This window comes from Mustela nivalis (genome assembly GCF_964662115.1).
Source record: "Mustela nivalis genome assembly, chromosome: 7".
Taxonomy (NCBI): domain Eukaryota; kingdom Metazoa; phylum Chordata; class Mammalia; order Carnivora; family Mustelidae; genus Mustela; species Mustela nivalis.
Window position 1 is genome coordinate 116952972 of NC_139026.1, and position 1153433 is coordinate 118106404.

The 1153433-nt window shown below is 40.7% G+C and overlaps 1 protein-coding gene, 2 long non-coding RNA genes and 1 pseudogene across 31 annotated transcripts; all 4 read left to right on the forward strand.

Moving 5' to 3' along the window:
* The first annotated feature begins 36565 nt into the window (after positions 1-36565).
* On the forward strand, positions 36566-37004 carry LOC309869147 (ATP synthase subunit g, mitochondrial pseudogene; annotated as a pseudogene). The gene has a single exon. The product of its transcript is annotated as an ATP synthase subunit g, mitochondrial pseudogene (transcript).
* A 19893-nt stretch (positions 37005-56897) lies between these two features.
* On the forward strand, positions 56898-706037 carry PARD3 (par-3 family cell polarity regulator). 28 transcript variants are annotated; one of them, XM_082739700.1, is made up of 25 exons: positions 56900-57416; positions 171804-171905; positions 314194-314374; positions 353560-353738; positions 375336-375467; positions 416285-416376; positions 418614-418697; positions 437491-437616; positions 438734-439119; positions 443224-443363; positions 445735-445863; positions 448155-448193; positions 463215-463403; positions 464696-464866; positions 473208-473367; positions 479694-479883; positions 485106-485254; positions 486314-486358; positions 491250-491477; positions 504774-505005; positions 535114-535224; positions 550752-550994; positions 685066-685186; positions 697768-697895; positions 703960-706037. In XM_082739700.1, the coding sequence occupies exons 1-25, from the start codon at positions 57297-57299 to the stop codon at positions 704354-704356; spliced, it is 4074 nt and encodes a 1357-aa protein (XP_082595826.1). In that variant the 5' UTR covers positions 56900-57296; the 3' UTR covers positions 704357-706037. The 28 variants fall into 28 exon arrangements, with proteins under 28 accessions (XP_082595834.1, XP_082595824.1, XP_082595835.1 ...); XM_082739689.1 differs by having other exon boundaries at positions 56901-57416; positions 485106-485257; XM_082739692.1 differs by having other exon boundaries at positions 56901-57416; positions 485106-485167.
* Positions 706038-953332: 247295 nt separating this feature from the next.
* On the forward strand, positions 953333-957623 carry LOC309868387. The gene is made up of 4 exons (XR_014313674.1): positions 953333-953526; positions 953917-953973; positions 956267-956418; positions 957492-957623. It is a non-coding gene; the product is annotated as an uncharacterized lncRNA (long non-coding RNA).
* Positions 957624-1100677: 143054 nt separating this feature from the next.
* LOC309870373 lies at positions 1100678-1119531 on the forward strand. Its single transcript, XR_014314541.1, has 3 exons — positions 1100678-1100807; positions 1105785-1105879; positions 1117843-1119531. It is a non-coding gene; the product is annotated as an uncharacterized lncRNA (long non-coding RNA).
* The last annotated feature ends 33902 nt before the right edge of the window (positions 1119532-1153433 follow it).

The following is a 1153433-nucleotide window of genomic DNA, read 5'->3' on the forward strand; positions in this document are numbered from 1 at the left end:
TTCCTCAGACCTCCCTTTAATGCACATGTGGCCAGAAATGGGCACAGGGACATTTCTAGATAAATCACTGCTGAGGGGAATAGAACCATTAGGGTTGGTCTAAAACAATGACGTTTATCTACAAGTCACTGAGGAGATGTGCAGATATCGTGACAAAATTAGGATTCTCCTGCCAAATAAGAAACAGGGAGTAGCGGGCGTTAGCCAAGCAGGGGTGTATGCTACCCTGGGTGCCGTTTCTCCAATTTGCTTTGGAAGCCTTTCTGTTCTTAAGATGGTTTCAGTGGACTTGAACTGTTCCACTCCCACAGGAGTGTGGGTGTCTCTACCCCCGTTATTTCACACATCCCACAAGGAACTTGCTGAATTGCCCTTGTCAATCCCGGGGACAAGAGGTGTGCCTTTGAGGGCTCCCTCGGGCCCACTGGCCATACTGTGTTGTTTCTCTGATGTCAGCTTCCTCTTTGTGGACCTGCTGTGTGCACTTGACACGATTGTGGTTGCAGTATAGAACTTCTGCTTCCACTCGAGCGTGACAGGTCAGCTCCAAAGACCATTAGAGTGTGGAGTCCACCACCAGCTAAGGATGCCAAAACCCTTCATAAACATGCCTCCTGGGGACAAGGCTTATTGTAAACAAAGTGTCCTCTATGTTTATGAATTGAACGTGGGGCATTCCAGTGGAATGAAATCAATTTTAGTCATATTTGTTCTTATGGCTGAAATTCAGATAAACATTTCTTTATCTCAAGTTTGTTGGCGAGCTGAAAACAGTAGGGCTCATGGTACATATCCACCAATCCTAAAGTGTCTTTGGCTTTTTTAAGAGGGGGGAGGGGCAGAGGGAGAGGGAGAGAGAATCTAAAGCAGGCTCCACACCCAGCATGGAGTCTGATGTGGGGCTCCGTCTCACAACCCTGAGATCAGGACCTGAGTCCTGATCAAGAGTCAAACGTTTAACTGACCGAGCCAGCCAGGTGCCCCTGGATTTTGTTGTTAAGGTGGTGAAGCAACTCTTCTGCTGTTTTTTTTTTTTTTTAAAGATTTTATTTATTTATTTGACAGACAGAGATCACAAGTAGGCAGAGAGGCAGGCAGGGGGCGGGGGGCAGGAAACAGGCTCCCTGCTGAGCAGAAGGACTGATGTGGGGCTCGATCCCAGGACCCTGAGGTCATGACCTGAGCCGAAGGCAGAGGCTTCACCCACCGAGCCAGCCAGGCGCCCCACTCTCCTGCTGTTTTAAAAATGGAATTGGCTTCCTTTCACAGGCATCGATGTTCTGATGGGACAAGATCTCCAGTTCATGCTTGCCCAAATTTTGAATATTGATCTTCTAGAACGAGCTCCTGTTTTTCTAATTTGCATGTCTTCTTTCTTCTACTCAGAGTGGCAGATGCTGTGGTAGTCTGCCAGCCCCATCTGAGGGAAGGCCTGGGCGAGTCTGAGCTTGCCCTCTGCAAGCTGGCTTTCATTCTGGGTCCTGGCTGGCGTGATTGAGGTGTGCCTTCTCCCCTCTAATCCTGGTATAGCTGCCATCTAAGAGAGGCTGAGGTCCTTATAATGTTCATTATAATGAAAATCTCCTAATTCTTTGCTTTCTGCCTTACTTCTGTCTATAAACCTGAATTTTTCCCCCTGAAAACTTCCTCTGAAACCAAATTCTACCCTCCCCCCTTTTTAACACAAGTAACTCTTTGCCTGTGTACTGTCCTGGTGAGAGGAAAGATGAGCAGAATAATGTAAACACAAACCAACCAACAAATCTAAACATCGTTTGGTGGTGAGCGTTTGAGCATTCATCCTTGTCCACACCCAGGCCTGGTAGAGGGTGACGCTCTGGGACGACCGCACTTCCTCAAAGCTGGATCTGAGCCAGATCAAGTCCTTCTGAACAGGAGAACTGCTTGAGGAGAGTGACCGCTAGTTCTGTCTTCCGATTCCCTTTTAAGCCCACGGGACATACTCTGTTCAGGTACAGGCAGGGAGAGGGCTGTGGGTTACCCAGTAATTCTTGGCACCAAGACCTATGCTCACAAGCATGTATTCAACCAGGTACAGCTGAAAAGGGGAGAAATCCTTGAAATACTGGATAGTCAAGTATGTACCGAGAACCTGGCAGTCGCGATTTAGATTAGAGGCTCCTAGGAATATGCTGGTTTTACAACTCTCCCAACAAGCTGTAGTAGATATTAGGGACGACGTGATCCCTGGCCCCATTCCCCAGCCCCAGGGCTGACACCACAGGCTGCCTCCTAAAGCTGTAGAAAATCACTCATGCTATGTAATAAGAGGGACAGCAGATGCTGTACTAGTCCCCCAAGTGTCCTTCTTAACAGGTCCCAGTACCTCAAATGCCAGAATCATTTCCTGCTTGAAATATGCCCAGAGCATTTTGTTCTCCTTAATAAGACCTTCCTTAGATGGAAACTATTTTTACTAGAGCCTAATCAACCTGGAAGATGGAAAATATCCAAGTCCAGCCTTCGAAGTAGAGAGCTGATACTCCTCACAAAAATTAAATAAAAAATGTATCATGGGGCGCCTGCATGACTCAGTCGGTTATGCGTCTGACTCTTGATCTCAGCTGGGGTCTTGATCTCAGGGTTGTGAGTTCAAGCTCTGTGTTAGGCTCCACGCCCAGTGTGGAGCTTACTTTTTTAAAAAATGGATCATACACTCAATTTACAGCACAAAACTCTAAAATTCCTAGAAGATAATGGGAGACAATCTTAGATGACCTTGGGTTTGGTCACGAGTATTCAAGATTTAACACCAAAAGCACAACATCTGGAGGAAAAAAATCATTAAGTTGGCCCTCATCAAAATTAAAAACTTCTGTTTTGTAAAAGACACTATTAGGAGAATGAAAAGACCAGCCACATTCTGGGAGAAAATATTTACAAAACACAAGGGAGCCGTATCCAAAACACACAAACACTGAAAACTGAACAAGAGGGGCAACTGGGTGGTTCAGTCAGTTAAGTGTCTGACTCTTGATTTCAGCTCAGGTCATGATCTCGGGGTTGTGAGAATGAATCCCACCCTGGGCCCTGCACTGGGTTTCGCGCTGGGTATGGAGCCTCTCCCTTTGCCCCTCCCTGACCTCTCTCTCTCAAAACAAAACAAAATAGCAATAAGAAAGCACATAACCTAATTTAAAAAATTCAGAAGATTTGAACAGACACCTCACCAAAGAAGATATAAGGAAAGGATGGTAAACACGCATATGAAAAGATGCTGAACATGATATGTCTTTAGGGAATTGTAAATTAAAACAACAATGATATATCACTACACACCCACTAGAATGGCCAAAATCCAAAACACTGACAACACCAAATGCTGGCAAGCATGTGAAACAACAGGAGCTCTCATTCGTTGCTGATAGGAATGCAAAATGGTATAGCCACTTGGAAGATAGTCTGGAAGTTTCTAAAAACAACCATACACTCTTATCATACAATCCTGCAGTCATGCTTGTTGGTATTTACCCAAAAGGGCTGAAAACTTATGTTTACACCCAAACCTGCACATGGATGCTTATATATAGCAGCTTCATTCATAATTGCAAAAATGTGGAAGCAATCAAGATGTCACTGAAGTAGGTAAATGGATAAACCGTGGTATATCCCGGCAAGGGAATACTCAGGGCTAAAAGGAAATGAGCTATGGACCCATGAAAAGACATGAAGGAAAGTTAAATGCATATTACTAAGTGATAGAAGCCAATCTGAAAAGGCTATATATTGTGTGATTCCAACTAGATGACATTCTGGGAAGGGCAAAACTATGGTGACAGGAAAAATATTGGTGGTTGCCAGAGGGAAGGGAGGGAGGAAGAAATAGGTCAGCAATGGGGATTTGGGGAGCAGTGAAGTTTTTCTGTATATTATGAAATATGTATATATCATACATTTGTCAAAACCCATAGAATGTAGAACATAAAAAGTGAAACTTAAAGTATAGACTTCAGTTAATAATCATGTGTAAGGGTGCCTGGGTGGCTCACCTGGTTAGGCATCTGACTCTGAATTTTAGCTCAGGTCATGACCACAGGGTCATGAGATCCAGCCCTGTGTCAGGCTCTGAGCTCAGTGGGGAGTCTGCTTGAGGTTCTCTCTCTCCCTCTTCCTCTGCCCCTCCCCCATGCACACCCTCTCTCTCTCTCTCAAATAAATAAATCTTTAAACAATAATAAAATAGTGTATCAATACACTATTTTAGCAAATGTAGCACTATGTAGCAAATATACCACACTATTACAAGATGCAAATAATAGGGAAAACTATGTGTTGGGGGGAGAAAGAGTTTGTGGCAATTCTCTGTACTTTACAATAAACTTTTTGTAAGCCTAAAGATGGTTTAAAAAATAAAGTATACTACTCTCTCGGTGTCAAATAAAATACAATAAAATCTTTTAAAAAATAAAGTATACTAATTAAAAAAAATAAATTGACCATATATGTACAGGTTCATTTATCTACAAGTCTATCCTTATTGAAATACCACACTTTCTTGATTCCTTAGCTGTACACTGAGTCTTGAAATCAGATAGTGTTGTTAAGTCAGAAACCGTAAATCTGAGATGTCACCTTACATCCAAAGCTTTATATTGATAGGTATAGTGTAGATAGATAGATCCATTGATAATGACAGAAGCACCAAGACTCTGAGTCAGAAATCACACCATTCTTTACTCACGATTTAATAGTGTCCATAGTATCACTGTCTCATAGATGGTGTGATGACAGTCCAATGTGTCCTGCACTTACAATGAGATCATACCATAGGAAAGGCCCCCTGAGATTAAGAATTTGAGGGAAGAAGGGAGGAGTCCCTGCTCCAGAATGTAGGCATCCAGATTCAGAGAGGATAGGATGCTCCTTTGAATGAGAGCAGATAGCTCTACCATGAGGAGACATATGGGTCAGGTTCAACATGCACAACATGTGAAGAACAAATGTCTCCAGGGTTCAAGAATAGACATTCCCTCTATTTATAGCACATCTGTTTCTGTGGTTCAGAAAGTTTGGACTGTACAGGAACACTGAGAAATCCGGGAAGTATTGCCTTGGTACAAGTATAACTTCTCTAACCTTGTTTTTCTTTTTCAAAATTATTTTGGCTGTTCTTATCCTTGGCATTTCTGTAGGAATTTTATTTTATTTTTTTTTAATATTATTTATTTATTTGACAGACAGATCACAAGTAGGCAGAGAGGCAGGCAGAGAGAGAGGGGGAAGCAGACTCCCCACTGAGCAGAGAGCCTGATGCGGGGCTTGATCCCAGGACCTCAGGACCATGACCTGAGCCAAGGGTGGAGGCTTTAACCCACCGAGCCACCCAGGCGCCCCTCCATAGGAATTGTAAAATCATCTTGTCAATTTCCTCAAAAAAAGTATATTAGGATTTTAAATGGGATGGCACTTAATCTATAGATCCATTTAGGGAGGATTAGCATTTTTACATTATTGAGATTTCCAATATATGAACAGGGTATATTTCTCCATTTACATAGCTCTTAATTAATTTCTCATTGTCATGTTTTGCATGTTTCAATATACATGCCTTTTATATATTTATTTAATTTTATTCTTAAGTAGTTTCTGATGTTACTTTACAGCTACAAAGATTTGGCATTCTACTACTGGGTGTTTACTCCCTGAATTCAAAAACACTAACTTGAAGGGATACATGCACCCCTATATTTATAACAGCATTATGTACAAGAGCCAAATTATAGAAGCAGTCCATGTGCCCACTGATGAATGGATAAAGAATGTGTGTGTGTGTGGGGGGAATATATATATATACACACATATATATATGTATATATACATGTGTGCGTGTATATATATATATGTATATGTATGTATGTATGTGTGTGTGTGTGTGTATATATATATATATATATATATATATATATTTCAGCCGTAAATGGAATGAAATCTTTCCATTTGCAAAAATATAGATGGAGCTAGAGAACAGAATGCTAAGCAAAATTAGTCAATTGGAGAAAGACAAGTACCATATGACTTCACTCATATGTGGAATTTAAGAAATAAAACAAAGAAAGAAAAATAAAGAGACAAACCAAGAAACAAACTCTTAACTATAGAGAACAAACTGATGGTTACCAGAGAGAAAGGGGAGGGGGGATGGGTGAAATAGATAATGAGGTCAAGGAGGCAATTGTGATGAGCACCAGGTGTTTCATGGGAGTGTTGAATCACTATATATTGTACTGAAACTATTATTACACAGTATGTTGAGCAGATTGGAACTAAAGTAAAAGCTCAATTAAAAAAAGGTTCATGTTCTAATTCATGGTCAATAATAGTAATACAATTGATTTTTGGAAAGTTACTTTGTATCTTTCAACCTTGATAAATTAACTTATTAATCTAGTTGATTTTTTTTATAGATTTCTTAGAGTTTCCCTCCTTTTTAATCTCTATGCTTTCATTTCTTTTTTTTTTTTTTTTTTTGTACCTTATTGCACTAGCTAGGATCTTCAATATAATGAAGGGGTGAGAATGAACATCCTTGCTGTTTTTCACTGTTGAGTATAATATTAACTATAGGTTTGCTACAGATGCCCTTAATCATGGTGAACCTTAATTAGGTTTTCTTCTATTCCTAATTCGCTGAAAGTTTTGATTTCTTATTTTTTAAAATAACAAGTTGTTGTTGAATTTAATCAAATGTTTTTTCTGCATCTATTGAAATGATTATGTGCTTTCATCCTCTATTCTATTAAAATGATGAATGATATTGAAGAATTTTTGGGTATTAACCAAACATGAATTCAAACTCCAAGCACAAACACCACTTGGGCATGATGTATTATCCTTTTTACATATGGTTGAATTCAATTTGTGAATATTTTGTTAAGAATATTTCTGTTAATATTCATGGATATCAATCTGTAGTTTTCTTTGTTTATAATGTTTTTATCGATTTCAGGATCCAAACTTTTGTGTATACCCAAGGACTAACCAATAGATACAATTTCCACTGCTCTTCATTTCATTTCTCTTCAGTCTAAAAACTTTTTTTTTAGCATTTCTTAATAGTGTAGGTTTCATGGTGATGGATCCCCTTTGTTTTACACTATTTGGAAAAGATTTTATTTCATCTGTATTCTTAAAGGATGTTTTCACTGAGTATAGAATTCTTGATTGACAATTTTGTCTTTCAGCACTCTAAAGATGTTCTTCCGTTTTCTCTTGGCCTCCATGTTTTCTAAGAAGTCAGTGGGAAATGGGATTGCTATTCCTGGTATGTAATATGTTGTTTTTCTCTTGCTGCTTTCAAAATACCCTTTATTTTTAGCTTTCAACACATTGACTTGGATGCATCTCAGGGGATCTTTGTGTTTATTCTATGTGGTATTTTTTTTATCATCTTGTATCTGCAGAGTTCTGTGTTTAATCAAGTTTAGGAAAATTTGGGGGGGGTGGGAGATCAGGGTACCAGGTGGTGGGTATTATAGAGGGCACGGATTGCATGGAGCACTGGGTGTGGTGAAAAAATAATGATACTGTTGTGCTGAAAATAAATAAATTAAAAATAAATAAATAAATAAATAAATTTGTCTATATATAACAAAAAAAAAGTTTAGGAAAATTTGGGCCTTGGTTTCTTCAAATTTTTTTTTCTCCTCATTATTTCTCTTTCATTCTTTCATATTCCAATTACACAAACATTGGATCTTTGTATATCATTTAACTGGTACTTGAATTTCTGCTTAAATGTTTCAAGATTTTGTTTTCTCTGTGTTCTTCATTTTATAGTTTTTTTTTTTTTTTTAAAGATTTTATTTTATTTTATTTGACAGAGAGAGAGATCACAAGTAGGCAGAGAGGCAGGCAGAGACAGAGGGGGAAGCAGGCTCCCTGCTGAGCAGAGGGCCCGATGTGGGGCTCGATCCCAGGACACCGAGATCATGGCCTGAGCCGAAGGCAGCGGCTTAATCCACTGAGCCACCCAGGCGCCCCACTGTGTTCTTCATTTTAGATCATTTGTATTGTCCTATCTTGCATGCTATTTAGTCTTTTCTCTGGTGCGTCTATTTGGCTATATTTTTTATTTCAGAAAGGTATTTTTTTTGTTCTGAAATTTCAATTTAGTTTTTTTTTTAATGTGTCTATATCTCTGGTGAGATTTCCTGTTTGCTGAGATTTTCATTTGTTCAAAGCATATTTCATTCACTTCATTGACAATAATTATGATACCCACATCAAAATCTCTGAGTTCCAATTTGGGCTCAAGTGGGATATGGCTTAGCTGATTTTCTTTTCTTGAGTCTTATTTTCTTGATTCTTCATGTGACTGGTCATTTTAGATTGATCCTAGACATTATAAGTGTTAAGTTGTAGAAATTCTGCATCCTGTTATTTTTCTCCAATGACTACTTTTTTCCATGTGTTTGCAGCAAAGTTGTGTGTGAAAACTCCACTTTTAGATGATAGCTCTGATCTCAGTTCAGTTCTTGTTTTTTTAAGCTGAGCTACTTTAAGCTTGTTTCATATACATGTGGCAGAGTTGTGTGGCAGAGATGTGTGTCAGAGTTATGGGTACACAGAGTTTGAGCATCCTGTCTCTGAATTTCTCCTATCTATGACCCTCCCACTCTCCTCAGCATTCATTGTTTCGTGGCATCATCTTTCCAGTTCATTGGATTCATCCTTCTTGTTTCCTGGGTCAGAAAACCTGGGGTTTTGTCCACGTAAGCCACCACTGGTGCTTATGCATGCCACGTGGACTGCCCTTAGCCATAGGTGAAAGGCCACAGACATGGGAATTTTTACTCATTCATTCATTCATTCATTCATTTGACAGAGACACAGTAAGAGAAGGAACACAAGCATGGGAGTTGGAGAGGGGGAAGCAGGCTTCCCACTGAGCAGGGAGCCCAATGTGGGACTCAATCCCAGGACCCTGGGATCATAACCTGGGCCGAGGGCAATGCTTAACAACTCCGAGATCCCAAGAGCTGGGAATTTTCTTCTGTGGCTTCCCATTTCACCTTCCCCAGCAAGCCGGTATTCCCCGTCAGAGTCTGTCAGATTCTCTTCACTCTCTAGTACTTTCAGTAATTACTTTTTGTGTCATGTTCAGGTTTTATAATTGTTTTTTGCATAGGGGAAGGGCTTGTCTGATTGTGTTCTAGTTCATCATACCCAGAAAGAGGATCTTTTTTTTTTTAGATCCTTTCGTTGAGATTTTGCCATATAAATAGCTGTAGAAAGCTGGGAGGGCTGGAGGGAATGGCTGCTGTCTCCCTCTGCACAGGCTACTAATAATGTCATGAACGAGGGGGCTTGAGAGGGAGCCTGAGAATGACTAGAGGGAGAGAGAACCCTGAATGTTAACTGCCATGAGCAATCTGATAAGAGAGGAAGAGAGAGAAAGAAGGAAGGAAGAAAGGAAAGAAAAAAAAGGAGGGAAGGAGGAAGGAAGAAAAGCAGAATCTTGATTGCAGTTTTGATATCAGAATGGACATGATTAGACTTTAACACCCAAAAAGCAGACTTCCTGTTATTACCTGAAAGTAACTATGGGATCTGTGTGATATTGTTTTCATGGGTAGGGAAAAATACTTCAAATAGAATGTACATTTTAAGATTTTATTTATTTATTTATTTATTTGACAGAGAGAAATCATAAGTAAGCAGAGAGGCAGGCAGAGAGAGGAGGAAGCAGGCTCCCCACGGAGCAGAGAACCTGATGCGGGGCTCGATCTCAGGACCCTGGGATCATGACCTGAGCTGAAGGCAGAGGCTTTAACCCACTGAGCCACTCAGGCGTCCCAAGGGCAGTGTTTAGATAAAGATAAAGAAGAAGTTTCAAGTGGGCCAAGTGGAGGAAAAAGATTTCATTATTTTTCCATTCCACAAATCACTTTATACCACTTATACCACAAATCACTATATATCACTTTCTACCCCCATTCCCATCTAATCAGTATGGCTATATCACAGTTTTTGGTTAAAGTCATATTAATTATCTTTCTCATCATGTGCAATATCGTTGATAATACAGCCACAGAGTATATTGTGAATACATTTCTTTCTTGTACTGTTTTCTGCCTAGAGGTAGTAATTGACTTGGATTTGTTTGTTCATTTGCACGTATGAGTTTTTGTTCACTTTGTTCTGCAATTACCTATCACTAATTTACCTTCTGGCTTTCTTGATAGCACAATAAATCTCTCAATACATTCAGAATCATTAAGTGATTTGTTGATTTTTTGTTTATTTCCCCCTTAAAGACAGATCTTCTAGAATTCTCCACCTTTGGCTCTCTCCTGTCCAGCTGCTCTCTGTATAGTTGCCACTCTGTGACATCCTTCTTCATTGTCCAAAGGAATTCCTCTCACCTGCTGTGTTAGCCTTCCTGTTCCCTGGACCCATCTCTTCTTCTCTTTGCTCTATTCTGTCATTCAAATGAAGCATATTCTTGAGGATATTCCTGAAAAGTAGTGCACAAGAAGTACATTTTTTGAGATGTCATGTGTCTACAGATGCCTTTATTCTGCCTCACAAATTATTGACAGTTTGGTTGTGTAGATCCTTAACCACTGAGTCTGTACTGCTTTTATTATGGAATGATATTTATAATTAATAAACACAAACAATTATATTAAGAAACAAAGTTAGGGAAACAAGAAAGTTCTAGCTGATTTCTCTGTCCATTCAAGCAATGGTCTTAATGTTTCCTTTCATTGAAGCAGGGGTTTGGGGTCTGGAGTGACCATGTTGTAATCACCTGAAAGCATTCCTTCCCTCATTCCTTCACTCACTTCCTTCCTTTAATACGCTTCTAGAAGAAAACATAGTGGAAAATCCATGCTCAGTAGGGGTAGGTAAAATTCCTTAGGTAGGAATAGTACAAACTACAAAAGAAAGGAATTGATAAATTATATTTCATCAATATTAAAAAATGTCTTCCCACAAAAATTTAATAAAAAATGAAATGGCAATCTATAGAGAGGAGAAAATGTTTGCAATCCATAGATCTGGCAAAGAACACATATCCAGAAGATGTAAAGGATTCTTACACCTCAATAATAGAAGTGGGGAAAAGCCTTATTTTAAAATGGGCAAAAGACTTGAACTGACACTTCACCAAAAAAACACAGGGATGGTCAATATGTACATGAAAAGATGCCCAATATCAGTAGTCATCTGAGAAATGTAAATGAGACCACAATGAAATACTCCTACACACCCACCAGGAGGGCTAAAATTAAGAGGACTGCCCAGATCAAATGTTGTTGAGGATGCAGACCCACGGGAGCTCTCCTGTACACCTGCTGGAAATGTGCCATATGCTATGATCACTTTGGAAAAGAGTTCACAGATTCTTACAAAGTTAAAAATATACTTCTATGACCTAGTCATTCCAGTCCTAGGCAGTTACCCAAGAAAAACAAAAACTTAGGTTCATAGAGACTTTCACATGAATTGTCCCAGCAACTTCATTCATAATAACCAAAACCTGGAAGCAATTCCAGTATCTGTCAACTGGTGAATAGATACACAAATTGTGGTATATCCATATGATGCAATAGTACTCAGCAATAGATATTAAAAAACTACTTACAGGGCACGTTGGTGGTTCTGTTGGTTAAGCATCTGCCTTCCACTCAGGTCATGATCCAAGGGTCCTTGGATTGAGTCCATCTGGGCTTCTCTGCTCAGCAGGGAGCATGCTTCTTCCTCTGCCTGCCGCTCCCCCTTCTTGTGCTTAAGCTCTCTCAATAAATGAATAAAATCTTTAAAAATACATATTTTTTTAAAGATTTTTTGAAGATTTTTTTTTCTTTAAAAAATATTTTATTTATTTATTTGACACAGAGAGTGAGTAAGAGAGAGAGAGACAGAGAACAAGAACAAGCAAGGGGAGTGGCAAGCAGAGGGAGAAGCAGGCTCCCTGCAGAGCAAGGAGCCCCATGCAGGGCTCAATCCCAGGACCCTGGAACCATGACCTGAGCTGAAGGCAGATGGTTAAATGAAGGGAGCCACCCAGGTGCCCCATAAATAAAATCTTTTTTAAAAATGGGGGTGCCTTCGGTTCAGGTTATGATCCTGGGGTTCCGAGATCGAGTCCCGCTTCAGGCTCCTAACTCCATGGGGACTCTGCTTCTCCCTCTCACCTTCTTCCCTCTCATGCTCTCTCGCACTCTGTCTCTCTCAAATAAATAAAGAAAATCTTAAAAAAAAAAGACTTAAAAAACTACTTATAACAAAAACATGGATTAATGTCTCAAAAATACACTGAGCAAAAGCACAAGACACAAAGAGTTCATATGATACTACATTTAGAAGAAATAGTGGGAGAGGCAAACTAATCTATAGTTGCTGTCTGGGTGTATGTTGGGGGGGTTCTGTGATGGGATTTGAGGAAACTTCTTGGAGTAAAGGAAATATTCTGTATCTTAATTGTTGTGGTGCAGAAATTTGTCAAAACTCATCTATCTTCAGGGCACCTGGTTGGCTCAGTCAGTAGAACATGTGACTCTTGATCTTGGGGTTGTGAGTTTGAGCCCCATGTTGGGTGTAGGGATTACTTAAAAATAAAATATATTTGTTAAAGATTTTATTTATTTGAGAAAGAGAGAGAGAGCACAAGTCAGGGAGAGGAAGAGACAGAGGGAGAAGCAGATTCCCTGCTGAGCAGGGAGGCCCCCCAACACTGGGGGAATCAATCCCAGGTCCCCAGAATCATGACCTGAACCAAAGGGAGGTACTCAACCCACTAAGTCACCCAGGCGCCCTTAAAAATAAAATCTTAAAACCAAAAACACCTTATCTATGCATACTTTAAATGGTCGTGTTTCATTATAGTTGATTTAAAGATGACCAGGTCATGGACACTATAGCCTTGAAGCTATGGCGGGTGGGAGAGGTTGTGGTCTTTCAACTCTCTGATTAGAAGAGTAAGTCTGTCTCAGTAGGGGGGAACTGTAGAAGGTTAGCTCCGATTGCTGATTTAAGGCACATTTTCTCAAAATCAGTAATAAAGGAGATATTTCTTAAGCACAATATAACTTACCGACTTAACCATTCACTTATTTGTGCTCCCATGCCTCACCAACCTCACCCATGCTGAGATGTAAGCTTTCTGAAGCTTGTGTTCATTGTAGGTATCAGCAAGATATCCATACAGTAGGTATCAGTAAGATAAAATAGATACCCATCTGTTATCTTCTACGTCTTATTTCTCCATTGGTTCCAAACTCAGGAGGAGAAGATAAGAGTTGTTATTTGTCTCCTAAGACTCCAACAGCCTTCTTCCTCCTACTGAAAACAGTGATAACAATAGCACAATAATAAACCATAAATCGGCTAACATTTATGGGGTGTTTACTATGTGCCAGAATTACTATGTGTGAAAATGCTTATAAAATGTTATGTCTTTCAATCCTCATAATAACCCAATAAAATGGGCACCATGTTTATTTGCATTTTGGAGTTGATAAAGTCAAGGCATAGAGAAGTTAAGTAGTTCACCCATGGCCATACAGTTAGTAGGTAGTAGACCTGAGTTTTGAATCCAGGCAATCTGATTCTTGAATGCTGACCTTATTTACAAAACAGCCTGAGCAATTTTTTTAAAGGTAGATTTTATTAGGTCAGTTCTCTGCTGTAATTCTTTCAAGGGATCGTCAAAATCCTTAGGGGAAAACAACAGTGATAAATCTTGCTATCGTACAGAAAGCAAGGGCTCTAGAGGACCTGGTCCCTTAGGAAGCAGTTTCTCCTCACTTGCTATTCCAGAGCCATCCCCACTTTATTTTGGGTTCCCAGGTACAGTAAACGATGCCCTGCCCCCCGACTTTTGCACATGCCTTTGCATCATACAAAGGTAGAAGCCTCCCCTCTACCAAATTTCCCTCCAACCCACACCATTGCTTTCTTCCGGCTTTGTTGAAATATCACATTTTCAGAGAGGCTTCTACCCCTTCTTCTCCAAGTCCAACTGTAACTCCCCTATATTCTCTCTCATTTTAACCTGTGTTATATAGCCATAGCCCTGATCACAATCTGAAATTATTTTCCTATTTTGATGTGTAACTGGTACGACCTGCTTCACCAGCTTGGGGTGAAAATTAAGTCACAGCTTTATGCTTCATGTCAGCACTGGCTCTAGTTTCCACTTGCCAGACTTCCAGGAAGCTTACTCCCTTCCTGGGGTGGTGGGGAGGCTCTTACCCCAGCAAACTGTCCAATAACCTCAGGGATTTACTCAACTTGAAGAGGCTAGTCCTAATCCCAGATACCTCGACGAGAATCATCTGGAGTTTCTGGCTGCTTTTGTAGTTGGCTCCGTTGTTGTTTTCCTCAGTTGTTAAAAACTGAGTCCGTACTCTGTGCTCGATCATTGTGCACTATCTTCGGCTCACTTGGTCCATCTGGGTAGACCTCACTCGGGTTCAGTGTGTCAGTATGTGCGCACCCCGCCCAGCTCCTCGGCTTGGCCCCAGGCTGGGCCAAGATTAGCTCCCAGACCCCAAGTGCCTACACCCACCCCGTGACCACACCAGTCCCAGCACCACACCCCACTCACCAGCCAGCCCTACCCTTTTGTGGTGTTTAATGACAGGGTGCTGCTGAGATCCATTAGGACCCCTCCCTCCCACTTCAGTTTAGACAGCTTTCACTCCAGAGTGCCTTGTGGGATCCCCCTGAAACTATCCCCTGGAAGCACTGCCTGGGAGCACACGCACCCTGCTCTGCTCAGCCTCCCTCCCTTCTCCTCTCCCCTGGCCCTGCCTGCTTAGCAAACCACTTACTGATCATCTGCCTCATCATCTGCCCCTCCTGAAGCTCTCTCCTGAAGCCATCCTGATGGGACAGTTTCTGAAACATAACAACCGTGGCCAAAGCCTCCTTCCCTTTCATCCCAGGAAGTTCTGGGTCCCCTTGGGGGACGCTTGGGTTAGCCCACCTCCCCAGCTGGCCCAGAGGAATTAGGAAAAGCAGTTTCCATCCAGTACACACACACAGGCACTTCTTTATTTCTTTGCCCCAGAGCCACAGGGCCACTTGCCCTCCATTACCAAGAAGGGCCACTGGAGTGATTCTTCTTGACACAGACAATTTTCTCCCGAATAACTGGAATTTTCCTAGATAGAAACTGTGGGACACTTATACATAGACATTCATTTCAGAATTTTTTAAAAATAGAATTCCATTCCAAGTGTTGCCTAGCTGCATCAAGCTCCCTGTTTCCGCCTCAGGTCCTCTGTTTTTTTCTGGAAACCCAGGGGTTCCCACCACTCCTGGCTTATGGTGGGCATTCAATCCACATTGGTTGAATGAATGAAAGAATCACCAACTCCTGAATAAACCTGTGTCTATCAATAAACTAGGACAAGAATTTGAGAACCAAAAGATTAACAGGAAATTATCCAATAATCTTATTAAAGACTATGTATGTGTTTATATAAATGTAATTTTATACATTTCTTATTTTGAAACTTTCAAAAAGATTTCAGACATTCAAAATTGTATAAAAAGTAATATAGTAGGGGCACCTGGGTGGCTCAGTCGATTAAACGTCTGCCTTCTCTTCAGGTCATGATCCCAGGGTCCTTGGGGAGGACCGCATAAGGCTGCTTGCTCAGTGGGGAGCCTGCTTCTCCTCCTTCCTCTGCCTGCCACTCTGCCTACTTGAGCTCTCTACTCCATAATAAAATCAAATATTTTAAAAAAGTACACACATACATACACACACACACACACACACACACACACACACACACACACACACATATATATATATATATTCCAGGAAACCCACCACAGAGTTTAAGAAAGAAACCAAAACTGGAGTAGTTGAAGCCACCTGGGCATCCCTTCCCCCTTTCCTTCCCACTGGAAGTAACCATTGTTCTAAAGGTTAGGAAACTTCCAGTCTTCCAAAGGGCAGCACATCACACCGCAGGATCTCGCCCCTCCCCCTCCAGTCGCAGGTGATTAAAGGTGAGCCCCTGATGCACCTGAGCCAATCAGCTGCTGCTCCTCAGGAATGTGCGATGGAGGGCCTGAGTTAATTTGCTGTGATGAGCAAAACTGACAGGTTATGCTAATTTATGGCTTAGCCCTTTTTCGGGTGTGGTCATGTGAGCAAGAACAACAAGAAGGGATAAAACAGGCAGAGCACTTGCACCTGAGAAAAAGGGCAGAGGACGAGGGGAGGGAGGAGGAGGGAAGAGGGAGGGGAAAGGGAGAGGGGAAGTGACTTTGACCTTATTACCAAATAGTTTTCCACTTCACTGTCCCACCCCTCTAAAGCCTCCCTGCTTTTGGACTTTTAATTTGTGAGAGTCTTTTATAAAACCTTCCCGTGATCTCCATTTTACTTGGACGGGTTCTATTACTTTAAACTAAATTATTCTTTTCTTTTTTTTTAAGATTTTATTTATTCATTTGACAGACAGAGATCACAAGTAGGCAGAGAGTCAGGCAGAGAGAGAGGAAGGGAAGCAGGCTTCCTGCTGAGCAGAGAGCAGGGCTCTATGCCAGGACCCTGAGCTCATGACCTGAGCTGAAGGCAAAGGCTTTAACTCACTGAGCCACCCAGGCGCCCCATAAAATAAATAATTCTTAAGATAAGCTTTCCCTACAAAAAAAGAAATTTTATTCCCTAATTACAAGTGGACAAAATTCCTAGAATCCTAGAACTTGATTCACTTGACAGGTATTTACTGAGCACCTGCTAAGTACCAGGTTTTGGTACAAATCTTTGGTTCAGCTTTCTAGCCAAGGGGACCAACCAGCTCTGGTTTGGGGGACTTTGCCAATCCCTGCATCCTGACTCCCACCTCAGTGCCAGCAAATGGGGCCCTGGGTTACCCTATTTCCACCCAAAGTAGAAACCCTCCCACAACAAACCCTTGTTGTCTTCCAGTAGCTGATAACACACAAATATTTGCCTAGACTAACAGAAAATTCTTTGTGCTGAGTTTGATTCCATCTTTATATAGTTTCTACTGCCATATCCTGCTTCCGGTTCTTCTCACAAAACATATTTTTCGTCAGTTGTTAAAATGTATTCCTTTCTGACCAGCCATGTGCGATAATTTAAACCTGGAGTGGTTTTCTATTGTCTACCCGGAGCAGGCACGAACTGGAGTCCTCCCCAGCTCCGACCGTCCCCCAAGGCTGCGCTTACTCCATTCTCTTCCTTGGGAGGGACTTCTGGGAACCCCTCTCTCACTTGGGCCAAGTGATCCCAAGGGGTGACCGATACACATGAAGTCCTTCGTGCATTCGACCGAGTCCTCCATCCATTCGCCAAACACATCCACGGAACCTCAGGCACCTATGGGAAAGTTGGGGAGATGGGTCCTGAATTCCAGGAAATCTACAGCCTTGTGAATGCTCCATTCTATGAGATGCTCAGACGCTAATGCGCATGCGAGAGAAGAGGGATGACCTGCAGCTGTAAGAATCAGTAGTTACTTGAGATGAAAGCACAGTCTGAAAAGCAAGCGCAGAAGTGCGGCTTTCCCAAGCGCACAGGCATCACGAATGTGTTCACGGTCATTATCATATTAACAGGCGTATTCATCAGCTTTCTAACCGGGACCGAGTCCCTGAGGAAATGGGACGGAAGCCTGCTCTTCCCATCTTCCCCATCTCAGGTTATGGCCTCTCTGTCCTTTGTGGGTCTCACCCATGGCTGCACATTGGAATCGCCCAGAGAGCTTTAAAAATTGATGCCAGGGGCCCCTGGTGGCTCAGTTGGTTGGGCTGTCAGCTCTTGATTTGGACTCAGGTCATGATTTTGGGGTCGTGGGATGAAGCCTGGTGTCAGTCTCTGAGCTCAGTGGGGAGTGTGCTCAAGCATTCTCTCTCTTCCTCTGCCCTTCCCTCTGCTCATGCTCTCTCTCTGAAATAAATAAATAGATAAATCTTAAAAAACAAACAAACAAACAACCGAGAAGCCTGGTCTCACCTCAGAGTTTCTAGTTGATGTGTGGCATGGTGTAGACATAAGATTTCTGAATCTCTCCCAAGCAATCCAATGGGCGGCTAAGGTTGAGCCAAGACCTCCTTGACCTCTCTTTCCATGCCCGCCTCCTATTCAGTAGCAGTGCTGTTGGCTCTGCTTTCCAAGGAAACACCTCTCCCACCAGTTCTCCCGCCCTGACTGCCCACCAGCTCCCAGCCCTGAGTCTGTCAGGGGCCCTCTGACTACCAGCAGCTGCCCACCTGCAGTTGGCTTTCAGCCTGACCATCAGAGAGGTTTTTAAGCCCAGGTTAGGTGACAGCCCCCTTTGTTCTAAACTCCTCCATACCTCTTAGAGGGGATTGGGGGGTTTTTATCTAGCTGGATTCCTGGTTATCACTTTGACCTCCTCTCCTGCCATTGTCCCCCATCCCCCTCCTGGGCCTTCAACCCCGTGGCCGCCCCTGATGTTTCCAGAACACTCTCAAGGTTTTCATACCTGGAGACCTCTGCCTGAACTGCCTTCTTCAGGTGGTTGCATGACCTCCTCCCTAATTTAGCCAGGTCTCTGCTGGGATATCACCCTCACCGAGGCCTTCTCAGGGCATCCCGTCTAACATCGCACCCCCGGCCATTACTCTCTATGCCTGTATCATCCTTTGGTTTTCTTCTTAGAGTTTATCACCTATTACCTATTTCTGTTTGTCTGATCTCTTCCCCACCCCATTAGAATGAGAACTCCAGGGAACACATTCTCTCTGCTCTCTGTTCTGCTGCATCTGCAGAACCTAGAACAATAGAAGTTGCTCGATAAATGCTATTAGAAAGAACAAAGGAAGACAGGTACGTTTTAATGGGAGAGGAAAGGTCTGGCGTTGCCAAAGTAGAGCAAGTCAATGCAGGGTCCGTTTCTTCTGCCCCTTATTGGCTGAGCGACCCTCAACAAGTTACTTCACCTCTCTGAACCTTGATGTCTTCATCTATCCATGGTGATACTAACAGTACCTGTAGGCCTCAAAAAGTTGTTGGATTACATGGAGTCCTGTATGAGTAGCAGAGCAAAGTGCCTACGAGTGGGAGAACATGACCGAGAAACCATAGCTGTGATGATTGTGTATAGTATTAGCAGGGCCGGGCAGAGGAGCCAAAACCCAGAGCCGTGGATGCTCTAGGAAAGATGATCTTCCTGTGGGAAGGAAGGGAGGGCATCTTGGACAAAGCACAGAGCTGGGAGGCAGGGAATTCAGGCTGGTGACACAGGTTGGTGGCTGATGATGGTTGGTGACCCAAGTCAAGTCTTTGCTCTGAAAACCCATTTTTTATACCTCTAGACCTCACAGGGTTTTTTGAGGATCAAAAGAAATATTGTGTACCATTCTTCGTTTGAAACACATACATTTGAAAAGAGTCACGTAGAGAAATACTGTGTACACTTCTTTTCAAAACATAAATTGCTACCTAAAGGCCCTTATTATGATCTCCCAACTTTGTCCAAGGTTGTCTATATAAACACATGCTTGTCTTGTCCTTCTCATCTGAGGCTGTCCTATCCTCCAGGGACTGGCATTCTTAGGGACTGGCCAAGTGAGAACATGGCTGGTTAGCTGCACCCGTCTCTGCTCAAAGGCTCTGTTTCTCCCCAGATTTATTTTGTATTTTAGTCTATTTTAATACGGGCTCTTGGCAAGACACATGTAGTTTTTTATTATTCTACTTCATCATGTTATAATTTCTTTAGGAGATACTATTTGATTTTGAAAAATATCTAGTCTTCCTGGGGTGCCTGGTGGCTCAGTGGGTTAAGCCTCTGCCTTTGGCTCAGGTCATGATCTCAGTGTCCTGGGATCAAGCCCTGTGTCAGGCTCTCTGCTCAGTGGGGAGCCTTCTTCCTCCTCTCTCTCTCTGCCTGCCTCTCTGCCTACTTGTGATCTCTCTCTGTCAAATAAATAAACAAAATCTTAAAAAAAGGGAAAAAATCTAGTCTTCCTAATGTACATATGATGCTCATCTTTGTTGATGTAATCCCTTTGTTTGTTGTGTTTAAAAATATATACATAAGTTACATATGCATATTATATGTAATATGACATCTAATTTGTGAAGTATATTATTTATACTTAGGCTCACTTTTACTCCTTTAATCCTTTCCTTATTTTAATCTCCACAGTTCAGTCATGTATGTCTTAGGAATACTTTTCCTTTATTTGCCTTTATTCGTGAATTCATTTAGTTATTTAGTCACTCAATAAATATGTGTGGAGTGCCTATTATGTGCTACTGTTGTATTGAAGGTAATGCAGCAGAACAGATTTAAAATGAAGAACTATGGTGAGGGGAATAAAACAGGGAGGAAGATAAGGGATTTCACTGAAAAGAGTTTCAACATTACGGAGAGATGGCCAGGGAGGGCTGACTGAGAGAGTGACATTTTTGTTAGACTTGAGGGAGTGAGGGACAGTTCTAGCACCGTGTAGAATAATGCCCCAGGAAGAGGGAATGATAAGTGCAAAGGCCCCGGGGTATGAGTCAAGTCAGAGAAAGAGAGAAGAAGCAGCATGAGGAGGGGGAGTGGTAAGAGGTGGGGTCATGCACAGGTCTGATCTTGCAATAGGTGAACTCTGGATGTACATGAAGACTAGCCCCTTACTACTGTTTAGGAATTGCTAGTGAGATCACTAGCTGGCAGTGTGACTTCATTGGTATGACATCACATCAATTAACTTCAATAATTTCATTTCATTTAAAGGACCCAGAATGCTAGAATTCCCTGAGGACCACTTTTCTAACATGTCATCCTAGATTCCACCCCACTAGGTCAGCAAAGTCACCTTTTCCTACACTCATCCTCACTGGTTCTCCTTTTTGAGTCCACAGACCCCACTCCTCTGCAATGACTTTCCTTTCTTGAAGACTGAGGCAGGGCTCCTGCTTCCCAAAGGATGCACTTCCCAGTGTCCCACAACCTCTGGCTCCTATGCTTTTTTGATTTTGTTAACATTACACATGCATTTGCTTTGATGTAAAAAGGAAACAAAAATATTCTCCACTCTCTTTCTGAAAGTTCTACTTGTTAAAGTTGGTCAAATTTGAAAGTGGCATTTTATAGAGTCATTGACCTAAATAGGCAACCTAAATTATGCCATCTGCTACACGAGTGGAGTTTATGTAACACCACAGTAGAGGGGAGAGCTGGAAGCTGTTTAAGGTTGTCCATCAATACCGCTGCCTTCCGGGGACTGAGTCCCTTAGGACACCACCTGTCATGTTCTTCTTGGTAGTTTTAAATATCCTTCGTGACTGGTCTAGCATTCCAACTACACGAATAATTTTGCTGTTTTCTTTTACAGTTCTTTGGAATAGGAGTGCTTTTCACCCTAACAATGTTTACAGAACCTCATTTTGGGGCTCTTTCCTGTACTGCATACATTAGCTGTTGTTCTTATTATTTTAAACACCTAAAAACAGAATAAAGAGGGGGCGTCTGGATGGCTTAGTTGTTGGGCTTCTGCCTTTGGCTCCAGTCATGGTCCCGGGGTCCTGGGATTGAGCCCCACATGGAGCTCCCTGCTCAGCGGGAAGCCTGCTTCTCCCTCTTCCACTCCCCCTGCTTGTGCTCCCTCTCTCGCTGTGTCTCTCTCTGTCAAATAAATAAATAAAATCTTAAAAAAATAAAAAGGCAGAATAAAGAGATCTAATGACTGTAAATACACGGCCATAAAACCATCCACGACCCTGAGTGTGGGTAACGGTATTTCTACAAATTATGAATTTGATTACATATCACTAAATCTTGTCAACTTTCTGATACTCCTTACATTTCACCTGGGCATGTTCCTTGAATAGAATCAGGACATTCTGAAAATCCAGCTCAAACATCATTCGCTTCCTGGCTCAAACCAAACTGAGCCCACTCTCCCTCTTCCCCAGAGGGGAAGAGGAACTAGTCAAACAGCCCTAAAACTTACACGGTTTTAAGAGGTCTGGGGACAGGAAAAAATGACAATCTTTTTCTCTTTTCAGTTTTGCTTTGCCATCTTCATAGTCTTTTATTCTTGCTTTTGCTTACGGCGAACAAGCAACATCTGAGAAAAGACAGTCACCCACAACCTTCCCCCCACCCCCGCCCTGTGTGAGGGGGACGCTGAGTGCTCCTTTCCAATTCCACTTCATTGCTTGATAACTTTTGAACTTGGCCAAATCACATAAAGTCTCTGAAGCCCAATTTCTTTTTTCATAAATAAAACTTTGGTTCCTCCCTCTCCCTGTACACCCAGGGAGACCAGTGACCCTGGCAGAGAGAGGACTGTCCTTCCATGGTCTGTCCTGATGACCACGTCTCTGCTTACATTACACCCCTCTCTAGAGTATCTTCTTATCTTGCTTATCCTTGTCATGCTTCAAGAAATAGTATCACCTCCTTGTGAAGGCTCTGTGCAAACTACAAAGAGAACTAGGAGTGTCAGGGATCATTAACACCATATTGGGTTTTTTTTCTTTTACTTTCTTGAATTGCATTAATTTTTTACCATTTTCATCTCCCATTTTCCAAAACTTATAAAAATATTCAGTATTACTTGGGAAAGAACTACTGCATGCTAATTACGTTGGGAAAAAAAACTTTTTTCTTATTTATTTATTTATTTATTTGACAGAGAGAGATCACAAGTAGGCAAAGGCAGGCAGAGAGAGAGAGAGAGGAGGAAGCAGGCTCCCTGCTGAGCAGAGAGCCCGATGTGGGACTCGATCCCAGGACCCTGGGATCATGACCTGAGCCGAAGGCAGCGGCTTAACCCACTGAGCCACCCAGGCGCCCCAAAAAAATCTTTTTTCAAACAGCACACTAACATCTGCCTGCTGCTACCATGATCACATTGTAAATACAATTTTAAAATCTGCAGAATAATCAAAGGTATAAAATAACACCTGTACATGAGCAGATATTTTAGCAAGCTAAGAAGTGGATCACGTCCTAGGGGGAGCAATATAGTTTGGGAATTTGCTGTATCTTAATGGCACATTAGTCCTGTAATCCTAGGGAATTTTCTAGACAAAAATCTCCTAGTTATCAAATCCTTCAGTCTATGCCTTATCATTACCTGTATTTATAAACTTCATTGTCTGTAAATACAGAATATGGTGACAGAAAGCGTTTGGGACAAGACCTATGCTGATCCAGGAAAAATAACCAACTTTAGGCATTTTACTGGAAATGAGGATTGAACACACTTAGAAAAACGTAAGAAAGGGTATTTGTTTGGGTTCGGGTTTTGTTTTTTGAAATGTCATTCTGTCCTGCTCCAAACTCAAAAATCCTCCCGTGGAGCACTTTTATGAGGCAGAAAAACAAGAACAGACCTGAGTGAACGCTTCTTCTCAGCACTCTGCCCTTTCTCTCTTCCTCTCTCTTCAAAATTCAAGGTGCTTCTGAAGTGTAGAATATTCATCTTTTTAAAAAAGGTCCAAAGAACCAGTGAATGCTTTGCTGTTCAGAATTGAGCTTTTTGAAAGTGAGTCGTTCTACCAGCTTTTACATAACTGCTATACTTAACTGCATGGGCCTCTTCCTGTTGTATTTTTGCTGACACATTTTGAATTGACTTATATATGAGCTGATCCCTGTTCTCGAAGTTTTACCAACTGCCAATTGTAAGGTGAGATTTTCACGGTGAAAGACTTCATAGTACTGAGCACTCCTACAAGATATGCTGGGCATGATACAGCTTTTGGACACATAGCTGGGCTGTTTTCTTAATAGTTCCTGACAGAGGGTAGGCTTAACTTCCAGATGAAGTGAATGGAGATGTAAAGATACACCACTCATTACGTTCCCAAGTATTTTTTCTCAAGGAAATTCTTCATTTAGATAACAATGCATGAGCTGCCTTACACTTATGAATGCCCAAACTACCCAGTTAAAGCACACGTTGAGAGAAAACACTAACGAACCATTCACTGTAGTATCTTGTCGCTCACCCGTATTAAAGCTCTTTCTTCCACCTACAGACGATCTCAGGCTATTTTTATGGTTTCTGAAACCATCTGTTCTAACCTGTACTCGCTGCTCCTTAAAATACAGATGTTAATTACCTTTTTAACATTTCCCTGCTCCTTGTTCTGAGCCTCAAATGCCCCCAAGCATTCATGAGTTTCTCAACACCCAGTCCTTTTCTCTGGTTTTCCACAAGCAGCACACCTCAGGACTCTGCTCTCCCCAAATCATCTTTAGTTAGAGGGATACTGATTTGCCCTCTAGGGAGAAGTACAGAAATGACACTGCCCTTAAATTTCCACTAACGCAGACCTCTCCCTCCCAGACTTCAGAATGAAGTCTGAATTCTAACCATCTTAAACCTCTTCTTAACAGGATGAGTCCAAACACGTCAGAGAGGTTCCTTCCCTACCCGAAGTCTGTCCAGTTCTTGCTTTGGAAACGACGGCTTCCCTCCCTGGCGAGTACGTGCGTGGCTGGGTTCGTTCCTAAACCGAGGCCGTTCTGCAGTGAAGTGTGGCACTTCATTACTGTTTGTTTTCATCCGCGGATCCTATTATAATAAATTCCCTAAGAGACCCGAAAATGGATTCTGCCATAGTCACTGGTTTATCCACTGATTTTGTCCTTGTTTCTTGTTTAAGGGTCAGGACTTTGCTTTTGTAGTGAATGAAATGCAGTTCCTAAAGGGCCGCTGAGAGCAAATAGAAACCCCATTTAGAACGCAAGCATCAGTCTAAGTGGTTGTTGAGGATGACTCTACCCTGCCCCTGCCAAGTAACTCATTTCAATAGAAATTAAGAATTTGTAATTTGATAAGTCCTATAGGTCTTTTTGCTAATTATAATTCATCTTTGTATTCTATTACTGGAAGCTGCAGAAGGGAGGGCTATCTTGCAGTTGCAAAGAATGGACTTTTGCTCAGTAGCAGGAGTGCTTGAATTCTGTCACTTTACTCACTCCTGGCAGGTGATAATTGAACTAAAAAGAGAGTAAGTCAGACAACAGTGGAAAATGAAGAGAGCCCGGCACCAGGCAAGAGATTTTCAACAAACTTTTGCCGAATAAATGAATGAAAAGGAGAAAAGGAACCCTGAAAAATTTTTAAGGGCGAGTCACCGTGGGCAGGATCTCAGAATTTCTGGGATCAGAATCAATTAGAAACATTCAGGCCATCCCATTCTGAGCCTGACTGTAATTTTGCCATGAGGAAAACATGTGTTTCTTCTTTGAATAAAATTCTGGAGAATAAAAAGGGGGGGGGCAGATAAATGTGGAGAGAAGCTGAGTGGGATGAGCAGAGGATAAAAGCAAAGAGGGAAGCCCAGACTAGAGCCCGTTAGGAAGAAAGCTAGCAGAAATGACGCAAATCTGCTCCTTCCTCTGTCCACTCTTCTAATTCCCATTCCTTCCTTCTAGTATTTATACTCCGAATTCCAAAGGGAGATTTAAGAGCAATTTGGAAATATGTTAAGTAAGACAACACCAGGTGGCAAATAGCAATTTAATTCTCCTCGCCAGCAGAGCTAAAGACTTAGAATGCTTTTTATTAGCAAAGCTGAGTGGGAGGAGGACAGGAGGGAGAGGGAGGGAGGAAAAAGCCATTCAAGTGTTTCTCTGACAAAGGCAGCACAGCCATGGATCAGCTCTTATACGAAATCTTTTAATTTGTGCATTAATTCTCCTCTTCATCTTACCGCCTGCTAGAAAATTAGTTGTAGAGGTATTTCAGACGTGTTCTCTGGAGCAAATATTTACACAGGAGTAGTGTGTTGACACTGTGCGGCTTTGGGTTTCTGGGAGCAGGCTGGTGCCTCTCGGGACATGTAAGCGCAGAAGGCAGGCGAGGCCACACCCGTGAGAAGCTGGCTGGTTTCAGAGAGTCGTGTCTGCCCTCCACAACAAGTCAAGTGTGGCGCTTTTTGTTTTGAAAATAGGATAAGGGGTCGGCTGATGAAGTCTTTCCTGTATTGATGCCCTATTTGGTTTTTCTCCAATGGGGAAATTGGATTTTCCAAGACTGTAAACACACGCTTTGTAGACAGTAATAAATACATAGCACTGAAGGGAAATTAGAGTAACCTGCCATTGACCTTGTAGTTCTTTTGGCTTCTATACCCATTAGCACCTTCTCGGCCCCTCGTCTACTTCAGAGGCCCAAGACCAAGGATGTGGGAGCCCTGAGGCTCCTGAACTGAATTATAATGGTTCCCCCTTCTCCCTTTTTCTTTTTTGCCTTTAAGTTATGGACTCTTCTTTTGTGTGAAGATCCGTAGGTGCAAAGAAGCAGGTAGAAAGTTTCTCCCCTGAAGGGAACTAAATATCACGAGAGAAACCACGAGAGAAACGTGCAGCTGCAATGAGGTGAGCTTCAGAGGACTTGGGCAGCGGATTCTCGGGAGTCCTGTCTGACCAGACCCCGCTCATGAAACAGGAAGTGCCCAGAGTGGTCCTTGGGCCAGTTCAGCAACGCTGGCTGGGCTCTTCCTCTCCTACTCTGCCAGGCTGACAGATGGGCTTGTATTGCTGGGGTTATGGGGTGGCACCCCTCAGATCTGAGGACATCGTGTATGCGGGGGCTCCCGCTGCCTGTCTCCCTCCGTGCACACACGCCCAGGCGAGGCCAGTCCTGTCAGACGTTAGGGACACAGATTCTAGGTCCCAAGATCTCACACTATTTGGAATTTTCCCTTTAACACACTTGATAAGCTGATATAGCATCGTATGTTAAGTGAACTGGCAGAGAGTAAATAAAAACAAAACAAAACAAAAAACAATGCTGTGGTAGACAATAGTAAGACAGTTTTTAATGTTTTCAAAATGCTCTCTCCTGAGGAATGATTCCCTCTTTGTTGTTTTTGTTTATTTGTTTGTATAAGGTTAAGGGCTGGGGCCTAAGAATCAGATTTAGGCCCCAGCTGATTTTGCGCTGACGGCCTCAGTTAACTTGTCTGTGAGCGGGGTTAATAATAGAATTTAAGTCATGAAGGCTAAATGAGTTAGTGTATATAATAAAGTACTTTCCATGTTTGTCTCCTGGTAAGCATTAAACTTAGCACTAACCTGTTATTAAATAGATCAAATAATGATAGTAATCATTAATTAACTGATGTGAAGTTTAAACCTCTTTCTCTGCAGCATCTTACTGCACTCTGTTGAAGAAAGGCCACAGCTAGAAATTACTCTCCATTTCCCCAGAGATTTGTTCTCAAGGCTTCAGCGTGTTTCACTAAAGTTCCAAAAGAGCAGGCACTTTTGCATTTTATTGAGTTGGTCCAGAGGTCTAGATTCACATTATATGATGACCTTCCAAAGCAGCAAGAGCTGACCCTTCTTGTCAGATGCCCAAGGACCTGGTCCCCACACAAAACCAAACAAAGAATTAGTCAGGTAATCAATATGAGATTTATCTGAAAAATTGTTTCCTGTCTTGGGAATTCGCCTGTGGAAAAGAACTATTTTCTACTTTCCCTGAATACTAGGTCTTGGATCTATAACTTATCCATAAGGGGAGCATAAAAATCCCAGCTTTCCTTCATTTAGCTTTTCATCATATATTTATGGAGAACTTAGTGTAACATTGGCTAGGAATTGGATGTTGAAGGTGAACAAGACATAATTGGTATGGAGGAATTTAGTTAGGGGAACTGTATGCACATCCATATATGGTGACGGGCGCTCTAAGCAGATCTGGGGAGGCTAAAAAGACTTCACTGAGTGGGTGGTATTATTTCTCGAAGGGTGAAGAGAAGCTTGCCAAGATGAAAACAGTAGAGAAGGCCTTTCTAGAAAAATGGTGCATCATGTGCAAAGGGCCAACAGTCAGCAAAGGCCCTTGGTTATGGAGCAGATGAGTGAGAAATTTGGAGTGACTTGGGCATGGGATCCTCTCTTCTCAGCTGGGTAAGTGTGCCTGCCAAGACATACTCTTCAGGGCTGAGTGGTTGGTGAGAGCAGTGATTACCTCCAACTCTGGTGCTCAGACCCGCAGGGAGGCTGCTAACTCATTTCCAAAAGAACCATCAAAGACCAGGCCCCAGAAGCTTATGAAATGGGTCTCCTGAGCAAAGGGTCACAGCAGAACTCCACAGAGCCAGAAGGGATGGTGAGCCCGAGGGGCCAGGCTTGCAGGAGCCCTGGGGATTCGTGGAAAGGCCTAGGACAGTGCAGATGCACGTAAACAAGGAGATTTGGGGGCGGAGAGCTGCAGGCTCGGGATTGTGAAGTGCCTTTTATGTCTTTCCAAGGTGTAGAGTTTTGTCTCTTCCTGCACGCGAAGGTGAACTGGTAGACTGTCTTTACACCTTCGTGGTGTGGAGTAGGTTTAGGAAGGAAAGGGGCCCAGACAGGAATTCACATTTAGTGAGGATGCCCTTGCAGGGCTTCCAGGGCCCCTGCTACTGTCCGAGGAAGACTGGTATTGAAGAGGGAAAGGAGGGATAGGTAGAATGTGGAGGCGTTTCTGGACTGGAGATGGCAGGTCCTTCGGGACTGGATGAGGGTGAGGAAGGAGGAGCGGTTTTGCAGAGGACAGTCCTTGAGGGGAATCTGGTTGCAGCTGGACAATGTCAGACCTGGGATCTCAGTGTGCAGCCCGGAAGAGCGGCAAACAGGCAACACAGAGCTGGCGTTTCCCCTGGCAGTGAGCTGACTGTTTCACAAGGCTTAGTGCACTCGAGCCTTACTGCACCCCTGCAAGGGCATGTGACTCCTCCCAATTAAGATGTGGGAACTGAGGCACAGGGAGGTGAAGGAGCGGCCTGTGTTCAAACAACCGTACTGTCCAAGCTCAGTCTGGCACCCATGGCCACCTTGCTCTTCACCTCTGTTCCTGCCTTCCCAGAGTACTGAGAGGCCATCACAGTTTAAAGTTTGGATTGGGGGGCGCCTGAGTGGCTCAGTCGGTTAGGCATCTGCCTCCAGCTCAGGTCATGATCTCAGAGTCCTAGGATCGAGTCCCACATCAGGCTCTCTGCTCAGCCAGGAACCCGCTTCTCCTTCTGCCTGCTGCTCCCCCTGCTTATGCTCGCTCGCGCTCGCGCTCTCTTTCTCTCTCAAATAAATAAATAAATAAATAAATTTGGTGGGAAAAAAGAAAGTTTGAATTATTTCCAGATTTTGGAGGACAGCTTGAGCAGATCCACCAGGGCCTATCTGCATAAGTGGCTAAGGAATCCTAGCCAAGTAACTCATAGGAGGGAAGACACCAAGTGAGAGAAAAAGGCCCCCGGCAGCAGAGGATATGCTCCTGAAGGCCACCCACATTTCCCCAGGGACGTGTGCCGGCGCACCGAGTACAGCAGGTAAAGAAATGAAAGGCCTGTCTCACATGTTTCCTTAGGACACAGTAAAAAAGGCCGGTGAAGGTGGTCTCGGGAGGACTGGAGGCCTGAGGCCCAGGGGGGTTAGGAGATGGTACAGCCCTTGTCAGAGCATTGGTGGACTTAGCCAATGGACTTAGTCATCCAAGATGGCTCCAGAGGCTAGAGGAAGGAAAATGACATCTCTTCTGTAGCAGCCTCAAACAGATCCATGACACTCCTAGGGGCTTCTCTGAACCCTGGAAAATAATCTACAAAAAGCTGAGGTTCTTACAACTCTGCCAGTGATCAGAGTCACGGACAGTGTTTTGCCGTCTTAACCCTATTTACCCCTCAGGCAAGAGCACCGAGCAGAGGCATGTGATGAAGAACAGTAATAGCCAACCCGGGTCGAATGTTCACTCCATCCCAGGTGTGGCACTAAGTATTAACCTATATTTTCTTATTTAGCCCCGAAGTAATATCAAGAGGTAAATGCTATTATTGCCCCATCCTACGCAAGAGAGATGGGACCAGAAGAGACATCCCTGAGTTCTGCCCCGAGTTAAAAGTTTATGACCTGAGGACCCTATAAGCCTATTGTGATCATCACTTTTTTCATATCGAATCAAAAAGTCCAATTTGAATACACAAATTCTAAGGCTACTTTGAAGATGGCCAACATCTTCTTTAATTTGAAGTTTGTTTTCCCAGCTGACTGGATTTGTCTCCAGCAGCCTGGAGGTGTGAAATGACATCACCATCTGATCAGCATCTCAAAACAGTTTGGCTAATTTAAAAAAAATAGAGATCTTGAATGCGCTCTCTTAATTATATTTGACCATTTGAGCATGCTGGGCGAAAACCCCGGGTAGGCAGCCTGTTCTGCAATTTGTTTCTGAAACAAGCTTTTGAGTCTCATGGGCTGAGAGGATTCTGTTTAAAGGGTGTACACTGTGAATCACAGTTTCAAAGGAAGACGGCAAATACAAAACTCAGCCAAGCAATTTGTAAAACTGGATTGCTGACAGGAATCCAGGAAGCAGCAGAAAAACAACCAAACACAAAAACATCGTCAAGTGCCTGGATGTAATCTGAAGTAACGAAGTGGAATGAGCCCGGGATGACACGATGACACAAGGGAACAGGGGGTCTTGTTTCGGGAAGCGAGGAGCACCCCGATCTGAGCCCTGAGAACATTCCACAGACCCAGGGTGGTGAGCTCTCCTGCATTTGGCATACAAGCTGCCTTCACCTGCCCCTGGTGGATGTTGGGTTCACCACGGGGACAGGGAACTGAATGTTTCCTCCATTAGATTCAGATGCTTTATTACATTCATTAGGCTCAAGCAATACAAAGCTCTTTTAGTGATTACTTTTATCATCATCACAGCTAACACGTACGAAGCATTCTCCTTTCTTTCTTTTTTAAAGATTTTATTTATTTAACAGAGAGAGATCACAAGCAGGCAGAGAGAGGAGGAAGCAGGCTCCCTGCTGAGCAGAGAGCCCGATGCGGGCCTCAATCCCAGGACCCTGAGATCATGACCTGAGCCGAAAGGCAGCGGCTTAACCCACTGAGCCACCCAGGCGCCCAAAGCGTTCTCCTTTCAAAATGGATCAGAGCCTCTCTGGTCCTCACTGGAATGTAAGCCCCTCCAGGGCAGGAATTTTCGCTTATTCTGTTCACTGACCGTGCCCACCACGCAGCAGATGCTCCTTAATGTTTGATGAATGAATGGATGGATGAACAACCTTGTGCTCGGACTTGCGCAGGCAGTAGTCTAAGTGCTTTACAGATGCATGCCATCTCAATCACAATCCTGTGATGCTGGCATTTAATCAGTATTCCTGTGTTACAGATGAGCCGACGGAGTCCCATAGAAGTTAATTAGCTTGTGCGGGATTGTGGCCGAGGCAGGCTCAAACCCAGGCAGTCGGATTCCAGAATCTACCTCTCCGTACTGTCACTCTTTCATGCCTGTTTCCACTGTTGGTTTTTCCTTAGTCTCACTCCATTTACTTCCCTACAATGTTCTTCCAACACATCACCCTATTTTATCAAACTTCTTTACATGCAAAAGAAGCTTTTTTATTTTGTTCTTTTTAAAGCACAAATTATACCTCGTTCTTAGGGCTCATGCAAAAGGGCTTTGAATTCATTTACATGTAGGAAACAATTAAGACGGGAGAATAGAAATACTACCTTAGGGAGGAGCCTAAATTTATATTTTTCTTTTAAGGACAACTTAAGCTATTATGATTTTTAAATAAAAAAGTGTTTATACTCATTTTTTTTTCCCTGTGGCACAGCATAAAAATCGTTTTTTTTTAGAAGTAAGTAATATGGCACAGAATACCCAGGCTAGGGGCGCTTCAGTGGCTCAGTGGGGAAAGCCTCTGCCTTTGGCTCAGGTCATGATCCCAGGGTCCTGGGATGGAGCCCTGCATTGAGCTCTCTGCTCAGGGGGGAGCCTGCTTCCTCCTCTCTCTCTGCCTGCTTCTCTGCCTACTTGTGATTACCCAGGCCATAAAATTATAAATCTAAGGGTTTTTTTTTTTTTTTAAGATTTTATTTATTTATTTGACAGAGATCACAAGTAGGCAGAGAGGCAGACAGAGAGAGAGGAGGAAGCAGGCTCCCTGCTGAGAAATCTAAGTTTTTAATCTTTAATTTTTATGTAGCCTTCTTAATTCTTCAGAGCAATTTTATCTCTCTAAAGCAATCAGATATGTGTAAATGATACTGTGTTTAGAGAGGTACAGACTTACCGCTGGGGAGATAAACACATGTTAGGTAACTACAAATTGTAGCCTGTGCTGAGCTATCCTTTTTTTTCAAAGACTTCTTTTAAATTGGAATAGTCTAAGTGTTCTTGCTCAGGCAAAGGAAAATTGAGGGCATCTTCTGGTTTGCCACTGTATTCTGTGGCGTTTGCTTAAGGAATTTTATCAGTTCAATTTTGAACATTCTAATTTACAGCATTAAAGCTCCCTATGTGATCAAGTTCTACCTTCCACATTTTCTATCAAATTTCCTGCCATCTCCTGCCCCTCATGCCCTCCCAGCTAAAGAAAATCATGTTCCTGCTATCACCATTCCCACAGATTGGTCAGTACCTGCAGAGTCCCCTTTGGCAAGAGGAGGTAGTAAAACTTAGCTGAGTATGTGACCATCTCCCTTTTGTTTTGGGGGTCTTCAGATGTAATTTAGTAGCATGTGAAGAAGGATGTAACATTAAACAGAGCCCTTTAGTGCAGTAATTTTTATAAGTTACAGCAATTCCTTACAGAAAGCTCAGTTTCAGAGCCATAAGACTCTTAAGAGAGACCTTAAATAATCATCTCATACAAGCTCTCAGGTAACTCAGACATTGTGTATTTGCTAACTCATTTCTGAATTATATTAGTAGAAAATCAAAGTTACAATTACATTCTTCAAAAAATATTATTTTTCCGGGTTTCCCGGGTGGCTCAGTCAGTTAAGCTACCGACTCTGGATTTCATTTCAGGTCATGATCTCGGGGTCATGAGATCAAGACCTGCGATGTGTTCTGTGATGTGTTTGGAGCCTGTTTAAGATGCTCTTTTCCCTCTCGCCCTCCCCCAACCTCTCCTACTCTCCCCACCCTCACTCAGAACTTTCACTCCTGCTCTCTCTCTCTCAAAAAAAAAAAAAAAAAAAAAAATTTTTTTTTTCCTATTAGAAAATGTTTTATAATAAACACAGGAAAATACTTCTATGTAATTTGCGTCTATCTCAAATTTAGCTGAGTTAGTAGAAACAATTCTTACGGAATTAGACAAAGTCCCTTTTCTTTAGGAGAACTTCTCCATTTGACTACGCTTCTCCGACAAAGCAAATGTGACATCGGAATGTTATTTCAATGTGTGGAAAAATATGCCATGAAACCGTCATACCCCAAGACCCATTGTTATCCTGCAAACTAATTTAGAAGGATCTCTCCCAAGAGAAAAGCAGATCAACTACTTTGATTTTTCAAACAATGGTCTTGGTTGAATATTTCTGTCTAAATTTAATAGAAAGTTCTTCGGCAGTTTTCTTTTTTGCAGTTATAAATGAGTCTTTAAAAAAAGATTTTATCTTGTCATTTGTGACGACGTGGATGGAACTAGAGGGTATTAGGCTTAGCGAGATAAGTCAATCAGAGAAAGACAATTATCATATGATCTCCCTGATAATGAGGAAGTGGAGATGCAACGTGGGGGGTTTGGGGGGTAGGAAAAGAATAAATGAAACAAGATGGGATTGGGAGGGAGACAAACCATAAGAGACTCTTAATCTCACAAAACAAACTAAGGGTTGCTGGGAGGAGGGGGGTCAGGAGAGGGTGGTGGGGTTATGGACATTGGGGAGGGTATGTGCTATGGTGAGTGCTGTGAAGTGTATAAACCTGGTGATTCACAGACCTGTACCCCTGGGGATAAAAATACATTATATGTTTATAAAAAAAATTTAAAAATTTTAAATCAGAAAAAAAAAGATTTTATTTATTTATTTGTTGGGGAGAGAGAGAGAGTTGTGCTCTCTCTCCCCCCCCCCCAACAAATAAATAAATAAAATCTTTTTTTTTCTGATTTAAAATTTAAAAATTTTTTTTAAATAGGGGGAGCAGGGGGAGCAGGCAGAGGGAGAAGCAAGCTCCTGCTGAGCAAGGAGGCCAATGTGGGACTCAACCCCAGGACTCTGGGATGATGACCTGAGCCATGGCAGATGCTTAACTGACTGAGCCACCCAGGCATCCCCGTAATAAATTCTTTGTAAATGTAGATATTTTGGGGGAAGAAAAAAAAACAAGAATATATTTTCTTACTGGATAATTTTTACAAATTTTAGTTCTGTCAAGTTTTTTTGTTAAAAACATTAAGTATTTATCTTTGATTTATTTTATGTTCCTTTGATTGGATCTAAGGATCTCTAAGTGCAGGTAGATCTCAGATTTTCTTTTTCTTTTTCTTTTTTTAAGATTTTATTTTTCAGTAATCTCTATACCAAACATGGGGCTCAAATTTACAGCCCCAAGACCAAGAGTCACAAGTTCCCCTGACTGAGCCAGTGAGGCACCCCAAACCTCAGATTTTCTAATCCAGATCTCCACATCTTTAATTTTTAGGGGGAAAGACCATGTTCCACTTCTGCATTTCCCTAATTAACTAGACAAATCGTGCTCTGCTCTAAGGAACATTTCCAAATATCAGCTAAGAACTTTTCCCCTCCACATCCCTAGAGTCCTCCCAAGGGCAGTCTCCTCCCTCTCGACAGCATATAGTCACTAACCGAAGATTGATGCCCTTTCCTGACCCCCATTAACCTTTCAGTTTTTCTTCAGGGGTAATTTTTGACCACTGAAAATTAAATAACTCCAAATATGTATAATCTCAGTACTGAATATATTACAACACTGTAAGTCATAATTTTTAAGCTGACTGAAGTGATTTGCAAAGTTTTAAAAAGGAGACCTATAGGTAATGCGATGATGATAATATGTTTATTTTCCAAAGAACCTAGGAAAATCTACACCGTTATATTTTATAGATGTCGTTCTGTGTAATCACATAATGCAGCATGTTGACTCCATCAATATCATTCACAAAAGCTGATGACGGTAAAAGCTAAGAACATAATTCCATTCTATACAGGTTCTTAATTCTGTATCTGATAAAACAAATCGAATCACTGGTTTTTATGGAATTTGTTTTTCTTTGTATGTAATTTGTTTTTCTTTAATTTAAGGTGTTTTTCTTTTTGTAGCCTTCAAGGTAGAGACACTATCTGCCACCATGCATAGAATCTGGGAAAGGAAATATTCTTGATTCTTCCCTTTCTGGCCTCCTTTAAACCCAATAAATCTCCAGGTTTTCTGATACAACCCCAAGTATTTTTCATTTGTGTTTCCCACATGAAGATTAGAAAGGAAAAAATAAACCTCTTATTATTTATTGATGATACAGTTGTCTTCATAGAAAACCCAAAAGAATCTATAGAAAAATTATGAAAATCACTGAGAGAGTTTGGCTAGGTTGCTGAATACAAAATCAATGCACAAATAGCAGTTGTGTTTTTATACATCAGTAGAAGTAGTTAGAAAATACAATTTTGAAAAAAGATGTCATTTATAATAGTGGCAAAAATATAAAGGAACAAGAGAATCTTTTATGATAAACAAGTTTTTATGAAAACATTTTAGGACTTTGTGGAATAAAGAAGGGCTAAATAAATGGAAAGATGTTTTGTGTTTGTAAACTGAAAGATTCATCACCCATTGCTCCTATATAGACTATTTTATTTTATTTTATTTTATTATTGCTTAATGTTTATTTTTAAAATTTTAATCCTAGTATGGTTAATCAATGTTATATTAGTTTACAGGTGTACAATATATTGATTTAATAACTCAATGCATTTCTCAGTGTTCCTCAAGATTGGTGTACTCTTGGGGCTCCTGAGTGGCTTAGTGGGTTAAGCCTCTGCCTTCGGCTCAGGTCATGATCCCAGGGTCCTGCGATCGAGCCCTGCATCAGGCCCTCTGCTCTCCCGGGAGCCTGCTTCCCTTCTTTTCTCTCTGTCTGCCTCTCTGCCTACTTGCGATCTCTCTCTCTCTCTCTCTCTCTGTCAAATAAATACAATCTTAAAAAAAAAAGATAGTGTACTCTTTTTTGAAAATTTTTTTTATTTTTTTTATTACATATAATGTATTGTTAGCCCCAGGGGTACAGGTCTGTGAATCACCAGGTTTACACACTTCACAGCACTCACCATAGCACATACCCTCCCCAATGTCCATAACCCAACCACCCTCTCCCTACACTCCCCGCCCCCAACCCTCAGTTTGTTTTGTGAGATTGAGAGTCTCTTATGCTTTGTCTCCCTCCTGATCCCATCTTGTTTCATTTATTCTTCTCCTACCCCCCAAATGCCTGAGATTAGTGTACTCTTCATTCCCTTCTTATTTTACCCATCCCTCCACCCACCTCACCTCTGGGAACCATCAGTTTGTTCTCTATACTTAAGAGTCTGTTTTTTGGGATGTCTCTTTATTTCTTTGTTCATTTGTTTTGTTTCTTAAATTCCACATATGGGTGACATCAGATGGTATTGTTCTTTCTCTAATTTCACTTAGCATTTTACTCTCTAGATCTATCCATGCTGCTGCAAATGGCAAGATTTCATTCTGATTTATGGCTGAGTAATATCCCCTTGTGTATTTCCATTTCTTTATCCATTCATCTATCAATGGACACTTGGGCTGCTTTTATAATTTGGCTATTGAAAATAATGCTGCTTTCACCTTCCAGCTTGGAACCATGGCCCAGTTTGTCCGTAACCTGGCGGAGAAGGCCCCTGCGCTGGTGAACGCTGCTGTGACTTACTCAAAGCCTTGGATTGGCTACATTTTGGCACTATGCCAAAGTTGAGCTGGTTCCTCCAACCCCTGCTGAGATCCCTACAGCTATTCAGAGCTTGAAAACAATAGTCAAGAGTGCTCAAACTGGTAGCTTCAAACAGCTCACAGTTAAGGAAGCTCTGCTGAATGGTTTGGTGGCCACCGAGGTGTGGATGTGGTTTTATGTCGGCGAGATCATAGGCAAGCGTGGCATCATTGGCTATAATGTTTGAAGACCAATCTTTAACATCTGTTTATATGTGGCTTATTATTTGAGGGTTCTTGGACCATGTGTGATCAGACTGGTACTTGAATAAAAGAAGATAATGTGTCAAAATCAGTGTTTTCTCTGTCAGACACTACATGGAAGGATTATAGTTTCTCTTGATAATAAGATGGATTGTCTTGCTTTAATACATTAATACAGCTCTAAGGGCATGTCTTTGCTTAGCCTAAAATCGGAAAGGATATATGTGAATATGCCAACCTGGCAAATACATTTATGAGGATAACATTCTAACCTGAAGGCTTGAAATACATGATAAATTTATTTTATTTCCAGAATAGTCAGGGAAAAGGTCTTGGGAAAACTAGGACTTGCTACAGTAAGAAAAATAGTAATACCACGTGCCATAGTGATTTAGTTAAATCGTGTCCATAATATAAAGAATAAAATTTGGATGGTTTCTCTTTGCTACAGAATTTTTTTTTTTTAAGATTTTATTTATTTATTTGACAGACACAGCAAGAGAGGGAACACAAGCAGGGAGAGTGGTAGAGGGAGAAATAGGCTTCATGCAGAGCAGGAACCCCGATGCGGGGCTCCATCCCAGGACCCTGGGATTATGACCTGAGCTGAAGGCAAATGCTTAATGACTGAACCACCCAGGCACACCAGAGATCGACCTTTTGATAACACCTGCATTTATCAATGTTAGAGTACTTCGTTGTAGTCTAAGTAAGTATCTTTATACCATCTTTAACACCAGGACAGAGCTACTAAGAGCCACCACCTCCTTTTTAAATCTAATTTTGATGTGTGTTAAATTATTAATCTGTTCAGTTCATGATTTTTAGAACCTATATTAACAAAAATAAAATACCCTATGGATATTTAAAAAAAAAAAAAAAGAAAGAAAGAAAATAATGCTGCTTTAAACATAGAGGTGTACATGTCCCTTCAAATTAGTGTTTTGTTTTTCTTTTTTTTAATTTGGGGGGTAAAAACAAACACTGCTGAAGAGACTACTTCTTTCCTATTGGATATTCTTTCCTCCTTTGTTGAAGATTAATTGACAATACAATCCTGGGCTTCAGACCAATTCATTTGAAATCCAGGTCCCTAAGTGTCTCCCTATCCTCCCTGTCTAGAAATTTAGGAACTAATTCTAAAACGTATGAAGAAGTACGAAGGGCAAAGAATGGTCAAGAGACTCTTGAAAAAGTGTCTTGGTTTGTTATATCAAGACTTATGAAGGCAAGGTAATAAAGACAATCAGTATTGACACAAGGTTAGATAGACCAATGGAAGAGAATAGAAAACCCAGGAAGAGACTTATGCAAATATGGAAATTCTGTTAAGTAATGAGCATTGCAGATCAGTGAGAAAAGGATGGACAATTCAGTAGTGCTATTGAACCAACTTGCTATCCATACAGAAAAACATCAAGCTGGATAGCTCCCTTGCACATTAAAAATCTATTCTAAATGAATTAAAGATTTCAAATTGAAAGGCAAAATTGAAAAAATTTACAAGACAAATAGGAGAATATATTTAGGAACTTAAGCTATGTACAAACTTTTAAAAGAAGACTCAAAAGCACAAACTAAAAAGGAAAATTATGATGAATTCAAATCTATTAGAAATAAAAATGTTCATTAAAAGATGACTCAGAAGAAAAAAAAAACAAGCAACAAACTGAAAGAAGACATTTGCAACACATACCATTGACAAAATACTATATAAACTAATTAAACAAACCAATAGGAAAGGTAAACAATCCAATAGAAAATACAAAGTGAGGAAAGGCATGAAAAGGTACTATACAGAAACAGAAACACAAGTGGCCCATAAATAGATGAAAAGGTCCACAATCTAACTTAGCAATCAAGGCAAGGAAAATTAAAATCACCAATGAGGTACTATTTCACACTCACCAAAAATATTACAAAGTCTAATAATACTAAGTCTCAGAGACAATGTGGAAAAATAGAAATTTCCACTTTGGAAAATAATTGGCAGTGACCAGTGAGGTCAACATGTGCAGAACCTATGATAAGAAATTCTACTCCTCATTGGTATATCCTCGAGTATTTCTAGCACACATGCACCAGGAGACCCATACAGGAAATCTGTCGTGGTCTTGTTCATGACAGCTAATACTGGAAACAACCCAAATGGCTACAACAAACAGAATGGCTAGATGGTCATACATATTACCCAGAAGGAAAATAAACTACAGTAGAATACAGAAACACACTTGGATCTTAATAATACAGTACTCAAAGAAGAAAACATGTCATATACTATACGCTACACAAAACAAAAGTATAAAATAGAACTAAATATATTGCTTTGGGTAGGGATATGTCCTTATTGAACAGAACAAAGAAAAAAAAGGGAAAATTGTGGTTGACATGAAATCTAGGCAAGAGAAGGATGGACGCCATTGAGAAGGGATTTGCTTAAAACAGAGCATTTCCCAAGGATCCATTTCTCAGGGAGCAGTTACCTAAATGGTTCTTCTCCTTCTTCTTTAAGCTGTATGTGTGCAATTACATGAAGAAGAGAGAAGTGGACGAAGTGGACATGGGGGAATGCGAGAGGGGCAGGAAGAGAGACACTTCTCATATACTCAGCTGCTTTCTGTGTGACATCTTGGTATCTCTAAGAACATTTCCATCTTTGTTTTCTGGCGTTATGGGCTAAATTTTGTACCCCTCCATTCATATATTGAAATATATTGAATACATACTGAAATATATTGAAGTCCTAAACCCCAGTATCTCCAAAAGTGACTGTATTTGGAGTCAGGGTCTTTAAAGAGGTAACGGATTCAAAATGAGGTAGTTAGGGTAGACCCTAGCTCAGGATGATGGGTGTCCTAAAAAAAGAGGAGAATTGTGCAAACACAAGTACAGAGAAAAAACGATGTGAAGACACAGGGAGAAGATGGCCATGTACAAGCCAACGGGGGGGGCGGGGGTGTCTCAGGAGAACCCAACTCTGCCCACACCTTAATCTCAGATCTCTCACTTTCAGAATTGAGAGTAAATTCCTTTCGGCTGTTGAAACCACTCAGCCCACGTTACTTTATTATGGCAGCTCTATCAAACTCATACATCTCGTTTGAATTGTTTTCTGTTACTTGTGGGGTTCTGTTCGTGCACCTGCTATGTTCTTCAAGTCTCAGGCGCTTGGCCTTGCCCCTCCGTGGCCTGGCACACCCCTCGCTCCTGGTGCCTCTCCCAGCTCTCCTGCCTGTTTCTAAGGTTCCAGGGAGTACTTTAGATCGGAAGCCTCTGCTTTTGTGTCTCTCTGTCCCTTAGCGAGCTCTCTGAAGGCAGACAGAGTAACATTCGTCTGTGCCTCCCCCATAGGTAAGTGCCAGGTACACAGGAGTAGCCCAGCGGCCCTTGTGGGTCACACACACTAGAGGAGCACAGACCACACCCGGAGAAGGTAGTTTGGGGAAACACTAACAAGGACCATCTAAAATGGTAAACTCCTGTGTTACTCATTTTATTTGTGTTTATTTCATTTTGCATTGAAATAGTATATAAATTCTGAAGAGGGGAGGGCGAGGGACATCGAATTCTAAAATTACTTGGCATCTTTTGGTGTAGATTTTCCCTTCAGATGAAAAGCACATGTCACCACCAATATGCCTATTTCAGTTCCCAAAAGCAAGCACAGGAGTAAAATCCTAAGCTGATATTGCTAATGACTGTATCTGCACACTGGTGTCTTACAACTGAGTGGTAGGTGACATTTTCATCCAGTAGAACTTACCAGGTGCCTTATCCATGCTGGCCACTGGGGATGGTGGGCAAGACGTTCCCTGTGAGGCCAGCATTCTGATGAGAGGAGGCAACGGGCAAGAAAATGCCGGGTAGTCATACATGCATGCAAAGCAAATACATTGTATAGGTTATGGGATAGAGAATAATGGGGGTTCTTTTTAGTTGGGTGGTCAGGGAAGCCCTGTCTGAGGAGCTGGCATTTGAGAAAGACTAAGATTCCGGATGGAGGAAGTAGAAAAGCAGAGCTCCAGGGCAGAACAGAGGAGCAGAAGGGAGGCAGGCCAGTACTGCCGGGTGTAGTGGGTGGTAGGGAGTAATGTGGGGAGGTGGTAGGCAGGGTCCAGATCATAAAGGGTGTCATAGCATCAAGTGGGGCTTCCATTCAAAGCGTTAGTAGAAGGTCACTGAAGGGTTTAAGAAGGGGAGTGGCACAATGTGACTCACATTTTTCAAAAGATCACTTGGCTTCTGTGTGAGGGATGGATGGGGTGTATCAGAGTCAAAGTCGTGGATGCTGTGTAAGCCCACGGAACTGATTAGATTATCTGGGCAGCCAGAATAGAGCGAGAAGATAATGCAGCTGATCCTTGTGGTACTCCAAAATTTAGAGACATCCAGCCAAGGTGATGGAAAAGGAGTCCCCAGAAAGCATGGCAGCTAAGATAAATGCTTCAAGAGGAAGAAAAAGTGTGAAGTGTTGCCGAAGGATCGAGCGAAAAAAGGCCATTGGGTTTGGAAACAAGGAAATTTCACGTACACTGACAAGAGGAATTTGGGTGGAATTGAGATTTGAGAAGGTTTATGAGAAACTGAAAAGTGAGAGTGAAGATGGAAAGACCAAACGAGCCCTTCTCAAAGTCATGCTTTAAGGAGGAGCAGAAAATGGGAGCACTTTCTGGAGGGAACACTTTCTGTGGGCACAAGAGAAAGTGTGGAGACTCTGGAACTTGTGTGTACGCTAATACAAAAATAGATATTATGATGAACAATTTGGGACATCACAATTCTTGAGACAAGAAGAGGTAGGAAGAAAAAAGAAGGTAGGAAACAGAAATTTGGGTTGTTATCAACAAGACAATACTAAAATTCAACTTAGTAACTTCAGTTTGCTAAAAGTTCACTTCGAAAAAATAATCAAAGTTATTCCATAACTCTGGGCTATAAAATAAATACTACTACTAATAATAATGAAGATGCCAAGAGAACTATTTTTACTGAGTACTTTCTATAAATCAGGTATCCAGCTGCTTTATTTAGTTTATCACTCAGACAACATCTGGATGAAAAACGTTTTTTTGTTTTGTTTTGTTTTGTTTTTTTTACAAATGAGGAAATTGGGGCTCAAAGAGTTTCATGTTTCACGATGAATAGGTGGCAGATCTAGGATCTAAATCCAGACCAACTGTGCAAAGATGCTCAGACCCAGCCCCGCCTCCCAATGCCCCTCTACTCTGTGCTTCCCTGGAACCCCAAGGGCCCTGAACTCCTACAATAGAACATCCCGCCTTAGCTATGTATGTGGCAAGGTACTGGGAATCTGTCACACTGTTCCGTTTAGAAGCAACTTCACTTTTTTCCTTTTGAAATTATTAAATACTGTCTCCCATGACTGAAACGGTTACCACTGTGAATGCGAGAGCTGTTTTTCCATACCAGCCGTTGCCTGAAAACAAAACGTCCTGTAGGAATAAATTTCTGTTCCCGGACAAGTTCTAGCAAGCTGTTGTTTCAGGTTGTTTATATTTTCTAAAGGCTCTTTATTTGGAGTTTATAAATACATGTGTATGTTTACAGCACAATCTGCTTGAGAACAAGAATTGTGTATTTGTGTTTGTTTGTTTTTACTACTTTACATTTCCTTTATGCTTCTCTTAGAGCTTGGTATGCAGAAAAGATGTTCAGTAGGAGAACGCTGCTGGGTTGAAAGGAAGTGTTTGTGGAAAGCTAAGACTCTTACTGAGCTCCTCCTATTTAGGTCATGAAAACTCCAGGGAATGAGAATTTTATTAGATTGGACCCCTGATTGAAAAAGCCCTCCTTCCATTTTTAGCAACCTGGGGAATGATCAGTTCCTAAAAGCTGAAAATATGCTGTTCTTTGTGCATGTGCGCCATATGAGAGGCCCTCATTCTCTGAGCCGTAAGAGCTGCTTCAATGCAATCCGCTTCTAATGGGGAACAAAATTTCATACTAGCTAATTTTTTTAATGGTTTGAGATTTGTGTGGAAAATGAAACTAGATAATGTGAAAAACTCCACCAAATCTTTAATATATATTACGAAGGTTCAGATCCCTATTATATGATAATATGGCCCCAGTATCAGAATAAACCATGAATGTGTGAATCATTTACCTGGGGAAGGGGTGGACTTTTGTATATTACAGTGTCCTTTGCTTCCTGGCTGATTTTACAGTCTGGTCAGACAAAGAACTGTTTTTACAGAAAATAACCCCTAGGGTTACCAGTTTTCCCAACTGCCTTTTCTCAATCCTTTGGCTTTCAAATCATCCTTTTTTGAAGCAACTGTCTTGCATCCCCTTGCAGATTCCCTCTTTAGTTTTAAACACCTAACCGTGGTGGATCCTGCCTGGGGAACAGCTCTGTCTCAGAAGCGGTTCTCCAACATCGTTGCCATGAAAACCACCCCTTCCGTGAGATTGCATCTCCACTCTGCACATCTGTGCCGGGCGTTTGCCCCTTCTGACAACCAGAGAGTTAATGACTTACGCCCTGGATGAGCTGCATGGTGGAAGAGGCATGAACATTACAGAGGAGATGTGATAATGGTCAAGCGTGAGGCTTCGTTAGTGGTCTATTTTCCATTTGCTTGTGTCTCTAAGCTGTGTAATTTTGGAGCTAAGATAAAAACTTTCTCCCTATCCCTATTTGAAGTAGTGGGGCAGAGGGAGAAAAGGGAAGAAAACACTAGAATGATGTAAAGTATTAACCCTTGCTTTCTCTCCCTTCACCCCATTTGTTTGGTTTGTTTGCTCGTTTTTTTTTTTTTAAGGCCCTGAGATCAAGACCTGAGCTGAGATCAAGAGTCAGACACTTAACTGACTGAGTCACCCAAGTGCTCCCCATTCCAGTGTCCTGATATTCCCTATTTCTCCTGAGTAACATCCTCCCTCCTGCTTCAGCGTTAACCCCAATTACTAACATTCCCTACTTACCCCCTCTTCCCCCCAATCCAGGCATGGAGGGAGAAAGAAAGGCAGACTAGCAGGGCCTGGAGGATAAAAGTGCTTTTCCAAGATGTGTTTGGACCATTAAACAATGATGAGATGGATCTAGGACCTGAGAAAAGGTAGGAGGACTGCACCCTTCGTCCCACCCCATCATTTAAATTCTCAGGGCACCCCGGGGACCGGGTGTAGCTCCGTGGAGCAGCTCCTCTAATTACAGCCCTTCAGGGAATGCTGTTCTGCTGCCTCCAACCTCCTTCCCCACCACCTACTGCCCACCACTCTTTATCCACCGACTCACAGCAGCCCAGCCCAGGCCCCCCGCCACCACCCCACTGCCCTGCCAATGTCTAAACCTGGCTTAGGTGACCATTCTTTTTTATTAGTAGTATTTTAAAGATTTATTTATCTATTTGACAGACAGAGATCACAAGTAGGCAGAAAGGCAGGCAGAGAGAGAGGAGGAAGCAGGCTCTCTGCCAAGCAGAGAGCCCCGATGCAGGGCTAGATCCCAGGACCCTGGGATCATGACCTGAGCTGAAGGCAGAGGCTTTAACCCACTGAGCCACCCAGCCACCCCTTAGATGACCATTCTGTCATCAACCACAATGGAATTGATTGACATCTAGAAGCTCTATGCTATCTGGACTACACCAATCTACTACTGTATGCTAATGAGGTGGCACTACTTGTGCTGACATGAAAAAAATTGCAAAAGTATGTCCATTAGATGATAACATTGTGCTAAAAATTACATTTACATATATATTAATACAGGGAACTGGGCTGTACCATTATAAGTCTCATCCCAATCATCAAGGTATGGAGGACATCACACACTGAAAGGAAGGTGGAGTGGGCTGCCCCGAACGAATTTTCAAAGTCAATGCTGAGAACAGGTGCTGGGATCCTCTTTCTCATCTTGACACTGTAAGAAAGTGGAGATAGAGGGCTTTGTGAAGAAATGCAGTAGAAGAGTTCTGCTACTGAATGCCAGGAGTGGGGAAGTGCTGGTTCCTGCATCTGGGGCTCCAGGAACATGGGCTTCAGAAGACACTAGCAGAGCTGTGTGTTCTCTGAGTTGGAGGCCCTATAAACTGGCGCCGAGAGAGCTCATGAGGCTTGTGGCAGGAAGAATGGAGGCTATGCCTGAGAAGCAACCGTGCCCACTTTGATCGAGGTTCACGGACAGGGAATTCAAGGCTGTTTCTCACAGACCCTGGGCCAAGAGGCATAGAGAGCCAGTCAGCAGCCACTAAGCCATTTTGAGTCCAAAAGGAATGCTAGGGAGGGTGGGGGCCCCCATCAGCAAGAATCCGAGTGAGGAGTAGATCTTCAGAGACCTGAGGAGTGAAGCGGGCTCCAGCCATTTGAAGAAGCATCACCCAGGCCTGAAGGGCCCAGCAGGGGCCCTCCAAGATGTCTCAGAAACACCCTGGAGAGAAGGTCTTGGCTCTAAGCCCAGCTCAGAGAGCCCCGGTCAACAGCCAAGAAAGGAGGTCTGTCTTTTTTGCCTCTCTTCCCAACCTCCTGACTTTGCCAAGTGAGCAAGTAGGAAAGAAGAGAAGAGAGAAAGAAAACCAGACCCACCACCTTCAAGAAAGGGAAAGTCTTTCCTTTGAACAAAGGCTGAATGAATTGAATAAAATCTTGGGCTGGGTGCCTAATTTCTGATTGAATCCTGTACTCTGTGATGGTTTGACAGGCTGGTACCTAAAAACCAAGTAAGAAAATTGAGGAGCCTGCCAACTTCTCAGCCAGTGGCAGAGAAAAGTTTTTCCCTGAAAACATAGGGAAATAAAACTATAAAACATAGGAAAATTAAAAAAAAAAAAAACCCAAGGGGTTTCTCTTACATTCCTTTGGTGTGCTCTGTGGAAAGGGTAGTTTCATAAATAGGGTAAGCTTTCCCAAAAGAGGATGTGCCTACTCTTGTTATCTCTGGCGGTGGGACCTGGAAATTGCTCACTTTTTCTCTTATCTATTTCCATTATGGTTGAATTATATAAGCAGAGCATGGTTGCTTCTGTAATCAGAGAAGCCACTGTGATAAATGTGCCCCACTAAAATATCAGAGGAAAAAATCATCTCCATGACTAAAATATTGGTGGGAAAGAGAGCAAGCTGGAAAATGACACAGCCATCATCATAGCTAACATTTGTAGAATGCATTACATCTTGCAAAACACTGTCATTTTAATGATCTCATTTGATTGTTACAGCAAGCCTAGAGTTATGCATTTGAATTATTTACATTGCGCAGATGGAGAAGCAGAGTGTTATAATTGTTGGTTATTTAGCTTGGCCAACAACACTGCTAGTAAAGAGAAGGCTCGAATTCAAGTCTTCTGGATTTAAGTCCCATATTCTTCCCATTTCACAGCGCTGAGTGCTGTATGGCAAGGATATTTCACAGGCAGGAGATCCTGTATTCCCCTGGTCTGCCCCCCGCGGACTGCACCTGCTGTCCTGTGGGACAAGGCAGGATGCCGCCTGCCATGACAACAATCTGTTGAACTACATCCCACTTTCCTCCCTAATCACTGCAATCTCTATGTATCTGACACCTCATCTTTTCACCATCTTTACAAAGACGTTTCTGCTGAATTCCATACCTGTCAACGACCCCATCTTTTTCCATCATCACTGCCCCAAACTTCACCTTGCTTTGATTTATCTTTCTCATTTTATTCTACATTGGGTCATTTTTAAGTCTTTTTGTTTGTCTCCTGGAGGAACTCATAGATCTGTCCATAATCCATTTCAGTGGGTTGGGCCCATCGCACGTGGGGGCCCCGTCATTTTCTAAGCGGCTCTTTGCCAATCATCCATTTTTAAAATTCCCCTTTTCTGGAAGCTTTGTCTGACTGCATCTGACCACAGAAATTTCTAGCCTTTGTGTTCTCATGAGAAGCTGCCCACTGTGTTGTAATGGCCTATTTACGTCACTCTCCAGTCCCCTGCTTCTCAAGAAAAGGACATCCTTGAGGGCAGAGAGTATGCCTTACCTTTTTACTATCATTTAGCATTGTGCTTGGCAAATTACTAATTTCCCAATAAAAGCCGAGAGAGTGGATAGGTAACTTTTTCACGAAAGACTCAAAGATCTACAAGGACGCCTTTGGAGCTTGTGAAATCTGGTTGTGCAGAAGTAGGTAAAGTGATACTAGCTGTCAGGAGAGGGAGGGAGGTGGCTCTGGCAGCAGTGGGCCACAGGGCTACGGGTTTGGATATGAGAGTGCAGAGAGAGCATGAGTATCGCTCCAGGGCTGGTGAGGTTCTACTTGGGAAAAACTAGCCTGCTGGAGTGCTACAGCTACCTAGCCCCCACTCACTCCTGCTCTGGCCAGCTTTAGGTCCACTGGGAATTTTCTCATGGACCTCAGAGAAAGCACGCCTGTCCCAGCGTCTAGCTGTGACAAGTGAGGTAGGCGAGCAAACTACAGGCTCACCCCAGGCCTTGGGAAGCATCAGGATGTCCCAGCAAGGAGCAGGTGGGGTGAGCTGCCGCAGTGCCGTGGAGACATTGTGGATGCCGCCAGAAGCCGTGACCATGACGGAGTGGTCACACCTGGGAGGGCCCCAGGATGAATCAGAGGCCCAAGCAGCGGATGGTGGTGTAGTCCTGGGGAGGGAGACACTTTCCATTTGGGCTGGGGGTATTTTCCTAAGTCCTAACTGTGGGGGAGAGAGGGGTCCCAAATAACTTCTTGCGACCATTTGGCATGATGGTGAGGCTGGAGGCAATCTCATCGGATCCCAGTCCTTGGCCCACCAGACACTTTCACTGGGCCACTCTTATACTTCAAACGCTTCTAAGATTCCTCACTCACTACTGAACAAATGTGAAATTTTAGCATGAAAGGTATACCTTTAGTGGGTCCCCCAAAATGCGTTTTATTCTTTACCTCCAGCCAGTCATGTCCAAGATCCTCCACTTCCACAAGGCCTGTCTGCTTAGCAGTGCTTCGCAAAAAGGCCCGAGTCATCCTGCCTCTGCTCTTGCTCAGTGGGTCCTCCTGGTCTGAATGATCTCAGGCTGAACCGCCCCAAGGGTGCAGGGAACAATGCTCCACACTTAGCTGGGCTGAGCAGAGGCCCAGAGCAGCAAAGCGAGATTGTGCACACGTGCACACACATGTCCTCACAGGCACGCACACACCACACAGGCATGCACACACAGTGCACACACGCACAGATGCACACATAGCGCACACACGCACAGATGCATGCACACACAGTGCACATACACGCACAGATGCACATACATTGCACACACGCACAGATGCACACACATGCACAGATGCACGTACACACAGTGCATACACATACAGAGATGCACACAGTGCATACACGTGCACAGATGCATGAACATCGCACATACATGCACAGATGCACACACACATGCACAGATACACACACAGTGCACATACGTGCACAGATGCACACACATTGAACACACACAGATACATGCACACGCAGTGCACATACATGCATAGATGCACACACATTGCACCTACATGCACAGATGCACACGGTGCACACACACATCAGAACAGCCTCTTGTGTGTCCAAGGCAAGGAAGGAGGTCCACACTTTGCACTTCGCACAGCCACTTCTTAGGTTGAAATTCAGGGTTCTTTTTTTTTTTTTTTTAAGATTTTATTTACTTATTTGACAAACACAGATCACAAGCAGGCAGAGAGGCAGGCAGAGAGAGAGAGAGGAGGAAGCACGCTCCCCACTGAGCAGAGATCCCGATGCGGGTCTTGATCCCAGGACCTTGGGATCATGAACTGAGTCAAAGGCAGAGGCTTTAACCCACTGAACCACCCAGGCGCCCCCCAGAGTTCATTTTAAAGCTTTTGACACGCTTTACTCTGCATCAAGTGATCTTTCGACATTAATTTTAACTTGACTTCAATAATATAAAACTGAGGGGGAGGATGTATAAATTATTTTGAGTTAGTTCTCCAATACTTTGGGCCCCAGATCACTCTAAGGATGACTGTAAGTTCGGTCATCCATTGTACAATTTCTTCAACACATGAATTAAGAACATTTTCTCTGGCAGTTTCTAGAGGCTAGAATGGTGAATGGGATACCAGAATACTGTGGAAGACCTAGGCCTAACTGCTAGACAGATCTGTTAACTAGTGGTTCTCAAATTTTAGTGTGCATCAAAATGCAAAGGAGGGTTTTTAAAAATGCAGAAGGCTAGGTGCTATCCTGATGGAGTCTGATTCAGTGGGTTTGGGATGGGGCCTGAAAGTCTGCCTTTCTAGCTGGTTCCTATGCAATGGTGATGCTACTGGTCCGGGGAACCACACTTTGAGAACCAATGCCAAAAACTAACATTCATTCTAAGAGCACAGTTTGAGATCCTGGATTGTAAGCAGAGTAAGGGGAGGGATTTGTATTCTGTTTGCTCATGGCTCTGTTCCTAGCGCCTAGAATAGCACTTGGCACATAGTAGACACTCAAAGAACACCAGCTGAATGAAAAAAGCCTTGTATGCAAATATAATGGGAGCCCAGAAGTGGGAGAAGCAGCCTTCAAAGGGATTTTGATGACAGCTTCGAGGAGGTATGTTAGAGAATTAACAGGAATTTTTAATCAGACGTGAGTGGTCCAACCTGAGACCCCAGCATTTGGGTGGCACGGAAGTGCACGAACAACATTGTTTAAATGTCTCCACTCATACTCCGTTCTTCAACGTCATATCAGTTCTGACCACTGCAGCCCAAGGTGACTTTTCCTCTTCCATTTTTCTTTCTTTCTTTCTTGTTTTTTTTTTTTTTTTTGAGATTTTTATTTATTTATTTGAGAGAGAGAAAGAGAGAGAGAGAGAGAAAGCACACAAGCAGGGGGAGCTGTAGGCAGAGGTAGGGGAGAAGCAGGCTCCCCGCTGAGCAGGGAGCCGGCTGATGGGCTCTATCCTGGGACCCTGGGATCATGACCTGAGCAGAAGGCAGACACTTAACCGACTGAACTACCCAGGCACCCCTCTCTTTCATTTTTTGACAACAAAGTCAGGGCTTTCTCAATTTAACTGGTGACAAGAGTTAAGAAGGACACCGATTAGAAGTACAGATTCTGAGGTCCCACCCAACGCCTACTGAATCAGAATCTCAAGGGGAAGCCATGAGACTCATATATTAATAAGCATCCTGTGTGATTCTCAGCATCAGGCTACAGGGCTTTAAGAGGATCCTTATGATTTCAAAGTATTTTAAAATACAATTCAAAGACTTTATTGAATAGATATATTAGTTTTCTATTGTTATGTGACAAATTGCCACAACCTTAGCAGGCTTAAATCAGATCTATTTGTTATTTCACAGTTTCTGGGGTCAGGAGTCCAGGCATAGCTTGGCTTGGTCCTCACAGGCTTCTGTCACAGGGCACAGAGAAAGACAGGGAAAAGCTATTGTTGTTACTTTGTCTTAGGTGGTCAGGAAATGCAGCAATGACATTGGATAAAGGCCTGAGGGAAGTGAGAGAGGAAGCCATGCAGATACTGGGATGAAAAGCATTCTAGGCTGAAGGAAGAGCAAGTGCAAAGGCCCTGAGGAGAGAGGCTACTCAGCCTGTTTGAGTATCAGCAGTGAGATGGGACCTCTGAGATGGAGTGAACAGGGAAAGCAGTAGAAAAAGTTTGGGGATGGAGGGTGGATCATGCAGACCTTTCTAAACTAATATAAGGACTTTGGTTTTGTTTTGAAAGAGGTGGCGCTGGAGGGCTCTGAAGAGGGAAGTGACATGGTCTGGCTCAAAAGATCACCAATGGAGGGAAGGCTGGGTGAGGGCAAGGGAGTCTGTTGCTTTGTCAGGAAAAGGTGTTTGACTTCTGTGAGCTCTGGGTCCTGGGTGGGGGCCATGGCATCATGCTTACCTAGGAAACCTCCCCGGCTGAAACAAGTGTGCAGCATTGGCTTAGATACTGAGCAGATGAAATTCCAAAGCACCAGAAAGAGCTTTTCAGATTGAATGCCTAGCTTGAGAGTGACTTGACAGGGGAGGGAAGGATGAGTCAGCCATTTAAAATCAGGTAGAGAAGATCAGCAGGGCTGGATGTGAACTGGTCCAGCATACCTGAATTATTGCACACAGTGCCAGGGGTCCTGTGGGCTTCATGGCAGAGCAGCCTCAGCTCCACTCATGTCCTTCTGACATGAGCAGGTCTGGCTCTGGGACAAGAGTACATGCCTCCTTCTGCTGGCAGGGTGTGAGGGGAAGGGAGAGATAAAAGGGTCTCTCACTGGTAACCCAGATATCCCAGCCCTGGACACAGTCTGAGAAGGCCCTACATGGTTGGTTGACTCCAGTTAAAGCTTTTCCTTTACTCATCCTCATTGTTTCACAATTTGAGAATTTCAGCCGTTTAAACTTGACTGGGTCAAGGGAAAGCATGTTGTTCCAATTATCAATCTCAATGCATTTGCTTTTCTTTCTCTCTCTACTGAATGAAACTGCTTAGTCACATTTGTTAAATAGTCTTTAAAACCTTGTACCTATCCCCTTACCAGAAGACTTTCAGAGCTGAGATTTAACTAGGCATTGGCGTGAGGTTTTAGGTGACGTCATTTCATCCCCTTTTCTTTAGCTGTCACACATTAAGTGTCTCCTGGGTGAGGAGAATTTGACTTCTTAAGGAATGTTTAAAATCATTCCCTTGATCTGCCTCCATTCCCACCTCATTTTCTCTGAATTTTTAAGGTTAAAAACAAGTAAACAAACAAACATAAAGGCTTACAGTACTTTGTGTTCCTGGTAGAACCCTGCCCACATTGAAGAGAAGGCAGAATGGTCTCCTACCCAGCAGAGAATCCCAGTTCAGATTCTGAAACTCCATAGATAGTAGCAATCTTGTTACCTACATCTCTGACTTCCCTGGCAATTTACAAGGTCAGCATTCTAGGCCTTGCTAGAGAATTTGACCCTGAACTTTGCTTTAAAAGATTTAGCCGAAAAGAGTGGCATTTATCAAGCATCATGTGGAAACGCCTGTCCAGCCCTTGGATGCTCAGAATCCAATGTGCCTTAGGTCACGCTGGACCTCCAGGAAATAAACGGCTAAGACTCCTTTGCTTGGTTTTTCTACAGATCTGTCTTTACTGTAGTTGAGTTTAATATCACCATCTGGTCCAGCCTCACCCCTGCTCTGTGCCCTGGTGGGTATGTCTTCGTTGACTTCATCAACAAATTCCCTTGTTTTTTGACATTGGAGCCTGGGAAGGACAGAGGCATTTGATTAGGGAACCTGGGCTCTGAGTGTTGGGCCATGACAGCTGTCAAAAAGATGGTGGGCCACTCAGGTCCTTCTAGGTCTCTGAGGTTTCTGCAGGTGACCCAGGCCTTTTCTGAGTCTCTGACGCTGGGTGAGTGACACCGGGGACATCCAGAAGTGGTGAGCTCAGCCTGGATGCCAGCTTTTTCAACAAGGCTGTATCAACAGAGCAATGCTGACACACTTCCAGTTGTTTCTGCAAACTGGAACAGGAAAGCAAGAATGTGGGAACTAGAGCTGATGGATTGGTGGAGGGCAACCCTGCAATATTTTGAAGGTGAGGGCTTGGATATGTGTGGTCAGGGCATAAAAGTAAATACTACTCCATCCTGTAATCACAAGCTGGTGACTCAGGTGTCCTTTGGAGCCATTTGGATCATACTAGCCTCTAGGGTGAAGACGCAGCGTTGGATTTGAGAGGGAAAGGAGATAGCCTGAGGAAGCCTGGCAGGGCCAATCCTGTCCTATACAATTTACTTTTGTTGTGAACAGAGTCACTCCCTGTACTTTTCGTGTCTGATGACTGCTTTCAGCAGGTCGGGGATCATTAAGGCTCCTCTCCTCTCTTACTCTTTTCCTTCCTTGCTTTTTTTTTTTTCCTTTTTTCATTGGCCATTTCTCTCACCCATCCAATTCATACAAGCTCCTGTTTCATTAGAAAAACCACGGTTACTAGACTTATGTTTAATGTTGCACATCAGGGAGGCTCCACTGAGCCCACGTGCAGCTCTGATTTCCCCCAGTCTTTTTACTTTTTTTCTTAAACACCACGGTACTATTACACGATTCATATCTATGTCGAGAAGTCCTCTTTTCCCCCACCCCAGAGCAGTTCTGGGCAAGTTCTGTGAAGAGTATAGTCTCTGCCCCCAGGGAGCTGGATCCATGTGTATGTTCCCTGATGGTGCCCGTGGCTTCCAGCCATCAGTGGTCCCGTCCTCCGCAGCGGTGCTGTCCAGTACGGTAGCCACCAGCCTCACGCAGCCACTGAACCCTCCAGAGATTGGACACATGCTAGTTAAACAGTGTTTGATGAATGAGTCATGCATGAGTGGATGAATATGGAGGGCTGGTTCAAACTGAGATATACTCTAAGGATAAACTACACATGGAGGTCATGAGGAATTCATAGTCAAAGGTGTACAAAAAATATCATTAGTATTTTTGAAAAGCTGATTACATGTGGAAATGATAATATTTAGGATCTACTAGGTTAAATAAGAGATATCATTAAACTCAATTTCTTCTGCAGCTACATGAAGATTTGAAGTGACAAAGGAGGTTTGCTTTATGCTTCTCTTGACTGCTTTCTTCTAGATGGCCTGCTTCCACCTTTCTCGCTTTCTTCCCAGAAGGAGTTCACATTTTCTCTGGAGGCCTCCACCTATCACATTCTCCAGTGGCTACCTGTCCACATCTGAAGCTCTTACTAGACTGAGCATCTCATGAGAGAGGAACTTATAGGGGCACCTGGGTGGCTCAGTGGATTAAAGCCTCTGCCTTTGGCTCAGGTCATGATCTCAGGGTCCTGGATTGGGCTCTCTGCTCAGCAGGGAGCCTGCTCCCCCCCACCCCCACGCCCCGCCTGCTTCTCTATCTACTTGTGATCTCTGTCAAATAAATAAATAAATCTTAATAAAAAATGAGAGGAACTTACACACCTAGCCTACAGTGCAATGCTTGGTACAAAGAGGTTAGACAAAAATTATTTGGTGAATACTGATCTGATTCTTCTATTAGACTGTGTTTGTGCAAGTGTTAACACGATCTTAAATTTAATACTTATGGAGAGGCACTCAATATGTGGGTGAAATATCCCAGAGATAACTTCAATTTTCAATGTATGACCGAATTTCAGAAACTCTTGTAAATGTCTTCTTAATTCTTAATTATTACCTTTCTAAGGGGAAGATGCCAGGTAATAGGATACTTTTTGTGCCCATGTGGTATATGTATTTCACAGGGCACATGAGTGCTGATGGATATAATTGAGATTACAGTCCAGGTGGTCACACCTGCCCATTTTCATTTGCAGATAGGCACAAAACCCAGGTGGATCCCAATTAATTCTCAAAATTCTCTGAGGTTTTTAAAACCAGTCAAATCAATCAACTGTAAAGGAGAAGTACAAATAGGATAAGGGCTACAATTTTTTTCCACCTAATATATGCTGAATTTAAGAGAATAAACACACCAGAAAATATTTATATAACATTCCACCCTTGACTTTGAGGATTTTGGTTTTCATTAGGATGGGGTTTCCTTTTTTGTCCATTTAGGCCAGAACCTATTAGGTAGCCTGGCTCTAATGGATCTTCATGGTTAGATGTTAGTGAAGCACATTGGTGAGAGTAGATTCACTATTTGTGAGGAAATTTTATGAATTTGACTCAAGATACCCAAGAATCTGGTATCAAAAATTAACACAGTATTAGTTTTTTATCATTTATTAACATAAAGGGAATCACTATATCTAGAAAAACTAGGTTGATTTAAATAAAACTTTAAGTTTCTTAAGCTAGTTAAGTAGACTTAAAAACATTTTTTAAAAAAGATTTTATTGATTTATTTGACACAGACACAGCGAGAGAGGGAACACAAGCAGGGGGAGTGGGAGAGGGAGAGGCAGGCTTTCTGCTGAGCAGGAAGCCTAATGCACGATCAATCCTAGGACCCTGGGATCATGATCTGAGCCAAAGGCAGATGCTTAACGACTGAGCCACCCAGACACCCCACTTTATTTTATTTAATCCATATAATTGATGAGACAGAGACCATCAGTCCACTTTTCAGTTGATAAAACTGAGGCTAGAGAGAGACTGAGTGTCATGTCTAAGGTGCCGGTAAATTGGTAGAGTCAGGATCTGAATCTAGAGACTTCTGGTGTCTGATGTGCTCTGCAACTTATTTTTCAATCAGAATTATTTTGAGAAAGCCCTACTCTAAACTAGTATACTCCTCCCTCCCCCATGCATTAAAACAGAAACAACATCTACAATTATGGGTAATTGTGTGGACCCAACTATTAGTACAAGAAGCAAGAAGACCTCAGCATGAGTTGTTATCATAGTTACAAACTATCACAAACTTAATTATTGGTTAGAAATGTGGAACGTTCCAGCCAAATAGGAGTATAATGAGCCTTTCCCATGAATGTGTGGAAGGAAACGGGGACTCTATTTCTGGGTCTGCCTCAAGCTTTCTCTGTGGCCTTGGGCAAGGGACTTCAACACTCAGTGGATATCCTGAGGTAAGATGGTGATGATGACACCCAGCACCTGCTTAATGCACTGGTTTGCCAGAACCGATGAGTACATTGGTCAAGGACTGTAGATGAGAGGAAGTATAATTTTTTGTTAAGTGACAAATTGTACTATACCTGGGGCAGTGTGGGGCAGGGGAAAGTGCTAGGGAGTCTGGAAAGCAGATGATCTGTTTCCTTATTTTTAAAATGGGAGGTGTGTTGGGATGCAAGGGTGATCACCTGCTCTTCCTGCTGTAAATGCTGACGTTCTATGTCAGCTCAAGGCAGCTGTTAATTCACGTATTCTAGGAATAACTGGAAAAAATGAATTTACTACCATTTAGGACAGACATGAACAAAAGACTCTTTGCTGACCTTTGTCATTCTGTAAACACAGTGACATACCGTTATTAAGGAATCGTAGCTCATAACGAAGAGAGGAGCGCCGGTTGCTTTTCTTGACACCATCCACTTTTTTAAAAAAAATGTCTCAGGTCCCGCATGCATGTAACTCAATACAGAGTTGCTTTCTCTTTCTGGGGTTTAAGTGCCCGAGTTAAGCGCCAGCGCATCGTGGGGATCCCCTTGCACAGCTTCCCCACAGGCAGTCTGAATGTATTGTTCATGAATTTGCGTTAGGATTGCTTGTGTTGCAGAATTTTAAGAAATAAAATTATGGGACTTGCAGATGTTTAAATCTACATGTTGAAGTGGGTGGGTCATCACCCGGTCACAGGAAACTTCAGGGTAAATAGTACGGCTTCTAGAGAATGGCCGGGTCGAGTCAGAGCTTCACCAACCTCTCCCCAGAGCAGACGATTAATTTTTGCTTTTAACGCGTAACAGCCTCCGCCCGGCCTTGCAGCCCAGCAAGCCAGCCAGTGCAAAAACCCTGCCAAGATGCGGGCCCGAGGTGGGGGGAGAGATGTCCGCGGCGCTAGGGCCCCCGCGGGAGAAGAAACCTCCGCTGGAACATCCCGGCCCAGTCCCGTCCCTATCCTTCTGGGGGAACGTGGGGACGGCTCCTCTCCAGGAGTCCCTGTGCATTGAGTCCGCGGCGCCAAGAGTAAAGTGCTTTCTCCAGAAACGATTTCTCCCGAACCCCCTAGCCAGAGGAAGGGGATTAAAAGTGACAAAGAAAGGGGGTGGGCTCTGGAGAGACCTCGGGGATGGGGGGTGTGTGGAGCGGCGCCCCGGAGGAGGGGCTCAGCGCGACGAGCGCAGCCCCGCAGCGCGTCGGAGCGCTTGAGGGGGGCGGGTGGGGGCCGCGGTGCCCAGCGCGGGGGTCGGCGAGGCGAGGGGAGGGGTGCCGCGACCTCCACCTCCGCGGCGGCGCTCGGGAAAGGGCTGGCCCAGGCGGAAGACAGCCGGCCGGGGCGGGCCGTGCGGTCGGGGTCCCGCGGCCGCCCGCGCCCCGGGGAGGGAGTCGGCGGGGGCGTGGGCCCGCGGGCGTGCGCTCCGCCCCGCGCGGGGAGCGGGCCGCGCCTCCCCCTGCCGCATGTGCGCGGTGTTGTGTGCCCGGCCCTGCTCCTCCTCCTCCCCTCCCCTCGCCGCCGCCCCTCCCCCAGCGGCCCCGAGTGAGCGCGAGCGCCACACAGCCCCGGGCCGCCGCCGTCAAGCGCGCCGAGACGCCGAACAGGTGGCCGGAGGCTGCGGGCGCTGCAGCGGGGGAGAGGCGAGGCGAGCTCCGGGCCAGGCGAGGGCGGCCGGGCCGGGCCGGGCATGCTAGCCGAGCGGCCCCCCGGCGCCGCCGCTTGCCCGCGCCCCTAGCCTCCCGCGCGCCCGTGCAGCGGCCCCGCCGCTCCCAGCGTCCAGCCGCCCCTGCCCGGGGCCACTCCCGCCGCGGTCAGCTTGGGGCGCGGGCCGGCCCGCGACGGCGGCGGCGGCGGCATGAAAGTGACCGTGTGCTTCGGGAGGACCCGGGTGGTCGTGCCGTGCGGAGACGGCCACATGAAAGTTTTCAGCCTCATCCAGCAAGCCGTGACCCGCTACCGGAAGGCCATCGCCAAGGTGAGGAGCCGGGGGCGCACGGGGCGCCGGGGGTGGGGGCGGGAGAAGGGGGGAGGAGGAGAGGGAGGAGGAAGAGGAGGAGGGGGAAGGCGCCGGGATCAATATGGCGCTTCCTGGAAAGGGGAGGAGGGAGACGGAGGGGAGGCGGGGAAAGGGAAAGTGCGGCGGCCCGGCCGGGGCCTCGCGGGCGCCCCCGGCCCCGAGCTGCGGGCGGCAAAGTTCTCCGCGCGGGCCTGGCCGGTGGGGCGGGCGCGGGTGCAGCCCCGGGTGAGCGCGCCGGACCCCGCGGCTCCTCCTGGTCGAGCGCAGGCCGCCTCTCCCTCGGGGCTCCGGCCGCGGGGCGGGCGTCGGCCACCGGAGTCCCTTCGGAGCCTGTTAGGGGCCGAGCCCGAACCCAGCCCTCCGGAGCGCGGGCGAAGCCTGGCGGGACGCCTCTCCCCCGGCTGCAGGCGGTGGAAATCCAGCCTCAGGCCTTTCCCCGCTCCCAGGCCCCGCGGCAAAGGCTGGGGAAAGGGAACTTTTTTGGTTGGAGGAGAGTTTAATTATTCCCCACACGGCGGAGAGCCGGGCGTTTGTGCTCCAGCACTGCCTTCGTCCGGGCGGGGGAAGGAGCCGAAGCCACGAGCCCTTCGCTCCCGGTTGCCCGCGGGCAGGGCCGCCCCAGCGCGGTTCGGGGGCAGCTGGTGGGGGACAGTCGCCGGCAGCCCCGAGAGGGACGCCCGCTCCCACGGGCTCGCGGACATTGGTTGGGGACGGAATCTCGGTGCTTGGGAGGCTCCCGTGCAGGAGGACTCCTTTAAAAGGCACAGCCCTGATCAGTCACTGAATTAAAAGTTTTCCTGCCGAGGACCTCAGCGTATACCTATCTGGAACTAGTTCCATATGGTGCTGAGGCTGCGGAGCTGGGGCCTGATTTCGGAGTGGAGTAGATTTCCCTTTTTCTTCGTGGAGTGATAACATTGTCTCCACTTAACTGCATTCCTCTACAATGTGTCAGAAGTGAAAAGGCATTTTGTTAAATTGTTTTATCTGCTGTCTGTTTGACAACAGCCCACGCCTCCGAAGTTTCTGTCAAGCACCTGAGGATATTTCCTTTGCTGTAGAGTAACGTTTGGTGGAAAGCATGTTCACTTAAAAAATTTCTCATGTTTTCGGTGGTGGAGTGGCCTAGTTCCTGTGCAGGCTGTGGGGCAGCAGACAAGAGGGACCGGTGGCATTGCCCACTTCGGTGTATACAGGCTGCATAATCCAATTTTCTCCGAAATTAAGGGAGAAAAACTTTCTACACTGTTGTTTGGTTTATAGTATATATTGAATAGAATAGCATAAATTTGGCCTTTTGAAGATTATCTGGGGAAACGTTTAGGAACCTGACAGAAAGATGGAAGATGTTGACTATATTTAACAGCTCTAAAATGCTTCTTACAGTTGGTTTAACTGTTATTGAAAATCAAATACAATTAGTGGAAATTGGGCACCCGTTTATCTTACAGTGCTGACAAGGGAAAACAGAACTCTAAAACCTACATTTAACATTTTAAAAAATTGTTTATGAATGGCAGTTTATGATCTAAATGTTCTAAATCAATAATCAGATTGCATATGCATTTTGGAGACCAAAATAAGTTGTGAAAGGGAAGAGAAATACAATAATACAACCTAGGCAGTGTGCCTGTGTTACTGAACAGAGAGGACATTTCGTTTCATTTTACATGGTTAAAATTAGTTCTCTTTCACTATGCACACCATGGACTTTGGTTGAAAAACCCGTTTGGGAGATAAAACTGTAGTCGTTGATTTGATCAAATCATTCATTCCTTCTACAGAAATTCTTAAGCATTTACTGTATTAAAGGCATCATTCTGGGTGCTGGAAATCTAGGGAGCCCACTGGCTGCTTTGTGAAAGTTGGGAGTGTCAGGGTCTAGGACAAGAGGCTCCATTGTCCTTAAGTGAAGGTGACCGTGCTGTAGACTATCATGCTGTGGTGCCTGGAGAAGGGACTGTGTCTGTGGTGTTGGTAGATGTACCTGAAGACTCTTAGTGATAGATCTGGACCTTGGTTTTAAATATTAGTGTAGTTGTTTCCCAGTGACCTGGAAAAGGGAGTGCAGTTTTCTTAAGAGTCTGGGGAGGCATGCCTAAGAGAAGGGTTATATGAGCTAGTTTTTTTTTTTTTTTTTTAAGATTTTATTTATTTTATTTGACAGACAGAGATCACAAGTAGGCAGAGAAGCAGGCAGAGAGAGAGAGAGAAGGAAGCAGGCTCCCTGCTGAGCAGAGAGCCCGATGCGGGACTCGATCCCAGGACCCTGAGATCATGACCTGAGCCGAAGGCAGCGGCTCAACCCACTGAGCCACCCAGGTGCCCCTATGAGCTAGTTTTTATTCTATTTGTATTTTTTTTAAAAGATTTTATTTATTTGAGAGAGAGAGAGAGAGAGAGCCAGCACGAGAAGGGGGAAAGTTAGAGGAAGAACAGACTCCCTGCTGAGCAGGGAGCCCAAGGGACTTGGTCCCAGGACTCCAGGATCATGACCTGAGCCAAAGAGGATAGTTGATAGTTGTTTAACCAATTGAGCCACCCAGGTGCCCCTTGAGCTGAGTTTTTAGAGGGTAAATGTGAGATCACCAGGTGTAGATGGAAGGAAGGGTGATTCTCAGGGTGATGGTAGCATTGGAGTTGGATATAAATGAGGGGGAGGAGTCAGAGATGAGTCAGGGCGTTCTAAAATTATTTAAAGGCTCTTTCAGTGCAATTCACAGTTCAGTGGGTGAATTTTAAGATGGACTTTGTAGTACACAAAGTTTAATCATTGAATCACAAGACTGTTGAGCTCAGATGTTGTCAGAGGCTGAGTGTCTTCATTGGTGTTTTTTCTTCTTAAATTGTTAGGTAACGGTTAAGATTAAAGTTTAGTCTTTCTTCCCTTTTCTTCCACCTCATTTAAGGTGATTATGAAGCAAACACATATTAACACTTGCTTTAACTCTTATTCTCTCTTCTTTACCGCTTATTGTTTAATAGGACAAAGTAAGTTTTGTATGAAGAATTGGGTAGCAGAGTGGTGTTTAAGTTGCTAGGTGACCTGTGGCTTGACAGACTCCCATCTGGTGGGGAAAAATGTGGAAAGACCATGTTTATAGCGTTGTATAAAAATCAGCTAAAATTTCCCCCCACCTCCACCCGCTCCCCCAATAAGAAGAAAGGAAAAGGGAAGGAAAGATCCCAAGTCACTAAAGTTTTCTCTGCAATAAGCATTTTGTAGTGTCATGGGGCTATTTTATTTGGCATTGTATTTGAGCTTTTTTCAGGTTAAACAAATCAATTTTTTTGGACAGTGGAGTGATGTGACAATACCAGAAATGTCCTCAATAAGCAGATATTTAAAGGCTTACAGTCATGATTTTTTTTTTTCCTCTAGTGGAAAAATGTTTTTCTGCTTATGATCACTGATGGGTGAAAATGTTTTGACTGTTCCATCTCCATCCACCCATCCTCATCCAGACCCTGTTTAAGGAGGGTGTTCTGCTAGACACCGAGAATTCTGTTGGAGGAACTAGTCTCGAGGACTGTCTGCTGTATATGGGTCTGTTCGTTCTTCTCATGCCTGCAGCCTGACTCATCCTTGAATCCTGATGGACACAGGGTTCAGAGCACCAACTGCAGTGACTTTTAAGTGTGGTGCCCTTGGTTTCTGAGGTTTTCTTTGCGGGCCACTCCTTAATTTTGAGTGAATCAAGTCTGGCCCTGAGGCTTCCCTTTTTTCCTGCTGTACATCCTAAATCTGGCTAGGAGAAAGATAAGAAAGTCTTCGTGTTTGTTTAAAAAAAAAATGTTGCTATTTTGGAGGGCTGCTGTGTACAAAATGTTATGCTCTATGGAGAAGTATTAGATGAAATTGTTGCACTTGAGAAGAATATCTAGGAGACCAGATGAGTACATACAATAGTAATAGTAGGTGGGAGCACTGCTTGGCAACAGGGTGGTGCAGACAGTAATTGCTTCTGGAGTTCAGAGATGTGAGTGGTCATTAGGCATTGGGTGGGGGAGGGGAAATCCTCTTTTGTCCCTAGAGTTGTTATTGGGCTTAGTGAGCCAGGAGGCTGGCCCTACTAGAGGGCAGTGCTTCCTAACTGGCTAGTGGAGCGATCTCAGAAAGCACCTCCCTGCCTAAGATGTCCTGCTTCTGCAGGTCTGCAGTGGGGTCCAGGCATGAGCCTCTGGAGGCATCTCCTGTGTCTGCAAGCTGGGAAGGAAGGGATTGCATGAAGGGGAACAGTGTGAACACAGTTGATTCAGGCTTTCTGGGTTGCTGTGGCTCCTGAGGGGCATTCATGCCAGGTGGTGGGTCAGGATCAGGAGGACTGTGGATGCGGGGGCATGACACTGGGACTTTATATGGTTGGATGGTATGGGAGGGAGTCGGGTATTTGGCCAGGGCAGCAGTATGGACTTCTGGTCCTCTGGGAGAACATCTGGAGCAGCTGTTTGGATGAGATCTGCCTTCTGTCCAAAGTGCTGCTGAATGCTGAGAAGGAATAGGAGTAGGGTAAAGTGAGGGAGGGAAGTTGCTGGAACCTGTTAATTCCCTGCCTTCCCCCATAGCCCTCTTCTCTTAGGGGACAGTGAGAACTTTGGATTGGGTTTGGAGACCTAGGTTTATTTATTATTGGTAGGTATTACTGTTCTGTATTACCAGTTAACCTTGGGGCAAACTAACCCTACAGAAACTCATTTTTCCTCTGTCTAAAGTGGGTTACTCCCTTGGCAGGGTTAATGTGAGTACTGAACAGATGATGAATGGGAGAGTCTTTAGTGCTAGAGCTGAATCACTGGTGTTTTACTCACCAGTTTTACTTGCCTGGGAAACTTTCCCAAGTATCCTATCATTCCTGCTTGTTTTTTCCTCTTTACTAAAGAAGGTAGTATGTCATTTAATTAAAGAATAGGTAAAAATATTAATATTTGCCTAAGCAGCACAGCAGTCAGAGGAGCAAAGTGTGTGCCTCTGTGTGTGTGTGTGTGTGTGTGTGTGTGTGCGTGCACCCACACGCTTGTGTGTATGTGTGTCAGGGAACATAAATGCAGCCAATATTGGCTTTACTCTAGCTTGATCATCTGGGCCTCTGGCCTGTGGGCCACTGCTTTTGTCCCTGAAGCATGGAAACCTGAGTTGTTTAATAGTGATTCGTTGTTATTAAAACAAACTTGAGTTTACCAACAATAACTTTTGAAAATGTGCTTTTTTTGGGGGGGGTACTGCTGATTACTAAAAACATGATAAGTCATTTTTTAAAAAAGATTTTATTTATTTGTCAGAGAGAGTGAGAGAGCATGAGAAAGGAAGTGCACAAGTAGTCAGAGTGGGAGGCGGAGGCAGATAGAGAAGCAGACTCCCTGCCAAGCAAGGAGCCCAATGCAGGACTCGATCCCAGGACCCTGGGCTGATGACCTGAGCCGAAGGCAGCGGCTTAACCCACTGAGTCACCCAGACATCCCTAAGTCATGGTTTTTTATGAAAAGTCTTAACAGTTGGTATGAGCTTTTCCTGCAAATACATATATAACTGCTTGTTGTTACACTCTTACAAGCTTATTGAAACTTGGGGAAATAGTTACATTGTGGCAGAGTTTGAATGACAATAGGGACAAGCAAACAAATAGTGAAGTGAAATAAATGTTGTTTTATGAACATTTTCTGTCTTCCCTCTCAAAGTGAAAAAGAAATGCAACCTGTCTGAAAGGCTGATCTTTCTAAAAACGCAAATCTCATTGTAGTCTTTTGTGTAAGTGCCTCTGCACATCACCTCAGCACAACCTGTCCCTTGTGGGACCCCTCCTGCCTCTAGCCACTCCCTCACCTGGCTTCCCCATCCCATATTCTACCCACAGGCACTTGCTCACACGTTTCTGCCTCTGCCGTGGTGTTGTCTGTTCTTCTGTATGCTGCCCCCATGCCCACTGTCTGTGTCTGCTCATCTTTTGAGCCTCGTCTCAAACCAGCATCTTTGGGAGGCTGGCCCTGCGTCTCAGGATGTTTGAGGCTCTCCAGTCTGTGCTTCTCCTGGGGCCTTAGCTCCTGGACTGACCTGGGTGAATGAGCGTTACTGTGCCCTCTGTTAACAGTGCTTATCTGCAGAACACAACTGAGCTCCATCTCCCTCTGGGGACATGCTTGAGGGTGGCAGTCCTGCCTCAGTCTTACTTGGAGAGCCAACATCTGCTGCAGAGGAATCTTAACCGGTTGAGTAAATAAAAAGCTCAGGATAAACACATCGCATGCATTATTACACAAAAAGTATACTTTTACTTGGAAGACTGTATGACCAGCCCTTTAGGGTTTGATGTGTCTGGCATATTGGTACAAACAGATTATAATTGATAGTAAGATTTAGTGTGATTTGGAGTCCCTGGAAGTTACTCTATTTGTCTCAGCTCTTTTGAAGGAGTTCAGTCTGTTTTCAGACCAAGCAGAGGGATAGTCATAGGGTTTGCATTGGGCCTGGTTCAAGGCAGGTGGCCAGAGCAGTGTGGGAATCTGGCCCGGAAACATACCTATGTTGGGTCTGGCGCCTCTAATTCTGTCAGTTGAGATCCTTGGGTAAGTGCCAGCAGTAAATAGAAATGTTTAGGATCTGAGATTCACAGAGAGAGTCTGGCTGACGTGAGGTGCTTCTTGGCTCATGGCAGACCTGGATGAGTTGGTCACGGAGGCAGCACTCAGTCTCACTTGTACCCCTAACCCATAGCTCATCCTTCTGTCCTGGGAGCTTTGTACTTCCCTGTAGAATTGGAGGCAGCTTAGTGATGTTGGACACATAATAGATGTTTGGAGCCTTATGCATTTTTTTCGGGGATGGAAAGAAATGTGTAAAACTGGTCCAGGGAGGTATTTCCTCAGTTCATTTTCCACAGGGTAAAATAGTTGGTTCAGCCCACACAGTGTGTTTTCCTCCTCCCACGTGGCCACTCATACACCAGGTCTAGCCAGAACCAAGGTTAGTGGCCGTACAGAGAGTTGGGGAATCAGAAATTTATATAATTTTACCTATTTTTGGTATCTTTTCTGTTTTACATAGAAAAGAGAAAGCTTTATGAAAAGCAATGCAGAGCTGTGTGAACATGGTAGAAAGGTGATCTTTGTTTGCTTTTTAGTCATTTTATCTTTAAGATTTCTTTCACTTGGAAGGAGTATGTACATGTGACTTTTTTTTTCATAGCTTTGCATCTTCTTGGGTCTGCCTTGCCATCTTCAGGTGGCTTATAACATTAAATATTACTTTTGCTTATCTTTTTCTTCTATCCATTGATATTGGAACTTAGAAATAAAATTGAAATCTCCAAATCCACATGAAATGTCAATTATTTAATTTTTTTCTCTTAAAAACAGACTGTAAAATATAGAATAGAAATAAAAACATGTCTACCCAAAAATCATGTACATGAGTCTTCATAGCAGCATTCTCCATAACAGCTCCCAATTGGAAACAACCCAGATGTCCAACAGAGCAATATATGGTCTATCCATACATTAGAATATTACTCAGCCATAAGAATGAGTGAAATACTGATTCATGCTGCAACGTGAATGAACCTTGCAAACACTGTGCCAGGCACAGAAGCCCATGTATATTACATGATTCCGTATATACAAAAATGACCTGACACAGGCACATCTGTAGGTAGAGAAAGTAGAGTAGTGGTTATAGAGGACTGGGTTTGGGAGTGAGTAATGGAGAATGGCTACTCGTGGGTTTGCTTTGGGGGTAATGAGAATATTCTAAATTTAGATAGTGAGTGATTGTATGACTCTGCGAATATAATAAAAATCTTTGAGTTGTACAGTTTAAATGGGTGAATTTTATGGTTTGTGATTCTGTCTCAGCAAAGATGTTAAAAAATAGACTCCATAGGTTACTGTGAATAAAGCTCGCTTTTTAGGTGTTTTATAGTTCTGAGAGTCCCATAAACATGTATTACTGCATCAGAGATGCTCAGAAATCTCAAGTGAAAACTGGCTATTTTTAGGAGTTTTGTATACAGTGTGTAAACCCTGCTTTCTTGGGCCTCTCACTCTGACCTGTTGCTGTCTGGTAAGCTGTTTGCTGCTAAGACTCCAAGCCCCTGGACTCGCCTTTGTTAACTTCTTCCTTGCAGGCTTCCCCGGAAGTTCACCTGCTCACCGTCAGCCAGGGATTTCTTCCTGCCTAGCTCACCAGCTGCCTTTATTGAGTGAAGGCTGATTAAGAGGTTCCAAAGATGTCCATTGTGGAAGAGCTTTTCCAGTTTTTGGTTTTGACCCTCAGTCATTTTGAGCTTTGGCAAATCTCACAAGTTCGTGAGGCTTCGTTTCGCCATCTTCATCTTCCTGTATTCAGAAGTTCTGGGCTGGGCTCCCGATGCCAGTCCCCAGAGCTAGAGATGCTCCGACCTAGTCTATATTGTTGGTTACGGTGCTCATGGAACCATGAGGTATGGGTGATGTAGAGTGACTTTTCAGAGCAGGCAGGTGCAGAATCCCTGACCCACCCACCTCCCTGCGAAAGTATTTTGCTTCCCTTACTTTGAAATGATGGGAGTTGACCGTGGGGTCAAACACACGCTGTTGGAAGTTAGGATGTATTTTGCCTGGAGTGTCCTTCAGAATTCCTTACCATTTCAAGAGAAGTGTCTTTTAGGATAAATTACATGCTCAGAAGTGACTTAATGACACTATCCCTTTGTGAAGTATAACTGAGTATGTGATAGTGCCTGATACTAAATGTAGGATATGTGTATACACGTACATACACATATGTAGTCTTGAAGTTGTTATTTTGATAGTAGTATAAATTTAAGTGGTTTTAGACATGGCAGTAATATTCTTCCCTTTTGATTATCTTTAATATTCAAATTCTGTATGACCTAATTTTTGGAACCCAGACATTTTTTCTGGTGTGTGGTTTTTCTTGTTCTTGTTATTTCTATCACATCCCTTGAGAGTAGAAAACTAATTTATATGAAAGGGTTTATATTTTGGGAAAGGCCTGTTTGAGATATTCCACAATAAAAATCAATAAAAATTCATACAGTAAAATTCATACAATAAAAATGCCTTCTCTAGCACTTCAGAAAATAATTCGCTACATATCTCAGAAACCTAAGATTACTAAATACCAAAACTATGTTGTATTAACAGATTAAAAATATAAAGAGATAATACCATTTTTATGTAGGTTGCTGATATGAGACTGAGTTTTCTGTTTCTTTAATGTATACAGTAAATACTGGAAGATTTTTTAGTCTGTTTTAATTTTCTGAGTGCAATATTAGATATAGAATTAAAAAGTAAACAATTTTCCAGGGAACAAACTTTGTTCTACCACAAAGGCATTTAAGATGCATAATTTATAATTCTGAAACCCAGTGTGCAAAGTCATATGTGAATAGTTAGCTGGGTTCCTGCCCAGCAGGGTTATACTCTAAACTGAAATTTCTCTTATTACAGCCAGCAGCACCTGCAAAAGAGGGAGGTAAAATGTACAGGATATTGGTTCCCGAGGTACCACCACACAGGATATGACAAATCACTGAATCCATTAAAGTTGAATGTAGGATTTGGTACTTTTACCACTCTGTTAGAGACCTGGGAAAAAAACCTTTCAGGCAAATCAAGAGGACCTATTAGTGAAAGTGCATCAGTTGGATTGATAATGCTTCAGCAACTACATCTGGCGGATGGTGGTATTTGAGCATTTGTACTGTCTGAGAACTATGAAAGGAGTATATTTTAGATTTTGAAGACACATACTGTCAGGATTTTTTTTTCCCCCCAAGGAAACTTGGAAGAGTGATAAAACCCTGAACGTTCTATGGTGGGGTCAGTTTTATCTTTTGTATTTTATGAGCCACTTTTTAAAACACAGATGTTTGGAAAAACACAGTTGGCTGACCGTGGAAAGTTTGGTTATGGGTGTTTTTGTCTCCTAGGAGGCAGCATATCAGATTGACACACTCTGGACCAGGATTCAGAAGAGTAGATTGCAGATTCTGCGTTTGTGTGTCTGAGAGCAAGAAGGGTAACCTCCATAAGCCCAGGATCCTTGGCTTTTAGTGACACTTACTTCATGGGATTGTTGTTAGGGTTTGAAGAGAGAATGTAAAAAAATGCATCGTATGGGTAAAATGGAGTAGATGTTAGCTGTACTGTTCTTTCATTTGTGCAATGAGTGGTTGTCAGTGATTGTCTCACTTGAATCAACTCTTCTAAATTGTTTCTTTTCATCCTCATTAGAACTGTGCTGGATGTGGGAAATTGAATTTGTGGTAAAACTGTTCTTCCTTAAAAAACCATGGAAACATTTTTCTGCAATTTAAGAAGTTAAATCCCAGTGACACTGATTTAGATTTTCCCAGGATGTCCACAGTTTTTCCAGTTTTGGTTTTGGTTTCCAGTAGTTTTGAACTTTGGCAAGTCCCACAAACTTTGTTTGCCTCAGTTTTCCCATCTGTAACTTGGGGATGCTATCTTTTGGTTGGAGGAATGAACATTAAGTGACTTAATGTAGGTAATGCTTCTTCATATAACAGACTCTTAGGTCTTTTTCTTCAAGTTTTAAATACAGATTAAACACAATTTTAATGGCTTATTCATAAAGTTGATTTTTATTTGATTTGTGATACCAAATGGTCATTTTTCAGGATGATTTGTTAAGGGGTCACTTTTTCCTGGGTGGCTCAGGGGATTGCCTCTGCCTTCGACTCAGGTCATGATCTCAGGGTCCTGGGATCGAGTCCCATAACGGGCTGTCTGCTCAACAGAAAGTCTGCTTTCCCCTCTCTCTCTCTGCCTCCTTGTGATCTGTCTGTCGAATAAATGAATAAAATCTTAAAAAAAAAAAGAACTATAGAAATTCCAGTATTAGTATTTACTAGTGAATTAGTTGAAAATAGAGGAAAGCAAATGTTCTGATCACTTAGTGGTTAAAGCTGATTCTTTTACAGACCAAGGAGAAATGTGTTTGTCCAACTATCTTAGCCTGTGTCACTTTTTACTTGTTTTTACTATTAGCCCTTGTAACTTTCTAAAATTGCAGCTGTCATTCTGCTGCATCAACGGAAATTATGTAAAATTTCTTTGTTGTATTTTAAAAAACTGGTTATACATTTCCATTTAAAAATATCTTTTGAAACTTGGAAAGAATAAAACTAAGAAATTATAAATAGTATTTATACTTATAAAATACAGAAATGCTTTTAAAAACTTCAGAATTTACTAACTAGTACTAGTTCCAAGAATACCCGGGGGTTCAAAGAGATTATCTCAGTTGTAAAATAAAATGGAAAAGCTGACATAAAAATGTGACCTCTGTAATCCTTTATTCTATAGGCCTCTATAATTCATGTACCCATCCTATTCTTTACCCTTCTCTGGATCTTAAGAAGGTGATTTTGGGGAGCTAAATCAGCAATAAATGAACACAAAACATCTTTTGTTTAGGTAGGTAAGTGTAAGGATTGACAGATTGATGCAACTTTTAATGCTTTAGTTCAGCTAAAGGCACCTGGTGCCAATCACCTGAGGACTTCACCCAAGAGCTGACCTGTTTATCATACTACGTAGGGAGTGGCGTCTTGAAGACTTGCTCAGCTCCTGGGCACAGCAGCGTTACCGTGTTAGACTTGCCAAGCTGTCAACAGTGGACTGTCTTCCTATTCAAGTGGATCACCTTTTCTCATTTATCTTTCCATACCACACTATTGACGATTATCTTTCTCTGTTTGAGGGCCTTAAACATCTTATTAAAATAATGTTTCTCCCTCTCTCCATATGTGTTTCGGGCAGTTGCTAGGTAGTGATTAAAGTAATGAAACTTTATCTCTTTGTGCAGTGTTCATATTTTGGCTTGGATCCCTTCCAGTGTGTGTTTGTAAACATGGTTTCACATGAGTGCATTTGAAATTGAAAGTTTTTGTTTCATACAGGATACAAAAAAGAGATGTGGCCACATGGGAGATGGGAATTTCTCTCTCTCTCTTCCCTTCACAACTTCCTGAGTTTTTGTGCTTGGCTAATGAAAGTGTGGGATGGTACTTTCAAAAACTTTCCAGAATAACTTTCTGTAAAACTGTAGAGAAACAATCTCTGGAGTATTCTTTGTCGTCATTGTTCTAGCTTTATTGACAGATAACATTTAAAGTGTACAGTGTGATGATCTGATACACATTGTGAAGATTTTCTGTAATACATTGCATTCATCACCTCACATACCCCCCCCCCCCTTTTTGGTAAGAACTTTTTTAATTTCGGGGAATTTGAGACAGCTCATAGTCTGTTTTGAAAGGTGAATGGTGTGCTTCAGATCTTTAAGCTGAACCGGTAAAGCTTTTCTTTTTGGGTTGTTTTTCCTACATATTAGGAGGGAAACTGCTTTCTTTTTAGATTTCAGGGGAGTGGTATTCTCAGTATAGTCTTTGCTTTTGGTGTTACTAAGATTTTTAGGTCAGCACTGATGATTGAAAGCTCTTACACAGGATGTGCTGTATTGAGACATTATTTACTTGCCTGTCAGGTTGGGTAGATGTTGAGAAAGGACCTTTAACTGGGATACCTATCAAGTTTTCTCAGCCCCAAGTCATTGAGGAGTTTCATAGGGGTGCGGGGAGAATCAGGAATATTGGTGGGTGTACCATTATCAGCAGTAATGGTTAGCATTTATGGGGCATCTTGTGTGTCAGGCCCTAAGTACTGGGCCCAGTGCTTTGTGTGTATATGTTAATAAGTAGGGTGGAGGGCAGTGTTGATTCAATCCCAAGTTTACGGGTAAGGACACTGAGGCTACAGAGGATGAGAAAGTTGCAAAAGGTTGCACATCTGATGCCTGATGGTCCATCTTAGGTGGACCCCTCTGATACAAAGCCTGCACCATGACTTACTACACTGTGACAGACTGCTGTGGCCCTTGCATTTTAGGGTGTCACAGTAAATAATGCCCACAGGCACACTTTCAAAGCCAGTAGTGGGTTCCTTTTACACACTTTTCATACTCTGCTTCTTAGAATATTCTCATGCACCCTTTCCCATTCCCACACCAGAGTGCCGAGGGTGGCCTGGCTGATGCTGGCAAATATGTGCTTCTGGTCTGAGTCTTTGACCATGATCAGTTCTTGTATCTTCAATATGGCATTGCTATTTCTGTCAATATGTCTCCTTATGTCCTATGTTTTTATATGTTTTCTATTTTATTGAAGGTAGGGAAAAGTGGACAGATAACTAAGCTTTTCTTTTTTCTTTTAAGTTTTTATTTTAATTTCACTTAGTTAACAGTGTTATGTTAGTTTCAGGCGTACAATATAAGTGATTCAGCCCTTCCATACATCACCTGGTGCTCATCGTGACAAGTCCACTCTTTAATCCCCATCGCCTATTTCACCACTGCACCCCCCCCTCCCCCGTAAGCATCACTTTGTGCTCTAATTTTCCCAACACCATTTGTTGAAGAGGCTATCTTTTTTCCCTTGGATATTCTTTCCTTCTTTATTGAAGATTAGTTGGCCATATAATGTGGGTTTATGTCTGGGTTTTCTGTTCAATTCCATCACTCTATGTGACCAATTTTTTGTGCCAGTACCATACTGTTTTGATTGCTACAGCTTTGTAATATAACTTGAAGTCTGGAATTGTGTTCCCTCCCGAGCTGCTGTTCTTCACATAGATTTTGCCAGCTTCCTTGAAATCATTTGAAGTTCTTTTCCAGTGCCAGTGAAGTGCTGTGCCCTTAGCAAGCCAAGAGCCTAACACTGTGCTTCAAGTGTTTGTGGCATGACTAGTGAGAGGTGACCTCAACAGGAAGTCATTTCCTCAAGGTGTTTTCAGAGCTGCAAAGTATAGTTCTTTGTAATATTCGAAACGTTGCCTTCAAATACACTGTAGCTGTGAGAACTTGCTAGTACTGAATTTTATAGCCCTGATAGCGATGCCTATGTAAGAATTTTTTTATCTTATTCAGCAGTGTCACATAACACCTTACCATAAGTTGATCAGCAAAAACATTGTTTGAAAGTTAATGTATATTTAGGTATTGTTGCATAACCAAATACCCAAAACTTAAGGGTGTAAATCAACAACTATTTAATTATTTCTCATTTTGTGGGTTGAGAATTTGGACCGGGCTCAACAGAGTGAGTCTTCTCCATTGGGTTTAGGTGGGGCTGTCCAGCTGCTAGATGATGTGGTCTGGAGGCTCCTAGATGGCTTCATTCACAAGTGTGGTGCTTGGTCGGGGTAGCGGGAAGCCTGGGCTCAGCTGCCACTCAGCCAGGAAGCAGAAGTGGGATACAGTGGAGGGATGCTTCTACAGCCCTCTGCAGGGACTTTGCACATGCTCCCAAGAACACTGCGTGTATTTGAGTGTTTGTGACTCTGAAGGATTTGTGTGGCGCCTTGATTTGTAAGTTGCTATAGGCAAATTTTCAATCCCAATCTAAAAATGTATGTACCCTGTCTTTCCCAAACCTACCTTCCACGCCCCTCAGCCCTTTTGATGTAAAGATCATTTTAAATCTCATTGAAGCCAGTATTTCTCTGTGTTTATCCCATGACATGTATAATAAACAGTATATGGAAAAAAGAAAAAAAAAAAAGAAAAAAAGAGCACCTACACATAGCAGCTCTAGAATGGAGGTCTCAGGGTAGCTGGACTTCTTATGCTGTGGTTCAAGGGCTCCTACAGAGACAGGAGGAGGACACTCTTAAGACCTAGTCCTGGAAGTCAGCACAGCATCATTAACCCCTCTCTTCTATGCACCAAACCAGTCATTAAGAGGCCTGGATTACAGAGCAGAGGACATCTACTCCACTTACTAATGCAAAGAGGTCAACTCTTAATTTAAGTTGTGGCCATCTTTGTTCTGCTATAGGAATGTGTGAATGCAGTGTGTGTGTGTGTGTGTGTGTGTGTGTGTGTGTGTGTATTGCATGTAACATTAAACAGGTAGTCTTTTTATTGTTTTGTGTCATGTTTTAAAGTTGTCCTGTTCTTGGCCATAAAATGTGTATTCTGAACTTTTGAAGCCGACAAACCTAAGAAGTACTTTGTGTTCATAATTCATGAGTTCAAAGATCTGACAGCTTTCCCAGGCTACTCAGTAGAAAGAGATAATGGTAATAACACCTTGAGTTTATGTGGCATCTTCTCTGAGAGGTTCAAAGTGTTTGTGCCACTCATGATTCCTTTATTAGAATGTCCTCTGAGGTAAATAAGCTGTAGTACCCCTCACACTCGTACACAGATGAGGAAATGAAGTCGTTTCAGCAGCCTGCTAGGGCGCAGTGTTCAGAAGGCTGTCTTCTGCAGGTCTGTGTACTGATCAGAACTTGAGCATGAATTTACCTTCCTTAGATACGATTCTGGGCAATGGTGGAGATTGACTTTTGTCCACTGATAATGTTTTAAATTCTATGTCATTTGCCAGAGAAGCGCCATGTTGAAAGGAGAGCTCATTACTTTTTCAGTGTGTTTTGTATGTTTCAGTAGAAGTTTATGGGTATTGTAGCACAGGGATATTTCACTTTAATGGATTACATTCTACATGCTCAGCAGAGACAAAGTGGAAAAGGTAAAGGCAGTTATAGGATTGCCCACTTAGTGAATGTGTGGCGTGTGGCCTGACGGTGACATTGGAGGTGAGAAAACCTGTATCTGTACCCAACCCCCCCTCCCCCCAACACCCCGCCAACACCCTGTTGGGGGAGCACCTCCTAGTGCCTGTGCTTATGGTGATTAAATGGAGTTTTAAAGGATAATTTAATTGTGTGTTAAGTTTACTCTACCCCTGCCAGTTAGAACCTAAACTTTGAGTAAGATGGAGCTCCATTGTAATGTTCTAAATGTGATATTGCTTACATTTGTCCAGTTTTGCTTAGAATGAAGCACTTCGCATATGATTGGTGTGCTTTAGGTTTTGGGAAGAAACAGCTCCTCAGCCAGAATTTGTATTGGCTATCTCCTGGGTCACAAACTTCTGACCCGTGTGAAATGACCTATGCTATGTATTTCCAGCAAGGTAAACTTCATCACAGCGCTCTGGTACAGAGAAGTCCATGGGTTCTGCATGGCTTTGCAAGTAAAATTCAAATTTGTCAGCCTGAAAACAGACCGCAGCCTGGCTTTCCCCCTTTAGCTCCCTGCACCTGCTTCCGTCGGCCCCGTCGGTGACAGAGCTGACTCTCCGGTTTCCCCGAGGTTGTGCCGAGTTTCCCAATTCCTTTGATGATGAACGTGTCTCCTGGCCTGGGATTCTCTTTCTTCTTCTCCCTCTTACTTTGTCCTTCGTTCTCCTGTCACTGCTGCCAGCACTATGCTCCTTTGCTCAGAAAACTTAAGAGGCTTCCTGTTGCTGTCAGGACAGCATCCCCGCTCCCTTGGGTGGCATTCTGGGCTCTCTGACCGGCCCTGGGCTTCCTTTCCTCTGGGCACCGTGTGCGTGGGGGGGCCATGCTGGCCCACAGCGCTAGGCACACCCCAAATGGTCCCTTCCCTGACTCCCCGCCCACAGCCCAGAGAGATTGAAAATTCAGTAAGTCAAGTTAAAAGGGATACAAAGAATAATTACCAGAACATGTGCTTTTTGAAAGGAAGTTATTAAGTGTTTTATTACTTGTAAATAATTGAAGTGGATGAGCTTTTAAGAGAAAATAAGCAGATACCATCAGGAGGGATTTCTTCAGTGTGTCTTTCAGTGTGGTGCTCTTCTGAGCTGCCTGTCTCCCGTGAAGAATTCGTAGTGCTCTCTGCCTCATGCTGCTGACAAGTGTGGCTTGACACGCTGGATTTACTGCGCTCAGAGGTCCCCATGAAGATTATGGGTGGATATGCAAGTTCCAGGTGGTGGGTGGCTTGTCCATAAAGTGGATAAAAGAGGGTAAAATGTATTCTTTGTGGAAAAAAGAGGGTCCTTGAAGACTGCCGGGCAGCTCTGACCAATGCTGTAGTTGATAAAGAAATGCTTCTTTGGCTGCGTAGGGCCAAAAGTTTTTTTTTTTTTAAATCTTTTATAATTAAGTCTGAATGAATATTAAAGTGTGTTTCTTTGCATTAGCTGTTCTGTGAGGAGTGGCATCTCTGAGACGTGATAATGGCAGAACAGGTGCTGCTGTGCTAATGAAAACGTTTTTGAATTGAGTTAGTGAAGTGAACTGGTGGCTTGAACTGGGTGTTTGAAACAAGGTCATCGCTTCCCTTCTGTTTCAATTGGGAAGACCGTTTGGACTCCATTCTGTTGACGCAGATCTTCCCACCCCCAGCGTCCGGCAAAGGAAGAGATCCGTGCGGAGTCTGTGGGCGGGGGGCAGTTGTGCCTTCTGTGAGGACTGACCCCATCCATCCTGGAGGCACCCGAGAGGTCAGGCAGGGGAAATTAGACGAAGCCGGCAAAGGAGAAACACAAGGGCCAGTACACATGAAGCCGCAGATGGCGTCTTAGAGTTCCCAGACCCTTGACCGAGGAGGCACCAGGGGGCTCACCGGTGTGAAGTGGTGCTGGCCTGGCTCTCGCTTTCCCACCAATCATGGTCCCTCATTCTTGTCTCTTCCAAGAAGGCGGAAACAGCCCTTCTGAAGAACTAACTGGTCTTTTAAATCAGATAGAGCATTGGCTTGGATCCCAATTGCCTGAGGCAAAATGCTGGCCTGAGTAGGGCCACTGGTCGTGCCTTTGAGGGTGTCACGCGGGGTGGCAATAGGATTGGGAGCTCTGCAAGCCCTAGTCTGGTATTCCACAGTAGCACAGTGGAGCTCAAGGGACGCTCAAGTCATGGAGCCTCAGGCCAGCGGCTTCCACTGGTGACTGACTGTGGGGCCCCCAGACTTAACTTAGGGTGGTCTGAGCTGGCTGTGGCCTCCTGCAGAGCCAATGCTCTGTGGTGACCGGTAGGGCCTTCTGCATCTTTTAGAATGGCCTAGGACACTAGAATGTGGTAATGCTTGCCTGGCCAGAGCATGTCCTATAATGTTCTTATAGAAAAAAATATATTTTGTTTTGCCGCACTGGATAGAGGAAGAAACACTTCAAAATAGTCTGTCAGTTGTATTTGTTTCTTTCAGTGGAATTCTCTTATATTTTATGATTGTCTGAGATTATCAACCGAAGTGTGTATGTCCGTGTATGTGTCCTCTGAGTGTGCTCACTTGTATGGATGTCTGTGTGCACCACATCGGTGTGTATATGTGTGTGTGTGTGTATGTGTGTGTGTGTGGGCACGTGCATGTGGGGGGCTGGGATAGAAGGGGTTTTTGTAACTGTTTGAGTTTTCCAGTAAAAGACTTGGGATTATTTTATACTTATAGGCTGTCTTCCAAGTAATAAATGATTTTCTTATATAATTCCATGAATTATAGAAATGCAGTCAGTTTTTATATGGTTCAGTAAACGATCATTGCTGGCATGTTTAGGAAAAAACCTTTTCTTTCTTTTTTTTTTTTTGGTGTTAATTCAGCTATAACTTGAATTTTCCTGCTTCGTTTTAAAGAGGATATTCACGATTCCCCCCCCCCCCCCACTCCTTTCCCACTCGTTTTCTTATAAACTGTATTGCCTGAATGCTGGCTCATCATCAGGCCTGGCTGTGAGAGAATTCAGTGCTCCAGTGGGGTGGGGGGAGAAATCAGGGCGATGCAGAGTTGCTCCCCTTATCATGGGGGAGGGCAGAGGCCCCAGGTTTCCATTCTTTGTCACTTTCGGCTAATCGGTTGTTGCTGCTCTGTGGTGTTGCCTGCAAAATAATCCCCCCCCCCCTTGTTTGTGTATCAGCATCATTACTGTGCATGTGTCCTTGGGGATCTGACTGATTGCTAAGTTAGTGCTGGCAGAGGAAGTGGAAGACAATATGTGAGTGTTTTCTTTAAACAAACACATTCTACAATTTATTTTATTGGATTTTGTCCTTTGAATGAGAACGCCACAAGTAATCCTATTACCATCTAGAAACTGCTTACTCACACCAGATTACAGGCTTCAGTGTGTGCCTGTTGCCTTGGAAAGCACATAAGTCTTTAATAAATGAGGCAACTTCCAGATTCATCAATAATTAACAAGGAATATGACAAGTTTTTATCCCAGCCCAGAGCTGCACAGTGCTTCAGACAATCTGCTTCTGCAGATGAAATCTCTTTGTACTTCCTGATTCAGCACTGGGGGCACATGATGCCTCCACAGAGACACGGGTTTGAGGGAGCAGAATGAACGCTTTCTTGACAAATGTTAAGCATTGACTGTTTCCTGTAAGATAAATACATACTAATAGAGAACTTGGAACGTACAGTTGATTGTACAGAAGACCGTGTCACCCATCATTTTACCATCCAGAATAATCTAAAATTTTAGTATTTATTTTCAGTCTTTTTGTCTGTATATGTAAACACAGATGCTTTTTTAAACGGTGGAGATCATGATTCATCTATAATTATTCCTACTTATTTTACTTGATATATTTGCGTTTTCCTGTCTTTAAAAATTGTCATCATAAATTTAAGGGTGCATAGTATTTTTGTTTCCCTATTTTTTTCACCATATAAAAATAGCATAATCTCAGTGCATAAAATTTGGTGCAGAGTTTGGATTATTTGTTTAAGTTAGGGGTCTCATTATTGGGTGGGAAGTCAGGGACATTTTGAAGGCTCTCGGTTTATATATTTTGCCACTTTGCTCTCAGAGAAGTTATGCCACCATGTCCCTGTCAGGCATGGGAAGTCACTTCCTGCCTCTGCAGCGGGGAGCCTCCTGGGTCAGTGTTGTAGCGGTGAGTCCCTGGTCCCAGGAAGGAGGGCTCCAGCCTCTTTTGGTTCATCTGTTAGCCAGGCTGTAACTCCTGTATCTTCTCTTTATAGATTAAATGAGAGGTAGATAGATGAGGTAGATAGATGTCAAGTTTGGCCCAAGGTAGGCAGTTGGTGCATAGTAGTTGTGGTGGTGAACGATCTTACGTCTAGCGTCTGGGTTCTTCCATATTAATGGAGTGGAGTGAAGAAGTGGGACATAAAAAGTAACTACATCAACGTGTTCTGTGCTTTCACGGAGTCATGACATCCTTGAAATGGGGATTCTACATAAGATAGTTCAAAAACCAGTGTTTAATATTAAAAAAAAAAAGCAGGCTATTTCCTGAAAATTTCATGTAGGGTGGAGTACAAACGTTTCCTGGTGTCTAGAATATTTTCCATCCGTCCACATGGCTCAGCTCTGTCTTACCGGACCCTTGCATGAGTCTGGTCTGTTGGGGGCTTTGTTGGTGCATGTCAGGTGCCTCTTTGGCTATGTGCTTTGGGTGTGGGATGACACTTTTCACAACTTTTCTGCTAGTCTGACTGGATTATGGCTATGAAGTCTGTCTTTTGTCTGCTTTAATACATGCATTTCCTTTGCCTCTTTGGTCTTCAAGGATTCCTTCCATCTTTAAGAGACACAGAAATGCTGGGACGCCTGGGTGGCTCAGTTGGTTGGGCAGCTGCCTTCGGCTCGGGTCATGATCCCGGAGTCCTGGGATCGAGTCCCGCGTCGGGCTCCGTGATCGGCGGGGAGCCTGCTTCTCCCTCTGCCTCTGCCTGCCATTCTGTCTGCCTGTGCTCGCTCTCTTTCCCTCTCTCTCTCTGACAAATGAATAAAATCTTTAAAAAAGAACAACAAAAAAAAGAGAGACACAGAAATGCTGACTAACTGCAGTGTTGTCCATGTAGCTGCTGAAATGCTCTGGAACCTAATTCAGCCAGTTGTAAAGTAAATCTACTCTTAGCAGTTTCCTTGGACAACTCTTACTTGGCTACTCATCTTATGAGTGAGGAAAATTACTTCATCTGCTTATATGATCAACACTGGTCTTTTGTTAAGATTCTGACATTTTGGAATCATTATTACTTTGTCCTTTTCTTTTGCGTCTATGGCACTTTCCCCCATTATATGTGAGGAATTTGTCCTTGTTATGTATTGTGTTTGGGTTATTCTGTACTTGTTTAGTACTATTCATATGAACTGGGTTTAACCTTTGTATTCTTGAGGGACATACTAGATTTATTGGGACTTCTATTCAGTCTCCCAGAGATTGAGAAAAGCTGTAAAAGACCTAGTAGTTTTCCAGTTATGTGACTCAGCTGGAGATGGTGCTGCTTTTTTAGACTAATTGTTTCAGAGAACTTTTTAAAAAAGATTTTATTTATTTATTTGTTTGTTTGTTTCACAGAGAGATCACAAGCAGGCAGAGAGGCAGGCAGAGAGAGACACGGGGAAGAGGCTCCCCGCTGAGCAGAGAACCCCAATGTGGGGCTCGATCCAGGACCCTGGGATCATCACCAGAGGCGAAGGCAGAGGCTTTAACCCACTGAGCCACCCAGGCGCCCCTCGATAACATTTTAAAAGCTTTGCAGCTGTGTGTACCTGTTTTTGGTGTGTGATCTACTTAAAATAAATGATGCCTATTAACTGCTTTTTCTATCTCATCTGCATGACATTTTTGGATTTCTGACATCACGGCAATATATACGTATTGGCAAAGAAAGAATCACAAAACTCATTTTTAAGTTTTAAAATTGTCTGAAGTAAGCAGTAAGTATCAGGAATGGATACTTTTTAGGTGGATCTTTAGAGCATGTTATTTAAATAGGAACATTAACTGGATAGGTGTGTGGATCTCATACGCTGTTCCTCGTCGTACACTGGCAGGCCTCTCCATTCCTTTCTAATCCCCCGATGGAATGAGATGCCTCTGACTGTACTTACTTTCAGTTGCCATTCATAAAATTGTTGTCAGTCTTCTCAGGTGGCAGTGGTATTTACAAATGCCTTTAAGAATGTCAGAGGGTTGGGGCGCCTGGGTGGCTCAGTGGGTTAAACCCTCTCTGCCTTCAGCTCAGGTCATGATCCCAGGGTCTTGGGATCAAGCCCCACATCAGGCTCTCTGCTTAGCGGGGAGCCTGCTTCTCCCTCTCTCCCCTCTCTGCCTGCCTCTCTGCCTACTTGTGATCTCTGTCTGTCAAATAAATAAATAAATAAACAAACAAACAAATAAATAAATAAATAAAATCTTTAATAAAAAAAAAAAAGTCAGAGGGTTTCTGCCATTTCCTAATAGACTACTTGCCCTTTCCCTTACAAGGCTGTACTGCTGGAAAACGTCTGTTTCCACCTGGGCTAGTCCGGCATTGGGTGATATGCCTTCAGTTGGCTACTTTTAGTCAGTAATTATGGGTCGGAGCTTTGACCAGAACACAAAATAGTTCACAGAGAGAGTCATGTGGGTTATCCTGAGCTTCTCCAGGGGATGGATTTCAAAGTGCAAAATTAAGGAAATAAGGGCAAAACTGTTGAAGTCGTGGATTTAGATTTCTGGGGTTTCAGAAGCATAATTCTGTGATAGTTGTGCAAGTTTTTGGTGATTGTGGTCATTTCAGATTGGAAGAACCGTTCATTTTAAAAAGGATAAAATCATTTCTCATTTGTGTAAGTAAAAACAAAACCTAACATTCCATCGCATAGCTTCCCTGTGTGGACTGAAATAAATCTCTGCTATCTAATTTAACCATTTCTAGCAGTTCTGAGGCAATGGGGAAACTTAGTTGGTGATTAGATTTCTGGTATCAACTTTCCAAAGAGGAATTGAGATGAATGAGTACTAGAAATGCTAGTATTGGGATGCAGGTAAGAGTGTCTTCATGCCCATGACAGTTGTGTCCCCCCTTGACAGAATGGGAGAGTTTAAGGTACTTTCCCAAAGTTTCACAAGGTTATATAGAAGAGAGGGGAAAAGAAAAGGGAAGAAAATCTAGAGAAACTTTAGAAAGTTTATCTGAAAATACGAGGAGAAAGCTGATCTCCACTGAGACTTGCCCTTTTGTTAATATCCAGCTCTTCACATCCTAAAACATGTGGGTCCTTTTTTCCCTCTCATCTTACAAAGGACTGGATTTTTCTTTCTGTAATTTTAAGCTATTGCTGTTTATTTTGTATGATTTAGATGACTATTAACTTTTTGGAATACTTAGACTTTTTTTTTTTTTTTTTAAAGATTTTATTTATTTATTTGACAGAGAGAAATCACAAGTAGATGGAGAGGCAGGCAGAGAGAGAGAGAGGGAAGCAGGCTCCCTGCTGAGCAGAGAGCCCGATGTGGGACTCGATCCCAGGACCCTGAGATCATGACCTGAGCCGAAGGCAGCGGCTTAACCCACCCAGGCGCCCTGGAATACTTAGACTTTTAAGTGTTAAAATGATGGTTATAAAACTGGCAGTTTCATAAATCACCTAGGAGATGGGCATTTTATAGGTAGTATGCTTCCAGATAGTTAAAGGGATGCATTAAGTAATTTGGAAGCATATTAAACCAATCAAAATGTTTGTTTTAGAATGATGGATATGGTGGTTACCCCCTTTTTGTTTCTAAAGTTTTTATAATGTGATTGGTTATATTTTTGTGATAAAATTAAAACTGCATAATCTCCTGCTTTTATTTTAAATGTGTTACAGGATTTGTTAGAATCTTAAATAATCACACACACACCCTAGGGCAATTATTACAAATTAAAATTGAAGTCAGAAATATTTAAAAGTTTATGAAAATGTACTTTGAAGAGAATAGTTAGAAGCAAAAGTTCTATATGGAAGTTATGTCATTCACTATGTTAAACTTCCAAATTAATGCTTTTTACCTGTTGTCCCTTGAATTAAAATAAATTCGGCTTGGCCAGATCATAACTTTTAGTACATTAACAAAGAGTATTCTTTTTTTAATTTTTAATTCAATTTTATTTTTTATTTCTGGGTTATCTCTGAGTGTCCATTTCTGGGGTCTTTATTCTGGGTCATATTAAGATATGATGTATTATTTGTTTTAGGGATACATGTCTGTGATTCATTAGTCTTAAATAATTCAGAGTGCTTACCATAGCACATACCTTCCCCAGTGTCCATCAGCCAGCCACCCCATCCCTCCCACACCCCTCCCCTTCAGCAACCCTCATTTTGTTTCCTGAGATTAAGAGTTCCTTATGGTTTGTCTCCCTCTCTGGTTTCATCTTGTTTCATTTTTCCCTCCCTTCCCCTATGATCCTCAGTCTTGTTTCTCAAGTTCCTCATATAGTAAGAACATATGATAATTGTCTTTCTCTGATTGACTTATTTTGCTCAGCACAATACCATCTGGTTCCATCCACGTCATCTCAAGTGGCAAGATTTCTTTTTTTGATGGCTGCACAATATTCCATTGTGTATATATACCTCATCTTCTTTATCCATTCATCTGTTGATAGACATCTAGGCTTTTTCCATTGTTTGGCTGTTTTAAAAATATTATTTATTTATTTATATATATTTTTAAAAGATTTTATTTAATTGAAGACAGAGATCACAAGTAGGCAGAGAGGCAGGCAGTGAGAGAGAGAGGAAGAAGCAGGCTTCCTGAGAGCAGAAAGCCCGATGCGGGGCTCCATCCCAGGATCCTGAGATCATGACCTGAGCAGAAGGCAGAGGCTTTAACCCACTGAGCCACCCGGGTGCCCCCATATTTTGGCTGTTGTGGACATTGCTGCTATAAACATTCGGGTGCACATGCCCCTTTGGATCACAACATTTGTATCTTTAGGGTAAATACCCAGTAGTGCGATTGCTGGGTCTTAGAGTAGCTCTATTTTCAACTTTTTGAGGAACCTCCATATCATTTTTCAGAGTGGCTGCCCAGCTTGCATTCCCATCGACAGTGTAGGAGGGTTCTCCTTTCTCTGCAACCTCCTCAACATCTGTCCTTTTCCTGACTTGCTAATTTTAGCCATTTGACTGGTGTGAGGTGGTATGTCATTGTGGTTTTGATTTGTATTTCCCTGATGCCAAGTGTTGTTGAGCACTTTTACTTGTGTCTGTTGGCCATCTGATGTCTTCTTTGCAGAAATGTCGATGTCTCCTGCCCATTTCTTGATTGGATCATTTGTTCTTCAGGTATTGAGTTTGATAAGTTCTTCATAGATTTTGGATACTAGCCCTTTTTCTGATAGTCATTTCCAAGTATCTTTTGGCATTCTGTCTGTTGTCTTTTGGTATTGTTGACTGTTTCCTTTGCTGTGCAAAAGCTTCTTATCTTTATGAGGTCCCAGTAGTTCTTGTTTGCCCTTGTTTCCCTTGCCTTTGGAGATGTTTCTAGGAAGAAGTTGCTGCGGCTGAGGTGGAAGAGGTTGCTGCCTGTGTTCTCCTCAAGGATTTGGATGGATTCCTTTCTCACATTGAGGTCTTTCATCCATTTTCAGTCAATTTTTGTGTGTGGTGTAAGGAAGTGGTCCAATTTCGTTCTTCTGCATGTGGCTGACCAATTTTCCCAACACCATTTGTTTTTTCCATTTGACATTCTTTCCTGCTTTGTCGAAGATTAGTTGACCATAGAGTTGAGGGTCCATTTCTGGGGTCTTTATTCTGTTCCATTGATCTGTGTGTCTGTTTTTGTGCCGGTACCATACTGTCTTGATGATTACAACTTTCTAATAGAGCTTGGAGTCTGAAATGGTGATGCCACCATCAGCTTTGGTTTCCTTTTTCAACATTCCTGTGGCTATTCGCGGTCTTTTCTGGTTCCATACAAATTTTAGGATCATTTGTTCCATTGCTTTGAAAAAAAGTTGATGGTATTTTGATAGGGATTGCATTGATTGCTCGAGGTAGTATAGACATTTTCACCATATTTGTTCTTCCAGTCCATGAGTATGGAACATTTTTCCATTTCTGGCAAAGAGGATATTCTTAAAAATGTTTTAAACTAAATAAGGTTTAAATGCTCACTGTAAGTCCTTCTTGGAATAAAGCTGGCAAATAGAGGGAAAATAAATTAACTTTTGTAAGTTGGTTTAGGGTAACAACATTTTATGGTAGGGAAAATAATTGTTAATATTGCAAATCTTCAGATCAGCCAGAAGTAGAGTGGTCAGCTCTTAAAATGTTTTGATGTCATTGTGAGAATGGTGGTTATTTAAACAGAATGTGTATAGAGCTAATTGAGCTTATGAAACATGGAGGGATTCTCAGAGAAGATTTTTCTGTGTGTTCCATGATGGGTTGAGCACACCTGGTTCCTTCTGAGGTCCTTCTTCAGGTGCCCCTTTTGGGGGCACCGCCTCCGCTCCTGCCCGCGCCCCGGCCCAGTTCCCCACCTAGGGCCCCTGGCCCAGCCTGGGCTGACAGGTGAGGGGCGGGGAGGGGCCGGGGCACAGTCCATCCCCCTTTCCTAATGACAAGGTCCTTGAGCTGAGGATTGAAGCCAGGGCTGGAGGGCAAAGGTCGTGACCTCAGCAGCCACCTCTGAGGTCACCAAACCTGGGAGCTGAAGCCCCAGTCCCCACAAGATCTAGCATCAGATGGACCTTGGGGTCACTGGGAGGGCAGAGGTCACAAGCCTCTAGAGAAAGAGGTGTGTGTGAGTGTGTGAGTGTTTGTATGTGTCTGCGTGTGTGTATGAGAGATGAGAGTGGGGGTTGTGTCAGGGGTCATTGCTCATGACCCCCTGAGGTACACCATCGCTCCCCCTGAGGGCCCCAGGCCCTTGGCCTGCCTCCCCAAGGGCTCAGTAAGCCAGAGGCCAAAGTGCCCCCCCTTCACCTGCCACCCGAGTCCTCACACCCTCTCAGGGCTGGGGGAGGAGGGGCTGACGGAAGGGGGCTCCATGTACATATTTATCTCCCCTTCCACATAGCCCCCCAGACCTTTTGTACATTTTTACGGGGGTGCCCCTCCCCATAATCCCCCTTCCTGGTTAATTAAATCCTCAGACTGGTAAAAAAAAAAATAAAAAAAAATTAAAAAAGGGGGCAGCTGTGGTCCTTCTTCAAGATTCTATAGGAAGCCTTTCTAAAACTCGACTCTAGCGTTCAATGGTGGAGGCTGGGTGCGGCCTCTGCTCTCCTAAAGCTTCTCCAAATCTGTGACGAGTAGAAAAGCAGCTCTTCTCACACTGCTTGTTAAAAATGTGTTTGGGTTACATCCTGTCCTTGAATCAGGCCTCCATGATTTGTTTCTGTCTTTCTTTGCTAGATGCGGTTTGATCCAGAAGCCAGCTGGGATGATATTTGAAGGAAAATTATGTGGCAATAGTTGAGTCAAGATGTATTCCCTTTCTTTGATCTCTTTACAAGTTAAAAATATCTAAAGATTATAGCAACTGTGTCATAATTTCTCAGTAGGTGCCAGATTTAGATGTCACCTTTTAGAGTGCTTAAGCACCGGGAAGAGAAAATTCCATTAATTATGCAGTTACATTTTTCTAAAAAGTTCAGGAAACATCTCTAGTGTTACCTTGTGGTTGCTCAATCCATATAGTTCAGTTTTGGGTTATTTAGTATAGCTTGGTGTTCTCTCAGTAGTTCACACACTGGCTTTTTTACTACATAGAACTGTGAACGCTAGGTCCGTGGTGATATTTTGTATCTTTTACACTCTATGTGGAGGTATAGTGCTGAGAACTGCAGTTCAAATTGTTCATTTCTGTTCTATTCCCCTCCCCCAACTTTTCCTCCCAGAAGCCCGTTTTTATTGGGGAACAAATAATTGAAGTTAAATGTCTTATAGGAAAAGGCATGGTATATTTAGAGAATCAGATCCAACCTGGTTTTAACATTCTATCATAAAATCATACTAACCTTTTCTGAGGTCAGACTCTTGGTTTTATAAATTTTCTCTTGTTAATTTCCCCTTTGAATCAAATATTAGCTGTGAAAGAAAGCTGAAATCTGGTGGTCCTCTTGATTCTGCTCTCTTTTCTGAGTGTGGAAACCATAAAAAGAATGGGAAGTGACTGAAGAAGAGACAGGAAATACCAGTTCCCCTGGCCAAGCATCACAGCTCCGGGTTGGAGGGGCGAGGGAAATCCCACAGCTGCCTTCTGCAAAGTGTGTCTCTCCTTTCAAGCTAGTGTCATTCTGCAGCTGCGCAGGCTCTCAGAAATGCTGGGTGTCATCCAGATTCCCTGATTTATGCACATGTGAGCTGTGGTGTGGGGGTGCTCCCACAGGGCTAGGTGGGGAGGAATGCTCTAAGCCCCCAAAGGTACAGAGTTTTATTTGGATGCTGAGCTGGAACTGAGAAGCGTGGGATGGAAGAGTGATCTGCCCCTGTTCAAGAAAAGTACAAAGTAAGCGGAAGTACATCCCTTCAAATATAGGAAATCTCAGGTTGCTTTTATGCTCCCCTCACAGCTGTGTGAAATAATATCTTGCAATTTAGCCTTAACATTGAGTTTCAGCTCCTTTTTATGTGTGGCATTGTGAATGTTAGTTTTCAGTATTTCCTATTACAGTGTATTGTATCTTGCATCTGCACTGATTATTGTTCTTTGTTAGTTTAGAAATCTTGTTTTACCCAGAGGAACAGAACAGAAAAATAATAGCAATTTTGAACTGTAGCTCTCCCCCTTTTTATTTTAAAAAACACAGCTTCTGTAAACACCATGGCCCGAGATAAGAAGGGGCGTACTGTTGTCCCTGGGGATAAAATAGGCACGAGACCAAAGAAGACTGAATTTCTACTTAGCAATGATTTTATTAATGAATCCCAGTAGAGTTTTAACAGCAGAGCAGGATTTCCTCCTATTGTGATTCTCGATAACCTCCAAGAAATAATTCCTTGGGATCGTACTCATATGACATCTTTCTGATTATAGGCTTATAATAATTAGATGTTTATCCCCAGAAAAAATTGCCATAAAAATTTATTATTAGTTTGAGGGAAGTGCTTATGTGCACCTTATTATGTAAATTGTTATTTTATAGTCTACATCATTTCAAAAATTGTTTTTTTGTGTTTGTTTTTCAGATTTTATTTATTTATTTGACAGAGATCACAAGTAGGCAAGAGAGGCAGGCAGAGAGAGAAGAGGGCTTGTGGGGCTTGATCCCAGGATGCTGAGATCATGACCTGAACCGGAGGCAGAGGCTTAACCCACTGAGCCACCCAGGTGCCCCATGGTGGTTAGTTTTTGAGGTTAGGGCAGGTCAAGGGCAAAATGAAGGGGTGCCTGGGTGGTTCAGTTGTTAGGCATCTGCCTTTGGCTCAGGTCCTGAGATGGAGTCAGGATCCCTGGCCAGTGGGAGGCTTGCTTCTCTGTCTCCTACTCCACCTGCTTGTGATCCCTCTCTGGCTGTGTCCCTCTCTGTCAGATAAATAAATAAAATCTTAAAAAAAGAGGGCAAAATGAATATTTTATAAATATGTATCAGCAACTTTTAAAACCATTCAAATGAACTTCCTTATGTATCCGAGGAGATCAACAACAGGTGCAAGGCATCTACCGTGGTGATGATGATGATGAAGATGATGGTGGAGAGAAGTAGGAGAATGTGATGGCAAATGTTGATTTCACATGTCGTTCAGTGGCTTTAATGTCATTGTTCATTTCTGAGCATCTGAATCAGCTAGAAGGGAACCAAAGAAGACAGGGATCCATGAATACTGTAGAAGAATTTGCCTGTATGCAGGAATTTCTCTGAAATGGGAATATTCTTCCTGAAAGTGCCAATAGCAAGAGAGCCACGTTGGATTTTTTTTATGTGTATTTATAGTTTCATGTTATGCATGGTTAAAATTTTATAGCAAATGAGTGTCTTCTGCTTGCACTTTTGCACCTCACCTCCTAAGAATAGTTGATTCAGTGGGTTTCTAGTAGTAATTTCAGAAACTGGTGATTTCTGCATAGTTGCTTTATGTTATTTGAAGGGTGACTGTAATTTATGCATATTAATGCTGACTGATTACATATACCGTATATGCTATAGGATGCTAGCTGTTTCTAAGTCGGACTCTGACAGCTCTATCAGTTAGCTGTTTTTTGGCTGTCCTGTGAACAAAAATACTGGTTTTCCTCACTTTGAGGTGACTCGATGGATGAAATGGAGATGGATTTTTAAAAAAACATTCACTAAGGAGAAAATCAGATTAGGTCTTTTAAAAAAGAACAAACTCTTTATTAAAGATATGATTTCTCATTTATATTGGTACAGCATCCATGTAATTCATAAAATAGGATTTAGGGTAGTAAGGAACCTAAGAAGTTATTTCTAAACATGTAGACCTTCTGAGCAGGGTAGACATTTTCTCCACGGCGTCTTCGCTGGGGAATAATGCCCGTGGTAATGTGCTCAGCACCATTTCGAGGAGCCAGTTCAAAAGGTTAACAGTTTTTATTGGAAAATGCTCTGTTGGCCTGATAGTTGCTTCATTTATACTGTTGCTAACTCATGTTGTTGGCCACTTAACAACCCAGATCTAGTCTCTTCTCTTTACTTTATGATTACCAGTTCTTGAAGCTCAGAGCCACACAGGGCTATTGCTGGCTTCTTGCCAGCGGGTAGATTTGAACCAGCTGTTGTCTGATGTCTGTTCTTGGCCCAAGGGGTCTAGAATGAAACAGATGAGAAGCAGACCTGGAGATTACCTGACCACCTCCCCACTCCTTTGCCCATTACAGATGAACACCTTGAAAATCCACAAGTTTAAATATATTGCTTGAAGCCACACATGCTGGCTTTGAGTTTAGTAACTTCTGTTTCAGGTCTGGATTCAATAGTGAAAAGGTACTTGGAAGTCCAAGTGGTAAAGTTGCTAGTTCTTGTTTGTGAATATGGTTTTGACCTGGTTGAATGCTCAGGAATATATTTACCATTCATTCATTGTTACCAATTGATATGTAATAGATATTTGGGAAATCGTAAAAAGTGCTTTCTGACATTTGGTAACCGTATTATACAAAAGAAGAGGCTAGTTTCCTGAATCTGGCCCTAATGATCCCAGGTAGGGAACAGTGTCCTTACTCTTTGAGAATGCTCACAGGATTCGTTGGAATCTGCTTCTGGAATAAGTTTTGGAGGCTTATGGACATGGAGTTTGGAACCATTACTTACCTGTGGGACCTTAGCCAAGTTACTCAACCACTGAATGGAAGTTTCATTTATTTATTTATTTATTTTCAAGGGCCTGGCACTGCTTACCTCTGAAGGGTGTTGGAGAATAAGGCTCTAACTCGGAGCCACACAGATGGTAGTCACCCAGTAGAGTTCTACATCCTTGGGAGAGACAGTACTCTTGATTTTCTCCTATTCTCATGATCCTGACTCAGGAAATCAGTCATTAGTTAATTAACAAATGCACATCTCCTCCTGTGTTCCTGGTACCAGGATGTGACATGCCCCGGCCCCCAGGCCAGTGAGGAAAAATCACAGCAAAGGGGCAAAATGAGACAGGAGATGCACGAGGGTGATCTCCTGCAAAGGCCTTCTTCCAGGCTGGTGGTGAAGGAGGGACCTGCCAGAGAAGTCGACATCGGAGGAGGATTTGGATGAGAAGGGGGTTGGTGGCGCAGGGAAACCGCTTGGAAGAGGGTCTTAATGTCAAGCTGAAGAATTTATAATTGCTTTCCACTGGGGAGTTTTTGAAGGTTTTAAAGTAAGGGAATGACAGAAGTTCACTGAAAATGTCTTGGAAATTTTCTCCTTAAAAAAAAAATAATTTTTTTTAAGGGTCAGAGAAGCTACTAATTTTCTGTTCATACTGTTATTCCGTTTCTAGCTTCAAGTTCTTCTGTTATAAAGGACCAAAAGAAAATATGATTGGTTAATAATAGCCTACATTCTCCACACTGCAGCTTATCTCTTCCTTCCTCCAAATATAGCTTAGAACCCTACTTTCCTCTACTTAATAAAAAATTGCTCCTGCACTTCAACTAATCTGGGGTTTATCTTCCTGACAAAGTCCTTTGTGGTTCATACCACATTTTCGTTCCCTCCTTGGCTATGTGCCTGCCTCTCCCAAGTTTTAGATAGTTTTAAAAACTGAGCTACCCAGTTAAATTAATTGCTCTGCGTGATGCAGTCTTGTGTTTCTCATCTTGCCATATTTTAGTGTCTCCTGGGCCACGAAAGCAGCAGTCTATTCTAGGAGTATAATAAATATTTTTTAGGCTTCTCAGAATTCGTTCTCTAGAGTCTAGAGATGGTGTCTGCTGTGTTTATCATTCTCTTGTCTTGTTATTAGCTTCAAAATTGTGTTCTCACTTTTTTCCAGGTTTCTTGACTACTTGACTGCTTATTTCTTTTTGGTCAGAATTACGAACGAATTTTATTTTATTTGTACTTTTCCAGAATTTCTCCTGTGAACCTATATTTTGTTAAAATACAGGTTTTTTTGTTAAAGAGTAAAGTATTATTGGGGTGCCTGGGTGGCTCAGTGGGTTAAAGCCTCTGCCTTCGGCTCAGGTCATGATCCCAGGGTCCTGGGATCGAGCCCCACATCTGGCTCTCTGCTCGGTGGGGAGCCTGCTTCTTTCTCTCTCTGCCTGCCTCTCTGCCTACTTGTGATCTCTGTTTGTCAAATAAATAAATAAATAAATCTTTAAAAAAAAAGGAAAGTATTATTAAAAACAATGAAGGGGCACCTGGGTGACTCAGTTGGTTAAGCCTCTGCCTTTGGCTCAGGTCATGATCTCAGGGTCCTGGGATCGAGCCCCACATGGGGCTCTCTGCTCAGCGGGAGCCTGCTTTGAGGCCCCCGCCTGCTTCTCTGCCTACTTGTGATCTCTGTCAAGTAAATAAATTAAATAAATAAATAAAAAGAATGAAGTTGAGAATGGTAACTTTTCTTACCGTTTCTTCAGAGACAAGTTGAGAATTCTTAAGACATGCTTTTTAAAAATTTTAAAATGATACTGTAAGGGCCTGTTTAGCCAGAGCAGCCCCACCCCGGTTGAACTGCCATTTTTCTGTAAAGCTTAAATTGACACCCCCCCCAGGGGAACTTATTTAAAAGCAAGTCCGGGAAACCAGTCCCACGTAACAAAGTCCAAATACAAGGGTGGGTCAGGCCTGGTGGAGGTATTCAATCTGTGAGGGAGCATACTGTATCCTAGCTACCAAGGAGTATGGTCCCCCGCCCTTTAGGAGCCTTTTGGCGCCAATCTTAACCAAGGTGTGATAGGCTAAATCAAATGTCTACTAGGGTAAATTGTAATTCAGTTGGTCGCCTAGCATCACTGTGGCGTTTCCTCTGTGTCTGTTATAATCTCATTGGCCACCTGTGTGTGGCCAGGCCCAACCACATGGCCTTTGCTCTATAAAAGTTAGTCTGGAAAGCAGGGAGGGGTCGTCCTCTCCGTAGGGGCTGTCCTTTCCATAGGGGCAGCCCCGACCGGTGTGTTTGGCGGTCGGTCTGATTCCTGATGCTTGTCGAAGAATAAAGCTTTGCTTGACCTTTGCTTTGTATCAGTCTCGCTCCTTTAATCATGGACCCATTATTGGGGTACCCAATTTTGGGGGGACCCAACAAATACCTAGAGGTTTCCTCCTTACATCTTGATTCTATTTACACATTTGTGGTTAAATATTAAAGTTATGTATCTCTCTTTGATTTCTCTGGACAGTAAGTGCCAAACTCTTAATGCGGGTATTTGTTTTGCTCCCCTCTTATCTGTACCCCAATTCTGTACTCCCACAAGTACGTATAGCATTTCCTCTCATAATACATATTTTGAACATAGGGTCACTTTTTAATCAGCAGCCTGGCATTCCACTTCCCTGTCCAGTCTTGGTCTCATGAAGAAATTAGTTCTTTTTGGTGGTCAGTCTTGATCTAATGGCTCATGGAAGGTAGAGAACTACTGTATATGGAGCTGGTTTTCTGCCACATTAATCTTGAGCTAGTGGGTGCTCTACTACTACTTTCTGTGTTGTACAAGTCTCCAGGATAAAAGGGTTTTGGAATTAAAAATAAATCCTTCACTTTTTCCTCAAATAACATTTCCTTTCTCTGGTTGGCTTTTGTCTTCAAAGCAGTGATTTTCAAAGTGTAATTACTGACAGGCCTTAAATGTCAATGCAGAAACCTCTCGAATGCTTCTATTTTATAACTATACTTTCATTTTTAAAAAATGAAGTACAAAGTTTTAAGAGTTACTGGAATTTGTATCTATATATAAAAAATGTGTGTGAGATTTAAGTTCAGTATTCTTAAGTCTGGGTGTCATTTAGCAAGTTTGCAAAACAATGACAGGTATGTACATGCAGAGTTTTAATTCAGGTTGATTCTGAGAAGGATGTTTTAGCTGTATTCCATCAGTGTGGTCTTGACTTGGTTGTTGGTGGTTTTCAGTTACTGCTTTTGTTTTGCTTTTAAATTATAAATTCATTTGGTTTCATCATTATCGCTTTACAGTGACATTGATTCATGTGCATTTAACTTCTGCTAATTCCACTGTCAGTGTTTGCTGAAAAATAATTAGCCTTTTTTTTCTTTTTCTCGTACAACATTCCCTTAAATACAAGCCGGACCCATTTCTTCTGGGTTTCAACCAAAGAAACAGCAATCTGTTCCAAGAGTGCAGGAAAAGCTGGCAGCATTGGGCTTCGTGGAGAGAATGCAGTGCTCGGAAAACCACATGTGCTGTACTGTGTGGTCTACTTAAATAATTTTCAGGGCTCGTTTTATCATAGCCTTAAGCCTTGATTTTAGAAGCCAGACGTTTTGTGAAAGTTGATGTCATGCAATTTGTTGTGAAATCTTTGACCAGATCTACAGGATGTAGTGATGTACTCTATTATCAACAGTATTGGGGGTTATAATTTTCTAATGATGAAAAATTAAGCCAGGTATGGTTTGCTATTAACATATGACTCATCCGTGACTTATTCCTGATAGATGTATGTTTTTCACCAATTTTTTATTCAGTGGTGGTCTTTTTTGTAATTTCAGTTTGTTTGCTATTTGAAAGTAATAGTGGTTGAGAAATGTGGGCTGTGTTAAATAAAGAGCCTCTGGTTTAAAGTAAAGCACATTTTATTTCCCAGAAGTGGGAGTCCTTGGGAGTAGTGACTTGTTTACTTCTGAACATTTACTCAACTGATCAGTGATAAAATGAAGTCTCTATTATTCTTCTTCTAATATGAAAGCTTCTAATTGAAAATGCAAGGCACTTATGGGGCACTTTGACTCCATCAAACTAATGAGAAGAACGCTAAGAGCCAAATAGATGCTTATCCAAAGGACCCACATAGGCAGCTCATAAAGGAGGGAATTAACCAGTAAAAAGCCATGGGAAAACATTGAATAAACGTAGTATTCAAAGACTGACAAATTAAAATATTATCCTTTTTTTCTGTTAAATTGACAACACAAAAAATGCCCGATACACATGGTGCAAAGTCTGCTTTGGGACACTGTTGAGTGCTGTGCAGAAGTGTTCGTATCTTTCGGAAAGTACTTTGGCAGGATTATCAAGATCCACAAACTTGTTTATAACCTTTCACTCAGTCCTCTGGTATACTGTCCTGTGGGCTACTGTTAATCCCTCAGAAATTGAAATTATGGGTAAAGCTCTTGGCCAGTATTATTTAAATTCTGAAAACATCAGAATGATTTCGAAGATCCCATAACAGGCAAAGGGTATGCAAGCCACAGTTTGTCTTCTAGAAGAAATAATATGTAGCCATTAAATGGATTTAACAAACTGTATAGCAAAGTGGCAAAAGGTTATGTTAGGTTGAGTGAAAAAAGGTACAAAATTAAGCATAGGCTATAATTAGAACAATGTTAAACATGGTATAGCTAAGGTAATGCCCAAACGTTATTTGTTGAGGGGTGGAGGGCTTATAGGTGTATTTTCTGTTTCTTTTGTTTATAATCATCAAGGTAAAGAGAACATTAAAGAATTAGATAAGGCTATGGTAGGATGAAAATGAGATGTTGGGCTGACTTTATTCTTAATCCAAGGGGATGTGTCAGTGCCCTTTGGTGTGCCGCTGACTTCTCGCAGTTCATTTGCTGAGTAAATGGTTACAGATTTTCTAGATGCCCTAGTATAAAGAGAAGTAATTTTGATAGTTAATTAACATGTTAAGATCATATTTTAAAGCTCAAAATCCATCTGGTGAGTGTGTGTGTATTTGCAAAGGGATTTATTGCAGCTTGCTTGCTTTGTTGAGAATATAAGTGCCGGAGCTGTGCAGAGACAGACCTTTTTTCTTTAAGTATTTTAGAGTAAATATTTGAATCATCATATGTTTTTGGGTCTTACTTCTTATTTCAAGGTTTTGGATTATTTTTATTTACTTTGTATGCAAACGTACTGACTTACCTTTGATATTGTCCGTTGATATCAACATGTTAAAGATTTGTAGTTTGTAATTAATGGCTCATGCTTTTTAGGAAATACATAGTATGTGCTTCCTTTTTCTATAGTACACATCTCTCAAAGATATCTAGTCCCTGTTAAATACAAAGATCACACATAATGAAGGTTGAAATTCTCACAAATGCTTATTTGGACAGTACAGGTGGATTTTAGCTAATAAAGAGGCATATTCACTCCATACATTAGTGACCTCCCACTTACATATTTATTTGTACATATTTTCCTTCTTGTTCTAGAAGAAACTTAAAATGACTTTATAGAGAAAATGTGACTTTGATAAAACTTTATGGAAACTTCTACTGGCTGTGTGTGTGTGTTTTTTTTTCTTTAGTGGAGACAGAAGAGCCCCATCTGCTGATTCAGTAAACGTGTGTTCTAGACTGTAGTAATTGGCATATTATAAGACCTAAGTTTTAAAAATTAGTGAGGGATACACTGCTCTTATTAGTATAACATTTGATGTAGAAAAAAAAAAAATCTCAGTAAGAGATCCTTTTCTCCCTTTCCAGGAAACAGTCTACCTATCATTACTGAGTTGGTTGAGTTTTGGTACCCATCAAAAAGGGATTCCTTTTGTTACAGGCTCAGCAGTGAGCCATTACTTACCCCTGAGTTTATTTATTGATACCCTAGTGGGCTTGTCCTTTAAAAGGATTCAAAATAGAGTCATTATCCTGATGTTTTTATGGCGGCTAACAGCAGAAGACAGGAAGGTGAAATGAAAGGTGAAAGTGAAAACGAACTCTCTCAGTGTGTTTTGGGACACAGCTCTGTAGCTCTGGCTTTGTGGAGGACATGGGACTTGGCCTTGAAGAGTATGCATTATTTGAGTAACAAATATCAGGTCAGAAATTGAGTCTGAGCAACTTGGAATCTCTAAGGTGCAATGAGCTATCGCTTACAGACCAGAGGCACAGACTGCGGTTAGTGGTGGTCATGGAAGGTAAGGTAGGGATGAGTGTGGCAGATCTCATAAGGAGACTTTGAAATATCTCCCTTCTCTAAGAATGGGGATCTAGTGAAGCTCTGTTTTTTTTTTTTTTTTTTTAAGATTTTATTTATTTATTTGACTGACAGAGATCACAAGGAGGTGGAGAGACAGAGAGAGAGGGGGAAGCAGGCTCCCTGCTGAGCAGAGAGCCCAATGCAGGGCTTGATCCCAGGACCCTGGAATCATGACCTGAGCTGAAGGCAGAGGCTTTAACTCCCTGAGCCACCCAGGCGCCCCGTTTTGCTTTTTAATTGAGATCTCATTGACATACAGCATTAGTTTCAGGTATACAATGGCACCATTCGATATTGTGTGTTTGTGTGTATAGTGAAATGATGACCACAGTAAGTATGATTAACATTCATCACATGTGGGGCACTTGGGTGGCTCAGTGGGTTAAAGCCTCTGCCTTCGGCTCAGGTCATGATCCCAGGGTCCTGGGATCAAGCCCCGCATCAGGCTCTCTGCTCAGCACGGAGCCTGCTTCCCTTCCTCTCTCTCTCTCTCTCTGCCTGCCTCTCTGCCTACTTGTGATCTCTGTCAAATAAATAAAATCCTAAAACCGCCCCCCCAAAACATTCATCACACGTAGTCACAATTTTTTCCCTTGTGATGAGGTCTATTTTCTTAGCAACTTTTATATATACAATATTATTAGTTGTAGTCACCGTGCTGTACATTACACCTCCAGGACTTATTTATCTTATAACTGGAAGTTTTGGCCACATTTCACCATTTGCCTACTCGTCATCCTCTGCCTTTGGCAGTCACGAATTGGTTCTCTGTTCATTTTCTTTTAAATTCATTTTTTTTTTTTTTAATGCCATAGTTTCTGGAACACTGGTTCTTAAACGTCAGTGTGTACACCGGGGAATCTTATCAAAATGCAGAGTCATCCCGCCTAGGATGGGGATTGAGAATCTGTATTTCAGACAAGTTCCCAGGGGATGCTGATGCCCCTGGACCTTTAATGATCAGGGTACGTAGTTTGAATGATCAAAGTACGTAGTTTGAAAATTAATTCATTTTTTGGTGGTTGAGAGGGGTATCATTGTTCCAGATTTTTAGTGTTATTTTAATATTGCTGTGAAGGCAGATTTTGTTTGCTCTGTGCTTTCCTTTTTGCTGAACATCAAAAAAGATACCTTCCTCCCCCTCTTTCTTGTGCTTGCACTACAGAAATAGTAATATTTAGGAAAAGTTTTACCTATTAAAATAATCTCGACATTTGCATAGTAATACTTTCCTGAGTTGAAGAAACTAACATTGTTTAATAATAGCTTTTAATACAAATACAGTATGCTTCCAAATGATTCTTGGCAAGCTGTAAATCAGAGTATATCCAAGAAAAAAATTAGGGTTTATTTTAATAGTTTCAACTAAAATGACTTTCTTTTATTTCAGATAAAATGATACTTCACAGGAATAAAATATCCTCTAAAAAATACTGGAATTAGATTAGTGAATCTTTTAAAAAGATTTGAATTGTCTGAGAGAGAGAGAGAGAGAGAGAGCGCACACACACAAGTGGGGGGCTGATAGAGGGAGAAGCCACTGAACAGGGAGCCCAACGTGGGGCTCAGTGGCAGGACCCCGCCATCATGACTTGAGCTGAAGACAGCCACTTTTAACGGATTGAGCTGCCCAGGCGGCCCGGGTTAGTGAATTTTTAAACATTAGTATTATCTGTCATATTTTGGTGCCAAATGATTTGAAGCAAAAGTGATTGTAGCTGCTTAAGAAAGTATCATGGGTAGAGAATGAAATTTTTCTTTTCTTGAGAGGTTGGTTCCTAAGTATATCTCTTTAGAGAAATATCTGTAAGTAGGAATTTTAAATAAGGGAAAATATAGAAAAATTGATTTTTAAAAAGTCAAGAAATCATTAAACTAGTCCAGCTTTCCATATCCATTTTCATGGAGTTACTTGTACGTTTTGGAGGGATTTATTCTGTTTATTGCCTTGTCACTTACATTTAAGTTGCTTTAGATACAAAGTATTGGTAGGGTACCTTAAAAAGGCTGACCAAATTAAATTGATGTTTGCTTTTTATTATATTTAGAGTTCTTTAGAATGTGAAGGTCAAAACTTGAACTCTGTCTTTGACATGTGTAGCTGTGGGTCCATTTCTGAATATTAAATCAAGTTTTTAAATTCTGGTAAAATATACACTTGGATTATTTTCCATTTACATTTTTAATATAATTGAATCTCAGGGAACAGTTTGATTTTTGGCAACTTTATTGTAATTTCTTTGTTCAAACATCAAGTATAGTTCTCTTTGTCCTGGATATTATAAAAAGTTACACACTCAAGGTATTGGTGCGGACCATCCTTAGTGGCAACAACGAAACCATATGTATACAAATGAAGTCAACTGTTTAATGTGATGAACATATTTTTTGCACCGTGGCTCAGTTCGCACTGACGGCTGCTGGGGGACCAGACTGCTTGCCAACTGCTTTAGCAACTGCTTCTGTAGCAAATATGGGAAATGTTGCTCCAACACAGAGGGTTTAGGGGAGACTGGCTGCTTTGTGAGGATGGGCTTCCACCTGATAACATGCATTGTGTAAGATCTGTTTATATCACTTGATCCTGTTTAGATCCAACCACATTTAGTTTATTCATTTAATTTGAATGGGCTTGAGTGTCGTCTTGTGCAGGTTTTATAATCCTATGTGAGTTGAGCTTGGACTTTAACATATTTCTGCTGTAGAACTGACCCAGGGATCATGGAGTCATTAGAAAAAGCAGAAACCCTTAAGGGCATGTCCTTGAACTTTGCTGGTCAGGATGAATGTGGGTGGTCCTGCCTTCCATCCTGAAGAACTTCCCTGGTGTTCTCCTTTGTGGCAGGATTCCTGCTTTTCTTAACCAACTGCCAAGGGCTGACCTGAAGATGTTTCCAGGTGTGACTGACCTTCAAGGCTTATCCCATGAGCTGTTAGGAAATAGTGTCATTTAAATTGCTGTATTTCTGTGAATCTCCATTAAACAAAGTATGAGCTCATGCTGTGGAAAAATTTTTCTACCTAAAAGGACAGGATGTTCATTTCTCTCAGATCAGTTCTTTTAAATATACCAGCCTGGACATGCGTGTGGATTTGCCTAAGCATCTGTTGCTTCAGAAGATATACCACAAAATTGAAAAGAGGGAGTGAAAACTATTCTTGGCTGGCACCAAGACCAGACACCAAAGAAAAGCCAGCAAGTTGTAAGACTTACATGGTTAGGACTAGCTGATGTTATTTTTGTCAGTCTTGTTTATTTTTTGTTTAAAAAAATTGTTTTGTGGGGCACCTGTGTGGCTCGGTGGGTTAAGCCTCTGCCTTTGGCTCAGGTCATGATCTCAGGGTCCTGGGATTGAGCCCCCGAATAGGGCTCTCTGCTCGCAGGAAGCGTGCCACCCCCTTCCCCTCTCTCTGCCTGCTTATGATTTCTCTCTCTGTCAAATAAATAAATAAAATCTTAAAAAAAAATGTTCTCTGTTAACAACATTGTGGACAGAAGTACCCTAATTGGTAATGATTTTGATAATGGTGATTGTAGTTGCAGTGAACATTAATTGTGCATGCTCTGTGTGCCAGGCACTGTGTTCTTTGAGACCCTTGTGATCTCACTGTGATCCTGTCTGTGGGTATAATCCTGCTGTTGTCCTCTGAATGGGAACCCAGGAGGCTGAGTGATGGGATGGGCTGAGCCAGGCAGTGGCTATTTCTGTGTTGTGATTGCTTTTGGAGGGGTGCCTGGGTGGTCATGATCCCGGGGTCCTGGGATCAAGCCCTGTATCAGGTTCCCCCACTCCCTCTCCCCACCTCATGGCTTACCACTGTCTCTCTCTTTCTCAAATAAATAAATACAAATTAAAAAAAAAAATTGCCTTGGGAATAGCTTCAGCTTCTGCAGTTTTTTTTTTCTTTGACTTGCTTTGAAAGGGTTAGAACATTTGATCAAGGGAATGTAAGCTTTTAAAAATATTATAAGTTTACTTTTGTGTAGTTTCCTGATTAAAATCATGAATGCTTGTATATTTTAAAATGACAGATTTTAATACCAGGTCCTTCTCGCTTCCATTCTTCCCTCCACTTCCCTGCCTTCCCCTCCCCTCCTTTTACATCCCTTTCACTTCCCTTCTGTCCCCTCCCATTCCTTCCCCCTTTCCTTCCATCTTTCTTCCTTCCCTCTTTTCTCTTGTCCCAGAGTTACAGTTAGACTTTATTTCAGAACAACCGCATAAACTTTTAGAGTTTTGAGTATTAGGGGAACATCATAAGCCTCCCCAAACCCAATGACACTAGACCTTATAAAGATCATATGGGGTCTGGGGATGGCAAGTCCAAGCCCTCATGTTGCTGCGGTGGATCCAGAGAACGGGCAGCATATTCTTTGCCGGGCGTCTTTGTGAAACTTTATTTCATTGTGGGCAATCACCACCAGGAGATTGGATCTGGAGCTTGAGATACAATTTATTTGCCCTCTCTAATTTACTCTGAGAGCAAAAAAGTTTTAGATAAGGTTCCTTTGGTCGAGGGCGGGGTGTGGGGTGTGTGTGAGCCATCTGTCCCAAGTTACATACTTATTATAATAGCCAGTCAGTTTTGACTCTAGGTCTGCTGCTGCCTTCCGTCTGGCAGTCACCTGTTCCTCTGAGAACTGCAGCTCCGGTCACAGGGTTCACCTCAGAAATCTTCATGGCTCCCTTTGACCTACAGACTGTTCCTCCTGACACTCAGGGCTGTTACAATGAAAACTTGGGGTGAGAGCTACTTTATCAAATCGAGATAACCTCTGTGTGCAGGGTATTTAGTAGGGGTTGATGGGACGGGTCACATTTCAAAGCTGTGTGCTTCAAGGTGTTTATGAGCTAGCCAAGGGCTAGAGGTACAGTATTAGTTCAGAAATAACATTGAATAGCAGGCAAAAAGTGATACTTTTAATCAAAGGTAGAAAGTGCTTTTGCAGTTAAAAGGCATGAGGGATGATCATTGGTTGGTCATAACCATGAAAAGCTTTGGAGGGAGATGGCATCGAATTGATCTTAACAGAAGCACAGAGGTGCGGGCATGTTGGCTGGGATAATAGGGAGGCGAGCCAGAGAAATGAAGGGATGGCTTATGTCTGAAGTGCAGGGAAGAGTTGGCTGGGTAATTCAGCTGCCCCTGGAAGGTGAGGTGAAAAGTGGCTGGGCTCATGTAATAGGAGGGTTTTGAGTATAGTATAGGATCATCAGCTGATACTTAATTTAGGAAGGGATTGGGAACCATTGAAATTATTGAGCAGGGGAGTTAAAGTAATAGGGGTTGTATTTTAATAGGATAAGCTGGCTTTTGTGGTAGGCATGGACTAGACCAGGAGAGCAGTGGGAGACACCCCCCCCCCCCCCCGGTCATTCTGAATTAATGTCATTTAGGAAAAGAGCCTCAGAAATTCAGCAGCTGGAGGTTTAGGTAGAGAGGCACTTAGGGCTCACAACCAATTTCAGACACAAATGGATGTTGTCAATCTAGAAGTGGATGTTCTGGAGCAGAACGAGTGCTCTTTGAACATAAATGATGGCAATTGCGACTGCTCAAGCTGGCATCTACCAAGTTAATTAGAAGGTACATTAAAGGAAATGATCATTCTTGTAAGTATGGAATGGTTGTGGGTGTGTGTGTGAATTTCATATAAGTGTATACCTTAAGAATACTAGATGTGGTTTCATACAGAGAAGAAATTTACACGGAAGATTTTGTTCAATGTAATTCTTTAAAATTCTCATTAATCAGTCTGTTAAGGTTAATGACTATGCTGGTTTATAACCTATTTTTTTTTAAGACCTTTGAGTTATTTGTAGTATTTTGGTTGATTTTTTCCCCCTGGTATGCAAGGTGCTAAAATATTGTTCTATTTTTTAAAATGAGAGAACTGAGAAAAATTGAGGCCAGCTCATTTGTATAATTCTTTTAGAGTTGAAGTAACTTAATGGAGAAGAGATCATTTCTGTATTCTGTTATCGCTATCTTCCCTATTACTTTCCATAATTGCTTGGTTATGAAGTCTTTTTTGACCTCACCGGCCTTCCCAAATGCCCTTTTCCGTCCCCTTCTCTTTTCCTTTCTCCCCGTCATTCCCCCAGCCCTGCTGTTCTCTAGAGATCCCATAACATCTCTGCGTGCTTATGTGATAAGGTGTTGTTAGACACATTTTTACCCAAATATATCCTGTCAGACCATAAACTCCTTGAGCGCCAGGTTCCTGTTCATGTTGTACCCCAGTGTGTACGTGCTCTGCAGATGTCACATGAATGGATGAGCTAATACGTATCTACAGTGAAGTTGGGGTGAGATTTTGGGAGTAAAATGGAAACTATTATAATTGCCCTAATATATGCAAAACAACCAGAACATGAAGAAGGTGGATACTGTTGTTGTAGCCTTTCCCTTTTTTTCACAGATTAGAAATGTTAGGCTCAGAGCTATAAAGTGGCCCACATCTACCCAGAAAAATGGCAGAGCACTATGGAAGGGCATCTAAAAAAGCCCTCAGATAGATTATTTCAAAGCACTCACAGAGTATGCAGTGCTAAATGAAGCACTTGAGGGTACACAGTGAAGGTCAGTCACGTGCGGGACCTCAAGGGGGCTTTCATTGGAATGGCAGCAGAATTTACAAGGGCAGAGCTCATAATAATTATAAGTGTCCATGGTTGAGGCAACATCTAATTGAAAAGTTGTTGAAGAAATTTTGGAGGGCAGGAAAAAGGTGGACTTAGTTCTCATGCCCCATTTTAGAGAAGAGAGGCTTGTGCAGAATGGAGGCTGTGACCGCCAGTGTGGGGGCAGGCAGAGTGAACGCAGGATGGACTGCCTTCTGTGCTGATGCTAAATTTGGCGTTCAGTTTTCAAGAGGCTTTTGGTTAAGCAGGTTGGAGGTAGTATTTTGGGGGAGAAGTTGGCTATAGAGGTGGATAAATAGTGGTGACAGTTTGGTCAGAGTGGTGGTCCGGGAGCTATGGTGTCCTTCAGAGTCCCCCCGCATCCTGCCTGGTGGAGTCCTGAGACCCCACCGTGCTCTCCACGCCTATGCAGAGAGCTGGCAGAGCGTGACTCTGAGCAGAATGTGGGCCGGAGGCATGGTTCTGTGGGGAGGAAGGTGTGTGGACAGTGACCTCTGTGTGAGGTGGAGATAAATGGTGGGATAATGGAATTCATTCAGCTTTGGCAGGGGGCCAAAAGGAATTTATTGATGGGAACCTTCAAAGGGGAGGTGATGGGTATGTGTACTCCCAGGGGTGTTGAGCAGTAAAGCCTGTACCCTGAGACTGGCGGAGGACTAGGATTCAGTGCTGGGGACCAGATACCTACCTGCTTACACTCAGAGTAATGGCACCCATCAGAGCTCTATCTCTGTGCCCCGGGTGGGGCCACACCCTGATTATGCTGGGGAGGTGGGGGCATGTGTGTAGGGCTTTGGCCAGGGCTGGGAGCCAGGGACCCAGTCAGTTACCTGGCTCTCCTCCATTCTCTGTGCAGAGGGGCAAGGTGGGCCACAGCCCAGTTAGGGCTTGTGCCCTTTTTCATCCCGTCTGTGACACTCTCAGAGTCACAGTGCTATAGCTCTTTCTGGAAAACTTAGACCTTAGAGGATCCCGAGAGCACGCAGTATCGTGGAGTGATTGCACTGACACTGGAAGGAGGCTAAATTGGTGAAAAATTAGAGAAGAGGGGTGCCTGGGTGGCTCAGTGGATTAAGCCTCTGCCTTCAGCTTGGGTCAGGTCTCAGTGTCATGGTCTCAGGGTCCTGGGATTGAGCCCCACATCAGGCTCTCTGTTCAGTGGGGAGCACCCCCCTGCCTCTCTGCCTACCTGTGATCTCTCTTACTGTCAAATGAATAAATAAAATCTTTAAAAAAATTACAAAGAAAAAAAGGTACATGTGTTTTAAAAGACAATTCATACTTAGGTAGAGGTTGGAATCTCATCACTAGCCTTTTGCATTTTTATCTTTTTTTTCTCTCCCATTCTTACAAATTTGAAGGTCACACTAAGTATGGTCATTTCCTGTTTTAAAGAAATATATTAATGTTTTCTTATATTAGTGTTTTAAACATTCTTAATGGCTTACACATTTATTTGTATGGTTACAATTTTTTTTTTTAAAGAGTTTATCATTTGACAGAGATCACAAGTAGGCAGAGAGGCTGGCAGAGAGAGACAGGGAAGCAGTCTCCCTGGGATCATGAGCCGAAGGCAGAGGCTTTAACCCACTGAGCCACCCAGGTGCCCCTGTATGGGTATAATTTTTATATAACTTTTCTTCTTATTTTGTTTGTATAAACCTGCATGAAACATGTTTATATGTAAATACTAATCTGAATATCCAGCACTATTTTCAGTTCCAAAAGAGGAGTTATTGGGCTCAGGAAAATAAACTTTATATATATTGCCATATAAATGCTTTTTTGGAAGGCTGCAATTTTATGGCCCCGCCAGCATACCATCGTTGTATCAAAGTACACATTTCATTCCATCTTTACCTATTTAATAATATAATGTAAAAAGTTTTGCCACAGATGTTCAAAAATTATAGTAATTAAAAAAAAAAAAAAAAAAAAAAGAAGGCCTCTTTCTGCCCTCTGCTTTCTCAGACTTTTCCTGAGGGACAGGGTCGCCTGCTCACCTTGTTTGGAGCAGTGTTTTGGATTGCAGCAATAACAGGATTGGAACTCTTGGTCAGCCAAAACCCCAAAGAGAGCTTGATGCCATTTTTCAGAGTGCTTCTTGTATTAACAAGAAGCCATTATTGAAATAGCCTCTCATTAGCTCAGTTAATGAGGTTGAATCAGAAAGACATGGAGTCAGCTGAGTCTTCTCAAGCTGCATGGGGGCTCTGGAACATTCTGCAAGGGCCTGTTCATATGACCTACACGTCCAGAGTCATGTTTCTTCTTCTCATCCCAGTGCCCTGGAAGCTCCTTTCAGGGAAGTGAGATATGGCATTAACCAGGCACTGGGATAGTGAAGGTAGCCTTTTGCCTGTCTCTACCTTTTTACCCTGTTTTTCTTTGTTAGTGCACTTCTTACCAGTGAAAATTATCTTACATCTTTGATTCCATCTTGTTCCCCTAGAATACAAGCTCTAGTATAACAAGCTCTCAGTTTTTGTGGTATGTGCTAAATCCCCAGGATTCTGGCCCATAATAGTGGCTGAATGTATGTTCACTGAATGACCTCCAGAGGCTTTCTATTGCCTTGGAAACAAGTGCAGAGTTTCACCCCTATGTCCAACTTGCCCCAAGCTGCTTTCTCAGACCATCTGCCTGAATTGACATCTCCAAATCCCAGTTCCCACTCCCTGCTTACTGGTGTGCTGCTGCTGTTTTCCTGGAGTGCCTCCTTTTGCATTCAGTCTTGGTCAGGGAAGTGTTAAGTCTTTTGGACCCAACTCAATACTTGGTAACCATCCCACTCAAAGTGTTGAGTCTTTTGGACCCAACTTTTTTGCTTGTGCTCTCCATGAAACTTTTCCTAACACCCTAACTGGCTCTAGTGCTCACTTTTATGAGCCCCTGAAAGTCATTTTACACATCTTAAAAATTCCTTGTGATAGTGCATGTGGTCCCTGTCCCTTCCAGTCAGGGACTCTTAGCTCACACACTTTTCGTGGCCCAACTCCTCATGCTAAGACTGTGGAATCTTTCATTCAAACATCTTTGTTTCCCATTCTCTATTCCTTCCTCTGAAAAATTTTCCTATATTTCTTAAGTTGTGTATTTTGTTGGTCAATTACATACTTAAAAAGTTAGAGCTGGTAGGCATCTTGGCCAGTATCTAGTTTCATTAGAAGGTGTACTTGTACTGTGGTTTTCCCATTAACTTTTGCCCCAGGGTTTCAGGTCAGCTCTGGGGCCTAGTAGCAAATGTAGATAATTGTTTCCTGATTAGGAGTCAGGTTTGACACTTCCTATTGAAATGTTTTGCTGTCTGGGATATGAAGCAGATGGTCGCTTATGGCAGAACAGATGTCTCTGTTGAATCAGAGCATTTTAATCTGCTCTTGTACCTTGAAGTGTTTCCCTTGGCAAATACTCACTTCTGACCTGCTTGTATCAGCTTAGGGTGATTTCCCCTTACTAAATGGCTACATAGATTCTTACAAAGAAGTCTGGTAAAATAGAACTAATAAAACATGAGTAACTCAATGTTGGTTAATTCGCATGCTTATTCCAACACAAGGACAATGTCTTGATTGACTCGGTCAGCAGCGATTCATTACTGAACTCACAGTTAACATGACCTATTGATTAGAACACTAAAGATGGAAGCACAGCTCAGCGTGGCTGGGTTTTTTGGATTGTTGAGTGGTGCTGCCAGGGGCTGGAGCACAGACCGCAGGGGATCCTGCCTGGGTTCAAAACTCGGTTCTCTCCCCTTAAGACCCATGTAACTTCAGGCAAATGACCGCATACTGCTGTGTTTCAGTTTCCTCACGTGCGACGTGGGAGTCGGGGCGGCTGCCTGGGGACAGTGCTCACTCTGAGGATTGAGTGAGGATTACACGGTTTATAAGCAATAAGCGCTGAGATTGCTTCCTGCTCATAACCCCTGCAAGGGACCTCTGCCTCTCCTGTTAGTATCATTAAGGCAGCATCCTCGTGTGCAAAAGAAGGGCCCTCACTGCCCATGTGCAAAGAACAAAGGCTGGAAGGAGTGCCAGATCTCCACAGAAGTGCTCTGCTGAAACCTGCATGTGGCCCACCTGAGCTGGCTTTGTTTCCCCTCCTGTGGCATGGGTGGATCGAGCTGTTTCCTGGGGGGCTTGTCATGTCTAGGGACTGCTTTGGTCGGAAGGGTGGGTGTTTCGACATCCCGTTTAGGTTTGAGCTTCACCCTGCAGTTTCATCTATACTTTTTGAGGATAGACATGTTGAGTAAAGATGTTAGGAAGCCAGTGTGTGGAAGTTGAGCTGTACTTTCTTGGGGGCAGATACGTGTCTTTTCTCAGTACTAGGTACTGCTTTTGGCCTGTATGCTACCAGACAGGGGGAGGATGTACGAGCCTGCTAATCGGCAAGTAGGTGTTCTTCATGCTGTGAACATTAATCCCACTTTCTCAGACTTCTCAGCCCGATTGGAAGGGGAAGAGTGTTACTGCCAGTGCGGTGTATTTATGATGATAAATTTGTTTTTATCTGATCATGCCTTGATTGAGTGCTGCATGCTGGGCTCAGAAAAATCTCAACAGCAAAGTCCTCATCTTGCTGTCCTAGCTCAGAAAAACATGGCATGGAGTCAGCACCGAGAAGGAATCCTGTCTTTTCCCACTCACTGGGGCCCTTGCTTCCTTCCCAGCGGGCTCCCCGCATTTACCTCTTCCCACCGTGTGCTCAGCATGCCCCAAGCTGTGTGTGTGTGTGTGTGTATGTGTATGTGTGTGGTGGGGGGGGGCGGTACCTTTTCATTATGGGCATTTTCGAACATGAGTAAGTGGAGACTGGAATAATGAGCCCTCGGGTGTCCTTCAGCCAGCTTCGACAGCTGTCATCACATGCCTGTCTCATCTTATTTGCAACTCCCTTCCCCTGCTGGATTATTACAAGGTAAATCCCAGAAATATATCACCCCCCCCCATAAATTCTTCTGTATGTGTCACTCAAAGATAAGGACTCCTACAAAGTTTTTATTGTAAACTGTGCTTTCCAGCCATCATTTTTCATTCACGGAGATTGCATTCACTGGTGGAAATAGGGGGGCTGGCCGTAATTATATAATTAGGAGATCTTGTCTTTACTGAGCAACCCAGGATTAGGTGAAGTTTCAAAGCAGTCCCGGGTTGCTCATTCTCCTGAAGGTCTTGTGGACGGATGCCTGTTGATAAAGAAGTTATTGGTTAGGTCTCTTGAGTATTCTAAACCTGTGATGATATATGGCCAATGCCTGGGGTAGCCCAGAACTTCCCAGAGTATAGGATGGCCGTGTTCCTCAGTCTTCAGGAAGGCAGGAGGAGTAGCTTCAGGGTGTTAGACAGATTCCATTTTCTTTATGAACAAATGGACTGAAAAGGGTTGGCGACCACAGCTAATTGGTGATGGGTGCATGAATTGAAAATGAAAATTCAGGAAGATGACTCTGTTTACATTTTGTTATTTACTTTTTTATTTATTAAATATGTGCTAGAAAGAGATGAAGTCAGTGGTTATTTAAACTAATAATAACTACTAAAAGTTATTTAAAATTTGAGACAAAAAGCTGTACCTGAAACTTAGAGTTTGGGAGTAATTCTGCAAACTAAATATGGTGGCGCAGAAGCACATGGTCTATTCTAGCACAAGTGTTGAATCGGGAGCTGGGAAATGTGGTTTGGAATACTCATGTTTCATGCCCTGAATACCTCGGTGGTCTTCGGCTAGACAGGGCTTTAGGTTTCCATTTTCTCATCTGGAGGAGATGGATTAGGAATGGGCTATAAATGAGGTGAAGATTGCTTTGGCCTTGGTGAGGTGCAGTGGAGTGGATGGAGTCCCTTACCTTAAGGCAGATGGGTTCAGAGTGGTGGATCCCAACCCTATGTGGCTCTACAGCTCTCTTTTTTTTTTCTTCTTACTTTTAATTTTGAAATAATGATAGATTCTTAGGAAGTTGTACTAATAGTAACCCAGCCTTCCTGCGGTGGTCACAGGAATGCAGTGGCTGGCTGATGACTAATGAAAGTGTGTGGCCATTGGCTGCTCAGTGTCACAAACAGCGAGGCTGCAGTCATTGGCTCTTCCAAAATGGTGACTAGCTTTCGGAAAGTTCCAGGCAGTCTCCCCTCAGTTTACATGGTAACTGCATTCCTGAAATAGTGAGTGCTGCTAAACCTGGGCAAAAATGCGTATGTGTAGAACAGATTTCGGTTCAAGTCTTGGAAATTTATAAACAGCTGGTTACTTACCTGAGTGTCTGGTGGGACCTTTAGACCTTAGAAGTTGGAGAGAATTTATTTTTCCTGGGAGACTGCCCACACATTGCAGATTGTTTGGTAGTCCCTGGCCTCTAAGACTAAATTACAGTAGTACCCTCTAATCATTGTGACGACAAAATTTCCAAAATGCCCATAGAGGGTAGTACCACCCTTTAAGAACTACTAAGATAGGGAACACACATGACTTCTCATGATGGAATCTATTCCTTAGTCCCCAGGCTGGCGAAAAAATTCTCCGTGTATAGAGTGTTGGTTTGAACCAACATATCAGTACCTAATATTGATATGATGTACTGTGTTACTTATTGTTGACAATGTAACAGGCCCTACATGTATATTGTTTACTGCAAGGAAACAAATTGAATGCTTTGAGTGGTAGCTGGAAGATTTACTAGTTAATAGATGCAAGAGCTGTAGAACTCCTCTTTAGGGCTTGCTTCTCTGTTGAGTGTAAAGCCCTGCCAGTCCCAGAGTGAATAGCAAGGGTTTCTTCACCAGCAACAAAAATCATTCTTTCTTGCCCCAGGGCTCCAAAATGTCAAAGCCACTTTGTGAAACAGGAGATTTTTTTGGTCAAGTAGTTAGCGTCATACATATAGAAAGAAACCTTAAACAATTCTAAAATGTTTAGTAAAATATGTTGCTGTTTGTTATAGGGTTTTGGGACCTGAATCTGTTATAGGGCCAGACTGGATAACCGTCAGGGTTGGAAGCAGAAGTTGAGGTTTCTGTTTAAAAACAGAAATTAATATATTCTCTTTTAAAGATGAACTTGTTTCAGTGCCATTAATGTATGAGTCCAAATTAAGATATCAAAATAGCCTTGTTAAGTGAAATGGAATTCTCTTTTGGGGGGTGTGTACATATGTTTTGTAAGTAAGTTTCATGGGTTCTCAAGCAGCACATACAAAGCTCCTTATATGTGTGGAGGCACTTTTTCAAACCCTGTCCTTGGGATGTCTCCTCCCTGGCTCCTTTATTATGACATACATTGTGCTTTTAGCCACAATGCTTTGTTGCTTTAGCACTCATCTTTTTTCTTAAATAGAAAGCAATAGCCTTGGGGCGCTTGGGTGGCTCAGTTGTTAAGCAGTCTGCTGCCTTCAGCGCAGGTCCTGATCTGAGGGTCCTGGGATGGAGCCCGGCAACCAGCTCCCTGCTCCCTGGGAAGCCTGCTTTTACCTCTCCCACTCCACCTGCTTGTGTTCTCTCTCTTGCTGTGTCTCTCTGACAAATAAACAAAATATTAAAAAAAAAATAAAGCAATAGTCTTTCTTTGGAGAAGAACAATGCACGACAGCATAAAATGCTACAAAGATACAGTAGGAGAGCATTTGTCTTTGCTTAACATTGATTTCTTCAGGGAAGTTTTCCTCATTTAAGTGTCATGGGAGAAATGCTGGACTCATTTCATGTGAATTAGTAGAACTGTGCCATTAGTTTACCTTTGGAAATTTCCCAGGGTTTAAAAAAAAATCTATCTATCTATTTATCTATTTATTTATTTGACAGACAGATCACAAGCAGGCAGAGAGGCAGGCAGACGCTGAGCAGAGAGCCTGACCCGGGGCTCCATCCCAGGACCCTGAGATCATGACCTGAGCTGAAGGCAGAGACTTAACCCACTGAGCCACCCAGGTGCCCCATGAAATCTAGGATTTTATAATTTGGCTTTATTTCTAAAATGTTTCACTGATCATTTTTTTTTTAGAGTTGAAATATAATAACTGCAAATTGTTTAATTTTAAACTACCAGAAGATATACATCTGATCTTTTTGTTCGTTTCTTTGAAAAATTATAAATCTAAATAGGGTTCTTTTTGTTTTCAGTAAGGCTAGCTACTTGAATGCATTTATATCTTTTCTTTTAAGGGTTGGTTGAACCTTGTGCCCAAATGTTGTATCTTTCATGACAGACTGTTATGTAAAAATGAGTATATTGTTTATTTAATTTATCCTTTGCAATATAGAGGTTATTCCAAAACTTAGTTTTTTGTTTTTACAAAACTTTTTCTTATATTGACACACCTGGACACTTCTTTTATTATTGTTGTTGTTGTTATTATTATTATTTATTTTTATTTTATTATTTTTTTTACAAACCCATGTACTTATTAACTTATAGTTTTGGTGGGCGCAGGCTTCAGGTGTTGCTTGGCTGGGAGTCTCTGGCTCACTGTGTTACGAGTTTGCATTCATCTGAAGGCTCAAGTGGGGTTTGGGGACTCTGCTTGCAAGCCCACTTCTGTGGCTGTTGGCAGGAGGCCTCTGTTCCTCATCATAATCTGGGAGAGCCACTGAGTCCCCCAGATAGAAACCACAGAGTTTCTTTAACGTAATTTGAAAGTGGTATCTCATCACTTCTGCTGTATAGTACTCATTAGGCGTAGATCAAGGGGACTGGGTTACACAGGGGCCTGAAAACCAGAAAATGGAGATCATGGGGGACATTTTAAAGGTTGCCTACCACATTAAATTTACCTATATAGTTCACTAAAATTTGGAAGTATAGTAAACTGGTTGAGACCTGAATACCTCATGGCTGCATATAGGATTTTGATAGCTGAAGCTGTGCTTGTGAAACTGAATAAAAAATTCTTGCTCTAAAGAAAATGAAGAATTTTCTAAATTCATTAATGTTCTGAGCCGATCTTTAAAGGGGAAGCAGAAAGCTCAGTGGTATATGCAGAGCGTCTTGCTATATTAAAACATTAAACCATATATTTGTTCTCTCTTTTATTTCTTATGCACATAAAGGACTTGTGAATTGCCTCTGTGGGTGAGCCTTCATGCTGTAATTCTCTTCTCTCTCTCTCTCTCTCTTTTTTAGTTTATTTACAGAGAGAGTGTGCACGCATGCCTCAGGAAGGGGCAGACTAGAGAGAGAACCTCAAGCAGACTCCCCACTCAGTGCGGAGCCCGATATGGGGCTCAATCCTGTGACACTTAGATCATGACCTGAGCCAAAATCAAGAGTCAGGTGCTCAACCCACTGAGTCACCTGGGTACCCCTGCCATAATCCTATTTAATGTTAGTTTTTACTTCCAGCATTGTTATGCTGGCTGACATTTTGTGCTTACAGTGTTGCTTACTCAGGAGAGTTTTGCCTTGGTCTTGGGTGAGGAGTGTTAGGCTGCCCCTAAATCAACTTCTTTCAATTCTTTTTTTATACTGATAATTTTTCTTGACAGATTTTTCACTTACTTTAAATTGGAATGTATTATTGCTAAGTGTATCACCCTTAAGTGGAATGTTTGAGGCAGAAAGTTCTAGAAGTTTATTTTCCCTTTTTTTCCGAGATGCTGACAAATGACAATTGCTTATGAAAATAATCTGGACAATTCTAACTGTGATGTGATATTCTTCATTGGTGTGCTTCATGAAATAGTTCTGGTATCTGGTAGTATCTGGTAGACAATTAATATTTATTGATTAAATTTATATACAGTTTTTCTTTGATGGTGATAGGACCCTTTAGGTCCTAAGTTCAGAGATTTATAAGTGCAACTAAAATCCTCTGCCAAACCTATGCTGTAGTACTTTCCTATGCAGTAGTATATTTCTTTGGTTTCCTATGAAAAAAGAATAGTTACATTTTTAATATTCAGTGATCATTGAATTTTTTCTATTTTCTATATTGAGTTTTGGTTAATGAAAGCAGTAATGCTTTCTCTTCTTTTTCTGAATTTTTTAAAATTTAAATTCAGTGAATTAAACTCTTCATTTATTTTAGTTTTCCTTTATCATCAGTGCCTACGATTCTGTAGCTTTTCTTTCTTTTTTTTCCCTTTCTGCTCTTCTTGGGCAACATTGACTATCAAAAATCGTCTTCAGTTTGTCCTTTGTTTGCATAACCTATTCTGTCTGACACAGCCTTCTATCATGACTTGATGTAGCTGTTTCGGTCACACCCATTACAATTTGTACAATGGGGAATTTCCACCATTGTTAAGCCACCTTTGTCACCCAACTTAAATTCCCCAAGGTTCAAGGTGTGCCTTTCCAGGGGGTGGGTCTGGACTCTCCAGTTCTTGCTAGAAGAGAAGCTATTTTTAGGTAGAAACTGTTCCTACATATATATATATTTTTTGTCTTTCTGTGAATGAGTAACAGTGAAATTAATCCAGACTCGATGCTCCCAGCATTATAGCAGGTCCCTAGTGCTTGACTGCCCCAGCTAGAACATGACTCATAATGAGGTGTAGTTGTGTAGAGACCATGACATGATAGAGGAAAAAGGAAATTGCAGGTAAAACAGTGACTCTTCTTACAATTCACCGGGCTCCCCTAGTGGTTTTATTTCAGCGGGACACTCCTGCAGCCTTATGAGATGTAGACGTGCCATGTGGTGGAGAGGGCTTGGGAGGATGCTCTGCCACTTTCCAGCTGTAGAAACTGTAGTACTTGGAGGAATTACTTCATTTCTCTGAACCTGGGCTTTCTGCTCTGTCAAATGGGGGGGAATACCGCTTTTCTTGAAGAGATTTGCTGCAGGTTAATAAGAACATAGGAAATAGCATCTAGCACAGGGTGGGGTAATTGGTAGATACTCAGAAACAGTCAGTGGGGTGTAAGAATTTTATTCAGATATTTCCAAGCTGAGCTTTTCCCACATTCATGCTGAGCCCTCATTGTATGAGAGTCTGTCAAGTGGCCTAGGTAGGTACTTGTAGAATTTTCCAGCATTTCGTAGTTTAGGTAGATTTTGGGCAATAGAGAAACAGCGAGTGCTTTTGAGGGGGTCAGGATGGATGCAGCTTAGAAGTAAAGATCAAAGGTGGGCTTATCACTGAGTTGCCAATAAGGAGGCTAGTTCAGGAAATTAAATTTCATGTCTCAAAATTTCATGTCTGAATAGACAGCTTCTTCTTAAAAGGGAGTGTTTTATCTATCTATCTATCTATCTGTTTATTTATTTTTAAGATTTTATTTATTTATCTGAGAGAGAGAGAGGCTGAGAGAGAGAGCATGAGAAGGGGGAGGGTCAGACGGAGAAGCAGACTCCCCACCAAGCAGGGAGCCTGATGCAGGGCTCAATCCCAAGACTCCAGGATCATGACCTGAGCTGAAGGCAGTTGCTTAACCAACTGAGCCACCCAGGTGGCCCAAAAGGGAGTATTTTAGAACAACATCATGAAGCACCACAGCAGTGAAGTTCACTCTTCCAGTGGGAGGGCAAAATGAGTCATCATTTATTTGGTATTTTACAATAGTTGTCGGAAAAATGTGTCTCTTAACAAGGTTAACTGGGGATATGGATCTTGGGCATGGTCCTAGTTTGTCTGGAGGGAGGAGTTTGCAGTGATTTTCAGGAGATACTGTTTTCTTAGAGATGATTTCATTGTTTCAGCTAGTGGATGAGGAGACAGGTAGATGTATGTGTATGTGTGTGCTCACTGCTTTTGTGAATTTAGTTCACCAGGTATTGTGTTACATGAGGTATTGTGTTACAAAACAAAAAAAAAATTTGTTTCAAAGATTTTTTAAAAATTTATTTGACAGAGAGAGAGAGAGAGAGAGAGCACAAATAGGCAGAGTGGCAGGCAGAGGGAGAGAGAGAAGCAGGCTCTCCACGGAGCAGGGAGCCCGATGTAGGGCTCCATCCCAGGACCCTGGGATCATGACCTGAGCCAAAGGCAGCTGTTAAACCAACTGAGCCATTTGGGTGCCCCCCCCAACCCTTTTTAAAAGAGTTTATTTAGTGCAAACTGTAATTTTTTTTTTTTTTTAGTTGTGACTGGTAATTAACTATAAAGTTCATTCGTGATCACTGTATTTGAATTGATCATGCAGATATCTTGGAAATACGTATTTTAGAACTGAGGAAGTTTTAATACAAACAAAAGCTTAAAAGTAAAGGATTCAGAATAATATCACAGACTTCAGAAATGGCTTTTGTCCACACACACACACACACACACACACACACACACAGAAATTCTGTATACTAAAGGAATTAAAGAGATATTTTCTTTTACAGATATTTAAGAAATTATGTCATTGTCTTCCTTTTGGGAGAATTGCAGTACCTTTTTGTGCCTTGGGTCTAAAACTTGGAAGATTCATGCAGAAAGTTAAGTAGAAGAATAAATTTTTTTTAAAAGATTTTATTTATTTATTTGATAGACAGAGATCGCAAGTGGGCAGAGAGACAGGCAGAGACAGAGGAGGAAGCAGGCTCACGCTGAGCAGAGAGCCCGATGCAGGGCTTAATCCCAGGCCCCTGGGATCATGACCTGAGCCGAAGGCAGAGGCTTTAACCCACTGAGCCACCCAGGTGCCCCAATAAAGAATAGAATTTTGAGAGGAGAAAGAAATAGAGGAGAATCTACTAGAACTGTTCCATCTACCTTTTTAGCTTGACAGCTCTCCAGAAACTAACAGCTTTGCCCTATGAACATTTTATTGGTTTGAAAGGATAGAAATTATCTTAAAAAGTGGATTTGGTGGTGGTTGGTGGGGACAGTAAGAAGAGTAGGAATACTTCCTGCCTGAACAGGGCCATCGGTCCAGGTGAGAGCTTTGTCCCTCTGGCAGTTTAATGTAACATCTTATTGTGAATTAGGTGCTCCCCTCTGAGCCCACAGTGACCCGTATCATCTCCGTAATGTGGGGAAGCTTGCAGTCTCCAGGACTAGAGCAGGAGGAGCCAGTGAACGTAATTCTGACTCGTCTTTTTGAGGCAGGTGAACACAGCCGGTCTCCAGTCTTGAGATTCATGACTGTTGGATCTCTGCATTGTCATCATTTTTTTTCTGTTCTGTAATTAGGTAATCGGGACAGAAAGGGAAAAATGCAAGAAAGCATGTTGTACATGTTTAGGGTGGGATGTTTGTTTTTTCTCATCCTTCGTCTCTGTTTTTTTTTTTTTTCTTTTAAAGATTTCATTTATTTATTTGACAGAGATCACAAGTAGGCAGGCCGAGAGAGAGGGGGAAGCAGGCTCCCCGCTGAGCAGGGAGCCTGATTCAGGGCTCTATCCCATGACCCTGGGATCATGACCCGAGCTGAAGACAGAGGGTTTAACCCACTGAGCCACCCAGGTGCCTCTCTGTTCTCATTTTAATGCCAATTCTTATTCACCTCCTTGAGGAAGGACTATTCTCAGGAATCATTTGTTTAGAAAATTGCTAAGATACTCACAGATTCTAACCTCAGAGGTCATATTAGGTTGTCTGTTATCACCAAAGATGCAGGTCTGGATCATAGTACCGATTTCCAAATCATGGCCTCACCAATTGCCAGGTGCACCTCACGAAGGGAGGACTTCCTGTGTCAGGTGCCCAGGCACCTGGCCTGTCGTGCTGGGCCCAGCAGTTATTACCGAAGCAGTCAGTCCCTTCTTTGCCTCTGAAAACTTTTGCTTTTGGCCTAGTGTGCTTGTTTGAAGGACCTTGGGGAATTGACAGTGCCACCTTGATTGACATTCTCAGTTGGTTCATGGGCTTGAGGGATGTCCTGCATGGGGTCCCGCCATGTCTGTAGTTGACGGTGGGGGTATTTGCTCCCACAACCCAGGTTCTCCTCCCTGTTGATAGCTTTGACGTATATGAAGTATGTCTTCCTGCTCTTAGTGACTCGTGAGTGTCATTTATTAAAAGGAGGTAGGTTCCTTCTGTGAGTATTTGTCGTGAGATGTTTGGGTGTAGTTTAAGTGGGGGTACTGTCTGTTACCTACCACAATCGGAAATAACTTTTGGAAGTTGGTGTGGTTTACGTTTGGCCTGTTTAATTTGTTCAGAGAAGTCTAGTAGGAGATGAAAAAAGAAAGTTTGCTGGATTTTGAAATCAGTGTCTTTTAACATGGGTGTATGTGATATGAAAAGGACAGATTCATTGTAATAAAATATACTTTATTACAAAGAAGGTATTTGAGTATGTCATGTGTACGTACATGTATGTCATGTGTATGTACGGTATGTACACACTTCATGTGTATCCATGTAGATGCATAGAAAATAGGTAGCTACAAAGTATGGTCTTTGTTTTAAGGAACTTGGCTTATTTTGGGAGGTAAGGAACAAGATATGAGATGTCATCTAAGGCAGGGGTTGTAGAAACAACCATTATAAATTGGAAGAGTTTTTATTGGTCCCCTGAACAGATGCTCATTATTTCTCAATAGATTGATGACCCAGCAACATTAAAAACAAACAAACAAACAAAAAACCAACCTATATACTCTCTTTCCTACAACAACTTTTTATTTTTTTACTACAATATCATAAAAAAACACAGAGTGTGATTGAGAAGCCACCTTCAAAGGTTTTCATTATAAATGTGACCATGTTTGTTTTTGTTAACATGCTATAAACCTAACAAGCGCTCCTGTTTCCAGACACTTTCTGATGCATCCTAGATTAGGAATATTTGCTCTTTAAGTCTGTTTTTACTCCTTTCCCACACCCCTCCCCCGCCAATCTTCCCCAGACACTTTCAGATCCCTTTTGTAGCCCTGCTTTCCCGCAGCTTGCTCTCCTGTGATTCTCTGCTTCTCTCGGTACTGGATTTGCCGGTCTAGAGATAGGTAAGGATTCTGAGGGAATGTCCTCTGGGATTTTATGAATCAGGCATTGGAATGCCCAGAGTGTCTGCCACTGTCTTCCACATCCTGGGAGGATGGGCTGGGAAGGCATTCTCTCTTTTGGGGCAGCAATCAGGGGTCTCAGGAACCAAAACTAAGATAATGGTGGAAACAAGTAGGGACACTGAGAAGGGATGGATGAAATAATCTTGTGTTTGCATGCAGGGTTCTGCCAAGGAGCTCAGCCCAGGTCACACTGATTAGCAGAGCGTGCTGTAGGTTGGAAACTAAAAGTGCCCATGTAGGGGTGTCCACATGGTTTAAAAGAATGCTTTAACCATTTTCAAGAAAGCTTGTATTTTATGGTGTGAAATAACTGGTGTGTGTGTTTCATTCGAATGGGTTAAGTTTAAGGGAGGGGGAGGAGAGAAAACTTACTACCAGCTAATGGGAAATAAAAAATTTCTTTTTAGCCTTTCAGTCTTGGTCTAAAACTTTGCTTCAGGTCCTCTGCTAAAAATTCATCATGCTCTGACTGGTATCCTATTGCAAGTATTTTAAATAGTGAAATATTTACTTTTATCGCAGTTGGCATTTTGACAGGCAGCAGTGAAATATAAAGTTGTATTATTTAGCCAGAGAATGAGTTACTTTCTGTGTTCCTTACGACTCCATTTGGTAAGGTCTTAGAACTATTCGTTTGTGCTTTTGACATTTTAGATGGCTATGTTCCAAGGCTCTCCTTGTGGTGATCTGGTCTTATATCAGAGGACTTTAAAGGTAAAACGCCCTGGTGTGTTTAGTTAGCTGTGGCACCGGGTGGGTTCACGGGAGGCACCCGGTGGGTTCATGGTTGGCACCGATTCACCCATTCTTCGAGGTTTGCCTGGAGGTTAGCCGCCAGCTTCTCCCAGGGTGTCTTGGACTTTTGGTTTGTTTTTTCCATGTGTCCGTCCAAGTGCTCTTGGGTCGTGGGTAGTGTGTCATCCGGTTCCACTCCTCAGTTGGGTGTGTGTGAAGAGGAGAGAATTCGTCTGCACACTTAGTTCTGGTAAACTGGGCTGGATTCTGAGAGGGCTGGCCCTGGGGAGGTACCCCCCTTGGTTAGAGACCCTGGCGGGCTGACCCAGTGCACAAGGAGGGGCTTATGTGCTGTTCTGGCTGTTTTCAGAGACATCCCGTAATGGAACATTTGCAAAAATAGGGAGCGATAGAAGAATTTCCACTCTGACCGGAGACCAATCCCTGTTACTTTGGGATAGTAAGGATAATCTTCCAGACAAAAGAGTTTCGCTGAGGTGTTCTCTGAGCCCCTGGCTCTGGCAAATGGAGAGAGCAACTGCTGTCTTTCGGCAGTTACTGAATACCAGTCTTCGTAGTTTCAGTTGTGTGACGGATAAGAGCATCCCTGTTCTGATTAAGGACAGCTGTCTGTTGTAAGTCGTTGTATGCTTGATCTGACACTTGCATTTTGTTTACTATTTTGTAAAGAGATTCCACTGATTTGAGGTGCAGTAAGTATTTGATTATATGATAGAGGTGATTACACTGATCACATGAAAATGCTCTTCTCTCTCTCTCTCTCTCTCTCACACACACACACACACACACACACACACACGTTATTATTATTATTACTCCCCACCCCCCAAGAGTTTATTAGCTTTTGCTGTGGTTTCAGGGGGCATTTAAATGACTTTTCCTAAAAGCCTACCACATAAATTATAAAAAGGGCTCATTTATGTTAACCTGTGCTTACTGCCAAGCTGGGAATGCTGACAAGATGCTGACTTGAATGTTTTTTTCAAGTTGCCTTATTTGAATTTGGGATGGAAGGGAGATGGCCTTTATGCTAACTGTGATTAGAAGATTTTGGTGTTCTGTACTGGTTAGCTCATCCCCACTGGTATGTTCTAATTTACAGGCACCTTAAGAGCTGGATTTTTCTTGTCCCACAGGAAAATCTTTCACAAAAATAAATTGCTGTTCTCTAAGAAAATAAGACTAAAATGTAGTCTGTTGGGAACAGTATAGATAAACAGATTAGGAGAACTGCATGTCTCCAATGTATGACCAACTTCACTTCTTGTCTTACACATGGATTAGAGGTGGCGTTGCTGTTTTTACTGTAGGTATCATCAACACAGCAACCACTTCCATTTATTAGGTAATCACGCGCCAGATGCAAGGCTGAGTATTTTTCTTGCCCTTAATACTTAACTAACAACTGAGTGAAGGTATCATCCTCGTTTTGCAGATGAAGGGATGGATTTATGGGAGACAAACAACTTCTCCAAGATCATGTCAACAATGCACAGAAGCTATGGGTTTTGAGCCTGTTTTTGTCTGATGGCAAAGTCTATGCTTCTCTGTGTGTGCCTCCCACCTCTAGTTTACAGTACAAATGAGTGTAAATAAGAAAAATGATTCTTAACATCAGTCACTCTCAGAAGTAATCCATATTGACATAAAAAGTGTATAAACATTTAGATAACTTTATCAGTGTAGACAAGACATAAGGCTCCTTGCCCCCAGCTCCTCTCCTCCAAGTATAAACATGGAAGCTGTCTTCTGCATAGCCTTCCTTCTAGGCTTTTAGGTAAGGTAGGTGTGTGTGTGTGTGTGTGTGTGTGTGTGTGAGAGAGAGAGAGAGAGAGAGAGAGAGAGAGAAAGAGAGGATAGAGAGATTGAGAGATAATTCCAATTTTGGTGATACTACAAGTATGACTGTAGCTTGGTAGAATGGAGTTGCTGGGCCATTTTTCTTTTAATAATCACTCCTTTATGCTTTTGCTTGAAATGCCAAATATTTCATAAATTAAGATTTGTTGGACTCTTTCTGTGTTCCATTAATCTGTTGACATACTTTTGGGCTCTATCCACATTTTGGCTATTGTGGACATTGCTGCTGTAAACATTGAGGTGCACATGCCCCTCGAGATCGCTACATTTGTATCTTTGGGATAGATACCCAGTAGTGCCATTGCAGGGTCATATGGGGTAGCTCTATTTTCAACTTTTTGAGGAACCTCCATAATATTTTCCAGAGTGGTTGCCCCAGCTTGCATTCCCACCAATAGCCCCCTTTCTCTGCATCCTCACCAGCATCTGTCGGTTCCTGACTTGTTAATTTTATCCGTTCCGACTGGTGTGAGGTGATATCTCATTGAGGTTTTGATTTGTATTTCCCTGATGCCAGCTGACATTGAGCACTTTTTTCATGTGTCTGTTGGCTATTTGGATGTCTTCGCAGAAATGTCTGTTTTGTCTTCTGCCCATTTCTTCATTGGATTATTTGTTCTTTGGGTGTTGAGTTTGATAAGTTCTTTATTGATTTTGGATACTAGCACTTTATCGGCTGTCATTTACAAACATTTTCTCCCATTCTGTTGGTTGTCTTTTGGTTTTGTTGACTGTTCTCCTTTGCTATGTAAAAGGTTTTTATCCTGATGAGGTCCCAATAGTTCATTTTTGCTTTTGTGTCCCTTGCCTTTAGAGACATGTCTACTAAGTTGCTGTGGCCAAGGTCAAAGAGGTTGCTGCCTGTGCTCTCCTCTAGGATTTTGATGGATTTCTGTCTTACATGGTCTTTCATCCATTTTGAGTTTATTTTTGTGTGTGGTGTAAGAGAATGGTTCAGTTTCATTCTTCTGCATGTTGCTGCCCAGTTTTCCCAACACCTTTTGTTGAAGAGACTGTCTTTTTTCCATTGGACATTCTCCCTTGCTTTGTAAAATATTAGTTGACTGTAGAATTAAGGGTCCATTTCTGGGTTCTCTGTTCTGTTTCATTGATCCATGTGTCTGTTTTTGCATCAGTACCATATTGTCTTGATGACTGTATCTTTATAATAGAGCTTGAAGTCTGGAATTGTGTTGACTCCAGCTTTGGTTTTCTTTTTCAACATTTCTTTGCTATTTGAAGTTTTCCATAGTTCCACACAAATTTTAGGATTATTTGTTCCAGCTCTTAGAAGAATGCTAGTGGTATTTTGATAGGGGTTGTATTGAATTCCACGTGTAGATTGCCCTGGGTTGCATAGACATTTTAATAATATTTGTTATTCCAATCCATGAACAGGGAAGGAACCAACCAACCAACCTACCAGCCAACCTTCCTCCCTCCCTCCTTCCTTCTTTTCTTCCTGTTCTGTAGTTTTTAGAGTACAGATTCATTACCTGTTTGGTTAGGTTTATTCCTAGGTGTCTGACAGTTTTTGGTGCAATTGTAGATGGGATTGATTCCTTGATTTCTCTTTCTTCTGCCTCATTACTAATGTATAGAAATGCACTACTTCTCTGCATTGATTTTGTATCCTGCAACTTTGCTGACTTCCATACAGGACTGACACACAGTTCTAGCAAGTTTTGGCACAGTCTTTGGGTTTTCTGTGTAGAGTATCCTGTCATCTCTGAAGAGTGAAAATTTGACTTCTTGGCGATTTGGATGTCTTTTTTTTCTTTTTGTTGTCTGCTGAAGCTAGGACTTCCAATGTGGCTAGGACTTACCACTGTGTTGAACAATAGTGGTGAGAGTGGACATCCTGTCATGTTCCTGACCTTACGGGAAAAGGTTTTTTCCTGTTGAGGATGATATTCACTGTGGGTTTTTGTATATGGCTTTTATGATATTGAGGTATCATAATATCATATGTTCCCTCTGTCCTCATATAGCAGAGAGTTTTAATCAAGCAAGGATGCTCTATTTTGTCAAATTCTGTTTCTGCATCTGTTGAGAGGATCATATAGTTCTTATCCTTTCGAAAAATTAATGTTATATATCACATGATTGATTTGTAGATATTTAACCATGCCTGCAGCCCAGGAATAAATCCCACTTGGTCATGGTGGTTTTTTTGTTTTTGTTTTTTTGTTTGTTTGTTTTAAGAAGTATTTATTTGAGAGAGAGAGGAGGAGGGGCAGAGGGACAGAGTCCCAAGCAGACTCCCCACTGAGTGTGGAACCCAGTGCAGGACTCAATTCCATGACCCTGAGTCATGACCTAAGCTGAAACCAAGAGTTGGATGCTTAACTGACTGAGCCACCCAGGCGCCCCTGAAGTTTTGTAGTAATGCAAGTTGTTCTGTTGCATTTGCCAGGTGTACAATTTTGTCATATGCAAATAATGACAGATATTATGGCAGATATTTACTTCTCTGTGTTTATGGCAGATATTTACTTCTCTGTTTAGTTGCACTGGCTGGCACTTCCAGAAAAATGTTAATTAATAGTGGTATTAATGAGAATCTAGCTAACTATGTGCTAGACTACATAATAATGTTTTTGGTATAAGGAGTTCAAAGTCTACCACAAAAAACATGTAACTGTTATAATTTTGGAGATAGAGAAAGAGAAAATAAATTAAAAACAAAAGTACATGGGAGGAAGAAGAGAACAGGACTAGAGTTTGTGAGGGGTAAATAATGGGAAAATCTAATGGACGAAAATTAATGGGCTACAGCTGATGTTGTGGGGCTCTCTGGTGATTTAGGTAGTGTTAAATGATCATTTTGTGTCAGGCCCAGTGTTCTGACAGATGCCATGAAGACAAGGAGGAAAACATTCTTTCATGATTGGCCTGTGACATGTTCTCTGTAAATTATGGAAGGGAAAACCCTTAGTGATCAACGCTGTAGAAGCCTGCATGATATCACTGTGTCATAGAGGCACAAATTATCAAAGGATTTAGAAGAAGGCTACTTGGTCCACCTTCACTACTGCATTCCCTGTACCTATAACAGTGCCTGGCCCTGAGCAGGTACTTAGGTACGTATTAATGGATGAAAGAAGTCACTGCTCATTGTGGCTTTGGCCAGTATTGTGGAGGAGCTGAGCTGGGTTCTGTTGTTAGAGAAGGAGGAGAAGCTTCTCAACTACTTGAAGGAAGTTTGATACATGTCAGCTACTACAAGCGGGATGCAGGACAGGTCTGTTCTGTTTGAGGTGTGGAGTATTTGCAGAGGAGGAAGAGGGAGTAATTTTGAGGGGAGGGCACAGCGGTGGCAGAGAGCAGAGCTTTCTAACTTGGGCAGTGTGGAGGGTTCTGGTGGCTGAGATGTGGCTCACACCCTTTGTATGTCTGGCTGCCTTAGGCGCCTTAGCCCACATGGTCTGCGTTTCCCATGATGTGCAAGACAGGAAATGGATACAGAGGCGGTCCCCTGTATCTGTTCCTGTCCTCTGCCCGCTGCTCTTCCATGCCCAGGCCCAGGGGATCCCGGAACAGTGAGTATGAGATGTTAGCTTGTCCAGCCACCTTTGGTAAAGCCAGCAAAGGACAGAGGGCTTTAGGAACAGATGCTGAGGCAGTCCACTGCAAAGCCATCCTGTAAAAGCTGATTTTGTAACTTATGTTCTTTCACCCACTGCATTACGGACGTGTTTCAACATCTTCCCCAAGTGGCTTTTCAGTCATTGTTAGTCATGGAAGCTTTGATTAAGTGAGCTCTTGTGGGGAGGCCTGGTAATGATGAACATATGATGACAGTAACTGCTTTGGGTATGGGGAAGAAGGTGTTCTGAGAAGAGCCAGGGCCACCTGTTTGAGCCCCGCACTCCTTACCCTAATGCCACCTTTCTGGAACTCAGTTTGAAGGAGTTGGCCAGGTATCATTCCCTCAGTGAGAATCTTAGAAAGGAGGAATCACGACATGAACATTTTCACTTTTAGTTGAGTGATGGAGGAGGCAGTGAAGTTACTACTAGGAGCATTCGTAGCTCCCAGTGTTTAGCTTTTGGGCTTTTAAAGGAGGAAATACCTCTGAAAACCATGTAAGCTTTGGATTAGCGATAGATCCTGAAGAAAAAACGTCCACGTTGAAAAGGAATTGGCACCCAAGTTGTCCCCAGAGATAGTGTCTTTTTCTGGCGTCTTCTCTGCCCTCTGTAGCCACAGCCACACCCAGTTGCTGGAGCTGCTTTAGAATCTTGGCTCAGGTGATATTCTTGTCCCCTTTCCTATTTTCTAAAGGGAAATGCCCCCAACCTAGTCAGAGAATGTAAACAGTGGAAACACCAATTTCCAGTGAATAGATTGTCATAATATTAGTGAAAGCTAAGGATTATTCTCCTATCTAAAGTAGGATATAGTTCCTATTGAGTGAAAATGTCAGAAACTTATTGTTTCGTAAGTTAATTTTCATTGACTCATTGATAAAAGTAAATAAATTTCTGTTTTTTAGAGGAGATTCCTGAAGACCTAATGCTTAACATAGAAAGGAAATTGGGTATGTTAGATAGCTGGTTTTCTGAGTTTCTTTCATAATCTGCTGACTTTTTAATAGTTCAGTCAGTAAAGTTTGCAGTTTTTATTTGAGATGTTTGTAATTTTTTTCTAGTTTGTATAAAGCCAGCTAAAATTTGGGCTACTTTTGGGCATATTTGCAAATGTTTTTAGAAATCTAAATTTCATGGGGCACCTGGGTAGCTCAGTCATTTAAGCCTCTGCCTTCGGCTCAGGTCGTGATCCCAGCGTCCTGGGATCAAGCCCTGCATCTGGCTCCCTGCTCAGAGGAAAGCCTGCTTCTCCCTCTCCCTCTGCCTGCTGCTCTGCCTACTTGTACTTTTGCTTTCTCTCTCTATGTCAAATAGATAAATCCAAATCTTTATAATAAAAAGATAAAAAAAAATTGGAAACATAAATTTGAGACATTTGACTTCCATGGATTTAGAGGTCAATTACATTGTCAGTAATTCTGTCAATTTTGAAAATAGTATTAAGAAAATGACTGGGTGACTCAATCAGATATTCATCTGCCTTTCAGGGACCTGGGATTGAGTTCTGCTTTGGGCTTTCTGCTTAGTGTGCAGCCTGCGTCTCTGTTGGCCTGCCACTCCCCCTGCTCGTGATCTCTCTCTCTCTCTCTTTCTGACAAATCAATAAATAAAATCTTTTAAAAAATGTTTTTGATAGTGGGTTTTTTCTTAGAGGCTCCTGTGCTATTTCCTTTGCAAAACACAGGGTCACTAAGTTCATTGGTGGCGGTTATGTGGAAGATTGTTTTATTACTGTAGGGAAAAAAGGAACCTCTCTCCAGTATTCTTTTTAAGTCTGAAGAAACAGTGAAAGGAATTGTGTGTTTCACCATGAATTTTATTGAATTTGGTACAAGGTGGTTTTAGAATCCTTAATCTTGGGGCACCTGGATGGCTCAGTTGGTTAAGCATCTGCCTTCTTGAGTCCCACATTGGGCTCCCTGCTCAGTGGGGAGTCTGCTTCTCTTTCTCCTGTTCTCCCTCCTTGTGCGTGCAGTCTCTCTCTGTCAAATAAATAACAAAGTCTTAAAAAAAAAAAAGAAAATAAGAATCCTTAATTCTTAAGTGCTTATAAAATGCTCATGGTCCTGTGCCTGTATCACAGGACTGTGTGCTCCTTGGAGAAGTACCTCTAATGGACAGACTTTTGAAGGGTTGCTATGGGATAGACACTGATATTTATTGCCTAGTTTCATTACATTTCAGGGGTTTTGTGTCATTATTTGATTACATCTGCACACTGATTCTACGATGTAGGCAGTATTATCCCCATTTTGATAGAAGAGTAAAGTGAGAAGGCTAATTGGCACAGTCTCACAGAGCCTGTAGGTCAGAGAGGCAGGCTTCAACCCCAAGATGTCTGACCCCAGAGTTCTTGGCTCAGTTGGAGGAATGCAGGTCTTTGGGCTGTGTGGTGATGGGGCACCACTTATCGGTGAGCACATTTTGTGTGGAAATCTCTAGCCTTGAGGGGGAGGAAGAGCCTGGGCTTTCTCCTTAGTCTGAGAATTCAAGGCTCTATTTCTTGTCTCCCCAAATGAGATGCTTGTATGCTTAAGGTAACATTTATGGGAGCTTATTAGAGGAATTATAGACCACACATGACCACAGCCCATGCTATAAAAGACAACTTTAGCAAAGACTTCTGTGTTGGAACTTGCAAATCTTTGTAAAATGTGAATATCAATTGCTAACTCCAATGTGATTTAAAAAACAAAACAAAACAAAACACTCTAATAATGCATTTTATAGTTATTTCTTATAATGGGAAACAGAAAGGGAGAAACATTGGTACTTGAAGAAAAATGTTTTGGTCACTTCATGGTCATATTGGGATAGAGAGCATTTGTGGATTTTTGTGCTAAATACCGGTGTTTGCAAACTGTTGGGCATATTTGCTGACATACTGTGAAACTGTAATCTGCTTTTTAAAAAAGATGTGAAGATTTAGTTCTCTAGTTTTTGAACCGAAAGTATAATACAGGATGATTGTTAAACATGACTTCTGTTATGTTAACGTATTAGGAAAATACGTTATTTGGGAAAGTTAAATTTTATGACGTTGCGTATGAATTCCCAATGTTATTCCTATTAAATCAGGGCAAATAATTCTGTTAGAAATTCTGTTATAGTAGAGAGGACTGTTTTATTACTCCTAGTTTTTATTTTTGAGGAACAATAATCATGAGGTGATAAATGAGGAGAGTTATTTATTTTTTTAAAAGATTTTATTTATTTATTTGACAGATCACAAGTAGGCAGAGAGGCAGACAGAGAGAGGGGGAAGCAGGCTCCCCACTGAGCAGAAAGCCCAATGCGAGACTCCATCCCAGGACCCTGAGATCATGACCCGAGCTGAAGGCAGAGGCTTAACCCATGAGACACCTGGGCACCCAATGAGGAGAGTTTTTTACCTAGAAAAATTTAAACATTAATAACTATCCCACAGTTACATAGTAAAGTTTGTTTTAGATGTAGAAATAGAAGGTGGGCATGTCCACGATCCCTGAGCCCCATTTTCCTGCATAATTCATCCCAGGATTGCTGGGTGTGCTCACTGCCCTGGGTGGGACTTAGAGGCCTTTTCACCAATAATTGTTGGGTTCAGAGCACAATCATTAATTCATTTCTGAAGTTTACCTCTTGAGTCCCATTTCTTTCCCTCATTTGTGTATGACAAGGTTGGTCTGTTGGTTATTGTTAATTTTCTGGAATCAGGATGGAGACTGGGTGCTTGGGAGGACACCAAGGGTCCTTCTCACCACTGCTTCCTCTGGTTCTCCGGTCCCTCATTATGGGGAGGGCAGGGGGAGTGAGAGGGGCAGCAGCCCTTAGCGGAAGTTTGCAGTGAAGACGCAAACTCTGGGAAGTGGCTGAGTCTCCTGGGGGATACACTTACTTCTTGAAGCCCACTGACCCTCTTCTGACCCCTGTGGGGAGCCGGGTGGCCTGTGATTATGATGGAACATTTGTTGAGAAAGTTTCTAAATTTCTTCTCAGTTAAGACCCTCAAGTGATCCTCTTTTTATTTAAAATGTTGACACTGTATTTATCATGGATTTTTAGCACTAACTTTGAGTTTTTAAAAAAATTAAAAAATATTTTTCTTGATGAGGAAGGTTTTGGCACCCCTTTAAATTTTGTCTCAGAGGCAGATAGCCCTGGCCTCATCCCAAGTCCTCGCCTTATTCTGACCATTGCCTTGAAAGACTGTAATTCTTTGTCATATGTCATTAAAAGTGGTTATCAAAGCCAAGTAATTTAGAGGTTCAAACAAGAGATTCCAGTGATATTCTGGTAAACAACTGCTTATTCATGCTGACCTCGTGGCTGGGCTGGGGCAGTTGTAAGGACCTGACAGAAACAGCTGTAAGGCAGGCTGTGAGACAGCTTCCAGTCTCTTCTCTCGGGGTTGGGGGGAGAAGCCTGTTAGTCTTTCAGTCCTGGTAGGTTAGTTATCAACAGCCAAATATTAGATGAACTTTTAAAAATTTGTATGACTTTCGAGGTGGTTCGTGTAATATCCTCGTTCTTGAATTCCTCTTCATGGTGAAGCCATTTTAAAGTTGGGATTTTTCCTGGTAAACATGACCAGATTGACATGGAACATGCAAGTCTTCCCCAGATGTGGGACACGTTAGGAGACATAGAGCTGTCTCATTGCCTTTTAACTCTGAGATCACTGGGCTGTATTTCTTACTATTTCTAAGGGACACCTGGGTGAGCCATTAGACCAGCGTGAGAGGTGAGAGCCGGCCTTGCATTGACTCGTCTGAGCAGCTGAGATTTCTGGACTGGCCCAGGCCTGGCTGTTTGTTGTTTCCTCCACAGGCTCAAAGTGTCTGGGGATCTCTTGGACTAGCAGGGACATGCTTGCACCCTGAGCAATTTTGCAGGCGGCCATGAGCGCCCGGGGTGTCTTGCCAGCTGCTATATATGGCAGCGAAAGGGCAGCAGTGGGAGGGCCTGCCATGCCCCTCGCAGGCCGCAGAGCCATCATGGGCATTCATGAGTCTTCCCAGGGCTCTCAGATCAGCTCTGTTTTCCTGTTCCCTCCCTCGACCTTGGCATTGATTTTTGACAGCTGATATGCAGGTCGAATCTTCATGTTAAATGGAACAAGTCACTTCAACTTCAGAAACTCATTTGTCAGGCAGTGGTGGACGTTAAGATCTGTCAAGGCTAGTTGTGAAGTCTGTGTGGCTCCGGGAGAGTAGATTTTAGATAGGGGAGGACTTGGCTCCTTGCCTGTGTGGCACCGTGCTCTGCATTAATTGGCAGGAGAGCTCGGGGTCTGAAACAGTGTAGATTTCTATGCGTTTGGACAGGCAGGTGTGAGGTGTGTCCCTGTGTGTGGCAGGTGCTGGTGAAGTCAGGGTCCTCTCAGTTGTGTGTTTACCAGGCCTGTTCCAGAGGCTGGTTTGGAGTTGTGCCACTGCCGTCTCTTCTGAGATGACAGAGCTGAATCGGGTTACTGGTCTGAGCCATGCAGACAGGAGGACTAAAGCTATCAACAAGTTGTGGTGTGCGGTTCCTTGGAGAACTGCTCACTCGGTGCGGGTGCCGGGGGGAGGGCCGCAGCAGACACGCGCACGGCCTGCCCTGGGCTCCTACCAGGACTTTGGTCCTTTCTGCGAGTACGTAGTCATGGAACCCAGAGGTTCCTAGAGGTGTCCCAGTTAGGACACAAAATGGAAAAATAACCATGGAAAGATGTTAATAAAATTTAATTGAAGACCCACGAAGTCCATCGCATTCTCTAGGGCCTTCAGCATGAGAATTTATGACCCCGTGACAGGTGTTCCCTTCCTTTCACACAAGGGGACATTTCAGCTGATGATATTAGTAAATGGCTGAGAGCGGCTTGGATGGAGCCCGAGACTGTATGACTTCAAAGCTTTCGCTTTCAGTGAAGAGCCTGTGGCAGGAACGCATGGGCCACAGTTTCTGTGGTTGCAAGTGGCTTTTCTCTGTTGTTGGTTCTCGACTCTTTGCTATGAATACAGGCCGGCCTATACGTATATATTTTTTAAAACTGAAAGCAATATGGAAGGGGATGCACTCTGCCTTCACCAGTTTCACTCCTTGGTGGTTGTAAGAAGCCTGGGAGTTCCCTGTGCTCCACTCTGTTCGTACAGTGAGAGAGGGCAGTGGAGACAATGCTCTGCCCTGGTGGGACATGGTTTATTTAGCACGAGCTTCTCTGTGAGTTTTACACCAGAGTAATGACCCTGGATCTTCTGATAATAGTTTACTCATAACGTGCCTAGACATTTTAAGGACAGGGAGAGTGAAAATGAGTAGGGAATTTGGTCTGTAGGATCTGTGAGATGAAGACCGCCCATGGAGGTGTGATGTTGTTTAGGGACCGTCAGACCAAGAACCGGGAAGCAGGAGATCGAGTGTAGCAGCAGGTGAAGCGAATCCCTGTGTAGCAGTGACATGGGTGTCACGTGCGTTTCCTTCCTGCCGAGGTGGTTACAGGGACGTTTGGATAGCAGAAGGTAAAACCTCTCGAAAACTAAAAAAGGCAGTTCTTGCTTGTGCTAGATGGTGTGGTAGGAAGGCTTTGTGGCTACTAAGTATGGTAGCTGAACCTGCTTGTTAGAAATCTGCCATTCTGTTATTTGCTTTAATAAGTTTTGTAAACTTCTATATTCCTAATGGTTTAGAAATCTGAAGAATTGTCTTGTGAGTTTTAAAACAAAAACCAGTCTTTATTGTTTGGACGAAAGCATTTCAGTCAACTTTGGTCCACTTCCCTGTGTTGAACGTGCTACATTGGCTTCTGTGAAACTAGAAGAGATTTCTTAGTGACATGTACAGCATACTGATTTCCAGTGTGATGCAGGATGATAGCCAAGAATCTTCACCCCAGGGTCATGTATACCACGAGAAGAGTTTCTGTGCTGACAGTTGGCTGTTCTGTCTGGTTTCTGGCCCGTTTATGGATGGCTATACTCTTCTGCATGGGGACTGTCACTAACGCACAGATCTGAAGGCATGTTTAGGGCCATTCAAAACTACAGAATTTTTGGTGTCCAAAAAATGATGCAGATGGGAATTAGCCATTTTTGTTAATCCAAAATTTTCTTTTAGGAGCAGATGGGCAACTCAGTCAGTTGCCTTGGGCTTGGGTCATGAGCCTGGTGTCCTGGGATGGAGTTGGACTCCCAGCTCAAGAGGGGAGTCTGCTTCTCCCTCTCCCTCTGCTCCTACCCCTGCTTGTGCTCTCTCTCTTGCTTACTCTTTCTCAAATAAACAAAATCTTTAAAAACTCTTTTCTTTTAAAATAAAAATTATAATCTGCCCTGTGAAAACAGCAGTAGGCTTTTCCATGGGCAATAACCTTATTTCTAAGTTCAGCACTTTTTTCTGTGTGTTTGGAGATCTGGTATTGGGGTAGGCTACTGCATGTTGGTCTGCCCATCTGCAAACAGGCCAGGTCCATTAAGCCATAAAATTCATTTTTGGGAAAAAAATTCTGTGCAAATAAATTCTTTTCATTTGTATTTCCATGTGTTTTGTTAAAAAGTTGGACTCAGGAGTCTGATTTGAGACGTCTGTGTTATGGACCTACTAGATTATTGACATAGTGATGTTTCAACGGAAATGTGACTTTTAAAGTCGAGTTTTGTATTTCCAATGTTTTAAAGCACTATTTACCTATTATACTTGGTATAATTGGTTGACTTAATTGATTTTCGTATTCTGTGATGTCTGTATCTAAAAAAAGAAAATCAATGTCAATTTATTTATTTTTGGTTCAGAATAAAGATTCAGGCTTTGAATCATTAGGAGGAGAGGGAAAGGAGCATAATTTGTTCTTACAATGTAAAAGAGGCTGGTGAGGGAGACATTTTGAAGCTTGAAAACAGATTGATATGAAAGTGGAGACCCGGAGAGATGACGGTGAAAGGAGTGGGAGGTGTGGGGGGCGCGGCACACAAGAACAATTCAGCTCTGAGCATCCTTTTTTACAGTCCTGTCAGGAACAATGAGAAATCTCCCTTTTGTCATAATTGACAAAGGAAGTTGTCTAGTGCCGCTGACTCCAAAGGGTGATGATTTTGAGATACTTGGGTTGTGAAAGAAGCTGAATCCTAATGGTGAATTTGTTTATAGGGAGACCAGATCCACTGATATGTTTTTTTATCATTTTGCATTCAGAGCATCTGTGTCTCCTTGAATTAACTGTTATCTCAGAATCTAGGAGAGCTCTTAGAGTCCTCTCCTGCCACTCAGCTTAGAGCTTTTTTCTGTCTGATGCATCTGCCTCCCAGTCCTGACTTGCACTGGGGGTAAACTTGGAAGAGGCAGCAAGAGGACAGGAACCCCCTCTCTTTCCTCTTGCAGTGGTTTCATATTTCCTTCTCTTTTCCTCTTGGGGAGGGAGGGGGAGGAGCTGGCTCTCCCTAGCTGCCCTTTTTATGTTCTCTCTCTCTCTTTAGCTGAAGTCATCTGGCTTCTTTCCTCCCTTCCATTTGCTTCTCTAGGAGTGTGCCTGCAGTGCCCGTGTGTGAGAGGTGAGCCCTGGTGGTGGCCAGTGGGCCCACTTCTTCTAGTGCTTATCATTTGCTCATTCTGAGGCCTTAGTCCACTCTCCTTGTGACTTAACATTTTCCAATTTCTCTGAAAGAACAAAGAGTATATTTTCCACCAAGGGTCTTGAAAATATTCTATATGTCCAGAGACCTTGTATGTATAGAATTTGTGTTTGGTTATAGGGTTTAAGTTATGAGAACACTGTATAGTAGACTTCCTGGTCCCTGCTCTCACTTGAGTAAACATCCCAGTACTAGTTGTTGTGAGTATAATACTAGTATAATAAATAATTTAGGATGCATTCCTAAATTCAGGAAAAGCTGTCAGAATCTTCTGGTTCACTCTTTTTTTTTTTTTAAGATTTTATATATTTATTTGACAGGCAGAGAGAAATAGAGGAGGAAGCAGGCTCCCTGCTAAGCAGAGAGCCCGATGTGGGGGGCTCGATCCCAGGACCCTGGGATCATGACCTGAACTGAAGGGAGAGCCTTTAACCAACTGAGCCACCCAGGTGGCCCTTTCTGGTTCACTCTTGAGTCTTCTGGAATATGGCTGCAGTTAGACTTGGTGATTGGTAACCCTGAAAGGTGATACTTGGAGGGCACCCTGAGGGGGGGGGTGGTCTGGCACAAGAGGGGGGGTTGTCATGTTGACTGGAGTTGTAGGACAGACTTCTGAGGCCGTACATTGCTCCCAGTGCAGTTCTGCTGTTTTTCCCTTCTCCCCTTCTCTCACAACACCTGTGGGATTTTAGCATTTAATTAATAGGAGGCCATCAGACCCTTAGTTGACTAATCTCTCAGCAGTACTTAAGTCATGGTTCATTACTTCCTCTTTTCTTGAACAACCTTTGGTCCAGTATTTATTAACTCCATTTTAAAAATGTTTTATTTTGAAATAATTTTAGAGATGTAGGAAAGTTGCAAAGATAACAGAGTTCCCTTATACCCTCACCCAGTCCACTTTGCTAACATCTTACCTTACCGTGGTTCATTTGTCTGGTTCATTTGTTCAAAATAAGAAACCAACCTAAACTGTGGAATTTCATTTGGTTTTCACTAGCTTTCCCACTAATGTCCTCTTTCTATTTCAGGATCCAAAGGGGGAACTACAATACATTTAGTTGCCAGCTGTGTTTTAATATCAATTTCTGTATGTATCAGTGATCGGGAATGGAAGGAGAGTGAGTTACCTTCTTCTGGCTCTGGCATTTTCTTCCATTCGAAAATATTTCATTCAGACATATCAATCCTAACCATTTACTGAATATCCCCATTTGTACTTATTCTGGTTTGATGTTTTGTAAATACTGTGCTCTTTAAGTGTTTGTATTTACAAGTAAAATTAGCAGTACTTTGAATGAAGTAGGTTTCCTTCCACTTTAATGAGGTTTTGAATACATAGTTTCGACGTGCCATGGAGCTGATTAAAAATGGGATTCTACTTGTATGACTAGATGAGTCTAGTACCAGCTTTCCCAGGACCAGCGGTACTTGTAAAAGCCTGATCATTCCTTCTAGCTATCTTATAAAAGTATTTTCCTTAAAATTATAGATGTGTGTGTCATGTAGGATGATTAGTCCTGTGTGTGCGTGGGCATATGTGCACGTGCTTTTGAAGGGGGGGATTGTTTTTTAGTGTGTTAAAACTGGCATTCGAAAGAATAAAATAGAAAATATTTGGTAGTTGGGATGTAGTAATCCCGCAGGCTTTGCTTCTTCAGCAAGACGTCCACAGCTGGTATTGCCTTCCTCCGGGCCCCTCGCTGACCTGTACCATCCCGTACCGCGAGAGCTCAGCCTGGATCCTTGTCCTCTGAGCCACCTGCTGTGTGTTCCAGACCTCCTCTTTTTACTCGTGTATCCAGGCTGCCTTGCTCTGGCTTTGCCTCCCCACAGATAAGGAAGAGGATAGGCCTTGCACTTCTCTGGCTTTGGTGTAAGTGCTGCTCAGTAATGTTTGTGGTAGGGATCTTTTCAGTCCCTGGTGGGGCTAAGGTGAACCATATGCCTCCATCTGTCCTTGATGGCAAAATGTAACCAAGTACCTTGAGAAGAGCTTTCTGCTTTTGACTGTGGTGAGCATGGAAATAGGAAATCCTCTTTGCCTGGCCACATAATCACAAAATAAACTTTGGCTTCTGTTAAAAAGTGAAAGGCAGATTGTCTGAGTGAGATACCTTTGACCTCACGACTATTAAATAGAATAAACACAGTGTAGAATGAATTACTAGGACCAGGTCAGCATCAACCCCTGTTTCTCTGTGTGCCTTTTGCCATTCACATTTCTGTGACTAGATCTTGATCTTGATGCTCTCAGTTGGGAAAGTGGGGGGTCTCAGTGGCTTAAAAGGGGAGGGAAACATGAGACTTGTTGCTTTGAACCTTCTGGAATGTCTAAAGTAACCTTTTACAACATTTCCGAAATAATCCTTAAACTTCCTTGTTTGTTGTTGTCACTTTTTAATGAATATATACAGTAGTGCAGAATTACTTATTTAAGCAGTTTATTTCTATCTCATCTTTTTATCACTCTATTAATGAGAAAAATCAATTCTGAATTGAATTGAACCGAGCATGTATTGTAAACACATAGGGGTGCATGAAAGGTGAGCTCACCGTTAGAGGAAACCATTTCTCTGTTCATTCACTCATCCTGCCACAGACATTTACAAAGCATGTACTCTGTGCTAAGTCCCATACTGGGTGGAGGGCTGTGGCACTGAGTAGGAAACCCAGGCCCCGATCTCATGCAGTTGGCTTACAGGTTTAATTGTGTAGATGGTGGTGTCCATTGCTGAGATAGGGACATCTGGGGAGGGGCAGGTTTGGAGGGATTTCAGAGAGCTGCATTTGGCCATGTTGAGTTTTAGATACCAACAGTCTGTTTTTGTTTTTGTAAAGGCAGAAATTCAGTATCCATTTACCATTACATCCTCCTAATTTTCTGTTTTATGACTTCTAAAATTTTGATGTTTTGTTGACATTATAATGGTCATTTTTGCCCCCCAGTCGTCATGTAGGCATTAATTAAAAATGAGCATTCTGTTGTAATCATTACCTCTTCCCTTCCATTGTTGTTGGTGGTGGGGGTGGATTCTTGCCCTAGGGTTGTGGGGATGGCCAAACACATGACACCTGGCACTGGACCGCTGAGCTTGATGACAGTAGATTTTGTGTAACTGGATATCAGGTACACTCCCAGCCCAGGGACAAACAGTGCAGGCCTGTCAGGGGTTGTGCTCAGGAGCAGAGAGATGGAGCGGGGCTGTGGGAAGCAGACTTTGCAGGATCAAGAGGGTAGGGTGGTCCACGGTTTCCTGAAGAGGATGTGACTAGTTGTGTGGATAGTTCTGTGTGGTGGCAGGCTCCTCAGGAGAAGCAGGAACTGCTTCGCCCTGTGATGGGGAGGGGTGTCTGGTTTGGGTAGGGGACCTTGTCTATGAGGTCTCAGTGGGGAGGGGCACTTGCAGTTAGGCCATCGGAGACCTTCCTGGTTTTCCAAATGTCAGGGCAGCACGTAATATTGGACCTGCCTTAGTTTTAGGTCTTATAACACATATTTGAATTAAAACCACGCTTTATACTTATTAAACGCTGCAGAGAGGGTTCTTTCATTTTAGAAGGCAATAAAATATTTGAGAAGAAATGAAGAGATAATTATAATATCAGAAATTAGGTACCTATGATGGGAATGATTTAAGCTAGCCATGAGCTGCATGAGGTCCATCTAACATCTTCATATGCCATGCGTTGGCTGGGGTCCAGGGGACTGACTGATCGCTTGCCAGCAGCTCCATGTGGCTGGATGAGAGGCCAGGGCTGAGGGGCTCTCTGGGGAGCAGCCCTTCAGTGTGCATGGTTGGCCCTAGATCTCCAAGCCTGCAGTCTATTTTGGTTTTCCTCGTGGAGAGGACATCCTCCCAGTGGAGGGGGCTGCTAGGGGCTTTTCTTTCTCTTCTTTCTGCATTAAATTTTAACCCCTGCTGCTTGCTGCCTTGCTAAAAGGAAGAAAATGTGCCTGAATAGAAAACTCTTTCAAATGTTGATCTCTAGTTATTGATATGCATGATGAAGAAAAGTGTATGGATGTCTGCAGTTTACTTTGAAATGCATCACAAAATCAGATGGACTAATGGGTGGAAGGATGGATAGATAGATTTGTGAAAAAGCAACTGTGGGAAGCTGTTAATTGTAGCATCTAAGTAAGGTACACAGCTGTTTATAGTATAATTCTGTCAACTTTTTGTGTTTGGATAGTTTCATAATACAATAGTGAGAGAAAAAAAGTTCCAAAGTAAATGGGATGCGTTTCATCAGTGGATAAAACTAGCGTTAAAAAAAGAGTTGTGGGGCGCCTGGGTGGCTCAGTGGGTTAAGCCGCTGCCTTCAGCTCGGGTCATGATCTCAGGGTCCTGGGATTGAGTCCCACGTCGGGCTCTCTGCTCAGCAGGGAGCCTGCTTCCCTCTCTCCCTCTCTCTGCCTGCCTCTTTGTCTACTGTGATCTCTCTCTGTCAAACAAATAAATAAAATCTGAAAAAAAAAAAAGAGTTGGAAGTATTTGTGTGCACAGATAGATAGTAAGATCATTCAGTAGGGTTTTTTTTTTTTTTTTTAATTTGTGTTTATGGGTAATGTAGGGTTTTGTTTAAAAAAAAAAAGAAAAAGAGGGACGCCTGGGTGGCTCAGTTGGTTGAGCAGCTGCCTTCGGCTCGGGTCATGATCCCAGCGTCCTGGGATCGAGTCCCGCATCGGGCTCCTTGCTCTGCCTGTGCTCGCTCTCACTCTCTCTCTCTCTCTTACAAATAAATAAATAAAATCTTTAAAAAAAAAAAAAGATGCATTTTACAGTTTGACAACACTGGCCTGGGGCGTTTTGTGTGTAATGAAGAGCGCAGTGGCGGTAGGAGGCCCTGGAGAGATGACAGTGTTCTGCAGAGCTCCTGCAGGTGGCCAGGGGAAGCTCGCATAAATACGTGAGATTCCAAGTGTCTAACTTAACAATGAATGTTTGTTCAAGGGTTTAATGTTGTTGAGGAACTTAGCATAAGAATTATATCATATCATCAGCACAGGCTACTTTTTGTCTTGTTCTGTTTTCAGTTTTAGGCAAAAGAAAGGGAAAGCTTTCACTGATGGGTCAAAACCATGAATGTGTATATATTCCGTTGTAAATATTGCGTTTTCTTTGCACAGTGTATTTTTGTAAGGGGATGAAAGCAACTCTTGGATTATTTATGTTTTAGGACTTCTCTCTCAAAATTATTCATTTTGGGGTATGATTTTTAAAAAAGTCTTCATTGCTTATGTAAAGTATCTGGGAAAAAAACACACACAAGGGAAACATTCTGATCTTAGCACTCCAAGAAGAATGTTTATTACACAAATGGCACATAAAATATATGAATACCATATATATTTATACAAATACCATATACAAAATATTTCACTTAAAAATTGGGATTATACTACATGTATTGCCTTGCTGAAGGGATTATAGGCAAAGTTTATTGCCATTTGCCACTTATTTTGAAATGAATAAGAAAAAATTGGATTCTTTTGCTTTTTTCCTATGATGAAGGATCTGCTGAGACACTTTCTGAATAATTAATTGCATACTTGTACTTTATTTTCTTAGGCACAGTCTCTGAAGCCTATTTGATGAGGTTAGGTGACACTTTCTTAGACATCGCTGCTGAAGTTAGGGAGATGGAGTGCTTGAAGTAGAAGCCAGATTTGGAAGCTGGTGAGAGAATCCATTGGATTGGAACAGATCATTTGAAAAGGAAGAAGAGTAGGGGAGATAGGGTGGAGAATTTAGATTGTGGTTAGTTACGCTGGGGTTTAATCGTTACCACATATCTCATAATCTCTCCTAACATGGAGGTACCATAATTTATGTAACCATTTCTTAATGATTAATATTTTCTCCAGTATTCTGTTACAGATAACAACTGTGTGACAGCATCTTTATAGATCCATTCTCTGTGTGGGAGTTTTTCCTTTAGGATATAAGTTGAGTTGCTTGGAGAAAAGGAAGTACACATCTTATGTTTTATTAGATATTGACAAATTGCACTAAGTTTATACCTGCCTCTTGTGAAGACTGAGTTACCTATTTATTAATTTTTTTTGTTAATTTGTTAGTCAAAGTTGGTGTATTATATTTATTTTAATTTCCCTTAGTTTGTATCTATTACTCACAATTTTCTGTTTATCCATTTCAGTTTGAGGTTGTTTTTCTTTGAGCCCTTTATAATAGTAACTTTTTGTGATAGATGTTGAAAATACACTTTCTGGTCTCTTCTCCAATGTTTAACCTTTTTAAATGGTGTATACCACACTCTACAGAAATTTTTAAGCTTCTGGTTTTGGTGTTTGCAGAAGCATATTATCTAAACGCTTTCATGAAGTACATTGTAGACATACCATGTGTTTATTTTTTTGGATTGAAGAAGACTGGTACATTACAATAAATTTTTTTAAAGGGTATTATTTTTTGAACTTGAGAATAAGTGTCCTAAATCATAAAGTGGGATTAGGGCATACTTTGCAGTTCATTCTTTGTGATTTTTGAAAGTATATGGTTTGCATACGTACTCTTTATACTATTTTTCCTGAATAAGTAGTAGTTTTGCTATTTATGGGATTCATTTAGTCGATGGGAAATAAGTGGAAAACAACTTTGACTTTATCTTTGCAGAAACATAATTTGTTCCTTTTGTGGATTGCAGTTGGCTTGCTATTAGAGGTTTTGAGAAAGATCATTTTATTAAGTTTGAATCTGCTTACCAGAACAGATAACCTAATAAAAACTGTGATCATGCTTGTCACTAGTTTCTTGGTGTGTGTGTGTGTGTGTGTGTGTGTGTGTTTTTGAAGCTGGATACTTTTGCTTATTAGTGACACATGGAAGTAAGTATGTTTACATTAAAATCTTAATTTGTAGTAAAGAAAATTTTTCTTGTAAAATTTTGTCTTAAATAGAAAGAACCCATTGAGGAGTGATAGTGATGGGATTTTAAATACTAGGAGTTGCTGGCAGTGATACTGGGGAAGTTCACCTTCCGTAAGCAAGCAGGAAATGACTGGGTAGTAATGACTTGATTAGTCATGCTTTCGTGCATGATTAATGGTGTTATCTTTGAACTTTGGTATAAAGTCTGAGAGGGAAGCAAATGTTTCATTGTAATAGTGAGCCTTTTATGTTTGTAGTTGATAGAGATGTATTGCCCAACACCTCTGTTTTTCTTGAGAAACTTCATGTTTCATTGATTCTTCCCAGCCAACTCCTTCCTTGAAGTGTCATCTCATTACTGCAAGGGGGCAAGGGCTAGGGAGAGCCAAAGAATGGGTGGGAGTTGGGGAAGAGATGCTGGACTAGGGTCTTCATAGAGGACTCCTCCTTGGAGTCTCTTGTCCACCTGGTACTCAGGCACCTTGTGCTGTTTGTACTGGCCTGGCGGTATGTGTCCTGTTGGCTGTGAGCACGTGTGGGGAGGTGTGAGTTTGTCAGTGATGCTTATTGGAAGGCTCAGGTTTCTTTTATTAACACAAATAGATATTATGGAATAGGTTGTAAATTTCATATGCAAGCATTTTTAAAGATAAAATCAAGATACCCCAATGAAAGAGACTTGAAAGACATTTTGTACTGGAGGAAGAGGAGCGAAGCTTTTGCGGCTCCCATCAGACCTTCAGCCATAGAATGTTCTCTGTTTTACTGCCTTTACTTTTTCTCGAGAAGAAAAATTTGAACTACGTTGCAGGCTTGACTGTGTACTTAACTCCACTGGTGACTATTCTGTGGTTTAACTTTTCATAAGCTTGCAGATCTCAGTGGTGGCGTGCTTTCTCCTCCATAGAAACAGGGAAAATACCCTGCTGTCTAGTTTTCGAGGAAGGATTAATAGCTATGGTTAATTTTGCAAAAAGCTGTTTTTGAGATTTAGTCTTGCACATTTTTTCCCTTCGTTTTTAACCTATCCATTCTGAGAAGCTGAGAAAAGTGAGCCATGGGAATAGTTCCCATTATACTTGTCTTGTTGAATTTAGTAGGCTTACTTCTTTTGCCTCCCCTCTTGTAAATATTTGCAGATTCATTAAAGTATTTACTTTCCCTGTGGTTTAACTTAAAAATAAAGATTTTGGCAAAACATGTGGCATGCTGAAAAATAATGGACCAGTAGTTAGGAGATGGAAGGTTTAGATTTTGCTATCCATTTGCTATTTGATTTTGATTTGTAACATTTCTCAATTGTTATTTACTACCTCTAAAGTCTTTGTATTCATGTCAAGTTCAGTGATTTTAATGGCAAATAATTCTTTATATTCTTTTATACTTTTTATGGCTTAAAAAGTGTTTAATGAAGAACATATAACTATAGTTTTTGGGTTGCTTCTGAATAAACTTGGTACAGTAGCTCAAGCATTTACTCCCAGCATTAGGGAGTAAATGTACCTTTTTCAAATATCAGTGTCAGCAATTAGTGTAAAGGATTAATAGAAGGACTAAGGTAAAAGACTGGTGTAAGAGAACAGCTCTCCATGTAAGAGTAGTGAAATTTATCAGGTAACTGGGACTCTCCTACAAGAACACATTTTCTTGGGGTGCCTGGGTGGCTCAGTTGGTTAGGTGTCTGGCTTTTGGTTGCAGTAAGATATTTGGTACAATAAGATACTTTGAGAGATACAACATTCACATAACTTTTATTACAGTATATTTTTATAATTGTTCTATATTATTATGCTTTCTAGCTTCTTGCTGTGCCTGATTTATAAATTAGACTTTATCAGAGGTATGCATGTATAGGAAACAACATTGCATATATAGGATTTAGTACTATCTTCAGTTTCAGGTATCCATACGCTGCTAGAATCTTCACAGCCCATCTGCAGACCTCATGGAATGCATTTTGAATATTGATTTCACCTTATTTTTTCTAAATTTCTCTGCTCTTGATTTTGGATTATTATTAAATAATCATGCATTATGCAAATTTGTAGTTGTATAGTACAATATAATGTTAGTCAGAAGTTTTCAGTCTGCAGACTCATTAATTCATTTAATTGATCCTTTAAAAAACAGGTTTGTATTTTGAGGAGGAGATGGAGAGGCACTTCAGTGTTGTGGCTGTGGAAAGAATGACTTTGAGTCCCTGACTGCTCTTTTTTATATGTTGCTGGATTTAATTTGTTAATGTTTTGTTAACATTTTTTGTGTTTGTGTTCATGGGGGAGATAATATGTATATTTTAATGTCTTCCCCTGATTTTTAAATTTATAAATCTGATTTTTAAACAGGCATATGCTGGCCTTTCAAAATGAGTTTAGTTCTTGAAAGAGTTTACATGAAATTGGCATTAATTCTTCCTTTAATGTTTATAAGAGAATTCAACAATGAAGCCATCTGAGCTTGGAGTTTTCTTTGTGGGAGAGTTTTGATTATGAATCTATATTTAAAACAGATACAGGGTTATTCAATTCTAAATCTTCTTGTATCAAGTTTGGTCATTTGTGTCTTTCAAGGAATTGGTCATTTCATCTGAGTTGTCAGATTTATTTGCATAAAGTTGCTCATCATCTTTCATTATTTTTTAAATATCTGTATGATTTATGGTGATATTCCTGTTGCATTCCTTAATGTGTGATTTCTCTTTATTCTTGATTAGTATTGCTTAGGGGTTTATCAACTTTATTTTCAAAGGCCTTATTTTTGGTTTTGCTCATATTCTAGATTAATCCATTTACTAGTTCTTCAGTGTCTCACTGAGCTTTAGTATTTCCTTTCTTCTTTGGTTTAATTTGTTGTTGTTTTTTTTTTTAGGTTCTTAAGTTGGAAACTTAGGTAATTGTTTTTAAATTATTTTTTCTTTTCTAATATAAACATTTAGAGCTATAAATTCCCCATCAAGCTTTAGCTGCAATTCACAATTTGGGATATGTTGAGTTTTTATTTGGTTAAAATAGTTTCTAATTTCACTTGTGAGTTCTTTTACGCATGGGTTATTTAAAAGTGTATTCCTTAATTTTCAAATGCCCAGACATTTGGAGATTTTTCCAAATATCTTTATTATTGATTTATAATTTCATTTTGTGGCTAGGGAACATATGGCTATGTTATTTCAGTTCTTTGAAATTAACTGAGACTTCCTTTGTGACTCAGCTTCTGGTTATCTGAGTGAGTATTCCATGGGCACTTGAAACCCTTTCTGTTTCTTATTCCAGCCAGAAAAAGAAAGACAAGTTGGATTGAGGACAAAACGGCCCCTCTCTTCAGGCTGAGATGTGGGAGTGATGCAGGCTGATGTGTTCACAGTGACTTTGGTGGTGTATTTTGTATGGAAGGGGGTCAGAAGGTCCCTTCTATGTATGAGTGACTACAAAACTGTAATGAAATAGGAGGCAATTTTAGTCTATCGAAGGAAGATTGAGTGCTTTAAGTGGTTCCTTCCTCAAATTGCAAATTCACTTTTTTTTTTTTTTTAGCAACTCAGAAAATAGTAGAAATATGATTTGTCCTACTGAAATTTCTTCTTTCATCAGTAGGCCTTTTATGGAATATGTGTACATATTCTAAAGATGATAATTTCATAAGTGGGTGAACTCAGACTGTTTTGTGAAATGACAGTGTATTTGCTCTGCATTTTCTTATTAGGATAAATACTGAAATTTGATGTGTTGAGCCTTTTCTGTCTTAGAATATTGAAGCTGGAGTGAGGTAGAATAAAACACCTTGGGGTAGTGAGGAAAAGATTATCATCACATTCTCTTAAAGAACTTAGATCCACAAGGGACTCTATCTAATAAATAAAAGGATTTGGCAGCATAAATTTTAACTCCATGGAATATTGACCCAACTGAAATTCACTAATCCCTAGACATTGGATTTTTAAAAAAGCACTTTCCTTTTACTGGATTGTGGTAGATACAAAATCATGACAGAACACAACTGCAACCAAAAATTAGACAATTAATTCAATACTAGTAATACTAATACATTGTTCACACATGAGGGCAAAAGAGGCACTTCCATGAAAATTTGATTTCATCTATTGGCTTATTAACTAGTTGAAAGTTTTGTAATAGTTATCATATTTTTTTGAAAGCTTGCTAGGTTAAATTTTTAATTATCTGTTGACATAGTTTAATGTAATTTCCAGCCTCAGAAATTCTCACTTTCAACAGTCTGCATTCCTGCATTTATTTGTCTAGAAGGGCAAAATTTCTAAAAGATGAGTTAATAGATTAGAGCTGACAGATGTCATAAGTATTGCACATTTTATAAGACAAATGATGTATTTTCTTTATAAAGATACTTCATGAATGATAACACTTAGGAGATAGCCCTGAGAAATTATTTTATTGAGCATTTTACTTTATTTCTGATTTAGATTAGAAAACCTATTAAAATTCTCTAAAACACATGGGTGGCTCTGTTGGTTAAGTGTCTGTCTTGAGTTCATTCAGGTCATGACCCCAGGGTCCTGGGATTGAGCCCCACTTTGGGCTCCTTGCTTAGCAGGGAGCCTGCTTCTCCCTCTCCCCCTGCTCTCCCCCCCCTGCTCATCCTCTCTCTGTCTCCCTATCTCTCTGTCTCAAATAAATAAATAAATAAATAAAATTAAAAACAACAACAACAACAACAAACCCATATATGGAAAAGCCCTTGATTTTTGGCAAAAGGAGGTAAGGGAAATGTTGGATATTGGTTTTATCAGGAAGTGTCTTTCCTTTTCCCCATCCTTCTAAATTTAATCTCTCCCTGGGGATGGATCACAGCTGGTGTCATATAGCCAGGAGCAAAGCACAATGATCTACTTGGTCTGCTGTCAGATTACTTTCAGGTTCCTATAGAGATTTTTTCATTGTGTAATGAAGTTAATTTGTTGTGTGTAACTTCCTTAGTGTATTTTTTAAGTGGGAATTACTTTGTGCATGCACTTGTTGATTTACTTTTTGTAGCAGACACTTCTATATTAAATCAAGTTATACTATATGAAGATGTTTAACTTCCATTTCACATGTGGAATGTGAAATGTACTATCTAAAAACTTGGAATCTTCACTGTTTCTAGGTAGTGAGAGTGAAAAGGCAAGTATTCAAGTGGTTTATATTCTGCTGGGCAAGAAAAATACATTACTGGAGCCTATAGTGACATTATCTGATTTGGGAGCACTTAAAAATAGGCAACAATGTGACATATGTACTATCAACTGGTTAGCTAAGCATTAGCACAAATGAAAGCGAATCATTTTTTTTTAAAGATTTTATTTATTTATTTGACAGAGAGAGATCACAAGAGACAGAGAGAGGCAGGCAGAGAGAGAGAGAGAGAGGAGGAAGCAGGCTCCCCGCTGAGCAGAGATCCCGATGCGGGACTCGATCCCAGGACCCTGAGATCGTGACCTGAGCCGAAGGCAGTGGCTTAACCCACTGAACCACCCAGGTGCCCTGAAAGCGAATCATTTTAAGGTGGAGAGGCACCAGTTCTCAGTGGGAATATGGTGGTAGAGTAGGAGATCCTTAGACTTGCCTTGTCCCATGAATACAACTAGATAACTATCACATCATCCTGAATACCTCAGAAGTTGGACCTGACGGCTGGCAGAACAACTCCATAACTAAAGGTAGAGAGAAGAGGCTACATTGAAGAAGGTAGGAGGTATGGAAACATGATTTGAGAGAAACTGAGATTTGAGAAAAACTGATCATGGCTGTTACCATGGAGAGGGAGCTGTTGTTGTAGAAAAGGGTGAGAGATAGGTCAGCACACAGGGGAGTACATAGGGAAAATGAATCCCCATACCAATTGGCTTGGAAAGTGAGATGGACTGAATTTTGACTTCTGGCAACCATTGAGGCTTAAAGCCTGGAATTTTAAAGATCAGTGGGCTAGGCTGGGATAGATCCCCAAAGGCATTGTACTGCTCTTGGAGAGAAGGCAGGTAAACAGCCTGTGGATATACAATATGAAAACTGATCTGAAAAGTTCTGTAGGGCACACATTGGGGAGGTAATTTGCTTGTTTGGAACATGTTCCAGAGAGAGAGCATTCATGGAGAGACCCTTCTCCCTGGCCATCAGCAGAAGTCAGGGCTACCTACAGGGACCAGTCCAGTGCCAGTACTCCCTACCTAACTTGCTTACACCAAACCCTGTTCTTTCTCACTTCCTATGCTCTGGTAGAACAACCCTTCCCTATTTCACTTGCCTCAGTCCCAGTGCAGTGGTATCCCCTCCTCCAGAAGATTAGACCAAACTCTGGCTCACATTGCATCTTTCCACTCAACAGTGTTACAGAGCCTCAGTTTGGCAGCAGTGGCAACTGTGTCATTTTACAAGCAGAGCAGAGCATACTTAGTTAAAATGTGCCACATTCAGGCCAGGGACCAAATACTGCCCACAACAGGTAAAGAGATCCACTGCAGATGACTGCCTTGCAGGATAAGGCAGCCAGAACAAAACAGAGCACTTGTAGCACACTTCAGAGATACTCCAGAAGTGCCAGGCACTGTCCCCAGGAATAGGGCACACTACACAGCAGGGCATTATAGACCTCTTCTTCATAAGGCCATTTCCCTCAAGATGTAGCTGACCTTTCTAACTCACAGAAACAGGCACAGATACGTAGACAAAGTGAGAAGACAGAGAAGTTTATCCCAAATGAAAAAACAGGAACAGCCCTGGCCAGAGATCTAAGTAAAACAGATATAAATAATATGTCTGATACAGTATTTAAAACAGTGATCATAAGGATGCTCACTGGTCTTAAGAAAAAAAAAGTAGAAGACAGGAGTGAGACCCTTACCACAGGAATAAGGAATAACCTAGAGATAAAGGGTTTAATAAATGAAATGAGAAAGACACTTGATGGAATGTACAGCAGGCTGGAAGGAGAGGAACGAATTAATGACCAAAGAAGAGTAATAGAAAGAAATCAAGGTTAGGAAGAGAGAAAAAATTATGCAAAACAAGAATAGGCTTAGGGAACTTGAAGAAATATTAGCTGAAAACTTTGCTAATCTGGAGAAGGAACCAGATATCCAGATCCAGGAGGCACAGAGAACCCCCAACCAAATCAACAAAAGTAGATCTACACCAGGACATCTTGTAATTAAATTGGTAAAATATAGTGATCAAGGAAAAATTTTAAAAGCAGCAAGACAAGAGACAGTAACATACAAGGGAAAGCTCACAAGGCTAGCAGGGGATTTTTCAGCAGAAATTTTCCAAGCTGGAAGGGAGTCACATGATCTATTCAAAGAACTGAAGGGGGAAAATCTACAGCCAAGAATTTTCTATCCAGCAAGGATATCATTTGGAGGAGAAGGAGAGAAAAAGTTGGCCAGATAAACAAAAGCTAAAGGAGTTCATGACATTAAACTAGCCCTGCAAGAAATATTAGAGGGGACTCTGAGTGGAAAGGAGATATCAAAAGTGGTAGTATAGAGGTAGAAAACACAAAAGCAGTAACAATGAAGATTTCCTTAAAAATATCAGTCAAGGAACTCCTAAGATAAAATGATGTAAAATAAGACAACATATACCTAAGACATGGGGAGGAGAGGGGAAAGGATTGGACTCAAACTTAAACAGTCATCAACTTAATATGGACTGCTATATGCAGAAGAGGTTATATATAAACCTAATGGTAACCATATATCAAAACACTAATAAATATGCAAAAAATAAAAAGAAAGAAATACAAATATATCACTAAAGAAAATCAGCAAACCATGAGAGAGAGACAAACGATTAGAGAAAATATTTAGAAACAATCACAAAATAAATAATGAAATGATAATACATTTCTATCAGTAAATACTTTGAATTTAAATGGATTAACTGCTTTAGTCAAAAGTCATAGGGTGACAAAAATGGATGAAAAAACAAGACCCATCTATATGCTGCCTACAAGAGATTCATTTTAACCCACTGAGCCACCCAGGCGCCCAAGAGATTCATTTTAGACTTAAAGACACCTGCAGATTGAAAGTGAGGGAATGGAGAAATACCCATTATGCAAATGAATGTCAGCAGGAAGTCAGAGTAACAGTACTTACATCAGACAAAGTGGACTTTGAAACAAAGATGGTTACAAGAGACAAAGAAGGACACTGTATTATAATAAAGGGACAATCCAACAAGAAAATATAACAGTTGTAAATATTTAGGCACCCAACATTGGAGCACCAGAATGCATCAAACAGTTAATAACAAATATAAAGGAACTAATTGATAATTGTACAATAATAGAAGGGAACTTGAATATCCCAAATATATAAATGGACAGATCATCTGAACAGAAAATCAACAAGGAAATAATGGCATTGGATGATATAATGGAAGAGGTGTATTTATTTATTTATTACTATTTTTAAAGATTTTATTTATTGGAGAGAAAGTGCACAAATGAATATGAGTGGGGGGGAGGGGAAGAGGGAGAAGCAGACTCCCTGCTGAGCAGGGAACCCAGTGTGGGACTTGATCCCATGACACTGGGATCATGACCTGAGCCTAAGGCAGATGCCTAACCAGCTGAGCCACCCTGGTGGGGTTTCCCTCCACCCCCCATCTAACCTCTTTTAAAGAGGAAGAGGTGTTTTTTAACAGATATATTCAGAACATTCCATCCTAACACAGCAGAATACACATTCTTTTTCAAGTGCAGACAGAACATTCTGTAGCATAGATCACATATTAGCTTGTAAAACAAACCTCAAAAATTCAAGAAATTCGAAGTCATATTATGCATCTTTTCTGACCACAATGTTATGGATTTGGGAGTCAATCACAAAAAATTTGGGAAGACCAGACATAAATGGAGGATAAATAACATGCTCCCAAAGAATGAATGGGTCAATCAGGAAATCACAGAAGAAATAAAAAAGCACATGGAAACAAATGAAAATGAAAACACAATGGTTCAAAACCTTTGGAACACAAGAAAAATGGTTTTAAGAGGGAAGTTACAGCAATACAAGCCTACCTCAAGAAGCAAGAAAAATCTCAAATAAACAACTTAACCTTACACCTAAACAAAACCTAAAACCAACAGAAGAAAGGAAGTAGTAAAGATTAGAGCAGAAATAAAATGATATGGAAACTAATAAAAGCAATAGAATGGATCAATAAAACCAGGAGCTGGACCTTTGAAAAAATGAATAAAATTGATGGTAAACCTCTAGCCAGACTTAGCAAGAAAAAAAAGAGAAACGACTCAATCACAAATGAGAAACAACTAATACCACAGAAATATGAATAATTGGAAAAAATATTATGAAAAACGATACTCCAGCAAATTGGACAATGTGGAAGAAATGGATAAATTCCTAGATACATATAACCCACCAAAACTGAAACAGGAAGAAATATAGAGTTTAATCAGACTGATAGCCATCAAAGCTATGAGTCAGTAATAAAAAAAACTCAAAAATAAAAATCTAGGACCAGATCACAGGCAAATTCTGTCAAACTTTTGAAGGAGCATTCATACCTGTTCTAAAAAATAGACAAAGAAGGGAAAAAAAAGCTTCCAGATTTATTCTATGAGACCAGGATTACCCTAATATCAAAATGTGTTAAAGACACCGCTAAAAAAGAGAACTACAGGTCAATGTCCTTGATGAGAAAATAGGTACAAAAATTCTCAACAAAATACCAGCAAACTGAATCCAACAATACATTAAAGCCATTCACCATGATCAAGTGTGATTTATTCCTGGGTTGCCAGGGTGGTCAGTATTCACAAATCAATCAAGCTGATAATATCACATCAATAAGAGAAAGGATAAGGGTCATTCAGTTATTTCAGTAGATGCAGAAAAAGCACAGTACATTGTGCAACATCCATTCATAATAAAAAGCCTCAACAGAGTAGGTTTAGAGGGAATATGCCTCAACATAATAAAGGCCAAATATGACAAACCAACAGCTATCATCACCTTAATGGGGCAGAAACAGAGAGCTTTTGCCCTAAGGTCAGAAACAAGTCAAGGATGTCTATTCACCGCTTTCATTTTACTGGAAGTCCTAGTTACAGTAGTCAGACAACAAAAGGAGATAAAAGGAATAGATTTGTAGGGAAGAATTAAAACTTCCACTATTTGCAGATGACATGGTACTATATATAGAAAATCCAAAAGACTCCACTAAAATACTTCTAGAATTGGTAAACGAATTCAGCAAAACCACAGGACACAAAATCAATGTATAGAAAGCTGTTGTATTTCTATAAACCGATAATGAAACAGCAGAAAGAGTAATTAAGAAAACAGTCCTGGGGTGCCTGGGTGGCTCAGTTGGTTAAGCATCTGGCTTTGGCTCAGGTCTCAAAATCCTGGGATCCAGCCTGGCATCCTTGCTCAGTGGGGATCCTGCTTCTCTCTCTCTTTCTCTGCCTGCTGCGCTCCCCCTGCTTGTGCTTTCTCTCTCTCAGATAAATAAAATCTTAAAAAACAAACAAACAAACAAACCAGTCCCATTTACAGTCACACCAAAACCCATAAGATACCTAGGAATAAACCTATCTAAAATGGTGAAAGATCTGTACTCTGAAAACTATAAAACAATGATGAGAGAAATTGAAGAAGACACAAAGAAATGGAAAGACATTCCATGCCTATGGATGGAAAAACAAATATTGTGAAAAATTCTTCTACTACCCAAAGCTGTCTCCAGATTTAATGCAATCCTTGTCAAAATACCAACAGCATTTTCCACAGAACTAGTCCTATAATGTGTATGGAGCCACAAAAGACCCCAGATAGTCAAAGCAATCTTGAAAAAAGAAAAACAAAGCTGGAGGCATCACCATTCCTTCTCCAAGTTATATTACAAAGCTGTAGTAATCAAAACAGTATGGTCCTGGCACGAAAATAGACACATGGAAAACCCAGAAATAGACTCACAACTATATGGTCAGATAATCTTTGACAAAGCAGGAAAGAATATCCAGTGGGAAGAGACAATCTTTTCAATGGTATTGGGAAAACTGGACCTTTTTTTTTTTTTTTTTTTTTTTTTACATCATACATGAAAGAAAAAAAAAAAAAGATTTGGGGCACCTGGGTGGCTCAGTTGTTAAGCGTCTGCCTCTGGCTCAGGTCATGATCCCAGGGTCCTGGGACTGAGCTGCACATCAGGCTCCCTGCTTGGCAGGAAGCTTGCATTCCCTCTCCCCCTGCTTGTGTTCCTGCTCTAGCTGTCTCTCTCTATCAAATAAGTAAGTAAAATCTAAAAGAAAATAGATTAAAGGCCTAGATGTGAGACCTGAAACTGTAAAAATCCTAGAAGAGAACACAGGCAGTGATTTCTTTGATATAGGCCATAGCAACTTTTTTCTAGGTATGTGTCCTGAGTCAGAGGAGATAAAAGCAAAAATAAACTATTGGGACTAGATCAAAATAAAAAGGTTCTGCACAGTGCAGGAAACAGTAAGCAAAACTAAAAGGCAACCTATGTAATGGGAAAAGATATTTGCAAATGATATCCAATAAAGGGTCAGTATCCAAAATAGATGAAGAACTTACACAACTCTACATCCAAAAAACAATCCAATTAAGAAATGGTCAGAAGACACAGTCATTTCTCCCAAGAAATCCAGATGGCAGACAGACACATGAAAAGATGTTTATCACTGACCTTCAGGGAGATGCAAATCAAGACTACAGTGAGATACCATGTCACCTCTGTTAGAACGACTAAAGTCAACAACACCAGAAATAACAGGTATTGGAGAGAATTTGGAGCAAAAGGAACCCTTGTGCACTGTTGGTGGGAATGAAAACTGGTGTAGCCACTGTGGAAAACAGTATGGAGGTTCCTCAAACACTGAAAAATAGAACTACCCTCCAATCTAGTAACTGCACTACTGGGTATTTACCTAAAGAATATAAAACACTAACATGAAGGGTACTTGCACCCCTGTGTTTACAGCAGCATTATTCACAATAGACAAATTATGGAAACAGTCCCAAGTGTCCATCAGCTGATGAATGGATAAAGATATAGTCTGTATACACAATGGGATATTACTCAACCATAAAAAAAGGATGAAATCTTGCCATTTGCAAGACATGGACGGCATGGATGGAGCTAGAGTATACTGTCCACTAAAATAGAGGAAGACAGCACATGATTTCACTCATATGTGGAATTAAGAAACAAATGAGCAAAGGGAAGAAAGATAAATCAAGAAACAGACTCTCAACTATAGAGAACAAACTGATGGTTTCCAGAGGGGAGGTGGGGGGATGGGGGAGTGCCAGGTGCTGGGTGGGAATGTTCCATTACTGTATTGTACACTTGAAACTAATACACACTGTTAAAAAGTGGAGAGGCACCTTTAGGTGCATATTTTCCATTCATTTAACATTTATCTTTTAGGTTGTGTTTCAGGGTTGAAGAGAATTTTGCTGCTTTTATTCGTGACGTGCTCTATGCCATTACCATCTTGGAAATACTTAAGACTGGGGGTCAGTTGGCTGCTAATGTGACTTTTTCTAATTGGTGAAAACGTTCAGAAATCACAGTGTCAGAGTCTTTTAGAAGTTTTATTTGTTGCATTTTAATGCACGGGTTTCCTAAAGCATATTTGTATATACTTAAAATAGTATGTATGTATTTGAGAACTGAAGTTTTTCTAAAAACTGTTTTATTAATTATTACAAGTTCTTGACCAAGGATAATGGAGAATAGAGGGCTTTTGTCCTGCTTTGCTCACACAGCATCCATCATACGTACTAGTAAGCTTCAAAACACTTAGATTCTAATAAAAGAGACTGAATAAACTTGGTCTTTGATCTGGAATCCATTGCAAGGGTCTTATGTCATCTCAGTGTTCACATTGCTGAACATTTCTTGTTAGATACTAGGTTCCCGCAGGCTGTACTCAATAAATGGTAGTGAAAGAGTGTGGACAGAACGGATGGAGTGGCATGTGCATGGGGGTGGGGGTGGGTTGAATACTTTCGTTACACACAATAGGGAAACCCACTTTTAATTCTCAAACAAGAGAGTATTTAATAACAGGGCTGGAGGAATTTTATTCTGGCAACAGTGCATAGGATTGGGAATGGAGAAAGAGGAGACCAGGGACAGAAAGAAAATCTAAAAGGCTTCAAAGTGCTCGTAAATCATCAGGCTTAGAAACTTGGATAGTTATTGATTAAAAAAACAAACAGCAGTCTCATTGCTGTGGTCAGATTTGCTTCAGTTAAATGAATTTCACCCTCTTTAGGAAGTGCAGGGTGGTAGTTCTTTGCACTTTCAGGCTTAAGCTATCTGGGAGGAAGGACCTGATTGGAGTCCCCTGGGGCTTACCTTGCCTGCAGAGGGAGGTGGTTAGGACAGCAGACGATGCTGTCCATCATAACCAGCCTGAAGATGCCACATAAAACATCAGAGTGTGCAGCTTTTTTCCCGAGACCTGGAGCTTCTGGGCAGGAGTGAGCTCACACGCTTGCACGCCTGCAGCAGCTGGTCCTTCAATGTGGTTTTGGCTCTTCACCATGTGGGAACCCACCCATCCCGCCCCTTTCATTTATTCTCATTTCCCGTAGGCATGTGAGCTTGGGACTTGTGCATTGAAGTATTTAAAACTTGACTTCTTGGAATGATGGCATAGCCCACCACAGTGTGTGAAGTGGGAATGGATGGTCTGGTTTTTGCGGGCTCAAAGGATAATATAATGTTAAGGGTAGGGGGGTTGGGAGATCTTGTATTGCTCCTTTCTTATTGCAGACGGGGAAATGGTCGGAGCTCCGAATGGCTTGAGCTCACACAACTAGGTATTGGCAACGCGGGGACTAGAGTTGATTTCCAGTCTGCAGAAACTAGTGGATAGCTGCCAGCCACCGAGGGCTCAGACACACTGTGTGGTTTTAGAAGTCCCTCTTAGGTCCATGCCCAGGGAGGAGGGTGTAAAGACATAATGCTAGCCTTTCCACTACATGTAAGAGAGAAAGGCTTTTGTTTTAGGAAACCACTAACTCCAGAGTATAAAAATAATCCCGAGAGGTATAGAAGTTTAGGAAGTTGTACTGCATCTGTCTCATTTCTGAATAGTTGACTGTTGATGGATATATTTCGGGAGAATTCCATGAGGTGCTAATGGGTTACCTATGCTGACCCTTAAACCTGGGAAGAACTTTGACCAAATCTCAGTCTAGAGAAATTTATGCTTGCATACTGCACTTAGCTGCTGCATGGCTGAGAACAAAGTTGTTGTTGTTGTTTTTAAAAACAACACAAAACAAACCATGAGAGTACTCACTCAAGATAGAGTCAGTCTTCATCAGGCACATTATATTTTAGGTGTACTGGAGAACTGGCCCATTCGCAGAGCGACATGATACTGAGTGACGACCCTGGTGTGAGTGGTGGTGTTCCGAGGGCTAGTTGCACATTAGTGTTACTTTGGTTTCTCAATTGCTTCCTCTGGGTTAGGATGGGTGAGTGGTAGCTAGTTAACAAAGCTGTCCAGGTGTTTCTGATGAATCAAGATTGAGAACCGCTGGTGTTTCCTGCTGTTCCCTTTGAGACAGACTGACACTAGGTACTTGTGCCTCTCAGAGAGTAGGTTTTACAGTGTGTAATTCGCTTACATGGTTGGGGGAGGGACTTTTTTTTTTTTTTTTTTTAAATTCTGGCCAGTAATAATAGTAACTAATACTGAGCAGTAACTAAATGTCTTGAGTTGTTTTAACTGCTTGAAATGTTTTGATTCATTTAATCCTTTTATCTCTGTGAGTTGGGTGCTCCTGTTACTCAGATTACTTGGATAAGGAAACTGAGGCAGAGAGAGGTTAGGTCATTTGCTCCCATGAGGTCCAGGTCTTTCTCCTTCTGAGCTCTATACCTTGTGCCTAAGGGGCTCATATTTCCTTTGTATTTATGATTAACAAGACTTAGAGCTCAAGAAGTGGATTGTAAAGGTGTTGGCCTTATACTGCCTGCATGTTCACGGGCAGCCTTTGTCCCCTGGATTACGGCATTCAGTAGACCGCGGATATGTAGTTCTCATGGGAACCTCTGCCGCCACTGGTCATACAGCAAGGCTGATTGATCCCCAGAGCTCTTCCCCACCCCTGCCACCCACCTTCTGTATAGTGGTACAGAAGGTACAATAACACAGCATAGCAGTAAAGAGGAAAAAAATACCTTAGGTCTGGTCAGTTTTCTGATTTATGGCCCATTTAGTATTTTTACTCGTATGTCCTGGGGCCCTGTGTGCTGTGTTTACTGTGGTGATAATAAAATTATTTTAAATAATTTATTGAGAGGCAGTTTGCTAGTGAAAAATTGAAATATAGGCAGTAAAGTTGGAAATTTGCTAACAAATAGAATTACTTTACTAGCAGATCTAGAAATATATGAGGCTTTGGAAAAAAGTAGTCATGAAGGAGAAGTGAAGGGAAATAAGCAGTAGTACTGTGCCCACCATTACAAAAGAGTAGATGCTCATACAGGCTTTTAAAAAATGGGCATGGTTTGGGGGCACCTGGGTGGCTCAGGTGGTTAAGCCTCCAACACTTGGTTTCAGTTCAGGTCATAATCCCAGGGTCATGAGGTTAAGCCCTGCCTTTGGCTCTGTGCTGGGCATGGAGCCTATTTAAGGTTCTTTCTCCCTTGGCCTCCCCTCCCCCAGCTCTCTCTTTCTCTCTCTCTCTTAAAAAAGAAAAAAAATTGGGGGTGGCACCTGGGTGGCTTGGTCAGTTAAGCATCTGATTCTTGATTTCGGTTCATGTCATGATCTTAGTGTTGTGAGATTGAGCCCTGCTTTGGGTTCTGTTCTGGGTATGGAGTCTGCTTAAGATTCTCTCTCCCTTTGCCCCCACCTCCCATATAAAATAAATAAAAATGGGCATGATTTGGAAGGCCATTTTAATTGCCTGGAGAAAGGCATAGATCATGATGCAGTGTTCAGTTGCACTGCAATCCGTACCCCCCCCCCCCCAAGCGTTTTAGGTAGAGAAATATTTTAAGGAATATAAGATTAGTTTTTTTTTTTTAAACTATGTTAACTCTTTGAGCCAGCCCATGCTAATTGAGCTTACTCTGCTTTTTAAATTTAATATATTTAATAAAGAGAGAGAGAGATCACAAGTAGGCAGGGAGGCAGGCAGAGAAAGAGGGGGAAGCAGGCTCCCTGCTGAGCAGAGAGCCTGATGTGGGGCTCTATCCCAGGACCCGGAGATCATGACCTGAGCTGAAGGCAGAGGCTTAATCCACTGAGCCACCCAGGTGCCCCAATATAAGATTAGTTTTGCGGCATTCTCAGATCGCCTATTTATTTTCTCATGAACATGATTTTTTTCTGATTTTGGATTAAACTGTCCCCATTGCTGACTGTGAAGTTTCCATTAAGATGCATTTTTGCCTTGGGGCACCTGGGTGGTTCAGTGGGTTAAGCTGCTGCCTTCGGCTCAGGTCATGATCTCAGGGTCCTGGGATGGAGCCCCACATCTGGCTCTCTGCTCGGCGGGGAGCCTGCCCCCCCACCTCTGCCTGCCTCTGCCTACTTGTGATCGATCTTTCTCTGTCAAATAAATAAATTAAATCTTAAAAAAAAAAAAAAGATGCATTTTTGCCTTGATGGGATGAACTGTTTCCATCCCGGGAGAACAGGGAACCTCTGTGCTCGTAGAGTGCTCTCTGCTGGCAGTTTTGGATTTTAATAGTAGTCACAGACCCATCACCAAGTACAGAAGTGGGAAACATGAACTTGAGAGTCAGAGGAGCTCTAAAGCCTGGCTCCCAGCTCGGCACCCCTCTGCTTTGGGAACTAGAACACAAGACAGCCCCTGTGGAAGAAGCCAGGCCCCATTCTTGGTCCTGCCTCCCTGCTGAGTTGCCAAGCCCAAGGCCCTTCAGTGCCCCTGCTGCATCACTGTGATCAATGCTTGAGCATATTTTAAAACAATGTACAAGGATAATGCAAAATTTATGAGGTGGTTAGGTTTTTTCCCCTAAGCAGGGAACTAGCTGTGGAAAAGAGGGAGTTTAAAAGTTTTCTGCCATAATAAAGCTGGGATTAATTACTCTGATCTGATTAATACCTATTAAATTTGGGTTTTTAAAAGATTGAGATATACAGTAATCTAACTGAAAGGAGTTTATAATTTTATCTGTGACAAGACACCGACTTTAAAATTTGAGGAGTCATGAAGGTACAGTGTTCCTTTAAGGGGGAACTGCCCCCCACCCCCAGCATAAGCATAATGACTTTGCTGGAGTGTGTGTGTGTGTGTGTTTCAGCTGTAATTGATTACTTTTCATCTTCAGATTTCATTCCCTTCTTCAAGTCAATATATGCATTTGGCAAATGAGGATATTAACACACTCTTCTCAGGTTTTAAAGACAATTCTGTGTTCCAGAAGGGGGTTTTAAAAATGCTATGCTCTATCCCAAATACAGAGGCAAACAATGTGGAGTTAAACGTTTTTGAGACTTAGGTCTTAAACCTCACTGAGAGCTTGGGCAAGAGACTTGTGCAGTGAGCGTGCACAGAAGCGTGAGGTTTGCTGTGTCCCAACGTGAGCAGGGAGGTGGAATGACCACGGGGCACCATGTTGAAATACCAAGTCCAAGTTATCCTGCTCCCACTTGAGAGTAAGCAGCCAGGCCTGTTCTTCAGCCCTCACAAGTCATTGCACTTCCGGGGATGTTTCCTCTGATTGTAGTTTGCAGTGACCCTGGGCGAAATCACTGAGCCAGTTTACTATTAAAACTGGGAGTAGGTACACTGTAATTTGTGTGCTGGGTAGGTGATGTCCAGTGGAAAGTGCAAGGCTGGATGACAGGATGGTGGTGGCTGAGATCTCATTTATTACTATTTGGAAAATAATACAGCTGATGTTTTTCTTGGCTGTGGACAACGGGCACTCCCTGGGACAGCACCTCCTCACAGTCTCCTCTTCTCGGTCCAGCTTGGAGCATTCGTGGGGTGCCTACTGCTGTGATGGGGGTGGAGGAAAAGGGTCAGATTCTTTCACTGTCCTCCCTCCCTGTCCGCAGATCTGCCGTGCTGGTGAAGCATTCCTGGAGTATTAGCCGCTACTCTTTTCAAAGGAGCCTTTTCAAAGGCAGCATGGAGATACAGGAAAGAAATAATTAAATTTGAAGATTAGAATTTTGTTATTTTTACAATGCAATCATCTTAACTCTGGAATTGGTTTCTTGTGGTTGCCATTGGCCTTTGTAAAGGGTATGATGTTGCCTAAGATTTATATACAACCAAATCAACTCTGCTTCAGTATCGTATTCATTTAGGTAAACTTATTCAGCGGTACTTAGACTACTTGTTGTAGATTTAGAATGAACTGATCAGCCACCTAGAGATACTTCTATTGCCTTTCTGGTATTATGCCGCACAGTTTTATGAAATGTCTTCTAATTAGTCTGAAAGTGTTTTCTTTTACTTCCAAGGCAAGTTATTTAAATTATGACAGATTTTGCCTTACTAAATAATTAGGAACATTCCTATGACTTTAGTGGTGTATACTTACAGATCTATACGTTTTATTTCAGGTGAATTGAGAAAAATTCTTGACATAATACAAAACGGTATTATCTCCAAGGCAGTTTTTTTTTTTTTCTTTCAAAGTAAGGAAAAAAAAAAAAAAACAATACAACCCATGAGTGTCAGCCATCCACATGATTTATTTACTCAAGGGAGAAGTTTTCTAGCATACCTTGCACCATGAACTGAAATTTTGGTGCCAGCCCTTGTTTGCATGTCTATCTAAGGCTAAGATAAGTTTTTGCAGGAATGTCAGCTGACTGTGAGACAGACCCATACAAGAATGAAACTGGAGGCTTTGCAGTAAAATAAATACTCACTTAGACCATATGGGCTTTGCTTCTCTTTTGGCACTATAAGCTTTCAGTAAATATGGGCCCTGGTATTATATTTCACATATGTGGATGTGCTAAATGTATGCTAATTAAATCCTATATGTGATATTCATTACTTAACTATGATGTGAAAATTGAAAGTCTTGAATTTGACATTAAATTCTTGGTCCAAATCTCAGATTGGCCTGAAACGTCAGTGGTGAGAAGGTAAGAAGGGCCTGATTACTGGACCTGAAAAGGTGGGTTGTTTCTCTTGCACCCATATGAACACATTGGTGGCTTCAGCTGTCTAACGAGTTTTGTGTTTTCCTTGTCTGGTCTTGTTGACTTGCTATTTATTTTAGTCTTTTGATAAACAGAAGAAGCTTCTCCAGTACTCGGAGGGAATGTTTGAAGGAACTGTTGCTGTGAGGAATGAGAATTTCATCCAGGAAGGATCTAACTTTAAAAAATGCAGAGACGGGAGGAGATTGTAGGATCACAGAAATCCTTAGAATTTTAGAATTAAAAAATTTGGGATCTTTTGAAATGCTTTTGTCTCTTCAAATCTCAAGTTGTAGGTTCACATTTGCTGCTTCTGTTGGTAATATATCACCATTTAAAAAAAATTACATTGTTTTAATAGTTGTTTAGTACATGACGCTTGAGGTGACATCAAGTTTGGGGCTCAAGTGAGCCATTTCTCTGTGGGTCTGAAAAGTCTCTGCAGTGGCCCAGCCCTGGTAGGGATCTCGTGGGGCCAGCTGGGCTCAGGATTCCCAGTCCCAGGGGAAAAGAAGAAAGTAAAAGATAAGTGTTGACTGTTGATGTCATGTCCAGGCCTCGTTCCCCATTGCTCAAACATGCCACGTATGTTTTGGCCTTCCCACCTTTGTCTTAAGATTTATCCTGATTGAAACGAAATAATTCCTTCATGAAGGGTTCTTTGTTTTCAGTGTTTTCTGAATTTTTGTAATTCCTGTACTGCTTGGTTGGCATTTAATTTTGATAATTGGGTATTGTTAGTGAACTTTCTACATACCTATGGCTTGCCTCCCCAAATTGATATTAAAGTCTTGGAGAACAGGGACATTACCACAGACTTGGCTGTTATTCCAAAACGCAACCACTTCGAGACTGAATGTTCTTAATTGATGGGTAGTATGTAACATGCCTTCCACAGGCTGTTTAAGTCTGTGGTTGGTGTAGAAATGCTTTCAGTCACAGGGGAGCCTCCATGTGGGTATCCTTCCATGTCCTTGACCAGTCCCACGGCAGGACTCTTCCGTGGTCTGGATGGGCCTGTGGCTTTGCTTCCTGCAGCATGCCATGTTAGTCTGGGTGGCTCCGAGTTGTGGTTCCCGCACTGTTGGGAAGCTGTTCCAGGAAGATGGGATCTGTGGGGCTTAGTACTCTGCTGCTTCAAGGACACGCATTTATAAACATGTCTGATGGAGAATGTTGTAGGGAAGGTTAGGGAGTTTTAATTCTGTGAGTTGTTTTCAATATCAGGTGATGGTGGTCATGGGAATGGTTATCCTATATCCGCTCAGGGAAGGAAAGCTGCTCTGAGTGTGTTTGGTTCTGATACAGTACCATAGACTGGGTGAACAAGAGGCGAAACTCAGGGATAACTCGTCCCTTTGTTTTTACACACGAGATCTCGGGTGCCCACAAAGAGGAAGTGACTTGTGCAATGCAGTCCACTTAGCCTGTCAAGCCATTTTATTGCCCTTCTTTGTGGCCACGGATAGACCGGATATGTGCCCGCTCAATGGCTTCGTCATCACACCTGGCGTTCTCACGGCAGCCACTCTATCAGCATCCTCAGAGCCGCCTGCTTCGTGTCCGTTTGTCGTCCCCCCGCATTGGTCTGAGACGATTATCTGGACAGCTCTCATTGTTGGAGGTAGTCCATTTCACACTTTAATTACTACTTGTGTAATTGTGTTTTGCCCTAGTTTCCATAGAGCTAATTTGTTTCTTTGCTTCCATGCAGGAATTTTTTTTTTTTTAAATCAGGAACTCTACTTTTAAGTATGCTAGAGAATAGCGATTAGACAGATGAGCTGTGTGACGTTAACCCTTATCCACAGGGGTCGAGATCCAAGACCTCCAGGGGATGCCCAAAACCTCAGGCGGTGCTGAACTAACACTAGGTTTTCCTTATACATGGATGCCTGTAATACAGTTTAATTTGTGAATTAGAGGCACAGTAAGAGTTAACAGCAATAACTAATAATAAAATGGAATAATTTATATAACAGTATACCGTCAGAAAAATTCTGGGGATGTGGTCTCTCTCACTTTCTCAAAATACCTCCTTGGACTGTCCTCACCTTTCCTGTGATGATGTGAGATCATAAAATGCCTATGAGATGACATGAAGTGAGGTGAGTGGGCTAATTCTAACCTGACAGTGTATCAGAAAGAGGATCATCTGCTTTTGGATTGTGGTTGATGGCGGTATCTGAAACTATGGAAAGGGAAACTATAGGGGGACTACTTAGTGCTTGCTGTTTTCTTTTTTAGTGCTTGGATTGTGCATTTTTTTTCCTCTTAGATGGTATGTACCATATGTACCATAATTTTTTAAGAGGAATAAATTGAAGGCACAAGTACCTAACTTTCAAATACCTCATAAGGAAAAAACTTTATAAACTATATAAGGACAGAAAACTAACCATGTATTTAAGGAAACTAAGAAATTATATGGCATTAATATAATTTCCTTTACATATATTTCAAAGGTATCTTGGAGTCCTTATTTAAAAACTTCCGCATTTCAGTTGTATTTGAAATGGACCAGATGGGCCCAGATAAGGTCTTGAGTCTTTAGGGTTTTCCTGGAAAGACCTAAGTGCCAACATATTTTCAAATAAACAGGTTAGTAAAGAGATGCACATGGGTCCTTGGTTTGAGATAACTAGTAACATGTATCAGTGAAGGTTCTGGGGTGGGAGGGTTGTGTTTAAGTATGCTACAGAATAGCGATTAGACAGATGAGCTGTGTGATGTTAACCCTTATCCACAGGGGTCCAAGACCTCCAGGGGATGCCCGAAACCTCAGGCGGTGATACAAAATCTGTTGTTTTGTATGCTAGACTAGAGATTCTAGGAGGGTAGGGAACATTTACTGCTGTAACTCCTGTACCTAGTTCAGTGCCTGCCATATAATAGATGCTCCATAAATACTTGAATGAGTGGATAACGCCCACAGATTCAGTATGGTGGTAAATTATAAAACATGCACATCTATGAGACATTGCATACTGTGGAGGGATAGGGCAGAAGATGAAGTGGGCTCGAAGACTGATGTTGCGAAGAGATATTAGCCAGGATTTGAAATTTAAGTAAGGTTTACACAAGTGAGGAGATGGTATGGCTTTCTAGGATGGTACAATCGAGGTGTATCAAGTTTGAGTGACCAGGAAGTCCCATGGGCTGACTAGCTTCTATCTTGGGATTTGAGGTGTGTGTGTGTGTGTGTGTGTGCGTGTAAATACCCTTTGTCTGTTTGTATTGCTCCCTTCTTTACTCAAAATCTTTCCAAAAAGCTGACACACGTTCCTCGCCTCCATCGCCTGCAGAGATGTCCGTGGTAATAAGAGTCAAGAGCATCTCTGGTCTTGGGCAAATCTTTTGAAGATACCATCATGGATCCCTCCCTTGACTGATGATAGGGGAATCCTGGGAGGAGAAGGAAGCCCCACCTCTGACATCAGCAGTCCTGAGGAGACACTGGGAATAGGCCCCTCCACCCTCCCAAGTGGCTGTGGTCTGAGCACGTTCTGAGTGCTGTGGTCTGGTGTCCATTGCCTTGGGGGCCATACTTGTGATGTTGTGGTGCTGTGCAGCTCTGACCCAGACCCCACACAGTGTGGGGTGTGCTGGTCTGGAGTGCAGGGGCCACAGGGCACAGCTGGGTAACTGTTTGTCTTGCCTTCCGAGGAGGAGATTGAAGGTAGGTGTAAGTTTGCTGTCAAAATTCAGTTTCCGTAGAGTCTCCTCTCCTGTATTTGCTGGGGACTGTTTCTTCTGATTCACTCCTGTTTAGTGCTGCCAGACGTGAGGAGTTAGTCATGTACCTTAAAGTGATTTGAGATAATTTCTTTAAGAAAAATGGGGCGGTGGCTTTTGGGTTAAGTAATATGAAGGGCTCGTGGAGAGCTACTTCAGGGTCAAGTTTTTGTTTTTGTTTTTGTTTTATAGAATTCTGAGCTACTTAGAGTTACCATGTTGCCGTGAGGCTTTCTTTCTAGGTTAGAGAAATTCTGGTCTGAGTCAGCCTCTGTTGTTTGCTGGTTGGATAGTAAATACACGAGGGTAGGTTTTTCTTTTGTTAGGCTGGGTGAGTTACCTTAAGGTTTTTTAGGTTGGTTATTTCTTTTGTAAGCACTAAAAAAAAATTGACATTTTCAATTAGCTTTAAAAGCTCTCACACTGTATAGTATTGTCATGAACTGCACATGTGTTGTGGGCCACTGTGGTTGTCACACAGTGGGTCTCCACCTTGAGGTATCCTAGGCCCTATTTTAATGTTTATGGATTTTTTTTTTTTTTTTCAGTTTTTATTTCAGGACTGCCTGGTGCATGACTGACTTCTTAAATCTGTATATTTTTGATAGGTCACACAGTATGAAGCACTACTTTCTAGTATCGAAGAGAGTCAGGTGTTTTAACTGGTGGGGGATATAGTTTTTTCATTATTCATTTCTTCTATTCTAAGAAAAAGAGAAAGAAAAGAGGACTTGCGGGGCACCTGAGTGCCCTCAACTGAGTAACCTCAGTTGCTTAAACATCCCACTCTTAGTTTTGGCTCAGGTTGTGATCTCATGGGTTGTGGGATCAAGCCCTGTTTTGGGGCTCTGTGCTCAGTGGGAAGTCTGCTTGAGACTCTCCCTCCTGCTCTGCCTTTCCCTGCACATGTTCTCTCTCTCTCAGATAAACAAATAAATCTTTAAAAAAGAAGAAGAAGAAAAGAGAATTTTATTTTAGTCAAGTTTTCCCTTCCGGATTTGTACCCCTGACAAACCTATTTGATCCTTCTCAAGAGACAGTTGTGCAAAAAAGGGCAAGCAGGTATTAAAAAGTCAGAGTAATATTTGAGCTCTCTTTCCCCTTCAGCTTTAATTACATGTGTGATAGCTCAAGCAAGTTTCCTGTTCTTTTTTTTTTTTAAGATTTTATTTATTTATGTGACAGGTCACAAGTAGGCAGAGAGAGGAAGGGAAGCAGGCTCCTTGCTGAGCAGAGAGCCCGATGCAGTGCTCCATCCCAGGACCCTGAGATCATGACCTGAGCCCAAGGCAGAGGCTTTAACCCACTGAGCCACCCAGACACCCACCTTTCCTGTTCATTAGTCATCTCATCACTAGGAAGTGCTCAGTACCTGGTCGCCCCACACTGGCCCTTTGTACCGTAAGGGTGAAGGAGCAGAGTGCATATGGAGGGGGGCCCAGAGCCAGGCACCTGCTTCCATAGTGCTGATGATTGTATAGCTTATAAACAGATGTTTTCAGTTCTGGAGCAATATCCTATAGATCTGTATTGTCCTTTAGGGACTTAGGCTTGGATCTGTTGCACCTTTCCCCTTCCTTTAGAAAAGCCTTCTGTTCACCCCCTACCAGCTCATCAGGTAACAATACTGCCCACCTCCAAGCCCTTGCATGTTCTTATGTTCGCTGGGACTAGAGTGGGGAGAACTTGATTGGCCAAGGGGAGCAAAAGGTGAGCTTTTTGTCTTATCCTCCTTTCCTTGGGTTCTAGGCACGTTTATCTAGGCTTCAGCTCACTTCTTTTAGGCATTTTAGGCTGGGGTTGCTGGGGACTCACCTGTGTGGGTGAGGATGATGGTGTTTCTACTGGTATTTGGGTTCCTTTATACTGCCAGGGAAAAGTACCTGGATGTCTTCTTTCTCCACATCTGAGATGTTGCCTGGGATGTCAGCTGGAACAACCTCACAGCCTTTCTAGAGCAGCTCTGGGAGTCAGAAGATACAGTGTGAATGTCTAGAGCCAGCTCTGGGAGTCAGAAGATACAGTGTGAATGTCTAGAGCCAGCTCTGGGAGTCAGAAGATACAGTGTGAATGTCTAGAGCCAGCTCTGGGAGTCAGAAGATACAGTGTGAATGTCTAGAGCCAGCTCTGGGAGTTGGAAGATACAGTGTGAATGGGGGCTCTTGGTCCTGACATGGCACGGCATGCCCGTGGCATTTCTTTTGGCAGTTAGGAGAGTACAAGTCTGTGTTTGTTGACTGTAGTCTCTGAGGAGCTCTTGTTTAAATTTTTTCTCTTATCTAACAGGGTTATTACCTTTATTTTTTATACATTACTTACACAACATGGTGCATTGTTCTTTGTTCCATGCAAAAAGAAAAAAAAAAAAAAAGATGATGGTTCCTGCTGTCAAGGAACTTAACTAGAGATAAACAAACAGCACAAATATGTGGTCTAGATAAATACTTGGAGGTTGGAGTGCATTTCCCAGAGGAGGTGGTTTCTGATCTCGATTTGAGAGGACAAATACAAGTCTCATAGTTGGAGCTGTGGGGATGAAAGTGTTCCAGGTATGAAATTGAATGGAAAAAAAACTTAAGGGTTAACTAATTCACAGAACTGATATTTATTGAGTCTTTACTCTGTCTCAGGCACTGATCCTAGTGATTGGGTTTCTCAGTGAGGAGAGCAGTTGAAGGCCCAGATGTGGTGTTGAGAACTGTCTGGAAGGACTGACAGACTGTGATGGGAGCCAAGGGAAGTCTGGAAATGCAGGCTTGGGAGGAGTGGGTGCTTGGACAGGGATGTTGGATTTTAACCTTTTGGAATGTCATGAGTCAGTGCAAATGACTCCTGTCACAAGACAGGGACATGATGAAATGGGTATTTCGTGAAGATAGTTATGCAGCAAGATGCAGGACAGGAATGAAAAGATTGGAGTCTAGAAGCAGTAAGATGAGTTGGAAAGTAATTAGATTATTTAGGACAAGAGATGAAAGGAAGAAGTACATTTATATGGTTATCATAGGAAGAGAGAGAGAGAGAGAGTGTGTGTGTGTGTGTGTGTGTGTGTGCGGTAACCATTTTTTTTTTTTTAAAGAGTTTATTTATTTATTTGACAGACAGGGATCACAAGTAGACAGAGAGGCAGGCAGAGAGACAGGGAAGCAGGCTCCCTGCTGAGCAGAGAGCCCTATGTGGGGCTCGATACCAGGACCCTGGGATCATGACCTGAGCTGAAGGCAGAGGCTTAACCCACTAAGCCACTCAGGTGCCCCCTATTTTTAAGATATAGTAATAACTTCTGATTTAAGAAGTGTAGGTGAGGGACACATAAGTGGCTCAGTTAAGCATCTACCTTTGCTCAGGTCATGATCTCAGGGTCCTGGGATCGAGTCCCGCATTGGGCTCCTTGCTCAGTGGGGAGCCTGCTTTTCCCTCTGCCTGCTTCACCCTGCTCATGCTCTGTCTCTCTGACCGATCAATAGAATCTTAAAAAAAAAAAAAAGTGGGTGAAAACATTAAATCCATGAATTTATGAGCTAAACATGATATGTAATAATACGTAAAAGAAATTCAAAGTATTTCAGCCCCGATGCAGCCTCAATTCTAAACCACAAATTTTGAGTTCTCAGACTCTGGTGTGCATTTGGATCACCTGCAGGGCCTGTTAAGACATAGGTTGCTGGGCCCTGCCCCTGCCTTGAGAGATTCTGATTCAGTAGGGCCAGGTGGAGCTCCCAAATGTTAGCATTTCTGGCTAGTTCCCAGGTGATAATGCGGGAATGAACTACTTTAAGAACCTCAGCTTTAAATCATAGATGAGATTAGAACATGTAATATAATATTTAGGTGGGTGGCGTTTCAAACTTTTTTTTTTAACAGTCAAAAACTTTTTATTAGAAGAAATATGTTGTATACCTCTCCATTATGCAAAATATAAAGAGGTTGGGAAGAGGGGCTGTAACCAGAGGACAGTCACTCTGATGCTCCTGTTTGAAAAGAATCCATGTGGGTCTGAGAAAGGCTGGGACATGAATCAGCGGAAGCCGCCTGGGGTCCTGGCCAACGGCAGTTACTCACTGTGGCCTCTTTTCAGTAGCTTAGGCTTTCTGCGGCTCAGTTTTCTCATCGAAAGCAAGGATCATAATCCCTCTTACCACATGGGATAATGCACAAGTGCGAGTGTGTTTTTTAGAATTGTAATGCATAATGCAAATATACTGGTGGTGACTGCCTTCTTGTCCTTGTCCGGGTGCCTGCCCAAGCCAGCCCCCGATCCTTCCCCCCTTTCCTCTGTTTCTGTGGAGTAGTGCAGAACTGGGGGAGCAGCTGTGACTCAGGCGATGTTGTGGAAGTTGTGTCAGAGTTAGAGGTCAGTTATGGGCAGATTGCCCATATGGCTGGGCTACGGTGTAACTCCGTAAGAGATTGTGTGCAGTTCTAATGAAACAAAATGCCAGAAAGTTACTTACATGTGGTTGGAATTCACCTTTGGTTTCATGCTGCTGTTTTCTTTTTTGACTGACACTGTAAATGAAGCCAGTCACCTTCAGGGAAGGCATCAGGGTTGTGGCTGCTCTGTGTTAGGTGTGGAGGTGCAGTGGTGGTACGTGTGTTGGGTGTGGTTTGGGATGGAAAAGTGGAAAGCAGAAGAGTGCACTTGCCATGAAATAATAGATATTCCCTTATTGTGATGGAGGTCACTGTTTTATCGTTGAACATCAGCTGTGCTTTCTGACCACCTGTATTTTCAGGCTTTGTTAAGAAAGCAACAGAAAAATCTGTTTAATGTCAACATTGTTACAACAAAATTGAAAATAGGTCCTTTGGTTTGAATTTATACTAAAAGCTAGGCATTTTTGAAATGGAGCTGATTAGACAAATTCAAAACTGTGTATACTCCATCTTGAAATTCCAATGATTCATTTAAAAAAATTTTTATTTATTTATTTGACAGAGAGAGATCACAAGTAGGCAGAGAGGCAGGCAGAGAGTGAGAGAGAGGGAAGCAGGCTCCCCACTAAGCAGAGAGCCTGATGCGGGACTTGATCCCAGGACCCTGAGATTATGACCTGAGCCGAAGGCAGCAGCTTAACCCACTGAGCCACCCAGGTGCCCCCCAATGATTCATTTTTTAACCCATTGAGCCATGCAGGCACCCCCAAATGATTCATTTTTTTAAAAAGAGAACTATAAAATGTATTCTAAAAAACGTTTCATTTTGGGTTTAAGTAAATTAGATACTTAACCAAGGGAATCGAGAATGTGGCCTAATTTCTATCCATTGTGCTCTTCTTTTGACTTTAAAAGCAAAATGTTTTTGTTTGTTGTATCATGGACTGACCTCCTTTGTCTTGGCTGCGTAATTATCCCCTGGCTAATAGGACTGATGGATGCTCACTTCAAGCTGTGTGCTGTGCACGTTATTTTCAGGAACCTTTTGTGCCGTTTCTCCCCAGTCTTTTTGTTTTCCAACATTATGGATGTGCATAGTCAGATTTTTAGGAAGAGAGCCATACCTGCTCCCTGAGAGATGGCCTTTTTCAATTCTTGCACTTGATTCTTTTGGTACTACCTTTATATTTCTGTGTCAACTGCTTATATTGCTTTTTGTTGCTCTTGTCATGTTTATTATTTAACATGGACGATTTAAGCCTGTTTCACTGCCCCACATGTGCCTTTCCCCTCTCTTGCAGCCACTTCTTGGATCTCTGTTTCTGTCTGGAGAGAGAGGTTTCTCTCTCTCAGTCTCTCTCTTTCTCTCTCACACACATACATGTACATGCATGCACACACACTTTCTTCCCTCCAAAGCAATTGTAAATTTGATTAAGTATTTGATGTACCCATTATTTTCATTATTAAAAGCTGCTCAGAGCTGAACTGTGTGTGATAGATACATTGGTGACATTTTCCTGTAACTTATGTGGTTTCCCTGGAACGAACGATACTTTTTCCTTTGTTTGGTCTTCTGTGAATTTACAGCCAATTCTAATCCAGCTCAGCCAGTTGTTAAAAAGTAACATCTTGGCATGTTTAGTTACAGTGGGTACTCTCAGCTTCTTGAAGACCTCTCCTTTGGAGCTTCTGGCCCACTTCCTGGATGACCAGTCACCTTCCGCCCCTGGTGCCCCGCTGATATCCGGGCTCAGCCTCACATTATTCTGGGAATTCTCTTATATGTTATGTCCCCTATTCTCATATGCCATGCCATCTTCATTCATGGTTTATTTCCTTGGAACACATCTTCCAGCACTTTCCTGAGAAAGGTGCAGAGAGAGTAATTTTTGTAGAAATAGCATTTCTAAAACATTTTTTTTCTGCCTTTGCACTTTACTGATGGCTGTCGGGTGAAGTATAGTATTCTTGCCTGGGGACCATTTCTCTTAGGCATTTTGAAGACAGTGTACCATTGTCATTTGGATTCTAGTGTTGCTCTCCAGAAAGCCAAACTCATTCTGATTCCTTATCCATTCATTATATAGTATTTGTATTTTACTTTCTGGAATGTTTTTGTTTGTTTTACCTTCTGCTTGTCTCTTCTGTTCTGATATGCCTTGGTGTGTGCCTGTTTTTTGTTTGTTTTTGTTTTTGTTTTTGGTGTATGCCTGTTTTCATAATTTGTGTTGGGTTCTCTACAGGCCTTTTTAATATGGAAACTCTTGTCATTCTGGGGAACTAACTTGATCCCCCCACCCGCCCCCGTTTTCCCAGTTTTCTTTTTCTAGAGCTTCTATGATTCAACCGTTTGACTTACTTGATTCATCTTCTGTTTCATTACCTGCTTTTATCTTCTTTTTTTCCTTTACTTTCTGGGGCGATTTCTTCACTTCCTCTCCAATCTTCTAATGATTTTTCACTTGATGTGATTTTAATTTCTAGGAGGCTTTTGTTTGGCTTTCCTCTCTGTTTTTTTCCTTTCCTCTTTCCCTGTCTTTTCATTTTCCTTTGCTACCTGGATTACCATCATCTGGACTCTCCTGGGTATCAGTGACGGGTTTTTTACAACCATCTTCTTTTTATACAGCCTGTTTTTCTCGGTGTCTTTTCTATTTGTTTTGGCCTTTGCTCCATCCTTGGGTTTTCCTCAGGGTCTGTTCCTTGCCTGCTGGCTGAGTAAGGGGTGTTAACTCGAACACAGACCCTAGAGTGTAGGCAAGGGCTCAGAAGCTGAGGTGCACAGGAGGGGCACCTGGCTGGCTAGATTCCTCTGGCCCTTTGCTCTTCAGGTGGTCAGATGCCCAGGGAGAGATCGTCCAGGCTCTTGTCTAGGTGGCTTGACTCCAGCTGCCTGTGTTCCGGGAACACATGGAAGCAGAGAGCTGGATTCTCTACTCAGTGTGAAAATGTTCACTTATCCCCGCATCCCACCCGGTTTTCAGAGATCTCTGCAGTATAAGCCTCCAGGAAGCTGCTGGGGCCGTCCCAGTGCTGTGTGCAGCCAGGACGGAAACTGGGCTTTGCTGCTTAAAGAGAATTTCAGCCGATTCTGCGGTTTTTCTTCCCATGTTCATTCCTGTCTTCTGAGGTACTTGGTTTCCCCAATTCCAGAGCAGCTTAGGGCTCTCCCGAGGAGGTCACGTTGCTGCCTGGTTTCCCACGCAGTCCGGCGTGGGGTTCACTTTCTTGAGTCTGCTCCACGTGTGATCATCAGCCCGGCTTCCCAGCCTCCTGCTGCTCTGTTACTCTTGTTTCTCTCTGTTCTCTTTGCTTTTGTGGCGATACACCTTGAAAAATACATAAGGACTGTAGTTTCGGGGGGGTTCCAGGACGGGGGAGGCCGAGTACACGTGGGTCTCTACCCAAGAGATGTTTTTACCTTCCGTTTCTGTTGTGTGGCCCATTTTGTGCTCCCAGTTTAATGAATAAACCGTGCCCCTCCTCCCTGCCTGTTCGTACCTGTCTTCAGCTCAGAATGATCTCTGCGTTCTTCCTTCCTCCAGCCTGCTCATTAGAAGCCTTTCCTGAATCTTTCCAAGCAAAAGTAATCTTTCCTTCCTCTGAACTCAAAGCATTTTTATGTCTGTTTTTCTTATGACGCATGGTCTACCTCCTTTGACTTTTTGTTTATGTCTTATCTGATACATTTTAATTTCTCACAGAGGGCAGCGGTGGTTGTTTTTGCTCTCATCCTGTTTTTGCAAGTAGTAATTAATTTTCAAATTATCGAGTTTTCAGTTATCTTTTTGTAGTCTTATATTTACATATATATTCTCATTTGAAAATCTGAGAGGATATAGACCATTGCAGTATGATGGTCACTGCAAAGAGCAGGCTACCACCGTTTCCAGTGGCAGATACTTTTCTTGAAGCTTACGTGGGTGTAAGATAGGCAGAGGCTTTGTGTTCCACAGGTCACAGCTCACGGAAGCTCATGGCTTTTTGCATAATGGGATGATGCTCTCTAGAGCTGGAAGGATTTCTTTGCGGGGCCAGTCTTTCATTAGGATTTCCCCCATACTGTTTGTTCTTACTGTGTCCTGGAATAGAGTGGGCAACACCTTTCATTGCAGCTTGCATTTTTTCAAATTACACACCTGTGCTTTCATTCTCAGCTGGTCTTAGAAATGGTTCCTCTACTTCTTTGTCTCCAGCCTTAGGCCAGGTCCTGGCTCTTATTCTTAGCCTGGGTGAGAAGCAGTGATTCTTTCTGTGGTTTTGTCCCTGGATTTCTTCTTGGTGGTTGGGGACCCTTGTCTGGCCTGGGCATTTGCTTCTTGGTAGCTCTGTCTTCATCGCTTGATGAACGTCATTCCTTGTTTCTTGCTCGTGTGTGAGGGATTTTTGGTTGTCAGAACATAAAACTATTGTTCGGTGTTTAGATCTTTGGTTATTTTAAATGAACTAATCCTGAGTGAGACAGATTCTTATTTTTTAAAATTGAGTGTTATGTCATGTTGGTTTTTAAATCTCATAACAGGTGTATTTATTGTAGAATTAGTGTTTATTAGTATTTTTAAAAGTGCCTTATCACAACTTTTTGTTCGGTTACATTTCTAAGTTTCTATAGCTGGGACAACAATGGTTTCTGCTATTAACATTTCAAAGTTTTTAGGGTAAACTACCAAGGTAGAATCAACAAACATACTCTGACTTTTTAAGAAAAGTTTTCCTTAGAGGTTCTTTACTATTCCATTGAAAATATAGCAGATCCTCTGTTTATTGAGAGAGAATTGTATTGATGAAAGCTGCCAGTTAAAATCTGAGAGAGGCTACTGTTTGAAGGAGTTGTATTTCTCAGTGGCAAAAATGTCCTTCTTGGATTTTATACTCTTGTGGGAAGAGGTCATTTCTATGTGTCCTATTTAGATCTGTGGGGTGTGTGTGTGTGTGTGTGTGTGTGTGTGTTATACTCTCTTGGGATTAGTGCTGATTTCCTTCTCGGTTTTTTCTGTCCAGACAGTTTCTGTTCAGCACGTATTATGGAGTGGCATTTAATAAGTGCTGTCCTGATAAATGTTCTGACATGGTGTTGTCATGGCTACTTGGCATAGTTGACCATAGAATCAGGACCCTTCTGGAGAGAGGAGACAACCGAATCTCAGTAATTCTGAGATTACTGATCTTGTCTAATTACAAGCCTTGATCAGATTGTTGAAAGATTATAAGCCAGGTTTACAGAGTATTTGAAAGGGCAGGAGAATGATTAGTATATAACATTCTGCTGATAGACCAAGGCCGATGAGTCTTGAGAATGGACCATTGAATTAAACAATATGGAGACTGTTGGTAACTTGAATGGACATTTTTGAGCATGTGGTGGGGAGGAAACTTCATTGGAACAGGATTATGAGAGAAGAATGTAAAACAACAAATCTATTAATAATTTTGCTGTAAAGAGAGTTAGAGAGTTGGTAGAGTGACTAAAGAGTAAAGTAGGGTCAATGGAAGGTTTTATACAATTATTTTAGCATGTGAAAAAAAAATACAGTATCAACAGCTTTTAAAGACTCAGCATTTACATATGAGTACCATTTTCCAAAGTACTATGGTTTTTAGAAACATTAACAGTAAGACTGGAGATAGACTTCTAAACTGTTTTGGGGGCTTTCTGGTCGGGAAGAAAGGTGATGACTGACTGAGGTGTGTCATGAGGGATGGGAAGGGTTAGCCTGGATGATAAGGCGAGGCCCTGTGTAGAGGAGGCACTGGGCCTCCACGGTGGGCAGGGGGGACAGTTCCGCAGGACTTTAATACAGGCAGGCTGTGAAAGGGGAACTAACTGTGGTGGAGAAAGGCTAGAACATAGCAGGTCCTGAAATAGAAAAGTCAAGGGGTTGAGAAAATTGTTAGGAGGAAATTTATTTCAGAGGAGTAGCTCCAAATGTTACAGAAAAGCTGTTAGGTTATGATCTCATAAGGAGAGTGTGGGGAGGACAGGGAAGGAAGAAGAGGTTCTTATAAACCACATTTTAGAGGTCAGTCTGCTTCATTGTGTACTAAAAGGGTTTTAGAAATGAAAGTTAATATTTTAGTTGATTAGATCATCCTACAGTTTTCTTGGGGGGGGTGGTGAAGAGCAGAGGGCAGGATGACTCTGTTCTAACTTGCTAGGGAATGATGGTTGGTACAGCTTTCTTTATTCTCCCCCAGGATATTAATTATACCTGATTACCCTTGGAGGATTAATACCTTTTGGTAAGGACTCACTGGAGCACTATTGGAACCATAGCAACAGGTGTCCTAAGGACTCTGGACAACATTTTAATCTGGGAATCATGCAGCGTAAGGCTCTAGAATGAAGACAGATGCCACGGCATGTGTGTGTGTGCATGAGAGAGAGAGAGAGAGAGAGAGAGAGAGAGAGGTGTGTTTTTACAAACCTAGTCTCTGTGGATGACCAATTTGAATACTGACTTTCCTTTGAAAGAAGTCCGGATGAATGTGGGTGCAGAGTAACTATATGCTATTTGCATTAGTAGTGTTTTATGATAGTGTTTAATAGTTTTGAGAAGTAGTGTCTGAGCTGCATTCTGAGCACTGAGAAAGTGAAAAGATGGGTAATTCAGCATTTTTTAAGCGTTTTTAGAAAGTGTTCTGTTTTAGTGATTCTCAGGTGTTAGAGATTCTTTTGGTGATGTAACTACCTACATTCGATGTTTCTGTTCTCTACAGGATCCAAACTACTGGATACAGGTGCACCGACTTGAACACGGAGATGGAGGAATACTAGACCTTGACGATACCCTCTGTGATGTAGCAGACGATAAAGACAGAGTGAGTTCAAATCCAGGGAAGCCATGCAGGATGCATTTAGTGAAGGGGGGGGTGGTTAGGTGGGAGTACTTCCCTTTCTAATTAGAAACTTACTTTAAAGAACATTTGGGTCACTCCCTTTGTTTTTTTTTGTTTTTTTTTTTTTTTAAACAAGTATTGTGAGTCTTCACTATACTGAATTTTACGGTATAATGCTTTTCTTGACACCTGGGCTTTATTAAGATTACTATGTTATAGAATTTTAAATTTCCAACTTTTTGAATAGAATTCTTTTTAAAAGTTTCTCCTGCCATATTTTCCTTTGTCTTAACCAAACTGATCCCCTTTCTTGACAACTGAGGTCTGTTTCCGTGTGTGATAATGCAAGGTCTCTGAGTTCTGATCCGAGCACTGGCCCGTCCCAGAGTGGGCATGGGCAGTGCTCTACCTGGCTCCCCAGGGAGTGGGTGCATCTCAGGGAACAGGGACGTCCCAGGGAGCAGAGGCGTCTCAGGGAGCAGGTGCATCCCAGGGAGCAGAGACTTTTCTGTGTTCCAAAAGCCATGCTTTTCTTGGTGTTGCTCTTGGGGAGCTTTTGGACTGTAGGACCATCCTCAGTGTCCTCTGATTTCGGCATCACCAATGGGACCACCCCCAGGCACATCAGTGTTCACTTGCTTTCACCCTTTTGTCCTGCTCTTTGAGGGAATGAGGAGAAGTGACACTCAGTACTTTAAGAATCTGTGACAGGATATTTGCATGTAGAAGTCAGATGATTATTGTCAGGGGGTGATGGGGCTGGAGCAGACTTTGGCCACAGCCTCGTTTGTGTTCTGGTCGTGATGAAGTTACGGAAGGGCTGCCAGCTGCACACGCCGTGTGTCATCACACGTGTCACAGCACAGGATAGGTTAAGCCAGCGGTCACATCATGGGGTTGGGGGGTGGTGAAGCTGTCTCATACTCAACTCTGGTTCTTCCCGGGGAGCGCTCTTCCTCCCTGTCTCTGCCTTCCTCCCGCTGCCCACCTTCCTCCTCTCCCCCCAACCCAATTCTCTTTCTCCCCCTTCCCCTCCATTCGTGTTGCTGACCCTTGGCTTCACCCTCCCTCCATGCCTGTACTTGGCTGGGAGATGGCCGAGCACGGCTGTCTTGTCTTCTTGGCTTCTGCTTTCCTGACAGCGCAGTGCCTCATTCCGAACTGGCAGACATCCTCTATGTTTTCTTGAAATCTTGAGGAAAATGAAGAATCCCAGGTATGAAATAGTGTGTAAATTCTGGGAGATTTGATTCACTAGCACTTACCATTGTGGGGTTTGTCCCGTGTAGCTCCTGCATCGGTCAAAAATACAGAACTGTTCTGCCCGTTTCTGACTTGCTGTTCTTTCTCTTGGTGTCACTTCTTCTTTTTGGGCTTTTCAGTGAGCTGGGTGTAAGGTGACTCTCAGATCCTTTTCCTGCCATCCACTTACCTAGAAACTTAAATTACAGTCAAATTAATGTGTGGTTCAACTTCAAAGCTTAAAGCAACTCTCGATGTTTATGAAGAATTCAAACAGGTGCCCTTGCCTAGCTGTAATATTACAAAGAGATGAACTCATGTTATATTAATCTTTCAGTATTTTCCCTTCCCCTTCCTTGTTTTCTTTCTTTCCTATTTTTTGGTTGCTTTTTCTAATATAAAAATATTGTAGCTCCTGGTGAAGAAAAAGAAGCACATAAAGAAGGAAATAATCACCTGATGCTGCTGCCCAGAGCTCATCCCTGGTGTTGCTTGAGTGGGTTTGGCGGCCTAACTCTTCTCTTTGCTCAAATACTGACACATATTTTCTTTAAAGTAGAAAGGATTGAACAGTGGCCTGCTTTTTCTCTTTGAGTTGATTATCAGTATATTTCCATGCCAATTAACTGTGGCCGTGCCAGCCTAGCTGCGCACGGCGTTTCGTTTTATGGTGTACTCGTTGCTGTTCTTACTTTGGATACTGAGATTACCGTGGAGAAAGCAGAGGTGGCCGTCAGTGTACTTTCATCTTTGGCTTTATTGCATTCTGAGCAGCATTGATGAGCGTGCCCGGATTTCTCCACCTGTGTTTCCTTTTTGACTGTGTACAGACAGGCTTTGCCGTAGATGGGTACCATCCTGTTCATATGTTGTGCCTTTCAATAGAGTGAATCAGAGTGTTTTAAAGATTGTCTCTGTGGTCGGCCGAGCTCTGGTGTGTTGCTTGGGATAGTCTGCTGTGGACTTTGGTTTGCTGGGTGGGTAGGATGGGGGGCTGTTCCCTGTCTCAGTGCTCGAGAACATGGAGCTCAGAGGACTCATGTGCACACGGCACCTGCAGTCCTGCTCTGTGGGTTCATGGAGTACAGATTACAGTTTTTCACCATCCATCCTAGCGCCTCAACTATTAACCTAATAATAGTTAATTGTGTTTAAAAAAGATTGAGTAACAAATTACCCCAAAGACGTAAACAATAGTATCAACCACCTTAACAGTGTGCGTGTTTTAGCTAGGTAGAATACTGAGATGTAGATGTTCAGCTGTAGGATTTTAAAATAATCTTTGGAAATGCACTATTATTTTAGGCTCAGTATATGGCATTTTGGGTGGATGTTCCATGTGTATTTGAAAATAATGTATATTCTGCCGTTGTTGGGTTGTGTGTTCTGTACAGATCAGTTAGGTTAAGGTGGTTGATACTATTGTTTAGGTCTTTGGGGGTAATTTGTTATGCAGCAACTGAAAATAATAATCTTTAAACACAACAACTATTAGGTTACACATATAAATGGAGGAAGAAGCAAATTATGATCTTCTAAAATAGTTGCCATTAAAATCAGAGGTATTTTTTCCCATTTTTAAAGATTTATTTATTTGAGAGAGAGAGAGAGAGAGAACGAGGTGGGGAGGGACAGAAACAAGAGGGAGAGAATCTCAAGCAGACTCTTACCAAGCGTGGAGCCCCACGTGGGGCTTGATCTCATGACCCGGAGATCTTGACCTGAGCTGAAATCAGGAGACAGACGCTTGACTGACCCTGCCACCGAGGCACGCCTGAAGGAGAATGTTTTAAATATTAATAAATGAAGTAAGTTTTCAGGGAGTATTATATCATGCAGATTAAATTCAGTTTCCAAATAGAAAAATGTTAGAGAATGCCATGTATTGCAGACTGAAAGAACTTTTAAATCATTGTTTGATTTGTTCAGAGATACTTATTTATTTTTTATTTTTTGTGTTTATGTTCTCCATATATATATATATATATATATATATATATATATGATCAATTTAACTTTTTGAATGAGCTTCTTAGAGGACCCATTGAAGTTGTAACTCTAAAAATATATATATGATTAAGAATCCAGACTCTCCACACTCACATTCATGGTATTGTCAGATGCATTATTGAGACCGAAGGGTTGCATGTAGTCAGTTGTATGGCTCCTTTCCATGGCTTTGAAATTTGACTCTGATTTAATCATCCTGGAGTGTTTTCAAGTATTTTTGGCAGCTACTCTTGAGTAAGGATTTTGACACCTGTTTTTCTTTTAGGTTAAAAAAGACATTACAGTTCTCTTACATAATAAAATTGCTCTAAAAAGTGTCCTGTTTAATGAAAATCCCCCGGTCATGTTTAAAATACAGATAGATACTTAGCCTGGGGAAATAAGGTCTCCATTAGCCAGGCCTGGGCACCTGCATTTTATAAACAGTCCAGTTGGTATTTGGGCTCACTGTACTTTGAAACCATGCTTTAGTGGCCCTGCCATCAGTCTCTGTAATGGGGTAATTTCTTTCAAAGATGTAAATTACAGGGGAATCTGGGTAGCTCAGTTGGTTAATCATCTACCTTTGGCTCAGGCATGATACCAGGGTCCTGGGATCGAGCCCCGTATGGGCTCCCTGCTCAGTAAAGACCTTGCTTCTCCCTTTCCCTCTGCTGCTCCCCCTGCTTGTGTTCTTTCTCTGTCAAATACATAAAAAAATAAAAAATAAAGAAAAATTCAAAAGGTGTAAATTATATACCAGATCACTGTGAATTTGTGAAGTTTTGAAAAATTATTTTCATAGAGAGATACTAGGATTAAGAGGCAACAATTTAAATAATAGTAAGAGAAGATTGAAGTACCTAATTAGTACCTAATTTTGCTCATTATCCTTTAATTATTAGAGTTTCATGCACAGCACTGAGGAAGTTTTGTTTTGGTGCCTACATGATTCCAATGGCCAGGATTTACCCAAGTTTATTCAGAATGGTATTAGCATGTGTTGTCTTGGGTTCTTGGAGTAGGTTTGATTTTATAAGATAGAATATTCTAGATCTACTTTGTGTATATAAATGTGCCTTGTTTTGTTTGTCCCTACTCTGCATTGCTGCTTTCGAGTAAAAGGGAACAGAGAATCCTAGTGTGCATACGGTCATCGTGTTTTATTTACTCTTAGTGTCTCATTCTCAGTTTTCTCCATTGACATTTTGCCAAATGATGAAAAACTGAAATGGTTACCATGTTATCTGTAGGACCTCTTAGAACAGCTGTTGGAATGTGTTTGTCTGTATGTGCTTTCCCGAGTGTCAAGCAGTTTCTTGTCTCAATTTCTTCCTGCTTTGGTCTTTGTTATCTTTTATTTATTATTTTAGTGAACCTTCCCTCGGTTCTACTCAAATAGGTCTAGGTCATTCTTGCTATTCCTCTGTGTACTGCAGTAAAATTTGAAAATTCCAAATAGATTACAGTAGAAAAATGTTTTGTATTCACTTCTCTTTGCATGCCAGTCACCTGAGACCGATTGTAAGAACATTAAAACTGATTTTAGGTGGACTGACCAAGAACTTAAAGCTGGGGGAAGTGTGCTTTTTTGTGTGTGATCAGCAAGAAGAAAGCCATTTCTATATGTTACCGTCTTCCTTTTCATACCTTTGGTGCTCAGGGTGCTTAGTTGCAAGCATTTTCTTTGTCATTCTTGGATGTAATTTTGTTTTGACCAGGAAAGATGTCGTGTGTGCTATTTTTGTGTTGACCTTGGGAAATACTTTTTTTTTTTTAGATTTTATTTATTAGAGAGGGCGATGAGCATGGACAGTAGCGAGGGTTAGAGGGAGAGGCAGACTCCCAGATGACCAGAGAGCCCCACATGAGGCTTGGTCCCAGGGCTGACCCCCAGATCATGACCTGAGCCGATGGCAGATGCTTAACCGACTGAGCCACCCAGGTGCCCAGGGAATGTCTTCTACCATCTGCTCCTTGCTATTTGTGGAAGAAGGGTTGAAGGGAATAGTAATTTAAACTTTTTGGAAGTTTATATGAGCTTGAGGTGTGGGAGCTGGAGGCCAGGTGCTGCGGAGGATTGTTGTGGAGACTGCTGGCTGCTGCTTTTTGGGAAGAACCCAGGGTTTCCTGGGGGACAGTTAGGCCAGTATCCTCAGTTGGAAGCATGTTCAGAAAAAGAGACTTAAAAAATTTATTGAAATCATGGCCAAGCATTAATTTCTGCATGTTGGCTGAAGCTAGTGCTGAGGTGTAGATCACACATTTTCACCGTTCTCCTAACTTAGAAACTGATGTAGTTTTTTGTTTGCTCTTGTGTTCACAATATTTCTGCCCCATCAGATGTCTGATGTTAGTATCATTGAAATGTGTCGTAATAAATTTTGCTTTTGAAATACATGTCTGGTACAAGTTTTAGGCAAGGGGCATGGTTTAGTTTTAAAAGTTCATTGTTTTCTACTGTTTTGGGTGTTATTTTTTCGCTACCTAGGTATAACTTGTTAATTTACTTGTTTTGGCATCAAGTTACTGAAAAATAATCAGGGTCCAGGGAGGTGACGGTAGGAGCGTATGGTGCTTCTCTGTGGAGAGTGTGTGTACACATGTCCTTTAAAGGGGGTGTTATACATTCTGTGCCATAGCTATTGATAATGTGGAGAGAAGCACTCTTTTGTTTTTATTTATGCTGAAGACAGTCACATCTCTAGTTTTTAGATGAGAATGAAGAATGTATTTTTGGGTCTGGAATAGTTTCTAAAACGTGAATAAGCCTGAAGAATGAGCTCTGAAGAAATGGCATGTTGCTTAAATTAAAGCAAGAGCTCACAGCTCATAATTGAAACAAAACTAATTTTAATTTCTTTAAAGACTTGATCCTTCTCCTTACATAACCCATCGCCAGGCATGTGCCTGATAAAAGAAAGTTTTGAGATTTAAATTCCTTTGTTGTCAAGACTAGAACACTAAATTGCCGCATGAGGTCAGTTAGTTTTTAGAATGTCTGTATCCTGGAGGTAGGAGTGGGCTGAGGGGTTCCTAATAACTTCCTTTTCACTCTTTCCCCCTGCCCCCCCCCATTTCTTGTTGACTTGGCCCCTGTATACAGTCCTTTAGTTATCCCTAAACATGTGAGAGAATTTTTACAGACTAGAATTTCTGAATAATGATGATGATAACAACAATAATAATAATTTTAAAAGGCAGCACATATAATAATTTCCTTTGAAAGATAATAAGACTTTTAGTTATTTTAACTAATTCACTGAGCACCTATTCTGTGCCAGCTGTTATGCTCCGTGATATAATACAGTGTCAAACAAAAGGAGACACAGTTTGTCCTTTCGAGGTCCTCATGGTGTATCATGAGAGTCAGAATTAAACAATCATAGAAATTAAATGTAGAATTACCAACAAATAATGCTCTGAAGATAAGGAGTCATGCCACAAAAGGTGGCACAAAGCATTCTGACCAAGTCAGGATGAAGCAAGACTTGCCTAAAAGATATAGTCAGGCTGAATCCGCAGGACGGGTACGTGAAAATTCAGAGTGGTGGATGATGAGAGTCCGTTTGAGAACTGTCTCTCTGGCTGCAGTGGGAGGGTGGGCATGGATAGGAGCAGGGCAGACGCAGGGATCCTAGTGAGCAGGTGTTACCAAGGGAGGTGTGTTAGCAGTGGAAGTGGAGTATGTGATTAACTGGGGATTTTCTTATTTTGTTTTTAAATTTCCCCATAATTTTGTGACTTCCTAGTTCCAGAATGAAGAAAGCATTAGGCAGTGTTACATATAACTGAGAATAGAGTCATCTTTTTAAACTGTAATGTGAATTGGCAGAGGGAAGGACTGATATAAAAGAGTTTGATGACTTGGAATTGAAATGATTCGTATTAAACAGACTTCATTAACTAGATGATTTCATTAATTTCCTCCTAAATGGATTTATTTTAGTTAGGCTCTAAAGAAAATATTTAAATTAAATGCTGAGTAGAGCACCACATGGCTCATTAATTAATTCAGAGAGATGATTTCCCAACATTTAGATATTTTATGGTACTGGTTTGCCCACAGCTCTTCGGTTTGTGGGTGGATGGGTTGGGGAGTGCAGGGCCAGGTGTAGCAGAGGTGTTGGTGGTGAGGAGTGCTTGTGGAAGGGAACAAAAAAGGGTGATTGGCCTCCTACATGGTCCACCAATTGGAAAGGCTTCTCATAAGCATTTGGAGTTTTGAAGTTGGGAACAGCCTGTACAGTGTTGGCTGCCCATAGCTTTCCTAGGGAAAGCAGTCCAGACTTTGTTTGTCTGGGGCCACCCATAGTTCGGGAAGGTGGGGGACAATGTCTCACTCTTCTAGTTACCATATTAATTGTAGGCCAGGGCTTGGTTCTTGCTTTGTTGTACCTTTTATGTTGCTTCACCAAAGATGGGCATCTTGTTTGGGGGGATGAGAAGCCACATGGCCTGTATTTGGATCCCAGCTCCATGATTACTTCACAAGCTTCAGAAATGACTTAATCTCTCTAACCTCAGTTTTCCCATTTCTAAATGGAGGATAGCAATTGTACTTACTTTGTGAGGTTGTGTTACATTTGAGTTTAAACCTGGGGATTTGTGTTAAGGATTCAGCACTCTTTAGCAAAAATAACACCCCAGTAAATGGTAACTACCGTCATCATTGTTGGTCACATCCCTACCACCATCATCATTGAATTATGTTAACACCCATTCTTTTTTTTTTCTTTAATATTTTCAATTATTTTTATTAACATGTAATGTGTTATTTGCCCCAGGGGTACAGGTTTGTGAATCATCAGGTTTACACACTTCACAGCACTCACCATAGCACATGCCCTCCACAATGCTCCACAATGTCCATAACCCAACCACCCTCTCCCTACCCCCCCCACCCCCCGGCAACCCTCAGTCTGTTTCGTGAGATTGAGTCTCTTATGGTTTGTCTCCCTCTGGAGCCCATCTTATTTCATTTTTTCCTTCCCTACCCCCTACGGACCCCCCCCCCCCGCTCTTCCTCTCAAATTCCTCATATCAGAGAGAGCATATGATAATTGACTTATTTCACTCAGCATAATACCCTCGAGTTCTATCCACGTCACTGCAAATGGCAAGATTTCATTTCTTTTGATGGCTGCATAGTATTCCATTATATATATATGTGTGTATATATATCTGTATATATATACACATACATACGTACCCCACATCTTCTTTATCCATTCATCTGTTGATGGACATCAAGGTTCTTTCCATAATTTGGCTATTGTGGACGTTGCTGCTATAAACATTTGGGTACACGTGCCCCTTCGGATCACTGCATTTGTATCTTTAGGATAAATACCCAGTAATGTGATTGCTGGGTCATAGGGTATCTCTATTTTCAACTTTTTGAGGAAACTCCATGCTGTTTTCCAGAGTGGCTGTACCAGCTTGCATTCCCACCAGTAGTGCAGGAGGGTTCGCCTTTCTCCACATCCTCGCCAACACTATTTCTTTTAATACTAGTTTCTAATGATTTAAAAAAACAAATAAGCCCTGTTACTTTGGGTATTTTGTAATGAAAAATATTCTATATTTTATAATGTTTACTTGCATTTATGGTGTTTTTTTTTTTTTTTACATTTCTATCAATTTGAAAAGAGCTTGGTAATTATTACTCAGTAATAGTTGTTGGAAGAAATACATTATTTTTTAATCCTTGACATTAGAGGATTTCTACTATACTGTCAATATGCATATTCTTCTGAACAGAAAAAAGTGACCCTGGTTTCAATTTTTAGTGTTTCGGAGCCAACAAGGACTATGTCATTAAAAAAAATAAAGCACAAATAGACTTGGCATCAAAAGCAAAGGCAATAAGAAAAGTGGGAACACATCAAGTAAGAAAGCTTCTGCTCATCAGAAACATGAAAAGGCAGCCTATGGAATGGGAAGAAATATTTGCAAAACATTTATCTGATAAGGGGTTAATATCCAAAATACATAAAGAACTCAAATCATTCAATAGCAGAATACCAAAGAATCCAATTTAAAAATGGACAGAGGAACTGAATAAACATTTTTCCAAAAACGTCATATAAATGGCTTGCAGATATATGAGGAAGAGCTGCTCAAAACATCAAGGAAGTGCCAGTTAAAAGCACAGTAAGATATCACCTCATACCTGTCTGAATAGCTATCCTCAAAAGACAAGAGATAACTAGCGTTGGTGAGGATGTGGAGCAAAGGGAGCGCTGGTGCACTGTTGGTGGCACTGTGAACTAGTGCAACCACTGTGAAACCAGTATTGGGGGGGTCCCTCAAAAAGTGAAAACTGGAACTACTGTATTATCCAGCAACCCCACTTCTGAGTATATTTCTAAAGAGAATCAGAGGTATCTGCACTCCCAGGTTCATTGCAGTATTGTTCATAGTAGCCAAGGTATGGAAACAATCTAAGTGTCCATCAACAGATGAATGGATCGGGAAGATCTCACATCCGTGTGTGTGTGTGTATGTGTGTGTGTGTGTATAATGGAGTATTATTCAGCCATTAAAAGCGCATTTTGCCATTGGATGAATCTCTTTGAGGGCATTATGTTAAATGAAATAAGTCAGACAGAGAAAGACAATATACATGTGTGACCTCACATATAGAATCTAAAAAAGGTGACCTCCTAGAAAGAAAGCCAGAATTATGTTTACCAGGGCCTGGGAACTGGTAACAGAGGAGTGGTATTGGTCAAAGGGTACAAACTTAAGATGAATAAATTCTGGGCACCTAGTATACAGCATAGTGATTATAGGAAGATTGGTAGCTGTTGATTTCTTCTTCTTCATTAAAAATTTCAAAGTAATTTTGGAGAAGTAATTATATATGATAAAGAAGATTATCCCATTCATTTATTCATTCACACAAGGATAGAAATCACGTGGAAAGTAGCAGATTTTTTTTTTTCCTCCTGGATTTTATATCAGAAGCAGAAGAAAATTGGCATGGCTTATACCCTTTGATTCTAATGTAATTCCAGAATAAATCAACTAATAAAGCTAAAATTTTTTTTGGAGCATCAAAATAAAAAGCTTCTGCATATATGTGGTAAGAGTTTAACATCCAAAATAAATGAAGAACTCCTACAACTCAATAGCAAAAGAACCCCCCCCAACAAAAACAATGAAAAAAAAAAGAAACCACCAAAAAACCAGTCAGATTAAAAAATGGGCAGAAGATCTAAATAGACATTTTCCAGAGAAAGACAACAGGTATATGAAAAGATGCTCAGTCTTATTGATCATCAGGGAAATGCAAATCAAAACCACAATAAGAAGTCATTTCACATTTGTTAGAATGATGATTATTTAAAAAAGATAACTAACAGGGTTGTTGAGGGTGTGGAGAAAAGGGAACCCCTGTGTACTCTTTGTGGGGATGTAAATTGGTGCACTGTGGACAAGATATGGGAGTTCCTTAAAAAATGAAAAATAGAACTACCTTGTGATCCAGCCATTCTACTTCTGGGTATTTATCTGAGGAAAACAAAAACAGTAATTCAAAAGCAGATATGTGACATGGGACAAGGCATGGGACCAGCCTAAAGTGTGCACTGGTGGATGGATAGATAAAGAATTTGTGGCATATATATACATATATATGTATATATACATATAGGGGATATATATGTGTACATATACATATATATACATATAGTGAAATTTTGCCATTTGTGCCAACATGGATGGACCTCAAAGGCATTATGCTAAGTTAGAAAAGGACAAATAGCGTGTGATCTCTCTTTATATGTGGAATCTAGAAAAGAAAAAAAAAAAAAAAAACCCTTACCCCTAGCTTACAGATACAGAGAATAGATTGGTGGATTGGTGGTTAGAAGGAGGGCAAGTGAGAATGGGTACTTTTTTTTTTTTTTTTTTTTTTGTTAAAATAAAAACAATTTTTAAAAAACTGAGTTCAACCTAATTGTAGTACACACTGTGGCAGGATATGGTTACACCTTTGTATAAATATGTATGTATCACTATTGATATGTATGAGCATTAGATCAATATACATATTAATATAGATACAAACACCTTTGTATCAATATGTATCAATATACCTTTGATAGATATGGTAGTGTCCTCATAGGCTCTCAGGCTGTGAAGAATGAGGGCAAAGAAGGTATTAAGGGTGACTTTTAGAGTTTTAACTGGAGCAAGTAGGGTAGGGGTTATGGAGGTTCCATTTATTGTGGGAGGTTCATTTAAGTAGATGACTTAGGAATGGAATAAAGATACAGGGTTAGGGGCAGTCAAATCTCTTTCCTATTGGGACATTTAAGTGATTTTGTAATGTCTTTGAGACTTCCAAGCAGGGGTGTCACGTAGGTGGTTAGACATAGATGTCTGGAGCTCAAGGGAAAGATCAGAGTTGGAAACACGAATTTGGAAGTTACCACTGTATAGAATAAATGGTATTTAAATAACATTTCCATGTGACAAAAATTTGTAATAATAACCTCATAACCTTTATTGGTTTCTTCTTTGATACACACCCTTGACTTAATACTTGCCTTGATTATGATGGAAAATACTAGTAAGTTTTAGTTAGGAAATTAATGTAAAATGTGGGAAAGGAACTCAAGTTCCCCTGAATTAACACAGTTAAATGAAAATAAGGTAAAATTTAGATTTTGAGAAAAACAGTGGTGTTTAAAAGGCTGTGAAGTGTGCAGGGAGGCTGCTCCTTAGATACAAGACAGTGGTAATATCACATCCAAGATATGTACAGAAAATTACACTCTGAAAGCCACTACAAATTTGTGAGTTTTATAACCAGCCTTTAATGTTGGAAGGCATTCACATGACTGCCAGCCTGAAAAGTGCATATTTAATATAATTTTAAAAAGCACATAGTATAAAACTAGAAAGTCACCTGGAATGTGGGAATTACAGACTCTGCATCCCGGGTTTCACAATTCTGATACTCCTTGCACTGGAATATCTGGTATATTGCTTGACCTCTTTACTTAGTAAAAAATTGATCAGCAACACTTCTTTTTAAGGGGATAGTCAAACGGTGACTGTTCTCAGGCATTATTAGCAGCAACGTGTAGAGATTTCTGTTGTATGAACTTGAGACTGAAACAAAACTACACTTACCATTTTCTGTAACAGCATCATTTTCTTTGATTTAGTCCAGACATATTTATTGAACATCTCTTCCATTCCACACAAAACTTGAGAGATTGAAATGAATAGGGAATGGGTTACCTTTAGGGAATCCCATTGTGAAATAGGAAGATGAAAACACTTAACAAAATTTTTTCCATTAAGACCATTTTCTGTAATTTGGTTGTGTCTTTTTCTCCTAGTATAAATTAAAATAATTGTGAGTACTATTATAGTAGGAAATATTTCATATATAGGTGGGGATATTCAGCTAGCATGAGTTGGGAGGCATGTTCTCGTCAGCCTACAGAGTAGAAATGCTTCCTTAAATCCCCATTGCCAGTTCTGATTTTTCCCTCTCTGCCAGAAAATCAGCCTTCTCTTCAGGTCATCTCCCTTCTACAGTTGTTAACACAACAGATCTCTCTGCCCCTCACACTGTCTTGGTGGAGGATTGGATTTGTTTTCTTTTTGCATTCCAGTACTTTTATAAAATACAATGTAGATTAATTACAAGGAAAAATTATCTTGTGTTTTGCTTGCTTCTGTTTCATCTGTGATTAGAGTTAACAGACATAAAAGAATTCTGTCAAATTGCTCAAGAGTTTCCAAAAAGCTTACTCTATTTCTGTACTTCCCTGGAGGCTGGGGTGACGCTTTCAACAGCACCATAGTATGTAACTCTTTGTTAAATAGTGTTGCCTTTAAAATTCTTGTGTTTGCATTATTTATCAGTGAGGTATTCTGGTATAGGCTAATGTTTGCTTCTGCAGTTTCTTTAATAATTGGTATGTATGTGTTTTTAAAAACAATGCATACTTCTTAAAAAATAGTAAACTCCTCTAAGATTGTGGCTAAATTAAAAAATATGACCTTGAAAGTAAACCCTTGGTTAGGCTTGTGTGTGTCCTGAAGCGTTGAGTTTTGTGAGACTCTGGTATTTATAGTAATGAGTATTAATTGTGTTGCAGATATTTGTAATGTCCAGTACTCACTGGAAACCTAATTCTTTGTTTTCGTGGGTATCTTACTTTCGTGATCTCTCCTCACACTCAGCCTCTGTTCAATTAGACCTGAGATAAAGTGAAGAAAAGATGCTCTTGATGCCTTTGGAAAGGACATAAGAGCACCTTTCCTCTCCTTCCTGGGACACAGGAGAGGTATTCCAGACAACTAACTCATTTTTCTCTGTGCATATTTTGTCCTGTATTTTTCAGAGTAAAAGGTGTATATTTGGGGGGAAAAGGTGGATATTTAAGACTTGATCACTTCATTTCTTTTTCACTGGAAGAAGAGAATGTTCCAGGAGATTGACAGATAGTGCTAGGAGGGCTCTTGTTTTGAAGTAGGAGCTGTGTTTTCATCCTATCCTGCTGTCGGTTTTGGCAAGGAATGAGTTAAGGAGACTTCTTTGAACCTGGTGCGTTTACTCACACCCTGCTGACTTGAAGATGTGTTGCTACACCCTGTTTTACTCCTGACAGACTACCTGTGGCCTGTTTAACTGGTGATGGTTGTTTTCATTTGGGGTGGTGGAGCTCCTTGCTGATCTCCCTGGTGAGCCCGGAACCAATGCTGCCATATGCAAAGCTTGTGTCTCCATTGAGGGTCACCTAAGTGGAACGATTCTGTCCTATATTGCCCACCTGTTTTCAATTAGTTACCCTTCCTAGAGGACGGAGCAAAACACAGATCATGTGTCTGGGTTTTGGCGACTATTTATTTGGGAATCCTTTTATTCTGTAGTTAGTTTTGGAATCTGAGTCACTGTGGATTTTGCCTTTCTAATGGATTGAGATGGCAGACAGATTGAAGAGGAAACCTGCAAAGAGGTACTACACTTTTTCTGGTACCTTTCGGAAGGATTCAGTGAAAGCGCTGAGGTTTTCAAGGTCTTCAAACCTCAAAAGAGCTACGTCAGAAGTCAGCAAAAGGCAGGTTGGTACAGAAATTTCTGATCCCTTTATATCTCCTTTGAGGTTAAAATTAACATTCCTTGTGTTTGTTTCTTAATATTCTTTTGAAAAAGTTTCTTGATTTCTTTGAACATTGCTCTGTAGCTTCAGTGCATTTGTAGATGTTTATTATTTGTGTGTATGTTTATTGATTTACCGTGTGGGTTTAAATTGCTTATCGTGTGTTACAACACAAGGTTGTGATGTTATCGGAAGATTGATTACTAATATGAAATCTCCTACTAAACACTGTTCTGGGAGGACCCTCATGTTACCCAACATCTCACTGACTTTTATGCATAAACAAAATATTAGAATATAAGCAAATTAATATTTATACAAATTCATAGGAATATTATTCCAGAAGACTGTTTGGAATGAAACTTATTTTTCCTAAAAAATACTTTGAAGCTACTGAATGGAAATAGAAATGTTAGGAAGAGATTCTGGCTGTGTGCTTTCTTGATATGTTGTTTTACTGTTTATGTGCTGAATATATAACTTGTCCAAATAATGCCTAGCATGTCTTTTAAAAGTACTGTGTTAGAAATGGAAAGATTCCCTTCTTTAATGTTACTATGTTTGGAGCTATTTTTCAATTACCAAACTATAATAATTGAGAAGAATTAGACATAATCACACACCACACACAAAATACAATTTTTTTCCTTTATAATTTATTGTTGGACTAGAGCCATAGATTGCGTTCTCCAACCCCCCCAACCCCCATGGCCTTTTGGTGGAATGGTTCTTCTTGAGCTCAATTAAATAATATCCATGTCTCTACTGGTGAAAAATTGTTTTTTCAACATTACAGTTAAATGCTTCAGAACTAATTCCTTCTTTTATAGCTCAAAATCAGCCCAATATTTATCTGGGAAGTTTATGATTGGTTGTGTTTTAGAACATCTCTCAGTGGTCTATAGAGGTGGACACTGGAAATTATTTTGTATCATCCATTCTATACTTTGGTCCTCAGATTTCTTAATTTAAAGATTTGCTAAATCTTGAGTAGTTTAAGTTCTATCTTTTCCCTTGCTTTTCCTTATTATTATGGCGAATACTGACTTGTTAGAAGCAGATCAAGCCCTGAGACATTCCAAATCTCTGCAATGTATTTCCTCCAGCAGAAATCACAACCATAATAGATGTTTGTTGGTTAAGAATTCTGAACAATCCTGAATCATTTCAGTATGGCATTGTTTATGTTCAGATCAATATAGTTTGAGTTAAGGACACAGAGTAAAGCCTGTTTTTAAGAAAGGAAACTTTCTATGTAGAGTATACAGAAACCAATACCAGCAAGGAATGAGGAAATGAAGGATACTAATTCAGTTGGCAGAATCCTTTCTCTTCCCTTTTGAAGAAGCTTCGAATTTAAAACTCTGCTTGAACTCAAGGGTGGGGGCCTATGTGTTGGCATTTGATACTTGAGAATTTAAATATGAGTGCCTTGCATTGCCATTAAGGATTCTGTGGCATTGTTTATAGAAGTAGGGTGTAGTTCTCTGCCAAAATCCAATTTGTTTAATTAAATTTTGCTGAGCATTTCTAACTTCCTGTCCTAAACTACTTCTAATTACTTGTAGTTTCAGTGGTGGTGATAGTAGGCATGGTATTCTGCTCTTATAAACATGCTTTTTAAATGATTAACATCTAAGCTGTCTGGTGAAATGTGTTACTTTTTTCTTTTAAAGACGTGATGTGGTCTTTTGGAGGGGGCATGGGGACATTGGCAGTGTAGATAAAGAGCTCTGTTAGGCCTCCTGCACAAAGGTTCGGGGTCAATTTATGGATGAGAGTGTATAACACTAATAAAGATAAAGACAGGTTTTTTCCCCCCTCAAGCAAGATACATCCTCTCTTTAGAACATCATTTCTTTGCTGGATGCCAGTATGTGACATTTAAGCAACCGTATAATTTCAATTTTGTGTATCGCTTAGCTTGAGCAAAGGTTTCTGTGGAAATTATAAGCATCAAAATCATTGTTCTGTATATTTTTTTGGGGGGGAGGTGGGAGGTTACATTTAGAACAAGAGTATAATGATACCTCTGAGAGTTGTCGCGAAAATCGTGAATCATGTGTTAAATGGAAAAAGAAAAGTAAGAGAAGCTGAAGTGTTGTATATTGGACAGTTTGCTGGGCTCACAAGGCAAGGGGTTGAATTTCAAGCACGTATGATTGAAAAATCTGCCTCAGCCAAAGCAGAGGCTGGTTTTGAAGGAAATAGTTGAAATCCGTGCGTCAAGATGTGTGCATGACCCGTGTGTGTGGATTAGTCATTTACTTCACTACCAGTACGGAGGTTATTTACTGAAGATCTGTATGTGCTGACTTCTAGATCTTGATCATATATAAAATTACAATCTAGATGTAGAAGTAGCAGAATGATGCATTCTGACAAAGATGCTTAATGGTGGGAAAACTAACTCAAAGTTAGATGATCTTTAAAAAACTCAAGAAGAAAGCTTAAGAGCTTTAAGTTAGATATACAGTTTACACTTTATTAAAAAGCCTTCCTTGGTCAGTAGAATACCCAGAACTATAAGGAATGCTGCCTTGATCTTCTAGGGCCTAAAGGTGATTATTTTGAACCCCTTGGTACTTCTGCACAAGTAAACAGCAAAGGAAATTGGGTGGGTTTTCTGTTAAACTTTCTAGAAATGGGGCACCTGGGTGGCTCAGTGGGTTAAAGCCTCTGCCTTTGGCTCAGGTCCTGGTCCCAGGGTCCTGGGATGAGCCCCGCATCCATCGGACTCTCTGCTCAGCAGGGAGCCTGCTTCCCCCTCTCTCTCTGCCTGCCTCTCTGCCTCTCTGCCTACTTGTGATCTCTCTGTCAAATAAACAAATAAAATCTTTATAAAAAAACTTTCTAGAAATGTGCACTGTCTAGTGTGTGTATGAGAAGATAACATACCATAGTTTTCCATGTTAAGAGCCACCTGTGGAAAATTGACAGCTAATCGGAATCTAGCGCTGTACACAAAGTTGCATTTTTATGCTAGTTATTCTCTCCATTATGGATGTGCCCCATTTTGTCCACGAGAAAATGTAGGTTTGTCTGGCGTAATACAACCCTGTTGATCATAAGACACTAATAAAACATCTGTTCTCAGTAAGTGCCAATAGGAAACTGCTTTAGAATATTTAATGAGTTAGGAATCTATAACAATTCTTTTTTATAAAGTGGTTACTATACAGGTGGTTGTTTTTCTTCTTAGAGTGACTTAGATTGCTAAATGGAAAGTAGAATGTGTATCTGTGGACAACTTCGAAGGGTGGTCTTTTTTTTTTTTTTTTTCCTCCCCTGCTTCCTTACCAGAATAGTTTCCTAATCATAGCTGTAAAGATAGTTTTGGCTCCTATTGTTACCCAGATGTAAAGGAGAAATGGGTTTTGTTTTTAATCGAGGTTGAGTTGACACACATTGTTACATTAGTTTCAGGTGTATGACGTGTAGTGGTTCAGCAACTCTGTTCTTTACGCTGTGCTCACCCCAGGTGTAGCTGCCACCTGTCCCAGCACCCCGCCATTGCACAGTCATCGACTGCATTCCCTCTGCTCTACCTCTCCTGTATGTGACTTCGTCTGTAACCAGAAGCCTGGATCTGCCCGTACCCCTAATCCATTTTGCTTATCCCCCCCACCCCTCTCTCTGGAGGGAAATGTGTTCTTGGTAAATTTTGGGACGTTGCTGTGTGGATATTAAAAGATTATCGAATTTGACCTATTATTACTCTTACTTTGTGAAGTTGTATATTCTTGCTTTTCTCACCTCAGTTAATACAATTCATATTTTCTAAGCTTAAATGTAATTCATATTTTCAAGAGTAGCATGTAATTTTTAAAATATTAACTTTAGCTTTACCCATGCAATTAGGTGCATATCATTGTACTCAAAATATTAGTTAAAAAAAATACAAACCTTAAGTATTTGCTACCCTACGATTGTCCTAGGGCGGGTAAGTTTTCTTTCCAAAAACACACTATCCCAGTTTGAGAGATTTTTGATTTGCATGGAAGCAGGCTCTCCTTAGTTATTCTTAGGGAAATGTTGTGTCGGCCACTAGGTGTTAATTGTAGTCCACAATTCTCCACTGACATTTCTTTAATTAAGAGGGTTTGTTCTGAAATGGCAGCCAAGTTAAAAGGAGGCTGGAGTAATCATGGATTTGAAAAGAGATGAATTCAGAGCATCTAAGACCTAAATATACAGGGAAGTGAAGTGCACGTCGGTGAAGTACACGTTGGTGATAAATTCTGTGATGGAATTTATTATCCTCATGGTATTTTTAGAAAAGACTGTTGAATACAGTTTTCTGGAAAGAATGAAGTGAAGTGAAGCTGTCTCTACAGCCCTTCCTTCAGATAGTAGGCTCGCTACATCCCCATATAACCAGGACAGGCTTTTGAATAAAGAACTTAGGTAGTTGGAGGATCAGTATATATTTTCTGAAAAGCAACAGTTGTTCCACAGGGAGCACACATAAAATGGGGTGGATACAGTGCAGTTGATCAGGGAGAGCGCATAAAGTATATTCTAAAGTAATGGATAAATGACCACAGAGAGGACCTGTCTCTCTCAGATTGAAAAAAAGATGATTGTGTCTGCCACGTGGGAACATGTAGCTGCTCCGTGAGAGTGGGTGCTCGGCTGACGGTAAATTTTGTTTCCCATTCTGGGCTGGGAACTAAGTGTGCTGTAATTTTTGTTGATTTGTGCTTTAAAAACCTTCAGTTTTGTTCTTGATCATGAGGGTGGGTGAGAAAAATAAAAACGTTTGCATAAATAATAAGTGTAAGTGGTGAAAGGGAGAGCAAGAGCAGTTAACCTTGGGAACAAAAGCCATCTGTAGCTAATCCCAGGATTTCCACCCCCACCTCCATATGTCGATTTTAGAGTTGTATCTTTAAAACCGTAAAACATGTTTTTGAAGCTTATGACCCACTTCTCCTTCCCCTTAGGAATGCTGCTTCTGGATTCTAACTGCAGTCATAGCTCAGCGAATGCTGATCTTCCTAATGGTTGGAAGGATTGACATTACGGCTTAAAAAATCAATTCTCTTTGATTTGGAAATACATATAATCATATTTTGGCAGGGATTTTACCCTTTTCAATTTCTACTAACCCAAGTGTTTAAGTATATCTTGCAGCATTATATGGTAACATCAGCCTTTTGGTATTTCTACTTTTCTTGAATTTAATGTTCTTTAGGAGTTTGAAATACAATATTGTATGTCAGTTATAAAAAAAAGTTGAAAAAAAGAATCTCTGTCCCTGTAACACAAAGCATGACTTTATTAATAACAGTCATTCTTTGGTTATCTGGCTTTGGATAGCTTTTCAGTGTAATCTTTTGGTAGGATACATAAGTAGCTATGTTGTAGAGTGTATATTTTAGTTCTTCATAGTAGACTTTTATCTCATTATAGGATATAAAGCCAATTTTTTTTAATTTTTAAGTTTTTATTAACATATAATATATTATTAGCCCCAGGGGTACAGGTCTGTGAATTGCCAGGTTTACACACTTGACAGCACTCACCATAGCACATACCCTCCCCAGTGTCCATAACCCAACCACCCTCTCCCTAGCCCCCTCACCCCGGAAAGCCAAATTTTAATAACTTTGGATTATGTTTTTTACCTATATTTTGAAGAGCATCTGAGGAACTTGGTACCTTGGATAAAATATTTTTTAAAATTCACTTTTTGATGCCGATGCTGTGACGATTCATCAAAATGTGGGAAAACAGGTCTCCTATCAAAGGTCCTGTTTCTTTTCAGTAGTTCTAAGCCAATTATTACATTTTCCACCTGACCACGCATCGTTTTGTTAATAGTCAGAGGTATACCTCTCCTCCCCCTAACTCTGTCTCCCGTTTTCATCTGCTGGATTCACAGCTATGTCCCTGACACCTAGAACAGTTTCCCCAGGATGGAAGAAGCTCTCAGTATTTGTTGAAACTAATAGAAATGAGTTAATACAAAGTGTCTTTGCCTTGAGAAGGCCCTTTTGGGCAAATAGGATTTTTCTTCTTCTCCTGATTTCCATGAAAACGAAATATTCGTTTTTACATGTAAGTATAGCTTTACACAGAAGGGTTTATAAACAGTGGTCCCTTCTACCTGGATTTGAAGACATTTATATTGTTAGTCATAATAATGAAATCCTTTAAAGCTAGGTTTGGAGGAAGAGAATTTTGTCTTTTTTCCTTTCTCTCAGCTCTAATAGGATTTTGAAGTGACTCAAATAAATGTGAACTGTGAGAGAGACTTTCTAGTTCACACCTTCCGTGGACTTAGTGGGGAGTGTGTGGGCCATAAAGTGTGACCTGGGCTGAGCACGTTGTATTGGGTAGAGAGCGCTTATAGAATCCCACCGCAGACCTACCACCGACTAGGAAGGATTCTGTGTAACAGGGTGGAACCTGAACTTTCTTGATCTGGCCAAGAAGTCTGGCTGAGCTGTGATTATCAAGCACAGTCTCAGAGCCCTTGCTGTTTGCGTTTGCAGTTGTGGCCGAGGACAGCTGTCCGTCGCTCAGCTGTTTCATTGCTTTTGATGTATGGGCAAGTGGCAATTACTCTTTCCACCTTGACTGCCCCAGGCTGCCTGGGGAAGATCTGTATCCCTCAACAGTCCGCCCAGGATGTGGAGGGATGAAGGAGAAAATGTGGCAGCATCAGTGTGCTGCTTTTCCTTCCTTCCTTGATTTTCAGAAAATCTCTGTTTCTCACTCCCCTTTTCCTTTGTTTCTTTCTTTCTTTTCTCACTTCCTTTTATGTGACCTGAGAACATGAAAACAGCAGGTATTTTTTTTCCTTCAGGCCCCACAAATGAGAACAGAGCTTATTATGATGTTTTTCTTTTAACAAAATCATCACAGTATAATGAGTATTTCCTATGGAATTTAAGACTCAACATGGGTACAGTAGTTGACATTACCATGCTGCTTCATTTATCAGGACCAAGTCCACGGGGCTGGGGATTGGGCTGTCAGTCTTTGGGTTTGTCTGGTTGGCTACACTGGAAAGGTGGGTACCCTTGGTTGGTCCCCTGACGCCTTGAGTCCTTCAGTGTTTCCAAACCGTCTACTGCGGATGTATCTCAAATAGAGCGAGGTACAGAATCTTCTTAAATCATGCATTTTTCGGTGCCAGAAAGTGTCAAATAAAACTCTTTTTGTATAATGTTCCATGGCCCAGTGATGACTACAAGGACAACAAGGCAGCTTTAAATAACTGTGCTGCTTTTGAAGTAGCCGTAGTGAATGCCATCGCAGAGCAACACACCTTTGGTCTTCTCACCGCTGGCTTCCGGTGCCTTGGCTGTGGTAAATGTGTTTCCTGAAACTCTGGGGCAAAGTCACTCTTTTTTAGAAATGGAGTTCTTACTACTTTAACAGGAAGATTGTTCCTTCCAGCTTGCCTTGCCCTTGTTAATGTGTTCATTTTAATGTTTAGATTTTGTTCTTGGATTTCCAAACCAGTTTCTCAATCTGTGTCAATAATCATGTCAATAATCACTAGCTATTTATAATTAAGTTTAGGATGTTTCTGAGAGAGCTGGAATAGACAGTTGTTGAGGGTGGAGAAGTTCGGTATCTAAATCAAAGTCTGGCTTCAAATTTGGTCCACACAAGATTTAAAACTTCCATTTTTAGTTTTTGGAGCCATCCGTTCCATGTTAACGTGTGTGTGCCTTGCCTCCCGGGGTCCTGCCTTGAAGGATAAGGGAAAGGGGAGCAAGCTCATAAGGAGATGCGCAAATGTTGCACCCTCTAGTGGACATTAGGGGGATAGACCTAGGAGTGGATTAAGTCCTGTTGAGTTATTCCTCGAGTGCCATCTAGAGTCTAACAGTAAGACTGAATTAACCTTTGAGCTTTGACAAAGAGCGGGGAAGAAAAGGAGTTTCTTAGATACTTTGTTTTGTATTGGGAATCTATAGTGATTGAAGTCAGTAGCCATTTCTTGCTACTTGATTAGCCATATGATTAGTATATATTGCATGAATACACATGAGGATTTAAAAATCAATAATGCTTCAGTAGTGTACCTTTCATACTTTAATTTTTTTTCTTTGAGGATTGGACTTTATCTAGAGATAATTTATGTGGTTTGTGAGAATTTCTTTTTTAGTATGATTATGCTCTAGTTTATTCGAATCACTGGACTTATTTTGATAAATGCTTTCTGGAATCTTCATTATTAATGACTTTCACAGATGATATTAAGTATAGGAAAATTTTCTGGATTTTCTTTCTATGGAAAGTTTTTTTTTTTGGGGGGGGTAATTGTGGTTTTATTAGGGGCCTTTCTTGAAAGTTCCTCATTTTCTCTTTTGGACATTCTCTCTGTCTCTGTGTATATTTACATATCATACACATAAGCAAGTGTACAGTTCGTGAAGCAGTACTGTACTACCTGCGAATTGTGTGTCAGCCATTATAGAAGAGTAGGTCAGAGCATGCTTAAGAGCTCCGAAGTGAATAAGAAGAAAGGTACTCAGTGTTTCACACAGAAAGACTTGCTTCGAATGTACCTCTTCATGGTCTTGTTGGGACTGACAGACTTTAACACCCACTAATTTGGCTAAGAAAAAAGTTCTGATTGCATTTGTTATATATTGAAATAACTCGATACAGGGAAAGAATTCTTTTTGGAAAAAGGGAACATCAGAAGTTCTGTGGATAAAAAATGACAGAAGCTCTTTAAAATGTTCCATACACGGGGAACTTCTGAGGCAGGGGCAGCTCCCAAGCTGTGAGCTGATCCCCTGTGGTCAGTGTGTCTGTCTGTCGCGCCCAGATTTGCCCACATCCAGGTGTTTGCAGGTAGAGGAGCCTTTTGAGAAAGAGGAAAACTGCTTATGCAGAGAAGGGGGGCCCCACAGTTCATTTCCTTCACTTTGAGAGGGGAGCGGAGCGGTCTGAGCACAAAGCAGCAACCTCATCCCCCTCTCAGGTGTGTCTCCAGTAACGTGTGGCAGGTGGCGCTGTGCCTGGCACTAGACTGCACGTTTTCGGTGCTGCCATGGTGAAAGCAACAGCATACGGCTCTACTTGGGGGCTCTGGATCTTGAAGCAGGACCTTGAGGACGCTCAGGCGTGCCTCTGTCTTTGACTGTACTGCTCCATGTTCAGGAACTTCATGCAATGCTAATTGCACAAAATGCTCCACCTTCCACTCTGAAGGGTGTATTTGAAGGGCAAAGCCTCCTTTCACCAACAGGAAAGCCCCTTCTTTGACGGAGAGGTGGAGCTGTCAGGCATCCCAGATGCTTTCATTCTCCATCCCTGCACCTTGATGAAGGCCTGGGCATCACCATCCCTGCCCAGTTTTGGCGGGAGATGAAGAGCTAGATCATGTCCGTTGTCTTTTCTTTCCCCTTTATCCTGTGCAAAGATTATGCTTTATTATTATTTTTTAAGATTTTATTTATTCGACAGAGAGAAAGCACAAGCAGGGGGAGAGGCAGAGGGAGAGGGAGAAGCAGGCTCCCTGCAGAACAGGGGAATCCCGAGGTGGGACTTGATCCCAGGACTCTAGGATCATGATCTGAGCCGAAGGCAGTGGCTTAACCAGCTGAGCCACCCAGGTGTCCCCCAAGATTATGCTTTAATAACTTTGTTTCTAAGCTCCAGAGCAAATAGTTTACCCCCTGTTTCTCTCCTCCTTCAGGCCACTCAAGTGTTTAAGCCAAGTCATTTTCCTTCTATCAAATGCTAGCAGTTTGGGGGAGAAAATACAGAACCTTAATCAAAGCTGTCAATAAAAGAGTTGACATTTGCACTGTATGAATGTCTCGAGTTGTCTTATTTGTACATTTGTTTTAGGATATTGGAAAGTGGTTTTATTTTGTCATAAACTGTTCCTTTATTAGTCATAAATGAATTAGCTTTGCCAGCATATTGGGTACAGAAATGCATCTTTTTGTCTCTTGTTTCTCAGGTAGAATAATTATAGCTTCAGTTAAGAAGCAGGTTTTTCACTTGAGATTCCCAGTGTCTTGAAGGGCTATGTTATGTAAAAAGATGAAAACGTCTTTGTTATACACAATTCTATTACCAGTTCAGTTAGTCATAATCATAGCCCTTTCTGCTACACGTAAATGGTGATTTTTGGCAGGTAATTTAATGTGTGAAAGAATATCTGTTGTCAGTTCAGTTTTAAAAGTTACATTTTTAAAATTGCTAGTTCATTAGATTAGCAGATTTCAGTTCCTCAATGCTGGTATCAGATAGGGGGGCCAATTGGGACACAATAACCACAGAAAATGGTTTGACAGTATTGTAATAGAACATACTACTTCTCTGTCAGGTTTTAAAAGAGGTTTCCAGTCTGGAAATAACTGGGCGTAGCTTGTCAGTTGAGTGACTTCTCTCTGTGCATTCTTGCTGAGCGCGATTCGCGCTCGTGCTTGGTGCTGACTGGCTTTGGTGTTGGCATTTTCAGCCAAGGTATGCCTAATGGTTGCTGAACCTGTGCTTCATCGCCCCGAGGCTCTCTGGCCATGTGTTCCTTGGTGTGCACTTGGGTCAGTGAGGGAGTGGTCAGTACACGTTCTTACCACACGCATTTTCATTTTGGCCAGTTTATGCATTTCAGCAGCTTTGTGTTTGGGGCCACTGTCTATGGCCACGCCGGCCTGCCCTGCACAGCTCCATGGCAGCCTCCCCATAAGCCACTACGCAACGTGGCGTGCCTGTTCTAGATCTTCTCTTCTTTACCTGGAACATACTCCATGCTTAAAATGTACTTTATGTTCTAAAATTTTGTTCTAAGTTTTTAAACTGTCCATGTTTAGGGAAGAATCACATAGGCATTTATGTTGATATTATGTGTGTTTGGACCAAAGTTTTCTCCCTCTGACAAATCTTAATGAAAATCAAGGACTTTTAGAAATTAGTCTTAAACTTAAAATTAAATTGAAAAGCATTTTTATAATTGCAAAAATTTTCAGTACTGGAAGGAACCTCAGAAATAATTTTTGTCTGGCTTCCTCTTTCAATGGAAGGAACACAGGCCAGGTGGCAGGTGTTGATTTGCTTTTGGAGGCGGAGCCTTCTGTGGGGCCCAGGTCTCCTGGCTCCTCGCTCTTAATATCTGCCATTTAGGATCAGGTTCCTTAGGGTGTAGACCAAGCCAGTGCTTATGTGTGCTCTCATATTGCACTGATACTTACTATTAAGATGGATTCTATGGATAAATTCTAATAATAAAGTAGTAGAAATTAAATAAATCTTTGAAAATAATATCATGTATCACTTTAGTGTTTATTCTGTGCCAGATACAATTATAAGTACTTGATGCATTTTAACAAACGGGACGGTAACCACTCTGTGAAGGGTTCTGGTGCTTTCTCCATTCCAGGGATGAGGGGATGAAGGCACCATGCTAAGATGCCAGCAGTAAGCTGTTAATTCTTCACCCAATCCTGCCCTGATGCTCTGCTCTGCTCCGCATCATCTGCCTTACTAGTTGCTCCCTCTCGGTGGGCACGGGAAGGAAGGAGGGGGAGGTGGCACTTGTTTTTTTCTTGCTTGTTTGCTGTTCCTGTCTGCGTGGCCCAGCTTCGGTCACTGAGTGCCGGCGGATTCAGGTTTTCAGCTTTTTTCCTGGCAGCCCCCATACCAGCTTCATCAGGCCTCTAGGAGCTCCAGCCTGAGCACCCCCAGTTCGACCTCCAGCACACCAGCTCTGCTCAGCCCCTCTGGGCGCCTAGGGGACTAGCATGGCCTGGCAAGCCCCCCTAAGGCAGCGCCCCAGCTCCATGAAATCCTTCCATTAACCTCCCCACTTCCCAGCTCCAGTGTAGCTGCCCTCAGAGGGCCAGGTAGCTGCCCAGGACCTCCCACCCCTACCCCAAGGTTCCAGGTCCCACCCACCCCAGTCTCCTCCTCTGTTTCTCTAGCTTTAAGGGTGTAGCTGCTTCCGATAGTTCACCTGTTTACCTGATTCCTTATATTAAATTCTCTTATATTAAATTCCTTATATTAAAATCTTTGCCTCACTGGATCCTGACTGGTGTATATTAAATGATACTCAGGATTAAGGAAATTGGATAATAAAATATATTTTTTTAAGTTTATTCTAAGTAATACTCTAACTAGTATCTAGGTATTAATTAGTACTGGTACATATTTTTGGAAATTTACTAAAGGGTAAAAAACCTAAACACTCTTTAAAAAAAAAAAATGGAATGATGCCACTTTCTTCATTGATCTCTGGAATTGCTAAATAAAGCTGAAAGTAGAAGGTAGCCATAGTATGTCAGTGAAATCTTGCGGCTTTTGGGGAAGATGCCGATCTAATTAGAATAATAGATACCAGTTGATTTTAATGAGGTGTAAGTGAACTTATTTGTTATTTTTCTCTGGACAAAAGCTCTTCTAGCACTCCATGAATTTCATGCTTCCTAAACCTTTCTCTCCCTGTCTCCTCACCCCTAAACGTAAGGAACCAGGAATATAGTGCTTAAAAGTGTGCAAGTTCTTGTTCTGGCCTTTCTTATTTGTGCTGTTGCCAAGGATCTAACAGACCTGGTCATTATTTGCAAAACTTCAGAGTCAAAGTTAGCATCAGCACGTAATTCCTTACGGAGTGAAATGTAGAAACGTGACAGCTTGGCTCTTCTCCCCCTTGGGCACCGTTCTGAATGTTTAATAAAAGGCTGTTTCCTCACAACATGTTTACACCCGGCTTGTATGCATGCCTTAGCTTGGTGCTTCTGCAGTTTTTATGTGGCATCTGTTCCCAAATCCAAGAGCGCTAACAAGGCCTTAATACAGATAGCAGCCAGGACAGCGGGGAGCTGCTCCTGTGGGTTTCTGACTACTCCTGCGGTCTGGAGTTATTATTCATAATGTAAATTCTCTCTCCATTCCCAGCATGTACATAATTAATGGCAAAGAGTATCCAAGGAAGTTCAGCAGCCGCAAGTAGGTCACCATTACCAGATGTTTAATTATTGTCATTAGGAAGCGTTTGGAAATACCTGGTGAGCTTTCTAAAAGCATGACAATAAGCAAATCCCTTTGGATTTTGACGGATTGGTTCTTTTGTATTGAATGATGATTAAAGTGATTACAGGCACAGCACTAGTGCCTTCTCTCTGGAACATCTTTATCAAAAGGAGGTAATAATTATGCGACGCTCAATATGAAATACACGTCAGCTCCCTTTTCATTTGTTCCCTGATTTCCTTCAACTGTGCCAAATTTTAATTGATGTGCTTCAGTAGTATGAAAACTTGAGCATCTATAATTACATCTTTAGTAGCAATATTTAAATCTTTACTGACAATATATTTATCATTGAACAGTTCCCGGAATTAAGGTCAGTTATCTGGAACCTCAAGAAGATATTGGAAAGAAATGTCTTCCAGATGGTTTTTAAAAACAACAACAACAACAAGAAAACATTTTGGAGGTTAAAAATAAAATATATAAACAAACAAACAAACAACAACAACAAAACAAAACCCACCACCATCAGACCCGCCCAAAAATACTTCTTGTGGCATATGAGGAGGCAGTGGTGGTAAATAAATCTGACAAAGGAGGGGAATTTTAAGTTTTTATTTTTTCTTCAAGCTCAGATGTATAGGTCATGAAGATTTTTGATATTGTACTACTGTGTGGGAGAGCTATTTCCATGTCATCATTTCAAATGTTTGTTTTTGAGCTCTCATTGAAGATGACATGAAAAAATATTTATGGTATTTGAATTCAGTTCTGAGGAGCATAGAGAATCTGTATCTAACTCTTTACTTCTTTCTCACACTGCTTCTCTTGTTAAACTTTGCCCATTCCTGTTTTTGTGGCTTAATAGAATTTAAAGTTTCTCTTAAGTGAACATTTTGGTTTTTAAAGCCAATTTCCTAGACTCCAGTTAACTTTACGACGGACCTGCTGGCTCCCCCTTGTGCCCACTCTCTGTATTGTCCTTCCCAGGGCTCTTTGTAAAACCCTACGTAATGCCAACCAAGTTCCTTACTGTCTCTAAAAAGTGAGAATGGCCATATTCTCCAGAGTTTCATTCCCTTATTTGCTCTGCCTTCTGCTCTCTTTCGCAGGCTTTTTGATTATATCCTGCTTATGATCCCCCGCTCCACTGGGCCCTAGGTGATCAGGAGAAACACAGGCTAAGGACATGCCGTTGGCTTTCAGAGATAAAGCACATAAAGTCGTTGATGTGAACTGATATGTTAGAAAGGTTTATAGACAAACACTGTGCAGTGTGAGAAAGTTAAGCAGGTGGCTCTAGAAGAGAAATTTATATAGAGTCTTCATGTCATGTACAATTCAAACTCCCGTTTTTAGGGATTTGGAATGGCTTGATAAGCTGAATTTACCTGTTCTTTTGAACAGTGTAACACAAGTAAGATTGCAGAGGGAGTACGCTAAGGCACACATAAATCCCTTGTTCATATAAGAGAATTGTCTGTTTTCTTAACAACAGGTTTGAATTGCAAATGTGCTTAGCAAATGCTGGGTGGAGTGCTGGGCTCAGAAAAAACATTTGTCATGTGCTCTTCTATTTTCATACCAGCAAAGAATACAGAGTAATTTTTAAGCACTTAATTTTATGGTTCTCACTAGAAGGCAGTTGGGGTGTAGATGGGGGAAATGGATACAGTCGTGAGCAATCAGGGACAGATTGTGATTTGACAAAGAAGAGGTCAGGGTCAGCAAATGTTTTGCACATTAGCCTGAAGGGAAGCAGAGACGTGGAAATGCGCATCATGTGTCCTTGTAACGGCAGAGTGTCTGCCTTAGAGACTAGCTCAGCACAAGTCATCAAATGGAAGGTCTTGAAAGCTAGGCATCAGGGTGGAGTTTTGGAGTACTCTGTGTTGGGAAGGTGGATGGGAGAAGGAAACGGAGAAAGAAGAACTTAAATAAGCTTTGGGATTGCCCTTGGTTTGCGATTCGGTATGACTGAGCTGTTTAGGGTTCTCGTGCAACTGTGGAACTCCATTTTTGTTTTCCATCAGCGGAACATTGGCTTTTCCGTTGAGAGTCGTGGATATTTTCCCACAGAGAGGCAAGCAGTCTGTCCTGGGTTCTGGAGCACAGTCTGGATTCAAGTGGCTTGATTTCAAGTTCAGCCCAGCTCCTTATTGGCCGTGTGACCCTGGACAAGTTAATTAACTTTTCAGTGCATCTGCAGAATGGTGATAATAGTACCTGTATCAGAAGGGGGTTGTTGTGAAGGTGAAGGCAGTATGTGGTAGACAGTATCACCTTATACATGTTAGCTATCATTATTGTCATTTGTTTGGATTTGCATATCCCTTCCCAGAAACCAGTGGGGGGGGGTGTTATCTTTACCATACTTCTTTTTTTTTTTATTTTTTTTTAAAGATTTTATTTATTTATTTGACAGAGAGAGATTACAAGTAGGCAGAGAGAGAGAGGAGGAAGCAGGCTCCCTGCTGAGCAGAGAGCCCGATGCGGGACTCGATCCCAGGACCCCGAGATCATGACCTGAGCCGAAGGCAGCGGCTTAACCCACTGAGCCACCCAGGCGCCCTCTTTACCATACTTCTTTGAACTTTTTTTTTTTTTTTTTACAATTTTATGGGCATTGAATGTGTTGTCCTTACATAATTCCTATTAGAGCCATGTAGTCACATTCATATTTTTATAAAGGTTGTCAGTTTTAATATTAGAGCAAGGGATAAAGACAAGGTGTGAATTGTTCTGTTAACTCATGCCTCTGTGTTAATGGGAAGCAATTTAGAAGAATTCTACCGTGATTGAGTGTACACAGGCACAAATGTCTCTCTACTCATCCTTCCGCCCTGGCATTGTGTCTCCAAGTGGTATGTCACAGAGAGCAGAATCTTCTTTCCCGAACCAGGCGCCCCTGGGGACGCACACAGCGAGTGCTGCTAATCCAGGGTCCTCTGTCGGGGATTGCCAAGGCCAGAAATTCAGAAATTGTGTGTTTTTATATAGAAGTTGTTGATCGGAGTGTTTTCCTGTGTCCTTCCAAACTTAGGTTTGCTGTCTCATGCTACACATGCTGTTTTTATGTTCCTTGGTGGAAGCCTTTTTGCTCCCAGGGGGAGGAAAGTTTGTGGAAATGGGAGAAAATGAAAAGATATGATTTTTCAGGTCTTAAACATGATGAACATATCTCTGGGGGGGGGGGACTGAGGAGAAGCTGGTAGGGAATTGGGTAAAGGAAAGGGCCAATGGGGTCCATCTGTGCTGACCAGGGGACCACAAGTGGAACCAGAAAATGAGGCTTTTTTTTTTTTTTTTTTTTTTTTGCTTAAGTGGTTCTACATCCAAGTGTTGTCTCCTTTTTAATGCTTGACCATAATTTGTTTCCTCCTAAGAATGAAGCCCTTGTAACTTAGCCTCAAATAAAATTTTTCTGATTATTAGTCTTTATATAAGATCCTCGAAGTTCTCTTCCTTAAAAGTGATTTTGGTTAACAGAGTTTTTTCCCTCTTAAATGTGTGTGTGTGTGTGTGTGTGTGTGTTGCCACATGCTGCCCAGCTTCAGAGCTGTACAGTTTATCACTGAAATGAGCACTTCTGTTTTAATGCTACCCCAGCTCTTCATTCCATTTGCTTTACTTAGCAGCTTTTTATTTGAAATGTACATCTGTATAACAAGCTAGAGGCAACCCACTTACACGCTGGTTACTTTGTATTTAAGCTCCTTGTTACCACTGAAGAATTTGCCCAGTTGAGGGACATCAGTTGCAGTAAGCCTTGCATGCCAGTATATCTCATTCTCTAGGGTTTATGTCGGTCTTTTCCAGGCGGGATCTTCTGGTAAAGCCACAGGCTCGGCGAGGTCTGTGTGCCAGGCAGTGAGACAATCCGTCCTGCGCACAACCCGTAGCTCAGTCCATGTGCTGTTCTTAGGCCAGCTTGTCCTCTAGCTCCTTCTGTTTTTGTACTTTTGTCTATAACTTGAAGGATTTGTGCCATTTTGGAATCTTCCTTTTCCTATCATATCTTCACTTCTGGCCTTAACATCCGTATGGTTATTTAGCAGAATGTTTTATTATTTTTATTTTTTTTATTTTTTTAAAGATTTTATTTATTTATTTGACAGAGATCACAGTAGACAGAGAGGCAGGCAGAGAGAGAGAGAGAGAGGGAAGCAGGCTCCCTGCTGAGCAGAGAGCCCGATGCGGGACTCGATCCCTGGACCCTGAGATCATGACCTGAGCCGAAGGCAGCGGCTCAACCACTGAGCCACCCAGGCACCCCAGCAGAATGTTTTAAACTGGGTGCGTTCTCTGTTCTCTGGAATCTGGTGCTTGTTTTCGGGGGAAAAGCTAAGAGAGATCTCTTCCTCATGTCCCCTAAGGATTTAGGGCAGGAAGAGGCATGAAAGCTTTTCAGGCCAACATCTCGTTCTTGTCAGCCATCAGCCAACATCACAGGTGCTGATATGCTCCCTGATGGCCAGCAGCAGGCTGGCAAAGTGGCGTGGATGTCCTGAAATCATGCACGTGTCCGCACAACTCACTGCCAGCCAGCCTGCTTGGGAACTCAGTGAGAACCGGGAGGAGGAAAAGCTGCTGGCATGGGCCAGGCACATAGACCATGGGGATTGTCTGTTAAGCAAGAATGGATACCGTGTCTGCTTCGTGGAACTTGCCTCTACTTTGGGCCAGCCATTAATCAAGTGATTACGCTTTGAAGTGTAAAATTGGCCAGGAGTAAGATGGTATGTGCTAAAAATCTCAGTTGTGCCCAGGAGATAAGCAACTGGTCAGTCCACTGTGTTCTGCCCCCACCCCCCAACCAGTAATCTTGGTTTTCCAGAACAAAAAGGGGCTAAAATAATTAGTACAGATTTTCTAAGATCCACATCTCTTACAAGCATACAGTATTAAAATTGCTCACCAAAGTCAACCTCCACGACTTCACCGAGAGTGAAACCACAACGGTGTTTATAGTCTTAGTCACGGACCATCATTTGGCTCTAGAAGATACGGCTGTTGGTGTCCTCATTTCACATGTGCCTGGCAGGAGGGTGATCTCAGTGTCATGCCGGCCTCAGAATTGGAGAGTTGGAGGTATATCTAGGCGTTGTGGAAAGGACACGCGCCGAAGAAGGGCTTATTATTGTGTCCGCTATATGGACAGGTTCTCCGGGGTGCCTTGGACGCTGTCCCTGAGGAGAGCTCGAGGCTCAGGCAGAATGGAGTCTCGGTCGGCATGTGTCCCCCCCCTCCTTGGGGAGCGCCTTGGCGTCCACCTTCCCTGATCCCTGGTGTAAACCGTCCTGCCTTTGTGTGCAGCCTGCTGCTCTCTGGGTAGTTCCTTGTGTGTGGGTGGTAGAACCGTTTTGTGAGAGGATTTTCTCTGATGTTCCCTTTTACAAAGACGATCCAGGGATTGTTACGCTCAGGATGTAAAGAAAAGATTTTGATTTTGGGAGAAAGTATGTGTTGCTCTCTGCTTGGACCGACAAAGTAATGCATGGGAAGTCTTGGACTATATTGATTCTTGAGCTTTGGAGCAAAAACCTCATTCTTGTGCAAGTTATGCCAGGGGCGTGTTATCTGTATTCCATGGCTCTTTGCACACTGATAGACACAATTACTCACACACTCGGGGGTAGGACTGAGCCTACCTAGCCACTGTAAGGTTGAATCGATCCAAGGTGTGATCAAGTGTGCTAATTTTTACCCTTTTTATTTTTCACTTGTGTTGCTTTGTGCTTTCTGACCTGAGAGCTTGTGACACCTACGTTAATCGGTGCATTGACTGTGGACACAATTTCCAGCAGCCCACCCTAGAGACTCTTCATGTTTGCTAGCCTTTCTCTGATAATTAAGCGACTAAAAAAAAAAAAAAATCCATTTCATCTCTAGGGTTCCTCCTCTGCCCAGATGCCCAGCCCTTGACTTCATCAGCCACAAGACACTTTCGGTCTTCTGGGCTTCAGAACTCATGTACAGTCACAAATGCTCACGTGATGCCTTTGTATGCTATGTGTGCAGTTCTCTGTCAGGTGTGACTGTTGGGGACTATAAATCCTGATGTTCCGGGAGCAGCTGAACGCTATCCACTTAATGTTTGGCACAGAGAGCTCCATGGCCATATTTAAAAATGGTGCTCCTAGTTGCCTGTTCTGGGGGATTCATTTGTCCGTGAGTGCAGTGATTTTATTCTGACCGCTTCCCAAAGGGCAGCGGGACTCTTCGTCCATCTAGAAGTGGCCAGCAGCCGTCTGAGAGAGCTGGGCCGCTTGAAGGGTATCACTTGGAGGAGCACACATTTCTCAGCTTTCCTATTCTTCCTTACATCTTGCAGCGTCACACCATGTTCTCGGTCCTATCAAAGACCCCTCGCGGCGTCACCGACATGAAAAGAGGAGCATTCACAACAGCTCTTGGCATTTGTTTTAAGATGAAATACATCAATATTAAAAATACACTATAAAACATTCATGAATGTTTTTGGAGCTCCTTTTATGAATTTCTTTGAAGCTGACTTAACATGGTTGCATTTATTACAGTTGCTCTGCGGTTCAACTTGCCTTTATAGGTTTTTAATCTCGGTTCACATGTGCGTTTTAAGATGATAGAGCATTACACACGGTTGTGGTCTGTTTATGAAATTCAGATCCAGCCCTCAGACGCATGTGCACGCCACATGGCAACATGAGGAGGAAGACCGTGTTTCTCTTCATGAACAAGTATATTCGTGAGTATTTGAGATGGGATTTGCACATTTGGTTCTGTCTGGAATTGGTATGTCTCTGCACGCACAGGGGGAATGACGGAGCACCAGCAGGCTCGTTGCACTGTCCTCTGCCCCTCATCACCCAGGCTTCCCTCTGAGACCCTGCAGCCCTGCGTCCACGCTTCACCCCTGCCTGCCAGGTTCAGGATGTACTGAGCTAGGGGTCCCAGTGTGGTGCTCACTTCGATCGAAAATTCAATCGAATTTTCCTTAAAGCTGACGCGTCCTCTGAATTCTCTCAGAGGTGTTAGCAAAAACCTCTCCTCTGGATTGGAAGGCAAGCAGGTCAACTGTGCGATGCTTGTTTGCATTTTAGCTGAAGAATGACAAGGGCATAAATGCTACTCCTCCATCTGGGATGCTGACTGTGTCCAGAGAAGAGGACTTTTCAGATCTTTCGGGTTTCCTGTCAGGCATAGATCTGTTCCTGTAAGCTTGAAGAGAGCTCTGTAGAGGGTCTGTGTTTCCTGCCCGGTACTGTTTACGTACAGAGCACACGGCGGTGTGCAGCTCGTGGACGGCAGTGGGTCGGAGTGCTGTCCTCGTGAGAGCTGTGCCCGCGGATGCTTCGGAGCGGCCGGATCCCCCTCCATCCGGTCTTCCTGTGCCGCTGTAGCTTGAGCCCTTCAGGGCGCTGTTCCTGACGCTGGCCACCGCGGGGGGCGCAGGCAGACCCCTGCCCGCACGAGGGGCGCTGGGGCCCCTTGCTCACCCTCCGACGTGGACGGTGGGACGGTGTTCACGGGAAGGGACGAGTAATGGATTGCTCGAGCCGTGATTTGGGTTGGGTGCAGCCCACCCAGGCTTCCGCGCGCACAAAGCTCTCTTTCCCAAGAGCAACTTAGGCTCCCGTCCTTTCTCGTACAAGGTGTGTGATAGCAGACAAGGTGAGAAAGTAATTAAATACAGTTCTTTACTTAAATAAAATAAAAGCAGATACTTTCACATTTCCACAAAACAGACACCTAAGTGGGCGGTGTATGGCCCTGGTGTCGAAGGGGACCATGACCATGACAAGTGTGTGGAGATTTGGAGAGGGGGACAGCAATGACCTATAAGAACATGTGATTATGAAATCAGAGATGGTGCATGGGCAATGTTCCCATCTCAGTGGTGACCAGAATGTGCTCATGTGAAGAATATTCCACGGTAGACATAACGTCCTAGCAGGACTCCCCTCTCAGATTACTAGTGGTTGATGATCGAACTTTGTTCTATTGCCAAGTTACTGTTGTGCTCTCTGAGGTATGGAGTCATATTAATGACCATTTTCAATGGGAAATAACACTTTATAACACTGCTGTCATTTAAACACATTAAAATATGTTGTAATGCAGAGCACCATAGGGGAGAGAGATGAAAACTTTAATTTGAAAGGCAGTTGGGAAATTATTTGGACAGCAGAGAAGGCTTTAGGGCAAAATTTCAATAAAAAAGTACATTTAAAAAAAACCTATTCATGAAGGAAGACAGTCCGTTGTTCCTGTACCTGGATTTACTTCTGATTACCAAAAAAGAAGAAGTTTGGCTTATGATAGGCACTCATCTGTCACTAATCTAAAAACAAAAATGGAAAGTTTTTGATCATAGTTTTGGGAAAAGCATGATTTATTTTTGACTATAAATATTTAGATATTATAACCATATTCTTGCCTCTTTCATAAAAACTTTTATTTTTGTTTTGCACTGTTACTGTGTTTTGGGATTAGTTATACTTAGTCACTATATTGTATACTTTTATGAGGGTTTGATACTATCCGAGTGATTCTCCAGAAAGCTAATCCATTAATTCCTTTCCATTTTAGGTTTTAGCCTCTAGTTTTATTCTTAGTAGCAAAATGGTTTATGACAAATAACAGCATCAGAACAGGTCAGATGTAAATAATGCATTTTTATAGTTTGCTCTAAAAATCTGTCATTTGGTAACCTCCATTTGCATTTCTATGTTTTTTTTTTTTCCCTTTTCCATTTCTTAGGAAAGTTTTATTCATCCATTGATGCAATATTTACAGGGTTTGGAGGGTTCAGCCTATGCTCAGTGTAGAGAGGGGCAGCTGCCACGCCTGCCAGCTGTCCCCACCCCCGTCACTGTGTACAGATAAGGGGACTGTTTGGATCACCTTCAAAGCCATCTGGCAGAGGCCATGGGGCTGCGTGTGTAGCCTGAGCTCTAGAGGCAGTGTTGGGCCTGTTGTCCCTTGGCACTAGGCCCTCTGGGAACAGGAGGACTCTAACTGGTTGTCTTGGTCCTGCTGTTCCCCACCCCCCTGCCAGTCCCTCGCAGGGGCTGAGGAAGCTGGCTGTCGGGGCGAGCTGAGTGGTGCCAGGTTCCTGTGAGCAGTTCTGCCTCTGCTTTCATGGCACGGTAACACGGAGGGGCTGGACAGAGGCTCCTCTGCTCCAGAGACAGAGACCAGGAGCCCGACGCAGGCCTGTTGTCAGGGCCACGATTTCTACTTTCTAAACGCTGGCTTTCTTCTTGTCCTGCTGAAAACACGTGCCCACAAAAAACTCTTAGTTGCTTTTCGTGGCAGCACTGAGTCTGGAATCCTGTTGTTTTGCTTCTTCATTTAATGCCATTTTCTTTAAACTGCATTCCCTTGCTGGTCCGATCCTAAGAGATGTCCCTCTTAGAAAATTAGGTGACTATCCCAGTACTGCAAGGAAATGTATTTTATTGTACTCATTTAAAATGTGTATTTTTACTCTCACTCTGCAAACAGATTTCTTAAAATTCATAAACTGTGGAAGAACTAGAATTCCAGTTTCCTTGTCATGGAGCAAGAGCTCTGAAGCCGAATGAATGCCTCCTGCCCAACACATGCAAAGACTGCGTGGTTATTTCTGTCCCCCCGAAGCAACGTTCTCCAGAAACTGGGGTCGCACAGTCAAAGGTGCATCTTTTTATCCTTATTCTATTGATTTGTTGTTGAAACGAGCTGCCAGGAGGAATTCCGGGATTCTGTGGGCACCAGGCATGTGTGAAGCAGACTGGGTGCCTGGACCCTTGAAGACGACGCCCTTCTTCAGCTGCCATGCCAGTGGCCATGACAGCCCAGCAACCTGCATTCATGTCCCCACAGTCAGCTGTCGTAGTGCAGAACTGGGCCCTCAGGACTCAGCCGCTGCCTGTCTGAAGCAGTTTTGAAAATAGGAAGCTTGGAAAGCTCCCGCGGAGCAGGGCAAAGTCTTCATGTCCTTTGGGTCTCCCTGCGTGTCTTACCGGCGTCCGGCTGCAGGGCATCCGTCTCTGCTGGGCTGATGTCTGAGCTGTGAGCCTGGGTGGCTGTTGGCTCGCACTCGGAAAGCCCCCAGAGGCACAGAGAAATGGTTTTGAATTTTGTTTGTCTCAGAATTCCATATCCAGTCACTGTGGACAGCTTTGTGGTGTTCGCAGCCTAAAAAGGTATGCAAAAAGTAAATCAAATAAAAACCTGAACCACACACCCGGCACCGACGTATCTCATCCTCAGGTGTCTTAAGCCTTTTCTGTGTTTCATCATTCCGTTTGAGATCTGCCTGAGAAACGATGTTTTTTTAAAATACAGAACCCTGAATTTAGGGGGTTGTAGTGCTGCTGTATTTATGAACGTTGAAGCACAAACTAACAGAATCGGGGAGGGCCTTTTTGCCTGTTTACTTTTATTTTAGTTAGTGGTGGACACTTACAGATTTAGACTCTGTAAAACTGTCAGGTGCCTAGACTGTCTTATTCACTCACTGTACAGATGTCCCTTGACCTCTTTTTTCCCAGCTTTATTGAGATATAATGGATGTTTAACACTGTGTAAGTTTAAGGTGCAGAGCCTGATGATCTGATACATTGCGTATTGTATAATGATTATACTAACCGCAGTCAGCACATCTGTCACCCTACAGAGTGACATGTTGTGTGTGTGTTTGATGAGAACATTTAAAATCCGCTCACCGAGCTACTTTCGGGGATACACAGTGGCATTGCTAACTGTAGTTAGCGTGCTGTATGCGAGATCCCCAGCACTTACTCGTCTTATAACGGGGAGTTTGTACCCTTTAACCATCTTCACTCATTTCCTCTCTCCCTAGCTTCTGACAACCACCAGTCAGCTCTCTGTTTTAGAGTTTTGCTATTTTAGATTCCCACATATAGGTGAGATCCTACAGTATGCGACTTTCTCTGACTTAACTTCATTTTTAATGCCTTCAAGGTTTACCCATTTTTTTTTAAGGGGCAGGATTTCCTTTCACATGGTTGACTAATACTTCATGGCACATATACACGCTGTTTTCTTTCTTCATTCATCCATTAATGGACACTCAGGTTGTTTCCGTGTCTTGGCTCTCGTGAATAATGCCGCAGTGAACAGGGGAGTGCAGGAATCCTTCTGAGATAGTAACATCATTTCCTGTGGATCTATGTCCAAGAAAGGAATTACTGCGTTGTATGGTAGTTCTGTTTTTAATTTTTTGAGGAACCTCCATACTGTTTTCCATAATAACTGCGCCAATTGACATTACCGCCAGTAGGACACTTTCTCCTCATTCTTACCAGCATTTGTTACCGCTTGTCCCTTTGATGATGGCCATGCTAACAGGCATGAAGTGATACCACACTGTGGTTTTAATTTGCATTTTCCTGATGGTTATTGATATTGAGTGCCTTTTCATATACCGGTTGACTGTATATCTTCTTTGGAAAAATGTCTGTTCAGGCATTGTTTTATGTCATATGAATTCCTTTATATGATTGATATTAATCCCTTGTCATATGTATGGTTTGCAAATATTTTTTCCCATTCTGTACATTGTTTTCCTTTTATTGATTGTTTCTTTTGCTGTGCAGTAGAATTTTAGTTTGATGTAGTCCCACTTGTTGATATTTTATTTTGTTGCTTGTACTTGTATATTATACCCAAAAGATCATCACCAAGACAAGTATCAAGGAGCTCTTTTCTTGTGTTTTCTTCTAGGGGGTTAATGATTTCAGGCCTTAACATTTAAGTCTTAAACCTCCTACAAGTTAATTTTTGTGAATGGTATAAGAGAGGGGTCCAGTTTCATTCTTTTGCATTGAATATCCAGATTTCCCAGCATGATTTATTAAAGAACCTGTCCTTACCCCCTTGACTGTTCTTGGCTCCCTTGTCAGATGTTAGTTGACTGTGTATGTGAGGGTTTGTTTCTGGGCTCTCAATTTTATTTCATTGTTTTATGTGTCTGTTTTTATTCTGGTGCCATATTGTTTTGCTTACTATGGTTTTGTAGTATAGTTTGAAATTGGGATGTGTGATGCCTCTAGCTTTTCTCAAGATTGCTTTGGCTATTCGGGATTTTTTGTAGTTCCATATGAATTTTAGGATTGTTTTTTCCTGTTTCTGTGAAAAGTGCCATTGGAATTTTGGTAGAGATCGCACTGAATCTATAGGTGGGTTTTGTTTTGTTTTGTTTTGTTTTTTAAAGATTTTATTTAGAGATTGCACTGAGTCTATAGGTGGGTTTTTTAAAAAAATATTTTATTTATTTATTTGACAGACAGAAATCACAAGTAGGCAGAGAGGCAGGCAGAGAGGAAGCAGGCTCCCTGCTGAGCAGAGAGCCTGATGCGGGGCTCGATCTCAGGACCCTGAGATCATGACCTGAGCCGAAGGCAGAGCCTAAACCCACTGAGCCACCCAGGTGCCCCTGTATGTTGATTTTATATTCTGCAACTTTACTAGATTTGTTTATTCTGCTTATTTGGGTGGAGTCTTTAGGGTTTTCTATAGAAAAATCATGCTATTTTCAAAAGAGACAGTTTTATTTTTTCTTTTCCAATTTGGATGCTTTTTATTTCTTTTTCTTGACTGGTTGCTTTGAGCTCTTTCTATACATGAACTTGGGTCAGGGAGGGGGCTACGACTAGGCAGATACCAGTGCGAAGGACGCATGTGGTACCTGCCACAATCGTGTTCCCACCTGGACTGTTGCAGAGCTGAATCTTGCTGTTCTGGAGCTGAAGGCCTGCCATTAGGGCAGGTAAAGGCCTACTTGGCTTCATCCTGGGAGAGATGATTGGGGAAGCCGTCCATGCAATGGCTGCTTTTCAACCAAAGATAAATGGATAGGAGTCACCAGGTAGAAGGATTAAGGAAGGGAGACCTGGGAAGGGGAGATGAGCGTGGGAAGGTGAGGAGTCTGTCCTTCTGGGGGTGCAAAGGACTCCTCAGAGTTGGAGGCAGTGGAGAGGGCTCAGTGGGAGGTAATGAGGGTGGTGGGCCCATCCACCACTCAGCAGGCTTCCAGGTTTGGCAAAAAAGGCAAGGTTCTGTGCTTGTGGTCTTCATGTTGTGGAGGCGGGCAGTGGACAGTTAATAGTAATAAAGTATGTCAGGAGGGCGTAAGTGCTGTTAGTGTGAGAAAATGGGTTGGGACCAAGTGACCCAGGGTGTGGAGTGCTGTTTTACATAGTCCTTTTTCCCCCTCTTCTCTGATGGGGCAACATTTCAACAAAGCCCTTTCTAAGCATATTAAGGTTTCTGGATCAATTATAAGAGTGGGGAAGTTATTGAGGGGGGAATAAGCAGATGAGTGTTCTAAAAAGGCAGTTTGGCTCCATTGTGGGTCACGAAGCCGGTTCAGAGCTTTTAGAGTCTAGGGGAGAGAAGACGGTAGCTCTGGCCAGAATGGAGAGGGGAGGGCGTACAGATTTGAGCAGGACTGTGTTTAGGAGATAGGTTGACATGTTGATGGGCTGTAGTGAACAGCTCACTGTGGGGTGTGGGCGAGGAGGGTGACAGGGTTTCTGGCAAGTGCAGCAGAGAAGGGGACCAAGTTTGGGCAGGAGCGGGGTGATCATTGGGGAAATTTCACATACCTCCAGTGGATCTGGAGTGTGGCACTGAAATTGGGGTATTGCGCAAGCCTCCAGCATTAAGGCCAGTGAGGAGGAAGGATGGGGGTGGGAAACGAGCCACGGCTGTGGAGCAGAGCCTGGGGCCCCACGGCTGTCTCTGGGGGCAGGGATTGAGGCCTGTGGACAACTGGATGCACAGGCTGGGGGCCTGGCTGGGGCGGGGGAGGGTTCCCAGTGAGTGGAGGGGAGGAACCTGAGATCCCAGGAGTGGGGCGGGTGGTGAAGGTAAGTATCTGGACAGGGCTGCTCGGGCTGTGGCTGCGGATCCCGGGAGAGGTTCTTTAGGGAGGGGTCAGAAAGCAAAAGGACATTTTCCGGAAGAATGGTGACAACTGTGCACACAAATGGGGTGGTTGGACCGATCGGTGGAGGAAAGGTAGAGGATACACAAATGGCAAAAGGTAAGGCAGCGTGCAAGGTGTAGAGGAGTCAGGAGGGCCTGGGCCTGCGTGGGGGCTGGGGTGGGGTGGGGGGAGGGGCCTCAGCACAGGGGGCCTGGTCCTGCGCCACCCCCTACCCCCTAGCTGACCTTTCCTATTTGTATGGGCTATCACTTAATCCTTTTTGAGGCTCCGTGGAAAAGGTATGTGTACACTGGACTCGAACTGTTGTTCTTGGAGGCATCCACTCCGCTGCAGCTGGTTGGTGGGGCCTCTTTCCCTTGAAGCACTCCAGGGGTACATCTCCCTCCTCTGCCTTCTTGACACACCATGTACATACAGTTAGTGTTATGTTGCTGAATATTGCCGTTAGCAGGCACCTGCTGAGCTGATCTCACCAGGCACCTACTACCAGCTGGTGAATTATTGCTGCATTGCACAGACGAGGGGTGGGCTTAGAGGTGAAGAACTGCATCCTGGTTTGCTCAGGGCTCCTCATGGCCACGCACCCATTGGCTTGTGAGACCCCGGGGCCATTGGGAGCATGAGGGGGGGGTGTAGCCGGGAGTGGGGAGAGGGCAGGGTCCTGGACTGAATAGCCCTATTGGTGCTTCCTTCTTTCTTTACATTGTATGCGCTGTGTCTCCAGGATGTGTCCCTCGAGGATGGCCCAGAGCCCAGGAGACTTGGATGTAGTACACAATCCAGTAAATTTTTTTTAATAAAGATTTTATTTATTTATTTGACAGAGATCACAAGTAGGCAGAGAGGCAGGCAGAGAGAGAGAGAAAAGCAGGCTCCCTGCTTAGCAGAGAGTCCGATGCTGGGCTTGATCCCAGGACCCTGGGATCATGACCTGAGCTGAAGGCAGAGGCTTTAAATCACTGAGCCACCCAGGGGCCCCGTCAGTAACTGTTAAGTGAAAGATTTCAGTTAAGTGACAGATTGGACTAAATCACAGAACTCAGAACTCAGATTTTTCTAGGTTCCACCTCTGCAGAAGGTAGTGTGGGTAGGACCATGTCTTCTTGCTGAGAAGCAAAGATAGGCCCAACCAACCCCTTAGGCTTTCCAGGATTTCCTCTGATTCTCAGAGTGCTGGCAGGTGCCTGCAGGAAGACCTGCTTGATTGAATTGCTCTGCAGCTCTGGCCTTTGTGGTTTCCTCATTGGCCTCAGATGTGTGTTTAACGTAAGTAAGAATACAATATCGGCATTCATTTAATTATAAAATATAGCATGCTCATGGTAGGGAAGTCATACCTCATAGAATAATGATAAGAACAAACCAGAAATACCCTATCATTGCTACCCACATTTCACTCTCCAGAATTAATCACGAATAATTTTTTTTATTTTTTGGTATTTGGGCAGATACCTCCAGAAATTTTAAATTTTAAATGTACAGAGAAACCTACAAAAGTATTGTCTAATGCAGTTTTCCTTTTTAAACATAATGTGTCATTTGGGTCTTTTTCTTGACAAGTACATGTTAGACACATTCTGTCCTTTTTAATGATTGCAAAATATTCCATATTTATTAATATATCATAGTTTCTGTCTTCATCTCCCTCCTTCCCTTCTTTATAAAAACAACAACATTGTGGTGAACCCTTTAGAATATATACCACAGAGTATATGTCTGGCAATGCAATTGCTAGGTCAGAGGGAGTGCACATTTAAAATTTAGATAGGAAAAAAATGCCTTTTTAAAGGTGAGGTTCAGTTCTGGCTTCAGAGAACATTGAAATCTTTCAAAGGATGGGACTAGGGAGGGTGCAAGGGTGTGGCTTAGCTTTTGTGGGACCCTCATTGCTCATTGTGTGGCCCTCCTTGTTCTTTCCTGACCCGAACAAGAGGCAGGAAGATGCTGACCCAAGGAGTTGGGGTTTTCTTCTGCCCTTAATATAGAACCTCCGACAGTTTTGTGGAAGGAAGTGGAGGGAATGACTGTTTTCTTCTGCATGTGTGTTCATATAAAAGCCAGTGTTTATCGAGTCTGTGTGGTAGGTACATACAGTACCTGGGTTCTCCTGAGAACCTTGCTGGGTTGGCTGCTTGGAAGCTGAAGTTCCAGACCCCTCACCTGCTCCCCGGTCGAGCTGAGATCTGGTCCTCTCTCTGGTCCCTCTGCACCGTCCTGAGAGGAGACATGCTGCAGAGGCTGCTTCAGTCATTTTTTTTTTTTTAAAGAAAAAACCCAGCATGTGTTCTTTTTTATTTTTTCCTACAAGGAAAAAAAAAAGTGCTATGTGCTTTAAAACGGGGGGTTGTCATAATAAATACGGTATTTTTCCCATGCACACCTTTCCACGATGAGGTTTTGTATCATCTTTATCTGTCTACCTTCATGCCTGATCATATCTTGTTTCACAGATGAGGATGAATTTGAAACGGGAGACAATTTTAAGTATTATGCTAATGGCATGAAGACTCTAGGCTTAGTAAGAAATATTCTTTGAAATAGCCTCACATAGCCTTAGTTCATATTTTATCTTGCTCTCCCAAGAATTTTGAAAGAATTTAATTTTATTTTCCCTATAGGGAGAACTATAAATCATAAATACTAACAAAGACAAAGATGTTTGTAGATGATTGAACTCAAGTTATAACTAATTTCCAAATCATAGCACACCCGCTGAACGTGTAAGCTTTTAAAGTTCTTTGTAAAGCCAGGTTAGGGGACTGTTTTTAAGACCAAATAGTTGAGCTCTTTTGTGATATTTTTTATTTCAAAATACCCAGAAATGAAAGCCAAGACTTTTGCTTTTTGGGGTGTGATTCCCAGACTTGCCAGCAGAGGTCACTGCCAGTTTGTCATTAAATGCTCTTGCTGGCAGCTGAGCCTGCAGTGCTTTCCAGAGGAAATAGGTCTGAGTGTGATGTGAAAATAGTTAGATTTTATTTTAGAATGTTGTCATGAAAATTATTATAGGTGTCATAATAGCATTTTTAAGGTATCTCAGAAGATGTAACGGTTCTTGCTACCTAGATGTACTGAATATTTTTACAGTTAGCTACTTAGTGTAGTTTAACATACTATGGGGACTATTATGAAAATGTGGCTTGATTTCCACTTTGTCCCTCCCCCCCTTTGCTTTTGTTTTATAAGGGAAATCTTACTAGTTATGAATTTAAGAGACATTTAATTTTTGGTGTGATTTTAATATGTAGCAAAAAAGAAGGCATGATTTTTTTTTTTTTTTAAACTGGTGGCTTCATGACTCCCTGATGATTGGTAATTGTTCTTAAATTTTAAGTATTTCTTTTTCTGCTCTGAATCCTGGCAAATGATTGCACCTTAAGTGCAGACTCACACAGCCTCGTTAAGTCCACTCTCCCATCTTCCCTCCTTCCCACAGTGTCTGAATTATATTTCTGTATTCTTTGTCTGTCTACCAGACTAACATAGCCAGTATATCCTATGGACATTGAATTGTCTCTGTTTTGTTCAGTGTGAGATTGGTAAGGTGCAGTAAATGTATGTGTGTTTGCGTGTATTATCTATGTATGTACATGTATAGATACAGATACACTTTGCATAAGTTTTTCAGTATATAAAATTTTAAAGTCATGCGTAGACCTATCTATACATTTCTGAGTTTGAGTACAATTCTTGCCTGCAGACATGATTATTCAATGCCCATCGAATACCGTTGAATTTTTAGGAGAGATCACTATATATTTTCATAGGTTAACTTTTGTATCCACTGGTTTTCTTATACTCTTGCTGCGGACGCCCCCTCACCCTGTCCATCTTTAGAAATGCTGTGCCCGCAGGATCCACTAGAGGGCAGCACGACTGCGCACTGTCCAGCAAAAGTCTCTATGGCTTTCTTTTCAGTTGGCAGGTGCGAGGGGCACTTGTGAGAACAAAGCACATTATTACTGAACACAGAAACCCCCAGTGACAAAGCATTGTAGTGAATTCAAATACACGATCCGGGAAATTCTCAGAATCCTGGTGACTGGTCTCCACGGCGAGGCCTGCTGCACTCGATCACTTGTATAAGACTAACACTTGTGAATGGCGGTGAGCTATAATGTTAATGGATGCCTCATTGTAGAACTTTCACATTCTGTCAGGCCTTTGATAGCAGGCTTTTTTTTTTTTTTTTTTAAATCCCCTGAAGAGTTTTGAGGCCTAAAAATAAGATCGTTGGGAGAAAACTTGCTCTCTGGCTTCATTTTTGTTTTTGAATATAGTGGAAAATACGTGCAAATAAAGGCATGTGGATTACTTTATCCATCGTGGAGGAAACTGCTCACAGTACCTGACTGAGTCCTTGCTAACAGGTTTATTTTACTAATTGATTTCTGGAGATAAAGCAAACACAGAATTGGACCATATTAAATCCTCGCAAACTAGTGCATTACTGCAGATCTGAATGGTCTTAGATTTGTTTTCATATCATTTGTGTGACTTGTGTCTTGATTGCCATCTTGATTTTAAGTCCTTTTCTTTTGGCCTTCATGCCTTTTTTCAACTTTCTTATTGCCCAAGTTTGAGTTTTGAATGCGATAAGGCTTGGCAAACATTTTGTCTGATAAGTTTTTATACTGTGAGCAACTGCAAAATTCCTCCACTCTCCTTGGTTTTCACATTTAACGTACCTTTCCCAAACCGTGCATGGATGCGCCCTTCTTGCTGCTCCTGTGTGTCCGTCACAGCGAGCAGGACCTGTTGGATTAGCCATGCCACCGAGCCCTACCTTTCCTTTACATACTAACCCTCCATCACAGCATCAGGCGGGTTACCGTGGAGACATAGCCTGTTAGGAGAGGAATTAAGTTATTCTCTAGCTGGTTGACAGCATCGGGCTTGATGGGAACGAGCACAGTATCTTCAGATTCCTCTTACTTTGATTCTCAGTGAGATTACTTGAGGTACCATTTGGTTTTTCTTTTTCCTTCTTCCTGGCAGAAGCGCTTGTGCAGGAAGCATCTCCGTTACTTGTCTGATGCTTTCCGAGCTTCTCACCAGCTGGAGGGCGAGGTCAGGTGAAGTGGCAGTGGTGCAGGGGTGCCCGAGGAGGGACGGCCAGGGAGCGTCGGCAAGGGAGGAGGGGCTGGCCAGGGGCCCTGGTGGAGAAGGTGGAGCTCACGTGGCATGGTATGCAGGCTGATGTGGCCCTGGACCCCTGAGGCGAGGTGGAGATGAGGGGAGAGTAGGCCAAATAAGTGCTCAGATGCCAGGTCTTGCTGGAGAGGATGGGAGAGGTTGTGTGTCCATGTCCTGGCAGTTCAGGCTCATCATCGCTTTGGCTTAAGCTGATGAAGCAAAGTCCTTTATCACATGCAAACTTAAGTTTATCCTTTAGGCCGAGTAAGAACAACCACTGGAGCAGGAATTACAGAGAGACAGGCAGAGAGAGTGTGTGTGTGTGTGTGTGTGTGTGTGTGAGAGAGAGAGAGAACAACAGTAAATTGAGAAAAGCAATCCTGATCCTCACTAGAACCAAACATCCACTGTTGGAGTGTGACGTGGTGGGTGTGTATGGGCTCTGGGAGTCCAGTCTCTTACATGCCAGCACCACAGGGATCTTGGGTGGTTCCAGAACCTTCCCAGATTTTGTCTACTGATCTGAGTGCTGCTCACAGAGCTCATGGGAAGGTCGTTTCACTGGATTTCTAAAAGTCCTGCACAGTGTCTGGTACATCCCAGCAGGTGCTCACTCGTTTGCTTCCCTTTCCACACCCCGTCCATTTGGTCATCCCTTACGGTTGAATTACTAGCAAAGAGAAGTATTTTCTGCCTGCTAGTTAACCTCAAGGAATGAGCAGATTAGGAGACCTGGCTGATGTCTTCAGAGGATACGTAACATAATTTTGAGTCTTGACTCTATCCAGTCATGTTCTAAATGCTTTTATTATCTTACTTAGACCTTGAACAACCCTCATAAGTTGGAACTCCCTCAAGCTGTTCTCCTCAGTTCACCCCGAGGTCGCTTAGGACAGACGGGGAGGTTAAGAAACTTTCCCATGTTGGGAAAAGGAGGAGTCAGGACTCATATGTCCCCTGGGCAGCCCCAGGGCCCAGGCCCTCAGCAGCCAGCGTGGCTTGTTCAGAAATGTAGCCTGGAGCAGACCTAAGCTGAAATAGACTCATGGATACTTTCTGGCTGTCACACCTTGAAGTTCTGTGCCTTTCACGTTTTTCAACGAGTGTAATCTGAGAATTGGCCGTATGGGTGAGAGCAGGCACCCACAGGGGAGAAACCTTTATCTAGTCCGTGGGGCTTCAGCAAGTCCTTCCCTTCTGTGGGCCTCAGTTCTCCCTCTCCTGTTTGGAGCAGCATTTTAAATAGGGACATTGTGAAAGTCCCCGAGCGTGCTCAGGAGCTGCAATTAGGAGTTAGGATTTGGGCACCCAGTGGAGGAACCCATTCTTCAAGCTGGGCGTGAGACATTAAAGCACCTTTGTGTTCCCGGGCGCATACGTTGCCTTTAGTGATGCCCTCTTAGTGCTGCCCTCACCTCATTCATATTCAGGATGTCACCTCCTTGCTTTTTGATGGCTTTTGTTCCCAGCTCTACAGCTTCAGTCTTAACTAGAAATCACCCAACCTATTGAAAAAGCTCCCAATCCTGGAATGGTGTTTGGCGGCTTTCATTCACTCCGTCATGTATTTGAAAGCACCAACTTTAGGGTTTCTGCAAACAATGGGGCTGTCTCCATGTTTCATTTGGAGATGTTTTTGTTTTCGGTTATTTATTGTGCATGTGAAGAGACTTTTAGCCATGTTTTTGTTTCTTGCCTTCTTATTAAACAGAACAATTCTTGAATATCTTGCACCTGCCTTACTGTCAAATCTTTCTGTTCCTTTAAAGTCTAAGGTTTTTAAAAAAATTTAATAGAAAAGTAGTACATACTCATGGAAGAAGAAAGTAGAGAAGTGTATAAAGTGGAAAAATAAATAAAAGTGCCCTGAATACCACACCCTTTCTCTCCCCTGGAGGGAAAACACAATTATCTTTTTTTGGGGGGGGGGTTCTGCGTACTTCCAGAAATTGTCTGCACATATATGAGCATTTTAAACACACCCACACACACAAATGGTTTCCTGCTGTACATATCATTCTGCCAGTATATCTTGGATATGTTTATGCATCAGCAAATATAGATTGACTTCATCTGTTAACAGCTCCTTAGTAATTAGGGGATAATTTCTTAAAATGCCTTTATTTTCTTGGTTACAAAAAGGATCCTTTGGATATATTCCCGTGGTTCTCCCCCACGCCACTTCCTCTCTGCCGAGCTCTTCCAGGTCTGTTTCGGTGCGGGAAAGAGTTTCATTTGCTTACTACCTCCACTTTCAACATTTTGTCGATTTCCTGTTGTGTTACCAGTGACGTTTTTAATGAGAAAAGGGCAGGCCACAGAATTCAGCCTGGAACAAGAGAGGCCAGTGTGGTTGAATTTGGAATTGGGGGTGACGATATACAGTAATAACTTTATTTTAAATATTTTATGTAAAATATTTTTAAATATTTTTTTAAAAGTTATCTCTGTGGGGCTCAAACTCCCGACCCCAAGACCCAGAGTCATGTGTCCCGCTGACTGAGCCAGCCGGGCACCCCAGGTATGCGGTAATAATCTTCTATTCAGGATCCTGAAGCTCTGTCTCAGGACTGCTGAGGATGAGGGCACTGCCTAGTTACTTTGCCAAACGACCCAGACTCCCCTCTTGTCCCTCCGTCTTGCCGCCTCGAGCTGTCTTCCGTGGAGCCACCTCTGCATGTAATAGGAAGTAAAAAGGCACTCAAACAATGCGTTAGAAAATTCACAAAATTATAATTGGCTCCTTAGATTTGAATCAGTGTAAATACCCTAAATGTTTTTATGACACAATAGCCTGCTAGGTTTATCTTCTAGAACTGGAGGCTATCAGCGGTTTGTATTTGTGTGTAATCGGTGTAATTAGCTTTTGACGACTTAAGATTCTCATTTTTAAAATATGCATTTTTGGCCGACCCATTTCTAATTTTCTCTACAAGCACCATTTCTGAGTTTCATCTACCTGGCGTAAGTGCTGGAGAAGCTAATGTTTTTCTGCGGTTGTCTGTGTGAAACTATTCATACCCTTCCCCCCTTTCAATACCACTTCCTGGTGTGTCTTGTACTCGCCCTTGAAACTAAAGTTGGTCCCCTCATTCGAAGCCAGCCGCAAGCACCTTAGACTCCTAACAGACGTGCAGACCGTGCTGGCCCCCGTGGCCTGGACTGTGGGATTGGAGTCTGGCATGGGTGAGCGGGGGCAGGAGGAGGAGGCTTGGGACATGGGATAGGGAACCTTAGTGAGGAGCCGGTTGCCGAGGTCTTACTGACGTTACTGTGTTTGCTTTTTTTAACTGAGCATTGTGAACGTTTAAGTGTCTCGTACCTACACGTGCCCAGTATTCCCAGACACGTACCAGCCCCGCGTCATGGGAAGTCAGAGCAGCAGATGTGTTTTCTGCCTTCTGGCCATTCCTGTGATGCTGTGGGTATCAGTGACCTGGGCGGGCAGTGGGTGGACACGTGGGGCCAGGTCCCTCCCTGCCACTGCAAGGTGCAGAATGGAGCTCTCAGACCACCTTTCCCGCTGGCCCCGCTCAGGGTGCAGGCTCATCATTGGTCCCAGAATGTTTTCTCTGCACCTGCCCCTCGCCTCTCGCCACAGCCCGGTCCATATACTTGCCTTGCCGTCATTTGCCTTTTCAGGCCATGTAGGATTGGGTTTTGGTGCCAAAGTTAGAAGAAAAAGTGTTGGATGGGTGGTTGGAGGGCGGCAGGGGAGAGGCTGAGCGAGTACATTTGGAAAGTTGATCCCAAGGGCATTTTTGCCTCAGATTTTCAGCCAGTTATTGGGATATTGGACGGAGATGGTTTTCATTTGCTCACTGTAATGGGCCCTTGCAGAGAGAGGCTGAGCGTGGGCCGTGATGGCTCCTGGCTGTCCTTGGCCATGTGTTTGGAGGTTAGGACTGGACCTGAGAGAGAGGTGCCTTCTTGCCGCGGGGCCCAGGCTTCGGGCAGGCTGCTGTGACTGGGGCTTAAACTTAACTCCGTGAAGTCGAAAAGGCCTGGAGCACATGCAGATGGAAGTCTGTTTCTCTGGTTCTGGGGATCAGTTCCGTACCGTCTAAGCTCAGGGCCCACAATGCTTTTAATTTCTAAAATCCTGGGTTGTCGTTGCTGTGCCTGCCAGTGTGGATCTCTCGCCCGTCCCCTCCCTCCCCACCCTCGTCCAGCTCGATAGGCTCCTCGGTTAGGGAGCTCGGGTGCGAGCTGCGCATTTGCGTGGGGAATGCATCACGTGCCCCTGACCGCAGTGGGAACGGCGGCACGTTCTCCTGTGGATTTGTTTTCAATGATCTCATGCATTAGGTATTTACATCTAAATATCCTCTGTCTGTAGTATTTGGTGAGTGTGTACGTACTCTGGACTGTGGACCTAGGGAAAACAAGTTGTTCAAAAAATAGTCTTCAAACTCCTAAGGAAAGCTGGGGGTCTTGCATATTTTGGCACTTGTAGTTTTAAATAAGTCACTAAGCAGAAGGTTATGACAACCATATGAGGTGTTTTATCTCAAACATTTGAGCTACTGGGTGGTCTCTTTTTAATGGGTCTAAAATAATGCAATGCAGTATTAATTTTGATCAGTCTGTGCATGAAATATGTGCAGCTTGGGGGGTCTCTCTGTGACATTTTCCTGTAGCAGATTGGAGGTGATGTTCTTTCTGACCAGTGGAGCATGTTCCCAAATACAGGGTTTGTGGACCTTAACCTGTGTGTGTATGTGCATGTGTGTGTATGTGTAAATGAAGGGAGAAATTCCCCTTCGTGCTTTCCTATGACTACTTTGGTACATGTTGGCCAAAGGACTTCCTCTTTTCTTTAGCAAGGGCTATAAAGAGAGATCACATTAGTATAACCTTTGCTTCTGAGGTGTGGATGAGTGCATTGCGGTTGGAATTTAATTTTAACAGATTTTATCAAACTGCTAAAAGATATTGAAAATGTTTAATACAAGAATCAGGGGCAGTAAATCACACACAGCCGTGTTAAAATAGATGTCCACGGTGCCCGGGTGTGGGGAGTGTGTGTTTCTGCCTGGGGACTTTTCATTACAGCATCAATCACGCACAGTACTCTCACCTCGTAACTCGGCCATGTTCGATGGTTGGTAGGGATTGTGGTGAGGGAGGGATTTAGCACCTCGCTCTAACCCTAATGGGGGAAGGTTTAAAGACCTCTTCTTTTACACATTTGTAGTTCATTTGGCTCTTCATGGGGATTTTTAAAAAGCCCATTTGAAATACAGAGGCAAGTGATGTCAGAGTTTCCTGTGACATTGAATGGTGTCTCTTGACTCCCTCTCATCTGTGGTGCATTTTTTTTTCTTTATGGCTCTTCGTTTTTCCTCTCCTTTCTGTTTCACTTTTCGTTTTTGTTGGCCTCCAGTTTTTCCCTTACCAAAATTAAAAGTTTAGGACCCTCTCTTTCATTGGCAAGATTCCTGTGAATGTTGGGTAGCGGGACTGTCAAAGCCCTTTGCTTGCCTAGTCCGTGGCTCTCAGGCTGGATAGAGCCTCCTGAGGGCAGGGCTGTCTTGTGCCTCCATCGTCTAAACTGACTTGGCAGACGGTGGCGCATATGCCAGATCGGGCCACTATTGGAACACAGCCACTCCCATCCCCATATGGACCGTCCATGCCTGCTTCTCGTTGCATCCGCCATGGGTGTTGTTGAGTACTTGTGACAGAGGCTGCATGGTTTAAAAAGCTTAAGATACTATTGTCTGGCCCTTTACAAGAAGAGTTTGTTGACCCCTGCCCCACATCGTAGCAGGTACTCAATAAATGTTGAATGAATTAACATAGTAAGGGTTTCCCACCCAGGTTTTACTTAATATACACACAAAACCAATGGTCCCTGCTGCTTGGGCTACTTGTACACCCTGGAGTGAAGATGCATCAGAGGATGAAATTGACTTTAGTCCATAGGATGTATTATTTGGTCACATTCAGTACCTGCAAATATTGTGTCAGCATCTGTGCAGTACCTCTCCAGAGGAAGGGGGAAGGATTGGGGAAAAAGTTGCTGGACTTTGGAAAAGATTCCCAAATTGCATGGATGAACACGCCATGTTCCTTAAGAATGAGTCCCCGACTCTTGGCTGTGCGGGTCCCAGGAGAGCCAGGCAGATGAGGGCAGAGAATGTGACCAGCACCCTTTTCTGTCTGGGCTACAGATTGAAAGGCAGCACACCCCCACCGCCACTGAGAGCCGGCTAATGTGTGTACATGCTGCTTCCAATGTTTCAAAGGACTGCACTAGCAGCCTGTGTGGGCCGACGCGTGCCCCTCATTTTCTCCTGAGATCAGTTATTTCCCACATGAAACTTAGAAACCTATTTTGGTCATAGTGCTTCTGGATGGCTGGTTAGTTTTGTTGGGATGCTGTCACAGAGGACCAAGAACTGGGTGGCTTCACACAACAAATCTCAGAGCTCTGGAAGCCAGAGGCCTGAAATCGGTGTCAGTGGGGCACTGAAGGCTCCAGGGAGGGGTCATTCCTTCTCGTAGCCCCAGGGGTCCCTGAGCTGTGGCTGTGTCTCTAGCCCTCCAGTGGCACAGGGGGTCCTCCTTGTTCCTCTGTTCATGTACTCCACATTTGCCCTTCTTATAAGGATACCAGTTATGGCAGGTCAGGGCCAACTCTAATGACCACATTTTGACTTAATTTCCTCTTTGTAAAGAACCTGTCTCCATATAAGGTCACTTTCTGAGGTGCTGGGGGCTTGGACGTCAGCATGTCTTTTTGGGGTCTACAATTCAGTCCATAATAAATAGGCATCTCAGATCAGTAGAATTTAGAAGGATACTTGGCTCAAGAAGTGAAATCTATTTATAAACTATGGCCAAGGTCAGGCAACATGTCATTATCTGAGCCTATAAAGTCTTGCACATGATTACTTGGGCTTCGTACATGGGCGTTAAGTGTTGATTACAAGAGTTGTGATGACTTTTTCTGGATATGAACTTTTAGTCATTGATTTTTTTGGATGTGGTTAGAAGGAAGAGACTGTTGGGAAAAGTGTGCTCTGAAATGACAGTATACACCAGTGTGTTAGATAATGAGGATCATGGCCACATTCTTCTCGTGCGTTTGTCATTTCCTTGGCTAATTTTCAGATGTTTGTATATAGGATTCAGGGCCCTCTGACCAGTCAGAATTTTCTTCTTAATTTTACATTTTAGTCATAACATAGAATGCATGCTCTGTGAGTGGTTTGTGAGACTGTGCCCTGCCAAGATGTAGAGTTACGAGTTAATCACAGAATAATGTCTTGTTATTCTGTGTGTTTCCTTGGTTTCTGTTTCCTTCCCTTGTCTTCCTTAGAAAGAAAGAGAGATTAAAAAGGAAAGCTTTATGTCCATGAGAGTCAGAGACAGACAAACAAACAGGTGCACAGAGAGGACACTTTCCCACATGGAGGAGGAGGAGGAGGAGAGAGAAAGGAAGCAATGCACAGAGAGAGTGATTTCAAAAGGTTTGCCAGGTGCACCTGCCATTCCCCTCAATGAACACATCTGAAAATGAGTATTTAGTGGAACTGTGGGTCTGCTCTTGCTTTGGTCCCAGCTCCCCTTGGCTGTCCAAGGGTGTGCACCTTGCTGCATTGAAAGTAATTTCAATATTTACATCGCTGCCTTCTTCCCTTTTTTTGGTGGGGGAGGGAGTGGTCTGTTATTGGTCCTTAGCAACCAAACTAAAAGCGATCTGTCCCACTACTGGGCAGTTTGAAGAGATTTTGAAACATAGTAGTAAATAGAAAAAATCTTAGCCATCTGTTCTCTTAGGCTTAAGAACTTACCCCAAATTCAGATAGAGTTCTGGTGAAGTTGACTTTTAATTTTACTTTGAATCTCTTCATTATTTTCAAAATTTGAAGTTGACTAACCCTTCCATTCAGGTCTCATTAATGTGATACAACTAAATGTGGATTTCTCCAGCTACATCATGTTAACTGGGGTATTAGACCAAAAAAGCCACGCGTGTGTGAGTCTGCAAGACAGTGAGCACAGACACCTATTATGGGCCTGTGCCTAGGAAAGGGCTCTCCCTGACTTGGGTTTCACTAGTAAGCAAGGCTTTCACTGAGAAGTAGGCCAGGTATGTAGTTGGTGCTCAGTAGATACGTTCTATAAACTCGATGCCGACCTTCAGTTCCACTGTCATGTTATGTGAAAAGAATAATGCCTACTTGTAAGAGACACTAGGAGCCTTCATGAGAATGGTCAAATATCAGATGTGTATGAATCACTCCCCAAATTCAGAAATACGTGGCAGGGTCTCTCAGTGGAGTCCTAATGGCTCAGCATGGTCAGGGCTGTGGACCCCATGAGGGGTCACCCCTCGTGGCTCTTGTATGGCTTTGCAGCCCAGAGCTTAGAGCTGTTGAGACGTGTTTGTTAAAGGGTAGTGACCCACACCCCTGGCCTGAGCCCCGAGAAGCTGACCGCCCCCAGCAGGGTGCTGTGGGCCTCTGTGGGTTGTGTCTAATGTAGTACCGTGCGGGAGGCTTTACCCCAGCTTGGCTGGCGTGTTGCCTCACTGCAGTGGGGGTGGAGCTCAGGAAGATGTGGAACCCTCACTGCCGCCACTTTGTGCGGTGGAGTGGGGTCTCTCTGGGTGCCTCCTTCCTGCACAGGGTGAGGTGTCAGCATGCTAGCCTCTTGACCATATTTCTTTTCTCTGGCTCCCCTGGCCGACCTCTTGGGGCAGAGTGGGGGCTGATTCCTTCTGGGCACAATGCGGATCATCAGCATCTGGGTCTTGCTGACGCCATTGGCCTCTGGGGCACCTTTCTGGCCTCCAGAAAGTCTCACCTTGCCCAGGGGTGACGTGGCTTACTCTGTTTCTGCTTTGGGTATCCAACTGGGATTGTGGCTTTGAGCAGAAATAAATCCATGTGAGAAGACTCTGCCCCCAGTCCCCACAGACCTTCTTTGTGGTTTCTAGCCAGTTTCTTTAAAAAAAATTCTTCTTTGCTCACATTTGTGGGGCAGGGGTCAAAATATCATGCTTATTATATAAAAGCTGTGGCTTAGGGGCACCTGGGTGGCTTAGTCGGTTAAGCATCAGACTCTTGATCTCAGCTGGGGTCATGATCTCAGGGTCATGAATTCAAGCCATGCGCTGGGTTCCATGCTGGGTGGGCAAGGAGCCTGCTTTTAAAAAATTAAAAAAATTTTAAAAAAAGGCAGTGGCTTATATTCCAACTGCTGCTTTTCCAGCAGAGAGGCTTTTACCTTTTTTTCATACCTTTTCCCACATACACCAAGAGGGCACAAACATGACAGTGGATGGCACTGGAAGTTGGGAGACAGTCTGCCACTAAAGGATGGTGGGTCCCTGGGCGCTGGTGGCAGTGGGCACACGGTCCTATGCGGGTTTTGTGGGCCAGACAGTGCGTGGCTTTCAATGCAGAAAGGACGGCTGGGTAGGGGCCAGGGTTGCCCTGCAGGCCTGTGCGGGGAGGCGGGCATGGAGTTGGGGGGTGGAGGGTGGCTTGTTGAGAAGGGCCCCGTGAAAATGTTTGTTTTCTCTCTCCTTTTGGTTGACCTTGGGAAGCAGAGTCTCTTAATCCCCCTTCCAACCACCTATTTTGTAAGATGGTAAAACACTCTTGTCCCAGAGTTTTTAAATTCAGATGCCCAGTTTCTGGCTAAAGTTGAAGATTTAAGTCATTTAAAATGGGACATCACTATTTGGGGGAAAAACTCGGATAACCTATGAAATGATGCCTCTTTTGGTTCTGCACACTGTTCAGTAATGCATACCTAACGTGCATTCGTAATCTTGTGTCTGGAGAAGGGGGGTCCGCTATAAATAGCTGTCGTCAGACGGGGGTGAAATGCGGTTCCTTCACTTGTGGGAACAGCCTCGGGGGGCGTTGTGTGGCAGCCTGTGTTAACAACACAGCTGCCTGCACGTCTCAGTTTTCCCTCTCGGGCTGTTGAAGCCCCAGTCCTGTTCCCATATGCTTATGTGAGTCTGTGTTCCTGGGGTAGAGTTCTCCTCTTTCATTCTTTTTCCTAGTCTGCCTTGGGGGCTAGACGCCCTGAAGTTTCCTACGTGAGCCGCAGACGCTGAAGCTGCTTCCCCGCGGCTGGTGGCGGGAAGGAGGGACACACCGCAGTCCGTCCGTTTGTCAGGGGAGAAAAATAGATCAGATGAATGACAGCGTTTCTGAAAGAGCAGAATTCACACTCCTCGCCAGGGATTACTTCAGGAGGATTGTAAGATGCGACATTAGTATGTCAGTGTCCTGTGCACTGAAAACACGAAACAAAACAAAGCAGGCACAGCCCGTGCAGGACTAGTGCTGGCATTTTGTCCTAGCAGAATGATCTTGTTTTCCAGAAGCTGCTTGTTTTTGTAAAGCCAGCTAAAAACAACGAACTGAAGTTTATCCAATAAATTCATTTAACCATCGCGTATTCAGCGTTTTTATGTAGCCCATCGGGGCTAATGTAGTTGATAGCTTGCTTACAGAGACAGACTCATTTTTATCTCTGATGTGACTTTTTCTTCTGCACCATAGAAAGGGGAAAATACCTTTTCTTTTGGTAGGTAGAATGTAATTCATCCTTTTTTTTTTTTTTTTTTTTAATTGCAATGGCTAGCTTTTTAGGTGAGAGAGTGTAGAGGTGTTTTCAGAAATTTCAAACAAGGAAACACATTATTTCCTTTTAAACATATAATTTTCTTATTTGCTATCCTTTTTATATGTTAATTCATGGTATCTGGAGACCCTGGGTTTTAATTTAAACAGTATTGGTCTGCAAATCCAAATTTGATACTTATATACAATGTATACAAAATGTATAAATTGGAAAAAATGAAGTTCTTCAGAATAAGTGATTTCTGTTCTTGGAGTGTTTTCCCAATTAAGTTCCATAGTGTATCTTTCGTTATATCTCTTTCTAATAGATGTGTAATGCTGCCTTGTTTAGAGGATTTCTATTTGTTTTTAGTAAGGAGTTGTGGTCAGATGTAATATGAGCTTGGATTGGGTTAAGTAAAATTCTCTTAACTGAAAAGAAAAGGAATGGCCACCACTAGAGGTACATGGATCTTCTAGTGAATTTTATGAACTGTATGAAAAGTAAGTAATGATTAAATAAATGATTGAGATTCACTTGCTAATTGAGAAGTCTTTCTTCAACGTGCACAGAATGTGATGGAAACCTGAGCATTATGGTCTGGATACTTACTTTATGAACATGCATCTTAAACAAGAGTATATTTAGGTACAAAATCTTTATTAAGCTTTGGTACTGGCAAGTAGGTTTATTTTTTAATTCTTTAACAATTTATTTATTTATTTATTTGAGACAGACAGACAGAGGAAAAGCAGTTAGGAAGATCAGATAGAGAGGAGAGGCAGACTCCCGGCTGAGCAGAAGCCCGCATGGGGCTCAGTCCTAGGACCCTGAGATCTGACCTGAGCTGAAGGCAGATGCTTAACCGACTGAGCCACCCAGGCATCCCCTCGGAACTAGGTTTAGTAAGAAAAAAATCTGACATTAAATTTTTTTTATTTCTGCACATTATAGGATTGTATTCGTCCTTATCAGAATAGTCTGCCACCAAAGGCTTCTAGAGAGTAGGAACATAGTGCATGTACCTCTTTAGAATGTACAGTATTTAAGTAAAAAATCAGTTTAATGATGATTGTGAACGGGTGTGACGGTAAAGCTGCTGATTATTTCCGGTCATAGTGTATACCAGGTGTTGGGGTACTGTCACTGTTGTCAAGGGTGTGTGTGAATATGTCATGCTCCATTGTTACGTGTTGGAAACAACTCATTCTTCATCTTCATTGTGTTCCACTAGTTTTGATCTTTGTGTTCAAACTTTAGAAGAGAGGGGCTTTCCTGCCATCTTTGTTCAAAAGGTTTTCCTTAGTGTATCATTGCTGAGGGAAGGCTGAGGTCATGCCCCAGCGCCCTCTGGTACCCATGTACTGTTCCCTATGTTGTGGTCGCACACGTACCTCAGGTAAGTCTAGGGATGGTTCAGGTGATTCTGTATGGGGATGTGGTTGGGGGTGTTTTTTGTTTGTTTGCTTTGTTTTTTTAAATAAGGAATGAGAGCTGGTTCATTGTTAGTGAACCAGAAATTTCTCACTTGTCTCTCAGGCTTTTGAGTTACTTTAATTAAAGAGTGTCCTGAAATTGTTAAAAGAACTTTCATCTGTTTATCTGTGAGAGTTTTGAGCTGATAATGTGTAAGCTGAATAGAAATGCAGAAATGAATTGGATTCCAAGGTTGATACAATGCTCCATCCCAATTTCGACTTAACCGTTTTAGTCCTCAGACAGCCTCACTGTTCTCTTCAGTTGTCTTTCTTTTTTTTTTTTTTTTTAAAGATTTTATTTATTTATTTGACAGAGAGAGTTCACAGTAGGAGAGAGGAAGGGAAGAGATCACAGAGAGAGGAAGGGAAGCAGGCCCCCTGCTGAGCAGAGAGCCCGATGTGGGACTCGATCCCAGGACCCTGAGATCATGACCTGAGCCGAAGGCAGCGGCTTAACCCACTGAGCCACCCAGGCGCCCCTTCAGTTGTCTTTCTAATAGGAAATGATATATATTCCTGAATGATGAGATCCATTTATGCTAATACTGATTTTGGTTTATATATGGTGAGTCTGTGAAAGGTTTTATTTATAAAATGGGTTCTCCTCCTGGTTCATATTGAATGGAGGAAGAGTGAGAGCTGCTTTACCAAAATCTCTTGCTTTCTAGTGACAGCAAGTTCGGAATAAAGTAAATCAGGGAAAGAACCAGGAGCATACAAATGGAATCTGAGATTACAGATGGACATGAGGTTAGCTGCTTGGGTTGTTGATGGAGTTAAAAGAGTCATCCGTTGGTTGTTGGGGATGCAGGCGGTGTTTCCTGCAAAAATATTTTTGATAATAAATTGGTAGCATTTGAGAGCAAGGAGTCAAGTTGATCAAAGGGAGGCAAGACCATATTGTGTGCCAGTGGTAGATGAACTGGGGATGTATTTCATGGGTGGGTTTCTGAACAGTGTCCATGTTTTCTACTTGTGTTTAACTCCATGTGAGTGAGGACCATGGTAGTGGTAACAGAGGTGGTGTATGTGTGTATGTTATACTTCTGGTGCCTGGCGTGAGGGGGTTGTTCATAGTAGGTACTCAGTAAGTATTTGTTGAATCAATAAATGAAGTGATAAACCTAGAAGTTCATTCTATAATGCGGAAGCAGAGATAAGCATGTTCAGTACAGTGGCAAGGAGGAGGCCAGGATCCTGTGTCAGGAAAAGCTTCCTAAAGTCAGAGCTCCCAAAGATTGCTGGAGGAAGCAGGGGGAGAGAGGGAGATCAAACAGAGGGTGTGGTGGAAATCCTGGAGAGGGCACTCTGATACGTTTAATGGGTCGTTAAACTGGATGATTCCAAAATGCTATTTATATTCTGAGATTCCATTAAATAGTTGAGCATCTACCGTTTTTTGTAACGATGTATGAGTCATGGGAGGATGGGTAGTGGGTGGAACGTGATTAAAAAACAAAAGCAAAATTCAACTGAGTAAATTTTAAAAATCTTACTGGCTTTATTCAGTGATTCATGAATTGGGCAGTATCCCATCTAACTGATGCAAACTAAATGAAGATATTAAGTTTTGGTCTGGTGATGTGGGCTTATTAGCACAAGTGACTCCATTTTGAGCCTGTTGCCTCCCTCTCTGTCTTTCTCCACAATTGAGATACCTACATATGCTTGATCATTTTGGTGGTAAAATAAAAAAATTTGGAAAACAACAGACTATAAATACATAATGAAATTCACAATATTCAAGCCATTTGTTCATTCAGTAAATATTCAAGTGCCAATAAACATTGTAGGTGCCGGCGTTGTCTTTGTAGCTGGAGAGAACAGCAAAACCGTGGAGGGGTTGGGGTTGAGTCACACCATAAAGTGTTTATGGAAACACAGTGAGGGGCTTGGAGTGGGAGGAGCTAGGTTACAGGACTGATGGGGCATGCTGCTGGACAGTAGCAGACCTTGGGCAAGTGGTAGTAGGTGAAAACAGAAAGGAGGCTGGAGTCCTACTGTGGTTGACCTGCAGTATTTGCTTCCTTTTGAGGTGTGAACGGTGTAATTGAGTTTGGAGGGAGAGGTGTGTATGGCTTTACTGAGTCTGAAAACGAATGCCTCTGTCAGACAAATGTTGAGTAGGTAAAAAATGATGTACTCTTGGACATGTGGAGTTGGATATTTTGGAGATCCAATTGGAAATAACCAGTCATGGAGATATCATATCTAAAAGGACATTTGAAGTTTTGAAATGTTACCTGTTTTGAAATGGCTCATCTGTTTGCTGATTTAAACATGCATTTGGTTCATTTGGTCTGTTCTGTTCTGGGTTCGTTTTCTTTTAAAATGGATTCGTAGGCATTTACCCGAGTGTGATTCTTCCTTTTCTGAGATGTCACTTTCTCATTTCTACATGAATTGTGACTACTTTGTCACCGTTACGGAAGTGTTCTCACATGCTGGCTTCACTGGTGCAAAATGTCACTTGATGTCACCAAGAGTTGTGAAAAGCTATTTTAAGTGGGGTGGAAAATTTTCAGTTTTTAAAGGAGTCACTGGATTTTCAGAAATGCGAAGGATTTCTGTAGAGCTTGGACATTTGTGTGTTCTCTAATGTTGGGAGGTCATAGGTTAAATGGCTTTGGATTTTATTCTCTTCTTTGTTAATCACTGAACACTTAGTAAGCAAATAAAATTGTCTGTTAAGTTCGTTACATTTTAAAATAAAGACTAGGAAGCCTGAGTATTAAAGGAACTGATAGAGGAGCTGTGTTTATTGATTGACAGATGATTGCTCCAGGATTATGAGTTACAGAGGTCATGGTTTTGAGGATCCTCTGTTGTAATAATATAATTTTCGCACAAGAAAATGTAGCTGAGTACCAATGTTTGTAGAGGAGGCGTAGCTAATACTTTAAAATGTTTTCCCTTTGAATTAATGACTTAAAAAATATATTTTTGAATTAACTCTCAGCCATGTGTAGGGCTTGAACTCACGACCCTGTGATCAAGAGTTGCAGGCTCTATCGACAGAGCCAGGCTGGCACCCCTAAAATGTTTTCCTTTTTAGAAAATTTAAAACCAAATCACATTTCTTTTCATTCTACCCTTTTACATTTTACATCTTTTGCATTTTTACACATTTTACCCTTCATGTCATCTAAACTAAGAAATTAGTGTCTAAAAATAATTATTTATAAGTGTAATTTTGATCTCTCCAGGCTCTCAGAGTCCCTGCAGTATAGCCGAGATGTCTTCGAAGGTGGCTGCCCCCTTTGTGAATTTACATTTCTAAAGCCCATCCTATTAAAACTCCTCCTGCAGATCCACTTTTGTGGTCTTTCAGTTTGTGAAACAATTAATTTGGTCTGTGGGTCACATTACTAGTTTATTTATAGACAAATTGAAATATACTTAAGATAATTTCTTTTTTAAAAAGTTTCATAAAATATCAGCCATATTACAGTGTTTTAAATATTTGTTTGACATTTAGATAATCTGTTAATAAATTCTGTCATTCTGAGTTTATTACCCTTGAACACTAAGCTTTTTTTGCAGGGGTTGGGGGGAGGTCTCACCCTGGTTTTCTTTGAACCTTAAAATATTTTCTTTCTTTTTCTCTTAGTCTTCTGGATACTCATAGAGAACTTCTGGGTATTCTTAAATTTGCAATCTCCAGAGTTTCAGCTCTTATTAACTCTTCTTCAGAGCCAGTTCTGAAATAATTTCCCAGAGGTTTCTTCCCCTTCCTCAGAGAGAATTAGTCCTTCTGTCCCAGGCAGTGGAGCAAAAGGAGAGAGGTCATAGACTCAAATGACTTAGTCGGTTGACTTAAAATATCAGGAGCACTGTTTCCAAGAAGAAGCAATTTTTATTTTTATCTTTTTTTTTTTTTTAAAGAATTTATTTATTTGACAGACAGAGATCACAAGTAGGCAGAGAGGCAGGCAGAGAGGGTGGGGGGGCGGGGAGAAGCAGGCTTCCCGCCCAGCAGAGAGCCTGATGCGGGGACTCCATCCCAGGACCCTGAGATCATGACCTGAGCCAAAGGCAGAGGCTTCACCCACTGAGTCAGCCAGGCGCCCCAAGAAACAATTTTTAAAGGGGGAAGAATGTTTTTTGTTTTTTCTTGTCTCCCAAATTAGCTGTTTGCCTTTGAAACCGAGATGAGGCTGGCAAACACACACATATGGGGGTGTGTGTGTGAGTGTGCTTGTTCTCATGTTCCTGTGCATATCACCTTTTCCTGTAAGGATGGCCTAGCAGTGTATTGTTAGTGCTTGCCGTAGTTTCAGTAACTTAATAAAAGGGTCCGCTTAGCATTATAAACCTGCAGCTTGTGATGCCACATAATTTTAAAAAGCAAATTTAAAATAAAAATTAACAAAGCTTAAAAAAAGAAAGATGCAAAATGGTTGTTGCACATTGACCTGAAATGATTTCCTCCATAAACTCAGAAACTTGGAAGCTGAGCCTGTAGAATACTGGACAGAACACTATTTTTTAAACCTTTTCTTTATTCTACAGGAAATGAAGCTGTTTGCCCTTTTCCTGTGGTGCCATATTGTCTGAATTTTCTTTCTGTCTTGTAACAGGCAGAAAGAATAAGAAGGCCACACATTTGCTAATCCTCCTGATGCTATGTGGTGCTGTGTTGTGGGGTTGAATAATTATGATTAATTGTAAGCCGGACCATGTGCATTTCAGGGAGTGGATTGTAATGAAATAAAACTTAATGATTTTAACATTGTGCTACTGGTATGTATTTGTGATACAGAGCTCTGGTCCTACAAGATAATACTTTGGTATTGCACAGATGTTGTTGAGCTCAAATTTCAAGTCATAAAAGTTTTGCGACTGTTTTTTAATGAAAATAAGATTTTATTTATCTTGGTACTTCACAAATTAGACCTAAGAAAGGTGGAGACTAAGAGCCAATCACAAAGAAAGCAGGGGGTCAGTAGCACACATGTACACACACATTAATCAGGATACACTTTTGCTTTCCTGTAAAAGTGCAAAAGTGCAAAAATAATTATAAATTAATTTAAAATGCTTGGAGTGGTGGCGCAATTATGGGTTTATTCTGAGCATGCCTTTAAGTTTAGGGGAAAAAAAGTCACCTTGTGTGTTGGACATGAGGTACACATGCATGTTTACCAACGTTTGTACTACAGGTAGCTTTGGTCGGTGTATTGTCATCTGTGTGGGCTTAGGTTTTGTATAGCTGCTTGGAGAATTATGTACATTACCTTAAAAGCTTAATTTCACTTTTATTTAGGATGAATTAGAATCGTTTCTTTGATTGTCTGGTCAAATACTTTCACCTCCCCTTCAGCTGTTCCCCAGCTCACCATTGCCTGTGTCTCATTCTCTTACTGTTCCCAGGAGAAGAATGATACCCACCTTGCTGGGTTGCTGTGATGATTAGCCGTAATTGTTTCCATTCCTCACGTCTAGTGCTGGACACCGGAATTAAAAAGCTTTCTGTATCCGTTATCTGATTCCTGCCCTTTGGGGTAGAAATGCTTGGCCCAGTTTTCCAGATTAGGAAATGAATCATCATGTTCCATGGCTTGTCCCAGGTTGCACACAGCTCTTAAAAAGTTGAGTTAGGACAGTGCGAACAGAGCACCCAGCATCCCTCTCATGGTGTTTTCATTGTTCTAGATCCATAATGATCATTTGGGGGAAGTCCAGAAAGAGCCAAAACCCATTTTTTAAAAAACATTACATTGTCTTAGGCTAGATTTTTTTGTTTGTTTTGTTTTTGTTTGTTTCAGAATCATGGCTGTCCTCTTCCTAAGGGATAATATCACTGACTGATAGGGAGGATGTATCTATATTTAAGGATTTTGGAAAAGGATTTTCTATATTGAATAATTTCTGATTTTTGCATTTTTAATGCATTTTCAATGTAGATTTGGAATACTTGGGCATATACACACATTTCTAGCTTACGCCTGTGTTTAGATATTGCTTACACACTATGTTTATACACACACACACACACACACATATTTTTTAAGATTTTATTTACTTTTTGTCAGAGAGAGAGATTGATCATAAGCAGGGGGAGTGTCATGCAGAGGGAGAAGCAAGTTCCCCGCTAAGCAAGGAGCTGGATGTGGGACTCCATCCTAGGACCCTGGGATCATGACCTGAGTCAAAGGCAGATGCCTAACTGACTGAGCCACTCAGGCATCCCACACGCTATGTTTATGGATACATACCATCTTTGAGCCTCTTTATTTTAAATGTCAGACATCAAATTTATTTTCCATCCTAATGGACATGAATTAAAATAAATTTGTAAGTTTTCAACAGCCTCCCCGCCCCCAACACACACATGATTTCCTTGTGAAAAATTGTATGTTGAACCTCAGGAGTGGTAGAATTCTTGAGATTGGCCCAAGATCGAGTTTTTTCTCTGTATTTCCTATAATTTTATTCTGACTTGTTCTATTAGAAGTTTATGAAGAAGGAATTTTGAAAATGGTATTAATTTTGTGATTTGCCTAGTTAATTTTTCTGGCGGTATTTGAGCTTCAGTTGAAAGACTGTTAGGAAAGCCTAAAATTCCTCCCTTTTGCTTCTTTTTTTAGCTTTCCTCTGTGTGTGACTTCTCTATGCTTCTTTTGGTGGCATGGTATTTAATTTGCTCCCCCTTTCAGTTTTGTTCAGATAATGCTCCCTTAGATAATGTTTCTTATAAAATATTTTGTATTTCCAGGAAATTTTTACATTTTGACTAGCTTATTTTTAGTTTGAGGACTGTGGTTATTTAACTGTGAAGGAACTCAGCTGCTAGGCATGGTTATGACACTGACATGTCTACTATAAGGTACAGAGTTGGGATGGAGAGCATTCAAATTTGTACTGCCTTGTATTTTACAGATAAATAGCAAACACTGAACACCTCTGAAAGCTATACTTTATTTTCCCCGCGCACCTCAGAATTTAACTTTACGTAGGCATTTAAGCATTAATGAATGTAAGAATAAACTGGTCCTTATTTTGCCCATTTCCAGATTCATGTTTTTTTTTTTTTTTTCCAGTTTTAGGACTGAGTTTGGCAATATGAAAATGGACTGTTTTCAAGTCTCTTAAGTTGTTGAGGGAATAGGATGTTTTTTAGCATTGAGGACGTTAAAAAAGAAAAGAAAAAAAGAGGCTCCTGGGTGGCTCAGTGGGTTAAAGCCTCTGCCTTCTGCTCAGGTCATGATCCCAGGATCCTCGGATCAAGCCCCACATCAGGCTCTCTGCTTAGCAGGGAGCCTGCTTCCCCCTCTCTCTCTGCCTGCTTCTCTGCCTACTTGTGATCCCTCTCTCTTTCTAATAAATAAGTAAAATCTTCAAAAAAAGAAAAGAAAATTACCCATTTTTTCCTGTTATGGCATGAATGTATTTCAGTGGGTGCTGCTTACTTTCTAAGATCATAGAAGTGTTGGAAATTTTCAAGTTTGCTACACATACACACACATAGTTTAGTCAACTCAACTTGCAAATATAAATGAATTTTGTATATATTTTCAGTAATCAAAAGCAGTGAGTATTTTTTAAAAAGATTTATTTATTTATTAACTTATTAGAAAGAGAGAGAGAGAAGGAGTGAGTGCAGGGTGGGGAGGGCCTGAGGGAGAGGAAAAGAGAGAATCCCAAGCAGACTCCCCGCTGAGTATGGAGCCCAAAGCCGGACTGGATCCCAGGACCCTGTGATCTTAACCTGAGCTGAAATCAAGAGTCAGATGCTTAACTGACTAAACCACTAAAAGCTATGAGTATTTGCTCATTGTCCTGTTGGGTACCACACTTTATAAAACCTGGAGTTAATCATGTAAGTGTTTGGCAGTTTTATTTTACTCAGAATCAGTAAAGGTTATGGACCGAAACAAAACAAAATGCCAGCACCACCAGCATTGTCAAACAACAACAACAAAGCAGTTTCTGACCTGTCTAGTATATTCTGGGAACGCCATAAATACTCTTTAGCAAATGAATGTAGTTCGGCCGTGATCATTATATTCCTTATTAGTTTCCTTGTATTTACTCTTTGTACGCACGCGCCTTTTTCCCACGAATGTTGATGGTAGTCTGTGCATGACGCTTGGCTTAGCTGGGCATATTCCTCGCCGTCCTCTCAGGGTGGATTTCTGTTAATACTGTCTGCGGGAAGGTTCTGTTGTTTGAAGAGTGTCCTGTTCCTGCAGTGCTCAGCCAGGGTTTGATGCAGATGGCCTTTTTCTGTTGTTTTTTGGAGCAGAGACCCAAAGTGCCCTACCCGCATGCATGGCAGCTCCCAAGTAGCGGCCAGTGAGACCAGGGAGCGCCCACAGACAAACCAGATTCTTCCTCAGGACTGGCTGCATCACTTGCCAGGCACGGTGCAGAAGGACTGTGCAGGATACTTTGTTTAAAAAAAAGTGATTTGGAATTTGAAGATGTTGACAACAACGATTTAATCAAGTGTGAGGCTCTGTGCTAATGCACGAGTGGGTTTCTCCCGGGAAGCCTGCCATGCTCCTACTCTCACGGCGCTGTCTTGATTCTAATACTAGAGAGCAGAGCAGGGTAGGATTGTCCTAGCTTTGTGCGTCCTACGTCTTCGAATTGGAAGCTTCCTTGCTGGTTAACCCCCGGCCCTCTCATGAACTGCAGAATGAGCTCTGAGGGGTGCCACAGAACACAAACAGAAATGTCTGGTAGGTGTCGAAAACTGCACTTCGCTTTCCTCTATGTTCTCAACATACTTGGAACCGAAACGGGATTATAAAAACACAGGTATCACCTAGGTTCAGAATTTGTGTAATTCTTACAATTTGTGTACCACACAGAGTATGTTTCTTTTAATCTGTTGATTTTCCACTTGTATTTTTTTTCTCTCTCCTAATATCCCAGGAAGTTACTTAATTATTCAACTGTTCTTCTAGCTGTTACGCATTAAGAATTCCTATTGTTGGCACAAAACCCATCACTTAAGCCTCATCTTGGGAATGCTCTCATCTATTATTTCTGATATGACTATGAAGCGTTGCGGTTTTTAGCACATTTGTGTGTACCCCAGAGGGTTGTTTGCAAATTGGGATTGCATGTGTTGTGAATTTATCTGAAAAAGATGGAATATTTTTGTGGTTTTAATGTATCTGGAGTAATGACTTTGTGGGTGGGATGGAGCGAAGCTGTCAGTTTTGAAATCTGTAAAATGCAGAAAATTTGGTCAGCCTTCTGAGGAACTTAGATTGGCCCCCAAAGATTATGATGTGTGCTGAAGTACATTTTTCAAGTTTGCCTTTTTACCACAGAAATAATGCATCTATCTATAAATCTGGACAACTCCCTACATGTCCCAGCTGTGGTAGGGCTGTCCTACTGATAATGTTAACATTTATAGAAATGTAGCTTCTTTACCCCCTTGGCCCATAAAAAAACAGTAAGCTGAAAGAAATCCTGGGAAATCCCATTCCACAGTATGCTACCTTGATGAAGGACATTGTACCAGGCGTGCATTTCTACTCCAGCCTCATCTATCTCCTGCTCTCCTTTCTCGTGGTTACTCTGCCTGGGTTTGGGGGAGCCATGCTCTCCTGTATCTTCTGCTCCCACCTCCTTTAGACACCCACCCACACGCTTATCCGTACATAATCTCCTTTGAAAACTGGCAAGACTAACGAGAAATTACTTGCCCTTACTGACTAGGAACAGCTTCATAACCCTCAGAAGTATATTGCATTTGGACATTTGACCTTTGCTTTTGGGGTCCTTTTTGTGAAATGAGGGAATCAACCCTTTTGATAAGATTTCAAGGTAGCAGGTTTGTGGGGAAGATGAGATAGTTTTTGAATTTCTTATTCTTGAATGTGTCTCGGACCTTTGAATGTTAGCGCCCTCCTCCAGGATTTGGGTCTTGAAGGGACTGAGGGTGTGGGGATGGTTTTCTCTGTGTAGCATGCTTTTGGTTGTTGTCTTCTTTGAAGTACAAGCAATGGTTACAGGGGCTGAGCGTCTGTACGCCTTTCTCTTTCCCCCATAACAGCTACATGTATGTTTTATATTTTCCTGTTTCTGTCTTGTCCTCACTTTCCCCTTCTCCTACTTTCTGTTCTGGAATATAAATTACGTCTCACATGGCTTCTGGTCATGAAGTCTTTGGCAGAGCAGTGAGCTGTTGGAGTTCTTTGTCTTTGCTAATTGCTTTGGTAATTGTGGTTCTGTTCTGAGTTCTGAACTCTGATAGACTGGGAGGTCCTTTCCCTAAAGACAGAGGGAAGTGATCCATCCTGAACGGAGTATCCACTTTTCAGTGTGTTCCTTTACTGTTTGTATTCCTTTTGCATTATTTTGGAGGCAACTAGGCAGAAGGGACAGTCTTTGCAGATTTGTCATTGGGCAAAGAGTATTAACCCCCGGGACTCTTGGAATGTGCCAGATCTTCTCTGCCAAGGGCACAGTGCCATCATGGACAAAGATGAGCTCTTCAGGGAGACAAGAATGCAACTTTATTAATACCAGAGCTGCAAAATACTAGGTAGGCGGTCCTTTCTAATTTGAATTTACAGCCCACCAAGGCACCATTGTCTCACTCCGGGACACTTTGACAAGCTGCCAGCAAAGAATAATTTTCAAAGCACATTTATTTTTCTGATACACTCTCTCAAGTCCTATACACTCCGCTTAATTTTGATAGCCATTTGCTGCTCTGGTATATTGACTGCTTTCTCCTTTGCATTAACCTCTCACTACCAAACTGTCCTTCACATTAAAGGACACAATGTTTTGAAATTAAAAAACCACAGCATACTATTTGTCAACTACTTTTAACTCTAGATGACAGTTTTTTAAGTACTAATGATCTTGATACATGTTTTACATTTTTTGAACCTTAGTGTCTCTTTCTGTTAATTATAGGCACATATGGACAGTAGAGAAGATCTTTAAAAAAAAAAAAGAAAAGAAAAGAATGTATATATAGTGTAGATTGAACAGTTTTCATGTAGGTTTTAAATCTGTATAACTGCCACCCAGATTAAGATACAGAACATTATCTGTGCCCAGAAGACTCCTTGTGCCCATTTTGCCAAAAGTTGGTCCCCTCGCTATCACTATGGAGTAGATGGGAAAATATGTTGTACACGCCCCTGTTTCCGACTCCATTTGCTCGTTATTATGTCTGTAAAATTTATCTAGGTGGTTTGATATGGCAGGAGTTACTTTTGTGTAGCATTCTATATGATTATGGCACTTCTTTTAAAACCAGTCTAGTGCTGGTGGACATTTGAATTATTTCCATTTTGGGGTTCCTTCACATCAGTGGTGTGCCTAATGTATGTGACCCCGCAGGCCAGTTTCACACCACCTTACTAGACAACCAAATTATTCTCATTAATATTCATGACATGGGACACATAATAATAACTGCCAGGAAAGAAATGAGGTGAAAATTTTCCATTAGTAAATTTCCAGTATTTAATCATGGCAGTTAAAAAAAAGACTACAATACCAAAAAGGAAAAAAAGAGAGAAATAGATGAGTAGGTTTTACTTACATTTAAGTGTTTTTCCCAAAAAGTGCACCTTGGATACCTGCCCCTGTATGGTCCATCACAGCACTGAGGAGCACAGTGCCTGTTGCTGTTTTTGCCTTCATCCCTTTTACGGAATTTAGGCCCCATTTTTGTGTTCAGTAGTTAGCCTAGCCAGATTTGTTGATCTGTCTTTGTAGGAGGTTCAACAAAAAATATGTCTTATAATTTTTAATTTTGAAAATTTTCTTCCACAGAAAGCACCAACCTCTATATAAGTAAGTGTTTAGGAAAAATTTTAAACAGAGGTATACGTTTGGCACAGAGTCATAAGAATCCCATTTTGTGATAAATTCCAAGAATTACAGTGTCTTTGTTTCTTGGGGAATTGTTCTAGTGAGTTTCACATGATGTCCCCACAGTTGAAAAATGTTAAGCGCCAAGAAAAAGTCCAAGGGCCTGCGCAGAATGACAGAACTGAAATAACTACCATATTTGTTACTGCAGCCACTCTGCTGTCATTTTAAACATTCAGATCCATGTAAAACCACAGGAGTTGGAGAAACACAGTGTGCCTGGTGCAAGGTGGGATGATTTCACACTGTTAGGAACTTACTCAAAACGGGTCTGGGTAGCAGAATTGCGTGTGGTGGCAGGCCACGGGAGTCAGTGGGACAACTCCGTGAGGAGAGGTCCCTGGTTTAACCTCCAGGTGAAAATCAGTGTTTATATTAAGGCATAAGCAACAAAAATATGCTAATTTCTATATGAAAAAACTTAACAGTAACTGTAACAATGATTTAGAACTTTGACCAATAAAAGGATTCTTCAGGCGAGGAGGTTTTATCATTGATACTGTTTGAAATTGTTAGTAATTGGTGATACTAAAAAGGAGCCTAACTTTTAGAGTTTTTTTTGTTTTTTTTTTTTAAAGTTGTTTTGGGTTGCTTGGCTGCCTGAGTTGGTAGAGCACGTGATTCTTAATCTCAGGGTTGGGAGTTCAAAGCCCCATGTTGGGTGTGGAGCCTACTTTAAAAAAAAAAAAATTGTTTCAAAATTCTCTTGCTTCTACTCCTTATTGCCAGTACCTGGGGTAGTCTGTCTCCCTCCTCTTCACCGGAACCGGAACCTCAGTGCTCTTCTGAATACATGTCCCATAAGAATGTTCACATTCTTATACATGCCTCCTGGTGAATATATAGCTGTTTCTTTCTTATTATCTCCTCAGCACTCAGTACTATTTTTTAAATTTAGACATTCCACATGTTTTCTGTAAAGAGTTTTCCCCTTCCTTTCCAGTCCTTATACCTTTTATTTCTTCTTTATGCTTTGTCCCCCTCATTAGGACCTCAGCACAGTGTTGAACACCATGATGGTTGCCACTTAGTCGTGTCCACAAAGGGCTTGATCCCAGGACCCTGGGACTGTGACCTGAGCCAAAGGCAGATGCTTAACCGACTGAGGCACCCAGGCACCTGGTAGTTTAGACTTTAGTTATAAATGCCTGTTCTGGTATAATCGGCTGAGGAGTATTAACTGCTAATATATGTCATATTGACTTATGTCCATGATTAGGTTCATAAGTAACTTTGCTGACAAGCCACTTGGTAACTGGAAGTGGATCATGGTGTGAACAGTGGATTCAGATGTGGCCTGAATGCAGATGAGCCATTATTCACTCATCCCTAATGTGTCAGACACTAGACTCAGACCTGGGTGTATAGTTTAGGCTAAGATAGAGCTTTAGGATTTAGTGGGGGTTAGTTACAGCGTGATCATTCCCAACCGTACTTGGGCTGGGAGTATTGATGGAGTCATGCTCAGAGCGTGGTGATGGTGACCGTAAAGGAGTATGTAGTACAGTGGTTTTGTGGGACTTGTTTGTTTGGGGGCCTGTGGAAGGAGGGGAGAGGTCGGTGATGATGGTGTGTGAGGAAGACTTCAAACTTGACCGCTGACTATGGACCGAGTCAGTTTTGCTGTAGGAGGAGGAGCGGGGATTTTGCTGGTGAAGGGAGAAGCTGTGACATGGTTTTGTGTGTGAAACCGGTGAGTCAGTGTGCGGTTCTGGTTGTGAAGGGCAGACGGCCTGGCTGGATCCTGGAAGCCTACCCTCCGAGCTGCTCTGAGGAGCTTAGACTTCCATGCTGGGCATTCTGGGGAGTGTTTAGAGCATCATGGCCACGGCATGGTGCCCTCTCTTAGAGGCTCTTCATAACACTTGACTTAGTAACCCCAGGGCTTAGTGACAGCTTGCTGTCTCAGCCCTAGGGTTTTTTTTTTTTTTAATTTGTTTTTATTTATTTATTTATTTTATTATTTATTATTATTATTATTATTTTTTTTTACAATTTTCAAATGTTTTTGGTGCTGGGGTATAACTTGATTTATTTCTGAAGTTCTTTTGTAGACTGAAGCATGCCTCATAACGGTTCAGTTAAAATACACATTTTGGAAAAAGAGCCCCTCGAATGAACATTCTTTCTTCCCTCACTTCAGTTATTATTATTATTATTTTTTTAAACCTCATATTATTGAGAAAGTGGTTTGGACACTTACAATGTTCCATGAATTGAGTGTTCTACTTTTTACTTTTGTTTGTTTTTAAAGATTTTATTTATTTATTTGAGAGAGAGTGAGGGTGAGAGAAATCACAGAGGGAAGAGGAGGAGCAGACTCACTGCTGAGCAGAGAGCCTGATTCGGGGCTTGATCCCAGGACCCCGGGATCATGACCTGAGCTGAAGGCAGACGCTTCACGGACCAGCCACCCAGGCGTCCCGCTATTTACTTTTGAATACTAAAATACATTTTTCCAGAGTGGACAATTCCTTGTAAAACAGCTGAAAATTTAATTTCAGTCTGACATCTGGTGCTGATTTCATGTTCCAATGTTTTATTCGTATTTAAAATTCCAATTTCCCTACATTTGTGATGTGTGTTTTTCATAATTGTATTTTTTTTTTAAAGATTTTATTTATTTAACAGACAGAGATCACAAGTAGGCAGAGGTAGGTAGAGAATCAGGAGGGAAGCAGGCTCCCCGCTGAGCAGGTAGCCTGACCCTGGGATCATGACCTGAGCCAAAGGCAGAGGCTTTAACCCATTGAGCCAACAAGGCGCCCCTCAAGAGCAATTATTTAAGATTAATTGCTTATGAAGGTACAGTCAGCTTCCATACTTCCAGAGACAGTGATTTCCCAGCTTGGCTCACCAGAGAATCAACTACGGGACAGGGTGACTGGGGAGAGTGCCTTTCCCAGTCCCTATGCCCAGAGACTGTTTTCTGCTTTTCTGATCGCCACATGTGTACTCCAACTCGCCTCAACTGTATCTTCCCCACCCTTAGAAAATTAGATTATTTCTTACACTGATTTTCCCTGAGAAGCAGAGTTTTAAAGAAGAGCATAGTGAAAATTTGTTTTTCTAAACAAAGTGTTTGTCTCATTAAAACTTTAGGATAATTTTAAGAAAAGCCAACAAACAAACCCCAAAACATACAAACAAATAATATGTTACATAATATATAGCAATATTATAAAAATATAAGCAAAACTAAAAAATTATTAGGAAATTATAAACACAGTTGTGCCTCTGAGGGTCTCGGTACTTGTAGCCCCTTCTGCTGCCCTGTCCTGCTGTCACCATATATCCAGAGCTACTGAGAAGACCAAGTCTTCCCCAGCTGTTCTTCTGTTAGTATGATCTTGAATGCTAATCAGCTACTAACTTATTCTTACTCAAGCTTAATACTCCAGGACTTTTCCCCTAGAGACTGCGGGGGTTTTCAGTGTTTCTCTGATAAAGCACATTCTTGGAATTTCTTTGGCTCCAGGGGTGTAAAATTTGTCCTCTCTTTATTTAAACTCTACAGCTGGGAATGATTTCTTATTTATGTGTTTAAAGCTAGTTAAGTCCCTACTCTCTTTAGCAGTCTCTCTCTAGATTTAAGATTGAGATAATATGTTAAAGATTGCACGGCAAGCGGCTGGAGCTCTTGGAGATTGCTGTGGGGCAGGGATCCACGATGTGCCCTTCCCTTGCCCTCTCCTGTGTCATCTTCCCAGCTCTGGAATTGGGCTAGGCACCTGTGGGGGGCGTTCGCATATTCTACAGGGTTTTGTCAATTTGTGTATATGTAAGAGAAGGAAAGTCTGCATCCAGTTATGTTCACATGAGCACATTTTCCAAAAAAGGGGGTTGTTAAAGACTAGGGTTAGATGAACGTTGCACGCAAACTTGAGTGTCCCTGAGGTCATCTGCACTGATGGGCCTAATCTTACCTGAGCTGTGGTGACTCCATGGTATTGAACTTGTATTAGATACTGGGAACAAGAGCAATAATTGGAAGAAAATTTTGTTCTTAAAAGGTTAATGTGGTATGTGTTTCCACTTATAAATTGTTTTTTATGGGAAGAATTAGTATGCATCATAAGGGTAAAATAAAGTTTTTATCCTCATCAGTTCTTTGACATTTGAACAAGATAGGAAAAAGAAAACCAAGATAGGTCTAATGTATAAACTGAGACAGAATATTTTTAATTTAAATATTGAGCTCTTTTGATTTGAAATAACTAAGTGAGGGCCACCTGGGTGGCTCAGTCTGTTCAGTGTTTGCCTTTGGCTCAGGTCATCATCGTTGGGTCTTCCCCAGGGTCTTGGAATGGAGCCCTGCATGGGGGCTCCCCAAATGCTTCTCCCTCTTCCTCTGCCCCTCCCTCTTCCTCTGTCCCTTCCCTTGTTTTTCTCTCTCTCTCGTTCTCAAATAAATAAAATCTTAAAAAAAAAATGAAATAACTAAGTGAAAAATAAAGTTTTATTTTGTGTCTGTTTCATTGCAAAACATCAATTTATTACACTACAGCATACATAAATTAATTTTTCTCCTAAAAGGTGACTAAGTTGTGGTATCAACCTCCCTCCTTTCTTGAAATAGTTTAGATGGACAAGACTGAAAAGCATTACTGTAATTGGCATTTGGAATGCCATTACATATATATGAACAAAAGTAAGAAATTGTAGGGGCGCCTGGGTGGCTCAGTGGGTCAAAGCCTTTGCCTTCTGCTCAGGTCATGATCCCAGGGTTCTGGGATGGAGCCCCGCATCCGGCTCTCTGCTCAGCAGGGAGCCTGCTTCCTCCTCTCTCTCTGCCTGCCTCTCTGCCTGCTTGTGATCTGTCAAATAAATAAATTAAATCTTAAAAAAAAAAAAGTAAGAAAATGTAGTGAAATCAACTTGAAATTTAACCAAACTGGAGACATCATGTTTTGTAGGGTGCCATGTGGAGTGTAGTCATAGTTTGTAGTAGATTTAAGAATTCTAGTTGCAAGCAAAAAAATTTTTATTTTTAGGTTTCCAAAGGATTTCTTTAAAACTCTGAACGGACATTTAGTGAATACTTATGCCAGTATTTTGCAAGAGAAATTTCTATTAGTATTTTCAATTTATTACTCTTTGCCATGCTGAGAGAAAAATAAATCTCTTACCCCTCTCCTCGATCCCACAAGAATGAGCTTTTCAAATTTAATCAGAGGCCCTTTTGAGTTCCCTAAAGCTAGAACAGAGAAACAGAATTTCATAAACTGTGGTATGAGTCTGACATCTTGGTGTGTGTGTGTGTGTGTATTTATTTATTTAAAAGATTTTATTTATTATTTGACAGAGATCACAATTAGCAGAGAGGCAGGCAGAGAGAGAGGAGGAAGCAGGCACCCCGCTGATCAGAGAGCTTGATGTGGGGCTCTATCCCAGGACCCTGAGATCATGACCTGAGCCGAAGGCAGAGGCTTTAACCCACTGAGCCACCCAAGTGCCCCACATTCTGATATTTTTAAGGAATAGTTTGATTTTTACGCCTTAAGAAGTTCTTGTTAATTCCTGAATTGTAGAACTCCAACTTCAAGTTTAGTGTTTTTGATAAACAAATTAATAGTAACAATAATGATCATATCCTTTACTGTTTGGATCATATCCTACTACCTTTGGATCATAGTAGAGGATCACATCCTCTACTATTTGTATGTCTCTTTCCTAGGTATTTTAAACACTGCTCTCTTTTTCAAGAGAGAGACAGCTCACTGGTGCTGAAACTAAAATAAAGAAACTAAAACCCAAGAGAGTCACCTTGCCAAGATGCCCCACATCCAAGTGGATAAAAGCGTACATCTGACTTGTTTTAAAGCCCATCGTCCTTTTACTGTCCCCTTCTGCCTTCAGGATTTTGGGATAGGCGAATTGCCTATCCCAAAATCCTATCTTCATCACACCTGAGATTACTTAGTCTACATTCTTGAGTTTTTCTGGTCTCTAGGAAAGCCAGAGAGTGAAGAGCTTTTTATACAGGCTACAGTGATATGTATATTTGTATAAATGGGTCATGAAGTTAAGACAGATCTCAGAGAAGCCCTAAGTTAATTTTTGTGTAACAGAAATGACTGCATACAGTATTATCAAGGCTTTCTAGAAGTTGGAAATATGAGTTTAAATGTAATAGTCATTAAATTAAGTGTAAATTGTGGGTCATTTCAAAGACACTGTTTTTACAAATTGATTACATGCATATTAGGTCCTTCAAATAGCATGCTTTGATTGAACAGAAAGTCTTTACTAACAAAACATGTCCCTGTGCTCTGTATTGTCCTTAGGGCATAGGGTTGACTGTTAAAGCAGTAAACCTTTTCTTTGCTCTCCATGAGGTAGAAAAGAAAGCTATAGTCGGAGGGTTTGGGAAGAGGTGTAAGTCATAATTGAAGGCAGTAATAAATGTAAATCCATGAAGAATGGCTTAGCTTCAAACAGTTGAGTCTCAGAAGCTTGTGAAACCATGCCCTAATATTCCTTTCTGGAGCTCAGATCATAGAATTATCTACCTATTTTAGCCTTGAGATTTCTAAGGCTTCTCAAAATCTTCATCTCTTGGCTTTTAGCAAAAAAACCCCCACAGCAATACCAAGTCTTAAGTGACAGAAATGAATTCCTAAATAAGTTAAACTTTTTCAAGTTTTTACTAAATTTGAATAATAATACTCGTACAAATGATAGCTCAGGTCTTTACTTCATCAGTGGTACTGAACTAACATCCTAAATTCGAGATGGCAGGCTCTCTGTTCCCCTGTCTGGGTAATCGCTGATAAAACATTAATCATCTCAAGGTTCTATTCAAGCCCATTGATGGAAATTGTGAAATGTAATTTAGCTTGAGGAATTGAATTAATGTTTTCTAATAGCTCTGAGGTATTCAGTGATTTATAGGTTCCAGTGCTGGAAGGTGTATGTGTGCGTGCACGTGCTAGTTAATCTAAAAAGCTGATTACAAGTGATACACATTCTATATCATAACAGTGTATATTAACTTTATGGTGACTCTCAGTATGGCATATTTGTGTCTGTCATTGTAACATTTATTTACACAACCAATAAGAAAGGTAGTGATTGATTATGAACTACTTGTTGAATTTAAAAAAACCTTCAAATATATATGCACATATATCTGTATGCACGTAATGTTTTTTGAAGCAGGTTCAGATTTTATTCTAATTTGATAACTTAGGCTATGAACCTCCATCATGCAAACATTAGTTTCCCCATCCATCATTTCCCTGCTTTACTATCTTGCTTTTTTCTCATCATCCAACCCCTGCTCTCTACCCTATAGCATTTTGCCTCAAACCCACATTAATACCATAATCATGTCTTTCTTTCTGCACATTTCTTTTAAAAAGATACAGTAGGATGCAACTCCCATTTGTCTTTCCTTTTATTCCCTTTTGAATCTACAGGATCAGAGCAGTTTCTGGCCCGGAGTAGGTATTCAATAACCACTTATTGAATGAGTATGATGGGAATGGGGAGAAATAGTGTCCATGATCCTAGGGAAGTCTACTTCTGGCACTGTCTTTTTTGTGTTACTTTGGACCAGTTTTATCTCTTGAAACTTAGTTCATCATTTGCAGAATATGCATTTTTACACTTAGATCATTGAATCGACAAAGTTAAATATGATTACATTCCTTATGTGTTGCCTAGAACATGGTAGGCTTTCATAGTAGGCTTTGCATAGGAAGCTCTATTTGAATGTTATGTGGAGCATTCTCATAGAATGCTAGTGGAATGGAATGCATCCTAGTATTCTAGCTGAAGGGGTATGTCAGTTACTAGTCTGTGTTTAACTTTTATCCTCACCTTAGTTGCCACCCAAAGAGCTAAAATTGATGTCCCAGGTGATTTAAGGTAGGAAGGTTGTGTCACTTCTCTTTCAGGTAACGGAATATAGGCAAGTTCTAAGTAGTATGCAGGAAGGGTGGGTGTATAATGCTTCGCTGGGAGTAGTGCATTATGGATCTGGAACAGTAAGTTGGGTCTATTTTGTGGAGAGCCTTGAATTAAGGATAAGGAGTTTTCTTCTTAACTTGGTGGATAGTCTGGGGTTCCTAAAGGTTGGGTCTGTGATAGGACTAAAGGTTAGGATGAGAAAGTTTGGAATCTGGGAGTGAAGAACTTAATCATGATGTTTCTAACTGGAGTATATTGGAAATCTTGGTCAGTGTGTGCCCCAGGTCATTGTTAATCTTTCCCTTAGCGCAGTGACCCTATGACTTTTCTGCTTGCGTTTCCATCCATTTCATCTTATGCCTGCTGTAGCATAGAGTACAGTTTCTTATACTTGTGACTATATTGTCTTATCCCCGAAGCAGGCCCATTCAGATTTTTAAGCTTGGCCACATTGAGTTCAGAGTCTCCTAATCCTGGCCAGAATCCCTCAGCTTACCTTACTCACCCACACGTTAGCCACAGGGGTTATTTTTCTGCTCTTGGAGCCTACCATGTTCATTTCTAGAGTAGGGTCTTGCACTGGTTTATCTCCCTGCTGGGAATTCTGTTCCTTTGACTTGAGAACCATGGGCTCGTCCTTGTCTTGGGGCTTGTCTTAGGCTCGACACTCAGATCTTTTCTGATCAAGTCATTCTTCATCACATCCTCTTTTTTAAAGTCTTACTTTACAACAGTGACTCGTGAGTGTCATGTAAACACAAGGGAGTAGCGTCTTTGTCTGGCTTGCTGTTGTATCCCCCGTGTGTAGAATGGTGTTTGACATATAGTAGATACTCACATGTTGGTTGGATGAGAGTGAAAGAAGACATGTATACTTGTTTTTCTTTGTCTCCTTCCTTTTACTCATTTCATTTATATTTAATAAAAAATCCCAGAAAGAAGACATTAATAATTATAAACATTTGGTAATAGAGAACTGTTGGGTACACAGAGATAAAGTAAGATTTATTTATTCTTTGAAAGAAGGTCCAGGCTCACAATGGTTGTTTCATTACTGGAGGTGGATGAAAAAAGGTAGAATGTGGTAGGTAGGGGTTTGGGGACAAGCTGGTCCTCATGACTGGAGCTGCTGGGAGCCTCTGGAATGGTGTGTGGGGCTTATTTTCTTCTCCTTTTTCTGTCCCTGTTTTACAGCAATCCTACCAATGCCCACCAGTCTCTGGGCCAGGAGCAGAGGGAGGAAGGGCTGGGAGAGATTTATTAAATGACCACAATAATGACAAAGAGATTTTTTTACTCTGAAGTGTCTTCTCCCAGTCCAGCTGCTCCTAAACACAGGGTTTAAAGATTAGCTCATGTATGTTTTAAAGAGGCTGGATTTCTATGGGAGAGACCATAAGGGACACATCTAGACTCTGTGGACATTCCCATCTATAGTTTCTTCTTTTAGGAACCATTTTAGGAATGATTCTCTTTGCAAACTAGGGTGAGTGTCTAAACTTGATCCTTACTGGCCAGGGATGTTTATTGGTGTTCTTGATGATGACTATTTCTTTGTTAATAGGAAAAATGAAAGTTAGTGTTTTCCTTGCTCTTATTTAGTTGAATTTCCAACTATACCCCCCCCCCCACCCCAATGCCCTGGTTTTAAAATTATAAGTAACAATTATACTGTGAGTCAGTGAAAATGTAGTCAACTATGGGTAACTTATGATCACAATTTTCAAATAAAGAATCGTGTCTTTCCTTTCTTCTGCTCTGCAAGGAGAAAATTGGAAATGAGGGGAAAACAGAGAAGCCATCCAGGTAGCACTTTATGTATTCTAGAAAGAAATAGATACAAATATGTATTCTAGAAAGAAATAGATACAAAGTAACATTAGATTTCTTGCAATTTCTAGGTCCTTCTGAATGAATGTTCTGAGCCTTGTTCCCTCTTTAGCACTAATTTTAAATTAGATTTCGTGAATGGTTGGTCATTAGACCCAGTTGCCATGAGCATATGACAGCCCCCACCCCCACTAATGTTACCCACTTCTGTCTGCAGTGATGGAGAAAAGATTAACAAGATTGAGAAGGGCGTTCTGCTGAGATCGTTTTTCATATAAGCCATTATTATCTCTATGTTAGTAAAACCCAGAGTGGGAACAGCAGTTGGCTTTTCATGGACAACTAAGTGTATGAAATTTCCTAAGTTTGTGCATACATTTTGTAAGTGAAGGGATTCTGGTTGGGTGATGTTTACAATCTGTCTAAACGGCAGAAGTAGAGGTTACTATTAGGCCATCTTAAGATGACTTGTCGTTTTCCTGTTTCCTTCTGCTTACAGTTTCTAGGTGTTCAGCCATTAGGAATTAGGAGGAAATAATCTGTATTGCTGTATCGACACATGACTCCTGTGCATGGACTTATTTGGGGATTCTGATATGTAGGCCAGTTGCGAATTTTGAAAAACAGCACTTGGATATATGATTTCTCCGTTAATGAAATTATGAATTGAAAGTTGATAGTTCATGGACTTTGTCAGAAAGAGAAAGAAACTATATTTTGACATGCCCCCCCCCCCCCCAATGTATTAGTTTGTTAGATCAACCACAACAAAGTACCACAGGCTGAGTGACTTAAACAGCAGAAACCTACTTCCTTATAGTTCTGGAGTGTGGAAGTCTGAGATCAGGTTTTGGTATGGTTGTTGCTTCTGAGGCCTCTCTCTTTGGCCATCTTCCTTCTGTGGGTATCTATGTCACAGTTTCCTCTTCCTGTTAGTGCTGACCTAACATATTGGATTAAGGCTCATCCTGAAAGCCTCTGTTAACTAATTTCGTCTTTAAAGACCCTCTCTCCAAATGAACCATATTCAGAAACCCTGGAAGAAGACTTCATCGTATGAATTTTGGGGGAGAACAAATAGCCTTTAACAGTACTATACTTCTTAAGTGATTGTAAACGCTTGTTAAATGAATTTAAGGGAAGGATGCTTAAATTAAGGGAATAGACCAAACATTTTATATTGATTTTTTTAAAAGATTTTATTTTTAAGTCATTTTTATACCCAGTGTGGGGCCTGAACTCACAACCCTGAGATCAAGAGTCGCATGCTGTACTGACTGAGCCAGCCAGCTGCCCCTGTATCAATTTCTGTAAAACAAAATACTTCACTTCGTTAGTTACTGTTTAATATCACAGGTTGGTTGATTTTTGTCATGTACCCTGCACAACATGGTATTTTTGAAAGTTTTTTGTGTCTTAATGTAGAATTACTTCCAGTAGAACAGTATTCCTCCTGCTCTCACCTGGGTGTTAATATTGTCAAGATCCCTTCAAGATACAGATGTCAATTCAGTAGGTTTTGAATGGAGCCTGAGAACCAGAGTCTAACAGTTTTGATTCTCATATCATACCTTGAGAAGCAGGAACAGGATGGCTGCACAATTTGCAGGTCACAGTGTAGAATGAAAAACGTGGATCCCTTGCTCAAAAATGATTAAGAATTTTGAGACTACACAGCAGAACACTGAGCCCTGTAGGGAGCCCTGTTGGAAAATTCCAGTGGCAAGCCCATGGAGTCAGCGCTGAGCTGGTGTCAGAGTGCTAAAGGAAATCATCCTGGGGCACTTATTCACACTGGCTTGTCAAATGATTACTTTTATGGGCCAGTGATAAAATCCTTCTACTTCTAACTAATCATGGTTTTACATAGTGTTTGCACAAAGCTTCCTCTCAGAACATGGGGAAGTGTTAGTATGCAGGCGCTATAAATAAAGTGAGTTGCTCCTGTCACTCTGATTATCTTTGTGTATAAAACAGAATATTACCAGCCACGGTGGTTATTATATATAACTTGTCCTTCCTTTGGAAAGTTTCAAAGGAATCTGGGCCATGACACATGAATTCCTCTGCCAAATGATGATGCTTCTTCTTTGTCCTTGAGATAACACTGTACTTGCTCTTTAATGGTAGTATTTAACTCTGGGAGCAAAATTCATTGCATATTTCTGAAGTGAAGGTCATTATAATACTACTAATAATACAGAAATGGATTTTAAAATGCTTGGGTTACACAGACACACGTGTTTGTCAGTTTTTCTCTGTAGGAGACAAGTATACCTCAGTGCCGAGTCATCTATCACTGGACTTGTTTCCCCATGTTCCTGCTTCCTTCCTCCCTCCCTTCCCTACCTTAGGGGAACTGTGCAGGCGTATAATTCTGGAAGCCAAGGAAATATTTTTCATTTAGATTAGCCCAAGGAGAAATTTGAGGTATGATGAAAGTGGTCTGAGGTTTATTCCCACTCATCCTACTAGACTGATTGCCTCTTGGTGCTTTTCCAGATCCTTGATATTGAATTCCTTTAATCAAGTAATTATATCAAAGAAAATGATCAGGTTTCCATAGGGTCATTACTTCCTCTATAGTCTTGGTTCCCATCTACCTTATTTCTCCTAGCTTCATTTCCAGGTATCCTATTTCTGTATCCTTCAGTTGGAGCTGAAAACAAATCTGCATTATGGGAGTAGTTGTTACTTGATGATGATAATCTATTTTCCTCTCATGAATATTTGAATATCATGGGATTTTAGGGAACATGGGTTTTTGTTGTTGTTGTTGTTTTGATAAACATCTTGTGGAGGATTCTGATTCTTGGTCTGGAATTTTTTATAAATAATGTATTAACACAGCTCAAAATTTAAAAGTTATAAGTAGTATCTCTAAGCTATTCATCTCTTTACGTAGAGGGACTGTGTTTGTGTGTGTTGGTGTGTGTGTGCACCCACACGCACGCTTATGTCCCCTTGAGTTAGTTTAGGCTTAAATGAACAAAGGCAAGCACCTCTCCTTCATTTTATACAAACAATAAACAATTTTCATAGTTAAACACCTTATAAAAAATTATGTAATGTTACGGGATTTTACAAAAGGCAAAAACTGTCAAGACTGTAAACAATGAAAGCAGAACAATTTGAATGATAGGTAGTATATGTGCTCAGTGATCTGAAATCATACCCATAGGCCATGGTCATTTTTTCCATCTTCCAGTAGAGTTGGTGCTATCTGTAGTCTTTCAGAGTTTTGCAGACTGCACCCCCCGCCCCCAAGAAACATTAGGAAAAAGTGTTGGGTTTTAGTACTAGAAATAATGAAGAATTAGCAGGGGAAATTTAGTGTATTGTTTTTAAAAAGAAAAATTAGCATCCAGTTAGTTTAATTTCAATTCCTAATAGACTGATGAAATAACATTATTAAGAATGTGTAAACATCTATAAGATAATGGAAGCAGGACCAAAGATTTAAAGTAGTAATCATCATACAAAAACTGATTGCTTTCCTTGATAGCTTTATAGAATTAACTTGATTAAAAAAAGGCTATAGATGTTAAATATCATGATTTTGAGAAAGTAATTTTTTTGAATTCTCACATACCAAATTAACTGAATTGGATAAAGAAATTATGAATGTTTAATAAACTGTCCAAAGACATAATGATTATTGAAAACATATCAAATTAAAGAGAACCACAAGATAATGTGTATATATTTTTTAATGATCTGAAAGAATTAGCTAAGCAGCATATTAATGACATCTACAGATAATGGTGAATTGGGTACCTTTTGTTTGTCTTTTTTTAGGAGTGCTCTGGGGTCAAACATGCAAATTTAATGTAACAGCAAAAGGTGTAATAGACTTCTTTGCTAAAAGCTAACTGTTGTATCTGGAGAGAACTCATAAAATCCATGGCATTGGGGAGGAGAAAATCTAGTGACTAGATGACTGTTTTAGGAAATGGGCAATAAAATGACCATTGATTATTATGTGAATTAGATATGATCTTAAAGTACAGTTAACCCAAGTTTTTTAGTTTATATGATAAAAATCAAGTAGTAATCTGGGAATACTGTTACATATTTTTTCAGCTTTGTTACCCAGCCATCTGTCATTAGATGTCATTGTGATTGAGCAAACCAAGAATTTCTACTGCAATAAAAAGGAAAAAAGAAAAAGGAGATATACACTGTAGAGATACACATGAAAACTTGTGGAGCTAGATGACATTTGTTTTCATATGAATTACTAGGATACTCAACTTTAGATGACCTCGGCACCATGTATCTCTTTTAAGTTGAGCACAGCTGCTCAGAAGAGATGAAATGGACCAAGGTACTAGCATCTGAGTGAACCTCGCAACAGACAGTGTCCCTGTTTTTACATGTAGTTAGGCTTAAGCTTAGATAAGTTGCAATGTCTTAAAAATGTATCATGGATAGTAAGTGGCTGAAATGGAATTGAAACCCATAGGTCTTTGCTTTTCCATCCTTATTACACTGGAAAAAACCTTGCATTGGAATATTCTGAGACATTCTTCATTTTTGGAAGCTAATAAGGGGTATTATGTCTCCATGGACAACAAGGAGTATAAGATTTCAGTCTCTATAAAGAATAATGGGTTGCCTTTTTGACTTAAAGAGCCTCACATCAGCAAATGCATGTCCACTTTAGATCAAGAAGAAATAATAGCTTGAAAGATAATAGAAAAGTGAGTAGGCATGCCAGTCATCTTTACATCTTTAAATTTGTTTATCAAGCATAGATTTTATAACCTGAGTAATATTAAGATTGTCATACTGTATGATTTATGTACGGTAAAGGCTCTAATCAGTAAAATATCTAGAAATGGTAGTGTTACTGATAGGAATTAAAGAGGTGGAGATAAAGGAACTAAAATTAGCCCCTAATTTGCATGGTTTGTTTTTAAAAAAAAAAAAAACATCAATTTTATAGAAACCTGTGAAGAATTAAAGTGATAGAAAATTGCAAAGTATGTTCTCCTGGTAGGGAAATGCTCTGTTTTCCCTTCTTGATTATTTTAACAGAAAATCAATACTAATATCCTTTGTATTGTACTTTAGTGTTTACAAAGTGGATTCACATATATCCTCATATTTCATCTCTGAATGACCTCTGGAAGGTAAGGTTTCCTAATTATGCTTTTTAAGGTCTATTTCTTAACTTTAAGAGCAGATTGATTGAGCACTATTTCCTCAATTTAGAAGGTTTGACTGATTAACTGTTTGGTGGAACATTCAAGAATGCAGAGGGGAAGAAGTGACGAGGATTCTAAATAATAAGAACTACTCCTGACATAATTTAATGAATAGCAATCTCATTCATTTTTCAAAAGGCTGAAAACAGAACAAAAACCACAGATAACAATGGAAGCAGGGAGCATGTGTGTCTCTGATTCCATCACTTAGAGTAGCAGCTTTCTTTCTTTCTTTTTTCTTTTTTTTTTTTTTTAAGATTTTATTTATTTATTTGACAGAGAGAGAGATCACAAGTAGGCAGAGAGGCAGGCAGAGAGAGAGAGAGGGAGAAAGAGGAGGAAGCAGGCTCCCTGTTGATCAGAGAGCCCGATGTGGGGCTCGATCTTAGGACCCTGGGATCATGATCTGAGCTGAAGGCAGGGCTTTAACCCACTGAGCCACCCAGTCGCTTCGAGTAGCAGCTTTCTTGACTAACTTTTGAGAGCAGAATACTTTGAATATCTCTTTCACAAGAACAGCTTTATACTTCCTTCTTAGTTTTGTTGCTTTACTGGCATGTCCCTAAACTTGATTTATTTTTTATTTTTTTATTTTTTTTAAAGATTTTATTTATTTATTTGATAGAGAGAGAGATCAGAAATAGGCAGAGCAGCAGGCAGAAACAGAGGAGGAAGCAGGCTCCCTACTGAGCAGAGAGCTGAATGTGGGGCTCAATCCCAGGACCCTGAGATCATGACCTGAGCCGAAGGCAGCGGCTTAACCCACTGAGCCACCCAGGCGCCCCCCCTAAACTTGATTTAAATCTAATAGCATTAAAACAAAAACTCTGGTCTCTTTCTTGTTATAAATATTTTTTGGTAAATCTTTTACCTTATTGGTTAGGATGAAGTATGGCAGTGTGTAACCCCAAATCCCCCAAATAAAAATAATAGTGGCTGAAACAGGCTAAAAGTTCATTTGTCTCTTATGTAAAAGGAACCAAGCAGTCAACAGTCCGTGCTGGTATGAATGATAGCCTCCGTGTTGGAGAACCAAATACCTCCATCACGTCAGTGTCATTCTTAATACATCGTCTGATGGTCCCAGGTGGCTGCGGGAGCATCAGCCATCATGTTCACATTCCAGGCAGCATAAAGGAGGGAAGAAAAAGGGCACCTGGTTTGTCTTTTAAGGATGGTTTTGTGAAGTGCCACATAGCATTCTTAGTTTTATCATGTTCTAGTTGTAGGGCAGCTTGTTGTAAGGCAAGTGCATGACTCCTCAGCTAAAAATCAGGGTTTCTTTAGCACGGAGGAAGAGAAGAATAGATGTTGGTATAAGCATGCCTCAGTCTCTGTCACATGTACAGTATGACACAACAGGTTAGTTAGTAGTGAGGATGCGTCAGTAAGATTTTGTGACTGACTACTCTTCATGTATAGATGCAGATATATTTAGATATGTGTATATATATTAGATATATATCTATATAAGTTTATGTCTTTATTTAAACGAGTTTGTTTTCACAAGCTTGTCTTCATTCTTTCCTACCTTCCTTCCTTCTTATTTTCTTTAGGATTTTGTTTATTTATTTGAGAGAGAGCACAAGCAGCGGGGGCAGCAGGCAGAGGGAGAAGCAGGCTTCCAGGACCCTGAGATCATGACCTGAGGCGAAGGCAGACACTTAACCATCTGAGCCACCCAGGCGTCCCTCACAATCCCTCTTTCTAACCAATAACCTTAACACTAGATTTCTGGATTGCTTCTGACTACCACACTAAATTTCCAAAGTCTTCAGGAGGAGATGTAAGCAACTTGATGCTAATGTAGTTTCTATGTGATCCCCACCCCCCTTATTCCTTAAACAAACTAAAAATTGCCTAGAGAAGAATGGGCAAAGTGCCAGCTTACCATTTCTTTAAGGGTCTAAGATTTGGCTTTAGAGAGTAAAAGAAAATTCCAGAAACCCTCTTAAGAAAGTTATTTCTTTCAAATGTGATCTGGAACAGCAAAGGACAATATGTTTTATAGCACAACTTTTAAGACAATTGAATTGGCAATAAATTCACATAATGAAACATCCAGCAAGTCTTTATATTTCTATTGGGGGAATTCCATGGTTCTTGGAGTAAATTTTTAAATAGTTAATATCAGCTTTGTATTCTTTATATTCCTTTAGTTGTAGAGCTAATGAGAAAACAGCTTGCTGTGTTACAAAGAACGCCTTCTAGTGAGCCAATGAATCAACTCTGCTTGTTTCGGTTGTCAGGCATGCTAAATAGTAGTTTTTAGGCACTTGAGGGATTGCCCATAATGTTATTGTGAGATTCTATTTCTCATCCATAACCAGTAAAATCCCTCTTTTCCACCGCTGCCTCTTACAGACCCCCAGCATGTCCCGTTCTTTCCCACAATCTGTTCTTATTTGGTTCATCGGTACATCAGGGGCAAGCAAGTCCTGTTTTCTCAAAACCCTGGATCTTCACTCTAGATTTCCTATGAAAATTTGACAAAACGATGTGTCTTTTGAGGCCTCAATGAGCTAAAATACTCTTTTCTTCTACTTCCGAAATTCAAAACTTCTGTGCAATGGCTTTTTTTTTTTTAAAGATTTTATTTATTTATTTGACAGAGATCACAAGTAGACAGAGAGGCAGGCAGAGAGAGAGATAGACGGAAGCAGGCTCCCTGCTGAGCAGAGAGCCCGATGTGGGACTCGATCCCAGGACCCCGAGATCATGACCTGAGCTGAAGGCAGCGGCTTAACCCACTGAGCCACCCAGGCGCCCTGTGCAATGGCTTTTTAAAATATGCTTTAAAAAAAATTCTAGAGAGCATATTTTCTCAAAAATCCCACCTAAGTGTTAGTTTACATTTAAGAATGCTATCTTTGGGGCGTCTGGGTGGCTCAGTGGCTTAAGCCTCTGTCTTTGGCTCAGGTCATGATCACAGGGTTCTGGATCGAGTCCAGCGTCGGGCTCTCTGCTCAGTGGGGAGTCTGCTTCCTCCTCTCTCTCTGCCTGTATCTCTGTCTACTTGTGATTGCGCGCGCTCTCTCTCTGTCAAATAAATAAATAAAATCTTAAAAAAAAAAAAAGAATGCTGTCTTTAAGAAGTGTTTGCTTATTAGTTTTTTAAAAGGAATCTAAGTCAAGAAATGTTGATATTAGGTATATTATCAGATACATAAGCGAATTTTTAACATGATACTTAGATTTTACGAGGGGGAGAAAGCTGAAAGAGAAAAATGTTCCTTTTACTATAGAACCATGTTCTACATTTTCCTTTAGAAATTAAATGGTAAGTGTGTTAGATCACTTAAGCTAGACAAGAAGGGGTGATGGAGTCACCTTTTGAGTCAGCATGTAATCATGTCAACCTTTTCGATAATATTCCATTTTATTTATATTCAAATAGTATGTGTATCATTATATTGGCAGCTGCCACTGTTCTGAAGTTATGGAAAGTGTCCTGAACACATTGTATCTGTAAGTGGCTCCACTACTGTAATCTTTGTTTACTCTTTGAATTAAGGTGTAAATATGTGCCCACACTTGATCAGGATTTCAAACTTAAGGAATTTAAGTATGGCAGAACCCAGGTTTTTAGAATAGGTTTTAAAGATAATAGCCAGGATTAGAAACTGGAAGGGGACTAGATACAACTTTTTGTTTATTTATTTTATTTTTGAGAAGATTTTACTTATTTATTTGAGAGAGAGCAAGAGAGAGAGCACAAGCAAGAAGAGTGGGGGAGGGAGAAGTATGTGGGACTTGATCACAGAACTCTGGGATCATGACCTGAGCTGAAGGTAAACGCTTAACCAACTGAGCCACCCAGGTGCCCCTACATACAGTTTTAAAAAAAAAGAGATTTCATTTTACAGTTCCTAGTAAATAGACTGAAGCATTTTTTTTTTTTTGAGATTTTATTAAGAAGGCTTAATTGAGAGATATAAAATTGACTTCTTTGGTGAAAATGGTAACTGCTACTTAGTGGCTACTGTCTGGCAATTAACTAGCCTCTTCACGTTTATTTTTTTCCTTTCATCTTTACAAAGACTTTGAAGTAGAATACTTCTTTCACAGGTGAGGAAGCCGAGGTCATCCAGGGTAAGTTGTGGAAAGGCAAAGTTGCACGTGGCTTCCAGGGACCCTAGAGCTGGTTTGACTTATACCCTTTCAAGAGAGTACTGAGGGATATCAGGGGTAATTAGAAAGGATGTTGCTAAAGTAGTTTAATAATTTGCTTTCCTGATTAATCAGAGCTCTTGAAACTGTATATGCTTAGCACATTTCCCCCTTTCTATCTACCTCAGAACCTTTCCCCATGAATAGTATAAATTCACCCTAAAATGATTCAGAGAAATCAGAAAATAAAAATTGTGCTCACATAATAGCCTGATTAGCATATGTAATTCAGTACCTCCTGATACTCTTAGGAATGTAAGGCATGTGTGTTACCTCAGGGATTGAGTGTGTTTGGAAAGTTGGAAACATTGAGTGTGAGTGGGTAAAGGCACAGGCTTTGTAGACATAGAATCTGGATTTGAATCCTGGCTCCACCAAGTACTTGATATGTGAGCCCTGGAGTCTTGGTTCCTTCATATATTAAATGGGCTGTTGGGACTTCCCTTCTTTGTCAGGTTAAAAGGAGATCCTGTATCTGGATGACAAGCTTAGTGCTTGGTAAAGTGTTGGTTGCTCTTGTTTTTTAAAATGTATTCTTTGATAATTTTATTGTTCTTTGCCAAGGGAATACCTTCTCATTTGATTTAAGAAAAATGGCATGTTTTAAGAATTTTTAAAGAATAAAAATTTACACAATACTGGGAGAATTTTTATAGCTTGTTTTTAAAAAAAAATAAAATCTGCCTAATTCTTCTCAATAGATTTTTTTGGGGGGTGTCCCTAGAATGATTAGTTAAAACATTTTTCTTTAAAATTTTTCTTTTCAGGAATTTCTGTGGTATTTTTATTGCACAATAGTTGAAGTATTTTGAAGAGATGTTCTGTTTTTTAAAAGTTAATTCTGATATCAATGACACATTAAGTAATGATTTCTATCTCTGAACAGCATAATACTCTGATTTTAAAAACTTTAAAGAAATACGTATATATGTTTATTCATTTTTTCCCTAGTAGCTCAATGGAGTTTTTATTGGGAAAAATTATTTCTCATTCCTGTTTTATAGACAGGGAAGATGAGTCAGATGAGTCATGATACTCATCTTATAAAACAGTGATGGATTTGGGCAGAGAAGGAAAAGGGTGTAAGAAGAAAAACATCCTTGATTCTCACTCAAATTGGATTCATTCTGCTGCGCTCTGTGGTGTTCAGCAGCATGGCCAGCCGTGGAAATGTTTTTAATTTTGATTCTGGGTTGTCTTATAGTTCAGTGCATGGGACTAGAAAGGTCTCTTGGGCAAAGATGCTAATTTAGGAATGTTGTCAGTCTAAATGCTCCTAAGAGGATTAAACAAATTCCACAGCAAATAAATGGACATGTTTGGAAGGTTTTTTCCTCCAAGTAATTTCCAGAAAACACACACGAATCATTTGCTAAACTGAAAATACAAGTGTATTAATGAGCCCAACTCACATGAATGGCCAGTCAGTGAAGGAACTTCCTCTGCAGGCTTGGGTTCAGCTGTACGAGCTGCACACCAAGTTTAATTAGAATTTATTTACAGCTAGAAGCTGCTCCTGTTTTCCTCTCCAACGTCAGTAATGAAGCATTCCTCCTTGCCTCGTCATTAGTATTCAGAGCTCCATCAGCCTGCAGTTCAAACTCTTTCCCTTGTTTTTGTCAGAGAAGATGATGGAGCAAGGTTGCTTAGGAACACTTAGCCACACTCGCAACGGGAATTATCAATCTGTTCTGTGCGTTCACCTCCACACGCAGGGGAGAAAATTGAGTTTTGCTGCTGACAACATTAATTGATTGCGGGTTGTTTTAGTGGGAGTATGATGTTGAAAACTAGATTTCCTTTCATTTTTATGCATTAGATGCAGAGAAACTATACAGTAACACGTTCCGCTGTAACTAAAATTATCATAGAGGTATCTAAATTTGGATTTGTATGTTTTAATATTCAGATCTTGACACTGGTCAGTTTACAGGATTATCTTTGGGTTTGGGAGACTGTTTCTGTAGTGATTTCTTTGGTTTCTAATAAATGCACATAGCCATCTCCTTCAATAGAGTTCTGATTAGTGCAGTCAGGGGGTGACCCATGTTGTTGGGGGTGGACAGAGGGGTGAAATGGGAACCAGCACCATCTGGTTACCTCCAATTTGATATGGTCCAAAAGATGCTTTTGTCTGTTTTTCCCTCCCCTGCCTCGCAGCTTCTTGTCAGATAGATGTCTTCCAAGATGTCTTGCCTTAAAATATAAAGTAATGAATGCAGTATGTGTCTGTGGATGGTTTCATTTGACTTGGATTCGTTTTTAGAGATGCTGTGATTTGGCTCTTAGGAACTCTGAAAAACTGAAACAAACGAGAACGTGGCTGATGAGAAAAAGTTAGACAAGCAAACAAACAAAAGTGGGGTAAGGAAGAGAGGCCAGAGCAAGCAAGCGGTGCTGTCTCATTCTGGATCCGGAGCTCTGGTCCTCTGCAGCGCCTAAGCCAGCTTGTGTATTTAGGGCATCTCCTGCCATAATATATTTTATCCAGGACTCTTGTTGAAATTAAGATTTGGCAGGGAGACCTTACCTTTTACTCTTGTCAAACATCCTTAATTCTCGTTCTTATTTATTCAAGATGACACATGAAAGTCACCTGTGGAGCTTGAAAAAGCAGTGCTCGGGCACCTGGGTGGCTCCGATGGTTAAGGGACTGCCTTCGGCTCAGGTCGTGATCCTGGAGTCCTGGGATCGAGTCCCACATCGGCCTCCGAGAGTCTGCTTCTCCTGCTGACCTCTCTCCTCTCATGCTCTCTCTCTTTTGTTCTCTCTCTCTCTGTCTCCCAAATAAAATACAAAATCTGAAAAAGAAAAAAAAAGAAAAAGCAGTGCTCATTCCTTGGCTTGCACTCTGCAGGGTCTGATTTAGTGGAAAAGGAAGCTGTCTCATAAAATTAATATTCTGGGAGGTTGAATTTGACTTGTTAAGAATTTGTGCATTCTCAGAATTTTGTTTCTTTAAAAATGCATTTAGGGCACCTGGGTGGCTCAGTGGGTTAAAGCCTGGGTCCCGGGATCGAGTTCTGCATCAGGCTCTCTGCTCAGCAGGGAGCCTGCTTCCTCCTCTCTCTCTGCCTGCTTGTGATGTGTCTGTCAAATAAATAAAATCTTTTTAAAAATGCATTTAAGTAATCCTTTTTGTGTTATGAACATGTTCTTATGTAAGGAGTCATGTAGAAACTGTTGTGGATAAAATGATTAGTGCCAGTGGTATCAGAATGGCCGATGGCTCTGCGTGGGTTCTCTAGGAACTTGACTCTTGGTTGCCGATAGTCTTTGAAAATGTTTTATTCCAAAGTTCATAGTGATCCTCTAGGCTTGTCACTTTTGTGTTTTGAGAGAATAATTACCTGACAGGAAGGGAGAGGGAACATTCAGATTCAGGAGTAGACAGGTTCTTTTATTCCTTGTCTAAAGGTAGCACTGGCATAAGTACTTTATTCATAGAGTCATAGTTTAATAAAGGTCAAAAAAATCTTAGAGCTAATTGGACTGAACTCCCTCACTTCTCATTTGAGGAAACAGAGTCTCAAAGCCTATTTTAATGAGCTTGCAGCCACATTATACCATCTTCCTCCCAACCCAAAAATAGGGTAGGTCCCCGTTTTGGAGTTACATAATGTTGAATTTTGCATGCGTGTTTGATCCTTGGAAAATGCTCAGGACTTCCTGTTTCCTCTGTGTAGAGGGGACACTGATGAGTGGATCATGTGGTATTGTGTTCTCAAGGACCCAGAGGACACATAGGAATTATGGACAAACATCTTGTTCTGATGATGATCTGGTTAGAAGCTTGGAAGAACAGATGTGTCCATTATTGTAACTGAATTTGAAGGAGGAATCTAGGAGGGTTTGACATAATTGAGATCTTGAGGAACACATGATTTTTTATTATTTAGAGTAGTTTTAACTCTCAGACTCAGTATCCCCACCTTTTTTTAAAACAGAGGTTTCTTTCTTTCTTTCTTTCTTTTTTTTAAATTTTATTTATTTATTTGACAGAGAGAGAGATCACAAGTAGGCAGAGAGGCAGGCAGAGAAAGGGGGAAGCAGGCTCCCTGCTGAGCAGAGAGCCTGATGTGGGGCTTGATCCCAGGACCCCAAGATCATGACCCGAGCTGAAGGCAGAGGCTTTAACCCACTGAGCCACCCAGGAGCCCCGTCAGTATCCCCTTTTTATAATAACTGTTCTATAACTTTTCCTTTTGGTATCCAGAGATGAATTTCATTAGAAAATAGAACCTAATTATAATTATAATAAATAAATAGAAAAATTAAATACCTGGGGCGCCTGGGTGGCTCAGTGGGTTAAGCCACTGCCTTCAGCTCAGGTCATGATCTCAGGGTCCTGGGATCGAGTCCCGCATTGGGCTCTCTGCTTCCCTCTCTCTCTCTCTCTGCCTGCCTCTCTGCCTACTTGTGATCTCTCTCTCTGTCAAATAAATAAATAAAATCTTAAAAAAAAATTAAATACCTCAATTATTATATATTGATTTATAAATGTTAACATTTATAGGATATATTTGAGGCTGATTGGTGACCTATCAAAATAAAAGTTAAGTATAAAGGAAATGACTTATAATAAAACTATCATTTCAAACTGTAGACGTCAAGCTTGACCTAACTGGAAAACAGATGCCTTCATGATCTCACAACAACCCCCCTTTCCCCCAGGATGTGGCACAGCTCCTCTTGAAGCACCCTTTGTTTAAAGTTATACTTCCTGATGGCGTTTTATGGAAAGTATATGCATGAAGCAGATGCAATTCAGAAACCGTGTGGAGGCTGACTTGGTGAATTCCTTCCAAGCCACAAGTATAACAGAGCCTTGAATTCCTGATTTTAACTATGGGGGCTATTTTAAACGGCTGAAATTTTAATACCAGTATATGATATGATGTACCCTCACAAAATATGTTAAATAAGGTAAAAAACTTTAGATGATTCCTTTGGGATATTAGTAGAATAGAAAACAAATGATTATTTAAAAAAATTCTGGCACCTGGGGGGCCTTGGTGGCTCAGTGGATTAAAGCCTCTGCCTTCGGCTCATGTCATGGTCCCAGGGTCCCGGGATTGAGCCCCACATCGGGCTCTATGTTCAGTGGGGAGCCTGCTTACCACCCCCCCCCACCTGCCTCTCTGCCTACTTGTCATCTCTGTTTGTCAAATAAATAAATAAATAAATAAAATCTTAAAAAAAAAATTCTGCCACCCAAATAAATGTGATATTACATTGCATCATTAGCTTAAACAATTTCATTGCCGCTTACTATTAATACAACTGGTAGTTTGATCTTGTCTCTATTTTTTTTTTAAAGAAAGAAAATAATTTTTAAAGATCTTGTATAAGGGATTACAGGCAGGAGGGTAAGAGTCACAATGAGATGTGATGCTAATCAGTTTCTACTTAATAATTCATCCTTACATACTGTATTGTATTTTTTCAAATCACATTCTTTGAAAAAATCCCTGTATCAGTTAGTTTTATTAGTAAAACATATCTTTTTCTTACTCAGAATATCAGTGATATTTTCAAGATACCCCAAAATTGGTAGAAGGTATTGAGAGTTAATTGGGGGCATCCGGGAGGCTCAGTTGGAAAAGTGTCAGACTCTTGATTTTGGCTCAGGTCACCATCTCAGGGTCCTGGGAGAGAGCCACATGTCAGGCTCCACACTCAGTGGGGAGCCAGTTGGAGGGTTTTCTGTCTCTTTTTCCCTCCTCCCCTTGCTTGCAGGGCACACTTATACTCTCTCTCTCTTTCTCAAAAGACAAACAAAAACCAACCAACCAAAAAGGCCTTTAGAGTTAAGAGTTCCTTGCCCTAGTAATTCATAGTTCTACATACTCAGATTATCACAATTGAGAACTGTTTTTTCTTTGTAGAAATTGTAATTTGCTTGGGTTAATGGAAGGACAGATAATTTCTTACTGGATCGAGTATAATGGTATTTGTTTGCATTCTCTCACTCAATCTAGAGTCTCGTATTATTTTTCCTAATAGGTAACTTAGAAAAACCCAATGCAAATATTCTTGTTTACCTAAATAGCTAGCCTTGTGTAAATGGTGCACGTCGAGTCGGTCTCAAGCTGAATTCCTACATCAAACAGGAGAGTGATTTCCCAAGCCAGTGTTCCAAAAAGTTGACTTGATGGTTCAATTATACCAAGGACATTAGCATTCTTAATTGACTCGATCACTGCTTTCTGTAACAAAAGTTTCAATTCCATCTGTTCTTTTGGTTTATTATTCTTTGGAGCATCATTTGCTTTATTTCCCAAATACATAAGATTTTTGCTTGTCATTTAGAATTATTGCTAGTGTTGCTACCTCATGCTGAAGAGGAAGCCTTGCGACTGTTTGATGGCAGCTGATTTACAGTGTTTAATGCTACCTTACAGGGTTGTAAAGACCAAATGAATTGGATACATAAAGACTGGGAACAATGTTTGGCTTGTACTGGGCACAGTATCAAGACTGTCAGCAGGTCATATCGTCACCATCATCAACCTGTTAAGATCGTCATCTTATCATTATTATCTTTCTAGTCAAGAAGAAGAAATTTCAAATTCTCAGTAAATCTTTACAGAATTTTTAATAAGTTCAGATACTTTTTAAAAACCTTGGTTATTAACGGGACTAGAGGCGCTTTGCCTGTCTCCTGCTGGGCCACCTGTTGGTGCAGGAGGGTGATTCTGTGTGTCTTCTGAGCAGCAAAGTATTGCGGTTCTTCGTGTGGTCTGGGCACAGCCGGGGGCTTCAGACCCCTTTTAGGGGTCCTTTGGGTCACAGCTGTTTTCATAGTAATGCTAAAATGTTATTTGCATTTTCACTCTACTTCTCTCTAGAGTGCAGGGTGCATTTTTCTAGAAGCCACATGCATGTGGTAACATCGTTGTTCCAAGCGTGCTTGTGATGATGTGGGTTTGTCCTGTTTAAAGATTTTCTGGGTTTTAGTTTCTGAAATAGGCCGTATGGACAGAGATAATCCATAGGAACAAAACCTCCATGGAGGGGCGCCTGGGTGGCTCAGTGGGTTAAGCCTCTGCCTTCAGCTCAGGTCACGGTCTTGGGGTCCTGGGATCAAGCCCCACATCGGGCTCTCCGCTCAGCGGGGAGCCTGGCTTCCCTCTCTCTGCCTGACTTTCTGCCTGCTTGTGATCTCTCTGTCAAATAAATAAATACAATCTTTAAAAAAAAAAAGCTCCATGGAGTTTTCAGTAATTTTTAAGGATATAAACATTACTGGAGCTTGCTTCTAAGCTTGAGTCTAACCTCATGAGGAGCAAATCACTATTATGAGGAGCAAGTCCTACGCCCCATGTGGCAGGCCGAGCTTTACAATCCGGTTTGCTCACTGAGGTGTGAGGATAAAAAACCATAAACCTGTTTTTGTGTTGTTACCCACCATTAGATTCCCAGATTTCATATCTAAAGAGGAGTGCCAATTTTAATTCCTGTTCATTTAGTTGTAAGAATAAGTGTCTGTGCCCCCTCATAATGGGGGACTTACTAAGCAGTTGGAATTTTGAATGGAAACAGAAGCAGTTGATTGTATCTTAAATTTTCTTGAGTAATTCTTTGTACCCCATCTTCACCAGTGAGAAGAAGAAAAACACTGCTAGGCAGTGTTGTGACCCAACATAGTTCACAGTACTGTATTTATGAAATGACACAGGTAGAAATTTGAATAGAGTTTTCTCCTGTAAGCAAGTTGTGGAATTCAAAAGTGAACATTCTTTTCCCTTTTTTTTTTTTTTTAAGATTTTATCTATTTATTTATCTGTCAGAGAGAGAGAGAGAGAATGAGAACAAGCAGAGGGAGAAGGAGAAGCAGGCTCCCCACTGAGCAGGGAGCCTGATTCGGGGCTCCATCCCCAGGGCCCTGGGGTCATGACCTGAGCTGAAGGCAGATGCCCAACTCACTGAGTCACCCCAGCATCCCAAAACTGAACGTTCTTTAATTACAACAGGATTAGATTCATATGTTTTATTTCGTTTTCTTATTTTTAGAAAATTTTATCTGATCCTATTGTCTCTTTTTGAGGGCAAGTAAAAAAAACCATTTGTGGCATTGATATCACCTATTCCTATTTTTATTGTAGTGAGGTCTTCAGTAAAGATGTGGAAAAGATTTATTATCTCACCTATTGTCCCTCGTTTTTGAGTAGGAAGGAAGGGCTTTCTTAACCAGTGGCCAGTTAATCCTCATTTAAACAGCTATGTATGACCTTAGTTTTACCATTTTTTCTGATAGTATCAGTTTTTTTAGAAGTTCTGATGGCATGCAGTGATGTTGGCTTGTGTTGACCTTCTTGAAACAGCTCACTTATAACACAGTATGATATGTAATCATGGCAAATTTGTTTTGTCCTTTTCTCCCTCATAATTTAAAAATATTTAAAAATAAAAACCAAATTAAATGTCTTTTGTAAATTTTATTGTGGTAATAAGATCAGCCCCTCCCCAAATCCCCATTTTTATAAAGAATGATTTTGCATTTCTCTACAGCTTTCTATATGCTGGTGTTTAAACCTTAATACAGTAAAGTTTTTATTCTTATTTGCATTTGGTTTCATGTGGTATCTTTGCTTACTCTACAATGATTTTTTTTAGAACTCTACAAATGATTTTTTTTTTTTTAAAGGAAAAGGTAGTTACTCTTCAGATATTATTTATAAAATACTGTTTATCTGGCATTCAGAGGTTTTGTATATATATTTTAGGTAGTATGAAGAGAACTTTGGAATAGTGTGGTGAGTTTAGATTTGAATATTAATACCTATTAATTATTAACCACACATAGGAGTGATTCTTTGTTTTTTTTGGATGACTGTATTAACATTTTTATTTGGAGATAATACACACTGTAAATGTAATTAAGTCTGTGTCAGTCAAAGCATTTCCTTTTTTATACTATTAGACAAAAAAGTTAAGAAAGGGAATTGGGCAATTGACATCTGAGTGTGTCCTTTTAACAGTTAAGGGAATTGAAGTTCAGAGAGGTTAATTTGCCTGAAGTCACACAGGGAGCAAGTTCGGGAGCTGGAGTTCAGCTCTCCCCTGTCTGGCTCTAGTGTCTCTGTTCTTTAACTTGCAAATTGCTGCATCTGGGAACAGAGTGGGTCATCCCGTGGCTCTGCCACCCCTTAGTTCCGTGACTGTTATTAAATTATTAATTATTATTATAATGGTCTCAGTCTTAGACCCGAGAGTTTTGTTATTTATGAAAAGCTGAACAGTTTTTTAAAAATTCCTTTTATTTTTGTCTTTCCTTTCTCTAAAATCTTGTCCTTCTTTAAAATCTTACAAATATGATTTGTGGCTTTTCTGTGTAATTATCAGAGACCAGTTTTCTTCCTTATTGTAGAGGCACTCTCAAAATGAACAAGGTTTTGAGTCCTAAGAAAAGTTATTTTAAAATCATAATGAATTAAAGCCTCTTCAAAGGCGGTCTCATTTACCAATAATGGAAGCATTACTATAAGACTGGTTGAATATAAAAGTGTGATCATCAGAGTAGAGAACATTATTCACATTTATAATGCTAACTTCCATTCAGTGAATTTTGATTCAACTGTTGTGTCCAGTGGATTTCTCAAAGGCAGTTACTAACTGCCTACGAAGACTCTTCTGTTCTCTAGGAACCAGAGATAACTGACTTGAGTTTTGCTCAGGGCGGCTACAGATGGAGTGTGGAAGGCAAAGGTGAGAGCAGGCGTATTTGATTACCCCACAGAAAGAAAAATGCAAAGTGGATGGAAAACAGTTGGTTTCCCTCCTTAACTAGCTATCAGTAATTCTCCAGTGGACAGAACTCCATTATATTTTGTTGGATATAGAACTCTGTAACATGTGCCTTTAGTAGACTAATCATGCTCGCTAGCTAGATCCTCCAACAGTCACACCCATCGCACAATTCTGAGGACAGATGGCTAGAGCATAAATCTGGAAATGGTAGTGTCAAGTCTATTGTACGAGGCTTCTTGGTAAAATATTGATAGCTTAGTGTCCAGCTGCAACTGCTGGTTTCTGGTCTTCCTATTTTAACCTTATTGTTTAAATGAATAATGCTAGTACTGCTTTTAAGGTCACTGAAAAATTTTAAATTAGATGAAGTTGTCAAAGCACATAACGGATGTTTGTGTCTCTCTGTACTTGTGTTAATTAATGATTTGTGAGAAGTGCTCTGTGGATGAATTTAACCTCTGAGTGTTTGGAATTCCGACCAGACCAGCTGTTTAATGTTAAGTCATATCAGTGTAAGAAGAAAATGCTGCCAGAGGAAAGTTTTCTCAACATTTTAAAGTATTTCAGAAATGACTTGGTGATTTATAATTTTGTAGTAGCAGTAATATTCATTAAACCCAAGCAAACATTCATACATGTTTGTATCTATACAGAATATATATCTTCAATATTTTAATTTAAAAGTGTCCTGATTTTTTATCATTTATTTTTATTTAATTTTTTATATTTCAGGTTTTCATTTAAATTCCAGTTAGTTGACATGCAGTGTAATAGTAGTTTCAGGAGTAGAATTTAAGGATTCATCACTTACATACAATACCCAAGTGCTCATCACACAACAAGTACCTTCTCCATGCCCATCTCCCATTTTCTTTATCATTCTTTTAAAGTGAGTGCTTCTCTATATTGACATTGTTTTTAAAGAAATACTTCAGTGGATGGATATTTCATTTCCAGAACATACTTTAACTCAGTACACAGTGTAATAGAAATGTCATAGACATTCATACTTAGACTTCGTTGATGTCCTTTTCCTCTCCTGTGCATGAACTTGTAATCTGCCCAATCTCCACGAAGTCCCATTCTCTTCGCTTGTTTTTGAGTGGGCCTCTGTCCTCACAGCGTTGGTGCTGTTACTAGTTTCCTGTGTAGCGATTGTTCTGGACTAATTAGTGGGGGAAGTGATGATAAATGGAAAAGTTAAATTTTATCCTAAGACACATTTTATTTTATTTATTTTTATTTTTTTTAAGATTTTATTTATTTATTTGACAGAGAGAGATCGCAAGCAGGCAGAGAGGCAGGCAGAGAGAGAGAGAGAGGAGGAAGCAGGCTCCCTGCTGAGCAGAGAGCCCTATGCGGGCCTCGATCCCAGGACCCTGAGATCATGACCTGAGACGAAGACAGCGGCTTAACCCACTGTGCCACCCAGGCGCCCCTAAAACACATTTCAGAAAAATCCTGGAAGTATCTCACTTTAGAGCTCACTTTAGAGTTTATCCCTTAAACTAGCACATGCAAAAAAGTTTCATTTTTATTTTTATTTATTTTATTTTAAAAGATTTTATTTATTTATTCATGAGGGATAGAGAGAGAGGGAGAGGTAGAGGGAGAAGCAGGTTTCCCATTGAGCAGGGAGCCTGATGCGGGACTCGATCCCAGGACCCCAGGATCCCAGGATCATGACCTGAGCAAAGACAGACGCTTACCCATCTGAGCCACCCAGGTGCCCACAGAAAAGAATTTTAATAATAACACTTAAAGATATATTCTTAAAGCAATATTGGCCTTCTCAGCAATTGGTTCAGCCTCTTGTGCTTTATTTGGCCAGCTGCAGGAATGGGAAGTGCCAGCTGTAGAAATACTTGTATTCATTTGTTTGATTACTGTCTACATAGAATATTATAGATGAACTACTGCGGAACTTTTATGCAGTATTTTCCAGTTAAAAGCAAAGGTGCATTTAGGAAAGCGAAGATACATACCTGGTTTAAAACCTGCTTTTTCCTTTTTTGGTGACAGGTAAAGTCTGCATTATGATCATTTTTATACCACTTTTCTCTACCACTTTTGAGGAGACGTACTTACTACAGTTCCTTAGTAATGTATTCATGAAACGTTTTATTCCGTATTTCTTGGAGTCCCCACCCTGAACCCCACCACCCCCAGGATATCTGTGTACTTGCCTGTCAGAAAGGGCCAAGTCACGACCATGGCCTGGTTTTTAAGGATTTTAATCTGTTATTGGAGTTAGTAAAAAATCTGTGTTTGCTATAAGATTAAGCCTCTGAGGGGATGTGTGTGTTCCCCTTTACAGAGGCTTCTAATGACCTGTTGTAGAAATGGTACACAGACGTGCTTCATGTTGTTTTCATGTCACTTTCAGGAATGCATGTGCTCTGTCTGTCTCTGGGAAGAAAAAGTTCAAAGCTTTTTGCAAAATAGAAAATTTCATTATGTGCTATGGTATTGATAGAGCTGGGTATTATTCCTGCCCCCAACCTCCTGCTGTTGACTAAGCCTTGGACCGCATGTAGTAAAAATAACCCCCTTTGCTTCTCCTTGGGGTGACCCCTGAATCCGTGGAATGTGTTGAGTTGGATTGTCAACGGTCAGTTAATTGGGTTATGTTTAATCGCTGAAAACCAAGACTGCTATTTTCTTTTTGGTAAGATTGAAAAACATTTGAATCACGACTTTCTGTTTTTCTTTTTGTGATTAGAATTTTGACGAATTATGAAAATCTAATCATCATAGTAATTTGAATCGTGCCTTTTTTGGGAGGTAATTACCCACCTTTCTCCTTCAGCCCCAAACCTGGTGATGCGATTAGTGTCTGTTGTAAGCTTACATGTGATCTTAAAGGAAAGGGTTGCTGTCCTTCTGTGTTTGAAAAGTGAATGCCAAATACTTAATTATCTAAAGCGGAGGTTCTCAGGCATACTGTGCATCAAAGTCACTTTTTAAAAACCCAGATTTTAAGAACTGAGAATAAATGGTTTAAAACATAAAGTTGCTAAAGATCAAGTTGTTTATTGAGTTGTGATTTAAAAAGTGATTAAATCTTTTAATATTATGTCTTTTATCTGGCCATATGGTCTTCAGTAGTGACCAGATGAAGAACTGTCTTGATATAATTAAACTAGCTCTCATAATTGGGTCTAATTGGACAATAAATTGTCTTAGGTTTCTGGCCAGCAATTAATATTACTGATGGTCTAAATTTAATGCTACATATTTGGTAGACAGTATTGCTTAACATTCTGAGAGTGGGCTTGAGAGCCATTCTGCCAGAGCCTGATCTTGGCTCCCTATGGTAATAGTTCCGTGTGCATGGACAAGTTACCTGGCTTTTCTGGGCCTCAGTTGACATGTCTCCAAAGTGGGGTAAGAGATGTTTCTACTTCATAAGTTTGTTGTAAGAAATGAATTACAGGGAGTATTTGAGAAGTGTTGCTTATTTTTATTCCATAAATACATGAAAATTATCATATTGATAGCTTGCAATTATAGACTGAGATAATAAAATGTGTTTACATATGCTCACAAAATATAAGCATCCCAAATGTCTATTCAATCAAAATATACATTTAATAGAAAATTCACTTAAGAGATTCAAACAATAGGGAATCTATACTTTGCATAATTACATATCCCCACATGGGTGTAAGGTTTTATTAGTTATATAATTTGATAACGTTGTCGGAGACCTAGTTCCTTCCTTTTTTTTTTTTTTTTTGTTCCTGTCCTTCTCAGCATGTAGGCTTATTCTCAGAATCACAAGAGAATTATAGCAGTTCCATCTTACACGTTTCAGCTTTGTGAGTTGGAAACCTACCCCAAAACCCTCAGAAGATTTCAGCTGATGACTTGTGGGCTATAATTGAGTCCCTTGCCCTTTCCTAAGCAAATCCTAACATGAAATGAAATTGCAGTGTCACATAGCCATGCAGAGAAAAATAGTTCCCTGGAAAAAAATGAAGAATCTATTAGTGAGGAAGGAGGGTGGAATGGATATTCAATTAAGTAACATTTTCTGTTGTCGTATTTTAATAGATAATAACATTTTAATAGATACATGACATTTGTGTATCAATAAAAAGCCTATATTTGCGTCTATATAACTTATCTACCAGAAGGTGTATTAATTGCTGGATATAGTATATATTTTCTCCTCATAAAAAGCCTTTGAAATAGAAATTATTAACTTCATTTCAGGGATGGAGACGGTCAGTAGTCCAAGGTGATAGAACCAGTAATTGCTGAAAGATTTGTGATCCTGCAAAGTTTCAGCTCTTTCCATTACAACATGTGATTTCTTATTCCCATTGGGCATCAGGATATTAGATGCTGTTCTTAATCTTTATTATAACACTGATTTACCTTAATTATTATTATTGTTTTTAAAGATTTTATTTATTTATTTGAAATAGAGAGAGAGAGATCACAAGTAGGCAGAGAGGCAGGCAGAGAGAGGGAGAAGCGGACTCCCTGCTGAGCAGAGAGCCTGATGCGGGCCTCGATCCCAGGACCCTGAGATCATGACCTGAGCCGAAGGCAGAGGCTTAACCCACTGAGCCACCCAGGCGCCCAACCTTAATTATTTTTGAAGACAGATATGAACAGACTCTATGTAAGACGCAGTGTTCTGTTTTTATATTAGCAAAATTTTGAATCAACTCTCTCATTAAATATAAATTTGATATAAGAATTTGCAAAATGCTTCATAATACCTTATGCAGTAATGTTTAATTATTTCTGTTTCCCTGTGACTCTAGCAGCTCCTTCCGAAACACCTGTTTTGAACTCTATATTTTTCAAGAGGCTAGAATAAAAATCCCAAAAGCTCCTTGCTTGTCTAAACTTAATATATTACTAGGTTTGTAAGCTGGGTGAGTGGAAGAGTGGTGGTACAAAGTATGATTGTATTTAGAAGGGCGAATGGTTGTAGTGTGCGGTTAGTATAGAATAGAATTAACTGGTGTTCGTGGAAAGGTGGACTTTCCCTTTTTTGAATTAAATAAAAATCATGACTTTTCATAGCCCATAAAGACCATATTCCTCTTTGTGCCTCTCCTCCCTCCACAAGATGATGATTCGTTTGGTTGAAATTATTTACGTTCTGCTTGGCTTAACAGAAGTGGTATTCAGGTTTGTAGGAATGGTAGACTTTAAAAAAAATTAAATTGGTAATCCTCCCGTAGAGTTTCTGACAAGAGACTTGGAAGACAGAAAACAGAGTACACACAAAGAGTAAACACTTGTGTGAAGGGTGGCGCTGACGACATGGGGAAGGTATTTGAGGCCCTTGATGCCTGGCCTTGAGACACCCATCAATGATCTTTACTGTACTTCACTGATTACTAGAACGTCTGGTGAGGAAAATGATTTTAACGTGGCTTCTGCACTGTACCTGGTTTTAATGAATACAGTTTAGGATAAGGATAAATGGGAATTAAAAGGGCCAAATTAAATCTAGTTTGGGATTCAAGGACAAATGCAAAGCAGTTGGTCAGCCTTAGCGAGGTAAGGTTCTCATCATTGCACTTTTGTGATTGTCATGGTGCTACTTTACTCCAGTAGCACATTATTCGGTGTGTGGTGAAGGGGATTTTTTGGGTCATCATTCCTCCTTCCAGCTCTCCACCCCCGAGATTGCAGGGACGTGTAATCTGCACTAGAATCTGGAGTAATTGGAATAGTATTTCCTGGCCCCTCGTCCCTTCGTAGGGTTGGCACCTCAGCTGTTGTGTGCTTGAAGCTGAGGAGCAGTGGCACCACCAAGACTTTTTTTTTTTTTTTTTTTTTGCTTTAAAATCTTACCCCAAATAGTGGTTTCAGGGAGCCTTCACCTGAGTACATGCCCAGAGGGAAAGGACAAAGACTAATTTGATTTAGAATTCTGTTATTTTGGCATGAGAATGCTATATTCGTTCCAGATACTCCCGCAGTCGAAATGAGGTGCTGACACTTGGTTCCCCTAGCTGTCCTTAGCAACTCATGAAAACGTGATCATAATTTATCACCATCGTCTCCAAAGAAAAAGCCTTAAAAATAACTTGGTGGATATGTTGTGCTCCTGTTTGTTCTCCCATGCTCCCTCTCCCACACCAGATTATAGAATGTAGGCCCTTATGCTTGAAGGCCTCTGTCTCCTCAGAATTTTTCAAATAAAGATCTTGTATCTGTTCACACTAACTTTCAAACATAGGAATTGCTGTTATTGCTAGAGGCATTATCAAAGTAAAATTGTGAAGATGTGTAACATGGAGGAAACAAAAAAACGAACGTATTTGCATCTAGTAGATGGTTTTGATTTTCTTTTCTTTCTTTCTTTTTAAAATATTTTATTTATTTATTTGGCAGGGAGAGACACAGCGAGAGAGGGAACACAAATAGGGAGGGTGGGAGAGGGAGAAGCAGGCTTCCCACTGAGCAGGGAGCCCCGTGTGGGGCTCAGTTCCAGGACCCTGGGATCATGACCTGAGCCAAAGGCAGATGCTTAATGACTGAGCCATCCAGGCGCCCCTGTGGTTTTGGTTTTGTGAGACATCGTCTGTACTAGGCTGATATCCTTTTTTCATTACCAAGTACTAAGCAAATAACAGCCCCATAAACTCTTTAAGCATTAGAATGAGAACACACATAAAAGTATCTGCTTTTGACAAGTATCTATGGCATCTAACATTCTGAATGGCTTAGTTTTGAACAACAGCGATTCTCAGTTTGAGAAATAGCAGTAGGTACCAGGACCCCAGGATAGAGCCTACTGAGAAAAATATTCAGAGCATGGTAAAGTCTGCATTGTATGGTCAAGGAAACCCTTCCCCAGATGCTGTTTTTGGATGCTGATTCCTTCTTGAGGAATTGTGATTAGCTATGGTTTCTCATACTTAAGCCTTCAAATTTAATTAACTTATTTTTCTTGGGAAGCCAAAAACTTACCAGGATTTTGAATTACTCTGACATTATATGCTTGGGAGGATGTCCTGGTTTTTATGATGCTGATAATTAAGGCACAGGACCCAAGTCCGCTTCTAATTCAAACTTTCAAAATCATTTACTTTATGAAAGATACTCTATTAGGAAAGGAAACTTCTCTCTTCACAGACTCATTTTAGATGCTTGGTTCCATATAACATAAACAATCTGAGTTCAGCTCCCAAGATCATTTAAAATGACATCCATTGTGCCCTTCTTCACTTTGACAAGTGGGAGCTGCAGAACCCTCGGAAGTGCATTTTTGTTGTTATAGTCACTTCTGTTCTCATCAAGTAAGGAAGGTCAGACTTTATTGCTGTCCTGGGAGTCATCGTTTTCGTCAGTTATTATGTGTCTTTCTGTTGGGTGAGTACCTCTATTTATTAAACTGTGGAATAATGATTTACAGAGGAAATTGTGGCATTGACGAGTGGCATTCACCTGAGGAATCTTGATTTGCTGGCATGTTAAAAAGGTAGCAATCTTGTTTTCTCTTTTGTTGATACATGTCTTCTTCTGACTGGTAACTAACTGAGCAAAATCGACTCTGGTCGATTTCATATCTCATTGTTGCACTTTTCTTTCAGAAAGTATTGTGAAAGCTCTAGAGGCTTACAGTTTAAAATGAAATTGGACTTGAAAAACATCTCTGGCTAATTCTGTAGAGTTCATAACCCTTGCCTAAAAATGCATGGGTAATTCCAGGTACTTAGCAGTTCCAGTCATCAGCCAAGGCATTCCACCTAGGGCATGGGTTATCAAAAGTGTAACAGTTTTGTATTAACCTGCAAGTCCTTTCATCTCGGATCAATGAAAAATACTAATTTGCCAGTAAGATCAGTTCAGTCAAACCGAGCTGTTTTAAGATGTGTATGAGTAACTGAAATAGAAGGCAGAGTATGGTTCTGACACTAAAAAGACAAGAAGCACAACAGAGGAATTATTAGAAAGAGGGAGTGCTTTGGCATTGGGGCTCAAGAATACTTAAGACTTTGATAAAGAAAAGGAAAAGATGTTTTTAATTGTTTTTTAGAAAGAGTTTATTTATTTATTCAACAGAGGGAGAAAGAGAGAGGGCACAAGCAGGGAGAATCAGGCTCCCCTCTGAGCAGACAGCCTGACGTGGGGGTTGATCCCAGGACTGATCCCAGGGTTCTGGGATCATGACCCAAGCTGAAGGCAGACACATAACCAACTGAGCTACCCAGGTGCCCCAAAGATGCTTTTAATTCTAACGGAGGAGTTTATCCCAGGCAAAGGGAATAGCAACTGTGTGGGTTTGGAAGCAGCATACCTTTTAAATTAATCATTAGTTTATCATAATTGGAATAAAATGTAAGTTTCTGCATTTCAGGGGGAGGAGACATTATGTAATGGAAGCTAAGGCAGACCCTTTCTTTGTAGTAGGTTAGCTTTACCCCATTGCAGTGTGGTATTTTGGAGTCAGAGGGACTGTCTGAAAGGAGATAGAACCCATTCCCAAATTATGTATGACTTAACACTTGGAGGAAATGAGTTTGTAGGAGTGCTAACTCTTTTATCGGTTGTTCTAGAGACCTGTGCAATTTTGACAGTTTACTGTGTGATTCTTGCTTATAATTCATATGGCTAATACAATGAAGCCGAATTTCCATTAAGACCTATAGCTGTGAAAAACTTCATAACAACATCCACTCCAATTGGTTTTCGAATGAGCCAGTATTAATGAGCCTCTGAAATGGCAGTGCTAGATCATGTGGGGGTCATAGCACTGAGAGATACAATGGCTCACTTAATATTTTTGAGTAAAGAGACGTGTAGATGTGTAGTCCACACGCAGAATTAAGAAGGAGCTAAGGAATGTTTGGCAGCTTGTACAGGGATGCGGGTTTGGAAGGCCTTATTACTTTATCCCTGCATATTATAAATAGCCAGCTACACTGCAGTCCTCTACATTGTGGATTGTGCAGCAGCCCTGGCAACGTAATAACCATGCTTCCCTCATACCTTTTATATTTTCTAGTTAATTCTGATTGCTGATTATTCTCTGTGCATATACTCTACCCTGTATGATGTGTTGAGCACTTGGGATACAAAACTGAATAAAGCATAATCCCTCTTTTTCAAGGAACTTTCTAGACCCTTGACTTACTTTTCGCCCTCAAACTACTCAGATAAATACACATTTTTAAAAAGATTTTTATTTATTTATTTGACAGAGAGAGACACTGTGAGAGAGGAAATACAAGCAGGGAGAGTAGGAGAGGGTGAAGCTGGCTTCCCGCTGAGCAGAGAGCCTGATGTGGGGCTCTATCCCAGGGTCCTGGAATCATGACCTGAGCCAAATATGAACACTGACTCACTTTGGAAAGAGTGGAGAGAAGGATACCATAAGAGTTAGCATCATTTGTTTATAGATATTCCTCTGTCCGGGTTGAACCACTGGATCCATTGGTTGTTGCTGTACTCATGGTTGAGAGAGAAATTTAAGGCAATACTATAACCTTCCTTAACCATCAGTGCTTAGTGGTTGGTTGTGATCAGATATATCTTTGTGCCCAGAGAGTTTTTGTATGAAATAGAATTTGTGAGCCAGAAGTATCCTATTATAGATATTTAAGGAGTTGAACTTAGCACAGAACGGTGGACTACTGGAAGGGAAGGAGTGCAAGGGGAGGGTTAGTTAATAATCCTTGAAGTTCATGATTAAAATAGTTATGGATAGGGGCACCTGGGTGGCTCAGTGGGTTAAGCCGCTCTATTTGGCTCAGGTCATGATCTCAGGGTCCTGGGATCGAGTCCCTCATCAGGCTCTCTGCTCAGCGGGGATCCTGCTACCCTCTCTCACTCTCTGCCTGCCTCTCTGCCTGCCTCTCTGCCTACTTGTGATCTCTCTCTGTCAAATAAATAAATAAAATCTTAAAAAAGTAGTTATGGATAGAACACAAATAAACCCTATAATTTTGTTAATCTCAATTACTACAAGCCAAGGGATTGAAGAGTTGTAGCACAGTTGTATATATTAAATCTTTGTTGCACATAGGATGTTAGGGTATATTCAGTCGATGTCCATGTAACAGTAGCCAAATCAAGTTAGCCAAGTAGAGAAGAATGAAGTTGTAGTTCATACTACAGGGGTTCTTCATGGCCTCAACTAGCATAGGAAATCAATGGGAATCAGAATTAAAAAGGTGTTATGTTAGGAACCACAGAAGTACCTCTGCTCAGTCCCTGATTTCTTGCTTTCTTTTGGAATTCTGTTTATTCTTCCTCCCAGAGAGCAGCTTTCTTTGCCTCTGTTTCCATATTCTAATTTGTCTAGCTCACAACATGAATGTTTCCTTATGAAGTTCTAGCCTCCCTGCACTTTTGGTCCTATTTGCAGATTCTCTGTGGAGATAGTGCAGTCGGTCCAGTTTGGATCAGAGGTCCAGCCTGGATCTCAGCAGTTGTGGCTGGAAGGGGATGGTGCAGGGGGGTGGCAGTGATGATGGCAGTGGTTGGGGATCATGACATAGTCACTCAGAACACCTGTGTTGACTGAGGGCCTGCCCCTTCGGATGGATGGGACAAAGGTAGGTGTGCAGATGAGTGGACGCATTTCTCAGAGAATGGGGAGGGCACCTGAACTTGGATGAATTGGCCTTATAAGGTGCATATAAGTACAAAAGATGAACATATTAAGAGTATTAGGATAGATAAACTGAAATAATTTTGTAAGATATACATTCAGACATGGAAGTTACATGATTCCCTTCCTCGGTTCAACATTTTCAAATAGTTAAAACAAAAATTGAATATTTATTATTCTGTGATCCTAAAATGTTGTTTCTTGGTTATTTTTTTATTTAAGTTTTTCCTGAGATCATTTTCCCAAATATGCAAAGTACAAGGTTTTTCCTTCTAACTGAATTTGAAAGTAGAACTAAAACTTTCCCATATTTTCTTTACGTAGCTTAGTGCCACTGCTGTTCTGTTTGAATGGATTGGGACCACACTGTTCATGTCTTGAAAGCTAACGTTCGAGTTACTGTTTTTAAAAGACTGTATCCATTTTCAGCCAATTCATAGATTCTCAAATACTTTACTCAGTGCCATCTAACTATTTTACTATTAGTTTCCTAGACTTACCCCATGAATGAATGCTTTGGGTTACTTTTCTCATTTTGTACAGTTGGTGTGGTCTTAATAAGAATATATCAATTCCTGCTATTAATGGCCTTTGTTCCAGTTTAAAAGCTCACTAATTTTAAAAAATGGCCCTAATAGTGTGAGGCTCTGATTCCTCAGAAAAGCTGTTGTCATTGGCCGTAATTATAACTTGGTAACTTGGTCTATTAAGTTTCCTTGAGTTTATATTAAAATTCTTTTTTTGACTGTTAGGATTATTCTGCTTAGAATGGCAAGTCTTTAAACTATGAAAACTTTATATTCTTCTTTTTAGATGACTGAAGAATAAAGCTTGACTTTAAACCAAGCTAGTCACTTTAACTTTTCCTATTGTTTAAAACCACAGACATCGGAAAGTTAGTACAAGGAACGATCCTAAGCTGCGTTTAATCAGAATTTTTCATGTTCTTAGTTCACTGGAAACCTTTGTCAACACTTTATTACTAACACAGAGTATAAGTTAATGATGCACAGAGCTTAAAACCTCTTATATTCAATTAGAGGACCTATTAGCTTTGAAAGCAGTAAATAATAATTGGCATTTGCTGAGTTTTAAATAGATCTACATGATCTACATTTTTGGTTTAGAGTGCACACAGCATTTTGTGTTTTGCCCTGAAACTTGTTTTTTTCTGAGAATGCAGTTACCTTTTAGTATTTAACCTAAAGTCTCTTCCTGATTTCAATGTAGAATATTTCCTCCCTTTAATTGCTAGCATGTTTTTCAAATATTTATACATGATTTTTAAGGTGCTAATTGGCACGAGAACGGCTGAGGGATGGTAAACCGTTGGAATCAATGTTAACGTAAAGCACACCCACAATAAATTTTTGTATCCTGGCCTGGAAGGGCTGGCATTTGTGTGTTAAATGCATCAATAGTCTCGCAGTAAAATACAGAAAACAGCAGTAGGCGGTTTAAGTGATCCCCTCACCAGAGCCAGAGGATGCCAGCCTCTGGGGCTGCCTTCACAGAATTTGATGGAGTCTTTTGTCGTGTTGTAAATGTTACAGCGAGGGTCTTATTTCTCTTTTGTACAAAACATTGCCTGTTCATGTGCTACAGCTCTTTTGGCCCTAGTGGGGTTAAAAAAAAACACAAAAAACCAAAAACAAAACCCAGACTTTTTTTCTAAACCCCAAATACTTGATTAATATCAGCTTTTGTGTCTTTTGCTTATTGTTCGTTTTTTTCTCTTCCTTTTGTAGTAATTTGCTATCATTAGCAAGTTCCATAAAATCACGCTTGCCGGCACACGGAGCCCGTGCCACTGAGCCAGGTGTCCTTTACACTCATCCATTTACCCTTTTTTACCTCTTTGTAGTTAGCCTGAGATTCCCCATTTATCCAATACACCATTTTTGCAGTTATTCTGTTGTTGTTCGGGGGCATTAAAGGCCTGATTTTCTCTAAATGTAAAGCCTGGCTGGGAAGCACAGTAACCAGGCCGTGCTTTTGTTGGGCTCCTCGGAATCCCACTCTGGGGACGCAGGTTCAGTGGACTGGAGAGGAGGCCCATCCGCGTGGCCCTGCCTTGGCCATGCACCCGCAGTGGCTCTGGCCCAGGAACCCTGTCTGGCCACCAGTGTGGCACACGGCCTGTCATTTTCTGGCTCTGGACCTGGTTGCAGGTAAGGGTTGGAAGGTTGATTAGGGATGATTTGCCGCCGTTCTCCTAAATTCTAACTGGATCACCCAACCTTGGTTTCCATCTTTTTTAAAGGGCAGTCATATACTAGAGTTGTTCAGTTGTGTTATGTGGCATTGTTTGATAGTGGGTTTGAGTATTTGAAGTGCTGTTTTAGCTAAGGGCAAGGAGTCCCTTCAAGTCATCACTGACCTAAACTTTCATTAGGCTTTACTGTTCTATTCTACTGATAGTTATTTGAACATTTTAAATGCTTCCTCAGTCCATTTATTTAAGCTCCTTTAAAGCTTAAAACTTAAAATATTTGATTCCTGAAAACTAAGATTTTTTTTTTTAAGATTTTTATTTATTTATTTGACAGAGATCACAAGAAGGCAGAGAAGCAGGATGAGAGAGAGGAGGAAGCAGGCTCCCTCCTGAGCAGAGAGCCCGATGTGGGGGGGCTGGATCCCAGGACCCTGGGATCATGACCTGAGCTGAAAGCAGAGGCTTTAACCCACTGAGCCACCCAGGCGCCCCTTAAAACTAAGATTTAAATGGTAATTTGCTTCAGTATTATTTCTGGGTCTTTTTTTTTTTTTTTTAATTTATTTTTTAAACACTAGGTCTGAAATGTGGTTATAGGTGTTTTTAGAGACATGGTTGCCCAAGATACAGTTTTTTTTTTTTTTTTTTAAAGATTTTATTTTTTTTATTTCACAGACAGAGATCACAAGTAGGCAGAGAGGCAGGAGGAAGCAGGCTTCCCGCTGAGCAGAGAGCCCGATGCAGGGCTCGATCCCAGGACCCCGAGATCATGACCTGAGCCGAAGGCAGAGGCTCCAACCCACTGAGCCACCCAGGCACCCCACCCCACCAAGATACAGTTTTGGTTATAAGGTGCCTTTCTCCTACCTCCGGTTTTGAATAGTTCTTTTTTGTAGCAAGGCCAAAGACGAGAAAAACAAAACAAAACAAAAAAACAACCTTCGCGGGTGATGATAAAATTCTCTTGCTGCTCTGCTGTTCTCTCCCAAATGCGTCACAGTTCCTCCTGCCTGTGGTGGTTTTGCTTTACTTCCGGAAGGCCTTAGGGAGCAGACTGGTTTGGCCTCTCTCCTCATTTATGGCTGATTTTGCTGATGCCCATCATCCCTAGCTGAACAAAGCCATAGCTGTAATATTGCCACTTTTTAAAAGAATTAAATTTAACTTCTTTTAAAGATTTTTATTTATTTGTGAGGGAAAGAGAGAGAGGGAGTGAGCGAGCTTGTACAAGGGGGGTAATGACAGGCAGAGGGAGAAGAGGCCCCCTGCTGAGCAAAGACCCTGATGTGGGATTCAATCCCAGGACCCTGGGATCATGACCTGAGCCAAAGGCAGATGCTTAACTGACTGAGACAACCAGGTGTCCCAGTATTTGCTGGTTTGTGGGGAAGCTTCTGCCCCTGCCTTAGCTGTTGTGGATTCTCCTGCCTTGACTAATTCCTGCTTGGGGTCAGGGTCTTGGTCCAGAGCTGGTGTGGTTGGGCATCCGACTTCATCAAGCCTTACTTCTAGCCCTGCTACTTGGAGTCTGGCTTTAAAATACATACGTAGATGTAATTGGGGCAATCTTCTTAGCTGTCTTGGTATTCCTCAAGCCTAGGGCTAGAGGGAGGGGCAGAAGTCCCAGGCTCTTCTTTCATACTAAAGTAGCCTGTTAGATTCTGTTACCTGCATATATTTGAGTAAGTGAATAAATTAAGCGGGTTAGAAAAATTATCATTTATGCATGATAGCTGTCACTTGTAAGATATTTTGATTGATTGATTATTAAAGACAGTGGAGCTCCCAGGGTGGGGCTGCTGATATTGGTGGCCAAGCCTACTGCCTTCCTGCCTTGCTTCTAGGAGAACCAAACCAGTCAGCTGTGCGCGTCAGAACAGTAATATTGTGGGGTACCTGGGTGGCTCAGTGGGTTAAGCATCTCCCTTTGGCTCAGGTCATGATCTCAGGGTCCTGGAATCAAGCCCCGCATCTAGGTTTCTGCTCAGAAGGGAGCCTGCTCCCCCCTCTACCCCCTGCCTGCCTCTCTACTTGTGATCTCTCAGATAAATAAATAAAATCTTAAAAAAAAAAAAAAAAGAACAGGAATATTGCTTACCTCCTCTTGGGTATATTTATGCAAACTTTTGTGACTTAGCTTGGCTGTAAATACTTGGCTATAAAATTTCAATGTGGGTTACATAATTTATATGGGACTTTTAAAAATATCTTCAGTTGATTTAGGAGCACTCTTTTTTTGCATGCATTTTTGAAGAAGACTTTCAATTCTAACATATTTTTATAGGTGGGGCTCTGGAGAGCTAGATAATCTTGAGAGAATTTCTCTAGTACTCATGGCATTGAATTGACAGACATGACTAGAGTTCTTGTCCTGAAGTGAAGGGGTGTGTAATACAATACTTTGTCCTTAGGATGTTTTAGATTGTAGTTGTGCGGACATGTTTTCTTTAAGAGTAATGAATAGGTAAAAAATTAGTAGATTATTTAATGAAAAAAACTGTTTTTGAAGTGAAAACTTTTAATATTGTACTCCTGCTGTTTTATTTTTAGACTTAGAGTTAAAAGGACACAATAAAGATTTCCTTTTTGTGAGTTGAAAAAAAAAATCCCAATTATCTCCAAATATGGAGTGATTGTAAAATATATAAGCCCCGAGGAGAGACATTTGTTTTTCTTAAGCCTCTGTGGACGTGGTTTCCTTGAAATTTTTCATGTTTTACCATAATGTATTCTTTTAAAGGAAAGATTCAGTTTCTCTATGATTTCTGATACATTAAAGAGGGCGAGTGCTCAGCAAAGATCTGCATGTCATACAGAGATAGGCATGGACTGTGTCTTCCAGCCTTGGCACAGACAGGTACGCCGACTCTTTGTGTAAGGGATCAGCAAATGAACCACGGCTTATTTCAAAGCGCTCCCAGGATTTTATTTTTACTAAGTTGGCGTAAATGTGAGAAGGTCCAGCAAAGTTCTTGCCTTATTACTAGATCATTGGCAGCACCGATTGAAGACGGTGTCATTTGTGTTGATGGGGTGTACTTTTGAATATCATGTGATATCTGCTTATTGAACTCTTTGGGAATCATCACCCAGAAGGAGCAGAAGTTTTGACTGGCTCAGGCTTGTGCTGGCCAGTCTGTGTCACTAGAACCTTCTTATAGAGAGGTCAAAGTACCACGGGCTTCTTTATTTACAGAAGGACTGAGTGGAAGAACATTACCGAACCAAAGATAGATACACAGTGATCTTACTTCTTGAAATAAAATTTCCGTCTATGGTATTTCAGTGAAATGTTTTCCTGTTTTCAAAATTACAAAACCTTCTAAGCACAACTCTAGTGCTTAAGTTCAGTGTATTTTTAAGGAGATATTTTTTGTTAAAATAGCAGCCAACGTAACATAAAGGCAGAATTCTATCAGTGGATTTCAAGGATTGGCTAGCTTTTTGACATAATGCGGAAAATCAACTTAACAACAAAAAAGCTCATCACACTGTGAATCATTTTATCTTTGTATTGTGGATTGTGGACTGTTTTAAGGATTCAGAGGAGAAGAGATCTCAGTTGTGTAAAGCGAAGGCAGGAGCTATATGGCTAAGAGAAGTTTTAATTTATTTTGAATGTTAGGCAGTGGGTTGTATCATAAAATCTAAGACCTTCAGAGGAGAAAATTATTTAGAGCGGACTTTGTTTATTATTTAAATAAGACTTTGTTATCAAGTGCTGCAAGTCAGAGGCAACTATGAAAGACCTGTTGAGACACAAAACCATAGCACATCCCCCAGGGCTCCTAGTTCAGAGGATTTCTCGTGTGGGAATCTGTACTGGGGCAAGCAGTGTCCAACATACTGGATTTTAAAAGGTATAACAATTAATGATGGAAAAACGCATTGGTTTGAAATTTCTGTTGTTGAAAGATAAAAGCTAAAACATTAAAAGAAGTAACCATTGAGATCTGAGTTATCTGATGGTTGCTAGAGTTTAGTTTTCCTGCTCCTGCTCTTCCTCTGTAGAGATGCTTGGGTAGTTAAGTTAGTTGGGCCTAACGGAAGCAAGGTCCAAGAATGGGTACACCTGGATTATCCAATAATACTCTTGCGGCAGTTGAATGTTGACTGCTTCATATCACTTAACTTTCGTGAGTGATGAACAGGAAATTGGATTTGGGATGCAATAGATACCAAAGAAGGAACTGTGGGAAGTGACAGACATTTTGTTCAAAGTATTTACAAAGGAAAGCCAGTCAAAGGCTGCCCCCTTCTTCAGTTCTTGCCATTGGTTTAGGAATATGAGAGAAGAATGGCACTTCCTATTTAGAAGACTGGAATGTGGAGGGAGATTGTTCACAAATCACGTTCATTGAGTGAGTGACTGCTGTGTTCAGGGTAAACTTCTAATTCTATTTGGATAATGAATTTCATGATATTTTAAATAGTGGAACTACTTCTATAGGAAATGAATTATAAATATGCAGAGTTAAAGTGCATTTTGATTTACAGAACACTTGAGTTTCCAAGGTTAATACATGTTACTGTTTTCAAACAAGTTCTTCAAGCACAGGTTGGCTGAACCGAAACATCAAATGGAAAGTCTGTGTGCTTATTCAGTAGAAACTGAGCTGCCTGAGGACGCCGGCTCTTTTGTGTAACTTGTCTGCCACCATCTCGTTAGCTTTAGAACCATAGAAGTACAACATTTATCAAGTCACGGGAAATTTTTTATTTAACGTAAGCTAAGTTTTGACCTAATGGTCAAAATTTACTGGTTTATTAGCATTTTTAAGCATAGTCATTGCCTGCAATACGTTTTTCCGTCTGCACAGTGTCTTTTTATTTTCCTTCTTTTCTTCCTCATCATTAATTCGAGTCTCCAATTGAGCCATAGATGTCTGGTTATACTGTAAGAAGAAAGTTCTAAGTCCTAACCCATGTGATAGCAGACTCCCCCAGGTGCTTACTATCCCCTCCCCCAGTCTTTATTATCGTTTCTAGGTAATATTAAGAGCTAAACATGTGATTTCCTTACAGAGCTTAAAAGCTGTATGTCTCGATGTAATAAATCTCTAGACAAATTCTTGGCAATGATGCATACGTTTTATGTGTGCTGTGATTATCTCTAGTCATAATTATTTAATACATACGGTATGTGTAGCATTTATAATCTTCCCAAGGAGAAAAATGATGTGGCATAATTCTGGCAGATTATTTATGTTGTTTATGCTTTAAATGTATGGTAAAAAATGCTATGCATCTCTGACTTTGAAATCCCCACTATTCTATTTTTTAAATGGTTGCATGAAAATAAAGAAACTAAGCAGAGTACTTTGCTTAGAGTCCTCTAAGTCTTGTTTCTATGTATTTGTTTCTTGTTTTCTATGTATTTCCTTGTATATTTCCTCTTGTAAATTACTATTAGTTCCTCATGTTCATTAACTGACCTGCTAAAGAAAGGTGGCTGGCAATGGGAATGTCCCTCCAACTTTTTGATGAACTGTTCAATAATAGCCATTCTAGTAGGAAATTTATGTGTGATTATCAAACACTGAAGAGCAAAATTTCACAAAAATAACTTTTTAGAGTAAGTCTACAATAAACCCTATTTCTTGCTTTTGTGTGTTTGAAAACTAGACAGCAGGCTAATAATTCTTTGCCTTTTCAGATTATTTCATTTGTGTTCTGACAGTAATAACTGTGTTTTATCTGGCTGTCAGGGGTCCTTCTAGGATGGTCTTAAATTCTAATGTATTCATTCATTGTGTTGAGCCGCAAGAATAAATTAAATCTCTAAAACAATATGAAAGAAGAGGAAAGCAGCTCAGTTAATTCCAGTAAAAATAAAAGCTATGTATTTATTCCCAGGGGAACCCTGAAACTTGTTGATGAGATGGGTATTGGTAATTGCTATAATCTGCAAAGTACTTATTTTTCTTCTTTGTATGAAATTGTATTTATCTGCTATATTCAGTGTTTTCCAATAGTGAGTTTCATTAAAGTGTGCCACATTTTGACTGTTAATATAAATTGCTAACTTCAAACTTAAGACAGCTTTTCATCATTACTTTAATATTAATGTATGTGCTGATAATTTGCTAGCTTCTAAAAGTATAGAATATATTTATTGTATTTATTTCTAATTTAAATGTACTATAAATATGCTTTTGCTTTACAAACATGCTTATATTGTGGGGTGGAGAAAAAAAGAGTGCAAAGCAGAAAATATATCCCTTCTAATTCTACAGTATTAAATATTTAATATAATATGTTAATATTTTGGTGTGTATTGTTTGATTTTCTTTCCATGCCTTTGGATATACATTTAAAATACTGTAGTTTTACAGTGATTTATTGTGGCTCCTATTGTATACAGTTAAGGGTTGTTTTTTTTTTTCTTCCCCAAGTTTTCTAATAGAACCATTATAAATATTTTTCCTGTCAACATCCATGTGGATAGATTCTTACTGCCCCCTTGTCTGTGTGTGTTTTCCCTGTCGACAAGAACAGACGGTGATGTTTGGGCCTTAAGATCTCTCATTCCCAGGATATGAGAGGATGCCACTGTAAAAGATTTATTCTTGGAGTGCTTGTTAAGGTCTTTCTCTCCCACGTGGTCCCATTAGATGGGGAAAATTGGTATTTTGTTTAGGGTTGGGCCAACCATGGGCACTTTGCCTAGCTTTGGGAAGGGGCGCTCTGCTGGCAAAGATGGCCAGCAAGGTGGGCTGTGTGGCAGATTGTACCTCAGTGAGGCAGTTACTAAAAAGTTTGAACTGATTGAGAGAGAGACCAAGGGGCCATCTAGAGTAAACATCCTACCTATTTTTTGTGGAGGGGAATGGCATCAACACAGGTGGGCTTTTGGCGCCCCTGTAATCAAGACTGAAATGAAATTCTGACGGAATCTGTTCATTTCCTAAAATTTTCAGTAATTGATGAAGCAGGTGAGCTCAGTGCTTTGAGGGCAGGAAGGGAGAGAGGGCTCCTTGCCTGGGGCCATGTGTTCGTGGATCAGCTCTACACTGACTCTCAGAGTTTGGACTTAGTTCCTTAGTCTCACCAAGCCAGTGTTGCTGCAGTGTACATGAGAATAATAGGTCCTATATCATAAAACTGTTATTACGGTTAAATGAAATAAATCATGGATGTTGATTAGTCCAATATGTCTTATGAAACACTCCAGTTCCTCTTTGTTCTTATTCTTTAGTCTCATTTTACCATCTCTAGAAGATTAGGGCAGTGTTTCTCAAACCTGAGTTTGTATTAGAATTGCCTGGTGAGTTTGTGAAAACACTGGTTTCTGGGCCTCAGCCCCAGAGTTTCTGACTTAATAGGTTTGGGGCAGAACTGAATATTTGTCTTAATAACAAGTTTCCAGGAGCTGAGGATACTGGTAGGGACTGCACTTGGAAAACCTCTGGGTTAGGCCACTAGAAGGACAGGGGTTATTTGCAACCAGTACATATATTGCCCTTTCTTTTTACCCACCTGCATGGATAACATTGAAATAATTTCTTGGAAAAAGTTGGTATCCTCTAGTTCCCTTTCCTCCAAGTAGTCAATCTTAATTGTTTTGGATTATTACAGAAATTTAAAGCTAGAATTAGCTAGTTGTTTTAGAGTTAGAGTGACCTGAACTTTTGAGGAGTTTGATAGCGTTTCGGTATACGTGTATTACATTGGCTTACTTTTAATGAAAATTGTTTGATAAAGGTGGTTTTCCTTTGAGGATTCTCTGAATGTGTTTCTAATGGATCTAGTAGTTCATTTGAGCATGGATTTGTTTTCAGAACTGTAAAATACAAAATTTTATATAATGTCAGGCTGAGAGCTTTAGTCAATATCTCTTTTTAGCTTACTTGCGAAAGATCAGGGGCTGAGGTCCTTTTAATGGCATTATTTCCTCCAGATGTTTAAAACAACTGGAATTGTCAACCAGGTATTGTGAGTTGCCAGTGATTGGCCATCAAGATGATGGCATCGAGATGATGGGAATGGAGTGTCAGTCATGTAATTTTCTTGCTGAGTGCAAGACCGGGAAAGGCACCGAATATATGGTGTTGACACACTTAATTTAGTACTTCTTCCACAAAGCTATTAAATTGACTATTAATTGGCCTCTGATAAAATTTCTGCTTAATGTAAATGGTGAAAAAAATGCATTCTAGGATACTAGCGGCTGCTTCTGGAATAATTCACATGCTCTGAGATCTCATTAGTGACAGCAAGCATATCCACTTTTCGTCTGGATGTAATTAGGATTCTCTTAAATACAATGACTAAAATTTGTCAGACTGTGATTTAAAAACAAAACAAAACACCAGTTTTTGACAAAATCCTTAACTTAGAACTTTACAGTTGTTGTTCTATTGTGTGGTCTCTCTTCCTCAGCAGTTTGAAAAGCAGACGACAGCTTATCTGTGTCCAGTTCTTAACCAGTCTGAGGTTCTCTGCAGTAATGCCTCTGCCTGCAAATGGCTTGCAGGTGGGGTGCTTCGCAGTTTCCAACAAAAAATGTCCCAGGTTGTTTTGTGGCTTGAAAAGCGTGCATGGTGAATAGAAGTAGGTTTCTGCTCATGTTTTCCTGTTTTGGTTTTTTTCCTTCTTTACTTTTCTCTTCCTGGCCTTCCCCTGCTCACTTAACCATCTTTTGTTTTAAGATTTTTTTCTTAAAGTCAACTCTAACATCTGTTGCTGGCATTTTCTGATGATAGGAGCAAGAATGGTCTCATCGCTAAAGTTCCTGTGTGAAGACTTGTAAAGTTTAAACAAAATCTGAAAATGAACATTTTATGCGTAATCCACATATATTGGGGAGCTTTTGCTTTGTGGCAAAAAATTTATAGATGGTGAGCTTGTCTTGTTTTGCTCTATCTTTTCATAAATTTGCCACAAAATACTTTATTCTTTTTTGGTTTCACTATTTTCTGCAGTGAGTATTCAGCATTTTTATATTTAGAAAAAAATACTGGTCTCCGACATGTAACAGTGTCCTTTGAGAGGCAGTTGTTAATTTGCTTTTTTAAATATGAGCAGACTCCACTTAAGGCAATGCACATTTAAAGTTATATATGTTTTATAGGAGTGACTGCTCAATAGGGTGAAGTATAGGATCAGTTAGTGGCCTTTAAACTTTGTCTCCTAAAACAGGGTTTCTCAATGTTAGCATAATGACACTTTTTTCCCTCTTTTTTCTTTTGCCCCATTTTATTTAAATTCCATTAATTAACATAGAGTGTACCATTAATTTCAGATGTAGAATCCAGTTATTTATCAGTTGCATAAACCTAGTACTCACTGTTTCATGTATATATATAGCTAATGAGTGATGAGCTAATGAGTGATCACTCACTAGATATATATATATACATAGCTAATGTATATGTAAATATATATAATATATTAGCATAATACTCTTCAGTTTTATCCACATGAATACAATATTCTATTGTGTGTGTTATCTATCTTTCTCTGTGTATATAGATATATATATGTATATGTACGTATATACATACATATATATATAGATACACATACATACATACATATATACATACATATCACATTTTCCTTATCCATTCATCTGTTGAAGGACATTTGGGCTCTTTCCATAGTTTGGCTATTGTGGACGTATAAATATAGGGGTGCAGGTGCCCCCTTGGATCACAATGTTTGTATCCTTTGGGTAAATCCCTTGTAGTGCAATTGCTGGTCATAGGGTAGCTCTATTTTCAACTTTTTGAAGAACCTCCATACTGTTTTCCAGAGTGGCTGTACTAGCTTGCATTCCTACCAACAGTGTAAGAGGGTTCCCCTTTCTCCGCATCCTTGCCAACACCTATCATTTCCTGACTGGTTAATTTTAGCCATTCTGACTGGTGTGAGGTTGTTTCTCATTGTGGTTTTGATTTGTATTTCACTGATGGCCAAGTGATGTTGGACATTTTTCATGTGTCTGTTGGCCATTTGTATATCTTCTTTGGAGAAATGTCTGTTCATGTCTTCTGCCCATTTCTTGACTGGGTTATTTATTTAATTATTTATTTATTGGCTGTTGAGTTTTGATAAAATTCTTTATAGAACTTGGATACTAGCCTTTTATCTGATAGGACATTTGCAGTTATCTTCTCCCATTTTGCCCCATAGCTTCTTTTGGTTTTGTTTTTGTTGACTATTTCCTTTGCTGTGTGAAAGCTTTTTATCTTGGTGAAGTCCCAATAGCCCATTTTCCCTTTCATTTCCTTTGGAGACATGTCTAGCAAGAAGTTGCTGTGGCCAAGGTCACAGAGGTTGCTGCCTTTCTTCTTCTCTAGGATTTTGATGGATTCCTTGTTCATATTTATTTATATAAGCTTGCATCCATTTTGAGCTTATTTTTGTGTACCATGTAAGAAAATGGTCCAGTTTCATTCTTTTACATGTGGTTCTCTAGCTCTCTGAACACTATTTGTTGAAGAGACTATCTTTTTTCCATTGGACATTCTTTCTTGCTTTGTCAAAGATTAGTTGACCATAGAGTTGAGGGTCTATTTCTGAGCTCTCTGTTCTGTTCCATTGATCTATGTGTCTGTTTTTGCACCAGTACCATACAGTCTAGATGATTATAGCTTTGTAACAGAGCTTGAAAGTCTGGAATTGTGATGCCACCAGCTTTGGTTTTCTTTTTCAACATTCCTCTGGCTATTCAGGGTCTTTTCCATACACATTTGAGGATATTTGTTCCAGCTCTATGAAAAATGTTGATGGTATTTTATAGGGATTGCATTGAATATGTAGATTGTTCTGGGCAGCATAGATGTTTCAAAAATATTTATTCTCCCAAACCATAAGTATGGAATATTTTTCCATTTCTTTGTGTCTTCCTCAATTTCTTTCATAAGTGTTCTATAGTTTTCTGCGTACAGATCCTTTACCTCTTTGGTTAGGTTTATTCCTGGGTATCTTAGGGCTTTTGGTGTAAATGTAAATGGGGTTGATTCCTTAATTTCCCTTTCTTCTGTCTCATTGTTAGTGCTTAGAAATGGAACTGATTTCAGTGCATTAATTTTATATCCTGCCACGTTGCTGAATTCCTGTATGACATCTATAGTTTTTTTGGTGGAGTCTTTTGGGTTTTCCATATAAAGTACATGTCATCTGTGAAGAATGAGTTTGACTTCTTTAGCATCCTGTGTATTACAGCATGGTTAGCAGTTTGCTTTAGCGGTACCAACTAGATGTCAATAGCACTCTCCCCCAGCTGTGACAACCAAGTGTCTCTAGACATTGCCAGTGTTCCCTGGGGCAGACTTGCCTTCATTGAAGACCACTGCCCTATAGTAAGAAGTACATTTGACTTGGTGGCCCAGTGAACAAATTCATGCATGCGCACACACGCACACACGCACACACACACTCAAACAGCTTCAGTGCTTGAAATGTACATTGATATTTTCTATTCTCATTTGTTCGATTTTGTTCATTTTATAACTTAAGTTTATTTTAAAAATATTGTAAGGACGTTTTTCTGGGTAGAGTAGGTGCCTATGGCACTTGGTAGTCACCCAGAACTGTATGTGGGGTAAAGATTTATTGTCTCCTTTATGTGGATTTTGTTAAAGTGAGGCTCACTAAGGCAGAGGAACATTATTTATCCCAGGCTTCCTGTAGACGCCATATGTAGCAGTGATTCTGGAAAACAGCGCAGGTGAGGCACCAGGATTATCTTGTGGCCCTTCTTCCAGTTACCTGACACTGTGCACACTGGACAGATTGTCAGGGGTGTGGTCTAAACGTATGGTTTCCTTTGTTTAGGAGACAGAGATTGTGCTGTCTGCACGAGAAGGTTGTGCCACCTTGGGCTCTAGGGGTTTGTATGAGATGCGATTTGAAAGTTGCCTGTAAATTTGGAATTTGCTTGTAGAGGATTGAGAGAGTGAGAGAATTCTGTTATTCTTTTAGGAATATAGATTGGATCTTGGAGTGGAAGGCTTTTTGAGTCTCCTACTACAGATTAGAGAGATTTAAGTTTTTATTTTCTCCAAAAGAAGCATTTATAATGTTAGGTGCTTAAGCACTGGAAGCCCTTCACTTCTCTTTGCATTTGTATTTCTTATGCAAATACCATGTGTGAAATATCAATTAAACTGCAGTTATGTGCAGGATGAAGTTTCTCCTGGGCAATAAATAAGAAATCTTCCAAGTGCCTTATAAATAATGTGTTCAGATTAAAAGAAACATTATCTTCTAAAAGTAAGCTTTTGCATTTTCCATATTATTTTGAATACATGTTTTTGGGATTTTTGGATTGTTTTGAATAGTCGTGTTTTTGGTTTTTTGGTTGGGTTTTTTTGGGGTGGCTTAAAATTTTATTTATTTTTATTATTTATTTATTTATTTATTTTTTGCTTTAAAATTTTACCTCTGTTTAAAATTAAGGCTATGTGAGCTTTTAGGAAAAAGTTGCTATGGTGACTGTAAATGTATGGTTGATGTCTCCAACTTAGGAATGGATTTGTGCTCTAACACTTCATTTTAAAATAAACTATTTGGAGCATTATTTTTCATAGAAGTAGTATTGAAAATGATGGATTTCAGATTCAATCAAAAAACCTTATTTAAACCAGAAAGTAAAAGAAATATTATATACTTCTGTCTTTATGAAATAATGGAGTACTCATCCTCCTTACCTACCCCTACCCCCTCAATGAGTTCTTGTACTAGAAAAGTTAAGCAGATGGTCTCTTTGACTGGCAGTTTTTCTTACCTTATGGGACTTGAAATATAATGTGTATTGAACCACATGGTGCTTTGGAGAATTAATACATTCCTTCAGTAAATATTTACTCTGTATCTACATGTATAAGATCTAGGCCCTTGGGATAGAGCACTGAATAAAACAGACAACAGGGGTGCTTGGGGGGCTCAGTCGGTTAAGTTTCTGCCTTAGGCTCAGGTCATGATCTTGGAATGCCGGGATCGTGCCCTGCATTGGGCTCCTTGCTTGGCAGGGAGTCTGCTTCTTCCTCTCCCTCTCTGTCTCAAATAAATAAAAATCTTTAAAAAATAAATAAATAAAATGGACAACAGTCCCTGTTCTTGTGCATACTCATAGTGATTGGGAGGTTAACCTCTACCTTAATGTACTGCGACTAGGGTAGAAGACCCTAGCATGCAGCAGTCTACCTGTGTGGCTTGTTGCCCAATGGCAAACCAAACAACCGGAAAGGGGTGCTGTGGTTCTTGAAGCTTCTGCTCTGTGGACTCTAGCTCCCAAATTTTGACCTCTGTCTATCTGTTGTGCCCTTGGAACACCCCTTCTAAACAGAAGATACTGAAGGTAGTTGTGAATTCATCTTTGTTTTCATAGTTTCAGGAGAGCCTTCAGCATTGATGTATTTTCATATGTTTAACAACACACTGATAATGCAGTGTTTGGCAGTTCTGTGGTGTAAATACTCTGCCGGGTTCTATGCAAGAAGCCAGTGGGACATCACTGAGTGTCGAGTTGGGAAACACAGTCACATATCCTCCTGGAGTATTTCTACTGTACAGAAGCAATGGATATAAAGAACTTTAAGACCATGCACATATGAGACTGCAGTAGCATAATGAAGATGTGAGTTTGAAGGATTTCCCGCATTTGATTTTAATCTCGTTCATTTAATTACAAATTTGCACAGTTTAATTTTTAATGATGACTTTGTTAACAGGGGACTTACAGAAGTCCTGAGAATTTAACAATCTGTTTTCCAGAGCCAGAGTATTTGTCAGCTCCTGCTGTGACCACAACAGCACCACAGTACCTTGCCTGAAATTTCTATGGCCAGGTTTTAGAGTCGAGATTTTTTTCTAATTTTTAGAAAAGTAATCTGGAAGGTGTACCGTAATCTATAATACCTCCTCTGATGTCTGAGGCACAACTCTGTAATCAGATCATTGCTATTTCTGTAGCAAAACATGTGACTGTTCACCAATAGGTGAATAAATACATACTACAAATTTGTATTAGTTCAGGTTTGGTTTTGCCCGCAAATGTGCTTTCTTACAAACTTAGGAAGAAAAGGGTTGTTTCTGGAGCTGTTTGATTTTGGAATTGTGGACAAGGCATTGTGATGCTGTATTTTTGTTTGCAAATCAAGATTTGTTATTTCAGGTCTGGTTTTACTTTCTCAATATGAAAGAGAATGAACTCAGCGTGCTGTCCTGTGGGATCATGGCTGCCCTGCAGGAGATGCTCAGAGTCCCTGCATTTGTGTGGCTGCTCTTCTTTCTAGAAGCCTCTTGCCATGTGACTCCCCCCACCTTTCCACACTCATCTTGGGCTTCATTCTTTCTTCCCAGTTTCCTGGCCCCATCTCTCCTTAGTGTTTCACCCTAGTGATCCTGATTCTTCCTTTTGCTACCCAACCTTCTGTTGCTGTTCTTTTTACCCTGTGTTTGCTGTATCCTGCCATGCAGTCATGATACAGAGGCCACAAATTTTCAAGTCCAGCTTCATAAACTCATATTCCAGGAAGTGGAATGGGACTTAAGCTAAGTGATTTCTGAATAGCGATTTCTAGCAGTGGAGATGCATTTTCACATAGTGTTTGGGATGTTGATGTTTGTGTCTTTGCAAAGCTCCTTCCCCCTATCCAGTACTTCAGGTACATTATAATCAGTCAGTCATTGCCCATTTCTTTGTACACCTCTTGTGTCTATGTTATTAGTGAGCATATATCTGAGGGACTTCAGCTGGTGCTAGTATCCAGAAATAAAAGCCACATTAGGGAACAAGAGGCAATGAGCCAGTTTTCCTGGAGTGCCCAAACATGCTGGGCACACAGATTTCCTGATTCTCTGGTAGTTTTTAAGGTTCCACTGGGACTATTTGATACCAGGACCTCTGAATCACTAATTTCAGGGATTTCCACTAATAATACCTTTTTATGAGGGGAAACTATGGAGTGAATTTAACTCATATTTTGATATTACATAGACATTTAATTCAGCTTTTCTGCATGAGTACCGTTAAAGATTTCACAGTTTTGTTGTGTGGTATTCTATTTTACTCATTTATTATACTTGGAAACATGTCACAGTTTGTGAAGTGACTTTTTTCCCTCATAAATTACCACTTGCCTAAGTGTATTTCACCGTCTAACAGTACCAAATCAGGTCAGTTTTTAGGTGGCAGCAATTTATAAATAATGTTCTTTTTCCAAAGAAAAAGCAACAGTCTATTAATGATTTGTTTACAAGAGGTTTGTTTTTATTTCTGGCAATTTTGATGTTAATTGTCTAATCAGATTTCTGTTTTAAAATAAATACTAATTTGACCATTTTTTGAGTTTCTGTTGTTCTCTCTTGCAGGCTAGTATATAAAGATAAAAGAACTGTTTTTAAATGTCCCAGCAGTAGTCTTTCCTGCTTTGCTATTGTGCCTCTGGTAAGGTCTGTGGGGTCTCTTTTGTGTGAGAGTGATTTTTATTGTCTGAGCAGTTCCCAGCTTCTGGGTCATTTAGACATTGCCAGCATTTTTTATGGTTTCAGAGATAAAATTGTTGATGAGAAATGTGGACCCCACAGCAGTCAGTCTGGGTTGGTCTTCCATCGAGGATGTGAATACCCAGTGTCTCCTTGGCTTGCCTTATAGTTTCCTGTGGTAACTCTTCTGGTATTATTCTTACTTATTGCATTGTGGTCTCTCTTACCTTTTCTTTCAGTCCTTTGGCCATCATATTGTTACGTTTTAAATTTCCTGTGTCCTCTCCGAGGAATTGACTATGTTGACTTCCTCAGAAGAGAGCAGGGTGATATTCTGAGACCTCTGTGCCCTCCCAGAGGGATCAGAAGTGTCGCTGCAAAGGTTCAACCACAAACAGTGGGATCCAGAATTCAGGATTCCACAAGTGGTGTTTGGTTTTCTGGTGTGGACACTGTTCTTCCAAAAGATGCTGGGAGGTCTTCAGGATCTTGTCCAAGGAAATGTGGTGATCAGTCGGAAATAATGGTTCTGTCCTATATTTCCTTGCCATGTCTCTGTGTAGTTTTTCTGATAATATCGTTAGGGGACGCCTGGGTGGCTCAGTTGGTTAAGCATCTGCCATCGGCTCAGGTCATGATCCTGGGGTCCTGGGATCGAGTCCTCTGTCCGGATCCCTGCTCAGCGGGGAACCTGCTTTTCCCTCACCCTGCCCTCCTGCTTGTACGTGCGCACGCTCCCTCTCTCTCTCTCAGATAAATAAATAAATAAGTAAAATCTTTAAGAAAGTCTTTAGAAAGTTGAATGCTTGACCATTTAAAGAGCTAAGTCTTTATTCCTTATGTCTCCTTGATAGGCTAATGGTGTTTGAGACGCTGGCAGTGGGAAGACATACAGTACCACTCTGTTACTCCTTCCATAGATTGTGGGGTGGAAGTGGGGTGGGGTGGTTAATGCAGCTTTACTTGTCGCCAGATTTGCTTATGCTTAGTAAATTTATGAGTCACTGTAGACTTGAAGATGATAACGCAGCAATTTAAATACCTTTTAATATATATTTATATACTTGAGGAGGGCAGTGAAAACTCTCTGAATACTTTAAATATTTTTCGGCTATACCAAAGATCTAGTCATTGGCTCTGATTTATGGAATCGTAGGTTTTAACTAGGGATTGAACTAAATGTTGTGATAGACACCAAATTGAATTAGTGTTGAAGAAACTAGGATGGGTTATTTTTGGAATGTTTCATTGTCCTTTTGTCTTCAGAATGCCCTACACTTCATTGTCACATTGTTTTCACACACTTAGCAACAACACTAATGTGATTCATGTACCAAAAACTAACCAGTTTAAAATTTAAAATTTAACATTTAAATTTGTAAATTTAAATTTTAAATATACCCCTAACCAGGATAATTGTCCAGCAGGTTTAGTTTCTGTAAATGAAAACCATTTTTGTTTCAATATCAAGAAAATATTGTGCATTTTGAATTAATTGTGGTCAGATTTGGCTTTTTAAAACCTAAATATATTTTCAAGATATTGCAAATTGAATATTAGCTTTTTAAAATTTCCTTTCCTTTTTCCTTTCTTTTTAAAGTACGCTTCACACCCAGTGTGGAGCCTGGTGTGGGGCTTGAACTCATAACCCTGAGATCAAGAACAGAGCTGAAATCAAGAGTCATATGCTTAAAATGGTTTTACTTTAACTCTGCTGCTCTCTAATATCTGTTCCTATTGCTGTCCTTGGTCATGTAAGATACTGAGAGAAACTTTCATTGCATGGACTGTCTCATAGCTCTTTTTGTAGCCCTGTTACAGGAAATAGCTAGTCTTTTTTGTCCTGTAGGCTCTGGATTTGGCATGTACTGAGGCAGCATTCTCTGATAAACTGCCTGGCTCCTTTCCCAGCCCCTCACATTTTTTGTTTCCATATTAGAAACTGTTCTTTTTCTTGTCATTCTCCCAATCTTTACCTGTTTCTACTCATGCCATTAGATTTCCTCAAGACTTGCAAAGAAGAAATGCAGGAATGTGTTCAAAGCAGCTAGTAATATATCATTTTTCTAAATTGTTAAATAATATTTGTGCTGAACTTCATATTATTGTAGGCCTTGAGTATGTTGCTGGGTAATGCACTTTGTCTTCAAAATTAACAGAATCTGGGGATCCTAATGAAGCCAGTCCTTTCCACTCCCACCACTCCCACTACTCTGCTGCCCCTGGTTCGTGTCCTCACTGGGTTTGGGCTGCTTGTTTTGCTCAGCGTGTGCACATATGAGCTCAGGTTTGCTCATGACAGCCTCATGAGGTTTAATGGCTTCACAAGACCGGCATTACTATCCTCTCTGCCTCTCTGCCTATGGAGGCATAGAGAGGTAACTCACTCAGGGCCACCCAGGTGGTTGGTGGTAGTTTGTATTTGAACCAATGGCTCCCAGGCTTCAAGGGCTGCCCTCTTAGCTTTCTTCTGCCACTCTTCAGTGGAAAAAGCTCTCCCATCCTTGATGGCTGCTCTTCCTTCTGGTATACCTACACTGAGTCCTTTCCAGATTCTCACAGCTTTCATTCCACTTTGGTATTTTGTTACCTCTGAACACTGGTGTTATTGCTGTCTAGGGAAATCATCCTCTGAAAGCTACCTTGTAGGCTTGGTTGAAATTGAAATGCGGTTTCTCATAGAATTTGGGGTGTTTGCCATCTCATGACAGCCTGCGGAGTGCCTTCTGAAGCTGAGCGTTTGTACAGAGAAGTAATGTCATAAATGGCTATTTTGTTATTCTCTTGGGTTTACATGTTTAGGGAAGCCTGAGTTTATTTGAGAAGTGACACACTTTGGGTAGACTGTGTCTCTTGGCACTTCTCTTTTAGGTCTCCTTTACAGGAGGACTTGTGGCTCTCCTTTTCCTTGACTCAGCCTTCCTTGAATGACCCCTCTGCTTGTTGGCCACGGTGGAGGTTGTATGCTGGACAGCGTCTTGCAGTTATTCTGGGCAAAGCCATTGACTTCAAGTACACGTGCACAGTTCTACCACTTAGACGTAGTGGTAGACCATGGCCAATTACCTTAGCCCCTCTGCGTTTCCAGTTTCCCTGGGTATTAAATGGATATGATGGTAGTAGTCTTTATATTATGAGGATTAAAAAAGATAATGTGTAAAAGGTCTAAACACAGGAGTGGTAAGAAATGTTAGCTACTCCCATTTGTATTACTCAACTGCTATTGCTATACTTGTTTTCATAATCACATTTGTAAATAGGATTTTTGTTTTAGGCCTCTTCCTTTTCTTCTAATTGATATAGAGGGATTCATTGTTTCTAGGTTTTTTTCTTTTTTCTTTTTTATGAATGATTTTATTTATTTGACAGAGATCACAAGTAGGCAGAGAGGCAGGCAGAGAGAGAAAGGAGGAAGCAGGCTCCCTGCCGAGCAGAGAGCCCGACGCAGGGCTCCATCCCAGGACCCTGGAATCATGACCCAAGCTGAAGGCAGAGGCTTTAGCCCACTGAGCCACCCAGGCACCCCGGTTCCTAGGTTTTAACATTGAATATTTATATAGTAAAATAAGAAGACAGAGCAGAAAAACTAACAGGAATACTTTAAGGTAAAAAAGAATTTGAGGATATTTGGAAGAGATTTATAGTTGGCTAATAGAAAGACTTTGTGGTAACAGAGTGATGTAAAAGAATTTAAGAAATGTGTATTGATATTTAATTGAATATCAGAAAATGTGTTCTTAATTCCCTCTACATTTTCTTAGAGCAGGGCTTTGTGAAGCTGCTGAAACTATGTCCAGAATTTAGTGCCTCTGTGCTTTTTTTCTGTGAAGGTTTATGCCTTTATTAAAGTTACAAAGTGGTCTAAAGCCAGTATGTCACACAATTCTTGGCACTTACTTGGCATAGGGTATGAAAGGATGTAAATGAAAGAGGTCATGAACTGTAGCCTTCTAAACAGGTGTAAAATTATCTAATCAGAAACGAAAGCTGTGGCACCGCAGGGAAAAGTGGAAACCAGAGGCCAGAGATGTCAAGGACTGCAGGAATTTGAGCTGGCTCTTATTTTGCATTGATGTGCTATTTCCTAGGCTCAGCCTCTTTTAAGCATACTTTTGGCTTGAGAGAATAATAAGATCTGGATCATAGAGTGTTGAGAAGTGGGAGGATTATGATGTGGGTAATTGGTATCATTCCTTGAACTGAGGTACGAGCCACAATCTCTTTCTCTCTTTTTGTGGGCTGTGAAAAGAGCTTGATTTTCTGGGTATAAGCACAGGGGTGAGGTGAGGGAATGGTGCCCAGAGGACTTGTAGTATATTAGCTACTTGTGTTCACTTGCCTACACTTTTCAGAGGGACTGCAAAATAGATACAATAAGTGATAGTAATCCACCATGTATTTGTCACGGCACCTATTAGGCAGAAGCAGAAAATTAATGAAATAGACCCTTTCACAGGAGAATCAAGAATTGTTTATGGAATCCTCATCTGTGAAGATAAGTGTACCATTGTGAAGATGAATTTATCTTGTTAGTGCTCCTGGAACAGATATTTGTGTGTCTATTCACACACATATCAGTGAACTAAAAATTAAGTTTATTCATATATTAAAATATTAAAATATCCTTATTATTGAAATTAGTTTAGTACTGGTGTAAAATAACTAGGTCCTATTTGTTGAAGTTATGTATTGATGTAACCTTCCTGAAAATGTTTTAATATGCCTCCTTTATAGTATTTAAATCCTACGTCCCTACTCGTGATACTTTTACTTTACTAGTTTCTATGAAACCATGTTGCCTTGAGTTTGCTTAACATTTTTTTATCAGTTCTTCTCAAGTATCTTCAGAAGTAGAGTTGGAGGGAAGGAAGAAAAAGCTGCCATCTCAGCTTCATTCCGGTTTTGATCCCCAGTTTTGTACCTGCTGCACTTTCAGACTGGGGTCCTTAACTAAACTTGTGGCTTCAACTACCACCGACATACTGACATGGCTCTGTTATATTTCTTTAGTCATGAACTCCCCTTTGCATGATAGATGCCCATTTCCAGTTCTCTATCATACTTAATATATGATAGTTTGACCTCAAAGTCAATGTATCATTTTTTGGTCCCCAACTTCTTTTCTTTGTGCTTGCTCTCAGCCCAACCACCCAAACCACAAACCTAGACATTTTGGATTGATCCCTTTCTTCATAGTACCAGCCCTAACCATGTACCAAATCCTTTTAAATAAGTCTCAGTTCTCCATTTTAATGCTTATACACTTTATATCTCTTTTCACTCTGTAGCTTTTCTTTCGGTCTAGGGCCTCATGACTTCTTCGTTGTTGGATTAAGGAGCTGTGTTTTACCTTCTAGTCCTTTCTTCATAGTCCTTGAAACCTGCAGAATACATGCAAATTAAACCAGTATGCCTTCAAGGATGCCTCACAGTTTTTAGGATTAAAGTTCATAGGATTTAACTTAATCCCTATGCCCTTCATCTTCCTCTGTTGATAACCTCTTGATAGGTTGATAGTCTTTTGAAACTCCCAGATAATAATAATAGTTGACATTTATTGAGTACTTGCTGTTTGTAGGGCTGTTGTGTGCCATCTGTCAGGATTAAGGCAGATGTGCAACAAAGCACCCAGTACTGAGACCCAGAATGTTGGAGCTGTCCCTGGTCATGCAAGTGGTGAATCCTCTCTGAGCTGGACTCACTTGGGGAGACCAGTTCAACATTGGCAGCCTCTTGGTAACGGAATGGGTGGAATGCAGTGCAGACACCAGCGCACCCGGGACTCCATGGCCACTGTTCCACTTCACGGACGGGCTCATTTCTTGTGTGTGAGAAGTACCTGAAAGGGCAGAGGCTTTGGCTTTCCTCAGAATATATTTTCATCAAAATTAAGGTTTCCAAACTCTTTGGGCTTGGCTACCTAAACCCGTTAAATGGTACTAGATTTCAAAAGATTTGCAGTAAGTTTCCGTATTAAAGCTATTTGTGGATTGGGGACAATGTTTAACTTGCTCTTTCTTTTACCTGTCAAATATGAGGGAGAAAGGATTGACACACAATTAATATTTATTCTGTGTTCACTTAAAAAAAAAACATTGCTAAGACAGGTTATACTAATGAAGAGTTGTTATAAAGAATTTCATTATTTAGTTACTTTCTGAATAAACCTGCCAGGTGATTAAAATGAGCCTAATTTAATCAGCATTGTGTTGCATACTGAAGATAATTTAGGCTAATGTCAAGGACACCTTTATCTCTCCTTTGTAGAAGGTATTGAAATAATGAATGCAGCAAAAAGGAGTCAGAAAATGTTTGAAATTTTTCATCTCTGCCTCTGGGTGGATATTTAAAAATCACACTTATCCTTTTTGCATGCAAATTAAACTGAAAGGCATTTTGTAATGTAACATTATCCTTATATTTTACAAAACAAATTTATTGAGCTTTGATCTTTTGCTAATATTGGCTTGTGGTTGTCAGAAGGAATGGTGACTTTTTATTATGCCTCAGTATAAACCGAACTTTCATTCAGAACTTGGAGTGAACAGAAGTATTAGGTTTTTATGCACCTTCAAAGGAAAAGAAATCACTGTTAAAAAATAACTCACATTTCTTCCAGGGTGCTTTTCTTAGGGCACTTTTTTCTCCTATATCCCCTTCTACTCCCCAAAGTCTTAATAGAGTCATCTGAATTCCTTTATTCTTTTGTAGCAGTTAAACTCTCTTTTTTTCTGATGATGCTCTTAGATGGAAGCTAAGGTGTCAGTGGGGGTCTGGTTCAAATCGTGAAGTCAGCAGTTAAGGGTTTACTAACTCCCTAGTGAGTTCCCTGTACAAATGCCAAGTTGCCTTGGAAACAAGGCTAGTTATTTGAGTTGGAAATATTATCTTGTCTTTAAATGCCAGAGAGGATGATTTGCTTACCTCTGTTGCATCCTCTATAGGTCTAACATTGTGTTGAGATGTTTTCTGCTTCACTACTTCTAGTACTGATTGATTGACTGGAGCCACAGCCAAGTTTTCTTTTCTCGTGCTTTTAATTTTAAACATGATTTGCAACATTTAGAACTAAGGAAGCAGTCCTTCTAATTTCTATTTTAGGATGGGAAGTTTTCCACTACTGATTGCCAAAAAAATAAAGTGCTATATATAGTTCACCAGATTTGACTGGCAAGAAATTTTAGTGATGAGTCATTTGTCATATGCTCAACAATGGAGTCAGTGATGGGTTGATTAGGCAAAGGAGGTGATTGTCTAAGTTCTGTGAGATGGTGTTACTTGATGAGAGACTGACTGGGCCTGATTGCTTCTGTGTGCCTGAAAGCCCCTGGTACCAACGTAGCAAGTTGGTAGGAGAATGCCATAGCAGCTGGAGGCTTACATTGGACTGCTCCTTTTCTCTGATGTAAACATGGTAATTTGCTAGTTGGATGGTAGAAGGTGGAGCTGGGGTTCTGTGGGCATCTTAAGACAAGGTTTTCAGGTCAGTGGAGCAGGCCCTGGCTTAATTTACCTGGCTTGCTGAGGAAGTAAACTAAAAGGCACCTTCCTAAGCACAGGGCTCAACCCTGCTTTGGAGGACTCACCAAATGGAGGCAGAAATGCAGATGCACACGAGGACAGGGCAGGAGCCTTTAAGACTCTGTGATCTTTTGCAGTGTAACTATGGTGCTGTGTTTCTGGGCTGAGGAATCCCAATGGCAGCTTCTGACCCTTGGGCCTTTGGGTCAGGAGTTAGGGAGATTGGAGCATGGTAACAGACTTGTGAGTGAGGGTGGCAATGGCATGTCTTTGTGTGGGACATTTGTGGGACAAATGTCTTTGTCTGAGTAAAGTTCAAGTAACATCATGATTGGTGCTGTGGGTTTTGGTTACAGTTTAGAGCAAGACATTGAAAGGCTACCTGTGTATGGTTTTGGCTTGTCTCCTTATTGCCTGTTTCCTACATGATGTTGGACTTTGATTAATAAAACTTTTTTTTTTTTTTCAAATTTAGATCCCTAATTCCCAGATTATGGCATTCATAGAAGAAGTTATTCTTGAGGGTCTATGCCTGAGTGTTATTCCTGAAAAGCTATCTGTGAATCAATATGTAACACATATTAATAGTTAAGCATGAAATTGTCTGCAGATTGAAATACCTTGCTGTTGAATCATATTTCCACATTTTACTTGCTTTTAGGTAGGTTTTGTTGGAGGGTTGGCAGAGTGACAAGGTGGGGAGGGCAGCATAGATGAGGAACAGCTGCCTCTCCACTCTTAAGCTGGGGAGCCTGCAGTTGGGCTGGATTTGAGATCCATTCTCATGGAGCAGGGCAGGGTAAGGCCTCCAGGCACAGCCAGTAGGAAAGGTGGCTAGCTTTCCATGTGCTCATGTCATTTTAGAGTTCCTTGCTAAGCTTTGGGTCTTTTTTTGGGTGGGGTGATGGTCAGACAAAATATATATAATTCTTGAAATGCTGAGGAGGCACAGAATTAATCTAGTGAATGTGACATTTAAGGGTTTTCAACGGCAAGTTTGAGATGCTCCTTCTGTAGTGAGTGAGTTTTCATTGGTATAGCTTGTATTACTACTATTACAAAACATCACTGGCTCAAATATATTCTTCTGCTATTGTTCTGCTTACTCATCCAGTAAAACAGTAGCTCTGTTTAAATGAGTTTTTAATGAACCATGATTGCAAGTAAGGCTCAGAGAATGACTAAGGATTTAGTATTGTCTCTATGTCATTAGCATAGAAACAGTCATCAGAAAGCTTACAAATTGATTTAATAGTTTCTTCACCCATGTCTGTATAATAGTTGTTACATCATTACATTTGATTCTGAGGTTCATATTGCTTCTCTCCCAGTTTTATCTACTGTCATCTCTTTGAGAGAAAGCTGCATGTGTTCATGATAAAATAATAAGAAATGCTGCCTTCTCCAGTTTGGAGTCAGCCTATCTCAATGTGATTAGCCAATTTCAGAGTTATTTTGCTTTATCTGACTTTGTGGTCTTACTTTTTATTAACATTTAAACAGTAGTGTAACATAGTCGTAACTTCATGGATAGGTACAAATGAAACAGTGGTTCTTGGTGATGGGGATGGGAGGAAGAGGGGTTTACATTGTATCTGACAAGTGGGTCAGCTAGTTTATGGCTGCAGCATTTGCATATTATGGATTGTGGATGACATATTCAGAGCTGTTAGCTGAACATTACTCTTCAGTTGGGAATCTAATTAGTCTGAAGGCTCAGTGGGTGATCGAGTGTATCATCCTGAGGGACCGCAGAATGAAATCCCAGCTCTGTAGTGTAAGCTGGGGAGCATAGCTGAATATGTTTCACTGCGATTTCCAGATGATGCATAATACCTTTTTAGGTATCTGTGACTTTTTAAAAGGATGTTTATTAGCTCTTAGGGGACAGATGACCTTTGACTGTTGACAGGTAGGGGTGTGTTATGGTGTTGGTCTCCTTGGTTGTGCAGGTAGCAATGGGAATGTCTTGCTCTTTACTACATGATATACTACATTGAAATAGCACTATTAAATATTTACCTCATTAGATTCCTTTGCGTATGTGTAGATTATATACTATGTTAATCCATATAATCATGCTACTATCTGGTAATTTTCCTTTTATAGATGTGCTATAGGTTATTAGGTGAGCTATATGGGAGACCACTATAAATGAAAAGTTTTGTTTTGTTTTTGTTTTTCAAGAGACAAATGAAGAGGAATTCAGGGACCCAAGTACTTGATGTACTTTGACAAGTTTTAAAAAGTTTATCCCTGAGTGAAAGGGGGGGGTGGGAAATGGAGTCTGTTGTAGAAGTCTGTCAAAGGTCTCAGTGGGCCAGAATCAAGGTGTGAGCAGAGTTCCTATGCTTTCTGGAGGTCCTAGGAGAGAACCCATTTCTTTGCCTTCCAGAGCCGCCTAATGTTCCTTAGCTGATGGCTTCCTTTTCTTCATTTTCAAAGCCAGCAACATAATATCTCTCTAACCATTGTCACATTTCTCTCTGACCGCAGCTGGGAAATGTTCTCTACTTTTCCAGATTTGGATGATCAGATGTCCTCCTCCCCAGGGTAATCTGAGATAATCTCTGTAGTTTAAGGTCTTTAATCTGAATCATAGTGTAAAGTCCCTTTTGCCATGAAGGTTAACACCCCCGGTTCCAGCGGTTTGGGGAATAGACAACAAGGAGCATTATTCTGCCCACCACAGCCATCATCCTCTTTTTTTGTGATGAGGACTGTAAGGCTAAGAGATGGTAGAGAGACCAGTGGATTTACCAACACCCATCCATGAAGTAAGATCAGAGCTATTTTTGATTGGAGATCTGTTTGATTCTGAATCTTGGGCTCTTAGACACTTTGCTACACACAGTTCTGGGCTTTAAGCACATAATTTTTTTTTTTTTTAAAGATTTTATTTATTTACTTGAGAGAGAGACAGTGAGAGAGAGCATGAACGAGGAGAAGGTCAGAGAGAGAAGCAGACTCCCCATGGAGCTGGGAGCCTGATGCGGGACTCGATCCCGGGACTCCAGGATCATGACCTGAGCCGAAGGCAGTCATCCAACCAACTGAGCCACCCAGGCGTCCCTAAGCACATAATTTTAACCATTAAAAGGGCTACCCTCTATCCCAGTGGTTTGTAAGTGTTTGCATGTAATGTTTTAAAAATAACTTGGAAAAGAAAATAAAAGCAGTTTGGAGGGTTCTGATATCTCAGAAAGTTAAAATGATTTCTCCCGAGGTAGATGAGGAATGGTATGGCCAAGTATGGCCAAGTTTGGAGTTTATTTGAATGTGGGTTTATCTTAAATTGTGGGTGTTACCCTAAATTCAACATATCTGTTTTCATGGAGATTTGATGGATAAATGAATCAGAAGAGAGATTAAGTCATAACTATTGAAAGTAAAAATGAACTTTCAGAAATGATCTGCTTCACGGACAGCAGTGAAGATTCCATCTGTTAAAGCATGGATATGAGTCACGTTTCACAAATTTTAAAAGCAGACATTTCCTTTATTTTTTTGAAGGGCATGATAGAGATTTTTAATATGTGATGTTTTTGTGAAGGTTTCGTTTTCTTTTGCTGTGCTACTATATGCATTCTTGTAGAGTAGATTTTCTAAAATTATATACCCTTCCCAATTTAACACAAAATTACTTCATATCTGCACCTGGCAGTTAAATTTTGGTTTAAAAGAAAGCTATGGAAATTGTATGTTATTGGCATATTGCAAATCACCAACTGTGTGATTCTGCCACTGAAATTCAAACAGCATTTGTTCATGACACAGTCCAGATTTCATACTTGTGTTTTCTAAAAATGCTGGAGATAATTATTGAAACTAATATACATGTATAAGTTCTTCCATGTGTGGCATTTAAAGACACGATCTCTGTAATTTGCAGTCTCCATTTTCAGTTTGCAGAAAGGACTTGATTCTTGAGAGAACACACCATTGTAAAAAGTTAATAACAAAACTTGCCTTTCATTTTCTTCCAATTAAAGACCAAATGTCAGAACTTAATATCTTCAAAATCCATATTAGGCTGCATACCTTGTGAGAAGTTTGATAATATTAAAACCAAGTAGGGAAATTCAAAATCTCAGTGAAGAGCTTGAAATGGATATTGGTATTTATCAGGGTTACCAAGGTGCCTTGACTCTTCATTTTATTTCCCAAGTTGAAGATTGTAAATTGGATGTTACTGGGTGGATGAGCATTCTAGAGCCGGATTATCAAACTATGGCCTATGGGCCAAATTTGGTCCATCACCTGCTTTGTAAATAAAGTTTTATTTAAACCTCGTTGTGCTATTTATTTGTGTATCGCCAGCGGCTGTTTTTGTGCCATAGTGGCCGAGTAGAATAGTTGTGACAGAGGCTGCATGGATTGCACAGCTCCAAAAATACTTACTAGTTGGAACTTCCAGAGGTTTACTGACCCCTCGTCTAGCAGAATGTCTGTGTTATGAATTCCGGGAGATTCTTGCCAGTCGATGTCAGATAAACAGACTGATTTTTTTTCTGTTTATGGGAACTTCAGTGTATACATACAAACACCTTTCTGTTATTTATAACTGCTGGGGATTTCTTATCCCACTTACGTTGCTTATTATAAGGTTGAGTGGCCCAGCTATCCATCCTACGTTAATTTCTCCTTACCACTTAACCTCCTTCCATGTTGTTTAATCAGCTAATTATAGATGATGCCACAGCAGGGTTCTGAGCTTCCTGTTTGTCTACATGTCTCTATGACCTTATGATGGTTTTTGTTTTTGTCTTACGAATTGATTGCCGACACACACACACACACACACACACACTCGTGAAAATAGCATTTGTTCAAAATGACAAAACCAACTATGAAACGAGAATTGTAATTATAAGTGCTTCTCATGTTCTGTAAATTTATCAGAGCATCCTTTAACTGATAGGACTCAAGCTTGGAGAAGCTTAAATTGGAGGTAGGTAGGAATGTTAGGGTTAGTCACGGTTCTACCTTCCTTGGAATGCCACGCTTAGTTTACCAGGCATAGGGTTGTAGGGTGAGTGATCAAGGTGGTGCTGGCCCTTAGCACTTTATTACTCTGAGATTTTAAAGTGCTTCCACTGTTTAGTTATTGGAATAAATAGATTGCATCTTAATTTTCATGGCCTTTTGTAATGCTATATTATGAAAGTATAATTTTGAAATAATTTTATACTTGAGAAAAGTTGCAAAAATAGTTGCATATATTCTTCATCCATCCGTAATGTAAAATCTCATACAGCTGTAGCACAGTTATCAAACATAGAAGAACTAGTAACATTGAGTCAATACTGTTAACTAATCTACCGCAATCTTTTGAATGTTGCCTCCTTTCTACTGATGTCCTTTTTCTAGCCCAGGATCCAGGCAAGGACCTCACGCTGCATGTCGTTCTTGTTTCTCCTCTGTCTCTTCCAATTTACACGACTTAATCAGCCTTTCTTTTGCTTTCATCACTTTAATATTTTTAAAGAGTGAGTTATTTTATAGATTGCCCCTCAACTTGGATTTATCTGATGTTTTCTCATGATTAGATCAAAGATACACATTTTTAGCAGGAATACCACTGAAGTAATTTTATGTCCTTCTTCGTGCATTTTATCTGAGGGTGTTATGACTCATTACGGGTGATGTTAACCTTGGTAAAGTGTTTTCTGCCAAGTTTCTCCCCTGCAAAGATACTATTTTTCTCTTTTTAATGAAAAGGTATTGTGTGGGGAGATACTTGGAGATTTGCAAGTATCCTGTTTCTCGTGATATTCTCACTCAGTGATTTCCGCTTCCATTGGTGATCTCACCTGCAGCAGTTCTGTCATGATGGCCTGTGATGACTTCTGTTTCCATCATTTCTTCTCTTTTTATTAATTGGAATGCTACAGTATGGAAGAGCTGTCCATTTCTACCATTAATTATTTCTTTAACTATTTACTTGTATCATTATGGACTTACAGATCCCATTGTGTCATTATTGACTTGTTTATGAATTGTCCCAGCTTTGGCCATTGAGAGCTCCTTTGGGTCAACACTGATTCCCTTTGATGTGCCTCTTTCACTTTTGAGTACTCTTTCCTTTTTGGCATCAAGGGTGTTCCAGGCCCATCATGTATTTTCTCTGCTCCAACCCTGGAATTAACTTTTTTTTTTTTTTTTTTTAAGGAGCCCTTGTTCATTCGTTGGAAAATGGTAACAGAAACCAAGATCCAGGTGCTTATGTTCCTTCATACTGTGTGTGGTTGCTTCTAGGACCACTCAATGGGGGGAGCTAAGAACCACACATGCATTGACTTTCGTTCCTACCTGTCTGTCTGCCTACCTACCCATTCATTATAAAAACAAAAACAAAAAACAACCAACTGCATATTCATATTGACGCCTCTGATTTTAATCTGATATCACAGAGTTTATTTCTTTATTTGTAACTTCTCTTTCTGACAGGGAGAATTTTGACTCTCATTATCCAAGATATTTTTCTTTTTCATTCATTCCTGGTATGTGTGTGTGTCGTGGTGTGAGGATTTCTAAACCATACGCTTGTGAGAAACAAATTTATATGACAGGTTTTTTGTTTGTTTGTTTGTTTGTTTTTCGGTCTCTAGTCTTACATTGAATGGTGAAAATAGTTTTCCAAAGTTCTTAAGTCTTTTCCTCCCCACCAGCCTCATTGCTCCCATTTTTTTTTCTTTCATTCCATTCTTACCAACACCTAGGAGACAACCTTATCTTTTATCCTTCTTATGCACAAATGGGCAGACATATGTATAGTTTTAAATACTCCTTCCTCCTATGTGAAAGGTACCTTGTGTGTTTTGCTAAATATGTAGTACTACAGATCACATATATGCATTATATATAGAAATGCATTTTCTCTTCCACTTAATGTATTATTTACAAAAAGATTTATATCTGCCCCATCTCTCTTAATGTTCTGTGATATAAAATCAATTTATTATTTTTTACCAATAGAATTTTGGATTTAAATGTACAACTTAGAAATATAAAAATAAAGCATCAAAGCTTGGGGGCAAGATTAGGTCTTTGAAGCTTTGCTTCCTAGAACATAATATTCCTGGGTGCTTAAATGTCAGTTTTTTTCCTTTGCAGATTTATGTCAAATGTGGTGTAACTTTGGTAGCAGTTTTATTTTACTTTAATTTTATTTAGATTCAACTAACTAACATATAATGTGTATTAGGTACAGAGGTAGAGAGTTCAGTGATTCACCTATTGTTTGTTAGCAGTTTTAAATGCCTTTGTTTGTAAATGCAGATTTACCTTTCGTTTCTAGCTGGTAGCTGTGTTTGATGAGCAGGATCCACATCATGGAGGTGATGGCACCAGTGCCAGCTCCACGGGTACCCAGAGCCCGGAGATATTTGGCAGTGAACTTGGCACCAACAATGTTTCAGCCTTTCAGCCTTATCAAGCAACAAGTGAAATTGAGGTCACACCTTCCGTCCTTCGTGCAAGTAAGTGAAAGCTCTTTCTTCTCTGCGTGTTTCATCTTAATTTACAGGGATGCCAACTCCTGTTATCCAGCCATGCTCCTGTGAATAGAATTCATTATCTGTTTTTATCAAAAATTGATTAAGTTTAGAACCTGGGCAAATGTCTTTTGCTGGAGAAGTAGGCAAGAGTCTTCACATTTTAATACATTGGGCTTACTTCACTTTAGACTGGTAGACTTTTAAATTGCTCCCCAAAGGTAAATAAGGATGACAGTTAAAGTTATATTCCCAGATTTTTATTTTCATGTTTTTTATTTGAATGCTAGATCAAATAGGAAATAATGACCTTAATACCAAACCCAAACTTAGTATCTTTGATTGATAATCAACTTGGATACAATCATTACTTGAACTTTATCTGAGAGAGAGTGGTGAAGAGACCTCGGGGCCAGAATTATTGTCAGAGATCAGGAAGAGCTGCTATTCAAATACCCTCTGAAGGAGAGAAAATATAGGGCTTAGTGAGTTTATATTAGGAATCCAGGGACTTAGAATACTCAAATTCTAGGACACTTGCCTGAAGAATTCTGTTGGCTGTTCATGGGAGGTTTACACAGAAAAGTGAAGTACGTTTGCAAAAATAAATTTAGTGTTTGGGACGCCTGGGTGGCTCAGTGGTTTGGGCTGCTGCCTTCGGCTCGGGTCATGATCTCAGGGTCCTGGGATCGAGCCCCGCATCGGGCTCCCCCCCCCCCCTCTCTGCCTGCCTCTCTGCCTACTTGTGATCTCTGTCTGTCAAATAAATAAATAAAAAATCTTAAAAAAATAAATTTAGTGTTTGTAATGATCTAATCTTATAATTAAGCACTTTTTAAGAATAAGAAGGTCCATTTCAAGAAATTTGTAAGTCAGAAATCATTTATTTTTTAGTCACCTTTATTTAGAAACGTTGCAGTTTTTCCAGTGTTGTGTGGTAGTTGTTTTTTTTTTTTTTTTAAATATTTTTATTTACTTACGTGACACAGAGAGAGAAAGTGCACAAGTAGGGAAGCAGCAGGCAGAGGGAGAGGGAGAAGCAGGCTCCCTGCCAAGCAAGGAGCCTGATGCTGGGCTCTATCCCAGGACCCTGAGATCATGACCTGTGATGAAGGCAAATGCTTAACTGACTGAACCACCAGGGCTCCCCTAATTTTACTGGTAGTCTTGTGTGGTTTTATTGGTAATTATCAGAAGATCTTCTTCATATAAATAGGTAATAGTATATAATAATGTATGAAATTCTCTATAGAGTATAGTTAGATAATATTTAGACTATAGTTAATTCTCACAAAACATCGGTTTGTTCACATGTACAAACATATTTTAAACTAATTTTGTGGAAATAGCATTTGATTACTACATGGATATGCTCTTTTAAAAATCTTATCTTGGATTTGCCTCAGGCAATGTTTTTCCAAATGTGAGGTGTGTACCATGTATGGTATGCAAGGTAATACGTAAGTGGGTACACTAGTTACTTTACTTTCTTTTATTGTATACCAGCTCATTAAGCCCATGCCTTTTCTGCTTGGAATAATCTCATTTATAAATGTAGATTGCCTAAATTTGATTTTTTTTTTGAAGTTTCTGATGAAGTGTTCAATAATTTATCAGTTTCTTCTAACACCCAAAGCTCATCACATCAAGTACCCTTATTAACGCCCATCACCCACCTCCTCTCCAGCAACCCTCAGTTTTTTTCCCATAGTTAGAGTCTCTCATGGTTTTTCTCCCTCTTTGATGTCTTCCCATTCTGTTTTCCTTCCCTTTCCCTATGGTCCTCTGCCCTGTTTCTTACGCTCCATGAGTTTTACAAGTGAAATCATTTAACTATCTTTCTCTGATTGACTTACTTCTAAATGTGACTTACAGTAAATTTTAATGAAATAAGAGTACAGATATTCAGGTGCCTGATTTTGGGAAATAGTATCTTTATATGAATAATTACCCTCTAAGGTATAGAATTAAATACAGAGCTTTTTTTAATGTCTTATTGTTGTAGTTTTAAGTTCATGTTTTATAAAGGATGTACTTTTAATTTAGCTGCACCTTAAAAAATTGTTAGAGGAAAGGTAAATGCTGTCTTTATGTTAAGAAGAATTTGAATGGTGTACTTTCCATCAAGTTTTGCCTTTTGTTCTGGATGCAACATTTCTTCATCACCACCACCCATATTTGGCTGGTTCTGTGTGTTTGAATTTAAGTGCTGTTTTTAACACAAAAGTCTCTTTTACCTTGTTTATCATGAGCAGGGGAACTTATATTGGAAGCTTTGGCAATGTCTTGTAGCCATCAGTGGGAGAATACATAAATATTACTTTCTAGTTCTAAATTTTATATGCTAGGTTTATTTAGATTTCATGGCTTTGGCAGCCATTGGGTAAGTGTATGGTAAGCATCTAATAAACGCAAGGTTTGGTAGCTGTGTAAAAGTTACGTGTTGTATACGACTCCCCTAACTATTAGGATGGTTTTTCATACTGTTTTAATACCACTGATTCAAACATAATACAGGAGTTGGACAGTGCTGGGCCAGGCATTGCGATATGTGATGAGTCCAGAGTTGATGTCATAAGGCCTAGTCCTTGTCCAAAAGGGGTTTATGGTTAGTGGTGTTTCTGGTTTACCAATAGGAAAATAAAGAAGCCAACAGTATGTAGAAATTTGCTGAATTGAGGGATAATCAACTCTAATTAGGGGCATGGTTCATAAGAGATTTTAGGTAAACTCCTGATGCTTTCCTTGAAGAAAGATAGTTAACTTTGCTGTGTTTTCCAAGTCTTGCTGTGTTTGAATTCACTCCTCTCCTTTTTTGCATGAAGAATTGATGGAAGCTAAGAAAAGTGTGCAATTTATTTTGTCAATAGAACAGTGGATATTAAGTCTGAGAATTAAGATAAAGCCTAGGTGAACTTAATACACAGAATTCTCATCTTAAAAGCTTTTTATGCTTTTTTAGAAGTTACTGTGAATTTGCCCTTGTAGTACATATAAACTGAGAACCTTGATTTATTTGAATTATTGGTTCTCATATATAAGTGATATTTTCCCATGAGGGACAATAGACAATATCTGGAGATATTTTTGGTTGTCACAACTGGTAAAGATGGGGATACTATGAGTGTCTGATTAAGGCCAAGAATGTTACCAAACATCTTATAAGTCATAGGACTGTTGTCCGTATCAGTTCTCCATCCCCAAATATCAATAGTGCTGAGGTAGAGAAACCCTGAATTAATGAATCATTGTCCTTATGGTCAAAAATAGTAGTTATGTGAGAGAAGCTTAAACTGATACTTGAGAAATATTTTCTTGAGCCCTGTATGTTGAACAACGTTCTGAATAATACCCTTAAAGGATGAGACATCACAACCAGCTAATAATGATCTTGCTCATAGAAGGTAATCAGTAGACCATAATAATAAAAATGGGGGAATTATGGGCAGTTTTACATAAACTTACTGGTGTAAATATAATTATTTGAAAAAAAACATATTTTCTTAAATTCCAAAAAACGTGCTTTAAAAAAATGAGAAAGTGAATAAAATAGACCACACAGTGAGAGATCATTTATGTAAAGCTTCTTATGTTGAAGAAATAAAACAAAAAAGAATAACTATAAAAAATAGGTACCTATGGGGAACAGAGAGAATAGGATGGATGAAGTGGGGTAGAAGTGAGACTCACAACCTCTTGTTTTGTATATTTGGCATTCAAACCATATTATGTTTTATATAATTATAATCAAATATTAATTAAAAAGCTGTAAGATTATTAGTAGTTAAATAGTAATTCTCAAAATAAAAAATCATATAACAGAACTACATATAAATTATATATCCAATTGGTAGCTCATGCATCCAAGAGTAGCTATTTTGTGTTACTGTAAAGTCTAGTAATTTGTACCATGAAAGAAAGATGGGGGGAGGGGAAGAACTGCAGTTTGTTTGTTGGTAATACTGGTCCTGTTATTCTTGGACTGTTCGGTGGATATTATGAGATGGAGCGAATGAAGAATTATAGTAATATTCTAATTCTCTTATTCCTTGTGCCATCAAGGATCTGGGATTCAGAATATAGAAGGAAAGGTCTACAGACTTAAGTTAGAAGAAAAATTCCATGGTCCTCAGTTTGCACAGAACATACAATGGCTCTGTGGGATGTTTTATTTCACACACACAAAGGAAGGTGGGAGGAAAGGAAAATCCTGTATATGTTCACTGACTATGTCTTGAATTAACGCTCCAACCCAGTAACTGAGCATTCCTGATATCCAGACTGTGATTTGGAAATAGCATTTTCCATCAAAAGGGATCAGAGCTTTCTGGAGAAATGGCTGAATTCTGATCCAGGGAGGAAATGTATCAGAGGATTCTGGGTCATCCTGCCATATCAGAAAATAAGGGAAACTGTGAAAGGTCACTGGAGTTGTGTCAGCAGGGCCCAGGAGTCATGTCGAAGCTCCCACTGGCTCAAGGAGGACGATTAGAACATCAGGAAGGGGAGTGAAAGGAGTGCGTTCATGAGTTCATAATGACAATGAATAAGTAAGCAAGCAAGATAAGGGATGCGGGTGAACCAGCTTACTATTTGGAAAACTGGTAGAAGAATTAAATAATTAGGTATCTTTCCTGTATTTCGTGTATGAATGATATTACTGGGTAACTAAATAGATGAAGGGGAAGCTCTTTTTATTGAGGTATCCTGGCTAATAAATGATAGAAGTAATGCTAGAGTAAGAATATTGCTTTTTTTTGTCATTCCTGATGAAATAATAGATCTATGCATTTATCATCAATCACTGGTAATATAAAAAGATAATAGTAAATTGAGAGTTAACTAAGTATTGTGATCTTTCTGATGGAAGAATATAACACTATGAAGTAGTCTTGCAAAAGAAATTAAACCCAAATCCAATCAAGTATCTAGATCCAACTGTCAATTTATAAGAAATCCTGAATGCTGGAAAGCATGTTAATACCGTAGATGTGCAGTCAGTCAAGTCAAGATGATGGGAGACTATATAAGACAAGTGACCCAGGTTCTTCGATACGTCAAGTGCAAGGTAGGGGAAAGAGGTGAAGAGGGAACACAGATTAATAGAGCCTTAAGAGATGTAACATCCAATCATAATCTGTGAATCTTGTATAAATCCTGATTTAAATGAAACAACAACAACTAAAGAATAGCAGTCATATGCAGTTTGGTGAGTTGAACACCGTTTGAATATTTGATATTAAGGAATTATTTCATTTTAGGTGGATGTTGTTATTGAAATTATTTTCTAAGATTTTTATCTTTCTGCAATACATAACAAAGTAGGTGTGGTTGGAAATCATCTATCTGGAATTTGCTTCAAAGTACACAGGCGGGGATAGTAGCTGAGTGGCTGTGTGGGGAGGCAGTATGTATTTAAAATTACTCTAAAAATGTATGTGTGTGTTTGTGTACGTGTGTGTTTTGAAGGAAACACTTTTTAAAGGCACTTACTTAACATTTCAAAGTTTACTTAATTCCTGTTTTTCTTGAACATTGTTTCATTTAATATAACTCAAGTTTTAACCTAATACATTTATAAGCTTGAGTATCTTTCATTGGTCATCTTTTCCCATTTCTGTGAAACAAAATACATCTAAATGTTAACTCTTGAATTTTTATATAATGCAAATATACTGGTGATTATTATTAATACATAATTTATCAACATAGTATAAATATGCACTATAAAAATTTTTGCCTATTAATGTGGAAATAACCAAGAACATTCAAATGAGAGTAAGCTATTTATTCAGAGCTTGCCAAAGCAAGGGACCCTTCCGCCATCACTTGTATTTGGCAAGCAGGGAAGTGGGAAAGCTTTATAGTAAAACAAGGGGGAAGCTTTAGATGTGCCCTCATTGGTAGCTGTTGGCGTAGAGTAGCTGCCGGTGGGCTACCTAGAAGCAGAGAGTCCTTTGTAATTGGCTAAAGGTGTGCAGGGACGGTCTCTGGCTCCTCATAAATTGAAAGCAGAGTCAGAAATTAGGGAAGCTGTCAATTTCTAATCAGATGCTGTCTATATTGAGCCTACTGTTAAAGGAATTATTGCTTGGCTTCCTGAACTGGTTGCTGCAGATAGTAGTCTAATTTCCTGGACTGGTTACTCTAAGTAGCAGACAGGCTTATTAGGTTGGTTTCTACAGATTGTGGATTAGATTTTCATTTTTATGTATACTCTGGTCATTGTCCATTTTTATTATTTTTTTGAGAGGGCATGTGTGGGTTGAGGGAGGGGCAGAGGCAGAGGGGGGAATCTTGACTTGAGTCTCAATTTCATGACCCCAAGATCATGACCTGAGCTGAAATCAAGAGTCAGATGCTTGACTGACAGAGCCACCCAGGTGCTCCAGAAATTATTTTTATTATAAGTGTATCTCTTTAAATGGGACTTTCTCCCCAGCTAGTTCACTCTAATTGTTGAAAAATACTAAATTTTTCTAGAATGAGAAATTGTTATCTCGTAAATCTTGTTCACAGAAGTGAGTAGAAGGGTATAGATGGAGTTTGTTACGGTTACGGTACTGTTATCAGCCCTTCGACCCTCAGTCAAGTTAAGCACCAAACATGAGTTAGTGATCCTTCATCAAGATTTTTATTGATGTATCATTGGAAAGACAACTGGCTTGTGTCTTCCTTTCATTTTGTTAAAAAGGAATGAACTAGAAACTCATTGAGTGGCAAAAGGATTTGTTACCTGGAATCATTTACTTTCTCAACATCAAGACCATTATTTCAAAATGTCCCACTGTCTGGCATTCTGGAGGTTTAGTGTTTGTTTTTTGTTTTGTTTTGTTTTTTCCTTTTTGAGATTTTCTTTCTTTCTTTCATCTATCTATCTATCTATCTATCTATTTAGAATCTCAAGCAGATTCCATGCTAAGTGTGGAACCCCACATGGGGCTTGATTTCATGACGTGAGCCAAACTAATTGTCGGGTGCTTCACCAGCTGAGCCACCCAGGTGCCCCATCCTGGAAGTTTTTATGTGTAGTGGTATATATCATCAGTTGTAAGATTCAGGATAGGTGATGGTTAGTTTTTACTTTATAATTTTTTAAGAGAGAGAGAGAGAGAGAGTGTGTGTGTGTGTGTGTGTGTGGTGTTTCACCTGTTTTGTGAGGTAGAAAAGCTGTTCAGAGCATATGTAGGACTTCCTAGACTCTAGGCACTTTCACCTTCATGGACCCCTCCTACCATAATAATATCAATAATAAAAATTAATTTCATATAACTAAATATTTCAGTATTTTATTGTTTCTGTCATGCAAAATTTCATAGTTTTCAATGGCTCTAAAAGTATTATTTTCATATGATGTGAGAAAAAAATATTTACTGTGTCTCTCAAAGTTCATTTTGTTTTCCTTCTGATTTTAAAAGAAATTAAGTGTCTGACTCTTGCAAACAGAGAAAGTCAATTATGTGGTTTCATTTAGTTGTGGAATAACATGGAGGACGTTAGGAGAAGGAAAGGAAAAGTGAACTGGGGGAATCGGGGTGGGGTGGGGAGATGAACCATGAGAAACTGTGGACTGTGAAACAAACCGAGGGTTTTAGAGGGGAGGGAGGTGGGGGGTTGGGTGAGCCTGGTGATGGGTATTAAGGAGGGGGGCACGGATTGCATGGAGCACTGGGTGTGGTGCATAAACAATGACTCTTGGAACACTGCATCAAAAACCAATGATGTGTTTTATGATGACTAACATAACACAATAACGATTTTAGAAAAAGTGTCTGACTCTTGGTTTCAGCTCAGGTCATGATCTCAGGGTCCTAAGAGAGAGCCCCACATCGCTCAGCAAGGAATCTGCTCAAAATTCTCTCTCTCCCTCTGCGTCTGTCCTTCCCCCTGCTTGCTCACACTCTCTTTCTCTCCAGAGAAGGAAATAAAATATTTTTTTAAAAAGAAATTAAATATTTGAGCCTCCTGAAAGCACTGTGGGTCCCAGGCACTGGGACTCCTCTGCCTCCTGGGTATACATCAGCCCTTAGGGCTGTTGACAAGGGCAAAAAGGGGTTCAAAAAGGGGTTCACCTTGACCACTTTAAGGACAATGGAGCCATTTTGGGAAAAATGTGAAGACCTAGACTTCAGGTCCCTGAAATTTTTGGTGTCCCGGCATCGCGTGGATGGTCTTTGTGTCTTCTCAGGCACTGTTCCTTTTGAAGATTTGGGCAAGATTAGTAATCTCCCTCAGCCTCAATTTCTCAGTCTCTAAGTGCCTGCCCTAGGATTGTTGTGAGTAGTAAATGAGGTCTTTAAGTCCTAATAGAGTGCTGGGCACATGATAAGCACAGATAACAGAAGATTATAGAATGGTGATGATGATAAAAGATGTCTCTTGAGTGTAGACTTTATGGATGTTTTAAAGGGTTGAAAAGTTACAGAACCTAAGCAAATAGGACACATACTCTTTTCTTTCTTTCTTTCTTTCTTTCTTTCTTTCTTTCTTTCTTTCTTTCTTTCTTTCTTTTTCTTTCTTTTTTTCTTTTTTTTTAAAGATTTTCATTTTAAGTACTCTATATACCCAATATGGGGCTTGAACTCACAGCCATGAAATCAGGAGTCACTTGCTCCATTGACTAAGTCAGCCAGGCGCCCTGATGGGACGAACATTCTAGAGTAGGACACACTACCTCTTTTCAATACCCAGTTAGACTGCAACTGTTTTCTCTCACCTTCATAATTCTTTGATACATGTTTAAGTGTCTCTATTTTTAGTGGTCACAAATCCAGGCTTTGAGAGACCTAATGTGCTCAGGGACACACATTTCCTATGCAAATAAATCATTGAGTTCAAATCTAGTGATTTTTTTTTTTTTACTCTGAGTTTTTTTCTTTGTTTTTTAATTCTCAAAGACTTTTTTTTTTTTTTTTTTTTTAAGAGGTCAGACATTCCAGGGTAGCCTGATCTTAGAATGGTGGCAGGATTCTTCTCTGCCCCAGAAATCTAATTTTTGAATATTTCTTCTGGAAGATCCAGACTAGAGAATCAGGATTCTTTTGGAACTGCCACCTGCCCTAGTAATTGCAAAATTTCTGGAAATAATATTGCTGTAGGAATGTTGAGAAAGTGATTTGTTCGATATTGTGTGTGTGTGTGTGTTTACTGTGTTTTAAATCTTGTAACATTTTTAACATTTCTAAGCTATGTTAATCTTACAGGTTTTATCCATTGCTGGCAACATTTTATTAAATACTGCTGTTTGATTAATTGATAAGGTTTTACTAGCTTTCTAACTTTTAGAAGTAAAAGAGATAGTAATAATTATTACAGAAGGATTGTGTCCTAAGTTAGCACCCACTCCCCTATCTTAATCTCTTAATTTTTTTCTTACCCCTAAGCACTTAGAGATTGCTTTTGCCTTGATAAGAGATCCAAGATCTTTGCTTTAGAGATCTATCCTCTTAGATTAACTCGTACTAGAGTACTATTTTCCGAGTTTGATTTAAATATATATTGAAAAACAGAAATAATATTCCTATTGTATTTTCTTTTAACTTGTGAAGTGGAGCATGGCATACAAATGGTATTCTCAGTATTTCAAATAATTACCTTCTTACTGTGCAAGTTCTATTCAGCATATAAAACTCATCCAGTTTTGTTGTAGATGCAATCTGATTATTACATGTTGACAAGGTCATATATCTATTAATTGGATTGGAGATGGGATACAAAATTGCTGTAATTATTGTAATTTTCTAGCTAATTGCAGGGTTGGTGGTGAATATTTTACTTCTGCAAAATGAAAAACAGTGTTCCATCAGAAGTTGTTTTATGGGGTTTCAGACATTTTGTTTTATATCTTTGTTGCTTTTTGCCCACAAAGTATCTCTTTTGTATTTTTTGTGTATTGATCTGCCTCTGAATGTCAGATAGCTCATTGGAAGGGATCAGTGGAAGCAGGCACAGGCAGAGAGCCGAGTAGTACTCTCAGCTACCTCTTTGTTCTGGTTGCCACGTTACGTCTATTGTTTATTTATAAATTGGAGTAGTCTCCTTTCAGACCTATAATAAAGGTTGGATGGGTCAGAACCAATTGGAAGAAGGATGGTCTTCACTGCTCTCTTGTCACCTGTGCCACATTCAGAAGTATTCCCTGAAATAAGCATTTTTTAAATTAAATTCAGATTGTGCATCCTTTTTTTTTGTATTAAAAATATGTGAATTATTTGTTAGCCCACTTAGTATTGTAATATGGAGCTTATTTTGCATGTTCTCTCTCATAATTTTGCTTTATTTAAGCTGAGCTAGCTTCCAAAGCTGGAAGCCAAATCGACATTTTAAAAATAATGGTATGTACACAAGGTGAGTGTGTTTGGAGGATTGCAGATGGATGGGGACTGTGCTACTGAGGGGGAGTTGGGAGCTCACTGCAGAGGATGGTAAAAGCAGACTGATGTTTATTCCCTGCTGAAAAATAAACTGGAGGCGCAGGTGAAAATTGCCAAACCTAATGAGCAATTTGGCAGATAAGACGGGCTGTCAGGCGACCGCAGATCAACAGCAGGCACACTGTCTGCGAACCAACTTTTTTGTTCCAGAGCACTACATTTTAAATACCATAAATACAATCTTTTTTTTTTTTTCATTGATATTTGGTATCACAAAGATTCTTCTTTCGCCCTTCAGGTTTCCAATTAAAGAGCCAGTAATTAACATATGGTGATTTTGGTTGTAAAAGTATGTTAAACTTGTGAAATGTTTCCTCCATTAAAAAAAAAAAACAACAACAACACAAAAAACACACAAAAAACGAACAAAATGTAATATGAGGTCTTAAAATATACTCATAAAATATAAGTGATCACTTGCTTCATTGGGCTGAAACATTTCATCTGTGGTTTGTTTGTTGGAACATTCCAAAGTAACTTTGTAGTCTTTTCAGTGTTCTCTGTCATTTATATCTGCTTACTTTACCAGAGAATCCTTTCTTTCCATGGAGGGCATGAACATTTAGACAGGTGCATGGCTTCTCCCCCATTGAGGCTGTCAGTAAATTACATTGTGTAAGGGGCATTTGAAAAAGATACTTGTGTCTTTGTAGAATTGTAGCTGTCGGTCGGTCCCTAAACTTTGGGGTCTGCTTCCTCTCTTTTTACCACAGGGAACCTTAGTCTCAAGTAAAGGAATATAGTCTGTGGTTATGGCATGGCAATGGCTCAGGACTTCATGATCAACGAGCTGACTTACTGACCAAAATGTCTGAACCTGTACTGTAAGCTCCCTTTGTGGCATTTCCAGCGCCTGACTTGGAGTCCGAGCATCTTTGTACTTCCTCTGTGGCATCAGTAGTTCTGAGCTGCCTCTAAGCAGAATAAATATTTGTTCCTAATATTCTTTAACTATATCTGTGTGAAGCACTTAATTTTTAACAAATCCCTACACATATGGAATATAATATTTTACAGTTAGTAATAGTGACTGTCCGTCCATTAGTCAGAGGAGTATTCGTTTTTAGAAGTTCTCTGCCCTGTGTAATCACGTGGACTTTTAGCCTGTAGTTAGCAGGTGATCCTTGGACAGGGCTTTCGTCTGAAAAAGCTTGCCTGTAGGGGGTTCACAGTGCTGCCTCGGCAGGATCTCCACACCTCTGACATGTGGCACGTTGGGAGGGGGTGAGTTACACACTCTACCAGAAGTTGCCTTTGAAATGAGACCCAAAGCATGTGGAACTGGACCCCTCTTGTGTGAAGCTCTGGGTATCTGTCAAAATTTGCTGCAGTTGTAAGAGAAGAATACTTCTTACAGATTTGTCCCCCCCTGTTTTCTGCATTGCCTGAACACTGCTTCCTTCCTCCCTTCTTTTTGCCCTTGGCTCTTAACGTTTTACTTGACCCTGAGGTCTTGCCTTGTACTCTTGCTTTTGTATAGGAATCTACCTTATTTGCCCAAATATATTATCTGTTTATCAAATACAGAAATAGTTAGTGATACTTAAAAATTTGTGAAGGTAATGTAGCTATGGATATATTAAGAAAGTACAGTTCAGGGGCACCTGGGTGGCTCAGTCCTTAAGCGTCTACCTTCGACTCAGGTCCCTGCTGCTCATCTTTTTCTTAAATAGAAACCAATAGCCTTGGGACGCTTGGGTGGCTCAGTCATTAAGCATCTGCCTTCGGCTCAGGTCCTGATCTCAGGGTCCTGGGATCGAACTCCACATCAGGCTCCCCACTCAGCAGGGAGCCTGCTTATCCCTCTCCCACTCCCCCTGCTTGTGTTCCCTCTCTCACTGTCTCTCTCTGTCAAGTAAATAAATAAAATCTGGAAAAAAAAAAGTTTTAAATCAAAGCAAGAAAGCCCATGTCCAAATGGCAGTCAGAAGTGTAATACATGGAGAATATAATTGTATGAAAATGTTTTAGTAGACAGGATGAGATTGGAAACAAGAGTCGTCTTTCATTTTCCCATTCTAACCAGGTATGTAGGTTCTCTTTTCTGTTAGCGCATGTCACAGAGAGACCCATGTTGCGGATTATTTTGTCAGCATGAAAGCCTGCCACATTAAGTCTTGTCTTCTCTTCTTGCTGTACTTGATACAGATCTCTTGTTTACTTCTTGAGACTGTGTTTGCTTACTTATTTTTTCATTGCTTTTAATGTCAGAAGTGGCTTTGCATTCCCGGTTGTGTTTGTTCCTGTGCCCGGCTGGAGATGGGCTTCATATCTCCGAACCATTGTGTCAGCCCCAAGTAGTGAAAGACCAAGAGGAAGCTACACAAAAGGCACAAGGCGCTTGGTAAATGCACCTGTGATATTTTAACCCCTTCTGATTTTTTTCTTGGAACGCACAGATAGTAGTCTCTGTGAGGGCCACACTTGAAAGAAAAAAAGCTTAGGTCTCACTGTGTGGATTCATTATGTAATTTTGTATTTACTGTGTTCACTTACATTGACTTCTAAATTAATCCTATATTAATTTTCAGCGATCAGTTTATTCCTACATTTCAGCAGATAGTGTTTCTCCTTTATACAGGTCTGCTCCCTGCAGAGTGTGCCCCTTGTATGGCTCAAGATGTGTGAGGGCACGTAAGGGTATTTGTGCTCAAGTAGCAGGTCTGGGAGGGGATCAGTAGGGCCTTCTCACAGAGATCTTTCTTCTTCAGCTCTTTCCAGTCTTACGTTGGGGGCTTCCTTTAAATCTTTCCCCCGTATTGGCAATTGATAGCACGTAAGTCTAGAATTTTTATGACTCCGAAAAAGGGGATAACGCTCTCATTACCTCCTCTACTTTCTCTCCTTGGTCTCATGGATCCAAACCACTGACCGTGCTTCTCCTTAAATACTGTCACACTGTGTGTTCCTGGCCCCATCGCTTTTCTATTTGTATTCTCTCCCAGAGTTGTAGAACGTTTTCTGTCAGTCCTGGGGATGAAGCAACCACCATTTTCAGCCCTTTCTTACAGACTGACAGAGAAATGCAGCAGCTGTGTTTCCACCAAATCATACAGCAGCGTTTTCTTGTTTGCCGAATGGTACCCTGGTAATAATAAGAAACTTACATATATACCTATGTTTGAGTACATGTATACGTATACACAACTGATATCTAGCGAGCTTATATGTGGAAGTATAAGAGTAACTTCAGGAAAATGTAGCATTTATTAGGATGATTCCCATGTTTACAGATGGGAGATTATAATGGGATCAGTCTAGAAAGCCTCAGACCAACTATAATATGGGAAAAGGCATTTCAAAAGATAGGTATACTCAGCCTATCATCAATTTAATTAAAATGTAGTTTGTACCATGGCTGTTCTATTAGTTAATTTGTTATTTAAAGCAGCTTGAGAAGTATTTATTTTAAATATAGAATTTGTGTTAATGAGTTGGAAAAGAGTATTCCATTGCTTGGCAGAGATGTTACAGCATAAAGATTTATGACAGTACAACAAAAACCAGCTAGCAGTCAGCTTGCATAAGAATATATGGTACACACAGATATTGATAATAGCCATTCTTTTGTAGCCAGAGTACGGCGGTTGGGAGTGGGAGGCATAAACAAGGTCACTGATGAATCAAAGATCCTGGGAGGAAACTGTACTGAATTCTGAGTGCAGGTCTGGGATGAATGGTTAAAGCTTGAGAGGTAATGCATCCGCTCCAAGGAGGTAAGGGAGAGCCAAGTGGGCAGGGGTACGCACGGGCCTGCGTCTGTGTCTCTGCTTCAGCCAGAAAAGTTACCAGTCCACCATATTCATTGCTCTTCCTCCCCTGAAATTTGCCACCTCTTCTCTTCAAAAATGGGACATTAACTTAAATAGAATTACTATATAATTTTTCTGGTGTGTGTGAGTCTGTGTGTATGAACATGACTGTTGCATATACATGATTCCTGCTATAACAAGTTCCTATAAACTTAGTGCTTAAAACAACACAGATTTATTACAGCGCTGTATGTCAGAGTGCTGTGGGGGATCTCGCTGAGCTAAAACCCATGGCTTGTGAGGGCTGTGCTTCCCCTGGAGGTTCTAGGGGAGAATCCATGTTCCTGCCTTTTCCAGCATCTGGAGGCTGCCTGCTTTCCTTGGCTTGGGCAGCCCTTATCCCAGCATTAATATCCTTGCATCTCTTTGACCCTGGCTCTTCTACAGTCAGTTCTGCCGGTATGCTTCCGCCCTTCCCTCCCATTTCTAAGGACTCGTAATTATATTAGGCCCACTTGGATAATGCAGGATAATCTCTTCAAGTCAGAGCCTTTACCTTCATCACAGACAAAAGCCCTTTTGCCATGTAAGGTAACATAGCAGGTTCTAGAGATTAGGAGTGGACATCTTTGGAGGCCATTATGTTGCCTACCACAATATGCGTATATTTATTAGATATAGATATATTAGAGTAGAGTGAAAAAATACTACTGCCATTGGTTTCAGTATGAAGGCATCATCTGTCCTGATCAGGTTACTCTGGGTATGACTGAGCATTTGGTCTAAAAACATCCATGGGCTGGTCATTTTGATTTAAGTACATAGGGAAGGAAAGTAAGGAATAGAGGGGCAAACCACCTCATTAGAATTATTTTTTTGAGACCATTTTTTACTTAGTTAAGCCAAATGGCTCAGTATTTGCAAAAATATAACTCTAGCCATAGTTATGTTATTGTTTGATCAAAATAATCTATAGTAACAAATTTGCTTAATATTTATCTCTTTTGCATACTTAAAAGAACTTTTCATAATGATTATTGACATGCTGTGTGAAGTTTTGCAGTCAAATGCTCTACCACTGAGCTATACCCCCTGTGTGAAGTTTTGATTGGAAACATTATGTACAATTTATGAATGCTGAAAACTGTAGACAGTGTCATTGTCTACCTGTGCTCTCTCTTACTTGCTCAGACTTTCCTCTTCCCTTCCTTACGTCTTATTTTCTTAAGCCTTTAAAGTCACATAGATGTTTATTATTTATTTACTGTGAGAGAGAGGGTGAGAGGGAGAGAACGCGGGTGGGGAGGGGCAGAGTGGGAGGGAGAAAAGATCTAAAGCCGACTCTGTACTGAGCCTGGAGCCCCACATGGGGCTTGATCCCATGATCTTGAGATCATGACCCGCGTCGAAACCAAGAGTTGGACACTTATCTGACCAAGCCACCCAGGTGCTCCATGTCAATGTTTATTTTAGTTACATTCTAGACTTTTCCATAAAGGATCCAAAGGATGGCTTTGGGGATTATTGCATACATTGGTGTCATTTCAAATACGAGGTATCATTTTCATTGTTTAACCTTCGTATCAGGTTCCATTTCTTTTTTCTTTTTTTTTTTTTTTAAGATTTTATTTATCAGGTTCCATTCTTGAGTGGTTTTACAAGTTGCTAATAATTCTGTTTTGAACAGAGGCTTTGAAATGACTGAAGACTAGTTCTAATGATTCTTCATGAGTGCATTTACCTAAAGCCCCCACCCCCTTTTTGCATTACTTCACCTTGTTTTCTTCTATTGATTATAAAGAAGTGGATTCTTGGCCATTTACCAGTCTTTTAAAGAATCAAAATTTTCTTAAACCTAGCACCCTTTTTCTCTTTTTGTGTTTCCTTATCTTCTGCTCATTTTTGTGGCCACTCTGTACCTCTCTAGCCTGTAAGTTTTATAAAGCAAAGAATACTATCTTCATCATCACTCTGCAGAAACTGGCTCAGTGCTTTGCATTCAAGAAGTATACACCCTTTCCTCTCAGCCCCAAGAGCATGGTGGTGGTATCAAGGAAGGGTGTAAGCATAGACTTGGTCACAGTTGGTTTAAAGGGGTAGACAGTCTATTCATTTCAATTTCTAAGTAATCCAGTGTGATGAAAGACTTTGTATTTTCGAATATAAAATCTCTCTATGTCCAAGTTCAAATGTGTTCTTGATCTTAGAATTTTATTTACAATTGTTCTAGCATTCCTTTATTTTTTTTTAAAGATTTTATGTATGTGTTTGGCAGAAAGAGAGAGAGTGAGAGAGGGAACACAGGCAGGGGGAGTGGGAGAGGGAGAAGCAGATTTCCTGCTGTGCAGGGAGCCTGATACAATAAGGGGCTCGATCTGAGGACTCTGGGATCATGACCTGAGCTGAAGGCAGATGCTTGCTTAATTGACTGAGCTACCCAGGCGTCCCCTGTGCTGGCATTCCTTTAACAGAATTTTTTTTTACACTGAAGAAGTGTTTTATAGTACTTTCCATTCATTATAATTTTATATGTATTTTAATTTTTGTACCTTCTCCAAGATTGTAAATGTATATGGAGACACCACAAATAACTTTCTCTATCTATATCCTCAATTGGATATGCGTGATTAGTGGCCAGTGTAAAACTCTATTAGTGTAGAAAATTGAGATTCTTAATTAGAAAAAATATCCACTGAAAGCACAACTAAAATGATTGCTGTCTGCTTTTAGTTACGTCATCCATCTTTTTTCGCTTCCTTAATTTGAAGACATACTAAATGGCTGCATTTTTGTTAAACTTGTAGTATAAGGCTTAATTGCTTCAGGAGAGAAGTTTGATTTAGCTGTAGATAATTTTATAGTTGTGTTTACTTTCCCTTACTAACTTTAAAGACAGAGTATATACTTAGAGAAAAAAATAAAAATAAAACAACAATTTTGATCTCAATCCATTAAGTAACTACTAGGGCACAACTGTATTCTCCAGAACTTGGTTTTTGTAGATCTTGATTCTGCTTTACTCATCTGCAGTAAATGATGCTTTGCCATCATTGGTGATGTAAAATCTTGATGTGTGTGGTCTGTTTTCTTTTGCAAGAGTCACAACTGCCATTACAGCAGTCCTGAAGTGTCTGTAAAAGGTGTGTGTGTGTGTTTGTTAAAGTGATTCTTTGCCTTTATATATTCACAAGTATTACCCCTTTTTATTGACTGAAGCCTGAGTTTTGATAAAGGCTTTTTTTTTTAAACTTCAAGGAAGTATTTATATTAAAGAGTATAATTGTGATATCAAAAGACACTATCTGAGATGAAGGTATTGTTTATAAAACTAATTGGACAGTTTTTTTCTGTATGATGAAAATGTTATGTTTTTAAATAAATGAAATGTTGTATTTACTAGTTTTTTGCCTACTCACCCACTAATCTTATTGGTAATGCTGTCTTTGCGAGTACTTCTAATAATATAGTTTAAAAACATCAAAATAATGTAAGAATATTTTTTGTATTTCTTCATCATTACTTACTATGTGTCACTCCAGTGTTCCTTGAAGAGATCTACTAAGTATATGTGGGAAAATACAGTTACTTTGTCTCTGTAACTTGATTATGATCAAATGTGCTTCATCTTTCTGAAAAATGTAAGAAATCAGATTATAGTAGTATTTGTTGCTTGCCTTTTCATAGTCAAGACACATCTAATTTAAATGGGGTATAGGCCACATCTATAACCACTAATTATGTTGTTAAATTAATTGAAGTAATTTCTTGTTGCTTCTTAAAAGTCATTTAATTTTTGAAAAACAGCATTTAGGAGACTTGAATTAGGAAATCTTTTCAGTGAAATGGAGCCACTTCTGAATGAATGTTCTGTAAAGTTGGCACAGTCTGTTCTGAAGAGATTGATTCAACTGTAGCACAGTAAATATTATAGAAATCGTGATGAATGCAACTTTAGACAGCTTTCCTTTTTTTTTAAAATTTAACCCTAATCAGGAAAAAAAGACTATTATTCAATATTGTTACATTGCATATTTCACCCTTGTCTTTATAATTTTCTATTTGCGAGATCATTTATCTTTTAAGTTTTTTATTAAAGAAAACTTGAAACATATGCAAAACTGAAGAAAGCGGTGTACTGAAATGCCATACCCACCTCTCAAGTCCAACTATTATTAGTTTATGACCAATCTTGCCTCATGTTTACTACACCAGGTGGGATTATTTCAAAGTAAATTCCATACCTCAGATAATTTCTTCTGAAAATGCTTCAGTATGTATTTCTAAAAGATAAAAACTTTTTAATGTAATCCCATACTGTTTCAGAAAAGACAGTATTTCCTTAATGCTATGTAATGGTATTAAAATCACTGTTTTATACATATGGTTTCATATTAGGCTGCTTTAAATCAGGATTCAAAGAAAATTCACACATTGCATTTGACACACAAGTATACATTATGATTTATTCATTGAAATTGGATTTTTTTTTCCTGTGGTTTTTCTCTCTCTGAACTTTGCTGAATCAATCGCTGTGGTGTCAGCCGTGTTTCTGTGTCCCCTGTATGAGATACAGAGTCTTGGTTTGTATCAACAGTGGTATCTCTAGGTGGTGGCTTGTGCTTCCATCAGGAGATGAGTACTCTGGTGGTTTCTCATTTTGCAGCATTAGCAGCATTGGTGATTACTGCATGTACACATTACTTGTTTCTATATTTGCAACATATTAATTGTCTTTCACTTACTAGCTAGAATATTTCTATAAAGAGAAATTTTTCCTTGACATCTAGTATATTACCCTGTGATATCTTCTGCACAGGAAAAGACAGACCAGATGCTTAATTCCATTTCTTTCTTTACCAATTTTCAGAATAATGAGTTGGTTTTCTCGGCTAACATCCTCTTGGTTTCTCTTTCCTTTCCCCACCTTTAAAAATTGTGTCATTAAGAACTTAAAAACATTGCATATTGTTTCAACCTATTACATTATTATTCTTACTTGTGCTCAAATTGCCATATTTGTAGTAGTGACACCTGTCTAGTTTGGCTCCTGAATGCTTTTGATACGAGCATTCTTGCTTTTTGCAATGGCAGTGTATTCCATGCTCATCTTAGACATTTTCTGCCTTATACCTGGAATCAGTCATTTCTTTAAGCATTTTTTGTCCTGTTATTAGGAAAGCATATTCAGAAGTCACTGTGTGGGTACATTGTTTTTATTTTGCTAAGCTTAATAGTAAGTTAAAATCAAGAGCATCATGGTCAAATGACAATTTTCAAAGTCATGCCAGAGAGTGTAGTGAATCTATTCATGATTATTTGAGAGTTCCGTTTTCTTAAAAAATTTCTTTTTCCTAGATTTATTGAGAAATAAGTGACATATGTCACTGTTTAAGTTGAAAGGCATACAGTGTGATGGTTTGATTTACATATGTTACAGAATGATTACAACAGGTTCGGCTAACATCCATTTCCTCATATGGGTATATACTAAGTAAGTAAAGAAAAGGGAAAAAGAAAAATGTTGTGCTTGTGATGAGAACTATTAGAATTTACTCCTCACAAACTTCCCTGTATATTCCACAGTGGTGAGCAGTAGTCGTGCTGTATATCACGTCCCCAGTACTTGTTTGTCTTGTAGCTGGACGTGTGTGCCTTTCGGCCATCTTCCTCTGATTACCCCTCCTTGAGGTTTTCAGTTTTTGCATATGTTGCTTTTCTTTTTTAAAATTGAAGTCTCCTTTTCTTTTTTAAAATTGAAGTCATAACACTATATGCTACATTAGTTCAAGTGTCCAGTGTCATGATTTCAGAGAAGTACATACCTTAGGCTGTGGCCACCACGAGGGTAGCTGCTGTCACCACACAACACTGTCACAACACCGCTGATTATATTCCCTGGGCTGTACCTTTTATCCCTGTGACTTACTCATTCCATAACTAGAGAGAGATGAATCTTTTTAAGGGCACTGATCAATCAAATGTGTTCTCCATGCCAATTCCAATTTGCCTGTATTTGGATTCTGATGAACGTTTTAGTAACTGTAAGACTAATGTTCCCATGGGCACTAAGGACCGTGCATTTGATGAGCTCATACTTGGCAGGTGTCAGGTGTCAGAAGCACTGATGGGCTGTTCTGCTTGGCCTTCAGGAGGATGGCAGAATGCACTTCTACCACTGTGCGGGTGTTGGGAAGCTCCGCAAAGGAATCCAGACATTTTGACAATGACTGGTAGCCAGTGTTTTAAGATTCTGTTTCCTTGCTTTGGGCTTCCCCTCCCCCAATAATGAAGAAGAAATGGTGTATCAGTTAATGAGATATTTGTCCCTGGTGAAACTGAGTGGCACCGTGTTAGGGAAATTGGTCATAGTCTGGATTGCTGAGTTTTGGAGAGATTTTTCCTAGTCTGGTATGTTTTAGCATAAGCTTTCTCATCCCTAAGAGTGGCATATGGCTCCCACTCCCACAGTCTTCACCACATCCTGGTGATCTTATATTCTACATTTCATCTTCCAAGGGCGCCGTCATGGGTGGTGTCTGAAGTAGGACATACAATCATAGAACTGTGGAAACAGAAGATTCTATCTTAACATACACTTTCAATTTATTATCTCATATTTTAAAAATTATACTTTCTTTTATGTGTTTAATAATATTTATATTAATGGAGTTGAGAATGCATTTAGATGGTAAATAAATAAAATAAATAAAACCACTACAGTTCTGCATGCTTAAGAAGTGGTTTTATTTATTTTTTTATTTTTCTAATTATGCTGTATTGTCAGGACATGGAGCTACCAGACCTGTCTCCTCTCCGAACTCTCAAAGCAGCCCTTCTGTCCAGTCCATTTGCTTAGAAAGCTACCTCTCTTCTTTTGCCCCAGCACTTTAAAAGCTTTCAAAAGCTTCTCAGCACTTTTTAACAAAGTTAAAACTATTAGTGTGTTTCATTAAGGTTTGTGAGAACTGTTTTGTGTCTGTCTTCTTTTTTTTTTTTTAAAGATTTTATTTATTTATTTGACAGATCACAAGTAGGCAAAGACACAGGCAGAGAGGAGGAAGCAGGCCCCCTGCCGAGCAGAGAGCCCAATGTGGGGCTCGATCCCAGGACCCTGAGATCATGACCCAAGCCAAAGGCAGAGGATTAACCCACTGAGCCACTGAGGCACCCCGTTTTGTGTCTGTCTTTTCAACTGCCTCTCTTTGTATCCTGTAACTAGCGCCCTTTGATGAGTTTCTTGTTTGGGTCCAGGCCTCCTTAGCTCCAAGCACCCTATTTTCTCCTTGTGTGGTAAAGCTGCTTCTCTGTCCTTATTGCACACCCGGCTAACCCCATCTTATACTTCAGGATTATGCTGAAGTCCCAGTTTCTCTGATAGGTCTGCCCTGATTCCATAGATTTGCTGTGTGGTCCTGGAGTGCCTTGTAATCTTTCTAAGTCCAGGAGCATAGGGAATTTATCTGGTTCCACGACCGCTGTGCTGGTAAACGTTTTACAGCTGAATCTGTGAAAAGTAAAAAAGACGTGACTTGTAGCATTTGTCCATGTAAATGCTCTTATTGTGGCCAATTTCAAGTTAGTCATGTTCCTGAATAGAATCCTTAAGAGAGGCTTGGTGGCACATCATTACAGGGGATTTCTACCAGACAGAGGCAGTGGGTGCATCATGAGCATAGGTAATGATAAAATGTAAAATAATTGGGAAGTGGAGTGTTTGAGCGTTTGTTATCTTTGTTTTTAATATAATTTATTTGATTGTAAGTTTCTGTAATTTTTAATAATGACTCTAATAAGCAACTCTCAGAAATTTAAAATGTAATCTTTTCTCGTGAGATGGTGTGAGCCATCTCTAGAAATCCTTTGTATCCGGCACATTTTTTGAGTTGATTAGAAACTGTGGAATAAAGTAAGTATGATAAGTAGTTATTGGAGACAATTCTGATTGAAAGACGCTTGGAGCAGATGTGAGATAGATCCGTGGAGGAAGGAGAGAGAAGTTAAAAGGTGGATAGATCTCTAGAGTTCCTGTATTTAGACACTGACTAGATTGGGTAAAGGGGGTCAGAGAGCATATTCAGATTCTGACCAAGATTGTATTAAAAACATATATAACCACGCCCTCCCTTTGGGCTTTTTATTTTCATGTCATTCTTGGCATTTATTTTCACATCACATCTATGCTTGTGTATGTGTGAAAAGGTAAAGAGAAACACGAGCTGTGACTTCCTAGCTTCCTAAGCCTTTCTGATGGTCATCCTTTGCAGGACTCCCAGTAACAGAGCTGACAATGTGCTCTGCGTCCTGTGATCCCAGTGGTGCACTTCAGCATCTCAGATTTTAACCTGATGAGAAGTAAAGGAGGCATTCTTTCTCTGTTTGGGCTTTTCCAGTGACTTAGCTGTCATATAAAAATATTTAATGTGTATTTTTGGTATTTTAACTCAGTAAATGTGTTTTTGAGATCAAGCCAGCCTCTGGTAGGCAGTATGTTCTTAATGAGTCCTATGATTAATTCATAAAGATACTGAATACTATTTCTTTTTAAAAGGAATTTCTGTTTTTTTCCTTTTAGAAGTACAAGTACAAAAAGAGTATGGTTTGTCAAATCATCATTTAATTCCTTGTAAAGATCTTCCACTTAGGTCATGATAATTTTTACCCATAATTTTCTCTCAAGTATGTGAGATTTTTTGGACATTGGAGGTTTCAAAGGTTTGAAAGATTTGACGTCTCTCTTTATTCTTTTTACCCCTTGATAAAGGAAGACCAGTGTTTAGTCCCAAGCCTGTTATGGAATGCATGATACATAGTTGGAAGACTTGCTTAGAATAAATAAATTCCAGTTAGTTAATTTTTTCAACATACACCGAGCAGTTTTAAGTTCTAAACATTGTTAGAATAAGTCACCTGTGTATACCCTGTGTATTAATTTTGGTATTTTAAAGCTCATTTCTTTTTGTATAAATATGTAGTCGATACTGTATAGACCCAGTAACGTACATACTCTGTTATCTAGTAGATAAGGGTTTATACTGATCTCTAAAATAACAACAGTAGTTAATAAAAATGGGGGATTATGTAAAAGGAAAATAAGTTGAAGTTGAGAAAATGAAGACAAAGGTAAAGGAAATTTATGTACGTGCTCTCTGTGTCTGTTCCATTTATCAGTATTCCGGTGCACAAAATTTCGCATTTGCTTCCTGGCAGCTGATGTGTAAAGGGAAATAAGAAATATCTTTTAATGTTTCCTTCTTTACCGACTCTCCTGACCAACACAAGCTCTGACAGACTCCTGGCAGACGTACACAATGTTAGTCCATCTACCCATGAGATTCTTTATGATTGGCTCTTCTTATTTTTCTCTGATTGGCCATACTGCTTAAATTTCTTTGAGCTGATTACATGTCATGCAAGAAAGAGTTCATTTCTGTGGAAGCATGTTGATGTCCACTGTTCTGAATAGTTTAACAGGCAGAGAATCTAGAGAGGAAGATAAAGAGCAAAAAAGAAAAATGTAAGTGAATCGAAACTAATTTCACAAGAATGAACTTACCATCATATGTGCTGCTATTTCTGGGCATTTACTTTGCTTTTGAATTATCACCTTATTCTGTTATAACTTGTATGCTTGCATTATAATAGCTTTTATATGGGAACAAGTGTATATAAAAAAGAGGAAACATGCAAGTGCATGTAGATATCCAAGACCACTCCAGTGGGGGCCCCTGATTCATGAAGATGTTAGTTAGCATGGATCTGCTGGAGCTCAGGGGTGGGTGAATGGGGAATATGAATGATAATAGATTAATCTTGCTTGTTGGAGAGACAAGATAGAGAAAAAAAAAATGAACGTATTCTTTCTTGGAAGTCCCATTTTGCTGTTTATACCTTTTATTTACCGATCGTTGAGATGTGAATTATCAGAAAAACACTTCACTGATGTTTGCTACTGAAGCTACTAAATTGGTAGTTTTGCCTGAATTACTTGATCAATTCAGCCCAAGTTCCTAAATTGACTAAAGCATTTGACAGACAGTTTTGGAGAAAATACAGACTATTTCACAAGATTGTAGTAACACGTTGTATGAAAGTATAGATTAAGGGCATCCAACACATTTCTGTTAATTCTAATATATGTTCCTGACACAGATATAAGAACAAATGTCATCATAGTTACAAAAGCTGATGTAAAACTCAGACATTGTAATAGCCACGAAGTAGGACATTTCCAATATTATTTTCTAAAGGTTAACTGTCAGGGTTTAGGTCCTCTAAAGAAAAAGTTTTAAAATGGCCTAGGATAGAGTATTTATTTTATAGGCAATGTTTCTAGACAGTATAGTCTTTCTTTCAGTATTTTATTTCTGAGAATCAAAAGCTGTTAGAGCTGAAGAGGTTTTTAAGATCAAATCCATATCCTTCTTGTTCTAGATGAGGAAACCCAGTGCTCTTTTGAATTATCACCTTATTCTGTTATAACTTGTATGCTTGCATTATAATAGCTTTTATATGAGAACAAGTGTATATGTTAATATACACTTAATGTGTTTTGAAGTATTTCCTGTTTGAATTAAAACCTAAGCATGTATGAGCTTTGCAACAGTGGTGGCCCAGGGACACACTTTCTCCTGCTACCCCCACCCCACCTCTGGGTGACCCTTTTTTGTATGTTGAATCAGTGTAGGGTCACATTTGCAGAGAAAACTAAGAAGACATATTAGAAATCTGTACTAATGCAGATAAATTTTGTAAAATCAAACAAGATTGATTACCATCCCTACTTAATTCAGAGCAAAGGAAGGGAATCTAATTTTTCTATTTTTCCACACCTCGTTTGCTGTAATGAAAATGGCATTCTGCTTTGAATCACTTTCAATGAAATGATTTTCAATATTGTTGTCTCTGTGACATTTTGACAATTAAAATGTATTTCTCAAGCCTACTGGAAATGCTGCAGTGCTTTTTCTTGTTTTCATTTTTTCCCACTGGCCTGTATCTGTGCTCGTTGCCTAGGAAACTACTACTGGGTTGAATTTTGTTTGCGTGGTTGTCAGGCTGTCAGAGTTATGGGTAAAGTTCTTGGCGTTATATTTGTAAAAGTGGAATAACTATTAGAAATGTTTTATCTATGTTAAAGTGCTTTATCTCCTCAATTAAAAAGCAACCAAGCAGTTGTTTGGTTTTCTTAAAATAATAGAGGATTTTTCCCCTTGATTATTACTGGAATTTTCTGTTTTGTGGACACATTTGTAGTAGGATCTAACAGTGGGTTAGATCCAAATATAGCACTTCAATAAAAAAATTCTTTTGTAAATATTTATTTACTTTGGGGACTTGTGGAGATATATTATGATTCCTAAAATGTGCAAATATAAACATTAAAATACTACATTAAACATCCAGTGAGATCTTACAAAATGCAGGTCATTTGCCCTGTGTCTGATAAGTTACAAAAGTATTCTCTCTATATAAACTGAAGTTAGAAAGAAGTTCAAGTTACAAAGAAGTAGGATTGGGACACCTGGGTGACTCAGATGGTTAGGCTACTGCCTTCAGCTTAGGTCATGATGTGAGACATAGGGATGTCGCTACTTCAGAGCATCATCTGGGAACTTGACGGAATGCAAAATCTCAGGCCCCACCCTCACATCTACTGAATCGGAATCTGTATTTTTAACAAATCTCTTAGGGTTGTTAGGCAGTACTCTCCAGTCTGGCTAGAGCAGCAACTCCTTTCTTGGCTGCATATTTGAATTGCCCAGAGAGCTTGTCAAAGTCTCCGAGCTTTATCCTGGACCTAATTTTCAGTATTTCTGCATGGGGGCCTGGGAACCAGCCTTACTCTCAGATTATTTTTTTTTCCTTTTTTTAAAAAATTAATTTCTTTTCAGCATAACAGAATTCATTGTTTATGTTCTCAGATTATTTTAATAAACAGTGGAGATTTAGAAACTCAAAGGGTGTACACATAATGTGAGATGAGGATGGGGAGATCTTTTCGTACTGACCTGGATTTTGGACCTTTGGTTAAGGTAGGATATAGGAGGGGTATTGGTGGAGAAAGAGAGTTAGTTCTTAATGAGTGCTTAGCATATGCAACATAGTGTTATCCTGAATTGACTACATATTAGAAAAGACTGTTTTTGGTGAACATACAGTCTCTTTCACTCCCAAGAGTGTAGTGGCACATTGTGTGAAGATATAGATTGAACCCTTACTGCGAAGCATTTCTGTTTAATCCAGATAGTTGTTCCCTACATAGAAATGGAATATGAAGCATTTAATTTCTCTCTCTCTCTCTCTCCATGATGTACCCTCCTTCAGTGTGCTACTGCCCAATTCCTTCCCATAAATCTCCTAAAAATAAAATAAGTTGTGATAATGTTAAAAGCCTCGGTTGTTTGCCAGTCTTAGTGAAAGGGAACTTGTCTCCTTCTCATGAGCTTTCTTTTTACCTGTGGAGAATGATTGCAAAGATCCCAGCATCTGATGAGTCACTGACTGCTTACCAGTGACTAGCCTCCCAGCTCCGAGGTTCCTTGTGAGTGAATTCAGCTAATGGACATTTTACTACTGGCCTTTGGTGAGATGACCATGATGGTAGATGTTGGTGAGAAAATTGCATCAGAGCCCCTGTCTTTAAGTTCTTTGTCTTTAAGGATTTCATCCTTTCTGGAGAGGAGCATGATCTCTGTGGCCTGATTCTTGTGGCTTGGATTTTGTCATTACCCCTTATTAACAGGTTAACTTCAGGGATCCTGGGGGCCTCAGTTGGTTGGGCGTCTACCTTGAGCTCTGGTTTTGATCTCAGGGTCCTGGGATCAAGTCCCACGTCCGGCTCCCTGCCCAGTGGGGAATCTGCTTCTCCCTCTTCCTCTGCCTCTTCCCCCTGCTTGTGTGCATGCTCTCTCTTTTTCTCTCAAATAAATAAATAAATAAATAAATAAATAAATAGGTAGGTAGGTAGGTAGTTAGGTAAACTTTACCTAACTACAGGATATCTTGCCCATGCAACACCAGTTTCCCTACTAAAAAAATGGAAATAATAATAGAACCTATTCTGTAGCTTGTTCTGAGGTATGATCACTTAATATATTAAGGTTCTTAGCACATGCATGACCCCTAGTAAATGCTCAATATATGTTAGTGGTTACAGAGTTAATTGGTTTATTATAAATGATCAGGATGTATTTACTTTTACATTACTCTTTCCTTGAATGGATTAGATTAGCTACGAAAGATCTCTGCACTTTGAAGGTAATATAAACAGACATGTAGCCATATGTTCCAGAGCCATGAAGTCTTATTGCCCCCTTGGAGCAACCAGTTGGTGCCAAATGGCTTTATTAATAACCAGTATGTACGAGGCTGTATGGTAAGAAATTAATCTGAAACTGGAACACATAAGATAGAGAAGTGGATAATGAGCTATTTGAATACTTTTGAAGTGTTTTTGTCATACTCCCCAGTATCAAATAGCATTTCTTCAACATACAGCAGTCCCTAATCCTGTGCTCTGTTTCATTTGTCTTCATAATGCTGATTGCCTTGTGAGTCCTCTGTAATTACTTACCCATTGCTCTTCTTTTGCCACGAAATCTCACATCGTTGAGGGGTTATTTGATGCCAGCAGCTAGAAGAATGCCTAGCATATATGAGGAGGGGCTCAAGAGACCCTTGTCTTGAATGAATGACTTCTGGTACATGCTTATATAATGTCTTTTAGTACCATGAAGATTCAAGTTCAAGAGGAAAACTCTGTTTATGATGAAAATTAAGCATAGAGACTCCAGTGGAGGTTTAATGCCTGAGAATTAAGAAGAGGATTGCCTTTGTGACGTAATTGGTGATGGCTAATGAGCTAGCATAGTTAAGTCTAAAAATGTGGTAAAATAGGGGAGAGTCAAGTTTACATCCTTAAGTCACAGAAAACAGATTAATGAAATAAATGAATCTCCAGTCCCCTGTGAAGGGGGGAATATGACACTTTTGTATAGTATTGTGGGATAAAGGTTAGAACAATAAAGGAATGGGAGAATAATGCTTATCAAAAGCTAACTTGACAGTTCTTGAGAAACTTAAATCCTTAATAAAATAATAGAAGACAAATGCCCAAGGAGAAGGGCATTTAGAGACAATCTTCAATGCAATCAATAATCAACATCCATTTTTGAAAGATAAATTACTTGTCAGATGAAGTTGATAATTTCAAAATTTAATTACATGATGGTTGACCTAGATTGGTAAAGTGAAAGGGATACGAGGGATTTGATACAGATATACATATAAAATTGTGTATGAAAAATTAATTTAGATTTGCTTGTACTCACATACTCCTAGGGCCATGATAGTAAACAAACAAACAAACAAACAAAAAACCCAGAAGAAAACTCTAAAATGTCAGTGGGATTTCTAGCTGCAGTGTTCTTTACCGATATGTGAAGCAGCAATTCTTTGAACTTTCTGAGCAAAAAACTTTTTTTTTTTTTTTTTTTTGGTCTTCTCTGGCCATCCAGTATTTGTTTTTCTTTACTAAAAAGATTGCCTGTTTAATATTTAAGACAATTAAGGTGAAAAGGGTAGAGATGCAGTAACAGTTTAACAGACATTTCCTAAGTGCCTTTTGCTGGGCTGGGAAGTAGGGATGGAAGCTCTAAAATTAAGGAGGTCCCTGTGTTGGTTCATCCAGGTCTCCCTGCCTTGCTTTATCTTTCCTGTGTCACATCTTTAAATTTACACTCTAGCCATGCTGATTTTTTTCCAGTCCTTTTAATTCTCTAGAATTTAGGTGTTTGGCCTTTGCCTCTGCAGTTTTCTCTGAGTCCATGTCTTCCTTTTTCCTCTTCATCCCACTGGCCAGGCATCAACACCGTCACTCCAAAACAAAACCGCACACTGACAAACCAAAAACTTCATCTTTGATGTCCTCTTCCTTCATGTCTTGGTTGATTCCACAAATGTCTGTTTTAGGGTTGTGTCAGCAAAGAGTGCAGTAGTGTTCTCTGGGAGCTCTGTGCTATTGGGGAGGCAGATCCTAAAACTTCTGGTGAAACAGTGTGGCAAGTGTGAGGGTAGGAACCGGAAGGCCATAAAAGAAACACCTCACTCCTGAAGAATTGGTCAGACGCTTTCTAAGAGAGGAGAAACAAAGAGAATCTAAAAGGATAACAAGAACAATGGAGCTGTGGCTTCTCTTCTGAAGTCTTTGCTGATGCTCTTAGGAAAGATTCCCCTCTTAGGTGTTTTGGTAGAGCTCTGTTCCTGCAGCCCCGGGAGCATGCTCTAAAGGGCTGGATAATTTGCCTTCTCTGGTGCATGGCAGAGGCCAACTCACGGCTGTACACCATGAGCCCCCCTGGGGAGGCATTGATAAAGAGGAGGGGGTTTCTGGTGCTCTCTGTCAAAAGCTGTATTACTGGACTGGTGGGGAGGAAGCTAGTAATAGTGCATTAAAGGAAAAGGGAGAGATGAAGCAGCTGGCTCTTTCTCAAGGATTGCTTGTTAAGGGCCCTCCTGGAACTCAGCCTCTAGTCATCCAATAGCCATTGGATGTATGACAATAGAGGGCACAACACTCCTCTGCACACTACTGCGAGGAAGAACATTATCTGTAACGATAACCTAGAAGCCCCCCCCCCCCTTTTTTAATCATCTCTAAATATCTTGTTCATGCTTGAAGGAAGGCAGCTCAGCTAGCTCTTGCCCCTGTGCGTGCTTCTGGGTGCACACTCCTGCTCTCTGTCTTTTTCTTTCTCTCATTGTTTCTTTCTAGCTCATTCTCATGTTCCCGACTCCAGTCCCCTCGTTGCTCATTGAGGTATTTTTCTGAAAGTGCAAAAAGAAGCCCCAAATGGAAGGAAGCCACAATGTTCTCCCAAAGAAAGTCTTTGGTACCCGCTGTTCACATAGTTTCCTACCCCCTGTGGTTATTTTCATCCGGGCACCTTGTTGTGTAGATCACCTTTCCTACCTTGACTTTCGTCCTCTTACTAGCGTCTTTTTATCACAGGGCAGGTGGTGGTCTGCTAGAGTATTTGTTCCCTTTTGAATGTTCAGAGTGGGATTCACTTGGAGTGATTTTTCCACAATAAATGACTCTCAAAAACCCCTTAGCTCCATAGTCATTATTTTTCAGAATCTCTAGAAGAGTAGTGTCTGGTAGAGGCTCACACGTGTTTGTTGATTGAAGTAGCCAGACATTACACCTGCCAGAGCAAAACGAGAAAGGGACACAAAATTAGATAAAAGGGAAAAGATCACCCAGTGAAGCTTTGCTTTTTCTCTGCTCTTTGGGCTGGCCTGAACATTCCCCGATGGGCTCCTGGCAGGTGCTCAGGATTCTGGCATCAACTGACCATTTTCCCTGAGCTGTAACTGCTTTAGCAAAGGGTCTGGGGCACGAAGTCTTTATATACAGGACTCAGTAGCCAGTGTGTATTTTTATAAGCTGCTGGTTATTTACTGCTGGCTAGGCCCTACCATCTCCATCAGGATGCAGAAAGGTAAATGTGAAAGGCTTTTTACTTCTGACCCGTTTCTTACACACTCACACCCTCCTCTCTCCTACCCTCGAAGACAACAACTAAGGAACCCCTGGGTTGCATCTTTAGCCATTAGGAAGTTTTTATTCCTGATTGATGTATTTGAACCAACTTTAAAAAATTGTAGTTCCTGCTTTGGGGGGTTTTGTGTGTGTGCGTATGTGTGTGTGTATGTGTGTGTGCGCGCACGTGCGTGTTGGGGGAAGGGATGAAGGACAGTTACAGTGAATGGGGTGCACACTTGTCCTCTGGTTAAGTAGCTGGTGGACGGCATTAGAGGAGGAGACAGCATGCAGTGAAAGAGGGAGGGTGGAGGAATCGCAGTAGCCTCCCAGGCTACAGAGCTTTGTTGTGCAGCTCCCGCCCATTCTGGCTGACTGGGCCAGCCGCTCCTGCTACGGGGGTCAGGTTCCAGGCTCTCTGGCTCGTGCCTCAGGGGTTCAGGTGGGGTTGCACCTTCTGGGCACTGACCGAGTGCGGGAAGAGAGGGGACAGGCCTCTCACCTGGGCTTCTTCCCCGCCCAGCTGTGTGGTTTGCTGGGAGCTGTGTCCTCGGAGTGAAAGCTACATCTCCCCATGCCTTGGGTTGCTAAAAGCCTCACAGTTACTTGACCCCCTTGCTGCTCTTCCTTAGTTCTGCCATATATTTGTAAACAGTCCATCCTTTGGATTTTCCTCACTGACCCTTTTCTGAATCAGCCAACTGTTTTGCTGCTGGGCCACCGACCCTGGATGTGATGGATTTGAGGAGTTAGGACACTGAGCAGTGGGAACGTGGCTGGGATTGAGGGCAGATGCTGGGCAGTCTAAGTTAGTGACATTGGTAAGGGACAGAGGTATCGCACGTGTTGGATGAGCTGTCCGTGTGGGGTGGCCGATAGGGTGTGCGGGGTGTGTGTGGTGGCTGAGCCCTGGGGCGGGAAGAGTATTCTCGGAAATAGTGTTAGGAAGATTCTTAAGTCCCTATTGCTGTAGGCCTTGACACTGAGGCCTCTGTCCTGGGATTTTCTGCTTAACTCTTGGGAGGGCTGGCTGGCTGGCTGGCTGGCTTGTTTGCTTGTGTATGTATGCATGTTTGTATCATTTAATATGGATAATTGCAGAAGCACATGCAGTTGTGAGAAGTAATACAGAGATTCTTTGTGTCTCTCCCTCCGTAGTAGGATTTTGAAGAACTGTAGTATAGCATCACACGGATACGAACATTGATACGACCCACCTTCCTGACTCTGATTTCTCCGTTTGTGCTCCTATGAGTATTTGGAGGGTGTTTGAATTATCAGTTGTATTATCAGTTTCCAAGTGAGAATTCTGATGTTACGAATTCAGTATGCCTCGGAAAATTCTTGGTTTTTCTTTGGAAACATTCATATGACATTGACATACTTTTCCCTTCTTGTATGTGTCTAAGATTCAGTGGGACCATTGAAAACATGCTGTTCTCTATAGCAATGTGCTTTAAACTCAACCTCCCCCCAGAATCACCTGTTATCTCTAGTGAAGTGTAAGCATATTGTGGATTTGACGTGCTTCAGTTCTCCCAGGAGAGCAGCGTGGTCATAGCCAAAGTGCAGAGAAGAGGGAGTCCGTTAACAAGCACTGGAGGTATAGCTGGGTCACCCAGGAGCAGGGTGACCTTTGACCCAACCCTTAAACTACCTCGCTGGGCCTCCGTGCACTCATCTGTGAATGTGATGTTTCAATTTATTTTCTAGGGCACCTTCCAGCTATGGTAGTCTTTATTTATTGCTTGTATATATAAAAAGATAGTTAATAGCAGGGTGATAAAGCTCATTTTATATCCTTGTGAGTTATTCACTGTTTTTTTAGAGCTTATTTTGTGCCTTGCCTTCTACACATTTCTTCCAGGGATTTCACCTCAATCTGTGAAACACTGAGAAGCACCTTTATAAAAAGGGCAACATATATTGGAAGGTCAGCTTTGCAATATTGATGACAGGTTTTTATCCCCGTGGCATGTGTTAATAACTTGGTTCTCTTCCCTGTGAGACGTGTCTTTAGAAAATGTGTAATTGCCCTGAAGATCGGGGAGACTGTCTTCATTTTGCATCAAGAGTAATTATGCTGTTTGCATCATAAGTTCTAATAGAACTTGTGTAACCGCATAGTATTTTTAGATTTGATGAAATACCTTGATGGCTTATGCCCATCTTCTTGGAAAAGGTTTATTCATTGCCGTGAGTGGTTAAATAATTTAGAAATCACTAGAAGAATAAAAGAAGAGAAGCAAATGGGAAAACTGATTAGGAGTGGGTTGGGGTGATATTTAACAGTTAAAAATGTATATATCTGCCCTTTTAGTATTTGCTCTAATTCATTATTAGATTTGCCATTTTCCACTTATTTAAAAGGCACCTTACCTAGAGAGGCAAATCAATATTTACAGTGCATTAGTGACACAGGGAATTTGAAATCTTGTGATGAGGGTTTATTGCTGTTTTATCCACTCTTCAAAGGAATGCACACATCAAACAGTCTCCACTCTCGTCCTGGACCCAGCGACATCTCACCAGTCCCCGTGCGCTCCAACCAGCAGCTTAATTATTGAAGATCCTCATCTTTGAATTTTCTTTTTAATATTTCAGAGGATGTACTTAGCAAATCTATATATTAAATAAATCAGAAGATTATGGAGAAAGTTGTATTCTCGTGTTTTTAAATGCATTGATTTTCCTAAAATTGAGGATGAGGAGTTGTAATAATAATGACCGAATTACCTTAAACAAGAAGCTTTTATTATTTCTAATTACTGTAAAGAACACAGATCACATCAGCGCATTAGAATGCTGAAATAGGCCATGGGCCACCCATGGAGGAAAAGGCTCTATTTGTATTATTTTCCTCGGAGGCCAAGACAGAATTGTATTCTTTTTACAGTATATATCTTATCAGGACTGTGAAAGGTTTGAAACCTGTCTGAGGAGCTAGGCAGTTGTATTTTATGATGGTTTCTGTTGATAAGGCCAGACATTTATAGTGATCTCCTTTAAAGTCAGGTGCAACTTGTCAAAAGACTGCATGCCGTTTGTGGCTGCTTCCCCACCATTCCCTACAACTCAGGTATTTTCCTTCCCCCGTGTTGTTTGTAATACTTTGAACCATTTAAAAAATAAATAAATAAATAAACTGTTTAGAGGCACCTGACGATGGCTTTTGATACTTCTCTGAAACACTTTCATATTTTCTCTAATTCATTTTTCATAAATTATTATGAGTTCTGTTAGGATGAGGCTTGGGCTTGGTAGGGGGTCATGGATACAGGTAAACATATGTAGAATCACACATTTTTTTAGCATCAGAAAAATTTCTGACCCCATCAGTGCCACCTGTCTTGCTAGATCAGGAGCCTGAGGCCTGGAGAGGGCAGTGACCCACCAGGCTGCCCACTGGTCTAGGCCAGTGTTTTTTTTTTTTTTTTTTTTAATGTCCTGGGCCCTTGGGAACCACTCAGATCATATCAAGGAGGCTGTTAGGGCAAGACTTTTCAGAATATTACCAAATACATGCTGTGTTTTTCACTGGGTTGATCATCTGCACCAGTGGTGCTTAGGTACTGGTGGGTAAAATGCAGGCCCCGTGCACCAGTGAGGACATTGGCACCAAATGTATTCGTTACCCAGCACTTTCCTCACACTTTGAAACACAAGCCATTTCCATCTGTTGTCCTTGATAAAGCAGCAAAAATGATTGCTTTTATTACATACTGGCCTTTGAGTATCCGGTTTAGTATTTTGTGTGATTAAAGGCAGGTAGGCGTAAAGTATTTGTACGTATTGAAGAGCAGAGATTGTCTTGAGAAAAACTACGTGACGGGTGTGCGTTGTAAGTGAGCCAGCCCTTTTTTTAGTGGAACACCACGTGTTATTTTTCCTCTTTGTTTTTTTGTGAAAAAGGACAGAAAACCGTGGTTCTTCAGACTTTGGTGTATGGCAGAGTTTCCAGAAAATGAATGAAGTGAGCCTGTTGCTACATGGCAAATAACAGATAGTATTTATTGCCAAAGAAAACACGCAAGACTTCTAGTGAAAATTAGATTTTGGAAAACATAAACTCTCCCACCACTTAATGACTTGGTCATGAAATGGGTAGTGATATTCACATATGTGGTTTTCTGATATGAAGAAATAGATCAGCCTTTGTAAGAGTGGTATAAGCCAATAATATATTCCAAGTAGCTAATGTTACAGAATTTTTTCGTGAATAAAAGATCCAAAGTGTAAGACAGACAAGGAGATTTTAATATACAAAGAATGAGAAGTTTACATTCCATCTTGCAAGCTAACCTTTGAGAAACTCTCATCTGTCAAGTTTTGGTGTGGTATCAAAGAAGACTATCTACAGTTTGGGAAAGATTCTTAAAATATTATTGCAGCTAAATATTTGTGGAGTGCTTTTTTTCTTTGTATGCTTGTCATGCGGCAGCACGTTGAAATCAGAAGCAGGGATGAGAATCTAGATGTCATCTATCAAGCAAAATGGAAAACAGTGCTGCTCTCCCAGCAAATAAACTTTGTTTTGTAAAATAGAGTTTTCTAAAATTCTGTTGTTTATGTTAACATGTAAATGGGTTTATTATTGTTAAGTTAAAAATGAATTAAGGTATAAATATTTAAATTATTTTCATTTCCACTTCCAATACGGTAAACAGCCCTAGCTATAAGCCACACAAACAAAAGCTCTTTGGGGTCCTCAGTAAATTTTAGAGTCAAAGAGTCCTGAGATCAAAATTTGACAAGCACTGGTCTAGGCTGGTCTCTTTTGGGGTATTTTTTATTATCTTATATATTGTACTTAAACTTAACCAGGAGGTTTTTCTTTCTTTCACACTTCTCAAATAGGGATGACTGTTGTTTCAATCTATATGCATAACTAACATAATATTTCTTTAACTCTCTAAAATCGAATGTTGCTATTCGTTAAAATCAGTGTATGACTTCTCAGTGCATATAATCCTGCTTAGGAAACAACAAACATTTTTCCTTTTATAAAAATGAGACTCACATTTCTGTCTCCAAGTAGCTAGAAATGGAATTTGTTTTCCAATGACCTGCTAATTAAAAGAACTAATTTCATGATTTGAGTAGTGAGTCGGCACTGACCCAGGTGCCAGGAAATTGTCCCTGAGCTCCTGTCATCTCGCTGAGCCTCAGCTTACTTAGCTGTGAGGTGAGTCACATGTTCCTCTGTTGTGATGTGATGCAGAGACTCAAAAAAAGACTACAATCATTCCAGGTTAAATCAGTGGTTCTGATCCAAGATTACTTAGGCGTGTGTATAAACTGGATAAAAATGTCTTACAGTTTTTATGTAAGTTTCATAAAACCTAGAAGGAATTATAAACCAATACAAATGCCCATCTCACACCATTGTTGTGTTGCTGAGTCTGAATCACACACACCATGAACGTAGACCGACACTGTGTGGCCTGGAGACTTTGTGTTGAGACCTAGCGAGGCTGCTGGTGTGCACTAGAATTCAGTTCTTCCAGTTCAGTGAATTGCAAGAAAACCTTGATTTCAAGATCATCATGATATCATTTGGCATTCTTTTATGAAGACTGCATTGTTTACTTTTAAAATTGAGTTCTGTTATTTTTTCATTAGCCTGGGACTCAAATCACCTTCCTGAATGTGACTGTGGACAGAAGTATAATTGTGGGACCTTGAAATTGCATCAGGGTACTTGGTTACTAGGTACTACAAGCGAAAGATCCAGACTGTAGTGTTTCCTTTAATGGACATCCCTCAAATGAAAACAGAATGAAATGAAAATGGAAAGTGTAATGTGTAAAGAACTGGCAGGAAGGGCCAGCTGATAGTGCCTCTTCTGGGACATCTGTCATACCTCAGTTCCTGTACACAGTTCCCTGGGCAGTGCCCACATCTAGCCAGAAGGCTCCGGCCACAGAGTCTGCAGTCTTGGCTGCACCATAGTCCCTTTCTAATCCCTTCTCCCCTCCCACATCTGCAGTTTCAAGTTACAGATACAAGAGGTAAAAGGCTAATTATTTTTGTCTGTTTCTGATGAACAGATTAACACAGTGACCATGTCCCATCAGAAGATGCATCCTGGATGCAATTTATTTCTTGTGGGAAAATTTTTCAAAAGCAAGCATCTTCTTTTGTCTAAGCAAATTCAGTGAAATTTTAGAGTTCCTGGATTTATTTTGGGGTTGAAGTACTTTTATCTGATTGTTTATTGTGGTCAGTACTTCTGTACCACTTTTTAGAGACCATCTCTTGTGAGTAGTGCTTCTTTTAGATTTGCACGCAGATGCACACATACGTGCTTACACATGTGTGCACGCACACACACACATACACGCAGATGCATACACACATACACAGAAACTGAAGTGTGCATAGTTCCTTAACCACTAAATAATTAACAGCCCAGTAATTGGAAAGCAACCGAACTCATATCCAAGAAGCAGTGTTATAATTGGCCGGAACGGTTTTATTCTTCCTCCTCCTTTTTTTTGGTTTTCTGCTAACATTTTTGATTTGATGAATCTGGGAACAATTTTATTATTTGGGAGTGAAGTCTTTTTTATAGCAAGAGCATTGAAGTGTTAACACACATAGATGTATATTTTTGTGAACTTGTTTTGAGAGTGACTATGTAGTTCTTGGTGTGTTTTATTTTTGGGTGCAGTGTATAAGTGGTAAGGGCCATCACGAGTTTTTTTTTTTTTTTTTTTTAAGATTTAATTTATTTATTTGACACAGAGAGATCACAGGTATGCAGAGAGGCAGGCAGAGACAGAGGGGGAAGTGGGCTCCCTGCTGAGCAGAGAGCCTAGATGCAGGGCTCAGTTGCAGGACCCTGAGATCATAACCAGGTGCCCCATGAGTTTTTTGCTTACACTTAAAAATTGGCAATGATTCTTCTGTATAATTTTCATATGTGTGTTTCTCCCAGGAAATTAAGATAACTACTAACAGTATTAAATGTTCAGCGTATTTTTTTTCTGGTAGTATTTCTCAGGTTCTCTTACTATCAAATCCTTATGATGTAGAAGCACATGTTAAAAGAAATATTATATTTATATGCTTCTGTTTCCTCTGATCATTTCTAATTTGCTTTAACATCTTTCTGACTATTGAAGTAGCAGTGGTTTAAATATCCCCTTCAGTGTGTAGAGTCTGTTTTCAGTTGAGTGTCCTCTAGGATCTGTATGCCCATACCGTTAATGCTTCAGTGTTCCAAAAATGTTTTTCATGGAGTAAGTGATGGATTTATTTCACCCTGAAAACTGTTTTGTTAGAGACTATTTATTCATTTATTTATTAGAGAGAGAGAGAGAGAGAGTTGGGGGGAGGGGCTGAGGGAGAGAGAATTTTAAGCAGGCTCCTCCCCCAGGGCAGAGCCCCACTAGGGGTTAGTCTCATGACCCTGAAATTGTGACCTGAGCCAAAACCAGAAGTCTGATGCTTAACCGACTAAGCCACCCAGGTACCCCTGTTAGAGATTTTTTTAAAGAAATGCATACCTTACATTCTGGTTTTTAAAAACAGGCTGTCTAACATAATTTAAATTTTTCATCTTATATTTATTACATTTTTGAGTGATTTTGCTTAGTTGATGAGTGGAGTTTTGGGTTTTTGATTTTCAGTGTTAACAGACTCATGTGCTTTTGTTCTTAGGTCTGGTTTTATAGTTCTGTTCCTTCTCTCCTTTACCAATGATTGTATCTGTTTAGATATGCTCAGGGCTATTGATACAAATATTCACCTGAGTTTGTTAATGATTATGTGAGAGTAGTTGCAAACAGATTCCTCTTTTATGTGAATACAGTTGCTGAAACACTGTCTTTCATGAATCCTATATGTGAATATATGCCAGATACTACCTGCATATTAACATATCACTTTCAAGATTTCTATTCTCTTAAAGATAAGAAATGTGATTGTGCTTTGCGTTTTTTTCTTTGAACAAAATAATTATCTTATTTAGCAGAATTTCTTACTAGATGAGCCAGGAAGTTTAGATTGTGTATTTTTAATCCCAGTACGGTTAAAAGTTAGATAGAATTTGTTCCATGGCTCACATTGTTATTTACATTTTAGAATATGTACAATATGTATTATTAGAGAGCATGCGTGTGTGCGTGAGCACGAGGGGCAGAGGGAGAGAGGGAGAGAGAATCTCAAGCAGACTTGTTGCTCAGAGGAGTGGGGCTCGATCTCATAATGCGGAGATCACAACCTGAGACAAAACCAAATCTGAGTCCAACGCTGTCTGCTGTACCACCCAGGTGCCCCTGTATGATATTTTATTTAAGAATACTGGGATAATAGACTAGTGACCCACTGTCACCTTAAGTGTTACTCTGATTTTTGGTTTCACTGCCTTTATTCTAATATGTAGTTTTCAGACACGAGTTACATTTAAAAAAATATAATGCTTTTTTGTATTTATAGATATGCCTCTTCATGTCCGACGAAGCAGTGACCCAGCTTTAATTGGCCTTTCAACTTCCATTAGTGATAATAATTTTTCTTCTGAAGAGCCTTCACGGAAAAACCCCACACGCTGGTCAACAACAGCTGGCTTCCTTAAGCAAAACACTGCTGGTAGCCCTAAAACCTGTGACAGGAAGGTAACCATTTCTGTTTTGTGTCTTCTTCGTGTCAGTGGTGAATGTCAACTGCTGACTGGGTCCTTTGCTTCTAGCGTGTCTTCTCTGTGGCCCTTTGTGTGTGTGTGTGTGTGTGTGTGTGAACTTTTCCCTCAAAGTTTAGATGACTTCCTATGTTTTTTTTTTAAAGATTTTATTTATTTATTTGACAGAGAGAGATCACAAGTAGGCAGAGAGGCAGGCAGAGAGAGAGAGAGGAGGAAACAGGCTCCCTGCTGAGCAGAGAGCCCGATGTGCGACTCGATCCCAGGACCCTGAGATCATGACCCGAGCCGAAGGCAGTGGCTTAACCCACTGAGCCACCCAGGCGCCCGATGACTTCCTATTTTATATTGCCCTTGCATTTTATAGTAAAATTCATGTTATGTATTTATTTATTTATCCATTTTTAATAGATAATGTATTTATGATTAACAATGAAGACTCTTTTGACTTGAAATGTATACATGTAACATCCCTCACCTACTTTGTCTCCTAGTTGTCCTCTTTCTCTTTGGGGGCAATCCCCTTACTAGCCTTTTGCATGTCCTTGCAAAGATGTTTTACACATGTGTGAGCAGATATTCATATTGGTTCCTGAGGTACATTAAAGAAATTACAGCATTATGGACTTTTAAGGATAAAGGTAGAATCCATAGTCTAACTACTCTATTGATAATTTTTTCTTCCTAGAGAAAGGAAGTGTACTGCCTAGTCTTAATAACATTTTCTTCGTTGAGCCAATTTAGTTCAGTCCATGACCTAATTTATTTAGTCTAAAAGAATAAACTTTATTCTATTTTTTCAATTTGTTTCTTAATGCTCTTTGTCCTATATTCCTACAGAGCCCTTATAATCCCTTTCTGTTATATCTCTGTGCTTTCACTCAGTGAGCTTTAAGCTGTGTTTATTTTCATTGCTGATTCTGTAGAGTCTCAGTAAACATCTAGTGAATGAGTTAATATTTTTTTCAATGCAGCAATAATTGAGCACCATGTGTTTGTTGAATTGTACTAATAACATGTTAATATGGAAGTGAGTATAGCTTGATGTTTGCTTGATTTATCCTTTGCATTTATTGGAAAGTGCCAGTTTTAAAATTTCCTTACTTGTTGCATTTCTACAAACACTCATTTGTAGTAGTTCATTTCTGGGGCGGGGCTGGGAGGAAATTAGAGAACACCTAGAGTACCTTAACTGAGAAGAATCTTCCAGGAAAGATTTCACTTTTCTGAAATACTTCATCATGTATTTGATGAGGAATCAAGTTGGAGTGTCTTCTCATTGAGACCAGCTTGGAATTTTAGCATGCTTGACCATGAAGTAAACCATCCAAAGAAGCAGTATCCAATTTATGAATAAGCCTCATGACATTTAATTTGTGTTCAGAATAGATTTTATTTACATTGATATTTAGAAGTGTATAAACAAGTAAAGTTGACAGTTTAAAAAAAGCACTATTAGAAAGGTTTTCGCATGGTTTAAGGAGAGTAATCAGAAGTCATTGAGGTAATCAGGATTTTCTTTCTAATTCCTTCAACATCTTGGGTAGGTGAGTCAGCTTCAGTTGTACAAACAGAATTACAGTGGCTGTTTTTAACATAAACAAACGAACTTCATACTTAGAATTGGAGTCTCAGAAAATCATTGGAAGAGCTTGAAGAGCGGGCCGTAGGCTGGGCCTCTTCCAGGACTTCCTGAACCATGCAGTCCTGCACGTCTGCCTGGGAAGGAAGTGACCTGGGTCCTTCCCCTGCATCTGCCCACCGAATGCTAACAGCCTGTCTCCAGGTGTGCTCACCCTGCTGCTTGCCACTTGTGCAGCTGGGAACTGAACCCAGAAATGTCTCAGCAACCTCCATTCTCTCTATCAGCAGCCCAGGACAGTTCTTCCCTCTTCCACAACCACCACCTTCCACAACCGGCTCTTGAGTCCAGATGCGCAGAACGCTGTTTGCCTCTGGATCCTTACCTGCTGGGGAGGTTTAGGAAGTTGATTTTAGTCTTCCAGCTGTAGCAGAGGGAGGCAAGCTACCAGAGGACTGTAAGGCACCCTGCCAGTGAGTCACCTCACTGAGTTTTTTGTTCTAAATAACATATATCGGCGCCTGGGTGGCTCAGTCGGTGGGGGGCTGCCTTTGGCTCAGGTCCTAGGATTGATGATGATCTCAGAGTCCTGGGGTTGAATCCCACATTGGGCTCCCCACTTGGCGGGGAGTCTGCTTCTCCTTCTCCCTCTGCCCACTGCTCCCCCTGTTTGTACTCTTTTCTCTGTCTCTCTCTTTCAAATAAATAAATAAAAATCTTTAAAAAAAACCCATATCTATCATTGTAAAAAATTTGGGAAACTAATGCAATACAAAGTTAAATTATTTATAATGCTAAAATGCAGCAACACCTAGTATTAAGATAACAAGGAATATGCACCCATGGCACATACACGTACTCACGTACACACATATATACTCACACAGAGTTGGAGTCATACTATGTCAACATACTTGGCATCTTTATTATTTCTACTTTGTTTCATATTAGGGATTTCTCCTGGTGTGAATTTTATTGGAAAATATATATGTTATAGTGGGGCAGGGGGCCGAGGGAGAGAAGGAATTTAAACATGCTCTATTCCCAGTGTGGAATCCAACTTGGGGCTTGGTCTCACAACCTTGAGATCATGATCTGAACCAAAATCAAGACTCAGACGCTTAACTGACTGAGCCACCCAGGTGCCCCCTGAAAAATATTTTTAATCGATGCAGACTATCTCATTGTAGAATATAATTTATCATTCTCTTATTGTTAGACATTTATTTATACTATTTTCATTTTTTTTCACATTATGAGTATAAGTGCTGTGAGACAAATTTGAATGTAGTTCTGTTTTTAAAAATGGTTATCCATTCGATAAGCTTTTTCCCACGTGAAACAGTATTTAATGTAGCCAAATGCCCACACTTTCTCACTGGAAAGATCTCAAATTCCATATACATCTTTAGATGAAATCATGTTCACATACAACGCACATAAAGGATAATACATAATGAATTTGTCCTTTGAATTATCTTTGGCTTTACTTTTCAAGTACCCATTTCCAAGCTTGCTGTCAAAATTTTAAGCTGTTTGTATTAAGATCTGAGAGATTATCTTTTTTGTATGTGTATATCTATCTTATGTTCATTTATAAAATGATGTCCTGTATTTTTAGTATTCAGAATGGCTGATCAGTATTAACTTGATTTCCTTCTCTTGAGGCATGAGAGCTTGCCTATGCTGGATGATCTCAAGATGCTATACATTTTTATGAATATGTAGTGGTTTAGGTTTTCTATATAAATGCATGGAAATAGAGGAGTTAAGGATTCACAGTCTTGTAATGCATTGATTTTTAATAGATAAAATAAGTTGACATTTTTCTATAACTCAACATGGTTAAGTGATCTCTGTTTTTTTTTTTTTTTTTTTTAAGATTTTATTTATTTATCGGGGTGGGGGGAGAGTGAGCACAGGCAGACAGAGTGGCAGCAGAGGCAGAGGGAGAAGCAGGCTCCCTGATGAGCAAGGAGCCCGATGTGGGACTCGATTCCAGGACGCTGGGATCATGACCCGAGCCGAAGGCAGCTGCTTAACCAACTGAGCCACCCAGGCGTCCCAGTGATCTCTGTTTTTTTAAGTTGATGAGCAAAACACACAGTTTTGGAATGATGTCACCAGTCAGTTGAAATCTCTTATTTCTGAACGAGGCAGTTCCATTCAGGTGTGTTAAAGTGCTACCGTGTTGAACTCGCTCCTGTGGCTGAAAACCGAGGTGGGAGGTAGAGTCTTCCCAGTTCATGTAGTTATTACACTATTAAATTAGAGGGCAACATAGACAGATTTTGGTGCAACAAAACCAGGTGAGAGCTTGGAGAGACCAAGGATTCTATGGGCTTCTGGATTTCTTACAGTTCTTCATTCTTTAATTTAGAAGTGACATGTAGAATAGAAGAGAGTCTTGGCTTTTTAAAAAAGTTCCTTGGAACACTGACTCACTCCTGTTGGCCAGCATTTTGTGGCTGACTGCCTTTTTCAACTCTTTTAGAGAACATTTTTTACTCATACTTAGCATGGAAAGTATATTGCTAGAAAATGTATTTTCATTTGAGATTTTGTTTAATATTTCATCTTAGGAAATAGTATTTCAATCAGTGTGAACACTTAAATCATTTTGCCACCTCTTTGGTCATCCTTATTAAGTCATTGTCCCTGCAAATAAAGTCTAAATAGTATGTGGAGAGCATTTGATTCATTCCATCAAGAACAATGTAATGAGGCACTTACAGAATCAGCCAGCCATGAAGTTTCAAGGATCAAGTCTGTGCATTATTTCATTGTGTACTCGTTGTAAGCCATTATTCCTTTCCCCCAAAGACTAAGAGCTGTTGCTTTCTAAGTAATCTGTCCCTTTCACAACCCCCTTCCCTGCCTCACCAAAGAAAATTTACAAAGGTAGATGAAAACAAAGGTGGCATTAAGAACATATCTTGAGGGGCGCAGTGGGTTAAAACCTGTGCATTTGGCTCAGGTCATGATACCAGGGTCCTGTGATCGAGCCCCACGTTGGTCTCTGTGCTTAGCAGGGAGCCTGCTTCCCCCCTCTCTCTGTCTGCCTCTCTGCCTACTTGTGATCTCTGTCAAATAAATGAATGAAATCTTAAAAAAAAAAAAAAAGAAAAAAACATATCTTGATGTAAGGGGAAGAAAGTCATGTTGTCATAAGACAACATTTTATATTAGCATCACTGTCTTGTAAATTTTTATTTTTAAAGTTCTTAAGAGACTTTAGAATATTTCTGACACCCTGGATTTATTATTTCTTAGTTGCTTGACATGTTTGGTATCTGTCCAGTTCTCCTCATATACACAAGCTCCTGGAAGAGTTGCTGTCTTAATTGTCTTTGTCATCTTTTTTTTCTGTTCCTTAGAAGAGATATTTCTTCTAACTTTAGAAAAATACTTAAAGAAACATTTCTGTAGTATATTTTAAGATTTCCCCATAGTCTTTTTTTTTATAATACTACTGTTTGCTCTTTGCATTTATAAAGTAATGAAAAGTATAAAGAAGCAAGTAAGTAATTTGGAATGGTGTAGATAAGTGTTATTGACAGTCTGGTGTATTGACTTGGGACTCTGGAGCAGAGCTCTGTATAGTTGGTGGCTGTCCCTATTACCAGTGGGGAATCATCCATTCTTGACTTTTTTTTTTTTCCTAATTTTGTCCTATATTGAGAGCATTTTCCCATGTCATAAATATAGATAGCTTGCATAATGTTCTTTTATGTACTGATTTTTTTTTTGTAGTTGGTGTCTATTATTTTATTTGGTGACTTTCCTGTTGCTTGACATTTATACTTCGCCAATTTTTTTTTTCTCTCTAATAAGTAACCTTTAGAAGTACCCTTCAAAAAAGATCCTAATATATTAATTTATATTGACATCTCTTATTATTTTCTTAGAACAGATTCCTGAAGTAGGCTTATTTGACCAAAGGAATGGATATTTTTAAAGCTACTGATAATTGTTTCTCATACATTCATGACTAATAAAGTGTGAAGTACTTATGTTGTATAAAGCACTGTGAGGAGGCCCAGATGGAGTGAGCTATGCAATGAGGGGGAAGATAAAGAAAAAGAAGCAAGTGGTACTGTTCCTGAGTTCTGGAACTTACTATCGTACTATAGACGTTAATGGCTCCCATTCGGCTCTGCATCAGAATCACCTGTGAACTTTAAAAAGATGAAATACACTTGTAGTGATGGATTCATTTACCTATTTCAGGAGATTTGTGTGTTTACTTAAAGCTGCTTTACTGACTTCAGGGCACAGTCTTTTTTTTTTTTTTTTGAGAACTGAAGTTCAGCTGAAAAGGAAGTGTGTTTGTTTGCCTGTTAGGAGAGGGTAAATAAGAGTATTATGTCTATTTTGAGATGTCTTCTTTTAGGCTAATTTTCCTATCATAGCAGAATAGAGTCTGGAACATTTACCGCATTTGGTTTTGTGATATTTCACTTCTCATACTTAGATTGCTCAAATTTATCATTTTTAATCAAAAGTCCATTAAAATGAAAAATTTTTTTGAGTTTTAAATAAAAGTAATCTAACAACTTGCTGCGATGTTGGGTCCTATCCTGTCCGTGCCCAACTAGAATCGGACGTATATTTTCTAAATAGAAGCTCTGATACAAATAGTGTACCTGTCTCTCCTTCCTTGGCATATTGTCCTCCACCCCCAATCTTAGTTGAAAGTGCATTTCAATACATCGGGTCAAGGCACCGTGTTCCCATTACCATGCTAATTCAGTGAAGTCACCAATGCTAATTCAAACACAAGGGACTTCCAGAAAGTGCCCACTCCTTGTTTTATTCAGAGTCAGAAAACTTTGGCGGTTTCTATGCTGACAGTGTACTAGTTAACATTGGCTCCTACCTCATGATACTCTAAAATAGCCGCTTGCTTGCTCATTCATTCATTCATTCATTCATTCATCTTTTACAGAGTTTTAGTCTGTGTTTACCTCTTTATTTGCTGCCTCATCCCCCTTCTCAACCATTTGGCTTCGGAGTCGCTGCTTCTCCTTTATGCTTTCTAACGCATAAGTCCAGTCATATTGGTACATTTGAGTATGCTATTTCATTTTTAAGCTAGTACATTTGACCAGGTGGCTATTGAAAAACATTGTCTGTCTTTTGTCATTTGTGAGCCAATCGTAGATGTTAGCTAGTTACAGTAATCATCTAAAAACCTCAAAGGATGAGCTGAGATCATCCCCTAAAACCACATGTTTCCTCTGCGAGAGACCTATAGCTGTGTTTAATTTTCTGGGGCATTAGCTTCAAGGGAGATCCAACTGAGACTTAAATGTTAGACCGTTCTACTGCAACATTTGTATTTCCCGTTAAAGGCCTCTGAAACTATAAATTTCACCCTCCTATTTTGCATATTAAAAGATCTTCATTTGATTGCAGTACAGTTGTGTGCTTTTAGTAAGTGATGGTTATAATCATTTCTACAATAGGCTGGCTTCAACTGCCAAGCGCACCTAGTAAGAGTTGTTAATAACCTGGTCTCATCTATTTCTGTGTCACCGGTAGGGATATAATCTATCTTCACTTGCTTTGAATATTATAATTTGTGTTCAAAGTTATAAAATCCTAAGGTGCTATTGAGAAAATTTTTGAGCCTGGATGTGGTATTTTTAGAGTTCACAAACCATTCCAGAAACCTAAGTAATGTGAAAATCTTTATTGAGTACCCTCAAAGTTACATAGAATAGAGGGGGAAATGAATGCGTTACCCCTGTTTTTCTTGACTTGGGGGGAGAGAACTGGGAAATGACATTGATTGACTTATATTTGAACAAACATTTGCATGGCTTTTATACACTTAAAAATATTTTGGCCTTATTTCATCTTTTTAACTTGGTTTTTGTTTTTAATCTTTGATACTTTGGCTTATAAGCATAGTTCCTTCAAGTCACAAAGTTAGATGTAGTCACTTCAGGTCCTGCTGTTAACAGAAAAAGTAGAGGATGGGACTGCTCAGGGCCAGAGCCCTCTGCCACTTGCATTCTAGCTGCTCTGGCAAACTTGGTTTTAATTTGCATGGATTCCAGGTGCCCTTGTGTTCCCATCTGCCTTTAGAGAAGTGCATTTCAGTCAAGGTTTTTTGCAGTGTGGGGGTAGAAGTGGTTTCCATCGATCTCATCCCTAAACTGTATCCATTTTTGAGGTTTTGATATTTTCACATAATCATAGCCACGTTGTCTTGAGTACTTCTTGTCAGAGAATGTGATTGGTGTGTTACATGATATATCTCATTTAATCCCCTTCTACTGTATAAGTGTGGTTGGTGTTCCCATTTTATTGATGAAGAGGTAAAGCCAAGAGGTTAAATAGGTCACCTAATAGTTAAGCCAGCTGTTCAGTGATAAAGTTGTGATGTGAATCTCGATTTTGCAGTTTCAGATTCTGCTTTTGACAAGTATCTTCCCACATCTCAACATGCTTACAGACTTTATACACTGCCCAGTTATTTAATTTTTAAATTTTTTTATTAAGATTTACTTATTTATTTAGAGAGTGTGTGTGCATGCCTGCATGAGCAGGGAGGTGCAGAGGGAGAGGAAGAGAGAATCCCCATGCTGAGTGCAGAGCCTGACTCCCCACTATCCCATGACCCTAAAATCATGACCTGAGCCAAAATCAGAAAGTTGGACTATTAACTGACTGAGCCACCCAGGGGTCCCTGCCATTGTTCATTTAGTTGAACAATTTAAACTGTAAAATATTTCACAATAACCTTTTTATTTTTATCTCCTTTAAGTCTTTGTGTTATACATGAATATAAGAATAATGAGCATGTGTTTATTATTAGATCTGGCATATTTTGGTAAAACCTCACCAAGTCTGTATTATATCTTAACATCTTAGTCTTAAGTAAAAGTATGCTAGCTTCATGAATATCTGTACTAATAATGTGATTATGTTAACTGATCTCCATTTCTGCCCCCTTTTTGAGGAATTCTTTGTGTTTGTCTATTTTCTCTAATCCTTGTGTTTGATATTATTATTATTGAGAATTTATATATTTGGCCTTCTTCTTGATATTTTATGTGCATTAGTGACAGCAGAGAAAATAAAGATATAGTTGGACTGTAATCCAAAGACCAAAATAAATATCCATAAGACTATACTGATACTAATAAATGACTAAATAAAAAGTGAATGGGAAAAAAGGGGACAAATTTTCTTACAGAAGAGTTCTAAATAGTAGAAGTAATATGTCCCCCTCCAGAAGGTGGGGATCTTAATTCCCCTCTTTTTGAGAATTGGCTGTACTTAATACTTGTTTCCTAAGAAGAGAGGAAGGAATGTGAAAAATACTAACTTTTTAGTGGAGAAGTGACAGACTTACCTTAACCAAGTGACCAAGGTTAATATCACTAATGATAAGTCATGGTGATATCGTGAACCCTTGAAATGGTACAATGGCATGGACATTTCACCTCAGTGGAGTTTTCCCCAGAACTCATAACTCCAGTTTAATTGTCAGGAATCTCAGGACAAACCAAAAACTGAGGGACATTCTATGAGGTACCTCACCAGTATTCTTCAAGAATATTGTGGTCATAAAAAAAATTAGGAAGGACTGAAAAACTGTCCCAGGTCAGAGGAAATTAAGGGGATGTGAGGATTTAATACAATTTGGGATCCTGGCATGAAACAAGGGCATTAGTGGGGGTTGGGGGGAACAGATGGATTGCAAATACATCTGTTAGTGTAGTTAATAGTATTATATCAGTGTTGATTTCTTAGTTTGGACAACTATACCAAGGTTATGTAAGATGTTAACATTGGAGGAAGTTGGGTGAAGAGTGGGTAGGGATTCTGTACTATTTTCACAACTTTTCAGGAAATCTAAATTTTTTTCCATCCCAAGAAGTCTTTAAAACCCAGTTTTCCAAGGCATATGGTGTCACCCACATTTTGGGCTGAGAATTAGAGATAGCAGTTCAGGCACAGGTACCTGGCATGTGTGGAACCAGGACTCAGCCACAGGTCTCTGTGAACCCTTGAACACACCTGGTCATTGTCAGAGATGTATTTTTCTCTTTGGAAATGAGTTCTTTTAAAAAAAAAAAAAGGTTTTATTTATTTATTTGACAGACAGAGATCACAAGTAGGCAGAGAGGCAGGCAGAGAGAGGGGGAAGCAGGCTCCCTGCTGAGCAGAGAATGCAATTTGGGGCTCAATCCCAGGACCTTGAGATCATTACCTGAGCCAAAGGCAGAGGCTTAACCAACTGAGCCACCCAAGTGCCCATGGAAATGAGTTCTAATGAAAGCTTTTCAACTGATTTTATTACTAGGGATTGATGGTTGGTAGCCTTCCCTATGACAGGACTGAATTTGAGAAATGCTTACCGGTCTTACACCTGCTGCATTCTTATGGCTGGGTACTCCCACTCGTGTCTTTAATTTTTGTCGAGTCATTCTGCTACAACAGCTGTTTTGTTTTCCCTTTATTCAAATTGTTAAGGTTTTGAGGGGGAGACAGAAGGGGGTTTCAATAAGAAGTACTCCAAATTTTCTGGAATCATGTTTTTTAAAGTTGTGATTTTCAGTTATCATTCAGGAAGAAAAACGGATTCCTTGAAAATTAATATCCAGCTTAGAGAACATGATTTTTCTGCTGATAGGTAGGAGAGAAGGACTTAATTCTTTAGAAGTTTGAGCTCTCAATTTCTTTATGATAAATGCTTTTTGTGTGGAGATGGAATTCTCCAGAAAAGTCATTATGGTTGTATGAGGAGCATAAATAGGATGGGATTTTGATAAGTGAAAATATTTTTTCTTCGTTTTAAAAAATCTGTGGAGATATTTACCTGAGGAGGCAATTTCACAAGTAAGGGAAAAACGTTAAGAGTCAAATCGTTAACTGTACCTAGGGATTTGCACAGAAATTACTCAGTTGTTCGTTAATCTGCTCAGGTCATTGAAGTTATGATTGTACACCGAAAAATATAAGAAGGGAGTGCTAATATTTACATTGGCAGGCTAGTTATGTAGCTAGTTATCTTGATTTTTCAAGTTTTAGTGATTTCTTTGAATATATATATATATATATATATTGCTTTTAAATTAACATGAAGAACATTTAGGTAAATATAAAAAATTCATGTTGCACATTTAGATAATGTGTAAGATTGTAGATATTTTGGGATTAGGCAACTACTCTAAGTATTTTACTTTCTCCCTTTCATCCCTGGCATCTGTTCCCTTCATCTCTTGGTGTTGTGCAAATTGCTCCTGATGCAAAATGCTATTGTTATTTATAATTTTAGCATGGCGATACAAACGTTTAGAGGTACATGTTTTTGAAAGAAAACGAAATGTGGATAGGTATTTCTTGCTGTCAAAATAAGAAATATGTAGCACTTTCTAAAATGTTTTAAAATTGTTTCAGATTTAAATGTGTTTTTCAGAGTCAAGCAGCGTTAGTCAAATGTTGCTCTTCATTTTTATTGTAGTTTTGGAAAATGAGCCAGGCTCTTCAAAATGTAACCTGACCTGAAATACTTATATTTATTTTGTTCGTATACACTTGCCTTTGTTGAAAGAGCAGGGTAGGGACACCTGGGTGGCTCCATCTTCAACTTGGGTCATGATCCCTGGATCCTGGGATCGAGCCCCGTATAGGGCTCCCTGCTTGGCAGGAAGCCTGCTTCTCTCTCGCCCACTCCCCCTCCTTGTGTTCCCTCTCTCACTGAGTCTCTCTCTGTCAAAGAAATAAAAAATAAAAAAAAAAATCTTAAAAAAAAAAAAAAGAAAGAACAGGGTAAAAAATGGTGGTCTCTTTTCTCCATTCCGTATACTTTCTGATTGTGGAATGCCTGTGGCCATATGGCAATTGGGTGACATTTTTGTTTTGTTTTTTGTCTCTGAGAGAGACAGAGGGAAAGAGAATATGAATCCTAAGCAGGTTTCACAGCCAGGGTAGAGCTGGATGGGGCTCTATCCCACAATCCTGAGATCATGATTTGAGATCAAGAGTCTGGCGCTTAGCCGACTGAGCCGCCGAGGTGCCCCAGTCATGTTGGTTTTTATGAAGTACTGTGCAAGAAATAAAATGGGAGCGCCTATTATCACTGCTTCCCTTGTAGTTATTTTCCTTAGTTCCTCAGAATCCAGATGGGGATAATGTTTTTGTAATTTGAAAAATACTAAACTATCCTTCCAGGCTACCTTCTCCTTATGTTCTTACTGATGTTTTCAAAGGATAAAGGAGATAATCCCAGTTATACCTGGAAAGAGATTGTTTTAAAACCATTTAAATAAAAAAAAAAAAGATTTATTTGAGAGAGAGAGAGAGAGAGAAGGAGGGAACGTATACGAGCACACATGTGCACGCTTGAGTGTGTAGGGGCAGGGGTGGAGAGGGAGAGAATCCTCAGACTGACTCCCTGTGGAGCATGGAGCCCGGTATGAGGCTCTGTCTTGAGATCTGTGGGATCACAGCCTGGGCTGAAACGAAGAGTTGGTCACTTAGGGATTGAGCCACCCAGGTGCCCCAATTTAAAACCATTTTAAAGCAAACATTTTACTCCTAATTATTCCTGAGACTAGGCAGTGTTTATCAGGGAGCCAACCATCTCTCTTGTAAATATAATTTGTGATACAAGATTATATATTGGCTTTGCCCTAGTTTATGTACAAGAACTCAAGGGATACTTTTCTGTTGGGAGAGGGTCATTTTGTGGGAATGGCTGGATCTCAGAAATTACCATCGTTACCCAGGTAAACCACGGTTCCTGGTTTATCGCATGAGGGTTAGAATTCATTGCTCAGACATTGGACATTGAAATGGGTAGATAAAACGCTGGGAACTGGTTACTCACCCTCATCCCCACAGAACATTTGTTGCAACTTCTCTCAGCCTCTGTTTCTGCTTTTTAGATGGTAAGAGGTTAAGCTGAATAGTCTCTCACTTTTCTCCTTCCAGATTTAAAAATCTGGATCTAAAGTTTTTCACGGTATTCTGAACTGTTGAGATGGATTAAAAACAACGGAAGAAAGAGTTTCAAATAAATAGCCTGAATGAGGCTGAGTTTTGCTGATCTCTTTCCTCTTAGATATCCTTGTCTGCTCCATGACCAGTTCTGGTGGCTTCAGAGAAATCTGTGCCCTCATGGTCACCTCTGGAAATGTCACGGCCTTTGTAAGTTGGCCTGCATCTCTGTGAGATATTTGGCCGACTGGTTTTCATAATGGATCCCTTAATGTTGATACCCAGAGCAGGTCCGTGCTCTGGGGGGTTATTTTTCTTATCTGATGTTACAGCAGTTACTGAGTTACTGGTTAGTTGCAAGTTGTGAGTAAAACTAAAATGTTATACTTCTGGTTTTGTCAGCATACCAACCAGAAGGATTTGGTCCGTGACAGGAAACTTACTTGCAAATTAATCATGATTTTCAAATGTGTACTTTCTGTAGCGTTCTAAACAAGAATTTTTCCCCCCTGGCATATTCAGCATTCTTGAGTGTCCCACTGAACTAAATGGAATTCTGTGATCTAGAAGCTACTAAACACATGTTGTAAAGACTGCAAAGACAGATTTTTCAGGTCAGAATGAATTTTAAGAACTTTGTACCTTTAATATTTCAAAGGGAAAAAAACTAGTAAAATTTGATGTACATTATCGGAGTTTTGATTTTGCACAATAATAAAAATAAAATCTGCTTGGATAAGTCATTTTCAATTTTTGCTGCTAATTCTTCAAAATTTAAACTCAGTTTAGAATGGAAAAATAGAGGTGTAAAAATAAATTATGTGTTAATGAAATTTGAGCTACAGAGGTACTCTAATAAATGTTTTAGCATTCAGAAATATCTGCATTTTGATTTTTTTTCATTTTTTAATTTTTAAAAAGTTACAGTATAAGTATAATCAATGTCTCATCACAAATTGTACCACACCTTAGTAGACTATCACTAATGATATGTAGCCTACTAATAGAATTTTGACAGAAACGTATGGATGTTTGAATTTCCTCTTTGTCTTGTTACAATTTTGTTCCGGAGTAAGAACAGATTTGTAGATACAGACTCCTTCTTTTATTTCTTTAGTCCTTTCATTAATGAATAAGAATGTGGTGGGGTGCCTGGGTGGCTCAGTGGGTTAAAGCCTCTGCCTTCGGCTCAGGTCATGATCCTGGGGTCCTGGGTTCAAGCCCCACATCAGGCGCTCTGCTCAGCAGGGAGCCTGCTTCCCTTCCTCTCTCTGCCTGCCTTTCTGCCTACTTGTGATCTCTTTCTGCCAAATAATAATTTTTAAAAAATGATTAAGAATGTGGAAGAAAGCAATTACCTAAAAGGAGAGTAGGAGATACCTGTCTACCCACCAAAAAAGTGATTATACTTTTTTATATATGCAGGAATTACAGAGAATATGGGCTTAGCTAATATGGGGATGAATTTCCTTGACCTCAGATCAGTAACACAGGGGGCATTTCATGTAGGAAATTGGTCACCATGGATTTCAAATAAAGTTCATTATACAGACACGTGTCTGGGATAAGTGGTGATAATACTGTGTTTGGAATAAAACCCTGTGTTTCTTTATTTAAAAAAGTATATTAATAGGCATGTAGTTGGTTTAAATGGACAGTGATGGCCAAACCTTCTGCCTTCATTTATAGGTTGTTTATTGAATCTATTATTTTTTGTGTGAGTCAGTTTATTCCCAATCCCATGTCTCTCTCTCTTTTTTTGTTCTTTCTCATTTATTAACTAGAGGACGATTTGAAGGTCAGAAAAGTACATTGATAAAAATCCTATTTACAGACCATTTTATGGTTGTTTTCTTCTGCTACGCGTTAGCCTTGACCTTGCTTCCAAGGTCATGCTCTGATATAGCTATCAGGAAGCACACAAGGTAAACTCTGGGCATAGAGACCAGAATGGGTCTGTTATATTGACCCAACAATGTGATTACTGGTAATTTTAGCAAACTTTATGTAATTAAAAAAAAATTCTAAACCATCATTACTAATTTCACTTCAGTCTTACAATTTCAGGTTAGACATTCTGAAAATAGTTTCTTTGGTGTCTGTGTATCATTTCTTAGGGAAATGATAACACAGAAAATTGAGTTCTAGGATTGCTGAGTTGAAAAATAGTTGTAAACTTAAAATCTGAAAACTGCATGGGGATATTTGAAACCATAGGATGCTTATATAGAGGGTACAAAAGTTAAATTTATATGCACTGAACGTTCGGCATGTCAAAATGACACAATTCCTAATGGTTTTTAAAAAGGTGTTTGGAATTTTTGCATTGAAAAAAAGTAGAGCTGTAGTTGGGTTTCTTAAACTAACATAGAAATATCTGGTATTTCTGTAACGTTCTTGAAATATTCCTATATTTCTGCAACATAAGGATTTAGGCTTGCCAAGGAATCTGACCATCAGCTAAGTAGCTGTTTCTGAGAGATAAAGCTTTGGAGTTTCAGCTTAGTATGAAAGGAATAAGCTCCTATCCCAAGGCCCTGGGTGGGTTCTGTGTGGTTTCTTTTTATTGAATTGTAATTGGCTTGGAGAGGAGTGATGGGGGAGAGAGGACAGTTCCTTTCCCTATCCTGAAAGATTTACTGCATAACTAGGGTACTGCTACCAGGGAGCAGAAAATTAATATGCATTTCTCAGCCTGGGTGGCTTTTTGACACCTGATGATATGGCAGTACATTTAGATGATAAGGAAAATCCCTGATCACAGCAGGAACATCTGTTTTTTTCTGGCAAGAGGGAAAGCAAAGCTGAATGGCTGTTTGGGACAGCCTCATGAGTGAAGGATTAAAATTGTAATTAAAAAATAAAGGAGAGTAATTCCTTATGGTATTTTTCTTATAAAAATTGTTAGATAAAGTAGTAGTGGCTTTACTATAATAGATTATTTTTTGTCATTAGCAAATTTAATAATCATTTGGATTTTGCATATTGGTACTACTGACAGATTTTTCTAAGTCTAATGAAAAAGATTTCTGTTTTTACTTTGGAAAACAGAAATATACAGAACGGAGGCATTAATTTGATCATAGAATGAAATAGATTTAAAGTCACATTCTCCAGTTTTGTTTTTTTTTAAATAAATGCAGCTCTGACTTGTTACAAAAATATTAATGGCAAAGATTTTTGTTGTTTTTTTTTTTTCCCTTTAGGTTAGAAAGTACAGGTTTATAAAATACATTTAACTTAAAAATGTTCACTTTTTTGGTAGCTGATGATAGTCTGATCCATTAAATATGTAGATAATCTGCATAGATATATTAAGACTACCATTTGTTTTTGTCGTTGTTGTTTATACATCTACAGACATTCCTTTCTTTCAAAAACAAATGAAGGAAATGCCTTCATACTTCGTCTTTAAAATTTTTTTAACTTTTATTTTTTATTTAAAAATGGGAACATAGGAATGCAAACTCACAAATAAACTAAGAGAAAATTCTTTTCAAAAATAAATTAACATATATAATTTGGAAGAAGAAAGCAGTATGTTTATCAATATGTCCTGTCAGGCACTCCTACTCAAAGTTCACATAGGTAGTAAGTTTAGGTTCATTGCTAATCAGAATCAATGAGTTCGGGAATGTTTTGAGAAATGCTCATCAGATCTTTCTGAGTTCAAATATTTAAATGTCAGTGCAATGCTTACAATGAGTTTTTTTTTTTTTAATTCTTTTTTGTGTTTATTATTATGATCTCTCATAGCTGCTTCTTCTGTTAAGTACATTAAATATTTGCTGGATACCTACTTTCGGAAAGGCTCAGTGCTGGACATCATGGGTAGGGGTAGGAAGATGGTCCTTTCTCTGAAGCTTACAATGTAGTTGGGTTTGCTAGAGGATATGGCATTTATTTATTTTAAAAACTTTATTTTCATTTAAATTAAGTTAATTAACATATGATATATTATTGGTTTCAGAGGTGGAGGTCAGTGATTCATCAGTCTTATATAATTCCCAGTGCTCATTACATCACATGTCCTGCTTAATGTCTGTCACCCAGTTACCCCTTCCCCCCCCACCTCCCTCCTCTCCAGTTTGTTTCCCATGATTAAGAGTTTTATCTCCCTCTCTGATTTCATCTTGTTTTATTTTTTCCTCTCTTGCCCCTACAATCCTTTGTTATGTTTCTTAAATTCCACCTGTAAGTGAGATCATATGATAATTTTCTTTTTCTGATTGACTTATCTCGCTTGTCATAATACCCTCCAGTTCCATCCACGTCATTGCAAATGGCGAGATTTCCTTTTTGATGGCTTAGTAATATTCCATTATCTCACACACACACACACACACACACACACACACACACACACCCCACCCACAACCCACATCATCTTTATCCATTTATCTCTTGGTGGACATCTGGGCTCTTTCCGTAGTTTGGCTGTTGTGGACATCACTGTGTAAATACTGGGGTGCAGGTGCCTCTTCAGATCACCAAATTTAAGACTACTAGGTTTCTAAAATCATTTACACCAAAATAAATATTTTTAAGCTGAAAATAGTATGTACTTTATACATTTCAATTGGAAATCATGAATATCCAAGCATGTATTGTAAAGGAGAGATCATATTGCATGTTATGGTGTTTGCTGATATACCCATAAATACAGAATCACAACTTTATAGGACTCCAGTCTTTGTATGAACTTTGGATCAAGCTCAGGATTGTGAAGAACATCATGAGTGCAATGCGAGTAGTGCCTACATGTTGCTATCCACAAACTAAAGTATATATTGCATAGTGATTCCTAATACATTTTAGAAATTCTTTGCTTTCTTGACAGAGACTAAGATACTTCAGCTGGGCTTCTCATACCTTATAAATTAATGCATGAATTCATTATTGACATTACCATAACACTATTGAATTAGGAAAACTTTTTTGGTATGAGGGGTTAATTTTATTTTTGTTATCTATTAACTACTCAAAGTTGATTCTGTAAATATAAAATTGAGTTTTTCGGGTGGAGTTCAAGAGGACAGATTTTTTTTTTTAAATCTATAGCTCTTATCTCCTTTAATCTGATTACTTTGTGATGGCCTAAAACATGAATTACATGTCATAATTGATGAAAATGGAGAAATGTCACACTGCTTTTTGGATGCAATTGGAAGTAATCACATTATCCACAGACATTGTATATTGTAGGTGTGACATTAAATTGAAATGGGCGTAAAACAGAGTTACACATCTTGTATAAATCTAAAAGTACAATCATTATATTTCAGTGCAAATGCATTTCACTGATGCTTATCATGATGCTTTTTGAAAGCATTCACTTATTAATTTTTAGAACAACTTATAGAAGTGTTCTTTGAAAATTCTGGGCATCTGAACCATGTGAAAATAGGAAATACAATGCGTTTTGAAGAAAAAGCCCTTCATGTTGGTATAGGCCACTGAGCTAAGTGCTTGAGTTTAGAGGTGAATGGTGATCTTCTCCCTCGGTTTTGCTGGAATAGTGGAAATAGCAATTTAAAAAATTAACTAAATTCTAAGTCAGAACTGTAATTAGAAGTAAAATTAGAAGATAGTGGTAACAAAAAGCATGACATGCAAATGTCTGTTGAAAGTCCAAGAATCTTTCTTAGAGAAAATCGCGATTGCATTGGGTGTTGAAAAATGGGAAAAGATCTTACAAGAAGAAATGGTATTGGAGTCTAGGCTCCAAAAGAGCTTAAGTGAAGGCGAAGAGGCGTGTGGCACCTTGAGCATGATTGTGCGCAGGTTCCTCCGGGCTAGCTGTGGTGTCTGCCCCACACGTGATGTGCTCCAGCGTACTTCTTTTTTTTTTTTTTTTTTTAAGATTTTACTTATATATTTGACAGAGAAACAGTGAGAGAGGGAACACAAGCAGGGGGAGTAGGCGAGGGAAAGCAGGCTTTCTGCCTAGCAGGGAGCTTGATGCGGGGCTCGACCCCAGAACCCTGGGATCATGACCCAAGTCGAAGGCAGATGGTTCACGATTGAGCCTCCAGGTGCTCCTCCAGCGCACATTTTAGTACAGTTGTCTGTGGGAGGTGGCAGAGAACATTGCTGGAGAGGTTAAGGCGGGGATCAGCCTCGGGTTCGAAGGCTGCTGTACTGGCTTCAGATGAGAGATTGGGTCGAAAGAGGTACAGAGCATGATGGTTATTTTTCAGGAGGGCACCGGAATTGATAGTGTAAGCAAGTTTCATTTTGAATCTGTTGATTTGGAGGTATTTTTGGGGATGGCCGATTGGAAATTTAGATCCTGAATTCAGTGCCTAGAAGTTGTCGGGAGGGAGGAGTTGGCTGAGGAGACAGGAGTGAGCAGGCCATAGATAAGCTCTTAAGGGCCATTGCAGGCAAGAAAAAGAATGGTGGAGATTCAAAAGGAATCAAAAGAATGTACCACTCACAGCCTGGATTTGTAGATACCAAGGAAAGTGAGCATTTTGTGTCTTCTGGTTTCTTTGTTTTCAAGATCCGCTTTTCCCTTTGTAAGTTGTATTTCGTCTTTGTCTGAACACCCAGCTCACTGTCCACTCTTCACTAACAGCTCCAGCGTCCGTTGGTTATCTTTGCCTGAATGAGTTATTTCATTAGGAGCTGAAGATGGTGATTTTTCTAAATCTCTTCATTATTCTGTTGGCTCTACGTGGCGTTCTTCTGAAAAGACGAGCTTCGCCTCATCCACTGGCACTGTTGGTTTCCCAGAAATACAGTTCCTAGTGAAAAGGCAGAATAGATTTTTAGTGCCTTGTGTTCAGTTATTTTTTTTTCAAAGTAGAGCTGATGCAGTAATCACCTCTAATGGTGGAAAATGAATAGAGAAGCCAGGTTGTCAGCCACTGGGAGCAGCCCCAAGATCGTGGCATAAAAGCTGTACTTGTGTGTCTCCGTGCTCCCAGTCCCTCCTCCATGGACATTGAAGATTCTGCCCTTAATACATTTATCTACCCTTTATGACTAATTTGAATTTCTTGGCAGTAAGTCAGCTCATTTTGCTTTGTTCTCAAGTTACCACGCAGCAGTTTTAAGGCAGAGCTCCTAGTATTTTGAGATACAGTGGGCTTTGGTTTCTTCTGTTGCTTTATTCTTTTCCTTTGTCTGTGTCCTTTGCTTATGTTCCCATTTCCATGTTCCTGCAACCAAGGTCAGTCCCTAATTCCTGGGTGTGGAGCAGCATCATAATCTTCGTGGTTTCCTTGTGTTGGAGGTCATGTGCTCTGTTAACAGCTTTCTGACATGTGTAGGACATGTGTAGAGGTTTCCTAGTAAAAATATTTGCTGCTGATGTTTAACTCTGTTGAGGTTTTAGTTTATTATCTAGGTATACTAAGAAGAAAACTTTTAAAGTTTCATACTGAAGTTTACACTGATAAATATTTATAGATCTAAAAATATTTTCTGTGTACCACAATAGTGGCATAGGTTCAGGACTATTGATCCATTTTGAAGCTTTTTTCTCTCTGATGGAATTTGTAAAGGAGCAGAAAACAGAATCTTGGTCTATTGCTACGGTCTATGCAATGCAAACCTATTACATGATACTTTTTTGTTTCTCTGTATATGCTGCTCAGATGGATTAAGAATTGAAGAATAAGAAGCAGTCATGTGTATAATGTATACAGCCGGATTATCCTTAACAAAGTTATTAAGGAGAATGTTTTGGTCCTTCACTTAAGTGGGGAACTGATGGTAGCATTTTAAATTTGTCCTTGTAGAAAATATTTAGATTTACGTGTTGAGCTAGAATGTTTGACTTCTCTGCCTTATCCTAGCCTTCTCATTTCTCTTCAGGACATTGAAATTAGGTTTTGCAGCCCAAAAGCCAAAGCAGATTGTTGTACATTATTATTTCAAAGATACATCCAGTAACATTTGGTGGCTTTGGGGTGTATTTTTTTTTTAAGATGTTATTTATTTATTTGACAGATAGAGATCACAAGTAGGCAGAGAGGCAGGCAGAGAGAGGGGAAGAGAAACAGGTTCCCCACTGAGCAGAGAGCCCAATGCAGGGCTCAATCCCAGGACCCTGGGATCATGACCGGAGCTGAAGGCAGCAGCTTAACCCACTGAGCCACCTGGGCTCCCCGGGATGTATTTCTTTTTAAAAGGTTTTATTTATTTCTTTGAGAGGGATTGGAGAATGAGTAGAAGGAGAAGTAGATAGACGGAGTAGTAGACTCCCTTTAGAGCAGGGAGCCCAACACGGAGGAGCTTGATCTCAGGACCCTGAGATCATGACATGAGCCAAAGGCAAACTTGCTTAAGCAACTGAGCCAGCCAGGTGCCCGCTTTGGAACATACTAAATAAATATTTATCAACTAACTAGGTTTTTATTTAAAGACTTCACTTGCTATAAGCATGTTGGGGCGAGCAATTATGCATCTATTATGTACCCTGTATTGGGATAGATTAATTTTTTTCTTTATTTGATATTTGAATTAATGCTTCAACTAACCCATGAAGTAGCTAACAGAACAGTCTAAAGGATCTTAAGTCGCTTGCCCAAAATCACACAACTACAAAGTTGTAAATAAAGAGTAAGTTCCTTAATCTTTCTTATTTTAAACATTTTTGGTGAATTGTAGAAAATATCTCACAATATTATTATAAGACTAGAAAGAAGAGGAAAAGAGAACATCCCATGATTGAGAGAGAACAACAGTCTTGTAGAGAAATACTTTTCGTTTTCTGGTGCATGTAACTGGCCCGTGGAGATTGATTTGGGATCGAGTGCAGGGAAAATGGTTTCGTCTCCTATACGCATATGCATGTGTCTGCCTTCCTGCTCTAGTCATTATATCCCCTTCCCCTAGACGGATGACTGCATTCATGAGGCCTAATCTGGGTGAAATGTCCTCAGTCAGCTATTTTGTATAGATTTGGGGAAAATATTTTAAGTCTGCAAAATCATTTTTCTGCTACTTTTGAAAGACCAAGTGCATCGTTCATTTGCAAGGTCTGTTTTTTGACAAGACACCTTTTTGTTTCTTTTTGAATAGAAAGATGAAAACTATAGAAGCCTTCCACGGGATGCTAGTAACTGGTCTCACCAGTTTCAGAGAGACAATGCTCGCTCATCTCTGAGTGCCAGTCACCCAATGGTGGACAGGTGGCTGGAGAAGCAAGAACAGGTAACATAAATTAATCCTTCTACACGTGTCATTGATGTAACTTCTAGCTCATACCCTGAAACATGTTTCTCTCCATCACTGTGATGATTAAAGGTCAATTATTCTAACAGACTTCAGGTAAGTACCAGGCTTTCTGTCAGTTTGTCTAATATGAGTACAGGCAGTTTCTGCAGCGGTCCCAGATCAAAGGTTTCTCATAAGCAGGTATGAATATTTGCTGTGGATTCTGGAGCATCCTGCCTTAAGAGCTTGTTACATTGCCGAAGCACAGACATTTGGAAGTGAACAGTACAGTTTATGAGTAGACTTTCAAGATCACGTATAGGTTCTCTATTGATGGGGAACAAGTCAGAGGACCTGAAGAGGCAAATTATAATGTTCTATCTTACCTGACTTCACTCTGCAGGAGAAATCCATGTGATAGTGTTATTTCAGAATTTACCTGATTTTTGTAGGGTTTGGGGACTTCCCCTTTCATAAATGTCGAGGAACTGTTAGAGGTTTGTTAAGTTTTTAGAGGTGCTTAGTTTACTCCACAGGGTTGGCCATTCATGAAACCAGAATCGTTTACCACTCAGTGTAAGTAACTGGTTTGTGTCCTGGGAAAAACAACTGTTTGCAAACTTGTTACATCACTGGTAGAGAAGCCTTCACTGCATGAAGACTAAGGATTTATTCGGTAAGTGTTGATATATAAAAAACAAATTCTTCCAGTGGTGTTGTTTAAAGTCTGAATTGTTTATTGTTAGTCACAGTGTTTTCTTTGTAGTGGAAATTCTAGGATTTTCTTTGTAGTTTTAAACAGTTTTTGTATTAAAAACACACTTCTCTCCTTACTTTGTCACTTATTTGCTAAAAAAGCTCATTTAAAATGGAAGGCTAACAAGTGTACTCAAGAGAATGTTTTTGTTTTCTGTTGTGGTAATTTCTAAAATTATCAACAATTCTATTGCCTGGATATTGGGATAGTTGTTTTTCAATTTAGATTCATGATGTCAGTGAAAAGAAATCCTAAATGTTTTACTTAATTCATCTTAGTTTGTATTTTATAGCATAAACCTCCTAAAACAATTTTGTGTGTCGGGGGTGTTAGAATATGAAACAATAAAAAAGGACAGTTTGCCTTTGATACCATGGATGGTATCACAAACATACTGATTTTTATCATATCATAAATGTTAGAATACATTATCATATCATAAATGTTAGAATACATTAGAAGCATTGTGTGATGGAAATAATTTTAAATAATTAAAAAACCATGGAGTCCTACCTAGGAAAAACATTTTCTAAAAATAATACAGATTTTAAACTCTTTGGTGGTATTATTATCATTTTGAAGTGAATATTTTGAAGAGTTAATTTAGCATGGGCCTGTAGTCGGACTGGCTGCATAGAACCTGCTCGTACAATAACTCTATGCAGTGATGGGATGCCTGCCAAGGGGTTAGTAGAATCATGTATGGTACCTAGGAAAACTGTGTATCTTAGTATATTTGTTAGAAAAAAAAAATTGGCTGCCACAAACAAATTCTAGATTGTGGAAGAAGATTCTAGATTGTTACCCATTTAACAAGATACCTGGAGAGAGGGACGATTGGCGGTGGCGGCCTCAGCCCAGCAGATCTCACTGAGGATCCAGACCCTCCCTTTGCTGGGAGCCCAACACAGGGCCTCCGTGGCTGTGTGCCCCCAAGTTGTCAGAGCCTTGGACATCATGGCTTGGCACAGAAGAAGAGGAATCGTGCCTTTATCTTCTGCAGGGCTCATCTTGAAAGCAGATAAATGTTTCCTCACAAGCAGCCCCCCCCACCCCCCGAGGTGCCCTTCATACCATGTTGTGTGACTTGCCTGCCACTTTGTCAAAGGGAGTTGTTGGTTTAGACTGGTTGAGCTTGATCTCCTGGAGCTAGGGGTGTGGGTGTGGTGGTTTGTCTTCCCTGGAACACAGCTGCTCATCACTGAACACAGTCAGGGTTCTGTTAAAACAAGGGGGGGGGGAGTACGATTAGCTAACTCTGCTAAATATGATTATTGTTATTATAAGATTAGGAGGAAAAATTGGCAGTTCAGAGTTTCCAAAGTATGATATATTTAATTGTATCCTAAAAATACACTTTCTTTTTCCTAACTTTTGTGGCTGTAGATGTGCCTTTAAGGAGGTAGTATAGTTTTTCTTTGTAGTTTTGGTATAAAATAGTTTTTTTACACAAAAGGAATTGCATTGAGAAGCCACATACTTTTTTTTTCCTTTTCAAAAGACTCAAGCTTGATTTGCTTCTGCTGAAGTTATTTGAAGCATTTATTCCATGATAAGCAGGTTTTTAAAAAATAAGTACTTCCTTGGTCTATGTAGCCTAATGTAAATGGCATTAGTTAATTGATTCCTGAGCCTGAAAACATCTTCCTTGGCTTAAGTTTAAAAAATGATGATCCATTCACTAAATTTGATGATTTTACATCAGCAGGATAATTAACCAAACTGAAATCTACTTAACTCAACAAGAACAGCAAAAACAACACAAAATCCGTATTAAAACTTTGCCTAAAAGTAGGCACAATTGTTTGGGCAGAAGAGGAGAAGAGGTTATGTTGGAGATCCTGTAAATCTGGTCCAGATACTCTCATTTAATTGTGCATTTATTCTTTTAACTGTTTCCCATGAGTCATCTGACTATAAGGGCCTAATGGCTCTTCTGTGGCTTTTTTTTCCTTCTTAGTTTTTGCCATTAAATATGTAACAACAGACGAGCATCACATAGATACAAATAATGTTTTATATGTAAAAAACAAAAAATCACCCCCTTGCCTTTACAGTTTGGGATCACTAGGGCAGAACTGTGTTCTGTGAGTTACGCCATCTGGATTGAAGAGGTCAACAGAGTTCTAGATTTTATATGACTTCGGTGGCTTTGTTTTTGCTCTATTTCTTGCAAGATAGCTCATCTCATTATCTCTGCCTCTTGAAGGCAATTAATGACCACATCAGTCTTGCAGGTGGGAATAAACAGCAGGAATGAAAAGGACAAGAGAGTGTGTTAGAGCAAGCACTGAGCTTGTAGGCATCTCTGGAAGCCGAAGGTGGCTTGTGCTTCTTTGGCGGGTTGGTCCCCTATAAAGGGATAGTGACTCTTTCCCTCTCTTAGAATATTCACAAGGTACACACTCATATCATCAAAGGTAGGGGATATATTTCATTAGAACTTTGTACCAGGAAGCACTTGGGTTCAAGCTCAACATGATTTTCGAAATACAAGTTCTACCATTCAGTGACTAATTCTTGCTCAGAATAGCCTGTAGCTGAATCCTACATCAGGGTCCTCTCAGAAGATAGAGGACTGTGTATCTTTCAAAGAGCATCCTTTTCTTGTGACTTCCTTTTTCTGAGCTCTCAGAGGAGGCACAAAGAATTCAGTAGAAAATGGTTTGTTGTATTGCCTTGAAAAAGTTTTCATGCTTCTGAAATTCTGACTCTGAGACCCAGGAAACAACAACAAAAAAAAATCAGCAAAAGGCTTGGTTTTGATGTGTGGCAATGCTTTAAGAAATCTGAATTCCTTTTAACCATCACCATTTCCCTGACTCTGTATAGACTATAATTTAATATTGGTAGATAATAGATCATAAGCTGACTTTGTTCTTATGTCCCTACAGTTTATTGCAACTAATAAATTCCACAAAAGGGGAGGCAGGAACTTTACAATATGTTATTGGAGGAATTTAAGGCCTGAAAGTAGAGGGACCTTCAGGGAAATTTAAGCTAATTGGGAGCCTGCCATTTTCACTACCTTGACTTGGTGAGCAGGCCTGAAGCCAATTAACAGAAATAGCCAGGAGGTGCAAGGCACATTTCAGCCCCCACTTAAGCTCTTATAGGGGAATGACTGCCCTGACCTTTAGAGAAAAGTCCATGTTTTAGGGTTTTTTTTTTCTATCAGGCAAAAACTTTGTCTAATTGGCAGATTATACTGGGAGAGGCACACTGTGAGGAAAACTACCTTAAATGCTTGGTGATTGCACAGTTCAAGTGTGACAGTGGATGTGCGCTGTCCTCACCTTTGTCCCCTGGCCTTCTGGTCCCCAGCGTTTGTTGTTGTCTCACAGCTGTGAGTTTAAGGAACAAGGACAGTGCCTTTTCTTCTTATTTTATGAAAAAAAAAATTTTTTTTTAAAGATTTTATTTATTTATTTGACAGAGAGGGAGAGCACAAGCAGGAAGAGTGGCAGGCAGAGGGAGGGAGAGAAGCAGGCTCCCTGCTGAGCAAGGAGCCTGATGGAGGACTCAATCCCAGGACCCTGGGATCATGACCTGAGCCAAAGGCAGATCCTTAATGACTGAGCCACCTGGGTATCCCTATTTTATGAACTTTTGTCACTGTTTGCAGTTATGATGTTTCTGCTTCAGATTTTTTCATGTGGTGCGGAACGTTCCTGACTTTCGCTATTTATTCCTTCTGAGATGAAGATGGCTAATATAGGGATAATGTCTGTTTTTACATTAGCCCGAGTCGGGTCCTAAATCTTAGAAGTGGAAAATATCTGAATGTTAAATAGAAGGCACATTTCTTCATATTTTAAAATTTTAATTAATTAATTAATTATTAAATTAGCTCACACTCAGTGTGGGTCTTGAACTCACAGCCCTGAGATCAAGAGTCTGTATGCTCTACGGACTAAGCCAGCCGGGTGCTTCTCAGTGGAAATCATATTGAAACAAAATGATGCTTGAGAATAAATTTCTTTAATTTGTCCTCTTCTTTAAAAAGACTTATGCAACTGGCTTATTCTGATACTTTTTAAACTTGTGAAAATATTTATGCTTTATAACTATTCATGTGATATACAATGAATACATTTCACATGTCATGGAAAAGATTAAGATTCTATGATGGGATTTCATTTTTCTTTCGTTATTATTTGATTAAGTCCAAATCTTTGAAGATCTGGGGCAACAATAAATTTTTAAAAATTAGAGACTATTTTGGATGTGTTAAACATACTGTAGTGAAAAAACATTTTTAAGCTTATCCAGATTTTATATGGAAATGGTTTAAAAAAGAATAAGTAAGCCAGGTGATAAGTAATTGTGGTATTTATTGGGTGTTGCCTGTTTTACCTTGTAGTGATAGGCCATTGGGGGTCCAGGATGATCAGGTCCTGTTTCCGTACCACTCATTGAGATTGGTTTTTTCCTCTGACCTGCCTGCCTCTGGGAGATCCTTTTCCTTTCCCAAGTATTTAAGAGCCTTTTCTAAGTGGAAAAACAAAACAAAACCCTTCTCATTTCACTGATACCTAGAATCATCCTGATGACGTAAGTAGTCAGTTTCCGAATAGGAAATGATCATACTTTTTAAATTACAAAGTTAGGAGATAGCTTCCTTAGCAATCTGATTACAACAGCTGCAGACCAGTCAGTGAACTGACCATGGGGTCATCTTGTTAAGACATGGAAGGGCTATAGAAATTCTGATGTGGGCAGAGGCCAGCCTCATGGCATCTGCCTCGTTAATGGGACACAAGGTTAGGTTCTGGGGCTGCCAAATGGTACCTGGGATGCGTGTGTTTGTTTATACTTTAATTCCTTAGCCCGTGAACACTGGGAAACTAAATGACTGCTAGGGTTATCTGGATAAAAATAATCAAAACCTTCTGCCTCCAAATCCTAAAATTCTACTGTTTTCTGTTAAAAGGAAGAGGATTTATTCATATTAGTTCCGAATTGGTAAACTTTTGCTGAACTTGGGCGGAAGCAAACATTATTGTGTTTTACCTCAGCAAGAGCCCGTATAGAAACTAAGAACATCAAGATTGTTTTAAAATTAAATTTAGTTTTCATTATAAAATGCTAGAGATTTTCTTTAAGCAGAAACCTTTTATAATCCCAATAACATTAAAAATAAAACCAAAACAACCTTTGAAAAGAATTTTCATGTCACCTGGATATATTATGCCAGTAAATTTTGTTGTGCTCTAATAAGATGACTATTGTAATATACATCTTAAAATTAGTTGTGTTTTCAAATACCACGCATGCATCCTGTATGTCTATGCCGTGTTCTTTTCCACCAGCGCTACATGTTTTCTACTTTTATTATCGGAGAACTGTGGACAGTAAACATCAGGCAGAAGAAGGGGACTAGAGCATAGGGACCCTGCTAGAGCTTCGTCTGAGGACACGGTAATTTCCTGAGGACCCTTGCCAGCCACTATAGGGCCGCTTGGGAGGCTCTTCCGTTAGGACAACAAGAAGCATTTTACCCTTCCATTTAGTGGCAAAAAGACACCATGAGCCTGCAGAGTGTGTGTGGGACTGGAAACCTGTCCTTCCCATGCGTGGGTCCTTTTGTCTGATCCATAACTCACCAGTTGTGTGGCCTTATCTAGGTATAAACTCTGCAGACGTCATTTGCACTGTGTACAAAATGGGGACAATAATACCCATTCGGCAGATAGTGACGTGCGTGAGGATCAAGTGATCTAGAAGATGTGAAATGCGGATCCAGGTGCTGGTGTCTTAGAGACACTTGTCCGTGATGGCTGCTTTCTCTGCTTTCTTTATTTTAGGTGAGGATAGACTTACTGGAGACGCCTCCGCAGCTCCCTCTAGGAGGGAGGACCTCTTTATTTTCTTACATGTTCTCTTCTCCTTGCATATCGGAGGTGCTATTTGGTATGCGGGGCTGGTTCGTTTTTTCTTCCCTGGTGTACTTCTAATGCCCTCATCATCCTTTCCGAATTGGATTCTTGCTTCTGTGGCATCTTATCAGAATTAGAATAAACTTTAATCTTTTTAAATCATCTCTGGTTCTTTTCTGAAGAACATAATCTGACACAAAAATGACATTAGTGTTAATCTCTGTGTCTGTGTCCATTTTTTATGTTCCCTTTTGTTTTTGGCAAGCCTGCGTGGCTTAAATGCGATTAAATCTTAAGAATAGCATTTAAGAATGCCAAGTGTCTTACAAGGGCTTCTGCTCAGCCACTGGCTAAGCATCTGGGTCCCTCTGTGATGTGAGCGGAGTCAAGGAGCCACCATTCGACTCACTGGCTTTTGGAGTGGGTTGTGTAGTTTAGGGGGTCCTCATCAATTCTCCTCGTCCTTTATGACTGGCCCTGTTTATTGCTTGTTTGGCCTATGGAGCTAAAAGCGCGCAAGCAGCAGGGAAGTGAGACAGAAATTCTACCCAGTGAAAAATCTTCCGTGGTATGTGGATTAACCTTCACGGGGAATCTGTTAGTAGCTGATGATTTTCTTGCCTGTGAATACAGCTGCAAGAACGAGACGTTTAGAGCATGCACTGTGGATAAAGATGCATTTTCATTTTTAGCTATGACCCTCAGGTGCCTTTTCATATTTTCATCGCAGGCAGTCTTAAAGATTTTTGTTGTGAGCTGTGCGATTAACTATGACGATGAAAAGAATGCACGCTTTATACTCTAACTCTCTTTATCCCCACCAATCTGTATGTCATTTGCTTTTAAAAATTTGTTATTTCTGTGTTCAGTGAACAGTGGAACTGCTACTCTTTAAAAAATACTGGTTAAGAAATTACATTAACATTTTCGGCTTAACGGTATGTTGTTTTCGCTAGCCATATCCTGAAACCCGCCTATACAAATAGAATCACTCAAAAGCCATTTGTAATTTTGGAATGTTATGATTTAGGTACCTGTGTCTTTTTCTTTTTCTTTCTCTCTTTCTTTTCTTTTTTTTTTTTTTTAAATTCAGTCCTACACAGGCTTTTTCTGGTTACCTTCAGCATGGATCTGAAATGGTCCTGAAAAATGGGCTGTTTAAACTGCTAAGCCATTTTGCCCAATGGTTTTATGTTTTTCTTCCCCCCACTGATGTCTGTGCCCCATAGTGTTTTCACTGGGTCTGTTGTAAATCTGTGATCCTTTTTTTCCCTCTGCCTGTGTGCCTGAAAAAAGGCTGTTGTGAGCTTTCTTTAATATCCAGTAAATTCTAAAGAAATTAAAAGTACTGAAAAGAAACATGTAGGTTCCATAACATACCGCTGGTGTTATGGAAGGGGAGTTAGGATAGGCTTTTGGGTTTCATTTCATGCTTTGTGTTATTTATACTCTTCAATAGTAAACGCATACAACTTTGGAAATATTTTTATTTTTGGTAAATCAGACTTCATAAGACTGTAAAACTGAGCACCTTTTTCTCTTTTTCTGCAAATATTATACTTTCCAAATTTTAAGATAAAGTTGCAATGTCGATATCCATTGGAATCTAGGTAAACCCTTTGAGAGGCATAATGTCTCTTCCTATCTTGGGCAATCCCTTTAATTCTCTGAAGTAATCCATTAGCTGGTCCTCCTGTGATTTAACATCACAGCCCCCTGAGCAAAAGAAGCAGGATTAGTAGTTTCCTTGGGTCCTCACCACCCTTTATAAACTTGGGAGAAGCTTCCCAGGCCTCTCAGAGGCTAACCACCATCACCTCTCCTCTGTCTGCCATCCCTTCTCAGTCTTAGGACTTTCCTTTTTTATTCAACTCCCGTTTCCCCAGTCCTGTGTGCGTGTCTCTCTGTACTAGATCTATGAGTTCACAACTCCCCCTCCCCACAAGGCTCTGTCTTCCTGTCACCTCTGCCTGGCTTGCTGCGCCTCCCAATTCACGGCTTTGGTTCTTTTTTACCTTTCATGTGTTGGTCACATCCTCTCCTTCAGGGGACCTTTCCTAGTCCCCATTTTTGAAAGAGGATGACGTCCCTGTTGCCTTCATTATCGCCTCCTCTCTCACAGTTCTTTTTTTTTTTTTTTTTTTAAAGATTTTATTTATTTGACAGACGGAGATCACAAGGAGGCAGAGAGGCAGGCAGAGAGAGGAGGAAGCAGGCTCCCTGTCGAGCAGTGAGCCCGATGCGGGGCTTGATTCCAGGACCCTGGGATCAGGAACTGAACCGAAGGCAGAGGCTTTAACCCACTGAGCCACCCAGGCGCCCCTCTCTCACCGTTCTTGATAATGTTCATGTCTGTTTCCAGGCACTGAAATGGCATAGGCGTGTTTTGTTTACTTTTGCTTGGAGCTCTTAGTAAGCCTCAATGAATTTTTAGGTGAATAAGTGTTACAATAAATTGAAAGGAAAAAGTTCAAAATGTCCTCACTTTGCGGGTTTCCTGTATTATGGGTAGATTCCTTGTTTGGTGGACGAGATTTTATGATCTTGTGATATTCACTAATTATGAACTAAAAATTGCAGATTATAAATAAAGCAGAGAAAATCTGTTAAATATTAAGACACATACGTACAGAAACCTGAGAAACAGTCATACTTCTGAGTCACTGATGTTTGATTCATCACTGCTTGTCACTTAGCATCTGCTCATGGCAAAAAGACTGGAAAATTGTTTCAAACTAAAGGACCAAGGAAGGGGGGAGAAAAATGAAAGTAAAGCAGTGTTCCCACTTCAGAGAGCTTGATGATACGAGGGAGAGCACAGGCTTCCTATGCCCGAGTTGATCTTTCTCTGAGAATGTCTTGTAATGGAACATGGATTTAAGTGTTAAAAGGTGAACACTATCAGTCTGTTACCAACAGGCTGTCTGTGTTGTGTCCTAATGATTTCTGCTGGACTACAGTTGAGCCCAGCAGCCCAGGGAAGCCACCTGAGTGTGTAAAAGCTTTGTAGAGGAGGTGACGGTGTTGAGGCCAAGAGCTGCTGTGACTTCAGTGAGCCTTAGTGAGACACAAGAAAGAATGGGCTTCCCAGAATGTTGTTATGTTATGGGCTCCGCATAGCCATCAGTTCTGTTATAGTTCCAAAAATATGTAATTATCAGAAAATAGTAAGTTTGCTCATAACTGAAATGACAAATACAGTTTCCACTTAATTGGAAAAATAATACTTGAACAAACCATTTGATTATATTTAATAATTTATAGGCAGTTGAATGTAATATGGTTAGTATTCTCTTCTGAGTAGGTTTATTTCATTTGAGAGTTGGTTTTTTGCTGTTTTAGATTTTTTTTCTCCAGAGAGTTCTGAGGGTTCATTTTCATTAGAATGACTAAGAATTATACCATTACTCTGCGACCTCAAGCTGGTAAAATTTTATTTTCTTTTAGAGATGAATTTTCTTTTTTCAGGAAAAATGGAGTTTTGGTACTCATGTATTCAATATATAAAATAAGAATATGATGAATTCTGATCTGCCATTAATTAGCATATTATGCCTAGTCTATAGCTTTTTGATATTATTTTGTTCATTCAGTTCTCCGAGTAAAGCTTCTCTTCTTATAAAATGAATATTTGATAGAATTAGATATTTGATATGAAATTGAGTTTTAGAAATTATCTTCAAAGAGAGAAGAAATATCTTTTATTTCTGATGGAACTGTATAATAAGTTTTTTAGTTAAAGAAATTGATTCTGACAAGAAGATGACACCACACAAGCTTGTAGAGAATTTAAATTTTTTTGAGTTAATGGTGAGAGGTTTCCCTGTTTATTCCTTCCTATCCCCAGAGCCTGTTAGATATCTAAATGAGATGAGTGTTTAGAACCTTCCGTGTTATGTTGGATGACAGTTTAACTCATAGACTATATGGGGATGAAGTTGATAATGTGATTTTTTTCTTTTTACTTTTTAGAAAATGTTATTGATTTTTGCAAATAGCATATACTCAGTTCCAAAATCAAATATTTCAGATGAATCTGCAAAATGCTGCCTTCCACTTGCTAGCTCCCCTCCTCATATGTAACCACTGGTACTAGTTTCTTGAGAATCCTTTCAAATACTACCATTCTTTTATGAGAAAATGTAAAAATTTATCTTCTTTTCATGTACTTATGTAAATACTATCTACCATGTTCTGTGCATTTAATTAATTAATTAATTAATTTTGCTTAATAGGGCTTGGCAGACTTTCCATGGTAGAACATAAAAAATGTCTCCTTTTGAAAGAATTTAATAATTTTCCTTTGTTTAGATGGGCCATTGTCTGCTGATGATGAGCATTTGGATTGTTTACTGTCTTTCCTGTTACAAAATGAATAACCTCTGTACATAAGCCATTTTGCATTGAGTATTACTTGGATAGATACCTAAAGATGAAATAGTGCATTTGTAGATTTGTACAAGAATATTTGTAACTTTGATGGATATTTCCAAAGTGACCTCAGTAGATGTTGGGCCAAGTTATACTCCCACCAGTAAAGAGGGATTGTTGACGATTTAAATCCTCTTATTCTTTTCTCACTTAGTAGGACCAGGCATCCATCCACTCAACCATCTTTCCTTCCTTCCTTCCTTTCTCCCATTGTTTTACCATTTAATGGTGTCCTGATTGATTAGGACTGTCTCTGTTTATGGATGTACTTACTAGTTCACTTTGCAAAGCAACTGGTTTAGATGATTCTTGTTATTTCCAAACTTCTCTCTCTCTGGTGTTCAGAAAGTTGAGATGGTAAGGTGTTGGCCTCTGCAATTACAAGTGGAAGTATCAGACATAGCTATAAATGCAGTGATTTCCTAGTCACATTTTTTATCTGTAGTATCAATATGTAGATCAGAGTGGCTATGCACACAGTAAAATATCTTATTAATTATAGATACCAAATGTGAAATTTGTGAAATCACATTTAAGTGTTTAGAAAATGTGTGCCCCTATTCCAAAGGCCTTTCACCATTTGTGACAGTTGGGTTTGGATACTTAGGTCAGTTTTTCTATCTTTTACACTTAAAGTTATGATTTATTAAATGCCATAGTTGACATAAATTAATAGAGAATCTAATTTTCTCCAAGAAAAGCCTTGTGTAAATATGAGAACGTGTTGCTCTGTGAATATGGTGGTTATTATTGAGACTATTTTCCCTAAAGAAAAGAGCCTGGGATCTTGTTGCTTGCATCATTGACCAGCCTTTGACATTTTGAGTATTAGTCCTCAGTTTTGCTATTTCTTTTCACTGTATCTCCTGTCGGGAGATTCTCTTTCTAAACGTCTCTCAGAAATTTACCCATTCCTCTCCACCCGCAGTCCCCTTCCCAAGTTCAGGCTGCCGTCTACGCTCTCCTGGGTCCCTGCAACAGCATCACAGCCATCCCCCGTCACCCCGTCACCCCTGTCTCCGCTGAGATCAGGGTGATGGGACAGGAAGAGCTGTGCTTAACACCATCCTCAGCATCGGTGAGGGATGAAGTGGTTAACAGCTTGCTGCTGGAAGTCAGAGTGACCTGGGTTGGAATTTCATAGCGTGTGTCATGCTGAGAAAATTCCTGAAGTTTTTAAGCCTCAGATTAGATTTCATAACTTTGTAAGATGCATTTCAGAGGATCAGGAGGCATGGATGAGACAATTCATGTAAAACTTTTAAAACAGTACCTAACACACCGTAAACACTCCGTAAAGGCTAGTTTTGGTGACGAGATTTTGCTGGTGATGAGGTCTTCCTGGTGTTACTCTGCTGACCTGTGGAGCTGCTGCTCCCATCTGCTCCCTGGTTGGCCGGCTCCCCTACGTGCGCATCACAGGCCCTGGGCGCGGGCTCGTTGGCTCTCCCCGTTCTCCTGCTAAGTCCTGTTCTGCGCTCGCTGTGGGTGTCTCCCGGCTTGGGACACTTTTCCTGCCACCTTGCTTCCTGCAGCATTCCCTGGTCCACATGCCCATCTGTGCCAAAACCGAAGTCAAGTGTGTGTAGTGCTTTCTTTTCCGTTTCCCTCTTGGCACTTTCACGTGTCGTTACAATCCTGTGTGTTCCTGTCTGTCTCTGTGAGAGTGTGGCCACTCTCTGTGGCTCGGGGCTTCCTTCTGGTCTTGCTCAGGAGGCATGAGTGCCCTGCAGGTGGCATTAGATCTTCATGGCGTTTGCATCCACATGCCCTACCCTTGTATTGAGTGTGTTCATAATTACAAGGAGCTATCTGCCTGTAATTTGTGTATCTAAAAGTGTACTTGTCCTAAAACATTTTTATAGCAAGCACTTGCATGAAGAATATCTCGTTCCATAGATAGTATATCTTTCTTCACATACTGAATGTTTTACTTTTCATGAGTCTCTTCCAGATTAAGTTGGAGAAAGTTTGAGGGGAGGGCAAAGAATCTTAGATTATATCAGCAGAAATCTAGGCTTTTGGACTTACTCATATTTTAGGTCCCTGGAGGGACTAATTTGCCTGAGAACTTTGTATTTTAATCATAAACAGACCCGAATTCACTAAGACTTTTATAAACCTTTGGCTGAGACTTTGGCATTAATGTTCTGAACTCTTAGAAGGAGAAACATACTTTTGTAGGTTGGCCAAGAAAAATAAGTCTCAATTCAAATAAAAATAATGTGTTTGTTATTTTAAAGAGATTTTTTTTCCATTGAGCTGTGTTTCAAACTTTTTTGCTAATTTAGTTGTCTAATGTTGAACATGGCTTAAGCGGGGATTTGAGGTATTTTCTGTGCCTCAAGATAATGACTATTTGAATTTTAAAAATTTTACTTTTGACTAGAGAGTATGTTGTATTAGCATATACATTATTACTTAACTAATTTTGTTGTGGATTATAAAAAGATGAATCCTGGGTCTTATTTTCTTAAATATACTGGAAATCATAAAAATATATGAGGAATTTTTATTGATGGTTCAAAGTGTTTTCTTGAGGTACATGAGCAGTTTTCCTCCTGCTGTCCGTAAGTGGCTGAACTAGCACTTTGAATCTGTTGTATCCCTAGAAGATTTGCCTTTGGCTTCTCTGACATTCTGTTTCTAAGCTCACTGGTATTATTTACAGAAAAATGTCTGTCTTTTGCTCTGCCTGTGTGCATGCAGGTCATTTCTCTAGATGAGATTTTATGTGCTTTTCCTTGGTGTGATCATTTAGTTTCTGTTCCTGTCCCTCTAGCCTGTGCTTACCTATGAATACTGGCTGATTCCTTCTCTTCTGGATGTCTTTGAACTATCTTCATACTTTTTCCCAAGCAGAGGGGATGTGATCCCTAGTCCATAGGACAGGGGAGAGGAAACTCCTTATTCTAGAGCTGACTCTGCATCTAGCTCTGCCTTATTTCAGAGCCTCTGCACACCCCAGTGACCTGCACCCCCTGTGAAATTGCATGTTGCTCATTTCCAAATAGTTCCTCAACCTAGAGAATTCTGTAATTATCTATGACCTTCTCATTCCTTATAATTTTGCCATGCATCTCCCACAATCCAAACTTATTTTGTTCTTCTCCTTCATGTTTTATCTGTTGCCAGGTATGCCATATTATACCTTTACTCTTGAATACATGCATATCTTTCTACTTTCGTAGCACCTGTTCTCATCCCAGCCATATTCCTCTTGACCGGACTGATGTAATATGTATCTCCCTCTACCATCTGTTTCTTCTTTAGTGAATTCTGCGTGTTCCTATTTGCATTATCTTTCAAACCACCACTTACATTGCATCACCCTCCAGTTTAAAAGCACGACAAAACTCCCTCCTGCACTCTGATTTAAAATTAAACTCATTAGCTTGGTATGCTATGTACTCTGCAATCCAAAATCCAATTTAACTTTTTTAGGCCTCATCTCCTACCATGATCTCATGCCTATCTTGAACTCTGTTGGATTGTTCTTCCTTCCTTTCAAATAAATATTCCAATCCTTTTGGTCAGATGTCCCCCCCCCCCACCACCTCTTGAATCAATATTGTGTCATTAATTAACTTAGTCTCTGATCATGTGTGCTTTGGGTGCTTGCTGTGAGACATCGCTGTGCTTGAAAATGGAAATGGTGGGACAGTTAGTCAAGTAGACCAAAATCGGATCCTAGTTCATCTTCTTAAATGGAAAATTGAATAAGCCTCTTAATCTTCAGTTACTTGGAATAGCAGAACGTGGATTGAAATGGCCACTTATTGAAAAGTAATGTTCTAAAAGTATCTCTGGGGAAAAGGGAGTGTGGTAAAATTTTGAGGAAATCCAAATAATTTATTTCAGTTAATGATCTGTCCACAAAATACCAGTTTTTATCATGTGACTTGGATACAATTTTCAGTACTTTCAAGTAAAAGATGTTCTGATGCTTCCTCTGTGGGCAAAACCCAGTGAGCATTGGTGGTGTGTGCCCATAATCACAAAGCTTAGAATTCATGCCCTCTTAGGCTGACCTCTGCGAGCGACTATTTCCGTATGTGGGCAACTGTGGGGAAATTCCCTCTCTCTTACGAGTATGATTGTTCAGAAGTTTTAATGACCATTCCATAGTGGTTTGCAGCTTATGCCCTGGACCCAGGAAAACTTAGATTTCTGTTGCCATAGCTGTGTGACTTTGGTCATATGGATTTGATTCTTTCCTGTTTTAATTTTCTTATTTGTAAAAAAAAAAATTAGGCAGTAGAACCTATCTGGTGCACTTCAGTAAAATAATGTAGCTCAGTATGCAGTAAATGTTATTTTAATGATGTAACATGCTAATCAAAACCTAATACAGCATTTATTGTTATTCTCTGCCACTCACTGTGTCCTAGTGATTGCTATAAATTTTTGGTAGTCATGTTCTATCATTAGGAACTCAACTTGCTTCTTATCTTTAAATATAAGGCCTTGTTAGGTAGAATAATAAGAAAATTACATACAACAGTCTATTCCACTGTAAAAAATCTTAGATTATGCTTTTTGTATTTGAAACATTTTTGAACCTTATAATCAGTATTCTTTGTATTTTCTACATGTATTAGGTGGTGATGCTTTTCATATAATTATATGTATGGTTAAAATCCCTTGACAATAAGAAAAAATGTAGCCAAGATATACATCAGCATGTTTTTCTGGTTGCAGTAGGACTGTAAACACTTTAAATAAGGTGTTTCTCAGTATTTTATGAAGAAGCACAAGATTATGTCTGTAGGTATAGCAGATTTTTATTTACTTATAAGTATTGATCTACTTGTAGCTATAATGCTTCTCATGTAGGTTGATCTTTTATTTAAATTCAAATAGGTGAAGTAAACATAACTACAGTCTCAATTCATGAATATATTCCAGTTACTTGAATTTATGGATATTTTATCCAGTGCTTATGCTGTATAAAAGTTTGGTCTCCCAGCTTCTGAGATTTGGCCATATATATATACATATATATATATATATGTGTGTATATATATATATTTTTTTTTTCCCCCTCATTCAGACTAATAGTCTTTTTAGGTTCTACACTGTAACTCTTTTTGGCTCTAAAATATAAAGCCATTTTTTTAATGACATTTTATATTTCAATATATATTTCAAATTTATTTAGAACTTTTACAAATTAAACTACATTTTTAAGCATTTTACTCTGATTCTAGAAACGAAGACTATATCTTCTAAAAGAAAATTTCCATATATATCCTTTGATTTCTTAAAGATCTTATTTATTTATTTGACAGAGAGAGGTCACAAGTAGGCAGAGAGGCAGGCAGAGAGAGAGGAAGGGAAGCAGGCCCCCTGCTGAGCAGAGAGCCCGATGCAGGACTCCATCCCAGGACCCTGAGATCATGACCTGAGCCAAAGGCAGCAGCCCAACCCACTGAGCCACCCAGGTGCCCTATATCCTTTGATTTCTAAAGAAGTAATTTACTGTGTTCTTTTTCTTAACCACTTTTAGCCTGGGCTACTATTTTTAATTTCTTTGGTACAACATTTTGCACTGCTAACAAATTTTCATTGATTTTTCCATAGTTACTGTGTGTGTGTGTGTGTGTGTGTTTGTGTGTTTGATGTAGAATAAACTAGTTTTTGTTCTTTCTAATCCCCCCTCCCCAACCGCCCACCCCATCTTTATGGTTTGAATCAGGGAGCCTCTGGCCCTGTATTCTTGCTTGGTCCTTTGTCCTGTTGGCTGGGCTCTAACCTTCATACCTGTCAATTTTATGACAGCCTCCCTTTTCCATCCCAAACAGTGAAGGACCACACCACTTCATCTTTATTTTGAATAATTTGTTTGTGCATTTCTGTCTTTCACTTCCGAACTAAACTGTTAGAAATAAAAGCAACTTATAGTGTTTTAGGTATTTTTGACAATAAAACAATCACATGTATTTGTGAGTAGACAAGGAGAGTTGGTGACTTTGGGCTCTTTGCATTGTCCCTCATCTTACTAGGCCAATTCATAACAACAATCCTGTAAGTCACACTGACTTAAAAATTTCATAGTAACTGGGGTCAAGGAAGCTGGGAGAGGTTTTTTAATAAGTCTTCCTCTGTTGAAGGTTGGGGCAGCCATGGAGGTGGGCTAGGGGTGGTTTTATTGCCTAAAGCCATGTTTTTGACCGTTGCCCACCTTGCAGGACACTGGTCTGCCTGTCCTTTTTCTCTCCTAGTTAGGTCTGGTTGATACAGTATATTCCAGCTCCTTCTCCAGCTCTCCCTCTTCCACATGCCAGTAGGGGGTGTTTGACTGTTTCTTCCTTCCTATGCCATACAACTGCCAACTCTTGCCCCACTGCCTCTTCCTAGCCTCTGTATGGCTTGGACCACTCTCATTTTCTTCCCCTTCATGGTGTGACTAGTCTTAGCTAGAACTTAATTCCAGTCTCCTACATTCGTATTATTGTGAGTCAGGTACATTTGCAAAGAAGAGCATTCATTTGAGCAACATGAATATTTACCATTAAATTTTGGTTTCAAAACCAGCCTAATTCTACATTTGAAAATATAATACTAAATTTTCCCTTTTGTTTTTGTTTAGTTAAATATCTCTGTAGTATTGAGTATAGACATCAGTACTGGTATGGACTAAAATAATTTACTCATAATCCACCCTTGCTGTCAGATAACTTACGATCTCGGAGGTCAAAGAGGACTAGAATCATCGTGCCTGTGATGAGGTCACAGAGGAGGGGTGAAAGGCATTATGTGAACATTTCAGGTGGATGTGACATTTGGGCAGGTATTCAGGGACTCTGCTCCAAATCACTGGGACTGCTTTGGATAAATGGTATTCACTTTGGATATTGAAGGTGTATAGTGGGAACCTCGCAGAACAAAGTTACAGAAACATGAAAATCGAGGTGATTTTTGTTGGTGACTAATTGTGTTGAGGGTTTGGTGTTCCTTTGTAGACAGTTGGATAACAGAACTTGAGTCCAGGTTGTGAAAGTATCCAGATATGTAATCGGAGAAGACAGTATTGGTCATGAAGAAAAGGAGTTGATTCTGTTACACTGATTTAGAAAACAGGTTTCTTTAACCATTGAAGCCACTGATTTGGGAAGAGAGAGCCCCATTAGGACAATAAGAAAGAACATCCTAAACCCAGACTGTTGCAGTAGAGGAAGAAAGAATAAATCTGATAGAAACTAGGAGGTAGGGTCAGTTGGTCTTGGTAATAATCAAGACGTGGTTTCCTATGACTAAGACCTTAAAAGTGGCAAGTGATAATTTTTGGAGAATGAAGGGCCATGCACCAGATTTCTAGGAGGTTGAGGAATAAATAGGAGGTATAAAACATGGAATGCTAAGAGAAATGGGAAGGATGTGTTTTGTTTTGTTTTGTTCAGTTTTTAAATGATAGGAGGGGTTGTTGCCTAGTTTCGTGCTAATGGGAGGAAGCCATTGCTCCTTTGATAGGGCTGTTTGCTCAAAATTAGAGTTAAAGAGAACCTGGATTACCTTGCATTAATAAGCCAGATTTCATCATGTTTCATATTTGATTAGTTCCTTCTGGAGTCTTTCAAAGACCCTTCTGGTTTCTACTGACTAGGTTTTGTGTTACTGGAGTATATCTTGTGTCTCTCTCTTCCAACAGATATGCTGTAAATATATTAAATAGCATTGGGCATGATTCTTTTCCCAAGGATTCTGATTATTAAAATCCCTGTTCTTGTTAAGAACTTTTGTGACATGACTCATGACTTTATTTTTTACCTTGCACATGGATTGCTTGATGTAATGGGATGATAGAACTATTTATCATCAAATTTTCACTTTTCTCATCTGTTACTGTTTTTACTATTATGTAACACATTAATGTGTAAAGCATTAGATCTTATGGTATATAACATTTGAAAATATAGAAATATATGAGCTTTAAAATAAAGGAGAATTTAAAAATTAATCTTCAGTCTGTGTTGAGCTACTTTTTGCTAGACTAATACTGCTTAAGGACTTCCTGTAAATAAGAAGATAAAAATTGGACCAGTTATGTAGTTACTTTTCAATTTCCCATGTGATTATAAATTTACCAGGTCATTAATATTTGCCCTATAATGATTCTGTGAATTAAAAAAAAATCCTTGTGATTTTTAAGATGGTATGGAAAACCTTAGTAATTCTTACATAGTTTAACTTCTTAATACTTAAGTTCTCATAGAAACAATTTTAATAATAAAAACATGGGTTGGCTTTTTTTTTTTTTTTTAAACCCCGAGAGAGAGAGAGGGAATGTTATGATAGGATAATTTTTTGTTAAGAGTAATTACAAGATCTTCAGTATCTTGATTTTTACTCTGTTTAATTTTTTTTAAGTAGGAGCTTGTTTATTCTATTTATTTTTATTGAGATATAATTGACATATAATTTTAGGAAGTACAAAGTATTAATATGATGCATTTATATTTCTCAGTGTGATTACCACCATGGTGTTAATTATAATAATTCTTCCATGTCACATAATTCATTTCTTTTTTGTGGTGGGAACAATTCAGTCTAATTTCTCAGGAACTTGGAAGTTGGAATACAGTGCTGTTGACTCTGATCCCTGTGCTGTGCGTTAGATCCCTAGTGCTGAGCCCTTCATATGCATTGTCCTTATGCAGAACCTATGAGACAGAGTTTCACATTATTATCCCCATTTTCTAGATAAGACACTTGGGTCTTAAAAGTCCTATAACTTGCTAAGGGTTATAAAACAAGTACAACAATTTGCATACAAATGTAGGTTTCTCTGGCTCTAAAACCCATGCCATTGTCTAGTGTACCCTAACTGCATAGGCAGTGACAGATTCTCTAGGAACTGACACTCCCAGGGTTGGGAGAAGGTGGGGTGTGTCCCTGGAGTGTTTTGGGAAGTCTGTGAGGTGTGTTCCTTGAATGCCTGTGCTCTGTTAGGGTCTTTGCTCTGGTCCTCTGCCTGGAATGATCTTTCCCCAGACACTCCAACCTTAACTGTCCGTCCTGTGGATCGTTGCTGGATTCTGCTCCCCTCAGTAAGCTGTCTCCTCACCTGCGTGTACAGCTCTGACTTTAACTGCTGCCTCTGAATTTCCCACCTTCTCTGTTCCCAGCTCCCCTTACTTTACTCCGTCTTTAATAACACTCTCTCACATTCATATAAGTTACTTATTACATTTTTTGTAATTTTTAATCACATTTTTTTGTCCTGCCTATTAAAATAAAAATTCCAGGAAGAAAGAAATCCTGTCTGTTTTATTCACTCATGTCTCAAATGCCTAGGACAGTGCCTGGCACATCATAGGCATTCAGTTGTTGAGTTGATAAGTGGTTAGATGGAGGAGAACTCCCTGAATTCGTAAGGAAAATACCTTGTTTGATGAGCGTATTCCTGGGGAAAGGGTTCATTGCTTTTATCAAGTTCTCAGTTTATCAGACTGCACCCAACGTCTACCCCAATGAGTTAGTGATTCATATGCTCGTAACCACCATGGAAATGAAAACAGTAATTTGAGAAAGATAATCTGTAATTCCCATATTCATTGTAGCATTATTTACTGTAGCCAAGATGTGGAAGCAGCCTAAGTATCCATCACCGGGTGATGGATGAACAAGATGTGGGTGTATGTGTGTGTGCACAATGGAATATTGTTCAGCCATAAAAAATAAGGACATTTTTCTATTTGTGGCAACATGGATAGACCTTGAGGGCATTATGTAAGTGAAACAAGTCCAGCCCAGAAAGGCAAATGTCATATGGTCACACCTATATGAGAAATCTAAAAGAAAAGCAAAAACCAGACTGCTAGATCCAAAGAACAGAGTAGTGGTCCAAGGGAGCGGGACTGGGGGTTGGGCAAAATGGGTGAAGGTGGTCAAAAGTTATATGTTTCCAGTTATAAATAAACCTGGGGATGCAGTGTATGGCATCATGAGTATAGTTAATAATACTATATCGTGTATTTGAAAGTTGGTAAAAGTAGTTCTTAAAAGTTCTCAGAAGAAAAAAATAATCTGTAACTATGTATTATGATGGAGCTTAACTAGACTTACTGTGCTGATCATTGCACAATATATATAAATACTGAATTATTCTCTTGTGCTCCTGAAACTAATACAGTGCTCTCTGCTCTATCTCATCTGGGAAAAAAAGAAAAACAATGGACACCAGGTTTTCAGCTGTATATGAGTCATACAAATCAGTAATATAGAGAACTAGTATGTACTAGTTCAGTTTAAACTTTACCTTGGGATCACTTTGAAAAGATCAATTGAGTTTTGTATTTTAAAATTATAGATTGAAGAGTAACAAAATTTGTTTCCAAAGATAACCTTGTTCTAACACTGTGTATATCTTTGAGCGTCACCATTTGAGCCAGCAGGCCTATTGGTGGGAGTTAATACCACATGAAATGCTGTAAGTACACATTTTAAATGACCAGTTGTCATCTAATGTCTTCTTTCTGTGAATGTGCACATGGGATGTGTCTTGATTCAATTCCACAAGAACTATTGTACATGTAATATGTTATGAATGCTGGTAGGTACGGACCATCTCCTGGACAAAGAGAAGAGTCAAGTTCTAAGTCATGTAAATGGCTGTGATGCTATATAACAGCTAACAGGACTATATGCAGATGTGTCCTAGAGCTCAGGTCCACTGAGTCCTGGGCTCATGACCACCAGCCATTGGGTCATCTGCTTCATTCTCTTGACAGTCACATACTCTTCTTTTGCCCATCAGTCTTGCACATGTGACCTGGTTTGTTAAAACTTTGCTGTTGATCAGAGTTCATCATTTAATAAAATGGGTAGGAATAAAAATTCCTCTTCACTTTACTGTATTGGCTTAATTAAGCCTTTTTATTAAAATTTTTTTTCATTTTCAAAGAAAATGTAAAAGTCTTCTTATGAATAGATGCTCGCCTTCACTAGGGATCATGGGAATGCAAATTAAGATACTGATTTTTTTTTGGCTGTCGTTTAGCAAATATTAAAAATATTTGTCATATTAGGACGCCTGAATGGTGCCCTTGGTTATGCATCTGACTCTTGGTTTTGGCTCAGGTGGTGATCTATGGGTGATGAGACAGTGCCTGTTGTCTGGCTTTGCGCACAGCACAGCACAGTATCTGCTTCTCCTTCTCCCTCTTCCCTGTCCACTGTGCGTGCTCTCTCTTTCTCTCTCTCTCAAAAAAATGAATACATCTTAAAAAAAATATTTTTCATGTCAGGTATTTGCAATGACGTGACCCTGTAGCTGCGCTCATGTACTACAGATTGAAATGTAATTGACGAAGCCTTTCTGAAAGTGGATTTGGCAATATCTGCCTTTGATTTCAAAATTTTGCTAATGGGAATATTACCCACAGCAATGTTTGCACATGGATAAGTATGTTATTGTTACAGTAGTAAAATACTGGAGACAAGTTATTGTTGCCCATTAATGGAGTGGTGGCCATATTAATTATTTTATATTTGTACTATAGAATACAGCCATTGAAACAATTAAGGTACTATTGGAAGATTTCTGAGACATGCTGTTAAGTGAAGAGAGTAAGTTTCACTGAGTATAGTAATGTTTCATTTCATACAAAGATTATACCTGAGTATATGGACCTATTATGAATATAAAAAGGAAATTGAAGGAATTTTTTCTTCTAAATTGCAACTGTTATTAATTCTAAGGGAGCAACTTGGAATAGAATTATAGTGGTGAAATAGGATTTCTATATTTTATTCTGTATACTTTAGCACTAGTTTAATCCTTTATTAGATGACTTAATGATGGGGACATTCTGTTTATAACATTAAAAAAGAATTGCCAGAGAAATACATACACTCCAAAGCCGAGGTGGGTTGATTTCCTTTGCTTTAAATAATGTTCCCTTGCATTACTTCTTTCCCATTTGTTCTTCAACATCCAACATCTTCTTTAAAGTTTACTTGATTAATTTAAAATTAATAGTTTAATATTTAAAAGGAATATATTTTTATATTTATTTTTATAAATGTGTAGTCTCTTTTATTAAAAAGTTGAATGCAGTCTTGGAATCACTTGCTTTCAGAAAATGGGACATGACCAGATAAATGTCTTTGTGTCAAGTGCCATGATTTGAAGGTAGAAACTCAATAAAGACTAGCAAATTAAAGATTTCTAAAGCAGAGTAGTAGTTTTCTGAGGAATAGTAATGATAGATATTAAATGAGCCTTTAGTTTATTTGCTCCAATTTATGAAACAAAAGATTGTCTGGTAGAATAACTGTTATTTCACATGCCCATTAGGAATATGGATAGTGTTCAGAATAAAGCACATATAATAAGCACCGTCATGGTATTTTACTGTCTTGAAGAGTTTCCTGATAAACTCCAAAAATTTACTTGGGAAATCTCAAAGTTCATTATCTAGTCATCTAGCACATAGAACAAATATTTTTTTTAGAATCAGTACATCCAAATATTTGAAAAATGTACAATTATGAAATAGATTTATGTTTATAGACTTAAGAAAACTTAAGTAAACTATGCTTTTAGTAAACAAAAGTTATATATTCTTTAAAATTTGTTTTGGGGGGTACCTTGTGGCTCAGTTCATTAAGCGTCTGCCTTCAGCTCAGGTCATGATCCTAGAATCCTGGGATCAAAGCCCACATTGGGCTTTCTGCTCAGTGGGGAGTCTGCTTCTCCCTCTGCCCTTCACCCTACCTGTGCGCTCTCTCTCTTAAATAAAGAAAATCTTTTAAAAAAATTATTTTTAGGCTTGCCTCGCTACTTTTTCACCTACTCTGAAATCCAAATCTTATCCTTTCTAGGTTGGTTCCTGGTCATTTCTCCATGTGGAAACGTCTCTAAAATCACATCATAATCTGTTAAACCAAGGATATTTTATTTGTACTATACTGAAAAGTACCTGTGGAATCTCTAGTCCTAAATTTCTAGTCTTTTGTAGTTTAAACTTAATTTTTCTCCTTTTTTTTCCCCCTGAAGATTCTATTTATTTATTTGACACACACAGAGAGAGAGATGATCACAAGTAGGCAGAGGCAGGCAGAGAGAGAGGGGGAAGCAGGCTTCTCACTGAGCAGAGAGCCCGATGTGGGGCTCGATCCCAGGACCCTGAGATCATGTCCTGAGCTGAAGGCAGAGGCTTAACCCACTGAGCCACCCAAGCGCCCCCCCCTTTTTGTTTTTCTTTTGTAAAACATCAGAAAAGCTAAACAAAATAAATGCAGTTGGTAATTGAAAACCATTAAGACATATGCTCCTATCCGTTCCTTACAACATTTTTCCAAATTAAAAAAAAAAGACAACTGTATTCTATTTTCTGTTTTTGAAAATAATTCATTATCTTCAAGTCACCTTTAAGAATATCTATGGCAACTTAATCTTAATAGTTCAAAAATGAAAACCTATATGAGAAAGAAGATAAATATTAGTAATTAGTGAATTTAGATATAAGGTACATTGGGTTGAATATATTTATTCAGTTTTCTGTAGGATTGAAGTTTTCCAAAAAAACCATTTTTTTAATATATAATCTAGGTTGTTAACATTTTCTTTAAAATGGCAAAATGAATTTACTGTTACCTGAATGTGGTCATTTCAGCTAATGAAGTAAAAATAGTTCACAGCCCCAATTAGGATCTCTGTTTAAGAAATAGAAGGTCACAGACCTTAGAGTAATTTCATGTGCAGGTGCTTCTCTGTGTTTATAGTCTCCCACATTCTGTCTCTGACACGTGGATGTTGATGTTAATACCTGGTGGGTTCTGGCTGTGTTTTCAAATTCATGTTGCTCTAAGTTGTTACTGTTAGTAATCTAGTGCCTTCAGGAGAGCCAAGATTCACACTTAGAATCTTGGAATCTGGAATGGAGTTTGATGTTGAGAACACAAAGTCGCCTGAGGAAAACCTACTGTAGATTCATACTTTTTTTTTTTTTTTTAAGATTTTATTTATTTATTTGACAGAGAGGGAAAGAGATCACAAGTGGGCAGAGAGGGGGAAGCAGTCTCCCTGCTCGATCCCAGGCCCTGCCCCTTCCCTGGGGTGAGAGCTTCACCAGGCAAACTCCATGTACACTTTGTGATGGTGCTGGTAATTGTGCGCGCACGCGCGCGTTTGTGTGTGTATTTACAGGTCACCTGCCCTGCTCTCAAGATGCTCTTCCTCGACTGTGATGGATTTATATGCACACCGTTGATGGAGTGGGTTGGTAGCTGTGTGACAGAGGGTGGGTTACTTAACCAATCTGAGCTGCAATTCGAGTTGTAGAACAGGGACAGCACCTGTGTGTGGTCCCTGGCACATTCATGAAGGTGTTTAATGTTATTACCACTCTCCATATATGTTTTCTCTCTTTTTACCCATCTTCCTCCTGTGAGGTAATTATTCCCTATAACGTATTTTTCAGGGTTTAACTAAAATATCCGTTAGTTAAGAGGCTTTGTTCTGAATATATGCACTTAATGGGTGTAATTATTAAACACCAAAAATGAATATTACACTTGGGGCCCTTGCATTTAGGTAGGTGCTTTGCTGAAGGGAATAGTCGGAGTAAAATGCAGCCTGTGTCTGTACCCCAGCTTCACGAACTTTGTAAGGTGACCCCTTTCTTTGGTCTCATCAAGGTGCCACAGAGGTGACCAGAGACTCTACAGTGTCTAATCCCCTGATCACTGGCCTTTTATGCAGGTCCTCTTTGATTTAAATAAGAATGGTTCTTTTGCTGTTAGAGTGGTTTGTTGGTATAAATTCATTGGTTAATAGTAATTCATTTGTTGATTCAAATAAGATCTAAACAAACAACAGATATTAAATATCCCTGTTAGGTTGTAAAACAAAATGAAACAATAATCTGGCCAAGTATGGTTAAGTGTCAGAAGGAGCGCTGATATTTTATATTACTGATTTTCTTTATTAATCTTCTGAGAACGCTCCTTTCTTTCTAGTCGTCCTCACAGCTACTTGGGTAGTCACTCTGGAGTTGTCTCCTTTGATGGTAGCCCCTTGCCATGATGACCCCATGTCAGTAGCTTGGAGTCCGCTGCAGGGTGTTGGCAAGTGCTACAAATTAGGACTTTTTTTCCCCCTTTGAGAGTTATTTGTTAGACACGGATCAGTGCACTCGTGGTTTTATCACATCTTCATAGCAACTGCTGGGAGCCTTCGGCCGTCCCTCCAGGTCACTACTTCGGCAGCCCCTCATTGCATTCGTCTGCGTCTTTAACTTGAGTGGCCAGACTTCTGCTTTCCCAGATGGATTTCCGCATGTGTGTGTCTACTGCTTTTACCAGCCTGCCCACCCTCTCTCCATGAGCCCCTGGAAGGTTTACCAGAAGGGTGCTGGGTCCGGTTCCAATTTCCCTGTGCTTTTGTAGTGGCATTGCTTTGATAGAAACCTTGGGATTTTGTCTGAGGTTGTGATATAAAACTGACCCTTTTAAACTTTCCAGTTCTATTGGAGAAGCCAGGGAGGGCTGGGTGTTCTTTGGGGTGTTTGGGGTACCATAGAATTTTAAGTGCATTGGGAAGACACCTGCACCATGGCAAGCCTCTCCTTAGGCTTGTGGAGTACAGTATATGTGCTCCTATTTTAAAAATACGATTTGGATCTTGGTGGTATTTCTTTTAACTGGCAGAAGAAAGGAGGTCTGTAAGTGCATGTCTCTTTGACTTAGTCAATACGTGTGACTCAACTGCTTTGGCCTTGGCAACAGTATTACATAAATTTTCTCATGGTTTAATGATTCTTTTAAGAAGATGAGGGGCACCTGGGTGGCTCAGTGGGTTAAGCCTCTGTTTTTGGCTCAGGTCATGATCTCAGGGACATGGGATCCAGCCCCAAATCGGGCTCTCTGCTCTGCCGGGAGCCTGCTTCCCCCCTTCTCTCTCTGCCTACTTGTGATCTCTGTCAAATAAGTAAAATCTTTAAAAAAAAAATGAAATTATATTAATATCTGACGGCCTACCCTAAAGGATATTTATAGCTCCCTCTCCCCCCGCCAGTCCCCTGTAATTCGGTTTTTACAAAGAATTCTCATATGTAAAGGTGATTTTCACAGTGATGGAGAACAGAGACAAAGGGGTGTGGCCAGATGAGGAGTGGGTTTCACATTTTAAGGCCAAGACTTGGCCGGAGCCAGAGAAATGGAGCCTGCTGATACAGATCCTGGAATCAGGCAGCCAGGGATTGCAGAGAGAAGGAAGAATCAGGATGGAAGAGCCATGAGACTTATTTTAGAAATTGCCTAATGACAGATTCAGGGTTTTGAATAGGAAATAGTATTTGGTATTCAAAAGATTTCTCAAATAAGGGGGGAGAAAGGTATCTCTGGCCCTTGAAAAGCTAATCTGAATAACAAAGGCTGAGCTGACTTTACAGGAAAAGTGTGAAAGGCTTCTGAATGCACTTCCCTGTTCTTCGTCTTTGTCTGAAGCTGCTGCACATTGTTCAGGGGCATACACATGTCTGCGCTCTAGAGTCCTGGTATTAAATGGATAGATGTTGTGGCTTTTAGAAAGACACTTACTGTCGAATGTTTTAGAATTTATTTTAATCTGTTATTAGTTACAAAGTCTGTTTCCTGCTAATGGAAACTGATGAACTTTTTTCAGAGGGAACGTTCCTATTGCGAGTAGCCCAGATCAACCTGCTCTATCATTTGGAGCACAGGTCAGTGGACAACTTGATCCTCTTTTACCAGAATGTTCTAAGAGTAAAACATAAAACAGTTTCTATCCCTGAATGTGACCTAAATAAATATTTCAAACCTTTTATTTTTGTTAACTGAAAGTTGTGTCAGTTGTGTTTTATACTTTTTACTTGTCCTACATAATCATTTTTTCCATCATTTTATACTAAAAATTGTAATGAGGCTCTTTTTTCTGAAGGCATCTCTTTCTGGTAAATATTGATAAGGCCGTCTTTCATATAAAATGAGCTGAAGTTTTTTAGTCCATTTGCAAATCACGAATTCCGAATTTAATTATATCCCAAGGGAACAACCTGAGGAAACCAAAAGTACTGATATAATTGGATCAAATTGTGTAATCAAAAGCAAATGATATGGTTATTAAATCTAATGAAATGATCTCCCAGCATTTAATTCATTTCTCTGATTCAAGAAATTTTAGTAATAAGTGAATGTGTTGAAATGGACATCCTAGGCAGTCACCGCTCCTAAACAGATCTTTTCCTCTAGACCGTTTTTTTGCTTGGAAATATTTCTGAAGGCTACATCTTCAAGCCGAGGGTTGATCTGTTTTGGGACATGGGTGAGAGGAAAGGTGAAGGGAAGTGAAGTATAGGTCCTTATGAAAGGCAGAGGGAAAGCAGTAAAAGGAGAAAATCGCTGTTGAAAAGTACTGTTCCTTTGTATCACCACTTCGTTTCACATGAAGTGAACACGAACCGTAAGTCGGTCGTCTAGATGACATCTAAAGGAGTAATATTACTAGTCTATAAAGATTTTGTTAAAATTCTTGGAAAAGATAAGCTCCTGATAAATAAATGATTGAAATGAATAGCAAATCTACAGAGAGCCTGTGTGAGTGTTTCACAAAAATGGTGATATATTCAGTCTCGTTAGTAATACTGAATTCGAACTAGAATGACAGCAAGGCTTCTTGTTGATCAGATTAACTAAGGGGCGTGTGTGTGTATGTGTGTGTATCGGAGTAGCCAGTCAGGAATTGAAAAGGGATAAAATTTTACCCTGTTTACAAGCTACCTAGTTAGCCTGCTACAGTTGCATGGATGGTGATGGAGGATGAGTGTCCTGGATCAGAGATGAAAGATTTTGTTACTGTTAGCAGAGCCAGCAGCGTGAGCATCAGCATATTTGGATTAGTTCCTCTTATCCCCAAACCCGCGGAAATGTCACCACTGGCCCAGATATATAAGGTCTTCATGCTGTGTGGATTATGTTATAGAGGTTATGGTACCGCCCTTGGGAGGGAGATACTACCTGTATTCTCAAGACTTGCAAGTATGCCAGAGTCTGAAGGAGAATTGTCTTCCAGTGCAGACCATAAAAGTTGTGAAATGGACAGCTTAATATCAGTCTGGTAGAAATATCTATTGATTTGGTCTTTTCAGAAAATAAGTGAGCACTAAGCTCTTTAAAATGATCATGTCATTTGAAGCATTCTGTTTTAGACTACTTTCAAAGAACATAATCCTAAATATTGAAATGTTTTTATTTAGAAACCTGTGATGACTGGAGTTGAAAAGTATCCTGTGATGAGTGACTTGATGGAAATGAAATCTTTTGAAAATGTTTTCTGTACAATTTGAAATAAAATACTTCAGGTGAAACATTCATATTTTATTGCGATTCCTATGTAAGCAAAGAACACATGTAAGATTTCAAAACACTAGAAAGAAATACCAAACGTAAGGTGGAAAAGCTGGGACTCATCTCGATCAGTGCGTTGTTTTCTAGGAGTGCATGACGTACTTCAATCATTACAACCAACTTTTGTATAGGATAGAAGACAGATTTATTTTTAAAATCAAATGATATTTTATAAATCAAGATTTAGTTTTACTTATGTACAGGGAAGTCTTAGTACTTAATCATCACGAGGCAGTGTTCCAGATAATCGGCATTAATGAACTCCTGTGATTCTCATAGAAATTCAGTAGACAGTACTCTTCCCAGCCTGTGAGTAACTGAGGCACAGAGAAGTTACATAATTTGTCGGGATCCTGCAGAATCCATGTTTCTAACCAACAGAATGAAGTGCTATACCAAATACAGCACATGTCTTATACTTTAGATGAGTGTATTTCTTTAATATCTTAATTTTTGTTTGGCATTTTTATCACATTCTGGGTATTAGAGACAGTGCAGTAATGCATAGCTAATTAGTTTTATTAATGTTAATTTCTAATGCTATTATAAGCTGTTGAACCATGATCTAAAATTGAGCATTCAGACTTACCATCATTGCTATGTACTTTGTGTCAAACATATAAGCAGTTTCGTTTTGTTCAAGAGAATACATTCTCTCAATCCCTAGGAAATCTACTGACTAGTTTTTGCTTCATTGAATTCAACTAGAAAATTGAGTGAAAGCACTTTTTTAAAGCTACTTACTTTATTCAAGCTATTTATTGGTTTCAAGTAACTTAATGACTACATTTCATTTGTGAAATTATAATACTGCAGTGGGAAGTAATAAACCGGTACACATTCTAATGCATGTTTACATGTGTGGATTTTGTTACAGGACCCATGTGTTACTCTTTACTTGCTTACTAGTAATTGAAAATAATACAAAACTTTGGGGACTGTTATATGTTTTCTTAGTAAGCCCTTCAAAATTATTAATGGTGAAATATGTGTTTATCATCTAGGAAAGCAGGATAAAAAATATATATGTTGGTCCCTATGGTCCCTATGGAAAGTCCTCTTAGGTGTTTGTGGACCATAGGACCCAGTGATGAACTTGCCTTACTGTGACTTTTTCTCACTAACTCCATTGATTCTGTTTAATTGAAATTTCTCCTAATTATTTAATTTATTTTATATGGCATGTTAAGTCTTTTTCTCATCTTAATCTTTTCTCCCATTTGGAGTGCTACACCCCAAAAATGGTTTTTAAAAATCTCTGCTTGGTTTTTAAGACGGCTTAAATATAATACATATCAATGAATAATCCCATGTTTGTACCTCTTTATAATGTTCTGTTTGATTTTTAAGCCCTTGATTCTTTGCAAAGTCACTTTTCAGAGAAATTATAATACAGTGATATTATGTAATAAAAATAGTTTATAAAAGTATGGTAAGGTTTTAAAAAATCAATAAAAATAGCCTTTATTGTAAGAAGAATTTATGCTCATGGTAAAAATACTTATTTCTATAAAGACACAATAAAAATCACTTTGTAATCTTGCCACCCAAATATAACCACAAGTTAAATTTCCTGATGTTTATTCTTTCTATGTTTCTCTTAAAATGACAGCCCCACCTCCATTTTAATAGTACGTCTCACTCCATATGAAAGTTCATTTATTATCTGTTCAGAATTTAAGTTTTTCTCCAACATAAGTTTTATTATTATTTTCTCTTTTCACACATCCTGGCTCTGACACTCACTAGTTGACTAGGATCACATGCATTACTTACTAGCTTTGGTCACTCTTCCTTGAGTAAAATGGAGTGAAAAAATATGGCAAAACTCAAGACCATGGGCCTTTTTGATGCTGTTTTCAAAATCCCAGCTCAACCACTGCAGGGAACAGTGAAATCTTTTCTAAGCTTAATTTCTCATGATGAGAATTCCCACTTTGTTGTGAGGATTAAATGACAGAGTGTATATGCAGTTTGTGTTGTGTTTTAGATGTGTAGTAAAATTGGTTCTTTCTCTTTTCTCTAAAAACTTTACTTTTATATGTAAGGCGCTTTGCATGTAGTGGTATCCTTGAGTCCATCATAGCTTCCCAGACAGATCATCTTATTTCCTTTCTTTGGATTAGGAATGTAGGGCGTGGTGACATGGCTGAGGTGGGTCTTGTGCCCAGCTCTGTCGTTCAGTGCACCACTGCACATCTGGGCATGCCCAGTACATTTCTAGACATAATATCTCATACAGCGTTTAGTAAACCTTATTGACAAATACTTTGTGTGTCAGCAGCACACCTCTGTTATCCAAACCGCATTGTGAATCCATCACTGGGAACTTGTCATGTGGTTATGTTGCTAAATTATGTTTGGAAAAAAGTTTAACACATAATTCATTAAAAATCTCATATGTTTTGGGGCACCTGGGTGGCTCAGTTGCTTAAGTGTCTGACTCTTGATTTTGCCTCAGGTCAGGGTCCTGGGTCTCAGGGTCCTGTGGTCAAACCCCGTGTAGGGCTCTGCACTTCGCGCCAAGTTTGCTTGAGATTCTCTCTCTTTCTCTCCTGCTACCCCTCCCCCTTCTTGCATACTTATGCACTCTCTAGAATAAAATAAATCTTTAAAATAAAATTCTGTTGTTTTGTTTATTAAAATATGCTTAAGGGTTGTGCTGAGGATTAAACTGAGGTTGTATCGAAGACAAAAGCAGTAGATTCTCTACTAAATGGCACATTGTAGGTCTTCAGTATATATATTAGCAATTATCATTTTTATTTTTGTTATATATTATAAAATTTGCAGGTCTCTTGCCTCTTTAAGAAGTAATTTGCACTGATCACTGGCAAGAAATATTTGTTTCAATTTTTTGTTTATTGATCTAAATGAAAGTTCATTTTTAAATTATTTTAGTTCCTATCAAATATTAATTTTGAAACCATTTTTAAGCCAAGGAGAAAATGTTTTTTGACTGAAAATAGTTGTGTGTAAATATTTTTGAACATATGGTATTTTAATGTACCACTGAATAAGATCTCTTTTTTACTTACCCAGGTATTATTTACTTCACCCCCAAAATAAAACATTTTATTTATTTATTTATTTATTTATTTTTAAAGATTTTATTTATTCTTCAGAGAGAGAGGGAGAGAGAGCGAGCACAGGCAGACAGAATGGCAGGCAGAGGCTGAGGGAGAAGCAGGCTCCCTGCTGAGCAAGGAGCCCGATGTGGGAGTCGATCCCAGGACGCTGGGATCATGACCTGAGCCGAAGGCAGCTGCTTAACCAACTGAGCCACCCAGGCGTCCCCAAAATAAAACATTTTAAAATGTCACCTCGATAAGGTCTAGAAAGTTATTAGAAAGGCAGAATGGTCAGATGAAAAATCCATACATTTCAACAATCCATAAATTAGGAATGTTCAAAAGAAAACAATTGGGTGTTATTCTCATACTCAAGGCCCCTATGAAACCAGATTGATAAGGCTGCCTGGCCATTCGTGTGTGGTGGGGGGACTGGACACCTCATGTGAAGCATGGCTTCAGTATTTTCAAAGTGGTTAAAGATACTTTGATCATGTGTTTGGCATAAATATGGGTAGGAGTGAGGCAGCTGATGCCGGGTGAGATGCAGGATTAGTTACTGAATTCAGTGTTCTTAGTAAGGATTAATATGTAAAGCTTCTTTTGTGTATCATGGGGGCACAGGAAAAAATGGAAGAATTAAGTGAAGGAAGAGATTCTAGTATATGATTGGATCTTGGACCAGATGTCTTCCGGTATGATTCCTCCATGCCCTGAAATTCTAATAATTATGAGGAACCAACTTACATTTTGGAACTTAATTTTGAGATTCCACTCTGCATGTAACAGGTGCAAAGATACATACTTTTTGTTGTTCTCTGTAGTGAGATAGCGTTCATAAATCAGCACCATCTGTTCTCCTTCTAAAGACTCTTCTCTTGCCTTGGGTTGTGTGGAGTCATGTTGTGTATGTTCCAAGACAGGAAATGTTTCATTTCTGTGGTAAATGAAAATTTCATGGGCTGTGTTAAATACTGTGTTTGCCATTCCATTTGATCAGTATTAGCTTGAGCTGGGAATGTTTGGAATCCTGTTGGGGGGATGAAGCTCACATTTAATATTCTACATCACAAGTACTGAATCATTCCTAATATAAGCCCCAGTTATTTGGTGTTGAGCTCTGGGTTCTGTGGTGTTCAATTCATGTTATAATGAACTGCACTGCATTTAAAAGTATAACGGTTATTAATTTCCCAATACAGTACAAGAAAATACTTTTAAGAGGTCTTATTATCTAGTATTGTCTATCCTTCAAGGATTTGAATTAGGTTTTTTTTCATAAATGTTTTTACTCAAGCGGAATATAAAGACCATGAAGTAAAATTATATTACACATTTCCTGATTTTGTTTAGAAGGTTGCTGCTATACATTTACCATTCTCAGTTGAGAAGGCCCCCTCCCCTAGATGTTTTCAATTGTTTTCCATGTGTGATGGGAAATTACTTTTCCCTGGTGATTGGGCCAATTAATCAAGTGGTGGCAACATTAACAGAAAAGCCTTCTGGAATCTTGTTTGTGATACTTAGGGGATATGGAAAGAGATTCCCCTTGGAATTATTTTTCTCTGAATGTGATCCCCCTCAAAAGTGATTTAATTCATGCTGTGAACTTCCAAATAAATATTTTTTGGGGGAGATGGTGTAGCTCATTAGTAGTTAACATGTTTCTCATTAAGTTTGGAAGGCCTTGGAGGTACTCTAAAAAGTGTGAAAAAGACTTTTACTTAAGCATTTTTGTAGCAATATAATTGAACCATTAAAATTATTTTATTGTTAAGAATAATGAAAACACTTGAAAAATATCATAAATTTAACAGGATACCATCAGAACTTTCACTTCCTTTTGCATTTCCTAAACATAAAGATCAAAGATAGGTGTGTAGGAAATTTTAAGGAGGCAAACAACTAATTTTTTATAAAATGTTTTTAAAATGATAAATTATTAACATTATAGGCATTTTTTCACGTAATAACTTTATAGTATTTAATTCCTTGAAGCTTAGAGTTTAAATATAGATGTACAGGTGGTTGGTTTCTAGATAAAGTTTTATTGTGTTCTTATAAAGCAGAATGTGTGCTTTTCATTTCCTTGCTTTTATAAGGAAACCAGTTACAGATTTGTCCTCTTATTTCATATGGTGATTGATAGAGGCAGCATTCAATTTTTAAGTGTTCTAATTACAGATCCTTTTCTTCTTTGCAATGATACCTACTTATGTTTTTGGATATATATATATATATATACATATATATATGTATATATATATTTTAAAATCTGTGACTATAGAGAACATATTCATTACTCAAGCAAGAAAAAATATAACTAGATAAGCTTTGAAATTAGAAAGGTAATTAGGAGTTTAGCCAAATTTAGTTTTCTTAAGCAGGTCATGTGAGTGCATGTGATTTCTGAATGTGTCATCCCTTGGTTCTGTAAGGGCTTTTTAAGTTGAGGGTTAGCCTTGATAGTATTCATATTATGGAGGAGAATAAGATTACTTTTTCCTAGAAGCAAAGAACAAATAAATTCAATGTCTTTATCCCTACTTGTCTAATACACATTTCTAACCTGATCTAAAACTCATCGTCTCACCCAAGCTTATCATCTACTCATTTTCTCCTACTCTTTTTCTCGCCTTTGACTAGAATTCTTCCATCTTTTTAAAAACTTACTTAGATCCATATAATATGGTAAACAAAGGGTTAACAAAATCTTTCCTCTCTTCTGCTTGAGAGTTTAAGCTTTGGTTATTTTTTGGCTCTCTTTTTCTGAAAACCTGATAAAAAGCTTCCATCCACTGTATTTGTATGGTACAAGTGACCTCTGATTAGTAAATTGCATGTGGGCTCAAAAAACGAAGTATGTGACAAGCAGCTCTGCCTGTGGTGTTTTGAGGTGCCTGCTTCTGTGAGGCGTGAGGGAGGCTTTGAAGCCAGAGGAGCCCTCGTAGCCTGCTGACGTGAGTCCTTTCCTGCACCTGAGCTGGGACACCCAGGAATCGCTCTGGGACAGTTATACAGCCTGCTTCTTCCAAGGATCCTGCCTTGCTGGCAGGTTGGGTTTCCAGCCTTAGGTCCTTCGGGAATTTCAAATATGTAGTCAGAATAAACATACTACTGGATGGCTTTTAATGAAAAAAAAAATGAGCACTCTGTTCTGCTCCTCCTGATTGTCCCAGTCCCTCTCCTCAGAGGGACTGTTTATGGATATATTTATTCTGGTACTTACTTCCATGTTTCTAAATAAAATGTTGGGTTGCTCATTCCTGGTTACTGGTTATTGATATCTGTTGACTTGCCACTGTGGAAGATGAAGGTTTTTTCTTTTCTGCCTTTTTTACTTGCCATGTTCCCATTTCTTTGCTCTTATCACATCCGAAGTCTAAGTGAAATCCGTAGCCAGTGCCACATTAGATGGCGGTTTGTGGCTCACTGCGTGACCAGGTAGGCACTCTGATTAACTTTTTTTTCCCCTTACACATTTTCCTTTGCTGTTCCTGGAGTCAATTGCTTTGACCTTTTAAAAATCTATTCTGTTTTATCTGTGTATTTCTAAAACTTTCCCCCACATGCTCTAACAGGTATGTCAAAATATTTCCCAAATATTCAAAAATATCAGACCAGTTATTAATTTCTTTTTTTCTCAGGGAGATAGACTTTCCAGACTCCTCTGTTCTGTTGTTCTAATCTGACTTGGCTGCTGCTTCTCTGAGCTTTCTTTTCACCTTATTCTAGGACTTTCCTTGGGTTCTGTCCATTGCTTTATTGAATTTCTTGGATTTTGCTGGAGCACATCCAAAAATAGCTTAATATGAAAAGATTCATGAGAAGTGAAGACTTTGCCTATCTCAAGATTTTTTTTTTTCAGCTTTCATACTTGATTTTTCTTTGGTTGGTTGGTTGAACATAGAAATCCCCACTGAAAAATTTGGTTTAATATAGAAGGTATGACTCTAGTAGAATTTAATGTTACTTTAAAAGGCATTGTTATGATAGAGCATTTTGTTACTGATACTCCTAGTCTTTATTTGCTAGCAGTCATACAAATGCTACCATTTGGCAGTGCTTAGATTAAGCACTGTTGTTGAGAGATAATTCTCCATTGTTCTCTTCCATTATTTAATGCCTTGAGAGCGGAAGCCTTTGTTGTGGACTATCCCTGCAAGGATGTATGTACAGCAAACAGCCTTGGAAGATAGATATAGTGTGTCCTGCCACAGCAGTGGGCAGACACACTTTTGCCTATGTAAGATATTTGGGTTCCCTCAGCTCAGATTTATTCTGTGTGCACCAGCGTTCCTTACTTTGTAAGAATTTTAGCTGGAGAAATGTGCGTAGCCAAGAATGATACTTTGGCTATTGCTGTAGTAAACAGTCCTTTGTCTCTGATCTAGGGGTCTCGTTTTTTTCCTCTAACATCCATGGAACTGTGCAGGCTAAGTTTGGGATAAAATCATAGGTTCTTCAAAGTTGTTTTTTTTAAAGATTTTATTTATTTGTCAGAGAGAAAGAGAGCACACGAGTGCACAAGCAGGGGGAGCTGCAGGCAGAGGGAAAAGCAGGCTTCCCACAGAACGAGGAGCCGGATACTGGACTCTATGTCAGGTCTCTGATCCTGACTTGAGCCAAGGGCAGATGCTTAACAGACTGAGCCACCCAGGCATCGTTCTTGACATTTCTTTTTCCTCTGAAAATTTCCTCGACCAGTAACCCATAGTGTTTTCATCCTCATGCCATGTATTTGACTGTATACAGCATTTAGTTGTTTGTACTTTTTAATGAGGATTCTCATTTCAAAGACATTTTACAATGAAGGTACTTTGTATATAGCAAAGCACAACAAATATCAGGTTTTTTGAAGGTTTCTAAAATGTAGATTTTATGTTTGAGTAGATAATATGCTTAATATTAGTAGGTGGGCAAATGCTTAATATTAAGGTGTCTCGTAAGGCACAAAGTATGAAAGGATGAATGTATTCTCTTAAAATATAATGGTGTAACACTACCGTAAATCGTTTATTTGCAGTATGTTTCATATGTCATGTATTTCTCTTTTCAGTACCAGCTAACATTTACTGGGCAATTACTATGTGTCAGGCACCATGTTATACTTGTTTTACAGGTTACCTTATCCCTCTCAGTAGTCCTAGGAAGATGTTTTTATTGTTTGTATTTTACAAAAGAAGGAATAGAAATAGAAGGGGTATATAACTTGCCTAAGGATATAAAATTGGCAAATGGTAGAGTTGGTACTCACACCCAAGGCCATTTGATTCTTGAACCCGAGCTCTCCTATAAAATGCTATAAAATGGAGAGAAGGGAAAAGATTAAAAAGTGTGTTTTCTAGGGTACCTGGGTGGCTCAGTGGGTTAAAGGTTCTGCCTTCGGCTCAGGTCATGTTCCCAGGGTCCTGGGATTCAGCCCCACATTGGGCTCTCTGCTCAGCGGCGAGCCTGCTTCCCCCTCTCTCTCTGCCTACTTGTGATCTCTCTCTGTCAAGTAAATAAATAAAATATATTTTTTTTAAAAAGTGTATTTTCTCATCTGGAAGTTTTTAACAGTGTATAGTTTAAATTAGTATTTTAGGCCTTTGTTATTGATTTGACATAAAAGCCAAGTTCCATTTTCCGTGTCTATAATGGAATTCAGTATATAACTTGTGCTAAAAGTTACCAGGTTCAGTCACAGCTTTTTAAAAGTACAAAACAACAAAGTAAAGTGACACAGGAGCTGATATTCACCCATCCAAAAGTTGGGAAATTTTCAGTTGTGGTTCCCACAGCAATTGCATCTCCGCCTCAGGGCAGTGAATGTTGCGATTTAAACTGAACACCATATGCAGCTGCATGAAATAATATTCTACATGCTCTTGGGGGCCTGATAATGGCCACTGTGGGAACAATGAATGTGTAAATTATCAGTTACTCTTTTATCACTGTAGTTTGAGGCATTTCATTTATGTGGCTGTTTCGTAGTACAACTTAGGTGTTTTGCTGGTAATACATCATGGTGGCATTTCAGTGGTGCTTAAATTATTAATGAATCCTGAACTGAAATGTTTTTAACTTGAAAGATTATTTTTATGTTTTCCATCTGATTTATAAACAATCTCTTTGGCTCTCCTCCCTACCCCCACTGCCAATGGAAAAGCATAATTTTAGGAGTCTTGTTTACATTTAAAGTGTGGTTCTTAGGCAGGTTCAAGATGCTGGTTAACCTTTGAAATGTATTGTGTGCTTGTGCTTAAAAGAGATAGATGACTAAGAAGTGCATATTAGAGCCTCTTAAATCATAGGATCATCAATCTTCAAGTACCTTCACTTCATGCACTGCACCGCCATTGAAGACACATGGAACCTATCTACAATTCATAGAAAAACTTGGTGCATTCACCTTCTTATTTTGGTTGATTCTCAGAGGTATTGTCAGTTGGGTGTTACCAGTTGCTCTGGGTTGGCTTAATACTGCTTGAAGAATTTAAAATACTGCTTTAACAGTGCGCTGAACCTACTTATCATTTTGTTGATTGATGACTTTGTTGATGGCATATATATTTCTGCTATGAGTCTCTCAAATACATGATTAAAAATACAAAATTTTTCTTCTTAGTGGCGCCTGGGTCGTGATCCCGGGGTCCTGGGAGCAAGCCCTAATCAGGCTCCCTGCTCCGTGGGGGCAGCCCTCTTCTCCCTCTCCCACTACCCCTGCTTGGGTTCCTGCTTTCACTGTCTCTCTCTGTCAAATAAATAAAATCTTTAAAATATTTTTTCTTTTTTAAAGAAGACTTTTTCTTTAAAAGTTTTAAAACTTTTCTTTTCTGCAGTTTAATAAATTCACATAGAAAATCCCTGTTACCAAATTTATATAGTAGAAAGGGATGGACCTAACACATTATATGCTTATATAAGTTGTATGTATAAACTTCCAAGAAACAGATTAAATAAATTTTATTTATGTGTATTTGGAAACTTATTAAACTTATTACCCCAAAGATTTCTCGGGATGATTTTGTTTTTATTAGCAAAATATATGGACTATCTGCTGGGTACCAGGTACTAAAGGATCCAAGATGAAGACGCTGAGCCTCTGAGCAACTATGATTAGAGATTTCAAGTCTTTTCTAAATATTCTAATTTGGTTAAAAAGGCCTTTGGTATCAGTCATTCATGTTTATTATTATTCAAAGTATCCTGAAAAGCCATCCTAACTGTGAACTTTTAATGAAAAGACAGTGACCAAGGTTATAAAATGAGGGATATTGTTGAGTGGCCATTTCATTTCTTTTTAGGCGCCATCTCATTTATTCCACATACACCTTTTGCAGGACCAGTGTACTTACCTGGTTTCTACAACATGTTGAACATAATATTCTACAAAATTCTGCCTTCATTAAAGATACAAAAGTGAGGGTGGATTATTTTGCTCTTTGTGCCTGTTCCTATGCTTTAAGCTTCATAATAGACATAAACAAGGGGTGCCTGGGTGGCTCAGTGGGTTAAGCCGCTGCCTTCGGCTCGGGTCATGATCTCAGGGTCCTGGGATCGAGTCCCGCATCGGGCTCTCTGCTCAGCAGGGAGCCTGCTTCCCTCTCTCTCTCTCTCTCTCTGCCTGCCTCTCCGACTACTTGTGATTTCTCTCTGTCAAATAAATAAATAAAATCTTAAAAAAAAATAGACGTAAACAGGTGGTTCTTTATGGCTAAGATCTTAATGCCTTCAGAGATACTTCTAAATAACCAGTCAACTGGCTTAGGGTGTCTTTATGTGAAATTTCAGGGGATGAAGGATTTGAGTCTAGTGTGGTACTTCCTGCACGCTCATTTTGATGAGCTGATTTAGAGGGAGCATTGATTTAGGAAGAACATGAAGATTTTGGTAGTCATTAAGGTTTCTAATGGTCTCAACTGTTGGGGTTAGTAAAAATTTTAAACATGTATTGCCTGTGCCCTGTACATTTACTTATTAACATAACATTTTAGTAATGTATAATTATTCCTGAAAACATACATGGAAAAGTGAAATAAAAATGATAAAGTTCCCGTAAGTAGAAGTTCTTTCCTTATTGCAGTGGTGTCTTGTCTACCACCTGGATATGCTAACTCAGGGAACTGTGGCTCTAAAATACAGCTTGGCATATACACATAGCTACCTTATCACTAACATTGATACTCCCTAGAGGAAGGACCTAGTTAACACGATCAGAATGCCTACCCAACTCCAGTTTTATCCAGTTTCCTTTCACATGATGGAAGTAAACCTAACATGGAGTACATTTCTCTTCTTTGTGCTATGTGTCTCTAGGATGAGGATGGGACAGAAGAAGATAACAGTCGCGTTGAACCCGTTGGACATGCTGACACTGGTTTGGAGAACATACCCAGCTTTTCTCTGGAGTAAGTTATGGATGGTTTTAACTAATTTTGTAATATACATGTAGCATCACTGATAGCAACAAGTATTCCAAAAGCATATGGCATGCGGTATGTTTGTGCTTAGTTAAAAACATGCCTTGCATTGGTTTGTTTTCCAAAAAGCATCTTTGATCTATTGCGTTAAGTACGTAACGTAAGAAGTACAGCATGGAAATTCCCATGGACCTGTCCTGGTTTCATACCTTGGCAAATACTATTAAATGACAATACGAAATAGTATTTGATTGAAAATGTTTGTCATGTTAACAGCATTGTAACTGTTTTCAAATTGCTTTCTATGTCCGTGTTTTGGTCATTTGTTTGTTCTTCAACTTTGCTAAGTTAAAAAAAAATGTAGATATACTTTGCTTGAAAAACCAGTTTGAGCATGTAAGCATTAGTCATTTTAGTATATATGTTTTCGATTTGAAGAAATGGACTTTCTCAAGATATCTGTTGAAGAATTAGAGTCATAGGTTAGGGATTTAAATGTGACTTTAGGTATAAAAGGACAAGGAAAACTTTACTATATTATCACAACTTTACAATTATCTTATGTATTGACATGTTTAAGTGGAAAGTGTTCTCAGGACTTCTTCGCTTGGTAGTTTAGACCGGGGAGGGCAATCATTCTGAAGTTTTGTTTGACTTTGGGTAAAGTTGAGGGAACCTAGATAATCGGCATTTCAACTCTTAATTCTCTCTTTCCTTGGTCTTCCAAGGGAGCTTTTTCAGTGAGATTAAACAGGGTCTAGAATCGGGGATGTTTAGATAGACAGCAACCAGTAGTCTCTATTAAAGTTAAGAAGTACTTGCCATGTCCTACTTCTTTTCAGAAAGAATGTGGAATAAAATAAATTTATTAAAGTTACCATTACTATTTTCATTTGACAAACTAATCCTTGAATAGATATTCAAATGATACATAACAGTATCTAAAATAAGAAGTTGTGAAATTCTATGAAAATACAAAAATTAATTTGTTTAAATAGTATTACTTCTATAAATATTTTGGCAGTTTGGCAGAATTTTAATTTTTTCCTAGTTAACATATGTGATTACATCTATACACATATTCTTAATTTTGTTTTGATTTGTTTGATATCACTGTATTTTTCTTTTAGTCTTTGTATTATATAACGAGGACAGTTAATAGTATCTAGGATAACTTTAGGTTTTTATTTAAGAAATACAACTGAAGGATTGGTATTTCCATTATGTAAGAACTAAACTGAGATCTTTGTCAAATCCATTGGTAATCATAGTTGTCCAGCTTGCTTCTACTAGATATTTAATTGAAATACTATTTTTAAAAATTGATTGTTAGATAAGACCTGCTTATATTTCTGTGCACTACACACACACACACATACACACACAGAAAACTATGAAGAAAATGAAATCTCATTGAAAAGAATTAGAAAATTTACATTCTCCAAATTAACCAGTTTTCATTAAACTCAGGCTTAATAGTAAAGTACTTCCATTATGTAATAGAAGTAGCTTCATATTACTTACATCTCTCTTCACAACTTTAAAGTTTGGTTACAAACACTTAGAGAAATTATTTGATTTTTTAGCAGGTATCTACTGGCTTTGAGGAATGAGTTTCATTCCCGGCATTGTGGGATATTTCCGGAAGCTTAGGACTTTGTATTGTTGTGGGATAATGTGGGCAGGAAGGATCGCTGGATCACATCTGGCCTGTCCCCAACAGGGGCAAAACACACTGGACTATTGGAAGGATTGATAATGTGACCGAGGCAGGAGCACTTTGTAAATTTTAAAGTGCTGTGTGGCCAAAAGCCCTTTATTCATTTACTCTTCCTTGTCCTTGAAATAAATACTGGGATGGAACGTTTTCAGTGGAAGTCTAGAGATCTGACTCACAAAATGTATACTTGTATTACACATACAAGAGTGTGGTCCGAGAGAGAGGGTTCTGTGTCATTTTAATGTCATTGTTCTGCTGCTTGCTCTCTCCCCATGCCGTCAGGCTAGTGTGCAGGTATGTACTGTTTACTGTCGCTCTCATCCTCACGCTTATGTTCCAGAATGTGTACGTGTATGCGTGTGCGCTTGGTGAGATTTTCGTTGTGTTCTCTTCTGTTGTTGATCGTGTGTCCGTGTTGTAGCAGGTTTTTTTTGTTTTGTTTTGTTTCGGTTTTGGTTTGTTTACAGTACATGTTCATGCTCCCTCATTCATCATTGTCTCACAGTGATATGGTAAAGCTCGTACGAGTCCCCAACGATGGAGGGCCTCTGGGAATCCATGTAGTGCCTTTCAGTGCTCGAGGCGGCAGGTAACGTATCCTGGAGGTTTTTAATTGAATCCTAATGTTGAGTGTTTTATCTTCATTTATGCCCATCTACAGAGTGGTGTTGATTTAGCATATGCTTAATAGGAACATTTTCATTTGGGGCCAACTGCTCGTTCATTCAGACGTATACATCATAATCACAGAAAGCACTTACGCTGATGAAGAAATCAAGCATTTAAATTATTCTAATAATGTTATTGGTCATCACACATCCCTGCAAACATTTTACTTCACTGTGTATTGATGAAACACTTTAGAGTCAGAACTCCAGCTGAATTTGCAAAATTAAGGGAGAGCTTAAAGCAGTTTTCTGGAAAAACTTACCTAATAAAAATGATCTGAGTAACTTAGGTAATGATTCATTTAAAATTCATTTTTAGGTTTAATTAGTTCTTAAATTTTTGTAAGATTTTTATGATTATGTGTGAAACCTAAATAAGCTATTGATTTATCTCCTATCGTGTGGTCTGTGGCTCCTTCTCTTCAATCTCTGCACACTCAAATGTTAGAGTTTTGTATCATTAATTACTTCATTACTTTTTTAGAATGCATATCTATTTTAATTAATTTTTTTATTTTTTATAAACATATATTTTTATCCCCAGGGGTACAGGTCTGTGAATCACCAGGTTTACACACTTCACAGCACTCACCAAAGCACATACCCTCCCCAATGTCCATAATCCCACCCACTTCTCCCAAACCCCCTCCCCCCAGCAACCCTCAGTTTGATTAAGAGTCACTTATGGTTTGTCTCCCTCCCAATCCCATCTTGTTTCATTGATTCTTCTCTGATATGAGGAAGTGGTGATACAACATGGGGGCTTAAGTGGGTAGAATGCATATCTTTAAAAACTTCGAATGTCATATGAATTACTTTTACTCTGGTGCTGCGTTCTGTGAAAAGTATTACTGGATTTATTAAAAATTTTTGTTTTAATATCTTTAAATACTGTGAATTGATTTTGCGACTCATGGTTGACGGGCATCTGTCAATAACCCGTGAAGTGCTCACATCCTTGTCCTGGAGAAATGAGCTGTTCAGGGCCTGAGGTTTACTTGTATCCTCTCTTAAAGCCCCATTCAGTAGTTACCCAGTGAAATATACTTACGAACTATTTGGCTTATTTCGACCTTCTTTCTTCTATTGTTGCCATTATTACAATTTTTTTAAACTTCCTTTACACTGGGAGAAGGAAGAGGAAAGCTGGAAAGTGGACTTAGACCAGGGACTGAGGATGTGAAACACAGTTTACACAATTGCCAGTGAATTAGAAGTGTCTAGTATGTTGTAAAAAACAGGTGGGCTGTCACTGATTAGTGTGTGATTAAATTATTTAATTTTTTAAATTGAGTATTTGAGCAATTGTACTACTTCCTGGTAAACGCTTCTAATGGTGATGACTCCAGGTTTCACCTCTTTGGCGAAGCACCTACTTGATGAGATGTCTGGAAGTTGAAACTTTGATTTACCTAGAACTCTGCTGGAGTAGGAGACTTGACAATTAGTGTCCTATAACAAGCTTTGAAATTCACCTTGAATTTTGAGGTGGCATTGTATTCACAGGGCTGTGACTGCTTTCCCTTTTTTCCTTCTTCTCTTCTTTGTTTATTTTTAAACTCTGGAGAAGCATTGAAATTTCTTCAAGGTGATTTCATGTAAACATGCTTAGTTCTTTTTCAAAAATGTCCTTTGCCTTTATTTCCTTTAAAGGATACAATTTTAAACGATCTCAAAAGTTAAGCCTTTTTTCATTTTATTTCATGAGTAGAAAAAATGATATGGTAAAGCACATGCATTGTAGCTTCCAAATATTAGTGTACATTTATCTCCCTGTGGGATATAACTTTTCACAAATGAGATTTAATTGTGTATACACCACCTCTGAACCAGTGTTTCATTTTTTGTTATTATTGAAGTATAATTGATGTACAATATTCTATTAGTTTCAGATGTTCAACATAGTGATTTGACATTTGTATATATTATGAAATGATCACTGTAGTAAGTCTAGTTACCATCTGTCACCATACAAAGTTAATAATATTATTATCTGTATTCCCCATGCTGCACATTATATCCCCATGAATTATTTATTTTGTAACTGGAAGTTTGCTTCTCTTGATCCCCTTCACCCAGTTTACCCGCCCCCCAAACTCCCTCTCCTGTGGCAGCCACCCGTCTGTTTTCTATGAGTCTGGTTTTGCTTTGTTTTGTTTGCTCATCTGTTTTGTGTTTGAGATTCCACATGAAAGTGAAATCCTGTGTTATTTGTCTTTCCTTGTTTGACTCATTTCACTTAGCTTAATAACTTCAGGGTCTATCCATGTTATCACAGATGGCAAGATTTCATCCTTTTTTATGGCTGAGTGGTATTCTGTTGTAGATATACCGCATATTTATCCAGTCATCTAGGGATGGACACTTAAGTAGTAGCTTCCATGTCTCGGCTATTGTAAACAATGCTGTAATGAACATGGGGTGTCTGTATCTTTTACAGTTAGTGTTTTGTTTTCTTTGGATAAATACCCAGAGGTGGATTTGCTGGATTGTCTGATAGTTCTGTTTGTAATTTCCTGAGAAACCTCTGTACTGTTTTCCATAGTGCTGGCACTAATCATTCCTGCCAACAGTGAACGAAGGTTTCCTTTTCTCCACGTCCTCAAGAATACTTGTTATTTTAGTGTGTATGTGTGTGAGGGGGAAATTGATAATAGTCATTCTGACAAGGCTAAGGGGATCTTGCTGTGGTCTTGATTCCCATTTCCCTGATGATTAGTGATGTCAAGCATCTTTTCATATGCCCGTTGGCCTATTTGTATGTCTTCTTTGGGAAAGAGGTCTACTCAGATCTTCTGCCCAATTTTTCTTTCTTTCTTTTTTTTTTTTAGATTTTATTTTATTTTTTATTTGACAGAGAGAGAGCGAGTGAGAGAGGGAACACAAGCAGAGAGAGTGGGAGAGGGGAGAAGTAGGCATCCCACAGAGCAGGGAGCCGGGTGTGGGGCTTGATCCAATGACCCCAGGATTATGACCTAAGCCAAAGACAGATGCATAAGAATTCAGCCACCCAGGCGCCCCTCTTCTGCCCATTTTAATTTTTTTTATTTTTAGTATTTATTTATTTTTTTGCTTTTGGGTGGTGTGATGTTATTAGCTGCTTTTATAATGTATGAATCTCAAATATTATCTCCTATTTAGTACATTGCCTTTTCATTTTGGTGATAGTTTCCTTCACTTACAAAAAATGTGTTCATTGGATATACTCCCATTTTTGTTGTTGTTGTTGTTTGTTTGTTTTGTTTTTAAAAGATGTACTTATTTTAGAGAGAGAAAATCCTCAAGCAGACTCCCTGCTGAGTCAGGAGCTCCATGCAGGGCTCTATTGCAGGACCCTGAGATCAAGACCTGAGCTGAAATTAAGAGTCAGATGCTCAGCTCACTGTGTCACCCAGGCATCCCACCCATTTATTTATTTTTGCTTTTATTTTCTTGCCTGTAAAGTCAGATCCAGAAAAAGGTATCTCACTAAGACTGGTATCAAGGAACTTAATCACCTGTGTTTTCTTTTTGGATTTTTATGGCTTCAGGTCTAACATTCAAATCTTTAATCCACCTTTAGTTAAATTTTGCATATACTTTAAGACGGTGGTCTGGTTTCATTCTTTTCATTCTTTTGCATGTAGCTGTCCAGGTTTCCCAACACCATTTGTTGATGAGACTGTCTTTGCCCCTTAACTGACTGTGCCACCCAGGCGCCCCTATCTTTAACTTTTGATATTTATTTACAACATGTCTTGGTGTTGATCTTTCTGGATCATCTCATTTGGGACTTTCTGTGCTTCTTGGATCTGGATATCTTTTTCCTTTTCCAGGTTCGGGAAATTTTCAGCCATTATTTCTTCAAATAGGTTTTCTGCCCCCTTCTTTCTCTCTTCTCCGTCTGGACTTGTATAATGTGAATGGAATATATTTGATATTTTCCCACAGATCCTTAAATCTGTCCCCATTGAAATAACTTGCTTATCTTTTTCTGTTCTGTTTGGGTGATTTCCCCTCCCCTGACTTTCAGGTCACTGATTCATTTTTCTGTCATCTAGCCTCCTTTTGATTCTGTCTAGTGTACTTTTCACAGCAGTTACTCTATTCTTTTGCTTTGTGACTTGCATTTGGTACTTATATTTTTCTGTCTCCTTGTTGAAGTTCTTGGTTTGTTCATCCATTTTCTTCTGACTTTCGTTAGCATCTTTACGACCATTACTTTGACATTTTTCTTGGATAAATTACTTCTGTTTCATTAAGGCTTTTTTCTGGGATTTTATTTTGTTACTTCATTTGGAACATGTTCCTCTGTTTCCTCATTTTACTTGACTCTATTTTTGTGTATTTTGCAGCAGCTGTATCTCTCTGTCCTGAGGAGTGGTTCAGTTTAGGAGATGAACCTTAACATTTAACCTTGCCCTTGCTCTTGGTTGTCTCTTGCCCAGTTGTATCAGTTCTGTGGAGTCAAAAAACCTAATCTCCCCCCACCCCTACCTGTGACTGGCACTCACAGGATATGCCCTGTGTGCTCTACACATGGCTGTCCAACTAAGGCAGGGTTGCATGAGCAGCTAAGGGCAGAAGGCATGGCTCTACTCACCTGCTGCACTTGGAGGTGCTGGCAGTGGGGAGAAGGGGTTGGTTTCCCGTAGCTGTTAGCTAGCTAGAGTGAGGCACAAAAAATGGCACCCACAACACTATCACTAGCAATGTAGAAGTAACCTATAAAAATGGCACCTGCCAGCATTCTGTCCCTGGAGAGAATACCAAGAGACGTCTACCCCTCTGGTAGATCCTTTAAGTTTAGCAAGTGAAATTCCTTCATCTGTGGTCTAGACTTTTTTCAAACTGCAGCTTTTTGAGCTGGGTCCAATGTGTGAGCTCCCTAAGAGGGAAATCTTTATTCTTGATAGCCCTGTGGTTCTCCTTAATGTAATTCCTGTTGGCTTTCAAAGCCAGACATTTTGGGGGTTCCTCTCTCTGGTTCAGGCCCAGAGAGTTGTGCGTGTCTAGTGTGAAGTACAAACCCCTTGCTCCTCAGGAAGAAGATGTGTATATGTAGTGATTTATGTATGTGTATATCTATTTATATTTGTGTTATATTTCAAGTTTTTTCCCAATTGTGGGTCACTATGTTGGGGGATCTTGGCAAGAGCACATGTCCGTGTGGTCTTTTCATCCTTTCTTACAGAGTAGCTGTTCAGCTGGTTCTCAAGTTCCTTTCTGGTGGAACAGTTCCATATGCAGCTGTATGTGTGTTGTATCTGTAGGGGGACATAAGTTTAGGATCTTCCTACACTGCCCTCTTGATCCACTTTCTGCCCTGCCACTTAAATGAGACTTAACCGGTATTTCAATTACAAGCATGTCATTTTTACACATTTTCTGTCATTTATTACACATTTCCTCCCTCAATGTGAAAGGATATTAGGATAAAATAAATAGGTGAAAAGCCTAGAGCAAAAGGAGAATAAGATAGAAAAGTAAATGCAGTATAGATTAATTCAGTGGAAGCAATTTCACAGAATCCATCAGACACTGGTTACCATGGTGTTTAGAGATACAGAACACATTCAAGAAGGCAACTATCCCTTTGCAGAACTACAAGTTGTTTTATAACTGAGTCATTTTTAATCCCTGTTGATTTGGCATTTAAAGAAGAAAATCTTGTGTAGCTTTCTTATATAAGGGACAAGGCGATTAAGAAAATCAGGTTCTTTATAAAATCTTTTTAGGCATTTCCCGTTTTCATATTGGGAAACAACAGAAATATTTGTTTGTTTTTTTTCTCAATATTTGTATTGCATTTTTAAGCTTCTGCATGGATTCGAGAGTCATGGTTCTTCAGAGTTAGGTTGTCATTGGGAGAGAAGAAAATAGGCACACTGCTCAGAATCATAGAAGTCAAGACACCCTCATGGTCCTTGTTCTCAGAAATGCTTATAGGCAGATTCTTCTGATTCAAACAGAAACCTTCCCAAGTATTTACTGTGTGATGATTCCTGTGTTAGGTGCTAGGAAACAAAGATGAACAGGACATAGTCTTTCTCTAGAGATTTGCAGTCAAGATGCAGTGATGGCCAAGAAATCACACAATTATAACTATGTGATAAATGTTGATAGGTAATAGGTACTCTGTGAGTTGATAGAAGAATTGTCTGAATTATGTAACTGAAGCTGGCCTGTTGCCGAAGATGATTTTAAATGTGATGACAGCTTATAAAGGGAGCTACATCAGCTCCGTGGTGGCTGCAAGGGCAAATTAAGCAATGGAGTATAGCAGAAAGGAAGAAATTAAGTGGAACTCGTGAAGAAATTGCATATATATCTAGTGGGAATAAAAGAATACATATTCATGGGATGTAAGTTGAAATTTCCAAGAATAACTTCTCTTTTACAAAATTCCAATCATACTTGGGCTTTCTCAATTTTGGAGATACGACTAATTGAATAACACTCACTGAATACTTATTTTTGTAAAAGTGACCCATATATGTCAGAATTGCTTTTTGATTTGGATTTCAAAGTCAAAAAGTCTAAGGAACCATGTGGGATGTGAATTATATATCATAAAGAGAAGACACACAATGCAGGATATCTCGAATACAAATACAATTCAGAAAAATAGGCAGAAATGTGAAGTCAGTGTTAGAGAAATTCTTAAAGCCACTTAAGTATTATTATGGCCTGAGGGATAATGAAATTTTTTGAATAAGAATCTTGCTGGGCCTACTTAAAAAGACTATTTTCTGGAGTACAGTTGGATGGTCTTTTTTGATTGGAGGCATCAGCGACAGCTGACATATGCCAGCTCATTCCCCAACCACTGCCTCACTACCTAGACACAGAGACGACAGATGCCTGGAAAAGACAGTGCCATCTTCCCATTGTTGCTGTTTCTTTTTTTAATTTTTTTTAAAGATTTTATTTATTTATTTGACACAGAGAAAGAGCACAAGCAGGAGGAGTGGCAGGCAGAGGGAGAGGGAGAAGCAGGCTCCTCAAGGAGCAAGGAGCCCAATGCGAGGCTCAATGCCAGGATTCTGGGATCATGACCTGAGCTGAAGGCAGTCGCTTAACCAATTGAGCCACCCAGGTGCCCCTAAGATTTTGTTTGTTTGTTTTTAATTCCAGTTAACATACAGTGTAATACTAGTTTTAAGTATATAATATAGTGATTGATCACTTCCATACATCACCTTGGGGATCACAGCAAATGGGTCCTTCATTCCCATCAGCTGTTTACCCCATTCCCAGCCCATCTGCTTTCTGGGAACCATCACTTTGTTCCCTGTAGTTAAGAGTCTATTTCCTTGTTTGCCTCTCCTCTTCTGCTGTGTTTTTTCTTTTCTCTTTGCACATTTGTTTTCTCTCTTAAATTCCACATATAAGTGAAATCATATGGCATTTATTTGTCTTTCTCTGACTTACTTTGCTTAGCATTGTACTCTCTAGTTCCATCCATGTCATTGCAAATGGCAAGATCTCATTTTTTTTAATGGCTGAGTAATATTCCATTGTGTTTGTATACATGTATGTATGTATGTATGTATGTATATACATATGTATATAAACACATACATATGTGATATATATATCTCACATTTTCTTTATCCATTCATCAGTTGATGGACACTTCCACAATTCGTCTATTGTAGATAATGCTGCTACAAATATTGGGATGCATATATCCCTTTTAATTAGTATTTTTGTATTCCTTGGGTAAATACCTACTAGTGTAATTGTTGGATCATAAGGTAGTTCTGTTTTTAACCTTCTGAGGAACCTTCAAACTGTTTTCCAGAGTAGAATGCACCAATTTGCATTCCCACCAGTGAATGCCGGAAAGTTCCCCTTCTCCACCTCTTTGATGGTACCTGTTGTTTCTTGGATTGTTGATTTTAGTCATTCTGACAGGTGTCAGGTGATATCTCATTATAGTTTTGAATAGATTTTCCCTGATAAGTGATGTTGAACATCTTTTCATGTTTCTGTTGGCTATCTGGATGTATTCATTGGAAAAATGTCTGTTCATATCTTCTGCCCATTTTTAATTGGGATTATTATTTTTTGGGGTGTTGAATTTTAAAATTTCTTTATATATTTTGGAACCTAACCCTCTATCATATATGTCATTTGCAAATATCTTCTCCTATTCCATAGGTTGCCATGTAGTTTTATTGTTTATTTCCTTTGCTGTGATGCTGTTTTACTTTAGTCGTCATCTTGTATTTCTTTTTTTTTAATTTAATTCTATTTTTTTCAGTGTTCCAAAATTCATTGTTTATGCATCACACCCAGTGCTCCATGCAATACATGCCCTCCTTAATACCCACCACCAGGCTCACTCCCCCCACCCCCCTCCACCCCCCTCCCTTCCAAAACCCTCAGTTTGTTGCTCAGAGTCCACAGTCTCTCATGGTTCACCTTCCCCTCTGATTTCCCCCAACTCACTTCTATGTCCAGCTCCCAATGTCTTACATGTTATTCCTTATGCTCCACAAGTAAAACCATACAATAATTGACTCTCTCTGCTTGACTTATTTCACTAAGCATTATCTCCTCCAGTCGCGTCCATGTTGATACAAAAGTTGGATATTCATCATTTCTGATGGAGGCATAATACTCCATAGTATATATGGACCACATCTTCTTTATCCATTTGTCTGTTGAAGGGCATCTTGGTTCTTTCCACAGTTTGGCGACTGGGGCCATTGCCGCTGTGAACATTGAGGTATAGATGGCCCTTCTTTTCACTACATCTGTGTCTTCGGGGTAAATACCCAGTAGTGCAATTGCAGGGTCATAGGGAAGCTCTAATTTTAATTTCTTAAGGAAACTCCACACTGTTTTCCAAAGTAGTTGCACCACTTGCGTTCCCACCAACAGTGTAAGAGGGTTCCCTTTCTTCACATCCTCTCCAACACTTGTTGTTTACTGTTTTGTTAATTTTAGCCATTCTAACTGGCATAAGGTGGTATCTCAATGTAGTTCTGATTTAAATCTCCCTGTGAAAAGGAACTTTTGGGATTTTATGAAGGTCAAAAGCTTCTGCACAGCAAAGGAAACAGTCAACAAAACAAAGAGGCAACCCATGGAATGGGAGAGGATATTCACAAATGACACTACAGGCAAAGAACTGATATCCAAGATCTATAAAGAACCCCTTAAACTCAACACACAAAAAACATAATCACATTAAAAAATGGGTAGAAGACATGAACAGATACATCTTGTATTTCAAAAATAAAGTTACCTAATTCCCATCCAGAAGTCTTTATTCACAGTTTCATTACCTTGAAATCAATTTTCACTTCATACATATAATTTGATTTCCTCCTGATGTAAATGTCAAACATACCCTTCTTATTTACATCACAAATGCTACAGGGAGGTTATGCAAAATAATTGTCATTTTCTTTGGTAGAGAAACTATGTTTTATATTTTATTTTTTATATTCCTAGGACTTAACCCATAGGTATTGCTCAGTAAAACTTACAAAATTGGGGCACCTGGGTGGCTCAGTGGGTTAAAGCTTCTGCCTTTGGCTTATGTCATGATCCTTGGGTCCTGGGATTGAATCCCGCATTGGGTTCCCTGCTCAGTGGGAAGCCTGCTTCTCCCTTTCTCTCTGCCTGCCTCTCTGCCTACTTGTGATCTGTCAGATAAATAAATAAAAAATCTTAAAAAAAAAATGTGTGGGCACCTGGGTGGCTCAGTTGTTAAGCATCTGCCTTTGGCTTGGGTCATGATCCCAGGGCCCTGGGATTGAGCCTCTGCATGGGGCTCCCTGCTCAGCAGGGAGCCTTCTTCTCCCTCTCCCACTCCCCCTGCCTGTGTTCCCTCTCTCAGTGTGCCTGTCTCTGTCAAATAAGTAAATAAAATCTTTTAAGAACAAAAATAAGAAAAACAAAGTAGAAGTGTGAATGAACCTATGACCATCCATATTAGCTATGGCATTGCTGTGTTAGATATAGATAAATAAAGACATATCCTGGTTTGATAGTTAATGAGTTTTTCTGAGGTTTCTAATAACGTAATGTAATCTTAGGTATTTAAAAAGCAAGAGAAAAATGTATACTGCAAACATTGGGTTTATGAAATTACAAGATTTAAATTGAGTTTTAAGGGACTTAAAAGTTGAATGGAAAAATATGTATAGAAAAAAATCCGTGTCATGTGTCAGAAGAACCGCACACACAAGTGCCTTTGGGATTGAGCAGAAGGATGGGTGTCACGTGCTGTGGGGTACCCTCAGCAGAGCCGTGGAGCTTGGTCTGTTCTGTGAAGGAGTCATGCTCATGACATTCTGGAGCGATATTCTTTCCTAGGAGGAGAATGTATGAAAGGAAGATGCCACATCCACGTGCGCATGATTTGGTAAGAAATAATGAGTCAGGGACTTGAGACAATTTATTATGAGATAGCGCTGGAGAGATGGTTACAAAGCTCTTTGTGAGTGACCAATGAGACTTCATTCAGTAAATAATGGAGGAATTGTTAAAGGTTTTCAAGAAATATGACTTTTTTTTTTTAAGTAATAGTTTTTCTTTTACCTGGATTCCACAGTATAACTTTCGGTGGATATTAGACATCCTTTTCCCTGTGGAAGCCACAGGGAATATGGCTAAAGCAGATTCTTTTTTTTTTTTTGGAAAATGTTATCTTTTTTATTTTTTATTTATTTATTTGTTTATTTATTTATTTTTAAAGATTTTATTTATTTTATTTGACAGACAGAGATCACAAGTAGGCAGAGAGGCAGGCAGAGAGAGAGAGAGAGGAGGAAGCAGGCTCCCCGCTAAGCAGAGAGCCCGATGCGGGACTCGATCCCAGGACCCTGAGATCATGACCTGAGCCGAAGGCAGCGGCTTAACCCACTGAGCCACCCAGGCGCCCCTGAAAATTTTATTTATTGAAGAGAGAGAGAGCGATAGATAGCAGGAGTGGGGTGCCAGAGGGAAAAGCAGGCTCCCAGCTGAGCAGGAATTGTGACGTGGGGCTGGATCCCAGGACCCTGAGATCATGACCTGAGCTAAAGGCAGATGCTTAACCCACTGAGCCACCCAGGCACCCCGAAGCATTATTACTCTTAACAAAGTGCAGACTATTTCTCTGGGTCTTTTCTGTAATGGACATTTCCCATTTATATATACATTCCTCTTTATTCTTAGATGTGTGGTCTTTGAACTCTTCTTTCACAGTACTTTTTCTTACACAAATAGTAGTTACACGCTTGTGTTTATTTTATCCAGGAAGTTTTTTGGGTTATTTTTTTGTTTGTTTGATTGTTTGTTGTTGTTGTTGTTGTTTTTAAAGATCTTGTATCTACCAGGGAGTACTCTTGTTTCTATGCATAGGGTATATCAGGGCTTGCCAAACTTTTTCCAGGGTCAGATATTCCATTTTGTTGCTTTGTGGGACATGGAGTTTCTGTTGCAAGTATGCCATTCTGTCATTGTAGCCTGAAGGCAACCGTAGCAACATAGAACCAAATGAGTGTGGCCATGTTCCAGTAAAGCTGCATTTATCAAAATGGGTGGCAGGCTGAAACTTGGCTTGTGGGCCGTAATTTGCCAGCCGTGCTCTAGAGAACCAAACAAATAAAAATGCCCGTCATCAGGGTGTTTCTATTCTAGTATTTTTTTATATCAAAAAATCCCTTCTCTGTTTCCTATTCATAATATTTGTCAGCGAGGAGGTGCTGTGGTAGCCGAGAGTCCAGAGTTTCATTGTCACTTACTGGTTGATGAAAAGTCTCTCTGTTGTAACTGTATATTATTTCCCACCAACATTTCCCCCTAAATCTCAGGAATTCCCAGAAGGTGGCAAATTAAAAAACCAAACTCTTTCAACATCCTCCCATTAGTACTAAGTAGTCACAGAACTCTTCTTCCTATATCTGATTGTCACTCATAAGAATTAAGGAAAAATCCTAAGTCTTTAACTGGGAAAGCAGCCCTTGGTATGAAAGGGAGGGTCTGAGGGTGTGCGTGTGCGTGTGTGTGTGTGTGTATGTGTGTGTGTGTGTGTGTATGTATGTGTAGCTTTCTGCTAACGGTTCATGCTGGCTCTGACTTAATAATCCCATCTAAGCTCACTTTATATATATGAAGATATTTTCCTATTTAGAGTATCAAATGAGGAGTCAGCACTACACTTTGAATTGCTGTAGTAAAGTTTCTTTTCATGACTTCTTCCCCTTGACTTTTTGTTTTATAATAACAGTGAAAACAAAAAGTTCATTTTCTTTCCAGAACTTCTTGTTAGGAATGTTGTGTTACATTTCTGTCAGTCATTGACTAACTGGCCACATGTCAGCTTCATGTTCTTGGCAGAGGTGTTGTTCAGAACAGTTCAGATTTTAAGACCAGAGATCCCTGAGATGGAACCCAGCTCTGTCTTTTGTGAAAGTGTAGCCTAAACCACTTATCTTCACTTAGTCTCAGTCTTCTCATCTAAGGGATGGATACTCCTATGATTTCATGTGGCTTAAATAGGAAAATATATGTGGTTATAAATTACAGCATTTAGCGAAGTATTTGGCAGTGACAGCTAATAAGAATGATGTTTCAGGGGTGCCTGTGTGGCTCAGTGGGCTATGCCTCTGCCTTCGGCTCAGGTCATGATCCCAGGTCCTGGGATCAAGCCCCGTATCGGGGTCTCTGCTCAACAGGGAGCCTGCTTCTCCCTGCTCCCCCAACCTCTCTGCCTGCCTCTTTGCCTACTTGTGATCTCTGTCTGTGAAATAAATAAAATCTTTAAAAAAAGAAATGATATTTCTTCATTTTCTGTTGTTTATCTTCCTGTAACGTGCCTTATCATTCCCTCCGTGTTGTTTGTTGTTCTGGTTATTAGGTAGGTGCGGATGAGTCTACATAATAGTGGAAAATGATGGTTTTTTTTCCTTCTGTTTTGAATCCAGGATAAGAATTTATGGCTGTCTTAAGTTCAAGATTCACAAAAACAGTTAACCCTCGGAAAATATGGGTTTGAATTTTGTGGGTCCGCTTGTAAATGGATTTTTCTCCTAGTACAGTACTGTAAATGTTTTTTTTGTCTTTCTTATGATTTTCTTGTTAACACTCTCTTTTCTTCAGCTTACTTTAAGAATACATTATACAGGGGCACCTGGGTGGCCCAGTTTGTTAAGCATCTGCCTTCAGCTCAGGTCATGATCGCAGGCTCTGGGATGGAGCCCTGCATTGGGCCCTTTTTGCTCATCGGGGAGTCTGCTTCTCTCTCTCCTGCTCCTCCCTACTTGTGTTTTCTGTCTCTGTCTACATGAAATAAATAAATAAAATATCTTTAAAAAAGTATACAGTGCACATAATATACAAAATATGTGTTAATTGACTTACATTATCAGGAGCAGTAGGCTATTAGTAGTTAAGTTTTTATAAAGTCAACAAGTTATATGCAGATTTTTTACTACACTGAGGTCAGCACCCCTAACTCTGTGTTGTTCAAGGGTCAACTGTATACACTACTTTAGTCTGTTGAATTTATGTGTTAATGAAGAATTATAGCCAGTTGGAATTTCATAGAACTAGTTCATTTCAGATCATTGTAGAGTTTTGAAATTGGTTATCACTTTTCAAAGAATGAATATGCTCTTTGAGTGTTCCGTTTTAATTTACTTCTGAGAAAACACAATTTAACTTTATCAGCTGAATCTGTAACCTTTTGTCTGAAAGTTTTCAATTGTGCATTCTTAGCTGTAGACTTGTTTTAATAATGGACTACAATAAATACATAGGCTTTAGACAGAAGAATGTAGCTTACATTTAGATAAATCTTGCCTCTTTAAGTGTAGAAGTATGATGCCTGTCATTTCTGTCCTCAGCTGCAGGATTTCTCTATTTTTATTTACTTTTGTGTTGTGGTGGTTCTTCATCTTATCTATTAAAGATTTTAAAAACTTAAGATTTTTTTCTTTTTTTTTAATTTGGACCTTCTTTGAACTTTCTTCTGTTTGGGTCTGCTCTGATGGTGGCTGTGGTCCTCAGGGATCAAATGTAGGTAATTGTGGGCCCCTGTTAGTGTTGAGGGAGGTGAGAGGGTCTTGCTCTCGCCATCCTGTCCTTCCCACTCCTACTCTGCCTTCATGACAGTGGTGGTGTTTAGACTATGTCAGCTTTTATTAAGATGAATTATGATCATTTCCATACAGCTGGGTGGCAGTTGTGGGAGTTTACATTATCAAAGCAAAGCTCAGACTTGCTTAGCCAATTTAGATGTCAATAAAACATTTGTTACTTATTTTCAGTTTTATCATTGGTTGTAATTTATACTTAGAATTGAAAATGTTAACATGTATGACTGAGTTTGTTTTAATTAAGTGTATAATTAGGCTAATGAACCTTGTATAAATGTAGTGGTGCAATCCTTAATATAATCTAAGCAGTTAAATTTCTAATTACACATCCAAAATCATGTACAAAGATGCAGCATTTCAATGGCTTGCTTTCTGTGACTGTATTCTTCTTCTTTGCCCCTCCTCCCCCACTTTTGGTGAGAAACATTACTCAAAAGCCCCAAGAAATGGTTTAAAGAAATGTGTGTAGATTTGCATATTTTTATTGTAAGAAAATTATTCAGAAATGAGAATTGTACTTGGTGGATGTAGTATTTTTTTCCCAAAATTTTGAAAAAATACAGGAAACAATAGAAACAGCTTAGCCTTGGGGATCCGATGTAGCAGAAAAAAAAAATCTGTGTGCTCTAAAATCACGTGTGCTGAGAAGTTTACATTAGATTCACACAGAAGGTGAAGGAGGTTCTTTTCCTATACCCCCAGCCCTCCAAACAGACCTTCATAAATCAGACCCTCCACATTTCTCCTGTGTCTATCACCACTGCTCATTCCCTGGAGTTCTGCTCCCAGACTGTTCCCCTCACAGAGCTCACCCCACTGCCTCTTTTCCCTCTTCCTCTTCATAGCTTTTGCAGAGTGACTTCTAGTTCTTATGGAGAATCATTGTCCCTGATAAGGAATTCTGGTTCCTACTGCCTAGAAGAAAAACTAGTCTCTATCCTAACACGTGGACATGCCAGAATGTTTGGAACTTCATTATTTTCAATTATGTCTCTAAGAAGTGTTAAAGACATAATAAATATGTCTTTAATAAAGTGTTCTAGGGACCACAACACCATAGGCATTCAGTTCTTTATTATTCCAGAACAAATACTAGTTGTGGGTTGAATTTGCAAAATATATACCTAAAATTTATTTTTAATTATACTGTTTATGATGGCTTTAAATTGAACGTGGGAAGTATGAAAATCTATCTGCTTGCACTCAAGTTTTTCAGGAAGATGAAAGTGTTATAACTAACTGTTGATTTCCCATCAGAGGGTATTTTTCATTCTCAGTCTCCCTGTTATCAGTTCAATTTTCTTGTGAAGTTTTTTTTTTTTTGATAGTTCATTCCCATTCCTTTTGTAATCATTTTCACCTAGTGAAGCAAATGAGATAATTTTGCAGATTGTACCACTTTACTTTTAAATTAATCCATTCTTTTTGAGAGAATGATTCTAATAGTGTGGTCAAGTACTTAGAAATCAGCAGGCTACTAACTTCTCCTTAATTCAGTCTGTTCCGTTGATTCCCTGATCACTTGCTGTGTTACTCAGGGTGAAATTCTTCCTCCTCGCCCCCTGCCCCCCAATCAGTTCTCTAGTCCCTAGCACTGAGAAAAAGAACTTCAAGGTTTTTGCATCTATTTTAACAACTTTGGATGCTAAAAGCCTCATTTAATAAACTTCTGTTTATGTTCCATGTAAATGTGATGGTGTATTTATTTATGATTTGTAACATTTTTCACTGTGTATTGGGACTACTGAGGAATTAAGCTGTATGTGAGGACTTATTCAGAAAGACAAGCCATTGAATTAATGAAGCATGGCATGCTTTTTTACTTTGGATTATTATTCTAGAATGATTCCAAGGAGGAGGTAGATTATAAAAGAAAAATTGTTATCTAGATGAATATAAATCCATAGACTTATTCATCTGAAAAATATTGATGCCACTTACAGATTTAAATTACATATTTTCAGGTTGTGTTATTTTAAACTGTGATAAATACTGAAAGGATCTATCTGGGGTAAATTTATAAATTTAAACAAATTTTCAGTACTAGTTAAGTGAGTAATTTTCATTAAACATAGTCTGTCTCTGTCTCTTATCTGTCTCTATATGCATGTATGTATGTATACATATATATATGTCTCTCTCAAAGTATTCTGTAGGCTATTTTAGAATACATAAAATATTTCAGAATACATAAAAGCATAATCATTATTCATCACTTTAAGATTGCAGGGATAAGATTGTAATGTTACTGAGAAACTGCTCATGATTTCAGCAATTTAAAACTAGCTACTTAACTGGAGTGACTCTTAGTAACGCCTGCTTCTGCTGCCCATGGAATGCGTGCACTCCAAAAAAGCACTCTTGGTCCGATAAGGTAGCTTTTAGCCATAGTCATGGTACCACGTGTCTGCTTGTGCTGTGAGTGCCTGTGGTTGGCCGGGCCATCGTCTCCTTGAATGTGGTCCTTCTACGCAGTTGCTTCAATGGTGAAGTGGCCAGATGCCTTCTGTTTCCCATACTGTCAATAACTATGATTTAATTTGCCTTCTCAGATTATTTTTTCTCATTCAGCAGAATCCTTGATGTTTCTTAATAATTCGATTCCTCTCACGGGACACTTAATCCATGACACGTAGAAACACACTTACACAATAGGGACATGTAGGGAGAAGGTCGTGGGCATGATAACATTTTACCAGTAACTTAATTTTGGGTGTATTGTGTGGGATCGCTTTCTTTCACGTACGACTCTGACAGTGTGAAGTTGCTCATGCAACTGTGTTAGTGTACTTTGTTCTTACCTTTGAGCTGAGAGGATTTTTATGTTTGTTTAATTCCAATACATGGTAGTGGGTAACCAAAAATCACCTATGTTGTAATGTTTTTTTTACCAGTCACTAAGATGTATAGACTCTACAATACTATATACTATATATGTGTGTGTATGTGTGTATACACACACACACTATACATTAGTAGGTATTGATCCTCAAATGGCGTCATTTCAAAAGGTGATTTAAGTATTATCTCCTCTAATTATTTTTGCAAGTTGGTGGACTTGACCTTAGTAAAACGTGTTGTACTATACTTAATACTAAAAATTAAAATGAAGTTAAAAAATGACTCTCTTCGTGAAAGAAACAAATTTAAGTTTGCAGGAATACAAGTGAAAAAGACCCTCGCTCTCAGGTTTGCTTATTTCAGTCCAATCATATATTTGGTATAATTAACATCTGTCTGAAAAAAAGGATCTGGATCTAAATTTCCTTTCACTTGTATTCTATTTTGCAAAAAAATCTTGTTAGAAACAAGAGATTTGTTTGCCTCAGCTAAAGTAACTCTGTGTTGGTCTGTTGAGACCTTGCTGCTAGTTACGGGCTTGAGTGTGCATTGGTGAACCCCATCTTCTCTTCTAGGAGCTTACAGTGCACTAGTAGAGAGAAGGTGTGTATATATGTAACAGTTACGGAGGAGTGTGATGAATGGCCCCAGAACTGTAAACATCTAAAAGAGGAAGCTATTTGGGTAGTTTTTTTTTTAAACCGGAAAGCCTATATAGGACACGGCAAAGTGTATTCTGTTGAAAGATGTATATCCATATCTGGGCTAAATAGGAAATATCTTCAACTTTAATTTTGACAGGATTCTAAATTTGAGTATCTATATGAATGTTATCTCTAAATATTAGGATTATGAAAGAAAAATCTAAGCTTTGGACAGGCCCAAAATAGATTCATAACAATTTTTAACAGGCTCATCATGTAGAATTTATGTTAGCTGTTAAGTTAGTCACAGCACCAGAACTAGGTAAAGATTCCTGTGGTCCCATAATGTTTGCTGCTTGTCCCAGGGTATCTAGAATGTTCTTTCTCTCAGGCAAGACCTTAGTATTCTAGACCAGGTACATGGATAATTTTTGCCTTTTTTCTCCTTATTGGTCTCTAGAAGTTCATTGAGGCTTTCCTTTCGACCTTCATTTGGAGCACACATTGACAGGATTTGAACCATTGACATTTGAACCTGTCCCTGGCTTTCTCCTGTTTGTCTTCAATTGGGAATAATGGCAACAATTTTTTTTACTTTTGGGAAACCTAACAAGTTTTGAAATTCAGAATATTAGGCACCATCAAATGCAGATGCCCAGATTGGAAACTTTGCTATTTTTCTTTGCCTATGTACGGTGCGCTGAGGTTAACCTTTCCTGGTTACTTGTGCTCTCACGGGGAGATGGGGTTGTTGTCAGCTGTGTCCCAGCTGGCTTAGAACAGAAAACTGCCAGAGTTGTCCACAACCACACGTTCAGCTCTGCTGCACACTGCGATGTCCACTGAACCATCAGACGAGCTCTGTCCGAAGCAGTTCGAAGCAGAGACCAAAGGACACGGTTTGTTTTGGAAACAGAATCCTGACCCCCAGAAACAATTTCTTTCATTTATTGAGGGGATCCCTTGCTGCAGTTTATTTATACTGTTGTGCTTTCGGTGTTGGTGTGATTTTCAAATGTATTAATAACAACTTAATGCGCTCCGTTATCAGGAAGTCTTTGTAAATATAATACCAGCATTAAAACAGGAGGGCATTGTGCACGGTGGAAATACTACGTGTGTAATGATTTGCATTCTTAATGTTCCAGAACCCTGGGGTTGTTAGTAAAGCGATTGGAGAAAGGTGGTAAAGCTGAACAAGAAAAACTCTTTCATGAGAACGATTGCATTGTCAGGATTAACGATGGCGACCTTCGAAACAGAAGATTTGAACAGTAAGTGCGTGTTGGCTGCACCGCTCTCTCTGGCTTTCGGTGTGAGAGAGTGAGGTCTGCTGAAATGCCCCAAACAACATGTCTGCGTCTCTGTCTTTATACCAGAGAGGAGTATTTTCTGTCATTACCTGGCTTTTAAAAATCTAATCAAACTCCAGGTAATTACTACCATTACACTGTATTTCAAAATGCCCTCCGACCGACAGAGCGCTTCTTAAAATATTATGGGCACAATTTTTAGACTTCACAGTTTGCTACTTCCTCACCTTTTGGAAAATTTGCCAGTATGCTAGGTTTTATTATACTTTGCCTCACATTTCCAACTTCATTGCACGTAATGACTCCCCATATGAATAAGCAGGGAAAGCTCCTTTGAACCGTAGTGTGTGGTCTACTCAGATTTTCTTTGTCCTGATTCAAGTCCTTATGCAGTTGGAAAGAAGAAAGTTGTCTGGTGCCTATCAAACAAAGCAAGAATGAGCAGAAATCAGAAGGACTTTGTGTAGGATCTGAGTAGGGAACCCACGCGAGGTGCAGCAGGTTCTCAGGCTGCTCCTGGAAGTGCACCGGGACCAAAACTCTACACATTTTGAGTCCCTGAGACCATCCTGGTGTTCTTGAGAATTTTGCATATGCAGACTTGCGCTCGTGTTGTTGATGATGGATAGCTGATTTCTCTAGTTTTCTAAGTATATTTATTTCTTTAAAAACTCAAGTGGTCCCATGTAATAAAATGTAGTTACTTCTTAAATGTATTGAATGATGATGTGAAGAGAAGACTGTATTTAATTTCTCTTCCTGTTGTAATTATAGTACCTCAGTTGTACTTAAAACTATTAGTTAATAATTTGTGATTGAGAGCACAATATTTTATCTGTAGTTACAGATAATTTTTTAATTTTTGTTAAGAGAATGAGAAATTTATATTTGGAGAAACAGCGATGCTTCTGTCAGAGCTCGCAAACTTGATTGATAAATGGGATATTAGAATTTTGTTTTTCATTTTCAACAAAGTCTGTCAGTTCTCGTTGCTTAATTAGCATACGTCATTAAGCTCATAATATCTTCTAGGCTGCCAGTCTCAGTTTGCTAATTTTCCATTCTTTCTCAAACCCAGAGCACAACATATGTTTCGCCAAGCCATGTGTACACCCATCATTTGGTTCCATGTGGTTCCTGCAGCAAATAAAGAGCAGTACGAACAACTATCCCAAAGTGAGAAGAACAATTACTATTCAAGTCGCTTCAGTCCGGACAGCCAATATATTGACAACAGGAGCATGCATAGTGCAGGACTTTCGGCCCTGCAGAGAGCTCCTAGACCGAACCCCCCGTCCGAGCCCACAAACTCTCACCCCCGACTTCTACCTCAGAGTACACACCCATCCGGAAAACCACCATCAGTTCCGGCCCCAGTACCGCAAAATGTATTTAGTACAAATGTAAGCAGTGGTTATAACACCAAAAAAATAGGCAAGAGGCTTAATATCCAGCTGAAGAAAGGTATGACCCACCTTGTTTTGTTTTATGGAATTTTTAAAATTTTATTATTTTAAAGATTTTAGTTATTTGAGAGAGAAAGAGAATAGAAGGGAAGAGAAAGAGGGAGAAGCAGACTCTCTGCTGAGCAGGAGTCCGTTGTGGGAACTTAATCCCAGGACCCTGGGATCATGACCTCAGCTGAAGGCAGACGCTTAACCGAGTAAGCCACCCAGGTGTCCCTATGGAATTTATTTTAAAAATCAAATAGCTATTCTGTTATTATAGGAAAGAACTGATACAATGATTTAAAGTATTTAAAATTGCAGTTTTTATGCTTTTCAGATTCATTTTGCTATGTGAGAATTAAAGTATGAAATTCAGAGTAAATAAGGCTTTAAAAATAAGTTTCTGTGAAGAAGGTAGCAGTTTCTACTGTGGTAAAAATTTTTGGTAAAGGAGGAAATTGGTTTTAGGATATACTGTTAAACCCAAAACAAGAGCGAGGACTTGACTGTTTTGATCACACCACTTGATGTCCAGACATAGCTCTCAAAGAGGACATTAGCGCTTCTTCATTTTAACCCCATCATTTTGGTAAGGGCAAGTGATGGATTGATTTGAAGCTGTCAGTGGTTCATGGCAGAACGTAATTTCACCCAGCAGGTGGCTCCTTGTCTGCTACTTTCCCAGACTTTTATACTGCTTTCCTTCCTTAAGATGGTAAGGGAAATTCTGATGGACCTTGCTAAATCTTTACTATGTACACCTAATATCAATTTATTTATTTAAATATCCTTTCAATAGACTGTGTGAAAGAAGCATGCTTTTCCATCTTGTTCTTGACAACTCAAAGCAGACTGCTTGGCTTGATTTTCTGATTTCTGAACACTGTCCTCTCCAGGCACTGGGTTACACTTTTGCTGTTATCATCCATTTTAGCTGGGATTCTGATACATATTTTAAAATCGTCTCTTTCAAAATGGTGTCATAAAGAATATTTCTCTTTTTATGAGCTCAGCCAACTCCTACAGTTAGGTGAAAATGCATCCAAGAGAGGTTGAGTGATTTCCTCAAGTTGCATGGCGTTGGCAGCAGATTGTTACGAGAACATTTTCCATATCCTGACATTTAGACCGTTCTTTCCATTTGGAGTAGGGTTTACAAGGTTGTAAACTCTGAGATTCCTATTTCCTTTCTAATCATATTCTTTCATTGAACTTTACATGAACCACAAACTCCTTATTTCTGGTTACTGACTTTTAAGCTCCAAATACTTGGTTGACATGATCAGGAATTGACAGCTTTACTCCATTTTTGAAACCTCTTACCAATGCAGAGTTATGTCAGCATAAACCCCTTTTAGTTTTGTTAATTTCTAAATGAGGTAAGTATCAGATCCTATCTTCTTTCCCTAATCAAATGACAGGCCCTTGTTTTTAAGCAAAAACACAGTAAGAACCACAAATGGAATTGTATGAAAAAATAAAATTCTGCTTGGGATCTCTCAATGGAGGAAAAATATTTTACTTGGCCATTGTCATAAAGTTATTAGTTCATAAATATCTTTGCCCTTTTACACTAATAGGCGTATTTATTTAGTTAATTACAGTTTTTTACACAATTCTATTTTAACAACTTAGGATACAATATGAACTTTTAAATGAAGTGAAATTTGACTTGCCATTAAGAGAGGAATTCTTTTAAATGCAGAAATTAGTTTATTTTAGTAGCCTTTTAAAAGATAGGTTACACTGACATAGCTAATTGAGAAAGACTGTGCTCAGTCATCAAGATCAGAAAAGTGGAAACTGGTTTTCTTTTAAACATTTTTTCTGACTTTTGAGTATCCTCATAGCTCTGTCTTGATTTTAATTTACTTTGAGAATGTGTGACGAAAGGTAGAAACCAACCGTACATTCTGTCAATACTTACAAATACTTTATATGAAAAATAAGTTTATGATACGTAAGAGTGAAGAATGCTGATTCTCTTTGATTAGTATTGAAGACAGTTATTTTAATAATAATGATTGTATGAGAATTGAACCAGCTTTCATTGTAGCTAACATAAGATTTTTACTAGTTACAGTTGTTACATGTAACATTTTTAATGAAGTACATGAAGAACATAGGGTGTGTCCATGTTGAACTTTAAGCAAAGTTCAGAGTGAGCTGACATGCTTTGAATGACAGTTCTTTCATAAACTGATAGCAGTTCTATGTGCTAAATGGAGAAGACTTCATGATAATGATTCTTAGGCATAGTTTAGAAAGCCTAATTTAGGAAACATGACAAAATAGAATAGCCCTTATGTACTTGCTTTCATAATTATGATTTCTTAATATTTATTGCCATTTTCCATTCTCAGATACCCTGCTCTTTTGTAGAAATTAGCTTTTTAATAAAGTCAGAAGAGAAGGTCAGTAATCTGTTTCAGTCAGTGCAAAATGTTTTGTTGGCTTTGCTAAATGAAAATTGATATCTATTTATCTTTCTTTTAAAGGTCATTGCCTGAACTTTTAGCTTACAGATTTAGGGGTTATTGCTGATATTTTAATAGTATTGAGGTTCATATAACAATCAGTCTTTGTAGTTCATAAAAATTAATATTGCAAAAGGAGAATAATTTAGAATTCTTTCTTAATAAATGTTATTGCAAGTCATTAGAGTTTCATGAAAGCACAGAGACATATGGAAAACTCCCAGCAGAATAATTAGGAAAATTTCATATAGACAAGATGCCATTCAAGTCTTCAGCACAGAAGACTCAAGAAATTAACAGTCTAGGCATATTAAACTGATTTCAGACTCAAAGTAAATGAATGTTTTGTTTGAACTTGAGAATATATACGGTAGGTTTTGCTACAGGTATATCAACTTTATACTTCTTCTTTAACCCAAATTTTCATTCAGTTACTTGCCCATATTTATTTGCTTACAGATTTATACTCTTGCTTCTAGTTTTATACTGAGTGCTGTATCAAATTAATGTATCCTTTCATAGATTTTTCACCTTTATGTAACCCTCTGTTCTTCCCACATGAACAAGTATTTCCTACTGTCATTTTGACTGAAATGGAACCCAAGGTCCTAAAGAGTAATTTTTTAAAAAGCTCTGGTAGAAATTAATCATTATTAGAAGTGTTACAAAAATGCTGTGATTCATTAGAAATTTGTTATAGTCTTGACATTTTTTTCTTGGCTCATTTTGGCTTGTTGTGTGTCAGTTCTAATAACATGTAACTGTTTTCTATACTGCATCGCACTTATGAGTGCCTGTCAAGAAAGCTGATGAAGAACCTAAAATTGAAATTATGCAGACCAGCACAGTGATCTGTAAATGCCTTATTGATTTTAGTATCTTTAAACATAATATCATGGTCCTTACACTTGGTAGCTATGATATGAGGTGGGGTGTCTTTCCTGGGTAATTTGCCTTTGTTTTTTAATTATTTATTTATTTTTTATTTTTACAATTGATTTATTGGTTGAGAAATATACATGTTAAGATTAAGGTAAATAGAAGAGAACTAGGCAAATATAATATGGTTCATCCTTTAAGTAAATCGTTCTAGTGCTCGCTTCGGCAGCACATACACTAAGTAAATTGTTCTAATTATAGTATTGGGAGGTTCTGTTATCTAGAAAAATCTCTTTTTTTGCTATTTTTTTCTGTCTTCCTGACCATTTTCTCTTTCCTTGCTCCTTTTCCTACTCTTTAAATCTGGATACCATGATTACACAATATTAATTGATATTTGAGGTACTATGGGTTTTAACAGAATTTTTTTCCACATGGAGATATTAAGTTTATTTCACATCAAACATTTTGACCAATCTAAAAACTTTTGGCAGTCGTATTGGTATACTACCTTTCATCTGTCTTGGACTAGATTCCCATTTCTTCTTAAAGAATTTTGGTATATAGCCGTTTAAACCTTCCCTGATTTAGTCTGTCTTGGGAGAGCTGTTCAGACTTCGGAAGTATTGAAAGCAGTGTAGGCCATTGTGAAAATTACAAAATGTCAAGCCGAGGAAGAAAATAACAAAACCTTTCTGTACCATACACGTGAAATTCAAGATATCTAATTTTATTTACGTTTTCTGTTGTCGTTCTCTGTGTAGGTACAGAAGGCTTGGGATTCAGCATCACTTCCCGAGATGTAACAATAGGTGGCTCAGCTCCAATTTATGTGAAAAACATCCTCCCAAGAGGGGCTGCCATCCAGGATGGCCGACTCAAGGCAGGAGATAGACTTATAGAGGTGAGTGCCTTCTCTAAGTTGAAAGTTCCATAGTTCTTAAGAACTTTCATTTTTAGGGGCCAGTTCTTTTTCACCTCTTCATAAATATGAAGTTAAATTATATATGTTAGAAGTGTGCATCATAAAGCACTGTATTTCTGCTTTACTTCGACTTGTTTCCATGTTATTTGATGAGAAATATCTTTTCATTGAGTGTACTCATAAATTTTTAGTTACTCAGACATTCGGTTTATGAGGTAAAATAACATTTGTCATTATGTAAGTACAGTGTCTGTTAGGTTCTGTTTGTAGATGGCTTCAAATTTATGTCTGGCAATATAGAAATGATATCTACTTTGTAATCAGAACAGAGACAAACGAAGTAAATGAAAACAGTGTGTCTTGATGAGAGGAAATCTTGAAATGGCAGCATGGAGAATGAATTGAGACATAAAAATCAGATGTCAGAAAAAAAAATTTCCTTTCTGTACCTCATGAGTTTCGGTTCATTGGTCTTTGAGGCCATCCCAGACATACATAAACATACCTAGACATTTCTGTGTGTGTGATTGCTTATGTATGTAGAAGTAAAAGGAAGAAAGATTGAGAAAAATAGATTAGTTGCTTTTCTTAGTGTTTTCTTCGGAAAAAAAGTGTCTGTATTTTTAGCAGCAGATACCGCCTTTCCTAATTATTAACTAGTATTCAAACACTGATGTTAAACTACATTTTTGTGGCATTACCCTTTCTTCTTTACTCGTAGCTTCATATGTGGTTTTGAATTCCCTAGATCAAGCTCTCCTAAAGATTTCTTGAGAAGTAATGGAGAAGGGGATTGCCTTCCAGATTTTTCTGTGGCTACATATTTGGCCTAGATTTCTTAAATCTTGCTCTTTTCCTTTGTGTCTTGTTCTTGTGATACCATTTTTTAAAGGGGCACTGGTAGAGGCTAACTAGAAGGAAAGATTCGGTATAAATTATGTTTAGAGAGTTGTTTCCAGAAAGGGCCACTTGTCCTTGGGGCATAAATTGAGTAGTATTGGGCCAAGTTTGCCGTTACAGCTTGTTTTATGTAGTAGGAGGCTCAGCTGGGACTTGAATGTCGTTGTCTTTGCCTCTGAGTCCAAAACATGTCTGTGGTCCTCTTTCTGGCACCAGCCCCACATCCTCTTTCCTCCCATAATTGCTTTACTTTCAACACATTACAAAGGCTTTTGTTTTTCTTTTCGAGCAGTGGGAAGAGCCTAAAACCTCTGTTTCTTCAGAGTTAGGCTCTGTTTTCTGTAGCTATCTTCTTTATTTGAAACTACATTTTCACACATCTTTTAAACCTAACTTTCTAGTATCTGTAGTTGCATCGACACGTCAACAGTTTTATGGGCAGTTTTTCTGAGCATCTATATATTTGGAAGCATACTTAAAGTATCAAGTCACTCTTTTTTTTAAATCTAGAAATTTTTCCTTTCTTTGAACCTGTTACTACTTATCAGTTTTGTGCAGTCACTTAAATAGTAGTACACTGAGCAGTAGAAGATGGTTTTTAGTGGAGAGGGAAAGGTCCCAAAACGTATTTTAACTAAGGGTAATTTTGATATCACAATTTAAATAATATACTTTATTGCCATGGACAAAATGTTATTTTTCTCTAAAATGAATACTACCAAATAGGTTTTAAAAGAAATTTGCACTCTTATTTTTTTAAAATATATAGTGCTTTCTGATAATGTTATTGTTCTTCCTAAAGGTAAAAATAATGAGATTCCCCAGAAATTGGTTATTTCAAATCTCTCTCTCTCTCTCTCTCTCTATCTTTTGTAGGATTCTCTTAAAAATATTGAAGAATATTGAGGTATTCCTACCTCAAAATACTGCTACTCCTCCACAAATATTATTACTTTGCACTCTTCTTTAATGTGTGTCTTTAGGGATAAAAATTGTCTTTATAAGTTTCAGTAAAATTTCATTGAAAGTTTTACCAAAATACTTTTAGTGTGTTTCTTCTCTAACAGCAACACCTTTTGGTTTGGGTATAAGATCATCTATGATACATAAGGCCATCAAGATATCTCAGTCCAAAGCCATTAAGTTTTGTGTTAGCACAATAATTTAGATATATTTGTTTATTACTGGTTATTTGTTAATACTCTGGTGGCTGTGGCTTTTGGCTTACTAATAAGCACTAAAAGATTTCCCACTTCCTGTCTCATTTCTAGATACCTAGGCTATGTTTCCTTATTAGCTACAACAGCCTGATGGTTGCCAGATCATGGCAGAATTTCCCATGAAATGCACTGTGCTCTGTAGGAGACATGGTACATTCTAGGATGTGTGTCTTTTCTTCTGTCATATGTTTGCACAGCATTGCAGCTGAAAACCTTTTATTTGTTTTCAGGTAAATGGAGTAGATATAGCAGGCAAATCCCAAGAGGAAGTCGTTTCTCTGTTGCGAAGCACCAAGATGGAAGGGACTGTGAGCCTCCTGGTCTTTCGCCAAGAAGATGCCTTCCACCCAAGGGAACTGGTGTGTAAATTTAGAGCAGATGAAAGATTTCTGATGCACACAAGCCAGGGATCTGGGCTAGCCACCTGATGGCCAATGTTTATCAATACATTTTCGAAATAGTTTCTATATTTTATATTTTTTTCAGCCTTAACTTAGCATAAGCATTCTTTTCTTACATTCGCTCAGTTTTGAAGATAGATATCCATAATCCAATTTGATTATAGAAATCAAATTGCAAGGATATTTTCTAGGACAGCAAATGTTTATTAGTGAACGCTTTCAGATGGACTGATTGAATACAGAGACGTTGATTATTTCATAACTGTCACTTCAAAGGCTGTTGTTGAAAACTTGCCATCTTCTCCACTACATACGACAAATGTTCATATTTCAGATTTTCATAGTAATCTAGCTAAGCCAAGTAAAGCTTCTTGCTTACTGTTGTATGAAAAGGAATACCTTAATTAGAGTATTACGATTGAAAGTAAGGAGACCTGAGTGGTAATAAGCCCCATGGCCATTAATTACTAATATTGACATTATTTGAAATGACAAAGATGAAATTAAAAGGCATTTGTTTGCAGTTCATTTTATTTTTTAAATGTGCATCAATATGTCTAAATATAAGAGGTATTTACATAGTATTGGTGTGAATGAAATATGTATACTAAGTTGACATAGTTTGAATGTTTTTCTGCAAGAAGTGCCAGGTTTCATTTATTATGTAAAAACAACATAATTGGAGGAATCGCTTTTATCTTTTGATGTGGTAAGAAAATTGTTTTATTTCCAGTACAAGTGGTATTTTAAATATTTCAAAACAGATTTTAGTTGGGCCATTTTAGAGCGTTTGACATCTCTTTCAGTACGCTTTTAGCTTTAAGCAACAATTAATTCGTATATACTGGAGTGGCAAGGTTTTAGGGGCACCGTTCCCAGACTTGTCCTAGTGCTCTAAATCTCTTGCTAATATTTCAAGGTGGATGTCTTGTGGTTAATAAAATTTTCCTTTTGTTGTGAGCCAGATATGTTTCAGTGTAGGAATACCCTATCCCCTGGTTGCACAAATTTACTCCCATTTCATGGAATTTCCAATTGTGGTAGGAAAGCATTGCCGAATGCTTGTGTTTTAAGTAGATTTTGAAAATTATAAAAACGTCTTTATTTCTATTTTAAAACGTTGAATGCATTATTTCCCAATTTAAATTCGGTTTTCCCTTTTCCCCCCACTGTTATCCAATTTCGTGCTTCAAATGCCACCTGATCCTAAATCTGGAGATGTCTCTATTAAATTGTAAATGAGCCCTTAAAAAAAATACTAAGCTTTAGATGTGATTTGATGAAGCTTTAATTCTTTCTCAGTATATCTTAGCCTGGGTAATAGTTAGCATCATCAGATTGCCAGAGCTTCGACACTGCTCGTCAGCAGCCCTTCCCAGACTCCGTGCCAGCATCTAGCCAGCTTAAGGTTATTCAGGTTCTTCTTGTCCAATTTTGATCTTCCAGGCTTCTGTTTTCCCCTTCTGCTGCCTAGTTTTTTTTCCCTTGGTTATTTAATTTATTGCTTGTGAGCTTTTCATTAAGGAGTGAGCCAGTAGCCCGTCAGTCTATTATTCATGTTGCAGCTGCTTTTTAAGATTTCAAAGACTAAAATTCTGAAAACTTAAAGGGGAGGGGGTGCATTTAAAATGATCTTTGAATCCAATTAACAAAACTCCTTTCCTCTGTTTGGGGTCTCTGTGTTTAAATTCTCTGTCTAAAACAAAATACTGTTACCAGTACATGCCTCTTTTATAAATCAGCCTTTTAAATATCTATGTAATTAAAGCAACTCTATAATATGTGATAAAAATTCACATTTCTGTGTAATATTTTAAAGTATAATGCTTGTGGTTCAGACTTATTATCTAGTGTAGTTATCAAATTATAATATACCTTATAACTTAGATGTAGTTGGGGAATTAAAAAAAAAAACAAAATTAGAAACAGTGCCATGAATAGAGAGCCTAGTCTGGTAACATTTGTTTTCCTCCAAATAATAAAGTCATGATATAGTGTGAGTGAGCAAGTAAAAATTTACATCAGAAACTTCTCTTAAAACACACACCGACACAGTTAGAAGATACTACAACCACATCAGTGAAAGTTTGGAAGACAGAGTCGTACATCATCCATAATATAATCACCCTCTATATATTTCGTGGGTTTTAAGAACCAACAAAATTTCCTTTAAAGTCAAGCTTTGTGTCCCTGTGTGTTGAAGATGGCTTTGGTCAGTCTGTATTTATATTTTTCTTCAATTCTTCTAGAATGCAGAGCCAAGCCAGATGCAGATTCCAAAAGAAACGGTAAGAGCTTTGTCTTTTGCAGGGTGCAGAGATGTTGGAAAGATAAATGGAACTAACTTCTGACTTATTAAATATGAAGTTACTAGTCCTCCCTTTTCCTGGCTCATAATAGATACTACGTAGGTTCATTAAATTTCAAAGTGGTCTCATCTTAAGCTGACTTAAATTGCTATTACCACAGATGGAGAATGTTTTGTGATTACTTTTGGATAGACAGGGATGGAAGAGAGGGAGACATTAGAGTAGTTTCCTGTCACCTTCACAGTAAGAGGGACTGAAAGTTGGTAAGTGTAGTAGTTTGACATAAATATAAAAGGCTTTATGAGTTGTGAAATGTTATATTTTAAGTGGCTACAAAGGAAAAAAAAAGTAAAAAAGAAAACTTGATTCAGGCACAGGAAAATAGGGAGGCCTGAAAGCATAGTAACAGTGTATCATATGCAGGAAAAAGTGATATGTCAGTAATTAGGCACAACATATTAGTTGTCATAATAACTTACAGTTATTATAAGTATTTTATTATGAGTTATTATAGCACATTCTAATGGAGTAATTTCTCTTAATAAAAGTAACTGTTCACAGCTTCAATTAAAATGCAAACCTAGTTGTGTCCTGTTAAAGAGACAAATTCTAATACAGACTAGAAATAAAGGAGTAAGTTGAGTTCTAACAGGCAGTGTTAATGTAATAAAAATAAGAATTGCCATGTTAGTGTATCAGTCTCTGAAAAATCCGGTTTTAGTGTGGAGGCTCAGCATGGGGTGAAAAGAGAGGGTGTTTTATATTGACATATTATATCCAGTAGAAATTCCAATAGTTTCAATCCTTTATATATCAAACAACAAGGCATAAAAATATATCCCAGACTCTTATAAGTAGTGGGGAAATTTAACAACCATATCTACAGTGGGTGATGCTAGTATGTATTTTTCTAAAAATTGTCATATTAAGTGGACAAAATATTAGAATATGAAGAATTTGAATAATATACTTAATAGGTTTGGTTTCTCTTTCCACATTTATGGACAGCTCTGAACCTAATAAATAAAATATTATTTTAAAATACTCCATAATTATAAACATGGGTGACAAATCAGACCTCAGGAAAATCGGGTAAACAGTCTTGAGAATATTATTGTACATTCATAAGTATGGGTTGTAGAAAACTTATGGTCTTAGTTTTTGTTCATTAAAAAAGTTGGGCAATGATAACTAATCAAAGTCAAAATGGTATTTGCATATGTGTATGGTGGATAGGTTGGAAGCAAAGGGGAAATTAGATAGATTTTTAGAGAATTTAAACTGGGCACAAGTGTGATTCATAGTATTTTATAGGTCATAATGATAGCAAAATATACTGTAAAATCAAAACACTTAAGGTAGCATGATATTTTTATGGGATAGATGAAGAGAACGCTTGAACACATTAACAGTGATAGACCTGATGTATATATATGCATGCATGTTAAAGGCGGCATTTCCAAATAGTTGTAAAGCATGGTTTATTTCATGTTTAAAATAATTAGCCATTCAGTTTAAAAAGTTAGATTTCTTTTTCTCACCATACACCAAAATAAATCCCAATTGGTTCTGGAATTAAACCTTAAAAATTATGAAAACATATTAAGAAAAAAGCATGCAAAAAATAAAAATAAATGAATAAATAGATAAATAGATAAATAAATACATTTTTTTTAATGTGAAAAATCTCTGTTAACTTTGGATAGTGAATGCCTGGCCAAGCATGGCAAAACCAAGATGTTCATTCGATAAATAGATTTAGATTTGTCTATAGAAAGTTTTTGTATAGCAATAACCATACTATGATATAGTGAAAAGATAAATGCTAAATGGGGGAAGTATTCTGCACTGCGACCCTTGGTGAATAACTACCCCTTTATTGTTGGGATCTCATCCTATAGCTTTTAGGAAAACAGAATGATTTCCCACATAAAGTACAGTTGACCCTGAATAAGGGTTTGAACTGTGTGGGCCCACTTACATGTGGATTTTTATTTATTTATTTGTTTAGTTAGTTAGGATAGAAACAGTACCTTATTGTAAATGTAGTTTTCTCTTTGACTTTCCTCATAACGTTTTCTTTTCTTTAGCTTATTTTAATGTAAGAATACAACAAATAATATATTTAACATAGAAAATATGTGTTAATCAACTATTTATGTTATCAGTAAGGCTGTTAGTACAGTTTATGGGGAGTCAATTTTATATGAGGATTTTCTACTATGTGAGGGGTCAGTGCCCATAATTAGCACCTGTTGAAGTCAGGACAACGTGAGCTAGAAAATCATGCTATAAGCTCTAAAGTTAGGCATGTTCTTTCAAAACATTTAGGCTGTCCTGGTGAGGAAATTGATGATTAGCCCTGACCTTTTCAATCACTGAGGGTAAGAAGTGGCATTGGCTTTAAATGTCATATTCCACTGAGAATTCCAAGGTCCATTTCAGCCCACTACCTATACCCAGTAGCCTCCTGTGTTCATGAGAAAGTTTGTTCAGCAAATGACAATTCAGTCATCTTAACAAAAGAAGAAATATACATATGTATGTGTGTCTGATTTCTGATTACAAATGGAAATTTTTTCTGATGAGAGTTTTTCCAAGCTCAGTCAGAAATCAGTTTGGTTTTTTCCTAAATGTTTTCTTTTTTGTTGTTGTTTTTGTTTAACTGTTTTTAATATGTCCTCTCACATCTGCCTCTGTTTCTGCTCTTCCTCTGTATTTAATAGAATACCGTTTGGGTTGTTAAAGGCTTCATGTTGGGCACCTGGGTGGCTCAGTCCTTAAGCGTCTGTCTTCCGTTCAGGTCATGATCCCAGGGTGCTGGGATAGAGCCTTTGTCGGGCTCCCTGCTGGGCGGGAAGACTGCTTTTCCCTTTCCCACTCTCCCTGCTTGTGTTCCCTCTCTTGTTGTCTCTCTGTCAAATAAATAAAATCTTTTCTTTAAATAAATAAAATCTTAAAAAAAAATAAAGGCTTCATGTTACATTTATAATTTTAAAAATATGACTTCCTGGGTCTCTGCCTCTCATTGTACCTTTTGAGGTCAAGTCATTAAATTTATTCAAGTCTTGAAATTCTCTGATATTATTTAAACTTTTAGGTAATTGTAAGCACCTTGAGACTAGATATGTCATAAAAGTCAATTAATTTGTTTATTTGGTTGATTATTACAATGACTCATAACTGATTTAGTCTGAGAAATTGAAAACACATCATTAAGATACACGAATAAGTTCAATGACAAGTAGACCTCTTGAATATATTAGATGGAAGCTTCCTGTACATCTTCTAAATATTATCTTAATTAATAAGAGCAGGAGATTGTAGCTGGGGCAAAAGGGTGCCAGAGCACCTAGCTCTTGGGGTCCAAACAGACCAGTTTTCGCTACCTGCTGCTGACAGGATCCAGAGGCAGAGAAACGAGTGGTAGGTAAACAAGAAAAGAATTTATTTCAGTGAGGCCAACACTGGAAAGACAGTGGACTAATAATATCTCAAAGACTGTCTTCAAAGTGCTGAAAATACTTCCAGGTTTATAGAAGGAGAATGTGGAGCAAAGGTTGGTACGCACACATAACTGCCACGTGAGCTGGGGATACTTGGGCCCTGAGTCTTCAATCTAGTCTGTTCCAAAGATCACCCAAATCTTTAAGTCTCGTGATGAGAAAGAATTACAGGACAGACACAACACAGCAGGCCAGAGACAGAAGCTGGAATGTTCGTTCAAGTGAGAGTACACTCTACAGATGTGAAAAGGCCAGTGAGTGAGCTCATGACCCTAAGGGTAGGGTCCTTTATTGACAGTTATGGAATATTCACTACTTGGGTATGGATTTCTTAGAAGCTGGTTTTGAGCCTTTTCTTCCTTATTTGGGCAGGGGTTTCCAGCCTACTTTGTCAGCCATCTTGGGCCTATCTAGTTTGACCTAGGTTCTTGTGATTCTGTTCTGGAGTGTTGCCAGGACATGCCTCTGACTTTCTCAATAGCTGGTCATGACTTTCTTTTGTCTGGCCTCGGGGCTTCCTGTTAGAACCTAACTGACCGCCTCTAGCACATACAGGCGGGCTATGAATGTCAGGTTGATCATTGTGTTGGACTCTTGGGTGACACAGGGGAGTCCTTATTGCCTGAGGTGGTAGTTTTAGCTCCCATCAGAGTGTGCTTTGCTGGCAGGGTCTTTGCCTGAGTTAAGAAGTAAACTGAAAAGAAGAACTTAATCCATTAGAAAATACAGATTGAGGTCAAAATGGAAATAGTTGAAGTCCTCTTTCAAGATTAGAGATTCTGGTTTCAAATTACTGATTCAAAATTGGACAGATAGCCAAATTATTTAGCACAGGCTCACCATCACTTGCTTCATGTCCTGAACAAAATCCTTTGCCTTTGAGAAGTTTATTCCCTTAATATAAAGCATCTTGCATGGGTGTCCTGGTAGGACAAGACAATACATGGGTTACTAGTCAGTGGTGCCCAGAAAAACAGAACTAAAAGGATATGTGCATATACAAGAAGAGATTTAGTACAATAGTTGGGATCGGGTGATTGTTGAGGTCACCGAGTCCCCATCTGCGGTGTGGGTCAGCAGGCTGCAGACTCCAGAGAGCCAGTGTAGCAGATAAAGTCTGAAGTCGGTTAGCTGGAGAGTCTCCTCTTCCTCAGGGAGGTTGTCTTTCTCTTTTATTTGGCCTGTAACTGATTGAATGAGGCCTGCCCATGTTGTGGAGGGCAATCTGCTTATTCAGAGTTCATCAGTTTAAATATGAATCTCATTCAAAAACATCCTGTGAGTTGACATATCAAATTAGCATCACAGTGAGGTGTAGTGAATTTACCTGCTGGCTATAAGGCCTTGACTTACCAAAGTGCCATTTTCTTCCTTGGCTTCAAATAGGCCTAATGCAAACCTGCTTAGGAAGTCCCCAAAAGAACACTTGAGTAGGATCCATGTCAAAATACAATTTGATGTTAAATGTTTTTCGGGGTCATGACATGAAAGTAGGCCTTTGGAAAATAATATGGTTTAGAGTTGATAGGAGAGCACAGAGATAAGATAAGCTTAAATGTCATGAATTCAAATGCATTCCCAAAAGAGTTAGTGGATTCTCCCTATGGGAAATAGAGGGATACACTGGGGAGTCTTTGAGAACCTCCTGGAAGATCAGGAGGTATCTTGATAGGGTAACTTCAGTGGACTTAGTCTTGATTTAGAGATTTAATGAGCTAGGTAATAAGCATTGTCATTAAGAGGTTCATTTAACTAATGGTTATAGGAGATAAAGTAAATGACCCCATGGTAAAATGAGAAAACCATTGAAGAAATAAAGAGCGCAATTCTATTTGCAGTAGCATCAAAAAGAATAAAATACCTAGGAATAAATTTAACCAGGAAGGTGAAGATTTGAACATGGAATACCGTAAGGCGTTGGTGAAAGAAGTTGAAGGTGATGCAAATAAATGGAAAGATACTCATGGGTTTAAAGAATTAATATTGTTAAAATGTCCATACTGCCCAAAGTCATCTACAGATTTTAATGCAATTCCTATCAAAATTCCAGTGACATTTTTTCACAGACATGGAAAAGTAAGACTAAAATTCACAGTGAACTACCAAAGACCCTGGCAGCTGAAGCCATACTAAGAAGGAACAACTGAGCTGGAGGCATCACACTTCCTGATTTCAAGCTATATTACAAAGCTACAGTTATCAAAACAGTATGGAACTGGTGATAAAAACAGACACATAGGCCAATGGAACAGCATAAAGAGACCAGAAATGAACCCATCTACATATGGTCAATTAATTTGTGACAAAGAACCCAGACTCTGCAATGGAGAAAGGATAGTCTTGTTGAGAAAACTTGATAGACACATGCAAAAGAATGAAACTAAACTCGTGTTTTACACGATACACACAAATCAACATAAAATGGATAAAGGATTTAAATGGATTTAGAAACTATAAAAAACTCCAAGGAGAAAACATGCTCCTTGACATTGGACTTGCTGGTGATTTTCTATATTTGACACCAAAAGCAAAGGTAACAAAAGCAAAAGTAAACAATAGCAACTACATCAAATTAAAAAGCTTCTGCACAGCAAAGGAAATCCATAAAATGAAAAGACAACCTAGAGAATGGGAGAACATGTTGGCAAATCATTACATCTCATAAGGGGTCAATATCCAGAGTACATAAAGAATTCATACAACTCCATAGCTAAAAAATCAACAATCTGATTAGAAAATAGGCAGAGGAGCTGAACAGAAGTTTTTCCAGAGAAGACTTACAAATGGCCAGGAGATAGCATGAAAAAGTGCTAAATGTCAGTTAATCATCAGGCAAATGCGAATCAAAACCATAAGTCACCTCACAACTGTTAGAGTGACTACCCTCAAGATGGCAAGAGATAACAAGTGTTGGGACAAAGTGGGAAAGGGAACCCTTGTACATTGTTGGTGGGGATGTAAATTGGTGCAGCCATAAGGCATGATAGTACGAAGGTTCCTCATAAAAATAGAGCTACCGTGTGATCTAGCAATCCCACTTTTGAGTATATGTATCCAAAGAATTGAAATCAGAATCTCAAAGAGATATCTGTACTCCCCTATTCATTGCACCATAGCAAGTAACCTAAATGTTCATCAGTAGATTAATAGATAAAGAAGATATGATGTCTATATACAATGGAATGTTATTCAGTCACAAGAGGAAAGAACATCCTGCCATTTGCAACAAAATGGGTGAAACTTGAGGGCATTCTGCTCCAGACACATACTGTCTGGTATCCCTTACATGTGGAATCTAAAAAGCCAAACTCGTAGAAACAGACTAGAATGGTGTTTACCAGGGGATGGGGGATGGGAGGAAAGAGAAGATGTTGGTTAAAGAGGATAAGCTTCCATTTATAAGATTAATAAGGTCTGGGGATCTAGGGTATAGAATAGTGATTATAATTAATAATACAATAGTATATACTTGAAAGTTGCTAAGAGAGTAGACCTTAACTGTTCTTATGGAAAGAATATATAATTATGGGATGTGATGGAGGTATTACTGTGGTGGTAATCATTTTTCAATCTGTCAGTATATCAAGTCAACCCATTGCACATCTTAGACTTATACAATGCTTTGTAGTAATTATATCTCAAAAAAGCTGGATAAAAACAGACAAAGGAAATAGAGAGCTTAGTGAGGGAGTGAATTTTGAGTCATTACATTTTTAGCAATGTCTTTGTACAAATTCTTTGGGTTAAATTCATAATGAAACACTTCTATAGGCCCTTTAATGTAAATTAATGTTGATACTGTAGAGAACACACTTTAAAGTGTTTTTTTGAGTTTTTGATGAAGAATTTTACTATGAGACAATAATCATATGTTGGTTTTAGTAGTTTGATTTTGAGTAGCAAATCTTGCCATTGTAATAAAACATTTTATAAAATCTTGAGCTATTTTTAGTGCTTACATGCTCGAACTTATTTTAAGCTATTTTTAAGTTTAAGTTAATTTAATTAAGTTTAAATTCAGATGATTCAAACTTATTTTCATTTTTAAAAGTGTGTTTGTTTGTTTATTATCTCTAAACCCAACATGAGGCTTGAACTTAAAACCCTGAGACCAGGAGTTTTTCTGACTGAGCTAGCCAAGGTGCCCTGATTCAAACTTAATGTTAATATGATCTTTCTCCAAATTAGGATAGAATAATATTTTCATGATATTATAAAAATAGTAGTGATTTTGTATAGTCAATCTCTTTGTCAGCTTTAAGGAATTCATTTGAAATTTTTTATTATTACCGTAGTAAGATGAGGCTTTCTTAGTGTTTGGTGTGCTTTTCCTTGAGAAACATATCTTGGTTATTGTTTATTGTCCTCCTTTTGTAGATAGTAATAAAATTGATATTTTAAAAAATTGATTTTTTTTTTTGGCTACTGAACTCTTAGGTTATTTTTTATGTTGGTAGAAATACCTGTTTTAAAATGGAAACTGTTTTAGCTATAGCAGAACTATTCTGGATTAGTTACTTTGTACCATTTTTTTTTTCCTGAAATGTAAGACCTTTAAAAAAGTTTCAAAAACAGTACAGAGGACTCCAGTATGCCCTTCACCACACTCCCTGATTGTTAATATTTTACCGCATTTGATACCTAATTATCTTTCATCCTCCACTCCCCCTCTACTTTTTCCTCCTTTCCTTCCCACTATATGAATTTTTTTCTGAATTGAGAATAAATTGCTGATGTAACTCCCTTTATCTGTAAATATTTCAGTGTATCCATCTTAAAAACAAGGGCCTTTCCTTATGCAACCACAGTATAGTTGCCAAAGATAATGAAATTAACATTGACTTGAAAATGAATGAATGGATGGATACATAAGAATCAAATCCTGGTTTGGTTTCCAATTCAGGACCATGTGAGGGATTTAGCTGTCATGTTTCTTCAGTCTAATGTAATCTGGAACATTTCCTCAGTTTATATTTATTTTTCATTTTTGAAGAGCAGGTTACTATGAGAATGCACCTCAGTTTTGGTTTGTGTGGTATTTTTTTAATTTGATAAGGATTTTTCTAACAATATTACTGATTATTAACTGTATAAAACATTATCTGTTTTTATATTATCAAGCCAATAAATTCTTTAAATTTTATTTATTTTACATCTACCACTTGATTTAGCATAGAGCTCAATAAAGCCAGATATGATATTTTGACTTTGCTAATAAGAATAATTAACCTTAACATATCAGCATAGATAATGTATATAAACATTCATCTCACACATGGGATAAATTAAAATATATAACTTAAAGAAACTTTAAAATATATAACTTAAAGAAACTTTTTTCTTCTGTGAAAAAAATAAAGTAAAACCAAGATAACTCATCTATTTAAAAAATCCTCCTGATAACTAAAAACATGAATGGTTGTTCCTATTTGTGATAACTGCATATTATTTAATCTCTTTGTGTTGAATGAATGTAATCTCCCTTCAACTTCTGTAAACCTTTTGTTAGCTTGAGAACATGATGTTCTGTCACCATGGTGTAATGGTTTTGTAAGAACTCTGGTGTCCCTTCTGAGTACCAGCCCCTGCCCAGCATTTATAACCATGGTCCTAGCCCTTCTTTCCTTCACTGGGTTTTTGAAGAGGAAAAAGAATTAAAGAAGTGGCATGCAATAGGATTTTTATGTTACAAAGTAGTAGTGTATAATGGATTTTACAAAAAACAGTCAAGTATAGAAGAAAAAATCATCTGCGATTATGTGACTTCAGTGCCACCATTTTGATGTGTATTTTTTGTGATTTTCTCCTTTACCTATGCAGCCTATATATAAAAATATAAATATATATAAATTATAATTATATATAATATAATTATAAATTATACATATAAATTTTATATACCGTGTGTGTGCATATATATATATATATATATATATATATATATATATATATATGGTGTACCAGGCACATATCCTGTAGCTATTAAATGTCATGTCCAAAGCAGAAGGACAGGTTGATATGTCCCTTCCTCCTAAAACTTTTACTGATACGAAAAGGCAGACATTAAATAATTTATTAAAATAGGATATCAAGGCTTATGATGGGTGACGTATTGGAAGTTAAGAGAGCTTACAGAATAAAACCCAATTTCTTAGTCATAAATGTTCTTCTGTCCCACCAAATGGGATACTGATTTAAGACATTTTAATAGCTGAATAGTATGACATTATCTACCTAATATCATTCACGTAGGTTTTTCTTATTTTTTAGCTGTCATATAAAGCAGTGAACGTCCTAACATTCATTCTTGATCATGGTGTTTTAGGACATATTACTAAAAGTACTACTAATTTTTGGGTTAAAAATGTGAGGGCTCTTATTAAGTGTTGTCAAATTGACTTCGATAAGTGTTGTATCTTTCTATATTTCACCAGAGTGCAGGGATGTACCCATTTCACCATCCTTTCTGCATTCTTGGATAGCATTACTTAAAGCAGTTTTCTTCAGTAGTTTGATAACTTTTGTTGATTGCATGCTTTCGTTGTAAGTAGCTTATTTTACCTATTTTTTTCGGCTCATTCATCTTTCTTTAATGAATTGCTCATCCATCTCTCTTTCATATTTGTTGTGAGTGTTCGTCTTTTTGTTACTAAGTCATCATGTTTGTGCAATAATGAAATTAACTCAGTGGAAAAGGGAGCGAGAGAGTGAGTCAGTAAATTGGAGTGGAGCAGGGAGCAGCAAAAACTTTGCCATTATTTCTCTGCTCATACTCACAACAGTTCTGACACCAAATGTGTGAATTTTCTAGACCATTTACTTTTTTTATACTGTCTGGAGTTAGTGTAGACCCCTCAGGTTATGGGCTTGGTCCCACAAGACTGCCCCCCACTCAGAGGCCATAAGGAAGTAGTGGGTCCTCAGGCCACTCACAACTTCTATCTAACTTGGCCACGAATCAAAGGTTTTTTTGAGCCTTTGAAGGACTATCTCCTTCAGTTTGATAATCTGCTGGAGCAACTCACAGAACCCAGGATCTTGCCAGTTTCTTACAAAGGTATTTTATTTTTAAAAATATTTATTGGAGAGAGAATGAGCAACTGAGAGAGAGAAAGAGAATACATGAGCAGAGGGAGAGGGAGAAACACACTCCCCACTGAGCAGGGAATCTGAAGCAGGGCTTGATCCCAGGACCCTGGGTTATGACTTGAGCTGAAGGCAGACAGTTGACTAACTGAGCCACCCAGATGCCCCTACAGGGGATATTTTAAAGGGCACAAACAGAAAAACCAAATGAAGAGATATTCAGGGCAAAAATCTGCAAGTTCCCAAGCTCAGGAGTTATTGTCCCTTTGGAGTGGGGGTGTGCCCCCATTCTGGTAAATTGATACTTTATCAACCTGGAAACTCTCTGAATCTCATATTTTCACAGTTGTTATAGAGGCGTCAGTATATAGGCGTGATCAGTTATTAAGTCAGTTTTCAGCCCCTCTCCCGCCCTTGGAGAATGGGCTTGAGCTGAAGTTCTTAACTTCTAATCATGGCTTGCTCTTTCTGGTGGCCAGATCCCATCCGGGAGCCACCAAGGAATCCACCAAATGTCACCTCATTAGAACAAAAGATGCCCCTAACATCCAGAAAATCCCAAGGGATTTCAGAGCTCTGTGTCAGAAACACTCTTACTAGGAAATACAGGGTTTTTTTTGCCGTGTGTCAGGAACTGGGACAAAAGACCAATATAGTAGCAGGCATTGAAGGCAAATTCTATAGATTTACATTTACTTCCTCAATTTCACAAATTAAATATGTCGAGTCATTTATTTCTTTGCAGACCCTGAAATCAGCTATTGTACTCACATCTGTGATTTTAGGGCCTCCTATGACCTGGATACATAACCATACCATGTCTTTCCAGTATTTTGTGCACTCATATTAAAATTGTAGTATATTGAGGCTCAGAGATGATTCTGCTCAATTTTTTTCCCTCTACTTAAGATAACTTTTTTTCCCTCTCTCATTTGGATCGACCCATTTTCCAGATCAAGCAGGCTCAGAGGGACCTATGGGCCTGCTGTTTCCCGCAGCTGTTGGGACTCCTGTCTGAGGAAAAAGGACAGGTGTCCTGCTGGTGTTGCACACTTGTGGTTACTGTTCTGTCTGCAGATAGAAGTGTGCATCTTTCCCGCTGTTCTGAGGATAGTGGGAAAGCAGATAGCTTTCATACTGCCCATTCTGCAGGTTTCCTGCTTCTAGTATGCATATAGAGTATACTCTACAGGGGAGTAGTAGGCACTGTAAAAAATGCCAGGTTGCATCAATGCAAAAAATCACTTGGCTTGTCCCTACATGTGTCATGTGAGCTTGAATGACACGGTCATGTACAAATGGCATGAGAGACAAAGGAAGGACATTTGTTGTGTTTTTGTAGAAAGAAATTGACTCATGGGGCACCTGGGTGGCTCAGTCATTAAGTGTCTGCCTTCGGCTCAGGTCATGATCCCAGGGTTCTGGGATTGAGCCCCACATCGGGCGGCCAACCTAGTAGGAAACCTGTATTCCCTCTCTTACTCCCACTGCTTGTGTTCCTGCTCTCGCTATTTCTTTCTCTTTCAAATAAATACAAAATATCTTAAAAAAATTTTTTTTGATTCATATAGTTGTAAATTACACAATCTGGATGGAAACCCTCAAGGTGATAGAAAATTAGCTTCTCCTTTATATCAGAGTGAAGAGATCTCCATACTAGAAGACAGTGTAAAAAGTTCTCTATAATGTGGCATTTAAAATGGTTTTTGAAGAGCAAATTTTTAAAAAAGATTTTGCTGCCAAAAAATTAAGTTCTAAAAGCTGGCATTAATTTCAGTCTTATGTCAAGAGCCAAATGGATTAATAATGAAATATCAAAGGAAAGTACAGTCTCTCACTTAAATGTTTTTCATGATAATAATGACTTAAGACTTGATAAGAAAGCTGAAAAAGAATATCATTCCCATCCTGCAGTTTTCATAATAAATGAAACTTTCCTGTGGAGAAAATAGTCTCCTTTAAGACAGGTTCAGAGTAGGGCATGTCAGGAAATGATTCCAACTTGATTAAAATTTTTCTTCATATATTCAGTCAGCTCCTTATCTTGATTTTTCAAGTAGAAAAATAAATGAGAATTTTAAGCCTTAGTAAAACATTATGGAAATGTGAAAATCAGTAAACATTAAAAAGCCAAACTGAAGATCTAAATCAGTAAGTGACAATTAAGAACCTTACAGGCTTGCGGCAAACAAATGTGCTCAATGATCAGACCTAAATGTGCCCAGCTAAGAACTATCTTTGCTTTTTATACCTTTTTAAAAGCAACTTTTCCAGGAATAGAAATACTGATTCTGATTAACAAAGTATGTTTTACCTTTAATGACTTCTGAATTTGAAATAATTCTGAAGGACACTATGGTGTGTTTTGATACTGTTTTGTATTTCAGACATAAAAATTTACTCATACATTATGTTTTTTATAACACTTTATATTGAGATAGCTGTATTAAGTCACACAGTCATTACTTAGTATTTTTTAGTTGTTTTGAACCATATGAATAAAAGTTTATAGAATATAATATATACATTAGTATTAGCATAGTAAATATGAGCTATACCAATATTTTGATATGAGTATTTGATATTATTTCTCTCATACATTGCTTTTATTTGAGGTATGCTTTTATTTGAGGTATAATTATTCTCTGGGAATATTTTCAATATAAACATCTTTATAATGGGTAGGCTTAGGCTTTTTTTTGACTTTGACACTGAAGTATATTTGCTTTGTATAGTAACATAGGAATTGCCGTGTATCTTTTCAAGTTGTTCTTATTTTGTATTCTTTATTATATAGTTTTCTTGTTTTTAACATATTAATGATTTTATTTTTTTTTTGAAACATACCTTGTCCTAATACCTATGAGGTTGTCTTTTGCAAAGATGGCACAAGGAATATCCTACCATAAAACGTTAAAGTGGATATTAGTAAATCAGAAACATCACTTCATGAATCACATAATTAGGGATTTGGAGATTTAAAAAAAAAACTTATCTTTTGCAGTACAAAATAATCTTTTATTGATAAATATTATACTTCCAAAAATTATTTCATCTCGTTGCGCTGTTAAATCCCCAAATTTGTAAAAAACAAAAAAACCACGTCATTATTATGTTAATTTTGGTAGTTACTAGAAAAATTTAAACATTTGTTGGGACACAGAGAGGAAAACTGAAGTCTCCCCACATTGCTGCGTGATGGTCTCCTTTCCATATGTGTGATTGAACATTCTTTAAAAGCACACTTTAAAGGATGCATTATAGTCTCGCCTAATTATATGCCATTAGATGTTTAGCCATTTTTCAGTTACAATTTGGTAAGTCCAGCTTGAGTGATTAGGTAGATGCTGGAGAAATATTCCAAAACTGGAGAAAGCAGAGGAGGAACGTGTAGTAGGGCTAGATGAGGGGCTGGCTGTGATTTGAAGTTTGTGCCACTTAGCTGTTATGTGGTTGGAAGTCCTAACTTCGAAAAAGAAGTCTGTGCTTGCCTGTTTGGAGATGACCAGGGTAGAGTCCTGGTCGTAGGTGGGGCTGCTGAAGAGAAGTCTGGGGCCGGCTGCGTCTCCCCAGTGCCCAGTGTCCGAGTGGCAGAACATGTCCTCTGACTGGGGTTCATCAGGCTCTCCTTCCAGCATCCCATTCTTCCTCACTGTGTGAAGGGGGCTGGGCAGGAGCTGGGTGTCTTATATGTGTTGCAGTCTGAAGCAGTCTTCTCATGCGGTGACGACTACAGTTACGAAATCAAACCTTGTGCTCACCATGAATTCATGAAGCTTGGGGCATATCCCCCAGCTGCCTGAGGCATGCGACGGAGTTGAGGAAAGGTGTCCTCTACTGTGCTTTCTGCCTCACGATGTTGAAGGGTAAAGCTCTCTAGTGCCTCTCTGAAAATGGAAACCTGTTTCTACTGGCTTTGTATCCTCAGAACTTATTAATTGTGAAGAAAATAACAGACCGTTACTGAGCATTTAACTCTTAATGACATTAAAAATTCCTAATGACTAAAAGGACAAAGGCGTTCTATTTATTTATTTTGATTCCTGCTGTGACTGTTTTTCTCCTGTGGTTTAGGATATATAAACAGCCCCCCCCCCCAAAAAAAACACACTAAACTCTAGGAGTCCACGTGTCTTCAGTCTTCAGCTGTACTTTTCTCTACATTCTCAGAATCTGGTTTGAGTTTGTTTCAATATTGAAGCAAGTGCCACATAAAAATATTAGCAGCTGGTTCCAGGAGTCATCTGGAGGGGGTGCAGATGCACTATTATCGTGGATCTTGTCACGGAACTTTGGTGGAAATACTGTGCCTGTTAGGATTAAACATTGCTCATTAGCAGTCTTTAAAAACAGCTGTGAGAAAGGAACATTGGAATATAACATGCCGTGCAATTTTGTTTCCTATTAGAAAGCAGAAGATGAGGATATTGTTCTCACACCTGACGGCACCAGGGAATTTCTGACATTTGAAGTTCCACTTAACGATTCAGGATCAGCCGGTCTTGGTGTCAGTGTCAAAGGTAACCGGTCAAAAGAGAACCATGCGGATTTGGGGATCTTCGTCAAGTCCATTATTAATGGAGGAGCGGCGTCTAAAGTAAGCAAATGTTAACTTTAATCAGCTTATGCCCATTAACAAAAATAGTTCATTACTACCCTATTCCTGTCTTGGGAACATATACACCGTGTGTGTGTGTGTGTGTGTGTGTGTGTGTGTGTGTGTAGGGGTACACACCTGTGAATTAAACTGGCAAAAGACCAGATGAACAGAACATGTTTACAAATTTTATTGACATTAATATTTAAAATTTTCCAGGTACAGGGGCTCTACAGAAAAGAAAGAAAAGCTAAAGAAAACTCAGAAGCTTAGATACCGTTTTAGCAAAGGGCAGTAAGTTGTGGAGCAGTAACTAGAGAAAAAAGCAAAAAGGTTTGGGCTTCTCGGCGAGGTCAGGTGTGGGATGGTAAAGAGACGGCAGAAGCTGGCGGTCAATCAGGTTTCTTGTGTCTGGTCTGTTCCGTCGCTGACTTACCTCCGTGCCATCCCTGTCTCTGGTGGTGAGGGTGGTTCTCTTTCTGGTTAGGGACAGGTGAGGGGCCATCTTTGTAAGAAGAACTCTCTCTTTAGCCAGCTGGGCGGGGAGCAAAGAGCTCCTCCTGCATCTGCCGGATCTTGGTTGCCTTCAGCTCCAAAGAGACCTTGTGCCAGGGTGGTGTGCTTACCCTGTAACACCTTTTGTTTTTCCTCATAATACCCCATCCGTGAGCAAGCGAATGGAAATCTCCGTGATTTCCCATTTCGGGATGGAATCCATAGCTTCGAGTCCCCATTTTTTTGGTCTCGTATTTTTATAAACCTTAGTCCTTGCAGTTGAAAGAAGATAATCCATGCAGACTTAGTTCAGGTTCTGGGCACAGAGCTACTCTACGGGAAGGCACGTCTTTCCGCTTTCCCCTGCCTGTGGGTCACTTAGCCTGTTGGCCAGTGGAGAGCAAGTTTCCTGCCTGTTTGTCAAGGGGGCACTTCTCTGTAATTGTGTCACAGCCTTGAGCTTGTGCTTGTCTTGGGTTGTAAATAACCTCTATGGGTATCTCTGGAAGCAAGAAAGTAATCACTTTGTGTCCTTTAAATTAGTATGCTATTTTGGTAAACAGATTATGATAATGACTTGATTTACAAATGTATAAATGATTGAAATAGACACAGGCTGCCATGGCTGTTCAGACATTATTGTGCTCCTGTTCAATTGGGCATAATCCCTTAGGATTAAAGCCTTCTTTCTTTCCCCTTGTTTTTATTTTATTTTATTTTATTTAAACTAAAGAGAAAGAAGCTTCTTTCATAACAGACTATTTAATAGCACTTATTTTTACCTGTTTTCTTCCCAGGATGGAAGGCTTCGGGTGAATGATCAACTGATAGCAGTGAATGGGGAATCCCTGTTGGGCAAGACAAACCAAGACGCCATGGAAACCCTCAGAAGGTCTATGTCCACCGAAGGGAACAAGCGAGGAATGATCCAGCTCATTGTGGCGAGGCGAATAAGCAAGTGCAATGAGGTAAAGTGTAGGAAATAAAAACAAGACAGTTCCATTTGAAATTGTAATAAGACTAAGTTTTTGTCCTAATGGACAAAGAATGGCAGGTCCTGGCACTTTCCTTCCAAATATTATAAAATTATCTTTGCTCTTCTTATTGTCTGACTGTGGACTGTGATTTGTTCTTTTAGTTCTATGATCAAAGAATTCCTAAGTGCGCATGAGTATTTTTATGGCCAACTCAGCAGATAACACTGGAAATCTTAGAAGCACCTTTAGCTGGGTTCTCTTCTTGCAAACAGGAACACACTTTCCTTCTGGGAACCAACAGTTTCTCTTCTGTTCAGTAGTGTTGTACCTGGGACAGAGAAACAGTGAAACAATGGCTTGTTCATTTGTTTCTTTAAAATGGGATGCCTTTTCAAAGTCCCTGACAGGGAAGAGTCTGTTTCTCTTGTGACATTGTCAAAAGTTCAAGTCTCCCCTCTTGTGCCCTATGTCCCCTTTCTCCTTCACTGTGGGGTGGGGTATTTTCCTCTTGATGGCGTGCTTTGCATGAGGCTGTGGCGGGTTTTAAATATTTGCAGCAGTGCATCATTAGCAGAGAGTTGGAAGAGTAGCCTCTCCTGAAGGTTGTGATCATCTCTTTTCCCAAGTTTTAAAAAACAGTAAGTGGAAACATACTTTCTGGCACAGTGGGGTATTTGAAAATTTAAAAGGAATTCTATATTGATTTGATAATGTTAGAACTTGAAAAAAAAAAGCAGGTTCATAGATCTGTTATAAATTATGTGCCGTCTATATGAAATAGGTGGGAGCTGAGAATTTAGAGAGCAAAGCTTGTTAAAAATGTAGAGTTTGTTTTTGTTTTTAATCAATGCTCAACTCCCCACATTTTCAAATCAGCTACAAGGAAATGACTAGGAAATCATACAAACTGAAAATTATATCTAAATCGTTTAAGTGTTTTTCTTAATTTAAAAAATCTATGTTATATATATAAAGCGAGCTATTCAGATTATGTTCATCACTCATGCCATCCTGTAGAGCATTCATGTTTTGCAGTGAAAGTTGGGTGGTCAATCTACACGTGACCAATTTGGGAAAGGTTATTGATTATTGACTTATTCTTTACTGTTTTTCAAATGGAGAACTTGTTAACAATAATTAATGCATTAATTTCCATAGCAATACGAGAACAGTGTAACCTTAACTAAAAATCTCAGAATGGAGAACACTGGGACATAAAAGAACTCATTTTCATAAGATAAATATAAATGCTGATTTCCTCAGAGTAGGCTACTGGAATGGTTTTCTTGAACAGTAGAGTTTTTATTCATTGCCAAAAATTATTAACTGACCTTTCTAATATGAGTCCTGTAAAGTGCTACATGTTCTTTAGTAGGTCTTTCTCTAAAACTGAATAATGTCACATTCGTAGGATGGTATTTGTTTGGCACATGTTTATTGAGCATCTACTATATTCAAGAAATGTGTTGGATCCTTGGGATATGGCAGTGAATAAAAACAGATGGGGCTCCTTCTCTTGCAAAACTTGTATTCTACTGGAGAATATGTCATATTCTCAGTCTCTTTAAAAATAAAATTACTAAACGCCTTCTCAAACTTTTCTTTCACAGAAAAGCATGGGATGTTCTGGGGGCACTTAAAACATTAAGAAGTGTACACTAAAGACGAGCATCCTGACTCTAGACATGCTTTCCTGTGATTCGGATGAGTCCCTATTACTCCCTGAACAGTCTGAAAATGTTTTGATAAAAGCACTGATTTTATTCCCTGTTGTCCTGTAAAACACATGAAATTGGAATCCCACTGAAATATCTCTGTGTCTCATTTACTTCTTCATATGAATTTATGTGAATGAAATGATTTAAGTAAGGGAACAGCTGCAATAGACAGTAATAGACTTTAATATTCAATATTCCTTATGGTATCATTTTCATACATTGCTGGTTATTACTGTTTCTTAGGAGAATATAAGCTTATAAAACAATTATATAAAAAAAAATCGTATCACGAGTGCTGTGCTTTCTTTGTAATACTACCGAGAAGCCTTTTGTACTGACAGGGTTTAACTAAAGAATTATTTGAAGACAGAAGAGCTCAGTTCAGCTTCCCATAAGGCATAAGACATGATTTTGCGGCTGTTGTACTTATATATTACCTTTGGAAAAGCGGCTCCCTGAATTACGAGAGAGTATGTGTAAATTATGTTACAGTAAATATTGATACAAGCATACGGTGTCTTGTCATGAATGAACCTCAAGCCAAAATAATGTGCTTGGGTTCCCTCCTTCTGGGTCTATTAGTCAGCCAGAGTCCGGCCTTTGACAATATCACAAAACTATATTTTACTAACTCATCTTTAAATCAGGGGTTTGCATATGTAATTTCAAACCAGAGGAGATGAGAATTTGCAGAAGGAAAATGGTTTGTACTTTGTCACATCTCTTTGTGCCCTTTTCTTTTATGTAGGAAGTGCTGTATATGATCTTAATTTTTTTTCCCAAAAATTATTTGTCAACTCTCCACAGTAGGTATCGTCACCTTACCCCGCATTTCACTCTACAGCACATTTGAGACATTCTCTGGAAGATGTTTCTCAGTGTCTTTCGCTTGGCCTTTCAGGAATCTTGGAAGCAGCCATCTTGCAGCTCTTCTTACCTGCTCTCCTCATTTTTCTCCTACTTCACTCTGGCTCTTCTCTCTCCTTTGAGGTTCCTTTATTTCTGTCTGCTCTGTTACTGTGAGTGTGCCTCAGAGCTCTCCCTGGACTGGGGCCTCTACCCTGTGCATGCTCCTTGGGAGGTCTTCAGGTACCCCCGATGTTAGGACCAGTCCCACAAACCCGTCTCCAGCCTAGAATTCTGTTCTGGTTCCAGATACTCCCTGGTTTGTCACAAGGTGCCTAAGACTTCGTTTATGCTTTTCCTTCAAAACCAGTTCTCCCTGAGTTCTTCATCCACCCTGGCCTTGCCTCCTCCTCACAAACCTCCACTGCCACTCTGTGGTTTAGAAGCTGGAGATGTAGGGGGCGCCTGGGTGGCTCAGTGGGTTAAAGCCTCTGCCTTCGGCTCGGGTCATGATCCCAGGGTCCTGGGATCGAGCCCTGCATTGGGCTCTCTGCTCAGCGGGGAGCCTGCTTCCTCCTCTCTCTCTGCCTCTCTGCCTACTTGTGATCTCTGTCTGTCAAATAAATAAATAAAATATTAAAAAAAAAATAGAAGCTGGAGATATGAGTTCACTCTTGACATCTCCAATGCCTTCCCTAGTTTGGTAGCCTCTGCCTCCAGAACCTCTCTCTCCTTGAGCCACTTTTCGCCATCCCCTTGCTGTGGCACCACCTTGTCCCACAGGATTGGCTGCTCTAGTTCGTCCTCACCCTGCAGGAAGGCAGGTTTTTGCTCAGAACACTTTGTTCATGTCATTCCTGGCTGAAATTCCTTCAGGAGGTTTCCATCCTCTCCGGGACGGGCATCAGTCTCCATCCTGTGGGCCCCTGGGCCATGCAGAAGCTGGCGTCTGTGCCCCTCCAGCCTGCCCCGTGCGGCCAGCGTGAGCTCCTCTGCACTGCTTGCAATTTCTCTGTCGCCTCTGGATTTGCCCCATGAGCCCATTCTGCTCCTTGCCCTCACAAAGACAGCTTTCAGCTTTTAGTTTGTTTCTCTCACCAGAGTATTCCATAGTCCCACTACTTACCTTCATCTAGCAGGAGTCATCTTGTCCTGGTTTTTCTTTTTAGTTTTCTTTCGTGGGAACTGTGAATTCTGAGATGGCTGGGACCTTGTCCATCTGCTGTGTTCCTACCTCTCCATCACTTGATGTCCAACCCAGAGCTGTCACCTAAACATGAACGGAATGACTAGGGAAATAATCCTAGGGAGGCTGATGTTTTTAGAAGAAAAGATAACATAGTTATATTAAAGAAACTGAAGTTCTAAAAACAAAACAAAACAAAACCATCAGGCATGGTAACCAAACTAATATTTTGGCAGTGATTCTGGATTTCCTTTGCTTTCCTTACCTTTATTGTTAAGTACATTTAAAAACATCTCATTAACAATAATTGTTTCTTTAGGGGGGAAAAAAAGAGAGAGAGAGAGAAAAATGGCTTCCCCTTGTTTTGTGCTCCTGACCGATAGATTAACTTTTTTGGAGAAAAACTTCATAAGTCTTTTCCATTGGATATAACACATAAAGCAAGAGGCAGGAATGTTGGTTACCATCACAAAGAAAACTTTTGTTGAGGACTTTGAAGGAGAGTAGAGGGAAACGGGAGTAAATACTTGACATTGTTCCTTGAGGGTTGAAAATAACCTGTGTATGACAATTATGCTGATTGTAGATGTTCCAAGGAAATTAACGTTTGTAGAAATTACAGCACTTTAACACAGCTGGCAGTTATCTCATTGTATCTGAGTTAGACACGTAAAGCCTCGTCTTAGTACAAGTAGAGAATGTGGCCGGGTGAGCCTTGTCTTAGACCCCATACTGAAGGATTTAGTCATCAGGGACTACTTTAAAATGAGTCTCTGAAGTTTAATCCTCTTAGAATTAGAAAGCTATATGAGAATAGGAAGGGGCCTAAGGTATCATTTATTATTCTCTTCACTTTATGTATTAAGAAATAAATGCGGAGAGGTCGAATGATTTGCTTAATGGCTGCAAGGCCAGGGTAGTGGCAAAGTAATTTAGAAGCAAGGTGCCCATTCCTCTTACACATGGGAGTGCGCCTAATTGGCCGTGATTGTGTTGTTCAGGCAGTTTATATTCTGGTTGTGTTAGGAAGTAGCATACAATAAAAGCATGGGTTTTAGCATCAGACAGTCTGTTACATTTTGGGTCTGCCATAGGTAGAGTGACTTGGGGAGGTTCCAGTACCTCTGATCCTTGGTGTAGCCCACGGGGGGTGGTGAGGGGGCGGGGGTCGAAGGAGATGAAGTGTTGTCCTGCCTGACAGCAGAACCTGAAACTGACCCTAACACTAGGACCACTCTTCAAAACTCAAGCCTGTCTTTTTATTCATTGTTTTGTTTCTACCCGTCCTTTGGATGTTAGTGCTTTCCACAAGATATCATTGTAATCTAGGCTATGTACTGTGCTGTGCTCTCAGCTTGAGGCCTGCTTCCAGTGGCCTAGTGTGTATAAGATCTCCAAACCATTTTGAGGAAAATCTGAGTCATTGAGTTGGAAATTAATTTATTCATACATTTAGTCACCTAGTACCTGCCCTGTGCCAGGTATTGGGGATAAAATAGAATAAGCCCATAAATATTGAAATGTCGAATAATAAGATTGTGACAGTTACTAACCAGAAGCCAGTCTGTAATTTGCTGTGGAGATCAGGGCCACATCTGTGCCAGGTTTTTGATGTTAATGTTGAGATGGTGGGATACAATTTCTCTATATTAAAGACATCATTTGACCCACTTATGCTTACTTACAACAACATGAGAATTTGCTAAACGCTGCAGAAAATATATTAGTTTTTTTAAAAGAAGCCAAGATTTTAACTCTTCCTAAGAAAAGTAATCAAGTATATAATGGAAAGCATATTGATTGGATGGAATCCAGTTTCTTTGTTATTATATATCACTTGTTACTTTCTGATTATAAAAGCAACATAGGATCGTTTGAATATCTTTTCTAAGTATGGACTACATTTAACATTGTTTTCCAGTATTGGGGTAATTCCCAATTTTATACCTTTGTAGATAATGTTATGATAAAGAACTGATTCACGTGAATCTTATTCACATAGCTTATTATTTTGTGAGGGCAGTGACCACTACAAAGTGAAAGAAGTGGCCAGGTCAAGGAGTATCAGATGTTTGGGGACCTGTGATATACATTTCTGTATTACTTTAGAAAAGACTGGTACCCAGTACAACTGAGAGCTAATTTTTTTCTAACAGGTGGAAAAGCTTTCCTGTTTTTCCAGAGGTGGAGCTGAGGGGGGCCTGAGCATAATTACTCCTCCCTGGAGGAGGAGTAAATTAACTAACTAGTTAGTAAACTAACTAAATTAAGTTAGACTGAAGAACACTTTTTGCACCTCAGGCAACAAGCCACAAAGTAAAAATTGTGATTCTTTTATTTTAGTATCTTCTTCTAATTAACTTTGACTTGGAGCAGGTTTTTATGTAAGGAGACTTCAGGACCTGGGACGAGCTAGGTTGCAGACTACCCTGGGCCTCTTTCCAGGACCCCCTCACTCTGTCTCTTGCCTGTACCACCATAGTGCCCCGTGGCACGTTTCTTATTCTTAAACTCCTTTTCTTGCAACAACAACAAAAAATCATCAATAGATTTGAAACAAAACTGTGCACACCAATCAGGTTTTTTTTTTTTTAAAGAAATTAAAAGGCATTGTATCTTCTGTTAAATATTTATGTAGTAGGCTACTGATGTCTTCATTTAAATCTGTCTTTTGAGATGTAAATTAGACATGGTTAGGGAGGTAAGGGAGGTATAGACTCTTTCCCATGAAAACGTTCAAGTGTGAGGTTTTTTCTGAATAGGCACCTTACTGTTTTTTTCTCTAGAAAGCCTGCATCTGCTTTTTTTTTTTTTTTTATGGAATTTTTATTCGATTTTCTAAAATTCTAAAATAGCCTTTTAGACTATTTAGGGATTTCTCATGAATAGCTTTATAAGGATTTTATCATCTAGAAAATTGCAGTTCTCTAGTTCAATTAAATGTAATCTGTTAAGCAAATGTGAGGATGCATTGTTTGTCTTATAAAATAAATTGTACAGGAAGTAGGTCTCATTTAGAGATCTGGATTGCAAGTTTCTTCAGTGTATGTGCTCATTTAAAATTTTTTCAGACATACTTGTTCTTAAAGACATAGGGTATTGCTTTTGTTTGTTTTTGTTTTTACCTCTGCAAAGTACTTAGGAATTGAGGCATAGTATTTTTTCAGAAAATGTCCTTTTATTTTTTACATCAGAGACCTTGAATATTTAATTTACTTTTCTGTGAAGCTGTCAGTTGTAATCAGCAATTAAAAAAAAAAAACTAATAAAACAAATCCTCATTTCACAATTTAAACCTTATTGAGTCTAATTCACTAGCGCTGTGAGTTTATTATTCTCCTGCAGTTTGACGTGCCTCCAATTGTAATTGTGTTGACCCTTCAATGCATTAAATCTCCCCAGTGCTTATCAAACTGGGAGAGATAAGTCTACAATTCGGAACTTCATTAAATATCTCATTTATATTAAACAGATGATAGCTTCTAACAGAAATAATAATTTGTTCCAATGAAGGAGCCGGAGCCATTGTGGTTTCCTCTGTTTGGGATGTGCGGTCCTCTCTCCCACTTGGCGGTGCTGTGCTGCCTCCCCCCAGAGTCCCCCCACCACCAGCCCAGCCCTCCCTGTCAAGCCCTTTTTGTCTCTGGCTGAGCGTCATAAGATATTAGTCTATGGGGTTAACCTCAGAGCCCACATTTGGAGGATTGCTGTTAAGTGTGCTTTGTTCCTCCTCGAAGCTGATTTGTTTCAAGGCCTTATGAACATAGGTTCCTTATTCCTATTATTTTTGTGAAGAATCTGACCTATGAGGCACAGCTGTTTTAAAGAATGCCACATACTGTTTTAATCATGGTGATGGAAATTGATCCATTTTCTTTGCTTATTTTTTTAGATCATATATGTTTGTGACCAACACATATTTGCTTCATTAGAATATTTGGTCTTTACTTCTATATTGTTTGTGTACTATTAAAGTGGTTTTCTCAGGTACTCACTATCTTAAGATTGCAGTAAGAGAATAGGATGATTTTTTTTCTAATTTCTAGCAGAAGAAATATACACTCAGTGAATTGTTCAAGACACCTGAGCTTACAAATGGTCTTTAGGTCTTATAGAGTAGGTAGTAATTCTACCAGCGCTTGTGAGGTATATCTGCTTATTATAGATACAAAAAGTATAGTTCAGTTCCGGCTTCCATTCTGATAAAGCATGCTTTATGCAGAGCAACAGCTCATAAAGAATTCCGAATTAAACCATAACTTAAATTGACTTCAGCAGATACTAACAGTCAAATTGAAAAAATAAGCAGCAAAATAAGTTAAAAAAAAAAAAAGCTTTAATATACATATTTTTCCTCCAATGGCTGCAATCTGACAGAACTTCATGGGAGGCCCAGTGTAAAGTGGCAGAGAAAGTTGGTCATTAGGCAGAGCTGTCATCACAAATTATTTTGGTACAGGGTGAAAAGTTCTAGTTCATTTGGTACCCAGTTGGATGCAGGCCTTGGGCAAGTTGTTATAATTCCCCCATGCTGCTCGTGGGCCTCCAGGACTGACTTTCCCTTGCCCCCTTTTCTCCATAGCTGAAGTCACCTGGGAGCCCCTCTGGACCCGAGCTGCCCATTGAAACGGTATTGGATGATCGAGAACGAAGAATTTCCCATTCCCTCTACAGTGGGATCGAGGGGCTTGATGAATCCCCCACGAGAAATGCTGCCCTCAGCAGGATAATGGGTGAGTCAGGTAAAACTCTGTTTATCACATCTTATTTTTATGCTTTCCTGGTTCACTGGAAGGTTATTAATGTAATATTAATGTAAGGCAGGTCCGTGTTTTTAAGAGGAGAAAGAGCAGGTTCATTATAATCATCCAGGAAGTGTTAATAGTGGAGAGACTGAATCAATACATTGATCTTGTTAAGTGAATTTTAGATCCTGTAACATGTGGGGGGCTGGGGGGAGAAAAGGAAGGGGTCACATGGAAATTCAGTCAGTGATCAAGATGTGTTTAGCTTATTTGAGAGTAGAAGTGAAGCCATGTTTTAGGAAAGTCAAAATTCAGTGGTTTATGACAAGGAGGTTTCAAAGTCACAGCAGCGCTGTGTGTAGGGAGAGGAACGAATGCATCTCCCCACGTTTGCAGGTAGACGAAATATTCACATTGATTTGGCTTGTACTCAGTAAGATGTTACCGTTTTTAAGTTGCATCTCTACTTTTTCAAAGCTCTCATTTTAAAATCTGGAAGCTGGTGTTTTGCATCCTTTGTTTGGATTCAGCACCATACTGTCTGCTTGGCCCCCAGTGGGTAATGAGGTTATTAGCACGAGCTCCGCAGCCGTGCAGCTCTCTCCTAACAGATCCAGTTAATAAAGACTTGCTTTGCCACAGGAGTGGTTGGATTGACTGAGTTGCTCATCTTGGGATTAACTTGTGAGAGTTTTCAAATTTAAAGCATAAGAAGCTGTTTTGATTAAAACAGCACCTGACATAAAACACTTTTATTGCTGGTGTGTTTCGCAAGGCTCGAAAGTAAAACCCTAAATTTAATGCCATTTTGAAACATTTAATGAAGATTTAATACAATTCAAGTCTCTATTGCGAAGCTTCATTGGGACAGGAATTTATTTCCTTCATCAGTGGACATTTGTGGACAACTTTCTATTGACAAGACGTTTGTATACAAACTTTGCTGTAGATACAAAAATGAGTGAGACACAATCTTTGCTTACAAAGAACTCTCTCCTGGGCATGACAGGAAAAACACATAAAAATGACTAGTAGAATTTTCTGGTCTTCCTTTGGTCCTTCTAGCTTTCTGGTTTGGAAAAGTTGCTAAATTCTCAGTTCCTTATTTTGTTGCACATAGAACTTAGACCTGCCAGCCCTTGGTTTGATTTTGTCGATAATTTTCTTTTTTTCTTTTCTTTTCTTTTTTTTTTTTTTTGCCTGCTTGGCATAAATGGAAGTAGGGGAAGGATGCTAAAACCATTGTGCACCTGTTAGGAGGTACACAGTTCTCAGAGATCAGCACACTAATCTTCACTTCTTAATGATCGTTCTCTTCACTGGCGTTGCATTTCCCATACTTTCTTGGTTTTGGCATGACATTTATCTTTGTTAAATACTTTTTTCATTAATGAAAATTCAGACCCCTTGAGAGAGAGAGTGCATGTGTCCCTGGATCTGTGTGCATACAAAGTGATACGCTGTTCCCCTTTATTATAGGAACGTAGGACTTGCCATACTGAATCAGACCATTGGTCCACCAGTTCCTGTAACCTGCGTCCTGCCTCCAATCCCTGATGCTTCAGAGGAAGGCTGAGAAACTAAAACTAAAAAAACCAAAAACCCCAAAATTCACCTAGTGACCTTTTGAAGTGCTGTCTATAAGGGGTTGAGGATTCCTTCATTTTCTTCATAGTCTGGTGCCCTGATTTTGTTAGCTGTGGCTTCATTAGGCCACTTCCATTGGTGTTGCTGTTGTTCTTCCTTCCCTCCTGTGGAGATGTAATGGACTTTTAAGGCTCCCGATGCCTTCCGGGGGCAGCAGCTTCCCTCCCAGCTCTGTGCTTTGTGATCTTTGTGATGTATTGTGCCTGCCTTTTGGGTGGGGGGTGAAAAACTCTTTACCCTTTGTTGGTAGGTCAAGTTAATGTTGAACAATTTGGATATTTTCTTTATATCGTTTTTTACATATTCAACTGCCAACTAGGGATCCTCTATAGTTTTGCCCTGAGAAATGTATATGCTTAACCTGATCTGTCTTGAGTTTTAACAAATTTGAGAACTCAGTCTTCATCAGTCCGTACTCCATTATCAGTGGCCCTAAGAAACAATTAGTTTGCTAAGTCCATTTCCAGGTCCTGCAAGGGATGTTAGCTTACAACAAAATACCAGAACAGGTTACCAAATATCAGATAGTAGAGCTCTGAATTTCTGTTAACCTAAATCAGTAGCACTAGTATGTATCTGATTTGCACAGAATCTAGGTACATGGAAATCTCTCAGGTAGATCTTGTTTGGTTACGGATTGTCTTCTGCATTTAGAATAGTTCGTATGTAGACAATAGTGGAGGTGATGATATTTACTTTATGATCTGCTTTGATTCAGATAGAGCTTTGTATTGAAATTCCAGCTGATTAAGAAATGACTGATTGTATGCAAACAGGGTGAATTTTTACCTAGAAAAATCATCATGTGAGACTCTAGACCAAAAGGAGCTTTGAGGCTCTCTAACTCATTTCTGTGGAAACATATCTCAAGAGAGAAGCTTCTAAAAAATAAATCAAAAAAGGAAGAGATGGAAAACTTGGCAGGGGTCGGGGTCATCCACTGCATTCTCCCACTTAACAGATAAAGGACCACCGACACAAGATCCCATGGTGATTTTTTTGTTTTATGTTGTTTTTGGTTATTTCCTTTTTCTAAAAGTAGCCCTCTCTAGGGCATAGTTAGACCACACAATGAGGACTAGTGATGACCGTTCTTGATTAATATTAATTTATCCATATCTTTAAGCAAAAAGCATTAGACGGTCTCCAGAAACTGTTCCATTCTGGCGGCCACTGTGTTCTGAAGATTAGAACAGCTCATCTCTGAAAACAGCCTTAGAAATCATCTACTCCAGCTGAATTATCTCATGTTCAGAGGAATTAGGGACCAGAGAAATTCAGTGACAAGTCTGAAGTCACAAGGTTTCTGTGTTCGTGAACCAGTGAGGGTGTGTTTTCTCCCGATTCATGAGTCCCACATTACTTCAACCTGGATTGGTCTCCCTAGCTTTTGTTCAGGTCAGCCAGAGTTGACCAAGGCAAGATTTCTGCTAATGTCTTCTGTGTGGGCTTACCTGCCACTAATCAGGGCTTTTAATCCTGGATATTCATTAAAAAGAAATCTCTAGAGATCCAGCCTAGGATCACTTCATGTTAAAAGACTTAAAAAAAAGTCTCCTAAATTGCTGGACTGCCTTAACTATAATAATCTTTAAATAATAACAGGCATGGTTAATTTAACCAACATGTTCACTAAAATATATCTCAAGTTGACACTTGGAGTCATGGAACCTTAATTTTTTTTTTTTTTCCAAATTTTAATCTGAAGAAATTTTCTGTTTAAAGTAAGACCAAAATCTGGTATATTCGTTTTAGAGTTTAACCTCAGTAGTTTTTATAGTCATACATTTGTGGTGAGTTTAATAAATATTTGTGCTCAGCATATTTTTATCTTGTTAGAAATTCAACATTGAGAAATGGAACATTAAGGTTATTTTTATTGTGAGTCAAATCACTGGAAAAGTTTTCATCTGTTTCTAGTGTCATGAATGGTATTGTCTTCTGTATAAATGTACCAATTAATAAATGTTTAGTAAACAATCATTTTGTATCCATTGTTTCACTCCTCTGTAAGATATTGATTGGTTTAAATTTTAGTTAGAAGGAATATTTATCCATCAAACAACAGATCAAATGCTTCTCAGATCACCCTTGGAAGGTTTCATGTTTATGATGTACACACATCATTAAGAGGTATTGTCTAGGTGGAGTTGGTAGAACTTGGAGTGAAATAATTTAGTTGTCCATCATTCCCAATATATTCCTGCATCCAGAATCAAAAACTAACTCTTGGCGAGTATGTTAAGAAGTTGGGAAGCTCATAAAAAATGTGAATTCTCAAATCTTTTGAAATATTAGCCCCTAGAATCATTTGTGAGAGGAAAAAAGCTAAATTGTTTTCTTATTATTAGGAAAATTTCTTACCATTTATGTATAAAATTTTGGATCACTTAAGGTACAATATTTCTACTCAACACAGCATATTATAAAAGGATTGTCATATGAAGAACCATTCAGTGTTCCATATTGCTTATTAGGCTGTCTCCCAGAATATATTGTGTAAACCCAAGAGTTTTAGTTTTTGTGTTTAAAAGAGAGTGCACTATAATTATATTGTAATTTTTCCTTCCAGTAAATTTTGCCTTTGTGAGGACTTGGCATTTAATGCTGTGACACGTGCCTTGTCAGTGGCGAGCTGTCAGGGATAACTCTGGTTTTGTCATTCTATACACTTTTTAGGCAAAAAAGTCTGTCTTGAGAAGGGAATATTTCTTCTGGTGATCGTCCTAGGATGCCCAACTTTATTTATGAATGATAATTTTTTAGACAGATTTTTTCTTTCTGTGTTGAAGTCCTAAAACTCAAGTAGTAGTAAATGAATAATTTGAATTCAGGAGAAAGAAACGATTACGTTAAATTTGATTTGCTTTATAATCATGAGCATTCATAAAAAGTTGCTAGTTTTCACAGTTTGTCAAAATGAGTGCATTTCAAATCAAAATAGAGTGTTTTTCTTGATAAAATGCTATGTTGCTGTTTCAGTAAACATAGAGTATTTCTATAATAAAGTAGTTGGTGCTAAATAATGAATGCGTTTGAAACGTCTAGCACATCCTCTTCTGTGGGTTGTCCTGAAAAGATACATATCAACTTAATTTTTGTTCCTTTGTTGAACGTCTAGAATAATATGTGTTTTAAAAATCCTTCAAGCCTATATATGCCATCCCATAATTGCCAAAATCGTGTTAAAATAAAAAGTCATCATTTGCACATTCTTATGAATGTTTGTTTTAAAAATTAGATCTTAAGCCTGATGTTAAAATGTTAAAATCTCTCCACATGTTGCTGTGGTGCTATTTTAAAAAGTGGCTCATAATAAAGGGAAAGAGCACCCTGTGTAAAGTGTAAAATGGTGCCAGTGTTGGGAAAGGACAGCAGTCCGTTTCAGTTGGGTAGGAGCCAGTAGAGCTGGCTTACCAGATTGGAATATTGGACTTCAAATGAGACTTGGCCTATCCTGCTGTAAGGTGATGGGGAAATTGTCAATTCTTGTCCTGATGTGTGTTTCTGTGAGTATGAACTCTCTTGATGGGTCCACTTGGGCCAAAGGCTTGTCCAGCGAGGTCTTACCCAGAAGTATGGCATGAGATTTGAGGAGGAAGCCAGAACTGTGGATGTTTTGGGGAGGAAGATGCCTCATCAAAGATAAAGAAGCTTTATCTTTAGTGATTGAGGGCTTGAATCTTCATTTTGTCCCCAAAAATACATCTGTCATGCTGATCCACACGCCTGAGCAGATTTCCCCAAAAAACTCATCAGTAGAGACAGTTTGGAGTCTGTCCTTACCAAGAACGTTACATCCGAATTGAATAAATAAAAATATACAGACCCCACTATCTTGGCCTGAAATCCTTTGGGCAGTGAGATCCTATCATTTCAGATCACTCCTGCCATCTCCCCGTGAGGCCTGGACTCTGCATGTACTCATCTTTGAAGTGCCCCCTTAGTGTACCGGGAGCTTTTCTCCATCATGAATTTGATGATGTTGTTGCCAATGTGTTAAGTCAATGTCATCATTTCTCCTAGCAGAAAAGATCACATTCCTCATTCAGAGCCCAACTGTGAGGTTAACTTTTGTGAAGATCCCTGGCGTCCTCTGCCTCCAGCGGCCCAGGCAATTACCAGCCCTAGTGAAGGCCATAGTCCTTTTAGCACATCCTTCACACCACCAGTCCGTTATCCCTGTTTGTATGCCGGGCTCTTTCTCAGGGTGTGGGCTGTTTGGGGGCAGAGGTTTAAGTCTTTCTTCCATCCTTGCTACGTGGTATGTGCCCAGCGAATGAGTACGGGAGTGATTGATGTAAGTCTGCAGGGCTTCCCTATAAATTTCCTGGTAAAATTTTTCAAAGGACTTCCACAACCTAGAATCTGTGTCACATTTTCACATTAGAAGACGTTCTGGAGATCATCTGTGGCTTTAGGAAACCTGAATCCAGTGAAATTAAACTCTGTGCCAAGAGCTACAGAGCTGCCGAGTCAGAGAAGGGAGCAGACTCGAGGCCTCCACTGGCCATTTATTTGTGAAAAAATAAATTTCCTTCCTTCTGTTTTGTTCCACCAGGTTGAGCAGACATTTGGAAATTTAGCCTTTTTCTAATATTGTCATTCGTATAGCTATATGCGTAGCCCTTAGATTGAGATCTAGAATTTCTCTTACTTTTCTTTCCACTGGGCAGGTAAATACCAGCTGTCCCCCACGGTGAACATGCCCCAGGATGACACTGTCATTATAGAAGATGACAGGCTGCCAGTGCTTCCCCCACATCTGTCTGACCAGTCATCTTCCAGCTCCCACGATGACGTGGGCTTCATGACAACGGACGCTGGCACATGGGCGAAGGCTGCAATCAGTGATTCAGCAGACTGGTAAGACTGCACTCCAGGCTTGGAAAACATTACTTAATTGCAATCACCTTCATTTTATGTTTAAATGGTCTATCATTAAGCACAGTTAATCAATTTTGTTTTATGGCCGTGTTCTGTTTCCATGGTCTTAATACTCTTAATTATCACTCTTTTAATAAAAGATTCCCCTCCACCCCATAAACTTGCCCCATTGTTTTAGCATGTCCAGAGCTGTACTGACTAACTCAGCCAGCTCTGTGACAGAGCTTCCACTCACCAAAAAGACCTGTTCGTTTCTGAAGTTCCGCTGTTGGTTATTTTAGATCTGTTTTAATTTGATGAATTGCTTTTTCATTAAATCAGTTCTAAGCAAAATCTCTGAGGTGGCTGAAAGTTTGTAACCATTAGATGACTTTGGTCAAATTAATAGCTGCTGTGCTGTAGGAGTGGGAGGAGACTTTTTAAAATTTATTTATTTGACAGAGATCACAAGTAGACAGAGAGGCTGGCAGAGAGAGAAGGGGAAGCAGACTCCCTGCTGAGCAGAGAGCCCAATGTGGGGCTCGATCCCAGGACCCTGAGATCATGACCTGAGCCGAAGGCAGAGGCTTTAACCCACTGAGCCACCCAGCCGCCCCAAGTGAGGAGACTTTTTAAAGGGTTGTTTTTTTAGAGTGCTGTAACCCTTCCCTCTTGCTTCTAACATTGTGACTTTTGGGGCAGTCTAATGCCGTTTCTTTCTCCCGAATCTTCCAAAACAGAAGAAAGCATTTGATATTATCAAGCCGATGCGTGGCCCGTGAGTGTGGATGTGTGCCTTAATTTGCGTGCCTTGTAATTATACACATCCATAACCCGAAAGGCAAATACCTCCCAGGGATGACCTTGTGAGGTTGATGTAAAAATTAGCATAAGCTGCAAGCATTATACCAGAATTTTCTTATTGCCGTTTCTCTGGGGGTGTTCCATGAATACATCAGCAAAATAATACTTAAATGTTACAGCATTGTTCTTCACCACTTACCCATTTCTCTTCTCTACTCTTACCCAGACTTGTGTCAACAGTTGGTATTAGATCAGAGGGGTCTGGGGGATCATTGTTGATTTGTGTTAATATTTTTTAGAGGTGATTTTAGCAAAGTCACCCTCTCCCCAGCCCCCTTCCCCCACTCCTTACAAAACCACATGAACATCCAGCACATGTACCTGGGAATTCTGCAGATGTTCTCTTGGAATAGTCTCACCTGTTTGTTTGGATCCTTGAAAAGTCTGTCTCTGTCTTGTCTTGTCTTTCTTTCTTCAAGAAAAAAAAAAATTCTCTTCCTGAAAATACAGGATTTAAAAAGGAGCTATACTCCAGCTTGCATGATAATAGCGTATCCATGAATGAGGTTTTTGGCTCAGCATAGAAGGGGAAACCACAATATAAAGTAAAATCTCATTTGAAATCCACAGATGCTGTTCCATTCACTGCTGCAGTTTGTATCTGTTTTGGAGAGTGAAAGCAGCAACAGGGAAAGTGAGGGTTAGTTATTGGCAGTATTCAACTTGGGGACAAAAGCCCTCGAATTTCTACGGTGGTGAGGATTGTGAAGGTGGCCATAGGAATAGATCTGTTTGGGGCCTTCTAACGCACTGTATTGGTGAAAATAAATAAGGAACTAGCAGAAATTGATTGTGGCATTAATTTCCCTAAGGGCATTGATAAAACGGGGAGGACTTGCGTGATTTTGCTGTGGGGGACGTGGAGCAGGGGAAGGAATATGAATGAAGGGTTATCCAAACAAGAATGGCAGCTGTTCCGAATCACAGCAGAAAGTGTAAGCTTTTCCAGCCTGACAATATCTCCCTAATCCTTGATGAAAATGTTATGAAAACAAAAGGGCAATAAGACAGGATTAATAACTGGAATTTTAATAACATTGAGGGTCAGGATATGGTTACATTCTTGAAAGAATCAGCTGTCAGTTTTGCAATCGAACTTGTTAAGTATTCTAGTATACTGTTTATTGTGTCTGAAATTAGTTTAATGGGTATATTGATAGGGAAGAATTAAGTATGTCATGGTTTAAGAGTATTTAGTTATTTTAAGACTCTTATTAGCTCACAAACTCATTTGACATTTTAAATTGTGTATGTTTACAGTTCACTGAGCCATCGTGGAAGGTGAATACGTCAAGTGGCTGAACTTTTGTTAACGAATAGGATATACTTTTTTCAATCCGTTAATTGATTTAGGGAATATCAGCAATGTTTTTAAGGAGAAACAAGGCAAAACAGCAGATTCTAATCTTAGTGGCAACATAATTCCAAGGATATGAGATCAGTTTAAAAAATATGCCAGTATGTGGTTTTCAGATAACATTGGCACCAACAATATTTATTTGAAAAGGCCCTTACCAAATTTCTATTAAGAATGTATTTCAGGAGTAGAATGATTGAAGGGATCAGCTTTCAACAGATGAAAGAATTATTCTTACTGAAAATATATAGAGTACACTGTTGCAAAATTGGATCATAGTTCTTATCATATGGGTTTTTAGTTTTCACTTCTAGGACTGTCTTTTCCAATTGGGGTGTATGTGGAAACTACAAGAATAATGTAGTAAGCATAGTGGTATCTGAATACTACTACATATACATAATACTCAAGCATATATAAATTTAAGAAATATGTCTAAACAGTACATAATTATGTGCATACTACAAGCTGTGGCTGTAAATACATGCATATATACACACGCACACACACATGCACGCACACATGCATGCACACATCCATACATGCATATACACACGCACACACGTACACACACGCACACACGTACACACACGCACACATACATATACGCACACATACATACACACATGCACACACATGCATACACACATGCACACACACATACATGCACAGATACATGCATACACAGTATGCAGGCATAGTAGTATGTGAAGGAGCCCCAAAGGTCTCAAAAATGTAGTCAAAATTTCATGGAAACAAAGGTGGCATATTAAAGATGGAAAGATGTAATATAGAATGCAGAGAAAAGAACGTTTATTTGGACATAACATAGAACTTTACTAAATAAAGTTGTTCTTGCCCTGGGCTGAATTCCCAGTGCCCGTGGAATACATCTTCTCTCTTCTCAGTACTGGGACCAGGACAAGGGCGAGGCAAGCCAGGTGCCCAGGATACAAACTACAGGCAGGGAATCACTCCCAGGTGTGCACTCTGACCTCGCACGACTGTGAGAGTGAGTGCTTTCTTGAATTTGGAGTCGTGGGCACCCACCTTGTCTCATACTGGGGTCCCCACTCTGTGCTTGGTGGAGCAGATTGGGAAGGATTGTGCAGTTCCCCTGTGTATTCCCCCTATCTATGTCTGTTATCATAATGTGTATTAAGTTGATTATTTGAGACAGACAGTCTTTGTGGGGTGATAATAGCTTACTTTGTACCTTGGTTTGCAGTTTACAAAGGGCTTTCACATTATGTCCTTGAAGTCTCTCACTGGCCTTTCCAGACGGGTGGGGCCGCTCTCCTGTTTATTGAGCATATGAATACACGTGCACCCGACACATTTCAGGTCACTTAACCTGAGGGCGAAACATTTCCCTTGATGTCTTTCTTTTTACAATTTTTGCTTTAGCTCTTCTCTCAGAGCCAGCTATCATTTCATGCGCAGTAAACTGCAGCTACGTTTTTGATGGATATCCAAACCAGATCTCTCTGCTTTACCAGTATGGATGGTAATTATCTGCGGCCATAAAGGGTAGAGACGTTTGCTTCCATCAGAAGCATAAGGCAGGCTATCAGCCTATAAACTCAGTTCTGTAAACTGAGCTGATGGGGTAGACGCGGCCCCCTCACCTTCTAGTATGTTTAGCTCGCTGTGGAGGCATTTTCTCCTCACCGGCCAAATGGGGAGGTGGCTGGGTGCTAACACTGGAGAGTGGTGTGTGTACTCAGTGTGCCCAGCACAGAACAACCATTCTTACTGCATGAAACTATGCTCAGAACACTTAAGTACTTTTTTAAAGCGTTTATAGATTTTTACAAATAGGAGTGATTCTGTGTCATCCCATGACACGTCCCCTGGGAAAACTCTTCCGGCGGTGTTCTGTTTCCAATGATCTGCCGTGGGTTTCACCATGTCTGTTTGAACTACTGTGTTGGTGTCGCCAAAATCAAATATCATCCGGGCTTAGTCGCACTATTCCCGCCTCCCTCCAATACCAAACATTCCCCCATCTCCGCGTCCACAGCTTTGGCTTGGTGCGTCTGGTGTAGTATTTTTTTTGTAGGAACGTGCAGAGAACAGAGATAGTTTTGTTTTTATTTTTTTAACTTCGGTCCCCAGCACAACATGTTAATCAGAATAGGTTCTATTAAAGGTGTGTTGAGATGGTTTCTTCTTCGTTGAATAAATACTGCTGAGAAACTAACTGCATTCTCATGAAACCACATACCACAATGGTGTTTTTTCCTTCTTTTCTGAAACACAGGATAAAGGATATCAAAGAAGACCAGGATATCTAAAGGCTGTCTAAAAAAGACCATACTCTTTTTTAAAATTTTTACTTGATTGCAGTTCATACAGTCATTGTTTGCGGCCAGTATTTGTATTCATATATGAAAGTCTTCCTCAAATATCCAATCCCCCCCATGTCCAAAAGACTACCAGCCTTATTTTTTTTTTTTAAAAGATTTTATTGTATTTATTTACTTTAGAGGGAGAGAGCCTGTGTGAGCAGGGGGGGAGATTGTTGGAGATCAGAGGGAGAAGAACAGGTGGATTCCCTGCTGAGCGCAGAGCCCAGTGCAGGGCTTGATCTCATGACCGTGAGACGATGACCTGAGCCAAACCAAGAGTGGAGCGCCTAACTGCCAGAGCCACCCCAGCACCCCCATCTGCCTTCTTTTTGTTAATCACTTAGAAATAATGATGTATAGGGGAACAGTGCGGAAACTGAAGCAAATCAAGAAGGCGAGAGAACTCATGTGGAGAAAGAATTATTCTAAATGTAAATAGAATTTTGTATTTTCCCATCACTTCCTATTCAGCCACAGGTTTTTTGTTTTTGTTTTTGTTTTTAATGAACTGTATTTGTGTTAGTTTCAGCATTTCTGAGGAATACACATAGGCACACCTTCTTACGCACACGCGTATAGGTTCTTTCCTGAAGTTGGATGTCCTCTATTTTTAGTAAATATTTTTATGTTTGTTTTTCTCTTCACACCAGCTCTTTGAGTCCAGATGTTGATCCAGTTCTTGCTTTTCAACGAGAAGGATTTGGACGCCAGAGTATGTCAGAAAAACGCACAAAGCAATTTTCAGATGCCAGTCAATTGGATTTCGTTAAAACGCGAAAATCAAAAAGCATGGATTTAGGTAGTGAGTACAATCTCCATGAATCTTTATCTAAATAAGGTTTAGATGCTTTCAGATTAAAATTGATAGTCCCAAACACATGTCTGTTTACTTTAAGCAATAGAGAAAATAAATGTGAAATGTGGCAATTTGGCAAAAATTAGTTTTTCTCTGAGTTTAAGATAACCATATTTATCATAAGTGGCATGTTTACATAATGTGCAATATGTTAACATATATGTTTCCTGATGATAAAAGAAACAAACACACGCATCTCATGCTATATTCCTGCATCTTTATTTGAAAAGATGAAATGTTTTAACATCTTGGTTGTCTAAAACCAATTTTTGGAAATAGTATTTGGTTGGCTGTGGGATTCTTGAACTAGAAGGAGAAGTATTGGAGAGAAACCATTATCTCAATCCATGTGTAGAATTTGGTTACTTCATGATATCTTTGTTTCACTCCTATTCTTTAAGGTTTATATAATAGAAACTCTCACGTGTTGATAATTAAGGCATGTAATTGAAGTAATAATTGGAGAGAATATTTGTTGTAGAAAGTATTTGGAAGCAAATGGGAGGAGGAAAATAACCGTAGTTGTTCAATCAAACACCAATCAGGTAGTGTCTCTTTTTGAATCAAAATCCACCAAAAAGCAAACAAACAAGTAAAATAATTAATTATATCTATAAACTGATCAAATGATTTACAGAACCTTTGTTAATCAACTGTAACTTATTTATGCTGTTCTCTGGTGGCTGTTTGTACTTCAAGACTAAAAGCATTAATTTATCACATGCATAAAAGAAAAATTTGGCGATGCATTGCCTTGGCTAATTATGATATGCTAACTTATAAATAACACACGTGTCTGTGAAATGAAATGACTGGCATTTTGCATGGAGACACTGCTTCCCCCCCCTTTTTTGATTATGAATGTTTGCTTGATGTTTCATATTATTTGCATGAAATATTACCTAAGAATGATCACCTAACTGAAAAGATCCGAGAATGGTTGAAGCATGTTGGGCTGTGGGGACTAACTGTGCTAACCAATATACATTTACCTTTTAACAGTAGCTGACGAGACTAAACTCAATACAGTGGATGACCAGAAAGCAGGTAAGAATGGACAGTGAGACTGTTGCCATAGAAACTGTGGTCCAAGGAGCTGATCATAATTATAGAGCTGCCAATCATATTGCGTGTAAACATAAATATTCCAGACTTGCATGGATGCTTTCATTGTAGGAAATCAAATTGTACAGGAAAAGAAAAATTTTCTGTTAGAAGGAATACTAAGTGCAAATATAATTAGTGTTTCAAAAATGCTAAAACAACCTAGATTTTAATAGTATTTGCGTAGAAATGTTTTGTCACGATTAAATAAAAATCAAAATCCTGAAAACAGGATCTCTTCTAATAGACTCTTAAGTATCTAAGTCATGTATTAGATGACTAGCTTGATGTCCAGACAATGATCCTCAAAGTGGTGATTTTGATTTGAAAGATGATAGCATAAATATAAATATTTTTCACTGATGGACAGTGTCCAGTAATGCTGTCTTTAGTTGCTTGGAAAACCTTAGTTCTTCTTCAGGTGCAAGAATTAGCTCATAGTTGTCTGACATGGAGTTAGACTAAACAATGCACACAGCTCCTTGTCTTGACTTGACTTTGTGAACCTATTCTAAAATTTTCTTTTTTTTTTTTAATTAACTCATTAGGACTGTTTCTCAAATGCTGTCTAGATCATTATGTAGCATCAATAATCAGATTATATTGAACTGGGTTTTTCATTGTATTAGAATTTATTTTTATGTTATTTTATAAAAATAATCATTGGAAAGTCATCACGTGTAATTAAAGTAATGTGCTTTGTACAGTGGTGCATTTATGATTTATTATTATAAGTTTGGAATAGTGTTTTAATTATTCTAGATCCGGTATGAAGTACTCACGTCACTTAGCACTAATTAGCTTCAATTCACCTTTTTAACCTGCAGTAGTAATTAGTTTTAGCCTGCTTGAAAAATGTATATCCATATACATATGTAAAGATTATTGTGGACAAGGTTGGAGTTTTTACATTCTGTAGAGTAAAAGATACATTCTAAAAATTACATCCAATAAATCATAAGATTAACTGTAGTGGAAGGCAATTAACTATAGCTTCAGCCATTATTATGTAGTTATTTCTCTGATCAAACATGAAATTCACTGAAATTCTGGAACAGGGCTAAAGAGAAACTATTTGATAGTTCATATATGTAAATTACTAATTAGTTTTAGAGTTAACAGTATTCATTACTTTTAAAGAAGTAAGCCCTATCCAAGTTAATGTTCATAAAAACCAACTCGAACTTCTCAGGTTAAAGAACATGACTTCATATACTATGCCAGTCAGGTAAAGTCAGGAAAATATTTAATTTGACCAACTCACTTTTACTAAAAGGAAAAGAGCATTAGTGCAATTAAAAAAAATAATGATGATGATATCCAGAGTTTAATTGGACACATAAAATAACTTTCATGGAGAAGAGGCAGATTTTATAATCTAATTCAATCTAATTCAATTTTGTGTTTTTATTGTGGTTTAAAATGTTGGATCCTAGATAAAACCTTTTTCCTTTTTTCTTTTATTTTCCCCACTATGCACCATTGATCCTACCAAAGTAAACTAGAAAACCTTGGGAAACAAAATTATTACATAGACATCACAGTACCTATTTTTTGGTCTGTTGGTTTTAAATCTACATGAATAAAATGTCTAAAGTAGATCCTTTCCACCCTGAAATATTGGACAGTGAGCAGATTTTGTTATTTTTCTTTCTTCAGTTCACTTGAATTGCTAAGATGATCATGATTTTACAGTTCAGTCCAAAGGTTTTTGGTAGAGCCACAGTGGCATTTCAGCACAGATCATCTGTCTAGCCATAAGCCTTTCATAATGAAAATTGAATTCCATTCCCCTTTGCCCTTGCAAAAGACATCCTCTACTTTTTTTCGGCAAGAGAGGTATTAGTAAGTAGTAGAAAAATGGCCTAGGGAAAACAGTATGATTATGATTTTCCCCTTTATTTCAGATCTAAAGTTCTTTTTTGATATTTGGGGGTAAATTTTCTTTGTGAATGAAAAGAGAGAATAAGAGGAGAATTGTGTTTCTAACAGTTTAATCTTTGGATATAAAAAATAAGCAAAGTGTCCTAATGAGCTGACTTATAAAGAGCTTTAGAATATTATTTTAAAATTAAAAGATGTTGATTTGTGTGTGCTTGCGTGTGTAAATAAGACAAATTTTTGCCCATACTTTATATAGAGAAAGGCGTTTTTAATTTTCATCTCTAGGAAGTGCTAAGTGTATCATGTTGGGGTTCTCAGTAACCATCACTCAGGAATCTTAGCATTGCTCCTTAACAAAATCTTTGTTAACAGCTTCTTTGACAAATGTCATACTTAAATGTATCATATCCATGTTACAAATTAGAAGTCTCTTTCTGTAAAGGACCAGATAGTAAATAATGTGGGCCTTATAGACCAAACAGTTCCTGTAACAATTACTTCCATTCTGATGTAGCATGAGAGCAGCCATGGAATAGAATGGGCGTTCCAGATTAGGCCCATGGTTGGCTGATCCCTCTTATAGATTCACAAATTACAAATTATGACTTTTTGTATAACCTTTTACTTTAAGAATTTTCAACCATACCTAAATATAGAGGTAATAATTCATTGATTTCCTTTATACATAATACCATGGCCAGAATGTTACATACTACAGTGTTACAGTTTCAGAAAGAAGAATAGGTAGGTAAGCCTTAAATTATTCTTACAAAATATCTGTTGCTTATTTATATTTTCATCATTGTTTTTTCCACCAGATTTGCCTTTGTTTATGTATTTTAATATATACATATATATATTCTTATATATGTACATAAATATTTATATGCATGTATATATAGACATACACCTATTGTAATATTCATGCTATTTCTAGATTTCATTATTAAAATGTTTAGTGCTGGGAGTATAATAAGTCAAATCTCAGCTAACTTTTCATAAAGAAAAACTTAATATACCTGAGTGATGTTTTTATGAAAATCTTTACTGGAAGCATGAAATCTTTATTGGAGAAATATAGATAGATACGAACACACACACACATACCCACACAAACACACACGTCCTTTATGCTCACCAAAAAGTGCCAAATATTTGCCTGATAAGTGACTACAGAATTCAGGTGTAGCTGGTAGGTTATGAAAATTGATATGCATGAGTTATTCAGAAAAAGGGTTCCCCTGTGCTAATTCTAGGAAATATAAAGTAAATGTCCCTGCCTACGAGTGATCTTCTCCTATTCTCTTTGACTTCTTGATTTCTTACTTTTTGTTTAATTCTAGAACAGAATTCATTTTCCTTCCCGTGAGTATTTATGAGTATTTAGAACATGAACTTGTCAAAAATTATAGTGCTATCAAGAGAAAAAGTAAGATTGATCATCCTAGAAAGAAACATTTCATGGGAATTTTTGTTATAAAATAATCAAATATATACAATCCTGCACGGAGAAAGTTCAATAAATCATCTTTTTCTCCCAAACACAATAATTGAGGGACTATTATTTCTTCATTAGAATCATCTTTCTGCCTTTCTGCCTGTGTTACATTTTTGACGTATTTATTCTAACTTAAAAACTGCTACCCCATTGTGAAAATGAGGTGGGAGATGTAATGTAAATGGATCTTAAAAAGATAATTCTTGTTTTGACTCTCAGTTTAAACTTTTATTCTGTTTTCTACCCTGAGCCATGCAAAGCCCGAGTCATAATTATTTGCCTTTTAGGTGATACCATATCAAGGCTCTGCCTTAATTATTGATTCACACGTGAGCTGGTGACCCCATGTACAGATAAACGACCTGCTCTGTTCTACCTTCCCATTTTTTCGTACCTGTCTTTTTAACAGCGTAAGTGACGAGCTAGTTCTGAAACCTGGGCTGACCAGTGGTGGTCCAAAGCTGGTATTTTAGTCATGGAGCGGCAGACTTCATCTGCCTCTGAGTGCCAGGTTAGGCAGTGATGGATGCGGCTGTCTTCCTCGCTCAAAGAAATTCATCTTGATTGCCTTCTAAAGCGTGGTGCTACTGGTACTCTCTCCGGGCCCCCTGCCCTATATCCTCCAGAAACAGCCCCATTGTTCATTCTCCCAATTCTCCCCTGCCATCCTCCTGAAATTTTCTTCGTTAATTGTTAAGTTTTCTTCCTCCTGTTCCTCAGTTGTTCCTCGAGAAGCTATTATTACTCCCGAGCCTGGAGACACACGTACTCATGTTCAGCTCCTGAGTCTCTCCTCCTTCACGGCTCCCTAGTGAGAGCCCTTATGTAATTTGTTTCTATTCAGATCTTGCATTGCTCTTTCCTGAGAACATGAATATTTCCCAGAATCAGGTTTCTGTCTGGTGCCAGCGTGCCCTAATTGACTCAGTGACGAGTAGTCTTTGTGCTCGTTTTACTGACTGAGCTGTGTGAAGCCGCGGTGTAATGAGGAAGAGAATTCGTGGAACTCACTGAGATGAAAGTTTAAATTCTGCTGTAAATAATTTTGAGCTGTCTATAAATGATTTCAGTTAAGTTACAAAGCTTACGTTTGGTTGCTTATCCTAGCCTTCTCATCATCCCTACTTTTCAAGTAAGCTTCTGGGTTATTCTAGCTGGTTTTGGTTATTTACATACTTGGAGCAAATGATTTGACCAGTAAATGATTTTAGCTCTCTTGGGCTAAAAATGGAGACTAATGAAAATAGAGAAAGTAGACTAAATTTAAAATATATTTGGAAAAAATTAAAATTGGTTACGATTAACTTTATTTTTATAACATTTCCATCCACACTTTAGAACTCAGAGAGTGAATAATTTATGTCCCTGATGTTTTCCACAGTCCGTAGATATTCAGGTATGTAATTTTCACCACTAATTCTAACTAACATTTCATTTTTGTAAATCTCCAAGGCTCCCCCAGCAGAGATGTAGGCCCTTCCCTGGGTCTGAAAAAGTCAAGCTCATTAGAGAGTCTGCAGACGGCGGTCGCTGAAGTGACTTTGAATGGGGATATTCCTTTCCACCGCCCACGGCCGCGGATAATCAGAGGAAGGGGATGCAATGAGAGCTTCAGAGCTGCCATCGACAAGTCCTATGATAAACCAGCGGTGGATGATGATGATGAAGGCATGGAGACGTGTAAGTTTATAATGTCTGAAAGAATAGCAATTACAGACAGCTTGGTAGAGTAGCAGTTCTTAAAGTATGCTTCAGGGAACCCTAGGGGTTCCTGTTATCCTTCAGAGGGATCAGTGAGGTCCAAACTTTTCATAATAATAAGATGTCATTTATTATCTTTGTACCCTTGTTTTCTCACGAGGACACAGTTGGGTTTTCTAGAGACAACAAGTCATTTGATACTGCAGTAGATTGAAAGCAGAACAGATAGAAGAATCAGTCTTTTCAGCCAGATAGTAAAGAGATTTGCTGAAATGTAAAAGAGTGCCACGGTTTGCACTCACTGTTTTTTGAAAAAACAATGATCGTTTTATAAAAACAATTTCTCTTAATATAAATTTTGTTTTTTATAAAGTAATTAATATTTTTAGGTCTTCTCAGTTTCAATTCAGTAAATAATAATAGAGATAATCCACGTAAAAAATTATTTTTTTTTCTTAATAATTTTTAGGAATTTAAAGTTATCCTGAGACCAAAATGTTTGAAAATCGCCGCTATAATGTGATATCTCCAGTGAATATATGTAATAATCTATGCTTTTGAAACCGTAGTTTTATTTTTATGAATTACTCTTGCTTTCCTTGATCTTAGCTGGCATATTTGTAGATGTGTGTATTTCAAAATTGCAAAATATTTTAAGCTAAGATTATTGAAAGTCAAAGGTTATTATGGGTGAGCAATATATTTTCTGTAGAATATTGAGAAAAAAGTATTATTTATAAGTATGTTCAGATGTTACAGAGCACTATCTTTATAGTTAAACAGTCATGGCATAAAAATAACCATTCTGTTGGTTTTAAAAATCAGAAAACAACCTTAGTATATTTACTTAAAAGAAAAAGGATTTAAGAGTCCGAATAGTAAAAACTATTGATTAACTTCTCTTGTTCATAATTACTGCTCTATATTTTTATAATTCTATTGGACTTGGAAGTTCAAACACTACTCTGTGCATCTAACTGTTGTTAGAGACACTATTGCTCATAGTCCAGGCAGAAACCAGAGATAATTGAAGTGGATTGTAATTTACTTGCAATTTAACTTTTGGGTGAACTGCTCCTGTCACAAATACCTAAGGAAAATTGCAGTGGGGAAGAAAAGCTTTAGATAAAAATCATATTCTGTGGGGACTGAAAGAAAAATCATATAGTTTTTGCTTGTCGCACATACACTGGTTTTGGGAAGGCGAATACCACCGTCATCACGTAGCAAGCGAAACTTCGGGAGGGCACTGCTCTGCCCCACCCCCGCCTTCCTGCCCCTTCACCTCCTTCTCCATCTAAAGCTGGATGGAGCCTTTTCACTCTATCCAGCCAGTGATTTTCAAATGTATGCAACCTCTTCTTGCCAGATGAAGAACATATTTCCTATTTTTGCTGCCAAGTCTGGGCTCCAAGATCCTGAGTCATACGCGCTTTCAGCCTTCTTTTGAGTTTTTTCCCGCTCTATCAGTGGTTCCTCTCCAGCCTAAGCAGTATCTCTCATGCAGCCCTACTGTGGTAGCATCATGCTTCTGCCTGTCCTGGGTCTGTATTTAATGAGACGTATGGTACTTTGGCCCCTCACTCTTAGTTCTTTTTTAAGCTTCTACAGTTTCTGATGCTTTTGAATTTTTTTCTTGTTCTGGTTAAAATGTTATTTAAATTCACTCATAAAATGTAATTTTCTCATCTATAACACTCATTTCAAATGCATCAGGGGATGGAATGTATATCAGTACAAGGCACGTGTTTAATTCGGATAGGGACAGCTTTCAGAGTTTCTCAGCCGTGTGGATAGACAACTAAATTTGTCCCTATGTCAACTCAGTTTCCTTTTATAATTTGAAATAACTGGTTTAAGTACATCATGTTAAAACTTTTTCATTCAGCTGCCATTGAGACAAAGACAAGCAAATAGACAAGTTACATTTTGTAAACCAAAGGGGACGTTCTGGACGAGAGATGGGGAAAGACCTGTGACATGGGCATTTGTAGCCATGAGCGCTATGTTGTCCAAAAGGACTGATTTTATCATTTTTTTTTTCCCCTCCCAGAGCAGTCTGTTGAACTCAGGTTACAAAAGAAAAAAAGAGAGAGAGAGAGAGAAAAACAGATATTGTACATTTCAGACTTCCACAGTCCGAGTCATTGAGGTGGCATTAGTGGAGTGGAGTGAGCACTGAGCTGGGATTTGGGCGACTCGCGTCCTAGTCCACATCCTTCTGGCGAATTTGGGATTCTGGTCAAGTTATCTAAAACCTTTGAGCTTTAAGTTCCTCGTTGGTGGAACTGAAGATTGGGACAACTGGATCATTGATTCTCAAAGTTGTGTATTGTGATTCTGGTCAGGAGCGGGAGCCTCAAGGGGTTTGGGGGGAGTCCAGAAGTCAGGGAAAGGCTGAGTGGCCGGGACTCTGCTGTCACCCCTTGAGGGTTGTTTTTTCTTTTAAGTTACTTTTAATACATTTTGGTTGTCTGTACATTTTAATTTTAGTAAAGTGTAGTTTACCGTTCTTTAGAACATTCTTGAAAAGCTCTGGTTTAGATGGTTTCTGAGGTCCTCTGTAGTTTGGCCATTCCATGATTCTGTATACCTGCTCACTTACCTGCCTCAGTCCTGCCCGTGAAGCTCTCTGACCTTCTGTAGGGCCCACGAAGGGAAACACCACCATGTCTGGTTTAGTCCTGCCTAACCAAGCATGGGGCCAGGCCGGTCAGGGGATTCGGTGAATATTCATTGTATCAGTGAGTGAGCTCCTGCTTAACTAGTCCCTCTGCATCCCTGTGTCTCTGCGAGAGAGAAGCGGGACAGAGACTTTCACTCTGTGGGAAGAGGGGGATGGTTGTGTCACGTTGCCATCCCTCTTTGTGCTCCACGCGGAACCTGCACGCACCAGACCTCTGGTGCCTAAGCAAAGTCTTTAAAAAAAAAAAAATGCCCCTCCGACCCAGTGTTACTCCCGGTGAGCATTAGACTGTCCCCTTCACGTAGAACTGGATACAAAAAGGTGTTCTGTGGCTCCAGCAGCGAGGAAGGTCCAGCTCATTCCACTCTTCCTTTGGTTTCCTAAACAGCGTCCTTTTCAGAGTCTGGCTTCCGGATTCTCATGGCCTGGTCCACACACGTGCTGTCACCGTGGCTTCCCAGCATCCGCGTGCTTGTTTCTGGTTGTACTCCGCATCCCGCTTCCCAGGGCACCGTCCTTTGTGGCGAGCGCATCTCTCTCTTGCCCCTGTCTGTGCTCTGGGGGTCTCCGGCAGACCGTGCTTTCCTGTGCTGTGGTCTGACGCCCTCACAGCCGCCGGTGGCAGGGAAAATGCCCTTTCGCTGCTGAACGGGGCTCTGAAGGGAGGAACACTGTCCTAGCAGACAGTCCTTTTGTTCCCCCACCAGTGTGCCCCAGACGTGTGGGCTCAGAGGGCGGGCTGTCGTCGAAAGGCCGTGAGGCCGTGAGCCGAGGCAGGGGACCCAGACAGACAGCCCCCGGTGCTGCTCCTGTCCCTGTTTCCTCCTCCCGCCTGAGCCCTGCAAGTAAGATGCTGAGGCATAGGCTCGCTTGATGGCTCTTGTCAGTTGGGCCGAGCATCTCCCTGGTGACTGTATTTCATGGCTCCGAACAGGCTTGCCTCTTCTCTGCGGTGTCGAAATCATGGCATGGGCACAACAATGGGGGCCAAGAGACCGGGGCGGGCTCCATGTGGTATCTGGTATCTGTCATCTTCTGTAACACTTACGTTCTTCCTGTGGAGATGGCAGAAGCCAGCGTTTTTGTCTCTCATTTAATCCATCTGGCCTCTCCGTGTTGTGTGTGTCTGTCTGGATCAAGATGGAGCTTTGTATTCTGGGACCCATTATCTCCGAGGCCCTACCTGGGCTTGACAGGTCAGGGCATCCACAATCTGCTCCCTCTTCTATGCAAATTACATACCCTGCCTGGCTCTCAGCACGTGGCTTCTACCTCTCCCAGAATAAATCAGTTTCTGTTGCTATGTGCAACAACATTGCTTTGTTTCCTTCTTGAAAAATATATGGCCCCATTTATTATTTTTTTTTTCTGTTTAAAGTTGCCAAATTGTAAGTCTTCCTATCAACACAGAAACTGCTTTTTGTGGGGGTCAGGCGGTAAAGCATAATGAAACCAAATACACTCTTATTAATTGTACCTATGGATTTTAAGATCTAGTTTACAGTTTTAGATATGAAAACTGTGTGCCTTGAAAACAGAGACAACTTGCTTGCTTTTGAGTAGTTTGCCCACTTTTCTTGTAGTCTCTTATCAGGGTATAAGGAAAGACATAGCTCTGTAAAATATACATAGATTAGGTGAACCCTATGAGATTTGAAGAAGGTAAATTTATAGGAGTAAGTCAGCTCATATGAGGGATCCCTGGGTAATTTTTCTTGTTTATTAGTTATAAAACAGAATATTGCAGTTGATAGCTCAGATTTTCTGTGGTCGGCATTCTGCACACTCGTAGGCACTTTCGGCACTATGTATTCCAGCAGAATATGCAAACTAGGTCTAATTTTATCTAAGCAAAACCCATTAGATTATAGAAAATCTGCTGTGACAATTCAGGACATGGGTTTCCAAGTCAAAAGTACTTCAAAAGATTATGTAGTTGATTAATATCAATAATTGGATGTTGAGCTATAGAAATTTTTGTTCCAGAATTGTAGGAATAGCCTGTCCTGTGCTAATTTGAATACTTAAATATCACCTGCAGTTTAAGAAAAGGAGCTTTGATGAATTTTAGGAAGTTTCTCCATGCAATATGGGTGTAAGCGGGTAAAATAGCCCGAGGTGTTCGTTCCCCTTCTATTTGTGGGTGAATATTAACTTAAGTAAGCTAAAAGTACGATGAAAAGTCACATCTGAAGTGTTTGAATTATAGAATCCTCATTTTAACCACTTTTTGATAAGAAAGAAGTATTTAAATAGTTGACCAAGAGCACACTTGGGAAAAACTGAATCATGCTGAATGTATACTTTCTGATTCATAGTCCTGTGATTTTTCTAGAATACTAAACTTCCAAATGGGAAAGCCCCTACACTAAAACTACTTAAAGTATGTGAGTGTGTGTTCGCCCTGTAAGTTCCTGGGCACCATGGGGTGGTTCAACCCACTGGATAAACCAATCCTTAAGAAGCAATGTGGTTAAGGGCCATTGTAGTGCATGGGTTATCATGGCACCAAAGGTCAGGGTACCCACTTAGCCTCTGTGGACTTAGAGCAGAAGGGGAGGTAGCGAGGAAAAGCCGCCCCAGAAGAGGTCTGAGTGGAGATGAGTGGTGTTGCCCGAGAGGTCTTCACCTGGACATGTAGGCAGCAAGTGCATCAGAAAGACTGTGGACCTTCTCTGGGTTGCCATAGATTGATTAAGATTGATGTGTGTAGTGTAGGTGACAGCGTAATGAGGAATACGGTTTAAGATGAAAGTAGAAGACAAATCACAGACAACCTTGTTTAAATTATTTCTGTTTTATATGAAGGGCCTTAAAGAACCATTGAAGAATTTCGAGTATGTGTGATTGCTGGGGTGGTAGGACAGAGGATGGTTACCAGGGATGTCATGGTAAGTGAGCGGTACCGGTGGCAAGAAAATCAGTTATATATTAGTAATGCGATCATCCAGGTTGAGTAATGATGCTTGGCAGTGTCAAAGAAAAGGAAGAAACTGCGTTTACATGCTTAGCATCTCACACATAAAGATGGATGATGATGATGTGATCTTTCTCATTAGCACTTCCAGGCTCTGAAACTTCGAATCATCATCGTACTGTGTAATCACTCCATTACCAAGCTTTCTTAATTTTTCCCCATGAAATCTACTAATTTCACTCCTTCTGTTCAATCTAGCCAAATCCTCATTATTTAATATCTAAAGTTATTGTTAGGATCTCCTAACTGATCCTGCTTTCTCTAGAAAACTCTGTAATCACGTTCTTATTCTCAGAGTCCTTCAAGCCTCCCAGCTCATTCTTGCCTGGAGTATGTAATCTCCATGAGCTGTGTCTTCTTCCTCCCCCTCAACCCTACCCTCTCATGGTACATTAGACTATCTGCCTTCTTCAGGAAACTCCTTCCCAAGCACTCTAGTCTTTCCTTGACTTTCTCAAGCCCTAACTGATTATATAGAATGTATCTGAGACTTTATATTATAAAGCATTTTTTTTTTTAACATCAAGAAGATTTTGTGGAGTCCCCAGTATGGACTAGCTTGATAGTTTAGAACACTGGCTTTTGGGGGATAGTGATTTTGATTTCTCAATAAATAGCAAAATAGAGCATTGCTAGCCATTCACTACTTTATCATATTTGCACATGGTAGTGTTGTTATTTATTTTTGTTTTTGTATTTTTTTCACTTAAAAGAGTCAGAGTAGTGACCTGGAATCTCTTTCCTTGACACTATAAATCATATTCTGTGTAGTGTTAGAACATAGATTCAACACCACGCTCATTCCATGATTAAAAGTAAAATTTTTAGTGATGTTCCAACAGTAGAGTGATGAGTGCCACCATTTTGGTTGTGTAACCAATCCATCTGTCTGTTGAAAGGAACACTTCCAGCTTCACTACATCGTCCCCATGGGCAGGAAGTAGTATCCATTGTAGACCATCATTTGAATGTAAAAATCAATTAGATGCCGAAAGTTAAAATGCAAGGGTTCAGAAAATTGAGAGTATGACCCTCATTGTACTTACTTGTTCTGTAGCATTCTCTTGGGAAGGGAAGGATAACGGAGATGACATTCTACCAGCATCTTCAGGAGCATTTTACCTATTTAATTTGGAGTGACGCTAGAATATAAAGTAGAAACAAAAAATGAGTTTTGTTAATAAGTCTTCAGTTCTTTGGAAGAGTGATCTTAATTGTTCGTGTCCACTCTTCAACATAAATAGTTATTGTTGTTGGTTTTTTAAAATGAACTAAATATACTTTAGAGTGTTTTTGGAATCATCTACTTGACCTGTCCTCCAGTTGCTGAAACCACCTCTGTGATAGCACGTGGCAAATGTCACATGAAATCTTCTGTCTTTCTTTTCATAGTCAGACTCTTGGTTCTTCATCATATCAGTTATTATTCTCACCTCACATTTTAGGATGTTAGGGTAGAAGCTTCTTAATTCTTCATGTTTTACGTTTGGTGGCAGCTTTGTAATTTTTTTTTTTTAAGCATTTTGAAAAAGCTAAATTATCCCTTGCCAAGAGCTCATCATTCTAATGTTAAAAGTCAGAGTCCAGAAAAGCAGATCCTGTTATTCGACACCATCTGTATCACTAGCTGTTCATTTTCCACATCTTTCTTCCTTTTCAAAGTCAAAATACTCTACTAAAATAAGAAACAAAAAGAATATTTATATCCCCAAAGTTCTTGAATCCTGCATAGGACTTTGCAGTGCCCGGGAGTCTAGTCTTCATTAATTTTTATCACTTTTTTTTTAACCTAAGATTAATCAGCAGAAATTGGTAGGGGTCAGTGGATTTGCTAAGTCTAGTGAAATTTTCCAATTACTCATGTCTCGTTTGAACTTACTCATTTTAAGTTTTAAGAAGATAAATTCCAAAGACTTAGTCATCCTCTATACAATTACTCCATTTAATTCTTTGTCTTTTAAAATAAATTGTAAATTACTCAAGAATGTGTGGTTCCCTCATTAGGTATTTCTGATACCTAGGGTAGTCCTTAATAAGTAAGGAACAGTAAAGGATAGTTTTCCATGTGATTGACTATTTGTTCATTGTGTCGTTCACTCAAGAAATAATGATGCTTCTTTGAGCTGTGACCTCAAAGGAAAGGACTTGTTTACTGGTGATGAAGAAGTAATATTATCATTCTCATTTTGTGTTTCCCTGTTTATACCTGCTGAACAGTTCATTTAACTCTAGTAGCCAGTCTGAACAAATCATTTAATTCTAGCAAAGTTGTCACCACTATCCAGAATTACATTTAACTGCTAACTCTTACACTTGGGATAGACTGTGTATCTTTCATAGCTACTCTAAAGTTTGATTTACACAATGTACCTATTAGGATGCTTTCAGCTGCATTTAATAGAAAATCCAACTCAGAGCAACTAGAACCATAAGGAAATGCACTGTCTTATGTAGCTGAGCTCTGGAGTTGGGCAGCTTCAGAGACCATTGGGTTCATAGCCCAGCAGGGTTACCAAAGATTCCCCATCTTCCTGCCCTTTCGACTCCATTATCCACAATTCAGCTTATCCAAAGGGTAATCACAGACCTCATAGGCCTTCTGCTTTCTTGTCTATATCCAACAGAGGGGGGTGAGTGCGCTATCTCCCCAAGCATGGAGTGTTTCTATGCAGGTTGACGGGGCCATTCTCAGACTAGTAACACTGGAAATAGTAAATCAAGGGGCAGGCACCCATAGGTTGGTCTAATGCTGAATTAACATGTTGGAGCTAGACTGCGTTCCTGAACACGGTCAGAGTCCCAGTAAGAAGAAGAAAGGGGAAAATGGATTGTGGATAAGCAACCAACAGAAATCATTAACAGTATCAACAGTAACAATGGGGAAGAAAATACTCTCAGGTCCATGTGGCTTAGAGTCAATTTTTGATTGGAAAATGTTTGTGATAACTAGACAGAAGTATTTGTTTATGTCAGGAGCTGCAGAACTTTTTCAGTTGAAACCTAACGTCATTTCCTCCATAGTCATTAACATATAAGTGCCCAATCTTTTCTGAACTTCTTGGTGACCCAGTCCTAACATGATACCTTGCAGAATTAAGTAGCTTAATTTGTAGCATGGACTAGAATTTTAATTGAGCTGCATTTGCATCTGTTGAAAACATGGTAATTAGGTATGTTTTAATTGCAGAATGACGGTGCTGCATTAAAAAGAAATGAGCAGCTTCGTGTTAAACCTTCTTCAGAAAGAGAAACTTAAAAGTATCTGCCTTCCTAGGTAATCATGTGGGAAAGTTCAGTGCATAGAGCAGGTTAAAATAGGCAGAAGTGTTAGTCAAAAATAGAAATTTCTATTTGTTTGGAAGGAGGTAATCATCTTTCTTTGTGTAGGCTATCTGCAAAAGGAAATCAAATAATGTGTCAAGATGAGCAGAAATAAGGAGAAAAAATGTAAAACATAGCATTTAAATAGATCATCTAAGTGTAAGTTTAAGTTCTTGCATTGTAATTTATGGCGGGAACACAATCGATCAAACCATTTACTACTAATATATTGCCAGTACTTTTCTTACTTGAAAAATTGTTTATGTGAATTTTTTTGTATTTTTTTTAAGTTTGAGGGAATAAAAGTATTTTATGTACCTTATTATAAAGGTAGTATTAAGTGTACAAAGATTGGTTGTAAAACTTTAAAAAATAATCTGACTAGTATTATCAGTGACCTTGAATATACATATTTAAAACAATTATACATCTGTAACCCATTTATTTAAGCTTTTGATAACCACCATGATTCTGCATGGGGACAGGGTCAAGTGAGAGATCCTTACTTTTTTTTTTTTTCTATCAAATGTTTTTAGAGTTCGAAGTATATGATACTCTAAAAGAACATCTTATGTTTGTACATATGAAGCCACATATTGCTAAATATTTTTAATTAGTTGGCATTCAAAGGGATTACTTAAATCAGTACACCCCCAGAAGAGTTTCTGTGATAATGTATTATCTAAATTAGAATGTTCCGAATAAGCATAAAGAATTCTCAAACGTGCAAGTATCATTTTAAAAACAGTCCACTTGCTTGGGGCAGGAAACGGAGCTAGGATTTTTGATTTTATAAAATGAGGTTACAAAACCCGAAGTTAATAAATAATTTAATACTAATTTTCTGTTTCACCCAATTTAGAAAATAAGTTGTATTACATACACCAGAAAATTATTGTGAGCATGAAAAGAACTGGCAACAAATCTGACTTCAGCATATAGTCAGTTGTGAAGGCGCTGCCTTTATTCTGTTACTGAGCCAGGAGCAGACATATGCCCCTTGTACTTCTGCCAAAACTATTAGGCAGAAAACTAGCAGAACTGCTACTGATACTTCCATTCATGATTTATGATAATGGTTGCTGTGGAAGACTAAGTCACTTACATTTATTGAGCTCATTTTTTTGTTTATAGTTTCAGATATTGGAGAGGGCTCTAAAATCCATTAGACAACACGTGTAGCACTAACAATAATCACATGAAAAGGTACCAGCAACTGATGAGGGAGCAAAAACCAAGTATAGTGAGCCTTTCCGATGTTGTAGCTGGGGTGTGGCTAGTTTTGTCACTCTCGGTTAGAGGAAAGTAGGTATTGCTCTGAACCTCGGGGAACGGGGATACCCAGAGATTGGAGGAGAGTTTGGTTGGTTGGGATAAAGTCATGCGTCAGGCTTAGCCACAGTCTTTCCTCTGCTGTCTGCGTCTGCCTCATTTTAGAAGTTTAGAGAATGGGAGGCAGACATGTGGTCACACCACATGGGGAGTGCAGTAATAAAAGTTTATACCAAGAGTTATGGAAGGATGGGTAAAGGGAGGCTTGCATGTTGGGAATTTAAGAAGATTGACTAGCATCCATTTAGCTATCTTGAGTGGACCAATAGACCTAGTTTTTACAGTTTCCGAGAACCTCTGATTGCTATGTAACTATTTGCATGATTATCTCAAAGTTGAGGCCACACCTGATCCCCAAAGGGTTGAGACAGCAGTTGGTGACGTGGTGGAGAACAGGCATGTTTACAGGGTCAGACAAGGCACTTCAGACCCGCTAAAGCGATACTTACATGCTCCTGGGAGACTCACGTGTAAAAAGGCTACATTATACTTGGCACATCTTTGGCCTAGTTGACCAGGATATTCTTTTTTTTTTTTTTTTTAAAGATTATTTATTTACTTATTTATCAGAGAGACATCACAAGTAGGCAGAGAGGCAGGCAGAGAGAAAGGAGGAAGCAGGCTCCCCACTGAGCAGAGAGCCAGATGTGGGGCTCGATCCCAGGACCCTGGGACCATGACCTGAACTGAAGGCAGAGGCTTAACCCAGGCCACCCAGGCACCCCTGACCAGGATATTCTTTCACTGTTCTGTGTAGACCACAAAAAAATGAGAGGAAAAAAAGCAAAATTTTAAAATCTACTACATCCTTTGGAGCAGGGGAGTGGTTCACAATTAGATCACCCAGTGCAGAGGGAGGCAGAACTTTCTAAAGGCATTTAAGTCACTGGTCGCACCTTTCTAAGTCATTAAAGTCTTTCATATACATTTTTGATCTGGCTTCTTGAGTGATTTCATCAATATGAGCCACAAGTCACGGCATTAAATGAATACATAGGATTGACAGTAGGTTTCTGAAATACAGTGCTGACTGCTGGAATTATCTTCTGGGCAGACTGTGTAATGGCTGGGTGATGGATTACCTCAGTGTGGGTTGTGTGAAGCATGGAATTGCGCAATCACAAACAGAGTTGATGAAAGAAACGCATGAAGGTCTTGCTGAAGTACAATCATATGGGACATAATTCTAAAAAGAGTCCTAGCCTGGGAGTATGCTGCCCTCAAACTTTACTGTTTCCTCAGCAAGAAATAGGAGTTGTTGGTCTGAATGACCTCTGAAGTACCTTCTAGATTTAGAAACGGTGGTGCTTTTATTCTTGAGCTGTATGAAGGCATGACCTGTTGGCGTGAGAAATATGTTGGCTCATGTGTTTAACCAAATGTGTCAACGAAAGGAATTGTACACTTTATTTTGGTATCATGCTAAGTAGCTGCATTTTTTTTAAACTGTATTACCTTGTAGTGGTCATGCCATTACTGATCATCTTTTCCTCAGATTTGGGAAGGTTTACTAGCAGAACACTAAGATACTGAGATTGTTTTAACTGGCCTTATTATACTTTGATATTGTGTATTACTAACTCAAGTGTCCCTTGGTGTTGGAGAGGCAAGACTGACTTTCACTTGAAGATATATTAACTTGACTTAGAGGTCAGTTCTTTGTGAAATATTGGGAAGAGGCTTAACTGTTCTATTTGGTTCTGTATAAGAGGAAGCTCAAAAACATTGATTCCTACTTTATTTGTTGATGCAGGAGAATAAAATGACCTCAGAAGTCAAGGGAAAATCTGAAGCCCCAATAATTCTTATTCTATTGGGAAGAAAATCTTAGGCAACCAATCTCAAAAAAGATTTATGAGAGTGGCTCTTAATATGTATATGTATTGTTTCTTACTTAATATAGAAATTGTTCCAATTCTTTTGGTAGGTGGAAACCTACTCTAGTTACTTGTCATTCTTTCAGATCAAAAAGTTTGTGGTATTGAAGTGCCCTTGGACCATATGCTTGCTGAGTGTTGGTTCAAAGGATAGGATATTGTTATCACTAAGTAGATCTTTTATCTGCAGACTTCAAGGGAGTGTGAGGTTATTGATTTACACATTTTCATGGTTTTATCCATCTTTGTTTCCTTGTCATGGTGTAGATGGACATGCAGAATTATTTAGGATTAGAAGATACAGTAGCATTTGCTTATGATGTTGGCTTTATGCAATGACAGCATGAGGAAAAGTAACAGGCTGTGAAGATCCAGTCTTCTGTTTGCAAAAATCACAAATGGACATATTTGGGAGCCTGAAGAAAGAAGTCCTTGTGCTGGTGTTGGTGTGCTTACTAGTGAATGGTGTAGTCTCACAAATTAATGAGGGGCCAGAGTAGATCTATGTTATCCTTACCTGCGAGGAAAGGAAGCACCAGAGGAGGAGCTGCTTGTTTCCTTTGCATTTTCCAAGTACAGTACACAGGAGCCTTAGGGATCCACGCTGTGTGATAAGCGCCTACTAATCCCCGCCAGCCATGCATAGCTGTATCAAGGAGGATATTACCCTAGTGAAGGAATCAACATCTGGCCAGGAAGCTGCTTGTCTCTTACCGTTGGCACATGATCTTCACATAGGAATACCTATGTGCTTAGTAGTCATCCATACCACATGTTCAGTTCTCATTCTCTTCAAAAGTAAATAGCACAGGGGCGCCTGGCAGGCTCAGTCGGAGGAGCATGGGACTCTTGATCTCGGGGTCATGAGTTCAAGTCCCAGGTTGGGTGTAAAGATTACTAAAAAAGGAAAAACTTAAAAAAGCAAAAACTAAATTAACATTGCAATCCCCATTGATAGCAGGGTCAAACAATGGTAGAAAATGTAGGAAAGCAAAATCTGCATGTGTATATTTTAGCCTCTTTCACTTTGTTCTTTTGGTTCATTGTATTCCTCATCTGTTTGTGTTTGTTTCCCTTCCAAGTGGAGGAAGACACAGAAGAAAGTTCAAGATCAGGGAGAGAGTCTGTATCCACAGCCAGTGATCAGCCTTCACATTCTCTGGAGAGACACATGAATGGAAACCAAGAGAAAGGCGACAAGATGGATAGGAGAAAGGATAAAGCTGGCAAAGACAAGAAGAAAGACCGAGACAAGGAGAAGGACAAAATGAAAGCCAAGAAGGGAATGCTGAAGGGCTTGGGAGACATGTTCAGGTAAGTCTTTACCAACCCAGAGCAGATCATCCCTAGACATACTCAATCCAGAATTCCAGAAACACAGACTTGAAAACACTATCTTTGAGTTCAACCAGAAATGTTTTCTAATTTTCATTCTTCGCCGTTGCACTTGTAATTTCTCAGGGATTTCACTTGAGTCATTTCAGACCCTTGTAGCAGCCTTAAAGATGTTTTCTTGCCAACCATGTAAATAACGGTGAGAGGAAGGAAGGACATGTCTTCATGTTAGCTGTGCATAGAGTAAAAGCCCCGTGGAGACAAAGGGCTATTAAAGCGGTGTTTGTTCTTTTGTGTGTGTGAACAATGGTTCATTATTTAAATTTAACATAGAGCTCAAGTTAGTGGTAGCATTTAAAGGTTCATTAATAACAAGTCTAATAAAAAATGTTACAAATAGAGCTTCAATTAAGCTGTGTTGATTAATTTAATACTTATTACTTCAGTCTGTAAAGATTTCATTAAATGTAGTCTCTGGCTGTTTTCTGACAGTTGTTTTTGTGTCCCTAAATTATACTCCAGGATTACTTAGCATATCATTTTTTACAAATCATTGCTCCACAGTAAAAGTGACAAGTTGTTCAGAAGTTGCACTGAAACTCTCCCATAAATGTTCATCTTAAGTGATTTATAATATTCAGGCATTTAATGTTAAATATAAAGATTGCTCGATTGTTCCATAAATTAAACCCCTAAACATATCAAGATCATGGTTTCAAATTGAAAACATACAGCATAGTCGCTTGACTCTTCAAAACGTAGTTACCCTGCATTAGGAATCCCTTCCTTTTAACTTTTTTTTAATTGCAAAATATGAATAAGAGTTTTTATTTTCATGGAATTTCTTGATTTATGATCCTCAGGTTGACCTCAATAACTCAGAGAGTTAAAGATATGTCAGGCCTGCAAAGTTGAGGACTCGGGGCACAGCCTACAGGCCACACAATCCAACAGATGTGCTCTGTACATGTCTGAATAAGTCGAGTGCACAGAAGAAGTATACTACAGACCTAGATAAAACAAAGCCTGGTCTATTAGCGGCATTAGCTTTGATTTAAATATGAAGGGATTTTCATCTCTGATGCTTTAGAGTTTGGGGATTTTCCTACTTTGACATTAGAGTTTTTTTTGTTTATATACTCCCGAATGCTTTTTTCAGTATGTTTCGCCTTTCTTCATTATATGCCGTGTCCAGGAACACCTATGGGATGAAACTGCGCTAACGGCCACTTTATTTCAGTTTCTGTGTTAGCCAGGGGCTTTTCTCTCTGTCTATGTAGATGGGCAGCACATAAGCTGGCACTTGGTTACACATGACGTAAGGCTCTTGCCCATCAATTAAAATTTAAGGACCATGTACTGCTGTCTTCTTTAAATTAGAGAAGATGAGATGGGAGAATATCTTCCCTAGACATAACACATTCAACCGGTAGTACAGTCTTGTGTCCAGGTGCCCTCCTGGAGTCACATTGAAAGTCAATGGGCTGTTTGTTTTCCCCCTTCGTCAGCCAACATTTATTTGGCAGATAGTGTGCTCTGTCCTTCTCCTGGAATAAAAAAAAAAAAAAAAGCAACATTCTGGTGTGTTTTTTTATAAAATATGTTATAAATTATTTTCCTTATAAATTTTTTTTCTATAATTTACAGCTCCAGAATAAGAGAGGATTTATGGTAGAGTTGTTCCTTTGGGGGTCAGAAGAGTGGACAGTGTGGGGTCCATGGGAACATATATGTTTCAGAGGGATGTCGAATTGTAACCCGGCAAGCACCTTGTTGCTAAAAGTTCTGTAAAATACCACATGATGTTTTCTCTAGACAGATTCTGTAGATTATACCTGCATCCTTTAGTGAAAGCCAACTTTGTGAAAATTCTAATTTCAAAGGCCTGCGTGTTTTTGAAAACTTAACTTCCATGTTTAGGTGTAGGGGCCAAAGGGTCTGTGTGTGTGTGTGTGTGTGTTTTTTCCCCTAAAAAATGAGCTTGTGTTCTCCCAGTGTTTGAGAATAGCTATTAAAGAAAATCACCAACGTTCACACTTTTTCGGGAATACAGAGTCAGTGGTTTGCTAGAATTAGCCCACGTTGGCTTCTGAGAGCGGGTTGCTCCCTGTTCAGACACACAGCCCAACGATTGTTAAACACGCCATTATAAAAATTAAGTCCGCTTTATAAAATCAAAAACAGTACTCAAAATTTACCAGTTCCTGATTATTTTATCGCATTTTACCACGATCTCTGCTTTTGAGGTTATTTACCCCTCTCTCATCGGCACGTGCGGACACGTTACGAGGGTGGGCAGACACAGCTCTCTCCAGCGCTACCTTTCAAACAAGTGCTGCTGGATGAGTATGAGCTGTGTTTGGAGAGCCTAGACCATGGAAGTGTCTGAGTTCCACAGAACAGAGCTGCTTCCCCTAGGAGAACGACATGCCACCAAGTGACGAATGTAAATCTCTCTTTAGCAGAGTCTCGGTATCTCGTCTAGTTTTCTTGAGTGTGGCTGTCTTCCATCTGGGTGCAGACCTCTGGCTCAGCCCTTTGGGAAATGGTTGAAGCTTGCCAAGCACTTCTCCTTGAAAATGATCTGAGAATAATTTATTAAACAAAATACGCTTTTTGTCTGATTGACTCTTGGCTCTTAATCCTTCCTTCACACCATTATTTTATGTTCTTCTTATTAGAGAAGACTCTTATTAAAGTGTTGTTAGATTTTTTCAAAACATTTCGTAACTACCTCTTATTCTGAATCTCACTGTTTGAGACCAATCCAGTCTCAGGTTGCTTCTTTTATGTTTTCTTTTTTTATTTTTTTAATAATGTAGGGAATATAGTCCAATTTGAAAATTCGTCTCTTCCCTTCTTGTGCTCTTATGGAAAAGAGCATGTGATTTCCTTAGCAGTGTTGCTTTTAAATAGCTTAATCAAAATGTGTATGTGCATATACATTCTTAGATCAGTTTGTAAGGAAAGGAGTTCAAATGAGGCTGCCCAACAGAGACCTGAAGTACGAACCAAGGATGTGTGTGTGTGTGTGTGTGTGTGTGTCTGTGTGCAAGTGTGTGTATTTGTGCGTGTGTTTTTATGATTTTGTTTCTGTGTTTTGTTTCAGGTAACAGAATGATAAAACTAAGGGTCAGGGGCATTAGATATTGGTCTAGCTTTCTGGGCACATGAGCTTTTTCTGTTTAGTCACTGAAGGAGGTAATAATAAGTTTTCCTTTAAAAGCAGGCTCACAAGCTCTCCCTCCCACCATCTCCCTCCACAGCTCCCCACAAACACATACACTCTCTTCCTACCCCTGTAGATTGTGATTTGGGGTTCAGTTTGAAGAGGGCCAAACATACGGACCCTGTTTTTAAAAGGGCACCAGAGGAAACCATGGCACCTTGCATAAGTATTTTTATTTATTGGTATAGTCAGAGGACATGGTTTTCTATTTCACACATTGAATGGTAGTCACAAAGATGATTTAATTATTGATAAACAGCTCTAGGAAAGAATGTGTTGAGTCCTATGAATCACTTCTCTGTTTATAAATTATGGAGTATATGAAGTGCAAAAGCTGTCTTAATGCAAGTTTTAAATCACAAATTCAAATCTATAAGAAATCAAATAACAAATGTAAAGTGTTTCATGTTTGTATGAATTTCTCATTGTATATACTACATCTTCTTTTGCACATAAGGAACTCCTGTTGCCTTAATTAAAATGGCTTTGTAGCTAAGAAACCAGAGTGCGCTTGCTGAATAGGTAAACATGACTTGTAAATGTAATCATTCTTTGTGCAAAGTGCAGAACAGAGGGAAGGTCTGGAATTTTGAGTCTTTGTTTATGTTTGATTCTCAGATGCTTGCCTATTCACATTTAATACTCCAGAATATTTTTGAGAATTCTGCAGTTCATGAAATTGTCCCTAAAGAGGGAAGGAACTAAATCTGCCCTTTAGAAGGAGAGAGATCTATTATTTAATGTTTTTAATGAGTTCATGTTTGAAGGAAAGCAATAGCATTATTCAGTAACATAACTTTTGCCTGGTGTCTGTCTTCAAATTGAAATAATCAATATGATAATAAAACCCTATATTAGGACAATAGTCTCCAATAGTAAGTGTTGAAAAAATTACGTGTTGCCCTCCTTTTCAGTCCTGGAGTAAGTACAATTTGATATTGCTTTGCCTAAAAGATTAGAATGGTTCTGTTTCGAATGCCGTAGAATTGTATCCACTCTCAAACTGAAGGTTTCTTAGAGGTGACCTCACTGTGCACATCTCGGGTTCATTTTGTGCTTTTGTCCATATGTGACAGCTGAGAACCTATCACTATGGAGAGCTAAAGCAAAAGTAATGTTGCATTATTACCATTAAAATTGAATCCTCCAATTACACTTAAAATGATTACCTGGGTCCCTGCAGCATTGTTTTATTTAGTTCTGTAAGAGGAAATAGGTAATTTAGTTTGAAACCTTGTTTGGTTGAAATCAGATACACTGCTATCTTTCCCCTTTTAGAATATGATAGTTTTCAGACCACAGTGAACATGATCAGATTTTAAGACTTAATATTGTAGCTTGGATTATACGCTTTAGGCTTTGAGAGAATAACAAACAGGAATGACTGTTGCTTCCCTTACCTGTACTTACTAACTGTGTGTCTGTACCGTGTTTCTCATTTAGCCTTGCCAAACTGAAGCCTGAGAAGAGATGAACAACAAACCAGATTCAAAAAGGTCTCGAGAAGCACATATTTGCACAGTTGATTTTTAAAACAAACAATAAATTTACTTTCAATGAAGTCTTAGTGGCTGTTGACAAATTTTGTTTACGACATCAGCAGTTTCGATGGTTTGGTAATTTCCATATTAATCAATTTGGAACTTTTTCATCTTGATTTTGAGCTTGGGGGTTTAAATTACTGCTTGAAAAGGCAGAGAAGTGTTTTTTCCTATCATTTTTATTAGCCCCTTTTTAATAGTGGAAAACCATAGTCTAGCTGCTGGCGTATTCAGAAATCATCAGCACACATCAGTCCCATGTTAGAATCTGCTTTCGAGACGATGTAACGTACCCGTTTGGTTTGTGTGACACGGTGGCCAAGGACACAGGCAGGTGGCAGGGAGGCCTGTGGGTTGGGACTGTCACCCACTACTTGATAACCAAATCTGCCGGTTTGCAAGGTACTTTTGAACAAGGTTGAGTCCCTTCATAGTTACAGGGCTCAGACAAAAGATTGGGGTTAGGAAAAGAGATGTCTGTGCTTGGGGGGCATGGCTGACCCAGCAGGTCCTTCCTGGGAAAAAGTAGAGTCACTCCAGCAAATAGTAATTCTAAGGTTTGCTGAGGCCCCAGGGAGTTAAGAGCATATACCCTTTTATAACAGTGTTTCCGGAAAGAGTCTCTCTGACCACGTTTCGTAATCACTACTCTCTGAATGTACGGGTGGCTCTCAGCCTGTCCTTCCTTTAGGAGGAAGCCTTCTGCTCAGAAGAAGCCTTAACTCTCCATTCTGTGCGTCTTCAGAATTGCCGGCAGGACTCTATGTAGTTAGCTTCATTCCCGGAGAATGTTGAAATCGTATTACTCTTGAAAATAAACGTGATGATGAAACAGAGAACCATTTCATAAAGGGTGTCTCGAAGCTGGCTTGTGCACCTGTGAGGACGGAACTCCACCCACCCCTGCCAGGCAACAGCCCTGACCTGGATCCCAGGAAGGAGGCTCCCATAAGCCTGTTTATTTGTTGATGTCGGAAATAGCGGGGCTTGTAGATTTTTATGGCTCAGGCCTAATTGCCCTGTGGGTGAATGTGACCGGTTGCACACTGGTAACGTTAAATGGCACTCAGTCTAAGCTGCTGCTGATTTAGGGAATGCAGTTAAGATAACATCTGTGGGAAAGTCTGCCCATCTGTATGAAGGACAGGCACAGTACTTCCTAACAGAAAAGAAAGGACTTCGGAGATCTTGTGTAATTTTACCTGGTTTCTTGTTTGTGAGCTGGACAGAGACCAGCCCCGTTGTGTGAGTACACAGGCGGGGGAGGATCCCTCGGAGTAAGTTTCAAATCTGTGCAACCGAGGACTTAACGTTTGCTTCTAATTCGAATGGGGACGAGGTTCCCGTTTTTAACGCAGGAAAATTAAGTGTCAGGCTGACCTGTTAGCAAAGGCAAGTTCGAGGGTAGCTGATATCATATTCTTCTCGAATTCTTCTCTTTCTTGTTAGCAGTTTTAAATAGAGAGCCCCTGACATCTACAGCGCAGAAGCTGACTGCGAGGAAGCCAGGGGAGGCACAAAGCATGACGGCGAGGCCTTTCCAAGACCTTTCCTGACGCTCCTTAGTGCTGCCTTTGCAGAGACCTGCGGCATGAATATAGAATGCCCGTGTCAAGGATGACACCTACTTTATAGTCTCTGTAAAGCAAACCTTTTCGTAAAAGAAATTTTTGACAGTTCTGAGATGCTAAGTCAATTTCAATTCCAGACGGTGTAGAAAATGGAATCTTTTTTCTGCAATTGATGTGAAAATTGAAGGCTAGTGACTATTCACTCTCTAATAACACAGGGTAAATAAATACGATCACACCATTGGAAAATGTCCTGGAAGACAGGCCAGGCTAATGACAGTTACCACAACATGTATTGGGAATATTCCCTCTGAATGTTTTTATTTGTTACCATTAGAGGTTCTGTATCTTTCACATTAAATATAATGGATCCGAGTACCTGGTATTCCTAAATATATTTTTATCAAGCCACAAATTATTACATAAAGGTAATTGATTCTTGCAGATAGGCTTTTAAAGAATTCCCTGGCGAAGTGACCGCTTACATAATTGAGTGTTGGATGGTTTTCTTTTGACCTGTTTAATAATAGCCAATTTAGAGACAAAAGACTAAAATTGGCTTAAATTTCATATCCTAGTGAAATGACCATGTCTCCCATTAACCTTTCTACTTCTCTGTTTTTAGCGTGGATGAGATTGAAGGTAAGGCCGGGACGCGTCAGGAAGGTCTGCCCTTCTCCACCGGGTCACTCCCTTTGTCCTACACGGTGCTGTTACTTCTCTAGCTTAGACGGAAGTCTGCCTTAACCTCCCTTCCCTTTCAACTACAACCTCATTTTCTCTCCTACGCATCCCAGCACTTACCCTTTGATCAATTAGTATTCGTCCTCTTCATTTCTCCTGTTCTCTCTGAAACCGCCTTCGGTGACACCTCACTGCCCTGGGCTCTACGGCCTGTTCCTAGTGCAGGTTATCAGGGACCTCTTCTATCATGCAGGTTATCAGGGACTTCTTCTGTCAGAGGGCGGTGTTCCCTGTGCCCCCCTCAGCTCCCCTGGGTGGGCCCGTAGCACTTGGCACATTGACGGTGCGCGTCTTCGAGATGAGCCTCGCTGGGGTCTCTGCCTTCTGTTCTAGCCTTTCCGTTTCATCTCCCCTTTCAGTCCCGGGCCATGTCTGTCCTTCAGGTCATGGTGCTCCCCCTCCCGCACCCCCAGCTCCGTCTTCAGTGCTCTTCTCTTTTACCTTCTCAGTAACACAGGGTTTTTCCGTTCTTAGGAAACAGCCTCTGGACTCTAAATACACCCGGGGGGGCAGATGACTCCCAGGTTCACATCTCCGACCTGAGCATCTTCTTCGAACTCTAGATTGGTAGGTCCTCGGTCCGTTTCCCACGCTCACTTGAGTGTCGACACTTCATGTGCTTCCAGCTCAGTGCTGGATATTGCTTCCCTCTTCTCCATTCTACCTTCTTCTTCTTCTTCTGTTGTTTCCTCCTCCTTCTTCTTCAAATTATTTATTATTTGAGAGAGAGCACGCACACACACCCACGCAGGGAGAGGCAGGCCTAAGGGGGAAGCAGGCTCCCTGCTGAGCAGAGAGCCTGATGTGGGGCTCCATCCCAGGACCCTGGGCTCATGACCTGAGCCGAAGACAGAGGCTTAACCAGCTGAGCCAGCCAGGGGCCCCTGTTTCTTCCCTTCTTAGATATTGGCAACTCTGTTTTTTTGTTTTTTGGTTTTTTTTTTTTTTTTTCAGTTGGTTAGGACCAAAACCTTCAAGTGATCCTTGAGTTAAACCCCCTTCCCTTTCAACTACGACCTCATTTTCTCTCCTGTAATGTTTCCCTTACATTCCACATCCAGTTTATTGGTGTACAAGAGCAAAGGCCCACTTGGTTTATAATTTCTGTAAAGCCCTGGTACTTTTCCATACCCCCATCCTCTGCCTCCCGGAGTCAGCAGGAATCCTCCCACCGCCCTTCCTGTTCCCACCTTGCCTCCACTCAGTACCTTCTGAACGCTGCACTAGAAGTCATTTCCTTTCCCTCCTCTGCTCAACCCCCAGCCGTCTTCCAAGGCATTCAGAGGAGAGGTTCAAGGGTCAGCTGTGGGACACCTCCCCCCACCCCACCCGCCCAGCACTTGCCTCCTACCCGTAGCCCCTCTGACCTCTTCTCTTGCCTTTGCTGACTTCACTCTGGCTGCGCTGGCCTCCCCTTCCACACCTGCCAGGCCCACTAGAGCCTTTGTCCTTGCTCGTGTCTCTGCCTGGAATCATCCGTTCTCAGATACCCACAGGTTCGTGAGGGTCAGCTTTTCAGGGCTGACTCTCCGGCCTCACGAAATAGCACTCCCTCCCACCCTGACTCTTCCTGTCCCACTTTTTGGCACTGCTTTTCTCCTCCGCACTCACCACTGCCTAACATAGGATATATCACACTTGATTTAATATTCGGTTGACAGTGGCAGGGATCGTTGACCTTGGCCCTTGCCTGGTGCGTCATCAGTACCCAGGGAGTGTAACAGAGGTCAGGACGTCCATATGCGGTCAGTGTGTCCTCCAGCTTCCCACGGCCCATCTCCCCCTTGGTGCCCGAGACGTCACAGGCTGTGGAAGGAAGCTCTGCTTCTCATGCAGACAGCCGGAAGTGCCTTGGGATCCCCCCTCCTCAGAGCCGTGGGCAGCCGAGGACTCAAGAAAGCCCCCGTAAAAGGACTCCTGTCCGTACGGCCCAGAGGGTTTGAATGCTCAGGCATAAGTCTCCTCCCTTCGTCCCGGAACTGTGGTCCTCAGACCAGGAGCACAGCAGGCCCTGGGAGCCTGTCAGACATGCAGAATCCTAGGCCCCTCTCCAGATCCACTGACATCAGAACCTGCAGCTTTACAGCCCTAGAGATTTCTGTGCACACCCCCTGGGGAGAGGCTGTGCATCCCCATTCTGCCTGCTCCTGGAGTTTGTCTGCGGGATTGAGCTCCCCTTGCCACAGTGGCAGCAGGCTTGAGAACACTCCTTTGGGCTGCTTTTCCTCCCTCCGCCCCATCATGTCTGCACTCCCCTGTCATTCCAGTAAACCACTGGCCTGAATCCTCATCTCAGGATCTACTGTGCTGAAATCCAGACCCAGATGTGTGTGTTGACTGACTGAATGAATACATCAGATTCCCAGAGTAAGCAGTGACAGTGTAGGTGAGGAATTTCTACCTGGAGTAATTCTGCAGTTTATGACAGGCTGTCACTCCGGGGCAGTGCTGGTGCATGCTCCCATCTTCGGAAGATGTCATTCGAAAGCGTTGTCTGTGACTGACCAAGACAGTCCCCAGAGAGCAGGCCTTTTCACACTCCATAGGTCTACATCATGTCCTTCAGTTTATTGTTCAAGTTACCGTTTTCCGTGCTCTTAGTAGCCATAAATGATTTAGGTATTCTCCATTACGTCAGACTTTTAAAGAAAGATACAATTTCCAAATTAAAGTTCTTCATGCCATGCGGGCCCCAACCTTCAGGCTTTGGGTCGTATTGCTGAGGGGTCACAGATTCAGGCAAGGAGTCAATATTGAAATTGCCCTATTAATGCTTTCCTAAGCCTTAAAATGTCAGGCTCAGCAGATGGTGCAAGATTCTGTCCCTAAAAGAAGTCGGAACCTTGTTTTCCTCTTCACAAGCTTCCCCAAGCAGCAGAGAAAGAGCTGGTGAAACTGTCCCCTCCCTTCTGAAGACCACACCCACGGCCTTCACAGCCTGTGTCCTCTGCAGGTGCCACCAACCATAGATGGCGCCCTGGAGTTTTCCCCTTTTCTCGACCGCCCTGAAGGGAGGACGCTTAGCGGAGTACCTGGGGCCCAGCCTCCTGAGGCCTGGGATAGTCCTGATTTTTTTTTTTTTAAGATTTTATTTATTTATTTGACAGAGATCACAAGTAGGCAGAAAGGTCCGCAGAGAGAGAGGGGGAAGCAGGCTCCCTGCCGAGCAGAGAACCCAATGGGGGCTTGATCCCAGGACCCTGGGATCATGACCTGAGCCGAAGGCAGAGGCTTTAATCCATTGAGCCACCCAGGCTCAGCCACCCTGGGATAGTCCTGATTCTTAAATGAGGTGTATCTTGGGGTAAAGGTAGCCGTACCTCCTTAGTTGCTCCTTCAATACCTTATTTAATATTTACATATTGTGTATTATTACATCCATCTCTCCTGTGTTAAAAAGACTGTCATTCTAGTTTATGTAACACTTTCAGTCTTTATAAAAAAAGAATAAAAGAACAAGTTTACATTCTTTGCCCAAACAAAGGAACAGGGACTTTGAAATGAACTGAACTGACACAAACTAACTACGTAACATCCCTACTGTCTGCATGAAGGCTTCTCTGTTTCTACTCTCCCAGTAATTTAGCCTGTTATCCATTATCACCTCTTGGCACCTGTTTCTGATTTCGTTGGGTGACATGCTGGTCGTGAGGACTTCCCAAAGGAGAGAAATCATCCCTCATGGATTGTGCTTCTGCTGGTACGGTAGCAAGCATTTAGCATTCATTGCGTGTTGATATTGATGGATGTCCGCTAAGAACATTGTTGCAATGACTCATTTAATCCTTATAATAACCCTGTAGGGTGGGTGCTCTTTCTAATCAGCTGTTACAGGTAAAGAAAGTGAACACAAATGTTCAGGGGTTACTGATGACCGAGGTCACCGTGGCAGAGCCACAGCGAATTTGAACATGGGTCTACCCCTAAGGCCATGTTCCTACCCACTCTGCTGAACCAACTTCTTAGCCTCTTCCAATGTGTTGGGCTGCCGTGACTACCCGGATGAGAGCCAAGATGGCTAGTGGTTAATCACGTGACGTGCTGTTGCTATTGTGTGCTAGGAAAGAAGAGAGATCCCTGTTGCTAGCTGGGAAGTGTGGAAGTTAGTATCTTTTGAGCCAGACTTTTAACTTTTGTTCCTATTTGATTTCTTAGCTTCCTCTGTCTGTGGTCTTTCCCCTCCCAAAATAATTTTTAAGGACTCAGGAGTTTTATTGTTAATTTAAAAATTACTGATTGCCATATCCTTTCTCCCATACCTGACCCTCAAACCCATCTATACGGTACCCCAAATACTAGTGATGATTTAAAAAAAAGAGAACAAAGGTTAGCTCTATGCCTGCTCTCTTCTTCCAAGATGGCTATTGAGTCCTATAAATGCTTTAAGTGCTTTCCCGCTTTTACACCCCCTTTCCCCCTTACTGTGTACCTTTTTGTACCTCAGATCTTGCTCAACGGCTGCTCTTCCTTTCATCTTCCGCTGTTAAAACAGTCTTGAGGCCATGTGTGTTCGTAGTCTTGATTTCCTCCGTGAATCTCCTGATGTTCCCTATCTTCCTGTTTTCACCCTTGCCCTGTCCGTGCCGCCTGGATTAGCAACCCTGCCGATCCTTGGATGTGCCCCAGAGACCACAGTTCAGCCTTTAGGACTGTGCCCCTTGGAAGACCAGTGCAGCTCAGGGCTGCCTGCCTGTCGGCACTGCTTATTATGTCTGTCTGGATCCTTGTACCTGGCCAGGGCACCTTTCCACGGCTGCTTCGAGGGAAGTAATCTTTTATCGAATTTCTGCTTTTATAACCACTTCCGTCATTAGGAAAGCATCCTAAGTTTACTTTGGAATTCCTGGAATTTCAGGTTTTCTTTTTTACTTTATCTTTTTAGGGTAGGGTTAAAAACTTTTTTTTTTAATTGAGTAAGTGATAGTATCAATTTAATCTTAGTATAGGGTGATTCTGGAAGTTTAAGGAAGTAAACTTTGGACATTTTCCCTTGATGAACTTTCTAGAACAGAGCAACAGCCAGATGCTTAGAGCACAGCAGCAAAGCGCTGATAATCATTTATGCAGGATGTTTTCTGCTACACACCTGAGTTGTCCTAGCCAGACTGGGGAAAAGGGGATTGCCCTCAAATGAATTAAGTTTCCTGCATCTCAGCATTCAGGTACATATATTTGCAAATGAGCAGTAAATCTCCTGATGGGCAATCATATTTCAGCACTTAATGATAAGTATCCTATTAAAGACTTTCACTGCTTCTTTGCACATTGGCTGGTGAGAGCCACAGATCTGGAGCCAAGGAAGTCTGCAGCCTGAGAAGTATGGCTTGATGCCTTCCATTTCCTCAATGGTTATTTCTGGCAGGAAGAGCCATTTTCCTGATGGAGGCGAGTGTGGGCTCCTGGCCCTGATCACTGCTCCAAAGGACGGCTTCATTCTCCTACCATATCCACTCCTGCTTACCCCTGCCAGCGAGAGCAGCCTGGACTCTGAGGCAGGCACAGAAAAACATGCATGCACGTGCCTTGTGCAAAGAACAGCTGGGGCAGGCAATGACTTCTGAGCATTTTGCTGCTCACCTGGCAGAAACTGTTTCTGATGGTGAGCAAGTGGCTGGCTATGGAGTGGGTAGGATGTCTTAGTCATTTTCAGGTAAAGCCATTCGTACGTACATTCGACAACTGTTCCTTAGGGCCTGCTTTCTGCTGGGGACCAGGGATTCCCGTGTAACTGAGAGAAGACAGGCCCTGCCTCAGTGGCCCTTTGGAGGAGCTGGGGGACTTAGAGCAAGTGCATCCGGCCCACAGTAGGGGCCAGAGTCACCTCCCTCCAGAAGATGACATTAAAACTGAGATCCAAAAGGTGTTTTCTCTTTTTCAAGGGTCTTCTGGGGGAAAGGAGTATTTGGCATCGGGTGGGATTCAGACTCTTGATAACGTTCCTCAGTAAGAAATACATTTTGCCTTGCAAGCTAGTGGACCCCCCCACACAAAGTCACTAAAACCAACATTTCCCGGGGTAAGACTGGCCCTTCCTCCGTGTGCTGTGCTCTGATGTACTGGTGAGAGCCGGCTGAGCAGAATGGTGAAGAGCCTGGACGCCGAGGTCCATCCCCTGGGTCCAAATCCCAGCTGTACACTCACCAGCCTTGCATTTGCAGCAAGTTAATGAAGCCTTTTGTGCTTCACTTTTCTTGCTTGTCAAGTATGCATAATAATGGTACCTGCCTCACCCCGTTGTTTGGAAGCTAAAATGAGTCACTGTATCCCAGGCACCTCAGAACCCCTCCTGCTACAAAGAAAGCAAGCTCTCTGTAAATGGTAGCTGCTCGTGATGTTACTGTTATTATGGTGTAACTCACTTGTTTGGAAAGCTAAAGGAGTCCTACCAAATTGATTTTACATTTTTAACAGGTTGCAACATACAATCGAAAAATACCGTTTCGGTGCTGGAAGTCCTGTAGGTTTGCAGCAGGTGGGGAATGAGAGGCCATTCAAGAGAATGGCTTGATACATTGACATTTTTTAAGAAAATTAAAAGGACTGTAGCAACGGTGTGTGGGAGGAACTAAGGAGCTGGCCCAGAGCGTGGGACCGGGAGCTCTGCAGGGCAGCTGTTGTAAAAATGGTGGCCAGCCACGGGGTGGCCACCGGGACAGAGATACGATACGTATTTCTCAGGAGGCATCTAGAGGACCTGGGGATTTGATAGATGTAAAAAATGAGAGAGAAAAATGAGTAAGAAGTAATTTCTACGGTTTGGGCCTGAGAAAGTAGACTGATGGTGTTTACACTGATGGGAAACCCTGAAGGAATGTCCCTTCTGGAGGAGGAAGTGGGACCTGTTGAATCTGACTGGTTGGTGCTTGTGTGTGAAATACCCCAGTGGACGTTACCAGGGAGCAGATGAGCAGGAGGGGCTGTAGAGATTAGGAAGTCGGAGACCAAAAAGGTGAAGGCCAACGTGCTGGGGACCCTTCAAATATCGGGGGGCAGCTTAGCGTGCGGAGTGGGGCCGTGGAAGGTTTTGGTGACCGAGAGGCTGCTGCAGATAGAAAACCAGATTATGATTGTTAAAGCCAAGGCAAGGGTGTGTCTTTTATTAATTAGAAGGATATGGCCCACAGTGTTTCTGCTGAGAAGTCCGACAGACTCACGGGCCTGGCTGCATGGGAATTCTAGCATCATACATGTTACTGACCAGTTTTGAATGGTTACCCGTTTCAGGGTTTCTGTAGGATGGCAGTACACACAGAATCTCTGGATGCTAATGCTTGTTCCAAGTTAGGGATATAATATATTAATTCCTGTGGTAAGATGCAAGCTTTTTTTTTTTTTTTAAGATTTTATTTATTAATTTGACAGAGAGAAATCACAAGTAGACAGAGAGGCAGCCAGAGAGAGAGAGAGAGGGAAGCAGGCTCCCTGCTGAGCAGAGAGCCCGATGTGGGACTCGATCCCAGGACCCTGAGATCATGACCTGAGCCGAAGGCAGCGGCTTAACCCACTGAGCCACCCAGGCGCCCAGATGCAAGCTCTTTTTTTTCCCAACACTGGCTACACAAACACAGAAACCTGTGCTGCTTTCTGTATTTTTGAGCAATAGAAATTACATTTTAAGTGACATATTTATCCCCATTGTAGACGTTAACAAAGAATTACAGAAACTAGGATATGAGGGATTAATTTTAACAAACTTAATTATTGGTTTTGTTGACCATGAGGTCCGAGAGAATTTCTCATTCCCTCTCTCTGTGTTGTCTTTCTCCTCTGTCTGTCTTGGCAGGTGTCTTACTGCTGAGTCTGTGACCAGAGTTGAGTGGGGATCAGGATGACACCAGCTGCTCTGAATTGTAATAGGACCTTAGTTCAATTTTCTCTCCTGTTTACAAAACAATAGAAGTACTTAGTTCAGATACAAAGCTTGTATCTGAACTCCTCACAGTTCCTGCTTTAAATTACATTTTTTAAAAATTTAATTTAATTTTTTCAGCATTCCAAGATTCATTTTGAAACTTTTTTTTTTCAAATTGTGACATTTAACCATTATAACACATAATAAGAGTCCTCACTGTATATTTATGTACATCTCAAACTGTTTCCCAGGATGTATTTTCTCAAGATTTGTGAGTGCTTCCATTCCCGTGGCTTCTAAAAGAGAACAAACCGATTTTACCATTTACAGATATCTTTGTGTTTCAAGGCCACCGTGTTCATCTTTTATGTTCTATCCAAGGGGATATAAAGTTTGGGATATAGTCACACTATTAATGCTTTATGTAAACTATTGAAATTGGTATATTGAGCGTGTGCCCATTATTTTTAGTTTGTTGCCTTTTCTGAAGGGCTCCTAGCTGTGCACTGCCTATCTGCATTATTTTAAGAAAACTTTTTACTATTTTTTTTTACAGGTGTTTTTAATATGAATCATTCTGTATATTTAGCACTTTATAGTCATGGTTGCATTCCGAAGCATTTCAACTAGGTTTCTTTCTGGAAATATATTTCCCATGAAAATAGAGAATTATGTGTATTTCCTGCTGTGACACGATTTTGATTTCTTTTATATCTTCAATAATAAAATACTATAAGCTAAGTATCATTTTTTAAAAAGTAGAAAACATAACTAGTTAGCTGTTGTTTGGTCATAGGTACCATTGCAGTCTTTAAATAATTTACTACTACGATTTTAGATCTGCCTTCACAATTTTCATGAACAAATAGAAAAAAGTATATATAACATTTTCCCTATGGAGTTCTTTTTATATGGAAAGGTCGCATATTTAAATATAGTTTTATCCATACGGGTCTTATTATCTTTACTGTCAAAATTCCATGCTTTTACTCTTACGAGTAGAACCCTCTCTGTGGAGTCTAGCAGAATTCCTTTGAATGTTATTTTTCTTGTGAGATGGAAGTTTGGTAATTCACCAAAGCAGAATTTTCATACTATTTCCAGGTAGTCTGGTCAGCCATGGGAAATCCCCCTTTCATTTAGGAGCGTCCTCCGTTCTGTGTATATAGTGCGGCTGACAGGCAGCCAACTAAGTTAGAAAGAAGCACTTAATAGCGACCAAGGTAATAGAAAGTGTGTGAAGGAGTCTCTAGTCACCAACTGTCGAATATCCAAATAGCATCAGAAACAATGAGGAGAAAATGAAAATCATTTTTGACTCATGGAATGTTGTTTTCATCTCGATTTCATACTGAAAGTCTTTCAGTTGGAATTGCAGGGTTGGCCAAAAGAGATGAGGCTTTGTGCGGGTGGTTATTTTCAGTTGTCGCCATTAATTCTGCTGTTACAGTCTTGGCTGGCTCCCTCCCACCCCCCGCATCAGCCACCTTGGGTTAACCTTGACGGTGACATCCCTAAGAGTAGATGAGTTGCCGGGAACCGTGGGCCTGAAGAGTGAGGTCCTGACAGGGGGGTGCGATCATTTACAAAGATGCTTCAAAGAATGTATTTTTCTTTTCTGTTTGGAAAGCCAAATATATGAAAGGAAACTGTCTTTCTTGCCTTCTTATCTCCATGCCTTTATCTGGGACAAATTGGTTTGGTTGTAGCACAGACCCAAGGAACTGTCGTTTAAATGAGACAAGGCTTATTTGTCTCTAATTTGCAAGAAGTCTGGAGAAAGGCAGTCCAGGGCTTCTGTTCTAGGCCCAGAGTGTCTGCAGTGTGACCCACTTCTGTTCATTCAGCCATCCTTACTGCATGTGTCTTTATTTTTTTAATTGTACTAAAATAGCCATAATGTTTACCATCTTAACCGTGTTTAAGTGTGCTGGCCAGGGGCATTAACATTCACGTTGCCGTGTGGCTGTCACTACCGTCTGTCCCAGAACTCTTTCTCTCACACATCCTGAAACCATGTGTCCTCTAAACAGCAAACCCATTTCCCCGTCCCCCACCCATAACCACCACGGTTCTGTTTTCTTTCTCTCTGAACTTGGCCATTCTGGATACTTCCAACAGTAGTTATGTCACTGGCTTATTTCGTTTAGCATAACGTCCTCCAGATCCGTCGTGCTGTAACCTGTGACAGGATTTCCTTCCTTTTTAAGGCTGAATAATATTCCACTCTACTTCTATCTCACATTTTGTTTATCCATTCGTCCATCAACAGACAGTTTGCATCCGTCTTTCAGCTTGTGTGAGTCGTGTCACGAGGAACACGAGTGTCTTAAACATGTATTTCTGCCCTTGTGGTCCCTTCGTGGTTACAGCGGTAGCCATCTTATCAGAATTCTAAGCAAGAAGCAGCAGGAAGGGGGAAAGGGAACTTTCAGTGGAATCGGTCGCCTTTCTACAGATCATTCCCAGAAGTCCCATATCAATTTCTATGAGCCAGAATTTAACAATAAAAGTAATGATAAAACAGTTAGTACTTTTGGAGAGCTTATTTGTGTCAGTGCAGAGTGCATGTATAATTCACTGAATTCTCATGTAAACCCATGAGGGTGGTTGCGTTTTACTAAAGAGGAAATTGAGGCTCAGAGAGGCTCAGTGAGTTGTCCAAGCAGAGTGAGTCGTATGGCTGTGCGTCATATAGCTGGTCGGGCAAAGCTGGGATTTTGACCCAGAAATCTGGCTCCAGTGTTGACACTCCTAACGGTCTTCTACAGTCTTCTGTTCCTGTTCTCAAAGGTGGCTGGGCAAAGTAGCTTGATCCCAGGGAGGCACATTTCCTCTCCCTACCAAATCAGGCGTCCTTTTCTGAGGAGATCAAGAAAGGGATACCTGACAGCCAGGAGCTGCTGTGGGGAGTCTGCGCTGGGAGCCACCTTTCTGAGTCACTGTTTCTGAAGACAGGTGGAGTCAGGCCTCTGAGACTGTAGCTGCTTTATAGCTCTGGGCTGCCGTTCGCCCTCATTCTACCCTGCTGGCCAAGACCTGCTATGACTAGCCAGAGCATTTTGGCTTAACCAGAAAGACAAGGTGTGGGCCACAAATACTGGAAAGCATTATAATATGTACCTCTTGAAAGGGTCGTGGTCTTCCCAGCTTAGCCTAGAGGATGCACACACTGGATGAAGGAATCCAGTGAAGGAAGGAAGGAAGGAAGGAAGAAAGGAAGGAAGGAAGGAATATATAGATATTTTTGTTAGAAAATCATATCTATTATTTAATTGAGTGATTTCTGCCTTCAGAGTGCTACATGCTTTAGAACATGATTACATTTCATCTTTGCTACTATTTTTTATAGATAGTATTTTTATTAATAGTGCCAACTGTCATATATCAAGTAACCTATGTCTTTCTGATTTTGGAATACAGGCTCTTCATCAGTGTCCTCATGTTGATGATACTGACTGTGGTGCCTTTTTAACTTGATTGGTTTTTATGGATATATTCCCTAATATATTCTTGGGTTACAGCATGCTAGATCTTACCGTCTGGGACTTAGAGGGCCATCTGCATTCAATCGTAACTATCTCAGTAGAAGGAGCTTCCTTCTTTAGTGTTGGGGAAGTAGTCCTATAATTGGGGCACTTGGTGAGGATTTACCTTTTACTATACTAGGAGTTCTCTTCTTATTCTTTGTGAATAATAAAGATACCACATTGAGCTTTGTTGTTTATCTGAAACCCTGGCCCAGTGGTCCTCAGGCCCCAGGGTTTTGCCCTCAGGGCTTCTGGCAGTGTCTAATGACTCCTTGGTTGTCATCCACGGGGAGGAGTGCTAGCGGTAGGTACAGTTAGAGGCCACGGATGCTGCTGAACGTCCCATGATGCACGAGAGAGCCCCCTCCCCCACCCCATGCAGTCTACTGCCCAGGATTGTCTCTGGGTCAAAATTTCAAGAATGCCAAGGCTGGAAAAACATTGCCCCTGCCCAGCCCCAGCCTCTATGTGACATGTCCTTGCGTTGTTGATTTTCAGACAAGCTACCCAAATGCTTCTGTGTCTTATGTCAGGTTGTCCTTGGATCCCCCTTGAGCAGCTCACTTCAGTTATTCTGTGGGGGGGGACCCTACCCCGTGCATGTTGGTGGGTGTTTAAGAATTAGCATTACACTGGAAGTGCTCGAGTATGTTGCAGTCTATCTGGTGTTTCACCCTCAAAGGTGCTTACGTAGTGATCTTCCTTAAAGTTTATATTTAATATGATCTCAGTTTCCTAAATAAAGATTTTACTTCATGAGTGACCGGTACATATAAAATAACACAAGGAACCTAAGAGGCATTCAGAGAGGCTGAGGTCAGTCCAAGGGGAGACGAGGATTCTGTGGTAGAAAGAATCGGGGTGTGGATTTGAAGCTCTGTCTTCCCAGCCCGGCCCCACCGCCCCTGCCGCCTCACCCGGCCGCCTCGGGCTCCCGTCTACACGTCTCCCTCTCGTGTCTTCTAAGAACTAAATGAAAGAATATGGATGGAAAGCTTTTTGGAATTGTAAGGTGCTGTACATCTGTCAGCTCGTGTTATTTAAGTTCTTTTCTCATGGCCTTTTGTCCCTTAGATTATTTCTTTCTGCATTAGTTTCTTAGTTTCTAGATAGGTGTCCTGAGTGCCTTTGCTAAAAAGGATGTAAGGGTTATCTCGATCATTTGGGGTAGAAGTCTATTTATATTACAAACTATCCCCATAAAGTGACATTGGCTAATACGCCCTGATTGTACACACTCGTTTCGGCCTGACAGCTTCAACTTCAGCCAAGGAAAAGTAGCATAATGATCTCCCGTCAAAGCAGCCGTCACTGGGGAGACTTGAGAATTTAAACTGAGACCCGTGGGCTTGGCTCTGGTTCCAGGACGGTTTCTTGGACAAACAGGGCGCACTCTCGCGGAGCTCTGCTTTTTTGGCCCACGCCTGCCGCGGAGCCGGTGGGGCCGCAGACCACACAGCAGGCCGGGCAGATGAGACCCTGCTGGGGAGATGGAAATCCGCTGGGCGGAGAGGAATTCCAGGCCAGTGTGCAAATCAACAAGTTCTATATTTAAACGCTTGCTGAACTATTTTGTCAAATAAGGAAAAATGTGGTGGTTTGCCATTTGTCACATCTCATGTTCCCTGTTCCACGGGGGCTGTGCTGATTGGACATGAGACAGTAAACACGTCTCCCTACTCCGAGGCCTTGTCGCTCGAGACCCCGAGCCATCCGGACTTCAGACCCTCCCTGACAGCTGCGCCCTGAGCCACAGTTGAGTCATAACTCTGAGGCGGTCCTGGGCGTCTGGGTGGAGTGAATCACAGTGTGGAAGAGGAGTGGAGCTTTTCTAGAAAACGGCCATGGCCATTCTTCCCGTCACCCGGCCCTCGTCTGTGTGTGTGAAACTCACCAGGACCGAGGCGTGCAGCAGGAACTCCAACTTGACCCAGATGTGTGACCATGAGGCCTTTGTTCCTTGAGCGGATGGTGCGACCCAGGGAGGCGGGGACAGCCAGTAGCCTCCAGCTCACGCCCCAAAGAACACTTTGTTGGGCCTTCTCAAACGTGTCAGCTCCCTACTATTAAATCTGAATATGCAAAAGATAAAAAATGAAAGTCGGTACCTCTTAATTTACTCTGTAGAGAGCGTTCTCTAAGAAATGTGAATCAACAGAAATTGTTTCTTCTCATCAACAGAAAAAAGTGCTGACTGACACATTAACTTTACAGATAATGAGATCTTTGGGGAAGTTTTAATCTTTCAAAGTTTCCAGGAGCTATACAAAAGGTCTCTCCCCTTCCCATCCTCCCGTCATCAATGATCATATTTTCTTTGTCACTTCCTTGCTCTGTAAACACAGTACAGAACATATTTGAGAGGGTTTCCGCTGTATCTCTAACTAAATATCTCCTATCAGTAGTTAAAACTTGGACTTCGACTTGCAGTACGTATTTAATGGAGGGTGAATATTTCCAGCTCAAAAAAGATATTCCTAAAGGGTACATGTGTTTGCATTGCCACAGAAGCATTTATAACCTGGACGCCAATTTGAGTATCAGGCAGATGACAATGGAAATTATTAGGATTATCTCTGGTGCTAAATACTTCCGATTCTTTGTCCTAATAGGAAAAAAGGTGTAGGGTAACCTATCTTTCTACCTTTTACTTTTTATGTTTCTCAAGTGCCCTTTTGAATAGATGTGTTTCTTGACTTAGGTCTCATTAGCATTTCTTATAGGGACTGCCTTTGGGGCAGTACCACTTGCTAAATTGTTCTGATGCTTTAAGAAAAGGAAAACCATGGTAACCAGATGTAGGGTATGATTATTTGCCTCTGACCTGGCAAAGTGTTGGATTTAACAAAAGAAGCTTAATAGAAATGTTCAAATTGACCCTTCTCATCACTTGGGCTGCTCAGAGCTCAATCAATCTCTCATTATTATCCGAGTTATTCGAGCAAAGGCAGCAGTGATAGTATTTTTCATAATCACTTCTTGAGCCAAATGTAATTTGCAATTTGGAGTATTGTATTATGAAACAATAATGCATTAAAAGGAACAGTGCAAGAATTAGGAGTATAGTAGTAAAGAAAGGATCCAGAGAAGTAGTTGTGTGAAAGGCATTCTCAGAATCATTAGAAGTGGACATGACTGATTTCAATGCCAAATTAAGCATTTATAAAAAAAAAAACAAAACAGAATTATGTGTTGTTTTTATTATGTTTAGGTGTGTGTGTTTATTTTATATATAAATAAATATATTTTATATTATATATTTATATTTAATAATATATAAATATACACATATTTATATATAAATATATATTTTATATTATATATATATACACATCATTTAATATAAAGTCAGTGTAGTTAAAGGGGAAACAAAAAAATATACTTTTCATATTATTTGCATCTGCATGTTTGGTGTTATGGGTGTTAGGGGTTTGTGTGGTTTGATTACCTGTGTGGGTATATGTTGAAAAAAAATAAGGTGTATCAAGCCTTATAAAAATCTTGTATGGAATAGTAATTACTAATTGACCCCATTTTACAAAGGGAATTTATTTGCTACAGAAAATGTCATGTAGTCCATGAACTAGCTGATGCCTGAAAGGCTTTAACATCATAATTAAGATATACTTGCACTCATCTTCTGTCATTTTCCTTGAATGGCTCTTAGTACAGATTATAAATATTATTTCAGAGTTATTTATGTATTTATCTTGTGTTTTGGAGGATTACTGTGTGTGCTTGTTTTTTTTTTTTTTCTTAAGTCTTTCTATCTAGATCCTGTGTGTGTGTGTTTGGGTTTGGTGTTGTTTTTAAGATATTTGGGATTTACAGTGATGTTTGTAAAATTAATATTGATATGTGCCAGGTTCAATTTCTTTACTGTTGTTTTAATATTTCCTTGTTCCATACATATCCTTCCAGGACTCCTGAAGTGCTGGGTTACTAGGCATCTCAGTGCATCCTTGATTAGATAACACAGGCTATGCCAAGGGAAGAGCGCACTTATAAGGACACTTAATGGGCGTCCTGAAAAGGGTGTGTTGTCCATTAAGGGTTCATATACTACATGTCTAAAGGCTGTTCTAGCTTGGTTAAATAGAAGCTATATTTTCTTTAAAAAAAAAAAAAAAGAAGTTCTTTTTTCTTTTCTGGATGTCAAGCAACCCAAATTTAGTTTATTAAATCTAATCAGACTAGCACTGATGAAAACTGTACACAATCAAATAATGGTTCTCAAGTTTGTGAATTTCCTTCTAAAGAGAACCCCTGCTAAACTCCGCCAAGTTAAAACGGCATCCCATTTTATAAAAGCACTATCAAGTTGTCATGTACCCTTTCTAAGCCTCCGTTCTCATCATTGTTGATTACCAGGTTGTTTTTTTTTTTTTTTTTTTTTTGCCTAAATAGAAGCTTTCTGCTTTTCATAATCAGCCTTCTCTTCCCTGATTCACCCAGCATTGCCACAATCTACTGCTGAGCAAATCAGTGCACGATCATGGTAGAGAGTTCTTAAAATGTCACTAAAATATGTGAGATCCTATATGGGAAGGACATGTTAGAAGTGACTTGTTTTTTATCTTATTTATAAAATGGAGGCTGAGCCACACACACACAAAAAAAAAAAAAAAAAAAGAAGAAGAAGAAGAGATGGGGGGAGGGCTAGCCAGAAACTATGAGTGTGTTATTATAAAAGATAAATGCACTCATTGAATTCTTGCTGTTTTACCCTTGGATTGGGTTTGGACAGTTTGACACGCTTCTGCTGTTGCCTGGCAGTATTTGCATATGTCAGTACAGACAATTTTGACTTGTGGAGTATCATTGTATTTAGAAATATTGGCAGTGTCCTAGCAATGGGTATGTGGGCCTTTTTAAGATCCTTCCCAATGTTGAGGATCAGTTCTTAACCTTGCGTCCAGATTCATGGTCTCCACAGACAAGTTCCATTTGGGAACAATGTCCTTTGGACCTCACTGCTGTAGGAAATGCAAGATTTATCTCATTTATTTCCACAAAGATGGTTTAACAGCTGCTCTGAGCATAAAAGAATAAGTGTTAGACTGTCTTTGGTTCCTCAAGTTTGTTTTTTTCTTGGTTCCTCAAGTTTTTGAGGCTGGGTGTGGTGAAAAGAGTCTTGGGCCCGTCTTGGGTAAAAAGAGTCTAATGTCCGGGTTTGCTACTTGCTCTATGGCCTGTGAAATCATTAAATCCCCTTGAGGTTCCCCCTAAAGAGGAGGGTGATGGTAACACCCACCTCACAGGCTGGTTGTGGAAATCAATGAGATAAAGTACATAATAAAAATTCAATAAATTCTACTTAAATGTAATTAAATAATCAAAAGAGCATCCAACAGGTGTTCAATTATATGTCTCACTTAGGATTTACACGAAGTGAACTTCATAGGTCTGGGAATTTCAATTTCTCTAGGAGTATCCAAGTTTAGAATCACTGAGATCTCTTAAACTACATATGAGGTGACCTGAACTCTGTTCTTAGTTTTTGCAGTGTGACGTTGGGCAGCTCTGCATACTTCTTGAGCCTCAGTTTCTTTGTTTGTCAAATATGGACATTGAATGCGGTGACCAATCTTTAGACTCTGATTTTCAGAAATGTGCACATATACCTTCTGTGCATATGGGTAAGAGTGCAGTAGAATATTCTATAAAGATATATAGCTAGATTTTTTTTTCCAACTAAAATTTAGAACAGTTTAAGGCTTTAAGACAAAAATAAGTTCAATAGGGATGGCTGGGTGGCTCAGTTGGTTAAGCATCTGCCTTTGGCTCAGGTCATGATCCCAGGGTCCTGGGTTTGAGTCCCATATCTTGCTCCTTGCTCAGTGGAGAGTCTGCTCCTCCCTCTGCCGGCTGTTCCTCCAGCTTGCACTGTCTCTCTCTGACAAATAAATAAAAATCTTAAAAAAAAAAGTTCATAATTGTGTTAGAGACCATAGTGATGAATTGAGAGCATTGCTGACAGCAAGAATGTGGAAAAAGATTGAATCAGAATCAACTGAAAAGATTTTCTAGAGAAACTTGGATCAAAACCATTTAGGAAAAAGTATGACACAAAAGGAAAATAGAGAAATAGTGTTACAAGCTCATGGTTTTGCTTTGATTTGGGTGAACAGAGTGTTCCTGAGGCATTTCAGAGAATTTGATAGAACATCAGAATAACACAGGACAGGGTTTTCAGTTTTACTGTAGAGTCTTGATTCCAGCTCATTGTACTGCTGGAGCTCAAGGATCTTTAGGGCAAAGGGCAGCATTATCACGGCAGACAGTGGACGAGGACAAGTTAGCACAGTGGCTAAACTAACTGTGTCTATGAGAAACACCGGCAAGATTCCAGAAAGAGATAATGAGTTCCCAGAGAAAGGAAGTGATTAAACCATGTGATGGTGCAAATATATAAAGATGAGGGCCAAAAGACAGCATGGGGTATTGAGTTAAGTGCATGGTGGCCGCTCCAGTGGAGAAGTTGGTGTTGGGGGAGGACAGGGCTTCTAGTCACGGACACAAAATTTGTATTTGAGCCATTTCAGTTCTGTCCCCCAGGCAAGCGTTATCACTTAACCTACACATTGGTTAGGGTAAAAAGTAAGGCAAATATTATAGCAAACCCTCCTTAGAAATGAAGACCTTGGTGATTGGCAGTGAGAAATACCAACCTTCTAAGTGACATTTCAGTGATTTTCTTTATTGAAGAAAATCTTACTTCAAAAATTATTCCTCAAAGCTCGCAAGATAATTGGTGCTGGGTGTTCTGTTCATCTATTTTTAAGTATGGCAGAAGATTTTTAAGACTTCTACTATATCACATTTTCAAATACAATACTAGGAAGTTCCATTTATTACAAATCCAATTATATTTTTATTTTATTTTATTTATAGTAGGATGCTGTGTGTTCTATCACTCAGCATAATTTTTTCTGAAGGTCTCTAATTTTAGTAGCAATATAATAGTAAGATATTTCACTGTTATTTATACTGCAGAGAGAATTAGGTTAATTTACTAAAAGCTGAAATGATGGCTCAATAGCATGAAACTCTTACCAGTAAATTTTTAATGACAGTTCTTTCTATAGAAAACAACAGAATTTTGTTGTAGTCCTTTGTTATTCTTTTTTTTTTTCCTTCTTTCCCCTTTCATCAACAAGTGCATGGTTTTGCCCATTGTTCTTTACTATAGTAATAAATATGGCCGATCTGGCAGACGGCAGTGATCTCATTTGTAACGTGTCATAGTGAAACCCATTTAGCAGATTACTTGAAGATTACTTTAGCTGAATGAAAACATTGCTGTATTCCTTATGAAGAAAGCCATATGTTTAAGAAATGTTAGAATCAATTCTGCTCTGGTAAGACAGGGCTCATCAGGCTGTATCTTATTGTGAAGGAGTCTTCGGTGGCTTGGCATTTTTTCCACAGCGCCTTCTTCAGGTAGCAGTACCTCTGAAATTTTTCTCTATCAACTTCTTCTCAAGCTTCCTATTTTTCTTTTTGTCTCCATGCTTTTGTGTTTTGTTTTTGTTGTTGTTGCTATTGTTGTTTTTGTCTTTCTTGAGAGAGAGAAAGAGAGAGAGAGAGCATGAGCAGGGGAGGGGACAGGGGGAGGGGAGAGAGAATCTCAAGCAGATGCCATGCTGAGCGCAGGGTCTGTGTCTGGGCTGCACCCCAGGACCCTGAGATCATGGACCTGAGCTGAAATCAAGAGTCTGACACTTAACTGACTGCATCACCCCACCACCCCCATGTTTGTGTTTTTCAAAGGTCATTTCCTTATGTTAGTATATCCTAAGATATGACTGGCAAATTCTTCCTGGAGTGGTAGGGTCCATGACTGCTTTCTAATCTAGCGTCACACCCATTGGATGGTGGAGTTTTCTGTTTGAACATGTTGGGGGTAGGGGGAAGGTTAGTCAGAAGGCTGTTCCAAAACTGATCCTTTGCTGGAAATGGGTTTGGACCTACCATTATTAGTGCATGATTTTTTCAGCCTTGCTCTTCTTTGGAACATGACCCATTTGAAATTCATCCATAGCTTTTAAAAGATAATAAAATAAATGTAGTTGGTATTTTCCAAGTTTTAAGCTGCTTGGTATTAAATGATTGTCTTCATAGACTGATCACCGATTTTAGCTGTGAAACTGACCTTGAAAATACATATGTAACTGAAAGCTTTCATGGACATCCTGTCCCGCCTCTTTGCAGGAAAAATTAAACACTGTAAGAGAACACTACAATATATTGTCAATGAGAATGAATGAGGGCATAGCTACGCTCTTGTTCTTTTTACACTCTAGAACAGTTGGTATATTTTTTTTCACCTATTGTCTTTATTTTATTCTGTCAAAAAATTACACTAAGGGATTCATTTTTACCCCAATTATAAAGTAATATGCTGTGCTTTTATAGTATGTCTTAAAGAAATCACATAATTTATTAACTAAGGCAGGCATTAAGGGAAATGTCCAAATGCTAACCTAGAAACATTTTATCTGTGCTTTCTTTGCTTTTTAATATATCAATCTTGAATTTATAATGTCAAAAGGAAAGTATACTATAACAGTTTGATAATAAATTTACATATAATAAAATAGTATATTTTATTCAGGGCTGGCCTAGGACACTAATATTTTTAATATCAAATAAATGAGGAAAAAAATTCACTTCTTAAATCTGAATCAGGATTCACTCTTTTTTATTCTTTTTAATCATGTGTATTTAAGATGAAACTTGAAAGTTAATAGATTGAGATCTAAAACAGAAACCTTTTCAGCTTTCAGGCTGAGATCATTAAAAAAAAGATCTAACATAGCTGATTAAAACTCTATGTTAGGGGGTGCCTGGGTGGCTCAGTGGGCTACAACTTCTGCCTTTGGCTCAGGTCATGATCCCAGGATCCTGGGATCGAGCCCCACATCGGGCTCTCTGCTCAGCAGGGAGCCTGCTTCCTCCTCTCTCTCTGCCTGTCTCTCTGCCTACTTGTGATCTCTATCTGTCAAATAAATAAATGAAATCTTTAAAAAAACAAAAATAACTCTATGTTAGGTTTGGGACCAAGAATATCTTAACTGTTTTAAAACATGGCAAAGTCAACCACTCTCAGTTTTCCCTCATATTATTAACTCAAAGGAATGTTGTACATGATCTTCTTGTAAGATTAAACTGTACCTTTTGGTACAGATAGAGATACAATTGACCCTTAAAATACAGGGATTGGGGTGCCGATCCTATGTGCTTTTGAAAATTCATGGGTAACATTGGACTCCAAATAAATTTAAGTACTAATAACCAACTGTTGACCTTACTGATAATATAACTAGTTGACTAACACAGATTTTATGTATGTGTTATATATATCGTATTCTTAGAATAAAGTAAGCTAGAGAAAAGAGAATGTTAAGAAAAACTTGAGGAGAAAATACATTCACAGTACTGTACTATATTTATCAAAAAAACAAAAAAAACAAAAAACCACAAACCTGGGTATAAGTGGATCCATGTTGTTTAAGCGTCAACTATGTATCTTGTGTCATGGTGTAGTGCTTCATAAATATGATACAGGTTTGAATGTATGTAATTTACAATGTGAACCAGCCCAGGCCTTTAAAAGCAAAACAAAACAAGTTTGCAGCCTTGTATCATTGGAGGGATATTTATGCACTGGAAAACTAAATGGTTAAAATGATTTACCTTTAGAAAGCCCTCATCTAAGTAAATATCATGTAAAGATTTGAACTTACACTTTTCTTGAAGTTGGAATTTAATACGTTTTCTATTTCCAGATGCCTCAGTGTTGCAGAATATTCAGGATGGGAATTCATGGGGGCTTTAAATACCATCTACATGCTGATGATGCTCAGATTAATTTGTCCAGTTCTGTCCTCTTTCCTGAACCCCCTGTAGATGCTTAATAAATTTTTGTCAAATGAATGAACATTATGTTTTAGATGTTGGCTCCTACTGTGATGTATCAGTTTTTTATGTTCGCTTTTTCATTTGTTTATTAATTCATTCTATAAAGTCAGTCATTATGCCTAACTCTTAGGCATTATTGATATATTGACAAAAATAAAGGCAAGAGAAAGTTTTTATTTTTAATGCTTTGTGTTTGTTTTAAAAACATAGTGCATATTTTATCCCTTGTGGGAAGTAGTCAGATTCTGGGCCTAACTTCTTAGGGAGTTTTTTTTTTCCTCTTTTTTTTTCCCCTTTTTGCAGTTGCAGTGATTTTCCAATTTCTAAATACCGTTACAATTTAAGGGTAGATTTGCTTTATAGAAGTTAATTTTATAGACAGTTTTAAATACTGTCTAATAATATACGTAACTTTTGAAGGATGAGTGATGGTAGTTATTTTAACTTTTTTCTATTTTAACATTTTAAGAATGTACTCCCTTATTTCTAAACCCCTTTGTAAACAGTGTTCCTTTAGTAAACGTGTAAGATATTCCCATGTACACTTCATGTATAAACCATTATTTGAAATCAGATTTGTGTTAATAGAAGAAAGACCTATGCTACCAACCAAGCCATTAATTAAAATATCTTTTTCTCTTTAATATCAGTTTTGGACCACTATTTATTTATTTATTTATTTAACTCTTCTTTTCAATGTGATTAATTGTTCATCATAAACTAGATTTCTACTTTGTCCTCTGAAAGAAATATTCGATGTATTTTATATACTCATGAATGCTTAGTTGAGTAACTGTCTATAAAAGGTTTTTTTTAAAAATATCTGGTGACAAAATCACTAAAAGGAGTATTATTTGAGGGTATGTAACGCATGCATTCCAGGCAACATGGTCTCTTTTAGAGGAAAGCAGCAGAACAGGACCAAGAATTGACAGCAAATCTAGGCTCCAGAGATATTTCGGATGATGCCAGCATGGAGTATTAGTGTTTTCGCAGAGAGCCTCCAGCTCCGTGGCCATCTGTGAAAGTTTGTGTGGACCGGTTTTGAATCATGTTTGTTTTTGATCAGATACAGATTTCAAAGGCAAAGATGCCATATTCAGCAATTGCTTTCCATCAGATTTCAGAATAGCATTTGAGGAGAATGCCTTAAAGCTTTCAATTTAATAAGCTCAAAGCATTGTAGCAGTGTAAATTATCCTTTGTACTTTAAACCTTGCAAACATGACCTTGTTTGTCAGTTTTTAAACTATGATGAATGTTTCCAATAAACCTGACTGTGAAAATAAGAATAGTTGTTTATGGAGAGATTATTAAGTAGATGATTGCGGATTACCATTCTTTAGTCATAAGAGCAACCCGTTCTAATGCAGATTTTTGGCCTCTAGCATTTAAAGTATTTAATTCCGTTCAGTAAGGATGAACTGCAGAGTTGTTTTTTATTTTTGTTTCTCCAAAGGAGAAAGGGGGGATTGAGGCCATTTTCAAAAGGGTTGTCTCTGGAAAGTTCTCATTAAAAATGAATCCAGTAATCTGATTGAAAATATTCATATTGGGCAAAAACTGGAGAATTACAGAACTTTTGACCCTCATTTTGAGGAAGGTCGCATTTCATTGAGTAGATATGTCTTTGTCACAAAAGAATGAAAACTCATTTTGTATATATTGACAAGTTAGAATTTTTTGTTATCAACAGGTTTGGCAAACATCGAAAAGATGACAAGATTGAGAAAACGGGTAAAATAAAAATACAGGACTCCCTTACGTCAGAAGATGAGAGGATACGAATGAAGCAGGAGCAGGAGAGGTAGACTTCAGTCATTTGATTAAATCTCACCAGATAGAGTTTTTTGTCCTTTCTGCTCTTTTTTCTTTCTTTCTTTCTTTCTTTCTTTCTTTCTTTCTTTCTTTCTTTCTTTCTTTCTTTTTTTTCTTGAATATGAAGAATCTATACTCAATGGGTTTTTAGTTTTTCTGTGTCAGTCTGAACACTGAGTTGTGGGATAGATACAATGTAAAGGAAGATTCAAGGAAAAAGCGTGTATTTATATGAGGCATTAATGAATGTTAATGGTTGAGTTAAGATCTTTGCCTAGAAGAGAGTAGGGCATATTAGATGAATTAAATAAACATTAAGACTGAATTTATGATCACTCTTAAAATCATAAGGAAATAGTTACAATACCATTTCATTCATTTATGAATATATAGTATTTTGTGATAATTTTTAAGACTATTTCTCTGGCAATAAAACTGAATTTTTATATCTCTTTTAAAATATTTTGATTTATAATAAGACTCAAGAAGGCTTTCTTGCTATGTTGTTTTCCTCTCAAACCTGACATTTGTTTCTTTTTTTTCTCTTTTTATTTCCCTATCATATTTTATGAAATTATCACTTGAATTTGATTGCATCTCTTCCAGAAAGATTGTTATCTATTGTTGAGTCATTCCGTGGTAAGAACCCAAAGACCAGTGAAATGCATGAAAAGTTACTTTAGACAGATAATTGAAACTCATTTCTATAAGTGATTAGAGTTTCTCCTGCTGTAATTCCCAGGAGATGAGCAAACCACCGCCTTGCCTTGAACTTCTGTTACTCGAGTTTACAAGCTTACAGCCAACTTCGCTTTGTGGTTTCAGACCCCTCTAGCAAGAGACACTATCTATACCTGTTGTACTTGGAATCATCCGGGAAATGAGGGTGCCTTGAGTGAGGCTAAAAGATTAAGTATTGTCCATAAATAAGATTAGAGCCCAGTGTCTATATCTCCAGATTCTTGCTAACAATTCTAGAGTTGGGGCACTTTCGAGTTTAATGAAAGAACTGAAAAGAATATTCTACCATGGTTTTCTTTAGAAGAGATTACTGTTTGTGTATTTTTCTACTCATCTTTCTCCCATGTCCGAGGCTTTAGGCTAGGATAGTTACTCTGATTTTCTATGCATAACCTTTCAGAGTACTAAATACGTAACTGGGAAAAATAGGGACTTTTAATTTGTGATGCAAGACTGGATTTATTCTTTTGGTTCTTCCCCAGTTTTTATTTATTTATTTTTTAAATCCTTCCATTTTCTTGCTTTCTGGGACCCTTTCTAATCCTCAGCAATTTTGAGACCCTCAAGCTTATTTTTTAAAAAATAAATAATAATAATAAAATAATAATTATAATATTATTAAATTATTATATTATAATAAATTGTAATGAATAATATAATATTATTAAAATTAAAAAATAAATAATATAGATAAGTAAATAAAATATTTATTTATTTGACAGAGAGATCACAAGTAGGCAGAGAGAGAAGGGGAAGCAGGCTCCCCAATGTGGGGCTTGAACCCAGGACCCTGAGACTATGACCCGAGCCAAAGGCAGAGGCTTAACCCAGTGAGCTACCTAGGCTCCCCGATCCTCAAGCTTATTAATAAGCTCACTGTTGTCAGGCCTGGACACACAATATTCCTTAGTCCATACAATATGGCATTTAATTGCTCAGTACTATAAACTTCTATCCTAAGAGAGTGTAGGAAAGAGTGTATACCAGCTGAACATATGTACTCAGATTTATCCACAGGCAAATAATGTGACTTAGCTAGAGAAAAATCTGAGCAGTAGTAACATTATATTTTTCCCCTATGTTGTTGCCAACCATAGCGGATAGCTTCATTAATCCAGTACCTTATCCATATTTGCAATATCCTTTTCTTGCAGTTTAAGGTGATCACTGTGTTTCAATGCAGAATTCTATCAACATTTTCCAAGATACTTGTTAAAATGCATAGTCAAGTTTTTGCAGCCAAACAATGATTTTTATATAATGGTTTCACTTGTATTATTAATTTGCCTAAGGCACAGTTCACTTGCAGTTTTGCTTTTAATCTCCGTCTCTGTACCTCTAATGATGCAATACTTCTGGGAACTAGGTTGGTCATAATGAATTTACAATGTACAGGAGGCCTAGAATAAAAATCTTTCAGGGTCAAGGAACAAGTGAATGGTCCATTTAAAAAAATCAATTAGCTTCATAATCTAAGAAAACTATTATACTCTGACTTCGTATTTCAGTAACAGTTTTTACAAGTATGTTTGTTATTTGGATAGGCCAAGTCTTTCTTTGTATGCCCTCCTTTCTATTCTGTCTGTTGGCATTGGCGATGCTTTGTTTGAGAAAGGAAATTGCAACTTCTTTGGGGAGAATTTGGGTGGAGGAGCAGATAAAAATAAATAAAGCACTGTTTATAATCTCATCATAGCTTTTGCTTCGCGCCGATTAGTAGCAAAACACCTCCTTTCACATTATTTACCACTGGAGCTGTTTGAGTTCCCAAAATTATTTTGGCTGATTTCGTATAAAAATAGAAAACTTGCTATTCCCTGGTTATTAATTATGACATGTCCATATACAAAAATATTTTTTGTCTGTATACATCCCTGAAGCCTGACTATGACTCAAGATACAAATATGGAACAAGTGAGAACACAAGTGAATAGAATTGAAAATGTGTTCGATAATGAACATGAACTAGATTCTTCTGAGCATGGGTCTGAGATTAGATTTGACTTCATCCTTGCTCACTTCTCCCCATCTCCTTCCACTTGCTGTCATCCCTGGGAGGTAGGGTCTTGAATAAAAAACTGTCCTTCTAGGAGAAATGAATGAGGAAGACCCCTGCCTAGAACTGTCCTCTGACTCTACTGGTCCTGCCCCACTAAACAGCCTGAGCCTGCACATCTCGGCTCTCTTTCTGAGAAGGGGGGAGCAGAGGGCTAACACCAAGGGTAAAGTTAGCTGGTCCTGTGATGTGCTATTTGACTTCTAACGCCAAACCGAGGTACCTTTCAGAGATGCTATTGGCCACTTTAGGGCTAGGTGGGGAAACGAAGCAGGGTATGGGTATTTGGAGCTGAGGGATGAATTCACTGCTGTTACTGGATTGTCTTTCAGTTGTGCCTAGGGACAAAGCCCCTGTTGGCTGTTTTCCACCACACAGAAGGATTGGGCTCCAAACCCAAAATAGAACATACTTCATTAAATGATCTGTGTCAGTTCAGGCCCACTTAGCTACCATTACGTTGACTAAGTATCCAAATTAACGTTTGGCTCTCTGTTGTGTTTTTGCTCTAGTGGTATCTCTGCTTAGGCTCTTAAGGTTGGTGTATATAAGCAGTGTGGTGTGGGAATTTCCCAAACAGTGTTTAGCAGCCAAAAAGGAGTTCTGCATGCAGATATGTTTGAGAAACACTTGGTTAAACCAGTTTATGCATATTTCTTTACTCCATTATTCTCAAAACCCTCCCCTGGTTAATGTACCTTGTGAGTCACAAAGGTATGAATAGAGAGTCATCATTTCCTAACTTATTTATTCACAGAACACCCCCTTTCACTTGTTTTCTGTGAAATACCAACATCTTACAGGATTCATTCACTGGGGAAATACTGGTGGCAAGCAAAGGCCATTAGCTCCTGAGTCAGCCATATCCAGCTCCCTCATGTGACTTGCTGTGGAACTCCGGGTTGGTTGTTTCATAGAATCGTGAGCAAGTGTAGAGCCAGTGTTTGTGACCGGCCTCTACATTATGGCATCTGTTTTGTGTAGTTACAAATCTTATTCCTGAACATTCATTTTCCATTTTCTCTTACCCTCATTTCTCACTTGTTTAAAACATATACATTTTTAAGGTCTAATTCTAATGTATTCTAGTCCTATATCTATAGAAAATTTGAAAGAAAAAAACATAAATTTAAAACTGGAAAATAAAAATTTATCTGTTGTAATACCACTATTAACCTACTGGTCTATGCCTTTCTAATTTATTTCCTATAAAATATATAGGAAAAAAAAAAGTTAAATCTATTTTCATTTTTAAAAAAGATTTATCCATATTTTATAGAGAGAGTGAGCGTGAGCAGGGAGAGGGTGGAGAGAGGGAGAGAGAGAATCATAAGCAAGCTCCTTGGCCTGACTCAAGACTCGGTCTCTTGACACTGAGATCATGACCTGAGCCGTAATCATCAGTTGTTGACATTGGTGCTTAACTGATTGAGCCACCAAGGTGCCCCACATCTATTTTCATTTTTTTTTTAAAGATGTTATTTATTTATTTGACAGAGATCACAAGTAGACAGGGAGAGAGGAGGAAGCAGGCTCCCTGCTGAGCAGAGAGTCCGATGCGGGGCTTGATTCCAGGACCCCGAGATCATGACCTGAGCCGAAGGCAGAGGCTTTACCCACTGAGCCACCCAGGCGCCCCTCTGTTTTCATTTTTACTTCATCTGCATTTTTATACATTCTTAGAAAACCATGTTAAACTTTCTGGGACAAGGCCAAGTGTGTATGAACAGACGGATGGATAGGAAGGAAGGATGGAAAGAATGAAAGAGGTCTGAAAGATGAAATCTTAGCTGCCGTATCTGGCAGATTCCCCAGCTGTCAAGTATTTACCTCATATGTTATTCATTCTATTAAATGAGGTTTAGACATAACGTTAACTGGCTTGTGTTTTGTAGTTATTCAGCAAGGGATACCTATTCTGGTATTCTTAATCTGTTATCTATGTAGTAAATTGTACTGGGAAGTATTTTTAAGGGGACTGAATGCTCCTAGTGGAGACATGAAAAAGGTAAATGAATGTCTTACGAAATTCTCCCAGTATGTGAAGGACATTTATAAATCTGCTAAGGAAATGTATGGCTTGAAATGTTCCATTATTTAAAGTGATAATCTCTCTTACAGGCTTTGTGTCTTCAGTACTGGGCTGTTGAACTGTTTGTGCCCACAAAGGGTACTTCCCCTTCTTGGTGCCTCATTTGCAACTCTGTGGCATTTCTGTACATGGTTCCCATTTACCAGCATTTCTCTTTTTGGTTTTACCAATTGTTTCCAATATCTCCTTTGCGTAATTCCTTGAAATTTTGATAAAAACTTTTTTGTGATATTTTTTAGTTCTTTTTTAGATCTTTTTAAAAAGATGATATGCGTTTATTAGTCTTTGCAGAAATTAACATTTTAAAATATCATAATGTAGTAGTAAAGTGTGTTTAAAGTACATGAATAGAAAGTTTGTGAAATTACAGGGAGAACAATCAAGAAAGCAGTCGTAGGTCTGAAAAATAAAAGATATTTTCACTCATTTTGGCTTGAAACTTAGTGTTCAGCCTCCCTGAATTCTGACAGTAGAACCCAGACAACCTAGGTGATCTTTGCATTTAGATCCCATATTGTCATTTGAACAAAGCTTGACTTTTAAAAATTAACCTTTTGGTGGAAAATGTACATTTTTCTATTCTATAGCAGATTTTTTCATATTTTCTCTGACCTCTCAACTCCTTCAGAAAAGTCAACTCTAATCACTGAGACTAGTTCCAGCAGGCATTTTTTAGAAAAATTTATTGTTGCAGGTGAACAGAAATTTTAAAGAATCTATTAACTATGTGGAAGTTCAGTATTTCGACCAATATTTGGGCAAATTAAGCCGTGTGTGTGTGTTTGATGAATTTTGTTGATAGACTGTAACTGGAGTAGGAAAAGGTAATTTTATATTCGATGAGAGCTCTTTTAGACGTATTTGGCATTTCAACATCTCTTTGAGTTAGAAATAACTGTAGGTGCTTTGATACTCGTGAAAGTCAGAACATCATGTGAGTGAATGAGTATGTGAGTGTGTGTGTGTGTGTGTGTGTGTGTGTGTGTGTGTGTGTGTTGGTTTGTGAAATATTATTCTAGTGTTCCATTAGTCAGTGTAAAAGAGAAGTTTCTGTTGTTTCACAATACATTAAGTCCACATCTGATGGTATGAATTCTGTGCTATGTTATTATACCCTCTCCCAGGGATCCCTTGCTTTTGTTAAGAGGGAGAAAAGATCTAAGCCTGTTAACATTATAAAATCAATATAAAGCAATATAATCAGTGTGAAAATAGGTAGCTGCGGAGCTTTGGGAAGGGACAGATTGACAGGTTGGAGTTAATAATGAACACTCCCCAGAGACGGTCATCTGGGGTCTCATTCCCAAGAACTTACATATTTAGCTAAGTGGACGGATTCTACACACATGCTCGGGCACGGGCGCTCACACGGAGGAGGCATTCTTCTAAACCCTCAGATTCTGTACAGATTGTGGTTGTATCCGTCATTAGTTGTATCTGTATGAATACTTTGATCTCTTTTTCAATTTTTAGCCATTTTGTATTTTAAAACCATTATCATCTCACCTGAGCATTAAGGGATGAAGCTTAACTTTGCCCTACCGAGTGCACGTTTCTTCTGTGGAGCTCTAAACTTTAAGATTTGCCTTCTGGGGTGCCTGGGTGGCTCACTGGGTTAATGCCTCTGCCTTCAGTTCAGGTCATGATCCCAGGGTCCTGGGATCAAGCCCCGTGTCAGGCTCTCTGCTCAGCAGGGAGCCTGCTTCCCCCTCTCTCTGCCTGCCTCTCTGCCTACTTGTGACTTCTCTCTGTCAAATAAATAAATAAAATCTTAGATGGGAAATGTGCCTTCAAAAACAGTTGGTCCTCCTCATGAAAAAGTTTTCCTCAGAACCCATTTAGAATATAGAAGTTTTTTCTTCTCAACCAACTTTTAACTCAGTATCACAAAGAGGTTAAAATCCCACTTAAAATTATGACTGTTTTCAAAGTAGGAAATGTAGTGTTCTATTGTCCCTCTTTTGGGAATTCGGCACAGACGCCAAATTGGAAGCATGCTTATTGGGAGGTGGCAGTTAGCCTTACGTAGCAGGGTGAGCTGAAGGATTGATGAGTTGAGCCACGCTACTTCCGAAGTCCGCCAGTTGCTGAGGTGTTTCTAGGGGCAAATACAGCATTCATTCAGTTGACACAAACTGCTATTACATTGAATTCTTCCTTCCAGTTATCTTGTAGTTTAAATTTCGTTGTGCCATGCCTTTAGATTTTATTTGTTGACTGTCTGTAATACTGATTTTTAGAGAGAGGAAATACTGAGGGGAAAAGATCCAGGAACTTTGTTTCCAGAATGAGGCTTCTAGATAACAGTGCGATAAGTTGGGTGTAAAATGTTTCCCAAAAGAGTTGTTGGCAAGGCCTTAAACATTGTTTTGAAAATATTTAACAACTATCTAATATATACCAATCCAAAATTCATTTTAATTTTTTTCTGGTAAACTAGTATGAGTAGACATTTATAGCATTTTTTTAAATTTTTAAAAAATTAACATCTCTACAGGTTGATTTTAGTTTTTTAGAGGGTTCTGAAAAATGAACCATGGGTGTTCTATGTATTGAAGTTTTGTAACTTTGGAGGTGAAGTATTTGGGATATAACTAAGTACGTCATTGATTTCCATCCTCAGGAGTGGGTCACTCAGTAGCAATCCTCATGCTGTACCTTTTCTGGCTGTATGAAGCCCATACTTCATAGCCATAAAACAGTTATTTTCATCTTACTCTACTGCAATTAGTGCTAAAAGCCATTTATTATAAAAGCAAAAATCCAAATGAACAGAAATATTACAAGAACAGAAGTCTTGTGTGTTTTATCTTCATCACGCATCATCCATTTTAATTAGCGAAAAGGGTGGTGAACACTGTGACAAGAGTCTAGAATTAAAATCATTAATTGATGTCAAGCTGAAGAGAGACTGTTAGCATGAATTTAGTGACAGCGGGAAGGAAATTAACCTTATTACTTTATTTAGTATATTACATTATTTTGTGTATTGTTGTCCATGCAGGTTCAAAGCAAGTTCATTATCATCTTGGAAAATACTTTATTTTTTTAACAAAAAGAAAAAATGTGGATATTTATGCTTGTATATAACAAATTGATGTAAGTTCCTCACTTGTTAAAAGTCTTACAGAGTTTTTTAAGCTCTCATTTCTTTTCCTTTTTTTTTAAATTTTCTTTCTTTCTTTCTTTTTTTTTTTTTTTACATTTTAAGAATCAGGAAATCATTCATGATGATGTTGCCCGTCAGCCTCCGTCACTACAGCTGTCTGCCATCATTTAGGCCTCAGAATAGTTCTCTTGTTTATAACCACGAAGGACTGTCTGAAATGCTTAAAGCAATAGACATTTATTTCTTTGGCTAAGTTTTGGGCTAATCAGTTACTTCTGTGATTGCTGAGGTTTGGCCCAAGATAAATTGGATGGATAATGCTGAACAACAACCTGACTGTTCAGAAAAACGAATGGCTCTTACATCTTAGAGATAATTTGTGACCTCAGGGTCACGATAAAAGAATAGAGGGGGTGTCCTTTTATAGCACTGACCATCTGGAACTATTAAAGGCTGAACTGCAGTGTACTCACTGTCTTTTTTTTTAAGTTTCCTTAAGAAACTATACTATTTTTATTGAGACACCAAAAATGTTTTCTCCCCTGAGTCAAATATTTCTTTTCTAATTAAATCTTTCCAGAGAGAATGAAAATATGTCATATGTAAATATAACATGTTTGTGTTCCTAAGTCCCTTTCCTCACTTTAGATTACACAAGACATACATGCATAAAAGTATGTAATAAAGAAAATCGTTTGTGTTTTCTGTTTATTTGACTGTGAATTGTCATGAAAACTCACAAAAGCCATAGTGCGTTACTGGTTTTAAAAATTTACTATTCAGGGGCGCCTGGGTGGCTCAGTGGTTTAAGCCGCTGCCTTCGGCTCAGGTCATGATCTCAGGGTCCTGGGATCGAGTCCCGCATCGGGCTCTCTGCTCAGCGGGGAGCCTGCTTCCCTCTCTCTCTCTCTGCCTGCCTCTCCATCTACTTGTGATTTCTCTCTGTCAAATAAATAAATAAAATCTTTAAAAAAAAAATTTACTATTCAGGGCCTTTTTCACAGTAGCAAGCTCATTAGCAGTAATTCTGCAGGGCACCTGGGCAGCTCAGTGGGTTGGGTCTCTGCCTTCGGCTAGGGTCATGGTCTTGGGGTCCTGGGATTGAGTCCCTCCTCGGGCTCTCTGCTCCATGGGGAGCCTGCTTCCTCCCTCTCTCTGCCTACTTGTGATCTCTTTCTCTGTCAGATAAATAAATAAAAATCTTTATAAAAATAAATAAAACGCATATCGGTCCAAGCTGATAACCAGACTCGTTCACCTCTTACAGCTCTAGCCTCACTTCTGGGCCACAGGTGCGCTGGAGTTCTGAGGTTTTCAGCACGGGGTGAGCTGGAGGGAGGGAGGGGCACAAAGAGCTTTCATGGCTTTGGGGATGAATTAATTAGTGATGACAAGATAAACAATAAAAAAATATAAGTTCTTATGTTCTTGGAGCTTAGGAAAAAAAACCTAATGCTTTTGGAAGGCGCTATAGATGTGACTGTAATGTTTATTGGATTCAGTGATTAGTGGCAATTAGTAATAGTGTACAAATTCGGGTAAAAGTAAGCAGATGAGAGCCAGGCTTTATGAATAGTAGCTTGTGCTACCAAGCGCTTCTTCTGAGCAATTGACTTGTTAGAAATTGACTCCCAAAATGAAGATGAGTTTCTGTGTAATTTGGAACAAAAGAACATTCAGTTTTGGGGCCCATCAATAATATATTGGAACTATTGTACAAGAAGTTTGGGGAGATGATTTAGGTTCATGCTTCTCTTGAGAAGAGAATGTTCATATTCTTTTTTTCCGATGGTTTCTTTTCTGAACAGGGCTGCATTTTCCAACATAAGTAAGTTGGATTTTCTTTACTTTTAGTGAACTGAGGTTCAAGTACCATAGGGCTCATTCATAAAACCATCTGTTACTCCCTTTGATTTCAGAGGGGTCTCCAAATTCAGAGATTTTTACTTCATTTCTGTTGTAGCCCTTCACATTCTACAGGTTCCCAAACTTCAAGACGTCTGCGAATGCCCAGCCATCCTATAGTTAGGTGATTCTCTGATGGCGACCACATAGAGTAGTAAAGTAGATTGTCAGTGGAGTGGTCATAATTGAGCTTCAAATTAATATCCCACTGAGTTGAAGAAAGAACTCATTTCTCTCTTCTGTAGTTTTTCTGACTGAATATGGAGTCAAAAAGATAGTATGATGCAAAGAATGAAAAGATCTCTGAACTTATATGAACTTTTCATCATGAATATCCAGTATTTAGTGGTAATCAGCTTTTATAATAACATCTTTGACTGTCGTAATAGCTCCTAAGTGAATAAGTAGACTATAATAAGAAATTGAGTATAAATTTAGCTAAACTTGACATTAGAATTTGACTTGCTATTTTTCTTAGGTGTATTCTCTTAGTGGGATTTATTAGAATCTAGGACCCTTCCTGATAAAAATTGCTAGCTTCCACTAGTCTGTTATGAATTAAGACAATGATTGGTTCTCAGCTCAGGAGATAGGGTACTTCTTAGAAGGTTTGGGGAATATGTGAAGCATTTTTGCTTGCCCACATGGCTGGGGACACTACTTGCTGATATGTAGCTGGAACTAGTTACGCAGGAAGTTTTGCAACAATAGCGAATTACCCTTTCTCGGATATCACTGGACCCCTAATGAGGAGCACTAAGCTAGGCGAATTTAGGTAGTTCCATTTTATAGCTGGGAAATAAAGGAAGTTAGAAAAGATTGACTAGGCAGGTCCAAAATTTGGGTAAACAGGACCCGCCTCATGATGATAGGCTCAATGTAAGAAGAAAACAAGGGAGAAAAGTGCACATTTTGCTTGCAGTGCTATCTGACAGTTTTCCAGCTTCCTATTTTGAAATAATTTTAGATTACAGGAAGTTGCAAAGATGGCACAGGGAAATCTTGTATACTGTTAATCCAGTTTCCCCTAGCTGCTAAAACGTCCATGTCTGTAGTACAATCAAAACCAGGAAATTGTCACTGCTTCCGTGTATGTACATAGTTCTGCGTCATCTGGTCACGTGTATGCTTCCTGTAACCAGCACTGCAGTCAAGAAGCAGAAGGATTCCTTGGCAAAGACCTTCCTCGTGCTGTTCTTTATCATCACACCTGCCCCTCTGCTCCGGCTGTTGCTAAATCCCAGCAACCACTGGTCTCTTCACCTGGTCTTTAATTCTGTCACTTTGAGAACGCTATATAAATGAAATCTTATTTCAAAAGTACTTGAGCTTTTGAGATGGACTTTTTCTGCCCAAATAGCATAATGCCCCTGCGGTCGATTCCAGCTGCTGCGTTTATCACTAATCTGTTCGTTTGTATTGCCGAGTAGTACTCTGTGAGAAAGACGGACTTTGGTTGGTTTGGCTGTTCACCTGTTGTCACATGTTCTAGTTACCTCCAGTTTTTGAGTATTTGAAACAAAGAGTCTTTGAACAATTGCGTACAGGTCTTTGCATGGATGTAAGTTTCTAATTCTGTGGGATAAATGTCCAGAAGTGCAGTTGCTTGTGGTATAGTAAGTGTATGTCTAATTTTGTGAGAAAGTGCCAGACTGTTTTCCACGGTGGCTGTACCACTTTACATTCCAACAGTAATGTATGACAGGTGCAGTTTCTTTACATCCTTGCAAGCATTTGATGTTGTCACTTTTTAATTTTAACTGATTAATAGATGTGCTCATTATAGTCCTAATTTGCATCTTGTGATGTTGAACATCTTTTATGTGCTTATAATTAGTATATACTTAAATTTTAAAAAATTTTATTATATTAAAATAATAATTATTTTATAATAATATATATTTTATATTATATATTAAATATATATTTATACAATATATATTTTATTTTATAACTAAGGATGCACCATACAGTACATCCTTAGTTTTTGGTGTAGTGTTCCATGATTCATTGTTTGCATATAATACCCAGTGCTCCATGCAATACATGCCCTCCTTAATACCCATCACTGGGCTCACCCATTCCCCCAACCCCTCCCCTCTAAAACCCTCAGTTTGTTTCATGTAGTCCATAGTCTCTCCTGGTTGGTGGGAATGCAAGTTGGTGCAGCCACTTTGGGAGACAGTGTGGAGGTTCCTCAAAAAATTAAAAATAGAGCTACCTTGTGACCCTGCACTTGCACTACTGGGCATTTACCCCAGAGATACAGATATAGTGAAAGGAAGGGCCAAGTGCACCCCAATGTTCATAGCAACAGTGTTCACAATAGCCAAACTGTGGAAGGAGCCAAGGTGCCCTTCAAAAGACAAATGGATAAAGAAGATGTGGTCCATATTACAATGGAATATTTTTGAGCCATCAGAAAGGATGAATACCCACCATTTGCATCAACATAGATGGAACTGGAGGGAATTATGCTGAGTGAAGTAAGTCAGACAGAGAAAGACAATTTTCATACGATTTCCCTTATATGTGGAACGTAAGGAATCACATGGAGGACATTATGAGAAGGAAGGAAAAAATGAAGAGACTGGATCAGAGAGAGAGTATATATTTTTCAAAGAAATATTGCTTCATGTCTTTTGCTCTTCTAATTGGATTGTACTTCTCTGTCTAGTTTTAAGTGTTCTTTACATATTCTGGACATGAAGTATTTGTCAGATATGTGTTTTACAAATATTTTCTCTCAGTCTGTACTTATCTTTTCACTCTATTAATAGAGTCTTTTGGAGAGGAAATGCTTTTAGTTTTGGTAATGTTCAGTTTGTATGCCTTTTCTTCATGAATGATGCTCTGGGTATCATTTCTAGGTATTATTCTCCAAGTGTTAGGTCCTAAGGATTTTCTCCTAATGTATTATATAGTATTATATTTTTACATTTAAATCTGTAATTCATTTTGGATTAATTTTGTATAAGGTATGATGTGTAAATTCAGGGTGCTTTGTTTTGTAATGTTTTTGTTTTTGGCTAGGGACATTTAATTGTTCAAGCAGTATTTGTTGAAAAGAACGCTTTATTTCATTGAATTGCTTTTGCATAATTAAAAGGAATCAGTCAACCTTACTTGCTATTTCTGGGTTCTTTCTTCTGTTCTGTTGATGTGTCTGTCCCTCCATAGATTTCACATCGTCTTGATTATCATGGCTACATTCTAAGTCTTGGAATCAGGATGGGTTTTTTTTCTCTGTTTATTATTATTTTTTACATTTGCTTAGGTATTCTATCCTTTGTCTTTCCATATAAATTTAAAAATAACCTTGTCTATGGGGCGTGAGGGTGGCTTAGTTGTTAAGTGTCTACCTTCAGCTCAGGTCATGATTCCAGAGTCCTGGGATCAAGCCCTGCATTGGGCTCCCTGCTCAATGGGAAGCCTGCTTCTCCCTCTCCCACTCCCCCTGCTTGTGTTCCTTCTCTCACTGTGTCTCTCTCTGTCAAATAAAAAAATAAAATCTTTAAAAAATAAAAATAAAAATAATCTTGTCTATATCTACAGGAATCTTCCTGGAATTTTTATAGGAATCATATTAAACCTGGATATCAACTTGGGGGAGACATCACTTCTTTACTATCTTGAGTCTTTGATTCATAATCACTGTAACTCTTTCCATTTTTTTAGATCTTCTGTTACTTTTCATCAGCATTGTATAATATTTAGCATATAAGTCTTGTACATGTTTTGTTAGATTGATAATCTCTCTACGTTTATACATATCTATAAACCAACTAAGTTTTTAATCTGTGTATCTATCTATTCCATTTTTTAGTGCTTATAAATGGCATTGTATTCTTAATTTCAGCATCCATGTTCATTGACAGCTTATATACAAAGATTTTTGGGTTTTTTGATGCTGTATGTTGTTACTTTGTTGAACTTGAGCTTTAGTTCTAGGAGACTTTTGTAGATTCCTTGGGATTTTCTCTGAATGCAGACCTGCAATGACATCATTATGTCATCTACAGACAAGAATGGTTTTATAAGTTTTTTTCCAATCTGTTCTATATACCACCCATTTCTTTTCCTAGGCTCATTGCACTGTCTAGAATTTCCAGCCCTCTGGGGGAACAGCCATCCCTAGCCTTTTCCTAATCTTAAGATTCAGTCTTTCTCCATGATGTATAATGTGTGATGTTACTTACAGGTTTTTTGTAGTTTTATCAAGTTTAGGAAGTTAGTTATGCTCTATAACCAGTTTTTTTTTTTTTTTTGAGAGATTCTGCCATGATGGGTATTGAATTTTGTCAGATGGTTTTTGCTGCATTACTTAATATGATGATGTGCTTTTTCCTCTTTAATCTGCTAACCTGTTAATAACATTGATTGATCTTTGAATATTGAACCAGCCTTGAATTCCTGCAATAAACATCACTTGGCTGTGATGTATAGTCTTGCTATAGAGTGCTAAATTCTATTTGGTGATATTTTTGTTAAAGATTTTTGCTTCTGTGTTCATGAAGGATATTGGCTCAGTTTTGTTTTGCTTTTTAATTTCTATACTATCTTTATCTGGCTTTTGTATCTTTTCTGTATTCTTTTCAATATATGCCTATGCTAGCACTGGTTTACTTCAGATATGAATAAAGCAAAGAACTTTGCAATAAAATGTTGAACTCAGTCAAACATATTGTTTTATATTCACAAGACTTCACTTTTAAGTTCGCAGCTAAATTTGTAAGTATATAGTGGAAATATTTTTCCCAACAAAAATCATTACAATTTGACTGAGGGTTGTTTAATTATTTTTAGGTAGCAAAGATCAACTTAGTATATGAAGTATACCAGTATAAGGTTGAAAAGTCCTTTCTACCAAGTAGCTCAATAAAATCTTAGGAAATATTTAAATGATCTTCAGTAAAAGTGGTTATTTAAGCTGTGTTTTTTAGTTATAACACAGATAAGTTTTATTTCAGAATTTGATTGGATACATGCCTTCTTGTCCTTAGTCTCAGGATTTGCTGGTTCTGTATACACATAAAATCAAAGCTGGTATCATTAAACTGAGATCTTCTTTTGCTGTTAATAGAGAATTATGGTGTGGATTAATGTTTAGGTTTCATAATGTATTGTAAGGGTAACATATTATATGTGTATGATAGGTTTATAGTGAGTAAGATGTATACATTATTTATAAATTTATACACATAAATTTATACATATATAGTCTCTGTGCATGTGTATGTGTGTGTGCGTGTGTGTAACTTTAAAAAAAAAATCACTTCTTGCCTTAAAAAAAAAATTCATGAGTAAGACTCAGGTGGATGCCTAAAACTGTCCCTGGTGAATTTCTAAAACTAATTAATAAGTGGCAATTTAAGTTAAGATGTAAATCATGACTGTGTCTTATGGACATGAACATAACTTTTCTAAAGTTATCATTTTGGAGAGTCCCTATTACCTTGACAATCTAAAATGACTATAACATCATTTATGCCATCAGTCTTATAACTGCATGAAATAAAGTGTATTTTACAACATATTTTGATGAATGTTTCTGTATGCAGTTCTTAGAAAAGGCATCATTTCTGTTTTTTCAATTTTGTTCTAATTTTACAGGATTCAAGCCAAAACTCGTGAATTTAGAGAGCGACAAGCTCGAGAGCGTGACTATGCTGAAATCCAAGATTTTCATCGGACATTGGGTTGTAACAATGAGTTGATGTATGGGGGCATGTCTTCCTATGAAGCTTCTATGGCTCTCAAAGCCAGACCCCAGAGCCCAAGAGAAGGAGATATGATGGATGCTTTATATGCCCAAGTGAAGAAGCCACGGCATTCCAAACCTTCATCTGTAGACAGGTAGGCTCCGGGAGCAATCAAGGTATTGCTTCCAAATCAACTTTTATACAGTTTTTGACAAGGGAGTAGATTGTTCATCAGTCCTCGTACCTGGACTGTCTTTTATTAATGGCCTTTAGAAAGCTGTTGTGTCTAAAAGTATTGGGTTTATACAAATTGAAGCTTAATGGAAAGAGGAGCAGAGGTTTTGATAGCTTTTCTAATGATTCCAACGTATTTCATCTTGTCCTTAAATTGGTTTTAGACTGGAAAACTAACCTTTGAGTTTGTAACTCAAATAAAAAACAAACTTGAAATTTTGGCTCTTCTACTTAAGCTGTATTTCCTTTTGCTGCTAACAGAGCCTCTAGTTACAGTAATTAAACAGGTGGAGGTGGCCTGATTTGTTTGAATTATGAGTTACTTAAAGGGTCTCATTTTTTGGTGACATGATTTCCTATTACAGAAGAATTAGTGAATGAGATGTATAATATAGCCAGTCTCCAAATTGCTTGTTAATAGCCAGAGATCAAGGTCTGATTATGAATAGCAATATAGCACAAAGGAGGGAAAGGTTGATTTTATATATTAGTGACTACGTATTTATTTCAAAATTTGACTGACTCTATGGTTATATATTTATTAGTGGCTCCATATTAACTTTAAATTCTGAACTATTTTAAAAACACATTTTTCTACCTATCCATTTATCAAACACCTTTAAAGTTCACGAGGAAAATAATTCTCATTTATTTTTATCTGTACTATATATGTATGTTATTTTCATAAAAAATATACTAATCTCATCATATATTATAATGCTTTCTTATAATCATTGCTCTCTAGGGGAGCTGGCTTTGAACATTCAAAGTAGGTTTCACTTAAAAGGTGTGGTTCTCAAGCTTTGACTTGTATCAAATCACCTGGAGGGTTTCTTCAAACACAGATTGCTTAACCCTTCCCTGAATTTTGATTCAGCAGGCATGAAGGGAGTGGAGCCTATCATTTGCATTTCTAACAAGTTGTTGAGTCTGAGGTTGCTCTCCCCTGCTGCACTTTACCAACCCTTGCAAGTCTAGGGATGAGATGAAATTAGTTCGCCTCTAGCACCCACCTGTGATTTGGCTGCTACATTTTGCAGGCGTTCTGTGTTTTAGTTATTTACTTCCAGCTTTGATAGAGGTTTGCAAATGTAACAGGCAACCTTCAGGCAAACCCAGAAGGAAGCATTTTATAAAGAGTAGCAAAAGGAGAAGCAGGCCTTAAGGTAAAACTGTAGTCAGGTTGTTTTTCTGTTTTCTTTCTCTTTCTTCTCTCTTTCCTTCTTTCTTGGCTTTAGGTTTTCTTTATTATTTTATGAAAACCTATTTGATGTTGACTGTAATGAATAAGTAATGTAAGTTAACATAGAAGGGTTATGCTTTATTTAAACCCCTTTGGTGTGGTCATCTAGAAAGTTCAAAGTGCTTGTTAACCAATATCGATGTGTCAGGACTCAAAGAATAAGGTCATTATCAGTAACAGTGACATTTTTATACTGAACTTCTTACTTGGTTTTTGCTCTACTTGTGAAAGCTGCTTGTAGAAGGTCAAATAGCACTAGAAGGCCATGACTGTCCCATCAAAAGTGGTTTTCTGGGTGGAGAAAGGACAACAGAAACGTTGGCATGGCCTTTTAGTAACTTTGGGAAGAATTGAAAGAGAATTAATGTTGTATTGATCAATAATAAAAATATTAATCATTCCCAGCACCTCCCACATGAAGTTTGGAAATCTCGTAGGTGGTACATGTGCTTATAGGGGCTACCAAGTCCCAGCTGACAGGAGAGAGGGGAACCCTGGGGGGGGGGGTTGGTGTGCGGCGATCTCTCCAGTCCCTGAAGGCCGGAAGCAGTTGTTTCAACCCCCAGTTGAAAAACCCGTGCCCCGCAGCAGGAGTCTCTGTCTCCCCTGACAATTTCTGCACATTTTCGAAAGGACTAAGTGCTCAGAGTACCATCTGCTACTGGGCTCCAGCATCCCTGGCTGCCGTCTCAGCTATGGACCAGGCTGACGCCCTACTGCAACTCAGCCTCCTCAACTCATTTCTGTCAAAAACCCACTTGGTGAGATGTTTCAGGAGAGACTTTTGTTTTGGGGACGAGTCATACCAGGCAGAGAACAGCTCAAAAATCACATCATGGATAGTGTTGTATCCAGAAGTCCCCCTCAGCCTCACTCAAGCATAGCCTAGGCAGCTGGGTACCACTGGGGACCCCAGACTCTACCCATTTGTGCCCCCAAAGGGTGATTGGACTAGAGGATTTCTAAGGCACTGCCAACTCAAGAGAGAGAGACTTTATTTTTTCTTTGAAAAGGATCACAGGAACTTCTTAGTGTTCTGTAATTCTTGTTTTTACGGAGAATAACATGTCTACCAAACAATACATTAGTAATAGGAAAAGTTGGGCGTCATCTCATCTGTAAAGTACTTCTTTACCAACCTGTCATCGAATATGAATGTGGCTTGGAAATAACAGCATCCCCTCCATTGTCTATTCCTGTCAGAGAGAAAGTGGTGCAAAAGTGGTTCTCAGACTTGAGTGGTAATAGAGACTCTTTTTTAAAGGACAATCTCTTGATACTGCAGTATGGAATTAAATAGTTTTGATTATAATGTTACTTAAATATGTATAAAAATAAAATAGGGCTAAACTCCTTCTGTTTACAGCCATTATACAACTATAAAACCAAACGTCTTTACAAATTAAATACAAACAAAACAGCAAAACCATTACATTCAAATGAGCAACATTAATTTAATGTGGCCAGTAATGTGTTTTAAAATCTAAACTCTTGCACAAATCATTGATATGGTGGTGGCTGCGCCATGGAAGGTTCATTTGAGTTTGTGTGCCTACCCTCACACGCCCAGGGCCGACTCCTTTCCCCACCCATTTTCTCTGCAAGACTTCTGCGGTTCTGCGAGCTCCCTCCTGTCGTCTGCCGTGTCTTGGCGTCTTTACCTGTGAAGTCCAACTTGCTTCGGGTATCAGTAACTTGAGGCAGTGAAAATGCCATTTCTGGGTGCCTTCATGTTTGGAAACTTAAATTCAGACAGAGATGCCTTATACTGAGATATAAACATTCAGATGAAAACAGAAAAAGCTTGCCACTCCTCAGAATATGTCACCTGAGGCATCTGGGTGAGTCAGTGGATTAAAGCCTCTGCCTTCAGCTCAGGTCATGATCCCAGGGTCCTGGGATCAAGCCCCTCTTTGCTCGGCAGAGAGCCTGCTTCCCCCCCTCCCTCTCTGTCTGCCTCTCTGCCTACTTATGATCTCTATCAAATAAATAAATAAACTCTTAAAAAAATGTGTTTCCTGTACAAAGAATATACCCAATAAAGAAACTCCCATCAGTTAATTAAATTTCACCAAGATTTGTAATTGGTGAACTGGTACAACTTTACGATTCAGATTTCTGGACTTCACGGGAGTGTAGGTACTCAGTGGACAATCTGAAGTATAGCCCGCATCTGTTTCTAGGGTTTTTCACTGTTCGCTGAGAAAGCAGCATTCGGAATTTCATCGCTTAATCATTTTGATTGATCATATAGTCGGAAATGTGCATCTGTTAGCCCCACATGGAAATACCCAGGGTTAATTTGTTAACTGCTGTGAATTTGATGTCAAAATAGGATACTTTTTCCGTTTGCACAGATTATTTGTAAAATGCTTTTTTTTTTTTTTTTAAACAGGTACCTTCCTACTATATTTTCATCCCAATTTAGTTTGATTGACAAATGAACTCTTATCCGACTGTCTGTGTTGGTCACAGTGTTGTTACTATTCTCCATTAATGCCCTTGGTAACATTTTGACTTATCATTTTGGGTTGATGCTAACGAGAAGCCAACCCTACCCTTCTGTTTTATGTGAATAACAAGGCTTAAGCTCACAAAAATACGGGCGTACGTACATTTTATCCTGATTAGAACCAGAGACCTCAAAGATTTAGCTATGTAAATGATTCATAATCCTATACTTCTTTGGCAAGATTGTATTTCCTGCTTGATAATTATATCTTCGGCTGGCTAGATACGTGAGAGGCTGATACGGTGCTCTCTGATGTATTTCTTCCTACCGTGGAAGACATCCCAGCTGCCTACCCAATACCTATTCTCTCCTTCCACTTAATAGTATCCCAGTTTTGTTCAGGCTGGCAAGGTGCCCAGATAAAAATTCAATTTCCCAGGCTCCTTTGCAGTGAAAGGTGCTTATGTGACATCATTCTGACTAATGAGTCAGAAGCGGATCTGGATAGAACTTTTTCTGTAAAGCTAGTTTTTTTCTGATGGGAAAAAATGGAGCCAACTCAGCTTTTTCCCTTTGCCATTTCCCCTCCTTCCCGTCTAGAACTTAGGTAGGTACTCCAAGGTGGGCTTTTGTCTGACACTCTTGAAGATGAAGGCTACATGGAGGAAGAGGGAAGCGGCCCATTCCCTTGGACAGCGAATGCCTCTAACTCCGGTATGCCCACCCTCTTTGCGACCTGTGCAACTGAGCCTCTTACTTGTTTAGGTTACTCTCCATCATTTCTGTTCCATGGAACCAAATAGCGTTTGGAGCCCAAAGGGAATAATCATCCTTTGATCAAGACTGTCTGAAGAACTATCCCCTGGTCAAATCATGTCCACAGTATTTTGTATTAAGTAGTGGGCAAATTTATTTTCTAGTTTTGCTTACTTAGCTCTTCTACTTTTCACTTTATTTAGCCTGTACTTAAATAAATATTATCAGTCAGATGTCTGCTAGCATAACATCCTTCCTGACGCTGATACAGCACCATCTCCCGGCAACTCCTGCGTCTCTCAACAGTCCGGCTACAAAGTGTAACATACAAGAGCCCGAGCTATGGGGGATACTGCCTGAGTTTGGTTCTGGGTTCTTACACCATCAGCTGTGTAAACTCTCTGCTTCATTTTCCCCATCTGTATAATAAGGATAATAATACACTTTATCAGGCTTGGGGGAGACTAAGTCTGTTAATACATATAAAGCTCTGGGGCACCTGGGTGACTCAGTCAGTTCGGCATCTGACTCTTGATTTCTGCTCAGGTCATGATCTCAGGGTCATGGGATCAAGCACCGCATGGGGGTAGCAATGGGACGGGGGCAGGTTCATGCTCAGCAGAGAGTCTGTTTCTCTCCCTCTCCCTATTCCCCCCACTCCCACATGTGTGCTCTCTCCTTCTCGCTATATATAAAATACATAATAAAAAAATACGTAAAAAGGACCAGCAATGTCTCTGGTCCACAGTAAACCCTGTTTAAGTGTTTGATGTTGCTGTAGTTTGTTAGGAAATGGGTATTTTTCCCTCAGGAAAGTGCAGCAGCCCCACCTGGGTGCAGAGACAAGCAAAGAACAGAACTGAAATGAATTAAGATAACTTTTTTTTTTTTGGTCAGAGAGAGAGCGAGCGAGAGCGAGCACAGGCAGACAGAGTGGAAGGCAGAGTCAGAGGGAGAAGCAGGCTCCCCGTGGAACAAGGAGCCCGATGCGGGACTCGATCCCAGGACGCTGGGATCATGACCTGAGCCGAAGGCAGCTGCTTAACCAACTGAGCCACCCAGGCGTCCCGAATTAAGATAACTTTTATTCCTTACACGTAAACATACTTGTAAAGGTGTGGGCATGCAACTCTGCTGATACCACTTTAGTCACTAAATAGCTTGGTCTCTAGGTATTCTTCATAAACCTCATCATTTGCTATTCACATTTCTCTTTAAATTAGGACATACTGGATTCGGTATGAGGCCTTGTGGAGGGCTTCCTCTGTGTAAATACTTGTAAGTGCTGGGTACTGTAAAATGGCTTACTTGAGAATAAGTAGGGGGGATAGTTGTGTAAGAATGTGATCTCTTAATTGATTTCAGTCCTTTGACAATTTGAAGGTCTTCATTTTGTACTTTCATGGAACTCTTTGAAGTTCTTCGTGTTCTACTTTCATGAAGTTCTGGTGGATTCCAAGCTAGCGAAATTCCTTGGAGGTATGGAGACTTGGACTTCTGCAACCTTTTCTAAAATTTTGACATTTCTATTTACATCAGGTTATCTCCAGGCAGGGTGGATGGGCAGGAATCACAATCTTGACTGTCCCAGACCACATTCTAGAATAGTGATTTTTCAAATTTTAGCATGTGTACAAGGAACCTGGAATGCTTCTCACAAATGCAGGTTTGTTGACCTCCCCTCATATTCTGATACAGTAGGTCAGGTAGGGGACTCAACCCACATTTTCAGAAAGCATCTCAGTTGACTATAATGCAACGGGCCCATTCGCCCTTTGGGAAGCACTACCTTTGGACTAATGAAAACAAATAAACAAACAAGATGAAATGGAACTTGGATGTAAGTTCATTTATTAAGATCTAACAGTGAAGCTATAAAGTAATTTATACTTTGTGTTTTGGGCACTGCTTTACTGTTCACCTATGGCTAGATAATCATTTTGTTTAAAAGGTCTGTACCGGTGTGGTATTCATAAGCTTTATTCAGTATTTCTTGACACTTAACTAAAAGTTTCTTTTCATGTAAGTTATACAGCTGCAATTTTAAAAGCTTCATATGCTTTGAATTCTAACAAAGAAATGATGAAATGTTGGTCGATCGTATTTTTATTTACTTGAGGATACCAAGCAATTCGTATTTTTATATCCAGATACCAGAATCTGTACTTAAAAACTCTACAGAAAAACAGCTCTAATGGACATTTGCGGACTGTCACCATGCGATCATTTGCCACCAAGAGTGCATTGTCCTCAAATATAATTGAAATAAAATGGGTACTGTGCTGTTATAAATCTAAATAGCAGGAAAATAGTAGGCTAGACTCCCCCAGCTTGTTCAGGACACCTTAATGGAAACATAAATACCATAATCATAACGCTTTTTGCATGCGTTTTACCACTAAAAAGAAAATGTGGATTTTAAAAGAAAAGACCTTTGTGAACTTGTTTATTTCCCCCCATTAAAACTGAAATCCAGTTGTGTCAAAAGGAAGTGTGACAAAGAACAAAACTAATTTTCTTAGATACAGGTAGTTACTAAACAAGTGCTCTTCTTAAAATGTTGGGTCACATAACAAAGTTGCATTTGCTATTCAAAAAGTCAAATGCCATTTTATTTAGTTACAGTTACTCGGTATTAGTCATCCCTGCTTTTCTTGAAATGTGAGAAAGTCATTCTCGAAGGTAGTGAATCTTGTTGTCATGAAGAGTTTTGCAAGTTGGTGCCATTGCTAATTCATGTGCTCCACTCGGCCCTTCTCAGTGCCCTTAGAGATCCTTTCCTGACCCTGTCTGGCTCCATCCACCTCAGCAAATGTCCCAAACTGGGTTGTTCCTTCAACATGCCTCTCTTGTCCAAACCGACCAACCACCTCTGTCTTTTCTGGTTCCTTCCCTCTCCTTATGTGCCGCGGGTCAACTCTCCTTCTTCTAGGCCAGTTCTGTGTACACTCTGCCAGCCCCGTTCTGCAAGGAGCTGGCTCGCTCCATGAGTCCTTCTCAGCCCCTCCTTTAGCCTGTGTCTCTCTGCTCGCTCTTCCACAGAGGGGTAACTATGTAGATGTCTTTATCATGCTATTAAAAAAAATCCTTTTTTACCCTCTAGCTATTTTTACCCTCTAGCTATTTACTGCCCTATTTTCTGTCTTCACTTCTAATTCAGACTTCTTGAAAGATTAATCTAGATTTGATGTAAACTAGGTCTGGGTCTTCTTTCCCACATCTCATTCCTTCCACATGGCAGGCCCAATAACGGCCTCCACCCCCACACCTCTACCTCATTCCCAAGCCCGGAAACCACTGAATATGTTGCTCTATCTATCCAGCAAAAAGGACACGGAAGATCTGATTGAGTTAATGATCTTAAAATGGGGAGATTTTCCTAGATTATCCATCCCAGGGGGCTCAGGGGAATTACAAGAGTCATCATAAGTGAAGTAGGGGGACAGGAGAGTCAGTCAGAGAGAGATTTGAAGATGCTGGCCTGTTGACTTTGAAGACAAGAAGGGACCACAAGACAAGGAATGCAGGTAGATCCTAGGAGCTGGAAAAGGCAAGGAAATAGTCTCCCCTAGAGTCTCCAGAAGGGACATAACACTGCTGACAGCCTGATTTTAGCCCAGTGAAAACCATTTTGGACTCTGACCTCCAAAACTACAATATAATTAAAGTTTCCCATTGGTCTCCTAGTTTCCTGATCCGGTAAACACTTCAGTACTTTGATTTGGGATCCCTCTGTGGTATTCCTGGAACTCTGTCCTCTGTGTTTCTGTGAATGGAACCTACTGCCTTTTGCTTCCTACTTCCTATGGAACTGTTTTTTAACTGTCCTTTTAAGGATTCTCTTCTTGCCTGCTAAGTTTGAATTCTTCAGGGAGATAGCTCTGGACTACTGCTATTCCCTAATGTGGTTTTTTGGGCTGAAGTTTTAACTACTGTGTGGCACTGGTGATGGATAACCCGTCCTAGCCCAGTCCTTTCTTTTAAGCTCCAGACCCTTGGAGCAAACTACCAGCTGGGGTGTCTGCTTCATGTGTCTGTCAGGAACTTAAACCCAACCTATCCAAAAGCCAAGGTCATCACTTTCATTCCAAGCCTCTTCTAGTTTCATGGGCCTAATCTCCAAGAATACTATCTCTAGATTTACTCAAGACACAAACCTTTCTTAGGCAGCCAGCCTCCCTTCCTCCACCTCATTCAGTGACAGAGGCCTACCAGTTTTACATGCCAAACAATTCCAAATCCTTTCTGTCCTTCCGCACCATGACACATGGACTGGCAACAGTGTGCTAACTCATCTCCTTGCTTGAGCTCCAGTCTTGTTTTCCCCAGATTCCTACTTTTACCAGTACCTGGAGTCTTATACACAAAATAAAGATCTGATAGCCCATTCCCTTGGTTAAAATTATTCTGTCGCTGTTCATTGTCTCCATGACGCAGTCTGAGCCCTCAGCATGGTGTCTGTGGGCCTCCGAGACCTTCCATTTCAGCCTCCTTCCTAATTATATCAGACTGTGTCATATTGGTTCACGTCCTACTTTCCTAACAGAGGATATTCTAGAAGTATAAACCAACTTCATGAAATACGTGGGTGAATTAAGTGGTTCTTTGGTCGTTATATGTTGTGTAAATGTTACATTTTGGTGGGTTAAAACAAGCAATCACCGTTCATTAAGCTATTCTAATATAGTTAGAGATGCAGCAATTAAATTAAAGGCTGAGGTGACATAAACAACCCAACAAATGAAATCTTGAAAGTAATGAAGCCATAAATAAGGTCATGGCTAATTTTAAAGACTTCTTGTTTAATTCTTTTTGTTGATTAGCATTGCCTGAAACCACAATTTGTTTGTAGAAGTAACATGTAATGGGGGTTGTTTATTTATATATTTATTTCAGCCTTGGAGGAGATTTAAATATTACACAGAAATATGAGGATAAGAGAAAACCATCTTAGACCTTGGTAGTCATCAGGCAAATAATTTTCCAGCGCAGTGTGTTCGCTTTTGTTTTAATGTCTTTCCCTTTGCAGGGCACTGAACTTTTCGGCCTTTGATGGTGAGGTGGCTGCACTGCGTCGAATCTGCTTGAGCTGTTTGAGATTTCATTTGCTTTTAGCTTTCTAACAGAAGCTCCAAGATTCTGCTTTAAATGCAACTCAGCATGATAACTCATCTTTGTATTCTGTCCCAACCTCCTGGCCCTCCTGTCCTGTAGACAACAGGTTTCCTGTTGAAACCCATGGACTCAAGTGCCAATCTTACTGGTATATAGTGGTCTTAGGTTGGCATTATTTTCTTTCTTGCTCCTGAACAAAGCTGGGATATCAGTCAACTATTAATATAAATTCATGAGGATTTACGTGGAGCCCTGTTGTGAGATGCATTTTCAACTTTGGGGGAGACTTTATCAAGACCTGAATCCAAATCCATTTTTAAATTAACTTCCCAGATGTTCTAGAGCTTTTCCTTGGGCACCCCAGCCCTCGGTGTGAATAACTGTCTGATTAGTCCTTATTGGCTGCTTCATTCCTTTTCTTTCCATCAGTTCCTTGTTGGTTGATTTTTGTAACTTAAGGAGAAGCAGTAGTTGACTGAAAAATGTTTGTTGCATTTTCCAATCATGGAAGTGTTTGGAGAATCCTTAGTGTGTCTCCCACTAAAATAGATGAGTATATAGATATGTGGAAATTCTAAGCTTTCTGTATTGTTGCAGAATAGAAAATGACTAGATAATTCATATGTTCTATGAACATGTAGTAATTACATGTTATAGTTGAGATTGCATAAAAGGAACTCATGTTCATAGACTGAATGGATCAATGAATGAATGTTTATTGGTGTATATATACATTTCTGTAAAACTCACAAATATTTTTAAAAGTGAATTTTCTGTATCAGTTTTTGTCTTATATTATTAGTTCTACCTAATAGATTATAAAGGGGTTATAGGATCGAACCCCTAGGAATACAGAGTTTTTAAAATGTTCTCAAAAGAAAATATTTCGGGGCCAGGCAAGTATCTCGTAGGTGATTCTTTTTGGTGATGTGTCGGGATGGGTGGGGGGCTCTTTCAGTTTTTTTTTTTACAAATGTATTTTATTTTATTATTATTTTTTTTAAATTTTTTATTTTTTATAAACATATATTTTTATCCCCAGGGGTACAGGTCTGTGAATCACCAGGTTTACACACTTCACAGCACTCACCAAAGCACATACCCTCCCCAATGTCCATAATCCCACCCCCTTCTCTCAAACCCCCTCCCCCCAGCAACCCTCAGTTTGTTTTGTGAGATTAAGAGTCACTTATGGTTAGTCTCCCTCCCAATCCCATCTTGTTTCATTTATTCTTCTCCTACCCACTTAAGCCTCCATGTTGCATCACCACTTCCTCATATCAGGGAGATCATATGATAGTTGTCTTTCTCTGCTTGACTTATTTCGCTAAGCATGATACGCTCTAGTTCCATCCATGTTGTTGCAAATGGCAAGATTTCATTTCTATTTTAGAAGTTGAACAGATATTATTGGGCAAAAAATGAATCTTAATCTAAATTTGGACTTTTTAGTACCCTGGTTTAACTGAAATTCTTGGTTACCTCCAAGAAAGGCCCACCTGGCCCAGCCCCATGTGCTGTTAACCTTCCAGTGGGGAGGTGGGGGGTGGGGTGGGGAGAGTGGCAGGGGGTGTGGGCAGGTGCTGACTGCACCTGAAGCAAAGGGAAGACCAACAGGCCACTAAATGAACCCAGCTCACAGCGGAACTCAGATGATCTGAGCTGAAGTGAGCTGAAGAATACAGCGGTCAGGAATCTGGAGGATTTCCTGCGTGTACATGAATTCAGCCTAAAATCTTGTGACTTAGCATTGACTGGTAATGTCAATCTGAATTGAGGAAATAGTGTAACATCTGAATTAAAGTATATGTTCAAAGAGATCATGCTCAGAACTTTAAAGCATATCCGGCAGCTCAGATGAAGGGCTAGCAGTTTCAGTTAGAGAATCTTTATTTTGTAAACTTTACCATGGATTCTGGTTATTCTAATTTAGATATAAATCAAATTTGCCTAAATTTTATTTAGAGGAGACTTATTTGCTGATCTGAATGCAATCAGATTAGAAAATTATTCTTCTAAATTCCTTTCAGATAAGTCCCCCTAAAATTTCATTTCTGCTATAAATTTGTAAAGAAAAAAATTTGATAGTAAAAAGATAAATTCCTGTATAGATTTTCAAAGGTTATGAATAGTGGTATCTGAAATAATTATAAATCTCCCCCATACAAAAAATACTGCTATCGTTTCATGTTGACCTCATATAATTCTGAATTGTGAAAATATATTTTAAAAAATAAAAAATTATTTTGTCTTTGTGAAGAAAAATGTGATTTAGAAGAAAAAGTTTGCCATATCAGAACTTACTCTTCACTATGACCGGAACACAATTCCCTCCAAATAAATCTGTTTAACAACCAAATAGCAGATATCTTTTGTCTCCCTTTTCTGGTCTCTGCTTTGCTACTTAATAGGTCATTTAATGCCGGGTACAAAGCAGTAGTCTTTTGAAGGTTATGTAATAAATTGGACCTGCATCAGGCACTTAGGCAGAGACATAGTCAAGTAAAATTTTAACTCCAAATATATTTTAAATTCTAATGGTGCTCAGAATTCCCGGGGGTACCTGGATGTCTCAGTCAGTTAAGTGTCCAGCCCTGGATCTCAGCTCAGGTCTTGCTATCAGGGTTGTGAGTTCAAGTGCCGCATTTTTTTTTTTTTTAAGAATTCTTTAAAAAGATTGGGGGGGGATGGGAGGAATGCAAATGGAACTGGGGAGTTTCGGAGGACATAGGTGAGGGAATTAAGGGCTGTTTAATCCCTAGGAGTGCCATAAAACCAGTCATTGTGGTTGTGGACAATTAATGGTGAATTTCTGGCAGTTGGTGGTCAGTGACATGAGGCATGAGGATTTTCTCTCAATTTCACAAAGTTACCATGTGGCCTGTGGTGGGGAGGTGGAGGACTTAGAAAAATGACTGAAATTCTGTATAATTAGAATTCTGATACAGAAGAGTTTGGGTTTTGGGTTTGCAAGCTGCCTTAGCATAACTTAAAAAAACCCACCCCTTTTGTAACAGAAACTAACGCTGAGGATAAATACTTATTTCTAATTATTCTCTTTTTCTTCCATTTCCTTTTCCCCTTTAGTCTGTATGTTTAAGCTTTGTGAAATAGTCAAGGGCTTACAGTTTTTGAATAAGCCCGAGGTTTTTGCACATTTCCATCTTACAGCCTGCCCCTGGGGGTGGTCATCCCCCTCCCTAGCAATTATCCCCAGGGCTACTGGGTCCTGAAAATTGTGGAAACATCTGGGATATGGAAATGAGAGAGACCTCATTTACCTCCCAGGTTCCTCTTACTTGGTGTTACCTGAGAGACCATACACAATATATTGCACACAGACTGATAGGAATTAGGATGCTAAGGAGATTGACTCAGGTTGGGGAAGGGAGGCTTCAAAGACATGATGTGCTTGCATCCAAAGTGGGTCAGAGCTTTTATATCTATATATCTATAAATATCTATAATATATAGTATCATATGCATATTATAGTATATAAATATATGTTTAGCATAATAACTATATATTATTTGTTATAATATATAAATATTATTTAACAAAATATATAAATATATCACATATATACACAATCTATATAAATATAAAAAATAAAAATTTGTAAGATGTTGATAAATAAAAATCTTTACATATATATTTACCTAGTTTTGACTGACAATGCAGTCTAGTTAAGGCACTCGATTTATATATGTGCTCCTGGTAAATATGAAATGTGGTCAACATTTCACTATGTAGATTCTTTAATACCTCCTGTGCCTAAAAGCCACTGGCAGTATTGCTGTGGCTTTTCTCTCCAAGCGGTCTGATGCTTTGGAAGGGTTTATGGATTTCAGCAAGTGAGGTTTGCCTAGCCTTTAGGGCCCTTGGTGTCTCCAGTTCTCAGTTAGGTGGGGCCTTGAGGCCTGCAGGATAATGAAGTAGAGCCTGGACAGGCAGAGATGCTCTGCCCCACCAGGCAGGTGGTTTCTACGAGAGTAGATCCAGGATTCAGGGGCTGTGAGTGAGAGCTGTGGTTGGGGATACTGACCTTATGGATCCAAAATAGGTTTGTGAGAATATTTATGTATTTCATGCAGTATGGCTCAAAACACCTGAAGAATCTCAAAGTCTTGTTTCGGCTCTTCTTGGCCGTGAATGGCCTGTAGGCGTTGCTGGATCAACAAGGGACATGGGACTCTGTTAGTTAGTGGCAGTTATCTGTTGAACACCTGCTAGACGCAGACTACCTTGCCAGGCCAGTTCAGAAATGCTGGCAGATCTCGTTTTCCCTCTGATATTATGTTTAAGGAATTTTATTTGCATCTGGGAGAGCCCCAGTAATCCGTCTTTGTGATAAATAAATCCAAAATGTGCTGCCCCAGTTTCTTTTAAAGTTTAGCACATCTTTTTCAAAAAATATTAAAAAATTTTTTTAAATTAATTTATTTATTTGAGAGTGGGAGAAAGAGATTGCAGCGGGGAGGAGCTGAGGGAGAGGGTCAAGCAGATTCCACTGTGAGCATGGATCCTATGCAGGGCTCGATCTCACAACCCTGAGATCATGACCTGAGTTGAAATCAAGAGTCAGACGTGTAATTGACTGAGCCACCCATGTGCCCCAGGATCAGCACATCTTTGAATTGTCTTGCTTTTTCTATTTCTAGCTTTTACACACAATTAGGGCAAACTGGAGATAGGTGTCGTGTTATCCCCGCTGACTGAGGGGTTTGTGATGATCAGCGGTCCCATCGGACTTAAAACTGGCTGATTTTTTTTTTAATTTTATTTATTTGTTTGACAGACAGATTACAAGTAGGCAGAGAGGCAGGCAAATAGAGAGAGAGGAGGAAGCAGGCTCCCCGCTGAGCAGGGAGCCCGATGCGGGGCTCGATCCCAGGACCCAGGGACCATGACCTGAGCCGAAGGTAGCGGCTTTAACCCACTGATCCACCCAGGTGCCCCCTGGCTGATTTTTTGAAGGGCAGGTGCTCTGGGTCTTACCGGGACGTCCTTCGCAGCTATTGCACGAGACTGTGACTCTCCCACTTTTACTCTAGTACAGTCCTGAAAACATTTACAAGTCCAGTGACTATGCCAAGGCCACACATGTACATATATGCAGGGTTGGATACGATTGTGTTCTTAGAGAGCTGAAAATTCTGGTCATAAACTCCACTGTCTTGGGAGAACCCGGACCTGAGGCAAGTGCAAGCCAGGGCCTCTGCCATCACCCCATCGATGGAGAGCCAGGCGGCATCCCTACTCAGGCGCTGATGTCCTTCCTGAGGGCACTCTGGGCTCTCCCCAGGCTCACACCAGCCACCAGGGCGAGTCTTCCCACGTGGCCTTTGGCTTGAACCTTCGCAGCCAACAGTGGGAGGGAGGGCTTCTGGGAAGATGGGAGTCAGGGCAAGGAAGACAGGCTAGTTGACCACGAGTTGGTGTATCGTTCCAGGCAAATTCTGGGACCTCACAGGCGCCACAGGCCTGCAGCCCTGAGGAAGGAGTGAGTCGCAGGTGCTTCTGTGGCAGAAGGCCACACCCGGGAGCACTCCCCTGTGAAGGCCTCAGCTGCCTCTGAGGGGTCCTGGCTCTGGCCCCAAAGCAGCTCGGGCTCGGGGCCAGGAGCAGGCAGAGCCACCAGCAGTAATTAAAGGTGGTTAATGTGAAGAAATGCAAATAATTTAAAATTGCAACGCTCCCGCATCCTTTCCTAAACTCCCTAATTACCTTCTCTGCTTTAGTTTTCTGACTAGTGCTTATGCTGTTATCATAGGGCCTAGTCAGACTTTCAAAACACAGTTTATCCTCCATCTCCTACAACTAGACTGAAGTTCCCTTTCAGGTAGGAGTCTTTGTCTGTTTTGTCTACGGCTGTATTCCAAGGGCTGGCATATGGTCATTCGAATATTTTAAATGAATGAATAAACCAAGCTCTTAGTCAGCACAGGAAAGGCAGTATGTGGGGCGTGGTGTCTGAAAAGGACAACTCTAAGCTGTACGCAAGTAGAGGGGCCTGCTTTAGAAAAGAAGAGTGGGAGTTCTAGCCTCAAAAGGAAGTTAAACATTTTAATTGTTAAAAATCACTTTTGCTCATGCTAGATCCATTATCCTTCCAGGTTTCCTAAAGCATCTATAATTTTGAGGGAGAGATGTGATACAATATTATGCAATGTGATACATTAAGGTAGATATGATCTAGATAGGGTAAAGGGCACAGTCTGAGTTCTCATGCCAGCTCTGCCATTTAACCTCTGTGCCTCACTTTCTGTACCTGTAAAATGGGGATATTGATATTACTGACCTCATTGGGATTTTTGTGTATGCATGTGAGGATTGAATGAATGATTACAGACGAGGCCCTTTGAATACTACCTGACCCATAGAAGATTCCGGTAAGTGTCAGTTGCTGTCATCAACGTCATCCTTATTATTATGCTATCACCACCATCACCATCTGTACTCTTGAGTTCTTAAGAGTACTTACTGATTTTTTATTTGAGAGAAAGAGTGAGCAGAGTTGGGAGAAAGGCAGGCGGAGAGAGAGAATCCCAAGCAGACTCCACACTGAGCAGGGGAGCCCAACATGGGGCTCAATCTCGTGCTCTGAGACCATGACCTGAACTGAGATTAAGAGTCAGACGTTTGAGCCACCAAGGTGCCCCTGTATTCTTGCATTCTAAGGACTTTTAGAAGCTAAAAAGTTTGCCTCATAGATTGTTTCATCTGAACATGATCTATAATGATTCTGTATTTTTTTAGCATATTTGTGCATAAGAATTTATTGTAGGTTTCTCAACTTCTTACTTTGATGCCACAGTTGGCATCTGCAGCTTTTTACAGTATATGCCGTGCTAAGATGTGCATTGCCGTGGACATTTGACTGATTTCTGTCATTAAGAAGCAACTTAATCTGCAGTAAGTTGGTGTAGTATTGAACTTGAAAAGCCACAGATTCATTTTCAAAAGAGAACACTAAAGTAAATGAAGGTTTTGATATTTGAGGACAGGAATGAAAACAGCACAGGCCTGGGGCTGGGGTCAGATCCTCCCGCGGCTCGTGATGCATCCCATGGATGACCCCCGCCTTCAGGAAGGCTGCTTCCCTTACCATTTTCCTCCTGGAATGTGGCGTGGCATAATAGGGCCATTTTAAATAGCTCTGTGGTATATTTAAATAAAAACTACCGTGTAATTGCACAATATTAGTATTACAAATGCCTCGTATTCATTATATGATAATTAATTAAAATAAGGTTCAGTGTTAATAAATATGTAGTAGAGAATATTATTGATGTTTTATTTATGGTAAACAGGAAATGTCCCTTGTGATTTTTTTTTTTTTTTTATTCCCAGCCTGGAAACAATAAATCAGATATGAGAAGGGGCTAGATTGTTTTCTTTCATGATATGCCTTTTTCTGGCCCATTTTGTCCACTTACCTGGGATTAGCTACATACATGCCTCACAAAATGAGGTCTCATTATACCCAAGGATAGCTAAATGCCCATCAAGGAATAAATGAATGCGTTTGAGTTGTTTTAATTAGCTAGGTGTGATTTAAAGGTTGCTGAAATCAAAAAGGCTTATTCATTTTTCATCAATAATCACTTACCTTAATATTTCATTAGAACCCGCTGATTTGCAGACCTCCTTCTGGGCTTTGATTCATTATGACTGCAGACATAATTTAACTTTCCCTCTTTTTCTCATTCTGTATTATACTCTTTCATCTCTGAGACACTGTTAAGATGTTTCCAACATTCTTCACAGGGCTGCTAATTGATCCAAGTTTTTTTTTTTTTTAACTGTACTTAAAGCTAAGAGTTCTAGGCTGTGGAAAGCTATATGTGCGTGCGCATGCTTTTTTGCACCGGGTTCTTGCCTCCTCTGAATATTTGATAATAACGTGCAGATTTTCTATTTCATATGTTCCAAGACTAAGGACTGAATTATCATATGCAGAAGTCAGGAAGTAAGTAACTGGGACGCACTCTTAGACTATGCCATCAATGGGAAAGAACGAAGCATCGTGTGTGCGGCATGGTCCGGGGCTGAGATCACTATCTCGGCATACACCTTATTCTCAGAACGTGTCTCCGGTTACTTTCAAGGCACACTTGCCCTCACCCTCTGATGCTCCGTGGGCCTGTGTGTCCTTGGGGGTGGCCCTCTCCGAGGCTTCTGTGCTGCCACCTAGAGAGCGCTGCTCTGTCTCAGTGAAGCCAAGAGTTGGGCCCTCACGTTAATGTGATGCCTGTGCAGGGAAGAGCCATTCTTTATTCTTAAACGGTTCACTGGCTGCTTGTGACCGGTAGCAGCTAGACACAGCCCACGCAGGGTGTGGGAATTGGATCGGAACCTCTTAAAACCCCAAACTCCAAGTACCTCTCCTTAAATGCATCCATAGGCCCTAGGTTTTTGTTTTTGTGTTGGTTTTTTGTTTTGTTGTTGTTGTTGTTGTTGTTGTTTTTGAATAGCTAACCTAAAAGGTGGAAACATGCTTGGCACATACAGGTTCTGACAAGCTGATGCTAGCACTGGAAAAAAAAAAAAGTAGATGGATAGATATTTTCTTTTTTCTTTTTTGAAATTGATTTTGAAGTAGTATATGTCTATTTTCCATAGCCATGTTAAGCAATTTTTGTGTATAGTACATATTATTAACTTTCACTAGCTGTAACAGTTTTCGTGCTGAGCAAAAATTGCTAAATGTTAAGAAATAAAAACTTGTGCTTAAAATTGGTAAATGTATATGTGTACAGAATTGTAAATATTTTCATTGGATTGAAGCCATTCTCCCCTCTTGACTGTTCTCAGAAAACTTAATGCTGACTTGCCTCATGTCCCTGATCTATTTTTCCCAGAAATATGTCTAAAAAATTAATGAGCCACCAGTAGATATATAAATATCTACTAATGGAGAATTAAAAGAATGCTTATATTTTAGGAGATATTATCTACCATTAAAAATTATTAATCCTTTCTTTACCCAGAGCTAGTCCTTACATTTTGCCTACCTTTGGAATGTTTGTTGATAACTCTTCATAATAAATACTTTATTCTTCCGTATTAGCATTACCATGACTTGTTTGGTGTGAGTATGCATATTTCAGTAATTCTAGTATTTGCATATGATACTCTCAAGATTCCAGGAAGAAGCTTAAGATAGATTTACTGGACTTCATCATTATGATCCTCTCAACTTACCTGTCCTGCTTCTCAGCCTTCAATGGACATGTGAATGCAGATGTAAGCTTCTATAGTAGGGTGACATAGTAGATCACTGTGGCTTTATTTTTTTTTTTAAGATTTTATATATTTATTGACAGAGAGAGAGAGATCACCAGTAGGCAGAGAGAGAGGAGGAAGCAGGCTCCTCACTGAGCAGAGAGCCCCATGTGGGGCTGGATCCCAGGACCCTGAGATCATGACTTGAGCCGAAGGCAGATGCTTAACCCATTGATCCACCCAGGCACGCCCCCCCCCCTTCACCGCCCCGTGGCTTTAGATTCATATCTTGGCTCTGCCACTTACTTGGATGTTTGGCAAGTTACTTAACCTCTGTGAGCCTCGTTAAATTCATCTGTACTTTAAATTTTTTGTCCCATTGTTAGACCATATGTCAGCTGTGTCCTGGTTTTTATATTTAGAAAATATGTTCTTCATAACCATACATCATGGTCCGTGTTAGAAGCTATTGGGGCTAAAAGAGAAATAGAGATCCAATCTCTGATGGTAATGCTCTCCTAGTCTTTTGGGAGAATAACAGACGGATTTAAATAACACAACCAGTTTTATTGACCATGCTGTTTATTTTAATAGCTAGACCAGAATGGTTTGATTGACTTTTTAAAAATCTGGTATGTTTTTTACCATATGGACAAGGCCATATCTAGAGTGCCAAGCTAATAAGCCTTCTTTTCTCTGCCAGTGAACCATGAAAGTTGTTAGCAAAATGTTTTATTTTGAATCGATCCATTTTCTAAGCTCTTGGTGATATAAACACCCTTCTTAAAAGATAGAGTACAGATTATTGTTCATCAGTCACTGGAAATTTGTTGCATCAAAGAACTGTAGGCAATGAGTATGTGAAATGATCTAGAACAGAACGTATACTGTGTGATTGGGGATGCCTAAAAACGTTATAAAACTACCCTAAATCAGTTGATTGTGGGTACACGGTTCCAGATTTTGAATGGTGTTGTAACACAAAGAACATAAAACATGGGAGTTGGGTAATACTTAGCAGTAATGTATTGTTTTAAATAGTCAGGGTTTAAAGTAGCATGACTTTGTGCTTTTCTCATTGTGCAAATCATTCTAAATCGTGATACCACTTCTGTGAACAGCAGTGAAATCACAGTATTAGATTGTCTTCTCCCCTGATCAATTCTTAAATATTCATTGCATCCCTAGCTTCCTCGGTACCATCAAAACATTCATATCTTTCATTTCTCTCCTCGTCCAGTTTGTGTTTTCCTTTATGTCCTTTACCATGCACACTATCTTTAAATTAGTTGCTGAACGCCCTTGTTCCTCTAATTCCACCATCACTGTATTTTCTGGATCTGTTTCTATTGACTGACTTTCTCCTCGTTGTGAGTTACATTTTCCTCCTTTTTATGTCTAATAAATATTTATCAGATGCCAGACATTTTGAATTTTATTATATTGAGGGCTGGGTTTTACTCTCTTTTGTAAGAGTGTTGGATCTTACTTGGCAAGCGATTAAATTAGTGGCTGATTGTTTGTTATTTTTAGGCTGCTTTAAAATCTTTTTTCGGCCGGGGTGAGAGTAGCCTTCATGTTGAGACCCAACTTAGCCCCATTTCCAAGATGTGGCCCTTCTTGATGGACTACTTCATGTGGTCAAAGAATTCCATGAGGTCTCTTCCTCCAGTTGGAGAAAAACTGCCCAATTCCTAGTACTTTAAGAGTGTCCCAAATTGTTCTTCTTACTGCTGCCTGGGAATGATTTTCTCTTCTCCCAGAAAGTTGTTCCTGACCAGGCTTGTGGGGTTTTACCTGACCCAAGCATGGTTTGTCCACATGCAGATTTCTGGAGCTCTGTCTTCAGTGTAGATCTCTCTTCTCAGAGAATCTCTCCCAGAAATTCTGATGCCTCTGCCTCCCCCAATTCAGAATTGTCTGGGTGATGGCAGTGCCCATTTGCGTTCCCCTCCCTGCATTGCAGTGTGGGAATCGCCACCAGACAGAAAGCCGGGGTATGGGTAGAGCTCATCGCATTGGTTTCCTTTTCTTGGAGATGACCGCGCTAGTCTTCCTCACACCCAATTTCTGAACATAGTTTTTTATGATTCTCCAGTTGCTTAAAATAAGATGGGAACTCGATACCACTTATATCCTCTTGTTGCCAGAAATGGAACTTCTTAGAATGTATTTAAAGAATTGTTCTTCCGAGGGCGTCTTCGTTCTACCCACACAGTCTTACTCCTAAACCACTCACAACTGGCTCCTGAAAGACTCTTTGCAGGGGCTCCTGGGTGGCTCAGTTGGTTAAGCATCTGATTCTTGATCTAAGGGTCATGAGTTCAGGCTCCTCTCTCCTATGGAAGGAGGGAAAGGGGAGGAAGGAAGAAAAAGAAGGGAGAGAAGGAAGGAAAGAAGGCAGGGAGAGAGGGAAGGGAAGGCAGGAAGGCAGGCACGCACGCAGGCGCACTCTTTCCAAGTGATGAAATTGCCAGATCTTGAGACTGTAGCATTGTCTTTCGCCTCCTTGTTCTTTCTGAAATATTTAGTGTTGATGACCACTCCTTCACACCACCTTAAAAAGGCATTCATGTTGGGTTTACAGGGCGCTCTTTTTCCTTTGTCTCTTACGCTTTAATTTGTGTCTTCATTGTTGACTACCACTTTTCGGGGAGGGGGGTGGCTCTTTTATCCCCTACCTGTCGTAATTCTCAAGTACCTGCTTTCTGATCTAGTTTCCTTCCTACTGTGCCTTCCCCTGTCACGTATGTGCAGCAGATTCCTGAGGTCACTGTGAGCAGAGCTGATCTATCTCTGAGTACCACCCCTGCTTCCCCGCCTCTCTCTCTGGGTATACTGACAGCAGCAAAACTCAACATAACCAATCTACCGTTATCTGTATTATCAATACCATAGCCACCACGGTGTCCCCTCTGTCTACTATTTTCACCATCATCCTCCCTGTGCTCTTCACACATCCCCTTCCTTCATCCTTGTATCTAGTGATAAGGTTTTATTGATTGTTTCTGTACTGTTTGTTAAACCAGTCTCCCCCACCTGTTTCACTGTCTGGACTCAGAGATGTATTATCCCTTCTCTGGTGTAGTGAAGTAGCAGCACTTACACTTCTACGCCCCTTTCACCGATCTGTGATCCATCTTACACTGTGTCAGCATCACCTTTCTAAAGTCTAGTTTGGGTGGCATTGCTCCTGCTCAGAAAATCTCACTGTAGAATCGAGTCCAAACTTTTCTCGAGTGTGGTGTTCTCCTCCTGGTGAGCCACCACAGTCTTAATCCTCCGTGTTTGCCCTTGTCAAAACTAGTCACACTAGGCTATTTGCTATCCCAGAATGTGTCAAGCATTTTCCTACCATAGTCCCCGTCACATAAGCTTTTTTTTTTTTTTAAATCAGTCTGAAACTGACGCATATGGCTCTCTTTATCTCCATTGTTAAGAATCCTAATTTTCCAGATGCCATCTCTGCAAATTTAGTACATCTAGTTGGAATGAGTCTCTCATTTTTCTTGGATGTAAAACATTTTTGCATGCCTGCCTACTAAGGATTTCTATGTTTGTATGGGAGAGTTAGAAGCTATCTGCATCCCCTCCACTTTTTGCATGATTTGCATTTTTTCTCATTTTGTTCTAGATGTCTTCTTTAGTGATGGTGGGAAATCATTAAGGCATTCCCCAAGAGCTGCTTTTAGGACTCACACTGCAGCCAGAAAGCAATCTCATGTGTAGGGTTGTGATCACTCTGTATGTGGCTGACTTCTCTTATAAGAAAATAAGGCTCAGGGCCATGCCTTCTTCACTCATAACCTCCAGATGCTTTTGCATATTTTTGGGAGAATTTGAAGGTGGGCATGAGGATGAATAAATGAAAAAAAATTGGCTTAAAATTGTTGAATCATTTGATTGATTTAAGGAGATTATGTAGCATGTGACTTCAGCATCTAAGATGATTCCGTTTATAAAAATCAGTTACATATAACTTTGCGGTAACGTATCAGTGACATGGAACAGAATAAATCACTTTACAAATCCATTATTGCGGGGCGCCTGGGTGGCTCAGTGGGTTAAAGCCTCTGCCTTCCGCTCAGGGTCCTGGGATCAAGCCCCACATCCGGCTCTCTGCTCAGCGGGGAGCCGGCTTCCTCCTCTCTCTCTCTGCCTGCCTCTCTGCCTACTTGTGATCTCTCTCTCTGTCAAATAAATAAATAAAATCTTTTTTAAAAAATCCATTATTGCACTGTATTTTTGGGGAGGGGCTAGGACAAAATAATTCAAATTCAGTATTGATAAAGGTGTGTGTGTGTTTGTGTGTGTATATTTATATATGCAAATTTTTTCCCTGATACATTTCTTAAGCTCGTGATCATGATCTATCCTCCTCCTGATAATGCTGGATTCAAGGCTAGGCATCCCAAGGAAACAAAGAATACAGGTTATTTTGGGACCCGTCAACATCTCTCCTCTTGTGTCTCTTTCTTCCTGTGCAAATATTCTGGCAGTGTGGTGCACTATGCTTAACTAGGCACAACATTTTGCTGATTTCTTTTAAATGTTTCCTGAGTAAGAAACATATTATCCCTTAATCAGCTTCTTTTGAGATGTCTGTTTACACTAAACAAAGTCCTATTCCAATTAGTTTCAAATTCTGAGCTAAAGGCTGGTAATTAAACATTGTCTGAAGAAGCGTCCTGCTACCGTATTGCAATATTGAAGTCCAGGTGCAGGAGAAACAATGTTAAGCTTATTATCACGTTTATCAATTTAATTGGTCATCCACAAAGAAAGACTATATATTGACATCAGTTTCAAACTTAAGCACTGTGAATTTGAGAAACTACCTCTATTCCTTCATCTGTACAGTGAAATATCTGCATACAGATAAATAGTAATGGTCACTATCTTGTAGAATTGTGTAGGTGAAATGAGATACTATAAATAAAACATTTGGCATAAAGCCTGCTTTCAGTGTTATAAATCTGTTTTATTGTGGTGCATGTCAAAAATCTGACAAAAATATGTTACAATAAAACAACCCTTTTAATAAGTAGACCTTGAAAACTTAATGAGAGGTACAATTACTTGAAGAAACATTTAGTTTTAGTACATTATGAAATCTTAGACTTCGTTTTAAATGGAATTTAATCTATAGAAACTACTGGCCAAGCTATGGAGTAAATAAAATGAGATAATCCCTGAATGTGACATATCAGGCAGCGTACTTAATATATGTTGCACATGTGTAATAACAATTTTGTAGCCAGTGTTTTCTGAGTAATGTGAATGTGGGCATCAGCTGGGATGAGAGCATTTCAAACTTGGACTGTCAGTAGATGAACCACTGTAACATTAATTGGCGATAGAATTTATTTCATAACATGTGTGATCTGTTGCAGTGGTAAAATAGATTATTTTTAGATTCCCATATAAAATTGTTTTCTCACTAGATAATTATAATTGGCTCTGTGTGTAACACAAATTTTAAATATTTTATGTTATTAGTAACACCAGCGTAACACAGGAATTAACAAGATAGAAATGCAAATACATTTTCCTGTTTCTTAAACTGTGGCTGCAAACAGAGAATTGGTTCTGTAAATTATTTTTAATGTGCACACTTTTTAACAAGGTCCTTAAAGTGGTAATCATTTCTCAGTTTCCAACGTCGAGGGGTAGTCATGGTTTGACAGCTGTAATGTTGCTTTTGTTGGTGATGAAATACTGGTTTTCATTAAATTTTATGTTAAAATAGACTTTAGAATCATGGGTTTCTCTGGTTGCAGAGCTGGGAGGACCTGATTTTTTTTTTTAAAGATTTTATTTATTTATTTGAGAGAGAGAGAAAGAGAGTGAACGAGCAGGGCCAGAAAGGAGAAGAGGGAGAGGGACAAGCAGATTCCACACTGAGTGCAGAGCCCTACACCGGGCTGGACACGGGGCAGGACACAGGGCTGGACGTGGGGCTCGATCCCACAACCCTGCGCTGACATCAAGAGTCCAAAGCTCAACCGACTGAGCCACCCGGGTGCCCCTGGGAAGTCCTGATTTAACAGCCTCTTACTTCACTGAAGTGGGAACTGAGGGGTTGGGATGTCAATGAGAGTGGGTCCTGCCTGTCATTATCTTTCCTTTAAAGGTGGTGGTACCGTGGCAAAAGCAGCTGATGTGGAGTCAGGAAACCTGTGGGCTTGTGGGACCACTGCCCTCAGATAGGCGTGCTGGCTTGTGTGAGTCACGTAGTCTGCCAGTTACGAAAAGGAAGTGTCTGTAAATATAGTATATATGTGAAAGTAGTAGTATACATGAAATAAAGTATATATGTGAAAGTGTACTTAAAAATATAAAGGTCTCCCTGTGTGTGTCACACTTTTATAATTACCGCTGCCTGGTGACTTCTTCCAGGAACTCTAGAATTTTACTGAGTAATGTATTCATTCAGAGGTGGAGATGTGGCAGCTTTGAAGAGTAGAGGACACCTTACCATACTAGTGGTGTATTGGAATGTTCCAGGACTTAGATACTTCTTTAATAAGCAATATCCAAGTAAGGGTCTAACTGGACTTTGAGTGAGGAAAAAAATTTTTTTAAGAGCTTAATATGTACGATGTAGTTATAACCCATGGACGCCATAGTAACAGTTACGTTACATTAATGTAACAGTTAATGCCACAGTTACATGAAGCAGAGGCAGCTCTGTGAATGGATGATGCCAGCACGAGTCCAGTGTGGACCAGCCTGTCTTAGAGCTTGAGAGGGATGCACTCATCTGGACAAATCGGTCTGTTTCCTCTGAATTCTGTGTCATCCTTCTCACCCCCACTGGCCCCGGTGGTGGTGGCTCCCTGAGCTGTATCTGTGGCCATTCTTCATTTCGTTGCAGAGTCTTGTTAAATATCACGATGTCCCCCCGTTGCAGTTATGACTGAGACACGTTGACCGCGCTCTGCATTAATCACTCATACTGTGTTCCTGCTTCCTTGGACCTGCATTGGTTCCAGGGCTGCTTTCCATCCTTCTCTTTTGCTTTCTTCTTTATTTCTCCTGCCGTTGATCCAGCCTCTGTGCACTCTGGATCCTCTGTTCTCCTTCTCCTGTGTCTGCTGCCCGTGGCTCCTGCTCCCCAGCACTCCCGGGACCCAGCCACACCAGCCAACGAGTGTTCCCATGCTCACGCCCTTGCACCTGGCATTTCGTCTGCTGGATGCCCTGCTCTGGCTCTTGACGTGACTGAATGCTTCTTGTCGTCCCGGCTCACTCTTCAGGGTGATCTTTTCTGATGCCCCATCTATGTGCCACAGGCTGCCCCACCTCCCAACCCCTCTCTAGCCCGATACCCTTCTTTAATGTTTGCATACACATATCCTTATCTCAGCCTGCCCTCTTCGCCCGTGTGTTTTCTTATTTCTAATTCTGCCTTCTTGAATCTATGTTCAAGACCCCCCAAGTCCTGTCTGTTTGTCTGTCTGCAAGGTTCCTCTACAGTGGCTGGCCAGGGGTAGGTGCTAGCTGATCCTTGCTGTATGCATGCGTGTATGTGTGTATTTCGTATGCAGGTTTTGTGTGTGTATCTTTCTATGCATGTGTGGATATATGTGTGTTTGTGTGGGGGTGTGGCTTTCTTCCCCTTGCTTAGGAAGCACTCTTACCTACTCTCAGAAAATCCTGCTGGGTGGCAGGTGCTGACCTCTGGGTATGCCACGAAGGTCCCCACCAGGAGCAAAAATGAGTCCTCTCCTTCTGGTGCTTTCTGTTTCGGGTTTTTAAAGCACCTCCTTTTCACCAAACTCAAAAACTCTGCCTTGTCTCAGCAGTATTTAAGAACCGATTTGTCGGAGATTTTGCTTTTAACCCTCCTTGCATGCCTTCTAAAAAAATTCTTCTTTGAGAATATAGAATGAAGAGCTTCTGGAAAGTGTTCTTGTTGAATTAACATACATTAATAGTATGATCCCTTTCACTGAACCTTAAAGTTATTTTAATATTAAAGTGATACTTTTGGGGCACCTGGATGGCTTAGTTGGTTGGGCAACTGCCTTCCGCTTGGGTCATGGTCCTGGAGTCCCGGGATCGAGTCCTGCATTGGCTTCCTGCTCGGCAGGGAGTCTGCTTCTCCCTCTCACCCTCCCCCTTCTCATGCTCTCTCTCTCTCTCTCAAATAAATAAATAAAATCTTAAAAAATAACTTAAAAAAAGTAATACCTTTTTTGTGTGTAAAACTTAGAAAATAGAAAAGGAAATAAAAAAAAAAGATGATCTCACCCCAATATAATAATTATTAACATTTTAGAGTACATTCTTAGGCACACAGCCAGACATAGATCGATATTTACAGATGTATACTTATTCAAAACTAAATCATATTATACATAACTCTTTGGTGACCTGCCTTTTTACTTAGTATATCACAAACATCTTTCCGTGCCAGTCAGCGTTCTCCTACAAAAGTACTTTTTAAATGGCTACAGTATTTCATTTTTGGGGTTTATCTTGGTCAAACCAATTTGTGCTTAACAGTCTAAACCTCACTTTTCTCGTCTGTAAAAGACAACAACATTGCCTTAAATAGCGTAAGGAAATTAAATAAGAAGAGGCACAGAAAGCACCAAGACCGTCACATAGCAAGTACTCAGTGAATACTAGCTGCCCTTTAGTTTAAATTTATCCGTTCCTACTATCATTTAAGAACTTAAAACGCATTCTGATCTGTCCTACTACTCTTTCTTACGAATTCAAGTACGTAATTTTATTTTATCAATAACATATTTTAAAGTCTAAAAATCCACATTGTCTCTATTTTCAAATAATATTATCAAAAGATAATAGGGCATTTCTAGTTCCTCCCAGAGGAAGAACACTTTAGTTTTATAAAAGAGGTTGCTTCAGGAGTTTCCACCTGGAAGTAAAAGTTGGTCCTACTTGCCTTCGTCTGTCTCATTCCTGGCCTCTGCCACCTCTTCGATCTGACCTTCGGCTAAAGGTTGATGCTCACCCCGGCTGTTTCAGGACGAGGGCCGGGAGCGGAAGCGCCTCCATCCTGGTTAGCCCTGCTCTTCTGCTTTCTCTCATCTTTTATCGTCTCTCAGGGCTCATCGGGCTGCTAGCCTCGGGGTGGTAGGAAACGAAAGAAATTGTTTTCCGAGTGGAGTAGTTCACCAATATACTTGAAGAGGACATGTGGCCTTCAATAAAAGTTGTTCGATTTAATTTAAACTTTTCTTATTTTGAGTCTTTTTTTTTCTTTCCCATGCAGTTAAGCATGTAGTAAACACATTTAGAAATGTGGAACTGTTTCTGTTATTTTGGATTAAAAAAGAAAACCCCATCTCTATTTCTAATGAATGTCTGTTTACTCCCCTTTAAAATATGTCACAGTTAAGTGTCTGTTCTGAATTAAGTATATGAAAAACCTACATTTATTCACAGTCCTATCATGCATTAATTAAGAGCTGGAAAGAAAATGCTGTTTAGGCTCTACATTGATACAATGTATCTGTTCCTTGTTTTCTCCATTTTATGAGTTCATCTTTCTTACAGGGGACGAGGTGGGTTAGAAAGGAATATATCCCTTCAAGGTAGAATCCATTTCAAAGTGGACATCTCCTCCCCTGACCGCTGTTTCTCAGACAGAGATTGAAAGTGTTCTGCCCTGCATAGTTTAAGCATTTTCTCTGATTTTAAAAATATTTTCTTCCGTTTTTCTTTAAAATGCTATATCCCCCCCCTTTTTTTTGTTTGTTTTCCCCCCATTTTCTCTTTCTTAGAAGAATGCTATTATTGACTGTCAGCTTCTTCATCCTGGGCCCATATGTGGGGGAGATATTAGAGACTGAAGGAGTTTGTTCACCCTACTGACATTTGTATTGTGTACGTAGAACTGGCTATTGAAAAATCCGAACACAAAACCTCAGCCCTTCCTTTATTAATGCACTAAAGATCCTGACCAAATTTAAAAACCAGGAGAGCCTTGTTGAGCCTGAATCTGTTAGGCTATGAAATGCACCCTGGGTTTTGAGGAAGAAGTGAGCACATTTATAGCTTTAATTACTCATTTGGGATACTACAGTCTGTTGCCAAAGCCAGTTATCATCAGCTTTGATTAGAAATCAGGAAAGACAGCTGCTGAAATGCAGAGTGAAAAGAATTGTATTGGATTAGAAAGGCGTTCTTTTGAATCTGAAAGAGAAAGAAAGCATCTTTGGGAAACATCTGAATATGCATTTATTTTAATAATTGAATGGCTAGAGGTATAGTACAGTACATTGTACATTGGAGTGGTTTTCATTATTAAATTAAGTGCCTTTGTTCAATTCATCTAGATTTCCCATTGGCTGCTGTATTCTTTTTCCTCTTTTAGCTCCATTTTGATGCAGTGTTACATCCCTATTTGTGGGTTGAAATGTGTCAGTATTCATAAACTAAATTCATGAACCATCTTCCCAATCATTTGGGCTGATGAAACACCATTTACCAGTGTGAAGCCAAGCCAGGAGAGGCATATAAAATAATGCATTCAAATGCTAAGCTTAGAAAGACAGTACTCTTTATTCCTAATCCCATGTTCATGGAGAAGGACTGCTTTGAGCCTTATTATTTTAGCAATGTAATTTCAGGTTATAATGTATATCAGAATAGTATCATATGCAAATGCTCAGAAGTATCGAAATTTCAGAGTTAAATTTACATGCCTGTGTTCATAGTTTGTAAAATCAAAAGATGTGTCAGGAAGATTTACTTTTTACCTTTGAAGGCTGTTTGAGATCTTGCACGGAAACTTTAATAAGACAATGGCCTCCTATCTTTAAACTTCACAAAAAAAGCAGCTTTTCTTCTTTCTACCAAAGATGATCACAGTTGCTTAAAAAAAAATACAAAAATAAACAATATATAGAGAGGCATGCCCATCCCTTCAGTGACTGTATAAGTACTAAGGATAGTTGTATTTACATTCATATTTGCAGGAGAGTAAACATTTATGCAAATATGCTAAGAAAAATTACCGAATACTTTGTTCCCATGTGCTCTAGCTTCAAAGTAAAGCTGAGAATTGTCACCCAATTATTTAACTCTAGGTAGTGTAATGCTTAAACAAAACAAAGATAACATTCTGTACCTACACAATGGATCAAAACAGCTTCCTTCATCCTCACTTTGGACCATCTGTTTAAAAGAAACTAAAAACCCTCAGGAAGCGAGCCTCTAATCTGTGGTTAAGAGTTTAAAGACACATGCTCATTCTGACAACCAACACTGTGTACTGAGCGCTGTAATAGGTTTTGTATTAGCTGTAAAAGGCTACGTAGCTTGACCTCAGCATCTGTCAGCTAGAGCTTCTCCGTTCTTAGTAGGAATTCAAAAATTCTTTTCGTCGAGCATCTAATTCTACATTCTTTTAACATCAACTATGGTAAGTATTGAAAATACTGCTTCCCAGGAGCTAAATTATTATTAAAGTTTCCAAATATTTTAAGGATCATTATTCTCAGCTTGCCCCTATCCACCCCCCGCTCCTTGCTGCAAGGAGCCACAGACATGTGCCAATAACATGTTCGCATAATGGAAATCATTCAGACTTGTTGGAGAATAGACTTGATCAGGGCTAAGAGAACTGTGAAGGTCTATGCCACATTATTCCTTCTTGAATCCCACAAAAACTTGTGAATATTTTTTCTTGGTTCAGAAATGTTGGCATTTGTTAACAGGTTTAGGTTTTGAGCATCAAAATGGGTCTAGAGCCATTTTTTTCTCGTGAGCTAGTGTTGCAAGATAGTCAGAGTTCAAGACTGTTTTTTTACTTAATGCCGAACAGAAAAAACCACCACCACAACAAAAAGGCTTTGACTTTACTCAAGGTGAGAGAATATTTTTTTTATAATTAAGCTACTAATTATCATATACTTGTTATAGGAAAGTGTCATTGTTTTTACTCTTTGTTTGACACAGTAAAATAAATGACCAGTTCATTATTACAATTGAGAGGAAAAACTCTAATAAAAGTGATATTAAAACTAAAATGATCAGACAGCCCTGGAAATTGAAGAGGGGTAGGGAGTCCCAGTGAGTCCTAAAATAAATAGAGTATCTATTATTTGATACAATCTTCTTTGGTTGATATTGTATCATTGGACAGTAAGTTGTTAGACTGTGGAACTTAGTCATTAACCTTCCATTCCCTGTTCTCTCACCCTGTTTCCCTCAATCCTTAGCTGTAGATTCTTCCTATCATGGCCATCACACACCCTAAAACTGGCCTCAAATCTAGGTAGATGGTTAGATTGGGCATGATCTCCAAGATTATCTTCTACTGCTGATTCTAGCATTTCCTATATCACCAGCTGTGGAACAGATGACATCGTCCTACTACCAACCTTTGGTTGTGCAGGATTTTCTTGGTGTCTTCTGTCTCCATTAATATAAACACCGGTAAAAGTGTGTGAATGTTCTTACATGGTTGAATACTTCTAGAGGGAAAATACTGTGTTTGGAAACATTTCAGCTGGAAAATGCATCGAAGTGGATATTGTCAGACACTTTCTTAGAACAAATCAAAATCACTTAGTACGAAGTAAAATACCCAAGACATGCAAATGCAAAAGCAATGACTGTAACCTTCACTCTTGTAAATATGCGTCACCGATTCAGATTGGGACCAATAAGATCACAAGTGAATATCATTAGTCAGAACTCTCTCGGCAAGATCTGATTTCATGCCAGTCACATTCACACACACACATTTGTTTGTTTATGTCAGTCATTAGGACTCAGTAACTAAATAGCAGTGGTAGTTAATGTGGCATTTCATAAACACATAGATGAATTGGAAAAAAGCAAATTATCCGCGAATAGTGACCAGTTGTAAATAATGTTATGTAAATACCCCAAAATTTAAATATCCATCACAAAAATATCCCTGAGTAGAAGAGAACATGACAAAGGCAAACGGTTTGAATGAGGTTATACCAGAAGTCAAAGTAGGAGGCTCTGGAGCACTGCCCAGAATCTTCCCAGCCCTTGAACTGATTCTGACCCAAGTCATCTTCATGCTTAGTGCAACATTGAGCTGACTTTGCGGCTCTCTTGTCTGCTTCTTCCCATTGCACCAAACAGTAAATTTGGTGTTATTAGGAAAATTTGTGATATTCCAACCAATAGGATTAAAAGAATTTTTATACTTCTGTAACATAACAATCTTAAAAAAAAAAAAATGAACGCAGAAGATGCAGCAAAACTCACTAAATTCACATTAAGTAAGAGGAAGACCGAACTAAATCAGTGGCCTAAATTATAACTCTTTAAAAAAAATTAATAGTTATTTAATTGCTTTCAGATTTATGGAGTTCCTTGCAGAAATTGCTTTGGTAAATAGTTAAGAAAAAAATTACAAATAGTACATCAGTGGGTAAATAAAGCAGTGTTTCTAAGGAATTCACCATGGGCTAGTATGTTTTAAGTGGTTTTTCTCCCTGAAGTGTATCTATGTTACTAATTTGCCTTACAAATCATCCTTTGTAAGAAATAGAGATATTTCTGATTTTTGAATTATTTGTGGAATTTGGAAGTTATTCATTTACAGAAACATAGAAGAAATGGTAATCTTTCATTTACTTTTTCATTCATGCGTTCATTCATTGAACAGATATGTAGTGGGGCCATGGTACTGGGTGCAGACTGGTGAGTTCAACAAAGTCCCTGCCTTTTATGTCATGGGGATTAGAGTTAACTGGAAAAAAAAAATAATGACTACATGTTTAATTACAGATTATGATAGGGACTTAGCCAGGGTGCTGAAATCCTTCAGGAGGAAGGAGGTTTTTTTTTTTTTTTTTTTTTTTTTTTTGAGAAGATGCCATTTGAGCTGAATCCTGAAGGGCACAAGGAAGTCAGACATGGAGGAAAGAGGAGTCCAGGCAGAAGGAGCTGTATGAACCGAGTGAAAGTCAGGGAAAAGTTCAACCTGTTCCAGAAACTGGAAGGAAGCTAATTTGGTATGGGAGGAAATCAAAGCAGTATGTGGAAATCAAACCTCCCTAGGCAAAGCTTACAAGATAAGTTTTATTCAAGGTTCTCTAGGGAGCCATTATAGTGTTTTTGAGCTTGTGAGCATAGTCTGACTTACAATTTTAAAATTATGCTGTGTGGAAAATAGATTGTGTGGTGGGCATGTCACCTAGGAAGGCAGAAAATATATTAGGGATGTCAAGCAGGTGGGATTTAGTAAAGGGGCTTGGTTACACGGGGGTTGGAAGAGGGAAAAGATAATGAAAGTATCTAGATAATAGGTGTGTAAAGCAGCTCTCAGAACACAGAGTGGAGGACAGGAAGGTGGGTCTGGAGCAGAGACAACAGATTAATACGTGGCACCATGGGCAGCAGCAGGCACAGGAAAGCTGCTGTGCTGGTCTGGAGATGAAACAAATGGTTTAGCATAGGTGGTGGGATGGCAAATGCTTGGATTTGAGAGAGACTTTGGAGCTGGAACCAATAAGACCCACCATTGTGGGTTGGTTTCACCAAATAGATAGTCAAGATTAACTCCCAAGCTTCCTAATCGAATAACTGAGTGTACTCGGCTCCGCTCCTTGAGGAAGAGAGATCCAGAGGGGCAGGTGCAGGGAGAAATCTAAGTGAGTTTAGACCACATTGAGTGTGGGAGGTCAAGTAAGCCATCAGATATGTGAGTATGGTGGTCAGAAGAGACCCAGATGTGGGAATCATCAACTTTCAGGTGGTCTTTACTATAGAAATGGATGGTACCAGCTAGGGAGAGGATAAAGAGAAAGAAGGGCTAGTTCTGAGCCCTGGGGATCTCCAGTATTGAGAGATCAGAGCAAGAGAGAGAGCAAAGGAAGCTGACACAGGACAGAACAAATACTAGAAGGGAAGTAAAGAGAGTGTGATGTGGAGAAGCTAAGACAGGAAGGAGGCAGTGGTCGGTTGTGTGCAGGGGTGCTTGGAAAATAAGTCGTGGACAGAGTAAGATGTGAAGAAGGCATTACTCAGGGATTTTCTAACCAGCTTCCTCCAGTCGTGCTGCTCAGTAAATGAGGAACACTCCACTCATGTGTCTGAAAGTAATCTCATTTGAAAAAGAGGCTCAGAAAGTGTTTGTTCTTTTAGGAGCTAATGAAAGGCCTGCCTTTTCTAAGTGCCAGAAAGCGAGGCCCATGGTGCCGTGTTTAGCCTGTTTCTGAAGCCCCGTGGGTCAGCGGGGTTACTCCAACCTTTCCCAGGTGCCCTCCGTAGCCGCCACATCCAGGTCAAGCCACCTTCACGGAACGGCAAGGGCGATAAAACTGGATTGGAGTCGCTGGAAGCCAGCATATTCTTTATCAGTCTGCAAATAAGCCATCTAGACTAAAATCACAATTTAGATGTTGCTTTGTCGATGTATAAGACGTTTTCTCAAGTAACGTTGTCTCAGCGACAGTAACATCTGCCTCTGCTCTTGGGCCAGGGCTGGAAAAGGGATCGTTTGCTAAGCAATTGATTAATATTGGGACTTTCGTTAAATTCTGTAAAATGTCTAACATAGCACTGAGCATTTCAGGTTATTATCTCTCCTCCTTACGTAAGTTGTCTTTCAGTTTGCTTTGCTACCATAATTAGAGAGACAAGAGCAGAAACTCTGTTTCTTGGTCAAAGTGCTATTTTTATAGCAAGACAAAACATGCATTGTTTTACTTGACTTATCAACAGGCCACACTGCTGTTCAGTAAGGTTGTGTTTAATAAGTATGTTCTTTGGGGCCAAAATGTCAGATATATCCCTAATGAGTTCAATGACATCACTGAGCATGCTTCTATTCCTTGCCAATAGTCAGCATTGTTGAAGCAGATCACATTAGCTGTCGTTTGAGCACAGATGCCAAGGTCAGGGCATTAACAAGCAAGAGAGCCTTCGGAAAAAAAAAAAAAGATGAAGATTTAGAGCAAAGTCTGTCCATGTCCGAGAACAATGGGCGGCTGTTTCAGGAGAGGGGTGGAGACTTTCCGGAGGAGGCATTTGATACAGACAAGTTTTCTGTGCATCTCTGCCCTTTTAGGTCCAGTGATGGACCTAAAAGATGATCATCTTTAAGCCACAGCTGCCACTTTGAATGCTGAGTTCTGGAATATGCCGCAGACAGCGCTGACATTCCAAAATTAATTGAAATTTTATGACCTTCAGAGGTAACTTGTACATTTCTAGCTAGTGTGACTTCTGGAAATAATAAAGTTCAGCAACCAAAAGTTGATTCTTCATAACAAATAGTTCCTGAATAAGTTCTTTTTTTCTTTCTTTCTGGGTTTTTTGTTTGTTTGTTTGGTGTTTTTTTTTTGTTTTGTTTTGTTTTTTTTTTTTCGGTCTTTTAGGATCATACCACTAAATGCACATGTCATCAGATAAAAGGGAAAAAATCTCATGTAGTATATATATTTTTTTCCTGTAAGAGGAAATATAATTTCACTTCAAGAAATGGGGTGTGTGTGTGTGTGTGTGTGTGTATGTGGATTTGTATATTAAGTTTGGCAAAGTGCAGCAGATTTTCATGGCTGGGCCAAGTGTCTCCTTTTTAGATATAGGTAGAATAACCTTAGCATGAAGGGCAACCTTAGAGAAATTGGTCTGCATGTTTTGTTTTGTTTTAAGTTATTGCTTGTGCACTTTCCCCTTTTTGCTTTCTAAACTTGTCATTTTAAGGAGAATAGAAGAAAAGAGCTCTTGTTTTCCAGGTGGCTGGTTTGCATTGAAAAGTAAAAGGCCAAAATAGGGCATGACATCTCCAGTATGAAATTGGCTAAAAGAAGCATAATTTGGAGGCGATACAGATGTTCCAGGTCTATATTCAAGTGCCCAGAGGGAGTTGCTAGACAGGGAGAGCTTCCAATCTGTTCTTCTCTAAGTAAACACCTTGATATTGGCTATATTATGTTTTTTGACAAACATAAACAGAAGGCTCAGCTTTACTAACGCGTCTAATAAAGAAATCAGTCTTCGTAGCTCAAGTGTGGGGTGGAGACAGAGAGCAAGATGGAGCAGGTGTGTAGCACTTCTGGCCCTAGCTGGTGTGGTCTGGACCGGATCGTGCCTCGTGCATTTCTCTCTGCTCAGGAAATGGCCAGATCGAGGCTTTCCTGGTCTCTATGGCTGGGTTGGTTTATGTCCTCTTGTGCATGTGTTTCCTTATTCGTTGCAGTCTTTGATTTGTGGTTGCTCAATGTATTAAATAGAGCCAAAAGGCCAGATTGTTTCTGCAGCTCAGGGCCTACCCGCAGCCGGGCGGAGAAAGGTTATTGCTATTTCACGTCAATACATTTGCGTTTTCTGTCTCGCCCGATAGCTGGCCAGATGCATAAATAGGAACTGAAACTATGGTCTTTTCAAACCACCCAACTGCGAGTAGGCATGAACACCAGAGTCCCTGGATAAGTAAGGGCAGTTCTTGCGTCACTGTTTGGTAGGTGACCAAGGTGTTCAAATGGGCCAACTGGACAAAATGAGAGAAACGTTTCTTTGTCATATTGGCACCTCGTTCCTTCCTACCTGTGGTCACTTGTGTATTGCCCAGCAACAAAAATAACACAAAGGTGGGTTCGGTGTGCTGAAAGTATAAGACGTGTGGGGAGGACGTGGTGTGTGATCTAGAGTTTTCCGTCTGGTTGCAGACACACGTGCACACATTGCCGCCCCCTCCCCCCAACTCGAGAAGACTCGCAAAGGGACAGATGAATAAGCGCAAAGTAGTACCATTAAAGATGTTTATCTTTAGGCCAGTTGTGGGATGTGTATAAGAGGAGCGTGAAGCTACATTTTGAGGAACAGACATAAAGGGCATCTCACGCAGAGAGTCCTGAGGCTGGATGTGGGGTGCCCACTCCCCAGGTACAGAGTAGCTGCTCTGGGGGGTGAGGCATTAGACCGGAAGGCACAGGGGTCTAGAGGCTTCGAGGCTGGGGATGATGGTTAGAAAACACAACTGGTAGACCCCTGCACCTTACCAGGTTCAAGAGAAACAGAGACAGGGGACTAGAGTAATTTTGGATATAACAGGAAGAACAAGCAATCACAGGCAAGGTAAGGTAAACATAGAAATGAAAAGCAGAAAGAAGAGAGTTTTTAAAAATTCCCAGGTTTACCCTCTAGCCACTACAGCCCACGTGGCTAATACAGGAACATGTGAAAAGAGTTTCACATGACGGAGAGCACTTATCCACATGAATCAGGGGTGTGATGGTCATCCAGTCTTTCATTTTTTGTTCATTTATTTAAAAATGTTTGTCACACACCAGACTATTCAACTGTTATGCTCCCTAAAAATCTTTTCCTCTGATTTTCATCCTGACCACTAATTTTTAATAGTTTTACTGAGGGATAACTTATACCCCATAAAATTGACTGGTTTTAAGTCTACAGTTCAGTTATTTTTAGTAAATTTATAGAGTTGTACAGCCATCACTCTGATCCAGTTTTAGAATATTCCCATTCTCCCTAGAATATCCCTTGTGCCTATTGGAAGTTAATCCCTATTCTCACCCCTCCTCAATCCCAGCAACCACTTTCCTGCTTTCTGTCTTCTTAAAAAAAAAAAAAAAAAATTTAAGATTTCAAATTTCATATAAGTAGAACTATAGTGTTTCGCTTCTTTGACTTAGCACAATGTTTTTAGGTTCCTCCATATTATATAACATATATCTGTAGTTTTTCCTCTTTTTTGCTCTGTAATATTTCACCATGTGGACAGAACACATGTTGTTTATTCATTCACCAGCAAATGGGTATTTGGATCTTTCCAGTGTGGGGCTAATAAGAGTAATGCTCTTATGAACTTTTCCACACAAGTTCTTGTGTGCACGTGTTTCATTTCTCTTCGGCACACACCCAGGAGTGGGATTGCTGGGTTGTGTAATGAGTTTACGTTTAACCTGTTAAGAAACTACCACTCTGGTTTTCAAAGTGACCCCACCACCAGCATAGGGGAGTTTTGGTTTATAGATATCCTCATCAACACTTTTTATTGTCTTTTCTTGACTTACCGACATCCTAATGGATGTGAGATAGTATCTTGTGATTTTAATTATTTGCATTTTCCTAATGACTGATGATGTTGAATGTCTTTGCCTATTGGCCATTTGTATGCCTTTTCTTTTGTAAATTATTTATATATTTTTTTACTCTGATTTAATAAGGTTGGTTGAATTGGCTTCTTATTATCGAGTTGTTAAGAGTCTTTTATGTATTCTTGATATATGCCATTTAACAGAGATGTGACTTGCCAATGTTTTCCCCATTCTTTGGTTTGTTGATTTTTTAAAAAATATCCTACAGTCTATAATGAACATTTTTTTAAAATTTGGGATGTAACTGACATATAACATTATATTAGTTTCAGGTGTACAACATAACAGTCCTATGTATGTATATATTGAAAAATGATCACCACATGTCTACTAACATCCATCACATAGCTTTTTTTCTTGTGGTGAGAATTTCTAAGATCTACTCTTCACAGTCTTAAGTATAGTCATCGAGCTGTACATCATAACCCGTGACTTACTTCTATTTGGAAGTTTGTACCTTTGGACCACCTTCATCCATTTTCCAAGTCCCCATCCCACACTTTGGCACCGCGTGTCTGTTCTCTGTATCTATGAGTTCAGGTTTTTGTTTGCTTGTTTGTTTTGTATATTCCACATAAAAGCGAGATCATAGGTATTTGTCTTTCTCTGACTTATTTCACTAAGTATAATGCCTTCAAGGGCCCTCCGTGTAGTCAGAGAGGGCCAAATTTCCTTCTTTTTTGTGACTGAATAAATTCAATTGCACGTGTATGTGTGTATGTGTGTATGTAAATCTTCTTTACCATTCATCCATTGATGAACCCGTGTCAGTTTCCTTAATGATGTCTTTTGAAATACAAAAGTCCTTAATTTTGATAATTCCAATTTATTAGTTTTGCTTTATAAGATTATGCTTATGGTGTCATAGCTAAGCACTCTTACCCCGAGCCAAGGCCATGAAGATTTCCTCTTGGGTTTCCTTTAGAGGTTTCACAGTTGCAGCTCTTACATTCAGGTCTGTGGTCCAAATTTTTTAGATGATTTTTGTGTATGATGTGAGGAGAAAAGAGCTGAAGTGATCTCATGGATATGTGGATATAATTAATAATTATATATATATAACTTAATTAATAATTAAGTCAAAATAGACAAGAGGCCGTGTGACAAAATTCCATTCATCCTATGGAACTCATCTTAGATATTTAAGTTTTTTGGGATGTTTTCTGTGTCCTCTCTTCTCTACTTTGATAGAACTTGTTCCTTACCTATTTCTTTGTACATTTGTCTGGTGTCAAATGTGGAACCCTCTATTGTCACGGTGTGTTTATGTCTGTCTCTCTCTCCAGAATGTGAGCCTCTTTTTCACTCTTTCCTCAGTGGAGAAATGTACTAGTACCTGAAGTATTTTGGGTTGAATTTGATTAAATATCTACCTCCATAAACCTTGAAAATCTCCCTCTCCTTCCCCACGCTGTGTGTGTGCGTGTGCGTGTGTGTGTGTGTGTGTGTCTTTCAGAATCTAAAACCTGCTAGCATTTGAAACAACAGCAACCATGAAAATAGTCCAGGGAACCAGCCTATTCGGGAGAAGGAATAAATCATTCTAGCTGACAGTACCCAGATTTCTGCAGAGCTGCTTTGTAGCTTTTGGAGATAGACATATGAAAAGGGACAGTGATTTGATGGGACTTGAACAGGGTGATGGATAACGGCTACAGCCCTAATGAAATAGCATATCTAAGAAAACCTGGAAACCCTCAGACGACAGCAGACATGTGACCAGTCCCATCTCTATTATTTACTTGCAGTCACTCTGTGCTCCAATTTGCTGAGGGCTTTCGTTGTCCCTGTTGACGTCCATCTCCCTGTCCCATACACTTCCTGCGGTGGCACCTGAGGCATGGTTTTCCTATGCTCCAGGTGAGACGATAACCCGTGCCTCGAGGATTTAGTCTAAATTTTCTGCAATAAAAGGTTGTTTGTATTTCTTTATAATCAGGTGAGAGAGATTCTAGTTTACTTTCTCCACAGATATTTACTGAGGATTTAGTATGTAATAAGCTCTGTGCCCTATGTCCTGTAGAAGATACACACACATGCACATGAGTGGTCCTTCCCCCAAGGGGGGGTTTCAGTATGTTTAAAACATTGATGAAAGGGAGAAATACTGATAATATTACTCCAATTTCCCGCATGCCTCTGTAAAATCTTGTGAGATTTTCCCCAAATCCAGCTGAGAAATAATCTTTCCATATCGTCAACTTAAGCAGGTTTCAGTGAGCAATGTATTTGGGTATTGATCTTCTTAACTATGTCTTATGGAAAGCTTTTAAGTCAATCTCTTCAGGTTTGTTGTCTTGAGACAGGAATATAAGGGCAGTAATGATGCTAGGATTTGGCAAAGGCTCTCAGAATGAGACTTCTCCCTCCTGAGGCTGACCTGTTTGGAGGTTTGATCGTATCAAACTGTAAGAATCAAGTACATCCTCAGGGTTTCAGACCAAGTTCTTTAATATCCACCTTTAGTTTTTCACCTTTCATCTACTTGAAATGCAGTTCAGAATAATGATTAGGCTGGGATTTGGAGCCACAGAGACCTGGGTCGGAATCTTAGGCTGTGTGTCCCTGAGAATGTTACTCGATATTTCTGAGCCCATTTCCTGTTTTGTAAAAATGGGGTTCACATCTGTCTCAAAGAAGTTAGAAAGGCCAACTAAAGAATATAAAGAAGGTATGTAGATCTAAGCCTCACGTGCAATAAGCTAATTAATGGCTGTCATTGTTAATGTTTTTAACTACTTCTGTGCTGACCTGAACTTGATCATGTTAAGCTTGCAGGATCCCTCCATAGCATTCTATGCCTCATATGGTGCCCCTTGCTTTGGTGTGTGTGTACTTTACATTTCTTATTAGAGATATCACATTACAGATATGGTCAGATGTGTCTCCCATTCCATTCTCCTTTCCCCCTTAAGATATCTCCTGAAGTTGGTCTTTGTCCTCTGGACCATTTTTCAAAACTAACCCCCAATAAATTGATGTTGATTTGATAGTATCAAATATATAATCCATATTCAAGTTTCCCCTTGGTACAGTTTGTTTTTGATCCAAGATCCAGTTAAGTTTTATGCATATCATTGCAATGCCTTTTTCAGTTTCTTTTCATCTAGAATGTTCTTTCTCTCCCCGCTCCCTTTTTAAATCTTTGGATGGTACCACACGTGCAGAGTCTGGGCCAGTTGTCTCATAATGCTCCATATTGCGGATGTTCCCCGGGGGTTTCCTCATGACCTGGGAGCCTGGGATGTACTGGGAGTATGGTCTGCAGATGGTGCAGTTGCTGCTCAGCCCCTTTGTTCCCTTTGATGTCATGTGTGCCACTCCATCTCTTGGAACCTGCTTCTCATCTAAAATAGGGGACCTCTAGTATACACCACCAGGAGCAGTTAGGAGTTCCCAGTGAGATGATTTAGATAAAGGTCAGTAATTCCAGGCACATGTAGACCTCCAAAAAGGTTTACAGCAGCCAAACAGCAGAGATACCGGAGAGGAGAGCCTGGTGGGCCCCACAGAGAACCGGAGGTGGGGAGCAGCCAAAATGAGAGCTGTCCAGGGTAGCACATTCTTTGGAGGGCTGGGTGTCTTGTTTCCCTTTCTCTGACTTACCCTGTGTGATTTGGAGTCCAGAAGGAGCTGTACAGCCGAGACCAAGGCAGCGGATTCTGAACAGGCACACGAGCAGAAAAGCTCTCTTTCAGGGCAGAAGTTAGGTAAGGGCATTGCTGGTGGCTTCTGTTCCCAGAGCTCAAATGCTGGTCCATCCTGGGCCTCTGGCAAGCCCCTTCTGGACCCAGCAGATGCTTGCAGACCTGATATAGCCTTGGGGAAGGTAAGAAGCAACTGTCTCCCTTCACCACCACCAGATGGATCTCTCCCTCTCTCAATTGTTATCATCCTGGTTAGGCCTGAAAGCCGCTGCTGGGACTGTTGCTTCTGTTCTCACATTTATTGCCAGAGCGGTAGAGCAGATAGCGGGTTCCAAGCCTTTACCGTGACTCCCCTGTTGGAGCCTGACGCTGTCAGTCCCCAGGAGGAGGGGCCCGGTGCTCTTCTTTCCACTGCTTTCACAAAGAAGGGCAGCTCCTGGTCCTTCCTGGGCCAGCCCTAGGTTTCCTAGGGCATTCCAAGGACAAAGATTCTCACTCAGATAACTGGTTCACGGTGAGTGTGAGCTCCGAACTTTGTGAGGCCCAATGCAAAATGAAAACTCCGAGTCCTTTGTTTAAAAGACAGGAAAAACGTGCAGTTAAAGGCACGAAAATAGAAAGCCTGTGCCTTTCTCTTATAGCTTCTTTTCCAGCTTCTCATGATGTTTTTAATTTGCTATTGAATGTTGTTCTAAGTAAAGAAACATTGCAGTTTTAAATTATTAGCACGGATTCTACCATTCATCTTGATAGCATTGTAATGCCATTCTTTTTTGTTGTGGTAAAAACCACGTAACATCAAATTTGCCATCTTAACCACTTTTAAGCTCAGTAGTGCTAAGCACATTCACATTGTTGGGATCGGTGCCAGTTTTAAATACAAATATAAGAGCATTTCCCTCGCATGCGGAATCGCTGAAGTTACATAATTCGTGTTTCACAGCTCATGCACCCATACATATTGTGTTGTCAACCACGTGGGGAAACGCTGCAGAACTCTAACTCAACCTTTGATCTCTTTGCTTTCGAGAAGCCCACACTCCACTCACCCGCTCTCCTTCCGACTTACTGACTGTAAGGAAGGACCGAAAGGATCTGTGGGCAGCCCCATCATTCCCTTTCCTTCCGTCCTTGACAGTGTTTTTGGGTAATCAGCTAAAGTAACACGAGTAAAAAAGGACAGGATAGGGTTCCCTGGTCATTTCTGTTTTCTCAGAACACCACTGCCTGCCTTCTGCATCCAAAGCCAGTTCTGGTTTGAACGGGGAGAGCAGCGTCTCGGGCACCTCCGCTGAACTCCCACACATTGAGCACTGACGGTCCACCGGGATCCCGGGCTGGGGACCATGGGGGATGGTGCGCGCTCACGGGGCCAAGAGGAGCGGCGCATGCGCACTGCAGGATCGTCGCCCCCTCCCACGCGCCACCATCCGGTCGACTCCACTTAACACAAGTTCAGATAAATTAGGAAGGACTTCACGACTGCAACAGCAGAACCCTTCTGTCCAGGATGCACAGCCGGGGGCCTGGCCCTGTTCCTGGTATTTTCCCCAGCATTTTGGGAAAGGAGGCTACGGGAGACAGCGCTGCTCTTGAGAAGCCCCTTCCGTCGGATTGCGTGGAGTCACGCAGTGTGACCCCAGAGTCTGGCCCAGCTTCCACTCTGCTCCATTCCTCCCTCCTCGGAGCTTCCTCTGGGGATCCCAGATGTAATGCGCTGGTGCCCCGGGCAGGATTGGACTTGCTTTATTAATCAGAATACACTTAACGAATTCAGACGGTTTTGTGAAGCATAAAACCCTCCTTTCAGAAGATGTGTAAGGCATGACTTACCCACTGAATATTTTATTGAGTGTGTGCTCAGAGGTGAAAATAATATTCACAGCTAGGACCTAAGAAGAAAGCATCATCAGCCCATTTTACAGGCGAGGAGATGGAGGCTGCACGTAGATAGGTGGAACATGGCATTCCTCAGTGACATTCCAGCCCCCCGGATCGTGATTTCAGAGCTTTGTCAGTCATCGCTAATCAGAGGAGGAAGAAAACCCCATCCTCTGGCGCCAGTCACCAGCCCCCTTTGAAGCAACTCGTGTTTGAGCATCAAACCGTACAGGTGAAAAGCACTCTGGTGTGAGGTACCAGGTGCAAAGCAAGTGGAAGAAAGTACTCATTATTTTGAAGGTTGCAAATGGATTTCAAAAGCGGGACTGTCCCTTTTGCTCACTCCTGGAGATGAAAGTGCACAGTTTTCACAACATATTTCTTCAAAAGCTATCAGAAGCTTCATATTTTTAAAAAAATGCGGTGTGTCCCTCTCCATCATCTCTGTAGTTCCCCTGTGGTTGAACATTTTAATCAGCTGTTTTTGTGGTTTAAAGATTTTTCATTTGATTTACAACTTGTAGGAGTGGAGTTGCAGTGAGTAATCAGGGAGAACGCCATAAAGAGGACAAAAGGAAGGTGAAACACAGCGTTAATAATTTAGTTTCAATAACCTTAAAAGGTTTACTGTTCACTTTTAACCTTGTATCCCAAAAAGCAAACTACTGCAGTGAATCATAAAAATGTTTCTTTTAATTTGCAAGTCATTTATTTAAGTATGCTTACAAGGACTGATGTATTCCTTAAACAAAAAGGTCAAGAAGCGACAGCAGCTGCTCAAGTTGGTTCTGGCTATTTGAGGTTGCTGTGCCTTGGATGGGACAGATTGTAGGGTTAAAACTCTGTAGAAGCTTGTTTTCAAATGTATGGATTATTACAGTATCAAATTATTAATTCAGTAACATTTTAGGCAAAGCAAAAGAAACTCACAGTGGCATAGAGGCAAGAAGAGAATAGAAGTGATTTTTGGTGAGGACAAACCGAGGAAGAGATTTACAGGTGATATTTAAAACCTAATGTCAAAACTAGGGGGCAGACTGGGGTCATGCTTGGCGAGGAACTTTAAAACACCTGCAAACTAGAATTTTAACATCTCAGGAGGACTGCTAAATTAACAGAGAGATTTTCCACCCAGATCTCATTACCAGCCCTATTAAAACAATCCCCGTTGTACATTACACTACAGCATGGCACAGAAAATCACCAGGTGCATAAAGGTGCACTTTGTTTCATAATTAGGGGGGACGCATATTCCAGCTAAAGTGAAAGAGCTAATGGCATATTTCTTCAGGGTTCTTCCTCCTCTTTAATTAAGATTATGTACCATAAATAAGTGGAACCGGTTTCTTCTAGAATTCTTATTTTATTTCTGGTAATAGGATTTGTCATTACTTTGTTGCTCAGTTTCTCAGGAAGTGTTGTACAAAGCTTCCCCCTGCCTTGCCCTCCCACAGTGGGGAGATAAGCCTCCTAGTATTGCCTCGTATGATTAACCTTGAAGAACAAGAGAGGCTGAGATTATCTAGAAATCCAGAAGAAAGGTTACTAGATCTTTTCATTTTGACCTGTTTTAAATGAGCAAACCCAGCTGAGAAGGGGAACTAATCATTCCCAAATCCTGGATGGGTTCTGGGAACATTTAAAGTGGGTTCTTCCTCCTCCTCTAGGTCTGTGAATGCTGTAGCTACCTTATTTGGTAGCTACACACTTACATTTCCTGGTAGGGATTTAAATTGCTTATTCAGTGTTAGTTGGAGGACTTGGGAACACACGCTCAGGAGAGCCAAAATGGAGCAAGAACTTGGGCAGACAGCCAGAGCTTCCTGGTGTGTTACCTGGTCCAGTTCTGTTCTTTCACTTTCTGAACTGGATGCACCAGTAGTCAGGGCCTCCAGGAGCTACCTGCATAGGAAACCTGCAGTTTCCTAGAAAAGGCACCCCTTCCTCCAGATTTATTGTCTCCTCTCTCTGTGGCATTTTATTAAAAGAGGATACTTATTGCTGCTTGCCGTAAAGTTGTCACCACAGTCACACATTGACATTGTCTGTGATGCAAATAGTGCCCATTTAACATGGCACATTTATGCAGTGTGCAGCATGGGCAGCTGTATGAGAAGAAGCTAAAGGAATTCTGAGAATGGCTTCAGAATAAAAATTCTGGCTCTGCTGAGAATAGAACTCCCCTGCCAGGTAGGTACAAGTGACACACACACACACACACACACACACACACACACACATACATTAGCTTCTGTCTTCTCTGTTGTGAGCGCTTTCAGTACTCACTGCATGAATACAGAATTTTGATACTTGTGTTATGAATTTTTCTACGAGGGTACTCTTTAGTGGCGAATCACCTCCGGTTGTGGCAGGCTCCACTGAAAATGACTTTTTTTCTCATATTTTTGCTGTTGATATTGTCTGCTTTTTGGGGTGTCATTCTGAGTGCTTACCAAGGCAGGAAAATTTGTCATTGTTTGTCCTAGCTTGCCACCATTCTCTTTGAGATTAATAAAAGTGAGGTTTAACACATGCAATTTTGATAAATATTCATCTTAAAATACTGAAACTCAGGCACCCACCAGTGAAGCAAACTCTTCTTTTGTCACCCATGGACTAGCACGTGTTACCCTGAGGGGTAGTGTTGTGTGGTAGCTTCAGCTCTGGAATAAGTTCCCTGGAGACTGGAAATTGGGATGCAGCTTGCCTGCCCAGGCTTCCCGGGCAGAAAGTGTTCCACACGTGGCCCTCAGTGTGTTATCAGGGACTCTCACTAGCCTCATGAATCCCTACTTTTCAGGGCTCTTACTCCTGGGCACCAACACAGATTTGATTTCTTCCAGTCAGGCCCTCATCTCTTTTGACTGGAAATTTCTCGAATGCTTCACCACTTCTGTGAGCTTCCCTTTCAGCCCTTATTTGGCACAGCTTCCTCGCCGTCTGGGCATGGAAAATGTTGGGCTAGTTTAAGTTAAGTACGTGAGTCCTTGATGTCCACAAGCAGAGACTTGACCTTTATGATCTGATGCCACTGAGAACAAATCCATTTTTTCCCATGCCACCCTCTTTCTCCTTCTGCATCCCTGATCCCCTGCCCCCCTCATCCTCCGTGTCCTCCACACTCATCTCCGTCCTCCATGTCCTCTGCCCCCTCCTCCCCGTCCTCCTCGCCCTCCTCCCTCCTGTCCTCCACACCCTCCTTCTCCAGGCCCAGCCTCCCTGCCCTCTCCATTCATAAGGTAGGATCACATCACCTGTCACACCTCTGTTAAAGGTCATTTTAAGGATGACAGTGATAATGAATTGTGATTTCCAAAGATTGACGAAAGTACTGAGTCTGGTACAAACAGTGTGGAAAGTGATCGATAATTCGAGGCCAGCATGAACCAGCGCTGCAGGCAGTACAAGTACATAGCTAGCTCGCTGTCTTCCGAGTGATGATGGTAGCATCTAGCTCTGCCGTCCTGGAGATGGGCACAGAACTTCAAGGGACAGGACAGCAGTGAGGTGGCTTACTCCCGCCGGAGAGGTGGATGTCTGGCGGAGGGCCAGAATTCATGGATTTCCGACTCTGATCGTCATGGCTGAACTAGTTCCTGCTTACCTATTCTGAGGAATAAGAACAGTGCTTTGATGGGTAATCATTTAAGGTTTCATCACTAAAGAAGCCATTTGTCCAAAATGTAGTTAAAGAAGAAACAAGTATTTACTTAAAACAAATAGTTACTTTTTCTCAGAAGAATGCTAGTGGTTGAGGTAAGGATGGAATTTAAAAAACACATTAGCCCAGAACACGTGAACCAAAGCAATTTCCTCTAAAGTGTAATTGACTGTAGTGTTAATCTCTGTGTCCATAGTCAAGGAAATCACCATTGTAGTTTTCACATGTGAGGGAAGTCAGAAGTGCCTTGTTTACATTACTGCCATTTATAAAACATTTAAAACAGCTATTCTGCTGAATAAACATTCAAGAGTCTGAAGGATAAGCATATCACTTAAACTTCTTAAGACTAAACTTTCCAAACCATTTCCTGCCAGAGGGACCCAACAGTAAAATTGCAAACTCTGTGCCCCGAGATGAGATAGGCTGAATTAGATTAAGCAGCTTACTGTTGACATGTCTATTGATCTGGGTTCAGTGCAGTTTCCTGTCTCTGCCAGCAGTCAGATTGCTGTATACAATAACACAGTGGCCTGGTTTATGTGAAATTGGGGACTCCAAGCATCAATTACTCCAGGAAGGCAGTGGCACTGGGAGATAAGGTTAAGCCGCTTGCAGTGTTTAAGACTGCTAAAATCCAAGCAACATATTTGCTGTCTAAAATGTTGCTTATAAATTTGACAGTGTTCCATTTATTAAATTTCTAAAGAGATCATCCAGTGTTATTCTCTGCAGGTAGTAGTACAAATAGCATTATGAATGCTTATTGTTAAAGCAGTGTAGCCCACTTGCTTAGTTTCATGCATGTTTCTTACATATCTGCATAAAGATACTGGGTTAGGTGGCAGGAGGTCAGGAATGGTGTGGAGCCGTTTTAGACCATCAGCTGGGCCCCAGTGAGAGAATGTAGTTAATGCAAGAAGTAAGTGTCAGCCATTTTACTTGGATACTGTGTTTTCTTTTTTCCTGAGGCCAGTTGAATAGATTAGTCAACTAATTTCCTATATATCTAATACTGCGCATAGGTTGTTAGAGAGCACCTACTTTCCCAATACTAAATACTATATCTTTAATGCAAAGAGCATGGAGAATACAGAAGGGCATAATGAAAAACACAGATGTCATCACCCAATGACAATTATTTTGTTTTTGGATACATGTGTTAAAGGTATTATTATAAAATATATGTCTCAGAGCACTTACCTGGATGGCATGGTCGGTTGGGGATCTGAGTCTTGGTTTCCGCTAGGGCCATGATTTCAGGTTAGTAAGATGGACCCTGCACTGGGTCAGCACATGCTCGAGGCAGAGTCTGCTTGAGACACTCTCTCCCACTCCTGCTGGCCCTCTCACTCGTGCTCTCTCTTTTGCTTTCTCAAATAAATAAATAAATAAATAAATATTTGAAAAAAAAATTAAAATGTTTTCCCCTCCCCCCCACCATACACACGCATGCGCACATCACCAAGCACTCATCTAGTTGTGAATACAATTTATTTTTATTTTCTTTCTTTATTCTTCTTGGTTAAAGGAAGTATCACTTTCCTTGGAAGATTTTTATCTCTTCCCTTGCTTCAAACATTATAGAAGGGATAGAAGACGAGCCTATGTTTACATACTTTTGTAGAGAGTAACAGAAAGGCATTTTTTCACCCATGGAGGTGGGAATCTTAGAAAAATTCTTGATGGGTCAGCTTTTTAGGTCTATTCATACAAGTTGTTAAGTTTCATACCTAACGTATAACTCCCTGTTCCTACAAGAGATGTTCAGAAAGCAAATTCCATGCTTTCTGGTGAGACATATGTGCTATGAATTGAATAAAAGGATAAATTTTTGAAAGTGACATTTCAGCTTTCCTATCATGACATTTTATGTATTTTTCAATACACATTTATCCCAGAAATATCTCCCTTACTTTATTGCAGGTAGAAACAGGTTTTCCTATAAAACGTAGGAAATCCCTTCAATATAGTGCTGATGAAAACCAGACTTGGAAATTTGACAAGGCAGAGCACATTTGACTAATTTAATTGTATTTTCCAGGTTGACCTCCTGAGATTGGCACTGTCCTCAATAAGGCTTTGCAACAGTTACACCACTCTTTTCCATTTTATATCTTCCACAAGTGATACAAAATGAATGTATTTAAAATGTATTTAGCATTTATTGGCATAGTTTTAGGTTATCTTTTAATGAGATTTTAATTGGCTTTATTGCAGGATTTATGCAAGGTGCGTGCCACGCCAATAGGCGAGAGGGACCTAATAAGTAAAATGGGCCATTACAGTTAATGCTAATACGACATCTGTTAGCAAAACTAGTGGGTTAACTTCCTGACTGGGTTCTGATACTTAAAGGAAACGAGGCCTGATCATTTTAGGTTTTTCAAGTCTCCTGGACTCTTGGAAATACTGAAAACTCATGGCATATTCTTCCTCTATTGAAAAGTCCTGATTCTGTAAGGGTTTTTATTATCTTCAAAATACCACGTGCTGATACTGGACTTCTCCTAAGAAAGAGTTGTGGAAGACCCCTCCATATAGGATACTTTTAGACCTTCATTATATAACAGACAGTATAAATGAGCACATTTTCCCCCTGTTCATATAGTGGTGGTAGCAACTAGAAAAGAAGGGTAATGGGAGACCCCTGAGTTGCTCTCTCCTGTGCACCAAATAGGCAGCTCAACCCGTATTGCTTGAGACGGCAGATGTCTTTGTAGTGAGTTTCCCTTGTCACTGATGATATGGAAGGAAGAATTGCCAGATTTGTTCATAAGAATTGCATATATAGCCACATTAATAATGGCAGTGATTTTATGACAGTTCTCTGAAATTGCAAACACCCACCCGCTCCCAATTTGTGGACCCTGAAGAGCTATAAATTAAAGCACACCACTTAACCAAAAGAGTCTATATGTAAAAATCAGCATGAAAAGCTTCCCTGTAAGAAAATCAAAATAAGCTAGAAAATGTGTATCAAAGAGCCAATGGTTTCTCATCATCAAAAGAAATAGCCCTAAAATGTGGGGTTTCACTGGCTGCTTCACTTCTTGCCTTCTGAGCTGTCCAGGTGCTTGGACCTTGTCCCCATCCCCGTTGTTTACATAACCGTCTTCTCTCTAATCCGGGATGGTGAATTCTTGGAGGACCTCTGTGCATCCCCTACAGAACCAAACCAAATGGGAGGCCATACACTTAGAATCCTCAGTAAGCATTTACATCATCATTGACTTGAATCAAGTTAGGCTAAGATGTTTCCGTGAGGGACTAAAGGACATGCAAGGCATGTCTTGGTCGTGTCTGCCTTTTATTCATAACATTTTATGATTTTACATTGGGAGTTACTTCCCTGTCTAAGTGAGGTTCGTTTCTGAATATCTTTGTAGTCCTCACAGCCTAGCAGAGTAGTTTGACTTCTAAATGATGGCAACAGAGCTGGAAAAAAGAAAGCAGAAAACAAAGTCATGATGCTCATTTGGGCTAAAGGAGATTGCCAGGAAGAGTCAGGCTAGAAGAGTGTAAAAAATGAAGGCTGCTTGGGCAAGTGTTGACAGCCATAAGATCGAGAAGAAGAGGCTGAGATCATAGGACTTCAAAGTCCTAGAGTTTATTGAGATATTTTTAAAATGTATATTGGTGAAGTTGTGGGAATGTCAGGAAATGTAAGAAGGGAGGAGGAGTAATAATGATAAATGTCAGATTTCCCACTAGGGCTCACCGATAGTATTATAAATTCAGCTAGGATGATAGTGATTTGAGCACCCTTAAGTAGTCCTAAGAACCGGTGGAATGGGCAGAAATATATATGGGAACAAAATACAGAGCAAAAATACATGGAAGCAAAAAAAGAAAGATGGTCTAGGCACTGTCAGATTCTAAATAACATACTATGTGATATGCCACAAAGCAGCCTTTCCCCTTGATGGAAAGGAGAAAATGAACATGTTCTCTCTTTTTTCTTATTTCTGCCTTTTTTTTTTTTGGATTTGCCATTGTCTTCCCTCCTGTCTGCTTAACATTCCCTCCCCAGATTCTGAGCATTTCTGAGTGTACAGTCATTTCCCAATTTCATGACTCTGAACTTAAAAAGGAAATGCACACTCTGCAGGAGATGTCTGGGCATGGAGGAAAGGGCCCACCCACACTTTGGGGTCAGATGGGCCAGACTGGGCCTAAATCTTTACACAGCCACTTCCTGTCTTTAGGACACTAGACATGTTTCCATGTCTGTCGGTTGGGGACAAGTACACTGACCTTACAAAATATAAGAATTAAGGGTCAGGGGAAGAGAAGGAATATTTATCAGTATTTATAGTGTACCAGGCATAGGGCAGAGGCCGAAGAGCTGTGTATGCATTCTCTATTCTCATGACAACCCAGTGAAGTCGGCCTGAGTAAATGAGCTAATACACATAAAGACCTTGGTGCAGCAGTAGGAAACAATGCATTGTCACCTTCTCCTAGAATTGAGGGGAATGGGATCATGGCAGGGTAAGACACCATACCGCTTACCACCACACCGTGTTGAAAAATTAAGTCAAAAAGAATGGCATTGTGGGATAAATTGTAGTTTTCTTAGGGATCAGATGGTTGAGATCATCCCAGACCACCCCATGTCCTGGGAAATGAGTCTGGGCTGTGACCATAATGGCAATGAGGTAAGGGCACAGAGGGGAGGTCACTCCTGTGTCCCAGTAATGGCATCTTCTCAGGCAGCAAGTTTTTGATCATTCGTGTCTATTATGTCAGTCAAGAGAGAATGGTGAACTATTTCCATTTTGTACCCCTGGGTATATCTTCCCTCCATGTATATACAACAACTTGAGCTGTTTCAGATGCTCTAGAAACCACAGGCTTCAATGCAGAGGTGGTATCCTACAAGAATTGTTTCCATCGCCACTGGTCTTATCAAATGTCTCATCCAACATTTACGCACAAAATATGTGGGGCATTCCACCCCTGAAAGAACGGTTCTGATTTATGTTCACATGTCACGGAGGAATTAGACCACAGCCTTGATGAACAGAAGAAAGAAAGAAAATCCCAATACAGATGACCCTTGAACAACACAGTTTGAACTGTATAGGTCCACTTATACACATGGATGTTTTTGTATACACTACTATAAATGTATTTTACTTATGTTATTCTTAATAACATTTTGTTTTCTCTAGCTTGCTTTATTTTAAGAATACCGTATATCGGGGAGGTGAACCATGAGAGACTATGGACTCTGAAAAACAATCTGAGGGTTTTGAAGGGGCGGGGGGGTGGGAGGTCAGGGTACCAGGTGGTGGATATTATAGAGGGCACGGATTGCATGGAGTACTGGGTGTGGTGCAAAAATAATGAATACTGTTATGCTAAAAATAAAAAATAAATTAAAAAAAAAGAATACCGTATATCATACATACAACATCCAAAATGTGTGTTAATTGACTGTCTATGTTATCAGTAAGGCTTCTGGTCAATAGTAGGTTATTAGTAGTTAAGATTTGGGGGTATCCAAAGTTATATACAGATTTTCAAGTACACAGGGTCAGTGCCCCTAACCCCACATTGTTTAAGGGTCAGCTCTACTGGTATTCCTCCAATTTCTCTTCTCTCTCCCACTCACAACACACACGCATATATGCACACAACATGCACACACATGTGTAACACATATGTGTGGGTGCACACACAACCCTTATTTACACTTATGGTTACCACTTATTGTGGTAACAGAGGAAATATGGGAGACATTTTCTTATGTTATATGTTGGGACATCCTCTGTCCTGGCCTTGCATCGAGCACATATCATAAAAAGAGAGTACCATGCAGATGCTCACAGTGGGACAAATTCTAAAAAAATCTTCCAATGGTTGCAATATGTGGATAATTTTAGAAAGATATATGTTCAAAATTCAAGGAATCCGATCTCCATTAAGTAGGATTTTTGGCAACTGAAGGTGAAGTTTATGCACTCATGGTAAACTGGGTGCCTGTCTGGGATTTCTGGCCATAAATATCTTACCTGATACGGTTCTAGCATTACAACTTTGCGATACAAAATAACATGGTAATGATAACTAATAATTGCTAGCATTATATTAAGTGCTTTCTCTTGCAAGAATTTGCATACATTTCCTCCTTTAGTTTTCACAGCATCCCTGTGAAGTGGGCAGTTTTTCGGGAAACCACTTTATAGTATGTACAGTTTACCGAAACCGAGGAGCGACTCAGCCAGGTTCCCAGAGCTACTAAGTTAGCACTGGAACCCGTGTCTCTCTGACTCCCATGTGTGCATGTTTGTGGTTAAGGAAACCGGGCTGGGAAGTATTTCCCTATTTATAAAAGATGTTAAATTTGGACTCCCAAGGTCATTCTCCCCAGCTAGAATTTGTCATTCATCTTAATATTATTTCACAAAGAAAAGACTCAGTGATGCTTTGCTTCTTGGCAAAGAGCCTACCCAGGCTCTGACACCAGTGCTGATAATGCTTCCGTGTGAGTTCTACCCTCTTTCATTTCCAGAATATTTCATAGCATGATGTTAAGGGAAGTAAGAGTGAATCCTCTGGGCTCCTGACAACCAAATAATCATCCAACTACATGTTCTGCTAGACTTTTTTTTTTTTTTTAAAGATTTATTTATTGGTCAGAGAGAGAGAGAGAGCACACAAGCAGGGGGAGCAGCAGGCAGAGCAGGCAAAGGGAGAAGCAGGCTCCTTGCCGAGCAAGGAGCCCGATGTGGGACTTGATCCCAGGATCATGACCTGAGCCAAAGGCAGGTGCCCCAGGATAATGACCTGAGCCACCCAGGCGCCCCTCTGCTAGACTTCTTGATGAGAAGATGTTTCCTGTGAACTGAAGTTTTCTTCTCATTAAAAAGAACCAGTGGTTTTATATATTGTTCCTCTCTTGACCCAGGAAATGGAGTTTAAAGGAACCAGCGTGGAATGCCCCACATGTTTTGTGTGTAAAGAAACTTAAAGAAGTGTCTGTTCATGTCTTACTGAAGTGGAAAGAAAATCCGAAGTCATTTTTCCTCCCCTCTAGTTAATTTTAAGTGACAGGATTAAGGTTTGTTTTGTTTTCCTTTATGTTGTGGTGGTGGTGGTTGTTCTGGATCAAAATATGTGAAAATTCAGTGTGCCTTAAATGAAGTGGTGGTTATCCTCATACAGTATTACTTTTCTCCTTTAGCCAAAATACTTGTGTGTGTGTATATATATATATATATATATGCTTATTATTATACATATATATGCTTATTTCATTCAGCATACACACACACACACACACACACACATATATATATATATGAGTATTTTGGCTAATATATATCAGGCCAGTACATTTCAGAATGTTTAAGGAACTTGAGATATTTAAATCCTTGGAGAAGTTGTAACAGGTCTGTTTTTTATTTTTTAATTTAATTTAATTTTATTTTCAGTGTCCCAAAATTCATTGTTTATGCACCATACCCAGTACTCCATGCAATATGTGCCCTCCATAATACCCACCACCAGGCTCATCCAACCCCCCACCCTCCTCTCTTCCAAAACCCTACGTTTGTTTTTCAGAGTCTACAGTCTCTCATGGTTTGTCTCCCCCTCCGATTTCCCCCAACTCACTTCTCTTCTCCATCTCCCACTGTCCTCCATGTAATTCATATGCTCCACAAGTAAGTGAAACCGTATGATAATTGACTCTCTCTGCTTGACTTATTTCACTCAGCATCATCTCTTCCAGTCCTGTCCATGTTGATACAAAAATTGGCTATTCATCCTTTCTGATGGAGGCATAATACTCCATAGTGTATATGGACCATATCTTCTTTATCCATTCATCTGTTGAAGGGCATCTTGGTTCTTTCCACAGTTTGGCGACTGTGGCCATTGCTGCTATGAACATTGGTGTACAGATGGCCCTTCTTTTCACTACATCTGTATCTTTGGGGTAAATACCCAGTAGTACAATTACAGAGTCATAGGTTAGCTCTATTTTTAATTTCTTAAGGAATCTCCACACTGTTTTCCAAAGTGGCTGCACCAATTTGCATTCCCACCAACAGTATAAGAGGGTTCCCCCTTTTCCACATCCTCTCCAACACTTGTTGTTTACTGTCTTGTTAATTTTGGCCATTCTAACTGGTATAAGGTGATATCCCAGTGTGGTATTGATTTGAATCTCCCTGATGGCTAATGATGATGAATATTTTTTTCATGTGTCTGTTAGCCATTTGTATGTCTTCTTTGGAGAAGTGTCTTTTCATGTCTTCTGCCCATTTTTTGATGTGATTATCTGTTTCACATGTGTTGAGTTTAAGGAGTTCTTTATGGATCTTGGGTATCAGCCCTTTATCTGTAGTGTCATTAGCAAATATCTTCTCCCATTCTGTGGGTTGCCTCTTTGTTTTGGTGACTGTTTCCTTTGCTGTGCAGAAGCTTTTGATCTTGACAAAGCCCCAGAAGTTCATTTTCACTTTTGTTTCCTTTACCTTTAGAGATATATCTTGAAAGAAGTTGGTGTGGCTGATGTCAAAGAGGTTACTGCCTATGTTCTCCTCTAGGATTTTGATGGATTCCTGCCTCATGTTGAGGTCTTTTATCCATTTCAGGTTTACCTTTGTGTATGGTCTAAGAGAATGGTCAAGTTTCATTCTTCTACACATGGCTGTCCAATTTTCCCAGCACTATTTATTGAAGAGACTGTCTTTTTTCCACTGTATATTTTTTTTCCTGCTTTGTTGAAGATTATTTGACCATAGAGTTGAGGGTCCATATCTGGGCTCTCTACTCTGTCCCACTGGTCTATCTGTCTGTTTTTGTGACAGTACCATGCTGTCTTGGTGATCACAGCTTTGAAGTAAATACACCAGCTCTCTTTCCACCTTAAAGAACTGGAGAATCAGCAACAAATAAAGCCAACCACATACACAAGAAGGGAAATAATCAAGATTAGAGCAGAGATCAATGAGATAGAAACTAGAGATACAGTAGAACACATCATCGAAACTAGAAGCTGGTTTTTTGAAAGAATCAATAAGATCGATTAACCATTGGCCAAACTAATCCAAAAGAAAAGAGAGAGGACCCAAATTAATAAAATTATGAATGAAAAGGGAGAGATCATGACTAACACCAAGGGAATAGAAACAATCATTGGAAATTACTATCAACAGTTATATGCCAATAAGTTAAGCAACCTAGACAAAATGGTTGCATTCCTGGAAACCTATAAACTTCCAAAACTGAATCAGGAAGAAACTGACAACCTGAATAGACAAGTATCTAGTAACAAGTTTGAAGCAGTGATCAAAAACCTCCCAAAAAACAAAAGCCCAGGACCTGACAGATTCCCTGGAGAATTCTACCAAACATTCAAAGAAGAAATAATACCTATTCTCCTGAAAGTGTTTCAAAAAATAGAAACAGAAGGAAAACTTTCAGACTCTTTCTATGAAGCCAACATCACCTTGATCCCCAAACCAGGCAAAGACCCCACCAAAAAAGGAGAATTTCAGACTAATATCCCTGATGATTATGGATGCCAAGATTCTCAACAAGATCCAACAGTACATTAAAAAGATTATCCACCATGATCAGGTGAGATTTATCCCTGGAATGCAAGGGTGGTTCAACATTCCTAAATCAATCAGTGGGATAGAACAAATTAATAAAACAAGAGAGAAGAACCACATGGTCCTCTTAATAGATGCAGAAAGAGCATTTGACAAAATACAGCATCCATTCCCAGTTAAAACTCTTCAGAGGGGGGTGCCTGGGTGGCTCAGTGGGTTAAGCCACTGCCTTCGGCTCAGGTCATGATCTCAGGGTCCTGGGATTGAGTCCCATATCGGGCTCTCTGCTCAGCAGGGAGCCTGCTTCCCTCTCTCTCTGTCTGCCTGCCTCTCTACTGTGATCTCTGTCAAATAAATAAATAAAATCTTAAAAAAAAAAAAAACTCTTCAGAGGAACCTTTGCTCAACTTCATAAAATTCATCTGTGATAAACCCACAACAAATATCATTCTCAATGGGGAAAACCTGAGAGTCTTCCCATTGAGATCAGGAACATGATAAGGATGCCCACTCTCACCACTGTAACTCAACATAGTACTAGAAGTCCTAGCAACAGCTGTCATACAACAAAAAGAAATAAAAGGTATTCTGATTGGCAGAGAAGAAGTCAAACTCTCTCTCTTTGCAGATGACATGATACTTTATATGGAAAACCCAAAAGACTCCACCCCAAACTACTAGAACTCATACAGCAATTCAGTAATGTGGAAGGATACAAAATCAATGTACAGAAGTCAATTTCTTTCTTATACACTAACAATGAAAATACAGAAAGGGAAATGAGAGAGTCGATTCCATGTACTATGGCACCAGGAACGATAAGATAACCTGAGAATAAACCTAACCAAAGACGTAAAGGATCTGCACTCGAGGAACTACAGAACACTCATGAGAGAAATTGAAGAAGGCACATAAAGATGAGAGAGCATTCCATGCTCATGGATCAGAAGAATAAACATTGTTAGAATGTCTATACTGCCTAGAGCCATCTATACTTTCAATGCCATTCCGATCAAAATTCCACCAGCATTTTTCAAAGGGCTGGAACAAATACTCCTAAAATTTGTATGGAACCAGAAGAGAAAAAGAAAAACAAAACTGGGGGCATCACATTGTCTGATTTCAAGCTTTACTACAAAGTTGTGGTCACCAAGACAGGTCTGTTGTTTTAAAGAGGATTCAGACATTCAGTATTCGCTGAAAGATGGTGGAATCCCTTTACAATTTTCAAGATATCAGAACCTATGATTTTCACCATTTGAAAGGCCCTCAGGGAGCATGACTGAGCCACGGGGTAGCTACGGAGCAGCCGGGTTCTGATGGCCTTTGGCTCCAGAGGTCCGTGTATGACGTTCCAGGGTGGTCCCTGATGAAACACTGTGTAGCTGAAGGCCTGATGGCTGGGGATGCAGCTCTTGCTCGCTGCTCCGTTGCCCTGGGAGAGGAGGACTAGGGAAGCAACGTGCCTTGCATCACACATGGCCATCGCTGCCTTTGCTGTGACTCTTCCCTGCCTTCTCCGTTGTTATCTTTAGCCCCGTGCACAATGAGCCTCCCGAGACATCGGCTGTAGATGCGCCTGTGCCATCAGGTGTGATCGATTAGTAAACAGCCTTGTTAAACCTGTATTTAAGGACCTTGGCATTACCCCCGTGGTGGTGTTGGCAAGGTTTCTGAGGCTAGAAGACAGAGGGATGTCATTAGTAACATTAGATGAGAACTCACTAATATTGCCGTTCCTGTCTTGAGCAACTGACTAAATGGTCACGCAGAACCTCCGTGATTCAGTTCCGTGTCCCACACGGGGCCCTACCTGCTGGCGTAACTTAGGCGGCATCCTTATTGGCTGCTCCTTTTCTTGGCTAAAATACGTCTTTAATGAATGCTGTTATTTGCACCTTGGAGAATGGCTCATGATTCCTGATTTGACTTGTGTCCATGACAGAGATGGAATAAAAAAATGATACATATAAGAAAAAAAGTAAATCTTATGTTCCTGGCTGTGTGTCTCTAAAAAATGAAATTCTGCTGACTTATAGCTAAAAGCAGCTCATTAATTAGCAAAAGTACTTACACCACTCTATGAAACAAACACTCTATGGTTTGTTTCACACCATAGAGAATATTTAAGCATTGAAAAATTGGAGAAGTATGTTGTTTGCATGGGAATCCCAGGCGTATTTTGTCCGGGGAGAGCTCATTACTTTTTCCTCTCTTATAAAAGTTATTTTATTGCCTCTTTTGACATAAACTTTCTATTTTCTGAAAAAGGATGGGAGGCACACGTTTTTTGTTTTTTTGTTTTTTAATTCAGCCATTCAGACTTTCCTAAAAAAGCTTCAGTGTTCACATTAAAGGGAAATTAAATCACCTTAAGAACTAGAATTATACTGGTTATTTTTATTTCAAGTTGGGAATGAGAAATTTCAAATGAAACCCTTTTGATAAATACCAATTGAGAATTCCCACAAGGTTTACTGCGTGTCTTTATTAGTGTGTGTTTTGGGGGCTGGGGGTGGAAGAAAAATTATCTCTTCTTGATAAAAGAAAGGTGTGATGTACATTTAACCCTTCCGTGACCATAGGCTTTATTTATGTAACTAGCTTTGTCCCGAGTAAGTGAAACTCAATCCATGGTGTCCCAGCAGCAGTGACCTCTGATAGTGCAGGGGGTGGGGGGCGGGGACGGGGAAGTTGTTCTCTGCCCACTTTGGAAATGATTCTACCAGGAACTCCACTGCTGGGGTTTCACTTTTGCTCCCCGCTGATTTGTTTACAATGAATTAGACTGCAGGACCTCAGCTAGAGCCAGCGGTCAGTGGTAAGGTTGCTTATTGAAGAACACTTGTTTCTGTGCTTATTTTTATTTATTACTTTTTTTTTTTTTAATCCAAGAGTTGCAAAACAACCATTTGAATGGGAGATAATCAGAAGACTGAGTCTTAATGAATCATGAGTCTCTCTATAAGCTAAAGAGGGAGTATATTTTAGGAGCAAATTTCGGGTATAGGATTAATGAATCTTGTTTATCCAACTCAGCTGTAAACAGGGAGGCATCATCCATCCCAGATTCACCAAATACACACACTAGCGTACCTGCAGGCAGGCGCACACACCCTGACAGATGATGGCTTGATGCTGGGCACAAAGGGAGTGACGGGTAGATGCCCGTAGCAGTGAGCCTTTTGAATTATAGGGCGGTACCACTAGTTTTTCTGACTATATCCAAGAGAACTTCCTCCAGAAACATACAAATGGGTCAAGGCCTGGATCCTGTAGGAACCTGACAAATCTTAGTAGCACAAGGAGGGGCATAAAGGGCCTCAAGGTGATCGTAAGCTATTTCCTATTTCCTGACAGTGCTGGGTTTGCTGGAGCAGTCACGGTAGCCTGGCGGTGAGATCTTTTTTTATCATTTCCTACCCTGGCACACTAGGTCTGCGATTCACAGTCAGTGGGCATGGGGCTCCTGGCCAGCCAGCTCACTGTTCTTTTTACTTGCTGTCTCTGTGCCCGCCATTGTATCTGTCACGGTGCTTGCTCCTTGTCCCCAGGCAGCCTGCTCTCGTACCTGCTTTTGGACCCCCCACCCCTCCTTCTGTCTCACGTGAGAATGAAGTAGGAGTAAGAGTCCAGTGAGGTATATATATGATTGACTGTAACTGTATACCTGAGCAGCGGTGTTCCAGCTCCGTTCTGCCCTGCCCACCTCCCCCACCCTCACATTGGTCCTCAGTTGAGCCATGACCCTCTGGGGTTTGGTGACAGCAGCCCTCAGATTCCCAGCCCAGGGGGTGGGGGGACTCTCTGCAAAGCACACACCACAGTGTGCTGCCTCCTCCCACGCCAGATACCCATAACAGAAACAAGTCAGAGAAACCTGTTGCATTTCCTGCACCCCAGGTGAGGTTGAGAAAGTGGGGAACTCGAGGAACAGCTTCAGGAGGTGAGTCCTTGCATTTCTTCAAGGCCTAGTCTCTGTTTCCTTCCTTGCCCTTACTTTCACCTTCTGTCTCACTGTGCTGCTTTTCCCTGCCCTCTGGTCCCCTTCCTCAAGCCCATTGGCCTTTCTACATGTCTGATGCCTCACCAGAGTCATATATGATTACAGTTCCTGGGTTTACTTTTGAAAATGGATCAAGAGAATAAAGTTGGAAGAGTGTATTAAAAAAAATTAAACACAATATATTAAAACACAAGTATATTTTTTTAAAAAAGCACTCAAGGATTTGAGTACTTTGTTAATTTCTTTTCTAATACATGGAGGAGTTTTTCCTCATACACATGGCCAGTGTAGAATTTGAAGAGACTTTAGGTCAGCATCGGAGTATTTTTAAATTGAGTTCAGATATCAGTATAACAGACTAAATATAGTCAAATCAGGCAAGTTCTACAAGCAGGTGTTAAAACTCTCAGCTCCTGCTGATTCTCACCTGAAAGTTCCAATAACTCCAGCATCAGATGTCTGCTTGTTGAGAAATACAAAATCTAAGATTTTTTCCATTGTTAAGTATATAACATATTTAATTGATTCCACCGGAGCCTCGAGGCTGCTATTGACGAAATGTGCTTATGATGCAAACGTTTAGGTGTCTTGTTTTTCTTTTTTCTTTCTTTTTTTTTTTTTTTGAAGATTATTGTCCCCAGACTCAAATTCTCAAATTATGCCTTACATTTGTCGTAATGAAGCTGGTACAATTGTTTTGCTTAATTATGGTTGACTGTCTAAAGCTACCTTTCCCTTGGGTCATTGAAAGTTTTATTGGAGTTCTTTAATATGATCATAAAATTAATATGCTTGTAATTAAATACAAGAGAAGCAAATCCAAAGTTTGCTAAACAAACAGTTGTTCTACTTATGAAGAAAACTCTTATGCTGACTAATGTCCACATCAAAAAAGGTAATTGGAAAATTAATTAACATTCTCTTCTAACATTCACTGAAGAGATAACATGTTCTCATCATTGAAATTAATACTGTCAATAAATGTTGATATATTTTGCTTTCCACTTACCTTCCATTTTCTAAGTGAGATCTAGGTTTAGTCAATACATTTATTATTCAGAAACCTCTAATCAAGGGATGAACTAGAACTTCAACTCATGAGCATTCTGACTGTGATCCAGCTGCCGCTGATTTCATTCAGAACACAAGAGGCATCTTTAACTCATTCAAAACGTTCTTCAAAATAGATCAGACATCTCCCAAACTTCTCTTGCATGTGAACACAGCACACCGTCCCTATTTGATAACTTGTTTATATTTTCTACTGTAGCAAACCCAGCCATTGATCTATAGCAGACCTCAAGTGCGTGGATGGTGGATAGGTGGACAGTGATTTCGCAGACTCTGGGAACACTTGCTTCACATTGAAGTGTTTTGCTGTTCTGTCTCTCAGTAGAGACAGCAAGAAACAGAGCTCTCTTTTGCATTATATGCACTCCAGAAATGACCTTCAAAATTAAACTGTCATGATGTCTTGGCAGAGGCAGAGGGAGAAACTGGAGATGTGTACCCTGGAGCTGATGCCAGCAGCAGTGACGGGTTGGGGAGAAGGTGACACGAGCAAGAGGTGGCCGTGCCCACTGGGTTGTATTCAAACGCAGACCTCAGTGAATTCAAGCTCTGGATGCTCAGAGTGCCAGACATGCCCAGTCACTGCCAGCTCAGATGGCCACTGTCACTGAGCAGTTTTACTCATTTTATTTTTTTCTGGGTTTAAACCACTTGTCTTTCATTTGTGAATAACATTAAGAGATAGATCGATGTATTGTGCCTTAAATATTACCAGGACAGTAACATTTAAATGTACATTTAGACCTATTTTTCTTTTTTCCTCTTTATGAAAGTGAGAATACATTCATAAAAAGAATGGATTCTACAGTGTGATTTGATCGCTATCAATGCATATAAGGAATGCCACCATATGCAAAAACATCACTTGAAATAAAAGGAACAGGAGGTTTGTCTTAATGAGTTTTCAGATATGTCCAGAAGTATTTTGGTTGCTGGCCCTGGTTCTGGATCTTCTGTGTGAAGTCCTTTAGCGTCTCTGTACCTCTGTTTTATGCTTCACTTATACAATGTGATGTTTGGACAAGAAGCAATGCTTTCTTCTTCCAAAGAGTGGATCTCAATCTTAGTAAGCCCTTCACACCTCTCTCTGTAAGATGCAGAAAGGATGTGTAAAGAATATGCTTGAAAAGTCTTTAAAGTAGTTTAGAAGATCTCTAACCCTTCTCTCCAAACACAACAATGTTCTGGGGCAGGGATCCTGTCCTTCACTTTTGTCTCCCTCGTACTCAGCACACTTATCAGCGTCAGTAAGCACTCAGCACTCAGTTGCTAAATGAAACCCCACTTCAGCCCCCTTTGGTTTCTAGGGTGATGAAAGCTCCATATTATGACTGTTAGAATACTTACATGAGTCTCTTACTAGAGTAAATTTCATTCTTTAAAAGTTAATTCATTTTATTTTATTTGTTCAAGTAGGCTCCATGGCCAGCATGGGACCCAACACAGAGCTGAACCAAACCCCAGATTAGGAACTGAGCTGAACTCAAGAGTCAGACTAGGCGTCCCTATTTCATTATTCATTTTATTTTTAAATCAATTTTTGATGTATTAACATGCCTTTTCCTTTTAAAATTAGTGTTGAAATTTAATTCATTTGATTTTTAAATTTTTAAATTTATCTTATTTTTATTTTTGCATTTTATTTTTGTTTAATCTCTTGGTGTATTAAAATTCATTTCATTTTTTAATGATGCAGTTGACTTCTTTTGGTGTGTGGCTCTATGGATTTTAACGTACAGAGTCTATAAAACTCAGTATTACTCTATGTTAATTTACAATTTCAAAACAAACAAACAAAAAACCCTTTCCTTTTAAGAGTCACTGCCAGCCCTCTGAAGAGATGAACCAGCAGCTGGAACTGTTCTCTCCAGAATATCTTAGCCCACTTAATAGAAGTGACTTTTCATTTCTTTTTAATCTTTAATTATATTTCTCTTTGGTCTTCTAATAATTTATTTAAGCTTTTATGTATTCTGGGATAAGGATCTTCCTCTGTTATAAAATATTGTTTTTAAGTAATGAGAGAACACCTGTTTTCTTCCAAGAAGGTTCTCACAGTGGAAGTAAGATTTATCAGCGTTTCCTGAGAAGCCGTGAGGAACAAGAATATTAGTGAGTTGCATTCATGTAGTGTAGCATGTGCCAAACACTGCTAGCTGTTAACGCGGGGTCCTTTACTTCATCCTTCAAACTCCCCCAGTGTGTGCATGTTATCTTTCTTTGACACAAGAAAGGAGAGACCTGGGGCAGTTGCCTAGTCCATGAGGACAGAGACGGGGCTCTGTCTCTTAATCCAACACCATTCCCATTCCAGACTGCCATCCCTGGGAATGGATACCGTTTGTAAAGATGTCAAGGCAGGTGTGTGTGTGTGTGTGTGTGTGTGTGTGTGTGTGTGTGTGTGTCTGTTTTCCCAAATGAGCATGCACACATATACTGGAGGGAGGGACAGGGGAGATTTGCCAAGAAGCTGCCAGAAAGTTTGCTTCCCATCTACCCTGTTTATGAAGCAGCGGAGGCTGGTTCAGGGATAGCCACCCTCATCTTGATGCCTGGGTTGACCATGGCAGCCCACCAAAACCATCTGCTATGGTAGCCCCGGTGTCCACGTGGGAGCTTTTGTTCTGTAACACAGCAATAGCCCTAGTGTCAAAGGAGCCGGTAGCCAAGGGACTGGTGCTTTGTTCCCTCCTTCCTGTTGCCATGACTTGGTATCTCTCAATGCTCTGTCCCCGGCTAGCCCTGGTCCTTTCTTGTACATTGCACCGACCAGTCAGACCAGCACCAATGCGCCTTGATACCTTCTCAGAATTCAGTAAATACTAAGCCATGTGATGGATGGACCAGAGGGCCGTGAACAGTTTCCTTCTTCTGATACAGACTAAGACTCCCCAACTAGAGCGGAACCCACAGGCAGCGCGATCCCATGTGGTGCAACTAGTGCATTTCCTGACACATTTCTTCTCTCTTGTGAGGTTTTTAACTCTCTCAGCGTCTGGCAAAAGTTCCACATCAGGAGCCATGTTCCTCCAACCTCGTCTCCCAGTTGGCAACTAGCACCCATCCCTAAAGAAACCATTGGGGAAATGTGTGCTTTCCTCTTCTGGTGTTGGGAGGACTTGGAAGTCAGTTCTCACGGGGGGATGGTAGGCCAGTTCCTTAACCTCTCTAAGCTGTGCTTCTGTGAAGGAAGGGTCATGGTGCTCCCTGTCTTGTGGGCTTGGGGGACTATGTGAGACAAGGTACATAAGCTGATTAACAAAGCTGGAGGTCAAGAAGATACCATTATCATCACTATTTATAACAAAGGTCTATATGATCAGAGTGTCAAGGATGGTTCATATACCCAATTCTGCTTTTTGGAGCAGGTCTTTACTGTCTGATTCCATTGCATGGCTGTCTCAATTATTTCTTTGCCTCAGCCAAATTCAGAACATATATGTCATCTCCTGGGGCCTCTGGACCATTTTTCATGGATATAATATTTTGCTTTTGTTGGGCTGTGCATTTCCTACTCACATTTGAAGAATGATCTTCGGTAAGAGCTGGGAAGATGTCAGGTAGAACTAGGTTGTGTCTTGGAGCTCATACCTTTCTTTTGGCCCCGCCGATTCTCCTGTTCTGATTAGTAGCTCAGAAGAGAAAGGTTGTATCTTCTGTTCTCGAAAGTAGGAGTGAGGTGCTGTTGCTCTATTCACCTGGTTAGAAAGGTGCATTTTTCATACTCCGATGGCTTTATTTTACTCATGGTGTTGGTTATTCAGGTTTGCCCAACACAACAGGCCAGCATTTGCTCAGGTAACTGGAGTTAGGAGTGTGTGTCCTCAATGGCAGTGAAGGAGAGGAAAGCTCCGTGGTCCCCTACTTGAAACCATGACTTTGGCCTTATTAACTTGGCTCTGTCTGCACTAACCAGCCACGGGGGACTGTCAGCTTGTAGCATTTGTCTCACAGCAGCACTTTTCTCTCCAATTTTGCATGTGGCTTTTCTGGGCTGAGGCTGGGCTTTATTAAAACAGCCCCCCGGCACAGAGCGCAGGGTGGCGGGCATATCGGGATGAGCTCATAGCTACCGAGCCCCTGCCCAGGTAAATTCAAAGCCTGGGATCTCATCTGGCAGTTTGCTTTTCCCTTTGTATTTGCCTATTTTATGACACCTTTTGAGGGAATTAACTGCTTTTGACAATTTTGTAATCTATAAAGGAATATCAGGATGCATTTGTCTTTCAGTTGACTGTCATAAAGCAAAATAACAGCCAGTGAAATTGCTCTAACAAAATAGAATAATTCTATTTTTTAAATAATAAGGAATAGTGTTCATCATAAAAATTTGAAATGCAGAAAAACATAAAGAAAAATATAAAGATGGTGCCCTATTCTATCAAGATCCTTCTAGGGCAGCCCTTCCAGATAGCCCTTTATGTGTATATGCACATGCCAACCAGTGATTTCAAGTGGGCATTCTTCTAGATTTTAAATTAATTTTAGTTGAAAATCAGTATCTGGGTGGAATTTATTGAAATATGATAAATCTTTCACTGATTGAATGTTGATTAGAAGAAAAAAAGACCAAAACATTAAAATCATAATTGTCAGGATTGCCAGTGATTTTTATCTTCTTCTGTTTATTATCTGAGTTTATTAGGGTTCTTCGATAATCAAAAAATAAAACGATCTTAAAATTTAATTTGACCAGAAATTATGCTTATGGGATGTTTTCACAATTTTAATTATTGCATCATCTTCTAAAAACTTGCTGCTCTCATTATTAATGTGAAGAGCTCTAATGTGGACGTCAAGGTCCAAGAGCATTTTTCATCCATCTCATAACATAATAACAGCTTCACAGTCCCTTTTTTTTTTTTTTTTTAGAGAGAGAGCATGCACAGGAGCGAGCATGGGGGTAGGGAGGTCAGGGGAGTTGGTAAGGGCAAAGGGAGAGGGAGAGAGCAGGCTCCATGCCCAGTGCAGAGCCCGACACAGGGCTTGATCTCACTACCCTGAGATCATGACCTGAACTGAAATCAAGAGTTGGATGTTTAACCAGCTGAGCTATCCAGGTTCCCCCCGATTCACATTCTTCTGTAGCAGGAGCTAAGGTTACACAGTAAACTGGAGGGGGGGGGGAGAATTCAAGCAAATAACTAGATAATTCGTGTTAAAAATAAAATACTTTGATGTGTTAACCTGGGGTCCTGAGTTTGCTATTCACTCAGTAAGCACCTGGTCTAAGTAAGAGAGAAGGGATAGAGCAAACTTTGATGTCCTAAAATAATTAAACACAAACTAATGATGTTTGCATTGTTGAAGGTTTGACAAAAGAGTATGTATATACCAGGAACTTGGAGGTTGGTTTTGTTATTGTTGTGTTGTTTTTATTTGTTTGGAGGTGGACAGGTGGTCTATGTTTTTTCTTAAAGGAAAACAATGTATTGTCCTAAGAGTTCAGCCTGAACTGAGTGCCAGTGGGACAAAAACCAGGAGGTTGAGGTTTCATTCCAGTCCTGGGCCAATCAGTCCCTCAGACTGAGTAATTAAAACATTCAGACCATCTGTGAATACTCAGAAGCCAACTGAATCTTAAAAACAAGAAAGTGTTTTTCCTAAGAATACATACATAGTATTTCGTGACTGCAAGAAATTATTCAAGATTATGAGCTATATGTCTGTGTGTATGTATGTGTGTGAGTGCACACATACACACATACACTTTAAATTTGGAGTAGAAGACATTGTTTCAAGTTATTGCACTATTCATATTAATTTAACTTCGTTTGGAGCTGAATATCTTCTCATCTTGTGGGTGCAGATGGGAAAGCACAAGGTCATAAAGTGTAATGTCTACCTGTTTCCAAGACACAACCAGCCATTTCCTAAGATGGACGTATAAAGCTGACATTGCATGGTAACATCAAAAAATTGGCTGTAACATCATAGGATGTTACACAGATATTGGTTTTGGCTCTGGTCTTCCTCTTAACTTCATTAGTAATCAGAACAGGAAGAGTACAAAGAATTCAACTTAAGTATTACAAAGTATTAACTTAAAAGATACTAGAGGTCAAAGAAAGTAAGGAGAAATGCCAGGATCATGAAATTCTTTGTGACAAGAATGAGTTCAAAGCTTCCCTGGAGGGCCTGTTTATTTCACACAGTGATCAGCATAAGACAGGAGGTAGGACCATCCTGTGTTGTATCAAAAGTCATCCTAAACGCCAGAACGAGCACACAATCTAAGGAGCTTCAGAGATACTGAGACGAAAGAGGATTTTAAAGAGTGACTCTCAAATGATAGTGCTCCTTAATTAGATCTGTTAGGGTAGAGACCAGCACAATTCCATGTGCACTATAAAAGGATTATGTCACAGAGCCCAGATGTAGTCACTACGTAATCTGTAACCCCGGGGAGCACCCCAACACTGAACTCTGTCTGGGTCACTTATTTCTAGAAAGTGTAGACCAGGGTACTGCCAGGCCAGCAACAAGACTGATTAAAGGGATGGGAAAAGTCATTATGAGAACAAATTAAATGACATAGGAATGAATAATTGGGCTAAGAGGAGGTGAGGTAAGTTTAATGTAAATCAGTTCTGTTATAGCTCATATTTCTCGAAAGCATTGTCTGTGCACTGAATACCGCGTAAGCCCTTTGCGCGAATTCAGTCGGTTTTCACAACGTTTCTCTTTCACAGTGAGTTACTGCTGTCACCCACAGTTAAGAGATCGGGAAACTAAGGTTTTTAAAAGAGTTGGTTCATGAGCTTGGCCAAGGTTTTGGGGCTAACGAGTGGCAAGCTTTCTGCTTGTGAGTGCTGCAAGCATGTATTCTTTTCTGTGCATACGTGGACCCCACCAACCCCCACCCCACTCCACTCCATTTTGCTGACGTCATACACCTCTTCCTAAAATCCCTCTTGGGCTGTGTCTAAATACGTTTTCAAATGTTGCTTCTTACGCTACCTTCTGTCCCTTCTCATTTTTTATGTAACATATGATGCCTTATATTCTTAGTTTTATATAAATATATCCCGTTTCCTAACTGGAGCTAATTTCTAGAGGATGGTTAAATGTGTCTCCTGTCTCAACACATAAACACACTATAAATGTTTGCTTCTGATGTCTGTACTTCTCTATTTGTCTGTTTTAAAGAAGCTTTCTCTGACAAGCCCCTTGCATGTTGCTGTGTATTGTCAGTTAATATTCATGTTGTATGTTAATATGTATGTGTGCGTATTTGTATTCGTAGCAGACATTCTATGAATGGGCTTATTATACATTATATTCACAAAGGGCCTGGTCCCAGTGCCAGACATTGCTTGAACAGAAAAGGAAAGAGCCGGTACCTTGCTCAGTGTGAGCAAGAAAGTCCACTGTAGTGCTGAGGTTCTTACTATGTGTCCAAGACTATAAATGGGCACATTAAAAAAAAAAAAAATCAAGTGTATCTTAAGATTGGGATTAAGCAAGATGAAAATTGAAGGTGGATTCCACAAATACTGGATTAATCATATTCAACTTTTTTGCAACTCTTCATTGGATTAATTATTGATATGCTTTTTCTAAAGGGACACTGTTCGGAATACTGTTTGTAAAATGAAGCAATTTGGAGTCTCCAGTTAACTTAGCATAAGAAACTGGGCACAACTTGAGATATTTGAAGACAATTTAGGATGTTACAAAACCAGGAATGAACATTACTTAATTCTTCAGTTATTCTGCTAGAGCAAAAAGAGCAAATCTGTTTTATAAATAAACATATGTTGGATTTTAGCTTTATAGATAAGTTCACCAAATTTCACTTTCTCTAATATATGTAATCACACCTCCTGTAAGATTTAAGTTTACAAAGAAAGGTTTTCATAATCACTTAGGTAAAAATGGTGTTTCTTTTTTCTTCTGCTACAGTTTCACTGGTACTCTTCAGGAACTGTGGGTCAAAATTTAGTATGTTTCATCTGTGACCCGCTATGCATCTTCTAACATCCACCTAACAGTGCCTTGAGAATGATGGAGAAAAGTGCTGGGGAAAAAAAAATAGCTTTGGCACGTTACAGGATATTCATAGTGATTTCTTGAATTATTTTAGGAAACTCGGTTCTCACTGATTTCCAGAGACCACAGTTGATGTATAAATTCCCTAATTTGTTTACTTTAGAGAGATCATCTCAAGTGCAGCATCTGTTTTTGCTTTTTCTGCAAGATCTTGGTTTTACATCAGGAGGACTGAGGCACAGGGAAGTCACGTGGCCAGTCCAAGCCCACCCAGGAAGCTGGAGCCTGCTGCATCAGGAGCTTCCATCAAACACTGTTGTCCCAGCCTCCCCTACTGCCCTGTAGAGGCAACTTCCGTGCCTAGCCTTTCTCCTGTTGTTCAAGGATAAACTCCATCTGCCAGATAACATTATTTTACAACTAGAAGAATGTCAAAACTCTAATTTTTGTCGAAGCATGTCTCATTTTGGACAGGCAGCTTTCTTTTATGAAGCTCAGATCGGTAACCTAAAATTACTTTCAATATGTAGAGGGGGGAGAGCCTTCTGGAAGTACAGTCGTTATTTATGAAGCTTGGGTGGGGAGCTCCCGGACATGTTCCAAAGAAATTAGGGAGATAAAATTTTAATGTCAAAAGCCCTTATATTTAAGTGTTTTCTACCATTTTCCTCCCTCTACAGCCCTTGCAGAAATGGCTGCTGTAGGAGATCTATTCCCAGAGCCCTTTCTGAGCCCATGCTCAAGGTCACAGGGAGAGGAGCACCCCATATTTTGTGATATTAGTGTATACAAGGCTTTGCAAGCCTGGAAAGTATCAACAACTTCCATCTCCGAAAAATAAGCAACTGAATTTCCTGACAGAAAGAGTGGCCCAAACTGGTCCTCTAGCGGTTAGCATTTTTGTAAGGAAGGCGGAATTATTGTGAATATAAATTCAAGCTCAAGAGTGGAGAGGGATGTGGAGAAAATCCAATTAACTAGAGTGAAAGTCATACAGAATAAACTACCCATTGCTAAAAGAAATAGTTTTAAATTGGATGAATCTTTAGAGTAGAACTGATAAAATATGTCCTTATTGTATGAGAAGATGCACTTTGCAAATAATATTTTTTAGGAGGCATCCTCTGCTTGAGAATGTTTCATGTTCTTATTAAGAAGGCGATTAGAAGTTTGGAGCCTTTTTTATCATTGTTATTAACTTGTAGGGGAAAATCTTCCTATTCCAGTATTCATTAAATGGATCTCTTTGTGTGTACAAATATTAAAAGTAGTCTTGAAAGTACTATAGGTAAGCAAGGAAAAAATGCGCTGTTTGTTTCCTCATAGAGCTGACATTTATATTTAGGGAAAAAAATCCATGAATTTACAATCTCTCCCTTTCTAGGTTTTTCAACATTTCTTGCAAATTGTATGTAAATGAATGCAAATAAGCAATCCTCACTAGCAAGCTGCTTAGAAGTGTAAAATGCATAAAATTAAGATGCTGAGAGAAACGTGCATCTAATTAAGGTAGCATGTAAAGAAATGTTTAAATTCAAATTAGATACTTCAGTGGAAAGAATTACTTGTTTAATTCAAAAGGTGTTTTGTATAATTCAGGGAAGGCTTGTCCTTAGCGGTGTTCCCATTTCCTTCAAAATCAGTTTTAGGGGCTCACACTGACTCAGTTATATTTTAAAACTGAGTTTAACTTAAAAGGATGCTATAAAAAAATGTGTTCTAGGGACACCTGCATGGCTCAGTCAGTTAAGCATCCACCTTCAGTTCAGGTATGATCTCAGGGTCCTGGGATCGAATCCTGCATGGGCTCCTTGCTCAGTGGGGATCCTGCTTCTCTCCCCTACTTGTGTGCCCTCTCTCTCTCTCTCTCCTCTGACAAATGAATAAATAAAATCTTTTTTTTTTTTTTTAAGTGTTCTAGTTTTTAATGCCTTTACCTCTAATACAGATGGAGAGGCTGGAGTGATCCTTTTACAGTGAGGATGGTGGGTGTGGGAATCAGTGTTTCTGTCCCATTCACATGGAGCCCGCCTGGTACTTTCACGTCATGGCTTCATAGAAAGCCTTGAGACACATAGAGAAGAGCCAGCTAGTTATTCCTGGATCCTAAAGCTTTCCGTGCAGACCTAAAGGATGCAGGCGCATGCCTTCAACAACCCCCCACCACGTTGTTGCCCCCGGGGAGAGAGTAGGGACACAGCCTTGATTCTCTCTGGCAGAGGTCAGGCATCTCCCAGCACAGCCGAGGATGGAAGACAAAGAATTAGATCTCTGGTTAGAAGGAGGATGGAAGACAAGGAATTAGATCTCTGGTTAGAAGGCTTTGGTTTAAAAAATGGAAGAACTTTTTTGTGAAGCAGAAAGCAACAAGGAAATCCCTGAAAAGTTGAAGCTCTGTGTTGAGAAGACAGAAACTATCTTACAAGAGTAGCACTGTTCCTGCCCCAGACACAACAGCCTAAAGGGCAGACAGAGAGACAGGAAAGTAGTTCAGGCTGGGTTCTGAATGCTTGATTTGGAAGCATTCTGCTAAGTCCACTTCACATGGTAAGCTCTTAACTTTCCACCAGACTGTGTGCTTAGATCGAGTCCTTGGATTTCAAATGAGTCCGTGTTTTAGCCCAGAGTATCTGCTTCCTGGCTTTGGAGATAAAATTAGTTTATTGTTAGGAAACAGTTTTGATCACATGTAAGATACAAAACTCCCTCAGTCTTGGGTTCCCTCATCCAAAATTTCTCTGTCTGTATGTGACATGGGAACCAGGAGGCGACGCTCGTGCTGTCGCTGTTCATTTGGAAGGTTGGCTCTCTCTTTTCAGCAGGGACAGAAATCTTTCTGAATCAACACCAATCTGCTTTTACTCTTCCCTCCTCTTGTGTCTCAGTCCCCATGCTCACCACCACGAGGCTGAAGCTTATTCCGAGCCTCTGCGATTGTGAATTGGAAAGCATCTACTGGCTGGTCATGTCTGTTTTTGAATATCCAGCAAGTTCGTTCAAGTTCAGTAACTTGAAGCATCCCAGTGGTGTCTTCCTTGGGCCAGAGATTATTTCTATGCAGACCTTGGGCTGTACCTTTCCATCTGCTGGGGCCTTTCTCCTTCTCCCTCTGCCTTTCAGATCCCTTGGTACTCTGAGTGATGGAGTCTTGGTCCGTGAGGGGTTTGATGATGGCTCCACTCACCACACCCCATACACCTAGCTGCCCACTCGGCGTCTTTCCCAGGGGTCCCCCAGTCAGTACACCCTGGCTCAGCTCGAAAACTTTCCTCCTGACAGGCTCGTTCCCAATTCCAGATCTCTCCTGGATAACGGTGCCTTAACCCGCCGCATCTGCTCGCCCATTGCAGGTGCCTGAGTTCAGGCTTTATTTTTCACCTAAACGTATTCTGGTAGCCTCTTACCTCTCTCTCTTAGCTCTCTTCATCATGTGCCTCTTTCACTCTTTTCTTTTTAACAAGGTTGACACAACTTCTTTGCTTTAAATGCAGATCTGTCACATCCCTGATTAAAGGCTTTTTGATGGCCCATCATCAACTTTTCTGGTCTGGAATGCCCTGGGCTCTGCCAGCCGTCTCCCGCTCTCTTTCCCAGAGTCTCCACTCTGTGCGCTGACGGCTCACGTTGCAGGAGTCGGGATGCACCATGCCATTGCTTTGTCTCTGCCTTTGCTTCTGCCCTTTCTCTGCCTGAAATGCTCCCTCCCCGCTGGCATCTTCCATGTCTGCCTGGGAGCCTCCTGCTCATTCTCCTGGTCCTCTGCCGGCGCGGAGTCTCTCCTTCCTTCTCCAGGGCTGAATTTGTCCTGCTCTCTTGCACTCCGGGGACTCCCGTGACCACATTCAACACGGAGCATTTGAAACTCTTGTTTGCTGACATGTCTCTGGATTGGCGTACGAGCTCCTGAGGGCAGGAAGCGCACTGGGGAGAAGGTGCCCAGGACTAAGACCACAGCTGTGGTCCTCAAGCTCTTGGGTCTCAGGATCCCTTTACACTTGGAGAAATTACTAACGGCCTCCAAGAGGTTTTTGTTAATCTTGGGGGTAAATATCCATTGATATCTACCATGTTGGAAATTTAAACTGTTTTTAAAATTATTAATTCCTTTAAAATCAACACAAATAAACCCATTACCTGCTACTATAAGTGATACAATTTTATAGAAAATAACTCTTTTTCAGAATTAAAACAATACAGCAAGAAGGCCATCATTGTTTTGCATTTTTAGGATGCTCTTTTTTTTAAAAATTGTGGTAATGTTATCTATTTATTTACTTAGTTACTTACTTATTTTTTGTCATTAACATATAATGTATTATTTGCCCCACAGGTACAGGTCTGTGAATCGTCAGGCTTACACGCTTCACAGCACTCACCATTTCACATACTTTCCCCGTATCCTTAGGGTAAATACCCAGTAGTGCGATTGCTGGGCTGTAGGGTGGCTCTATTTTCAACTTTTTGAGGAACCTCCATGCTGTTTTCCAGAGTGGCTGCACCAGCTTGCATTCCCACCAACAGTTAAGACACTCTTTGAACGTCTGGCTCATTGTGAGTGGATAGCTGGATTCTCATAACTGCCCCTACATTCCATTCACATCAGTGGGACGGCTATGCAGACAGTCCGCCTTGATTATGGGTAGTTTTCTACACCAAAACTTGACAGGCCATAGTTTCTGGCATGCCATCATAGTGTGAAAACGGAAACTTAACAGGGACAAACTTTTTGTTCTGTTACTCAGAATGCTTGGTAAATCCCGAATTCTGAATAACAGGTTTTTGTCAGTTGTTCTTTTTAAGTAAAAATGGTGCTCGGGAAAAAGAAATGATGAGTTCGGCTTGCTGTTTGGTCTCAGTGTGCTCTTCTGTGAGACTGACCGCGTACTCAGGTGCAACATAAGAGCTTCAGGTATACTTGGTTTTTTGTGATAGAATATTAGAAAGGTAGGGACACAGGGTCAAAATTTACTAAAACTAGTATTTACTGCTTCATCAAGGGTATGCCTAAGTGAACCTGGCATTTATCTTCCTTCCAGTGCCTGCAGGGGAGGGATACAGTGACCACCAGGACAGTGGGTGCTGTTACCTTGGGCCCCAGGTCAGCGGCTGTTTAATCACCCCCTTGTTAGCTGTCTGTATACTGTCTGGGCATATGTTAATCCAGTGGAGAAGGCAAATAATGTCTTATCATCATTATAAAATGGTTCTGGCCTCTGGGGCCTGTTGAAAGGCTCTTGGAGACCCCCAGAAATCCACAGAGCACGCTTCCAGCACCTTGGGACTAGAGAGCCAGACCGAGGCCCCTTGATGGAGGCCGCAGAGTTCATTAGTGCTGGGCCGGGAAGGGCATGAGGGGACAAGTGACAGAGTCCTGTGGGGACTTTGGAGGCCCTGTGGGGAGTTAGGGAGTCATAACTGGACATTAATGCCAAAAACTGGCTATGTATGTTTGAGTTGCTAATGAATGTGTCCGATTGAGTAAGCCCCCAATTTTTAAACACTTTTGGAGTGGTGTCGTTACTCAAATCACATTCAGTTGCACGGATGCACTAGGTTGAAGGTACTTCTGGGTGCTCTTATTTTTACTCTGTATGAAGTGAACTTTGGGCGTATATGCACACGGACCTGATAGGTACCACTTAGGTGCGCACACGTCCCCAGCTCCTTGGCCTGCCAGATCGTTACTTTCTGGGCCAGCGCGTCTTTGTGTTTTCTCATCAGCAGCACATTTCTTGGACCATACACGTCCATCCTCTATCATATGCGGAAAACATTTGTTTACCATGGAGACCTCCCACTCGGTGGCAGCATGGGAGACTCATTACTCAGTTACGAGGTCTAGGTCAATATGATGTTCAGAATAATCACAAATCATTCTAACCCAGCTAGCAGTGTTCGCTTGGGACTCCATTCAGGAGCCCTGCCTCTCTGTTGATCTCTTTAAAAAATACTGAGCAGAAGACAACGAATCTTCAAACTCAGCTGATTCCATTGTGATTGATCTGAGCCAATTTTTAAGGTAATTGATGATATTGCTTTAGTTGAGTCTGTTAGTGCAAATAATTATTAATCAATATGCTCTCAGCTCTTACTTCAGAAGATAATTCTAACACATGATTTATTCTGAACATTTCAATTGAGCTACCTTTACAAGAGGGAAATCAATTGGTGAGCGTCTAAAGCACTTTAATTATCTGCAGCTCTGTATTCCTTTCTCAGCCACATTTACCCAGGTAACTGGCTGTCCCAGTCTGGCGAGGGTGACAAAGTTTCTCATTGCCGTGCTACAAAGATCATATATGGTTCAACTCTGATTGGCCAAGTGGATTGAAAGTGATTTAGTTAAATGCCTTTAAAAAAAGCACGTGGCTTCACTTTGGAGAGTACAGTTAGCCCCGCCCTGGAAAAAGGAGGAACATACTGTGAATTTCCATTCGGTTGGGAGGCGGTTTACTGTTACAGACGGTGAATGTCGTTTAAGTCGGTTAAACCCGAGGAGACCAGAATCACTGAAAGGACATCAAGGTGTGAAGCATTTCAGGGGCTCAGCTTATATTACTCCCCAAATTGCTGCCATTGATGGATTTTTCATGGCTTCCTTCTGCTCGGACTTTCCAACCTGGGATCTGCCATTTTGCCCTTTTAGGCACTGTCCTGATGAATGTTGTGGTTTGATTTTTTTTTTTTTTTTCCTCTGAGAAGAGATACAGAAGAAAATAATCAGCACCAGGAATGAGCTTGCCTTTGTTCCCCAGTGGAGCTTCCAAGCATCTGTTTTTGTTGTACTTGTGGAGGGTACAGGAATGTGTGGGCCTTGGCCTGGGACTTTAGACATGATTGTAGCAGATGGGAATTTTAAACGGCAGTTCCCTGAATTGTCATCGTAGAAGCCCTTCAACTAACATTGAGATGCTGTGCTACGCTTCTTGCCCAACACTGTGCCTCTTGTGTTGTTGCAACATATCCAAATGGCAGAATGTTCAGGCTTTCAGCTTCTTTCAAGGCTAGTTCTTTTAACTGCCTCCTCTCTCAAGATCCCCAAAGCCTGGGCCCAAGACCTCACCTCCCAATAAACTGAAACCCCACCCCATTGTTAACAGCTGGCCCAGGGTCCTGTCTCCAGAAGGTAATGTTCTTAAGCATGGAATAGAGCTCACACTATCAGTTAAACAGTGGGAGAGAGAAAAGGGTTCTTTGAATAGGACATGGGGTATTTTCAGGAGCTAGTTCCACAGACATTCTTAGAATGTCTGACTTGAAATTAGCACTACAGGGGAAGACCAAGAAAAATGATGCCCTGCTTCTGTCCACAGGCAGTCCATGCCCCATGGGGAAGGGTTGGAATGGAGACATGAGACATTGGATAGTAGGAATGTAGGGAGGGAAGAGGCTGGCCCCAGAATGGCTGAGGGGGGAGATGGAGGGTGGCGAGGTCTTGATGTCCAGCAAAGAGGAAGGAGAGGCCGAGGGGTCACCCCAGATCAGCACTGAGGACTGGTCGATCTGTAAGGACCCTCGAGGTGTTCTCTGTTTCTGCCCTCTTCCAGCCGCTTCCCTCAGTGCTCTCTGGGAGCACTGGCTCCTTCTAGACTTCTAGATTCAGGAGGAGAGGGAAACTGAGGCACTGGGGTCAGCCATGGTCTCTGTGATGGCTTTCAGAATGACTCCCAGAATAGCTGATGGAGTCCAGGGGCTCTTAGGACAGTGAGGTGTGACCGAGCAGTCCGAACAGTTACGGGAGAACTCATAGTCAACTTGAACATGCGCATCAGTGTTTGGAGACCTTTCCGAGTAGGGGCACTTTGCTGGCCAGTTTCTAGGAAAGTTGTGTCACCCATACTTTGAACCATCATCCCACCATCTTCTCCCGAATTTCTTCTCTTGCTTGTCTCATGCCCTACCCTCCTTCAGTGAGAGTGTGCAAACTAACCCTTCTCCAGCTCTTGGCAATGGGCTCAAGTTCAGAATGTGCTCCTTGACTGGCTGTTTGATCCACCTCAGGTAGTCACTCAGCTCCTTGAGCTACAGTTTTCCTGTCTGTAAAAGGGGTATGATACTTGGGTGAACTTTAAATGAGATAGTTGTTAAAGCCCTCTCTGAACCACAGAACTCTACAGTAGTAGATATACATGTGCACGTATGCACGTATGCACGTATGCACGTATGTAATAACATGTAAGGGACGGTTTGCCTGTCAGTTTTCTGATTCCTCCTTAGCTGCTGCCTTCTCAGGCCTTGTCCATACACCCTGTGACTAACTGGTCTAGTTCTAAGACAAACCCCTGAAGAGAAGTTATAGTCCTTGCCCACCTGTACTCTTCCTACCAAAATTATTTACGTGTCCTTGAGCAGAAATGGGAGAGGTAAAAAGTCCTAAAAATCAATGCCATGTCTGTTTTGCATATCCTAGTTCAGTAAGCATCCAGAAAATGAAGGAATTACTTGAAATGATTTGTTCTTTCTTCTCTTTTCCTTGTGCATTTTGTTTTTGTTTCCATTTTTAATATACAGGAAGAATAATTCAAAGCCATTTCTCCTTCCTCTAAGTGTGTTTGGAGATCTTTTGACAGCTTTGCTCCTAACATTGTGTAATTCTAATGATGTGATATGAAAGACTGTGTTCTTTAGTACAAAGGAATGGAATGCTCCAAGACCAACAAAAGATATTTGGGGATCAGGACCCAGGGTAATGCTTACATAACCTCCAACTGTTTTCCCAGGTTGAAAGTGAAAATAACAGAGATAAAGGAAGAAACTGACGTGTGTAAACATGATATATTAATAGCTCATCCGATCTACATAACAAAATAAACCAGCATCCCAGGACCTCAAAGTGATAGGTGTGGTGTCGAATGTCCTCTTGCCCTTTATTCCCTGGAATAGGGCTTTGACAGGTGAAACGCAGCATTTGTTTAAACAGAATGGGGGACGCCTGCAAAACATTCAAGGGCAGGAAGTGGCGATAACTGCTACACACAGTTGGAGCAGCAGGAGACCTTGAGGGGAGCAGAACATAATCACTCAATGTGGTATTCCCACCGAGGGACACAGTGAACTTTCTAAAAAGTCAAGACCTCTGTCCTATCTCCTTCCAAAGATGAGAAAGTGAGATGTGAAACTGCTTTCTGGAGGTGAGATTTGTTTTAATGATAGGTTCTGAACTACTTTGCAGACTTTGAGCAGGAGAACCCAGGGTCCAAAAATAGCTCCTTGAGAGGGAGCGGAAAAAAAAAAAAAACACCAAAAAGCTCACTAAAAAACCCAAAGTCCTGGAACACAGGCTGGTGGTGCAGGCACAGTGATCTGGGGTTGTAAATCGACAGTCCCTTTAATGCAGGAAGACCTAGTTAAGGAGACTTTGGTTTTCTTATAAGGCATGAATAAGTGCTCTGGGCACTCTGCCCCATTGGAGAACAGAATAATGCTAATAATTTGCATTTATATAATACCCCTTGGCTTGTGGATCTACAAGCACTTTGCAAACATTAATTAATTCTCTAAGCCCCCCTTGAGCCAGGGGGTGCCGTCGGTAACTAATCACGAAGGAGGGCCAGTGATTCTTGCCAGAGTGGATATGCAAGTTCGAGAAAAACTGCGGGCTTGGGAGCTGAGGAGGTGGAGTGGAATTTTTATGAGAAGGAACAACAAAGGTAGCATGTTGATCAGCCTGTGTGGGAGAAAAACCTGGATATTATGACCGTGGATGAAGGTCTGTCAACACTTTGGTTTCTGTCCTGTGATTCCAGGCAGGCTCTGTGACCACTCTGCCTCTTGCTGTGTTCTCTTCATTTTCAGAGCTCTGCTTGTACTTGGTTTGAAAGTTCAGAGGAAAGCTCGGGGCTCAGTTCCCCTGTGCCCAGTAAAGGAGAACATGCAACAAGAGGGCCAGACTGGAAATCAGTATTTCTGTAGCTGCCATAATAGTCCATTCAAAGATTCATCGACTGATTGATCCTCTCAATGATGATTTTATTTGAAAACACAGCTTTTTTGAATTTTTGCTCCTTGTGGCATTGGGATTATTCCCAAGCACTTGTAGGGGAGAAGAGTACCTCCCGCTCATGGTCTAGTGGCTCAATGCTATATTCTTTATTCTCTCCGTGTCATGTAAATATTTTCATTTCCCCAGTTTGCTTATCTGACATAGATGTTAGGATCATTGGAATGTTCCTGCAATTTCGATGTAATTTACCAATAAACATTATGTACTTGAATTTCTTATGAGAAAGACACACTATGCATAGAAGATAGTTATGATGTGGTGTAAAAGAACCATTTATGAGTATAGTTAAAGCTCACTCAGTGTGGCCTCTTAGAATGAGGACCCATTGGAAATTGTGAAAAGTTCAAATTTTAACTTTTTAAAAAAAATAAATGTAGTGGTTTGCTTTTCCTTTTTTTTTCTTTAAAGAAATATATTTTGAAGCTAGCTAACAAAGTGCTGCTCGCTGGTGATACTTAAGGAGTAGACTTGTCCCGAGTAGATAAAATTGGTTTGTGATCTTCCGGCCTGTATCAGCTGGAACAGATGGGTATTTCTGAAGGGCTAGAAAAGTGCTTATAGCTCTTGATTCCTATAATAGATTCCCATTGTGTGAGATTTGGAGAAAATTCAAATAATTTGTACTACAGCCCTTTCTATATTAGTACAGATGCCACCTTCAATCTCACTCTTTGCAACTTATATGAGTTAGTGGTGTGTGGTTTGTTGCAAAGTATGTTCACACACGTGTATCTCCGCTAAGGTATGAGATGAAGTGGTGAAATCATTTTGAGGGGCGGTTAAATCGTTTTAGGGAGACTATTATTTGGGGTAAAAATGTATATTATTTTTTTTTTCCAAGTAGTTTTGAACTCTAGGAAAAAGAATGACATCATGCTGTTGCTCCCAAAGTCCTTACTAGAGCCGGCTGTCAGGACAGCGACACAGGAGTGGACTCAGGAAGGGGAGAACTCCGTTCGTTGTGTGTGAAAGATCAAACACTGCAGGGCTGGGATTTCTCCCAGCAAGACACACACTTTCTTTCAGGCTGTTGCCAGCTGGTTTTGGTGTGGGGTAGTGTTAAGCTTTCCAGATTGAAAACATCTGGCTTTTCATCAGCCGTGTGTACTGAGAAGGAGAGCAGTGTTCGCTGAAGTAAATTCACCAAATTCTTATCTGACACATTTAGTTGACCCTAATGGGATAAGTTGGGGTCTTTTCTGAGGATGCATCTTGTTTCCAACTGTGTGACTCTTCTCTCCTTACCCGGCTTTTGGAGGAATCCTGGGTTTGAAATTTGGAGGCTAGACCTTTTTGTGAGATTTTCAAACACAGTGTCAATAGTGATTCCTGAAAGTTCCCAGAGTCATTTGCATAGAGGTCAAGCACAATGTTTCCTGTAGGAACTTCCTGAATTATGAAGTTTTAGAGCAATCCCATGTCACCAGATGTCAGCAGGTTCCAGAAAGATGACTTGTTACCTGTTGCTGTTAAGAGCCGTAGACTTCTGGTGTTAACTGATTGCTGAAGCAGTAAAGGAAAGAAAATCTGTAAATAGTAGAAGACTCTATATTTATCTACTAGATATGTTCCGACAAGTACGAACGGAGGTGATGGGACTCTGAATGTATTTACCTTTTGAAAGCACCCTTTGTGGTTTTGTAGCTCATTTCTTCTGTAGCACTTCGCAGAAGTGGGGGGGAAATTGTGAGACCTATGCCCCAATTGGAATCTGTCTCTGAATTTTAGCAGACAAATGTTTTTTAACTTACTGAATGGACATTATACAGATTCGGATTTTTGAACAGCAATATACAAACCCAACGTTTGTTAATTGGATCATGGCTTCCCGCTGAGTTAAGACTTCAGAGCTGACTGATCAGTGTTTATAATTGGTCTGCTGTTGTCATTGGTCTTACTGCTTTAGCTTGAAGTGTCTCAAGAAGTTAATGACCTGTTAAGACAAAATCCACTAGAGAAAGTTCTTAAAAGAGACTAGGAAAAGCCAGAAATATTTATATTGTGTCAGGAGTAATTTTGTACACCAGTTGTGTGCCAGCTGTATGTTCACACACACACACACACACACGCACAGGCACAGGCACACTAATCCTATCAAGATGGTAGTAATTACCTCATCTGACGTGGAGGCTCAAAGAGGTGAAGTAGGTGGCCCAGGTCACACAGCTAGTAAGTTCCCATGTTAGTTGCCTCCCTGATGACCAGAAATATGTTAGAGCCTAGGTAATAATCTTGGATAATTCAGCTTAGCCCCTCCTCTAATTTTAAAGAGCTCAGAAGATGAAAATAAACCAATAATCATGAATCAACAGCATGGAATACCAGGCACTGAACACAGCCTTCCCTTTGCTAATGGTGCTTCTGCCACAGAGGCTTTTCTCCTGTTCATGTGTACATTTGTTATTGCCCCAGGGCCTTTGCATCTGCTGCTTCTTCTGTCTGCAGTTCTGTTTCCCCATATCACCATATAAAACAGATGTACCTTTGGTGATTTAGAATTCACCTTTCTCCTCTTGTGAGAGCCCACACTGACCACACTGCTTCTGCAAAATCACATCTCGGACCCCTCAGGAAAGACTCAACTCTCCAGAGATGCTGAGAAGTAGCCTTTCTCATTTCTCTACCTACCTAAGTTACTGCCATTCTGAATTAGAGTGGAGTTTGAAGTGCATGCGGTCTGGCTTAAATGTGCCTGCTCCCCTGCACAGGCACCTGTTCTCCACTTTTACACATTCCTAAAGGAAACAGTTGAGAAACAGGCCTTATTAAAAAATATACAGTGGTTCTGTTTGAGGGATATTGTGATTATTTTCATGGCTTTTTGCCTTGGACTTAGTCCTCCCCCTTCGTAAACTTTTGTGTAGGTTTGCTGGGTTCCATGTAGATACCAAATACAAGGGGTGCCTGGGTGGCTCAGTCGGTTAAGTCGGTCTGCCTTTGGGATAGAGCCTACATGGGGCTCCCTGCTCAGCAGGGAGTCTGCTTTTCCCTCTCCTCCCCACTCAAGCTCTCTCTCCCTATCTCTGTCTCTCTCTCTCAAATTAATAAAATCTTTTTTTAAAAGATATCATTTATTTATTTGACAGAGAGAGAGAGATCACAAGCAGGCAGAGAGGCAGGCGGAGAGAGGGGGAAACAGGCTCCTCGCCGAGCAGAGAGCCCGATGGCGGGGCTTGATCCCAGGACCCTGAGATCATAACCTGAGCCGAAAGCAGAGGCCTAACCCACTGAACCACCCAGGTGCCCCCAAATTAATAAAATCTTAAAAAAAAAATAGCAACTACAAGATCACTTTATTTAGAACTGAGGTAGCCAAGCATATGGTATTTGGTAAGAGGTAGCAAAGAAAGTCCAGAGATGTTATGAACAAATGAGTTCTGAGTTTCGTTTCAGTCTGGGGACATTTATTTATCTTGGATTGTTACAGAGATTTTCTGGATTGTTTTTCTATAATTACCTTGATTAATATTTAAGTGGTATGTTTACATTTTGAGTTGATTTATATGTAGCTTTGCGTTTCCTCCACTAAAACACTTTGGTTTCTCATGTTACCACAACGATAGAAACCATTCTCCCGGCTCTGTGCTTCCCGCTTTCCAAGGCTTTCTCAAGTTGAAGAATGGCAGTGTGTCCACACATATTTTGTGAAATGGTGGTGGTGACAGAGCCAGAATGTTCCACCAGAGGGTTATCCTTCCAGATCTCCGTGCTATTTATAGATACCTCTACTTAGGGCCTCGCTGACCTGCAGTAAATTTAAAAATACAGTCCCTAAACTCGGTGTGTGTATGTGTGCGTGCGTGCTTGAATGCTGTAAATGAATTTCCTATGTGCTATTTCTGTTAGAAGGCCACGGAGATATATCAACATCTTTTCTCTGTGTCTTGGTGTTCTTCCTCGGTTTTTCTCTCCTTCAATTCCTGGGGGAGGTGAAGCCTTGCAGGCAGGGTCCGTGTATTTGCCTGGCTGTCTGGGTAAACTTGGCAGAGGCCACGGGCCATTCATTGTCCCATGTCACGAATCTGGCAGCAGGTCCTGCCTCCAGTGCTGCTTTCCTATCACATCCTAACCAAATCGTTTGTCCTCTTTGAACCCCAATTCCATCATTGGCAAAATAGTTGTAGTCATGTAGCCTGTTCTTGTTAAAATTTCAAAAGTACCGTGTTAACTGACCACTGTGCAAACCGTGGGAAGTTAAAATTATAACCGTTATCACCAAACTGGTTTTCCCCTTCATTCCACCACTGAGTGTTCTTTTTTGAAGTTTGGCAAATGTCATCTCTTTATAAACCAGACCTCTACGCCTCAAGGTTCAGCATTTTGTGATGAGGCCAGATGAAGGTGGGGCCAGTCCAGTCTAAAGGGTGATTGCCAATAATTCAGTAGAAGTCCCTCAGTAAGGAGGATCCATGAGGTGTTTTTTAATTTATTTTTTTCTTTTCTTATTCCTGCTTTTCCTTAGGAGAGATCCTCACAGTAAAGGTCTGTTTGAAGCATGCTGTCTCTTGTGGATTTTTTTTTTCTTTCACAGAGAGATTCAAATTCATTATCTTAAAAGGAAAAAAAAATATTGGCGCTCATGTCTTCGTGGTCTGGTGGAAAGTGGGTTGTGGTCCGTTGACTGAGCTGCCTTATTCCCTGGAAGGCCTTCGGTGCGGTTACTGTCCCTTTTGCTACTGAATTCTTAGGATTTCCATTTGCTGAACTTGGGTTTATGAGTAAAAGAAACCAACTTTCCTGTAGGTAATTATGTTAGAGGAAAGTGTACTGGTGTCCCTGTCACTTGATAAGAGAAGGCTCGGCTTCTTCACGAAGCTGCTTTTCTCTCCTTGTCTCTGTAAATACACAGTTTACAGAGATTTGCAGCCAAAAATGTATTCTTCTAATTAGGTCGCTTTTGTCCAACATAAAAATTTTATTGATGTTATTTTTTATAGCAAAGTCAGTAGAAAATACTTTTGCTGTCATTGATGTGTATACCTTGGGTTATGTTTTATGATCATAGTACCTCCCAGGACCGGTGATAGTAATTCGTGTAAATAACTTGATAAGGCTGGAAGCACCTGAAGCCAGTAGAAGGGCTGAAGGCGAGAGATCCCCACCAGGGAAAATCTGTGTGTAGCAGACAGGAGCGAGGGCCAAGGAAGCGGGGACTCCCTCTATCTGGTGTCGCTCTGTTAACTGCAGGGGCGGATGTCGCAGGGTCTTTAAAGCGGCTGTGATGTCGCCGGGACTGGTGTGTGCTTCCCGCCCTTTCAAGGGAACTCCTTGATCATGCATTCGACTAAATCGAGGAGGTTGGAAAGCGGTTCTTGTGTTCTAATTGCCCAGTGGGCTGAGGTCTGGGGACAATAAGTGGATATCAGGGGAGGGTCAGGCTTGAAAGCTGGCAACCCAGTGAGCAGACCGAACTGGAGGGGATGAAGGATGGCGGTGGCTGCTGCTGCTGCTTCTTCTTTTTTAAATTATTTTATTTAAGAGAGAGGTTTTCTTTCTCAAACATTTTGAAATCTGATCGGTGAATACTTGTCAAATTGATTTGCAGTATTTGTCTTTCTTTTCTTATTCCATCGGATCATGAGTGAAAATCCCGACTCTAAAAGAGGTTGAGACCCAAGTGTGCTCCCCCGTAAAGAATAACAGTGCCGAGCTGCATGGGGGAGGTAGGGGGTGTCGACAAGGCACAGGGTCAGGGCAGCCCAAATCTCTGGTGGTATCACCTTCGATCTCGGCTCTGCTGGAGTGTGATTTTAAATATTTGCCATGTTTTTTAAATACTACAAGTCCTCTGCTACTCTCTTGCCTTCAGCATGCCTATATATACTAACCTTGGATTTTAAGATCAAAACCTTTATAATGATAGCAAATAGTGGCATAGGTTCCTTCAACGCCACTCCTCCTGGGATGCGTTTTTAAAGAGAAAACAACCTTGATTGTGCACAATTGCAAATCACTTCCCACTGCCAGTCTTGTAACCAGGGAAAGCCCTGAGAATTTAGTTCCTTTGTCATTTAGGGTTTGATGATCGGCTGACGTTCATCCCTATATCAGGGTTTCCCCTTTTGCAAGCACCTTTTTTTTTTTTTTTTAATTGCAGTCATTTTCGGATCTGATTGCACCAGCCTTTGCAACACCTAAGTCCCTTACCCCAGAAGTCTAGGCCCCTTCCGGGGCTTCTTACGGTGTTAGAGAGTGATTGGCAAGCCCGAGATGGAGGTGGGGGTGGGGGTTGCAGTGACGGGTGCAGGTGGCAGAAGCTGCCCCAGAGACAAAACACAACACCACTGGGCCCATTATTTTGGTTGGAAATACGTAAGAAAACCTTTCCTCAAAGTGGAAACAATAAACAAATTATCCACTTCCACAATCAGCTAATTGAGGCTGTCTCTCAATAAACAAGTGGATTTCCTGCTAACAAGCACTTTTACGAATTTAATCTCCAGTGTTCTTCTTCTGCCCTTCCTCCCCCGTGTCATTTATGCTCACTAAAATTTTTCTTAATAATGTTACATATTAGTAATACTCGATGTCCCTGTTTTTGCATCCTCTTGGCATAAAAGTCTGCAGCTGCCATTTGATTGCTTGGCACATTTTTGTTTTAATTGGAATTAAAATTAAATTGATCCAACTCTTTTTATTTTCCTGGTTCTAATAAATCCAGGTAGGGAGGTGGTAGCCACAGAAGTCCATGTGCGTACAAGACCTCGTCATCTTCAGTGCCTGGGAATAGGCCCCCTTTTTATAATAACACCTAATTTTAAAATCATGTCGAGTAGACCACTTTTGTCCACAAATATGAAATAAGATTTTAGAGAAACGTATTTGTTAAATATTTGAATTACATCCTATTTATTTGTGGGTTGGTTTCAATCCGTGTCTGAAGGATCCTCAGTACCTGAAAGTACCTGTTTGAAAATTACCTTAATGCAGTGAGAGGAAGAGTAAGTATAAAGAATAAAGTATAAGAAATTCAACACCTGTTTTCTGTTTAACAATATAAGGGGATTTAAATGAATCGACACGTGGGGATTTACCACTTAAATTGTTAATATAATTTTACTTTAAAATTCTCAATCATCCCATAAAATTGATTGTTTTAAGTTCCTTTTCTTATATCTCCTGTATTATTCCCTCTCTGTGACCGCCTCATACAAGGGAAAGTAGTAGCTTTATTAGGGTTTTTAAAATCCAGAACATTCATTTATTATAAATTGATACTTGAATGTCTAAATAAAATATCCCATTTCTTGCCTGAGGAATATTTTTCCCCAAGCGAAAATATATTTTATTTTATGTGATTGTGCTGATAAAATTGCTTAGTACACTTTTTGAATCAAGAATTCAGGTAGACAATTTCAGTGTGCAAGTTTATGATCCAGTCTCTGGGGCCCCTGCCCTGGCATATGGAAGCATATTTAAGTTTGTTTTTAATTTCCTTTACGGCTGGCATGCTTGCTTTTGGTTCAGATGCGTGTGTGCCTGCGTGCACACACGCACGTGCACACACACACACACACACACTAGCAGAAAGTGTCAACTGGGCTTTTCCAAGTTATTAGGGCAATCTTCTGAATGAGCTGCAAAACTGAAATTAATATCTTCGTTAGAGTCATCAAGGACCAAAGCCCATCATCTGCTGGCCCTGTTTGATGCTTAGCTCTCCATGAAGTTAATGTGGGTTTTGTATATACAAGGATGCATCGCTGCTTGGGCAGCGAGCAATTCTTTTGGACCATGTGCTATTAAATCCCATAACGGCACACGCTCTGATCTATTAGTCCTCATCAGCTAATGCGATGCAGCCAGATTGATATTTTTAATAACGCTGTCGATAATAACTTTACCTTATGGATCCTTAGAACACCAAGTGTCAAATTAAGCATTTTTATTGTTTTTTAAATACAATGAATTTTAAACTAATTTTGAAGTGAATTTGCGTTATAAATAAAATAAGATGCTTTCAATTAAACAGTGCCATTCTTTTCTGTGATAACTCAAAAGGTAGCTCACGATTATCAAGATCATTCTTCTTTTCTCGATAGAATTGTACACAGAATTTTAGTTTATAAAACTAATCAAAACAATTCTCTTTTTTTTTTTTGGCATAAATGTAGTTTTAAGGGCAAAAGTGTTATATGCATTTGTTCTTAAAATCAACCACTGAGAATATTAAGTCATGTCTATAGACTCTGAGGATTCCGAGGAATATTGTCTGAAAAAATCCACCTACCGAATGGTATCCAAACTCGTTGATTTGATGATTTTTTTACTTTAACCATAGCCTAAATTTCTACCTGATGTTCATTTTGCACCAGCCAGGTGGGTCGACGCACTGTGTCCCGCGCAGCAGAGTTTCATAACTGCACATCCCCGATCTGGACTCCTAGTCCACTCCTCCCTTCACACGTTGTTCTTGACCTTGAGGACACAGCTCAATCGCTTCTTTCTTATACCATTTCGTAACATGTCTTGCAATAATATTCTTGGCTCAAAAGCTGTTCAGCTGCTTATTTGTGTATGTCTTGTCTTCCCATCATGATTGCAAATTTTCTTTGGGTCAAAAGTATGAAAAAACCCCAGCACTCTCCCTACTCCTAACCTAGCATAGTGCTGGGAGTGTAGTTGCAGTTCAGCTCATACTAGGAGGAGGAATTTATGACAGTCCTATCTTATAAAAAATACATTTTGAGCTGTCCTCCTTGAAGAGATAGCACCCAGTTTATTTCGATTTGGGCCTGTGTGAGCTGGCCTTCATTTTCCTAGAGACCTCTATTATGCATGGTGGCAGACCTGATGCAGAGATCTAATGGTCCACCCAACCAACCAACCTCACTTATGACATTGCTTCCAGAACCAGCCACAGGTTATGTGCAGAGGAGAGGAAGTGTTTCCGATCCTAGCCGGAGAGTCAGCAGAACCTATGCTGCTCCCTTCATGATGGGGGCTTGTGGCCTTGGGACTTTGGCTGTGGAAGAACTCAGTGCAGGGGTGAGAGCTGGGAGCTAGGATTCTCTGGCCACACTTCGTCTGCTGTGAGAAAAGACCTTCCTATCTTTGGAGCCCAAGTGCTTTCATGTGGAAAATGAAGGGCAGTCCAGACTGAGCGGGCCTTTCAGTGGCAGGGTATGTGAATGGGTTTTCCAGAACCTGGGAATGACCTTGCCCTTAGAAAGGCAGTTAAATATGTGCCTTCTCACCAGGAGAGTGAGAAGAATGGTTTGGAAGTTGGAGGGTTTGATAAACACTTTTATTAGCTTTGCCATTGTGGTGGTGGTGTGTGTGGTGTACTCAAAAGGAAGCTGCTTCTCTGCTGAGTTTGCCCAAGAGGAAAATGATAACATTCTTCATCTTAACAAGTTTCCTGTAAAGCTGCATATATGAAAAATGGGCCCATTCAACCCCTGAGGGAGGAAAGGAGTTACAAATTTTTCATCAAGTTTTGTGAATCAGTATTGAATGTTTTCTCAAACATCAAACGTTTCCTTACCCACCTCCAGCATCTATCCCCTGCCTTCACCCCCTACCTTCAGGTGACAAATAGAACTGGATTTATTACAACCTGAGCAGCGTGAATTCTAACATTGTGAAGATGGGTACAGCTATTGGCCTTGAAAATCCGTAAGCCGAAGTCTGCCAGGACTCTAGATGGTTATAAAGGATGTGAGGCTCATTTCATCGTCAACTAAGGAAGCACGTTGAGGGACTCCTGGGTATTCAGGAAGGGAAAAGACAAGCCACACCCTCACAGAGATGAAAATCTCTTTGTGAAAATAAGGCATCCATATGTGCAAGATTAATGCGTGCAGAAGGGCTAGATGAGTCCTTCCTACTTAGTCACGTGGAAGACAACAACGTGCTCGAATTCCAAACAGGCCATATCTCCTGTGTCTGAAGTGATCTGGAAGATTTTGTGAAAGGATTCCCAGTTGGAATAGGGTATAAAGTAGTAGCAGAGCTGATAATGATGAATATTTACTGTTTCCTATTTGTTTTCTCATTGTTCATGTGTAATAATGAATACATTACTCATTACATCTAATCAGTGGATATTGTTATGTAAATTTCACAGCAATTATCTATACCTTTTTAGCAGGGTATTTTAATTCCCATTTATGTAATTTTGCTTGAATATTTATTTAATTATTTATTTATCTACCATCAAACAAATAGGCATCTCCGGAAGCTCAGAGCCCTGTAACATAGTATGAAGTGACTTGTGTGGTGAGTGGTGACATGCAGCATGGGTGACCCGAGCCCTTGCGGCTCAGATGTGGGCTGTGCACCTGCAGCATTGGCGTCACCTGGGAGCTGTTAGAAGTGGGGGGTTTCGGGCCCCACATCAGACCTGCTGAGCCAGAATCTACATTTTCACAAGATCCCCACATAATACACATGCACATTCAGTGGTGGGAATCACTTTTGTCAGTTTCGCTCCCTAAGCACCCCGTGTTCCATCCTGATCAGATTCTGTTGGAGCTCATAACAGAATGGGGAAGGTGGGTGTTTAATCACTCTCTCTGTAATTTCCTCCGAGCGTGACACATTATGTAACAGAACAAAGTTTTGTAGTATTACGGATGAATAATCCTGGCCATCGCTAAAAGTTAAGTGAATACCTAAACTATTTTCCCAGCGCTTGGAGTCTTTCAAAACTCAAACCATGTTTTGAAAAGCACCATTTTCCCTTTTATATCGAAGTCCATATGAATTCAATTTTGTGGGAAATTTAAGCCACATGTTTCTGATTCATTTACACTTAACCCTTGAGAAGGTTGTGTTACAACAGCAATTGCCTGTCCAAAAAATTCTCAGTCTTTTAGTAAATCCTTCATAAGGGTCGAGAGATGGGGAAAAGAGAAATGGGGAGAAGTCACTGGGAAGAGCCCAGAGCAGCTGGGGTTGGGGTTCAGCACCCTGAAGCTGGGGACGGTCTGTGCAGAGTCCATGTGTGGACAGCTTCTTTTTTACTCATCTTCGGCAGGGGAAGAAAGGGCTTGAAAAAAACAGGGGCACGTGGACCTCATGCAGTGCAGACAGACTCCATATTTTTTTACTACCCATACATTAACATCTCTCCCTTTCCTCTACCAATTGCATCCATATCTCTTCGTAAGATGGCTGTGTTGTGACCCCCATGAACCAACCTCTTGGTAACATTGATAAAGCATGAAGGGACAAAGCGCTGTCCCCATAGTCACTGGGAAAGCCTCCATGGGTGACAGGATGAAAGAAGCAACTTTGATCATCTCCACTTTGCATATTAATTCTAGTTTGAACAGATGTATAACCAGAGAATCTTAAAAATTCATTGAGCTTCTTTTTGCCTCTTGGTAGAGCTTGTGTTCTCGCTCGTGGAATCATATATTCACCGTGACAGCTTTTTTTTGATTGATGGATAGTATGTATAAATGCATGTGTACACACGAGAATATATGTCATGAATGAAGAGTGAGTGTTTATGGTGGGAGAAAACAATGATCAAATGAATCATGTTTTCTATTTAGACCTCTGTCCCTACGTTTAGCGAGTTTGTTTGGATAAGAGGACTTGGCTTGATTACAGTTCTTAGTAGCCATTGATAAACGAAAGGGCATTTGAATTCCATGTCTAACACATTATTCCAAGGAACCAGTAAATACATATTCATATGACAGATGCTCTAATCAAGGCTGAAGGTCTTACTTAAATATTTTAAAAAGCAACCTTGGCGCTAGAAGGCAAAGCAAATGCGAGCCAAGATTGTGATTCTGCCAGTTTTCCCCTTGCTGTAGGCATTCACATGATCGTCTTTTGTTGTGGCATGTAATGCCTTCAAACATGCCATGCCCTTTTTCTCGAAAGAAAGCTTTTCTCCTCTGTCATCAGCTGCCTGACTCTTTCCTTCCAGGATCCCCTGATGTCAGTCTGTGAGCCTTCCCTTGCCCTCTGTCTTGGGGCAGCACCCACCATCTGTGCTTCCCACATATCCTAGGCTTACCTCTCTTCTAACATTCGTGATTCTGGTGTATAATTAACTGTTTCTGTGCTTGTCTTCCCTGTGGCAGGGACTCCACCTTCTGTACCTATAATGCCCACCACTAAATGCAAAGTAATTATGTGGTTGAATGAATAAATCTGTAACTTAATGAGGGTCCCAAACTAGCTCTTCAAAGCTAACCCCCTTTTGGGGATGCCCAACTTAAAATCCGAGCTCATGGATTCAGTTTGTGAAGGGCTCTACAGATATCTAGTGTTGTTGCTTTATGCCACAGGGGATCCCAACCTTGCTTCTCTGAGTAGAGTCTGGGTTCCTCTCCGCTGGCCACTTTGGAGACACCCACGTTGGGTCGAGGAGGCTCTGTCAAGGAATATGGCAGCTCACCTGACCTTCATGACCAGAAAATGAATCTCAAGCAGATGTATCCAGAGAGCCTTTGTTCAGTTGTTGGAAGGTAAAGCTGCATGGTTTCCATTAGGCCAGCAAGCCCCATACCTCACTTGCTCCATTCTTTAGGTTGTTGAAAACGTGTCCCAGTTTTAAAGACTTTCACAGATGACATTTTCACAGTTTCCTTCTGTAACCTATTCCATTATTTGTTTAATAAGTCTCTCTGTCAGAAATGTATTCTTTTGCTCTAATCTAAATCCCAAAATGCCCATTTTCCTCCATTTCGTCCCCAGTAGAGAGGGGGAACAGCTGGCCACCTCAAAGTGTTCTCTCTCCATCCCTTGGATCACGTGTCATCTCCTTAGGGCTTCCAAAAGTTTCTCATTATATTTGTGAGTAAAAATAAAACTTGAACTTTCAACTCCCGAGTTTATCACCAGAATATCCAACTTCCTTGGTCGCCTCCTGCTCTGCTGTGAGTCTTCTCCCACGCTGTCTTCTGTGTCCTTTGGTTACCGTCGTGGGAAACTAAACTTACTCCTGTACTCCGTCCTGCGTTTGGTCTTCCTCTGAAATTGTAAGCTTCTTGAAAGCAGAGATTGCATGACTTTTCTTTGCATTGTCTGCAAGGCCTAGGACCTAGAAATTGAATTTTCAGCAGCTGTTCTTTACTTTGACATACCTTAGCCTGGTTTGTCTGAAATTGATCAAAAAAAATGTAGCTGGTAAATTTCATTCCGACTTACAGGGAAAAGTCTGTATATAGCAGAGGCGTTTTAGAAAGAGAAGCTCAGTGCTGACATTTAATGTGAAAAGCACAATGCGGAACAGAGAAGATTCTGCAGTATGTATACATTTCAGAGTTCTTTAGTCATCAACAAGGCAGCGGACATTTCTAGGTAGCATTAAAGCACGTTCCGTTACGAGCATTTCCATGGTGCAGTCCAATAGAGAAGCTGGATTTGTCGGTATTACAGATAATTAGGATAACAGTAACACCAGTAACTACTGTGAAGGGATTTCTATATGGCATAATGAAGGCCCTCAAACTGTTTAGGAATTCTTGGATTAAAGAAGATACAGAAGCAAGAGTTTTGGTGTTGAAAAGACAAAAGCAAACTGCGTTTGAAATATGTTACCAAACGTCATGTTTTATGAGCACAGAGTGGCAAAACATCAGGACACAGCTGTTGATTTTAGATGCTCTTTTCGGAGCCAAGGAGCCCTGTGCGGGAAAGAGCCCGTCAGGATAATCAGAGTGAAACGCATCACCCTTGCGATGATTTACCAAATTGTATGCCTGTCCTGGAGATCTCCCCTGATGTCCTATGAAGTGTTTGGCTAAATGGAACACAGAACTATGTGTGGGCTTGAATATTTAACAACAGAACCAGGCTTTGGCAAGATATGCTGGCACAGTCCAAAAACGTACTCTCAGTTCTCTGGATTAAAGGAAAACAAAACATCCCAAATCAGAAACTCATGTTAAAATTAGAGTTTACTATGACATGTTCTATACTAATACAATTTTGCAGGAAAAAAAAAATGACTCCATTTTAAATCATAGTATGCAGTAAGACAGTTATCTGCTAAATTCCCATGATAAACACAAAGATATTGCTAAATAACTACTTCTGAAACTTAGTGTATCGTGTCATTATTAACTTTTCTGTTGGGGGAGACATCTTTTATTAAACATTTAAGCTATACATCTCAGAACTCTATTTTTGGGCAGTTGATATCAAAGCTATAAAAGGAAGATAGCTTCCATGTTATAGTTCTGTCAAATACTTAGCCTTTTCATTAGGGAAAAAAGAAGAAAAGAAAAAACCCATATCAAGCCATTACTAGTGGCATGACCTTTTCTCAAAAGATCCATGTTTCAACATAACACTCATGCACCCCTGGGAGCAGTAAAGGCCAAAGGGCAGCCCTTTCTGTTAATGGTGGTACATGATTCTAGGACACAGGGTCAGTGGACATTTCAATTAGTACCAAGAGTCTATTATTGTACCAAAGGACACAAATAAGTAGCTATAAAAATAATCAGATTAGAAAACAAATTAGAAATTAATAAGTCTCATGAAACTGCCTTCCATGACTAGAGACATGTTTAGGTCTAAACAAGGTATTAGGTATTCTGTTTGAAGTTGATAGAAAAAGTTTAGAACATATCAAAGAAAAATGACCCATAAGACATTTTCCTAGTTTACTCAGTTCTGCTTGCTCTGTACTTTCTAATTTTTTTTTTCATTTCAGAAGATGTGCTTCTTTCCATTTACCTGAATATGACTTTTTCCATTTTTCTGCAAACCATAGGAATCATTTCTTGAGTTGTTGGTTTTTTGTTTTGTTTTTGTTTTTGTTTTTTTTTAACAGTTCTTCAGAGAATGAAAATGTCTTGTCACTTTTGGAGCATCTTTCCATGAACACCCCTCAATACTGTTTCTAATGTAGACGGTCATAATGAAAAGGCATTCCTGGGAGCCTAATTGTGCAATGGCACACTGTGCATCGTAACCCATCACCCACCAAAATGCGCACGCTGGCAGAGTCAAGCAATGATGGTGGGTGTCCACAATGACCCCGAGTTGTTTTTGGTTTTGTTTATGGTTTTGGGTGGTGGATACTTTATTATAGTCAGACATTTTGGAAGTAAGATATATAAATAATAACTAGTGAACAATATTAAATTGGCCATAATGGGTAAGTGGGAGATTTCTGCAGCCACCTGCCCCCAACAGGTTATTGTCTCCGACAGACACACAGACGTGGACCCACTGGCAAACAGATTTAAAGACAGTGGAAAGACGAGCCAACACTCAGTGTTGTGTAAATTTTCAGCGGTACATCAGGTTTACATCATTACTGCCCAAATTGGTCATGCTTTTTTATTCTCACAAATCACTCTCTTAATTATCTTGACAGTTTTGTTTTGCAAATAGTGACCCAGCCAAAGTGTATCATTTCAGATGGAACATGCAGGATGTTGATAGGGAATGATACCAGCCATCCTTCCTTAACCAGAGATGCAGAAAAACAGAGGTTACCAAGATCTTTAAGGTCTACTTTTCCTTTGTTTTTCTAAAAGAGAAGTATTTAAGGAGATTTAGAGGTCGGGTGTTATGGGGGTAGGGAAGGTATTTGCAGACTGTTTTCTGAGTGGCCTCTCATCTGTCCCAGCCATGGGCTTAAAGTTCTTGAGGCTTTCTGAGCTCTTTTTAATGCAAGTGAAATTTCTGGTGTTTCCATCTGCCAGGTTCAAAATGGAATTTAATCTTGAGACTCAGGGAAAGTATTGACATTCATCAGTACTTCTTAAGAAAGAGCACAGTCCATGCTTTGGTACACACCAAGCTTTATTACTAAATTTAATTTTGTTTTCCAATTAATTTTATCCACTAGAACAACTATTTTCAAAGCTAATATTTTATCAGCAATAAAGTAAAATCCCTTATTCCTACTTCACATCTTTGACTCCAGCTCATTGAATTTAAGGGAGGGATTAGGGAAAGAAAGAGAAAACTGGTGTATTTTTCTAGACAAAGTGAAAGCATTAACATAGGGCCAATAGAAGTAGGGAAGGCTTGGGGAGAAAGATTATTTCATTTTTATATATAACAGGTTCAGATTGTTGTTGGCATATCCAGGTGAGATACCCAGCAGGCAATTAGGTTAATGGATATGGTTTTTAAAAGAGAGGTCAGAGCTGGAGAGGTAGAGTTCCCTGCATGAAAATGATTATTGATGTCATAGGATGGACCAGCCTATCGAGGCTGCAAACAGAGATAAAAAATGAGTCATAATTTGGGGTTCTCCCCCCCAAAATATGGAGAATCATATTTTATTATTCAAGAGGAAGAGATTGGCGGGGTCGATTTTTGCCAGAAACTCAAAAACCTAAAAGAAGCCATTCACAGCATTAAGCCTCTGGAAAATTGTTTGAGAGTCCAGTGGGAGCCACTGAAGCCACGTTGCTGGATGTTGAGAAGACAGTGTGAAGTGGGAGTGGAATGTCAGTGACCTTCGTGCAGTGTTGGGTAGAGAAGGGTAGAAATGGAACTTGGTATTTATGACTTAATTGAATAGGAAGGTCAAGGAAAGGTCATGAGGCGGAGATGAATCAGCCAGCAATGAAGGAGGCATTGATGATACCAGAGGAAAGTAACTCAGGCAGCGAAGTCCTAATTACTCATCCAGAATGAGCAGAAAGAGAGAGGGAGGTGTGCTGGCAGGTGGGCAGAGGGGACTGTGAATTATAGACACAAAGAGTTACCAGCCATAACAGTTTTGCCTCTTAGGCCATGATGAAGTTTGTCCCCACACAGCACCTTATAAGATACGTGATATTAAGTAAGATTTCAATGAACATGTGAGTCTGGCTTTTAAAATTTCTGATTTGCTGCTTTATATGTAAACATGTCCTAGCGTGCTGGAGGTATGAAGGAAGGCCAGAGCAAAATGTGGTGTCTGCATAGCCAAAGGGAACTGGAAGAGCTGGCAAACTTAAGAGGGGTAGGAGAGAGGCTCCATGTAAAAGTGACAGAACTGAGATTTACTTAGCTTTTCAAAGAGAAGACTGGGAGGAGGCCTTGTTCTGATTCTCAGAAACACAAAGTTTTATGAGGATGAGTCTGGCCAGTTTTCCCCTACTCTTACAGAGGCCAAAATAAGAGGAAATGAGTTTAAATTAAAGGTGATTCTTGGGGCACCTGGTGGCTCAATCATTCGGCTCGAGTCGTGATCCCAGGGTCCTGGGATCGAGCCCCATGTCAGGCTCCCTGCTCAGCGGGAAGCCTGCTTCTCTCTCTCTCACTTCTCCTGCTTATGCTCCCTCTCTCACTGTGCCTCTCTCTGTCAAATAAATAAAATCTTTTTTAAAAAGGTGATTCTTTTGTCTGTGTCTTAGAAACTTGAAGAAATGTTAGGATGGGGTTCTAACGGGCTATGGAAAATCTTGAAGGGAAAAAAAAAACTTACCTGTTTTAAATAATGTACATTCAGTTGGCTGAAGTCAAGGATCAAAACGGGGTGGTTTCTTGAAAACTTTCCAGTTAGTGACTTGATAACCTCAGTGGGTGAGTTCAGTCTGTTTGAGAAATGTTACTATTTGCTTTTTTTAAACCCATACAAAAATTATGAAAATGAAGCACTCTGTGTGTGCCTGTCTGTGATGTCTCTGTCCAACTAGAAGGGATGTTAAAGTAGTACTTTATGAATTTTGGAAAAAGAACAACAACCTTTATATGTTAGTTTTAGATTTTTTGCATGCAGTGAAAATACAAGTCTTCTTTAGCAGTGGCTATAAACATGTCTACAGAAGTTGTCATTGGAATTTGCTTAAATGTTTCTCAGAGTGAAAAAAAAAAGAAAAAAAATGGTCTGTAGTTCATTGAGACCTCTAGTTCTGACCTTGATTCTTTTCTCTTGCGTTGTCTTATTTTCTGGTCAGAGTAATTCAGCAGGTGTGATTCCTCATTAAAAGCTTTCAAATATTCAGACATTACAGACCATGTTGGGTACCAGCGTATTCTAATGATACTGAATGACCTGTAATTATCCAGTGTGTGTTAATCCCTGGAGATAACAACAGTATAGCTCTTGCAGGCAGAAGTTGTAAGCACTTGCCCATCACGAAAGTTGACCGTGACCATGCTTCGATGTTCTTAAACCGTGTTAACAATTCAGCGGAAAGAGCCTGCGTTGCAGATAAACAGGAACTTTTCCACTAATCTCTCACAGGTTGGTCAGAAACAGAAGGCCTGTTTTTTTGTGGCCATCCCTTCTTTTTCTTCATTATTTGATTGCTCTGTGAGTACAGAGCTGTTTATGTCTCTGCTTCAGACAAAGGTCCTGTGAGTGATTTGCTCGTCCTCACCTTCCCCAAGTTGACCAAAGTGCATGATGCTTTAATTAGTCGATCCTCGCTCCACGTTCATTTTTTTATATATTAAAAAAGTAATACTTATATGAAGTAACAAATAGAATAATACTCCAGGTTAATTACTTTGCTTATTATTACAGCTTTCCCTGAAGTATTTATTGTTTCTGGAACCCTTTGGTTTGAGACTAACAAGAACCCACCACCCAGCGCTAACATGACTCACTGGACCCCCCTCCCAAGTACTTACTGCTGCGCATGCGTGGTTCGCTGTCCCGCAGCAGCGCATGCGCAGGCCCCAGCTCTCCAAAGTCCTCAGACGCAGGGTCTGCAGACGACGGCCCGCGCACCGAATGACCCCTCACCCACCGCCCATCTGTTTAGGCTCTGTCAGTGGATGCTTTTACTCTACAGAAGTAGAGTTGAATACTTAAAACAGACTATTTGGCGCATAAGGCTGAAAATATTTATTTGGCCATCTGCAGAAAAAGTTTGCTGGTGGTTCTCCATCCCACTGTAAATTATTTGGGCTCTGTGTCTTTCTAGTTTTATCTCCCACTCTTGTCTTATTCTTCTTCAGTTGGGCATCTTGTGTCCCGGCCAAACTGACAGGACTTTCTTTCTTTCTTTTTTTTTAAATGTATCCACGGCACCCTGCCTGTTTTCATCTCAGGCCCTTTCCTGACGTCTGCAAATTCTTCCCTTTTAAGATCCAACACACGTGCTTTCTCACCCAAGAAGTCATATCTGATTCCACCAGCATGGATTACTCTACTTGTAATCTAAGCGTCTATCCTGCATTTTCTGGGTTCTTCTTAACCCAGTCCAATAGCGTGTCCTCAAGCACAGGCCTCTCCCCAGATTTAACTTCCAAGATAAGGGCTCAGCCCTCTGGATGTAGCTGCTCTGAGTCCCAGGGTGGGCTGTTGGACTTTAGTCCCCGTCATCATCAGCCTAGTGAGTGACAGATCACGTGTTGTTGATATCAAAGAATACCACATGAAATACCCTGATAATCACAATTTAAATTCCTCTATGCTAATGCAGTCCCTAGATGGTTCTAGCTTTCTCTGCCCTGCATTTCCTTAGAGCTCTACCTGCTGGTTTGGGCAAGTGTTTCCAGCTCTGAAATGAGGTGGGGTTTCAGATTCCCACATAGTCATGACCTCTGTTTGAGCAGCTCGTCCCAGAGTTTGGGGGCAGGGGGATCTGAAATCTCACAGTCCTGCCAGTAGTCTTTGGTGGCCAGCCGATGGCTTTCAGCACTCATCAGTGGACACTTTTCATTGCTTGTGGGATCCTTCCAGCCCATCAGATCAACATTTACTAGTCGTTTCAACTTACCTCGTGAAGTCAGAATTCAGGTGAGTGTGGCAAGCTTAACTCAACCCAGATACACTTTGTCCTTCACCTTCCTAGCATACAGCACAATTCTAGTTAATGTTTATGGGGCACCTGGGTGGCTCAGTGGGTTAAAGCCTCTGTCTTTGGCTTAGGTCATGATCCCAAGGTCCTGGGATCAAGCCCCGCATTGGGCTCTCTGTTCGGCAGGGAGCCTGCTTCACCTCCTCACTCTCTGCCTACTTGTGATCTCTGTCTGTCAAATAAATAAATAAAACCTTAAAACAAAAAAGTTTACTATCAGCATATATATGTGTATACACATACACACACACACACACACACACACGCACACTCACACACATAAAACCTCCTATCTTTCCTACTCAAGTGACTGTGTCTTATTCATCTTTTTATCCCCTACGGGGTAACATACTGCCTTTTACTCACCGTACACTGTAGAAACATTTGAATGAATCCGTTCCTTACCCTCTTGGCACTGAACGTCAGCTTAGGGCTTCCCCTCAATTCATGCTAATGCTGTTCTCTCTTTTATGATGCATCTCCCTAGTTTGCACTGGCTAAAAAATGAACCTTGCCTGAGATGATTCAGTCTTCTTCCACATGCTCCCTCAGTTGGGCCTGTGTACTAGAAACAGGTGCCAAAGGCATTTTACTCCTTTTCTGACAAGTTTTGCAGTAAGTTAATGGCGTCCAACTGGTCAATAATGGCGTGCTGTGAGTGGTCAGAGTTTCCATGTCATCAAGATGTCTGGGGGTATGCATTCTCTTGTGTTCTTTTACCATTGGAAAGCAATTGCTTTGAACACCAAAAAACGATTACAGAAGATTATACCTTTTAAAGGCAATCTCTGCATCTTGTTCAGTGTGAGAACACAGTCTGCAAAATGTAGTGTGACTTGCACAGCAATTACTCACCTTGTTAGATCTAATTTCAGAATGCCTCAATTGCCCATTATTTTAGCACATTTTTCTTTAATGTACCCAACAGCAGTGTTGAATCTTCAGTTCTCTTCAAGACTGTTGTGTTGGTGCCTACTGATTGCACCAAGCTGTACACACTTTTTCGATTTAAGCACTTAGAGGGCCCTTGGATCAATTTCTTTGTTTACTGAAGTCTTGTTTATTTCGTAGAACTATGTCATGCATTGAGTATGCTGAATCTTCCAAATAACCAAAGCTCACTATGTTTAGGAACCCAATTTTTTTTTCTATTATCTTTAGTAGTTAGTAGGAATTTTTAAAAGATTTATTTATTTATTTATTTTTATTTATTTATTTTAGAGAGAGTGAGAGCACAAAAGCAAGGGGCAGAGGCAAAGGGAGAGGGAAAAACAGACTCCCCGCTGACCAGGGAGCTCAACATGGTTGAGATGGAGGCAGATGCTTAGTCGACTGAGCCATCCAGGTGTCCCAGTATGAATTCTTTTAACCTATATTTAATGATTCTCTGTCTTCTTCAGCAGTGTTCTTAGATGATAATTAACCCTTGATGGTTCTAGATCATCTATTTGCATTGATTATTTCATTGAGTTATTAAGATATAAAGAATTGATTGCTCTTATAGTAAATAACAGATTTAACAGATTGTTAAAATATTTTAATCTATTTTTATAGAACTTCATCTGTAGTCATATATTATTTTTTGCTTCTGATCTTGTGTCCTTGATGCTATTAATATGCTGTCTTACGTTACATCCAAGTTCCAGAGTGACTATGCTAAGATGATTGACTGCCATCCATCTAGAACCCACTCTTCATGTGCAGACACTACTATGTAGTGATTGCAAGTGTGCACTCTGTTTTAATCCCAGTTACAATAACTACTAGCTGTTAATCTTTAGCAAATTATTTAATCTTTGCATTTCTCTCCTCACTTACCTCGTCTATTAAATGGGCATAATACTAGAACTGTGAGGATTAGGTAAACAGGACAGTGTCTAGTGTATGGAAAGAGCTACATAGCTGTATTAGCTGTTTTTGTCATGGATAACAATGGATAAAGTACCTCAGAGACCTTCAGATTTTGGCCAGTCATATTCTAGGTCTGAGGACTACTAATAGTATAGATTGATTTTTCTGTCTCCCACAAGTTTTAGATTACCCTTTTCTAGAAGTCACACAAATATAGAATAATTAGAGTCAGCCTTGTATCTATGTAATTTAATTGGTAGTTAGCCTAAACTAGAGTAAGAGTATTTGCGTATCTCCTTATGTGTACACCCTGTTGAGTACTGCAAAGTCATCTAGCCTGAGCCATAGTACCGAGTGCTACACCGAATCACGACAGCTGAACAGCCCATCCCTAGCTTTGGAGACTAAAAAGCATATTTATAACTTGGGCCTTCTAAAACCATACAATGAACTAGGTTCTTGTCTCCCCTACTCCTCAAAGAACATTTAACTGTTTGTGTAACACCTATCACCATGGATCTAGTTGGAAGAGATTGCTTATCGCCTATGACAGAATCCCACACATGAAACTCTGTGGTGGTTTGGTTCCACATACTCCATTTCTCTTTCAAGATTCGAGAGTGCTAAATGCCATGATTCCATCCTTACTTTTGGAAATATCAGATGGAATGATATAATCAGGATCAGTATCTCCAAGTTCTTACCTGCCCTTAAGCCTCCCAACTTCAACACTCTCTCCATCTTTTAGTTGGTCCAAGGGCTCCCTGTTCAGTATGGAAGCCACCAGCCACACTTGGCTCTTTATATTTCAATTAATTATAATTAAATGAAATTAAAAATCCAGATTTTCTTCTTAATTAGCTAAGTCAAGTGCTCAGTAGACACAGGTAGCTAGTGATGCCCATATTGCATCCATGTAGAACACTTGCATCGTGGCAGAAAGTTCTGTTGGCAGTGTTGTAGAGAGATATTCACAGGGACATGTGGTACAGATATGGTATTATGAGCTAAGGTTTGGAATCTCTATCCTTGTTAGCCCACTGTTGTACCCAGGACAGGATCTCTGGGGAGCTTGTAGGTTTCCTCTTGCCTTTCAGAATGAAGCCTGGGCTGACAAGAGTCAAGCCTGAGTAGAGGCAACTTTTCTGTTTCTCCCAGACCCCACCTATGTCTTGCCTATTCTTAACCATGTGGACAGTATGAAATGGAAGAGAAAGGAAGCTGTCCAAGAGAACCACAGGAGGAGAGATGGCAAAGAGAGAAGAGACCTAAGAGAGATTTCTGCAGAAGATTCTAGGGTTTTTAACTTCTTCCCTGAAAGTGATTATCTACTTTGGGGGTCTTAATGATTCTGTTTTGCTTTTGAATCATGCCCAAAACTTCTTTCTTAAAGGAAATGAGATATGGACAACTTTTAGGTTTAAACCATGAGTCACCTCCCACTGTTGGGTTATAAAATCATCTTAATAGGTTGGCATCAGCCATTTTTAAGGAGAATGAGGTAGAATAGAATAGATACTATCAAGTATACTAGATATAGAAATTTTTTTCATAATCTCTACTTCAGTTATATATATTATATATTTATGTACATTTGTACTGCTTGCTGTATAAAATATTATAGACTGTGGTCGAAGTCTGAATAATACTGAGTTGGAATTATAGGTAATACAATAAATAGAGTTCTTTTTCTAATTTTCTAATGCCTAGTTCCATAATAGTGTTACACTTACTTTGCCATGTGTTTCATGTCATCCTTTCATGGATATCAGAACAGCGAAAAATCCTATATAGAAAGCAGATGGTGGTCCCCAATCCTTAAGTGTAGCCACAGGTTTGGAAATATATGATAGAAAGAGTTCTATTGTGAAATTTGCAGAGTTGAGTGAAAGGAGTCCTTTCTGGTTGGTTTTACAGGGCGAATATTTTTCATGTGCTCATAATGTTCTGTGTTGGGAGGTATACGCACACAGAGTATAACTACATGTGAAAGGTAGTTAAAGAAAATGGAGCTAAGGTGGAGCATATCCCTGGAGGGTATAGATCAGAGGCTCTCATTCATTCAAGGAATTCATGGAGTACTTACTTAACTGGCATTGGGACCAGGGCTGAGGACACAAAGATGAATATGATGAGGTCCCTCCCTTTAAAAAGCTTGTTGTCTGATTCCAGAGAGACAAGTCCAGTAAACACCTGCAGTGCACACTAGTATAAGACGGCATAGGGGACTGGCAAGTGTAGATGCATCTTGCTCAGCCAGAAAAGGAGTATTTTCACCCTTGAGACTTTGCCTTGTCCAAACCAGAATTTTCTGCCCCGCATAACCCTCATCTTCCCCACCAAGTTGAAAATCTCTGCCCTTGACAGTGGATGTTCTTGTGTGAAGTTTAGTGAGATCAATGCCTAGCCATTCACAGGATTTATAAGTAGCTATAAAATGAGATTTTAAAATTCAGTTTGAGTCTTTTCATAGAATAATCATGTTCATGATTCAGCACAGGGTTTTTTCATGTTACATTCATAGTCAAGGGCTGCCTTTTTTTTTCCCCCTTCTTTTTTTCCCACTGAAAGAATGCTAACAGGAATAAATTGAGTGGGATGAACCTTCATTGTCACCTTTTTTCTTCGCTTAAGTATTTATAGTAAGAAGATTAAATGTGCAGAAGCTGTTCTTCCCATTCATGTAAACCAAAGATACAAAGAATTTAGTAAGTGCCCGGGCGGTGGTTTGCCCTAATGAGAGGAGCGTAGAGATGGCAGCCAGGCGAGCGGGAGCCCAGTGGAGCTTCCGGGAGGCTGAGAACTGGAAGTGACCAGCCCCAGCAAATGGCTCCCGCTGGGGACCTGGGTGGGATCTAGGAGCAGGACCACTTCATGTCGGAACCTTGACTGGAAACTCTCACCCATCGCTTCTTAGTTTTCTTGAGGGAGCACACTTACAATGAAGCCCTTTCTTTTTAACCCCTTACTTCCCATTGACCATGAGTTCTCATTTACAAATTAGGACATTTGGTACTTGGCATGAGCCATCTGTTTATGGCCATAGAGTATCTGAGGTTGTGGCCACTCCATCAAGATAGGAAGTATAATCTTTCAGCTGAGCGCCTATCTCTGGCATCTCTACCCTGTGCCTCACACAGTTATCAGAGTAGGAAGCCGGTCAGAGGTGTGAGCTGAAACCCTTTTGGACCATGCGGAACAGCTATGTTTTGCTATCCTGCTTTAGGAAAGCGATCACAGTGGATGGGCAGCCTGGCGTCTGCCTCCTACTTCTGAGTAGGATGGTCAGCACACATTGCACCAGCATGTAGACAGACGCTCAGCTCCCAGAGGACCTTTCTGTCCACCCGTGGCCACCACTACTCCACTGGGCTCCTTCCGCTGGCTCTCTGTTGCTGTCATGGAAGTCGGAAACACGAGTATAAATATACACACACATATGTATACCCACACATATTTTTAAAGGGCTTGTGGTTTCTTAGAATGGTGAAAGGGAAAACTGTGTAAAGCAAAAACGCCCAAAGGATAGTGTATCCACCACCCATCTTCAGAGCTCCCTGGTGCCTCTGTGTCCGCGTCTTCCTGGGAAACTGCAGATCCAGTGCTTGACTCTGAGCATCTCCCCCTGACCTAGACCTAGACTTCTGTCCTTTCCAGCATGCTGTCTCACTAGCCTTCCAGCTCCTAAAATCTCATCTCTTTTATTTTTTTTTTAGACATTTATTTATTTATTTGAGGGAGATAGAGAGGGAGCGCGTATGAGTGGAGGGAGGGGCAAAGGGAGGGGGAGAGCCAGAATCTCAAGCAGACTCCATGCTGAGCGTGAAGCCTGGCTTGAGGCTTGATCCCACAACCCTGAGATCATGACCTGAGCTGAAATCAAAGGGTCAGATGCTTAACTGACTGAGCCATCCAGGTGCTCCCTCATTTCAATTATCGTGGTCCCCTCTTTATCCTTGGGGCTGTAAGACAGTTTGTTTCGTTTTGTCATTTTAGTGGGGTTTTAGAAGAGATCTGGCCTCATGTGTGACTTCAGTCTGTTGGGTTTGGGTGTTTCAGAAATCTCTGTTTAGGAAAAATTCCATCCAGGCAGGGACCCCAAACCACTTGCTGCCTCTTAAACTGGCCCACACCAGTTCCTCCCTCCAAGCCCATCCCAAGTGCAGGGAGTCTGAAATGCAGCTGGCCCAGGCCTCAACTTCCCTTAAGAATTGGTCCACCCCTCGGGTTTTCACAAAAATTATACATTTACTTTCCTGTACAGCCTTATCTGTTGTTCTTAGATGTATTTATTTGAGAGAGAGAACTAGCGAGAGCACAAGGAGTAGGGAGGGGCAGAGGGAGAAGGAAGCACAGGAAGAAAGGGAGAAGCAGATTCCCCCTGAGCAGGGAGCCTGAGGCAGGGCTTGATCCCAGGACCCTGAGATTATGACCTGAGGCCTACACTTCACCGACTAAGGCCTCCAGGCACCGCATGACCTTATCTATTCTTATATTACCCGACTGTTGAGTTTAGGAACCGTTTTGCACATCTGTGTATTGTCAACAATATAATGTGTATTACCTGGCATTTAAAAGGTGCTTAATAAATAACAGTGGTAATTGTCACTACCAATTATGGAAACACGTTATAGCAGGTTTAAGTCTTACCTAATCTTCCTGTTTGAACTGGGAAGACATATTCTCAACCCAAAGCAATGAGGACCGATGGGGGCAGGGAGGGTCTGCTACACCCGCAGGCCTGGTGTCCTGGGTGGTGGATGTCCCCGCCTCCTCTCCCACACTGCCTCTCACGCATTAAAAATGAAAGGTGGCATTTGGAAAGATGGGGACACTGTCTGGAGTGAAACAAACTCTTGAGCAAATGTGCTTTAGTTTCTGGCAAGCATAGCCCAGACATTCAGCTCTTGGAAATAACCGTAACCGCTCACCTGACCACTGTGCTGCCTTCCCAATGGGGTGATGCCGTCGGGGATGGTCTGCTCCATCCGTGGCTCAGAATCCACGCTGTCTCCATTCTGGGCGTCACTAAATGAGTCCACTGCCAGCGAAGCTACCGTGCGTGTGTGCTGAGGGGAACTCAGAGTTTGTAGCATTTCTTTCCATTTCCACTCACCAAGAAGAGAGTTCCCCTTGAGTTTGCCCAATGCATGTTGTTATTATTTTACGGCTCCGCAGAGATTGTCATCACCGCCTCCCATGGCAGTTTCCATCTCGCAGACCGTCCCCACCACGGTGCCCACTGTCGTTTCTGCGGCGAGTCTGTTTGTCAGAAAACTCTAATTGCTTTATGTGTGAGAACATTAAACTGCAATAAATTTATGTACGCAGCGGCTCCATTACTAGAGAACAAGTTTTATCTCCTAATAAATTGATGTTTCTTTTTAGTGTCAACTAAAACCAAAATTTACATCCGAGGAAGTGAACCTTAACATTAAATAATTGCTTCAGTGCCACTAGTGGTAAGAAGGGGTACTCACCACCCAGCTCTAAAAAGGCTGGAGCGAGCGAGATGGTTTTTTCCTCGGTTAATTGTTTCTTGAAAGCATAATTGCACAATGGCTTTAATTGAAATAGGAATAGAAGCTATGCCCTTTTAAAGCATATACTGTAAATAGTGTCATCATTTGGTATGAGTTATACCATCAGGGAAAAGACTAAAAAGCTTATTTATGTTGAAGGATAAGGGAGGAAAAAAGAGATTTGCTTTGGTGGTTTATCTGGGTGTTGCATTTAAGATAATGGAATGGACCCTTAAAATTCTCTGGACTTTGATTAATATTTAATTGATCTTTTCTATAAGACTTTGAGCTAAACTGATTGCTAATAAAAGACACAACTTGGACAAAGGATTTATACGAATTTGACTTACTTTTAGAAGGTCTGAATTAAATTGGCCCAAGGCTGGTTTTCTTATTTCTGTGTTTTTATACTGCAAATGTGGTACTCTTTCAGAAATGGTGTGCATTAAACACTTCAAGTGTCTGATCCCATGTGGAATAAATATGAGAAAGTATCATGTTACTTTATAGTCATATTAGGAACTGAACATGTATTATATATGTATGTGCATGAGAGGGAGAGAGAGGAAAGGAGAGGGAGAGAGATCTCTTAATCCAAGTGGGCACAGATGAGAAAGCTTTTTCCCAATTTCTTTGCATCATGCAGATTTGAGCAACAGAATGCTGGCACAGGAGCCAACCTGGAGTGGCCTTGGACTAAGAATGCGCTGTCCTCGGCCTGTCATCTCTGTCGTTCCGCCAGCCTGTCATTTTCTCTCTCTGGGCCTCAGTTCCCTCCTCAATAAAGTGAAGGGGTTGGTCTCCATGAATTCAGAGCTACTTTATAATTTGAATGTTCTTTAATTCTAAAAGCAATGAATTTGTGACCACAGAGTATGGTTTATAGCATAAGATTTTGAGTAATCAGCCATTCCTTCTATACCGTGTAAGTAACACTTAAATTTTCTTTTTCTTTGCCTGAAATCTTCTATTCAGTGCTTTTCACAGCCATGTCTGAACTACAAGAACGGAAGGCAAATAGTCCAAGTACAGATTGTGTCAGTTATTTGGGAAAGGGTTAAATATTCCCTTTTTTTTTTTTTTTTAAAGTCAGGGGTTTTCCTTAATGGCATTTGAATAAAATAGTCAATGCCATGATAGAGACCAACAAACTCTCCAACATGTAGTTAAACAATTTGTGATTCCCTGGCTTTAGCATTTTGGAATAGTTCTGAAGTTGATGGGATGATTTTTTTGGGGGGGGCGCGGGGGGTAGTCTCTGTGAACACGGGGAAATTTTTTCAAAATAAAAGGAAAATCCTGTGAAAAATATAAAAAGCATGTTGGGTCTCCAGGGTAAAATTCAAAGGTTTAACTAGAAGATGACTCTCTTCCTCTTCAAAAAATCTGGACATCATCCTCCATAAAGCAATTTTAAGTTAAAAGGGGGGAAAAATCAAAGTTTGATGATATTTAGTTGGCTAGTTCATTTCATGGCAATTCCTAAAAATTTCTTAGTAATACACACACACACACACACACACACACACACACGTATATGTATGCATATATATATGTATATATGCTAAGAATCTTGTATAAGTTACATGTAGACTATATTTAAACTCTTTATAGTAGTCACAGTCTACTTTTACAATCAACATTACTGTAAAGATTTAGTGTTGTTATGTCTTTGTTTATGGCATCCATTGTTGCTGTATCATGGAGTTATCTGGAGCCAACTCCTTGGTCAGAAACATAACCTCCAATTATAACATTGCTCCTCTGGGAAAATGTGATCTACTTTATGATGTGGTTTCACATCGTGGTGAAAAGTAGAGAATGCCTGCATTTTTTGAAGTTTAAGCTTTTCAACTCATTATACCATCAGTTATGACTTGGCAAGATGTGACTAGTGTGTCTTAGTTTGAAGTTCGCTCATGGATTCGATTTGAGTGGGAGTCCAGCCCCTCCCCCAAGTGCATACAGAAAGGATAGTAAATGTGTAAGTCAAACTTAAGCCTTAACTGGAAAATTTGCTACACATTTATGCACTCATGTTTTTGGAATGAGAATTTAATTTGAAATGTTATAAAATAAAAAGAGCTCCCTTCTCTGCAGTGCCAAACATCTTGATATTCCAAATGCAGACTAGAGTTACAGTTACTGATAAATCCTGGCTTTTCTCTTAAAAATCCAAAAGTTCATTGTCCTTTTGTGCTCCTTTTTGTCATTAATCAGACTTACATTGTTGGTGACATCTTTAGCTGAATATTTTAATTACTGCTAAGATCCTGCCGAGAATCATGGTTCTAAGTTTACAAGAACAAAAAATAAAGTTTCTCGAGTTTTTTTTGGTTGTTGTTAAATAATTGAAGGAGTCCAATCAGCTTTTTTTGAAAGATAATATCTCTTTCATAATAATACCCATTGGGACTTAGAAACTGCATAAGCCAAATAGCTCATCTACCAAAACATGCTGATATTTACAGAGAACAGTAGTTTTGGCCAAGAGAGGGGTACGTCCTTTACTGTGGCTTCCATTCTTTTCATGAGAAAAGTTAGCCAAAGCATAGGTGAGATAAAGAGCATACTCAGTAACAATATTAATCTAACATCAGGAAAATGGGAAGATTAATCTCCGAGTGTTGGATTTAGAAAGGGGAATCATGACAGCAGCACATCGCAGCTGTCATACTTAGTTAATTTAACATTTTAATTTTCTGTAAAGTTTTCTCACTTAGTGAAACCTGAGCACTCATGAAAGGGATCAGAGCAACAACCCCTGAGGAGACTCATGTCACCCACAAAGCAGATGCCACTTGCCAGCAGCCCAGGTATCACAAGCCTGAGGGCCCAGCTGGAGGGAGCAAAGAAGTTTGTGTTGGGACCTTGAAGGGATTCCCTGCAGTCAGCCTTTAGCAGCGGAGCCCAAGAATCACTGGAGGTGCCGCTCTCTCTCCAACAGCACACTGTGATATCCCGTGGGTCCCCACTTCATAAGCAACCCGGTCAGCCTTTCTGCTTCTCTATCCCAATTACACAGCCACTGTGGAAAGTCAGAGCCGTTCTTTTGTAGTGGTATTAGTTCGAGTTCTCATGCATGCCCGTCCCTCTTCTACATCCTTGCTGCGTGTGATCTGACCCACTCCTACCACTTGAATTATACCTCTGTATCTGTTGATGACCCCTGAAGCACTATCTGCAATTTTTTTTAAAGATTTTTATCTATCTACCAGATAGAGGTCACAAGGAGGCAGAGAGGCAGGCAGAGAGAGAGGGGGAACTAGGCTCCCCACTGAGCAGCGAGCCGATGTGGAGCTCAATCCCAGGAGGCTGGGATCATGACCTGAGCGAAAGGCAGAGGCTTAACCCACTGAGCCACCCAGGTGCCCTGCTCTATGTGCACCTTTATTTTTCTCTTGAGCTGCAATTTATAACAACTGATTCTGTGTCTCTATCAAGATGTCATTTTAATTCATCGGACTCAGAGGTGGGGAAGTGCCTGTTCTGTGCTCACCACTGGGTGAGGGGTGTTCTTAGGCCACATTCATACTATTTGCATATGCATGAGACAGATATTATTACTTCTGTTAAGAGAATCAGAAGAAATAACTGCTCAAAATACAAAGAGAAATTCTAGGCTTTATATTCCATATTCAGGAGAGTGGTTACTATGTCCCTCTAAAACATAAAGTTTATATAGGACTTATGCCCATCTGATTTCCAAAAATTATTTGAAGCAGTTTGCAAAAATAGCTGTCAAAGCAAAGTTTAAAAGGACTAAAGGAAAAAAAGATATACCAGGAAATTGGTGTGAGTAATTATACTTGAACATTATCTTGGAGATTCCTGGTAGCCAAGGCAAAAAGGACAATATAAAATCCTCACTCTGTAACTAAAGGAAACACATATTCAGCCGGAGAAATGCTTTCACTAGCACCAACTTTCAGGTCACTTTTAACATACATACTTGTAAAAGGGAAACTATGTAATGAAATGACAATTTTCTAGTGAAGGATTGTATAAGATCCATGAATGTTCTTATTACTATCAATTGTTTACACAATAGATGGAAATATAGGAGAACATCTATAGAAATACCTTCTCTGGCATTTTATGTTAGGAGTAATGTTTTATATATATATGTTCCAAAATAAAAACTGTTCAACAAATTAAATAACATTTATAAATATAGGTTGCCAAAAACACAGAAATATTCATATTGTAACCATTTGTCATATAGACTTCTGACCAAAGTTGAAGATTTATTATGTTGTAAAAATATTTCCCTGGGAATTTAAGTTGATATAACCTAGAAGTATTTAGTTTTCTGATCAATATTCTTGGCCTTATTATGAGTAGCAAAATGTTCATAAAGATTTTTGTAAATGTGGGACACCTGGGTGACTCAGCCAGCTAAGCGTCGCCTTGGGCTCAGGTCACGATCTCAAGGTCCTGGGATCCAGCCCCACATTGGGCTCCCTGCTCCTCAGGGAGTCTGCTCTCCTTCTCCCTCTGCCTCTCCCCCTGCTTGTGCTCTCTCGCTGTCTCGTGCTCTCTCAAAGAAATAAATAAAATCTTTAAAAAACTTTGTATTATTGGAAAGATGGAAAATCAACACCTTACCTGAATCCATGTTATAAAAAACCTTAGTAACTTTATGGAAACAATTTAGCACATTTATATTGTTTCATGTAAACGTGTGTTTATCAAAAACATTTTCAAGTTTATGAGATGTTCTGCATTGTATCCATCTATTCCATGGGCTCCATACCTCTTCATAAAGTTCTCTAGATAATGTCACGCCAAGACCGTGGAGATGACATTTTGATGTCAAAACAAAATAATGTAGCGGGAACCTATAGAAACAATGTTGCAGTGACAAAATGAAATGTCAGTGGAGGTCTATTGTAGCCTAATGTCAAAACAAAATGTCAGCCAAAATCCATGGAGACACTATTATGATATCAAAATGAAACAATATCAGAGGTAGTCTGCAGAGACATTACAATATGAGGAAAGACAAAACAAAATGATATCTACAGAGGCCTGTGACTTCTGAGTCTCAGGGAAGCTTTATGTCAGATAATAGGCTCATGACAAACACGGGTAATATTTCAGTACAGAGCTTGCTTTACTTACAATGCGGTTAGGTCCCAATAAGTCTATTGTAAGTTCAAAATATCCCAAGTCAAACATGTATTAAATACACCTAACCTACTGAACCTCCTAGCTTTGCCTAGCCTGCCTTCAGTGTGCTCAGGACATTTATATCAGCCTACAGTTGGGCAAAATCATCCAACACAAAGCCTATTTGATAATCAAGTGCTGAATAGCTCATGCATTTTACTGAATTCTGTAGTGAGGGCGAAGGACAGAATGGCTGGATCGGTGCATGACCATTGTTATCCGTTGTTTGTCCTCGTGAGATCCTGCTGCTGGCTGGGGCCTGGGAACGGAGTATCACTCTGTATGTGAGCTTGGAAAAAGATCTACATTCAAAATTCGAAGTACGGTTCCTACTGAATGCCGATCACTATCAGAGCATCATAAAGTGAAAAAAAAAAAAGAAAATCATTAAGTCAAACCATCATAAGTTGGGGATGGTCTGTATATATTTTCTAAATCTTTTTTTTTTTTTTTTTTTTGCCACTCAGGAAAATATCCAGAACTGATTCTTCAGTATAAATGTCTTTTCGTGCTGATATTTATATCTACATCTCTGCCTGTGTCTAGATCTAAATCAATGTCTGTGTCTATCCCTGACTTCCTTCTGGGCTTCTGTTGCTACTGCACACATAATTAGTTCTATTTGGTCTTGGCTTAGCTTCCCCGCACACTAGTGTTTGGACATAGGTTGAATGCAAAAATACAGGGAAAGCAGTGTTACAATCTGCTTGTAAGGGGTCGTACTGAGTTTTAACAGATGCCTTGCTCCATTCCTTTCTCCTCTGTGCTCAGGTATAAGCTGGCACTACCCCTTGCCTTGGTGAGTCTTTAGGCATCGAGGCTGGTTTGGAAATATGCACCCAGATTCCTGTGACCTCTGCCCCTGCTGCTCATGATGCAGTAGAACCCTGGTTAGGTACTTACTCTGCCTATTTCCCAGCACTTTGATACTCGTTGAAAGATCAAAAATTCTATATTTATTGCAGAAAAACAAATCTTGATTACACTCTGTGATCATGTTGAGTTGTTTCCCCCCAAAGTTATTTAAGTTAGTAAAGTGCCTTTCCAATCCATGAGAATTTTCCATTTCTTTGTGCTGTCTTCAGGTTCTTTCATTAGTGTTTTATAGTTTTTGGAGTACAGGTCTTTCACCTCTCTGGTTAGGAAGGTATCTTATTATTTTTGGTGCAATTATAAATGGGATTGATTCCTTAATTTCTCTTTCTGCTGCTTCATTATTGGAGTATAGAAATGCAACAGATTTCTGTATATTGATTTCGTATCCAGCAACTTTACTGAATTCATTTATCAGTTCTAGCAGTTTTTTGGTGAAGTCTTGGGTTTTCTATATATAGTATTCTCATCTGCAAAGTGTGAAAGTTTTTCTTTTTCTTTATTGATCTAGATGCCTTTTATTTCTCTTGGTTGTCTGATGGCTATAGCTAGGACTTCCAGGACTATGCTGAATAAAAATGGTGAGAATGGACACCCTGTCTTGTTCTTGACCACAGAGGGAGAGCTCTCAGTTTTTCCCATTTGAAGATGATATGAGATGTGATTTTTTCCCTCTATGGCCTTTTTAATGTTGATGTATGTTCCCCCTAAACCTACTTTGTTGAGGATTTTTATCATGAATGGATGTTGTAATTTATCAAATGCTTTTTCTGCATCTATTCGTATGTTTCTTATTCTTTCTCGTGATGCATCATGCTGATTGATTTGCAAATATTGAACACCCTTGCAGCCCAGGAATAAATCTCACTTAATTGTAGCGAATGATTTTTTTTTTTAATGTATTGTTGGATTTGGTTTGCTAGTATTTTGTTTAGATTTCATCAGATATTTTGGCCTGAAGTTCTCTATTTTTGTGGTGTCTTTATCTGGTTTTGGTATCGGGGTAATGCTGGCCTCATAGAATGAATTTGGAAGTTTCCCTTCCATTTCTTGGAATATTTTGAGAAGAATAGGTATTATCTCTTCTCTAAATGTTTGGTAGGATTTGCCTGTGAACCCATCTGGCTCTGGACTTGTTTGTTGGGAGTTTTCTGAATACCGATTCAGTTTCTTTGCTGGTTATCAGTTTATTCAAGTTTTGTATTTCTTCCTCTTTCAGTTTTGGTAGTTTAAATGTTTCTAGGAATTTATCCATTTCTTCCAGGTTGTCCAGTTTGTTGGCAGACAGTTTTTCATAATGATCTCTTATAATTGTGTTTCTGTGGTGTTGGTTTTTATTTCACATCTCTCATTTATGATTTTATTATTTGGATCCTTTCTCTTTTCTTTTTGATTAAGTATCACTAAAGGTGCATCAATTTTATTAATTTTTTAGAAGAACTGGCTTTTAGTTTCATTGGTCTATTCTACTGGGGTGTTTCTGTTTTTCTTTAGTTCTGTATCATTCATTTCTGCTCTGATCTTTATTACTTCCTTCCTTCTGCTGGATTTAGGCTTTGTTTGTTGTTTTAAAAAATATTGTTAAAATGTCTGTACGATCCAAAATAATCTACATAGTGCAATCACTACTAAAATATCAAAAGCATTTTTCGCAGAATGAGAATAAATAATCCTAAAATTTGTACGGAACCACAAAAGAGCCCAAATAGCCAAAACCATCTGAAAAAGAAAAGCAAAGTGGGAGACATCATAATTCCAGACCTCAAGTCAAATTACAAGGCTGTAGTAATCAAGACAGTATGGTATTGGTACAAAAATAGACACTCAGGGGCACCTGGGTGGCTCAGTGGGTTGGGCCGCTACCTTCGGCTCAGGTCATGATCTCAGAGTCCTGGGATCGAGTGCCGCATCGGGCTCTCTGCTTGGCGGGGAGCCTGCTTCCCTCTCTCTCTCTCTCTCTCTCTGTCTGCTGTGATCTCTCTCTGTCAAATAAATAAATAAATAATTTTTTAAAAAAATAGACACACAGATCAATGGAACAGAATAGAAAATCCAGAAGTGAACCCACAACTCTATGGTCAATTAATCTTGTACAAATCAGGAAAGAGTATCCAATGGGAAAAAGACAGTCTCTTTAACAAATGGTGTTGGGTAAACTGGACAGCCACATGCATTCACAAAAATAAACTCAAAACGGATGAAAGACCTAAATGTCAGACCCAAAACTGTAAAACTCCTTGAAGAAAGCACAAACAGTAATTTCTCTGACATTGGCTGTAGCACCTTTGTTCTAGATAGGTTTCCTGAGCTAAAGGAAGATGGAAGCAAAAATAAACTATTGGGACTACATCAAAATAAAAAGCTTCACAGTGAAGGAAACAATCAACAGAACTAAAAGGCAGTCTATGGAATGGGAGAAGGTATTTGTAAGTGACATATGTGATAAAGGTTAGCACCCAAAATATATAAAGAACTTACAAAATTCAACACCCAAAATGTGAATAATCCAATTAAAATGTGGGCAGAAGACATGAACAGACATTTCTCTAAAGAAGACATCCAAATAGCCAGATGTTCATCATCATTCATCATCAGGGAAATGCAGATCAAAACTACAATGAGCTATCATCTCACACCTGTCAGAATGGCTAAAATGAACAACACAAGAAACAACAGGTGTTGCAGAGGATGTGATAAAAGAGGAGCCCTCTCGTACTGTTGGTGGGAATGAAAACTGGTACAGCCACTCCGGAGAACAGTATGGAAGCTCCTCAAAAAGTTAAACATAGAGCTGCCCTATGATCCAGGAATCACAGTACGAGGTATTTACCCAAAGAATACAAAAACACTAATTCAGACAGATACAAGCCCCCTGACATTCATAGCAGTTGTCATTTATAGTAGCCAGATTACGGAAGCAGTCCAGTGTCCATCAATAGATGAATGGATAAAGAAGATGTGTGAGATTATATATATGTATATATGTATATATATATATGTATGTATATATATATATATATATGTGATACAATATATAATATGCGTGTGTGTGTGTGTGTGCGTGCACGTGTGTGTAAGGAATATTATTTGGCTATAAAAAAGAATGAAATCTTGCCATTTGCAATAACATGGACAAAGCTAAAGTGTACTATGCTAAGTCAGAGAAAGACAAATACCATATGATTTTATTCAGATGTGGAATTTAAGAAACAAAACAAATGAGCAAAGGAAAAAAAAGAGAGAGGCAAACCAAGAAACAGTCTTCACTATAGAGAACAAACTGATGGTTACCAGAGGGGAGGGGATGGGAGGATGGGTGAACTAGAGGAGGGGCATTAAGGAGTGCACTTGTTATGAAAGCACCGGGTGATGTATGGAAGTGTTGGATTACTGTATTGTACACCTCACACTAACCCTACACTGCATATTAAATAACTTGAATTAACACACAATCTTAAAAATTAAATTTAAAAAGAGAAAGCATTAAATTTGAAGCCTTTTATATTGAACACCTGAAACTAATATAACATGGCAGGCTAATTATACTTGAAAAAATTAAATTTTTTAAAAAGTCATAAAAAGACTTCTAAAAAGTCTTTGAACAACATTTTTTCAGAAGTGAAAATTTGACTACATGAATCAACTTATAAAGGTCAAAAAGTTTCTTATCCACATTTTAAACATTTTGTGTCTGGAAGTCAGTATTATTGATTTTTTTCTTTCGAAATTCACAAATGCTTGAAATAGAGAAAAAGTCAAACAAGAAAAGGAAACCTCTTCTAGGAATCCTATACCACAAAATAAGTAAAGATTTTCTCATTTGTTTCAGCTACAGTACAATTTTAAAGTCACGTGTAAGTAAAATGATACAGTGAAGTCTCAGTTAACTAGAAATCAACCAAGCAAACCTACAATTAGCCAATGTTTGCAAAAGTTTAGTTTTAGAAGAAAGAGGTAGATGCCTACAAAAGTACTGCTATTGGGAATTTGTCCAAAAACATCAATGAGAAAGCAAAAGGGCTTTTGGGTATTATCCCGTAGTTGATGGAATAAGGTTCAGCTCAAGTACTTCTTTTTCCTACTCAGATATTCAGTAATGAGAACTAAAGTTCATGAGAATCTTAAAGCTTTTTAAGAAACTCAAATGATATCCATTATTCCTTCTTTCCTAGATGGAAGAGACTTTAGTGCTTTCTAGAAAGATTTTCAAACTCGGGGATTGTAACAAACATACAAAAAGGACTTTTGTAAACTCTTATTTAGTCAGAGTAGCAATTGATTCTTCAAAGACTGTGATTATTCAGGATTTTATACCAGGTTTCATTTGCTTAAATAAATTCACATGTACTAGCTACAGAACCAAATCTCTTAGAAAATGGTATCAGCTTTGTGTGTGGTGGGGTGTGCTGAGTCTTGGACTGTATTCTCAAAGCATGCTTCTGTGGCTAAGGTTCGGACTGCACTGTGGGAAAAGTCATGAAACATTCTACCATGAACACCAATGGGATAATTTTAAGAGATCCAAGTGGGAGCTGGTCACTATTTGGCAGGAGAATTAAGAGTGGACGCCAGCAAATATTGAAACAGAGAGTTAAAAATTATAGATCATAATCACCATTTTGAGCAGTGGGAGTAAACTTGTGTAATAAACATCTAAACCCAAACTGTGAATTTCATTACATGTCAAAGAAAAAGTCATTTGTAGTATAATGCCAGAACGTGTGTTTGTGGAAGAAAGGTTTGAAAGACTTGGCTAAGTCATAAAAATAAGATTTGCTTGTATTTGGAACTTGGTAGGTTACAGATTGAATGCTTTAAAAGTTTAGTCTCTGAGTCAATATATATGGAAATATTTTTTAAAGTATATATACACACACATAGATATTCACATATATTTACATATATTAACATATATAAACATATAGCATGTGTAAATATATAAATATTCTAAAAAGTAATTTATGTGCATAAAACATACATAATATAAAAGAATAGTATACAAATAATTCTAAAGCTTGCCAGGAAACATGAAACATAAGGTAAAGATCAATATAGTGGGAAAGAGAGAGAGGAAAAAAAGCAGAAGTTCATTCTGGAAGGTCCTTCATATAATGAATATGTTTTCTAGAAAGAGCGAACAGAGGTAATGAATGGAGAGATTATTAGAAAAATAACACAAGAAATTTTTCCAGAGATGGAGAACTTACGATCCTAAACTGAAGAATTAACTAGTGCCCCCAAAACTCAAATTTAAAAGGAAACAGGATTGTGAAGTTTCAGAATAACAGAAACAAATAGATGACCCTTTAAAGAAAATATACAGTAGAGAGCTGGGAATCAGAATGCTAGAATTCTCAACAGCAACACTGGAAGCCAGAAGAACATGGAGCCATACCTTCAGATATTGAAGAGTCGTGTTTCCTAACCTGTGGTTCCATCCCTAACCAAACTGCCAATAAGTGGTGATGGTTTAAGCATGTAAAGATACAAGTTCTTGTTTTGTTTCTTTTTCTCTTTTACTTCTAATACTTCCCCTTTTAGGAAGCTACATGATGTACTCTAAAAAAAAAAAATCCCAGGATGATGATGAAGGGAGGTGCCAGGACTGCCACTATGCAGAAACCTGGAGAGCCCAGTGCAGCCTGGAGCATGTGGCAAGAACACTTGATTTGGAGGGCTCCAAGAAAAAACCCAGAATTGATAGGCTATGATAGGTTGGATCATGGGAAAATGTGTCTAAGGCTATAAAGAGGGAGAAGATATTTGCAAAAGACCTATCTGATAAAAGACTGTTATCCCAAATATACAGAGAACTCTTAAAACTCAACCATAAGAAAGCCAACTGCTGAATTTTATTTTTTTTTAATTTTATGTATTTATTTTAGAGAGAGAGTGTAAGTGGGGGGGAGGAGGAGAGGGAGAGAGTGTGGGAGGGGGAAACAGGCTCAAGCAGATTCTGCTGAGCATGGAGTCAATATGGGGCTTGATCTCATATCCCTGAGATCATGACCTGAACTGAAGCCAAGAGGCAGATGCCTAAATGACAGAGCTGCCCAGGTGCCCCTCAACAACCCAATTTCAAAAAAGGATCAAGGGCTTCAAGACTTGAACAATCACCTCTCCAGAGACAATCCGCAAACAGCAGATAAGGATGTGAAGAGGTGTTTCACATCACATGTCATCAGGGAAATGCAAATTAAAACACCAGTGAAATACCATTACATATCTATGAGAATGGCCAAAATCTGACAACACCAAATGCTGGTAAGGATGTGGAGCCACAGGAACTCAGTCATTGCTTGTGGGAGTGCAAGAGTGGTACCAGAACTTTGGAAGACCAAGGTTTGGAAATTTCTTACAAAAACTAAACATACCTTACAAATCCAGCAATTGTGCTCCTTGGTATTTACCCAAAAGAACTAAAAATTTATGTCCACACAAAAACCTGCGCATGAATGTTTATAGTAGTCTTATTTATAACTGCCAAAATTTGGAAGCAATAAAAATTTCCTTCAGTAGATGAATGGATAGAAACTGACATATCCAGACAGTGGGATGGAATTTAGAGCTAAAAAGAAATGAGTTATCAAGCTGAGGAAACTTAAAGCATATTATTATTAAGTGAAAGGAACTAATCTGAAAAGGTTACATACTATGTGATTCCAACTCTTTGACATTCTGGAAAAGGCAGACTATGGAGACAGTTAAAAGATGAGTAGCTGCCAGGAAAGGTGGAAGAGGGATAGATGAACAGGTAGAGCACAGAGGACTTTAGGGCAAAAAGTATACTCTGTATGATGCTATAATAATAAATAAATGTCATTATACATTTGCTCAAACCCATAGAATTTACAACCCCACGAGCAGACCCTAATGTGAACTATGGACTTCGGCTAATAATGTTGTGACAAGATAGGTTCTTGAGTTGTGACCTGTCTACCACTCTGGGGGGAGATGTTCATAACGGGGGAGGCTACACACGTGTGGGGCGGGAGGTCTGTGGGAAATCTCTGTACCCTCCTCTCAGTTTTGCTCTGAACCTAAAAATCCTCTAAAAAATAAATCTTAAAAAAATAAAAAGACTACAGAGGGTGGAAAAAATTAGAGACAGGCTCTAAGAACACTAAGCCAAAGGAAAACCAAGAATGTCATAGAAGAAAGGAAATGTAATCACAGTGCTCCATTAGAATTAGTAATGAACAATATTTATATACGTAATATAAATACTAAAAAAAGCATTTAAAAGTTCTGCTAGAACTGCATCAAGAGGACGTGGGACATGAAAACAGGGAGTGAAGAATGGGATTGCCATATACAAGAGAGTTAGTGCTGCTTCTACCTTCACAGGAAATCAACAAATAATGTTTAAAATTATTCAGAAAAATGTAGTGAAATGCCAGAGGTATTTCGGGTAGATAGGGATTATTGTTAAATCTCTAGCTTTTGTTTTGTGTAATAAATCTTATTGATAATTTACTTTTAGTAATATTGAGTATAGTATTAAAAATCATTAATTATATGGAAGAAAGTGAGCTGAGAATCATCAACAAGAGTCTATCACAAACCAGGAATTGTGATTGATCCATTCTGCTATCTGAGGTTGAATTAAAAAGAAATGTTGTAGAAAACAGTGAAAAGCCTTAGAAGTATTTAGCTTGGGATTGGGTAGTCAGAGGGACACGAGGCAATGAAGCAGAAGATACTTTAAGACTTTTAGTTAGCAGTTAAAAATATCAACCCTACACATGCAAGTGTTGCTTTGAAAAAGTAATTTACAAAAAAATGATGCAGACCATTTTCAAAATCTATCAATAATTCCAAACCAATATGGTCACATTTTTTGTTTCTAATAATTTAATTGAACGTGAAAGGAGAAGTTAAACTGATCAATGTTTCTATCTCATTTATTTCCTCTATCCAGATAAATTATTTATAAGTTGGGACATGGCCAGATTGTAAATTAAAGGAAAGCCTAAAAAATTATTAGCTAATAATTATGAAGTTAATTAAGACATAAATAGACATTAAAAAAACTACCTGTCAACAGAAGTATTCCAATGATATTTAAAATGTTTATAAAGTAATATGTGCAAGTTCTTCATTTGGGCACATCCAGTGTTCTGTTTTCTTAGAAGACTAATAAATATGTTTCTGCTTTTATTCTAGTTCTCAGAAACCTTTCAGTTAGCCAGTCATGGAATCACAGGCCGTGTATCTCCTGTTACATTATTTTCCATTTTAAATCATTCCAGGAAAGCCATATAGAATTTATCCATAATTGGGAATTGACATGAGCATTAAACAGCGTATTGCACTGGAATTTTTATCTTAGGGAAAAAAAATAGCTTAGGTTCGTATAGTATTTTGCAATTATGCTGTCATTAAGGACAAAGAATACAAAAAAACAAAAAGAATGTTAGTCTTGAATTCTATGTAATCATTTCATGATTAAAGAATTAAAATAATGGTTCTATAATTAGTTTCTATGCTTGTATGATAAAACCTCTCTAATATGAAAAGGAACATGATAATCGTTTTATTTTGTCATCAAAACCCATCAGGTTTTGTAATTTAATTTCCATTGCTTTCTTATTTCAAATTTTCATAATGTACTCCTGATTTTCACTCTTCTTTTCACTCTCTAGAATTTTCACCTGTGCTCCCAAATTCCTTTGCTCTTTTTTCAGACACTGAAACGTATATTTTAGTTTGAAGCACCGACTTTAACTGTGGGTCACAACTGGCTAACCTTCATATCCCCAGTGGTTTTATTAAATGAAGAGCCTGATCCATAAACTTTCTTCAGCTCTCTAACCTAATAGAATACCTTCTATGTCCTTGCCATTTATTAGACGATTTATGAAAATCATACAGTCTATGAAAAGAAAGTGCACTTGGGGCATTATATCCAAATTATAACTGCGTCTTGCATCGTGGAAAGAGAAATGTCATATATGGTTTCTTAGAGGCAGTAACATTGTATTTTCAAGAATGAGTTTAAATTCATAGATATGCCTGGAAAACATTTTCTCTCCCATCATTTATTTGTTTAAAGCCCCAGAGTAGGGACGCCTGGGTGGCTCAGTTGGTTAAGCGGCTGCCTTCAGCTCAGGTCATGATCCCAGCGTCCTGGGATCGAGTCCCACATCGGGCTCCTTGCTCGGCAGGGAGCCTGCTTCTCCCTCTGCCTCTGTCTGCCACTCTGTCTGCCTGTGCTCGCTCTCTCTCCCTCTCTCTCTCTGACAAATAAATAAAAAATCTTAAAAAAAAAAATAATAAATAAAGCCCCAGAGTAGTCAACTTGGGAGTGAGGAAGACTTGAGGCACACTGCTTCTCTCCCCCTGCCCCCTTGCCCATTTTCCTCTAAGGGCCTGGGGAGGTTCATTCTGGCTTCTCTCACCTTCTCTGGGGTCTTAAGCTCCAACACTCCATCTCACAACAGTCAAAGCTCACTTGTTGGAAAGTTTTATGAGAACATGATTTCTGAAGTGAAAACTTTGATCAATCATTTTTCATTGATGGTCCTTTAAAGCTTGCTAAATAATGTTACTTTGTGCTAAGTTTTAAATAAATGCCTCATCAGAGGTGTGACTGCAATAGATTTAGCAATCTTTCTGGGGAGAAAACAACTTGGATTATTTCTGTGAAATTTACTAGTCAGGAAAAACGACCTCAGGCTCATAATAGAATGTCTTTTCTCGTGTATTTATTGTTGGGTCCTGAAATTATGTATGTCCATGCACGTGTGTTTTCTTTGTAGCTGGACGAATTCTCCTCGAAAAAGTAAAGCTAAATTTTTCTCACTCCTGCCTGAGACCAGTGACAGGCTAATAAGGAAGAGTGATGATAGTAATAAAATGGGGTGAGGGGTACATTCCTGAGATTTTACTGCTTATGAAATGATAGCCCTGTTACCGAATGACCACACAGGGACCCAGGGTAAGATCTAGTCCCCAGTCTTTCTGATGGAGAGAGGTGACCCTCCCTGTGACTCATCACATCAGAAGCAAATGCAGTATTAACAGCTTTGGTGACTACCTTTTTAACCCAGAAAACGTAGCTGTATGTTTTTAATTTGTTATGATTTATTACACTGAAATTGGTGTGAAATGGACAACAAATCATGGGTGTCAAAAATCTGAAAATGAATTTTATCAGCTGAGGAAAGTGAGTGCCTTTGGGATTTGCATAAGTTTCTCATAATTCTTTTCATATTACAAGTGATGAGCAAAACTGTGAAAATAAACTGAAAATGACATGATATTTCCTAAGTAGCTAATTTCACATGTACATATAGACACATATAAATATAGTCATTTAGCCTCACGTTAGACTTTTTCTGTAATTCAAAGTAAAAACCTTAAATATTAACATCATTGTCACATCTCACAAAGGTATGAGATTGTCTATAGAAAAATTATACATTACAGCAAAGTATATACCAATTTTGCTTTTTCACTGTTCAAACTAGGAAAAGAGAATTTATACCTATTCACCAGTATAAAATTATGATGATTAAAAAAAGATCTATCCCTAAATTTCGAATGTTATAAATATACCTATATACTGTAATATATATATTATGTATGAATGTATAATGTCTAAATACCCTTCAGCATTGGGAAAAAAAAAAGTTCCCCATGTTAGGAACTAACTTTGCATGCATAATTAATTGGAGCACCATATTCCTACTTCACAACCAGAAGAGAAATTGAATTCAGGTGTTTGGTGAACATATGGGGGATTTACTGTGAATTTATGACCTGTGGTTTGAGTGTAAAACCCCAAGATACTTGCTGATAAAACTTAATGAAGCTTGTGCAAAGGAGCTATTTTTATTTGTAGTTTGGTAATTGATACATTTCTTGGTTTAACCCTCCCAGCCTTTCCCCCATTTCTCATAAATCTTCCAGCCTGAGAGAGAGAGCCAGAGTAGAAAAAGCCATGGTCTTCTGAGCCAGAAGACTAGTGCTTACCTACAATGAAAATTCAGATATGCTTTTCCACAGCATTTCAGTCCATTCCTTCCTCCCTTCCCATTTAATCTAGCAATGTATGCATTTCCACCTGCACAGGTAACAGGAGGCAAATCCAAGTGCCATGGGAGGCAGCATTCCAGGTTCCTCTAAGAGAAGCAAAAACTTTCAAAGAGGCGTGATGTCACTTGACTCTGTCCTAAGAAAGCAAAGATGGAGGCACAGTGTAACTCCTCATTAAAATTTCGGCAACAAACGCATTGCCATTTCCAGGTTTTTCACCCAGGAATCAGCCTGCCGCACACACGCCCTAGCAATACCACTCTGCATCTCTCTTCCTAGGTTTGTTCCACGAATGCTGTGAGTGCCAAGAAAGAAAACACATGCAAGGGCTCTGTTTTAACATACGGGGTGTAATGGGTTTAATGAGAAACCTGTGTTTGCTCACTAATTTATAGCAATTAGGAACTCAGTTCTGACATCTGTAGATTCTAACTATTTGTCTGGCAATTACAAGATCAGGAAGAGTTTATGCAGTTACTGCTCAGTGTAGAGAAACAGCTCGGTGAGAATAATGAGACATACCTTCAGTCTCTCGATGGCACTGGCCCCTAGGAGTTGTGTTGGTAACGCTTTTCAGTTCAGTGACATTTCCTCCCCCCAACACTGTAGTCATCACTGTTCAAGAACCTGTTTGTATCCACTTTATCATGCTGACAATCTGTCTGTTTTGAAAGGATTACAACTCTGTACATCGGTGCGTGACATCACAGTAAGACATTGCTTAATGATCTGAGACGCTTGTGGTCATTGCTGGCTGCCTGTTTCTAAAGTTGTGTGACAGGCCTGCCCTACATATGTTTCCTTGGGTGTCACTTTTTTACCTTCTCTGGTCCTAGTGTCTGTTTTAAGTGACATCCATGAAATAACTGAATTTTAGACTTGCCACTTGTACAAATGAAGGGACTAAAAGTTTTTCCTTCTCTGGGATGCAGGAAGAATTAGTCATTGGACAAGGAAGGGAAAGGTGCTTTAGTTTTACTCTAATGAAATATCTTGAAAAGTAATAGTACCCAAGAAGGGTTGTTTACATAACGTACGAGATCTTTAGTCTTTTCATTTGTGGGCGACTACCAAGGAAGTCAAAAAAGAAATACATTTCCCTGAAATAAGTGGCCCTCCTGTGAAGGGCGGGTTATCTGCAGACAGCACCGAGGTTCGGAAAAGCCGGAGTTCAGGAAAACAGGGTCTTTTGAGTGTCATGAACAGTGTCCTGGATGCTTTAAATTACTCTGGTCTTTGCCTTTGTCAGTGTGCTGGGATGCAGGCCATAATGGTGTTTCAGAAGGCTGGACGGCAAGATCCCGGAGTCTGGGAGATGGTTGGACTTTGAAACACTGGTGGCTGGAGAAGAAAGAGTTCCTTAAGGGGAGAAGTTGGCAGTCAGCAGAACTCCAAGAGCCCCCCTCGGGTGTAGCATTCCCCGCTGGGGGAATGCTAGAAATATGTCACAGGAATATGCATCAAGCATGGAGTGGCCTATCTGAGATCTCAGATAGAATGTGGAAATTGACTTTTGTGATTTTTTTTTTAATTGGGAAAAGAATAATGTCCTTTTACATTTCCAGTAATTGGATGCCAAGTGCAGGTGTAAAATCCAGTAGCATTTGGAATAGAGTTTTGTACTTAGGCCAAAAAGTAAATTGCTGGGGCTGAGGAGTGTAGAGCAAAAATGGAAAGGCCAAGGGTATAAGCTGATGTGGTTAACAAAATCTTTACTGTGTGTACCTGTGCTTTTTTTAATTTAATTTTTTTTTCAGTGTTCCAAGATCCATTGTTTATGCACCACACCCAGTGCTCCATGCAATACATGCCCTCCATAATACCCACCACCAGGCTCACCCAACCCATCCCACCAGGCCCCTCCAAAACCCTCAGTTTGTTTCTCAGGGTCCACAGTTTCTCATGGTTTATCTCCCCCTCCGACTTAACCCAATCACTTCTCCTCTCCATCTCCCAATGTCTTCTGTGTCATTCCTAATGCTTCACAAGTAAGTGAAACCATATGATAATTGACTCTCTCTGCTTGACTTATTTCACTCAGCATAATCTCTTCCAGTCCCATTCATGTTGATACAAAAGTTGGGTATTCATTCTTTCTGTTGGAGGCATAATACTCCATTGTACATATGGACCATATCTTCTTTATCCATTTGTCTGTTGAAGGGCATCTTGGCTCTTTCCACAGTTTGGCGACTGTGGCCACTGGTGCTATGAACATTGGGGACAGATGGTCCTTCTTTTCACTACATCTGTATCTTTGGGGTAAATACCCAGTGGTGCAATTGCAGGGTTATAGGGTAGCTCTATTTTTAATTACTTAAGGAATTTCCACACTGTTTTCTGAAGTGACTGCACCAACTTGCATTCCCACCAAGAGTGTAAAAGGGTTCCCCTTTCTCCGCATCCTCTCCAACACTTGTTTCCTGTCCTGTTAATTTTGGTCATTCTAATTGGTGTAAGGTGATATCTCAATGTGGTTTTGATTTGAATCTCCCTGATGGCTAATGATGATGAACATTTTTTCATGTGTCTATTAGCCATTTGTGTGTCTTCTTTGGAGAAGTGTCTGTTCATGTCTTCTGCCCATTTTTTGACGTGATAATCTGTTTTGCATGTGTTAAGTTTGAGGAGTTCTTTATAGATCTTGGATATCAGCCCTTTGTCTGTAGTCTGTACTGTCATTTGCAAATATCTTCTCCATTCTGTGGGTTGCCTCTTTGTTTTGTTGACTGTTTCCTTTGCTGTGCAGAAGCTTTTGGATCTTGACAAAGTCACAGAAGTTCATTTTCGCTTTTGTTTCCTTTGCCTTTGGAGACATATCTTGAAAGAAGTTGCTGTGGCCAATGTCAAAGAGGCTACTGCCTATGTTTTCCTCTAGGATTTTGATAGATTCCTGACTCATGTTGAGGTCTTTTATCCCTTTCGAGTTTATCATTTTGTATGGTGTAAGAAAATGGTCAAGTTTCATTCTTCCACACATAGCTGTCCCAATTTTCCCAGCACCAGTTATTGAAAAGACTGTCTTTTTTCCACTACATATTTATTTTCCTGCTTTGCCAAAGATTATTTGACCATAGAGTTGGGGGTCCATATCTGGGCTCTCTACTCTGTTCCACCGGTCTGTGTATCAGTTTTTATGCCAGTACCATGCTGTCTTTGTGATCACAGCTTTGTAGTAAAGTTTGAAATCAGGCAATGTGATGGCCCCAGTTTTTTCTTTTTCAACATTTCCTTAGGAATTTGGAGTCTCTTCTGGTTTCATCCAAATTTTAGGATTGTTTGTTCAAGCTCTTTGAATAACGCCAGTGAAATTTTGATTGGGATGGCACTGAAAGTATAGATGCTTCTAGGCAGTATAGACATTTTAACAATTTATTCTTCCAATCCATGAGCATGGAATGTTTTTCCATCTTTTTGTGTCTTGTTCAATTTCTTTCATTTGTGTTCTGTAGTTCCTCAAGTACAGATCCTTTACCTCTTTGGTTAGGTTTATTCCCAGGTATCTTATGGTTCTTGGTGCTATAGTAAATGGAATTGATTCTCTAATTTCCCTTTCTATATTTTCATTGTTAGTGTAAAAGAAAGCAACTGATTTCTGTACATTGTACCTGTTCTTTTGTAAATTGGGGATTTGAAGGACATATGTTAAGTTCCAGACTAAGTAAAACCAGTTTTAACCACAAATATCTGTGAGTTATGTCACAACCTGGCAGGTCACCCATCTCTGCCAGGAAGAGAAACTGGGAGTGAGCCCATGAGTTAGATTTTACTGAATGACCTGGCTGGCAGGTCTATTTTCACCACACATTGAGAAAACACTCACATGGTGGATTTGGTCTCATGAGGACTGATTTTCAAAGCTCACAGAACCAGAGGGGTACGTTGGGTGCAATGATGAGGAAATTGATTGAAGGAGTCACCCTAAACAATTGGGTAGATTTCCATGGAGTGTTCTTGGCAATATACTGGTGTTCAGAGGAAAGCTCATTTGATTGGTTTCTTGTGTTAAGATCTGGCAGTAACCATCTTTCAGGGACATCTTCTGCAATAGTATTTACTTTGTGTAATTTTTCTCAGAGACTGGAACTTTGGAGTGACTAACCATATAAATAACAGTGGTAAAATTCATTCATTCATTCTTCTCTTGATTCTGCTCTTTGAACCAGCAAGCATTTCCAACAGGCAATATTTGTTTGCAGCCATGGGCAGGGCTTAGGTCTTTGTGCTTCTAGGCAACTTTATTCCATTTAATACCTATTTATGGCCAGCCCACCCCCACCCCCACCCTCACCACTCTGCCAGCACTAACGTGATGTGGTGGTGGTTGTGGCAAGTGTTTGTGTCTATATGTAGGTGTGTGTGTTTAAAGGAAAGAGGTTTAGAGTATCTATTATCTTTTGTTGCAATGGAGCACAAGAAAACAAACCCACTGTGCAATCACATTTCAAACCCCTATTTGCATCACATCCATGAACATCCTGTGGGTAAAATCAAGACACATGGCCAAGGCCAACATCAAAGGGTATTAGTGCTATTGCTGTATAACAAATCAGCACAGTCTTAACAGCTTCTTCGATCAGTTTCTGTGGATCTGGGGTCCAGCAACAGCTCAGCTGAATCCTCTGCTCAGGGTCTCATCCAAGTACAATCAAAGAGTCAGCCAGGCTGGGGTCTCCCTGGGAGGCTCCACTAGGGAAAGAAACATTTGATTCCCTGCTCCCGGAGATGTTGACAGCATTCTGTTCTCTGCAGCTGTAGGATTCAGGGCTGCTTTCTTCTTCAAAGCCAGAAGAGAGAGATACAGACCTGCAAGATGGACACTGCATACTTATATACTCACACAAATGTAATCATATCCATTTTTTTACTTTTATTCCATTTCATTGATAGAAGCAAGTCACAGGCCCTGCCCATACTCAGCGGCGGAGAGTTGTGCAAAGGTGTGAATATGTGGAAGGGGGATTGTGGGGCCACTGCCACTCTAAAGTCTGTCCATGACAAGTATTTATGTAACAGTTTACCCTGCCACAGGAACGTGACTTGCAGAATATAAATATAATATTATAATTATATATAATATTATTATATATTATATATTAATATATGTATATCTTAATATATATTGCAGAATATAAATATATTTATATATTATAAAATATAAATATATAAAATATATTATCATTTATTTTTATTATATATTTATATATAATATATATTATATAAATAAATATATAAAATAAATATAAATATAAATTTATATAATATATTTATAATATTTGATTATTGTGATTAAGTCATGATCTTAAGAAAGAGAAACACATGCACATGTAAGTTATAAACACTGTAAAACAATATTTTCTGGTAGAATCAGAAGATGGAAGGAAAGGAGAGGATATTACAGAAAGAAAGATTCGAGTGAATATACCTTCCTCCCTTGTCTTGTGCTAGACATGGTAATCACCTCTCCATTCTGGGCACCATGGAAAGCCTGCCACAGTTCGTTCTTTCCCTTCTGTCTTCCCCATCCCATATCATGGTTTCCTTCCTTCTGTGGGAAAACTAGTGTATTCCAAGGTGGTGCTTCTTGCTCAAAAAAAAAAAAAAAAAACCAACAACAGAGTGGTCGTTATCCCTTCCATTGAATTCTGGATCTTAAAGCTGTGCCCTCTGTTCCAGCTTTCCAGATTTCTTTTGCATAATTAAAAATGCAAATGTTAAGGTATTTTTAGTCCATAAAGAATTAATCAGTCACATCACAACCCCCTCTCTCTCAGCATATGTTGGTCTGAAAAGATAGGTCAGACCTCCAGCCTGCAGGGCAGTAGACCCAGCGTTAGATCAGAAGAAGCAGACAGCTTTGGAGAGGCAAGACTAGATGGAAATGCCTAGTTGTCTTTTTTTTTTTTTTTTAAATATTTTTGTTTCTTGGGTCTGTTACTGGGAGATCACTGGCCTTATCTTGGTGCAGTGGAAGTAAATAGCCTAGAAAAGCAACGTATGAAACAGGCAGCATCCGCAGAATACAAAATAGAGGTTGTAAGCTAGCTGCCCACAGACCTATTTGGTTTGGTTTTTTGTTTTGTCTCACCTTAGCTCAAAAAAAAAAAAAAAAAAAGTAAGCCAGCATTTAAAATTCAGGGAATAGAGGAGAAAACTATAGTTCTGGTTTCTCTGTAAAGAAAAAGAAAATAGAAGGCATTGCTAGGCTCACATCCCTTCAGGACAACAATCTACTGAAACCAAGTAAGGGACCCCCTTTCCTGATTAAGCATATTACTCCCATTTGTCACAGAACCCACATGGGTGCTCCCAAGGCCATCGGCTTTCCTTCTGTCCTTAGTTAATTGCCCCACGGGCCTGGGAATTTGTCCCAACTATGACGTTTACAGGCTGAATTATTTCCTAAGTGGTGTCCATATGGCACCTGCAGTGCTTTTGAATACATACAGATACATAGGACCCGCCCACGACTCACTGACTCAGAATCTCTCCAGGTAAGTCTTTGTCAATCTGCATCTTTAAGCAAATGCCCTGCATGATTCTCATGGACACAAGAGAGCGCCTGTTGATGTTTCTTTTCTCACTCTCTGGACCTAAGGCCATGGGTCGGATAGCGTGCTCAGGTACAGGACAGACTCCAGAGCTTACAGGCACATAAGATCTTTGCTACAGTTGGCTACTTTTGCAAAGCACATTGCAGTGGTCCATTCTGAAGGCTATAAAGCCTAGCACTCTGTGTGATCTTCCTCTGATAGGAGAGGGTACAAAGGCCATGTAATTATGAATGGAAAAGATTTGAGTTCCATATAATTAAGGGTTACACTGTTCATGCCAGACTAGGAATCTCCATAGTGGATGAGCCAATGTATCCTTGTTTTAGTGCTGTCAGAAAGACTTCCAGATAATTACTGAACCATAATTAACCACCATCATTTAGTTGAAAATTTATATATACACACACATAAAAGTATAAAAGAAAATTCCAATTGGACTAAAAAAAATGTATAAGGGAAGGCTGTGTTGGTGTTAGACTTAAATTGTCTTGTGTCTGTGGGAATTCTTATGAAAAAACTATCTCTGGTATGCCTGGGTGGCTCAGTCGGTTAAGAGTCTGCCTTCACCTCAGGTCATGATTCCAGAGTTCCAGGATCGAGTCCCATCTCTGGTTCCCTAATCAGTGGGGAGTCTGCTTCTCCCTCTGCCTGCTGCTCCCCTGCTTGTGCGCGCGCTCTCTCTCTCTCTCTCTGGCAAATAAATAAATAAAATCTTTTTTAAGAAGGAAAAGAAAAACCATCTCTGTAATTGTCCTCTTCATCACTCGTTTCTGTAGAAGTTATGATTTACTAGCTCGTCATTAAGAGTTGTACTGTCTCTCTCACCCATCTGCTAACTCCTGTGGCATCTTTGTTATTCCCCCACACATAAAATAATGAACAACCTAAATTGTCAATGAATCTAAATATAAGTTGATTGGGATGTGTAGGCCTCAGCCACTAATGCTAATGAATATTTAAAATTTCCTTTGGCTTTCTTGGCAGAAGAGCCAACCAAGAACTTTAGAAGTCCAAATGTGAATTATTGGCCCGTTATAGACTGGCCTGAGAAACAGAGCAAGCAGTTGCAAGGGATTCATTCTTGAAGCCAGGATTTCACCTTCAGACTGCCAACTGTTGTCCCCAAGGATGCTTGATGGTCTTCCAGTCTTTGAAAGTCATCATCAATCATGAAAACCATTGCGGCCTGTTTTTCAATTTCAATCCTTAATGCGGCTTTGCTAGTCTTAGGCAAGTGGGTTGCCATTCTCTAGAGCAAAGGAGGAAAGGAAGCAAAGGAAAAGAAAGTGAAGCAGTGTCTCAACAGCTGCTGAGATTTGAAATAAGGGCAGAAGTGACTTCCAGAACTTGGCTGTTACTGTGAAAAACATTGAGGTCACCAGAATTTAAAATTAAGGACACTGGGTCAACTTCCTGTGTTGGGAGATTTGTACTTTCAATTAACCACAAATAGTAGGAGATCAGTTTTCATCAGTGGTTTGGACTTCATGAACCTGATAATTATGGGGTTAAAACTGTCTATGCTACATGAAAATAACAGGGAAATATTTCTAGTCAGACCTGTAAAATATTTTGTCAGTCAAGCCTCCTACGATCCCCATATTAAAAGCTATGGAAAGTATTCCAGGAACAAAAAAGTCACAGTTGGAGAAACAGCAGTGAGATTAACGAATGCTCACTTCCTATCTCAGGAACTATCTTTGTGCCTGCATTATCACAGCTTCACATGGAGAGCAGGAGTTGCAGGGATTGGGTACTATGTTGGGAAGCCATTATTGAAAGTGCATGTGTTCAAAAATATAAGATGCTTTATATGTTTCTTGAAAACCAGTGGGAATAACAACCTGCTCAGCTCAAGAGTATGGAGGGGAAGTTTTAAGCAGTATCCAGATGTGGGCTGAAGCCTTGTCAAGTAGCACATTGTACAGACCCATTAGCCTTTAATGTTCTCAGGGCGATCTGTTCAAAATATTTGTCAGAATTAAGAAGGGAACACAGGGTTTTATTGACTGAAAAAATAATGAAACTGGGAGTATTGACAGAATGTTCCAGAAGCTCTAATAAAATTAATAGCAACAAAAAGATGATAGGGATCTACCCAGTAGATTAAATGATGAAAGACTGACCCATATTCTTGGAAGATGTTCGTATTGTCATATATGAATATTTTCAGTCTGAGATCCTTAAACCTTTAGAATTTTTCAAAACACATGGAATCATATGAAGATATATATTAGAGAATTTTATGTACTCCACTGTGGCAGACTTCCTCTTTCCAAGCTACCTCTGACAAATTACATGACCCAGGGCGGGTGTGCAGCAAGAGGAACTCAGAATCATACAGAGTAACCAGGGTAACATGTTTTCAGTGAAGAGACCCCCATCTTCTAGGAGCTTATAGCTCTCCTTTCTGTGAGCAGCTTGGAGGGTATAGTTGATAAATACAAGGCTTGATTCTCACCCTCAAGGAGTCCGATGTGTCACTGGGGAGAGAGCATGTACCTAATGTGCTTGAATAGCTCTCCTGATAGGACATAACTTTGTCCTCAGGGGATAACATAGACCAAAAGTGCCATGAGATTTAAGATTGTTTTAACTTGGCTATCTCTGCAACTCTTGCCAAAGACTGTTTTTAAAATCTGTATGATTTTATAAAGCAGGGGCTTTGGAGTCTGATATACGTTTTACTAAGGGACATAACACGGCACAGCAAAATCAGGGATGGACTGGGCTCCAGAAGAATCTGAATTCCAGCCTCCCCTCCCTGTTGATGGGGAGACTGCAGACAAGTCACGAAAGTCAGTTTCTACGTTTGTGTGTGTGTGTGTGTGTGTGTGTGTAGTGAGAGAGAGAGAAATACTACCATCTGTACCTATCTTAAAAGCTTTTTGTGAGAATTAAAATTTAATGCTATCAAAAAAGAAGGCATCATTATTATTAGCTAACTGGTGAAATCAAACTGCCATCCCAAGTTATTTTTTAAATGCTTGTCCTTTATGCTGTGAGACCTGCCTTTTGTATATAGATAACTCCTAAACAGAAACTTTATATGATGGCGTTATGAAAATAATACTGCATATTCGTGAGTCTGTGTTGTTACTTGGTTGTTATTTGGTTGTTGCAACTAGGATATTTAGAGCAGAAATGATTATCATGTCCAATTCATATGTATATAAAACCCCACACCTCAGAGGTATTAAGTGCCTTAGTCTGAGAAGGCGGTGGGGGGAGGGGCGAGGATGGGACCCTGGTATTTCTGTCTCTTAATGCAATGTCCTTTCCAAAAAAATGTTGCTGCCAACACCTTGCCAGATTACAGAAAGGAAATGAAGCTTTTAAAGTACTGCATAAAACAGGAATGTCTAAAAATACTGCTTGCCCTCTGGAATATCTGAAGTAAGTCTTCAATAAGTCTTAATCATAAGAACAAAATGAAAGCCTTTTAAGTGCCCAGATACTGTTTTATAAACTCACTGCCTCTTAAACGGTGTCATTCCACAGCCGGCTGCCATTTTCTTCCCCTAGCAACTGCATATCACAGATTGTATCTCTGAAGGGTGTTCATTGCTGCCCCTTCTCTCTTTTAGCAACAGATCAACTCCTAGCAACCATGATCGGATACAGCGTCTACGGCAAGAATTTCAGCAAGCGAAGCAGGATGAAGACGTAGAAGATCGGCGACGTACCTACAGCTTTGAGCAACCCTGGGTGAGTGTGCGGTTCAGCAGCACAGAGAACAGTCTGACAACTTGCCTGCAGTAAAGAGCCACTGAGCTCTGACCTTCGTCCTTTATGAAACAAGACAAGATGGAGCCAAATTCCTTTGACCTTTAACATATTGACCTTTTCCTCATTTCCATCTGGGTTTCATCATTGCTAATTTCATTTTATATCTTGTTGCACCATCTGTCCATTGCATAATCAGTTGCATTTGCCTTATGACAAGACATAGCCAAGGGATTCTTGCTCTCAATTATGCACTTTTTTTTTTTAACTTTAGTAAATATTTTTCTATATATTCTCAGAATCAGAGCCAGAATAAATTAGTTCAACACATGGCTATTGTGTATCTACTATACATGAAGTATAGTATTTAGGAATTCTTGATTCTTTATTTTCCCTCATCCCCTTTGTGTATTTGTGGAATCCCTCTGGTTTAGCTGCCCATATCCCTGTTCTAGTGTGTCCTGCTCACAGCCATCACAGTGATTTTTCTAAAGCAAAATTTTGAATGGCGTCTCAAGGCCCCAGAAGAGAGAGTCCAAATTCTACAGAGTGCTGTGCTAATCCCCCTAAGTCCAGCCCCAGACTTGCTCTCTGTTCTTGTGTTTTGCCTTGGAGAAGATGGGATTGCTGGGAATGGGAGGCACTGGGGGAGATTTGGTTGGGGGTGGGGGGTGGAGAGGTTCAAGATGACAGGAATTTTGAGGAATCTCTTTGGAAACTTGAGAGAGAATCTGTGAGAGGTGAACATACAAGCTGCTTGAGGTAGGAGGTTCTAGCTGAGAGCATTAGTAAGTCTAGCCAACATTGTACTGTGCCCATAGCCAACAGGGCTTAGAGGATTGGGAATAGAACAATGTTTGGATTAATTCAGTGTTGGGGATTGGCAAGACAGACATGACAGAAAATCAGGGAAGGCACTCTGGAGGCCTGGGAAGATGCTGGTGGAACATTGCCCAGGCTGGGTAAGTGCAGCTCAAGGAAGCTTTACCTCAGTTGCCTGGGAGGATGCGAGAAAGGTCAGTGGTCTACAGATTGGAAAGCATAGGGGGCTGCGGGCAAGAAGGTATATTTTTTAAGAGTCCAGGATCTTGGAGGTGGGACAGTTCTGGATAATTTGCGGTCAAAGGTATCCCATCCATGTGAGTTCCTAAAGTAGATGAGAGATTAAGGTCCAAAAAGCTCATGAGTTCAGTTCAATGTGCTGGAATTTTAATTACACTAGATACTTGGGGAAGTAGGACTAGGAGGACTAGTAATGTTAGAAAGGGCTTAAAGTGGTTTAAAGGGCTTTAAAAAAATCCTGTTTTATTTGGGAAAGGGTATGTACCCAGCTGACCCAGAATTGAGAGGTTGGTTATTTTGTAGGGAAGCAGAGATAAAGGTAGAAATGTAGTCGGAGGCTTCAAAGCTAGATTAGGAGTTTGAAGAAAGATAGTATCAGGACAGAGCACAGGCCTACTGGCCAGGCGATCTGGCTCCTCAGGCCTCTTTTCTGATGTTGTAAACCAAGAGAGTTAGAGTAGATGGTTGAGCGCCGGTTATTAAACCCTTTGTTATAAAATGAAAATTTAAGAGAAAGCTGAGTGCGTAAGTTAAAGCAGACAGAAGGGGAGCTTCTCCGAGTGTGGTCCACAGACCAGCACTTTGAACTGTCACTTCGAAACTTGTTATAATTGCACATTCTCTGGCCCTGCCTCAGACCTTCTGGATCTCAACCTCTCTGGGTGCGGCCCAGGAATCTATATTTTAACAAGGCCTGGTGGGGTCCTTCTGGAGCCTCTTCAACTTGGAGAAGCACCTTTCTAGACCTTCAGTCATCTCTGAGGTCCTTTTTGGTCCTAAAATCTGACACCCTCGATAGACTCTTCTCAACGCCAGAAACCTATAAACGTTTTGATTGTGGGGCTTAGGGGTCAAACTGGAGTCTGTGGAAGATAATTTTGAGATAGAAGAAGGAAAAATGGAAGAAGTGGTACTACCTCAGTTCAAGTGAGGAAGGTGGAACCTTAGAGCAGGCAATTGGCAAAATGAGACCAACATCCAAGAGTAAGACCTGATTGTGAAATCAAGCCCAGACTAACTTTGGGAGGTTATAAAACAAGTTCAGCAGATATAACATCTAGGAAAATTTCTAATCGTGTTCCTGCAACAATATTACTATTAATGGCATTGTTTTTCTAAAACATTTATTTTTTAGTTGATCAAGTAAATTGAGTCATTCCCAGGTAAGAGCATGACTGAATTGTGTTAATCTATTTATATTGTTTGGCATAATTGACTCAGTCTCTTTCTACTAGGTTTCCTAAAGCATGGTTCTTTCTTTTTTTTTTTTTTTAAATTAAGTTTTTAATTTTAATTCCAGTATAGTTCACACAGTGTTAATGGTAGTTTCAGGTGTACAATATAGTGATTCAACAGTTTCATATAACACCAGGTGCTCATCACAACAGGTGTACTTCTTAATCCCTATCACCTATTCACCCATCCCCCTCACTTACCTCCCATCTGATAACCATCAGTTTGTTCTCTGTAGTTGAGAGTCTGTTTCTTGGTTTCTCTCTATTTTCCTTTGCTCATTTGTTTTGTTTCTTAAATTCCACATATGAGCAAAATCTTATGGTATTTATCTTTCTCTGATTTATTTTGCTTAACATTATACTCTCTAGCTCCATTCATGTCATTGCAAATGGCAAGATTTCATTCCTTTTGATGGCTGAGTAATATTCCATTGTGTGTATTCCACATCTCCTTTATCCATTCATGTATCAGCAGACACTTGGGCTGCTTCCATAACTTGCCAGTTGTAAATAATGCTGCATGTATCCCTTTGAATTAATATTTTTGTATTCTTTGGATAAATATCCAATAATGCAATTACTGGATTGTAAGGTAGTTCTATTTTTAACTTTTTGAGGAAACTCCATACTATTTTCCACAGTGGCTGCATCAGTTTGCATTCCCAACAACAGTGCATGAGCATCCTCAACAACACTTGCTTTTCATACTATTGATTTTAGTCATTTTGATAGGTGTGAGGTGATGTCTCATTGTAGTTTTGATTTGCATTTCCCTGATGATAGGTGATGTTGAGCATCTTTTCGTGTGTCTGTTGGCCTTCTGGGTGTCTTCTTTGGACAAATGTCTGTTCAGGTCTTCTGGCCATTTTTTAATTGGGTTACTTGGTTTTGGGGTATTGAGTTGTATCAGCTCTTTATATATTTTAGATACTAACCCTTTTCAGATATGTCATTTGCAAATATCTTCACCCATTTGGTAAGCTGCCTTTTAGTTTTGTTGATTGTTTCCTTTCCTGTGCAAAAGCTTTTTATTTTGATAAAATAGTTTTTATAGTCCCAATACTTTATTTTGCTTTTATTTCACTTGCCTCAGGAGACATATCTAGAAATATGTTGCTACAGCCAATGTCAGAGAAGTTACTGCCTGTGCTCTCTTTTCGGATTTTTATGGTATCAGGTCTCACATTTAGGTCTTTAATCCATTTTGAGTTTCTTTTTGTGTACGGTGAAAGAAAATGGTCCAGTTTCATTCTTTTGCATGTGGCTGTCAGGTTTAACCAACACCATTTGTTGGACAAAGAGACAGTCTTTTCCCCACTGGGTACTCTTTCCTGCTTCAATGAAGATTAATTGACCACATAATAGTGAATTCATTTCCGAGTTTTCTATTCTGTTCCATTATCTCTGTGTCTTTTTTTTTGTGCTAGTACCATATTCTCTTGATCTCTTCAGCTTTGTAATAGAAGCTGATGTCTGGAATTTTGATGCCTTCAGTTTTGCTTTCTTTTTCAGGATTGCTTGGCTATTTGGAGTCTTTTGTGGTCCCATACAAATTTTAGGATTATTTGTTCTAGTTCTGTGAAAAAAACGCTATTGGTCTTTTGATAGGGATTGCACTAAATGTGTAAATTGCTTTGGGTAGTATAGACATTTTAACAATATCTGTTCTTCCAATCCATGAAAATGGAATGTCTTTACATTTCTTTGTGTCCTCTTCAGTTTCTTTCATCACCATTTTATAGTTTTGGAGTATAGACCTTTCACCTCTTTGGTTAATTAAGCTTATTCCTGAGTATTTTATTATTTTTGGTGCAATTGTAAATGGGATTTTTCTCTTCTTTTCTCTTTCTGTTGCTTTATTATTAGTGTATAGAAATACAGCAGATTTCTGTACCTTGGTTTTGTATCCTGTGTCTTTTACTGAATTCATTTATCAGTTCTTGTAGTTTTTTGGTGGAGTCTTTTGGGTTTTCTATATGTAGTGTCATGTCACCTGGAAATAGCAAAAGTTTTACTTCTTCCTTTTTTTTTTTTTTTTAAAGATTTTTTCTTTATTTATCTGACAGAGATCACAAGTAGGCAGAGAGGCAGGCAGAGAGAGAGGAGGAAGCAGGCTACCTGCAGAGCAGAAAGCCCGATGTGGGGCTCGATCCCAGGACCCTGAGATCATGACCTGAGCCCAAGGCAGAGGCTTAACCCACTGAGCCACCCAGGTGCCCCTACTTCTTCCTTATTAATTGGGATGCCTTTTAATTCTTTTTGTTGTATGATTGCTTTGGGACTCCCAGCACTATACTGAATAAAAGTGGTGAGAAGAGTGAACATCCCATCTTGTGCCTGACCTTAGGGGAAGCTCTCAGTTTTTCCCCATTGAGTATGATGTTCTCTGTGGGTTTTTCATAGATGGCCTTTATGATATTGAAGTATATTCCCTCTGGGCCTACTTTTTTGAGGGTTTTTATTGTGAATGGATGTTGTACTTTGTCAGATGCTTTTTCTGCATCTATTGACATGATCAGATGGTTTTTACCCTTTCTCTTATTGTTGTGATGTATCATGTCAATAGATTTGAAGCAGGATTCTCTTTTGAGGTGTGGTAAACATCCTTAGCTATGTATATTTGCACAGAAAGGCTGAAAAGAGGAAAGAGTACAGTGGCCACCTGAGGGAGAAGACCAATCCTATATGAAAATGGTTTTCAAACACAGAGTCCTAACCCAGCAAGAGCCTGCTTGGGTTTCTTAGTCCCCATACCACACTGTGAGGAGCAGCAGAAATCCTCTTTACTTTACTTGGGAATGTGGATTTCAAACCACAATTAAATAATTAATTACTTAGTTGATCAGATGTATTGAGTGCTTACTGCTGTGTTCTAGTCAGTGTGTTTGGTGCAGGAGGACAAAGATGGGAAGGAAAGATTACCCTTAGAACTCCGCAGTCGAGCCGATCCACAAGAAAAGAATATTTTGTACAGTTTATGATACAGGTGTGCACAGAGTATTAAGCACAGAGGAACCATGGCCAGATCAGTGTGACTGGTTTGAAAGAAGACCTCGGTGTTCCCTTTGGGGGCCGTGCTCATCTTCTCTGTATCATTTCGATTTCAAGTACATGTGCCAGCATGAACTTGAAAGAAAGAACACCTCACTGAAGTTGTAATATATTTTAAATATATAACTTTGAGGGGCGCCTGGGTGGCTCAGTGGGTTAAAGCCTCTGCCTTCGGCTCAGGTCATGATCCCAGAGTCTTGGGATCGAGCCCCGCATCAGGCTCTTTGCTCAGCAGGGAGCCTGCTTCCTCCCCTCTCTCTGCCTGCCTCTCTGCCTACTTGTAATCTCTGTCTGTCAAATAAAATAAATAAAATCTTTAAAATAAATAAATAAATATATAACTTTGAGAACGAGAAAAACATGTATTTGGGAACTCAGATTGATTGGACTTCTGGTTGCTGACATTGTATCCCCATGCAAATGTCCAAGTTTGTTTGAGGCTAAATGAGCATTTCGTACTTCTTAGCTGTAGATGTTTTTCATTGAAAGATGTGGAAATGATTTAATACCAATTTTGATTCATTTGTAAGGATTTTTTTTTTCCTTAATGGTAGTGGGGAATATGTTGGCATAGATTTCTATTTATCTGCTTAATACAATCCTGTATTAAAAAAAATGTTTGAGAAAATCTTACACATCCAGAAAGTCACCTACTGAAGGTCATAGGCCAAATTATTGTATAACAAAATGCCATCACAACTTTAGACTGACCACTTGGCTTGTATTATCATTTCCTGTAATGAGTGAGTAGGGAATTATTTGGATGACAAGCTGATTACTATAAGAATGGAATAATTTCCTAAATTGTGGGTCAGAAGTTGACCTTTTTTTTTTTTTTTTTTTTTTAATTTTCAAACAATTGGGATCTTGCTGTGTACTCTCCTTTCTGCTGATCATATAAATGGGCTTCAAGTGACTGTAATTCTACCTAGTGTATTAATTTTCCTACCAATTCTCATTGTTGCCTTAATAAGAGCTGCTCAGTTGTTCAAAAGGTAGCTGGGTGTATGGTTTTTATTATGTTTTATAAAACGAGCTTTGAATGTCTTAGAGTCTTTTTTTTTTCTTTTTCTGTATGTACTCTGACCTTGAAATGTCACTGTATTTGGAAAGGATGAGACTATGATCTCAACCATTAGAACGGTTTGCAATCATTTTTGTTCCAAGGAGCCACAAACTCATCTTCAAACTATGTGTCTGTCTTAGTCCACAGTAGTTGAAATTGCCATGCTTGTTGGAAATGCCACACACAAAGTGCAACCAGATGTATTACATAGAAAAAGATCCAGGCCAATTACTTTACATACAGAGAGCCATGCTGCAGAAAATTCATCCAAGTAGCCCTTTTCCATTCATCCATTTTCAAAATGTTCTCCCTAAACTCCACTAGTGTGGAATGCACCTGTTCCTGGGCTTTTGTTCAAAATAATGTTCGGGCCTAAGGGAGCTGATTTGTGGCACAAAAGGTCTTTAGATGAGCAGAGGCCCAGAAAATTTCCTTAGCTCCATAATTAAAGTGAATTCTCTCCCAAGTTGGGTAAAAAAAAGAAGAAGGAGAAGAAGAAGGAGAAGGAGAAAAAGCAACTTCTTCCCGGGTGTCATGCTAGGTACAACATAAATAAAGCAGCAAGTTGTTTTCAATCTTTCTTAAGTTAATGGAACAATAGCTGAGGTTAGGGTTATTATCACAGAGCTCAGATATGGACAGGACTTAGTGTTGCTTTTAAAAGAATTAAATTGCAGGCTGCAGACAGAAGTACAGTATGCTGTTAAACTTTGCAGATACCTGAGTGTTGCCCACAAGGAGACTTGCTGGCTGAGGCGGTTGATAGATGGGATAATGGAGCCTTTAATAGCTATATTGCTAAATCCTTTCCATCCCGGGTTGGTAGTGACTGAAAGTAGTTTAGTCCTTCAGATGGAAAATTGATCCTCTGTGATGTGAATACCCTCTTCTCCCCCAAGCTTTCTTCTAGCTATCTTTAAACAAATATTAAAAAACAAAACAAAAAAAAATCTTCCCTTTTCTCCATTTTTCTGTCTTGCAGTTTTAATGGCTCCTCTTCCCTTTTTAGGGCTTTGTCTGCTTTAATTAGCAAGCCAGTCGGTAGTACACAGCCACCCCACGCCCCCAGATTGCCTTCCCTGTACCTGGGGAATCAGAGCAAATGATGCTTTTGTTTTGGTTTTCATCTTTCTTAAGGCTTCAAGGGTATATGCTCTGATTTTCTTATAATGGGGCTCCATGCCTTGACTCAACAAATACCTGCTCTCAGCTGATGGCCTCTTAGTCCACATTGGGTGGAAATCACCTCCCTTAGAAGTCGACCTGGAGAAAGCCATTCCCACAGGAAAGGGAGGGCCCTTTACTCATGGCCAAAGCCTCCACGCTGCTGCAAAGCAGACCCCTTTCTTATAGCCCCAGGACCCGTCCCCTAGCCAAAGGCTCCATGACCAGTGGGCCGTGCCATCCACAGTGGTGTCAGGTAGTGGAAACGAGTGACGCTGCTTTGGGTTGCCATGAGCACGTGCCACTAGAGAGCTCGCCTGTTCTGTAGAGCTACTCTGTATTTTCATCCTACCTGCTGTTTGAGGGTGGGGCGGCGGGCGGAAGTAGATCCAGGCACTGGTTGGGAAAGAGGAGACAGAGACAAACGGTGTCTAAAAATCAAACATGTATTTATAAAAACTTTATGAGGGAAACTGGTATGCTCTGCAGATTTTTCAAGCATTAGTCACATCATTAGTAGCAATTAAGCTTTTCAACATTCAGAACCCACAAGAGTTAGATCGATAGTTGTAGAAGTACCTTGGGTGATGGGGTAGAGGTGGAGGGCTGCGAAGGCAGGATCAATAGACAGAAGTTAACTTTGTCTTGATTAAAAGTTTTTGGTGGGTCTGCTTCAGAAAATAATTACCAAGATTAGCAGTTGCCCCTTTTTAAAAAGAATAAACGTTTTACATTCTTTACGTGATTCAGTGGCGTAGCTGTTCTTCCTGCCCGCTACCAAATGTGTAAATTACCATTTTTATCAGCACGTGGGATGCATATTAGGGTTGCAGCACATTTGAATTGCTGAAATGGGGACTCCAGATCTCAGGTGGGCGTGTGTTCTTTCAGTGATCGTGGCCGTCATCTTCACCACAGCTTTGCCTCCAAAGCAGACAAACTTCTTGTAGCTCATTTTTGCTTTCAATATGTGCCCTTTGAATGTATGGGAAAATTTGGGAATTTTGATCATTGATAATTTAAATAGGAAAGTCACTCAAAAGTATTATTTGGATGGGCTCCTGGGTGGCTCAGTCAGTTGAGCCTCCGACTTTTTTTTTTAAGATTTTATTTATTTATTTAACAGACAAGAGATCACAGGTAGGCAGAAAGGCAGAGAGAAAGACAGGAGGAACCAGGCTCCCCGCGGAGCAGAAAGCCTGATGCAGAGCTCAATCCCAGGACTCTGGGATCATGACCTGAGCCAAAGGCAGAGGCTTTAACCCACTGAGCCACCCAGGCAGGCGCCCAAGCCTCTGACTCTTGATTTCAGCTCAGGTCATGATCCCAGGGTCATGAGATTGAGGCTCCATGCTAGCTGTGGAGCCTGCTTAAGATTCTCTCTCTTCCTCTCCTTGTTGCCCCTCTCAGCCCCCTCTCTCCCTCTCTCTCTATTATTTATAAGAATAGCACATACATGTGTATATGTAAACAGATACAGGTGCACACACACGTAGGCTTACATGCTGCTTTACATGAAGAAAAGAGTATCTAAAAGTTATTTTCTCTAAATTTTCATAAAACATTAATGAATTTTCTTTCCTATGTAACACATGCACTTGTGTATTAAGCTCTAAAAGTTTGACCAACATTGCCTAGTTCTAACTGCGCTGGAACATTGTATGGTGCATAATTTATTTTTTTTCTTTCTTTAGCCCATGAACTGTTAACCATTTTGATTTTGTGTTTTTATTTTTTGTATTGATTATTTTCACTTCTGCAAAAGAATGATTTTTGTATAACTGAGGAAAATGCTTAGTTAATGACTTAATGTGATGAAAACACTTTGTAGATATTTTTAATATTTTGTTTTACACCAGTAAATAATGGGCAAGTTGTGTAGCTTTTCCAAAGCTTATATAGTTGTTTGTACGGTATAAATAATATCTCTCTATAATCATGATAAAGACCAGCACTTTGCAACTCACTTACAAAAGTAACATAGTTTTCACTGTGGTTTTAAACAGGAACCATGAAGAGATCCACATATCATGGCCCTCGAGTGTACTTGTACTATATCACCACGTCTTTATTTCTATTTACAATCTCTATATTACCATCGCTGTGGCAACCTTGGCTATTTTTTTACTTGAAAGGTCATTGCTTGTCACAAATTTCATTTTGAACAAGGCCAGGTTATTTGTAATTTGCACTCTTAAAAACAGAGCTATTACCTTATTGGCTGGTGAATCTCCAGAGTTATAACAACTGTAATTTACCCATGTGTTTCCCTGTATACTTGTTACTTTGTTGTGGTGTTTGTTGATACTGTTTTATTTGAAAACCTGCACTTCTCTCTGGGGTTACAAATTACCTTTCTTCATTTCTTTATTTTTGTGATTTCTGGCCTCCAGATACATTATTCTATTTCTGCCAGAGAGATGGAAACCCCAGTATTTAAAAGTCAGGATTGTCCATTATAATACTGTTCCCACAATTTACATTTTTATGCGATCGTCATTGAAACCATGGATCAGGTTATTTTTGATTCGGGCCAAGTATGAAACTTGCCAGGATGAACTTACCTAGGTGTTGCTCTGGGCTGCTCATGTATCCAAGCCTCCTGGAAATCGGCAGCTCAGTTAACGTTTCATCCTAAAGATAAGGGTGATTCTTTTTAAGAACTTACCCGTTTGCACACTTAGAAAAAGAGAAATGGAATAAAATATTCATGGTAAGGTTAAGGTGTATATTTCATCCTCATGGGCAAACTAGGATGACATATGTCAGTTTGCCAATACCAAATTCATTCACTCATGTTAAGTTTTCCGATCCCGTGTGATGATAATTTTATTATTAGAATGCATCAAGATCCAACGAGATGCTTGCCACAGATAAGGTTTGAAGAGAATGGTATCAGAAACCACACACTGGAGGAAACAAAAGCCCTTCAACTTCTTCTTCTTCTTCTTCTTCTTCTTCTTCTTCTTTTTTTTTTTTTTCCTGTCAGAATCAAATTTTCAGGCCTCTGGGAGAAACAACTTAAAAATACACCTGAAATTTCTACAAGACCTTGCATTTTCTTTTCACATCTCTACAAGCAGTGTGTCACAGAACAGCATGAGCTTAAAAAGCTGGTGACTAAATCCTACTGGAGAATGCCAGATCTTTCAAGACTGCTTGACACATGTATACAGCTTATACTGAATGAAAGGGAAAGAGAAACGTGGTTCTTTTTTGAGGGTGTAAAGGCAATTGTGTAGTATTTTCTTGCTTTGCTTTCCCTCCGTCCAGTGGCTTGTTTCAAGCTTCCCATGCCTCACCATGAACAATAGAACCACTCAGTTCTCTTTTTGGCCAGCCTCATCAAGTGTAATGGAAGAAAATGTCTGTCTTCCTTAATGGAGTTGATGAACAATTGGATGATGCTTTGTTTGCATAAGCAGAACTCACTCAGCAAAGTGTTTTCCTTGCTGAAGGCACCGCTGATGTGTTATTTGAACGGTGTTGTGGAGCGGGTCTCAGAACACACATTTGTTCCGGTGAGTGTGGTTATAAACATCCACTAGTAGAGACTGGGGTATTGTAAAGCCTAATCTCTTCACACATTATTTTTGTATCGGGATATTTTTAATATGCTCACTGACTATACCCATATGCTTTGAAATTTTTGTCCCATATATTGCCTTATTATTGCTTACCAACAAATAAGATAATGCTGGCCAGGCAGAAAGAGAACAATAGACGATGCTTGCATTCTGTTCACACAAAAGCCAACCACAGGAGCCACTCCTTAAGTAGCAAGCCCACATGTTATCTTATGACTCTCGGAGCGAATGCGAAGACTCTGTTATTTTAGGAAATTAGTGTCGAGTCAAAGTCTGCCATTGGTTTTCAACTCCCTAAGAAAATCAATAGCTTGTTTTCAAGAGACATTCTTCACGCAGAATATGCCTATTGCACAATGTTGCGTAACACAAAGGGGAACAGAGGTCCACAGTGCCCAGATGGGTTATTTAGTGTCACCGATGCTAAGATAAACCATTGGTGGGTGTTTTGTAAAATTAGAGGCACCGCTGTCTATTTTGAGCAGAGTTACTTTGATTTAAAAGGGCAGATCTAGAAGGGAAGGTAAGCTGAAAACTGTCAGTGAGAAGTTGAAGCATCCACGGGGGCTTGGTCTGCAAGGAACAGTCTACGCCCCCGGTATCTGATTTTGCTGAGACGCAGCAGTCAGTTAGATGACCTGCTGACCTGTGTTTAGCCAGAAGAAGTGAAAGTTTCTCCATAGAATTTAATTAACCCAGGTAAAAAATAAAAAACATGCCATTTCCTAATAAGAAGGCAACATGTATTATCTCATAACCCATTCAAGTACCTGTTAGCTCTTGGGTTTGTTCTTTTGATGAGTGTTTCCGTTCCCATGTGGTCGCCATCTGTGGGTTGGAGGAGACCTATGGCAAGCGTCACTAGTTTCAGCCAATCTTGATTCAAAACGTAACTGTCATCCTTTAATAAAAGGGGAATCCACTATATTGTCTATTGCTAGGCTAAAATATGTAGCTGCTGAAACAATTCACCAGCTCAACCAATGTTCACGGACTCCCCCCACTTTTGTGAATTATTGTAGCAGATGTTTAGGGACTTGTTTATTTTTGGCATTGGTTTCCTCTGGTCTTCTGAGCAGACTCACTCCCCTATGTTTGCCAGAGAGACATGGGATGCAAAGTGGTATCTAATGTTGGTATTTACCAAACCTCGTGAGGAAGACTAGAAAAGTTGACCTCTCAATTTCAGACCATCCTCCAGCCATAATCAAAATTTAAGATGCTTGAGTACTGCGCGCTCAGAAGAGCAAATAGAAAACACAGCCATGGGCTTTTTAAAAATTCACAGAATGTGTAATGTGTTTCCGAGGCAATCCTTATGCATCGGAGCGGGGTCACGCTGTCCGGTGACATCCACCCTTCCCTTCCTGCTAACCGATGTGCGTTTCCCTCCCGCAGCCGAACTCCAGAGCGGCGGCGCAGAGCGGCAGGCACTCGGTGTCGGTGGAGGTGCAGATGCAGCGCCAGCGGCAGGAGGAGCGCGAAGGGTTCCAGCAGGCTCAGCGCCAGTACAGCTCCCTGCCCCGGTAGGAGCCCTCGCCCTGAGCTCACAGCCACCCTGGCTGTAGCAAACCCCTTCCTGCGACACATCGCACTGGCTTCTCCCACTCTCGCGGTAGCCGAGGAAGCAGCCTCCCTGCGGAAAGCAGCCTCCGGGTGGTGGTGGGGTGGAGGGTAGGGGGTGAGAGGCGGGGGGAGGGGAGCATGGCTCAGCCTGCATGGCCATCTCCCCGTGCAGGGGATGCTGCTGGTCTCACCCCAAACTCCCCGACTGAGAGCAAGATGAGCTGACGTAGGAGGACTAGGCTAAGGGGTCACACCTCCCATCTGGTATTGGCTCTGCTACTTCCGAGGGGGCCGTGGACTAGACGGTCTCTTCCGCTGAGAAATGGAAAGCTAACTCTTCCTTTGCCTGGCTGGGTAGGCCAACTAGTGTGTCTGGTACGGTGTGGATCCAGGGCTCTGTGAAAGGGTAGGGGTGAAGGCTCTGTGGTCTGTGCTCAGGGGGCATCTTACTCTTACTCTCCTGCCATCCTTGCTTTTGCTCAGTGCTGATCCAGAGAGTCCCAGGGATGCCTACCTCATTAGCTGACAAGCTGGTAGGGTCTCTTGGGTGACTGAGCCCTAATACTTTGAAATCATAGACCCTTTTCCATTTAGCTATTTCCTCCATGCACAGTAAAGAATAAAAGCATTTGGGGCACCTGGGTGGCTCAGTAGGTTAAAGCCTCTGCCTTCCACTCAGGTCATGATCCCAGGGTCCTGGGATCCAGCCCCACATCGGGCTCTCTGCTCAGCAGGGGGCCTGCTTCCCTTCCTCTCTCTCTGCCTCTCTGCCTACCTGAGATCTCTCTCTGTCAAATAAATGAATAAAATCTTAAAAAAAAAAAAAAAAAAGAATAAAAGCACTTAAAAACGCTCATCTTCCCAAACTTCTCAGGAGGCACTCCGATAATCACAATTCCTAACAGACATTTGTTCTGTTTCAAAAGCAGGTGACAAAAACATTTTGGGTGGGAAAGAAACTATGTTGACCATGTTTGTATCAGGTGGATTGCCTGGAATGCAAGCAGAGCCCTGGGGGCTGGGGCAGCAAGTGCTTCTACATGTAAACTTGACCGAGGGATACAAAAGTAGTCTTGATTTCCTTCAAATTTTTAAGAATGATGAGTCCCTTTAAATGTTAAATAATCACTATAATAACCATGAGGGACTTGGCTATATTGTTGCAGATCAGACAAGGGAATGAAGATATGAATGAAATTCTCTACCAGGCTGAATACTTTATTGTAGTCATCATGATCGTAGTATTATTAGTATTGTAGTATTGTTCATTCAGTTTTTCTTTTTTAATCTATAAAGCTGTATCTCCTTAGAAAACTAAATTACTTTTTCTTTTAAATAGGAGACTGGCTTTTTCTTTTAAATAGGAGAATATTTTTATTTAGCCCTGTCTAAGTAAGAGTCATTGAAGTTTAGGTCTAGACAGGACCTTGGAAATCATGTTGTCCTACAAGGAAGCAGCTAGGTGAAATTAGGTAACCTCCCCTAAGGTCTCACAGCTGATTCTGCCAACATTCAGAACCCAAACCTGCCCATGCCCTAAACCCTAATTTCATAAGGCTCATTGCTACCAAAGATTTTGGTTCTCAAGTCTGGAATTTTAATGGGAGTAGGTGTAAAGTTTCTCTCTGTGCTCTACTGCCCTTAGCATTTGGAAGAAGGCCACTGTATGAATCAGCTCAGTGCATCAAACGGAGAACACCTGAAGGATTCTACACAAAGGGGTTCTGTGTCAAAGCCCTCCACCCCGCCTGTGTGGCTTGCTTTGCATCAGAAAGATGAGTGCAGTTAGGTCAGGTAGACCTACCTGGTGGTCAGGAGCATGTCGTGGCCCATGGGAACAGCATTGCCTGTGCAGGGCTGTGATCTGATTTTATTGGCCAATTGTTTGGCTTCTTAAATGTTTGTGGTGTTCAAGAGTGTAACAGATGAAGGAAAAATATCAGAAAGCTTCTGTAAGGGGCGGAGTGAGTTGGGAAATGCATGCGGCTAAGGAAGGGAAGTGGGAGAGATGGTGGCCGAGGGCCTGGAAGGACACGTGGTAGAAGAAGAGCCTGTCAGGTCCCGGTGCTGGGCAAGAGGACAAGGACAGATGGGGTGTTTCTGCTGACTTTCTCCTGGTCGTGCTCCCAGGAGCCCAGTATTCCAGACTGAGCCTCTGCTCTCGTCCCCACCTCCTCCTTCTCTGAGCTGCCTTTGCTTGCCATCCCTCTCCCTTCTGAAGAACCCAGAAGAAGGCTCTGATTCATGGAGGGGGCTCCTTCTACCACTGCCAGTGGCGACAGAAAATCCCTCTGGGTTGACCAAAGCCCCATTAGGACCAGGCATTGTGGTCCTAATGGAGAAAAAGCAGAAATTCCAAAAAGAATGAGCTGTAGTTTCAGGCAAGAGGGCTGGTAGGCCTTGTACAGCCTGTTGTTCTCCTCCATCAGAGAACAGTTTCTCAATGGGAGTGGCGATTGTGAGGAAGATTCCGGAACCTTGCCCCCAGCTTGGCTCCCTGTAGAGCGGCACCACTTGACGAAGGCTGTGTGCAGAGATCTAGAGGAAGGTAGAGAGACCAAAGAGGAGCTCAGGGAGAGATTGCAACAGCCTCCATGGGCTTGAGTCAAACCCACATTTCTGACATGTGAGATTCTTTAAAGACACTTGACCTCTGCCTTTTGGATGTTGACAATTTGAGTTTTGTCTAAACAAGTTGGTGTGGCATTTGATATCAAAAAGACTTCACACACAGCAGAAATTCTCTTGCAAAGTGGAGCATAAAATCAAACAAATGGTCGTCTTTGTATCAGTAGCATTGGACAAGGTGGTTTGAATTAGAGGGCTGGATACAGAGGGAGCGGTTTGTAAATTCTAACTGTAATTAACAAACCTCTAGACAGAATTCGAGTTACATTTTGAAATGTCAGTAAGAAACTCAGGTAATAACACTCGTTTGGAAGGAGAGACCTGAGTGAACACACACTTAATTCTCAACCAGACTAGGATTTCTTTTTAAATCTTTGAATTCCTAAATTATCTTTTTTCTTTTTTACTTTCTTCTTTTTAATCCTTTTAACATTTCTAGATTAGTTTCTTAGTGTTCAAAAGGCGACTCTAAAACTGAGTAGAAGTATGTTCCCTTACAGTCATGGACAGAAAGATGGCTTTCCTGAAGCATTGGGTCTTTGGTGTAAGCCGTCTACAGGGTGGTGGTCTTTAGGCCATCTTGGAAGTGGTTGTAATCATTGAGTGGCAGGTACTGCCAAACCCGGGCATTTGCTTTGAGTGGATTCAGAAGACTCGAGTGGGCTCTTTCCAGGACCAAACAAACCTTTGTGTTGGTTATGAAGGAGTTCAGCGAAAGGAGATTGATATTTTGTTCTTGCTGTTGTTAATTTGTGGCTTTTGACTAAGAAATCCTGGGATAGTCAGAAACTCCTTTCCAGTCTCTGAGGAAGTGGGGTTGCTTTCACTTAGTGAAACCACCTCAGTTATTTGGTGTCTCTCCCGCTAAGATCTTGGTCTCGGCCCAGTCCTCCTGACAAAGGACAGATGCTTATTTTTGCTTATTTTTTTCCCTGTTGGTCATAAAGATGCCCCCCAAACCCAGAGGCTCATCTTTGAGGGCAAAGTGACTTGGCCTTCAAACTGTACTTCCAACACCCATTAGTTAACCATTCACTGTGTGCCATGCTTTTCGAAGCATTAGACACGTCCTCTTTCCTTGATTTCTCCCCATATCCTATGCCATTAGGTATCTAGCCTATTTCACAGATGAGACAATTTGGGCCCAAACAGTATAACCCTCCCAGGATCACACACCTGGTGAGTGGCAGACAGGATTGGAATCTCTGTCCACTTGATCCTGAGCCTAGTGTAGAAAACTCTCATTGTCTGCTCTATTCTGGAGTTTCTTTATGAGCTGCTCATTTCTCGTCCTCTCCTTAATCAAGGGCTTATTGGTACCAGTGGTTTCCTTACCAAGAGTGCGTGCACGGGCACGGGCCAGCACGGGTGTGTGTGCGTGTGCGCATGGGCACATATGCGTGCGTGTGTACCCATGCGTATGTACTTTCCCCACGTGTCTTACTTCATATCTCAGGCAGATCTGCTCTCTTCTCTCTGGCCTGCCTAATTTGAAGAATATTTTAGCTACCAGAAATTCTTTCTCTCACATCATCATCATGTCTGTCCCTAACAGACCTTTGGTGACTTCTCCGTGTGTTTAAATAAGAAAGACTCTGTCTTCCTGAAAGGATTCAGAATTCCACTTCTGGTGCATGAGTGCCATAGAGCAAAGCCTCGGGCTTTATAGAGTCTGGGGTTGGGGGGTGGAGACGGTTAGTGGATCTCAGTAGACTAAGAATGGAAAAGAGCTGACATTTCTGCAGCCTATTTCTGGTTATCTTTAAATTGATAACTAACCCATGAAGGAATTCCACTTTTGTTGCTGGAACATCAGTAACAAGTTCGTTGTTTTAATTAAAGTTTCATGATTAATGTCAAATCCCTGGTTTCAAGCTGGCACTTTCCATCATTCATGTCCCTGGGCAGATTAATTTATGACTTTTTAAGTGAAGATAATCAGTGCTTTAGGCAAATAAACTATTCCATCAAATCTAAGGATTCTTGCCTGGGCTGATGGTACAAATGGTCCGATTCCCATTAAAAGAGAGCCAGATAGAGATACTGGGGACCGCTCAATTAATCTTAGTCATATCCAGAGATGATGCTGGACATTAGTTCATTTTCCTTATTGAAACTATCCCCAGCTGCATTTTAGGCCATGTGGAAAATGGGCAGATTTCATCCCAAACCATATTGGTAGCACTTCTGAATGTTCAAAAATGCAAATTTCTCCATGCCCGTGGGAGCCCTGTAGCTGCCTAGACCTTATTTTCCCTTCACACGAGTCTTCCTGAACATTCCGTCATGTTGTGTGTGTTGATGTGAAAGGCTGAGCACTACATACTGTCGCCAGATGATTTTCTTATTGATAAATGGAGCAATATATTTTGTTTTATTACTCAATTCTCTCTTCCTCTCTTCCATTTTTAAGGCGAAAAATTAGGACATGTCTTCCTTTCTGGCACCAAATTGTTTTACTTTATCATAGCCAATCTTATTGTAAATTCATAAAAGCATCTAGAGACTTGATAGTAAATTAAAGATGTTTCAGAACAATAATGTTTCCTGAAAATGATGTGCAACTTTATTGCAGAAGTGATAAGACTTCGAAATTTCTATATGACTCTGATTTATTTCCCTATCCTGGGATGACAGAAAATGAGTGAAGGAGACAGTCCCAGCCCTCGGAGAGGGTGCAGTGTGTGGGAAAATAGTGCTTACTCTCCAGCCTTCCAGGTTTCACCAGCTTGATGAGCATGTTTTCTGAAGAGTGTCAGTTGCTGACATACACATCTCGAAAGCTGGGGCTTTAAGGGACCGCCTGTTGCATTTTTCATCATATAGGAGTCTAGACTTAAATCTTTCATAACTGAACTCATACCGTAATCCATTACGGGCACTTCATATTAGCTCGAGACTCGGGCATTATGGTGGCAGCTGTGTAAAATATTTGTTTTGCTTGTTTAGGGTTGAATTGTAACGTTCTGAAACGAGCAATTACAGCTGGGGCCGAAGCTACCAGATCTCTAATACTCCTGTACAGCGTCTTGCCGGTGTGTCTATCTAAATGGCAGGACATACGGTTACCCCAAGCAGAACAGACAATGCCTACCCAGACGCAGTCAGAGGACCCTTTTGCTGGATGCCACGGAGTCCCTTAGCTCTCTCCCCTGTCTGGCCACTGTTTGTTGACAGTCCTGTTTTAATCCTCCGGGGACCCCTCCCCGCATCACTCTGGGTGATGCATGATTGTAGCTCAGCACCTTTGGTCGAGAGATTCCAATGCATGTTCCACTTTCCCTGCCTCTCCACCCTGCTTTGTCCCCCCGCCCCCTCCCTCTCTCTCCTTGCTTCCTTTCTCTCTCTCCCCTTCTCCCAACCCTCCTGTACTAACCTTCGGGATTTGCTTTCTAGGCAAAGCAGGAAAAACGCCAGCTCCGTGTCCCAGGATTCCTGGGAGCAGAACTACTCCCCCGGGGAAGGCTTCCAGAGTGCCAAGGAGAACCCCAGGTACTCCAGCTACCAAGGCTCCAGGAACGGCTACCTGGGCGGGCACGGCTTCAACGCCAGGGTGATGCTGGAGACGCAGGAGCTGCTTCGCCAGGAGCAGAGGCGGAAAGAGCAGCAGATGAAGAAGCAGCCGCCTCCTCCAGAGGGGCTCAACAACTATGACTCATACAAGAAAGTCCAGGACCCCAGTTATACCCCTCCCAAGGGGCCCTTCCGGCAGGATGTGCCCCCCTCCCCTTCTCAGGTCGCTAGGCTGAACAGACTCCAGACTCCTGAGAAAGGGAAACCCTTCTATTCCTGAGCAGGAGAAGAGCGGAGGCTCCGTGTCAGGCAATAAAGGACATTTTCTTACGAAGACTTGTATTTTGGGAGTTTTTTTAAAACCTCGATGGTACTATGGAATATTTCTGTTGTTGGTATCAGTGCCTTTACGCAACGTGGGCAAAGAAGTGGAAGGCCTTAACGTCTTTGCCACCATGTCTCCAGTGTCAGTTTCATGGAAGGATTTCCCGCCTCCCGACAATCATCGGTTCAAGGCATCCGTGTGCTCTGCGTCTCTCTGGAGTCCCAGGACTGTGCCCCGCCCCCGCCCCCACCCCCCACGGCGAGCTGTCCGTGGTACTGCATCTCGGCCCCTGACAACTTAGGGTGACAAATTACCTTGAAGTGAGGGTGATACGGATCCTTCTTTTTCCCCTTTCAGTTTTCTTTGATGTGAGGCGACGTCCCAGTGTCTGGCGGATCTGCGTGGGTGACAGACACCAGAAATTGGGGCCTTATGGTACTTCACAGCACAGTCATTTATAGTACTTTGTAATCAGCATGGTTTTCCCTGTTCTCTCCTCAGCTCCTTGCCACAGCAACGTTCCTTCATCCCATGAAAGAAGCTAAGCCATATCCAACGCTGTCTGGTTATCATGGGGGGTCCTTTTGCCACTGCCTTAGAACTCGACATTACCAATAAAGCGATCATTCTCGTCCGTGTTTATAAATACGCTTGTTCAGTCATGTTCCTGACACGTGTGTTGAGTCAGCGCAGCTCTGTGTGGGGGGCGTGGGAGAGGGACAGACTCCTGGTCGGGGACCGATAGAGCCCGCCCACCCGCCCTCTGTGTATCGTGATGTGGGAGGTGGGAGCTGAGAAAAGAATTCTCCCAGGATGAGCTTCTGGCCCACAACATCCCAGTAATTATTTTAATTAGTTTGCATTTGACAGGTTGGCAGGAAGGGCATAGAGTGGGACAAAGAGAAATCAGACAGTCATTTTGGGATTCTCAGAACTCATCTGCTCTCTATGGTGTTGAAAGTCAGTTGGAAATGACATTTGCCTAGTGCGTTGTATTTCTGCCTGGTGATACCATCCGGGCTCCCAAATAATTCTGCCCGGAGACAAAGAAGACAAATAAGGGAAAAGCTGTTCTGTCACACGGCAAACCTTCTGGTGTCCCCAAACAGTGGTAACAAAAGCCTGGGCTCTCGTGTCAATATTGTAAGGTGTGTGGGGGTCATGAGGACCTTGGTTGCTCCCGTTTTCAGCTGTCGGTCTGACCGTCGTGTACTGTAAACCATGGCTGGGTTGCTAAAGTGCCTGCAAATCCCGAGGTGCAAAGGCTTGAGGTGAAAGCTCGGCATACCGTGTATTAACAAAAAAGAAAAGAAAAAAAAAGAAAACAACAAAAAAAAGACATGTACCGATATACGTTTGTTTTTTTTTTTTTTTTTTTTTACTGGCACATTGTATTTTTGTGTCCACTTGTTTTTAGAAAATATGTGAAATGTCCACACGTACCTATTGTCTTTTTTGCATTTCTGTGTAATGGTTCTTTGTGTTCCTAATGTGTGGCGATACTCGGTGGTGTTACCAATGTCAGCACGGTGACCTTGGATGACAGTGGCTCTTTCTCACAGCCTTCCCGGAGCTGTGAGAAACAGCTTTCCCTGTACATATGAGACTTCTAATAAAAGGCATATTTCTTCCTGTTCTTTGTGGTGTCTGTAGTGTTCCTGTGGAAACTCCTAACTGGGTGGTTTGGTTTGGTTTTTTTTTTAAGTATATTAGCAGATGTGATTTTTTTTTTCCCCCACATTTGGAAAAAGTTGAAAGTTTCCTTCTGTCTGTCTGTGTGCAGATGCAGAGGTGGGTGATTGACCGCTTACTTGAACACCTGAGGAGAGAGAGGGCAGGAAAGAAAGAGGGACCGCCTTAGTGAGTTTACTTAAAGACCCAGGCTGCCGAAAGAAGCCCGAGGAGTGCAGAATGGAAGGAGTCAATACTCTAGAGCTACATAAGAGAAAAATTATGCAGGAAGTCACATCATATTCCCGTTACTGTCCCTTGCTCCCTCTGGATCGCTTCAGCAGAGCCAAGCGTTTTGAGGGAATCCCACCTTGCATACTGTGAGCCCAGAGAAAGGTCCAGATTCTTTTCCACTTCTAATACCAACCAGTTCTTCTTTCCCAAATTACAAAATAAGGCTTCACTCTTTCTTTTAGATTCATTAACATGCATACGGTCCTCTGAAGACATAAAGGGCACCATATCCCACATAAATACCCATGTGGCCCCCGCCCAGAGGGCAAGCTTTTTACACAGACCTGTTGAAAATTCCTTCCGTGTGGAGTGCCAGCTCCACAACCAGCATCAGCTGGTTGTCATGGTAGCCTTCAGCCTGTCACTAAGTCCAATTCTGTCACCTCAGGATTAGTAACGAGAAGTGTATAGCAAGCCAAGAAAATAGCATGTCTTGGGTTCTTGTATGCATGCAAGGTGTGGGAAAGTAGCAAAGGGAAGGTGGGCAGATTGGTTAATTTTCTCACTGACCAGGAGGCCCATTGCAGATGCCAAAACTCGCAGGTTATTTGTCTCAACTGACAGAAGTGGAGCGGGAGAGGTAATAGTGAATATCGTGGGGGCCCAAATCACAAAGGGATTTGTAGATGAATACTGACTATTTGGGCCACACTGAGAGGAGAAGTAGGACTCGCAATGAGTCAGCACAGAAGTGGGAATATGCTCTACCAGCAGACTTGCCTAAATGACGGCCTTCTGGCTCCAGAGTACTATCCAGGGACTCGCTGGGGTCACAGGAAGAGCATATCTGTAGCAGGGAGCCAGGGTGGGTGTGGTCAGCACGTGCACTGGACGCTGCAGCCTCTGGGGGGTGGGGGGGGACGTTCCAACCCATGCCAGGGGACAGGCAGCCCCACCACAGCCCATACTCAGGTGAGGTTGGAAGTGGAGTGAGTCAGCCATCCCTCAGAAAATATGGTCCCACAGTTACATCATCACCACTTTTGGTCCATTAAGACTATGGAAAGTCTTGCAAGTATAAATTATCCAATAATATTCTATAAGGTGTCTGTATCATATGTGCATTGAATGCCACCACCATCTCTTCTCCCTGTGGCTGGTTAGACCAAAGACTGCTCAGAAGTCAAACCACCCCACGGTTGACAGGGCTGTCCGCACAATAGGAAGGAAAATGAGGCTTCTCACGTCTCCTGCCGAAGAAGTCAAATATATCAAATCAGAGACCATAAACCAAATGAATTTCCTGTTTTTTTGAGCGGAGGCTACGGATTTAACTGCAAACCCGTGTTGAGGAAGGGCAGCAAATAAGGCAACAGAGCCGACCACTTTGCCAGCAGCGTGATTCTGAAAACAAGGCCAGAGGCAAGAGACCAGGCTCTTCTGTCCACATCACTGCTCGCCATTTGCCCAAAGATGGCCACTGTCTTCCAGGCGGCTTGCCTTTCTCCAATAATTTTTCTTAGAAAGTACACACGTTTCCATGTAGATGGTGGAACAGGCCTAGGTAGCATGTGCACAATGCACACGTGTTTCTATATCTGTCTCCATTAGTCTGGTTAGTTTAACATGCTTCTAATTTCATCCTGTGAGTCCTTGACACGCACGCAGCTCTTGTCCTGGTTGAAGTCAACCCAAGATGAAGCAGAGAGTACTTTGTTTCTAGTTTTGTTCACTAGTCATGGAAGAATAAGTCACTAAGGTCCGACTAACTACCTCTGAGTTTATCCCGTCCTGGAGGGCTTCCTTGGGTAACAGTGCACCAGGAACTTCAATGGCTCTCTAACTCAGTTCTTTCTTCTTCTTCTTTTTCTTCTTTCTTTCTTTCTTCTTTCTTTCTTTCTTTCTTTCTTTCTTTCTTTCTTTCTTTCTTTCTTTCTTTCTTTCTTTCTTTCTTTCCTTCCTTCCTTCCTTCCTTCTCTCTCTCTCTCTCTCTCTCTCTCTCTCTCTTTCTTTCTTTCTTCTTTATTTTTTAACAAAGATTATACTGACGACCTGTCAGGTAAGGAGATAATCTTCCTTTCTTACTTCAGAGACAGGATATCATCTTAATAAGGCAGCTAATAAGAATGTTCACAGGTCAGAAGCGCGAGAGACAGAGGTGCTTTAACCGGAAATCCCCGTCAGCTGAGTAATGACAAGATCACAGAGCTGGTTAAGTTAAATTGACTTTTTAAAAAAATGTGTGGAGAATGAGGGTTATAATTTTGAGCATAAGCTTTTCTTTCTTCCTTTCTTCCTTCCTTCCTCCTTTTCTTTCTTTCTTTCACAAGAAACGTGTTTTACATTAGATCTCAAAGAGGGAAAGAGGGCCCTTGCACTCCACACAGAACGGACATATTTCCCATTAGATGGGTTCTTTCCTCCAAAATCCACCGTCTTCCCGCAGCACTCCTCTCCCCTGCGCCTCCTCTCCTTCCAGCTTCCACATCCCACGCAGCCAAGCCCAAAATATATGGGTGTCCTTTGTCCATACATTTTCTTTCTTTAGGTTAAACCCCGCAGTACAGAATTTCATTTTTAAAGGATCCCATTATGAGTCCTATAAGATCAAGCATCTTTTGGGACAGACAGGTTGGTTGGTTTGTTTTTCCTTTCTGAATTCAGATGTAAGTGATCGGTTTTTGTTTTCTGACTTTGCATTTTTTAAAGCGCGCCCTAGGCGCAGCAGCCTGTCACAGCCCAGGTAGGTCTGTTGGGTGCCGGAAAGAGGGCGAAGCTCTCCCTCCAGTGAGTCTGAACAATGACTCGTCTTTCCTCCTCTGGGCTTATTTGCTCACAGGATCAATTAAATGTGTGAAAAACACGTTTTTCTGAATTGCTCAACTAACTGCTGAGTCACCTCACACTGTCGTTGGCTCAGAAAAGCCATTTGGAGTTTGTTCCCAGACAGTGTGGATGTCTCACGAAGAGACGCCGCTCTTCCCAGGGTGTCATCAGCCTCCGCGGATCATCGGTGAGAAGGGGGTCCCGGTGGCAGGAGCCTTTCTCCTGTCTCTGAAGGCAAGTTTGCCACTTGCTACAAGGCTCCTCCTCAAGCTGAAGTTTGGCTTCCACGAGGGATTTTATGATGCAAATATTTTAAGTACAACTTTGAAGATTTTGCCATTAAAAACAGTCTCCATGGCTCAGGGCCCAGCCGACTGCAAACTACAAGGGGGAAAAGTGCCATATATTTCTGGCAAGTGACAGGAAGGGAAACAACACAAATTTCTAAACCAATCGTGACCTTGGCTAATGATCTGGTTTCAGGGTTCAGCTCCTATCTGACTTGCTTTCATGCAGTGGCATAAAACTTATCACAGTTGTTTATATTGGGACCAAATGGGTGAAAACATTAACCTAAGGACCCGGAGACAGGTCAGATTAGGGCTCGCCAATGAACGAGGGTTATTTCGGAATAATGAGAACCTTTGAACTTGCCTTGTGAAGCCTCAGAGTGAATTTGTCCTACACATGCCCCAACCTTCAACTCCATTTCCAAACTCTCCTTGGCCGGACTCCGATCTGAGCCGAAGGAGTCTCTGCTCTCTGGTTTGGGCAACCCAAGCATTTCTATAAAATCTGAACCTGGAATCAGAGTACACAAGCTGCTGCTGGCTCTCACTCTGTTTACTTGATCTATTTGTGTGGTAGTTCACAATAATCACAATATTCTCATCTTTTCTCTTTGAGTCTCCAAACCCCAGGAAGCAGGTTAGAGAAGTGATGGTCCAATTTTACAAATGAGGAAATCGAGCTTCCCTGGGTTTGTGTCTTGCCAGCGGTGGCCGCTCCATCAGAACACAAAACCCATTGTCCTGGCTGCAGCCCACTGTTGCGGTATCAAGTTTTTATCAAAAGAGAAGCCTTTTGTTTTTAACAATGTAAAGTTCCTTATTTGACGATAACTCACCAATTGGGAGAAGAAACACAAAATAATGTCTAAGGAATTAAGAAGTTAGCAATGCCTTAAAAATAGATTTCGTTAATCACAATGCCATTTACATGCACTTGAAAATTACAACTGCGTATATTACCTATTGTAAATATATTCGCTATATGATTTAAATGCAATGGTTTGTTCACACTTTAAGCCCAATGTTTACAGATTTCAAATACCTATTGAAATAGACAATGCCAGGTTTCCCTGTGGATTTGCAGACCCCACCATGTCCCTTGTTGGTAACCACTGTTCCATGCTTTGGATCCTTCGTTTCGCTATTTAAATCTCTTTGACCAGAAGGTATTCATGTCTAAGCCAGGTTTTCACGTTCAGAAAAGAGTCACTTGAGATTGAAGACAGTGAAAGTTAAAAAAACAAAAAACAAAAATATATAAAATGAATTGGATCTGAAACATGGAAAACAGGAGGCAGTAGAACACAGAGTGGTCACAACACAAAGCCAATCCTAGCGGCCGGGTTTCTGAAGCAGATGCAGAAGAAACCCCAAATCCTGAAACAAAATAGAAAAGATGGCTGGGAGATCATGAAACAATCACAATTTGCATTAAATCATCAGCTGTTTTCAGCACAGATGGGAAGAGCCTGTTACAAAACGTCATAAGACATTTGCAGCGGGTTTCAAGCTGGACATGCATTAAAAACATTCTTAGCTTTTCGCACTGGGAACAAAAATGTAAATCATTTTCTGCGATGATTTTTTCTTTACATATCATTATTCTTTGTATTTTATTTTATTTTTGGTAAGGAGACGACATAGTAACAGCCAGGGGGAAATGATTCATTTATAGAGTTGGAGAGATAAAATTTATCTTCAAAGAGGTAGAATATTAATTATGCATAGAAAGAAACTTTTAGCTCCAAAACGTTCCCAGTGAAACGAGCGGCTTATTTCACTCAAGATCCTAATCAAACACAGTTCGGTATCTCAGAGAGAAACACTGGCAGTTCTTGTGATGTCTCAGGGCAGCAGGCAGAGTCTGGGCAGCTCCCCAGGACCAGCCCCACCCGGGACACTCCCTGGGGTTCCGCCAGGAGGATCATGTCCACCCTCGGTTCCTTGCTCCTCTAAATGAACTGCGGGGTCGTAGCTGATGCTCCAGGCCCCTCTCCTCTGATCCCCTGTCCCTAGAGAAGAGGCATAGACAACCACAGACTCAGTGTCTGGAAGAACTGGCTGGCCCAAGGAAACGAGTTTCCAATAACTAATCCAGCTGAACGAGGCACTTCCCTTGGCTCCGGCTCTCCTTCCCGTAAGCCAGGAAATGTTCTCTGCATTCAGTAGGGGATGGCTCATCAGGGACTTCTAATCTCTGATTGGTTACTTCATATACTATGCTAGTATATTCTGCTGCCTATCTTCAGTCCCCTCTGGATTAATTGAAAATCATGGATATCCTGTTTGTGTGATTTGTTCAAGGTAATTGTAAGGCCACGAGGAGGCCAATATTGATTTTTAAGGAAGATGCCACTTTATGTGGCCTGAAATGTACAATGTAGAATGTGGAGTCAATTTAGGAAAGAAAATTATCTCATAGTCACTCATTCATTCATTCATTTATGGCTCCCATTATATGCCAAGCGCTGTGCTAGATGCTGAGCATACGGCAGAGTGTTACAGTCATATTCCAGCAGGGAAGAGCTCTGTAACAGTTAGGGGGTGGTACTCAGCAGGAAGAAAATAAAGAGAGGTTATGGGATAGAAAATGAAAAGGAGTAGACAGAGATCTCAGAGCAGGGATCTGAGGAGGTGAGGAAACCGCGTGGCTCTTTGAAGGAAGAGCAGGCTGAGGAGGAACCACAAGTGCAAACGGCCAGGGCAGTTGAGTGCCTGGGAAGCTCACCATGAAGTATGGGGGCCGGGTTTGGTGTTCTCCCAGGGGAGGGTGGCTGAGGGAGACAGGAGCAGGAAAGTTTTTATGATCATGATCAGAGCCGGACAAGGAGAAAAGCAAGGACAAGAGTCAGGTTGAGATACACAGCAATGTTGGTCAATGAATCGATTCTGGTCAAGGAATGGTTGGAGTCGGGGAACTAGTCATGAGTGAGTGTGCAGTTTGAGCAGAGATTAGAGAGGGAGCGCTCATAGGTGGGACCATGAGGCAGAAGACAAGCTCAGTGGAAGTAAGGCAGTTAAGGAACAGAAAGACCCAAATGTTAGGTCTTCTTTGTGGGTGTTGACATCAACAACAACAACAACAAATATGGTTGTGAGACACCGATTCAGGTGCTAAAATCTTCACAGAATGAAGATCGATAGAAAACCTCCACCAAGAGTGAAGTAAAACATATTGTACCAGATTAGAAGCTTCAAAGAAATGTGGGGGTGGGGTGGGGTGGGCGGTTAGGGAGAAAGGAGGATTTACGACCTGGAAGTGTCACTAAAGAGTGACAGAGACACCTATCCCATGTCCAAGCCCCAAGTGTGTGCTGTGTGAGCAAAAACCAACCACCCCTGGAAAGGCTGGGGATGTTGATTAAGGCAAAAAGCTGGTGGGGGATGGGCAAAACCCTTTAGAGACATCAGACCGCATAACAGGGGTCCCCTCGAGGCCTTGGGCTGCTTCTGATGTCTGAGGTAAAAGGGTTGCAGAGCAAGATCAAGTTCTTTGGTCTCTGAGGGGAGGTCGAAATTCAGTTCTAGTCACTGCCCACTTCTCAGGTGCTGAGAGGCAGGAGTCTTGCAAGGACCATAGGGGCCCCTTGAGTCGGGGTAGAATGCTGTAACTCCCCAAATCCCCAAACATGCTTCACGCCTGTGTCTTGACAACAGACACATTCACACATTCATTCCCTTGTTCAGGAGCTGATGGATACCAGACAATGTGTGTCACTGTGCATTCACTGGTGAACTAAAGAGACGTTGATGTTCTCATAAAAATTGCGTTCAAAAGCAGAAGCCAAAAATTAACGAGTCAGGAAATGACAGATGCTGGCGAGGATGCAGAGAAAGGGGAACCCTCCTACACTGTTGGTGGGAATGCAAGCTGGTGCAACCACTCTGGAAAACAGCATGGAGGTTCCTCAAAATGTTGAAAATAGAACTGCCCTATGACCCAGCTATTGCACTAAAGATACAAATGTAGTGATCTGAAGGGGCACATGCACCTGAATGTTTATAGCAGCAATGTCCACAATAGCCAAACTATGGAAAGAACCTAGATGTCCATCAACAGATGAATGGATAAAGAAGAGGTGGTATATATACACAATGGAATACTATGCAGCCATCAAAAGAAATGAAATCTTGCCATTTGCGACAACGTGGATGGAACTAGAGCGTATCATGCTTAGCGAAATAAGTCAAGCAGAGAAAGACAACTATCATATGATCTCCCTGATATGAGGAAGTGGTGATGCAACATGGGGGCTTAAGTGGGTACGAGAAGAATAAATGAAACAAGATGGGATTGGGAGGGAGACAAACCATAAGTGACTCTTAATCTCACAAAACAAACTGAGGGTTTCTGGGGGGAGAGGGTTTGGGAGAAAGGAGGTGGGGTTATGGACATTGAGGAGGGTATGTGCTTTGGTGAGTGCTGTGAAGTGTGTAAACCTGGCTATTCACAGACCTGTACCCCTGGGGACAAAAATATATGTTTATAAAAAATTAAAAATTAAAACAAAAAAGCAGAAGCCAGCATTAATTAAATAAACTAAACACATTAATAGATATAGTATGTTCAACTGTGACAAGATGTAGTATGTTCAACTATGACAAGGTCTCTCAAAACAAAGTTGTTATGAGCGAGGAGCAGGACAAGGGGATGTAATCAGGCTGAGGACGGTGAAAGGTAGGGAGGAGGATTGTGTAAGGTGGGTCCTGAAGGATTCTGGAAACCCAACAAGAATTTGACAATATATCAAGTATCTGAAGACCTCATCCCCTTTGACAGTAAGGGTTCATTTTCTGGAATCTAGCTAATGAAACAACCCAAAAGGTGAACAGAGAGTTACACCCAAACCTGTTAAAAATACTAAAATAAAAACAAAAACATTGTTTATAAAAGGAAAATTGGAACTTAAACATGAGAACATAGGGAAATAGCTAAGTAAATTATGTATAAAATGCAGCACTCTTGTTACTGGAGCTGATAAATATATTTCATTGACAAAGAAATAAAATGGCAATATAATGTTCAATTAAAAAATTATGGCAGCAATGTCCACAATCACCAAAATGTGGAAAGAGCCCAGATGTCCTTGACAGATGAATGGACAAAGAAGATGTGAGATACACACACACACACACACACACACACACACACACACTGGAATATTATGCAGCCATCAAAATGAATGAACTCTTGCCATTTGCAATGACATGGAGAAAAGTAAAGGGTATGAAGCTAAGTGAAATAAGTCAGTCAAAGACAAATACCATCTGACTTCATTCATATGTGGAATTTAAGAAACAAAACAGATGAACATAGGGGAAGGGAAGGACAAATAAAACAAGATAAATACAGAGGGAGGCAAACCATAAGAGATGCTGAACTCAGAGGCTATCATATAATGAGCCCTGGATGTCATACACAACTGATGAATCACTAAATTCTAGCCCTGGAACTAATAACACACTAATGTTTACCACATTGAATTTAAATTAAAAATGTTTAAAAAAAAGTGAACATCAGATTGTCCCCCAGCATGTGTGTATCTATGCACATGTGTGTACATGCATGTACATGTGAAGGAAGGGAACAAATACCCCTGATATTAATGAGAGTTTCCACTGAGTGTTTGCACTAGGATTTGTATTGACTTCTTTCTCTGTGTCTCCATTAAAATAAAGACAATCATTTTATTTAACATTTTTTCTTGAGTTAAAAAAATTTGAACTTTGTAGTTACCTTTTGCCTTTTCACTCCCACCTTGGCATTGGAGCCGGGCACACAGGATGGCAGTATTCAGTCAGCAAGGGTTTACTGAACACTCAGGGTGTTTACTGAACACCCAGGGTAGCCGGGCCTTCTGGCTGCTGTGGGAGAACATCTAAGGTCAGGACGGGGAAGCTCATTTAGCTCATGGTGATCCAGGGTGACTCAGGGACGAGCTGGCACATGGGCTTGTGCCTTCATAAAAAGGGTGGCACTGGGGAGGGGAGGGGAGGGAGGAGTCTTCCTGTGAGGAAAACTTCCACGTACAACTTGTAGAAGTGGGGCTTAACAACTTGTGTGAGTGAGAGCAGCTGTGTGGAGACAGGTATGCGCGCCTGGGCTGGACGAGGCAGGGGGAGCCAGCTGCAGAGGCGTTTAGACACCAGGGGCCCATGGCGGGGATGGGGGAAGAAGGCAGGTTCTTGAGCATTCACTTACTCATTAATTTACCACATTCTTGTCAAGTGTGCCAGGCACTGTGAGCTTGGGATGCATGAGTGAACAGATCAGATAAAAACCCCTGCCCTCACCTGGCCGACATCTGAGTGTGTACTGGGGGGAGTAGGGTGGGCACTGGGGAGGGGGAGACCAAGTAAGCGACCAACTCAAGAAGTAAATGTTACAGCGTAGGAAGAGTGCTGCATAGTCGGGAAGAAGCGAGCAGGCACATTTGTGGAGGGCGGGGTCCGGTTGCTGTCCTGAATCAGGGTCACAGCAAGCCTCGTGAGGCCTCGCACATGCAAAGGCTGGAAAACAGGGGTTCTGAGCCAAGGCAGAGACAGACGGAGGCCGGGCCAAAGTTGTTGGTAGTGACGAGTCCTAGAGTGAGAGGTTAAGCCATGTGAATGATAATTGGAAGACCACTGCATAAGGGACAGATGTTGTCACCACAAAGGATGGCAGGAGCCACACCAGTGAAAGTGACAGTGAGGCCGGACGCGATGGGACCCATGTAGGGTGATTGGGGTGGGATGGAGTCTAATGGCATGAGATTCAAGGATAAGGGGAGTTTTGAGGAGAGAAGGTAAGATCAGAGCCATAATGGGGGTAAAGGAAGAGGCCGACTCACACTCCAGGCCCAGGACTGAGAGGTACAGGAGGCTAACTGCTCCCTTTTATGTAGGGGAAACCAGGCCTCAGTCAGCTGGGGTTCAGAGAGGTGGTTGGGAGCACAGACTTTGCATTCAATGAATTCCTGAAGCACCGGGAATGGGTCTGAAATAAAATCGGCAGAAATTGAGAACAAAATAGCAGCTGTAGAGAGCTTTCTAAGATTTAGAATGTGAGGGAAGAGGGGTGCCCTGGGAATCTGGGGCTTCTTGCAATGATGGTCATAAACAGCCAAAATGGGCTTCCTGGTGGCAAGGCCATGTCTAGGGGAGTCAGTGAAGAGATCTGGGGAAGCCATGACACACGCTGAGCCTAGACCTCCCGTTGACGCTCATCGAAGGAAAGAAAGCCTGGTCTTCACACAGGACAACAAGCTCATTTTGACTCATGGGGAATGCCCAGGGCTTCCTCATGTGGCCTATGGATTGATTTGGGGATGTCTGAGGAAACCATCCTGAATAACAAGCAAGGGACAGGTAGGCTAAGGATGACATTTCAGGAAAATTAACTGCACAACACATGTAGGTAGACGGTTAGAAAGGTTAGGTGGAAGATGAAAGGCCTCATACGATCAGTAATGGCAGAGACCCAAAGAAATGTAACTGAATTTCTTGGAGATTAACTTGGTTTATCTCGAGATTTAATGAGTGACCCACTAAGATATTTGGTGGTGTACTTTATGGAGTAGTGTGTTCCTTTGAGGAGCCCTTCTGTGAGGAACTTTGAGGAACAGTCACCAAGATGAGCTTGGTTGATTGATAAATGAATTGGGGGGAATGCCAGTAAGGGGTGAAAGGGAGGGAGCCAGAGGAACCTGGGAGAGCCATCTGACCATGATGCCATTCCAAGTGCTGTGAGGAAGAGACGGGAGGAAGAAAGGCCATGTACTATGGTGAAGTTCTAGGAAAGTTTGTTAAAGCCTATGGGGAGTCCTTTTGCCAAAGTCACCTGTCAGAGGAGAGCCATTAGCTCAAAATAACTACTTTTATTATAAATTTTACAGTGTAACAATATCTCAACAACATAATAAATGTACTTAGTGTATAGAAAGTTGATTTTTCCTCAATAAAATACCCTGTGCAGATCAGGAAAGTTCTAAGAAGTAAAGCTCTTTTCTTCTGATACTCTGAAATATAGTGATTATTTTTAAGAGTGAGAACTGAAGTTGGAGATAGCGTCTACGTCAAATGATAAAAAGTGCCACATTTCCAGCAGTCTTGTCACGAGAGTCCTTCCATCTCATGGTATGTTACAAGATGCCTCAGAGAAAGAAGTTGTGCTCTTACACCATTTCCAGCTGACAGAATGTTGAGCGGCCCAGCCTAAAGACTGGGAGCAGCAAATAGTCTACTCTGTATTAGAAATAGCTGCTCCTGCCCATCCCCAGGTGATTGCCAACTTAAAGCCCTTCAATGCGTAGCTCGGCTCCTGTCTAAGAAGAACCATGTCTTCTCAACTGGTAACCATTCCACGTTCTGTGGGAAAGCGTAACTGATCAACATGACTTAGCAGCTCTCCAAACCCACCTGCTCACGCAGATTTGTTGGTATCAACCAGTGACCTGGACTGTGGGAGGAATAGGGAAATTATGGTCATTCAGCTTGTGCGGAGAGGTTTGGGAGAGGTTCCTTTCCCCCTTTTTTTGAAAAAAAGCTAAGTGCCAAAAAGAGGAGCCCCAGCGGGTTTTTAACCATGCTCAGGATGGTTCAGAAACAAAAGTCTTAACATCCTGTTCGCCCCTTTTCTTAATCATGGATTCAGTAGCCAGAACAAGTGGAAGTCCTCTTGCGATGATGAACTCTTGGCTTGATCTTCCTGAGTGGCCTTTATCGAAAGATTTTAAAGTTTAATCAGAAAAAAAGAACTGTTTAAAGGCTCTGCTTTTGCAAATGCCAGAAATAAGAGCTCTCACTTAGCTGCTGAGTGATTTCCAGGACACAGACACAGTCCAGCAGAAGAGGACCTTGGAGTTTCCTGTGGGATACCGATGTTCTCCACCAGGCAACATCACCCCCAGGATCTCTCGCCTCCTATTTATGGCCCAAATCACCACCTTTCCAGACTGTGTCCCCATGATGACTCTTTTTCATGAGAGCTCAAATGGAGAGTGAGTCAGAGTTACAGAGAACTCATGTAACACAATGGGCATTTGGGACAGAAGTTTCCCAAACCATCCCTAGAAGAGTAAGGGAGATGGGACAAAGAACAGGTACGTGACACTTTGAGTCCTGAGATAACAAGAAGCAGAGGAGTCTTGAGCCACATGATTACTATTTAATAATGTTGGCCATTGGGAGACCGTCAAAGATTCATGTTCTGGTCAGAAGTGCCAACTTTCCTCTTGAGTCTCAGAGAGACTGGCAAAAATGCTGGCTTTGGCAGATGGCTTCTTGGCATGGGTGGGAGGATTGATCACACTTGAATGGCAGGAAATGTGACTCCCTCTCTGATTAAAAGTTTCTTACAAAGGAGAACAAAGGCCTAAGGTGGTTGGCATGCTTAATAGCCTACGTTAAAGAAATCTCTACATTAAGGAGTATCTGTTGCCGAGTCAACATTCTGATTGTTGCCACAGTGTAACTTTAATGATTTTTGTTGTTGTTGTTGTTTTTTAGGAGAGAGAGAGAGCGAGCGAGCGAGCACGGGGTGGGGGCAGAGGGAGAGAATCCTAAGCTCCATGCCTAGTGCGGAGCCCAGTGCAGCACTTGATCTCACCACCCTGAGACTGTGACCTGAACTGAAATCAAGAGTCAGATGCTTAACCAGCTAAGCCACCCAAGAGCCTTCAAATGCTGTATTCTTCTTTAGTCTGACTTAAACATCATGCATCTTCTCTTTGCCCATTTTTTTTTAAAGATAAGCTTTTCTTTACTAAGATATGTGGTTTTTCCTGTGAAAATGGGACTATAGCTGAAAAAAACAAACAAAAAAAAAAACCCCATGAAAACCAGGATTTTTAGGGATCCACATGTTAAGTCCCATTTTGGTGAATCTGAAGGTGAAATTCCCAAAGACATGTAGCAACATCTTACGAAGCAATTCATCCATTGCCCACAAGACTCAGGTCCAACTAAATGCCAATACCTTGGGCCATTGTGTTAGAAATAGTTGGAGCCCTTTGATACCCCATTAGCCCATCCTGTGTTCTTGATCTCAGGCTGGCCCTAAGACATGATTTTGATGCCTTGATCTCCATATTCTTTTCACCCAGTTAACCTCAGGATTTGATTAATCTTAATACCTGTTATAGGCTTATTTCTGGCTTTGGCTTTTCTTCTTTCTTGAGCGGGTCCTTCTTTGGTGCTCGGCTATCTTTTGGTTTGACCAAATGGTTCAGAGTCTTTCCAAATGTACCCCAGGCTTGGATGACACTCTGCTCTCCCCAGATGGTACCCGGGGCACTACATCCATCACTTCTGATAGGTTGACTTTGGGAAATTAATTGACTGTGAAATTAACCTGGCTGCTCCTGGCTTTTTTCTCATAGTAGGCCCTCAATAAATGTTTGTCGAGTGAATGCTTTGTATGAAACTTTACTTAAAGCAATTTAAAAAATGTTTTCCCTGTAGTGTCCTTTTTGCAACTAAAATGGTCATACGGTGTTTCTGTAAACAATAGTAGAGAGGGAAAAGAAGTGTAAGAAAAGAGATATTGGTGTGACTCTAAAGAGAAACTAAAAAAGACAAATGCTCCTCAACTCGAGTGACTGTATTTGGGAACTATCACTAATGAAATTCACCGTGTTTTCATAGAATTGGGTAGATGGAATTTTGACCTCTTCCTAAGTTTTGATTTTGAGATCTCTTTGTTCATTGGTGATGTATTGGTTCTCCTCTGGCGTCTGTCTAGGGCCCTCTTCTCATCTCTCACTCTGTTCCCTCCCTGTATAGTCTCTTCCTGCGCCATCTCACGTCAAGAGCTCCAAGCCACAGTGTCTCTGGGACCCTCAGCTCTTTCAGGGTCTGTACTTGGCCTGCTTTGCCCCTCACAGCCACACAGGGACATACTGCCTCTCCTGCTGGGGTCTTTCTGGTTTTACCAATGCCTATACCTGAGGTCTGCTTTCCTGACCTTCTCAATGCCCCACTGGGGCTCACTCTTCTCCTTCGATTGCTCCGTTGTGGGTGGAATTGTTTTCAACCCGGCTTGTGACACAGTTTACTGCAATGTCAAGGAGCACGGGCTTGAGTCAGCTGACCTGGGTTTGAATCCCAGCTTTGTCACTTACTCACTAGATCATCTTTGATTTTAACCCCTCCAAGCCTCAATATCTTCATCTGTGAAATGGGGACAATAAGAGAACTTACTTCGCAGTGTTGTTTAAAGGATTCACTGATAATATGACTCCTTTGTTCCATGCTTAGGACATAGTAAGCGCTCCGCAAATGTTCGTTTTTATTCTTCACAGATTATTCCTTTGTGAAAGTACCTCCTTTGGTTTTTCCTAGGGTGGTCCCCTTCTGTCCAAGGAGCTCAAAAGGGATTTTTACAGGGATGCTCAGAAAGCGATATCTTGAACAAGTAATCTCTTTGCTCTTCACCCCCCAGCCACTGGACCCTCTTTCTTGTTCCCTCCTCTCCTCCAGCACATTAACTGACTGGCAGAAGCTTTGGGTCTCCAGTTCTTCATGCACTCAGAGCGCCAGCCTAGGGCCTGGTTCCCAATCATCTTTCCTGGATTAAGGATTTGACTTTTACTCTATGAACAGAAACACCACTCTCCTTTCCAGAAGAGCCTGCTCATCTTGCCAGACCTGCTGATGACTGATAGCGTTGTTGCTTCCTAAGGATTAGGTGAATGAGTCCAGGATATTTACTCTGACTCCTTTTTGGGTTTGTTCTGCTTCTGAGGGAATTTCCCCACATGCTTATATGATGGTTGCATAAATAACTACAAAATTCTAATTTGTTTTTCCAAGCTGATTATTCTCTTTAAGTTTCTTAAATTATTAAGATGATCTGGTTTCTTGGGAAGTAGCTGTGTTTCAGAGTAATTTAATTCTATACTATGGGGAACAATTGGGTACTGTCTGGGGGGAGACACTAAAAAAACCTATTAAGTCTACTCATTCTTTAATTTTCCTGATTCTGCAGCCCAGTGAGGATGTGGTCTCAGGTAGGAGAATATTTGTCCATTACCTAGCTTGCACAGATGTTGCAAGAATTCTCAAACGACCCCTTCTCGCTTTTGTTTTTGTTTTGTTTCTTCTGCAGCAAGAAGGGCTCTCTGCATGAAAACAGGCCAGCACACAGCAGTGATGCCCAAGTGTGAGCAAGCAGTCTCAGCTTAGGTGGACTCAAAAGCACTGAGTGACACAGCATTCGGATCTGGAATAGTCCCTGGTGGTCAGGGTCAGGCTGACCAAGGAGAGACTTTCTAGACTATTCAGTCCCAGCTACACTTAGAGTTTCCAGTTTGAGCTGTACCTTGGAGCCAGACCATCATTCCTCAGAGCCAACATTATCAAGCCCTTCTGTGGCTCATGAAGCTGGTACATCCTCTGGTACATCCTCTGAGGCTATGACCCAGTCTTACCTTTCTAGCCTTTTCTCCCATTACATCCCATCTCTAAACCAGCCCTCCTGTCAGATCACATCTTGCATTCCTATCTGATTCTTGGGTCTACGACATCACTCCGGACCAGGAGATTTCCCACCCTCACTTTTTGCCAGCAGCCATTCTCCTTCCCAAATCTTCTTCACCCCTCAAAGTCCAACTGTTTCTGTCTCCTCCTATAAAACTCCCTCTCCTTGCTCCAGCCACATGATTTCCCTCCACACGAAGAATTACATATTCGATTACATGTTCTATCAACTGAGCTCTTTTTATGCTTGGTACTTTGTTCTTGTTAATGCTTTTGTGTGCTCACTGCTTATTAGTCTCATTGGTCTATTGGCTTCCTGGAGGAGAAGACTAAATTTGTGTGTTTCTATATTCCCTGTGGTTCTTTCTTTGTGGTGGTTTTCCTAAAGCAGTCTTGATTCATTGATTAATCTAAAGCAAGTCGAGAGTCTTTGGGGGACCTGTCAGCTTGTCAGTCCCAGAATTCGTTGCCTAATACCAGTGCAGGAAGTCAGCATGATAGGATCAATTTCATTCTGATTGAGGGATAAGAAGTAGTTCAAGTCCGTTCAGCAATCAGGCAGGTACCGTGGACTGAACATTGTGCCACATGTTAGTCAAAATATCTTGGGCACAGTCTCTACCTTCAAACAGCTGCCTGTTTAGGAGATGTCATTTCCAACAGGAAAGAATTAGGAAAAATTATTAGCCAAAAATAAAACGCTATATTTCATTCAAGTGTTGATTGATTAAACTCCAAAGTTGAGAGGTATGGAATATTTGGAAAGTGGTATGGGTTTCAAGATGAGGGGAGATCAGGGAGGGAGGCACAGGGAAAAGCCTCAGGGGGCTATAGGGGCCCAGAAAAGCTTTAGGGAAGAGGACAAAATGACAATATTTTCTCTCAGAGGGACAAGAAATACCTCAAAACACGTGTAAGGGAAATAAAATGGTTGAATACTGGTTACTAATCAGGCATTATGTATTTGTCAACTTATTTATTCCTCATGATTTTGCAAGGCATAGCTTATCTTCCTATCACAGAGGAAGATTCACTAAGAGAAGTCAGAGAGACCAGCTAAGTCTTCCCTAGATTCCTGACTCACAGAAGGTCTGAGACAATAAACATTATTTGGGGAGTAATTTGTTATGGAGCACTATTCAAATAATGTAAGACCCCTTTCAAAGCCAGTCTCTCCTATGACTGAAATCTGACCTGTCATTAGAAGCCTCGAGCATTATTCACTTCAGGTGAATTAGACAGTTTAAAAAACATTACCTGACTGATTGGCCCATCTATATTTGTAGGACCTCTTCAGCATGTTTGGTCCCCAGCAGGTACTTCAGTTCAGGAGGCTGGGAATTGTTTTTTTTAAAGATTTTATTTATTTATTTGATATAGAGAGATACAACAAGAGAGGGAACACAAGCAGGGGCAGTGGGAGAGGGAGAAGCAGGCTTCCTGCGGACCAGGAAACCCAATGCAGGGCTTGATTCCAGGACACTGGGATCATGACCTGAGCTGAAGAAGGTAGACACTTAACGAATGACTAAGCCACCCAGGTGCACCCAGCCACCGCCCTCCTCCCCCCGCTTTTTTTTTTTTTTATTTTTTTTTTAAGATTTTATTTAAAGGCTGGGAATTCTAAGGTTATTCTCCACCGTTGGAAATTCTGGAAAACAGCTAGAAAGTCTGCATTTCTTTTTTTTTTTTTTTTAAGATTTTATTTATTTATTTGACAGACAGAGATCACAAGTAGGCAGAGAGGCAGGCAGAGAGAGAGAGAGAGAGAGAGAGAGGGAAGCAGGCTCCCTGTGGAGCAGAGAGCCCGATGCAGGGCTCAATCCCAGGACCCTGAGATCATGACCTGAGCCGAAGGCAGCGGCCCAACCCACTGAGCCACCCAGGTGCCCCAGAAAGTCTGCATTTCTAAAAGCACATCACAGGCCACAATATTCTGTTTTGGTCTGGATGGTAGTTACTTCACGAACATGTAGTAAGCTGTATGGTATTCATTTTTGTGCTTTTCTGTAAGCACATCACATTTCAATAAAAAGTTTACTTAAAAACTGTTGCCAGTTGATGTAAGAGTATACCACACTTGAGATACATCAGTCTGTGTAATTGTCTTTTGAAGGACTAGGTAATAATAATATCTTATATTTATTATTACACTGTTCTAAGTGCTTCAAGCACATGAACAAACAACCCCGAGAGGTATATGCGATTGTAGTACCCATTTTACAGATGTGAAAGGTTTATTATTTATGCAAGCTTATATAGCTCATGAGTGCTGGAGCCAAGATTCAGACCTATGAAGTGTAGCTTGATGGAAAGTCAATACTGTCTGCCATGACAGAATTAAATGGTAAGCAATGACCATCTGAAAGGTAGCTATGGGAAGTGGCTGGTGTGGGCTAGGCACTGGCTCTGGTTGCTAAAATGCCCTCTCTTGTGGCTGTTCCACTGGGCCCTTCCTCTGCTGTCCTGCTGCCCCCTCACAGCTCTCTGAATGGCCACTTTGAAGGGAGGGTCACATCTTTTCTCAGGCCTGTGCCTCTTGGCAGCACACACACCATCTGTTCCCTGTTGCTGGTGGAGGAGGGCTGGACAGGCCATCTCCAGCCAGTTTAATGTTCCTTGTCGGGGATCAGGCCCAGACAACAGTGCTGCGCCCACTCACTCCCCAACACCCAACCTCAGTGAAAGAAAACAACCCACTTCTTGCTGTGGTTTTCTCTCCAGCCATGGGTCCCAGACTCATAAATAGTTTCTCCCTCTTTTGCAGGTATGTTTTATGGACAGAGGCAGGTTCACAGGAGAGTTTACGAAGCTTACATTCCAGAGACACTCCCTAGCAAGGCCCCTTCTAAGGCCTTATGCCTTAAGGGATATTCATAATTTTTTATTCTTTTTATAAAGAGAACTCCCCTAATTGTATGAGTTTCATACTCCACCATCTAGACATTGTCTCCAAAAATGAAACCTCTCATCTTCCTCCTTAGCATGGCACATGGGGCCTCTGTGACAGGCCTTTAAGTACTATTCTCCCTGCCTTGGTTTCCTTCTGCTCACGGGGACTGCAGACTATGTACTAAATTGCCAAGCCTGCTTTTCCCACGTATCAAATGTCCTTTACTTCTAGCCTAGAACCAGAGGTAAGGCCAGCCTAGCCCCCCAGTTCCTAGGACCAGGGCTATTCTCAACCAGGTCCATATGCTGGCAAGGAAGCCAGCCAGCCAGATGTCCCTGGATACTCTGTACTCCCCACCCTTCGCCTTCCAGGGACCACAAGCTAATGTTTCTAGGATGCACCCCTGCTGACATCCCATACTTTAGGATGTAAAAGTCCTACCTGACTCACCTGCAGTTGATTTAAGTTCCCAGGTTATAGGCAAACTGTAGGGAACTCTGGAGGAAGGGAACATACTGTCATTATCTAGAGCACTAATTATACTGGAATCTTGTGATAAAGGTATGGAGAAAATAATTTTTTCCCTGTCCTAGACTTCGAAAAGGAGAAGTATAGAGAAATTCTTTTGTGAATAACCATTCACAAATTTCAACAATTGTTCACTCTTGATTCTGAAAGTCTCTTTGCATGAATGATTTTCTCATCTTTATGCAGAATTTTTCCACATTTTTGTTGACTAAAATATTACTAATCTAATTTCCTATTAAAAAACTCATTTCCAGCATTGCAGAGCTGAAAGGTGCTACCAACCATTTAGTCTTCAATTTACATACAACAAATCCTGTAATCTGATGGGGGCTTTTACACAAGGGTGGCTGCAAGCAATTACATGGGCAAAGAAATATTTGAGTCCAGAGCCGTGTGCTGTGTTAATCTCATCTGTTGAACTCCCATTGAGATTTCTCCTATTGTTAAATTGTCTATTGATGTGGATTTAGAGAGGAAACTCCACCAAATACAGCAATTCAATGTTATAATTCTGTTTGTGCTCTAATATTTTCCTTTTAATTATAATTTGGGAAATTGGGGTTTATTAGAAAGAAAGGCATCAGACTGGAATAATTTATTCCATTTTCCCCCTACTCAGCACCACCACAAAGTAGAACATTCTCCAGGTGAAGTATTGATTTGAAAAAGCCTGGAAAAAGTCTTGTTATCACAAAAAGCGATTGAACCAAGGCTCTGGAGTAGACTGGATATACTGAAGTCTGATATGGAAGAAGCATGGACTCTGGGCTGCTGCCTGAGGGGGGCCACTGTGTCTACTGAGGTTTCAAGGGGGGAATTTCAGAAGCTAACTCAAGGTGATGGGGAAATATAGCCTCGGATGCTAATGGATCAGGGGTCAACAGGTCAGTACTCACTCTATCCATCCATCCATCCATCCATTCAACCATCCACCCTTCCATCTGTTTTTTATTAAATGTTAAGTAGGATTATGTTCCAACTTTGATATTTAGTGTTTTAGAAAATGCAAAGTAAATATTTTACATTCTTTTATTTATTCAGGATTCAACACTCACAAAATATCTCTGTGCCTGATATCATGGTAGGTGCCAAGGCCACAAATATGAAAGATAGAACCCTAACATCTAGTACCACACCAACCAATCAATCCTTCTTAAAAATATCCGAATGAGTGTTAGTGTAGAAAGATGGTGAGCACAGTGTAGACCTTGACAGAGTGTGTGTGGGGAAGAGAGAAGGAGTGGTAGCCAAGAAACCTTCCTGGAGAAGTTGAGGGCTGCTGAAGATAAACATGAAGTGGTTACAGACAAGTAACAAGACATACACGTTTTTTAAAAAGCTTCATTGAGGTGTAATTGATATATAATACATTGCACGTACTAAAAGGATATAATTGATAAGTTTTGTCATGTGTGTACATCTGTGAAACCACCATCATAGTAAAGATCATGACTATCCCCATCACCCCAAAAGTTTCCTTCCACCCTTTGCTAATGGCTTCCTGGCATCCACTCCATCCCCAGACAACCACTGCCATACTTTCTGTCAATATAGATGAGTTTGCATTTTCTAAAAATTTTGTAAGTGAAATTATATAGTACACCTTCTTTTTTTGGTCTGGCTTCTTTCACTCAGCATCTTCATTTTGTGATTGATCCCTATTGTTGTATGTATAAATAGTTCTTTTTTTGGGGGGGGGGCGCTGAGTACTATTCCATTGTATGGATTTACTATTTGTTTATTCCCCTGTTGATGGAAATTGGGGCTATTTCCAGGTTTTGACTATTTTAAATAGAACTGCTATGAACATTCGTGTACAGGTCTTGGCATGCAAGTAGCTTTCTTGTTCTCTTGGGTAAGTATCTGGGAGTGGAGGGGCAGGATGTTATGGTACGTGGGTGTTTAACTTTTTAAGAAACTGCCTATGTTTCTAGAGTGATTGCACCATTTTATGTCCCTGCCAGCAGTGGAGGAGAGTTCCAGTTCTACATCCTCATGAAAGGTATATATTTTTTGTCTGCCATTGAGTGTGAGGGACCCCAAGGTTTTGAGAGCTCAGAGACTGGAGCAGTCAGTCACAGAAGCCTCTGACCGCCGCCTCTGCCCAGCCAACCAGACGACCAGCTCAGCGTGGGCATGTTTCGCGTGAGAGCAGCCTTGATGGCTCATGCTGGGAAGCTTTGCTGGCCCACTGGCAGCAATGCCATCACGTAATGTGGGCACCAGGCTGGTGCTTTTGTTAAACAGCTCTTCCTGGAAAAGCTGCGGAGCTATAGACACTGCTCTTTTATCATTTTTTCTCATGAGAGGTTTCAATTCTATCTACCTTGCAAGACCAAATCCTTCCCAAATGTATGCATCTGTCAGTGAGGAGGATTACAGAAACCAGCTCACACGACGTCCCAGAGCCTGCCTTGCATACATTTTCCCCTTCAAGCTGGCCAGCCACCCACCTTGCTTTGTCCTGAATCCGACTGCAGAATCACTCTCCAGTGGCCTGTCAGAGCAGACAGGCAAACAAAGAACTCCTGCTATTTCCCTTTGACCAGCCTTTACTTCTGAGACCTTTTTCACCTCATTTTTCCTGACATTTTCTAGAGGCATTTGAAAATGTGGTGATTGAGAGAGCAAACGTGTGCCCCACAACATGCCTCCATGACAGGGGAGATTGTCATGTCTAATCTCCCCCCCTCAGGCTTGGGCTCAAATGACAGGACCAGCCAACACCAAAGATTAGGAAGAAAACTCTAGAATGCCAGGTGAGTCTGTCCAGAAAGTGCTGGGGTCTGATGTGCCAAGGAAATGGGCACAGGATTTCCAAGCACTGAGCCAGGAGCAGTATTCGGCTTTCTCTTTTTCACAACCATCCAGAGCAAGCTGAATTAGTTTCTTTGTTTTTCTCTCCACAGTTCCCTGGCTTCCTTCTTCTGGAGAATTCTGGTTCAATTTGTGTTTTTGTATTTGCACTCATGGGATTAGGTTTATGGGAAATATGCTAACAGAGGAAATCAGAAAATTAAAAGTTGATGTTTGCAATCACACATTCCCGTGGTGAGGTGTCCTTTTGAAATGTGGTATGTTGTCCCACAGCCCATGTTGGAGATGTTAAGAACAGTAACTCTAGCCATCGCTTTGTCGAGAAGAAAGCCTGAGACACGAGAGAAGGGTGGCTTGCAATGCTGGATCAAGACCAGAAGCTCAGGGGTGGGGAAGTTCAGGGAAGCCGAGGAAGAAAATAGTCTGGCTGATATTGGTGGGAATAGCTTTGTTCTAAATGTTTTGTTTTTCATCAAGTTTCGCAATATCTGCCTTTTAAAGGATCACATCCTCCTAGAAGGTTTTCTGGTATTTTTTCACATGTAGGAATAGGAACAAAGGGGGAGAAAGAGATAAAGCAATGGTGAAAATCATGGTGACAGAATGTTAGCACTTGAACAGACCTCGGTGATCTATGTCCACACTTCCTATCTATGGATCTGAAAACTGAACCCCAGGGACAGTCTCAATCATTTTCTGTAGCTGGTTGATTCACGAATGATGTGCGTAAGACTTGGCCATATTCAATTCTGAGATAAAGGCAAATCTGTCACCAAGAGAAAAACATGACACATTTAGGGTTACCCTAAAGAACATACTGCCCTAAAGAAAGACCACAAAGGTTTCCAGCATAGTGTAAGGTGCAGCAACATTTTTGTCAGAGTACGGCATTTTGAGCTGACTTTGGAATGGGGCTGCCATGTTGTCCACTCGCTCTGAACATTTTAGTTCCTGCTTCTTCAGAACTAAGTTTCCCATTAGCCCAACTCTATCTCCCAGCTTTTTTCACCCTTTCAACAAATATGTAGAGCTCCCCTTGTTCTGGGAACTTTCTCTTTGTGTTTGCTGCTAACTTGATTCAGCTTCACAGTTTAGATTTCTCAGTCAAAAACACTGGTTAGCACATCCCATATTTTTTTGAGGTAAGCATCATTGATCAGCAGAGATGGTGCTTGTCTGTGGCTTGGTTGTCTACTGATGATCCCGTATAATGGGGCTGCGGAGAAAAGATGTGTTACTTAAAATGTGGTTGCTTATGGACATCCTTTCAGTGCTTATGGACATCCTTTCAGTGGGTGCCACAGGTGAGGTAGGTTCTGGGGCAGATAACTCTAGCACTGATGTCTGTGGTGATAGCAGGACAATATATCTGATGTCTTCCCCCAAACTTCCAAAATTCCCAACCTATTTGCGAAGACACTCTATAGTCAACTCAGGGCAGAGGGACCAACCAAATTCTGGGTATAGTCATTGCAGAGGGATAAAATGGCACATTTCATTCTATTGGTTGGCTTTGGTTGGTTCTCTTTGGCTCCCAAACATTGCCCAGATTTTCAATCAATTCTCCATTTTTCTCATAAAACAAAGGTACTTGAAGAAACCAGGAATCTTCGTTCAACTACTGAGTACCAGCTATGCTCAAAACACCGTGAACTGCCCAGATGATCCTAAAGAGATGACAAAGAACCCTTTGCCATTCGATCTCAAAGGACAAATACTGAGTGATCCTTCTTTTTGTAGGGTCTGCATCTTTCTTTACAATAAGATTTGATTACAAAAGGTAAACTGTTGGATGCTATACAAACCAAATGGACACGCAAACTTTAAGAACTTAAAAGGGAAGCAAGATTAGCCATAATAAGTAATATGATTGCCCATTTCCCACATTTGGGGTCTCTATATTCTGCTAATATCCTAAGGGTAAGTGATAAAGGACAGAGAAGCAGACAGAGAATTATTCTTTCCGGGGCTGGGCAGTGATCCTGGGGGTTTATGTTGTTGTATCTGTTCCATCTCAGAGGATGCCCATCTGCTTCATCATGTCAGATTGACCAGGAAGGAGTGTGAGACTTGATTCTGGCCAATGAGACGTAAAGCAAAGTCCCTTGGGGGTAGAATCCCAAGAAAGAAAGAGTTTGCTCTTTGTGTTTCTGGACATAGCCCTGTGAATTGGTTTGCTAGGACAGCCATAAAGTACAAGGCTGAGTAGCCTAAACAACAGAAATCTATTGTCTCACAATTCTAGAGTCCAGAAGTCCAAGATCAAGGTGTCAGCAAATTTTTGTTGTGATTGTTGTTTTCTGAGGACTCTCTCCTTGGTTTGTCACTGATCATGTTCTCTTCGTATCTTCACATGGTTTCCCTTCTGTGTCTTTGTCCCAGTCTCATTTTACATGGACACTAGTCTCTTTAGGGCCAACCCGGAATGACTTTGTTTTGCCTTAAGTACCTCTTTAAAGATCTATCTTCAAATATGGTCACATTCTGAGGTACTAGAAGAAAGGACTTCAACATTTGAGTGTGGGGACACAATTCAGCCAACACACCCTGTCTGACAGGAAGTGGGCAACTTCACCAGCCATTTGAAGCAGGCCAAGGTTGAGTCCAAGACCAAGAGGAAGAAGAGAAGAGCCATAGAGCCAGAGGTCTGAGGGGCCTGCACTGTTCTACCCCTTGCCAAGTGGAATAATAAACTTCCTCATTTGTTAATTCAGTTTGAATTGAGGTTTTCAAAACCATCCTGGGGAGAAAGACATAAAATGTCAGAAGTGAAAATTTAACCGATCAGTGTTTATAGGGCTCCTCTGGAGGGAAGAAAGGAACAGACTTTGTTTTACCCTCTTTTGAAGGCTTTGTTTCTTTTCCTCAACTGCGAGTACCTCCAAACAACGGATCAGTGTCTCTGCCAACCCCGTTCTTTCTTGGTCTTGGCATCTCTGGCAACCCATGGTGGGTACCTGAGTCCTCACCGCTACACTCAGGCACAACCTCTTTGTCTTAGATGGCAAGTTCTTAGAGGGCAAGTACATCATTGTGTCCCCTCAACATAGCTGTACTGTGCTGTGTGTGATGTGAATTCTATTTCCTTCCTTCCTTCCTTCCTTCCTTCCTTCCTTCCTTCCTTCCTTCCTTCCTTCCTTTCTTTCTTTCCTTTTTTCTTCTCTTTCCTGACAGGCATTGATTGTATTATGCAGAGGGGATGGGCAGTGACTAAGACAAGTTCTCATTCTCATAAAGCAGAGATTCTGGGCATTTTCAATACCCAGAGATGCAGTTGGTGCTACCACAGTAAAAAATAACAAAAATAAGCACAGGTTATTGTCTGAAAACATGTGATAGGAGCTATCTCACCAAACCTGGGGTCCAGGGAAGGATCTGGGAGTGCCTCTATGTTATTTTGCCCCCTCCCTTGAGAATAGAGTGGCAGATGGTTGGAGGGATATGAGGACTACTTTCCATCCTTCCCCTATACCCAGAGCCCACTCAGAGCCTCCACAGAGCCTCATGCAGAAGAATTCCAGTGGGCCAAGTCCCTCCTCCCAGACAGACTCTTTCCCAATTCAGTTCCAGCATATTTCCCTTGGGATAAGGGCAGCTGCCAGCTCCCCGGGGGTGGGATTCAAGCTGTGGAAAGAGCAGAGCTCTGAGGACATCATGTTACACCCACCAAAATGGTGTCAAGAAACACAAGAGGGAGGTGGCTCCAGAAATAGAAAGTACAAGGAGGCCTGGGATTGTGCTGGGACAATCTGGAGCTTGTAGCTTGCTCTGTGACAGTGAGTGTACTACAGGTCTTCCTGGGACAGTGACTTCTGGGCCACCTTCTCAACCGCCCCTGCTATCTGGTCACTTATGGGCCTTGGGCTCTTTTCCAGCATGGGTAACTGGTACCCCACTGGCACCCACCCACTTTGGAATGCCAGCCATGCTGTGGCAGGGGAAGAAAGCCTGGTGTGAAATGCTGGATAACTCTCTGCATCAAGGGCAGAACCTGTATTTGGTGGCAAGGGAAGTCCCGCTTCAGAATTTGAAATCTGGATTTTCTGCTAATCTGATGCTTTTCCTCTGGCTGCACAATAATATTGTTTTGGTTGCTAAGAAACCATCTCAACCATTGGGTTGAGTTTCTCTAGTATGATAATAGACCATGCAGATGTCAGGAGGAGAGCACAGTGCCCAAGTGACAAGCAGACCATATCTCACGACGAGCGTGTCAAAATACACAAGCGTCTTTCCAGATTTTCCTCACAAGGTGCTGAGGCATTGATTTGTGAATGCAAATGCCAGATTCCCTCATAGTGTGGATGTGGCCTTGCTGCATCTGTGCCTATAACCAACCTTGGCTTTGTTTTATAGACTGGTATTTTGTGGGCTCTTAGTTGGAATAAACCGCTATCCTAATGATCGGATCATTATAATGGTGCATTAGTTTGATGCAGGGTAATGAAAAATTGTTACCTCGACAGGGCTGGTGGTCTATTGTGTACCTTATCTCATAATCCCTGCTTAACGGAGGCATCCTTGGTTCGTTTAGTAGCAGAATGAGTATCCAATTGAAGATCTCTTTGGAGAAAGGACTTTAGTGTCCTTTCAAAAGCGAAGATTAAAGTTTAATATTTCTAACAGTAATTGTTCTCTGTTTTGTTTTTCACAACTGAGAGACATTGTTTGGCCAAATCTCTAAGGGAAGGGGAAAGAAGCAGGCAAATAATACTGGCTCGGATCACCCTGATAAAATTAATGTGTTCTTTTCCTTCGGAGACAGAAGGAGTTTCATGCATTGTTTGCCAGGCAATTTCCTAGCACACGGTATAGTGGGCTGCAAGGTTGGGCACATATCTTTTTGCTAAGAAATCAGATATAAACACAATCAAGTTAAGGAGGTTGACTAGGACAGGACCTTAAGTAGATGTTTCAACTTCAAGGTTCTCACCTTGATGGGCTGATTTTAGTGATAAAGGTGTGGCCTGAATGACATGAAAGTAGTTCAAAAGTGGGCTTTTAAAAATCTTTTAGTGCTGGAACTAGAGTTTTTTTTTTTGTTTTGTTTTGTTTTTTTAAATGAGAGTTCTATCCCCTCTGTTCTGGCTAGCAGGTGGTATCCCATCTGTAACAGTCAAGGTTTTTTATTGCAAGCAACAGCAACTCTGCTGACCTTCATCTGAAAAGGAGTTTACTGAAATGATACTGAGTGACTCATCTATGTTTTAAAAATGTCTGAACAACCAAGGATCCAGAAGAACAAGTGCTAAGGTACCTAAAAGACACCTAAGTCTGAATATAGTAACTTTGACCATTTGCTTAATTTTTATTTGTTCATTTGAGATTCAGACATTAGGAGAGAGTCATTTGTTCGATCGCTATAAGGTGGCAGCTCCAGAATTTCTTTGTAGGAGAGACTTAAACGGGGTTGATATGGTCACAAGGTACTACGGACAAGCACATTTTGGAGGCCATTTGTGGAGGGGGGATGCGAGGGGGTTGATGGAAGATTTTTTGAGTGACTTGTAACCCATGAAGTCACTTTTAAGTGCTAAGACTACGTGCCCAGCTCTTGGCTAATGATAGCAGAGTGCACCTTGCTGGAGGAGTCCTTCAAGACAGGAACGAGGAAAACATCAGATTCTTTTTATCCCACCTTTTAAAAACATATTGGTAAATTCTGATGACTTGGGTCTCTGAACCGTTTCTCAGGCTCAAATTACAGCTGTTCCACTTTTCTAGAGCAGTACCTACTCTCCCCATGGGAATACCGTTGCTTATCTACTCAATATTCGTCTCCAACCTCTCCTTTGCTGGCAGAAGCCACTTCTCACAAAAGGCTGAAAAAATGCCAAATATTTATTTTGACACTGTCTCCTGCAATCCCATCATATGACCTAGTTCTGGCCAGTTAGATACAACCATAGTCTGAGAAAGACTCTAATACAAATATGATGCTACAAACTGTGGCAGCCATTTTGGGGCCATGGGGACAAGGCTGAGGTGGAGAATCACTGAGATGGGCTTGAAGGACTTCAGTCCTTGGTGACTTACTGCCCTGATGAATCAATCAAACCCAAAATGAACGATTTCTGGGTCTTACTGTGAGTGAAGACACTTGTCATCTGTCCTCACACTGACCCTCACTCTAATCTCTGGACCAGTCCTGACTCCAGACAGGGGGATTTAAGAACTTGGCCTCAAATCCCTTTTGCTACTCATGCAGCTTTCACCATGGGCCACATCTGGTCCTGATAACTGTGCTTGTGTTTGTTCCGGGAACTCAGTCCTGGTTGTATATACAAATTCTGGAAACTGGATGTTGTTTAGCCCCTTAGATTAAGTTGCTTCTGGCTTATGTGACCAGCAGCCCTGTTCCTTGGGAGCCTGAGGAGAGAGCCCTTCATTTCACAGAGGGTGGTGGTTGAAGCCCTGCTTCTTACTGACCTTCTTCTCTGCCATTTACAACCACTGCCCTGCTTGAGCTTCTGAATTTCTTTGTCCTTTCGCTCCTTTTTATCCACAGTATGATTCAATCTTCATGGTTGCTGGGCTAACAGGGACCCAAATACATGACATAAGAAAATTAAGGGTTCATTCACTCACATAAAACAAACAAACGAAGAAAAAAACAGGAAACCACTTTGGAAGTAGGCAGTCCAGGACTCCTAGGATGGGTTCTAAGTCAATGAAGCTCCCTGAATCATTCCATGTGGCTTACTTTCAGGTGACTCTGAAATTTTCAGCTTTGAAAGATGGTTGCAAGAACTCCAGCCATTATGTCCATATTCTAAACAAGAAAGGAAAGGGAAAACAGCTATAGGGGGGCTCTCCCAGAAATCCAGTGGTCTCCATTTACATCTCCTTTACCCACTCCGAACAGCAAAAGAGGTAAGACCATGTAGACACCTAGGTCCGTGGCTGCACTGACCAGGGCAGGTGTGCCGGTACCAGGGATAGGGATCTGGGAGGCTGCTTGGCACCCAGCACCCTCTGCAGCATCTTACTCTTCTAACCTGTTGAGACAGGCTCACCCCTGGCTGGAGAACTCCGTGTGCTTTTTGCTGTAACCTTGTGGTCCCTGTGCCAGTCTGCTTTCCTTTCTCCTCCAAACTTGCAGCTGATAATGTAGCCCTGGAGCCTGCCACAGTGCAGTGAGAAGAGCTAGTTCTAGAGCCCAGTTCCTCCTAAATGACCCCTCCAGTAACTGCTCCTTGGGCTACCCCAAACCATTTGACCAAGACAGAGCCCAGAGCATCCTAGAACTTAATGGTACCTGGTGGCAGAAGGTATGTCTGGGAATACTCCCAAGAGTGACATTTGGCTCTATTCAAGGAGGGTCTTGAGACTTGACCCGACTAGAAACAGCAAGTGGGTCTTAATTACCTAGCTAGGTTCCCAGATAGGATCGTGCAAAAAGTCTGAAACCACAATAAGCGTTCATATGGGTCAAACTGGAAAAATCAGAAACCATCTTTGCAATGGAAGCTTCCATGTAATTGACACCCTCCCTGTGTTCCACTCTGATCTGGCGTCAATAAACACAAGAGAAGCACTGCTATAGCCCCTATTCTCACATAGCTGCTGATATTTCTTTTTTACAGTCATCAAGTGTTAATAATATTTTAGTTTCCTTTTTGAGGGAAGTAAGATGTTTTCAAGAAGCTGCAGGTCTTTGACTTTCCCTCTATCACCGAGAATCCTACCTGAGATTGTTTTCACAAGTTCCCCAAAATGTGTATTACACATCAGGTTGGGAAAAGTGGACCTACCTCAAAAAGAATGAATAAATATTCTAACTATCTGTTGGGAAAATTTAGTTTCTGGCTATCTAGAGTTCCAACTGTGTGAGGTTTGGTGGGAGGTAGAAACTCATTTCTAACTAGGAGAGTTTCAGGGGCCACTTATTCCTGACAAATGGAGTGTAAGTAGAAAACCCAGGACTGGGAATCAGATTCCCTTGCCTAGATCCTGAACTTTGAGGGAGTGAATCAAAAATGGGCTGACAATTGAGACATTATCTATGGCAGCAGGAATCCAGTGGCGCCAGTCTCACTTGGGAGACAGCAATGGTGCCCCACCAGCGGCAGTGATGTGGTAGCGATGGTGGCATCCAATGAGATGACTTCATTGTCGATCTTAGCTCTGGTCCCCACTCTGCCTTCCAGCTCATTGGTCAAAAAGTGTTCTCTAGTTTTGTCCATAGATTCCAAGAGCTGCTTGATAGCTTTGTATCAGCTTTTTTTTTTTTTTTTTTTTAATGGCTTGGGCACATACTACATTAGGCTTCTTAAATTTGGGCAATTTTTTTTTTCCAGCTACTTTTCTCCATGGATTTTTTTTCCTCCCTTAGTGTGTGTCTCTAACACTTCACGGGGGAAATGAAAGTTGCCCTGAGTCTTGGAGGAGAGAGAAAAAAGGTGTTAGGAGAAACAAGCAGTGTGAACAAAGCTGTGATGGTGGGAGCAAGCAAAGTGTGCATGTGACACAGGGAAGAGAGCGTCCGAGTCTAGCAGCAGGTATGCGCAGGGGAGGTGTGAGAGGGAGGGAGGGTATGTAAGACGCCAGGATCAAAATGGCAGAAACAGAGGAGCTGAGGAAGAGTTCTGAATGGGGAAATGATGTGAGGGAAGTAGAGCTAATAAAGATATGTCAGGCAATAGGTCTTTAAAAACCCAATTCCCAAGTCTCAGCCTGGGAAACTAAATGGCAGAATGATGACCTGGTTAGATATCCACTGTTAACGGTGTGCTGTAGTGGGTCCTGGTGCAGAGTCTGTAAGATGAGCGACTTTTAGGTTGGCATTTTAGCCCAGGAGAAGGAAGAGACCTCTCATGGATTTGACTGTCACTGTGGAATTGGCCTCCTTACAAAGTGAAAATTTCTAATACTTAGAGTATTTGAGTCTGGCTGGACATCCTGTCTGTCATATGCATGATGTAAGGGCAAGGGCATCCTGGGAAGAAGGATGGACTTGACTTCAAAGGTCAACTTAATTTGGGGCACCTGGGTGGCTCAGTCGTCAAGTGTCTGCCTTTAGCTCAGGTCATGATCCCGAGATCCTGGGACTGAGTCCCGCACTGTGCTCCCTAAACAGCAGGGAGCCTTCTTCTCCCTCTCCCGCTCCCTCTACTTATGTTCCTTCCCTCGCGCTCTCTCTCTGTCAAATAAATCTTTTAAAAAATCTTTAAAAAAAAGTCAACTTAAATTTTGTGGATCTTTGAGTCAATGAAATAAGGAGCCATCCCGATTTTTAAAATATATAACACAACACTACTTTGCCTGTAATGAAAATACCAGTACACAAAAAAATGCATTTTCTGTATATTTTATAAGATTATACACACATGAAACACAACTGCATGGCTTTTTTTTTTTTAGAAGATTTTATTTATTTATTTGACAAAGATCACAAGTAGGCAGAGAGAGAGAGAGAGAGAGAGAGAAGGAAGCAGGTTCTCCACTGAGCAGAGAGCCCAACGTGGGACTTGATCCCAGGACCCTGAGATCATGACCTGAGCTGAAGGCAGAGGCTTAACCACTGAGCCACCCAGGCACCCCCAACTGCATGGCTTTAAGTGGGGAGTAGAAGGGAAGTGGGAGTGGTGTTTGAAGAGAAAACAGAATTAATTAATTAGTTGAGGCAGGGAAAAGAAAAAGATGAGATCCAAAAATATGTGTTTTGGTACTCATATAAGACATGAATTAGTGGATCACAAGTTTCTGATTAAGTTGGTAGAATAAACTCCCCAGTAGTCCATAGTAGGAATCTTATTTTTAACCCTCATTATTTTGAAGTATACTGGACTTGGATTATAAATGTTTCTTTTACATGCTGACATTATTATTTATTAAAACAATCAAAAGAGAAGCTTTTCTCCTGATCCAGCCATGCCCCAACCGGATCCCTACCTGAAGACTCCATAGCTTACAACCTGATAGCCACGGTTTATTTGAACTTGCTATTCATGACAGTATGAGAGAAAAATAAAGTTTATTTTAAAATTTGTTTTAGGAGGGTTTTCTGGAGTAATTTTCTCAAGAGGTTTTTTAGAATTACCTATATCATCAGGGAAATGTAATAATCCTTAAAAGACTGTGGATGATTATGCAGTGTATTTGATTTTAAATAGAGGAAGAAAATCTCCGCACCCCTTTCTCTTTGCAATGAAATTCACTCTTTCCTGCCATCTAGGAAAAGCAGGGTTGAAAACTGCTTTAATGAGCCACCTCAGATAGCTCAGCTCCATTTAACTTAAAAGGAGATGTAAAATTGTTCCCATGTAAAACTTGACATTCAGATTTCTTACCAGTGTGTCCTCAGCGGGATCAGTCACTTTCTTGGCTCTTTATTCTTTCTTGTATCTCAAACAACCCATATGGGAACATTTGCTTTCTGCCTACAGCTCATTCTTTAAAACTGTACTGCTGAAAGTGTGGTCCACAGGATGGTTGCCAGTCTGCAAACTGTTAGTTACCAGTCCACCACAAGACAAGTACAGAAAGTGGGAATCTAAAATTTGTATAACCATTTGACATTGCTGCAATAGCCAAGTGCATGACCAGTGTACTGGACTTTTTGAACAAGGTAGAAACCAAAGGGCCAAGTCCATGACAGATCAGAAATTTATTAAAAAAATACAACATCAAAAAAACCTGGTCCTTCACCACAAAAAACTTGAGAAGTACTGCTTTAGGGTGTCCTTTAATGAAGGGATGCTGTTGACAAGATCTTCATTTTTATTTTACCTGCATATTTGGGAGATTGTTGCACTGGCTATAGAATTCTACATTGACAGTAATTTCTTTTAGTATATGGACGTATTTTCCATTGGTTTTCAGGTTTTAATGTTACTTTTGAGAAGTCAGCTGTCAATCTGTCTTCTTTTCATTTTTTAATTGTTTTCAGATTTCTCTTTGCCTTTAATTTTCTGACGTTTTACTATAATGTATGTAGGTGTGAGTCTTTTTATTTACTCTACTTGGGATCTGTTGTTCTTCTTGAATGTGTAACTTGGCATCTTTTATTATTCTGGAAACCTTCTGGTTATTTTTTTTCTTTTAATATTGGTTCTTCCCCTTCTCTTGATTTTGCCCTTTTGAAATAACAAATAAGCAAATAAGCTAGATACTTAACCTTACTTCTGTGTTTTCCCCATATTTTTATTTCCTTGTGTTGAAATCTAGATAATGTTTTCTGTTTTTTAATATAATTAATTCTATTTTCATAATTATGGTCTGATGATTCCAATATCCAAAGTCTCTGCTTCTCTTGGTTTCTGTTCATGGTGTCTTGCTCTACTGTTTCCCTTGTTATCTTTGACAGAGTGCTAGTCATTGCCTATAGAAATTATTTTTTGAGGCATTTGAGGTTTAGTATGAAGGTATTTTCTTTCACAAAGAGTTTATGTTTTCTTCTGCAAAAGGTTTTGGGGCATTACCTGTCTGACATTTAAAGCAAGGATAACACTTGAGGTATTATGAGCCTCTCCTCCTCACTCTGCACACTTGATGCAGGCCCCCAGCACAGCAGCTGCACGTGGGTCCCTGGGTTGTCCTGTGCTTCTTGCTCAAGCTGCTCTTCCTTTCTGGAGTGCCCTTCATCTTAGCCACCTCCCTTCACTTCCCTGGCTCCCTTTTATGTATTCCAACTGAACCCAGGCTTCTCCTCTTTTTCTTAGCATTTCCAGACCCCAGGTGGAGGTTGTTGTCCTTATGTCACCTGTCTCCAGAAAGGAGCCTGGGTCTTTGCTGAGCAGAAGTGGAATGATCTGATGCTTGACAACTCCAGTGGTCACTGAGAAATGGAAGCCTTAGACAACAGTTTTTTTTTTTAAGTAGGAGAGACACTGCAACATACCAATTACACAAAGAACTTTATAAAGCTGTGTAGAGATAGAAAGAAAGAAATGCATGCAAATCCTTAGGTTTTGTTTACTTCTAGTATGCTGTTATGCTAAGATCATACCTCTTTCAGCCACTACCATTTGGGGGCCACCACACCTTTTATGAACTTGGAACAATAATTTGTGTTCTCTTGTATCACAGACTTACTGAAATAAAAAGTATCTGCCCAGATTGGCAAATGCTCTCCAAGAAAAATGTGTGTCTGTGTTTATTTAGCTCTTTGGGCATATTTCTTTTTATCTTAACTGTTAGGAAGATAAGTTCTTTTATTTTAGTAAATTTTAGCAAATTTTGACTGGTTTAAGCAGAATGATTGACCCAAATAGCCTGCCTTACCATTCCTTGAAATAGGAATGCACCTCTGTTTTCACATTTTGGAGCAGGGAAATGACTACTGCAAGAAGTGCTTAAGGAACAGTTAGGAGGAGACAAACCATTGTAGTATGGCCAGAGGAAATCACATGAAAAAGAGATTTTTCTGAAACTTTGTTGCTCCATGACATAAAACAAATCCCATGTTTTGAATCTTTGAGTCACTTGGGCATACATGATGAGACAAATGTAATATGAGGTTGGGTAAAATTCAATCCATTAGTTATGGTCTATCCAGTAGAATTTATGGACATTTTTTGGTCTGTCCTGGAAAGTATTTTAAAAGATAATTTAGAATTTCTATGCCAATTAAAATGAAAGCCTTAATTTTCTTTAGAAGAATCTATCTGAAAGGGGGCATGTGGGTTTTGTCTCCCACACTGGAGATTGTGAGCTGGAATTGCAAGCTACGTGGCCAGTTCATTTGTGCTTCCAGAATTGCTTCCTTAAACAAATTTGTCTCACATGACAGTTGCCCAAATGTGTTTTTTTTTTTTTTAAGATCGATTTGTTTATTTTATAAGGGTGGGAGCAGAAGTAGAGGGGGAGAGAGAATCTCTAGCGGAGTCTCCACTGAGTGAGGAGCCTGATACAGGATTTGATCCCACAACCCTGAGATCATGACAGAGTCACAATCAAGAATTGGACACTTAACTAACTGAGACACACAGGTGTCCCAGGAAATGTTATATTACATAATCAGGGAGCACTATAGCACTATTTCTCAAAGACCATTGCATTTACCAATCACATGGAGAACTTGTTAACATGAAGGTTCTGATTCAGTATGTGTGGAGTGAGACCGGAGATTTTTATTGTTTATCAAGCTCCCTGATTGCCTCAGTGCTGCTGGTCCCCAAAGTACACTTTGAGTAGCAGGGTCGATAGCTCAGAACATTTCACAGTGAACACGGATCCGCTTTCTTTCTCCATATCAGGCTTTCTCACACATGGAAAAGTTTTTTGAATATAATAAGAACTAGAATATGAAGAGAGGAACCATCTCAACTAGCAGTGCAATTAAGTGTTTATAGGGGCACAGCAGGTCCATGTCCTCACAACTGGAATTATCTCTTTGATGCCCAGATATATGTGTAAAGCAAAAGACATCATGATCCCCTATAGAAGCAGAACCCCAAACCAAAAGCAGTCAGCAGTTTTGCATTTTTCATTGAACATGACTAACAAATTTTTCTTTTCTTTCTTTTCTTTTCTTTTCTTTTCTTTTCTTTTCTTTTCTTTTCTTTTCTTTTCTTTTCTTTCTTTATTTCTTCTCCTTTCTTTTCTTTTTTCACTATCAGTCATTTTCCTTTTGTTTTGATCAATCTTCCTTATCTTAATCCTTGCTCCCTTTAAGAAAACACATTTATTTGAAAGGCTTCATCCTTTAGTTAGGTAAATTTTTAGATGGGGAGAAGAATCAGGGGTATGGGCGAAGAGCAGTTCCTTCCTGTATACAGTCAGACCTGCCATTTGCAGGCTTACCCAAGCAAAACCTGCAGGTCAGCAACATGTGCGGAACAGGAAAGATACTGGAAATCTTCAAACCAGAGATGCCAACAGTTTCAAGTCTTAGATGAGGACTTTTCATACAAGCCCCACTAAATAAAACAGGTGGGGTCCCTTCCTCAAAGCAGATCGGTTAAATGAAGAGTAAGGCAAGTCAGCCAGCTTATATTAGTGAAGAAAATCCCCAAAGACTTTAAATAGTAAAGGGAAGCCATATATGGGATCCCCTATTCTCTAGCAGCATGGATTTGAGCTACCCTGGATGGTATAGGAAAAGATGTTGGAAGAGATCCTGCTGGGGAGCAGGTGGCATATTGTTGGTGGACATCACTCATGAGAGGTTGGGAGAAGCCATGCCTAGGTTATATGCTCCAGGAAGCAGAGCACATTCTTTTTTCAGTCTGCTCAGTCTAATCACTCTGCTCTCCAGCACTGCATCTTCCCTCTAACTTTTGTCTCGGGGCCTCTTCTGAGTGAAATAGTACCAAGTTTTCACACTCACAGCCATTACCTAGAATCTTGCTACTCAAATTGTGGTCCGTGGATCAGCAGCATCAGCGTCATTTGGGGCTATTTATGATCAGCGTCATTTGGGGCTATTTATGAATGTAGGTTTTCAGGCCCCATCCCAGACCTCCTGAATCAAAATGTGAAATTTATCAGGATCCTTTTGTAGTTTAGATACACATTAATGTTTGAGAAAAGCTGACCCAGAAAGCAGATAGGTTGTTCTAACTGGAGATGCCCTTCCTCAGCCAAGTTTGGAGAAAAGATCCTGTGGCCTGGCCAGGAAGCAGACAGGGGTCCTTGGTAAATTCTTTCCTAAGATAGAAGGACCTCTCAAGGAAACACACAGCTCTGGATCAACAGTGATCATATGAATTCATTCTCATGCTCCAACTTGTGAATTTGGAGTTGCCTGAATTTTTTACTTTGATATAATGAGATAAATATATGGTGTTGGATTCTCTTACTCTCTCTTCACTAGACCGTTCCAGAAATAGTCATCCATAAACCTAAGGGAGTTGAGATGAAAACTTTTGGAACATGAAATTTTGGTCCAAATGGGATTTTTGCTGGTGTTACTAATTAAGATTCTCTTCGAAACTAGGCCAACCCCATGCTCTCCAGTTGGCAGTATGTTTAGAATCCCTCTGTAAACACGCAGTAGCTTGTACAAATAGGGAGGCTTTACTTTCCCATCATAAAGAAGGTCTGAAATAAATCCCAGACAACTCTAGAAGTTTGTCTTTGCCATAAAAATAGTGGAATTCATTGAGAACTGCCTCACTGTGCCCAGACAGGATACAGGCTGGCCAGTTAATTGGCCATGGGAACCAGCTGGTGGTGAGTTTCACTCTATTCAAACTGCAGAAGGGAGTCCAATCTTAGCTTTGCTTACCAGAGCGTTAAAAGCTTTACACTTGGGTGATGCTAGTATCCATATAGAGTAAATGAGACTGCCTGATTTTCATAAGTGACCCTGCACAACTCCTCTGTCGTTGTTCTTCATGAAAGAAATCCTCGAAAGCTTTGCTTGACTGTGGCATCTGGTATCGCCATGCTTCTCTTTGAGTTAGAACTCAAGATTGTCGACTCCTGACTTCCGTATTATCCCTTCTGTGTTGTCACCACGGCACACAGTGGGAGGTGATCAATGGTGGCCAACACAGCCTAAAAAGCTAAGTAGCTGGCTGGACCTGCAGCTCGGGAGCCAGAAGGAAGCCAACTACGTTAGCCCAGGGCTTGGACTATAGTATGAGCAAATAGCCATTTGTTGAGTGAATGACCGAACGACTGATTCCCCGTAAGACAGAGATTTGGTTTGTCATGTTCATCCCTAGGTACACAGAAGCAAGACCAGTGCCTGATATGTGGCGGATTCTTGATTCCTACTTGTTGAATATATGAATTGGACTATTCACCCCACTGGGAGGTAACTGCTGAAGCTGAATCCACTTTGCCCAATTAACATTTCGTACTTCTTCCCGTTTCACATTGTCTACGAAGTCAGACAATATTTTCCTTATTTACTTGACGGGATCCTCTAAAACCTGAGCAGATCCAAGAACTGCCTTTTGAAGGGAAATTGCTTGTCCATCAAATGAGGTCAAGGATAGGGACCCAAATCCAGTTGTGCCTGGTTTATAGACTTCTTTTGAATAACAGCTATTGGGATTTTCCTTTGGGAATTTGCTGAGAGCTCATGTAAGTCTATCTCGTAAAACTGCAAAAAATTCAACCTGGCTAGTCAGCACTACGCAGGTGTTATAGAAAGACCTGATACGTTAAGCCTTTAAAATGCTTGGTTATAGAAGCTCTATGAGAGTAAGTCCTCGGAATGTGTCCAGTCTTGTTTACTCTGAAGCCAAGCAGTGACTGGGGCTAGTGGTAGGAGTTAGAGGGAAAATACAGTAAATCCAGAATGGGCAGTGTGGACTAGTGTGTCTTTTCCTATTGCACACAGGTTGGGAAGCAGACAGATCTCAGCTTCCCACCCAGTGCTGTAGTGTGATTCCATTAGCAGGGAAGGGAAGAGCTATACCCTCAGTTCCTTTCCCAGGTTGGATAGCAGCAATGTGTCTTTTTTTTTTTTTTTTAAGATTTTATTTACTTATTTGATAGACAGAGATCACAAGTAGGCAGAGAGACAGGCAGAGGGAGGTGGGAAGCAGGCTCCCCACTGAGCAGACAGCTGAGGCGGGACTCGATCCCAGGACTCTGAGGTCATGATGTGAGCCAAAGGCAGAGGCTTTAAGCCACTGAGCCACCCAGGCACCCAGCAATGTGTCTTGATACTGAAGTGACTTTACTCAATTCAGAGGTGTTCTGATGGGAGGAAGAATTTTTTTATGACCCTTGGGACACCGAGAATCCCTCTATATTTTTTCTCTAGGTCTTTCCTACCAAGAGAGTGGGGCTTGTCCAACGGAGTAAAGGCTGTCTGAGAGGGAGGGCAATCTGGCCTCAAACCAGGGTCAAGAAGAGAAAGTAATAAAGACATTCCTTGTGTGTGGTATTGAGCAAAAGCCTCAGCCTCACTGAGCCTCAAGCAGACAGGTTATTCACATAGCGGTAATTATATTTCTTTTAATATATGCTTTGTTGTGTTGTGCAGAGTTGGGATAACAGCCTCTGGCATACAGTAAAGGTTATTGTTGCCATTTATTAAACACCTGCTATTTGCTGACCTAAACTTTGAGAATTAACCATGTAGATTACAAAATAAGTTATCATTCTTATGTGCTAATCTGGGCACCATATCAATAAGAAGATATAGTCATTGCTTTTCTTCACTGGCCCCAAAAGTTTTTGAACCCTTTATTTGTGTTACAAGAATAGACAGACATAACCATAGGCCAGTTCTTTGGTTCAGTATCAATGTCTCACTTAGCTAGGATCAGTGGCTAAATTTGAATGATTCTGTATGTGTGTCTATGTGTGTGTGTGCTTGTGTATACTTATGTATGTGTGTATATGTTTTGAAAAATTCCTTAGATAATTATGTTATGCTTATTGGCTTAGAATTACTATTCAGAAAACCCCAGCACTGTATTAGTTGATGAGAAAATCCTTGTAGAACTTATTTTTCATACAATATTTAAAAAAAACATTTCTTAAAAAATAATCTCAAACAGAGGAAAGTTGCAAATGTCGAATTTTTTTTTTCCTGGAACTATTTGAGATCAGGTTGCCAACTTAATATTCTCTCTTAATACTCTATCATTTCTAAATATTTTAGTGTGTGTTTTCTACAAAGAAAGACATTCTTCTGTATAACCACAACATAATTAAAATTAGCATATTAACAATAATACATTTCTACAATTTAATCCTTTGACCACATTCCAGTTTCATCAATTGTCCCAGTAATGGCCTGTGTAGCAAGAGAATCCAGCCCCAAATCACGTAGTACATTTAGTTGTCATGCCACATTAATCTCTCAGTCTCAAATAGTTTCTCAGTCTTTGCTTGACATTCAGGATCTTGACATTTTTGAAGACGACGGCCTCGTATAATGTAGACTGCCCCTCAATCTGGGTTTGTCTGACATGTCCTCATAATTAGATTTTGGTCATGCATTTTCGGCAGAAATATCAGAGGTGGTGCTGTTTTCTTCTCAATGCATCCTATCAAGAGGTACACAATGTGCCTTTGTTCCGTTAATGATACAATTCATTTAGGTACTTGATTACGGTGTCTGCCAGTTTTCTCCACACCAAGTTTGTTCCTTTATTCTTTGTAATTAATACGTATTGTGAAGGGAACAATTTTAAACTATGTAAATATCTCGTTATTCTATAAACTTTCAGCTCATGCCTATTTGTATCAATATGGACTCATGTTTTGCTCTGCTATTTATTGGGATATGATCCATTACTAACATTATTTAACTTTGATTTTCTATTTTCTAATTATCCTGGACTTGGCCAGGAGATGTCCCTTCGAACTAATTTGTTATACTTTGATGTGTCCCTAGTCATCATCTGAACACTTCCTTCTTTTCTAGCATAATTAGATGCTCCTGACTCATTATTACTTTTCCTTCCCTGGCCGTGGAATCATCTGTTTCTCCAAGAAGCTCTGGTTCCTTTGAGTGGATAAGGGTATTCAGAAGCCAACCTCTGGGTTCTAGGTTTACTCATTGCTCCTGGAATATTTCTTTCTCAGTGGACAGAGATAGAGAATATACCTGTAGGAAATGTATGTATGTACACACACACATATGTATATAAAACTACATATATAGTATAGATACTTTTACCTCTATGACTACATCTATGTCTTTACATGTATTTATCTATCCATATGTTTTGAGAACCTCAAGGAGTAGTAGCAATACCTCCAATTTCAAACCAATACTGTGGGGTTCATTCTAGTTTCCTTTCTTTCCTTATTTGTAATTGCCTTCTCAGGCAGTGAAAAACCTGAGTCCTATTGTCCTTAGCACATTTGCTTACTTGATCAATCTCTTTGAATGTATCTAGTCTCCACTGATGCCATCCCCACATGGGTACCCCTTACCCCCCTAGAGCTCTCATTCCCTAAGCTGGACCATTGTTGCTTCCCCCTCCAGTCCTTCCATATGGATGACCTCCTGGTCCTGCTTGAGCTCTGACATCCCTTGCAGGTGACTCTTGTATACAAATATGTTCCTTGTCCTTTTTGGCTTCCTCCCCCACACTGGGCCACTGTGGTTCCTTCTTTCCACCTTTTGCTCTGTCTCATCTATTAGTCTAGGACTGGATAGCTCAGGAAAAGGAAGGAATAGGAAGGACCACACCAAATAGGAAGGACCAAATCCAAAGATTTGGAATACAAATCTTTCTTTAGTTTGAAAGATTGTCCCAATTAGTTTAAATAAGCCTCAGCTATGATCTGGCTTCAACACCATCCCTAGGATGAGGCAGAAACCCCAGAATAACACTAGGAAGCTGTTGCTTTGGTCCTAGTGGATGAGCACCCTCTGCGCTATTCTCTGAGTTGACCATCAGGGGCAAAGATTTCTTCCCCAGCTTCACATTGTTTATCAGTTGCATTGTTACTGCTTGTTACTGTTCTCTGGTCTTTGCTTACACTTCCCAAATCCAACAAACGAATAAAACTTTCACAACCTTCACTGCCTCCTGCTGATGCAGTGGGGAAGGATTATAACACTATAGTTTTTGATGAGAAAAACAAAGCAAGAACAAAGTCTAAGTGTTACCCAAAAGCCTTCCATTTCATTCAACCTCATTTTCACCTCCTGGTGTTTTCTGTGTCTTACTACAACCATCCCATCCTTGAGGGAACTTTCAGCCCTATTACTACTTAAAAGCTACGTATCCCCTTCCGGTGATTTATAAAGTCACCCAGGCTTGCCCCACGTTGTATATTAAACGAGAGTGAGGATGGCATCTTACAAAAGTCACTTTCCAGGGCGCCTGGTTGGCTCAGTGGGTTAAGCCTCTTCCTTTGGCTCAGGTCATGATCTCAGGGTCCTGGGATCGAGCCTTATTTCGGGCTCTCTGCTCAGCAGGGAGCCTGCTTCCTCCCTCTCTCTGCCTGCCTCTCTGCCTACTTGTGATCTCTGTCTGTCAAATAAATAAATAAAATCTAAAAAAAAAAAAAAAAGTCACTTTCCCAGGTCCCATTTGTGCTTCCCTGCTTACTAGTCTCTGTTTCATGACAGTATTACTCATCCATGTCAGACAGAACAGGGTTTCCACTTAAAAGTACAGTCATGGCTACTTGTGTTGGGAAGTGTGAAATCAAAGTAGATGTTTGGTAAAAGCTTCCTGAAGTCATAGGAACTTCTGACTGTTGTTTTGCATAATTCCTTTCAAAAGCTTTACTGATGTGTGGTAAGTGTTGATGTAGGCACCGCCACATGAAGTGGGAGGAAGGGTATTTACAAAATCCTCTTAGTTGTTGACGTTGGTTTCCTGGATTTTTTTTTTTTCTTTGAAGCAAATCTTAATGGAACAAATGATAGGACAAAATACTCTGAAAGCATCTGAAACTCAAGATCCACCCACACACACTTCCAGATCTCATCTCAACAAGGCTGAGTGCTTGTTTTCAGCGGGTGGCTCCAGGGCTGACTCACTGCTTTCACGCTCTGAGCTCAGGGTCTCAGTGCTCAGTCCCCGCACACTCTTTTCTCTCTCCTTGTCGCAGTCGGACAGGGCAAAGCAAGAGCCTTCTCAACTGTCCCGAGCCCCTGGAACTCCTCTCAGATGAACCCGGCTTTTGAATGATGCCTGGAGGGAAGAATTTCCCAGCACCAGATTTACATTATTTTCCTGCTGTGCTTCAGATATCATTTTTAAAATTCCATTCACACTATGAGAGGAAAGAGTTTCAAGAAAATAAAGGGGTTGAAAATCTATCTCCTCTGCACACCCGTAATTCCCAGTCTGCCTCACTGTCAACGAATCAAAGAATCGGACCAGCAGATGTTAGCTATAGTGACCTTCTCCAGAGGTATCAAAGATGATTTAAAAAAAAAAAACACAACCAAAAACGGTAGGAAGGGGATCTGGCTCCTTCAAATTGCTTCATTCTTTTTTTCTCTCTAGACAGGGAAGTTGCTTCTCAGTTGAATAGGAGGTGTTGGTGTTGGTATGTGGTCTTAGGCAGCTGCTTGTCAAGAAGAGAAATCTGGGTGGCAAGACAGCATGGCTGATAGTGTGAGGAAAGTGACAGCAATGCAGGGTTCACCTCAAAAGGAGGGGCAGACTTACCCAAATCCTTCCTTGAGCTGAGGAAATTCAAGACATCAGGAACATCAGCACTCAAAGCTCCTTGGGGAAGCCGGGTCCTTAATGTCATAATTTTCACAAAGCTAAGCTGATAGAATCTGTAGATAGCAAAGTGCTTAAATTAAATCCGGCTCAGTCAAGTGTGTCTAGAGAATCACTTGAAGAGATGCTTGGAGAAGTGATCAATATGGTCTGATCATGATTCTTAACAGGGCCGATTTTTGGATAGGTGTGGAGGGCAAACTCTTACTTTTGAAAATGGACAGCTCATGATGAAGTGCTCCTTCTTTGTGGATAAACCTGCTCCCTTTTGGTGGACAGGGTCAGTGGGCCAAGCTGCCCTAGTGAGGTAGTCTAGAAGGAAAGACTTGTCCTTGGCCATGTGACATGCCTATATTGCTAGATTGATAGACAGGAAGTCTGGGGATATTTTCTTATTGCTATTTTTGCCTACCTACTTGATGTACCTCCCAAAGATTTACTGTTCCTAATTGGGATGGAAAAATAATATAATGGGGAAGGACATTTGAAAAATCAATTTCATGTTCCCTCTATAGCTTAAGAAAAAACACAAGAACCCACCAGACAGTTGATGGTCATCTACCATCATGATTGGGGGGTTTTAACTTTCTTGCACTGACCAGATTTTAATGGCCTACATTTCTATCATTACACATGTTTTTTTATTGTTAAGATATTAAAGGTGTTAAGATACAACCTAGAGGGGCGCCTGGGTGGCTCAGTGGGTTGGACCTCTGCCTTTGGCTCAGGTCATGATCCCAGGGTCCTGGGATTGAGCCCTGCATTGGGCTCTCTGCTTGGCAGGGAGCCTGCTTCCTCCTCCTCCTCTCTCTCTCTCTCTCTCTGCCTGCCTCTCTGCCTACTTGTGATTTCTGTCAAATAAATAAATTAAAAAAAAATCTTTAAGATACAACCTGGATATTTTCTAATACTGTCAAGTCAGCCAAGCAGACCCCAAAAGAATGATGCAAGAGGCAGGTACTCTTTGGTCTGGGGAAAGGGAGGTAGGGCCCATAACTGGGTCATGGGAGGCCAACCCTCCAAGGCAGTGTTCGGAAGTATCATCATCTTCTAAATAGTTGCCCTCCTGCCTGCTCTCATGCTCCTGGGAACTGCGCCTAGAGCCCCCTTCTGAGGTCATGTTGTGGAACAGACAGGCCAGTTTCCTAGAGTTTACCTGCTTCCCTGTCTTCTGCCCCATCCTTCTCTCTGACTGTTTTTTTGGCTTGGAGTATGCATGCCTACTAGGAAAAGACAGAGTAAGTATATCATGAGAGTGCTCAGAGCAGTCCATGAACTTGAGGTTTCTAATCCTCAGCAGCAAATGAGAGCCGAAGAGAAGCGTGAAAGCTCCTTTGGAAGGGGGAACCATTACTGTGGCCGTCGTAGACCTGCCCAACTTGATGCCTTTCTCCAACACATAGGACAGGACTCGATAGTCACGTGTGGCTCTGTGCTCAGGCCCAACTCCCACAGGAAAGTCTGTTATGGATCTGAGAGTAGGAGTTTGGTAAGATCTTGCCCTTGGAGGTTTGTGTAAAGGGAAAAAACATGAAAAGCCTTCTTCAGCTTTGACTTCTGTGATTCTATGGAAACAAGGCAACAGCGCTGAGAATCCAGTGAAAGACAGAACAGCTGAGATGGCGAAGCTGTTGAGGAGGAGGGAGGGAGAGCAGAAGGAGGCATTATAGGAGTTATTTGGGACTGGACTTTTGTCTCGGAGATCTGAAGGAGGAAATTTTTTCAATGGGCTGTTGATCTGGATCTGAGAGAGAGTGTTAGTGGTTGTGTTTAGAGAACAGCTTTGGACAAGACAGGGAAAGGGTTTCTGGATGTCCTATTGTCTGGGCATTTTCAACCTTGTCTTTTTAATAGCACTTTGGCACTTCTCTGCCCATTCAGAACAATGAAACAGTAAGACAACATTTCATTTGAATTGTGCTCTCTGTTTATTGTTAATAGTGTGATGGGAAAACCTCAAAGGCTCAGAAATTTAGCTCTGGGATTGTCTGCGTGCTTGAGACTGGGGTAGAGATGCCTAGGGCTTACCCCACCTCCATCTGTGACCCTGACTGTAGAGTTGAGATACACACTGAATCTGGCAGTTGGCCAGACTGCTCTCAGAGTTCAGAGCGAGTATGTAGATATTTACATATACACAGACATGTCTGGAGCAGCTGTTTGTCCTTGTGTCTTCCTGGCAAAATGGGGAGACAGGGCCCCTAGGTTGGCAGCCCCGGGCCACGGTCACTGTTTCCCCCACAATTCTTTGTGACAGCAATGTTCAAGGTTGATGTCCTGCAAGGACCTGACTTGAAGGGCCAGGGAAGCCATCCTTCTCTCTGGGATCACACTAAATGGTGCAGCTGGGGAGACAGATTGAAGATACGGAGGGCTGCTGAGAAAGTATAGTTACTGATCTGGGTGAATTTGAGACTCCCAAGAAGGTGACAATGTGCTCTATCCAACACCTTGGTTTGAACTTCAGAAGATCAACAGAAATGAGTGTGGTTTCCCTTCTACTCATCTTCTTTCTTCCACACCCATGTAGTTTGAAGTTAAATGATCTGATTAAAAAGTAATATGTGACAGGAAGCTGTGGAGAAAAGGGACCTTTATCTGGATTGAATATAAATGAGACAAATTGACAAGGATTTTACTTATGAATTTAATATCATCTATGTGGAACCTGTTTTAGGAAAGACTTTTAAGATGTTTAACAAGTCCTGGCTCATCAATGTCCTCATCAGAAAGCATCCCCGTACTTGAGTGACTGCCACCCTCCGTGCTGAACACGCCGGCTTAACAGCCAGAGGCCCTGCTAGGGGTCTAGCGCAGGAAAGCGATGACATTGGTACAGGTCTGCACGTCAGTAGTGGCATGCTAAAATCTGCACACCGCAATGAACACCCAACAGCTGTGGCGATGGCAGGACCCTTCTGCCCAGCCAGTATGAATGTAATCAGCACTCGTGTAACCCAGCACAGCTGCTTCTCTGCTCAGAAGGAAGTAGCTGCCACCCAGAAGAGTCCTGCCTTCTCTGGTGGAAGCTTCTTTTCTGTTGGTGAGGATTGTGGGGTGGAGACCCAGCATGGATCCCTGATTATGCCTCACTGGAATATTCCATACTGATTGGGCTCTGAGACTGCCCCTTCCGTTCCTACATTCCCAGGCATTTGTTCTAGAATGCTGCACTGTGCTAGCCTCTTGGGTTGGAAGGGCCTTGAGTACTGGGCCCCTGCCTTGCTGGGATGAGTTATCGCCCTTGACCCTTAGCCCTTGACTGTGCTTCCCTCATCACCACAGACCCCCTCCCCTCTTGTAAACTTCCTGTTGGCATCCTTGGCTTCTGTTCTGGCCTCAGACAACAACCAGGGGCCCATAGCTGGTGTCAGCCAACTTCTCTGATTCCTGGAATTGAGAAACAAGGGCCTACGATCTCCTCAGAAAGTGGCGGGACCCTTCTGCAGAACCCTTCATCAGACAGCTCCTGGGGATGCCTTCTTCCAGCCACACATGTCTCTTGAGGATTTTCCTCCTGCCAGGGGGTATCTGTTGGCTCTACAGTTGTTTAAGAGAAGCAGATAAAGTTGTTTCTCCCCAAAGAGTGAAAATCAGCCCCATAGTTACCTGTTGGCTATACACAAAGAAAGGGAAGCAGCTGAGCATTGGTTTAAGCATGCTACCCTTCTCAGTGGCCTGCACTGACCGTGAAGAATAAAGCAGAAATAAAAGCATTTGGATTTGGAGTGTGGTGGGCATAAGCATGTCTACTGTCCCTAAGTGCCACCCATGGCAGACGGCTTGCCATTGTCTAAGTGGGCCCCAGATGTTCCCACGCCTTCCTTGTCCCTCTACCATCTGTCACAGTCTTGCCCAATTCCAGGGCCCATATAAATCACAGCCCTCCTGAAGCCTTTCATCTGCCCATGAACTGATCATAGTACCTCACGCTGTCCTTCTTCTGGCTTTCTGCTGACTCTACACCATAAACGTCATTTCTCTTCTTATCTGGACACTCTAAAATAGAATTTCCTTGAGGAAGGGGCATTGTTTGGCTCATCCAAGGGCCTCTGTCTCCTGGCCCGGCCTGAATCATCCTCCTGGGTCATGCAGCTGGGGCTGGGCGAATGTCATCCCATGGCCCAGCCCTCGGTGAACTGAGGGCTGTCGGGGCAGCGGCTGAGGGCAGCCAGCAAAATGGATGGAAGTCGCGTTCAAAGGTGCTCCAAAGTAGTCCAAGGCAAGCCAAGACTCCTGAAATAGTGTCCTGTTCAGTGAGCCAGAATGCCATGGCCCAGGGACATGGGAGGCAGTCCTTCTGGCAATGAGCTCTGTGTGAGTACCGGCGACTCACATCCTGTTATTAATAACAACACTCTGGACAGATAGCACGTGAGGGCCTCTACCACCATAATCTGACTTCATACGCACTAGAAAGCTAGCCAGTAAGAAGTATTATGATTTCTGATTTTCAGATAAAAGAGAAGCTCTGAATTTGTAGCTGGTCACTGTGGAGCTAGGATTCAAACATACATGTCTCTGTTCTGTTTCTAGTATGGGGACTGTCTCTCACTGGTCTGTTTGGGGCCCTGCTGTTTAACAACCCTAAGACTCCCATCTTCCCCCATCCAGTTCCGGGATCCCATGATGAAGTGCTGTGGTCAGGTAGGAGCCGGAAAAGGAAGTGGGCTAAGCGGTCAGGATGGGGATCCCTAGATGAGAAGCTCTGATAGAGCTCTTGCCTCCTTAAGCGGCTGCTGGAGCCTGTCCACCTTGACTGCCATACTGGATAGGGTCAACACCCTCCAGATAGCTCTCTGTAGTCTATACCAATTCTTTTTTATTTTTTTAAGATTTTATTTATTTGACAGTCAGAGATCACAAGTAGGCCGAGAGGCAGGCAGAGAGAGAAGAGGAAGCAGACTCTCTGCCCAGCAGAGAGCCCGATGTGGGGCTCAATCTCAGGACCCTGGGATCATGACCTGAACCCAAGGCAGAGGCTTAACCCACTGAGCCACTCAAGGACCATGTCTATACCAATTCTTGACAGAATTTCTTAATGCAGAATTTTATGAAGATCCAGAAAGTGGGAGCTAATGAGAAATACTGAAACTCCACAAAATTCTAGCTTCCTGCTTAATGGAATACCCCACAATGGCTGCTGGATGTGGCACCTCACTTTTCCCTTGATTTTGGGGGCTCTGGGCCTGTTGTCCCTGAGATCTCTATACAGCTGCAGTTGACAGAGGCGAATGACAAGCCACTGCCTAGCATACTGTTGAACGGCCCCTCTCACCATTGGTGGAGGGGAAGTTATATTTAGTCATATCATGCTAAGGATTTCGTGAGCTAATTGAGGACAGAGGATGTACTAGAGAACAGTGGTTGGAGGAGACAAGATTTCAATGATGAGTAGGTTTGGTGGTAAATGGAAGCTATGTGTTCTGAAGAATTCTCATGGCCAGTCTAGACCAGAGGTACCAATGTGGCCTCTGTAATCAGGCCCAACAGGATCCTGGACTTTGTGCAGGATTTTAATTCTCCAGGCCCTTAAGACCTTCATACGCTCTGGAGTTCTTCAGTCAGCTGTTCGGTGGAGACTAAGTGATAAGCATACCCACACTTTAGTAGGTGGAGAATTTTACACGTTGGAATTTCTTGGGAAGAATATTACAGTGAGAGCAGGTAAATATCCTTCGAGTTGCTTCCATATCTTGCAAGGGAGGCCTGGAAGGTATGGGGTTTGTAGTTTGGTGTGGTCGAAAGAGTGGTCATTGCGTCCAGGTGGAAGGTGGGCAGCGTGTGATAGGACATGGGAGGTGGGACAGAACAGCATGAAAAATAGAAGGAGATTTGTTTTTCCCCAACTTTAAATTTTGAAAAATTTTGAATTTACAAAATAGTTAGAAGGTATTATCATTACCCTGGATTAACCCCATCACTATTATTTGGTCATATGTGCTTTCACACACACACACACACACACACACACACACACACGTACATATGCATATGTGTGTGTATACATGCATTTATGTGTGCATACACACAAATACACATATTTATTCTTTTCTTTACAGAACCATTTGAAAGTAAGTTGAAGATATCATGGTACCTCTGCTCTAAATACATCTCCTAAGACTACAGACATCAATTTACATCACCAGACTATTTCCACACCTAGCTAAACTAACAATTTTATAATAACATAATATAAGCGGCATAGAGCTCATGTTCATATTTCTTTAACTATCCAGAGATTTCTTTTGTAGCATTTGTTTTTCAGTGCATCAGAGGGAAAGATTTTTTAAAAAATATTTTATTTATTTATTTGACAGAGAGATAGAGAGAGAGTACAAGTAGGCAGCAGCAGGCAGAGGGAATGGGAGAAGCAGGCTCTCCGATGAGCAGGGAGCCCGATGTCAGGCTTGATCCCAGGACACTGGGATCATGACTTGAGCCGAAGGCAGATGTTTAATGACTGAACCATCTAGATGCCCCAAGGGAAAGATATTTAATGGATATATATTGTTTTCGAGAGTAGAAAAATTGGAGGAAAGGGAGAAATGCCTGAAGAAGGTAGCTGGGAATGTTTCTGGTGTAAATTATTTTGTAAGACTCATACCCTGCTATTATCATGATATCTGTTGTAAGATATTTTTGTGGATTCTGGTATAAGACTATTTCTTCAAATGCCAAGTCCACATGAAGATTGAGTCTTGAGGGACCTCAGGATTTATTTTTATTTTATTTTATTTTTGTAGAGAGATTACATAGGCTAGGATTGGAATAACTATTCCTTTTAAAAAATCAATTAATTAACATATAGTATTATTAGTTTCAGAGGTAGAGTTTAGTGATTCATCAGATGCATATAACACCCAGTGTTCATTACTTCAAGTGTCCTCCTTAATGCCCATCACCCAGTTAGGCCACCGCCTCCCCCCCAACCTCCTCTCCAGCAACCCTGAGTTTGTTTCCTAGAGTTAGGAGTCTCTTATGGTTTGTCATCCTCTCTGATTTTATCTTATTTTATTTTTCTTCCCTTCCCCTATGTTCATCTGTTTTGTTTCCACATATGAGTGGAATCATACATTTGTCTTTCTCTGACGGATTTACTTTGCTTAGCATAATACCCTTTAGTTCCATCCACATCATTACATATGGCAAGATTCATTCTTTTTGATGGCTGAGTAATAGTCCATTGTGTTTATATACCACATCTTCTTTATCCATTCATCTGTCATTGGACATCTGGGCTTTTTCTATATTTTGGCTATTGTGGACATTGCTGCTATAAACATTGGGGTGCATGTAACCCTTCAGATCACTGTGTTTGTATCCTTTGGATAAATACCCAGTAATGCAATTGCTGGGTCATAGGGTAGCTCTATCTTTAACTTTTTGAAGAACCTCCATGCTGTTTTCCAGAGTGGCTGCACCAGCTTACATTCCCACCAGCAGTGTAAGAGGGTTCCCCTTTTTCCACATCCTCGCCAACATCTATTGTTTCCTGAGTTGTTAATTTTAGTTATGAAATAGCTATTTTTAATATTTAATATAGGGATTCTCAGACTTTAGGGTTCTTAAAAATACTTAGAGTGTTTGTTAAAAGCACAAATTCTTGGCCTCTCCCACCAGACATTCTGCTTGTGCAGGCCTGATTAGGGCCTCAAAGCTGTAGGTTTTACTTTGGTTGGTTGTTTGTTTTCCTAAAGCTATACTTTTAAAGAATATTACAGGGAATTCTGAAACTTGGAGAAAGAATGACTTACTCAGGCCTATTAGAAGTATACTTAAAAAAATTTTCTTTCGCAGTCGAGAATATACATTTTTTAATTCCAAGTGAGTGATTTCTTAATGATGGGCTTTTAAGCAAAAAAAATTGCTCTCACACATACACACACACACACATACACACACAGGCACTTACTCACTTGTGCATAAATAATGTTTTGAAGTGATTACGGGCTTTCTTACCTGTCACCATACGATGTGAATAACTACTCCACTTACGTATCGTTTTAGAAAGACCACTGTAAGATGAAAATCAAGCATACTAACAAATAGAGAGAGATGTAGCATTTTTTAATTTCAATTAATGAAAAAAGGCCAAAGCAAGGGCATCTTTCTCAGACTATCCTCTTCATATTAAGAGAAAAAAAGAAAAAAAGCCTGGATCAGACAACCAGGCAGAAGGATAAGTTTTCAAAAATAGATGTATTAGTTCTAGAAAAATAAAGCCAGGGCAAGACTCTTCAATGGATTACTTCACTGGCTCCCATCTACTCCTGGAAAAGTTTCTGAACCTGGAGAGGATCCAAAGTCTATCTAAAAATGATCTATCTAAAGATGAAAAAAATCCACCTCTGCCGTGCTGTGAATGCATTTGTGTCACTGCGGGGGGTGGGTTCCTGGGTGGACCACACTTAGGGTGATCCTGTTCAAACATTTTGGATCATGTCATTTAGCAGAACAGAAATAAAACCTTCTGGCACTTTTTCAGGGGGTGAAATATGGTGCGAGAACAGTATTATGGCATCCCAGAGACTTTACCAACAGATTTGGTTCCTCGGGGACGTGGTTTCCAGTGGTGGGGCCTTCAGCGTTGGTCGGAGTCCAGGCCAGGAATCACAAGACCAGGTATTATGCCAGGAGAAACATTTTTCAGAACTGAGCAATTTTTTGAAAGAAGAGATTAGAAAGCTTAAGGGGCCTACAGAGACTATTTAAAAGAGATGTGAATATGCTTAGATTGGATTAGGATTTACAGATGAGGGATGAAGAGAATTATCTCGGTATCTTGAGATCTTTTCTTTTTTAAAATGATTTGCTAAAATATTTTCTGTGCACAATTAGTCAGAGTAGTGATGGTGTTGAGGAGGAAGCAACCAGTTGGTTGAATGATTATAATAGGCACACACTTTGTCTGTGTGAAAATATAACTATATTAATTAAGATTCACATGGATTTACTAGTATCTACTAGAGGTCTAGAAACTCCAGTATGCTCCAGTAACTTGGGTAAGTTCATAATCCTATAGGATGGTTTTTGATGCATTTCAAGAATTTTGCATTTCAGACATATAATATTTATAAATTAATATAAATATAATATGTAAACAAATCAATATAAATATAAATATAAAAGCTAACATTATAAGTGTCCCTTTGCTGGAGGATATTTTTGAGATGTGAAACAATGAAACAATTTTTATCCAGTCTTTCCTTTTTCTATTTTGTCCTGTCCCCCTATTTAGGCTCTGGGACTATTCTTTGACCATTGGCTCTTAAAGGAGAAATAAAAGTAGAGTACAGAGGGCACCTGGGTGACTCAGTCTGTTAAACATCTGCCTTCTGCTTAGATGGTGATCCCAGGGTCCTGGGATCCCAAGGTCTCTGCTCAGCAGGAAGTCTGCTTCTCCCTCTCCCTCTGCCCCTCCCCCATGCGTGCTTTCTCTCTCCCTCTCTCTCTCTCTCTTTCTGGTGCATGTGCATGCAAAAATAAATAAAATGTTTTTAAAAAAGGAGAAAGCCGAGAAAAAAAAGAGGCTCTTTCTGGATTGTTTTTCTTTTAATGGGCAAAACAAGGAGGTGATCTAGACAAGATTGTGTGAGAACCTCATGAGTGAGGGCAAGATCCCTTCCTTGACCACCCTCTCCCTCAAACTTCCTGCACCAGAATAGATGTCCAGACCCAGAGCAAGGATGGATGGATGAAGGGCTGGAGGGCCCAGGAAGAGAAGTAGAGAGAAGGCAGACAGCAGTGAAAATAGCCCAAACATTCATGGCCCAGTGTCCTCCGGGACAAGCCCCAGCCAGCTGCCCTCCCACAGCTCTTTGGCTGATGGCAGGCTAACTTATGTCTCACCAGTGCCTTCCAGGATGATTGACCCCAGGTGGAGTATTTCCCTAAGATATTCCTGAATAAGTTGAAGAGAAAGATGTGGGGCTCTGGACACATAACTGGACAATGAAAGGGAAAAGGACCCTTCTTACATCTATACTTAGATGGGGGGTGCCCGCTGAGCCAAGACAGTGTACAACATACCCTCTTACATATGCACTCGAATTTTCCTTGTCACGATGCCATACATTGGTATTGGAGGTGAGAGTAGATAATCTCTTATAGTTCATTAATAGGGGAAATCAACTCCTTTGTTAGGGTTAGCTTTTTTGTAACACAGTTGTAATCAGGTCATTTCCAATGTAAAATCATTTAGGGGCCTCTAGGGTGTCTCCCAAGTGCAGAGTGCAGTGCCTTTTACTGTCCAACGCACTACAACACTTCTGCTCTTTTGGCCTCTCCTCACTGTCCACATACCCCACTGAAGGCATATTAGAATAACCACTGCTCTCCAACAGTTCATGTGTCTCCACCCTCCATGCCTTTGCCTGTGGTGTTCCTCTGCCAGGAGCACTGGTTCTTTCTTCCTCTCACTTACCCTACTCAGCCCCCACCAACCTCTACCCCAGCACCCCTAGCTATGGCATGTGCACACCCAAGAGTTAGGGAGATCTTAGCTTTCATTCAAGCCCAGGTAGCTTAAATCAACTTTGCCCCGCCTCCATCCACCAACCTCACCTCCATGGAGAATCATGGCGGTGGGCATTATTGTAACTGGGTCTCAACACATCTTTCTAACAGAGTTGGGCTCCTTGAGGTCAAACATTGTGTTTTACTCATTCTGGTGTTACACCTGGCACAGGGGGTTGTATGTGGTGGTGTGATGTTTGCTGAGTGTAATTGAAATAACAGGAGAGTAATTCTGTGATGATTACTGACTTATGTGGATATATGTCCCATACAAGGCACTTATTGTAGTCTTTCACGTGGTTCGGGAATAATCTAATTAATAAGGTTCCGGGAGGTATCTTGTAGGGAAGGTACTTTCCTGTCTTTCAGTGGTGCTTGAAAACCTATCACAGCTGGTGTTTTTGTGCCAAATACTTCACTAGCCATTTATAGAGTGTCTTCTATGTGCTAGATGCTGTCCGCGATTACCCTCGGTTCTACTTTCACTGTGCCAAAGAAGGGTACGATGTAGGAAGCTCAGCTACTTTGAGCCCTTCTTTTTGTTATCCCTATCCAGTTCCCAATGCCCAAAATATTCCAAGGTGAAAGGAAGTTTGGGATGCTCTCCAGGGAAAGAGAGGAGACACCATGGTGCAGAAATCTGTGACTATTGGCAAAGCTGAGCCCAAAGTGAGCTAGTGCCTTTGTGCTTCTGAAAGGAAGGTCATCTGAGAGAGAAAAGGAGATTTATGTTGTATAGAATAAGCAGTGGGCAGCAAGAGTAAGAAGTGAGTTTTTACATCCTGTGCTTGGCACGAGACCCCTAGAAGTGACAGACATTCCAGGTCTTTTGCTTAAGACCCGATTGAGTCATTTTTGGCCAGAGAGAGCTCTGCAGCAGGGAAAATTTTGGCAAACTTTCACGCTCCTTTGCCACAGATGGAAGTCATATTTCTACACATAGAGGACAGTTAGGATGGGGAACTAGGCCTGAAAAGAGAATCAATGTCCATGTGTCCATCTTCAAACTCTTATGCCAATGCACAGCTTCTACCCTGCTCACCCCTCTACAGAGAGTCACCAGGGCTAGGACATGGTCCTTACCTTCAAGAGTCCATCTAAGTGATGCAGAGAAGAAGGCTGCTATGCAAGAGCAATTAATCAGTTATTGCAATCAGTAAAGTGAAGTGCCAGCATGAATGGCTGTCCCTTCTTCTGTTTTATCACCCAGTTGGCTTAAAGAATATACTGAAATGCAGGTCTGGGCCCAAGGTAGACGGAGCTCAAAGGAAGCCTTGATTCCTTAGGCCTCACTAACCCCCTATCTGCCCACCAGACATGCTTGTCCTCTAGGCCAGACTAGAGGGTCAGGTCACTGGACACGGTCTGCAGAACATGGCTCTGCCTGGAGCCAACCCAGTGGCTGAAGGCTGTGTGAGCAGGAAGAGGGGAGAGAGTCTCCACAGGGAAAGTCTGAATGAGCAGCCACAGGCCTAATGGGTTGGAACCTCTCCATGGACACTGCTTCTGCTTGTAGCCACGGAGGAGGAAAATCACTGGGAACTATTTTGATAGCATTTCTGACTTTACCATGATGGACTCAGATTCCAAGTTCAGCTGCCTGAAGGTCTACAGGTAGATGGGTTCTTGCAACCATAAGCCCAACAGGGTGCCCTTGGCCTGTGTTTTCCTGATTACGTAAAAGCACCAACTGGTCCTTTCAAGATTAATTCTTTCATTTCTTCCATTTATCCCAATCTTCACTCTTCTTTCCTCAAATAACTTTTTTTTTCCCCTTGTGAAGCCCTTCTGAATATTATTTTTGTTCCCAGTTCTTTCTAAAATGATGGAAATATTTTTTTGGAACTTGATACTTACACTCAAGGATGGAGAACAAAGGGAAAAAGATGGTTTTTATCTATGCATACAGATCCTCAAGGCAAGGTTGAGATAATCATTGGAGCAAAGCCAAATAAACATTTTTCTTTGTTCTAAATGCTAGGGCTGTGCTGGAGGGTGAGGCTCTGAGGTGAGGGAGTGGGGACTTATTCCAGTTCGTGGAACTGGTGGCATATTTATAAGTCCAAAAGCAGGGGAGTTTTCCCCTTCTGACATTTCCTCAGTTTTATCACTACCAGAGGCCTGAGCTATTCCCAGGGCAGGGGCAGCTGCTCTTGGATATTGTGCCAGAGTCTGGAAATTCCTTCCTTGCAGGGGAACTCACAGTGGCACTCAGTGGGGCAGGCCTCCATGAATGCGTGCAGTGAGGCAGTCCCTCTGTAGGAGAGGGAGCACAGATTGCTCTGACTGACTCATGTCTACCACAGAGTCCACGAGAGCATGAGAGTTAGGTTAATTTCAAGACCTCAGAAGCAGATACATCACGCTTTGTGGTGGTTCTCTTCCTGTGAGTGCTGGGATGTTGGTGGGAGTGTGGAGAGTGAAGACGTGATATGTCAACTGACTCATCTTGTCCTTCCTGACAATGACACTGAGGGACAAAGGATGGTGAACACCTTGGGAGAAGCCACCATGCTTATCATCCTGTGCACTCCCTGCAGCAATTGGAACAGGTCTCTGCTTACAGTAGATATTTTATGCATATTAGAAAACAATAGATATTTAATCCATGTGCTTAGTCTTTCATTGATTCCATAAACATGGTTCCATAAACACTGATTCCATAAACATGTGCTGAGGGCCTACCATGAACAAGGTCATCATGCTTTGGGTGGGATTGAGCACATTCGCCTGGGGATTGGCAACATTATCAAGTAGGATAGGGACAGATTCCAGGACCAGATGGATCAAGGAGAGTATCTCCCCTGTGGAGGCTGACTGCTGAGAGACAGCTTGACAGCTGAAGAATAAATAGCCAGGTGGATGGTAGCTCAGCTATGAGGGCACACGGATCAGTTACCATTTCTTGACTACTCACTATGTATCATTCAATCTTTTTTTTTTTTTTTTAGATTTATTTATTTATTTGAGAGAGAAAGAGAAAGAGTACGCATGTGAACAGAGGGAGTGGCAGATGGGGAGGGAGGGACAATCTCAAGCAGGCTCACCACTGAGTGCAGAGGCCGACATGGGGCTTGATCTCAGGACCCTGAGATCATGACCTGAGCTAAAATCAAGAGTTGGTCACTTAACTGACTGAGCCACCGAGACGCCCCCATTCAATACTTAATTACAAGTTTATGAAGTAAGTATTACACTTTTCCTTTTGTTTATTTTTTTAATTTAATTTTAAAAAAAGATCTGTTCATTTATTTTAGAAAAGAGGTAGGTAGGGGCAGAGAGAGAGAGAGAGGATCCTGAAGCAGACTCCCTGCTGAGCGTGGAGCCTGACCTGGGGCTCCATCTCAGGATGGTGAGATCATGACCTAAGCTGAAATTGAGAGCCAGCTGCACAACCAACTGAGCCACCCAGATGCTCCTATTTATTTATTTATTGAGAGTTAGAGTGTGTGCACGTGCATGAGCAAAGGTGGGGGGAGGAGCAGAGGGAAAGAGAGAGAGAATCCCAAGCAGGTTTCATGTTCAGAGTGGGGCTAACACAGGGCTCAATCTCATGACCCTGAGATCACAACCCGAACAAAAATCAGGAGATGCTTAACAGACCTTGCCACCCAGGTGCCCCTCTACTTTTCACTTTGAAGATAAAACTACTGAAGCTTAGGTTTTTTTCTCAAGGCCACATTCATTACTTTAAGTGTTGACATTAGGATTTGAACCCAGGTCTCCTGATTTCAAGGCTTTCAACTACGGTCTACACAGCAAGTAGGTGTCTATGAAGGGGCTCTTATATGATGAGCGACACATGGCCATAGGAGTCAAGGTGGGAGGCAGGAAGTGGCACTGAGTCTCTTCCACTCATGGCAGCACCAACTATACCTAAAGAAGAAGGAAATTTGCAAGAATGTGACAGAGTATCCAGACATGGGTTTGAAGACCGAGCTCCAGTTCTAACAGGAATAAGGAATAACAGGCAAAGGAAGGAAGGGGACACCCAGTTGTGGAAACTCATTTGAATGGCCTGCTCATGCAGGTGGATGGAAAAATAGAACCTGGTACACATAGGCAAGGATGATTCAACATATTTAATTGTTCACGTACCTGGGGTCCAATACATCAGAATAGATACTAGATTTAGCCTTGAAACAAGGTCCTGGTAAGGCTTGCTAACCAGGTGAGTCAGGTGCTAATCCTTTAGTTGCTGTATAATAAGGTTATGGGTAAGGGGGGGGGTAGAGGGGCATGAGGATCAGTCCTGTTCCCAGGAATGCCCCAGGCTCACTCCTACCACAGTGGCACCGAGGCCCTGTCATTTTGCTATGTCCCAGTGGCCATATCTTTGTCCTTAGTAATCTGACTGTATGGGAGAAAGCTCACTTCAAACTTGGCCTGGCCTCCATGAGACCAAGTCAGCCAGTACCCTTCATGTCCTGGCAAGAGTAAGGGGTTTCCTGAGTAGGGGCTGCTTCCAAGAAGAAGGCAAGTACATGGCTGCCGTAAGGAACCAGGGAAGGAGGGCCAGACAAAAGCATCGCTACTCATTAAATCGCCTTCAGTTCATGTCTCCAGCATCGATCACAGCTTCACATTTACATTGGAAAGCGAGTGGCCCTGGGCCTTGACTCCTAGAAACTTCAATTTGAGATGAGAACTTACTTGGAGATGCATTTGGATAGTACTTGTGATATAGGGAATAACATCTAGCTGCTCTCACAGAGACCAATGTAAAGTGGCTTAGACCAGACAGCATTATTTCTCTCTCCTACGTAACAGTCCAGGGCTGATATATGTTGGGCGCCCAGGATCGTCCTGTCTAGTTGGTCACTATCCCTAAGGGATTGGTCGCATCTGCCCTGTCCAAGATGGTTTACCACCCAGTTGGCATATCAGCTACCAGGAGTGAGTGTAAGAGGGAGAGGGGGCACGCTTCTCCCTTTTGGAGCATGATTCCCTAGGTGAGCACGTCACTTCAGCTCTATCCCATGAACCAGAACTTGGTCACAAGGTCATCCTAGCTGCATGGAGTCTGGGATATGCACTCTTTATTCTGCAATGGTCTACCCGGCTAAAAGCTGGATATTCTATTAAAAATGAGATATTTGGAACAATGAGCAGTCTCTGTCAACATACCCATTTTGGCCACTCAAATATCCATATGCATTCTTTGCTTCTCATAGAGCACCCCCACTCCGTGCCCAGGAGAGACCATCCTAATGGCCCATTGAGTCCCTGCATCCAGCTTAAGGTCTAGGATCTCTGGGGATGTGTCGTCATCTCTGTCACATCTAGATGAGGTTCCTCTCCCTAGTAAAAGCAAGTCTGTTTCTTCCTCATACTCAGTAGACAGTGATAGTGCAGGATTAGATTAATGACAGTAAAAACTCCCACTCACAAGAGGGAAGAACAGGAAACATGCACGGTCACTGGTCCCTAACTATGATCAAATCCTGTCAGGTAGAAAGAGCAACAAATCCCCGCCCTGGCTGGGCAGTCATTTCCTTGGTCAGCACCCCTGGACAGAAAGAGCCTGGGCCCCTGCCAGATTGACAGAGCAGGCTGGCAAGCCAGCTTTGAAGTTTCACTTGTGAGTGAGAAACTGTTATTTCAGGTCTTTTTGACAGAAGAGAGACCGAAGTCCCCAGGAATACAGTGCTTTTAAAGTTTTCTTCAAAGACACCGAGGGCCTGAGAGATTAATTCATGGTGTTCTTGTCCATCGGGCATTTTTTATTTTAAGTGAGAGAATCCAACATCAAGTGGGCTCAGGTGTGAGGGGAAAGGAACAGCTCTTGGACTCAAACTATGGCAAGGGCAACACTGGGTCGAGGCCTTGGAATGATGGAATTGGAGCTGGACAGTTGCTGGGTGTTCTGATTCTTGTCTCTGAGGCTCTCAGTGCATCAGCCTCTCCCCACCCCCCATTTCCTGTCTACAGAACTTCTGCTTCCACGTGGAGGAAACAGGACCATGGGGGGATCCCAGATCCTGCCGCAGAGCACAGAGAGCCAACTTCTCTTAGTTCAACATAAGAAATCCAGGGGTAGAGCTCTGGTGGTTTGAGCAGTGAGCCTCTGTCCCCCAGCCCCACTGGAAGCACTTGGTGAGGTGGGAGACAGGAACATTTCCCAGCAGCAGCTGGAGAGGAGGCTGGGTAAGCACCATGGAGGTGCCTTCTGCAGACCTGGGCGTGGCCACGGAGACTGAATTCAAGTTTTCTGATTCCGGATCCAGGACACTTCCCAAGTTCCATCTTGGGTCTTCTTGTTTGGCTTCATTGATCTTTATTTCCATGACCTCGACATCTGACGTAGTTAATTTTGGTTGGATTTGAGCTGTCGCGTTCCAAATTCAGTAAGGATACACAAGTGTCAGGTAATAATCCTTCTCAGTCTTGTGAACAAGTTAACACTGCTAACAGGCAGAACCATTAACATGCTGACTTACTTTCCTAACATAATAATCCTCTGGCAGCCTGAGCTTTGCTGATTGATATTCGACCTAATAAAGCTGATCTGGATAAGCTTCCCTGGTCTCCAAGGACATTATTCTAACTGTGGGGATTAAAAAAAATTTTTTTTTTGGTTAAAGTGAGTTTAATATCTTTACAGAAATATACTTTCTAACCACCTTGCTGGGCCTGACTAATATGAGTATCCTCTGTTCCGGATTGTGGAAATACAATCTGAAGCCTGAGGACCCTCTCCATCAGCTGGAGGGCAAAGGGTTGTTGGCCCTGTCCACTGATGTGGAAAGATTCAGTGGGTTAATTCAAGCATCAAGGGGGCTAACAAGGAAAGCAAGCAATAAAACTCTGGACAGAAGAAAGGAAGCTAGCAAACAATAAAAATGGCAGGAAGGTTCCCAACCCATCTGTAAGCCATTAGAATGTTGTGAACCATTTTCAGGATATTTTTCTGATGTTGTTTTCAGCTTTTGTGCTTGTTAGGAAGAGCATTTGGGAACAAAGTACAGTTGAGTAAATGAAGCCCTTTTAGGCACAAGGGTCCCTGGGAGTTTCTTTGAAGGGTCTTGCTGGTTCTGTAGTAAAATTAGAGATAAGGGCAACCAACTAATGTGTATGTACCCTTCAAGCAACTTCCATAAAACAGATTTTCTAAATATGCAGTGTGCTTAAAATTAGAAATGGAGCTCTCAGATCAATGAGGGAAATACATAAATTTTTTCGTGTGAAGCTTTCTAGTTCTCGTCCTGTTGATACGCCAAAAGTGCTAAATAGTTAGTTAATGGCATGCGGGAAATGTCTTTTAAATCTTTTTCTCGTGCAGAAGTAACTTCTATTTTGACTGGGAGATCCCACAATTCCTAGCCCCAAATTGGGAGATTAAATTTGCTAGCTGGGAATAGTTCTGTAAAATACTCCCAAGTCCCTTAAGTATTATAGAATTCAGCCAGAACAATTAAGAAATATTGGTTCATTTCTCCCGAAATTTGGATCTAGTAACTTGAAAATAATTTTGTCTAAAAAAAATCTTAGAAAATGGATGTATTAGTTATTTGAAGTTAAGAAAAAGGATTTCCATTTTGAAAAATGTTAAATTCTGAGAAAAGATCATTAAGCAAGCGGTTCTTAAGGGGAATGGGAAGGAACTACTTTATATTCCTGTTCGAAATTGTGTTTCCAATTAAATTTGTTCAAAGATACATCTTTTGGGAGGAAAAGGGATGTGTGTGGTCATTTTAAAAATAAAAAGATTTGGAAATGCTTTTGAAACTTGTAAAGTTTGATACGAAACGTGTGTGTACACGCGCGGGTGCGGGCGCACGGGCGACATGGGCGGGGGTCCCTTCCCAGTGAGGAGTCAGACGGCTCTTGTGGGGTCCGTTGCCCTCTTACCCTGCGCCCCGGGTTCTATTATCTGGTTCAGGAAGAATACCTTCATAGGCAGAAGTTGAAAGGGCATAAGCTTTGGAATCTGACACTCTAGTCACACTTTGGGACATTCTTCTATATGAGTGTGTGGTCCTGCTTATAGTGGGTGAGTTACTTACCCATAAGGACCACTAGATCCTCGCCTGGAAAGTGGGGAAACACCAGCATTGTTGGGGAACAAGACAAAGACACGTACCCCAAGTGTTTGGCCATAAGGAGATTTCAGCGTGTGTTGCTGCTATTCTTATCAGGACTATTCTAGGAGTTAGGATTTCATCTGGGTCGCCAACTCTCCTGCCCTCAGGGGCTGGCCACAGGTGTTTATGTGTCAGTTCTCAGCTGCGAAGGTCTGCTTCTCTCCCTCTAAGGTCTAGCTCAGCAGCCACTTCCCACTGCATGTGGAGATTTTGAAGGGATGGCATTGAGTTTGTTTTTCATCTTAGCTGTTTCCGTCCAACTCGGTTTGATTGGGAACATGCTCTTCTCTTGCCACCTGTTAGGGGAATGGTTTTGCCAGAGAAGAGGGTCTGCTCCCTGCTCCCTCACGCACTCGCCTGTAAGCTGTTTCCCATTCTTCTCACCTGTAGGGCTTTGGGCCAGGCTTACTGAGGATTGGTGTGACCAAAGCGAGAAGAGAATAAAAGCATCTGGTCTCAGGGGCAGTCTGCTGTCTTGGCATCAGAGTTACGTCTCACCTTGTGCTGTGTGTCCAGTTTCCAGCTAACCTCGCCTTTGCTTACCCTTGTAGGGACGTGGGCTGCTCACACTTTGTCTGCCATGTTTCTCCATGACCAACCCTGCTCAGCAATCCCTAACGATCTTGTTTGGATTCTGGATTTATTGTCTTGACTTGAATTTCCTAACTGCCATCTTGTTTGTTCAGTCTTAGACCCATTGCTGTCCGATCTTCTTTCTCCTTGACACTCTCTTTTCCCCATTCAGAGAGAGCAAGTTAGAGTGAACAAGTTGAAGTCAATAAGTATTGTGTGGTAAGAGCATGAACTCTGCAATCCTGCAGACCTGGATTTGAGTCACCTCCTTGCCCTGGGGCACTAGATACATTACTTATCCCCATCCGTGCTCTTGTTCTTTCATAGGTAAAGTCACAAAAACCTTACCTCTGTCATAGTGTCATAGATGCATTTTACACTTAGTGAGCAACACATGACTGTGACTTTCCATCAGGGGACTGGATCAGTAACTGGTAATATGTCATTACAGGACTGAATCTATGAACCAACAGTGAAAAGATAACTGTGATGTTATTAAGTCAAGATTTCATAATAGCCATAAGGACCACTAGATCCTCACCTGGAAAATTGTTTGGATAGAAAATGCTACCATTTCCTAAATGTCCCATTTAGGAAAAGGATCAGTCTCTATTTCTACAAACACAATGGAAGCAGACACTGATGCCGAGCATCAGGAAGGGTATGGCCATACTTGGCCTTTCCTTTTCTTTTTAGTTCTTTCTTCAAAATTGTAATTTTAAATTTCTTATAATTTCCTTATGCATTGTAGTAGGCCAGTGAATCTCAGTTGAACATTTTGGCCTGTAGGATTACTTCTGTAAGGTAAGTTGAATTGTACTATACCAAAATTGGCATTACTTTAGAAGATTTACTTTAGAAGATTTTCTTTCTCAGAAAGAAAAGATTTCCAGCTTCTAAACCTGAGTCCTCTGTTACCTCCTACCAGTTCCCCAAATTATGACAGAGCTCCATTAGAGTTATAGGGCTCTAGGGTCATGCTGAGTTAATTCCATCCAATTATTAGGAGCTGACCTCACATCCCTTGCTTATACAGTGGTGTAGAGATTGTTTGGGATTCCCTTCTTCTTCTTCTCCTTCTCCTTCTTTTCTTCTTCTTTTTTGCCTTGTATTCCTAGAAAGGGGATTTAGATTATATACTACAGCTGATTAGAAAGAACCCATTCAGTCAAGCATTTAATATTGAGTTATTACTCAAGCCTGACTCTTAGAAATAGACATTGATCCTGCCCCTAAATGGGTCCGTGGAAAGAACAGTGGTATTTTCTGCTCAGAGAAAAGTAGGCAACATTTTCCAGTCCTCTGTGCTGCAGTGGCACAGAGGTGGCATCCTCATTAAGCTTCAGGCTACGCTCCTAGAGAGCTTACCACCCGGTCCTAAGAAATGAAAGGTGACGTCTCAAAACATACTTCTCATGATAATCTCTTTCAAAATTAACACAGATAAAGGTCTCCAAAAGCTCTCAAGGCAAGTTATGACAGAGATGAAAGTAGGCAATACCCTGTTAAGTATACCCATTAATCACTAGTTTTAAAAATTTTCTACAAGCAAAATTTTTTCTTTTATTTTTTAGTTATAGTTTGCCTTTGAACATAGCCATTTGGTTAACTGTTCAAGTGAAAGTAGATGCCATTAACCTATTGTCTCCCATGGATTATACCTAAAGTGCTTAAGGGATTCAGCACATCTTGGAACACAGACCAGAAGACCTGCTATCTCTGCACTGATTGCATGATCCTTGGTTTCTCACCAGAATCACTAAAAGGCATTAATAGGCAACCACCTGCATATGGCTCTTTGTAGGACATGGCCACATAGGGAGCAGACAAGTGTTCACTTTCTGGGAATACATGTTTTTTTATCACTATTGAAAATCTAGCAGAAGGTGAGGCTTATACTCCACTGGCAAGGTAGACTGGTGTAAAATTAATATTGCCGGATCATGATATGTGGGAATATTCTATTTCTAATGTCCCCTATTTATGTTTCTGTCAAGCTATGTAGTTGAGCCATATTTTGGTTTAGAGTACCAGGAAGTAAAAATGTATTGATGTGTGTGTGTGTGTGTGTGTGTGTGTGTGTTGTGTGTGTGCACGCATGCATGTGTGTGCGTGTGTGTCTTTCCATCTGTGTGTATGTAGGTGTATGGGGACCCATGAGAACATGTGCATATATACTGGCCATGACATATTTACCATTTCTCAGCTTTGGAAAAGTAATTGCTGTTTTCCCAACTAAGTTCTAAGAGACTTTAGACAACACATTGTATGACCAGGAATCTGCAAAGAAGGTCCTGAATCTGAGGGATGGTTTCCATTATGATGGGTCAGAATTGTTCTAGAGCTGTCACATTCTTCCTTTTTTTTGGAAGACATATTCTTTAACTGCTCCCCTTAAACTCTGGTATACAATTGCTGTGGGTTTGGCTCCTGAAAAATACAGGAATCACACCTAAAGTTCCTGGCTGACTCAGAACTTTGCCTCCATATGCAGATCCATGTTGGTTCCTTGGGATGACTGTCAGGTCTGCATGCCATGTCTTATTCCAGAAAATGCTGTACTCTTGACCATCCCCTCACTCCATTCCTTAAGTTAATAGAAGGACAATAAAATACCATTAATGTTTCCTTCTTTGCTGACTGCCTTGCTTCTCTGAAACTTCTTTTCTATAGTCCCCTGCTTATGCTCCTTTTGGGCTACAGTTAGTTATCTTGTTTTTGTGAAGTGTCTTTTTCTGGGCCTTACTGAGTTGCATGTCCCATTATTTAACGTCTGATTTCTTGGAGTTCCCTCTTAGGCAGCAGATGCAACCTGAGTGATAGTGTATCTAAAGCCATTCTGAGTCTTCTTAGGCCCCAGCTTCATCGTTTATATACCATCATGTGCCTTGGCTATGAGGAGGACCAAGCAGTACAAGGATAGTGTAGGATTGCCACAGGCAATGGGAACAACACATTCTAGTTGGAATAATTCTATTCCTCTAAAATATTAAAATGACTTCAGGACCCTTGTTTCTAAAACATGCATGTGGTCTCTGGTTCAAAATGGAAACAGGAGGCTGCTGCCCCTCTTCCCATGAATACACCAAATCTCTGGCCATACATGGAAGAATTTTCTCTGAAACAAATCCAGAAATAGCTAAGTGACTCCTACACATCAGCTGAGTGAGGGGGGAAACAAACAAACAAACAAACAAACACCCCAAGACATTGAAATGAATAGAAAAGCTGAAACGCAGCTCTCACCATAAACCCCACACTTGACATAGTGACATTATAGCTTGAAGCAAACTCACAATTCCCAGCTTCTCCCTAAAGACTGAAAGATTTGGACCCAGCATCCAGGACCTGTTTAGGCATTAGTTTTAAGACTTTCACCTGAGGGATAGGCCCCTAGAAATCCACCAGACTATAGCAAACAAAGAACTAGCTCTTAATAGGCTTGCAAGTTCTTGCCATGGCTGTCTTTTCAGGATACAGTGTAGATGGAGCAGAAAGAAATGTCCATCTTGTAGTCTTTCCTTGAATGAGACCTATCTGTATACCCAAAATCCTATGACCTGAAGGTCAGACTCCTATTTTTAGTACATATTTAGGGGCCAATTATGAAGGAGGCCAGTGAGAGCCATCTCCATGTTCTCCCTTTTCCTTGCTCCAGGTAGCTGGTAACTCTCTGCAAGGAGCTTGTGCACACATTTGGTGCCCTAGCTTTGAGGCTGTCACCCAAGGGACACAGCCCTTGAATACACGGTTCTTGTAACCAGTGGGACTTCTCTTCATGGGTTCCACAGGACTGTAACAAAGAACGAGTTCTTAACTGGATAATGGTACCCCAAGCAGGGCTTAATGCAGAGGGAGCAGACAAAACACTAATCTTCCAGACTGACAGAGGTACAAGTGCATATTTTAAATTCTATTGCCTGAGGGTCTGTTTTCTAACAAGCGTACATCCAAGTGCTGACTGAGAGTCTCCCCTTTGGGACACTGCCCTGTTTTGGCATACCCTCAGCCACTGGGAACCACAAAGAGGACAACCTGAACAATCACAAATGTGTAGAGACAAGTAAGAGCTAGGACTGGGCTGAAAAATAAGGTTCATCTGAGGAGATGAGTTAGGACTAGGAGAGGTGAATGTTTTATTTAATGTCCAAAGACCAACACAGAGAGTCAAAAAAAAAGGAAGAAAAAGAGGAATATGTTCCAAACAAAAAACCAAGATAAAATACCAGAAATAGATCTTAATAAAATGGAGACAGGTGATTTACCTGATTAAAAAGTTCAAAATAATGGCTATAAAAATGCTCACTGATGTCAGGAAAACAATGCATGAACAAAGTGAGAATTTCAATAAAGTGAGAAAATATAAGAAAGAATCAAACAGAAATCACAAAGCTGAAGGTATAATAACTGAAATGAAAAATTCAATGGAGCAAATTTACAACAGACTACATCAAATGGAAGAAAGGATTCATGAACTGGAATACAGGGCCATGGAATTTCTCCAATCAGAGGGGAGAAAAAAAAGAAAGAAAGAAAGAAAAAAGGAATGAATGAATGAAAGAAAGAAAAAAAGAAAGAGGAATGACAAAGAGTGAAGACAGCCTGAGGAACTTATGGGGCACTAGCATGTCAATCAATATTTGCATCTTCTCCAGAAGGAGAAGAGAGAGAGAGAAAGGGACAGAAAAAGAATGAGATCTTGTCATTTGCAACAACATGGATGGACCTAGAAAGTATAATACTAAGGGAATTAAGTCACTCAGAGAAAGACAAATATATACCATATGAGTTCCCTCACATGTGGAATTTAAGAAACAAAACAAACAAAAGCTTAAATACAGAGAACAAACTGGTGGTTGCCAGAAGGAAGGTGAGTGAGGAGGGGATGATTGAAATAAAGTGTATTAAGAGTACACTCATACTAATGAACACTGGGCAATGTATATAATTGTTGAATCATTATATTGTACACCTGAAACTCAAATACCTTTGTTAATTTTACTTCAAAAAATAATGATTAAAAAAAGATGAATCCAGAGACCCAAACTGAGACACAATATAATTACATTGTCAAAAGTTTAAGACAAGGAGGGAATCTTAAAAGCAGCAAAAGAAAAACAACTTCTTAAGTACAAGGGAACAGTATATAACAGACTCACTTCAGATGCAAGGATACACACAGAAATTGTAGGTATCAGAAAGGATATTCCATACAAACGGAAATCAAAAGAAAACGGGAAGTCACTATACTTTATCAGATATAATAGACTTTAAAAGAGAGAAGACCAGGTCATTCCAATGATAAAGCAGTCATGACACTTGTAAATATTTAAGCACCCAACACAGGACCACCTAAACATAGGAAGTAAATATAAGCAGACCTGAAGGGAGAAACAGACTGCAATGCAATAACAGTAGGGGACTTCTACACACTAGTTTCAATAATAGATCATCCAGACAGAAGATAAATAAGGAGACATTGGACTTAAAATGGATTTAACAGACCTTTACAGAACATTCTATCCAACTGCAGCAGCGTACACATTCTTCTGAAGTACATGTAAACATTCTCCAGAACAGGTCCTATGTTAGGCCATGAAACAACTCTTAATAAATACAAGAAGACTGAAATCATATCAGGTACCTTTCTGACTACCCAGGTATAAAGTTAGAAATAAATTATAAGAAAAAAATGGAACAATTAACAATTATATAGACAATTAACAGCGTGCTTCTGAACAAGTGAGAATCAAAAAAGAAATTAAAAATAACAAGACAAATGCAGACAAATGAAGATGAGAATCCAACATACTGAAACTTATGGGATGCGGCAAGAGCAGTGCTAAGAGGGACTTTCATAGTGATAAGGACCTACATAAAGTAAAAGAAAGCTCAAATAAACAACGTTATACCTCAAAGAACTAGAAAAGAGAGGAGCAAAGTAAGCCTAAAGTTAGCAGAGGGAAGGAAATTGCAAAGATCACAGTGGAAAGAAATAAAATAAAGACGAAAATAATAACAGAAAAGGTCAATGAAACTAAAAGCTGATTCTTTGAAAATGAAACAAAATATACAAACTTTAAGTAGACTTGCCAAGCAAACAGAGAGAGGACTCAGATAAACATAATTAGAAATGATGGAGGAGACATTATAACTAATACCTCACATATACAAAAGATCATATGAGGTTACTATGAGCAACTACATCCAAAAGTTGGAACCTAGAAGAAATGGATAATGTCTAGAAACATACAACTTACAAAGACCAAATCATAAAGAAAAAGAAAATCTGAACAGACCAGTTACTGGTAAGGAGATTGAATCAGTAATCAATAATCTCCTGACAAAGGAAAGCTCAGGACCAGATATTAAACTTTTAAGGAATGAATACTAACTTTTCTTAAGCTCTTCCAAAAAACAGAAAAGGAAGGAACACTTCCCAACTCATTTTACAGGGCCAGCATTACTCTGATTCCAGAACCAGAAAAGAAAACTACAAATGGAAAAAATTGCAAGTCAGTATCTTCATGAACATAGATGAAAAAATTCTCAATAAAATATTAGAAACTGAATTCAGTGATACATTAAAAAGATTGTATACAATCAAGTGGGGTTTATTTGAAGGATCCAAGGTTGGTACAACATCTACAAATCAATGTGATACACCACATCGCCAAAATGAAGAATAAAATCCTATGATCATTTTAATATGCACAGATAAATCATTTGACAAAATTCAACATCCTTTCATGATTAAACCTCTCAAAAAACTCACTATAGAGGGAAGATACCGCAACATAATAAAGACCATATAAGACAAGTCCACAACTAATATATTCATTATTGAAAAGCTGAAAGCTTTTTTTCCCCCTCAAATCAGCAACACTCTCACCACTTATATTCAGAATAGAACTGAAAGTCCTAGTCAGAGCAATTAACCAATAAAAACAAAAAAGGCATCCAAGGGGCACCTGGGTGGCTCAGTGGGTTAAAGCCTCTGCCTTCGGCTCAGGTCATGATCCCAGGGTCCTGGGATCCAGCCCCACATCGGGCTCTCTGCTCAGCAGGGAGCCTGCTTTCCTCTCTCTCTCTGCCTGCCTCTCTGCCTACTTGTGGTCTCTGTCTGTCAAATAAATAAATTAAAAAAAAAAAAAAGCATCCAAGTTGAGTTAGAAGAAGTAAAACAGTTTCTATTTGCAGGTGACAAAGTATTATATATAGAAAACCCTAAAGTTTCTACCCAAAAAACCCGTTAGAACTAATAAACAAATTTAATTAAGTTGCAGGATACAAAATCAACATAAAAATTAGTTTATTTTTACATACTAAAAATGAACTATCAGAAAGAGAAATAGAGAAATTAAGAAAACAGTCCAATAATAAAATAACTGGCTCTGTCAGTTAAGTGTCTGACTCTTGATTTCAGCTCAGGTCATGATCTCAGGGTTGTGAGATTGAATCCTGTGTCAGGCTGTATGCTGGGCATAGGGCCTGCTTGGGATTCTCTCTCCTTTTCCCTATACCCCTCTCCACATGCCCCTGTCTCCCAGCTTCCACTCTCTTTCTCAGTCTCTCTATCTCTCTCTTTTTAAAGATTTTATTTTATTTATTTGACAGAGAGAGGTCACAAGTAGGCAGAGAGGCAGGCAGAGAGAGAGAGAGGGAAGCAGGCTCCCTGCTGAGCAGAGAGCCAGATGCAGGGCTCGATGCCAGGACCCTGGGATCATGACCTGAGCCGAAGGCAGAAGCTTAACCCACTGAGCCCCCCAGGTGCCCCCGAGTGTTTCCTTGTCATAAAAGACTTCAGACAGCCAAAGTATTCTTGAGGAAGAAGAAAGCTGGAGGTTGTCATACTTCTTGGTTTCAAACTATATTACAAAGCTATAGAAATCAAAACAGTATCATATTAGCATAAAAAATATGCTAGATCAATGGAACAGAATCGAGACGCCAGAAGTAAACCCACATATATATGTGGGTTTACATATATATATATATATATATATATATATATAGTTGATTAGCTTATGACAAAGGAGCCAAGAATATACAATGAGGAAAGGACAGTCTCTTTAATAAATGGTATTGGGGTCACATCTTAGACCACACACAAAAGTCAACTCCAAATGGACATGATACTTATACATAAGATCTGAAAACATAAAAATTCTAGAAGAAAACACAGAAGAAAGAAATATTTATATAAAAAATCACAATATTATTCAGCCACAAACGGAAGGAAATCCTGTCATTTGTGATAGTATGAGTGGACCCTGAGGGTATTTTGCTAAGTGAAGTCAGTCAGAAAAAATAGGTACTATATGATCTCACTAATATGTGGAATCTAAAAAAAACCCAACTCATAGAAACAGAGAACAGATTGGTGATTGCCCAAGGTGTGAGGTGGGGTGGGGGGAATGTGTAACAATGGTTAAAAACTACAAACTTTTAATTGTAAGTTAAATAAGTTCTAGGGATGTAAGGTGTAGCATGGTGACTATAGTTAACAATACTTACTATATAATTGAAAGTTCCTAAGAGAGAAGATCTTAAAAGTTCTTATCACAAGGGGCACCTGGGTGGCTCAGTGGGTTAAGCCTCTGCCTTCAGCTCAGGTCATGATCCCAGGGTCCTGGGATTGAGCCCCGAATCAGGCTCTCTGCTCAGGGGGGATCCTACTCCCCACCGCCCCCAGCCTGTCTGCCTCTCTGCCTACTTATGGTCTCTCTCTCTCTATGCCTAATAAATAAGTAAAATCTTTGAAAAAAAAAAAAAAAGTTCCCATCACAAGAAAAAAAATTGTTAACTACTGAGGTGGATGTTAAGTAATTGGGGTTATCTTTTTGCAATATATATGTGTGTCATTATGCTGTGTAACACAATGTTACATGTCAGTTATACATCCATAAAAGGCCAGTGGGAACAAATTGTAGTCAACAAACAAACAATTCTGTGTACTTGTTGGTGCTCCTGGTGACATGCTCTTTTGCTGGCCCTCTGGCTGAGCTCTTTTCAGATCCGGGCCAGTCCATCTGGGCAGAAGCCTGGCAATACAACAGGGAAATGGTAGTGTCTTCAGGAACCGGTATTGGGAAAACAAGCAGTCTTGTGCAAAAAAAAAGGATCCGGACCCCCATCTTACACCATGTAGGTTATGTTAGGGAGGCCTGGTCTTGCTTCTCTGTCTGCAGGCCCACTCTCTGTAATAGCTGTCTGTTATAGATTCACACCCCCTGCATGGCCTGTCTAGTTTGTGGGTTCACACCTCTGAACCCCTGGTATCACAAAGGTTGAGGAGAGCTTCCAAGTGGATTATTTATTGACACAAAACTCAGGACCAGGCACCCAAAGATTGCAATTAGTGGCCTGATACTTCATGAGATGTTTGGAGGGCACATATCCCTGAGCATTTTATAGTTTTGTTGGCAGGAAGGAGCTTATGTCTAGTAAGCTAGACGTATGATAGAATGCTATGAGGTATGTTGTGGGGACTAAGGATAAGTTACTCGGTACAATAAAGCAGGAGAAATTGTACTGTTCTGGCATGTCATGTTGTTCAAATTCACCACATTATACATTCCTTTGCTCTGAGGCATTGATGTTCTCCATTAAAATGCAAATATATTATCTGAGAAGGATTATAGTATATGGACGAAAGCGTGCCAGACCAAGAATCAGCAGTTTGGCTTCAGCCCTTCCAAGCTAAGTGACCTTTACATGGAAGCCTAGAATACTAGCAATGAAAGGAATCTTAGAGGCTTGTAACCAGTGTATGAAATTTTCCTAAAACCTTGAATATTTCCAATAATTAGAATCACAAAGCGAGCAACGTTATTCATCTAAGTGTTCTTCTTTTATTGATTCCTGGTCAGCTTTCTCGTATCTTTTATATGATTATTGCCCCTTCTCTCTGCCGAGACACCCTCAATCCCTTGAACATTTCCTCTCATGCCCTGCTGTCTGTTTCTGACATACATATTTTTTTCTGTTAAATAGAAGCAACGAGGATGTTTATAGGGCTCGTCACAGGTGTCCTGAGAAGCATGGAGAAGGCAGGCACATCACTACTCTTGATATATGAGTGTCCCAATTTGCATGAGATTTTGGGGAGCCACATCAAAATTTTATTTGTTTTGAGTTAAAATCAACTAAAGGCTCTAAATCTTTTCCTGATAAGATGATGTCATTCTCCTCCTTTCCTGCAGGGGAACTGATTGTGACAAATCCTCCTAGGACAGGATTTTAAATTTATCTCAAATACCTTTATCTTACTCTCTGTTGAACAAGCAACAGCTTTCTTGGAATCAGTTTTTTTCTTTTTTAATCTCCAAAACGAACATGATGATTCATACCTCTTCTGTCCACCACGTATTCCCGGTGTGCAAGTAAAGCTGCGATCTATGTGAAGGATGCAGGGTGCCTGTTTGAGTGCAGGCTCCCAGCTGTCAGTGGCAGCTTCCTGAAGTGCTGTACTGACACAATTTCTGAGGGCTTTCTGGAATATCTGGAAAGAGAACTGTGATTTGTGATGTCTGCCAGGTGTGTGTATGTGTGCGTGTGCGCGCGTTGTGTATGCACTGTCTTTCTTGACATAGATTTGTCATACTTATATTATACTCATGCAGGAAATATCATTATTAATTCATTAACATTAATCATCCACCTTGCATTATAAAGCAAGTACATTTTGATGAGAAAGGATCATAACACATTACACAGAAGGGTTTTCCAGGTGGACACCCGAGGGCTTTGCATGGTATAGATGAGGGGGAGAGCTGTCACAGAAAGGAAAACGAAGGCCATGATTCTATTCATTTACCTCTCAAATCTGATTCCAGAAACAGTCCTCAACTAGAGACATGGGTCAGCATAGTTCTACAGATTGCCCTTGCAAGGGCTTTAGACCAGGAGTTGCAATCTCTAATGTCTATGTGGAACATATTGGTAACATCAATGAGGAGTTTGGACCAGGAAGTGCTGGGGAGAGAAATGAAGCAAGCCGTGTACACTCTGTCTGAAGGGAGCAAGCAGGCCCCTGTTTCTGTTGCTTCCTGTCAGATATGAATATGGGTCCACTGTTGCCAGAATAGTCTACTTTCAGAGAAGCTGAAAATCTGGCATTTTATGCAAAATATTCCATTTAAAAATGTTGACTCAATTAAAAAAATAACTGTAGATTCAACAAAACACATCTGTGGGCCAGATTCAGCCTCCAGCTGCCAATTTGGGACCTCTGTTTTAGATGCTACTAGAAAAGGAAAAATTAACTCTTATTAACAAATGCTTACACATATGCAATGGAATCCCATTAATTACTGCCAACAGGCAGTCACTGGCCACCCAGAGCCCCAGGTTAGCAAACATGGATTTGACCTACAGGAACTTTGGGTTGAATAGAGGGTGATAATTTCAAGATAACAATGATTGTAATTAAGATAGAAATAGTGGGTGCCACAAAAAATGTACAATAAGCATGCTATGAAGAATTTTTTTTGGTAGGGGAGGTTTTTTTTTTTTTAAAGATTTTATTTATTAATTTGACAGAGAGAAATCACAAGTAGACGGAGAGGCAGCCAGAGAGAGAGAGAGAGAGGGAAGCAGGCTCCCTGCCGAGCAGGGAGCCTGATGCGGGACTCGATCCCAGGACCCTGAGATCATGACCTGAGCCGAAGGCAGCGGCTTAACCCACTGAGCCACCCAGGTGCCCCGGTAGGGGAGTTTTTTGAAGTGTTGTTGGAAGGGGGTTCATGGTGGATGAGGATAGCATTGGAGTTAGGCCTCATGGGATGGAAGGATTTCTAGGGAGGAATACAATGGACAGAAGCCAGGTGAGAAACGGGGGTTTAATTTGTTGAAGGGTGAGTAGTCTCATGGCTTGGGACTTACAGAGCAGGTAGCAGAACAGTAAATGGAAAGATAGGATATAAAATGTCAAGTTATGAAGGTCTCTGAAGGCACATCAGAGAAATGTGTACTAAATTCAACAGGCAATGGGGAGGCATTAAGCTTCTAAGCAAGATAAACATGATTGGAGCTGGACATCAGGCCAAAATGTACAGCATATTCAAGAGGCAGAATGGAAAAAGACTGAATTGAAATCTATTTTGGTATTGGAAAGAGTAAGAATGGCCTGAACCAGAAGGGTTGATGTGTGACAAAAAGAGGGAAAAATGTGAGTAAAATTGGGAAGGTAAGGTAGATGTGATTTCTCAACAGATTGGATGCAAAGATCGAAAGTTAAGTTAAAAATGATTATCCTGTTTTGAAATGGAGAGAGTGGAGCATAGAGGAACTGGGAGGTGGGAAGAAGGCCAGTGAAGAGTTCAGTTGGGTTATCTTGAGTTTAAGATGCTTTCAGTTGATGAAGGTATGGGAGAGAAGTACACAGGTAGTTGTGATTGTGGTGTGGGACACAGACATTGGATCAGAGACAGACAGGGAGAGAGTGGAAGGGGAGGGAGCGGGGAAGGAAGAGCCAGGGGCTTAGACAGCAGCGATTGGAGATAAAATTTGGCCGTGGAAGCCACACAGGTATGAAGATGCCTTTCCTGATTAGGGTTGAGGAAAGAAGAGGAAGGGTGGGGAAAAGAAGAATAGCCTGGTGCTAGATAGATTTTGAAGGGTGCTCATGCTCAATAGATGGGAGCAGAAGCAAAAGGATGGAAAAATAGATCCATGTGGGGTGGAGGAAGGTTCTGGCCAGAAGAATGCCAGAACCCAGATGCCAATGGAAATCAGTAGGGGTGACAGTGGTTGGCCACTGCTAACACTGTGTAGAGACCTGAAAAGTGAATGCTACAACCTGACCATTAATCATCACTCTACTAAATTGTTCTCAGTCACGCTAGGCTGGCCATGATCTCTTTGTCCTGAGACCCAATGGTTGTATTTTAGTCTTCATCTATCAGTAACACTCAGCACTATCAATAGTTTCTTCCTTCTTGAAACATCCTTTTCATTTGCTTTTATGGGACAATACTTGCTTGGTTTTCCTTCTTCTGTTCTTCCTACTCAGTCCTCTTTCTGACTTCCTCTTCTTCAAACCATTACTAAATATTATTGTTAATTAGGTTTTTGTTTCTGTTATGTTCTACTCTTGTTTTCCTGTTTCTGTCCTCCAATGACTTCCACTGCCATTTATAAGTTAATGAACCCTAGATCCTTTCTCCAAGTCAGAGCTCTTGTCTGATCTGCACACACACAATGGTCAGTTGCTGGACATCTCAAATGGTTGTTCCACAAGTATATGAAACTTAACAACATGAAAACTCAACTTACTATCTCCTTTCCCTCCCTACTCATTCTCTTCAGGCTTCTATAAAGCCACCACCATCTCCTTTCTTCTCATTTAGTGGCTGCTGCTATTTGCTTAGTTACCCAAGTTCGAACCATGGGCATCATCTTCAACTTCTCCATCTGCTCATTCCCTAGTCAACCAATCACTGATGCCTGCAGATGTTTCTTCACTGTCTGGACTGTCTGACCATTTCTCTCTATTTTCATATTGGTTCTGGCCCAGGTCACCATCTTTTCATGCTCTAATTTCTCTCCTGATGCCAAGTCTTGACTGTCTTCCATTTGTTCTCCACACATGACTTTATACCATTTGATCATTTTATCTTAGTGGGTTTTCATTACCCAGTAGACAAAGTCTAAGCTTCTTAATGAAGCTTACGAGATCTTGGCATGATCTTGCAACTGCTCATCTCTCTGGTTCATTTGTTTCCTTTTTCTCCTTCGCTTCCCCCCTTTCTATACCCTTATACTGTAGGTTGACTTAAAACTTAAAACTGTTCCTCTAACAACATACTTTTTCTTTTTTTTTTTTTTAAAGATTTTATTTATTTATCCGACAGAGAGAGGGATCACAAGTAGGCAGAGAGGCAGGCAGAGAGAGAGAGGAGGAAGCAGGCTCCCTGCTGAGCAGAGAGCCCGATGCGGGACTCCATCCCAGGACCGTGAGATCATGACCTGAGCCGAAGGCAGCGGCTTAACCCACTGAGCCACCCAGGCACCCCTAACATACTTTTTCTTAACTCCTCTCTTCTTTATGACCAGTTCCTTCTACCTAGAAAGTATGCCTATGTGACGAAACTATCACATCTTGCTAGATGCTACTACTCTTTCTGGTTTTAGCTGGGATAGCTTCTCTCTCACCTTTTTAAAAGATTTTATTTATTTATTTGTCAGAGAGAGAGAGAGAGCACAAGCAGGGGGAGTGGCAGGCAGAGCAGGCAGAGGGAGAAGCAGGCTTCTGGTGAGCAAGGAGCCCAATGTGGGACTCAATCCAGGACTCTGGGATCATAACCTGAACCGAAGGCAGACGTTTAACTGACTGAGCTGCTCAGGCATCCCTGGGATAGCTTCTCTTTTGGGAAATTTTTTTCCTAAGGCCAGGAAAGCATTTTGCTCTTCTCTATCATGTGGCCACTGAGTCATAATTGCTTATATAATTCTGCCTAACTCTCTTGAATTGTTATCTAGATACTAATTTTTCTTGAATCTAGTGTGTTATATATTGCCTGAAAGATAATAACCTCTTAGTTATTATTTATTAAATTAGTTGTGAATGAACTATTGTATTTTACAGATACAAAATGGTGACTTCAATAGCCAATTTGATGGGGTGGCTTGGATATTTCCCCCTGGAGTATTTTTAAAAAGCTGTGGGTCGGGGCGCCTGGGTAGCTCAGTTGGTTAAGCAACTGCCTTCGGCTCAGGTCCCAGTCCCGGAGTCCCAGGATCGAGTCCCGCATCGGGCTCCCAGCTCCATGGGGAGTCTGCTTCTCCCTCTGACCTTCCCGCCTCTCATGCTCTCTCTCACTGTCTCTCTTTCAAATAAATAAATAAAAATCTTTAAAAAAAAAAAATAAAAAGCTGTGGGTCTTGGGGAAATGAATCGATGACTGAAGCTTGACTTTGCCACTAATTAGGTGGGGTGAAATCCATTTCAAGAATCAAGACACAGAATCACAGATTATATTTTAAAAAGTATTATTTTATTGTTTCAAAGCATCATAGGAAACAATTGTCAGAGTGAATAAATAGGATTTATAATTAACTTATCAATTTGAACTGAATAGATGCACTTGAAGTACAAAAACAAAAACAAAAACTTCCACTTAATTATTTTCTGAGTGTTGTTTGTTAGATTCTGTTAGTGTGTCAGCAAACACTATTTTCTTATAGACTGTGCAACGATAAACCTTAGTATAATGTTTGATTGCAAATTAATGAATAAGAATCATAGACTGTTAAAAGTTCAAAAGGAATTTAAAGATCACTAAATTTAAATACCTGACTTCGTAGTTGAGAAATGGACTTTTGCCCATATAACAAAATGCCTTTCTTACATCTACTTAATCAGCAGATATTTACTGATTCCTTACTATACGAGGTATTGTGCTGGGGGAGTTGAGGGAATGACATTAATCACTTGTGTTATCTCATTTTAATGGTTCCTGTGTCAACTAGTTTATTGTCCACACTGAAAGAATGATACGTTTACATAAGCAGACAACTATGTCTACCAGTTGGGGTAAGTACAAATGAAGATTAGAGATAAGAGCTAGTGGGAAGGAAGGAAGAGAGCAGTGACTTTGGGCTTGGCTGGTCAGGAAAGGGCTTGAAGATTATTAGGAGACCTCATTGTGTAGGATGTCAGACCCAGAATCCATCCCTCTGCTCCTTATCTGTCTTCCCTGAGCATCAAGTCAACAGTCACATTCCCAGGAGGGACTGGAGTTAAGGCTGAGGCAGAAGTCAGATGGCAGGGACACAATGAGTCAGAAGAGGTCTTAATGGACACAGTGGGACAAAGTGCATGGAATAAGGTTTCCTGGGGCTAAGTCATTCGTAGAAAGCTTCATTCTGTCCAGGTATGTAGCAGGCAGTCAGTAAATGCAGAGAGAATAAATTGTTCTGTTTATAATAAAACTGAAAAAGCAATTTTAATTGCCTTTCTCATTTTCCTTGTTAAAGGAAATTTTTAAGTTGATTATTTGGAATAGGTCAGCACTCTCTTTTTGGCTGTTGACTTTTTCTCTCCTCATCAGAGGAGCTAGAAATATGTTCTCAAGGAAAGCAACTTGAAGAATATTCATCGATATATATAAGGGTACCTTTTCTGGATTTCTCTGTTGGTTTTGCTTTCTGGGAGTCTCTCCTAAAGGTCTGAGTGATTTGGAAGTAGTGTTCTTCCCACTTGCTTCTGACCCTGATGTCATGAAATGGCCCAGGATTGAGAGAGGGGCCTGGGTTGTTTCCCTTAGTCCTGCACCTTGATCATAAAGGTTATGCCAGATATCTGAGAGTTTACTTGTAAGTCTGGAGATGGGGGTAATCCTGTAGGGAAATTGAGATTTGAATTATTGACTTTTTCACCCAACAGATTTCTCACACTTAGCTATCAAATCTCAGTCCCGTGCCCTTATATCCACTGCTTGTTTTCTGACTTTCCCACTAGTTGTCTGTTACATTTTTAAGAATGGCCTTTTGCTGGTAAATGTTGTCTTGGAGGAATGCTAGCGCTCAGGATATGACCTAAGTTTTTTAATGGCTCGCCAGCCAACTCTCCCCTTTCCATCTTCTCATTTTTTAAATGGAATTGAGGATTGTTTTTAGCACATCCAGCAGCCTGGCAGGAAGGCAGGGTCTAAACATATTTATAGAAAAGGGTTGAATTCTGGACTGGCGGTGATTCTTATCTGTCAGCTCTTTGATATTGCCACTGTTGGAATAATGTGTTTTCCAGGAGCTGACTCACCAAACTTCTATTTAGAAGTGGTAGTTAATCTTTAATTAGCAGTGATGCAAAAACAAAACTGAAAAAGAGGATAAGTAAGTGACTTTAGAATGTAATATTTATTCATAAATGTTCAGTTGTATGTTGAATTTCAGCTGTGCTTTAAACTTAGAATGCGTCACAGACAGAAGGAAAGCGCCACGTCTCTTAAAATCATTTTACCCTGCAAGGTGGTGGTACGAGTCAGTAGTGGAGTGGGGAGACTGTGTTGAGGTTGTGGGGTTGGGGGACGGGCCCCTTCCAATGAACATTTCACTGAGGGTCTGGAGACTCTCCTTCCTTTGGAGCAAATCGTGTGGCACGCCGACCTCTCAAAATTGTTCTTCTTGTCCTCCCCTTTGGGATCATCTGTGATCATTCTATCAGATTTTTATTTTCGAGAGACCCTTTTCCTAAAGCAATCAGCTTCTGGCCCTGATTTTTCAATTTTCTTCTCTCTTCTCTCTTCTCTCTAATTTCTTCGATAAAATCACATCATTGTCCTGTCCTTTTGTATTTTTGTTGACACGATTCTATCATGACCTGTGTCTTCCTTTCAGAGATCATATTCACTGGGCATATTTAGGTAGAGAGACATTTTGCTTTGAACTAAGTAGTTCAGTACTACTAGCTTTTCTAGTAGTACTGACGGATTGTGGTGAAGTCTTGGTGTTAGGACCCCATTGGACCAGAGACATTTGCTCATGAAGCCACCCCGGCCATGGAACATCGTTTCTCCTTCTCCAAAGACAATGGGCCCATATGGGGTTTGACCCTGCAACCCTGACATCGTTAGCATTGTTTTTGAAACATCTAAGCTAACCCAGCCACAGCATTCGTGATTTTGTTATGCTGGTTCAACTGCCCCAGAGAGGAAATAATTTCCGCTCAATTGCTTGTGAATTGCTATTCCTCTGTCCAGCAAAAGGGATCCTGATGTCTTTTGGGGTCATTGACCTGCCTTCTAGGTCAGCTGTAACATGACAACTTTTGGGCTGGTTTTGCACCTGGTCTAGAAGAACTTGACTGTTAGGATTAGGAAGTTTTTTGAGCAGTACCCCTTCATCTGCATTTGGATCAATTGATATATTCACCATCACTATCGAATTCTTTTTGGAGATTGAGTTTATGCCTTTGATTAACCAGAGAATGCTCTCTAGGACCTAACATCAGAAATGAGAATGTGCACCTTGTTATATTTGGTGGAATTTAAGTCCTTTGTGTAACAGTCTTTCTTAACCAGACAATTCATATGATTTCGTTGAAAAATTACATTTGATGCTACTGTTGGAAATTCGTAAAGCAGTTGAATGTTTGAATGCTTGTTTGAGAAAGCAAGCTGCATATGTACCCCTCTTATCAACCATGGAAAGCTTTCTACACAAGACACGAATGCTCCATTTCAGAAAGAAAACCAAAGATGGGGCCGGGAGGAGGCAGTGATTGAAATATCAAGGATGCGGGCGTGGCGGGGGAGGGGGGCTCTAGCCTTTCAGGATTTTCTGTGTGATTACAAACTGTTAAGGAGCAGAAACAGTTTCTGCTTCAATATCATGGTGGGAAGAGCTCGCATGACCTTGAGAGGCTCATGCTCAACCTTGAGAGGTTCGGCTCAATTAAAACACCCTGGTCCCCATAATATATGGCATTAGGAGAAAAACAGTTTAATGCGGAGGCTCGCTCACTTCTCAAGGACAATGGGTAGCCCCCACTTGGCTGCGGTTAGAGGCCACTTCTCCAGGCCACTTTGACCTTGTACCTCCTGGTCCTCTTCATTTTGAGGAGGGTCTCTGGGCTCAGCGCTGCGCCATTCCCTGCCACATTACAGATGATCCTGACACTTTAGCCAAGCCCGGCTGATTTTTCTGGCTGGCCACATTCTCTTTATCTCGCCTGCTGATCGGAGTGGCAGCAATGTTCCTGTTTTATCATCTACTGTTCTGGGCTGTCATTTAGAAATACTCACAGGCTCACCCAGTGAATATTGATAAGATACCTTTGGAATGAGATAAAATGTGGTAAAGGAAGCCTACCTTTCCCATGTGATAAAGAACTTTAGAATATGTGATAAAATGTGATAAAAGCACGCTGCCAGGCCATTATTGAGAAGAGTCATCTGTGTGCCCTGCATTCAGGGCGGGGTGGCGGGGAGTGGGGAAGGAGGGACAAGAGACGATGCTTATTGTTTGGATCTTCTCTTTCAAAGGTTTGGGGGCCTTTCATTTGTGTTTCTGAGGGAAAAACTCTTTGAAGGTCATGTTTGCATTAAAAGCTGTATTTATTATCTGTTTTTCCGTGTTATCTATATTACAATTGTATATCGAATTTGGGAGCCCGGTATCTCCTGAAGGTAGGTGTTTTCTAATTCTGCTTTTATCCTACCCTCTGGTGTAGTATTTGTCAGCGCAGGTTTGCATCTGCTGGGGCTGATAAGGTGGAAACCGCTACCTGACTACATTATTACAGTTCTCTCGTTCTCCCTCTCCTGGCTAGTTTGAAATGATTATCGCCTCTGGACTCTAGTCATCTGCTAAAAGATAACACAGTTGCCAACTACCACACTTTCCTCCTCACTTTGAAATCGTGGTGGCTCCAGGTATCACGGGGACATCCTTGTTACAGGGGGAGCAAGAAAAGAAAGGGTCTGTGGGCACAGCTAGAGAGGTATGAAAATGAACAGGGCCGGTACTGTTTATTTTTTTTCTTTTAAGATTTATTTATTGATTTTCGAGAGAGGTGGAACATGAGTAGGAGGGGGAGGGGGAGAGAATCTCAATCAGACTTTGCACTGAGCCTGAGCTCATGCGGGGCTCAATCTCACAACCCTGAGATCAGGACCTGAGCAGAAACCAAGAGTGGGTGGCTTACCCCACTCCTTGTTCAGATGTCAGAGAAGGCAACAGATTTCTCACTTGAAAGTAGTGCTAACCTGGCCGTTCTTCCCTAGGACTTGTGCTGTGGTGGGTCCAGGAATGGGGAGGCTTGGGGCCATGAGCAGCATCCTTGAAGTGACCTCATCACTGAAATATTTTTTTAAGTCTGTCTAATTTTTTAATTTAAGAGAGAAGGAATAATATTAATAAATAGCAGTCGATATTTATTGAAAGCCCATTATTTGCCAAGCATTGGAGTTTACATTACTCTTTGAATTAACCAATGAAGGGGATCCTGCTAAAATCACCATTTTATAGGGGATGAAGTAGAGGCTTGCTTAAAAAAATTAAGTGACATGCCCAAGGCTGCAGAGATGTATGAGAGAGATGAGTGGAATGCCTGTAATCCTCGAGCTTTTCTCGGTGGGTTTCTCTTAAGGTACCTTCCTTCTGTCACTCCCACCCACAGCCTTCCATAGACATTAGAGGAATCTGGAAGAATGACTCACAGGCTTCCTCCCACTCCCAGCTTTATTGACATGTAATTGACATATAATATTGTGTAGGTTTAGGGTATACATTCATACACTTTTTATTGTTAAATGATTACCACCATAGCATTATCTAACACCTTCACATCATATAATTGCCATTTCTTTTGTGTGGCTGGAACATTGAAGATCTACTCAATTTTCAAGTGCATTATCAACTGTAAACAATACAGTGTTTTTGTTGTTGTTGAAGTACCTTCAGCACACAATGTTACCTTAGTTTCAGGTGTCCCACACAGTGATTGGACAACTTGCCGCTATGCTCAGCACTAGGGTGGCCACCGTCTGTCATCATACGATGCTACCACAATACCACTGGCTGTATTCTCTATGTGGAGCCTTTCATCCCCATCACTTGTTCATTCCATAACCGGAAGTCTGTACTTCCCACATCCCTTTCCTCATTTTGCCCATCCTCCTACTCCCTTCCGTCAGTTTGTTCTCTGTGTTTATGGGTCTGTATCTGCTTTGTTTGTTCATTTTTGTTTTTTAGATTCCATGTAAAAGTGAAATCGTATGGTAGTTATCTTATTTTGTCTGACTTTCAGTATTATTAATGAACTATAGTCACTATGCTGTACATTAGATCCCCAGGGCTCATTCATCTTATAACTAGAAGTTTGTACTCTTTGACTGACTGTCTCCCCACTCCCCTTACTATTTCTCCAACCCCTGGTAATCACCAGTTGACTCTCTGTTTCTTTGAGTTTGGCTTTTTTAGATTCTACTTATAAGTTCTATCATATAGCATTTAACCTTCTTTGTCTGACTTAATTCACTTAGCATAATGCCCTCAAGGTCCATCCATGTTGTTACAAATGGCAAGATTTCCTTCTTTTTTTTTTTTTTAATATTTTATTTATTTATTTGACACAGAGAGATCACAAGTAGGCAGAGAGGCAGGCAGAGAGAGAGGAGGAAGCAGGCTCCCCGCGGAGCAGAGAACCCGATGTGGGACTTGATCCCAGGACCCTGAGATCATGACCTGAGCCGAAGGCAGCAGCTTAACCCACTGAGCTACCCAGGCGCCCCAAGATTTCCTTCTTTAATCACCAAATAATATTCCATTGTTTGGTGTGTATACACACACACACACACACACACACACACATAATATCTTCTTTATTTACTCATCTGTTGGTAGACACTTAGGTTGTTTCCATATCTTGGCTATTATAAATAATATGGCAATGAATATGGGGGTGCGGATACCTCTTTGAGATCTTGTTTTCATTCTCTTTGGATATATACCCGGAAGTGGGATTGCTGGAGTATATGTTAGTTCTATTTTTAACTCCTTGAAGAATATCCATACCACTTTCCATATGCCTATGTCAATTTGCATTCCCACCAATAGTGCATAAGGTTCCCTTTTCTCCACATCCTCACCAACACTTGTTATCGCCTCTTTCCGACAACCAGTCGAGCATGTAGAAGGTGATCTCTCATTGTGGGTTTGATTTGCCTTTTCCTGATGGTTAATGATGTTAAGCACCTTCTCACATGCCTACTGACCATTTGTATGTCTTTGGGAAAATGTTTATTCAGCTCCTCTGCCATTTTTAATTGTATTTTCTTTTTCTTTCTTTCTTTCTTTTTCTATTTTAGAAATTGAGTTGTATGAGTTCCTTTTGCGTTTTGGACATTAACCCCTTATCAGATATATGATTTGTAAATATTTTAATCCATTCTGTAGATTGCCTTTTCCTTTTGTTGATTGTTTCTTTTGCTGTGCAGAAGACTCGTAGGGTTTTGAGAATCTGGGGGAATTCGTAATGAGATCAAGAAAGCATTTGAATCTATGCCTGTTATCATGCCGTCTTTTCCTTGATACAGCAGTAGAATGACTACATCTGGTTCCCTTTGAGCTGAGGGGTATCAACTATTCATTATAAAATGTAAACTTGTTGTGAGCTAAAAACTGTTTCTAAGACAGGCTTGCCTCTTTACTACAAATACGTACCCCATCTCCTTCATTTTTTTCTTTCTCTTTAATAAAGTTTTAAATTTTGATTCCAGTGTAGTTAACATATGATGTTCCCCCATTTTTCTTAATGATCACTGGCTAGGATTGATAATTAATATAGAACAGTTGTGGAGCACCGACTATGAGTCAGTCCACATTATGTATTTTAATTTCTATTTTAAATAGACAAGGAACTTGGAGCCTAGAGAAGAGCAGTGATTTTCCTAAGCTCACATGTGAGAAATCTGACCCTCATGTCTGAATTAGTGCCTGACAGACCTCTCAGCAGCAGCTGGAACCTGTGAGGCTGAGGCAGTGCTTTAGGACGGTGACAGAGCATGTGCCATATAAGGGAGGAATGCTCAAAAGTCAGCATTTACTTTTGTTTTGAGAACTGTTTTCTTAAAAAATTTTTTCCCTTAAAATACCCTTCGATACCGAGAAGAATAGATAAAATTTCTACCATCTTGAATAAGGATTTTGAGATTTAAAAAAAACAAAAAAACAAAAACCAGATTCCTGTTTTGTTTTGCTTTTTAAATTAACCTGGTGTTGAGATTTTTCCAGACTTTCTAGTCTGTGGGAACAAGTGCAGCCACAGTTTATTCTGGGAGTAAATGTACGTCTTGGCATATGGAGAGAAAATGCCACCAGAAGACTGGGTTGGTATAGAGTTACCACCTGGGACAGCCAATCAATGTTGTCCATTTTCAGATGCGCTTGGCATGGGTTTAAGTCATTTATGGGAGATTTCCAGAGGACTCATCGCTAGACTGGAGAGATTTTAGTTCCTGCTTTCCCATTCTGTCTTTGCCCTCCACTCAGAAACACCATAGCAAGAGGAAAAATGACACAGAGCAAGAAAAGAGTATATTCCTTCCAAAATACACACACATTACCATCTTGGCCCCAACACACCAAGCCTATCTTACTCTGAAATCCAAGGGAGCTGGTAGGGTATAGAAAACCCACTGAGAGAAAAATATCTTCAAAGGAAACTCACTTCTCAGAAGAATGTTAAAGTTTGAAGAGTGCAGCAGAAAAAAAAAAAAGAACTCCTTGAATTTTTATTTTCTTTTTTGAGTCTATTTCCCTTTGTCAAAGGTTGGAGGGAATGCTATCTTCTTTTGCCTTTCTTCCTATGTATTATAAATATTTGTACATTTGCCTTTGATCCTTGGGGTTTCTAGATATAAGGTATTTTAGAAATGCAAAGTGTTTGTTATTGATGTTTATCATTGTTTATTTTTTTAGTTTTCAGAAGTCTTCATCTTGTTTATGTATTTCCTTCTGTTAGCTCATTTCTACTTTAATGGCAATTTTATTTTATAGTTTAAATTATTTCCTCTGATCTTTAATACTGAATGGGTTACTTTAATGAAAAATGGAAATAATTACTGCCTCTACTGAAGGAAATGTCTTTATTTCACTCAGAGCTGTCACTTTTACTTGTAAGATAAGATTATTTTAAATGGAATGAAATTCTGGAAAGCTGACTGTACTCAGAAATACTGACATGCAGTGATGAGAGGAAACTTGTATTTCTGATTGAAATCAAAACATTGAGCATATATTTTACTAGCCTTACAAATAATTAAAAAAAAAACCACAAAGCTGCCCATTAAATTCTTATTCTCTTCTCTCCTTACTGGAACTTTTTAGTCATTTAAACTGATAATATTTATAACACCAAAATGGTTCATAGAGAATATTAACAGAATGCTGTCTAATATGCCCAGTAATTCAAAGAATAACAAATGTCATCAGGGATCTGAAGGATCTGTTATGACAACCTTGGTGGACAGAGGTTGTTAACTGAAATAGTAATTGCTTAAAGGTTTTGATTAGTCTGTTCTTGTTCACATGGTTTAGCGGTAAGTCCTGGTCTCGTAGATGGAAGAGAAGGACCTGTAAAATACAGTGTATTGAGTTTTTGATCATAGAGAAAACTCATTCAAAATATTTGTAATTAGAAAATGTGTTAGAGTGTGTTAATGGTCAAACGAATAATTCAAAGCCACTTTTAAGCAGTGTTACTCTGATCAACTTATTATAAGGCAAGATGGAATGGGAAATATACCTTTGGGATTAAAAACCTATCCTGAGACCTAAAACCAGTCACTTAAAAGATCCTATTAATGAATATACTAATGACGTTTATTTTACAGAGAAATATAAAGGTTTATTGGCTATTTTAGCATTGGATGGGAAGATACACTGATGATTTCCTAGATCTTTTGGATGTTTTATAGTTTAATTTGGCACGTTTTATACCTTTAACTGTAACAGTCATTAAAGAGGATAGCCTTAATTATACACACTTGTTTCTTCTGGTCATCTCTCTTCCACACACTCTGCATTCCTTCCCACTTTTGCTCCTGCTGGCTCAGCCACTTGGGGTCTGTCCTTTCCTAGTGGAAAGAGGAACAACAGCAAACTGGAAGACAGCACACCCAGCCTCGGTTCCTTGGTGCGCTCTCAGCATTCTCCTGATGCCATCTTTCCCTACTTCTCTCCCTGGTCTGCCCGATACTCAGTAGACTTCGGGGTATAGGAGAGATTTTGTTCCCAGGAAGACATTTTGCCTCCTGGAAGTACTATACAGCTAATTTCTTGTTAACATTCTCCTGCTTTTCACTTCCCATTAAGATCAGAGGATGACCAAGAGAGTTTTTAAGAATGTCTTTGGAGTTACTGTTATTTGTAAATCTATAGCAGTATTCCTTCACTGGTGAACATGAACATTAAAATGACTCAATTTTCCTTCAGAGAATACAAAGAAAAAAAGAGAAAGAAAACCACTTCTAGTTTGATATATACCCACAGGTGAGAATATTATAAACTTACCTGCACTTTAGTCTAGCCATTCAAGGTTTTGTAAGTCATTATTCTTTTCTCAGAGGGAGTGACTAGTGGAAAAGTTGAATAACTAGTAAGAATGATAGGATGAAAGTGGAATGATCATTATTATAATGAAAATTATTATTGATTTTAATACTTTCATTAGGGAGCTTTATTTTTTGATAAACATTTATGAAATGTTATTTTGAAGAATAATGTAATATGATCACTATCCTTGGAGTTTGCAGAAATGACACTCTACAAAACACAGTGTTATCAAATATTATCAGAAAGGCAGGTACAATGTATGATGGGAGTTTAGAGGAGAAAGAAATTATTTTCAATGTTGTGAATTTAATTGTACATTAAGGAAATGTAATTTGAGCTGTGTCTTTTATTGAGATGATTTATAATTGACATATAACAGTATATTAGTTTCAGGTGTACAACATAATGATTTGATAGGTGCATATATTGCAAAATAATCACCATAATAAGTCTAGTTAATATCCATCACCATACATAGTTGGATTTTTTTTCCTTGTGTGTGAGCTTGGTCAGGACAGATAATCTAGTGGACATTTATTCTTTTCCTTTCCAGCATCCATTTTCCTTTATTCCTGTAACATCTCTGAATTCTTGGGATGTCAACATTTTTCTACTCTTGGTCTTTGTGGTCTGGTCTTGGTGGCCTTCTGCCTCCTGTTCCACAGATGGAACATGTAACCCTAGCTAGAGCCATTCAGTGGTTTGCTTCCTCTTAGCTATTATTGGCTCCAGGGTAACATGTTACCTATGATGATCCAATCGAATGAATTCAAGAGTTTTTCAGGAACTTTGGGAAAAGACCTTCCACCTTTCCCTTGTCTGAGTATTGCAGTCATAGGACTGGAACTGTTACAGAACTTGGAGTTGGAGGGACCAAACTGAGTCCTAACCTCCACATCAAGCCTCACTCAAAGCCTGAAATCCTCCTAAATTTTTAAAACTATCTAAGCCAATAAATTATGTTATCATTTTGCCAGTCAGGGATGGATTCCATGTCTCTTGCAACCAAAAAAATATCCTGGCTAATCTATTCAGTTAGGATTTGGACAGGAAGCAAAGGGGTGAGGATAATCTAACCAAGAGCCAACTCTAGAAAATGCAGGGATTGCTGGGGAAAAGGTAGATGGTGTAATTTAGTGAAATTTTAGAAGACCTAAAGGAGAATAGAAAATAGAGATCTTCTGGTTGGAATTTAGTCATGGAAAATTTTGAATTCTTGATCAAAAATTTTATTTGGGAGGCAATAGACAAAAGTGAAATGTTGTAAGTGAGAAGAAATAAAATATATCTGAGCTTCATGGAGAATGTTGGATGGATTTAATGAGGTAAAACTTAGGGGTGGGCGGTGTAATTACACATTTATAATGAGACATAGAAAGTTAATAAAGTAAATGTGACCACTCTGCAAAACCAGGATGGACCCTCACCCAAAATTTGGTTTTGATGTCAAGACTGATGCACACACACACACACACACACACACACACCAAAAAGTATAAGAGATTTCATTACTCACACAATGAGGCTTTATGAGGGAGAGCAGGGCAGCTCTAAAAGACATGTGAACATAGCCTGAAGTTTTTATGGTGATTCAGCGGTAGGACCATGGAAAGGATTTTTGAATGTGTTTGAACTTTTCGCCGGCACCAAAGGAGAAACATCTGGGCTTTCTTATCAGCTTTTCCAAATAAATAGATATATGAGTAAAGCTGTTGTATTTGTTGCGAATAAGTTTCTGGGACACCCCTGTGGATATGCCTCAGAGTCAGGAGCTTGGGTTTGAGTTTTTCCTCAACGATGTAGCAGAAGTAGATAAAATGGCCAAAGGAGATAAATAATAAAGAGAAGAGGAGCAAGAACAAAATTTTGGGAGATGGCCAAAAAATAGAAATCACCTAAGTGTAGACAGAGAAAATTGTGGAGAAAAAAGAAGCACCGTGGGAGCAAGGAGCAGAGAATGTTTCATGGAGGAAGTATATATATTTTCAAGTACTGCAGGGAAATCAAGGTGATAGAAATTGGAAGTCAGAGAACTCATGTCTCATTGATTAACTCTGAGATAAAAGGTGATTTGGGGATGGTAGGTGTAGACAGTTTTAGGAAGAGTAGAAGAATGAGTGATTGGTAGGTGATGATGGTAGATAAATAAAGTAGTCAAATGAGATAGTTTTTTAAACTTTTGAAAAGCTATGTAACAGGCAAATTTGACCATATTTTACAAAAAGTAAGAAAATTATTCTGGCTAGAAAAATAAATTATAGAATAGGGAAAGATAATAACAAATTTAGATAGAACCAACAACAAGCAGAAAGAATTGGTTAGGGTCATGAAAGATGGGGTTGGTTTTACAAAGAAGAAATACTTCTTTAAAAATAAGAAGCATTAAGGAAATGTGTGTGTGTGTATGTGTGTTAAGGAGAAGCCTAAGTATTTCTACAAACATTAGGACCAGAGTAGGGTTTGAGGACAACAGAAGGGACATGAATGGGAGTTTTGGGAAAGGTGATAAGAAACAAATTAAAGATAAATAAGAACATTGCCAAACAAAGCAGAGTACCAAATAAAGGACAATCAAATGCATTTTCAATGCTTCACTCAGTAGACTCCTCTGATCTGAAAAGAAAAAAAATAAAACAAAACAGGGTTATGAGGGGGTGTCTAGCTAAACTTAGGAATTCATAACATGAGAAGACAGAAGGACAAGTAAACAAGTGAGTTAAGGATTCTGCAAAGAATTCATTGAAATGATGGAAGAGGGAAGAGGAGAAGGAGGTAAGGGAGAATAGAAGGAGCAGATGGCCAGGAAGGAAAGGGAGAAATCTTGATACTAGTACTCATGAGTAAAAGTCAATTTAGTGTAACTAAAGGAATGAGGTATATGGAAGGACAGGAAGATATAGGAATTTCATAATCAGAGACCTGAAAAAAAGGGGAGGGGTTCAGAGTACTGATGTGGCCCTAATTTGGAGTGTGGAGTGTGAACAAATATTTATAGGGTTGAGAATGTTGAAGAACTGAGGAACTGTCACTGGCTGTGTTGGAGGAATAGAAGGGAGGTTTGTGAACCAGAAGGTCAAAACTAGAAGTGCATCCTAGGGAGCCAATAAAGATGGAGTGAGCCTGCAGGCGATTAAAGCTGAGCATGATTGGGATTTAAGCACTAAAGGAGTTTAGTTCAAAGTAGGGTTTAAAGCTAGGGAGGGCATCGATGGTCATGGACCACAGAAGTGAGTTCAGCTGAGAAGTGTTGGCTTTATGGTATACCTATAAAGAAGGGCTCAGGTGAATCTAGTTGGAGGAACATATACAGTTAATGAACACCAAAGGTCCAATGGAAGAGACAGGTCTTGGACTACCAAGTTCTAATTACTTGACCATGAAGTAGCAGGAGGGAAGATGGGATGTTGGAGAGACACCAGGGGCAGACCAGGGAGCAGCGGGCCTCTGGAAACTTGATTCCAAACTTCACTTCATCAACATTTATTGAGTATCTACTTACCATGTACTACTACTAGCAGTAGAGGTAGAAGCAGCAGTAATATGACATTTACGATGTTGCTTTTTGTAAGCCAGACATCATGCTATATATTACCTTATTTAAGCCTCCTTACAATCCTAGGAAGAAGGACTATTATTATTCCATCTGATATAACAGGGACCTAAGATTTAGATAAGCTAAACCACCTGCCCGAGACCACACAGGCAGGACCAAACTAGTTCTGCGTGGCTCCAAGTCCACGCTCTTACTCATCAGATGTTTTTGCTTTGCAAATGTTAAGTAGCAAGGAGAAAATGACAAATATGACAATTTCTGTTTTAAAGAAAGTTCTATCTAAGTGGTTGAGGGTTGGCTTTCTTCACATTAATCACCCATTTCAGAACATTTAGGAATATTTTGAGCAATATTTGCTTCGATATAATTAGCCTTTTTAAAAATTTCATTCCTTAAGTAATGGCATTCTAAAACATCCTTTGGTCTGAAAATCCAATTCACTCTGTAGACTGACTATAAACGCAAATAAAAGCATTGATTTCTTCATTTCATCACCTCTAGAGAACAATTCATAAAGCACGGAAGTTCTAACTAGTCAATCAATAGTCACTACTTAAATCAGAGACTCAAAGAGTAGTCTCTTATTAAAAAGTGTTCATCTGAAGATGATGTTAAATGAAAATAAAGGAACCAATCTGGCCTATGATCTGTATTCAACTTCAGGAAATAGTCTGAAGGAAAGGGTCCTGTTAACTGTATTTAGAGCTTTTCCTGTTTCTGGTTCCTGCCCAAGAAGAAGTGGGGAAAATCCAATTTCTCAAAAGCCACTTAAGTGTTATTAAGCAATTCATGGAAACAAGGCTAAGCAGTGCTGTTGGCAGGGCTTTCCCCCTCTCTGATGTACTAACCAAAATTGGTATTCAGTTATCTGTCTCATTTTGGCCTATATTTGACTACAGAATAAATACAGATCTGTATGAAATGTTCACTGCATAGACCAAGACATCCAGACTCATTAATTATTGGGAAATGGTATTATCTGACCCATTCTGTAATCCTATTTCTGAGTTTGTTACATAATTTTACCCGACACAGAAAAGGAAACTTTGACCTGAATTACATTTAAAATGAAACTTTCACGAAATCAGGAAGAAAGATTTCTTCCCTTCTTAATGAATCATAATTGGAAGGCTGTATTAGGTACAAGTGTGAAAATGTAGAAGAGGAAATCAGAAAGCCATTCATTATTTCAAGTAATTCAAATATTTAAAGTCATAATTTGCAACCCCACCTTGGGGTTTCAAATGGATTCTTATTCATGTTTGTCTATTACTGAGTTCTTAAATTCCAGATGCTCTCCAGTACTGGCAGGAATTTTTGAGATCTAGTCCTTTAACTAAATGAGAATCTAAGCTCAAGAAGATGTGATTTGCTCAATATCTTACAGGGGTGGTTCCATGACTTGAGCTGGTACTCTCCTTCTCAGTGCACACTTATTCCTTTCTACTGTCTTCTTTCTCCAGGAATGATTCTGAAAGTGGAAGTTGACTTGGCCATCAGGCCTGTGGAAATTGTATTGCTCGTTCTCATCAAAGAGATATTTGTAGATAGGTGAGTAAGAGGCCAGTGAGATTGCAGTCTATGGTTTTGGTTTTTTTTTCCTCTTCCTTAGTTCATGGAAATTTCCTTTAAGATAAAGAACAAAATGTGGTAGGTGTTTTGTTTTTTGTATTTTGAAAAAAACATGGAGTACAGGAATGCACATTCATAGCCAGACCATGTAATATTTTTCAGAAGATATATTTATTTATTATATATATAGAGAGAGCATGAGTGGGGAGAGGGGGAGAGAAAGAATCCTCAAGCAGGTTCCCCACTGAGTGTGGAGCCCAAAGTGGGGTTCTATCCCACGACCCCGTGCTTATGACCTGAGCCCAAATCAAGAGTCAGATACTTAACTGACTGAGCCACCCAGGGGCCCCCACATTGCATAACATTTTGCAAAGTGCTATTCTACAATGTTGAATTGAAATAATATAATATATACCTGTAAGTAATAGCTAGATTTCTGCTTAAAATCAAGTGCTTTGCTATTTTTACAAGAGTCAGCCTTCATGGTGGTCACTGAAATGTGTCCAAGGAGCTCTTTTGGACCAAATACCTCTCGTCTTGCTGGCCATTAGAACTTAACATCTCAAACCTATGGTCACCCCCCGCCCCCACCAAGAATGTTAGAAATCTCTTATCAGTGTGCAAATATTCCCAGAAGAAGTAATCCTGAATATTTTGCTGCATTAGCTGTAAATACCTTAGTAAGTATGGGTCCAGCTTTCTTCACCAGGGGAAATATCTACTGAAGAAGAAGACACCAAAGATAAGTTTTGCCTACTTAACAATTTTGCCCAGAGCTAAACCTGAGTATTACTATGAATAATAAGTGAAAATAGCTTAAATTCCATTAGTAACATGATTCTAGCCAGTAGATTCTACACCAGGAGGGGATGCTATTATAAATCATTATTATTTTATGTTCAGAAAATGAATACACCGATGTTTACAGCAAGGGAAAATGCAAGCCAGCTTTCGCCTTTCCTCCTGAGGAAAGTGATGAACTAGTATGCATTTAAAAAATGCTGAATGTCTTCTGAGTCTAACCAGCTCCAGCCCCTCCTAAAATGTCCATATGTGAATTAGGTACTTCGCAGATTATTTTTTTTTTTAACTCAGCATTTACTGATCTTAAAAAGAATCGCTCATGTAAAAATATACCTTACCTTTGAAAGAAACCTGTTACAAGGAAAGGTGTGAACAAAATGCATTATGTTTGTCTGACATATTGGAGGTGGCTTATTTCATTCAAAGGTGTTTATTTCGGTGGCAGGGAGTTATACCGTAAGCATCTGGGCCCACAAGCGTTTTTGCTGCAGACGTATTTGCTGCAAAACTAATTGGCCGTACAGCAATCTTGCTGTAAAAGGTAAAATCAGGGAAAATAAAAGAGGGACATTCATTAAAAAGGACATAATGAAATGTGGGAAATGACTAACTAGACTTCACTATGAAGCATTTGAAGATATTCAAAATGTATAGTGCAGATTCATGACAATTTTGAGCAGATGACTGAATTCATTTTGTAGATTGTACATAAACTCTTGTTTTCAGTCTTTCATCCTGGTATTATACTTTCTTTCTCTTTCTTTCTTTCTTTCTTTCTTTCTTTCTTTCTTTCTTTCTTTCTTTCTTTCTTTCTTTCTTTCATTTTTTCCTAGATTTGTCCCCTCATTCAGCATCACACTTTTTCTTCTTTTGCTAACATTTTCTTCATGAAGGAAGGTATCAGTTCCCAAACACTAAGATGCATAATTGTAACCGTGTTTCATATTGTGTTGTGAAACACTTCTACACTGTTCTCGGCATGTTGTGGCGTGTTTGTTGATGGATGTTCCAAAGTTCTTCGGAAATGTGGGCTCAGACCTCTGAGCCACTGTGTAGACCATGGTGAGGGCTAGGATTTATATAATATAAAAATGGGAGTACTTCATCAATGGACAAATGGAACCAAAATGTCAACCACTTTGATGGAACCAACCTATCAAACCAAACTAACAACCAGTTATTTTTTATCTTTCACTGATTGGCAAAATAGAAAATTACTTATGTGGTGAAAATGTCTGTGGCAAAGATGCTTATGGCAAAAATACCAGACATGTTTTCCTTCTTTTTTTCCCCCTTCCCTCTTTCCCTTCCCTTCCCTTCTTCTCTTCTTTCTTTCCTTCTTTCCTCCCTTCCTCTCCTTTTTTTTTTAAAGTTCACATGCAGTGCAGTTTAGTAGGTGGAGAGCCAAAGATTCTCCCTGGCAGTGCCCATTTTTTACACTTGACTTCTTTCTCAATGTTTCCTTTCCTGAAAAGACCCAGCACTAGCTCACTAGATAATGGAAATGGTATAAATAAGGGTTTTCTGTGATCTATTTGCCAAAATGTACAAAACTTGAAAACCACAAAGTAATTGTCTCTGGATTTATTTATCCATTTGGTTGGGGGGAAAGTGGCGAGCTGCTTTGTTTTTTACTCAGTAAATCAACTTTACTGGGTAAAATTAAGACAGAAATCAGGACACAAAGGAACATTTTATAAGGCATTTTTTTAAATGTCCTAAATATTTAGGTACATATCACTTTTCTTTCCTACATAAAATTCACAATTTGTCTTTGTAACATTGAGACACTTCCCAAGTTACATGTGATTGATGAATAATGTATGGTGTCATGCTTCAGTGATTCACATAGTGAAATTCAGATGAATGTTTGATGCAATAATTTGATTTTTTTGTTTTTTAACATATTAGGGTCTAAGTGGGAGGAAGAATCTTTAGATGGGTGTTTTGGAAGACGTTTTTAGCCAAGACACAAGTACATGGATTGCCTTAGAGCAGCAAGAATTTAAAAAGACCACCTTGTTTCATCTTATATGTTGAAGGCAAGATATTATTATGGGCATACTGATGCTGACAGTGTATGTAAAGTAAGGGGCCAGGTAACTGGATTGGGAGGAAGGGCCAGCTGGGAGGGCTGTTGATTCTAGAAGTAAATAGTTGATAAAGTCAACTAATTTTGTATCTGTTACTTGTACCCAGGGGCCAGATCCTGTTTGCCTTATAAATAATCATTATAATGTATCAAATATCAGAACACTTCATACTTCAGAGACCTAAGACACACGATTCGAGAAGGATAACATGCTTTTACTAACAATTTTCTGTGATTTTTATGTTAGGGCAAATGGAGCCAAGAACAGAGAATGTATTCCTTAAAAGGGATTCAACTCTAAAGTGAACCCCCCTCACGGTTTGGAATGGGAGGACAACAGTTTCTTATTCAGGGAATATTTATTCAACTGATGTCAGCTGAGATGGTTTGAAACTGCCTATCATTTTAAGCCAGGTTGTAGGAAATAGCCCCACTTCTTACTCTACCAAAGCCCACACACAAGTAAAGATGAGTAGAACTGTTGTAGCCTCGGGGTACCTTTGAAAACAAAGACCAAATATTGACCCAGTTGAAACGTGGCCTCTCCTTTTTCCCTGGAGTAGCTTCTCTGGGTCACAGATTAGGTGTGGTGGATTCTTTCTGTAGGGTTCCAGCTGTCTGTTGGAGGCAGCATTGGGCTGTAGCCTCCAGGGCCAGTCATCTGTCACTCTCCAGGATAACTCTATTTGAGAGGCATGGTAGAGGGGCCAGGAAGGCAGCAAGGCCACCCGCTGTGGCCTGATGTCTGAGCCTGATGACAGTACTCCCTCCTGGCCAGGCATTGACCCTGAAGTCCTGTGCTTGCTCGCGGCCATCTAGAAAGAAAAGCCAGAATGGTCTGCATCTTGATTTGCTCTATATCGTATTGAAGTCGTCCTTGGCTAGCGTGAGGTGATGGTGGGAGAACTGGGTATGGTGTGGCTAGAGTGGCATTGTATTTAAAAAGTAAAAGACAAACGTTTTGCCCATGGTCAAGTGCAGTCTTTCCCAAATTAAAAAAAAAAAAAGTTTCTAGTATTCTTTGGCTTAATGATGCTTTTCACGCCACTTGTTTAATCGGCAGGTGTTTTGTGAAAACTATAGTTTCAGATGCGCATACCCACAGACACATATAAGTTAAAATTAATTTGTCCTGAGAGATCTGAGATAATTATGAAATTTGTGCAGAGCCAATGATGTTTCCATTTAGTTCAAGCATCATCGAATAGTTACAGTTGTTGTTTGATTGATTTTAAGTAGTATTTGCTAACCCCAAAGTGAATGTCAATAGATATTGTTTTCTCCTTTAAGGGGATTTTAATGCCATATCAGCTTTGATTGGTTCCCATCAACTCACATATTTGCATTTTATAGTGAATTTCAACCTGTGGGATCTTCCTGTATCCATGAATTTTGCTGACAGTGAGATGTTTGGAGGAGCTGACAATGGGTCCTGTAATAGGAAAGAGAAGAGCAGCCCCATAACCATCGAACTGTACTGTATTTCTTTCTGGGACCCAGGATATAAGGGTGGGAACCAATCAAAGCGGATATGGCATTAAAATCCCCTTAAAGGAGAAAACAGTATCTATTGACATTCACTTTGGGGTTAGTGGGCTGAGATATCCAAGTGCCTACATTAGCTTTTAAACAAAAATACTATCTTCCAGTGAGAACAAGGAAATGGGGTAATTTTTCAGAGTTGAATCAAATTAAACGGTTTTTTTTTTTTTTTTAGGAAAGAGACTTTTTGGCTGGAAACGGTAAAAAGGCATTTATTTTACCATAACAGCACAAATTTCATTCCTTTTTTGAGTTCATTACAGGCTCTATCTTTCATCAAAATGGACTAGACTATAGTGTGAACAGCAGAGCAAGCTGCTTTTCTGTCACTGGTGTGGCAAAGAGGGCCCAGATAACAAATCGCTTAAACAGTCCTTCCCACAACTTAAGATCGGGTGATTCCATTGCTCTTAATCAGGTATCAGGAACCAGGAATAAACATAAAAATAAGATTTCCAGGAAAGAAATATCTGCCAATTACACTCAGTGAGGTGAAAATTGTCATCGTTTAAAGCCATCTTCATTCAAGTACCTATCACATTTCTCAAATGGTGCTTAAATTATCATTCCTGTTTAATACAGGCCTCCAAAGACTACTTTGAACCAGACTTTAATCATTGGTTCTTACCTCCAATCTTCTTCATTTGCTTAGACTGCCTCTGAAACTGGCTGAGCTGATACATGTCTGCTTGTTCTGGTCCTCACAGCGTTCCTAGGTACAGCTTCCTCCCAAATTTCTTCCTTGCTGTCTTTCGTACACATCTTTCCCAACTGTTCGCACATATATTCAGTTAGCCAATGCTTTTTAACTAAAGTGTCTTTAGAACATTTCTTGTACTCAGCAGATGGAATACAACTGTTGCCTTTAGCTTTCTCTGACAACCTCCATGTTTGGCGAGGGGGGATGCGTTGCTGAAGGAGCAGGGGTAGAGCGAGGGGGAGAAGTTTCTAGAATCATCCGCAACAGTGTTGGGATTTTTGGAAGTAGGGGGTGGGGAGGAAGAGGTAAAGTGTGAAGCAAAGCGGTTGGGTTAGTATATATTTAATAAGGCATTTTCTGTTTTAAGCAACAGACTCACTCTGGATGAATGTTGGCTCATCTCAAAGCTATGGTAACAGAGATAGATGAGGTGCTCTCTTGAGCTATGCACAGTGTTTTTGTTATGATGTGTCTCCTTCCTGTTCTGTTCCACTATCCATACCCATTGAACATTTCCAATATGTCCAGCCCAAACAGCCCAAGCCAGGCTGGTGACCTATTTACCTTAGACCCTGTTGGTCTGGGCTATTCATGACGCCAAGCTGAAATCTGGATGGATTGTCTGTGGGATGCCCTCATTTGTCCTATCACTGGACATCTCTGGGTAAAAAGCCACTCAGTGCTGTACTGCTGAGCAGTACCAGAGGGCGGGGCAGTTAGTTGCAGGGGAAATATAGCCTTGATTGGCTTTCTCAATACTGCAACACTGTTCAGTTCCTTGTGGATGTTCAATGTATCACACAGACCAAAGAATGGAGAGAGTGCAGGCGTGGAGGTATTTTTGTCAAAGGAGCAAACACTGGAAGTTTGACAATGAAAGGGTGAGGAATTCTATTGAGACATATTCTGGAAACGATCAAGAGAGTTGGATGGAATGGTTGAATCTCATTTTAGATTAGGGAAAGGGGAATTTAGACCATGCTGGGGAGGGGATTTGAGGGATGTTTTAGAGGCCAAGAAAAGAGAGGCACTTAGAGCAAGAAGGAGGCTTGGAGATCAGCAGCAAAGGAGGATGCCACCTCCTCTTGGAGTGCACATGGAGAAGTCCATACCAAAGTCCATGTCATGAGTGCCTAAGAGACCAGGTGATTTCTTGCCTTGTAAAAATCTTCCACAGAAATATTAGAGAGATAATATTTTCCCTTCTAAGTATCTCAATACTTATATTATAATACTAAGTATCTCAATACAGTTTGCAGCTGTATTCTCTAAAGGAAATAGGGCAAGAGGCAGGAGAGATTTTATGGTTGGACCATTTTTACCATTTTCCTTTGTGTGGGGGATTGAGTCATTCCGTGGCCTTTCACCCATTGGGCCCTTCTCCAGGTTGAGGCTGTGATTCACATGAACTATCCTGACTTCCTCTCAAATGAGGATACATCTTTCATAATTAAGGTGTGCAAGAACTTTAACCAACCCACCACAGGTAACTAGAGATGTAACTGCTCACATAGTCATTCTATTAATATAAAGCCTTAAGATCTTTTTTTTTTTTTAAAGATTTTATTCATTTATTTGACAGAGAGAGAGATCACAAGGAGGCAGAGAGGCAGGCAGAGAGAGAGGGGGAAGCAGACTCCCTGCTGAGCAGAGAGCCCGATTCGGGGCTTGGACCTAGGACCCCGAGATCATGACCTGAGCCGAAGGCAGAGGCTTAACCCACTGAGCTACCCAGGTGCCCAAGCCCTAAGATCTTAATAGAAAAGTGCAGTCTGAGCTGCAAAAAATGGATGTGTCTGAATAGGATATGCCTTTTTGCCCCTTCAGGATATTCTGAGGATAATATTTTGGTAGGGAAAAGTAAAATATTTCATTAAAAATTCAGTTTGCGTCTGAAAACGGAATTCCATGTGAATAAAATACGATCTTCACCTGGCATATTGTTTGCAGGCACGGCCATTTCAGTTTTCTCAGACACAGGTGAGCTTGGTTCAGCACTCTGGGCGGCCATATTGTGCAGCTGTGTTCTTCAGAGGTGTTCTTAGGTGAAGAACTCTTGCTTAACATGTAACTATATGCACTGACTGGCCTTCTTCATCTTCAAATGCAGAGTTGTAACATAGATACTCTTACTCCCTCTAAAGCAAACAGTAATTTGCTTAATACGGTCACATGTATAGTGATTTTCTGGGCACCTTCAAAAGCTCGGTGCACCGTCTGGATCAAACCATGTACATGTAGGACGGAATGTGGGGGAAGAATCCTGGCATAGAGGTACTCAGATCATTTTATTTTTCTAATTTTGCATTTTTAAAATTCAGCACAACTGTTATAAGACCTATTTTTGTCTTATACGAAGCCAATTAAATTTTAAGCTGGACCAATTCAATAAAAATGAATTTTGAAAATATAATCAACTCAGAAAAACGCAGCTAAATGTGCATTCAGTCACAAAAAATTACACATTTGCTTGCTCGGCTGAGAGAGGATATTGGGGTGGGATATTCTTGGCATTTGTTCATTTAAAGATAAGGATAACTCCCTTCACACAGCCCTGCAAGCAGGACGCAATGAGAATTTCATCAAAGGCTGTGTAATTCTGTAAACATGTTCTTGGGAGTTATAGAAATTCTTACCCATCTTCCCATAATTTTGCATGCAACCTTCATGGACAAGTCTCCTAATTTGTGTTGGATGAATGATGTCTTTTTCTAATTAGGCAGATGCTTTCATTTTAGTTGAGGACTGGAAGACAATGTCTAATTGAGCTTTTTTTGTTTTGTTTTTGTTTTGGACAGTGCTAGAATTAGCTTTAGAATTTGGTCTCTTGATTGACTCGTGTCCTAATTAAAGCCCAGTTTGATCGATTTTGCTTGTGCTTTTCCATAGGAAACCCAGAACAACGTCCCACATTTGCAACAGGTTGGATTTGCTGACGGTCCCTGATCCCTTTGATACGTTCTGACATTCACAGCCCTCGACCCAGAAGCCCAGTCTGCAGTGAAGTGTGTGTATTCCTTAGCTCCAACACTGACAGATCATCCCACCTTGCCTTTTATTATTCCTTTGTTATAATATGTATTCAAATAGTATTACAAGACAGGATCTTACAGAGTAAATACAGTGATATTGATAGTTTCCATTACCTTAATAGTTCACATAAGAGAGAACAATCACTTCCAGAATCTGAGCAAGTCTGAGATGGTCTTTTTTCCTCTTCTTGTCTTTAGCTTTGAAGGCTTGGAAAGTCCTATTATCCTAAAAATTAAATTGGCTTAGTTTAATGCATACAGATGGCAATGCCTTGTGCTAGGTACAGCTGTCATTTTCATCCTCAAAAGAGAAAAAGGGAAAGTACAGTCAGCTCACCTGCAGCATATAACTTACATTAGAAAGGTGAGCCGAAGGCAGATAGGAAGGAAGTCTGTCCCACGTAATGCATCTGCATAAAATAAGATCTGCCTTTCTTTTTTGGAAAAATGACTTTTCAGTGTAATTCACCGCTTGAGTTATTCCAAACATACTTGCAATTTTAGAAGAAAAAAAAACCATACTTGTATCTCTGCTCCAGATACCATCATTTGAAAGCTTTCATGTTTGAATAAGGAAGGCATGACATTTATAGAGTCCCCTGATTAGGGTGACCTTTCCAACTTTTTACATTAAATATACGGAGAGTCCATCCAGTCTCTGGCCCAAGATATAATTGGTCTCTTTGCTAAGAGAGCATCCATTTATCTGAGAGCATGTCTGGCCCTCCATTTCGCTCCAAGTTTATACCTTTTTACCAAAGCGTAAGGTCCTTCCCTTGACTTCTTAGTGTTTGTTATGTGTTTATTGGATAAATGCATAGACTTTTATAAGTAGATAAAGCATTTCCACAACATCTTCAAATAATGCGTGTGCTATGCTGTTTCATGTAACACATATACGGTCGAACACTTCCCAGCCTGGGTCTAGCTTTTTGTTGCTCTGGCTTAATAAATTTGTAGCTTCGAATATAGTCCCATGTTGCGCATGTTTCATTAGATAATGCAAATGAGGTGAACAGAGAAATGATCACACTTCAGCTTACAGAGGGGAGAGATGCTCACTTCACAAGCACCTCCCCCCAGCAGATTGCTGAACATTCTCGGAGTTTATTTTATAGTATGCGTAGGCCCACTTTGCTGGAGGAAGGCAACTGAGACAAGCTTTGCCAGAAATCTGGAATAAGGCTTATATCGGTGCCATAGAGGAAAGCTTTCTTTTAGGGCATCGTGTAGATCTGTTTTGGCTATTTTTCAAGCCTGCATTTATGCCTGGGTCGATAACAGGAAAAAAAAATCTGTTATTAATTACTATCATTTGAAAGGACGTTAAAATCGACCTCCAGCAATCGGACTTGGCAGCATCCAGAATTACTGCTCAAAATTTTGGAATTTGCCTCAGCACAAATATTATCTGTCGACCATCGTGGGAAGTTTTTGTATGGAGCCATATCCATCTCCATGTAATTACGATGTTCTAGGAAAGGTGGCATAGAATAATCTTTTTCTCTTGTAAATGGAATCCTATTTTAGAATGTTTAAGAGATGTTCCTCTGCAAAGGAGTCAGTCCTATGGTATTGTAATAATTCATCTGCATGTAAACTTGGAATTCCTAATATCAATTTTACCTGAAATGACATGCTTCTGTACTTGAAGATAAATAACAATTTGGTTACAGACAGCGGAATTAAGTAATTTCGGGAAATGAATTACCATACTGACCTTGGGTAGACCTGGGATGACAGCTTGCCAAGATGGGGTTGCTGCCAAGTTCCTGTCTCGTTTACGTAATTTGGACTGTACCTATTCTTCTGATTTACGATCAACTTGCTTTGATAAAACAGATTGTTTGAGTTACACTTAATTGAATGTTCATTTCTTCTACTTCTCCTTTAAGTGTGGGTAAACTTCAAAAATCCAAGGATCTCCTGGAAGGCAAAGTTGAAAGGACACTTGTCCTTGAGCGCTGACATAGGCTCCAAGATTGAACCACCAAACAAATAATGATGTACGGAGGGGAAATTCGGAAGAGATGGACTGCAGCTTCTTTCCCTGTCCTATGGTGCAGATCTCATATATTCTAGAAGGACTAGAAAACCCACCCATCACCATAAATGGGAAGCCCATCTAGCCCCAGGTCTTGGGTATTCATAGGAGTTCTGAATTCAAATTACCCCCAAAGCTGCCATCTTCCCAGCAGTGTGGGCAAGGAGGTGAACATGCTTTGTGATGGCACAGATACTCAAACCTGTTAGTGAAACTGCTCCAGACTAAGTTGCCAGACAGACAAGCACGAGCAGAAACCTCCTTAAGGTAACATGATGTTCTCCTTGTAATCCTGTCTTATACTAAGTTACCCCAGTATTTTGTCTGGCCCGCTGCCACAGCGTTTCCCATAGATTGCCAGGAATTAGACCTCTCTGTGTGTAGGTCTATCTACCCCTCTCTTGACGGCACTTTCACAGGGCAGGAGCCTGCTCTCACTCGTGTTTTTTATTCCTCACAGACTCTAGGGTGGTTTGACTACACTGGGGACTCTCTAAGTGCCTAACAGGTTTTCGTTCACTAGTATGTCCTTGTTTTTTTCTTCAACTTTCTTAAAAATTATTTGAAACAGGTTGTCATTATAATTAAAATTTTTAAGACAACATGTGAAGAACACAAGCAGATTTAATTTTGCTGCATATAAATCTATTCCCTATTTTAACTGCACAATAGGCCGCACCAGCAGAGACTACGCTTCTCTTGTTTCTATATTCTCCAGCACGACGCACAGTTTGTGGCACATGGTAGCTACTCAAGACCTATTAGTTAAATGAACCAAGGGACTTAGATGTGCTAGAGGCCAGACATTGTGCTAGGGCTGGAGATATACAGGAAATGGATCCTGCCCTAAAGGAATTCAGACTTGGCAGATAATGACCAGGGCATCACAGGTGAGGTTTGTGCAGAGCTTTACTTTGTATTTATGTAGTGCTTTTCATAAAAGTTGCTTTCAGTGGCGTGCTTTCATTTGATCTCATAATCTAGTGAGGTTGTCAGCACAGTAACTTAATTTTTTGTTTGTTTGCTTGTTAAAAGTTTTAGCTTCTCTCTCTTTTTCCCTTAAGTGCAGATGTTTTCTTATTATTTCCATGCATCTTTATTGTAGGAAACAAGGAATAGAAGCTAAGGCAAGGGGAGCCTGGGTAGCTCAGTGAGTTAAAGCCTCTGCCTTTGGCTCAGGTCATGATCCCAGGGTCCTGGGATCAAGACCTGCATCGGGCTCTCTGCTCAGCAGGGAGTCTGCTTCCCCCCCCCCCTGCCTGTCTCTCTGCCTACTTATGATCTGTCTGTCAAATAAATAAATAAATAAAATCTTAAAAAAAAAAAAAGAAACTAAGGCAAGATATGGCAAGATTGTGTGAGTGTGTGTGTGTTTGTGTGTGTGTATGGTCTATATTTTACTTTCAGGACTCTGGTTTTGTTTTGTTTTTTCCTTTCTTTTTTTTCTTTCTTTCTTTCTTTTTTTTAAACAGAAACATGGACCAATACCCACAGAGTTCCAGATGTTGTCAGAAATTTTGGTATGCATAAAGTCAAATAAGGAAGTTTCAATTTCAAACTTACAACAAGGAGTCCAAATTGAATCAATAATTATAATTCAGACTTCCAGAGAAGAAAGAAAACTTTTTATAGAAACAATGAATTCACATTCATTGTGAGATAGGGTAGAAACTAGGGGAAAGCTAATGTTGAAAGCCAAAAGGAAAGAAAGTTCAAGACTGAGAGTGTCCAGATCAACTTTTATAAACATTAACTCAAAATGAATCAAAGCTCCAAATGTAAGAGCTAAAAGTATAAACTCTATGAAGAAAATAAGGAGGAAAATCTTTATGAGATAAGATGAATTAATAGTTTCTTAGGATACCAAAGCACAAACAACAAAACAAAACAAATACATTGGACTTTGTCAAAGTTAGATACTTTTTTTTAAAAATAAGATTTCATTTATTTATTTGTCAGAGACAGAGGGAGAGAGAGCAGGTGAGCACAGGCAGACAGAGAGGCAGGCAGAGGCAGAGGGAGAAGCAGGCTCCCTGCCGAGCAAGGAGCCCGATATGGGACTCGATGCCAGGACGCTGGGATCATGACCTGAGCCCAAGGCAGCTGCTTAACCAACTGAGCCACCCAGGCGTCCCAAAGTTAGATACTTTTGCCCTTAAAATGATACTACAAAAACAGTGAAGACAGAAGCCATAGAACAGGAGAGGAAAATTGCAAATGATATATTTGATAGGATATTTGGTTCTAGAATGCATAAAGAATCTTGCAACTCAGTAATAAAATAATGTATCAAAAAAGGTACTCAGCGGGGCGCCTGGGTGGCTCAGTGGGTTAAGCCGCTGCCTTCGGCTCAGGTCATGATCTCAGGGTCCTGGGATCGAGTCCCACATCGGGCTCTCTGCTCAGCAGGGGGCCTGCTTCCCTTCCTCTCTCTCTGTGATCTCTTCCCTTCCTCTCTCCTACTGTGATCTCTCTCTGTCAAATAAATAAATAAAATCTTAAAAAAAAAAAAGGTACTCAGCATTCTTAGTCACTAGGGAAATGCAAACCAAAACGATGATGAAATACCACTTCAACCCCATTAGCATGGCTGTAACAAAAAAAATAATAGTGAGTGTTGGTGGAAATGTGGGGAAACTGGAAACTGGTATGCTTCAAATTAGAATGTAAAATAGTGTAGTCACTTTGCAAAAGAGTCTAGGTTTTCCAAAGGTTGAACATAGAGTTACCACATGACTCAGCAATTACACTCCTAGGTATATAACCCAAGATACAAGAAAAAAAAGTCCACACAAAAACTCGCACACAAATGTTCATAGCAGCATTATTCATAATAGTTGAAAAGTGAAAACAACCCAAATGTATATCAACTAGTGAATGGATAAATAGAATCCACATTTCATCCAAGAATGTGGTATAGTTATGCAATGAAATATCACTTGGCTTTTAAAAAGCAAAGAAATAATGATTCATGCTACTACATGGATGAATATAGGAAACCTTGGGTTAATGAAAGTAGCTAGTTACAAAAAAACTTACACATTGTATGAGTTATTGTTTCCTGTATGTGCAGTATCCAGAAAAGGCAAAACTATAGAGATGGAAAGTGGATTAATGGTTTTTTTGGGCTGAAGAGGAGGGATGAAGGGGAAAAAGGAGACAGCCACAGGTTCTGGGCCTTCTTTTGGGGATGATGAAAATGTCCCAAAATTGATTATGGTGATGGATTACACAACTCAGAGTTTTGTAAAGCCATTGAATTGTACACTTTAAATGGGCAAATTATATGATATGTGAATTATATCTCAATAAAGCTATTACCAAAAGGAACAAAGATAAACTCTAAATGGATGAAAGACTGCAATGTGAGACAGGAATCCATCAAAATCCTAGAGGAGAACATAGGCAGCAACCTCTTCAAAATTGGCCACAGCAACTTCTTTCAAGACATATCTCCAAAGCCAAGGGAAACAAAAGCAAAAATAAACTTTTGGGACTTCATCAGGATAAAAGCTTCTGCACAACAAAGGAAATAGTCAACAAAACAAAGAGGCAACCCATGGAATGGGAGATCTTTGCAAATGACACTACAGGTAAAGGGCTTATGTCCAGGATCTATAAGGAACTTCTCAAACTCAACACCCAAAAACCAAATAAGTCAAAAAATGGGCAGAAGACATGAATAGACACTTCTCTAAAGCAGACATAAGAATACCTACAACACATATGAAAAAATGTGCAACATCATTAGCCATCAGGGAAATTCAAATCAAAAGCACATTGAGATACCACCTTACACCAGTTAGAATGCCAAAAATTGATAAGGCAGGAACCAACAAATGTAGGCAAGGATGTGGAGAAAGAGGAACCCTCTTACACTGTTGGTGGGAAAACAAGTTGGTACAGCCACTTTGGAAAACAGTGTGGAGATTCCTCAAAAAGTTAAAAATGGAGCTACCCTATGATCCAGCAATTGCACTACTAGGTATTATTTACCCCAAAGATACAGATGTAGTGAAAAGGAAGGGCACATGAACCCCAATGTTCATAGCAGCCATGTCCACAAAGCCAAACTGTGCAAGGAGCCGAGGTGCCCTTCAAAAGATAAATGGATAAAGATGTGGTCCATATACATAATGGAATATTACTCAGCCACGAGAAAGGATGAATACCCATCATTTGCCTTGACAGGGATGGAACTGGAGGGGATTAAGCTAAGTGAAATAAGTCAAGCAGAGAAAGATAATTATCATATGGATAAGGAATAGGATGGAGGACATTAGGAGAAGGAAGGGGAAAATGAAGGGGAGGAATCAGAGGAGGAGACAAACCATGATAGATTATAAACTACAGGAAACAAACTAAGGGTTTTAGGGGGAGGTATGTGGGGATTGTGTTAGCCCGGTGATGAGTATTAAGGAGAGCAGATACTGCATGGAGCCCTGGGTGTTATATGCAAACAATGAATCATGGAATCTTGCATCAAAAACTAATGAGATACTGTATGGTGACTAACATAACAACAAAAAAATTAAATTAAAAATAATTGAAACAAATAAGTTTTAGGAAAAAAAAAAGAAACAAAAACAAAACAAGAAAACAACCAACCAAAAAATAATCCATGTCTACATGGTAGTCAATAAAATGAGACTTTTTGCATTGAGTTTAGGTAGTCACTTAGTCACCTTGGAAGAACAGTTTTTGGAGGGAAAAAAGCAGACTTGAGATGTTGATAAGCAAAAAAGGGGGTAAAAACTGGCACCAAATGTTGAGCATCCTTTTAAAAGTTTGGCTTTTAAAGGAAGCAAAGGATGGCAGCTGCAATGGACGGGAAATTAAAAAAAAAAAAACTTTGTTGAGATGGAAGAGATTTTTGATGGAAGAGGTTTGATGCCCACAAAAAAGGCAAAAGGTCCAAAAATAGGTAATAATTGACAAAGAAGTGTCCCATGGAGTGGGGCAAGATGGCTCAAAGGAGGGAAAGATGAGCTTGAGACAGAGGAAGGACTCTGCTTCCAATGAAGCCAGCAAGGGAGGGGGAAAAGAGCACCAATAATGTAGGAGCTTTTTTTTTTTTTTTTTTTTTTTTCCTGAGGAAATTATGTGTCGAAACATTTTGGAATGAACAGAGGGCACTGGGTCCAGGGGAGGTTGGAAACCATGAGTCAGTACAAGTCTGTATGGCTGGGCAGATCTCTGCAGTAGTGCTTCAGAGCCCAGGGGTAGAATCAAAGGACTCATGTTTGGCTTAGTCCAAGGCTGGAGTTTCATATGGGAGAAGGGATGGTGGGCAAGGGATCAGAATCCTGAAGGGTCACTGTAGAATAATGGAGCTGGAGAGAAAAAAGAGATGACAGAAAAGAATTGATTAGGGGCTCAAATAGGGACCATTTTAAGGGACCAGAGGAGAAATCAGTTTAAAGAATAGATGAGTGGGTAGTAAGATTATAAGAAAATCATAATAATAGGAGATTTTAGTCAAGCAGTGGGGTATCATATTTAGAAGACAAAAATCTCTAGTAAATATGATCCAGAGTGATGATTAGGGTAGGTTATTAAGTAGGACAGAGGATCACTGGAATTCTGGAAATTCACATTGGGAATTCCAATGACCCTCTGTCCTACTTAGCAACCTAAATTCCACATAGACCAGACTAGTGAGTATATGTTATTCTATGACAAGCATGCCACCCAGGAAGATTGAGCAGAATGAGGGGTGCCAACGTGTTCCATGAATGTGTGGGACTAACTGAAAAATCAGCAGATAACAATGATGAGGATGGACAAAATCATCACGTTGCTTATGCCATCTGTATATTTCATTTTCTCCTAATTTTTTAAAAAGATTATTTATTTATTTATTTGTCAGAGAGAGAGAGAGAGAGAGAGCGCACACAAGCAGACAGAACAGCAGGCAGAGGCAGAGGGAGAAGCAGGTCCCCTGCTGAGCAAGGAGCCCAATGTGGGACTCGATGCCAGGACGCTGGGATCATGACCTGAGCCGAAGGCAGCCGCTTAACCAACTGAGCCACCCAGGCGTCCCCATTTTCTCCTAATATTACAAATATTATCCTTGTTATTATTATCTATTCTATAAACATCACGTCTATAACAGGTGGTGATATCCACGGCTGCAACATAATTTATTTATCCCTTTTCCAATTTCATTTCCAATTTTTCACTATTAAAACTAATGCTATGGTAAATATAATTTAGTACTTTTTCTAATTGCACACACATTTGCAAATAAATTTGAAGTGTCTTTGAATCGAAATAGTTGCTTTGCCTTTTGTTTCACAACTGGTCAAATTTGGTCCAATCACTTTGTTGACTGGTTAAATTAATTTAATTTCAACCATTCAAGAACTAAATCCTGCCCGGCTTATAGTTTCAGATCTCCAGTCCACTATGAGAAAGTTGTAGATAGATAGGTAGATGGATCTTTCAGACTTCAAAAGGCACAATTAGTTATTTTTCTGGTTTCCAAATTGAGGAGAAAATTTTCTGACTTTCTTCTGACCAGGGAGTCTGTCAGATCTGATCTGTGAAGCAACCCAACTATAAATTAGAACTTCAGGCACAAATGTACCTGACTATGTGATAGCTTTTTGGAGCAACGTGTGATTAACGATTATGTCTTGATGAGAAATATTAAGTAAATTTTTGAGTTACTTGCTGGAAAATCAGAATTGGTTTTGTATGTTTAAGAGAGGCGAGTTAGTCCAGAATTCCCAGTAAATCAATGGAAAGTGAGGCTTTAAGGAGGGAAGCAGAAAGTTGTGAGAGAAAGAGAAATTTATGTCAGAAGCTAGACCGCTGAGACTGCCAGCAAGAAATTCTCAACTGGAAGTCAGAGGAGGAGGAGGAGGAGGTCCTTGGTGGTTTCACAGGGGGGGAGGGTGGGGGGAAGGGAAAAGGAGAGAGGGTCAGCAGAAGGTTAGCATGTTCCAGGAACAGAAATTGGATATTACTATATAAAAAAGGGCCTAACCTTTACTGAGAGGCTGCTATATGTCAGGTATATTAATAAATTACTTTGTTTTAATCTTACAGTGACTATGTAATACAGGTACTCTCATCAGTTAGCATTAGGCTTGCCTGCCTATGAGAGAGCTTGAAACAATGCTGACTTAACCAAACTGGGCTTCGTCTCTCAGAAAAAGCATGTGAATGAGTTAGTCCAGGGCAGGTGTAGCAACTCCTTGGTATCCTAAGTGAGTCAGGCACCAGCTTTTCTTCTCCAATATTTTTAGAGTGTGGCTTCATTTTTAAGATTCCAGGATGATGCGGAGCACCTGGGTGGCCCTGCATTCAGCTCAGGTCATGATCTCAGGGTCCTGGGATCAAACGCCACATCAGGCTCTCTGCTTGGAGGGGGGCCTGCTTCCCTTTCTCTGCCTGCCCCTCTGCCTACTTGGGATCTTTCTTTTTCTTTCTGTCGAATAAATAAATAAAATCTTTAAAAAAAAAAAAAAAAAGATTCCAGGATGACGGTTGGAGCTCCAGCCATCACATCTGAGTTCCAAGCATCAGAAAGAAGGGATGCAAAAGGGGTTTCCTCCAACTATTCCTGCTTTTAAGAAGTCTTTTGGGAATGTAATTTGGTATAGTCACTATGGGAAAAGGTATGGAGTTCCCTTAAAAAATTAGAAGTAGAACTACCATACAATCCAACAACCCCACTTCTGGATATACAGTTGAAGGAAATGAAATCGCTATATCGAAGAGTTATCTGGGAGGTGGGGGGTGGGTGAAATGGGTGAAGGGAGTAAAAAGGTACAAACTTCTAGTTATAAAATATGTAAGTCATGGGGATATGATATACAACATGGTAATGACAGTTAATAATAATATTGTGTTACAAATCCTAAAGTTGCTAAGAGAGTAGATCTTTACAATTATCACAAGAAAAAAAATAATTCTGTATGGTGACAGATGTTAACTAGACTTATTGTGATAGTCATTTCATAATATACAAAAATACCAAATAATTTGGTGTTATATCTGAAACTAATATAATGTTGTATGCTGATTATACCTCAACCAAAGAAATGAAAGAGAGAGAGAGACATGCCTTCTCGTGTTCATTGCAGTATTATTTATGATAGCCATGACACAGAAGCAGTCTAAGTGTACATCCATGGATGAATGGATAAAGAGAAATATATACCTATTTATATGTATATACATATATTACATATATAATTTATACAAATGCCACAATTGTGTGTACACACACACACACACACACACACACACAGAAATATTATTCAGCCATTAAAAATATATTGCAGCATTATTCACAATAGCCAAGACATGGAAATAGCCTAAGTATACATCCACAGAGGAATGGATAAAAAAAAGGAAATCCTACCATGTACAACATCACAGATGAAACTTGAAGGCATTATGTTAAGTAAAATAAGTTAGATATAGAATGATAGACATGTCTGATATCACTGATGGTGGGACCTACCAATTCCAAACTCACTGACGTAGAGAACAGATTGGGGGTCGCCAGAAGTGGGGAGTAGAGGATGGGATGGGAAGAGGGATGTTGGTCAAAAGGCACAAACTCCCGTTTATCAGATGAGTAAGTTCTGGGGGTAGCACAGAAAGCATGGTGCCTATAGTTAAAATACTGTACTGTAGGGCTGAAAGTTGCTAAGAGAGTAGATCTTAGGGGCACCTGGAGGCTCAGTGGTTAAGCCTCTGCCTTCAGCTCAGGTTATGATCTCAGGGTCCTGGGATTGAGCCCCACATCAGGCTCTCTGCTCAGCAGGGAGCCTGCTTCCTCCTCTTTCTCTCTGCCTGCCTCTCTGCCTACTTGTGATCTCTCTCTCTCTGTCAAATAAATAAATAAAATCTTAAAAAAAAGAGAGAGAGAGTAGATCTTAATTGTTCCTACAACAAATTCGGAAAAAGGTAAGTGATGAATGTGTTAACTACTCTTATCGTGGTAATTATTTTACAGTAGATACCTGTATCAGATCATCAGTGTGTGCACCTTAAACTTATACAACGTTATAGGACAATTATATATCAATAAAGCTGGAAAAAAAAATAAAAGAAGTCTTCTCAGGAATCCCCAAACAATTTTCCCTTACATCTTATGATTAAACACTAACATATAAAGCCACACCCACCAGCAAGGGAAATTTGTCATAAATTCATTAAAGTACAATGCAATGCCCCCCCCCCCCCAAAAAAAACCAGGGGTTTGACAGAAGAATGAAGGAGAAAACAAATATTGGGTAGATAACTAGCACTCTGAGTCTTCATTCTCAGTGCATTGGACAAATTCATGTGGTTAACAAATGGAGATAATCTGAATTAAGACGGAGGCCTGGCTGGGCTTCAGAGCCAAGTCTCTTCGTGGTCTTCTCAATAGAAGACAGTTTTCTCATAAAGTGGAAGACGGTAGGTCTATGAACCAAAAAAGTCAGGGTTCAAAGGGGTTGTGCCATGAGGCCAAGAGGTTGTTACCTGGTCCTTATCTCCGTAAATGGCTGATGTTAGATTCTGGACTGCATATCATTTTTCATCTTCAAAATAGGCTTGCTTTTTGTCTTTGACTGAACAATTCCTCTTGCAGAAATTTCACGTATGGAAATAATTAAAATGGATGCAAAGATTTATGTACTAGGATGTTCACTGAAGCTTTATTTATAATGGTGGAAAATTAAAAACAACCAAAATACCTAACAAAGGAAATTGATTAAATTACAGAATACTGGAGCATCCATATGGTACAACACATTGCAAACATTAGAAATCACGTTCTTCAAGAATATTTAAGGGCATGCATGATAAAGCTCATAAGTTATGTTAAAAAGATTAAAAATAGTAATCCCTATGATCTCAGTTTTGTAATATATGTGTATAGAGGCATAATATTAAGAAACCTGGAAGAATAAGCATCAAAATGTTAATAGTGGTTCTTTTGTAGATGACAGGATTATTGATTATTTTACTTTTTATTTATGCTTTCCTGGATTTTCCAAATTTCTATAATGAATATGTATTACTTTTATAATCAGAAAAAAAAACCCTCACAAGTGTCATTTGGAAATATGCTTCCTCCCTTGGAAAACAGTTTTGTTATTCTCAAAATGACTGGCTTAGATGTTTAGCACTGTCAAAGTGCTAGCATGAAGAAGGTTATGGCAGACTGAATTCAATAAATATTTATTGAGCGCCAGTCTTGTGGAAGCCACTGTTGTGGGAATTGGGGGAGTGGTCCGGGAGAGGGGGAGGGTATGAACTACAAAGATGAACAAGCCATGGTCTCTGCCCCCAGAGAGGCCTCTTTCTGAGAACTGTGCTTGGCATGTATGGTCATAGCAAAGGGCGTCAGACCCTTGTGTGATGACAGTGGAGGCAGAAAGGCCATGATCTAAGACTGTGTTTAAAAATGCAATAAACATGTAATATAGTTATTAAAAATGCACATTTTCCATTTGTCTACATGTCAGGTGTAGAGCATGCAGACTAAAGTCAGCTTGGGCCATTCATCAGCAGGGATACCCACCTGGTCTCCCCCACTGGGGCCACAGAATCTCCGTTGTAAGAGCCAGCCCTCCCAAGAAAGATAGCCATCTTGACTTCAGACAACAATAGCAGCCACAATTGATGACTGAACCCACTAATGGAATGAGGATCCCATGCAGTTTCCATAGAGCTAAGCCAGTGTCATTATGCAACAAAAGGATTGGTCTGTGTTCCAATCCTGATACTACCATTTATCAGGATTTTTTGCTGCCTACCCATCCAATTTCTTCTTAGCTTGGGCTGTGGGAATACCGAGCCTAGTTTGGATATGAGAACAAGGTCTGTTGGAACCCAACCTATATTTCTCCTATTTGAGAACTCCCCTGCCCTGATTTTTTTTTTCTGTGGATCTCTCACAATTCTGCTTTTGGCCCCTGGACTCATGCTTCGTATAACGGGGTCCTTAGAATCAGCTGGAGGAAATGCTCATCCTTTGCCTCTGCTCTTGCTCCAAGTTCATTTTAAGGACCAGATCTTCAACAAATACACTCTGGAGGAGGCTTTGTTTTTCCCATCCCCTCTCCATACACCTGCCATGAGTAATTATGGCCTGGGAACTTCTTTCTCTATTTTCTCCATCCTGCAGCTTACTCTCTTATCTGAGTGTTCTCTAGGTTTTTGCTCACAGATTTTGTGTGTTTTTTTTTTTTTTAAGATTTTATTTATTTGACAGAGAGAGATCACAAGTAGGCAGAGAGGCAGGAAGAGAGAGAGAGAGGAAGAAGCAGGCTCCCTGCTGAGCAGAGAGCCCGATGCGGAACTCGATCCCAGGGCTCTGAGATCACGACCTGAGCCGAAGGCAGAGGTCCAACCCACTGAGCCAACCAGGCACCCCCAGATTTTGTTTTTATGTTAAGCTCTGGTAATGAGAAGGGTTTGAAAGCTCATGCCTTTGGTGGATGGGAAGAAGTGTTCTTCATGTAGACCTCTGTCCCACCTCCTGCCTGGGTGTAGCAACAAGGGATGGAGGAGGGTAAGGAACAGGAGGTGGTGAGGTGAACGGTTAACCTTATCGCTTCCAATGTCAAGGGAATGACACAGTGCCATGTAGTTCCTTTAAAAAAAAAAAAATTTTAAGATGTGTTTTGCTTTTTGGAAACATTGCACCTGGACCAGCCCACCTGTCTTTTACAATTATTCTTTAAAACAATTTGGCCAACTCACTACCCTGTTCAATACATATTTCCTCTAAAAATAAATCGAGAACCCTTTGAACCCTTTCCTTCCATTCTTTCTTCCAGGAAATTAGACCATATGTTTTCTTGGCTTGGACTAGCTATCCTTGAGTTCTCTTTCGCAACAGATGAGCAGCTTCTAACTTCGCTTGAAGTGCAGGAAAGGTCCAGGCATTTGCAGGAGGCCAAGGGGCAGGGAGACAATATGGTGAGAATTGACGTGCAAATGTCACGCGTGCTCCTGCGAGTGCTCAGTGTACGGCCCCGGCTGACTGCGTCTCTGTGCTCTGTGGTCGGCACCCATGAGCCGCAGGAGTGGGGTGCCATCTTGACAGGCTGCTCATTTGCTGCGAATGTTCCCAAGCTACAGGGCATTCAAGTGGGTGTCCTGCTTATCCTCAGACAGTGTTTTCATCGATTACATGGGCAAAATACCCTCCCGGGATGTCTCGATGATCCGCAGAATGGCACTTAGCAGGCACCGGTGTAGTGAAAGAGAGGCTTTGTCCATGTCAGGTGGAGGGCAAAGGCGTTTTTGTTTTTAAGATAAAATTCTGCTTTTAAACTATGAAATGTTGCAAATTTGACATCTAATGAAATCAATTGTTCATTGTTTTGTGATTGAAATATACTATTTTCTTATGCTCCAGTGAAACCTCGCTGTGAGCGGCCCTCAGGATTCCCAGTGGTGGAGCTGCACAGCTGGGGCTTTGGGGTGGCCTTAGGCCTCAGTCTTAGGCTTCCTTCCACCTGTGGGGGGCTGCGAGATCTCAGATGAGCTAAATCAACTTCACATCTCTGTTTCTTCCTCTGTAAAATGTGTTTTCATCATTCCATCCTTTTTCCCCAGGGGCCGGGTCTGTGCTGTCCCAAACCGTGTTTCCAGTAGGAAGTATCCCTAGGCTTCCCGGCTGGGCGGCCCCAGCAGCCCCAGGCAGCCCCAAGCAGCCTAAGCATTCATACTGAGGCCTGGATCTCCACACCCAGGGCTCCCGGCAGCCACCAGGGCTTTCTGCCCTCAGGTGGGCACATAATCCTCCTGAAAATTAACTTTATACTGATTACGGCTAGTAGCTGGGTGGGTCTTCAATTGAACAGGTAAAATGTAGTCTTGATAGCTCAGGGATTCAAAATAAACCAGCTTTTTATATTTGATCGTAATCATTTTGCATTGTCCTTTATGCTTGGGTAAAGGATAAAGAGCATTCAAGTTTCTTGGAATGTGTTCTAAATCAGAGGGGGAAGGAAATAGGAGAGGGGGCCCTCAGGAGGAAATGTTCCAAGTTAATTTGGGTGGAAAAGGCAGCACATGGCATCCCAGAGTACCATGTGGCTCCAATCAGAGCATGGTGGCTGTTAGCACTTTGTTTTTTTAAGCTGAGTTGCCTTTCTGTTTGTGTGGGTAACGTTTGGCATGACACTGTTCCAAAGCATTTGTTTGAGACATTTCAAACACAGCAATTTAATGAGTGGCAATAAAAATATCTTTATTCAAGCAACGTCTTTGGTTATTCATATAGTATATATATGTATTCATATTTTGTGGCTTTCTGGATGCGAAACAATTTGGGTTCCGAGCGTAATCGCAGGAACACGCACCACGGGGAAGTCGCTAGGAGCTAGGAAAAAAAGACCAGGGCTGCTGTTGGAACACTGCTACAGATGGTTAATGTCTTAAAAAGCACACCCCTTTGTAGATGAAGGTTGCATTTTTGAAGCCCCATGGTTCCAGGTTCAGACCACTTACCTGTAGGTTTCCTCATCAGCCAGTGGCGGAGGTGTATAAAGTGTTTTTCTCCTAACACTTCCATTCAACTTGTGTTGCACTTGGTATTGTGAATGGATTGCTTTGATAGTAGATTTTTTAAAAGCCATGTTAACTGAAGGATGATCATGTGTTTCTGTTTAATTCTAAAAGAGCAGGTTGGATTTTTGGAGAACTGTCATAAGTGGACAAGGACTATGCTAGGATTGTGCCATCACTAAAGAGACTAATATTTATTATTCCCACTTATGTAATTGTCACTCAGCCCAAAACATGTATCAAGTGGTTAGATAATGCTAAAGGCCTAGATCACTGGATGAAATGGAAGGTAAATTACTTCATCCTTAGTTTTTAAGTGTGCCTAATGATTTGGAGGTATGCAGGAGCATAAGCAGGCAATCCACTGGCGATTTTTTCTAGACATCTCTTCAGTAACTCTCACATGTCCACAACGGGAGGATGGAATATTGATAATTTTCCTGGTGGCCTGACCTCACAGAGTTTGGAGGACTGAGAATTGACCCTTCTCAATCTCAGGATGGGCTGTAGGGGACAGGAGTATAAGACCTGTCCCAGGCCTGGGGATGAAGTGAATCCCTGGCCTTAGTTGGGCCAACAGTGGCCACATCCCATGAATTTGGGACCAAGATATCTGTGTCCCACAAACTATGAGGACTGACAGATACTAAAAAGGGAAGAAAAGGAGAAAATTTGGGAACTGCTGTATACTAGGTTCTTTTTTTCGATATTTAAGAAGAACACTAACATCAGAAAGCTTCTGAGAAATCATATGTTTATCAAAGAATCAGTTTTACTCTGCTCAAGATGTTATTTTTCAAGTTTATTTGACCCTGGAATCCTTTATTTGTGTAACCATACATTAGAGTTCTATGGAATGTTCTTTGGAAAGGACTGTGCTTTGTATTTCAATTAATACCAGGAATAAGACAAGAATATTTGCTATCCTCTCTAGAACTTCTTCTCTATGCAGTAAATTAGAGAAAGAGTTTGGCAGAAGGAGGGATAGCCACTGGAAAGGAGAAATTAAGTAATCATAATCTGCAGAAACCCAAAAATAATGAACTGGAAAAACATTAGATGTAATAGTGAACATTATTGTAAGGTGGTGAGTTATAATCTCCAGAGTCAAAATCCTCCTTATACACCAAAGTGACAATCAGGTTAAAAGAAAAAAAAAAAAACAACAAACATTTAGAAAAAGATTCTAACCCATAACAGCAACAAGAACAAAAAACTCAACTTCTAAAAGTTAGTCTTGCAAGAAATATGTGTGATTTACATGAAGAAGGCAAGCAAATATTGCGGAGAGAACAGAAAGACAGCTGTGAATCAATGAAAAAACAAGTCAGGTTCTTGGTAAGAGTTAAATATTATATAAAATTTCACCTTTCCATAATTCTATTTAAAGATTGCTCTCAGTCCTAATCCAAAGCCAATGAGTTCTGGATCCTGAATTGATCCAGGGGAATCCCATAACTTATCAAATCCAATTGATTTTCTGTCCTAAGTATTTTCTGGGTCTCTCCACATCACATCATGTCTTTAGCCACCAGCACAACTGTTATTTTGTGGATTTCCTCCTAAATGGTCTACCTTTTGACTATTGCTGACCAGAGTCACCATTCTTTATTCTTTCTTAAACAATAATATGAGAAATATCTGGTCTTGTATCTCTACTTATTACAATTCTTCCATAGCCTTTTATTACTATTAAAACAGAAGCTCTATGCTTGGGGGGCTGGAACAGGGCCCCGTCTGTCTCACCTCACCAGTCTCCTCTTGGCTCCTTTCCCTGACATATTGCACTCTCCAGGGATGGCAGTTTTAGTTTTCTGAACGCTACTGTGTTTGCACCTCAAGGTCTTTGTTATTCCTTTTGCTTGGATCTCTCCTTCTCTTCCTCTTCCCTTGGTTATGTCTTCTTTCTTCTCCAAGAACCACTTCAACATCATGTATTTCAAGGAAGAGTTCAGTATACTCCTTTTATTTAATTTCATGGCCGGATACTTCTTTTTGGGATGTATCAAAATCCCAATTAATAGTTTGGTGTAATTAACCATTTAAGGACTGCACATCCTACTAGAATATGAGCCTCAAGTGTACAGACTCTCTTGTCTTCCTCCTCTGTATGTTATTTTGCCTATCACAATTCCTTACATTTGCAGGTGCTCTAGTTTTGTGAAACATTGAATGACAATAAGGGAAAAAATTATTAAAGAGTAGCAGAAGACCTGTAGTAACAGATAAACACAGCAAAACTGGAAGGATTACAACTATCATGCTCGTATCAGAATCGAAAAAAGATCACTGAAATAGAATATGAACCATAGAAATCCTAGTATTGGGTAATTTTGGTGTCTAATAAAGTTAACATACTATTAGGTAAAGTGAAATTTATTTAACATATAATGCTAGAACAGTTGCTTAACTCTTTGAATTAAAAATATAGGTCTCTACATCCTGGATAACAAAATAAATTCCAAATAAGAGAAGATAGCATTTTCAAAGAAACACTCACCTGTGGGCTGTTAATAAGGTTAACATGAAAAAAATAGTTCTCTGGCTACATAAGTTTGGGAAGTGTCAAATTAAATGAAATTAAACTGGTTTCTTCACTGCAAAAATTCTAAAAATGATGTTAATGTTCATTGTGAATTCACAAGCTGTATTATAATGCAACATTTGGCATAATTATGTAGAACTATTTTTATTTTCAAATAAAGCACCGCTTTGGAAATTTGGCTTAATAATTCTCAAAAAAAACTAGAATACAATTTCAGGAAACATTTTTATAATTTCTGTGGTAGGAAGGTCTTTCTGAACATCATATCAAAGCTAGAACTTTGAAATGTAACATGATTGGTTATAAACAGCAAGAAACCTCTCTGATGAACTGAGTAGAGCAGCCTCGAATTTTGTTTCCAAATATTTGCTATCTCTCATTGGGGAAAGTTTGTACTTTTTTGCTTGTAACATTTGGGTTGACCATGGGACTTGCTTTGACCAATGAAAATGAAGAAAAACTTATGGTGGGCCACGTCCGAGCAGAGTATTTCAGAGGGGTTTAAGTTACCATTTTCCCTTCCCAGGAAATACAGATGAATATTTAAGTTCTGTCAGCTGGGGTCCCAAGTGGCTCTGAGAAACAGAACTTTCTGGCCAGCAAAGAACTTGAGTGAGAAATGAACTGGGCAAGGTTTGTTACGTTGGCCATAGCCCTGCTAGGCTGACTGGTTCATTAAGGAATAAAGTAGTCATTGAATTGCTATTAGGAGCTTGCAAGAGTTGATGCTTGGTGGTAGGCTGGCTTGGTAGATGATGGTTATCATAAGAACTCTGGAGATTAGGAAATCAGTATCACAAGAATGATTTTGTACTGGGAAGAAGTACACTTGCGGCACTGGTGTTGGGTGAACTCTAGCCTTTCTCAGTTTTCTTTGTTCTTCAGCTAAAAATTTAAGTTTCAATTCGCATATTTAAATTTAAATCAAATATCTACCATCTGGCTAAGAGAAGTGAAGCTTCTAATGACAGTTCCACTAGACTATGTCCATTGCAAGAGGAGAGAGGGGATTGGAGTGCTGCCAAGCAAGGAAATGGGTGCTGGGAAGTCAAGATAGAAATATTTGCTAATCTAAAAGCCAATAGATTTGGCCATTAAAAAATGAGTACATCAAAAAACACCTTTTTATACAATTAAAGAGAAAATTAAAATTATTTAGGACATGTATGAGAGCAAAAAGCTGATACCCTAAAAATATAAATATACAAATGAAAAATGAAAGGAGACTATCAGTAGAGAAAGAACCGTACCAAAGCAAAAGATAGGAACAATAATTTCCAAAATATGAGTGTGCCTGGGTGGCTCAGTTGGTTAAGCATCTGACTCTTGATTTCTCCTCAGGTCATGATCTCAGGGTTGTGAGATCCAGCCCCACAGGAGCTCCACCCTGGGGCCATGGAACCTGCTTAGGATTCTTTCTCTCACACTCCCTTTGCCGACCCCCTCCCTCCCTCCCTTGGACATACATGCTCATTCTCCCAAAATTTTTTTTCCAAAATATAAATGGTGAACAGCCAGAAAATTTGAAAAAAAAAGTTTAATTCACCAGCTTTCAAAGAAACATGAATTCAAACAATGAGGTATTTTTTAGCTATCAGATTTTTCAAAATCAATACTGTTCTGGTTTTTTAAAGGAGGAAACTTTTTCTGACTATAATCAGATTATGGAGAAAACATTTTTTCTGTGAGAAAATATTTTTCTTATGCTCTGTGATGAGTGTAAATTACTCACTCTCTCTGTAGAACCATTTGCCAATATATGTATTCACTATATATAGTATATTTGCATAGATATGTAATGATGCTTAGACTATTCCACTGTGATGATTTAATCTGAGGAAATAGCCTCAGATTTGGGCAATTTATTCATAGAAATGTTTATTTCAGCATCATTTATAATAATGAAAAATTTGAAATAACATTAATGACCAATGATATAGTATTTGTAAAACAAATTATGGTTTATCTATATACTGATGCAGCCATTAGAAATGGTGTTTTAGGAAACTATTTAATGACATGGAAGACCATTTAAGTTATATTACTAATTATGTCCAAAAACTATGTTCTAAAACAAGTACTATAAAATCCCATGTAGATAGAAAATTATTTATTCTGATGATACAATAAAATTATAATGAATTAATTTTGAGATATGGATTCTGGATGATGATATAAAATTTCTTCTTTGTGTTTTGCCATATTTCTCAACTGTTCTATGGTGAATTGTAACTTTTGCCAACAAAGCAAAGCCTAATAAATGTTAATAAAATGTATCACTTTTAGTACATTTTAAGGAGCTATTGATTAACATAGTAATTTTTACTGTATAGTTTATTAATACAAATAGCACCGGTCACAGTTTTGCTTTAGCATGCACTCTCCAGTAATTAGGAACTGCAATCCATAAAAATATTTGTTATCGCTAGATTTTTATGTGAAAATTGCATTTAACAAGGGTATTTCAAGTGCTTTTATGTGCCTGATACCATGATATAAGATGGTATATAACTCCATGGGGACACCCACAGCAGAGAGACAAGATCTACCATGCAGAGGAAGATCAACCTCATGGAAAAGAAAAGTTGATACAAGTTTTACCTCCAGTGGTATATCTGTGAAAACCTATAGGGTGCTGGCTCGTAGTGTGGGATTATATTTAACCTTTCATTGTTGATGTACATGCGCATCCACTTCTCTATGCAAGGTTTATAATGAAAAATCTCTAATTCTAGCAATTTTGTTTTCTCGTTCTCTCTTCCCCAGGAAACATCTTTGGACCAATCTTTAAAACAAAGATACTCTTTTAAAAAATGATCTGATACTAGTTTGGGGAAATTTCCTCCTTCTTCTTTGAAGAATGTATATAGACTTGACATTTGTTTCTATGAGTCCAGGAGACTTATTTCTCCATGGACACATGCTTATATTTATTTTCTGATCTTATAACTATATGACAATGGAGGATTCTCCAGAAATTTCCTGGTTTTGCTTTATTTTTAGCTTCAGTCATCATCACTAAAGCAGATATATATGCAAATGTGACCCATATTCCACATTTAGTTATATTAATATGTGTGTACACTCTCATATATATTACACAAAAATGAAATAAACAATACAAGCTTCCAGTTGATAACGTGTGTGAAAAAAATGACATTTATGATAGGGACTACTAACATTCTGAGAAGATGGAGAGTCATCAAAGGGGATTTTGAAGACTATTGTTTCATAATAGAGAAAGATAATTTGGATTTTTGTTATAAGTGGAGCATAAGCTGTATAGTATATCTATATTTAAAAATCGGTTCTCAAAATCACTGTTCCACGGCTGGTTCCAGAAGTGAGCTATATTGTCTAGGAGTAATTTACTTTAGGCAATAGATGCATTCCTAAAAAAGTCAGGCGAAAATGTTATTTGCTGAATTAAAATTATTTCCATAACATCTGCAATTTAGAATAACTCCAGGGCTATTCTAGTAGTCATATGTGAAACTTAAGAAAGAAGCCAATCTATTGTCATCATTAGAGAAGAATGAAAATATATAACTACATGATTAAACTTGCCCATCTGTCTTTCATTTTTATGGCTAAAGATTATGGAGGAACTGCCCTGATCTTTAGCTAAAGCCAACTGCGCCTCTTGTCCCCTAGATCTTATCCTCTCTTAAACTAGAAAATTACTCTAAGAATTTTTGTTTCTCTTCTACAAGAAACCAAGAGTTTTCCATACACACTCCAATTTCCCTTCACTCATTCTCTCTTGTACCCTCTTCATCAGGCTTTTGTTCATACCATTTTACTGAAGTTTCCATTATCAAGGTCACCAATGACCTCCACATTGCTAATCCCAATGGTTACTTCTTGGTCATCATTTTATCTGACCAACTAACAGCATTTGATACAGTTGTCTATACTCTTTTCTTGATTTTTTAAAAAGATTTTATTTATATGACAGAGAAAGGCACAGAAAGAGAGGGAACACAAGTAGGGGGAGTGGAAGAGGGAAAAGCAGGCTTCCCACCAAGCAGGGAGCCCAGTGTGGGGCTCAATCTTAGGTTCCTGGGATCATGACCTGAGCCAAAAGCAGACACTTAAAGACTGAGCCACCCAGACGCCCCTCCTTGATGTTTTTTGTGACTAGATTTTCATGTTCCACACTGGTTTTCCTCCTTTCTTACTAGTCAATTCTTTTCTTTTCTTTTTTTTTAAAGATTTTATTTATTTGACAGACAGAGATCACAAGTAGGCAGAGAGGCAGACAGAGAGAGAGGGAGGAAAGCCGGCTCCTTGCAGAGCAGAGAGCCCGATGCGGGGCTCGATCCCAGGACCCTAGGATCATGTCCTGAGCCGAAGGCAGAGGCTTTAACCCACTTGAGCCACCCAGGCGCCCCAACTAGTCAATTCTTAATGGACTCTTTTGCTGTTTCCTTTTAGGTACAAACATTGTTTGTAACCTAAATGTTCAAGTATTTCTAGGCTCAGATCCCAGTTCATTCTTTTTCCTACCTGTGTACATTGCCTTTATACTCTCATTCAGTTACATAGCTTTAAGCATCATCTCTTCTCTGATCATTCCCAATTTATATCTTTGGCTGTAACCTCCACCCTGAATTTCAGACTCTTTATCTGGCTGTCTGTATAGCACTCTACTTAGATGTCTGCTGTGTACATAAAACCAAGCCAAGTGAAAAACAGAGTTCTCACCATTTCCCTTCAAACCTGTTCTCCTCACAGTCTTAACATCCCAACCAATAGACACTGCTTCCTTCCAATTGCTCTTCTTTAATTTTTCTCTTCCTCTCTTATCCCCGATTTTATCTATAAGACAATCTTTTAAAAACATTTTATTTAAATATTAGTTAGCATACAGTGCAATATTGGTTTCAGGAGTAGACTTCAGTGATTCATCACTTACATACAACTCATCATAACAAATGCCCTCTTTAATACCCATCACCTGTCTAGCCCATCCACCAGCCACTTCATCCCTCACTTTATTTTCTATCTTTAAGAATCTCTTATGGTTTGTTTCCCTGTCTTCTTCCTCTACCCCTTCCATATGTTTTTCTGTTTTGTTTTTTAAATTCCACATAATACTGAAATCATATATTTGTCTTTCTTTGATTGACTTATTTTGTTCAGCATAATACATTCTAGCTTCATCCATGCCATTGCAAATGGCAAGATTTCATTCTTTTGGATGGCTGAGTAATATTGCATCATACATACCACATCTTCTTTGTCCATTCATCAGTCGGTGGACATTTGAGCTCTCTCCATAGTTTGGCTATTGTTGGTAATGCTGCTGTAAACATCAAGGTACATGTACCCCTTCGAATCCATATTTTTGTATCCTTTGAGTAAACACCTTGGTAGTGCAATTGCTGAACTATAGAGTAGTTCTATTTTTAGTTCTTTGAGGAACCTCCATACTGTTTTCCAAATTGGCTGCACCAGTTCTGCAAGAAAATCTTACAGCTCTACTTTCATCATTGATTCTGGATGTGAATAGTTTTCATCAGCTCTATGATGGTCCAAGCCATCATTATCTCTTTTCTATCCAAGAAGAAGTAGCTTCTTAACTGATACCCTTTATACGCCTCCTCTACTTGCACACCCCAACTACACTCAACATAGCAGCCAAAGTAATCAACAAAAAAAGCCACTCACACAGCCTCTCTGCTCAAGCTCCCCAATCTTTTCTGTTCATGGAAAAGCCCAAGTGTTTGAAAGGCCCTGGAAGACCACATGCCTTGCCCCTCATTCCCCTTATCTCTTTGACTTTATCTCCTGCCTCTCTCTGTGCTGCTTTCTCCATTTCAACCTACCAGTTTCTTCTCACTCCTTTAACACATCAATCAGACTCCTGGATCCTAGCTTTTGCATCTGCTTTCCCTCTGTAAAGTTTTCCCCTCATACATCAAAGTGGGTAGCTCCCTTGCATTCTTTTCTTTATTTATATATCATATCCTCCTTGAGGCTTTCTTGGGCCATTTTAATTAAAATTACAAATTTCATCCCAAGGTGTTTGTTTGTTTGTTTGTTTGCCTTTTTTTCCCTTTTTTTTTTAACCCCTTCCATATCTTTTTTAAGCCTCTTTATTTGATTATATTCACAAAGGTAGAGCTACTAGGCTGCTTGTTCTTTTCATCAAGTCATTCATTCGTTTACTTATTGGTTTTAAATCACTCAATGAACTGAACATGGGATTCCAAAGATGAATAAGACACAATCCCTGCCTCCAGAAGCTTTACAGGCTACTGGAAAAGAGGAGCAAATAAATACAGAGAAGCAGGATCTCAATTCCCACATGCTACCCCTACTATCAGAACTTTACCTCAGATAAGATTTCCAAAATAGAAGTTAATATTATTGTGAATAAATTGATGTTGTTTTTGTCATTTGAATCTCTTTGTGAGGAATTCTCTTGTTAAGTACAATCATTCCCTAGCTCAATCATAAGGTCTTCTACTGGGTGGACCCTCAGGTATAGTCTCCTACTGCTATCTTAGGATATCTTAGGAATTTGCTGCCTAAAAATAATGCCTTAATAATAACAATGGGAGTGTCTGGGTGTCTCTGTCTATTAAGGGGGCTACTTTTGGTTTTGGCTTTGGTCTTTGGCTCAGGTCATGAAATCAAGGTCCTGGGATCAAGCCCAGTATAAGACTCTGTGCTTAGGGGAGTAAGATTCTCTCTCCCCACTTACACTCTCTCTAAAATGAATAAATAAATAAATAAATAAATCTTAAAAATAATAACAGTGATGATGATACCAATTTTTTAGTGACTATTACTATCTACCAGATACCATGCTGACCATGTTGCATGCATTATTGCATGTAATATTTACAACAACCTCATCAGTGACTGTAAGAGACTATTGCTGTCTCTTTTTGATAGATGAAAGTACACTGAGGAAGTAATTTACTCAAGGTCACACAGGTGTAAGTGGTGGAGTCTCTCGTCAAACCAAGGCTTGTCTTATTAAGCCCACGTTGCTGAAAACTGAACATGCTATCCCTTGCCATAGAGTTTTGTAAGTAAGTGACAGATTGGGATCTTTTTATAATTTAAAGTCCAATGCCTTTCCACAGAAAATAAGTATTTTTGTTTCCAAAATTTGTTCCATCATGATTTTATTTTATATTTTTTTGTATATTGACAGTTACAGATTTAATAAGCCCTACAGGAAAACAACCATGCTGGTAAGTATACCATGGTCATCCTTCTTTATCCATTTTTTAATGATTTGAGAAAAAGAGAGCAAATTGAGACCGAGTCACTTCTTTATAACAATGTCAATAGCCTCTTTTGTTTATGTGCCATTAAGCCAACATTCTGCCCGACAGGAAGACATCTTCAACAATTCGATAGTAAAAGAGCAATGAAGTACCTCGACCACATCGATGTATATCGCACACGACTGTTTACATGCAAACACATACTGTACGCGTGGAACAGTTTGCTGTAGCTAGAGAAAATCATCCTGAAAGTTTTCCTTCCCTTGCATCACTCAAAAAACCGTTTACTCTTCTTAATGACAGAACAATCTGTGTATTTTTGCAATCACAGTAAGTAGCTCTAGAAAGCATCGTGATAACATCACTAGAAGCGCAGTATGGTAATGTAAAATTAATGAGCGAGATGGCAATCTCCTTTTTAGGCAAATCGTACTTCCTAACACAGCACACTCTCAATGAGTCTGTTCTCAGGAGCCAGAGAATGTGGGTATCCTGGTGAAGTGAGCATCGGAAGGGGTGGAAGTAGCCAGGGAAGATGGTTGTGATTGATACCATGCGGTGGCTGAAGAACTCTTTCTTGACTTTATTTGTTGATTGTTTTCCCATGGTCAGCAGCAGGTTGAAGCTTAACCGACTTGTATTTAGTAACATAAATAACTAACTAAAGTAAACAAGTATGTAAATGTCGCCCCCCCAAGTGTTTCTGCTTTCCCAAAGTGGTGTGTATTCAATGAGTAGTCTAACAAGCAAAATGCATAAAGATCTAGCCTTGCTTACCATAGTAATTAGCACTTTCATCACTGAGGCTGAGATTCCGAGTTCCCTGCCTCCTGTCGAGATCCAGATCTCTTAACACATACTGAACTGGAATTCCAAGGAGAAGGGCTGTGGCCTACTTTCAGACTCACTGTTCCAGAGGGGTGGATTTGCAGGAAATCAGAAGCGATTGGGAGGAATGTTTAGAAAGTGAACGCTTGATAAACTCTGTGCAAACTGTGTGTTGCCTCCAAATAATCTGGGAGGAATGATCTGATTGAAGCACGAGGAGTAGTGGGATATGATATTCATTCAGGTTTGGTATGATTCTCAACAAAACACTGCTCTGTAGGGCTTGTCTTAATTGCCCCTTAATTTTCTTTCAATTATGGCCTGTGGACTGATAAAGAAAGATGCTGAAAACTATTAGTAAGCATAGTAAAGTAGCTTTAAAATGTTTGTTTTTAAAATTTTTATATGCCAGGCAGCAGTAGGAAATAGAAAAAAAAAAAGTGCATGTGTAAATACAATAGAAGCTTATTTGTAATGTTACCGCCCAGAGAAAAACACTCTTGGTATTTTGGTATAGAAATCTCCTAGTCATTTCACAAGGCATTTGCATTCCAGACAGTGAAGGGTTTTCTTCCCTCTTCATGTACTCAATCCTATATGGGCACTGACCCATCTAGATTATAAGTTACACACAAAAAGAAATCATCCATAAGGCCGAGAAAAATAAGACCATGACTCTTAACTCATTGGATAGGTCGTAAAAGATGGTCCACTTCGTAACAGAAGGTTTTTGTTGTTGTTGTTTGTTTTTTACCATGTAAATGTTTGCCTCTCAGGCTTGGCTGGAATGGGAAAACCCAAGTGGAAGGAAGAGCCTGGGGAATGGTGCCATGTTTCAATGACTCCCCAGGGGAGTGGGAGTCAGGGGTGTGGGGTGGGGGAGGAGAGGGAAGCCTGGCTTGTGCTCACATTCCCTGCCCCTAGGAGTTCTTTGTAGGGCCATGTAGGTGGTGAGGGGAAAATCCTGTGTGCCTCATTCTCTGAACTCTACCATGTGCTTGCAAAGCTAATAATCAGAGCTATCTCTTAATGGGTTGTACCTTTAATTCATCCGCATGTTAAATGCTTAGTAAGGGAATACATATGTGTTGCTTAGAGGGTTGATTTGTTCATCAAATAATACTCATGCAGTGCTCACTCCACACGAGTCACTTGTCACTGACACACAAATGACACTCTACAGCATAGAGCTGGGTGTGGAATGAAAGAAGGGAGAGATAACAGAGCCAGTGAGAGCCATCGCTGGTCAATGGAGATCACGCTCTGCACACACAATCATGGGCTTCTTGTTTCTTAATTCAGCTTGATATCCGTAGCATTTTCTCTTGTCTTAAGCTCTTCCCAGACACTCTTTTAAGGAAAGGCTTATTTTCTGGATGTTGCAGTCACATTGCAGTCATAACCTAACCATTGAACCCTAGAGTTTCTCCTTGTTGTTTTTTCTAATAAATAATTCCTCATTAGCAATCTTTTTGTTGCTGTCTTAGTCCATGAGCATTATTTTGAACATGGAAATTGCATTGTTGGGTCCAAGGAAATGAACCCCTCTTTTTGGGTTTCTGATCCACCTTGCCAGATTTCTTTCCTAAGTGGTTGTATGAAGGTGTCAGGCACAGCCAGAATTCTCCCTGTAAAGTAGACACAGCCTTCTGGCATCTCCACGGACAGAGCTGCTTCAGTTAACTCACACATTGTGCCTCTGCTCTGGAGTATATGGACACGGGCTCATGTCTTCTCCAGCAACCTTACGATTGCCCTAGACAGGAATAAATAAAGGTTATACCAGTGACTTGCCAGGTCAGAGTGAATCTATGTCTTTGTAGAGAACTGCTAGAGCTTTCTGGTTAAAACAACAACGGCGACAACAACAGCACAACTAATTAAACAATGAAACAACAAATTAAAAAAAAAATCTCTTTATCTGGGAATATTACTATTTAAAAATTCTACATAAGTAAAATCCGTTCATTTGACATTACCAGTATACTAAACATGATTTAACTTTGGATGATTTAGAAACTACGTACTGAAGCGTTCTCTTGTTCTCCAGGCCTTACACATGTTAGTCACTTGACCTGTAATAGCCTTCCTTTCATGGGACAACCCAGCTCTGTGCCCCCTCTCAGGAGAAGCAGTCTATAACTTCTCCTTCTTCTTCTCCTTTTCTCTCCCCCTGCTTCCCTGGCAGAGTCTGGGGTTACCTTCTTCGTGTCTTGCCATCACATCTGGAGCATGCCTCTGTGAAGCAACTCCCTCATGCTAAGAACTAGTTTAGATGTCTCTTCCTCAGCCTGGAATGAGAGTTGCCTTAAGGCCATGTCTCATCCATGTTTTTATTCTTTTTTTTTTTTTTAACATTTTGTTTATTTATTTGACAGACAGAGATCACCAGTAGGCAGAGAGGCAGGCAGAGAGAGAGAGGGGAAGCAGCTCCCCGCTGAGCAGAGAGCCTGATGCGGGGCTCAATCCCAGGACCCTGGAATCATGCATGACTCGAGCCAAAGGCAGAGGCTTTAACCCACTGAGCCACCCAGGCACCCCTCATGTTTTTATTCTTAAAACTTACGGCGATATCCGGCAGTAGCCCGATATAGTATCAACTGCTTGGACAAATAACTGGTATCATTGCATAAACACTGGCAGGTTATGGCCTTGGCTGAATTGCTGCTGGAATGGCATTACCCGCAGTGTTGTTCCAGAACCTCAAGCAGTATCATTGGTCTGTATGTCATTTGGGTCTTAAATATAGACACTTTTTGGTATTTTGAACCTACCAACTTTGATTGCCAGATAGATGGTTCTTTACTCATCAAGGACAAGTAGCATTTAATAAAATCTCTTTTCAAATTGATATTATCATTGTGGATAAACTTCCTTGTCTTTGAGACAGGGGGCAAGGAATCTTTCAGCTAGCAGCTACCACCTTTATCGGTATGCCAGAGCAAAACACTAAAAATGGTAAATTTTCTGAGAGTGGCGTGAAACTTACATGAGCATTTGTTAGAGTTGATTGTGGAGATCTTGTCTCATTTATATTTTATGTGTTTTCCTGTGTCTTGTTTTGTCTAGACTTCAGCTGACTTTTTAAACTTAGTAGTAGTGTAATAATTTTGTTGCACAGAAGCTTGCTAATTGCATCTAGAAATAATAGGATAGGAGTATACACATACAGCTACCCAGGTAACTCTAGATAATTGTGAATTAATTTATCCAAGGAAAACTTTGCTTTCACCCACTCAATGTAAGTACTGCACTTAAAAAACCAAAGAACTATGCACTCACCATTGATATTAACTAATATTAATTATAATTATAATTAATTACTGCATCTCAACTCTATTTGTTTATGTATAGAAGTCTTTTGAAACCAAAATACTTGCCTCCCTCTAGGAATATTGAGAGAACAAAATTCGTAGCTATTTAGGAAAGATGTCTATTATTAGGAAGAGCTGTTGCCAGGGAAGATTTATTCATTCATTAATTTAGTTCACCAATGAAAGTTTCAGATGCCTACTGCGTGTGAGATACTATTTAATACTGTGATGTACACAAAGAAATACTAGTTAGAGCTCCAGGAAGTGAACTACTGGAAATGCTAAGGTATGTGCAAAAATCTCACACAAATCTGGTAATTATAGTTCTGTGGGCATGTACTGTGGGTGTGAAATGCCATCACATACTTGATATAACCATCTTAGGAGATAAATAAAGAGGAAGGAACTATTTCTGATTGAAACTGGGGAAGAAGCTTAGAAAACAAGGATATATTTCGTTGGGTCTTTAAGAATGCACAGAATCTTTAACTGGAGGTAGCAACAGCCCTTCAATTCAGCGAGATGGATGGTGGCCAAGTCAGAGTGAGTGAAATCTCATGGTAGTCAGGAACCATGAAAGAAACTTCCCTAGGCAGAGAGTTTGTTGAAGAAAAGCCGTGGAAGATATTTTGGAGGGCTTTAACTAGGAGGTTTAAGATTTTGGACTCTATGCGATGAGAAAAGGGAAGTCATTCACTGAGCATTTCTGAGTTGAAAATAAGCACAAACACATAAATATTTTATGAAGATTAATCTGGTATCCGTGTACACAATGGCTAAGAATTCCAAGAGACTGGAAGGCAGTTGCAGTATCCTAAGACTGAGATAAACAGTCTGGTAGGATAATGAGTGAAAACGGAATCTGATGTAGCATTTCATGTGTGGCTCCCAAGTACAATGAAAAGATCATCCCCTTTCTTCTGGTGAGAAGGGAAACTGGATCTGGTTCAATATGTGAGAGGTTTGGGGATAGCAAGAGAAAGTTGAAGAGTTTAGTTTTCTTAGGGGGTAAACTTACCAAAGCAGACACTCTGAGACCAGGGAGGGGGCTCTGTAGACTCAGGGTCTAGTCTCTTACTCTGAACACAGAACAGCTGGCTGGGACTGAAGAGGGGCCATGAGCCCCCCTACCCCCTTGCTTTCCTTCCACATTTTTTCTCCCCCTTTTTAATTTTCATTTTATCCAAACTCACTCTGGAAGTCTTTACCTGCTGGTTAAAAAAAAATTGCCACAGAGGTTCTGGCCCCAGGGTCACCCCAGATTCAGCTCAAAGGCATCAGCTGCATCAACTTAATTTTGCTGCTACATGAAGCTGAGGTTGAGGAGAATGGAGAGTAGGGGAGATCCAACAAGATAGTGTAGAAGAATCAACAGAACTTGGCAATTAATTCCATGTGGGAGGAAAAGGAAAATAAGGCACAATGGTGATCCCATGATTTTGATTATGGGAGACCAGAAAAAGTTTCAAGAGGAGAAACTGGTTTGGAGAAAAAAGCAATAAATAATAGAATCTCATTGTTAATGGGACCTTAGCTAAAGGTTATTTAGTCCAATCTTCCTTCTAGTGTTCAGCGCTGCTCTATATCATCTTGCCAGAAGAATGTTCACATGAGCACAGACATCTCCAATAAGAGGGAACACTCTATCTCCTAAACAGTGTGTTCTACCTTAGAAGTTTTAGATTTCCTGAGTTCATGGTGAAGATTATTGGAGCTGCAGGATTTTAAATCGGTAGTGATTAGAGTTGGAAACAAAGATTTGGAGCCAAGGAGACGAGATCACATTGTGACAAGTAGCTGGTGGAGGGGGAGTAGAGGTGGGGAGAAATCTATGGTGGGCCTTTGAAAGAGGGAAGGATGGAAAAAGAACTGTAAAGGAGGAAGAGACAAATGGAAGAAAAACTTAATTACTGTATATAAAGTACAGTGTCATAGAAGTCAGGAAAGAAGAGTTTCAAGTGAGAGCTAATACTGGCAAGTCCTACAGAGGGCGAGCAGAAAGAACATGACCAGAAAACTCCTCCCAGATTCCTCTGGATCAGATCTCCAGAGTATGACTTGGTCATCTTGTCAGAAGTCATTTCCTAGAATATACCACACAACCATATTTAAATTTAAGGGTTAGATTATATTCCCAATGCAAGTATAAACCTAAATTCCCAATCCAAATTATAAATGAATCTTATTCTTTTAAATGGTTGGAAATTTTTGCATTTGCCAGATTCAATACACAGTATAGCTTCTTTCTTGTCTGAGATGAACATTTTTAATATTAAAATCAGGAAACCCTATGATAAAAGTACATTGTATCCAATAAGGCCAATATTGAGGATTTCAAAATACTCTGTATGTTTTTATATGAACTTTTTCTCAAGCAGTTTTATGCTGTTTTAGTGGACTCCATAGTGAAGTGGTTTCAGTGATGAATGTACTTTTTGGGAGAGGTGGTTCAAGTCTGTCATAGGTCATCAGTGTAAGGCCTTTGATGATTTCATTTTAATCTATACTGAACACCTCTCTGTATCACAGAATCACTGACCATGAAATTTGGCAGAAGTGGCAATTTTGTTCACTGCAGGGTTAGCCTTAACAGGATACAGGATATTACAGATCAGATGTGAAGTGTTTTATCACCACTGCCTGGGAAAGCCCTGTGGTACCTGAGGTTACTTTCTACAAACTGTTACCTAACCTATAAACCTGACAATCATGGCTATATCATTTATCTTGTATTATATGATATGTTGACTACAGGTGCACTATGGATAGGAGATATAATTCGAGGGATTCATAAATGATCCTTCGGGGGAAGAAAATTCACTTCATTGACCTATCTATAAAGCCTTGAAGTTCACACATTATTCACTTTTTTTTTGGAGGGAGGGGTCAAATTAAGGAATCGATTCATGAATGAGTTGACATGATTAGTTAACTTGGCAGGCGATACTTCCTCCCATGAATGGGATGTGGAATAGTGATATTTTGATGGAAAGAAGTTTGGGAAAGGTCCAGGGTTTGGGATGTCTTCTAGAAGGGCATGCTGTGGGCACCAAGGGGGGGGGGACTGGAAGACAGAGAGGATACTGGGCTCCTGGAGACAGGGTGAATACCCAAAGACAGGAGCCTGCAGGCGAGGGGTTAGGGCAGCACTGCCACGCTATTTCAGTTGGCATACTTATCAACTCATTAGTTTTCCTCCTTCATGCTATTGAATAGGTTTGTCTCTCATGCTAAGAAGGGTCACGAAGTGGGTCTTCCTGAGCCTAAAGAGGATAACAGTGGGGGAAACCTGTGAGAGAAGCCAGGCCAGGCTTCAAATACAATCACTGTCACCTTCAAGTTGCACAATTGGGGAACATTGTTGGTGTTCTTTGGATTCTTCTGTTAAAATGATATATCTTCCTCAGAATGTTGTTACAGAGTCAAATACAATAGTAGGTACTAAATACAACTACCATGTATCAAGCCTGATGCTTATCAATGTTCTTCTCCTTTCCTTTGGGCCCCAAATAGCCTTCCCCATTAACAGAGAGGAGCACACGAGGAGGCTGAGGGAGAGTAATCACTCACTTTCCTCACTTCTGTTACCACCAAACAGCCTCTCCTTGACGGCCTTGACTGTGTGTTTCTTGAGGTTCCAGCCCCATATGACAGGGGCCTCCTCTGCTGGATTCAAGGTACACTTCACAAGTGCTGACATGAGCCCTGGGCTGGGTTTCATGCTCTATGGTTGTCACCTGGAAATTCTTACTAAGTTTTGAATTCAAGGCCTAGTATTTCAGTTTAGTTTGCCACCTCCCCCTCCCACCACATTATGTTCTGGCCAGAGAACATTCCCTTGGTGGCGTAGTCCTGTCTTCTATACGTGTGTGAGAACTTTCTGCCTTAGATTTCTAAAGACATGAGCCACTCAGAGGTGAGACTAGACGAGATGCCTGTTGTGGTGAAAATGAGAGACAAGGATGAGAAAGACTCTTGGGAAATCCATTTTCTGGTGTGAAAGAATTGAAAAAAATGGAAGAAACATACTTTCTATTAAGATTTACTTGGTCAGTGAAAGCATTGTGAGAAGTCAGGATGCATATTTAGGTATATTCCTTCTCTACTTCTTTATATTCCATATTTGTAGCCTCAAAATTACATATTCACATATCCTCAAACGCAAACCAAATAATACAGCTGCCAAAGGATGTAGATATTTTAGGACACGTTTGTTCGTTTGTTTCTCTTACATTTTGTTGATGTCTAAACACAGTCCTTCGTAGTGAAAATTCCCTCATCTAATTTAATTTATTCACATTTTTACACTGACTATTTGAGTGGTTTTTATGATGGGTGATGCTGAAGTTGTTTCCAATTTCTAAAAGCAAAGACCAAGGCTCTGTAATTTTCCTGAAGAGAAGACGACACAGGTGATCTCACTACACTTGGCCATTTCTTTTGCCTTACCTCAGCCAGACTCATAGCAAAGTGTTTCCTGACTCATCTAACAGACATTGAAAAATCACAGTGATTTTGAAGTCCCAAGTCTAGCCCCTAACTTTGGAGCTGATGTGGAAGCCAACATGAAGGGAGTGTTGCTATGGAGAAGGGCCAGAGTCAAAAGTAAACCTCGTGAACCTGCAAACACAGCTGACGTGGCAGTGGCACAGGAAACAATTGTGCTCTGAAATATAGAGAGATGCTTTGTCAGAGTCTCTTTACTTTCTGTCTGGAGAAAATTTCAAAGACCTTGAATAGCCAGAAAAAGTCATCAAGATAAGTACGAGCCCAGGAGCCTCTTCAGCTGGGCTGCTCTCCCTTAAGCTCCTGACATGGCTTCGCTGCAAAGACCCAGAGGGGTTGTGGCTGGAAGGAGAGAGAGAAATGGGGGCGGGGGTGGCTTCTAAGCAAGGCTTATCACCTGTGAAAGGGAGCTCTGCATTGGAGGGAAAAAAGGAACAGATGAAAGATCTAATTTTGCTTTTCCTCTAGATTTTTGACCAGGCTGTGGATTTGAGAAACCAGAATTATGGGAAAGCCTAGTCACCAGATACTGTCTCCTCATGTGAAGCAAAACAACAAAAGGCAGCACCACAAACCTCTTGACCATAGTTCGAAGGATTTTGAGCCTGTTGTCATCAGCTAGAGAAGTTTGGATAAGCATCTAACATATTAATTAAATGAATTGGTGGACATGAAAGGACTTTACCGCGCATTAACTGCCATTTAATTGACTGGTGTGATTATTATTAATTAAAATCAATTAAACTTCTATTTGAGGCTTGTGTCCTTTCATGGGAAATAGGCGAATTGTTCTTAGGTATAGTACTTAATTGGAGAATTAGCAGTCCCTATCAGGGAGGGATCACAAATTAGGACCTCCTGAGAACCAGGAAATCGGAATTACTGTGAAATTCAGAAACAAGTCGTGATGGTGCAAGTCAATTCCCTGAGAACTAAAAAGCCAAACATTCCTTCCTAAATTTTAAAAAGGAGGGGAAAGTTTTACATTGGAAGGCTGACAAACCAACAGGAGGCTATCAACCAGTTTGGAAAATGGAAAGCAAAGTTAGTTCTGTGTTGCTAGGCAACAGACTTCTGAGCTGAGTTCTTCTCACTTCTTAAAGGACCGGTGCACTGTTTTGGTCTGACAAATACTAGCTATTTATTTACTTATTCATTGTGAATCAGAATGACTGCTCTCAGAATGAGACTGGCTAAGCCAGGAAGAGTACAAACACAGGCAATTCGAGCGTGACAGAGAAGCGCACTGTTGGGCATACGAGGCATTCGCTGTGGAGGTGGAATAATGGCTACCTAATGCTCTTCAGACAGGGAAAGCTTTACGTGGCCAAGATGATTCCTAATTAGAGCTTCGAGTCTGAGAGAATTATAGATGACCAATAAAAATTTATCACAAAAGATAAAATGACTCACTGAAGACAAATGGCAGAGAGGCGGACAGCCAAGAGAGTGAAGGGTTGCCATGTGGTGAAAGGTCCCGGATGTGTGTTCCAGGGTCACATCCCACAGGAGGCTGTCCCTTGTAGGTCGTCTCTTCACAGACACACAAGGCTGGTCACTGCCCATTCCCAGGTGCTGGTTTCAAGCCCGCAGTGGAGGGGCTGGAAGGCGGCAGAGGAGGCGCAGCCTGACGTTCAGTAAGCGGGTCTGACTGAGGACGTGGGATCTGTGGTCTTCGAGATGAAAGGCCCTCTGGGTCTCCCTCACAACAGAGCCACTTCATCAACTTTCCTAATGTGGAATCAGACTTAAAGCTGGAGGGAGGGAAGAAAAACACTTTGGGCGCTTGAGAAAAGGGGAGGATTTGATTAATGTACAGCGAGGGAGTAAACCAGTTCTCAGGGAAAAGAATCTTTGATCAATGGTATGAAGAAGAATCTTTCAAACCCCCCAGATTCCAGTCACTTTAAAAGGAACAAAAAGAAGCTGATTCAGAGCGCAGCTGTTGTTATTAAAAACAAAACCAGAACAACAAGGCAAGGAAAAACTCTGCCAAACATCATTTCAAATGGCTTATCTGGAACAGCCGCAAATGAATAATGTTTCTCCTCAGAATTCACCTCAAAACTGGGGGGGCAAGATCTTTGGGCCCCTGTGTTGGAATAAATACATGCAGGTCTTCTGGGAGAGCTAAGGGAGATGTTGTTCTTGGTCATCTTTTTTTTCTTCCTGTAGAATAGGACCAGTGTGCACTGGGTGGATATACGTCAAAATAAGCAAGCCCCCCTATCTGGGATCAAAAAGGGAATGAATTTTGACCCATTGCTTACTGTGTGCAGGCCACTCTCCTATGGATTATCTAATTTAAACAGCATTTTTTTTTCCCCTGAGAGTTTAGATTGTATGAAATTGCTGAGGGAAATATGGCGTCTGTGTGCTTACGTTCACACCTGTGACAGGCACCTGCTCTAGACAGTCGTGATCATTTTGTGTCAGGTGCTCCCTGTCCGAGTCAGTCCGAATGGATGCTTTTGAATTCAAATGTTGGTTTTCCACGTCTGCTCTTCCTGGAGACATGTTTTGGCCCCCTAGTTATTTTCTTTGCGTGTAACAGCCCAGTCTTAATTGAAAGCTTTGGGATGTTTGGCTCACCTGTTCCTATCCTCGCTATGAAGTTTTAGGCATATGTGAAGATTTGTAAAAACCATTCGTGGTTTCTCTTCAGAAGATGTAAAAGTCTAAGGCCAGGAACTCTGGTTCCTTCACTCTCTGGACCTGAGTGGGTCCTCCACGCCCAGCCGCTAAAATGTCACTGCCTGCTATTTTCTCTCACTCTTTCTTGGCCTAGTGCTGGCTAGGTATCTGCTTGATGGGCTCTCGCTCCTCGCAAAACTTGTAAAGGGCTTGACATTTTCTAGCAGAACGGCCCAATATTTGTCAAGCCGGTTCTCTTTGCTGTTCGGAAGAAGGACGTGTTGCTGTATTTATTCCCTACCTGTCTGGTGGAATAAAGTTGCTTCTTAGCCAGCAGAATTGTCACATCCGAGTGCTGTCTGTGATAAGGACCCGCCATCGATAATTCTCTGTTGTCACTTACCCTGCTAGGGGTTTGATCTGCAGGCTATCTTAGGCTGTGTCCAAAGACTTGAGAGGAGGGAGCTATAGTGAGTCTTCCCATCACAGCTGCCAGTTCAAGTGAGCTGGAGGGTGTGCGTAGGCAGTGCAAGGACCTTGCTTGATGAACACCTCCGCGATCCCGCCTCGGGAGCCAGCTCCTGGGCCTGAGTCCCAGAGAAGCTGAGGTTCACAGGAGCGCTTTGACTAGATGCTGCATGCATATTCACATGGCGCCCGTGCCCTGCACCAGGGCACAGCTCTGTTGGCTTTTAGGGACAATTCATGGTCTGCGCTGGTCGGCATTTCCCCCAAGGACCGGTCTGTTGCCTTCATATGGTTTTCTACTCTGTGTCCTAGGGCAGCGCTTGTCAGTGTCCTGCGGAGAGAGCATCAATCAGTGACAGCTCTCAGTCCTTTATCTCCCGCGAGGATCTCCAGCTGCACAGGGGCCTCTGGTTCATAACCAAATGTATTGATCAGGGCCTGCTGGAGTCTGGACTTAATGCGTATGCTGAAATGGAGTTTGCCATTAAGTGTGGAGCTAACTAGTTCATTTTCTTCTGCTGGATGGAATAAAATCACTCCAAGAAGTAGCTGGGATGGAAGATCACAATAGCTAGAAAGCTGTGGAAGAAAAAAAGAATGAAATTTTTCAGAACTGATTGCAATACTTCTGAAGATATTCTTTATCTTTCTGCAAAATCAAACTTTCTGGTAGCTTTGAGTAGAACCTATTTTTACGTTTCTTTTTGATTAACGGGAGGGAGTCGCTTTATTTTTCTTCACCATAATAAAAATCAAGCTGTCTTGCGGTGCCCTTCAAAATAGAAATCAAGAGATGATTTGAACAGAATATTAATATTGTTCCTTTAGACTTCCGGATTTTTAAAAAAAATCTTGTTTTAATAAACTAAATTTCAAGCTGATCTCTTCAGAAGGCAAGTACGTTTTGTGAAAATATGAAACAGGCAAAAATTCACGACAGAACTCGATCACAACCTTTCGAACGTTCTTTCCTATTTACAGATAGCGGGGAGAAGTAAGGCTTTGACTTCTTCTTTTGTGTAGTGTGTGTGTTTGAATAGACCCGACAGGATGTGTGATTAGATGAATTTGGCTAGCTCAATCATTTTATTGTAGCTATTGTGATAGTTTTGAATTCATGGGGCATCATTTTTAATTCAAGAATACAGAATGGATTTCTCTCTTTTAAAAAATGATCTTTCTGCTTCCAGCGATAAGGTTTTTTAAGACCTTGATCTAACGGAGAACGCAACGGAGTATACCTAACCATGCATTGATTTAATTTAACCCCATCCTGCAGCTAATCTTGAGATGTTTGCCAATTATGATGTCTTCCAGAAGCTCTGAGGCCTTCCAGAATCTTTAGCAGGCATCAATACTATTCTAATGTCTCTGCTTTAAAATCTCTTTCATCTGAACATCCTGAGCTTTTTCACCTACCGAGTTAGCATCCGCTTAGTCCACTGAAATAGTGTTTCTCAACCTTTTTCTCATTAATTGCTTCTCTTCCCTCCCTTGAGCCTTTTTAGACATTTTTTTTTCTTAATTGCACCTGTCTCTCATGCAATTGTAATGTCCCAGGTAGACTATATATCTGTTTTTACATAGTGGTCCTCTGTCTGACGTCAAGGACCATCATGGCTAAGACGGTTTTGCCTCCCAAGAATGAATTTTTATCACCTTAGGGCAATATCATCCCCCATCCCCCACATGTACAAAAATATACACTAAGAAGTAAAGACTACATTTTGTTTCCTTAAGGTGCTAGATGTGAGTAAAACCTTGTCAAAGGATGAGCGACTAATCAAATGTGCTTTTTACCCTTAATGTGTATTTGCATTAAAAGATGATGCACACTGCGTGTGTGCCTCCTGCCGCTCATGCTGGTGCTGTGGCTGCTGGGATGCTAGTGACAGTGAGGATGTGGCTGGACTCGGGCTGGACATCAGAAAATTGCTCTGGGCCCAACATGTATCATCAAGACTTAGCTCAGCCCACATGGAAGTGAGCACCTCCATAAGTGCCAGCCTATCCCCATCTGCACATTGCACTCCTTTTTGTGTGATTTCACCATGATTCAAGGTGCTTTTCCGCCGTGCTTCAAGATTTTCTCCCGTGCAGTCCTCCTCCTGACACCCACAACCATAAAGATGCAATTTCCCTTTGGCTACTGTTCCGATGTTGAGTTTTGATGTCCAAGAGGGCAAAGCTGAAGATGAGGATACAAGAGGAACGAGGAGAGCAGGAGCAAGCCATAATAAAGTGTCTGATAAGTGGTAAAAGGAGAAAGGAAAAGTTTGGGTAGTATTCTACAAACCTTATAGACACAGAAATCTTCCAAATAAATCACGCTTGTCATCAAAACCCTCATTTTACAAAGAGGGGGGAATACAGATTATGAAGAAGGTGCTGATAGGGAGGTTAAATCACATGCCCAAGGTTATATAGCTAGTAACTTTGACCCAGGATTTAAGCCCATACTGGTCCCGGAGGTCCATGGATGAACCCTTTGTCTTTACAGCAAGATCCTGCCCAGGTTACCCAGACAATTCTCTTTCCCTAGGCCCCTCTTCTCTGAATTCTCTAGGAGATGGTATTACTGCTTGGAACAGTGTGTTTCAAATTGTTCTTAGCAGAGCTTTGGGTGATGTCACTCAACTTTTAGTATTCCAAGAATTGTCCCAAGGATCCAATTTAAAAAGTAGATTCTTAAGTTCTGCCTGAAGGGGAAGATCCAGAGGTTCTAAGTGAAGCCCAGAAATCTGTCATTTGAAGTATTCCTTCTGTACCTCCTCGCCCTGGGTGCTTTGTCCTGCTTTATTCAAAACAACTCCTCGTTTTGTTTTTTTCACTATTTGGTTTCTGCCTAAGATTTATTTTAAGGAGAGGATTCTTCAGCCATAACAAGTCAGAATACCACTGGTTTCACTGGTTAAACACCTGTCCTAGTGTTCTTTTGGGGAACATGACAACAAATTTTTCTTGATTAATAAATCATCAACAGGGGCCCCAAGGTGGCTCAGTCATTAAGCATCTGCCTTCAACTCGGGTCATGATCCCAGAGTCCTGGGACCGAGCCCTGCATTGGGCTGCCTGCTCAGTCGGGTGCCTGTTTCTCCCTCTCCTGTTTGTGTTCCTTCTCTCTCTCTCTATCAAATAAATAAATAAATAAAATCTTAAAAAAAAATTAAATCATCAACAATTTCAAGTATAAAAATATGAGTATAATGTATATATTTTATTTGTATTATTTATTTGTACCCTGCCATAGTGGGCTAATGATCCAAACCTGTATAATATAATAATATTTTAAATGTGAAGAATGCAATATAAAGGGAAAAATGGGATAGGAAAATAAGGCAAATGTGGGATGGATTTACATAAAATATATGCTGTGCGATCCAATATTGCTCCATCTGAGCAAATTGGCCCATGAAATTTCTAGCAGCTAAAGAGAAAAATTTATCAGCATTATGATTCTTTTTGATAAGCCATTTGACCTTCGAAAGACTAGAGTCATTTCTCCGATCAGAACCCCAGAGAAATTGTATCCACTGTAACAGGACCCTGTAGGATGCTCTGGAGGACATCGTCTCACTAAACCCAAGTATGAAGTTCATCTGCTGTTTCTCACACTTTCCTTTGTGTTGTTTCTTGGAGCTACAGCAAAGCTAATTTAGTAAATGTCATCCATGGAAGGGCCAAATGAGGAAATCAGGTACCCCATTCTCCAGCAGGGAGGAATGCATCTTAAATCAGCTAAACTTTAGGAAGAGCTTGGCAAACTATGGCCTGTGGGTCAAAAATGAATTTTTTTTGGCATCTATTTCTTGACATGTGAAAATCATATAAAGTTTGAATTTCTATGTCCATAAATATGACTTTATTGGAACACATCCTACTCATTTACTGAACACATCCTACTCATTTATTCACATACTGTATTTTCTAAGCTCATTTTTGTGCTACAACAGCAGAGTTCCATTGTTGTGACAGAGACTACATATCCCACAAAGCCTAAAATATTTACTAGCCAATCCTTTCCAGAGAGTTTGGCCCTGCTTTAGTTTCTTGAGAAAGAGATGGACTACCTATCCTTCAGTCTTGTTTTTCTCTGGTGAATTTAGCTCACCTCAGAGAGGCGATGAGTTCAAAGTCCAAGTCCCTGGTAAATATGTAGAGTGTGCTTTTGCAGTTTTTCTTCCTATTAAAGTAGACCTCTATTTTTAAATGGTAGAGCTGTGGACAAAGACATCTTGTGACATCTTGTGGAAGTCAGAAGGCTTCATGGGAGCGTGTTGTACACTTGTGATAGAGAGCCACAATCATGAACATGCATACACTTGGGAAATGAAAGTGTTCAACCAGCGGCGTCAGCCATCATGGAGTTTCCCTCAGTCTATTTGCTCTTCGTCCGTCCATTTTTGTCAGCTGCCAATGTTTCCTAATGGACACCCGGGGAGCAAGCACCAAAGGGTTCAGAAAAATACAAGTAAGAAAACCTTGACTATCATTAACTCGACAATCATTCCGTACAATGTATTTCTAGGGGTTGTTTGGCACGGACGTTATTACTTGTGGGATATTTACCCAGCTTAGGGAGCACTATCATTTTATGGGAACAGCTTGAGAATGACGAGTCTAAAACAAAAGTGGATGTAACTCCTTTATTACAAGACTGGTATCTGAAATTTTACAGGGCAAGAAGAGTCGAGAAGCAACTCTGTCATTCAAGAAACAACCACATAATTTTATCACCATGCGGCATTTATACAGTCTGGGTGCCTAGTTTTATGCATGTTCCTGAAAGTGCAAAATGTAAACATCACTAAGATGCCTGTTTGGGGTTCGTTAGAGTAGGCATACACCACTCTTCTGAGTGTATGAGTCAGCGTGACAATAGAGTTTGTAAGAAGTTCTTTATTTTAATATGGTAGATTAGAAAAGTTGGGTAGGGTATTTGCTCCCTGATCATGTTCCAAAGGTGTAGAGAAGACTGTCCTGGCTTCAGCTGTCAATCTGTGTTTAGAAATGTCACCAATAATTTGTAGCCTGGAAGTGCTTGACTTGTGGACCCCTGGTGCTAATTGGATCCAGTGATTTCTGTAAAATCCCCACCTGTCATCAGCTCAGCAGTAGGTATGATACTGAAGCTCTAATGAACCCTGGGAAAACTTTAAATAGCCAGTCTGATTCCTTTTGATTTTACTAGTAGGCAAAAAGTTTAGATTTCTAGGGAGGGAACTTTATTTTTATAGTCTCTTATAAGGTTTCATTAGGATCCACACTGTTTAAGAAGGACGTCAGGTTTTATCCTGAATGACACCCCATTCCCAGAGAAAAGTTGTTAGAATTGAAGAACTCTATCCAGTGAAACTTGGTTAGAACCTGCTGCATGGGAAGCGAATCCAGAATTCTTGTCAATGGGCAACTGACTTGTTCCGCAACAGCAGCAGAAAAATCCATTCTGGGGAGTGGAGAGCAGGTGACCTAAGGCTCCGGGTTGCTGTCTGTGTGGTTTTGCTTTGGTACCTATTTTCTTTGGTACTTCAGTTTCAAAGCAGAATTCACTTGCAGAACTGTTTCATAACGCTGTGGGAGTTCCCGGTCTCTAGAAGCAGGGGCTGTCCTGTCATAAAGTGCTGTCCTCTGGGGAAACAGAAATGCATTTGGAGGCGCTCCAGCACGCATCGCTGTTCTTTGATACCATGAATGAAGCTACCAGTGTTCTTTCACAGCAGGGCACTGCAGGAGCTGTGTGCACTGGAGGGGACTGGGGCTGCTCCGTCTCCAGACCATCACCCCCCCCCTCCCCAGCTGCACGGAGCTGTGGTCTTTGTCAGAGCAGCCTCCTTATGCTATCTAGCTTGAAAACTGCTATTTCTGTTTAGCTAGATGGATCTGATGTAACAGGCTTTCCTTCCCCAGACATACCCCTCACCCACTTGACTATCCCTCAAGGACCCAAGGGTTCTTAAGAAATTTGTCTTGGTTGTGAAGACACGCTTTGCTTTTCCGGCAGCAAAGAACTCAAGTTCTGCCCGCCCACAAAATACACTCACATCTCAGGAGACTGTTTGCCCAAACTAGCAATTTCTTACCCCAGCCGCATGAACCAAGGTCTGATCTCTGTCAGCTGAAATGATTTCACTGACGTCGTTCTCATTCTTGGAGCTCGAGGACCCTCACAGGGGCTTTAATCTATGCACCGATAGAGACGAACAAGAGAGTCTCGTTGAGTCACACAACCTGGTCATCTGACCTGGTAACACATTCTCTTCTTGATTTCAGCATCCCCCTCCCCACCCCACCATTTCTTGACTTTTTTCAATCATTCTTGGGAATGTCTGAGCTGGCGCTGTGCTTAGCGCAACCTCACTCTTTCTCCTCTTGGTATTTTCAGAGATTCACAGATCAGGAAGATGTGGGCATCTTCTATTTCTGCTTCATAGCCAGGCTTTTGCTGGACGCTGTTTGTTTTGGATTCCTTTGTGACTCGAGCTCTCCTTCTCCCTCATTATTTCATTGCCGCGTGTCTGTAAATTACCTTTATTTTATTTATTTATTTTTTTCTGGGCTCCTTCAGTCATCATGCTGTTGAGATGTCGACATGAGCAGGAAGCAACACGAAAAGAAAGATGCAGTGTGGCGCAGCAGAGCCTCCGACTAAGGGCACAGGAGCGAAATGGTGGGTCTCGGGGCTGATTTGGAATCAGAGACGCCAACGTGGAGAAAAGACTAGAGCGGCTGCTGGCTTTCCAAGGTCTGGGATGGGAACTGGGGAGCTGAAAAACAGGCTCCTGCAATCTTACCGCCTGCCATTTGTTTGGATCAAATTGCTGGCCTGGGTTTTGAGCTTGAATGAATTTCCTTTCTGGCCACGGCCTCTTATCTTTGTTCTCTCTTCTCCCCATGGCTGTTTCTGTCCTCTAACCACAGAACAGAGTATTTGGACAGGGGTGGGGATTGAGATCATCCTGGGCAACCCTCTTAAATTAGATCTGAAGCATCAGGCCCCGGAGAAGAGATGACTTCTTCAAGGTCACACAGCAAGCTACTAGAGGAGCCCAGACTAGAAGCCTCTCCCCCGAATCGCAGGGCCAAAGCTGTCTTCTCTAATGGATAGCTGCTTCAATCTGTGGAATTCAGCAAAAGGTAGCTAGTGCTGAAGCAGCTGCCTCCAAGTGTGCTCAGAAAGTGATGGTATACAATGCATCCGTTTGCCAGAGAGAAACAGCAAGGGAAAGAACTCACAGCACGGAGGGAAGACACGTCAGATAAACCTTCAATTAGCCTTATTCTTCCGCAAGAAAACTGAAATTAGCTTAGCACATAACACCGAATTAAGTGATTTGACTTGGAAGCTAGTCATTAACATCTTCTGGGTTCTCTCCCCTTCATCATTGAAGATACTTTTTTTCTCTTAAATCGTAAAAAGTAAAATTTTAAGACAAGCATTCTAGGGTTTTCTCATCATCCGCAGTTTCTTTGCTGATCATCCCTGAACCAGGTGATAAATAATTGGCTAATTATACTGTGGAATTTGGAATAAAGTCCTTGACGTGGATCCTCCGGTCGACAGCAACATATAGGACTGATAATGAGGTGACGGCCCCTGGTTATAAATTCCTGTGCCTCTGTTAGTGTTTATGATTTGCCCTTGAGCTGTCCTGGGGTATGTTCCCCAGTTTCTGTTCTGTTTCACTGACCCATGTCTGTGAACTCTTATGGATATAGGGGGTTCCATCCATTGAGATTCCTCTCAACAATGAAAGTGGTTTCCTAGGATGTTGATTATACAATTTACTGATTCTTAACCCTAAAGTACTATCTACTAATGGCAGAGAGTCAAATAAAGGTGAGGAAAGGTACCTATCTTCTGTTTTGGTCCCGAACACTTGAAACAAAGAACCCAATCTAGCTCTCATTTTATAAAATATGGAAAGGAAGAAGAGAAAGCAACTAGCAGTTCTCCTCAGAGATCTAAATGGCTTCATCCTCTAGCTTTGTTCCCAGTGGTATTGTAATACTACTTCTAAAGTAATGGGAGACTATCAAGGTCCTCTGCCTAAGAAGCCAGAGAACTATACTGAAGATTGAATCAAGCATCCAGCAGGAAAGTTGTCACAGTTATGGCGGGGTGGTGAAGAAGTGGTAGGATAGCATGATGGCTTCACCTGAAATGAAGAAGTTTATCTGAAACTTTCCAGAGACTTCCCGTGATTGGATATCAGTAGCTACCTGTGTGTCTTTTCTGACCTGTGTATGTCTCTGTGCCTAAACAACCATCTGTGTTCTCGTGGTTTGGGTTGCAGCCTTCCTGTAGTTGGAATAGATCCTTGTCGCTGAGCATGACCTCTTAACATCCTTGTTGTGGACAGGGCCTATTACCCTCCTCCAGGTCACATACTGTGTGCCTCCCCCTAAATGCATGGGACAGAGTTTTACCAAACAAAGATGTGAATAATGATAAATCTACGGGTTGGGTGTGGAAACTCATAACCCTGGTGAGCAGTCTGTGTTTTTAAAGGCCTGTCTCCCTCAGGCTCTCTGATAACATTGAGGGTTTTCCTGCTTCGTGTCATTCTATTTTGCCAAGTGTGGTGTTTCTGGGTTTTAGGTTCCCACATTGGGAGGAGAACAGCTCAGCCCTTGCAAGACTGCCCTTGCGTACACACCCAGACACAAAGATGTAGAACCCCTCCAATGGACGTTTTGGACCATCTTACTCGGTGGCTGTCCCTGAGATCCTTTTATCATACCCCTACTTCATCCCTCTGGGGCCAAGCCCCAAGCTGCAAGTTTCTTGTCTTTTCTGCCAATCCCATTTTTGGTTTACTAATTGGATTCCCATCCTAGGTGTTTCATGTACAACCGTTCGAGGAATGCCTCTTGACTCACAGTGCAAACCACACTCACCTGTGAACTGCTCTCATGAGAAGTCCTGGCACTCAGGCCAGGCCCTGCTCACAGGTAGGCCTGGACAGCTGAGTCACGTCTAGGTCTAGGTACATCCTTATTGTGAGATATGTTCAACTCACTCTTTGAACACAACCCCTAATAACACCCATTCTTAGACGTTCTCATCTGCCTGTGGCTCTCACCTCTCCACTCTGAGACTCTATCCAGCTTACCGCCCAGAGTTCTCGACCATGAGAACTTGACTTGCAATTCCTCTTGGCAAACCCATGAATATCCTCAGGACCACCGTGATTACCTAAAAAGATGGTTTGGGGTTTTTTGTTTGTTTGTTTTTTAGAGGATTAGATGTGCTCAAATTAACAGAACCATAAGTGTGTAATTACAGGTCCCGAAATAACAATTTGTACCTCAGAACATGTTCCCAGCAATGAGTGGGCTCTGAAGTCACTCGGTTCAGCTGTAAGGGCCCAGCTGTGCCATGGAAGTGACCCTAGGCAAGCACTCAACCTTTCCACCCCTCACCTACCTCATCTGTAAAATAAGAGTGACAATCAATAGAACTACCACGTGGGGTTCTGAAGAGTAAATGAGACGATTCATGTGAGTCCTACTAGCACAGCGTTCCGTAAATATAATGTGCCATCACACATTTACTGTTACCCATTCCTGAAGCACAAAATACAGTAGCAGGCGGTGCCACTCCCTCACAGAGCCTGTCATTGAAGAGGGGAGCACACTGGCATGGCAGAGGCAGAAAGGCATAACCAAACCCCCAAATAGTAATATTAAATTAAATCGTTTTCATTTTCCCCCAAGGTAAATGGATGCCTTCTGTCAAGAAAGACAGCCCGTCTTGGGTTTCTGGTGCTCTAATACACTTTATCCCGCGCATACAACTGTAGGCGCTCTTTACCTGGGTCAGTTCTCAGGGTTGTGTTTGAGGCTAACAACCATTGGTCCTGAGGTCGCATCTGTCACCAGACACTGAGCAGGCTGTCTTACGGTTTGAATGCAGTGGGTTCTCCAAACTCAGTGTTCTTCAGCTGGGATAAATCTGCTCTGTGCGCAGTAGCCGTTGGGGGTCCACGAGACTGAGGGGGGTGGGCAAGGGAACCAATGAAACTACGTGGTACGAATGCTGCTTGTGGTGTTGTGAGTAATGAGGTCTGTTGTCTCTGACCCAGAAAAGTGTTTTCTGAGAACATCCATGGAAGAAGCTAATTAACTGGCTTGCAAGTAAGGTAGATCCTCCAATACCTCTCCTTTCACAAGGTATTGAGATTCTATCAAGAATATGTCTGCATTTGGTACCAACCCGTATCATCTGATCCTCATTCTTTTGAGCGTCCTTCTGGAACGGTTTCATCAAAGGATGTATCGGCACAGCCATGCTCAAGGGCAATCCATCCAGGTGCTCTCACACATGCCCTCGAGGACTGAGGCAGGAGTAGGCATGATGCGGCATTTAATGTGGATGATGCATGTTGATATGTCTGTTTCTGTAGATAATTCTTCATAGCCTCATGTTGCCTGTAGAAGGAACTACAGATTCTTTCCAAGAGATATGTAAGTCTGTCTCTGACCTTCCTATTACAAAACCTCATCCTTTAACACTCCCTGCTCCCTGACTCTATGTTACAGATGTATAGAACGATCCCATGATTCATCAGACGTTTATTCATTTGATAAGTGTCCATTGATGACATAGGATATGGCAGCCCTTGTTTGAAGTGGGGCAAAGCAGTGGACAAACTGGTCACATTGTTCTGTTCTCTCCAGAACGGGCACACTCCTTCTGATTGCTCTGTTAGCTGCTCTCTCTTCTCCGATGAAGACTTGCCTGTGTCCTACATGATTTCTCTGGAGATCCATCTGCTTCTGGAAATCCTCCCTGACTGAGTCATAGGTTTCCTTCCATTGGGCTACTCCACCACCAGAGGCATATCTCTGGACAGTAAGTCTCCTTTACTGTACTGAGTTGCTGATTTCCTCTACCCTTCTGTTCCATTCAGCACTCCACCCATGTTCAATGTCCTTTGCAATTTTAAGGCACGATCCGTTTATTCACGTTTTCATCTGTAGGTCCATGTATAGCACCCTACATACAGTAAACATTCAATAAGTATGTTGTAGAATCAAAGAATGATTGATTTACCGAGTTTCCACTCTGACATTTGGTTCGCCGATAGACAGAGTCATAGACATATGCAGCTGGAGGGCTGAGAGAGTTTTGCAAGGCCCCTTTTCACTGCCCCTGTCACTAATGAGGCATTTCCTAGTTGAATCACAGAAAGGAACACAAATACCAGATGCCCACTATTTGGAGCTGCAGAAAATCTGTGAACAGAAGTAATAATAACTAAAGCAAAGCTTGATACTTCCGTTCGGCAGTTTGTCTAATTGCTAGTTAGTAGAACAGGTAGGACCTTCGTGTGAAGATGATTGTGTTGAAGCCTGTTCTACTTAATTGAGCTCAAGCTTCAGAGTTAAGAGCAAAACATTTGCTTGATTGTGATCTTGATGATGAATCATGTATTACTCATCTCACAAACCACATGTATGGAGATGTTCCACAAATGGCTACCAGGTGGGGTGAGAAGAATTTCTCAAGATCAGGGTAGAATGCCTGAGACACACCAAGTGGGGAGAAAAGCGGTGAGGAGTGGTTTTTATTAGGCAACTGGAAGTGGGACTAGAGTCTGTGGTCTGCAGAGGGGCCCATCCTGGTCCAGGCTGGGAGGCAAACAGGAAGGAAAGGACTGGGTTCCTCCAGAGGACATGAACATTTTTTATCCTCTGATGTATGCTCTCTTTCATTATCTCTTGCTTTTCCTTTTTCTTTTCTCCTTGTGTTTCTCCAATGGAAATTGCTGTTCGTCTTTGGCATCTGTTCCATTCTTGAAGATGTAGCCACCTGGGAGTGTTAGGGAGCATATGTTTTTAAACTTCTCACAAGTTGCATTTAGAGTGAGTTAAGTTCTACCAGAGTGGAATCTGCCCAAGAAGACATCCAACAACTTGTGCAATATGATCAAATTCCATGAAGACTGTTGTTGAACTGACAAGTGACTTTTCTCCCTAACAATTCATGATCAGGCCAGTTAGATGTTTGAAGCATGTCCTCGACCTGGTGACTCGCTTCTTTAACTGATGGTTACTCTCCTCAGGTCTTTTAGCCCATCAGCCAATAATTGTTAAAACTGCCCAAAAGGGAAAAGAAAACACCAATTTTGGGGTCTAATTTTTTTTTTTAAAATTCTCTCTTGATACATGAAGACGTTGTTGAAACAGGACCGTTAAAAAAAACACTTTCTAAGATAGAAAGTGACATGTTAATAGAGCTTCTAATATTTATAAATGCAAAGCACTAATTATAAGTTTAGATTTTATATCTTCAAATAAAATTTACAAACAAGTATTCACTGGACCCAGGTGTTCTTCTCACTTGGCTACAAGGTTCTGTTTGGCTGCTTAGGGGGTGACCGCATCCACAATCTATTTTATTGCAAACACTTGTGTATAGTCTTCGTTCTTCCACAAACTTACAAGTAATGCAAATGAAGGTCATTTTTGATACATAGATATTTATAGTTTGCTCCATAGAAATTCGGCAAACTATTTTTATTCTAGTGTTTGTATTCCAGTAAAACATTTTATCCCAGTAAGCATGCTCCTTTGTTCATGTGCAATTTCATTTCAAATGGTTTCTTTTCTCATTTTCCTAATTCTCCTTCCCTTGTTAGTTAGGCCAGAGTGTTTACTGACAAAAGCCTTCTAAATGATGGGTAGTCACAGGGTCTGAGCTACCCGATAGAGGAAACGTGACTTGCAGGTTTGTCTTTCCTGGTCAGGAAGCTGTCAGGAATTTTCTCTCAGCATTTCCTTGCCCAGCAAGGAAAATATCCTAATTCCTTTGTTTCTGTATTTCCGACTTCTTTTTAATGATCATTAGTTTTATCAGAAACTTCTAATTTCCTTTAAATATGTAATTTTAACAGGATTTGGCACATTCTTAAGTACCTCTACTCCATCTTCTACCAAGTATTTTTTCCTGAAGCTATGTCACAATTTATAATGGAGCCTGATATAATTTTAAATATTTGATGAATTTTTAATTTTTAATTTCTCAATAGTTTATATATTATGTAGTAAAATATTCAAAGCATATCAAGGATATATGGATATACATGAAGAATTAATCTTTCCCCATCGTTGGCCCTCAGTTGCCAGTTCTTCTGTCCATGGACAACCAGGATTCCTCATTCCTTGTGTATCCTTGCAGATAAACATACACATAAATTTTTATAACTGATGCTTGCTTCTCCCCTTCACACAAATAGTACTATATTACACACTGATCTCTATTTGGTTTCCCTCACATATCTATATATCTCAACAGATGTTCCAAATCATTATATAAAGAAGCACAATCTTATTTTTATAGCTGCACTTTATTCCATAGAAATATAATAATTTATCCAACCAATTCCCTGCTGATGAGCATTGAGGCTGTTTCTAATATTCTGCTATTGTCCTCCATTCTGCAGTGACATCTTTGTCTTTAGGTCTTTGTGCACACATATGGAATTATCTCTGGGATAAAGTCTCAGATTAAAATCTCTTGGTTAAAAGAAATAGAAGCACCCTTCGGTTTTGATAGGTTTTGCCAAGTTGCCCTCCAAAGATGCTTCCCCAAGTTACATCCACAGAAACGTGATTTGAGAACTCGGGTTTCTTTTTAAAATGTGCACCTTCTAGAAAGAGAGGTAAACTGCTCAATATTTGCCACTATGTCTTGCAATCAGCAACTAAATGAATCTACCAGACACTAAATATAATTACGAGCCCATTACAGTTACTACTGAAATTAGGCAGTATAATGCTTCTTCTCACCTTCTCCAGCTGATTAAATGTATACTTAATATCTATGCCTCAACTTGCAGTCTTGGAAGTGTTTAGTGGTTGCACACAGAGCATTTGACAGCCATGCTCATCAACAAGAGAGAGAGCGTTTTATGTGTTTTAGACAAATAAAGGTCAATGTCTTAAGCCCGATGTTTCGTGAGACAAGTATTTAAGCTGTGATTTTATATCTCAAAATTCAGTACGATATTAAACATGATGGTGAGTTCAGCAGGTGTTTGCTATTCCTGCCTAGAACTGTCTACACTTTTGATGTTGGCTCATAATCAGATCATTTAGACACAGCCTGAAACAATTCTGTCTGCTTTTAACATGTCAATAAAAAATAAAAATGGTTTCAACTTCTGATTTTAGAATTAGGAATGTTAGCTTTGCTATTTATTTGTAAAGTAAGTATTTTATGATGAATTCTGATATGTAATTATTTTTACCTATTTGGAAGTTCTCACTTTATACCATAAATTTCCTTTTTCCTCTTTGATGTGTTATGGCCAAGCCTACCATCTTCTCTGAATGCTGTGGTGAAATCTTGCACCTTGCTTTGTTAATCTGGCTCAGTGTTTTCCCCTCTCTGGACAACAGTCTGCCATCTACATTCGAAGTCAGTGTTTTCTTGATAGAATATAGCAGCTTATAACACAAAAACCCAAGGGTATGAATCAAGAATTTTCAATTATGGAAAAGTAGCAACATGCAAATAATTCATTATGAAATATCTCCATCAATAAACATATTTAACATTCTTAATTCTAAAACCAGAAGTTGAAACCATTTATATTTATTTTTTGACATATTAGAAGTAATCAGTATTATCAGTGAAACTTCATGTTTTTAAGTGTCAAATGAGCGGCCCTTACAAATGAGCGTAGAAATAATCCATAAAATCCCATAGAAAGGCATGATAATGATGGTTTTATTCTTCCATTTATATCTTTTATAACCTGGTTTCTTTCTTACAATTTCTTCTCCTAGCCTTATATTTTAATTAGTCCGTCATTACTTTGGCCATCACAATGAAGTTGGGCATCTCCCAAATTGATCTTGGCTCATCCTCTACTAGCTTCCCCTCCAGAGTTCCCTACATCAGTGAGTAGTGCCACCACACACCCAGAGGTACCTGGGAACACTTTCTTCTCCTTCCCCTGCCCTTCTTGCATGGCCCACCAGTCACCAAATACTGATGTTATACTTCCTAAATATCTCTCAAAACTATCCATTTCTTTCCATCTTTACTGCATCATCCTAGTCTTACTGGACATAGCCTCCTCAATGTTATCCCCACATTTACTCTTGTTAATTTCTAGTTACTTTTCTACATGAAGAATATATGAAGTAAAATTTTATGAGGAATTGGATGTCAGGCCACCAGACAATAAAAATAGAGACAACTGAGACACAGTAAACAAGAAAAGTGAGTCTCAGAATGACTTAGCTTATTAACATGATGCAGGGAGGGGAAGCCACATGGAGCCTAGCATTGTTTTTGAGGTAAGTAAAGGGGAGCTGGGATCACAGGAAGATCTAGGGGGTTGGATTTCATACGAGAGTGTCAGAGAAAAGAGAGCTGCAGAGACAGAAAACTCTGGAGAGTTGTTGGGAGTCCTCCCCAAGTATTCAGCTGAATAGTGATGAGTGTATGTCTGCAAGGAAACTACCCATGCTTAGGAAAGATCTAGTCAAGAGGATAAGAATGAAAAATACCCAGAGCTCAATTAGGACCTACAATAATGCTCATTGCTTGTAGTCACAGTGGAAACCTCATAATTTATGCTTCACTGAATAGAGTACTAGAAGGGTCTAAGTAGTGAGAAAAATTCTCCCCGGGCATAATGCTCCTATGAATCTGGTTTTGTAAGAACTGGTTCTGCCTAACGATGCTTAAAAGGAAGACCCAAGAGAATCAAATGATTTCTGAGTAATTTGACCACATCCCAGTAAAAAAACAAAACAAACAGGAAAATGTACAGGATCATAGAAAAATTAAGCACCCAATAAGGTAAGAATCACAACGTCTGGTATCTAATCACAAATCATCAAGCATTAGGAAACAACAAAACAACAACAACACCAAACAGGGGAGTATACCACATAACAAGGATAAAATCAAAACAGACTTAGAACTGACACTGATGATAGAACTAGTAGACAAGGATATTAAAATACTATAACTGTACTTAATGTGATCAAAAAGTTAGAAAATGAACATGTTATGTAGAGGTACAGAAAATATTAAAAAAAAAAAAACAAATCAAACTTCTAGAGATGAAACCTACAATGTCTGAGATGAAAAATACACAGGATGTGGCTAGCAGCAGATTAGACATTGCATAATAAAAGATTAGTGAACTTGGAAACATGGCGTAGAAACTATTTGAAATGAAATAAAGAGAAAACAGTGAAAGGGAAAAAAATGAGAGCATCAGTGAGGTCTGGAACAATTTTAGTAGGTCTAATATTGTGTAATTGGTGTAGCACAGAGAAGTTATTTGTAGAAATAATGGCCAAAATATTTCCAAATTTGATGAAAAATATAAACTAATGGATCCAAGCAACTTTAAAAACAGGAAACATGAAGAGAACTACATCAAGTGCCATTATAGTCATATTGTTTAAAACCAGTGAAAAAGAGACTATATTAAAAACAGCCAGGGTAAAAGACCACATTAAATGCAAAGAACAAAGGAAAGCAGTTGTCTTCCCAGAAACAAAGCCAGTAAGAAGACGGAGAGGCAACATCCTTAAAGTTCTCAAAGACGAAAACTCACCATTGAGTCTTTACCAGTGAAAACACCATCGTTGAAAGATAAAGGCACATAAAAACTTATTTAGACAGTTGAAGCTAAAAACATTTGTTACCAACACACCTACACTGGATGAAACAATGAAGAATGTTATTTCAGCAGAGGAAAGTGACTCCACATGGAGATTTGTATCCGTACAAAGATATGAGGAGTCTAGGAAATGGCAACTCTGTGGATACTATAAAGAGATTTTGCTTCTAATTTAAATCTCTTGAAAAGATAATCAACTGCTCAAAGCAATAACAGTGCATCGTGGAGAGTACATAATATATAGGAATAAAATGTATGATGGCAATAGCATGAAGTCCAGGAGAGAGAAATGGAAGTATACTGTTGAAGGTTCTTATACTATATGGGAAGGGAGATTTGATTCTGAAAAGGTAATGACATATGATGTATACTATGCTATAAACCCTAAAACAATTACAAAAATAATGCCATAGAGAATTATGGCCAATAAGAAACTCAGGGAGTAAGTAGAATCAATAAAAAAATATTCAATCTGCGGACTTCTGCTTTGGGCAAATTGGTATAGACTCATTTGTCCCTGTTAGGTACAACTATAAACTTTGGAGATAAGGCAAGAGGCAACCAAAGGAGAACTCTGCATGTTAGAAAAAGGAAAACAACTGATTGGGGACCTCAGGACTACAGGAGAAACAGCATCAGGTTATCTTATAATCCCCCTGCCTAACAGAAGATGGTGACTCAGACTTGGCCTTTTCTGACCTTTAACCTCAGATAGGTAGGTTCATTTGCCTCCTGGACTGATTGAGACTCCTTTCAGGAACAAAAGGGAAGCTCAGCAACATCAGCAAAGGGGACTGATTGGAAGCCCTGTTAATGGTAAGTGTTTAGGGGAACCGTTCACTCTTTCTAGTGGGAACCCAAGACTCTTTTCTCTAACGAAAGAGACTGGAAGACACTAAGATGGGAGATCCCACTCCAAAAAGTGTGTGGCCCAGGAGGCACTCTCATTCTCCTCTAGACCTGAGACTCCCTCCCACCTTTCACCAAAGACAGTGAGTGGATAGGTGGCACTGAGAAAAGGGACACACCACAGTAAGGACTGGTTCAGGAAGTCTCCGTGTCCTCCTGGACAGATAATCCCTTTCTCCACCCAGAAACACTTGATACCCTGGCTTGGGTAAACTATACCCCATCACAAAGCAGGGAAGTGGCAGTCAGAGAAAGAAGCAATCTCCCTGCTGAGCAAGGAACCCCATGTGGGACTCAATCTCAGGACCCTGAGATCATAACCTGAGCTTGACTGACTGAGCCACCCAAACCTCCCATTAACATGTATTTTAGTCACTTGGTGATCTTGTTGCAATGCAAATTCTGATTGATTAGGTCTTACATGGGACCTAAAATTCTGTGTTCCAAAAAGCTACTGATCCAAGGACCATGTTTTCAATAGCAGGAATTTGCTTCAATCCCTTTTTCTAACACAGAAGGAATAGATGGCCCTTCTCCTGGCTTTTTAGAGCATTGCAATGACTCTAGAAGCACAGAAGCCATTGAACTTGAGTTCTACTGATAACAATCCCTCAAACACTTATCACAGAGATCTCTGGGCTAGCCTTGGTTGCCATCTTTACTGTGTCATAGTTTTTAATATTCTTCCAATTTTGAGATTGTACTGAAAAATCCCTTTCAATTAATTTCTCTCTTTTTTGGGGTAGCTATCCAGAGTCAGTTTCTGTTGTATGTAATCAAAACAATCTTCACTAAGAGGAGATGTGTGTTGGACTTGAGTACGAAGAAACATCTATATTTGCAATATGAGAATATGAATCCCCCCCCCCCCCCCGCCACGCATCCCACCCTGCCTCAGAATATAGCAATTGGGATATTTTCTTAAAAGTTTACACAAGCCCATGAGCGACTCGGAAAAATTCCTCTCCAGCATGACCTCCCCTCTCCTCTTCAAGGCTCCTATCCAACTTTCTACTTGATCTTTCCATCTGAATATCTAATAAACATCTCAAACTTCATATGTCCAAAACAAAACCTAATCTTCTTCAGCAAATGGCACCAGCTTTCATGTAGTTGCTCAGATAAAACTTTAGAAAATGCCTGATTTCTCTTCTTTCTTTCCCAAATCCAATTGCTGAGTCAGTTCTGTCATTTCTACCTTAAAAACAGCCAGAATCCAACCACTCACCATCTGAACCATTTTATACTCCTCGAAACCACCCTTCTCTCACCTTTGGAAAACTGCAATGACCTCCTAATCACACTTTTTGCTTCTAGTCTAGCTTTGCCACATGGCAGCCAGAGTGATTATTTTAAAATGTAAACCAGACCATTCCACTTTAATGCTCAAAACCCATCAGTAGCTTCTCATCACACCAAAATATGAAATCCAAACATGCTACCATGATCTATAAGGCCCAGTGTGATCTGACCCTTAACTGAACCTTTCACTTCAGTTTCATCCCCTCTACTCCCTGCACATCTTGTCCAGCCATGCTGGTCACCTTGTTATCTCTCCACCTGGAGGAGGGCCTCACAGGGGGGGTTTCTTCTGTTTTGTTCACTGCTATATTTTCAGTGTCTGCCTGACACAAAGTAGGTGTCAATTAATTGTTCTTAAATAAATGAGTAAAATTTAAAAATACTAACACCAAAGGAAAGCAGAGAAAAAGGGACAAGGGAAGAAGAAATAAATGGGACAAATAAAAATAATGAGATGGTAGTTATAATTTAACCATATTTATAATTATATTAAATCACAATGGACTAACACTCTAAGTAAAAGGTAGAAATTGTTGGGTTGGAAAACAAACAGAAAATCAGAATCAATGCATGCTGTGTGCAAGAAATGCAGTTTAACTATATAAGTACAGTTATGTTAAAAGTAAAAGTATGGAAAAAGATATATCATGTTAACACTAATCATAAGAAAGTTTTAATGGCTATATTAATATCAGACAAAGCAATTTTAGAGCAGAGGATATTAGCAGTGATAGAGAAGTTCAGTTCATAATGATTAACAGAGCCAATTATAGAACATAACCATCATAAGTGTTAATCCATTGAATAACAGAACTTCAAAATATAGGAAGCAAAAACTAATAGAACTGCAAGGATAAAAAGATAAATTATGAAGTGTCTATAAACAGACCCACATGTATATAGTCAATGAAGTTTTGACAAGGTTGCAAAGGCAATTCAGTGATAAAAAGGACAGTCTTTCAACGAATTTTACTGAAACAATTGGATAACCACATGTGCAAAAATGAATATCAGTTCACATCTTGCATCATGTACTCTAAATGCATCAAGTAACCTAAGTATAAAACATAAACCTATAAAACTTCTAGAAGAACATGATTATCTTCATAGAAGAAAATCTTTGTGAAGTTTGATTAGACAAAGATTTCTTGGGTCACCTGGGTGGCTCAGTCAGTTAAGTGTCCAACTTTTAGCTTAGGTCATGATTTCAGGGTTGTGAGATCAAACTCTGTGTTGGGCTCCATACTGGATGTGGAGCCTGCTTACAATTCTTCCTCTTCCTCTCTCTCTGTCCCACCACTCTCCCTTTCTCTCTCAAAGAAAGAGAAAATTTCTTACATTAAAACATCAAAAATACAATCCATACAAGAAAGCAGTTTGATAGGTTAGATTTCATCAATTGAAGAACTCTGCTTTTTAAAAGAACTGCAAAGGGAATGAAAAGGTTATTGATGGGAAAAAATATTTGTAAATCACTTATCAGGATGCTTATATTTGGAGTATATAAAGAAGTTTCAAGACTCAATGATAAGAAGATTAAGAGCCAAAAAAGAAAAAAAAGAAAAAAAATGTGAATAGACATTTCACCAAAAGGAATGGGTGGTAGATAAGTTCATGGAAATACACTGGACACAGGAAAATGCAAATTAAAACCACAGTGATGTATCACTACACACTGATTAGAATGTCCAAAATGAAAAAGACTGATGATACCAATGTTGGCCCAATGTTGGAACTCTCACATTCTGCACGTGAGAATGTAGGTTTATATACGTTTGGAAAAAATGTATCGGTTTCTTAAAAAGGCAAAGATACACTTACTATATGATCTAGCCACTCTTCCTCTAAAAATGAAAATATGTCAGATATAGATTTATACACAAATGTTCCTGGCAGCTTTATTTATAATAATCTCAAACTGGAAACAACTGCAGTGTTCCTCAACAGACGAATAAGTAAATAAACACTGATATCTCCATTCAATAGACTACTGCTCAGTAATTAAAAAAAAAAAAAAGTTTATCAATATTTGTGAGAACATGGATAACACTCAAATAATTATGCTGAAATATTTATATTGGACAAAATAGACTTTAAAACAAAGTGTAACAGGAGACAAAGAAGGCATTATATAATAAAAAAGGAGACAATCCAATAAGAAGACATAACAATTATAAATACTTACGCACCCAACATGGAAGTATTCAATTACATAACAAAGTTAATAATGAGAACAAAGGAACTAATTGATAGCAATACAGTAATAGTAGGGACCTTTTGAAACTTCATTTATATCAATGGACAGATCATCCAAACAGAAAACCAAGAAGGTAACAGTGGCTTTTAGTGACACACTGGACCAGATGGAGTTAACATACATTCAGAACATTCCACCCTAAAACAGAAGAATACACATTCCTTTCTAGTGCACATGGAACATTCTCCAGAATAGATCACATATTAGTCTCAACAAATTAAAAAAGATCAAAGTCATACCATGCATCTTTTCTGACCACAACTCTATGAAACTAGAAATCAACCACAAATAAAAAAAAAAAAAAAAAAACAACTGAAAAAAACCCACAAATACATGGAGGTTACATAACATGCTACTAAACAAAGAATGGGTCAACCAAGAAATCCAAGAAGAAAATGAAGAAATAAAAAATTACATGCAAACAAAGGAAAATGAAAACACAATGATCCAAAATCTGTGGGATGCAACAAGAGCTGTTCTAAGAGGAAAGTTTATAGCAATACAGACGTACCTCAAGAAAAATTCAGATAAGGAACCTAATCTTATACCTAAAGGAGCCATAAAAAGAAGAAGAAAATCTCCGATCAGTGGAAGGAAAAGAAAGCAATAAAGATTTGAGCAGAAATAAATGAAACAGAAACTAAAACATAAACACAAAAACAAAACAAAAAAAACCCCAAAAAATCAGAGAACAGATCAGTGAAACTAGGGGTTGGTTCTTTGAAAAGATCAATAAAATTGGGGCACCTGGGTGACTCAGTGGGTTAAGCCTCTGCCTTTGGCTCCGGTCATGATCTCAGAGTCCTGGGATCGAGCCCCGAGTTGGGCTCTCTGCTCGGCAGGGAGCTTGCTTCTCCCTCTCTCTCTGCCTGCCTCTCTGCCTACTTGTGGTCTCTCTCTCTCTGTCAAATAAATAAATAAAATCTTAAAAAACAAAGAAAAGTTCATTGAAATTGATAAGCCTCTAGCTTGACTCATCAAGAAAAAAAGAGAATGGACGCAAGGAAATAAAATCACAGGGGTGCCTATGTGGCTTTGTTGGTTGGATGTCTGCCTTTAGCTGAGGTTGTGATCCTGAGTCCTGGGATCAAGTCCCAAGTAGGGATCCCTGATCAGTGAGGAGACTGCTTCTCCCTCTGCCCTCTGCCCCCACCCCTGCTCTCTCATTCTCTCTCTCTCTCAAATAAATAAATAAATAAATAATAAAATTTTTAAAATGATAAAATCACAAAAGGAAGAGGAGAAATAAAAACAAAGAAATACAAACAATTGTAAAAAATATTATGAAAAATTATATGCCAATAATTGGGCAACCTAGAAGAAATGGATAAATTTCTAGAAATAAATAGCCTACCAAAACTGAAGAAAGAAGAAATAGAACATTTGAACAGACTGATAAACAGCAATGAAATTGAATGAGGATCAAAAGCTCCCAGCAAACAAAAGTCCAGGGCCAGATGGCTTTACAGGCAAATTCTACCAAACATTTAAGGAAGAGTTAATACCTATTCTCAAACAATTCCAAAAAATAGAAGAGGAAGTAAAACTTCCAAATTCACTCTATGAGGTCAGCATTACACTGATACCAAAACCAGATGAAGACACCACAAAAAAGAGAACTACGGGCCAGTATCTTGGATTAACATAGGTTTAAAAATACTCAACAAAATACTAGAAAACTGAATCAAACAATACATTAAGAAAAATCATTCACCACAATCAAGATTTATACCCAAGATGCAAGGGTAATTCAATATTTGCAAATCAAGCAAGGTGATGAATTACATGAAGAAAAAGGATAAAATCCATATGATCATTTCAATAGATTCAGAAAAAGCATTTGACAGTCTATAGTATCTGTTCAGGATAAAAACCCTCAACAAAGTAGGTTTTGAGGGAACATACCTTAACTTAATAAAGACCTAATATGAATAACCCACAACAAATATCATACTAAGCAATAAGACAAGGATGCCCACTTTCACTACTTTTATTCAACATAGTACTGTGAATCCTAGCCACAGCAATCGGCCAAGAAAAAGAAAAAAAAAGGCTTTTAAATACTAAAAAAGAAGTAAAATTTTCACTATTTGTAGACAACATATTATTTAGATAAAAGCCTTAAAGCCCCAACCAAAAAACTATCAGAACTGATGAAATGAATTTAGTAAAATCATGGGATATAAAATCAATGTATAGAAATCTGTTGCATTTCTATGTACTAATAATGAAGCAGCAGAAAGAGAAATTAAGAATCCAATGGACATTGGGGAAGGTATGTGCTATGGTGAGTGCTGTGAATAGTTTAAGACTGTTGAATCACAAACCTGTACTCCTTAAACAAATAATGTTAATTAAAAAATCCAATTCCACTTATAATTGCACCATTAAAATAAAAAAATATATTGGAATGAACTTAAACAAGGAGGTGAAAGATAGGTACTGTGAAAACTGTGAAATATTGATGAAAGAAATTGAAGATGACACAAAAAATGGAAAAAGATTCCATGTTCATGGATTGGAAGAACTAATGTTGTTAAAATATCTATAATATCCAAGGCAATCTATAGGTTTAATACAACCCCTACCAAAATATCAACATCATTTTTCACAGAACTGAAACAAACAATCCTAAAATTTGTACGAAACCCCAAATAGCCAAAGTAATCCTGAAAAAGAAAAACAAAACTGGAGGTATCACAATTCCAAACTTTAAGTTATATACTACAAAGCTGTAGTAATCAAAACAGTATGGTACTGGCACAAAAATAGACATATGGATCAATAAAACAGAATAGAAAATCCAGAAATAAACCCACAATTATGCTGTCAATTAATTTTCAACAAAACAGGAAAGAATTTCTAATGGGGGAAAGAGTCTCTTCAAAAAATGATGTTGGGGGTGGGTGCACCTGGGTGGCTCAGTGGGTTAAAGTCTCTGCCTTCAGCTCAGGTCATGATCCCAGGGTCCTGGGATCCAGCCCCACATCGGGCTCTCTGCTCAGCAGGGAGCCTGCTTCTCCCCACCCCCAGCCCCTCTGCCTGCCCCTCTCACTGCCTCTCTGCCTGCCTCTCTGCCTGCCTCTCTGCCGACTTGTGATCTCTGTCAAGTAAATAAATAAACTATTTAAAAAAAAATGGTGCTGGGAAAACTGGACAGCTACATGGAAAAGAAAGAAACTGAACCACTTTATTATACCATACACAAAAATAAATTCAAAAGGATTAAAGACCTAAATGTGAGACCTGAAACCATAAAAATCCTAGGAAAGAGCACAAGCAGTAACTTTTTAGACATCAGTGGTAGCAAGATTTTCCTAGATATGTCTCCAGAGGCAGAGGAAATTAAAGCAAAAATAAACTATTTGGGCTGCATCAAAATAAAAAGCTCCTACACAGTGAAGGAAACAATCAACAAAAATAGAAGAGGACCTACTGAATGGGAGAAGATATTTGCAAATGACATATCCAATAAAGGGGTAGTACCTAAAATAAATAAGGAACTGATATAACTCAACACCTCCCCAAAACAAATAATCCAATTAAAAAATGGGCAGAAAACATGCACCAGGATTTCTCCAAAAAAGACATCCAGATGGTCAACAGCACGCAAAGATGCTCATCATCCCTCATCATCGCAGAAATGCAAATAAAAAGTACAATAAGATACCACCTCACACTTATCAGAATGGGTAAAATAAAAAACACAAGAAATGACAAGTGTTGGCGAGGTTGTGGAGAAAAATGAGCCCTCATTCACTGTTGGTGGGAATGCAAACTGGTGCAGCCACTGTGGAAAACAGTAAGGAGGTTCCTCAAAAAGTGAAAAATAGAATACCCCATGGTCCAGTAATCACAGTACCAGGTAGCTACCTAAAAAATACAGAAACACTAATTGAAAGACATATAGGCGCCCCTAGGTTTATTACAGCATTATTTACAAAAGCCAAATTATGGAAGTACCCAAGCGTTCGTCAGTAGATGAATGGATAAAGAGGATGTGGTGTGTATATATACAATGGAATATTATTCATCCCTAAAAAAGAATGCAATCTTGTCATTTGCAATGACATGGATGGAGCTAGAGAGTATAAAGCTACATGAAAGAAGTCAGTGAAAGAAAGACAAAACTGTATAATTTCACGCATTTGTAGAATTTAAGAAACGAAACAGATGTGCAAAGGGAAAAAAGAGAGAGAGACAAACCAAGAAACCGACTCTTGACTATAGAGAACAAACTGATGGTTATCAGAGGGGACATGGGGGATGGGTGAAACAAGTGATGGGGATTAAGGAAGACATTTATCATGATGAGCATTGGGTAGTGTATAGAATTGTTGGATCGCTATACTGTACACCTGAAACACTATATGTTGACTATGCTACTAATAAACAGCTACTGTTACTTGTTAAGTAAAATGAACACTATGGCATTAGAGACAGAACTGGAAATCCAAGATTCCTTTCCTTCTGGAGCTGAGGTCTTCTTACTTCATAATATGGTTCTTTATTAAAACTCAGACCAATCTGATTTTATGTTTCTCAAAATCAATCTTTTCTCAAAATCATATTGTTAATTATCAATAAATATTTGTTTCAGAGATCTTAAGATGGCTCCATATTGTTCTTTTTGGATCCAAATACAACATTTCTAATGAAAGAGTTTCTCTCAGAAAGAGAAAAACTATGCGGAGTGAAAAAAACTGGACAACATAATTGTATTTATATAAAATTCTAGAGAATACAAACTAATCGATAGTGAAATAAAGTAGATCCGTGTTTGCCTGGAGACTGGAATGGGACTGGGGGAGGGGTAGGGCAGGAAGAAGATTACAAAGGATCCTAAGAAATTGATCCAGGATCATGGGTAAGTTCATTATCTAGATTGTGGTGATGATGGGTATTACATAAGTCAAAATTTATTAGATTGTGCACCTTGATTATATGCAGCTTATTATATATCAATTATACCACAATATATATTTCTAAAGAAAAAGGAAAAGAGGATTTTGACTTTTTTGAATGTTTTACATACTGCCATCTGACCTACGAAATACAAAACTTTTCTTTTTTTTTTTAAGGCTGTGTGTCTGACTATAATACAATTACACATTCCTGAAAGTATCAGTGGGCCAAATTTATAATCTTATAAAATATACAATCAAGGAGACCTTAGAAATTCTGTAATAATTTTTTTTTTTTAGATGAAGAAACAAGACTGGTTGGGTAAAAATGGATTTGCTCCAACTTATATAAGAATGCAGGGTGCCTAAATCCAGCTCACAAAATGGAAGTTTGGGTTTCCTGCCACCCATGGAGCTAAGTCACAGTGACATTTTAATAAACGGCCCAAATGTTGCATTCATGTGGTCTCAAACTTGACCGGTTAATAGTAAATCCACCAGCTGAAAAATTTAAACAATCTCTAATCATTGTTGAGTATAGCACAAAATAACCAATAGTTTCATCTGACCATAAATCTCAATCAAAATATTGTGGTGCAGCCTGTAGCCCATATTGATGGCTTTAAATGGAATGCGTTTAATATATTTAGTATTCGCTTCTGTGTAAATTAGAAAAAGGCATACTTTCCTCAGCATTCTTTACTTTCTACTCACAGAAGATTGTCACAATAAGCTGTTTTCGGTTTGTTTAAGATCAAAAGACTTTAATTCCATCTGCTGGAGAATGGTTGTAAGAAATACTATGATTTTTTTCGATTGAATGGCACCCCACAGAGTTTTGCAATGATCGAGGCCCAGATGTACATTTATCAGAAAAGAGAATTTACCACAAAGCTATTAGACATATAACTGCTATAATTTCAAACAAGTCGTCTCAGTACTATTAACTTTGAAATTTTAATCTTGCTCCATTGGTCAACAGAAGTATACTCTCCTGTGGATGTGTGTAAGTACCTTTTAAACTCCTTTTAATTTTTAGTGAATTCTTTCGGATGCTGGGGAGTTAGAGACAAGACTTACCTTCATCTTTAGGAAAAAAGTTGAGTAAGTAAATAAACAGTCTCAGTTATATTTTAGAAAAAATTTTTTTGCCCTAATACTCTAGTTTAAGATGACTAAGGATGAGGTAATCGTGGCTCAGCAACGTGTTTTAGTTAAGACAGCACTCAAGAGAATTTCATTTGCTTTCCAGCCCCACAGTTGGGCCAAGAAAAGTAATTACAGTGATTAATAATAATATTTGATTTTCAAGTCCCTGAGCCCACTCCTCAGAGCTGGTATTATCTGGGGGCAGAGAAACAAATTGCAGGAAGGAAATGAGAAGTATGTCCTACCATTTGAATTCTTAGGTATTACATAGTCCCAGAGCTGCCTTTGCAAACACTGCTTTGCATCACCCCATGAATTTTTACATAGGATTTTCAGCCTCTTGTTTTCCTGGTCACCCTAGAACTGGGGGCAGAGCAGAGGTGATGTTTTTCATTCTTTAGGGGAACATTTTAATTAATACCTCTTTAAGGTGCCCCTCCTCCTGTTTGGAAGTGCTGTTAAGAAATTTGCAAGTGGTGATGGAGAGCAGATTTAGAAGAATCAGGGTCCCTGCTTTGAAAACCAAAAAAAAAAAAAAAAAAAAGAAAGAAAGAAAGAAAGGAAGAAATACAGGAAACAAAACAAAATAACACATCTTTTGTCCTTAAAATGATCTCATATTCTTATTTCTGGCAGGATTCTGATGGGCAACACAAGGAGAATTCTAAGATACCCAAGGTTTAATATAAACAAATAAATGAAAAGAGAGAGAGAAAAGAAAAAAACAAAAAAACCCCAAACCTGCCCAGGGCAGGACTGGGTTTCAAGACTCCAGTAGCCTTCAGCTCAGCCACTACCAGGAGGAGTTGCTATGGGAACCATTGCAAAAGATTAAATATATCAAGAGTACATGATTGTGAGAAATGGGTGGGAAAGGGAATTATATTAATGTTGAAATGATGGTTCTATTTGTGGGGGTTTCACATTTTTCCCCCTAAATCACATACAAAAACTCCTTCACAAACAGAACTCATTAACAAATAAGTCTTTGCTGCATGCTAAAAAGAGAGAAAATGAAATGTCTGTATTTCACAGTGAAAATTAAAGGGCTATGATTTTTTGCAGTGCTTGCTTGTTCTCCAAGCCCAGCAATGCTTTTGGAGTAAACTCTATCTACCATTTTGCCTGTCTTGCTAAGATCTTCTTTATCGGAGTGAGTTTGCAGAGGGGTCCAGAGCGGGTCAGTGTGGGCTTCCTTGCTCTTCTCCTCTCGTCCTGTTGTATATCACAAATACTGAATTTACTTTGTCTCTAGGACCTGGAAAACATTTTTTTTTACCCTCTTGCTTATAATAATTCTCCTTGGGAAAAATTACCAGGAGAGCCAAAACTAGGGAGACAAATCCCTTAAGAAAGTTCCTTAAAACAGTACAAATGCTGTGATTTGAATTTCGTATTCACAAAAATTCAGAATCTTTCAAAAGCTTTCTTCTTATGACGAGGATGGTGAAATGTTCTCAACCCATGAGAAGACAGTTGTTGAATCTCACCTTGTCAATGACCAGAAAGTCTCAGTAACTGATCCTGGAGTCCTGGGCACCTAGAGACAGAACTGAAACTGCATGGACACAGCCTGTTCATTGTTTTGTCCTTAACCACATTACCCCTTGTTCCCTGCTGGAAGAATTTATTTATTTTAAGAAGAAGGATTAAAATGAGAAAAAAACCCATTGTTTCTTAATTTTAAATCAACTGTTCGGATGAGCTAGGTTTCTGAAGAATTATGGGAAAGTATTTCCCTCTTTTGCACTTATTATAGGTCATGTTTCACAGCAAATCTCTGCCAGGAACATACTGCACTTTTTGGTTTACTCTGCCTTTTCCCACAGCACAGAACTTCGCCCTTTATTATTATTGTCACAGTTGGCTGAAGAAGAGCTGTATGTCCAGTAAGATGGCGCTCTCCAAAATTTATTCTATACAGAAACATTCTGTTTTAGAGAAATAGCCTAACAATAAGAAATTCATTTTTATTTTTTTAAAGAAAGTTATTTTTAAACACTGTAATATCTATCATATATATGTATCTAAGTTGAGCTTTTTAAAAATTGACAAGTAGGCTATGTGTTCATGCTTTCTCAAATATGGCCTCACTTTATTTCAAGTCCATCCGTGTCTTATTTTTAAAAATGTTAATAATTGGGAGAAGGAAGAAGGACATAGTAGCTGGGAGGGAGCCATGGTCCCTCCGCTTCCTTATGGCAGCCCCTCAAAGCTGGGTCTCTGCAATAGATTGGATCCCTCCCTGTGGAAACCCAAGAAGCCTAAAGGTCTTCCTTAGCCCAAGGCTGCTCTTTGGCTATTTGAGAAATATGGGAGCAGTGGCGGCGGGTCTTGAAGACTGGAATTTAGGGGTGCTTAGATGGTTCACCCAGTTAAGTGTCCCATTCCACCTCAGGGTTGTGAGTTCAAGCCCCGCACAGGGCTCCAGGCTGGGCAGGAACCTACTTTAAAAAAAATAAATAAATAAAAATAAAAATGACTGGAATTTAAAAGGCTGGAGAAGATCCCCTGGGTGGGAGATAAGATATAGTATCTTTGGAAGATTTGCATGGAACACATGAATAAAGATATTTTTGCTGGAAAAAAAGATCACCAAGGGTTCACCTGTTAATCAGTAACTAGCACTAAACAATAGCAAGGGATACCAATCCTCCTATGGAGGAAAGGCCACCACTTGCTATCTGCTTCTCAGAGAAAACACATTGACCATCTTCTTTCGAAGCAACTCAGGAATGAAGACTTTCACCTGAAGAAAGGCTATTTGTTACATATGGTGTAGCTCACTAGCTAGGGCCACTGCAAACAAACGCCTCCATCCTACCTACAGTGTGGGAGGTGACAGAAAGCCAAGTAACGTGGGGTAACCGATATCCCCTTTATTTAATAGCTGAGGGTCTTCGAGGACTATGGCCGGCCCTGTCTCCCTTTTGCGAAGCACTTTTGTCGTCCCAGCATCAGAAACATGTCCATACTCATGTTAAGAGGATGAGAGTTTGGTAATTAAATTAATCCTACCACCACCCTTTGCTGTAGGGCTTTGACAAGAGCATATTAAATGTACACACCTTGTTCCTTTTATAGATTTGTTCTGAATGATCTCACTGTGGAAGGAAATCAAATGCAAAGTCATATTTTAATGCATTGAAGACTAGAGGTTTGCATTCAACAAGCTTCTGTTTCATTTGTGGGTATTTTCCTCCTGAAGTGCTGTCAATTGCCACTTCGTTTGATTCTTTTCAAATGCAGCTTGGCAGTAATGCTGACCACATCAATTTCATATTCTCTTTTGTCTGACTGAAAGATATCAGACACTGCTTCATCTTAATGAGGTCTAGTTCTACTCTTATTACCAGGCTATTTTCCTCTGATAAATCACAGTGTCCTGTGGTGTCATTGCACCTGTAATAGCAGGCAGGTGAAGAGTGAATGATGTTCCTGAACCCTGATGCCTCTTTCCTCATTGAGCTATCGCTCTTCTCCTGAAGCAGCCTGGTCTCGAGATCTCGAGCAAATTCCTATCCTGTGGATTTCCCTGTGTCATGACTAGGCTTGCCCTTGCAGATGCTCTGATTCGTGGTGTGAAACAAGGTCTCCTTAGGAGAATACAATGTGAAAGGTTTTCTGCTTCCTGCGAAGGGTCACATATGAAAGCTTTTCTCTCTGGTTTTTAAGGAGTGACAAAGCAGGTCAAAAAGTCTGTTTTCCCTGAAAGGATTGAGTTAAATAAATGGAAATTAGTGAAAAAAAAATCTTGTTCTCCTGCTAATGAAGCCAAGAGAAGATATGGAGATGAACATTTATTCATTCACTCATTCAATATGAATTCATCTCCAACTTTGGGAAAAGACATTGTTCTAACTGATGTGAGCGATACACAGTTGATGGGCCTTGAACACAAGGTGGGATTAGGGTTGCTTCGGCGGTAGGATCTGAGAGAGGTTTCCCCAGAGGAAACACTGTGTGAGCATTTGACAAAGCTATGGGAAAGTGCAGAGTTTGAGAGAGACAGGGATATTTGAGAAAGCAGACTTAGATCCAAAGATGTCATCATTTATTCCGGCAGGTAGAAGAAAGCAAGACTTTTAAAGTCAGAGGTGTGTTTTAGGAATCTAAATCTTAATTCCATCTAAACTACTCCAACGTGTCCTGAGATGTCTTCCCAAGGTATTCACAGACTGAAGGAGATGGAAAAGCAATAATGACCTGACCAAGGGCCGTGGCAGGGAGAAGCTTCGTGAAGATGGAGATAGGGGATTAAGATTTCAGAAACATCATTAGGAGGACTGCATTTTTAGAAAGCTCCCCAAGTGGAATGCAGGAGGAAGATTGTATGACATCGTTCCACATTTCTTAAAGGCTTGTTTTTCAGAAAATAGTATCTGGGGAGGACTGCCTGAAGGACAGGCAATCCATTCATTTTGCTAGGTACATGCAATTTTCTTCTTAGATAAAGTCAGACCAGGGGACCCTGATTTTCTGGAAGACATTATTCTACCACCTTGCGTCGTGCTCTATTGAGCTCTTCTCTTGGGTTCAGCCATTGACTACACTGAGGAATGTATAAAACTCAAGTTCTGGAAAGTTTAATACATCATGTAGGAAAGCTATTGAGAAAATTATAAAGTATTTTCCCTATATCGACCTATATTTTTCCACTCAGATCTTACTACTACCAATACCAGAATCAACTATACCTTTCCCGAGCAATTGCTTTAAAAAAAAAAAAAAAAGAATACTTTCAGAGAGTTTCTTTCTCTGGGTTGGCTGCTAGAAAATGCAGATTCCAATACGTAGCAGACTCGCACTAAAGTGTACTTATGGCAATTATTTTTTCTTTCTCCTCATTTTCTTGGCTTCATTTAAAAAGCATTATATGTACTTATGTAAGTCACATCAAATCACTGTAGGGGTAAGAAGTGACATAAATAATACCTAAAATAGAAATTACAGAAAACACTTAGTCTTTCGAAACATTCTAGGTTAAGAGATGAATCGTCTCCCTTTTTTCCCCCAAGGGCTGAAGCTCTGAGTCATAGTATCGTTGATTTACTGGAATATCCAGCAGAAAAACAATATTTAAGAAAACTTCAAGACTTGCAGAGAGCCAGATATGTTCCCAGTTCATATTGTCTCTTGGCATTGTGTTATGTGACCCGTTTTCAGATAGTTCTTTAAAGAAAGTTCCCAAACATAAATATCAACCAGGGAAGAAAGGATTTGGCAACTCTGGAACTTAGGAATTCCAAACAGAAATGAGGATAGAACATTACGTTCTTAAATGTTCTGATGCAGAATTTCTGATATCAAGAGCTATAAAATAATACAAATTTGAAAAAAGGTGTTTCTCTTTTCTCACATACACAGAGAGACATGTTACATACAGGAGAATAGGTCCGCATTATGTATATTTAAACTAATTTCCCTCTTGTAGGCAAATTTGGTCAAAACTTTGCATACACAATTTCTCCTGGAAAATATAGGCCTTAATCCCAGACTCAGATACATCTGTAAATAGTTGAAAATCAAACAGTTCATGCCACTTACACTGCCAAAGTGACACCCCATTTAAATTTTTCATAAATGTTTTCCAGATTTGCAAATCCTCTTTGATGTTTTACATTTAATGAACAAGTGCTGAAATGGTTTTACAGTGGAAGTGAAGCTTTTCAACACAGCCACTTTAGCTATCGGCTCAGATCACCTGGGGACACGATTTTTCGATGGCCAAACAGAACCTACCTGTCTGGGAGTCATTGACTTTTTCAGCTGAAAGTATTGTGTATATCCCTGCAATTTCCCTTTGAGAGCGCCTGATCCCATCACCACCAAATCAAGTTCAACACCAAACAAAGCCAATGTGTTGAACAATCTCAACTCTCTTTCCGGAGCTAATGTGATTTTTGGTTCTCTTGACAGGTGTGCAAAAGTCTCCCAGGACTTTTAATGGGTCTAGCTATAAACCGTGGCTTACAAAGAAGGGGAAACAGAATTTTCTGGTATTGTATGCAGGGTTATCGTGATGTGTCTTAAAGGCTGAGACCATGAAGTAGTGGAATAACAGAATAACATGGGTTTCCATTAATTTAAAGAAGTCTTCAAAAAGCTGTGGATATATTTGAACCAAACTTTTCCCAGTAGAACCCTTATGACAGAGATGGTTCTATAACAGAGACCCAACACCTGGCAGTTAGCCTTCTCCACTAGTTCCTGGGAACATGGGCTCCACTGGACAGAGCTATGCTTCTCACCTTCCAGCAAGTAAACATTATTTTCTACCATGTGGCTTAACAGAATATGCCATTGCTCTTGCCTGGTAAAGGGACAAGTAGGCTGAGTTTCCTGTAATAGTTCTGTCTTGAGTATCAACCAAGCTTTCTTGCAAAAATGTGTCTATTTCTAGTACTGGCAGCTTTAGCACCACCTCAAATTTATTGGACCCAGCCCAGACCTACTCAATCAGTCTTTGGGTTTGAGGCCCTCCTCCACCCCCCAACCCCCGCCCCATGCGTGATGACAGGCGATTTCGAAAGATGTTGAATACTGACCAGAAGGTGCCTTTTACTCCCTGGGCTCTTTAAAGCTTTGGTTTGGTCTCTGTCAGTGCCTTGCTTCCAGCTGTTCTCCACACGGAACCCTTCTTCACAGACCACCCCGGGTGACATCAGTCCGCTCTTGGCTTCCAGTGGCTGTATCCTCCTCTGTCTCTCCTTAACACTGGGGCCACTGTATGCTTCCCTTTTTCCTCCTGAGGGCAGAGAAGAACCCTTGACTTTCTTCTTTTTATTTCTCAAGCTGTCCGTGCCATGCACATCAATGGCCTTTTGTCATTTATTTTGTTCCTAGTCACTGATTTGGATAACTCACCTCCCTGAAGGTGAAGGTGGAGTCATTATCCAGTTTAAGAACAGCATGAAAAGAATCTTCTACACTGAGCACAGTTGAGCTAGTAACTCTTGACAGAGACTGGGGTCATTCTTCCTCTGGCGAGAGTGAGGAAGGGGAAATAGACGAGGAGCATCTGTTTTCCATTCTGAGATCCAAACCACTGGCCTGGTCTTCACCACGGCTTGCTGTGACGATTAGTTTTTCTGTTCCTGCCAAGATCCCTGGTGCCTTTAGTGTATGTATGCCTCTGCTTGCAAGAATAAATGTTGGGTAACAAAATGGAGAAAGAAAAAAAAAAAACAAACGATTCAACAATATCGTCGGTAAGCCTTCCTGACGTACCTGAGGTTGGCAGTTGGGTCTTCAAAAGCGAGCTCTGGGGGTTATGTAGGATGTGGCAGGACATTTGGAAATGAAGGCTGTTTCCTGGACCTTTCATGAGGCCCTCAAATTTGTCATGGCTATAGAGAGTGCTTCCAAACAGTTTCTGGAGGATCTTAAAGAATTTACCCACTAAAAGAGAGTTTGGAGTAAGGTCAAAGGGCTAACTGCATTCCCCCTCTTGAATATACAAATTCAAGAATTTATTTCCCAAGAGCTGGCTTTAATTATTAGTCATATGGAAGATTTGGGATCCTAACTCGGGAATCAGGATATTACGTCGTCTTTCTATCAGACTGTTTTGAGCCTTAACAGACTGATCCAATTAATTGCTTCTTCCCACTTATTGCTGCCTTTTGTGGACCATTATTCTACCTCTTTTGAACTCCACTTCCTGCTCACCACTCAACCTTCACAGTCGCACACAGATACAATTTTTTTTTTACCCCCTTTCCCTTTATCTTGAACTCTTTTGGTTTAAATATCTTTCCAAACTCTTGAAGAAACACTTGAATTGCATAAGGATGTCACCTGTGTGCTGTTTTTCCCAGAAAAAAATGTGTCGTTCATTGCAAGCCCAGTGCTAACTTTCTTCGACCATAATTAGCTCATCCGCCAAGTTCAATTCAAACTGTCATCTTACTGGAGTCACAGAGCCCCTCTGTAGCTGATCTTACCTACCTCTCCCTGGGACCTTTGAAATGCGCTCAGCCCTATTTATCTCTTTCAGTACAATGTTCCTATCCAGCCTGGAAGACAAGAAAGAGCTTGGAGGTATCTCCCAACCAATCGGCTTTGTCTCGACACTTATCCATGAGAGCAGGAGAGCCATTTTCAAGCTGATACCACAGATGATATGGTATTTATTGTCATGAGTAGAGTATGATAAAGAGAATGGGTTATTGTTTTAGGGCTGTTGTCTCAGTCTGTTCAGGCTGTTACAGTAAAATGCCATAGACTGGTTTGCTTCTAAACAACAGAAGTTTATTTTTCCCAGTTCTGGAGACTGGAAAGTCCAAGGTCAAGGTGTTGACATATTTGGTGTCTGGTGAGAGCCTGCTTCTTGGTTGATAGACAGCTGCTTTCTTGGTGCCCCACATGGCAGAAGGCACAAGGGAGCTGCTCCCTGAGGCCTTTTTTAATAAGGCAACTAATCCCATTCATTATGATTCCGCCCTCAGGACCTACTCCACTTCTCAGAGACCCCACCTCCTAATACCATCACACTGGGGGCTTGGTTGTAGCATGAATTTTGGAAAGGCACAAATATTGCCTTCATAGCAGTTGTGCATTAACATGTGAATTATAGAGAATTAATGGATGCTCTAAGTGTAACTCTTTAGGTAAAAATGTGTTTAAATATTCAAGGAAACCATGGGCAAAACTAAGGAGAAAACAAAGGAAAAGATACTTGCAACTAATTCCCAGAAGCTTCTTGATGGTGAAATGGGGGGGCCCAAGCCACACCATAAGCTATGCCACACCGCTATGCCAAATGGGACCTTCATGATCCTTCTTTTGATAGATTGCCATGGCCATTCCACTTAAGTATGGCTTCCTTGGGCCCCTCAAACCCTCTCCCTATGCTGTCAACTCAAGATCCTCAGTTATGAATGGCTAAGGCCTTAGTGACTGTATGCTAGTCTCCTTTCTCAGATTTTTGCATGTTAAGAAGAGAGTTCTATCTGGAGGCTTCATGAAGGCAAGGATCTTGAGTCCATATGGGGGTGCCCATAAGTATGTGTTGACTGATAGCTGCAGCTGTGAATGCTTACTCTTCGGGTCTCATCGTGGGCTACCAAGAGAGCTGGTAGAGTTATCTAGGGTTGCAGGTGGGCCAGACCAAGGATCTTTGGGATATATTTTAGCTCATACCCAACATGGAGAACCCAGCTCTGTGTGCCAATGAGTGGTAAGCTGTCCTCAGTATGAGTTATCCTGGGGAAGGAGAGTTTAGTTTTGGGAATCTGGTAAAGCAGCAAGGAGCAGGAGAGTGGCGTCCTACAAAATTCATGCTTACCTTCCTGCCTTCTGCATTTCTGCATTTCTTCATCCTATTCAGCGATGGTTTGGAAATAGAGAGAGTGGATCCTCGCTGGGGTTGGGGTGAGGAGTTTCAGAAATGGAAATATGTATCTTTCTGAAGTTCAGCCTCCAAGCTGTTTTTTCTCAAAATCTCATCAGCTTGCAGTTCACAGCTCTATCTTGCTGCTACCTCCCCAGCCCCTTTAGCCCATGCTGGCCAGGCTGTTGACAAGCTGCAGAGAAGGTCTGTGGAAAGCAAAAGGCCAAGAGAATCCCCTGTCTGGGAGAGCTGCTACTCTGCTGCGGAAAAGAGAGCACCAACCAGGGCCTTAAGTGGTGACACAAGGCTCCCCCACTGCTAGAACACCAGGAGGCCCTTTATGAGCGGCTGTCACGTGACATTTCTTTTTCCGGCAGGCTACTCGTTTTGCTCCTGGGTGTCATACTTCATGGCCCCTTACCTGATTGGCTAGGCTTGTCTCTTGCTTTGTGTATGATGTGTCTAATTTTAACTCTGCAGGCTGTCCCTATGTGGTTTTATTGTGCACTGAAGCAACAATATATGGATTAAAATATTTTTGTGCATTTTAGAGTATGGTGTGCGGATTATTATAATTATGAAGTACCTCTTTACACAGATCTCCAAAGACTAAGCCGGTTGAAAAGATAAGCTGCTTTCTTTTCTAACTCATTTCAGTTCAGACCTTACTGTCTCTAGGAAGTCTTTCTGTTCTTTCTTTGGTGTACAATGAAAAATGTTGTCTCTGGTCCTTTCATGTGTGGGAGAATAAATTGTCTTTCATAATTACGGTTTAAATTTTTTTATTGTGGCCGATTTTTTATATAAATAGTTACATTGCTGTTGTGTGAACGTCACATCTGAAAGTGATCCCCAGCCCTGGTTTGAATGTTGGTTCAGAGCAGTGCCGTCCAGTAGAAATTTCTGCCGAGATGGAAAGGTTCTTTATTGGCCAAGGCAGCGAGATCTTGAAATATGGCGAAAGTATTTGAAACTCTATGTTTTAAATTTCATTTAATTTTAACTAATTTAAATAAAAACAGCCATGGTGGCTATCGGCTACTGTAATCATAGTGACGGATAGCACAGGTTCAGGCTGCTCGAGTGAATGGAGTGATTTTTCAAGGATCAGGAAGGGCTCTCTCTCCAAAATCCCTATCCCACCCACCAGCTCACAGTTCATGGAATAACTTCAGTGGCAACAAAGCTGCTTAGGGACTGAAAGTATCCTCTCCAAATTCATATGTGGAAATTCTAACCTCTGTGTGATGGTACCAGAAGGTGGAGCCTTTGGGCGGTCAGTAGTTCATGAAGGTGGAGCCCTCATGTAATGGATTAGTGCCTTGGTGAGAAAAGACATGAGAGAACTTCCTTCCTCTCTCTGCTATCCACCACAGGAGGACACGGGAAGAAGATGACTGATGTCCAGCCAGGAAGAGGGCCCTCACCAGAACCTGACCATGCTGACACCTTGACCATGGACTTCCCAACCTTTGGAACCATGACAGGTCAATGTCTATTGTTTAAACAACTCAGTGTCATGATTTGTGATAGCAGCCCAAGCTGAAAAAGACAAAAGTGCAAGCATCCCTGGGACTTAAGTTCTTGCCAAGGTTGGAGTCTGTGGTTGCTCTGAAGTCATGGAAGACCTGGCTTTCCAAATATCATGCAAGAAAATGAGCCTCCTTACTTTAGAGTGAGTACCTCTTGTTAGAGAGGCATTTACTGTGCGCTAATCACAAGAGAAATACATGGCAGTTCTTATTGAACGACTGACTTCAGACCCTTTCCTGAGAGAGAGAGAGGGGGAAGTGTGAGCTAGAGGCCGGTGTTTGTGACATGGCTAGGGCAGAGACAGCAAGCAGCATTAGAAGGAGAGAAAGGAGTGGGGCCAAGATGAACTAAATAATTCATACTGTTGCCCTGTCACTTCACCTAGGCTGAGAAGAGCCTGTAGAAGAAGGATTCGGTAGCCCAGGGGGACCTGAGCAGAGCCCCTTGGCCCCCTCTTTCCAATGGTGGCAACAAATGGGCAGTTTCCCCAGTTCTCCCCTTGAGCTAGTCTTGAGGGGTGGAGTTACATTTTACTCATTTTTATATCCCTCACTATCCATGACTAGATGAAGACTAAATGGAAGGGGTCTGAGCTATGCTTTTTCACCTTTACCAATTCCTTTTTCAAAACAGGGACTGATTCTGTCCCTGCTACCACCTGCCTATAGGGAAGGCCCTCAGTAGACCAGGAAGGCAGAATGGTGAGTCCCTCATCTCCTCCTTCCTTTGAAGGTTTATGGCAGTGGCTGAGAGGTATTTTAAATGCCTTAGCTGCCAACTTGTTTGAGAACCACACAAAAGAATGTTGAAATTGAAAGATGCTCACGCTTTAACAGATGATTTATGAATTCCATGCATTGGAACTCTTTTTACCTTATCCTTGGCAGCTGGCTTGAGGAAAGGTAAGGAGTAACTCAGAAATTTCTGGACTCCACTGGCAGAATTGGAATGCCCTTTTTCTTTTTGCTTGTTTGTTTATTTATAGGTAAGAGCTCAATTTTGCATATGGCAATGCAACTCCCATCTCTACTTACCCAGCTCACTCCCACCTTTGTACCTCCATCCCCCACTATCACTCCTGTAGCAAAATTAGTTTCTTCAAAAATGAAAGACCATGATCCATCAACTTACTAATGCTGCTTAGTTTGGCAGCCAAGGGAACTTTAGTGAAAATCATTTCAGATGATGTATTCACTATGGAGTTTTAGAAAGAACTGAGCAAAGAGAACTCGGGTTTAAAAGTCAACACCCTAGTAATACTCTTTATTGGTACCATACAGAAACTTTTATTGACCAAGCTGAAAAAATCTATTAATACGAATCCTATAATATTTTCCATGTATACTGGTGTAATGAGATAGTTCAAAGACCATTCTCAGCTCTTGCAAGTAAGGATGCTATTAGATACAAATTGCTGATATTATCACCGTTCCCCATTTCTTTTCTGCTACTGACAATTTTTTGGACAAGTATGCATACCTTATCTTCCACCAGCACCCAACCTCTTAAGAAATAAGAGAGGAGGGACGCCTGGGTGGCTCAGTTGGTTAGGCGGCTGCCTTCGGCTCAGGTCATGATCCCAGCGTCCTGGGATCGAGTCCCACATCGGGCTCCTTGCTCAGCAGGGAGCCTGCTTCTCCCTCTGCCTCTGCCTGCCATTCTGTCTGCCTGTGCTCACTCTCTCCCCCTCTCTCTCTCTGATAAATAAATTTAAAAAAAAAAAACTTTTAGAAATAAGAGAGGAAAAAAAAATTAAGTGCTTGGAGAAATAACCATTGTCTCCAATGTAGCTGTTCTAACCTGAGGATAGTTTAGAGGAAAACAAAAACAAAACGAAACTATTTACAACGGCTGATGAACAGAAGCTTCGTTCTCAATGAAGGATTAAAACTATTGGACTTCTGTGTAATGAGCCGCTCCTGGCAGCGGGGTGCCCGGATGCTCGGAATCAGAAATTCTGCTACTTGAGAAAAATGCCATAGGTTCATTTTGATTATGTAATTTATTGAGCAACGTGTACTCTTGGCATTTTTCAAAAGAAATTTGGGAGTGGTTGCCATAGTTCATTAAGGTAGGTTATGCTCTGTGATACTTATGCTCTGTTCACTTTTTTGAGAACACTGCTCGGATTCTGACCGTCTCTTGCTCAGAATCCATCAGTGACCCTCCTTGGTCTACAGAAGCAGCATGGAAGTCCGACTAGCCAAGGTAGGTCCTTTAAGCTGCTCTTCTAGCTTCTTTCCTCCCCTCTGCGCTACACATCATGGTATGTCTATTTTATTAATTAAATTCTAGATGGCAGAAATGCTCTCAATTTAAGCTTTTTAGAGCACCTGCTTCCTCAGGTCTTTTATGCTTTTCAACCTTTTGTCTGTATCTGCATTCACTGAGTTCAATTTAAGCTACAAGTGGGGCATATATATACATATATATATTAATATATATAAATATATATGCTATAAGTATATATAGAACAAATATATATATATACACTTTGCTACAAGTAGGGTATATATATATGAAATATTTCACATATATATGAGATATATTTCTCCCCATCTCTACTCTCATTTATTTAATTAATTGGTACTTATTAACTGATATTGATTAAGTGAGCAACTCTATGTTAATTGTCTTGGGGTCCCACCTTATTTCAGACCCCTGCCCCGCCATCATTTCTGACTCTTAGCCCTTTTTCCTCTGGAAATCTCCCATTTTCAAGGTTGGACTTAGATGCCTGGATGTTCCTTTAAATGAAATATATCTCAGACAAGTTCTTGTGACTATCCTTAGTGACATAGCCGTCCTGGTCACATGGGCTTGCAACCTCAGTGTGATCTTGTATTTGCCACCTCCTTCCCAACTCAGGGCCAGCTCATGTCCAGGTCTTTGCGACCCACCCTTTGTTCTGTTTCTGCCGTCTGCCCCCTACTTCCAGCCCCACCGTGATCCATGACTTAGAACTTCACCTCACTTGAGGATTACTTCACCAGCCGCCTAACTGCTGTCTGCCTTGTGTCCTTTCTCTCTCCACTCCAATCCACCTTCATGGCCAGATTCATTTTTTTGAGAACACTGCTCTGATTCTGACAATCTCTTACTCAGAAACCATCAAAGACTCTCCTTGGTCTACAGAAGCAGCATGGAAGTTCGACCAACCAAGGTAGGTCCTTCAAGCTGCTTTTCTAGTTTCTTTCCTCCCCTCTGCACTACACTAATTCCCGTTTCTGCCTCTGTCTTTACTGCTACTGTGCCTTCCGTCCCACATGAGTTTCTTCCCACATCCCTTTGTGAGAAGCGCAAGTTCAGTCTCATCTTCAAAGACTTGCTCAAGCGCTACCTTCTTCTAACATCTTCCCAACATGCTAGTCAGAATTCTTCTTTTTCTCTCTGGGTTCCTATAATAGCTAATACTGAATAAGTTAAATTTATTTGAATTTAAACACTATTATTTGATGGGGACTTCAGCCTTCATGACCCTGCATTGTTTCTCAAATTGGCATTCCCTGACTTTGTCTAAAACCCTAGGTCACTTTATATTTATCTCTAAGATCTGTTGGCAAGTGAATTTTGACAAAGATATGGGTCATTCCTTGGTTTCCCCATGGTGACACAGAAACAATTTCCGCTTTGTCCCAATGAACCCCTACCTTATGGTTACATACTTTCACCATCATTATGATGCAGTGATGAGACGACCATTCTCTGGTGCGCTGCTGGGCGAGGCTCAGCCATGTGCAGAGCAGACGGTGGGTCTCAGGCTGCAGGGATCAGAGACGGGGAGAGGAAACGGGCAGGGGAGGAAGTCATGCTTGCAAACCTGCAGCAGAAGTTGAAAGGCGGAGCCAGCCAAGGACAATGCAAGTCAGGTGCCCCAGAAAGTGTTTCTTCTGGGCAGATGGCTTCGTTACCAGGTTTACTGAAACAAGTTCCCCTCCTAATGGGCTAACTCAGATCTTCCCTTTTTGTCCCATCCGGGGCCTTTGAGACCATGTCTAGAAAAAGGAGACTCTTAGCCCTTTCACGAGGAATATATTTGACTCATGCATGCTTTCATCTCTCCATTAACAGTGAGTGATGGCGTGAAATACATCTTGAAAGGACGGTACTTCAGTGCCCTAAAGGATGCCATAGTAATCAGGAAAAGTGATGGTCTCCTGCAAAGCCATCTGCATGAGGAATCATGCAGAGTTCCTGGGACTACCTAGTAGACAGAAAGATAGATAAGGGGAAAAAAAACACTAACCACCCTAAAAATATGGACTTAATTTTATCAACTACAAGTAAAAATAAAATGGATAAGGCATTCTTTTATTTAGGAAGAGTAACTTGAACTAGGTTAATTTACCAAAGTCATGGGTGCTATGATTCTGAAAGGCTCCCTTGCATTGTTTATGGATTGCTTATTTCTATAAAACTCTTCTTTGTTTTTTAATTGGCCCTTCTTAAATTAAAAACTTTTGTAACTTCCACAGATATTAAGAGTGTGTATTTCGGCTGTTTGCTGGATTAAAATATTCTCTTCCTAGTTTCTTTGCATCCCATGAGCAATTAATTTTACTGCAGAAATTTCTTGCCACTTTTATATTTTGGTCCTAAGGAAAACTTCTTTAAAGAAGCAGCTTTGGGTGAGGAAACCATGTACTTCATGGTCCACTTTTTTTTGAGTGTAATAAGGCTAAGTTCACTTTAAAAGAAAAAAGGAAAGGAGTAAGCATTTGGGCACTTCAAACCTCATCAACTCCATTTGATCCCAGATATTATCTAGGCTTATCTTGAATAGGAAAATGCCAAAGGCTCAAGTGCCGCAAGACTCCGAGGGCATTTTCACTCATCAGGAGGCTGATTAAGCTTATTATTTGCTGTCCAAAAAGCTTCAGGTGCTTATTGACCTGGACTAAACCTGAAAACAGTAAAGGGAGAAAAGGAATGTGCTCCTAATTGAAAGCCCCAAGAAAACCAGGTCAACAAAGTGGAGATGGACACTTCTTAGTGCATGTTGAGGAGCTGAGCTTTCCTGCCAAGAGTCTGTGGCCTGGGAAGGCTCATTTCCCCTCATCCCTTGAGACTTCGGATATCCAACACCACATTTACAGAAGCTCAGCCATGTTTTCACACCTGGTTAAGTGTCCATATTTCCTTGCATCCAAACAAGAAGTGAATTTTACACATATTTCTTTACTCAAATATTTGAACCCTCAGGAGAACCATCTAGCAGTCTGGTTCTAGAGTTGCTCAGCTTCGAAGCTCAGGTTTATTCAGTACCCACAAAGGATCCCAACGGTTGCCAAGAAAAACAGCACAGCAGCTGCATCTTTGCGAGGGCAGTGCAAGCTTTAAAATATCCTACAATCACTACTTATGGAAAGATCTGGAACTTTCAGCCACATTGACATTTTTAATGAGAACTAGTTAGTTGAATTCCTCCCCCAAGTTGTCCCTTTTTTATTTCATTGTTTATGATTACCCCCAACTTATTAAACCTCTCACATTTTCTTTTACATAAATCACTTCAATTTTCCTACAGAAATTACAAAGGACCTGTATTTACCAGGAAAAAAAAATACGAATGAAAGAATTATTTGAAAGTCAGTTCTGTGATAAACTACTCTGTTATTTTTATTACTTTATTCACAATTGGGTATTGATGGCGGAAATTACAATTAACTCAGTATTGTGATTGGGCAAAAGAGGCTGTTCTATTAAAAAAAAATGGGTCAAATCCTGAATGGTCCAAGGCTGGTATAAATTCCCATTGTTCAGTCTTACTAATGCCTGTCTTGGGGGACATTAAAGCTGGAGAAAGCAACAGACAGTGAGGGGACATTTAAGGAACATGCAAACCTTCACAAGTTCCATGAAGTATCTGGTAAATCAAAACATATTTTCTTTGTTTTATTCCAAAGTGCAACTTCTCTTATCTCGTCTGTGAGTTGAGTATTTTTCAAACCAAGAGAAGGTAAGGGATGGCATGTGGAATTTTGGCAGCCAAGATAAACACCCTTCCATGAAACCAAAATATTTTGTGGCACTGGCAGACCTCCTCAGCTTCCTGGGAGGTTTGCTAAGGGACGGTGGGAATGGAGAGTTCAATCAACCAGGGATTTCTGACTTGAGACTTTGCCAATTTTTTTTTTTTTTTGTATTAAACAATTGCCATTCAGAGATTTTTCAGCCAACTATAGCATCTTTATCTAAGTTATTCCATTATTTAACTTTATTCACATGCTGGATGATTAACTGTATAGTTTCCCGAGCTTGGTCTTACAGTATATTGTTCCTTGGCAGAAAGGAAGTAGCCAAACAATTACTCCCTTGCACATGTCACCTCAAGGCCCTGCACTTTTGCTTTGTGGCAGTGTTGTGACTTTGTCATTTCCCTACTTTTCTTTTCTCTGCCTTTTCACTCGAGGGCTGAGAGCTTCTGTGTAAAACCAGGATTTTAGTGCATAGTGTTGTTTTTCTGGGCACTTCGATCTCTGTAGTCTGTACACAAATAAGCTGAAGAATCCTGTCAAGGGAGACATTCTGCAGGGCAGGGATCTCACAGGCAGTCAGAACCCCAGTTTTCTCTGCAAGGTCATTATGCGGTGCTTAGAAAGACGGTGAGAAACAGGAATAGAAATTGAAGATTTCTTCAGGGATTTGAGTCCCCTTATCCACAGGTCTATGGGGGAATGGCCAGTAATTCATAGTCTAGGCAAAAAAAGGATTTTGGCTGGTCCCGTCGAACAACTTCAAGTCAAGAAGGGGAGAGGTCATCCTTAGTCTTCCCCACTCCTACAATCCAGGTCAGATGCGAGGTCTCCACAGAGCTCCGTGAGACCCCCGTGCAGGACTTCATCTACAACCTCAGAACCTCAGGTCTTAGAACACTCTGGGTTCTCACTCATGAGAGTGAGATGCCAGTTTTTCCTTCACTGTTTGCTTGTGGAATTATCGGAAATGTTTTGAAAAGCAATAGTTTGTTCTTACTTCATTATTTCACTCCCACTTGGAGGCTTTTCTCTGGACAGATCCAGAGCAGATGCCACAATTAAAGGACTTAATTTGAAGTTCCATTCTGCCTTGCTGGTCAGTGACCGGTGAGCGAAATTATTGAGACCTGTTGGTGACCTGACAAGGGGAAAGCCAACCAGAGCACGTGGAAACAGTGAGACATGAAGGAAATGTGGAAATGTAAGATGGGTTTGTGAGAGAAGGACCTGCGAGGAGCCAGAGGGCCACTGGGAGGTCAAAATGTAGTGAGGGGGCACTCACTTCTTTCCTATGGCAACTGATAAATTGCCATAGGAAAGAAACCCAGAAAGCTTAAGGAAAGTCACGGAAGAGGTACAATTTATGTAAAAGCAAGGAGAAAGAATTTTCCATTGCTGAGCTAATATTTAGAGCCAGGCTGAGACACACAGACCATGCCCATGTTTTCAATTTACCCCAATAGGACTTCCTCATTTTAACTCCTTTATTTTCACAGTGACCAGAGGACATGAACAATGGTTATTACTTTTGCAATGTTAGCTAATAATATTATTATGTATTAAGAAAATGATAATATAATATGTAACATTATTAAATGTCACAGTGACTAAATGCATGTAGCTGCCTGTTTTCCCTCCCAAGTCTTTCAAAACTGACCATAAGTAATTTTAAAAGGCTTAAGATCAAAGGACAAGCAGAGTCAGAGAGGGCAAAGAGGGGACTAGAAGTATAGTGAAGTTCTGGAAGGGGAAGCAGAGAGGGACTCAGGAAGAGACTTATCAGAGAGGAATGACAAAGAGGAGTACTTTTATTATTATATAGAATCTGGGACAGGCTCAAGAGTTGGCAGGAAAGGTAGTTCAGCAGGCTGGAGACTGATTATTGAGCAGTTAGTTTCCCCTGTGTGTCTCCCCTTTCTCACACCCAGCGGGATGACTATTCCTGCCAACCTGAGCAGGAGGCCGGCATCATCTCTACAGAAACTAGAGCAGAGAGCCTGAATTCTTGCTCGCCAAGGGCAGCTCAGTGTATGGTATGTTGCTGTAACATCAGGAGGGCATTTGGTGAGTATGTCTTACTTCCTAGAAGAGGTCCCCAGCACCTTGGTAGTAAGTGGACGTTGGAAGATTCCTCTCTAGAGAAACCGGCCCATGAAGAAAAGATCTATTGATATTGATATTTGGGACCATCCGGTGGAAATATGGGTCCCTGTTTGGCACTTGAAGGCAAAGCTCATAAACCCCACTGAGGCACACTGAGATTAAAATTAGTGCTCTAGTTCCTCTCCCTTAAATATGAGTGACAGCTAAGCATCACCAGTTCCTTAGGAGAGACTCCAACAGGAAAGCTAAACCAAACCCCCAAAAAAAGAAAAGAAAAAAAGGAAAAAGTTTCAAAGATAAATGAGAAAAAGAAAGGAAACTCAAACTAAAGCAAAACATACACCTCAATAAGTATTATCCTCGGTGAGAGAAGATACTGCATTTACCAAATAAGGGTAGTCTGCAAATGGAAAGAGCTGTTAGAAATTAAATACAGCAAAATTAAAATAAGATATTTTTAAAAGGGCAAAAAAAATGAGGTTGAAATTGTGCAGAATGTATAGGAAAGAAACAAAGATAGCTTTTAGTGTCATAAAAGGAGAAGATAAGAAAGGTAGAGGCTCAATCTACTAAGTAAAATATTGAATTAATAAGAATTCCAGAGAGACAGAGAAAAAAGGAGAAAATTATCAAAGATACAATTCAAGAAAAAGTTTCAAAGCTGAAGGACATGAGTTTCTACACTGAGGTTTCAAAATAATAAATTACAAACACAAACAAACAACAAAAACCCAAGACTCATTATTATGAAATTTCAGAACAAGAGGAATAAAGGGAAAACCCCAGAAGCTTCTACAGATTAAAGAGCAAACCAAATCAAACACACACACAAACACACACACGGCAGATTTAGAAGTGAACCACACTTCTTAGTTATAACAGTGGAAGCTAGAAAAAACATCACAATGTCTTTAAAATTCTGAAGGTATGTTTTACAATCTGGAATTTCTTTATCATGTCAAACTAGCAAATAAAAGTGAGTTTTTTTTTGTTTTTTTGTTTGTTTTTTGTTTAAAGAGAGAAAGCACACACTTGTACTGTGGGCAGTGGGTCAAAGGGAGAGGGACAGAGAGAATCTCAAGCAGATTCCCTTCTGAGTGTGGAGCCCAACTTGGAGTTTGACTTGGAGCTTGATGTCACGACCCTGAGATCATGACCTGATCCGAAATCAAGAGTTGGATGCTTAACTGACTGAGCCACCCAGGCACCCCAAAAGTGAGGATGTTTAAAGACATATTAAAGTCTCAAAACAGCATCTTTTCTGCAAAAGTCACTGAAGGATTGGTCTAGTAAGACAAAGGGATAAACAAAAGAAAAGGACATCAGGAAACTGCATCTGGTATAGAAAAAGAGAAAAACTAAGTTTCCAAGTTGATGAAGAGAAGGCACAAAATGACAGTTGTGCATAGAGTACAACCAATAGTGTGGAAGAGAGAGGGCTTCAGGGGAGAAGACCCCAAAATATGTTAGCATTCTTGATGTAGATGGACGTATTGGGAAGCTCCCCTCCATTCCTTATGGACACTGGGGAGGGTATGTGCTATGGTGAGTGCTGTGAATTGTGTGAGACTGATGATTCACAGACCTGTACCCTTGAAACAAAATAATGCATTACATGTTAATTTAAAAAAAGAACAATTTAGTGATAAAGCACAGGAAACAAAGCAACTCAGCTGAGGCAATTATATATATATGGAAATATCCTAGTTCACTCAGTGGTTCAACTGGGAACAAGAACTGCATACAACCAGAAATTGTTACATAACATTTGAGCATGGTGGAGAACAGAAAGGTACAGATCATGTGTGTGTGTGTGTGTGTGTGAGTGTGTGTGTGTGTGTATTAGTATAACAGGGTAAATCCTCACCTATTTTAATAAGGAATTGACATATCATGTCTGAATTTAGTCATAGTATTTGGAAAGATGGAAGCAAGTATCAATAGGTTCAGCTAACAATCGCCCCTCAGAGCAGGGCTCGGAGGGTGGAAAGTGGCAAGGAGGAATCCTACTACACATAACCAACTTCATGGTACGACTTCACAGCTAGGACGCACAACTAGGATTTCATGAAAACAGATGATCTCACACTATCCCATGCATTACGAAAAACTTTATGTGAATGATGGTTTTTAATGCTCATGTGATTATTGCGTGAGGTAGATAGCTTATTTTCCTCATTGAAACTTGTAGGACAGATCTTAGAAAACTTCAGTCATAGAGATGTTTAGAAACTTGTTCAAGGTCACACCGCTAGTGGGGGTTATACACAGGCTCTGATCTCAGGCAGTTGACTCCAGAGGCATTACAGCATTCTCCTTCTCAGGTTCTATCTATGCAATGACTGGGGAGCTTGAAATAGTATAATTTAGCATATCAATGTTTTATAAAAGTGAAATTCTAGTGAACACAATATAAATGTCTAAGCCAGATTTACTTAATTTGTCTTTAGAGCTAAGGGAGTGAAGATTATTGCATGGAAGGTGCAAAATGTCTGTTCCAAGGAGAGTGTGGAGGGCCAAGACACACATACCTGTCCCTCCTTTGATTTGTACCCAACTCGGCAAAGCCCCCACAGCACTGAGGTGTTGAACCCTGGGGAACGGCCACGTGCCTTCCTTTCTCTCCAGGTTTTCCTGAACCTTGGCTTCTCTCTTTAGGACCAGCCCTGATTCTGATATTGAATCATTCAGGCTTAGAGCCTAAGTAATTACTCGTATAAACTTTTTAACCCCTGGGCCCTGAGCAGGTCTAGACTTGCCCCCCTCATTCGGTGACTTTCATTCTGCATTCTCAGCGTGATGGAAATTTAAACAGCAAGGATCATGTAGTACACATCAGATTATAAAACTTTATATACTGGCGGTGCCTTTGACTGTATAAAAATTGGTTTTCATGCCTTGCTTGGATTTGGCACCAGACTAGAAAGGGCTGAACTCTCGCTCCTCAGGAGCCCTCTTGACTTCTCAACCACAAATTCATGTCAACTGAAATCTTAGAAGTGGCCACAACCAGTCTGGTTTTGATACCTGCCAACATTTTCCTCAAACTAGCCCTTAACCACGTTCATAATTCACTTTTAAAACTACCCAGTCCTAATAAGTCAATGAGCCTAAACAGTGTCAGCTGCTGGCTTACAGTCGTTTCTCTGATGGCTGTATTAATATTTCTGTGTTCTCACCTCCTACCCCTGGAGGCATCAGCTTGCATGACTGGAGCTATTAGTTCCACCCAAGGTTTTAGTCTAAGGCAAACCATAGACAGATGATGTGGAAGACAGATGTTTCTGAATCCATACTCACACGCTTTCAACTATATCACACACCCAAGTAAAGAGTTATTATTCTATCTCACTTATACAGTCAGAATTCGGATTCAGTTGAAGTGTGAGACACGGACAAGCTCTCTGCCCATGGGTAACAGAATATTCTGTCTTCCTACTCTCTCCTGTGTTTCTCTGTTTCTGTTTATTGCTCCATTTTTCTTTCCATCTCCTGGGAAGAAGACCTTGAAACTGTGATGCTTTTCTTATGTGTTAGGTTTTCTCTTTTTTAGGGAGTTCAGTCAGGAGCTCATCTTTTAGATTTGTATTTTGAATTGCTTTACTTTTAATCTGGATTGGGCTTCATTCAATAATTTAAACTACAGCCTTAGAACAGTAACTCAGTTTACACTGAAGGATTTTTTTTTTTTTCTTCCAAAACAAGATTCTAATGCACAGACACTTCGACATACCCCTTGGCATCATTTATTGTATGAAAGCTTTCTTTTACCAAGATACATTTCTAGATCATTAACAATGACCTTTATGAAATGTTTTCAAGCTATGAACACTCTTTCCAACATACTGACATGACTTTCAGAGAAAATACTTCTGGGTAGAGGAGACTGACTTTCCAGACTCTTTTGATTTTGGGTTCAAATCACCTGTTTGGGTTAAACTTAGAGTAGAAAACAAAGTTTTGGGTCTGTCATTCTTTGATCACTCTCCTCTTCATCTTGGGTCCCCAGCTCTCTCTAGAGAAACATAGGGAGGCTTATTAAAATCAGTAACACCAGGCCACCTGGGTGGCTCCGTTGGTTAAGTGTCTGACTCTTGGTTTCAGCTCAGGTCATGATCTCGGGGTCATGGGATCAAGCCCCACGTAGGTTCTGTGCTCAGCATGGAGTCTATGTGAGTTTCTTTCTCCCCCTTCCTCTGCTCTTCCCCCTTACACTTGCTTTCTCTCTCTAAAATAAATAAATAAATAAATAAATAAATAAATAAATCTTAAAAAAAAAATCAGGAACACCAGAAAGAGCTACAAGAATCTATGTGGACAATGAGGTGAACTTTTGGCCAATGTCCATAGGTACATTTAAGCTGAGATTCTCCACGTTGGATAATTCTTTCAACAACGGTCTTATTTAAAAACCTGCTGGTCGGAGGAAAATGCCTTCATGTCACCCCCCCAGCACAGTTTAGTTTCCATGACGTGACTGGTACTGACAATAACCTTTGTTACCCAGAGCTTGGTTTTCTCACACTTATTTGCTTCCTCTGCTTAGGGAAACCTCACTTTTTATTAGCGCAAGTGTATTTACTTAAACAGAGGCTTGGGGAAAAATTTGTGGTTTTCAAAGATCTGTCTCTTGACCTGTTACCACTAAATGTTCTTATTAAATCTTTGCACTGACGCATGTTGCTGTCAGTTTCCCTAGTTAGGGAAGCATCATGAGACTTAGGGGGCAGGTGAGGCTGGCTAGAATGTGAAGACCAGAGATCCTACCTTTCCTCTACTGTGTGACAGTCCTTTACTGTCATGTGCACTCAGATTGTTACCTTTCGTCTCTAATAAAGCCACAGAGATTTGTAGCCTGAGGATATGGTCCTACCACAAGGGAGGGCACTATGTACCTCATCATGTGGCAGGTTTTAGGGACACGGGTACCACCGTTGTCAGAGGGAGAGGGCTCAAACATATTGTAATACTTACTTACAAGTGACCTTAAGGAGTCGTAAGGGGCAGCCTGAGAGAGAGGCCCAGAGGAAGGAGTTCAGGGCTACATCCCTTTTCTCTTTGGGGAAGCTGTGTCCATTTCTGTTTGTGCAGGTGAAAAAGCGGAAGTGTCCCAGCTGATCCTCAATGGTAAGCATGTGATGAGGTGTTGACCTCATCCCTTTTCCCCAGTGGCGAATGGAGGGATCTGGGCAGAGACAAAAGGGAAAGAGGGTGGGGGAGATTTTAAAAAGTATGCAACAAGGGCCGCAGAACAGATTCTGGGCAGTTGACAACCCTGGCAGAGGGGGTGGTTCGGGGAGGTCTTGGGGATGCCTCCCCTGCTGTGTTCCCACTGCTGCTCCGGCTCCTTCTCTTTCCTGCCACCCCTGCCGCCCTGAGGGGGATGGCCGCCCCCCCTGCAGCTGAACATATAGCTCTCCTCCTGGTTCCCTGCTTCCCTCAACTCCCTCCCTAAGTCCCGGTCACCAGCTGCCCAGCCCAGGCTGGGGTTCCTCCAGGCCGGGCCTCTCTCAGGTCCCTCTGCGATCCCGGCTGGGTCGCCGGCCTCCTGCCACAGCCCGGGCAGGCCGCTGCTCGCTGCGCTCTCCCCGGGATAAATTTGGGAACATATAGTCCTCTCTTAGAGATTCCAGTTCCCCAGGTCCAGGGAGCGACCTTGGAATTGACCTTTTCGGAGACTCCCCTGGAAATTCTGCAGAGCGGCGGAGTTTGGGAACCCCTCGTGGGCCTCCCTTCCCAGGGCAGCATCCCTGACCGGCCCCTTCGACTCCGTCTGAGTCGCTCCCGTGTCCACTGCAGTGTCTTTAATTGTACGTCTCGCCAGGAAACGTCCACTTCGCGAGCGCAGGAACTCTGTCCGGCTTTGAAGTGGTTCACAAGATACTCATTTGATTGAACTCAGTTGAAACCTTTGTCCTCGCCTGCTCTTGTTAAAACAAAAGCAAACTTCTTTTTGGCTCGTTTTTGTTTGTTTTTCCAGAAAGAAGATTTAAAACAAATAAGACATTAGGAAAATTACAAAACTGCAAAAAAAAAAAAAAAAAAAAATCTTACAAAAATCTGGTAATATTACTCTTTGGTTGTTTAAGTGTGAATGATGCCAGACCCACACTTGCTTGACTTTTTTTTTTTTTTTTTTTTTTTGGTTAAGATTTGCTCCAGTGAAATTTCTGCTTCTCATTTTAGCAGTCTTTTATACCATGATGTGGAAGGCATTAACTTTTTTCAGGAAGAGAACTCACATGCTTAGTTTTTTTCCCTGTCTCCCTCAATATCATGTCTCCTCTCTCAATCTCTCTCTCTCAATCTTTCTCTCTCTCTCTCTTTCTCTGTCTCTCACACACACACCCTTCTGATAGATTCTGCTAGAATTGAGAAACAAAAACTGATCATTGTGGCTAAGATTTTGCAGCTTCCATAATCAAGTCTGCAAGATTTCCTAATCTTCCTTTGCTGTCCCATTTTCAGCATCCCTTGCTTCTAGAAGTCTCCTAAGGGAGAGTCATTGCATGGATACTGAGAAAACCCATGCCTGTTGCCCACTCCTGGTTCTCATGGAATCTAGAAGACACACTTTCATGCTATTAGCTGTTATTTGTGTTGATACAGATGCTATTATCTGATTTAAGCATCAAAGGGCTGATCTTATTTTGTTTTTGCCCTGGAGGGGGAAAAAAAAAAAAAGAAAGAAAGAAAGAAAAAGAAAAAAAGAAAGAAAAAAAGCCAGCACCATTTTGAAAAGAAAAGCATCTAATAATTAAATATACTTTCCCAGAGAGCTGAGGAACAGATGTTCTGTCTCTTTCATGGAGTGGGAGGGTGTGGATACTTAGGGGAGTTGTACCCAGAGCACATTTCATAATCTTAAAAAGTCAAGGGGTTTGAGGAAAGTCCCTAAACATGGGAGGTCTGGTTGGGATAAATTCATACTTGTGCAGTAACACAAAAGGGAATTTACCATGTTTTTTGGCAATCACATATTTTTTAATTTCTTCTCCAAACTCTCAAGATGTGAAAGATTGTTATCACCACAAATTTAGCAGAGTTTTTTGAAATTGAGGCGGGGTGGGGGTGGGGGAACCTTTTTACTTGGCTAAGAGTTTTACTGAGTAAATTGTTACTGTGATTTCCGTAACAGCGTACCACACAGAAGGAAAGTTAGGCCATATGAAAAGTGAAGCCAAATTTGGAGGAAAAATCATTGACAATAGTAGATGGGAAAGAATGAGAATAATCTTTACTCTAGTTCATATGGTATGATTCTGAAACAGGGAAGATAATTAAAGTCGCCCGAGGAGCCTTTTCAAACACACTCCTGCCCCATTAACCCTCCCCACCATCTGCCCCCATCATTCTCTTCCACGGAACGGGCACATGTATGTTGTTTGAAAAGCCTATTGAGTTAAATCTAGTTTGCTCTCTTATACCCTCTTCCTCAATTTTAGAACCAGGGCCCTAATATATAAACCTTGAAGAAAGACAGCTTCTTATGGCTCTTTTAGATGGAGAGAAATGCCTCACATTCTCTGACACGCCATCCAATGACAACCCTCTGAAATTGATCTGCTTGGACAGATCAGCCTCTGAAGGTGAAGACAGCCCCTCCCTCTTGCCCCAGACCCTTACTTCAGAGAATTAGCTGCTCGTTTTGTGGGCTGTATCCGTGATTAAATTCCCTCCGTATCATTTATAACGTTACTCTTTTCTGATCTTTCTTTCAATGAACTTGAAATATCTGTGTATCTGAAATCTTCTGGGATGAAATAAATCGTCAACATTACACAGTTTTTAGAATTAGAAGGAACATGAGAGATTGTCTCCCACAACTTTACAGGAATTCATTTGAGAGTATCCTAAACAGTTGCTGCTTGTATATTTTTAAAAAAATTAGGCACCCATTACCTTCTGTGGAAGCACACTTTATTTTTGGAGAACGAACGTTTGAGCCAAATGAAATGCATTTCTCTTCCTAAGGTCCTTCAGTTTCAGGAATCTCAGAGATAGATGGCGTGCCCCCTCTTAGTAACTTTTCATGAGCCTCAAATCAAGCTCCCAGTTTGCTTAGGAGTGGAACACATTCACTTTTAATAATCGCAGACTTTATACCCTCTGCTGAATTTGATTTTCCAGCAGTTCCATGGCTCCCCTGATAACTGAGCAGACTTTGTGGTGTTGGTCACATGACCCTTCCACGGCAGTCAGGGCACAGGGAAGGGAAAAAGTGAGCTTTCTGCCACCCTCAGCAGGGTCAAGGGAGAACCTTGAAGTCTGCTAGCACTGAAGACAATCTCGGTCATCCTGTGGGACATCTAGAAAGCAGGGCTACATCTCTAATTTCTCATGCACTCTGCGTGACACCAGGTCAAGCTATTATTTCCACGGAAAAACAGCGACAACAAACACATGATAGTTGGACATTTGGTATCATATAGAACAAATATCTGTTCCCTGAATTTGCACACTATCATCTGGTGGTTTTGGCCTTACTGGGATGCATGTTTTAGTTTAGTTTGGGGTTTTGTTTGTTTGTTTGTTTGTTTTATTGTGCAGAGAATAACCGCTTGCTGTCTGAGCTTCTGGGGTCATTTCTCACATTTCTGCTCCAGAAATGTGTGCACTTAGTAAGTAGATTTTTACTGCTAAGACTCAACTTGCTTATTCTTCTGCTAAAAATTTGGACCCATCATTTTTCTAAAATCCTAACCTTCTTAAAAACACTCATTTCCTTACTAATGTTTACAGTTTTCCATTGCCTAATACTTCTTTGTATTCTGTTTATCCTCTTCCCTGATACTTACTAAAGATTTCACAGATTGTCTCTACTGCAGTTCCTTCCAAGACTCCATGTATATGAGGTTGATGAGCTTCTCGATAAAAAGATATGATACAGAAGCTCATTAGCCTGTGGCCCTGGGAGACACTTTGTGGTCAGCTCAGAAGGACTAGCTAATTCTATTTTTTAAAAAGGTCTTATTTGTTTATTTATTTTATTTGAGAGAGAGAAAGCAAGAGAGCAGGGGGAAGAACAGAGAGAGAAGGAGACAATCGCCAGCAGACTCCATGCTGAACGTGGAGCTAGATGTGGGGCCTGATCTCCTGACCCTGAAATCATAACCTGAGTGGAAGAGTCGGATGCTTAACCAACTGAGCCATCCAGGTGCCCAGGAATAGTTAATTCCTAAAGTGGTGCCCACATGCTCTATGTGAATAATCTAATCAACACTTTTGGGTTGAACTGTCTTCCTCAAATAGAGATTTGAAGTCCTAAACCCAGTATCTGTGAATGTGAGCTTATTGGAAGTAGATAGATTTACAAATATGGTCAGGTTAAGATGAGGTCAGACTGGCCATATTGTTTTATGACTTGGGTCCTAATCTAATGACCACTGTCCTTACAAGAAGAAGAGAAGACACACAGACATGCACAGGGGAGAAGTCTGCATGAAGATGGAGACAAAAAAATGGGGTGGTGATGCAAAATCCAGCCAAAGGACATCAGGGATGCTGGCACAACCAAAAACTAGAAAAGTTAGGCAAGCCTTCTTTCTCAGGGTCTTCTGAGGGAGCATGGCCCCGTCGACAACTTGATTTTGGACTTTCAGGTTCCAGAACTGTGGGAGAATAATCTGTTGTGTGAAACCACGAGGTTGTGGTGCTTTGTTATGTTCAGGCCTTGGAAACTAATACAGTGCTTGGAAAGGACGTTCAGTTTCCTTGGACTAAAGAGGTAGTAACTTGGAACTCCAGTTTGCCAACCTTCCATATTAGAGGCAGAGCCTGGAAGAAAGAGTGAAAATATCCGGGTCTTGTGGCTCCGAGCAATTGCTTATTCTGTGGGTCTCGGGTTTATTCACTCCCTCACTTGTTCACACGCTCCTCACCCAGTGAGGGTGAGTATGCCCGAATCCTGGCCCTTGATGAACTTTCATTCTAGAAGGGGAAGACTGAAAAATAACAGCGAAATAGGTTAAAAAAAAAAAAAGATGTTATTGCATTAAGTGATTGTTAGAGAGAAAATAGTGTCCCTGGTTGCTGGTGTAGCTTCTAAAATCTTTGGGTTCTTCTGAATAGGAGAACCTCTTGTATGCTCATGAGATCACTAGTGGCTGAGAAGCCCTAGAGAGCTTTAGGATGGGGACTGATACCCAAAGACCAAGGAGTGATTAGACAGTTGGAATTTTCAGCTCCAGTCCCTAACTGGGGAGGGGAGAAGGTTAGCGATTGAGTTAATCACCAATGGCCAATGATTTAACCAATCATGCCTACATAATAACCCCTCCCCAACCCCCATAAAACTCCCTGCAGCCTACTGAACACACCAAGGTCGTGGGAGGGTGATGCACCTGGAAAAGGCATGGAAACTCTCTACCACTCCCCCAGTGACTTGCCCTATGCCTGTCTTCCATCTGGCCATTCTTGAGTTATATCCTTGATAATCAACAGGAGATAGTAAGTAAACTGCCTTCCTGAGTTCTGCAAGCCATTCTAGCAAATTATCAAACCTGAGAGGAGGGGGATATGGGAATCCCCAGAATTGTCAGCAGGTTGGGCAGTCGTGTGGGGAACCTGGGAACACGAGACTTGCACGTGACACCTGAAATGGGGGGGCATTCTGTGGAACTAAAACTGTCAACCTGCGGAGTCCGCTGGTAACTCTGGGTTGTGGGTGTCCGAACTGAATTGAGTTGTACATAGGACACCCGGTGGGTGAACAGAGAATTGGAGGATTGACTAATATGACAGAGCCCCCCGCATCTGGAGTCATGAGTATTGGTGAGTGAAAGTGGACCAGGACGGGGATCAAGAGTGAAAGAGTGAGAGAGATCGGGTGATTCGGAACAGATCTCTCTGAAGAAGCAACGAGAGTGTGGGGAAGGAGTGAGCTATGCGAAACTCGAGTAGAAGCACGTGCTGGGCAGAGGAAACACCATGTTTTCAAGGCCTCGGGCTGGGGGTGTGCTCAGCATGAGCCCAGAGGAGGAAAAAGTCTGGGAAGCTGGAACGGAAGGAGCTGAAATAGAATGAACGGATGGGGGCAGGAAGAGGGGTCGAGGGGAGAGGGGGCCCTAAAGCTCAGATTATGAGGGCCTTATCACTCATAATAAGGAGTTGATGGGAAACCTTTGATAAGTGATGTGTATGTGTATTTGTGGTGTTAATCTGTCAAATGCAAAATTTAATGTTCATATATATATGTATTTCTTTTCTTTCCTTTCCTTTTCTTTTCTTTTTTTGTTTTTCTCCCTGCAGAGGTCAAGCTTTATCTTTAAGATAAAGAAATGGCGCTCCTCACTGTGATTACTATAGGCCTTTAAGATGATTAGTAGATACACTGTTCTCCTGACTTTTCCCTAAATGGTGGTGAGAAGCCTGAGCCAAGGAGCAGGTTTCTTTCCCGTTCCTGATGTGTTCTTTTTGGGGAGAAGAGCTCCGTGAGGGGACTCTGGGCCTCCCCAGACTCCTGTCCTGGTAAGCAGGAGAGCCTGGGATGCTCAAAAGGGGTATCATTAAAACGCCCTAAACATTCAGTATTTATCGGGTATCCGTTCTGCGTCAGGCATGATGCTCTCTGCCAAGGACACAACAATGAAATCCCATGTGGCCCTTCCCTTAAGGAATGTGCAGCCCAATAAGGGTGTCAGACGGGCCCCAGGACGTGTGACCAGCATACAAGAGACCGACGCATGTCATGAGTATTAACTTACTATAAAGCATAAAGAAGCATCAAAAAGGGGCACCTAACCAGAAGGGAGGTGTGACTTTTCCTGAACAGAAATGTCTTCAGAACAGGGTGGCATAAATCTGTTGCCAATCATCTCAGCAGAGAGGGCCTTGACATAAGAGGAAAAGCTCAGGTATTTATGTCGGCAATGTGCAGCAGTTATTAAGGGCGGGTGCTGGTATCTTTTGTTGCCTTTGTTTTGGAAATGAGCAAAAGATTTCCATCAATCTTTGAACCTTCGGATTTAATCTATATATGATTTGCTTTTGCTGTGCAAACGATGATCCTGCTCCATAATCATTTGCACGTAGAATGGTGAAAAATGTAATCTATTCCCCCATTATCATGCAAATTCTATATTTAAATATTTCCATGTCATGTATTATTTTGCCCTTAAGTTTCTTTTCTTTCAGCCCCTGGGAGAAGGTAGGTTCTGATATCACCAACTGGATTGTTTTTTTTAAACTTTAGGCTCGTAAATCTGAAGTTTTCAGGAAGCTGCTTTCGGAAACGCTATCCTTATTAGTTGTGAGGGGATGGGAGGCGAAGCTCCTAAGCCCGCAGCTGATGGTGCTGACAGAGCGGCCCCAGCAGAGGCGCGCTGCGGAAACCAAGCAGCACTGTGCCTGCTCCGGGCCCGCCACTGCCTGGGTGGGTTTGCATCTCAAGTCTCCCTCTTAGGAGCCAAGAGATGGCTCAGCCAGGGAAGACCGGCGGATGGCGAATGAATAACTGCTGTTCTCAACAGAAATCGTTCCTGGAAGTGGAGGAGGATGAATAGTAAGGTGGAGAAATGGATGACTAAGTGTGTATTTCCTAAAATGGATAGGCCGCCTTATGTCTTTATTTATGTCCAATGGGCTGGTTATCTTGTTTGAATTTATGAGGATTGAATAAGTTCAGGAAGGAAAGGGGTAAAGACTAAGAGCTGGTTTCAAAAAAAAAAAAAAAAAGGCATGGACTTTTAAAGTGACCTGTTTCCTTTGCAGAGGTGCGCAGCCTAGATCTTATGTTGAAAGCTTCGCGCAGCCTTTGCGAAGCCATCTGCTGGTGTAGGAACCAGCGTGAGTGTGTGCTGGCTTCGGCATGACTGGCTACTTCCAGCGATGCTGTTCCAAGAGAGAACACAGAGAAAGTGTTGCTCTCTGCGAGTCTGTTCCAAGATAGGCTGTGTAAACATGAGAATTTCTTAGAATTTCATGGGATTTTTGAGGTTTGTCTATCAGCCGTAGATGGGATGTTGGACCCCCAAATCTCACTAGTTTAGAAAAACAAGGTGTATTTCCTGTCCGTGCACTTGTCTCTTTTCCCTTCTGCGTTGTCCTATCTCCAGAAGAACCACCAGCTAAAACATGGCTGGTCAGGGTGGCAGAGAAAAAAAAAAACAAAAAACAATGGCAGTTCTTTTTAAAGAATTGTGCACACTAGCTTTTAAAGCTCCTTTCTGGAAGGGAGGCTCGGCACTCCTGTTCTCTTAACTGGCTGAGGCAAATCACAGGGTCACACCTGGCTCGGAGGGCAAGGAATTGCAATCCTACCTTATGCTCTGAAGAAAACCCAAGAAGATATGCTTTCACAGACATAAATAATGCATATAAGCAACCAGTGGAGGGGACAGCAAAACTCCGGATAGCCTTACTCTAATTTGTCGTGTGTTGTGTGTGTGTGTATGTACTGCATGTGAAACTGAGGCGTTAAGGCTGAATAGAGACAACTCTAAGGAAAGATTAAAATCCGATACCCTCCCTGCCCCAGCACCCCAATAAACTGCTTATGCTTCCAGGGGCTTACTTACAGCAGAACTGTTTAGTTCTTGTTCTACAAACCCCTGTCTGCTGGGCTGAAAGCAAGCTAGGGCAACTACTGGATGTAACTGAAGAGATTTCTGAGCCTGAAAGAAGGAGAGAGGCATCGAACTGTCTTATTCTGGAGGCAGGGAGGCGGACGTCTGCTCAGGACACCAGCAGGAAGCACGGTGGCTTGGAGAGAAACGGAAAGACTTTTCTTATAGGGAAGCAATTCCCACCCTCTGGGTTTTTAATCTTGTCTAATGATTTTATCTGGCACAGAAGGAATTGGGGGAAATGAGCGTGCTTTCTTCACTCTTCACCCAGAGGGTAATCCTTAAGAAGAGAGTGATCATTTGCGATGCCTCTTCTCAGATCTACCAATCTTTTGCATGATTATTGCTTTATTGAGATTGCAAACCGGTCTTGAATCAGGGCTGACACATGAGCCACTGCCTCCCATGCAGCCGGCAAGAAATTGACAGTTTGCACATCCTCGGGTTAGCTTCACATTAATTAAAGCCTCACACAGCTCTGTCTGCTTCCTTTTGTTATTCACTTGGGTTTTTGTGGATCATGCTGTTTACAAATAAGGCTAAATCCAAATGCCACACTTGTATCTGAATGCCCAGATCCAAGCCCATTCATAATTGCTGGATGCTCGTGAAAAAGTGGGCAGACCTCAGGCCTCAGGGGTACAATGACATACGATTCAGTTTCTTGTCAGATAACTTCAAGAGCTATACACATTTCCCTTTGCTAGCTGAAGTTTGGGGAAGCCAAGCGTCTGAAATATATTAAGTAGAAGTTTGTCCGTGTTCATAGCCATTTCCTCAAATTTAAGATTTCACTTCCACAACATAAGCAGCTTATCTTGCATAAAATCTGAGATTCATTACTTGGATGTTATGAACATGAGGGAAATAAACCAACAATCTAAAACTAAAAAAAAAAAATTTTTCCTAAACATTAGGCTGATAGAATCTTTTAAATCTGTCAGTCAGATGCTGTTAGGTCCAAAGAGAGAAGCTACTTTATTGTGTTACATTTTATTCACAAAATTCCTTTGTCAAAGATGAAGTAGATGTGTGAAGTCTACTTATATCAAATTTTAATGATTGTTCATTAAACATGTTTGAATGAGATTAATGTCCATTTCAAATATGTATGAATCAACCCCATATGATCCCCCACTAATTAAGAAAACGTTTCAGAGTTCCTGGCTACAACCTGCGTTGTTCAGACTGATGAAAACTTCAGGACAATTTGATATGGTTACCTTCAGAAATTTGTCAGCGAATGTGTACTGTGGTGCTTGATGGACTGAGGTACTAAGTAGAAGGAACTGCTCTCTAAGTCGGCCTTTAGTCATGGGGTGGTGAAGTGTGGGGAGGGGAAGCAGTCTTAGAGGGTAGGAGTAGGTCTTGCCCTGTAGTGAACCTGTGCGTCTGGACTGTGACCTTCACAGGTAACTTCTCACGCTCCACCCCTGCTGCCCCTTAGATGGGAGAGGCTGGGGGGTGGTGATGAGGGAGCAGGAGGCTGGCTGAGGACAAAGCAAGAGCTGGCGCCTTGCACCCCCACCCTTCATCCGCTCCCCTCCATAGGTGTAGCATTGCTCAGGCACCCCTGACTGCCATAAAATGATAAATAGTTAACTTGCTGAGATCACAGTCCTGCAAGACAGGAGTCTCCCTTGGTTTGCAAATGTCCTTGAGATTACAACAAAGAAGTTACCTTATCAATTTCCAAAGACACAGAACTCAGTTTCTCAAGCCTAATGTCACCCTCCCCTCCATAAAAAACCGAAGGAGGTGGAAGTAGAAGGAAAAGTAAATAAAGTTAAATTTCTTCTAAACCTAAATCTCATTAACAAGGATGCTTGATAGCAGGAATGTAACATTCCACCAGACTTCCAATTGTCTTTACTTGATAGCAACTAAGCCTTCAATATCCTGATAGTATTCTTTGCCCCAATAGCCCTTCTGAACACCCCTTTGTCCTCACCTACCCAACTCCTGTGTATATAACCAACCACTCCTAACAACCTGGGGCAGCTGCATCTCTGCCTGCCCACGGGCCCTGTCCCCGTGCTTTAATAAACCACCATTTTGCACCAAAGATGTCTTAAGAATTCTTTCTTTAGTTGTCGGCTCCGAACCTCCTCACCCCACTGAACCTGACTTAGGTTCTGGGACTTCATCAGTGGGAGTTGGGTAGGTTCTGCTAAAGCCCCAGCAGGTAGGCTCCGGTAAACCCGTTTCTCCAGAGGGCAGGTGTAGTTGCTAGAACGGAGTGCTCTGGCGTATTTCAGAATGGATCTTTTCCCCCCCTCTTTGTGCTGGAAGCACAAGGGGACTTTGCCATTCACTGTGAGAACCCGGGAGAGCTCCAGGAGGTAAAAATCAGGAAAGTGTGCAGGCCCCTCTCTGACGGGGCCTCCCTGGAGTTTGTAACTCAGACTTGTCTACACTGAGCCTCCAGCAGGTCAATTCAGCGCCAATTACTGCTCAGGTTTTCCTAAGCAGGCTCTGGTTCCCACGGGGGTGGCTGATTGTGGCTTTCTGCGCCTGCGTGTTGTGCTTCTCTCTATTTGTGCGTCGCAGACTCCAGTCTGGGGAGCCGGGCTCTGTCCTGGGACCTCACTCCTCTATGGATCTAAGAAGAACTCTTGGATTTTCGCTTCGTTCAGCTTTTTACTTGCGGCTGGGCTGGAGGGGTGACTTTCAAACTTGTTACCTGTGGGACTAAAACCCAGAAGTTTGTCAGTGCTTTCAAAATAGTATTTATGCAGTATCTGTCCTGCATGGTGACCCATGTAAAAATCCCAGTCCATAAATGGTCACAGCTCTGGTGGAGCTTTTTACCACTATAGTCCTAGTACTTAGCCCTCTGTCTGGTGCAGAACAGTTGTTCCGTAAAAGTGGGCTGACTGACTAGGTAGCAGATCTGGAAGAATGCTTTCCAACAATTGGGAAGAGATTCTGAATGCTTCTGGGTCTCAGGGCAGCAGAGCAGATGTCTTAGGGAACAACCATCCAGCAGCTGATGACTCTAGGATAGAAGGAAAAACAGAATGGGGTAAAAAAAGACCGTGACAGATAAAAAAAGAGAAGAAAGAAGGAAAGAGAGAGAAAGGAATGGGAAGAACCCAGGATCATGGAGCCTCACAGAGTTCCCATCCGCCCAGCCTTCCATGGTGTTGGGTGTCCCACTGCTAAGCACTGCCTGGCCAGGCTAACCTTGGACTCAGAGCTCAGGCCTCACGGCTCTGCACCCGAGATGGGCACACCAGTGCCCTCCACATGGCCTCTTTCCTTCTCATTCATTGACTTGCCACAACTAAGATCGATTCGGACATCAGCATTGCTTAGAATGTGGTTGTGACGTTCATTAGCTAAATAGGATCACTTCCGAGAGTGTAAGGCTGTGCCCTTGATCATTACTATGGGACCTCAGGTGTAACTGTGCTGTCCCAGGAATACTAGAAGCCGGGGTTACCCTACGAATAGCCCATTCTGCCTATAGGTGATTTCCCACTTTTGACTTGAAATATAGGTAATACCAATAGGGCTAATAAATGGATAGTATCACATACCTTCAGAAAATTTGGGTGGATCAAGTTTTTAATTTTTAACTTCCATTATTTGAGAACATATACCCATAGTACAATTGTTCCTAGCACCCTCGGGTTTGAAACATTCTCTCCCTTCTCTGTATTTTCTCTTTTTTTCCCCTCCCACTTTGTATTAGAGTTGTATGTACACCCATCTTTCCTCCTTACTATACCCTTATATTGTTTGAGGCAAAAATTACATTTCTTAAAAAAAATTTAAATCAATTACAGGTACTAATGAGAATGTGCTCTTGATAAACACGAAAGGCAAAAAGACAAATCTAAGGAAATAATGATTTGGGAATAAGAAATCTTATTTACAATGCCTTAAGGAGGAAAAAAAGCATTTTAAAATGTTTTCTTTTCTGATGAATCTTGGAAAGCCAATTTTTGTTAAATGAGTTTACATCTAAATTTTAACTCTGTTGACAATTAACTCAAGGGTCTTTTATCTATGCTTAATGTCACTCGCTATATCCTGCCATCGATCTCAGGGAAAAACTCCCTATTGAAATCAATGGGGAGTTCTATGTAAAAATCAATGACAGGATATGGCCTGTAAGAATAGTGGTTACTATAAGCCTGCAGTTCAGAGGCCACCACAAATGGTTCTTCGGGATAACCCTTTCAGCCACGTTCAAAAACAACAATGGGAAAACCTGCTATTCTTTAGAAGTGGGAAGAAAAGCAGGAAGGAACCAGCACATGCTGGTGCGGGATAATTTACGTGTTCCCACAGTGTAGCAGCAGCTTTTCATTGTCTCCTGGAGATTCTCAAAGAAAAATCCATGGAAAAAGACTCATGCTTAAAAAAAGTCTGTATTCTTTGCATGGGAAAGAAATGCGCATCACCATACATGATAATACAAATCAGCCCCATTGAATGGAACCCACTACCCCCCCCCCCATTCAGACAGTAGCCTCTGGCTCACATTCACCCACTGCTTGCACAGCACATCAAGGAGGAGAGAGAGAAGGAAGAAAAGCTGTGAGGCCACTCACTATCCATATGAAAGACCTGTGTCTTCCAGGCAGTAAAGATACCTGAATAATAAATTCTGGAATAGTTTGAGGAAACACATTGGACCTAGAGATGAAATATTACTGACTTGCCATTTCTGTCTGGTTATTGTGGTAAAAATGTCTCTCTGGATGCTCTTACACAAACAGAATCGAATAATTGGTACCTAGCTACCATTAGACACATCACCTTCACCAGCAGAGGATCCCTTCCGCCCCACCCGTATCACGTTCTCACAGCCCTTTTGGAGATAAAGGAGATCAGAGGGGGAGGGGCCGCGTCTGCAAGTGGTCTCATCACTCTCAGGGGACAGTCAGCATTCCTGTCATATCACAAGCTCTGTGGATACTGGGTCCTGATAGCCAGGCTTTAAGAGACTCCAGGAGATGAACCCTTGTCTTCACACACTTGGATTCAGTTGTCCAGGCTCCACAGGGTCCACTGCCCCCCCACTCATTATAAACAATGAAATCGATTAGCTTTTCAAAGTCAATACGTAATTTTATTCTATTGGGTATGCGAGAAAAGAGAATTTCCTCTTCTCTTCTCCGTTCCTGTATGTAAGGCCTAAAATGAAGATCCGATATTAAGTATATCTTGTCATCAGGGGAAACCCGGAGGGCATCAGATTGCCTGATATCAGAGTCCTTTGCTCACTGTGCTCTTGGGGCCAGGGTCCCCTCGCCAAACAAATCTCCTCATCATGAGGTCAGGCAAGGTCCTGCTTATCCCTGAATAGTGAGTTTCAGTTCCCTGCTAGCCTGAGGAAACATTCCAGTCAGCCAAGGACATCCTCTTGTAGGAACCAAGGGTCACCTCACCCTCTTGATACTTCAAGGCTTATCTCCCACAGTCTTCTGGTGGTTCACTGGGTTCCCAAGCTCAAGTCCTGTATGTTTTTGGGTGCCGTGTGGTGTTCTCTTCCTCTGGGCTGTGAGGATATATGACGATAAGTTACTGTTGATCTCATCTGTCCCGTGTCTGGTGTCATGGGTTTGGTCATCCCCATCCTGGGGCGGGAAGCCCCACCCACACCAATGCAGCGTAGAGATGATTCAAACAACTTCCTTAAAGGGAGATTGAATTTAGAGGTGGTTCTCCTCCACCCTTAGACATAATTATCTTAAATAAAATGTAAATAGGAGAGCACACACCTTTTAAAGGAAATAGCCAAGATCACCATAAGTCATGTTTTAAAAGGAGACATGCATTTTGAAGACTTAAAAAAAGATGGTGCACAGTAATATGGTTTGATATCCAGGGCCTGGGAGAGAAAACAATAGAAAGGCGTGGGGATTAAAAGATTTGCAAAGAGCAAGCATGGTACCGCTGGAGTAGGAGGTAAAGAAGTTCCAGAAGGAGAGCAGGGTGAGAGGAGAGAAGCCAAGGAACCATGCTTGCAGGATGGACAAGACCACAAAGGGGTTTTGTCAGTAGCCCAGACACCTCCAGAATCTAGGGGAAGGAGTGACAGCCCGCATCAGGAGGTAGAGTAGCCTAGTAGTTACTTCAAATCTGATATTATCACACTCAGTATATGAAAATTTATTGGTTTCTCTCAACAATAGATGGTTTGTATGCCTCCCCCATTTAATGTTTTTGGGTAAGTAGTGTTTCGATGGTCCATGTGGAACACACAACAAACTACTGTAGAAGGCAAAGAGAGATTGGGGTGAGACCCCAGATGAATGTAGGCCTTTTATGTTTCTTGCCTGATAACAGAAGCTTAAAACCCAAAAGTTAGCTGCCAGTGGACAGAAAGTCAGCAGCATAAAATTTCTCCCAGTTTATTCCATTTTTTCTCCTAATGCTACCTCGCCCGGCTGCTCTGCAATGATCTGAAGGTTAACTATGTCCCAGACACCCTAGTAGACACAGAGACTGCAGATCAGAAAGGTCACCTCATTTCAAAGATCCACCACCTGACTTAACCAGGCCGAGGTCGTCCTTTGAGAAATAAGGACCAAGAAGAGCCCCCTAAGGCAGCCTTTGTAAGACTCCCAGGGAAGAGTTTCAGAAGAGTGTGTACTTCAAGGGAAATCTTGAAGGCAAACAGGACTTGGTTGGAACCACTTAAGAGATAGAATTAGCAGAATGTGGTGACCAAGGGGTCATGAAAGTGAAGGAGACTGGGGAAGTCTAGGATAAATCAGACAAAAATCTCACACAAGGCTTCAAGGATGTGGAAAAGCAGTATGTATGTAAGGAATTGTAAGTACAGTGGTCCCCCTTTATTCACGGGGGATATGTTCCAAAGACCCCCAGTGGGTGCCTGAAACCTCAGACAGGACCAAACCCTGCACATACTAGGTTTTTCCTTATACATACATAATATGACAAAGCTTAATTTATAAATTAGACACAGTAAGAGATTAACAGCAAGTGATAATGCAATGGAACAATTATAACCATAACCATATACTATAAGAAAAGCTATGTGAATATGGTCTCTATGTCTCTCAAAATATCTTCTTGTCCTCATCCTCCTTCTTCTTGCAATAATGTGAGATGACCACATGTCCCAGCAAAGACGTGAAGTGAGGTGAGTGACGTAGCATTAGGCTACTGACCTGATAGTTCGTCTGTCAGAAGGAGGATCTTCTGCTTCCTGTCGGTGTTGGCCGCAGTAACCGAAATTGTGAAAAGTGAAGCCACAGGTAAGTGGGGACCACTATAGTTTTGGGGTTTCCCAAAGAACATAGCTTTTGGAAACAGAAGTGGTGAAAAAGAAGACCAGGTCAAACAAAAGACCTTGAATGAAAGTTAGGCAGCTTTGACACCTTGGAAATAAGCAGGACTCAAGGGATATAAAGCCTTGACTGCCAATGTAAAAACAACTGTGAGGTCAGTGAAGTATGTTAAGAAGAATCATATGGTCTGACTTCATTCTGTTATCTCTTTGAGGATGAAGGGGGAAAGTTTCAAGAGGTGTTCAAGACAAATGTCTAGAAGGAGATGAATTTAATCAAACATTACAGTTGGTTCAATGGGAGTCTGTGAAAAGTGAGGAGCCTGAGGAGCTAGCTGCGGGGTTGGTAACTGGGATGGGGCATTGTGAGTGTGGAGAGTGCCCTGAGGAGGCAGGAGAGTGGGTCCGCCCAGAGCTCCACGGAGATGCCCAAGGGAGGAAGAGTACACACTGTGCCAAATGTAATTGCAGGGTATAAGAAGTGTAGGGATCTGTGTCTCGTGGCCTCTGTTCTCTAGCATTGAAGGGCTGAGCCAAGTGCCAAGTGTGAGGGGACAGATGGGGACATAGATGCTCTGAGGGAAGGGGCACCAGTCCCCTTGGTGCTGCTACTGGCCCACAAGATGGAAGGGGGAGGAGGCAGACGGCTAGCCTGACTTAGGCTGTTGGTAGGTTGGGGAGGGGCCAACCGACCTTCTCAGAAAGACACTTCCTGCCCCCTGCACTGTGGCTACCCCTGGCGCCCAGTTCATTCCTTAGCAGGTCACGATGGATATTTTTCTCATCTTTTTCCCCACTGGGTGGGGTGGCCCCTGAAGGTGGGCACAGTCTTTTTCCTCTCTGTGTCCTCTTTCCCTGCCTACCACATGGCCCAGCATTCGCAGCTCCCTGAAGTTCTGCTGAATGATTGACTGGATTAATACAGAGGAGTTTGGAGAGAGAGCGGGAAGATCAGGAGGCGGTTTAACACTGAAGCAGTTCTGTGTGATTATTAAAAAAGACTGAGTGTGGTGATGAGAATGGGCTTTTGAAGCATAATAGAGGTTAAATTCAAGTGACTCTGGGGCTTATATCTGTTGTCATTCGTTCCCCGTTTCATGAGGCACCGAGCTGGCTTTGATGACGAGGGAGGCTACGGGCGAGAGTCTCCCAGACTTGATGAGGTTAGAGTCAGTTCAGCTTCTATTTATTAAACATACCACATAATAATATACACCTACTATATCAGAGCACAGGGATATGCTACGTGTTTAAGCATCTGTGGGAAGAATTATAGTGTAAGATACTGTCTTTATTCTCCATTAACTGTTAATCTCTTGGAAGCATAATGGGGCCTTGCTGTGAACGACAAGGGGGCTGCCCATTCCGGTCACCCAAAACCGGCATGGCGGTTGTCCGATGATTTCCCTGAGTCGTTCGGGTCATGACTGGACTGGCCTCCTTGAGTGTGGTCAGACCCACAGGCGAGCATACCAGAGAGCTGAACATCAGGCCCAAGATTTTAGTGTTTTTATTTTATTTACAAGACAAATGATGAAAACAATAAAATCTGACAGTGAGTTTTACTTCATTACATACTCTTGGTATTGGGAATAAGAAGCCACATGAAGGAATAATAAGAAAGAAAGGATAAGAGTGTTATGACGAGGCAGGACGGCGCGGTGATTATGAACACGGCCTCCGGGGACCAGGGGACAGGACTTGGTTTTCTCTGAGCCTCCGCTTCCTCCCCTTCAAGACAAGAACACTCAATAATGTCTCCCTCACAGGATTGTGGTAAAGATTAGAAGAGCTCCTCCTGTGCCTGGTGTGTCTTGAGAAATGTTCTAGGGGTGTCTGGGTGGCTCAGTGGGTTAAAGCCTCTGCCTTCGGGTCAGGTTATGATCCCAGGCTCCTGGGATGGAGCCCCGCATTAGGCTCTCTGCTCAGCAGGGAGCCTGCTTCTTCCCCCTGCCCCCGCCCCCCGCCTGCCTCTCTGCCTACTTGTCATCTCTGTCTGTCAAATAAATAAATAAAATCTTAAAAAAAAGAAAGAAAGAAAGAAAGAAAGAAAGAAAGAAAGAAAGAAAGAAATGTTCTAGAAAGGCAGCTAGAGGTACGTGAGCAGGAAGAGAGCTGGAATGGCAGCCAGGCGGCCCCAAGCACACCCACGCACTCAGCGCTCAGACGAAGGGTTATGCCTGTCAACCTGAGAAAAGGCATTCCTGGCCAAGTGCTGCTTATGCTGCCGACTGGGACTTAAGGTTCGTATAATTTGCAGCCTCACCCACCCCTTGGTTATTTAATTTATTGTTAATAAAAGATAATAAGGACCATGAAAATTGGGCGATACTAAGTTCCAGTTCCAAACTCAGGGGCAGACCCTCATTTGGTGCCACTGTAGTCTGTATATTTACTTATTCATTTTTTAAAAGAGGATTCTACTTATTTCTTAGAGAGAGAGAGAGCGAGCACACAGAGGAGAGTGGGAGGGACAGGCAGACTCCCTGCAGAGCAGGGAGCCAGACAGGGGGCTCAGCTCCAGGACCCCGAGATCACGGCCCCAGCGGAAGGCAGACGCTGAACTGACCGAACCACCCAGGAGCCCCATAGAGTCCATGTATTCAAAGCTCCTGGCACGTGGGAACTGCGCAGGAGGTGGCTGCTGTCACTGTCGCTTCTGATTCGGTGATTTCCTTTTATGGCTGCCTATACGAATGATGGACGGGAAGAAAGGAAACCTTAGTCCTAGAGTGGCATAAAATGTGTTCTTTCTTTTTCCTACCGACGACCCACTGAATATCTGTTCTGGTTGAGTTCGACCAGAGTAGTGTAGCAATAATCTCAGTTTCAGAAAGCGCGCTTCGAAAATTGTGTTGGTGTCAAACGAGGAGCGTCATGCAAATAGGCTCCTGGATTAATTTTATCATAATGAAGAGTGTTCTCATCTGGTTACAATTATTGTTTTTATGCTGGTACTTTAAGATACAATTGCAGATTCAATTTTGTGCCTAATATATTGTTTATTGTTTTAGTTTACTACTGAAATTAATGCCGTTATGTTTACATAAGCCCATAACTCCTCCGCTCCAAACCGGGTTTCTGTAAAGGCTTGCGCTGGAGGGTTTTCAGAGCAAATTATTACCTAAGGCTGTCTTTATGATGCTGCCTTCTCGAACCCTTTGGGGAAGTAGGTAGGGCATACATAAATAAATAAGTACATGCTGTCACACATCCAAATAAAAATGTGAAATAGTCAATTTAGAAATGAGTATTTTATCTCTCTGGTGCCAAAACACCCAGATTTTTGGCTGGCTTTGAATATGGGTGGGCGTTGAGAGTCAAACAGATAGAGCCTGAGCTGGCTTAGTATCTTTCCCTTTTATCTGGCTTTGGAAAAGGATCCAGGGCTGTGTTCTGTAAGCAACACCTTGAATATGGACTTAACTGCACCCTGTTGGTTCTTCTGCCCAATGATTTTTCTCTACTCCAAGGCTTCTAGTAATTTTTCTCTCTAGAAATTTGCTCTGTGGCCTACAAAGACCGCGAGGGCATCCTGGAGGCACAGAGATTCTTACTTGTCTCTTTCGACTGGGTTGGTGGGAAACTAAGCCTCTGATGATTTTTTTCTTCCCATGATACAGGCAAATGTTCCTTGCCTCTCAAGTTAAAATACTTAAACACATAAGACAGATTCAGTATCTCTGATTTTTTTAAGAATGGGAAGAGTTTGGGTAACAATTATGAAATCTAGAGATAGTTTCGTATGTTCAGGATAGCTGTTGCAATAACAGCTACCATCTAGTGAGTGCTTTCTGGGATGTGTTTTTTCCATGCATCATGTTTTCTAGCATTTTCTCTCTGAGATAAGGAAGACTAATTAATGCTAGTTTAAAAGACAAAACTGAGTCTCAGAGAGGTGACATTATTTGTCCAAGGTCACACAGCGGCAGCATGGTAGGGTCCAAGGTCTAGACATTCCAAGTCTGCTTTCTTTCCTGTTTTTTATTACTATGTTCTGATAGAATTGTCACATGTTTGCAAATACGAGCTCTAGTCCTACTGGAGGTTAATTTACCCATGATTGTTTACAGAGTGTTTCTTCCCTAAGCCATGCTCCATTTTGCTTTAAAAAAATGTCTTTTTCTCCTGTGAGTGTTTCCAGTATGTTTCCTGAAGGAATATATCCCACCTGCCTGGGAATCACCTCTATCCATCACCCTCAGGGAAGATTTTGTCAACTTTTGCTCTCTTCACATTATGTTACCAAAAATAACTTTCCCCAAATATAAAAAGCTATGTGTTTTATAGCCTTTTGAAATCACACATAATTCCCCATTCTACATAGAATTTTGATAAGCCTCTCCTGCCTACTCACAATTCATATTAATTACGATGTATAAAGTATATTATTGATAATGGAAGATAGCAGATAATAGAAGATGAAAAGTTCCTTCTCTGTCATATGAGCATTGCATACAGAAGATTTTGGTTCAGAGCCCTAAAACCCAGCCAGTTATCTTTCAGACTGACAAAGGGAGTGGAAATCTGTGCATTTGCATCCAGCATCACTGGGAGAAAAGCAAAGCATGTGCTCTTTTTATGGTGAATTCAAGGCTATGTGGTGGCATCTATACCATGCCATTCAAGGGACCACCAAAAGACTGCTTGGGACAGAGGCTCTACGCAACTCTGTGGGGTACCACTCAGTTTATGTTGTGCAGTGCACAATGTCTACATCTGTATACAGTGGTCCTGCTTGTACTTGCTTTAGCTCCAGCTCAGGGCTCTGAGAACTTCTGTCCCTTATGATGAGATTATTGAGGGTGTTCGTTTTCATATATGTGAGATAATAGAAAATATATATATATTGGCCTCTTCCCTACTTCCTGGCAGAGAGCTCTGAAACCCCTGTCATTTCCTAAGTGATAAGAGCACCAGGAGCACCTTCTGTTTTTTTGCTCTTTGATGCAAATTCCTGACACAGAGCCCCTAAATCCCTCGGCATTTCCTGGGGGATAGGACTGTCTTTTGTTCTAGTGGGGCAACTCTGGGTGGGCTCCTGGATGGCTCCTGGGTGGTGGCTGGTCACCGGAAAAGCCAACCCATGAGAAAGTAGGAATTTTCAGTCCTACCTATTCTCCAGAGAGAGGAGAAAGGAAGTCAGTCATTGATCATACCTACTTGCGGAAGCCTCCACAAAACTGAACTGTATGGGGTTTTAGGAGTTTCCAGGTTGATGAAGACACCCATGTACCAGGAGGGTAGTGTACCCCAACTCTGTAGGGACAGAAGCTCCCCCATTTCGCCTGCCCCACAGATCCTGCCCTAAGTCTCTGTTCGTCCATAACCTTTAGCATGCCTTTCAATGAACTGGAAAACTTAAGTGAGTGTTTCCCTGAGTTCTGTCAGGTGCTCTAGAAAATTACTGGAACTCAAGGAGAGGGTTGTGGGATTCTCTGATTTGTAGCCAAGTGGACAGAGTTGCAGGGAAATCTGGGGACCTGAGATAGGCCTGAAACCTTAACCTATGGGATCTGATACTACTTCCAAGCATTTGGTGTCAGAACTGAGTTGAATAGTAGGACACCCAGTTGGTGTCACAGAGTTGCTTGGCAACTTCCACAAGATGTGGTGTCAAGGCGCTGTGAGTATGTGGTAGTGGTGTGAGAGAAAAAGAGAAATACGGAAGGGAAAATAGGCTTTATTTTTTCCCCCAACACAGTATGAATGTGTTCTCTTGGAGGGACAGCCCATTAACTTATTTGTAACTGTTCCCCTAGAGTAAAATTCTGAGTCATGGAAGTTGGGAAAAAGTTAATTTTGCTTCTTAAGGAGCTACAATCAAGCTGATAAATGCAGATCTAAATCTGGTAATAGAAAGAGCTTGAGGAGATGAGGGGTAACACTGATCAAGCTGGCCACTTCGAGAAGTCAGAGAGGGGAGAAGGGCATACCTATGTTGCTAGAATCAGACTTCCTTCTTTCAGAATTTGGCCTGGGTCCTATGAGCCGGCCATGTCCAGCCTGTCCTTCTTTACTCCTTCCAGAAGACTGTACCTCATTAGAGTTCTTCTGATGGAATGTTGATGTGGTTAGAAGTTTTATAAACTGGAAAGAGAAAGGTTCTTGAGCTTCAGAAATACACGAAATGGAAATTATTTAAAATATTTCCGGGTTACCCACCATGTGACAGGCCCAGGAGACATAACTGAAAGTGAACAGAGCCCCAGATCAGTGAGACCGCACATGTTGAGGTGTTTTTGTATTTTATGTGCTGATAAAATCATTAAGGTTTTGATGTAAAAAATAGCTTAAGTGGTCCAGGACGTCAGGATATTTCCAAAGCAGAATAAAGGGACAAAAGGTCAACCTCTTCAAAGTATAAATGGAATTATTATCAAAAGCAATTAATACTGATTGAAAGGTTCTTGCCAAAGGCAGGCAGACATACCAGCTGGTATGTAAGCCAAAGAAAGAGCAGCAGTCCAGGATGCCCACTGGTGAGAACAGAAACCACCTACTCCCACACAGCCTACAGACCACATTAGCCGGAGTTTAATATTTCATTGTATTCATTAGCCTAACTTCACCATTCTGGGACACACTTTCCCAGGCTCATAACACATTTGCTCACTGTAGGAACAATTTACAGAACTCGCCAGTTCTTTACAGGAGGCATAGTTTTCATACTACATTGGCCTAAAACTTCTCTCTTTGCATTACCCACTAACCCTAAACATTTCGAGCTTTAGTGGATCATCATCCCGCACCCCCTTTGGCTCCTCCCTCTGAGAAAGAGCTGCCTTAAGCCTGATGGGATCCAGAATATGCCGCTGTGGAGAGTCTCGTTTTATTGTTTTCTGAACTCTCCTTATCTGTCTAAAAGCAGAGCCTCCCCCAATAATTTAACTGTCATAAATCCCTTCCCTGGGAGTTTTGCAACTAGGAGATTGACTCTTATCACTGGACATAAGAAATCAGAAATCGGTGCGAGGATAAGAAATCACCTAGATAGTCCCAAAACTATCGTATCTCACATCTATTCTTCTAAGGGCTCATTTGTCTTTCCTAATAGATATTTCTTTCCTGTAAGCGCCTTTGCTCTCCTTCCTTGTGCCCTATTAAGATGGTATATAAACCTCCAATTTTTTAAAAAGATTTTATTTATTTATTTGACAGAGAGAGATCACAAGTAGGGGAGAGGTAGGCAGAGAGAGAGAGTGGAGGAAGCAGGCTCCCCGCTGAGCCAGAGCCAGATGTGGGGCTCGATCCCAGGACCCTGGGATCATGACCTGAGCCGAAGGCAGAGGCTTTAACCCACTGAGCCACCCAGGTGCCCATAAGCCCCAAATTTTAACCAACTTTTGAAGTCCCATTTTTTTTTAACTCCTACATACTTATGGGAATATAAATCTATCTTTTCACTTGTTAATCTACCTTTTATCAGTTTAATTTGCATACCTCCATGTCTAAACTGAAGAGCATAGAGAAGTTTTTCCTCCCTGACAAAGACAAACTCAAAAATCTCAGTAAAATCTAACTTTTGTCTCTCCCACTCCAAGAGGCTATAGAAGGTCTGTGGTGGTGGTATTCTCCGTCCCCAGCAATAAACTCAGCTTTGTCCTTTTAACATGGTATCGGTGATATTAAGAGAATTAGCACTTGACTCTGCATTTCAGACAATGGCGAGAAACCTCTTCTTAGATAATAGAAAGACTTCTACTCAGTGAGAACATTACTATTCCACTGAAAATCACAGAAAAAATGTCTTTTTGTCAGAAGGCAAGTCTGAAAAATATTTGAAACAGATTTGTTCCAGAAATAAGAAAAGGTTAATTTGTGATATGTTGAAAACTGTGGGGAAGTTGAGTGCATTGACAGAAAGGGAAAGAATTTTTCATTAAATCCCAAATAGAGATGGAATGCTGTGATTTGATTTGCAAGGCGTTGACTGTCCCACAAGTTATTAATTCTGCACTTAAACAATTAGTTTGAAGACCGAGTAGAGCTCATCTCTCACAAACCCAGATCACAACATACTGCCTGAATTGAATTCATAAAGCACTTGTGGCTATAGCAGAGTTCATTCAATAATTTGCCATAGCTCAACCGTCACTTAATTGCCTCCCCCAAATGCTAATACAGGGACAGATTACAGAGGCAGCTTGTGCATAATGTGAGGGTCCTGCCCCTGTCCCTTCCAAGGAGCTCCTGAGCACTCAGCGAAAGTTAAAGGGCAAGTCTTTAGAACAGATGTGGATCTTGGTTTCCTGGAAACTAGTCACGAGGCAGTATAATCTTCTTCCATTCTGTGACAATAATTTGTAGGACATTTTTCTGCCTTTTAGATGGAGTTAAAATGATAGCCCAGATTCTGTTCTTCTCTGTAGTAATAGGACTGTTACTTCAACAGGACACCGAGAAGGTTGGACCTCTTGCAGAGCCAGTGATTGGTGATTCCATCGGAGGAATAGTACAATTAAAATAATTAATATTTTTCCATTATAATGAAAATTGGCTATCTAGAAGAAAACAGAGACTTATTTTTCAACTCTGAGGACTCTTCCGAAGGGTTCGTATAGAAAATATGTTAAGTACATGGCTGTGGACTATTGGGTATTTACCCCAAAGATACAGATGTAGTGAAAAGAAGGGCCATATGTACCCCAATGTTCATAGCATCAATGACCACAATCACCAAACTGTGGAAAGAGCCAAGATGCCCTTCAATGGCTGGATGGATAAAGAAGATATGGTCCATATATACAATGGAATATTATGCAGCCATCAGAAAGGATGAATACCCAGCTTTTATATCAACATGGATGGGACTGGAGGGGATTATGCTGAGTGAAATAAGTCAAGCAGAGAGAGTCAATTATCATATGGTTTCACATACTTGTGGAGCATAAGGAATAACATGGAGGACATTAGGAGAAGGAAAGGAAAAGTGAATTGGGGTAAATTGGAGGGGTAGACAAAGCACGAGAGACTGTGGACTCTGAGAAACAAACTGAGGGTTTTGGAGGGCAGAGGGTGGGGGGTTGGGTGAGCCTGGTGGTGGGTATTAAGGAGGGCATGTATTACATGGAGCACTGGGCGTGGTGCATAAACAATGAATCTTGGAACACTGGAAAAAAAAAAGAACATGGCTGTGGGTAGTCTTAGATGTATAGAAATGTGTAGAGGAAGTAACACATTTGATCACAAGACTAACTAATAAGAAACATGTAAAGAATTAGTATTATCCTTTGGAACAGCATGATTACAGTATCATTTGGAAAAGCCACGTCACCTCCACTAGGCATGCTAAAATTATTTTACAAAAATGACTTCAAAATCTTCCAAGAATTTTAAATGGTGTAAGTTTTATTAACTTCACTCAGATATAATAAAGACAATACAAACAACGTTAAGAGCAGTTATGTGGCAAGAAATGATATAATACAGATAAGGAAAATGAAATTATGGTCTTGTAAGATTGGATCTCAGGTACCTTGGAGAATTGGAACTACAACTGGTTATCAGGCCTACAAAACGATGAAATTGCTCTTAAGGGGTTGTACTTGCATGGAAACCAAAATGACATCAAGCTTCAATAATTCAATTATAGGGAAGGCTGAATATGATGGGTTTGTTTCCAATAGAGCACAAGCGAGTTCTGGTTGGTGTCTTAATTGCTGTTTTAAAATAATGAAAAGAATGAAAAAAATTTCAAACAGCCTCTTCATATTTGTCCAAAAAGCAAAGTCAAATGTAAGTATTTGACAGTTGACACAAAGGATGCTTTGTTTGGGAAAACATCAAAAGGTAGCCTATTAAGAGCTGGAATAATACCAAAGAGCCTCAAAAAAGGAAAGAGAAAGCATGAGTAATAAATAGGCAGACATGGACAGAGACCAGATAGCACCAAGGTGTGCTGGACACAATGGCTCTTTTCTTCTTCCTGGACATTTGAGATTCTAATGAGGGGAAGAACTCCATTCTGCTCACACCACAGCCCAGTCTAGGACGTGACTTTCAAGGAGAATGTGCAAACACAGGAAATCTTTTGCAAATAAGTCTAAGGGGCAGTCAATTTGGCTCTTGCCAAAATTCCCAAGATTCCACTGTGAGGCCGTTTCTGGGGAAGGACAACCTGAGTCTTCCGTGCGGAGGTGTAAATTTCAACATCCCTCCCCCCAACTCCCGACTATTTTAGTCGACTGAAAGAAGGAAAACAAGTCTTGAAGGCATGTTTCCCAAAGCCATATTGTTAGAAGGCTTAGGCATTGTCTCCACCAATTAAAGACATCTGGACTCATTCGATTTTAGATTGAATTTGACTAAATTGTTTAAATGTCAAGCAGATACAGCTCCACCGTGTCCTTGGAAACACGTTATCTTCTAAGCTGCGGCTCTACCCTCTGAATAAAGTGGGGTGGGGGAGGGGGGAGCCCATTCCGTTCAATAGCTTCTCCCCGAGTTCGCACCATGTGTTTGGTTCCGTGGCACAGACCACTATAGAAGCATGAAGCCTATTTTCAAGTTTATTAACAGGGTAGAATGAGCACTGACTTGACTCTTCCCAGGCCTCTCTTGTCAGGCAACAGATTGGATGGTTCCTTTCAGGAATTTACCAACAAGATCTGTTACTTCCTCAGTGGAAAGTACGGACAGTTTATGCCATAAAATCCTTTGAGTCCTTGAACTTAAGGTGTTCATTTCACAGTTTTCCCTAATTCTGGACTGTTGTGCTGTGGTCTTTCCTGCTTTTTCTCAAGGACCAGCTTTGAAAAACTCACCCTAAACCGACCTTCAGCTTCTCAGCAACATCAAACCTTGCCCGTTTCCTTCCCAAACCCTATCAGAGCCCTTCGATGGTGGTGTTCTTCCTCACCCGAACAAACAATGAACTCAGTTCATCTCTTCAAGAAGCGGGTGAGCAGCAGGAGATACACTCACAAATAAATGGCGGGTAAGTGGTCGAACTGGACTTCCACACCAGCTTTATCCGGAGGTAATGCTAACTCCCTGAACAGCTGTGTAGATTGCTTCTCCCCAGTGGTGCTGGAACCAAGACTTCCAGTTGAGATTTGAACCAAAGTAAAACTTTGTGACCAAAAAGCAAACTCAAAACCCCTGGAGTCAACCAACACCTGAAAGTTATTCTACACAGGCAATTTTCTGTTGCATTAGACACAAGTCTATGTGATTATGTAACAGAAAATCGACTCTGTGAAATAACTGTAATTGTACCATCTGACAAGTAAAGTACATGAGAGAGGAGCAAATTCCTTTAAAATGAATACCTTGTAAAGGAATAGAGGAAAGAACTAGATACATATAGGTCCCACTTCTGGTTTTTGCTGACAAATACCCTTTGTCAATATTCTCTTACTAGCTATTCATTTTAAAAAGGCATCACTGTTTTTTTTGTTTGTATCCTGTTTGCTGTCTGGTACAATTACAGAGTAAATTAAGTTGGGTTCCACAGTATGCATTATGTTATTCACTTTAGTGTAAGCTGGAGTTAGGTTTGTATGAAATTTCTATTGTAACCCCAAGTCTCACTCCATTGAAACTTTCCAAAACATTATCCTTTGGGGTTAAAATTTTCCTTGCTTCTTTTGAGGCCAATTTTTTTTTTTTTTTCTTTTTGGAACTTAAGAAGAAGATTGCCTGCAGCTGCTTCTGAGTTATTGGAGAATTAAATAAAAAAGGCTATTTCCATTGTAAAATATTTTATAATCTCTCCAAAAGCTCAACAAACAAAAGTTATCCCAAGAAACCTCATAACACTTAAATCATGTAAAAGGCGAATTTCTTACTATTTTCTGATTGTTTTGGTTTCCAGGTAAAACAGAACAGAAAACTCTGTCACATTAAGATAACAAAGCTAATGACTAAAATAGTAAATTCAAACACTTATCCTATGTAAAAGGTAACTTTCTTCACTCATTGGTAAATATTGACTAAATGCCTACTTTGTGTGCCTACTTTGTGAGAAATGCTATATGTCCCCCACATTTAATCTCTCCAGTAAACTCGTGCACTAGACACTGTTTTGCATATGAAAATACCGAAGCTTAAAGGAACACACATTAGAAAAACAACTAGGTGCAATTAACATTTTTGATACTTTAATGTAAATGAATTTTATTCTTTCAATGAGCATTTATTGAGCCTACTATGCCATTGGGACTCCAAAGGTGAGGGAGACAGATGTAGTTTTTGCCCTCATGGATTTTACAAGCATTTCAACTGTAGGGAACAAAGTATCTATAAGCTGGAAAAAAAATGTATGAAGCATCTAATTCTATGCTTGGTTCTATGAAAGACAAAATCTTATTGGGGCAGGTCAGGGGACAGGACACCTAACATGACACCACAAAAGAACAACTAACATTGCACAGGGAATGGTAATTATAATCTGCACAAAAAGCCCCATTCCAAATATCTTGAAATAGCAGAATTGGAATGACATGATTGTAAAAAGGCTGTAGTGGACTTAGGAATCAATGCATTAATTGTAGAACTAGAAGTAGTTGTCTAGTGCTGTGATTTCCGTACATGGTCTGCTAGGTGCCCCACATGATGAGGGAAGAGCTACAGATGAGGGGAAGAAAGCAGGGACCAACGGAAGAAAGATCTGTTCTCCATTTCTTTTCTTTTTTTCTTTCTTTTAAAGACTTTATTTATTTGAGAGAGAGAGAGAGCATGAGCAGGGGGGAGAGGCAGACCCTGCAGAAGCCAGTTTCCCTCTGAGTAGAGAGCATGGCAAGGGACCCCATCCCTGGACCCCAGGATCATTACCTGAGCCAAAGGCAGGTTCTAACCAGCCGAGCCACCCAGGTTCCCCTCTGTTCTCCATTTCAATAAGAACAATTCTATTATGTGTTTTATATACCGATTTTTAATATTACTGGAAGAAAGGATTGCACTGCTAAAAAAAAAAAAAGGACATTATTTTAAAAATTATTTATCTGGTCTGAATACCTTCTATTGTAAATCTTTACTACTATCTTATTGTCTTCTGTTTTAGGTTGAATACAAAATGGAAATAATTAGACTTAGTGAATGGTCAAGACAAGAATTTCAGATATGATCATAATTAATGCAAATTGTCATCCTAGAGCTCTTACTCAAGAATTAATTTCAATATTGAAGTAGCCAAGAAGATCACACAGTTCGGAAGCCATGGGTTTATTCACTTCATTCTCAAGGAATTTCAAATTAGAGATGGAACTACAAGATAAAACTTCATTCAGGGAAGACATTGGAAGAAACTCCTCACTACAAAGGAAAGCCTCCCACACATGTGACTCACTGGACCCAGGATAATCATCTATCTTGTCCAAAAGCATCAAAGGAAACCAAGCAGATCACCTTTCTTCATTTTCCAGAGAAAATCATCCACCATGTGAATTGAAGCCATTCTGGATCGGAAGCCCTTCTACTGTCAGATTAAAAAGATGGTATCAAACCCATGTATAGAATATCCAGGACCAAGGAGCAATTTATCAAGATTAGGGAAGTTCTTTAATCATCTAAGCCCAGATGTTTAGAAGAAACCACACTCTTCAAGAGAAACTGGCCTTTCTTGCAGTAGGACGACCTTTCCTTCCTGTAGCACTTAACAGCTTTGGAAATGACCACGAACACTTAATCAATTCACACATCTAAACCCACATCTAAACCTATGACTCGTGGGGACCTATAAAGCTAGTTATGTGTAACAGACACTATGTCAGATTTTGACCATCCAAGATGGTCAGCAATAAAGGACAAGAACTCAGGGCAGAACCAAGCCTTTATCATTGCCTGGGTCCCTGGTGACAAGTAGAAAATAAATATTCATTGGATGAATTAATGGACACACAAGAGTATTACAGACTTAGCAACTACACAAGAAGATTGTGGGGGATAGTGGGGCAGAACAATCAAGGGAACAGAAGTGCATACAATGCAGTAAATGAGACAAAGCTCATCTCCTGTGGGAAATCTCTCATAAACTATCCTGGGAGGGGAGAAGCCATCGATGGCTTCCTGAACACAGCCAGTCCAGGTCAGAGGAATTACAAAGCTATTATAGTGCAGCAAGTCCCTGCATTACCAAACTGATCCCCAGAATGAAATAAATACCCTGTTTGGGGCAACCTAAGTAACATAAACTCTCACCCTGTTCTAGTGGTGATTTACAAAGTTGTTTTTATGGATATGATTCAGGTCACATATGGTTTAACAGCCTGCACTTGGATTTGGCAAAGCAATACGAAAATAGACTAACACTTGTAAGAAGTTGGGCCCCACAGCTGTGTAGATAGACTCTCATTTATGTGAGAGGAACAAAGGGGTACGAAGAGGACTCCTTTATAAAAAAATGTCTCCCCCATCTCCTGTCATATATATTCTGAAAGTTCATCATGGAATGGTGTAGTGAAATAGAATGAATATTGGGTTTGGCATCAAACCTAGGTCCAAATCTCACTTACCACTTATGAGCTGTGTGACCTTGGACAAATTTCTTACCTCTCTAAATCTTAACCTGGAACATTTGAGAATAATTCCTGTTTAATAATGTAGGGGCCCAGGGCAAGCTGCCCCAAGATGGGCCACTTTGGCATAAAGATTATTTTGAGCTAAAAGTAACCCAAACCCAGTAGATGCCAGAAAAGCTCTCTGTTTACCCTTCAAACACCTAAATTTATTTTGGAATGGAGAGCTATACCAGGAAAAGAGCTATTAACAGAGACACCCTTTTACCTAAGAAACTTGTCTGCATAATAAGGCAAGCTTTGTTTTTCAAACATCTCCTTTCACCTTACTGCTAATGGCCTTCCTCCCCATGTGTCCTGAGACCCTACCCCTTTCCTTAGTTTCCCTGCCTCCTTGTCTTTGGAATCTTGTCTGTGTGGACTCCCCAAGCATACGTCCGTCTATTAAATGTGATTTTCTCCTACTAATCTGCCTAGTATCAATTTGGTTCTAAATCCAGCTATAAGAGCAGATGGACAGAGGAAGGTCTTCCTCCCTGACAGTGGGATTATTATGAGACTTAAGGGAGACGGTACGTGAAGTTTCTGACTTGTGGCTGCTCAACACATATTGTTATTGTTGTTACTAATTTATTGCCTTGAGCTATGATGACCACTGGGTCCACAAAGGTCATATGAAAAGGCTCTCGGGAGGTCAGTCTTGGAGGCTTGGTTAGCACCTTGGCCAGGATTAGTTGTTAGCAACTAACCAGCCATGGGGACTAGGCACTTCTGCTTTCTGATGATGGGTTTCCCCTTGTCGTTTTCTTCAACTTTTCAGGAGCCAGTCCCTTCTCTGGGCAAATTTGCCTCCTTCCAGGCAGCAAGGAATTGCACAGATTACAGGAGAAGCCACTGCCGTTGGCTCTCAAGCTGCTCGTCCTGCTTTGTGTGTTCCTGTGAAAACATGGCCATTACGTTAGCACGTGTCTCCGGGACTGTTCCAGCTCATGAGGGTCCTTTAAATGTGAGTGGACCCCCTAGGCCAGACATTCCACTTCCACTTCAGTATTTATAAACCTTAATGGAAGTTCTGGGGCGCCTGGGTGTCTCAGTGGGTTAAAGCCTCTGCCTTCGGCTCAGGTCATGATCCCAGGGTCCTGGGATTGAACACATTGGGCTCTCTGCTCAGCGGGGAGCCTGCTTCACCCCCTCTCAGCCTGCCTCTCCACCTACTTGTGTCTGCCAAATAAATAAATAAAATCTTAAACAAACAAAAAAAAAAAAACCAAAAACCGAAAAACCCTTAATGGAAATTCTTATCAATCTTACTGTGTTTCTAAGGGAATTCGAGTGCACAAAGCCGTTTAAGGTCTTTGTTAATAACATGGAACAAATAAAAATAGTCCTATGTTTCCATTGGACTAATCACAGGAAAAGTCTGTTTTGCTCTTTATTCCTCTAATATCAAAACCTTATCGAGACTTCCTCTTCTGTAGGATTGGGTCATAAACTCTCGAAACCACCTTAGGAACCCTGCCAACTCTTTGAGACTATAAGCATGTTCCAAGATCACATTTCCCAATAACGTCGCCCTGTAGAAGTCATAGCTGATAGGACTCCTGAAAATGTTGGTCAAAATGCTTCTATAGTTTTCATGTGATGTGTATGCCAACTCAGGGATCTTCTACGAAGAGTTAAAAGCAAAATAGAGTCAAGTGCCACAGCACAGTGATTTTGCTTACATGTTCTGCATCAGATAAAACATTTCTGTAATGAAATAAATACCAGTTTTTATGCATGGACTCTGTCCAAAACATTTTGGTTCTATTTTGAGAGATGTTTCAAGTATGGTCAAATCATTTTACTTAAGGAAAAGGCAAAATCTTTTCTTTCTTTTTTAATTTAATTTTTTATTCAGTGTCCCAAAATTCATTGTTTATGCACCACACCTGTGCTCCATGCAATACGTGCCCTCCACAATACCCACCACCGAGAAAATCTTTTCTTATCTTACTGCCTTAAATATAATTTGTTGCCTTACATTATGTGAAAATAATGTAAAATAGATGATCGTAAGATGAAAATGTTTTGAATAGTTATTAGAGAACAGGATTTGAGGAAATGCGACTAAATAATATCCCAGAAAAACCATAGCTTTTCTTATTTTTTAAGTTGATGAAAGCAAATGACATTTACAGAATTCCTTAGAAATGATATATAAAAAATAAACAGTCTACCCTTTAACTGAACTTTGAAAATGTGGTAAATGAAGAGTATTTTAATAAGGCAATCTTCTAGAAAATTTTCAGTTGCTGGTTTGATTTTTGCATGTGCACTTTTATTATGCATTGTGAACCATATGAGAATATGAATAAATTTATGAATATCTTCATTTTAATGGTTTTTATATCTGTTTATATTTTCACCTGAAAATTGCTTTACCAAGAATGATTGTGATTAATTGAGACTGGAAGTAAAAATGACCACGTGGTTATCTATATTCTGTTTCATCATTGTATTATATAAATATTCATTATTTCATTATAGGCATATCAAGAGTAATGATGTATCATTTTATCATGTGGTTTTTTAAAAAAACTTATATATATGATTTCAGATATGGTCTTTCCTACAAGGCTATTCTTTGAGCAGGTGTTTAGTTAGGTGGGCTTCAATTTTGTTTTTTGTTTTTCTGTTTTTTTGGTTTTTTTTTTTTTACATAAAATTAAATTGCCAAAGCAATAGATTCTAAAAATGTTTGACCTCAACAGCCTAACTATTTTAATTATACCTTTTAAGTAGGTTTAAATACAGTTAACTCACATTTAACCAAAGCAAATCTTTGAAGGATAAACATTAACCCAAACTACAAATGTCCCCCACCAATTGCTACTGGAAATTGAAATCCTCTCAAAACACAAATCATGGTGGTATAAACCTGTGAATGAAGAAACAACACTTCCCATTATTATGTGTGTGTGTAGTGGGGAAGGGGAGTAATTAGGGAGGGCTATTTGTTTTAACAATAATGCTTAGCCATAATCTCCTTCTCTGGATGGTTCACGGACATTGATATTTTCCTTAATTTATTTTAAAAGGATTTTTAAAAAATATTCTTTGTTTTGGTCTCTGGATCAAAATTACAAATATACGTAGCCTAACTATCTTGAACCATGTCACAGTGATGTCTTTACAAGATTCCCAGTAAAATAAGAAGTTCAGAATGTTTGATTAATCCTTGTGGATTTTCATAATCCATTTTCTCTCCTGTGTGTACTCCTGGAGTCTGCAAACCCTTTGACTAATCCATTCATTAGGCTTGCTTATAAATATGAAACTTGGGTCTCAGAGAGGTCTGAGTATTCTGGAAGGTAATTGGTATTTGCCTCTTGACCTGAGAAATAAACTTAATTTTTGCAGTGGATGACCTATACCCCCTTAATCTGAGGCTAGCTGCCTCCTAAGAATTTGCTTGGCCTGTTTTTGAGGAATGATTCCACTTAAAATTTGATCTGTATCTCAAACTGGAAGAGAACTAGAGGGTCAATCACAACCCCATTTGTCACGTTAGGGAAATACTCCTGAATCTCTACTATGAGCTTAAAGAGCCAACAGGCAGCCGCTAGTCATTTGGAGGCTGATGCCATGCCTTTCAAGGCTGCTCTGAAGGAAGGCTTTGCCATTGGTATAGAAATGAAAGAATTAGAATCAGGCCCCTTACAAATCATAATGTCATAAAAGTTGCACAAACAAGTACATCTCCTATGTGCTGAGAAGGAAACTACCAGTACACACTTTATATGCATCCAGTGTAGGAATTTGTAGTTCATGTGAAAAAAAGAATATGGAAGGCGCTATTGTTAGCTTTTAGGAAGGAAGTTTCAGGAATATCTCGCTTGTTCCTGCTTATTTTGATTCTCATTGTTTTCAGGCAGGTGTCTAGCCTCTTCTTGCCAGGCAGCCTGGCATTTTGTCTTATTTTTTACTGGGAAACATTTTAACATCTGCAAGTCATTTGTAACTCAGCGATCAGCATCAGGTTTTCATGTATCTTCTGCCATTATTTAACCCATGACAAATACATTGATTTACCATGACAAACTTCCCCAAAGTTTCTCCCTTTGGCAGTGAGTTACAACAAGTTCTACGAACAAAATGCATTCTTCCTGCTCTCCGCTTACGAGGGTGGAAAAGCCGTTCTCCGTTTTGCTGTCTCATGTAATACCATTAAAGTTGGGACGCAAAGAGTATTTAACAGGAATAGCACCTACCAAGTGGCCTAATTAGAGAAATCATTTTTTTAAGGAGTTTTAATTTAAGGCTTATTATCTTTCACTATCCTGTAAAAATCAAACACGAAACTTTGGGTTCTTGACATTGTAATTATTTATAAAATTTCTTTCTGGGATGTGTCTGATCAGCTGCATGGTTTGGACTCAGAATAAGCCAAGCAAGCGAGGGAAAAGGTAGAAAGGAGATGCCTCTATCCAGCCAGCCCACTGGGAAGAGTAAACACGGAGGCCAAACTCCCTGACCAAAGCAATTTCTGTTACGCATCTCTCTTCATACAAGCTGCATCCAAATGCATCTTGGTTTTCAATATAGTTAGAGAGTGAAAAGTCACAACAGGAAAAATGGAAAGTAGTATCAGAGGAGGACAACACTGGCATGTAAGTAATGATAGTTGAAGCAAAGCCAAAAAGGCAAGAAAAGGACTGGGAGGATTTCAGGAGAATAAAAAGGTTCAAGTACAGACGACGCTAAAATCATGTGGGTTTGGACGGTGCAGGCTCACTTAGACCCAGATTTTTTTTTTTTTTTTATAACTACAGTATGGTACTCTAAATGTAAATCAATTTTCTTCTCCTTATGATTTTCTTAATAACATTTTCTCTTTTCTTACTTTATTGTAAAAATACAGTATATAATACATATAACATAAAAAACGTGTGTTAATCAATTGCTTGCGTTATCGGGAAGGCTTCTGGCCAATAGTAGGCTAGTAGGAGTTAAGTTTTTGGAGAGTTGAAAGTTATATGGCAGATTTTTGACTTGGGGGGGCGGTCAGCATCCTAAACTCCTGCAGTGTTCGAAAATCGACTCTATTAGAGGTAATATGTCTTTTCATACAGAATCTTGAAAAGGTCAAACAAGCACTTGGGTGGTTTAGTCGGTTAAACATCTGCATTTGGCTCAGGTCATGATCTCGGGGTTCTGGGATGGAGCCCCAGTTTGGGCTCCCCACTCAGCAGGGAGCCTGCTTCTCTCCATCTCCCTCTGCTGCTCCCTCTGCTTGTGCTCTTGCACTCTCTCTGTCAAATAAATAAGTAAAATCTTTTAAAAATAAGTTTGGAAAGGTCAAACATTAAGAGGTAAGAAAAAAAAAAAAGGAATAGACAGAACGCTTAAATCATGAAAGGTGGTCAAAATAAATCAACCCTAAATGTCTAGAATAATGAATAAGAGTTGTGAGACTATTAACGTGAGGAGGGAGAGACCAGTGCTGGGTGGGAATGACAGGGCCTCTGAGCTGGGACAGGGGACCCATGCACTTCAAGGCTAGAGGCAACAGGATGTTGGTGATCTACATGGGCCTTCCTTAGGTGACGATGCAAGCCCAGAAGCACAAATTCTTATTTAGTTCAATTTCTATATTTAAGTAGCACTTTTGGTATGTCCCCAAAGACTTTATTTTGTGCTTAATGATTTCCTTCATTGATTTCAGTGCCTCTAACCTGGATTAGTGTGTTCAGCTTCCTTCATCTCCCTTTTCATTTGGCTTTAGATGGAGAAAGGGAAAGAAAGGACGGTATAAAGGGGGTTCCAAGACCGTTGAACGCAGATAATTAATATCCTTTGAAGATTCCTGTGAAAAAGAATATATTGAGGCCTACAACTACCTACTTAATCCCTTGAATGCTCAACTACACTATAACTGAAATTACTCTGTGTGAAAAGAGTATGATTAATATCTTACTTCAATTTTCATGGTCATCTTAACACTAATAAATACAGTCACACTGCCGATATTAACTTTAGAGGTCTTTCTTGGATAGTTGTAAGTATACAATTTCCAAGTGCTCTGAACTAAATTGGAACTTTGCAATATTTATGATGAGAAATTATCTTATTTATTTAATTAATTTATTTTTAAAGATTTTATGTATTTATTTAAGAGAGTGAGTGAGTGAGAGAGAGAGCTTGAGCTAGGGGAGTGGTAGTGGGAGAAGGAGAAGCAGACTCCCTGTTGAGCAGGAACCCTGATGTGGGGCTCAATCCTGGGACTCCAGGATCATGACCCTAGTTGCTTAACCCCCAGGCACCCCAAGAAATTATTTTTGGGGGGCACCTGGGTGGCTCAGTGCCTTTGGCTCAGGTCATGATCTCAGGGTCCTGGGATTATACATCAAGAATTATTCTGACCATCTCTGACTTCTCAGTTCATTTCCAGTGTCTCTGTTTTGATATAAGGAAAGATAGCAGATGGTGTTCACTTTTAATGCTCTGTACTCAGCAGGGAGCCTGCTTCCCCCCTCTCTCTGCCTGCCTCTCTGCCTACCTGTGCTTTCTCTCTCTCTCTGTCAAATAAATAAATAAAATCTTTAAAAAAATTATCTTTTTTAATTAATCAAAGTGTATAATGATAAATTGCACAATAATGTGCATGTAAAGCCCTTTTGGGGTTAAGTTATAAAACCTTCCCTTTTTCTCTGTCTCTCTATCCCTTCTTCCCTCCCTCAGTACCTGGGTATCTGTATCCATCTATCTATCTATCTATCTATCTTGCTATCTATCATTAAATCAAAGTGCTTTTTCTCACCTAGTCAATTGAACCAGACCAATAGTATTATAAAAAATTCTGACCAAGAAATAGTCACAACATTGTTGTTAATAATGCCAAGTGTTCTTGCCCAAGGAAAGGAAGAATGCTTTCCAGACCTAGATCTTTCTGCAGTATAGTGAAGCTAAAATTGCTCCTTTTGTGTCATGATGGTACCAAATGCAAGGAGTCTGATTTCAACCATCTTGACAAAATTAGAGTACTACTTCTACTTCTTTTATAGTTTTCAAAGTCATCTATTTCGGTTGGTCAGAGCTATCTCAATGGGTGTGAAAAAATCATATAGAGGAACCATGATTTCTAAAGACCTCACCAACTCTTGAAAATGATGTGGACCCTCAAGCTATTGGAACAGGATGGACAAGGGCTCTTTTGATATGTCATCATCATTTATTGGTTCTTTGTAGTTTCTCAAAGACAGGAAAGGTGAGGATTAAGGCAGATTTGTAAGCTATATATTATGGGGATCCATTTGGTGTCTCCTGTTTAAACCTGATACAACTAATATAATATTTTTCAATGGGTCAGATTTTAGCAGCATTAAAACTTATACATCAAGAATTATTCTGACCATCTCTGACTTCTCAGTTCATTTCCAGTATCTCTGTTTTGGTATAAAGATAGCAGATGGTGTTCACTTTTAATGTTTGAAACTTCTGCAACCAAACCAGTAAATAATGCCATTCTGTTGATTCCATCAAAAGGCCATTAACCAAATTTCATTCTTAACTCAATCAGGATTCATTTATCTTTGCTTCTGATTCTAACCAAACCAAAGCCTGGATTATATTGCCCAGGCTCATAAGAGGTCAAAGCTAAATTCCAATTCTTGCCCAGCTGATTGTTGAATGAATAATTAGGCATGGATTTACTCTGCCAAGGCACTGGGAGACAGAGAGGAAAGAAGAGCATAGGAAGAAAAATAGAAGAGGAAATGATTATGAAACTTTCTTTCAACTTTAAGTCATCAACAAGTGATTCTGAAAGAAATATGGAGGAAATGATACAAATATTCCTTTGTAGTAAAAGGTAGTGATAGGTTTGTTAGGGCTGCCCAGAGCTGGGGGAGACCAGATGTTGTGAAATGGCTTTCCATCTTCGTCTTCCCTTATCAATTCCTTTCATCTCAAAACTCAGCAGGACATCAGACTCATGTGCTCTTACAGCACGTTCATATCACTTTTAGTGTTTCAATCCTTACCACATGTAAACAGCTGAATATGAGAAGGCCTATCTGCTCTATAAAATTATAAGCTCATTGAGTAGGAAACATACTTTGTTCAGTGCTATGTTTCCTACAGTGCAAAGTATAGGATTCTAAATTGAAACCAACAAAAGAGAAAAAAATAAAGAAAAAAAGAAAAAATATTCCCATTTAGTGAGAATGGTGAAAACAGAGATTCAAGTTGAGAAAAGTTTCAAAAAAAAAAATCTTAAGAATGAAGATAATAAATGAGAATATCTTTTCATCAAGATCTTTAAAGTTAAAATAAAGTACAGTTACCAAAATCATACCATTTCTGTCTGTATTTCTTTTAGGCCAGTTATTCATTTTCTCTGCAACATCACATATACCTTCCCTTTACATTCATGACTTTTTTTTTAAATGTTTTTACTTTGATATAATTTTAATCTTAGTGAAATGCTATGAATATGATCCAAAGAACTTCTGTATACCCTATACCAAGAATACCACTATTGCTTATACTTTACCCCTTATACCTTATCATTCACCATACCCCTCTCCTATTTCTCAGGGAGAATCATTTGAGAGTGAAGTATAGATGCATCATAGTGACTCCTAAATATGTCAGTGTTTGTTTCATAAGAACAAGGAAATTCGCTTATGTGTGTACATCTCAATGTGCAATACAATGATCAAAACCAGGAAATACAATCCTGACATAATAATATTATAATAATCTTATTTGATTCGTGATCCATATACAAATTACATCAACTGACAAGATCATGTCACAGGACTACGTTTCCTTTAGTTGTCTTATCACTCCAGTCTCCCTTTTTCTGGAAGCATTTCTCAGTCTGTCTTTGTTTCTCACGACCTTGATGTTATTAAGGAGTACAGACCAGTTATGAATTTTGGGTAGTAATAATACAGAAGTGACATCATAGCCTTCTGAGTGCCTCGTTGTATAAGGAGGCACATGTAGTCATGGTAACTTGGATGACATGGTTCGGTCGATATCTGCCAGGTTTCTCCTCACCTGTAACTTTTTAGGGGTCTTAATTAGATAATGTCAATTTTAAAGATATAGTTGAGGAAGTCAATAATTATGAAGCACAGTTTGGAAGATAAATAAGTCATTTTACCCTTGTAGATGCTCTATAATTGACACTTCTAAAGCCAAACCATAAGAAAACCATGTACCTGAACCAAGATGGGCTGGCTAGGTATAGACTTGCTTTACTTGAGGGGCGTCTGGGTGGCAGTCAGTTAAGATCTGACTCCTGGTTTTAGCTCTGTCATAGTCTCAGGGTCATGGGTTTCAGCCTTGTGTTGGGCTCTCTGCTCATCATGGTCTGCTTAGGACTCTCTCTCTCTCTTCCTCTGTCTCTCCCTGCAACGCTCTGTCTCTCAAATAAATAAATAATAAATCTCTAAAGAAAATGATTGCTTTACTTGACTCTGTTTGGTGTTGTGCTGTTGTATAATAAAGAATTTGTTTGGTCTTTGTCTATGGACCCTGACCCAGAGCATCTAAAACCCTTGGGATTTCCCAGAAGATAGGAGGATGTTTGTTATTCATGACTCCTTTGGATCACACCTGAATTTATGCTAATGAGATGGCTCAGGATGAGGGTTGGTCGTTAGCAAGACCAACCATATAGCTGGGGCTTTGAGGAAGCCTGACCTCCAGGGAGGGAAAAGAGGCAGGAGATCGAGTTACCAATCATACCTATGTAATAAAACCTCAAATACAAACTTTGGACACTGAAGCTCAGTAGAGCTTCCTGATTGGTGAATACATGTATGTGCTAGAATTATAACACTCCCAGATTCCACAGGAAAAGGACATGGAAGTTCTGCATTCAGACCTTTCCCTGTGTGATTGTTCATCCGCTGGTCCTGATTTGTGTCCTTTATAATAAAACTATTCGTTGTAAATGCCGTGAATTCTGTGAATTATTGTAGTAACTCATCATACCTGAGGGGGTTCTTGAGAACCCCTGGATCTGAAGTCAGTTGGACAAAAGAACAGGTAGACTAAGAATACTACTTATGGCTGGCATCTGAGGTTAGGAAAATCTTGTGTACTCTGCCCTTTTAGTCCAGGTGGTTAATGCCAGAATTGAATTGTAATATAGCAATTGGTATCAGAATAGACTCATAGAAAGATGAGACATATAGTTTATTATCATACTTTAATCTCATAACAAAGTTTCAATTATGAGTGTTCACATTTGTACATATAAAGTAAATTATATATATTATATATACAGATATGAATTACATATATGTGTGTGCCAAAAATATAACCCATCAATGAAATTTTAAATGGAAAAAAATTAAGTTGTTACATAACAGTTTCATTTCTTTTTAGTTCCTGAATGCAAATACTGATCCAAGGTTGGAGTAGAAATATTGACTCTTCCATGTTTACTTTTTAATGAATTGCCATTTACTTGAGTAAAACTTACAGTTGGTCTTGGCATTTTATTTGAGGACAACGATGAGTGGTTGGTAGGAATTATTTTAAGGAGTTCATTGGAAAAGTTTGTTTAACAATGGTTTCCTTTGGCCAAACTCTATTCATGTATGCTGGATAATAATCTGAGTCCTACTGAATGAGAAAGCTTCCCAGAGGAGGAATGAAGTAAGCACTTCTACACATTTTTTTTTTTTTCCATTTTAGGTCAATATTTGAACATTTAAAAAAGTTGCGCAAAGATTTCTAGGGATGGAAAGAACTCAAATGGTCTGAAGTTTGGTGCCATATCTTTGAAAGGGATTATACTCAAACCATCTCAGGAAGATGTCAGTTTATGGTTCACATAAGAAGTACTGTGAAATCTAGAATTCTCCAACATCCTTGTCTTGCTCAGCTTTTGTTGCTGACCAAGTAAATCAGAACTGCATTCTTTCTCCAGAGTTTCCCCTGGAACATGAGGCAGTGAGGGCAGGAGCGACCATGGGCGGGGACACTGAATGGGGCTGAGCTGGGGCCACTCACTCTTCAGGAGGGAGGCTTCTCTTGAACACATCCTTCCTACAGGGAGATATTTACAAAAACCATTCAGGGGGATTCCAGAGCTAAGGATGGACAACCATCTGATTTTGTGATCCAAGTTTAGACTCCCTTCATGGGGCATTTTGGGTTTTGCTTGCTTACCTGGATGCTTTTGGTGGACCAGTAGAGTGATGAACTGAACATTTTGACCTTCTACCTCTCAAAACTTCTTGGTGCTATGGAATAGAGAGAATTGTCTCTAGTTGTTTGATGGAGAAAAAGGGAGAAAATATTGAACACTTACTCTGTGCTGGGAAGAGTCATCCCATTTAATACCTACCCCAAGCTTATGAAGTGGATTTCTTCTATTCCTTTGTTTATTCATTTATTACTCAAATATTTAGTGACTACATATCAAGCACGTGCAAAGTGCTGGGACGCAGTAGTCCTTGCCTTCTCAGATCTTATAGTCTTGTGTATTTCATCATTCATATGACTTTAATCCAATTTTAATTAATTTGGAGCTTTAAAGTATTTTTGTAATAAAGTTAATACATAAGAAGATAATCAATAAAATGTGTAGAAGATAGAGTGGAAGGAACAAAAGCAAATCATCTGCCTTCATCACATTTCCACATGGGGGAAGGGAATGTGGAAAAATGGGCAAAAACCAACTTCTCTGATTTTTTTTTCGCCACTCAAATTGGGCCTTGGGGTCACCTCTGTTACCTGATAATACTTGGCCTCTGAGTCTTTCCCTTCATCATGCTCCAGTGAACTTTATTTCAAGATCAGCCTGTCTATTTCACAGGACTGATCTCCTTCCAGACTTCAGATGGGAAATGTCAGCCCTCTTGTCAACATCCCCAACATTTAAATTCTTGGGATACCAGAGATACTCAAAGAGAAGAGCCAGGAATGGACTCTGTGTACATGTTACTCTCCCAACTGCTACTGGGCGGAGGCAAGAAGCCTTCTCAATCATTTTTAAATAGTAAAATAGGCCAATAACAAGGTAATACAAAGAAATCGCTTCCTTGCTAAAGAGGTTGGTGGGCATAAATAAAACAGAAAGAAATAAAATTATAACATTTATAGAAAAATCCAATTGATTGTTTTTCGATCCAAGAGCTTGAGAAAGAAATTCCTGTAGTAGCAGGTAGCAGGGACAGACCAGGCATTCTGGGCTTCGGAGATGCTGGGCTTCTTTAACAAAAGGACATCAAATTTATTAACATGACAAAGGCCACATCTGTTCAGTCCAAAGTGTTTAGGGATGTCCTAAATATGAGACTCTCTGAAAAGGCATTTCTGCAGAAGTCTGTCCTTCAGCCCTGCCTGAGATGGCAGCCAAAGTATGAGCATGACTTTCACGTTAAATGGTCCTCCCGAATCATTATGTTTGGATGTGTGAACTTGTCCTATGATTTCCCATGCCTGAGTGCTCTTTAGCTGACTCATAAGAAATTTTTGAGGTTGTTTGCTATGTCAAGAAGAATCATCCCAAGTCTGGCCAGCATGCAGGGATGAATGCTTTGATATGATTAGCAGGACTTACTGTAATTTGTGAAGCACTAAAATTAAGCTTGGCGACAGACTGGGGCAGAATGATTCGTCGACTGATGGAGGAGCTGCCCAGAGACACACAGGCAAGAGACAGGTGAAAGATGCCATTTGAGAACTGATGTGAAAGATGTCCAGGGGCGCCTGGGTGGCTCAGTCATTAAGCGTCTGCCTTTGGCTCAGGTCATGATCCCAGGGTCCTGGCATCGAGCCCTGCATAGGGCTCCCTGCTCAGCAGGAAGCCTGCTTCTCCCTCTCCCACTCCCCCTGCTTGTGTTCCCTCTCTTGCTGTCTCTCTCTCTCTCTGTCAAATAAATAAATAAAATCTTGAAAAGAAAAAAAAAAGTAAGGAAAAAAAGAAAGATGTCCAGGATGAGCTTGTGGGGGGATTGAAATTGGATGGCGGTAATCTCAGCATACAACCTGGAGAGTGGGGGTGTTTTCTCAGAAGAAGACCTGAAGAGGTTATTGAAAAGATCATGTCTTTGTCACCTTGAGAAGAATCTGTCTGTTGGATTTGGACTCTAGTGGCTGGGATGAAAATGAGGCTTTAAAGACATATCAATAGACAGGGGCTTGGCTGTGGCAGGAAACATGAAACAACCCAATTGAGACAATTTGCTGAGGAAAGTGAAATTGCCAATAATTGCCTCAGACTGAGGGTGTGCCTGTGTGGGGAAAGGGTGGTGCTTAGCAGAAAGAAGCAAGAATTCAGGCCTTGCTGTGTTAGCTTTGGGCTGCGGGTGGGACCTCCTGGTGAGAAGGTTGGATGGATTACTGCCCAGAAAGGCACAATGACTTTTTCGGACTTGTGTGGTCATTGGCTGGTGGGCTCGAGTTTTCTTTTGTAGCTTAACGTGGCTCCATGTGACCTATCAAGTGTGATCAAAACTGAGTTATGGGTGAGAAAGTTGGTAAGAGATTTGCGCTCGATGACATATTTCAACAGAGTTCCATTTGCTGAAAATAGAGTTCAAACCATGGTTTACCTGAGGCTACCTCGTGTGTGACTCCTGGTTTTCTCTTTATCAACAGACTGTGATATGGTTTGTGTGGAATGAATTGGACCCATTATTACTTGCCTGTGAGCCAGAGAACACCCATCTCACACAGGGCCACTGGTAGGTGTTGGATCATGATAATACTGGTTATTCTTACATTTCCAGGGCAAGTGTACTGAAAAGATCCAGAAGTCTTCACAATGCTCTGATGAGGTAGGAAGAGGGCAGGAGCTAGTTCCCTATATTAACTTGAGGGGTGGAGACATAGGGTAAGTGAATTGTTCAAGATCAAACCAGAATGACAACCTGACTCCTTCTTACCTATCTTAAAAACTGGATTTTCTCAGCCCTGATCTTATTTTCTGTACGAATAATATGCATCAAAACCTGTATTCTGAGACTACCTGCTCAATCCAATCTTAGGGAGCGTCTAACAGGCATTAATGGAAATAAACCTCTTTTGGGGGCCAGAAAGATCACTTCTTAGAGGAAAATAAATCCTTAATAGGAAACATACCCTGAGGCTACTGGAGGCCTGGGGAATACAAGGTCTCTGGGTGATGCTTGAATTAGTTTACACACACACACACACACACACACACACACACACAATCTTTTCCAAAGCTGTTTAAAAAATTCATACACAGCAGTAAGCGATGGAGGTCACATGTAGAGCCCCAGGATCTCATTTCATAAGCTACCTTAAAGATCATTTGAGAGTCAATTAAAAAAAAACTTGCCATAGGACAAGGCGCACCAGTGTGGAGGAAGGAGAAGCATAAAAGAAAGCCCATCACCAGACAGACATGTGGATATGGAGTTTGAGAGAGAAAATATGGCAAAGTGCCAGCACTTAAAAGAACACACGATGCCTTCTAGTCCACGGATGCCCGGGGCAGCATTAATGGGTTATGGAAAGGCCACGATGCCAGTAAGGGCTATCGTCAAAACTGGATTCAATTTCGCAGTAACACAGTACCTAAATGTTATGGTCCTTTTTGAGCACAAACTTTACATAGAGTCAAAGACAAGATCATTATTCCAAAACCTCTTTAGAAAACGGTACTGCCTGATTAGGAAAGAAGATAGCATTTTTATTATTTTAAATTAGTCTTCAGATACATTTTAGGCTTCTCATCTTTCCCAACTCGTACCCTATCTACAATTCTATGTGAATGACATATCTTGAGATCCGTATTAAGTGACTACCTGCTTGACCCTTCTCAGAAAGCCTGTCATGGACATTCAGGGTCCATACTAGTTCTTCAAGGTGACAGTAGCTCACTTTTATAGGAACACAGATCCTTAGTAAAACTGAACCTCTCCCAAGACAGCTGGTACTTCTGGTATGCATCTGATCTCCAGGGAGAAGAAAGAAGTTTTCTTGTTGTAAAAATATATCAGAGATAACAGAAATCTTGCGTGTATTAGAATCCCATTCCTAGAGATAAACCTTAAAATCACTCATTAGTTTTTTAAAAATTTTCTTTTCTTTTCAGTGTTCTAGCATTCATTGTTTATGCACCACGCCCAGTGCTCCATGTAATACGTGCCCTCCACAATACCCATCACCAGGCTCACAACACCCCCCACCTCCCCTCCAAAACCCTCAGTTTCTCAGAGTCCACAGTCTCCCATGGTTCATTTCCCCCTCCAATTTCCCCCAACTCACTTCATTAGTTTTTATCTTCATACTTTGTCCCTTTTTGTTGCACTGCAGGTTCTTTATGACAAAAGGGCTTTTATTGTCCAGAAGCCCACTGTTTAAGAGCACTTCGCTATAAAATGCCAAGCCAGTGGAAGAAAAGTGAAAAATGATATCTTCCAGAACTTTTTAACATCATTATTTGACATGAAATATCATAGATTCAGGCCGTTGGCATCATCTTCTAATGGTATACCTGTGTCCCCACTCCTGCTGGAATAGACGTTCTCCTGTGGAATCTCAAAGCCACAAGACCCCAAAGAGATGACTTAGCCCAGGTGGACCATGTGTCACTCGGGCCTCAAGAAGGTCAAGACCAGCTGCCTGGGTTTGAACCTCGGTTCCACCTCTGACTCATTGTGTGAGTGTGGATGTTTGACTTGCTCTTGCCGTACCCCAGTGTCTTCACCCAGACAACAGGGATAATATTGGTGCTTATCCCTTTGGTTGTTGGCAGAGTTGAAAAGTTAACAAGTGCATGGCACTCACGTGGCGGAGTTTGCTGCAATCTCCGTCATAAATTTAAATATCATTCGTGTCTCACGTAACTACCGATTTATATCTACAACATCTCTTCCAGTAATTTTCTGGAGCTCTGGGGTAGCCTTTGGCCTATTGCTTGCTTCATTTTCCTTGGGAGTGTGTGTTGTGCAGAATATAAGTGTAGCTACTGAAATGAAATATACCACAAGGACCAGAAACAGCCACTCATGCGTAGTGTTCACTATTCCAAGAGATAGTTGGTCAAATTCCCCTGCCGGGGCCAAATTTGGCTCTTTAACATCATTAATAAGAAGTATGCTGACAAAATATGGCTAAGGCAAGAGTTGGATATTTGGGTAAACGCATTCAGCCCCACTCACATGTGGGAGATGGCTTCCAAGAGCTGGAAGGACATCTAAGTAAACTGTCTCCAGGAACTGGATCACAGTCACCAAGAGTGCACCTGCATGTTCCTGTCACCTCCAAGGAACCTCTGGTCACCTATACTCCCACCACTGCCCTCACACAGGCAGCTCTGGAGAGGGCTGAGAAGTGGGAGGGTTTGCTCTCTCCCTCATGATTCCTGGCTCCTCCCATCCTTGGCTGCATCTTACCTTGATAGCACCACAGGAAGGGCCCAGGGTGCTACTTCTCTTCTGATCTTACTTTCCATCCAAACCAACTTGCTTTCTTGCTTGTCCCCTTATGACTCATCACTCATTAAAAATAATCTGATCAACTAACTCTAGTTACATTGTACTGCGTGTGTGTGCATATGTCCATGCTTGTGCGTGTGTTCATGTGTGTTTACGTGTGTAGGAGCACAAGTGTGGAGGTCCCAAAGGATGTGAATGGTTGAGCTTGTGAAGTTCCTAGATTGAATTTACATTTTAGCAAATGTCAGTGATGCCTTAATCCAAAGAAGAGAATCATGAGGAGTGGCAGAGTGTCTGAATGACTAGGGGAAACTCATTTAAGAAGTTGTTTCTCCTGTCCCTCAGTCTGGCGACACTGCTGTGAGTGTGGGCTCTGGAAATAACATTAGAGATCCAATGGCACATATCCCAAGTCCAAAGTTCTTGAATGACCTAAGCTCCAGGACTATTGATTAAAACACTGTAAATGTTTTATTGTTGGAAGGGACCTCAAAGATCGTGGGAGTCACATAGTATCAGAGGTTTGTAAGGCTCCCTGTCTTTGTACAGTAACATCACTGAGGAATGTTCCTCACAGCAATGGTGGCTGTGCTATCCTGCCCCTGCCTCCCTTCCACCAGTCATCCAGCCCAGGGATGGAAGTCTGAAGACATCATAAGTTTCCTTCTAGCTCTCCATCTCTGGTTAAGGGTCATTTACCTAGATCAACTGGCTTTGAGCCCCAGTTAAGCCACTCACCAGCAGCGAGAGTTTGGATAGATTATTTAATTTCTCATGGGCTCCTGAATCTGTGAAACAGGGATAGTAATATCTAGTCTGCAATGTCATTAGGCAGAGATGACGCCCGCCAGGAAACCCCCAGGAGCACTGTAGGCACACTCTGGCCATGTCAGTTTCATCGCCCATATAGTCAGTTTCTTCCAGGCAGAGAGGAGTTTCTGGGAGTTAAGTGACTTACTCCAGATCAACACAAAGATATTTCTGTATATCAGTTGACAGCTTTTTACAAATTATAGTTCATTGACAAAGTTGATTCTCAACAAAGTCCGTTTGCCATCCATGCTCCTTCCAGAGAGACAGAAAGCTTGATTTGTTCTTTGATGTGTTCTTCCCAGGTCCTGGGGTAGAAGTGAGCTTTCAGGCCGTCAACTTCTACCAAATTATGTCCAACACAAGTATGGTAATTTTGTGACAATTGTTACTCTGCTGGAAGTTGAGATGAGACAACCAAATATATAATTTTCCTGTTTCAACTTTTCTGCACCACGTTATTATCTTTAAATAGAAAATAATGTACAAACAAAATAGTTAGGTACTCTTCCCCCCCTGCCCAACTCCTTTCCTGTGAGGTCCCTTCAAACCTCTCAGTCTTCAAGCTGTCTACAAAGTGCTGCTTTCAAATATTAAGGGCCAAAGATTCAATTGGCCTTCTTTTTCCATCCTTCTGTTATTTACAGGTGCTGATTCTAAATGCAAAAATTCCAATTTACTAGTGTAATTACCCAATTTATATGCACAAAGGTGGGCTGCCACTCACAAAAATTAATGCAGCCCCAAATACCTCAGGTGAGGCCGGTTCAAATGTGATTCTCACTTAACACATTCAGACCTGGCCAGGAATTCTTGCTGGCTAAATTATTTTAGTTATGCCACATCTCTTAATTTCACATCAGTGCCGCAGCAAGGTTCTCTTCTGGGTGTCCACAGAGGAATCTAGATTTGATCTCATAGGCCATGGAGAACTCTGGTGAGTCCTTTGGGACGGAATCGGGATTTTTGCAACATGAATCTGCTAGGGCAGGGCAGAAGGATTTGTGGATTCTAAGGCCTAGAGACAGGTGAGGAGGCCATTGTTATTGAAACAGTGAGTGTGTGGGCTGGGCATGATTCTGGAAGGAAGGAGAACCCACCTGGGGCGTGGTGGGTAGATAAAGAAGGTTGGTGATGGCGTAACACGCAAGCAAGTCGGATGACTGCAAGAAGTCTCAGACAGCCTCAGAAAATAACGCAGGTTGTCTTTAACTGGAGAGAGAGGGGATTTAGGGATTCCGACTGGAGAATAAACAGTGAGCTTGGTAAGGATGTGGTCTGTGATGGCAGGGATCATATGTCGCTATCCTTCTGTGCCCTGTAGTATTCTATACAGCGTTTTGACCTGAGTGCATGGATGTTCCATAAAAAATTTGGTGGGTAATTGACTTAGCGTCAAGGGAACTTTTGAACAACATAATCATAAGGTAAAGCAGGTCCAGGATGGCTGGTTCAGGACTTAGAAAACTGAACAACATTAATTCTGTAAGATGGCCCGATCCTAGAAGACAGGCAAAAACAGCATGTTCCAAGGAATGTTTTTCTCAGATAGACTTCTTTTTCTATCTGCTTGTTTGTATGCGTATGGGTGGCTGGCTTTCCCTCACTCCACTGTTCAGGCTGACAGCAAGAGAAAGCAGAGCACAGTGGCTCTAAACCTGGGTTGGGATGGCTGTGTTAGGAGGCCAGAGAGAAACCATTTCACCTGGAAAACACATGGATGGAAAATTGTAAAGTTGCACTCATGAAACCCCATTAAGCAGAACCACCGTCTCCCTTGCACACCATTCGGCGTCTGGACGATGCCCGCGGCTGCCCAGTGATGACAGGGAAGGCTGGAAGCTTGTCAAATGACAGCCAAGTGGATGCCGTGAGCCCTGACGTTACGCAACGCTCACGATCTCCCCTGAGCTGACATGTATTAAAAGCTGCTTGATACCAGAGTAAGTTCTATCTTTGGGCCTGGCAAGCTTTTTTAAGCTCTTAAAACTACTTGCCATTTAGGTAGGCAAGAGTCCAAAGATTAAGGCTTGAAATAGCCAGGACTACTGGATTTGCCTTTTGAGTGGCCTGCGAGGAGGACTTCTCTGCTTTTCTTCTCTTTCCTTCGCTCATGTCTCTCTCTCTCTCTTTCCCTTTTGATTTTCCACCATGTGGGCCTTGTGTCGCTCATTTACTCAACAATCTGTATAAATTTAACATCAAATGATTAATGATTTCTCTGCCAAGTTTAAGGAGACAATTGCACTAAAACCCCTCTGATATCAATAGCATATTTAAAAGTCTAATTTAACAAGAACATGCTTGGCTTCTTGATTCCTTTTGATTTGCCTTATCTTTGTTCATCAACTTAGGAGATTTTTCAGCTAGCCTTTTCTGATTCTTTTCTGGCTCTCTGTGTACGTGGGCATCCTGGGCTCCTTCAAAAGGGAAGCATGGTGATGAAAGAGGGCGACGTACGGAAGGAAGAATGTGCCCTTTCCACTCTGGCAAGCCAGGGATGTGAGCATGACTGCTGGTGCTAAGAGCAAGTTCCCAAACTGGCCTGTTTATCTTCACGGGTGGAACCTGAGGAATTTCTCTATCCCACTTTCCTGATAGGGAAAGTGAATTCCAAACCCGAGGCCAACATTCTGAAGGTTATGGGAAAAATAAATACTTTAGTGTCTGCAAATAATCCTTTCTTGCTACAAGCAAAAATATATCTATTTATAAAATAAAAATTGTTGTGCAAATATTTTTTTAAAGAGAGGCAATAAAAATGACAAGGTGTTTTATAGGAAGGCCTCCAGCCCATTATAAATGTTCAGAGTCACTACAAATGCTGTGTTAACCCCAGAGTAAACGGCTTCTTGTGCCTGAGCTCATCAGTCGCCCGTGGGCTCTGGGAACCATATGCACTGAGGAGTTTCCAGCTCGCATCCCAGAAAAGGAGAAACCCTGTCCTCTCAGTGTGTTTGCTCCAGGCCTCACTCCTTTGCTTCAAAAGGCCTGAGGAAAAGAAGGGAATGGAATGAAATGAATAGAATCCTGGGTCCAGTGCAAATAAAATTCAGGGTCATCCGGAACTGTGTCTTCTTTTTAGGTTCTAACCAGCCAGAAAGAATTTTAGATCTATAAATGGGAAGTTCGATGTCAAATATCCGCTCTTTACTTTCTTTTCATTTCCTCTTACCCCCACCTCTTCTCATCTACTTACCTTGGGGACCGAGCCCAGTCTAAGTATGGAAGATTCTCAGGGGACCAAAGTCTGGTTTGTACTATGGCCCATGAGGCAGGGCGGAAAGGTGGCCAGGTCAGGACCTGGGAGTGGAGCCATAAGATGACACCCCCAGGTAGAGGCAGAATGTGATAGATGTCATGAATTATGCATGAAGACAAAGCTGTGGGTGTTCGGAAGAGATCAAGGCCACATTCTGTGGAATTTAAAAAATATGGTGACAGAAAATGAGGTAGTGATTCCAAGTGCACAGCCACCGAAGATTCGTTAGCAGTGGCGGATACTGGGCAAAAAGAGAACAAAACAATCACAATACTATTCTTGGGAATGATCCTGTTTTTATTTTCATTCTTTTGTATAGGCCTCTTCCTTAGAAAGTTATAGATATGCATGCTTTTTATTTCATTAATAGATAAAGTTTTCTTATAGCAAGAAAGGTTGATTTGCAAACATAAAAATATTTTTCTTATAACTTTCAAAGCAGCGGCCTGGGGTTTAGAATTCACTTTATCCGTATGAATAGAGAAAAATTCCTTTTTTCCCTTTATAATTATAAATATGAAATAACTGTAATTAGCATCACCAAGACACCAGCCATTTTGAGCACTTATTTACATGCCAGGGCCTGGGCAAGGGACTTTGGTACAGAATTCTGCTTCATCTTCCCATTTTACAGACGAGGAAACAGAGCCTCAAATTGTTTGAGTTATTCAAGGTCCCCAAGCATCAAACCAGGGCTCTGGGCATGGGCCCCCAAGCACCCGACCTCATTATGCTGCTGTGGGGGTCACCCCGGAGCTGCCCCCAGGAGACAGTGTGGTGTTAAGACAGCCTTTCCCTACCTTTCTTTCCTGACTCCCCTATCTTTCTCCCCAAAACTGTCTCCTACTCATGGATCAATTCTTGAATTTATCTGACCCTCCATTGTACTCACAGTGAATTTGTTTCAGGGTTATGTTTGTTTGCTTTTGTTTCTCTGAAAGCAGAGTTTTGATACAGGTTTGAGGGAAGAAATGGTAAAAGCTAGAAGCTTGAATGAAGCAAGGTCAGAAGGACAAATGGGAGGAAAGCAGACAGAGAACCCTGAACTCTGAAGGGAGAGTGTTTGGCTTTTCCCCGTTTTGTGGAGGGCAAGTTTGTTCCTAATCAGGGGGTACTTTCTCCTGGATCCATTCTTGAACTTAACACTGATATTTGAGAGTTGAAAATGAGAAAAGTGGAAACAAACAAACCAACAACAACAAAAAAACCTAGAGAACATTTGGATAATCAATTCGGTAACTGCCTTTTCCTTCAGAAATGACAAATATTTTTGGTAAACATTTTCTCTGTTGGCCTGCAACTTACATATTACTAGTTAACTAATTAATTAATATTGTACATCACAGAGGCAGCTTTAAAATATGCATTAATTTATTAAAATTGAACAGCAACTAATCATTGCAAATATAGTCAATGGCCTATGGGTATGTTTGCAAAAGTCTATAGGTGAATTTCCCCTGATTTTGTGTAACTTTAAAGCAACTCCTCCTGTTTTGAGATGTTCCTCTTGTTCACTTCGCAGGTATTTTAATGGAGAATACAAATAAGTGGTCATAAGTAAAACATTTGAGAACTATGACTCATGGAGACTGCTACTTTTGCTTTCTGAACTTGAGGGGTCCAGATTGTTTTCATTTGCTGGTCTTTTAGGGAGCAAGATATTCGAAACTGCTAAATGTTCTAAAGGTAGTATTATGGGAATAAAGACATAAAATTTAAATTTCTATAGATCTTGAAGCGTCTTTATGATAGACTCACAAAAGCCTAGTTTGCCACAATTGAGGTTAACACTTTTTAAAATAATACAACTAGCAGTTGAGTAAATGTCTTCAGGGAATGCCAAGTGATAAAAGCAGACCTTCATCAATAAAACTGGAAATCTTTTTAAAGACATATTTATATTAACATATATGCTAACATATATATTAACATGTATACCTGCAATATATGTTCTTTGTAAAAATGGAAAATATAGAAGAATAAAAAGAAGAACATTTTGATAGAATTTTTATAATCCCACCACCTTTAAATATTTTGGGCAGCTAGCACATCCATATAAACAAAGTACATTAACTTCATATTAAATGTACAATTATATGCCCACCTCCTTCCGGTTAGTTTTATCTTAAATGTTTATCATATATTAACTATATATAAGAAACATGATTTTTCTTATGGATGTCCCCAAAGTAATATTATTTTTTTAAAAGATTATTTATTTATTTGACAGAGAGAGGTCATAAGTAGGCAGAGAGGCAGGCAGAGAGAGAGAAGGAAGCAGGCTCCCTGTTGAGCAGAGAGCCTGATGAAGGGCTTGATCCTGGGATCATGACCCGAGCCGAAGGCAGAGGTTTTTAACCCAATGAGCCACCCAGGTGCCCCCCAAATTAATATTATTAATACTCCATTATATGACAGGGTTTCCCAAATTTTAGTTAGTATAAAATAACCCTCATTGAGCCATCTTATTATATTTACCTATCTTTACAATTGTATAGGTTTTGGTGTGTAGAAAAGTAGACCATTTTCTTGGAATATTGTGTAGTAGCAGAATTGCTCGGTCAAAGATTATGAGCAGTTTTGCAATCCCAGTTCGGCTCCTAGGTCACTTTTTCAAAGTCGTCCATGCCAGGAGCTGCTGATTTGTGGCCAGTTTCCTTTGGCGAGGGTGGACCGTCATAATGGGCAATTCCAATTTATGATGGCTATCGTCCCGGCTGGCACATCCAAGCCTCTGTGAGTCTGGCAGCAATGGGTTCCATCCAGGGCTTATTCTACCTCCACCTGCCCAGAGTTCATTATGGACCCTGGAGAAAGGCCCATTCGACCACAATGAGCGAAAGAAACAATGGTGGCAGTTGAGATGCCGGCTGGATATGTGAACTTCTGGCAGAAGGCTGTGTCTCTCATTCAGTTCCCCAGCTGCCCCTGGAGATCCAAGTGAACGCTCGCTCTCCCCTCAAATGTCCTTCTCATCTGGGTGGGGGGAGAATAATGAATGTCTACGAGATGAAGCAATTAATCTTCACAAAAATAAGAACTAACACGGGAAGAACGTTGGTAGAAGATGATGTGTTCTATTTTTGGCAAAATGTGAACATCTATAGGTAAATTGCTCTGTCTGTAGTACATCCAGATTTTACCACCTGTGAATTTAATTGAGTCAGTACCTAAGTACCAATTTAAGTAATATGCTTGTTTATGAAGTTGGTGCATGTGATTTATCCTTCCAACAAGAGATAGTGGTTTTCTTTTGATTTTTGAAGTTTATGCAGTGGATCTCTTAGGCTGGGCTAGTTTGAAACTTAAAGGAGGGCAGCGACCTGTGGTCATTGGTCGCTGGGTGCATACATCTATTTTCCCCTGGGTCGCAAAGGCATGTAGCCTCTCCGTTTTCCGTTATGAGGTTATTTTCAAGGCTGGAGGGAGCGCCTGTGCCAATAGCTGCTGGCTCCCTAGGCTTCCCTCAAACAGTAGATCTGAGAAGGTGGCTGATGTGGAACCGGTGTACTTGACAACACAGGCTAGGAAAAGGATGTGTTTGGAGGTGAAGCAGTTGGCAATGTCAGTGATAAGAAACTATGAGGCATTCAATAACACAATTGCACTCAGAACTTGCATGGCAGGCATCCACACCAACAGCGCTGGTTCTCCTCAGCCCAACGGACTCCACTTCTCTCTCTCGGTGGCTTAGTTTAGGAGGTAATGGATTCTGATGGTGCAATAGCACCGCCAATGCCTTCTTTTTTTTTTTTTTTTTTTTAAAGATTTTATTTATTTATTTGACAGAGAGAGATCACAAGTAGACAGAGAGGCAGGCAGAGAGAGAGGAAGGGAAGCATGCTCCCTGCTGAGCAGAGAGCCTGATGCGGGACTCGATCCCAGGACCATGAGATCATGACCTAAGCCGAAGGCAGCAGCTTAACCCACTGAGCCACCCAGGCGCCCGCCAATGCCTTCTTTAGCTCTCTCTATCCCTGGAGCCCAGCACTTGGCCACGACACACTGTGATCAGGAATTCATGGAAAGAGACTTAAAATAACAGACATTTCCCATGGCACCCAGATTTGTGCTAGAAAAAAATCTAGGGAGAGGAAACTTCCACAACTGATCCCTCAAGCCAGTTTTGTTCCCTCTAGTGAGTGTGTATGTATTAAAATTAAAGTGAGAACATATTTTCTAAAAATATGCCTGTCCCATGTGATCTTTCCATAAAACATGACATGGAAGGTTCTCTTTGTTGTTGAGGCAGAGTTGCATTGACCTGGAGAGATCCTTCCTTCCTTCTAAGATTTTATTTATTTATTTGAAAGAGAGCAAGAGAGAGCACAAGCAGGAAGGAGAAGAAGACTCTCTGCTGAATTGAGGGCCTGATGCAGGGCTTGGTCCCAGGACCCTGAGATCATGACCTGTGCCAAAGGCAGGTATGCAACTGACTGAGCCAGCCAGGTGCCCCTGGAGAGATCTTTTCTGTTCTTCTGCCTTTCTGTAAGTGAATGACCAGATCACCCAGCACAGATGAAGCCCTCTAGTTTGTTCTTAAAGGGCCCTGTGATAGTATCAGATGTTAGCAGGCGTGGAGGAAATGGGTCTCTAATATGCTGCATCTGTAAGTCGGCACTCTCTGCATTGCTTGTGACAGCAAAAGCTAAAAACAGCCTAGTATCTACAATAAAGGAATTGTTGAAGACGTTGTTGAAATCCACATTATGGGGTACTTTGAGAAATGTAGGTCAATGTGTAGGACATGCAGAGGAGAGGTGTATGTTTTGGAAATGAAAAATTATAAGTATAGAATAATAGGCATAGTAAGATAGCATTTATTATGTATAAATAGAATGCTACCCATCAGATAAATGTATTAGTGGTGGTGTGTGTGTGTGTGTGCGTGTGTGTGTGTGTGCGTGTATGTGTGTGTGGAAAAATACAAAGAATTGACTAGTGCATTGCGTACTTTTCTGAAACCAATTAGGCATAGTGGGGAAGTGTGGGCCTAGGGGAATTTTCTTTATTTGTGATGCTTATAATTTGGATAACTAACATTTATTTATTACTTACATATTTTATTTATGGATGTATTACTTTAATTTTAGTACTTTCAATTTTTATTACTTTTTGATATTATTTTATTGCTTCAGTATACTATTTATTTATTTATTTATTTATTTATTTATTTATAATTTATCTATTTTAAGAAGGTAAAGAAAAGCTTTCCAGAGTAAGGCAGACAACAAGGGATCATTATATGTTGTTAAAGATGCTGTTAAGAGTGGGTGCCTGCGTGGCTCAGTCGGTGGAGTGTCCCCCTTCTGATGTCGGCTCAGGTCATGATCGAGCCTTGCGTTGGGCTCCACTCAGCAGGAAGTCTGCTGGAGATTCTCTCTCTCTTCTGACTCTCACCCCTGTTCCTGAGCTCTTGCACCTCTAAAATAAATAAATAAAATCTTTGCCACATACACACAAAGATACTGCTAAATGGGTAAGGGTTTCTCCCGCAGCCTGTCGTTTAGTTTGTTCCATCCTTGTCTCACAGACCTCCGTCCTGTTGTCAAGCTGAAGTTTTTTTTTCCCATTTTAGCTTAGCACATGCTTGTTTTTTTTTCTGGTTTTGCCCTCCTATTGGGTGTTTTGAAAATTCAAAGAGTATGTGAGTTTCCTGCCTATTCCCAGCCCACCAACAGGCCTGCTTTCCCTTCTAGGAGCTTCTGCTTCTCCCATGGCTGGGAGAAAGTCCTGTGTCAGGATCTCCCTGATGTTGGATGGTGGTTCGCTCTCTGGGGAACGTGAGCTTTGACTCCTGCTTGGTCTTAACATGAACCCTCATGGACAGGGTCTGTCCACATCTCATCAACAGAACACAGGAGCGGTCCCTGTTGCTTGAAAGGAAAAAAAAAAGAATTATTTTTCTATTTGAAGGTGATTGACCCCGGGGGAAGAGTGTCCTACTGAAAGTGAGCTTCCAAACCATTCTGAGGACAGTTAGTCCTCGGCAGCTCATTACATATCAATACACATGTGCAAATTTAGAGATTTAACAGCTCAAGTCAAACATATCTATCTACCCACAGTGGGGAAAAATGTTCACAGTACATTATGTTAACTGTCGATCCAAGTTCTTTTTAACACGTTAAAACAGCTGTCTTACTTTTCTCACAAGTCAGCAGCCTGCAGAATTCTATTACCTGAGTCAAATTTAACACAATTAAAAGAAAAACAACGTGCTTTACCATGAAGGACAAATAGAAGATTATTGCTATTGGTGGCAAGACGGCCGGGGAGCAGGCTGAATCGAAGGGCTAGTACTTACAGTAAAGTTAGGGTGCTCCAGTTTTTAATTCCACTGTTTGGACCTGTTGGGTTCCTCACATCAAACAACTGATGTTAGTCTCACCCCTGTCCCCGCCAATTGAATGGCAGCATGACGTTCAAATGAGAGCCAGCACCGACAAGTTCTAGCTTTCCCTTCTTGGGTAATTTCCTGACTTTTAAAAAATGTCTTTCTTAGGTGGTTTCCACCCACACGAATTGATGAAAAGCATACGCTGAACAGAATACAGTACCGGAGAATACCAGAAGAGACAGAATTCTTGTGACTGAAACATTCCTTCATCTGGCCCTTCACTTCCTACAGGCGGCCCCTGGGCCTCTCCATAAGTGGAAGCTTCGAGAGTCTGCTGTGGAAGCTCCACCCCCTGAGAGCCCGGGGCGGGATAGACTTTCCTTGTTCCTGATGAGAGCAAAGGCCACCTCCAGCCTGGACTGGCCAGATGGGATCCGCTTCCTCACTCCCTGTGCCTTCCTCCAGCCCAAGCTAACCTTGAGAAGACATAAGCCCACCTTTCCCCAGGTCAGGGTCACGTGAGCTCTGAAGGACCCCTGAGCCTTGAATTTTTCAAGCTCCCCAAGTTACCAATGAGTCAGATTCCTCCTGCTATCAGTTGGAAATATTACTGTTATTTTGCCCGTCTCCTTTAAGATGCTGCATGGAGCCAATTGTAGGGTCAACATGTCCAGTGAACTTGTGAAACTGTACATTGGAGAAGAGAGTTAAGGACCTAAGTTTACACTTCGGAAGTGACATGAGCAGACCATTACGTCCAAATTATCAACAGTGGCTCTGTGTGGAATGTTCTGTCTGTAGAATGGGCAAACAGGAGTGGATCTGTGGCTGGAACAGCCTCTCCTCCACCCCCTGTGATGGGCCCCTGCTTCGACCACACCTGCTCTGCTGGACTGCCTTAGTGGCCTCCTTCTAGGTTTTTGGACTTCTCCTCTCTTGTTATCTGGCCCATGTCTTTCCCCTGTTCTCTTGTGTCACCTAGTCAGTAGTACTAAAATGATACCTAATAGTAGCCAAGAGAGACTCTTTACTACAGTCTGCCTTGCCACCTGCTGCAGGACGAATTGTATCCTCCAAAAAGCTTCAAGTTCTCTTCCTGATACCCGTGAGTATCAGGAGTATCATTATTTGGAAGTAGGTCCTTGCAGATGGGGTTAGTTGAGATGAGTTCATACCAGACATAGGGCCGGCCACTAACCTTAATCCAACATGACTGGTAGTCTTGTGACAGGAAGAGTCACAGAGACACTCACTCAGAGAGAGGAAGGCCATGTAACGACAGAGACAGAGCTTAGTATGATGTAGATACAAATGAAGGGACCCTCGAGATGGCCGGGAGCCACCAGGAGCCAGCGGAAGCTAGGAGACAACATGGAGCAGATTCTTCCTCAGAGCCTCCAGAAGGAGTTAACCCGCTGCCAATTCGATTTTGGACTTCTGACTTCCAGAATGGTGAGGAAGCACATTTCTGTGGTTTTAAATTACCCAGTTTGTGGTAATTTATTATAGGAAACTCATTCGGCACCCAAGCCCCTCCTCTACCTCCTTCCCCATCCCGACCCCATCAGGATGCTCCACTGTCCTCTGCACACACCAGCCTCTCGTCGGTGACCTGTGTCTCAACAGGAAGTTTTGCCTGTTCGTGATCTAACACTGGAGACCACAGAGAATGTACGCTCAGAGAAAAAGGCAGTCAGATTCTCTCAGATCACAATGACCCCTGCCTAATGAGGCATTTACTTCCTGGGAGGAGAAACTTAGCTGGTCAGGTAAAAAATCCAGACTAGAAAATAGATAAGTGCAGATGATCTAACATGACATCCATATGTTCTCTCCCCATAGGATTTAAATGTTTGTGGTCAGTATTGAATACAAGCACAATCAGAGGAAAAATAAAATGTGAGTAAAATAAAACTGGGTGGCCCAGAGGAAAGATGTCCTCAGAGGAAGACTGTCTCTGGTCAGGTTTTCTTTCTTTCTTTCTTTTTTTTTTTTTCCTTTAAAGATTTTATTTATTTATTTGACAGATCACAAGTAGGCAGAGAGGCAGGTAGAGAGAGAAGGGGAAGCAGGTTCCTGGCTGAGCAGAGAGCCCGATGTGGGGCTTGATCCCAGGACCCTGGGATCATGACGTGGGCCGAAGGCAGAGGCTTTAACCCACTGAGCCACCCAGGTGCTCCTCTGCTCAGGTTTTCTAAGAGTGGAACTACCGACATCCAGGTCGCAAGAAACGCTGTGTTAAATGACTGCTCACTGATCTACCATGGACTATGACCAAGTCCATGGTCAAACGTTAGGGTTTCAACCAGTAAGGCCAGTGCTTTCCAGCTATAATGAAACTATAGGAAATTGGAATAAATTTTCATTTCTGCTTCTAGTTTCTTTTTTTTTTTTTTCTCTTTTTGACTATCCACAAGCAGGACTTTCCCTGACTTCAGTTCAAGAAAATGATGTAAGGTTTCTTAAATTCCCTCCCCTCCCCTTATTTGTAGTGCTGGTAGAACATGGGGCCATCTGTAAATACATACACAGGGAAAGAAAGAACAGTTGAATGAGTGAGTGAGTGAGTGTGTGAGTGAAATCTTTAATTTTTAAAACAGATTTTATTTATTTATGTGACAAGGAGAGAGAGAGAGAATGAGCACAAGCAGGGAGAGTAGCACAGGGAATGGGAGAAGCAGGCTTTCCACTAAGCAGGGAGCCTGATGTGGGGCTTGATCCCAGGATCCTGGGAAGGAAATTCTGAAGCTGAAGGCAGATGCTTAACAACGGAGCCACCCATGCGCCCTGAGTGAATAGTCTTTAAAACCTAAATTAATATGCTGAAGTTTGTCAACCTGAGGCATCCGTGATGGTGCTCCCATGGGAGCAGGCAGCCTCCCCAGGATCCGAGGACAGCAACTTTTCCTCACTCAGTAAAAACAGCTGGTTCTTCTTTCGCTGTTTGGTTAGGAAGAAATTCTTTTCAGAAATCATGAAGGATTTTTGTCTTCATTAAGTTATAGATCTTTTTTACATTTGCATATTTCTAGTCCCCCCCTCCCCACCCCACTCTAGGCTATATCCATGGGATTTGTGGAACTAATTGGAAACAAAATTCTGATATTCAATCCCGTCAAGGCTTTTCCCACATGCTTGCTTTGTCAGAGGGATTAGAACTCTCTCCAGCTTGTGGGCAGTACACCCTCCCCCCTCACTTCAAAATCAGAACGAAACACTGGGTTTCTGTTAAACCTGACAGCCCTGGATGTACCAGCAGTGTCCGAGTCCAGTTCTGAGCTACGTGGACACACTCGCCTATGGGTATCTACACATGTACGCACACAGGGGCACGTATGGATACGGATGCTTATACCCTGTAGGGAAAATAATAAGTCACTGGAGGGCAGGTGTCTTTTATCATTTAATTCACTTGGTTGGATGGCACCATTGGCTCTCCCCGGAAGTCACCTGATCGCTGGGGGATCGAACCCCATCTCAGCGCAAGGCAGTAGGCAGAGCTGCACAATTGAGCAGCCAGAAGTATTTAGTGCTGCATTTGTTGTTGATTTTGAAAACAAACAAATGTGTATTGACGTAAAGCAATCTAAAAATTCAGTTCAGGCATACTGACTTTTTCACACTTAGGCATCAGAGAGTAGCTGAGAAATGAAAGATTCAACCAATGATGGATATGTGCCAGCCCCTGGTTGCAAAGCACATTTGAAGGCTTCCCATCTCAAGTGTCTCCCGCAGTGTGTAGCACGGAGGGAGCGCGCTGGTTGGTGCTTTGTTTTCAGGGGAGTGGATGCGAGCCAACGCTTCTGCTTCAGGACCGTTATTTTCTCCTCCCACCCCTTCTTCTATCAGGATGCACACGGAGGGATGATATCCATCCCCGCAACCTCTGGACTTCCCTAGGCACCTGGCAGAGACACTTGAACTACATTCCCTAACCCAGGGCAGCCCGTATCTCTGAGTAAATCAGAAATGATGGGGAAATTGAGAGGCCACAGATTCGTGCCGCCCTCCCAACTCAAGCAGCTGCTTTCCAAAGGCTGTCTCATCCTGGGGATTCCCAATCTTGGGGGGATCGCCCCACTTGAGTATCAGGACTGTGCTAGCTGCTACTCTCCCTGTGTTCTAAGGGCTCTTTATTTAGACCCATGAGCTAGAATACTAAGTGAGTTAAAAATTGTTGTCATCTCTCTAGGCAGTTTATACATATGTGGGAGTTTGCTTCATCCCCATCACTGGGATCCTCGCATCCTGGGACCACACCAAGGTGGGGAAGCGCCGATTGGTCATCTCTGTGTCTTGGAGGAAGAGCTGCCATTCCCCGAAATGGGATGTTGTTTAACACAGGTGCTTCTCTGTGCATACACCAAACAGTACAGTCCCCAAATAACAGACGGCTGTTATCTAATGCACTGAGCTCAACAGAGTAATTATAGGTTCTGAGGAGACAGGCCGCTGTGGATTGAAGCCGTCTCAGTTTGGGCTTTCTGTTGGTGGAAGTGTTTTAATTATATCCTTAATGGCCTGAAATTCAGAAGAAACAGAAAAAGCAATACATAGATATTCTTTCTGGGGGTCTATCTGTTATTGTATTTGTTCTGTAAAGTGGTGCAAGGAAATGTTGAAAGGCTATAAAATACTTGAGAAGTGTTGCTTATCTCCAGGTTTTTAACCTCAGGATGAATAGGAAGTGTAAGACTTTAGGTTACTTAGGCAATGGGTAAGTGGGGGGTGGGTATGTGTCCCCTTTTTCGGTTTTCAAAATCTGAAAGGACGGCTGGCTTTCTCATGTTGGTGTTCTCGCAAATATTGGTTGCAATCATCTCGCGTAGCTTCAGTAACTCAAAGTTATAAAGTAAAACAAGAAGGTTTATACTGTTGGCATTTTCATAATGGGATATAGTTGAAAAGCTTTGTCTTTCATCCCGACTTGATCTTGTTTTTATAAGTTTAGAGGAAATTTTTTTATAAGTCCAGAAGAATATCATATTCATTGAACGATTATAAACACGCTTCCTCTTTCTTGAGCCATATGGAATGTATGATTAAACGAACTGAGGAAACATATAACAGTGCCTACAAAATTATTTATCTTGTATTTGATGCATTAAAAAAAGCAAGAGGATATTTTTAAATTGAGACTGCTGATGACTTCCTTCTGGAATCTACTGTTAGTGTGTGTTTATCACACGCCAACCAACCAAGTGAATCCATGAATCAGTCATTTAGTGGGGGCGGGGGGGAAAGTGGGTCAAACCAATTGCTTGGCCTTATATAGCTAAAATGATTGGTTGAATGACCCAATTTTTTGTTGGCCAGTACGTCGTCAGGATGTAGCTATCATCCAAATTTGTTTGGGTGGGGAGTAGACAAAGGATTGAAGACTATCTGACTAGTTCCTCTGTTTTTTCTACATTTAGTATCACGTTCCTTGCTTTTCTCCCTGTCGAAGACAATGTGATTCTCCCAAGCTCAGGAGGAACCTTATCTCCCAACCCTCTTCCATAATTTCATCGACCACAACATGAGAATAAAGAAAAAGTGAAAAATCATTCTACTTTATTGTGGGATAGATGGTAGAATTATTACTCTGTACAACTGTTAAATCTGTGATGTGGGGCCCCATCTTGGCAAAAGTGTCTTTGCTACGCCACCATAGCAAACCACTATGCCACCATAGTGCCTGGGCGGTAACTTCAGTTCCATGCATTTCCATGGACCACTGAAATCTTTGGTACAAGGTCTGAGGCCTCATGGTGTCACTGGTGTCTCTGGATGCTGGTGGAAGGACCAGTCCCCCAACACCACTGTGGCACTGGCAACTTCTTCATCTAGAGCAAGTGGAGGCGTGTCAGTGAACAGCCAGAGTAAAGGACAATGGCAGGCCCTAGGAGGGCTCGACATCTGGGAAGCAGCCTGCAGAGTCCCCTAGTAGCGAATTCTGAGTGTTTGTGGGGGCGGGCCAGTCCGTAGTTGCAGGCAGCTGGAAGACAGCAGAGACAGAGCAATACCATTTTGTTACAGTTAGGGACCCTATTGTTCGTAGGCTGGTGTGGTGTCGCTGAACATGGACTGGGCTTCAAAGACTTAGACTAAGTTGCTCCGAAAGGCTGTGTATTTCTTGGACCCCAACCTGTTGGCAAGAATGGGATTTCTGAAAATCCGAAGAGAAACTCTTTCAGTGCAAAGATGCTGTTGAAACTGTGTTATCTTGTCAACCAGGGTGTCAATGACACTGGGCTTGAAGAAGCATGTTTGTAGTTCCCCGTCATGTATGGTTTCTGGAATTTCAGACAGCAATCCTGTCCATACAGCGCACACAGCATTTCTGTCATAATGTGAGAATGGGAATCATATGCTCTCCCTTCCTGAGTGGGAGAAAACTATTCTCTAATGTTTTCCAGAAATGACACTGTTTCTCATTATCCGGTGCATTTCATGTCTTGTTGTTCGGCTCAGTGCGTCGGATTCGCATCACGGTGGTTGTCTCCGCGGGCTGCAGTGGGGTACCGGTGTTTTCCTCTGCTGTGAGTTTGCAAAGTATGTTTCCTTTTCTCTTGAGAAAAGAAAACAAGACTAAATTCTTCTTCCCTGTTTTTCCACCTTACCCTCTGCCACCTCGTTTGCCGTGTGACGAGTGCGTTAGTTCAGTCTTAAAAACACGTCCCCAGAAATACAAAATTGACAAATAACAGACATAGCTAAGGTGTCATAAGCATTTTCATCGCCATAATTTACTGTTTAGAAATCAACTCGGTTCTTGAAGGGATTTTGCAAAATATAAGCTCACAGTACATTTCAAGACAGAAGGAGGCCATATGGTCTATCCAAACCCATCCACCTGTCTGTCTAATGTTCGTATCATGGAATTTTTTTCTTCCTTGTCTGGCTCTTCTTTGAATATACTCACAGTTGCATGTTGCATTGTTGCCTTTGGTGGATCATTTCACACATTAATTATTCTCTGCATAAAGAAGTTGGGTATTTTCTTTTTCCTTCTTTTTCTTCCTAAAGGCTGAAGGGGAAAAGGCTGACTCTGACTAACTTGAATCTTTATAATAGCAGGTGGGCAGTTAATTGGGAAATGAAAGCAACCTAACACTAATTTGCAGAAGCGTTCAGATTTCATGAGTAATTGCCATGTAAAAGGTAACTTGGCGGCAGGCTCAGTGAAGCTGAACGACAGACAACGTCTAAATATGGCTATGGCATTTGTGACATATGTTCTTTGCCTAGAGGTGTAGCAAAAGAAAAGGGTTGTTCTTGGATGTAAACTTTGAATCAGAAGACACGGGCATTTTTCAAAGGGAAGGAAAAAGCAAAAGGAGCTGCGGTGTTTCCTCCATGGAGTCGGATATCCTCTCGGATCTGAAGTGCCTTTTCTCACCACGGGGGCTGGGGCTGCTGGGGCTGCTGTCGCGGCGTCTGGGTGAGCGTGGATACACGCCTGAGGCTGCTGTTCTCTCCCCCGAGCCAAGAGAAGGCCCGTGCCCTGCAATCTTGAGGAAGGAGTCCGTATTTTATGCTCTCCGCAGCATCCACAAGACCTAGGAGAGTACCTGGCAGGTGACAGGTTCTCAATAAACAGAAAGTTGTCTGATGGAAATTCGGCAGGTGCGGTGGGCTTCAAGGCCATCCCCATGGGCACGTCCAAACTGAAAGGGGGAGGGGCTTCTTGTACCAGTACCCTCTCCAATGGTGAAAATCGAAGAGCGGGTTCACTTTTGAATGTTTTCTCCTGTAAGTCTCTAGCCTCCTTACCATCTACCCTCCCATCCAGATTTTAATCCTGGATAATTAAGTGACCTCATCGAAAAGCAAACAAACAAACAAACAAACAAACACCCTGTGTTATTCACTCGTGTCTCTGAGTCAAACCAGGGAACAGAAAGAGCTTTACTGGCTTCTGTGCCAAAGGCTGCCTCCTGTGCAAGAGAGCCTACAGAAACAGCCTAAGGTTCTGGGATTACCGACCAGGGATGGAAATCCTTTGGATGGGATATGTACTTGAAAGCAGTTTTGGATGAGAAGTCCCACAGCTTCAGGGTCCATCTTGTCAGATGGCCCAGAGACCCATTGTATATCCATAGACATCTCCCTGAGGGCCAAGAGCTAGAAACCATAACTGACTGTGCCCTATAAACAACTGTTGTGTTTGGCTGGCGACACAGCCTCGATTTCTGCCATATGGTGCCAGGAGGCTCCTGACCAAGTCATGGCAAAGAGAGGACACGGCAGCCTCAAGAAAAGCTTCTCTCTAGTGAGGCGGGGAGGTGGTCACTAAGACCCCAAGAATGTGTGTGTGCTGAGGAAATCGCCTTTAATGAGAGTATTTAAGGCATATGGGAAAGCATTTGGAAGAATCACAATTTTAATGTTGGCTCCCAAGTCCCTGAGAAACAATTCAGAAAAGGTCCCCTTACCATTTGTGAATTGTGAAATAAACACATCTCCAGGGGGGTGCGTGGGTGTGTGTATATATTAATATTCCAGGGGTGTGGGCAATATTGACACCGACGATTTTTTAAGTATTTGCAATTCCTACCCGACTCTGACTCATCTGAAATTGGCGTGTTGCAAATCCTTCAAGGCTGCCAGATTTCTTTTGAAAGGAAACGTTTCTTCCCATTACCTTTCAAAGTCAGCTCTCCCGGGTTTAGCCAAGTGCTGTATTTCAATGTGTTGATATCACTAAAGGAGAGGAAGAGGAAGTTTGCCTCTCGGAGTGGGGGGTAGCGGAGGCCAGGAGAGTAACTACAGCCACATTAGAGAGGAAATGTGCCTGATGACTTAGCTGGGGCTTTTGTCCTCCCATTTACCAACAATTTACTAAATGCCTTGGCTAAACTACATCTTTTTCTGCTCCCATTGTTCTACGTAACTGAAACAAAACAGCATAGCATTGTCATCTGTGTCAATAACGGTCACAAAATTGCTTTTTCTCCTTCTGCAGCAGACTGCCTGAAAAACATAAAGGAGTGTAGCGATGCACCCAAGCAAATTACCCTCCCAAACTCATTTAAATAACGTTTTCCCCTCATATATGCAAAATTCAGATGAATATTTACGACATCCAGGAATAGGTAGCACAGGAAGAAAAAAAAAAAAAAAGATGACACACGACCAGCCCACCCCACCCCTGCGAGTGTAATCATTCTCAAAATGCTCCCCAAACAAATTGTTCTGGCTGCCGTTGCCCGGCAACAGCCGCACTGTAGTATTCTGCCCGGGCACGTGGAAAGCAGAGCCGTGGCTTTGGCTCCAGGTCTGCAGGAGCGCAAGAACAGCAGAGATGGAGAGCAGGAGGGAAGGAGGTTAAAAGTCAGGGTCAGGCAGGGCAGGTTGCTGGGACCCTCAAGTCAATTTCAAGCACTAAGAGTGACATTTGTCCTGTGTTCCATCACTTGATGTTAGTCTTGTCATGAACCACTTAATCAGACTTTGGGGACCAGGGGGCCTTGGGGTTTCACTGGTGTCGGGTCAATTTCCACCTGCCAGGATGCCGTCACCTATGAGGCAGACCATTATCTGGGCTCTTGAGAAGCTCAAAACTGTCATGCTTTGAGCCGAGAGACAGGACAGAGCTGCTGGGACTCCTGTGCCATTCCCCCAGGGCCCTGAAGTCACTGACCCTGTGGCTTCGGCTGGGTGGAGTGCAAGGGGCCCACACCAGGACAATCGGTTTACAGATAGCCTGCTCCAAGTGATGGCCATTTCTCTTAAGGCATTTTTCCTAAAACACAGGAATCATTCTTTTTTCATGTAATACATGTATATGTAAAGAAGAAAATGAGAAAAAAGAAGGAATCGCCTAAAATAATGCATCTCCACATGGCACTAATCATTGGTCTAAATAGAATTATGGAAGAATGGATGGATAGGCCCTAGTGCACTCAGGACACACCAGGGCTGGACTAAGACTGGGTGGTTCCAAATATCACAGAGTTATCATTCTATTTCCAGATATTTTTAAAATATGGTTGATAGACCTAAGCAAGAGATGACTTAATTCATAATAATTATTTATGTATTTATTAGTAACTAATTTCTTTTTTAAAATATTTTATTTATTTTACAGAGAGAGAGAGAGAGAGAGAGAATGGTAGAGAGAGAGCACAAGCAAGGGGGACCAGAAGGTACAGGGACAAGCAGGCTCCTGCTGAGCTGAGACCCCAATGTGGGGCTTGATCCAAGAGCCTGGGATCATGACCTGAGCCAAAGGCAGACTGAGCCACCCAGGCATGCCCTGTTACTAATTTATGATACACTTAAGGAGTTTAGTTCAACAAAACATGATTATTTAGGAAAGGAATTATTTCATAATTGCCTAAGCTACGCCTGGGAAGGACAAAATGTCGACCGTGGACCTAAACACTACTACAGAAAATTTCCCCAATACCTCTCTTTTTAGGAAGGCTCTCCTGCTCAGCACTCTTCAGTGAGTCCCATTCCTCAGAATGAAATGTAAGCTCCCTCTGCAACATCTTTCCAGCATAGCCTTGCGTTCTCTTTCTAAGCCTTATCTCCACTCAGGGAGTTCTGGGCTCAGTCAAACTGGAGACGCAGCCTGATGAACAACAAAGGTCAGGACTCCTGAGTTCTGGGCTTAGCTCTCACCTAATTAGCTGTGTGATTTGGGGCAAGTACCTTCACTTCTCTGGGTCACTGCTTCCTCCTCAGTGCACTGGAGGAGTGAGGCCCCGTGATTTCTGAGATGCCGTACACTGCGACTCTGGCTTCTCCGGAGCATTCTATGCTGTTGACCCCACTCTCACTTCAGATTCTCTCTCCTCTTGGCTTTCATGATGGAGCTCCTGCCTAGTTTTCTCTCTGTTACTCTGACGCTTCCTTTCTGTCTCTTTCTCATGTAATCTTTCCTCAACTCCTCCCGTCAGAGTTGATGGAAGTGTCCCCAGCATCCCCTACCCTCAGTTTCCTCAATGATCTCAGCCCTGACCACGGCCCTGGTCTCTTGTCCATCCCCAGCGTGAACACCCTTGGACAGGCCACTGTCATATTTCCCAGCCCGTCTCTCTGCCTAGAGGGAGGCCGCCCACCTCTCTGTCCTTCCTTCCCGCTGCCAGCGCCATCTCTGCAAGATGAAATGTCATCAAGCCCCCTTCTTTCCACAATTCTCCTGTTTCATCATAGCCTGGATCAATTCTCATAAGAGTACTGGGTGTTACGCACAAACAATCAATCATGGAACACTACATCAAAAAATAATGATGTACTGTATGGTGACCAACATAACATAATAAAAAAAATTCTCATGTTCTTAGCTTGACATACAAGACCCTATGTGATTGGAATGATCTCATTTCTCCCAGGCTGCCCCTTGCTCCAGGAAGATGGAATTACCTCTGTAGTGTTGTTCCGTCTGCCTGAAATAGTCTCACTCTTCCCCTGCCCAGTGCTCCCCTAAATCTAGCCCTAGCTGTGCTTCTCTTATATCAGCATCTTCTATATTATTTTGTAAATTTCTGTGTACGTGTGTTTCTTACCATTAAACTGGGGGCTATTTGAGGCTTAGGACTGTCCTCATTACTGTATGCTTAGCTCGATACTGGCAGGAGGCTGGCATTTATGTAAATATTCATTGAATGAACAATTGACTCCATATGGTTTATTCACTCTCTACTAAATGGGCCTTGGATTTTTCTTGGATGTCCCCTCCATGTCTCCCTGACTTCACACATAATATTCAAATTTGAAGGCCTACTTCTTTCCTTCCCTATTCCTTTTCCAGTTATCTTAAAGAATGAAGCCCATTTTCAGAAAGTATTACATGCTTAAAATTTTTTTTTAATTTCATAATTAATGCTCCCATGTTCTTAGCTCTTACTCCCCAGGAGTTTGTGTTACTCACACAATGATTTGTCAAACACTGGTCTTCAGAAATAACTTCTTTTGTATTGATTACTAATAGTAATCTTCTTTTATTAATACCAGATTTGTCTTTTCTATTTAGTGCTATTTTGATCCCATCAGAGAGAGGTGAGAGATTTTTAGCCTACCAGTCCCTTATCTTAGTGGGAAGAAATGTAGCTTGGTACGATTTCTTTTTTTTGCTAAAAGCCTATGTCCTTTATTTATTTTTTAATATTTAAAGAAGAAAAGCAAGATGTCATAATGACATGACAGAAAATGTTATCAAGACAAGCATTCATATTAAAGAAATTCTAGTCTTGTCTGTGCTTCCACAGCATGTCCGTTTTAATTAATCTTTCGGGGGGAACTCAGACGAATTTTGTTTCTCAGAGCAACAACTATAAAAGACAGGCTCCAAATGCCTTGGAATGGTTTGGGAAAGCTGATGGGAGGAAGATGTGTTATGAAGAAGAACTTATTGCTTAGGAGTTATTATTATTCATGGTCTTGCTTCAGATGCCTAATATTTTCTTCTGAGGCTTAGGCAAAGATTATTGCTACATTCTGTGGTCAATGGAAAAGCCCAGCGTGAAACCCGAGACTAGGAATAAATGAATCTTTTTTTAAAAAATAAGACTTACGTTGGGATAAATAAGTACACAGTATACTGGAAATCTCAGGGAATGTATTGAACCTTCTCTCAGGAGACTTTCGGAGCCTGCTGCTGGCTTGCAAATGACAACACAAGAGACTTTCTGGAGATAGTTCTGTGCTCAACCTCTGATTCTGACAAAAAACAAAAGCAACAAACAACTCACCCCCTGCCCCACCAAAATATAAAGATTTGTGTAAATGAAAACGTGTTACTCAAATTCCCTTGGGCCAGAACGGAGCCTGGTATATGTTTATGTAACACTTAAATTTATAGAATAGGACTGTAGTCCTTGGCAAAAACTATGCTCACAGAAAACAAATGAAAGGAAAACAATTGCTCATCATTTGAAGAATAGTTACTCACTATTTCTTCTAGTGTTTTTAACATGCTGAACAATATTCTCTATCAACCTCAAATTTTATTTATTTATTTATTTATTTTTAAAAAGATTTTTTAAAATTTATTTATTTGAAGAGAAAGATCACAAGTAGGCAGAGAGGCAGGCAGAGAGATAGAGAGGGAAGCAGGCCCCCTGCCGAGCGGAGAGCCCGACGCGGGACTCGATCCCAGGACCCTGAGATCATGACCTGAGCCGAAGGCAGCGGCTTAACCCACTGAGCCACCCAGGTGCCCCTCAACCTCAAATTTTAATTGCATGACATATAACTGGTCAAATGTATTCAGCTGTCAATCTCAAAATTCCCTTCTGTCCTCCTGAGATTAAGAAAGTTTCTTAGCAGAGCTCAGAGGACGTATTGGAAGACTCTGTGGGATAGAAGATATGCTAGGAGCAGATATGATAAAAGAACCACACTATATTCTGATTTCTTGGGCTTGTGATATGTACTAACTTGGTTCGTGAAAAACAGACCTTGGAACTAAATTTGTCTTATGTGACATAGATTTAACTTTGCTTCCACGAGGTAAAAGGAATAAAATCTTTGTGCTCCTCTCAGCTGATGGCACTAGGGAGCTGAACCCAAAAGCTGCATCCGTGGATAAAGACCTCAAAGAAACTAGGCTCCCGGTAGGCTGGGAAGTCCAAGTTGCGGCCCCCTGCGCCAGTCCATCACCCTGACGCGGAAATAGATAGAACCCATCACTCAGGGCGCACAGATGCTCAGTTTGCACCTTTCAAAAGAAAACCGAGTATCAAGTTTTTACCCCATGTTGCTGGTGTGTGGCTCAAGGTGACCTCTCTTGCCTGGGGAGGTGTTGACTCTGGACATGACTGCCCCATCCAATCCTTGATCAGCTCTAGGTCCCCAGAGGAGCTGGAGTGGATGTCCAGGGGCATGGCATGGGAGACCTTGTCAGAGCACCGAGCTGGCCCAGACTGCAGGCGGAGTTCAGCTGACCAGTGACAGCCCCAGGACCACTCATCCCTCCAAGTCTAGTGAATCTAAAGTTGCATTCAATTAAATATCTTTCCACATAGCAAAATGAGCAATATTCTGAGGTATCAAGCTATAGAGTTATGCTGCCATGGTCTCTACCTATAGAAATAGAATGTTCCCTCATAAAGCCCCAGACCATAAAAACAAAAACAAAAACACAGAACTGAAAACAAACTTACCTTCTCTCAAATATTGGCATGGATGCTACATTCCTCCTAGCCAGGGAGCTCTGCTGCTTACTCCCAGGTGACTCTGCTATAATGTCCATGCCATTGGGTCTATTGCGGCTTACTTTCCTGAATTGATTGTACTTCAAAAATGTTCCTTCTTATGCCCAACTTTGCATATTATTTTCTTTCCGGTGTCAAATACCTCAGTTCTGGCCACACCAATCCTTACAGCCATCTATCTGTATTTCTGAATCATTATATTTCTTTTGCAAGGCATAGAAACCACCTCTGAGTAATAGCTCAAGCGAAAGAAGAAAAGCATGGAAAGAGAGTGGTATTTATCACAGAATTCCAGGAAGAACTAAACAATACAGCTTCAGAAAGGAAGAAAGAAGTGCAGCTCTAGTGACTTCAGAGGCAATGCAACACACATGTCCGCACTAGAGAGCCACCGATGTTATTGAGCTGGAAGGACTCACAGCCCATCAGGGATGTGATTGAAAATTCTCCTTTTCCACAGAGAAGCATCTGACTGGCCCATTTTGGCTTTGATCACCCAACTGCTGAGTCTTGCATGACATACGTATAGCCAAGAGGACATGGCATATTGTAGAGACTTCTCTGCTTTCTCTAGAGAAGGATCTTGGTCATCGAACTTATTTCTCCGAGAAAGAGAAATAATTGTGAAGGCAGAAGATACTCCCAGTATAAGTTCTTTATACAGCTAGATCTCAGTCTCCCTTTCTGGTTTTCTCTCTTTTTTTTTAAAGATTTTATTTATTTATTTGACAGAGAGAGATCACAAGCAGACGGAGAGGCAGGCAGAGAGGGAGATAGAGGGAAGCAGGCTCCCCGCTGAGCAGAGAGCCCCATGCGGGACTCGATCCCAGGACCCCGAGATCATGACCTGAGCCAAAGGCAGCGGCTTAATCCACTGAGCCACCCAGGTGCCCCTGTTTTCTCTTTTTTATAGTACACATTAAAAAAAAAAAAAATGTGTCCTTCCTGGGCTAAAATCTTCCATGGTGAAATAGGTCTGTGTGTCCTTGCTTCTCGTCTTACTGAACTGGTGAGCTTCCAGGAGAGGCTTGATGAGCCATGCCAGCTCTCAGATGATAAGCTTTACTTGGCTAATATTCCTTTCTTAAACCCAATACTTAATAAAACCCAATACGTAACCAAGGTGCCTGAGAGGCATTGAGTAAAGATAAACTGGACATGATCACTAGGCTTAAGACGTATATTCCAGTATATTTTCTTTCTTTTTAATTTTTAATTTTTAATTTTATTTTATTTATTTGAGAAAGAGAGAGAGCATGAGCGGGGGGAAGGGAAGAGACCGAGGAATAAGGAGACTTCCCACCGAGCAGGGTACGCAATCCCAGGACCCCGAGATCGTGACCTGAGCTGAAGGCAGACACTTAACCGACTGAGCCACCTGGGCAGCCCTCTAGTAGATTTTCTATATGATTTAAATAAACATACATTAAACAAGTCATCTTCAGACTCATTTTGAGGGTTCTGAGAAGCTGGGCAGTTTCTATCTGGTTTATCACAAGGATTTCACTCTAGACAGGCATTTAGAGAATCACCATAAAGTTCAGGTTTCTGATGGACTGTCTTTCCCAGCTTCTATCCTTAAAATAGTGTGTTTGGTTACCATCCAGCAAACCTGCCATTTGGAGCTAAAATAAATATACAAAAAAAAAAAAAAAAAAAAAGAAGTTATTTTTTCCCTCCCACCATCCAAGATAACATTGGAAGATCATGTATATTTTTCCACTTTCTTACTCACATTTCCACATCGTGCTCATAGGTGTTAGTCTAGAGTTGTTACACTGCTCTGGTGCTGTGTATATAAGTGGTTCCCTATGACTCAGAGATCATACTGAGTTTACATGAAAACTGTTACAGTAGAAAGAGACTCTGGAGTAAGCCAGACTTAGGTTTAAAGCTTGGTTTTGTAGCTTGCTAGCTTTATGACTTCAGGCAACTTACTTTCTGAGGCTTTGTCTCTTCATCTGCAAAATGGGGCAATAATGCCTTCTTGATGTAGTTGTTGTGGGAAATAAATGAGATCCTATATATGAAAGGGCTTGACAGACCAAGTTGTATACATTTCCTTGCCTCCCATAAGGTAAAACCATGAGCCCTTTCCCCTGGGCCAGCTTTTTACTGTAACTGTTATCTTTTGACTCCTGGGCAGCAATCACAAGCAGCCCATGGGGGTATGTGTGTGGGCTCCTATTACTTCTGAGATCACCCCCCCCCTTTTTTAAAAAAGATTTTATTTATTTATTTGACAGACAAAGGTCACAAGTAGGCAGAGAGGCAGGTAGATAAGGGGGGGAGGGGTAAGCAGGCTCCCTGCTGAGCAGAGATCCCAATGCAGGGCTTGATCCCAGCACCTTGGAATCATGACCTGAGCCAAAGACAGAAGTTTAACCCACTAAGCCACCCAGGTGCCCCATGAGATTACCCTCTTGATGCTCTCCAGTGACTCCCAAGGGTGAATGGCCAGGCAGGGATAGTCACACTCTTGGTATCCTAAACATAACCTAAAGCTATGGTACAATGTCTCTGTAGCCTCGGGCACAGCTCTGTATGTTCTAGAGAGGCTTACCCTGTATTGTGTTTCAATGTGCAAGTAGAGACGCTTAATAGAAAAGACTGCCACCAGTTTATCAATCAGTGGTTCCTCTAGTGGTTTTTATTTCTTTAAACCAGTGGATGAACGAGCAAATTTGGCCTTGGGATGCCATTCAGCTCAAAGTTGGTGGCAATCACAAATGGTTTTAATAAATGAAAGAGATATTTTGGCATAGTCCATTGAGGAAAATGAAAACTAATGCCCTTGCCAACATCATAGACTATATTAGATACTTTACTTTAATTACTCCTTATGAATGGAGGGAATATAGGAAATGGAATTCTAATTCGTACATCTAAGCTATGCTATTGAAGGCGAAGGTCTTTATGGCCTTATTGATTTGGAAAAAAAAAAAAAAACAACTTTATAGGGCATAGCTGAAATTGGCATAAAAGTTATGTCCCATGGCTGACATTGCTGCTGTTTGATGCTTGCTGTCAAATTGTAGAAAAGCAAGACATGAATCCCTGAGTGATTTCCTGTGCATGCATTTGCCAACAAATAAGGCTCAGCCTAGCTGGAACCGTGTTGTGTTCAGAAGCAATAGAAACATAGTCTGTTTGTGTTCTTTCCCCCGCTGTGAGTTCTAGAGTCGCTGGTAGCTTTAACGGTTTGTACATCTCTTTCTTGATAATCAGACACAGACAATGTGTTCTGTAGACATACCGACATATTCTGTCAAGCCTTGGGGGCTTCCAGCATGAACTAAGAAGAATGCCCCAGACTGGTATTGGCATTTCATTTTTCAGAAAAGCAAGGTGAAGGAAAAAAAAAAAGAAGAAGAAGAAAAGATAATTGGGATGCAGCCTGGAGAAACTTGTTCTTTTTTGTTCTTTTCTTGAAAGATTTTATTTATAAGGAATCGCTATACCCAGTGTGGGCTCAAACTTACAACCTCAAGATTAAGAATCGCGTGGTCTACCAACTGAGCCAGCCAGACGCCCCTGGAATAACTTCTTTACCTCAGCTCTGTTGTCACCTTCCATAGCACTATGCTGACATACCCTCAGTGACAGCCTTTGGTGGCAGAACAAGGTCGTTAATGCTGGGTCCTCGTGACTTAGTATGAGGACGCCCTCAGTTCACTGTGCCTTCTGAACCGTAGCTGGGGTACAGTTACCTCTCTGCCTATAATTCTCAGACCATCTTGGTTACCCAGAGATACGCAGCTTGATATATGTATCAAGCCATCTAATCTCTGTTTTCATCCCTAATCCTCCAAAATGAGTTCATTTCTCACAGTATATGAGTAGATATTTGATATACATCTGACATATCATATGCCTGAAAAATCTGATACATACACACAGCATATGAGGAGCCACATGGTACAATGAAAAAAAAAACCTTAGACAAAAAGAAGAAAAAAATAAAGCAAAAAGATGTTGGATTTTGCTTCTAACTAATTGTGTGATCTTGCACAAATAAATCATGTGTCTCCTCTTTGGAAATCCCATTTCTCACCATTAAAATCCATCAACAAAATATTATTATTTTATTGTTATAAATATTATAAAAATCAAATGAGATTAAAAAGTACTTGAAAGCTATTAAGATCTGTATAAATGGGAGGCAATATTTTAGGACACACTTTGACCTAGCACACTGATGGTCATTACGGAAGATGAAGAAATGAAAGACACAGGACTTACCTTCGCAGGATTTATCACCTGCACTGAAAGATCACACACATACATATATAAGATAATTAGTCATTCACGTCATTAGAAACTGATGCATGTAAAGTAGGCAGATGGCATGCATCATGTTAATAGTTCAAAACAATTGAAATCTTATAAACATTAGATTTACTAATAAGATGTTAGTGATAAGCAGTATCATCATATACCCCTTCTCCATCATAGTTTATTTTAGGCATTATCTCCATCTTTCTTTATGTCCTAGCTTAGGTTACAGATAAGTCTACATTTAGATCACAATGAAATATCCTTCATTTATTTAGTTCCTATATATGTCTTGTTTATCACTACATCCTAACACCTAAAATAATGTTTTATAAATAGCATTGAATGAATAGATAAATCAGTTAATCAACCCATGAAAAAGAAGCAGCTTTTCATTTGGATTCACATGTGTGTTTTGTAATTCTGGAGAAAAAAATAGAAACAGTGGAAAGAACACCAGCATACACACACACACGGACAAGTTAGCTTGATCATACAGAGACCTATCAGAATTGAAGAGGGCAAGGAAGAAAACTGGAGGACAAACTTTGCAAAGGTTATCCAGAAAACTCCGTGACTCTCTCAGATCCGGTGAGAACCACTGGTCAAACATTTAAGGCTCTACCTCTCTAACGCAATGTCCTAACTGAATGGGCACCTTTCATGGAACAGTCTCCCGCTTTCTGATTTTTCCTAATTCTTTTCAGCTTCCCAGAACCCTATGCTGTTAACACAGTCACTTAAGGTTAGTGTGTGCATTTAGGTCTTATGGGATAATCGATTCTTTTAACCTGGATATTGTTGTGAAAGTAGCTGGAGGTATGCAAAGCAAACTCCCACCCCACTGATGCTTGCCCATTGCAGGGAATGATCAGTTCGGAGGGAGTTGTTTTCTGTGAAGATCACCTATGCTAATCAGCTCCTGCATAATAGTTAACCCCTCAGGCCAGGGAATATGGTTGTCACTGTGCAACAGTGCTGGTTACTAGTTTGGACCGGACTAGCTGATTGTTTGTCCCATTTATATGTACTTGCCGACCACTCATTATCTGTAAAGGACAATCTGTTTCTCTCTTTCCTTCTTAGTTTCTAAGGAACAAAAGCTGCCCTCCATTCCTTTTTGCAAACAGGTTGAGAAAAAGCAAAAAATGAAGAATGAGTGCCTTGCATCATTGAATGTCTCCCCTGGTGCCAGAGTGGCAGCTCTTCCCCTCCCTTGATGGTTTTCAAATATTTCTGCAAAAAAGTCATTTAAAAAAAGCCTGGGTGGCCCAGTGGGTTAAGTCTCTGCCTCCAGCTCAGGTCATGATCTCAGGGTCCTGGGATCCAGCTCAACGGGAAGCCTGCTTCCCCCTTTCTCTCTGCCTGCCTCTCTGCCTCCTTGTGATCTCTCTCTCTCTCTGTCAAATAAATAAATAAAATCTTTAAAAAACAAAAACAAAACAAAATAAAACAAAAAGCAAGATGTTGCGCATGGAACTGAAATCACCATCTTCAAGGACAGGACATTGCAAAATGGCTTACATTCCCCCCACGAGAATAGATATGGGTGGGAATTAAAACAATCTTTTTTGTTTTAGCTGGAAATACTAGCAGATGTCACAAGAGAAGTATGGAGCTGGCCGCAGACCCATACATAGCACTTGCTGTGTAGGGAGTGAGGGCAGAGGGGATGTCCTCCTTGGACTGTCCGGGAGAACGATGAATGCGCATGCGCCAGGATTTCAGTGAGGCGTTTGTGGAGTCCAGAATCCTGCCCTAGTGAAACAGTGTTACCATCGTGACTCAGTCATTTAAATAGTTCCTCTCAGGCAGCTTCAGGACACTATCCATAATTATATTTATTTCACAATAGACTGATCCCAGACATCTTTTTAAATGTGTTTGCCACTGAATGTGTGCATTGTTATATATTCGCTCTCTCAGAGTGAAACAAAATAGGCAGGCAGAAAAAATGGGATAAGGGCAAGTTGTCCACAAGGCATTTCCCACTCCAGAGGTCTCCCAACCCTGTGCTAGCTTGTTAATTTATTGCTATAGCTTGTCTGTCAAACCAGGAAGACATTATTCGACAGCCTAGATACATTTCTAACACAATATTTTTATACGTTTTCCTGATTTCCCGAAATATGACCCATGTTATTCTGGAAGAGGTATTTCTTCCCCCTGAAAATGGCAGTAATACAGTAAATGTTGTCTCTGTGTGCCACATGGAATAATCCTATTACAAGATATAGAGAAAGCAATCACGAGCCATCTTTCCTTAAGTGATATTTGTCCCTCCCAAATAGTTCAGTGGGGGCCGTGACAGGAATAAAATACTTTCTCTCTACAGAAGTATTGTTTCTAAGGATGAAAAAGCCCTCAAACCCTGACTGACATGCAAGTTCGAGGCACTGTGAATATGTGGAAAAATGGGATTTTACACAGTGACAACACCAATAAGAGTCGTGAAAGGCACGCTTGCAATGAAAGAGTTCCATTTGGAACAGCCCAGATTGTGGCTAAAATGGTCTCCATGTGGCAGAGCGTATTTGTGAATGAAGTGCCTTTCAATGAGGAGAAATCAATTTTAACAGCTCATTTATTGATGAAACCAAGTCTAGTCTCAGCAGTTAGAGTGCTTTCTTGGAACCGGGACTAGAGGATTCATCTGTCTCACCTTAACGGATGAAAGAAAAGCTCCTCATAAAAAATGTTTATGGCTCCTCTGCTACTGGAGCTTGGATGAGCTAATATTTGATAATTAGTTAACGGAGGATTTGGGAAACTTAGAATGCCTACTAACACTTCCCACGCCTGTTGCGTTCAGCGGCATTACGATTATTCAAATATGCCTAAAAATGAATCCTGTAGTGGCTGAATCATGAATCCATTTAACGTCTTAACCTCACTAAGCTTCCTTAACTCTACCTTTTGCTTTAGCTACATTGATTTATTGACCATGCCAACCTTGTGCTTGCCTTTTTCCTACTAAAGGCTAAACTTACCCACAGTCCCTGTGACTGGCGCCCCCAGGAGGTGTGTGGTGCCCAAGTGGACGCAATGACCTGTGTGAGTCAGCTCTCCTTTCTGGTGCCAGGTACCCGCTCTCCATCCTCCTCAGTTGAAGTCTTGCTCATCTTCTGGTTTCAGCCCTTTTGTGAAACCTCTCCAGACAAAGCTAGTCGTCAGTTCTCTCTTGGTTCTGTGGTTACCTCAGTTGTTCCTTCGGCACAGATGATGTTCTGCTGGCTGCTTACATGCGTCTTTTGACAGTCACAGATTGATCAGAAGCAACGAGGTCGAGTCAGAACACCCTTTCCACTTCCCAGTGATGCACAAGTTTTCTCCATCTTAGTTACTGGCACCAAGTCAATAATCTAGACACCATTCTAGACTGTTCTTTCTTTGTTACCTATTTCTATCCAATGAGTAAATCCATGCAGCTCTGTGACCAAAATATGTTTCCAGTCTTACCTCTTTCCATATTCCATTGCATTTTATGTCCCTAGGCCAAGTCATTATTTCCCAACTTGTTTTCTGTTTTGAGGACTCTATCTTTCTCACCATTGTATTTCCTGCTTAAAAGAATGCTGATCATATAGTAGGTGTTCAATAAATATTTGTTGACTGAATTACTGACCAGTTCCTTATTTGGCCTGGCATACCATGGTGTTGTTTTGGTTACATGTTAACATAACATGTATTTTATGTTAACAGCTGCCATATTCTCCAACTGGCTTCATGTTTTTGTTCATTTCCCTCAATGAGCCACCCTCTACATAGCATATAACCTTTCCCTCCACTCCTATTAAAAAAAAAAACACCCTCATAGACTTTTTTTTTTAAACGATTCAAATAAAATGAAAAAGTTACATAGTCTATATTTAACTTTTTTTTTTTTTAAGCTGCCTAGAATCTGAATTCCCTTTTTACTTGGGTGAGAAATCATCACTGCAGGAAACTCAGAGAGAGATGGGACAATGCCTCTTTTAGTGAGTTAACTTGAAACCCACTAGTGGCTTAGTTGCTTTCTCTGTTAGATGACTGAACCCACATGCAACTATGTTAAATGGAGTTGGGAAGGGGTATTCTTGGATAAAATAAAAAGTAAGGAATTCAAATTCTTCAGAATTAGAAATGTCGGAGTGAATTTATTATTGTAACTTGTCCTACTTTTTTCCCCTTGAGAAGGCTTAGAAGACATTATTCATGAAGACTTTGAAAAATACATTGGTGAAAAACTACCATCATCTTTGAAAAACGTGTTAGTACCTGTTTTCTGTGAGCGCTACAGAGAATACCTCATTTCAGCATGGCCAGAAGGATCCAGGTGACAGAGATTAATCAATAGTGAATAACAGCTGGAGGCAAAGTGGGAATGGTAACCCTGACAGGCTGCAGGTCCTTGCTGGTAAGCAGAGTGGTTTGACCAACAGGGATATGGAATAATAGTTAATTGATGGTGGATCCTAAGAGTGAGAGAGGTAGGCATTCCTTTAAGGTCCTACTTTATATTAAAGACCCTATTTATATTAAGTACAAAACAAAACTCTGGGATTCATGAAGAAGGCCCTGAATTGAGCCACATCGAGAGAGTAAAAATCCTTCGTCCAATTCCCAGAGCTTTGCTGGTGCTAGAGCCCTTTAAGTGGAGGGAGAAGACAGAATCCTCGAGATTGTGCAATGAAATCACAAGTAGGGACAATGAAATATCCTCTTAGCTTTTGTCAGAGAAGCATGGGAGTATTAACCAGGGTAACTGTGTACTGAGGGAGAGGAAATATCCAACCCTTGTAGGGGTCATTAGGTCTAACCTTAATTTCTGGAGCCCCAAACAGTGCTACGGTCCGTCAGGCAAAGTAAGGAATTGTAGGTGGTCAGTAATTCAGTCAACACATATTTAGTGAACACCTACTATGTGATCAGGATTCTTTTATGCAGGAAATACAATGGTGAGAAAGATAGAGTCCTCAAGAAGCTTTTATTATAGTGGCAGAAAGAAGTAATCATTAAATAAGGTAATTTTTGGAATTGATAGTTGCTCCGAAAAGGATAGAAGATGGAAGATACTAAAGAGTGATGTGTGGGTAGTTACTAAGGAGTGATAATTTTTTTAAAGATTTATTTATTTGAGAGAGAGAGAGCGTGCGCGCACACAAGAGTGCGTGGTGGGGGGAGGGGCAGAAGGAGAGAATCTTCAGCAGACTCCCCGCTGAGCGCTGAGCCCCACACAGGGCTCCATCTCACAATCCTGCGATGGTGACCTGAACTTATGATAGCAAGAGTCTGACACCTAACTGATTAAGCCACCCAGGTGCCCCGGGGAGTGATATTTGAATTATATCCTGAATTACGAAGAAGACACAGTCATGGAATAGAGTTCCAGACAAAGAAAACAGATGTTCAAGAATCCTGAGATAGAACAAGTATGTCACAGCCTCCAGGGAGAGAAATAAGGTTAGAGTAGATTGCAGTAAAGTGAAAATGGGAAGAGTGGGAAAAGGTGACATAAGACGATGAAGTCGGAGCCAGAAGACCCTTGTAGGCTGTGATATGTTTGTATCTGAAAGCCATTTGAGAATTTTAGGCATTGCAGTGACATGGTTTGATTTATTGTTTAGAAAAATTACCCTTAATTATGACAGGTAGAGTGTGGACCATAGATAGACAAGGGTGGAAATTATGAAAACTGCTTTGGAGTCCATTATATTAACCAAAGGAGGGATGATAGTGGTAGAGACAAATGGCATAGTAGTGATTGTGTAATGTGATCAGATTTGAGGTCCATTTGTAGGAAGAACTAATGGACACATTGAATGTGGAAATGAGAGTGGAATAAAAAATAGTATTGAGATTTTTAGTCTGAGAACTAAGTAGTGGAAGCAGTTTCTTGGGAAAGACCAATTTTGCCTGCTGCGGAGCAGAAATCAACTAATGTCTTATTAATTCAAGATGCTTATTAATATCCAAATGGAGATAAATAGTAGGAGAATGCATGAGTTCAGGGAAAAAGTTGAAGCATTTATGTTTATGTGAAAATTTATGTGTTTAGACATGCACGTACACACATATGTATATGTGTATTGTATTTAGAGTCATGGATTGGGTAAGATCACTTAAGGGGAAAGTACATGTTGTAAAGGAAAGAGAGATAAGCACCAGAGTGCTGGAACTCTCCACATGTTGATGATTAGAGAATAAAAGGAAAAAAAAGGTTTTCTTTACAGAAACAAATGAGTCCACCTCTGACATGTGGTATACAGTCTTAAGTTAAGGAATATTTTTTCTTGGTCTCATTAAACAAAGAACACCAGAATTAATTTGCTTTCATCTGGCAGAAATTAAAATACAGCTTCACAAATTTGCCTCAGTGTTACACTTTAACTCTGAGTCTGGGCCACATATGGTCCAAAGACATATGGATTTTCTCTCTATCCTACACAATATCACGCTGGCCTAGTAATTAGAAGTATTTTTGCTGCTGGGTCCTAGAGAACCAAAAGTAGCAGATCCAGATGCATCAATAAGATACATGCAAATCTGAGGATCTCGGATAAATCCATGAAAATACAGACACGACCACTTTGGCTGTATTTGGGGGACTGCTGACCTTTAAGTGCTCTTGAAAAAAGGAGTGTACCCTATGCTTCATATCACTAAGAGGGGGCCACCTTGGATTTTCGGGGTGTTACATACAACCTATGTGTGTACCACTTAACCGTTTACAAGGGGAACTAAAAGACCTGAGTAGAAGCTAGAGCAAGAGGTGGATCTCTGATCCACTGTAATTAGGCGACATGGGGATCAACAGTTCACCTATGCAGTTTTCATGGCCCTACAGAATCCTGGTGCTTAAAGCATCTTGGAAAATAGGAATAACCACACAGAACACTGGTAACACCTGATAGGAAATCACTAGAGTTTTGGAGCAAAACTGTGCCTTCTTTAGAAAATATTACTTTTTGGGGAGAAAAAAAAAAAAGCTTTTTTAAAGACTGGATGCCTGAACACAATCACCAAGTGACCATGTGATCCACGTTGCCTATGACGGACTAAAGGTTTTCTGTTCCCGTTGCCACAAAATCAGGGATGCCCAGTGCCTGTTCATCACATGAAAATAGTCTTTGAAATAAGGACTAAGTAGGCTGTGAAAGCATGAGTCAATTACATAAGTATGTGGCTCACTTTCCCCGTGTACCTACTGCTGCCTCGCTGCCACGCCCACATTCCCCGTGTACCCAATGGTACCTCACTGCCACCCCCCACCTTCCCAGTGTATCTACTGCCTCACTATCACACCCACTTTAATCTGCCTTCAGACCTGATCGAGGCCCCTATGTAAATGGTCACAGAGGATTAATTTTTAGGCCTGGTTTCCAGATGGCTATGCTAAGTGTGGGTGTGTGAGTCTCACTGGAACTGGACTGCTGTGTTATTACAGCTGCATTTATCACAGGTGGTCCTGTGTGGGACTAGAAAGAGGACATCTTTCCAGCACAAATACCTGAATAAAAGATCTCACGACTATACTGTCAAAAAGAAGGAACCTGAGGTAAGACTCTATATCTGTTTATGCTCAGAGATTGGCTAATGGTATGGCTCTATCGTTGGAGACTTGGAAGGGAAAATATTGGGGGACTGGGGACCCTGAGGTTTAGACAGCAGCGTTGTGGACAGACTATTGGGAATAGGTTCAGAGCGAAATACTTATTGCTCATATAAGTGTTCATGAGAAGGATTCCACAATGGAAATACGTATCAACTGTTAGCATGCCAAGATGAGTATCCTTGCGGATATTAGTTAATCTCACCGCCAAGCTGTTTCAGGCTCAGCAATGGGCTTATAATCAAAATGACCAGGGTGGCAGGGGCGGAGGCAGAGCATAGCTTCAACAACTGGGACTTTTTTCTGGAAAGCTTATCTGGAAACTACCATCTGCAAAAGCTTAATTAGCATTAGTTAGCAATCTTGAATCCCTGGGGGGTGGGTGTAGGCAGGCAGTTCTAATCTGGTAGCAGACTTTCCATCTTGCAGAACCAAGTGTCTTCATAGTCTAATGAACGGCATTGCTTCTGATCCAGGAAGTCACTTATAGGCCAAAAAGAAAAAAAAAAAAGCCTGCGGTTCCTTGAAGTCACCAGTTCTACTGGGAACCTCCATCTTCTACAAGCCCCTGGGTTTACAGAATGACAAAATGCCTATCAGCTCAAATGTCACCTCCTTAGGTAAGCTTTACTGACCACCCAAGTAACTATGCTATCACACTGTTTTATATTTCTCCTACCCTGTGCCTTTATCCAACTGCTCTTTTAATTTATTTTAAAAGAATTTTAATTTAAAAGAAGTGAGTTTCCCCATTAGAATGTAAATCTGTAAACCGGTTGAAACTGAACCACTTTTTCATCACCATATCTGTAACACCTAGAATAGTCCTAGGGACAAAGTAAATGCTTAATAAATATTTGCTTAATGAGTAAATGAATTTTAATTATGAATGAGAATGGGTAGTTAAGACCCAACACAGATTTCATTAACCACTGGAAACTTAGGGCCCAAATCTCTTAACAAATGAGTAAAAACACAGTGTCCTTTTTTGATTGGCTGTTGGATTCCTGGTCAGGAAACAATCCGTTTAATACCCGGGAGCAAATTTAAAAATAAATCAAATCTTCATTCATTCTGTTAGAGCCCATTGCTTGCGGAGCACTATGCTAGATAGTAGGGAGGAGTCACATGATTCTGAACTCAAGGAATTTATAATTGAGAAAAGAAAAAAATAGAAAATAATAAAGGACAGAAATAAGACACTTGAGGAACTGCGTGTATGTGTCTCTGTGTGTGTGTGTGTGCAAAGAAGTAGACATTTATTTGGCTGAGATGAAGAAATGAGAAAGGTTTTGTGTAAGAGGCAATGTATGAGCTAGGCCTTGAACAGACAAATCTGGAGAATGAGATGGAGGCAGAGGCCAGACATGGAATCGTGTGTGTGGAGAAGGGGGTACCAGAAAGCATGGGGAAAGCAGCTGGAGGTTTTGGCCGGATCATTCAAGAGTTTGGATGTCACAGTCAGGTGGTTGACTTCATTGCATAGGCACTGGGAAGAGCAAAGATTTGTGAGCAGATCTACGTTTTAGGCTGCCTACTGAGAGACGAGACTGGAGACAAGGAAGCCAATTAGGACATTAATCTGATAGTCCAGGGGTGAAATTAAGCCAGTGGACTTGAAGTAGACCCATGCCAGAGGGAGTATAGTGAAGGGGATGGATGCATTGGTATTAAGAGAGATTTTAGAACAGGATTTGACCATCTATTATATACTGATGGACAGAGAGAAAGCATCATACAGAGTAATGCTTATAGTTCCAACCTGGGTGATTTGGAGGATGGAGGTGATGTTAAATGGTGGGAATGCAGAAGAAAATCATGGTTCTAGTGGGAGATCAACTTCATTTGGCTCTACTGAAATCAGTGTTTGAAGATCGGTAGGTTATCTATCTATCTTTATATGCCAAGCAGCTTGTGAACGTTTGGAATGAAAGCATAGTGTGGAAGTCCCGTCTGATGATGCCATTTGATGGTGATATTTAAATACTGAAATGAAGTTAAAGAGTGGAGAATGTCAACACTTAACAGGACAGGGTCTGTTAAGAGAGCGAACAGGTCTGCTCTAACCAAAATGGCGAAGTGGAAACCTGTGTCATGGGCGTTCTCGGTTCTGCTCTTCTATTGTTTCCCCCGTCCTTCTTCCTTTTTCCTCATCAAGTTTCATTTATAGCTGTCTCGCCCTGGGGAGAAAAGAAGCAACACACCCACTTGAGCCTACAACTTGAATTATGACAGTGTCCAACTCAAAACCCAGTAATGATTCCTGATTGTCTACACACCAAAGTCCTGACTTTGTTTCATTCGGAGTTCCTCCAGACATGGCCACCATCTCACCTCCTATCCCACGATGCCTGCTCTCTCCCATTCACACACCTCACACACCTACTTTGTTCCAGCTTTTCCCTCTGCCTGGTATCCCCTTCCGTTTGTCATCCAACCATTGGCAGCCTACACACACTTCAAAGTTTTGAAGCCTTCCCAGCCCCTTTCCACTCACAATTCCCTCTCTTGATGGACTCTTCTAGAATCTGGTGTGTGTTCCTATCATAATATTTGCTTTGGTGTTCTCTGCTGCTTATATTTGGCCCTCAGTAGACTGTAGCTTTAGAGGACTGAAACTTACTCCCTTTTGTGTTTTCATTGGCTTTCTTGAGACTCTGAGCACAACAGTGATTAGCTGGATACTTTTGAAATGAGAGAGAAAAAAGAGAGAAGCGTAATTGCAGCATGGCACATTCTGGCCATGTGTATCTCCTTCCTTAGCCTGACTGATCTTATATGAGGATAGGAAACATCATTGAACTCCCATAAACAGGTGTAAAGGTCTCTGGTACTGCTTCATTCTTTTGGCCAATTACTTCCAGAAAAAATGCAAAAGAAGGAAAGAAAGAAACCCACATAATGTATTAGGGTCTGGGACTGGAGGGAACTTCATTATTTTTAATGTCTCAGTAAAAGATCTTTTTTTTCTCTACATTTACCAGACTAATCCCAATAATGTCTTTTAAACAATTAATTCTAGTTTCAAAAGCATTCTACTCTGCAGTTTGTCCAGAATTAAGTGACCATTAGAAGGCATTAGCTTAGAAATGAGTGCCCTAATTACTTCTGAAAGTTAGCAATAAAAGAATAAGAAAAAAAGTCCGAATTTCAGAGACATCAGCATCCTTGCAGTCCTCCTTGCTTTTTTGCATACCTTCCTGTCTTCGAAACATGCAGACCATCAGTCAGAGGAGAGCACTGGGGGTTTTGATAACTGCTGATTTAATTTTGTACTGGGCAAGCATGGCTTAATCTTGCCTTGACTCTGGAAAATAGAGAGGACGAAAAGACAATGAAATGTGGACTGTTTACTCTAGACCAATGTCAGGGAGCACCATGAAACCCAAAGGCGCAGATGGGCTGGTCATGATGACAGAGAAAGAGTATCGTGGGCGCACTCGTCCTCTGTAGGGAGCACGTTCCTTTCACCAGCAAGGCAATTTGCTGGCTGAGTTCAGGCTCCACAACAGTTTGTGTAGGCCTGGCGGATATTCTGTTCCTAAACTTAGGGGTGGTGCCTGAATTTCTAGCATCCTCTTTCAGGGTGGGGGTAGTTTTTGCCATTTACCCGGCTCAGGGCAGAAGATGTGTTGGGCTGTACTTGTATGGCTGATGGAACAGATTTCTCTCAATGGAATCATTCCATGCATCCTATGTGTAACCTATTTGCACATGTTAGATGGGAGTGTTGGCAGGGCTCTCAGCCTTAATGTCTACTTTATAAGCAATTACTTACAACTTCCATGTCCGCCTCTGGAAATGCAGGTGTTCCCAAAAAGGATTCTCGCACTGTGGGGGTGGAAGCTTCTCGTGTTTACTGCTTCCCCTTGCCCCTCTATGGAGTATAAGATCTCGGTTGTTGTAACCCTTAGGGGAGTCGTAGGGGGTTAGGAATGCTTTTGGGGGGGTAGGGCAGGGCTTGGGTTCATTTAGGCTGCTTTGTGATGATTTTGAGATTTAGGAGCAGAAAGAAGAAGCAAATCATTTCCCCCCCTTGGCTTCTACTCCAAACCAAAGAAAACCACCATTTCTCGGGTTAACATCACTTTTCTGGAAATCCTTACTGACTGGGGGGCTTTTGAGGCCATCGACTTGAATGGACTCACTGGCCAGTCTGCTCTGAGATTCCCCCCTTCCCCCACTGAGTGGACGGTAGGAAGCAGTCTAGCAAAGTGGGGCTGCACGGCCTCATGCCGCTGTCTCGGGGCCCTGGCTATGCCCCTGCCTTGCTGTGGGACACAAGACACCTTCCTTATCTCCGTGTTGCACTGTGCAGATTCAATGGGATAACGTGTTTGAAGGATCTGACGCAGGGCCGGAAACACGCTTAACAAAGGTGAGCCATTAGCAGCAATAGTGACAACAGAGGCCTTCAGAGTTATCTGAAGCTTCACGACAGACAGAGACGGCATCACCATCTCCATCTTGCTGTTTTGTTAGGAGTCCAGACTTTAATCAGATGAAGGTGTATTAACTTGAGAGGCCCACTACAACTGGACGCTCAGTGCGGTACCTGCCGGCCTAATGAAGTCTTTGATGTGGTTCGCCCAGGTTGCATACGTACCTACCTTTAATCATGGGAAGCCAGTGGCAGACAAGCCAATGGCAGACTCGCTGGACTTGCTTTCATCTCCAAGTATTCTTATAGCCTGATTTTAGAAGTAAATACCTAGGCATATTATTTTGCCTTTCTACCAAATTAGAAACAGGTGAAAAGATGCTATTTTGTGACCTTTGCCACGGGAAGATGAGTTGCCCAGAGAAAAGAAATGTGTATTCTTCCTCAAAATTTATGTAATTCTCTGAACCCTGGCGGTTTATGAATGAGCTCAGGGCTAGGAAACTTCAGAAGTTTTGGAAACTGTAGATTTTATACCCTGGAAACTGGTTTCCACTCCTCCAAGAAAGGTTGTCAAATGCAAGACTGTTACGAATTCATCAGACATTAATCATTTAGCCCCACCAGGGAATTTTCTGTTCCTCGCCTTATCCGTCACTGAAAAAAAAAAAAAAATTCACAAGACTTACATTATTCCATTTATTTTATGGTTATAAATAATCAAATACAATTTGCGACTCTGTGGTTTGTAATGCATTCAGATTGACTTAGAACATGATGGAAAAGAACAAGCTTGGTTTGTACTTGAGGTTTGCTAAGGACTAGAATTCCCCTGGTAGTTCTCTCTCATTATGTAGGGCACAGTTACGTTGCAGAGACCTCTCCAGAAGCCCAGGGGAAGGCCTCCTCTCATTAGACACGTCCCAGTGAGCACCGGCAATGGCAGTGCGTGATGAATCGCGAATCTGTAGGCTGGGAGAAGAATGATCAAGATTTCAAAAATGGAAATCTTTTGAGTCATCTTGGCCAGAGTTGTTTTTTTTTTTTTAAATCTCCAAATCCTTCAATGCAAAAAAGAAATAGAGGGCGATAATTCCAAACTGAAGATTGTTGCTGTGAATTGGTAGTGACAACAATATGGTCAAGGTCTGTTTTTCACAGTTCGGTTCACACTTATTTCAGGGCTGGGGGAAAAAATGTGTTCTTGAAATAAATCTGAACTCATTCAGAGATTGTGCGCATGAGATCTTAATGGAGATTCTCTTCTTTTGAGATCGTGAGCGTCGTTCAGGGGCCAGCCTCCCTGCCTGGCCGCCTCCGGTCCTCCAGCAAACCGGAGGTGGCGGCTTGTTCTCTTTGGCTGTTCCCACCTGCCCTGTTGGCGGCAGGACCGGGTTCTAATTAAGTCATTGCACACTCAGGCTGTCTCCTTTGGTGACAGAGCCATGCCTAGGGAGACTGCTGAGCCTATGACACAGTGGTATTCCTGAGGCCCATCTCTGGCACATAGGCTGCTCTGATCCTGGCACTCATCCCCTACAGTGAGCCTATGGGCTTTGTTCAGATGGCGCTCATGTGCACAGCTGAGTGATGCAAGGTAATCATTGCTCTTGTTAAAGCATTACTAAATACTAAGAGTATCCCTGTACCATGGACTCTATCTGGGGGGGTAGTTCCTTGATAGAGCACGTAGTAACTACCCTGGTCAGATCGAAAAGGCCAAGATTAGAACAAGGGTTTGGACTCTGCAAACTTGGTTCAAAGGGACCACGATTTAAACTGGATCCTTGATTTAGATACAACTCTTGAATTGACACCTTGTGCCTTGATTAGGCACCTCAGGGGGTCTTTTCCTAGGAGATGTGGAGCCATTGGAATCCACCTCAAATCTATCTCCATTGTACCCACAAGATTAATCTTACCTATGTGAGGCATAATCCTTGGTCACCTTTAGAAATTCCTCAACCCTCTGCTTTTTCCTCATCTCCCTCCTCACTCTATGCCCAGAGACCTAGCAGTGTGAGCTTTTAACCCAAAGACCCCATGCCTCACCAGCTTAGGGAGATTTGATATATTCATAATAAATACTGATATTTAAGTAGTCTTGTTTTTGCCCCTGTATAGCCAATCACTGTTCCATCTCCATCTCCTCCCATTTGTCCCTTGAAGTCTGGGAAAGTCACATATGCAAGCAAACAGTTCCCAGTCTACACCTGACCTATTCAGGGAACTCCATCCATGCTGTCTGGTTGTGAACCTGCTCAAACGATCCTCCATGTTGAGAAGTGGTGTGTGCCAGGAGTGCTGAAGTTCAAGGGTGCCCACACTTCTGATCTATGAAGAACCAGGAGTGGTGGGCACTGAACCCTCCTTCAGCACATGCCTTTAACTGTTCCCTACCTAGGACAAAAGCCAGCCATGAAGTTTACCTTGAGGCAGATGTCATCCTACCTTAATAGATACCAAAATAGTCACCAGTCCCCCAGTTCTAGAAACAGCCAAAATAGAATCCCACCAGGAACTTGGCTGGGATACTGTGCTCCAGATAACTGCCCACGGTATAAGGTAGAGATTGTCTGACTTAAAAAGACATGAATGGACTCAACGAGACTGATCACCTCTCTGGGTGTTCATTATAAATTGAACTGGGTCCCCTACAATTCATATGTTGAAGCCCTAACTGTGAATTTGACTGTATTCGAAGATAGAGAAATTATGGAACTATTTAAGGCTGAATAAGGTCCTAGAATGGGACTTCAATCTGAGAGGATGGGTGTTCTTATAAGAGGTAGGGACATCATGGATCTTTCTCTCTCTCTCTCTCTCTCTCCTTTCTCCAATACAGATGAAAGCCACGTGAGGACGCCCCAAGAAGGTGGCTATCTACAAGCCAGGAAGAGAGGGCTCACCAGACACCCATTGGCTGGCACATTGACCTCAGACTTCCACACTGTGAGAAAATAAGTCTGTGCTGTATCAGCCACCTAGTCAGAGCAATCTTGTTACAGCAGCTTGAGCTGACCAATACAGGCTCCATACTTAGCTGTCTGTGAGTGGTACTGGGTGGGGGCGGGGCAGTGCTGGGGTCCTCATTGCAGACAGGTGGATTTTCTCACACCATTGTCATAGTAACAGAGGTAAGGGAATAATAACCTCCAGCCCTTGTGCAGTGGTTTATGCCTTTCAAATGGCTTTGTTTATTTTATTTTATTTTATTTTATTTTTTTAAAGATTTTATTTATTATTTATTTGACAGACAGAGACTGCAAGTAGGCAGAGAGGCAAGCAGAGAGAGGAAGGGAAGCAGACTCCCCGCTGAGCAGAGATCCCGATGCGGGGCTTGATCCCAGGACCCTGGGATCATGACCTGAGCCGAAGGCAGAGGCTTTAACCCACTGAGCCACCCAGGTGCCCCTCAAATGGCTTTCATGCACGATATTCCATTCGGTTCTCGTAGTACCTCCACTACCCTTTGCGGGAGGAAGAGCATTTTATCACCATTCTACAGTTGATGAAACTGAGGTTGTTAAAAGCCTATGTAATTTGTGTAATTTGTCTGAAATCACCCTGAGCATTAGTACTCTAGGACTAGTGAAACACTAACCCTGCGTTCTTGTCACTATGCGAGAGTCTCTAAATGGATTAGGCCAAAGGACTTATATCGGGATGGCAAAATTTAAGTGGTGTGTGTGTGTGTGTGTGTGTGTGTGTGCGCGCGCGTGCGCGCGTGCGTGTTTCAACATCTGTATGTTGGCGATGTGTTCCAATTCGCATTCACAGAATAGCTTTTGAAAAGCTGTGGAAGGGCTCAGTGGAGTCATTTTATGCAGTGGAGGACAAGACAATAACTACAGGAAATGGCCACATGGATGCCAAAAAAAAGTAAGCCTGAAGCAGCCCAACGGAGGACAAAACTGCAAGAGGAGGAAGGCTAAGCCTCTGGCTCGAGCCTCCGGGACATCCTCCAGCACGCCCTCCTGACTGTGTTATAGACTGTTCTGGAAGCTGTCGGCATTGTGGCTCTCCACGATGACCTGCTTTGGCTTTTCGTTCTGTGATCTTTTGTATGAGGGAACCGGATGCATCACCCTCTGAGGCCTGCAGTCTGTTGGCAAGTGCCTTTTCCTTTCACCCTCCTCTAAGAGGCTCCCCCCGCCCCACAGGAAGACCTCCCCCTCCTCTCTCCTCAGGTGCGGGGCCACCTGTTAGTTTCTTGGCCTCCCCAGATCCTCTGTAGGACTCGTTTGCTTCCCGCCCCATCATCCCCGTGGCCGTGGGACCCCTCTGGGAACACCCCATTTTCAAAACAGCTTGCACATGGACGGCCAGACCCGCAAAGCAAAACTTTCAAATTCACTCTGGCTTCTACATCTTGAGAAGAAAGGTTCCCAGGTGTGCTTTATTTCCCCCCTACTGATCATGCTCTTTCAGGGCTTGTTTCTGTCCTAACACAGCAGTGTAAATCAGGGACTCAGGAGCCCACTGGCTCTGCCATTTACTCGCTGCCTAATGGTGTGGCCCTGAGCAAGTTATATAACTTCTCTACTCCGGAATTTCCCTCGTCTTCAAATAAGGATGAAGTAGCACCTCTCCTCTCCTCAGGCTTGATGTGTAATGACTAGGTGGGCTCATCCATAAAGTGCTCATCAGTAAAGGGCTTGGTGTGTGGAAGTGCTGGGTGCTGGGTACTCCTGTTATCACCATCAGTACTATTTATCCAGTCCTGATGCTGAGTGGGATCCTGCTGGACATATGAAGAACGTTTTCTGACGTAACTAATTCTCCTAAACATATTAGTTCATACCATGCATCGGGATTATTTTCAAGTTTATGCCCTTACCCTTTGTCCTTCCAGTTTTAATTTTGCTACCTTCCTTCTTAGCTACTCCTCAGTTTATATAGTTAAAAAAATGACTCCTTTTACATTTTGTTCTTCCTGAATTATTTTCACAATAAGAGTTGACAAGATTTATTTCAGCGACCAGCTCATTATCTCTAGTCCTCTTGGAGCTGTCAGCACTTCACATCCTTCACAAATACGTCACCGCTCGACTACACTGACGTTTTCAGAGCCGGGCTTTATGTCTTACACCTTTTCTGAGTCCCGGGAAATGCTTGGCATGAGGTAAAGGCTCAGAAATTAAATGGGGATTGATTTGTTCTCATTCTATTTGTTCATTACATTCTCATGTCTAAAATGTTTATCCCTCACAATGACTAAGTCAACTCTACGATACTTAATATTTTGAATACACTCCGCATGATTCTAAAATTCACCCACAGAGAGACACGTGCATCATATTACTTTATTTTTTGAGGCTGACTGACTCTATAGCTAAGCTCCTTTCTTTTTTTCTAAGTTGATCACCAGCTTTCCCACCCCTCAACTAGAAGATAAGTTTCTTGAGAGCCAGTGAATTTTGAGGGCTCATCTGCTTGTGTGCTGATGTATCCCTGCTACTTAGAATAGGGGAGGGGGAGGGGCACCTGGGTGGCTCAGTGGGTTAAGCCTCTGCCTTTGGCTCAGGTCATGATCCCAGGGTCCTGGGATCGAGCCCTGCATCATGCTCTCTGCTCAGCGGGGAGCCTGCTTCCTACTCTCTCTCTGCCTGCCTCTCTGCCTACTTGTGTTCTCTGTCTGTCAAATAAATCAATAAAATCTTAGAAAAAAATAGGGGAGTAGTAGACATTGTTAGTTCCCAATCTATCAGCCACTGCCCTTGTTTCTTTACCAACACAAGCCTGATTTTGCCTAGTATGTTGTAACCATATGCTTCCAAAACAGCTGGGCCCTCACTCTGGCCCAGAGGGTGTATTGTAATTATTCTAAGTCAATCCTAGGTTTCCTTATTCTTGTTGCTGGTTATTGTTTCAGGAACGAGCATGTCCTATGCTTTTGTAATAATCATCTTTTCTCCTAGGAAGGAGCAATGCGATGCCTGAATTTGTCGTAGGCATCTTGGCATCAAAAGAGAAGCTAGCTCAGGACCACAAGCTAACACCCCGGGGATGGCAGAGTGGGAGGGAGAGAGACTCTGGGGTCTTGACATCGTTGTTCAGTTCTAATGATTAACCAAACTTGGAACCTCCCCATCCGCGAGACATTTTATGTGGGATAATTCATTTGCATAGTTGTTTAAGCCACTTTTAATTGGGTCTTAATTCTTCATAACTGAAAGCGTCCTGATCCAGGAGGCATGCCAAAAATGTTTGTTAACTTTCTGACCGATGAAACCTACTGTAATTCATGCTGCACTGGTGAGCTAAAGCTTTTCATGTTGACTAGGAGAGGCGGCAAATTCCAGTAGATAAAAACAACATTATTTAAGTGATCAGGAAACCCAATTTTCATTCTTTCTTTCTTTCTTTTTTTTTTTTTTTAATGTTGTTTTAGGTCTTAACTTTGGTGGTAAAGCTGAAGGGGGAGGAGATTTTGAAGCTTGGAAAAACACACACATGGGAAGAAAATTTCTAAAAACTGTTCCTTGTCGCTTTGTAGTTGAATTATAGATTTAAACTGGCTCATGTTCAAAATTCTGCCCTTGCCAAGGGGGCCCTCGAGGGCGAGCGTTTGGTCTGGCCAGCTTCACCGCAGGATGTGGAGCCCCTTGCCAGAGCTGCTCCAGGGCCAGCCCCTGGGAGAGGGCTGCGGAGGCCTTTGGTCACTAGGGCGGCCACCCATGGAACCATGTGGCGGGTACCATTAACGGAGACAGTAATCCACCATTCACCTTGGGGGCCACTCGCAGTCCAGATTAGCCGCTCATTTCTCTTTCTACATTATTAAGGGCTGTCTACCTGCCTATGTTAACCTGCATGAATGTGGAGAGCCACAACACCGTCCCATGCGGGAGAGCGCAGGGCCTGTCACAAAGCAGAGCATTTGCTTCAGTGTGGTCTGGTTTGGTCAACGCAAGGACTTCTGGGGGCTGGTCAGTTGCAGCTTTGTTTCCCCACCTGGAGTACCGCGGTAGTCTTATCTTCTCCACTCCCCTTCCTATTTTTGCACCATTCCAGCTCGTACGCTACACTGGGACACAGAGCCAACTATGTCACTTCCGGGCCTGTAGTCCTTTAAGGGCTCCTCATTCTCTATGGATACACGTAAGCTCCTTAGGCTGTCATGTGAGTCCTGGCTCCATCTGGGCTCTGCCTTCCTCTCCAGTCTCTTTTTCTCTCCTCCTCATCCCCACACACAAAAGCCTACCCACATCAAATGATCTGTAGCTTCTGGAACACCGTACGTTCCCAAGACAGCATCAGTGACTTTCCTACAGCTCTCCTCTCTGGAACGCATTCTCCATCCTGCCCTCCCTACAAACCTCATTGCCTTTTGTGAGACGCATCTCTGATGTACTTTGGGAAGCCTTCCCTGACTCCCTCATGCGGACTGAGAATCCACCCTCCCGCAGCTCCTTTTCCTCCTAATCACTCAATTGCAAGAATCACCTCGTTGTATGATGGTTTCTCTGTCTGTTCCAGCAGGAGTGCCCCTCCCTTTCTGAGCTTCCTGTGGACCGGATTGGGTTTTGTCCTTCTCTGAGTTACCTGTCTCCTGCCCAGGGCTTAGCACCCACTAGTGCTGAAACATCAGTTCCTTTGCAGGTTAGTGCCTCAGAGGATATGTTGAGCAGAGAAAGTAAACAGGAAGTTGAAGGCGGCAGGAGTACACAGGTGCAACTGGCTGACCCCAGAATAATCTAGTGACCTGGCATTTCCTTTGTCCTACCATCCAGGCCATCCAAATATTTTCTCAAGCTGATAGGTATGTATTACTGCTTAAAGAGGCTAATTATCATTTCCTCTTCTTTTTACTTTGCAATTTAGAGACAGGCAATGAAACTGCACATTTCCGAAGATTTTGAAGCCCTTGACGAACTGTAAGACCAGAACATTTGTTATTCTTCTGCCCAGGGTGTCCTCCATTCTCATTTGGGAAATTACCACCTGCTTCTTCTGAGATCTTGCCCCAGCTTCCTTTGTGAAGTAAAGGGCAAAACTTTAACTCAATAATTTTAGCAATTTCTAACTCCCCTGTTGATAAGTAAATCTTCCTCTGCTTTATTTTGGGAATTCCCTATCTCCTTTGGTCTCTCATCCTTCAGCTCTGCTGTCCTCCCAGGCGCTTTCTCAGGAATGTCACTTGGGTTTTCCGTGGATGGACAGACACACCTGGATTCTAGAAGAGTGATCTCCCAAGGATCTTGTCGATCAATTTCTTCCCCAATACTTTTTCCAGTGGAGAAACAGGATCCTGCTCTCTCCTGAAGTGCCACTGTTTTTAGAGCAAAAGTGACCATTCCTGTGTGGAGAAGGGAAAATACACAGTTGCTGAGAAATCGGGATGAGATTCCTTTGTGTCCCTCTCTTCATGGTGACCGATCACTTTCCCTTCAGTGGCGTTTGTTTGCTTGGTCAGTGGAGGTGCCTTAGAGGAACTTTGTTTTGGTAGTTGATAGATTTTTAGGAAAAAAAATTATATATATATATATGCACACATTCCCTTTTGCTTGGATACCCTGCATGAACTCAGAAAGTGCGATTAGAAAAGTACCATTTTTATATAGAATCATTGGGGTCAGTGCTAATGAAAGAATGCTAGAGATAAATAGAGAGGTGTCAGGTAATTAATAGTTTTGCTTTAGCTGCATGGGATGTTGGTCTAACTCTGAGAGGACTGTGCATATTCATAGCGAGGCTGGTGTGGGTACCATTAAAAAGGTTTACAGAATGCCCAGGAACTCTGTGTTCTTAGCAGTCCGATGTCCGTAGGTAAGCTACAGCCTCACACTTCACGTTCTTTAATGCTTTACAAGAGTTTTACTGGTTTCCTTTGGTGAATTGGTTTCCAGATAGCAGGAAAAAAAGAGAAAGAAAAAGATGGGAATGATGAACGGTTGTCATGGGCTTTAGCTCCCAAGCATGAAATTGGGGCTCAGGCCAGAGGAGTGAGTTTTCTTTGGGTCCCGGCCAGCAAAATGAAACCCCAAGAACCCAGCCTTTGGATATGTCATTATCTAACAAGCCAAAGGAAATGGATGACATGATGCTGAGTAAATGAGATGGATTTTGGTCTATAATTTATGTGAACGTCAGCTAACACTTAAAATACCGATTAATATCAGCATCACGTTGTCCAATCATGGGGACAGCGAGAAGAGACACAAGGCACGCAGATCCTGTGCAGTAATAAGGAGTTTGGTCTAGATACCCTGGCAATGATCATTAATTTTGCTATGTTTTGATTTAGTGTTTGTGTTAATGTATTCTAGTATGTCTGAGAATATGAAAGTAACACCTGGTGTGCTCTGTGCAAATGCTTCTCCGCTTCAGGAGGAAAGCCAAAGGGGACACACAGCTGAACCTGAAGCATCATTATAAATAGGCCCCAGGGAATAAACTCCTCAGATTTCTGAGAATAAAACAAAGTCGGAGAAAATATACAAATATCTGAGCCTTTCTTGTATGCAAGACATACCTTTAAGGTAATATTTGGGGGGCAGTTTGTAAACCAAGCCAGGTTCTTACTGCATAGCTTTGTTTGCACGCAAATGTCCTTAAAACACACATACATACACACACACACACACACATGTACACATGCATGCACACACACACCTACACTTTGCAAGCAAGAGGCAGTGAGGCCAATTAAAAAAAAATGTTCGTGTTCAGAGGCTTAATTCTGCTGATATCTCAAGACTGTCAGAAGGTGGATCATCTTTCTAGAATCATGCCTGAAAGCCAGGCACACCATACAGAGCTGCTTTTCCAGATGCTGGCTCCTCCTTGCTTTTCTCTTTGCTCGCATACATCTTACGAATCACTGAGGTAGGGGTGAAGGAAGGAGAAAGTATGCTTGTGATGGATGGTGGGGTAGGGAAGTGCCCTCGTGAAGACAAAGCTGTTGACTTCATATTTCTTGAAGCAATTGCTTCTGCTCCCAGTGCCTCCGAGCTCAGTATTCCCTTCTTTTTGTATAATTGAGAGCTGGCAACTCACACGTTTCACTTATTACGTGAAGAGCCTCTAAGAAGGACAGGCAAGGCAAGAAGCAGCCCTTTCCTCCGAAGACCTAAAACCGCAGCACCCTCCCAGTGAGCAAAGCTGCTAAAGTGCTCTAAATTTATGGTATTTCCTAGATCTGCATCAAATCTAATAAAGGAAGATAAATAGACTTTTTGGATTTCTTTGTGCAAAAGTATCCAAAATCCATTTCATCCTTTTATTCCATTTTTCCTTTTTTTTTTTTTGAAACTTTAGTAGCTCAGTTTCATTCAAGTCTGGCTTGCCCCTGCTGCCTCTGTTAAAACTCATCACCAATGACAAGATAACTAATCATACTGTACCATTTTCATTGCCATACTCATCTTACAAACCTATGGGTGATTCCGGTGGACATTTTGAAGATGTAATATGAGTCGGAGAGAATTTGCCATGTTTTCTTCTGATGTCCAGAGGGACAAAATGGTTCCCTGTTTGCCCTACTCCCAGGGCTAGGAGGTCCTGCTGGTGATCCCCACCATCACCTGGGAAGAAGAGAGATAGCATGTGATCCATGGATTCAGTAAACACGGGACACACAGTCCTGGTTCGACACGAGTGCTGAGCATTCAACTGGGTTCTCAGGTGCGTTAGGAAAATGCAGTGGCCTGTTGAGCTCACATTCTGGCTGATTAATACACTGCTAAATGCTCTTGGAGCTCTGCCAGGAGAAATACAAACAGCAAAAGAACTTACTCTATAAGGATCTGTCTTTTTGCCAAATCGTACAAGGAAAATGTGTTTAAGAAAAAAAAAATGATAGGAGGATGTGTTTTTATTACATGTAGGCTCATCATATCCCAGCTCTGTAAAACCCATTAAAAACAACATGAAGTATTTAAAATCAGCAGCAATCACTTTGGTTGGTTACTGATTTTCAAGATTAAAAACTTCTGAACTGGAGACGAAGGTGCATTAATAAACACAGGTTCCTGGAAGAATCCTTGGTGATCACTTGCTGGTCCGTTTGGTGAGGGGGCTCCACAGCTCAGGGAGAGTTGTCAGCACGTAAGTGAGGAGCAGGTACGGATACTCAACACCGTCCCCAGGAAATTCGGAGGGGCGTTCAACGGTCAACGCAAAGCCTTCAGAACTGCCATGATTTGTTTTAAACTCTCTGGCATACACCAGTCCAGGAGCAGGACAAGTCTTCAAGCTTGAGAGGTATCATGAGGGACTTCTCAATGTTGGAGAAAATATTCCCTTTATGCCATGCCTCTTTGGTTTTGTCACTCAGAGCTCCTGGAATGCAGGCAAGTCTTTGCGCCAAATGGAGTGGAATCACTGCTATCGTCCCCACAGCCAGTACTCCAGGCCGTGCTCGCTCCTGAGTGTTTAAGATTCAGACACCTTCAGTTGTCCCTAGACTCATCAGCAGGTACTATCCTTGTCCCCATTGTACAGAGGCAGAAACTGAGGCCCTTGTGGAAGAAGGCTAGTCCATGGTGGAGATGGGACAGGAAATGCGCTGGTTGGCTCTCGGTACTAGAAACTGGCATCCTGAGAGTCACGAGGAGGCAGGCGCCTCCGGCCGTTTCAACATCTCCAGGTCTTATCCTTTGGGCTGTTCCACGTGAAATAATCTGCTGCCATTTGTCCTCTTCCAAAATGTCTAATTTTGGAGGGAAAAATAATTCAAACTGATAGGATCTTAATGTGTATTGTGAATGAAATAAATATGGCAGCTGTGTAACAAATATGCATAAAAATGGAAAAGAGGAGTATTGTGAATGAAATAAATATGGCAGCTGTGTAACAAATATGCATAAAAATGGAAAAGAGGAAAATGCTGGAGGGAAGGTTGTGGTAAGTGTTAAAGAACAGAGGCCTGAGTGTATATGTGTTGATGTGTGTGAAGCCCACCAAGGTCTCAGGGTCAGCAGATGTCCAAATGTTCTGTTTGGGGATGTGATTGGAGGCTAGGTAAGTCCAGGGAGCCACGAAGTCAGGAATATAACTGACGAAGGCCACGTTTGTATGCATTTTTATGCCCTAAGTACCTGCAGGATAAGGAGCCTTCCTCTTAGTGAGAGTCTCAAGGCCACTGCGAATATCCACGGTGGGTAGAGGTGGGGAAAGTCTATTTGCTACAACTTCCACGGATTTGGATGCCTTTTGCCTCTGAAGACTCCCTGGGTTTTTTTTTTTTTTTTTTAAAGATTTTATTTATTTATTTGACAGAGAGAAATCTCAAGTAGGCAGAGAGAGAGAGAGGAGGAAGCAGGCTCCCTGCTGAGCAGAGAGCCTGATGCGGGACTCGATTCCAGGACCCCGAGATCATGACCTGAGCCGAAGGCAGCGGCTTAACCCACTGAGCCACCCAGGCGCCCAACTCCCTGGGTTTTTAAGTGGCACTCTTGATGATGCCTCAAGGCCACTGCAGTTCAGGCGGGCCTGCCTTGGCCCCACGTGAGAAGGCACAGAATTTTCCGGGGGGAAGATGCTAAAGAGGACAAGCCCAGGCTCCCCCAGGAGTGCTGCTCCCGAGTCAGAATTCACATTGCCTTCACATTCCAGATGCTCCCTGAGCACTTGCAAGTGAGTTTTATGAGCGGGCATTAGACTTTCATTTGTGCTTTTGCTTTCCATTTGGCTTTCGAAGTAGGTGGGTTTCTAAGTTTAGCAGAGAGAAAGACAAACGGCCAGGCAGAGAAAGACTTTATAAAGCGAGGCCTTCTGTCTCTGAGACAGCAGGTGTCTTACAGCTCCATGCTAAGCACTCCATAAAATCTCCTCGCTGCTGTGTTCCAGTGGTTTAGGAGGCCCTTCCAGAAGCCACCTCCTGTCCCCATTACAACCTTTTACTTGTGCTTTGGGTCTGCTTTGTGTCCTATAGCTTTGCACCTGGATCTGCCTTAACAGCCAGTTCAGAATGGTTTCTTCTGGACTGTTTAGTTGGCTTTTAGTCACTGCTTTGGCCTGCATGCTGCCTCTGGATCAACCTTTCTAATTTTTTTTTTTTTACATTTTAAATTTATTTTTGTTTATTTTTTAAAGTTTATTTCATTATTTATGGAAGTAATCACTACACCCAGCCTGGGGTTCGAACTCACAACCCAGAGATCAAGAGTCACTTTCTCTTCTGACTGAGCTGGACAGCCAACCCCCACAGCGTCCCCCCTACCGCCGCCACACACACCTGATCAATGTTGATGCCCTTTCCAAAGCCATTCCACACACCCAGTCAGGCCTTGAGATCCCAGCCCCGCAACTGCTGCTCAGGGAGGGAAGTTGGAAAAATGTACATCAAGGTCAGATTTTATTTTCTTTGCATGAACCAAGATGCCAGTGTTTATCAACAGGAAGAAGCTGCTGAAAATCATCCTGGAAACATTGATAAAAGCTCAGGGTATTGTTATAAAGTTATATCTTGGCTTCTTGTGGCCTCTGCCTTCACTCGTGAGTTTACTGGACACCCCCTATTGTTGGGTTATTTCTTAATGTTTTCCCACAGTCACACTTCTCATTCAGCCTTGAGCTTCCCTCTCTACACAGAGAAGCGAGAGCAGAGAACAACTCAACCATCCTGGAGCAGTCCTCTATGAATCTACCCCCATACTCTCAATCCAAAGATAAGATCTTTTCTAGAACTGAGTGGTTGGAAAAAATTCTATAATAGAAACTGACTACATTTCAAATTTCAATTTCAAAGAAGTTCAGCCAAACATATATGACAATATTGTGGAGCGTGGGGCCCGATCCTGGTGTCATAGTGGTAAGGTCCAACCTGGGTCATCTACTAGGGAATGATTTGGGTAGCACAGTGAGGGAGCCATGGAAGCTGCTTTTAGCATTAGTAGGTGAGGTCAGTGACCACCTTTACCCTGAGTGAAGACTCAGACATTTATAGCTGACAAGTCTAGGAGGTGGTCATATAATTCCGTGAAAGGTTGCTTTGGGGGATTCTGAGCTTGGTGTATACCCCACCTTGGAGGTTCATGTTAATGAAAAGAGCTACAGCGATGATATTAAACTTAACGCCAAGGACAGTTGGGGATGACATCGTTTAATTCTCCTACCAATCCAGACATGGGCACTATTTGTCTGTCCCATCTATGGAGGGGGAACCTGGGATCAGCCCAGTGAAAGGCTTTATTGATGGAGACATGGCTGGTGCCTTGCAGGGCTGGCAGACCAACCGTTTTCTTGCATGCTTTGGTCGGCATACACTATACCTAGCACTCCCTTCTTAGGAAGTGTAGTAGACATTTTTTAAGTTCATATTTTGAGGATTTTTGGGGCTGGTCAGCATTCCACCACCTTGCTTGTTCTGGGAAAGTCTTCCCTTGTGTGCACCTTTGGTGGGACCTAGAGCTGCCTCCTCTTGGGAAAGCTGAAAGTAGGTAGGAGAACTTCTCTCTCCCTGAAGGCTGAGCTGTAAGTGTGTGTGTGACCTTGGTCTGCTCTATTAGAAATAAAGTTACCATCATATGATGAAGGGTGGATAGGAACTGTCAAGACAACATGGTTCTGGGGCAGCCTGCTAGGCAATTTCTGTTGAGAGGCACCCTGGAGGCCTCCTGCTCTGTGGACTTCCCAAGCTCCCCAGTTTATGTCCTCCATGTTGGCTCCTTCGGCTGTCCCCCCCCACCCCCCCTGCTCCAAGAACCTCACATTCTTCCAGTGAATTCCCTTCCTGACCTTTTTTTCCCCCTCAAGAGCTAGTTTTTCTGTTTCTGAAGCAAGAGCCAGGCTTCTTCATCATCATCATCATCTTCTTTTTTTTATTAATATGTAATTGTATATAATTATGTATTATGTATATATAATTATATATACTTGATAATTATATAATGTATTATTTGCTTCAGAGGTACAGGTCTGTGAATCATCAGTCTTACACAATTCACAGCACTCACCATAGCAGGTACCCTCTCCAGTGTCCATCCCAAGCCACCCTAGTCCTTCCCACCACCTCCAACAACCCTTGGTTTATTTCCTGAGATTAAGAGTTCCTTATGGTTTGTCTCCCTCCCCAGTCTCATCTTGTTTCATTTTTTCCCTCTCTGCCCCTCATGATTCCCTGCCCCGTCTCTCAAATTCCTCATATCAAAGAGATCATAGAATTATCTTTCTCTGATTGACTTATTTTGCTCAGCATAATACCCTCTAGTTCCATCCACGTTGTTGCAAAAGGCTAGATTTTGGGTTTTTTGATGGCTGCATAGTATTCCATTGTATATATATATACACCACATCTTCTTTATTCATTCATCCATTGATGGACATCTAGGTTCTTTCCACAGTCTGGCCATTGTGGACTTTGCTGCTATAAACACTTGGGTGCACGTGTCCCTTCAGACATGACATTTGTATCTTTGGGTAAATAACGAGTAGTGCAATTGCTGGGTCGTAAGGTAGCTCTATTTTCAACTTTTTGAGGATCCTCCATGCTGTTTTCCAGAGTGGCTGCACCATCTTGCATTCCCACCAAGAGTGTAAGAGGGTTCCCCTTTCTCCGCATCCTTGCCAACACCTGTCATTTCCTGACTGGTTAATTTTAGCCATTCTGACTGGTAAGACGTGTGATCTCACTGTGGTTTTGATTTGTATTTCCCTAATGTCAAGTGATGTGGAGCACTTTCTCATGTGTCTGTTAAGAGCCAGGCATCTTTTGCACACGGGTGGCCATGTGGTGTCCTCCACGTCACCCATGAGCCCATCACTCCTCAGCTCCTAGACCTTAGATCCCCAAAAGGCCGGGTTTGAATTTGGCTGAAGACCAGGTTTTTAAAGTACAATGTGCTTTCATAGACTCAACCTGGCCTTTTAGGCTTGATTTTTTCCAAACAGGAAAATTATAACAAAATGGAAAATGTGTGCTTTTGACATTCTCAAGTGACAAAATGACATTTAAAATTTATAAAAATCACTCTATACAGAATTTGAATAAAAAGTCAAAGTACGTATGACAAGGCTTTGGTAAGCCCAACCCTTCTTATTTTGCCTGAATTTCCATGTTCTGGCATTGCCTGAAGTTCCTTTTTACCCTTAGATGGCAAATTTAAGAAATGACTCCTTTTACATTTTTTAGAGAAAGAACTCACATCAGGAAAAATGTGATTTGATAGGTTATTTTTCTATCGAATTCCCAGCTCTCTCCTCAGTTTGAAAGAGCCTGTCACAATTTCCAAAATGTTAATGCTAAACCAACCATGAAGAGAAGCACATGCCCAGGGCTAGAGCAAGCACGCTAAACTCATGAGAACCAAGAATATGGCTAAAATGGGATTATACACACATACACCTATGTACGCATGTAGATGTGGATGGAAACGCATGCACATATGTACATATATGTGTCTCTAGCAGGCATGTGTAACAAAACAGTTCCCGCTTCTCTGATGAGTTTTGGTGGAACTTAAGGCGGCAGGGAGCTGATACAATGTCTGCACTAAGCAAAGAAGAAGTCTTAGATGTTTAAAAACTCCCTAGGGAGCTCTTGCTTCTTAAATTTGAAGGAGCTGCTGCCTTCTCCTGAAAACCACTGGACTGGAAGCAAAAAGGCTGAGTCCCTGGCCAGGTTCTCCGAAACCTCTTAGCTCAATGACTTGACAGAACTGGGCTTGTTTCCTCACATGGGGAATGAGGGATGGGGGTCTCTTAAAAAACTTTCTAGCTCTAGAAATGATGAGTCGATGGTTTATGCAAATGCACTGGACCTGAGTTCCGCTGCCACCCACGATGGTGCAGCTGATTGGGTCTTTTCTGGATGGTGAAGGGTCCGTGTCTTTCCCCCTGACTGGCCAGCCCCGTGGCTCACTCCTCCAGCGGCTGCTGCCCAGGGCAGACTGGAAGGTCCAGGGCTGAGCGTTGGGCATCTGGGTGGCAGACGGTGCCATCAAGGTCTGAACCAGGCAACCCAGAATCCACGCCTCCCGTGCCACTAAAGGGCTTTGGCCACGGAAGGTCCTTCACTCCCTGCTTGAAACGCTGACATTCCATACGTCTACATGGAAAATCACCAACACTAAGAGCCAAAACAAAGGGTTTCATTCAGGATACCAACAAGGAACAGATGGCTCATTCAAATCAGGAAATTTCAAAGAAGGTTTATTTACTAAAGGGACCCTGTGAAAATGTGGGGAAGGACAAGGAATATTGCAATAACCTGGGGTTAATGGCGGAGCAGCTCCCATGACTAAGGCTGAGGAGACAAGGGGAGGGAATGGTGTCCGGGATTCTTAAGGGAACCTTCTGGAAGAGAGAGGTGGTATTTGCTTAGCAATAGGAATAGCTCAAGGCAGTGTCCCAGAAACGGAGCTGGGAGAAAAAATAATCTGTGCATACTCTCCTCCCTTCCTTTATCTTCTGCCAAGGCTCTTCCCTGGCTAAACCCAACTGGAAGCCAAGGATAGGGGAGTCCATTGATGATCCATAAACGTCAGCCTTCTGAGGCAGGAAAGAAGGTGAACAAAGATGGCGGAGGGTAGATGTGGGGGATGGAGGAGAACACTTTCAGCACGCAAGGCAAACAAGCAGACACAACTCAGAAGCCAGCTGATTTCCAATTCTTCCATTAGGTAACTAAAACCTGAAAATACCAGTTACACAGGAACAATAACGTATTTAGTTAGCCTATTGTCATAATGGACTCAGGAATTAGTCCTTGAGAACCACAAGGGAAAAGAGATTGCCCGATGAGCATCACAAAATGACATCAGCGTCTAATGGATGAGGGTGGGGATAAGTGAAAAGGGACCAAATGACTTCCCAGTCATCGGGTCCTGAACAAAATAAATGGACATCTTTGTCCCTACGGAAGCATTATGCTGGTCAGCAGTCATTGGTGTGGGGTTCTAGAAGCATAGAAGAGGGAAGGAGTCTTGGAGGCATGATTTTGGCCGTGCTTATATTATATGGGAGAGAGGGTGCTCAGGCCCAAGAAAGGAACCTGTTTAACCACCTGCTTGACATCCAGTCATAGAGGGTCACACTGAGATCACCTCCTACTCCCATAAAACCCCACTGTCCCCAGTCCATGATCTTCAAGAGGGTCTCAGTCTGATCTGGCTTTATTCACTGTGTGGGTGCAAAGCAAGAATGTTCTGCAGAGACCTCATTTGCCTGAGAGGGTGCATATATTTACAGTGACACATGAGCAAACTGGTGTTCTACTTGTACTCTCTAGTCCCAGGAACTTGACTGCCATCGCTTGACCCCCTGTGATGGGTCTTCTCACATGCTCTGACCACTCAGACTTCTGAGTCTGCCCGTCTGGGGGCTGCAGTGGAGTCCCTGATACCCTGACACCCCTGAGGCTCATGGAAAGCCGAGCTGCCATTTCCCTGGGCTTATGAGGAGTTTTCCTCCTTACGTTTGGGAAGTTCCTTCTACTACCTGTCTAATGTCATTTTCCTAAATGCTTTTTCATCTGATCTTCATAGCAATCCTATGAGACTGACGACCATGTTCTCATTTTTCAATAGATCCAACCTGGAAATCAGAGGAGGGACTTAAGAGACACCAAAGTTGCAGAACTAGTGGGTGGCAAAGCAGGGTCTTGAAGTCGGGGTGTTTGACTAAAAATTTAATATTACCAGTAGCCATGGCTTAAAGATATTAAGAAGTAAGTATGTACTAGGTCATTTTTCTAAGTGTTTTACAGGCATCGACTCATCTGTTTCTCAGACAGCTCTGTGGATGAGGCTGTTATTAGCCCAGTGTAGCATGAGAGCAAAATGCAACTGGGGAACCAAATTCCTTGCCTAAGGTCACATGGTTGCTGATGAAAGGAGTTTCCCACTCCAGGCCATCTGAGGCCAGAGGCCATGGTTTCCTCCCTTCTGCACCAAGTCCCTGGCCCAGACTGAGGGAAGATACACGGAGGAGAACAGAGGAGTGGGGACAAATCAGTTAAGGCCAAAGAGACACTGAGGGGCTTGATGAGCTCAGATGTTAATTGCAGAGTTTAAGAAATCCTTTACTTTTGAACCCTCTGCATGAAATGCTGCTTACCTTGTCTTGTAGATTATCTGAAAATTTCATGTTACCCATTCGAATGAAAGCTACAGGAGGTTCAAAAGGTTAAGTTTCTAAAAACAAAGCTGAGGCATTTTTTTTGCTTTGTTTGGTTTTGGGGATCTCATGTCTATTTCTAGCCTCTGTGGAACTAGGAATTGCTAATGTCACAGGAATGCGATGGTCAGAGTAATTTGATACAAAAGAAGTCAGGAAGACCTGGGAACTGTTGATAAAAGTCACAGTTGTTGCAACGTTTTTACTTGACTTTCTCCCCCCCCCCCCAGTGGTTCGTTAAGAGGTTTTTGTCAATGATGAAACTAGAGAGGCATTTTTTTTTTTTACCCGGGTGGTGGCCGCGTCGCCTGGGAGAGACAGTAGCTCCTGCTGCCCCATCTTCCTGTTACATACTCCACAGAAGAGCACTAATTTTTTTTTTTTTTTTTTTTTTTGGTTTCACTACTGAGAACAGAGTTTGACATGAGTGACTCTGTAAGAATGTGTGGCCCCGTACGTTGGTCACTGGGAACATTATTTACATTTAAACTACTTAGAATGAAATCCAGTAAGAATTCAGTGCCTCCGTTGTACCAGCCGCATGTGAAGAGTTCAACGGCCTCCTGTGGCTGGCGCTGACTTCTGGCGACTTCATTGGACGGCCGGATCCAGGACATTTGCATCCTCCCAGAAAGCTCCACTGAAGAGTCACAGGCACAGCTTGGGCTCAACTGGGAAGAAGAGGCAAAGTTGAAGGGGGTTCCCTGGACAAGGCCTGTTTCCTCCACACACAGCTAGCCTGGCAAGGTGTTTGCAAATATCACGGAGCAAGCTAGCTCTGGTAGACTCTGAAGATGGTACTTTGGAAGCCATATGATATGACGTGATAATATCAATTATATTATGTTATATTATATTATAATTATATCGAATTATAAGTATATCACAATATTTTAATATTACATTAATATTATAATAAAAATAATGATATGTTGATATTAATAATATAATAATATATAATATAATAATTATGATATTATAATTAGAGCCCACTGTGTGCTCCTGTCCTCATTCTCTGTAGTATTACTCAGGCCTGTGGGAAGTTAGAGCCTTTACCAACCACCTAAACCGGAACCAAGAAAAGGAGCTTTGTGCCACAGCCGGATTTGAATATCTGATAGGGATAGTAGGTGTCAAAAAAAGTGCTCCAGCCCCACCCAGGGGGAGGCGAACCTTTGGGGAAAAGAAGGAGGACACTCGGTCTGCCTGCCCCTTGCCCTTACCTGGCAGTCCCCTTCAGGAGTGGAAACTAGAGATTCTGGATCTCATCCCTTTGTCGGATTCTGTGTTCTCTCTGGCAGAAGCCACATCACCATCACCGCAGAAGGTCTTTGACCTCTCTTAGGTCAAAATGGGCTCAGAGTAATTCCTAGGGAGCAATGATTCTCTCAGCTTTGTACGTAAGAATCTTCTGGAATCTTTCAAAGCCGCCGATACTCAGACTGCGCCTAACGATGAATCTCCAGGGCCGATGCCGGGTGCCGGTGTTGTTCTGGACCCCCCAGGCGATGCTAACCTGAGCTCAGGTTGAGAAATCATGCTTGCTCTAGACCATCTCTTTTATTTGTAGAACAGATGATCTAAACGTGTATTCCACGACTTTCTCCTTCCCTAGGTTTGATAATCACAGGATGGCCTATAATTTGGAGTAAGCGGATCTGTCTTGCAGGAAAGTAGAAAGAACTCTGATACCTTACTCAGGTCACCTTGCCTCTCAGCACTGGCATTTCCTCACCTGGAACCTGGAGGTCTGGGACTTGAAGACCTCTACCTTCCCTTCCTTGCACACTGAGTGCCCAAGACGGTCCTAAATGCCCAGTTCTATGGACATGAGGATGTCCCTTTGATGGGGTAGCTGTGTCTCTACTAAGCATTTGGGAATAAGGAGATCTTTCTTCTTGGAGCATCATGGTGTCCAATGCAATGCTTCTGTACAAACTAGGCACTTAAAACTGGCAGCTGGGTGACTATATATTTTAGACTATTCTTCCTGTGGGTACCGATGAGTCAATTTTATAGACAAAATGAGCGGGCTTATTCAAGTGAGGACAGTCAGATCCAGCATCTCTCTGGGCAGCCAGCCAGCTCCCTCGCTGCCACCTCTGTCCTATGTGACTAGAACCATCTGAGTGGCTGTGTGGCATGTAGGACAAAGCTCAGGAACCAGGACTCAGCACACTGAACTTGAACTTGGCCATGACGCAGGTTGGGGCTCCCAATATGCTGCCTTCCCTCATCAGACTGGCTCAAAAACTAGATACAACTGAGCCTAAGGGTTAAAGGCAGCAGAACCCACAGCAGCTTCAGGAATAACCCAGGTCATTTATCTGCTGCTCACTAACTTTATGACCTTGGACTCAAAAGATCTCTTTGTACATCAGTTTTCTTATCTTGAAAATCAGCTGCTCAGGTCATGTGATTCTAAGATCCTTTCCAAATCTAAAACTGTATGAGAAAACGTTTTCTTTGGAAAGCTAGCCTTGTTATTACTCAGTGCCCTGGTTTTTTTCAAGGTGCTTGACAATAGATTTTGTGATTATTTCCTCTGTCTTTTCCCCTTAGCTTCCTATGTAGAGAAGTTAAACTTAGAAGTCCAGGGTTTTTCAGGGTCATTCCTTTTTCCATTTAGAAAAAGACACCAAGTTGCTCCATTCCTGCTTCGGTCAAATCGTTTACCCTTCAAAAAATCTTTAAAATGATAGCTGATGATCCTGAAATCACTCTGGACATGTTCTTAAGTATTTGTAGTTCAAGTTGTCAGGGCTTGGAATGGATTTAAACCGTTTCTCTTCCTTTTGCCTCGTTTTCCTCCCTTCTATCACAGGGCTTCATGGCATGTAGAGTAAAATAGAGCTTACCGACGTCGTGGTGTCATCCGCAGCCATTTTCCCCATCCCTTCATGCCCAGATCCTCAAAGTGCGGTGCCCTGACCACCAGCAGCAGCAGCATGATCTGGGACCTTGTTAGAAATGCAAATTTTCAGTCCCAGACCGCAGAATAATCAGTGTGTGTTTCAATGAGCCTTAAGGAGATTCTGATGTGTGCTTAATTTGAGAATTTGAGAACTACTGTTCCAATAAGAGACAACATTTTCCTCTTGCCCTTCTCATTCTTAATAAACGTCCCTATTTCCTTTTCTCATGTAATGCATTAAGAGACTATGAGGTTGTTTCTCTTTAAACCTTTTGAAAGTGGGTTTCTATTTTCTGCATTTGACTTCTTATTCTGGCCCTGAAAGGCCTATTAATTTCTCTTCTTCTTTATTGAAGAGCTTAGTTTTCTCTTTCTCTGGCTTTCTCACAGAATAAGTTTATCACCTGGCATGAATTAAATGAAATGCAACCTAATAGGTGGCTGGTGAATATTTTTATAAAACTCTGGAGTCTTGCTACTTCAGGTGGGGCCTTGGGTCAGCAGCATCCCTGGGAGCTGGCTGGTTGGGCAGAATCTCTCTCCCTCCCAGCTCCACAGAATTAGAATCTGCATCCTGATGCAATCTCCAGGTGACTTGTGCACAAATTAAAACCCGAGATGTGCTGCTGTTAAAAGAACATCTCAGCCCTGAAATGGAATGATCATTTTAGAAGCTGGATTAAAGTTACTGCAAAATTTTAGCCAAGCAGATTTTTTTCTCCAAGATTATTTTATATTTGGTAACATGAGTTTAGATGATGACAAAGAAGGAAGAGTATATTTTATTTTTTTCTTTTTTAGTTAAAGAAAAATGAATAGACATAAATAAATGAATTGACAGAGAGAGAGATTGCAAGTAGGCAGAGAGGCAGGCAAAGTAAGATGGGCAAGCAGGCTCCCTGCTGAGCAGAGAACCTGATGCAGGGCTCGATCCCAGGACCCTGAGATCATGATCTGAGCCGAAGGCAGAAGTTTAACCCACCAAGCCACCCAGGTGCCCTATACTTTATCTTGAAATAAACAAATGACACATGTAGTAATCACTACAAAAGGCTCATGATTCTATATAGGATTGTATTCACCAAAGGTGAGAATCACAGGGAAGAACATCTAGGTGTAGGGAAAGGAAAGAGAATTAGGAAAGAATTTGGGATTATGCTGTAGACCACTCAGCCAGGAAAATGGCATAGATAATGTCACTATAAAGAGATGACAAAGTAGTTTGGTTGACGTGGTTTCAGGGAGGTACACTGTCATGATGATACTAGTCACTGCAGTGTGTTTACTGAGTGGATAGTGAATGTCAGGCCCTCTGCTGCTCTGCCCTTACCAGCATCATCTCATTGGACACCCCCCAGCAACCCTATGAGGTGGCCACTGCTATCATCCCTACTTTACAGAGGGGAGAACCTTACCATTGAAGGTTAAGTAACTAAACATGGATATTCATTCCAGATAGTTCTAATTTCTCTTACTGCTTTAATTGGGGTAACATTGGTGACAGTAGCAGATAAAATCTCAAATCTCAATGGCTTATGAAAAATTTATTCTGATTTATGTTAAGTTCAAAAGGCTGTTCTTAATTAATGGGAGGTTCTTTTTCAAGCACAGCTTTGGTAACTTAGCTTCCTTATTCTCATAGCTCTGCCATATTCCACATTTGGCTTCTAGGAGCATCTGTATCACACCAGTGGAAAAGAAAGAGCATGAGAGATTAGACAAGGGTTTTTTTTTAATGGGTCAGACCTAGAATGGTATGCATTGTTCCCATGCACATTCCATGGCTTGAACTTGAAGGAAGGCTGAGAAATGTGGCCAGTCCCAGAAAGAAGAGGAAGAGGTCTAAGAACAGGTCTCTACCAAACAACCTGCCTTGAGTCCATGCAAGTAATTTAATCTTAATAACTTCAGTTCTTTATCTGCAAAATGGGAATGATTGTATCTGCACCATCAATAGGTTTTTAGAATTAGATTACTTTACCATTATTATTACTGCAATGGAGGGGTCTAATAAAGTCCAGATTTTCCTAGCTGATAATTCCCTAGTTCAGAATATACAGTCTATTCAAGATTTATTCTAATCTTTTGAGACATGACCGAGACACTGGAATTAAATGAAAGTATCAAGAAGGAGTCCAGAGGAGCAAGGAAATTAAATATGCAACAGTTAAGCATAGTCCTTGGATTTTAGGAAAGTATATTTCAAAGACTTCAAGAAAATATGTGATAAAGAAAGAACTATACAACTCAACACCAAAGAACCCAATAATCCAATGAAAGAATGGATAGAAGGTATGGATAGACATTTCTCCAAAGAAGTCAGCCAGATGGCCAACCTGAAAAGATGCTCAGTATCACTGATCATCTGGGAAATTCAAATCAAAACCACAATGAGATGTCACTTCACATCTGTCAGAATGGCTAAAATAAAAAACTCAAGAGCAACAAGTGTCAGCAAAGGTATGGAGAAAAAGGAACTATCATGCACTGTTGGTGGGACTGTAATCCAGTGAAGCCACTGTGGAAGACAGTATGGAAGACCCTCAAAAAATTAAGGACAGAACTACCCTATAATCCAGTAATCATACTACTGGGTATTTACCCCAAGAATATGAAAACACTAATTCAAAGGAGTATATGCATCTCTGTCTTTCCTGCAGCATTAGTTGCAATGGCCAAACTATGGAGGGGTCCCAAGTGTCCATTAATAGATGAATGGATAAGGAAGATGTGAGATATATATTCTATATATTATATTATATATACCATATCATATATTATATATACACACTGTATATAATGGAATATTATTTGGTCATGAAAAAAGAATAAAATCTTGCCATTTGCAATGACATGGGTGGAGCTGGAAAGTATAATGCTAAGCAAAATAAGCCAGTCAGAGAAAGACAAATACCATATGATTTCACTCATATATGGAGTTTAAGAAACAAAACAAATGAACAAAGGAAAAAAAAGAGACACACTAAGAAACAGACTTTTAACTAGAGAGGAGAAACTGGTGGTTACTATATGGTGGGAAGATGGGGAATGGGTGAAAGAGGTGATGGGAATTAAGGAGTGCAGTTATCTTGAGCACTGGGTGATGTATGGAAGTCTTGAATCACTATAATGTACACCTGAAATTAATATAACACTGTATGTTAACTACACTGAAATGAAAATTTAAAAAAAGGAAATATGTGCTGGCCTCCTGTGATTACAGACTATACATATATTTATGGCTCATTATGAGGGCAGGGTCTAAAAGGAAACCAAAATCAAAGAACAAAGTCAGAAACGACCAGATTGAGAAAGAAAAGGAAGGAGTTGGTGTCCAAAGAAATCCTTTCCACTGTTCCCAGTGTTCTCTGATAACAAGACATGGACGAAATACGGGAGCCAAGATATACCCAATAAAATTATCAAAGAGCATCGTATTTCAGGAAAGGCTGAAACCAAAGGCATCAGAAGCAACTTTTCCTTCTGTTCAGAGGAAAGGCAGAAAGGAAGCAGGCCCCGTGACTGAAGCAGATGGGCTGAAGTCAGCAGCTGTCACAGGGAACAGAGCCTCCTGGCCCCATTTGCTTCCATATTCTCCCCTAAGGACTGAGGAAGATGAAAAGGTTGTCACGTAAAGGAGGTCACATAAACTTTCAATGGGTCCTGACCCCTAGGCTTAGGTAAATCTCATCATCGAGTTCATGAGATCTTACAGCTTGAAAATCAGGAGGCTAGAAATGAGCAAACATCCTGAGGAAGGGTGGCAATGACAACCAGTCTGGTCAGCTCACAGGGGTCCATGGGCCTCTCAGGGCAGGGGCTTTACATGGGGGCTTGGGAGTACTTTGAGAAGTGGGATACCTGTGGAGCAACATGGTTTCCCCCATATCAGACCCAGCTTACTTCTCCTTTGAGGGAGGAGGTGCCCCAGCCCTGACATAAATTGGTTTCATCTAAGACTTTAACAAAGTGTAGCACCATGCTGGGCACAGAATCAGTACTCAATGAATAGTGGTTAATGTGTAAATAAGAATATTAGGAAGAAGATAGAAAACTAATGACTCAGACAATAACATTAGGTGGAATGATGTCATTCGAACAACAGGTCTATGCTGACGGCGGTGGGGAGGCGTTAACCTACCTGTGTGTCTGTGTAAGCCCCATAGGGATCTGGTCTTGGCCTTGAGTAGGCATGAGATGGAGACATAGGAGATAAATATGTCACAGCTAGGAAGGATGGGCTCCATGGAAGGAGGTCATAACTCTCTACTCACTAACGCGGTTAAAGTTCAGCTACAGTATTGTGCTAGAAGTCTGGAAACCACGTGCAGAGGCACGTGAGCAATTAGGAGTGCTCAACTGGGCAACAGGGAGAATCAGAAGATGGAAATCAGGCCATGTAAGAGATGACAAAACAGACAAGAGGTGTTCAACCTCAATGGTGAACACTGGAGGTAGGGGGAGTGGACAAACGAGCTACTTCCCGTATGTTCTAAAGATTACAGAGGGCAGGACTGTGACTGACTCCTGAAATGTTACAGGCCTTCCAAACTTATTCAATAAACAGAGAACTCATTCACAGAAAGAATTCCGAGTCTCCCAGAATGAGGAATCTCCCGGGGTCCGCATGGTCACCTTTCAGCAACGTTTAATAGCTGATTCCAACCGCAGATGAGGAGTGGAACTAACTGCTAAGCCCAGAGCTAAGATGGCCCCAGAACCCTCCCTGACATTCTTTGTTCTCCTTTCAGAGGAGGAGTTGGGGTGCTAAGTGTGCAGCAGCTGGTTGCTCTGGAAAGCCCCGGCTGCTGACTTGCAGTTCTGCCTGCCACGGCTGCTGGGCTATGGAGAGCAACACATATGTCACTTCCATAATGCATGCTGCCTCCAGGGGAGAGGCACCTCTGACAACTGGCCAAGGGAGAGCCCTGATGTCAACTGTCAAAGCACCCAGTAGACTGTGCTTGGGAGTGGGGAAAATGAGATCTCGCTGCAGCTCTAAGAAAGCAAACAATATGTTCAAAATTAAACTAACCTTAAGTAAGGTTCTTAAACTTCTATGATCCTGAGAGTTCTTGTGGGCCCAGCGATATAATTATCATTAAGGTGATGGTTACAATGAAGGGCATGTTGTTAACATGGTAATAAATGTTGTCATCTCTGTGTTGGGTTTGAATGCCCCGGAAGCTGTCCTACTTTTCGATTCATGTCTCTTTACGCACACACTAAATAACTTTTCCAATTCATTACTACCTCCTCTTCTAGGGATGAGTTCTCCTCTTCTAGGGATCAGAATCAGAAAATCTGGGACTCAGGGAACTCTGAAGGAATGCTTCTAAAACAGAATGTCAACATAGATTTCATATATTTCTTCAACAGAACGCAAACATTGAGCCTGAAGGTGATGCAAATAAGGTAGTGACATGAGATTCATATTTATTTATCTATCCGTGTCTATCTCAGCGGACCATTAAAATCTAGCAGGGAAAAATATCGGTATCACGTTGCCCTGCACCCTACATGGGACCAAAAGCAGTTTCACTCTCCCTCTGTGCAGGTTTTCTTTTCAATGTTTAACTTCCATACTTGTCTCAAGCCATTCACCATACCAGGAGATTTAGGAGGGCAGGATGAAATTTTAATCATTCTTCCATCCCCTACATGGCCATTGTTGAGTAAGTGGACAAGTGAGTGAATAAATGATGTCTTGTTCAAGCAATTTGAACTATAAATGATTGTCAAAAGAATCTAAGAACCTCCCTCTCCACCCTCTCTGCCAAGAATACATTTTTATTTAGAGGTAGTCACTGCCATTCTTGGCTCTTGGTTCCCGCTTTGGATGACTTTGACTATGTCAATTTCTTCCTTATGCTGGTACAATGAAGCTTCCCAGACTTTCCACCTGTAATGTTCCTGGTCCCATCCTTGGGGCCATACAGAAGGATTCTTCATCTACTGTCACTTTACTTGCCCCCATAAAATCAAAGATAGTCATTATGAAACCCATGTACCTTCTCTTTTCCGAGCATATACCCCAGATTCTTCCTCCATTCCCCTTGAGACATGTTTCCACATGTACCCTGTATACCAGGGAGCATGCTGTAAGTGTCTAGAAGAGAAATGGTCAGAACGAACTCCCAGATTCCAGAAGGCAGAGGAGGACCATCTGGTACCCCATCCAATTCTTTATACTGGTTACTCCCTTCTTATTAATGTGGCCTCATACCACTTTATTTGTCAAGGCAACCTCCTTGCACTCTTGATTCATATGAAGCTTATTCTCAACATACAAACCTTTTCTCTTCTTGCTGGTACGAAGAGATATCTTCCTCATACCACGTTGTTCAGGTTATTTATTTTTTAACAGAGATGGGAAATTTTACATTTATCTCTGTTATATTTCCTCTTGTGAGATTTGGTGCATCATATTGGTCTGTCAAGAATTCATTGAGCTGGTTCCATAATCCTACATTTTTCTATCCTGCTAAACTTTGTGTGAGCCGCAGAGCAAATAAAGCCACCTTCCATGTCTTCACCTAAGTCACTGAGTCTACCATTCCGGATATGACAACGGATTTTGAGTCTTTTTCCCCTTTCAGATCATGTGGCTGGAATATATCAAGGCACTTCTTGTTGTTGTTGTTACGTACTCACCTTCCTTGTCCTCTGTTATTTCCTATGTTCCAGTTGTCTGTAAAAGTAATGACCCCCAAGCAACCACCATTTTTGCTGATGTTCACCGATGATGGCTCAGGAATGTGGACAGAGCACAGCAGGGTGGCTTGTTTCTGCTCTGTGGTGTTTGGGGCCTCAGCTGGCAAGATGCAAATGGCTGCTGGTGACTCAGAAAGCTGGGGGCTGAAATCATCTGGAGGCTTCCTCACTCCCACGTCAGACACATGGGCTCAGCTGGGGCAATCCCCAAAGCACTGACATGTGGCATCTCTGTGTAGCTCTGGCTTCTCACAACATGGGGCTAGGTCCAAGATAAAGCATCCAGGCAGAGAAAGTTCCCAGAGAATCAGGGGTGGGGGAAGCTGCATGGCCCTCTCTAACCTGGCCCAGAAGTCACAATGCATCATTCCACTCTATTGATTGAAACAATTCCAAGTCTACCCAGATTCAAGGGAAGAGGATCTACACCTCACATCTCAATGGAAGTCATGTCAAGGAAGTTGGGGTCATTTTAACAAAAAATCCTGTCATCTGAAAGACAACCTTCCATTCTTTCTATTCAGTCTTGTAATATGAAAATATATGTGTGTTAAGGTTTTCTTCAGAGAGGGAAAGCAAGAATGAGCACACATAAGAGTTATGTATTTGTAATGCTCAGTCCATATGGAGTTTTTGTTTGTTTTAGCATGTAAGTGTGAGAGGCATATTTAAAAATCAGTAGAATATTTAAAAGCATTGTCTTTGATGGGTTGAGTATATTAGAGTCGCTTTTGATTCTCAAGGCTCTAATGAGTCATGTGTGTGATTGCTGTACTTCATTAATCCCCTTTTTAAAAAGTGGTTTGATTTTCAACCCTGAGCATCGCCATTCAGGCTGAGTTGCTGTTGAAGCCAGAAGGTGCAGCTAACGGGAAGACTATAGGTGGGGGAAATGTACTACTCAGTCCCAGGAGAGAACTGAGGGCTCATGGTACCGAGGCCTCTCTCAAACACTCACACGCTCTCTGGGTTAATTCTGTGGGAAGGAAGACATCAAGAACAATAGATGGCTTTTCCACTTCACAAGTGGCTCATGGCAAGTCAACCAGGAAAGTGAAGTACAGGGGAAAAGACTAAGCATTAAGGGGAAGATTGCCATATGATACTTAGGGGAATCAGTAACATTGGGAAAACAAAGACGTTTTAAAAATCTTAAATCTAAATTTTCATCTAAAGAGTCTAAGCCAGATTTCATGTTTTTTTTTTTTTTTTGTCATCACATGACATTGTCAGTCAGGCCCCTTTGGTCTCAAAGGAGACAGAACCCCATCACCATGTCCAGCAGCAGCTCAGTGTGATAGCATGACAGTTTTAGAAGATGAGCTCCAAGAAGCCATGGGATCTGTCCGTTGTATAGTGAACAGACCCATCATTCTGCGCCTGACCTCTTTTTTGAGATCAAATGGGGGGTATAATGGATTGTGGGTCGGGCAGCTCTGACTGGCCGAACCTCAGGAATTTGCCTGACTAATTGCCTGGATATAAAAATCACTGATGGGTTTGTTATGTTTCGGTCCTCAGTGCACCTACTAGCTTCTAGACAAACATTCCCCTTGGAACATATGTTTGAGGGGGAAGGCGTATGTTCCTTGGGAGTTCTGTGATGAAAACGCAGTTTGGGATTCCAAGCTCTCCCTTTGAGAGATTCAAGATTTAGCAGGCCATTTTAATTAAAGTTCTCTAGACAGGAGGCAGAAAAACAAGATTGACTGGAATGAATATAACCTGCATGGAGCAGCGAAAAAAAAAAAAACCAAAACCCATGTGGGGATGTAGAGTTATACTACACGTTTTCAGGAAACAAATCAATATGTAGTCCACAAACAAAGCACGGGCTGCCGAAAGATAAAGTTAAAAATATCACATCAAGCGGCTTGAGGCATAGGTTTATTTGAAAAATACATCTTTATTACCTTACAAATTCACTTTAACAAGAGATTCGTTTTTCCACTGAAGGACATGCTGATTATTGTCCTGTGGTTTTCAATTAATAAGTTCACAGTTAACAGTTTTTAAGTACACTGAATCATGTAAATTTCCATATCACAGCGGCTAATTTATTTGTTTATTGTGGTATAGCAGGCACCGCATGAGTCTGGTTCTGAAATCAATTCCAAGTAAAGCAGATGATTTTTGCAGGGGAGACAATACGTAATGAAGGCCCTCGAACCTCTCCCCATGCTACTGCATCGGGAGTGGGTTTCACGCTGCCAAGCAAGCTGAAAGGGGAAAGAACCCATGTCAATACCCACACTGATACATTGGGAGAATTGCATCCTGTTTCTGTGTGACTGCCTGTGAGTCACCGCTATCTTTTATTTATGATTACACAATTTTTTCTTTGAGAGCTCTTAATGTATTCACAGACACACAAACACAAGGATCATTAAGTTACAAGCTGGGTTTATTTACCGTTTGCCGCTCGCTCAGATGGTATGGCGCTCCTGAACAGCCTTTGAATTTTAAGATTATATACCAACGTTTTCTCTTTTTCCTGCCCCCTGTCCCATGCCCAGGCATGTGCAGGGAATTTTGCTCTGACTTTAGGAAGTTGATTCTCCATCGAATGCTTTAGGAATAAGGAGGGACCCTCCAGATGTTGAGCAAGGTTCCCACAGAAGTCATAGACAAGAACCAGGAGGGGAAGAGTGTGGAGATAAAGGGAGTACAGGGTTAGGAAGAGGCAAAGGACATGGAAAGAAGAGACAGAAAGGAATTCCAGAAAGTTCTGACACTATTCTTTCAAAAAAAATCCGTAATGATGATCTGTTCCTTTGAAATGGATAAATGAGTAAGCGCCTGAGCATTTCAATCAGTGAAATGCACAGACCTTAAAGAAAAAGTGACACAAAGGCATTGGGAGATAAAATTGAGTAAAATGTCCCCAGTTAATTTGAAAATTTCAATACACTCTCGAAATTGCTGGCAACTGAAAGAAACCTCACAGCTGTGCAAATTGGAATTTTCTTTTCCTGTGTGTTCATGCGGATGGTGTAATTGCATATCTGAATGTATATGCTAGTATTTATACTGGCCTCAAATATGTTGATCTTGGACACTTTTCTTATGTAACCTATTAATGTTAACGTTTTCTCCCAATGCAATATGAGCTACCATAAGTGTCTGAGTCCTAAAGCAGCTTGATTTCTTCATATTTAGTGTTCCATGAACATAATGAGGAGAGCCCATTTTTGTCCTTCCCCAGAGCTGTCATTTAACGCGGCCCCCACCTTCCACATGTTTGCCCCATCTGTCTCCCTTCAAGTCTGCCTTTGTTCTACAGCGGAGAAAATGGGTAAAGTGGAGATGAAAAACACGGAAACCACCATAGATTGAAAAATATTTGAATAATGCCCTTAAAAGTGGTTTAATTGTGAATTCTTAAAAAAATAGAAGTCAGATGTGCATAAACTAAGCATGGGTGTATCTTGTTGCGAGACGGGGACTAGGTTTTCCAGAAAGCTGGACACTCTCACTGTCACTCCTAACTCTCAGGTTCTGGGATGAGGTTGAGTTAATGCCTCTTAGGAAATTACACCTGGGTAGTTGGCCCTTCTTGCAGGTCACGTGGCTTTAGGACACAAAGTTGGCCATGGTAATTTGCATATCAGTAGACTCACCGTGATTTCCAAGTACAGAATGTAACACCCACAAGAGGAGGTCACATTTCTTCAATTAAAATGCACCAGAATCAACATAACATTCTTTAGTTACCTTGGCAAGTTCCAGCAGTCTAGTAGAAAAAGGACCAGACACTGAATAGATCAATGGGGTTCAGTGGACCAGGATTGAGAAGGAATTGGGGAGTAAAAGGGATGCCTATGAGAGTTTTTGCATTCAGTGCTCAAGAAATGGAAGTTCACTGCCAGCATTGGTCATGGCCATTCTTTTTTTTTTTTTTTTAAAAGATTTTATTTATTTATTTGACACAGAGAGATCACAAGTAGGCAGAGAGGCAGGCAGAGAGAGAGAGAGGAGGAAGCAGGCTCCCTGCTGAGCAGAGAGCCCGATGCGGGACTCGATCCCAGGACCCTGAGACCATGACCTGAGCCGAAGGCAGCGGCTTAACCCACTGAGCCACCCAGGCGCCCCGGTCATGGCCATTCTTGACTCACTCAGTCCAGGTGAAGAGCTGACGTGTGATGCATGACATAATACCATCTTTAGTGTTGACTTAACAAAAGAAGGTATATAGTTCATGCTTGGGGAGATTCGTTCGTTGCATTCCACTTCGAGAATTCCCACAATGGTACCCACTGTGGAGGTAGGGGCTGCTCATACCACCTGCCAGTTAGTCATTTACCACGGATTACTTACTTGGGTTACATAAGCCAAAACCCAGCTTCCTATGGGCAAAGGGTTTGCAGGTAAAAACCCACCTAGATCACATTAAACTCACAATCTAAAACTGCCAACTCCATCTGTATTAGGAGATACACAGATCTGTTCTAAGCAAACATTTTTGATGTGAAATTTCAAATTCTTTGTTCTTATGTTATTTAGTAGAGTCCCTAAAAACCTGGAAGAGATTCTGAGTCTAGAGTTCGGTACTTTCATGCAGTATACTTTCCAATGCCAGCATTTGCTCTTTGTTGAGTGGCTAGATTACCACGGATCCTTTCAAAGTAGAGACTGTTGGAGTAGAATAGGAACTTTCCAAAACTCAATAGTGATGTCCCAGTAGAGCAAAAAAGGGTACTTAGATGAGTACACAAAGTTGTTTCTAATTCAAAATAATCTGGAGGAAGCATTAGCCTTCTCATTAGAATAAAGCGGTGGTTTCTGGTGCACACTGGGTAAGATTAATGGAAATAAGTACGTTTAATGTCTTTGCCTGGACAAAAAGGACTTTCAGAATCTTGGTGGCCTTTGGGATGCAGGATTAGGTGTTGCTTGGCAGTAGAAGAGATGAAGATAGTGGCAGGCATTCCAAGAGATAAAGAACCCAAGATATAACTGAGAAATAAGTTTAAGGAAGTTAGAAAAAGTGGAAATCAGACAGGCCTATTCTTGGAATAACATGGACAGCCAAGTTCATGACTCAGTCTAGCCTGTTTAGTCTCTAAATAGCTCTCCCTTCTGAGAGTCTAGGATTACAAAATAGTAAATAAAATAAGGATAAAAATTACCTAGTGAAAATAATTATGGAAAAGTGTCATGAAGATTAAATTTGATGGTGACTGTTACTTATAACAATCTTTTCAAATAATATAATGATAAATTTATTTATTATTATTTATTTTATTAAATAATAAATAATAATCAAAAAGATTATTGTTATAATCTTTTATTCTTGAGAAAGAATAATGGGTTTGGAGGTCCCAGGAACATTTCTCACTAAACAATTTTCTTTAGAAAGTATGGTCATAAGAAAGGCTTCTAGCTCTCTTCTAGGTAGAAGCATCTACTGAATCTTTATTGCTTTTCACCCTGGTGAGAATTTGCTCTCAGACATCTCAAGTGGCTTACAAAGGAAAGAATGGACCAAACAAGGCTTTTGGACGTGTATTCTGAGAGCCTTAGGGAACCTGACTCATACTATCAATGGCAAGATGCCTGGCCTAGGGACACTTCCAGGTTGTTTGGAAGCTCCTGTGTGGGAAAAGAGTCCTCTCCTCTTCCCACAGTATTTAAGACTCTTTTCTTCTCCCAGCTGTGCCTAAAGTTATAGTCCCTGGAATCCCAACCAAATGTATCAGCTGGCTGCATCCACCTCTTTGAGGATTTCTTTTCCCAACCCTAATGAGATGGAGAGAAGCCTATAGGTGGGCCCCAGAGCAACTGCTCAGTATCCAAACTAATTAGGGAAACCTCCTCTCAAAAAGAACAAAATGACAGTCCTAAATAGACAGACAATGGTTTTCTAGTGCTGCAAAGGGACCACAGTAAACATGCTTTATTGTATCAATCAACCAAAGCTGGTTAAAATTCCATCACATGAAGTCACAGCAGCATTTGGGAAGCTGAGAATGGGGTTGGCAAGGGACTTGATAGTAGGTTAACAGGATGGTCATAATTCCTATCCTCAGTAAAATTTTAATTTACATATCTATAGTGCTCCCCCAAAACCTTATTTTTAAAAACTCAATTATTCCTGCAATTTTAGGGGCTGAGTTGGCATCTTCTTTTAGATTTACTTGAAATTTAAAGTCTCCATTTCAAATCTACATGCATCTCATGCCCTAATTAGTTACTTCCCTGAAGTGAATCAAGTCAATCACCTGTCTTGTCATTGTCAGGCTGGGAACCTCAAAGATCTTTGATTCCTCTTTCTCTTTCCCCACAAGACCAGATAGCGGCCAAGTCAGGTGGGTTTTTCGTCCACAGGGTCTGTCTACTATCAACACCTCCTCCTCTGTTTCCAGCTCCATTCTGCTAGTTCTTGTACTGTTATCCCAAACTGTTCTCCTCGTCTTCCATTTCTAATCACTCCAATACCACCTACCTCCAAGTGCTAGATTCGTCTTTCTAGGGGGTTTATCTAAATGAGTTAAGGATGGAGAAGTCATTCTGCTAAAACAGACCCGTCAGTATAATGATATGAAAAACAGGCTTTTATAAATTTGGCTACTGCAGATCAACTCACCAGTGCTTTGTAATCCTTGGATGAATGGCTATCGCCGAGTTTCTGAAGGCTCCATGTGTGAAATGTATGGTGATCCCATTGAGTCTTATGAGCTTCAGTCTGGGACAACAGTTCCTTGAAATTGTCATGCTTGAATAACATGCATTTTGATCACAGGACTAAAAATGCAAGCATTTAGCAAAGACTGTGGTCTGGGGAGCCAGCCAGAATTGATTCAAAACTCCAGTTACTCTACTTATAAACCTTAGGCCTTGGGCAAGGCATTTTGCCTTGCCAAGCTTGAGCAATTGTTTCTGGATTTGTGTGTTTGTTTTGTTCTGTAACAGAGGAATATTTATACCTACTTAATGGATATGGTAGAACACCTAGGACATAGTGGCTGCTTTATTAATAATAATTTTTATAAATATTATTGATTCCTTTGCTGTTTGTATCTTAATCCTGAAACTAATATTAATTGTGCCTCTCCTGAAATGTAATTTCTCTCATGTCAGTTTTAAATGCCAATTTCCCTTTTGCCTGTGTTCCCCAAATAAGAGGAACTACAAAATCTCATTCAGAGTAGTGGAGGAGGGGGCTGTTGGTTGCTGACCTTGAAACCACTTCGGAACTTTCTTTTCACTGGAGAAAATAAGAGGAAATACTGAGCCAGTTTCCTGCAAGACATGTATGGACTTGCTTCTGTATCACTTCTTTCTTCCTACTAATAATCACCCTTTTCCCCTCTAGAGAAATAGTTTTCTCTCAGTGCTTGAGAGAGCATTAGGAAAAAAAAATCTAGTTCTCTTCTCTTGAGCAACGGACACCAGCCCCTCCCTGAAAACCTGGGTCAGTATAAGAGCAAGAGGAGAGGCATTCCTTTCCCCCAAGGGAACAACCCTTCTGACGCCATTTTGCATCCATCCCAGTGAGTTCTTCTCATGATGAGCTCCACTAAATGTACTCAATAGGCAGAAATGAGAGGAGAAGGAGGAGGGAGAATATTAAATCACAGGGAGCAGCTTTTCTGCCAGAGAAACTTCGATGCTAGTGGGAAAGGAGAGCTTGAGCTACAGACTCTCTAGCTCCTGATTGGAGAAGCCCTGGAGCTGGGAGCTGTGTCTCAGCAGTAAAAGACATGCCTTCAAGTCAGGAGGGACTGTCAACGAAGTCCTCATCCTCTTCTGGGCAATTAGGATGTGTCTTTGGTTTGGCTTCCTTTCAGTCCACTGATGTCAGTGCCTCCTTGTCTTCTGTCCAAAATCTGTTCTTGCCCTGCCATCCCATTGACTCATTCTTACTTAAGAGCCTGTGGGGGTGGAGGGATGGCTGAGCCAGGAAGGAGGAGGCCAGCGTTCTTATTTCTGTCCCACAGCTGACCTTCCAGGGAATCTTGGGCAGATTGCTTTGCCCAGGCCTTGCCTGTCTCTTCATCTGCTGCAGTGGAGATAACAACAAGGGACTCACCTAGCAAGCAGGGTCTACGTGAAAACCGGATGCGACCAGGCAAGAGAGAGTGTAGAGCGTTGTACAAATAGGAGGCCATTTTATGATGTCCTTTCATTTAACTGTCAGTTTTCCTTTTCTCTCAGATGGGACTAATAATGTGAACACACTTCAGGGGTTGTGCTTCAATGAATAAACACATGATTCACCCTTTAATGAATAGAATTGGAAATGTGTGGGGCAATCACATCCAAATGAGCACAGCTGGTCATTTAGTAGCCACTGTTTAGAAAATAACTCGAATCTAGACATTGCAGATATCTTTAATAAATATCTTCTTAATTTTCTGAGCAATTGAAAACCTCAGACAGGAGGAAGAAGCCTGCGGATCAGTGTTCAGTGGGACAGGATGGTCAGGCTTCTGGGCTTCTGAAAGCACAATTACATTCAGAATCTTGTTCTCATGGCTGGATTACAAACACCCAGAAGTATGAGAGCCGGTATTAGAAGCAGGAGTGGGGGAACCTAACCTTGTCATGCCCAGGCCAGTGCCAACAGGGAAGAAGAAAGGAGCCAGGAGCAGGGGAAGAACATCCGTAGGCCTGAACATGAGGAGTTTCTCCAGAGGGTAGAAAAGGCTAGAAAAAAAACAAAAACAAAAAAGGGATCTTGAAGTCAGTTTAGGGAAGGATTTTTCTCACATGGAGAACACTTGATTTTGAGTTTGTGAACTTCTTTCGAATTTCCTTCTGAAAATTCGCTTTGAAAGTTCTGATCTGATAGGGTAATTCTGAGGGGAAAGACTGGTTCAAGGTCAAGCAAGAAGGAAGAAGTGGTCCATGGTGACAAGGTGATATGAGGCAACAACTATTCTAGAAGGAATGACATGGGGAAGGAGAGTGGGGAGCTGGTGAGAGGGCCAAGTTTGTGAGACAAGTTTAGGAGCAAGGCAGTTGAGGTGGTAACAACTCCAAGTCTCACTGGCTCAAGTCCTTTGTGACTCCCCTCTGCTTTTACACTGGAGAACTCTGATACTCGAGACAGAGACACAGGTCTGGCATCCTGATAAGCATTCCCAGGCGAGCTCTGCTTTGCTTCATCTTCACCAAGAAGCCCTATCCAAGAAAGAATGCAGTGGTGATGATGGGAAAGTTCTAGGGAGTAGTTATTTTAACTAGCCCCTAAAATATTCTTAAAAAAAATTTTTTTTAAAATTTATTTCAGAGAGAGAGAGAGAGAATTCTTTCTCCCTCTGTGCCCCCCACCCCCACCTAGCTTGTGCTCACTCTCTCTCTCTCAAATAAATAAATAATCTATTAAAAATAAAGATGGGCAAATATTTGAATAAACATGTCACAAAAGAAGCTATACAAAGTAAAATAACCACCTGAAAATGGGCTCAGTATTAGGAATCATCATGGGAAGGCAAATTAAATCCACAGTGAGATATCAGTACCCACCTACTGGAATATCTAAAATGAAAAAAAAAAAAAAAGACTGACAACCATAAATACTGGTGAGGATATAGAGCTACAAGACCCATCATACATTGCTGTCAGGTGTGTAAAATGTTATGCCCACCTTGGAAAATTGTGGATAGTCTCTCAAAAAAAGTAATCATACATCTATTTATGATCCTGTGATGCTACTCCTGAAGTTTATCCAAGCAATCAAAAACAGATGTCCAAAAAAAAAGCCTTATGCAAGAATGTTTATTCAAATAACATTATCAATAAGAAAACCTCGAAAGAGTATAGGTGTCCATCAGCATGAGAATGGGTGAACAAGCTTTGGTATAGTATTATAATGAAATACTACTCAGCAATAAAGAAGAATGAACTGCTGATCTATGTAGCAACAGGGATGGATGTCAGAAACATGCTGACAATTGCACTACTAGGTATTTATTCCAAAGATACAAGTGTAGTGATCTGAAGGGGCACCTGCACCCAGCAATGTCCACAACAGCCAAAATATGGAAAGAGCCCAAATGTCCATTGACAGATGAATGGATAGAGAAGATATGGTATATATACACAATGAGATATTACTCAGCTGTCAAAAAAAAAATTGAAATCTTGCCATTTGCAATTATTTGGTTGGACCTAGAAGACATTACGCTAAGTGAAATAAGTCAATCAGAAAAAGAGAAATATCATATTATCTCATTCATATATGGGATTTAAGAAACAAAAAAAATGAGGATCATAGGGGAAGAGAGGGAAAAATAAAATAAGATGAAATCAGAGAGAGAGACCAACCGTAAGAGACTCTTAATTATAAGAACAAACTGAGCGTTGCTGGAGGGGAGAGGGTGAGGAGACAGGGTAACTGGGTGATGGACATTAAAGAAGACACGTGATGTGATGAGCACTGGATGTTATGGAAGACTGATGAATCACTGAATTCTCCCTCTGGAACTGATACACTATATGTTTATTAATTGAATTTAAATTTTAAAAATGGTGGAATTAAAAAAAAAGATGCATGCTGAGTCCAAGATGACAGACACAAAAAAGTAATTACTGCATAGTTCCCTTTCCATGAAGTTCTAGGACAGGTGAAACAAATGTATGGTGACAGAAGTCAGAAAAGTGATTATTTCTAGGGATAGAGAATTAACTGAAAAGGAGCAGGAAGGAATTTTCTGGAGTATTAGAAATGTACAATAGGGAGATAGGACTGTGAGTTACATGAACATACACATTCATCAAAACTGTCTTAGTCAGTTTCGGCTGTTGTAACAAATTACCATAGGATGGATGGCTTAAACAGCAGAAATTTATTTCTTCAAGTTCTGGAGGCTGGGAAGCCCGAGATCACACTGCCAACAGATTGAGTACTGGTGAGAGCCTGTTTTTTGATTTGCAGTTAGTCATCTTCTTTCCGCATCCTCACCTGGCAGAAAGGAAGCACACTCTCTCATGTCCCTTCTCTAGGGGCATTAATCCCATTGATGTGGGCACCACCCTCATGACTTAATTACTTTCCAGAAAAAGATTCCATCTTCTAATACTATCACCTTGAGAGTCAAGATTTCAACATACGAAATTTTGGTGGACAGAAATATTCAGTTCATAACCGAGATCAAACTGTTCACTGAAATCTGTGCTTTTTACTGTGGGGAAGTTACAGCTCATTTAAAAAATGAAGGGAGATAAAAAACTATTGGAACTACTCTTCTTTGCCTGAAATATAAGATTTCTCTTCTGTCAGGAAGTATTTTTCAACATGTTTAAAACTCCAGCTAATGCTAAAGTCATCTCTGAAGTGTGGAAGCAAACCAATCTGTACCATGCCAAATGTTAATGCAGTATCCTTGAATGGCCATGGGCACTGCAAGGTGAAACCAGCTTTTTTATAAGAATATATGTATCATGCATCTATTGCTTGACATAAGGTTAGGAGACTGACTGGTTCCATCCAGATCTCCAAGTAGGTCACCAGGAAACTTTAGGCAAGTCACTGAACTCCTCTACTTTCTCAAGGCTTTATAACCTCACTTATTAAGTAAGAGGTCTGGCTTAAGGTTTGCTAGACTTTTCTAGTTCTACAAGAATCACAGAACCACTGAATGATAGAGTTGAGTTGAATATACACCTGACACTTGAACAACATGGAGGTCTGGAGTGCTGAACCCCTGTACAGTAAAAAATCCATGTATAACTTAACAAGTTAAAATTTAACTTCTAATAGCCTACAGTTCACAAGAGGACCTACATAACATAAGCAGTTGATTAACACATATTTTACAGTACTGTAGTATATTTATTTATTTAATTTATTTATTTTATTTCTTTTCAGCGTAACAGTATTCATTGTTTTTGCACCACACCCAGTGCTCCATGCAATCCGTGCCCTCTCTAGTACCCACCACCTGCTTCCCCCAACCTCCCACGGCCCGCCCCTTCAAAACCCTCAGATTGTTTTTCAGAGTCCATAGTCTCTCATGGTTCAATCTCCCCTTCCAATTTCTACCAACTCCCGTCTCCTCTCCATCTCCCCATGTCCTCCATGCTATTTGTTATGCTCCACAAATAAGTGAAACCATATGATAATTGACTCTCTCTGCTTGACTGATTTCACTCAGCATAATCTCTTCCAGTCCCGTCCATGTTGCTACAAAAGTTGGGTATTCATCCTTTCTGATGGAGGCATAATACTCCATAGTGTATATGGACCACATCTTCCTTATCCATTCGTCCGTTGAAGGGCATCTTGGTTCTTTCCACAGTTTGGCAACCGTGGCCATTGATGCTATAAACATTGGGGGTACAGATGACCCTTATCTTTGGGGTAAATACCCAGGAGTGCAATTGCAGGGTCATAGGGAAGTTCTATTTTTAATTTCTTGAGTAATCTCCACACTGTTCTCCAAAGAGGTTGCACCAACTTGCATTCCCACCAACAGTGTAAGAGGGTTCCCCTTTCTCCACATCCCCTCCAACACATGTTGTTTCCTGTCTTGCTAATTTTGGCCATTCTAAGTGGTGTAAGGTGATATCTCAATGTGGTTTTAATTTGAATCTCCCTGATGGCTAGTGATGATGAACATTTTTTCATGTGTCTGATAGCCATTTGTGTGTCTTGATTGGAGAAGTGTCTGTTCATATCTTCTGCCCATTTTTTGATATGCTTGTCTGTTTTGTGTGTGTTGAGTTTGAGGAGTTCATTATAGATCCTGGATATCAACCTTAGGTCTGTACTGTCATTTGCAAATATCTTCTCCCATTCTGTGGGTTGCCTCTTTGTTTTCTTGACTGTTTACTTGGCTGTGCAGAAGCTTTTGATTTTGATGAAGTCCCAAAAGTTCATTTTCGCTTTTGTTTCCTTTGCCTTTGGAGACATATCTTGAAAGAAGTTGATGTGACTGATATCGAAGAGATTTCTGCCTGTGTACTGCTCTAGGATTCTGATGGATTCCTGTCTCATGTCAAGATCCTAACAAACAGAATCCAACAGCACATTAAAAAGATTATCCACCATGACCAGGTGGGATTCATCCCTGGGTTACAAGGATGGTTCAACATTTGCAAATCAATCAATGTGATAGAACAAATTAATAAGAGAAGAGAGAAGAACCACATGGTCCTCTCAATCGATGCAGAAAAAGCATTTGACAAAATCCAGCATCCGTTCCTGATTAAAACGCTTCAAAGTATAGGGATAGAGGGAACATTCCTGAACTTCATCAAATCTATCTATGAAAGACCCACAGCAAATATCATCCTCAATGGGAAAAAGCTTGCAGCCTTCCTGTTGAGATCAGGAACATGACAAGGATGCCCACTCTCACCTCTCTTGTTCAACATAGTATTAGAAGTTCTAGCAACAGCAATCAGACAACAAAGAGAAATAAAAGGTATCCAAATTGGCAATGAAGAAGTCAAACTCTCTCTTCGTAGATGACATGATTCTTTATATGGAAAACCCAAAAGACTCCACCCCCAAACTACTAGAACTCATACAGCAGTTCAGCAGGATACAAAGTCAATGTACAGAAATCAGTGGCTTTCTTATACACTAACAATGAAAATACAGAAAGGGAAATTAGAGAATCGATTCCATTTACTATAGCACCAAGAACCATAAGATACCTGGGAATAAACCTAACCAAAGAGGTAAAGGATCTGTACTCGAGGAACTACAGAACACTCATGAAAGAAATGGAAGAAGACACAAAAAGCTGGAAGACCATTCCATGCTCTTGGATCGGAAGAATAAACATTGTTAAAATTGCCTAGAGCAATCTATACTTTTAATGCCATTCTGATCAAAATTCCACCGGTATTCTTCAAAGAGCTGGAGCAAATAATCCAAAAATTTGTATGGAACCAGAAGAGACCCTGAATCGCTAAGGAAATGTTGAAAAACAAAAATAAAACGGGGGGCATCACGCTACCTGATTTCAAGCTTTACTACAAAGCTGTGATCACCAAAACAGCATGACACTGGCATAAAAATAGACACATAGACCAGTGGAACAGAGTAGAGAGCCCAGATATGGACCCTCAACTCTATGGGCAAATAATCTTCAACAAAGCAGGAAAAAATATACAGTGGAAAAAGGGTAAAAAATATTTTTAATTAATTGAAATAAAAACAAAAAATGTAGATTGCAACTAAATCAGTGTTTAGAAGACTTAAAGGTTTAAATGTAGATATTAAACAAGAACAAAGCCAATGATTGAAACTTTTACTTTAATATGCTAGGAAAAAAAAAAAAAGCAGATTAAACCCAGGGCAAATAGAAAGAAGGAGTGACATAATAAAGATAAAAGCAGATTCCAGTGAAATAAAAAATAAAACAAAACAATGAAATCAATGAGATCTAAAGATAGTTATTTGTAAAAAACAAGCAAAAAATCAAGATTGACTGACTAGCTGGACAATTTAAGATAAAAGGAGAATTACCAATATTATGAAAAAAGAGGGGACATCATTCCAGATACTACAGATATTAAGAGAATAATAAGGGAATATTACATAAAACTCTTGCTAAAATTTGAAATGTGATGGCAAACTACAGCAATATGCCAAATCTGGACTACTGCTAAATAAAGTTTTATTGGAACACAGCCATATCCATTTGTATATGCATTGTCTATGGTTACTTTCATGCTACAGCGTTAGAATTGATTTATTGCGACAGACTATACGTCCCACAAATCCTAAAATATTTACTATCTGTCTCTTTACGGAGAAAATTTGCTTGCTCCTGACCAAGACATAATGGAAAACTTCCTTGAAAAATACAAATTAACAAAACTGATTTTAAAAAAGACAGAAACATCTGAATGTCCTTATATCTACTAAATAAATTAATGTCATATTTATAAATTTTCCACAAGATAAACTTCAGGGAGATGGTTTAACTGATGAAATCTAAGCAACATTTAAGGGAGAAATAATATCCATTTTACAAAAAAATTATTGAGAAGATAGAAGAGGAGAAAATCTGTCAAAACGTGTTTTATGAACTCAGAATTCTCCTAATACCTGAGATAGATGGTATTACAAAAAAAGAAAACTATAGATCAAAATCCCTCATACATAAATGCAAAAATCCTTAGGGAATATTAGGAACTAGACTCTAGCACAATTTAAAAAGAATAATGTTCTATGACTATGTGGGATTTACTCCATGAATGCAAGACTGATTTAACATTTGGAAATCAACTGAAAGAATTTATCAAATTGAAAGATTTTAAAACATATTATCATCTTAATAGATATATAAGATTCATCTAACAAAACAATTCATGATTATAAAGAATAAAATCTTTTAGCAAACTAGGAATAGAAACATACTTCAAACATGATAAATAGTATATATGAAAAATCTAAAGTTCACATAATATTTTATGGAAAAAACTGAATGTCTTCCAGTTAAGATCAAGAATAAGATGAGAATGTCCACTCACCACTCCTTTTCAAAACTAAATCTTAAAAATCCTACACAGAACTAGAAGGCAAGAGAAAAAAAAAGGTAAGGTAAAAAGGAAGGAGCAAACTTTTAATTAATAGAAAATATGATTGTGTATGTGAAATATCCTTATGAATCTATAAAAAAAACCTGATGAATTAAAAAGGTGAATTTAGTATGTTCACAGAAAATAAGATCAACATAAAAGAACAAATTTATTTCTCTATCATAAACTGGATTGAAAACTGGAAATTGAAATAAGAAAATATAACAGTATCCAGTATCTTGACATTAACAAATATACTCAAGACCTATAGATCAAATACTATGAAACAAACCTGAGAGAGTAAACAAACTCAAAACAAATGGAGAGCTATACCATGTTCAGGAGTTGGAAAATTTCATATTGTCTAAATGGCAATTCTATCTTAATTTTTCAATAGCTTCAATGCAATCTCAATCAAAATCCCAATAGACAAGCTAGTTCTAATATTATATAAAATACTATAAAAGCAAAGTATAAAGGCCCAAATAATTTTTAAAAAAAGAGAAAAAAGTTGAAGAACATACATTACCAGATTTCAAGATGGTAGTAAATGCCTTGATGACTGTAAAGCTACAGCTTGATGTCTGTAGCTTTACAGTCATCAAGGCATTGGGGTAATGACATAAAAATAGACATGTGTTGGGGCACCTGGGTGGCTCAGTGGGTTAAAGCCTCTGCCTTCGGCTCAGGTCATGATCCCAGGGTCCTGGGATCCAGCCCCGCATTGGGCTCTCTGCTCATCCGGGAGCCTGCTTCCTCCTCTCTCTCTGCCTGCCTCTCTGCCTACTTGTAATCTTTGTCTGTCAAATAAATAAATAAAACCTTCAAAAAAGAAAAAAGACATGTGTTTTGGAGCAGAATAGAAATTCCAGAAACATATTCACTCTTCTGTGGTTAACTAATTTTGAGAGGTGTCAAGGTCATTCAATGAGGAAGGAGTCTGTTATAAAAACATATTTATTGTGTATTCATTCATTTAAAAATTTATTTTCTAGCTTTATTGAGATATAATTGACAAAATCTTATAGATTTAAAGAGTGCAACATGATGATTTGATATGTATAGTTTGTGAAATGATTGCCACAATCAAGTAAAAACATCTGGTACCCCACATAGTTACCACTGGTGCGTGGGAGAGCACGGTATGAGAATGCTTAAGGTTTACTCTCCTAGCAAATTTTAAGCACACAGTACAGTATTATTGACTGTACTCACCATGCTGTATGTTAGAACCCCAGAGCTTATTCATCTTATAACTGAAAGTTTGTACCTTTTGATCAGCATTTCCCCATTTCCCTTATACCCTGACCCCTGCCCCTGGAAACCACCATTACACTTGATTTCTATATGAATTTGAGTTGTGTTTTGTTTTTGTTTTAGATTCCACAAAAAGTGACATCATACAGAACCTCTCCTCGCTGGCTAATTTTACTTACATACTGTCTTCTAGGTTCATTTATGTTGTTGCAAATGTTAAGATTTCCTTCCTTCTCATGATTGAATCAGAATCCGTACCACATCTTCTTTATTCATGCATCCATTGACAGATACATAGGTTGTTTTCATATCTTGCTATTCTGAAAAATGCTGCAATAAATATGGGATTGCATATATCTCTTTGAGATAATGACTTTGTTTCCTTCACATATATAACCAGAAGTGGGATTCCTGGATCATGTAGTAGTTCTATTTTAGTTTTTTGAAGTCCTCCACACTGTTTTTCATAATGGCTTGCCAATTTACCTTCTACAAACAAGGCACAAGGGCTCTCTTGTCCTCAACATTCTCACCAACATGTTGTCTCTTGTCTTTTTGATAAAAGCTGTACTAACAGAGCTGAGGTGATACACATTACCACTTTGATTTGCTTTTCCACATGATTCATGATGTTGAGCATCTTTTCATGTACCTATTGGTTATTTGTAGATCTTCTGTGAAAAATGTCCATTCAAGTCTTTTGGCCATTTTTAAACCAGGTTGCCATGGAGTTATAAAATTCCTTATAAATTTTGGATATTAACCCTTTATCAGATATATGATTTGCAAATATTTTCTCCCATTCTGTAGGTTTCCTTTTCATTTTGTTGTTTCCTTTGCTGTGCAGAAGCATTTTAGTTTGATATAGTCTTAAGTTATTTTCACTTTTGTTGCTTCTGCTTCAGTGCCATATCCAAGAAAATCATTGTCAAGACCAAGGTCAAGGAGCTTTTTTTTTTCTACATTTATTTCTAAGAGTTTTATGATTTTAGATCTTACACTTAAGACTTTAATCCAGTTTGAGTTATTTTTTGTGATTAGTTGTGTTGAGAAAACAGCTATTTTGAGTTGTTGCCAAGACATTTTATAATATGAAAACCCAATTCACACCCAGAGGTCAAACATCTGGATGTTTAGGGTTCCTGCCCCAAATTCTCACTTTGATTTTCCCAGGTTACCTTTTAAAATAACCACTTAGAGCTGAGTCCACAAAAAATTAGTGACCTTTGCCCCAACCACCTCATAAGTAATAGGTGTGTACTACCCTGCTCTGTCCTGCTTCCTAGTTACCTGGGATGGAAGATTGCCCTTTCCCTGGTTCACTGTGCTCCCAATCCCTTCACCCCTTTTCTGGAATCTGCTATTAATGAATCTTGTGACTTTATTTCCTTTGTGTATGTGGATTGAAACTATGCCTTCAATCAAAACCATCCCAGGGTTCTCACTTCCCCAAAGTAGGAGCTCAGATGCTGAGGGAGTTACCTGTTGACCTCATGTGGGTAGTTTGTGCCCCCTCATTTAGGAGGTCATAACCTGCATATTGTTAATTTAATATGTCAGCTACAGCCCTCCTCCAACACAATGTTGTAAAATAGGGGTCCAGTTTCACCCTTTTGCCTGTGACTATTCAATTTTCTCAATAGCGTTTAGTGAAGAAACTATCCTTTCCCCATTCTGTATTCTTGACACTCTCATCAAAGATTAGTTGGCTGTGTATGTGGGTTTATATTTGGGTTCTATTCTATTCCATTGGTCTTTGGGTCTTTGTAAAATGTCAGTACTATAATATTTTGATTACTGTAACTTCGTAGTGTAATTTGAAATCAGAAATCATGATGTCTCCAGCTTTGTTCTTTCTCAAAATTGTTTTGGTTATTTAGGGTCTTCTGTGGGTAAGACTTTTAGGATTTTTTTTTTTTTTTTTTTGTGAAAAATGTCAATGGAATTGTGATAGAGATTGCATTGATTCTATAGACCTCTTTGGATAGCATAGACATTTTGACAATATTAGTTCTTCCAACTCATAGTCATGGGATATCTTTCTATTTAATTCTGTCTTCCTCAGATGCTTTCATGAATGCTTAGTATACAGGTCTTTCACTTCCTTCGTTAAATTTATTCCTAAGTATTTTGTTGTGTTTGATGGGATTGTAAGTGGGATTGTTTTTTCTTTATTTCTCCTTCAATTGGTTCATTGTTAGTGTATAGACATGCAAATGATTTTTGTGGATTGATTTTGTATTTTCAATTTCTGTCTGTTTATTAGTTCTAACACTCTTGGTGGAGTCTGTAAGGTTTTCGGTATATAATGTCATCATCTGCAAACAGACAATTTTATTTCTTTCTTTCTTATTTGGGTATCTTTTATTTCCTTTCCTTTCCGAATTGCCTTGGCTAGAACTTCTAGTGCTGTGTTAAATAGAGGTGGTGAGGGTGGGCGTCCTTGTCTTGCTCCTGAGCTTTTCATCACTGAATATGATCTTAGCTGTAGGCTCGTCATATGTGACTTTTAAAATATTGCAGAAGGTTCCTTCTATACCTAATTATTGAGAATTTTTATCATGAAAGAATGTTGAATTTTGTCAAATGCTTTTTCTGCATATATTGAGATAATGAAATTATTTTTGTTCTTGATTCTGTTAAGGCAATGTATCACATTTTTTGATTTGCATATGCTGAACCATCCTTGCATCCAAGAGAGAAATCCATCTTGATCATGACTTATGATTCTTTTAATGGAAAAAATAGTCTTTTCAACAAATGCTTCTGGAATGTCTGGATATATATGGTAAAATGTTAAAAAAAAAAAAATTCTCCATCCTAGACTCACATCATACTCCAAAACTAATTAGAAGTGGATTCCAGACCTAAATATAAAAGGTAAATCTATAAAACTTCTAAAATCGAGCCTGGCAATCTGTAGTCCATAGGCCAAATCTACCCATGCCCATTTGTTAGATATAATGAATGGATGTTTTTGTGGTACAAGGCAGAACTGAGTAGTTGTAATGCAACCATTTGTTTCTGAAAACCCAAAATATTTTTTGTACCATTTGCAGAAAAATTTTGCTATCTGCTGACCCCAAAGAACATGTAAGTATTTTTGTGAATTTGTACTAAAATTTTTTAAAGATAGGATACAAAGAGACACTATTTAAAAAATAAACAATTGGAACTCACTAAAATTAAAAAAAAAAATTTATGCTTCAAAAGATACTACTAAGCAAATGAAAAAGCAAGGGCCTGGGAGAAAATGTCTGCAATACTTATATATGTTAAACAAGCTGCATTCAAAATATACAAAGTACTTGTACAATACAATAATAACAAAGCAAGTGATCAAACTTAAAAAGGGACAAAGACTTGAACAGAAACTTCAAAAGACAAGATAAATAAGTCGTCAACAAATATATGAAAGATGTTCAACATGGTCATCAATAAACAAAAATCAGAACACAATGAGATAACAGTGCGCACCCTCTAGAATGGCTAACATGAAAAAGACCGGAAATTGTAAATATGAGCAAGAATGTGGAGCAAATGAAATGTTCATATATTGAGAGTAGAGAGAGATCTAAATGGTCTAACCACTTGTAAAACAGATTGATAGTTGCAAATACTCTTACCAAGCACCCAGCAGTTGTATCCTAAGTATTTATGCAAGGCAAATAAAGCAAAGACTTGGACACATAGGTTCATCACAGCTTTACTCCCAATAGACAAAAACTAAACCACTCAAATGCTCATCAATTGTGAACAGATAAACAGAATGTGGTACATTCATGCAATGGTATACCACTCAGCCATAAAAAGGCACAGACTACTGATACATACTAAGATATGGGTAAGTCTCAGAACCATTGTGTTACATGAAAGAAGCCTTGCAGAAAAAAGTGTGTACTGTATGATTCAATTCATTTGAAATTCTAGGAAGAAAGCAGACTAATCTAGAGAGACAGAAGGCACATTTGTTGTTGCCGGCAGCTGGAGGTAAAGCGCAAGTTGGAATTAACTGCAAAAGAACAGAGATCTCTGAGAACTTCAAAATTGTTCTATAGCTTAATTGGGGTGTTGGACACGTGAATGCTTCTACTTGTCCAAACTTACTGAACTTACAGAACTGACTTTAAGTGGATACATTTTATTGTATGTCCATTTTATTATAAAACAACCTCAATAGGGGCACCTGGGTGGCTCAGTGGGTTAAACCTCTGCCTTCAGTTCAGGTCATGATTTCAGAGTCCTAGGATCGAGCTCTGAGTCAGGCTCTCTGCTCAGTGGGGAGACTGCTTCCCCCCCTTCTCTGCCTGCCTCTCTGCCTACTTGTGATCTCTCTGTCTCTCTCTGTTAAATAAATAAATTTAAAAAAAAAAACCTCAATAATCTCTCTCTCTCTATATATATATATATGTATATATGTCTTTCTGCTGAATCTATCTGCGAAATATTTATTTTAATGTCCCCTTTATGCTTCTACGCTGTGATTTAGGTATGTTCGTACCAACAGAGTTAGGGCATGGCCTCCACCTCCCCAGAAACTTTCAGCTAATGTCCCATTAGTCACCAGAGCACTGTGGAACACAGCACTCCTATTGGCACCATTCACAGCTGTGGAAGTCTTGCATAGAGCCTGGACCTGCTTGGATTTATGGCAAAGTCCTCTGTTTAGTATTTTGTGGACTTTAAAAATGGCTCCATTTCCTCTAAATAAAAGCTTATTGGCTTGAGGACAATTGAGATCATTTTTCTGAGGTCAAGTGAACCAGTGTGTACTAAGTCTCCATGCCCAGTGTTACTGGGTACTCTGCAGTCCTGAGGGCTGGGACTCATGGTCCCTAAGCATGGAAAGATGATCTTCTGGGAGAGGGGAGAGACCAGGTTCCAGGTCAACAGCAAAGGAAAATAAAAGTGCTTAGGGATATAAGCTAAAAATCAGAATATTCAATATATTCTAAAGGTTTTAGGAAATCAGAGAATTGGAAAAGCATCCTCAGTTGGGTAGTCAGATACATTTTTATGAAGGAGATGAAATTTAAGTAAGCTTGGAGCAACCTCAATCCCTTTAAACGTTCTTCCTGGGACCATTAGTCTATCCCTTGGGTCATTTCAGGCTCTCTTCTCCGGAACCTGCAGGAAAAATGGGGTCATTTCATAACAAAGCTGGTGGTGCTAGGGTACACCTGAGGGAATTTACTGAAGAAATATGCAAATTGGGCATCTCTCTGGATCGCAGCTGGGTGATTTTGCAGGGATCTAGAGAATAGGGTTTTCCACTTTGGAGTGTGTTTTGTCATCTTAATTTCCATTTGCTTGCTCTGCAGCTCAGGGCGCCACAGGAATATTAAGATCTAGGATAAGAAAATAAGCTCTTAGGAGGTAAACTTTTTTGCTCGATCTGGTTGAAGGTAAGAGTCATGTGTACCAGGAAAGATGGCAAGATTTATAAGTAGGCATCATTAGTAGAGAATATGCTAGGAACGCAGCATGCTATGTCAGTCTTCTACCCTTTGGGTTCATTAGGCTTTTGTCTGTAATAATTAAGAGGAAACAGCTCTCACAGTGAAACTAGAAAAATATACTCTGCCTGTCAGTACCTACTTCCTAGTATTATTAAAGCTTCTAAAGGGCTAATATTTTTCTTCCTGCTAATCATTACATCTGATATTAGTTGCCCTATGTTGACACAGGTATTTATAGCCAGGTCGACATATCTTCCATTAATTTATTGTGGGTAATAAATTAAACACATCTCATCTTCACTTAGTTGTGGGGGACCTAGTATAGTTGAAAATAATCACTGTTGGTCTTGGATAGTTTCACCTTGGACAAAATAATTCCAAATTTCTAAAGAATATGGGCTGTTATCTATTACTTTCCAAAAGACCTGCTTCAGCATTCTTACAACCCCCCCAAATTTCATTGGTGAATTAAAGAGATGTTTCTAGGACCTGAAATTAGCTCAAATTTCAGGTCTTCTAGGTAATACTACCGAGAGGAGGACAATGTATTAATCTTCTCTTGAATTCACAGAATCGCTTATTTTGTCTGATGGAGAGAAAGGGTATGAGAAAAGGAGAGAGGTGCTAACCCTAACCCTGCATCTTCACACAGACATAACCCACCCATGGAACAGGTCACCAGGAGCCAGAACATATGAGCCCCATGCACTAAAATCCACTTTGAGAAAATTACATGGTCATAGTGCTGGTGGTGGTGGTTGTGTTCTCCTCCTTGGGCCTCCTTGGGCTCCTGCCCCCTCCTCCTCTTCTTCCTGTTGTTCTTCTCCTCCTCCTCCTTCCCTTCTTCCTTCCCCCTCCTCCTCCCCCTCTTCTCCTCCTTCTCTTCTCCTTCTTCTTTTTCTTCTCCTTGTCCCCCCCCCCCTCCTCCTCCCCCTCCTCCTCCTCCTCCTCCTCCTCCTCCTCCTCCTCCTCCTCCTCCTCCTCCTCCTCCTCCTCCTCCTCCTCCTTCTTCTTCTTCTTCTTCTTCTTCTTCTTCTTCTTCTTCTTCTTCTTCTTCTTCTCTTTGTTGCTTTTTGCTAATTCTTGTTCTTCTAGAATGGTCTAAATGAATGAATGGTTCATTGCTAGCTTCTCCCTCTTTCCCTCTGATTTTAGTTCTCTAATATCACTTTTATCCCTTGAGATTAACAACAGTTATTAGTTTCCTTGAATTTCTTCCTTTTAACTTTTTAAATGATAGGATTATATTAATTTATGACTCTATCTTGAGTAGTTAGGACATGGATTTTATGCTACTAAAACTCTATGTGCAAAACCCAAAGGCTACTTACATTTCTGAACTCTTTTAGTTGGGAGAGAGGAACTGGAGACACAGGAGAGGTAAAATTAGAGAGTTTAGAGGACACTAGGATGATCAAGGTAGAAATATCCATGCAGAAGCAAGAACACTATGCCTAAGAGAAGGCTGTGAGGCAGACTTGGTCTGATATACCACATAGTTTAAAGTGCTGGTTAGGGACCCAGGATTTATCACTTAGGAAAGGAAGAATTGATTTTTTGCCTTTCATGTTTCCATAATGGTTCAACAAGTGGACCTCAGGAGTGAAAATCTACTCAGAAGGAAAGATAGCAATGAAATTGTAAAAACAAAAGTGCTTTGTAAACAGAAAAGTATTTCTTAGATGCAGAGGATTATGGTTAACCTTACTCTCTCAGTTTCCCCATCCATGAATTGGGTCTCAGAATAACTACACAACCTACTTCATAGGATAACAGATAAAATATTGTAAAAGAATAAATATAAATGTGTTTCATAATACATTTTAAAAGTTTTCAGTTTTTGAGTTGGCAGGAGAAATAAAAAATGGAGACTCCCTCTTCTCACACTAAATTCATGGAAATAAATGCATATGCATTATCTTCCTTGGAAAAGAGAGACGAACTATCAGGGAACCAAAAACTGTGACAAATCCTGAAAGAATGCAAATGGAAAGCAGCAGAAAAGACACCAGCCAGATAGAGAAGCTGGAGGCCAGAACAAACATAGGACAAGGCTTCAATGGACAGATTCCCTGCCAGGAGGTGGTAGAAGCTGGGCATAGAATGTAACCAAGAGCTACTGGGAGAGGAGATAGTTGCAAGACATCAGGATGAGTGGCCAGGTGGGCTTACACTTGTACTTTGCTCCTCTGCTCCACAAGAAATAACAGATGTATTGACTCATAAATGGGAAGTGACTGTAGAATCTTAAGAAAAAAAAAATTTGCAGAGGCTCACCTAGCTTGCAACTCCCAGAAAGTGCAGGGTTTCATCTTATGGAAGATTAAATACTTAGGTGCCCATGCTAGAGCAGGCCATCCCAATCCCCAAATTATCCTGGAAGCTCAAATCAAGCAGCAACACAACCAATGGACTAACCAGGGATCTCAATACAGAAATAAGTACTCTAGTGAGAATCCCCCAATAGTTGACATAGTCAACATTATGAAAGAGAAGCAATAATATCAACAGATGGAAGAATTTGTAAAAGACTATGAAGTCAATAGAACAATTAAATGAGGACTTAAAAAAAAAAAGATCAACATTAGATGTCCCATTTACAAATACTTGATAAAAGAAAAATATCTTATAAAGAAAGGCAATAATTGTGAATCTGTGTGGCAAGCACTGCTAGTTTTCTGCATAGTCTCTGTTAGTCTAACATCTGGCTAACTAACAAAACTCCAATATTATTTGAGATCATCAATGTACCCACTTAAAATTCTCACTTCCCCAAACTCCCCAACTAGGATTGGCCACAAGACACAGAAATATAAGCAGAAAGTTATTTAGGTGGTAGTCCCTGGAAGTTTACTGTGTTCCTCATAAAAAAAAGAGACAGACAGAGTTGTCTTGTACATGTTGTTCTTGCCCTTATCCTATCATCTGCTTTCTGCCTAGAACATAGACCTAATGACTACAGATATATGAACCATTGTGACAATGATAAGTAAAGCCACATGGTGAGCATGGCAGACTAGTGAAGTAGGAAGAATTTTTGATGACTTCCCTGAACAACTCCAATAACTAAGACTTCCCAACTCCAGCTTCTTACTACACGAAAAACAAAGCAAAACAAAACAAAAACAAATAAACAAAAAAAGAGATTTAAGAGGCTTGCCTCCCATGCCACCCTTATTGACCAAATTGGTAATCCTGTAGCCAAACACAATTCCAAACTCATGAAAGCTAGAATTCTATACCTAGCTAAACTGTCTTTCAAGAAGTGGAACAAAAACACATTTTCAGGAAAAAAAAAAATGCAAAAACTTTAATCATTCATAGACCTCTGAAAAAAAATTACAAGGAGATAATCTCCATCCAGAAAGAAAGGGAGTATAAAAAAAAAGCAGTGGAAAATGCAGTTCGATAATGTTAGAAAGTAAAAATAATATGAAAAGATATTAAATGCAAGGTAATTAATACTTTTAGTTGTCAAAAGTGGTTACTAAAACAATAATAAATATATCATGAAAATGAAAATTTATCATTGGGATGTGTGATTTCAAATAGTCATATATTTGTTCAAAATATTCAGTTTACTGTATCTTCTCAGAATGTAAGTTTGGTTAGAGAAAAAGATCACTGTGGGTCTGTGGAACACTGAACTACTCCTCAAATTCATTCTACTTACTCATCAAAGGCCCTAGAGTTATTTGCATGACTATAACAGGACTTAACATTCATTCATTCATTCATTCATTCTTGATAACAAAACCTGAACATAATGTGACCAAGTAGCCAGATTGCAGGTTGGAGATGATGCTAAGGATAGTGAGGAAGAAGGGTAAGAGGAGAGGAGGACAGAAATGATGACAATAATGGGTACAACAGCAGGGACCTGTTACTGAGTGCTTACTATGAGTGAGGCCCTGTGCTCAGTGCTTTATAATCATTATCTTATTTATCTGCTTGGAGCCTCTCTGTGTGCTCTGTGGTTGAGGAAGTGGGTCATTCTTAGGTCGGTGAAGGTAGCAGGTGAATTCAGCAACTAAGCAACAGGGTCAAGAAGAGTTGAGAACCTCGGCAACTCTTCTTTTGTTGGAGGAAATTGCAACACAGGGAGACCCACAGCTGCTGAGGTCATGCATTTGAACCCCTAACTCCTCTACTTCCCAGGTGGTGTTAAGGTGTATGATGAATGGGCCTCTTTACAACTCTGCATCACATAGATCTTTTTCTCTTTTTTTAAAAGATTTTTATTTATTTATTTGACAGAGAGAGATCACAAGTAGACAGAGAGGCAGGCAGAGAGAGAGAGGAAGGGAAGCAGGCTCCCCACCGAGCAGAGAGCCTGATGCAGGACTTGATCCCAGGACCCTGAGATCATAACCCGAGCCGAAGGCAGCGGCTTAACCCACTGAGCCACCCAGGCGCCCCCACATAGATCTTTAACATCCAGATTCTGTTTACTTTGGCTGACTGGGAAGGAAGACGAAGGGGGAAAATGTACTATAGAAGAAAAATGGGTAAACTTGACTTCTAACATCTGGTTAGAGGAATATTGCTCTCCAAAGTTTTCCCCCTCAAACTTACCTGCCAAATTAACTTGTCCTGTTCTTGTCTGCCTTAAGCAGTTCTTGGGCAGGCCATCGATTGGCTGATACTGTTGTCACCAGTAGAGAACCTAAATGGAAAAAAAGGCAGAGGACTATAGAAGAGGAAAAGGGCGGAAACAGAGTAAAGGAGGCAAGAAAATACTTGTTCACTCTTTGCCATGTCTATAGCCGAATATGGACTTGCTGTGTCTTCTGGAAGATTATTCACAACTTTATCAGAGTTTTTTTTCTTCTCTCTTCACCTGCATTGTCACCACCCACCTTCGGATAGGGGCTTGTCTATGTCATGTTCTCTCACTTCTAAGTCTCTGGACATGAGTGGTATGCAGAGTTTCTTGTCTGGAGGTTATGAACCTGCTTGACTAACATGGATGCAATTCAACAGATTTATAGAAGAGGCTTGCAGTTTAAGGGTAGGCAACATGGTTATGGACTCAGCTTTCCCCAGTGTAACATTTAAACTGGAATTAGTGATCTCATATCCTGAATAATTCTTTTTTTTTTTTTTTCCAAGATTTCAAGTACTACTCCACATTGGCCTAGCTCTTTCTCTGCTAAACTATTTCAATGGATCTTATCTCCTGGTTGCTTCCATTTTCACTTCTCTTTCCAGTTGGGGGTCCTCTTTAAGCATAACTTTAAGCATGACTTTAAGCATGACTTTAAGCGTAACTTTCTAGCTGCCTTTCTGGCTCAAGTGGTATGACTTTTTGAGCACTGAATGAGGATTTGAACCTGAGATACTCCTCCCTATCCACAGAGAGCTTTCCTTGGACTTTCATTTCTTTTTAAGTTCTATAAAAATTAACCTGGTAGTGCTGGGGAAAAAACTGGATTTTGAGGACATCAAGATTCGAAACACAGTTCCACCATGCACCAGGCATATGAGTTTGAGAAGTCACTTCCCCAGTCTGGGCAAATCGCTTCTCTGAGGAATGACGGAGTTGGCCTGGTGGATGGTATTTGAGACATCTTTCAGCTGCAACATCCCTGGATAATTTGAGTTAGACAGGTGGCTTCCACATAAAGAGGTTATGTAATTAACATTGTTACAGAAATGATGCATCTTCAAATGCATTTTGCTTTGAGCAGGGTGTATATGAATAGATACATAAACATACAGATAATTTAAAAAACGCCCCTGGCGGGGGGGGGGGCAGTAGAATTTCTTTCTAAATTAACATGTCATTAATCATGCCTTTTCTTTTCCACATTGAATGGCTTAGTCCGGAAGAGACTTTGTATAACCTGGCCTATGACATGGGCATTGTTTCTGCCCCTAACGCCCACTGCACCTTGGATTCTGTTTTATCTTCTTGTTCTCCAGTCTACCCACAACAGACGTTTTGTTGGTGTTTTTATGTTAAAAGCAGAGAGAAAGAATGGGATCTTTGTGAAGCTCGATGGTGACAAGAATGTTGACCAATTGATGGTAGGCCCAAGAGCCACTTAAGCAAGTGCCAGGGTCCCTATCTGATGGATGGACTCGCTGTGTGAGCCATGCCCCCCACAGCGGATGCTTGGACACAGGTCCCTCCAGGGTCACAGGCAGTCATTCTGCCCAAGAGATCTTTGCCCTGGCTGAGGGACCACTGCCGAGACTGTCTCAGCAAGGAGTCTCGCCTATCACCATTTTTATTGGTCTGATAACTCATGTTGACATCATGTTATTTTTCAGGAGGTGGTATTTCTTTCTGGACTGCCTCTGTGTGACAGTGGGCACTGCAGTTGTGACAGCAACACGAATGTAACGGAAGTGGCAGCAGGCCCTTCGAGCATAATGAAGGTGGTTCTGGGTGAGTCTGCGAGATCTGGGAGAGTGGGCTCAGATGACTTGTCAGTGGCCATTAGCCCTCCCCCGCACCCCCCATTTCCCTTTCCATTAGGTCTCAGAGCTTTGTTTCAGACAAGTTGCCTGTGGCAGTGGGTTGGGGAGATGACTGTGAAGGGGCTTCAGCCCACACAGGGACATGTGTGACAAATTATCCTGACAGGGCTGCCACTGCATTATTAGCAGCTCGTTAGAGGAGATGGGCAAAATTCATCTCGGCTTTGATCAATTTTCTGCTAGCACTTCAGGGCTTTAAAAGAATCCTATCTCCCCCACGTCCCCCCACCTCCACCACTCATTTCTCCTAATTTTTTGTTGTTGAGGCCACACTTGGCAGGACTTCCCAAGGATTCAGAGTATCTGGCAAGAGACTGAACAAGTCTTGTAAGAGTTTATGCCCAGTAGGAAAAAAAGGGGGGGGGGCGGAGAGGACATGAGCCTGCATTTTTACATTTGTACTTCAAGATAAAGAAACAAAGAGCTTGGATGATATAATTTCGAAGGTTCTATCCAACTCTCACACTCCATGATTCTATGAAGAGAGTTAGAAGACAGGGTAGGGAGAGGGGGAGGCTTTGCTCACACCATATGCTCTGCTTGGGGAAGGTTGGAGCTAGAGAGGCCCACCAAGCAAGGCCAGTGCAGCCACGTGACTGGTGAAATCCCTGAGAAGACGGGACAAAGATCTGGACCTTCTGATTTGCAACCCGGTGTCCCGCCCACTCGATGGTATCACCATAAGAGAGAAAAATGATCAAAAGTAAATATATCAGTTAGGCTTCTCCAGAGAAAGGGAACCAAGAAGAGATATTTCAAGAAATTTATTTTAAGAAATTGTGTGACCAGGAGGACTGGCAAGTCCAAAATCATAGGGCAGGCTAATGGGCTGGAACCTCAGACAGGAGTTGATGCTGCCGTTTTGAAGCAGAATTTCTTCTCCAGGAAACCTCAGCATTTGCTTTTAAGGCCTTCAAGGGATTAGACAAGGCCCACCCACATTATTGAGGCTAATCTCTTTTACTTGAAGTCAGCTAATTGTAGATGTTAATCACACCTACAAAATACCTCCACAGCAGCATTTAGGTTAGTGTTTCATTAAATGTCTAGGACCTAGACATTTAATGAAACCATAACCTAGCCAAGTTGATATATAAAATTAACCATCACAGCAATCATGTAGGTACACATGTACCTTCCTTGTATAATACACCTTGTTTAATAGAAGCAAACATGTATGTAGGGCTTTTCATGCACCAAAAACCATTCTAAGATTTTAAAATAGACAGTTGATCCTCATCATTTGTGGACTCTGTCTATACAAATTCACCTACTTACTAAAGTCTGTTCGTAACCCCAAGACCAATACCTATGGTGCTCTGGTGGTCATTTGAGGACACATAAAAATTCGAGTCACTGATCAGAACGTTTTCCACTAAGGCTGAGCAAAGCACTATTCTGTCTTCTTGTTTCAGCTCTCATACTATAAACAAGTGTCCTTCTTTCTGTCCCTTTAGTGCCAGGCTTTTCTGTAATTTCATACTTTTTGTTGGTGGTTTTTTCTATTTAAGATGCCCCCACGCCCACCCCAAGACCATAGCGTTGAGTGCTGCCTAGTGTTCCCAAGCACACCAAGCACAAGGTAACTGTGACGTGCCTTACGGAGAAAATACATGTAGCAGACAGGCTTTGTTCGTACATGAGATACAGGGCTGTTGGCAAAACCTCCATTTTAATGAGTCAACTATATATGTGAAATAAGGTGTCCTCAAATAGAAAATACACGTAAAATAAGGTTAGGTATTGGTCAATTGATGAACATGTGTGACCAGAGTCTCACAGGAAACTAACCCTCTGTCTCCTAGGAGCCATGGCCAGGATTTGCGAATGTGGAGTTCTGGGCGACTTTATAGCATATAAATACTGCAGATAACTGCAGATGATGAGAATCAACTGTGTATATTAAAACATTCAATCCTAGGACAATCCTATTATTCCCATTTTAGGGCAACGGTGGGTCAGGTGCCCCAACTGCTTCTCTATACTGAGTCCCTACAAAGGTTTTGCTTATATTAAGCTTCTACTGGTGCCTTTGATTTTCACTTACTCCTTTATATGTTATGTCTTTTTTTAAAAAAAGATTTTATTTATTTATTTGAGAGAGAAAGCACACATGCACACAAGAGCAGGGGCAGGGGAGGGGCAGAGGGAGAAGGAGAAGCAGACTTTTCGCTGGGCAGGGAGCCCCATGTGGGGCTGGATCCTAGGGTCCTGGGACCATGACCTGAGCCGAAGGCAGACATTTAACCGACTGAGCCACCCAGCTGCCCCCTTATATGTTATGTCTTATCCTACTTTCTAGAATTTTAGTGTTCTTTGAGTCTTCTTTTATGGTTTTTCTTTGTTTTTCGTGTTTTGGTTTGATTTGGTTTGGTACCGTAATGCACTTACAGTGAGAATATCTAGAATAATAGAAGGAAGATGAAACCAAAAGGGGACTTGCTATTGAGCCTTTAGAATTTCCTCAAAGTTGTGGGCCTTGATGACAAGCTAGTGTAAAGGCAATGAAGAGAGACATACTCTGACTGGATTGGGAATGTTAAATCAGAAGCAAGAAAAGACAGGTTAAAATGTGTTTGGGTAGATTCCCACAAGGCATTTTTAATTGTATGTCACTAAACATTTAATCTTTAATCTCTCCCTTTCTTCATTACTTGTATTTCTGGATAATGTAAACGGGGCAAAACAGCAAGACAGCATGTTTTGCAAAGACTTCTCTTTATCTGTGCTGTGAGGCATGGTGCTGAGGATTTCATTGTGTTTGAGGAAGTAGACTAAAGCAATAATTTTAATGCAATAGTGGAGGTATTTCAGGCAGAGGGAGCCTTGTAGACAAAGATATAGAGGCGGGGAAGTTGTTGCAGGAAAGGTAAGTAATACACTGTGATTAGAACAGGAAGGTGTGAGGGTCAAGGCCATCATTCTGCATGATGCCCAAAGGTAACATTTCATTGTTTTCCACGTGAACAGAATCTTCTGGAATTTTCTAGGGCACAGCCTGAGCTGAGCAGAGAGGCCCTGGCTAAGTAAGTTTGGGAAGGGGCATCCATACTATTTTCCCCTTTTTTTGTTATGCAGGAAAAGATTTGAAGGGGAAACTGACATCAGACTTGCTTATTATTAAAAGGACAAAAGCGTGTCTTTCTCTATTACTGAAACTGTCAGCTAGAAACAATGTGTTTGTAACTAATCCCCAGGGTACCTGCTTGAAATCTTACTATTGGTGGTGAAGTGAAAACGCCTAGTCACGCAGTCTCCATGAACAGTAAAGGCTCTGACGTGAGGTCGAGAACCAGGTGAGAAAATCAGCTTCTCCAAATATTTAAGCATTTTCAGAATGAAATGCCCAGGCCCTCAGAATATGCTCGGTGAGAGCTGGAAGGACTTTCAGAGAAATCCTGTTGTAGTCTACAGATGAGGGAAATGGCTTTGCAGATTCAACCTTTGGCATCAAGAGGAAGTAAGGCGCTGGGACTCAGGGTCTCCTGCTTTCACTACGGCATCCTTCCCCCTCCTTCGGCCTGTTGCGAATATCAACAACAATAATACACCTTCTTGCTCTGTTAGCAGGGATCAGCCTTCGGGCCAATCTCTTCCTCGACAATTTTTCGTTTCTGTTTTCCATCGCCTCAACTTGATCTCAGGTTTGTACTGGAATGGAGTCCAAACAGGATAAAATACCATGAGAAGCTTTGTTCAGATTGTGGCAGCCTAGCCAGAGACAGGAAATTCTAGAAACCATAAGAGAGCGCCTGTTCTGACGAGAATTCCAGCAGAGTTTGGTTCAATTGAAACAAGTTCCCAAACAAAAGAAAAATCCTTACATGATCCGCCAATATTTCTAGGGTACTCCTCCAAAACAAACAGAAATTTACATCTTTCGAGAGTCCCTCACGCCTGGAGCCCATCTATAGCCCGAGCTCCCCTGGCAGCCCCTCTCTCTGTATCAGAAGAGGTCTGGTGATGGGAAGTCTCAGTTGTGTGGACCTTTTGTGAAGCTGCTGCTCGTCATGAGCCTTGTGGATAAACTCTGACAGCGAGTGCTTTCCCGAGGCTTTAACGTAGAAAACTATGGAGTTTCATTTTTCTTGTGCTGGGTAATATGCCAACATTAATTGATATGATGCTGTCATTCTCTCACCCTGTAAAAGAAAATCACTACGAGTTCATGGCTTAATCTTTGCTCATAGGAGACGTAATAAAAGTTCTAACTCCAAAAAAAGAGAGGTGAGCATTGTTAATCACTCTGTCAGAGCAAAAAGAATGCTTTCTGGGGCACAGTTGTTCACTGACCCAAGATAAATTTGAAGAAGAGGTCCAGTGCTCATCTATGCTCCAGAGGCCATATTGTCTTGCAGACGGTGGAATAAATAAAATATTTCCTGAGGAGTGAACACGTGCAGGAAAGAGCCGAGTGTGAGGATATGCTGGAGTAAGACAGCCTGGCCAGATGTTAGTGTTGACCTCCACTCGCTGGAATCTGATTGACACTGGGGTTGGATTTCTCCAGCTGTTTGGAAGAGCTACATGGGAAGTCGACTCTTTCCCAAGACTAAAGGGGGCCACCTGCAAAATATCCCCTTCGTGGCCATTGGGATTTCCATTGTGTGCATTTCAGAGATCCTGGATCCCTATTTTTCAATGTATAGAAATGTTATAAAAAGGATTACAGATTTATCAGGAACCAGAACTCTTAAGGACAGCTCTGCGTTATTTCCACCGTGATATGCACTTGGAACGTCAGCAGGACCCTACTGAAACCATATTTAATATTTAGTTTCAGGATAATTTGAACTGTGGATGGCACGTACTGAAGCCAACAAACTAACAAAAAGCATACATGCAGACGCACACACACGCACACGTGTGTGTTTATGAAAGTGGGATGTATCTTGTGAACAAGTTCCCGCAAATGAAAACCATCTATAAAACTGTCCACTGGAGCCAATGGAACACTCACTAATTAGAATCATTTCTGGAAACTATTGTTTCAAGAAAATGGTAGTTCCAGGAAGCCTTGTAGGTTTTATTTATTTATGTATTTATTTATGTAGATTTTTATCACTGCAGCCTTGGCTAAAATTAGCATTGTGAAGCAAGGACAGCAAAATTGCATATTTTAAACATGCCTTAAAACTGAGCATTAGTCATAATGAAACAACAGGTACCCCAGGATTCAAACCCAGCCACTCTATAAAAACCACAGAAATTTGGATCTCATGTCTAGATCAGCTAGCTGGAATTTACCTTTGCATTATCTATAAAATAAGGGGTTTGGGAGTACATTGAGAATGCAAATTAAATTGCCGGCCAAGGTTTAAAGAGAACAAACTGACTTCAAACAGACCCTTAAGCCTTCCAGAAGCAGCTATTTACATATAAGCAATTAATGCCTGAATTACAAATCATTCTTATCTGTTCATTAAAACAAGCTCCCCAGGACCTCTATTAGACTTTTAAAAAATCTAGATATATAAATTGTATACATTTGAAAGTAGAAACACATTCTACTCTCCACCCTTCACTAATTCAGATTGTTCTTTTTGACAGTCCGGGTGAGAAAGGTTTTTGTTTGCTCTTGGAGCAAAAACAGCTCTTAGTGATCACGCTGACATTGATCCCTGGTGTCTTGGGGATTTAGAAATGACCTCCTCAGAGTGTGAAAGCAAGTCACAGAGCAGAGAGCCACTTATGTGGGTTTGGGGGTTCCACTTGCCCCAAATAGGGACCCCCTACCCCATCACACTGTGTTTCCAGCACTCACATGTTTGTGATCGGACTCATTTTGCACGAAGGCAAATAGCTCTCTCAAGGGGCCCTTGTTTAAATGAACACGTGTTCTCAGAGGAAGACAATCCAGGAGCATGGATGGGTCAGAGGACATCAGGGCGGCAGAGATGCGTGAGAATGAAAAACGTGGTCCGAGTCGCAGGAGGACCTTTATTCTTTCTTCTCAGAGCTGGGAGGAGAGCCCGTGTAAATATCGACAGCTTCATGGTATCAGGTGAACAAAGAAGATGAAGAAAGGAAGTACTAAGTATAAGTTCTGTCTACTCCATAATCGTGCTAAAGGCCAGTCTTGGTTCCAACTCCCTTGATGAGCCCCATCACTCCCAGCGGGTTGGCTCCAAGGACGGGGGACATTTGGAACCTCTTAACCTGTGCTGTTCCAAGGCTGGAGCCCCTGGCACTCCATCTTGCCAGTCTGTCCGTTGTGGCTTCTTCCAGCTCCTGGTGAGCCCTCTAAAATGCTGAGAGCCTGACCTTAAGTATCCATATGATTTGTAGGAAAGTACTTTATCACCCCTGATCAAGCATGGCCCTCACTTCTTCATAAATGTCTGGACATCTATAAGAAAATTTTTCAAAATTAGAAGCCAAGCCCAAGCGAAGTATTCTGAGATACTGTGAAATGTGGTTGGCAGCTACAACTTTTCACATGCTATAACTTTTCACATACTGAGAAGTCAAATAAAGTCAAATACATAAAAAAGCCCATGCATTTATATGACCTACTGAACATTTACACATTGTCCAAAGATTTTATTATAAATGTTGTTTTAGCCTCGGGTGATGTATCTATGAAAAGCCATATGATATTACAACCAAGTAGGTGTTTTAAAACATAATTTCCTATTGACCAGTTATCTTTTCTACTTAAAGAACGCTGGAACATCATTTTTTAAAAAATGTTTAAAATTTCAATTTCAGTGTGGTTAACATGCACTACTACATTAGTTGCAGTTGTACAAAACAGTGATTCAAAAGTTCCATGTATTACTCTGTGATCATCCAGATAAGTGTACTTTTGATCCCCTTCCCTTATTTCGCCCATCCTCCCCCACCCCCATAACCATCAGTTTGTTCTCCACAGTTCAGAGTCTATTTTTCATTTTATTTCCTTTTATCCTTTGCTCATTTGTTTTGTTCCTTAAATTCCACACATGAGAGAAATCATACAGCATTTGTCTTTCTCAGACTGACTTATTTTGCTTAGCATAATACTCTCTAGCTCCATCCATGTTATTGCAAATGGCAAGATTTCATTCTTTTTTTATAGCTCAGTAATATTCCATTGTGTTGTGTATATAAAATGCATATATTATATATGTACTATATCTATTACATACATATTTACATCATGAACATGCTATGAAGGTGCACACATGAGTTGTGTCTTTCCACAATGTCAGCTTTATTCAATCATAAAGCAAAGTTAATCACAATGATACAGCAGGCTCAGGGTTCGAAACTCAATGACACATCACCATATGGTTAGACTTGGCTCCTCACGGGACACACAGAACAGAATGTAAGACAACCACACAATAAACAAGATAACAGAAAGGTGTAGGAAGTTAGTGAATCAAACATGAAGTCAGTCTGTGGACGCGTGATTGAGATAAGGTCTTGGTGCCATGCCAATCCGCTCTTACACTTACTGCTTCTTTAGGTTCAAGCAGTGAAGGATCTCTGGTTCTGTTTATCATTCTTGGGTGTCAGCTAATGCTGTGTTGTAAGTAATGTTGCTACAAACATTGGGGTGCATGTATTTCTTTGAATTAGTGTTTTTATATTCTCTGGGTAAATACCTAGCAGTGGTATTTTATACAATTGTTTAGTTGTAGGGAAGCTTTATTTTTAACTTTTTGAGGAAACTCCATACTGCTTTCCATAGTGGCTGCACCAGTTTGCATTTCCACCAACAATGCAAGAGGGTTGCCCTTGCTCCACATCCTCGCCAACACCTGTTGTTTCTTGTGTTGTCAATTTTAGTCATTTTGACAAGTGTGAGGTCATATCTCATTGTGGGTTTGATTTGTATTTCTCTGATGGTCAGTGATGTGGAAGATCTTTTCATGTGTCTGGTGTCCATCTGGATGTCTTCTTTGCAGAAATATCTGTTCATTTCTACTCCCCATTTTTAATTGGATTATTTGGTTTTGGAGTGTTGAGATTGGTACTTTTTATATGTACTTGAATTTGACAAGTTCTTTATGTATTTTGGATACTAACCCTTTAGTGGATATGTCATTTGCAAATACCTTCTCCCAGTCTATAGGTTACCTTTTAGTTTTGCTCATTGTTTCCTTCACTTCCAAGTGCAAAAGTTTTAATTTTGATGCAGTCCCAAGTGTTTATTTTTGTTTTTGTTTCCCTTGTCCCAGAAAACATATCTAGAAAGAAGTTGCTATAGTTGATGTCAAAGATGTTACTGCCTCTGTTCATCTCCAGATTTTGATGGTTCCCTGTTTCACATTTAGGTCTTTCATCCATTTTGAATTTATTTTTGTGTATTATATAAGTAAGTGGTCCAGTTTCATTCTTCTACATGTGGCTGTCCAGTTTTCCCAACACCACTAATTGAAGGGACTGTCTTTTTTCTATTGGAAATTCTTTCCTGCTTTGTTGAAGATCAGTTGAACATATAGTTGTGGGTCCATTTCTGGGTTTTCTATTCAGTTCCATTGCTCTATATGTCTATTTTTGTGCTAGGACCATACTGTGTTGATCACTACAGCTTTGTAATATAACTTAAGTCCAGAATAATTGTGATGTCTCCAGCTTTGCTTTGCTTTTTCAAGGTTATTTTGGCAATTCAGGGTCTTTTGGAGTTCCATGTAAATTTTAGAATCGTTTGTTCTATTTCTGTGAAGAAAGCTATTGGTATTTTGATAGGGATTGCACTAAATGTCTAGATTGCTTTGAGTAGCATAGACATTTTAACAACATTTATTCTTCTAATCCAGGCGCATGGAATGTTTTTCCATTTATTTGTGTTGTCTTCAATTTCTTTCATCATTGTTTCCTAGTTTTCAGAGTACATGTCTTTAATCTCCTTGGTTAAATTTATTCCTAGGTATTTTATTGTTTCTGATGCAATTGTGAATGGGATTGTTTTCTTAATTTCTCTTTCCACTTCTTCACTATTAGTGTATAGAAACGCAACAGATTTCTGTACTTTGATTTTGTATCCCACAACTTCAGTAAATTCATTTATCAGTCCTAATAGTTTTTTGGTGGTCTTTAGGGTTTCATATAAAAAATACCATGTTGCCTTCTAAGGCTAAAAGTTTTATTATTTCCTGACCCATTTGGATGGCTTTTATTTCTTTCTGTTGTCTGATTGTTGTGGCTATGGCTTCTAGTACTATGTTGAACAAAAGAGGTAAGAGTGGACACCTTTCTCTTATTCCTGACCTTAGGGTAAAAACACACAGGTTAGAGGAGATCAGGTGTAATCAAGGTGGCATAGCCATAGGCAATGGAATACTATGCATCCATTAAAATGAAATGAAATCTTACCATTTGCAATAATGCAGATGAAACTTATGCTCAGTGAAATAAGTCAGTCAGAGAAAGACAATTATCATATGATCTTACTAATATGTAGAATTTAAGAAATGAAACAGAGGATCATAGGGGAAGAAGAGAAAAAATAAAACAAGACAAAATCAGAGAGGGAGACAGGACATAAGAAACTCTTAATCATAGGAAACCAACTGAAAGTTGCTGGAGGGGAGGAGGGTGGAGGGATGGGGTGACTGGGAGCTGGATATTAAGGAGGACATGTAATGTAATGAACATTGGGTATTATGTGAGACTGATGAATCACTGACCTCTACCTCTGAAACTAATAGTACATTATATGTTAATTACTTGAATTAAAATTTAAAAAAAAAAACACTCAGGTTTTCCCTATTGGGTATGAGGTTACCAGGTTACCAGTGAGTTTTTCATAGAAGGCCTTCATCATGTTGAGGTATGTTCCCTCTAAACCTACTTTGTGGAAGGTATTTATCATGAATGCATATTGTACTTTTCAAATGGTTTTTCTAAATCTATTGAAATGATCCATGTGATTTTTATCTTTTCCTCTTATATATGCGATGTATCACCTTGATTGATTTGTAAATATTGAATCATCCCTGAATCTTGAGAATAAATCCTACTTGATAGTCAGGATTAATTTTTTTAACGTATTGTCAGATTGGGTTTCCTAGCATTTTGTTGAGAATTTTTGCACCTAAGTTCATCAGAGATATTGGCCTGTAGTTTTCTTTTTTTCTGGTGTCTGTATCTGGTTTTGGTATCAGGGTAATGCTGGCTCATAAAATGAGTTTGGAAGTTTTCCTTTCTCTTCTATTTTATAGAATATTTTGAGAAGATGGTATTAACTTGTCATTAAATGCTTGGTAGAATTGGTCTGCGAAATGGCCTGGTCGTGGAATTTTCTTTTGGGGGAGTTTTATGATTACTGATTCAATTTCATTGCTGGTAATCAGTCTGTTCAAATATTCTATTTCTTCCTGCTTTAGTTTTGGAAGGTTATATGTCTCTAGGAATTTATCCATTTCTTCTAGGTTGTCCAATTCACTGACATATAGGTTTTTTCTAATACTTTCTTACAATCCTTTGTATTTCTGTGGTATTGGCTGTTTTTTTCTCCTCTTTCATTTCTGATTTTGTTTGAGTTTTCTCTCTCTCACTTTGATAAGTCTGGCTAAATGTTTATCAATTTTGTTGATTTTCTCAAAGAACCAACTACTGGTTTCATTGGTCTCTCATTCTTTTAGTTTCTATGTCATTTATTTCTGCTCTAATATTTATTTTCTTCTTCCTTCTGCTGGTCTGGGGTTTTGTTTGTTTTTCTTTTTCTAGCTCCTTTAGTTGAAATTTGGGTCGTTTCTTTTACATTTTTCTTGCTTAATGAGGTAGGCCTGTATTGTTTTAAATTTCCCTCTTCGAACAGCTTTTGCCATATTCCAAAGATTTTGGACCATTGTGTTTTCATTTTCATTTCTCTCCATGTAATTTTTGATTTCTTCTTTGATTTCTTGGTTGACCCATTTTTTGTCTAGTAGCATGTTTTTTTATCTCCATGCATTTTGGTCGTTCCAGATTTTTTTCTTGTGGTTGACTTTTGTTTCCTAGCATTGTGATCAGAAAAGATGCATGCATGACTTTGATCTTTTTTAATTTGTTGAGACTTGTTTTGTGGCCCAACATGTGATTATTCTGGATAATCATCCATGTGTACTTGAAAAGAATGTGTATTCTTCTGTTTTAGGATGAAATATTCTGGATATATCTGTTAAATCTACCTGGTCCAGTGTGTCATTCAAAACCACTGTTTCCTTGCCGATTTTCTGTTTGCATGATCTATTGATGTAAATGGTGTGTTAAAGTCCCCTAGTATTATTGTATTACTATTGATTAATTCCTTTATGTTTGTCTTTAACTGTTTGATGTATTTGGGTGTTCCCATGTTGGATGCGTAAATATTTACAATTGTTATAGCTTCTTGATGGATTGTCTCTTTTCTGATTATATATGTCCTCCTTTTACTCTTGTTACAGTCTTTGTTTTAAAGTCTGTTTTGTTCTCTTAGTATAATACACCCTAGCTCCATCCATGTCATTGCAAATGGCAAAATTTCTTTCTTTTTGAAAGCTGAGCAATAGTCCATTATATGTGGGTGTGTGTAGATAAACACATAAATAGATAGATAGCTAGATATAAATACACCACGTCTTCTTTATTCATTCATCAGTCAATGGACATTTAGGCTCTCTCCGTAGTTTGGCTATTGTTGATGATGCTGCTATAAACATTGGGGTGCATGTACCCTTTTGAATCTATATTTTTGTGTCCTTTGGGTAAATCCCTAGTAGTGCAATTGTTGGATCACAGGTAGTTCTATTTTTAACTTAAAAAAAAAGAAAGAAGGAAACGAGCCATAAGTGACTCTTAATGACAGAACAAACTGAGGGTTGTTGAAGGGAGGTGTTTGGGGGAGAGGCTATATGGGTGATTGATATTAAAGAGAGTGCTTGTGATAAGCAGTGGGTGTTGCATGTAAGTGATGAATCATTGAACTCTACTCCTGAAACCAAGATTACACTGTATGTTACCTAAGAAATTTAAATTAAAAAAATAAATTCTACTTTGTTTGATGCAAGTATTGCTAACCCAGCTTTCTTTTGATATCCTTTTGCATGATAAATATATCTCCTTCTCCTCACTTTTAATCTACATGTGTCTTTAGGTCTGAAATGAGTCTTTTGTAGACAGCATATAGATGGGTCTTATTTTTTTTATCCATTCTGACGACCTATGTCTTTTGAATGGAGCATTTAGTCCATTTACAGTCAAAGTAATTATTTAGAGATATGTATTTATTTTCATTTTGTCACTTGTTCTGTTTTGTAGTTTTTCTCTGATCCTTTCTTCTCTTGCTCTGTTTCATTGTCGGCTGGCTTTTTTTAGTGATAGATTTGGATTCCTTTTTCTTTATTCTTTGTATATCTATTATTGGTTTTTGATTTATAGTTACCGTCCCGTTTGTATATATCATCTTCTACAGATTGTGGTCTCTATTACACTGATTGTCACTTAAGTCTGAAACCATTCTTTAAAGTTGGAACATTTTTTAAAGGAAATCCTAGTTTTCCTTAGAGAGGGTAAGTGACAATCTTGCCTTACTTCCATTGCAGATGATATTACCCAATCTTAGAAATGTCCTCTTCCTCTCAGGCAGGTGTGTGTCAGGCAAATGACAGGCAACTCATGTTGCCTTCTTTCCTAACCAGACAATTTCTATGAATGACCAATCCTTACAAATTGTTCACTATTTATATAACTACAGCGTTTGGTTTCCATTTCCTTTTCTATAAAGCAGAGCTATTGGCTTTTATTCCTGAGAGAGTTCTACTGGATGTTTTGAGATGGGAAATGGTTTTGAAGATCATGTTAGATATATGGATGGGGGAAGGTCACCTGTATTCAAGAACTCCAGCAGAGCAAGGAAGATTTTTCTATGCATAAAATGTCTGTTCTACCACCACCCCAGAAAGAAATGATGAAATGAATTTTGAGATGTCTCATAAAGACACTCGATTAAGACTCTTAAGATGCTTGGCCAAAAAGAGAAGCACAAAATGGTTCAATGAAATGAGTGTGAGGAAGATGAGTCAGATTATCTCTAGAAGGCCAAGAACTTGCCATATGCTAGAGACATCTGAAGAGCAAAGATCCCTTTCCAAGATATTAGCATGTGGTTAGAAGGAATGCTGTTGGTGTGATCCAATGTGATTCCAGTCTTTTGTCCTCAGAACAAATACTGAGTGCCAAGTAACAAAACTGGGTGGTGTCTCAGCACCAAACACCACTGTGGTTGTCACCCAAGCCCTGAATGATCCCCAGACTGACAGAGCCTGAGAAACCTAGAATTAGGTATTGTACAGTGTCACCTAAATCCCACCATAAATATAACACAAATATGCACATTATCCCAGATCTCACCACCTGTTATTCTTGATTCCCTAAGTTGGACATATACAGAGGAGCAGGGAAGACAACTGTCCCTAAACAGAACTCTGTTTTTTACTCTCTACTTGAAACCTTAAAGTGGGCTGAATATTTTATTACTTAACCCACTCATAGCTCTCAGTACCAATAAACTGCTAATCTGATTTGATTCCTAATGGAAAGGTGTTGAAGATGAGAATGTCAAGTGCAAATTAGCTGGTTGGTATGAAATATGCCTATACAAACATATGGAGCTTTATCTCTAAAATTATTTTTCTCTTTGGCATTTTGAACCAAAGCAGTGTGAAAACTGAAATTCAATCTGGAATGTTCATAGCCCGGAGCTTCAGAAGCAGGAACTGAGCACACCTACGCACCCCCCAACACTCACATCACCTATTCTCCATGTCCCTCCCACCTCCCCGACCCTCCCCATCCCACTCTGGACAGTATCTGACTCTTAAACTCTGAACGGGTCTCATTGCTGTCGATGTAAATGTGTCCAGTCAGAACAATTGTCCCATCTACTTTAGAGGGAAATTCAACACCAAGATCAAAAACTTTTGTTTACTTTTCCCAAAGTTGCTGGATTTTTCAACGTCCTCCCACAATACCTACCAAAAAGAAAAATAAAATGATAACAACCAGAAAGAAAAGCAAATTTGCTAATTTCACCTCACATTTTACTTCTCTTCTTTGTCTGTCTCCACCTTTTTCCCAAGAGGTTGCTGATCTTAAATTTGAGGTCATTTGACTTTGCTCTTGATAAAACCTTATCGTAGAAATTATCATATGTTTTGTTAGAAGAGCATCTCCATCTGAGTTTGAAAAGATGTGAACATAACCATAAAGAAAATCTCTTGCCTTAAAGACATTTCTGCAAGATTCCTCAGAAATTTTGCTAGCTAGTGATTAAGTCAGCCTGATCACAAATATCAAATTAGCCAAGGCTCAGTGAGTCAGGTACAGAAGAGAAATAGCACGATTGTGAGTTCCATAAAGAGAACACTTAGGGAAGGAAATAAGATTTGTACACATGTCAGCATCTAACCAGGAACCAGATTTGCCCCACATAATGCTGTGCAAAAGTTTTTAAACTCAATGTCTTTGACCAAAATGCCTGGCTTTGGTTGTCAGTGGACAACATGTACATACTAGTTGAAAGAGTGGACCCACAACCTGGCTCCCATCCCGTGAGGTGTTGGAAGAACTGCTAATCTAAGAGGAAAATCATTTGGCTGGAACATAAAATAGTATGTTTACTGGTCAGTGTGGTCATGTTTTTATTGAGGAAATAGATTATCCAGAAATATGTACTGTTTATAGTTCTGTGAGATGGAAGGGTTGTTTCTAGGTCACATAACTTCTTTATTGTCAAATATGCAACCACAGCCATCTTCCTCAAGAAGATGGCCCATGTCCTGAAGCCCAGGATCTCAATTCATTCATTCATTCTTTCATTCATTCATTTGCCAGTGACTGAGAACCAGTGATGAGCAAAGACATATTAAATTTGATTACATAAACAGAAAATCAAAAAATGATCTGGCTGAGGGTATAGTCACAGAAACAGATATTAGTTTGAGTCCCCACGTGAAATTACCATTTTTACGTCAAAAGTGATTAATACTGGCAATTTTATGTGTATTACTTTTTAATGCAATTTGTTAAGCTCAGTGACAAATACACATAGTTTTCCTTGGTGTTGCCTTGTTTGTGTGTAGCGTAAGAAAAGGAAGCTCAAGCTGGAGACTGTGGGTTGGAGGGTGGGGATGAGCATATCTGGGTGGGTTTGCTGGAGGACACCTAGTTGCAATAGATGAAGATGTGGATTATGCATTTGAGAGAACCGTCTGGAACAGATTGTCTATAGAAAATTATCTTGAAGAGGCCTTAGTTATTTAATTGGTGAAGTTGATCAAAAAAAGAAGAACATTAGGACAGAAATGCTGATGTCATAGGGTACTGGCACAGAAGCCAACAAGCAGCTAATTGCCCCCTTGATTTCTTTGCCCTTACTGACCTCGCATGTTCCACACCCTCTATTCACCTACCTGCCACCCTAATTCCTGGCACTGCTTTCCTGATCAGAAATCCCTGCAATACGTGATAAAGACTTTGAACACCTCAGAGCTCACAGTCTTATGTGAAGAGCTCTTCTGCTTCCCAAGAATGGCATCATCAGCAGTAGACTTTAACTCTTGCATTCCAAAATAGTGCTCAAACCTGGTGTCTGGATTCTAAGCCCTGATTTGTTGATTCAAGATTGATGACTCCAAGCCTCTAAACGCTGACCTTGGCTGGATTTAGCATTGTCTTCACCCTTGCAAAATCTTTTGGTTTTCATTTCCTGACTTTCAAAACCTCTGCTCTTAATTCAACTGGTTCCTGCCGTGGCATTAGGAGGCCCCATTTTCAGGTTCTGCTTTCTGTTCTGAGCAAGCAGTCCCAGGTCCCGAAGGAAGACGTTTTGAAGATCTAACACATGGGCACAGGGGACGAAAGCATATCGAGTTAGACTCCCATAAACTCTTGCCGCAACTCGGAGTTCTCTTAAAAGTTCACTGAAAGCGTGTTACCACATCACTGTCTGGGAAGCCCTTGATGATTCAGGCTGCCAATGGTTTCACTTTACACTCTGTGGCTTACCACACAGACAGCTATGGGGGGAAAGAACAAGCTTGCAGCCTAATAATTCATCAGAACTGGAAAACGCGTAGCTCATGAAGATGAAAGGTTGTATACACAGACATATTTCTGGATATGCATTGCCGCAAATGATGAGGAAGAAAACATAAGAGTTAAGAGGAATTGTATCCTTCAGGAACCCTCTAGAAGATTCTCGGCATCATAGAGAGGCTGGGCTTATTGGACTTGATGCCTCTTAAGGTTTCGTCCTATTCTATGATGCTGTGACTTGCAAAAGCTTATCTATCTATCTATCTATCTACCCAAATGTGAAACAGGATCCTTCATTACTTAACATCACAAAGATTATATTAATATATAGTCTATGAGGCATAGGCTGCATTTTGGGGGACACTTTAGCTCATGTGCTACCCCAGGCTTTTAATCATCCCAGAAAAGGCCCGTGACCCATCAACGAGAGCAGAGTGTGTTTGTGGAACGTGGCCCAGCACCCTGCGCAATGATGTGCTTCAAGACACAGTTGAAGATGTCACTGGTGGCCACCCTACTTGCATTTTTCTTGCCATCAAGCAATCATCACTTTCTGCATGGGCAAATCCATTTTAATGCCCCATTCTTACCTTTTAGTCAAGTCTACCTGTAACCTGTTTTCTATGATGACAAGATGCATCCCAAATTACTCTGAAGATGATATTGATTTTCCTACAAATAATAAGTCCGCCGCAGGAGAACCATAAAACTCCGAGTTGTTGCTTCAGTGAGTGTTACCGTGTCATGTCAGTAGCTTTGGTTTTTATTTAATTTTGTGATTAAAGTTTTTATTGATTTCCCTGCAGGGTGGAATATATCAATACCTTTGGTTTCAAAGGAGCACTCAGTAACAAGAAAACATAAAAGGACTCAACTACTGAAAACTGGTGCTATATTTTAAAATTTAAGAAACTGCCACTATGAATCCCTAAGGTATATCTTTGGAACTAATTTTGGATGGGGCCGCTCAGCCTTGTGTGTTAGCTAATCCCTCCGGTAGCAGTTGGTTCATGGGCCTATGAAGTTTAGTTGAGAAATGCTTAGCTAGTAGTTATGAGAGCTCGTACTATTTTGCCAGAAGCGGATGCACTGGCAAGTGAATCACAGTCCACGTTATCATAAATCATGTGTGCTCCTTTCTCTTCACCGGAGGACGACTAACTTCATGTTACCCAATCTCCTGAGGCCCCACATGTGTGAGAGATTGTTCTTCTCAGAGGCATTGCATCACTGAGAAACACAGTCAAAGCTGAGACTGAATCTCTGACTCAGAATAGACCCCACAAAGATTCTAGATCATCTTCAAAACTATGCAGGAAATGTGTGGTTTCCTTTAAAGTTAGAAATGGTCCTACTACTCTCAAAGTCATCCAGATTTTGTTTTTGTTTTTGTTTTTTAAAATATTTTATGTATTTATTTGACACACAGAGATCACAAGTAGACAGAGAGGCAGGCAGAGAGAGAGGAAGGGAAGCAGGCTCCCTGCCAAGCAGAGAGCCCGATGTGGGGCTCGATCCCAGGACCCTGGGATCATGACCTGAGCCGAAGGCAGAGGCATTAACCCACTGAGCCTCCCAGGTGCCCCAAAGTCACCCAGTTTAGTGTGCTAGCTTCTCATCCCCTGCAAACTGGGGACCCCTATTGTGGGATGGGCAGGGGCGATGTCCTCTGAAGTCTGAGCTACTCTCTATTCCACAGATAGACTGGTTATATATCCCAACATGTCCCGTTAAAGCTAGTTTTTTCCAAGTGACATTTTACCTGATCCTCCTGATGGCTCCAGGGGTACAGGACTGTTCCCATCCTTCTTCCGCTCACTCAGACACAAAGACTCTGGGGAATGCTGAAGGTGTGTTTCCTGACCTGCAGGTAGCAGATGGCAGAGCTAAAAAATTAAGCCTAGGTCTCTGGTCTCCTGACCCTTCTACCCACTCTACGATGCTGAAGTCACACGAATCAACCAGACTTCACTGACTGGCCTTGGCAGGATGGGTTGGCTGGGTTTTGTTTTTCTGCATAAGTCCATGGCTTGTCCTGGTGGAGGAGAGTCGGGGATGTCGGCGGGGAGGAGGGAGGGACAGTCACCTGCCAGTCTGCCTTGCACACTTGTCCACATGGAGCCTTCTGTCTTTCTAGTAACTGGGGGAGCCTGTCCTCAGAGCAGAGGCAGGGCATCCTTCCGTGCTGGAGGAATGGAAATGCAGGCAAAGATACCAGCCAGGCAGACTTTGCAGGCTCACCGGTCATCGGTCTGCTCAGAAAGACACCACGGTTTTGTTTCCCTTCTCCCTCCTCCTTCAAAAACACAGTCCCCTTTGTTTCAAATCCCAGCAGTTTTTAAAAGAATGAGGCAGGAGGATCTCTGTCGCACACAATCCTGAAAATATAACTGAATATACTGCAGCTGGGGAGAGAGCCAGGAAACGGGCGTTGGATGGCGCATCATCAACAAAAACAGTATTAAAAAGGGGACCCTGTCCCCTGGCCTCGCCGCCGTTCCCTTGCCTCTGCTGCTTCATCCTGCTTTGAGAAAAACAAAGAGAAAGGGGAAAACCTCAGTTGAAGTCGAGGACTGAGGAAGAGATTCATGCTTGATTCTCCCTACTAGACATGACACGCATGTCTCATTTGATCTCTCGGCCACTCGTCGGACCGTGCACGTTAGCAGGGAAACGTCCATGGTCTGCAGCAACTCAGCTCAGCGGCGCGGGCCGGTCAAGAGGCAGAAGAGAGAGGCCGGGAAGCAAAGAGAAGTGAGTGACTCACACAGATTTCCCACTCCGTTGGACTGAAGGATCCGTTTGAATGACATTTTGGTTAAGCTATTGCTGATGAGACAGCGAAATGTTAAATGCTGGGGCTGTTGCCTGAGCTGACCGTTACGGGTCAACTCTGAATGAATGCTTGTTGATGAACTAAGCCCATTTCTTTTCCCCACCAAGACCCCATGGAATTACACTTAAGGGAGGTGAAGGAGAAATGGCCTGTAGCCTCTGCCTTCCGTCAGGGGTCCTTCGCTGTCTGAAGTAAGGGGGACACGGGAAGGGACATGCCCAAAAGGAGCAAAGAAAGGGAGCAGAGGAACATCACAGAAAGCATTCGCAATTTCTCTGCGGGCAAAGCCTTAGTTGGGTAAACTCGGGTTTCCCTAACTGGGCCTCGCTGGTCCTGTTTCTTGTCGCTGTTGTGAAAATCAGCCCTGTGAGTACCCTTGGGCTTTTTTCAAAATACCCTGAGAATAGGCCAAAAAAAAAGGGCAGAGAGTGGTGTTGCTGGGACAACGCCAAGACAAAGAAACTTTTAGATTTCTGGGGACAAGAGGCCACGTGAAAGGAATTTTCCCTTTAACACACACACACACACACACACAGACACACTCATGCGCGCGCGCACACACACACACACACACACACACTATGTCCACATACACTACAATTCAACAGAGGCTGTATCTGGGTATGTGGCTGGCAGAAGTTTGATTAATTAGCTAGCAGCATCAGCTTTAAATTAAAATAATTTCAAATGCAGAGGGAGAAAACATGGAATGGGTTGGGCTGCAATTCTTTTCTTTTCTTTTTTTTTGAATGGGACACAATCTTAAAATGAACACATGAACAGTAAATGGGGAATTAGAGGCAGAGCCATTTCGAAAAGTGAATCCAGACCATCTGGAGCTGGGGACTAGAGAAGTCCACGAAGCTGCAAGCCTATGGGATTCTGAGTTTCCTCTTGCGGATGGGGGCATGGAGGGGTGTGGTGGGAGGCAGGAACAAGGGGGTGGAAGCCGGCCCATCAGCAGGTCGGGCAGCGAGGCCAGATGGCCTCCTACCCGAGGACTAGGTTCTCGTGACAGTGCGTGGGGAGGAGGGGCAAGCCCCATGGTCTCCCCCAAGACAATAAGGAGAAACAGACCCTGGGGCTGCGGGCTCCTGGGCCTGCTTCTGGCCTGCAGATCGGATGCCAAGTCTCCCCGGACAGGAAACCAGTGAGGCTCCGCGGAGAACATTTCAGGGATTGGAGAGGAAGCCATCGACCCTGGCAACAATGGGAAGAAGGGAGGGCGGAGGTAGAGGAAGGACTTTGTTTGCTTCATGTTGGTCTATTAAAGGTCAGTGATCAATGTTTGCAAGCCTCCTCAGGCTGCACACACACAACTTCAGAGGGCTGCGGGGTTCGAGTTCCCTGCACGCGGGCCCAGGGGATCAGGGTTGTTTAGAGCTGGAAGAGCAGCCGTGATCCCTGCCGCCCAAGCGCCCCCCTGCCTCTCCCCTGGTCCTCACAGCCAGCCCCCAAGGAAGACCGAATGCTTGGCATGGTTGGGTGAAATCAGGCATAGTTTTCTGTCTTGCGGCTCAGTCAAGGCAGCAAGAACTTGGCACCCTGTTCCTCACAAAGCTGGTCGAATGATGCCTTGGGCAGGTAGCCTCAGTGCTTGCGTTTGTAAATTGGATATAGCTAGTTTGTAGAGTATTTTAAAAATGTAACCTTTTACCTAACACTTGATCACACCTGAGCCCAAGACAGAGGGGACGGAAGCCCTGTGAGGATCCAAGGACAGCTGGAGAGCAAGTACAAGGGTCCTGGGGTTGGTGCGGCTCTGCAGTTTCAAGACCTGGCCAGGAAGCTACTATAGGTATAGCAAGAGGGGGAAGGAGTAGGTGTTTGGAGTGGCAGCCAGTGGGCAGGAGGTGATGGAGGGTTGTTCCTTGTGGAAAACCAAGTCCCGAGAAACTTCTAACCAGAGGACAGATCCTGTGCTTTTCACATTTTATCAGAATTACTCAGGCTGCTGCATGCATCTTAGCTGAGACTGTAGGGTAGCAAGTATGGAAGCAAGACCAGTTAGCAGGCTGTGTAGTAGTTGCTAATTGGATAGATCAGAAACATATTTCTCCTTCTCACCTGTGTTCTTGATTACTTGTGAGGCCGCCTTTTCCACAGGCTCATTGAGCATTTGCATGAAATCTTCTGGGAGCAGCGGACTGACCTTAGCCCTCTCCCAGGACCGTCCCTGCTCTGCCTTCCTTGGGATGGAGACCTTCCAGCTCCTACCCTAGAGAGGGACTTAAAAGGCAACACCTAGAAAGTTCTGTCTGGTTTCTAGTCTATGTGGTTTCCACCGTGGAGGCACTTGGGGGAGTTCTGTGGTTCTGTTTCTGGTTTCTCTCACTGATTTCTAACTGCCTGCATTTAAAATATGTCCTTTATTAAGCCGTGATTGTGCGAATTGGGGGATGGGATGACTTTGGATGTATTAAAGCTGAAAATTCAGGCTGGATAAATATTACATTGGATTTACTCTTTTATTATGTTTTTAATCATTCTCTGAATGCTTTTTCAAGAACTGCTGGTATCTCAGGAATGGAGAATCATTCAGCATTATGCTCTTTAAATGCAAAAAACTACTAGATAAACTGAATCTTTAAAATAACTAAACGAAAGTGTGCATTTGTTACGCAACATCACACAATTGTTCCATTGGCACACCTTCCTAATGGCTTCTTTATGCAAACGTTATCGCCTTTGTGCCATTTTCCACTTCTGCTGTTTCCAGTACATTTATTTCAATGAAAACTGCTGAAAACCTTGCAAGGAGTTGAGGAGCCTGGCCCTTTTCTTCCTGCATCAGGGTGTATGCCTTTACACGAACAACTTGCCAAAACTACCACCGGTGATATCGGGAAGGGGAGCCCTCCTTACTTAAAGTTGGCCATCTGTATACGCCCGCAGAAACGCAGAGCACCTGCAATCCATTTGGCTATTTCAAATACTTACAAAGATAGTTAATTCAACGCACGGGACCAGGGCTTACATTGAATCTGGTTTGGGGAGGAGTTTATCTTCAGGCCCCACTTAGAGATTTAGGAAAGCTGGAGGGAGTAAGAACCTTTCTCAGTCCGGACTCGGTATCGTGTTTCTTTACGACGCAGAGCTTCCCCAAGGCATGCTGACTTGATTAGAGGGGTCCTTCCAGGATGCCCCATCTTTTTTGCCCCATTTCCTTTGGTTCGGAATTCACTCCGAGCTGCCGACTAAAGCCTTGTATGTTACAGACCTTTTCGCCTTTATTCGCATGCTTGCGTCTCTTCCCTGATGTCTGATGCAGGCAAAGCTGGTAGCCTTTGAGAGGCTGAGCACAGCACTTTGCAGTTTTAATGTGTCCTTTGTTCCCAACCTACATTAGGATATGGCCACTGGGAACGCCTGGCGTGAAAAGAGACTCCACAGTACCTGAATGTGCTCTGGGTGAGCGCCTCGGCTAGGAAACCCAAACACGTAGGCAGTCTGTCCATGATCACTGATGCATGGGAGCTAATTGCTTTAGTGCAGAGCTTCTAGAACTTTTTTCATTTTGACACCATTTACCTGAGCAACATATTCCCATTAATAACATCCCTCCCTTCTGGGAGGCAGTGTAGGGGAAAGGCAGGGAGTCAGGTTCCTGTCTGCCAGAGGAGGTGAAAAGGCAGGGACTGTTCAGACCATTTAAATTCTACTCGTGTTTACTGCCTTATAAAATCTCTGAGATCCCTGAGATCTATTGATCCCTGAGAAATATTGTGTCTTTATCTTATATATCCTTAAGATAGATTATATATCCTTATGTATTTATATTCCTATAAAATTTGGATACTCTTGGGTGCCTGGGTGGCTCAGTGGGTTAAGTCTCTGTCTTGGGCTCAAGTCATGATATTCAGAGTCCTGGGATCGAGTCCTGCATGGGGTGGGGGGTGTCTCTGCTCTGCAGGGAGCCTGCTCCCCCCCCCCCGCCCGCCTGCCTCTCTGCTTACTTGTGATCTCTTTCTCGCTCTCTATGTGTCAAACAAACAAACAAATAAATAAATCTTTAAAAATAAATAAATAAATAAATTTGGATACTCTTATATTTTATCTATGATTTAACATTTTTAGAATATAAAAGAAATTGCAGTGAATTTGGAAAAGTTAATTAAAATTTATTAATTGCTTGGGTGTTTGTTTTTTGTTTTTTTTTTTTTTTTTTTTTGGTCACAGCTGTCTTTATTAGGTTGCAGAACTAAGGTAACCTTTGCCAGTGAATGAAAACCCTCTAACTTCTCTTATACACGGTGAGGCTTCTCACGTTCTAAAATTCTTGTATAATGCAAATTGTTTCCATTAATTTCATCTTTAATGGTGGTATACCCTCTTAATCAAGCAATAAATTGATTTTGGGAGTGGAATGATAAACAGATTTTATTTCTGAATTCGGTAAGAGAATTTTCTTGCTGGATGTTGGTGGATTTTCATTTCTAGTGAGACCCTATGCCTGGAATAATGGTTTTGTGGAAGCATGGAAGGGGTTTATAAGAACACTCCTTGTTGGTAATGAACGTTGTAATGTTTTTAAATTTAGAAATGCACAGATAGTCTCATGGTTGGCAAACTATGTCCCCAGGCCACCTGCTTTCGTAAATAAAAGTTCATTGGAGCACAGCCATGCCCTTTCACTTACATAACCCTATGGCTCTCAAAGGCTAACATATTTACTAACTAGTCCCTCAGGGAAAACATTTGCTGACACCAAACAAACAATACTGGGTTAAATAAGACCAACACTAACCAAACAAATGAGTAAACAAATTACATTTGTCTTAGGACTTGGAATGGAAATGTAGTTAAAAAAAATTCTAATTTCCACAAGATTCAGATCTTTACTCATTGACTATTAGACACCTGCTACCTCTCATGATCACACAATTCCTGGGTTTAAAAATATGTGCCTCTCTGGGTCAGTTCCGAGTGCTCTGTCTCCTGTCCTTTAAGAGGTCATGGAGGGAGTGACGCGAGCAAGCGAGTGTGCACGACCCATGAACCCCAGTGTGTGGCATTTCACCAACTACCAAGAACACGGAGCACCATGGGTTCTCTGAAGTGTGGTCTTTCTTACTGCTAAATTCAACACCTACATTATCTCCCAGCATGGTACCTCCTATGTTTTCTGGAAACTGGTACCTTCACCAGTAAAATGGGTTCTATTTTGTCAAATTGGAAGAAATCTTTAAACGTTAAGTACTATTTAGCCAGTAGAGCTGGGAATACAGGGTGTCATGCTCTCCTGTGGGAACAGTCTCTCGAGATAAAAATTGACTTTGATAGATAATGAGATGAGGTTGGCATTGTGATAAGTCCTAGAGTTATGACATTGGGACAAAAGCCAGAAGACTTAGCTTCTCTCCCTGGTGTCATCACTGGTTGTTTGTGTGACTGTGCGCAGGTCATTCTGAATCTCCATTTGCTTGTTAGTGATTATTTCTGATCTGGGATATCCTACCACACTCAGATTGTTGTGAGGATGAAATTCAATGATAATCATAAATTTTTGTGCAGGGGAGCCTGGGTGGGTTAAACATCTGACTCTTGATTTAGGCTGAGGTCATGATCTCAAGGTCGTGGGATGGAGCCCTGTGTCGGGCCCTGTGCTCAGCTGGAGTCTGCTTGTACCTCTCCCTCTGCTCGTCTCCCTGCTCCCTCTCTCCTCCGCCCCCTCTCTCTAGCTCTAAAGCGAATAAATAAATTCTTTAAATAAATAAAGTAAATAAATTAATTTTTGTGTAATGACCTGAACTAGCCTGGGACTCAGTTCAGGAACTAACCATATGTGATTTGAGGAACCATACTGAGAAGGCTGGTTTGTTATTAATTAGGCAGATTCAAGATACTGGGCATTGTGGAACATTCAGAGTCTGATGTGGAAGAGGAATACATTTGGATAGACAGTACAAGGAGCTGGAAAGTTAGCCAAGATGCAGGCTGGGTCCTCTAGGGAAGCCAGCCGATCTCATGCTTACTGAACGCAGGCCAGTGGATCAGTACTGAAGGATCTGGAAGGGAGAAGAACCAGCTTTCTTATCAGGGGACTCCAGTCAACAGCAGGTACGAAGGAGTAGAGAACTCTACCTTTTGAGAGAGGATGTGAGTAAAGTATCAGACTAAAGTGAAGCAAAGAATTCTGAGACTTCAAACTCGGGGCAGAGAGGGAAGAATCAGCATGGTCGCCAAGTAGGGGAAAGGGGAAAAGCTGTGGTTTGTGAGTCACCTTAGTGTCAGGGACTGGACAGCAGCAAAGTCAACTCCAAATCCCATCTGGGGGTGAGATGAGGCAGCTGACATGTTCCTGCTTTAATTGTATTGGTCAGAGTTGTCTTTTCTGACAGGCTGGAGGAGAAAGCTCTTCAGTCAAATAGAGCTCCCTCGCTGGCTGCCGCCCTTCAGGCAGACAGTTCCAAATTTTTAATCTTTTTATTTATTTTTTTAAAATCAGAAATATTTGAATATTTCTGAGAACTTCTCAATAAAAGATAAATCAACTGAAAGATAGTACATTAAACCATTAATAACCATTCTCGCTTTAATGTAAATTTACTTCATTGGGTTATCTGCTTCCACCATGACTTCTCTGAGAAAATGAAATCGAGAATAGGGAGTTCATAAAGCACTAATGACAAACTTCACAAATTTGCATGCTGTGACTGGTCCTTGTGAGAAAGGCTGCCAGGAACAGATGTGTGGGTTGTGTACTACGCAAATCTTCAGTAGATAGTAAGCCTCCCTAGTGGCCACTGTGCACAGAGAGGTGTTTCCCAGAGCTATGGCTAATTGCACCTGCCTTGCCTGAAGGACACACCTTTTTCTAAGCCTCCTGAAGTCATCCTAAATGTTTGGAAACATCAGAGAAGCACAGGCCCAATAGTTCAGGTCCACCACTTTCCAGACCGCGAGGTCAGAAGAATATGGAGAAAACCCGCTTCTTACAGAGTTGAGTTCCCTTTGCAGTGAGCTGGAAGGTAAGAGCGGGGTACTTTCTCCTTCGTTGTCTGGAGTTCAAGAGGAAAGGCAGCCCAGGGTGTCAGAAGGTCAGAGCAGTCAAGAAGCAGCCCACCACCTTCAAAGACTGTCTTATTTTCAGTGGAAGTTTCCAAGTGATAATAACATCTTTCAGTATTGAGACTTTGAGAATGAATTTGCAGCTCCCCAGTGGTAGATAAAACACCATCAGAAAGTGTGACAGTCCCCTGCACATCCAGCTCAAAGGAAATAGATCACACTCACAGAAAAGAAAAATTGCAAAGCGGGCATCCCAGAACATATTGCAATCATAACCTAGGAAAACCCTCCACCAAATTTCTCTTATCTACAAACAATATGCCTGGCTAATTTTCTGCTGACAGACAGTGTGCCTGTAGTAAACGGGCTTCATTAACTCAATTGGAAAAAATGATTTTGCAATTTGCATGGAGCTTAAGAATGTAATTAATACAATTCATAAAAGGCCAATGCCACTTTGCAGACATTAGTCCCAGAGGGGATTATGAACTAGTTTTCTTTGAAAAGAGTTCTTATGTCTTCAATTCCAATAGCCAACACTGCCCAGCCTTCCTGGCAAGCCATTCTCATCTTTAGCAACAATAAAACCAGAATTGTATAGGCTTTTTCTCTGGGCATTCCTCACCAGTCCCGTCTCCCCAGTCTTCCTGCTTTCCAGGGGCAGGTACTGTCATCTGAATGAAAAGAAAAGAAAGCTTTCAGCTTAGAGTTGGGGGGAGGAGTCAGAAAGAAAGAAGCCCTGTCACTGGGCAGCTCACTTTGCATCCAGATTTCTTGTTGTATGTCCACGTCCTAAGAGCTTAGCTGAGTGCTGATGGCCCATGTTTTTCTTGTCCGCAAAGAACAGTTAACAGGCCTGACCTTTTTAAAAATTTAGGTCCAGGGCACCTGGGTGGCTCAGTGGGTTGAGTCTCTGCCTTCGGCTCAGGTCATGATCTCAGAGTCCTGGGATAGAGCCTTGCATTGGGCCTCTGCTCAGCAGGGAGCCTGCATTCCTCCTCTCTCTCTGCCTGCCTTTCTACCTACTTGTGATCTCTGTCTGTCAAATAAATAAGTGAAATCTTAAAAAAAAAAAAAATAGGTCTGAAGGGGGACCACTTGGAATTTAGGGAGGCAGAAGGAGCAGTTAAAATGGAGACTTCAAGCTTTGAGAATTAAGGGGGATTAAGGTGACCCCACGGTGTTTGTCTGTAGGTGAGGAGGGGGGCAGTTTGTGAAGGTGGTAATTGAGAAGTCTTACCTTGGTGGAAGACCAATATAAATCTATCTCTCTTTCTCTCTCTCTTTTTTTTTTCAGTATGTTGACTTCAACCATATTCTATCAAAAATCTCTTTCCTGTCCCTTAAATTCAGTGCAGACACCATCATTTCCATATATTTCCAGATCTTTGAAGCCCATCCTGTTGCTCATCACTAGCCATTAGGGAATCAAAACCACAATGAGATACCACTTCACACCCATTGTTGTGGAAAAAACTGTTATGACACTTGTTAAAATGGGAAGGAAGAAGTTATTCAGGACTATTGCCATGGGTGTCCAGACTACTGCAATGGAAGAGAAAGATCTGCTCCATTTCAAGTATAGAAAGACAGCTGGGGACACTCAGCCATCAGGCAGAGTTGGAGTGGGGAGGAATGATCAATGGATAGGAAGTCACTAGGAGGGGACACCAAGGGTAAGAGATTCTTAGTACCTAGGAATTCCAGGCCAAGCAAGCCCCAAAGGTGAGGCACAGGTGCAAAGAGGGCTCATAGAGATCTGACTGAATTTAGGTCAAAGAGAGAGTCTTTGTCACCATTAGGATGACTATTATACCGAAATGCAAGATGACAGGTGTTGGAGAAGATGGTGTAGAAATTGGAATGGTGGCACATTTAGGAATGTAAGATGGTGCAGCCACTGTGGGAAACCACTTGGCAGATTGTTAAAAAGTTAAGCATGGAATTATCATAGGACATAGCAATGCTACTTCTAGGCACTACCCAGAAAAATTGAAAGCAGGGCCTCAAACACATATTTATACACCAATATTCAGAGCAGCATTATTTACCAAACACGGAAGTAACCCAAATGTCCACCCAAAGATGAACGGGTAAACAAAACGTGGCATATGCATATAATTTATTCAGCTTTGAAAAGGAATCAAGTTCCGATACATGTTCCAAAATGCATGAGCCTTGAAAACATTATGCTAACTGAAATAACCCAGACACAAAAACACAAATATTGTATGATTTCGCTTATATGAAGGATCTAGAATAGACAGATTCAGAGAGAAAGAAAATAGCCTACAAGTTTTCAGAGCAGGGATGGTGGGGAGGAAGGAACAGGGAGTAATTGTTTAATGTGGACAGAGCATCTGTTTGGGCTGAGGAAGATGTTTTGGTGATGGTTACACAAAATGTGAATGAGCTTAATGACACTGAACCATACACTTTTGTTAAAATGATGATTTTAGATTATGTACAGTCTATTACAATTAAAAATATACAATAAAGAAACCTATTCATTTTAATGTGCTGACTTCAAGCTCAATTTAAATCCCAGGTCCCCCTTCCCTAAGGTGGGTTTGGCAGGAGGCCCGCGGCCCGTGGAATGAGGAGGAGCCTCGTCTTCTCTTTCCTTCCTCTGCATCCCCCAGCACCTTTACCCTGAGATATACACCCACAGCTCCTTCCTGCCCTCTAGAGAAGTTTGAAGGTGGAGGGGGAAAGGGGCAATAGAGGGACAGAGCGTCATCTTTTATCACGGCTAGAACGGTCACAGTGGGGAAATGTCTGGATCCTCTTTGGTTTTGTAAGGGCCTATTTAGCCAGAGCAGCTTCATCCTGAACCTGCCCCCCTGCCCCCCTCAGGGAACTTACTTAAAAACAAGTGCTGGAAACCAGTTGCAGGTAACAAAGCCCAAATACAAAGGTGGGTCAGGCCAGGTGAAGGTATCCAATCGGTGGGTGCGCATACTGTCTCCCTAGTTACCAAGGAGTATGGGCCCCGCCCTTTGGGTGCCCTTTGGGCGCCAATTCTGACCAAGGTGATAGATAGGCTAGTTCAAATATCTACTATAGGGTAAATTGTAATTCAATTGGTCACTTATGTGTGACCTAGCAGCACTGTGCAGCTTTCTCTGTGTTACAGTCTCATTGGTCACCTGTGTGTGGCCAAGCCCAACCACATGGCCTTTGTCCTTAAAAACTGGTCTGTAAGGCAGAGAGAGGTCGCCTTTTTGCAAGAGACGGCCCTGGCTGGTCAGTTTGATTCTCGATGCTTGGCGTGAAATAAAGCTTTGCTTGACATTTGCTTTCTATCAGTCTCATTCCTTTGACCATGGACCCAACAGTTTATTGGTTTCTATTTCCACTAAAATGGAGGTCTCCACTGTGGGAACTCAGTTTTATTCTCTGTGCTAAAAACACCCATCACTGGGCGCCTGGGCTGCTCAGTTGGTTAGCCTTCAGCTTGGGTCATGATCCTGGAGTCCCGGGATCAAGTCCCATGTTGGGCTCCCTACTCAGGAGAGAGTCTGCTTCACCCTCTGACCTTCTCCCCTCTCATGTTCTCTCTCTCTCTGTCAAATAAATGAATAAAATCTTAAAAAAAAAATAAAGAAAGACACCTGTCAGGAGGGGTGGCTGTGCCCCTCTTCTCCTGGCCTCCTCACCAGCACACTCACCAGTTCTCACTTCCAGCCTAGTCTTCTCTTATTGCCACAGTCCTTCCTGTGGTGCTACAGAGCCACTAAGGTCTTCTTTTTTCCAAAGGCCTTGGAGAACCAAAGGCCCATCACCCTATTATTCCCTCGCTAACTGTTGTCTCAGTCTATCCCAGCAAGCCTACTCTCTTTGGAAATCTCCAAATGTTCTGGAGATCTCTCTTTCTGTTCACCTGCATGTCTAAATGCCTGAGGACCCGTGTCAAGCTTTCTCAAGAAATCCCCTAAATAACTCTTCTCCAGTCCCTTGGCAGCAGCAGAGTAGGTGCCAAGTTTAATAGCTCAGCAAGCATCTAGTAAAGAAAGAAGATGCTTGTCTCTCTTCCTTGCAGGCAATCTCAGTCTCTATCAAGTCACAGATATGGTGGGATTTTTGAAGATTGTGGGACACTTAATATTTCTTGACACTTACTGGTGGGTTTTATTCTCCAATACCTGTGTAAAAGAAAAAAAAAATTCCAACTTAGAAGACTGCTACATGGAGACTCCATTTGCTTGCAGCTCCCAAAGGTGCTCAGTGTGAGAACCAGGGGGAAATGGCCATTAACTTCCAAGAGAAATGTCCCTTTGGCAAAGCCTGTTGTCGATAGAGAGGAGGAAGACATCTCGTGCATTCTAAGTATCTTGAAGAAATTCCTCTTTGTTAAGCAATCATGTTTTCATTCAAAACTCACAGTAACCCTATGAGTGGGTATTGTTCCATGTAATAGAAGAGGAGACAGAGACTTAAATAAATGTACTGTAGATGACACAGTGGGATTATTGTGGCGCTAGATGAAAATCCTGTTCTGAGTGATTTCCCAGACTGCTGGCTTAACCACTATGCTACAGTGGGTCTTCCGTAACTAAGATCCACAGGGACCAGAAGATGCAACTGAGGGTATTTGAACTTTCTAGATCAGGACCCTGGGGAGTCCTGACTCTATGCCCTAAAACAGGATATCCTCTGGGCCCTGAAAGCGTGAGGGAGACTTCTTAAAGATATCGCAGATTCAGGATCCTTGCAGCTGGTGATTTCCACCAATAAAGTGACAAGACTCTGGTTGATTGCTTAGTTGAGATGTGGAAAGGAGGAAGAGGGTTTTGGAATAAACACTTGAACCTGAGGCTGAAATCACAGTGTTTCCTAAAGAGTGCCTATAGAGACTGCAGAGAATTTGAATTTTGTCTGGTGGTGAGGATTGGAAAGTGAGGTGGGGTACCAGGAAAATTTTGAGAGAGGGTATATGGCAGATGCCTTGAGTGAGGCCAGCAATGGCAAGCATGGTAGAACCTCTATGGAGTCCCTCCTCTCAAAGCCAAGGAAGAAGGAGGAGGCCACCATTGGTCCCAATGGGGAGGCAAATGGGACCACTTTGGCATCACATGGTACCTGTATGCTTGCTCATGATGGTCTTTCGAGGGATGCAGACTCCTTTGGGGGTAGTTCTTCAAGAGAAGAATCAAGCTGGGCTAGGCCAAGACAACCCCAGGAGAAATAAAGACTCCCCCACCCACACCTCCCCCCTTCTTCTACTGGTTGTTCAGGAGAGATCATCTGCTAAGAGCGGAAATTTCCCTGAACTAGAGAGAACATTCTCTTTACCTTCTCCCCTGGGAAGAATCTGTGGGGAAAGCAGATACTTGGGGTGTCCTTGGGGTAGGGATGGAGGCTGGCCATGCAGAGAATCAGTTTTAGGGGATCTGCTGAACTTCGATATTTAGTGCACTTGGCCTCCTAAAGAGACTTGAGCAGCTCTTTCAAATGGAGATCAGAGACAAACAAGACTGACAGGTCTAGCAGAGTGGCAACTAATTTAATAAGCACTAATTAAAAGGCACAATGACTGGTCCATTGGAGTTGTACTGAAGTGGTAGTTTGAAAATGTCCCCTCCCCAGTATATTCACATCAAATCTCTGGAACTGGTGAGCATTCCCATATTTGGAAAAGGCCATCTTTGCATACATGATTCAATTAAGGATCTTGAGATGAGGAGATAATTCTGGCTTGTATAGGTGGGGCCGTATGCCATGAAAAGTATTCTTGTAAGAGAAGTCAGACCCACAGAAAAGGAAGCCACGTGAAGTGGGGCACCGAGATGCAGCCATGAGCTGAGGGACGCTGCTAGAGGCAAGGAGCAGATCGTCCCTTAGAGCCTCTGGAGGGAGGGCAGCCCTGCCAGTGCACAGCTAGAACTGTGACAGAATACACTTCAGTTGTCTTAAGCCCCCAGTCTGTGGTAATTTGTTACAGCACCCACAGGACACTGACACAACAGGGCAGCTGGAGTATCAGTAGGTGCCCTTGACCAAATCCGAGTGGATGAGGGGCAGGAGAAGCTTCCAGACTTCAGAATAAGCTTTGAGCATATTTAGGAGGAGGGGAAGGAAAAGAAATGGGCTATGCAGGAGTAAATAAAAGTCTGTGAGAAACCCAGAGCCGAGAGAGAGAGCATGGTGTGGTCTCCAGAGTGGAGAAGGGGTGGCGGGAGTTCCTGCTGACAGGCAGAGGTGTCCTGCGGAAGGGAAGGCAGGCCCAGAGGGCAGTGAGGGGAAGCAGTGAGCTACAGCAGGCGGTGTCCTGGTCAGGTAGGAGTTCCATGAGGCCCTCTCTGGAAGGCTAAATTAGAGCAGTGGAAGGAGAGAGGAATGTACATCCTGGCAAGGAGACTAGGCAGGACAATAGGCAGGATTTGGATGGGGGGAAAGCTGGGAAAAGGGAAGCATGAACACTGATGTCCATGTTTCCGGATTCATCCCTTTCCTGAGGGAAAAAAAGGAACAGAAGGCTCCTAGTAGAACAGGAATTTTGGAGCAAAATTATTGGCCCCGGTAAGTCTCCTTTCATAAATGGGCAGTTGGGGCAAAAAAATCTTTCATGACCTCCAGAATCTCCCTCTTTGTCCCGGACAGTTCCAGCAACTTCCACAGTATTTGTTACTTGAGATCACAACACCGAAGTTCATGTTAAAATGTAAACCCCACTTTGGAAAAAAGCCTGATTTGCCATGGCCAGCCTTAAACATTTTAGTTTGAAAGAGATGATCAGCTTGGCCCTCTAGCAAGGGGAGGCCTTGAAGGCGGAAGGAAGGTCGTTACTATTTCCTGAGGGAGGACCAGAGTTCCACAGTGGCCCTTACCAGTGAAGACAGGTTGAGAACACATTGGGAGCTCAGCAGAGATCGTCAAGGCATGATTGAGGGAGCCCTGACAAGAAGGGTGTGGGGGCAAGGATGAGCTTGAAGGAACACATCTCATAGAAAGTTAATGCTGTATTCCCTACACTGGCATAAGGGTTGTTTTCAGCTGAAGGCAATTAAGAAACAGCAAACTCAAAAAGAGCTCTCTGCCCTCCCCTCCATCTGCCTAAAAGTAGAATATCAGTTTTCCTTTGTGAAGGTTTTCTCCCTCTCCTCTCCCCTACCAGGAAGCGGGAAAGCAACCATTATCACTAGAGGTGTAAAGTCAGCACTGAGATGGGTCTACACAAACAAACCTTATAAAAATCATCTTTATCATCTGTTACTTTCCCTATAGGCTTATCTTCCTGTAACTCACTGTTCCCAGAAGCCTAAACCCCTTTTCCTTTCTCTTGTCACTTCTCCACAAATTTGTCACTCTCTGTTAAAATGGTATAGAAGCCCCAGGTAAAACCACCCCTTCGGATCTTCATCTTTTTTTTTTTTTTTTTTTTTTTTTTTAATGAAGGCTTCCATGCATGTAAAATCAAAATATTACCATTAAATAAGATCTGTATGCCTCTTCTCCTGTGAATTTGTCTTTTGTCCGTTTAATCTGAAAGCCCCAGTCACAAATATAAGATAGAAGTTTTTTCTGTATAGTTACATGATCTGCACATTGTTGTTCAATGTTATAGGGCTTTTCAGCAGAGAAAATAGTCACACTGTTTCCTTAATGTTTCTACATGTAGTCTTACCTTTTAAAAAGCCTTCCCTCTTTTATTTCAAATGTAATCATTGCTATGAGTTGAAAGAAACAGAAAATAACTTTTATTATAATAATCTATTACTACTACTATGATTTATCATAGAATTATAAAATACCTGGAGTTGAAGGAATCACAGACTTCAACCTGATGGTATTTTTGTGGCTGGGGTATGTTTAATTACTCACACGACTAAATCATGATTGTCCCATCATCTTCCTTTCCCTAACATTTTTCTAACACCTTCTAGAACTTTCCTAGAATAATCATGTGTTCGAGTGCTCCTGGAGCTTCTGGTCTCATGACTCAGATCCTCACAATCTTGTCTCTGATTTTAACCACCTCTGGGTAGATAGTTCATTGTGGGCTCTCATTTACCACCATGAACCTTTGCCTCAATGTAGACTTCCTTCTTCATTTCTGTCCCCTGGGATCTGCCACACCTGTGGGGGATTACTCTGTCTGGGGCATGTGTGCTGAAGTTAACACCCCTGGGGACCATTCTCAACCACAGGAGAGTGGGCACTGATGGGTGAATGCTCCTGCCCGTTATCCTTTGGGTGCGTAGTTCTGGGAAGGGAGTTGTCAGTGATGCATTCTCTGCTTGTACAAAGTCCTTGTCTCAGGCTCTGATCTTAGGGAACACCAAGCTAAAGTATTCCATGAGAAGTGTGTAAGACTCATGTCAGCAAAACTAAGTTCTGGTTGGTCTCTGGTCACCATTAGAAACAAATCACTTAATCAAACTGATCCCTTGTTTCCACTTATGTAAAATGAAAGTATTAGACTAATCTCTTTGGTTCTCATTCTTTCAAATATTCACTCGTTCTCTCATTTTTTTGTTCACTCTTTTTTCATTTACTTATTTTCATTCATCATTCATTTAGCCATTATACTTTCTGCATTCATTCATTCATTCATTCATTCTTTTTTTGGGGGGAAGGAAGCTAGTGAAAACACCCACATGCATGAGAAGAGGGGGGCAGGTAGAGGGAGAGAGGGAATCCCCAGTAGGCTCCATGGTGGGCATGGAGCCCTGTATGAGGCTCAATCCAGGACCCTGAGATCATGACCTGAGCTGAAATTAGGAGTTGAGTGTTTAACTGAGAGGCACCCCTGTCATTCACCCATTTTTATTTATTCACCCACCCATCCATTTTCTCATTCATTTACTTCTATCCCTATATATTTTCTTTCTTCATTTATCCACTAATTTTAAGAAGATACTAATTCTTTAATTCATCTATTCATTTTTCATCCATCAGTAACTTTTTATTCATTCATTCACTTTTTTCTTTCATTCTTTAGTGTTTCATGCATTCATTCTTTATGCTATAATTTGTCATACAGTTCTTTTACTCTTCCTCCCCTTCTTTCTTTTCTTTCTTCTGTATCTCTTTCTTCCTATCTCTTTCCTTTCTTCCTTCAAATGGTTGCTGAGAATCTGCTAAAGGACCAACCAACAATCTACTATTTGAAATAATACTGCTTCTTTTTTTTTTTAATTTTTTATTTTTTATAAACATATACTTTTATCCCCAGGGGTACAGGTCTGTGAATCACCAGGTTTACACACTTCACAGCACTCACCAAAGCACATACCCTCCCCAATGTCCATAATACCACCCCCTTCTCCCAAACCCCCTCCCCCCAGCAACCCTCAGTTTGTTTTGTGAGATTAAGAGTCACTTATGGTTTGTCTCCCTCCCAATCCCATCTTGTTTCATTTATTCTTCTCCTACCCACTTAAGCCTCCATGTTGAATCACCACTTCCTCATATCAGGGAGATCATATGATAGTTGTCTTTCGCTGCTTGACTTATTTCGCTAAGCATGATATGCTCTAGTTCCATCCATGTTGTCGCAAATGGCAAGATTTCATTTCTTTTGATGGCTGCATAGTATTCCATTGTGTATATATACCACATCTTCTTGATCCATTCATCTGTTGATGGACATCTAGGTTCTTTCCATAGTTTGGCTATTGTGGACATTGCTGCTATAAACATTCGGGTGCATGTGCCCCTTTGGATCACTACATTTGTATCTTTAGGGTAAATACCCAATAGTGCAATTGCTGGGTCATAGGGCAGTTCTATTTTCAACATTTTGAGGAACCTCCATGCTGTTTTCCAGAGTGGCTGCACCAGCTTGCATTCCCACCAACAGTGTAGGAGGGTTCCCCTTTCTCCGCATCCTCGCCAGCATCTGTCATTTCCTGACTTGTTGATTTTAGCCATTCTGACTGGTGTGAGGTGATATCTCATTGTGGTTTTGATTTGTATTTCCTTGATGCCGAGTGATATGGAGCACTTTTTCATGTGTCTCTTGGCCATCTGGATGTCTTCTTTGCAGAAATGTCTGTTCATGTCCTCTGCCCATTTCTTGATTGGATTATTTGTTCTTTGGGTGTTGAGTTTGCTAAGTTCTTTATAGATTCTGGACACTAGTCCTTTATCTGATATGTCGTTTGCAAATATCTTCTCCCATTCTGTCAGTTGTCTTTTGATTTTGTTAACTGTTTCCTTTGCTGTGCAAAAGCTTTTGATCTTGATGAAATCCCAATAGTTCATTTTTTCCCTTGCTTCCCTTGCCTTTGGCGTTGTTCCTAGGAAGATGTTGCTGTGGCAGAGGTCGAAGAGGTTGCTGCCCGTGTTCTCCTCAAGGATTTTGATGGATTCCTTTCGTACATTGAGGTCCTTCATCCATTTTGAGTCTATTTTTGTGTGTGGTGTAAGGAAATGGTCCAATTTCATTTTTCTGCATGTGGCTGTCCAATTTTCCCAGCACCATTTATTGAAGAGGCTGTCTATTTTCCATTGGACATTCTTTCCTGCTTTGTCGAAGATGAGTTGACCATAGATTTGAGGGTCTATTTCTGGGCTCTCTATTCTGTTCCATTGATCTATGTGTCTGTTTTTGTGCCAGTACCATGCTGTCTTCATGATGACAGCTTTGTAATAGAGCTTGAAGTCCGGAATTGTGATGCCACCAACGTTGGCTTTCTTTTTCAATATTCCTTTGGCTATTCGAGGTCTTTTCTGGTTCCATATAAATTTTAGCATTATTTGTTCCATTTCTTTGAAAAAGATGGTGATAGGAATTGCATTAAATGTGTAGATTGCTTTAGGTAGCATAGACATTTTCACAATATTTATTCTTCCAATCCAGGAGCATGGAACATTTTTCCATTTCTTTGTGTCTTCCTCAGTTTCTTTCATGAGTACTTTATAGTTTTCTGAGTATAGATTCTGTGTCTCTTTGGTTAGGTTTATTCCTAGGTATCTTATGGTTTTGGATGCAATTGTAAATGGGATTGACTCCTTAATATCTCTTTCTTCTGTCTTGCTGTTGGTGTAGAGAAATGCAACTGATTTCTGTGCATTGATTTTATATCCTGACACTTTACTGAATTTCTGTATAAGTTCTAGCAGTTTTGGAGTGGAGTCTTTTGGGTTTTCCACATATAGTATCATATCATCTGCGAAGAGTGATAATTTGACTTCTTCTTTGCCGATTTGGATGCCTTTAATTTCCTTTTGTTGTCTGATTGCTGAGGCTAGGACCTCTAGTACTATGTTGAATAGCAGTGGTGATAATGGACATCCCTGCCGTGTTCCTGACCTTAGCGGAAAAGCTTTCAGTTTTTCTCCATTGAGAATGATATTTGCGGTGGGTTTTTCATAGATGGCTTTGATGATATTGAGGTATGTGCCCTCTATCCCTACACTTTGAAGAGTTTTGATCAGGAAGGGATGCTGTACTTTGTTAAATGCTTTTTCAGCATCTATTGAGAGTATCATATGGTTCTTGTTCTTTCTTTTATTGATGTGTTGTATCACATTGACTGATTTGCGGATGTTGAACCAACCTTGCAGCCCTGGAATAAATCCCACTTGGTCGTGGTGAATAATCTTTTTAATGTACTGTTGAATCCTATTGGCTAGTATTTTGTTGAGTATTTTCACTTCTGTGTTCATCAAGGATATCGGTCTATAGCTCTCTTTTTTGGTGCGATCCTTGTCTGGTTTTGGGATCAAGGTGATGCTGGCCTCATAAAATGAGTTTGGAAGTTTTCCTTCCATTTCTATTTTTTGGAACAGTTTCAGGAGAATAGGAATTAGTTCTTCTTTAAATGTTTGGTAGAATTCCCCCGGGAAGCGGTCTGGCCCTGGGCTTTTGTTTGTTTGGAGATTTTTAATGACTGTTTCAATCTCCTTACTGGTTATGGGTCTGTTCAGGCTTTCTATTTCTTCCTGGTTCAGTTGTGGTAGTTTATATGTTTCTAGGAATGCATCCATTTCTTCCAGATTGTCAAATTTATTGCCGTAGAGTTGCTCATAGTATGTTCTTATAATAGTTTGTATTTCTTTGGTGTTAGTTGTGATCTCTCCTCTTTCATTCATGATTTTATTTATTTGGGTCCTTTCTCTTTTCTTTTTGATAAGTCGGGCCAGGGGTTTATCAATTTTATTAATTCTTTCAAAGAACCAGCTCCTAGTTTCGTTGATTTGTTCTATTGTTATTTTGGTTTCTATTTCATTGATTTCTGCTCTGATCTTTATGATTTCTCTTCTCCTGCTGGGCTTAGGGTTTCTTTCTTGTTCTTTCTCCAGCTCCTTTAGTTGTAGGGTTAGGTTGTGTACCTGAGACCTTTCTTGTTTCTTGAGAAAGGCTTGTACCGCTATATATTTTCCTCTCAGGACTGCCTTTGTTGTGTCCCACAGATTTTGAACCGTTGTATTTTCATTATCATTTGTTTCCATGATTTTTTTCAATTCTTCTTTAATTTCCCGGTTGACCCATTCATTCTTTAGAAGGATACTGTTTAGTCTCCATGTATTTGGGTTCTTTCCAAACTTCCTTTTGTGGTTGAGTTCTAGCTATAGAGCATTGTGGTCTGAAAATATGCAGGGAATGATCCCAATCTTTTGATACCGGTTGAGTTCTGATTTAGGACCGAGGATGTGATCTATTCTGGAGAATGTTCCATGTGCACTAGAGAAGAATGTGTATTCTGTTGCTTTGGGATGAAATGTTCTGAATATATCTGTGATGTCCATCTGGTCCAGTGTGTCGTTTAAGGCCTTTATTTCCTTGCTGATCTTTTGCTTGGATGACCTGTCCATTTCAGTGAGGGGAGTGTTAAAGTCCCCTACTATTATTGTATTATTGTTGTTGTGTTTCTTTGCCTTTGTTATTAATTGGTTTATATAGTTGGCTGCTCCCACGTTGGGGGCATAGATATTTAAAATTGTTAAATCTTCTTGTTGGACAGACCCTTTGAGTATGATATAGTGTCCTTCCTCATCTCTTATTATAGTCTTTGGCTTAAAATCTAATTGATCTGATATAAGGATTGCCACTCCTGCTTTCTTCTGATGTCCATTAGCATGGTAAATTCTTTTCCACCCCCTCACTTTAAATCTGGAGGTGTCTTCGGGCTTAAAATGTGTTTCTTAGAGGCAACATATAGATGGGTTTTGTTTTTTTATCCATTCTGATACCCTGTGTCTTTTGACAGGGGCATTTAGCCCATTCACATTCAGGGTAACTATTGAGAGATATGAATTTAGTGCCATTGTATTGCCTGTAAGGTGACTGTTACTGTATATGGTCTCTGTTCCTTTCTGATCTACCACTTGTAGGCTCTCTCTTTGCTTAGAGGACCCCTTTCAATATTTCCTGTAGAGCTGGTTTGGTATTTGCAAATTCTTTCAGTTTTTTTTTGTCCTGGAAGCTTTTAATCTCTCCTTCTATTTTCAAAGATAGCCTAACTGGATATAGTATTCTGGGCTGCATGTTTTTCTCGTTTAGTGCTCTGAAAATATCATGCCAGCTCTTTCTGGCCTGCCAGGTCTCTGTGGATAAGTCAGCTGCCAATCTAATATTTTTACCATTGTATGTTACAGACTTCTTTTCCCGGGCTGCTTTCAGGATTTTCTCTTTGTCACTGAGACTTGTAAATTTTACTATTAGGTGACGGGGTGTGGGCCTATTCTTATTGATTTTGAGGGGCATTCTCTGAACCTCCTGAATTTTGATGCTTGTTCCCTTTGCCATATTGGGGAAATTCTCCCCAATAATTCTCTCCAGTATACCTTCTGCTCCCCTCTCTCTTCTTCTTCTGGAATCCCAATTATTCTAATGTTGTTTCGTCTTATGGTGTCACTTATCTCTCGAATTCTCCCCTCGTGGTCCAGTAGCTGTTTGTCCCTCTTTTGCTCAGCTTCTTTATTCTCTGTCATTTGGTCTTCTATATCACTAATTCTTTCTTCTGCCTCATTTATCCTAGCAGTTAGAGCCTCCATTTTTGATTGCACCTCATTAATAGCTTTTTTGATTTCAACTTGGTTAGATTTTAGTTCTTTTATTTCTCCAGAAAGGGCTTTTATATCTCTCGAGAGGGTTTCTCTAATATCTCCCATGCCTTTTTCGAGCCCGGCTAGAACCTTGAGAATTGTCATTCTGAACTCTAGATCTGACATGTTACCGATGTCTGTATTGATTAGGTCCCTAGCCTTCGGTACTGCCTGTTGTTCTTTTTTTTGTGTTGAATTTTTACATCTTGTCATTTTGTCCAGATAAGAGTAAATGAAGGGGCAAGTAAAATACTAAAAGGGTGGCAACAACCCCAGGAAAATATGCTTTAACCAAATTAGAAGAGATCCAAAATTGTGAGTGGGGAGAAAGGGGATAAAAAGAGGCTCAAAAAGGAAGAAAGAAAAAAAAAGCAAAAAGAAAAGAAAAAAAAAAGAAAAGAAAAAAACATTTTTAAAAAAAGAAAACACCTGAGAAAAATGTAAAAAAGAAAAAATATATATATTAGATAAACTAGTAAAAATCGTTAAAAAAGAAAAAGGTAACAGTTTAAAAAAAAAAGGTAACACGGAGCTGTGAGCTTACTGTCGGCTCTGTCTCTGTAGCCGGCTTTCCCGTTCCAATACCCGCAAGCTCTGCGACACTCAGACACCCCCGATCCTTCTGTGACCCTGCGGGACCTGAAGCCACGCTGACCCCGCGTGGGCTTTGCCCCGGTTTAGCCTCTGGAGCAATGTCCCTCAGTGGAACAGACTTTTAAAAGTCCTGATTTTGTGCGTGGTTGCTCCACTGCTTGCTGGGAGCCAGCCCCTCCCCCTGGGGTCTATCTTCCCGTCGCTTTGGATTCACTTCCCCGCCAGTCCTACCTTTCAGAAAGTGGTCGTTTTTCTGTTTCCAGAATTGCTGTTCTTCTTCTCTTCGATCTGCCGATGGATTTTCAGGTGTTTGCAATCTTTAGATAAGCTATCTAGCTGATCTCCGGCTAGCTGAAGCAGTCTCAGCTTGCTACTTCTCCGCCATCTTGACTCCTCCTCCTGAAATAATACTGCTTCTTGAATACTTGCTTCTGCGAATCAGAGACACACCACAAGAGATGGGTGAGGGTAAGAACAGTGTGTTCTCCACACGGTGTAAATGGGGAAAATGGTGGCTTCTGCGCTATTCAGTTGGTTAAGCATCTGCTCAGATCATGATCCCAGGATCCTAGGATGAGCTCTGCATCAGGCTCCCTGCAAGGTGGGGAGTCTGCTTCTCCCTCTGCCTCCCAACCCCCAACCCCTATGCCCCCACCCCCGCCCATACTGGCCTGTGCTCTCTCTCACTCTATCTCAAATAAATAAATAAAATCTTTAAAAACAAACAAACAAACAAACAAATAGAGAAATGTATGTTCCAAATTCAGGTAACATTGTGTATTTTTTTCTTTCTTCTTTCTCTCTCTTTCTTTCTTAGAGAGAGAGCTAGAGCACATGCTCACATGGAGTAGGGGAGGAGCAGAGGGAGAGACAGAATCTTAAGCAGGCTCCATCTCATGACCCTGAGATCATGATCTGAGCAGAAACCAAAGTCCAACACTTAAACGACTGAGCAAACCAGGCACCCCCTGCATTGTATATTTCTAATAGATAACCACTCTAGTCAAGCATTTTTATTGTTTCTATTATTTATGAAAACTACAAGAAGTCTTATTTTAACCACTGAGAAAATAAAATTATTTCTGCTGTTTCCTAACCATATAAAAGTTAGTCAACAGCTTTACGGAAGATCATACTCATATCATCTAAATGTTTATAAATTTAAAAACCAGATGAGTACCCATCTGAAAATGCAAAATAGAATATAATTGGATTATATAAAAATAGAATATAATGATAAAATCTCATTATCAAAACTACCTAATTATTAGCCTTCATACAAAAAAGCATGAATCCTTAAATATTTTTATGGGCATATATCTATAATCAAGGGCATGGTGACATATACAATATGGTGCTAAAACTTTTTTTTTTCAAAACTGAGTTTTAGGGCGCCTGGATGGCTCAGTGGGTTAGGCCGCTGCCTTCGTCTCAGGTCATGATCTCAGGGTCCTGGGATCGAGTCCCACATCGGGCTCTCTGCTCAGCAGGGAGCCTGCTTCCTCCTCTCTGCCTGCATCTCTGCCTGCCTCTCTGCCTGCTTGTGATCTCTCTTTGTCAAATAAATAAATAAAATCTTTAAAAAAAAAAACTGAGTTTTATAATCAAGAGGTTCACATCATAAAGGTAATTGATAAATGAACAATTGAAGATGTAAAGTAATGTGCCAACACACAATCTCCATATTGTATTTCCATTCTTACAAATACAACCCACAAACTTTAAAGAATGAGGTACAATGTGTGTGTGTGTGGTTCTCTAAGTTTTTAAAATTAAATTGCAAAAACCTTTTTTATTGTCATATTTTATAATGCAGTCCTATACAGAAAATTACATGAAACATAAATGTACATTTTATTCAGTTATTGTAGAACCAACACCCTTGTAATTATCACCCAGTTCAAAGAAAGAGGCCATCGCCAACCCCTCAAAACCCTCTGGTCCTTCTTCTCAACTCCAGGTTCCTCCTGCTTTGAGCTGACTTTGTGGTAATTAGCTCTTTGCCTTTCTTTATGCTGTTTGCCTGTTTTCAAATTTGATATAAATGGAATCATACAATATTTATTACTTTCTGTCTGGCTCTTAGAATCAACATGATGTTTGTGAGATTTACCTGGCTTTTATGTGTACTTGCACGTTGTTCATTGCAATTCTGGCATAATAATCTATTGAATGAACTTACCACAATTTATTCATCCGTCCTTCTGTCCATAGACATTTGAGCTTTTTCCGGAAGAGGATTATTATAAAGAATGTTGCCGTGAATGTTCCTGTATACATAATCTGGAGGACAAATATGCAGATTTCTCTAGGACATTTTTTAAGGTAAAATGGAATGGTCATAAGGTAAAAGTATCATCAACTTCAGTAAAAAGTACCCAACTACTTTTCAAAGTAGTATGACACTCTCACCAGCAGTGTGTGATAGTTCTCCCTTGCTTCACATCCTTGCCAACATTTGCTATTGTCAGTCTTTCTAACTTTAGCAACTGGGGACAGGGATGATTCTGCATTGTCATTTTAATTTGCATTTTCCTGGGGATAATGAGATTGAGTGCCTTCTCTGATTTTATTCACCCTTTGGGTAACGTCTCTTATAAGGACTCCTCGAGGTCTTGGCTGCTGGACTTTTTGTCTCTTTGATTTTGGTTTGAGTTTTTATGAAAAAAAATGTATTCTGAATACTTAGCATATATTTTGCTGTATGTACGTGTTTCTTATACAACAGTATCAGAAATGATCTAAGAAAAATTATCTAACAAAGAATGTGCACTACCTCTTTGTAGGAAACCATGACACATAATTGAAAAGAATTAGAGGAAACCTAAATGAATAGAGAGATACAGAATATTCATGTCTTGGAAGAATAAGATTGCAAAGATCTAAATTTTCCATAGGTGCAAAGATATATAGCCAACATGTTTCTGAAGAAGAAAGAGAAAGAGGAGGACTTTCTCTATCAGATATTGAGGCTCATGGAAAACCACAGCAGATAAGGTTGTGTGGTATTGCGGCAAGGATAAGCAGATAAATCAGTGGAACAGAACATAAAATCCAGAGACAGACCCATGTACGGTGGAGACTCATGTATGGCAGATGGAGACTCATGTATGGTGAAGGTGATCCACAGAGTCACAGAGAAAGGACTAACCAATGCTGGCACAAATGAATATTCATATTGGAAGAATCAGTTCCAAGTGGATTCTTGGCCTAAAAGTAAAAGTCAAAAGAACAGAGCATTTAGAAGATAATATAACATGATATATTCATGACCTTAGGTATGGAAATATTTTTAAAACAGATAGAAAAGCTCTAACTAAAAGGAAAACGGGTTAACCAATTATTTGTTAAAGAGCATCTCTAAGAGTATAAAAAACAAGTTCCAAAGTTGAAAAATGCTGCAACTATTGTGATTGTAAATCTTTCTAAAAGCCATGATACGTTTTTCTTTTTTTAAAGAAAATGTCTGAATAAAATATTTTAGCCCTGTATGAAAGTAGACTCATTGCGTAATTCATTTACTTCTCTGGTGCAGGAAAGTACCCATAAAGTGATTTTTGGAAATGCTCCCTTCCTTGGAAGATTCTAGAAGCAGCAAGTCACATCTCAATCCATATTTCCTTCCTTTCTTGGATGTATCTTTTTCATCCTTTCCTACAGAGTAGAACTTGAATAGGACTTTCAAGTCATTCGGCGGATGTGAACCTCCTTAGGGAGGCCCCGACAGGCACTCAGAGCCTTTGGATTTCAACAAAGAATCTGCCAAACTTGTGTTTCTTTCCGTTCTCATCAAGGTTGCAAGGTCTGGGGTTGGTTAGTCAGAAGAGGGGAAATTTACTGACTACTCCTTTGAGGATGTGATTTTTAGGAAAGCTAGTACGCCTGATAGCTCATCAGACATTGAGAATCCTGTGTTAGCAAATCGTTGATTGGGTGAGACACCTCCACTGGAACTGTGTTTTTATAAAATTGGGCTGCAGAGTCTCCATCTTTTCTTTCTGCACATCTGCACGTGATAAATTATTTCTCTTCCCTTTAATCCATTTTTTATTATTCTTCAAAAATATCTCATGCTTTTTGTCCCTGGTGTTGTTGGAAATAAATCCCTGCCAAGACCCAGCTCTCTTTGTCAGGAGGCCAACATCAGGCAGGACGGCCGTTTCCTCTAGATAATGAATTAGTAAATTAGCAAGTGGTGAGTTGAAATTAGATAATTGCCTTAACTTGAAATCTATGTATTCATGAAGCGCATTAACTGAAAAAAAAAATATTTATTGTCACTGACATCTTCACGCACTCGGTGTTTCTGGGCTTCAGTGCTGACCTCTTAAGGGGAGACAGGGGAGGGGGCCTGAGTGTCTGGTTTTCTGCTGGTGCCAGCCGTGAGTATATCAGCAACAGGCCCATTTAGGGCTTCAGATAACCTTCCACCTGGAGTAATATATTCTTATTTCATTTCCATACTGGTGGTTATTATAGTAGAGACTACAGTAATTCCCGGCTTTCCTATAGCCAGCTTTTTACTCTCAAGTACCCTGAGGAATTAAATGGATGTTTGTAATTTTTCCCCATTACGGAGAAAGTTCTAAATTGTATTGCAAATAAATAATAATATTGAATGCTGATACAAGAGCCTTCTCCAGGCACTCTGTGAGCCTTAATTAATTAAACCTCCCAAACACCCTGTCACCTTGGTAGATGCATCACCGTATTTTAGAATGTCAAGCCTGGGAACTGGTAATTACTGAGAAGTTGAGGAAAGATCATTTGGATGGAAAGAGATTAACAACGTGGTATATTTTCAAAACAGTGAGAGGAATAAAAACGTTCAGCTTTGTCATGTAAGAGACTGGACGGTGACTTCCTGAGAGAACTGAGAGCATCTCTGAGGACCACAGCTGATGTGGCGGAAGACACCTGACAAAGCAGCGTGGTTGACAGGTTTGTGTGTGCTGTGTTGTGGGAAGGGCACCCACGTTTCCAGTGAGGTGGACTACAGAGGTTTCTGTGAACAGGGACACCATTTTCTGTAGAGAGTGGTTCTGTTCTTAAGTCTAAAATAACATTCTTTGGATGCCATGAAGTAGACATCCTCAAACTGTAGCAAACAAACAAGCCTCCTGGAAAATTTCCCATAAGTCCAGATTCTGGGGCCCCACCCCAGAGTCTATGTGGGGCAGTCTAAGTTTGACTTTAGAATTTTACCTTTTTTTTTTTTTTTCAATCAACATACACATGAATCTAATACAAATGACCCCAGAGATGTTGCCAAAACTAAACAAACACAATCTCAGCTTGAGAAGATTTGAGACAGGTATCTCTAGCTTTCCATCTTTCGGATAAATAGCATCACCCTGTGGAGTACCTGCTTTTGATCAGCACTGCCCACCAGTAGGCCCGCTCAACTGAATTAACTACAAAATGTTCTCTCTGGTCACCTCGGCAAACTGATCTGCTAGATGAAGTTGTTTAGTTCTTTGGGAAGTCTGCTATAAACAACAATGAAATGATAACAGGTTATCCTTTGTCTTCAATTCACCATGCATAAAGTTTCAGGCTTCAGACCTCATTGAAAGTCAGCTGGTCACTTGGTGACTGTCATAGGCTTGGAACGTTCCAAGACCCGATCCAGAAACCATGCTCAGAGCTCAGAGTATAGCTGGTGACACACAGATGATGCATATTTGAAAACAACCAAAGGGACATTTAAAACATGTCAATCCAAAAAAGTTCTTAGCTCATGAAATCTGGAGATACTGGTCTGAAGTATTTTTTGACTCTTCCTTAGCAGACTCATGTAGGAAGCCATAGTGAAACAAAATGGCAGCTCAAATCTGAGTTGTCATCCATGGCTCTCCTATGAAATGCTTGACTGTGGAATAGACTCAGACTCAATGTTTCAAGTGCGTTTGGATATGAAAACACCCAGAGCGGGGCTAAAATGTAGTTGTGTCACTGAACTTGGGTGTATATGTACTGGGGATAGGAACTTCCAGTGCTCTTTCTGTGCATGATACGTAAATAGAGCTTTGCTTGACTCAGGTTTGCTAATCCAAGTTTGCTATTGCTGTTTTTTTCTGTGAATTGGAATGGAATGTTTTGTCAGTTCAGGTAGCATTGTTGGTCTTAAAAGGAGACCAGTGAGTATAAAAATAGATTAATGAATATGTGTGTGTGTGTGTGTATACATATATATGTATATATACATAGTATGTACATCCTCTCTCACAGAGATCTATGAAATTTAGACAGTTTTGTTTATTCTTCTGTGTATATTTACTGATATCCTTTTTTTTTTTTTTTTAAGATTTCATTTATCTATTTGACAGGGAGAGAGAGATCACCAGTAGGCAAAGCAGCAGGTAGAGAGAGGGGGAAGTAGGCTCCCCGCTGAGTAGAGAGCCTGATGCCAGGCTCCATCCCAGGACCCTGAGATGATCACCTGAGCTGAAGTCAGATGCTTAATCCACTGAGCTAGCCAGGTACCCCTTATTGATACCCTTTATTTGAATATTCGAAAAATATTTTCTATATTACTTCTTACAGAGCAATCAACCTCTAGTTTTTTAAAAAAAACTTTGTGTTGTTTTGGTAAATACACTCTATTTTGCCAAATGAAGTTGTTAGGCCAGTTATTTTGAAACTATAAGCTTTTTATTTCAGCAGTTTCTCAAAATGTTCCAGTCATTAAACTGTAGAATCACTTCAAATAATAATCTCAGAATCATCTTTTCAGATCCTCCATATTTCTTTATAAATCTGTATTAGTTTTTATAAAAGCTTTAAGAAGGTAGGCTTGAATTATGTATGTCATGAGTAAAGGCATCCTGTAGCAGAAAGGAACTATCACTGAACAAGGGTTACCTCTTTCCACCTGTACCCACCACTCAAAATCATCACCCAGAGGAAGATCATCACCCAGAGGATCCTCCTGTCTCCCACGTCTCCAGTCCTCTTCCACCCACTCTGGACCCATCTCTTTGGCTTTTCTGCAGGAACATCAGGCTGGTTCTCCACACATCTATGCCATGGTTCTCACAATCCCCTTAACCTAAAATGTCTTTCTCTTTCCTCATCCCCCATGTCTACTTGTCATTGACATTCAGTGCATAAGCCATGAACTTAAAGTGTTTTCTGAAATTTTTCAGATCTTCCCATGGTCTCTTGTCTCTTGCGTCCCACTGTGCCTAAGCTCTCTCGGCTCCTGTAAGAATTTGTGCAGAACATGTCCATCATCTTGCATTCTGCTTATGATCAGCTTCTTTGAAGGGGAGACTCTGTCTTATTCGTGCTTGCATTGCCAGCACCAAGACTTTTCTGCTGCTCTGTAGGTGAGGACTATATATTTGATGAATGCATGAATGAATGAATCAAAGGCAAAGTATAAGGAAGCCAATTCTTGCATATCTTCTTCAGACCGAGAGGAGCAGCACCATGAAATTGAATCATCTCTTGCTATTTTTATGAAGAGCACCTATGTGCCAAGCTGTAAAGTTCTACTTCAGACACACGCTAAACTGGTTAACTGAACTTCACAATAAACCCATAGTACAGGTAGGGTAAATTAAGGTGGGAAGGTAGGAGAATCTCTAATTACTAGCTACCTTTTTTTCCATAGACCCTAAAACGTGACACACAGGGCTTCCTTGAGTTTTTCTAATTTTTGAATTCTTATACTTTCATGTATACCACGTAGTAAGTGGTTAGTACATATTTGTTTTAGGATGAAGAAAGGAGGGAAGGGGAGGAGACAGGCAGGTTCTGATGTTGTTATGCATCTCTTAGGAAGAAATGCATCCCATTTTCCAAACATAGACATTTGTATTATAGCAATAATGTTTGAACTAAATTAAGAGTCCTCACTTATCGGGGCACCTGGGTGGTTCAGTGGATTAAGCCACTGCCTTCAGCTCAGGTCATGATCTCAGGGTCCTGGGATCGAGTCCTGCATCAGGCTCTCTGCTCAGCAGGAAGCCTGCTTCTCTCTCTCTCTCTCTCTTTCTGCCTACTTGTGATCTCTCTCTAATAAATAAATAAAACCTTTTAAAAAAAACTTTAAGAGTTCTCATTTATTTATATCTTTCATAGGATCCTGCTCAATATAGAATCTTCAGGTTTTTTTCATCAGCCGGTGAGGCCGCTTATATGAGGGCTTCCTCTGTTGGACCACCGTGAATACACCTTCATGTTTGCCACTTGCATTCCCCTGGGAATAATGGGATGGTGGAATCTATTTTTTTTCCTTTTTCCTTTTAATGTTCTTAGGCGGAAAGCAGAGATGTGAGTTTAATAGTACATTATTTATTCCTGCATCTCAGGGGGAGGAGGATAGAAGAGGACGGCGATGTGTTTGTGAATGTAATATAGTGGGGATTAAGGTACGAGAAGCTTTTTATCATGGATAGTCTCGTTACAGATGTTGCCAGCACCTGTTGAGAGTGAACTGCATTAGAGAAATGTCTCCTCATCTCGCCTCATTTGGGGTTTCTCTTTGCATTACTATTCTAAACCCTGTCTCTCAAGGGCTTCTCCTTCCGAGCGAAGCTTTGCTCTTTGTTGAAACTTGGCAAACAAGATCTCAGCTTGGGAACAGTCTCTGCCCTCTGCATCCTCCCCATCTCCCCCGCCCCTGTTTACTAATTTCTACCCAGAACTGCCCAACTGCATTTAACTGGGTACAAATTTTGCTAAACTATAGTTTAGCAAAATTTGTATATATAAAAATTTGTATATATAAAAAATTTGTATATATACGTGTGTGTGTGTGTCTCTGTGTGTGTGTGTGTAGCAATTAAGTCTTGATCCCCCTTCTTTATTTTAGGGTTCTTCTAATTAAAGAAATGTTTTGATTACTTCCCCCACTAACCCTCAAACCAAAGAGAAACTTTAAAATAAGTGACATCCCAAATACTCTGGGATAAATTCTTCTTTGCAAGTTTGGAGTTGAGACGTGGTCCAATTCTATCCTATGTGTCATAAAGAAGTCTATTCTCCCCGCCCCCCGAACGAAAATCCAGATTGGAGCTGTTAAGCAGCTTCTGGTAACACTCGGGCCCAGCTTCCAAGTGCAATCCTCCCGCTCACACCCAGCACCCCCCACCCCCCCGCGCGCAGAAGTGCGGGCCCTGTGCCAGGCCTGGCCCTTGCCTTGCCTGACCCCCTGCAGCACCTCCATTTCTGGAGCTCACAAGTGGGGCCGTGTTGGTTCTCTGTGGGCACACTTCCGTGCACAACATCTAGCCGCAATCCCATTGTCCGTAAAAGGTCTTTCAGCTGATCTAGTGTCTTCCAGACACTTGCTATGCGCCATGTGCCTGCGTCCCCCGCTGTCTGGTAGGCCCTTGTCCGGCTGCCTCCACCACCAGCTGGGACCCCGGCTCCCAGCCAGTGTGCGACTCCCCACGCCCCCAGTGGGGGCCCTGCTAAGCACGGCGCGCCCAGTGCCGTCTCCAGATCCTACTGCTGGGAGAAGATCATGTGGGCCTTCCTCCTCTTCCCCTCCTCACTCTGGAGTTGGCTGGCATTCTTCTCTCATGTTTCATCTACAGCACTGATAAGCTGTGGAAACTAGACTAAAATAAACGTGACGATTCACTCACAGCCACACCTAAGAAGTTATCATCACTTCAGATCGCAAATTCGAGCATCTCGCTTTCGAATCAGGGCCTTCCGTCCTGCCCCCTCTCCCTCTCAGCCATAGTCTGGTCAAATGCACACTTGCATCCCCTCAAGCTTACCAGGTCACCTTGGCTGTTTTCTCTAACCAGCCTCTGGTTGTTTCTTTCCCCCTTCAGGCTAGAATCCAGAATCTATCCTTTCTGCTATTTCTCACCAATGCCCTCAATTCTTTTTCCCTCATTCTGCTGTCCAAGACTGAGAAAATGCCAAACCAACAGCCTTTCCCTCTCCTATATCCAGGACCATGAGAGTCCTTGGAGGAAAAACACAGCAGTAAATCCATATTTCTTTAATTCTCTCTGCTCCTACCTGAGCCAGGTTATTCCTTCTGTTTGATTGTGGCTAATTCCTTCCCTTGTTTCTGGTAAGGTTCCTTCAAGCACTACCCTCCACTCATAGACCTTCCATAATGCCATCAATCCCAGGGGAAGACTGGATTTCCAGTCTCATATAGGAAAATAATTAATGTCAACTGTATCTATCTCCTGTGCCTTAGGAGAACACATCTATGTGTTCCCTTCATCCTTCTACTTCATGAGAACAGGTGTCCTGATCACAGCAACTTCAGCTTCCCAAGGACCTTGCCCATCAACTGTATTCCAACCGTCACTTCTCTCTTCTTTGCCTCTATTACCATTTATCCCCAGTTTCTCTCTCTTTCCCTGAACAGCCACTGGGTCTTGAGAACAGTCTCTGTTTTCTGCCTGTATCGTGTCACTTACCATGGACTGTTCAGCTCAGAGGCTTTGCCAACACCTGTTGTCTCCACTGAAAAATGTTCTCACCAAAGTTACAAGTATCGTTTGAGTTGCTAAACCCAGCAGACCACTTTTGACTCCTGTTTTGCTGAACTCCTCTGGGTCACTGCTGGATGTCATTCCTGAGCTCTTTTAAATCTCTTCTGCTTCTCACCCTGCTCTGCATGCGGAGAAGCTGAATGGTACCAGTGGCTTCCATGGACTTCCTTGTCTGGTGGCTGCCAGCTAGGTTAGGCCTATGGGAAGCCCCAGCAGACAACAGGAGGGGAAGGAAGGGTAATTTCAGGGGTATCCTTTCTTTCCTACCAGGACCAAGACCTGTATCAGGTAGTGTAACATTACCAAGCATTCAGTCCCTCCTGAATGGTGTTGGTGTCGCTTGCTCTTCTGCTAACCCTTCAGCTCTGCCTCGCTGTTTCCTTTAGACAGCGGCTGAGTGGCATGATGAAGGAGATGGGCTCCAGAGCTAGATTGCCCATATGACTGGGCCACCGAGCAGCAGTGTAACCTCCATACCTCTCTGTCTCTGTCTTCTCATCTCTAAAGGGTGGATATGATGCCTCCCTCCCCCAAAGTGTTACAGAGATGAAATGGCTTAAAACACACGAAGCGCTTGGAATCGTGTGTGGCGCACAGTGAACAAACCATAGATGCTGGTTGTTGTGTCCGTATTACTGATTGCTTTTTTCAGTGTTCTTCCACCTGCCTTTTAATGGTTGGTGTTCCCCAGCAGTATTTCTGTAGCCACCTTTCTGGTCACTATTTTAAAATATCTCTGGGATGATCTAAGACAATTACAATAACCGCTAACATGTATCACACTCTTCCTACGTAGGTGGCACTCTACTGTGTGTCACCAAACTCATACAAAATCCTCTGTGCTGGACAACCTCTCTGAGTTTCAGTTTCCTCCTCTGTGACATGGGGATAATATTAATACCTATCTGATAAAGGCTTTTTGGATGAATCTGCTGACTTACTACTGAAAAAGCCTTTATTAGACAGGTCACAGGATTATCCCCAAGGTATATAGAAGAAGCAATGAGGCAGAGGGAGGTAAAATCACTTCCAGAGTGGAGGAATGGCTCAATGCTCTTATCTGAATCCAACCAGTCTGAGTCCAGGATCCTGTTGGCAGCAAGGAACAATGGGTACACTCCAGTTCCCCGAGGCAGGAAATAAATCACGAAGTGGCAAATAGATGAGCTTTTGAACCAGCCCCATAATTTTCTAGAATGTTAATAAAAACATTTTGTTCCCCTGACTGATGAGTGTCTAGGTAGCACACAGACATATCTGCTTTGTTTCCACAGACAGGAAGTCAACCTGGGCAGGGCTTGATTGACAGCAAGACTATTCCATCATTCTCCAAACCAGTGAAATGAGAAAAAGAATCCAGTAGGTTAGATACTCCCAGAGCATATAGCTCCCCTTTGGGCATCAGGTTCATGCTGACTTCAAAGGGAGGAACTGTTGAACTGGAGAGGAGGGAAACTGGACCCAGAAGAATTGGGCTTGAAGAGTATCAATAGTGACAAGGAACAGAGTCTGGGAAATTGGCTTGACTACGCGGTAGTGCGTTCTAGCAATATACATGATTAAGCTTTCCATGTAAAGGGTGATTTTCTTTTATCTCACAAGTGTCTCCTTAAACAATGTTTTTAATTAGGACCCTTGTTTTCCTTTACTTCTTTATTAGGAAAGCTTCACACTTAGCCTGACATTAGAATGTTCTTCGAAATAAACAGTTTCCATAAAGGCAAAATTTCTCCATAAGATCATTACTATTATGTTGTGTGGGAAATGGAATAGTGCCTCTGGGAATTTAAGGCTGTCAAGAGTCTATTTCAGTAATACGTGACGTTCTCCAGGAGATCCGCCCTGTCTCCATGTGGTCCTACTTCCCAGAAAAGGAGAGGAGAGAACCGACCCTGTGCCACTGATTAAAATCAAAGGCATTTTCTCGGATGAATAGATAAATAATCTTTTAAAAATGGAGCCCTTCATTAACGTTAGAATCCGCTGGTGCCTGTTGGTTGAACCCTGTGGTAAAAATCTGCCAACGTGGCAGAGTGAGGGGGAAATCCCTTCGAAATGAAAACATGCCCGCTCTTGAAGATGCCATTCCAGCTTTTCTTTTTCTTTCTTTGTTTATTTGAGGATCTGGGAGAACGAGGAGAGAATCTGTTAAGATGAGACACGCTTTCCACCGCACAGAATTTCAGATCTCTGTGGTATTGTGTAGAATTTCCCAGTTTGCAGATTTCCTGAGGAAATCTCACCAACTGCCCATGACTTCAGCCTGAAGATGGCTGAAGATGGCTCCCCCCCCAAACCTCCCCCAATGACTCATGTGTAATATAACATCTGAGTGTGAATGTAAGCATTTTAATATGAAAAGGATTGATTTTTGCCACTGACATGGGATTCTAATGATTGGAAACAATATATTGATTTTTTTTTTTAATTAAAGCCATCTTCCCACTCATAATGGAAGGTCTTGCCCTTTGTGAAATTTATATCCATAGTCCTTGGTGATGTCTGCAATTACAACTCCCAGTGGCTAGCACCACATTTGGGAAGGAGAAAGGACTAAGAGGAGAGAAATTATTCTCACTCCCTTCTTGGTAACCGGCTTTTAGTGTTGGTCAAAGGTGGCTGATGGAAGGCTAGATGAATGCTGAAATGTCTCCACCCCACAACACGGCCCAGACAGACAAAGTCCCCAGGGCTTCAAGGATTGCTAACTCACGTTCTCAGAATTCCCTTTATCCTTGTCCTGCTCCTTGAAGTATCTGGAAGAGGCGAATAAAGGCCCTTTACTTAGAGAAAATGGTTTAAGTTTAGTCCCCATTTGGTGAAAGTGTTACTTCCTATCACAGTGTCATTGGGATTTCTTCCCTAGATCCCACATATCAGAGGCTAGGCCGACCCAGACTGGCTGGAAACAAACATGAAATGAATAACAGGGAAGATCTATTTGGGGCTCATGTTAACTCTGTACCACTCTCAGCACCCACCTCCCTCATGCTCCCATCATATATGTGCATGCACCAAGGTCACAACTGTTGTGACCTCCTGGGACTTTAGACATGATCCAAAAAACTTCAGTTTTTTGTTTTATACCTGAAGACATCGAGTCCAAGGTGGTTAGTCCCATGCCCAGGCTTGTCTGTGGCAGAGCCAGGCCAACGCAAGCTCTCTTATCCTTAGTCCCCTATCTTCTGTCCCGTACCACATTCCTTCAAGCCCAAATATGCAAATTTTCTTGGTGACGGTGCCTCCTAACATTGGCCACATCTCCTTCCCTCATGTCTGGTGAGCTCCCCTTTCCCCCTCTGCCCTCTCACCTCCTGCAGATTCAAGACCCAGAATTCTTATTCCTACCTCCACCACTTCCTCAATGTCTCATCTGGTCTCTCTCCCTCACAGACCCTTGCTCCTTTTTGTGTCTTTCCACATTCATACACTTAGCTGCGTGTGACATATATGGAAAGGGCATCTGGAGTCAGGAGAACGGGGTCTAGCCAAATCTGGATGCCACGTACTTGCTTTATTACTTTTTTATATATTCAGTTTCTCATCAGCAAGGAGAAGTCGTATTTGTTTATCTCTCGGGTTGTTGTGAAGATCAGCTAAAATAATGTCTAAGAAAATGGATGTAAACTAAGAAATACCCCCGAAAGAAAGAAATTCTTATGACTATTCTCCCCTCGGCCTTGCCAGCTAATGTGAGAACCTAAGGTGAGCATGGATAGATGGTGGTTGTAAGTGGATTGGTATTTATGCCTCCTGAGTGACATATTTGCCCCAGTAGTGTCTTCTGAGGGCAAAGTGACTGCCTAGTGGGGTACTCTAATGGGAGTGTGGTGGGCACCAATGCAGGACTTGGAGGAGATTATTTTGCATGCAACAATTCTAAGCTTTAGAACCCTCTTTCTCTACCATGTTTAAGGCAGGCACTTGTTTTACAAGAAAAAAAGGCGGGGGTGGCCCAGAAAGACATTAGCCTGAAGATGCACATCCCAGAAAAGGGGAAGGCATTCTTAAAGTGAAAGAGTGGCCATTGTAAAGTCCCAAGGCAGGGTTTCATCAGTTATATGACCCAGCAGGTCTGGGACTAGGTACCTTCTTCATTTCCGGGCTTGGCAATTGCAGGTAACTGAAAATACAATTGTTCAACTGGTCTGTTGCCTCATACACAAATCCCACACTAGCCAAGAATGCGGACGGCATACTAAGAGATCCTTATGATGTCAGAAACACATCTGAGAATGATATCACTTTAAGGCATGTATTCTGTGTTGTGGCTTGGTTTGTTGTTTCATTACTTTACTCGGTTTGCTATGAGAGATGGGTTGGGAGAAAGGTGGGTCTTTGGTTCAAAAAGCAAGAATGAAAGTTTGTACCGCTTAATCCCCATCACCTTTTTCTCCCATCACCACCCCCTGCTCTTCTCCCCTCTGGCAGCCATCCACTTGTTCTCTCTCTTTAAGTGTCTGCTTCTGTTTTCTGGTTTGTTTGCTCATTTGTCTTGTTTTTTAGATTGCACACGTTAGTGAATCATATGGTATTTTCGACCATGTGAAAAGTCAACAATATTAGTAATTTTTTCGTTTCCAGGAATTAAATTAAAAGCTAATTCTTGGTATTTAAGACCTAGGGATTAGGACTCAGGACATAGCTCCAGTGAACATAGACTTTCTATTTTCAATAAACTTCAGTAAATTTATTTATTAGTAAATTTCACTCATACTCACCATTTTGCATAGCATAGCAGGAAGAAAGCTTATTATTTTATTTTTTTCCTGTCTGACGTATTTCACTGAGTGTAATACCCTGTAGGCCATCCATGTTGTTATGACTGGCAGGATTTCATTCTCTCTTCTGGTTGAGTAATATCCCATTGTATGTATCTACCACATCTTCTTTGCCCATTCATCTGTTGCTGGACATTTACATTGCTCCCATATGTTGGCTATTGTAAGTAATGCTGCAATGAACATAGAGGTGCATATAACGTTTTGAATTAGTGTTTTCATTTTCTTTGGGTAAATACCAAGAAGTGGAATTAATGGATTATATGGTATTTCTATTTTTAATTTTTTGAGGAAACTCCACAGTCTTTTCCATAGTGGCTGCACCAAGATCAGAATTCCCTGTCCTCCTCATCCCCACCAATACTTGTAGTTTCTACAGATGATAACTACATTTAACATAGTCAGAGTTCATAATGTATAAAATTGTTGAATCACTGTATTATGCAACTGAAACTAATATAATATTGTATGTCAACTGTACTTTAGTTAAAACAAACAAAGAATGAGCGCCATCGCTGATGCTCTCTCGTGTAAGAAAATTCAAGCCTCTGTATGAGAGAAGAGGGATGAAAAACAGTAGCCAGGGAGCTGGCTGCCTCCTCTGGCTCGTCAGCAACTCAGGCCAACTCTTGAAGCTTCCTGGATAAGAGCTTTGCTGTCCATTAATCAAAGGACCTGTCAGGCCAATAGTTGAGCCCATGAGAGTCTGCAAAGACTTGGTTTATTTATGGTGGTGGTAAACACGCCCTCAAAGACCACTAGCAAGGTAACAGGTCACAATCCTTTGTGGCATGAAGACTGAGTATGTCCCCGGTCCACTGTTCACATTCTCCTCCAGTAATTTCATTTCATGCCCATTATACAAATTTCCTACCAAATCCCCCTCCAGTTCCTCTTTGCAAAGATGTCAAAACTCTATGGTTCCTTCCTCTTTACTATTCCAGAGACTCCAAGTGTCTTGCTGACTGAGGCATGTATTTTTTTGCTGACAAAAATGTGTTTGCCTAATTTTACTTATTCAATAAATTCTTTTCCTACTAACAAAGCTTAAGAAACAGAGGATCATATACAGAACCTTTTCCAAGCCCAGTTTTCTTAACCTAATGGTATTTTCCTCCCTTGGAAAATTTCTCCTCCCATCCATCCCATTCATCCCAGCTCCCTTTGCCACGCTGCACACACCTTAACACATTCTGTATCTCCTCACCAAAAAAGCTCACTTCCATGCTTCCCTTGCCCCATCACATATGTTTAACTCACATTCTGACCCAGCATAGTACTAGCTGTGACTTACCTTGCATCTTTAGCTGGTCTCCTAAAATGCTAAGAAATCATCTCTGGACTAGACTTGGTCAAGGAGTTCAACTAAGAGGTGAAATGCGTGTGTCCCCTATGTTTACTATCTGCCACAGGTAATCCTGGGAGCAAGAGTGGCCAAAGGAAAAATGAAACAGCTGTTAAAATGGCAGGCACCTAATAATGGTAGAGAAACCCTTCTCTTGCCTTGATCTTGCCCAATTATATGGAAGACCCACAAAAGCCATTGTAGATGAGCCATGTGACGGAGATACCAGCAATTTTGTTTTTAAATGCAGTCGTGTAGCAAAAGTGACTCTATTTCAGGATGCAGTGAACTTGGATTTGTTGTAAAAGGAGAGTCTAGATTATTCTGGGTTTTAAACTGGTAGACAAATCCCCATAAGTGGAAACCTGAATTTCCCTTGAACCATGGCCAAATCTCACACAAAACTGAGAGTGGTAATGGAAGTGGTAATGGAAGCCATGGCTAATGTTTCTTACAAGTGTTAAGAAGCAACTCACAGAATCACTCTCTTTCAGGGCACCACTGTGTCCTTATGAAGCCCTTGGGCCCCACTGATCCATGCACAACTTCCACAGACTCAAGTTTTGATGTACTAATTATAGACAAATGTGGGAAAACTGGACACTCATTCCAGAATTGAAAGTAACAGCTTTACTTGATCACCATCATGAAAATTGTACGTAACAAGAAATTTGGATCCTGATCCAACATCCTCATTACAAAAAAAAAAAAAAAAAAAGTGTGTTCGTGCCAAGTTTTCTAAGTGTTAAAACTGAAGTGTGATTTGAGTACTATTGAAGCCCAGTGGAAGAAGAAGGTCAGTAATCATGTGAGAAGAGACTGTTTTTATACCTTCTGATCATGAAGACCTCTATAGAAAGTTAGTCATTCTGAAGAGTAACAAAGGCCATCTGTTCGTGTCTACAGTATTCCTGCTAAAGGCTGACAGGGACTAAATGATCTTTTGATGTTTAATGCAAGCCTCTGGCAGTGAGTATTCTCTGCTTATCTGAAAATGGTGTTTGGTAGTGGTTTAAAAGAGCTAGACAGGTGGGCGACTTCATTCACAGGAGTGACAGACACACCGGGCTAGAGGAAAGCATCTCAGAGGAGACTACTTTGAAAGGGAAATCCCTTTGATTAGATTTTCAAATTACTGAGGTAACGTGTGGGTGAAATTCCTGACTCTTCCTAATAGAATCCCAAGTTTATGAAGTGAAATAGCGTTTCCAGAAGCCAGGTTTTGTTCATCTATGATTGTGGGGACAAGCTGCTTCCGGGTGAAAGGACTAGGAGAGGTGAACAAGATTCATACTTTATGGAGGTGGTTGGCTCTGATTCTGAGAGTGTTTTCTGAGGCTTTCAGGGTAAGTGGAAACACATCATGTGATTTCTGCCACGGCTTTCTCCTCAGGTGGAGCCTAGTACAGAGAGGAGATTTCAAAGAATAACGCACTGACGCTCTGCAGGACCTGGATTCTAATTCTCATATTAGATATTAGAACCTGAGTTTCCTAGTCTGAGAAGTGGCAAACTTGGACTAGATCATCACGGTTCAAATAGATATATATTTTTTCCTATCAGTGATGAGAATTCAGGAGGCATGATTTGGAACTTGCTAGATCTTTCCAGATTCTCAAATCCATGATGCTACAATCAAAAGCATTCTGAGTAGCAAAGACTCATTGGTTTGGAATTGTGAAGGAGTTTAGCTGCTGGGCTGTTGTTTTGATTAACAGACAAAGGTTGAAAAAGAATGTTATTTATGCAAAGAACAAAATAACGGCATCTGACGTTGTATTTCTGCACAGAATATTTTTGTATTATAGTCATTCTAAAACTAGATTTCTCCCAAAAGGTGAGAGAAGGCATCTTAGTTGAATGTAGGATGTGGTCAAAATTTAGCAGTGGTTGTCCTTCAGCTTCTGACGGGCTCATGTTCAAGGAACCTGCTATGCTGAGGAGCAGAAACACTGGCAAGAGATGAGGAAAAACTTCCTCAACTTAGGCAAAACTCCACTGGGCTCACGTACTCTTTCTATCACTAGAAAGAAGAACTAGAGGGTCTTAAAAAGAAGAAGAATGGAAACTTTCTTGCAAAGTTGTGCCCTCTCGACTGGCATCACTTCTGCAGAAAGATTCTAAGAATCTGAAAGAGCATGGACTTGGAAACTCCATTTCCTCATTCTTCATTTCAGTGTGATCAGCAAATGCACATATGTATAAATGATGCTTGTTTGGAGGACAGTAGTACTAATGCAACGGGGGCAGGCCAGGCCACTGTTGTCCCCAGCTCAGAAGCAGACATGCCTCTGCCCTGGAGAACTGTGATCTAAACTGACAAGCTAGAATACTGAAGATATGTAAGAAAATGATCTTTGAGGTGATTGGAGGAAGCCTTCATTTAAACTGTGATTAATGAATTAAGCATCAGGTGAATTAGCAAGATGATTCTTTTCTCTCTCCTTCTCTTGGCTGGTGGGTACCACACTCATATTCCAGGCTCATCTTTATTATTTTTGCATTTCTTTTCTGCACTTGGAATTTCTGTTTTCCAATTTTTGACCATTTATGTTAATGCCCAGTCTTCACTTCCAGGCTGGACTATAGTGTCTGGAGGAAAATTGCTGTCTTACCCTTGTCCGGGTCCTGAAGGCACGTGAGGCAGAGCTAGCACGCACACTCAGTACACTCTTAATGACTACTCATCAGCAAACCTGGCCTTACCCTATTATCTTTCTCTAGCCCAGTGGCTCAGAGATGTCAGTCACCTGACTAGGGCCATTCTAAATGAGGTTTCCACTGATCTTCAGTGAAATGAGAAAAATGAAGGCAATGTAGACAGCTTTTCATAAAACCTAATTTATTCTATTTAGAGAACTAGAGTATTCTAAAATTATGTCTTGCTCCTACTTTGATATTGAAATGTCCTCTCTTTTATCAAAATAATGGTGAGAGTAGATGGCAATTACCTGTTCGTTATTTAATAGTCATAGTCAACAAAATAAAAATCTCATGAGTAAAACATACATTTTCACTTCCTATTTCTTTTTTCTTTTAAGATTTTATTTATTTAGGGGCGCCTGGGTGGCTCAGTGGGTTAAAGCCTCTGCCTTCGGCTTGGGTCATGATATCAGGGTCCTAGGATCAAGCCCTACATCGGGCTCTCTGCTCAGTGGGGAGCCTGCTTCCTCTTTTCTCTCTGCCTACTTGTGATCTCTCTCTCTCTCTGTCAAATAAATAAAATCTTTAAAAAAAAGAAAGAAAGAAAGAAAGAAAGCTTTAAAAAAAAGATTTTATTTATTTATTTGACAGAGACAGATCACAAGTAGGCAGAGAGGCAGGCAGAGAGAGAGGAGGAAGCAGGTTCCTCGTTGAGCAGAGAGCCCGATGCAGGACTCAATCCCAGGACCCTGGGATCATGACCTGAGCTGAAGGCAGAGTCTTTAACCCACTGAGCCACCCAGGCGCCCTTCACTTCCTATTTCTTATTAAATATTGTTAGTTCACAAAATTGAAAAGTCTGGAAAACCCTGCTTTAGAAAACAGAACTTTTAATTTTTGTGGGGTTTTTTGTTGTTGTTTTTGTTTTTTGTTTAAAACAATGTAATGGTCCCTACTGATGCTGCCAGATTCCTCCCTTGGGAGCATTATGTCAGTTGAATAAGTAGAAATGCACTAGTAACTACTCCATCTTTGGGCAGACTCCTCTAATCATGAGTTAGTGGGCTGTGTGATTTGCTTGAGCCAATGGGTTGGCAGCAAATCTGACATAAGCAGACATTTGAAAAGAGTTCGGTGTTTTTTATCCACACAGGCTTGCCCTCTAGCTATTCTTGGAACCCTGCCTCTGCCACGCTTAAAGAGCCCAAGCTAGCCTGACCGATGGTGAGAGGCACGTGGACCATTTACCCCCGTTGCCCTCGTCAACATCCCACCAACTGCCAACGATGTGAGTAAGACCATTGGTCCTAGCCAGCTTCCTGCCAGCTAACCAAGTGAGGGCAGGCACATGAGCAAACACAGCAGAGACCACTGAAGCCCATATAAGAGATCCTCAGCAGCATAATGAGCCCACTAAGTGGCTGTTGCTTTAAGGTCCTATGTTTTGATGTGGCTTGCTCTGTGGCAATAGATAAGTGATACAGAGAGACATGGCACCAGTCTTCAAAACACTGAAGAATCTCTGAGATCTTCTCAAACTTGTAAGGATGGCACGACATCCATTGGCTAAGTGTATTTGGACTCTCAGGCCTGTCTTCTCTTCGAGACTTACAGTCCTGACTTTCTCTTATAAGATCTTCTCCAGCGCAGGAACCTAGGAGCCGCTTGACCAACGTCTTTTGCACAAATCTAATGTTTGTGATTGGCGCGGGCCTGGTGTCGGGAGTGACCCACCGAATGTGATCTGAATGTTGTAGGAAAGGCTTCCTCTCTCCACACATCTCCTTGATTAATAGTTGAAATTTCAACATCAGCAATTTATTCTCTGTGCTGAAGTTGTGCTCCCCATGAGGCTTCTAAAAAATGCAAACATTCCTGGCTGGGTTAGCATACTGTCATCCTCTTCCTGTGAACGCACTTATCAGAGATCTCGGTCACCGAAGGGTCAAAGTTGGGGTGAGGGTAAACAGCAAAAATGAGGAGAAATGCTGCGGGGTGACAAGGTCCCAGTTGCCAAACAGGGGGCTAAACACACTTCCCACTGTGGCTGAGTCAGCTCTGATTCCTGAGGAGAGCCCCAGCCACGAGCTGTGCTGCCCCCTCCAAGGAGAGGAGGAATGGAATCTGCCTGGTTCTGGACTCTTGCCCTGGGGGCGGGGATGGTTAGACATGGGGAAAGATTCATCACCTCTCAGGACCAGCATTTCCCTTGGAAGTCCTCATCTGCTTCTTTGTACCCCCAAAGCAACATGCTTTCAATACTTTTGTAGGGTGCACATTATTCCTCTATTCTTGGCTCCACTTTCCACTGTCAAATCCTGGATGTCTCTCTACTTTTTCTTGGACTCCTTGGATGTGAACTGGTTTTGCCAACATGCCGAACCACAGTGATGAAAGCCACAGAGAGGTCGGCCTATGGGATGCATGGCTTGCTGCTGCCAGATTCCTTCTTTCTGAACATTATCCAAGTTTAATGAGTTGAAACTCACCAGTATAATTAGCATGAAACTTAAGATACTACTCTCTGTACGTAATTGAATTTAATTTACAGCTTGAATAATTGCATTTACATGTTCAACCAAATGTTTGTCTTTGTTGGTTCTGAAAGTCTCCATCCATAGTTATCTAGGAAAACTTAGCAAGGCCAGGGATCACTAGTGAAGAGCTAGGGTGTTTTCAGCATCACTTCACTTGAACTGGAAGGTGGATTTATAAAATGCAGTCCTTGGAAATTACCTAAAAGACTTTAGGCATTCTGATCTGAGACACTTATCAGTTTTCTAGATGTATAGCCTTAAGCCTGGAAAGAATGCTGTTCTGTTCCTTAATACAGCAACCTTTAGCCTCCTGGGGTGAAAAGTACTTAGCATAATTAAACTGCTGACTGTTCTTGAAGGGGGAAGGTGGGTTTTGTTTTAAGATTACAAGTGGCATTTCCAGGCACTTTGAGTTGAGGCCATCTTGATAGTATAGGGTATCTTGCATTCTGCCATCCTTGAATTGCAGGCATAGCAAACTAAAAGGGCTTGTAAGAGACAGTGTAATTTCATACGCAAGTTCCCTAGGGTACCCACAGACGTAGATGAAAGTATCTCTTCCCTCCCTCCCCCACCCCTTTCCTTAGTAAGCTAAAGCAGCGCCTGAGCAAGACAATGTTTGCAAAGCTGAGCTCTTCTTTCCCAGGCATTTGGAGCAAAGATTATAAAGACTTATGATCTCATCTTCAAGCCTCACAGGCGGATGTAGAGCAACTGCAAGGCTTGGCTGGGGAGGATCGCTATCATTGAGCTTCAGCTGAGACTTCTCTGCAGTTGGGTTTGCTTTAGACTACCATTTTTCAAACTAGAATAATGTATAGATAGATTCTCTTTCCTTAAAAAAATTTAAAAAATTTAAAAAATCCACATTCCAGGGTTGAATTATAGTGCTACTTAAATATGTCCAAACGCTAGCTTACATACGGCTTAAAAAAAAAAATAGAAAAAGAAAAAATCAGCAAATAAAATAGAAACAAACCTATAAAACCAATGACATATAAATGAACATCATTAATTAATTAATTAATTTTAAAGATTTTATTTATTTGACAGAGAGAGACAGAGATAGTGTGATAGAGAGAGAGCAGAAACGGGGAGGAGAGAGAAAAGCAGGCTCCCACCTGAGCAGGGAGCCCCACATGGGGCTCGATCTCGGGACCCTGAGAACATGACCTGAGCTGAAGGCAGAGGCTTAACCCACTGAGCCACCCAGGTACCCCGAACATCATTAATTTAAAGATATGTCCTGCTGGGGCTTTGAATAAACCACATCACCTATGAATGAATTCGTCAAGACCGCTGCTACCAAGGACAGTTTGCCCCATTGAAGTTATCAGGGGAGAAATGGATGAATCAGTCTTTGCCTCATTCTTCTGTGTCAGGACCAAAATGAATTTTTGACACTGATCATGCCAGTGAGTCGTTGGTCTTCCATGATGTGAATATTCCATCTATGTATGAAGTGTGTGCCTGTTTTTCTGCACCAGCCCATGACGAATAATGTCATCATGATGCTTTAGCAGTGAATGAGAACAGCAGGTGGGAGAAAATGTTGATTGTCCAGACCAGGGAACCAGACCACTCCCCTGAAAGCAGCCCCATCTCAAAGAACAAACTCCAGGCTCCAAGATCTGGGGGCTCCTTGCAATCTTCAGATGGGATGAGGGATTTGGAGAGGGATTGATGCCAGTCATGCCTCCTCTTGGTCAGGTGAGCTGTCCCAAGCACGTGTCTGAAAACAGCCGGTTGTCTCAGCAAAGTCCCATCTATACCCTGTGACAGCAGACAGCAGACAATGGTATCAGGGAGAACTTCACTTTGTGGCAAATATACCTGGTTTATCTGTGAAAATCTCTATTGCCTGTGGCCCCTGTAAAAAGACATTGCTCATTGGCCTTCACTCCATGGGTCACAGCCTCAGAAGATGGAGTCCTCCTTCCTTATAGAGGCCCAATGCCTTGTCCGACACCACTCGGGTTCTCTCTCCTGCTCTGAGAAAGCACATACCTCACCTATGCCAGTATTCATCTACTCTTTCTGCTGCTGAATTTATCCATGCCCTGGGCAGGGTCCCAATGCTGTATTTGGGAACCGGTCTCAGGTCTTTATCAACTCTCTAATCCTATCAGCATTTTGTATGATTTCACTCTTACAGCTAATTTAGCAACCAAACCTTCAAGTTCTGAGCCTGTTAGCATCCAGGGCTTTTCCTCAACCCTTCACTTCAGCCCTCCACTCAGGTGATAGCTGCCATCCAGCCATCACGAGGAGCTCTTCCAACTGTGGAAGCTTAACTTCCCACATCTTTTTTTTTTTTTTTAAGATTTTATTTATTTATTTGACAGAGAGACGGAGAGATCACAAGTAGGCAGAGAGGCAGGAAGAGAGAGAAGAGGAAGCAGGATCCCCGATAAGCAGACAGCCTGATGCGGGACTCGATCCCAGGACCCTGAGATCATGACCTGAGCCGAAGGCAGAGGCTTAACCCACTGAGCAACCCAGGCGCCCCTTCCCACATCTTACTCTCTGGTCATAAACCTCTGCTCACAGTACCTCAGATCTTTGCCCTCACCCAAGCATCTGCGATTGCTCTAATTTATTCCATATAACCACTTAATCTCAATAGTACATCCTTCTGGCCTAGACTTCTTGGACTATTGTTTCCATGACTCACTTGCCAACATTCTTGGTTCCTTTGATCTATTGTTCTTCTGTTACACCTGCCCCATAAAATTCCAACTCCAAATCAACTTAACTGTTTGACTTCTATGTTTTCTTATATTACAAACCTCTCAGACCACTAATGCTGATTTATAACCTCAATTAGACTTAAAGCTACCCAGCAATCTTCCTCTCTCTCTCTCTCTCATTCCCCACAGTGGTTATTTCAAACCTCCTCTACCTTCAAATAGTCTACCCTGGCATAACTTCGTATATTTTTTGCAAGGAACTAAGCTCTTATTTCACTAAGAAAATAGAGTCCATTTTAAAGAAATTGCCTCCATTTTCTGCTACCCTGCCTAAAACTCAGCATCGGAATCTATTCTTGTTGCTTCTTGATTGAATAGAAGAGGAGAATTTACCTACTTCCTCATCAGCTTCCATCATGCCAGTCCTAGCCTGGGACTAATTTCTCCACCTCTGCTCTGGATTGGATCTCTCCCTGCCTCTCAAGAGGCTTTGTTATTCATCAATTATCCCTTCTGTCTCCTATACTTCAGCCACTTTCTATTGGCATCTTTCCACCAGTATCTGAACACACTCAAGTTTAACCTACATTTAAATAAAAATTCAACTCCCACTTAATCTCATCTGTTTCTTCCTATCACCCTGTCTCCTTATCTTCACAACAAGATCCATCGAAAGAGTTGTCCACTCACACTGTTTTCACTTAATCAATCACCTCCTATTCACTCCTTATCCATGGCCTTCAGGCTGCTATACCCATCCTTGCACCGAAACCCCTCCTCCAGCTTGTCTTCCTGTCCCTAAATCCAATGCAGGATTTCATTTCTTATCTCGCCGTCCTCTCTGTGGCACTGTAGACCACTCTCACCATTCCAACACTCAACCTCAGCTCCTGTGGTGCTGCACTCTTAACGGTCTTCTTCCCATCTTTCTGGCTGTTGTTTCTCACTCTTATTTTTATCTCTGTTCCCTTAATTTTGGAAGTTCTTGGAATTCTCTCTTAGACCTTCTTCTGTACTTACTCTGTATGTTTTCACTAGGCAGTATCAGTAATTGCATGGTTTCAAGTTGTTGAAGAACTATGGATGGAACAAAGATGGACTTGAATTTCCAGCCAACAGGATGCCATTCAGAGGTGAGTGATGATCCCTAGTAATGTCATCTCTGGGAACATTTTCAGTCTTGGGGCCAAGACCGAGGGTTACACTTGAAGTGACTTACTCAGAGGCACAGTCCTAAGGGAAAGAGAAACTACTAAGTCTTCTGACATTTGAAATACCATATTAGAAATTTAAGAGACCCAAAAGTGTGGCCTTTTCTCCTTACAAGATATTTATTAAATTATGGGATGGCATGAGCATGATGAACTAAAGATGGTCACAATTTTTCAGATATTGAGAGTCGGGATCTGTGCGCGCACTCTTGAGTCTGGGCAAGCTATGTGTCTGCTTTGACAAATAAAACTGTATGGAAGTGATGTTATAACAAATTCCAAGCTAGACTTTAAGAAATCTGAAGCTCCATTTCCTGCCTCTTAGAACCCAGACTCCATGCTGTGAGACTATCCAAACAGATCCATGGTAAAACTTATGTAGAGAGGAATCTGTCAATAGCCCCTGCTAAACTCCCAGCCAACAGATAGCAAAAACTTGTCAGACATGTGAGTATACCATCATTGAACTAGGTCCTTCCAAACTTGGTTGGGTCACCCTCACTTGATGCTTCATGGGACAGAGAAGAGGCAATTTCTTCAAGCTCTGCCCAGACTGTAGATTCATGATCAAAATAATGATTGTTGCTGTTTTAAGCAGCTAATTTTGGGGGCTGGTTGTTAAGAGGCAACAGACAACTGCAATAGCATGTAAAAGACTTAAAAAGAATGTCAAATTCTTCTCAAAAACTCAGTAAAATCTTCCATAGTCTTAGGAGGTTTAAGAGAAAAAGTTTTGCTAGGGGTAAATGGGTTATCTCTGCCTCAAGATATTTAATTTGATTTGATGCCTTTGATTTTAGAGCTATTAGGGAGAGTTGGAGGCAAATTAGGGTATTGAAGAAGGAAGCAAGAGACAAAAGAGCTAAATCCACAACTTGAAGTGAGGAACTGAATTCCTGGCAATATTCCAGGGCCAAGGAGGCAGAAATCTTTCAGGCTTTTAATAAAAACCTCAGAAGGGCCATTCACCTCTCCCAGCCTAAAAAATGGTTAGATAAAAGATGAAATTAGTCATGCTAAGACTACTAAGCAGCCCTGTGTAAGCTTAGTTTATGACTGTATCAAGGTGATTATCCCATTACCTTATCTACCTAGTAGGAAAGCAAGAGGATATACTTCCTGGTTAAAGATGACATCTGGAGATTTTGTGACTGTTTAAATAGATATTGTCCAGCATATTACCAAAACTGACCAGACTACTGAAGTTACAAGAATATATAACCCATACTCAGTATAGAATAAAAGACAATAGGAGACCCATAGAAAACCAAAAATGGACATTGAATACAAAGGCTTTAAAATCATTATGATTAATGTGTTAAAAGAAAATATAGAAACAGATGTACAAAAATGGATGAAAATAAATAATTTTAACAGAAGATTATAATTCATAAAAAAGATCAAATGGATGACTTAGAAATGTAAAATGCAGTATTCAAATTTATGATCTTCTTGGATGGTTTGAAATTAAGAGCAGAGACAGTAAAATACAAGATTAAGAACTCAAAGATGAATCAATTTAAAGAAAAGTGAAACACAAAGTCAGCAGAGTGGGGAAGGGGGGATAGAGAAAACAGATAAAGCACAGGAGAAATGTAGGGATTAGTCCAAGGTCTAGAATATGTGTGAGTAGAATTCCAGGAGGAGAAAGAGAATGAACAGTTTCAAAAAAATATTTGATGTGATAATTGCTGATTTTCAAAATGATTGAAGACACAAATTAATAGATTCTAAAAACTTAGTGAGTCTTAAGTATATATAAAGAAGCCACCCATAGGCACATTGTGGTTGAACTTTTAAAAACCAAAAACAAAGAAAAAATCTTTAGAGTAGCTTGAGAAGAAAAGATATTGCATTCAAATGAGAGACAATGAAATTTATGGCTGACATTCTGATGGAAATCATGGAACCCAGAAGACAATGGAATGACAGCTTTAAAGTGCTAAAGTAAAATAAATACATAAATAAATACATAAACAAATAAAAATTCAATGGGAAAATGGTAGTGAAATTAATATCAAAATTGAAGTCAAAAACAAAGGCATTTTCAAACAAGAAAAAGATGAGAAATTTTTTTTCCAGACAACTGGAACTATACGAAATGTTAAAGAAAGTTGTTCTTGTCAAAGAAAAATGATTCCAGATGGAAGCTCAGAAATGGAAGAAGATTAAGAACACTAAAAATGTGAATATAGGGGTACATGTAGAGTATCAATGATTTATAGCAAAATTAAAAATAATATCTGTTAATGAAGTAAATTATACTACATAAATGATTGGAGGTAAATGGAGATACGTGGTTGTAAAGTTCTTGAATTTTGGGGAAGTAGTAAGGATGCTTACTTAAGGTGAACTATAATAAAGTAAGGTTACATATGTAAGGTTACAATGATGTAAAACTGAACAATTAATAAAGGAAAAAACATTAAAATACAATTAACCTAGAAGAAAAAAGAAAAGGAGTGATAAAGCAGTAGAAAAAAACAGAAGATACCAATTATAAAGAAATAGAATTGAGTCACCTCCAGAAAAATCACACGTAGACCATTAAATCAAATCACTTAATTAAACCATTGAACGGCTGTCAGAGTGAATGTGAAAACTGTTATATGGTCACCTGAATTCCCCTGGTGGGGACCTATAAATGCAACTTGCATTCACTTCTGCTGTTTTTCATAAGATGCAAGCACAGCACCTAGGCAGGCCCGTATAAATCTCCCCAGACTGGAAGAGGCTATCTGAAAATAAAACCTCCCCTAGTGTCATTCAAAAATCCCTTTTTTGGGCTCTTGACCTAGACTGTGTGCTCTCTCTCTCCTCCTCAGGCAGTCTACAAAAATCACTTTTGCTATGTGCTTGTTCCTTACCTAAGGATTCCCCTTGCTTTATATATACTTGACTGAGTCATAGACATTTAAATTATTTTGACTGCTGTCATGTCGATAGTAAGTATTGATATTCAACACCTTAGAAAAGGGGAAGAAACAGAATGCCTGGCGTCAGTCAAGAGTGGCATGATAATACAAACAAACAAAATAAACCAGATGGTAAACTTAAATCCAATTATGTCAGTAATTACATTGAAATAAAGATTATCAGACAGGATAAGAAAAGCAACTATAAACTCTTCACAATACAACACTTTAAATATAAGGGCAGAGAAAGGTTGAAAAAAATTATATTGATACAGTCACCAACCAAAAGAAAATTAATGTACCTACATTGATATGTGAAGAAGGCATAAGACATTTTACTAGAGGTGATGTTAAAAACTCAGTTCAAGAGTGAAATATTACAATTCTACTTTGTTTCCCCAGTAACAAATTTCAAAGAATATAATGCAAATATCAACAGAATTTTTATTTATTTTTTATTTATTTATTTTTATTTTTTATTTTTAATTTTTAAAAAATTTTTAAAGGATTTTACTTATTTATTTGATAGACAGAGATCATAAGTAGGCAGAGAGGCAGGCAGAGAGAGAGAGGGGAAGGGAAGCAGGCTCCCTGCTGAGCAGAGAGCCTGATGCAGGGCTCAATCCCAGGACCCTAGGATCATGAACTGAGCTGAAGGCAGAGGCTTTAACCCACTGAGCCACCCAGACACCTTCAACAGAATTTTTAAAAAGTAGTGCACATATTCTCAATCATAGTTGAATATTTTAATGTTCTCTCTATAACTGGTAGAATCCAGTAGACAAAAATATCGTAATGGTATAGAAGGATCTGAACAACATGATTACTTAAGACAGAAAAAAGATAAAGATTACACATAACAATGGCAAAATCATTCTTTTCTATTATGCATGAAACACTGACCACAATGGACCATGTGCTTGGCCGCAAAGAACATTCTTCAAAACACAAAAGAACATAAAACACATAAATCATATAGAGTAGTCTTGGACTACATAATGGTGATTTAAATACAAATAACAAAAAGATATTTAGAAAATCATGAAATGTTTGAAAATTAAGTAACACATTTCTAAAAAAACTCATGGACAATGAAAAACTCACAGTGGAAATGATAACATTTCAGTTGAATGATAGTAAAACTATGAGAATTTGTGGGTGCAGTTAAAGCAGTACTCTGAAGAAGTTTTCCAGCTCTAAATTCACATTTAATTTTTTAAAGGTTTTATTATTTATATGAGAGAGAGAGAGCACAAGGAGGGCTGAAGAGGGAGAGGAAGTAACTCTATGCAAAGATTTGATCCCAGGACTCTAAGATCATGACCTGAGATGAAGGCAGATGCTTAACTGACTGAGCCACCCAGGTGCCCTCAATTCACATTTTAGAAATAAAGCTGGAAACCCAAGTTCCTGTACCAACTAGGAAAAGTAGGAGTATATTATATCCCTCTCCCAAAAAAAACCCCAAATGACAGCAGGGTTTTTTTTAATGTTTTTTTTTTATAAAGTTTAATAAAACAGACAAATCCCTAGGAAGATTGATTTCAAAAATCACAGACAAAAAACAGAACTTAATAATATGAAGACTCAAAAGAGGGACAAAAATAATAGGTTCTATAGATGTTAAAAAAGTAGTATGTGGCTATGATAAACAATTTTTAAATTTTAAAATTAGATAAAATACACAAATGCCTACAAAAACACAACTTATCAAAAGTGACATAAGAAGAAAATTTAAAAACTAAATAGTTCTGTATCTAGCAGATCTGTAACTAAAACCTTCATACAAAGAAAACTCCAGGCCCCAATTGTTTTACTGATAAATATTTCTAAATAATGAAGAAGAAACAGGTCTTTAAAAAATAAAAAAAAAGAATCATTGTTTTAAATAGGAAGATCCGTTGGCTATCCATGCAGGAGGAAAAATGAACTTTGATCCCATTCCCATACCACATACATAAACAGCTTAGAAGTAGATTATAGACTTATTACACAAAAGATTAAATCATGAATCTTCTGGAAGGAAACATAAGTTAATATCTTCACTTTCAAGTAGGAAAATCTTAACTAGACAACAATTTGATAAGTAGAAATTGGTGAGTTGTACATCATTAAAAATAAAAGCCTCTATTCAGATAAATGATGCCATTACGGAGCAAAGAAGCAAGCCACTGATTAGACGAAGCTATCCAACAAAAGACATGTGCCTATCATATGTATATAACTTCCACTAATTAATAAGATAAAGATTGGCAACTAAATTGAAAAATGAGCAAAATACTTTGAACACATGCACTTCATAAGAGAATACCCAAATTAAAAAAAAATATGAAAAGGTGTTTATTCCTCAGAAAAATACAAATTAAAACCACAATAAAATATGATGTTCATGTCAGAGTGGCTTAAATTAAAAGACTAACAATCCCAAGTGTTGAAAAGAATGTGGGATAACTGTTGCTCTCATACATTTAGCTGATAAAAGTGTAAATTAATGCAATTAGTTTGGAGAAAGTATCTGACAGCTCCTAGTAAGGATATCTATCTATCTACCTACCTATATACCTATTATCTTTTATCTATCCTTTTACCTAGTAATCTAGTTACCCAATTACACTCCTGGACAAATATCCAACAGAAATACATGCTTGTGCCCACCAAATACACGAACTAGAATCTTTATAACAGTGATGTTTTTAATGGCTAAAAACTGGAAGCAAAGCATCCCTTACATCTGAATGGAAAAAATATTGTGATATATTAAATACAGTGGAATACAATGAAAGATGAGAAAGAACAACTTACTTCTCCAAGGAACAAGATGGATAAACCTCACTGATATAAAGTAGACTGAAAGAATATAGACACAAAAGATTAGACACTGTAGGCTTCCATTTGTATAAAGTTCCAAAACCAAGCACAGTTAATCTGTGGTGACAGAGCTAAGAATAGCAGTTACTGCTGGATATGGAGTATCAGCCAGGTGCCGGAAGTCTCCCATGTCGTGACCTGCAGAGTGGGGGCAGGAGCACACATATGGAAAAAATCACCACCTTAGAGTTCTAAGATTTGTGGATTTTATCATATTTGAGTTATACATCAGAAACAAAATCCCAACAACAGACTGATGTCTTCCAAATCTATTCACCCTTATGTCTTCTTGGTTTTCTCAAAAGACAATGGGAAAGCCAAGCCCTCATTGATTGAACCAGTGGAGATACAATGAGCTACTTTTAGAGGGAGACAGTTTATTATGGAAAAAGAAAGAGCAGCCAAAGGTGCTAGCTTCCTGTAGTCCTTGTCCAACACACCAAACAGGCCAACATTGAAACAAAAGGGGCTGATGCCAACACCATGAGTCATGGGCTACTCCGTTGCTGAGGAGCCAACTCCAGACTCCAGCTAAGTAGGTTTGTATTCTGGAACTCTGTTCTGAGGGGCGCAGGACAGAAAGGCTTCTACCTCAACAGAACTTTGGAAGTAATGGGAAACTGTCTCATGACAGTCTCCAGAAGAGAGGGAGGTGAGTGGGGGGGATGGGAACGGGAGATGGACTCAGAGCAACCCCCCACCCTCTCTTGTTCTCAGAGGATTATAAGACTTCCTGCCAAGATTCAGATTAGCTCTGGCTTTGCCTGTGTGTCTTTGCCTCTGTGGCCTCTACAGATATGTGCGAGGTCACCAAGGTGCCATGGAGAAGCCATTCCCCTTCAGGTTTCAGATCTGTGTCTTGAGTTTTTACCTGAAATATCTTAGAGGTATAGGTGAACCCTGTAGGCCCCTCAAATTCAATGTTTTCAGAACTGTGTTGATCTCCAACATTCCAAAGCCAAACCTCCTCAGTATTTGCCACCTCATCTGCCAAACCCAGAATGTGAGGTATGTATCTTAACACCTACATCTCCATTCAACCCACTCTTCTTCCAGTGTTTGTTATCTGTTTGTCACAACTCTACCAGTTGTGACAGTGAGGAACCTGAGTCATCCTCTTCGTCTGTGTATCCAACGCAAACCACCAAGTTCTTTGGAATTTTACCTCTTAAACATCTCTTGTAGGCATCCAATTCTCTTTGCTTCCATCCCCGACTATCACGTTCCTTCCTCATGGTGTTCTGCTCAAGCAATCTCTTCTAACTGGAATGACCTTCCCACTTAGACACGACTCTCTCAGATTCTCAGCCCAGTCGCTTCCCTTTCTGTGATCTGCTAATAAAACAAAAAACAATAATGACAAAGCGAATATATTTTAAAAAAACACACACACAAAGATCCCTATGCAATTAGATCTTAAAGCCTGTCTCCAACATTTAGCAGACATGGCAGCTGGGGCTGCCTTCCCGCATTCCCACCAAACTCCCTCTTTAATCAACGTCTGCTTCAAACCTTTCTCTATTCATTCCCCTTTATTTTTCCCTTCCAATTTAGTTTCTGTGATCAACTGAATAGGTTCCCAATGTGTAGAGCGGGGCCACAGTGCAATCTGCACCTGCCCTCTTCCCATCTGGACTGACATTGCCGCATGGGAAAAGCAGCTGCCTAAAAGTTGTGTAACTGGAAGCCAGAATGAAGAGATCTCTGCCTTTCCCAGATGTATCTTCTCTTGACTTCGCCACGGGGCCTAAAGGATGAACGTACTCAACTTGGGACTGAAGTACTAAATATTCCATTAAAGTGCAAGTCAGTTCCTGCCAGAGCCACATCTCAACCTAACCACAATTTCCAGACACTCATCATTTACATTTATTCATTCATTGAGCACAGGTAATTGAGGACTATTTAATTAGGACTTTGTCCTGAGGATGCATTGGTGAAAACCTGGTGTTTCTTGTCCTTTGAAGAGAAGGTAGAAATTATACAGCTGATTACACAAGATTGTAATTACTATTCATTTACCCATTCAATCATTATGTATCAAACATGTATGTACCCTGTACAAAGTATGGTGCTTAGTGCTGGGAATGTAACAAGTGACCATCACATTCTGTACCTTCATGAAACTTGCATTCTAATCAATCATAACTCAAGAGGGGCACCTGGATGGCTCAGTGGGTTAAGCCTCTGCCTTTGGCTCAGGTCATGATCTCAGGGTCCTGGGATCAAGCTCCATATTGGGCTCTCTGCCCAGCGGGGAGCCTGCTTCCCCCTCTCTGCCTGCCTCTATGCCTGCTTGTGATCTCTCTCTATATATATATCAAAAAAATAAATAAAATCTTTTAAAAAAAGAAACAAATATAACCGAAGAGGACATAAGATTGAAGGTGAGGTAAGAGCTACAAAGTGTACACAGTTGTATGAGAGTATATAATTAAATAGATTTATATATATAAATAATATGTATGTTATATAATATATACATATAACTCTGTAATTAGGAAAACTGGCTTCATCTGGGAGATCACAGATGATTTCTGGTGACTTTTGAGGGATTATGTATAAAATAAGATGGAGGCCTGAGTGTGGAGGCTGGTCTTAAAAAATTAAATCTTAAAGAGATTTAAAACTTCTCTTTCAATTCTGTTGATAAATCAAAGAGAAATTCTCACTTGTGTTCTGGAACAGCCTTACCACATCTGTAACCCATATTAATTTCTCATTTAAACAAAGAAGGCCGTCTTATGCTCAGGGTGGACTATAATATTATCAATATTCTTTCATTTATCATGTTAATAATTGTTGTTAACCACAAATTGGTGGCCACTGGGACCAGTTTTTCACTTACTCATTTCACTTACTTATTTCAACACAGGAGGATATCTACTGTGTGCCTTCTATGCCATTCCAGCAAATTTCCATTTTTTTCCTGAAGATATTGGGGAAACCACTGTGGGATTTTACACAGAGGAATAATATGACCAGATGTCCTCTTGAAAAATGACTCTGACTTTGAACTTTTCATTTAAAAAAACAAAAAACAAACAAACAAAAAATGAGGGGCGCCTGGCTGGCTCAGTTGTTAAGCATCTGCCTTCAGCTCAGGTCATGATCCCAGGGTCCTGAGATGGAGCCCCACATCGGGCTTCCTGCTCAGCGGGAAGCCTGCTTCTCCCTCTCCCACTCCCCCTGCTTGTGTTCCCTCTCTTGCTATGTCTCTCTCTGTCAAATGAATAAATAAAATCTTAAAAACAAAATCTATGGAAGTATTCTAAAATTTGTGAGAGTAAAAAAAAAAAAAACCCTTCTTGCCATCCTTCTGTCACTCTTCAATGAAGCACGATTTTCTATCTTCTACTTTCCACGCTTGGAGAGTGTGCCAAGAAAGCTTGTCCAGACTTAATGTGAAATCATAGTTGCTGGTGCGGAACTTCAGGCTACCTCTGTGGGCTTCCTCTTCACCCTTGGCAAAGCCGACTCAGATTCTCCGTGTCATTGGCTGGTTGGCATAATCCTCTGTGACCGCTGGAGCAGGGCTAACTCTTCTTCTCCAAATGAGGTGGCGGAGCTTGGCTTGACCGAAACATTCTGAGGTGGGTTGCTCATCTGCTAGCCTCGGGGCCAATAAAGATAAACGCACTCTCATGCACCTGGGACTCTGAGCCACGTGCCTTACCTTTTGGTAGGTCTTCCACGGTGTCACACCTTCTTGAAGACTTCTCTATCGGCGTCCCTTCATGACTGCCCTTCACCCTTCTACTCCTCCTCTTCCATATTTAACAACAACCATTAAAAGATGACTTTCGTTTCACTTTCATACTTCAAATGATTTTTTTTTTTAAGATTTCATTTATTTATTTATTTGACAGACAGAGATCACAAGTAGGCAGAGAGGCAGGCAGAGAGAGGGGAGGGGAGAAGCCGGCTCCCCGTTGAGCAGAGAGCCTGATGGGGGGCTCGATCCCAGGACCCTGGGATCATGACCTGAGCTGAAGGCAGAGACTTTAACCCACTGAGCCACCCAGGTGCCCCTTCAAGTGATTTCTGACAGTGATGCTCCCTCTCCTTTCCAGTAGGGCTCAGGGATCACGTGGAAACGTGGCGATTATAATAGACCTGCTTTGGGGAGGGGGTGCTTCTCTCTCAGCATCTATAGATTTCATTACAGACCTGGCATTGTAGGGTGGATGCTCCTTGCTATTTTTTTTCCCCTTTATTTTCCTTCCTCTGAAAAGCACATTATCACTATACTAAAGGCCTTGAGCAAAATTTAATTCATTCCACGGATCCACATCTGTAAAACAAGCACTGATGGGGAGAGCTGTTTGAAATGAAATAAGAGCTGAAGCTTACAAAGTTAAAAAAAAAAAAAAAAAGAAAAAAGAAAAGAAAAGAAATGGGCTGACATCCTTCTCTCAGTGTGAAAGGATTAAGATGGTTTTAATTATCTCACCTGGCTTTGGTTATTGCATTTATTCCTGCTCCCCATTGTTTCCTTTCTATAGCTAATATGATAGCATAAGGTCTGGTGTTATCATCTGGATTCCTCCCTTTAGGAAAGTTGAAGAGCCCCAGGTTAGAAAGTAAAAATCACAGTTCTAAATGTGCATAAATGCGTGATGACAAGAGCAGAGGCTTAAGTTCCTATGCTCAGTCATGTACAAATGCCAGTAATAACCGGAGACTCAAGACGGAATATCTCACACTTCTTTTGAATAAAGAAAACGGATTTCTGATGTGATCTGGATGTGAAAAGATGTGGTTATTGAAGGTATTGGTGCGGTCTCTTGGAATGTAATCTCAGATCCTGCCTCTAGACCGGGCCAGTTGTATACAGACAAAGGCAGGGTGTTTGGGGCATGGAAGTTTCTTTTGTTGACTAAAATATATACAGGCACCAACACAAAGAAATGGCTGCTTCTTGGCCTTTATTTTAAGATGATGGCAGACATCATGTTAATATTTCCTGTTTTTTCCTATCAGGAACTCTGTTTGGCCTGACTGGGAGCAGCGAAAGGAATTTTCCATGAGTCTTTTTTTCTCTTAACACCTGAAAATTCTCCTGTGATAAAGACTTGACAGCAGCCTTGAGCATGGACTATGTTAAAGGAAAACTTGAAGGAGGAAAGAGTGAATAATATATCGCAAAGTAGAACCAATCCAGGGAACTGGAAATTATTATTATTCCAAACCCTGGGGGTGGAGGAGTAGGGTGGCACAAAGGGAATGGGGAAACCTTGCGTGGGCCCAGGGGGCTGGCTCAGCAGGCAAGAAGAGCAGCCCTTCTCTAGCCGTGGAAGTGAGAACATGGTCAGCACAGAGTCATGCAGAACAGCTCAGGGAAGAGAGTAAGGTAGATGGGCCCTGCCGTCCTGCTCTCAGTCACTTTGCTGGGTGGGGGGTCTCTTGGGTGCTGCTTCTGTTCGGGATCCATAAGCACCAAGAAAAGGAAATGGGCAGAAAGGGATGGGTCTATCAGCCTCTGATAGCAGCAAACTAGCAGGCCGTGATGGGCATGTAACTCTTATCCTAGCTCCAGAGATCCGAGACCGGCCCGAAAAACAGGGTGAATTTCTGGAGGGGTAAGTCGCATGACTCGTGGCTGAAACACATTTTTTAAAAGGCCTGAGCATGCGGAGCATCTTGGCTGATCAATCAAGGAATCAGTGGTCAAAAAGAAGGCACCGCCACCCCAGCTGCCCCAAAGCTTCCCATGCCATCCAGGAGCACTCAGAGGGATGTAGACAATCTCTCTTCCCTTTGGAACATCAAAGGAAAAAATCAAAGACCTTATTTTCAATTTGATTCTTATAACTGAATGCCCCACTGATCAGGATAAGCAAGGGACAAACACATTAATGCCCATATAAAATGGCTTTCGGAAAAGTAAGATCTGATCCACTGAGCCAAATGATCGTTACAAGCTGTCATCAGTAGAACCAAATTTCACAGCCAATGGGACACTTGGTGTCTTCACCTGGCTCAGGGGGAACTGGCCGTGGCGTGGTGTGGAAGGAAGAAAAAAAAATTCTACCCTGCAGAAGTGCTCTGTGTTTGTCTTGTGCAGTCTTGAGGTCACTTTGATTTTGTTTTTTTTTTCAGCTGTGTTCATACCACCAATCCCATTAGTCGGGAGGAGCCAATCGAGCCTGTTTTCGGAATCTGGGCTGTCCCTGGGGCTTCCCACTGACGTCAGGGCCGTGCAGCTTCCTCCAGCCCCCGAGAGCAGGTCTGGGATTGTCCCTTCTTGGAAGGTAAAAACAGGTTAAGAGCTGTCAATGAATAAAATGCAGATGAAGGGAGTGGTCATGATCAGATTATCTGCCCATGTCAATTTATAGCAATCCCAGCAATCCCAACGGTATGCATCTACAGACCTCCTTGGGCTTTATCCAGAAGAAAGAAATCAGAGGTGGTTTCTCCCTAAATCTTTTATGAATTACAAAAATTTTCAACCGGAGTGCAAGGAACCTGCCTGTTGTCCAACAGAATCCCCTTGCCTTTGATTTCTAGAGGTTGACATCTGGGATCAAAATGAGGGCATCTGTAGACCATGGCCAGCCCAATAAGCTTGCCTCACTGGAGTAAGCTTGCTGGTGCTCTACTCCTGGCTAGCTGAGCTGCCGCAGGAAAGCAAACTTTCCTAAACAGTGTTGACAATAGCGCCACCTCCGAGGGTGCCTCTCAGGCAAGAAGTTCCCACCACCGCCTACAGTGGCCGTCAAGCCGTCTTTGACAGCATTAGTCATTAGAAAGTTTTTCTTTTTGTTAAGCCCTCATCAGCTTTATTATGCCTCCCACCTCTTCACAAAGGAGACATGAATTTTAAAATGTCTTTGCCCTGGAGCCAAAAGCACTCCGTTATAAATACTGTATTTGCCAAATTCAGATAAAAAGTCGATGTGTACTCTTGAGTGGCAATCGAGAGAACGTGCCCCATCTATGCAGGCTCACGTGAACGTGGCTTGAGTCCATTTCGGCATTATGAGCTGACACATATGAAACTGCTCATTTTGTAGACCACCATTGATTGACAACTGGCCACATGACAGGATTCAACCTGTACCATAATGGTTAAGAATGTGGATTTTGGAGCTCCTTCTCCCACTTGGTAGCTGTGATCTTGGGCAAGTTACTAACGACTCTGTACCTTAATTTCCTCATCTCGGTAATATTTATTTCATAATTATAATATCATTTTCACAACATTTATGGGAAAAAAAAGAATGGGCTAATATATGTAAAGCATCTAGAAGAGTTCTTAGCATTTAGAGAAAATTATTGATTCCGTTTTCATAGGATTTCCTGGCTGTAATTAAATATCTTGTTCTAGAAGGACAGAAGCTATGTGGGGTGGGGTGGATAGCTGCAAGAGGGACATTTGTCTAGGACTTCCTGTACAAAAAGGGCTTCATTGTAAATTTCTGATGTTATCTCCAAATGAAGGTAAACATACAGTCACAGAGACACAGACAAGATTTACAAACTACTATAATTGGTAATAAGGTATTAATTATTAACACTTAAATTTATCACAATATTTAGAGACTTGCTTTGTCCTGTCTTCATTTTTCAATATATTTGAGCCTCATCAAGATATAAGAAATAAAACAGAGGACATGAGGAGATGGAGAGGAGAAGGGAGTTGGGGGAAATTGGAGGGGGAGACAAACCATGAAAGACTGTGGACTCGGAGAAACAAGCTGAGGGTTTTGGAGGGGCGGGAGGTGGGAGGTTGGGTGAGCCTGGTGGTGGGTATTATGGAGGACACGGATTGCATGGACACTGGGTGTGGTACATAAACAATGAATTCTGGAACATTGAAAAGAAATTTAAAAAAATAAAAAATTTTTTAAAAAGATATACAATTGACTCAATCTTTTCAGTTTTGGCAGAAAAGGTAACAGCTAAAGCCACTAAGTCCTACATATTTCTTACGTGAAATACATAAGAAGAATACTGCTTAAGGTATAAAAAATGCCTCTCTTCTAGAGCCTTTGGGTTCCACAAAGAGATTACCTCTACTTCTGGCTCAATGCCATGTTCAAGTGCTGGCCAGGGGACTGTGGTCACTGGCTCCATTGAGTAGCTTGTCTCACTGCCCAAGGACAAGAGATGCAAACGTAAGCTCTTTGCCAGTGTTTCAAAAATGTCCTATTGAAAAAGATATTTAGGAAAAAAGAATCAGAGTTCCCACCGTATTCCATAAATTTAGATGTTCTAATATCTTACCATGAACTAAGACAACTAAGTAAGGGACTATATATTTACATGACATTTTAATGACTGTTGCCACAGATAGCTTTCCTAGATAGCCTATATAATGGGCCAGTATGAGAGATAGTTCAGTTCAGAATCTTTGTTGATTCTACTACAATAATATTGTTTTGATTCCAAGTGGTGTCCATTTTATGCATCGAGGAAAATTCCTGTTTGGTCTTGGAACCAAGAGCAGTAAATTTTGTAAAGTGACTGAATTTCCATTTTCAAGACAGCAGTTAAAAAGCTTAGAACCAAATTTATGCTTCATTAAATAAGTAAGTTTTTCTTATTCTTATTCTAGGGTCCATTTTTCAGCCCTACTATCACTTAATTTTTCTTTTTCTTTTTAAAAATAGCCTTATTGAGGCATTATTTATATACAACAAAACTGGCCAATTTTAAGTGCAAAATTCAATGAGTTTTGACAAATATGTGGAACTTAGTAAATACCACCATGATGACATATAGAACATTATACTCAAATAATGAATCATTGAATGCTACATCAAAAACTAATGATGTACTGTATGGTAACTAATATAACACTAAAAAACTAAATAAAACAAAACAAAAGAATATTAAAAAACTCCCTGCTTCTCATTTCCCACCATCTCCCTTTCTTGCGCCTTAGAAACCACTAGTCAGGAGCACCTGGATGGCTCAGTGGGTTAAAGCCTCTGCCTTTGGCTCGGGTCAGGGTCTCAGGGTCTTGGGATCGAGCCCCACATCAGGCTCTCTGCTCAGCGGGGAGCCTGCTTCTCTCTCTCTCTCTGCCTGCCTCTCTGCCTACTTCTGATCTCTCTGTCAAATAAATAAATAAGATCTTAAAAAAAAAAAAAAGGAACCACTAGTCAGCTACTGTAGTTTTTCCTTTTCTAGAATTGTCTATAAATAAAATCATACAGTCTTTTGTATTTGGTCCCTTTCACTTAGCATAATCTTTTTGAGATTTAATGTATGTTGTTGAGTGTATCAGCAGTTCATTCATTTCTATTGCTAAGTACTATTTCCATTGTGTGAAGATATAGATAAGCAAAAATAGAAATTGATTCCAGTTTGGGGCCATTCTAAATAAAGCTGTTATACACCTTAATTTACATCTTTGTGTGAACATATATTTTCCATCATCTTATCAAATACATAAGGGTGGGATTATTGAATCATATGTTAAGTGCCTGTTTAACTTTATAAAAATGGCCAAGTTGTTTTCCCATATGGTTGCACCCTTTTGCATTTTGCCAGCAATATATGAGCATTCCAGTGGTTTGGCATCCTTGGCAACCTGTGGTATCATCAGTCTTTTTCATTCTAGATATTCGGTCTTTTTCATTTTAGGTATTCAATGTACCAGTATATTATTGTAGTTTTAATTTGTATTTTTCAGTGAAGTGTCTGGTCAAATCTTTTGCACCCTCTCCGCCTTCTAAAGTCGAAATTTTACCTTCTTATTATTGAGTTGTAAGAGCTCTTTATATATGTCCTGCATGTATTCCAGATATATATTTTGCAAATATTTTTTCCCAGTCAGTTTCTTACCATTTTCTTAACAATGTATTTTCAAATGTAAAAGTTGTTAGTTTTGATGAAGTCTAACTTATTAAATTTTTATTTTATACTTCATGATTTTTTAAAAAAGATTTTATTTATTTATTTGATAGAGATCACAAGTAGACAGAGAGGCAGGCAGAGAGATAGAGGAGGAAGCAGGCTTCCCGCTGAGCAGAGACCCCCCCCCCCCAAGTGCGGGGCTTGATCCTGGACTCTGGGATTGTGACCCAAGCTGAAGGCAAAGGCTTTAACCCATTGAGCCACCCAGGTGCCCCTATACTTTATGATTTTTATATCCTCAGAAATCTTTACCTAACCCAAAGTTATAAAGATGGTCTCACATTCTCTTCTAGAAATTTTATATTTTTTGGTCTTACATTTGATCCATAATACATTTTAAGTTAATTTTGGTCTGTGGTTTGAGGCAAGAGTCCAAGTTTATTCTTTGTATATCAATATCCAATTGTTCCAGCATCACTTATTAAAAGGAACACCCTTTCCACTTTATCTTTGCACCTTCAAAAAAAATTAGACCATGCATTTATTTCTGGACTAAACACTCTTTCACAGGTATACGTGGCTGTTGTAGCTTTATAGTAAGTCTTGAAATTAGGTTGTGTATCCTCTAACTTTGTTCCTCCCTCCCCAAATTTTTTTAAGTATTCTAAGCCCTTTACAGTTTTATGTGCATTTTAGAATCAGCTCATTAATTTGCACACAAAAAAATTCCTCATAAGATTTTAATTGAAATTATACTAAATCTGTATGTCAAACAGGAAAATGCACCTTATGGACAGACCTCCTCCTACCAGGGGAAGAAATGACCCAGGGCCCCAGCGGCTATCCTTTGGAATCCATTTTTTCATTTGGGTCAGATGATGCCTCCCAGGGTCAGCTCCCCAGTCAAGGAATGAAAGTGGTAGAAATACTGAAAGAGACTCGTTTTTGGAGACAGGGAACTCCTCTTCTGGCCATGATAGAGTCAAGGAATCCTTGTCATCTGTGTTGAGCTCCTGTAGACTGCACAGCCCCCGAGAGTGGTCCACCCAACCTTTCCTCTCTCCTTCACTTAGGGTCACACTTGCCTCGGAGTCTGACATCTCTCCCAGACTTTTCTGGCTGTCTCCTTAATCCTTTTCTCACAGGCTTCTTCCTTAATAAAATGGTTGCATTTTTAACCCTGTTTTTATGTCTGTTTCTCAGGGGGTCTAGATTAACACAACTCATACCAAGAGTGGTCCAAGAAAGCAGACAGCAGGATGAAGGCAGAGAATGAGCTCAGCTACCCATTGGCAGGAAGAGGGCCCAAGTCTGCTCCCTGGCATAAGATGCAGCTCAGTTTCTAAATATTTCACTGATGGTGACCCTTGAAAACATCCCTATGGAGGCAAATACCATGTTAGGTATAATGATACAGGAAAACAGTGCCTACAAAAGATAGTCGGTTCAGCTGGGCTGATACACTAGGTGTAATCGATTCCCTGCAAAGGAGACTGAGAGCTGTTTACATGCACTACTTAATAGCCAAGCATGAGAGCCCTAAAGCCTCCAGTGGTAATGGTGGTAGCTTATAAGGAGGTCCTCATCACCTATAGGTGGAAGGCAGGCATTATCAAAAGACAAGGTTAAGACTTAATTTTGAGAATGGCAGAGCTCCAAAGATATCCAAATACACTTTAAAAGCCAAGATGCCTGGATGGATGCCCTTGATGATGTTGACTCAGCAACACCCCCACTCCTGCCCTCTGGGCATGCACAGGGGCCTTACCTTTCCCCCTGGTAAGGGCTAACACTTAAGCCAGGCTCAAAGACTACAGGATCCTTCTCCCCGTAAGGCACAAGTGCTCCCCTTCCCGCTTAGGAGCTGTCCCCACCTTCCCTCCTGCTGCCAGAAAGATAATTAGGGTTAAATGCCAGGCTAGTCCAGCTGTGGTCAGTGTAGGGCTTGATAATGTAAGATAGAGACTATATACCTAAAGAATTAAGTCAACTACCCACCTGCATGTACTGTCAAGAACAAAGAAAATGCTCCTGGGATTAGGTTTTGAGGATATTTGATTGAGGAGGATAGAACATAAAGCTGGATAAGCAACTATTTATTGATTTAGGGACATTTTCTCAGGATATGGGATTTATCACCCTAGTAAAGACTCAGGGGATAGAACAAACTTTTTACTGGGGTGGATTTTAAAAGCCTACAAAAATGGTGGCCAGTGCTTAGCAAAGCAGAAATGTCTGAGCTTCCCTGAAAGACGGTAGGGGAAAAATAAAAAGCCTAAGCATGACTATGTTCCAATAAAACTTTATTTACAAAAACAGGTGTTAGGCCAGAAGGAGACTTGGCTATAGTTTTCCTAACATTGCCTTAGACAGCAGTCAGCCAAAGCATTGTTCGATATCTATAATTTCAAAAAAAGAAAAAAGTAAGAATGAAGGAGTAGAAGTCTGAGGGCAGTTACCCCAATAAAATTCACCATTCAGTGCTCAATCCCCAATCTGGAGCCCTTTGACATAAGAGGTAGCCAGGTCCTCTAGGATCCTATAATTTCATGACTAGTCTATTCTGTAACTGTACCCTAGTTTTTCCCCCCAAATACCTACAACCATTAATTCAGTTGACCATACACCGATTAATCAATTGCAGCCCCATTGAAGTTACTGTGACAATTATGGTATTACTAAGAAGGCAGACTAATAAAGCCTCAGACCCATGGGATATAGCCATGGGTTTGGAAGATGTATCCTTTCCATTCTGATTAGGAAAAAAAATCGCAAACATGTTATGTTCATGTGAGAAGGGCAATATCCACTTACAGTTTTCATTCAGGACTAAGTTAACCCACCTGTCACCCACTGTGGCTACACCAGTATACCTACTACATAGGACCACCTCAAGGAGGCAGAGAAAGTTCAAGGTAGGTTTGCAGGTGGTTGCTCAGCATGTGGGTACAAGCCAGAAATGAATAAGGGCCACACTGCAGCACATTCCCGGGTGACTAAAAGCAGTAGAAAGAGAACAATTTTCCACTGAGTGGTGAACCTGACATTGCCTGAGATGAGAATACACACAAGTTACTGGGCAGTTGCCTACAAGGAAAAGGACTGGGAGGTTGGATCAAGTCATTCTGGAGGAAGGGCATGTAGCTGAACCAATCAGAGTAGGCACAGAGTGTGAAGATGCTTCTATCACACATTCATGCCCACCAGAAAGCACCTGACCACCCCAGAAAAGGCACCAAATAACTAAGTAGACAAAAGTGCCTTGATCAGTTGGCCAGCTTTGTTACCAGAGCTTACCCGATAGGCCCATAAAGACTGGCTGCGGTGACACAGACAGACTACAGATGGGTCTAGTAGCATGAACTCCCACTTGCCCAGGCCTGCTTCACTCCTACTGGCTCTGAGTGTCCAGCTTGTCGGCAACAGACCCCAACACTGAGCTCCTGGCATGGTACAGAGGGACTGACAGCTCCTGTAGAGGCAACTTGACTGGATGAGGCCCTTGCCATCTGGGCGGGGCAGAGTTCGTCCTCCTGGACATGGATACTTGTTCTTGATATGGATTTGTCTCTCCTTCCCTTGGAGCCTCTACTGTTTCAGCAACTCTTGAAGGCTCACGCTGGCCACTGTGTGGAAGACTGCCTGTACTCAGCAAGGCTGAGGTGAGGAGACCACTGTGGGGGCTGTTTCAGTAGGGCGGATATGAGGTGATAAGAAGAGACAGCGGTGTGGTTAGTAGAGCTAGTGAGATGATAGGATTCCAGTTCAAATAACAAAAAGATAGACTGTTTTAAGATAAAAGCTAACTTCCTTCTGAGGAATCTCGGGCTCACCTTGCCCGGTTTTAATAGCCAATATGTTCTCCCTGATTATCCTCTGACTCAATGAATCCTTTGATAAAATTGCAAATAATGTTTCAGGGTTCCATAGTCACAAAGAAAGCAGGGCAAATATCTAGTGGCTATGTGCCCAGAAAGGGTGTTACTTTTGGCAAAAGGAACCAGAGCAATTTCCAAAGTAGTATTTATTCTTTTTAAAATTATGCACACAACAAATGTCTGGGTGAACTGACTTCTCTAACCCGTGCACTAATGTGTAGGTAGGCTTATAATTTGGAGCCCTCACGCAGGAAATCCTGAAATTATGGTTCTTTCAGAAGTGTTGACTCATCTCCTCACCACTTTCTGAATATATCCATTTAACACACCAATTAGTCATTCTAAATTGCATTCTAAATTCTGCAGGTGATTTTCTGATGAAATGTTGCTTTGCTAATTCTAGTGGGTGTTGTTTAGAGTTTGGTTTTGCACTGGAAATAGCTTTGATTTTGCTTTTGATAGAAATGGAAAGTATTAGAAAAGGCCCAACCAACTGAATATTTCCTGGATACACCACTGAGAATCCAGCAGACTGCTCTATGAGGTTCATATTGAAATACGGCATTCATGCATGTACACCCTTCAAATCTGTAGAAAGTAAGCCTTGGCCACAGATAGTTTGTGGGGGGAAAAAAACAACAAAACAAAACATCGCTTTTAACCATCTCTGTGTAATTCCTAAGACACATGCATAAGATATTCTTTGGAGCACACAGCGCCTACCACACAGCACATATGGATTTATTTCACTATTTAGTATCTTCCCAGACAGATTAATTTTCTGCCATGAATGCCTAAGTCTCAATGTAAAACATTGATTCTAATTTAAAAGCAGTGATTGCAAATCTTAGACAAAAGCGAATACTGCTCACCGAGAGTCAGTTATACGTAGATTTTTAAATGATTTCTTACATCAAATGCATATCTTCGATTCTGAGACAGTTTTCTTCCAAGTGGATAAAAGGGAAACAAAGGTAAAGATAACAACTTAGCTTCTTCTTCATTGCTTGTGTGTTACCATGGCTTGGAAGCCAGAGATAAACATTTATGATGGAAAGGGAAGGCGGGGGTAAGAGAAAGAAGGGTGATGGCGGTGGTGGAAGGTTTGCTGTCTAAAATAGCGCTAGCCTCCAGGGCTTGGCCAATGGGACATATACTTGTCAATAACTATAAGTTAAAGTTGCTTAAAAACAAAGATATGTACAGCCCCTGGATGTACTGAATATAGCTGATTCACTGGGCAGGCACACTTGATTACGGCTCTGTGGTGTTGACATGGGCCCTCAAATCTCATGGAAAAATCAGTCTCAGATTGGGATAGGGAAAGTTGGCAGTTGATGGAAAAATGAGCAAATTATAGACTCTCCAAGAATCAAGTGTCTTGTCATGGATGCATGAATTTATCCAGTTTGGATGTGAAGTGCCCCTCCCCCCATGATTCTTCCATCTGGCAGTTATGAAATTCAACTTTGGGGTAAGGCTATATGAGTTTTAAGGTCAATTCCAAGTCTTAAGTTCTATGAAGGCGCTAAAAAGTGGCATGTGGCCAAATTTTTGTTATACTCTACCATGTCCCTTTATGCCACCCTCACATTTTCATAGAAAAAACACAAAGTTTCATCAAACTTACATGGTTTTATTTTCTCCATTATCACTTATTACATGCAAATTACTTAACATGGAAGAGTTGGGGCCTCCTCAGGCTGGACTTTATTTTCCAAATCTAAAGAACCAAGCTATGTGTTCTGAATAGCAGTGTCAAAAGGATAGTATATTTGGAATTTCGATATATGGCTAATAAATCTCTCAACACTCTCCCTTTTTCCTAAATCTTTCCTTTTCTGGCTGCTCTTGTCACCACCTTCATCTATTCCTATTTTGACACTCTTTCCGAATTTCTTCTGATCCCACTATCACAGACACACAGAGAAACACACAGACACACACAGACACACACATTTTCATCGTGTCTTTTTTTTCTTTTGAATTTTCCTTATCTCTCTACTCTTCTTCCATTTCTTCTTCTGTTCTTCATTTTAATACTGAGGTATTGGAGCAGGACTTTGTGGACTCATTACGGATGGGAAGAAGATCAGCTTTTGATCCTCCAAACTGGAGAACATTTCTAGTATTCCCCTTGGGAGAGACAGGAAATGGAAAAGTCAACAATATTAGTAATTTTTTAGTTTCCAGGAATTAAATTAAAAGCTAATTCTTGGTATTTAAGACCTTAGGAACTAGGACTCAGGACATAGCTCCAGTGGACATAGACTTTCTATTTTTAATAAACTTCAGTAAATTTATTTATTAGTAAATTTCACTCATACTCACCATTCTGCATCGCATAGCAGGAAGAAAGCTTATTATTTTTAAGTAAAAATTTTATACATTCATACAGAAGAGTGCATGAACCATAAATGCATGGTATATTAAATTCTCAGAGCTAGTGATCTTTATCACCAGGGCAAGAAAATAAGACATTACCAGGCTCCTAGACTCCCCAAACTTGCCTTTTCACAGTTAAGACCTACCAAAAATGAATGTTCTCTAAAATTTCCTCAGCATGGATTAGTTTGGCAGGTTCTCAGTTTTATGTAAATAAAATTGCACAATATATATATTTTCCTTATTGTTTCTTTTTGCCTAAAATTATTTCATGAGGTTTGTTTGTATTTTTAAGGCATAGTGGTAGCTTATCCCCATCTCATTACTTCATCATGTTCAATTGTATGATTATATCACAACTTATAGTATCCATTCTATTAATGGGTATTTAGGTGGTTTCCAGTTTCTTGATTATTATAAATAAAGCTGCTATCAATGTTCTTATATACACACATATATAGTTTTCTTTGGCATTTAACTAGGAATGGAGATGCTGGGTCATAGAATATGTGTAGTTTAGGTTTTAAAAATATATTTTTTAAAGATTTTATTTATTTATTTGACAGAGAGAGATCACAAGTAGACAGAGAGGCAGGCAGAGAGAGAGGGAAGCAGGCTCCCCGCTGAGCAGAGAGCCCGATGCGGGACTCGATCCCAGGACCCTGAGATCATGACCTGAGCCGAAGGTAGCGGCTTAACCCACTGAGCCACCCAGGCACCCCAGGTTTTAAAAATATTTTATTTATTTATTTGACAGAGAGAGAATAAGAGAGATCACGAGCAGGGGAAGGGGCAGAGGGAGAGGGAGAAGCAGACTCCCCATCGAGTGGGGAGCCGGATGAGGGACTCGATCCCACGACCCTGGGATCATGACCTGAACCAAAAGCAGACACCTAGATGACTGAGCCACCCAGGTGCCTCTATAGTTCAGTTTTAGTAAATACTGCCAAACAGTTTTGTAAGGTAGTAGTAGAAATGTACATTCCCACCAGAAGTATATGAGAATTCCAATTGTTTCACATGCCTGCCAAAGCTTGGTATATTTTGTCTTTTTATCACTGATTATTCTGTTGGTTGAATGGAAATATTCCATCTTGGTTTTAATTTTTATTTCCCTTGTGACTGATGAGCACATTTTCCTATGTTTACTGACAATTCCGATATTTTAGAGTGTAAAATGTTCAATTCTATGTCCATGTCCTTTTGCTTATTGATTTGTGGGATTCTGGTAGACAGCCTTTAGAATGACCTCCAAAGAACCTCACCTCTGTATTCATGCCCTCGTATGCCTCTCCCTTGAGTGTGGACTGAACCTAGTGGCTCACTTCTAATGAATAGAATACGGAAAAGTTATGAGATGTCACTCCGAAGATGGTGACTTCTGTCTTGTTGGATATCTCTCACTCTCTTTGTCTGTGTCTCTCTCTGTCTGAGAGTGCTGTTTAGGGGAAGCCAGCTGCCCATGTTGTAAGTTACTGAAAACCACACTGATGTGGCTGTCACACAGGCGGCAGCCTGTAAGTACCCAGTGCCTGCATTGGCCACATGAGTGAGTTGGGAAACATTGTCCCCGAGTCATACTTTGAGAGGATAACGGCCCCCGCAGACAGCTCCACTGTGGTCTCATGAGTGATCCTGTGTCAGGGGATCCCAGCTAAACCACGTGTGGATTCCTGACCCATAGAAATTGTGAAACAGTGAATGTTTGTTGTTTTGGCCACTAGTTTTGGCGAAAGCTCAGCATTAGATAAATAATATAAAAAGTTCTTTACAGGTTCTAGATTTGAGTCTAAAATAGTCTGGCCTTTGCCAAATCTTCTCCCACTCTTGGCAAGCCTTCTCATTATTGATTCTTTCGATAAGCATAGGTTCTTAATTTTTCATGTACTTCAATTTACTGTAATTTTATTTTATGATGAGGGCTGATATGTTCAACTTAAGAAATTTCAATTCATTTTTACTTACCCAAAAGTCATGAGTATCATCTTTAATTGCTGCCTTTTCAAAAGAAGTACGCATTCATCTGAATAGAATATGTTTTCAAATGATAACATTTATTGACTAAGGGGAAAGCACCATGCTAGCTGCTTTAATACATAATTCAAACTCACAAGGTACTGCGTAGCAGAGGGGGGATTTAAAACCAGATCTATATGAGCCTCTCAAAATCTTCACCGTTTACTATTATTTACTTATTACTTTCATGACACAAGCTTATCGTTTTGGGATTCTGGCTGGTCTAAAGTATTTTTTGTCTTAATGAGGCAAGGGAAAGGGGGCCCACTGCGTTCGAAATTAATCAGTTTGTCTCCGAAAACACATTGATGTTCCTTTTTTCTTTCAGTTTCTTTATGGTGATTTCAAAGTCGTTTCAGAGTTGCATTTAGAACCTGCACTGGGCTTCAGGTTTTTTTGTTTGTTTTTTAATATTTTATTTATTTATTTGACACAGAGAATGAGAGAGAGAGAGAGACAGAGAGAGAGAGAGAGAGAGAAGCGCACACAAGCAGGGGAAAAGCAGGCTCCCTGCTGAGCAGCTCCCCCGTCCCCGACGAGGGATTCAGCCCCAGGATCCTGGGATCGTGACCTGAGCTGAAGGCAGACGCCTAACCAGCTGCGTCACCCAGGCACCCTGACTTTGAATATTTTGTCTTCTGGTCCAAGCGTGAATCTTCTGTAGTACTGTGGACTTGGATAACTCATTTCACCTCTTTGAGTGTGTTTTGGGTTTTCAGAAGTGGACAGTTTTCCTTTCTTGAGCACCCAACATTATGCCTTTTTAATGGTGCTCTGATTTTTTCTGGAGAGATACCTCCTTTCCATCAGGCTCAGCCTTGGTGACATAGAGCAGGAACACTGTGCTCCTACTGGGAAGACAGCCCTGGCCCTGGAGACACCCCTCCCGCCCAGCATGGCCAAAGAACAGGCACAGACCTTTGGCTCGACCTATCAAAAAACTCATGCAGGGGATTCAAGGGCCTTATGTAAAACTGGAAATTAACTGGTTTCAGTTCATTCATTCCAGTGGACTGGCCTGACAGTCAAGCAGCTCCTGTCCTCTCTCCACCTCCAGCCTGTAGTACTTTGCAAGGATTGAATTGTATCCAGAGAACTAGCTCAGTGCCTTTGCCTCAGTAATTGCTCAATAAATGTTATGCATTGCATATGCATATCCTGGTTAACGAGTTTTTCTTTTGAAAGTACAACAATAAGACAAACTGTGTGGTTCAATTTTTATCCTCCTAATATTTGCATTTGCAAACCAGGTCAGCTCCTTTGGGTGTCTGATTCATGCTTTAATTCAAGTTCTTCATTACGGCTAATGGCCTTGTCTCTCTCCATAACCAAGTGTATAGAATGTAGAAAAACTTAGCATAACTAGAAACAGCTGTTGAGAAAGTGACATCGTGCGTTTGCGTGCCATGTGTGCTATATGGTCTTCTTAAAGACTGCGGTATCTAGTGCCTGTTAACAATTTGATGGTATATGTCTAATTATTGAATGTTCTCATTCTGGATGGCCTGTTGGGTCTTAGGGACTAATCTCTTTGACTTAAATCTTTATACACTTTCAATGGAGCATTTCAGGGTCAGGGCAATGACACAACCTATTTATATGTCTGTTTCTATATATTTCCCCCCAAATTCTCTCAGAGCAATTGTCTTTTCTTCACCTTTCCAAAATATTTGGGGGTGGGGGGGAAGATGGTGAAGAAGATAAAGGGCTCTTGAGAGAGGATGGTGAGTAGATATGAGACGGAGGCAAAAAGAAAACCCCCCATTGGGGCCCATGACAGTCCCATGAAGTGCTTTCTATGTCCCACTCCTTCAGGGGCCCTTCATAAGGCCAGGGCAGCTCATATAGACTCGTATAGGCTGACCATACAGAGTCTGGTCTGTATGTCTGTATGTCTCATTAAGACTTTGAAACCCTCTGGAGGAGAAGTAGGGACCATCTGCAGCAGGGTAGAGGCAGAGGGGGAGCCGTGGGCCATAGCAGGGGTGGATGTTGTGGAAAGCCGGGCAGTCAGGATATCCCTCAAAACTCATGCAACATAGAGACTGCTTATGAATTAAAAGTTGCCCCAAAGAGCAAAAGAGCAGGACAAAAAGAAATCCTTTGCTGGGACAATAACTCTGTCACTTACCGTCCGGAATGGGAAATGATAAAATCCTAAGCAGCCCCTCATTTATGGACACCAACACCAAGTTCATTTTGGGACACCAGGCTTGGACTCTGACCCAAGCTGAAGGAAACTCCAGGTTTTTCTTGCAGCGAAGCAGTTCATCGTTCGCAGCAAGGAGTCCATGTGAAGGCCCCTCTGGGCAAGAGGGGAGCCACAGTCCCAGCTGCCTCCAGAGGCTGGCTTAGGATTTCTCTGATTGTCTACCACCAGAAGCCCCTGCCACCCACACTGGGCTGTCACTCCCCAAGGCCTGACCTCGGGGACTCTCTCCATAGCTGTTTATATCCCTGCTTGAACATATCTCTTTTCCTGCTCAAAGAGAAAGTACATACACATTTTCTAGAAGATAAGAAAGGACAAGGTTGGGAATTTTCCTTAAGGAACTGGTGAAGAACCCAAAGTACATAAAACAGAGCTTTCCCAAAGAGCGACCACAAATGTGTAGAGATCAAGGTTCTGCATGTCAGGTTCATTACAACCTGATGCCATGTTAATTCCATAGGAATATCCACCCCCCCCAACCCACCCACCACCTCCACTCTTCAGGCTTGAAAGCTCAACTCAGATACCTGCAGTCCAAGCTCATGTGGATGAAATTGTTCTGGTGGATTTTCATCTCCTCTTAGAGCCTTCTCCTCTCCTGCTCTCCTCTGTGGATACATCCCTCTGGTTGCTTACTATGCTACATATTCTTGTTTCGACCTCCCTGGTCCCAGCGAGTCCGGCTCTGATCCTTGACTCTAGAATCAGGTCCAGGAAATTTCTTTTCCTGGTTGTAAGTCATCTTCATGGATCTTGAAGCCATCTGTGTACTACAGGTTTATAAGGACCCAAACACCTATAATCTCTACTCTTGGTTGAGTAAATTCTTACTACCGTGGTTAATTAGCCTAAATCAGAGTCTCTTAGAGGGCTTGTTAAAAACCACAGATTCTTAAGACCCTCTCCTAGAGCTTCTGACTCAGTAAATCTGAATGGGGTCTGAGTCTCCATTTTTAGCAAGTTCCCAGGTGATGCTGCTGGTCGAAGATCACCCTGTGTAACCTGCCGATCTGTAGCTTCAGTCCTCCTAGTGTGGCTTTTGCACCAGCTATACAGGAACAAGCAGGGGTGGGGGAGGCAGGGGGCAGAAGGAAAAGGAGAAGCAGGTTCCCCGTTGAGCCGAGAGCCCGACATGGGACTCAATCCAGGACCCTGGGATCATGACCTGAGCTGAAGGTAGATGCTTAATCGACTGAGCCACCAAGGTGCCCCAAAACCTGCATTGTAATAAGGTTTCCAAGTGCTTCCTACAGATCAAAGTTATAACCTCCCCTTTGTACTTATTAAATCAAGGCAGTTACATACCAGTAATGTGCCAATGATACACAAATGGCAGTTGGAAACATTACTTTTATATTAAAATGGACATGGGTATGTTATGAGGTAGAATGCACAATTCACAGAGCTTTTTAAAGTGAAAACAAGAAACGATGAAGAAATTTCTGGTTTATAGCAGGTAATTTCAAACTATATCCATAAGGATCTTGGGCATGTGCAATTATTACCATCCTCCCTTATGAGTAATTACATGAGGTTGGAGGAGCTGGATTTCTTTATCTGTTTTGAAAGTTAGCATCTGGCCCTGATTCTATTAATCAAGATACAGCCTTTAAAAAAAAAAAAAAAAGAAATGATGATGTGGTTTTAATAGTGGCTCTACCTTTCCCGAGGGACAGCACATAAAATTTTCTTGTCCTAAAGCAGCAGAAGACTTCTTTTTCAGTTGGAGGACTGGTAATCTTATTGGCCTACCCTCTGTTCTCCATTTCAAGCCTGCTTCCGGTGATAATGTCTTCGGTGAGTTCTGATGTGATGCTTCTCTCTCCTCCCCTCTCCCCTCCCCTCCCACCAGACTTTTTTCGAAATCTTGCTTCACTCTGAGTTACAATATGAAGCATTTTTATGCATGCACTAATAATAACAGACGACACTATGAGAAAGATCATCCTCTGTTTTCATACAACTACTCTGACATGTTTCCTTGGAGAATTTGGTTGATCCTGCTTTGTTGAACATCTAAAGAGATATGGTAACTAGAAAAGAGGCCTTAGAGACTAAACAAAAAGTGAGAAGCTTATCAATGCCTTAGAAGACAATAAAAGATGCAGAGAACAAATTGCAGAGTTACATACTGGAGAAAAATGTAAATGCATCAGAGCACACTGGATGGTGAAATCCTACGCAATAAACTCTCTTGCCAACAAGCACTGTTGCTTTTGAACTTCTCATTCAGCGAGATAGGAGGGAGTAGAAAGACTCCAATTATGATTCTAATATTCCAGTACACAAATAAGACAGCAGTCTTTTTTTTTTTTTTAAAGGTCATGATTGTTACTTCTCTTATAGGTCAAGAATCCTATTTTGAGCTGTGTAGGAACGTCTTTCTGAATACAGATGACGAAGTACAGGGTCATAGAAGGAAAGACTCTGGTTGAAAACACATGTACCTGGTGTGCTTTTTGGCCTTGATGCCCAATAACTCAAGTGGTGAAGGTTCTTACCAGTGCCCGAGGATTTATAGCTGTGGATAAAAAGCTGGAAGTTTGGGAAGGAAATATTTTATAAAGAGTGGAGTCTCATAAGATGCTCTGGATTATGGCTGTTTCAGGGCTTACTTAGTAACCTGGGCTCTGTAAGACGCTCTTACACACCAACCTAAGCCATACTGCATAGAAAAAGGCCAGAATACCACAATTTCTTTCCCTCATTATTGTACCTGCCCTCTTCCTGCCTACATTATAGCCCAGAAAAACTCCCAATCCTTTTATTCTGGTGCATGTAAATTCAATTGGAATTTTGTGGTAGTCTGATGTGTCTAAATGTAGTCTATATAGTCTAAATGACTATAAAGTCATTTACATTTTAAAAAATTGTTGAAGAAACAGATGTTGGTAATTGATATAGAACAGAGTGGAAATATATAATAATGGGATCTTCTCTACTCCAGAGCTAAAGAAATGGACATTAGCCTGAAAAGGACAATGATTTTCCAAGCTTTGGATTTTTTAGCACGAGAGCAACTTTGTCTAGTCAGATTTCAGAGACGCAGTACTTGCTCGAACAATGTGGTCCTGGTTTTTCAGCAAGTAGCAGGTTTGATAACAGCCTTTCCCTTCACAGATTTTTGGTCCAACTTTGACACTGCATTCCTGGTGCCCCTCCTCCAAGTGGGGTATAATTCCAGAGGAAGAATCATGCCCAGGCCTAATAATAGATGCATAAAATCTGACATCCTTGGGACTTTCACATGATTGTCAGAAGGCAAAATATAGAAGATGATGTAAGTTGAGCGGTTAGGAATTTTTAGTCTAATTTCACTGTCCTCATTAATACATCAAATGTGAAAACTTCATTAGATTCTATGCCCATTATTGAGTAACAAAGAAGCAGAGTTAAGCTCTTAGAAGGAGAACTAGTTTTTTTTGACTAATGAGCTTTCCCTCAAAGGAAGCAACTTTGTTTTCTCTCTGCCCACAGGTGCTTTGAGGGGAGGAAGCAAGCTGCCTGAGGGGGAGCTGTACAACAGTCACCTAACTCACCTGGGTGTGGAAGTCATCTGGGGTCCCGAAGGCTCAGGTGGGCATGGGGGGGGGGGTGTTCCAGGGACAGTCCTCCTTCCATGGAGGAAAGGTTTCATAGCATGTAATCCCAGGGCTTTGGTAGCATCTATTAAAACAGTGACATCAGGGTCCCCATGTCTCCTATGGAAAGCAGAGTGGTCACACCAGGGGTTCCTCCTGATGAAATAGGAGCGATATAAAATCAGCGACACTCTGCCTTCATTGCATAGACAGTTTGTGCCCTCTCTTCTCAGGAAGTCTTATAATCCAAGGTGCTGATCAAAAGGGTGGACCAGCTTCCCAGGCCCTTTTGGTTCTTTTGTGTTTCTTTACTTGAATGAAAACATTGAGGATTTTTTGGTGTGTGAGTGAGCTTAGGTAAAGGACCCTGACAGCTTTCTTCTCAAACACCCAGGAAATAATCTAGAAGTCTTATAAAGAGTCCCATTCATATCATAACACATAAAATAGAGTAACAAAATCACATTAAATTAAATAAACGGGGCTGAACGTATCCCAGAGATTGCGAACACAATAGTATTTGAGGGAGAAATAGATGAAAAAGAATATGTTTCATGTGAAACCCAGACCACACTCAACCCTTTTGATCTAATTAAAAACCTTTCAGTCTGGCTTCCCTGGTTTGGCTTTTCCATGCTTTCTATAGAGTATTTCCACCAGAATGCTGGAGTTCTGGGAAGCCCGGGGCTGTGTCCGATGTGCTGAGTGATACAGAGCTCACTAATGTGGTTCCTGGAAGAAGCAATGACTTTTCTCGATGTGCTGTTTCCATTCTGACACACCTCAAACCACTCAGCATACTCATTATAGATCTTGGTTAAAAGCCATTTCCCAGCCCCTGAAGTGCAGCTATCACTCACTCACGCGATGGCTTATTTTTGAGATTTAGGAGACTGTGCCTGACCATGTTCTATTGGTTGGAGACCTTAGATTGCAAGGTGAATGTTTTGTCATTAAAAGTGAGATGCAACAAAGTTAAAAATATTGGCAAATATCAGAATGATGCCATCTCAATGCAATTGCTACCATTTTTGCTTATTGATACGTGTTTATGCTCGACACGGTAGCAACCATGGCGTTATTTCTAAATCTGTTTTTTCTTTTAATATAGCTTCATCCCATTTTTTGCTATTTTCTTAGCTATTTCTTTCTGTGACTGCATGTGAATTCATTGTGCAATGTACCCACCTTGTCCTGATGCTAGACAGTTCAGATTGGGTCCTTTTCTTTGCCTTTGTGTTGAGAATATTATAGAAAATTCTCTACCCTCAAACAGCTTTGGCTTCTCCTGAATTATTTTCTTAGGATAGAGTCTTAGGAATGAAACTACTAGATCAAAATTTATGACCCTCTTTGTTGCTCCGTCTATTCTTTGTCGCCCTGCTTTTGCTCAAAAATTGTTATACTAATTTATGATGCTAACAGTAATGGCGTGTTAAATGTATAAAACATTTTAAAGTAAATTTCTGATACAATTGTTTTGCTAATTCATATGACAGTAGTTCTTCCTGTTCGCTTTAATGCATGTTTTTTCTTTTTGTTATACTGGTGGAAATATAAATTACTTCCCTGTGTTTCTTTGGATTTTCCCTTGTACCAATTATCAAAGTGACATATTTTGTAATTTCTCCCATGTGCAGGACCCATCAATTTTATAATGGGGTTTTGAGCAGCTGATTAGGGCTCCGTGATCTACCTGATTCTTCTATTACCTTAAGAAAAGGTTCGGAATGGATATTTTTGACTTGAAGACAGGACATGACAAACATTCAAGCCAATGGTTGGTTGGACTCCATGACTTGCTCTCTCCTTTCAAAAGTAGAGAATGTCGTTAGGAGCTGTAGCCTCAAGCTGGTTATTATAAATGGAATAAACTTGATTTTACCAGGAGGTCATACTTTAGAAGCATTCGGCTATTCCAGGTGCATGCCTTGGAAGCCGAGCTCACCCTTCCCAGCATAGGGTATAATCTTATATGAAGGCTGCTCTACAATGATGGTAGGTCTGGACAGCCACCGCTGCCCTGGACCAAACCATCTGTCACTTCTCACAACTTCTCTCCATACCCTGAATGCCCTGCACAATTCTTAGCAGGTAGGAGGTGCTTAATAAGTGAGGGAATGAGAATGTCATCCCCAAATTACTCTTACTACAATTGGGATGTGTAAAGAAGGTACCGACTCTTTACTGGATCTAACACTGACCTTGTCTTTCTTAGGAGTTGGCAGCCCATCTGCTAGGTGGTAGAGAGGAAATGCTATCGTTTGGTGTAAGTCTTGGAAGGGAACAATAACTGACACTCTCTTGTGAGGTTTAACTTAGTCTCTTCTTGGTAGAAGTGCACAGTACTTCAGACAGTTCCCCTGTCTCCAAGCTCATCTCTCAGAGGCTATTCCAGGCATGGGCTGGGGTTGCCCTGAGTTGTGTCCATGGAAGAATAAGCAAGTCCCTAACCCGGAACTGGTTCCGGCTGCCTGTGCAGATCCAAGTTCAAGTGGTATTCCTGGTCACCGTGCTGATGAACTTGTGACCTGTTCTGGCTTGGCTTGCTCAGGACCTGGGCAGTTTGGCCTTTTCTCAACAGAGGATGGTGCTGCAGATATGGGGAGCACTTGACGCATCTTCCATGTCCCCTGGCCTAGCCTGCTTGGTTTCTAGCCCCCTTGGGCGACTACCCGCTCTCAGCTCCGTAGGAAACTGGGGGCCTCAGAGCACTACCTGGGCACCTCTGCCGAACCAGGAAGCTTCTGCTTCTTCCCCAGGCCCAGGCTGCCTCACATTGAAACACAAAGGAAAAAAGGAAGCTAGCCAGCATTTCCCCAAGTGGTACCTTTGTTAAATGAAAGAACGAATTCTGGGAGATCCTTACAAAGAAGTCTACCATGCGAACCTAGACATGGAGAAACTTTAAAATTAAGCTCTGGGAGCTTGGAGGCGTGTTGTGAATTCTTACCCTTGTGCCCCAGGCAACCAATAACACTGTGATTCAAACATGTTTGGCTTGTTCTTGGTAGTTCAGTGCTCATCTCTGGAAGAATGAGTGAAGGGGTGCAAAGAGAAAGGCCGGAAGTCTGGTGCTAATGAAGTCCTTCCTTCCGGAAGGTGCAGGAATTGTCAGGAACAGGCACTATGCTTTCCCACGGAGGTCTTGGACATCACTTATCTCACATGGAGGTGGGCAGAGATGCCAGGGACAGATGGACTGGGAGTGCGTGTGTTTTGTTAGGGCTGATCCCAAGCTCTTTCATTTCTTTCTTAGTGATGCTTTCTCCTTACTTCGATCCAAACCCCCACCCAAAGGAGCAAGAAAGCTCAAAGAAAGCTAGGCAGCCCTTTCTTTCTCTAGGTCTCCGTGTTTCTGCTGCTACACCTGAGAACCAACCCAACTCCATCATCTAAACAAGCAGGCTTCCAAAGCAGGGACTGCCTTAAAAAATAATAATAATAAAAGTACAGTATTATTTTCATAATAATGAAAATAATTCATTCAAATGACTTCAAAATGCCATTTTATATTTGTTAATTTGTATTAGTGTTCTTTTTAGCCCCCAAAGATACTTTTGTAATTATCCTTATTGAAAATAGGTACTATTAAGCTTATTTTGAGTGTCCCCAGCCCGGGCAAGTGGGGCAGCAGAGAAGCACTAGCAGCAATCCAGAAAGTGGAAGAAGAATTTTCCCAGAATCTGTCATCTCTGGGGAGTAATCCCTCCTACAGAGAGTTGGGAGTTTTGCTGGTTGGTGTTGAAGAAGGCAACAAAATTCTCTGTTTGACACTCAGATGGGACATGCCCTTCAGACCTTAGAAATAGCCTCTGGCTTGAGAGTGAAACTCAGGTTCAGGAAAGGGCTCTTGGATAATCTTTTAACTGGTAAAATGTGAGCAATTAGGATAGCATAAACCTACATGTCTCTCAAGGGGGCAAATATCCACCAGAGCAGCCACGTGAAACCCCACTGGCCAGGAGCACTCAGGGAAGGGGACGTTGGTGCTGCTGCCTGGCACTGGTTGACCTAGGACAAGAGAAGTGGCTTCCTAGAGTCTGAGGTGGAGACCACAGAGGTCGCCACTTTACTTCCCACGAGCGACACCTCTTCTCATTACATAATTTCCCCCTGTGCCGGCACCGTAGGCAAAGCATATAGTAAAGAGGCTCTCCTTAGCCAAAATATAATTTTCTGCACACCATGATTAGCAAAGCCTTCTTCTGCACACAAAGAGCCTGTGATTGGCCTTGATTACTCAACAATGGGAGGTCGGGGATAGGTTACGTGGTATCTTGTCTCAGGCTCTCCCTCTTCTCCCATCAAGGGATAATCACCATGATTCTCAAATTCTAAATTCACTGAGGGCTGATTTGCCGCCCTTGCCACTTACCCAACCAATTTAGCAGCAAGGCACTCCTGGGGCCTAATTTCTGGTTCGAGCTGTGTTCCTCCACATCTTAGAAGAAATGAAAACTGATCTGATTGGAATGCAGGGTTATTTTTCGTGTGGCTGATTAAATCTCAGCTGAAGGATGGATGTGGTGGCCATGGGTGGGGATCTGGAAGCATGGCGGCCTTGGTGACCCTCCATCACCTGTGTCCTGCTGATGGACCTGCCAGCCTTTTGAGGTGAACACTGAGGGTGTGATAATGTCAGGACAAACCATGGAGAGGGAGTTGGAGAATGCCGTGGCTGACACCCCTTCTTTTGCAGAAGACAAAAGAAGCTAGGGCATAGGAAATTGATTATTTCGTAGAGATTCTGCAGATCAGTGGCTCAGGGCCCACCGCCATGCTCATGCTTGTTTTAGCCCCCTCTTCTCTGTCTCAGCTTCTCTTCCTTGAGTGTTCTGTGCAATGTCATCCACCAACTACCTGAGTTATTCATGAATGTTTCCTAATGTATCTTAGGGAGCAAGAGAATCATCACCATTTTTCCTTACAAATTCTGTTCCTCCTGTATTTATGCTCCTCCACTCAAAGTGACCCCCTGGGCGTTATTCTACTCGAATGTCCCAGGCATTGAGCGCCTCTACCTTGATTCTTTCCTGAATTCCACTTTTACACTGAGAACTACCCGCCTTGTACCTCACTCCTTCAACCTTTTCCCCAGACAGCTGGATATCTGGTTCAATGCAATAAAGTTCAATATTTACAGTTAATAGATGATAGCATGTATCTCTCTTCACTGGGTATATGATACCTCAATCCAAAGAAGTGACACCAATGCCAGAAATTTCAGACTTCTCAGGCAGAACCGTGGATGGATGGAACAGAACACAGCAAGTCAGTTCTCAGCGGCCCTTACCGTCCATCTCAGGGCTGCCTGCTCCGATGACTCTTCAGGTCACTGAGTCATCCCTCACACTCTTGTCCCAAACTTACCTGTGGGGCAACTCTGGAGAGTGGCCCTACTTTCCAACCAGAAAATAAGCCATGTGATCTAAGAAAAGGGGGAAGGGGGCTTCTAAGTTAATGGGTTTATTGACAGAACAAAGAGAAATCTGTAAAAACACCTCATTTAGGTATGGAATAAAAATAATGTTTACTAAAACGGTGAAAATCACAGGGAATTGGAAGCTTTTCTGAACAGGGAAGCTGTAGGTTCTGTATAGTGGCCATGTTAGAGGACGGTGGCTCAGTGCTCTGGTAGAGCCAGTGCCTTGGATCCAGGAACCTGTGTTTTTATCACAGCAGTTCCACGGACATGATGTGTGACTGAGATCAAGCCCGTTAGCACCTGTGGACATGGTTCCCTTTATCCTCTAAAGGTGGTCCAAGAGTGCACAGCTTTGTCTTCCATGATAGACGGACCTCAGTTTCCATCCTGGCTCTGCCATGTGGCACAGTATGTGACCTTAAGTGGGTGACTTATCCCACCTCTGAGCTGCAGCTTCCTCATCTGTAGAGAGGACAATGGTCCTCAGTTCTCTGTGCTACTCCTATTGTGACAGACACATGAGAAGTGTTCAGTTAGCGGTAACTATAATTATAAAAGTAATACAGTATGATGGGTAGTTTCACTGAATTCAAAGTTCCTTTCTATCTCAATCTCTTGGGAGAGAGGGTAGAGGAAATAAAGGGACATGTTTACAGGTTATTGTTTTTTCCTCCATTTTCCTCAGGCGATCTAGAGGCAGCCTAATACAACTCGCAGGCCAGGATGACTCAGCCTGCTGCCTTCCACCACCTTCCCCCGACCCCGCCCACCCCACCCAAGAACATTTCTGGGGAAGAGGTAGGCTGCGCATTTGAAGTACAAATCCTCAGTTTCATTTCCCAAATGAGTTCTGTCAGGATCCAGAATCTACTTCTCTCATAATGACCTTCCCCAGTGAAAATTAAAGACTCATTAATCTATAGACAGCCAAATGTAAAATTGTGCTTATAAAATAACACCAGCTAAATCATCATCCTTCAACTTTGTGGCAAATAAGAAGCTTTTAACCTCAGAACACTTAAGAAATTTGGGTTTTAAGAAACCAAAACCCAAAGGTAATACATGATTCTTTGCAAAGAAACTTCCTGCCATTCTCCCGCTGTGGCTTTTTTCCCCACCTACCTAAACCTCATGGAAGTAAAAATAATGATTGATCATGCAAAGTGAGGTTTGTCTACAATAACTGAAATGTGATTTAGGAATGCATAGCCATGGACAGTGGTTATCAAACAGGAGATCGCTCATTAATACTGGGTGATAGGGGCGCCTGGGTGGCTCAGTGGGTTAAGCCTCTGCCTTCAGCTCAGGTCATGATGTCAGGGTCCTGGGATCGAGCCCCGCATCGGGCTCTCTGCTGAGCAGGGAGCCTGCTTCCTCCTCTCTCTGCCTGCCTCTCTGCCTACTTGTGATCGGTCTGTCAAATAAATAAATAAATAAACAAATAATCTTAAAAAAAAAAAAATACTGGGTGATAGAAGGTTGTAGACAGAGCCTCTGCTCTGTGTCCCAACAGCCTAGGGTCTACTCAGGCCCTTCAATTGCCCCATCAACTTGAGGACCAAGGATTGTCAGTGTGAGCCACAGGTTCCTGTTAGCAAAGACAGTGGGTACAACTCTGTGCTCACTGGCCCAAAGAAATCCGGGTAGTGAGCATGAGAAAAATGTTAGCTCATTTTTCTGGGATCTTTTTCATTTTTTTCCCCTTAAATAAGAACTTTATAAAAATTACTCCCAGGGTGCCTGGGTGGCTCCCACCCAGTTAAACGTCTGAGTCTTGATTTGGACTCAGGTCATGATCTCAGGGTGATGAGACTGATCCTCTTGTCGGGCTTTGAAATTGGCATGAAGTCCACTTGGGGTTCTTTCTCCTCGTCCCTCTGCCCTCCCTGTGCACGCAAGTGTGTGCTCTCTCTTTAAAACAAAACAAAACAAAAAACGCGAAAAAGTCCCATGTACCCTCCCAACCCCCTTTAAAAATAGTCTTTCAAGCTGGTTCATTGACAAATGATGGTTTTGTCGTGTAAAGACGGTACGAAGCCGGGATCACCTGGAGGGTGAAGGATGAGTTCTAACCACCTGGTTCTGGTAAATACAGGAATCTGGATGGATTCGGATGACTCATGGGGTCATGTGCAAGCCAGGGATATGTTCAGTTCTCTTTCCATTCCTCTCTCTGCTGCTTTGATTAATTCATTGAACTTACTTATTCTAAAATTATGTATTAACTATGTGCTATGTGTCTGAAATAGAAAGTTGAAGAGATCATAGTTGTTGCCTTCAGGAAGCTCATAGTCTCTTGGAGAAGATCACAGGGAAAATGAGCAGGGTGACCCCGGGGCTCCATGAGATATTTGGAGGACACAACAAAGACTCCTGGAAAAAGTGACATCAGACATCTAAGGGCATAGTGACTCAGGGGTGCAGGAGTGACATCAATGAAGGAGTAGAATTCCAGACGGGAAATTGAATCTAAAACTCAAGTGATGGTTGGCAAAATCTGGTTACTTTCCGAAGTGTCACCTCTGAGGTCATTCAGACGATGCTGTTGCACCTCTTACCTACCTCCTGGGTGCGAGTCACTGAGCTGACTGAGGCTCGCGGGAAGAGGAGATGGCATTTTTGCTGGCTCTCCAGACTGATACTGGAAGCGGGTTTCTCACAACGTGTCATGGGCCACGGGTACCCCCGACCACTGAGTTCTCTTGTGGACCACAGTGAGCGCAGCAGGTGGGCAGTGGGGAAACCACTTGGGAGAAGAAGGAATCCTACTGGATGCATTTCCAGCCTCTCAAGGGGGGCACTCAGAAAGGATGGTGGTTGCCAGCGAACAGAGTCGAGTCTAACACACTCTAATGGAACCTAACACAGTTCCCCGGTCCACCCAGGATGCCAGGGTTGGAAATGCATTACACTAGGGCCAAGAAGATGCATTCAGACCACTGGCGAGATCCTAGCCACTTCTTGCTTTCACTAGTCCTGAGAGAACCAGACACAGGGACACTCCTCATCGTCCCTCCTGACATTTATGCCATCAGTGAGCACAGGGCTTTGCTTCTCAAACTGTTTGGTGCTCCCCACCCAAATTTATGCTCCGTGGTTCAGATTACCCACCTCACTGGGTCCTTGTGAGGATCATGTGAAAGTGCTTTCTTTATAAACTCTGAAGTCATCTAAACACAGATTATTTATGTTAGTTTAGTGCCATCAATCTGCACAGAAAATCCCAAGAGGCAGGTAAGGCAGGCATTATGAACTCCCTTTTTCGAGTTGAAGTAACACAGAGGACAGGGAAGAAAATGCAAGGCGTGGAACCAGAAAAGTCAGGGATGGCTCTTTTTCTGCAAGAACAGTAGATTTTACAAACTCTCTACCAATCCAAGAATTTCAAGTTTGAATAATATGGTTTGGCTTAAATTTATTTTTTCTAAGTCTCTAGGGATTTCTCCCTCTTCGCCTAATAAACAGGAAACTGAGTATAGCTATCAGTGGGGACAATGAAAGCCAAACCAAACAGAAGATTTTTTTTTTTTTTCCTGTGAGGATCAGGAGGGGCAGGTACGGAAACTTCTATGAGCAAAATGTTCTCTCACCTTTCCCTGAGGGGCATAGCATTTTCTGAACACCAGAACATCTTTGTTCCTGCCCGCTCTCAAGTGGCTCTGCCCTAACCCAACATCAATCCCCTCTGTGAAGTGTCTTTGTCACTTGCAGCTTTAAGTGCTGCCGCGGCTGCTGGCTGATGGAAAAGGGACAGTGTGTTGGGGTGGCCAGGAGCGCGATGGTGGCTAGAATTCCCCACTGAAGGGGACTTATCTTGATGAAAGGAGCCAGTGGCCAGACACTATGACTGGTTTTTCCCTTTGCATTAGCTACAGGGCACCATAGCATTCAGAACCTGCTGGTCCACCAGCTAGCCAGCATAGCTGGGCTTTCTTGGGTAGGATCCCTGAGAGAAGAATGGAGAGTGCATGGATTTTAATTGGACCCATCAGTGCCCAGGAATGGGAGGTCATGCAGAAAGTAGCTCTCATTCAAAAAGGAAAACACTCCTAAAAGCACCGGGCAAGACCCATGCTAAAAGAAGAGGACATGGTTTTAGTGAGGCTGACCTAAGTCTGGGACTGTTCCCTCCGTGTCTTTGTCCTTGTGTGGTTCTGAGAAGTGCTGCTTCCTGCTCTCCAGAGTGTCTCTCAGATGTTACACAGGACACTGTGTCTGAGACCTTATAATGTTCTGACCCAGACTGCCCAGTAATACAATCCTGGACCACATTTACTGAGCACCTATTATGTGCTAGACATAATCCTACATGCATTGACCTCACTTTAATCTTGAAATCAACCCGACCATGCAGGTGTCCTCCTTCCCATTACACAGCTGAGGAAACTGAACAGAGTGGTTCTATCACTTGCTTAGAGCCATTGGTAAGGAAGTGACTAAGATCTACCTCACTCCCATGCCCAGGTCCTCACCACCAAGCCACATCCATGGCTGTCCTCAAGGCAGGATCCTGAGGTCCCAGTGAGTTCCTACCACACGGCCTGAGCAGGTGTTTGTGGCTGGGACCTATGGGTGGCTCTTACCAGGACTCCCCATGAATGGCCAAATCAGGAATTCATTGCTCTCCTCAGCTGGTTGGCTGACTTTCCCAGGAAAGAAAGCTTCTCAGGGTTCCCAGGCATATGGTGATGTGTAAGGCCTTCTCATCTAGTTTGGAAAGGGGGTACACTGACCAGAAGTAACTGGCCTTCAACAGTAGTATGTTGGGCTAAAAACAAAAATGCAAAGTCCTCTAACTTGGAGTGGTACAGTGTTCTAAGGGACACCTTCTATTAACATAGTTATATTTCCTGCCATGACATAGATGCCTAATATGTGTAACAAAGTTTTTAGCAATGCCATAAAATGGAAATAAGAACTGACTTCTTGGGTTTCCCACTTCTTGGGAATTCTAACCAACTGTGATATAAGCAGGGTTTTAGCCACATTGGAGAAGGAGATTGGGAGAGGATACTGTGGCTTGGGGGGGGACAGCAGTGCTTTGGATAAGGCATTGACCTTAGAATTGGACCTTAATGGGAATGTCGATTGCCACAGAGATTGGTGTGGGAGGACTTTTGCAGGCATCAGAAGGACCTTTGCTCAGAGGATCTCGAGTTTTGCACCCTCGGGTCCTCTGTGAGGTCTTGGCTCTTTGTACTTCAGGTCTGTAGGTGTGACTTCACATCTTCCACTCGGGGGTTCCTGCCACTTGGCTGCTATGCCTTCCCCTCCTGAAGCTTAGCTACAAGAGCACTCATGGAGGAGAGCAACTAACATGGTCGCCCTCGTGGACTTGAGGTCCACACACATTTTTGTCACCTGCCATTCTGAAGGCTTCACAGTGTAACTACAGGGAGCCGGTTTCCATTTCCTGGGTCTCTGTGATGGGCCCAACTTCCCACAGATCTGGCTTTGGCTTCAGGACAGAGATTCGTGTTGTGTCTCCGAGGCAATCTGTGACCTCCAAAATGATGGCAACAGGCCACAGAGTGTTGAGGGGCTTCTGCTTTCTCATTTGGGGGTCACCTGAAGGTGGAACCAGGGGGAAGAGGCTAGAATGGGAGTTTAGTATAAAAAGACACATACCTTTGGGTTGCCTTTTTAAAAAAATTATCATTACTATTGATTAAGGAAAGAGGAATATTCCTCTACCACAACACAAATGTGTGTGTGTGTATGTGTGTTTTAACATTGCCTGAAATAAATGTTTTATACAAAATTCTTTTTGTGAGGATACAGCTATGGACATAATTAAAACACCATTTTAACAGTGGAAATGGTTAAAATGACTAGTGTCGGAGAAAGAAAACAGCCTCCTTCCCTTCGTATCAAGATGGCTGATTAACTTTACTGTTGCTGCTAAAAAATCTATCCCGAATCTTTTAAGGTCCCTGTCAAGAGCCTGATCTTTTGACTCTATTCCAAACTCCCCACATGGTAGACCCTCTTCTTCCATAATTGTTTCACGCGCCGTCAGCAGTATGGATGGACAGTATTTTAAATCTCTTAAGGTATTTCTATAAAATTTCTTTAATCTTGCTCGGGATAGACTTTTACGTCTTTTTCCCCCCGAGTCTCTGAATCGGGGCAGGCACAGAGTGGCCCTCACAGACATCTTTTGTATTTCTGATTCGAGTGAGATCTTTTGGATACCTTGATTGTGGAACAATTAGATTCAATAAAGCCAGGGAACAAAGGAAGGCCCGTTTATTCCTCCTCCTCTGGCTGCTCAAGAAGGCCCTGGGACTGTGTTTCTTTCTCTAATCTCCACCACTTTATTTCCAGATTACGGGATTGAAAGGCCTATCTTAAACCACAACAAAACCTGTACCTACATTAGCAATTAACATCAACTCCCTTCTACAATCATTCCATTTTCCCTCCTGCTGTTCTAGAAAAACCTGAATTAAAAAGCCTGGTGCTGCTCAAGGGCAATTAAGAGCACTGAGATGACAGAAGATCTTAGAGCCGGGGACAAAGTGGCCCTGGGAGGGATCTGGGCCCGGGCTCAAAGTCACGGTGGGAAGCGTGTGCCCCGTGCAGCCTGTGCTTTATGCATGAAGAATAAAAAGATTTTCATCACCCAGGATAATGCAATTAAAAAGTACACCACCAGAACCCACCCCATGCCAACTTGTTCAAAATTGGGCCTCAGACCCAGGGGCCGAATTGAAATGCGAAGCTTCAACATCTAGAATGAGCAGGGATGGGGGAGGTGGGGGCTGATCTTCCCCCTTGTGCAGACAGGTGCCTGTTAGCCGAACAGAGGGACATATGTTCATTGCCCATAGTAAGAAATGATTAGAGGACCTAGGATGGGTGGACCGGGGGAGACACAAGCAATGTCAGAGGAGACGCTAATTAAAAGCAGGATCTTGGGTCTCTTTGTCCTCTGCACTCAGTGTTTCTGCCCTGTGCTGTACACACACAATTTAACATGCACAGAGAAAGGAGAGCAACCATCTCTAATTGCCCGAAAATGCATAGCATTTGTTGTCCCAAAGGCCGCTTTGCCCAGGTGGAAATTGTTTTCCCGATTATAGCGCTTTGCCGATGTCCAGTGTGCAGTTGGGAATTTTTTTCTAATCTTACTGAGATGAGTGCCATTCAGGCTGCTGATTACTGACACAACAGAGTAATCATTCTAGACGACGTGACCCTGGGTTGGCAACAGCACTGAGGGAAGAGAAGGGCCCCCCTTCACTAACCAGAGTCCCTGGGGGTGGAAGCGAGGTGAGGTGCTGTAAGAGTGGCCTGCTTTCCATTGCAAGGTTGTACTGCCCCAGCAGAGATCTGGAAGGTCTCCTCCTTCTGCTGCAGGACGTTCATTCTGCAGGAATTATACTTCTGGATCTGACTCCTGTCCCCAAGGTCACTCTTCATGGCATACGCATTCCACTAGCAGGTGGGACTAACCAAGTTGAACGTAAATCAGCAGGCATTGTCCTACAATTGGCTGTGAAGGACTCACCTAGTTTTGTTCCCATGAAAGTCTCAAAGCAAAGGGGCAATTTCAAGGTGCTCTTCTGCCCAATGACAAATTTTGTTTCTGCAATATGTGGTAGGAAAGAGTAGAGGGACAGGAAGAACGAGGCTCACCAACACAACGAAGGCAGCCAAAGAGGTTTGGGCTATGGTGATACTGACTGTTAAAATTACTGAGGGTCACCTCTGTGCCAGGTGCTAGGCTAAACCATCACATGCATTCTCTTTTTTAAAGATCACGGTAAGCCTGTAAAGTAAGTCCTTTCATAGGGTCCATTTTACAGCAGAGCAAAATTAAAGACACATGGCTAGGAAATGGCACAGCCAGGATTCAGATTGGTCAGTCTGTCTTTGCACTTGACCCCAGCTCCTAACCAGTATCTCCAGGCTGAATGTATGATGTATAAAGAGAGAACAAAGATTCTTGATGATAGGCCCATTTCTAGTTAACAAAACCAGATGAAAAATGGCCACCTCTAAAAATTTGTTATGAATGATTTATGTAGCCAGAGCAAATAATGGGCACTCCTAACCAATCACTATTTCTGTCTACACCTGCCTCCATAATGATCTCATACAGAGCAGCAGCTATGGGACCTCGGGATGGACAGTGGTTCACACTGGGAGTTTCTTGGGAAAGACACAGTTAGAACCTGAAACCTAGAGCACCAGCAGGTAATTGTTTCCAGGATGCACAGCTCAAAGTACGCTTGGGAAGGTGGAAAAGGCAGGGAGGAGATGGAAGAAGGAAGGCAGAGGGAATTGCTTTTTAAAAGGTGCAATTCCTTTGGTGGAACATTTTTGTATCTATATAAATGGTATCAGGTGTAGAAGGAAGAGCCACTCTAAAAGCTAAATCCTCACTCTCTGTAGAATGAATAGTCTTCTTGTCTATACTCCATTGGCAATTAATGATACACCATCACATAACATTTTCATTACTACCAGCTTGTATTACTGTCTTCAACCTTTATTGTTTAATTCCTCATGTGTTATTGACCTATCTTCCTAAGTATATGGTAAGTTATTTGAGAGGAGAAAATGAAGTTTTTCAATTACTTTTAAGCTTTATAGCACCTAATAGACAACTCGGTCCATATCTATTGGTTGATGAACACAGATGCTTGTTCTCGTTTTTCTCCTGGCTTGATGTAACAAAAGAAATTTAGCCTGAGACACAGCAGAGGGGCTCAGAGGAGAATGGCAGGAAGAGCTTCGTCACTACAACTCCAGCTACTTCATCCATGCACACATCCATCCATCTGTTGACCCATTTATTCAATGTTCCTACAACGACGTCAATGAAAAGTCTACAGATAAGCTCTCACAGCACCGTAGCAAGGAGGAGAGGATAGAGCCTGCTAATAATGAAGGCAAAAATGGAAATGCTTGAGGGCCTCAGTTTGCTACTGACCACATCCTCACATGATTTTCTGTTGACTCATTCATTATTCGTTGAATGTGTACATGTGTCAACAAAATAAAGACCCTATACTCGCAAAGCTTATGAACTAGCGAGTGAGACATTTACAAAATAATGCCAATGATTATTTAATTGTAAGCATAATGAAAAAGAAGCACAGTTTATATGGGAGTATACATGGAAGGAGGGTTTCTAATCTAGATTTGGCCAAGAAAATGGTGGCCAAAAAATTGTGTCCTGTAGACATTTCATTGACACTGAAATCATAGAGGCTGAGGGGGGTGGTAAGCCAAAGGAGAAGGGAGGAAATGGAGAATTCCAGGTATAGCAGTTGGGTGGCCTTGAAGTGGAAAAGAATTTGGCACAAAAGAAAAAATGAAATAACACAAGTGAGTACAGTATGGGGGTGGGAGTGGATGCTGGTGGAGCCAGGTGAGGCTAATGAGTGGGGTCCATGCAGGAGGTCCTGGGTATGGGTTTGCATTATTTTTGTCTTAGTTTTACCATCTAGCATTCACCTTTTCTTTCTATTTGTGGGCACCTCCCACTGTGTGTGACATCTGAGGGACCCATAGCTCTACTCACCTGTTACGAAGAATAAAGGAGGGAGATCCCCCTTTTCCTATCCTCTGGCATTTGAGGCATGATCATGGAAACAATGTTTGTCCAGTTACTCTTCTCAGATAACCCTGAGTCTTTGAAACTGAAGCAAGAAATGCAGAGCCAAAGGAAGAGTACAGAATCCACTCATGGCAGTGGCATCCTGTGGCATCAAACGGTAGCAGTAGCACTCTCTGCTGCCCTGTCCTTCTAGATTGTTCCTTCCATCTGGCCTCCAGAGCTCCATCTGTTCCTATTTTCTAAGCCACCCAGAGAGTCTGTGAGCCTGCTCTCATCTTCTGGACTCCGAACTCTGAGTTCATCAGAACTAATTCCAGTTGTTTGTAACCCAGATTCTCGAAAGGTAAGTGATGCTAAAGAGGTTGAAGGGTTCTATCAAAGGTGTATTAAGAATGAATTTTAATTGGGACATTCCAGAAGTCCTTTATAGTTTTCAAACTACTTTCACATGACTCATTTGGTTTTTATAGCAACCAAAGAGGTAGGCACTATCATCTTCCCTGTATTCGACAAAAAGAGAACAGAGTTGGAAGAGTGCAAGTGATTTCTTTCCATTGTGAAACAGCTAATTAATGGCAGAACAAGTAGCAAAGACCAGGTCTTCCTGTTTCTTGTGCCTCACTCCTTCTGCTTCCTCTTGCAGTGGGGACAAGACCAGGGGCGCGAGAAGTGAGAGCAGGTGTCATGACTTCTGTGTCAGCAGCAGCACACACTGTCTCAGTTCCACATGTGAACTCACCTACAGACATTCTTGTAAACTCTGTACTCACACCCAACACTGTTCCTATTGGATCGTAGATCCACGTAAGGAAGAAGGTAGCTTCCCCAGAACACAGTCTGCCTGGAAAGACTTCTAAAGCACAAAGCTGCAGTTCGGAATGTGCAGGATGACAAACATGTGTAGTTAGTTGCAGAGACAAGCATTCTTATTATGGAAAAGTTTGAAGCTTGAAATCGTAAGATGCAAAACCAAAAAAAAAAAAGGTGTGTCATTAAAAAGATTAAGTACGGTATTATGTAGCTGCTGAGAAGAAGCAAAGATCGGGAGTCAAAACACAGGCTTTGACTTGAGACCCAGAGACAATACTGACCTCGTAGGATTCTCATAAGGCTTGAACATGGTAGCACATGGGAAGTTCTTCGCATAAAACCCATTACAGGGCAGATACACTATGAGATGTTTGTTTCCTTGCTTTGTTTCCAAAGGCATTAGAAACCAAGTGGAGATCGGTCTCCCAGATTGTTAGGGGTCAGAGAAGATCTTTAGCACAGAGAACCACGGTCAAACTCAAATCTGTCACGCAGGGGTTATGGAGAGAGGCTAGGGCACCCAGAGGGACAGGGAGAAAGCAGCATCAGTCTCTTTTCTCATTCTCCAGACCAATCGTATTGCTGAGATTGTCTTTCTAATCATGTGTCTGGAGCTTAAATGACCCATTCAACCTGCAGGGGTGTGAACTGAAAGAAATTGGTGAGTTACTGGGAGATAAAACACATGGAAATTCTTCCAACTTATAAAAAATTTTTAGATTTTTTTTTCTAAAATAAAATTGGTATGAAAAAAATTTTTTTTCTTTTTCAGGGAAAGAAACAAAGGGTTTTTTTTTTTTTAATCAATAAAGAGTATTTTCTTTTCTATGAAAACCAAATATTTTTCTAAAAGCAAATTTTATTTTCCCAAATATTTGACAAGAGCAAGCTGTAAAATTCTGAAGGAGTTTAGTCAGCTGTGCAGATTGACTTTTGAAGTGTAAAATAAACCTTTACTTAACAGATGTCAGGACTGTGACTTTGAGAGATAATGACAGTTTTTATAGTAGGTTGGTGACAGAATTTCTAAGAAGAATGAATAAAGTTTTGGTGCCAAGTTTGGGAAAAAAATGACAACATGATTATTAAAAATTGACTGAGTTGAGGAAAGCAAAAGTCAGTGTTTTAATTTGTTTCATTAGACAGCATAAGTTGTTCCATAAATATCAGCAAAATACATTTAACAAAAGGATAGGCTGTACCATTGGATAAGAATGAGAGTAAATCAAAGGCCTTACCTCCCTCCCAAACTACCATGAATGAAGGTGACTTAAAATAATTTCAAAGGTCAGGGCGCCTAAATGGCTCAGTTGTTAAGTGTCTTGGGCTTAGGTCATCATCCTGGGGTCCTAGGATTGAGCCCTCATAGGGCTCCCTGCTCAGCGGGAAGTCTGCTTCTCCCTCTCCCACTCCCCCTGCTTGTGTTCCCTCTCTCACTCTCTCTCTCTCTCTGTCAAATAAATAAAGGCAACTTCTACTGCCCTGTGTGATGCCTCTCAGCAATGATGCTTAGGACAGCAACTTTGGTTAGGGATCCTGTGCTTTTCTGGAGAGGAGGATTTTGAGAATAAAAAAGCTAACTCCAGAATATTTTACCTGAAGGGCCAAAGCCAGAATCAGGAACTGAATATCCAGTTCCTCCTCCTTTTCACATTTACTGGCTTTTGAAATGGTTTGGTGAGAATCAAACATCTTGATATTTGATTTGTATTTGTTCTCGATTTTTTTTCTTTTTCTGCCTTTTGTGGGTTTAATTAAGGTGTGTAGGTTTAATTAAGCAATTATAATTCAATTTCATCTCCTCTACTGAATTATTTAACTTCTTTAAAATAATTATTAGTGGTTGTCTTAGGATTTACAATATACTTTTTTAAATAATTTGTGTCTGACTTCAAATAAATTATATTGCTTCACGTGTGGGGTAAGCACCTTTAGAACAGTCTATTTCCAATCCCTCCCTCCCACCCTCTCCCAGATTGTCATTAATTTTACTTTTACACAG

Excerpts from the sequence above, each read along its gene's own strand:
- PARD3 (XM_082739689.1), top strand. The coding sequence starts at position 57,297 with ATGAAAGTGACCGTGTGCTTCGGGAGGACCCGGGTGGTCGTGCCGTGC. Across the intron at positions 473,368-479,693 it reads CAGGATAATGGGTGAGTCAG|GTAAATACCAGCTGTCCCCC; the intron begins GTAAAACTCTGT and ends TCCACTGGGCAG. Across the intron at positions 505,006-535,113 it reads GGCTTGGGAGACATGTTCAG|GTTTGGCAAACATCGAAAAG; the intron begins GTAAGTCTTTAC and ends TGTTATCAACAG.